Raw genomic sequence first — 941,567 nt, 5'->3', positions numbered from 1 at the left:
ACATCACCCAGAACTCCAAGTCGGGAGACTTAGCGGTTGGGACAAGGAGGAAAGACTGATAAGTGGGGACTGCACCGGATGAGATTTGAAAACCTGAGAGCTTAAAAGTGAAAGACAGGATAATATGCAAACAGAGATTACTACTAAAACATTGTGCATGAGATAAGAAGATTCAACAGCTAACTGCATTGTATGTAACAGAGGTGGGAGGGGGACAGTGAAAAATAGACACTCAGAAAATGAAAGCTGTAGAAAACTAAAATGGAGTGAAGAAATGAGTAGTTACTGTGAAGAAATACTGAGATGGAAGGAATTAATGCAAAATAAAGCCAGTGGGTGGCGAGAACCAAGCACATGTTGTTGTGTTAGTTCCCATCGTAGGCACTAAAACATGTCCTTGGTTCTTGCCACCCACTGGCCTTAATTTACATTAATTCCTTTTGTATCAGCATTTCTTCACAGTAACTACTCCTTTCTTTACTCTCTTTTAGGTTTCTACATCTTTCGTTTTCTGAGTTGTCTATTTTATACTGTCCCCTCCTCCCATCTCTGTTACATCAAATGCACTTAGCTTTACGCTCTTATTAACTCGTGCATTATGTTTTAGTAGTAATATGTCTTCCATATTAACTTGTCTTCCACCTTTAAGCTCTCAGGTTTTCAAATCTCATCTGGTGCAGTCCCCAACAATCAGTCTTTCCTTCTCACCCCATCCGGTAAGTCTCCCCTGAACCGGGGTTCTGGGTGATTTTTCTGAGCTGTACCTCTTTCCCTACACCTCTGTAGTGCTTTGTGTTCACCCCTCCCTTCCCCTTCAACACTTCTGACAGGAGGAGGAATCACTGGCTCTGAAAGCTAGCGAAAGTTAAACCCTTTGTGTGTGATCCTCTGCTTACCACTTGGTGTGTAGATTCTTTATCTATCCAGCTACAAAAAACTATTTAAAAGACCAGAGCTATGTTCTTGGGTTCAATATAAAGTAAAATTTCCACTACAAAAAATCCAGTCCAATTCCTACAGTACAAAGCAATTTTGTAATTTCTGTGGAGCCTCTAGACTTGTATCTACAGAATTTTGGCTACAGTTTACTCTTTAGTGATTGGAGGAATGATAACCAAAAAAAAAAGTACCTTATCTTTTGATTACTTTGAAATGCAATTTGTAGCAGAAACTACTTCTAAAATCTTGATGTCCTCCATTACCAAACATGAATTCTTGCCCAAGTTGGTGATTCCTTGATGCCTCAGAATGTGTCATATCAAACACTGATAAATTTTTCCATATATTTGTTTTCTGACAGTTTTGTTCAGTATTTCCTTCCTAGTTATTCAATCTTCTCAGCTTGTCATCCATGTGTCACTTCTGTGCAAGGTTAACTCCAGATGAAAACTTTAAATTTATATCCTATGTTAACAAGTCTCGGAAATATTTTCTTGCTGTTGTCAGTCTGCATTTTACATCTTCTGCACTTTGGTCATTGTTATTTTTTTACTCACTTTTAGTGTAACATTATTATAAACTAATTTCCCCAGCATCACCTAATTCAATTCAACAATGTTATCTTGGTTTTACTTTTATTTATGATCATCTTTCCAACATACCATCCTTTCCATTCAACTGATCTTCAAAGTTCCTTGCCATCTTCCACAAAATTACAACATAACTAGCAAATAGCAAAGTTAATTCTTCTCCATGGAGTGTAATTACCTATCTACATTCCTTTTTGGTTTCCTACAATGTTTGCTCATCATACAGACTGTGCAGCCCTCTTCTACTTCCTTCTGAACTTAGTTTTTCCTTTCACGCCCTTTGACTCTCATAATAGCAGTCTGCTCTTCATACAAATGGTAGATCAGCTTTCTCTCCCTGTATTTTATCCCTGCTACCTACAGAATTTGAAAGAATGTAAAACAGTCAACATACAATCCTCCTTCAGATCTACAAATTGGCTATAAATGTAGGTTCTCCTTCCTTTAACCCTCTCGCGGGTGCATTTCTTGTAGGGACTAAGCAAAATTATTATTTTCTTGGTTGTCATCATTCGGCCCGAAGACTGGTTTTATGCAGCTCTCCAGACTACAATATCCTGTGCAAGCCTCTTAATATCTGAATAACTACAGCAACCTGGATCTGCTTACTGTATTCATCTATATCTCCCTCTATGATTTATCCCCTCCCCCCACCACTACTTCCCTCCAGTACTAAATTGGTGATCCCTTGATGTCTCAGAATGTGTCCTATTGCAGTGGCGTGGGTTAGAAAGATGTGGCGTATAATGTTTGATCGCTGTCTCTCATTGTACTGTGCACTACAAAAGTTCCACCTCCCTCAGTACGGCGTCTGATCACCAGCCAATTTCTCTGCATACGTAGATACCGTCCAGACGATGTTAAAAGCAGCATTGAAGAAAAACACCATTGATACTTATGTTTGCAAAGTCCGCATAAACTCTGGTAGCAAGCTATCCTGTAATATCGTATAACAAATTTCGGGTGGAGGGTGTTTGCTTCATCTCTTTAGAAAAATGGCAAAATTCTGCAACGAGTTCTTTTATTTCTTAGGTTCAAAATTAAACAGTTGCCATCAGCCCATATTTAATTAATGAATATCATCACTGTCCTCAACTCTCAGTTCATACAACCCAGTGCATATGCAAGGCAGTCAGAAATGTACTCAAGTCCGACCCAAATTATTATGCGATTTACAGTCATCACTCTGCTGCAATATATGAGTGTCACATTAAGTCCTTTTCAGTGGATTTCTAATAAAGAAACTGCTCGCCAAATATTCCATAGATGAATATGAAACATGCCACATGGAATTTTACAAAGACCAAAAGTGCAGACACGTTTATCTAAAAAATCACTTCACCACACTCAAATTTTCAAAATCTGTCCGTTATTCCGGGCACACAATCTGCACGCGAGAAGCCAATTATTTCTTCATTTTACACATAATGAAGACAGAAGCTTTCAACATGACCAGCAAGTCTGATAGCTGACTAGTGACTGCCTTCACTGCCGTTCCTTCCACAGCCTATAACTACTTGCAATGTGTGGGAAATGCTTAATTCTGATTGGTTGTTCAAAATGACCAGCCAATCGAAACAATCCTTAGAGTTATTTTTCGGGCTAAACACTCTTATGCCAATTAACATTTACACATGCATTTACGTCACTTCATCATGCAAATCTTAAAAAAACGTTTAACAAAACAAAACCAAACAAAAAGAAAACTAATCTTGAAATGACTTTAGAAAATCATTAATTTGCAAATGGCTATTCTGGCTGCCTTCTTACAAAAGCAAGTACGCTTGGACATGCGTCATCAGCACAATGGGGAAATTACATTTTTTGTTGAAAGTTGTTTGCTTAACACTTTCCCATGTTACAGTTACGTAATGTTTAACACGAGATAATATTGAATTTTTTCGTATGTCCCACATACGCACTCTCACTCATTTTAATTTACTCACACAACACTACATTAATTAAATACTGATCTTTTCTGAATTTTATATTATGAAAATGAAAAATAGTGAAAGTTTTTAATTATAAAAAATCTAAATAAATTGTTCTGCCATTTAGTGAACTTCAGAAATAATTCCAAATAATACTAAAAGATGAACTGCAAATTTTCTGTAACTCTGAAAGTATGCCTGCTAGAATGCTGAGATTTTTACACAATCTTCTTTTTAATAACGAAGGGCAGTATATTGACTTCTGACTACTTTGAATAATATTTAATATAGTTTATTTAGATTCTTAGGGGCTTGAAAATTCAGTCGCTCCACAAGTGACAAACACACACACACACACACACACACACACACACACACACACACACACACACACACACACACACACACACACACACACCGCTTTCCATGGCTAGGCTAGCGACAGGTGTGAATGAGTCATGCTAAGATACAAGCGGCTGTTTCTGTCACTGCCAATGGCTCCAAAGCTAAGAGCCATATTGCAAAGTAGCTTACTGCAATAAAATGCTATTGCATATTGACTCACGACGTTACACTATCAACTGATTCCTTCTTTCAGCTTCGTCCCCTCAAATCTATTCAGTACCTCCTCATTAGTTACGTAAGCCACCCATCTAATCTTCAGCTTCTTCTGTAGCTCCACATTTTATATGCTTCCATTCTCCTCTTGTCTAAACTCTTTATCATCCAAGTTTCACTTTCTTACATGGGTACACTCCATACAAATACCTCCAGAAAAGACTCCCTAACACTTAAATCTGTCTGGTGTTAATAAATTTCTGTTCTTCAAAAGTGCTTTTCTTGCCATTGCCTGTCTACATTTTACATCCTCTCTACTTCGACCATTTATTTATTTATTTATATGCCCAGTTCCATGGACCAAATTGAGGAGCAAATCTCAAAGGTCATAGAATGACAGTACATGAAATAACAACATAAAAGTAATAACAGATAAAAAATATTTATGAAACTGAAAAGTCATTCTATAAGTTTAAGTAAATGCAATCGACAGTACAATAAGAATCAGCTTAATTTTTCAATGAACTCCTCAACAGAAAAGGAGTGATCCATCCGGAAACTCTTCAGTTTTGATTTGAAAGCATGTGGATTATTGCTAAAATGTTTGAATTCTTGTGGTAGTTTATTGAAAATGGATGCAGCTGTATACTGCACACATTTCTGGACAAGAATTATGGAAGTCCAATCCAAATGCAGGCTGGATTTCTGCCGAGTATTAACTGAGTGAAAGTTGCTTATTCTTGGGAATAAGCCGATACTGTTAACAAGAAATGACCGTAAAGAGTGTATATATAGAGGGAGGCAAATGACAAAATACCCGGACTAGTGAACAGGGTTCAATAAGAGGTTCGTGAACTTACACTACTCATTGCCTGAACCACCTGTTTCTGAGCCAAAAGTATTGTTTTAGAATGGGAAGAGTTCCTCCAAAATATAATACCATGCAACATAAGCGAATGAAAAGAAGCAGAGTAGACTAATTTTCATGTTGAATGATCACTTCCTTCAGGTACCATTTGAATAGTAGAGATGGTATTAGTTGATTTTCTACAAACCATGAACTTGTCATGAACTGCACTGTTTGAAACTGAGCCAATGTTATACACAACATCCTTTATTAAAAAGCTAGTGTCATCAGAGGGCATATCATTTATATAAATAAGGAACAGGAGTGGCCCCAACGCTGATCCCTGGGCACCCCCATTTGACAGTACCCCACTGAGACTCCACATCACAGCCATTCTCAACACTGTGAAAATGACCTTTCGCTGTTTGTTGTTGAAGTAAGAGGTGAACCAACTGAGCTATTCTCCATATTCCGCAATGGTCCAACTTCTGGAACGATATATTGTGATCAACACAATCAAATGCCTTAGTTAAATCAAAAAATATGCATAGCATTCAAAACTGTTTGTTTAACCCATCCAGTACCTCACTGAGAAATTTTCAGTTGTTAAACAACTTTTAAAGCCAAACTGTACATTTGCTAGCAAATTATGTGATATAAAATGACCAATTATCCTTACATGCACAGCCTTTTCAGTGTCTTTAGCAAACACTCACGGCACAGAAATAGGTATAAAATTGTCTACATTATCCCTTTCTCTCTTTTTATAAAGAGGATTTACTATGGAGCACTTTAATCATTCAGGAAACTGATGATTCCTAAAGGCAAAATATGGCTAAGTACAGAGCTAACGTGTGCAGCACAGTACTTTAATATTCTGGTAGGAACTCCATCATATCCATGAGAGTTGATAGTCTTCAGTGATTTAATTACTGACTCAATCTCCCCCTTGTCTGTATCACAGAAGAGTATTTCAGACATCAATCTCAGAAAGGTATTTGCCAAGAAAGTTATGATTCCCTGTAGAATCTAAATTTTTTATTTAATTCACCAGCAATGCTCAGAAAATGAATGTTAAATACTGAACACATCTGATTTATCAGTAACAGGAATATTTTTACTAAGAACTGACCTCAGTCATTTTGCTTCCACAGAGCAAAACTCATCTACTAGTTTTAAGTCATCATTTCTTATCTAATTTCCTCAGCATCACATGATTTAATTTGATTACATTCCATTATCCTTGTTTTGCTTTTGTTGGTGTTCATCTTATATTATCCTCCTTTCAAGACACTCTCCATTCCGTTCAACTGCTCTTCAAAGTTCTTCACTGTCTGACAGAATTACATTGTCATCGGAAAACCTCTAGGTTTATTATTTCTTCTTCTCAAAGTTTAGTTCCTACTCAAAATTTTTCTTTGGCTTCCTTTACTGCTTGTTCTGTGCACACACCGAACAAAATATGGGATAGGCTACAATCTTGTCTCACTCCCTTATCCACCACTGCTTTCATGCCCCTTTACTCCTATAACTGCCCTCTGGTATCTGTACAAGTTGTACATAGCCTTTCACTCCCTATATTTTACCCCTACTACCCTCAAAATTTCAGAGTATTACAGTCGCCATTGTCAAAAGCTTTCTCTAAATGTACAAATACTATAAACGTAGGCCTATATATCCTTAACCCATCATCTAAAATAAGTCGTAGGGTCAGTATTGCCTCACGTTTTTGTACATTTCTCCAGTATCTAAACTGATCTTCCCTGAGGTCAGCTTCTACCAGGTTTTTCATTCTTCTGTAAAGAATTTGTTAGTGTTTCACAATTATGGCTTATTAAACTGGTATTCTGTTAATTTTCACACCTGTCAGCAACTGCTTTCTTTGACATTTGAATTACTACATTCTTGCTGAACTCTGAGGGTATTTCACCTGTCTTTTACATCTTACACACTGGATCGAAGAGTTTTGTCATGGTTGGCTCTCTCAAGGCTATCAGTAGTTCTGATGGAATATTGCATACTCCAGGGTCTTATTTATACTTAAACTTAGGCACTCTGTCAGACTCTTGTCACTGTATCATATCTTGTTTCATCTTCATGCATGTCCACTATAAAGCTCCTCTCCCTTGTATAGACCCTCTATATACTTCTTCAGCCTTAAAGCTTTCCCTTCTTGTCTTAGAACTAGTTTTCTGTCTGTGCTCAAGCTATTCATAGCCATACAGCTGTGTCTGTTTTCCCCCAAAGGACTCTTCAAATTTCCTGTGGGAAGCACAAATTTGTTGGAATGAGATTTTCACTCTGCAGTGGAGTGTGCGCTGATACGAAACTTCCTGGCAGATTAAAACTGTGTGCCGGACCAAGACTCAAACTCGGGACTTTTGCCTTTCGTGGGCAAGTGCTCTACCATCTGAGCTACCCAAGCATGACTCATGCCCCATCCTCACAGCTTTACTTCTGCCAGTACCTCATCTCCTACCTTCCAAACTTTACAGCAGCTCTCCTGCAAACCTTGCAGAACCATCACTCCTGAAAGAAAGGATATTGTGGAGACATGGCTTAGCCACAGCCTCGGGGATGTTTCCAGAATGAGATTTTCACTCTGCAGCAGTGTGTGTGCTGATATGAATCTTCCTGGCAGATTAAAACTGTAAGCTGGAGTGAGACTCACTCGAGACCTGTTTTTTATTACATTCAGCCAAGATATTTCACCCCAGAGATGTCCGGACATCTTCAGGTGGGTCAGTGAAGAGCCCAGGTGCATTCATGTTATTTATGCTGAATCTCGTGCATGCAAAATGTGCTGGCATCTTGGATAATTTCAATTATGAGGTTTGTTAAGAAAATTCCAGAACATCCATGATTTTGTGCCAATGGTGTCTTGGAGCTTTTTTCAGTTTTAAGGCGTCTTTAATGGTTGTGACCAGGGCTAGTGGACAGAAGATAACCTGTTTTTATTTTTCCTAAGCAATCTGATAATTTTAGCATCTGTGACTTATTCAGTGCTGACCTGATGGCCTAATTTGAAATACTCTCCCCTCAATCTACTTCTTATTTAATAACAAATTCTTCGAACAAACAGTAGGCGTCACCATCAGAAGCCCTTTGTCACCTTGGTGGCTAATCCTTTTATTGAGGACTTTGAGGAGAAAGCAGTTTAATCTGCTGTTTTAAAGCCCATTGTTTTCCAGCATTATGTAGATGATACTTTTGCTAGATGGCCTCATGGCAGACAAGTACTGGAGAAATTCCTTTGTCACTTGAACTTATTACATGAGAACATCAAGTTTACAATGGAGACTGAGGAAAATGGGACATTACCGTTTTTATACATACTAGAATGCCATGAGAATGATGGGTCATTGGGACATTCTGTCTACAGAAAATCCACACACATGAATCTAGATCTCTAGGTGTCTAGCTACAATCACCCCGCACAAACTGCCAGTGTTCTAAGTCCCTTAATACATCAGACATACATAATATCAGACGAGGAAAACCTCTACACAGAACTTGAGAGGAGGAGGAGAAGATTTTTAAAGAGAATGATTACAATTCACCCCAAATAAAGGCCGCCACACACAGCTATAACAATAAAATAATAATAATAATAATAATAATAATAATAATAATAATAATAATAATAATAATAATACAACAAATACTGGAACAAAATAATGTGCAATCAGAAGAAGAAGAAAATACAGTAATGGACTCAAACATCCCAGAGCAAACAAACAAAGACCAACACGCATCAATTAAACAATCAGAGGAAAACGAAATCTTAAGACAGCCACCAGAACAAGCACAAATAGAACACGAAGAGACACATGTGTTAGACATAGAAGAGAAATTTCAGCTGACATATATAGAATACAAAGACACAAATACAGACATTAGACCATTCCTGCATAGACCGCCAAATAATCCACAAGTCGAAACAACAATAAAAACTATCAACACAATCATACACAACAAAATAAATGAAAACACAACTATGGAAGAGTTACAACTACTGGTTTACATAGGAGCACTCACTACACTAAATATACACACTAGGCAGAGATCAGAACAAACCAACACACAGAAGAAACCCACAAAACCAGCATGGCAACACAGGCTACAGATCAGAATAGAAAAACTGAGAAAAGACATCGGACAGCTAACACAATTTATAAGAAATGAAATATCAGACAAAAAACGAAAAAGGTTAGGTAAAATCTCACAACAAGAAGCAACAGAGCAATTAGATGAAAAAAAGCAGAAATTGCAAGCATTGGCCAAACGACTTAGAAGATACAAAAAAAGTGAAAATAGAAGGAAACAAAACCAAACATTCAACACAAACCAAAAGAGATTCTACCAAACAATGGATAACACACACATTAAAATAGACAATCCACCAAACATAACAGACATGGAACACTTCTGGAGCAGCTTATGGTCAAACCCGGTACAACATAACAGGCATGCACGGTGGATACAAGCAGAAACAGACACATACAAGATGATACCACAAATGCCTGAAGTGATAATTTTGCAACATGAAGTCACCCGAGCAATTAATTCTACACACAATTGGAAAGCCCCTGGAAATGATAAAATAGCAAATTACTGGCTAAAGAAGTTCACCTCAACACATTCACATCTAACTAAATTATTTAACAGTTACATTGCAGACCCACACACATTCCCTGATACACTTGCACATGGAATAACCTATCTGAAACCTAAAGATCAAGCAGACACAGCAAACCCAGCTAAATATGGCCCCATAACATGCCTACCAACAATATACAAAATATTAACTTCAGTCATCACACAGAAATTAATGACACATACAACACAGAACAAAATTATAAATGAAGAACAAAAAGGCTGCTGCAAAGGAGCACGAGGATGTAAAGAGCAACTGATAATAGATACAGAGGTGACATATCAAGCGAAAACTAAACAAAGGTCCCTACACTACGCATACATTGATTACCAAAAAGCCTTTGATAGTGTACCCCACTCATGGTTACTACAGATATTGGAAATATACAAAGTAGATCCTAAATTGATACAGTTTCTAAACACAGTAATGAAAAACTGGAAAACCACACTTAATATCCAAACAAATTCAGATAACATCACATCACAGCCAATACAGATTAAGCGTGGAATATACCAAGGAGACTCATTAAGTCCTTTCTGGTTCTGTCTTGCTCTGAACCCACTATCCAACATGCTAAATAATACAAATTATGGATACAATATTACTGGAACATACCCACACAAAATCACACATTTGCTATACATGGATGATCTAAAACTACTGGCAGCAACAAATCAACAACTCAACCAATTACTAAAGATAACAGAAGTATTCAGCAATGATATAAATATGGCTTTTGGAACAGACAAATGTAAGAAAAATAGCATAGTCAAGGGCAAACACACTAAACAAGAAGATTACATATTGGATAACCACAGCGACTGCATAGAAGCGATGGAAAAAACAGATGCCTATAATTACCTAGGATACAGACAAAAAATAGGAATAGATAATACAAATATTAAAGAAGAACTAAAAGAAAAATATAGACAAAGACTAACAAAAATACTGAAAACAGAATTGACAGCAAGAAACAAGACAAAAGCTATAAATACTTATGCTATACCAGTATTGACCTACTCATTTGGAGTAGTGAAATGGAGTGACACAGACCTAGAAGCACTCAATACACTTACACGATCACAATGCCACAAATATAGAATACATCACATACATTCAGCAACAGAAAGATTCACATTAAGCAGAAAGGAAGGTGGAAGGGGATTTATAGATATAAAAAACCTACATTATGGACAGGTAGACAATTTAAGAAAATTCTTTCTAGAACGAGCAGAAACTAGCAAAATACACAAAGCAATCACTCATATAAATACATCAGCTACACCATTGCAATTTCATAACCACTTCTACAACCCTTTAGATCACATAATATCAACAGATACAAAGAAAGTAAATTGGAAAAAGAAAACACTACACGGCAAGCACCCGTATCATCTGACACAGCCACACATCGATCAAGACGCATCCAACACATGGCTAAGGAAAGGCAATATATACAGTGAGACGGAAGGATTCATGATCGCAATACAGGATCAAACAATAAACACCAGATATTACAGCAAGCATATTATTAAAGATCCCAACACCACAACAGATAAATGCAGACTTTGCAAACAACAAATAGAAACAGTAGATCACATCACAAGCGGATGTACAATACTAGCAAATACAGAATACCCCAGAAGACATGACAATGTAGCAAAAATAATACATCAACAACTTGCCATAAAACATAAACTAATAAAACAACACGTTCCCACATAAAAGTACACACCACAAAATGTACTGGAGAATGATGAATACAAATTATACTGGAACAGAACGATTATAACAGATAAAACAACACCACATAACAAACCTGACATCATACTCACCAATAAAAAGAAGAAATTAACACAACTAATTGAAATATCCATACCCAACACAACAAATATACAGAAGAAAACAGGGGAAAAAATTGAAAAATACATCCAACTGGTTGAGGAAGTCAAGGACATGTCGCATCAGGATAAAGTTGACATTATACCAATTATACTATCAACTACAGGAGTCATACCTCACAATATCCACCAGTACATCAATGCAATACAGCTACATCCAAACATATATATACAACTACAAAAATCTGTAATTATTGATACATGTTCAATTACCCGAAAGTTCCTAAATGCAATATAACATATACCATACAGTTACAAGGAAGTCACGCTTGATCGAGGTCCGCGTTGCGTTCCATTTTTAACCAGACTTAACAGTCTGAGAAAAAAAAGTAAAGGCAATAATAATAATAATACACTTACACGATCACAATGCCACAAATATAGAATACATCACATACATTCAGCAACAGAAAGATTCACATTAAGCAGAAAGGAAGGAGAAAGGGGATTTATCGACATAAAAAAACCTACATTATGGACAGGTAGAAAATTTCAGAAAATTCTTTATAGAACGAGCAGAAACTAACAAAACACACAAAGCAATCACTCATATAAATACATCGGCTACACCATTGCAATTTCATAACCACTTCTACAACCCTTTAGATCACATAACATCAACAGATATGAAGAAAGTAAATAGGAAAAATAAACACTACATGGCAAGCACCCGTATCATCTAACACAGCCAAACATCGATCAAGACGCATCCAACACATGGCTAAGAAAAGGCAATATATACAGTGAGACGGAAGCATTCATGATTGCAACACAGGATCAAACAATAAACACAGATATTACAGCAAGCATATTATTAAAGATCCCAAAGCCACAACAGATAAAATCAGACTTTGCAAACAACAAATAGAAACAGTAGATCACATTACAAGCGGATGTACAATACTAGCAAATACAGAATACCCCAGAAGACATAACAATGTAGCAAAAATAATACATCAACAACTTGCCATACAACATAAACGGTAAAACACGTTCCCACATACAAGTATGCACCACAAAATGTACTGGAGAATGATGAATACAAATTATACTGGAACAGAACCATTATAACAGATAAAACACCACCACATAACAAACCTGACATCATACTCACCAATAAAAAGAAGAAATTAACACAACTAATCGAAATATCCATACCCAATACAACAAATATACAAAAGAAAACAGGAGAAAAAATTGAAAAATACATCCAACTGGCTGAGGAAGTCAAGGACATGTGGTATCAGGATAAAGTTGACATTATACCAATTATACTATCAACTACAGGAGTCATACCACACAATATCCACCAGGACATAAATGCAATACAGCTACATCCAAACGTATATATACAACTACAGAAATCCGTAATTATTGATACGTGTTCAATAACCCGAAATTTCCTAAATACAATGTAACATATACCGTACAGTTAAAAGGAAGTCACGCTTGATGAAGGTCCGCGTCACTTTCCATTTTTAACCAGACCTAAGGCCTGAGAAAAATAGAAATAATAATAATATTATTATTATTATTATTAAGTGCACTGGGGACACTGATGACTACTATAAATCCACTGTGTTCCTTTCATACACAGGGGAATGTGTCTTCTAAAATAGGCAGATAGCTTAGGAAAAATTAAATCAAGGTTATCTTCCCTCCACCAATGAAGAATTCAACACTGGTTGGATCTGTTAAAGACGACTTAACAACTGAAAAAAAGCATGCATTTACAAAATTCTTTGCCAGTGTGGTGCTATATATGTAGGCCAGATAGCATGAACTGTCCAGGAGCGTTGTACAGAACGTGAAAGATACACCAGTCTTCAGCAACCATCAAAATCAGCAGTAGCAGAACACTGTATTTTCATGGGACACTCAATGGAGTGTAATAGAACAAAAATTTTAGCTCCAGTTCCCAGTTCTGGGATTCAGTAAACAAAGAATTGCTGGAAATACATCTTGCTACAGTAATAATTGTTGTTGTTGTTGTTGTTGTTGTTGTTGTCTTCAGTCCTGAGATTGGTTTGATACAGCTCTCCATGCTACAGTAAAGCTGCATGCCCTTGGGAAAAATTACGGCTGTAATTTCCCCATGCTTTCAGCCGTTCGCAGTACCACAACAGCAAGGCCGTTTTGGTTAGTGTTACAGGACCAGATCAGTCAATCATCCAGACTGTTGCCCCTGCAACTACTGAAAAGGCTGCTGCCCCTCTTCAGGAACCACACATTTGTCTGGCCTCTCAACAGATACCCCTCCATTGTGGTTTCACGTTCATGGGGGGGGGGGGGGGGGGGTCTTGCTAATTATCTTTTAAATAATGACAACAGCTTACAACAGCATAAAAACTGAAATCCTACACGAGGTCTGTTCAAAAAATTCCCGAACTTTTTCCACAAAAAGTTTTTCTATGTTTACCTTTCAGTTATTGTGCATGGATCTCCTCCGAAATACTCTCCTCCACAGTTGATACACTGCTGATAATGCCATTCCCATTTCCAGAAGCAGTATTGGTACGAAGTATGCCAAAGTCGGGCACCTGTTCAAGAAAGGGTCAAGGGGAGACATGTGAAACTATTGTCTTATTTCTATCCTTCAGTCTTGTCAAAGGTGTTATAGAAAATGGCCCCAAACCAGATCGAAAATGTTATTGTGAGAACAATATTATTATAAGTAACCAGTTTGGATTTCAACCAGGAAAACACTCTGGACACAGTGAATAACTTTATTGAAAGAATATGCAAATCATTGGATCAGAGGAGTGAAGTTGTAGGTATCTTCTGTGCTTTCACAAAAGCATTTGATTCTGTGAACCATGACTTGCTTACCTACAAATTAGACAAATATGTGATTAAGGACAATGCTCTAGATTGGCTAACATCATACTTACACCACAGAAAACAAAGGTCCACTGTCACCTCAGATGCAATGAAGTTTTATTCTAAATGGAGTACAGTATCACAACTTGTGCTTAAAGGCTCCATTATGGGGCCCAATCCTGTTCCTGTTCCTGTTCCTGTTCCTATTCTATATAAATGCATTACTCACAAATATAAATTACCCATCAGTTCTGTTTGCAGATGATACTTCTGCTTTAATTGAAGATGACAATGCAGAAAAAATTCCAAGCTCAATCGTAAGCGCACTGAATACCTTTGATAACTGGTTACAGTTAGATGGATTGAAGCTGAACACTGCAAAAACCCATGTGGTACATTTTAAAACCAAACATTCAAAATGCATGGAACTTAAAATACAACATATCAATCAACTTATGAAAGAAGTTGACATGGTCAAATGCCTGGGACTAAATGTGGAAAAGAACTTAAGTTGGAATACACATATTGACTTCCTATCAAATAAACTAATGCAGTGTTGCATTTGTAATGCAAATAATAGCAAATTCCACTGACTTAAGTACATGGAAAAATTACTTGAATTTATCAGATATTGTATAATTTTCTGGAGAAGTTCAAGTAATTTATTTCGAATGCTGAAATGGCAAAAGAAAATAGTCAGATACATATATACTGCACATCAAATTGAGTCTGTGTTTAACAGCTGGAAGTTTCAGTATTGTATATCTGTTAGTTATTGTTTAATGCTGCATTAAGTAGAATGTTGTCGCACAATTTGTAAACTTCAAGATGGCACAGTTAGAGGATCAACGTGTCCACATTAACTTTCGCGTGAAACTCAAGAAATCCTTCAGACACACACCAAATGATGGAAGACCCCTCTCGTAGTGAGTGCTTAAGCCATACTCAGTGTTACAAATGGTTCATAGTGTTTAAAAATGGTCAGACGCATGTTGAAGATGACCCTCACTCAGAATTCTGTTAGACATCTACTGATGACACTTATGTTGGGAACGCCAACGAAATTGTGGGTGCCAATTGAAGACTAACTTTCTGAGAGGTTGCAGAAGAATGTAACATTTCAGTTGGATCATGTCATGAAACCTTGACACAGCATATTGGAGTGCATTGTGTTGCTGTCAAGTTGGTCCCATGGCTCGTGAGCCAAGACAAGAAAGACCTTCATCTAGCAGTCTGTGAAGAGCTTTTGAAGCGTGCGAATGAAAGTGAGAAGCTCCTTAAGAGAATCGTAACCGGTGATAAGATGTGGGTCTACACTTTTGATGTTTAGAACAAAGTTGAATTTTCACAATGGCTCGGGAAAGATTCCAAAGTTGAAAACCCTGTTGAACGAATGAAGATTAGTAATGACAGAAGAGAGAAAAGAAAATTTGCAGACAGTGTTACACACTATCCAGCAAAAGGAATTGTGGAATTTTTTGTGGAATTGTGGTTTATTTGTCTTGTAATGTAAATAATCTAAATCATTTGATTCATGTACAGGAGAGACATCAAAATTGTGGTAAAATACCACCATAAACACAGAACAGCTGATGTTAACAAACAGCATTCTAATAATAATACAGTTTTGTTATATATACATAAAGTAATATCTAACACTTAATTACCCCCCTTGCTCAAATTATCATTTTAACCTCCATGAATTCTTCTATTGAATAGTAGCATTTCTCCCACAGAATCTATTGTAGCCCCGGTTTTTTAAATTTCTAGCTTCATTTTAAATATGTTTCTGCCCATTAATTTGTTACATATTGCCAAACCCATGTACAATGGGGTCCATTCATATAATTTCAACTGGTGTCTGGGTACCACAAAATTATTTTTATTTCTCGTGTTTTACATGTGGTTAAAATGACTCTCCTCAGACAATTTTTGTCTGCTATGTAGGAACATTAGGATTTCATAAATGTATATGGAGGGAACAATTAGGATCTGTAGTTTCTGAAATAATGGGTGTTCTTTTGCTGTTTCAGTATCTGAAATACATTACTTGAACTTCCCCAGAAAATTATCCCATATCTAATGACAGATTCAAAATAACTATGATAAGGAATTTTTTGTGTACTAAAGTCAATGGAAGTTGCTAGTATTTGCATTGCAAATGGAAAACTACTTAGTTGTTTGATAGGAAATCAATATGAGTATTCCACCTTAAGTTATTTTCCACATTTAGTCCCAGGAATTTGACTGTGTCAGCTTCTTTCAGAAGTTGATTGTTTTATGTATTTAAGTTCCACACATTTTGAATGTTTGGTTCTGAAATGTACCGTATGGGTTTTTGCAATATTCAGTTTCAACCCATTTAACTGGAAACAGTTCTCTAAGGTATTCAGTGTGCTTACAATGGAGCTTGGAATTTTTTCTGTATTGTCATCTTCAATTAAATCAGAAGTACCATCTGCACACTGAACTGATGGGGAATTTATATTTATGGGTACATCATTTACATGGGATAGGGATAAGTTTGGCACCAAAATGGAGCCTTGAGGTACACCTTGTGATACTGCACTCCATTTAGAACAATAATTCACTGCATCTGAGATAATAGTTACCCTTTGTTTTCTATTGTGTAAGTATGATATGAGCCAATTTAGAGCACTGTCCTTAATCGCATATTTGTCTAATTTGTACATGAGCAAGTCGTGCTTCACAGAATCAAATGCTTTTGTGAGACCACAGAAGATACCTGCAACTTTACTCCTCTGATCCAATGATTTGCATATATTTTCAATAAAGTTATTCACTGCATCCAGAGTGTTCTTCTGATTGAAATCCAAACTGGTTACTTATAATAATATTGTTTGTAGAATAAAATTTTCGATCTGGTTTGAGGCCATTTTCTGTAATACTTTTGACAGCACTGAAGGATAGAAATAAGGCAATAGTTTCATATGTTTTCCCTCGCCACTATCCTGACAGACGTCTGGCTTTGGCATACTCCTTACCAATGCCGCTTCAGGAAGTGGATATGGCATTGGGAGCAGTGTATCAATTGTGGAGGAGAGAAGTTTGGAGGAGACCATGCACAATAAGTAAAGGGTAAGCATAGAAATACTTCATGGACAAAGTTTGGGAATTTTTTTGAACAGACCTTGTGTAGGATTCCAGTTTTTATCCTGCTGAAAGCCATTGTCATGATTTAAACGATAATCAGCAAGATGTATTTCCACCAATTCTTTGTTTACTGAACCCCAAAACTGGTAGCTGGAGCTAAAATCTTTGTTCTATAGCACACCATTGATTGGAGCCTAAAGTGAAGCCAGTGCCGAGCTCCCACCTATGCTCCAGCATATGCCCTGAACCTGCCCAGGAACACAAGCTGAAAAACCGGGCAGAGGGCATGGGCCCACATCCAGAGGCAGAGCAGGAAATGAAGATGGAGGCATCTTGATGACTGCACAAGGACCCGAGGAGGCATGTGGACAGCTGCAGGGAAGAGGCGGTGTGTCTTCAGATGATGGCAGCTGTCAAAAGGTGATGACTGTGAAAGGCCATTGATTGCCATTGGCTTCTGGACTGGTGCTGAGCAGGTCCTGCGATAGCCGGATGCAGCAATGGCTGCTGCCTCCAGGCAAGCACGGAATCTAAAAGCACAAAACCTGTGCCAGGATCATGCAATTCACATGGACAAGTTTGATTCTGGTGGCGTCTCTGCAGGAGAAATGTAGAATGTCCAAGAAAACATAGAATGGTGCCTTGCTCCCAGCATCTCTGTCCACAATATCTGTGAAAGACCGAATCATTAGTGTGATACTGTGCCTGTCTGGGGAGAGTGGGCACTGCCCTCTGTGGCAGGTGCCACAACTGAAGAAAGGTGCGCTGGTGCTGTCCATGTAACAGCTCTACCAGCAATGGTCCATTGCATGGCTGGGAGCTGTAGGAAGACAAGAATAACAACAGAGCTTGATACCATGTATGGGAGGCACAAAGTTTGTCCATCTGTTGTTTAAATGTTGGTACAAAGCATTCGGCTTTGCCATTGGATTGCTGGTGAAATGGTGCACTTGTGATGTGGTTGATGCCAGTGGAAATGGAGAACTGTTAAAACATATCAGTAACACATCAAAGTCCACTGTCAGTCACAAACATTTCAGGCAATTCCTTGAGGCAAAAGATGGACAACAAGGCCTGGATTGTGGAACAAGCTGTAGGAACTGTGAAGGGAAATTTGCTGAAAGTGTTAATGATAATCCAATGTATACTCCAGCTCCTTGGTGTGAATGACATCCCAGTGACCTTGAAGTAGCAAACGAAGCATATCAGGCTGGAGAGCCTGGGAAACCACAACACGTGACTGGTCACTATTTGAAGCAAAGTGACACCTTGGTGAAAGGCAAGGGTATGCCAGTGGGCAAAATACTTGAGAATCACAGAGCTATGATTCTGTCTGGGTGACCATGGCCACTCATTGTGAATGTAGTGCAACAGAAACCAAGAATCAGGGTACGCTGTTGTGGCCTGGACAATTTTCTGCTGATTAAGTGGAAAGCTACGCAAAGCATCTGTGTCTTGTGCATCAATGTAGCAACAAGAAGACCTGTCAAAAGTTCTTTGTGTTTATTGTTGGCACATGTTATTGACAGGTATTACCGTCTCCTAGACCGCTCCTTATGAATTACATACATGCCAACATCTGCTCTTGGCAAGACAGAGAAGTCGCACATCTCACTCAGCAAAGATAGGCGAGCATAATTACTATCAATATGCACACTTGCACGGGTCAGATATAAACAGACATGCAAAAAATTCATTATCTGTTGGGACAGAGTAGGGTCAAGTGTTTTGGATAACCCTTGGGTGGGGAGCATTTGTATACCCAACAGAAGGATCGTGTTACCATAACTATCACACAGTAGAAGGTAAAACTAAGCATATTATACACTTCCTACAGCTTAGACAAATGGAGCAAGTGGGTTGGCTTTTTTTGCATTAAACATGGTGTGTGAGTTGCCTCAAAGGGTTTATAGAAGCACCATTTAGTTCATGAGCAGTTTCCGAGAAAACCTGAAAAAAGGATTTTTCACCATTTTTTGGCCATCAGCAATGGATATCTAAATAATTAACCAAAGCAAATTACTCAAATTGTAACGGTATATTCTCTAGGCATTTTGAAGTGCTATCTTCCCTTTTCCAAAAATCTTTATCCATTATCAAGAAACACCCTAAAAACATAGGTTTTGGGTACCAAAACTTAGCCACAGGTCCCAAGATAGCTATGGAGAACAAATGACTGTAGTTTCTATGATAGACCTCTAGAATACCCATTAATAATGAAACTTGAAAATTTTCTTGAGCTTTCTGAGATACAGAGCTTTACAGTTACCCTTCTTGTACATGCAAAATCTGGTGTTAGGTGAAAACTTAGTTATAAAGTGATGTAGCATGGAGAAATATGCTGTACAGTGTCTGTCATCATGTTGTAGTACTGATGCACATTCAAAATACTTGTGCACATAAAATCTGGTCTGATACGTAAAATTGGTTATGCATTATTTCAATTTCACACAAGCAAGCCATTGAAATTTTATAGACCCTTAAAGTTCTTTTCATATGAATGACATGTCCTGCTGTAGCAGGAAAAAGAACCAGCAAAAAAATGTTGCTAGGTGCACAAAAAGGCAAACATATCCTTGTTTACAACACTGACTGAAAATTGGGGTTCTAGCTACTTCACTCTAACTTCCTCGGTATCTTTAAAAATTTTCCAAAAAGATTTTGGCACACAAACATACTCAAGCTTGTTTATGCTGAGAGAGGAAGAGAGAGTTGCAGTGGGAAAGAGATGGAAAAGTAACAGATACTGGAAGATTGTTGACAGTGATTGTGGTTTAGAAAGAGCAAATGGAGGCAGTGGTATAGTGAGATAGAGAGAGACACTATGGCTATGGAACATGCTTGACAATGAGGAAACACTGCTAGGAAAAAGAATTAAGGAGACAGTTCCAATTGGAGAGGAATAAAGAGAAGGAGAAACTGGAAGTGGGCAAGAGCCAGTGGTAATGAGAGACAGTCTCTGTGACAATGAGAATGAGGAAGAGAGAGATAGTGACAGTGAGAAGAGATAGCAGCATTGGGCAGGAATAAATGAGATAGTAGCAGCAGGAGAGAGCACAAGAGAGACAGTGACAGTACTAATAGCAGGACAGAACAAAGGAGGCTATGGCTGTGAGATGGAGGACAGTGACACTGACGCAAAGAGATGATGACAATGAGTTGGGCTGCATGAGTGATTGAGTATGAGTATGAGCAGGTGGGAATGGATGGATATGGGTGACTTGCGGTGATGGACTAATTGGTGTGAGTGAGTTATAGTTGGGGGAGCTTGTGGAATGAGAGGTGAGTTGCATGCTGAAAAGAGTACAAATATATTCACAAGCCAAAAATTTTGGGAAAATTTTTGAAGTTGCCAAGAAAGGTAGAATAAAGCAGCTGGTACTCCACTTTGCAGTCACTTTTTTTCCGCCAGTGAGAATCGTGTTTCAGAGCTGACCATCCTGAATTAGGTTTGTCTGAATCACTCTATTTCAATGCTTGGATGATTGCTTTCAAGCAATGAAAAACTGATACAGATCTCTCTTAGATCAAATTCAACATCCTGTCAAGATGTATCAATCATTTTAAGAAGACATTATAATATTTTCAATTGTCAACATTTCACACTATGGGACTGCTTACCCTATTTTATTGGATTTTCAATGTATTCTTGTCATTTTGATTTTTAAGCATATGGAAACTAAATTTAATGCATAAAGCACCATTTGTTTTCTTACTGTTAAGTATTAATTCTGGAATATGCATTACTGTCAAATATTTGGAAAAAATCCACATGGGTCTTTATAAGATTGGCAGAATTTGCTGCCCTATCAAAGCTTGTAGATGGCTAGATGAACAGGCGATACACTGACATAGGCCTCACCTCCAGGCTGGATGGCTGTGAAGTGAGTAGATCCCACCACTGGAACAGGAGTAATATTTTTACGGGACTGGTCTGCTACTGTGAGGTGGCAGTGACATCACATTGCATGCTTTCCTTGTCTGATCAGCTCCCCTGGTGGCCCTGGTTGAGTTGAAAAGTATCTCATTTTTGCTTTTCAGCAGTGGTGGTGGATGTATTATACATTCAGTGTACTGAATTTATATTCTTGTGTCAGACGAACATCTCCTTATTGTACTCTGCATGGTCATGCAGATGTCATTCTGCTGTGTTCTTATGGTAAGCAGCAGTAAGGCATTGTCCTTCAGCCATGTTACATGCAACACCCATGGTTTTTTCTTGTTGGCATTCTGCGTGGCTGCAGCATTCTGACATGTTTTGCTGGCCACTTGTCCTAACAGTAGAAGACTTCAAACATTTACTCTATTATGCAAAGCCTGTTATTCCATGGCATTTCAAATATTTGCTGTTTGTCTTTTTTATTGTTGCAAGAACCAAATTAATGTATTAACATTTCCAGACAAAATGGAAACCCCAGTTAAACAATCACCAACTGCTCATTTTGCTTTGATATATGCAAATCACAAGCCTGACCAATGATATTACTCAGAAAAGCAATGCATACATAGGTAAAATGATTATAATGCAACTATTAAATTGTTCACATTTTATATCTCATCCTTCACCTCTACCATCAGTTTAATAATTTCACTGAATTTTTCCTAACCATGACACTCGGGGAGTGTAATGTCAACATAAAAGCACCATGGGCAGAAAATCTCGCTTAAATATGAAAAAAAAAAAAAAATTAATCTGCTACCAACAATATTAGTAACAAGATGGACTCCTAAACAGCATAAGAATGGCACAATGAGGTGGTGCACACAGGCACAACAAAGAGACTGTTACACATTTAGCTTTCAGCCAAAATCTTCTTCAGAAAAGAAAATACCCACACATTCATAAAAGCTGGCACACCTCTTGCATCTTGAGTGTCATCACTGGCAGCATGGACTGGAATGCAACTGTTTTGTTGAACAAAAGTTACAATTTGGAGTGGTGTAGGGAAGGGGGAGGGACAGCAGGATATTGGGGGGGGGGGGGGGGGGGGGGACAGAAGAGCACTGTCTGGTGGGGCGTGCAGGGATTAGATGCAACTAGTTGCAGCATTGTGATGCAAGAGGTGGGGAGGGACGAGGAAGGGGGAGTGGCAAAGGAGAGGAGCAGAAAAGAAGGAAATATAGGTGGATACATTGGCAGAGAATGGTACGAAATGAAGATGAGAGGATGTGAACAGGGAGTAGGTGATATGACAGAGGGGCGGAAATTGTTGGGTGGAGGGTGTAGGGACAGTAGGTTACCGTAGATTGAGGCCGGGACAATTTTGCAAGTGGAGAATGTGTTGTGAGGATGATTCCCATCTGCACAGTTCAGGAAAGCTGATGGTGGAGAGAATGATCAAGAAGGCCCAGGTTGTGAAGCAGGCACTGAAATAGACGATGTTATGTTCGGCTGCATGTTTTGCCACAGGGTGGTCTACTTTGCTCATTGCCACAGTTTGATGAGGGTCATTCATCCTGGTGGACAGTTGATTTGTATTCATAACTATATAAAAAGCTGTGAAACAACTGCAGCAGACTGCTATATGACATGGCTATTTTCATTCGCGGTCTGGCCTCTGATGTGGTAGGATAAGCTTGTGACAGGGCTGGAATAGGAAGTGCTGGGTGATGTTGCATCTGGGCCTTCCACTGAGATACGATCTTTGCAGCAAAGGGCTTGGATTGGAAGTGGTATAGTGATGGACTAGGATGTTATGAAGTTAGGGGGGAGGGGTGACGGAATGCTACTTTAGGAGGGGTGTGGATCTTGTAGGCTGTCCCTCATTTCAGGACATGATTGTAGATAATAAAAGCCCTGTTGTAGGATGTGGCTGAGTTATTAAAGCCTTTGATGGTACTGTGTGACAAAGACAGTACTCCTTTGTAGCTGCTTCTTGGGGATGTGTGGGAAATGGCATGGAAGATCTGTTTGTGGACTAGGTCTGGGGTATACTGGCTGTCTGTGAAGGCTTTGGTGAGACCTTCAGCGTACTGGGCAAGGGAGTTATAAGTCACTGCAAATGTGCCATCCCCTGCTGGCCAGGCTGCATGGGAGAGATTTTTTTTGTATGGAATGGATGGAAGGTGTTAAAATCTGTTAATCTTTTTCATCCAATTAACAAAAAAGTGCTATGTTACTATACATCAATCACTGCCCTTCATTTTACAGTTTGTAACAAAGCAGGAGGATACCTTCCAGCTGTTGTGTCCCCCCCCCCCCCCCCCCCAAAAAAAAATAATAATAATTTCTTTTTCTTTCAGATTTCATATCATCTTCAACAGTATCATCTACACAACATGTACACAGCACCGAAAAATTTCAAATATTGACTCATGGCTTATTCAGCTTAACTGCATGGTATGTTTCCTTCTTTTGGTTATTTAGAATCCATCAGTTTGCCTAAAAACCATGCTAATTACAAAATATCAGTCATCACAGACTTCGTTATCACTGTTCATATGTAAACATATACCTAATTACTAACTTCCTGATAAAATAGATGAAAAAGATATGTAAAGAAAGGAAATATTCTTACAACCAATGATAAAAAGATGTTAGAAACACCTGCACTCATTTAATTCCAGAACAATTAATATCGGTAGTTAAAACATTATTACTGAAATAGCATCCCATATTTAGGCAAACTAGACAGTGTAATTCAATAGAAATTATTTCTGTATCTAACAATTCACATTCAAATGAATCATCTTCCACTGTTCAGTCAGTTCAAATCCACATCCACCCAACTGGATTTAGGTTTTCCCTGACTTTCCTAAATAGCTCCAGGCATATGCTGGGATGATTCCCTTGAAAGGGCATGCCCAAATTCCTTACCCATCCTTGGAACAGTCCAAGCTTGTGGTCCATCTCTAACAACTTTGGTGTCAATGGGATGTTAAACCTAATCTTCCTTCCTTACACTATTCAGTTACTCAGAAGCACGGATCTTTAATTGGAATTTGTGAAATCTAGTAAACAAAAATAGATAAATTCAGTTTGAATTATTGTAAACTTATAAAAGAAGTTTACCTTAAGCCATTTGAAGTCAGTCTGTAGTGAGTATGAAAGGACATTGTTGCATAAATTTCAAGTCAGAAAATGTACCAGAATTTATCTAGGTTTCACATCCAGGATTTGTTCAGTGATTTATTGACTGTTCAGATATTTAATTGGAAAGTGAATGTGTAATTATTATCATGGGCTGTGTCAAACTTCAACAATAATTATCAATGACTGTGACAATTGGGTCAGACTGTGAACTGTGTTACTTCCAAATGATGATTACTGCTATACCTTGTTCCTGCTTCCTGCTGATTTGACTGTTAGATTCACAAAACAGTGTTATTAAGAGTATAATTCTGTGACTATGTTCTTATATATGTTTACACTTGAACTTTTGTGAACAGTGACATCTGTGTTACGTGCTGTACAAGAACAATACTGTAGGATATCAGTGTAGCATGTGGCTAGCTGTTTACCTGTGCATAAATCAGATAGATGAGATATGAATGGCCATAAACAGTGGTTTATTTAACATCTAAGTGCAAGTAAAGTGTTTGAACTGCAAATATGATGTAGATCACATTATTGGCAATAACCTATTTTCAACCACTAACTTCTCAGCCAGAGTTGAAGAAGATGCAGCTACCAAGGTCATATTTGCACAGGTAATGGTTTGGCTACAAGTTCACATATAAAACTATAACATGTGGCTATGAAATACAATCTCCAATAATTGTTTGATATTTTAAGTATATTTTTAAATTTTCAGTACTGTTCTAGCTGTTGCAAAAGCAAAATGTGATGTTTCTACTGAACATAGCAAAACATGTTTGTGCTCCATACACTTCTCTGGTTAAAACTGACATACCACAGAATAGAACTAGCATTTTTCTTCATGCAATAAACACTAAATATTTTTTCCCTTTAATAAATCAAAGAATTCCCTTAAACACATTGCTTGTCTATCTGCTAGTTAAAATAATGGAATGATTAAAGGTAACAACTTACCATGGAGTTGAGGCAGTGAGTGGTCCATAGGCACATAAATAAGATTCAAAACAAAATTGTTGAGGTTTTTGTCACCACTTGTTGATGTATTGCCTGTTGGCTTCTGTCTCAGGATCTTCGGCCAACATTTGTTAAGAAATTATCCTGACATTTCACCAGCAATGGAGGAAGAACCTATGTCAGTGCCAGCCATTTGTGCTGGCAGAACATCAAGAAAATCCCTAAACAAGCCTTGGCCAAAGATCATATGACTGAAGCAAACAAGCAATATGTCAAGCCTTAAAACATTGCTCTGTGTTTGGATGTTGTCATTACTCAGAGCTAACGTAATAAAAATATACCAAAAATTGTAAATGGTGTCCTGAGGAACAAACTGAGAAAAAACCCTTGTCCCAAAATGTCATCAATTGATGTTAAAGAGTGGTGAGTTAATAATTTTTTTAACATTAACTAAATTTTCAATCTGTGCTTGGCAGAACATATAAATATTAAATACAAAACACTCCCTAATGTTCTGCAAAACTGTATTTATTTCCATCATGAATCGGCTCTCAGATCACCTGAAGATGGCATAATACAATGAACTAGGTTTAACATCCTTAATATACAATACCAGTCAATTATACAACAAATCAATGCAACATATCATAAATCTTTGAAACATTAATTTTATGATAATCCTGCACAGACTTCATTATTTGATGCATCAGTAATAACTATAAATTTCAATAGAATATCTAGTTTGTAGGCAGTTTTCCTTCTCTTCCCATCCAGCAAGTCTCCCTGCAACTTGGGGTTCTGGGTGACTTTTCTGAACTCTACCCCTGTTACTAAACTTCACCTGTCCTTTTCCTTCACCCCTCTTCTTTCCCCTTCAAACCTTATGCCAGAAAGAGGAGGCACTGGCTCCAAAAGCTTGTAAACCAAAAGCTTTATGTGAGTGTGTTCTACTAGCATCGCTTGGTGAGTAGATTTTTTATCTATTCAGTTAGATTATAATTTTTAAAAAAGATCTTTAAAGCTACACTGTTTACAAAGTGTCAAAATTGTTTTCATTTCACTTGAATTGTTTCAAATTTGATCTATACCTTACCGCAGGAAGGCATGTCATTGGCAGAAATGAAATATGTTAATTAATTAAGGAATTAATAAAGCTTTTGTAACACAAATTTAAAATGTAACCAGCTTTTTTGGCCACATTTCATTTACTTAACTTGCTGATTATTCAAGAAATGTTGAGACGTGTAATTCAGCTTTAACATAGTAGCTCCACTTCTGGTTCCAGTTCTATGCATTGACAAGCACTTTGCGAAGTGTTCACCAATAAATAACACAGTCAAAACACAGAAAATATTTTTAAGATGTGTTTATTGCATCACAACATGCATAAAACTGACATATGCTTAGTGCTCACAAAACTGATTCAAGAGTGCACATCACAGCTACAGCCCCTGGTCCTTTTATAACACACAACAAATCCACAATCATTTTATATGTTGTTTAAATTGAACATAACTCATCTTAAAATTGAAATTTACATACTTTCATAAAGCTGATTGTGTGCTTCACAAATCATGACTACATTTTTCATGTAGTTAAACAATGGAAAATCCAGGATGGAATGTAACAATATTACGAACAGGATAGTTGCTGTTCACCATATAGTGGAGATGCAGGGTCACAGATAAGCACAACAAATACTGTCACATAATGGGGTAAGGAAGAGGCTGGGACAGTGCGAGGAAGTGATAGTAGGGTATGGTTGGGGTACAGTACAGTGCTGCTGTGGGAGTGAGCAGGGATGAGGTGGAGAGAGCGTAGGGCAGCTAGGTGCATCGGGAGGTTAGACAGAGGGTGAGGAAGAGGGGGCAGGGGTAGCAGAAAAGGAGAGAAGTAAAAAGACTGGGTGCTTTGGTGGAATAGAGGGCTGTGTAGTGCTGGTATTCTTTCTGAATCATGTCCATAGCCTCGAGACGTTTTGAAATGGCTTGCTGTGTCACTCCCACTAATCGTACCAATTCTTCTTGAGTCTGACGCAAGTATTCACTCAGCAATGTCTCCAGTTCTGCATCTTTGAAAACATTCTCTCTTCCACCACTATGCCAGTCTACGACGTTAAAATTACCATTCTTGAAGCATTGAAACCACTCACGACACGTTCTTTCCCTAATAGCATCCTTATCATATGTACTTCAGAGCATTCAATGAGACTCAGCCACTGTTTTCTTCATATTGAAAAAAACAGTAACACCTCAGAAATGAAGAGAAGTAGGCTCGTCAACTGACAGTTTTAATCAAGAACAACTTTTATGATGCAGACACAAATCGACTAATGTTTGAATGAGGTTATGTTGACCGAGGTCCGAGCTAACTGCCTGACGTCTGCGATCTGTTTCTTTCGACTGCTACTTACTGTTGTTGCCAACTATTGGCAAATGGCGGAAGCAAAGTTGTACACCTTATAATTTAATGAAAATATGTATCTTTCTGCTTGTTTCAGATGTTCTTTGTACTTTGGTAATTATTGTTGCCACAACCATGTTATGGTCATCAATATTGGTTTTGATGTGGACATCCTCAAAGAGATCAGGTCTATTTGTTGCCATATGATGCAATATATTTCCATCATGAGTGGGGTTCCTACCTATCTGGTCTAGGTAGTTTCCAGAGAAGGCATATAGTAAAGTTCCACAGGATGTCTTACCACACCCAACACTAACAAAACTATAATTTTGCGAATTAATTGTTGGATGATTAAGTCTCCACCGATGATTATAGTATGATGGGGGAACTTAACATGCAAGTGAACTGAGGTTTTCTCTAAAGTTTTCAGTTACATCAGGGGATGAGTCTGGTGGGCAATAAAAAATCCAATTACCATTTTAGACGTGTCCCTGACACATAGTCTTGCCCAAACAATTTCTTCAATTTCTGTCTTGACAGATTTGAGTTTCTTGTCTACTGCAACAAATACGCCACCTCCATTTACCATTTCCCAAAAATCACCTTGCTATCAATATCAATTTCAGGTTTCAACCAGATTTCTGCCCCTACTATTACATGTGTGTCACTGGAATGACCCGAAAATGAGGCCAGATAACAGGAATCATTTGTTCCTTCATGCACCACAGTCTGTGTTGCACCCTGTTCTCTCAGTGGTCACTGGAATAGCCTCTTCAACGTGTTGCATGAGGCCCTTAGGTATATGCACTGAGTGCACCTGATGTTCTTTCCTGTCCCTTATCGCTACTTCCCTAAGGGGTACCGTCATTCACTGTGTGTTTGAATGGCCAACAATTACTAGACCCCTCCCCTCCTGACAAAGCACGAAACGAGTTTCCCCAAAACAGGTGAGGTGAATCCCGCTGGCTCAGTTCCATTTTCAGTGAAAGATAGCACCTCAGATTTGTTGGTAAGGAGACTGGTATAACACTATGAGTCCTCTCTGCTCCCCATCCACCCTGTACAGGATGCCTAGATCTACCACTAACACGCCACTTGCAGTCAAGTGAATGAGTAGTGACAGATCCTGTACTTTCTGCAGAGGAGATAGGATCCATAGTAGAGGGTAGTATTTGAGGTACCTCGGGTACATGTATCAAAGGTACATACTCTTGGGAGCTCACCCAACAGACAAATTTGTCAGCAGTTACCAACTCTCTGACAGTAGTCAGGGTAATTTCCAGTTGCTTACAAACGCCAACCAAGTCATCCTGTGTTCCTGAACAGCATTTATTTTATTTATTTATTTAGGTTCAAAATTTATTTTAATAGTGCAATAAACTCATTATATTTGATCTTGCTTTACCAGGAATAGTAATCCTTGCTTCATGTCTGTTGTACTTCACATGGTTTAAGAATTCTGCCACTGAACAGAAGCACTGATCTAATAAGAATGCCCTTAGAGGTTTGTGAAACAGAGAAAATGAAGAAATAACTTTAATTTTATGTGTCAGACTATTGTACATTTGTATTGCACTATTTGTAATGGAAGTTTTAAAGGCTTTTGTCCTTACTGACTGAACATGGAGTTCGTCTTTTTGCCTGGTATTATCTTCACGTACATTAGAGTTTTTATGCATCTCTTTGATATTTTTCCTCACATATTTTCAATTTCTTGAATGAAAAGACAGGAAAGCAAGGCCTACATGCGTCAATCTGTTTTGCATGATTCATTGCTCTTATAACTTTTTTTTTTTTTTTTTTTTGCTCAGGAAAATTACTGAGCTAGCGGCTGTGCTACCCCAAAATATAATTCCATACTGTAGAATACTGTGGAACGGGCCAAAGTATGCAATTCTAACAGTGTGGGAGCTTGCTTTGTGTGCAAGAAAGATTAGGTTGTAGCATAATTGTTTCAGTGTGTATTCATTTGTTATATGTGTCTGCCATTTAAAATAATTTTGAAGCCATATGCCTAAAAATTTTGCTTCCAGTGAGGGTGTAATTTCACTGGTGTTTGTCACCAGTTTATTTCCTCCAAACCAGTCATTTAGCTGGTCTGTAGCTTTATTTATGCTTTACTGCAGCTGTTTTTGTGTTTCCCCTGTAGGAAGGATGCTTGTGTCATCTGCAAACAAAATATTTAGTTGTAGTTCTATGCTTACATCTAGGTCATTTACAAATAGAAAGAAAAGAATAGGCCCGAGAATGAATCGTTGAGGGATTCCAATTTTGATTATTCTTGCATATGAAAAATATGTTCTAACGCTATCATTTAATTCATGTGTTATTACTGCTTTTTGTTTCCGATTTGTCAGGTATGGGGAGAACCATTTTAATGCGGTGCCTCTGATGCCATACTTTTTTAGTTTTTCCAACAGGATTCTGTGGTCCAAAATGTCAAAAGCATTGCTTAGATCTAAGAAAATACCAGCAGCATTTTGTTTATTATCCAGTGCTTCTAGAGCATTTTGTAAGAAATTATATATGGCACTGGTCTTAAGAGTTATTTTTCCAAAAACCATGTTGGGCATCAGCAAGGATCTTGTTCTTATCCACAAACTCCATTAATCTATTGTTCATGATTCTTTCAATGAGCTTGGCAAAAACTGATAATAATGAGACTGGTCTGTAGTTTTCCAAATTTCCTGTCACCTTTTTTATGAACAGGGATCACTTTGGAAATTTTAAGACAGTCAGTTGAGAAAGATGAGTTGATTATCTATGCAAGGGGTGTTGCAATATTTATAATGCTTTCCTTTATGGTGAAGTCTGGAATACTATCAATTCCTGAGGGCACTTTTTTGGAGGTTTTTGCTATGTGAGTGATTTCTTTTGGGGGTGTGTTGTAGAGAGAGGTTGAGTGGAGGCAAGAATTTACTTTATTCTGATGGTGAATTAGGCTATCTTTCTCATAATTAATTATTAGATTAGATAGTCTTCATAATACTGCCTGAAGAGATTTGCAATCTGCTGCAGGTCAGTAATTCTCTTGTTGTCACAGTTCAGTGTGATATTTTCCTTTTTTACTTCCTGCTTTATTACTTTCCAGATTGCTTTGCTTTTATTTTCTGACTCCGATATAAACCTATCATTGGCCATTATTTATGCCTGACAATGACTTTCCTATACATCTGAATATATTTTGTAATTATAACTGTTAAGGAGAGGGATATGTTGTGGTTTTTTCTGTAACTGAGTAATTTTATTTTTGTGTTGCTTGAGACAGACTAACTGCTTATTTGGAAAAACATTATGTAATAACTCCAGCACAGCATGGATATGAGAAAGGGAAATCAACAGAAACAGCAATTGAATCATTAACAGAATCAATCGTACAGGCCTTGGACAACAAGATGGTAGTGTCTGGAGTGGAGTTTTTCTTGATCTATCCAAGGTGTTTGACACAGTTGATCATACAATCCTAGTAAAGAAACTAGAGAATACTGGTATTCGTGGACATGCATCAAACTGAATAACATCATATTTAAGTAACAGGAGGCAATATGTCGCCATCAATAACTTACACAGATCAGAAGCTAGAAGCATTAAGTATGGTGACCTCAAGGATCTGTTCTCTTCAATTTATTTGTGAATAATATACAAACATGTGAAAATGAAATCAAAATACTTTATGCAGATGATATGTCTGTGCTAAATGTTTCCAACGATTTGAGCAAAATACAGTCATATCAGTCAGTAGTACAGCACAATGGCTCTCTGAAAATGAATTAATTACTAATCTGAAGGAAACTATGTACATGGTCTTCAAAAATAAACAAAAAGAAGAACATAAGTATGTTTTCTTAGATTAAAAAGGACTGGAAGAAGTAGCTTCAGTTAAATACTGATAAATACTGTTTCCAGTAAGCTTAGCTCAGTGATATTTATAATGAAACAACTGGCTCAGTATAAGTTACTCACTGAGACTCTTGTGCACTATCGCAGACTTTTTGAACCATACGTGTAATATGGAATCACAGGAATGAAGCGTATATTCACATCAAAGAAGCAAGCCATTCGAATTACATTGAAAAAGAAGCAAAAAGAATTGTGTAAATGTTGTTTCAAAGAACTAGACATTCTAACATTTCCATCATTTTATACATTCAAGACCATTGTGAGTGCATTACGTGATCACACAAAACTGGAGACTAATGAGACTGTTCATACACACAACACAAGGAACAGAAAACAACTGCAGTGCATTCCACACAGGCTTAAGATTTTTGAAAAGGACCCAAATACTCTGGCATCAAGTTAATACAAGCAATGCCAAGGGAATTACAAGGCCTCAAAACTGATAGAATGTTCCCCACAACTCTAAAAAAGTTTCTGATACAAGGAGAGTTTTATAGTGTAGCTGACTACATTAACAAACAGTGATCAAAAGTTCATCCTGTGAGTGATAAATCACACACATCATAAAAAGACCTAGCAACCGAAATCAGTGTTAAAGAAATTAACTACAATTAGGAACCACTGGTGTATAATATAAGCTAATTATATCTCACAGTTTTTTTGTATGCATCATAAGTCATTTTGCACTGTGTAATATTATGAATATACTGCATCATAAGTCATTGCGTACAATGTAATGTATATTTAACGTGTAACCTATTTTATATACTTTTATATTTCATATTATCTAGATTGTAAGCCTAATGACCTGTCCTATGTTACAAGTACATATCTGTACAAAAGGTAATTTACAGGACCAATAAAAATCACAATCACACATAACTTTTATGTCTCTTGTTACCTATGACTTTGCTTTTAGATTTGTGTTCCTTACTACCCGTGTTTTGAGAGGAAATACTGTTTCAAAATAATAGTTGAAGATATCAGAGAACTTGTCAGACATTGGTGTCATGCAACTGAGAAACTTCTTCGCACCTTTCTCTTGATAACAAGTGATTGAATGTTTCTATGCTTCGTGTGTTGAAACTTCTTGCAGTCACAGTCCTTTCATGGTTTTGTCTGGGTAGTAAACAGCCTGAGAGGTTTACCACTTGAACTTCGTGATCACTAAAATTTGTATTTACACATTTTGCTGCATACGGTGTGTTAACAAATATTTGGTCCACAGTAGTGGCAGAAGTTTTTGTAATTCTTCTTGAGGTTGTAATTGTTTGTTTTAAATTGAAAGTATCTGTTTGGTTGAGCAACAGTTCTTTTCTCCTGCTTACTGCAAGAAAGTCAGTGTTGAAATCCCCACACAGTACTATTGATCTCTTGCCTACAGGTATTCTATTTAGTAGTATTTCATGTTTATTGATAAATGCCTCAAAGTTCCCATTTGGAGAGCAATAGATACATACCACAACTGTATTTGCACCACTGATTTCTACATTGGTTGCTTCAAAGACTCTTTCTCTATTGAGGTAGTGAAAACTATCAATAGTTTCGAGTTTTAACCCACTTTTAATTAAAGTAGGAGTAGGGGAGACTGGGGCATTCTGAACCACGGGGCACAATGAATCAGGCAGCATAATTTCAGTACAAGGTGGTAAATTATTTTTTCCTCTGTGCATATGTTGTCAGTACTGCTCTATCGACTGCCATTTGTTTTCTGCAGGATCTAGTTCCCACCATTAGTGCTGTACTGGTGATATATTAGTTTCGCGACAGTGAAGTAATTTTTGGAGACGTAGATAGATTGAATTTTGTTCAATCCTTTGTCACCAAATTTTAGAGAAAGGAGGTCATTGTAACAATAACAATACTATATTTAATGATATAGATCTTCAAATATTAACAATGTTCATACATAACCTCACATGAGCTTTGTTTGAAATATGTACTGTTGGGACACACTGAACCAAGCTCTCCCGGGGCACAATGAACCTTGGTTCGTTGTGCCCCAGGATGGTCCATTGTGCCCCAGGAATATTTTAATTCTCCAATACAAGCACTCTGCACTTTGTTTCCTTAGCAGGGGTAAATTCATATGTGTAGGTATTTAAGGCTTTGAAATTACAGACGTTCAGCAGTCCTGTTTTATATTATCACTTTTGAAGATGGTTCGTTTGTACTGCAGGAAGACAGACAGAGGTAAAACTGACCATGATGTTCTGCAAGAAGTTGTACAGGATGTTCTTAATAAGGGTATGGCAGTTCGCCAAGCAGCTAAATCTCATTCAATACCTTACCCTACTCTTTGACGATATGTTCAAAACATTAAATGTGGTTCCAGTGAAAGATTGACACCAAACTATGAAAATTGGAAGGTATTTTCTGTGGAGCAGGAGAAAGAATAAGTGGAGTCTTTGTTGCATTCTTCTAAGATATGCTTTGGTGTTGACACTAAAACATGCAGGCACTCAGCAAGTGAGCTAGCTGTGAAAAATGGTCTGAAACATCCTGAGAACTGGACGGAGGAAATGGCTGGGAGGAAATGGCTGGTGTAGACTGGTTCTATGGGTTCATGAAATGAAATCTCAGTTTAAGTATCTGAACCCCAGAGGGCTGCAGATTATACAGAGCCACATCCTTTAATCAGTATACTGTTTCGAATTTCTTCAAAAACTTGAAAGACCTTTATGAGATATACCCTACTTTCGCTGATGGTACAAGGGTTTTCAATCTGGATGAAGCAAGTACATCAACTGTACCAGATAGGCTTCCAAAGGTAGTGGCACAAAGGAAAGTAAACAGATTTCTCAAACTACTAGTGGAGAACGTGTGTCTTAGTGACCACCTGTTGCATAATCAGTGCAGGTGGTACTTTTCCCTGCCCCCAGCAATGATATTTCCTCGAGTACATTTTAAACAACATATGATAAGTAATGCACCAAGAGGCACCCTAGGGTTAGCAATAAAGTGTGGCTGGCTGAATAGCGAACTTTTCGTGGATGTCGTGAAACATTTCATCCACAAATTCAGTAGTAGCAAAGACAATCCTGCGCTTCTAATTTTAGACAATCATGAAACAAATCTGTCAATTGAGGTAATAGATGTAGCAAACGCCAATGGGGTGGTTACGCTAACTGTACCCCCACATACCTCAAACAAACTGCAGCCTCTAGATGTAGGAGTGTTCTCTTCATTCAAGGGAATTTATTGCTCAGCATTAAATTCAAAGCTCCTACCCAAAACAGGCACTCCTCTCACTACTTATGATGTAGCTGTATGTGTAAAAATTGCTCATTACAGATCAATGACACCCACTAACATATGTTTGGCTTTCAAGAAATGTGGAATATTTTCATTTGATGAATACATCTTCACTGATGAAGACTTTATGGTCAGTGAAGTAACAGACAGGGTCGTGGAGGCAAACAGATCAACTTCAGATGTTAATTCTCTCCATCATATTAAGGATGCACGATCTGCAGGACAAGCCTCAGTCGATGTCAGCCAGCCACAAGATGAGCAGCAAGAAGGACCATCTGCAGTACTTAACACCCAAACAGCTTTTCCTAATGGAGTTTCTCCTGAAATAATTCGAGGATATCCAAAACCAGAGAACAGAAGGAAGAGCAATAAACGTAAGAGAGGACGAAGTTTAATTGCAACTGATACACCGGACAAAGATTTGTTGCAAGCCACAAAACATCCCAATAAGAAGGTAAACTGGAAGCTTTATGAGCAGGAATCAGATGACGACATTAATGAGGCACATTATGAAGAGAGCGATGCCAATGTGAATGTGTCTGGTGAATCTGAGCACAACTTTGAAGACTTGGACAAATTACCAGAAACAGATGATTTCGTTTTGACCAAATTTGAACTGAAAAACAAAACACCAGTTTACTATGTGGGGAGGATTTTGAAACCGAAGGATGACACAGGAGACTATCAGGTATCATTTTTGAGAAAAAGTGAAAAAATGAGAGTGAAGTTTCCTTTTCCTCAGGTAAAGGATGAAGCTTTTGTTCCAGCTAGCAACATACTTTACATGCTCCCATTACCTGCTACTGATGATGTGACAGAGACAAAAATCATATTTCAAATTTGGAAATTTGGTAATTCCAAAATAAGTTACATGACTGTGTGCCTACAGATTTAATTATATGATTCACACATGGAATATATGTAAACATTATGTTTAATGTGCATTTACACTTACTTTGTGTGCTAAATAGGTTCTTTCAATGAACCTGTTTAAAGTGGTTCATTGTACCCCACATGGGGGGCACAATGAACCATTTACCAAATTTTCTTCAAAGGCGTGCAGCTAAAAAACAATTAATGACAATGCAGTCATATAAGGCCATTTGATATTTGAATGATCAAACTGTAACATCTGTATATCACAACTCTGTAACAAAATTATTGCATGAGTAACACGAAGAAATATTTTTTATGGTGCAATGTGCCCCACTCTCCCCCAGCTAGCACTCAAGCTTATTTCAAGGTGGATATTGAGGAAATTGGGTTTAGGTTCAGTTGAAAATTCAAGATTGAAAAATCAACCTGTTACACAGCTTGTTTCAAGGTGGATATTGAGTTTAGGATGAATTAAAATAATTTTCCCAAGCTTGAAATAAACTGTAATTTCCCTGGAAGGCTGTACAGCAGATGCACGCGCAGCATAGCTTCCATAGACGTCCATGGGAAGCGCCACAGGTGTTTATAAGCCTTGTACTGACTCTGCTAGGTTTATGGCCATTTTACCTTTGTGACGCTCATTAATGATTGTTGACTGTTGTGAAGTTTGTTTTACACTGGAAAATAGTTCGATAAGTGTATGGCATCTCCTGCCTTACTGCTACACTGGGTCTGAAGAGGATATATAGTGTATTACAGGTACATTGGTGCATTTTTCTCTAGTGGTACATTAATATTACAAATGTTAAATACTATTACGTAACGTAAAGAAATATCATATTCTTTTACGTAGAAAAATTGAGCCTGGGTGAAAGTGAAATAGATTACCAGCTAAGAATACATATTACAAGTTGTTCAGCAAAAAGAGGTCATTTTAAACTAGCTCTCTAGTATGTGGCACCAATAAATTAAAGCTTAATGTTATTTTACCTTTTTAAAATCTCACCTTTTTTATATATATCGCCCGTTTACTTGTAAGTACTTGCCTGTGTCACACCATGAATGAATAATCGTGAAGTGTGAAAAGTTTCTTTGCAAATACAAATAGTAATGACATGGTGAACAGGAAAAAGTACATCGAGAACCAGTCACTACATAGGAGTCAGTCTTTTTTATTTACGTAGTTTTGACTGCTCCTTAATTGCAGTAATAAGAAATTTCTTCCCGTTAGTATGACACTCTTGCACAAAGTAAACATACTCAAGAAAGTCAAGCCAAAGAAGTCTTAAAGTTGGGGCAACAGTAAAATCAGAGTTGCAGTCTGTTATTATGCCATCAGTCTTGAGAGGTTTTGTTGAAGCTGTTAATTCTTTCTGTGATGATAGACACAAAATTTCTTGTGACTCATGCTTGGCAAAAGTTAAGCATATTCATAATAAGTGTAACATTACTTTTCATATTTAGGTTGATCAGTTTCAACTTTTTACATTTGTTATGTTTAGGTATGGCTAACATTTTCTTTTACCTGTTACAGGATCATTATACAGGCAGAAGTCAGCGAAATTTGATCCTGCTCTGGTCTGTGTACTGGGGCCGGAGGGGCTTCAGAATAATTTAATTTTAAAATAAAACAAATAAAAAAACACTTTGAAAATAAAAAAATTTTAAACATACATGTCTTGATAATTTTTTTCACACCATTTCCATTCTGATATTTATTTAACCAATTAGGTTCAATAAATTCAGATTAATTATTATATAGCTTAAAACAAGCTGTAAATTCCAGGCTGTATTCCACGTGTGTAGATACAGCTGGAACCAAACTTGATAAGTCAAGCTTGAAATATAGCTTGAACTCTGCCAACTTTGATGTTTGTTTCAAGCTTGAATCCAGCTAACAGGCTTGAATATTCCAGCTTTGATCAAGCTTATGTACTTGAACTTTACATCTGGAAACAAGTTTGAAACCGGCTTACTGTGCTATCTGGGCCCCTACCTCCATTCTTGTATTTTCTTCTGTTTGTTGAGCTAAAAAGTTGCTAATTCCCTAAAAAGAATTATAGTAAATACACAAAAATGAGGTTTCTATTAAGGAACACAAAAATCTGCGCTAAAATTACTAGTTTCCTAAAAAGTTTTGATGTTAATTGTAGGCGTTGGAAGACTCGAAAACAGAGTTAATTTACGATAACCGCAGATAATATATGGCACTACTACTCTTTAAGGGAAAACTAGAATGTAATACTGTTGCAAATTATTAAATCTGAACAAAACGGTTCCATTTAAAACGGTATATTTCTTTAGGATACAGATTTGGCACTTAACTGAAAAAAAAAAAAAAAAACGAACTTCAAGGAGATCCTATATAGGCCTACACAAACATACTTCATGAAAATACCAAGGAATACTACATTGAACATTAAAAACATTTACAACACTTCCTCCAAAAGGACAAATAAAACAGTCATATGAAAACAAAGAGTTACTGTTTGACTTCCTTCACACCAATCTCTGCACGCAGCAAATTAAATCGAACTCGCTCAAGTGGCTTTGGCAGCAGATCAGCTAACTGTTTTTTTCCATCTATATGTTCTACCAAAATTTCACCATTCAGAAATCTTAAACGAACATAGAAGTGTCGGACCTCTATGTGTTTTGACAGATGATGATAGTCAGGGTTTTTTGCCAATTTTAATGCACTGGCATTGTCAATATAAAGTGTTGGAGGTTGTTCCTGCATTTCAACCGAGTCACTTAGTAAACAACGTAACCAAATTAATTCTTTGGCTCCTTCACTTGCTGAAATGATTTCTGTTTCAGTTGTAGATGTAGCCACTACCTTCTGCAACTGACATCTACACGATATTTTCCCCTCCATGGTACTTTGCCACAATACCAGTTGTTGAAAGTCTTGTCTGTTTGTCTCCAGCAAAATCAGCATCACTATAAATTCTCAGATTTTCTTCTCTATCATAGCTAATGCCATAATTTTTAATGTACCTTTCAGATACCAAAATATGTGTTTAACTCGGTTCCAGTCTGAAGCAGTTCGTTTTCCCATAGCTCGAGCAGCTTTATTGACTGCAAAACTTATGTATGGATGAGTTGCTATTGAGAGATACATAAGACATCCAATTGCCTCGCTATAGGGTACGGAGGCCGAAATTGCTTCTGTTTCATTCTGATCATTTTCTTCATATCCAATGGGAGTTGAATTCATTTTAGATTCTGCCATTTGAAATCTTTCCAGTATTTCTTTCGTGTACTCTTCTTGATTTATCATAATTGCTCCATTTTCATTTTGTTTTATTTTCATGCCAAGAAAACTGTCAAGAGTCCCCAATGTCAAATCAAACACTTAGGCCGTCATCAATGTAAATAGCTACATAAAGTCTTTTTTCAATTCATTTGCAATAAAACAAACAAGGACCTGCAGCACTGTTCTGAAAATCTGCTTTCTCCATAACTCCCATAAACCGTTTGTTCCAGCAGCGTGGTGCTTGTTTTTAGTCCATAGAGACTCCATTTCAGGAGACACACTCGATGCGTACTATCTTCAAAGCCTTCTGGTTGTTCCGTGTATACTTCATCTTGAAGTATTCCATTCAAAAATGCCGTCTTCACATCAAATTGTGTCAACACCAGTTTTTTTGAAGTAGCTACCGTTAGCAAAACTCTAATGGTGCCATAACGTGCAACAGGGCTAAATGTATCTTCATAATCTATTCCTGCTTGCTGAATATATCCTTTAGCAACTAATCGGGCTTTGAAGCAAGTATTTCCAGCAGCTGAAACTTTTCGACATAGAACCAAACGATTTTGTAATACTTTGGCATTCATTCATAGGACGTTCAACTAACACCCAAGTATTGTTTCACTTTAGTGATTCTAGTTCTTCATTGATAGCTTGCATCCAGTTTTCTTAATCATTCGACTGTAATACATCAGAAAAACAGTTTGGATCTTTTTGTTCGCCAGCAGTAAGTTTCGAAAACATCAAGAACTCACCACTTTCTATCCAGGCTGGTATTCTTCGTAGTCTTCTGTTCTCCAGTTCATCTACGTTAGAAGATTCTGATGCTTTGGCTTTCAGGAATGCTGCTGATATTTTGTTATTGCCATATGATACCTGACTTCCTCCAGATTAAAGTCCGTTAAAGTTTTCTTCACTTTGACTTCCTCCAGAAGCAGACTGCCGAGGAATGTCTTTAAAACATACATAATATCGAGCACCTCCAAACGACTCTGTACTCATTGGTCCATTGACATCTGCATGAATTAATTCGCCAGTAATTGTGGAGCGGTTTGTTTGTTGTTTGAATGGTATTTTCTGCATGTTTCCTAATGCGCAACCGTCACAAAATTCATCATTACAACCTTCTGCACTGATGTTAAGTTTCTTCAAAATGTTCTTGATGTGTTGCTTATTTTGATGACCGAATCTTTCGTGGTACATCTGCAGTGTTTCAGATGTCGCTATATCTACTTGATCACTGTTTTCTGGTCTGACAACACGCATATTCAACACGTACAGACCATTTTCCACATAGCCTGTCATGACGATGTCGCAGCAGATTTTTTTTTTTTGAATCATAACACTTTTATAATTGAATGTTATACTGCTGTATCCGTTACCCACAGCTGCTCTGGCAGAGAACAAATGAGCGCTTGCATCGGGCACATACAAAACATTTTCCAACCTGGCCCTATACCACTCATTGTTTCGTCTTATTTCGATGTAAACTGTGACTTTACCAAGCGCATGCATGTTAGTACCTTGTCTTCCTAATGAAACCACTTCAGGAACATCAAATTCGCTGTACAAGACGAAGTATTGATTATTCATGGTGATATGCTTCGTAGCACCACTATAACAATACCATTTATTTACGTCAATTTGATTTACAGTAGACGCACCCATGGCACACGAAGTAAACACAGCGTTTTTGCTCACCTTCTCCTCTTGCCATTCGTTATTGCAGTCACGAGGGTTCTGTGAACACTCCGCTGGCCAGTGTCCTAGTTATGATTCTTGAGTTTCTCCCGGCGTATTTGATAATCAAAATATCCACGCGTGTGCTGCCGGTCTATAGTGTCCAACGGGCACTATAGACCGGCAGCACACCCGTGGATATTTTGATTAGTGTTCTAGTTGTTTACATTTGTTACACGTAAATTTTTGTTTTGCTCCCTCTTTTGACATCTTCTTTTTTCGTGAGTTATACGCAACCAATGCAGTTACATCCGTTGTACTTTGTTCACGCAGTTCAATAACACAAAGTTTTTCAACAAGTAAGTTCAAATTCTGGTTTTCAGCCGATATTGTCACACAGATTTTGAAAATTATCATATTCCTTACCCGGCATTGATAAAATCCGACCATTTAATATGCTCTCAGACAACGTATTCTCTTCATGTTTCGTTAATTCATCATTTAAATCTACAAATAACTTTTGTAGCTTAGCAACATGTGAGCTAATATCTTCTGCTTCATCACAGTTGACATGGAATAATGTTTTAATTAACATGTTCAAGCGTTGCGTGCTACTACGTTCAAATTTCGCATGTAGTTTGTCCCATATTTCTTTAGCGTTTCTGCACATCAATATAAGTTCAGCTACTGGTTTGCTTAGCGCACTTGCTATCAAACTCGCCGCTTTCGTGCCATTCTTTTGTCATTCTGCGTACGCTGCCTTCTGTTCACTTGGTTCCTGAGGGAGCACCGCGGGTTCGCGCGTACGGATAATAACGTCTTCCAGTTCACATGAACGGAGTACCATAGAGCTATGCCATTTCCATTTTTCCCAATCTTCAGGCCCTTCGAGTTTATCGATAATCACTTTATAGTCTCCGTTTGTAACCATATTCTTACCGTACAGCTCGATTCAACAACAGATAGCTTCTACCAGCACACACAGAATTGAATCAAACCTGAAGAAAACTGTATTTTGTTCAGTTTCACGTAGCCTGGTCCCATAACCTGTTGCAGATTATTAAGTCTGAACAAAACAGTTTCATTTAAAACGGTATATTTCTTTAGGATACAGATTTGGCACTTAACTGAAAAAAAAAACCGAACTTCAAGGAGATCCTATATACACAAAACATACTTCATGAAATCCCCACATAGTGCTATTGATCTCTTGCCTACAGCTATTCTATTTAGCAACACAATATGTTATGGGGCTAGAAAACCTGCTACAGTGAACTAAATCACAAATGTCGATTTGCTGCAAATTGCTCGTAGAGTATTCAAAAGGACAATGGTAGTTTCCGAAAATTCTCAAAAACGCACGTTTATTTGAGTTGATATACAATGAAATTTAGAACTGTGAATCACAAACGCTGATTTGCTACAAAATAAATTACGTACCTGTAACTTACGGATAATGTTTGTTATATTTAACATACAACTATAAACGATATGTCAAATGAAAGAGCAACTCGAACAGTTTTACCAAGAACCTTATAAATGTTCAATGTGAGCACCATTTATCACACTGCACGCAAGTCTATAGCAGAGTTCTTCCCAAACGTTGATAAGTGTGTCTCCAGTGATTTTCTGAGCCCTACGTGCTCACATTGTGAGTGTTAACGTGTCCACTAAGGTGGAAGGTCGATTCATCACTGAAGACAACATGATCCAGAAAATCTTTGTCGTGAAACAACATTTCGTTTGAGAAGGTGGCACGTAATCCATGGTCTGGCGGCTTTAGAGCCTGTAATAACTGTAAACGGTAAGGACGCGTTCTCTTAAAGCTTTCCAAACAGTCGACACAGGAACTCGTAATTCACGACTAGCATTCCAGACCGACTGATTTCTTTGGGCTACGAGTGAACGACTCTCTCTCTCTCTCTCTCTCTCTCTCTCTCTCTCTCTCTCTCTCACTCGCTCAAGAGTCTCTTCACTAACTCTTGGTCGTCCTGTGCTCTTCCCTTTTCAAAGGCAGCCGGTATCTTCAAATTGATGATACCATATAAAAAATGTTATTATCACTTGAAGGATCACAACCAAACTTCAGCTGGAACGCACGTTGCACAGTAACTACAGATTCGGTCTTTGCAAGCTGCAAAACACAAAACGCTTTCTGTTCACTAGTGGCCATCTTCGCCACTACCGCTGTTGAGCGGATTGGGGCGGAAACATTGCGCGCTGCGAATGCGCACTGGTGCCAAACACTCTTTCATTTGACATATCATTTATAGCAGTAAGTTTAATGTAATAAATATTATGTAGCGTCAAAACCCCGATATTCATTTATATACACCCTGTATAATCTTGTAAACATCCGAAAATTCTAAAAATAATCTACTTAAGTAATTGTATAATTAAATTAGAGAACGACTGCTTTGAACGAGGATAGGCCTACTATTCTCAAACATTTTAAAAGAGCACAATTATGTTTAAGCCTACAATTGACGATAACAGCAAGAGTTCATCGCGGCACTCGCGAATAGTAGAGATTTCACATCTATCACAACTAATGATAGATTAAACAGAAGCGACGCGAACAGTAAGACATGTGAATCTAGAACTATAAATCGACACACGTTGTCTCAAACAAAGGAAAATTCCTAAGTCAGCTGTTACTATGTGTATATAAAGGTGTGTATTGCACAGATTTTTCACTTACAAATTAGCTGATTCTGTGCATATTTCTGCACTGACGCGTCGAAGTAGAACATTGCAGCGTGAATTAATCTCGACTAAAATCGCTAAAATGTGCAGCATCGACAAAGAATATCCTCTGCGTGTTGCAGCTAACAATGACACATTGTTGAGTGCAATTATAATCAGCTAACAATGACACATTGTTGAGTGCAATTATAATCGATGATGTACATGAGATTAACTAAACCACCAATGTATAATTTTAAAAGGTTTTATATTGTAAAGACAACAATATAGCTCATTCGAGGTCTTTCTTACTGGATAGACAACTCAAAACTGTGAAGGCAAACATGATAACATTTTTTTAAAAAATGTTAACATGTAACCACTTTGACTCAGTTTTTCTGTTAATTTCATTCACATAAAAATTTGTCAGTTTTATTTTTAATTTGTGATCTCAAGACATATGGAAAATAAGATGATCAACTGGAAAAACTGTGCTATAGGTCTTTGATACAAAAAAAAGTCCTGCTATTTCACACTACTAACTGTCGGATAGTTCCACGAGTAACAGAATGACACTCAGTAATTGCTTTTTATTTATTTTTTTATTTATTTACTTAGCATCCTTGTATCTCATCATTATAAAAATGATGTAGGATTTGTCATACATTGCCTTACATAGAAAATAGGACATGAAAAGATTTACAATTATATGTCCATAAATAAAGTATTATTACATATACACTACTGGCCATTAAAATTGCTACACCAAGAAGAAATGCAGATGATAAACGGGTATTCATTGGACAAATATATTATACTAGAACTGACATGTAATTACATTTTCACGCAATTTGGGTGAATAGATCCTGAGAAATCAGTATCCAGAAGAACCACCTCTGGCCGTAATAACGACCTTAATAAGCCTGGGCATTGAGGCAAACAGAGCTTGGATGGCGTGTACAGGGACAGCTGCCCAAGGAGCCTCAGCATGATACCACAGTTCATTAAGAGTAGTGACTGGTGTATTGTGATGAGCCAGTTGCTCGGCCACCTTTGAAAAGGCGTTTTCAATTGGTGAGAGATCTGGAGAATGTGCTGCCAGGGCAGCTGTCGAACATTTTCTGTATACAGAAAGGCCCGTACATGACCTGCAACATGCGGTTGTGCATTATCCTGCTGAAATGTAGGGTTTCGCATGGATCGAATAAAGGGTAGAGCCACGGGTCGTAACACATCTGAAACGTAACGTCCACTGTTCAAAGTGCCGTCAATGCGAACAAGAGGTGACCGAGATGTGTAACCAATGGCACCCCATACCATCACGCCAGGTGATACGCCAGTATGGCAGTGATGAATACACGATTCCAATGTGCACTCACCGCGATGTCACCAAACACGGATGCGATCATCATGATGCTGTAAACAGAACCTGGATTCATCAAAAAAAAATGACGTTTTACCATTTGTGCACCCAGGTTTGTCACTGAGTACACCTTCGCAGGCGCTCCTGTGTGTGATGCAGCGTCAAGGGTAATTGCAGCCATGGTCTCCAAGCTGATAGTCCATGCCACTGCAAACGTCATCGAACTGTTTGTGCAGATGGTTGTTGTCTTGCAAATGTCCCCATCTGTTGACTCAGGGATCGAGACGTGGCTGCACGATCCGTTGCAGCCATGCGGATAAGATGCCTGACATCTCCACTGCTAGTGATACGAGGCCATTGGGATCCAGCACAGCATTCCATATTACCTTCCTGAAACCACCGATTCCATATTCTGCTAACAGTCATTGGATCTCGAGAACGCGAGCAGCAATGTCGCAATATGATAAACCGCAATCGCGATAGACTACAATCCGACCTTTATCAAAGTCGGAAACGTGACGGTACGCATTTCTCCTCCTTACACGAGGCATCACAACAACGTTTCACCAGGCAACGCCGGTCAACTGCTGTTTGTGTATGAGAAATTGGTTGGAAACTTTCCTCATGTCAGCACATTGTAGGTGTCACCACCGGTGCCAACCTTGTGTGAATACTCTGATAAGCTAATCATTTGCATATCATAGAGTCTTCTTCCTGTTGGTTAAATTTCGCGTCTGTAGCATGTCATCTTCATGGTGTAGCAATTTTAATGGCCAGTAGTTTAACATGAAACTATATGCGTAACACCATTCATAATATGCTAAATTAGAATAATAGATGAATACAATAAGTTTTCAATGAGCATTTGGGTCATTACAATGAAGGAAATAAGCTACTGTATATTGATTGCTGGTGATTTAAGTATTTCTTGACACTTTAAAAATTCTTTCTAATTAACATCCTTTTAAGTTCTTTTTTGAATATGTGTAATTTTGGTATACTTTTAATTTCCTCTGGTAGTGCACTAAATAAGATTTTTGGCTCATAAAGAACACTTTTTGATACATAGTTTTTGTGTGACTTTCTCTATGAAAGTCGTCTCTCATTTTGTAGTTATGAACTTGACTGTTTAACAATGAATGTTCCTGGTGTGCCTTCATTAAACATATACTTTCATAAATATAGATACATGGTAGGGTCATGATTTGTAGTTCCTTGAAAACTTTTTTACATGATTTGTGTATCATACCTCTGATTATCCTTCTTTCCCTCTTTTGAAGAACAAACGAGTGTTCGGCCAAACTGGTATTCCCCCAAAATATGATACCATATTTAAGTGTGCTATGTATGAGTGCAAAGTATGAACATAACACTGCATCAACACTACAGGATTTTTTTTAGTATTCTAAGAACATAATGATATTGAATTAATTTTTTGTTTAACATGTATGTGTGTTTCTCCCACATTAAATAGTCATCTAGCCATAATCCTAAAAATTTAGTGTGGGGGAGGGTTTGCTCTATCTTACACTGCGCAAGTTTTACAGTAAGGTCAGATTTTACTTTGTTTGTTATATGTATGAAATTCATCCAAACTGTTTTTTGTCATTAACAATTAATTTGTTGTTTGTAAACCACATGTTTGCTTCTTCTGTGGGTACTGTGACTCTCTCCAGTAAGTCAGTTTCATTCATAGCTTTGACAAATAGACTGGTGTTGTTAGCAAACAATACTGCATCTACTATTGATAAATGGATTGGGAAATCCTTTATAAATATTAAGAACAGCAGTGGCCCCAGTACAGAGCCCTGCCACGCCATATCTGATGCTTTGGTATGCCGATAAGTAGACTTTAGCCGCATGCTGTATTTCTAGCTTTTGATACCTATTAGAAAGGCAGGATTTGAACCGATCATGTGCTACTCCACGAACCCTGTAGCAATATAGTTTCCTGAGCAGTAAATTATGGTCAATGACATTGAAAGCCTTAGACATGTCCAAAAACAGGCCACAGTTTAATTCATTTTTGTCTACAGAATTTATGATCAGTTTTAAAAAGTTATAAATTGCTGTGTCAGTTGACCTATTTTTCCTAAAACCATTTTGCCCTTTAAGTAGAATTTGATTTTTGTTAAGAAAATGAGACAGTCTTTCATGCATTACCCTTTAAATTACTTTTGAAAATCCGGATAACAATGATTAAGGCTGGTAATTGATAACATCAGACTGGTCACCCTTCTTGTAAATAAGCTTGACAATTGATTTCTTTAGTTGCACTTTCTTTGCACTTTAAGCATAGAAAAGACCAAGAATCATGATAAAAGACAAAAAAAATTTTAATATTGTATTTTCTACATAAGCAAAGGAACACAGTTTATTTAATTTGATAGTTTAAGATTGATTCATATAATGAGACTTGCGCAAAAATAAACTTTCTGGTAACGGAAGGACATAATTCAGACATGCATATTGTTCTTATTTATAATGCAACACTAATTCAGCTCACCCATTTCCAATAAAAATTCACAAAAATTATATTGTGGAGAGTAATAAATGGGAACCAAAATGGTATAGAAGATAATTGCATTAAACTAATATTTTACTAACAAAATAAAAAAACAATCGCTGGTAACAGACTGACACTTAATAGCGATGGAATGATGCTTTTACTTGCAAATTACTAGTTTTATTCTGCACTGCTGCCCATGTTAAAACACTAAGTTTGAGGAACATTTATGAATAATCTACCAAATAGAAAAATTTGAAATTTTTTCAACATATTGAATGGTTTAGTATTGCAGTTATGATGAAGAGGTATTGAAGTATCTTTTCTAGTTTTCTTTCAAAATTTTTTTAAATTAATGAACCAACATTTTTTTTACAAAAAATTGCTTTATTTAATCAAATTGAAATGAAACTACCAGACATATTGCCTAATGGCTGTTTTACAATGTAACTTTGACCACTAAGAGTGCTGTATAAAAATTCCATCTCCCTAGTTTGAATGGATTTTGAGAAAATGTTTCTTACATTTACAGGAAATGGCCATCAAAGTTTTTCAATACATTCCTGTACTGTGGGATGGATTATCAGCGACTTCTTCTTCATCCTCCAAAAGCTTCCTTCTTGTATTCTTTTCTGGCCTGTTGTTCCATCGTATTTCATATCCCTTTCTCTTCTTCCTGCTCCTCTTATCTCCTCTCTCTGTCAATATTTCTTAGTGCCCAGCTGAAAATCCTAATGCCTTCAATACTTAACACTTCACACTGTTCTGTTGGTTGTAGTTTGCTATTGCATCGTAAATACCAAAGTGCAGTGTTTTTATGGTTACTAACACATTTTTAGGAATCACTGGCCAAATTAAATTGTTAACGCTCTCATTAGGATTCTACATTTTTCTGTGTAGACATTTGTGAAACAAATCATGAACAAGTCATGAATAATTGGTTTTATTGCATTTATCACAGCTGCTGGCAAATCATGCTTGTGATCATAGTCCATTTCGGCATTATATTTGTACCAGGAATCTTTTGGGCACGGGCTGTGTTGAGGGCATTAATTGGAAGAGGTAGTATGAAGGAAGAATGCCCACACTGCTTTTCACATGTCACTAGCACTACTAGTATTTTGCCTTATTGCATACCCATAGTATCTCTGTAGACATTCAATTACCTCATCAGTAAGCCTGCATCTCCCTCCTATTGACCTTCCATCACTGAGCTTACTTGAACCCAAAGTTTGTTTGAGTCTTCAAAGCTGTGCACCCGTTGGCTTTTGTACTTGCTCAATGCATTCCAACTTCTCAACTACAAATTCATTTCCATATGGTTTCAGTTCCACTATAGTATTGAAACCTTTGGAATCACCATCCCCAATGCAGTATTGTACCTAACATTGCATCTGGGAACTGAACATTCAGAAATTTGTTTCACTCCTTCTGCTTCCATCACTCCACTTGATACAATAAAATTTGCCTCAAAGGTACCACTGTGCTCTCATTTTATTATTTTTTGAACCTACAATGTTTTGACAATACTGCAATGTCTACCACTTTTACACTATCCCCACAAGTAGCAGTTACAACCTCAATCAGGGATTTATGACCCCTATTTTGCCAGGAACCATCTAATGTCACTACCAAGTCCCTAGAACCACCCTTCATTTCTATAGATTTCTCCACGGCTTGCTTCATGGTTTTCAAAGCCACATCTTCAACAGAGGATCCTACCAGTTCACAGTAGTACCCAAATTTGCTTGGAGGTGAAGGCAAGTTCATAATACCAGAAAACAGGTTACCAGCAGCAGACTCTTTTCTGATGGATTGAAGACTATACACAAGTCGAACATTCATATCAAATGCTTTAGATCACCCATTTTTACCAAAGAGACTGGCATGTGAATTGTAGAAAGTCACTTCATACTTGCAACAATTACAGATTATCTTCATCTCACAAGCTAAACCAAAGTGCTTTGTTATCTCTCATCCCACTCCAACACTTGAACAAATTTTGCACAGAACACTTTCTTTCAGCAAAGAAGATGACAGTCCAACATCGAGTACTTCATTAATATTTTCACTCTCACCCACATATTCACAAAATCTGTCACTTCCACCAGTCAACTTCTTGCTGGAAGATGTTTCAGGCCTATGACCAGCCATGTGTTGTCTAGCAGAAAAACACATTGTTTCTGTAATTACAGCACCACAACTTGGTATTAGTGTTAATTTTCTTTTCCCTATATTCTTCCTCTTCTTATATACACTATTAATAAATGTGACATCGTAACCAGAAGAACGTTTTACACAAGAAGTATAATATCACTAACAACAGGCACAACACTGAAGTAATTCGAAACAATCAGTAACAAAGAGATGATGTTCAATGCTCTTAGCACTTCATTTGTCACAGAAAACAATGTAACCAACCCTTGAACCCTTGCTGTATGGATAACATAAGGAAATATTCAACCTCAGGATGAGAAAATGCCAAGTGTTTCACCAAGAAGTCACGAGAGGGCGTTAGATGCATTCAACAGCCCTGTCCATTTCCTCTGCAGGTGTGGGAGAAAATAGTAATAGCTCCACTTCTAAGGCAAGTAGAACAATAATTCAAAGTTCATATTAAAGAGGAATGTTCCAATTAATTTTTGATAGCAAAACAAAAATTGTAATTATTTGGATTTGACCACCTCTGGCTTCCCTTAACTCACCTTTCAGCAACTACTCTTCAGACTCACTGAATATACGTAACTTTCTTGGTTTGTAGAACTTCCTCACTTTCCCTCCAATTTTTATTAACAGTATAGCCAACATACAAAATTGCAGTATAGCCAACATAGAAATGTATTTAATCTACATCATCTTAAGAAATGTCAGTCAGATTCTGTTATAAAATTATTGTCATACCAATACTCCATTTATGGCATTCCATTGCCACATGTGTGGCATTCCAGTACCATTACAAAATATTGTTTATAATGAATATTTTTTTCTCTGCTGTGAGACTTTTGTCTGTCTCATAAATCTTTATTTGCATGCCTATTTTCAGGATCCTATAAAATTGCATTGACCCTGAAAAACAAATTTCTGGCTTTTTTCAGTAATGGAATGACAGGAGATAACAATAAAAAATAAAGCAGCCCAGGGACTTTACTAATTAAATAAAATCGAAATGGGCTGGCTTAAGACATGTGAAAAATTTTTCAGCTTTGCTCTGTTAATAAATTGCTTTACAATGCATCATTTAGTACTTTTGAAAACTAATTTCTTAGAGGGTCTAGAAACTGAAATTTTAGACAAAGTATAAAGCCATTTGTTCAGTTCCAGCACTTCTTAACATGAAAATGAAGCTTCAAATAAAAAAAAAAGTGTGTTTTAGCTAACAGAACTGATAATCAGATTTGTAATAAGAATATTATTAATTTTTAAGGTTTGTGTTCGTGTTCTCATGTTCTGGAACAGCCCCATCCAGTCAGGTGATATGCAGGTATACACCTGTTTTATGGAAGACAAATTGAAGATCAGTATTTAAACACAAATTTCACACAGTCACTTAAAAAATTTATGTGACACACGTGTTAAAACTATTATCGCAAGAGGTAAGATGTATATTTGCATTTAGTTATTGAATCACCAGTAGCAGGGTTATATCACAACAGCCTGAGAAGCTGAAAACCAGTTAATGAGCAAATAAATATAATTTTAAAGAACATATGGGAATGTTTTGTAATTAACAAAATTATTATTTTTTTTTTACACACACACACACACACACACACACACACACACACACACACACACACACACACACACTTGGTTATTGAAAGACCTTCACCCTACTTCTGGCATGTTCACACTGCATTGAAGATCCTTTTGTGATGTCTATCGACCAAGTCACATATGACATCTTCGTTTTTCAAGCTCATTGTGAGCACTCTGTGGTCGCGCATGAAACGGTAGACACATGTGTACGGAGAATCGACAACTTGTGTATCTCTGTATATGTGTGCTTCGGACCAATAAAATAGTGCTTATTACATGTGGTATAGTGTACATCATTGGATCCGACAATGCTACCACACTAAACCCATACTGATGATCCCGAACTTATTCATGAGTGCTACAATGAACCTTCGTTCTGTCACAAAGCACACAATGAAGCGCTTGCCGCCCACTACACAGCACACGAGCTAACTAGGTTTTCCAATGGAACACCCCAGCATCATTTTCCAATTATCTACCTCATATTCACAATAGTTCAACACAGTTTCCAAACAAACCAACTAGCTGTACTCAGCAGGACAGTGATTCTACATTCTCACAGCTACATGTGGCGGCATCAAGTACGAAAAATAACTTTTGATTATCGTACATCAATCAGCTGCCATGTGGCAGTGTCCCGTACCAACAGAAAATTTTTTGTAAACAAAACTTTGCATGCAAATGTTTTGTGTCAAATGTGAATTTTCCACATGTTCTGAGTGTTCAACAATGGCCGACACAACATGCTCAAACACCAGTGGTTATGTTTACAAATTTTCCAGGTGCCAGTGTCAGTTTTCCACATGGGTCAGTGGCAGTACAAATTGAGCTGGATGTTCAGGACAGAAAATTTCATGTTCATTCCGGAACTACAAATTTTGCATCAGCCCCCCTACCACACTCCTCCCACACTACCAGCGTCCACTTTACAAGTGTTTCCAATGGCACACACCGTTCCTGCTACGTCTGCCATGTGTGTTCCACAAACAATATGTGATTTAACAATTTTAATGCATCTGTAGCAGACGGATCTGGAAACTGTACTCTGTCATTTTCCACACATCAGTCAACTACGGTCAATTCTTCCACACTGGCCCATTCTACGCCTGTTAGCATTACTCTGTTGAATGCCTGACTCATTGATTTCTCGTCCAAGGTCGAGCCAGCCGCGCCTTCCATGCCACGTGCCACTGACAGTGTCATGAACTAGTACACCACTACTGCACCTGAGCCAGTTATGCTGCAGAGCTACAGGCAGGGAGGGACAGTTTCCAACAAACCTTTATGCCAAGACTTCCCTGTCTGTTGGCCTAAGCTACCGCCCCTTCGCAAGGATCACCCAGGCACATGGTCACATGGTTTGCCTTGGTTGACAACACCCTGCAGCTACACAGTGTCACTGATGATAGCTCTAAATTCCTTTGCTTACTATGTCACCTCCACGATGAACCGGACCTGATCTGCGAGATTGTGGCTATGCCTCCTACTACGGACAAATATGAATTCCCCCCCCCCCCCCCCCCCAATGCAAAATCCTCAAGCGCCTATACTTTGGACCATCTGGTTGCTCAAACTTTCTCTGAAAGCCCAAATTCACCTTCTCCATCTAACTTTGGCCCCACTGGATGCTAAACTGAAGATCGCAGACCAGATTTACAACATCCTGCCATACCCGCATACCCTCTCAAGGGGTTCTCAGGCCTTAGGAGTTGGCACACCTGCACTGCAGTTACAATCTTTCAGGACAGAGTGCGCATGACTCACTCCATGCATGCACACAGACCCGACGCCACTTGGTACTCACTACCGTAACTCCTGTCCTACCAGCTCTACTGCGGCACTGCTATTGGAAGAATCTACAAACACGACCTCCTCCATTGCTGCTTCAGCCTCAGGCAGCTTGACTGACAACACTCCAGGCCATTCTGCTTGGTGTTATTTCCATTCCCGCTTTGGCAATGCAGGTAAGAAATGTCTTTCCCAAAGCATATTCCAAAACTAATACCGCAACCCCACTCAGGCGCTATGGGCCATGTTGCATCATACAGATGTCTTTTATACTTCTTCACCTTTGAGTGTCAACCTTGCCCCCCACTTTGAGGCGCCAATAATTCCTTGAACCAATCTCATGACACAACTAATTTAAACCTTAAGCTTCAGAACATTAACACTCCTTTACAGTGGACTTTCATTATCACTGATGTGGATGAACCCGTGCTCGGGGTAAATTTTCTCTTAGCGCATGCTCTTTCACCTAACCTACAACAATGTACACTAATCTTTAACTCAGTAGACCTTACCACTGGTTCTGATAGTTCTTTCCTCTCATCCGAGAGTGCCACTCTATCGTGCGAGGTAGCTGAAGCCACTGTTGCAGTGCTCTCTCTTAAATCACACAACAACGAGCTTTGGGACAACAACAAAGCCCTTCGCTTATGCATCACCACTGTTCAAGCCAAACTCACAGACACTCGTAAGCAGGTCATCCTGCCATCACACATGGACACACCAACAGCCCCGCACTGTCTCCTCACACCCGTTGCTGACACCGTGTGAGTCCTCTAGTGCCAGACAGAAGCTGTGTTCATGACACCATCAAGTACCCCACTGAGCTCCACGACAAGGACTACCAGTGGATCACCACCATTACTGCTGATCTGCCAGCCTGGGATACACAAGCATGTGCATTACAGGTTAGTCATACTTCATCAGGTGCGGGTCCATCATCCCGGTCGGTGTTTGTGATGAGCAACAGTACTGTCCACAGAATAAATACCACAGAAAGTCCACCAGTGCATACAAAGGCAAGGCATTTAAACCTGAAAAAACTTAAAAATGCCAAAGCAATTATTCAGGAACTTTTAGACAGTAAGACTGTTCATCCTTCTTCTAGTAGTTGGTCGTCATCCATTCATTTGGTGCCTAAGAAAGATGACACTTTCCGCCTATGCGGTCGCTATTGGGCACTTAACACCAGAACAATTTTAGATAATTATCCCATCCCAAATATTCAAGATTTTGCTTCCCAACTGCACAGGGCACAACTTTTCAGTGTATCCTACTGTCACAGGGCATACCACCAACTGCCAATGGCACCCAAGGACATTGAAAAAACTGCCATTATCACCCCATTCAGATTGTTCAAGTATCTGTTTATGCACCATTCGGCCTTAAAAGTGCTGCACAGATGTGGCACTGGTTCATTGACTCATTGGTTGGAAAACTGGACTTTGTGTATGTGTACCTGGACACTTGTTAATTTCTCTTCCTCAGCCAAGGAACATGAACTCCATTTAAATACAGTGTTACAACTACTACAAGCAAACAGTATCACCGTGAAAAATGCTAAGTCACAACTCCACTGCACTAGCATCACTTTTCTGGTTCACATGGTTTCTACCGACGACATCTGCCACTTACCCGAATGGGTCAAGACTGTTAGTACGGTGCCTTTGCCCAAAGTCTTTCAGGCCATCCTCCACTTTCTAGGAACTGTAAATTACTACCACCAACACATTCCCCACGCTGCCAACATATAATCCCCACTGACAGATGCTTTTGCAGGCAACAACACTTTAGGGTCTTGAGTGGTCATGTGGACTCCAGATATGTGACGTGCTTTGATAACCTCAAGTCAGCCTTACAGATGGCCATTACATTTGCTCATCCCATCCCTGATACTCCCATCTCACTTACTACAGACATGAGTGATACAACAGTGGGGGCAGTACTTCAGCAATCATTGGGTTCTGTTGTACAGCTGCTCAGACTTCTGTCAAACTATCTGCTTCCCAGCATAAGTGGACGACCTTCGACCAAGAACTATTTGCTATTCACGCCGCTATCAAATATCTCCAAGACAATATCGAATGTTGCCATCTCATGGTATTACTAACCATAAACCACTCGTATATGCTTTCCACAACCCTAGCAAGGATTCATCCCCGAGATGTTTCTGTCATATGGACCTCATATGCCAGTTTACGAGCGACATACGATACATCAGAGGGGCAGAAAAGGTCATCGCCAATATTTTATCTCATGTGTCGGAATTATCTTCACAACTGTACCTCAGAAAACTCCCTTAATTGCAAACAGATGATACTGAACTCTCTGCATTGTGCTCTGACGCTAAAACAGGATTCAAACTAAAGTTATGGACACTTGTCACCCGTCTGGTGTGACATTTCAACAGGTTGCATACATCTGGTGATTCCTGCACCTCTCTGCCGGGCAATTTTTAATAGTATTCACAACTTTGCACACCCTGGCATATGTATCATTGCCCATCTGGTTTCTGAATGTTTTGTTTGGCCAGGGGATGATAAAACAATGTCACAGTTGCGAACAAGTGTGTGTGGCTTGTCAGCGCGCAAAAGTAGGACATCTTACACCGCTCCCCATGGGTACATTCGATGTGGCAACAAAGATTTCAACATATACACATTGATATTGTCAGGCCCTTACCCCTTCAGGCCCCTTTTGTTACATACTATCTGGCATTGAGGTAATTCCCCTCACTACTATCACAGTCAACCCAGTGGCCCAAGTCCTTTTACTAATGTGGATCTCGCGCTTTGGCTTCCCAGCTTCTATCACCACTGACCAGGGGCACCAATTCGTGTCTGCCCTCTTCTGACAGCTTTGTGAACTGTGCAGGGTGAAACGATTTAGGACAACAGCATTCCATCCTAGAGCAATGGGTTTGTCAAACTCTGGCACCGTAGGCTTAAAGCTTCACTGCTGTGCAACGTAGGTGAATGGGCCATCGCCCTACCACAGGTAATGTTAGGCGTTCTGACCACATACAAAGAGGACCTTGGTACATCTCTGGCAGAAGTACTATATGGAGAACCTCTCACATTCTCAGCGGAGCTCATCGAGCTTTCACTCCCTCCAGATCAAATCTGTGACTAGACATTCATCGGACATGTTAAGGAGCTAATCACTAACATTCATGTGCCCCTCCTCGCCCACACTCTCTCCCTCCCATATTCCTCCATATGGACTTGGCATCATGCACTCACGTCATTGTGTGTGATGACACCATCCAACCTGCATTCAGCCCTCCATACTTGTTCCCACACAGAATCATATTGCTGCGTAACAACACATTCAAAGTGCTCATTAACGGCACACATCAAATGGTATCTGTCTGCCGCCTCAAATGGGCATGGTTTCTGGGAGAACTGCCCAATACCCCACCCAGTCAGTCCTCCCCCCCCCCCCCCCCCCCCTTTCTACACTGGCTTCGCATGAGGCATCTACTGGTGGTCCGTGGGTGAGTGACGACAAGTCCCACACGTGTGACGTTACTTACTCCCAGTATTGTGACAGTGCTACAGGTGCATGTGACATCCCACTACAGAGTGACATGTATGATGACTTCTCCTCCTACAGGCAACCCTCCGCCTCTCCCCTGTTAGGATTTAGTGGCATATCAGGGGGCCAGCCTCAGAACGTGTGATGTTGCCAATGGTGATTCGCATGGAGAGTCTGTCACCCCCTCTACAGAAGTGGTAGTTAATGACAACACTGATTTCATTTGCAGTTCTAATGTGTTTTTTGTTGTGCATCATGATAACGTGTTTGTATTCTACGAACAAGCCAACTTCCCCAATGACAACTTGACTCACATTCACCTTCTCCAGTCTGTTCCCTTGCCTGTTGGTACATACCCATCAACGGTAAAAGTTCTTCGTACCTCAACAGGCATTCACATTCATTACCCTCGCACTTCACAATTCACCGTCGCCTCCTTGGATCCCTCCAATGCTGTATGAGGATTCGCCCGGTTGGGCATGACCATCCATCCCCCTCGCTGGCTCAAAGATGTCATTTACTAATTTACACCGAACATATGACAACTAGGTTATCCAACGGACACTTCAGCATTGTTTTCCAACTATCCACCTCGTGTTCGCAATAGTTTCATGCAGTTTCCAAACATACGGACTACCAGTGCTCTACAGAGGAGTGCCGAATGCTGTGGATGAGCGGTTCTAGGCACTTCAGTCTGGAGCCGCGCTGCTGCTGTGGTTGCAGGTTCGAATCCTGCCTAGGGCATGGATGTGTGTGATGTCCTTAGGTTAGTTAGGTTTAAGTAGTTCTAAGTCTAGGGGACTGATGACCTCAGATGTTAAGTCCCATAGTGTTTAGAGCCATTTCATCAACAAGGCAGTGCTTCTACATTCCCACAGCCACATGTGCTGGCATCAGGTACAAACAAAACTTTTCGTTATCGTACATGAATCAGCAGTCGTGTGGCAGTATTCCATACCAACAGAATGTTTTTTGTGCACAAAAGTTCGCATGCGAACATTTTACATGGAATGTGAACTTTCCACGTGTTCCGAATGCTTGACAATGGCCGAAACAATGTGCTCAAGCCCCAGTGACTATGTTTACAAGTTTCCCAAGTGACATTGTGAACTTTCCATCTGAGTCAGTGGCAGTACAAATTGAGGTGGATGCTCAAGACAGGAAATTTCATGTTTATCCTGGAACTCCGGATTTTGCACCAGCCCCATACCGTCCCTCCCTCCCCCCCCCCCCCCCCCCTCCCCGAACACACACTACCAGCGTCCATTTTACAAGTGTTTCCAATGGCACATTCTGTTCCTGCCATGCCTGCTGCATGTGTTCCACAAATGTTAGGTGATTTTAGCAGGGGAGTGGCCCAGAAACTGTACTCTGTCATTCTATGCACATCAATCGACTACAGTCGACTCTACCACACCGATCCATTCTACACCTGTTGGCGTTACTCCATTGAACACCTAACTCATTGATTTACCGACCACGTTCGAGCCAGCTGTGCCTACCATGCTGCATGCCACTGACAGTGTCGGGAACTGGTACACTGCTACTGCACCCAAACAAATTTAGCTGCAGAGCTATAGACAGGGGTGACAGTTTCCAACAAACAGCTACGCCATCCATTGGCCTAAGCTACCACCCCTTCACAAGGACCACCCATACACATGGTGAGCCTTGGTCAACCACATCCTGCAGCTACACGGTGTTGCTGACGACAACTTGAAGTTCCTTTGCTTACTATGTCACCTACATGATGATACAGACCTGATCTTCGATATTGTGGCTTTGCCTCCCACTATGGACAAATAAGCATTCACCCGACACATCATCCTTGAGTGCCTATTCATATCTACAAAGGAGGCTATCTGTCTCATCATCAGTCATGAGTCAATTGGTTCCAGATCCCCGTTGCCGCTCTGGTGTCATCTCCACGCCATGATTGACAGCATCATATGCCGGATTCTACACTCCGGACTTTATCAAACTTCCTCCAGAAGTTCAAATTCACCTGCTCGATGTAACTTCAGCTCCACTGGACACTAAACTGAAGAATGCAGCCAGGTGTACAACATTCTGCCACCCTCGCATACCCTCCCCCGTTCGGTCCTCACTCCCCTGGGGTTGGCACACCTGCATGCCAGTTGACATTGTATGGTACAGAGTGTGCATGACTCACTCTGCACATGCGCATGGACCCAACACAGCCCGGCAGCTGCCGCCATAACACCTCTCATACCAGAACTACTGCAATACCCCTGTCGGAAGAATCTACAAACACGAATCCCTCCACTGTTGCTTCGGCATCAGCCACCTCGATGGACGATGCTACACACTATTCTGCTTGGTGTTATTTCCATTCCCTATCTGGTGATGCAGCTAAGAAATGTTGTTCCCCATGTGCATTCCCAAACTAATAGCATGACCGAATTCAGGCGCTAATGGGCCACATTGCATCACACAGATGCCTGCCCCTTAATACTTCTTCATCTCATACACCAGGATGCTGGTACGTGAAAGATGCAATCTCTTGTCTTTCCATGCTCTTTCACCTAACCTACAATGAGGTACACTAATCTTAAATTGGTAGACCGTACCATCGGTACTGATATTTCTTCTCTCTCATCCGAGAGTGCCACTCTATTGTGTGAGCTATCTGAAGCTGCTGTTGCAGTGCTCTCTCTTAAATCACACAATGACAAACTACAGGACAGCAACGAGGTCCTCTGCTTATGCATTGCCACCATGCAAGCCAAGCTCACAGACGTTCTTAAGCAGGTCACCCAGCTGTCACACACAGCCACCCCCCATCCCCGCACCACCTTCTCGCACCCGCTGCTGATGCTGCGTGACTTTTCTACTGCCGGACAGAAGCTGTGCCCACGTCACTACCAAGTACCCCACCGAGCTCCACAACATGGACTATCAGCGGATCACTGCCACTGCTGCTGATCCACCGGCCTGGGACATACAAGTATGTGCATTACAGGTTAGTCACACTGCATCGGGTGTGGGTCCATCACCTGTGTCGGTTTTGCGATCAACAACGGTACTGTCCATAGAATACCAAGGATGGTCCACCGGTATGTGCAAAGGCTAGGTGTTTAAACCCGGAAAAACTTAAACACGCTAAAGCTATTATTAAGGAACTTTTAGACAGTAAGACTATTTGCCCTTCTTCTAGTAGTTGGTCATCACCCATTCATTTGGTGCCTAAGAAAGGTGACACTTTCCACCACTGTGGTGACTATCGGGCACTTAACACCAGAACAATTTTAGATAGTTATCCTGTCCCAAATATTCAAGAGTTTGCTTCCCAACTGCACGGGGCACCAATTGTCAGTGTAATCAACTGTCACAAGGCATACCATAAAACTGCCAATGGCACTGAAGGACGTTGAAAAAACTGCCATCATTACTCCATTTGGATTGTTTGAAAATCTTTTTATGCTGTTCAACCTTAAAAATGCTGCATAGATGCGGCAATGGTTCATTGACTCATTGGTTGGTAAACTGGCCTTTGGGTATGTGTACCTGGATGACATGTTAATTTTTTCTTCCTCGCTCAAGGAACACAAACTCCACTCAAATAAAGTGTTACAACTATTATAAGCAAATGGTGTTGCAGTGAAAAATGCTAAGTCACAACTCCGCTGCTCTAGTCTCACATTTCTGGGCCATTTGCTTTCTTCCGATGGCATCCGCCCCCTACCCGAATGGGTTGAGGCCTTTAGTACGGTGCTGTTGCCCAAAGACTTTCAGGGCATCCACATCTTCCTAGGAATGGTACATTACTGCCGCAAACACATTCCCCACACCAGAGACATAGAAGCCCCCCTAACAGATGCTCTCGCAGGAAAAACACTTCAGGGTCTCGGGCTGTCACATGGACTCCAGATATGCGATGTGCATTTGATAATCTCAAATCAGCCCTACAGATGGCTGTTACACCCACCGCAGATGCAAGTGATACAGCAGTGGGGGCAGTACTTCAGCAATCCATGGGCTCTGTTGTACAGCCCCTCAGATTTTTTTCCCACAAACTGTCTGCTTCCCAACGTAAATGGCGACCTTCATCCGGGACCTATTTGCTATTTACACCCCTGTCAAATATTTCCAAGACTATATAGAAGGTCGCCGTCTCATGGTATTTACTGGCCATGAACCATTGGTATACACATTCTGTAACCCAGGCAAGGACTCATCCCCAAGACGTTATCATCATATGGACCTCATATATCAGTTTACATATGACATATGTTACGTTAGAGGAGGAGACAACACTGTCGCTGATTTTTTTATCTCTTTTGTTGGTGTTATCTTCACAACTGGACCTCAGCAAACTCTCTATATTGCAAACAGATGATAGTAAACTCAGCACATTGTGCTCAGATGCTAAAACAGGACTCAAGCTAGCGTTACGGACACTTCCTGGGTTCTCGTCATCCATCTGGTGCGACATTTCAACAGGACGCATATGTCCAGTGATTCCTGCACCTCTCTGCTGGGACATTTTTAATAGTATTCATGACTTGGCACACACTGCCATACGCACCACCACATATCTGGTATCTGAACGTTTCGTTTGGCCTGGGGTGATAAAACAATGTCACAGTTGGGCACAAGTGTGTGTGGCTTGTCACCGCGCAAAAGTAGGACATCTTGCACAGCCCTTCACAGGTATGTTCAATGTGGCAAAATGAAGATTTCAGCACATACACATTGATATCATTGGGCCCTTACCCCCCTTGGCCCCCTTCCATTACATTGACAGGTTTACCCACTGAGTAGCTATCACAGCCGAACAGTGGCCCGAGCCCTTTTATTAATGTGGATCTTGCCCTTTGGCTGCCCAGCTTCTATCACTACTGATCAGGGCTGCCAGTTTGAGTGTGCCCTCTTCCCACAGCTTTGTGAACTGTGCAGGCTGAAACAATTTAAGACATCAGCATACCATCCCCGGAGCAGTGGGCTTGTGGAATGCTGGCACCGAACGCTGAAAGCTTCCCAGATATGCCACAGAGGTGAGTGGGCCAACACCTTAGGCGTTCAGGCCATGTACAAAGAGGACCTTGGCACATCTCTGGCAGAAGTACTATATGGAGAACCACTCACACTACCAGCAGAGCTAGTCAAGTCTTCACTCCCTCCAGATCAAATCTGTGACTTGACATTCGTCAGGCATGTTAAGGAGCTTATCACTAACATTCACATGCCCTCTCCTCGATCACACTTGCTCCCTCCCGTATTCCTGTATATGGACTGGCCGTCGTGCACCCACGTCATGGTGCGTGATAACACCATCCAACCAGCACTCAGCCCCCTACACTCGGTCCCACACAGGAAGTGCTCATTAGTGGCACACGTCAAATGGTATCTGTCTGCTGCCTCAAACCGGTGTGGTCTCTGGAAGAACTGCCCGATACCCCACCCAGTCGGCCCCTACCCCCTGCTACACTGGCCTCGCACAAGGCCTCTACAGACGGTCCATGGGTGAGTGACGACCAGTCCCACATGTGTGATGTTACTTACTCCCAGTCTTGTGACAGTGCTACAGGTGCTTGTGACATCCCCCTACAGAGTGACATGTGTGATGACTCCCCCTTCTACAGGCAGCCCTCCACCTCTCCCCTGTTAGGATTTAGTGACATATCGGGGGCCAGCCTTGGAACGTGTGATGTGCCGACAATGACTCATGTGGAGATTCTGTCAACCACTATACGGAAGTGGTAGTTAATGTCAACACTGATTTCATTTGCAGTTCTAAAGTGTTTTTCATTATGCATCTCAATAACGTGTATGTATTCTATGAATGAGCTAGCTTCTCCAATGACAATTTGACCCACGTTCATCTTCTTCAGTCTGTCCTCTTGTCTGTTGGTACTGACCCATCAACAGTAAAGGTCATTCATTCCGTGACAGGCATTCAGGTTCACTACCCTGGCACCTCACAAACCACCATCCCCTTCCCAGATCCCTCCACTGCTGCAAGAATTCGCCCAGTCGGGCAGGACCATACACCCCCCCCCCCCCCCCCCCCCTCACTGGCTCGAAGATTACATTTACTAATGTAATGTATTGTTTCTATTTAAACACCATCTCCCTCCCCCCTGGGTGCTTCCTTTACACGTATGCCCTCATATTTGTGTTTGTGCTCCACACTCTAGGGGGGGGGGGGGGGGGGGGGGGGCTAATGTGGTGACTATTGAGCAAGTCACGTGTAACATCTTTGTTTGGCAAGCTCTTTGTGAACAGTCTGGGGTTGCGTGTGAAATGATAAACACGTGTACCGAGAATCAAGAATGTGTATATCTGTATATGTCTGCTTCGGACCAATAGTATCATGCTTATTACATGTGTATAGCGTACATCATTGGATCTGGCAATCCTACTATGCTAAACCCATAGATGAGAGGACACAAAACAAAAAACGTCTTATGAACTTATGTCCAGAAATGCATGGTTTCCATGCTAGAAACAATTTATTCAGTCATACATTTTTACAGAGACTGCAGTTTAATACACGCTCTACCATGCAGCAAGAGTTACAGTATATACTGAAAATGATTTCCATGTGCCTCAAGGCAAGTGGGTATGTGCCATAGCATGTTCTGTCTCACATGTTCACATCAGCCAGGCTGCATCTTAACAGTGTCAAAGGCAACATGAATACACTGCTCCAATGTCTCCACCCTGGAATGGGCTTTTGAGATGGCCCCATAACGAGAAATTGCACGGTGAATAAGCAGGCCATGCAACTAGACCCCTCTCATCCAATCCATTGCCCAGGGGAGACATGACTGAGATGTGTCTGGACATAAATGGTGAAGTGGGCTGGAGCACCATCATGAAGCAGCCACATAACCCTTCAAATCATCAATGACACTTCTTCCAGCAGTGGAGGCAAAGTCACCTGCAAGAAACACTGATAGTTCTGACCTGTTAGGTAATGTGGAAGGAAGACTGGTTCCAAAATATGGTCGCCAATTACCCTGGCTCACACATCCCAGCTGCACCAAAGCTGATGATTTGCTGTCACTGTACCATGAGGATTCTGCAAAAGAGATGACTGTTATGAAAGTTGAATGCATAAAGGTGGCGCGATCTGTGAATAGGATGGATGACACAAAGCCCAGAATCATGGTTGCCTGGGGAAGAAACCAGTAACAAACCTGCTCCTTATGTGGAAAGTCTGTCATTAGTAAGCCCTGCACACTCTGTAAGTGATAAGGGTATTACCAATTCTCATGGAGAATGTTCCACATGATCATATTGCAAACCCTGTTCTGGTGGGCCAACTGCCTGGAACTGACATAGTGGTTGCCTTTCACAGCTTAAGCATATTTTCCTTCAAGTCTTGGTGTCCAAGCATTTTGGGTACATTCTTCATTGTTTCATGCTTCCTGAAACACTCGTCTCAGACAAATTATGAAACACTGTTGCAAATGTTGAATGCTGTGGTTATTGTTGGCAGGGATATGTCTCCCGATACAACCTTGCTGCGTGCTGCTGTAAGTAAATGCCATGTCAGCAAGGTCTTGATTTGAATACAGAAGCATTATGTACAACACTGTATCACATCCACTACAAGATGAGTCACCAAGAGAAGTGAATTGAACAGAACATTACCAATTACTATTGCAGGAGAGGGCACTAGGGCATGATGTATGGGGAATAGTACCTCCCTCTAGAAGGAAACTGTGGCTACATGCTACAGCACATATTAGACCACATTCTCTGTAACAAAGTATGGTTGAATAAATGGTCTCTAGCAAGGAAACTATGCATTTCCAGACATAAGTTCATTAGACCTTTTCGGTCCATGTCCTCTCATTGATCAATCCTTAGAATTTGTACAAATTGAAAAAAATCATCCTGTTAACCGTTCTTAGCTTAATTAGTGTGTAAATCATGTTTGCATGTTACACAGCTGAATAAAAGTACTAACTCATAATGATACAAAAAGCTGAAACATGTTTGGGCATTTATAAACAGTTGTTTGCATAATAGGTGGATATGGATGCCTGTGACTGAGAACAGTCATCTGTGAAAATTACTATATGTTCCTTTCTATTGAGAGACACAAGTGTCCTGCATTAAGAATGATGCTGGTCACTTATGGAGATGCAACAACTGTCACTACAGCTATGCAATAATGGAATGATAGCAGCTCATCTTAACTCTTGGAGCTGTTTTGGGAGCAGCGCAAGAAGAGGCAGCAGTTTTACAAGCTGTGGTGTGTACTCTGCTGCATTAATCCTGGGGCCAATTTAAAACACTAGATTACAGACCAGCATTTCAAACCAGCTAACGTGCTGACTGCTGCACACATAGCGACTGAGGTTCACAAACAGGCCATGGCATCAGGCGCAAGGCTGCACTGTGGCCACCAGTGGACACATGGTATCAGACTCTGCTGTGGTTGCTGGCAGCCTAAACACAGTAAACATGTTCAAGGGATTGTAGCTGTAACTGCCCAATGTAGATGTTGGCTTGTGGTGGAGTAATGTTGGACGTGCATGGAAACTGTCAGGATGTGCCGTATTAAAACTTGGCCATGATCTTCAAGGGTTTTATTATTCCCAGCTACAGTGCTGTGTTCCTCTCTGTCTACATCACAGGGTCCCGCAATGCTGAGGACGCCACTTTGCTGTCAGCAAACCAGCTTTGTGCAGAAGGGTTATCTCGGCAAACCGTGCAACATACTTCGGCATTCCGGCCGTGTACAGCCACAGAGTTTTGATGATGTCAGGATGCGCCGGCAGCTGACTCAGCAGCCTTCAACCCCATTGCCTCAGCACTGCTTGCTGGGAGCTGCAGGGTGGCCCACTGCGTGCTTCTTCTCCGTCGTGGTTAAGATTGTGAGTGACACAAGTGTCTGCGATCTGACAGCCAAATCTGTGGCCTTCACCTCGGAATGCCTCCGGTGTTTGTTGAGAGCCAACAAGACTGCCCGTGGTAGCGAGCCATCGACTGGCCTTCTGCTGGCTGGCTATGGACTCCGCGTTGGCCTCATAGGGTTGAACCAGTGATCAGCGACCCGCCGTGAACTGGAAACTGGCACCCCATCTGCTGCTGCGTGTATCTGGTGGTGTATCAAGCCCTGCCATCCAAGAGAGCTGCCACAGTTGAATCCCCTCATTAGAAAACTGGCACCTATTTATATGCAGCTGTGCACCTCTGTTTTGCTAACACACTGCTCTGAGTCATGTACTCTTAACATCTAGGTTGTGCTAGTGGGCCCCTTCTGCCTGTAACTTGCACCATCCAAACTACTGCCTTTACTCTTTGGAGCGGTTCGACAACCCTGTGGCCTCCATTCTACTTCACAACCGCTGGTCAGTGTAACTTACTGACAACAGTCCCACACCTGGCTGTAATTTGTGCAGCCTGAAATATTGCTCTGAGACTAATTTTCCTATCTTAAACGGTGGTGCCACTACATTACTCCCCCCTTCGGAAAGACCCAGTACCCGGGTCGACCTCTAACTACTCTTAAACCTGATTGGGTCGGCATGTACTTTGACATATTTACTACTACTATTAGAAAACTTAGATGTGGTCTAATGCTCATAAAACACATGACATGAGACGAAACATAAACATTCCTTACTGAATTACCACTCCACTTAATGCTCGATCAACCCCTTACCTACCCGTCTTACGCTCTTGATATCCAATCCACTGGGATTCGGACTACCATTGGTTTCCTATTGGAATTCGCTCTCTGCCTGATGAGAATGAAAACAACACACAACAAAGTTAAGGCTGCGATGGCACTTGGCACAGAGGTGCTCAAAACAAGTGTTACCTGTTATTGCCTTTCCCTGTATTGAGCGACATGCTGCACGAGCTGATCAGCTGATACGCACCCCTCTTGCTCTGAAATGAACTGATTTACAGATTTCAACAGACCTGACTCCAGAGTTTGATTTAACAAGGACAGATTCTGTGTTGACAAAACTCTAAAGTTGCTTCTGGCCAGTACAGCTGTGGCTGTGTAACATTCAATTTCATGACTACTGAAACTGATGCCGGCAGATTGATTACAATTCTGCTCCCCTCAAGCTCTATACATTTCACTTCTGCAAATACTCCCTGCTGAAAACAACTTTCTATTACTATAAAATTTTCAGAGGTGGAGAAGATCCAACGCATTCTGACCCGTTGCAAGCTCAATTTTAGCTCCACGATATCCCTTGGACAGTCCATTTCTCACCTCCTGGGTAAACATAACTGCACCGTGGTTGGTGCTTATCACCCTGGCTGGACACACTGTTACCTTACCTCTATGGCAGTTCCGAAATTCCTCCTGTGTCATCTCAGCATACCAGCTGTTAACTGCTGAGATCAGCAATACCTCCTTAGTTTTTACTTCTACCAACTTGCTCAACACTCCCCTTTTCAGTGACCTGAGGACAGGATTCACAATCACCCTTCCTCCCTCTTCAAAAAGACTACTGTCCCCAGCAAGCTCACAATACTCAAAAACACATACAACATATGAAAATACAATGTCTTGTTAATCTACACAAACCCAATGATACATAACAAGAAAACAAAAAATTACTAATACTCTACTACTTTCTGAATTGCAAAGCATATGGTACATCATCCTGTACTCTGTATTCTGGGTTTTCCCTGCACTTAACACCTCTCTCCACACTTTCTTTCTTCCTCTTCCCTTCCTGTGACATGCCTGGAATCACATCTGGACAACCCTTAAATGGCTGAAACTGCCCAATGTGTACTATCATTGTTCTAGTTGGCAGCTGAAGCTTAACATTAACGAGGGGTGTGGTTTCAACTACTTGGTATGTCCCTTGATACCTTGTGATGAACTTCTTTGTTTTTCCCTTTGGCATATGGGGGCTGGATAGCATTACCCATTGCCCTACTCTATATTGTGGTAAACTTCCTTTCTGCTTCACTGTGTCTTCCTGCCTTTCCAAAGCCTTCATATTCGCCTTTTGCACCCATTTTCAAACATCTCAAACTCTCCTTGCGAACTGATGTACAGATTCACCGGTCCTTCCTTTCTGTAGCTTCACTATTCCAAAGCCTTCATATTCACCTTTTGCACCCATTTTCAAACATCTCAAACTCTCCTTGCGAATTGATGTACAGATTCACCGGTCCTTCCTTTCTGTAGCTTCACTAAATGAAACAGTGACGGCATTTTTTTGCCCATACACTACCTCATACTGAGACGAACCAGTACTGGTATGGACTTTTGCATTGTATGCACATACAATGTGCTTAAAATACTCATCCCACTGGTGGTGACGAGAATCTACATAAAAACTCAGCATCTTTCCGATTGTTCTGTGTACCCGTTCTGTCCGTCCATTTACCTGTGGATGCAATGCGCTCATTCTCAACTTCTTTACATTCGACAATTTACACAGTTCCTTCATTAAATCGAACATTAAGTTGGTCCCTTGGTCAGTAATTATTGTCTCCGGTACACCAAACTTCAAAATCCAGTTGTTTATTAACGCCTTGCACAACCATTGCTGCCTGTTGATTTGGCATAACCACCATCTCCACATACCTTGAAAAATGGTCTATTATTGTCAGAATGAATCTGTTCCCTGATGGTGTTAGACTGAAAGGTCCTAAGACATCAATTCCCAACATAGAAAATGGACATGTTGCTTCTGGCAATCATTGTAGCTGTATCCGTTTCTGACTAAATTCTGCTCTCTGTGCACATGATATACAATCTGGACCTACTGATCCACAACTACTTTCCCACCCCTCCACCAATACCTCTCCGCCACTCTCCTATTCATCGTTCTACTTGCACTATGACCAGATAACACATGATCATGTGCTTCTTTTAAAACCTCATATGTCAGCATTGCTGGCACTACTACCCTTGGCCCTCACTTTGTTTCCCTGCATGGTAGACCATCGTACATATTAAATTGTGGCTGTGTCCAATACAATTTACAGTCATTGTCAGCGTCCTGTAATTCTTGCCATACTGCTAGGTCATAACCTATAACTGCTACTTTTGCCACCTTTCTACTCAGTGTATCTGCATTACCGTGCTTCTTACCAGGCTTGTGCACCACCTCGTAGTTGAATTCACTAAGCCTCATAGCCCATCTAGCGAGTCTAGCAGATGGAGCCTTCAACCCAACAACCACTTCAAAGCAGCATGATCTGTCACTACCCGAAATCTTCTCCCATATAAATAACATTTAAAATATGTGCTTCCATAGATTATGTGAAGCATCTTCCTCTCTGTTGTTGAGTAATTTCTCTCTGCTGCATTCAACTTGCTAGATGCATAGGCTACAGGATGTTCTTTCCCATCAGTTTCCTGACCAAGAACACACCCTAATGCTTGATTCAATGCATCACATGCTAGAATAAATTTCTTTTCAAAATCTGGAAACACAAGAACCAGACTTGATATTAACACTTCTTTCAGTTTGTCAAATGCTTTCTGACGCTCTTCTGTCCACTCAAATTTCACACCCTTCCATAACAATCACATCAATGGCTGTGCTAAATCTGCAAAACCATTCACGAACTTTCGATATACATTGCAGATTCTGATGGATGATTCCACTTCTTTAACTGTTTTCGCCTCCCGAAAATCCCTTACAGCCTGTAACAACCTTGGATCTGTTCACACTCCATCCTTACTGATGATATGACCTAAATATTTCACTTCTTCCAATGCAAAATGACACTTCTCCAGACTCAATGTCAAACGAGCTGCTCTTAACCTCATAACAACTTCCCTTAACTGCTGTCTATGCTGCTCCATACTACTTGAAAACACTATAATGTCATCCAAATAGACAAGACACTGCCGTGGTTTCAAACCCCTTAACACACTGTCTAGCAACCTCTGAAACATTGCCAGAGTGTTTTTCAAACTGAATGGCATTCTGATGTACTGGTAATGGCCTCCAGGAGTAGAGAAAGCAGTTTTTGGATGATCCTCTGGAGCCATCTCTATCTGATGATAACCATTTGTTAAATCCATCGTAAAAAAGTACTGGCATTGTCCTCAGTGATCCAAAGTCTCTGATATGTTTGGAATGGGGCATGCATCCTTTACTGTCTTATTATTGAGGTATCTGTAGTCACAACAGAACCTGTATTTCTTAGTTCCATCCATAGAGTTTTTAGGCACAATGACAATGCACACTCCCCAGCAACTATTACTATGCTCTATAACACCGATCTCAAGCTGCTGATCAATGAAATCCTCCACAATTGGCTGCAAATACTTTGGTATTCTGTATGGTTTATGGTAAACAGGTGCTTCATTCCCTGTTGGTATCTGATGTTGAACTAATGGAGTTGCTAGTAATGGCCCTCGTGCAAAGAAACAAATCCTTAAATTCCCACAACAATTCTTCCATATGCTCTTTTTCTCCACCTTTCAAATGCTTAAATTTGTTATGGAATGCAGTCCTATCTGCTGTTTGTGGTTGATTGCTATGTCTACCTCTTGAACACCAGCCTTCATCATGTGGTGCACCTAAATTCGTTACTAAAACTTCTTTTCCCAAATTTGTGTCTAGAGCACTAAAATTATCCATGTCCATGGAAACTACTCATCCACTATTTCCCTCCTGTACATGTACAATACTATGTTTCACAAAACAGCCTAATGGATCCAAAACTTCATTATCCTCCAGTGGTTCAATAACACACACTGTACCCACAGGTAGACTTGACCCTACACTAGAGAGTCCATTTGTCCCATTTTTCCTGGGACTGTCCTGTGTTTTAGCAAAATGTCCCGCTGTCCCGAAAGTTTTTTTTGGGACGCTCAAAAGTCCCATTTTTTTATGATTTCGCTTGGCTAGAGTGTTTTACGCTACTGGTTGTTTGACTTGCTATTAACTGCGCAATTATTTACGCTAGGAAGCATGTGATGACTTTCAGCATACCCCAAACATGTACCAAACTGTCAAAAATCGCAAGTAATTTTAAACACCCTATAGTTTATGAATAACAATGAAGATTCTTCTCTTCTACATCGATCCACTGAATCCGTCCTTTTGGTCCAGAGATACTCTACACCACTGATACTTGCTCTCTGGTTTTCGTCACCACACTGTTAATGTTTTGCACTGTGTAATCACTGTTTCATTATGCCAAAACGAAAGTGTAATTTTAACAGCAATATAAATAGCGAGTTTCCTTTTATCACTGGTAGTGGAGAAACTGTAGAATGTACATTTTGCAGATCAAAATAAGCTATTGGTCATGGCGGAAGGTCTGACATTGTGGATCATATTAAGATGAAGAAACATCACATGAATGATCAAACTAAAAGAGCAAATAAATGCGTGAGTGACTACTATGTAAACTTAAAATCAGTAACAGAAATGGATAGGAAGTTAGCAGCACAAGAAGCTATGTTTGTGTTCCACAGTGCAATGCATAACCATAGCTTTAAGTCAATGGACTGTACTACAGCAGTTGTTAAAAATCTTTTCAATCCTAAATTCACATGTGGACACATGAAATGTAATGCAATCATTTCAAATGTTATTGCACCGTATGCAGCTCAGCAGGTTTTAAATGAACTGAAAAGTGCTTGACTCATTTCTGTAATGATTGATACATCGAATCATCTGGATTTGAACTTGGTTCCTCTCCTTATCAGATATTTTCACCCTGAAAATGGCATCATGGTGAAAGTGCTCAAATTGGTTAATTTAGTTGGAGAAACTTCAGATTTAATACAGAATTGTTTCAGAATTATGTGCTGGAGGTTTTAAAGAAATATGAGCTTGAGGGGAAGGTGATTGCAGTTTCTGCAGACAATACTAACACCAATTTTGGTGGTAAGCAGAGGAAAGGAAAAAAAAACAATTTGTTCTATAAACTGCAACACAACACAGTGAATAATATAGTAGGTGTTGGCTGTCCAGCACATGTGGTGCTCAATTCCTTACAAACTGGCTTAGATTGCCTACCCATCGACTGCCAATTAATAGTAAACAAAATCTACCAGCATTTCCACATATATACAGTAAGGGTTGAATCTCTGAAGTCATTCTGTAAGTTAACTGAAACTGAATACAAAACTGTACTTGGGCACAGCAAGACAAGATGGCTACCTCTACTACCAGCATTGGAAAGAATTGTAAAGATATTTCCTGCTTTGAAATCATATTTCATTTCCCTTGATAAGTGTCCTATTATCCTTAAACAGTTCTTTGATAACCCTGTGTCTATTGATCTTCTTCATTTTTTTGTTAGCCAGCTAAAATCTTTCTCCACAACAATTAAATGTATTGAGAAACAAGAAATCACAATAGTGGAAGTTTATCAAGAAATAAACAAATTATTGGGCAAATCACAATGTAGAAAATCTGAAAGATTTCTCACATCCTTTGTACATGGGACCCTAAGGAAACTGGAAGAAGAGGGTGAAATTACTGTAGAACAATTTCATGTTTATGCTGACATCTTCTGTGACTCTTGCATTGAATATATTAAAGAATGGTGTTTACCATTTCTCACACCTTTTAAAGCATCTGACTGGGTTAATACTGAAAAGGAGCAGCTACAGTGGAAGGGTATTCAGGACTGTTGTGTTTTTGTTAAAAGTATTGTACCAAATTTTCCTATTGATGAAGACAAATGAATTTTCATGTGCACAGAACTTCATAAAAAGTGAAGAGGAGACAAAGAAAGTGTTAGTGCAACGTGGTGTAAAATATTTGCTTATTTCAAAAGTAAAAACATTAACATGAAAAACATGATTCATTTGGTGGAGTTTTGTCTGGCAATTCCTGGGTCAAATGCTGCTGTGGAACGTGTGTTTTCGTTAGTGAACTCTTTGTGGTCAGATGAAAAAAACTGAATGAAAGTTGAAACAGTGAGGTCCTTGCTCATTGTCAAAATACACTTTAATGGTGTATCATGTACTGACTTTAATGATACAATTTCAAACGAAAATGCACTTCTTGATAAAGAATTACGGTGATAGTGTGGCAGAATAATTGTAAAAAGCGATCATCTGAGTGCACGTTGTAGAGGTCAACTTGTATGTGTATTAAATTTAGTCAATACAATATTTATGTCCCATTTTTTCTTCATTGTCCCAGATTTTTCTCTAATTTATTTTAAATGTCCCCTTTTTCAATGAAAATGAAATGGACACCCTACCCTACACTTACCCAAAGCGACTTCCCAGTGCCACTAGACACACACTCATGCAAATTAAGCCTTAATGCTAATGTACGTGGCTCAATTGGTTTGTTCATTACATTGAACACCCCTCGCGACATCTCTGCATTGACAACAGTTTCCCCTAGCTGAAATAACATTCCACCAAATTCCACAGTTCATTGCCAAGGTCAATTTTGGCATGATGTTGATGCAAGAAATCTTTCAGAGTCCATTTACACACTTTCTGTAACATATGCTCCGCTAACCCCCTCAAAAATACATCAAGTCCCCTTTGCTCAGCCTCCTGCAACACAACACCATTTGTTTCATTGCTCTGACCCAACTTGTAAGTGTAATCGTTAATTTCTCTTATCCTGTCCACAAATTTCTCTACCATCTCCCCCTGTCACTTCGTCATTGTACTCAACCTCTCCCTAAAGTACCAAGTGCTATTCTGTTTCTTGTACCTCTGTAGAAGTCCCTCCTTCAACTGCTTAAACTGTCCTGCCTTCCTTAAGGCCTCGGAACACCTTACATATGTCTTCGCTTCACCCGTTAATCTAACCTTGGCTACATGTAACAACTGTTCATCAGACCAACCATTCATCACAGCTGAAGCTTCCAAGTCCTCCACAAATGAATGCACATCCTCAGATGCATTGCCAGAAAACAGAATAATCAAACTAGCGGCAGCTGGATCAATCTCTTGCTGCGGCACCCTAGGCAACAACGACTGATCAGATGCGGTTTCCCGCTCACTCCTAGATGTTAGTTCATTTCTCAACTGCTTATTAGCCGCTGTCTATTGTGCTACCTTTTCCAACAAAATCTGTAGCGCTTCTGGTCCCAACACACCTTGTGTCCCTGACTCTGCCATTGTGTTGCTTTCATTCCCAGTTAGTCCCATTTCAACCTCTAAAATCTGACAGAAACAAAAAATTTAACTACAAAAATAAACTGACTTCCTACAGCTCAGTATCTTATCTTACATTTTAGGATGAGATAAAGAAAACATCATACTCCACCCAATACAAAAGTAATTAAATGCCACAAAAGAAAAAAAAAATCTTACTTCCCCAAACACACTAACACTTACTCTGACAACACAAAGAAAGAAAATGTCTGACACTCAAAAAGAAAAATTGGTCAACACTTACCACATTTTGTGACTGTAATGCAGGAAGTGGGCTCGAACATCTTACTGTACAGACGACAACTGCTATTCTGACACCAAATGTAGCCATCACTGCTAAATGTAGATGTTGGTGTGCACTGGAGGAATGTTGGACATTGATGGAAACTGTCAGGATGCACCATATTAAAACTCAGACTTGATCTTCAAGTGTTTTATTATTTCCAGCTACAGTGCCATGTTCCTCTCTGTCTATGTCACAGAGTCCCATGATGCTGAGGAAGCCACTTTGCTGTCTGCAAAACAGCTTGGTGAGGAAGGGCTACCTCAGTGATCCATGCAATATACTGCGGCATGCTGGCAGTGTACAGCCATGGAGTTTTGACAATGTCAGAATGCACTGGCAGCCAACTCAGCAGCCTTCATCCCCATTGCCTCAGCACCGCTCGCTGGGAGTTGCAGGGTGGCCCGATGTGTGCTTCTTCGCTGTCATGTGACACAAGTGCCTGCAATCTGACAACCAAACCTGTGGCCCTTGCCTCTGCATGCCTCCAGCGTGTGTTGGGACCCAACAAGACTGCCTGCAGTAGCGAGCCATTGAGTGACCCACCGCTGCTGGCTATGGACCCCACGCTGGTCTCAGAGGATCGAACCAGTGATCCGCTGTGGGCGGGAACACTGGTGCCCCATCTGCTACTGTGTGTAGCCAGTGGTGTGACATGTCCCGCCATCCAAGAGAACTGCCACACTTGAATCCCCCTCATTAGAAAACCGGCACATATTTATATGTGGCTGAGCACCTCTGTTTTGCTAACGTGCTATTCTAGTCACATACTCACAACACCTAGGTTGCACCAGTGGGCCGCTTATGCCACATCTTGCACCATGCAAACTGCTGCGTTTACTCTTTTCAGTGGTTTGACAGCCCCGTGGCCTCCATTCTACTTCACAACTGCTGGTCAGTGTAACTTAATGTCAACAGGCCCACACCTGCCTGTACTTGTGTGCTCAGAAATGTTGCACCAAAACTAACTTTCCTACCTTAAACGGTGGAGCCGCTACAGGATGCTGAAAGTCTGGTACCTTCAACCAAGTTACCTCCATTGCTTTGGAGACTGGGTAAACCAACTGAGGCAATCCAAGAAGTTCAAAAGTAGTCTGACAATACAGAGTGTAAAGTATGAGCTAAGTCTAGGAAGTAAAGATTTAAGAAGACAGAGAATATTTTATTTCTGGGAAGTATTGATGTAGAGGGAATGTTCAGACTAGTACAGAACTCATTGGAAAGTAATTACCAGGCAACTAGTATTTTTAAACCAAGTGTGGAACTCTGTGATATCACCTGTGATTTAGGCTTTTTGGAGAAGGATTTTTGAGAAGATGTTTATGTTATAACAGTAGGAGAAGTAAGCAACAGTTTGGAACATGACAGTAAATATGGAATTGAGGGTGAATTGACCCACATTGCTGAGAATGCTCCTCACACTAGTCTGAAGATTGTGTCACTCTTTGAGAGGAATGATAAACCCCTGATTGAGTATTCTGTGGACTCGGTAAATGAAGTTGCTCAATGGAGAGGGGCATTCACATGTGGGTGTGATTGTTGAATTGGCCTCTTCCCACCCCCATCTCCCCATCCACCTCTCCTCCCCCTCCGCTCCGCTCCCCTCCCCTCCCCCACTTCCCACCACCACTATCACCTAACTGTGTTATCTCCATCACAGCTTAATTGTTACAAATGCTTCTGACAAGAGGCCACTTACATGGTTAATTGTGAGAGGCATCAGACAGTTGAAAGCAGATGTCATCCTATTCTAGCAATTTCAAGTGCATTTCCTAGGCCTTTTCTTAAAGAAGAACAGAGCTGCTAAATAAATATATTTACATTTCACACACACTTACTAAGGAAACAGAATGCTTAAGCTTGGACAAAACCATTGATACTGAAGTAGATACACTTAGAGGCTTCCATCAACACTTAGAAGTTTCATTAATAAAAAGAATGAACATCTCGTATGAACAAAGGAAAAGACAAGAATGGATCAAATTTCAACATAATTGGTGTGAATATTGGATAATCAATGGTAATTATTGAAATGGAAAAGATTCATATTGATGGATACGAGCTAATATCATACTATTGTAGAAGCAATAAAGAAAAGGTAGAAAGAGAAAAAAAAGAGGGTGTCAAGGATGGAAACTAGCCATGTGCTTGCTATTGTGGGACACTTAACTGATATGCAAGCTAGGGGGCAGAATTACAACACCATGCAAATCACACCAAATGGGTTTACACTGAATTTGCACAAGGTGTGTAATACTGTAACACGATCTTATATTGGTCCTGATATGAATCCTACATGGGGTGTCTAGCCCCTTCATATAATTTATTCATTAATTAACTGATCAGAGTTCCCAGGCAGTTGGCCTGCTAAAGCCTAAACGTTCCCACTAGTCTTCTGTGTGAAATAGACAGAATTACAATATGGATGCATCCTACTCCCAATCATGTACATGCCAGTGAGTGTGACTGTTTAACAGCTAAATGCCATTCTAAAAATTTACAATTAAATTTATTTTCTTTAAATGGAACACAAAATTGATCACAAATTTGCACAAGGAACAATCATATTTATTAATATAAACCAAACATGTAAATAGTCCTCACTTGATAAAGCTGCTGGCAAGAATCTAGTACAAATGAGATGGCACAGAATCTAGTGTGCCTCTCTGCTATGAGAAGGGGGAGCAAAAAGATGAGGTGAAATGTATAATGTTAATAAACAAGTGGGTAACTGGAAGTAGTACCATGATGTCACCTAAGGAGACAAAGTGATTCTACAGACCCCAGCACTGAAAAACCTCAGTTTGAATTCTGGGCAGGTGAAAAATTAACTGGAATCCTACAGGCCAGAGCTTTGTACATTAGCAACAGTACTGTGCAAGGCAGAGTGCTGATGACAGCTGCTACTCATGGTCGGCTTCGCTGGATGGAGATGTGTTCCACCTTGGAGACTGATCAAAGCATTAACACCAAAAAGGATTAAGTGTTTGTCTGGGTGGCCAGACAAGTGAAAACTCTGAATGAAATTACACTGCAGCAACCATGACAAAATATGCAACCACCTCTTCCGCCCTATGCCCAGAGAGTGACTGCTCCACATGTACCGGAATTTGGCCAGTTGTCACCAATAAACAAAGCTTTCACCAATTATGGCCTTACAACAAATTCGTGTAGACTCCCACTACCATACTCCATCAACCTATGTGACGATACCATTCCTTCCCACCTATACCCGACAGTGACTACAAATATGTGATGATGTAATAGTCAAGTAGCCTATCACAGCCTCCACCAGGACTTTGTGTGGGAATCTTTCTGGCAATGGCCGCTAACAGAATCTTGTAATTGGGGTGTGACATGTGGTACCACTCTGTTAGCTATCCTGTGGAGCTTAGCTATCATTTCCCTAAAAAAATTCTAAACAATAGCACAGCCATGGAGCCAAACTGGTGCATTCCTGAGGCTTTTGTGAGAAAACTGCCCCCAGCTGTTGTAAAAATAGTGAGTGTCCATCGCATCAAAAGAGAAAGCTGCCAGCCAGAGGTTGGGACTCTGTTTGCAGTTCCCAGTGACAGGATGTCCCCCCACCTCTTGCTATTGTGAGTAGATGGCCTGCTCAAAGCCTAAAAGTTCCCACTCGTCTTCTATGTGAAATGAACAGAATTACAATATGCGTGCATCCTACTCCCAATCATATATGTGTTGGTACGTAGCACCTGATTACCTACTTTCCATGACAGGTTACTACAGTAGCAAAATGATATGAATTTGTAAGTATGCAATTCTGATTTTAGAAGTGCAAGATGGGATGGTTTGATGGCTCTTAACAATTTTATGAAGGGGCCAGAGGGCCTGCCATGTTGAAGAGTTCAAAGCCCTACAGATTAATGAATGTTGTGCTGAACAGCTCATTAAATATTGTGCCTCAGTCATGGATCAGAAAAAAAACCATACTTGTAATACTAACAGGATATATCGTAAGCTTCATACAGCAGCTAGAAAATGTCTTAGTTAGGTTATGCACATACAACTGGAGAACAGTTGTTTTTTGATTGTCTGTGAGATAGTACTGTCTGAGGGAACCTAGAGTTGTTGATGTCCAGTTCTGGATATTTCCACAGTAAAATCTCTACAAGAGTGGAAGAGTATAGGGCAACAGCTACTGACAATTTGTTTTTTAGACCAATCATTTAGCTATAAAATCAGTAGTCAATAAATAATTTGTCTGAATATAACGGTCAAATGCTAGCAATAAAATAAACTGAACAGTTAGACACAGATCATAGAAGAAAAGTACTGATAACAGAATCGTAAACAATGACTCAAACAGTATTTAGAGAGGAATTCTTAGGAGAAATTCATAAACCAGACAGTGTTGGTGAAAACTTTAACTCTTCCCTTGAACACTTTGAGTCCCCTAAAACAAACAAGGGTAAAACCAACAAAAGCAAGAATAAGGGATGGATAACTTCTGGAATTACAGTACCTTGTGTTAGGAAGAGAGATCTACATAATTCGAAAAACAAGATGCCATTACCATTATTGGGAAGCATTCCACTCTGTTATTAAAGTAGTAAAACTTGTGCACTATGCTCAAAAATTAAAATATGCTATGAACAATAAAAATACTATTTGTAATATTGTTAACATATTGGTTGCCTCAGGCATATTGATGGAGCATTTCACTGCCAGAAAATGAAACTAAGCCCCCAGAAAATAATTTTGGCAGAGTTGGTAACACATACAAATCTTTAGCAATATAAGTCAATACATTTTTCTTAGCAGTGGCAGAAACTGTTGCACTAACCAACAACCAACCAATTAGTGAATACAGATACTTCAGAATTACTCATGCAGACACTACATGTGCCATCAACAGCCATTATTTTCAAAAATACAACTTGTAAGTAGTTACAAAATTCAGCAGGTCACCAAAAATTAGTAATTTTCCTTTGAATGTGTTTATTGCAGAAAATTAAAATATTATTCTCACTTGATAGGATAATCAATCAGTGAGTCAAGAGATAATTCCTGACAGAATATCCAGTAATATCCATAAGAAACGGTGATAATCAAACCACCTCTAACTACAAATGCATATAACTTTTTCCTGTTTTACTCAAAATTTTTGAGAAAGTGGGCAGAAAACTGAATTATTTTACTGAGTAAAATTTGTTAATTGCTTCTTAATTTGATATTAATAAAGAACTCTTCACAGAGAAAGTCTAAAGAGCTCACAAATAGTCTTTGCAGACTTAAACTGGAAAAATTATCCTACTGGTATATTTTGTGAGCTTGTTAAGCTTTAGATGATTTAGATTCCAAAATTCTACTTGACGAACTGAAGTGTTTGGGTATTAATCTTTTAAGGATGAAACTTATCACACGATAGACCAATAAAAGCATGCCATCACTACAAGGCTGGTTATATGATGTGCCAATGGAAGTATGCCCTATATAGGATACACATTATTTCTGTGTAAAGTGGAGCTTGCTTGTGCATAAGATTCTGTGCCACATGAGGCCACATCATACAGCTACAGCAGGTATCAAAGGGTTTATGGAACCCAATATTGTATGGATATAATCTCATCTTCTTAACAGAAAGTGGAGGATCACACTGAGGAATCTGTTACAGGTATGAAATGAACCTTGTAATGGGTTTGTGGTCCCACAAGGATCGTTAAAGGACACACTCTTAATCTTAACCCACATAAATGATCTTCTAAATACTTTTAAAGGCTGTTCCATGCTACAAGACACACATGATTTCCATTTAGTCATTGCTTCATACCCTATGGTTCAGGTGGAGTTACGTAGCCTGGTGGTAAGATATTCAACAAGCTTCCATCTAACACAGAGTGAGAAGTTAGGAAGCCCTGTATATAGAAAAGAAAATTTAAAACCCTCCTCATCAGCCACATTTTTTAAAAATTATCTGATTACCTAAATTAACAATGAAGCAAAAGATAGATTGCTACTTATTGTAAAGAAGGCACATTAAGTTGCAGACAGGTAGAATTAAAAGACACTTACACAAAGCTTTCAGACACACCCTTCATGAGCAAAACAGGAATAGAAAAACACACACGATTCACCACACAAGCAAAACACCTCATCCACGCATTACTGCCAGTTCCTGCCAACTATCACGTGGATTGGCAGCAGCAATCTGGAGGAGATGGGGAAAGGGAAGGGATAGTAGTGTATGTGTGGGGATAGATGAACACTGTGTGGCAGAATGTGTAGGGACTAGAATGCAGCAGGTGCAATGTCAGGAGGTTGGTAGACAGGGAGGTGGGGGGAAAAGGAGTGAAAAAGGAGAGGAGGAGGGAAAGATGAGTGAGTGCTTTGGCTGAGGCCAGCAAACAGTGAGGCTGGTGACAAGAAAGGGGAGAAGATGATAGGAAATAGATGTTGGAAACTGTTTGATGGAAGGTGTAGGGAAAGTATGTTACTGTATGTTGAGGCAGGGATAATTATGGGAGTGAAAAATATGTTAAAAGGCTAACTCCCATCTGCGCTGTTCAGAAAAGCTGGTGGTGGAGGGGAGGATCCAAATGGCTCAGGTAGTGAAGCAGCCATTGAAATCAAGCATGTTATGCTCAGCTGCAACTTGTGTCACAGGGCTGCCTACACTGCTCTTGGCCACAGTTTGGCGGTGATCGTTCAGCATGGTGGACAGCTGGTTGGTAGTCATACCAATATAAAAAGCTGTGAAATGGTTGCAGCAGAGCTTTTAAATGACATGGCTGCTTTCACAGGTTGTCTGGTCCCTGATGGGCAGGATAAACCTGTGACTGGACGAATAGGAAGTGCTGGCTGAGTGGTTTGGGCAGGTCTTGCACCTGGGTCTTCCAGAGGGATATGATCCTTGTGGGAGGGGTTGGGATTGGGAATGGCACTGGGATAGACTACTATGTTTGGGAGATAGAGTGGCTGATGGAACATCACTTTAGGAGCAGTGGGAAGGATCTCAGGTAGGCTGTCCCTCATTTCAGAGCATGATGATAGGTAATCAAAGCCCAGGCAAAGGATGTGGTTCAGTTTTTCCAGTCCAGGGTGTTACTAGGTGATGAAGGAGGCACTCCTTTGTGACTGGTTCTTAGGGCTGGTGAGAGGATTGTGGGTCCCCACTGATGAATCTGCATATTGTTCCCCATGGCATTGCCTTGTTTCACTGAGCTAATGGAACAGTGTAGAGTTCATGTTACTTGCTCTTGGCCATGCTGCAAACAGTTACAGCAGTGCCAGGTCATCATTTTTTAAATCCCATTTTTATTAAACCTATTGGTGTGACTAGGTTTTGCTGGATACACTTTTGTATTGAGTTTTTCCATCTCAGATTTACATTGTTTGATTTTGTCTTGACTTGGGATGAGCCAAGTGCAGCATTTTCCCTCCATCTTGGATGTCACTGAATATACCTGTGAAATTATTACACCATTGTACTACACGTAGCTTAATAGATATAATGTCATAAACATTGAGCCGCATGAAGAAAAGCTTTTGCTTAAAATGGAGCTCAAATTATGCAGACTATATTCATCCAATGTTTCATAATGAGAGCTCATCACATCTTCCAACAGAATTTAAACATGATTTCAAACCTGTTCTAAATTTTCCTCACTTACATTCTTAACATCAGATATTTAACATATTAACTCACTTATAAAATAATCAGATTTTGAAGCTGTTTTATGCATGGGAGTTCAATTCTTTAAAAAATCAGTGGTTTACTGGTAAAAGTACTGATTTGACTGTAAAAGGAGCCATGTTGTGTTATGCAATGACATGGGCAACCACACAGTGTTGTGCCAAAAAGTTTCTGCACAGATATGGAAGAAAAGGAAATTGCCAGGGAAAGGAAAACATTCAAGGAAGATACAGCTCTCTTATATAAGTCAAGATGAATGTTTGGACAAGCTGTCAAATTCTGGGTGAGCCACCTAACAATGTAGCAGTGACAATTATGACTGTTATGTAAATAAAATCACATACACATGTCACACTAAATGATGCCCAGTTGTATAAATGTTCAGAAAAATGCAAGGAGAGGTAGGCTACAATTGGCTCAAGAGGACTCATTACATCAGTAAGTATGTCCATTCATGGGCGTTCACTTTTCTTGTCTAAGCAAATAAAATTAATTCAGTCTTATAAATGTGTTTGATCCATTTACCACTTGACGACAATGGGTGGCCATCAAAATACTTTGTGCTTATCAAGTAAAGCAACTGATGTAAAAATACTCTGTACTCTATAATTTAACTTTAGAGTGTGATGCATCAAAAAAAGTCCACTAAAGTTGGTGAGTAATCCCAAATAATGTTACTTTAAAAACCTAAATTCGTAAAGTAAGTAATACAGGAACAAAAACATTGGCCCACATAATACATAAGGAGCCACTTAACTGTTGTCTTTCTTTTTTAGAGAAGAAATATGTTATTTTGGAAACTCATTTCATGACACACACAACCGAAAACTTTGATACTGTCAAGATGAATGTTTGGATAAGCTATTCAATTCTGGGTGAGCCACCTAACAATGTAGCAGTGACAATTAAGGGGGCCAAGCAGTTGGTGTCATTCTGGCAAGGCAGAGGGTGCACTGCTGTAGCAGATTGGGAAACCCTATTAATATTTGGAGTGCATGAGCCAAAAGCCAGTTGGGAGGGGGAGCACATGACCCTGGCACAGGTACATTCTCTCAGGTACACAAAGTATAGTGGCTATGAGTATCACAAACATGAGCAACAAATGTTAAAATATTCTGGTGATGCATGGTCATTCTTGAAATAAAATACCAAAACAGACTAAGGAACTTATGATTATGCTCATGGGAAAGGTGCAGATCTACTGCAAATGCAGGAAGGTATTGAAAGAACAATTACTTAGGCCTGCAGAGTATCCTCCCAGTCCAAGAATAATTACTCTGTGAGGAAGAATGAATGCTGGTTGAGCAATCAGTAATATCTGATCTTATTTATATGGCAGATCATTCACTATTATGGCTGACCATTACTCATTTGCTGGCTGATAATTTTGATGGATCCATGAGGATGACTGGCCAGATGACTACTGAAACAACATGTTCCATTACTACATAAAAATATTGACTGTCATTCATGGAATACACTGCAGGAACTTTACAGCACTGTTGATATCCAAGTCATTGCTGAAATAATGAAGAGACAAGCAAAGGGAAGGTACTGCATCTCTGAAGACCACAGACACCTAAGAGAAGAAAGAAGCTGTCAAAGGAGAATTCAGTTTAATAAATGGAATGTTGTATAAAATGAATTATGGTGTAATGGGGTGGGAACCATTGCTCATCATCCCAGCTCATTTACAGCCAGTCATACTGAAGTATTTTTATGACTGATATCAAATCATCTGGGATTTGCAAAGACCTTCAATAGTCTCAGAAGACAGTAGCATGTGGTTCGATTCCTGGTGGGGTCAGGGATTTTCTCTGCCTCGTGATGACTAGGTGTTGTGTGCCGTCCTTAGGTTAGTTAGGTTTAAGTAGTTCTAAGTTCTAGGGGACTGATGACCATAGATGTTAAGTCCCATAGTGCTCAGAGCCATTTGAACCAGTAGCATGTGGGACAGACCTCTACTGACATATCAAACATTAAGTAAGCAACTGGAAAGAATGCCAGTAATTGAAGCTTGTGCCCAGTTATCCACAGGACATCTGGTACCAATTTCTCCTACAGTTGCTGAATTTCACTGGATTGGAGTTGTTCTCTTTTGAAGTTTTCTCAAGTTAAGAAATATAAATAAAAAGGCAATAATGTACATTCACTACCTCACCCACTCTACTGTCACCAAGGCTGTGTCAACTGCTGAACATATGGCAACTGGCAGTTTTTTGTAGTAGATTTAAATCTGAAGTATGAACCTCAACATGTAATGATCTCTGATCATGGGGAAATATTTGAGGCAATGCTGCTACCAGAGGTATGCTCTTGATGTATTCATACATACATGTTGAACAGACGGACTGGTATACACTACTATATACCACAAAATTTGCTTACAGCACAGTGAAGTGTGGATACTTTGTTTCTGTTTGATCCTGATGAAGCCCAGGATGATTAAATCAAACAGCCCAACACCAGAAACATGAACCCTGGATATCCAGAATAAGGACTGTAAACATTATAGCACTAAACACTAATATTTAATCTACAACTCATGCGACCTAGTATGGACGTTTACAACTTTACAAGACATTGGTCTATCAGGAAAGCTCAAATGGCATGAGTTGCAAAGATGCCATTGATATCGAGCATCTTCTGCTTGGGGGCATGCCCTACCACTAGGTTATCAACTGGCTCCTGCCCACAGTTCTGAGGTGCCATCATTTTTATAGATGGTTGTTCAGCTTATTACCTACATAAAAGACTGAGAAAAAGTTGAAAAATAGTCTATATGTGACATGACTGCTTTCATGGGTGATCTTGCCTCTAATGGGTTAAAATTACTGAAGGAACTAGGATAGGAGTACTGGATGAGTTCATAGAATAGGTTTTTCACAGGACCGTGTGACAAGGGGTTGAAGGCTCGGACAGCATAAGGATGGCTCAAGATATTTTGTAGATTGCATGAGTGGCAGAATACTACTTGGAAGATTTTCATCATTTTGAAAGGTATCCAGAGTGCTCGCAGAGTACTTGGAACATGTATTACAACATGTAAAACAGATTAAGCTGAATCTGATTTGTCTGCTGCCATCAAGTAAAAATAGCAATTGTGAAAACTCACAAAGGGCCTGTGTATAAACATCAATTATTGCTGAAAGCTGTAAAAAAAATAGTGGTACGCAAATTTGCAATGTTAGTGTAAATCTGCAGAAAGGATGCTGTAAACAGAAAAATATACATGTCTGCTTGAAATGCATATCATACACACTTTGGTGAACCCTTAAGAAGCACAGCCTCAAGTGAGCACAACTAGCATTAACACAAAATGAAAAACTGTCTTTGAAACTGAAATTGATTGGAATAGCAAAAGGCTGTAACAATATTAATGCTATTCTTCACAAAATATGGGTGAGCAGAAGATCTTTTCCCTGTTTTTGTTGTTGTTATTATGGTCTTTAGTCCAAAAACTGGTTTGTTGCGTCTTTCCATGGTAGTATATCATGTGCATACTCTTCATCTCTGGATGACTACTTCAGCATACAAACATCTGAATATGCTTGTTGTAGTAAAGCTCTGTTCTCACTCTACAATTTTGATCCTCCATATTTCCTTCCATTTTCAAACTGACTATTCCTTGATGTCTCAGAATGCCTCCTATCAATTAATCTCTTTGTAGAGACTTGTTCAGACATTTTATCCTAGCAAATGTACAGTGGCACATAAATGTTCCATGCAGTGGCAGTTTTAAGCTGTATTGTTATAGTTGCTCATTGTTTTACATTTCTTTTAGTTATTCCATGTTTTACATTGTGCATGCATTCATGTTTGTACAACTGTAAGCTGTTATCGAGTACATGTGGGAATAAATACCTTGTTTTCTCTGTTACTGACACCTTCTTTTAGTCAAGTTGTGCCATAGATTTTTTTATCCTCCAATTTGATTTAGCACTTCCTCATTATTCATTCAGTCAAGCCATCTAATTTTCAATTTTCTTCTGAAGCACAACATTTCAAAAGGTTCTGTTCTCTTCTTACTTGAACTGCTTGTAGTCCACATTTCCCTTCTGTGCAAGCCTACATTCCAAATAGTAGCTCCAGAAAAAGAGTTCCTAGCACTTAACTTTATACTTGATGTTAACAAATTCCTCTTTTTCAGAAACACTTTTCTTGCTATTACCCATCTGCATTTTATATCCACTCCAATTCAACTATCATCAGTTATTTTGCTGCCTAAATAGCAAAACTTGTCTCCTCCCTGATCTAATTCTTCAGCGATCCTGATTTAATTTAACTCATTCCATTGCCTTGTTTTAAATTTGTTGATGTTATCTTATACCCCTTCTTCAACACAGTACCGATTCCATTCAACTGTCCTTCCAAGTCTTTTGCAGTCTCTGATAGACTTGCAATATCAACAACAAACCACAAAGTTTTTATTTCTTCTACCTGAGCCTTAATTCCCTTTCCATATTTGTCTATGGCTTCCTTTACTGCTTGTTTAATGTAGAAATTGCAGTACATCTAAGATATGTACAACACTGTCTCCCTCACTCTCAACTATGCTTTCCTTTCATGTTCTTTAACTCTTATACCTGTAGTATTGTTTCAGTACAAGTTCAGAACAAGCTTTCACACTCTGTATTCTGCCTTAAAAATTTCAAACAGTGTGTATTCCTGTCAACATTGTCAAAAGCTTTGTACAAATCTACAGATGCTATAAATGTAGGTTTGCCTTTCCTTAACCTACCTTCCACGATGATTCCTAGGGTCAATACTGCCTTGCATGTTTCTCTATAACCCAAACTGTTCTTCCCCAAGGCTGGCTGATGCCAGCTTTTTCATTCTTCTGTAAAAAATCGTTCCTACTATTTTGCAACCATGACTTATTACATTAGTAGTTTGGTAATATTCATACCTGTCAGTGCCTGGTTTCTTTGGAATTAGAATTACTACATTCTTCTTGAAGTATGAGGATTTTCCTTCGTCTCATATATTTTGTACACCAGGTGCAATAGTTTTGTCTCCCATGGGTATCAGCAGTTCTGAGGGAATGTTGTCTATTCTAATGGACTGTTTCAATTTAAATCATTCCAATCTATGTTGAATTCTTATAGCAGCATTGCATCTCCCAGCCCATCGTCATTCACTTCCTCTAATACTATCATCAAGATTGTTTATCCTATATAGAGCCTCTATATAATCCTCCCATCTTTCAGTCTTCCCCTCTTTGTTCAGTATGGGGTTGTCACCCAAGCTCTTAATATTCATGCAGGTGAATCTGTTTTTTCTTGAAAGGTCTCACCAATTTTCATATATACTGCATCTATTTTTCCAGTAACCATGCATGCTTCTACAGTTGTGCATTTCTCGTCCAGCCATTCCTATTTTTCCAGATTGGACTTCCTGTCCACCTTATTTAGATGTCAGTATTTCATTTTACCTGCATTTTTTTTTATATTGTCTACTTTTCCCAGATTCAGTATCTCATGAATTATATAAGGATTTCTAATAAGCATTGTCTTTTTGCCCATTTTATCCTCTGCTGCCTTCAGTACATCATCTTTCAAAATTACTGATTACTCTTTTGTTGTGCTCTTTACCACTGTTTCAATCAATTGCTGACCAGTGTTCCCTTTGAAACTCTGAACCACCTCCAGTTCTTTCAATTTATCTAGATACCGTATCCTTAAATTCCTATCTTTCTTCAATTTCTTCAGTTTTTATCAGCAGTTCATAACCCATAAATTATGGTCAAAGTCCACATCTGCCCCTGGACATGTTTTGCAGTTTCCAGTCTGGTTTAAAAATCTGTCTTACCATTATGGAATGTAACAATACCAGAGAAGGAAAGTTGCTACTCACCCTATAGCGGAGACGCTGAGTCGTGATAGGCACAATAAAAAGATTCACACAATTAAAGCTTTCAGCCATTTAGGCCTTTGTCAGCAGTAGACACACACACACACACACACACAAACACACACACACACACACACACACACACACACAAATGCAAACTTGCACACACATCTGCACTCTCAGAGAGCTGAGACCACACAGTGAACAGCAACACCAGTGCATGAGGGGAGTGGCGACTGGGTGGGGGTAAGGAGGAGGCTGGGGCAGGGAGGGGGAGGGATAGTATGGTGGGAGTGGTAGACAGTCAAGCGTTGCAGTTTAGTCGGATGGCAGGAGAGAAGGTGCAGAGGGGGAGGGGGTAAGTACTGGAAAGGAGAGAAATAAAAGAAATTAAAAGACTGGGTGTGTTGGCTGTGTAGTGCTGGAATGAGAACAGGGAGGGGGCTGGATGAGTGAGGACAGTGACTAACTTCATTAGTCCTACTGCTGAATTCCAGTCTTCCAACACAATTAAATTTTTGTTTCCCTTAACTATCTGAATAAATTCTTTTGTGTCATAATACATTCTTTCAGTCTTTTCTTTGTCTGCATATCTAGTTGGCATATACAGTGAGGTGACAAAAAGTCATGGGATACTTCTTAAAATCGTGTCAGACCTCCTTTTTCCTGGTGTAGTGCAGCAACTTGATATGGCATAGGCTCAACAAGTTGTTGGAAGTTCCCTGCAGAAATACTCAGCCATGGTGCCTCTATAGCCATCCATAATCATGAAAATGTTGCTGGTGCAGGATCTTATACATGAAATGACCTCTTGATTATGTCCCATAAATGTTCAATGGAATTCATGTTGGGCAATCTGTGTGGCTAAATCATTTGCTCCAATTGTCCAGAATGTTCTTCAAACCATTTGCAAACAATTGTGACTTGGTGGCGTAGTGCACTGTTATCCATAATAATTCCATCATTGTCTGGGAACATGAAATCAATATGTTGTGTCGGCAGATTAGCCAACACAACGTACACTAATTGAGAGAGGAGGCCGAAATGCACGCGTCAACTCCCGCAGGCTGGCGTTAGGTCTGAAACAGGATACGTAATGAATGCTATAAAGAAAAGTACATAGCTGCTGGAATACTTAACTTTAATCCATCATTTGTATACAGCGTTCTTGATGATACAAGTGAGACTCTCTCTAGAAATGGTTAATGGCGCCTTGCTAGGTCGTAGCCATGGACTTAGCTGAAGGCTATTCTAACTATCTCTCGGCAAATGAGAGAAAGGCTTCGTCAGTGTAGTCGCTAGCAAAGTCATCCGTACAACTGGGGCGAGTGCTAGTAAGTCTCTTAAGACCTGCCGTGTGGTGGCACTCGGTCTGCGATCATTGAGAGTGGCGACACGCGGGTCCGACATGTACTAATGGACCGCGGCCGATTTAAAGCTACCACCTAGCAAGTGTGGTGTCTGGCGGTGACACCACACAATAAATGGCTGCAAATGATCTATAAGCAGCTGAACATAACCATTTCTAGTCAATGATCAGTTCAGTTGGACCAGACGACCCAGTCCATTCCATGAAAATACAGACCACACCATTATGGAGCCACCACCAGCTGCACAGGGCCTTGTTGACAATGGGGATCCATGGCTTTGTGGAGTCTGTGCCACACTCAAACCCTACTATCAACTCTTAGCAACTGAAATTGGGACTCATCTGACCAGGCCATATTTTTTCAGTAATCTAGGCTCCAACCAATATGGTCACAAGCCCAGGAGAGGTGCTGCAGGCCAGGCAATGTTGAATTCTTAGCGCAGGCACTTGTGTTGGTCATCTGCTGCTGTACCCTATTAATGCCAAATTTCATCACACTGTGCTAACAGATATGTTCGGCATACATCCCATTCTGATTTCTGTGATTATTTCATGCAGTGTTGCTTGTGTGTTAGCACTGACAACTGTATGCAAACGCCACTGCTCTGTCATTAACTGAAGGCCGCTGGCCACTGCATTGTCCTGGTAAGATAGAATGCCTGAAATTTGGTATCCTTGGCACTTGCTTGACACCGTGGGTCTCGGAATATTGATTTCCCTAACAGGTTCCAAAATGCAAAATCCCATGCTGAAACTACCATTTTGTGTTCAAAGGCTGCTAATTCCCTTTGTTTGGCCATGACCCCATCAGAAACCTTTTCACATGACTCACCTGAGTGCAAATGACAGCTTTGCAAGTGCACTGCTCTTTTATATCTTATGTGTGCAATACTATAGCCATCTATATATGTGCATATTGCTATCCCATGACTTTTGCCGCCTCAGTGTAAACCTCCACCACTGTGGTGAGTGTTCATTTCACCTCTATACTGGCTACAATAATGCATTGTGTGTGCTGTTCATAGTAACTTACTTGCATTCCTAGTTTCTTATTAATTGCTAGCCCTACTCCCGCATTCCCCCTATGTGATTTTGTCTTTCTGATATGTTCAGAAATATTGTTCTTCTGCACTTCACTATACTAATTCTCACTATATCTGATTTTCAGTTTTCTTTTTAAATTCTTTAGCCAATCTATGCACATAAGATCCTTGGAACATCAGTTTTCTTTCTCTTGATGACATCATACTTCTGAGCAGTCCCCACACAGAGATCAGATTGGGGGGTTACTTTACCTTCAGAATATTTTATCCACAAGACTGCTGTCATCTAATCCCTGTTTCTGACAAACAGATGAAGGTAAAGGTCAGAAATGCTACACGCAGAAGGAGCCATCTTCTGTAAGTCACTACCTCAGGGGACAAACGCTGGTGCTATCAAATCGATTTGAAGTAAGTCAGGCACTGAACACAGTTGTAAGGTTCAGAAATCTGCATCGTCTTTTCATGGACATCTATGGACATGACAGATCAATTTGTAGATACATTGTGTTTGATCTGTAAGGCCACCCACAAAGATTTCAAACATTTTTTAAAAAAATTGTCAAATACACAGTATATTGTTACCAGTGCAGTTTAATTTGAAGATCAATAAATGTATTTTGTTTGTTATTTCTTTACATCACTATTCATTTATCATTTTATTCATGTCTTGTTATTTTAAGACAGATTTCAGTCCTCTGTTTTCACTATATTCCTTGAAGTACATTTTTGTTCGGCTTAGGGCAAGTGAATTTAAAATGCTGCAGGTGTAAGAAGAAATTTGGATTTCATCTGTAGTGTCTACTTTACACTCTCCATCTAACTTCTGTATCAATGAAGGTTCCTGTATACACTTGTCACCAATTAGCTCATGGGCACTTACCCTGTAATGCATAGAATCCTATTTTCACTCTCATGATGCCAGTGACACGCTTGGACCCCATACGACATCGAAACCAGTAGGAAGCCATCCTGATCCATGACACACTCAACTGACCCTCCACAACCCGCAGATAGTGGTTGGAGCTGGATCCAAAGCAGGTACATTTTGTACAGTGGTATCCTGGATCTTCTCAATGGGGATTGAGATCATAGGACTTGCAAGGGCATGGAGCCATCTTCATGTTCATGAGAGTTCCTAAAACTGTTTCATCACAGTTCAGGAGCAATGGGGTGATGGATTGTCTCCCTACAGGTAAGACTCAACAAATTGTGGTAGACAAATGTGTAGATCAAATATCTTACCTTTTACTATGACAGTGCCACAAGGTTTGGTCATAGGGGGTTTTTCTTTTCCTTACAGAAGTGAGTGATATACCCAATTCTTTGTCTTACGAGTCAGTAATACATTAAACTCTAACTAATCTGGCCCTCAGTAATTCAGCCTCTTGGTAATTTGACCCACATCCAAAATTGCATGTAACAAGGACAACAGTGTTGTTAGTGAATTACAATGTTAAACTATGGCACATGTATTTGAAATTGTGGCATTTTTTACAGTTCAGTACAATGCCTTCTAAAAGGAAACATTATGCTAGACTTCAAGGAGAAACTTGAAATTTTAGATAAGTTTAACTGAGACTCTTTGCAGATAGCCACTGCTGTTGAGTTCAATGTTAGATGAGCAATTATTTATCATATAAAAAGAAAGATTATGTTACTCGATCGTATGCAACCCAAATGGATAATCATTTAGAAAAACTTAAGGTTATGGGAAAGAGTGAGAATGAAAAACAGAATGTAGCTGTTTGCAGATAGTTTGCACAACAATTGAGTAAAGGAATTCCAGTCAGTTGCCTGATAATAATGGAAAAATCAGCTGCATTTAACAAACAACTTGATGGTAGTAACTTGTTTCAGCAAGTGAGAATTGGCTATCAAAGTGGAAAAAAAGCATGACATTCAGCTAACAAAAAGAATGCAGATGAGTTTTTAAGCAAGGTACAGAAGATAACAGAGAGAGATGATTTAAATGCTGATGCCTTGTACAATGCTTATGAAACTGAACTAGTTTACAAAATGCTACCTTCAAAAACATTAGCTGCCAAGAATGAAAAGAAAACTCATAGGTACAAGCAACAGAAACAGCATGTAACATTAATGGCATGTCTTCACACAAATGGGAATCAAACTACTACTCATAGTAATTGGGAAATCCCAACATCCATGTTGTTTTCAACACAGTGACATAGTGGTTCCACGAAACATTTGTACCAGTAGTGAGAAAAAAGTTGAAAAGAAAGCTTCCCCTAAAAGCTATTCTTATAACTGACAATGCTCCCAGTGATTATCTGATGTGACTAAGCTCCAATGGTATACAGCCACTCTTTCTTCCATTCAGTGTGACAGCCTAATTCAGCTCACGGAATTCAGGAATCAATTAAACATCATAATCGACATACACTTCATGTCTCCTTATTGAATGAGTGTGAAATGACTTTACTGAGGTTTTGTGGAAGGTGTGGAAAATAATCAACTAACATGATGATGTTTTCCAAACATCGGAAGCATGGGATAAAATCAAGAGCACTACCATAATGAAAGCTGGAGAAAAGGGTGGCCATACATTGATGCAGAGTTTGATCTAGTACTTAGTGACAGTGATGAGCCAGTTAAGTCACAGTCATCAACTGCTGATACTTTGTACACTAACATGCGCCACAAGCTTCCAGGAGGAGTTGAAATTGATGATGATGATGATGATGATATTGCTAAGTAGTTGAATGAGGAAAATTGTGAGAAAATCAAACTTTAACAAATGAAGAAATAACTGAAAGTGAGCAGGAAAGTACTGATGGAAGTAACAAAGAAGAGGACATAGGAGGATAGAGCATGAAGATCTGTCACACTGCTGGTGCTGAAGCTTCAAATATCTTCCTATACTACATTACAGAACAACCAGATACATACTGTAATGATGTAATGCTTGTGAAATGGGAGTGTGATACAGTGTACCACCATTGCATTTCATCACTGCAACAGTTAAAAATTCAGGACATGTTTCACAGTGGGTGATACTACTGTATAATTATTTACACCCTCAAGGACAAAGTTTTCTTTAAAAATACATGTATCTTTGGATTTTAATAAACTATACCCCTTATATTTTTAAAATAAATCTTGGACACTCTCAATAATCCTGCACTTCTGCTAATCCAGCATCTACGTGTGCAATGAATTGCCAGATTAGCGAGAGTCTAATGTATATGCTAATGACACAACTCTTCTAATGATCTATCCTAATATAGATTGTGATGAAGCAAATGGGGATATTTTTTCTTGCTCTCTTGTTTTGCCATCTGCCTACTAAAATTCATTTTGTTCTTAACTAATTTCCATTAACATACATGAGTATGATCTGCATTTTTGTAAGAGGGAAAGGTTGGCCCTCAATTTTAAAGAATATGACACCAGATCTAATTTTGTGCTTAGTTTTATGTATATAATTGCTTTTCTGATTTATTTTGACCATTATTAGTTCATATCTTTCATTATAGGGCGCAGTCAGTAATTGTTTTGTAACTAAATTCTACTGTTGACATATAAACAAATATAAATTCTGTAATGATTATAAATGTTTGGAAGACTAAATACTAGTAATCTTAAAGTATTTATTTGGCTCTGTTTGAAAACATGTTAGCAAAGCCAGCCCTAATTAACTCCAAAGTAATTAACAGTTTTGTCCAAAGTATTGTTTGCATACTTACATTTGTTAATTCCCTGATTTAAACAAATAATTCGGCCTAACTCTTGCAGTAGAAGAAACTGTTAAAAAGATGCAATTTTTCAATGTATTCAGTTAACTTAATAAATTAAGTGTTACTTGTAATTTCTGTAAATTTAACTTCAAACAATGTGTAGTTTCAGTACCTATTGTTGAGAGGATATATAAGGGCCCAGTTTTTGGTCACGAGACAGTCAGTCCACGGCTGAGTTTCAAACGAGGAACCTGTGTTAGTTAGAACAACGACAATGCAGCAACTTAATAGTGAAATAAGTGTTACACCAATAGGCCATGTGTTAAAGCAATAACATTGTCTGTTCCATATGTACCTGATTATTCTGAAAGATCTGTGAATTATGTGGTTATGTTTTTAGTGCTCGTAGATGTTCAGCAGTAAACTATTGTAGCACTATGTGGACGTTCGCCTGCAAACTAGAAATGAAAGTTGAACAATAGTGAATTGGCCATATATAACTCTGTATTTTGGGGTGTTGTGAAAAGTGAAAGTAAAAGACTGAAACGTAACCGTGCATCTGTCGACTACATCATTTATCGTAGTCAGTGTCCAAATTACAAACCCCATTTTCAGCCAGTGTAGCAACATAGTACGTTGACACTGAGGACAACAAACGAAGAAATAAAAGTAGGCAGAACTGCTAAAAGATGAAGTGAAGAGGAAAATAATGACAACAGTTGTTATGTCTACACAGTGGTTACAACAAAATGGATTAATACTGAACAATAAAAAACTGAAACAATATACTACTATCTCCACAAAATGAGTGCAAAAAATGAATGTGAATCTGACAGATTACCAGGAATTCATTTGGGTTCACAACTGTAATAACTGTGTAATAAAATATAGCATGTATTACACAAATTAAAACCTTGTGTCTGTAAGGAACAGCTTCAGTCTTCATACTACACTTTGTTCCACTCTCACTCAACTTATGGAAATATCCTATGGGGCAACTCTTCAGGTGTGAGAACAGTGCAAAAAAACTGGTAGTGGGAACTATTATGAGTATTCCAAACTGAGAATCATGCCAGCCACATTTCAAAGAACTAAAAATATTAACTGTACCTTCTCTCTACATTAAAGCATCCCTCTTCTCAAGAAATAAACAGCCAGAGACTTAAACTTACAGAAGTTTTATCCACAATTATGGAACAAGGGGAAGAAATAATATAGACCGAGAATATATTATATTAAATAAATCCCAAAATAGTTTCAGATGTACTGCCAAAAAGCTGTATAATAAATTACCCCTGTCACTGAGAGACCTATCATACAATTCCCTTGAGCGATATCCAGCAGAAGCATTTTCTGCAGGCAGCACTGACAGTTGACCGAATGTTTAGTGATACGGCACACTGCAGTCAGACATTGACATTAGAATGCACTGGGGCCCATGATTGGCAGCCTGTCAAGGCTTCTGGTATCTCCATACACAGCCACATTATGTTCAAAACATACTAATTAACAGCTGTGCTTATGAAATAAATGAGTTCTATGATAGTGTGGGATTCTAAATCACACATTTAATTTTTAATCTAAAACGTAAATGTAATGTTTAATCTTTAATGTAAAATTTCGTTAGTATACACCTATCAAAATCCATATCATGTACACAATCAGTGGTTGATGAATAAACATGAATATTTTTTTTAATGCATCCATACCCTGGAATTAAGTGAACTAACCTGAACAATGACTCACCAGTCCATGTGCAATATATTCATACTTTGCTTATTTAATGGAAGCATTTCTGTGTGACATGTTATGAAGCATGCAGACGTACATGTATGGGCAAAGGCCTCAGAGTCATGGTGAGAACATCGTTCTGGATGGTAGGGTTGCTCTCATAAGTTTATTGTCCAGTATTGAACCAGTGAATGGTTTCCTGTGCTGTCTATTTAACAACTATTAGAGTTTATGATATGATAATCAATAATGGTCCCTACAATCAACATGTCATTGCCTATGGCAGCTGAATCTGATGGTGATGGTTTCCCCCAAATTGGGGCACTCAGAAAAGCCCTTGACTTGGTAAGTGCAATATGTGCTGAACATGTAAGAAAGAAGTTTATCTGGTGAAAAACAATAACAAAAATGTAGTGGGAAAAATATTATTATTGTTAAATGTTAATCAAACTCTATGTTGCAACTAGCAATCCGGAAATTTATGATCAAAACATCACTGAAATAATTATTTTACTTTTCAGTGGAGTAATATATTTTAAGTAAGTTTGTTGTAGAGGCATAAAACATTAGCCTCGTTTAAATTTTTTATATTTGGCATGAAAACTGGTTTTAATGTCTGTTCCTGGAGACTAGGATGGGATACAAGACAAGGTGGCCTATTTAAAGGATTCATACATTTTTTCCACCATCCTCCCTACTGCAAGTCCAGTCAAAGAAGCCTTTCTGCAGTTTCTCTAATTTTTTATATTTGAGTCTGATAGATCTAATATGAGTATTTGTTCATCAAGGTATGATCAAACTGCATATGGATTACTCTTCTGTAAAAATTTTAAAATTGCCTTTAAAGAAGAACAACATTGAGTAAACAATTTTTTCCTTGTGCAGAAAGATGAGTAATTGTAAAAATGTGAATGAAAACACTGACACTTGGGCAGTTTTACTCAATTTCATAGTTAATGTGACTAACAATTTTCAATGCCCTCTACCCATCATTATATGCAAATCTGAATGGATGGTCCAGTTCACAAGTCTAACAGTATCAGTTCAAACAGGACAATCATTGTCATAATTGCCATCTTCAGTCTGAAGACTGGTTTGGTGCATCTCCTCTAACTAGTCTGTCCACAGTGACATTCAGAATAACTTTTTGGATACATGGATGTTTTCATAAAGAACATAAGTTGCCTGTTACTTCGAAAAGTATACATAAAAAAAAAAATGGCATTATGTGGGCTGAGACTACTGATAAATACATTTCTGTTACTTTACCATATTTATCATTCACTGTCCTCTTCCATGTAATCAGTTTATAACTCAGTCTTGTTTGAAATTAGAAGTTAGTTCTTTAACTACAATAGTAACACTTTTACATTTTCAAGACACTGCGTGCTATTTTTATACACACAGTCAAAAATAGCTTTTATGTTGAGGGATATTATATCTACTTTTGAAATATTAGGCTTATAGATTAAAACTGATGAAACTGGAAAGAGGTGGGAATTTAAGGAGATGGGGCCTGGATAAACTGAAGGAACCAGAGGTTGTAAAGAGTTTCAGGGAGAGCATAAGGGAACAATTGTCACGAATGGGGGAAAGGAACACAGTAGAAGAGAATGGGTAGCTCTGAGGGATGAAGTAGTGAAGGCAGCAGAGGATCAGGTAGGTAAGGTCTACACAAGGGCAATGTACTTGAGGACAATATTATGGAAATATAAGTGGATGTAGATGAAGATGAAATGGGAGATACAATACTGTGTGAAGAGTTTCACAGAGCACTGAAAGATCTGAGTTGAAACAAGGCCCCGGGAGTGGACAACATTCCATTAGAATTACTAACAGCCTTGGGAGAGCAAGTCCTGACAAAACTCTACCATCTGGTGAGCAAGATGTATGAGACAGCCGAAATACCCTCGGACTTCAAGAAGAATATAATAATTCCAATCCCAAAGAAAGCAGGTGTTGACAGATGTGAAAATTACCGAACTAACAGTTTAATAAGTGACAGCTGCAAAATACTAATGCAAATTCTTTACAGTTAAATGGAAAAACTGGTAGAAGCAGACCTTGGGGAAGATCAGTTTGGATTCCATAGAAATATTGGAACACGTGAGGCAATACTGACCTTACACCTTATCTTAGAAGAAAGATTAAGGAAAGGCAAACCTATATTTCTAGTGTTTGTAGACTTGGAGAAAGCTTTTGACAATGTTGACAGGAATACTCTCTTTCAAATTCTAAAGGTGGCAGGGGTAAAATACATGGAGTGAAAGGCTATTTACAATTTGTACAGAAACCAGATGGCAGTTATGAGAGTTGAGAGGCATGAAAGGGAAGCAGTGGTTGGGAAGGGAGTGAGACAGGGTTGTAGCCTCTCCCCAGTTATTCAATTTGTATATTGAGCAAGCAGTAAAGTAAACAAAACAAAAATTCGGAGTAGGTATTAAAATCCATCAAGAAGAAATAAAAACTTTGAGGTTCGCCGAAGACATTGTAATTCTGTGAGAGACAGCAAAGGACTTGGAAGAGCAGCTGAATGGAATGGACAGTGTCTTGAAAGAAGGATATAAGATGAACAGCAACAAAAGCAAAACGAGGATAATGGAATGTAGTCGAGTTAAGTCGGGTGATGCTGAGGGAATTAGATTAGGAAATGAGACACTTAAAGTAGTAAAGGAGTTTTGCTATTTGGGGAGAAAAATAACTGATGATGGTCGAAGTAGAGAGGATTTAAAATGTAGACTGGCAATGCCAAGGAAAGCGTTTCTGAAGAAGAGAAATTTGCTAACATTGAGTACAGATTTAAATGTCAGGAAGTCGTTTCTGAAAGTATTTGTATGGAGTATAGCCATGTATGGAAGTGAAACATGTACGATAAATAGTTTGGGCAAGAAGAGAATAGAAGCTTTCAAAATATGGTGCTACAGAAGAATGCTGAAGATTAGATGGGTAGATCAGATAACTAATGAGGAGGTGTTGAATAGAATTGGGGAGAAGAGGAGTTTGTGGCACAGCTTGACAAGAAGAAGGGACCAGTTGGTAGGACATGTTCTGAGGCATCAGTGGACCACAAATTTAGCATTGGAGGGCAGTGCAGAGGGTAAAAATCGTAGAGGGAGACCAAGAGATGAATACACTAAGCAGATTCAGAAGGATGTAGGTTGCAGTAAGTACTGGGAGATGGCAAAGCTTGCAGAGGATAGAGTAGCATGGAGAGCTGCATCGAACCAGTCTCAGGACTGAAGACAACGACAACAACAACAACAACAACAACAACAACAACAGGCTTATATGTTTGATGATAATGCCTGAAAATTTTACCTGAGGTAAAAATGTTAAATTATTTCCATAAGCTGACTGCAAAACATGTACCTCATTTTCTTTCTTATATTATTCAACTCATTTATACAGCTCGCGTAACACACTGCTTAAGACAGAGCTTTAATGGACCAAAAAAATTCTATTTATATTTCTGTTGCTTCTCGTTTTCTTAGTACTTCTACTTTCTCTATCCACATTTTATTTCTTCTTAGCTCCGATACCTCTTCACAACTTTCATTCTACTCTAACTCCTCCTATTTCATTTAATGTTCTTTAATTTCTGTTCAGTATTATATAATTTCATTTTTGTTTTCAGTAATAATTTTTAGATTTTTTCCCTGCACAGTGACATGATGCCATTCTTCAACCATACAGAGCTTTGTGTACATCAAGAGTAATCTAGCATTTACCTTTAACCCTTCTATGTGTGTATCAAGCACAGTATATGTGTGAATGTCAGAGATCTCCTGCAAAAACCCTGGATCAATTTCACCCAAACTTGACACAGTTAACAGACTTGACACAGTTAACAGCAGGCCTCACAGCATTGGGGGTATATAACCACCTAGCAACAACAGAAATGGAGATATGGACAACATCATGGGTTTTTTTCCTCCAGCTCCTGATGTATAGACTGCCCTGCATGACAGGCATGCTGTTTTGGGAGTAGTATAAGCCTGTCTTATCAACTTGCTTTGCATGGCAGCCTAGGTGTCAGGGGCAAGATATGGTTTTCCAGACCCCGACATGTAAGCTGTCCTGCATGACAGGTGTGTTGAATGAAGAGATAGGCGGCAGGAGGGAATGGATAGAGAGAAGGAAAAAGGAGGGTAGGGACAGGGACAGGGACAGGGACAGAGACAGAGACACGGGGAGGAGGAGGAGGAGGAGGAGGAGGTGGACAGAGGAAGAGGTGGAAACAGAGAGGGAGCAGGTGGTGTGGGAATATTGTGTCAACTCCATGTGGGGGTGAAGCCATTTTGGAAAGACTCATTACCAATAAAAGAATCTGTTAAGCTCTGTGTTGTGATTTACATTTTTCCAATGACATTTCTGTAATATCTTACCTTCAAAGAGAAGCAGCATTTTATCTAAATGGTGATATTGCAGGTTTAAAAAATGTCTCCATGAAGTAATAATATTATCTTGGATTAACAGATTCTGTGATAGTAACATGCATTCTTGCCATCATTCTGTAGTGTTTCCATTATTCTATACTACCAAATATGTACCCATGTTATGTAGGTGTACAGTTTTATAATATTACTTCTTGCAGGTAGAATTCATTTTCAAAAACTCTGTTTTCCCATCTATCTGTTGATAGGACTGATGGTCTACAGTACCATTTGGTGTATGTGGGAACTGTTTCTTCAAAACTGTAATGGAAGAATGGGGAATGAAAAACAGAAAGAGAGTAATTAGTGGAGGAATTTTTAGACAAGGGATGGTAAAGGATCAGGATATAGAATGAAGGTAAGAGTGAGCAGAATAGGACAGAAAATGGTTAGGTTAGAGGAAGAATGGACAGAGGCCTATAAAGACAAACTCTTAAGACAGGTGAATTGTGGGTGGTTGGATGAGGTAAAGTGAAGAATGGACAGAAAGGGCGGTGTTGAGAAGAGCATTTAGGTTAACCTCTGCTGCTCCTTGTGATGACAGGGGAATGGTTTCAGTGTTCAACTGAAGAGAGATGAGTGTGATACTAAAGAGACATCAGTGATAGATAAATGAGAGGGAAATGCAGTTAAGAAGGTGAGAATTATTAGTGGCTGATGGCACTAGAATGGATGAAGTTTAGAAGTGTTGCGGTACAGATCCTGTGTTTCTGTATCTGTGTGTCCATTGTTAGTGATTTCTAAATTTATGACAAGCTTTTCAAAGTACATGAGAATTAGTCTGCTTCTATCTACTTTAAATACATGAAGACAAACAATACTTCAAGATGTTTCACTCAAATACTTTGATTTATTCTTTGTACTCCATAACAACATTTCAATTTTTCACCACCGCTATACTCTCCAGGTATGCAAATGTGTATTTCTCAGAAGTCTAAATCTAGAGGCTTCACAAAATATCCACCAGTAGTGCTTTTGGTGATTAAATGTGACACAAACTGCATAAAACAATTTGTTTCACACACGTTCCATGTCTGTAGAATGCTGTGTCAAAAAAGTAATTAAGGCGATCATGTGTAAACCAACTCACAATTGCCAGAGGAAAAATAAAATGCAACCCTTTCATTCTGACATACAGTTATAATTTGGGGTTAATAGTAATTGTTTCACTGGAGGGGAAAATGAGAAATGCTTTCAGAGTAATGGAAGCTGGCTATTGATTGCTCGATATAACCGATGATTACATGATATTTCCACATTGTTTATTAATGTACATAATTTACAAACAATTGTATGTAAAAATAATTTGTGATATGTTTAGGAAGTTTCGTAAACCTGTGCTGAAAATATATTAAATTTACATATAAATACTTTTATATATTAATTTACATATGTACATTTTTATGTTTTAAAATTATTACAATAACACATTTATATTAAGTAAAATAGTTTCATCTCATTTATGAACACACTGAGGAATAAGTATAGAATTCTTTGAGAAATAATGATAATTTACCCTGTGGGTTTAACATGTAACAACATCTCATTAATATAAAAAAATTACAAAAACAACTTACTATACAAGATAAAGTACATCATTTTTATATTACACAGAGTATTTACTTAGTCTCACATGTAATACTGTTCATTTTATTGTTCAAGAATTACCACAAACCTTAAATAGAGTAATACACATTAAGTATTTCTGAAATTACATCTTTGGCATAGGGTGATCTTACAACTGTTGTCATAGCACAATTTACAACTAAAAGATGTAAAATATTTCCGATGGGTAAAAGTTAACTTGAAAAGAAAATCACAGTTACAGTTTCACGATTGGTCATCAGTTGTCTGTGGACAAGCTTTCTCATCTGAAAGATCACCACAAGTGTCTTCTCCATCACAGACCTCCTCCCTCATAATGCATCGTCCATTACTGAAAATGAAAATTAAAATAAACAAATAAATAAAATGAAGCTGTGGTTAGAGAGTAGCACCCTTTATTAATTTTTATTGCAACAGCATATGCTTGTACTTACTTGCATTCCCACTCATGGCTCTTGCATTCCCCTCCACAACCAAATGGCTCATCTGATTTGTCAGAACAGTCTGCATAACCATCACAGAATTGTGACCGGGGAATGCACTGACCGTCAGTGCATGTAAACTGCTGGGGACTCGGGCATGCTATGAGAAGACAAAGTACCTGCTTCAATATAATTGATTGATGTTTCATTTAGTGAATGCTTTCTGGTTAGCTGTACAATGTCTCAATGATTTCAGATGGATGTTAGTAGTCATCTTACACAAGCCCTCTCAGGCAAGGATACAATGGTGATCATTCTCAGGTGTAATTGTGAGATGGTACTCCACATATATATGTACAATTGTTTCTACATCATCAAACAATTTTGGTATCTTTATTCCAATTTTTTTCCTAGAGTTTTTACAGTTCTTTTTCTTTCTTCATATAAGGTTCTTGTATGAGTTACTTTTTATTTTTCTATATTTTCATTTACATTAAATATCTTTAATTCCTGGTTAAGGTTTCATTTCTTATTACATTTCTAAAGGTATATTTCACCACTCTTCTCAGGAAATTTTTAATGGATCTCTTCTTTTTCTTTAGAACCCAATCCTCACAACCAAACTATGGCATATGCACTGCAATCACTTTATAAATATATTTTTTTTTGCAAGTGAAGCCGTTTTAACAAGAACTTCTAAGTGTGACAGATTAACATTTCTATGATGAGTAATGAAAGAAACAAGAATCTAATATAAATCAGAGGAAATTGTATGTAGTAAGCAACATAGAAATTGTTATATAACATTAAGAATATTACAAAGAAAGCGATCTACTTTAGAAACATGTTTAAAATGAATAGCTAGATGAATAAAATAAGTACTTGGCTATTACTGAGAAACATAATTAACATCCATCTACACAAGAGACGTCAAGATACACCTATGAAGGATATTTACAAAGTCTGAAGTAATAAAAAGCAACCATTTTATGGGAGAAGAGTACATTAAACTTGGAAGGTTTTGAAGCCAGAGAAATCAATGAGTCTGGAAGAAAGTGTATGGAAGGTTTAAAGCTCACAATATGACAGCAAAAAACAGAGAAAAAAACAAAGGAAGAGGAGTCTAAGCTTAAAAAAATGTAATTAATAATAATATCTATGGTATTCCACAACAAATCAAGTATATTGGAAAATAATTACTGTCATTAGTGTTTAAAATATACACAAATACACCCCCAGTTAGAAGAGTTCTTGATATTTTCACTACAGACATACACTCAAGACATATGATGGAAATTATTCAGTGATGTTTGTTACTCTTTCATTAATTCAATCAAATGTTATATCATTCCTTATGTCTGCAGTTGCCATATTAGAGGTTTATAAAGTATACATGAATAAAAAGAAGAAATCTTTTTACTTGAAGCAGTGTGAAAGAAAAAGTACATACAATTATCAGATAAAGGCTGTTCTTAAAAGGTCATCATATCTTAAGTGCTCTGTACATAGACATGCCTAATGGAGAAGTTGAAAAAGTTACTTAGCTATTTACCATTTCTTTTTCCATTTATGGTGTGCACCATCAATGATGATGACAGTTCCAGTTTCTTATAAATGTGTTACAAATTCATAATTGGTCTTTCACTAGATGTTTCAAGAAATATCAAAAAATAATGAAAACTGACACTGTAACAGCCTCCACTGTGTGTATTATTCAACTGAGTGATTGTTAAATGGATTTTGCCAATAGTAGTATTACTATAGAGCTGTAAGATAATACTTTTATATGTGCCACGGTACCAGGCCACCAGCCTGCTACACTTAAAATATTCCACCATGGCATCTGCACAAGCTGGCCACCAGAGGCTACCTGTGGTGGGCCACATGATTTGATGCACCCACCATACCATCTACCAGAGCCCTCCTCTCTTTATAAATGCAGTGTTGCAGGCAATTGCTCTCATATTGTGTTCACACTTATCATTAGCAACTGCTTGTATTGGTAACCGGATTGTTTCTATGTTTATGTTCTCAACTGTTTTTCGCTTGTATATGGAAGAAGAATAAACTTTAGTTCATTCTGGCTGTGCTGTTGTTTGTGTCATTGGCAATGAGACTGTTGTTCACTTTCATGTACTCAGTCTACTTGGTTATTCCTTCAGTTCTTCTGTCTACTGAGACAGTGCTCCAATCTCTCCTCAAGAAGCAACAGGCTTTTATGGTTGCTATTACAAACTTGTCAGCCACATTGACTATCTAGGCCTCCACATCACTGGGGTATCCACTGCCCTCTACCACTTATGATGCAGCCAAAGACTGGGAAGCTTACAAGAAGCACCTACAGCACAACTCTGTTGTTTTTGGTGTCACTGACTCGAAAGTGCATAAGGCTGTGTTCCTTTCTTAGGTTTTACTTAGGATTTACCAATTGTTGTGCCAGTTAGCCCCACTCCAGGAACCTTTGTCACTTTCATTGGACAAAATGTGTAAGTGGTCAAATTATCACCGTAAATGCATGCTTGTCATTGCAGCATGTATAGAGTTCTATGATTGCCTTAAACAGACCCACAAGTCCTATTGGGTTTTGGCAGTTTAATTCCACAGACTCAGTCACAAATGTCAGTTTGTTACTGATGCTCATCATGATTCCCGTGCAATTTTTGTGTTCTGTGTCATCATCATTCAGTTGGTTCCCAACAAGCTGGTGTGTCAATGCCCACTTCAGTGTGAGAATCCATCTTTTGCTGAAGTGTTAAATACTGCTCAGTATTTCCAGATATCACATGCAGCTGGTAATCACCTTGAGGCTTGGTATTAAACTCCTGTGATGGTTCCCGTTCCTGGTCATCACTCGTCAGTCAGTTTGTGGAAGAGAATATGGTAGCTGTACAAATGTGGCCTCTGCACCACACTGGACACTGATCTGCCAAACAACCACAACAAATACAGCAACAGCAGTTCACATCTTGCCCATACCATTTCACGCAGTATGACAGGGCTGCTTACCCTATGCACTGGGCGAGTTGCATTGACTGTGGGAATAAAGGACAGCCATCTCCTGCGGACATGGACACAGATTTTAACTGTATGTCTCCAGTGTTTATAAATCAAATATTTTATCAAAGTGTGACTGATGTAAAAATTGCTCAGACTGCAAGTGTATATGGATGCAGCTGTGACTTTACTGGATTCAATAACTTAAATGAATTTGGGATCTCCAGCATTGTCTACAGTTACTCGACCTTTGGCAAGTTACAATTAGCAGCATTTTCCAATTTAGGGTAATTTAAAGCTCCCACTACATATAAATCAGTAGTTCATTTCTTGACTTTTGGTAGTGGATGATGCTAGCATCTCAAATTTGATCTGGATGCTTTCAGTGCTTCTGGTTTCTGCATTTCACGTATGATGCACCTCGTTTCCAACCACGTCCCTTACCAGCAGTTAGATTCCTTGTGTTCCGAGTTCTCGTCTCTTTTTCTTGGGTGGGCTAGGTTGTGTCACTAATTTTGCAGCCCACATTACCCCGAAATGTAAGGTGCAGCTGCACTTTTTCCAGGTGCACCCTGTTCCATTGGCTTTGATGATCAAGTGAAATCAAAATTGGACACACTGACATCATGGGGCATACAGCCTGTTACATTGGGTGAGTGGTCTATGCTCCTCATGATTGTTAAAAACTTTAATGGTCAGTTTCACCTCTGTGGCAATGTTAAAATTTCAGTCAATGCTCAATCTATCATTGACACCTATCCTTTGCTCCGTCTGGATGAGTTATTGGCTAAATTCAGCAGAGGTCAATTTTTTCTCCAAACCTGATCTATCTGATGCCTATTTACAGGTTCCATCTGATGAGGGTTCTAAATGGCTCCACATGATTAACATGCTCTTCAGGTTGTGCCAATATTAGAACTCCTACTCAGTATGGGTAGCACACCAGTGACTTTTCAATGTTTTTTGGAAGACAGGTGAAGTGTGTGACATTGGATGACATTGTCATGATGGGTGCATCCACAGATGAGCACTAACATAACTTCTGCACCTTGTTCACACACAATCATATGTACAGCAGGGTTGAAGTGCAACTTGACCAAGTCACACTTTTTCAGCCATCCATTGTGTATTTGGGGTTTGAGATTTCTCAGAATGGTGTTAAACCATTATGTCTTCACGTTGCCACAGTCGCAGCTCTGCCTCACCCTGCAAATGTCAAAGAACTCCAAGCATAAATCTATTATGATTACAAATTTATTCCAGGTGAAGTTATGTTGTTCCATCCCCTCCACAAATTGCTCCGCAACAATAATCCTTTTCAGCAGACACTTGGCTGCATCTGCATCCACACTTTTGAAATCTAAAATCCTTTATGCTCCTCATTTGGCTAGTAACCATCTTAGCCAATGCCTGCTTTTGGCTACTGATACCTCTCAGTATGAACTCATGGCCATTCACACACATCAATGTGAGGATGGTTCTACATGTTCAATGGCTTATATGACAAAGACATTCAACTCTGCTCAGCAGTGCTAAAGCCAAGTTGGAAAGAAAATGCTTGCTATTATCTACACCTTCAGAAAGTTTCATGTACAGGTCTAATTTCCACTTCATTATTGACCACAAGTCGTTAGTTTTATTGTTTATTCCTTCTGCTTTGTTGCCCAACAAGGCAGCACATCACCTCCAGTGCTGAGCCTCATTTCTGTCTCACTACAACTGTTAAATACATTTTTGACCTACCACACATCATGCCAATACTCATGCACTGTCCTGGAATCCATTGGGGATTGGATCTTACTTTTGATCAGGATGAACTACTTCATTTTCACTCAGATGTTGAGGTGCAACCTACTGTGGAAGAGTTTCCTTTTATGGGCTCCAATATTGCAGCTGCTATCGCTGCCTAACTGCCTTTGTGACAAGTTGTTCACCCCATTCAGTGTGGTTGGTCAGACAGGTCTCCTGGAAGGGCTTCTGATCCTTTGTGTACCTATTTTGCAGCAGCACCTTTTGGTATTTGACAATGGTGTTCTTTTAGCTACGGATGGGCTGTTGCCTAGGATTGTGATACCAGCCACTCTATGGTGGACTGGGCTTAGCTTTTACATTAGGGACATTGAGGGGTCTCATGTACCCATTTATTGGCCCATCAACATGTGTTTTGGCCCAGCATCAGCGATGACATTGTATATCTTGTGGTGGTCTGCTCTTAGTGTGTTACCCAACAGGCAGTGCCATGGGAGACACACTGTATAACCTGCACTGCTTCATCTATGGGAATGCATCCAAGCTGATTTCCTAGGCCCCCTCCTACATTCTTACAGTTTGTTGGTTGTCAGTGCTTTCTCTATATTTCTATACATCATCTGTTCTCTTTCAGCATCAGTTGCAACTATGATTCAGGAACTTTACAACATTTTTCCTTCTGATGGCTAATGGTCCATAGTTTATGTCTCAGGTCTTCCATGATTTCTGTGTCATCGAAAGATTAGTTATGTGACTGCTCCCTCTTTTCACCCCCAGTCTAATGGTCTTATCCACACATTCAAGGTTCAAGTGAAGCAGTATGTCACCAACACATCTATAGATGACACCTTGACACATTTCTTTAGGTCCTACAGTTTATAGCAGTGGGGCCTCCGAGTCCAACCCAGATCCTCTATGTTCGGCAGCCATGCACCCTCCAGCCACTCCACCAACACTCATTGCAGTTCACTCCTGGTTCCACAGTCTTGGCTCATGGGTTTAGCTACCAACCAAAGTGGATTCCAGCTATGATCCACAGCTGCTGAGGCTGCCACCACTGTATGGTGCATACTAGTGATGGGCTGATAGCATGCCACCACAGCCAGATGGGTCCCAATGCCTCAGTGAGGGCCATGGGACCACTGCAGCCTCCTCAGCACCTGTCCTGGCCTTGCGTGATGTCCCTTCTCCAGAGGTGAATTTGCCCTCATTGTGGATGTTGATGCCTCCTGCCTGCCTTATGGAATCCAGCCCACCCAGGAGCTGCTGCCTGGCCTTCCAGTGATACTTTGCTGCCACCGGCAATTCTTCCACTGGTCATGCCAATGCCTTTAGATCCTTCAACACTGGTGTCCCCTGTGCCCTCACCTGAGTGGCTGGCACCTTCACCATCAGTGCGGTCCCATTCTGTTGAGGGAGATGGCATCAACAGACACACACACACACACACACACACACACACACACACACACACACACACACACACACACACAATTGTTGGAAGAAGAATAAACTTCGTTCATTGTCACCATGCTGGTATTTGTGTCTTACAGTATGATACAGGTACACAAATGCAGTCTGACAAATTCCAAAAGAAATATATCATATGGTGTAGGATCTGATAAATATGGAGGCTAGCCAAGAGGGTTACAGCCATGCCCATAGTGTGTTTCATCATTTACTAAGACTTAACATGTTTCACAAGCCTTCAGGCATTTCAGTGAAAATGGGAATCTAACTCTGTACAATTTTAGAAAAAAGTCATTTCTGTTACTCATTTCTCATATGAAGGAGTTGATTATACATCAATGTGCTCTGCATTTCTTCACTGCATGTTGGGGTTCATGTATGTCTTTTATCATAGAAGTGGTTAATCAGTTCCTCAGGTAGGAATACTGCAGTCACCTAGCCACCTGTAGCCTTACTGGGAAATACTGATCTTATATAAAGCAGCCTTCCATTATTTCAGTATATTCACATTTTTCCAGTGCCCAATACTGCTGATGATTATATCTGTAAGAACTTTAACATACAAGAACCAGCACAACATTTTCCTTGCTGCTAGTTTTGGCATGCCTTTTTTTATGATTCACTCTAAGTGTATCTAGTGCAAAACTTTCTTGTATATTTTCTCTGCAGTCATCAAAATGCTCAAGATTTTTGCCTTACACAAAGATCCTAATTTTGAAATCTTTTAAAACCATCAATTTATATTCCTAAATGGCAGATATTACTGAACTGCACATAAATCTTTTGGATCTGCTTTGACATTATACTTGTTAAGTATACTATTAGTAGCCCATCATAAACTGATAAAGTTAATGTTGCTGATTGTGTATGCTATCATTTAAGGTAAACAAGAGTCTTATTAAGTCCATTCATGACAGTTCTCTTGTGGTTGGTCCACATTTATCTCTCAGTTGCTTATGGCGAATGCATTGTGGGTAAAATGTAATTAGTATTTATGTTGTTACAGTTTGTAATAGATGTTGTTTTGTAAGACTATCAGTGTGAATGCTAAACATTAAACCACATACTTTTTAACTGGATGCACTCAAACAATATGAAGTAACAGAGGAGATGAACTTTTTTAATTAGGCATTTCATTTTTGTTATTTTATTGCCAACTCTATTGCGGCTAGGAAAAGGTAGCTAAGAATTTTATATTAATGATTTTGAGGTTATTTTTGATGTAATTAAATAAACGCAGTTTCCGTTTTGCCATATGAGATGCACACAGGCGTAATGAAAAAAACCAGTAATACAATAATGGAATACTTGAGGATTAACAGGTCAACAATATTAGAAAAATTATGCATTTTGCTAAGTATATTTTTCTCAGTAACATGTTAAAAGTGTTATTTGTTGAGGACAGGAGGCAAAGGAATTAATTACTTTATATATGAAGTGTTTTTCTTGTAAATGCTACTGAAGAGTAGTTGGGATAATGCATCAGATACTTCCTTAAAAATATATCTTTAACCTGGAAAATTATCAAAAGTCAATGTTACCAATAACATTTTTTGGAAGATGACAAACCATATAGTTTCATCTAATCATACTGATGTGCCATTAAATCTGAATAAAACTGAATCAACCTAAACTTGTGTTGTAAATTTTATGCAGAGATAGTTAAGGTCGAAAGAACTGGCATATTTTACACCACAGGGTACTAATTTACATCATTGTACAGTTATATGCGACTGATTAACATTTGAATGCATGTTATTTATGTTGCTGTATATCTTGTCGATGCCATACTAGAAAGTGAGAATGGTTTTTCTGTATTAGGCTACATCAGAGAAATATATCAGCTCTGATTCTCATTAATAAGGAAAAGAAAGCTATGTTGTGGAAAGTGGAAAACATTTTTTATGCACTCCTGTCAGTCAAGTTCATTATTTGCAGTTACTACTCAACTTAAAAAAAAAAAATCACTTCTATATTTTTGGCTACACTTCACAGTCAAAGAGAGGGCAGAGTATTATAAAAAGTATAATTTGACATAGTGGGAACAGAATTCAGGTTTTATTCATATACTGGTTTGAAATTTACAAAACAGTCAACGGAATACTGAAGAAACATTAAGCATTAGTATTAAGAACCATACATTGTAATGAGGGTAAAAGTAAATTTCACAGCTGAATGCAATTCAATTGAAAAAGGAGTATCAAATATGACAAACAGGTGTATATATAGTCATTCCATTGAGGCATGACAAAATGACCCTCAAAAGATATGAATTTTTTCTGTACGACAATCACAATAATTAGAACATAAACCGACTGAAATGAGGTTAGCTGTGGAATAATTTACTGGTCTTAGAATTATGACATGGAGAATAGAGAACAGGTGCAATAACTAATTTGTATGATAAAAATTGAGGTTAATGTGCAAATGTTTTCCAGGAAACAGACAACATAATGTGTTTCAGTTTTAGCTTTACAGTTTCAGGAAAAAATGACTAGAGAAACAAATGTGGCTTGCAGCCTACAAATTACACGTTATTATACTAACTAATGCAGTTAAAAAATTGACAACAAAGGCAAATATTATGGAACTAATATTTAAGTTGAGGATAAAAATTCTAATAATGACTCACAGGAATAAATTAGTTAGTGCTCTGTATCTTCTAAGTGCTTCATTATATTTAACTTTTCTACCATGAATTTATTTTTTTCTACACATGGATATGACAGGAATATGACATCAGGGCTCATTTACTATGATTACTGAATTGTTTTATTTAGTCTTCTGATACAATGAGATATGAACATTAACACTAGTATAAATACAAAATTGGTTATGCGATGAAGGAACTCTTACAATCTAAATATGATATGCTACATTAGAAGTCTATTTTACTGTGATTACAGACACACATGATGACATTCATCATAAAGAGAGATTCAACTACCTCTAGGCAATCTTTAAAATTAAAACTGTCGTCTTAAATATGTGGATCACTACACAGTTTTTCTAGAAGTAGAACGTCAGGTTACAAAGTCTGTATGCCTATATTTATGATACTGTTCACTCTATTACAGGGATATCTGAGGTAACTGTTTTACCTATTGTGCAATTGAGCTCATCAGAGCCATCCCAGCAGTCTATTACACCATCACACTTCTTCCTTGTTGGAAGGCAGGATGTACTATTCCCACAATGAAAGTTTGACTCTAGATTGCATTCTGAAAGAAGAAAACAATCATTACTCTTTGCTCACTTTTGTCACAGTAAAAGAGAAGCACATTTCACTAATTTCAATATTTTTATGGAGTACATTATACGATTTTTATCGGTGAGTGTTTATATTTTATTACCTGTGTTATTAACAAGTGCAAACCTAATCAAAACAAACATTTCTCAATTTTATGATGCTGCAAATTTGACACACGATCTGCTGAATGTTTAGTGTCTTATTTAATGCTATCCACAATTTACAGTTATGAACATGACTATACAGGTATTTTGGACCAAAGGGGTCATATTTTGTACTTCCTATGTATTAATACTCTACGGTGTGATGGTGACATAATACGCATTCTTGTCTGTGGGTCCACTTCTTGTTTAATTTGCTTCTTACACCATTTTTCCCAATCTTGAGCATTATATTTTATCTGTCTGTGTAAGATCTTATGGGCCCAAACTGCTGAGGTTATCGGTCCCTAATCTTAAACACTACTTAATCTAACTTAAACTAACTTACACTAAGGACAACACACACTCATGCTCGAGGGAGGACTAGAACCTCTGATGGAGGGAACCACATGGACCATGACAAGACGCCTCAGAATGTGCAGCTACCCTGCACACCTCTTTAGCATTATAAAATCATAGAAAATTGCCTCCTTATAAGTTATGACTTTCCACAGTCATTTGCACCTTGCAGTAAATGATTTTCTTTTTGTAAAGTCCAGTCTTCAACAATGAACAATTTTTTGACTGAAGACTTTTCTCTCCAGTGTCTCTGAACATTTCTACTACTTCATCTAACTCAGACATAAGAGAAATAATGTAAGAAGCAAATTACATTTGATGGTGTGCACACAAGAAAGCATCAATATTGTAAGTGAAGGAGTTGCTTTTCTGATCTTTATTTTTTTACATGTGTAAACATGTAATTTTGGAGTGCTGCAATCATGTCCAGTCTGGACGACAGAGGGTATATTCTGAGAAAAATAAAAAAACATTGCAAATTGCACATGGAATTCATACTGCATTATGAAAGCTATTCATCAAGATGACAACATCAAGTTTCATCTTTGACAGCATATCAATTTATAGCATTTTTCATTTGCTACTAGAAGTCATTATTTACTCCTTAAATACTTTTCTGTAACAAATACTCATCATCTCTGTGTTACAGAGAAAAGTGTCTATCTGAACTGATACAGTATATAATATGTGTAACTGATTATGACTAACTCAGATTCTCTCAGAGCAACTGGTGAAGTTAATAGTTAAATGTCTCCCTCCCCTCCATGAAAACCATTTTGGAGAGTCACATCACTGGACTTAAATTTAGTGAATTGTTGTCATATCTTTCATACATCCTCAGTAATAACAACAACTTCCTGTCAGATTAAAACTGTGTGCTAGACTGGGACTTGAATCTGGAATGTAGGAGATGAGGTAATTGTGGAAGTAAAGCTGTGAGACTCTGTGAGTGATGCTTAGATAGCTCAGTCAGTAGATCATTTCTCCATGAAAGGCTATGGTTCCAGGTTGAAGTCCTGATTCAGCAAACAGCTTTAATCTGCCAACGAGTTTCATCAACATCATTAATAACAAGCTCTTGCATTGCCACTTGAGTGGCAGTGTATTGGAATGTGGGGTCTCAGTAATACTCTCCATAATTCACAGTGCAACCCTCATTGTGTCTCACATTGCAGATGCGGATTAAATGAGAATTTTAATTTTTGTTTTAGCACCACAATTCTGACAGAAAATCTGAAGGAGGCCTTGAAACAATGTCCTCTGACATTCTGTAGAAGAAATGCAGTGGATATATTCTTGATGCCTTCTCAGGTAATACAGATTTTAAAAATCTATGTATATATTTGACGTGTGAATCTCCTTTTATGTAAGCTGACTGTATGAGTCACAGATAAATAAATACGTAATAAAGAGGTCACTTATATTGACATACTTCTCAGGATAGTCATGGGAAGTTGGAATAAAGACTTAAGTGAGATATTATCTTCAACTACATGAAGAATGAAGTATTAAATAAAAATCAATTTCATTATTGACAAAAATCACCAGGAAAATATCTTTATAAATGTAACCATTTATTTAGTTAGTATGTAGGAAGTTTGGCCTTTAAGTAAATTTTAGTGAACAGAAGTTTGAGCACTCCTCTGTTGTTTTAGCTAAACACTTGTCTGTAACTTGGTGCACGGGCACACTTTAATGATCAGACTATCATAACAACTTTTGAAATTCCACACATTTTAATATTACTCCAAACACTGGGAATTGAAATAAGAAGGAACAGAGAATGGATGAATGAACTCATACAGAGCAGCAGAAGTACATTATGGGCAATGCAGAAATAGAAGAGAGCAACATTAGAGGAAAGAAATGGAAAGTATATTAGCAAACCAGTATTTCATATGTTCTTATTTGATATACATTTATCACCTGCAAGGGGGTACCCGATTTTCTAATTTTTTTTGCTTTTGTCAATTCCATGTTAAGCATTTATTTGCTGTCTCCTAGAATTTTATTTTCAGTAAAAGTGAGCAAGTAAATGAACTGCACATTTGAATCCTTCAGGCACACACACCAGATCTTATAAGAAGCACATTATCAACTCTGGTGAAAAGAGCAATATGCAAAAGACAGAATAAGAAAGGAAACATGTTTGCATGTTTTAAGCTGAGACCATTTTAGGATAGGAAATGACTGCTTCCAGTTGTTGCCTGACAACTTTGTTGAAGCAATTTCTGAAATATTATCTTCTGAAATGCACACACATTTGGGATATACACTGTATCTGAAAGATACAGAATGCATGACATAATCAGGATATGAAGACAGCAAACTGTTCTAGATGTCTCCACTTATTAACTTATTATAGTTACAAAATTCATCTTAAGTTATTTCCAAATTATTTAATTGGAATTAACTCTTACAAACATTTCCCTGTCTATCAAATTAAAGCACCACTTTAATAGTCACTGTTTCAAAGGCAATGATATAAATTATTGTGGAAAAGATGCTATGAAACATTTATTTCATGACGTAAGTGCAGATGTCATATTAAGCCACAGAGATATGACTCCTTTGTTTCTAGATAATACCAAATATATGTATATGAAGATGGTATCTGTTATTTCGGACATGTCAGAAAGAACAAATACCATCGGTAACCATGCAGCTCATTAGAAATGAAATTACAATGAAATGAATACACCCAGCTGCATACAGTCATTGATATAAGTCAACAGGGACAGTTGAAAATGTGTGCCCTGACCAGGACTCGAACCCAGGAACTCCTGCTTACATGGCAGACACTCTAACCATCTGAGCCACAGAGGACACACAGCATAGAGCGACTGCAGGGACTTATCTCTGGCATGCCTCCCATGAGACCCACATTCCCAACTTATTGTCCCACACTATATTCATAGTCCCCCTGCCCATTATACTCATTACTCGCAGCTTTTTTGCCGATTCCCATAAGAGTTCGGGCACTGTTTGTGCATCTACACAGAAGAAGATTGTCAAATGGCCGGTGAGCCATATATATATAAGAGGGAAACATTCCGCATGGGAAAAATATACCTAAAAACAAAGATGCTGTAACTAACCAAATGAAAGTATTGGTATGTTGATAGAGACAATAAACACATAAACACACACACAAATTTCAAGCTTTTGCAATCCAAGGTTTCCTGATGAAGCAACCTTGGGTTGTGAAAGCTTGAAATTTGTGTGTGTGTTTGTGTGTTTATTGTCTCTATCAATGTACCAACGCTTTCGTTTGGGAAGTTACAGCACCTATGTTGAGAGAGAGAGAGAGAGAGAGAGAGAGAGAGAGAGAGAGAGAGAGAGAGAGAGAGAGAGAAATTGGTCATAATCTATTTTTCATACCTTTAAGTGATAAGGGTGGTCCACCCCAAAAATTTTTTTCTTACATTTTGGAGAGAACTTTTTTTTTAATTTTTTTATGATGTGGCATTAAAAAACACACACAACCCTAAAGTTTCACCCTTCTACCACCCACCCCTATTTTTAATAGAGATTTTAGTAATTTAATAATTTTATTTTCAGCCCTGTTCGATAACTGATCAATTATCACTTGGCCAGTTATCCCCGCCAAGTGTCTATCGGTGATATTCTTTCACTATTCGATAGATAGGTAATTGAAGAAAATGTACCAAAAGCAACGACTCGAATATCCCTCTTTGAATCGACGTAACTGTACTGAGAAGTTTAACTAGGTAGCATGCGTCATTTGCCAAACCGACATTTAGGCCTAGTGCAGAAGCAACAATTTTCATCATATTGAAATATATCGTACAATAAATTTCTTTTAGTGCAACGAAGAAGTTCCTGTGCTATTCTTTGTTGCTCTAAAAGAATTTAATCGTATAATATTTTATGTACGGTAAAAAAATCGATGCATAAGTGCTTGGCCTCATTCATAACGCTGGCAAACACGTTTTGACATGAAATTGCTGCTATGTTTGTATGCTCATGGACGAGTGTGTATCAGCCGCAATTGTTAAATCCGCACGATCTATCATAGAAATGCTAGAACTAATAGTGGCCAATACTGCCGGACTTCCCCCTAAGTCTTTTCTCACTCCATACACAGTTTTCGGCCATTATTATTGTTTGTGTCATGAGCTACCACCAACGATGGCTATTGTGTTACATGTATACATTGTGTTACACACATACATTATTCTTATAGACTAGAGAATTTATATGGCAAAACAATGTTTGCCATGTCAGTTGTAACATATAAAGATTTTTCAGAGGTGGAACGAAGTTCGTCGAGCATAGCTAGTCTATATATATAAAAGGCTCACCGGCCTTTTGACCACCTTCTCCTGTGTGGATGCACAAACAGTGCCTGAACTCTTACAGGAATCAGCAAAAAAGCTGGAAGTAATGAGTATAATGGGCAGGGGCACTATGAATATAGTGCAGGACAATAAGTTGGGAATGTGGGTCTCATGGGAGGCGTGCCAGAGATAAGTCCCTGCAGTTGCACTATCCTCTGTGTCCTTGGTGGCTCAGATGGATAGAGCATCTGCCATGTAAGCAGGAGATCCTGCATACGAGTCCTGTCAGGGCACACATTTTCAACTGTCCCCATTGACTTATATTAATGCCTGTATGCAGCTACGAGTATTCATTTCATTGTAATTGCACATATATGTTTAAAACAGGTATATTTTCGGAAAAGATCTTGTGTATCTTAATCAAAATAAAACATTGAGAATAATGTAACAGCATGGTAAACAAATTCCACAATAATTTGTGTCAGCTAACTAACAACTATGTCCCAGTCACAGTGATATTTATTAGATTCCAAAAGTTACAAAATTTTAATAGATCAATTTAACTGCAGTACAGTACTCAATAAAAATGATCAATAAAAGGCATAATAAATGAGAAAATACTCACCACAATCATATTCATCTGTGTGATCATAACAATTCATATGACCATCACATCTCTTCACTTCAGGAATACACAGTTGATTTGCACATTGCCATTCACTGGGCAAGCAGAAAGAATCATCAATGCACCTAGAAACAAGGTTTGTGTATAAGACACGTAATCTTACAAGTTTGTAGGAGAATTTTGGACCTAGGAAACCATCCATTTATGCTGTCATTTAAAGTGTTACTGGCACATATGTAATTTTTCTATCTTCGAGAGTAATACATACTAAAGAAGATCAAGCTTCAAAATTTATTTTTATATTTACTTTAGTCCTATGATACATAAATTTTAAAATAATTAAGACAGAAAGTATAATTATCCTTCCAAACAAAGTGCAAGGTGAGTTATCAAGCAATTTCTCCCTCTTGAGCTTCCAAAATTTCTTGCTCACTCAAGAGACATTATGTACTTGTAGCATAATTACAGCAAACTGCTAAGGAGTACATATGAGCAAACCAAGTTGACACTCAATCCCATGGCTGATGGGAGGAACTATAAATGGGAAACGCCTTTATGGTGACTGCCACCAATCATCGCACCGAGTGTCAACTTAGTTTGCGAGTATAGTACATGGACGAAATTATGTCAATGCAATCATTCTGGTTCCAACATTTGGTACAGCAACTGTTATGTTCACTAATGTTTCTTTCAAAATAATTCTAGAAACTGATAGCAGAAAGCAGCACTAGTCAATGGATGGGTAGCAAAACATCTGTACATTATTCTCATATACAAGTCCAGTTTTTGAGTGATAGATGGCTCACATGTTGAGTAAATTGTACCCAACCAACACTTGAATGCAATCTTTTTAATATAAAGTTGCAGCCCGAGCTACGATTGGGTTTGGTCTACAAAGTGTTAAAGCTTGGTTACATGGAATGTTGGCATCTTACTGGCTGCCTGAGTCTATGGAGACAATTGCCCAAAACAGGGAGTGGCATAAAGAGCTTGCTGTCATGTACCCTCACCACCACCACCACCACCACCACCACCACCAATATTCTCAAATTAAGATAGAGACATTATGTGTGGGAGTTGCTTATATTAAATGTATTATTCCTGTGATTTTTATTCATTTTTCACAAATTTTAGGCAGTTATGAATGCTATATTTCATAAAACGATAAATATATTTGATGTAAAAATGAAAAATTCAACCAAGCAAACTAAAAAAATTACAAGGTGTTCTCCCTAAACCCAATGACATTCTCCATTGCCTTCCTAACCTATGCAACATCATCACATTCTCAGCCAATTAGTCCTTCCCAGGGGTCCCTACCACTGAAATTGTTCCCACTATAAAATCTGCTCCAGGCACTCATCTATTACCTCACTTTCAGCTTATTATGAAGCATTGTAGAGGTTAAAATCTTTCAACCAGTGACAAACTTATATGCCTACCTCAGGGGTACATACAGTGTTCACATGGTTCATGTTTCATGTAAGTACTGTATTGCATAAGTGACAACCTTTTCTTGCTGATGATTTAATTGTCGTAAATTTGTCTGGTTGACATGAATTGAATGTTCACTTATCACATAATCTTTTTGCATGCATCTTGCATCTTCCCTTGGAGATGTTTAGTTGCCAGTCTCAATGATTGGCCAATCAAAACATCCATCTGTCACATGTGTAAGAGCATTAAAAAAGAAGAGAGATGGAGGCATAATTACAGAAACTAGTACCTGTATGTTAGAAGTATTGACCCCAGTTTGTGAGACACTTGTCCCACTGTGACACAAGATGGTGAATGGCTGTTTCATAAAATTCTCGGGCCTGCGATGTTAACCAGTTCCACACATATAACTGGACGTCATCATCCGAGGTGAATTGTTTGCCCTCAGAGCCTTTTTAAGGGGACCAAAATGGCATAATCACAGGAAGAGAAGTCTGGACTGTATGGAAGGAGGCTGAGAACCTCCCATTTGAATTTCTGCAGGAGTGCCACAACTGTGTTAACCATATGAGGCTTTGCATTGTTGTGGAGCAGCATGGCCCCACTGGCGAGATTGCCTGGTCATTTTGATTTGACCACTTGGTGAAGGGTGGTCAAGGTTTGCGAGTAATGCTGGGCATTCACTGCTGTCCCATGATGCCGGAAGTGAGTCAGAAGGGGGGGGGCCATCTTGGCCAAAGAAGTATGTGAGCATAACCTTTCCTGCACTCTTGTGGATGGCCTTGGCATATTTTGGTGGTGGTGACCCTGGATGCTTCCACTGGAGACTTTGTTGTTTTTATTTCGATTCAAAGTGATGACACCATGACTCATCTCCAACCACCTCTCCTACCAGGAACGCATTCCCTTCCTGAGCATAATGCTGCAGATGGACAAGACAATGGGCCATTCAACTTGCTTCCTAGTGTGGTTGAAGACTGTTGGGCACCCACTGGGCACACACTTGGTGCATGTGCAGTCGTTCGTTCATGATAGTGTGAACACTTCCAATGCTCAATCCCACCATGATGGGTATAGCTTTCACTGTCACTCAGCGGTCCTGCATAATGAGTGCATCCACCAGCTGGATGATGTCATCAATAATACAGTGTGGTGCTCCAGACCGTGTGTCATCAGCTAACAATACCCGTCCCTCCCTGAAGCACTTGCGCCATGCCTTGACCCTTGCAAGGGACAAGCGGTGTTCGCCGTAGACTTGTGACATTTGTCGATGAGTGTTCTTTCCTCCTGCTCCTCCGTCTGTCAGAAAATTAATAACACCTCTTTGCTCTTGCTTTGATGCCTCCATGTCACTGTTTCCAATGTGACTGGCAGCATTGAACGATTGATGCATGGTGCTGCTAGCTCTGTATAGTCACGTGACGTGCACGCGTGCCCTCTAGCAATGGACTGCAAACTTCCACACTCTGGTAGGAACCACACCTCATTACACATGCCACACTATTACACTCCTGTCACTGGTTTGCGCATTCCAGATGCCAGCTCATTTCTTTTCGAATGCCCTTTATCGAACACATGTTAAATTAATGGTGCACATTCACAAGTTTGCAGTAGGGCAGTCGAGTTCAATTTGACTTTGAAAGTACCGGTATGAGTGGCAACTAAATTTTTAAGCTGACATTAGGAACTGGTAGGTTTGTAAGATGAACCACATGGAATTTCATTACACTTAATACAGTGGGTGGTGCAGCAATCTGATGACATGCCGTTGTTGCAAATAGACCACAGAACCTTGGAGCATATGTTTCTATGTTGCTTATGGGTTCTAGTTTGATGTAAGAAGCAGGTACCTGAAGGCATCGATGTCCAACTTGTAGCACACCTCTGTGCCCAGCTGACAGAGCCCACCACAACCAGTTGGGTCCGAGGGATCACTGGGTGTTCTGCATAGGGGCAGCGTCTCCGTGCCTAGGGCGACGCACACCTCTCCTGGCCGACACTCATCACAATGGCGAGCATCATTCCCAGCTGACAGGTCTGTGACAAAAGTACACTAAATTAACATCAGTGTAGAGCACGTTTGAAAAAATTCTAGTTTATGACCCATCTAGTCATCAACATTTCAAAAAATCTGTACAGATAAGTCACCAACAACAACCCAATAAATGACACAGTGGGTAAAGACAAATATTAAAAGCTTTTTTCTGTAATGTTTATGACTGTTCATTGCATGGCACATATCTAACAGGTAGACCAATTCTGCCCATACCCAATCTAGTGACAGCAAGAACATTTGTTGTGATGGGGTGTTGCAAGGCTTCAAGGTTCTGGAGTAAAGGTGGACATTAAAGCTGTCTTCGAGTGTAATCCTGCAAGAAAAATTGCACAGTGTCAGTTCTGGTGTCCATAGTAGCCACAAGAGTGGTCACAACATGGCCTATCCAGTGACATGATGACATTTCATTCATGTAATCTCTTACACAATTGTGGAAGAGTCCAATCTGGTTGGAAGATGAAATCCTCATCTATCAGTTTCAAGTTTGGGCATTACTCACAATGGCAGCATGTCAAGGTAGGTGACACGATTACTGATATTTCTTTCAATGAAGAAGAAGGGTCCATAGACTGTCTTGTTGGACGTGACACAGAACATTGCAATACTGGATGTGTGGGACAGTTGCATATGTATACTGTCCCCCACATACATGTCATGTTGACTTTACCTGAAAGATGAGGTTGTTTGTCATCACTGAAGATTAATTTGCTTGAAAGGTCGTTTTTCATACCAATGCAGAACTGCAGAAGGGTCAATTTGTCATCATGACTTATGGCTTGCAGGAGCTGCAATTTGTACAACTTCACTCTTAATCACTTATAACTGACTTTCTTCACACTTGGCTGAGGGATGTTCCGTTCTCAATAGGTAGACTCTGTGGAGATTTGCAATACCATATCCATCACACGATCTACTGTCTGTCTGACATGCCTGGATGGTCTAAGCATTTTGCATCACACAAAAAACCTCCCTCCCTGAATTTATTTTACCACATCACTATGCAGTTGTACATTGTACATTGATTATGTCTTGTGAAACCTGACATGGAAAGCTCTTTGCACACTCTCTACTGAGAGGCAATTGGCAAATTCTAGCACATGAACATTCACAACATTCCTGGAACTTGCTTTAAATGTTCAGCAACATAACATTTGGACTTCATAGAGCAAAATCATATGAGTAGCCCAGATGCAAAAACCACTAATGGCATAATAAGGAAAACTGAGATAATCAAGAAAAAGTGATCCCATCCAAACTATTAAAGGTAAAGACATCATTTCATTTCTAAAAATAAGCAGAAAATAATTAATTACACAAAATTAATGATTGAAATCTGTAGGTATGTTTTATGTGAAGTGAAATATTGACTTAGCAGTTTTTGCAACCAATTTGCAGTTAGTGGTTTTGCAAACATATCAATCCAATTACAAAACAATCATTCGGTTGCAAAATTTGCTATTTGGTGATATATTAAAAAAGACAGAAAGGTGAAATTTAATTATTGTGAGTATAAACAGAATACATTTTATTTCAAAGAGAAGTCTGAAAATTCTACAAAATTGGCATATAAAAATATGAAGGAGACATCATTTTACCAGGTATAACTGACTTACTTAATGTAAAAAAGGGAACAGACATGAATGCTCAACATCAGGTTTTTTTTTAAAAAAATACACCATCACATTTTTGACATCACAAGATATTGTAGAAAATAAAGTAAGCTGCAAATTGCATCTTAGTAAAACACCAACAAAATTTTAGAAAGTAATAACATTGGCCAAAATTTGCAACTTAGTTAACACAGCAACAAAACACTCTAGACCATGAAATCATTTGAAAACTGCTTTTAAATGAAATTGACCCCAACACTGCCCATCAACTTGAAATCGCTTCTGCCATCTTTAGATGTTGGCAATGGCAGGAGCGACTTTGGTAGTGTCTTCCTGCTCACCTAACACCTCAGTGTAGAATCTGAGTTTGTCGTTGGCCGCCAAACCTTCACCAGAGTGGAGTTCCAAAATCTTTTTGACAACTGCGAGTTTGGCTTCTGGAAGTTTTACACGATCTGTGACTGGTGTTGGGCCATTTCCTTTGCTGAAAATTTCTCCTCTCTCCAGGATGCTCTTCCTGTTTCCAGCTTCAAAATTGTAGAAGGGGTCTCCACAAACTAGACAAATCATTTTGTTGTTGATTTTTGTGTACATCAGTTTTTTGGCTTTTTGAATCTGGAAATGCCACTCACCAGTAACTTTCACTAATCCTTCCATGTATGTCATAACAATTAGTGTCAACACAGTATTCATAGCATAACATTGCTTTAACAATACTTCTCATGTTATTACCTTTCTGTTTTCCACTGATCAAGACACCTCTTCCTTTTCTGTAAGGGACCTCCACTCTTGATCTCATTCTGGTCATTTGCAAGTACAGCAATGGATTCGACTTCTTGCAGTATTCATCCAGTTTCAATTACTCCCATTTCATTTGCCATCATCTGCATTTAAACCATCCACAAAATCACTCGTTTTCTTCAAAACACTCATGCAGATACCTCGACAAACATCCTATTCACCAGCTGAACTGTGCTTACCAGCACATATTTCGACAATGCATTGGCATTGAGGGCTTCATAGTTGCGTACGCATTCATTCACTGCAGTGGCAGCCAAACTAAATCTGGACAAGAAGAATATCCCTTTGAATTTTAACAAACTGAAAGGTGGCTTTGAATGTCTAGATTGGTAGGTTTGATATCCTTGCAGCTGGACATAGCACGGAGCCCGCCACGTCTATTGAACTTTGCGGGTTTTGTAGATGTTTGACATTAAGTGAGCTGTGCGCCCAAAGACAATGCAGTCTGTGGCTTTTGCAACCAAACACAATTTTCTACAGCCAATTTCAATGGTTTACAGTACATTTTGCACCATTAAATCTATTCCATCACGTCGGCACTGAAAGAATCTATGTAGTATTGTGTTCAACTCAAAGTCGACAAAAATTCCTTTAGTGGCTTGTGCATCTCGGCTACTCACATAGTATTGTGTGACTATAATATCAATAGATCACAGTTTGAATGGGTCAATTTATACAAATACCTAGGTGTAACAATTTGTAGGGATACGAAATGGAATGACCACATCGACTCAGTTGTAGGTAAATCAAGTGGCAGACTTCAGTTTATTGCTAGAATACAAAGGAGACTGCATACAAAACCCTGTGTGATCCATCCTAGAATATTGCTCAATGTGTGGCACCTATACCAAATACAACTGACAAGTGATACTGAATGGATGAAGGGAAGGGCAGGGCAGGGCAGCACAAATGGGCACAGGTTTATTGACCCACTGAAGAGTGTCTTAAAGATTCTGAAAGAACAGAACTGGCAGACACCTGAAGATAGACACAAACTATGCCATGAAAGCCTAACTTAAAAGTGGTGAATCTGGGAGTATGTATCAGTCCCTATGCATGGCTGCCACAGGTATCGTGAAGACAACATTAGACTAATTACAGCACACACAGAAGCATTTTAAGAAATATTCTTCCAGCAATCCCTATGTAAATGGAATGGGACCATGCCCTAATAACTGGTACAATGGGGTGTACCCTCTGCCATTCAATCCACAGTCATTTGCAGAACATATATATAGAAATAGATACAAAATGCTGTCTATGTCTGATTCACCATAATTTTCAAAGAGAGAGAGGGGCTGGCCAGTACTTACCTCAGCTCAGTACAGCCGATAGATACACAAAACAGAACAGAAAATTTACATATCCTAGCTTTCGGAACTTTGTTCCTTCGTCAGGGAGGAGAGAGGGGAAAAAAGGGGAAGAAGGGAAAGTGGATTCAGTCAGTCATAACCCAGGTTATGAAGCAACAGTGGAAAGGTAAACAGGGAGGGTAGCAAAGATGGAGGCATGGGTGTCAGAGGGAAGCCAAAGATATTCTACTGTAAGTACTGTGCCAGCCTCAAACCAAAGAGGATGCATACAGAAGTAAAGAGGTCTATAGTATAAAGATAAACACAACTATGTAGGATGAAAAGATGCATGAATGGCTAAAGAGAAAAGTAAAAGAGGAGAAGACTGAACAGTAAATAGGAGTGAGGTTGGTTAACGTAGGTTCAGTCCAGGGGGATGACGGGATGAAAGGATGTGTTGGAGTGCAAGTTCCCATCTCCACAGTTCTGAGGGACTGGTGTTGGATGGGAGAAGCCAAATGGCACGTACTGTGTAGTAGGTTCCTAGGTCCCTAGAATTATGCTGGAGGGCACGCTCCACTACTGGGTATTGGACATCTCATAGGCGGACAGTTCGTCTGTGCCCATTCATGTGCTCAGCTAGTTTAGTTGTCGTTATACCTGGTACAGCCTTTTACATTGGTATGACGACAACTAAACTGGCTACCCTGCATTTCATATTTACTTAGTTCCTAATTGACTTACATGGCTGTATTCCTGGATTTCCCAATACATTACTGGAGTTCGTTCTTTCATTGATCAAATCATTTTTAGTGAGCTTTAAAGGCATATCACCCTTCATCTATACTTCAGCATCCCACTTAAACTTCACTCCTAAACTTCAGTCTACTCCTCTTCGTAGTATTTATCTGCTCCTGGATAAATCCAAAACTTTGTTTCAGAATTTTAAAGTGACCAAGAATTAACACAGTAGCATCTACTGTTATCTCCAGGCCTTTCCCAAGTATACCACATCACTACATCCTCTTGTGCTTTTTGAACAGCGTTTTTGTTATTACCATCCTAAGCTTATTGCAGGTCTCTATTAATCATCTTCCTCTCTCATTCCTACCAGCATGCTCATATTCTCCCATAAGCATGTCTTCCATTCTTTCTCTTACTACAACATTCAAGTCCTCCATGATTATTAGATCATCATACCCTTTACATACTGAGTCAGCTGTTCAATATCCTCATGTTCTCTCTCTCTCCATCTCCTATTTGTGACAGAGGCATGTATATCTGAACTGCTGTTGTTGGCATTAGTCTGCCATCAATTCTGATGGGAATAACCCTGTCACTGAACTGCTCGCAGCAACCCACTGTCTAGAGAATGAGATTTTCACTCTGCAGCGGAATGTGTGCTGATATGAAACTTCCTGGCAGATTAAAACTGTGTGCTGGACTGAGACTCTAACTCGGGACCTTTGCCTTCGCGGGCACCCCATACCATCACACCATGTGATACGCCAGTATGGGGATGACGAATACACGCTTCCAATGTGCATTCACTGCGATGTCGTCAAACACGGATGTGACCATCATGATGCTGTAAACAGAATCTGGATTCATCCAAAAAAATGACGTTTTGCCATTCATGCACCCAGGTTCGCTGTTGAGTACACCATCGCAGGCACTCCTGTCTGTGATGCAGCATCAAGGGCAACCGCAGCCATGGTCTCCGAGCTGATAGTCCATGATGCTGCAAACGTCATTGAACTGTTCGTAGAGAGAGTTGTTGTCTTGCAAACGTCCCCATCTGTTGACTCAGGGATCGAGACGTGGCTGCACGATCCATTACAGCCATGCGGATAAGATGCCTGTCATCTCGACTGCTAGTGATACGAGGCTGTTGGGATTCAGTTCCGTATTACCCTCCTGAACCCACCGATTCCATATTCTGCTAACAGTCACTGGATCTCGATCAACATGAGCAGCAATGTCACGATACGATAAACCGCAATTGCGATCGGCTACAATCCGACCTTTATCAAAGTCGGAAACGTGACGGTACGCATTTCTCCTCCTCACACGAGGCATCACAACGACGTTTCACCACGTGTATGAGAAATCGGTTGGAAACTTTCCTCATGTCAGCACGTTGTAGGTGTCGCCACCGGCGTCAAGCTTGTGTGGATGCACCGAAAAGCTAATCATTTGCATATCACAGCATCTTCTTCCTGTCATCTTCGTGGTGTAACAATTTTAATGGCTAGTAGTGTATACTCTACAAGCCATATTATGGAGTATGATGGACGATTCTTTGAGTACCACTGTCACATTCCCCGTTTCCTATTCCAGTCACGAATGGTTTGCTAGAAGCGCGACTGTGTGAGCAAAAATATCTATAATTTTACCTTCGAAGTCTTTTTGCCAGATATACGTATGTGAATCAATATAGCGTTTTTTTTCCAAAGTTTAAAGCTAGTCGACTTGCGCTGAACTTTTGAATAACTTTGACAAAAGTTGATGTTGTTGTGGTCTTCAGTCCTGAGACTGGTTTGATGCAGCTCTCCATGCTACTCTATCCTGTGCAAGCTTCTTCATCTCCCAGTACCTACTGCAACCTACATCCTTCTGAATCTGCTTAGTGTATTCGCCTCTTGGTCTCCCTCTACGATTTTTACCCTCCACACTGCCCTCCAGTACTAAACTGGTGATCCCTTGATGCCTCAGAACATGTCCTACCAACAGATCCCTTCTTCTAGTCAAGTTGTGCCACAAACTCCTTTTCTCCCAAATTCTATTGAATACCTCCTCATTAGTTATGTGATCTACCCATCTAATCTTCAGCATTCTTCTGTAGCACCACATTTCGAAAGCTTCTATTCTCTTCTTGTCCAAACTAGTTATAGTCCATGTTTCACTTCCATACATGGCTACGCTCCATACAAATACTTTCAGAAACGACTTCCTGACACTTAAATCTATACTCGATGTTAACAAATTTCTCTTCTTCGGAAACACTTTCCTTGCCACTGCCAGTCTACAGTTTATATCCTCTCTACTTCGACCGTCATCAGTTGTTTTGCTCCCCAAATAACAAAACTCCTTTACTAGTTTAAGTGTCTCATTTCCTAATCTAATTCCCTCAGCATCACCCGACTTAATTCGACTACATTCCATTATCCTCGTTTTGCTTTTGTTGATGTTCATCTTATACCCTCCTTTCAAGACACTGTCCATTCCGTGCAACTGCTCTTTCAGGTCCTTTGCTGTCTCTGACAAAATTACAATGTCATCGGCGAACCTCAAAGTTTTTATTTCTTCTCCATGGATTTTAATACCTACTCCGAACTTTGTTTTGTTTCCTTTACTGCTTGCTCAATATACAGATTGAATAAAATCGGGGAGAGGCTACAGCCTTATCTCACTCCCTTCTCAACCACTGCTTCTCTTTCATGTCCCCCGACTCTTATAACTGCCATCTGGTTTCTGTACAAATTGTAAATAGCCTTTCGTTCCCTGTATTTTACCCCTGCCACCTTCAGAATTTTAAAGAGAGTATTCCAGTCAACATTGTCAAAAGGTTTCTCTAAGTCTACAGATGCTAGAAACGTAGGTTAGCCTTTCCTTAATCTTTCTTCTAAGGTAAGTCGTAAGGTCAGTATTGCCTCACGTGTTCCAACATTTCTACGGAATCCAAACTGATCTTCCCCGAGGTCGGCTTCTACCAGTTTTTCCATTCGTCTGTAGAGAATTCGCATTAGTATTTTGCATCCGTGACTTATTAAACTGATAGTTCGGTAATTATCACATCTGTCAATACCTGCTTTCTTTGGGATTGGGATTATTATATTCTTCTTGAAGTCTGATCGAATTTCGCCTGTCTTATCATGACAGAAGTATCATTTGCTATTTTCTCAGATTTTTTTGTCTTAGCCCGGCTCCACAACAGTGCCCTTATCAAACGTGGGGGCTCACCCATGACGACGACCTCGTCGGGCGGCGGGGCCGGCTCCTCGAAGACGCTGGCGGCCATGACGGCGCGCCCCTCGGGCCCCGCCCCCGCGCCCGGGCAGTCTCGCGCCTCCAGGTCTCCGCCGCCGCCGGCCAGCAGGCAGGGCTCGATGTCCTCCAGAGGCGCGCCCGCCGCCGACAGGCACAGCCGGCTGCGGCTCTGCGAGCGCGACGGCGCGCTGGCGGGCGGGCACTCGCTCCACTCCGACCACGCCGACCACTGCGGCTGCGGCGCCGGCGGCCGCTGCGCCTCCCCGTCCGTCGTCGTCTCCGGGGAGTCCTCCGACTCGCTCTCCGCTGCGAACACGAGCACACGTGGCGTCATTCTCGACCCCAGACACACATTTAGTATGTACAGTCTCCTAGGAGGAGGATTTAACGTTCAGGGCAAGAAATAAAAATTTTGACGATGACGTTCTGTCGTAGTGACAGTCGTCTTCGGTTCATTGGTAGTATTTTGCGAAGATGTGGTTCATCTGTAAAGGAGACCGCTTATAAAACACTAATACGACCTATTCTTGAGTACTGCTCGAACGTTTGGGGTCCCTATATCAGGTCGGATTGCGGGAGGACATAGAAGCAATTCTGAGACGGGCTGCTAGGTAGGTTTGATCATCACGCGAGTGTTACGGAAATGCTTCAGGAACTCGGGTGGGAGTCTCTAGAGGAAAGGAGGCATTCTTTTCGTGAATCGCTACTGAGAAAATTTGGAGAACCAGCATTTGAAGCTGACTGCAGTACAATTTTACTACCGCCAACTTACATTTCGCGGAAAGACCACAAAGGTAAGAGATTAAGGCTCGTACAGAGGCACATAGGGAGTCATTTTTCCCTCGTTCTGTTTCGGAGTGGATCAGGGAGAGAAGATGCTAGTTGTGGTACGAGGTACCCTCCGCCATGCACAGTATGGTGGTTTGCGGAGTATGTATGTACATGTAGATGTAGAGTGGATAGTATTATTCCTTAAGAGTCAAGTTTGCCAATATCGCTAGTAATTCTTTTTATTACTGTTGCCGGGTTCGGCAGATTCACACTGTTATCATCGGATTTTGTAACATTATTAGATGTACATGCTTTTTACAGCACTGAAAGTCTCATCGTGATGTTGCGTCAGTTTGTAACAAAAAGTGGCAGGGAAGACCAGCATGTCACGAATAAAATATTACACAATTACAGCAAGTCATGTTTTAAATTGTATTTTATTTGTGACACGCTGGTCTTCCCTGTCACTTTTCATTACAGTTTGACGCCCATCATTATGTGACTTTCAGTTCTGTAAAAAGCATGTACATCTAATAACGTTACAAAATCCGATGGTGACAGCGTAGATTTCTAGAAACCGATAGTAGTAATAAAAAGAATTAGTAGTGATCTTGGTAAACATGAGCCTTCAAGAATAATATCACCTCCAGATCGCCCCCAACGATTGAAGCGATGTCACACATGTATTGGATGGATAGTGTATTGGAAAGAGGTTGTAATATGAACATCAACAGAAGTAGAACTAGGATAGTGTAATGTAGTCCAGTTACGAGTAAATCAAGTGATGCTGATGGAATCAGATTAGGAAATGGGAGAAAGTGTAGAAGAGTTTCGCTATCTGAGCATCAAAATAACTGATCGCCGAGCTAGAGAGGATATAAAATGCTGACTGGCAATAGCGAGAAAGGCCTCTTTGAAAAAGAGGAATTTGTTAACATCTAACATCAATTAAAGTGTCGGGGATTTTTCATTTATTTATTTATTTATTTATTTATTTATTTATTTAAGTTATTTGTCTGGAGTTTAATCTTGTAGCGAAGGGAAAAGTGGGCGATAGGCAGCTTAGGCAAGAAGAGAAGAGACTAGAAAATTTTGTAATGTGGCACTGCACAGGAATGCTGAAAATTAGATGGACAGGTTGAGTAATTAAAGAGGACGTATTCATCCGAATTTGGAAAAAAGGAATTCAGGGCACAATTTGTCTGTATGAAGAGGTCGGTTGTTAGTGTACATCCTGGGGGCGTGAATGAATCACGAATTTTGTGCTAAAGGGAAATTTAGATGGTAAAAACTGTAGAGGGAGACCAATGGAGGTATACAGTAAACAGGTTCAAATTGATGTAGCTTGCAACAGTTTATCGGAGATGCTGAGGCTTGCCCAAGATATACTAGCGTGGAGGGCTGCCCCAAACCTATCTTCTGACTGCAAACGAAGAGAACAGCAACAACAGTACCTTTGTTTCAAACGGTGGCACGTTTTCTTCAAGGGGAAAATTTTTGTGATATCTACTCCACAAACATAGAATTTTAGAGCTATTTTAGAACTGGAAGTCAATAACACAGCATTTAAGGCTTATTATTTAATTCTACAAAATTCTGGGTGTTGTGTGCTGTCCTTAGGTTAGTTAGGTTTAAGTAGTTCTAAGTTCTAGGGGACTTATGACCACAGCAGTTGAGTCCCATAGTGCTCAGAGCCATTTGAACCATTTTGAATTCAGCATGAGAGCACTTACCGATTCTCAACTGACCTTACTCATCATTCAGATATTTTCGAAACTCTTTCTTGCTCACACCCCTACCAAATTATTAAAGGGAAATAATTTATCGCTCACTAAAGATTCATGCGGTTTTGGTTTGACTTTTTCGTTAGTCTTTAGGTGAATGTTCGCTGCTCGTGGTCTCGCGTTCGATTCCCTGCGGGTTCAGGGATTTTCACCTGTCCCGAGATGACTGGATGGGTGTTGTGTCGTCTTCATCATCATTTATCCCCTTTACGGTCGGAGGAAGGCAACAGCAAACCACTTCCATTAGGACCTTGCCTAGTACGGCGGTGCGGGTCTCCCGCGTCGTTACCCTACGTTCTGTCAAGAAGCATGGGACTTCATTTCCATTTGGGATTTGCATCTTCAACCGTACGGTTTTCACATGGTCACTGCGAGGTTAGAGGATGTGAGTAGGGGATTATTTGACTGTTTTTCCAGTGCTGAGAACCTAAAGGTATGCGCGACTCGTACCGATCAGCTGCCGTGCTATAAATTTTGACACTGGAGTTACACGGATTCGTAAATGCGCATTGCAGAGACGGTTAGCCTCAAATGCGGCACTTATTTCTAGCAAGGAACATTAAATAAATTAAGGCTCTTCTAATACGACGCAGTGAGTGGAAGAAAACAAATATGAAATGTCATTTGCACACGTAGTAAAACCAACAACGTTTGACCACACAACTGTTTGGTCGCCGCATGTGGCAGCAGTATGTGAAACAGGCAACAATCGACACGCAGTGTTATACCTTTAACATTGTCGGTACTTGCCCATGGCCTGCTTATCGCGCCTTTACTGCAGCTGGCCTATGGGGGGCTCATACGATTCTAATTTATGTAGCTCACCAATAAATAACAAGACCGATTTGTTTAGTTTGTTTTGAGGCGCAAAAGCAATTAGGATCATACGCGCCGATGTCAGAACCGTAGAACACGAAGGCAAAAAGAAAGGAGTTAAAAACGACTACACCTTAAGCCCAATCGATGGAAGTAAAGACAGCTAAAAACAGGGACTTTGAGAAAGGTCCTTAAAATACGTAACAGAGAAACGGACGTCCTAAAGTAAAGACTGAATGTGCTTCGCCACAACGCTACGACGGATAAAAAGTAAAACGCGGTCGACAGCCTGCGAGTCGTTCGCTGAAAGGGCCAATAACTCAGACGCCAAACGAGAACGTAAGTGGTTAAAAAGGGCATTCCGTCAAGAAATGGCGAAGCGTCAGAGGTTGAGAGTAACGAGCACAAAATGATGGGAGGAGCACAACTTAACCAAAGGTGATGGCTAAAAAGGAAGTGCCCAATCCGAAACCTAGCCAAAACGATTTCCTCACAGCGAGAGGACCGAGAAGACGTCGTCCAAGCCGCTGGGAGAGGCTTAATCCCACGGAGCTTGTGCCTGTGAAGGGAGGACAAGTGATGACGCCAAAGCGACACCACCTCATGACAGACAGCAACACAGAGAACATCAGAGGGAATGTAAGAATTAGCGAGCGAGGGACGAGGAACGCAGCCTTAGCAGCAGCGTCAGACCGACGTGACCAGGAACCCATATAAACATCACAGTGGCTCCATCAAGAGTGAGCAAGGGACAGCTTTCCTACACCCGTTGCACCAAGGAACGGACGGTGTGCAGCACACAGAGGCTCTGAAAGGCATTGACAGGGTCAAAGCAGATGACACAATTGAAAAGCCTGTGTCGCCGGATGTACGAGGTGCATTCAAGTTCTAAGGCCTCCGATTTTTTTCTAATTAACTACTCACCCGAAATCGATGAAACTGGCGTTACTTCTCGACGTAATCGTCCTGCAGACGTACACATTTTTCACAACGCTGACGCCATGATTCCATGGCAGCGGCGAAGGCTTCTTTAGGAGTCTGTTTTGACTACTGGAAAATCGCTCAGGCAATAGCAGCACGGCTGGTGAATGTGCGGCCACGGAGAGTGTCTTTCATTGTTGGAAAAAGCCAAAAGTCACTAGGAGCCAGGTCAGGTGAGGTGAGTAGGGAGCATGAGGAATCACTTCAAAGTTGTTATCACGAAGAAACTGTTGCGTAACGTTAGCTCGATGTGCGGGTGCGTTGTCTTGGTGAAACAGCACACGCACAGCCCTTCCCGGACGTTTTTGTTGCAGTGCAGGAAGGAATTTGTTCTTCAAAACATTTTCGTAGAATGCACCTGTTACCGTAGTGCCCTTTGGAACGCAATGGGTAAGGATTACGCCCTCGCTGTCCCAGAACATGGACACCATTTTTTCAGCACTGGCGGTTACCCGAAGTTTTTTTGGTGGGGGTGAATCTGTGTGCTTCCATTGAGCTGACTGGCGCTTTGTTTCTGGATTGAAAAATGGCATCCACGTCTCATCCATTGTCACAACCGACGAAAAGAAAGTCCCATTCATTCATGCTGTCGTTGCGCTTCAACATTGCTTGGCAACATGCCACACGGGCAGCCATGTGGTCGTCCGTCAGCATTCGTGGCACCCACCTGGATGACACTTTTCGCATCTTCAGGTCGTCATGCAGGATTGTGTGCACAGAACCGACAGAATGCCAACTCTGGAGGCGATCTGTTCAACAGTCATTCGGCGATCCCCCAAAACAATTCTCTCCACTTTCTCGATCATGTCATCAGACCGGCTTGTGCGAGCCCGAGGTTGTTTCGGTTTGTTGTCACACGATGTTCTGCCTTCATTAAACTGTCGCACCCACGAACGCACTTTCGACACAGCCATAACTCCATCACCACATGTCTCCAACTGTCGATGAATTTCAATTGGTTTCACACCACGCAAATTCAGAAAACGAATGATTGCACGCTGTTCAAGTAAGGAAAACGTCGCCATTTTAAGTATTTAAAACTTCTCATTCTCGCCGCTGGCGTTAAAATTCCATCTGCCGTACGGTGCTGCCATCTCTGGGATGTATTGACAATGAACGCGGCCTCATTTTAAAACAATGCGCATGTTTCTATCTCTTTCCAGTCCGGAGAAAAAAATCGGAGGCCTTAGAACTTGAATGCACCTCGTACTGCATGGCCTGATACAGGGCGAAGAGCTCTGTTGTAAATACTGAGCAGTATTCCGGAAGCCGATAGCGAAAATCGTCGGTGCCAATGACGTAAGCACACTTGACATCACGGTCAGTCAGAGTTATCAGTGTACACAAAGGTACTATCACGAAGTTCCGTGCGAAGGTTGTGAAACTCACGGTGATGGAGCGAGGTTAGGAAGAGAATGAAGGTGAAGATGAACATGGGCCGCCGCACGAAGCCAAGGCGATGAGAGATTCATACCCATAGGGAAAGTGGAGGGTAGCGTGAAGTTAAGCTGCCGGAGCGAGAGCCGAAAGCGAGCTCCAGGAGGTGACAGAGAAGATGGACGCGCCCCATACTGACGATCAAAGGAATTATCGAAGAAGGGGGGTATAGGATGTGTGGCCAGGCATGCGTACACGCTGAGGAGAACATCACGTTGGCAGGACAGCGGTAGTTGGGTAGCTTCTGCTTATAGACTCTCAACCGGGCTAGTGTAAAAGGCGCCAGTGGCCAAACGGATGCTACGATAGTGGATAGTATTGAGATGAATAAGAGGCACGGACGTGCAAATGCATAAACGAAACACCCATAGCCTAGTTTTGAACGGACAGCGGACCAGTACAAACGAAGGAGGATGGTTCGATTAAGTTCTCAGAAACACCACTGAGAACATGTAGGACACTGAGGGGGCGGCAAGGTAAGACACGTGGGAGGTCCAAGAAAGTTTCCTATCGAGGATGAGCCCCTGGAATTTCGTAGTTTCAACAGGCACAAGATTTGAAGACAGTCGAAGGAACCAATTGCGCCGCCAGAAATTCATAAAAACGGTTTAGTCAGTGGAGAAACGAAAGCCATTGTCTATGCTCCATAAGTAAAGACGATCGAGACATTGCTGAAGATGCCGCCCAAGGCGACAAGCGCCGAGCGGTTCTAGGCGCTTCAGTCTGGAACCGCGCGACTGCTACGGTCGCATGTTCGAATCCTGCCTCGAGCATGGATGTGTGTGATGTCCTTAGGTTGGTTAGGTTTAAGTAGTTCTGAGTTCTATGGGACTGATGACCTCAGATGTTAAGTCCAATAGTGTTCAGAGCCATTTGAACCAAGGAGACAAATCTGTGGAGAACTGAATAGATCGCAAAATCGTCAACGAAAAGGGTGCCGGAGATGCTCGGCGGGAGACAGGCCGTAACAGGGTGAACGGCGATAGCACAGAGGACGAAACCCTGAGGCACACCGTTTTCCTGGATAAAGGTGTCCAGAACCCACACGTACCTTGAAAACTCGGTCTTTTAAAAATTCTTGAAATAAACGAGGCATGCGGCAACGGAAGCCCCTTGTCGAAAGAGTATGCAGGAGACCAGTCCTCCAGAGGTATTGTAGCCTTTCGTGTGGGACCACCACTGGTGTTTTGGAAGTCATAACCACCTCTTATTCGCAGTGACACAACAGGTTTTGTGGGGGATAGCTTCCATGAACAACCGTATATCTCCGAATCCAAGACGAAATTTTTGTCCAAAATTTCGTGCCCGGAAGTAAGGGTTCGTCTTGCATTCGCGGCATGTGATATGTTTCTTTTCTTTACCGAATACAACACTGAGCTGCAATTAAGCTGTCTGTGACTCTACTTTCTGTGAGGCCTATTGTTTTATTCTCGGACGTACGCAAGCGCTTTGAGCAAAGTTGAGCGAAAGCAGAAGTGTTTGTTGCGGCACGTTTATCAATTGTTACTTGGAGATCCCACTTCTAAACTGCTTAGTGAAGTATGTAATACATCGCATCGTAGAACAACGTGGTTCAGCACCATCGAATTTTTCCAACAGGACGTAGTATTACTAAGACGCAAATTTCAAACTCTTGGTTGTTCGACATGCAGAAGCTTCAAACAATTGAGCGCTTTCGTAGAATATGGAGATACAGAAACCAGTGTTCGGAGGGGATGAAAGGACAAAGGACGTCCGAAAAAAATGTGAAATAGTACAGGAAAGCTTTCAGTGGTCCAGAGAGTGGGCTTTCGAAAATAGTAAAATGGACTTAGTGGCATTAGCGCGCGAGAAACGTAACGATAGGAAAACAATGTCCAACTTAAAGCCAGCTCTGGATGGTGTATCAAGATGATGCAGCGCAATGAACTTGTGCTGCGACGTTGAACATAGCTTGCTCAGCGTCCTTCAAGCATCGAGTGCGCAGAAGTTGGTCGAGTATCGGCGACATGTTATAAGACTGAGAAAGAAATATGCTTGCATCTTATGGCAGTTCCGAAACTCTGACGAGACTCCTTTTTACTTCGACGTGCCATCCAGTACAACAGTTCCAGAGAAAGGCGCCAAAAGTATATTGGTTCGCACTGCGGTCAGTGAGAAGTCGGGTGTGTCGATTGCCGATGGAACAACGGTGCGACTCTACGTCATCCTCAATCGTAGAACCTCGGCAAAGGAAGAGCCGCAGCCTGATGTTACATTTCGTTGCAACGGAAAAGGATGGAGGACGAATGAGTTGGTTATAGATTGTCTCCGTACAGTCTCGAGCAGATGCTCTTCCAAAGAGTCGTGGGGTGTTGAAAGGGAGAAATCCTGAAATGAAACACAGAACTTGTCTAATATTAGATCCAATAAGCCATTTAGACAACTGAAGCAGCTACACAACAATCGGTTACTTCAACGTGGTCAAGCCCCGACCCCTACTGGGAAGTTCATGAAGTCTTCAGTATCTCTAATTGCAGAATGGATCCAGACTGCTTGCACATGCATATCCAGTCCATCTGTATTGTGAACGGCTTTAAGACGTGCTGTGTAACAAATGCATTAGATGGGAGTGAGTACGATCTCCTATAGGAAGAAATGCAATCTGTATCTGGCGAAGCGAGGTCTTTAACTGATTTTATTTTCTGTATTCTCTCACTTCTATTGTCCCCCTTCAGTTAGCTGTAATAAGGTAATCAGTTTTAAGTTTTCGAAATACACCTGGTATTTGTATACACGTTTATATCTTGTTGAACAGGAGGGAGGAGGAGGGGGGGGGAGAACGTCGTGGATTCAGACATGTGTGGTAATCCTTCTAAGCTCTCCGATATGAGGAAACACTGTTCATCTCAAATTTTACACTTTTTTAGGAAATCCTTTACAAGCAATTAATATACTTCAATCGAAACAAGAGGTCAAAACTCCTCGGTTTTGATAACTAAGACGGAGTTTTAATTATGGTGCTATTACTTAATTAAAAAATCGATGAAGATACATCGACAACTTTTATAATATTTTGCTTAGGCAAAATCTAATTTCAGTTTCGTAATCCTTCGACCACACAAAGGCAACACTTCTCTTATCTTCCAATAAACTTTGGGAAAATTGGTTTCAGAAGACTGCAACACATTTTGTCGCTGCGAGCTAGTGGAGTGAGAGGTGCCATTGAATTCTGATCTACGGTTAGCATATAAATCGCAAACATAAGTTTGCCGCCTAGGAACAGGTTTGTTTGTTTATGACACATCTCACCCCCTGGCGAGCCAATACAGTATCAACACCTGCTTAATAGCGTGTTGGTCCACACTTTAAACGCAATACAGCACCGCTTCTTCGTGGTAAGGATGTAACAAGTCTTTGTATGATTCCGGAGGTATGTGACACCAGATGCCTACGCACAGATCACACAGTTCCCGACGCCACAGACCGATAGTTCTTAGGCCATGAGCTCGCGCCCTATGACGTTCCACATGCATTCTTCAGGTTCCGATGATGGGAATTTGGTAGCAAGGACTTCGCTATAACGCTTATCAAACTTCTGTAGCACGGAGCATCTGTTGGAAGATGCCATCGCCGTCAAGGAAGACATCATGCATGAAGTGATGTAGGCGGCCCGCAGCATTGGTCACGTAGTCCTCGGCTGTCATATTGCCTTCGTAATGGACTACAGGCTGTATGGAATCCCAGGCAAATGTCCCCATACCATTCTACTGCCTTCACCGGCGAACGTCCTTGGCGTGGAACATACACTCCTGGAAATTGAAATAAGAACACCGTGAATTCATTGTCCCAGGAAGGGGAAACTTTATTGACACATTCCTGGGGTCAGATACATCACATGATCACACTGACAGAACCACAGGCACATAGACACAGGCAACAGAGCATGCACAATGTCGGCACTAGTACAGTGTATATCCACCTTTCGCAGCAATGCAGGCTGCTATTCTCCCATGGAGACGATCGTAGAGATGCTGGATGTAGTCCTGTGGAACGGCTTGCCATGCCATTTCCACCTGGCGCCTCAGTTGGACCAGCGTTCGTGCTGGACGTGCAGACCGCGTGAGACGACGCTTCATCCAGTCCCAAACATGCTCAATGGGGGACAGATCCGGAGATCTTGCTGGCCAGGGTAGTTGACTTACACCTTCTAGAGCACGTTGGGTGGCACGGGATACATGCGGACGTGCATTGTCCTGTTGGAACAGCAAGTTCCCTTGCCGGTCTAGGAATGGTAGAACGATGGGTTCGATGATGGTTTGGATGTACCGTGCACTATTCAGTGTCCCCTCGACGATCACCAGTGGTGTACGGCCAGTGTAGGAGATCACTCCCCACACCATGATGCCGGGTGTTGGCCCTGTGTGCCTCGGTCGTATGCAGTCCTGATTGTGGCGCTCACCTGCACGGCGCCAAACACGCATACGACCATCATTGGCACCAAGGCAGAAGCGACTCTCATCGCTGAAGACGACACGTCTCCATTCGTCCCTCCATTCACGCCTGTCGCGACACCACTGGAGGCGGGCTGCACGATGTTGGGGCGTGAGCGGAAGACGGCCTAACGGTGTGCGGGACCGTAGCCCAGCTTCATGGAGACGGTTGCGAATGGTCCTCGCCGATACCCCAGGAGCAACAGTTTCCCTAATTTGCTGGGAAGTGGCGGTGCGGTCCCCTACGGCACTGCGTAGGATCCTACGGTCTTGGCGTGCATCCGTGCGTCGCTGCGGTCCGGTCGCAGGTCGACGGGCACGTGCACCTTTCGCCGACCACTGGCGACAACATCGATGTACTGTGGAGACCTCACGCCCCACGTGTTGAGCAATTCGGCGGTACGTCCACCCGGCCTCCCGCATGCCCACTATACGCCCTCGCTCAAAGTCCGTCAACTGCATATACGGTTCACGTCCACGCTGTCGCGGCATGCTACCAGTGTTAAAGACGGCGATGGAGCTCCGTATGCCACGGAAAACTGGCTGACACTGACGGCGGCGGTGCACAAATGCTGCGCAGCTAGCGCCATTCGACGGCCAACACCGCGGTTCCTGGTGTGTCCGCTGTGCCGTGCGTGTGATCATTGCTTGTGCAGCCCTCTCTCAGTGTCCGGAGCAAGTATGGTGGGTCTGACACACCGGTGTCAATGTGTTCTTTTTTCCATTTCCAGGAGTGTATTTTGAGCAGCCGTTAGTCCTGGATGATGGCGTAACCGAACACCATCATCGACATGGGGTAGCAAGAAACGTGATTCGTCCAATCAGGTAACTTATTTCCATTGGCCTACGGTCCAGTCTCGATAATCCCGTGCCCTCTGTGATAACTGACGATGTCTTTGCACCAACACGGTAGCACGTACGGATCGTCTGCTGTGCAGCCGCGTGTTTAACAATGTGCGCTGATTGCACCAGCATTCTGTTCTGTCGTCACGTCTGCCACAGATGGCCACCTATGCTGCTTTACTGAACGCTTCTTCCTCTTCTTCTGCTGCTGCTGCATCTTTCCTGAAGTACAGAAGCCTTGGAAAGTACTTGTGGCTATGTTTACCACCTTCTTTATTCTGTTTATTGTGCGACTGGAACAACTATCAGTTCCTGCAACCTCTCGTTTGCCTCTCCCAATATAAAATTAAAGGTTGGAGGGTTGGTACTTTAATAGTGGCTACAAAGCATGCACCTCTGGCTTCACCACCACAGCTGAAATGAACGTCGTTCATAATGAGGCAAGTGTGATTATGTGAAAATACGAGGGTTGGAACTTTAATAGTGGCAACTATTTATTTACAGCTCGTACAAAATAGATACGTGTTTCAAAGTTTTACTGACCTTCAAAGTAGTCACCAGATTGTGTATAACCCGTTGCCAGCGATGTGGAAGTCGTAGGATACTCTTAGTAGTGTCAGTTGTGTTCACAGTTCGAGCGTCGTGGTCTGTTGCCCGACGAATTTGTAGCAGTTGTGAAGCGAATGCCGTGAAGTGTTTCCTTCAGTTTAAAAAATGGTTCAAATAGCTTAGACCATTATGGGACTCAACATCTGAGGTCATCGGTACCCTAGAACTTAGAACTACTTAAACCTAACCAACCTAAGGACATTACACACATCCACGACCGAGGCAGCATTCGAACGTGCGACCGTGGCGGTCGCGCGGTTCCTGACTGAAGCGCCTAGAACCGCTCGGCCACATCGGCCGACCCTTCAGTTCAGAAATCTGAGTTGAACTTACGAGGGCTTAAGTCAGGGGAGTGCGGTGGGTGGTATAGCACTTAGCAGCCCTATCAGTCAAACGTATCAGTGCAAGCTGTTACTGATTTGGTTGACTGATCGGGCTGCAGAGTGCTATACCACCTACTGCACTCCCCTGACTTAAGCCCTCGTCAGTTCAACTCTAAACTAAAGGGAACACTTCACGGCATTCGCTTCAGAACTGCTACAAATTCGTCGGGCAGTAGACCGCTCGAACTGTTAACACAACTTGAGTTTGCTACGACTTCCACATCGCTAGCAACGTGTTATACACAATGCTGGTGACTACTTTGAAGGTCAGTAGAACTTTGTAACGCGTATCTCTTTTGTACGAGCTGTAAATAAATAGTTGCCACTATTAAAGTTCCAACCCTCGTATTTTCACATAATCACACTTGCCTCATTATGAACGACGTTCATTTCAGCTGTGGTGGTGAAGCCAGAGGTGCATGCTTTGTAGCAAAGAGAGAGAAAGAACTCAACCGGACAGCTCGAAGTGCGCAGTTTGGCATGTAACAGTCAAGAGGACGCGGCCACCCCTTCGGAACAATGGCATAGATTCACCCAGCGCACACAACGAATATGAGCTTCTGTGAAGGTGGCACGTGTTTCTGTGCGAGTTGTACACAGGCTTCTCAGAGTTCCCTAATGTAGCGTGGACGAATACGCATGTATTTCCACCCCATTCTCTTGCCCAACTGTGCGATGCCTGTGATCGCACTTTTCGCGTTACCCAACGCACTGTTGGAGATGTTCTTTACTTGTCCGGCCAGTATTATTGTCTGGTCTCATAGCTTGCCTGAACTACGATGGGCACATAGCCGATTCTGTCTGCAAAATTTGGCAGTATCACTCGACCAACTGTGACGATATCCGGAATTTGCCTGGGTCCAGTTTGCTATACGACTTCCTACATTTCTATCGTAGTTCTTCAGTCAGCTACTCGGTAGCTGTGAAACATGAGACCGACCATTTAAGGTAAACACGAAGAAACTGCTGTCTGTAAACTGAGGAGCGAGCAGCGCTTTTGGTGGGGGAAGTGGCATTTCCCGGAAGAACGCTGCCACCGGACTACAGGGGCACCCAAAATCTGTTGCCCATTACCTGTGTAGCGGTGCAGATCGGCGTGCAGTGATATACGTCGTTTCTGTTCGTGGGATTTTAGTTGCCAGTGTCAGTTAACTTTGTATACTTAATGATATACTTCGATATCCGGAAGTGATGGATAATCGTCTAGCATTGTAAGAAAATGTGCAGAATACGAAGAAGATATTTGCGGAGTAACAAGCGTTCGATCGTCTCTAATGTTAGTACAGCGTATGTTAAAGAGGCGACGCAAAAAGAACTGTTGGCTAATATTACTACTCCCAACCAAACAGCTGTAATTTAGGCAAACGTCAGCCTCGCCCAATAGGACGCATAAAGAAGAAACGCGGAAATAAGCCGCATGGTTTACTGGAATCGCCACGAAGGAAATTAATAATTTTGTGAGGAAACCCATCCTTATAGACAGTTTCAAAATCACGTAAAACCTTTGATGCTGACGGAACACTAAATCTCTGTCTCGGTCATTATCCACCCGATTCTAAGACATACTGCTTATGTGCACAATAGCTATCGTAAACACATACCCCGATTCTGGACTTCCAAGCAGAAAGCTTGACATACGAGGTGCGCTTACATATTAACTTTTATATTTTGGTAAGAACTTTATTTGTTGGTCTTCAGCAATGTTATACTCTTCAAAATATTCCACATTACATACTACACACTTATGCCAGTGCTTTTTCCAATTCCCGAAACACTTTAGGAACTGTTTCTTCGGGATAGTTTATAGGTCTTCTAACTGCATATTTTTAATCTCATCCACACTTGTTAAAACTGCTGCCCTTTAAGACCCAGTTTGAAATGTTTATACCACTTGTATGCCCTTGGTTTACTCATAACAAGTTCAACAAAAACATTATTCAATATTTCTAAAAATTTCATATATTTTATTCCATTCTTACAACAAAATTTGATACAGATTATCTGATCTATTTTTATACAAAACAAATAATCGTTGATGCTACCAAAACACATGTAATCTTTGTGACAACTGACAACAGAGTAAATAGCCAATATGCATAACATTGTACACATACTTTAGAGACATGTTCACGAAGACAGTGACAAAAAAGTATTGCAAATCGGACTAAAACATAAAATTATAAATTTCTGCTTACTTTTTTAACACTCTTCATGTTGCAAGAATTGTTAAGTTTCAACACAGTCCTTCAATGAAAACTTCTACCTTTCAGTAGAAACACAAAGTAAGAACAAGCCATAAATTCTACAGATTTATTGAATTATGTGCGGTTCGTTTTACGAATAGCAGTGGAGGAACATATACCATATTCACATGAACAGGCATTCGGTTCTATGTTTGTAGTAGAATCCTGACGTCAGTTCCTATGTTAATATTATTTACTCTATTGTTGTATTTCGAAAGAAGCTATCGTCTTTTGTATTCCTTATGGCCTTAATGCATTTGTCTGAAAATAAACGCAGCCGAGACGTATCTGTGTACGGCGTCGCCACAGATTTAAATCGCGCGCCGCGGCAGGGCCGGTACTACGTTGTGAAACAGCTTGTAGAAGCGCCTTGTGACGTAGCTGGGTTGGCAGAGTGGGGACTCGCTCGCTCGCTCTTCAGTTTACAGACAGACTATATGGCGCTGGAGCTCCACATTGTTCTTCATTAGATGAATCGTATTTTTGAAGTATGCTACCTAAGGAAATTGCCCGCTCTTTTCTACAAATTTAGCAGTTTAATCTAGTCTTACTGGTGGGGTTGTGACTAGCCGATTTACTAAGTAAGTTTGGAGATACACAAGTAAGTAACTATGTAATCACTGGAAGAAAAAGGAACGTTATTATTCTGTAGTATTGCTGATTGGTGCATAATCAGTAATAGACGTCAAGGCCTTCTGCTTCTGCTGTCGTCCTCAAGTTTTCGGTTGTGGCAGGAAGAGTAAAGCAATTGGGAAAGTTGTGAATATAACTGAAAAGGAGGTGATCAATGAAGGTATGTAACACCTCGTTCCGTTCACTGTACAGTTTCTCATGCAGTATCGTGAGCAAATATTAGTCTGTCAGTAGCAATGTCAGGTAAGAGGAACACAGCCAGAGAGATCAATGTAAATAACGACACGTTCGTGACGCTGAATACTAAGTATCGTCGCCGACGGAAATGGCAGCTAGCGAGGCCTGGCGCCGGCGACTCAATTAACAGTGCGTTATTCGCGGCTGGCTGACAGCGGCGGTCCCTGCACAGTCGAAAGTTTGATCGATAGCGACTGGCGCGGTGTATTGTTACCGCGGCTGGCGCCGTGCTGGTCCGTATTTACGGCCGTCCCGCTACCAAATGAATTCTAACACGCGCCGTTGCCGCTGCCACAGCACCACGTGGCCTCACCGGCCTTGTCTGCTGGTTAGAGGCGACAGCGGCTGCATTGATACTGGATGAGTAGGCTCTAGGGGGCTGGACGTTCTTAAAGGTCACTTTAGCACACCGCAACGTATTTATTGACACACACTTAGGTGGCAAATGTCATGGGATAGACAGATGTAACGTATTGCGAATACATAGAAAGAAGGATCCTTTATAGTATGATTATATGATAGCGGAACAAACACTGATAGCAGTTACTTCTGTAAAATATCTGGAAGTATGCGTGCGGAACGATGTGAAGTGGAATGATCATATAAAATTAATTGTTGGTAAGGCGGGTGCCAGGTTGAGATTCATTGGGAGAGTCCTTAGAAAATGTAGTCCATCAACAAAGGAGGTGGCTTACAAAACACTCGTTCGGCCAATGCTTGAGTATTGCTCATCTGTGTGGGATCCGTACCAGGTCGGGTTGACAGAGGAGATAGAGAAGATCCAAAGAAGAGTGGCGCGTTTCGTCACAGGGTTATATGGTAAGCGTGATAGCGTTACGGAGATGTTTAGCGAACTCAAGTGGCAGATTCTGCAAGAGGGGCGCTCTGCATCGCGGTGTAGCTTGCTGTCCAGGTTTAGAGAGAGTGCGTTTCTGGATGAGGTATCGAATATATTGCTTCCCCCTACTTATACCTCCCGAGGAGATCACGAATGTAAAATTAGAGATATTCGAGCGCGCGCGGAGGTTTTCCGGCAGTCGTTCTTCCCGCGAACCATACGCGACTGGAACCGGAATGGGAGGTAATGACAGTGGCACGTAAAGTGCCCCCCGCCACACACCGTTGGGTGGCTTGCGGAGTATAAATGTAGATGTAGATACGCACTTACACTTGAACGCGGAATGGTAGTTTCAGCTAGACGCTTGGGTCATTCCAGTTCGGAAATCGTTAGGTATTCAATAGCCGGCGTTGTGGTCGAGCGGTTCTAGGCGCTTCAGTCTGAAACCGCGCGAACGCCACGGTCGCAGGTTCGAATCCTGCCTCGGGCAAGGATGTGTGTTACGTCCTTAGGTTAGTTAGGTTTAAGTAGTTCTAAGTTCTAGGGGACTGATGACCTCAGATGGTAAGTCCCATAGTGCTCAGAGCCATTTGAACCATTTGGAATTCAATATTCAGATACACAGCGTCAAGAGCGTGCAAGAATTACCTCTCACCACGGACAATGCAGTGGCCGAGATCAGCGCCGTTGCGTGGAGTTGTCAGTGATAACAGACAATCTACATTGCGTGAAATAACCGCACAAAACAATGCTGGGGCGTATGAAGAACATAACCGTTAGGGCAGTGCGGCTAATGGGCTATGGCAGCAAACGACCGATGCCTTTGCTAGCAGGAAATTGCTTGCAGCACCTCTCCTGGGGTCGTGACCTTATAGGATGGACTCTACATAGCTGTAAAACCGTGGGCTGGTCAGATGTGTCCAGATATTAGTTGCTAAGAGCTGATAATAGGGTTAGAGTATTGCGCAGACCCCACGCAGCCATGGATCCAATGTGTCAACAAGGCACTCTGCAAGCTGGTGTGAGGTGTGTTTCACATAGAAGCGACTGGCCCAACTGAACCGATCCTCGACTGGAGTAGACCATTTGCAGCCGTTCACGGACCTCATGATCCCAAATAACGCTACAGTATTTATGGATGACTATGCGCCATACCACCGGGCCGCAATTGTTTGCGATTTGTTTGAAGAACAGTCTCGACAGTTCGAGCGAACGATTTGGCCACCCAGATCGGCCGATATGAATCCTATCGAACATTTATGGGACAGTTCCGCAATTACGGAAGACTGTATAGGAAGCATGGCTCAGTATCTCTGCAGGAGTCGTCAAACGATTTATTGAGTCCACGTCACATACCGTTTCTGCACCACGACGGGCAAAAGGTGGCCTAACACAATATTAATAGGTGTCCCATGATTTGTCACTCAGACTACATATATATACCAAGATGGTATCTGTTATTTCGGACATGTCCGAAAGAACAGATACCATCTTGGTATATATATGTAGTCTGAGTGACAAATCATGGGCCACCTATTAATATTGTGTTAGGCCACCTTTTGCCCGTCGTGGTGCAGAAACGGTATGGTATCTGTTCTTTCGGACATGTCCGAAAGAACAGATACCATCGGTGACCATGCAGCTCGTTAGAATGAAATTACAATGAAATGAGCACCCTTAGCTGCTTACAGGCGTTGACACACACTTACGGGAATCGGCAACGCGCCGCGAGTAATCAGTATAATGGACGGGGGCACTACGAATGTAGTGCGGGACAATACGTTGAGAATGTGAGTTTCGCGGGAGACGTGCCCTGCAGTCGCGCTATCCTCTGTGTCCTCGGTGGCTCAGATGGATAGAGCGTCTGCCATGTAAGCAGGAGATCCCGGGTTCCAGTCCTGGTCGGGGCACATATTTTCATCTGTCCCCGTTGACGTATGTCAACGCCTGTAAGCAGCTAAGGGTGTTCATTTCATTGTAATGCCATGGACTAAGTTGCCTGGCAAGAAGGAAGAACCCAGAACGTGTTCTCCATAGAATACAACTGCCATGCTTACCCCAGGTCACTTCAGCATTTATCACGTATTAGAGTGGCGGGAAGCAACCGAATTTATCTGATTTACCTTTCACAACAACTGCCTAACTCCAGCAACAGATAAAAGAACTTTGGGAAACTTTATCGCAGACTGTCATCCGTCCGACCGTGATCGTCTGCATACCAGAATAAGAGGGCAAGATCATTTTTCGGCCTAGCGCAGGTGACTTTTATATCAGTGAAATTTGTAATATGTTGGTACATTTTGCGCAAAAAATAAATCAGGTGTCGACTTCACTGGCGAAACAGTTTTGTTTCATCAGCTTTTTCGAACAGTCTTGTTCTGCGTCTTTCGTTCAAACGAATAAATTGAAATTCCGTTCAGTTACGAAATTCGCTGTTTTTAGCGATTTATCGCCAATGGAAATTCGTCCAAATCTTGTGAATGTATGTAAGAAGTTTGCGCCCTTAAACAACAACAGTTAAATTATTTAATTCAGACATTCTGTACTTTGCTTTAATATTATCAACATAAAGGACGTCCCAAAAATGCAAACACATTAAAAGATGTAGTATTGAAGGATCGGTGTTTAAAGCAGCATAAAACAGCTAATGCCATAGGCATATATGATGAAAGAATATATTCTAATTTTGTGACAAAACTTTGTGCGTAACGGTGATTAATTTCGACCAAAAGAAAACGTGAAAACGAATATTTAGACTGATTTAAGACGACTCCAATTTCTCTAGTGTAGCTGTTTGTTACTGCTTGTGGGATATGCGTGTGTCCCACCAGTGGTGGCTCGTGTAAAATTATAACAATGTGCTACAATGTATTTATCTATAGCCTTTTGACTTACAAGGGTAGTAATTATAACTACATTGAATATATTAATATTAAATATATAAACTGAGCTGTTTAAATATATTTACATATGTAGTTAATAGGTTAACATTGTGAGGAATAAAATAAAACTAAAGACAAAAAATGTTCGCATCAACAGGAACTGCCGTTCTGTGCATTTGACGTCTCAGCTATAGCGCCACTACGACAGTAGTTCCTGAAAAACCCCTCTTACTATACACTTGTTCAATACGTTACATGCAATTTCTAAGAAGAATAATGATCTGGTGCTGTAAGCAACGTAACTCTCGTACTTAAGGTTCCTGTAAGTGTTTTTAGGATCTCTACTCGTAGTGCCGGAAGGGATGACGTACATCAGAGCATGCGCAGTAGAAAACAGGCAGCGTGGCAGACCGCCATTTCAGCACTCGGCACTGGTTTCTAGTTATCGCAGAGAGAGTGCTACAAAACGTATTTCTGTCCGTTTTGTTTGCACACCAGCATGCATTCGAAGAGAAATGGCGTAATTTTAGTGCGCTTTCCGGGTCTCATTCGAAGCGACATGGCATAATTTTAGCTCGCTATTTACAGTGTACTGTGTACATTAGCACATGATAATAAGACGCCACTTTAGTAAACGTTGGTCAAGTTGAGGATAATTTCTAAAGGAAAACCAGATAGGATAACTTGAACCGCACGAAGAGGGCTCATGCAGCAAAAACGATCTACTTGGGAAGAGCTGGATAATGTCTACATCTACATCCATACTCCGCAAGCCACCTGACGGTGTGTGGCGGAGGGTACTTTGAGTACCTCTATCGGTTCTTCCTTCCGTTCCAGTCTCTTATTGTTAGTGGAAAGAAATATTGTCGGTATGCCTCTGTGTGGGCTCTAATCTCTCTGATTTTATCCTCATGGTCTCTCCGCGAGATATACGTAGGAGGGAGCAACACACAGCTTGACTGGTCGGTGAAGGTATGTTCGCGAAACTTAACAAAAGCCCGTACCGAGCTTCTGAGCGTCTCTCCTGCAAAGTTTTCCACTGGAGTTTATCATCTCCGTAACGCTTTCGCTTACTAAACGCTTACTAAATGATCCTGTAACGAAGCGTGCTGCTCTCCGTTGGATCTTCTCTATCTCTTCTATCAACCCTATCTGTTACGGATCCCACACTGGTGAGCAATATTCAAGCAGTGGGCGAACAAGTGTACTGTAACCTACTTCCTTTGTTTTCGGATTGCATTTCCTTAAGATTCTTCCAATGAATCTCAGTCTGGCATCTGCTTTACCGACGATGAACTTTATATGGTCATTCCGTTTGAAATCACTCCTAATGCCTACTCCCAGATAATTTATGGAATTAACGGCTATATTGTAGCTAAATAATAAGGGATCTTTCTTTCTATGTATTCGCAGCACATTACACTTGTCTACATTGAGATTCAATTGCCATTCCCTGCACCATGCGTCAATTCGTTGCACATCCTCCTGCATTTCAGTACAATTTTCCATTGTTACAACCTCTCGATATACCACGGCATCATCCGCAAAAAGCCTCAGTGAACTTCCGATGTTATCCACAAGGTCATTTATGTATATTGTGAATAGCAACGGTCGTACGACACTCCCCTGCGGTACACCTGAAATCACTCTTACTTCGGAAGACTTCTCTCCATGAGAATGACATGCTGCGTTCTGTTATCTAGGAGCTCTTCAAACCAATCACACAATTGGTCTTATAGTCCATATGCTCTTACTTTGTTCATTAAAAGACTGTGAGGGAACTGTCTCGAACGCCTTGCGGAAGTCAAGAAACACGGCATCTACCTGGGAACCCGTGTCTATGGCCCTCTGAGTCTCGTGGACGAATAGCGCGAGCTGGGTTTCACACGATCGTCTTTTTCGAAACCCATGCTGATTCCTACAGAGCAGATTTCTAGTCTCCAGAAAAGTCATTATACTCGAACATAATACGTCTTCCAAAATTCTACAACTGATCGACGTTAGAGATATAGGTCTATAGTTCTGCACATCTGTTCGACGTCCCTTCTTAAAAACGGGGATGGCCTGTGCCCTTTTCCAATCCTTTGGAACGCTACGCTCTTCTAGAGACCTACGGTACACCGCTACAAGAAAGGGGGAGGGGGGGGGGCGGCAAGTTCCTTCGCGTACTCTGTGTAAAATCGAACTTGTATCCCATCTGGTCCAGCGGCCTTTCCTCTTTTGAGCGATTTTAATTGTTTCTCTATCCTTCTGTCAAGCAGTTTTGTGTAGCGACCGACAGTGTGTGTCATGTTACACCAGAAGCAACTTTTATGAAGTAGAATTTTAATTTATAAACCACTTTTCATCTGAAACAATCGATATGGAATAGATCGATTGCTGGCAATAAATATCCGATTTACGAAAACAGCTACGACTTCAGTAGAATTACGTCACAAGATGTAAAAGAAGAAACGTAATTTCAATACTGTGTCGTCACGCCTACGAAGTGCGAGGGCTGTGTCGCAGGCGAGGCGCTGGGAAGTGGGCGGGCCCGGCTTTGCGCCTCCGGCAGCAACGAGGCTGGCCAGCGCGGCGATCGCGGCCTCAGCCCGTCACCTGCCACGGCGCCGATCAGAGGGCGGGTTTCCTCTCGTAGGGCGAGGAGCGGCGCCCCCCGTCCACGGCGACCAAACTCAATATCGGCGCCCCATCTCGGCGCTGGGCGCGTGGCCTTTGTCTCCCGGCATCGTCGCACGCACAGCGCAACGTGGTTACCCCACGGCTATCCCCCGTAGGACCCACTCGCAATATTCCCACACCGGCGGCCGTCGCTCCGCTCACGGGAAATGGATATAGCACAATTCACGTCTTCGACAAATTTATTAGTTTTTCGTGCGGATCAAGAAGTGAATACTCCAGCGATGCCTCTGCACTTTTATTGGAGGCAGGCGATGGTAAAAATTTGCTTATTACATTGGACGTAAGATGGGTTAGATTTTTTGTGGAAGGAGACCAGACAGCGAGGTCATCGGTCTCATCGGATTAAGGAAGGACGGGGAAGAAAGTCGGCAGCGCCCTTTCAAAGGAACTATCCCGGCACTTGCCTGGAGCGATTTAGGGAAATCACGGAAAACCTAAATCAGGATGGCCGGACGTGGGATTGAACCGTCGTCCTCCCGAATGCGAGTCCAGTGTCTAACCATTGCGCCATCTCGCTCGGTGGACGTAAGATGACCAACGCTGTTAAATCCGGTATTTCTTCTCACACTTTACAGCCAATGGATAAACTGCGTGGTTTTGAAAAATATCAGGCCACAGGTTAGTTTGGAGAAGCTTTTTTATCGTCGAAACAAGAGTTTCTGTCTTGCAGTGAACAGTCATTCCTGGTTTCCGATGGTGGTGATGCTATGCTAGCCCTATATTGTGTAGCATTTCCGTATTCTTATTTACGTTTAAAAAACTCCAAGCGGCCTACATGACGCTGAGGCAAGTGACATAATACGAGACATGGAGCCAAAAATGTCGAGAAATACCCCAAAAGAGGATGAGAAATGTTGTGACGTCACCAGTCAGGTACGTCGTCGCACGCGCAGCGATTGGGCTTTTCGTCCTATCGCCGGAAAGGGGCAGTGCTACACATCGCTCCGGTCGGCTACTCTGTTTCCCAACACCATTTGCAAAATTATTTCCCTCGCTGTAACCAAGCAAAGCTGTCCTAATTTTGCGTTTCTTCGTTTCGTCCATTCTGTTTTTGTTCACAGACTTTATTACTAAGGAACGAATATTTCAGTTACAGCTCCGAATCTTGTGCTTATGTACTTGTGACGCAATACGGTATCTTTAGGTTGTACTGTGCTTTGACATTAAGTGACGGAAACCGCGAGATCTATTAATAAAATAACAAATCCTGTCACAGCGTAAACACAACTGTGTAACGCAACGCAAAAAAATGCTGCCTGCCAGACGCAAGACTAACCCTGAGCCCCAGTCGCTGAAGTCGCTCACGTATTCCCAGTCCCTCACCGCCGTGAATGCTTGACTTGCGTTGGGATGATCGGATGCGACAAACCTTTAGTCTTTCTCGATGCTTGTGCGGCGAAGCACGTCATCTGGTAACGTCACATATTCAACATTTGTCATCCACTTTTGGGGTACGTATTTTCTGACATTTGTGGCCCCATGTGTCTCAAATTACTTGTCTCAGCGTCATTTGTGTCGCTTCGGTTTTTTTAAACATTATTAAGGATCAACCTGTATAAGAGAATAATTAGCCGTACGGAAACTACGAGAAGTCGGGAGAATCTGCAGCGATGAAGACAGCGGCACACGGTATCAAAGCAACAGTAGCTCGAGACGCGACTGCTTTTATTATGTGCTGCAGCTTCCAGTCCACTGGGAGAAGTTCTTCATTGTATGATTTCAGTTTTGTCGTGGAACTAATTCGTGTCAAATGAATGGAGACATTTCTTGTTATAGCTTGACAACGTTGTCAGGAACCCTGAAGTACAGAATTGTGTCTTTGTTGATTCAGACGTCGTTATCCACATTACAGGTTATCACATCCTGCAAATGCAAAGCACGCTAATCGCAAGCAACACATCTTAAAACGGGCCAGGAGCACGCTTATACTCTAAGTTAAAAGAGCCGTACAGATAACCAAGGAGAACAAGAAGTTCGGGAACAATCCCATAAGTCAATATTTCACAGGAATTAACCGTCACAAATCCAGGTACTCACTGTGGAGTTGGGTGCAGCAGTAGATAACTTTGACCCGACAGCGAGGGTGAAGACTATCAGGGAATCAGGATGCATTAGCTGTATCACTGACCCATCCAGTAAAACGGATGGTTTGAACTTCACTATAAACTCACGGGCGACGTTGAACAGGTGCAGTTAATGGAACCCCGCCTAGAGTGCAGTGTAAGTGGGACGATGAGGAACCTAACAGACTAGCGCTGCCTCCAAAATGCACTAATGATCTAGTTGGACAAAGTGTCAGTACAGAAATACAGGATGTTCCTTCCTAATTATTTTTAAACGCTATAATTTAACAATGCGTTTGGAGATGCGTCTTTGCTTTTGTTTTGCCTCCTCCCTCCTCCCCTTCCCCCCTCTAGTTACCGTTGGTTCTTCCCTTAATGCGTCGTCTACACAGCTTAGGGCGAAGTTACTTTGTGTGCACCCTTGCTCTCTCGCACTATTAAAAATCCACAGAAGCTGTCATGTGTATCGTGGGTAAGTAAGATTTATTCAGTGTTTGGTATTACATGCAAATAGTGGTACAGTCCTAATAGACGGGAACTACATAGAGGTATGAAAGAATTTCCACAAACAATACAGACATAAAATAAGTTATACGTCAACGTTAAGATGTTCAGTCGATTCTAACGCCGATGTAAGTACCCGAAGGAAGTCTATCCAGTTCCCCTAACAACAGCGCAAGAGGCTTCCGCTGCGAAGATGCTGGTGGGGACTGTCTCGGTGCGCCGCAGTCATAGCCGAAGGTGAAATTTTTCCCCATCCATCTACGCACGTATGTCCAGCATGCAACCACTTTAGTGTTCTCCATTTTTCCCGGTTTAATTCATTTCCTGGAAAGTAGAGGTTGTATCTCTGGGACAATGGTTGGTTGGTTGGTTGGTTGGTTGCTTGCTTTGATTCCAGTCAGGCGCCCATTGCTAACTTGACTTGTAACCGCCGTTTTGAGTTGTTCAGCCATACGTAGCGACTGTTTGGAGGATTTCAGGAGTGTGCTGTTTATTTGTGTGAGATCTTCATGTATTGAGAGGCCTGGATTTTCAACAATTTTTCTAAATTTCCATTACACTAGCCTCCACGTAGTACACCCTGAGCAACGTGGAAGTTCATATCCCGGGAAAACAGTCTAAAACTGTAGGTACTAAATTATCGAAAAAAATTGGCTCTGAGCACTATGGGACTTAACACCTATGGTCATCAGTCCCCTAGAACTTAGAACTACTTAAACCTAACTAACCTAAGGACAGCACACAACACCCAGTCATCACGAGGCAGAGAAAATCCCTGACCCCGCCGGGAATCGAACCCGGGAACCCGGCCGTGGGAAGCGAGAACGCTACCGCACGACCACGAGCTGCAGACACTAAATTATCCTTAGGACCTTCTGACAAGTAACACATGCTATCTAAGTAAGAGAGACGCGCTGCCAAACTGAAGATTTGACTCTAGCCGCACGGTTTCTCTGGAAATCTCAGTCAACGGTTAGTCAGTCACAAAATTTTAATCTTCTAGTACACTACGAAGAACACTCCACTGTGTACTGAAACATTCATTCTGGTCTCGCGAGACCGTTCTTTTTTGTGATGGGCGTTTTACGCCGATTTCGTTCACCAGCCGTTCTATCTGATGGGTCAACCGTTCATGCATTACGATTCTTTTTAGTTTGAGCGTCCAGCAGTTAACAAGCCTTCTCAACTCTACCACCTTTCCTTTACGGGTTCCCCCAACATCCACATTTCAGTTACATAAAGAGATGTGATCCAGACGCTGAACTACGAAACCCATTCTCAGTATTTTGTTGCTGCTTCAAATTCTTTCGATCGAAAAACTTTCACCACTGTTCGTCTTACATTTCCTGTAGGATGTTCTGTAACCAATGCTTCTTGTAGAACAATCCTTGACCTTATTCTCCTTTCCGCCCTACCATCTTGTCAGTAGATAATTCAGTCCTCTTTGTTAGAATATCCAATCCTCTTTTATACATTTATTTTTAATTATTAATAATGCGTTAAGTACAATGCGCAGTTTGTGCATGTCTAACAACGCTCTGAACATAAATCACTCACACACGCATTTACAGGAATCATCAGTGAGTAGTACAATTGAAATTTCCTCCATTTGTAAGGGAAAAAGAGAGACAAAATGTAATCACAAACGGCGGAACTTTTGGAGACCAACGAAAGCGCTGATTTTATCTTAGGCAACTGGGCTTCATTACAGTTTGGAGATACAGAAGACGTTACTATGGCGAAGTGCTCCTTTTCAATTCGATATTTTATCTTTCATTATGATTCGCCGAAGCTAAAGCGCCGGAGTACGTAAATTCCAACAGCTGTGCGGAAGCCGGTGGTTTACGTCTGCCCTGCTTGTGACGAGGTAGGATTATAACGCCGCTGCGGACTGGCGTTAGCTTCACAGTGAATTATTCTTTAGGTGCGTTTATCACTCGAAGCCGCATAATCCCTTGCATCTGTCCACATTTGTTACCAGTCGCCGCATTTAATCCCAGTAGCCTAGCGTCTGTCTCCCTGATCCCTACCTTCCTTAAGCCGTGAGACCATACGATCCTCTACCGCTGCTGCTCTATGCTGCTCCTAAGCTATAACAGGTCTGCGTCCGTATTTTTCTACAGACGGACATACTGTCCTGCAAGGAGTGCGTTATCTTGCTAGAGCAACTATCAGTTTCTGTGAGTACGCGTCAGAAAGTCAGTTGACTCAATCCACACCAGCAGAAAATAAAAACATATGTGGAGAGAACTCAGTCGGCTGAGCCATACTTCATCCATTGCTCTACACCAATCTGAATATTACGCATAAATAATCGGCTGTAGTTATTTCTTTGACAAAACCACACGTTTCCACTCCTAAACCGCTCAGTGAGCAAGATATTTGGCGAGTGCAGTCGAAGCGCTGTCTTCTTTGCTTTTACGTTCTCATGTCACGGAAACGAGCCGTAACTACTGTGGATACAGTACTACTTAGAAAACAACATTAAGTGCCTGGTGAGACGTACCCGTACTTCCCATAAAGCTGCTGCTTCATACGGATGTTATGATGTACCACTATGAAAAGGGAGTGGTTGACCCGAATGAAGTATACAATGCCAACAAAAGAATTTGAGGGCTGTTAAGTATCGCTGCGCGATACTTCAACAAATATCTGTAAGTCATATTTGCACTACCATTAAGTTGGGTTTCACGACTGGACGAAATATACGAACATGAAAAGCATGAAGCATTTCTAAATAATTTTCAGTGGACCAACCCTGAAACTTAAGTGAAAGTTATCGTTATTGGCCATAAGTAAAAAGAGGAACACAGTTGGTGGGGAACCTTATAAAAATAACTCCAGTTTCAAACATTGCCAAGTTAATCACTCAGTCCATCTTTCAGACAGATATGGCATACCCGAGCTGCTTATTCAGCAATGATAACTCTAAGACAGTGCTACATAAATGGGAATCGCCAGCGTTTGGCTACGAAGTTCCCAAGAAGATACGTTCATCACTGTCACCTTGTAGTGGCATACAATAAATTTATACTGCTGGTTGTAGAAACAGTTTTCATGAAATAATACCCTGTTTAACAGGTGTATCATGTGTACAAATAGTGCCAAACTAGTCAATAAAATCACAAACAGCAATAAACCAGCTGACAACGGAAAGTTGCTGGTTCGTCTGACAAAGTTGGCCTCCAGAGAGTATTCTGTTAAATTACAGCAAGTGCAACCCACTGTGAATAAAGACAGCGATGGAGTATCAGAGCAGATCAGTCGAATAGCACTGCAGCATAGTAAGGCTTGATTCATTAAATGTTTAGCCAACAGAATATCCATAATTTGATACTCTGCTCTAAATGATCGTAAGGACATGTATGAATCTGCAACTTCAACAAAAGGTTAAATTCGTGATGTAGCCACATTTTGCGAAAAGGATACGAGAGTTATGAATGTTATGAACTGCACGGCCGGTAATTTTTGTTAGAAATATTATAAAAGTGGCGTAACATGTGGAGTATAGTTCTGTGCAACTTACTGAATGATCGCAATGGTCAACAACAGATGAAAACGTTAGTCCTGCAACTTAAATTCTCTGCAGATTATCAATTACTATCTGCAATACCCAGCGTTGTCCAGGATGCTGAATATATAGTACACTAAGTGATTGGTCCCTTGCCTTCTTGATACTCATGGCGAATGCAAGCCAATGTCAAACTGCAGCCATTGTAAGTCAAAGAGCATATTTGAATCCCTGACTCACAACGCAATGCGACGAATGATTGTCTTCAGCTGTATGAAAAAATGACTAGTTGCGCCATCCGTTGTTACGTTTTGCGATAAGTATACTTTTGAGTTTTTTGAGATTTCGTCTTCTATTGTTTCACTCAGTGGTCACTGCTCCAGATAGGGCTGTGTTTGAGCACTGCTAACTGTTTGGACAGTTTACACAGTTCGGGAAATCTGGAGTTCTGTTTTATCTTTTAATCGGCCTGGAACCTAGTGACTTTTGTTAGAAATATATTCACAACCTGCCTTAGCATATGTAGGGCACTGTGGATTTTAACTGCAAACTACTACTGTGATATTAGTAATATTACACCTCTCATAGTAACAGGAATACAATGCGATTTTCTCTAGTTCCAATGTCAAATACATTCAGTTCACACTGTCTTTGCCACCTTGCATTATGACTCTGGTAGGAAATGCGGACAACAGTCAACACTGTGCAGAAGGGCTGTGGCAGCGACTACCAGGGACTGCGGGGGGGGGGGGACAGTTGTTGGTTCGGCGGGGGGGGGGCAGTTGTTGGGTCGGCAGGGGGGGGCAGTTGTTGGGTCGGCAGGGGGGGCAGTTGTTGGGTCGGCAGGGGGGGGCAGTTGTTGGGTCGGCAGGGGGGGCAGTTGTTGGGTCGGCAGGGGGGGCAGTTGTTGGGTCGGCAGGGGGGGGCAGTTGTTGGGTCGGCAGGGGGGGCAGTTGTTGGGTCGGCAGGGGGGGGCAGTTGTTGGGTCGGCAGGGGGGGGCAGTTGTTGGGTCGGCAGGGGGGGGGCAGTTGTTGGGTCGGCAGGGGGGGGCAGTTGTTGGGTCGGCAGGGGGGGGCAGTTGTTGGGTCGGCAGGGGGGGGCAGTTGTTGGGTCGGCAGGGGGGGCAGTTGTTGGGTCGGCAGGGGGGGCAGTTGTTGGGTCGGCAGGGGGGGCAGTTGTTGGGTCGGCAGGGGGGGCAGTTGTTGGGTCGGCAGGGGGGGGCAGTTGTTGGGTCGGCAGGGGGGGCAGTTGTTGGGTCGGCAGGGGGGGGCAGTTGTTGGGTCGGCAGGGGGGGGGCAGTTGTTGGGTCGGCAGGGGGGGCAGTTGTTGGGTCGGCAGGGGGGGAGTTGTTGGGTCGGCAGGGGGGGAGTTGTTGGGTCGGCAGGGGGGGGAGTTGTTGGGTCGGCAGGGGGGGGAGTTGTTGGGTCGGCAGGGGGGGGAGTTGTTGGGTCGGCAGGGGGGGGGAGTTGTTGGGTCGGCAGGGGGGGGAGTTGTTGGGTCGGCAGGGGGGGAGTCGTTGCGTCGGCAGGGGGGGTAGTTGTTGGGTCGGCAGGGGGTGGAGGCAGGAAGGAAAGGAGGGTGGGGGAGATTGGGTGCAGAAGACGATTGTGTATAGGGGACAGGGAAAGGATATGATTGCCGGCAGGGCCAGAGATCAATTATATACCAGTTGTCAATAGGATTATATTGCAGGAGGACTGATAGAGAGTACACTGACCTTGGAAGCCGATGGACTGGACGTCGATGGCGAAGTCCCCGAGCCACATACGCCCTCGGCGGTGCCTGAGCCCGCGCAGGAACTCTACGCCGGCCAGCCCGGGCTCGGGCTCCGGTGAGAGCAGCAGCAGGCGGCAGCGCACGCGCACGCCCGACGGCCGCGCCGCCTCCAGCGCCGGCACCGCAGAGCCGTTGTACCGCCCAGACAGCCCGCTGCGCCCGAACAGCTCGTCCAGCTGGACACATACACAAGCACGTCACACCCTCATTACATCGCCATTGCGCCATGGCCGTGTACAAGAACACACAGCTATCACCAGGCGTGTACCGTTCTGTTGTCACTGGTCGAATGTGACCATTCTCATGTTTTCCAGTGGGCGAATATAATAGATCTAAGTAAATTAATTTTACATGGTAAGAGCGGTGGTGGTGGTGGTGGTGGTGGTGGTGGTGGTGGTTGTTGTTTTTGTTGTTGTTGTACTTATTTTCAGCTCCTCAACTTCTGTTTTGATGTGGCATGCCGCTAGTTTCTTTCCTGTGCAACCTCAGCTTACACTTGCACCCAGCGTCATCAATTTTATATTTCATATATTCCAGTCTGCCTTTCCCTGTAGATTTTACCCTCTTCAGTTCCCTCTAATACCACAGAATTTCTGCCGCAACATCTTGACACGCGTTGTATCATCCTGTCTCTTCTTTTTAATGTTTTCCATGCATTCCTCTTCTTGCTCATTCTTTCTGGAACATCCTCATTCCTTATCTTAATAGTTCACCTAATTTCAAACATGCTTCTATAGCACCGCATCTGAAACGCTGCGGTTATCTACTTTTCTGGTTTCCCTGTGATTCACGTGCATACAATGCTGTGTTCCAAATGAACATTTACAAAAATATCTTCCTCAAATTAATTCCTAGGTATGACACTAGCAGACTTTTAGGTCCAGGAATCGCTGATCGCATTTCTGCTGTTGCCCGTCGCTACCTCAGCACTAATATCACGGAACTGCTAGCATTCCAGAGGAAATATTCGTTGCAGCATACTAGTGCACGACCGGTTTTCACCTTCGAATTGTCCATTTACGCAGTAAGAAGATGCGTGATTAGTAGTTAACGAACATTGTGTTGGGAGCAGAGCTAAAATTTGTGAATAAATAAAGTTGTTTTTACAACAGACTTCATGGCTTTTTTCTATCTGATGGAAGACTGTGGTAAATTATTAATGGAAACGGCAGGTAATCAGCTAGTAAAAAACATGTTTAAAGTAACATTATTTCCTTTTGTTCACCATTTTCCAAACATGTTTGGCTGCTACTACACCTTCTCAGTGGATCTGTCGCATCATTGAAAAGCGAACATTGTAGCAGCACGTGTTCCGTTTGAAGGGATAGTTTAATAACGTAAAACAATCACGAACAGCAACAAAACTGCTGACGTAACATTAAATTGTACCATGACGCGTAACAAAGAAGGCAGGAATCTAATCTAGAAACCAAATGTGTTGCTGAATGAAATAAAGATCCATTGTGGATCTAATGCCACGGAAACTTGTGTGGTAAATAGCTAACGAGAATAAACTATTTTGTTCTAGGTAGAATCCTCAACTGTATCTATTGCTTTATCAGTCTAGTACGAAAATAATGGTACTTTTCAGGAAAAGGTCGAATCATCAGCATTGCAGTAAACTTCGCTTGATAAAATACTGAGAATACATTACAGCGCAATGCATCGGAAGCATTGTGAGGTGACACTGAGTCACTCGCGTAGTCATGTATCACTGTCTGAAATTGCGTACTGCTTGTTCATTTCTGTTAGTATGAAATAAGAAGTAAACACAGCCACTGGTACTTACGTAACAAAGTCATTATTTGCTTTTTGTCGCTTCTCCGTCACAAGGTGTATTTTTAAACGGAAGTGTCACAATCTGTGCTAATAACAAAGTCATGTGAAATCTGCCTGCAATTGCACCATTTTTGCGATCCTGAGCGGAAACAAATTGTCAGGTACCGATAAAAACAATATCGAATACACAGAACATCGGTGAGCGACAAACTCATGGATAACACAATCCGAATGAGTAGAAGCCCGTTCACTACCGTGTTCCTTTATGGTGCGACGGGCAGATGAGCGTTGGCGGCCTGTTCTCGAGAAGTGATGGCAGGATTAGGGCGATAAGGGGCCATTAATTCGAGAAGGGGCTGAAAACAGACGCGGCCCGGAAGACGAGGGCAATTAGTATGAAGACGGCAGCTCTGGGGGAAGGAGCAAGCGAAGAAGACGCATCAACAGACGATATCGCAGCCGCAGAGAGGGAGGGGAGCAGAAAATGTACGTGGGGGAGGAACGAGGCGGGCATCAAACAAAGTACACAAAAGACGACGCCATGGCGCGCTTCGCAGTTTTAATTAAATTATTATTAAAATCTGATATGGCGCTGCGACGAGTGCGCGCGGCAGCTCAAAGCGGCAAACATCCAAGGGAAATCGATGCCTCTTTGACGCCCACTGACAGTCGCCTCACAGCGAAGCCCGTCAAAATCACGGCGGCCAAAGGCTACGGCAAAAACAGCGGCTGCGCAGCGTCTCCTAAGCTGTGTGACGTCTGCTGCTGAAGCCAAACCTCCATCCCCACTAACAGAAAGGTAAACGAGATTCCATTTGTAGACTCTCGGGGAGAGCCGGAATTTCGTCGAAGTTAAGATGAATGTAGAATAGTGGGCACCACAGGACGCTGTATCGAGTAAGGAAGCAGACTTTCGCCAGATCCTGCGACACATTAAACTTTTATTGAACTGTCACTCTGGACGACTGCTCTGATCACTTAGTCTTTGTCTTATTTTCACACTGGGATGTTAAACAGGTCACAGAGATTGACTAACTTCTTAATTTTTACTGTTATATCCAAGAGATTATTAGTTTCTTGACATGCTCTAGAGACGTACTGCAAATCGGTAAGCCTTTTTAAAGTTCTATTTTTGTGAAGGTCCACACCGCCAACGAGTTTTGAGGACGAAAACGTGGTCCCGGTAGGACGTATAATTGTTTTGTTACATATGTTATTGGCCAATTTCGACCTGGCAGCTTAAGATAAGTCCTTTAAAGTGACCGAAGGCCGAAATTGGCCAGTCGCGTAGAGTATAAAAAATATAATACAATCTACCTGGACTGTGTTTTCTTTCTCAAGAATGCAGTACGTCTCCCAGGAGGATTCCCAACTTCCCTCCTCCTCCTCCTCCTCCTTCTTGTTCTTGTTCTTCGCAGAAAGAAAGCTTCTAGTTTAGCCTCCTGCAGACGACAAGGTAATCTGATACGGAGAACTAATTCTGGTGGAATAGGATGAGCGAGGAAGCCGGCTGCGGCTGCTCTATCCGACGCATTCACCTCAAGTCACTTAGCGAAGAAACACCAAACCCAAGGCAGGGTGGCGAGGCTGGGGTTCCAGTCCCGCTACTCTGCCTTAACCACTACGTCATCCCTTTCGGTGATATTTGGATAAAGTCCGAACATTAACAGTTAATTGGCTCATTTTTTAACTGGACATGGCCCTTATCCCACGCACTTGCATTGAATGTCGCATTCAGAAAGAAGTCGTTGCACATGTGGGGGAATTGGTTCCGCAGAACACTTCCTTTTCAAATGCGTTAGATACACGCATTTACGTGATAACACAGAACACAAAACGGAAGCAAACACTACACGATGCACTGAGGAATCAAGGTACATAGAGTTGAACGCGATCGTCAACAAATTCTCAAAAGCAGAACGTGACATATACAATATAGAAGGCACAGAACACAAAGACAGGCCGACAGAGATAGCTCAAGTAGCTCCAGTACTGCCGCTGAAACGAGTGACAGTGACAACAGTCACAACACACACAAAAAAATACATAACATAAAACATCTAGAACAGCCACAACTAGCCACGTGAACATTAATCAAAGATTGAAATTTGTGTCTTATTATGGATGAATCTAACTAAAAGTAATTAGAACAGTCCGTGGATAGATGATGTTCTAAAATCCGCGTCAAACCTGCACCCCACATTGTTAAGTAGTTACATAAATCAACACGTCACTGTAAATGCAATAAAATGAATAACACAAATTTAATACAAGACAAGCAAGCAAACTCACAATACACAAAAGAACACATCATACGTATTCCGCAATTATACAAATCAATAGGTACACTACTCAAAGAAATCTAGTTTTATTCTACAAAAATGTTTTTACATGATTAATAACAGATTAGTCGTGGCTTGTTATTCGTCCTACAGCTATGCAGGAACAGTATATAACTTAGATTACTTTGAGACGGGACACTGGTCGAAAGCCACGCAGAATTTGTTTACTAACTATCATTGTTGTTGTTGTAGTAGTAGTAGTAGTAGTAGTAGTAGTAGTAATGTAACCTAACAAACAAACTCACACAGCACTTCAAAATGACTGAGCACTATGGGACTTAACATCTGTGGTCATCAGTCCCCTAGAACTTAGAACTACTTAAACCTAACTAACCTAAGGACATCACACACATCCATGCCCGAGGCAGGATTCGAACCTGCGACCGTAGCGGTCACGCGGTTCCAGACTGAAGCGCCTAGAACCGCACGGCCACACCGGCCGGCCACACGGCACTCTAACACCCAACACCGACATAGATCAGATCCGCGTGGACTGAAAAAATCTAATTTTTTCGAAGAGATGTTTATGTGGATAATGCTAAAAAGGATAGCACCACATGTGGACGCTGGACTTTTAAGTTCAATACCAGAGCGTGGAATGTCAGATCCCTTAATCGGGCAGGTAGGTTAGAAAATTTAAAAAGGGAAATGGATAAGTTGAAGTTAGATATAGTGGGAATTAGTGAAGTTCGGTGGCAGGAGGAACAAGACTTCTGGTCACGTGCCTACAGGGTTATAAACACAAAATCAAATAGGGGTAATGCAGGAGTAGGTTTAATAATGAACAGGAAAAGAGGAATGCAGATAAGCTACTACAAACAGCATAGTGAACGCATTATTGTGGCCAAGATATATACGAAGCCCACGCCTACCACAGTAGTACAAGTTTATATGCAAACTAGCTCTGCAGATGACGAAGAAATTGAAGAAATGTATGATGAAATAAAAGAAATTATTCAGATAGTGAAGGGAGACGAAAATTTAATAGTCATGGGTGACTGGAATTCGTCAGTAGGAAAAGGGAGAGAAGGAAACGTAGTAGGTGAATATGGATTGGGGGTAAGAAACGAAAGAGGAAGCCGCCTGGTAGAATTTTGCGCAGAGCAAAACTTAATCATAGCTAACACTTGGTTCAAGAATCATAAAAGAAGACTGTATACATGGAAGAAGCCTGGAGATAGTGACAGGTTTCGGATAGATATTATACGAGTATAATGGTATGACAGAGATTTAGGAAATAGGTTTTAAATTGTAAGACATTTCCAGGGGCAGATGTGGACTCTGACCACAATCTGTTGGTTATGAACTGTAGATTAAAAATGAAGAAACTGCAAAAAGGTGGGAATTTAAGGAGATGGGACCTGGATAAACTGAAAGAACCATAGGTCGTAGAGAGTTTCAGGGAGAGCATAAGGGAACAATTGACTAGAATGGTGGAAAGAAATACAGTAGAAGAAGAATGGGTAGCTTTGAGGGATGAAGTAGTGAAGGCAGCAGAGGATCAAGTAGGAAAAAAGACGAGGGCTAGTAGAAATCCTTGGGTAACAGAAGAAATATTGAATTTAATTGATGAAAGGAGAAAATATAAAAATGCAGTAAACGAAGCAGGCAAAAAGGAATACAGACGTCTCAAAAATGAGATCGACAGGAAGTGCAAATTGGCTAAGCAGGGATGGCTAGAGGACAAATGTAAGGATGTAGAGGCTTATCTCACTAGGGGTAAGATAGAGACTGCCTACAGGAAAATTAAAGAGACCTTCGGAGAAAGGAGAACCACTTGCAGGAATATCAAGAGCTTTGATGGAAACCCAGTTCCAAGCAAAGAAGGGAAAGCAGAAAGGTGGAAGGAGTATATAGAGGGACTATACAAGGGCGATGTTCTTGAGGACAATATTATGGAAATGGAAGAGGATGCAGATGAAGATGAAATGGGAGATATGATACTGCGTGAAGAGTTCGACAGAGCACTGAGAGACCTGAGTCGTAACAAAGCCCCGGGAGTAGACAATATTCCATTGGAACTACTGAAAGCCTTGGGAGAGCCAGTCCTGACAAAACTCTACCATCTGGTGAGCAAGATGTATGAGACAGGCGAAATACCCTCAGACTTCAAGAAGAATATAATAATTCCAATTCCAAAGAAAGCAGGTGTTGACAGATGTGAAAATTACCGAACTATCAGTTTAATAAGTCACGGGTGCAAAATACTAACGCGAATTCTTTACAGACGAATGGAAAAACTGATAGAAGCCGACCTGGGGGAAGATCAGTTTAGATTCCGTAGAAATGTTGGAACACGTGAGGCAATACTGACCCTACGACTTATCTTAGAAGCTAGATTAAGGAAAGGCAAACTTACGTTTCTAGCATTTGTAGACTTAGAGAAAGCTTTTGACAATGTTGACTGGAATACTCTCTTTCAAATTCTGAAGGTAGCAGGGGTAAAATACAGGGAGCGAAAAGCTATTTACAATTTGTACAGAAACCAGATGGCAGTTATAGGAGTCGAGGGACACCAAACGGAAGCAGTGGTTGGGAAGGGAGTAATACATGGTTTTAGCCTCTCCCCGATGTTATTCAATCTATATATTGAGCAAGCAGTGAAGGAAACAAAAGAAAAATTCGGAGTAGGTATTAAATTCCATGGAGAAGAAATAAAAACTTTGAGGTTCGCCGATGACATTGTAATTTTGTCAGAGACAGCAAAGGACCTGGAAGAGCAGTTGCACGGAATGGACAGTGTCTTGAAAGGAGGATATAAGTTCGTGGCACAACTTGACTAGAAGAAGGGATCGGTTGGTAGGACATGTTCTGAGGCATCAAGGGATCACCAGTTTAGTACTGGAGGGCAGTGTGGAGGGTAAAAATCGCAGAGGGAGACCATGAGGCGAATACACTAAGCAGATTTAGAAGGATGTAGGTTGCAGTAGGTACTGGGAGATGAAGAAGCTTGCACAGGCTAGAGTAGCATGGAGAGCTGCATCAAACCAGTCTCAGGACTGAAGACCACAACAACAACAACCACCAAGCCCCCTTCCCCAGGTGGGTCCTGTTTGGCCGCACTTGCTAATTAAGTAGCCATAGTTCACGTTTCCTCATGTACGGCAGGCACGTCTGAAATACATGAATGCCACACTAAGTCGTTGCCTACACGTCGGTGGTTACGCATTCGCATTGGAGTCACGATGCGTTGCACAAACGCTGTAGCAACGCCCTAAACGGAAACTTTTCGATCGCCTCTTACATATACAGGGTGATTATATTTGAAGTTGAACTTTCAAACCGCTGTGGAGGTAACACCACTGGTCAGAATGACGTCAAATTGCAACGGAATATTATCGGAGACGGGGGAAAACATATGGCAGAAGAAAAATAAGTAGTTACAAAAAGTAGCAATAGATGGCGCTGTAAGCATTATAATTTAATAGTGGTCGACGACAAATGACGAACGATTGATACAACACGCCTAAGGTGTGCGTTTGACGTTAAACAAACTGTACTACTCACTGTGCATGGGTGTACAGGTGTGGTAGTTACGTAAGCCCATCCACCACGGCAAGGTCATATCTCATCGGATGTGCAACATCGGTTTTTATTTGTTCTGAGGCCAAAAACCGCATAAAAACATCAATCAAAATCAGATCGGATTATTAATTTCCGTGTGACTAGCGCAAAACATATTCAATATGCTGTCCACCGTTTTCTGCAACAAGTTGAAATCGAGAAACAGCATGTTCCACAACTGATCGAAGTGTTTCCGGGGTCACGTTCAGAATGTGTTGCGCAATGCGTGCCTCCAATGCAGCTAAGTTTGCAATCGGAACACTGAACACTACATCTTTCACATAGCTCCACAGCCAGAACTCACATGGGTTAACATCAGGTGATCGGGACGGTCAGGTTGTAGGAAAATGGCGGCTGATAATTCTAGCATTTCTGAAATGTGCGGAGGTGCGCCATCTTGTATAAAAATGATCCCATCGACACATCCACGCTGTTGGAGAGCTGGAATGACGTGGTTCCGCAAAAGACACACTTAGCCATTACCACTGACAGTACAGGTAACAGGAAGCACCTGTCTCTTCGAAAAAATATGGCCCTATGATAAATGACGACGTAAACCCGCCCCACACAGTGACTTTTCAGGATAAAGTGCTACTGGTTGATTTGTGTGTGGATTTTCCGTTGCCCATATTCGACAATTCTGTGTATTGACATATCCTGTCAGATGAAAGTGGATTTCGTCTGTCCACAAAAATCTTCCGTGGCCAATCATTGTCCACTTCTATGCAAGCAAGAAATTCTAAAGCCTTGCTGGCAGGTCAACAGGACGCAACTCGTGCACCTGGGTAATTGTGAATGGATAGCAAAAAAGAGTGTGTGTGTTTCGTAGGATTTTTCGCACCGTGCCCACGGGCATGTTCAATGTCCGGGCAAGTCTCCGTGCACTACACGTTTGCACACCACCACTCGTCGTCTCCTGCATTACTGTGGCCACTGCTTCCACTGACGTCGAATCAGTTCGTTTCCTCCCTCTACCAAGTTGAATACCAAAATAGCCCGTGTTTTCGAATTTCCGAATCATTTTCTCCAGACCCACGGCAGTCATCGGACCAACGTCTTTTTTCAAACCCTTCAGTGTCCGGAACTTTAGCAGAGCGGCGTGTGCGCAGTCATCATTCTTGTAACACAGCTTTACAAGCAGAGCGTTATCCTGCATTGAGACAGACGGTCACGGTGAACGTCGCAGACGCGAAGAGGAAAAGCCGTGTACCCGGCGTGTTTATAACAACTTCAATGGTCGTGCGCACGAAAGGCGTTTTCCTTTATGTATTCTGACACATAGAGCGCCATCTATTGATCAATTTTCACACTATTTTTTTTCTTCTGCCATACGTTTTCCTCCTCCTCCGATAATATTTCGTTGCAATTTGACGTCATTCTGATAAGTGGTGTTATTTCTACAGCGTTTTGAAAGTTTAATGATAATCAACCTGTGTAGTATATATATATATATATATATATATATATATATATATATATATATATACTGACATGCTGAGAACTGCAGGTCTAACTGATACGGAAACTTAAATTCAAGGGGGGGAGAGTATTTAATTAACAACTTTAGATATGCGAATGACAGCGAGCACTGAAGGAGATATTAAAAGCAGGCTGGAAAAAGACACGAAAAGGAAGTCAAAACTGACCAATGGCGAAATTTGAAGAAAACGAAATTGCTGACAGCAGGAACGAATACAAATCCAATGATATACGGAAATATCACGGAGGAATGGGATAAGTATATGTTTGTAGGATCTACGATGGCAAAAAGCAGCTCCTGCACTAAGAAAATAAGAGAAAGGATACAGCTTGGTCGCGATCGGGGAAGCGAGGCGTTTGCCGCGGGAAGTGGAGAGCTGGGGCCAGTGGTACTCGGGCCGCGACGTCTTTCTCTCTACGTGCCGTGAGGGTCACGTGACTCGAATTTGTGGCGAGACATACTGACTCTGAGCATTGGGAAGTTTGTGTGCATACAACGACTTTCTAGGGTCTTTTCTTAGTGCAAAGCTTACTCAAGTCTCGCTGAACTGATTAATTCGCCGTGTGGTACTCTACTTGCGCACCGCAGTTGATTCGTTGCCGCCGAATTAAGGCCCCTTGTTGCTTTTTCGTCTAGTGTGTCTTCTTGTCTTAAAGTTTAGATCGAAGTTTTGCATATGGGCGTGGTTGTTTAAGCTGCGTGGAAGTGTCACTGCCCCGCCTCTCTCGTTCCCGGTAAGTTCGTACATCACAGAGGAGCCAAGTTGGACTGCACATTTCTGGACGTTTAGTTTTCGTAGTCGATGCTCAGCAGTACTTGTGGGATTATTTTTCTATTCTACCATCTTATTTTGTGACACCCACCGTGCGTGCATACTACAACACGTTTACACAGCTCAGCCAGCTCGTTGAGCGGCGTAACTGTGGCAGTGGTTTATTTAATGTGGTATTTCCCCCTCCCATTCTTTTAACGTCAGGGTTTTGTGGAGTAGTGTATATACGGTCTGTAGTTGAAAAGATAACATTTGACATTAGAGGTTTCCAGTGTTATGACCTACTCTATAATGAGTTATCATTTGACAGAAAGTCCTGTTTCATTTTTTAACTGTTGCTGGTCTCCAAACTATTGTTACCTTTTTGATTTAACTGTTCATGATTTTTTTTACCTGGTATTTAATGTATTAGTTACTGATAGAAATTGTTTGTCGAAGTATGCATAGTGTTTGTTTTTAAATGGTAATAAAATGTGTCAAATGGTGAACGAAGTGCACTTAAAACACTGCCCCAGCCCTTTCATGTGTTTGATTTTGGTTAAGCTGCAATCTGAATAGTTTTCAGAAAAGTTTCTCTCACTATTGGCCAAAGTAAAAAATGGCTGAATCTGTGATCTTCCCCATAATTTTGTTGGGTTGTGGACGATGAAAAATTTAAATCACAAGAAAATTGATTCTTCTAAAGTTAATTTTAATAACCAACAGCCTCAGTTTCACCGTTTACCTAGAATTTATCTAGGTTTCAGCCGGGATAACCCAACCTTCTTCCGAATAAAAGTAACTACCGTTTGTCCATAGTGGATATCAGAAGCTAAAACTACAAATCCATAAATTATCGCCAGACTGTAAAAACTTATCAAACTGCCTCCGCCCCATTTCGCGACCGCGATGCGGCAGCCACGATTGCTGTACTGTAACTGAATGTTGGGTCATCCCGACTGAAACCTAGGTAAATTCTAGGTAAGCGGTGCAACTGAGGCTGTTGGTTATTAAAATTAAAATTAATATTTATAGAGTTGCTGACAGGGCCGCGAAATGTTGAAAATATTTAAATTCTTCTTAAGTCTTGGGTTGGAGGAGGATATAACTCTGAAAAAAATAAACAAATAAAACCAAAAATATCTTTGGAAGTCAAAATACTCCATCTGAAATTAAGGTACTTTCGAGTATATCATGACAGCAGAAGACCCATTATAAAAAGGTGTAATGCTCGGGAGAACTAAAGGTGACACACATTGAGCGAAATGAAGGAGAAGGTGGTAAGACGGGGTATCAAAGAAAGGCCAGAATGACCCTGGAAGATCTGATGACCAAAACAATGTCCAGGAGTGCATGGAAGGACACCGCACATCGTGTCGAGAGGAGTCGGAGACGACGCGCTGGAAAAACATCTACACGGTGCTCCTGCTGGCGTGTGGACCGCCCAGTCACTCACCTGGCGACAGATCTGCATGGAGAGCTGCGAGAAGTCGTCCGAGCCCGGGTCGGCCAGCTCCGGTACGAACTCCTCGTTGGTGATCCTGAACTCGCCCGCCACCACGCTCACGCCCTCACCTGCAAACACAGGACGCACCACGTAACACCTGGCACCACTACATACGTATAAAACTGCTCTAGCGTGAAAAAGAGCTGTTGCGAACAAGAAAAACATCATCCAGGTGAAATAATTCTTTGTGCTTCCAAGCCTTATTATTACTCTGCGCAACACAAATGATCACCCTTTCGAAATCTCGTTGTTGTTTCTCGTTGCGACGTTGAAGCTTGAAATTGAGCTCAAAGGTGCCTACATCCTTCCTCTGTAATGGCGTAATAGCGTTGCGCCTTGTGACGTCATCCTAGGGTTCGGCGACGCTCCCCACAGCAACGTATCGGCCAGAGCTCATAAGTTCACGTGAGCTGTGCGGTGGGTTACTGATGTCACATTGGCACCAAATTTCATCGCAATTCTGCCCAACGCAACTGAGGACGTGTCACACGATGAGAAAGTCGTCGCTCCTCCACTTACCCACATTTCACCCCTTCTTTTCACGCCTCTCCGATGGAGGTTAGAACTGCGACGCCCTCGCGTTTTTCTTATGGGTGGCCGAGGGAAACGTTTTGAGACACACCGATTCAACGCATGTGCCAATGGCGCACCCCACTCTGACCACGCCACAGGAGCGCGCGAAACAGGGGGGATGAGAAAGTCTAAGCACCTTTTGTTGCTTCGGATCGTTCAACCATCCGAAAGGTGTCATCAGCGTAAAAAATTGTCAAGAACGTCGTCGTGTTGCTTATCGCACTGCGGTCTGCCGTTTTAGACAGCGAAACGAATGGATATTAACTCCTTAAGGTAAAGGGGGTGGTTTCCTTGAAGCCATTTACACCACACCAGAGAGACCGTGTCTGCTCTGGGTGGCGGTGTGTCTCAAAATGTTTTCCTCGCCCACCCATAAGAAATCCACGTGATTTCAACAATGGCAATCACGGTTCTGACCTAAATCACAGAGGCGTCAAAAGAAGGAGGGAAATGTAAATCATCGAGTAGAACAGAAGTGATACTTGGCGCTCCGCAAGGTAGTGTCATAGGCCCTCTGCTGTTCCTGATTTATATAAATGATCTAGGTGATAATCTGAGCAGCCCTCTTAGATATTTTGCAGATGACGCTGTAATTTACCGTCTAGTAAAATCATCAGACGATCAATTCCAATTACAAAATGACCTAGGGAGAATTTCTGTATGGTGCGAAAAGTGACTATTAGCACTAAACAAAGAAAAGTGCGAGGTCATCCACATGGGTACTAAAAGAAATCCGATAAATTTTGGGTATACGATAAATCGCACCAATCTAAGGGCTGCCAATTCGACTAAATACCTAGAAATTACAATTACGAGCAACTTAAACTGGAAAGACCACATAGGTAATATCGTGGGGAAGGCGAAACAAAGACTGCGCTTTGTTGGCAGAACACTTAGAAGCTGCGACAAATCCACTGAAGAGACAGCCTACATTACACTTGTCCGTCGTCTGCTGGAATATTGCTGCGCCGTATGGGATCCTTACCAGGTAGGATTGACGGAGGACATCGAAAAAGTGCAAAGAAGGACAGCTCGTTGCGTGTTATCGCGCTATAGGGGTGAGAGTGTCACTGAGATGATACGCGGGTTGGGGTGGCATTCACTGAAACAAAGGCGGTTTTCTTTGCGGCGAGATCTGTTAACGAAATTTCGATCACCAACTTTCTCTTCCGAATGCGTAAATATTTTGTTAACACCCACCTACATAGGGAGAAATGATCATAATAATAAAATAAGAGAAATCACAGCTCGAACGGAAATATTTAGGTGCTCCTTTTTCCCACGCGCCATTCGAGAGTGGAATGGTAGAGAAGTCGTATGAAAATGGTTCGATGAACCCTCTGCCAGGCACTTTAGTGTGAATTGTAGAGTAACCATGTAGATGTAGGCAAGAGAGAGTGCGACACGTCCGCGGTGGCACTTGGCAGAACTGTGGTGAAATTTGGTGTCAATGTGGCATCATTAACCCACCTTACACCTCACATGAACTACTGAGCTCTGGCTTTCTTTCCCATGTGTTGACACTTTGCTGTTTTGAAGCGTCCTCTAGCCCCAGGGTGACGTCACAGGGAATCACGCTGTTGCACAAGTACACTGCAGGCGCCTTTCAGCCAAATTTCAAACTTTTATGCAGCAATGGGAAACAATTACGAGGTTTCGAAAAAGTGATCCTCTAATTGTGCTGCACAGTGTAGTTGCAAACACAAGAAAGCTCAGAAAAGGAAAATGAAGAGTCTGACATACATGCAATGAAAAATTTATCGTTCAGTTTTAGTATAGTTAGTGCATACACCACATTTTAGTGACTAGGGCAGCACACACGCATTCAAGTCTGAGACTGTTCCAGAAGAAAGTAGTCATTTATTTTAAATCTGTGTTCCCTACATACCGGATTATTATAAATAATCTTAGGTGTTATGAATGCTGCAGTGCGGGCTGAATATCGCAGAACGCTGAACATCGTAGGTGTCTTCATTAACCAGTGGGCTCACGGAGTATGCTGAAAAAACATTAATTGTTCTGCTTTCCGCCACCAGGTGAAAATATGGCACTAAATGCAGCCAGAACGTAGTGTGTGCGGACGATAAGGCGATGAACGATCAAACACATGATACCGGTGTTTCTGGCATGTTTATTAGGATGTGGTCACAAGTTACAGCGTGTTATCTATTGTTTCTCGACTCAGTAACATTCTGTATCCGTAACACGGCATGGCGACAGTTGCTCTCAGTATGTTCGGTGTTATTAGAGCGATATGTCGTCGTATGCTTTCCTTCAAAGGAAGAGTTCGAGTACACTCCTGATAGAAGCTTGGAAGGTAGGAGACGAGGTTCTGGCGGAATTGAAGCCGTGAAGACGGGTCGTGAGTCGTGCGTGAGTAGCTCAGATGGAAGAGCACTTGCTGGCAGAAGGCAAAGGTCCCGAGTTCGAGTCTCGGTCCGGCACACTATTTTAATCTTCCAGGAAGTTTCATCCCTGAGAGAGACCATTATTGACAAATCACCACGAACATAAGTCACATGGATTTAGGTCGGAGGATCTGGAAGGCCATACATTTTGAAATTGTGTGGAGATGATGCGGTCGTTATCACAGGTTTCTCGAAGCAAGTGTTCATCTGGCAAGCGACATGTCGTGTCGCTCCATATATTTGCGTTGTAGAAAAGCTGCAATCACGTGTTATACAAAGATGTCCTTATAAACATGCAGATATCAGTGTACACCTAATAGGCCCGCAAAATGCTATCTCTTCGACATCATCCTGAAGAAAAACGGACCGAGAATGAAGGAGCTTGTGAAACCGCACTACACAGGCACATATGCTCAGTGCAAAGAATGTTCCTGCACAGCATGTTGCGGAATAGAACACCATATTGCGTCAGTTCAGTGCATTCACGGAACCGTGCAGAGTAAAATTCGCCCCATTCGCCATAAAAATATATACTGACCACATGTCACCTATTTACAGGCGCACCATAAATCGAAGGGCAAAGTCACAGCGTTTGTAGCCTATGTTGGGGCTTCATTTTGTCTGGATACAAGAGTAAAACGGCCACAAACTTTTGAATAGGTAACCAGGGGAGAAACAGTTTTCCTAACACAGCTCGAGCACTGGCCGCAGAATTTATGGCAAATGCTGTACTATCGGCTATAGCTGCAACAACTTCGCTAACGACTGCCATTGGCATGGGCTGCCTTCTCCTTCCTGCTGCACACTAATTCGCCTCTTTCTTCAATTTCTTGATCATGTTCTTTTGCCCATTTATAGACATGGTGCTTCTATGCCGCTGTTTCTATCTGCGATATTCCCACAATGCAGCTCTGCTACTGCTGCCGTTCTGACACAACAATTTTACCAGTATTGCACGATTTTTATTCTCAATAGCCATCGCGTTTCGCATGTAAAACTTCAACATTATTAACCCATTAAGCCAACCGTCAACTCACAAAAGAAACCAACACGCGTCACCAGGCGACAAACATGTGAGTAAGATAAAAAGGAATTACAAACATTGACTGCGAGTGGGCACTTATTGAAATCAATGGAGATAACTAAACTTTGTGCTGGAGCGGGATTCGAAGCTAGGTCTCCTGATTACTAAGCAGATGCTCTGACCACTAATTTTTCCCTCTCTCTTCCATTTTGTTCGTTATACTTGGTCATAGCGGACGTCACATGACATCCGTTGAAGTTCGTTGTTGATTCCTTCACTCAGTTTTCTTTTTAATTATTACGGAGACCAGCCCGTTCTCTGACCGAACACGCTGAGCTACCGTGCCGGCGAAACGACTAAACCATTCGGACACAGTGGTCATTAGCCGGGCGGAGTGGCCGAGCGGTTCTAGGCGCTACAGTCTGGAGCCGCGTGACCGCTACGGTCGCAGGTTCGAATCCTGCCTCGGGCGTTGATGTGTGTGATGTCCTTAGGTTAGTTAGGTTTAAGTAGTTCTAAGTTCTAGGGGACTGATGAACACAGCAGTTAAGCCCCCTAGTGCTCAGAGCCATTTGAACCACAGTGTTCAATGCAACTTCACGAACTACCCCAGCACGCCTCCCGCCAGACCCGAATTCTCAACTTATCCACATACTACTACTGTCATGCCCCTTGCCCACTATCCTCATTACTCGCGGCGTTTCGCCGATTTCCGTAAGAGTATTCAATCATACTTTTTTACAGAGACTGTGGTCTAATACGCGCTGTACTATGCAGCCACAGTTACCGCTCCTGCACCAGTGATTGGTAATGTTCTGTCCGATTCACCTTGTAGTTGATGCGATACAGCGTTGTACACAATGCTTCCGTATTCGAATCTATAGCTTGCTGACATGACGTTTACTTACAGAAAGGCAAATGGCTACAGGCAGCATGCAGCAAGGTTGTAGCAGGAGACATATCCCTGCCAACAACCACAGCATTCAATGTTTGCAATAGTGTTTCACCGTTTGAGACAGGGTCGTTTCAGGAAGCAGGCAATCATGAAGGACGAAACCGAAATGTTCGAACACCAGCCTTGGAGGGAAATGTGATTAACGCAATGGAAGGAGATTGCCGTGTCAGTACCAGGCAGCTGGTCCGCCAGTATAGGGTAAGCAGACAATAGTGTGTAACATTCTCCGTAACAATTATTACTATCCTTATCACTTACAACATGTGCAGGGCTTACTAGGACGGACTTTCCACATCGGTAACAGTTTCGTCTGTGGTTTCTTCATCAGGCAACCACGATTGCGGGATCTGTCTCATTCATCCTATTCACAGATGAGGCCACCTTTACGCGGAGTGGTATCTTCAGCTTTCCTAACAGTCATCTGTGGGATAGTACGCAGAACCTCCACGGTGTGTTGACAGCGAATCATCAGCATCGGTGCAGCCGGAATGTGTGGTCCGGGATAATTGGCGACCGCATTTTGGGACCAGTCTTTCTTCCACGTTGCCTAACAGGCCGGAACTATCGTCGTTTCTTGTGAGTGACTTTGCCTCCCTTGCTGCAAGTAGTGCGACTGATGACTCGAAGGGTTATGTGGCTGTTACATGATGGTGCTCCAGCCCACTTCGCCGTCAACGTCCTGGCGCATCTCGATCAGGCCTTCCTCGTCGATGGATCGTACTAGGGGTCCAGTTGCATGGCCTCTTCGTTCACCAGATCTCAACCCACGCGATTTCTGGTTATGGGGCCATCTCAAAAAAATCGTGTATGCAGAGCCAATTCTAGATGCGGAGACAATGTAGCAGCGCATTCATGCTGCTTTTAATACTGTTCGGGTGCAGCCTGGCCGATGTAAATGCGCGAGACAGAACATGCTACAGCGCGTACACGCGTGCGTTGAGGCACATGGAAGCCATTTTCAGCACTTACTGTAACTGTGGCTGCGTGGTACAGCGCGTATCAGACCGCAGTCTCTGTAACAACGTATGACTGAATTAATGGCCTCTAGTGTGGAAACCATGCATTTCCGGATATAAATTCATTAGACCATGCATTTCTGGACATAAGTTCATTAGACCTTTTTTGTTCCGTATCCTCTGTTCTTTCTGACATGAAACTGCAAATTAAAGCCACTGTGGTACGTTGGTGAACTGATCAGTGCATCTGCCTAGTGAGCAGGTGACCTGGGTTGTAATCATAACCTTGGTGCACGTTTTCATTCGTCGCTTCAGTCTGCAGGTATACATCAAGATGCAAACAGTCCCAAGGGCACGCTACCGCTACCTCCTGACAACGCTATGAGAGGCTGTCAAGAACAAGTGGCATAGGAAGCTTTCCACGGGGGGTGTTTTCGCTGAGTCTACGGAGAACGCAGTCATACGCGCTACTTTTCTTGTCTATCAAATTTTGTTTAATCGTTCACCCCCTACCACGCTGTGTATTCGCCTGACACGGCATTCGCTTACTACCACCACCACCACCACCACCACCACCACCACCACCACCACCACCACACCACCACCATCCTCAGATGAAGACATCGTTGCGTGACAGGCATTTCAAAATGTGTCCGAGTCTTCACGATGGCATGCTTGAATAAAATCTTTACGATTTAGAAGCCGTCTCAGATCGAATGAAACACTCGAGCTTTCGATAGCTTCCTGTGCTGTTGTCATCACCAGTAAAAAGCACTGACTGCTGGGCTGGCGCTGTGTCCCGGTCACGGGGCCGCGATGAGCGGCGTCTGGAACCTTCCAGAAGTGACGTATGCGCGAAAGGGGTTGGGCAGTTCCAAGCAGCTTCGGTCCGGTGAGGGACGGGGGCCCACGAGAAATACAAACCTGCGACGTCGCAATAGTCAGCTTCTCCGCAACGTTTTGCGAACGCTCAGCTCTATACAGGCCCCATGAGAAATCAGTATGCAATTGAAAAGATACCTACTAAAGGTCTCAACTTTGTCGTGTTCTATCGAGAGCTTGCATAGGTTTATACGTGCAGTCAAGAATTATTAAACTCTTCTCTCTTCCCGGCGGAGGGACCAGTGACATCAGAAAGTGCTAGAAGCCGGCGCACGTTTGAAACTGCCGCTACCACCTCTATACAACCGTCAAGCATCCGTCTTTGCTTTCTCTAGATTTTATTCCAAGTCACGCGGCTTGTAAACACGGGAGATTTTAATCAGACATTTCCGGAATGACAACGAGGTGATTTTCGAGATGGAACGTTTCCTGAACCGTCAAAATCCAAACTTCTACAACCTAAGTCTCCGCAAGTGATCCGTCGTAGTGAGAAATGTGTCGCTCTGAAGGATGACTATGGACTTAAGAACACCATCGATATTCAAGGTCGCAACTCTATTTGTTTTTTGTTGACATTTTTGACAGCTGCTAGTAGAGTACTGCGTTTTCGTCGGACTGTGTGCCCATCGTCGGGAACAGAGCACCTACCCCTTTTATTGAACAACAGTGAGCCGTTCGGAGCCCGTCCCAAGTGGTACGGACGGCAGGTAGAGCCGCCCGCACCTGCCTCCATACTGCACGCACCCACGCTCTCACTGGCTGCCGGCTGCGGGCAGCCAAGCGGGACGCCACGCACCCCGCATCCGGTGCACCTCCCACGCCACCCCACAGCTACAGCTGCGCCCTAACCGCTCCCGTTCTGCCACCCTAGTCTGCAGTTCGACAGCTCATTACTGTTGCTCACTTTCATTATTGTCTATCCTCAAGGATAAATTTTGTTCGATAATGTGACGTCACGAAAATACGAAAGTGAAGTCAAAGAATTCTTTAGGTCAGAAACATAATCTGTTTTTCGATGGTGTGTACTCTACACTCTACAGCTACATCCATACTCTGCAAAACACTATGAAGTGCATGGCGGAGAGTATTTCTGTACCAGTTGCTAAGCCGTCATCACACAGGACGTGTTTCTCATCGCATAGCAAGCAAGGCGTGGTGTCAGTCGTGGTGGTTGCATGCTCTGAAACGACCTGCTGTATCTCACGGAAAGTGCACCTCACCTTAATTTCCGGCCTCAGCGCTCTCTAGCGGCAGTTCTTGGTTGCATCTGGTGCGTAGATCACATAGCTTCTTCACGAAAATCGACGCATGTAAAATAGTTAATTCTGTTAGCGATTGTCGAAGAAGAGCATAATTGAAGTATAGTGTCTAATATGTGCATGCATAATATCCTTATCCTCTGTTCCGGCGTAAAGTCAAGCGCCGGCACCCAGGTCAGGAACGTTAGAGCAGTCGGGCTAGTGAAGAAGACGTCAGCTAATAGTACGCTGACCGACCCCTCTCTAGGACGACAACGAGACAGCTGCGGTGTAGGCGGAGAGAACTGGCCGCAGCCCACTTGGAGACTAAGACGTTCTACGATCTCTACAGCAGCGACTTAGGAACTGTATTGTTTCATTGTTCCACTTGTATTAGGAGTTGGGTATACTGAAGAGATTTTCTTATTTTGTCTGTCGTCCATCGCTTGAGATGCACCATTGTAAATTCTCAAAGTTAAGTATTGTCATTTACCTTACTGTAATAAAAATTTATTAATACCATTTGCTTGAATTGCTGCCTAGCGATCCGACAAGTAGGTTTCCTAGGCACCCCATATTTGACGAGTAGGCAGGACACAACATGGATGAAGTATTGACTACCATTACTCCGAAATAACGTACTTCACCTGTTTCATGACCGGGATTCGCCTTGTAATTTCATTTGAATGAAAGTGGAGGTTTTTTTTTAAGCTCCTCTTCACCACTATAAAAAGTATTTACCTGCTAGGTACAAACAAGACACAGTCCATAAAAGCAAATATATATATGAGTGCTGGAATTTAAATAGTGGCAACTATTTATTCACAACCGATACAAAAGAGTTACTGTTTGCACCTGTTACTGTCCTTCAAAGCAGTCACCAGCGTTGTGTAGAACTCGTTGCCACCGATGTGGAATCCGTAGTATACCGTTAGCAGAGCCTCCTCTGTTGATGGCGCGAATGGAGCGGTCTAAGGTTATGGTGATTCTCGTGTACGACTTTGATGGTGTTGTCCTAACGCATTACGTTCCTCCAAGGCAGACCGTCAATGCACAGTATTACTGTTCGTTTTTGGAGCATCACCTGCGACCACCTTTGCGAAAGAAGCGGCGACACTTTCTGAGCACCCCACCCACTATTTTGCACGACAATGAGCGGGCGCATACAGCGCAAGCTGTGGCTGCTCTGTTTGGTCGATGGGACTGGGAAGTGCTGTACCATCCACCATATTCCCCGGACTTAAGTCCTTGTGACTTTGATTTGATTCCGAAGATGAAGTAACCACTTCGTGGCATTCTCTTCAGAACTGTTCCAGAGATTCGACAGGCACTAGACCGCACCATTGGCGCCATCAACAGAACTGACCCTGCTAACGGTATACTACGCTTTCCACGCCGCTGCCAAAGGGTTCTACACAACGCTGGTGACTACTTTGAAGGACAGTAACACGTGCAACCATGTAATTATCTTGTATCGGTTGTGAATAAATAGTTGCCACTGTTTAAGTTCCAACCCTCATATATATTTGTTGCACAAAGTTTCATAACAGCAAAAACTTCTGGTGTTTAGCTTGTGTTTACTTTCTGTTACAGACCGGTAAGATGAAGATTTCTGGTCAGTGCGTAAACATTCCTGTCGTCGGTCTATGCAACAAGAATTGCAGCACAATAATAACGACTTCGACCGTTGCATGTAATGCTTCTATTAAATTGTTAAGAATGACCCAGAATCTTTCAAAGAACAAAGGGTGAAAATAATATTTCGAAGCAGCTGCGCGCGTACCTGTTACATCTTATCTTTGAAATTCACCACGCTTTCAAAAAACATTACGGCTTCGACATACCTGCAGTGCCTGAGATATGATACACAATGTGGTTCAAATGGCTCTGAGCACTATGGGACTTAACTTCTGAGGTCATCAGTCCCCTAGAACTTAGAACTACTTAAACCTAACTAACCTAAGAACACATCCATGCCCGAGGCAGGAGTCGAACCTGCGACCGTAGCGATCGCGCGGTTCCAAATTGTAGCGCCTAGAACCGCTCGGCCACCAAGACCGGCCTACACAATGTGCAACGGTTCTATCTACAAATGTCATTATTTGGTATTTAACTATGGCAAAGGTACCTAAAACGATACAATTTTGATAGCTCATAATTGTGCAATAGCCTTGAAACGGTATACTTGTATACTTTTGGAGACCCATGTTATAACACTAAAAGCGTCAAATACAGCTAGCCTGTAACTACCGATATGTAGCTTCCTGAATTTTATTATAGCAAATCGTATCTAAACGAATCGTTTTAGAGTAATACTTATATGCTGATGCTTTCAAACAGCTTGGGGTTTAACTCCCTAAGGTACTGCGTTCCTAAGCGCCGCATCTCATTGGTAACGTTCCTCTCCACGAAGCAAAAATCTGAAATGCCATATTTTTCATTTCCCGCTTCGCCATGTAGTGGAACGTGGAATTCCACGTTGGGACACCTCTATATCGTCGTCCAAGTACGTTTCCACGTCCCGTGAAAGGGGTGCCTTAGGATTTCCTCCCGTTCTATTCACATACAGAGCATGGAAAGAATAATTGTTTAATTCTCTCTTTGCCAGCTGTAATTAATCCTGTCCCCACGATACCTACGGGAACGATACACAGGAGGTGGTTGTATATTCCTAGTTTCATCATTTGGAGCCAGTTCTTAAAACTCTGAAAGTAGGCTTTCTCGGGATAGTTTGCATCTGTCTTTCCCACGGGTCAAACAAACCATTTGTGCTGCCCTTCTCTGTATACGTTGAATATCCCCGTTACCCCTATCTGGTACAGTCCTATGAACTTCAGCAATATTCTAGGACTGGTGGCACGAGTTATTTGTAAAGTCTCTTCTGTAAACCGGAAGCATTTCTCTGGTATTCTACCAAAGAACGGACGTCTTCCACCTGCTTTTCATACGATTGAGCCTATGTGATCATTCCATTTCATATCCCTACAGAGTGCTGAACTAAGGAATTTGTAGGAGCTGACCGACTCCAGTTGTGACTCTTAGATACTACGGCTTTTTGTTTTGCGAAGTGCATAACTTTTCATGTCTGAACATTTAAAGCAAGTTACCTATCTCTGAACCATTCTGAAATCTCATCAAGATCCGCTGAATATTTCTGCACTTTTTTCAGATAGCAATTCATTATACAAAACTGTATCGTCTGCAATATGTCATTAAGGTCGTTAATAAACAACATGAACAGCAATGTCTAAACCACTTTGAAATCTCATCAAGATCCGACTGGATATTTCTGCACTTTTTTCAGACAGCAGTTCCTTACACGGAACACTATCATTTGCAGTGTGTCTGTAAAGTCGTTAATAAACAACATGAACAGCAAGGGTCCCAACGTACTTCCCTGGGGCACACAAAGTTACTTCTACACCTGACTGACTCTCCATCCAATACAACTTTTTGAGTCTTCCCTATCAAGAAATCGTCAGTCCAGTGATAGATTTCGCTTGATAATCCATAAGATCGTACTTTCTATAATAAGCGTGCATGTGGCACCGAGTCAAACGCTTTTCAGAAATCGAGAAACACTATTTCACTTGACTCCGTCGATCCATGGCTTAGGGGATGTCACATGAGAAAAGGGCGAGTTCAGTTTCACATGATCGATGTTTTTGGAATCCCAGCTCCTTGGCAACCTTCAGGTATTGCACTGAGAGTACTTAAAAAAAAGCATCTACATTTGACACTTCAGCATCTTCCTCTGCTCCATCTGTGAATGGAATGGGTGGAAACAATACGAGGGGTATTGAAAGCTTTAATTATAGCCTCGAAAAAATAAAGCCACGTAATCTTTCAATGTTACCAGATATACATCTGCGGACCTGGTACATGTTGATAACCAGGTGTCAAAATACTGTAGCACGCCGCTAGATGAACTTAAAGAAAAGCCTTTGCAATGCTGTTCTAATTTAACGCGAATACCAAGTGGACGGAAGTGTGAATGGGAATATCGACTGAGGATGGAGGCGTGCTAGAGTAGTCCGTGCAGTTGTGGAAGTCCTTTGTCCCAGGATGGCACAGTGGATAGCGCATCTGCCTAATGGGCAGAAGACCCAGGTTCAAATCCTGGCCTTGGGTCGGCCGCTGTGGCCGAGCGGTTCTAGGCGCTTCAGTCCGGAACCACGCTGGTGCTACTGTCACAGGTGCGAATCCTGCCTCAGGCATGGATATGTGTGATGTCCTTAGGTTAGTTAGGTTTTGCGGATGGTGCTGTAGTACATCGCGAGGTTGTTACAATGGAAAGTTGTGCTGAAATGCAGGAGAATCTGCAACGAATTGACGCATGGTGCAGGGAGTGGCAATTGAATCTCAGTGTACACAAGTGTAATGTGCTGCGAATACATAGAAAGAACGATCCTTTATCATTTAACTACAATATAGCAGGTCAGCAACTGGAAGCAATTAATTCCATAAATTATCTGGGAGTAGGCATTAGGCGTGATTTAAAATGGAATGATCATATAAAGCTGATCGTCGGTAAAGCAGATGCCAGACAGATTCATTGGAAGATTCCTAAGGAAATGCAATCCGAAAACAAAGGAAGTGGGTTACAGTACACTTGTTGGCCCACTGCTTGAATATTGCTCACCAGTGTGGGATCCGTACCAGATAGAGTTGATAGAAGAAATAGAAAAGATCCAACGGAGAGCAGGAGAGACACTCAGTAGCTCGGTACGGGCTTTTGTTGAAGTTTCGAGAACATACCTTCACCGAGGAGTCAAGCAGTATATTGCTCCTTCCTACGTATATCTCGTGAAGAGACCATGAGGATAAAATCAGAGAGATTAGAGCCCACACAGAGGCATACCGACAATCTTTCTTTCCACGAACAATACGAGACTGGAATAGAAGGGAGAAACGATAGAGGTACTCAAATTACCCTCCGCCACACTCCGTCAGGTGGCTTGGGGAGTATGGATGTAGGTGTAGTTCTAAGTGTAGGGGACTGATGACTTCAGATAAGTCCCACGGTCCCTAGAGCCATTTTGAACCCGGCCTTGTTAAACATTTTCAGTCTTCACTTCAGTCTGCATATCTACATCATACAACTAAACCTTTAGGTGTGTGGAACCATACAGCTTTATTTGCACTAACATAAAATCGCACAGCCCACTCGTAAAGTGTATAGAACTCCGTGCAGTGATTCGGTATCAGCAGCAGTGGAAAAGCTGAGCCAGGCCAATACAGATGACTTATTTAGCCTTCTGGATTCGCTTTACACAGCTCCAACATTTCCGCTTCTTACGCAAGCTAATCACTGCACGATACTCCATTTCATCAGTGGGCTGGGCGATTTTCTAATAGTTCATCTAGCGGATGGTGCTACGGTACTTTGGCACGCGGTTATCAGCATGTAACACGAAACTTCCTAGCAGATTAAAACTGTGTGCCGGAGCGAGACTCGAACTCGGGAAGTAAAGCTGTGACGACGGGGCGTGAGTCGTGCTTGGGTAGCTCAGTTGGTAGAGCACTTGCCCGCGAAAGGCAAAGGTCCCGAGTTCGAGTCTCGGTCCGGCACACAGTTTTAATCTGCCAGGAAGTTTCATATCAGCTCACACTCCGCTGCAGAGTGAAAATCTCATTCTGGAAACATGTAACACAACTGAAAACATGTACCTGCAATCAAATAGACTCATTAATTAACTCAATTTCTTTATTTTTCATATATGAAAATTAAAACCAGTCCTCGTATGTTGTAGAATATAAAGCACCCTCTGCCACACAGTTCACAATGTTTCGCAGAATATACATATAGATGGAATGACGAGTAGGTTCTGAGCGTTTTATTATGCGCTTGATGGACCGTCCATCAGTTTTTGACTCACTTCTGTAGATACCCCTGCTCTGGAAACACACTGTGTGTGTGTGTGTGAGAGAGAGAGAGAGAGAGAGAGAGAGAGAGAGAGAGCGAGAGCGGAAGCGAGAATCCGTGTAAGCACACGCTGACTCGCGCTGTCGATAACTGCCCATCACAATTTGCGCCGGCTTGCTCCCCAAGGCACGGCAGGCGGCGTTATTTTCTCTGATGGACCATTCGTCATCATCATTTCCAATCTGGAAGTCAGTCCGCCGCCCCAGCTCTTGACATGCGACCCTCCCTCCCTCCCTCTCTTCCCCTCCCGTCCGTCCAGAGATGGCACGAGGGAAATGAAAGAAGGCGCGAGGGGCGCTTCAGAATAGGCTGACAAAAATGTCAATGTTCTCTCTGGGCGCTGATGCGGCAACAAAAACCTGCCCCAGCCATCGGGAGCAGCAGCAGGAGGTGACACATCGCTCTCGCATCGCATACAAGAGTGCTTCTGTCTGTCACACTCGCGCATAACATAACACCGGCGCGACAGACTGCCACCGCACTCCAGATACTGGCTCTTATTCTGTCAGTAGCAAAAGGGGCTGGTTGCACAGATTACATTTCATAGCAACCTGTATTATTGACATACCATTATCACATTACGTATGTGATGCTACAGACACTAGCTGTGGAGAGCTATTACCTTCACATCAGAATTAGGTTAATCAGCGATTGACAAGCGTCTGAGTGTAACAACGATAACCCTATAGGAATTTATTTTTACTATAATTTGATTCCTAATTTTGTGCGTGCTTCAAGGGCGGACGAAAGATACCAAACAGACAATGTTGCAGTGGTATATAGGTACTATCCATAATTTTTGCTGATCGTAATTGCAATTAATTAGAAGTTATTTTTCCCCTGGATTCTCTAGTGCTAAGTTTGAAAGATATTTCTTGCTTGAATACACTAAAGAGGCCAGACAGGCGGTTTTGGCCGTTAAGAAAAGTCAGTGTCTGACATCCTAACGAAACTGTGCAGCCCGCCCAAAACATTGTAAATGAACACAGGTAGGTTTGCTGTAGAAAATAGAGCCCTCTGCGAAGTCGATTTTCTTCGAAGCTAAATATTTAAACTAAGCCCCCAGCACGAGATTCGCCTCATTAGGACCCGAGCTCTGCTGACGTCAAGACGCGTTTTCGGTCAGTCTCCAGATAACAAGGCCTATACAGACCCTGGATGAATGCTACACGTACTAAAAAGTCGATGAAAAAACGGTTAATCGGTGAAACGGTCAACAACCTTGTTACTTGCTAGTTATGACAATCGGATTATCCGGAAATATGATGGCAATTCGTAATTACAATTGCATCCGGACCACAGACGTCTCCATGCTGCCGCTAAGATAATCTGCTACGTCCTACTGCTGTGTGCTATTATTCCAAAATACACTGAGCTGCGAAAAGTCGTGGGATACCTCCCAACACCTTTTTCCAGGAGTAGTGTAGCAAACTCGATGTGGTACTGACTCAACACATCGTTGGAAGCCCTCAACAGAAATAATGAGCCACGCTTCCTCTGCAGCCGTCCATAGTTGCGAAAGTGTTGCCGGTGCAGTATCTTGTGCACGAACTTACCTCTCGAGTACGTCAGGCGATCTGGGCGACCAAATCATTCGCTCAAATTCTCCAGAATTTTATTCAAAATAATCACGAACAATTGTGGCCCGGTGAGTTGGCGCATTGTCATCCACAACAGTTCCACTATTTTTCTGGGGACATGGAAGTCCATGAATGGCTGCATTTTGGTCTCCAAGCAGCCGAAAACAATCATTTACAGTCAATGATCGGTTCAGTTGGACCAGAGGACCCAGTCCGTTCCATGCAAACGCAGGCCACTTCATTATGTAGCCACCACCAGCTTACACATTGCCCTGTTGACAATTTGAGTCTATGCTTTCATGGGATCTGCACCACTCTCTAACCCTACCATCAGCTCTTACGAACCGAAACCGGGACTGATCTGACCAGCCCACCGGTTGTCCAGTCGTCTAGAGTCGGAGTGGTATGGTCACGAGCCCAGGGAGGCGCTGCAGGCGACGTTGTGCTGTTAGCAAAGGCAGTCGCGTCGGGCGTGTCCTGCCATAGACCATTAACGCCCAATTTCGCTGCACTGCTCTAACGGGGTATGTTCGTCGTATGTCCCACACCGGTTTCTGCGATTATTTCACTGCTTGTCTGTTAGGACTGACAATTCTACGGAAACGACGCTGCTCTCGGTCGTTGAGTGAAGGCCATCGGACACTGCGATGTCCGTGGTGAGAGGTAATGCTTGAAATTAAGTGTTCTCGACGCACTCTTGACGCTTTGGATTTCGGAATATTGAAGTCCCTAACAATTTTTGAAATGGAATGCCCCTGTGTCTAGCTCCAACTGCCATTCCGCGTTCTAAGTCTTAATTCTCGTCGTGCTACCATTATCATGTCAGAAACCTTTTCACAGGATTCACCTGATTACAAATGACAGTTCCGCTAATGAACTGCCCCTCTTTACCACGTGTACGCAATACTACCGCCATATCTATACGTGCATATCGCTATCCCATGACTTTCGTCGTCTCAGTGTGTTAAAACGTATTTTCTTATTTTCTTGTTCTTAAAATCATACACATCCGCGCAAAGTTAAAAGTGTGGTGATGGCAAGTTATATCTGAGAGGGGGAGGGGAGGGCGGGGGTGACGGAGAAGACAGTAAATTAACTGTGTGCCCTCCTCCCACCCAAAGAACCGATCCCTGGATCCGCGCTCCCTCGGAACCGCCATTTGTTCCATCGATCAGTACTTTACTGTGCGCCGGGTCATACTGAACATTTTTGCTACATCGAGGAGGATAACAAGAACTGAGAAAATACTCGTGGCTGCTGCCAGGAATGATAAACTTTCAGTAAGATGCGGTTCGAGAGACTAATTACGCGACTTACTGCTCCGCAGATTTAATTGGAAACGTTTCTTGGAGGATCCTGATTTATTCTCTGCACTGCTACATTATTAAAACCAGTCTAAATGAGGAAAGACAGCCTTGCTTTGATGCGCTAGGCTGGCTTAAACTTCTCATTACTTCTAAGTCTGTAGCCCTGTAGCAGTGCAACTGCGTTCAGCAAGTTGCCCAAACACGAACACTGGACTGGAAAATACAAACCGTTCTACCTCTACACCTGCGCTCCATAAGCCACCTTACGATACGCCTGGTGGAGGGTACTTCGCGTACCATCGTCACTTCCCCTTTTCCTGCTCCAGTCGCGAACGGTTCGCGTGAAGAGCGATTGCAGGTAGACCTTCACGTAAATTCGAATTACGTTCATGGCGAGATACACGTAAGAGGAAGCAATATATCAGTTTACTCTTCTAGGAACGTAAGCTCTCAAAACTTCTACAGTAAATTACATCGTGTCGTAAAACACCTCTCTTTGCAGCTTCTGCCACAGGAACTGGCCGAGCATCACCGTAAGACTTTCGCCCTTACTGAATGAGCCTGTAAAACACGCTGCTCTTTTTTGCTTGTTCTCTGTTTTTCTTTATCAGTCCAGTCTGGTACGGATATAACGAGGGTTTTGTAAGCTACCTCCTTTGTGACAACATTTCTTGACAATTCTTCCGATAAATCTCAGTCTGGCCTTTGCCTCATCTGCGATTAATGTGGTCGTCCCATTCAAAATCCGTCCACACTTGATATTTCTACATATTTTATACAATTAACTGCACCATACGCGAAAAGTCTTATATAATCTCCGGCGTTATCCACTATGTCATTTATAAACATTGTGAAAAGCTATGGTCCCGTAACACTTCTTTGGGGTACGCCAAAAGTTACTTTTACTTATGGAGGTTTCTATACTTTTAGAGTGGTGTGTTCTGTTTGCTAGAAACTCTTCAGTCCAATCATACAACTGATCCCATATCCCGCGCGCTCTCATCTTGTTCGTTAGACAGCAGCGTTGAACTATATCGAACGCCTTACGGAAATCAAGGAACACGCCATCGACCTAGGCACCAGTGTGTATTGCTTTAGGGATTTCGTGAACGAAAAGAGCGAGCTATTCCCTTCATACAGAGCCACCAGCTGGCTCCAGCTTCCACCGATAATTTTCCGAAAGACAAAACTGGAATAAAGTTCCAAGTCAGTTGGTCAAATGAGACAAAAACCATCATATTTTCAGTTTCGGCAGAAACTAATAAGACTTTTCCCGGTCAATCAGACCGGTCGAACTTCGCCTCGATCGCCGAACACCCTGTGCCTAACGAACACGTGGACGCTCACTAAAGCAGGACACTCGGCTAGATAATTGGAAAATGACTGATAAGATTTCACTGGCACTTGCGAACCGACTGCGTAACACGAAATACACTTTAAAACATCCTCTCCAACCCAGAGGGCTCTCGAGACGTCTCAGACACCCAGAAAGACTGCTACTAGGCTACTCGACTGTGGAAACTCCCAGCAGCTTCCTAAAATTTGTTTTAACATTCAGCCCATTCAACCAGTCAGCCTCACGAAGACAACTCAAGCATTTTCATCGGCCAATTCCTGCTCCCGCTAGCAGCACTGTTCAGCATAGATCTACTTCCTGCAGGCACTATCCGAAAGTATATTTGGAATAGTATATTTCCAACAGCTGCTGGAAAAACATCTACGGTAATAGAAAGAATAGCAGGCTCCGGCCATAATTCGTTAGGAGGATTACGGAAAGCCTGAACCATAATTTCCATGGCAAAACAAAGTTCCTGTTTAGCGGGCAGTAGAAACTGGCTCTGGTGCGGCCACGAAAGGTAAGTTGCAATATCTGATTGTAAAAGCTCTTCTGATGTATACTGTGCCGTCTAATTCTGTGAATATGTGAGCATAGCGGTATTAGTAACCTCACAGTAATATCTTTAACTCCTAGCAGACAGCATCGCAGACACTCTGGATATCTCAAAGATATTAGCTGCGAACGTAAATGTTTCCATCGGAAATCTGAGCATTTTTTATCCATGCGGCAAGTATCGTGGCTTCCCCGCTAAGTTTAAAAAGAGAATATTTTCTTAATGACAAATTTAACATTTAAAACCATTCGTAAAATCTGCGAAAGTCGTAAAAACTATTAATTTCGAGGGTTATACCTTTTGTATTCGCACTGTGGCGCAAACAGCGCAGGTTACGAGGGCCCAGACACATCTTACTTGGCATCTTCCCCGAGGACAGTGCTGGCGTATACCCTTCAATATTGGAATTAAGTAAAGTATGTTCTTTAACAGTGATTTTCATTGTCCAGCTAGGTGCATATGCTTTGAAAACTTATGATCTGACGCAAAACTGACACTGTGAACGTAGTGGCCGAGCGGTTCTAGGCGCATCAGTCCGGAACCGCGCGACTGCTACTGTCGCAGGTTCGAATACTGCCTCGGGCATGGATGTGTGTGATGTCTTTAGGTTAGTTAGGTTTAAGTAGTTCTAAGTTCTGGGGGACTGATGACCTCAGATGTTAAGTCTCATAGTGCCAGAGCCATTTGAACCATAGCACGGCGAAGAGGCAAAGAACTGAATGTTAAATCATCCCACAGATACCCAAACAAATCGTAAAGTTTTACGTGAATATTTCGTAGCCAACACCTTTGGGTAGCTTTATATACTGGACATGAAAAATCTAAACCCAAAAATTTGCAGCGTTCCTTGCCTGCATAATTATTATGGATCCTAGATCACACAGATGGCCCATTATTTAGACAGCACCGAATTTTCCAACATAGAATTTACCTCATTTTTCGTAAACAATGTTGGACACCCACGCAATACTTGATAATATTAACATCCTTGTCAGTTGCTAGTGGCATATCTTCTTTTGTAAAGTAGTTCCCATTGTTGAACAATTCTTCTTCTTCTTCTTCTTCTTCTTCTTCTTCTTCAATTGGGTGATCTGGGGGTTCTGGATGAGAGCATAGACTGTTTTATCATTCTGATGGTATTTGCCGTCGGTCTAAAAAATATTGCAATTAGATATCCCAATGCAAATTAGGTTTGTGATTTCCATATTTCGAAAATAAGTTGCTGGCTCGGCGGCATCTCCGTTTCCAGACCGATTACGCAAGTTACTAGGTACTGAGTGGACAAATACGGGTAATGTAGGCACTCTAGAATGTTTGTGCAGCAAGACTGGAATTCACGAGTTTATTTTGCATCGTCGGAGAATTTCCATAGAACAGCACCGATGTGTTTTTGCATGGCTGAGCGGACAGAGGCTCCGGTCGGTTCCCGTAATCGGGCTGAGAAAGCTACCAGCTGCGAACACAACCTGACCACCGCCCACGCGCGATGTGGCCGCTATCGAACGCCTTCTTAGAATTGCAGGTAAGGAGCCAGTTCTGCTAACGGCCATTCTTGTCTACCAGAGGAAAGCGCACAACTGAAGGAATCTGGAAACTGATCCGTTTTTCTGTCAGATTTCACATTTTCACTACCTCATGTTGCGTGCCTCGACTGGGCCTTTCGCTGGAATGTGCGAAAACAACTATTTTTCCTTAATTTTAATGCACGGAAATAAAGTCAAACATCACACACTGTACACATTCGCACGTACACCTGGAACAGGTAAATCTCTTCGACGTCCATTCTTCGTGTGTTACGAAATTAACAGACGGTAAAACTAGAGAAATGCGAAGCGTTACTGATAGATTTTCTTCTGCCATACATTTGCTCAGAGTGTTGTATCAGATGTATTATGGCGTTGTTTTCTATCATACCACTGAACTTGTAACTAGGTACCAAACAGTTTGGGCTAATTATCTTGCTTACTGTATTAAAATTCCAATGACTTTGTCGTATGTTTCCACTGAACACATCCATAAAAGTGTGTAAAACATTGTTCAATTATCTTGCTTAATGCAGTTTTTTATTCTTATTTTGTTTCAGTGAGTACAGCTCTATAATTATTTGGATTTAAGGAAACTGGAAGAATATGTTTCACCAAATTGACAAACTTTGTCTAAACGTTTTTTCTGATTATAGATAAACAATATCGATTAAACTGGGAAAATTTGTAACAAGGTAATAAATGTGCGCAAAGAAACGTCATTTTGCGACACATGAAAATTTGTGCCGAACCTGGACTCGAACCGGATTTCCCGCTGATCGCCAGAGGTCGCCTTAACCACTTGGGGTACGCGACATGCCTCGAGGACCGTTCCAAGCATTCACATGTCACGTATTCACAACCCTTATGCTCGTAAAATTCGTGATGCCCGCACATTTTAGCCTATCGTAGGGTGGATACATCATTGACTGTTACGATGCTGTGTTGCTACAGTGAGTGTATCTTGACAATGTAATGTCCATCAGACATGATGTGTCTGAAGGTCATTGCAGTGTAAAGATACAGACACTGTATAAACACTGGCGTTGTAAGCATCAGTGACGTAAACACTAGGTAAAGTTATCTTTGTGACAGAGGAATTTAACTGTACTGTCTTAGACTTCATGTTGCAACGTTGTCCTGAGTTGGGGAGTAACTTTGTGACGATTTATATTCCATATTACGAATACGTCACTGCACACAAAAAATTGTATTCCTATCAAAACTAAATGATAAATGTTATAGAATACTACAACGTTGTAGAACAAAAGCAAACTGGTGCTTCTCATTTATTATAATGTTGTTCTACCAAGAACCGACGGAAGATTCTGTTAATATGTTATAGAATTCCATACGTTTGTAAATTAACTGTTTCAGTACATATTGAGAAGTACTGAAAGTGTCCAGAAGTTGTCCAGTTTCACTCTGACATGTTTTGTACTTCACACTGCAAGTGGTCATATTATATGCGTGTTCTCAGTGATCGTGTTAGTTGTTAGAAGTGGCTCCATATGTGATGCACTCGTGGATTGATCTGCATGTTATATCTCTTGCAACATGGTACATACAGGTTATCTGATGTTTCCTGACAATGACTAGATGGTCGATATTGGGAAATAGCAAATAAGTTTGAAAACTGTACAGCCCATAACTGGCAACGATTTCATTTGAAAAATGTCTGAAAGGGATTAGGTGCGTATACTGTATACAGGTATGTTCCTCTGCAGCCGAGACCGGTAGCGCACACTAGTTACACTGGCGCTGGACTCTGAGGTAGACGGTTCGAACCCTATTGGTGGGAAAAATCTCTATTGTGTGGCAGTAAGAGGGACGCAGGTTGGGCGTATGGTTCGTCCAGACTTCGTGCGAATAACTAGGTTAAATTTCAAACTATTTTTCAGCATATCATAGAGCGAGGGTACGTTACAGTATTGATGGTGATCCATCCGTCCCTCACACACACACACACACACACACACACACACACACACACAAAATATATATATATAACGCTTCGTAACAGGTCGTAGAAAGAAAAGGGAAAATCTACATTAAAACCTCCATCAGGGTAGCAATGTGGGATTTTAACATCTGCCTCAAACGCCCATTTCCCGTGCTTAAGAGTGGCTTAACCTCAGGCTTAACTCCATTCAGGTACTGACTAATTTTCCATCGTATCTCCATGGCGACAGAGATTTGAGGAAACAATATAGTAGCTTTCCTGTTCCATTCTGCAAAATAAACAAACCTGCCTCCTGGCCTTCGAGCCACGACACCACGGAGTCCTTTAATTCCTCTATCGTACTAGCAAAAGCAAATAATTTAAATACGTACTGGAAAGGTATGAAACGAAGCAGATACAAGAAAAAGCTGAATTACCAGGAAAGCTGAAAAAAGGTACTAAATCCTATATTCGTCAAATACACTTGTCATCAAACGTACAAATGTGACAGTAAGAGAAGCCCCTACCAAAGTAAGTAGGGTGTGTCTGGGGGCTTGCATGCACGCTGCAACTGAACAGTTTCGTCACAGGGATAAACAGCGTTTGGTAACATCTATAGCAAAATGATGGCAATGCAGATTATCATAGATTTACAATTAATTATTGTGTTTAAAGAAACCTTGAAAATACATAGCTGTGGTAGGAAGATTAGTGCGTGCAAATGATTATTTAGTGTCGGTCCCGGTAGCTTAGTGGTCAGCGCGACGGATTGTCGTACCAACGGGACCGGGTTCGATTCCCGGCTGGGTCGGAGATTTTCTCTGCTCAGGGGCTAGGTGTTGTGTTTTGTCCTAATCATCATCATCATCATCATCATCATCATCATCATCATCATCATCATCTCCTCCTCATCCCCATCGACACTCAAGTCGCCGAAGTGGCGCAACTGGAAAGACTTGCACCAGGCGAACGGTCTACCCGACGGGAGACGCTCGTCACACACCACCACCACCACCACCACCACCACCACCACCACCACCACCACCACCCTCCTCCTCCTCCTCCTCCTCCTCCTTCAGTGTTCATTGTACAGACCTGTCTCTCACTCTGGTCTAGTCCTGAATCCAGTTAACGATAACTAATTTCACTCGCAGGATGTTCAGTTGGACTCTTCCTGGCGGCGACTCTGGACGAGTCTTGATCTCTTGAGGTACTGTTGATAATGTACTAACTAATTGGCGACTGCAGACGTGTCTCCACTTACATCTGCGTTTGGCGGATGGGTGTCCACTTCGTAGCTGGTTGAGTAACGTGTAACAGATGCATAAAGTACCCATTGCACCCACTGTTGGAGACTATCCTTAATTCAGTTGCACCTGAGAATTAGCAGCTTGGTGCTGTTCTATGTATGACTCGTTCCTTATCTTCTGGAAGACACAGCACTGAACTTTTCTGTAGGACCAGGTTTCCTGCAGTCGCTTGGTAACTGATAAGGTTCCCGTCTTAATTCTTCCTTACGGTAACTGTAAGGTGAAACCGGTTGGAGAGCATGACGTTTCAGTTAAAAATAATTTTTCAGAACTTCTGTTAACAAGGTCGTGTTCACTAAGTGACAAGGTTTATACACTATGCAACTTTCGAGGCTTGTATCATTTTTCAGCGCAAGCTGTCGGGTGAACTTTTGTCGCTTTGTCTGTGGTGGCCAGCCTCTTCTGCGCTTGGGGGCCACGGTTTCTACTTCGTATTGTTCATTACTTCTACGCTGTGACCAAAAGAACTGTCTTGTTGTCTGCAGCTGTGAGAGGCACAAAACATATCTTCCTTCGAGTCAACAACCGACACACTCAGTAAGGACGTATCTAACAGTTAGGCTTGTTCAGCACACAGGCAGAGGCATGTCGGCCTCGTGAACTAAAACCACACGTGAACGTGAGTACTGGAATGAGGTGGTTTCTGGTGCACTTTCGATATCAAATTGCTATCAAATTGATTAATTGCCCCTCCCCATAATGTTATCATGGGTTTCCCCAGCTGGCATTGATATCAAATTGATTAATTAAATAAATTGATCATGAGAATCCCTTTGTATTGCAAGTATTTTTTTTCTCATGCAGTCGGATTACAGTCGCCAGGTAACCATTGAAGACACTTCCCGTTGACATCTTTGGAGGCTTCCGACCGGCTAGGTAGTCATATCCCCCGATACCAAAATGGTTGGTAATTGCGTTTTGTTTCTCGGTTGCCTTGTCATGCTGTTGGAAGTAAGGCACTTAGAATTCTTGTATACTGCTCCTGAACTAATCCTGTTGAGAACTGTCTATGGGGAGCAGTAGAATGTTTCACTCTCTTCTCCACCCCCACAATATCTCCGCCTCCATCCCCGCCCTCACTATCGGGTCGCGTGTGAATAGTTACCACCGCCGTCACCGGGTCGCAAAACTCCACTCGTGCGTGACGGCTGTACCGCTCCCAGCCGACAACAGACACTTAATAATTACAGACTCGCAAAGTTATCCTATCCTCCTCAAGAGGACTGTGTGCTTAAATGTCGCCGGTGCAAATACCATGATGTTGAACAATAAGCTTCCCCTCATCCCTTCTGCCAAATTAAACTTTCCGAGATGTGTTTTCGAAATATCCCAGAAAGGCTAACCAAGTGAGCAATAGCAAAATACCTGTCTACCGACCGCCAAATCCCAAAAGTGTACGGGGCTGCAGACCCAGGTTTTCCTAACAATATAGCCCTATAGAAGCATTCCTATTGACTCCTTCCATATTAGTCTGAGGATGCTATGAGAACTCAAATGGGAATCGCTGGAGAAAATGCGATGTTCTTTACAAGGAACGCTATTGAGAACCGACATTTGAAGCTGACTACAGAAGGATTCTACTATAGTCAACATACATCTCGCATGCGAACCACAAAGATAAGATCAGATAAATTAGCGCTCGTACAGAGACGTATAGACGGTCTTCTTCTGCCTCGCTCTATTTCCGAGTGGAATTGGAATTGAAATGACTAGTAGTGGCACATGATACCCTACGCCATGCACCGTACGATGGCTTGCAAGAGATGCATATACGAGGGCTGTTCAGAAAGTAAGCTCCGATTGATCGCGAAATGGAAACGACTATGATAATCCGATAAAGCTTTGCACAGATGTGTTGGGCAGTGTCTCTAGTCTGACCCTAGATAGCATCACGTCACTCCTCTCATTTCTGAGCTCACAGTGATCGCGTAAAGTTGTCTAGAGAATAGTTTCTCCCGCCAAGTACGAGGACCTGGTGAGAAATTTGGCCTGAAGCTATACAGCCAACATTACATAACTGTCGTGCAGTTTCTTCTACAAGGCAATATTCTCAGCCGCATTCTGAAGGGGCAATGAAGATGCTCCTGCATCGTTTTCAATTGGAAATGTTTGACTGCCCACAATACAGCCCGTAATTGACTCCCCCTGCGTTTCATTTCTGCTCACATGAACCGCTGGCTATGAATACAACATTTTGGCACAGAAAACGAGCTGTAGGCCAGCGTAGAGAATTGGCGGAAAGCACTGGCGGCTGTCTTTTATGATGAGGGTATTGGAAAGTTGGTACAACGCTACGACAAATGTCTTAGTCAGAACGGCAACTACGTAGCGAAGTAGCTGGATGGTGTAGCTAACTGTTAAAAATAAAACATTTCTAATTTTCACTGTGGTTCCCATTTCGCGATCAATCGGAGCTTAATTTCTGAACAGCCCTCGTAGATGTAGATGTAAATTTAGTCTACCTATTAAAATGTCACTCCATCCATTTATAGGCACACAAAACCCACGGGAGAATGTTGTCTCTTATTTATAGAGAAAACAAAGAAAGAACTTCTGCTGCTGATTGTCTCTCTGTAGAAACCTTCGTATTAGTCTCTAATTCTCTCATTGCTGTCACTTCGTCAGACGTGTGTGAGAGGTTGTAATATGTTTGCCCACAATACTTAGAAGAAACGGCAGACATCTCACCTCTAACTCTCCTTTCGTCAAAGTATCGTTTACCTGCCGTATTCTCACGAATCCTCCAGTCTTCGTTATATAACATTTGAATCCACTTGATTTAGACGAGTTAGTAGCAGACGCCCACTAATTATCTTTAAACCAATCACGTTCCGACAGGACTGTTCCATTACTTAGAAGGCCATCTAGTCCTCCATCTGTCACTGACTGGGTAGGGAGCTATCAAACTAGAAAAATAGCACACTGACCTACAGAAAGGAATTCGCAGCCATGCAGAGTATACATGGGCTGCATAAAGAAATTCAGAAGCATAACACTTACAATTCATTGATATCGAATGATTGTCTATAATATCCCATGGAGTAAAACTACGAACCATAAAAACTTCACTAATGGCACCTGGTACAGACTCATTAAGATTTTAACTCTCCTCTCTCTCCTGGTATATCGAGAACAAATACCGTCTGTGTGTTGACATCGATCAAATGTGGTGATGCCATTAAATATACCGTACTGTACTTGTATTAGTCCACAGGAGTCAATCAGTCCCAAGTAGAGGCTTCTAGTGTTGTTGTTTCATAAGCAGTTTGATACATTGTTTTTTGCTGTAAGACATCAAAGAACTTTATGACTAGCGCTACGTACACAGCCATACATATTGTCTTTCTACCATAACTTTGAGACCTGTGTCAGGTGCTAGAGCCGACATTAACACGTTTTGCTCCATTGGCTCTCACAGTAAGCTGGGAATCGCATGGTCTAAATTTTGCTGCTCCCACACCACACAAGATGGTTGAAATAAAAGACAGAGGTGGTGTATCTTATTGACAAAAATGTGGAAGATATCGTAACATATGGAAACTGGAAGAGAGTGCGGCACTGCGGAGCGTTTCCAAACAGCTGTCCAAGGGTGACGATCTCTATATTTAATCTACGACAGTGACGTCGTAGCAGATGTCTCGGCGTACCATTTTCGAAGACATCAAGGTATATGATCGCTATTTCGGTCTCGTAGGTGGTAGTCATCCTGACCTCCAAATCTTTGGACACTGCGTCTTTCCTTTTTATGACTTACAGTGCATAACCATATATCGAACGAGGGGGTATTCAGAAGGACTTAAATACACAGACCACGGATAGTATGCGCCATCCGTTCTCCATCTCACCGCTGAAGGAATGGAATGATTTTCAAACACCCAGGCGAGCATGTAAGTATCCTTATCCCTCCAAATTTTTTGTCATATTTTCATCACTTTTACATATTCTCCATCAGTTTCGCAATGTTACCAGGGCTTATGTTAATTTCAACACATTTTATCCTATTACTCGACGTCCAAACCACCAATCTTAACGAGTTGTTATGTCAACAAAACGTCTCATTGCGTCGATCTCGTGATGCTATCAGCCAACAACAGTGCAGCATGGTACTCAATTTCTGTATAATCGCCAAACCACCCCCTCCATTACTTTGCGGGGGTCATATACATGTGTACATATCATGAACCCTGTTACACTGCCTACATCACATGAGATAAATACTGTTTCTTAGTGCAGGAAATAGCCATCAGCAGAGAGGATATGCAGAAGCTACGTTCTTTAGTTGAAACACTGTATAAATTTGGCAATATTTTATTATGGTTTGCCATCTCTCACTATGTGGATGGGAGTCACAAAGTATTCTCTCATTCGTAGGATAAAATAGGAAACAAAGATCTCTCTGCATTGTCTTTGAGTAAACCCTGCCTGCTACACTGACACCGATCTAATTTGCAACTGACGAGAAGTAGTAGGTTAGTATAACCAATACATTCCGTGTCTCTTGAAGGAAAAGAGGCAGCTGAGCCCGTAACTGCTGTTCAGTGAAGATTGTTCCACGCCAGTGTTACTCATCGCTCCCATCCAAGTGCACAAGATCTCTCCAGGTGTATAGGTGTATAGTAGATTTTAGAATGTTGCGGTGTTATAACAGACTGTTAAGAAGAAAACTGTGGTTTATACATAATGGAGATCCAGACGGAGGTTTGAAACATTTCACGTAAATCAACTGTGCTATCAATACTGGAGTATTGTTTTAATGTCTAGGGTCAGTAACAACACACACACACACACACACACACACACACACACACACACACACACACACACACACACACCTAAGGCTGCAAGGTTCTGCACTTAAACATGCTGAAAAGTTGAAGTCACATGGTTTCTGAAACATTAGTTGTGCAGAATGCAATGCTCTTAACACTCTAATGCAGGATGTATATGTCCAACATCTGACATACATCCACACTGCAAATTTTATGTCATGCTCACTACGATGACAAATTTTAAGATGGTTTCCCAGAGGGGTGGTGGGGGAAGGGGACACGTGCCGGCTGGGGAAAACCCATGAGGTCGTAAGAGGGAGGAGGGAATTAATTAATTAATTAGACATCAATCTGATATCAAAAGTGCACCAGAAATCCTCTTATTCCACCGCTAACATGGTTAAATCCAACAAGGGCCGAATAAGGGACAGAAACGAAAGACGCGCTTTGCAATTCACGGTGGGCTGGTGGTTCACAGGAGACAGTATTTTCAATAGGCAGCTCTTGAATTTACTTCCACAGCATAACTACACACCGGTGTATTTGATAGCAAATAGTACTACATCCCATCTACTTCAGTTTGCGATTGATCTGATATTCAATAAATACCCAACTCGCTTAACATTTACTTTTCGTGTCTTTGTAACTGGTCTTTCAGACAGTCAATCCACTGGCGTCCGAAAAGGGAGAATGGGAAGTTTTATGACCTCTGAGTCTCCAGTACTCAATAAGCTTCAGACCTCAAAAACAGATCTCCTGCGAACTGCTCAGAAAGGCAGTGGCCAAGTTCTACCCATTGCAACACACAAAGCGGATAATCCGTATGTTCCTCAGAGGTTTCACATCGTATCTAGATTCCAACTGAAGTGAAGGAGGACGACGTTTTCTGTATCAAGACGCTGTTTTCAGGAGGAGCCGCTGAAGTTTTGATTGTATCTCAACGGTTGTCGCTATTTTATATACATTAAAAAGTTACCTCACGACTATCTCATTATATCTCAATTGTCGCAATACTGCTCTGTAGTAAGTAAGGATGCCTATGATTCTTCACATTCTGATTTTTCTTTGATGAGGAAATCTGCATGTAATATTATGGGTGCGTTTCAATACGAGAGCTATTTGGAAAGTAAGGTCGGATCACACCTTCCAGTACTTCTTTACATAGTCGCCGCTCCAACTGAAACATTTGTCGTAGCGGTGTACCAACTTTCCAATACCATATCTGTCCCGATCTGCAGCTTGTAGTCTGTGCCAAAATCTTGTGTTCGTAGCCAGCGCTTCATGTCAGCAGAGATGAAAATCAGAGGGAGCCAAGTCCGGTCGATACGGTGGGTGACCAAACTCTTCCCGTCGGAAACGCTGCAGGAGCGTCCTCATTTCCTCTACTGTGTGCGGCTGAGAATTGTCATGCATTTCTTTCTTCATGACAGATACGTTGTGTGGACTGTATGAAAGAAGGCGAAATCTCTCACAGGCACTCGTACTTGGCAAGAGGCATAATTTTCTAACAGGGTAAAATCCTCGTCGCGCTCCCTCAGATTTAGTGGTAAGAGGGTGCAGTCGACAGCCGGTCAAAATCTGAACACAGATCAAGTATGAAAACAGGAAGGTGGTGTTCTGAACTGTGAAAAAAAAAACAAAAAAACAGCGAACAGTCCAAGGACAGGAAGTGCAATATAGACGAGCCTGAGGGAGCAATGGCGTCGTGGTTAAGCGGTTACGGTGTTGGACTGCCAAGTGGGCATGTTCAATTCTCCCTCGCACCAAGAACTTTTTTTTTTGTTTTTTTTTTTTCGCTGTTCGATGTATTCAGATTTGTGTCTGTGTCGTGGTGTAACGCCCATTTGCAACATCGAAGTGTAAGAAAGGTGCCTATAACGACAATTGATTCTGCATAACTACTCTATTAGCAGCCGAAAGGATGTGGCTTTCGAATGTGAACCGCAGACATTTGACGACAAGGCGACAATTCAACCGAATCTTCCACCGGAAAACACGTCTGGTGTGTCATACACGACATTAGTGACAATATGTGTGTCACATGATAGGAATCTCTTTTCGACGCATCTAATGTGGACGCCTGGTGAGTGAGTGAGATACGCCTTCTTGCCCGATTTAAGTCTTCGTATGAATGTGAATGAGAACACTCGGAAGGAAAAGGTGAAAACATAATAGTTTGCCACATACGCTGCAACAAATGAACGCAACAGTTTCACAATCACACCGTTTCTCTGTGCTCTGTCAAAACATGTGTTTTAAAACATTCTTTAAGCTGCGTTCCGTTTTGGAAGTTTTGACTCTTGAATTCCCCTCTTGTAATTTAGTTCACACAAGTCTGTTGTTTTCAGTTCTGTGAGACATCTATACGGTATCTCGCCTGCTCTTACTATTCATCACGTTTACTTGCTACGATAACGTATTCTATCCACATGACTCATTCTATAACCAATCTTTACGACAACTGGCAAGACTACATGCAGAGAACAAACATTTCAATGACCGAACAGATAGTTCATAATGTTGTGAGAAAAATTTAAATAAATATGAAAGGTACGAACACGGCTCTTCCGCTTTACAGTCCAGCTACGTGACCGCTTAACCAAGACGCCAGGGCTGTTCGTCTGCGCTCAATATTGTACTTGTTAAACTTGGACCGCTCACTTTTTTTTTCTTTTTTCCCACTGTTCAGTGCACCTTTTTTCATGTTTGATTTATGTTCAGTTTTAGACGGGCTATCCATTGGACTATCTTACCATTAAATCTGAGGGGAGTGCGATGGGGAGTTTCCCTTGTAAACCTCTTTACCTGCTCTGTGCACTCTCAGAATGAAACGAGACATGACCCGGTCAAAGACCGTATTACGAGGGTAGTCCCAAAAGTAAGGTCTCCTATTTCTTTTATTTTTGTAATATAAGTACAGAACTCTGTCTGTGTGGCAGTTGGTCACACTGTTATGAAGAGTGCTTCACGCGCTGTGTGCAAAAATGCGCACGCGGCGCTGAGGCGCTCAATCTTGGCTTGGCAGCCGTTGAGAATGGAGCTCCCATTGGATGTTACCGCCAAGTGCGCACTGCGCGCAGTTATTCTGTTTTTGTACGCAAAGGGCACTGCGCCGGTTGAAATCAATCGCCAATTGACGGAAGTGTATGGTGAATCGTGCATGGATGTCAAAAATGTTCGTAAGTGGTGTAGAGAGTTTGCAGCTGCTCGGACCGAAATTCACGACGAACAAAGGAGCGGGAGACGTCCAATTTCTGAGGAGACAAAAAAAATGGCTCTGAGCACTATGGGACTTAACTGCTGACGTCATCAGTCCCCTAGAACGCAGAACTACTTAAACCTAACCAACGTAAGGACATCACACACATCCATGCCCGGGGCAGGATTCGAACCTGCGACCGTAGCGGTCGCGCGCTTCCAGACTGTAGAGCCTAGAACCGCTCGGCCACTCCGGCCGGCCTCTGAGGAGGCAGTGTTGAAGGTTGAGCCACTGGGACCACAATTAACGCTGACGGGTACTGTGAGACTGAAACAACTCGTACGGGCAATTCACAACCGGAGAAGAGGGATATTGAGCAAGGGCATACACATTCTCCATGACAACGCTCGTCCACACATCGCTCGGCACACCGTTGCTCTCCTGCAACAGTTTCAGTGAAACATAATCACCCACCTACCCTATAGTACTGACTTGTCGCCCAGTGACTATCACCTGTTCCCTAGGTTAAAAGAACATTTGGCCGAAAAGCGATTCAGCTCCGACGACGAGGTGAAAGAAGAGGTTCATAAGTTTCTGAACAGCATGGCGGCGAGCTGGTATGACATGGGCATACAAAAACTGCCACAGCATCTACAAAAATGCATGGACAAAAACGGTGATTATGTCGAAAAATAGCTAAATTTTCAAGCCGTAAACTGATGTAAACCACTGTAGAAATAAACAGGTCTACGTACTTATAAAAAGTAGGAGACCTTACTTTTGGGATTTCCCTCGTGCAGACACTGGCCAACACATCTATCCAAAACTTCATCGGATTGTCACTGTAGTTTCCATTTCGCGATCGATCAGACCTTAGTTTCCGAATAGCCCTCGTTATGTTAAGAAATTAAATACTGCATAATGTTAACTTTTACGAATGGATCAGTATTCAGTAGGAACATAAATCTGAATTTAATTGGTTCCTTTTTCTTTGTTGTTTGACCTTGCGTCTCTGCACTTGGCGAGACTGACGTGTTGTAACGTCATAGCCTTGCATAGTGTTGCAGATCCCTGTCATTTATATTAGCTAATAAGTACATCTAGCTTTCGTTGCAGCGTACGCATAATATTAGTAAACCTCCCTGTTATTCGCGTATTACCGCCTCTTGAAAATTTATAGCGTAGACGTAGTATGCAGGATCTACTCAGGACTCATCTGCCTGGGAGAGACTAAATTACTTCTCTGCTGGAGGTAATAAAATCACGCGCTGAAAAGGTCTTTTCTCTTTGAAGAGCCGGCACGGTCACAAGGAGGGTGCGCCACCAACGCAGAGGGGCGGCCGGGCCGTATGGAGGCGGTATCCGTTAATTTTACGGACGGGGTAACACGCCGCGAGGGGGCGGCCCACCCTCCCGTGTGACGCATTGGCGGATGTCCTCTGGAGGGGCTGTTTATCGTTACCACACGTCGCCTTCCTGTAGCGCTGAGGAAAACTGGCGCTTTTTTTTCACTCCTGAATTATACCTCTCAAATGTCATTAATCGGCAGACAAGCTGTGCAGGAAAGTCCTGAAGCTCGTCACGGTGACTTACATAGATTGATTGACTCATCCATCGTGTTTTGTAGAGCCCTCAAGAAGGAGAACTTTCGGAACAAGTGAAAATACACATTAACCTAAGACGAAGACGTCAAAGTAATTTAATCTGCATACTATATAAACAGTAAACTATCTTATACGATAAATGCGATTCTCATTTATGCCTTCTAAATATATTGCATTAAATTAGTAAGAAAATGGCTACTTTGGAAGTAGCTGCTGCCTCCTTAGTCTTACTATATAGCTGCTGTTACTACTATAATTTTTACTTCATACCAATGGAATTTTTCGAAGCAAATGATTTTGACATCTATAAATATTGAGTCCTTTTTATAGTACACTGGCGAGCCGGACAATTCTTCACAATTGCTGAACATGTATTTGAATTGGATATACGTTCTAATCTCCTCACTCTCTTTCTGTCTAAGGAACTGAAGTTGTTTAAAATAAATATCTAAACTGATTTGGGTCATCAGTCTATGGTGTAAGAGAGAGATTTCCCATAGTTTTACTCTGCAAACGGGTACGATTACATAGTTCGCCATAAATACTGTACAGCTTTCCAGTTTTCTGTTGCAACCGACTCTTAGGAAGGAAACAGAACAGCACATTATTGTGTATACAATTGTTATTTAAAATTATATTTAACGGGAAAGAATATGTACGGTAGAAGCTTTTTCTCTTATGGTTAAAACGCCCTTGCTATCTTAGTTAAAGAATGCTGAAGATTAGATGGGTAGATCACATAACTAAAGAGGAGGTATTGAATAGAATTAGGGAGAAGAGAAATTTGTGGCACACCTTGACTAGAAGAAGGCAACGCTTGGTAGGACATGGTCTGAGGTATCAAGGGATCACCAATTTAATATTGGGTGGCAGCGTGGAGTGTAAAAATCATAGAGGGAGACCAAGAGATGAACACACTAAGCAGATTCAGAAGAATTTAGGTTGCAATAGGTACTGGGAAATGAAGCTTGAAGCTTGCACAGGATAGAGTAGCATGGAGAGCTGCACCAAATCTGTCTCTGGACTGAGGACCACAACATCGTAGTTAACAGTGACAGAGAAAGAAAACGAAAACCCATATCTTCGCAGCACAACATGGCATATTCTTTCTCGCAGTCGGTTTTAGCACAAAACGTGTACATTAATGTACAAAAGAATTGTCACACATGCATTCACACCACGGTACGGGACTACAAGTCCCACCACCACACCTGCACCTGCCCATGTTAGGCAATAAATTCTGCCTGACTTATGTAGTACTATCACCGTAAGAGGATGGTACGGGACTACAAGTCCCACCGCCACACCTCCAAAGTGAATTGCAGTGACAAAGTCACTGCACAGAGGATATTTACTGGCCCACCAACACAGTTAGACCGCAACAGACCGGTGATGCTGTATTGTAACCTATCACCTCGGACTACAAGTCCATATAATAAAAAAAAAAAAAATGTCACACATGGTTACAGCAAGCGCTTTGGCAAGTATTCAATCCCTTAGTCTGTAGGTACTTAGATAATTTGTCGAATTAGTGAAATAAGACGCATTTTGTGTGACTACGACAAGGTGTTTAAGGACTACACGAAAATTATATTTCTGTCTTACGTTGCGACTGGAATATATTGCAAGTGAAACTAGTTTTTTATTATCGGTAACAGAAAACATAGAGGAGTGAATGTGTTAGAGAGTGAGTGCAAGGATTCAAATATTATTAAAAAGGCTTCTGTAAGCAGTAAAGTTACCTGCTTCATGCAATATTCTTACTACTACATTCTGCTGTACAAACTTCATGTACGGCGGCAGAAGATACCTCCGTTTGACAATAGGGAGGGTAGTACGCGAAATAAGCGAACACAATTGCCTTTAGGTTGACACCATGAGAAGGGCTTCAAAGGGATGACACGCTGAACTGAGCTTGATCAGTTATTCCAAAGGATGGCTCGAGTTTATTCATGAGTTGGCTCCAATCTAACCTTGTATTCAGCCGAAACCCAAGTAATTATACAGAATTTACTTCATTCACTGTATGACCATTAATGTCTACTTCTGGTGCTAAAAGGTTATTATTGCTTATTTTAAATTACATAATATAAATTTTTGTGAGATTATGAATTCAACTGTTGGATGGAACCGGTTGTAGGCCTGTCCAGCTGCCATTTGAGCTGTGTCTGCTTGGGCTGAGTTTGACAGACTACTGTCTCGGCGGTATGACACAGTCTATAGCATTACACTCTCAACATATCATAAAAAATGTATTTCAGAACGATTATGTTCCCGCCAACTCTGCACCCGTCGCTAGACCAGTTTCACAGATGACTTTGAACAGCATTTGCGGATTGTGTGTATCCGGTAAATCTCCAGCAAGAGACATTAACACGTTGTCGCCCTTCACGTATCTTCAACTCCATGTGCTACAGTATGCAAGTTGCGGTGAGAAACTTTTAAAAGACCTCTGTATTACCAGATGACGAACTGTACTGAAACTTACGGATTAACACAATTCACTATCATTCGACGTAAATGTAGAAACATGTATTATGAAAGCAGGCATCATGGATTAGACCTAATTTTGACTAGCACAAAATAAGTCTAAACGTGCTTTCAATTTTTATCATTTTGCCTTTAGTTTTGGAATTTTTAAACCATTATTAAGTGGACAAAGTCCGAACGGCTAAAACTACGAACTCTTCCTACTTGCAGACTGCCGAGCAGGGGCACAAAAAATTTGATTTTCAGTATTTTTGTATAATTATTGACCGAATTCCAAAAAAAATTAAAATTTTCTCATTATTACTCATTAGTTACGCATAATCTTATGTTAAAAGTTTAACATTATGTCAAATATTAAAGTTCCAAACTGTACTTATCTTCAAGCTGCGTACCTCAAGGCGGGCAAATTACCCAGACTATGTATATTTACGCATTATTTGAGAACGAAAATACTTAGCGATTACCAACAACCTTTAAAAATAACTTCCAAATTTTTATCAACTTTTTCTCTCTTACTGTGTTACAAAACGACGAAAAGAAAACCGTTTATCGTTTAAATGTTCATTTCAAGTTGTTTTATACGTGGGTTAGTCGTTACTACTAACTGCTTACTGACTTTATTTTATCCAGTTACTAATTAAAAATGATTATAGCTACTGCGTTGAAAAAAGGATAGCCATTTTAGAAATACAAGCGCATTTTTGATTTTAAATGCCTATGTCACTTTAACCAGTATAAATCTGAATGATGTATGTTTTATCAGTAACTAGATTTAACTAATGACGAACGTGGATATTCTCCGAAAGTATTTGTAGTATTTTTTCTAACAGACGTATAAATTTTAAGCACTAAATTTGCCGTCAGTGCCGATTACGTTATACAACGATAAGTTTCTTGAAGCGACGCTTATTTATCAAGATAGTTTCCAGTCAGGTCAGTGAATTTGGTTGTGAGATGTTTTCACTGCCCTACAAAAAGATTAGTTTACAGTTATGCGTAGAACACCACTTACAAAGGATGTTAAAATTAAACGAAAATGTCCTCTCGACGTCATTTCTGGAGTTTAGAAAAATGTTTTCGCGTTCGGTCCCATGTTTAGAAGAGTGTGAGTGGGCAACTGTTTTGAAACCCTTTAGGCATAGTTTTCCGTCACCAAGGTCGGTGTGTGAGCAGATATATTCACCAGATGCAAGAGCGCGTTTTCCTTCGCGAATCCTGTATTTTAGCTTTTATTTTCTCTCTTCCTCCACAATGACACGAGAACGCTGGATGTTTACATTTTTTCCGAAAGCGATACCTAAATGTCCTTCAAGTGTTTCTGGTTTGAAGTCAAGAAACGTCACACCAACGATGCACTCAAATTCCTCATCTAACGATTTCCATTTTTATCTCACGAACTCCGTTATATTAAACGCTAAATAGCTCCAAACTGTCACGAATCTCAGTGCGATGGTCGCCTATCAATAGATCTTGAATCTTATCTATAACATGTTCATGTTCAGGAAAACATCTGTGTCTAGTCTTGTCGAACGACAATGCTCAGATTCATTTATCCGGCAATAAACGACCTATGAATCTGGTGCAGTTCCCAAGAACTTCCATCAACTCAGTCGTTATCTAGGCTGCAGTTTATTTTAAATAAAAATAATATTTCACATATAAATCGCGTCAGGATTGTATTCGTCTTCCATTTGTATTGAGTATCTGACACTTTTCACTTAAGGCAAGTACCAAATATTTGTGCGTTGTATGTATTTGAAAATTTAAATTAGAGCCTAAGACTAATGATGAGTAGCACTATTTTGTTGACATTTAGCAGACTAATACTCCACCGTCATACAATCGCACGTGGTATAATTTTAGAAGTAACACACACACACACACACACACACACACACACACACACACACACACACACAGAGAGAGAGAGAGAGAGAGAGAGAGAGAGAGAGAGAGAGAGAGAGAGAGAGAAGTTTATTGTAGCTACAATCTAAGAAAGAATGATCTGCAACAACGTTAGCTCTTAGAAGTTTAGTGCAGCGAGTACGCTCGAATTCAACCAAATCAGAGGTTAAGTTGTAATTTCTTTGCAACCTTCACGTGTACTTTCCCGTGTACTGGATGTATTTAGTTAGACCACTGCAGTGCAGTACACTATACAATGCAATACTACACTACAGTACACGTGAATTAAATTTCTAATGCTGTTATCTTACTGTGTAACGCTTCCAGTAACTTGTCGCAAAATATAAAACCGTTGTGACGCCAAAAAGACAGCTTCCCACTGTCTGTGCTTTCGGATAATCTCATTGTAATTACAATCTATTAATAAAAACGTTTTAACAGATGTACATATAGTTAAGTACTGCGCTCGCTGAAATTCTGGTGATTCGATGGCAAGTATAAATGAGACATTTGTCCTCTGTACAACTTCAGGCGAAAACCAGATTTATTTCTACAACATCACAGTCGATACCTTCCTCTTGTTCTCTCTTCTTCTCTAAAGATCTGTTGCCGAAGACCTTTGGTGACTGGATATAATACCTCAAAAAACCAATATTGGCGAATTGTTGGACATTAAATTGGGTGAGGATGCTATACAGTCATTATATTTGGACGTTTCAAAATCCATGTTTATTACTCAGTTCGTCACTGTCCGTTTTAACTTTGATTTGACCATGTAATACCCTTAGCGTGAAGTTATTTATGAAATCCGAATGTCTAACAGGGAACAGAATTTTCCACACACGCAAGCTTCCAGAATACGGGGAAAATATTACGGAGTATAGCCAAATGTTTATGAATAACACAACCAATTGAGATTATCGTAATATTTACCTCTGCCACACACGCTTTTTCTGCGCTTCTATTGCGAAAGAGTCCTCGAAACGTAAATAAGGACAACGCGTCCATTAGGTTCAGGGAATTATCGACCGGTATTAATACCGATACGGGGGAGCGCGCACGGGGCAAATCCGCTTTGCGAAATACATCAAAGCCACGGCAACTAATACGGGGCGGCCCTCCCCAATTTACAGCCGATTAATTCTGTCGCGCATTAATGAGCAATGCGGCTGGTTGCGCCGTTGTTTGGAATGGCTGTAGCGCGTTCACACGGCCGCGCGGTTATTCGTTGGGCGGGAACAGCAATTACACTGCCGTCATCTGGGCTCTTACAGTAATGCATGTAGTCTGCGGTCTCCACTATTAAGTCCGTGATTTGTGTCCCACTCTCTGAAGAGAGAGCACATGCCTGTCTCGGCTATTTGCAGTGCCTGTCAGCAGCTGCATCTGACGTCAATGACGTCTGTACTTCGCATCTTGTGTTTGCTGCGTCTTCACTCCACACGTGGATCCAGCTTACGATTCTGGGAGGAGGCTACCGTTTGTTATTGTCTCTTCCCTCTAGGTAATCCTGTTATTACTTAAATAACCGGGTTTCGGTTATACATTTTTTCCACAGCAGTGCAATATGGCTACCAAAACCGCTCAAAATAGTCGGTTTCCTAAATAACCAATTTTCGGTTTTTATCCCTGTTATTTCCTGTAATAAACGTAGAAATTTAACAAAGGTTGAAAACTTTAAATGCGAACATTTTTGGTTAAGCTTTACCTTGACTGTTATTGACATTAAATGAAACAAGTTTACTATTGCCAGTCACTGTTTTTTTCTTTTATCTCCACGACACGTTTCAAAGATTTAAACCTCCACCTTCAAGTGGATTTACATTTGTTAGTAAGACATGTGTGTGTGCTGTATTACGATCTTTTGAAGGACGTTGTGGCACTGCCTGGTTGGAGAAACAAAACACTGAACAGTGCCACAAGTTCCTCCAAAAAATCGTAATACAACACACAGACACATGTCATACTAAAAAATGTAAATCCATGGAAGTTTAAAGCTTTGAAACGCGTCGTGGAGATAAACAGAGACTGGTAACGGTAAACTTGTTGTTTCATTTAAAGACTAAAAAATTGACCCAGTTTCAAGATACATTGAATCAAAATATTAAATAAGTAAATAAAACATGACTTTTCGCTGTTTTTCTCGAAAAGTTAAAGTACGTAGTTGAATGCTACAAAAAAAGTCATCACTATTGTCCTATTCACTATAATTTTTTTGAAACACTGCTTAAAAATCATGTTGTTATCGACTATGATACCACTATTTGCGCATTACGACAAGAGTTTTTCGATATAATTTGCCCGTTTTCGAGGACTAAAAGCAGGTAAAGGCATATTATGTAGACACAGGCAACAGATTCTTTCTGTTAAAATATAAATGAATTAAGTTTTTAATTTCTTACTGCTACCATAATTTCCTCCCTCTTATTACTTCATAGAAATGGCAGTCAAATCATTAATCTTTTAAAGCAGATGAAGCATTGTACATCATTTACATAAAAATATTTCCAGACTAGGGTTGGTGCCATTCTACAATACAACATGGACATTTTAATGTCAGTATGCCACTGTGAGAGGAATAGCGAGGGAGACGAAGGACACGCTATCACGAGACCTTTCAAACCCTAAACTACATTAACTGCTTAAAAACTGAATTCATGACCTCAAAATGTTTTCTGTGATTAATATGCCCTAAATGTTCGTTTTTTCTTACGATTAGTGCCAGTTCTTGTTCTTCCATCGTGGAATAAACCTTATAGTCTATGAAGACTTCAGTTCTGCATACGGCGTTCTGCTGAAATGTCTCCTCTTCCTCCACCTCTCTTAAGCCCGTCTTTCAAATGAACTTCCTCTGGACTTCCTCCGTGTGGTTCCTCCATTACATTACGTAATCTAAGATACTTACTTCTAAACTCATAATGTTCAGCTGTTGCTGTGTGTCCACATTTATCGTTCACTCTGTATTTAGGAAATCTTTCGTGATTTTTTTTTAATATAATTTATGAAGCCTATCTTTTGCGTCTCCCTTCTCTTCTGTTACCCATTGCTCATTATCTTATAGACAGGTTGTTAATTTTTTTTTCATTAGTATATGAATGGAAAAACTGGTAGAAACCGACCTCGGGGAAGATCAGTTTGGATTCCGTAGAAATGTTGGAACACGTGGGGCAATACTGACCCTACGACTTATCTTAGAAGAAAGATTAAGGAAAGGCAAACCTACGTTTCTAGCATTTGTGGACTTAGAGAAGGCTTTTGACAATGCTGACTGGAATTCTGAAGGTGGCTGGGGTAAAATACAGGGAGCGAAAGGCTATTTACAATTTCTACAGAAACCAGATGGCAGATGGCAGTTATAAGAGTCGAGGGGCGTGAAAGGAAAGCAGTGGTTGGGGAGGGAGTGAGACAGGGTTGTAACCTATCCTCGATGTTATTCAATCTGTATATTAAGCAAGCAGTAAAGGAAACGAAAGAAAAATTCGGACTAGGTATTAAAATCCATGGAGAAGAGAAAAAACTTTGAGGTTCGCCGATGACATTGTAATTCTGTCAGAGATAGCAAAGGACCTGGAATAGCAGCTGAACGGAATGGACAGTGTCTTGAAAGGAGGATATAAGATGAACATCAACAAAAGCAAAACGAGGATAATGGAATGTAGTCGAATTAAATCGGGCGATGCTGGGGGTATCAGATTAGGAAATGAGACGCTTAAAGTAGTAAATGAATTTTGCTATTTGGGGAGCAAAATAACTGATGATGGTCGAAGTAGAGAGGATATAAAATGTTGACTGGCAGTGGCACGGAAAGCGTTTCTGAAGAAGAGAAACTTGTTAACATCGAGTATGTATTTAAGTGTCAGGAAGTCGTTTATGCACTTCGTATAGTGTGTGGCCATGTATGGAAGTGAAACGTGGACGATAAATGGTGCTACAGAAGAATGCTGAAGATTAGATGGGTAGATCACATAACTAAAGAGGAGGTATTGAACGGAATTAGGGAGAAGAGAAATTTGTGGCACACCTTGACTAGAATAAGGGATCTGTTGGTAGGACATGTTCTGAGGCATCAAGGGATCACCAATTTAGAATTGGAGGGCAGCGTGGAGGGTAAAAACCGTAGAGGGAGACCAAGAGATGAATACACTAAGCAGATTCAGAAGGATTTAGGTTGCGGTAGGTACTTGGAGATGAAGAAGCTTGCACAGGGTAGAGTAGCATGGAGAGTTGCATCGAACTAGTCTCTGGACTGAAGACAACAACAACAACAGTATGCGTTTTCTAATTCTTCTGTAGGGTGTTCTCTTGCAGGTTCTTCATTCTTTTTTGCATAGAGGTGTTTAGAGATTATATGTTTGAACAAATGAAAGTACTTCGTAAGTTTCTTGTTATACAACTGCGTCTTGATTCGATAAGATCTGCATTAATGCGATTGGACATTAAAATTTTCCTTTTAGTCTTTCATTCTCTGTTAGCACTCCCAGCACACAAAAATAAACGTGTGATAATCTACATCTTTTCCGCATCCAGATATTTGGTTTCACTGTCAACCAACCATAACTCATCCCTTTCTATGCTTGCCTCTAAATGTTCGTGGTTGAAAAAACATTGAAAATAAGCTGCCTAAGTGAGGTTTGTAAGGTCGGAATTTCGTTTGTATTTCATTAGGAGATGTCGCGACTGTTGAGCACTTTAATGTAGAACTATAGATTTGTTTCAACAGTGAGTGCTTGAGCAAGGCGCTGAGGTGAACAAATCGAAAGATGAAAAATGGTTTCTGGAATGAGTGTGTCGCCCTACAGCTAAGCTTGCGCTTTTGTGGAACTTGCTGACAGATTGAAACCATATGCTAGTCCGGCGCTTTAGAATGGAGACATTCATTCGGCTTTGATGGATGCACAATGTTAGTCAGTTTCTAATAAACTTCATGAAAAGGTACAATCCGCAGCCTAATGAAAGCTTCATTCCAGTTATAATCCAGAGGCTTTTGCAAACCAAAGTATGAACGACATACTTCATTTCTAGCAAGGTACGCAAGAGATATTCTGTAGAGTTTGGAAACCAGAAGAAAGACTGGAGGGATCGAAGTTGTGAAGGTGGGCTGCGAGTCTCAGCAGGGTAGCTCAGTTGGCGAGACTATTGCCGCCAAAGGCGCCAAGTTCTAGCCCGGCACACAGTTTTAATCATTCAGGAATTTTGAAAATTGTTTACTTGTAATTAAGCAATAGCAAGCGCAAAAGCAGAATCAGTGGTCCCATAGTATCTGCAGAGAACACTGGAGCTTACGAGCACATATTTTAGTGCAAACAAATTTATCGTTTTTCGGTTGTTCCTCTTCTTTACTGATAATGATTTCACCAAGGGTACCATTCGGTAGGTATAAACGATTTACTGAAATTTTACAACAAGTAAGGTTTCTGCTCACTGCTTCCCTATAAGAAACAGCCTGTGAAATAAGGACTAACAGTGCAGCAGCCTACGGACAAAACACATGTTGAAGCGGAAGCTGCTACCAAACCACGAAATTCGGGGTACAAAATGTTTCGATGGTAATATGGAAATGTCATTAGGAAACCGGTTATTTCCACATTATGTTGTGAATCAGTTTCAAGCCACATGTCTTTGAGACTATCACTGGCGGCGGATAAAGCTCTCGCTTTGAGGATGAGGCCTTAGGCCGGAGTGTGAGGGCCTGGAAAACTTGGCAGCTGCTAACGTTCAGCAGAACGTTATGTCAACAGCAACTCTGCGCAGCTGTCATAACATGAAATGTAATGGTCTGTAACACTTACCGGTGTCGAAAACTCGCTCTGGCCCCATTGATGTATGGCTCGCGGGTGCTGAAACAGAAGGAGAATTCGAATCAGTCAGTCAGTCGCAACCCACTCAGCTAGACAGCAAACAACAAAAGGTGCGGAGTCATTAGTGCTACGTCTTACGTGTGCTTACGCTGCTGCTTTATTAGATACGTGTCACGGGGCTCAGAGCCAGCGAGGCAGTTTGTAATAACGTTCAGTCAGAAGTGTCACGCTTGAAAGCGGTGTGATGAAATGTAATAAACAGTAACTTCTTGTTGACAGTACTGAACATTCACTCCAGACACTTCTATAGTAATTATGGTCTTTCTGATTGGTATATCGTAAATTAAGGCGTCTTGGTTAAAGAAGCACGAAATTAACAAAGTACCCAGCGTTGCACGGACATGTAAATATTTATTCTAATCTTATATTAGCCACTTACTTCTCTCTCTCTCTCTCTCTCTCTCTCTCTCTCTCTCTCTCTCTCTCTCTCTCTCTCTCTCTCTCTGTGTGTGTGTGTGTGTGTGTGTGTGTGTGTGTGTGTGTGTGTGTGTGTTCCCCTCTCACCTCACTTTATCACTCCTACCGTAATAGGCAGTTGCTGGTTCTTACCCCGAAAGTATTTCTTTCCAGGTAGTAAGTAGTATGTGTACGGAGCTTCGCTGAAGTAGATCCAAGTATTTAGGAGGGACTTTTTACCCGTGTCTCTGCCCGCGAACGCACATGCACATACGTTGATGAGCCAAAACATTATGACCACCTGCTTAATAGCTTGTTTGTGCGTCTTCGGAACGAAATATATCACTGATTCCGCGTATTACGGATCCGACAGTTTGTTGATAGGTTTGTGGATTTATGTGACATTATTAGATGTCTACGCACAGGTCATGTAATTCGTGCAAATAACGGGCCGCTGATTTGCGTCATCAGTGATGACGCCCGATAACGACCCAGATGGGTCTCATAGGATTTATATTAGGCAAATTTGGTCGCCGAGACACCCACGTGAGTTCACTATAATGCTCCTCAAACCACTGTATCCGAGACACGGACAGTTATACTGCTGAAAGATGACATCGCCGTGGGGGCAAATGTCAAAGATGAAGGGATGCACGTGGTTCGCAGCTGTCGGCGTGTCTTCGATTACTGCCCACTGCAATCTTAATTTACGATGTCGTTGGGTCAACATGTGAACAAGTAGGGGTGGTCTGCTGCGGAGATCCATGTTCAACGATGTACAAAAAACGGTGTGCTCTGAAACACTTGTGCGTGCACCAGCATTGTGCTCTTCCGGCAGAGATGCCACAGATCGCCAGCTATTCTACTTTACAAAGCAGACGAGTCTTCGAACTCCATGTTTCGTGAACTGTCGTGGACGTCCAACCATTAAGCGCCTAATGGTAGTTTCACTGTCCTATCTCTTTACATAGGTGCTCACTACAGTAGCACGTGAACATTCGAACAGCTTCGCCGTTCTCGAGATAGTCGTGCGGAGGTTCTGTGTAATAATAATCTGCCCTTTTTATCTCAATGGATTTCCCATTTGCAGACCACATCTTCGCTATGGTGATCCCTCTGTCCAACCTTGCTCTGAGTCGTCATTCCTCCTCATAATAAATCTACTTCCCCCGTAGTTCCAAATGTGCGTCCACGCATTACAGAGCAGACTCAACGAACCCCACCTGCTGCACACCGCAGCTATTCACTACTGACTGTCAAAGATTCTACGACTCCACAGTGCAGCCATCGCAAACAGAGATACTGTTGCCTAACAACTGTTTCTCTGACCACACCTCTTCAAATATATCATTTCCCTTAACAAATATTAACACATACAATAACATAATCAAAAAATAACCATATTAAACCTCAACAGCCGTATTTCTGTCTTCTTGAGAGCTAGTCACATTGGGCTGTTGAGATTATGCATGGCGTAGAGTATGACCCTCCTGAACCCTCCGATTATATATTCGCATGACATTCGCACCAGGTGCCCCCCGGAAGCGAGCAGCAATACTGCTGAGCGACAATACCGCAGTCCCACTAACCCACGACAGTGCCAATCGAATTCCTACACGTGCTCGTAGACAGTTCTTCCCTTTGCACAAAGCATAACACGGTCTTGCGAAAGACAGTCAGCTTTCAAACGCGGTTTTTGAATGAGAAATCAGCTGTGTAATTTCTTCGTTAATGTGTGGGTCGGTGTTGTTAGGGACTGTTTAAATGGGCCGTATCTGGTACCTAGGCCATTAAATGGCAGGCACTATTACGATTTTCTGGCCAGAGCATTGCCAGAACTTCTGGAAGACGTCCCACTCCCTGCAAGACAACGCATGTGGTTCCAACACGACGGGGCGCCGGCACATTTCAGTCGTCGTGTGCGTCGATTCCTGGACCGACGGTTCCCAGAAACGTGGATTGGCAGAGGTGGTCCTGTACCATGGCCTGCTCGACCCCCAGATATGTGAACTCTGGACTTTTTTGTTGGTTTAATTAATTTGTCGCCAGAGAAATCATCCTCTGCCGGTTTAAATACTCCTCATAGGAAAAAATAACATTAGGGAAAAATATTTGTTTTGATGTCCCCTACAACCTCCCAGAGTTTATCGGTTTAAATACCCTGTACAGTGTTGTGTGGTAACGTTACAAGCTTTATGTACCAGTTACGCGTCAAGTAGTGTGAACGTGATGTAGAGGGCTGGTGTGGGAGGTACCGCTGGCTGGTGGTAAGACGCTGCCCGGCGGAGGAGGCGTCAGCCCTGGGCAGCGGCGCGACGTGAGCGCAGATAAGGCGTCGGCAGATAAGCAGGCCCGCCTCTCGGCAGGTGCCCGCCGCAGCCTTGACCCCGCCCCGCCGAGCAGCCGCAGCCCGCCCCACTCGCCGGACCACAGCCACCTCCTCACCTCATCACTCGTCCTCTGCACTCGGGGCTCGGCTGGGGAAACCCTATGTCGACGGGAGGTTTTAGTTACTCGCAGCGCGCATGTCCATATCCATACTGACAAATTATAAAACCGTCGTGACTGTAAACTCGCTAATCTCCAAAACTACCTACTAGATAGATTGTTATTGGGGGGGGGGGGGGGGTTCATTGGTAACTTCAGCGAAACTAGGGGCACGGTATAGTTTACATATCACAAACCAGATTAGAAAGAAAAAAAGTAGTAGTAGTAGTAGAAGTAGTAGTAGTTGTCTTCAATCCTGAGACTGGTTTGATGCAGCTCTCCATGCTACTCTACCCTGTGCAAGGTTCTTCATCTCCCAGTACTTACTGCAACTCACATCCTTCTGAATTTGCTTGGTGTATTCATCTCTTGGTCTCCCTCCACGATTATTACCCTCCACGCTGCCCTCCAATGCTAAATTTGCGATCCCTTGATGCCTCAAAACATGTCCTACCAACCGGTCCCTTCTTCTTGTCAAGTTGTGCCACGAACTCCTCTTCTCCCCAACTCTATTCACTACCTCCTCATTAGTTATATGATTTACCCATCTATTCATCGGTTATGTTTCACTTCCATACATGGCTACACTCCATACAAATACTTTCAGAAACGACTTCCTGACAAATCTATACTCATTGTTAACAAATTTCTATTCTTCAGAAACGCTTTCCTTGCCATTGCCAGTCTACATTTTATATCCTCTCTACTTCGACCATCATCAGTTATTTTACTCCCAAATAGCAAAACTCCTTTACTACTTTAAGTGTGTCATTTCCTAATCTAATTCGCGCAGCGTCACCCGACTTAATTCGACTGTTCATCTTATATCCTCCCTTCAAGACACTATCAATTCTGCTCTTCCGAGTCCTTTGCTGTCTCTAACAGAATTACAATGTCATCGGGGAACCTCAAAGTTTTTATTTCTTCTCCATGGATTTTAATACCTACTCCGAATTTTTCTTTGTTTCCTTTACTGCTTGCTCAATATACAGATTGAATAACATCGGGGAGAGGCTACAACCCTGTCTCACTCCCTTCGCAACCACTGCTTCCCTTTCGTGTCCCTCGACTCTTATAACTGCCATCTGGTTTCTGTACAAATTGTAAATAGCCTTTCGCTCCCTGTATTTTACCCCTGCCACCTTCAGAATTTGAAAGACAGTATTCCAGTCAACATTGTCAAAACTTTAAGTATACAAATGCTAGAAACGTAGGTCTGCCTTTCCTTAATCTGTTTTCTAAGATAAGTCGTAAGGTCAGTATTGCCTCACGTGTTCCAACATTTCTGCGGAATCCAAACTGATCTTCCTCGAGGTCGGACTCTACCAGTTTCTCCATTCGTCTGTAAAGAATTCGCGTTACTATTTTGCACCCGTGACTTATTAAACTGATAGTTCGGTAATTTTCACATGTCAACACCTGCTTTCTTTGGGATTGGAATTATTATATTCTTCTTGAAGTCTGAGGGTATTTCGCCTGTCTCATGCATCTTGCTCACCATATGCTAGAGTTTTGTCATGACTGGCTTTCCCAAGGCCGTCAGTAGTTAGGTATTCAAACATATTATAAAAATGTATTTATGATTCACATCTTCCGTGAACTTGGTATACGTACCACTTACTGTCTGGAAAGAATCGTTGTGCATGTAAGAACCAACTACTTACCAAAGGGATGGGGGCGGGGATGAAAAAGAAGTGTACCCAACGACGCGCGCATACCCAGACTTTATTCATCTAGTATTTGAGGAGACCACTTAGTGACTTGCAAAAGACTTTAAACTTTAAGTCAAACCTTTATGAACTTTTTCTTGTTAACGACCTCCACAAAATGATGAAAAAAGTTTATCGCTTAATACACTACAATCAGCTTAACAACTCATACATCCAAGTTGCCGACAAGAATAATATACAGAAGAACATAAAAGAAAATTGAGGATCTGTTAGACTGACGATCAGTTTCGCTTTAGGGAAAATAAGGCACCAGAGATGCAGTTCTGACGTTGCGGTTGATAACGGAAGCAAGACTAACGAAAGATCGAGACACTTTCATGTGATTTGTTTAGCTGCAAAAAGCGTTTGACAATGTGAAATGGTAAAAGATGTTGGAAATTCTGAGGAAAATAAGGATAAACTAATGGGAGAGAGAGGTAATATGAAACATGTAGATGAGCCAAGAGAGAATAATAAGAGCGGAAGAGCAACACCGGAGTGTTCGGATTAAAAACGATATAGAACAGGATGCAATGTTTCGCCACTACTGTTCAATCTGTACATCGAAGAAGCTACGAAGGAAATAAAAGAAAGGTTCCAAGAGTGGTACTAAAATTCAAGGTCAAAGAGTATTGAAGATAAGATTCGCTGATCACATTGCTATCCTCCGCCAAAGTGATGATTAATTACAGGATCTGTTGAATAGCATGAACAGTCTAATGTGTACAGAATATGGATTGAGAGTAAATCGAAGAGAGACGAAAGTAATAAGGAGTTGCGCACAAATGAGGAGTCGCGCACAAATGAGAACAGCAAAAACTTAGCATCAGTATTGCTGGTCAAGAAGTAGATGAAGATAAGGAGGTAAAGTAGCCAATGACGGGCAGATGACATGAAATGGCAGAAAGGGCATTCCTGGCCAAGAGAAGTTTACTAGTTTCAAACGTAGGCCTTAATTCGAGGAAGAAATTTGTGAGATTGTACTGTTGGACCACAGCATTGTGTGGTAGTGGCATATGGACTGTGCGAAAACTGGAAAAGAAGAGAATCGAAGCATCTGAGACGTGCTGTTACACACGAATTTTGAAAATTATGTAGGCTGATAAGACAAGGAAAGAAGACGTTGCGCTTAGAATCGAAAAGGAAAGGAATATACGGAAAACACTGACAAGGTGATGGAGGATCAGGATAATGGGACAACTGTTAAGACATCACGGTGTAACTTCCACGGTACTGGAGGGAAGTGTGGATGCAAGAACTGTAGAGGCCGATAGCCTAGAATACATCCTCCAAATAACTGAGGACTTGAGTTGCAAGTGCTACTCTGAGATGAAGAGGTTGGCACAGGAGAGGAATTCGTGGCGGGCCGCATCAAACCAGTCAGAAGACTGATGACTAAAAATGGGGGTGAGGGGACAGCGAAAATAAGATTAATCACAGCGCGCACACAGAGGTGCTTAAACAATACTCCGCCTGCGCGGCATACACATCGCCATGCGCGTCTCTGCGATCGACGCTGTCTAGATGTAAGTGTACACATGGAGGGGCACGACTGATAATGCTGGTAACGTATCCGCCATCAAACGGACGACCGCGGTTCCCAGGGAACGACTGCGGACGCGCACAAAGGGACAGTCATGCCGAGCGAGCCTGCTGGAACAGGGAGGGCTGCCGGTATCTCGATAGCAGGGCGCCTGCGCCCTCATCAGCGCGCTTCGGGCCCGGGGCGCTTCCCGCCCGAGGTGCCGTGAATGGGCCGCGGCGCGCAGCCCACTGTCCCGGGCGCGCCTCGCCTTTCAGACGCGGCAGTCGATGGCCGCGCCGTAGCGCCTGAACAAACACTCAGCTCTGCCACGCACGAGGGCCCTCTGCCCACGCCACGCCAGGCAGCTGCTGCCGCCCTCCTGAATTGCTGCCTGTGTTTCCTACAGAAAGAGAGTCGCCAGCGGCAGAGTGCAACTGCTATGGGACCAATGGAAAATAACAGATTTTTCCTCAGCTTCGCTTCCCCTTCCCCCTCCTCCAACCATAAATTTTCTTTCTACTTTTCTTTCTCTTTTGGCATCGGTTATGAAATCTGACAACGGCCGGGTGAGCGGTATGCTGATCACAAGCCCTCCGTAACCCCATCTGGTGAAGCGTAAGGGCTAATGATGACACGGCGGCCGGTCGGCGCCGTTGGAGCTTCAAGACCTTTTCGGACGGTGTTCGTTTGTTCCTTTCTCTTTACCCAAGAGTTTCACGAGAACATCTGTAACAGTGTGCTTACCGGCATACAGTCGAGTTGTTGATTCCATGTTTTGCACGATACTCCGCCGACTAACAGAGGTGTGTTCCTCACGTGCTGCGAGCCATACTCGGTAGCTGGGTTCCAACCAGACTGTGAAGTACTGTTGGTGACTCGTCGCTATTTATAGCCGAGTTCGGCTGCCGGCGATCTGTAAGACCCTTGGTACACATTCATTTCTCCTGTGTTTTTCAGAGCCGGAACTTAATTAGGATGCCCCAGACAACTACATCGAGAAAACACGAGACGTTACGTCATCTTTCTTCCAACGATTCTCATTTAAATTCCCCGAGCAGTCCTGTTACACTTTGATAAGGGCTATACCGACATGTTCCAACTCCAGAGGAGAGTCTCTGAATTTCTTTCGATGTCCAACAGTCGTGTCTACTTTATGACTCGAAATGCCGATGCAATATTCTAGAACTAATCGTCCTAGCGTCTTGTATGCACTTTTCTTTAACTGAGGGGTAACATCCTCATTTCAGGGTAAGTGATCCAAAGCTGGCAATATGTAAGAACAACAACCGATCATGTAGCTACCTATTTGATTCATTCAATGACCGGTTTCAATCATAATGATGATCTTCAGATTTATCTCAAAAGAATGTGCATATTTACGAATAATGGTATTAGTAAACGTAATTAATTGGAGAATTCGGGCGTCTATGGAAGGCACTGCGATATTGGTTCTGGGTAAGATACACATCTGCAGAACTAAACTGCATTTGCCCAACAATTGAACGAACACAAGCATATTGTATGCAACATGGATTACAACATTCAAGCCGTAACACTGCGCCCAAGGACCACCTGTTGAACTTTTTGGAAGAAAAAGATATCTACGCTAACAAGAAACACCAGCCCATAAAACTTCTGAAAGACCAAAACGAATTTACATCGAAAACCTACTTTTCATTGCGTGCCAGGCTGTTGTTGCCCTTGCACGTCGTGATGTTGAGACCCCTTTGTGCCCAGCCCCTGCGCTGCCCATGTTCTCCTGACTCTGTTTTAGCGACCCCGTTGTGCCTGTGGCTTTCTTCGTGTTTTGAGACCTTGCTTTCAATTAACTTTATTGTATACTGAATTTGGTTGAAGTTTCTCATATTGATAAAATGCAAGGAGCGATCTATATTTAACTTGAAAAAAACATTTTTTAGCCGAAATCGCATTAATTAATATGTATTACTGACTACCAGTTTCGGCAACTGAAACTGTCATTTTCTAATGCCCAAAAATTTTTGGTTATAAAGCGTGTTGCATTTTAAGTTTTTTTTATAAGTACTATCTCACGTTTATCTGCATTTAAAAAGAGTTAGCTTTCATTTCACTAATCAGAAATTTTCTTCCATTGTGAATGACAGACACACAATGGAACAACTTGCAACCAAAATTATTTGAAGATAAGAAGATGGCAGTTTCAACTGTCGAAACCTGTAGTCAGTAATAACAATTAATGTCATCTTGGCTATGAAAGGTTATTTCATGTACTGATGACACAGACACTAATTTGGGAGTTCGAATTTATAATTTAGGTAACATTTTGTTGTGGATCCTTGTTGAAGCTGTAATTGTCTTTTAAGTACAATTAACTTATCCTATTATCTTTCATGCAGAATGTTAAAGATCATATTCCCGGATGTTACACGCCACACCTAGCGGGCAAGCCCCCTCAGCTTTTTGCACTGCAACTGTAAACACAGTGTGCTAATGGCGGCCCTATATTAAGGGACAGGGAGTTCACCATAGCTGCATCTTCTTTTTTATACCTAATGGCAATGCCATTCATGGCTATATAAATCATTTGCCTTTTTTGGTTGCTACGAGCACACAAGTGTGTGTGTGTGTGTGTGTGTGTGTGTGTGTGTGTGTGTGTGTGTGTTTTCTCTCCTCCCGATGTGAATCACGGTAGCAGACGATACCTTATCATAATGATATTATTCATAAACATGCGCTTTACTCTTTAGATCATTCTTTAGATGGTCATTAAGCCTCAAACCTGCCACTGAATAAAACGAATACAGTAGTTCCGGTTAAATATTGTTGCGGGTTTTACATATTTTCTGCAGACATGAATCACACTTTTCCGGAACCCTTCCAGAAAATCAAAGCCCCCCCTCCCCCTCCTTAATAATGACTTTAGGTGATCGCCCCACGTTGTATCAATTCCAGTATTAACCTTATTTTGCTTACAGAATGTGACGTGCTCAAAACGTTCGCCTCCAATCTGGTTTCAGATACTACACTGAGGTGACAAAAGTCATGGGATAACTCCTGCTATCGTGTCGGACCACCTTTCGCCCGACGTAGTGCAGCAGCATGACCTGGCATGGACTCAACCAGTCGTCAGAAGCGCCCTGCAGAAATACTGAGCCATGCTGCCTCAACAGCCGTCCATAACTGCGAAAGTGTTGCCGTTGCAGTATCTTGTGAACGAACTGACCTCTCGACTATGTGCCGTAAATCTTCGATGGGATTCGTGTCGGGCGATCTAGGTGGCCAGATTTCCGTTCGTTTTGTTCAGAATGATCTTCAAACTAACTGCGAACAACTGAAGCCCGGTGATAGGGCGCACTGTCAGCCGTAAAAATTCTATCGTTGTGGGAACAGCAGGCCCATGGATGGCTGCAAATGGCAACAAAGTAGCCGAAAATAAACATTTCCAGTCAATGATCGGTTTAGTTGGACCAGAGGAGGCAGTCGATTCCATGTAAACACAACCACTAGCTTACACAGTGCCTTGTTCACAACCTACAGGGTGTTTCAAAAATGACCGGTATATTTGAAACGGCAATAAAAACTAAACGAGCAGCGATAGAATTACACCGTTTTTTGCAATATGCTTGGGATAACAGTACATTTTCAGGCGGACAAACTTTCGAAATTACAGTAGTTACAATTTTCAACAACAGATGGCGCTGCAAGTGATGTGAAAGATATAGAAGGCAACGCAGTCTGTGGGTGCGCCATTCTGTACGTCGTCTTTCTGCTGTAAGCGTGTGCTGTTCACAACGTGCAAGTGTGCTGTAGACAACATGGTTTATTCCTTAGAACAGAGGATTTTTCTGGTGTTGGAATTCCACCGCCTAGAACACAGTGTTGTTGCAACAAGACGAAGTTTTCAACGGAGGTTTAATGTAACCAAAGGACCGAAAAGCGATACAATAAAGGATCTGTTTGAAAAATTTCAACGGACTGGGAACGTGACGGATGAACGTGCTGGAAAGGTAGGGCGACCGCGTACGGCAACCACAGAGGGCAACGCGCAGCTAGTGCAGCAGGTGATCCAACAGTGGCCTCGGGTTTCCGTTCGCCGTGTTGCAGCTGCGGTCCAAATGACGCCAACGTCCACGTATCGTCTCATGCGCCAGAGTTTACATCTCTATCCATACAAAATTCAAACGCGGCAACCCCTCAGCGCCGCTACCATTGCTGCACGAGAGACATTCGCTAACGATATAGTGCACAGGATTGATGACGGCGATATGCATGTGGGCAGCATTTGGTTTACTGACGAAGCTTATTTTTACCTGGACGGCTTCGTGAATAAACAGAACTGGCGCATATTGGGAACCGAAAAGCCCCATGTTGCAGTCCCATCGTCCCTGCATCCTCAAAAAGTATTGGTCTGGGCCGCCATTTCTTCCAAAGGAATCATTGGCCCATTTTTCAGATCCGAAACGATTACTGCATCACGCTATCTGGACATTCTTCGTGAATTTGTGGCGGTACAAACTGCCTTAGACGACACTGCGAACACCTCGTGGTTTATGCAAGATGCTGCCCGGCCACATCGCACGGCCGACGTCTTTAATTTCCTGAATGAATATTTCGATGATCGTGTGATTGCTTTGGGCTATCCGAAACATACAGGAGGCGGCGTGGATTGGCCTCTCTATTCGCCAGACATGAACCCCTGTGACTTCTTTCTGTGGGGCCACTTGAAAGACCAGGTGTACCGCCAGAATCCAGAAACAATTGAACAGCTGAAGAAGTACATCTCATCTGCATGTGAAGCCATTCCGCCAGACATGTTGTCAAAGGTTTCGGGTAATTTCATCCAGAGACTACGCCATATTATTGCTACGCATGGTGGATATGTGGAAACTATCGCACTATAGAGTTTCCCAGACCGCAGCGCCATCTGTTGTTGAAAATTGTAACTACTGTAATTTCGAAAGTTTGTCTGCCTGAAAATGTACTGTTGTCCCAAGCATATTGCAACAAACGGTGTATTTCTATCGCTGCTCGTTTAGTTTTTATTGCCGTTTCAAATATACCGGTCATTTTTGAAACACCCTGTAGGTCCGTGGCTTCGTGGGGTCTGTGCCACACTCTAACACTACCATCTCTTCTGACTAACTGAAATCGAGACTCATCCGACTAGGCCAATGTTTCCCAGTCGTCTGAGGTAGAACGGATACGGTCGCGAGCCCAGAAGAGACACTGCAGGCGATTTCTTGCTGTTAGCAAAGGCACTCGCGTCGGTCAACTGCTGCCATTGCTCATTAACGCTAAATTTCACCGCACTTTCCTAACGGATACGTTCATAGTACATTGACTTCATGCAGTGTTGTTTGTCTGTTAGCGTAGGCAACTCTACGCATATGCCGCTTCTCTCGGTCGTTAAGTGAAGGCCGTCGGCAAATGTGTTGTCTGTGGTGAGAGAGAATGCCTGAAATTTGGTATTCTCGGCACACTTTTAACACTGTGGGTCTTGGAATATTGAAGTCCCTAAAGGTACCCCAAATGGAATGTCTCCTGTGTCTAGCTCCAACTACTATTCCGTGTTCAAGGTCTTAACTCCCGTCGTTCGCCCATAACCACGTCGGTAGCGTTTTCACACTATTCACGTACGTATAAATGACAGCTCCGCCAGGGCATTGTCCTTTTTTACGTCGTGTACGCGATACTACCAACTGTGTATGTGCATATCGCTATACCATGACTTGCCACCTAAGTGGGACGTTTTTCTTACTTTTCGTTATAGGTTTTACCTTACGTTTATCTGTATTTAAAGAGAGGCACTACTCGTCATACCAAGTAGAAATTTTGTCCAATCTTTGTGAATCTTATTACGATCGTTTAAATCGATGCTACTTTGCAGTTGATAACGCCATACTCAGTGAATAATCTTACAGTGTTGCTAACCCCATATGATAAATGGTGTATGTATATTGAGGAAATGAAACCCATCGATTCCTGGACGGGGAGATGCGCCGGTCCCGGATCGAACACGCTCGGCGAATTAACGACGTAAGCCGGTGTGCCGGCCAGTCAGGCTGTGGTTTTTAGGCGGTTTCCTACATACCAAGAGGTGAATACTGAGCTGCTGCCTGAGGCTCGCCACAATTACACGACTCGCAAAAATTTGGAAAGTGTTCGCTCTTTTTCTCATGAATAACACTACACGTAGGCTGTTGGGGTACACGAATTCTGCACTCAGGTGGTAACGAGTTGCGACAAGGTGGTTATCCCTCCACCCTTTAAATGAACCGTGCCAAGTGTGTTCCTAACTACGCACAAAATGGTTCAAATGGCTCTGAGCACTATGGGACTCAACTGCTGTGGTCATAATTCCCCTAGAACTTAGAATTACTTAAACCTAACTAACCTAAGGACATCACACACATCCATGCCCGAGGCAGGATTCGAACCTGCGACCGTAGCGGTCGTGCGGTTCCAGACTGTAGCGCCTTTCACCGCTCGACCACTCCGGCCGGCAACTACGCCCAACTACGCCGATGCGGAATGAAAGCACAAGAAGAAGAAGGTATAACATTGTCAAATACTCCTCGAGTGAAGGTACTCCGTATGATTCTCCCTTCGTTAACAGTCGATGGTCTGGCAGAATGTAGATATCGAACGCCTCGTGGAAATCGAAGACGACGAAATCTCTCCATGTTGAACATACTATGTCTCACGGGACTACACTTAGCAAAAAGTACATCGAGTGCTGCCGGCCTCATTTGCCTGAAATATTTATCAGAGTCCAGTCACTACACTTTTCTACCCAAAACGTGTGCTCGGTAGCAGACGGCCATAACCGCGGCAGGGTGACTGAAGAATCAGAGATTTTCGCAGCCATACAAGTCTTATCTCACACGCGATGAGGCACCAAGAGAGTAAGACAGATACCAACTTCCAACATATTCTTCTTTCTCTCTGTATAGAGCGTATCGATTGCCAGCTTTCGTTTAGGACCATCATTCCACCCCCCACCCCGCCTCTTTTCAGGAAAAATATACAACGGACACTTCCACGTAACGCAGGGTTGTAACTAAGATTTAATTAATGGTGGCGTACAATCTCCATGGAGTGCACTCTTCTGAAGGTGTTGGTCACATAGGAAAGACTGTAGAGTGTGGAAGCAGTTGATTAGCTAGACGTACTCAATCTAGGTCCTAAAGCGAGCGCATGTGAGTCAATCGGAAAAACGGTATCTGTTGTAGCGAAGTATGCAACTTTGAGCCCCCGCACTGCACAATCATTTTAACTCTGCAATAACTAGGATACCATTATCCTGACGTGATACAAAGCGAGAGTGGGGCAAATTCTTGAGGTCCTCAGCGAAACAAGTCCTCGCTATTTTGAAAACAGACGGCCACGGGCAGCGTTGTGACTTCAGCAGATGTGTTTCCGCTTTCTCTGTATGCAATATGAATCTTCGATTGGGTTCTTTTTGAAACACGAATCATTTCTGCTGCCTCGGTTACGGCAGTAGCTACTAATGAGCACCAACAATTTGTCCACGTTTGAATTCTCTCAGCTCTAACATAAAGTACTCTCAGCTACATAGAACCACGACAAACTTGCATCGTGTTCAGGCCACTGCACAGGTGGCGTTCGTGGTCGACAGCGCAGCCCGCAGGCTTCGCTGACTTCTGCATTTACGAGGGGCCTTCAATAAGTAATGCAACACATTTTTTGTCTCGGCCAATTCCGGTTGAAAGAATGCGGAATTTACTGTGGGACATTGTAGAATATTCCCGCTTCAGCCCCTTTAGTTTTATGAAGTTGTGATATGTGGCGGTGCTATCGTAGCCTTCGAAGTAGCGTCTGTAACGGAGGTGCATTCCGACCAGAGAAATGCCAGTGAATTCCTTTTAGCTGTAAACCAGAGCATTATAGGTATTCATAGGCGCTTGCAAAGTGTCAACGGAGACTTGGCACAGAACAAAACCACGATGAGTCGTTGGGCGAGGCGTCTGTCATCATCGCAACAAGGTCGCACAAACATGTCGGATCTTCCGCGTGCCGACCGGCCGCACACAGCTGTGATCCCCACAATGTCGGAACGTGCGGACACACTCATTCAGGGTGATCGACGGATAGCAAACACAACTCGCTGCGCAATTGTGTGTGTGTGTGTGTGTGTGTGTGTGTGTGTGTGTGTGTGTGTGTGTTGGTAGTGCTGCCACACTCGTCCACCAGTTCGGATACTCAAAGGTGTGTGTCCCCTGGATTCCTCCCCAAACAGAAGAAGATTTCCATCTGTTTGAACTACTGAAAGATGTACTATGCGGATAGCATACGTCGATGATGGGGAGGTTTTTGATGCAGCAAGGCATGAGTCCGACGTCGACCAGTAGAGCGGTGCCGCGTTGGCCTACAGGCCCTTCCATTTAGATTGCGTAAGGTCGTCACACTGAACGGAGATTATGTTGAAAAATAGGGTTTTGAGGCCAAAAGAAGTGGAAATAATATGGTATATTGGAATCCTGAAAACCAATGTGTTGTCTTACTTATTGAACGCCCGTCGTACGTCCAAGCAAGAATTTCTAGCTGTGTTTGCGTATTTTTGTCCAATCCCTGTAGTTTACGGCTTACGTAAAGCTTTATCATCACATTTAAATGTTGGATAGTTTTCTTAATAAAAAATATTGTTGTGGTCTTTAGTCCAGAGACTGGTTTGATGCAGCTCTCCATCCTATTCTATCCTGTGAAAGCTGCTTCATCTTCGAGTAACTACTGCAACTTACATGCTTCTGAATCTGTTCAGTGTATTCATCTCTTGGTCTCCCTCTACGATTTTTAGCCTCCACGCTTCCCTCCATCACTAAATTGGTGATACCTTGAAGCCTCAGAACACGTCCTACCAACCGATCCCTTCTTCTAATAAAGTTGTCCCACAAATTTCTCTTCTCCCCAATTCTATTCACTATCTCCTCAATGGGTATCTGATCTACCCATCTAATCATCAGCATTCTTCTGTAGCACCACATTTCGAAAGCTTCTATTCTCTTCTTGTCGAAACTATTTATCGTCCATGTTTTACTTCCATACATGGCTACACTCCATACAAATACTTTCAGAAACGACTTCCTGATATTTAAATCTATACTCTATGTCAATAAATTTCTCTTCTTCAGAAACACTTTCCTTGCCATAACCAGTCTACATTTTTATCCTCTCTACTTCGACCGTCATCAATGATTTTGCTCCCCAAATAGCGGAACTCACCTACTACTTTAAGTGTCATTTCCTAATCTAATTCCCTTACCATCACCCGATTTAATTAGACTACATTCCATTATCCTCTTTTTGCTTTTGTTAATGTTCATCTTACATCCGCCTTTCAAGACACTGTCCATTCCGCTCAACTGTTCTTCCAAGTCCTTTGCTGTCTGACAGAATTACAATGTCATCAGCAAACCTCAAAGTTTTTATCTCTTCTCCGTGGATTTTAATTCCTACTCCAAATTTTTCTTTTGTTTCCTTTACTGCTTGCCCAATAAACATATTGAATAACATCGGGATAGGCTACAACCCTGTCTCACTCCCTTCCCAACCACTGCTTCCCTTTCATGTCGCTCGATTCTTAGAACTGCTATCTGGTTCTTGTACAAATTGTAAATAGCCTTTCGCTCCCTGTATTTGACCCCTGCCACCTTCAGAATTTAAAAAATATTGGTAATCGGTGAAGACTGTTGGTATTCTAAGAACATGGCTGGCAGTCTAAGTACAAATATTCACTAAATTGAGATGGGAGAGCGTACTCTTGGAGGTTCTTACTGTTACACACACGTACGTGTACGTGTCCCATAGCGTGTCGAAGTCATCGGACCGAGGCGAGATGTGAACGCAGCGCTTGGCTGCTCCTTCTCTACGGTCTCGTCGCATTCCTGTAGCAGCACCGATTTTCGCACGACTGGCCGCTGCCTCTGCCCGCCTCCCGCGCCAGCGGCGGTCGCGATTTAATAAAGGAGCGGAGTCGGGTGCCAGACACAGGAAGGCGGTCGACGGCGCGCCGGAGCTCGTTTCACGGCACGCCGGTTTCGCCCGTTAAAGGAGCCACCGGTCTCCAGCGACCGCCTCGCCAGTTCGCTTTAAGGACGTCGCGGTTGTAATCCTGCCGGCTGCGGAACAGCCGCCCCTGTATTTTCCGCTACGATGGGCGAAGGTGTCGACAGTAGGTGTTAATCACTGCTGACTTTTATCTCCCGCGATACGATACGGCGAAGTATTATGTGGAACTATTGCACGGCAATTCCTGCGCCTGCTGTTAGACAACTTAGCACTACGGTAGAGTTACGCGGGCAGCATAACTCAAAGGCACAACCTCGTGCTGTCAGTACGAGAGTTCCGTAATTCTAACCAATATTTTCCACTAATCTGCCAATGGCTGCGAGGTGCTGAACAGTGCAGCTGCCTTATCTTTGTTTCGAATTCTACAGGCAAAACTTCGGAGGTTGTTCGGGATATGTTCTGAGAATTTTTTGTGGAAGGGACTCCTGGTCTTCTGTGGCTCGTTACTGAGTAATAACGTAATTAAGATTTATTCTCTTTGTTGCGCCAATTACCTTCTCTTCTATGAAAAATCCTTCACAACAGTAGAAAGTCTATAATATGGGATGTTCAAACCGGGCAACACAAAATACAGTGCAGTGCAACTGTCCTCAAACAGATGCGATAGTACTCGTCATTGGCGCCGCTGCAGGAACAGCCCAGCGTAGCTTTATTGTGTTCACTTCGACTGCATTCAGAGATCCCATAGAAGACATGCATTTCGACCGCCTCTTCATCAGTAAATCTATCCAATACTGCTGTGTTTTACTTAACGTACACTACTGGAAAACTAACTCGAAAGAGAACCGACAACACAGAATGGAAGCTTGAGGGAAAGGACTAAGTTGATATTAATCTTGGCAAGAGCGAGTACCGTGGATCAATAGGTAAGAAACAGGACGTACCTCAATATTCGCACTCTTGTGCAGGTATTATCACTGTAACACAGATGCAAATATAAACAGGGATAAGAAATCAAACGGAAAGTAATTACTCAGCAACGAGGCAGTGGGGTCAACGGCGCCCTTATAGAAAATCACTTACGAAATATCCCTGAACAACCTAAAAAAAAGAAAAAAGTGTCGGCATAGTTCGAGTTCATCCTGTATACGAAGATTATCTGATGAAAAGAATCCGGACTCGTGTTAGTGGAAAATTAATGAGGAACTCATCCACCCTTCACCTTTACGTCGGCTTCGCCACTGCTGGGGGCACTCAGTGAGGTGTCTGAAGGTCTGGAGGAATGGCAGTCCATTCTTGAACGCCCGAAACCAGGGAAGGTAGTGATGTTGGAAGCTGCACTTTGCAGCGAAGTCTATGTTCTAACCCATTCGAAAGGTGTTCCATATGACTTACTTCGAGACTCTGGTAAGGCCAGTCCACAAATCATTGCCTCACAGATGCTGCTTTATAACAGGGTGCATTGTACAGTGATGATGCAAACCTCGTCCCCGAAATATTCCTCTACAGTAGGCAGTGCTGTAGAGCGTGTTCACATCCTTCCGTATTCAGCATTTTCTTAAGGGACATAAGGAGGTCACGTTAGCCACGAAACATACCAACATACCAACTTACCGTAATACCACCACCTACGTACTTCACTGTTGGCACTGAACATGATGGCTGGCAACGTTCTACAGCCATTCGCCAAACCCAAGCCCTCGCCCTTGAAGATTAAAAGATTTTCGAGCGCAGTTAAGCATAAGGGGCATTCAAATGAAACCCAGTCACTAGTGTAAAGTAACGGTAACGATTTTACTAATTCAAAAATGTAGTTATACACAGTATACATACTCAAAAACATACGCCAAAACTGTTGGCACATTTATCCCAATGGTACACTAGCCGGTCGATTCCATTCTTGAAGAAGCTAGTAGGCTGCTGTCGGATGGATCCAGGCCTGGATCCAGCCACACGCTTCGCTTCGTCGTCCGTCGCGAATCGATGTCCCGCGAATAGCTTGTTTTAGAGGTACAAACACATGAAAGTCACACGGTGAAAGGTCGGGACTGTACGGTAGATGTTCCAGCGTTCCCACCGAAGCTGCTGCAATGTCGTCTTCACCGTATTGACCATATGCGGGCGGGCATTGTCATGCACGAGAATAACGCCATTGGATAACATGCCTCGGCAATTCGACTCGATGGCTCGTCTAAGGATATGTATAGTGGCTTGACAACGCTGGCTGTTGACGGTGGTTCCCCGTTCCACGAACTCGACAGGCAGTGAGCCCTTGTGGTCAAAAAAGGACATCTTGACCTTACCTTTGATTTCTTTGGAGGTGTTGAAGTCGCATTTTTCAATTTCTTGCTCTGACGCTTGCCTTCCGGTTCAAAATAGTGACACCATGTTTCGTCACTTGAGACAATACACGACAAAAAGCCATATTCCTCTTCATGATAACGTTGCAGATGACTCAAAGACAGCGCCATTCGAGTATTGCACTGTTCGGCGATCAATTGGTGGGGAACCCACTGCGCACAGATTTTGCGAAAGTTCAAGTGTGGTGCCCGCGCTAATACCCAGTAACTGACGGATCTCGTACACGGTGATTCTGCGGTTGTCCAAGCTTTCATTTCCGCAACTATTTCTGGTGTTTCCAGAATGAGATTTTCACTTTGCAGCGGAAGTTTTATTTCTGGTGTGATGACACGATGAGCCTGTCCAGGAGGAACATCGACTTCCATTGACTCGCGCCCCTCAAAGAATCGTTTGCGCCGTTCCACAACACTTCAACGACTCAGACTGTACTCACCGAAAACAGCCTTCATCCGTCGATACATTTCGCGGCGTCCAACTCCCTCCGCCGCCAAAAATCGAATCACTCCTCGTTGTTCCTGCTAACTCGCCTACATGTTCGTCAGTGGTCGATAACTTGTGTGAGCACTTTATTTTCGGCGTGAAACCACAGTGGCGCTATGCAACATCAAGCGGTGCGCACGCATCAGTCTCTCTACCAATAGATGGCGCCACCATACCCGCAGTTACGTGGTGCCACCTCACGTGTAAGGCAAAGTAGACGCACTGACCAAGTTTTATTCGAATGAACCTCATACGAGGGGTGTTCAAAATGAAATGTACGAAACATCATTGTGGGTATAGTTGAGGTCTTTATCAAAGGTAATCGCCAGAGGCCAGAGGACAATTGTCCCACTGTTTCACGAGCCGAGGGATTCCCTGTTCCCAGGATTCCTGTGCCTGTGACAGGAACCAGTCCTCCACTGTGTCCTTCAGTTCGTCGTCCGAGCTGAAGAGCTTCCATTTGGGTTATTTCTTTAGCGGACGAAAGACATGGGCAACATGTCCGGACTGGAAGAATGGTGCTGAAGCTGGTTTCTCCTGAACTTTGCCATTACATTGTGTGTGACATTGAAGACGCTAGGACGCGTGTGAGTGGCCCAGGCCGTTCGCTCTTGATGGACTTGCTTACGCTACGGACTGTCTCACAGCGCACGTCACTGTTTTTTCTGTGCTCGAGGAATTCGGTGAGTATTAGACCTCTGACACGGAAAAGGATCGTGAGCATCACATGCCTGCTGAGGGCACAGCTCAATTTTTTAGGGGAGGGTAACGACGCTACATTCGCCCCCCTAGATATCTCACTACATTTTCCAAAAGTGCCATCTGCGACTTCCAACCGTTCTGGTTGTTACGGCGTTTAGTACCTTTTCATTTGCGCACACCTTACGCAAAACAACTTTGGCTTACTCATGCATTCGCCAGTAGATCGCTGCATAGCGTAATAGGATTGCAATTCCGAAGTTGTGGTTTCGAATCTCGGTAGTTGCAAATTTTACTCCATTTAAATTCTGTATTTATTAACAAATAAAAATGTAATTCAACAATACTCAATTTTAACAAAAGTAACATCTTTTCATTCTAACTGCTACTCGCAAGTATTCACAATAAATTTACCACAAAAACGCGAAATTTCAAAAATAAAATACTGTTTTATTTCTAGACATTTAACTGTACTACTGTTGTATTAGCGTTTTTATGTTACAGAATGCATGTTCAATGTTAGTATGAAAATTAAGATTCTTCATAATTTTTAGTGTTCCCGTTTATCAAGAAATATGGAATACGATTAAGCGTGGAAAACTCACATTCCAACCAGCAATTTCGTGGTTACAAATCTATTACGCTAAGACTCAGCTACCGATGACTACGCTGATATGCTAGAGCGGGGTTGGAAATCTTGTAATCTACAAAGGAGTATTATTTCTATTTCTTCTTCTTCTTCTTCTTCTTCTTCTTCTTCTTCTTCTTCTTCAAGGACTGCGTCGTACCGCGTTAGGAAACTGATGGCCCGGAACTGGACTTCATATCCTATTAATTATGAGGAAAATCGAAATGGTTCAAGTGCATAATATCTCCCTGTTAGTGTAACCCTGAGAATTTTCTGAGACTTAGAGCCCTTGGATGAACATCAACAGCTGTCCGGTCCAGTCCCTTACAAAGAAAGACAGTTTAATTACACAAGAAACATGTTTCTAATTGCAGATCCAGACTCCGTGTGTTATCACGATTTCAACGATAGTAATCGTGAACCTATTGTTTAATTAGTTAAAAAATCGATAATATTAACTGACCCATTTAGTCACTAATATCGTTTTCCCCAGCCAACGGAAACTACCCATGGGCTGCCTAAGTAGAGTACCATCGAATTGTGGGGTTGGATCGCTTTTTGACGTTCAGCTGTCAACTGGATAATTACAAAATCGCAAGATGGCGATAACCAGTCAAGTTCGGGGCTGCAGGCACGCCGTTGGGTACGGACTCCTCCTGCGCCCGTTCATATGACGCCACAGCAGGGTAGAACGCCAGGAAGTCGAGCCGCGCCGCCGGCCGGAACCAGCAGGAATCGCCTTCACTGCCGTCCCCAAGAAAGTTGGCTGTAAGAAGCTTTCTCACTGTGCTGGGGCCGAGCTTACGAAATCTCGGAGAGACGCTCTGCGACCGTATTCGGTTGCATACTTTAGAAGGTATCACTTCGTTACTGGTATCAGTAGAGGAGTCGCCATCATTTTATTGTCATGAGCCGACTTTCATAGCCTGGAAATCGGCCCTGTGTGGAGTCAGGCAGTTTAATTAGGATGCTTCGTGAGAGAACGCCCTTGGCATTTCGGTCGTTTTCGTGACTATTTTAGCGCCCAGTACTTCTCTCACTTAGACTGTATGTTCTGCACAGATTTTTGTTCTTTTACTTTAAAGGAATTTTTATGTTGCTCACAAATTGGAACACCTTGCAAACTCTTCACACTAAGGCCATAGAAGCACTGTATTTACCTAATGTACTTCAAAAAGCGATTCTGGTAGAGTCCAAGAAATGTTGTCAATCCTGCCTTTTGCATTATTGTAGTGATATTTTCATGGAAACTTTCTTCTCTCCTTAGGGAGCTGAATTTCCAAAAACAGATACACTTTTTTTATTTCTAACGGAGAAGTGTAATACAATTTTTCATAGATGTAGCTTTAATAATAGTTTTGTAGTTATTTTTAATGAATTATTTGAAAAAGAACTTTCAACCATTGTTTCACGACCACAGCAGTAAAATTTCCGAAAAATATTGACGCACGTATTTATTTCTGATCGAGAAATTAAATTCCAATTTTGATAGGTCTAGCTTCAAAATTGCCTTAATAACGACATATTTTCAAAAATCTTTCGTCCCCTACGTCACCACCTTGAGGGTGGAATTAAAAAAAAATCCCTCTTGAACAGTGCCTAAAGTGTTAGACCCTCGTCAAATTTCAAATTTCTACCTGTAGCAGTTTAGGCTGGGCGACGGCGAGTCAAGTCAGTCAGGACATTGTCTTCACGTAAGTATTACACCACTTCCACTGCGATCAGTGGATACCAGAATTTCATCAATGCCATATTACTCTAGCACTGATCTATTGGCGAATCGTTAATAGACAGATTTTTTTGTACTTATCTGCGCTTGGAAATAATCTAATATCCAAGGCCAATGGTTTGGATTTGACGAATGCCTAGATGTTTGGTTTGTGGGGCACTGAACTTGGCCGTCATCAGCGCCCGTACAAAGTCCCAACTTTTACACATTCCAACTTTTACACATTCCAACTTTTACACATTCCAACTTTTACACATTCCAACTTTTACACATTCCAACTTTTACACATTCCAACTTTTACACAGTCCAACTTTTACACAGTCCAACTTTTACACAGTCCAACTTTTACACAGTCCAACTTTTACACAGTCCAACTTTTACACAGTCCAACTTTTACACAGTCCAACTTTTACACAGTCCAACTTTTACACAGTCCAACTTTTACACAGTCCAACTTTTACACAGTCCAACTTTTACACAGTCCAACTTTTACACAGTCCAACTTTTACACAGTCCAATCTAGCCACTGTTAAGAACGATGATGATGAAATGATGAGGATAATGCAAACATCCAATCCCCAGATAGAGAAAAATCCCCAACGCATCTGGGAATCGAACCTGAGACCCTGTGATCAAGAGGCAGCAACGATAGCCACTAGACCACAATCTGCATACTTGACGAACGCCTGGAGCACATTACGTTCCATCGTGTGTAATGCGGAAGTGAAGTTCGGAAGTTGGTTGGTTTTGGGGGTTTGATGGGGGCTAAACATCGAGGTCATCAGTCCCCTGTTCCAAACAGACATGCTTATAAAAGGCCTATACAGTAAAAGCGTAACCTCTGCACCCAGAAGGAGGGACACCAAGGAGTACAGAGCTAAAATGAACACCGCAATAACACAAAATAGAGGACACTTAAAAGGAGCAGAGCAAATAGTTGACTAGAGTAAAACAGACTACAGTGGTTGATGGATCAGGTAAAAGGTCAACCACTCAAACACAAACTAAGAACCTCCAGCTGGAAAGCGTTGATAGAGGTACCAACACAACTTGTTACCATAAAAGATACTAATTTGGTATCCAAGTCACAATTAAAAGTCGCTGGAGTGGGTGTAGCCTGAGAAATCATGCGTGAGCCCCCACACTAGAGTGAGTGATAAAACCCAGCTGCACGGATAAAACGTAAAACTGAGTCAGCTATAGAGGCCTCGTCACCTAGAATTGAAGAAAGTGCAGCTGGTAAATTAAAGGACTGCCGCAAGGGGTCTAAAAGGGGGCAGTTCATCAGAAGATGGACCACTGTCAGCCCTGCATCACAGCGACACTTCGGCGGGATCTCACGGCGAAGGAGATAGCTGTAGGTCAACCGCGTATGTCCAATGCGGAGCGTATTTGGCGTGTTGAAGACATACCATTAAGGGCTCCAGACATTTTTTTCATTTTTAGACAATAATATACTTTGATTTATTTACAGTTGCTGTCTGTTACTGGTCTGCAGTTTTCCCCCTGACTCCCTCCACCAAGTCTCCATGGTCAGCGGACAAAGACTGACAGGTGAGAAATCTTTAGCTACTAATAACAAAACAATGATAGTAGATTCTCGTCAATACATTCAGTGTACAGCATCTACGATACGGCAAATATGACACCTAAGTCGCTTATCCATAACCTTCAGAATCGCGTCCAGTGGGACCCGTAACGGGTGTTGTCGTGCGATTCTGAACTTGCCCTTCTCAGAGCAAATTCACAGCCACGAATGCCCCTGCACAACGGAGCCCCCAGGTTAAGCCGGCGCGTCACGTTTATTTAGATTTGTAGAGCATAAACGTCCGCCACTCGGGCAGGCGCGCTGGTTCCCGAGATTACGCGTCGCAGAGCTGCCTGCCTCGGTGTCGGAGGCTGCGCGCCCCGGGCTGAATAATTCAGGCGCCCCCGGCACGCCAGCCTATCTGCTGCGCCTCGCACGTCAGCCGGCCGCGGCAAGCAGCCGCGCACGCCACTCCCGCGGTTACTCTTCAGACCAGAGTCTCGGACGTACCAGACTGCTCCAGAGAGGCAGTCCATTACACTACGGCAACCTGTCACGTGTGCGACTCCACTCTTAACTCCTTCACAGTTCCCGCTCTCTTCAAAACGTAGAATTTTTACAAAGGCTCATTTTCCTTATACTGTTAAGAGAAACACGTAAGTGAAAACGAATTGTCATTCATTTTATTCTGTGATTGAAATGTTTGATACTAGTTTGTTTCTATTAATGTAACGCGTATATTCCACTATTTTCTTTTTAATAAATGTTGGATATAACATGATATGCCACCGTACACAGGGTGAGTCAAAAAAGAAAACCTATTTATGTTGTTTATTACAGACGAACTACGAAATTATACAAATTCACTGCGCATGTTACAGGATACAAGAAGGTTCAAAGTTTTATGTTCGCTCAGATACTATACCACATACTCAACATGAGCACCATGCTTTGCTCGAGAAACAACGAAACGATAGTCGTCTAATACGACACGCGCGAATCAACAGGTCCACGTTTATTGAACGACGGCTTGAACAATTCGATTTCTCAGGTTTTGAGAATTAGCTACTAGAAATGGGCGAAGGACTGTCGTATATACCGCCCGCATAAAAATATCTGCAGGTCTGATGTCAGAAGTAATGAATAGGATATTGTTGTCCACATGTTACAATCCAAAGATTTGGCATCGAGTTATTAAGATAACGCCGCACATCAAGGTGAAAGTGAGATGGGGCGCCGTAAAGCTTTTAGTAATCTTGCTTTCTTTCACGTTGCTCAGTCTATGGACTGAGCAACAAAGAGGATAACAACATATAACTGCTTCCTATCAGGTACTTTGGATGCCTGCATTGACATATACGAAGCACTTAAGGATTTTTGTAAAGTGCGTGTAAGGAAGATAGTGTCAATAAAATATATTTAATGATAAGTGAAAAATACATACGGTAGCCTACTTGATAAAATCTGCAACTTAGTTTCATACAGGACGATAGCGTGAAGTCGGGTGAACCTTTTTTATCATCTCTAACGTCTCGCCCATGAAATTACGAATACCATGGACCGAACAACGAGAAAGATCAAGTCTTTCGTCTGTTTTTTATTTTAATCATCATAACAGGCATGTACTGGAAACGAGCGCATTCCAGTCCAGGAGGAGATTTTATTATCAAACATAGGCCTTAGTTTGACGAATAAATTTCTGAGAATGTATTTTTGGAGCACAACATTGTATGCTAGTCAAACATGGACTTTGAGAGTATCGGAAACAGAACAAATTCGAAGACTTTGAGGCGTGGTGCTACAGAAGAATGTTGAAAAATAGGTGAACTGGTATGATAAGCAACGAGGAGGTTCACCGGAGAATCGGTGAGGAAAGGAATACATTGAAAACACGGACGAGAAGAACGTCCAGGATGACAGGACGTCTGTTAAGACATCAGCGAATATCCTCTACAGTACTAGAGGGACTACGGAAAAGTGGACTACATCCAGCAAATATCTGAGGACGTAGGTTGCAGGTGCTAAAGTGCTACTCTGAGATGAAAAGGTTGGCACAGGAGAGGAATTCGTGACGGGCCGCATCAACACGGCCAGAACACAGGTAACTTAAAAACGGCGTAACTGCAGTTGTTTGCTTTCAAAGAAATTTATTTTTCCTTTTTTTTATTGTAGAGGGAATTACAACGTTTGTGCTTATTTATTCCGTCCCACCCGATGCAAACAATGAATTTACCTTTTTCTCACATCCCCCGTAGGTACTGAGGGATTAGAAAATTTTCGATCAATAATATTTCTTTTCCTTTGGCAGCTGTGCTGTGGATTTGTAAGGTCCAAGAAGCACCTATAATATCTCAACAGCAAGAAGATAAAGAAGAAGAAGAAGAAGAAGAAGACTAAAGATTTCTGTACTGCTAGTGCCAAAGCCGAGAGGATGCGAACCTCCTTCGATGGTTCGCTGAAAAGCGAAAAACCACCGAAACACGTGCAAAGAACGGTGATTGGGAACCACGAACGAACGAATACCTTTTGCGAACGCGGGCCTAGCGTTTACAGCGCACAGAAGTCTACTATGGGATTTTTTATTACGGAGATTTGAGTTTAAGCTTTAATCGCAAGAAAACTATGTCTATAGCAAAATGAGGTATACCAATATTATGTTGTTTTACTTTGCATTAGGCTATATGAAACAGTTTGGTTTTAAAACTTCAATATATTTGTCTTATTTTAAATGGTAGTAAGGACTCTCCGGCGTTCGGCGTCTTCGCTACGAACTGCTCACTTCAAAACCATGTAACTTTAAATATATTTGTCATATGTTAATGAAATTTTAATAGGTTATAGGCACATATACTGATAGTGAACATCTCAGGTTACAGAGTTTTTTCAGTCATCCAGAAAGAAGTTCTTTTGATTTTGGTAAAGTAACTTTTTCTCAGTGCAGGACAAACACACTGTATAAATCGTCGGTTTATTTTTAAGGTCTCTCTCTTCTAGTTGAAAGAAGCCACAACCACTGTGACTGTACTGTGTGGTGTGGATTTTACATGGAGTGAGTGATACTGAACACTTCTGTGCGCGCTAGACCTCGCGACTAACAGATTGCAAGGCTGTGAAAATGAATGCGTCCTTGCTTGAACCCCTTGGCTGTTGCAAAACCGTTTGTCTGCAAATGGCAACGTAGCAGCTTATACCGCCCCTGCACCCACTGCTATTTCCACGGTACATCGCACACAGAACCAGTCTTAAACATAACTCTTCCTAAACTCCGTATCACATTGTACGGTCACAGTGGTTGTAGCTTCATACAACTACAAAAAAGACACCTTCAAACCAAGAGTGATATTTGATGACTGGTTCTGTACGTTCTTAAATATCCTGGGCTGAGAAAAAGTTACTTTATAAAAATCGTAAGAACTTTTTGTGAGTGGCCGAAAAATTCTGTAACCTGAGATTCCCACAGCCTACCTATGTGCCTATAACCTATTATAATTTCATTAACATCTGAGAATCGCACTCAAGAACCAAACACTGTTAGACCTGCCTAATATCGTGTAGGGCCCCTGCGAGCATGCATAAGTGCCGCAACACGACGTGGCATGATCTCGACTAATGTCTGAAGTAATGATCGAGGGTACTAACACCATGAATCCTGCAGAGCTGTGCATAAATCCGTAAGAGTAAAAGGGGGTGGATATCGCTTCTGAACAGCACGTTACGAGGCATCCCAGATATGCTCAATAATGTTCATGTCTGGGGAGTCTGGTGGCCAGCAGAAGTGTTGAACTCAGAAGTGTGTTCCTGGAGCCACTCTGTAGCAATTCCGGACGTGTTGGGTGTCGCATTGTCCTGCTGGAATTGCCTAAGTCCGTCGGAATCCACAATTGACATGATTGGGTGCAGGTAATCAGACACGATGCTTCCGTACGTGTCGCCTGACAGAGTCGTATGTAGACATATCTGGGGTCCCACATCACTCCAATTGGGCACGCTCTAGATCATTACAGAGCTTCCACCAGCTTGAACAGTCATTTACTGACATGCAGGGTCCATGGATTCTTAAGGTTATATCCATACCCTTACACGTCCATCCACTCGATGCAATTTGAAACGAGGCTCGTTCGACCAGGCAACATGTTTCCATTTATCAACCGTCCATTGTTGGTTGACGGGCCCAGGCGATGGGTAAAGCCTTGTATCGTGCAGTTATCAACGGTACACGAGTGAGTCCTCGGCTCCGAAAGCTCATATCGAGTATGTTTCGTTGTTAGATGGCCCAGCATTGAAATCTGCAGGAATTTGCAGAGGGGTTGCACTTCTATCACGCTGAACGATTTTTTTCAGTTGTCGTTGGTCCCGTTCTTGCAGGATCTTTTTCTAGCTGCATCGAATTTGGAGATTTGATGTTTTACCGAATTTCTGATATTCACGGTACACTCGTGAAATGGTCGTACGGGAAAAATCTGCAGTTCATCGCTACCTCGGAGATGATGTGTCCCATCGCTCGTGCGCCGATTATAACAGAACGTTCGAGCTCAATCTTGATAATTTGCCATTATAGCAGCAGTTAACCGACCTAACAACTGCGCCAGACACTTGTCTCAAATGTGGGTTGGCGACCGCGGCGCCGTATTCTGCTTGTTTACATATCTCTGTATTTGAATACGCATGCATATATCAGTTTCTTTGGCGCTTCAGTGTACATTTCAAGCTGTATAGTTTTGAAGTGAGCAGTTCGGAGTGAAGACTCCGAAAAGCGGACAATCCTTACTACTGTCTAAAACAAAAAGTATGTTCTATTTTAAAACCAATTTGCTCAATATAGCTTACCCCAGAATAAAACGAGAAAAATATTGCTGTAGCTCGCTTTGCGATGGACCTATAGCTTCGAATGTACGAGGGTGAGTCAAATGAAAACCTTAAATTTGTAACAACAAATCGAAATTTCTCGCCGTTATCCTGTAAGTTGGTAAGCGTGACACAAACAGCGTGCAGAATGGCCTGTAGGTGGCAGCAAGTGCAGATGCACACGTATCGTAGTATCAATATAAAGATGGCCACCCCACTTGCGACTTGCACCAGGGAAGAACAGCGTTCTGTTATTCGGTTTTTGCGTAGTGAAGGTGTGAAACCTAATGAAATTCATCGACGAATGAAGGTTCAGTACGGTGATGCATGTTTGTCACAGCAGCAAGTCTACGAATGGAGTAGGAAGTTCGAAAATGTTGTGACTTCAGTGGAAGATGCTCCTCGTCCAGGTCAGGCATAACGAATTGTGACTCCACAAAACATCGCAGCAGTTGAAGCCATAGCGAAAGAAAATCGCCGAGTAACACTGAATGGCATTGCAGCATGTTTACAGATTAGTCATGGGTCAGCACACCACATTGTGCATGATGTGTTCCAGTTTCACAAAGTGTCTGCAAGATGGGTGCCACGGCAGCTGACTCCTGAAATGAGAGAACGACGTGTTGATGCTCGTGAAGAACTTCTTCGGCGCTTTGAACGAGAAGGTGATGGCTTCCTTGCAATAATCGTTACTGGGGACGAAACCTGGGTTCAATCCCACCAACCGGAAACGAAGAGAACGAGCAAGGAATGGCGCCATTCCTCGTCACCAAAACCAAAGAAGTTTCGAACAGAACCATCAGCAGGGAAGGTTATGCTGACTCTCTTTTGGGACGAAAAAGGCGTCATTTTGGAGCATTACATGCCTAGAGGGACCACTGTCACCCGTGTATCATACACAGATCTCCTAAAAAATCATCTGCGGCCTGCAATCAAATCAAAGTGACGTGGATTGCTGTCGGCAGGTGTCCAGTTGCAACAATCACAGACCTGCATTTTGAGTGTGTTCCTCATCCACCATACTCACCAGACTTTGCCCCTAGTGATTTCCATATGTGTGGACCACTCAAAGACGCAGTGGGAGGAAAGAAGTTCCGTTCTGGTGAAGAAGTACGCCACGCGGTGCATGAGTGGTTGCGCAGACTACCAAAAGAATTTTTTTCTAAAGGAATTTATGCACTTTGTAAGCGCTGGAGGATTTGCATTGAGGGTGGGGGAGATTATGTTGAAAAGTGATACAGCTTTGTACCACTTCTGCACAATAAATAATATTTTTTTTAAAAATTAAGGTTTTCATTTGACTCACCCTCGTAATTACAGCTTCAACCAAAGTTTCCATAATAAAAAATTCGATAATAGTTCGCTGTTGCACGTTTGATAGTGGTAGCTTCAGTGTATATGGGCTTAACATCGTTATAGGTGGAAGTCAAGAGCAGGCAGCAGGCCGATGTGTACGTGAGGCGCCACAGGGCCCCGGCTGGACCCAGGGCGCGTTCCCCAGCGCCTGCTGGCCGCGTAGCCGCCTACCTGCGGCGCTGGCAGGCCCCTCAGTAAATCACCGTTGGCGGAAATTGCTAACTGCAGGCCGGGCCGGGCCAAGCCGACGACTCGCCGCCTCTACCTGCCAGCCGCAGACGTCTGCTCCAGGCCGCGCCGCCTCCACTTCCCTAGCAACGCCGCTCCCCACAAATTAGGCAAAACTCTGCCGCAACTAGTGGCAAGAAGCGTGAAGCTACTGACTGACAACAAAGATGAATACGGCGTTACCGCGATAATGCAGCGCAGAGTTACGGCATGCAAAACCAGCGGCGCTGCAGACTGCCTCCGTCAGCCAACTTGCAGGAAGCGCCAAGTTGCATAGATGTTAATTCCTACAATAAAGCTAAAACTGCTACCGGCCGCTGTTAGAAACGCTATTTATTAGGAATAAATAACACGGCTACCGGTTTAGAAACGATAGATGTGAGACGGCTACCAAGTTTAAAATATTTGTAGCTTACGGGGTAAATGCGGTGTTGCATTGTAGCCAAAGTTCCTTTGTCGCGGTGGTGCCCTACAGCAAATGACAATGTAAGATAGACAATCACATTACTGCAGTTCGACATAAAAATGAATTAAAATAACGCAAAAAGCTTTCTACGATAAAAGCTGATTTCCGCTCTTGCTGCCGTCGTCCTCTGCAAGGTTCCTCGCATTCTGTGCACAGTTCAATACACTGTTGCTTTTAAGAGGAAGCTGAAGCAATTTCTTCCGTCACTCTCGTAATGTTTCCCCAAACATTGCCGTATATAGCCAGTTTTCTTTCTGTCAAACAGCAAAGAAAATGTTACCATTTACGCTTCTTGTTCTTTTCATTGCTCAGGTAGTCACGTAACTGTTTTTACCAGATTAATTGTTTTTTATCACGTTCAACTTTTTACCCTTCTACATCCCTCTCATATGTCCACTGCTGTTAGCCCTCATACTTTGAAACTACCTTCCTTTAACTAGTATATATTATTCTACTCATGAAAGAACCTAAATTGCATATTTCTGTTCGTTTTATGCACTACTGTAATTGATTTTTATTACTTTTCATGCACTCGCTACGTTTTTTTGTCTCCAAAGCCCACAATGGCCCTCCGTGAGTAGCTGCACTTTAATTGTAACTACCCGGGTACAAAATATTGTAACGTTGTTGCTTTAATTTGTGGTGTAAGCGGTGCTGATAGTCAAGACCATAAAAGTGGGTTAAAACCTGTGAGCTGTCTGGGGAAGTTAACCATGCATTACTGAGCAACTGTTTCACCAGGTATCCAGTCTAGCTTACCAAATTCCCAACCAGACTAACATTAATTATAATCTTTTAATAGTCATACGACAACCGGTGATATGTATATAAAAAAGAGAATTTAAATAAAAAGAAATAAATCAGTTTATATTTGGAAATTTATTTTAACATTGATCATTGAAATTTCAGCATATGAAACTCGATTCATAACTAAGCTGGCGTCTTATTTAGGATTGTGAAAATGTGAGATTGTAATCTTACGGAACACATCAAATATGGAGCCAAGATTGGGAGACTGCATACAGCACTGCATTCATAAAATAACACACGAAGAACGTTGAGACACATGCAAGAGGAAATTAACCACAACCAACCGATTCAATTTTCACCCAAAGAAGTTACGTTCGTAGCACAATCCTGTCCGTCATGTAATTACCACACACTAGTATACTAAATTCATACTATTAACCTGATGGGTAGCACGTGGTACTGGTCTCACAAAAGTACACCCCACGTGGGTTGAACATAAAGAAAAGTTGCTATATTGAAAAATATTGTCAAGACGAGACGTTATAATCTCACGCACATTCGCATTGAAGATTGATGATGCTAGTTAGAGTTACTGATCAACACGTGGTTCCACTTTACTCACGAAGTAGTGACAAAGCAACTACCGGAATATATTCTGAACTGTACACTCGAATCACACTGCGTTGCAATTTAAGATAACATTAGATATTTTAGAGCTAAACCTGAAATAAAGGCGATTAAATTTTCAGTTAGGCTGAACTTAAGAAATCCATTGTCCTACGGACTTAGCAGACACGCGCTTAGCCGGAGATCTTACCACTTCAGACGGTCGGAAGTGACCAGAGAGGCAGCTTCCTATACCAACATGACAAGGGACGGACAGGACCATACTAAGAATAGAAACCTCTCTGCTTTTAGAAAGCGTAGCTACCTGTTCCGACGTTGGTCCTACTGTTCTCTAGCAGACAGGCTGTCTGCTACCCTCAAGCATGCAACTAGAAATACATTTGCTCATTCATTCTTTCACACTGAAGGGAAGGGGGATGACAGTATCTTATCATATACAGTATATAAAAGAAAGCGGATGTAGGTTCCGTATGAGACTGTGAGACATGAATTACATATAAAGTGTGTTTTAAAGTGTAGTATTGTGACAGATCGTTCTTGCTTATGTGTAAAAGTAACAGGTTTCACTGCTCAGTCTCCTCCCAGATAGTCAGAAACGCCACAGTAAATTTAGAAGAGGAATTTATGCCGTAAATGACAACAGATTTAAGAAATTAACATGAAAGGAATCCAACAGAATCCTTTCACTATGAAGCGACTGCAATGTCAGTGAATCCCATCTGGAGTCATTTCGCTAACAAATACACTGAAGAGTCAAAGAAACTGTTATACCTGCCTAATATAGTGTAGGGCCCCTGCGAGCACGCACAAATGCCACAACACGACGTGGCATGCACTCGACTAATGTCTGAAGCAGTGCTGAAGGGAACTGACACCATGAATCCTGCAGGACTGTCCATAAATCCGTAAGAGTAAATGGGAGTGGATATCTCTTCTGAACAGCACGTTACAAGGCATCCCAGATATGCTCAGTAATGTTCATGTCTGTGGAGTCTGGTGGCGAGCGGAAGTTTTTAAACTGAGAACTGTGTTCCTGAAGCCACTCTGTAGGAATTCTGGCCGTGTTGGGTGCCGCATTGTCCTGCTGGAATGGCCAAAGTCCGTCGGAATGCACAATTGACATGATTGGATGCAGGTAATCAGACACGATGCTTCCGTACGTGTCACCTGTCAGAGTAGTATCGAGACGTACTTACCAGGGGTCCCATATCACTCCAACTACACATGCTCCACATCACTACAGAGCCTCCACCGGCTTGAAAAGTCCGCTGCTGACATGCAGGGTCCATGGATTCTTAAGTTTGTCTCCATACGATGGGGTACATCATCTCCGAGGTAGCTATCAAGTATGCTAATGAGTTGGTGTGGAACTGAAAATATTAGTTCCAGTTTTGGGCACCAGGTGCAATTTGGCGCTGTACACTGACGGTATGACATTCCACGCTGCCACTTAACAATCCATAACGTGAGTCATGGCTATCGAGAGGAGCAACCGTGCGCTGTTAGTGAAAGAGTTTTGTGTTAACAGCAGCAATTGCAGTGCTGCACCGAGAGACTGTCGTCGGCTGAAAGGACTGATGAGACGCTCAGTGTCATTAAATGATTTAAAGCAGGCGATAATGAAACTCGTAAACACGAGTGAGCGTGGTGTGACACCTGGACTAGGAAGACATATATCCCGGTAGAAGTTACTGACCTTTGGCTGTTGCTGTAACTGACCAAGCAGCACATGCCGCGCGTAGTGCTGGTGCAGCATCACGATAATTATCAACAGTGCGGAAAGCTTTGCGGTATACTTTACACTGGAGCCCGTACGAGGTCCAGACGTTACAGCAACTGAAACCGCATTACCGCAGCAACGTTCTGAATTTGCTCTTCGGTTTATGGCACGGACCGACGTTGGTGACATACTAAGGCAATATTCTATGGAGCAGCGAGGCAACTTTACAGTACAGGGTACACGGAATACATAGAAGTTTCGAATTTGGGGTACTGTTAAACTGCGTCTTGTGCACGGAGAGCCTTAGTGCTCGCCATATGCGACTCTGTGCTGTGGATTCACGAACATCTTTACTCTCGGTCTATTCTTTGAAGAGAATACACCCAGAGGGCCTAACGAGTGTACCGTGAAGTCTACAGTTATGAGAGCTCCTTGTACAACATTTGATTCCTGCTTTACCAGAGCGCAACTGTGGGGAACGCACTCTTTTTATGCAAAATGGCGCGAGACCTCAGGTCGCTCGGCCGCTTAAAGCAGCCTTCCTCGAATGTTTTATCTTCAGAGGTTTTCCAGATGCATAGCCTTCGAGGTCATCTGATCTGAACCCATGTCACTTTTTGCTCTGTTGTAATCTAAAAGAAGGCGTTTACCCGAGGCGCGTACAGTAACAACCTAATCTGAAAGCCAGTATATAGGACCACGTTGCTCAGATTTCGCCGGAACTGCTGTGAGGAACTGTTGATCACGTCGTTTTAAGGATGCAGCGATTTGTCGACGTCTCCAGTTCTCATACTGAACAAACTCTGTGAGCGGTGGTTAATAATAAAACCGATATATGCCTTTATCACTTGTCTGACCATTTCCCCCAATGTCCCGTTCCTAATCCACTGCATATGGAAACATTTTTTATACTTCTTCCTTGCATTGACAGCCCAGATTTGCACCTGGTGGCCAAAATCTAAACTAATTATTTTTCCAGTGTAAATAGATTCCTCAGTAACGCACTAGAATATCCACCAAGTTTTCTGCCATATTATAATTACACGCAACACTTGATCCATGTGAGTAGCTGCAATTTAATTATAATTACCCGGTTTTTACTTTTTGTGGAGTACACAACCTTACGTTTTCGAACATTTGAAACAAAAGTGCCAATCTTTACACCACTTCGAGATTTATCAAAATCGGAGAATATTTATGGAATTTTTTTTCAGGCAGTAGTTCATTATATATTATTGCTTCATCTGTAAAAATTCTGAGGTTTATACCGACGTTGTGTCGGGTCATCAACGTGGGTAGAGCTCCGAGACACTTCCCTGAGGCACGTCTGGAATTGCGTCAGCAGACGGGAGCAGCTGCTCTGTGGTCCTAATCTTGATAGAGCCCGGCCGAATTGCGGGCTGTCCACAAAGGTATTGTGCTGGCGAAGTGGGAAACGAGAGCTGCGGATGCGGGTAGGGGGAGATGCGCCTCGCTGCAGCTGAGCCCTACGAGAGTCCAGTCCAACGGTTTCCTAACTTTTCCTGTGATGGAACACTTTGTTCATCTTGAAGATCAATACAATTCTAAAAACTTGTTTTACTCAGTGATTATTTCAATTTTAAATATTAGCTAACAACACAAACTACAATAAAATCAAAATGTTGGAATCATCGAAGTGTACAAAAGGTGGGAAAAACGCCATGTCATTAACAGTTTTTCATTGAGCACTTTTTCACCTTCCGCAAAACCACCACAGTCTGGGAAACGCTGGTCTAGCCGCAGCGGCGCTGCGCACCTCCAGTGGTGACACTCGAGCTCATTTTTATTATACAATGCGACGCAGCTCGCCAGTACTGACAATGGAAGTCTCACGTTAGAGTGTTTCTTCAATAATCCACAAAAATGTTCTTATGACTTTTCTAAAGTAACTTTTTCACTGCACAGGATAAACACACTGTCGAATACTATATCCATGAATGCGATATCCACATTCGTATTGTTTGTACTGAATTTTAACATAGTTTATACAGAAGGGGGCGAATGTAGCGCAGTAAATTACAGCAGCAACAACAATGAGACAACATTTGTAATTCTCTAGGTTTCCTAAGGACCCAAATACGTATGAAACATCTCATTACAGGATTGTTTAGTGGCGATTCTCTTACAACCTACAGCCATTTGTTGTTGTTGTTGTGGTGGTCTTCAGTCCTGAGACTGGTTTTATGCAGCTCTCCATGCTACTCTATCCTGTGCAAGCTTCTTCATCTGCCAGTACCTACTGCAGCCTACATCCTTCTACATCTACAGCCATTTAGTGAAGTTAAATGTTACATTGAGAGGAGCATAAGATGGTTAGTAAATAGAAGACCTTTCGGAGAACACTAACGTTTGTTCACTGCACTTTGATCCAAACGTGTTTACGAAATCCAGCGTAACTGTCGCCGAGGAATGAGCTACCATGCGGCCTTGACAATAAAACGCGAAGAATTATAAAAACCAAACAAACTGAAGAAACCTATTCCACAACTGTTACTACGAGGGTGAGACAATAAATGAGTCGCAAACGCCAGAATACCGCGTATCTGTTTAAATATCGCCCCTATACGTATCAATAAGGTGGCAGCACGTGTAATGTGCAAGGCAGCCTGAAACTTCCCCTTTGAATGTAAAGAAAGACTATGCTGGTAAACTGCGTTATTTGATACAGAAACAGTTGAGTAAAACTGAACGTACTCAGTTTTCTCTTTACTTATTTTGATCATTTCTAAACTGACACACAATATTTTAGCGCAACGCAATCTCACTTTTAGTAATCCCTACAAAAGAATAGCCCTAACAATAACCTATACCCTTCATGAATCACTTACCTCACAAAAATCTTCGTTACTCGAACTATTGCAATACAGTGAGTGCCAATACTGCTAGCTAAATAAAAGATTCTAACTACTCAAGGCAGTAAATACAGATAGGCATATAGTTAGCAAATGAAAGACTTTGATACAGAACAAATAATGTCTTTACCTTAATAGTGTTCAAAAGTCATAATATATAGCCCATATAAATTCTTGGTGTCTATTTTGACAAATTTCCTTTTTCTGACTGACACACGTCCAGAACGTCCGCTCATATTAACATCTCAGAACTCTGGCATCTCTCTCCTCTCATCTACCACTGCTGACGGCTCACCTCCAACTGCCCAACGCTACGCGCTGTTCACATCCAACTGCCCAACACTACACTAGCGAATAATCCAACAATGAGTCCAACCAGCCATAGATTGCACACAGCGCAGTCAGCGATTTTCATACAGAATGCTACATGGCGTTACCAACATAAAAACCTGAACAGCCTACTTACAAGCCGATAACCCAGTATTCCGCTGCCAATGCTTAAAGTTCTGAAGTCAGACCAAGGTGGCATGTGTGCTGATTTTTTTGAGAGACATTGAAATGTCCGCCGAGGACTTTCATGGCCAAATTCTTCTCGTATAGTGTCAAATTTATTTCATGGAAATCTGTGTACAATTGGATACAGAAGTCAGCAAAGTACAAAATGAGTCACAAACAACGAGCGTCCTAGGCATCCTGGGTGCCCGATGATGGCGCGTTGTTTCTGCTCTAAGGGGGTATTTCGCTACCCCAGAGCACATCAGTCGTTTGGATAACAGCAACTACAGGAACCAAATGAACTTGTTACACGCCATTGCACGAATTCTATGCTGCAGTTTTTTTTAACGCCTTGTCGAACGACGAGATAAGTGTTTACAGGGGAAGTATGCTGAAAACGCTGATGTGTCTACCCCAGTTTCCGACTTATTTATTGAATCACCGTCAGACATCAGAGTCATTAACGTCGGACCCACAAACATCAGTATCTTGAACACTGACGTCTCCTGAACATGAAGTAGTTAAATCGAACTGTGTGTTGGAAATCAGACTCCATTCAAAATCACTGACAGACAGCCACAGAAATATCAGAAAAATCAAGTCAAGAAAAGACAAGCATACTAAAGAAAAAAGTTGCATATAGGTTCTTAAGAAAAAAGACGATTTACGTTTATTGTTAAGCCGAATCATTGTGACACTGAAGAAAAAAAAGATGACAAGAAAACAGACGACATTCGAAATTATTTCATCTTTAATACGCTGTCGGTTACGGCATTTCATTTGATTTTTGACTGTTTACAATTACTTTACAATCGTTGATGCTTTTTGATGCTTTACTAACGCTTCAGACTGAATAATAGCTATACCTACTGCATACTCCGCAAGCCACTTACCGGTGTGTGGCGAAGGGTACTTCTGGTACCACTAACAAAAACGGTTTAAACGGCTCTGAACACAATGGGACTTAACATCTGAGGTCATGAGACCCCTAGAACTTGGAACTACTTAAACCTAACTAACCTAAGGACATTACACACATCCATGCCCGAGGCAGGATTTGAACGTGCGACCGTAGGGTCACGCGGTTGCAGACTGAAGCACCTAGAACCTGAGGCGTAGTGCCGTATAACGATCCTGCCTTGTGGGAGATGTATCAGAGCTGGATAGTGACAGGTGGTGACGCGAGACTGGACGCACACGTAGTTTATGTATCAGCCGATAGAGGACAATATTGGATAGGGGGACTGTGATTTTAGTTTCGATTGTGCCCACTAGAGTGCACTAAAGTGATAGAATGTTTTTCATAAACTGTTCTAGTATTTTCATTAAGTGTTATGTCTTTTTGTACATGTAAAATGTCATAAATGTGTTTTAGCAGTATGAGTGATGCGTGAGTGTGGTTTAAGGTTAATATGAAGATAACTGTATAACGAGTTATGTAGTGGGATTTAGTGTGGGAACATTTCGAAGAAGTATGGATATGGACAAAGGGGATTTTTGTAGAATAGATTTGTAAAGTAAGTTTATGGTAAACGAAAAGTTAATTCAGTTATAAATAACAATAGTAAATAACTTCATGCATAAGCAAAACTTCAGCATATTAGATAATTACGTCGGCAAAAAGTGCAGTCGTTAGGTTTACTATTTTGCGATTGCTTATTGATGAAAAGCGCGGATTGACGCGGGAGAATGTTGTTTTGCTATTGGCATTTGAATAAACTGACAAATGGTAAAGCAATATTCTTCGCGCGCCATTTCTCTGCTGGTAGAGAAGACTTACGGTATTCTAGAGAAGAGTCGGAGCCTAACCATGAAGCAGTTCGGACGTATGTAGTAGTAGTAGTAGTAGTAGTAGTAGTAGTAGTAGTTCCGATGGAAACGATAAGTTGCCCGACCTAGCAGTGTTTCATACATCAAAAGTGTGGTAAAGTGATGGAATACTTATTCCGATGGGCGAGTAAAATTTCGGAATTTTTAAGTGAATTTTGTGACAAGAAAAGACAAATTCCACGTGACGTATTGAGCAGGTCGAGGGCTGAAAACTGTGACTGCATTTGGTACCGACAGACTTATTATTCGGCGAGCATTCTCAATTAAAAACAATCAGTATTTTTGTAGTTATTACGTTTTCGGGAAATGCAACACCATAAACTTTGCTAACGTGAGTGAAAGGGATTGTGAGTGACTGTGTTAAGACTAGTACGGGCTTGGCAGTGATACTTGTTCACCTAAGTTTCAGAATATATTAATTGAGGACGAAATTTCCAACCTTTCATTTCGTGTGAAAACTTTCTCCCGAAACGTAGATTATTGACTTCAATTGCAGCCTGGTTCACGTCGAAGAACAGCAGGTTTCGCTCGGCTTTCCTAGTGATGATCTGCTGAGAATGTTCACAGGTAGGTGCAGGTTCGTCGTAAAGGGACGGAAAGAACCGCGCCGCCGCAAACCGCTCGGTCATAGCGGCCGGCGTGCCACCAACAAAATCCGCCCTTCCTTGTTCCACTCGCGAGTGGTAAGAATGTCGATAAGCTTCTGTATTACTTCTGATTTCTCGATAAAATATCTAATTCGTGAATTATGTAAAAAGAAGAATAAAAGCAAATATTCTTACGGCGCTTATGACGGTCGGCTTTTTCGCCGCATGGGGCGCTAGTGTCACAGAGCAGCAATTTTCACTGCAGTGGGTTACCATTGTGTGTGACAGTGGTAGCGGCGAGAAGCTCCGTGGTCACATGGCGGGAGGGGTCGCGGGTGGTGGGGAGAGGAAGAGGAGAAAGGAGGGGAACAGGTTGCGGCGTTTCCGGCCGGAACAGCGGCGGGCCAGGAAGCGTGGCTGGGGTGACGCGGCTGCAGGCACCGCCAGCGCCCGCCTAGGCTCTTCGCTGGCGCGCCAATCCTTTGTGTGTCCGCGTTTTTACGCACACCGTCTGCGTAACGAGGTCACCGCAGCCGCAACACCGCCGCCACTACGGCTATTAGACGGCGCTTACGTAACACTACCACAATCATCCACTATGAGCAAATGGTTGCGGGGTTCACCACACACCATTAAGCACGAAACCAGAATCGATACCTTTCGTTTTTAATTTTCCACGAGTCGAACAAGCACAGATCACACCCATCTGTAAAACTGATTACACGAGTGTCGAAAACCAGTGAAAACTTTTTGTTATGGAAGACGAAGGTTGCTCTCTTAGCACTTTCCCACTCAAATAGTGGTCTATTATTATTTGAAATAGATTTCGGATCATCTACGTCTTCATCTTCAATCACTTTAGCGGTGCCATAATGGACGGAGGAAGGAGGACATCAAAAGCAGACTAGTACTGGCATAAAGGGCATTCGTGGTCACTAGAAGTCTACTAGTATCAAACATAGGCCTTAATTTGAGGAAGAAATTTCTGAGAATGTTTGTTTGGAGCACAGCATTGCATGGTGGTGAAACATGGACAGTGGGAAAACCGGAATAGAAGAGGATCCAAGCATTTTTGAGATGGTGCTAGAGATGAATGTTGAAAATTAGGTGGACTGATAAGGTAAGGATTCTGGTCGTATGTGAAATATGTTAGCGGCAAGAAACAATGCCTTCTCTGCGCGATAGCAATGGAGATACTATCGAAGACAGTGCTGCCAAAGCAGAGATACTAAACACAGCCTTCCGAAATGCCTCCACAAAAGAAGACGAAGTAAATATTCCAGAATTCGAATCGAGAACAGCTGCCAACATGAGTAACGTAGAAGTAAATAACCTCGGAGTAGTGAAGCAACTTAAATCACTCAATAAAAGCAAGTCTTCTGGTCCAGACTGTATACCTATTAGCTTCCTTTCGGAGTATGCTGATGCATTAGCTCCATACTTAACAATCATATACAACCGTTCCCTCGACGAAAGATCTGTACCCAAAGACTGGAAAGTTGCACTGATCACACCAATATTCAAGAAACGTAGTAGGAGTAAGCCACTAAATTACAGGCCCATATCGTTAACGTCGATATGCAGCAGGATTCTGGAGCACATTCTGTGTTCGAACATTATGAATTACCTCGAAGAGGACGGTCTATTGATACACAGTCAACATGGGTTGACAAAACAGCATTCTTGTGAAACACAACTAGCTCTTTCTTCCCGTGAAGTGTTGAGTGCTATTGACGAGGGATTTCAGATCTATTCCGTATTTCTGGATTTCCGGAAGGCTTTTGACACTGTACCACACAAGCAGCTCGTAGTGAAATTGCGCGCTTATTGAATATCGTCTCAGTTATGTGACTGTATTTGCGATTTCCTGTCAGAGAGGTCACAGTTCGTAGTAATTGGAAGAAAGTCATCGAGTGAAACAGAAGTGATTTCTGGCGCTCCCAAGGTAGTGTTGTAGTCCCTTTGCTGTTCCTTATATATATATATATATATATATATATATATATATATATATATATATATATATATATATATATATATATATGAACGATTTGGGAGACAATCTGAGCAGCCGTCTTCGGTTGTTTGCAGATGATACTGTCGTTTATCGACTAATAAAGTCATCAGAAGATCAAAAACTGCAAAACGATTTAGAAAATATATCTGAATGGTGCGAAAAACGGCAGTTGAATCTAACTAACGGAAAGTGTGAGGTCATCCACATGAGTTCTAAAAGGAACTTAAACTTCGGTTACACGATAAATCAGTCTAATCTAAAAGCCATAAATTCAACTAAATACCTAGGTATTACAGTTACGAACAACTTATATTGTAAGGAACACACAGCAAATGTTGGGGGAACGCTAACCAAAGACTGCGCTTTACTGGCAGGACACTTAGAAAATGTAACAGATCTACTATGGAGACTGCCTACACTACGCTTGTACGTCCTCTCTTAGAATACTGCTACGCGGTGTGGGATTCTTACCAGATAGGACTGACGGAGTACATCGAAAAAGTTCAAAGAAAGGCAGCACGTTTTGTATTATCGCTAAATATGGGAGAGTGTGTCACAAAAATGATACAGGATTTGGGCTGGACATCATTAAAAAAAAGGCGTTTTTCATTGCGACGGAATCTTCTCACGAAATTCGTATCACCAACTTTCTCCTCCTAATGGGAAAATATTTTGTTGAGACCGACCTACATAGGGAGAAACGATCACCACTATAAAATAAGTGAACTCAGAGCTCGTACGGAGAGATATAGGTGTTCATTCTTTCCGCGCGGTATACGAGACTGGAATAATAGAGAATTGTGAATGTGGTTCTATGAACCCTCTGTCAGGCACTTAAATGTGATTTTGAGGGTACCCACGTAGATGTCGAGGTAAGGAATGAGGAGGTTCTGTGCAGAACCGGAGATGAAAGGAATATGTGGAAAACACTGGCATGGAGAAAGGACAGGATGATAGAACATCAGGGAATGACTTACTTGGTACTAGAGTGAGCTGTAAAGGGTAAAAGCTATAGAGGAAGACACAGATTGGAATACACCCAGCAAATAATTGAGGACGTTGGTTGCAAGTGCTGATGTTAGATGAAGAGGTTAGCACAGGAGAGGAATTCGTGAGGGGCCGCATCAGACAAGTCAGAAGACTGATGGCTCAAAAGAAAAAACTGATGTCATATGCCACCGCAAGTGTATGTTATTAAAGTACCCTATCATCCTCTAGTGTGGTAACTATAAGACTGTCAAGTTCACCTCTACTACTTAATACGGACAAGTTGTGCTTAACGTTGTTACCAAAAATCTCAAATGCTTCGACGATTTAGCTCAAATTTTTGTTCGGTACATTAAAGAACATTCTGAAGGGCACGGGTTATAAATTGTTTAAAAAACGCACAGGTTTTCTATTCCCATCGATTTAGAGATAGAAAATGGCATATGCCTACTGTTCCCTGCTGTTAAAATGTGCGGTTTTGTTTCATTTCTTAGTCAGTTTTAAATACGATGGTAGAACATTTAAATAATTATACAATTGTTTCTCCCATATATACAGGGCTATTACAAATGATTGAAGCGATTTCATAAATTCACTGTAGCTCCATTCATTGACATACGGTCACAACACACTACAGATACGTAGAAAAACTCATAAAGGTTTGTTCGGCTAAAGCCGCACTTCAGGTTTCTGCCGCCAGAGCGCTCGAGAGCGCAGTGAGACAAAATGGCGACAGGAGCCGAGAAAGTGTATGTCGTGCTTGAAATGCACTCACATCAGTCAGTCATAACAGTGCAACGACACTTCAGGACGAAGTTCAACAAAGATCCACCAACTGCTAACTCCATTCGGCGATGGCATGCGCAGTTTAAAGCTTCTGGATGCCTCTGTAAGGGGAAATCAACGGGTCGGTCTGCAGTAAGGCCGGTATTACACTATCAAATTTCTTTGTCAAAGATTTGATCAAAGATGTGATCCAATATTCCGTCCAATATATTGGACAAAGATCTTTGACGTAGCGCTAGAAGGGGTATTACACTGTCATCAAAGTTTTCGTCAAAGTTCAAGATGGCTGACAACAACTTGTTATTAACCGCAGCAGTTGTACGTACCCCAGTTGCGTTGTGTGCACATGCGGAAAAGAAGTGGGGGAAAAATGGAACCATACATACGAGGTTGACAGTCTTAAAGTCCTGGGATTACAACTTGATAATAAATTCAGTTGGGAGGAGCACACCACAGAACTGCAGAAACGCCTTAACAAATCTGTATTTGCAATTCGAGTGTTAGCAGACATAGGCAACATAAAAATGAAAAAGCTTGCATACTTTCATTCCATAATGTCATATGGGATAATAATAAATCTTGAAGTCAAACAAAAGTTTTCAAGGTCCAAACGCGTGTAATACGTATTATTTGTGGAGTAAATTCACGGACCTCCTGCAGAAACCTCTTCAAAGAACTGGACACTTCAGATTCTTGTATTGGTACTGGGGGAAAATAAGAAAGAAAATGAAACTGTTGGCGGGCCAGAAGTAGTGAGACTGTCGTTTGGACGTACGAGATTTGCAGGTTAGCTTTTTTTGTTTTGTATTTCATGCCTGGATACTTCCGTAGAGATTTTGTTGCATGTGGATCATTATATGTAATGATTATTACAATACATGCAACGATATGTTTGTACAGTTATCTAGGCATGAGAAACAAACAAAAAAAAACTATAACTCTCGTAGGCCCAAATGACAGAGTCTCACTATACTTCCGGCTCGCAGGTTAACTACTGCCTCTCAGTATATTTACTTCTTAATAAAATTTGTCGTAATTAATATATCTCTTTTCTAACAAACAACTCAGTTCATACATACAATACCAGGAACAAAAATGATCTGCACAAGGACTTAAAAACACTTACTTTAGTTCAAAAGGGGGTCCACTAATCAGGAACACTCATCTTCAATAATTTGCCAAGAAACATAAAAATTTTAGTTAGAAATAAAGATCAGTTTAAAAGGAGCCTGAAAGACTTACTACTGGCCAACTCCTTCTACTCCATTGGTGAAATTTTTAATAGAAACAAATGATGTATTGTATTTATTCATACTATTAGTATTTTTATTTCAGCTTAAAAAAAATCGGCATGTTCCACATCCACGAGGATCTCCTCAGCACGGGTCTATGGAACGAAAAACTAATCTAATCTGGGTGAAGCCGTGGGTTTTACGACGACATGATAAAAGCATTCAACAAAACTTGTTACGTGAGCTTACAGTGGAAGACGTCAAGTCGTACATCAATTACTTAAGAATGGATGAGCATACATTTCTGTATGTGCTCAATGAAGTGTATCCTCATATCACAAAGCACAATTTTCACTTAAGAACTGCTACATCTTCAGAAGACAGGCTCACTATAACACTCCGATTCCTTGCTACAGGAGAGGGTTATGTTATGTTATGTTAGGTTAGGTTAGGTCTCCAATTTTCGTAATCTATTTTTGTATTCAGGGTGCCTCACGTTGTAAAGCACCTCATAAGCTTCAGACATCTCTATTAATTCTGTAGTTGTCGGCACACACCAATTGTATTTACCGGCAATGGTTATAAAAATACTACAGACGACAGAACGCTGCAGCTCCGCGTGGTAACATATCGCATTGCAGTGAACAGAAGACAAGCGATTTCTTTGATCAAATATACGGCCTCGGCCTAGATTTGATCAAATATTGGACGACATTTGTCAAAGATCCCTATTACACTATCAAATATCTTTGACAAAGATCTTGGACAAAGATATTGGACAAAGAAATTTGATAGTGTAATACCGGCCTAAGCGAAGAAACGGTTGAACGCGTGCGGGCAAGTTTCACGCGTAGCCCGCGGAAGTCGACGAATAAAGCAAGCAGGGAGCTAAACTTACTACAGCCGACGGTTTGGAAAATCTTACGGAAAAGGCTAAAGCAGAAGCCTTACCTTCCTGGCAGATTAAAACTGTGTGCCCGACCGAGACTCGAACTCGGGACCTTTGCCTTTCGCGGGCAAGTGCTCTACCAACTGAGCTACCGAAGCACGACTCACGCCCGGTACTCACAGCTTTACTTCTGCCAGTACCTCGTCTCCTACCTTCCAAACTTTACAGAAGCTCTCCTGCGAACCTTGCAGAACTAGCACTCCTGAAAGAAAGGATATTGCGGAGACATGGCTTAGCCACAGCCTGGGGGATGTTTCCAGAATGAGATTTTCACTCTGCAGCGGAGTGTGCGCTGATATGAAACTTCCTGGCAGATTAAAACTGTGTGCCCGACCGAGACTCGAACTCGGGACCTTTGCCTTTCGCGGGCAAGTGCTCTACCAACTGAGCTACCGGGCACTTGCCCGCGAAAGGCAAAGGTCCCGAGTTCGAGTCTCGGTCGGGCACACAGTTTTAATCTGCCAGGAAGTTTCATATCAGCGCACACTCCGCTGCAGAGTGAAAATCTCATTCTGGAAACATCCCCCAGGCTGTGGCTAAGCCATGTCTCCGCAATATCCTTTCTTTCAGGAGTGCTAGTTCTGCAAGGTTCGCAGGAGAGCTTCTGTAAAGTTTGGAAGGTAGGAGACGAGGTACTGGCAGAAGTAAAGCTGTGAGTACCGGGCGTGAGTCGTGCTTCGGTAGCTCAGTTGGTAGAGCACTTGCCCGCGAAAGGCAAAGGTCCCGAGTTCGAGTCTCGGTCGGGCACACAGTTTTAATCTGCCAGGAAGTTTCATATCAGCGCACACTCCGCTGCAGAGTGAAAATCTCATTCCAGAAGCCTTACCGTTTACAACAGCTACAAGCCCTGACACCCGATGACAAAGCCAAACGCTTTGAATTTTCGGCGCGGTTGCAACAGCTCATGGAAGAGGATGCGTTCAGTGCGAAACTTAATTTCAGTGATGAAGCAACATTTTTTCTTAATGGTGAAGTGAACAGACACAATGTGCGAATCTGGGAGGTAGAGAATCCTCACGCATTTGTGCAACAAATTCGCAATTCACCAAAAGTTAACGTGTTTTGTGCAATCTCACGGTTTAAAGTTTACGGCCCCTTTTTCTTCTGCGAAAAAAACGTTACAGGACTCGTGTATCTGGGCATGCTGGAAAATTGGCTCATGCCACAACTGGAGACCGACAGCGCCGACTTCATCTTTCAACAGGATTGTGCTCCACCGCACTTCCATCATGATGTTCGGCATTTCTTAAACAGGAGATTGGAAAACCGATTAATCGGTCGTGGTGGAGATCATGATCAGCAATTCATGTCATGGCCTCCACGCTCTCCCGATTTAACCCCTGCCCGCATCTCGTGGTCGTGCGGTAGCGTTCTCGCTTCCCACGCCCGGGTTCCCGGGTTCGATTCCCGGCGGGGTCAGGGATTTTCTCTGCCTCGTGATGGCTGGGTGTTGTGTGCTGTCCTTAGGTTAGTTAGGTTTAAGTAGTTCTAAGTTCTAGGGGACTGATGACCATAGATGTTAAGTCCCATAGTGCTCAGAGCCAGCCATTTAACCCCATGCGATTTCTTTCTGTGGGGTTATGTGAAAGATTCAGTGTTTAAACCTCCTCTACGAAGAAATGTGCCAGAACTGCGAGCTCGCATCAACGATGCTTTCGAACTCATTGATGGGGACATGCTGCGCCGAGTGTGGGAGGATTATCGGCTTGATGTCTGCCGAATCACTAAAGGGGCACATATCGAACATTTGTGAACGCCTAAAAAAACTTTTTGAGTTTTTGTATGTGTGTGCAAAGCATTGTGAAAATATCTCAAATAATATAGTTATTGTAGAGCTGTGAAATCGCTTCAATCATTTGTAATAACCCTGTATATATTTTTAAACAAAAATTGTACTCACAGCAGTGTTCTGTTTCGGTTTATTCCTAGCAGTCGGTTTTCACAGGAAACAGGAAAGTTTATCAGGATATGATTAGAAGATCATTTAATTTGCAATAACAATAAGAAAGTCCTAAGATATGACAGAGGGGGGAGAAGGAGATGGACAAAGGGGAGGGGGAGGGGGAGGGAGAGGGAGAATCGACAGAAAAAGGGAGGGGGGGAGTGAGAAATAGACTAGAGCATATAGCCGGTTGCAGAAGCACTGCCAACTTCGCTTATCTAAAATACGATCCGTGAATGAAGCCCAGCCGTATGAAGGAGTGATCGGAAAGGCAGCCGCTCAAGTCGCTTTGCCATGCGAATGCACTGCTCTTGCAGACGGCGTCCTATCTTTGGCAGGAACATACCAGTCTGCAGTACTGCACCAGCGTCTATCGAAAGTTAAATTTAGGTTCAAATAGTTCAAATGGCTCTGAGCACTATGCGACTTAACTTCTGAGGTCATCAGCCGCCTAGAACTTAGAACTACTTAAACCTAACTAACCTAAGGACATCACACAGATCCATGCCCGAGGCAGGATTCGTGCCTGCGAGCGTAGCAGTTGCGCGGTTCCGGACTGCAGCGCCTAGAACCGTTCGGCCACCTAGGCCGGCACCGATTACCGTCCCATTCGAAAAATTCCTTTGTGATGAGTCTTTTTTTTTGTCTGAGTATTCGCAAATGCGGAAAATGAGGGCTGTCCACGGAGTCTGTATAGAAATAGTAATAGCATGTTATACACGTGAATTAGAAAAAGTGAGGCGACATTAAAATAATAAATGAAATTTGCTAGAAGACTCAGGAATTAAATTATGAAACAGTGCCAATTCCAACACTCTTCTATTTGCAGACGATTTAGAGAGGGAGAAACCACGCGAACTGTACAAAAAAGGGGTTGCGAGGCGGAGGGCAGTTGTAACTGCCAACTCCCGAGAGAGGTGCGTGACACACGCACGGTGCGTGTTACGTCACGCCCTGCTGCCCTTGTTCCGCGTTCGCAATCTGTGCATTCGGCTCGCTTGCGTGCGGCCGCAGGTTAAACGAACCAACATCGGCCGAGAGCTGTCTTCGCTGACTAACGTACAGATTTCACACCTGTGCACCGATGACTTGTCGCCTCCTATCTTTGACGAAGTCTGGCGTCTGAACGATCCGCAGAACACGAATGGAAGATGACATTAAAAGGGGAGAAGACTGACGACAAAGGGGAAAACCAGTCGGTAGTGTGTTTGGCCATATTGGCTGAACATGAGCGCTACATCAGTGTCGAAGCGATAGCCCGGTTATTGATTAATTATGCTACTAATCTCACATACATGACAAATGGAAAAAATTTAGCATCCAACACCAATAACACGCTCAATCATAAACATTTTAGTGAAAATGTAGATGACGTTTTATCAAGAATAAATCCGCTTGTGATGCACGTGTCTGAAAATAATTCCCTCCATTTTTTGTACATTGTGAATTGTTTTTCCTTCTTAGTTCAAAGGGATGCTTCAGTCTGTCTTTTGCTGTTTAAACAAAAATCCATTAATCATCGTCTTCTGACAGATCGCATGTTATGATGTACCTTTCTTCTTCAGGCGAGGTGGGTTAGTGGTTAGAAGTCGTATTCGGAAGAAATGAGATTTTAGCTTGCTTCTGACCACTCTGATCAGGTTTTCTACGAATGCCGTTTCCCTCAATTGGCCTTGGCCTACTCGTCACGTCTTCGAGCATTGTCTTCAATTTCGTGTTTCCGAAAACGTTTCTCAGCTGTAGACACAGTCATATAAAGTTTTTCAGTGCATTTAATAATCTGCAATTTAGTTTGGTAATTACTGCAGTCATTTAGTCCGCTTCTTATCTGGGTGGTAACGTGCTCGCCTCCCACGCAAGCGGGCCCGGGTTCGATTCCCGGCCGGGTTGGAGATTTCCTTCGCTCGGGGACTGGGTGTTGCGTTGTCCTCACCATCATTTCATCCTCATCACCGGCGGTCAAGTCGCCCAATGTGGCGTAGACTGAAATAAGACTTCCATTTGGCCGCTGAACTTCCCTCGATAGAGGGCCTCCCGACCAACGATGCTATACGCTCATTTCAATTTGAAATCATTTAAAGAGCCTCTTCGCTGCAACTAATACGGTCGTCACTACTGGGCGACACACGTATGTAGATGACGCCTGTGCCGCAGTGTTACGGGAAACGCATCGCGAAGAAATTACTTTAGCCTTGTAAAAAACGAACAACAGATTTTTGTAGTTCGATAATGGCAATTTTTATCTACAGTTTAGTACGATCAAAAACGTCCGAGTGTTGTATGGTGAGACAGACGGTCAAACACATCGTGCAGGAATGCCCACTAAGGGCATACGAGGGTGACCCACAAGATTTCCTAATGGCGACCCAAGAGGCAATCGACTATTTACTATCTAAGCTGGACGTCTGCTTGTGACTGGTCTTCTGTGAGTGTAACTTTACAATTGGCGGTGTCCTTATATACAAACTGTTATTTATTGCTCTGTTTATACATATGTGATTTTTTTTTAAATCGTGTTGTTTCTGTAATTTTTACTGTGATGTTATGAGCCATACGCTAAATAAATGTATGGTAGATACTGCTCGCTACAGAAAGAGTGGGCGAATTACAACGTCTGGAGATACAATTCCAACAGAGATTCTAATTAATCGTAGTCAAAAGAAAAAGTGTCTCCAATATTTACAGATCATGGCGCTAACGAAAAATGGGAATAGGGAAGAGTGAGGATAAGGATAAAGGTAACGGCGATCTATTTCAAGCATCGGAAGTTTACAAGTGAAAGTCCCCAGAAATGAAATGTTCTATCGAGGCTGCGAAAATTGCCGAGTGTACGAAATACTTTAAAAAGGTGTTACATCATTAATTAGAATAATTATATTATTGGACTTGGCCTCCTCCTCTTACAATGAAAAAGAGAGAACAAGAACTTTATCGTGAATTACGCAGAATTCTCTGGAGATCAAAAGAAAGCCTGAATTAGTGCGTCAGCTATTGAGTTACAACTATCGGTTTCTGTCTGTCGTAATGTCAGCCTGGAGAGGCTGCACCACGGAACAGTGGCTTCACTAACGAAATTTGTTAGTACTGCAAAACAGCAAATTCGAAATTTAACGTCCTATACTTTTTACGTTTTATATTCCTACTGTAGTGAAATACTTTCTGAGAGCAGTATAATTAGGGATGAACTTGCGTTTCGAAGGATAATGGAAGATGCCTGTTAACGTCTCTTCCATGTTTGCGTGTTTCATGTGTATAACAAGTTATGCGGGGTTTAACGACACGACAAATATATGCCAAAAGTCACGGAAAATCTACGTTTAAACAGTTTATCAAGAGAAACTTGGAACTATAAAACTGATCAGGTGTGGACACACCTTTCCAAATCAGCGAAGCAGGTGTGCTTTCGGCAGTTTTTATTTGTTGGCTGTCCGGCATTAGCGGGCTGCAGTCGAAGCAGCGAACGCTTCCCACACATCTGTTCCGATGAAGCTATTCAGACTCCCCCCGTGCCGTTGTCCTTTAATATAGTAACGGGCGATATTTATCGCGGGCCCGGAGTTTCTTTATGGCCATATTTCACGGACGTTTAAGCGGAATAATGTGAGCGCGCGCGATAGCAGAGAAACCCCCAGCCCCCACTCCCTGTTTACATGACGTAACCACAACAAACTGGCAGTCGCCACGGGCATTTACTGCGTTGTCGAGGAGTGTTATTCTAAGTGATTGGCGGATTTTACTGCAGTGCCTCCGTACAGGTGACGCGATTACGCAATAGTGACTTCGTTAACGAAAGTTGTTAGTACTGTAAGAGAGCAAACTTCACGCTGGACGTCCCTATCGAATACGATATTTCACACACAATATCAATGCTATAGCAGCAAGCAAAACCCGTGAACTACTCTGTCGTAAAATGAAGCGCAGATTAAATGTATTGACTCAGTGCTGACATTATTTCTTTTCCACGTCGTGCGCTGCTTAGAAGGAATTCACAGGGAAATTGTACAAAATACAAACGAAAGTTTGACAACACGTTATGGACTTTAAGAAGTAAGCGACGGGTCCTGAGAGACTCCAAATGAAGTCTAGACTGGATTAGATTCAGTTTTCGTTCCATAAACCCAAAAAAATGAGATGATTTTCGTGGGTGCGGAACATGTCAGAAAGTATAACATAAAAATACAAAACATTTGAATATAACACTTACTACCCTGATCATTTGTCAGGAGATTGTCGAAATGGGTGAACAGAATGGGGTAAACTCGAACAGCTAATATTTACAGAATAAACACGCTGTTAGAATGAAACATTGTTATGCACTATTAATAACTTTATCATACACAAAACACATAATCTTGACGGTTGTTACAAAGTACTGTCAAAACTGAAATCTAACAGATATTTTTACTTAATCTGGCTTAACAGTCTCTCTTAAGATATTCATCTATGAAGTAGAAGGAGTTGCCTATAAAAAAGTCTTTCGGACTCTGTTTAAACAGTGCTTTATCTGAAACCAAATTTTTAATGTTTGCCGGCAGTTTATTGAAAATGTGTGTTCCTGAATATGGGACCCCTTTTTGGCCCAAGGTAAGTGATTTTAGGTCTTCCTGTAGATTGTTGTTATTCCTAGTATTGATACCGAGTGTTGAGCTATTGGTTGGAAATAAAGATGTATTACTTGCAAAAAATTTCATTATAGAATGAATATGCTGAGAAGCAGTGGTTAGAATACAAAGTTCCTTGAACAGGTTTCTACATGATGTTCTTAAATTTATACCACAAATAATTCTTATCACACGCTTTTGCACCCTAAAAATTTTTGCTCGGTTTGATGAGTTGCTCCAGGATATGATCCCATATGACATAACAGAATGGAAGTAAGCAAAGTATGCAAGTTTTTTTTTATATTTATATCTCCTACATCTGCCATCATTCTCACTGCAAATACAGACTTTTTTAGGCGCTTAAGCAATTCTGTGGTATGCCCTTCCCAACTGAATTCATTAACGAGTTGTTCAAATGGCTCTGAGCACTATGGGACTTAACTTCTGAGTACATCAGTCCCCTAGAACTTAGAACTATTTAAACCTAACTAACTTAAGGACATCACACACATCCATGCCCGAGGCAAGATTCGAACCTGCGACCGCAGCGGTCGTACTTCGAGTTGTAATCCCAGAAATTTTACACTGTAAACCTCTTCGATCCACATGTCTTCATATGTAATACACATGCTGGAAGGAAATGTCTTACAGGTTCTGAACTGCATGTAGTGGATCTTCTCAAAGTTTAATGACAGTGAATTAGTTTTAAGCCACTTATTCATGTCAGTGAAAATTTGATTAGGAGCCATTTCTAAATCTGTACTTGCCTTGCTACTTATTGCAATGTTTGTATTATACGCAAACAAAACAAACTTAGCATCTGGTAATGTAACAGATCAAAGGCTATTAATGTACACAAGAAAAAGCAATGGACCCAAGATGGAACCTTATGGAACATCACATATGGTTAATTCCCAGTCAGATTAAGACAGACTACTTACTGGACAGGTGTTTCGCAACGACACCCTTTGTTTCCTATTAGATAAGACTCAGACCATTTCGCAGCATTGCCGGTATCGGTCGTAATCTGCAGTCTGCATCTTTATCTTTGCAAGTGAACCCCGCAATTTGTGTGGTGGACTGTGTGTAGGTTTACTTTTTATCGTCGCTACACTTTAATTCGGCTTCAGAAAGGCGAGAATAAACAAAAAAATGGAGAAGGTCAATGGAAGTGCAAGAAGCGGGATTCGAGGACAAGTCTAGCTAAAATTGAGGAAGACTTACAGTGCGTAATAATTGACGAAAAATCGAGTAGAACGGAAATGGTAACTGGCGTTCCTCTAGGAAATGTTGTAGGCCCTCTGCTGCTACTAGTTTATATAAACAATTTGGGAGACCAGCTGAGCATCCCTTTTAGATCCTTTGCGGATGATGTCATATATCATCTCGCAAAATCATCGAATGATAAAACCAACTGCAAAATGATTTTGACAAGATATTTGTGTGGTGTGAAAAGTGACAATTGACTCTCAATAATGAGAAGCATGAGATCGCCCACATGATTACTAAAAGGAATCCGCTAAATTTCGGTTACACAATAAATCATACAGATCGAAATGTCGTGAATTCAACGAAATACATAGAAATTACAATTACGAATAACTTACATTTGAACGACCATACAGGTAATGTTGTGATAAAAAGACTGCGATGTATCGGCAGAACAGTTGGAAAATGGAACACTACGCTTTTCCGTCCTCTTCAGGAGCACTCTGCGTGGTGTGGGATCCTCAACAGATAGTATTGACGGAATACAACTATAAAGTTCAAAGAAAAGCAACTTGTCTTGTATCATCGCGAAATAGGGGAGAAAGTCGCGGATATTATACGCACATTATTATTAATAATACAAAAGAAGTTTCTCGTTGTGGCAGGATCTTTTCATGAAATTTCAATCACAAACTTTCTTTTGCGAATATGAAAACATTTTTTTGGTGCCCATCTATATAGGGAAATGCTCACTGTAATAAAATAAGAGTAATCAGAGCTCTCACAGAAAAATTTTAATGTTCGTTTCTTCCCGCGCGCTGTTCAATAGTGGAATGGTAGAGAAGTAAGTTGAAGGTGGTCCGATGAACTCTCTGCCAGGCACTTATTTGTCATTTGGAGAGTCAGCCTCTAGATGTAGGTTGTAGACGATTCGTTCAAATGATAGGGAAGTAACTTAATACAGATGCTAAGGGTAAGCAAAAATACTCTTAAATGGAGAGGAATAGCAACAAACAGAAATGGAAAAAATGAGAATACATAGAATAATGACAAAGTACCAGAAGAGGGGGGAAAATGGAGCAAGCAAGAGGGTTACAGTCATAGTAACTGATTGGACTGAAATGAACTGAGAAGGGCGTCAAGGTGTAAGGGAAAGAGGAAATATATGCTTGTCAGCTAACAAACCGACTTTGGATGACAGAAGAATAGAGTGGAGGCTCACCAGCACTGAATAAATGACGTAGGTCTAGTGCAGATTTCAGAGGACTAGGGGGGCAGGAGAGATGAGATGAAAATGTCATTGGTTTCCTCTTTCCAGTATTTTGTCATCAGTTTCTAACTGATTCGATGTTGCCTGCCATGAATTCTCTCCTGTGGCAGCCTCTTCATCTCAAAGTACCACTCAGTTATTTGTTAGATATATTGCAGTCTGTTTTCCACTCTAGTTTTTACCATTTACAGCTCGTTCAGGTACCATGGAAGTTATTCCCTGATGTCTTAACACATGTCCTGCCATCCTGCCCTTCCTATTATCGGCATTTTCAGAGTGTTCGTGTCTTCGCCGATTCTGCCGAGAAGCTCCTCATTCCTTATCGATCCACCTAATTTTCAACTTCCTTCAATAGTACCATGTCTGTAGCACTTTGCATCTACACAAGCCAAAAGAAATATCAGCAGTAATAAAAATATACAAATGTACTGAATGCAAGAAATTTAACTTAATCACAGCAAATAATAATAATAATAATAATAATAATAATAATAATAATAATAATAATGGATGATGATTACGATTGATGGAAGCGGTACAACTGTGGTGAGGTATAATCGAGATGTAACAGGAATTGGTGTGAACATCTGTTTGTTGATGCATTCATGGGAGTATCGTGGTAGTTATGTTATTTGAAGGACTGATATGACTTCACTACGATACGTGGGTGTATATGCCACCAAATAGCTGTTCATTTTATCACAGTTCCTTATCATATCCCGCCAGCAATGTACCACAGTGATCTATCTTCATTAAAGCTTGTGTTCCTTTCCGAGGAAACCAGGTATAGTTTCCCCTATAGGAGTGATTCGCGGAAGGGGAATGAATGACAAGACTCGAACGCAGTACTGACCGACTTCCAGCCATTTCGTTCACGCCGCTGCTCTCCGCCTACGGCTTTCATACGGTGTTCAAAAGGCTTGGAGTATGAGCCTCGACTTCACGAAAAAGCTCCGGAAGCTCAACTTACTAATACAGCATGAGTGTTGTGTTAGTATGTGCGAAGGATTAGCAAAATCCGTGTAGGTTCCCTTCTTAACGTCTTCAACTTGTGTACCCTGTCCTCGGCTTATTGCGGTATGTTGATAATTTGTACTTTTGGGCCGTGTAACTACAACTGGAACAAGATATGGAAATAATCAGAACAAACAACCGTGACAAACGCCTTATTCAAATGCAAGGAGACTTCCACACCCAGAAAGCCACTGCTGCAAACAATCAAATGATAAATGAGCATTACACATCAGTACAGACTCCCTGCTGCACTTAATAAAAGAAATGATAACCACATTAGAACAAATACATACATACCTCTATCCCTCCCTCCCCTTCTCTCTCTCTCACACACACACACACACACACACACACACACACACACACACACACACCACAGACGCCCCAAAAATTACACCCGAAAGTTGGCAATATATTCGATCTTTGGCAATAACATCAGATAGTCGGCAACGCAAACCAAAACATAGTGGAACAACAGCGATAAAAATGGAACACAAACGTAACATGTAGATCATCATCCACGGAATCTGTAAGTAGAATTTAAAATGTTACTGCCCCATAAAGAGTCAACCTCCAGAACTGTTTAAAACCTATATGTATATAGTAAAGCAAATAGTAAAAATATTTGCTTGTTCTAGGTCACTGGAGATGCTCTGAAAAAGGAATAAACGCGAAACATGTATGGCACGCAATTTTATTTCATTCCGTTGTAGTCACACGGTTCAAACGTAAAATTATCAGCATACCGTAATCCCGTTTAAGTTCCCTACCACTGCATGGCTCCCCTTATCAAAACTGTGGGAAGACAGAGAAAATGTTGTGAAAGAGGAACAGATGTTCCAGCCTAAAAATCGTGTGTTAAGAAGAAGAAGAAGAAGAAGAAGAACAACAACAACAACAGCCGCGCGGTTAGAGGCGCCATGTCATAGATGGCGCGGCCCCTTCCGCCGGAGGTTCGAGTTTTCCTTCGGACGTGTGTGTGTGTGTGTGTGTGTGTGTGTGTGTGTGTGTGTGTGTGTGTAGTTAGAATAACTTAGTCTAAGTAGAGTGTAAGTCTAGGGACCGATGACTTCAGCAGTTTGATCCCTTAGGAATTCACTCACATTTGAACAGTTTTGAAGAACAAGTACAACAACAGGAGGAGAAGGAGATTTTTAAGAAAATTGAAAGAAGGCTAGGAAAGTGTTGCAGGTCGGAATACCTGATAAGACATGTGCTAAGCCATCCAGCAGTGCTTGAAGTAGCACTGGACAGAAGATTAAGAGTGTTCCAAATTAAGTGACAGGCAGTGATTGGAAAATGTTTGTTTACTGATGTCGCCAAGTGTAGGACGCAAGCTTAGGTGAGGGCAGTGACGTGGAGGCTGCCGCCAGAGGAGAGGAGAGGAGGGACTCCTGGCTGCAAAAAGAACCACGTGCCGGCAGACGTGGACAGCCGTGACACATCAGAACGATTCCGAGCGCAGCGGGGAACGCACCTCAGTCAGGTCGTCTCAGGTAGGCTGGGCTGGGCCGCGCCTCCTCTGGAGTGGGTGGCGGGTCGCGTGGGCGGCGGGAGCGCGCGGCTCCCCGCGGGGCCGGCCAGCGCCAGCTGCGCTCGTAAAGCAGCCGCGGGCCGCACAAAAAAGCCCCGCGGCTAACTGGAACGCCAACAGAGGGCCAGGGGTGGGGGTGGGGGGCGCGACTGTTTCCCCGCGCGAGCGCGCTGCCTATTCTTCTTGCTTAGTTTTATAGCTCCGTGCCGGCCTTGGCTTCCTAAACAATGCGCCTCACACCTCCCCGTTCCTAGCCTGCGCCGCCGCGCTTCCATTTATCCTGGGAGGACCATCAAGAACCCCCGCAGCCATCCTCTGCCGGCGTAATAATTTCCGTCCAGTGACGCGGAGTGCTACCACAACTATTACCCGTACAGTCCGTGACCGGATCATCCTGCAAGGGCCCAGGCAGCACGGTGGACAGAGGTGCAGCGGGCGGCTGCGTGGCGCTGCGACGCATCGGAAACAAGAGTTGGCAGTTATTACTGCGTTCTGCAATCATCATCGTATTACCACAATCACAGCATCACGACAGAATCGTTTCACCACAATCGCAGCACCAGTCACACCATCATTTCCCACCATTACAGCATTGTCACTGCACCCTATCACCGTAACACCACCGCATGTTCACAATATCACCATCTTCCTCCTCCTCCTCGCCTTAATCCCATTGTCCCTGTGGGGTCAGCATTTATATGTATTGGTTTCAGCAGTGTTAGTGGGAATTTGGTGGATGCATTCCCTTCCTGATGCCAATCACAGAATCCAAATGTACACTACTGGCCATTACAATTGCTACACCACGAAGTTGACGTGCTACACACGAGAAATTTAACAGACAGGAAGAAGATGCTGTGAGATGCAAATGATTAGCTTTTCAGAGCAGTCACACAAAGTTGGCGCCGGTGGCGACACCAATGTGCTGACATGAGGAACGTTTCCAACTGATTTCCCATACACAAACAGCAATTGACCGGCGTTGTCTGGTCAAACGTTGTTGTGATGCGTCGTGTAAGGAGGAGAAATACCTACCATCACGTTTCCGACTTTGATAAAGGTCGGATTGTAGTCTATTGCGATTGCGGTTTATCGTATCGCGACATTGCTGCTCGCGTTGGTCGAGATCCAGTGACTGTTAGCAGAATATGGAATCGGTGGGTTCAGGAGGGTAATACGGAACGCCGTGCTGGATCCCAACGGCCTCGTATCACTAGTAGTCGATATGACAGGCATCTTATTCGCATGGCTGTAACGGATCGTGCAGCCACGTCTCGATCCCTGAGTCAACAGATGGGGACGTTGAAAGGTGGCTACACTGAGCCACAGCGCCAGAGATTGCGCCAAAGAGTATTATTCACCCGCCTCCACTGGCAGTTCTTGTCGTGAAGTCGTAGTGGAGAGTTCTTGTAGAGAAGCGGTGGTAGAGAGTGCTTGTGGAGATGTTGCAGTAGCGTGTCGTTGTTGAGAAGTTCCCATGGAAAGTGTTTGTTCAGAAGTTGTCATATTGTTTTGATGGGCTAGACACCACATGTTGTTGGATTAGGGATGCTGTAATGTGCTTTTCGTCAATATATATGAAGGTAAAAATATTCCCTTTTTTATTATTTCAATGTCTTAAACAATAATGCCTCTTGGTCACAGGTTCAGTCAACAAAGCATCTGGCTCGCGTTCTTGTATTAGACTGTATTTCTGGTTTCTATGTGCAATTATAGTATTTCAGTTTTTTTTCAATTACTTCAGTATAAATGGTGTTTAAAATATCTGGTCTTATTGAGGAAGAACCGTGCCAGATGTGTACGTTGAATCACACTTCCACACACAGAACAGCTACACCTGTGTTTTGTTGTTTCGTAGCTTTTATAGTTGCTGGGGACTTAATTAATTAATTGTTGCGTACTACTACTAGTCAGGGCCAACCGGTTACGAGGCTGCGTAATCGGACAGACAGTACAATTATTTGCCTTTTTAAAATTTAAGTAAGCCCCCATGCAACGTTTGCAAGACGACAACCATCTGCACGAACAGTTCGACGACGTTTGCAGCAGCATGGACTATCAGCTCTGAGACCATGGCTGCGGTTACCCTTGACGCTGCATCACAGACGGGAGCGCCTGCGATGGTGTACTCAACGACGAACCTGGGAGAACAAATGGCAAAACGTCATTTTTTCGGATGAATCCAGGTTCTGTTTACAGCATCATGATGGTCGCTTCCGTGTTTGGCGACATCGTGGTGAACGCACATTGGAAGCGTGTATTCGTCATCGCCATACTGGCGTATCACCCGGCGTGATGGTATGGGGTGCCACTGGTTACACGTCTCGGTCACTTCTTGTTCGCATTGACGGCGCTCTGAACAGTGGACGTTACATTTCAGACGTGTTACGACCCATGGCTCTACCCTTCATTCGATCCCTGCGAACCCCTACATTTCAGCAGGATAATGCACGACCGCATGTTGCAGGTCCTGTACGGGCCTTTCTGGATACAGAAAATGTTCGACTGCTGCCCTGGCCAGCACATTCTCCAGATCTCTCACCAACTGAAAACGTCTGGTCAATGGTGGCCGAGCGACTGGCTCGTCAGAATACGCCAGTCACTACTCTTGATGAACTGTGGTATCGTGTTGAAGCTGCATGGACTGCTGTACCTGTACACGTCATCCAAGCTCTATTTGACTCAATGCCCAGGCGTATCAAGACCGTTATTACGGCCAGAGATGGGTGTTCTGGGTACTGATTTCTCAGTATCTATGCACCCAAATTGCGTGAAAATGTAATCACATGTCAGTTCTAGTATAACATATTTATTTGACCAATGAATACCCGTTTATGATCTGCATTTCTTCTTGGTGTAGCAATTTTAATGGCCAGTAGTGTATGTCACCACTGTACCATCACATCATCACCATTACATCACCATCATCCAGCTTACATCTGGGTCCTGTGAAAAAAATAAAATAAAAAAAATTTAAAAAATTGAAAAACCAGCACCGCCATCATCTTTTATCTTCCCAATTTTTTTCCTCGTACACCAAATTTCATTCCTTTCCCTTCACACTTTTCTGTACTCCTTTCGGCCATCTATCCATCCGCGATTTCATCCCGGTCTCTCTCCTTGAAACCTTATGTCGCAGCGGTGTACAGCCTCTATTGGAACGTCTCCTTATATCTTTAGGAAGTGTCTATACCAATCCACCCCTTATCGGTCTATTATTCTTTATGGAGGCCCCTCTTCTTGTAGGTCTCTGAAACTTCGTTTCTTTACGTGTCTAGTAGAGCCACTCCAGATTTAGTCTCCAAGAGTTTCATGTCAGTGGCCTATAATCCGCTTTTACTTGTGTTCTTTGTTATCTACATTCTTGTAGCACGTTAAAATGGGTACATAGTAGGTCTTCCACACTACTCTTCAGAACTTTTGTTTCGCTTCATGGTTCCTTTAGGACACAGCGACAATACCCTTGATTTGCCTTTCGGCTCTCTCCCATCGCCCACCATTCACCAGTACATTCATATTACATACGTCGACTTTTGCATTTGATCACTCTTTAGTGTTATATTCAGGATCCACTCATACACCAACTTAATTACTCTGTGGAAAAAGAAAAAACAATGTCACTCTTCATATGTGCCAGAAGCTCAAGTTTAACGGAAACATTGATCGTTAGTTACCTTAGGGCTAACGAACAACAATTTGAACCTATCTCCTTCTCAACCAGAAATATTTATCCGATGGTGTTGAGGTAATTTGCCCCATCATTCAACATCAAGGTGGTTTCAGCTGCGTAGCTGCCTAACTTTGGAAAATATGAAAGAACACTGTGGCTGTGATTCACCACAGAATGGAAGCTTACAACTCACGAATAAAATGTCTAGATGCAGGATAAACTCACACTGGTTTTACTGGTTTGAAACAGACATGCGATAACGTTCTCCTCGGAGTTGTAAAATGGTTCAAATGGCTCTGAGCACTATGGGACTTAACAGCTGTGGTCATCAGTTCCCTAGAACTTAGAACTACTTAAACCTAACTAACCTAAGGACATCACACACATCCATGCCCGAGGCAGGATTCGAACCTGCGACCGTAGCAGTCGCACGGTTCCGGACTGCGCGCCTAGAACCGCGAGACCACCGCGGCCGGCCTCGGAGTTATAGAATGGATCAATCGACAGTTTGAAGTTGATTTTCATGTTTGTGAAGCCGTGTTTTAATAGAAGTAATGCACGCTTCTGCATTGGGGTGCAGAATCTACGTACAGTGAGAGATGGTCAGTAGCTGAGAACTCCGCTTTCGTGGAATCGACGGGGCAACGTATTTGGGAGGAGGGTCTGAGTTGCGTGCTGAGCGTACGCTGATACAGAAACACGTGTGTTTGCACGTGCGCACGGTACAGCACGGCCATTGAACCTGTCGCCGCCAGCGCCACCTGACTTCGCGGTTTTCCCGGAGCACTGGCGCCCCACCGGCGTTGCGTGCCGGCCGCACGCTAAGACACTACCAGGCGCCAGCGAACCCCTGTGTGCTCACCGCTCACGTTTACTGTACTCAGACAGCACTGATTGTACTTCACTGTTATCGCCACAGTGTTATCAATCTCCGAGGGGACAGAAACAATTGACTGTCGTAGCTGCTACAGTCGTAAGGAATCGTACAGTGTGCACTTTTGGAGATGTAAGTTCAGATGCATTCTAGCCTATCCCTATTAATCCCCACGTACTGTATGTGAAGCAGTCTTAAGCTCTGTTGAGTGTAAAGCGAGTTGTTTGGGAACTTACAATCTGCTGCGAAAGTGATGATTTCTGAAGTTATTTAAGTGTATGCAACCCACATTCTCGACTGTATCTCAGCATTGCAATATATTCGAGTGTGTAAGATCCTCATAACGTTACATGGCACGTAAGATATAGACATGTAAGATAAGCGAAGATGTTTACCGATTTGACTCTTGAGTATCTGCCACAGACAACGAAAAGTCTTAACTCGCGGACGCTCGAAGACGATAATTGTCTCATGACTATATTCTGCAAAAAAAGTATCAGTTTTCGGATAGGAAACTGGGAATAATAAACAATTCGCTTCATACCCGTCCGCAGAGCTCGTTAAGAGCGCTGAACAGATGCATTAGTCTCCATAGGAGTGGCAGAAGACTATCAGTGACATGCCAAGGAAAGCTTCTGCTTCTTAACAGTTAACTTTACCCCGCTGCATCAACCTGTTTTTTTTTCCCCTTCGCAAACCACTTGCATCCGTAAGCGATTTAAATAATGAGGCTGACCATCAATGGAGTCATTCAGTTACTAGGCACTGATGCGACTTTTATAGACGCTAGTTCTGCATATGACACACTGAAACACAAAAGGCTTATCCAAGAGCTATACGAAATAAGAGATTCAGGTTGACAAACGTAATGAGAGGCATATTTCAGAGCAGAAGATTAATTGTAATACTACTTGGTAAGAAGAGCCGCTGGAGAAACCAGAAGAAACGAATATATCAAGGCAGTGTGTTATTCCCGATTTTCTGTTACACCTATACGAATGATCAGCCAGGTCTTCCAACGCAAGGTCGGTCATCTGAGCGGACGACAGTTGTGACGTCCCAAGAAAGGACCTTTGAGGAAGCAGACGGCAAAATAAACAACGGATTTAAAAGGTTGGGAGGGTATTATGATCTGAAGCCTAATCCAGAAGAGACTCGCGCATTAATTTTTCACTTAAGAAACTGAGGCTTACGGCAGACTTAATATTAAGTGGAAATAATTGAAAATTCGGTACTGTGATACTGCAGAGTATCTGGGAATCTCTCTAGGTCGAACATGGATTTGGAAACAAAAATCTCCAGCAAAAACATGTTCAGAAAGCTGACAAGTTCTGTGTGAGAAGAAAATGCCCCGGTTCTCAGGTCAGCTGCGCTGGGATGAGGAGAGGGTGGGGCAACAGTTTGAACATCAAACGTTCTCTGCAGGCATCAGGACGTGGCCTTAAACGAATCATTTTGCTTAGTTACGGGATGTTTCAGACCATTCCCAGTGCCAAAGATCTACCCCTTGACCGGCATTGCATCCCCATCCTTAAGATGATGAGTGGCGGGAGAAATAGAACGGAAGAAGCAGATTTAAAAGCCGAAACACTTTACGTAGGGTTATTAAGTTGCAACACGTTGCCGTAAGTCCAGAAATGTTTTATTCCACGGGATGTTACAATTAGATGTCAAACCAGATGTTTGACTATTTTCCTCTGACAAGTAAGTGCTCCTAAGCAGGAAGGTTTGCTCCAGAGGAAGACATTACCTGCTTTTACCACCTACCCTACACCGAAAACCGTACCTAGATTAGCTGTAATCTCAAGGTGCAGAAGAAATTCGGTCATATGAAGGCACGAGTACTTTATGTACAGCTGCGGAGTATTTCGGACGCCTAACGCCTACTACTATGCTAATACGTGGACGAATCTTGTACTCAGACGTTCTGGATGTCAATGCAAAGGCCATAAAAGTTGTGGAATTCTCTAGAGGAAAAGTGTGATGTCCCTCTCATGGAAACGGCAATGCAAAAGAAGTAGGTTACTAGCGTAAATACTGCTAGCGTGGAGACGAGTACTGCTCATGGCGACAGAAGAAATGCTCCCCCTCCGCGTGTCCAGTGTTACCACACCCCAGTCACTTGTAATCTCGTATGTTGCGTTCAGACAGGAAAATGTTAATGACGACACAGCACAGAGGCGGCCTTGGACGGCGGAGTTAACAATGCATTGTCCGGACAATGAATCGGACGCCGGCTCTGACCGCCGCACACACACACACACACACACACACACACAAACACACACACACACACACACACACACAAACCACCGCTCGGCGAGACCGCCGACGCCCGACGCAGCTTGTACGAGGAGGACAATGGGCAGGATTTCGTAAAGCGAGCCTGCTAATGCACTAACAGGTTTTTTTTCTACGCTAGGAAGTTACCTTCACGACCGAGGTGCACTTTGAGAATGTGTTAGCTCTGACTTTCTGCGCTTTTATCGGGCCAAGTCTGTTTCCGTTTACTAAATGACAATTGCGTTGATTTTGGACTACGCCGAAGTAATTTCTCCACATTCAGCAGTAATATACAATCGCTCGCCCGATCAAGGATACGTACCCAAAGGTTGGAAAGTTGCACAGGTGTCACAAATACTCAACAAAGGAAATAAAAGCAATCCATTAACTTATAGACTAGTATCACTGACAATTTGCAGTTCGATTTTGGAACTTATACTGTGTTCGAACACTACGATTCACCTCGAAGAAAACGATCCATCGACACAAAGTCAGTACGGATTAAGAAAACATCGTTCTTGTGCAACAACTATCTTTTTAATCACACGAAATAATGAGTGCTCTCGACAGGTGATCTCAAACTGATTCTTGAATTCCAGAAGGTTTTTACAGCGTCCCTTATAAACAGCTTCTAATCAAGTTGCTTGTAATTCACTTGGGCGACTGGATTTGTAATTTCCTATTAGAAAAATTACATTTCGTAGTAATTGACGTTCACTCATCAAGTAAACAGAAACAAAATCCGACGTTCCCCAAGAAAGTGTTGTATGCCCTGTGCTACTCATATATATAATTTAGGAGAAAATCTGAGCTGCCCTCTTAGATTGTCTACAGATGACGTCGTTTGCATTCTAGTGAAGCCATCGGGGAATCAAAACCAGTAGCAAAATGATTTGACAAGGTATCCCTATGGTATGAAAAGTGTCAATTGATTCTAAACAATAGCAAGTAAGGATCCCACACTAGTACAAAAAACTTCGTTAAATTTCAATTATACGATAAATAACACAAATTTCAAAGTCGTGGATTCAAGTAAATGCTTAGGGTTTACAATTACGAACTTAAATTCGAACCACCACATAGGAAATAATTTGAGAAAGGCGAAATAAAGTTCGCTTTATTGAAAGAACGCTAAGGTCAACAAATCATCTAGAGCTCGCATGCAGTACGCTTATTGGCTGCACAATGTGGGGCCCTTACCAGATAGGATTGACAGAGGACATTGAAAAAGTTCAAAGTAGGCGGTATGATATGCGAGCTGGTGTGGTAATCATTAAAACAAGGATGTTTTTCGTTGCGATGAGATCTTTTCACAAAATTTGAATCGCTACGAGTAACTTTCTCTTCTGAGGGCGAAAATATTTTGTTGACTCCCGTCTACATACAGAGGAATGACCATCGTAATAACTGAATTCACGGGGCGCATGGAATTTTTTTTTTCGCTTACTTTTAGAGAGTGGAACGCTAGAGATATAGTATGGACGTGATTCTATGACCCTTCACCAGGTACGGGAGTGTGAATTGCAGAGTAGTCATGTAGATGTAGACTGTTCATTTCCTGCGTACAGAGTTCCACAGCATCTTGGTGAATGCTCGTGTAGCTGTTACTTATGGTCTACCTAACGCGGCCACTCTGCTCTGCACGTCTACGTAATGTGTGATATCGACGGCATCTTCGCAGATTGCGCACCGCCATCCGCCGCCAGGTTGGGCTACGGACGTCAGAAGAGGACGCTGTGTTCGTATCGGCGCACTGCCTCCACTTGTGATTGGTCTGAGCACCTTTTTCAAGCCGCCGCACTCAGACTGTGCTCAGATTATCTTCAGATTATCCCCAGACTACTCTCAGAACACATCGAGCGTGCGGACGACAATGCAACGAGATCTTACGCATGTAGCACGACGTTAGTGCAACTTCGCGAACCTTTGCGAAACGCTGTTGCTTCGCCGACTATTGATAACCAGTATCCGTGGAACACTGAGACTACAGGATACAAAGTTGTGCGTGCTTTATACTGAATCTATTGAAAATAAATTCATTTATATTTAAATAATTTTATACTGTTTGATGTGTGTTAGAGTGCTCATCCACCTCACTACACCGACGGACAAAAAACAACCTCACGACGCTCGTGCGGAGGTGCAATGCTCATGCGGGAGTTCACTTTTTGCATTTGTGTTGGTACACCGTTGCCATCTCTACCAACTAGTACTTGTACGTGCAGAAGCACTTCACAGGGAGCAGCGTACTCGGCAGCAGGCACACCCAGTGCCCTAACCGATGTAAACAACAGTTGAAGGTCGGCAGTGACCTGCGCGTCAGTTACCTGATAATGTTCCTGACGCAGACCTTGGCGTAACTGTTGATGCAATGCAGATTGCATTTTACGGGGCGATGTAGCTTCACGTCTAAATATTTCGGCTGTGAGCAGTGCTGCAGTCGTTCGCCTCGCCACTTCACACCGTGTTATCTAGTGTTGTAGTCCAAAGAGTAGACCTAAGTCTCCCCCAGCACTGGAACAGTTTGCTGAAGGACTTTATAGTTCATGACAACACTGGAGGACAGGCTTACGCCCAAGGCACACGTATCACAAACGTGAAAGTTTCAAACCGTGAGTGTGGTAAGACGTGCCCTGACTGACTCCTATACCCCTGTATAACAATCCACATTTACGAAAAGTGATGAAAAGGACTTTAAAATTACGCGCATGTTAAATGAATACTAGATTCACTGTGCTTCTAGTTCAAAGGAAACTACCCTTATGTTGCTTAATTGGCACTCGCACCGCAGTTCCACTCTCACGAATTTCCCAGCTCCTTTTGAGTTACCCACAATTCCGCGACAGTCGCCGTAATGTATTCAATATTCTTTCTTCAAAGGGGAAGTTAGTCTATAATTACGAGGTTGATTTGAAGACTTCTGGAACGGAATAGAAAAAAAGTACTTACACTGAAACTTTATTGTTTAATGTAGTCTCCTTGTAAATTAATGCACTTGGTCCAACGATGTTCCATCGCCTTGATCCCATCGCGAAAATGAGTTTCCTCCAGGCCTGCAAAATAATTGTCAACTCAGGGCATCAGTTCTTCGTTTGAAGTGAATCTTCGTTCACCAAGAAAAGTTGTCAGTTTTGGGAAGACTTTGAAGTGTGACGGAGCCATATCAGGCGAATAAGAAGGGTGCGGCAACAATTCATACCTTAGTTAGTGTAATTTTGCCACAGCGACGGCACATAGTTTTGATCCAGCGTCAAAGGTCGCGGCACCCATCTTGCAGATAATTTTTTTCCATTTCTAATTCTTCAGTTAAAATGTGATATGCCCTTTCAGATGACGTCTGGCAAGCGTGAGCAATTTCACGCACTTTCAATCGGCGATCCTCCATGACCATTTTGTGCACTTTTGCAATGATTTCAGGAGTAATGACATCTTGGCCGACCACTGCGCTAATCATCATCCAAGCTCTCGCGACCAAATTTAAATTGAGCAGTCCACTTGGCAACAGTCGAATATAAAGGAGCAGAGTCCCCCAGTGTATTCTGGAATTTGGCATGAATGCCCTTTGCTTTCGTACTTTTCTTTAGCAAGTACTTAATCACTGCTCGAATATCGATTTTTCCCATCTTCGCAAATCACTATGCGGGAACAACAACTGAGCCACGAAACTGTCACAGCTCTCTTCCAAGAGCACTGACGGGGCATGTGTTTACAGACAAGTCCAAAGAGTATCAGGTGAACAACTCGTTGCGCTAGCCCTGACCTCTCGTGGTGATTCCGAGAAATTTTCAAACCACCCTCGTATTACTCTTCATTACCCGGTTGCGCAGGTCTCGACCTGACGCGAGCGGTTGCTATCTACTGACTCTAAATGTACCCCTCATCACGACTTCCTAAGTCACAACTCGTTCACTTCGAAGCGCGATCGCGCACACGCTACCTGGTATGCTGGCTTGCTCATATCAGACTGACAAGATCCCCTTGTCAAACTCGGCAGGGGCCAAGACCACAACTATCTTGCACGAAGGGGGATTCCTGTCCCATCTATGGTGCTCCGGCCTGACAGGGATAAATAAAGTTAGATTCGATAAGTTACGTACAGGATCGGTATCGGTACAACCTTCGATGATGATGATGATGATGATTGGTTTGTGGGGCGCTCAACTGCGCAATTATCCGCGCCAGATAAAATTCCCAACATATGCTCAGTCCAATCCCGCCACTTTCATGAATGATGATGAAGACAACACAAACGCCCAGTCATCTCGAGGCAGTTGAAAATCCGTGCACCCGCCGGGAATCGAACCCGGGACCCCGCGCTGGGGAAGCGAGAACGCGACCGCGAGGCCACAAGCTGCGGACTACAGCCTTCGACTTGCCGGGATTGAGCATCAGGTGTTCAGTGACCGTGTGTAGGCGGAACAATATTGACGAACGAAGAGAGGGTAACATGTAGTATGGAGATGGTGAAGCAGCGACACTGATGAACATTTCTGGTGACGTAAGGCTGGCTGCTGCAGCTTACGAAGCGCGATGTTACATCAGCGCTGGCGGCAGCGGGAGTCGCTGCGGTGTACGGTACTGCACGGCGCGGTGTGGCGTGGTGTGAGGTGTAACGGAAGCAGCGGCTGCCGGCGGCTCCACCAGCCGTGACGCCACGTGGGATCCGGTGGCAGCCGCCTCACACACGGCCTCGCCACTCTGTGCTCGTCGCCCTGGTGCAATGCCGTTCCCGTTTCTGCATTACTTTTCTACACTGTTTCAGGGGGAATACTAATCATTTTAGAAAGCGATTGTATGGACGACGTCGTCAAACAAGGTATGCTCCTTTTTTTAATGGATGCGGAGGTACACTTGTTTAACTGCACGCATACTGTTCCGGAGATAATGCCTCAGTGTCTAATCTCGGGATAAAACTACGATATCTCAAACTTTCTTACTGTAATAACTGTTAAAAATGCCGTTCTTGTTTAAAACGCCGACAGTGCGTCTGGAATGGCTTTATAGTTGAAAACGCTCCTCCTACTCGGGAAGAATACTGTGGACCGTTTCGCGATGATGCAGGCTGGCTGAATCAAGCGTGTTATGTTTTCTATAAATGTTATTACTAAATGTCTGTGCGGAAAGGGGAAATGTCTTCGGCATCCCCACCGAAGTTTGAAGCATGACTAGCAGAACACTATGGATGCACATTTACGTAACATTTCACAGTAATAGGCACACACTCAGAACCCAAATCACAATCTGCTTCATAGTGTGTTGGCCCACCTCTGGAACGCAACAAGGCAAGGATTCCGCCTGCCACGGAGTCTACAAATCCTTGGTAGGTTTTCGGAGGTATGTGGCAGCAGAAATCTAACACTGGTCATCCACAGCCCGCAAATTACAGGCTGGAGGTTTGCGGGCGCGGGTCTGTCACCCGACAGATGTGCCCCATAGGGTTCGGGTCAGACGTATCTGGTGAACAAGACGTAAACTTGAGTTTAGTATCACGATCATCAAAGCACTGCAGCACTATTCGGGTCTTGTCCTGCTGGAAAATGGCATCCCCGTTGCAGGAGACGTCAAGCATGGTGGTCCACTATAATCGTCATGGTGTCTTCGATTACTGTAACAGGTTCCCGTGCACGCCCAGGTCAATGACACTCTCAGAAACCGCCCCCCGTCTCCCCTTCCCATCCCCTTCAGCCTCGTCCATCCATGGAGCGGTTCGAGTTTCGAGCCGCCATTCGTCTCGATGACAGAGTACGCGGCCACGATCATCGACCTGGTATGAGAAGAATCGTAATTCATCAGACAAAGTGACATGTTTCGTTTGATCTACTGTCCAATTTCGATAATCTTGTGCCCACAGCAATCCTAGTTAACGATGTCGTAAACACGTGAAAGCGTAGGGTCGCTTGCTCCTTTGTCTGACGTACAACAATGTGAGCTGAAAGGTGTACTGCCAAACACTTTTACCATCACCAGGACTGTACTACGCCGCCAGATCTGCCATCGATGGCTGCCTATCCTCGAGTGGACAAGCCTATGATCTCAGAGTCCTGTGATAAGGCGTTGACGTCCAACAACTTGTCACCTATTCGTCGTTTCACCATGCTTCAACCACTTTCCATAGATGCCCACGACAGTAGCAGCCGAACAGCCGAAAAACTTTGCATATATATGGCGGCAGTATCGAGTAAACAGGGAATAAAAGCGCAGTGCGTTGGCAGGGCTGTTATTCATACTCAGATGATTCATTTGAAAAAGGTTTCCGACGTGATTATGGCCGCACGACGTGAATTAACAGACTGTGAATGGTAGTTGGAGCTAGACGCATGGGACAGTCAATTTCGGAGATCATATAGGAATTCAAGAGATCCACAGTCTCAAGAGTGTGCAGAGAACATCAGATTTCAGGAATTACCTCTCACTATGGACAACGCAGTGACCAATGACCTTCATTCAACGACCGAGAGCAGCGGCAGTTTGGTAGAGTTGTTAATGCTAAGACAAGCAACACTGCGTGAAACAGCCGCAGAAATCAGTGTGCGACGTACCACGAACGAATCTATTAGGACAGTGAGGCGAAATTTGGCGTTATTGGGCTATGGCGGTAGATGACCGACTCAAGTGCCTTTGCTAACACTACGACATCGCCTGCGTACCTCGTGGTATCGTTACCATATCGGTTGGAACCTTCACGACTGGAGAACTGTGGCCGATTTCAGTTGGCAAGAGGGTTCGAGTGTGGTCCCAAGAAGCCGTGGGCCCAAGTTGTCAACTAGGCACTGTGCAAGGTGGTGTTGGCTGAGTAATGGTGTGAGCTGTGTTTACGTGGAATGGTCTGAGTCCTGTGGTCCTGCTGTACCGCTTATTGACTGGAAATGGTTATGTTCGGCTACTTAGAGATCGTTCGAAGCTGTTCATGGACTTTATGTTCGTATGGATGTCAATGCGCAACGTCCCTGGGCAACAACTGTTCGCAACAGATATGGAGAACATTCTGGACAGTCCGAGCAATAGGTTTGGTCACCAGATTGCCCGACATGAATCGCATCGAACATTTATGGGACTTAATCGAGAGGTTAAGTTTGCTCACAAAACCTTTCACCGGCAACATTTTCCCAACTGGCAGCTGGGCTTAACATTTTTGCAGGGCTTCCAGCGACTTATTGGTTGCATCCCACGTAGAGTTGCTGCATTGTGACGGGCAAAAGGAGGTCATGTATACATTCCTTACCGCGAGGCGTTCCCACTGGTGGAATTCAACTTGCGGTGGGCAGTGGTCAATGTTTTGGCTCAGTTTACTGCTTCGCTTTCTGGTCCTGACGAACCATTCAGCGTACTAACTACCGTGTCCTCTGTCATACGGCGTTATTTGGATACGATATGGAAGGGCTTGTGGTCAGCACACAGCACTGCCGGTAGCTGTCAACTTGCGAGACCTCGGAGCCGCTATTTCTCACTCAAGTAGCTCTTCAATTGGCATCGCAATGAACATCGTTGCAGTTCTCCCACCAAGTAAATGTCCGGGGCAGTACCGGAAACTAAACGAGGTCCTCTACGTGGCACTCAGACGCATCCGACCGCATTAAGGATGTGAATGCGTGCATATTTTATTACCATACGCTTCCTTCAGTTTTCTGTAACATGAAAGTACTGCCACCACTGTCAGAGATACTACAAGCGACAACGGTCTGTTTCTTACTGACTCCTCCTATTTTGATAAACAGAATCTGCTGCTATCTCTATCCTCATCCCCCCATACCCACCGTTCAGTACACACAGTTACACGACCCGAATATCGGGATGATCACCACGTGACACATGATACCGCGTCAAAGGGACTGGGTATTTTTTCTGGAGCTACGACATCAAACTTATCTTTTGCATTCCGGAGGACGAGAATAAATAAAAGACTTAGGCGACAACGCCTGTTGCCCAGTTGGATCGCAATAAACTAGACAGTGAGCATTATATCAAAAGAAACCACAGCTGTGGTTTGGGCAGCTTGTAATATTTCATCTGCGTCCACGTTCCAGATGCGAGCGCGGCGGCTGGCCAGGCATCCAGTAAGGCACCGCGCGGCGCTGTCCCCGTCGGAGAACAAGTCAAAATAAAAGCAGCGGCGGCCCGGCCGGCGCCGCTCGGTGTCAAATCGCGTCCGGGTGAGGAATGGCTTCCGAGAAGAGATGGCCAGCAGGGGCGGGCAGCGCCGCGGCCGCGGCCGTGCGTGCGCACGCGCACCGCGCGCTATTTGTAGCGGCCGCGCCAGATCCCATCTCCGGCGCGTCGCTCCGATTGGCGATTGATCCCGCGCCGCTCGGCCGTGATTTATGACGGGGAGGCGGCGAGACACACGCTGCGGTGTCGTGTCGCGCCAGCCGGCCTAAATGACGGGGAACGCGCGCATCGGAGGAGAGTCGCAGCAACCCACGTCCTTCCCGATGACAAGCTGCGGCGCTGGACATGGCCGATAGCGCACCAGATAACAATTGTATCGGCGTACACAGCGTCAGCCGGAGGCATCGAAGATCACTTTGCCAAGAGATCATTCGTGCATTCGAGCTTAATCACGAATCAAATTTTCTCGCCTGTTACAGCTGCATCATTACGTTAGACCATCACACTTTTTTCCATTAAGGATTATGCTGATATTGTAACATATCATTTCCCTGGCACGTCTGTGGGGCTGCGTCCTTTGCTGTTGCCTATGTAGTAGGGCAGAGCCTGTTTCCGAGAGGAAGGAGGCTTTGTGCAACATGCAGTTCATTCTGGAATCTTTCTGAATGGGCTGCAACCAGTGCCTATTATGCTGACGTACAGGCGAATGACTTTTCCCTTTATGGTATGTGTTTCCAACTCTTGCTGGAAATATACTATGAGAAGCCCGGGCAGGAACAGCTTTTTGTAGAAAAGTGCTATTAGCAGAGGCATGAAATGGTCTACGCAAATAATGAAGAAAGACGAACACCATGTAGCTCTCTTTTTGTACAGCAATGAAAAAACGCAACGACAAAAAGTGATGTAGAATAATAAAATTTCGGGTACACATTAGTTTAGGTTACATATTTAAGTGATTAACATTGTAATACCAGACGTCACATGTTTAAGCGATTAACATGGCAAGACCACAGGTTAACGTAAGCACGAGAAAGTCACAGCAAATGTGAAATGCTGGTACCTTAATAACCATTGTAACCCCAGAAAGCTGAAAGCAAGAATGCAAACCTGCGTGCATTTTATTGTACATGTTTCGGATGTCTGTTTGCGGGCTGGATTTCCGTGCCTGTTGCACTTGGTCGGTCAACACAGGGACGGTGAATACTGTTTGTGGATGACTCCGGAGTTGTCGTCCGATGATGTGTCATATGTGCTCGATTGGAGACAGCAGGCAAAGGCAACATGTCGACACTCTGTAGAGCATCTTTGGTTACAACAGAGGTATGCGGACGAGCTTTATCCAGTTGGACACCACCCCTTTGATTTCTGTTTGTGAATGGCAGCACAATAGGTAGAATCACAACACTGAGGTACAGATTTGTAGTCAGGGCGTGTGGAATAACATCAAGAGTGCTCTTACTGTCGTATGAAATCTCACCCCATACCATGACACCACCGGCCGCTGAGGCCGAGCGGTTGTAGGCGCTTCAGTCTGGAACCACGCGACCGCCACCGTCACAGGTTCGAATGTTACCTCGTGCGTGGATGTGTGTGATGTCCTTAGGTTAGTTAGGTTTAAACAGTTCTAAGTTCTAGGGAACTGATTACCTCAGATGTTAAGTCCCATAGTGCTTAGAGCCGACTGAACCATTTTGAGCCATGACTCTAGGTGTAGGTTCAGTGTGTGTAGCATGCAGACGGGTTAGCTGGAAGCCCTCAGTTGGCCCGTACCTGACCAACACACGACCATCACTGGCACCGAGACAGAAGCAGCTTTCATCAGAAACCGCAGTACGCCTCCACCCTCGCCTTCAAAGAGCTCTCGGTTGACACCACTGAAGTCGCAAAACGGTGGCGGTTTGGGGACAGTGGAATGCACGCTACAGGGTTTCTGGTTCGGAGCTGTCCTTGAAGTAACCGATATGTAACACCTCGTTGTATCACTGCGGTACCAATTGCTGCTACAGAAGCTGTTACGATGCGCCACAGCCATACGCTGAACGCGATGGTTTTCCCCCTCTTTCACAAGTATACATTCTCATGCCCATCGCTGCCAGCAGTCATGCACAGCGGATACATACCTGTCAAGTACCGGGTGATCAAAAAGTCAGTATAAATTTGAAAACTGAATAAATCACGGAATAATGTAGATAGAGAGGTAAAAATTGACACACATGCTTGGCATGACATGGGGTTTTATTAGAACTAAAAAAATACAAACGTTCAAAAAATGTCCGCCAGATGGCGCTTCATCTGATCGGAATAGTAATAATTAGCGTAAGAAAGTAAGACAAAGCAAAGATGATGTTCTTTACAGGAAATACTCAATATGTCCATCATTCGTCAACAATAGCTGTAGTCGAGGAATAATTTTGTGAACAGCAGTGTAAAGCATGTCCGGAGTTATGGTGAGGCATTGGCGTCGGATGTTGTCTTTCAGTATCCCTACAGATGTCGGTCGATGACTATACACTTGCGACTTCAGGTAACCCCAAAGCCAGTAATCGCACGGACTGAGGTCTGGAGACCTGGGAGGACAAGCATGACGAAAGTGGCGGCTGAGCACACTATCATCACCAAACGACACGCGCAAGAGATCTTTCACGCGTCTAGCAGTATGGGGTGGAGGGCCATCTTGCATAAACATCGTACGTTCCAGCAGGTGTTTATCAGCCAGGCTGGGGATGATGCGATTCTGTAACATTGGTTGGTTTGGGGAAGGAGACCAGACAGCGGGGTCATCGGTCTCATCGGATTAGGGAAGGATGGGGAAGGAAGTCGGCCGTGCCCTTTCAGAGGAACCATCCCGGCATTTGCCTGGAGTGATTTAGGGAAATCACGGAAAACCTAAATCAGGATGGCCGGACGCGGGGCGATTCTGTAACATATCGGCGTACCTCTCACCCGTCAAGGTAGTTTTGCTGTCCAGCGCCATCTGTCGGACATTTTGTGAACTTTTTTTTGCTCTAATAAAACCCCATGACATTCCGAGCATGTGTGTCAATTTTTACCTCACTATCTACACCATTTCGTGGTCATCAAGTTTTCAAATTTATACTGACTTTTTGATCACCCTGTATTTCTGCAATATAGCAGAAGGAACATCTAGCTTAACTTCGAATTTCGTGGAGCTCTTTGGAGGTCGCAAAGTCGAAGGCAGGCAGCCATCGCAGAGTGTAGGAGGCAAGTCGTGTCATCTAACGGCCGGAGGTGGCTTTTTGAAGTAAGTTTCTCAAGTGGGGAGCGAGTGATCCTTCCTGAAGTGGTCAATGAGGGTGTCGAATTCTCATTAACAATTTCACAGTTATCTAGGGAGAGATGCAGTTTAGTCACAAACTCGTCTAAGCAGGCGCACGATAATAACATTGCTATCAGTTTCTCGTTGTCTCATTATTACCTGTTGCGGGCGTCAAAGTAGTGTTGTAAGTACTAGGTCACGAATTTAGGGGACTGCGATATGAAAATGTAGACAGTGTGATATGTGGAAATTTCAGTCGGTCTGGCGATCGTGCACAGATATCGGAAGTCGTTAAGGTGACGGCTCGCGATAAGCGGGAAATCCGGGTTCGAATCACGGTCTGGCATAGATTTGTCATATGTCATTATTGGGTATTAGACGTACACTTAATACTGCCGGTGTCAAGGAATTCACTGTCCGAAACAAAGTACACTACTGACCATTAAAATTGCTACACCATGAAGATGACGTGCTACAGACGCGAAATTTAACCGACAGGAAGAAGACGCTGTGATATGCAAATGATTAGCTTTTCAAAGCATTCACAACGTGCTGACATGAGGAAAGGCTCCAACCGATTTCTCATACACAAACAGCAGTTGACCAGGGTTGCCTGGTGAAAAGTTGTTGTGATGCCTCGTGTAAGGAGGAGAAATGCGTACCATCACGTTACCGACTTTGATAAAGGTCGGATTGTAGCCTCTCGCGATTGCGGCTTATCGTATCGCGACTGCTGCTCGCGTTGGTAGAGATCCAATGACTGCTAGCAGAATATGGAATCAGTGGGTTCAGGAGGGTAACACAGAACGCCGTGCTGGATCCCAACGGCCTCGTATCACTAGCAGTCGAGATGACAGGCATCTTATCCGCATGGCTATAACGGATCGTGCAGCCACGTCTCGATCCCTGAGTCAACAGACGCGGACGTTTGCAAGACGACAACCATCTATACGAACAGTTCGACGACGTTTGCAGCGGCATGGACTATCAGCTCGGAGACTATGGCTGCGGTTACCCTTGACGCTGCATCACAGACAGCAGCGCCTGCGATGGTGTAGTCAACGACGAACCTGGGTGCACGAATGAAAAATGTCATTTCTTCGGATGAATCCAGGTTTTGTTTACAACATCATGATGGTTGCATCCGTGTTTGGCGGCATCGCGGTGAACGCACATTGGAAGCGTGTATTCGTCATCGCCATACTGGCGTATCACCCGGCGTGATGGTATGAGGTGCCATTGGTTACATGTCTCGGTCACCTCTTGTTCGCATTGACGGCACGTCGAACAGTGGATGTTACATTTCAGATGTGACTCTGCCCTTCATTCGATCCCTGCGAAACCCTACATTTCAGCAGGATAATGCACGACCGCATGTTGCAGGTCATTTACGGGCCTTTCTGGATACAGTAAATGTTCAACTGCTGCCCTGGCCAGCACATTCTCCAGATCTCTCACCAATTGAAAACGTCTGGTCAATGGAGGCCGAGCAACTGGCTCGTCAGAATACGCCAGTCACTACTCTTGATGAACTGTGGTATCGTGTTGAAGCTGCATGGGTAGACGCCGTCCAAGCTGTGTTTGACTCAATGCCCAGGCATATCAAGGCCGTTATTACGGCCAGATGTGGTTTGTTCCGGGTACTCATTTCTCAGGATCTATGCACCCAAATTGCGTGACAGTGTAATCACATGTTAGTTCTAGTATAATATATTTGTCCAATGAATACCCGTTTATCATCTGCATTTCTTCTTAGTGTAGCAATTTTAATGGCCAGTAGTGTATGTTAATGTTGACCAAGCACTTCCGACTCCACGTTCGCTGCGGTACTGGAGGACCCGTAGCACAGCTTCCAGTACACGCAACTCTGCAGCAGAATTGGCCGGACTGTAACATAGGAGTGAGAAGTGTCCTTGCTACCCACTTGTGTACATGTAGAGCCAGGCGCCGGCCACGACGAGCGAGGCGAGCGCGGCGGCGATGAGGACGGCGGCCCCGAGCAGCGCGTTCCGCCAGCCGGCGGCGTGCGGCGCCTGCTGGTTGTGGCGGTGGTGGTGGAACGGGTTGCCGGCGCCGGCGGCGAACGACAGCTTCCAGGCGGCGCCCAGCGGCCCGCGCCGCTTGCTGAGGCGCGCCTCGGACAGGGGATCCCCCGCGCCGCGCCCGGACCGCCGCAGGTTGCGCCGGTTGTCCATCGACGGCCGCGGCGACGGCTGCGACATCTGCAACGCGCGAGCACGCCACCGCTCAGCCCCACAGCCGTTCACACGAGATTCGGCAACGTCTAGTGGCTAAGAGGGACGTCGTCAGCATCTTTCTCAGACAAGGGAAGTGACTCAACACGGCCAACTGATTCGGCTAATGCTTGGCAGAACGCTTGTGTACCACCTAAAATGTAGGACCAAAATACAGGGTGACTATTGTTGAACTATACGAAATAAAATCGTCTTAACTTCTGGAGGGTTTGCGTCAGGACGTTCAAACTGCACAGTTGGCCGCGAGGTATGATGGGAATAAGTATGCTCTGTATGATTTCGTTAAGCGACGAGCCCGCTTTCATTTGGATGGATTCGCGAACAAGCAAAATTGACGCATTTGGGGGACTGAGAATCCACATTTCGCGATCGATAAGTCTCTTCGCCCTCAACCGGGGGCTGTGTGGTGTGCAGTGTCCACTCACGGAATAATCGGTACGATATTCCTTGATGGAACAGTGACTACCGAGCGGTACGTGACCCTGGTTTCGACAAGATGTGGTTCATGCAAGACGGAACCCAAATCCATCGAAGCAGGAGAGTGATGTCCTGGAGGAGCACTTTGGGGATCGCATTCTGACTCTGTGGTACCCAGAGACCACTGGCATGGGCCTCGATGGTCCGCCATATTCTCAGGATGTGAAACACATGGGACTCCTTTTCGTCGGGGTATATTAAAGACAAGGTATTCCGCAATAACCCCAAAACTATTGCGGAGCTGAAAACCGGCATTTGGGAGGTCATCGACTGCATCGATATTCCGACGCTACAGCGGGTCACGCACAATTTCTCTATTCCTCTGTACCACATCATCGTCAATGATGGCAGGCATATGGAACATATCGTAACCTAAATCCGAATATCTGTAGTAACTGAAGTTGAACTAAATAAGCCCTCGGTCGCAATTTTTAGTCTTTTTGACCAGGTTTCAACAATTCTATGAGTGCCTTCGTCAGAAATTAAATATTTAAAGTGGCCAATAATATAAGTGCAAACTTACGGGAAAAAGAATTTTTACATAAGAGTAAGTACTGACTAACAGTACAAGAAAGAGACACTACTTACATGTCACACATAAATGTCAAGTCGTAAAGGCTTTAATCACTTTTTTTTTTAAAGAATACATGAAAGGCGAGCCACCGTGGGTTTCTCATACCTATAAAGCCACAGGTAGCAACAGACTGACGTGCCCGCGTTAGCAAGTGTGGGCAGATGAACATTACAACGAGAGTGCCATCTAGTAGCCGTAGGTATCAGTAGGCTACTTAACATTTAAAACAGACGGATGAATGTTAAAACAGACGGCTGAATGTTAAAACAGACGGCTGAATGTTAAAACAGACGGCTGAATGTTAAAACAGACGGCTGAATGTTAAAACAGACGGCTGAATGTTAAAACAGACGGCTGAATGTTAAAACAGACGGCTGAATGTTAAAACAGACGGCTGAATGTTAAAACAGACGGCTGAATGTTAAAACAGACGGCTGAATGTTAAAACAGACGGCTGAATGTTAAAACAGACGGCTGAATGTTAAAACAGACGGCTGAATGTTAAAACAGACGGCTGAATGTTAAAACAGACGGCTGAATGTTAAAACAGACGGCTGAATGTTAAAACAGACGGCTGAATGTTAAAACAGACGGCTGAATGTTAAAACAGACGGCTGAATGTTAAAACAGACGGCTGAATGTTAAAACAGACGGCTGAATGTTAAAATGAACAGTATTTAGTACATGAATTCGCAGGCAAAGTTTTATTTGACAACAGCAGACATGTTAACTTGCTGCTTATGTAAAAGCATAGAAATACAGTTTGAAGACTGAAAACTGATTAACAGTACAAAAACAAGCAGTACTTACACGTCACGTATAATATTTATTTTATACGTGATGTGTAAGTACTGCTTGTTGGATTTGGGTTTTTGAGGTATTTGACGGGGGGTCGAGCTTCTAGGAAGGTAGCTTGATGGTCTGAGTTTAGATGGGTTAGAGGCAGAAGTTTCATTGGAGTATCATACGTGGAAATTTCAATGTTGGGTTGGGAGAGATCGTACCTACGGATTTAATTAGGTCATGGGGGTAAGCTTTCTGCTGAGGCATGTGTGGGATTTTCGGGATGTTGTGTACTGTGTATGTTACCGTGATGGGTTGGAAGCAGGGCGCGTCTACTGCTATTCTAAAATATCTGTTCTGCAGAGTCTGAACTTTGTTATGAGCATCGGCTGCGGTGGCCCAAATTTTTGAAGCGTAGCTAATGAATGGGAGTATGAATGTCTTGAAGCGTGGAATTTTCATCTTACGTGTAAACATGCGAGAACGTACAGACTGCTCGAGGAGAGAGAGGTGGGGTGGACCAAGCCCCGCCTCTCGCTTGCAGTGTTGCCAGTTTACGTTTGGGTTTTGTGCTGCTGCGACAGCAGAACTGACACACAGTCAAAGGGATCGCCCATCCTCCTGGTGTTGTGGGAGTCTTACTCGAACCTCATGATGGATTAGGATTGTCTCTTCACTCATTTCAAAACAAGCAAGCAACGAGCAATGCACAACCCAGAGCAAAGCGGAGTACACAAAGCATTCGGTAACGCCTAAAGAGCAATTGGCAGCTGAGGTCGGCAGTGTCGTAAACAAGCTGTACAGGGCGTAACAGAATGATGTTTTAAGAATTTGCGAGGCTGTAGATGACGGAAGTTTGAACGTTTTGATGGAAGGAACCTACAGCCCCAAATCTGAAGAAGTTTCTACAGCACTATGATCTATCAACGCATTAGATAGTGTAATCTCCCCACAAAAATGAAAGAAAGTAATTAAATATAAATGGAACCAAGTGTAATTTCCCAGCAAAAAATAAAAACAAAAATCTATGATAATGAAAACGTGCCAAAAGTTATTTCCCCACAAGATTACTGAATAATAATGACCCAAATGTTGTTGAGCTCCCACAAAACATCGTTAAATTGAAATAAAAGCGACTGTACCTTCGCTACAAAAATGTTGAAAAATAATGACCCAATGTAAACTCGACACAAAAATTGAGAAATGAACATTCAATTGTAATGATTTTTTCTTTTTAATAACGATTGCTTTGAAAACAGAATTATTATTGGGGCATTTCTTGAACAAATTAATTACAATTACAATACATTATTAGCTGAGCGCAATGCTGCTTCATTACCTTATTTAACAATATACCTCGTCCTGAATCGTGACCAGAGACCCATGTCGACCCCGCCGACTCCTCACACACTACTGTACAGACTCACTACTGCTCTCGAACTCGCTACGTGTAACTGCGTCCAACTCGGAACTGCACACTCGCGCGGTTAAGCGCAGACTAGCAACGATAAATAACTCTCTGGTCAGAGATTCTGTCATGCCTCGCCATCGCTGTACTGAATACACTGAACATATACGTGTTTCAATAGGCTAAATGAAACGCCAGAATAGTGTGATTTGGAAAATGTTTATTAACGGAGTACAATCAAATACTGTGAACCGAATCTGTGGCTTCACTATGTAAGTCAACGTTCAGCTTCGTTACATAATGTGCAATGACGAATCATGTTCTCCCTGTTGACTGTATGATGCCGCGCTCTCGTCTGATGGAATCACACGCTGTAAAGACGCGCTCAGTAAACTCGGGTAGTGTTCCTACTGGTGTTCAGTACACAAGTTACTCCACATATCCGAGAGGAAAAAGTCAAGACTGCTGAGGTCAGCGGAGCCCACAGACCAGACGGCTGGTAATCCGCTTTCGATTACTCTCTGCCCGAAGTCGTCCGAGGTATGATGTGGCCCCAAGGTAAAGGTTCATGGAGCAACATCTTTCTGGAACCACAAACTAGTGCGCAGTTCTACGTGAACGGCTTCCGTAAGTTCAGGCGAGGTATTGTCCAGAACGTTCAAATACCATGCACCACTCAAACGATTTGATAAGCTGATGGTCCAGGAAGGTGATCTCCGTCAACTGCAGCGCAGATATTGACTGGCAATCTCACATGGTAACTTCGCCTAAGGATAGTACTTCGGTTTTTTAATTACGTCATGGTGGCCGTATGTTTCTGAAATGACCACGTTAAACTGTCCTCATGATACATAGAAGAGACAAAATTTCAGTGTGTAGTCCACCAAACAGATTTTTTTGACCTGTTTAGAACAGATCTACAGAAGGACGAAAACGTACAGAGGGAATCAAATAAGTAAAGTAATTGATAAAATCTTTACAGAAAGCGTTTATCATGTACTATCCAGGAATACCAAGTATTCGATGGTTAATAAAACAGGTTATTTAGCCTAGCCAAGTGGTGGTGATAACTGAAATACGGCTAGAAAAATGAATGAAAAACTTTTGTGTGTGTGCAATACCTGGCGGCCAGACGGAGCCCGCAATTGGAGCTCCCGGAAGAACTGACACGACAAAGACTGTGGTGATATTTTTGCCCTAAACACAATCAAGTGGTAATTTACACACGTCCCTTTTGATGTTTAATTTCCAGTTATAAAATAACGTAACGTGCAATGCCGAATTTTAAAACTTAAACCATTTTCAACATTTATGGCACGTTAACATTAGTGAAACACGTAGCAACTCATAACTTTGAGTAGGTCAGTGAGGCATGAACGGGTAGTGAACTGGCAGTGCACTGCTCACTAAACGGGAATCTGAGTTGAAGTCTCGGTCCGATGTTCACAGCATCATACTCTCACCTACACAATACAAACATTTCATCTGTAAATCTGCTTTGGTAGTGAAGCTTTAGGTCATTATTACTGAGAAAATCAGACAGCTGGACAGTACAAATAAAATAGAATCTTCACTGTTCAATATGAACTAGAATAAAATAAACATTAGAAAAATAGAAGAAAATGTAAGCAAGTGCGGAGTGCAATCTTTGCTGACGTGAGTAAACGCGGCAGAAACTCATGTGGGAAGAAAGGTAATCTTATCTAATAACCAGTTCGGTCTTGATACAGAGGCTTGCAAACAGCTTTTACTACGAAAATGTGTTAAGATTCCAATCATATCGCATATTTGGCAATAACAGTACGTACGTAAGTGAAAACAAATCAGGAAATGAGCTCAGTTGTGAAAAAATGGTTGGCTTCTGCTTATTGTAGGTTTATTGGCAAACTGTAGTTTGTCTGCGAAAGATGTTGCTTATAAAGTACATGTACTAAGAATACTGAAGTGTACGAAATCCGTATTATTTCTAAGAGACCCAGTATGAAGGAGGGCGACGAGCATGGTCCCTACAAAAATATTGAAAAATTTGACCTTTGAGTCAATGTAAGACAGACTGAGTTTAACAAAAAATTGTAAAACATCCATGACTCTTAGTTCAAGACGGGAAACACTAATTCTTCATCCCTTACGTATCTAATAGGAAGATAACGTGAAGATATAAATGACTAATAATAATCGGTCAAACGATATTGAAATAATAGTTCCTACAACTTTCCAAGCGCGAGCGGAACGGTAAGAAACCTTAGTACTAGGTGCAATAAATTATGTACCTTGTTAGTTATTCACAATGTACACAAGTGGGTTTTTTAAATGCACGGAACCTAAAACAGTGACTTACGAGTTTTGTTGCTGATACTGAATGCTCACACTGCAACAAACATGTTTTCAGTAACTTATGTTGCAGAGACGACTAAATGGAAAGAAGTGTGTAACGAAGAAGGTAGGGCTACAAAGAAACCTAACGTCCTAAAGTAATGCAGCAGCAGCTTACTCGTTTACCTACAGAGGAAAATAAGCAGCCAGTATCAACAATAAGAAACGTTACGTAAGTGCGTGTAATAACTGCGTTTATGTATAACTTTGTTTGCCAAGGATTTCCTTCGTGTATTCGTCGCTCGATGTAGTATTATTAAGAAAAAATGTAGGTTCGTTGTCAAGTCGACAGCGAGGAAATTAAAAACGGGCCAGAAACTCGAGGATAATGAATATGTTCTGTTGCACAGTACAGAGAGACAGCACAGTAAACAAGCGTCAGCAGTGCCGTTACAAACATTCGGCGAAACACTGATGGCCACACACCGGCTCAAGAGAAGGCACCAAACAGATTCCAACCTCAAAGACTAATACTAGTTAATATACTGAACCTATCGACACCATTCGTTTGCTGCAACACGAGACATTAAAATGCCGAACATAAGCCACTAATCAAAATCAATATGAGTAGAACACGCTCCACAACATTAAGTAGATTTTTGTCATGGATCACATTCGTTGGTTTTCTACATGATACGTACCTTGCACTACAATAAGATCAGCCTGCCACAAGACCTACACTGCAAAAGTAGTATAGAAGCCAAATAAATGTTGCCGGTATTCCGCTCCATCTTTCTTTGTCCACGCACGACGCTACACAGCAAACTATAATTATGTTGCGTCCGGTATCAGCAGGTTCAACAGACCCGTTCATCGAAAGCATAGCGATATTTACAGCGCTGTGGGTACACATCACATACGCAGGTAACATGAAACGCCTAAATTTGTATGTTTGAGAGCTGGTCGTCGCACGCGCGCGGCTACACACGTACACGTACACACACAATCGGTAAACTGAACACAAGGAATCAGCTAATGGGACACCAATGAAGTGCAAAGCTGGTTTGGTATACTAAACAGAATCTGCAAATGCGTAAGAGGACGACTCAGAAAAATCGGACACACGCGGCTGCACGATTAATTGCGGAACAGTTGAATCGCAATTTTGGATGTGTAGTGAGGAGCAGTGTTATACGCACCTCGGTGGGGACGGCATGGTAGGAGAGGCCGACCACGCCCCCCTGCGGCTGCTTGCTCTGCATGGGCGCCCTGCCTGCTACTGCCGTGGCCGCTGGTGTTATCTTACGTCTGCTGCGCCGCCGCAGATGCGCGCTCGCTGTTAGCATGGGCCCGACAATCGACGCTCTAAACTGCCTGCCGTCAACGTCACTCGCGGCCGCAATGCCTGTCCTGCCGTCTCGTGTTGTGACGCGCCGTCACAGCTGCTGCGTGACACGTGACACGTCTGACGGCCGCGCCAAAATCGAATATAATTGCAAATGCGTCACGGCGTGCATGTTTGGGGAGACCGAACGGCGCTTTAAACACAAAAACATGCCGACGTGTATAGCGGCAACGTTGGACGCCAAAACGGATGGAAACATTGATCTCGAGAACTGGTATTCAGCTGATCATCTTAAACGTTTTCTGGGCGTAATGTGAACTGATACAGAATTTAGGCTATTGCACTGTGGATTTTTTCCGCAGTGCGACGCATGGTAAAGTATGCTGTAGAAGATGTCCCAGGAGGAACGGTCAATATTCAGGAATATGACAGCAACGATCATTCGAAGCAAAAAGTTCTAGTAAACATGGGCCCTAAAATGCGTATCTCAAGAGGTAAGAACACTTCTTCTGTAGAACAGACGTGTTCATAGCAACGAAGATGGGAAATCGCTCATAGATGTTAAGATTTGCACTTTATGGTCCATGTTTACTGGGCATATTATTCTTGTTTTGGTGCAAACTACCACCTTTCAAAATATGGAAACCGAAGAACCTTCAGCAGAAGCTGTTCTCGTACCGCTCTTGATTTTGCACAACTGGGGAAGTAAATACATCAGTAGTTTTCCTGGATTTCCTGCTTTGAAGCTGACGAAAAGCTATATTATCAGTATTCAGCTGTTTTGTTTCAACATTGCGTTGTTTGACCTGTGAAGGGGACACAGTTATATTATTGAGAAGCGATTATTGGCTTGTGTGAGTACACGAATATCAAAGACAAGGCAAACAATGACTGAGATAATGGGTGCGTTTAGTGTTCGTATAGATAGGTTCCCACCTCAGGAAGCAACAATACTCGACTGAAAAAAAAAAAAAGTGGTTTTGCTTCCGGCAATGACGAAGACAGGCCGTGTGGACATAAGAAAACGCTAGTGCAAACGGGTGCCGCTGCCGTTCAATCAACTAAGCACCCTCCAACGAAAGCCATTCGCAAAAGAGCAGCTGATCTTTACGTGCTACAGTACTACAGTCAACGACGAGTGAACACATTAAAGAGATTTGGAAACGAAAGAATTTGGACGGATATTTGTAAACACATTGTCTGGCGACATGGAACAGCCAGTTTTAGCTTGCCGTGCTCTGTTGACACAATTTCCAATCGCCATGTCTCTCACAAGATCGTTATTTTCTGAAGAATGTGCGATATATCGTTGTTCCGAAGGAGGAATGTGGTTTTCTGTCTAAGGAACATCCCCACTATCTGCAACATTTGTAAAGGAACACGCCTCATGTTGTGGACACGTATGTCACCACGATACCTTTTTAGATTTCTTCGTATTCTTATTACGGCATCTTGCAAACATGGTTAATACCTCAGATTGAAGAAAATGGAATTATGGTTCATGTGCGGTTTCAGCAGGTCACAGCTCTACTACACTTTGCTACTTAGATGCGTAAGTTCCATCACGAGCTTTTTCGAGGCCACTGGATTACGTGCGGTTCAGCAATACCTCCAGCACCAAAAACCGTCACCAAGAAATCTGCACCTTACAACGCCAGAGAACTCATTGAGAAGAACAGTGAAGTCCTAATTGGCTCGAAGTTGTTACAAGACTGATGAAGAGTCGTGCGAAAATATTCAGGAAGCTATATGCCGTGTATACGGTCATACGCCGCTATCCATAGTTCGCCGGTAGCGGGCTTTTGTTTCATATGCACACGCTTAAGAGAGGGTTGCCGCCCGAAATCAGTCGGGGAAGTCTCAGCGAAGTCGTTCTTCGAGGCGTGGAGCAGAGCTTTGTGATAAATGTTGTTCTATGTTTGCAGTAAGTAATTAATTATCACTGCGTGTAAGAGTACGCCACATGACGGTACATGCGACGCGCTACCGCGTATTTCTTTTTTTTTAACAATTTGAGTGGACGAGATTTCCATTCGAGAATATCTGCCTCGGTGTGTTGACTACAGTCATGTGCGTCGAACTGTGAACTGAACCACAAATGGAAAACGTGAAAGTTCTGTGTTGTCCGAGGTATGCCTGTCGCGAACTTACACAGAGGTATCTCACGAACTGAGTGGTTATCGCGACAGATAAGATATCGTCAAGCTCACGAGAAATGAGGCGCTAGACTTGTGATCTGGCTGTGACACAGGTTATGGGTAAATTCGTATGCCATGACTGGAGCGCTCTTAACTTACCCTGTAATCCTACCGGGAAAAGGGGATCTACACTTTAACATGGAATCTATCGTTGAGAAGTGGAGGTTAGCTTAAAGGCAGACTGAGAAATTTCGGTATCTGACCGAGATTCGATTCCACGACCTTAAGTTGTCCTTCTCTAAGCTCGTACCACCAACTAGAGAGGTTGTAATGTGCATATAATATTAGCAAGTCAGGAGTGTAGCCAAGTGAAGTAATATTTCGGAATAGAAATCAAGTTCTACCAGAGCAGTCTAACGTTGAAGAGTAGAGTAGGAGTAGGACCACTTCCCTCCGTGTTGAAGTGCTGCTTGAACATTATAGGGTTTGTAGCACTGGTGATGCCACAGAGGGAGAAGAAATACGCCAGGAAACTACAAGAAAGGCTTAGGCCACGGTCGTTAAGCGTTCCTGTCACCTACTTACATTATTAATCTTGTACTTACAGGGCGTAAATTTTAAGTTGACAAACTAGAATAACTCGAAAAATAAGCTTCACACGAAAAAATTTTTAGAATCCGAAGTCGATTATTTTCGAGGGGGACATCTGCTGGTGCTAAATCCCTTGGGAGTGAGGCGGGAGGCAACTTAAAAATTTCAAATGGGAACCCCCATTTTTTATTGCAGAATCAGATTGTACATAAAAAACTACGTACATTTTGTCTTAAACATTTGTTTTGATTCTTGGTAGTTGTCACTGTAATTCAAGAAAATCCATGTTCTCATTTTTGCGTGGAAAATGGTTACGGATAATCAATCGATAAAGTGAAGAGGCCAAGAATGCGTATATGGGTACGGGAGCTGGAGGAGTGGAGAGGTGGTGAGTGAAGTCTGTCGGTCTTGGCCTTCAAAGGGACGGTTGGAGAGTGCGCAGAGCAACGTCGGATGTTACGGCACTCAGCAAAAAGGAAAAGATTGGGAATTCTGTGTGGAGTAACGAAAGCGGAGACAGCAGTGGAACTCTGTGTGCAGTGCTGAAGGCAGCTACTAGTTAATTTACACTTGGGACAAAGAACTCTGATCGGCAAAGGCCTGAAGTGTATGTCTTTTCTTGTTATTGTGACTAGTCTCCAGGAGAACCTATGAGTTACCAAGGGTTTTACTAACATTTAAAGTTTTGACAACTACTTAAGATACGAAGCCAAGAATTGCTGGGCATTACTCTAAACAGAATGATGAATGCTCCTTTCGTAGCACTAAAAAAAGTGAGTATATCATGGCCAGAGTTAGCGACGTAAAAGAAGGGAACTAGTTTTTCGAGTGATCTGGCAGCTTCAAAGACATTTATATCAAAACATTTTGACATATTCGCGCTTTTTTACTTGTCAGTATTATTCCCATCTCATGTAGTATAATGCATCGTGTCAAGTAAAGCAACGTGATATATGTCATGTCGTACAACATGACACGTGCCATCATATCATCCAACATGGCATCTGTCATGTGGAATAAGACGACGTGCCATTGAAGTTTAGGATGCATGCACCGGCATTCTGGGATAATTCCTATTGTAAATGTATCCCACACTCTAGAAGCACATAAATTTGCGTCTGTTTGTTTTTACACCTCTCGTCATACATGTAACACCGGGTGAGTTTTAGGAATCTACTGCGCTGGTGGATTTAACGTTAATTTGCAAAAAGAAGCACGAATACGTCAGAATGTTTCTATTTAAATATGTTAGAAACTGCCAGCTAGTTTCCTCCCTTTACCTTCCTAACTCTGTCCAGGACATATTCCCTTTTCTCATGCTACGATAGGAGCATTTTTCATACTGGTTCCCAACATTTACTCTATCGTAATTTTTACATTAGACCGCCATAGCTTGGCAACCGATGCAGATTTTTGTTGACTCGGGTGACGGCTGATCCGGTATAGGTTTTCTTAAAGTGCATCGAACTATGCTGCCTATATAGTGGCAACGAATGAAGCTTTCACAAAATAAAAGGATAACAACTAGTTACATGTATGTGTGTACTTTCTTACAAGATCTGAACCGATTCGCGTAAGTTTGAAAGGTAGTAGTGGCGAGCGTGAAAAACTCACAAAACCGAATGAAGCTAGATTTTTGAAAACGTTTTCAATTTTATTATAAGAATGCATTACTTATTTATTTCATTCACTTTAAACCGTATGTGCGCATTCAGTTCACGTAAGGATGAATTTTTCGTACTACATTTAGTTCGACTTTGAACCATCGTATCTCGACAATGGAAAAAGGTTATTGGATAAAAATCTCGTTTTAATTTTATCCATTTAGCTACCTACATGGGAAGTTTGAACCGATTCATACAAGTTTAAAGAACGGAAGCGGAGCGCTTCAAAAACCTTCCACAAAAACATGTTTTCTGCACGTAAAATCCAAACGAAGCAAGATATTTTTCAAAGGATTAAAACTTATCTTAAGCTTAGGTGCGATACATCGGTGGACCAAATTTGAACCATCAGTCTCGCTTCAGTCCGGAGTTATTTAAGGCTGACTCTTTTTGCACGTAAAATCCGAACCATGCCATTAGCTGAGCCCAATTAAAATCTATCGCAACATGAATTAATCGATTAGCACAATTTGCCTTCTCGCCAGCTTCAGTCCTTCGCTCAAACGTTGCTTAATGTACTTTAATATGCTCGAATGGCTATACAAATGGCCGCCAGTCCAGTGTGTACCAAAAACCTTTTACTCCGTGTTCCTAGCTCAGATAGGAACCGAGCCCCAAAAGACACCACCAAACGGCGATTGCGCACGCTACTTTTTTAATAAGTATTTGTTTCAGCGCTTCAGCGTTGTAACGCTAGTGCAAGTTAGAAATTAAATTTAATAACAAAGCCTACTGTTAATTTATATTGACGTGTCCTTGTTAGTAGTTAGTATCAACTTTCCTTAAAATGTTCTAGGTGATTTGTGTTATCACTGCGTTCCAGTACGTACTGTAATATTTGTGTGTGGCAGATGTAAGTAATCAGAAAATTTGTTCATTTAATTTCATTTATTGTTGAGTACTTCCCGCACTCGACAGCCCAAAATTCGCGGAAAATGAGCAGTCAGAAAAGCCTAATGAGCCACAGCTAATTACTCTTTCTCACGGGGTCAACATATTAGAGAGATATGTATGTGGGGTGTGCATTTTCGGGTATGTCCGAAAGAACAGACATGTTTTATTCTGCGGCCATGTATGATTATTGTCCAAAGGAAATGAAGACATTAACTGCTATTAGGCATTGAAATACTTTCTACGAGGTGTTTCAGAAAGAAGACCACAACTTTGAAAATTCGTATTTAATCAAAGAAACATTATGGAACCTTGGGTAATTAATCATCTGAAGGGTACTTAACAAAGTTTTTTCTGTGGAAAACAAATTCATAAAGGTTCAATATGACCGAGACACGCGAGCGACGTCAACCCGATAGTCGAACTCATTCCACACCCTCCGTAGCACCTCCTGTGCACAGTTTGGATAGCTGCAGCTATTCCTTCTTTTAGTTCCTTAATGTAAGCTGGTACAGGTGGTGGAAACCCAGTATCTTTAACATACACCCACAGAAAAAAAATCACAGCAGGTGAGTTTAGGGCTTTTTGGTTGCCAATGACGAAATCCTCTGTCACTAACTGCCTGGCGGCCGATCCGTTGATGTGGGTACCCTTTCGTTCAAATAGGCACTGACAGGTAAGTGCCAATGGGGTGGTTCCCCATCCTGCTGGAGTATGAATTGACGTGCTTCTTCTTCGAGTTGAGGGAACAACCAATTCTCCAACATTTCCAGATAGGTTTTCCCAGTTACAGTTGCACTTTCTTAGAAGAAAGGACCAAAAACTTTATTAGCTGAAATGGCACAGAAAACATTCAGCTTAGGTGAATAACGTTCATGCGCAATTGTTTCCGGCGGATTCTCAGTGCCCCACATACGGACATTGTGCCGATTGAATTTCCCTGTTGTGTGAAGTGTTGCCTCATCGCTAAACACTAGCTTCGAAATGAACCAGTCATCTGTTTCCATTTGCTCAAGGACAAACTCTCACAACTAGATTCTTTTCACATTATCAGGTTCGGAAAGGTCTTTAACCAATTGCAGACGATAAGGTTTCATTACTAATCTTTTCGTTAGGGCTTTCCAAATGGTCGGTTGCGGAGTTTTCCGCGCTCTGCTAGCTCTGGGCTGCGAGCAAATGCTTCCTGAATACGACCAACATTTTCATCACTCGTGCACGGTCGTCCGGAACTTTTCCCTTTGCACAAACACCCGTTCTCTGTGAATTGTTTATGCCAACGTGCGATACATCCCCCATCAGAAAGTTGAACACCATACTTGGTTTGAAATGTAGGCTGAACAACTGTCGTCGATTCACTTCTGCCGTACTCGATAACAGAAAAAGCTTTTTGTTGAGCAGTCGCCATCTTCGCACCGACAACGGAAATGGAGGTTACGTGATCAACAGCGCTCCTAGCGATCAAATGAGCAACCAAATGAAACTTCAGAGCTTTCTTCAATCGACGACAGAACGAGCGTAGCTCTCCTTTTCTTCTTTGCAGAGTTCTCGACTTTGGGAGTTGTGGTATTCTTTTTGAGGCAGCCTGTATATCAATGCGGAAAGCAGTGTGTGCCGGAGCGAGACTCTTACCTTGATTTTTCCGTTTCTCGCGAACGGTCACTTTGACAGTCTCGGCCATTCGGATATGTTCTCAGATCGTGTCAAATTTCCAACTAACCTACACACAACCGATGTAATGCCCCTGCCCATTATCCTCACTACTCTCAACTATTCGCTGATTCCCGTAAGAGTTTGAGCGCGTTTGTGCATCTGCACTGAAGCAATCATGTCCGAAAGGACAGACAGATCCTGTACACAACTAGGACGGGACGGCCCAGTAATCATTTCTATGCAGATGCGCGACACGCTCTCACTCCTATGGGAATCAGCGCACCGCCGAGAGTAGTCAGGGTAGTGGGCAGGGGCATCACGTCAGTCGTGGGTGGGTAATTTGGAAATTTGAATCGGTCTGGGAACATGTCCTGATGTCCGAGACGGTCAAGATGACCGTTCACGAGAACCGGAGAATTCCGGGCTCGAGTCCCAGTTCGACACAAACTTTCAACTTCTCGAATTGACGTACACATACATCAAAAAAAGTTTTGCATCACCCCGGTTCCCAGAACTCCTGAATATAGTGACTGTGGATATCGTATCACAGACACAATCCCTTCGACTGTTCAGAGATGTCACTAAACCCGCCCAAAGATGTAAACAACCATGCATGAGCAGAGCCTATTAGACAGAGGAGGTCAGAAAGCCGATCAGTTCTACTCATCCCACCAGGAAGGAGGTACACGACTCGGGTTGTCTGTAGTCCAATGCCTAGACGGTCAATACTGCGGTTAGATTGCGTCCGCATTGTTACTTTGTGCCAGGAAGGGCTCTCAACAAGGGAAGTATCAAAGCGTCTCGGAGGAACTAAAGCGATGCTGTTCGGACATGGAGGAGATGCAGAGAGACAGGAACTGTCGATGACATGCCTCGCTCAGACCATGCAAGGGCTACTACTGCAGTGGATGACCGCTACCTATGGATTATGGCTCGAAGGAACCCTGAGAGCAATGCCACAATGTTGAATAATGCTTTTCGTGCAGCCACAGGATGCGCAATAGGCTGCATGATGCGCAACTTCACTCCCGACGTAAATGGCGAGGTCCATCTTTGCAACTACGACACCATGCAGCGCGGTACAGATGGGCCCAACAACATGCCGAAAGGATCGCTCAGGATTGGCATCACGTTCTCTTCACCGATGAGTGTCGCATATACCTCCAACCAGACAATCGACGGAGACGTGTTTGAAGGCAACCCGTCAGGCTGAACGCCTTAGACACATACTGTCCAGCGAGTGCAGCAAGGTCTAAGTTCTTTGCTGTTTTGGGGTGGCATTATGTGGGGCTGACAAACGCCGCTGGTGGTCATCGAAAGCGAATTAACGGCTGTACGATACTTTAATGCCATCCTCCAACTGATAGTGCAACCACATCGGCAGCGTACTGGCGAAGCATTCGTCTTCATGGACGACAATTCGCGCCCCCATCGTGCACATCTTGTGAATGGGTTCCTTCAGAAGAACGACATAGCTCTACTAGAGTGGCCAGCATGTTCTCCAGACGTGAACCCTATCGAACATGCCTGGGATAGACTGAAAACGGCTATTTATGGACGACGTGACCCACCAACTATTCTGAGGGATCTATGCCGAATCGCCGTTGAGGGGTGGGATAACCTGGACCAACAGTGCCTTGACGAACTTGTGGATAGTATGCCACGACGAATACAGGTATGCATCAGTGCAAGAGGACGTGCTACTGGGTATTAGAGGTACCGGTGTGTACAGTAGTGTGGTCCGACACTTCTGAAGGTCTCGCTGTACGGTGGTCCAACATGCAATACATGGTTTTCATGAGCAATGGAAAGGGTGGAAATGATGTTTATGTTGATCTCTGTTTCAACTTTATGTACAGGTACTGGAAGTCTCGTAACCGAGGTGGTGCAAAACTTTTTTTGATGTGTGTGTTTCAATGCCCAATAGCAGCTAATGTCTTTACTTCCTTTGGAACATATTATAGTGAGGCTGGGGACTCAATTATTTAAAGTTATAGGTGCTGGAAGGGTTAGTATTAAGGGCAACCAAAAGAGATTAATTTTATGTATTTAGGTAGCTACGTTTAGGGTAGTACACGTCAGAATGATTCCTTAACCGGTCTCACATCAGAATTCCCGCAGTGGATGCAGACGAAATGAAGTAGTGAGGTGTGTGCACTCACCAGCGCGGCGGCCTTGTGCAGCGGCGACGGCGGGAAGGTCTTGGCGACGATGGCGCTGACGGTGGAGAGCGGCGACGCGTCGGCCGCCTTCTTGGGGTCCGGCGAGGCGGCGGCGGGCAGCTGGAGGCGGCCCAGCAGCTCGCGCAGGCCGTGCCCCTGGGGGCTGGGGGTGGGGGCGGGCACCGGCGCGGGGGCGGAGGCTGGGCTGCTCGGCGCCTGGGGCTGCGCTCCGCCACCGCCGCCGAATCGCAGGTAGCCGGGGCCAGCGCGCGCGGGGGCGGCCGGCGGCGCCGACGCCGGTACAGTGGCTGGGGCGGCGGGGGCGGGCGCGTGCACCCGGCACTCGCTTGGCGACAGGCTGGGAGAGCGCGCCAGCCGCGGCATCGCGCCGCACTCGTCGTTCTGGAACCCCGGGTTATCCATCTGTAAGCAGAGGCGCGCCCACGTCAAGCACACGGCACAGCGCCAGTACTCAGCAGCAGTCCGCAGCTAACTGTGTTAAGAAACGGCTAACCTAGTTCATTCCAATTGAAGACTGCCTTTCTAACTCCTTCCAGGGCCAACGAAAATTTTATTTACAAAAAATGTTGTCGTAATCTGCTCGTTAACAGTTACACTCCCATGGCAACCAACACAATAACACAACTAGCTCTTTGTTCTCACAAAGGAATGGTCACTATCGACAGGAGATGTAAAATTGATTCCATATTTTTACTTTTCCTGAAAGTGTCGACACCATTCCTCACCAGCGATTTCTGATCATATTGTGTGTCTTGTGCAACTGGATTCGTGATTTCCTGTCAGAAAGCTTCGTAGTAACTGACGGAAAGTCATTGAGTAAAACAGAAGTAATACCTGATTTTCCCAAGGGAGTGTTACATGTCCTCAGCTGTTCCTGATCTGCATTAAATACATAGGACACAATGCGAGCAACCCTCTTAGATTGCTTGCAGACGGAGGAGGAGGAGGAGGAGGAGGAGGAGGAGGAGGAGGAGGAGGAGGCGGAGGCGGAGGAGGAGGCGGAGGCGAAGGAGGAATAAGAGATAAGAGTTTAACGTCCCGTCGACAACGAAATCATTAGAGATGAGCTCGGATTAGGGAACAATGGGAAGGAAATCGGGCGTGCCCTGTCAAAGGAACCATTCAGGCATTTGCCTGAAGCGATTTAGGAAAAGCGCGCCAAATCTGAATCAGTGTGGCCGGACGCGGATTTGAACCGTCGTCCTCCCGAAAGCGAGTCTAATGTGCTAAGTTTGCAGACGGTACTGTAATTTACTGTCCAGAAAATTCATCAGGAGACCAAAAACAATTGCAAAATGCTTTAGACACGAGGTCTGTACTTTTTATTGGCAGAATGCTTAGAAAATGTAACCGGTCTACTGAACAGAATGCATACACTACACTTTTTCGTCCTCTACTAGATAGGGCAGATAGAGGATTCCGAAGAAAGACAGCTCGTTTTGCATCATCGCTAAATAGGGGGGACAGTGACACGGGTATGATAAGCAATTTGGGACTGAAATCATTGGAACAGGATCTTAAAGAAAATGCTATCACCAACTTTCTCCTCAACTTGTCAAAATATTTTGCTGTCGCGAACCTACGTAAGGAGAAATGATATCACAAGAAAATAAGAGAAATCAGAGCTCACACGTGAAATTAAAGTGCTTGTTTTCCCCTGCACCGTTCGAGAGAGGAACGATAGGTAAATAGCTTGATGGTGGTGCGATGAACCCTCTGCCAGGTACTTAACTGTGAATTTCACAGTAATCATGTAGATGCAGATACTACAGTCAAAAACTGTCTCCATGTCTTGAGGCAGCGTAACTCACTCACCACGTGCAAATTACTTTCTCTATATTCGTCCAATATTTGAGAATTGAGAGGACTTGCTGGCTTACAGAAAAGTTTTACAGATATTTTCAAACATTTTCCAAACATTTGTTGCTGACACCTACCACAAAAGAATGAAAGGAAGAAAATTTAGCGCTTACTACAATTTCGCTGTTCGTACACGAAAATTTCCTCGCCAGACATGAAATTTTCATTTATTGCTACTTTACTACTAACTCCGTTTGCAACACTTCTGCAGACAGTATCCACATATACCACTGTACATCCTTACAAAATTATATTATACGACACATATGAAAATAGTTTTCGGTGAAAACCGATCACAAATTATCCAGACTATACTCAGCCAGTGTCCCCTGTGAGAGCATTTAGCAACCTCAAGGAACTTTAAACATAAATTCATACCTTTTCTACAATTTTTCTCATTTACATGCTTAACGTCAAATATTGAACAAACCAATTCATCTGTAAATTAAAAAAAAAATAGGAGCTCTTTTATACGTGGGAGTTGTCAAAACATTTTCAGTGATCGCGGTAGGGGGTTACTTGTTACATCATGATCCTCTGCATCAATGAGACGAGGTCGTAGCCCATCTCAACATATCGTTTTTAAAGAAAACTAATCAAAATATTAATAGAAAACAGAAGAAAATTATAAACGTATACAAAAAAGAGAAAGAAAAACAAACATTCATGATGCCTGCGAGAGTCAGTCACCTGAAGTTTCTGAAAATTACTTTTCCTTCTGTCTACGTCTGCAAAGGAAAGAGAGGAAAGTGTATGCCGTAAGCAAAATATACATCACACAACAAGCAAGGAAAGGAGATGAGATCACAAGAGGAATTGAAATTGTTAGAGGGCATAGACAAGATTTGTCTTTCATTTCTTGCGTTTATATCCGTTTAGATGATATAGTTGAAAACTGCTTCCAGCACACAGGTGGTATGACATCTGGAGCAAGGAAAATTTAATGTGCAAAATTTGCTGATGACACGATACACTACTGGCCATTAAAATTGCTACACCACGAAGATGAGGTGCTACAGACGCGAAATTTAACCGGCAGGAAGAAGATGCTGTGATATGCAAATGATTAGCTTTTCAGAGCATTCACACAAGGTTGGCGCCGGTGGCGACACCTACAACGTGCTGACAGAAGGAAAGTTTCCAACCGATTTCTCATATACAAACAGCAGTTGACCGGCGTTGCCGGGTGAAACGTTGTTGTGATGCCTCGTGTAAGGAGGAGAAATGCGTACCATCACGTTTCCGACTTTGATAAAGGTCGGATTGTAGCCTATTGCGATTGCGGTTTATCGTATCGCGACATTGCTGCTCGCGTTGATCGAGATCCAATGACTGTTAGCAGAAAATGGAATCGGTGGGTTCAGGAGGGTAATACGGAACGCCGTGCTGGATCCCAACGGCCTCGTATCACTAGCGTCGAGATGACAGGCCTCTTATCCGCATGGCTATAACGGATCGTGCAGCCACGTCTCTATCCCTGATTCAACAGATGGGGACGTTGGCAAGACAACAACCATCTGCACGTACAGTTCGACCACGTTTGCAGCAGCATGGACTATCAGCTCGGAGACCATGGCTGCGGTTACCCTTTACGCTGCATCACAGACAGGAGCGCCTGCGATGGTGGACTCAACGACGAAACTGGGTGCACGAATGGCAAAACGTCATTTTTCGGATGAATCCATTTTCTGTTTACAGCATCATGATGGTCACATCCGTGTTTGGCGACATCGCGGTGAACGCACATTGGAACCGTGTATTTGTCATCGCCATACTGGCGTATCACCCGGCGTGATGTCATTGGGTGCCACTGGTTACACGTCTCGGTCACCTCTTGTTCGCATTGACGGCACGTGACAGTGGACGTTACGTTTCAGATGCGTTACGACCCGTGGCTCTACCCTTCATTCGATCCCTGTGAAACCGTACATTTTAGCAGGATAATGCACGACCGCATGTTGCAGGTAATGTACGGGCCTTTCTGGATACAGAAAATGTTCGACTGCTGCCCTGGCCAGCACATTCTCCAGATCTCTCACCAACTGAAAACATCTGGTCAATGGTGGCCGAGCAATTGGCTCGCCACAATACGCCAGTCACTACTGTTGATGAACTGTGGTATCGTGTTGAAGCTGCATGGGCAGCTGTACCTGTACACGCCAGCCAAGCTCTGTTTGACTCAATGCCCAGGAGTGTCAAGGCTGTTATTACGGCCAGAGGTGGTTGTTCTGGATACTGATTTCTCAGGATCTATGCACCCAAATTTCGTGAAAATGTAATCACATGTTAGTTCTAGTATAATATATATGTCCAATGAATACCCGTTTATCATCTGCGTTTCTTCTTGGTGTAGCAATGTTAATGGCCAGTAGTGTATCACTAACTGAAAATAAAAGAGAAACTATATGTTAAAACCGAACGCCTAAATGGAATGAATATGAACTTGAGATTGATAACTTCAGATACCTACGACGGAATAAAAGAAAGGATAGTTATTGCAAAAAAAAAAAACAAAAAAAATGGGTCTTAAGGAAGGAGTATTTTCTGTGACCATTAAAAGGCCATTCAAGAAAGCATGTTAACTGAGTTTTCCGTCGGTTATTGATAGCATAGCTTTGTAATTATAATTGAAAAACGTTAAATTTATATGTTCTATTGTACTGATTAATTTCTCCCCCAACTTTCGTCTCGCCTTCACGCGTGCATTTTTTTCTGACATACCTTCAGAGATAAAATTGGCAGCTGCATCGGAACCTCGAGAGACCCCTAATTTATAGAGACACTATGAACTGTGTAGAGCGCAGCAACTAAATCGGTATGGTGGAGTCTATGTGAAGGAGATACCACCTTGCGAGACAAAATGGCAGGTACCACACAATATTGCTAACGCTATTTCAAGAAAGGCTTAGCAATCAACGCCCGTCCGCTGCACTACGGGTGCTTGCGACGGAAGACACAGGAGCAACGCTCCGAAGAAAGCTGAAGACAACGGTTGCAGCACATGAACAGTCAACAGCGTATCCACGGCGATAGTTACACCAGAGTGAAAATGCAGCAGCTGGCCGTACGTCGCCACCCAAAGAAACAGAACCGGAATATGTAGATAGGCAGGCAGCTGTGGTTATAACCGGCAACAGCTACGCACATCAGAACATGGGAATCCTTCATTCTAACCAGGGAACCGGCAGACAACGGAAGAGGCAGGTTCCATCGTAACGCTCTCCGAAGCGCCCAAGAAAACGGCAGGGTGTGCCTACCTTGTGGAATGTGGCAGACAAAAAGCTGGAGTCATAGTCAACAACGTGGGACTGTGGGTCCGCCTTGATGCAGAACACTATTGTTATTTCCAAGCTAGTTTCAGCGACAGATACCGCCATCCTCAATCCTCGTGCAGAAACAGCAAACTTATAAAACACTGAAAAACATTATTACTTGTGTATTGTTTTGATTCAAGCATTGTTTCTTGTGAACGATTTTATAAAACGCAGGAAATATACCGGAATCATCGGCAACAGTGAAAATATCATGCTGGGACGTATAGTAAACAAAGTATTATAAAATTATTCACAGGAAACAGTATTCGAAACAAAAAAACATGATAATGTTTTACCATTTTTTATAAGTATGCTATTTTTGCGTATTTTAGAATCCAAGAATCAACGGATGGCGCTATTTGTCCATGAAACCAGTTTTGGAATAAACAAATAAAGTGTTTTGCATCACAAACAATCCCATGTTGCTTTTTTTGTATGCGAACACAGGCAAATGGAAGAGTTTCAAGATAAAATTATTGTTCTTGGTGTCATAATTTATTAGCATTTGTTATAATATAGACCAATGACAGACAGGAGAGAGAGAGACAAGGCATAGATACTAATAGTGATAGGTGTAGGTATTTATAGTCGGCGTAGTCTTCATTAAGAGCAGAATATTTATCGTGATGGGAAGCAGTGTTGTGTTAGCTTCGGTAGGGGATTTTATCTTATTACACACTGATGTGTAGGAAAAAACTGATTGTTACAATTAATAATTTGAATATGGATGAATATATCCTCTGTCTGAATTATAGGTAACAGTCTACAACGTAATAAATAAATAAATTTATTGAGGGCACCACCATTTGTCACGTGATGCCTAATGCATGATTATTTCCTATCGGAGACGCAGTTTCTTGATTAAAATTAATCAATCGTTACTTCCATGTTGCAAAGTCAGCATCCAAGTTTTATTTTATCTCTCCTTTTTTGTTGAAATTATAGCGGTTTTTGTAAATCTCTATTGCCCTTCTGTAACAGAGCGCGTGACAACGTCTCCACACTGTCAGACATGTTGCGCTACGACCGAATTCTCAAATTTGTCGAAGACTATAGTTTCAGTTTTACGCGTGAACAAGCGTTAATACTTCTTTCTGTGGTTTCAATAAATACTTGGCCACAACTGCACGGGACATTATACGCACCGTCTGTCGCTATTGGATAACGTACATCCTCTGTATATATAAGGCATTTCCCTTCATTTTAAAATTATGCGTGCTCATATAGAAAGGCAATAGAATAATTACCGCGATAACTTTAACAGAGAGGAAGAGGAAGCTACGTTAAAGTATGGGTGGCGACTTTACACCAACAGAGTAACGGTTACTTTTAATTGATAATGATGTGGCCGTTGACAGACAATGTTTCACTCAGTATCACGTGACGACCGATGTTGCCCTCTACACAGCTTAACAATTCGAAGCCCCTTTAGTTTTAGAAGCAGTTGCTAGTTTATCTGTGAAGATGTCTCCCACAGATGCGGGCGAAGCGTTAGTAAATAGTTTTGTACGTCGTCCACGGCGTCACAGCCCGGAAGTTTTGCTGAAGCAAAAGCTGGCCGTGAAGACCTTCGTAGTGTTATGAGATGCATTATTAGATAGCTTTCATATCATCACGTAACGATGGTCACTGGTGCAGTTGTGAGCGTAAGGAAAGCAGAGCGGAACACGTATGCTAACGATAAGCAGTTTGTTAACTGGACGCGGTGTGACAGGCTTTGCAAATCATTGCAGCCTTGGCAGCGCAGGGAGACCCTGACCTGGCTACCGCCGGGCGCGTCTTCTGCCGTTACGCTTCATCAGCGGAACGGGATCTGGGCTACGCCTGCATACTAATGCCAAGGACCCCAGCGGCAGCGGCCAGGAAAATCGAGGCCGCATCAAGTCGAGAGACCTCAGCTTCGCTTGTGATCTCCTTTATTTGTTTCCGGCCACACATAAGCCAATTCCACACCTACACTTCACAAGTCACCTTAAGGTGTGTGGCAGTGGTACCACTATCAGCACATTATAGGTAACGTGAAGCAGAAACAAATGAGTTATTGGTTGCTCCTAACGTCTGCTTCGGAGCAGAAGAACGCTGTAACCAACCAATTAATTAATTATGTAAATTAATTAAATATAGTCCACTTCACTTCATAATATTGGATCCTTTCAAATGAAATTACACTCCTGTAAATGGAAAAAAGAACACATTGACACCGGTGTGTCAGACCCACCATACTTGCTCCGGACACTGCGAGAGGGCTGTACAAGCAATGATCACACGCACGGCACAGCGGACACACCAGGAACCGCGGTGTTGGCCGTCGAATGGCGCTAGCTGTGCAGCATTTGTGCACCGCCGCCGTCAGTGTCAGCCAGTTTGCCGTGGCATACGGAGCTCCATCGCAGTTTTTAACACTGGTAGCATGCCGCGACAGCGTGGACGTGAACCGTATGTGCAGTTGACGGACTTTGAGCGAGGGCGTATAGTGGGCATGCGGGAGGCCGGGTGGACGTACCGCCGAATTGCTCAACACGTGGGGCGTGAGGTCTCCACAGTACATCGATGTTGTCGCCAGTGGTCGGCGGAAGGTGCACGTGCCCGTCGACCTGGGACCGGACCGCAGCGACGCACGGATGCACGCCAAGACCGTAGGATCCTACGCAGTGCCGTAGGGGACCGCACCGCCACTTCCCAGCAAATTAGGGACACTGTTGCTCCTGGGGTATCGGCGAGGACCATTCGCAACCGTCTCCATGAAGCTGGGCTACGGTCCCGCACACCGTTAGGCCGTCTTCCGCTCACGCCCCGACATCGTGCAGCCCGCCTCCAGTGGTGTCGCGACAGGCGTGAATGGAGGGACGAATGGAGACGTGTCGTCTTCAGCGATGAGAGTCGCTTCTGCCTTGGTGCCAATGATGGTCGTATGTGTGTTTGGCGCCGTGCAGGTGAGCGCCACAATCAGGACTGCATACGACCGAGGTACACAGGGCCAACACCCGGCATCATGGTGTGGGGAGCGATCTCCTACACTGGCCGTACACCACTGGTGATCGTCGAGGGGACACTGAATAGTGCACGGTACATCCAAACCGTCATCGAACCCATCGTTCTACCATTCCCAGAACGGCAAGGGAACCTGCTGTTCCAACAGGACAATGCACGTCCGCATGTATCCCGTGCCACCCAACGTGCTCTAGAAGGTGTAAGTCAACTACCCTGGCCAACAAGATCTCCGGATCTGTCCCCCATTGAGCATGTTTGGGACTGGATGAAGCGTCGTCTCACGCGGTCTGCACGTCCAGCACGAACGCTGGTCCAACTGAGGCGCCAGGTGGAAATGGCATGGCAAGCCGTTCCACAGGACTACATCCAGCATCTCTACGATCGTCTCCATGGGAGAATAGCAGCCTGCATTGCTGCGAAAGGTGGATATACACTGTACTAGTGCCGACATTGTGCATGCTCTGTTGCCTGTGTCTATGTGCCTGTGGTTCTGTCAGTGTGATCATGTGATGTATCTGACCCCAGGAATGTGTCAATAAAGTTTCCCCTTCCTGGGACAATGAATTCACGGTGTTCTTATTTCAATTTCCAGGAGTGTATATTTGTGGATCATCCAAAAAATTTATTTTTTTGTTCTGAATATTGAACTATGTTTACAACATATATCGTACTATTTTTACTTGTCTCTGCTACTATCGCTTGAACATTTAAAAGCGTACCTATACTGTACATGTGGGTGTTCTCCTATAGCACCTTTCCCAGTTCTCAATCGGGTGTTCCCTTACTGTGACAGAAAGAGATCCATGGACTTCCCATAGTTCTGCCTGTTTTTACGATTTTTTAAAATTTGTCTTAATGATCTTCGTAATAGTCCAAGTGCGACAACCGCCCTCCGCTCTCCCCCCCTCCCCCTCAAAATCCCTCTCTGTCGTGATTATCCACGAAACGCTCTTATGCATCTTGACGAAATGAACAAATTGCACCAAAAATGGCAAAACTTTCAAAACATCGGTGGAAGAAAACACGGAATGTGCCCTTTTCTATACACAGACACTGATTTGCAAGATATTTCAGTAGCCGTAAGAAATTTCTATTGTTTTAGTCACATATGGAAAATTTCAGGTCTGTTGGGTTCGAATTTTAACGGTGTCGTTGTTAGTATTAGCCCTAAGAAGTGCATTTATAAAGTTATCTTAGCTTAGCTGTTGTTTAGCCATACATAATGTATAATATGAGAAGTCGGACAATAGAATCGCTCTGGATTTTCATTACTTATAATGATAAATCAATCTATTAGCTACAGAAGTCATAAAAACAATATCCATATTCTACGTTATCCATCAACTGTACACACTAATTTGTTCACTCGTAAGGCCTCTCAAAGGCGGCGAGAGAACAGGAACATATGCAAGTATTAACTCTACATTCAGCCCGTTATCACACCGTGACCTCGTTTTTTCCACCTTCGTCAACTCAAATTGATCTCAGCAAGTATTTGCCTAACTAATGAGGAGGTATTGAATAAAATTGGGGAGAAGAGGAGTTTGTGGCACAACTTGACAAGAAGAAGGGATCTGTTGGTAGGACATGTTCTGAGGCATCAGGGGATCACAAATTTAGCATTGGAGGGCAGTATGGAGGGCAAAAATCGTAGAGGGAGACCAAGAGATGAATACACTAAGCAGATTCAGAAGGATGTAGGCTGCAATAAGTACTGGGAGATGAAGAAGCTTGCACAGGATAGAGTAGCATGGAGAGCTGCATCAAACCAGTCTCAGGACTGAAGACCACAACAACAACAACAAGTATTTGCCGCGTGAGGTGTAGTTATAAAAGTTTCCCCAGCACTCAAATCGATAGAACGAAGTTTTGTGGCTGTAACAGCTTTAACACAAGGCGGCATCAGTGTTCCATTCGCACATGATGCGTGGGACGAACAGGTGTCGCTAAGCCTCCGTATGAGGTCTAATTTTTCCGGTTCTCTCATGGTGGTTATTTAACGAGACGTATGAAGGAAGAAGTAACGTATGAGGGCTATTCGTAAAGTAAGTTTCGATCGATCGCAAAATCGTAGTGAAAATCCTATGAAGCTTTGCACAGTTGTGTTGGGCGGTGTCTCTAGTATGCCCGTCGATCGCGTCACGTTGCTCTTTCAGGTCTGAGTGCACAGTGAGCAGGTGAAGATGCCTAGAAAATAGTGTCTTCCGTCAAGTACGAGGGTGTCGTCAGAAATTTCGCCTGAAACTATGCAGCCTACATAACGTAACTGTCATGCATTTCCTTCTTGAAGGCAATTCTGAGCCGCACTCTTCAGGGGCAAAGAAAATTATCCCGGAGCGCTTTCGATGGGAAATGTTTGATCATGCAGAATACAGCCGTAATTGGCTCCCTCTTGAGTTTCATCCCTGTTACATGAACCGCTGGCTATGAAGATAACAATTTGGCATAGACAACGAGCTGTAGACCAGTGTAGAGAATCGGCGGAAAGCGTATATGGCTGACTTCTATGGCAAAGGTATTGGAAATTTTGCACAACGCTACTACAAGTGTCCATGTCGGAGCGACGACTATGTAGATAAGTGGATGGAAGTTGTAGCTAACTGTTGCAAATAAAACATTTCTTATTTTTGCTGTAGTTTCCATTTCGCGGCCGATCGGAACTTAATTTCCAAATACCCTTTGTATTTCACGAACTTTCTTGAATAGTGTGCTCTCAGAGCTACAACAGCAAACTTCTGCATAGGTTGCTGAACATCTCCGTAATACACTCGCATCGACTGTATTTTACGGTGCTTACCGTTTACAGTGATTTATGGCCAGTAGTGTAATCGACCAGTTAATGGACACCTTCGTCTGTTTCAGGTAATTAATGTCAGCGTCAAATGACTGTCCCAGCACCAACCATCGATCACCGCAAATCTCTGTTCGATTCGCTTTAGTCTTCTGGCTCTGAAACCTCCCTTTAGCTAACAGCGTCGCCTGCAAACGTCAGCACGGAGTTTCTGATGTTATCCGCACACTCACGGCATGCTCCCAAAATTAATCTTCACGGAGTGCTGCACTGAGGAGAGGTATCGATGTCGGTCGGTGAGGCCCGGCACCAAGTCTGCGTTCCAAAACATCCCAGTCGTGTTCTATAGGATTCAGGTCAGAACCCTGTGCAGGCCAGTCCTCTACAGGGATGTTATTGTCGCACAACCACTCCGCAACATGCCGTGCATTATGAACAGGTGCTCGATCGTGTTGAAAGGTGCAATCGCCATCCCTGAATTGCTCTTCAAGAGCGGGGAGCAAGAAGGTGCTTAAAAAATCAATGCAGGCCTGTGCTGTGATAGTGCCACGCAAAACAAGGGGTCCTAGCCCCATCCATGAAAAACACGACCACACTGTAACACCACCGCCTCCGAATTTTACTGTTGGCACTACACACACTGGCAGATGACGTTAACCGGGCATTCGCCATACCCATACCCTGCCATCGGATCGCCGCATCGTGTACCGTGATTCGTCACTCCACACAGAGTCTATCCACTGTTCAATTGTTCAATGTTTACGCTCGTTACACCAAACAAGGCATCGTTTGGCACTTACCGGCTTGATGTGTGGCTTATGAGCAGCCCCTCGACCATGAAATCCAAGTTTTCGCACCTCCCGCCTAATTGTCATAGTACTTGCAGTGCATCCTGATGCAGTTTGGGTTCCCTTGTAATGGTCTGGACAGATGCCTGCCTATTACACATTACGACCCTCTTCGGCGGTCTCTATCAGTCAACAGACGAGGTCGGTCTGCACGCTTTTGTGCTGTACGTGTCCCTTCATGTTTCCTCTTCACTATCACATCGGAAACAGTGGACATAGCGATGTTTAGGGGTGTGGAAATCTTGCACATAGATGTATGACACAAGTGACACCCTATCGCCTGACCACGTTCGAAGTCCGTGAGTTCCGCGGACAGCCCCATTCTGCTCTCTCACAATGTCTAATGACTACTGATATGGAGTACCTGGCAGAAGAGGGCAGCAAAATACACCTAATATGAAAAACGTATGTTTTTGAGGGTGTTGGGATACTTTTGATCACACTGTGTACCTCAATGTAAGAAACACTTTGTTATTTTCAGTATTGCTCAAAGGGAACGAGATGAGAGAAGTGGTGGGAAAACACTAAACTCTGGCGAAGAAGCTGTCGAAATATCGGCAGTGTGATCCTTTCCTATTTTGTGTAAGCGAACATGGCGAGGTCCGTGTCGCCTTCTGTTACACTGGTGTACTCTCAACACAGAGTTGTATCGATTTCACTGCGGTGAAGGTGTGCTAGGAAACTTTTACAGCTAAACCTCGTGCGGGAAATGCTTGCTATCATCAGTTTGGATTGACTAAGGTCGAGATTGTCCTGTGGTAACAAGCTGACTGTAGACGTAAGATCTAAGAAATAAAACTAAGGGAGCGTGGTTCGCCGAGGTAGAAAACCACCTAAAGAAAATGTGAATAACGCAGGAGGATGTCTATAAACCCAGTCCACTCAAGAAAAATTAAAATGTCATCTTCGTTTCAGAGAAAGGTAAACCAAAAACTAGCAAAACCTGAACTGTAGCGAGGAGGGAACAGCACGGGAAACTACTGCGGGAATACTGGGCTAAAGTTAAAGACCAGGTGCGAGCAGAAGCACAGTTGAAATAGTGCGATAGATAGATGGTGAGCTTGTTTAGGGCAGGAGACCAAACAGCGAGGTCATCGGTCTCATCGGATTAGGGAAGGACGGGGAAGGAAGTCACCCGTGCCCTTTCAGAGGAACCATCCCGGCATTTGTCTGGAGCGATTTAGGGAAATCACGGAAAATCTGAATCAGGATGGCCGGACCCGGGATTGAACCGTCGTCCTCCCGAATGATGGATAGATGATCGACACGAGAAGGAGGAGGAGGTTAAGAAGTCTGATCTGTATTCTTAGGATAATTCCATCTTACTCTTGTAATGCAATCCGTTGTGCCAAGAGACTACGCTATATATTCTCAAAAACCAACAAAGTAGTGATCTTAAAAAAAGTAAGATCTTTTCAAACAAATGTATAGCATCAGACCAACTTCTCAGTAAGCAGACTTATTTCTTTCGTACAGAAAACTTCGAAGTTCGACACAGCTAATAAGCCGCCTCCCTCCCCCCCCCCCCCCCCCACACACACACCCTCTTCCTTCCCTTACTTCTGAAGTGTATTCACATCTGTCTGTATTACCAGCTAGTAATCTAACGGAAGATAATTCTTGTGCTATGTAGCTAAATATTTTTTTACTTTTATTAAAAATGCGTGTAATACTACTGCACATATTATCTTCCTAGCTGCAATAAACCGCATCTGTGTTAACTATAAGCCAATAATTACAATCCACGTTAATATAAAAACAGAAATCAAGTAGTTCAAATAAAGTAGTTGAGTCTGAAATTTTGTTTACTAAATTAATGTTCATGTGGAAATATTTACCCATACATTCACTGTATTATATCGCCAAAAAGTCAAACAACTGTCTCTGAGCAAAGTATGTTATACCTTCGTAACATACACCAGCTGTGGAGCTCAAGTTGGATGTTGGCAGTTTTACAGTGACAGCGGTAGAGGTATATGTTCATCCTCTTGGTGAACAGGGAGAAAATGGAAGTGTCAGGTACAAAACCCCCGTACTGTCGCAGTAACAGAATTTGTTTTTCGATACAAGTCGCCGTATAACCATTACTCATGGCGATGTATTTTCTTGCCACAGAACCAGTACCCAGCACCAAGCTACGGAAATGAACACGTAACTTTTCTGTGGCCCCCATCTGAATATAAACCTCGAAAGGCTCGAAAGAAAGTTTCTGGGAATAAACTGATATTTTTAAAAAAAGTGATACGTTGCAGTTTTCTGTTTATATATTCAATACACAATCACAGACTCTAGAAGATCTGTATTGGATAAGCTTAATGTTAATGCCAAGGGCATTTCGTGATATTCAAGGGGAAGTGACCCTGAAGTCGTTTTCATGTGGTTTACAAATTTTCTTCGAATTACAAGAACAGAAACGGGTACCGCACCCACTGCAGAATACCTGAAAGCTTTGCCAATTATTTTAATAAGCAGTTCACTGACATTCATCAGTTCAGTTGAATTCCGGAGAGGTCTGGTAGCAGTGACAGAGAATCTACAGGGTGTTTCAAAAATGACCGGTATATTTGAAACGGCAATACAAATTAAACGAGCAGCGATATAAATACACCGTTTGTTGCAATATGCTTGGGACAACAGTACATTTTCAGGCAGACAAACTTTCGAAATTACAGTAGTTACAATTGTCAACAACAGATGGCGCTGCGGTCTGGGAAACACTATAGTACGATATTTTCCACATATCCACCATGCGTAGCAATAATATGGCGTAGTCTCTGAATGAAATTACCCGAAACCTTTGACAACGTGTCTGGCGGAATGGCTTCACATGCAGATGAGATGTACTGCTTCAGCTGTTCAGTTGTTTCTGTATTCTGGCGGTACACCTGGTCTTTCAAGTGTCCCCACAGAAAGAAGTCACAGGGGTTCATGTCTGGCGAATAGGGAGGCCAATCCACGCCGCCTCCTGTATGTTTCGGATAGCCCAAAGCAATCACACGATCATCGAAATATTCATTCAGGAAATTAAAGACGTCAGCCGTGCGATGTGGCCGGGCACAATCTTGCATAAACCACGAGGTGTTCGCAGTGTCGTCTAAGGCAGTTTGTACCACCACAAATTCACGAAGAATGTCCAGATAGCGTGATGCAGTAATCGTTTCGGATCTGAAAAATGGGCCAATGATTCCTTTGGATGAAATGGCGGCCCAGACCAGTACTTTTTGAGGATGCAGGGACGATGGGACTGCAACATGGGGCTTTTCGGTTCCCCATATGCGCCAGTTCTGTTTATTGACGAAGCCGTCCAGGTAAAAATAAGCTTCGTCAGTAAACCAAATGCTGCCCACATGCATATCGCCGTCATCAATCCTGTGCACTATATCGTTAGCGAATGTCTCTCGTGCAGCAATGGTAGCGGCGCTGAGGGGTTGCCGCGTTTGAATTTTGTATGGATAGAGGTGTAAATTCTGGCGCATGAGACGATACGTGGACGTTGGCGTCATTTGGACCGCAGCTGCAAAACGGCGAACGGAAACCCGAGGCAGCTGTTGGATCACCTTCTGCACTAGCTGCGCGTTGCCCTCTGTGGTTGCCGTACGCAGCCGCCCTACCTTTCCAGCACGTTCATCCGTCACGTTCCCAGTCCGTTGAAATTTTTCAAACAGATCCTTTATTGTATCGCTTTTCGGTCCTTTGGTTACATTAAACCTCCGTTGAAAACTTCGTCTTGTTGCAACAACACTGTGTTCTAGGCGGTGGAATTCCAACACCAGAAAAAACCTCTGTTCTAAGGAATAAACCATGTTGTCCACAGCACACTTGCACGTTGTGAACAGCACACGCTTACAGCAGAAAGACGACGTACAGAATGGCTCACCCACAGACTGCGTTGTCTTCTATATCTTTCACATCACTTGCAGCGCCATCTGTTGTTGAAAATTGTAACTACTGTAATTTCGAAAGTTTGTCCGCCTGAAAATGTACTGTTGTCCCAAGCATATTGCAACAAACGGTGTATTTCTATCGCTGCTCGTTTAGTTTTTATTGCAGTTCCAAATATACCGGTCATTTTTGAAACACCCTGTAGATGACGCCATAATGTCACAGGGAGCCGCCTACTGGCACACTGCTGCGATGTCACTGCGGCGGCTGTTGTGCCGTTCGTAACGCAGCGCAGGTGTGCTGTGTGAAGAGCGAGACGAAGCAGCTGAGTGCAGTGTACGAGTATCGACCGCTCGGCGGACGGAAAGCGCTCAAAAATAGCGCGAGGCCGAGCAATGAAGGCGGGACAGCGGCGTGCCGTGCTCTAGTGTAGTGTAGCGTAGCGTAGCTTGCCGTGGCCCGGTCGGGTCAGGTCGGGTCGCCTCGTCACCGGCAGCCACTGACCATGTTCTAGCTGTCCGTTCACCGGAGCGTCACCTCACTCGTCAACACGAATGCTGCCACATTCGCTCCGCTCCAGTGGCACAATTCAGGTTATTCTGCAGTGACACGTACCGCATAGCTGAGAATACGGCTTCAACCAGGCCATTAAGTACTTAAACTGAAGGTGTAATGGGAAGGGGGGGGGGGGAGGAAAGGAACTATTGATGTTAGTTGCATCGGGATGTTATACGCAGTCAGCGGCGACAAGTGAAAGTGTGTGCCAGAGCGCCGCCCGCTGTGGCCGAGCGGTTCTAGGCGCTCCAGTCTGCAACCGCGCGACCGCTACGGTCGCAGGTTCGAATCCTGCCTCGGGCATGGATGTGTGTGATGTCTTTAGGTTAGTTAGGTTTAAGTAGTTCTAAGTTCCAGGGGACTGATGAGCTCAGATATTAAGTCCCATAGTGCTCAGAGCCCTTTGAACCATTTGAAATCGTGGCGTCTGTTCTTTAGGACATGTGGGAAATATTTTTCATAGTCTTCAATTATGCCATGTAGTTTTGAATTCAGAGAGCAATATTACATACACTAAGTGTGGCGCATGCGCCCGATCGCAGTATGAGTATAATTCAATTTCCTCTTTCGCAAACGATGTTTTTCGAAAAATTACAGCTATTTCAAGAATAATTTAGATAATAAAATAACGCATCAGTTACATTTTTCATGTAGGTTATACCACGACGTGTTTCAGAGATTTATTCCCATTTTTAGGTGCTTTGGTAGTTTACTTTAGTATTGCACTTGATTCAGAAAGATGTATATTTGAGCGCCATTCACTAAGTTTCATTTCATCTACTAAGCGTTTTGATGGTTAACCATCATTGTGAGGTGGATTGCGTCTTTTACATGGTGGTTGCTATTGGTAAGCATTTGAGAACACTTGCATCAGCATCTGAGGAGGCCGAGAGTTTAGTTTGCGACTTGCATTGTTAATAATAAAGAACTTACAAATGTGACGCAGCGAATGGTTTCGAGATGTTGAAGGTACTTATAGTGCAAGAAGAGCAGTACGTGGTCTGCATTCTGCCACCCAAATTCTGATATGCGTAATGGAAGATGTAAAACTTAGTGACTGACGTAGAAATATCGATCTCTCTAATTTTGATTACCGGTCGCAGTCCTTACAATATAGCCTATAATGGATGGACTTTATATTTGTATGCAGTGTCTGCACTGTGTTGTTCTGTTTCTCTTATTTAAGGATACTATAGAAGCATCTAAAGGATCTAAAGGAATTCACTAAGACACTTTCCATTTTTTCATTCAAGATTTTGTTTCACAAGGAAATACATTACTTATACGTAGATATGAACACTTTTGTGAATAATATATAAGTAAACAATGACTCAAATTACATAAGAAAATTTCCTTTGCACTAACGAATGATCTGTTCAAAAAGTTTCGAGACTGGGTTAATAAAAAAAAAACAGAAAGCGTAACATGAGGGTTTCAGTGCTTCATGTATTCTACCGTCTGCCCCACTGGAGTGCAACGCGCAGAACTTTCATACAACCAAGTCAAACTGTCAGAAAAGTCCTCTTTTGGGATGTTTAACTCTCGCCTCACGTTGTCTCGTCAACGAGCTGAACTACCATAATTGATAACACGAAGTCTCTTCACCAGTACGACTTTTTGCAGACGGGAACTGTGCATCATTTGCATTTCGATCAAGTCGTGGCGGACGCCCACTCATAGTTGTTTTCTTTCGGGAGTCAAGACGCTCGGCATAAACTCTGCACACACTTTTCTGTTTCTCAAAATACTACGGAGAATGTTTCGAAAACTTGATTTAGGGACACAGTGTTGCTGCACGCCCACCGGCTAAAAGCTACTTGCTCATAATCGAGTGGTCGAATGCACACTTGTGGTTTACATTTGATAGTTCAAGCGGCCAACGTAATTACCGCATTGACGTCGCTTATACGTAAGGAATAAAATCATTTCCGGAACTTTTTGGACAGACAAGGTATATAAACGGTGGATGATGAATGGAGTTACCTCTGTTGTTCACATGAAAAATTTTTGAGGCCTTGTAATTGTACGTTTGGTATTTGCAACGTGTACTGTGCACTGTAAATTGTGTGAGGGATATTAAGTGTTTAGTGCGTAAGTGGACTACAAGGAAACCGTAAGTAAAATTTTCTTCCAAATTCGTCGTTATTTATACTGAAAGATCCATCATTAATTTAAAAATTGTGCATGTTTATATTAGACTGGCGTATATATTCGTAGAGTTATTGAAACTTCCTGGCAGATTAAAACTGTGTGCCCGACCGAGACTCGAACTCGGGACCTTTGCCTTTCGCGGGCAAGTGCTCTACCATCTGAGCTACCGAAGCACGACTCACGCCCGGTCTCACAGCTTTACTTCTGCCAGTATCTCGTCTCCTAGAGTTATTGTTTTGCATGTTGATTTTTCGGTTGCTGTGGGTTTATTTATCGATTTACTGTCTTTTCTATTTGCAATTCACTGTTGCTATTTGTCTTTTCATATTGTCATTTGGAGATAGATAGTGGAGTTGGGGACGCTAGAAAATGGTGGCGGAAAAATCGGAATATTTCAGGCACTCTTCTGTTTGAATTCAACAGAGCAGTGCGAGTTGCGGCGGCAGCCAGAAACATTTCCGCCGTATGTGGGAATAATGTCATTGGACAAAACACAGTCAGAAAATGTTTTTCTCGTTTAAGACGATCGCTTTGATATTAGTGACTCTCCACTTTCAGAATGACCTTCGGAGTTTGATGAAGATAGATTAAACGCATTAATCCACCATGATCGACGTCAGCGCACTCGACATCTGACAAATGAGGTGGACAGTATCATTCCACCATCATGCGACATCTGTGGCGCAATGGGGAAGGTTAAAAAAAAAATCAGCTGGATGGGTATCGCACGCTGTAAGCCACACAAATCAGCAGGTGGCCATTTGTTCATCTGTGCTTACTCGTCATCAATTGGCTCGTGAATAACCTCGACCGTTCCTATCCTGCATTGTTCCCGGTGACGGGCAGTGGTGTCTTTATGCCAACGCAAACAAGGCAGCAACTTCCCATCCAAGATGCTACTGCAGGCGGGTGTAAAATGAATGTGCACAACGGAAAATAATGAACGCGAAAATGAAGATTTTACCCGGTCTGACTACCCCCTGAAGCAGATCATAGGCTCTCTTAATGGTGATACTATCTTCTCCTTTTGCTCTTCAACATATAAATTACAACATAAACATAAATGAATGATTAAGGGAACTAGTAACTACAAAATGATAAATGCTGTTTCTCCTTTTACATTTTTTGTAGATTAAAACCCCTTTATATATTACAAATGTTTATATATCAATGACCAATGGGCATAAAGAGATACAAATGAATTTCCTAACTAATATGATTGATCAATTGCCCAAAGATGCCCCTTTTTATGGCTATGCAATCTAATATAAAAAACGCGAGATAACTGACATCTACGTACCAAACACTACAAGACACTGCTTTCAAAGATGATCTACAGTGGCGTGCAACCTGAGTGGAAATAAAATTTACGTGATCACAGCTGTTTAACATTATAGCCCTAATAAGCTGAAGCAATTAGGAATATCACCGTATGTACTGCGTCCGGTGCGTCGGAGTGATGGTTCTCGTACACGTCTGCTACGATGAGAGACCTCCAGCCACAAAATAAAAACTCTTTCAAACACTAGGGTGGCAGAAGGCGGTCCTCTGATTAGTATAATCTAATAGTCTCTTCCTCTCTGTGTTCTACAGACAAGAAACGCGAACTCCCAGCCACAAGGACAGAATTTAGATAACGTCTCTACATGAGTATAGGCAGAAGAAGTGCTTTCTATCACTGAACGCTGCATACTCAACGACGACTTCCTACCTGGAGGCGAAGTCCAGAATTGTGTAAGTTCGCAGCAGTACAGTACCTAACCGTTTTAACTATAAAATCCCCTGAGAGCAAAGACAGCAAGTCCGTCTGTACCAACAAAAGCTGATACTGAGTGACTGTCAAACACGGGCGCTCAAAATGGAATACCTCTGTCTCTCCACTTCTGGCTTCCCAGCAAAGTTCGGCTCCCCTTCCTCGTAACTGCAGAAGGCGAATCATATTCTCGAAACCACGGAATGTTCTCCCTCTCTACAGATTCTTACGAACGGCGACCAACTATATTTTAGTCTTTTGTCGTCCAGCGCAGGTTCAGAGGAAAAACCTATACTCATACAACAGTACGCTTCTCAGAGCAAGAAACCTCAGAAATAACACAGCCCGCGTGATTTCCGAGGTAACGCTTCCTCGTTCCTCTCTGTGGCGTCCAAGATTTCCAGAGTCTACGGAGTATTATACGGTTATACTTCCAGCCTCACTATAACACCGGTCAGCCGCCACTCTATTGTGCTTCAGCGCTCAGGTGCCCAGACCGTCCGACTAGGGCTACCTCCTGTGTTAAGCAGGACCAACACCGCCTGAGTTACGCTGCCGTTTCATTTCCACTGGCGTTCCAACCTCTACTAGTATAGGCAATCAATCATTACGCCGTACGCCGGCCTCGGTGGCCGAGCGGTTCTAGGCGCTTCAGTCTGGAATCGCGCGACGGCTACGGTCGCAGGTTCGAAACCTGCTTCGGGCATGGATGTGAGTGATGTCCTTAGGTTAGTGAGGTTTAAGTAGTTCTAAGTTCTAGGGGACTGATGACCTCAGATGTTAAGTCCCATAGTATTCCGAGCCATTTTTGATAATAAAGAGACTGCATCACCTTTCATGCAATAAGCGTTAACAACTATTTACAAGAGGTGCGTGACAATGTTAGTCTTCTTTAAATATTCATATATGCGCTGTACAACCTATCAAATGATAGGTAATTCCGGTTGTAAATCAGGACAAAGTATGTATATGAGTGCTTGTAAGGTGCGAATGAACACGTTACACCCATACAAAGACCTGCACCCATCCACAAGGAATGATGATATGCGTCTAGTGGAGCGTGTGGTGTGCAATGAATTGCTTCCTCGACGTGTAATCATCTCTGCTGACATTTCTTGTCAGCAACTGTCTTGCACATGCAGTCCAAGAAGAACGACCAGAAAGACTGCGTGAAGTGGTGCTACTCCACGGTAGCGCACTCCCGCACTGGGGCTAGACCGACGAATACTATACAGGAGTTGGACTGGGAAGTCATTCGGCACCCACCTTATTCACCTGATCTTCAGTCCTAAGGTTTTCACCTTCTTCGCTATCTATCGAGCAGCCTTCCAGGAACTTCTTTTCTGCATGAAAATGCGCTGCGGACACGGCTCGACGAGTTCTTCGCCTAGAAACTGTGCGATTTCTGCAGTCGTTAAAACTAAAAACTACCTCAACATCGTTAGACTATTGTAAACATTAAACGATAATATATTATTGATGACTAAAGTATCTGTTATGTGTATCTGCTCCGTTTATTAAGCGAATGGTAAATACTATGAACTTATGCACCAATCGAATATATTACGCTAAAGGCAATAGAATAATGCAGCACCCCAGACATCGAAAACATCGAGCGTGAATACCGTAATACGAGGTGCATTCAAGTTCTAAGGCCTCCGATTTTTTTTTCTAATTAACTACTCACCCGAAATCAATGAAACTGGCGTTACTTCTCGACGTAATCGCCCTGCAGACGTACACATTTTTCACAACTCTGACGCCATGATTTCATGGCAGCGGCGAAGGTTTCTTTAGGAGTCTGTTTCGACCACTGGAAAATCGCAGAGGCAATAGCAGCACGGCTGGTGAATGTGTGGCCACGGAAAGTGTCTTTCATTGTTGGAAAAAGCCAAATGTCACTACGAGCCAGGCCAGGTGAGTAGGGAGCATGAGGAATCACTTCAAAGTTGTTATCACGAAGAAACCGTTGCATAACGTTAGCTCGATGTGCGGGTGCGTTGTCTTGATGAAACAGCACACGCGCAGCCCTTCCCGGACATTTTTGTTGCAGTGCAGGAAGGAATTTGCTCTTCAAAACATTTTCGTAGGATGCACCTGTTACCGTAGTGCCCTTTGGAACGCAATGAGTAAGGATTATGCCCTCGCTGTCCCAGAACATGGACACCATTTTTTCAGTACTGGCGGTTACCCGAAATTTTTTTGGTGGCGGTGAATCTGTGTGCTTCCATTGAGCTGACTGGCGCTTTGTTTCTGGATTGAAAAATGGCATCCACGTATCATCCATTGTCACAACCGACGAAAAGAAAGTCCCATTCATGCTGTCGTTGCGCGTCAACATTGCTTGGCAACATGCCACACGGGCAGCCATGTGGTCGTCTGTCAGCATTCGTGGCACCCACCTGGATGACACTTTTCACATTTTCAAGTCGTCATGCAGGATTGTGTGCACAGAATCCACAGAAATGCCAACTCTGGAGGCGATCTGTTCAACAGTCATTCGGCGATCCCCCAAAACAATTCTCTCCACTTTCTCGATCATGTCGTCAGACCGGCTTGTGCGAGCCCGAGGTTGTTTCGGTTTGTTGTCACACGATGTTCTGCCTTCATTAAACTGTCGCACCGACGAACGCACTTTCGACACATCCATAACTCCATCACCACATGTCTCCTTCAACTGTCGATGAATTTCAATTGGTTTCACACCACGCAAATTCAGAAAACGAATGGTTGCACGCTGTTCAAGTAAGGAAAACGTCGCTATTTTAAGTATTTAAAACAGTTCTCATTCTCGCCGCTGGCGGTAAAATTCCATCTGCCGTACGGTGCTGCTATCTCTGGGACGTATTGACAATGAATGCGGCCTCATTTTAAAACAATGCGTATGTTTCTATCTCTTTCCAGTCCGGAGGAAAAAAATCGGAGGCCTTAGAACTTGAATGCACCTCGTACACGAAAGACACCTAAAAATGGAAATCATTTCCCGAAACGCGTCGGGCATGTAATAAATAAAAGATAATTATAACTTGTAGTAACACAGGTTCAAATGGCTCTGAGAACTATGGGACTTAACATCTGAGGTCATAAATCCCCTAGAGCTTAGAACTAATTAAACCTAACTAACCTAAGGACATCACACACATCCATGCCCGAGGCAGGATTCGAACCTGTGACCGTAGCGGTCGCGCGGTACCAGACTGAAGCGCCTAGAACCGCTCGGGCACTCCGGCCGGCAGTAGGACAGCTATTTAATAAACAAACCCGTCGTTTTCACAGCCGCAGGCTTCCAAAAACTGTTTCCAAAGGATAAAATTGAAATGTATTTTAAATCTCGTAAGTTTTGCATGCTTTCCTCATAGAGCTGCTTGAATATGCGCTTAGTGAGTGAGGAAGAAATCCACCATACTGGCCACGTCTCCGTCCTTCTCCTCTTCCTCCTTCCCCCTTCTTCTTCTCGACCCCCTCTCCTCCCTCATCTCTTCCCCGAAGTCTCCGTTTCCCGCCCCACTCATCCTGCTTCCTCTCCCGCAGCAATAAACCTTTGAACAGACCTCACTATATTCAAATAAAAACCTAACGGACGACCGCAATAAGAGGAGTTGCGTGAGCAAGCATCCCGGAGCGCGCAGTACAGGGAAGGCAGCCCTCGTAGCCAGACGGAGAAACGCGCCTTTATGCCGGGTCGCTACCTGCTAGCTGCAGCCAGGATGGCGGCGTCCCTTGTCTTAGGGCCGGGCCCGCCTTTCTAATGCAAACAGCGGCTGCTATCTGCGATCTGGTCTGATTGACCATTGTGGGCCCGTCCGTCAGGCGCGGGGGGCGGCGCTGGCCCACCATCTGCAGAGGGGGCCTCGTTTCGTCACGGCGCGGCGCGCAGCTGCGACCGACGCTGCGCGCTATTTCGGTGTCACGAACCCAAACGTGCGCGCACATCTTTTCAGCGTAATAGCTCTTCGGCCTTTATCTGCCTCCAACGGTTTTTGCATCCGTCGAAGGCAACTTCTTAAGATCCTCTCGACAGGAAATCACAGTGTCCACAGCCCAGCCTTGCATGCTTTCTCCTACACATAGTGTTCCATTTTATATATGAACAGTTGTTCGTCTTTTTTTAAATGCCAGTATACACGAGATGTAAAAGGTTTAAGTGCAGCTATTTTTGTGTGTGATACCTTAATATATGCACACACCAGTGTGCTGGTTGTTTCTTCCCTGTATCGAACACTCTTTCCACAAACTTGTCACAAGCTTTACGACCTGATGTTTTCTGCATGGTGTAACATTATGTGATTGCATCATTTTAAATCATTCACTAATCGAGCAGTCGCTCGGCAACAGCTACAGTTAGCAAATAATGTTGCGAGAATGTAAAAGGTGAACGTCCTGTGACGTAACGTGTTTGTTGTCGAAGCGCCGTCAGAGATGCAGTGAGTTTCTGACTTTGAAAACCGCGGCGCGAAAAACGGACAGAAGAAGAACACTTCTACACATTCTTTTAATGTGTGAGATATTCTCGATGAACAGTTACTCAGTTGCACATTTTCTCTTGTCTCTTGTAACTTGTGTCGGAGGCGCATGTCTTGCCGCCGTATTATTATTGTTAAAAATAATATTATTTTAGTGTAAAGTAAAAGTGCAATACTAAAGGTGCAATACTGCATAGCAGTAGCTTTATTGTGCGACGTGTATGTGAAAACGTCAAAGGAATTATTTTCATTACGAGAAGAGAACTGCCAGTCAAAACGGCATCCATGTTAAATCCTTCATTGCAGTGTAGGTTCATCTATTAATTGCCATAAATTCAGAGTTAAATGGAACTGGTGTATGGACTATTCATTTAGTATAGAATCTATGTCTCACTCCTTCTTTATGTTTCTGCCAAATAGAGAGTTCACAGCAATTCTTTCGTCGAAATCGGACGGAAGTTGCATGCGGCGAAATATTTTCCCCGCGCCATATTCTACTGGTAAATGCATGATAAACTACGGTCCCTAAGGAAATTAATGTTGAGCTATCCAAAAATAATTATATTTTGAATAGGTATTTACACTCCTCTGCAATGCAACTTCCGACTGATCACACGATCCAACAAGAAACAGCCGCACACGGTCGGCGTTCGCAAATATATTTCCACCGCTGAATATAGCTATATGTTACAGCACAGAAGTAAACACATTGTTATAATTAGTGACTACGAACGGGGAAATTTATAATTGTATGTTTATGTATACACATTACGTGAAAATATCGTTATAATGGTCGTAAATGCACAACAACGTGAACAACGGCTGTCAGTGGAGAATAACCATTTTGCATCCACACTTCAACACCTGACCTGCTACGCAGGGGAAAGTAAACATTACTGGCTTGATTCTGCCACGTGTACTTGGAGGTACTACCAACTTAAAAACATATTAATTGTAATACCTGTAATAATTAATCTGCATGTGACGTAAATACTGATCTAATGGTGAAACTTCCTGAGATTAAAACTGTGTGCCGGACTGAGACTCGAGCTCGGGACCATTGCCTTTCGCGGGCAAGTGCTCTACCAACTGAGCTACCCAAGCGCGACTCACGACCCGTCCTCACAGCTTCAATTCTGCCAGTACCTCGTCTCCTACCTTCCAAACTTCACAGAAGCTCTTCTGCGAACCTTGCAGAACTAGCACTCCTGGAAGAAAGGATATTGCGGAGACATGGCTTAGCCACAGCCTAGGGGATCTCAGTGCACACTCCGCTGCAGAGTGAAAATCTCGTTCTGGAAACATCCCCTAGGCTGTGGTTAAGCCATGTCTCCGCAATGTCCTTTCTTCCAGGAGTGCTAGTTCTGCTAGGTTCACAGAGGAGCTTCTGTGAAGTTTGGAAGGTAGGAGACGAGGTACTGGCAGAATTGAAGCTGTGAGGACGGGTCGTGAGTCGCGCTTGGGTAGCTCAGTTGGTAGAGCACTTGCCCGCGAAAGGCAATGGTCCAGAGTTCGAGTCTCGGTCTGGCACACAGTTTTAAAGCGTCAGGAAGTTTTATATCAGCGCACACTCCGCTGCAGAGTGAAAATCTCATTCTGGTGTAATGTTTTATATACCGTCCTTAGCCACCAATAGAAATAGCTGTACTTAATCCCGTTACACCCTGTATATTGTTTACTCGGTAGTCACTTTCCTCTCGTCAATACCCGTGCAAAAACATGTCACAGTGTGCCATTCACGTAGAAATGACGTTCTTAAAAAGGTGACATATAACTGACATGCACTCTCCTGTACCCAGGATAACGTATGGGATCCCCTTGCTGTAGTTGACAATAAACCAGATGCAAACACTAGGAAAATGGACAGGGGCCACCCAGTCAACAGTATTCAGCTGAAGGTTTGTGCGATCTGTACACATGCGACTCGTCTACGGAGAATGTATGTCTACCGAATGTAGGTAAAGAAAACAGTGCTGCAGTTCTGCTACCTTACATGTTCCATAGATGAGTAGCTTTTCTCCTCTCTCTTCACTCGCGTGCATTGCATTCATAAAGATCTTCAACTGTCGACGGTTTGCTGACTGCCCAGCGTACATTTTTTTCCTTGTGTTTCCAGTGTCTGCTGTGAACTCCAGCAAGTGTACGAGATACTTTACCTCGGGTACCACCACTGTCCTTTACTACAGAAGTCAAAGTCATTGTGTGTTACGTTTTTAATAACGTGCTGTCTACGTGACAGGTGCACTGTGATACACTGTTGACTAGGTCTCAACGAGAGGAGGTGGTTAACCGAAAACCAAAGGTACAGTTGCTGTTTAAAAAGGACTTATTGTTGTTCACATCTGCGTGACGAACACCGTTACATGAAAGGTAATCAAACTGGTTAAACCCTTGATTACCAGAGGTTCCTGTCTGAAACCACCAATTTGATCTTTTTTTTTTTTTTTTTTTAAGTACCAGTACCTTTCGCACGAAGCCGCCGATACTATTGCAAGGCAGAGACATATAGTGGTACACTGAGATACTTCTACGAATGTAGGGCATTGTAGGGGTCACTTATAGCTTTGAAACTAACAGTCGGTGTTGTTACTTGCGGCTTTTTATAGTGATCGTATTGAAGTGATCATTGACAGTGAAAGTAGGTATATCTGAAGTTAGCGTATCGCAAATTTTATTCTGTACTACTGCTGTTATCAGTGGTTTCTAAATGAAACCACTGGGGCAGTATGTAATTTTGACATAGATTTATTAAATTTAGGCCCTTTTTCTTTTACTTATGACTACATTTGTTTTATGCGCTACGAGATCATGGAAGTTTTGACATGTGGGAGTGAGTCTAGAAAAATGCGAAATTACTTTCAAATATAACTCATGAATCAAGGGGCGGTTAAAAACTTCTTCCCAGTGGTTCCAAAGTGAAACCACAGCTTTAAGACACCTGACTGTTTTACTTTTTGTCAATTTCTTCCCGCATTCCTTGAGTACTTTGACAATAAGGATTAATTTTATGAAAAATTTTAAATTTTTTATGGTGTTGGGACGCAAAGAATTAATGTCCCCTTGGTAGCTAAATAATATTTGGTCGATACATTTTACATTTTGGTTATTCGCGATGGTGAAAATTTATTGGACACTACAGTATGTAGTCTTGTTCAATTAACTGTGCTACCAGTCACATGGACATTGCTGTTCACTTAAATTGCAATTCCAAGGAGAATAGCAGGTAAAGATCTTTACTTATTTTGTGTAAATAGTACAACAGTAGGATTACGTCTTAAATTTGTAGGTGCTTTGGTGGTATACGAGCACACGGTGTGAAATTTAGTGCGCAGAGATGCCACCTCTGGCATATACGTCGATCCAAGCCGCTTCATCTTTATACTGGGGCTATCATCAAGCGTAATGGCTGGTGAGTAGTGGCGTGCTTGTCTCTAGGCAACTCGTGACCAGTCCGCCTCGGTAGTTGCGTGCTCAGCACGGCGGATTGTTAACCGAATGGACCCGGTTTCGATTCCCGGTCGTGTGTGAGATTTTCTCCACTCGGGGACTGGATGTTGTGTTGTCCTTCGCTCGTATCGTCATAACTGACATTTCACTATTGCAAGGGCTGTGTGTGGCCTCCCGAAAGTCAGTAAACTCACAAAAGGTAAAGAACCGCGACCAGGTGTTTCCAATGGGTGAGACGTCTGGGAAACATGCTGACCTCAGCAACAGTCGAAATACCTCTGCCTACAGGCAGGTCCGGACAGCAGGGACAACTTGCACTCTTGCGTTAATTTGTTGGAGAGTAAAGTCGGGGAGACCTCCAACACAGAGCACAGAGACAGCCTTAACAGACCATAAAAGTAACGGCTTCTGATGACATTATCGGCTATGCGAACTAGGGTTGAGTATGCTGTGTGCCCGGTAGCACACCATAACATTCCTCCACGCGCTGCGTCTGTATGAAGATGAAGCATGCCATCCGCCAGTGATCGTTCTCCTCGGAGACTCCATACAAGGATATGTGTATTGTGATACTACAGACAGAATCTTTTATTATTAGGCTTGTAATGTAATAAAGCAGGTAGCAACACGAAATATCGACCTAAATTAAAGTATTTTATCCTGAGCAGTTTCACACGCAACAAGGGCCAACACAGGCGTCTCCTCCTTAAATTTAAGTCATTGTGCTACATAGTAATCTGTAAATGGCTGACTTATAACCATATAAACACGAGAATCATATTTATCTTACCTGTACACTGACTCGTTCTGCAGAAATTCATAAAAAAATTGTGCTGATTATCCACGGAATGTGAAATTCGCTATCTAGTTAACTGGTTGTACTAAGAATGGTTGCAGTTTTGTCTATTACATTGAACGGTACATAAACATTAAGCGTAATATCTGAGCAAATGTGACGAAAAGAGTCATTTCCATGCTGGGGTCTATGATTTAATAAAATCAGTAAAATAATGAAAAGTATGTTTTAGGCATTATTCAGTGCATCATTTCTTACCTAAACACCAGTGCTTATAAATTGTATTTGCTGTATAACTTTACAGTGCCTGGTTTAGAAGCTGAGTAGTTACCGAATGTGGTTGAAATGAATGTCTGACGCAGCAAGAATTTAAGCAAGCAAGTCCTACATTCTTTTCCAGCACTACACATGAAGCAGCTCTATTTATTTTGAACCCCTTCACTCAAAAAAGAAACTTCCTGATTGTAATGGAGTTTTAACTATTATTCATTGGCTCCTAACGTTAAGTTATACAGTAAACCTCTCGGCATTACAGCACCTCTTAGTATAATAATCACTACCGCAGAAGTCTTTCTCAGGTCGTGGATTATTTTGCCTTGAGGGGGAATAATCCCTGCAACAGCAGTTCAAAGGCCGGTAATAATAGACTTATGTCCGAGTACTTGTCCAATTTTTGTGTCGTCCTAACATTGATATTTCTTTGACGATGTGCTAACCAAATATGTCCGACGTTTCTGAATATCTGTGACTGGATAGCTCAATGGTTAAGAGCCCCCGCTGCAAAATTTAAGGTTTCCAGTTCGAGTCCCAGTCCACCACACAGTCTTGATGTGCCAGGAAGTCTCAAACTGAATGTTTTAACTAGAGTACAATATAGCCAAAACCGTATCGATAGAGTTGCAATTACTCGCGTTACTAGACGAGTATATTACAGCAGAAAGGGCAATGTATTGGGTCACCTAAAGTACAAAAGCGGGCTTAACTTGTCTTAATTCCTTTGGCCACTATTGTGGTATAGGGCATCCAGGAGAACTTGTCATCCACCTCTGTCTTTGACCATTTGCCTCAGTTCCGCCTAAGTTTTGCCAACTCTCCTTGCTTCCCCTTCCACCGTCCACTTGCATGTACCTCTAGGCCTGCCTCTCTTCCTTGTTACTTGGGGATTCCATTCCAACTTCTTTTCGATTGCTTCATCTGGCTTTCTTAATGTGTGCTTCAGCCATCTACGAGGCGTGTTTTTTTACGTAAGTACCGTTTTGAAATTAAAAAAGACGGCTTAAGATATCTCAATAATTTTATTTTTACATGAAAGCTTGTACCTTAATCTACTTTTCTACATAATTTCCGTCAATATTGAGGCACTTGTCATAACGTTGTACCTATGAATACCCTCCTCATAGAAGTCTGCCGCCTGACTTGTTAGCCACTGCATCACCACTGTTTTGACTTCCACATCGTCTTGAAGACGCTGACCGCCCAGGTGTTTCTTCAAGATTAAACATGGGTGGCCTACGTCACACCAGAATCAAAGCAACAGTCCATGGAATGGCGGCATTCAGACTCACCCAGAAAAAGTGAAGTTTAAGGAAACAATTTCTGCCCGGAAAATCATGTGCACAGTTTTTACGACAGAAAAGGAGTATTGCTTGTGGAATTTCTGCCTCGTAATGAGACAATCAATACAGCAGCTTACTGTAAGACATTGCACAATCTGCACCGTTCAATTCAGAACAAAAGACGTGGAAAGTTGAGCAAGGGCATCGTTTTGCTGCAAGACAATGCCCGTCCGCATGTGGCCAATCAGACCAGAGATTTCATCATATCTTCTCGATGGGAAACTCTAGATCATCCACCGTACAGCCCCTATCTTGCGCCCAGTGACTACAATTTGTTCCTGCACTTGAAGAAACACCTGGGCGGTCAGCGTCTTCAAGACGATGACGAAGTCAAAACAGTGGTGTACAAGTCAGGCGGCAGACTTCTATGAGGAGGGTATTAAAAAACTGGTACAACGTTATGACAAGTGCCTCAATATTGACGGAAATTATGTGGAAAAGTAAATTAAGGTACAGGCTTTCATATAAAAATAAAATTGAGATATCTTAGCACGTCTTTTTTAATTTCAAAACGGTAATTACTTAAAACACGCCTTGTAGACTTTCTCTCACATATCTGTTTTTCTATAGTTTATTTTTCTCCAGAGATCCTCATTACTTATTTTTTCTGGCCATCACCGGAGACACCTATACATGAAGCACTTTAACTGTGTGATATCATCTACTTTCCAACTTTCGCTGGCGTATAGGACAGACTTCCCTCATTTGTATTGAAAATACGAATTTTAGTATAAACAAGACCGTACTCAGTTAATTGGAAAGTGTCTGTAGATTTTAGAAATACTACTGAAATATTAGTAACTTCCGCTGTACGGGCTACTTAAAAGATGTGTGTGGGAACTAAACTGTACTGCTCTCACGAGAGTGACACGTGAACTCGTTCTGAAACGGCTGCAGAGGTAACAGTTCTGAAACGGCTGCAGAGGTAACAGTGCTTTCATCTAGTCGAATTCCGCGCTTTGTTTTCGTTGTTGCGAACGTGGCTGAGTGAGGAAAGCGTGACACAGTTTCAAAAATGGCACTGGGAGATCGAGCGTTCTCTTTGACAAACAGAGAGCGCGTAGCAATTAACAAAACAAACACGACAGCAATAGCAATTACCAGCGCGCACAGAAAGTTGCTGAACAAAAACACTGAGTGTCTGCCTGACGCTGTTGGAAGAGAAACACTCCAGCTGGACGAAAATATGCCTCCAGTCGCTGCGGTAAATGGGCTTGCGAGCGTTAAATGACTACCTGGTATCTCTCAGCTGGCCAGAGCATCGCATTAGAGGCGAAAGCCACTGGGCACGGAGCTCATGTTACGTATGTTTACAGCACAGTCTACGCAGACAGTCTCAGCATAGCGTCACGAGTGCTAATTGGCGTGGGCAGTGGAGGCCTGCGTGTCGAAAAAAAGTGGGCGGAAGCAGAAACAGCGGCAGCCTCTAGTGGGGAGATGTGTCAATTAGGCCCCAGAGCGCAGCTGGCAGTGAGCGCACCTTGAGGAACGTGGGACTCCGTGAGGGAGAGGGTGTTTTGCGTAACAGCTTCGCAGATAAGCTGAAGAAACTACTGTGCCGCTGTTCAGTGTATTAAGGAAATGCGAAGTTGTCGGAGGAATGCGAGTCGCCTTATACCACTGGCAATTTACAGGGTGTTTATAATTAAACTTTCTATACTTAAGAGAACCTCTATGAGAAAACGGTTAATAGTAGGACAGTGAAACTTTGTGGAAACATTTGTAAGAACATGCGGAAAAGAAATAACAAATAACCCATTGAAAGAAACACATTTTAATTTCCACCTGAGAGGGTAACATTTGTTAATTGCGTACCATGTTTACGTTCTAACAAGAAGTTACAAACGTTGCTCAGTGTGACGACCATCTGAATCCATGACAGCCTGGGACCGCAGTAGGGATTGCTCTACTGCCATCCGAAACATTTCACGTGGGATGTCGGCTACCTCCATCGCTATGCTCGTCTTCAACCTCCAATGTGTGTTATTGCCCCAGGGCCTGAAATTAAAAAAGTAGAAAATTGGTGATCTTGATGGCCGCGCAGACTGCAACGGTCAGCCAATAATTCGGTTTCCTCCAAATGCGTTAAGGAGTAACCGAGTGACCTCACGAGGAACGTCAGATGGCGCTCCTTCGTGCATCGAAACAGTTGAGTCCAAAGCCCCGTAAAGTATGGATCACATGTTGGTGAAGCAGATCACAGTAATGGGTGCCGATCACGCTGCATATCCTTGGGATTCCGAGTTCCTCAAAGAAAAATTGAGCGATAATGAACTGTGCTGTCAAACTACACGACACAGTGACACGTTTGCTATGCAGAGGAACTTCAACATTCGTCGGCGGTCACGATCCTCATATGGGACAATTGAGTGTGTTCACTGCCCCAGTGAGCGTAAAATGTGCATCACCCCACAAAAAAAACGTTCCAAGGCCACCCACATGTCGTCAGCTTCAACCCTTTGAAGAAATGTAGGAGTAAAATCTACTCGAATGTCTGCGTCACGTGGGAAAAAACTGGTGAGTAATAAGAAAATTGCACATATACCAGTTCACAACTGTTCGCAGTATTTATGTAAGGGTGGGCCATGGTATTCTCAGCTATTGCGACATCTTGTGCACTGCTTGAAAATCACACATGGCGTTCAGCGTTCTCAGCCATGGCAACAGTAACTTGTTCAACATTTTGTGGTGCAATTGGGCGTCGGCCACTCCCAAGGCAGTTCCCAAATAGCCAATTAATTCCAGGCTTCCGCAACATGGTCTTCAACCCCGGTGATAAAAAGAGGATCTCTCCGTGTCCCGTGATACTGTAAGAGCAGCAGCACTACTGCTGTTTTATAAAAGAGCTTTACGAGTAATGCCCTACTCACCCTGTACAGACGCATGTTGATTGTCTGCAACTATAATGCACTCTGATGCTTGCGTTTGAACCCTACGCCGCAGTATCAGTACCGGTCTAAAGGCAAATCATGACACTAACAGTATTAACAGCGCAAATCTTGCAGCGCATAGTCTGAACACCATTCCTATAAAGATGGGCATCCATACGGGAAATAGTTTTCCTGTCAACACTGGCTCAAGTAGCGAAATGTTGACTACAAACACCCTATATAGTAGTTATTATTATATGAAACATCATCGTATTACTAACTGGGCAGATGCCAGGACGAACGCGTTACAGAATTGTTGGTACACGCTAATAGGCGCTCTAACAGTACAAAATTGTGTGTAATAAAATTTCGTGCATTGGGTATTTCCACTACAAAATGGGCATCTAAGAAAGGCAATTTGGCAACACTATAAATGCAAGTCAGTCAAATATTTTCGCCAGCTATGTAGCTGTGTTGCCAGCTAGTGCACTGCGTAGCGTTTTTCGTCAGAATGTGAGCAGCTCGTTCTCTAGTGGTTAACGTTGCTGTCTCAGACACTGTATCTCCTCGGGGATTGGGTGCTGTGTTGTGCTTATTGTTTCATCATCACTACTAACACGCAAGTCGCCGAGGTGGCATCAAATACAAGGGGCGTTCAATAAGTAATGCAATACATTTCTTTTCTGAAAACAGGTTGGTTTTATTCAAGATTCCAATACCCCATATTATTCCCCGCTCTTCTGGCTACAAATACTGCTTTTCAGCTTCATCTCTGTTCAAAGCGACGGCCTTACGCTACGTGTATGCCCGCATGGTATCACTCTACTGGTCGACGTCAGAGACAACGAGCGTGTCAGAACTTCCAGCAGACTCGCCCAGTTGTGCATCGAAGTGTTTATGATCCGTCGATCACCTCGAATGAGAGTGTCTGCACGTTCCAACACTCCAGGAGTCACAGCTGTGTGCGGTCGGCCGGCTCGCGGGAGATCGGACAGGTTTGCGCGAACTTGTTGCTATGACGACGGATACCTTGCTCAACGACTCGCTGTGCTTTTTTTTCACTACCAGCTCTCCATAGACATTCTGCAAGCACCTATGAATATCTGCGATGCTCTGGTTTTCCGTCAAAACAAACTCAAAGACAGCTCTCTGCTAACAAGGGAACCTCTCCATCGCACCCCCCTCAGATTTAGTTATAAGTTGGCAGAGTGGATAGGCCTTGAAAAACTGAACATAGATCAATCGACAAAACAGGAAGAAGTTGTGTGTAACTATGAAAAATATAAGCAAAATATACAATCTCAGAAGTCCATGTGATCTTCAAGAGCAATCTGTCCGAAGGAGGGTCGTGGTCTTGTGGTTAGCGTGAGCGGCTGTGGTACGAGAGATCCTAGGTTCATGTCTTCCCTCGAGTGAAAATTTTAATTTTTTGTTTTCAGACAGTTATTATCTGTCCGTCCGATGCGATCACTTTTTTGGGAGTGATAATCACATCCACAAGAAAACCTAAATCGGGCAAGGTAGAAGAATCTTTTTACCCATTCGCCAAGTGTACAAGTTACGTGGGTCGACAACATATTACTGTCATGTGACGCACATGCCGTCACCAGTATCGTATAGAATATATCAGACGTGTTTTCCTGTGGAGGAATCGGTTGACCTATGACCTTGCGATCAAATGTTTTCGGTTCCCATTGGAGAGGCACGTCCTTTCGTCTACTAATCGCACGATTTTGCGGTGCGGTCGCAAAACACAGACACTAAACTTATTACAGTGAACAGAGACGTCAATGAACGAACGGAGAGATCATAACTTTGCGAAAATAAAGAAAGTCAATTCCTCACTCGAGGGAGGACTTGAACCAAGGACCTCTCGTTCCGCAGCTGCTCACACTAACCACGGGATCACGGCGCTCCTGAACTCCCATTCTCCTTGTTGTTGCTTATGTTGCCAAGGACTACTCAGTTGGTATATTTTGCTTATTTTTTTCGCAGTTCAACACAACTTCTTCCTGTTTTCTCGATTGATCTGTGTTCAGTTTTTCAAGGCCTATCCACTGTTCCAACTTATAAATAAATCCGAGGGTGGCGCGATGGGGAGGTTCCCTTGTTAGAACCTACCTTCGTTACAGATGCCATTTTGAAGACTGGGTACAGCGCTGCAACCTATCGGAACTCCATGAAACTATAAGGCCTGAAGCGGGAATATTCCACGATGTCGCACAAAGAAGTCAGCACTGTTTGAATCTAAACTGGACGAGAAAAAAATACGTTGCATTACTTACTGAACGACCCTCATAAAAGGACTTGCACTAGGCAGCCAAACAGACCCAGATGGGTCTCCCTAAGAACATTTCATTCTTTTTTTGTGTTAGAACTCCTGAGTTCGACAGTCCTCTTTTTGTTTTTGGGGCGCAAAAACAGCTAAGGTCATAAACGCCCATCTCATACTCTTAGGTCATTAAGAATTAAAGAACTTAAAAGCGACTATATGTCGAGGCCTATCGACGGAAGAAAGCGATCTAAGTACGAGGACTTCCTTACGTAGAAAGGTCCACAAAATACGCTGTAGAGACAGCGGACGTCCAGAACCAAAAATTAAATGTCTTTCACCATATTGGTACGACGGATAAAAAGTAAAACGCGGACGACTGCTGAAACAGCTGGTAACTCAGACGGCAAACACATGTGAGAACGCAAGTGGTTAAAAAAAGGCATTCGGGCGCGAAATGGCGAAGCGTCAAACGTTGACATTGAGGGGGCAATCACCACTTAACAAATGTCTATGGCTAAAACGTCAATGTCCAATACACAACCTAGCTAAAATGATCTCGGCCAAGCCGCTGGGAGACGCTTAATTCCCCGGAGCTTGTTCCCGTGAAGAGAAGACCATTGATGACGCCAAAGTAAGCTGACAGACGGCAACATGGAGATCCTCCGAAGGGATGGAAGAAGAGCTAGCAGACCGAAGTAGTAGACCTGCAGCCTGGTCCGCAGCGTCAGCAGCTCATTTCACGTCAGTCCGATGTGACCAGGAACCCATATGAACATCACAGTGGCTCCCTCAACAGCGAGCGACTGGAAGCTTTGTTGGACCCGCCACACTGAGGGATGGCCTGTACAGCACACAGAGGCTCCGAAAGGCACTGAGATAAGCGAAGCACAGTTCGATTTCGCATTTAGGTGCATTTATTTCTAATTTTAAACTGCGTGATGTGGTATTTGGCTTCTTAGTCCTTATATAATAATTATACCAAGTCTTATGCAAAACATGTGCAGTTATTTAAAGGAAATGAAGTTGCTAAGTATGGTAGGTTGGTTTGGGGGAGGGGACAAACAGCGAGGCCATCGGCCCCATCGGATTAGGGAAGGATGGGGAAGGAAGTCGGCCGTGTCATTTCAAAGGAAGCATCCCGGTATTTGCCTGAAGCGATTTAGGGAAATAACAGAAAATCTAAATCAGGACTGCTAAGTATGATAGACAGCACTAATCAATAGAACGGATGGTGGATGAGTAGAGGAAACTAGTTTCGAATGTAGTTTACGATGTAGTGCGAAACAATACGCTTACGTGATGTGACTGCATGGTTGCAGGGTAACTACGTAGAATAAAATAAGCGGAGATGGAGTATGACGGAAAGACGTGGGGTCAGTTTACTTTCCGAGAAGCGATGAGAGAAGGGAAGCATAGTTGACAGCGAACCGGGAAACATGGACGAGAGCAGTGCGTGGAAGATAACGGTAAACTCTCAAAGGCAAAATACGTCTTTAAAAGTTAAGTGTTAAAAACGATTGTCCTCTCATCTGTGTGCTGGTATTAACTGCAGATATTTTGTGTAGGACCTGCTATAATTCTATGTGACGATTAAGAAGCCAGATACCGCTTCACACGGTTCAAAATTAGAAAAAAAGAAAATTGGACTTTGAGGCAGAATCGAACTAGAGTATTCTGACGCATATTGATTTTTCACCGTACTATATAATGATCATTTAACATCTGTTTTATAACTATCTGTTTGTGTCGATTATTACAGACCATCAATACCGCCGATTTACCGACATCGCAACCCATTGTCTGTGTATGTGACAAAAGTCTAATTTCACCGTGGCTTGAAACCCACATTACACTATGCATCGTCCTATGCCTGGTTCACAAAAGGGGGGGGGGGGGGTCTGACGTTTGGGTTCCCGATTTTGATTAAGTGCTGCAAGATCGTTGTATATTAAAAATAAAGAGACATGTTTCGGCTTTTTTTCAGACACACCCTAGTTTTTGAAAAAAAATGTCGAAGTTGACGACGAAATATACAGTTTTTAATGCTATATATCGAAACATCATCTAAAACATTTTTATCAGTATAATATGGGGCTCAAAGTTAGTAATGTTCGAGTTATTAAGATTTTGTGTTTTCACGCAGTAGGTACCCGTCATTCTACGTACCTAGCAGAGCAAGGCCGGCGGTCGATTCTTGTTTGTTGCATTTTTTCATTTGATATTTATTTCGATGTATTTCGTAGTATTCTTATAATCGGAACACTTTCCTTTGACTTTTTTTGTAGTGCAATATCGGGAGCTGTAATTAATATTACAAATAACTGACAGGTATTTTCATTGTGATAAATGACGCGCTAGATAGGACTTTCGTACATGATATTGGTCTACCGAACTGCATCGTGAAAGTAATACCATCGAAATGTACCCTTCTTTGACAAACGTGTGGTTGGTTCAAATGGCTCTGAGCACTATGGGATTTAACTGCTGAGATCATCAGTCGCCTAGAACTTAGAACTACTTAAACCTAACTAACCTAAGGACATCACTCACATCCATGCCCGAAGCAGGTTTCGAACCTGCGACCGTAGCGGTCGCTCGGCTCCAGACTGTAGCGCCTAGAACCGCAAGGCCACTTCGGCCGCATAAAAATGCAAAGAAAAGTATTACGATTATCAGAATATTATCAGATACAACGAAAAAATATCGAATGAATAAATGGCACTACCCAGAATCGAACACGGACCAGCGGTCTGGTAGTCTAATGCCTTAACCACGCGGCCGTCGTCCTCGCAGTGCTACACACCAAGAATGATGGGTACCGAAGACACAGGAAGCAAACACAAAACCGTTACTAACACGGACATTATTGACTTTGGACCACATATTAATAAAAATGTTTATTTTAGACGATCTTTCCATGGGTAGCATTGAGAATACGATTTCTCGTTATCAAGTTTGACCCCAATTCTTTCAAAAACTATGCAGTCCCTCGCGAAAAGCCGAAACACGTGTCTCCTGATTTTCGATATAGAACCTCCATGTAAAATTTGATCAAAAGCGGTGACCCCCTTGCAGGCTCTCCTCTTGTCAGTAAGCCAGGTGAAAGGTCGCAGGAAGGCAAGGGCACAACACCGCCAATGTGCGACGCCTAGTAAAGCAGCAGTGTGTTGAAACCGACTTGTAGGCTGAGAGGACAGCTTTGCTTTAGGTACGGATACCGTGCGGAGAGACGGGCGGACGGCAGTGCACGACATTCGTGGACTGCGAAAGCTGGCGGGGCGCGGAGGCTCCCTGGGGACTGTCGCCGCCAGCTGCAGCTGCAGGCGCGCAGGTGGCGCACGAAACCCGAGAGGCGCGCCCGCGCCCGCCCCCGCGGCTGGAAGCCCGTGACCCTGCCTCGCCGGGATCAAATGATTGCCGGCCGACCCCTCTTTGTCCCCTGGCAGCCGACCTAACCGGGATCCGCCCTGGAGTCGTCCACACTGCTAGCTCGAGGCTGCAGTCTGGAATAACCGTCGCAAGGCACGGTCTGACCATTACATGGTTCAAAACAACGGTACATCGCGATCTGTTCTATTACAGAGCGGCCGTAGAGGCTCGGTTATGAGGGTGGATCCGTATCACGTGAGCTATGCTTGTACGCGGGGCGTTCAATAGGTACTGCACCACTTTTTCTATGACTGTGTTGGTTTTTTTTCAGGATTCCAATACACCGTATTATTCTCCACTATTTTGTCTACGAAACCCTATTTTTCAACACATTCTCCGTTCAGTGTCACCTTACTGGGAGCCCATGTACGCCCGCATGGTACCACGCTACTTGTCGACGTCGGAGCCAATGTCTTGCTGCATCAATGACCTCATCGTCATCCACATACTGCTTCCCGCAGAGTGCATCCTTCATTGGGCCAAGCAGATGGAAGTCTGAAGGTGCGAAATCCGGTGGGTAAGGAAGAATAGTCAAATAAAGTTTTGCAAGCTTCTCCCGGGTGCGCAAACTTTTGTCAATGCCTTGCGTTGTCATGGAGGAGGTGAACATCGTTTACATTTTTTGTGTCGACGTACACGATGAAGTTGGTTATTGAGTTTCCTGGAGGTAGCACAATGTGCTTCCGAGTTGACTGTGGCATCATCAAGAGGGAGGGCATCAAACTGAATGACTCGTGAAGAGTACCAGTAGACCGTCGCCATGACTACCAGCTTTGAAATTTTTCTTCAGAAGAGAGGCGGCGTGGCGCCACTCCACTGATTTCCGTTTGGTTTCCGGCTCGAAGTGATGAACCCGTGTTTCATCGCCTAAGACAATGTTCGAAGAAAAAAAAATTGTGGCAATCAAACTTGTAACCCACAAGTAATTCCACTGAGATGGTTCTTCGTTATACGGAAAGCAACGCACCGCGCGCACACCTTTGAGTAGCCCATCTAGTGGATGTGTGTGTCAGCACTACCTACAGAGACGTCCCGCTGTGCAGCGAGGTGTTTGTGATCCCTCAAATGCCTCGAATGAGGGTGTACGCACGTTCCAACATTGCAAGAGTGACAGCTGTGTGTCGCCGGCTGCGAGAGGGCGGACAGATTTGAGAGACCTTGTTGCGATGAGACAGGCGCCTCGCCAGCCCACTCATCGTGCTTTTGTTTACTGTCAGGGCTCCATAGACATTCTGCTAGCGCGTATGAATATCTGCGATGCTTTTGTCTTCTGTCAAAAATAGCTCAGTGACAACTCTCATCTTGGAACGCACCTCCGTCATATGCGCTATTTTGAACGGTGCGTATGGCGCCACCACCTACCAGAACTTCGTGGAACTGTACTGGCTGAAGAGGTAATATTCCAACTTGTCCCATTACAAATATCGCAGTTTTTTCAGCCGGAATTTGCTAAGAAAAGAATGTGTTGCTTTACTTATCGAACGCCTCTCGCATTTCACAGATGGTTCGTCATAATGCCTAGCTATGCGCTTCTCCTCATCTTAACATTTCCATTTAACTTACAGAGAAACCTACCGTCTAGTAGCTATGGTGGGTTGTACTGCTACTACAATATGTAGCGTTAGTGGCGCTCATGGTCTCTTAGCCGGTGGGAGAACTTGATAGATGTTCATGGAAGTTCGCACACCGTTGCCCGTCCCTAGCCACGTGGAGGCGGACCAGATTTCTTGCACGGTGTGCCACTAACCTTCCTCTGTTTATTAACCCTTTATATATATTGTGGTGTCACCGCCAGACACCACACTTGCTAGGTGGTAGCCTTTAAATCGGCCGCGGTCCGTTAGTATACGTCGGACCCGCGTGTCGCCACTGTCAGTGATTGCAGACCGAGCGCCGCCAAACGGCAGGTCTAGAGAGACTTCCTAGCACTCGGCCCAGTTGTAAAGCCGACGTTAATAGCAATGGTTCACTGACAAATTACGCTCTCATTACGCTCATATATATATATATATATATATATATATATATATATATATATATAATACAAAGAAACTCTAAAAAGAATTAAAATGTTTTGAAAATTTAAGAAATATATAAAATCAAAGAAGAACAAAGTTACATAAAGATAATTTTGTATAATTAAGGATCTACTTTCTTAGCAGCTAGGGCAAAACAAGAATGACTAAAAACTGAAAGCTCTCATTCCACAGTGAACCACACCCACATGAGTTCTCGACAAATCTTCGAGCCTGTCACAGCGGACGTGGCTTTTGTACATAGAACCTCTATATATAATCGTTACACTACTGCAAACAAGAAGTACAATAAGCATTAGTAATCTTAACTGTGGGGGGTCGCAAAAGCACCTCCGTACCTACGCACGCGCGCTCTCCATTTACGTCGTACATACACTGAAGAGTCAAAACATTACGGACACCGTCCAACGTGAAGATGAATGCCGCTTACAAAGAGAGCACATGGTAATATGATTTTTGAATTTTTGTTTGTTTGTGGTACTCTGAAGTTCAGAACTGGAATATCAACCTCCCAAAGCAGCTCTCAAAAATTTGCGAGAAAATCGAGCTTCTTTAAATCCCTAAATAAAGATCAACTATGTAGAAGAGCTTGCGGCTCTCTGGCAGAACGTTTGCTTGCCACGTAGGTAGCCGAGGTTTCCCCTGGCTGACGCGAATTTTTAAACAAAGGTGGATGTTCTCCGAGGATTTATGTATAGTGTAAAATACATAAAGATGAAGAAAGGGAAACATTGGTACTGCTCCAGACTGGTAATTGCTGGATCGATGGCTCTCAGTCTCGTTTCGGTCATTATTCTTTCAGGTGTACGTTTTTTATGTTCAGTACGAAGTATAAAAATCAAATACACTGAAGGAAACAAACAGACGGGACGCACCGCGAAGGAACTCTCCGAAAGGGACGGAAATCTGCAAATGTGATGCGTATGTACGGACCAACAAATTCAGAAAAAATGGATGATTTATTCAGGAGAAAGAGCTTCACAAATTGAGCAAGTCAATAACACGTTGGTCCACCTCTGTCCCTTCTGCAATCTGCTTGGCATTGACTGATAGTTTTTGGACATCCTCCTGAGGGATATCGACGAATTTCTTCCGAAATGGTGCGTTCGGTCGCTAAAATCCCAAGTTGATTCGAGGGCCCTGCCCATAATGCTCCAAACGTTCTCAATTGGGGAGAGATCGGGCGACTTTGCTGGCCAAGGGAGGATCTGGCAAGTACGAAGACAAACAGCAGAAACTGTTGCCATGTCCGGGCGGATATTATCTTGCTGAAATATGCGCCCAAGATGGCTTACCGTGAAGCGCAGCAAAACGGGACATGGAATATCGTCGCCGTACCACTGTGCTGTAGCGGGTGCTGCGGATGACAACCGAAGGGGTCCTGCTGTGAAAAGAAACGGCACCCCAGACCGTCGTCACTGCTGGCTCTCGAGCCGCATGGCGGGCGCCTGCCAGGTTAGTCTCCCTCTGCTGTCCGCCGCGTCTCCAGACACGTCTTCGTTGGTCATCGAGGCTCATTTCCAAGTGGGACTCATCACTCAAGATAATTCTACTCTGGTCAATGAGATCTCAAGCCGACGTGGTGCGTCTTTTTTTTGTCTTGCAAGGAGACGGCACGACCGTGGTGTCGGGGATTTGTCCGCAATTTTGTGTGGTGAAAGAGGACCCCTAACACCTCACGTGGTTAAAATATTAGGACGCACTACTAGGAAAATCCCGAGAAAAATCGATCCAAAGTTTCCTAGGTGCCGTATGAGTATAAAATGTTAGTCCATTGCCGAGCCGACGTTTGGCCTACGTGGTTAGCGTCCGGACCTTTATGCCAGAGGTCTCGGGTTCGATTCCTCCCACAGCACTTTTTTTTCGGTTGCTTGCAAAATTGCAGCGCATTGTTACAGGAGAATCGTGAAATTAATTCCAGGGAAGGTTGTATAAAAATTCATTCTATAATTCACCATCAATTATCGTCACCAATATTCCGAGACATGATTCAATATCCCTGTTTTGCCTCAAAATTATCAGAAACTCTAAACATTTTCGTAAATGTTAATGGGGCATGTTTTTGTACAGATTTATTGCAAACGCCCTGTGATTGTAAAAAACCCGCTTACATATGTTGCGCAAGATGTCGCAAAAAGTATTGCTTTGTTTGTTTTTACGATAATTACCACTGCAGTTCTTGTTTATAATTATTATATGCATAAAAATTGAGTGTTTCCCAATCGACTTTGCTATTCTGATTAAAAACCCAATCTTTATCCTCATATACTTTACAATGAAAAATGGTTCAAATGGCTCTAAGCACTATGGGACTTAACATCTGAGATCATCAGTCCCCTAGACTTAGAACTACTTAAACCTAACTAACCTAATGACATCACACACATCCATGCCCGCGGCAGGATTCGAACCTGCGACCGTAGCAGCAGCGCGGTTCCGGACTGAAGTGCCTAGAACCGCTCGGCCACAGCGGCCGGCTGAAAAATGGTGGAATAACAAAAGAAAATGAAACAGAAGGAAAAAAAGTGCCGGAGGAGGAATCGAACCCAAGACCTCTGGCGTAAGAGTCCGAGCCCTAAACATCTGTCCAGACGGTGCCTCGGCAATGCACTAACATTTTATACTCATACGGCAACTAAGAAGCTTTGGATCGATTTTTCCCGGGATTTTCCGGGTAGTGCGTCCTAACATTTTAACCACGTGAGGTGTTAGGGGGTCCTCCTTCACCACACAAAATTTCGGACAAATCCCTGACCCCACCGTCGTGCCGTCTCCTTGTTAGAGTCTGTTTATGCTAATCAACACATATCTAATTTCATTATTTTATGAAAAATGCATGTCGTCTTAATTACATATCGCACACAAAACTCCAGTTTCCTTTGCAAATATAAATTCTTTGTTGCCAATATTTTATGTTGTTAATTAAGCGTGTTTAAATCAAAGAACGTTAGCAATTAAAGTTTTAGTATTTATAAATTTTACGCTTCACAGAAATGCTACCGGAACATGCACCTTTGTTTAAAAATGTACAACGTGCCAGATTCGAATCCAGGCCACCTACGTGACAGGCAAGCACTCTATTACGGTGACACGCGGCCAGTCGAAAAATCGGGCTTAATTTAAGGAACTAAAAATGCTGGCCACACTTCTAACACAATATAATCGAAAGTTTTTGAGTCTTGTATCGAACTGCCGTGGGTGACATATTCCAATTCTGAACTACTTGTACCATAAATATAAAGAACTGTGAAAATCCCAGTGCCGCGTCGTCTCCTTGTTAGTGGCGTTGTGGGCACGTGAGGACGGATGGAAACTACACTCATGCTCATAAATTAAGGATAATGCTGATATATGGCCTAACAACGCTGTGGTGGACGGTTTGCGGGTTTAAATCACCTCGGGGTACCACGGTGGCGCTGGCAGCAAACCACATACGCAAAGGGGTGTTGGTGCATGTCAGAGTACGGCGCAGCGAGTAAGTGTGCAGACATTTTCAGACGTGATAATGGTGACTGTGTGTTGAAAATGGTGCAAAGAACACATATTGATGACGTTATGAGGGGTAGAATGCTAGGGTGACTGGAGGCTGGTCAGACACAGCAGGTCGTAGCACGGGCCCTCTACGTCCCACAAAATGTTCTCAAGATTATGGAAACGATTCAAGCACATGGGGAACGCGTCCAGGCGCTACAGTACGGGACGCCTACAGTGTACAACACCACAAGAAGACCGATATCTCACCATCAGTGCCCGCAGACGGCCACGGAGTACTACAGGTAGCCTTGCTCGGGACCTTACTGCAGCCACTGGAACAATCTACAGACGACTGAACAGACATGGTTTATTCGCCCGGAAACCTACAAGGTGCATTCCACTGAACCCTGGTCACAGGAGAGCCCGTAAAGCCTGGTGTCAAGAACTCAGTACATGGTAATTGGAACAGTGGTCCCAGGTTATGTTCACGGACGAGTGCAGGTATAGTCTGAACAGTGATTCTTGCCGGGTTTTCATCTGGCGTGAACCAGGAGCCAGATACCAACCCCTTAATGTCCTTGAAAGGAACTTGTATGGAGGTCGTGGTTTGATGGTGTGGGGTGGGATTATGATTAGTGCACGTACACCCTTGAATGTCTCTGACAGAGGAACTGTAACAGGTCAGGTGTATCGGGACGTTATTTTGCACCAGTATGTCCGCGTTTTCAGGGATGCAGTGGGTCCCACCTTCCTACTGATGGATGATAACGTACGGCCCCACCGAGCTGCCATCGTGGAGGAGTACCTTGAAACAGAAGGTATCAGGCGAATGGAGTAGCCTGCCTGTTCTCCAGACCTAAACCCCATCGAGCCCGTCTGGAATGTTCTCGGTCGACGTATCGCTGCACGTCTTCAAACCCCTAGGACACTTCAGAAGCTCCGACAGGCACTGGTGCAAGAATGGCAGGCTATACCCCAGCAGTTGCTCGACCACCTGATCCAGAGTATGCCAACCCGTTGTGCGGCCTGTGTACGTGTGCATGGTGATCATATTCCATATAGATGTCGGGGTACATGCGCAGGAAACAGGGGCGTTTTGTGGCACATGTCGGTTGGTCGGTTGGTTTGAGGAAGGAGACCAGACAGCGTGGTCATCGGTCTCATCGGATTGGGAAGGAAGTCGGCCGTGCCCTTTCAGAGGAACCATCCCGGCATTTGCCTGGAGTGATTTAGGGAAATCACGGAAAACCTAAATCAGGATGGCCGGACGCGGGATTGAACCGTCGTCCTCCCGAATGCGAGTCCAGTGTCTAACCACTGCGTGTGGCACATGTGTTTCGAGACGGTTTTCTCAACTTATCACTAATACCGTGGACTTATAGATCTGTGTCGTGTGTGTTCCCTATGTGTCTATGCTATTAGCGCCAATTTTGTGTAGTGCCACGTTGTATGGCACCACATGCTGCAGTTATCCTTAATTTATGAGCATCAGTTTTGATTTGCCAGGAAGTTTTACATAAGAGGAATTATTCTGGAGACCATACGGGACGTGAATGGCTAAATCCGCTGACATAAGTGTCTATGACAAAGGACAGATATTTATGGCACGACGCCTGTGAGTGATGAAGCTAGTCTGCTGTTCGGGTGCTATTTTCGTGAGCATCTAAGAAAAGCGGTTGAAAGACAGTGTAGCCAGGAGTAGGCGATGATGTCTTGGACGTTATCACAGAACACTCGCCAATCTGCAAAACAGGAAGGGAGGCGGGTGGCAGATCTGACGACAGAGAACAAACCTGTTGCAGGGACAAGTGTTTCGGAACACGCTGTTCAGCACACGTTGCCGAAAATGGGACTAAGAAGCGGACGAATCCTTCCTATTCCCATGTTGACCCAATGAAATCTTCAACTGTAACTGCGGTGGGCACGAAGTTGGACCGCAGATCATTGCAAAAGTGCCAGCTGGTCGGACGGTTCTTTTTCTTTCTTTCTTTCTTTTTTTCCTTTGACACACAATGTCGATGGTTGAGACCAGGTATGCCTTCATCCAGGCGAACAAACCCTGGGGGTCTGTATTATGAAGTCCTTCCAGTTTCTGTCGCGAATGGTTGAGGGGAAAACGATAGTTGGTAAAGTTCTCAGTGGGCTTGATTTACTCTAATTTTACTGACTGTGACGCATGAATGTTCGTCGTTTGGAAGTTTGGGTCTGGCCGTGAGTTTTGCACGGATGGCCAAAGCGGTTTAGGCGACCATTCGTGTAAAGCGGGAAATCTGCATCCCAGTCCCAGACCAGGGCTACTTTTCAACTTTCGTCATTGCAATACCGCAGCGCCCTGTGCGTCTGGGAGTCATGATTTCCCACGTACCCATTCCCCTGCCTTCCCCCTTCCTTTTTTTTTCAGAAAACAATGGGATTGCCGAAATTCGTAGAAGTGTGTGAAGGGCAACGACAACGTGATGATACGATGATACGCGTAGAATAAGGCGACAGCGTCGTTAGCGCAAGGAACTGGGGCCACGCTTTGCAGCTATCAGCCGCCCACAAGCTACGCTACACGTTCCTCAGATAACAGCACATGCTGGCCGGTGTACCACGTGCCCCTGCGTTACGAGATAACGCTGCCGTTACTGGGTGGCGGAGTGCGGGTGGATGACAGCGAAGAAAGCAGTACCTGCAGTAGGCGGTAAATCCCCCCAAACATCCAAATGTCATACACTCGGACCGGTACCAAACGTTGTAGGTCTATAGAGTTTGAACCGAAACACGGATTTAGTTCGTGTTGTGTGCTGTCGTCCAGTAGAACGGGCGTAAACGTTAATTTAACTACGGAGGACAGCATAACTGTAACAACTAATATGTATAACTTCCATGGGGAAGTTGGCAGAGCGTTAGATCATTATACAAAGAGTCCTGGGTTCATATCCAAATGACTTTTTTTTTTTTTACTATATTATGCGTGAAAGTGTCATATGGGACTGTTAATACTCTAGCACGTGTGATTTTTTATTTTGGAAGGAGACCAGACAGCGAGGTCATCGGTCTCATCGGATTAGGGAAGGATGTAGAAGGAAGTCGGCCGTGCCCTTTCAAAGGAACCATCCCGGCATTTACCTGGAGCGATTTAGGTAAATCACGGAAAACCTAAATCAGGATGGTCGGCCACACGTGTGTTGCAATTGTTTATTTATTCTACTGTTCCATTTGTTTATGTTTACTACAAATGCAGAAGCTGCTTCATCACGCGTGATGTCTGTTCTGTCGCACATATCTGTCAGAACACCACACACCAAATATACAAATGTACTCTATCGGTTTGCTACTTCCAACTAACGAAGCGAAAACAGACAGCCAATGAAGATTGCTACAAAACTCCAAAAAGTCTTTTTACATGTAGGGAAAACGTTCTCCTATGTAACAGTTTCGCGTGTAAACAGTTGAAACAAGTCGTCTTCATGGGTGTTTGAATGTGGGACCTTTCGTACGACGACCTCGCGCTCTACCAACTCACGCCCGCGTGATCTACGAATCTATTACTCACAAATACGCGTTTCTTGAGGTCCTAGTTTTAGTGTTACTTTTACTTACCGTTTACGCATGTTCTACTGAACGACAGCACACAGTACGAACTAAATCAGTGTTTTGGTTGATACTCTATCGACATACAACGTTTGGTACTGATCTGAGTGACTGACATTTGAGGGTTTGGGTGTCAGTCGTAGCCTGCACAGTAACACACAACATTGTAGCAAGGGAACCAGTTCAAACAATTTCGTAAGAAGACACTGAAGCGCAAAGGAGTTACGGACTGTGTCAGTACGGTTCTCATAGGATGTAAGAATCGCTGCAAACATCTCTTTTCAAAGGCGTGTTATATTTATATAGTCCCCAGTGTTCTGACTGGCTTTACTGCTACTCACCACGATCGTGTGCCAATCGGTTCAGCTCAGGGAAGCACCTACACCCAAAGCAACCAATTGTTTGTGGTAGTTATTTCAGTTTTTGCCTTCACCGATCTCCGTCACCACAACCAGTTTTCATTTCAAAATCCATCTCCTGATGGTTATTACATGATTTGTTGTTCTTGTTTTGGCCACTTAGCTGACAAGAAGGTATTAGTTTTGAAGTGAAAAAGGGTAAATGCATTTTAAGTGAAGGAACGATGTTGGAAATGTCTTGTATATGGTTACTGTGTAGTTTGGTGCGTACGTTACGTAGCTTATGCTCCTGAGCGACATTATAGTCCTATATTTCAACGGAAGTACGAGAGGCATTCATTAAGTAAGCCAACACATATATTTTCTCTGTCACTTTCAGTTGAAAAAACTGCTAATTTGTTGCGGGACATCGTGGAAGATTCCCTGCTCCAGCCCCTGTAGTTCGATGAAGCTCCGACAGGTGACGTCGCCATACACAAACTTCAAATGGTGTCTGTAATGGAGTTGAGTTCTAAAAAGAGAGCTGTCACTGAGTTTATTGTGGTGGAAAGCCAGAGCATCGCAAATGTTCATAGGTGTTTGCAGAATGTCTACGGAGGCCCGACAGATTGAACAAAAGCTCTGCGAACCGTTGGGCGAGGCGCCTGTCAACACAGCAAAAAAGTCTGTATCTACATCTACATGGATACTCTGCAAATCACATTTAAATGCCTGGCAGAGGGTTCATCGAACCACATTCACAATTCTCTATTATTCCAATCTCCTATAGCGTGCGGAAAGAACGAACGCCTTTCTCTTCCTGTGCGAGCTCTAATTTCACTTATTTGATCATGGTGATCGTTTGAAGGTCGGCGTCAACAAAATATTTTCACATTCGGAGAAGAAATTTGGTGATTGGAATTTCGCGAAAAGATTCCTCAGCCACGAAAAGCGGCTTTGTTTTAATGATGTCCTTCCCAAATCCTGTATCATTTCTGTGACTCTCTCTCCCATATTTCGAGATAATACAAAACGTGCTGCCTTTTTTGAATTCGATGTACTCTGTCAATCCCATCTCGTAAGGATCCCACAGCGTGCAGCAGTATTCCAAAAATTTTTCAAATGTGTGTGAATCCCTAAGGAACCAAACTGCTAAGGTCATGGGTACCTAGACTTACACACTACTTAAACTAACTTATACTAAGAACAACACACACACCCATGTCCGAGGGAGGACTCTAACCTCTGGTAGGAGGGAATATTTTAAAAGCGGACGGACATGCGTAGTGCAGGGAGTTTCTTTAGCAGAGCTCTTACCTTTTCTAAGTGACCTGTCAATAAAACGTAGTCTCTTGTTAGCCTTCCCCACAACATTTTTAGTGTGTTCCTTCTAATTATAGTTGTTCCTAATAGTAATCCGTAGATATTTAGTTGAATTTACGGCCTTCAGATTTGACAGATTTATCGTGTAACTGAAGTTTAACGGATACCTTGCATCAGTCATATGAATGAACTCACAATTTTCGTTATTTAGGGTCAGTTGCCAATTTTCGCACCATACAGATGTCTTGACTAAGTCGTTTTGCAATTTGTTTTGGTCTTCTGATGACTTTACTAGTCGATAAACGACAGCGTGATCTGCAAACAACCTAAGACGGCTGCTCAGATTGTTTCCCAAATCGTTTATATAGACAAGTAACAGCAAAGGTCCTATGACTACGTTGGGGAACGCCAGAAATCGCTTCTGTTTTACTCGATGACTTCCCGTAAATTACTACGAACTGTGACCTCTCTGAAAGGAAATCACGAATACAGGCACATAATTGAGACGATATTCTATAAGCACGCAATTTCACTACAAGCCGCTTTTGTGGTACAGTGTCAAAAGCCTTCTGGAAATCCAGAAATACGGAATCCGTTTGAAATCACTTGTCAATAGTACTCAACAGCCGGCCGCGGTGGCCGAGCGGTTCCAGGCGCTCAGTCCGGAACCGCGCGACTGCTACGGTCGCAGGTTCGAATCCTGCCTCGGGCATGGATGTGTGTGATCTCCTTAGGTTAGTTAGGTTTAAGTAGTTCTAAGTTCTAGGGGACTGATGACCACAGATGTTAAGTCCCATAGTGCTCAGAGCCATTTGAACCTTTTTTTTAGTACTTAATGTGGTGTGACCGCCAGACACCACACTTGCTAGGTGGTAGCTTTAAATCGGCCGCGGTCCATTAGTACATGTCGGACCCGTGTGTCGCCACTGTCAGTAATTGCAGACCGAGCGCCACCACACGGCAGGTCTAGAGAGACGTACTAGCACTCGCCCCAGTTGTACGACGACTTTGCTAGCGACTACACTGACGAAGCCTTTCTCTCAATTGCCGAGAGACAGTTAGACTAGCCTTCAGCTAAGTCCATGGCTACGACCTAGCAAGGCGCCATTAACCATTTCTGGAGAGAGTCTCACTTGTATTATCAAGAGCGATGTACCACAATGATGGATTAAAGTTAAGTAGTACCGCAGCTACGTACTTTTCTTTATAGCATTCATTAAGTATCCTGTTTCAGACCTCACGCCAGCCGGCGTGTGTAACGCGTGCATTTCGGCTACTTCCGAGTGGCGTGGCTGTCTTGCAACGCCACAACACTTAACACTTCTTGCGGGTAAAGAGCTAGTTGTGTTTCACAAGAATGATGTTTTCTAAATCCGTGTTGACTGTGTGTCAATAGACCGTTTTCTTCGAGATAATTAACAATGTTCGAACACAATATATGTTCCAAGTCGCGCAAACATGTCTGATCTCTCGCGTGCCGGGCGGCTGCACATGACTGGAATGTTGGATCTCGCGCCTTCCGACTTCCATCCATTTTTCCTAATGAAAGATGCATTCCGAGGAAAGCAGTACGTGGATACGGGGAGGGGGGGGCAGCTATTGACGCAGCAAGACGTAAGACGTTAACTCCTACGTCGACTTGTGGAGTGGTCCATGCGGGGACACAGGCCGTCACAGTAACGTAGCGCAATGACACTACAGGCAAAACCGACAAGACGGCGGGGCAAGATGAAAGGACATATGTTAAAACATCGGGGAAGAATTTTCACGAAAAAAGAAAACCTGCTGTAGGCCATAAATTCTCACCGGAAAGCGTTAGTATTCCTTGAAAGCGCACGAGATTACCGTATTATATCGTTTCACTGCTTTAATGAAGCAGTGGCAGAGCGATAATTCGCTACAAACTACATCCGCTCAAGAGTCACGGAACAACTTGTAGGGTGGAGCATCGTGAGTTTCTCATTACTTCAGAACTGATAATTCTGTCAGGAAAATTGCTCGGCTATGTTGGGCAGCACCAGTCAACGCTCGTCACGAGACACTTTGATGTCACCCGAAAAATCAATTTTCTGTAAACGATCTCCACGAAGCGGCCGTAAAAGACGTCTGGCATCACACTCGATCCTACCCGCATTCCTCGGACTATAAACACCAGGCCTCCTCTTTTTTGTTCGTGGGAGGTAACCGGAGAATTTCGTAATGTGACAGAGTAGCCGGGCTATCAAATACTGTAGGCGGGGAGAACTGGAGAAGACGATGAAGAACGAAAAGAAAAAGACTCAGCGTCGGTCCTCCGGTTTTTAGCGTCGTTCCGGCGAAATTAAACAGTAAATTTCGGCTCAAGTTTATTAGTTTCCAGGGGCGGCGGGGAGGGTCGTTTCTTGCAGTGCGAGGCACCTCTCGCGGCAGGAGGCTCGCAGTATATTCCCGCATTCTAATGAACCAATAAACCGCCAGGCAGCACCGGCCGGCATCCGTATTTACATTCGTTCAATTAGCGGCGCAGCCGCCGCCACCGCCTCCATAACGGCGCCTGTTCGCCGCGCGGCCTATTCACGGTCCCGGCCGGCCGTGACTGTGTAATTAACGGCTCGGCGGTAGGAGGCAGCAGCGGCGCAGCGCGGGCCAGTCGGCCCACCGCCCGACTCATTACCGGAGGCGCGAAGCAGGCCGCGGCGAGAGCTAGCGCACGGGGGGTTCCCCGCGGAGGCGCGTGGCTCTCAATTAAGATAGTGGCCGATAGTGGCGCCGCGAGTAAATTTTAATAACGAGCAGCACGCGGGAGGGGGGGAGAGGAGGGGGGGGGGGCGGGAGCGGGGGAAGGCGCGGGACCGGCTCGAAGAATCTCGCGGCCAGCTCCTGTTAGCGCTGAGCGCGAACGTCACAAAACACCTGCCTCATAGCGAACAGTGAGCAAGTTCGGCAGCTACACGCGTTACACCTCGATTCAAATGGTTTAGTGGTAGACACAGCGAGTCGAGCGGTAGGAGGCAGGCAACAGCCAACAGCAGCTCTTTCCTCGGTTCCACATGCTTGCTGTGTTGCCTGTTGTGTGTGCACGAAGTAGATGGGCCCGTACCTGCACAGAAGGTGAGGCAGGGGAAGAGACAGCGGTCCAGATGGGGGCTTCGTTGTGAGCGACCACTGCGCTGTGTAAGTAGGCTGTTTAGGTTTTTATATTGGTAACGCCACGTAGCGCTCTGTATGAAAATCACTGGCTGTGCTGTGCGCCGTCTGTGGCTGGTTTGCATTGTTGTTTGCTATTATAGTGTTGGGCAGCTGGATGTGAACAGCGCGTAGCGTTGCGCTGTTGGAGGTGAACCGCCAGCAGTGGTGGATCTGGGGAGAGAGATGGCAGAGTTTTGAGAGCGGATGATCTGGACGTGTGTCCATAAGAGACAGTAAATTTGTAATACTGTATATCATGAACTGATATATATATTATGACTTTTGAACACTAATAAGGTAAATACACTCCTGAAAATGGAAAAAAGAACACATTGACACCGGTGTGTCAGACCCACCATACTTGCTCCGGACACTGCGAGAGGGCTGTACAAGCAATGATCACACGCACGGCACAGCGGACACACCAGGAACCGCGGTGTTGGCCGTCGAATGGCGCTAGCTGCGCAGCATTTGTGCACCGCCGCCGTCAGTGTCAGCCAGTTTGCCGTGGCATACGGAGCTCCATCGCAGTCTTTAACACTGGTAGCATGCCGCGACAGCGTGGACGTGAACCGTATGTGCCGTTGACGGACTTTGAGCGAGGGCGTATAGTGGGCATGCGGGAGGCCGGGTGGACGTACCGCCGAATTGCTCAACACGTGGGGCGTGAGGTCTCCACAGTACATCGATGTTGTCGCCAGTGGTCGGCGGAAGGTGCACGTGCCCGTCGACCTGGGACCGGACCGCAGCGACGCACGGATGCACGCCAAGACCGTAGGATCCTACGCAGTGCCGTAGGGGACCGCACCGCCACTTCCCAGCAAATTAGGGACACTGTTGCTCCTGGGGTATCGGCGAGGACCATTCGCAACCGTCTCCATGAAGCTGGGCAACGGTCCCGCACACCGTTAGGCCGTCTTCCGCTCACGCCCCAACATCGTGCAGCCCGCCTGCAGTGGTGTCGCGACAGGCGTGAATGGAGGGACGAATGGAGACGTGTCGTCTTCAGCGATGAGAGTCGCTTCTGCCTTGGTGCCAATGATGATCGTATGCGTGTTTGGCGCCGTGCAGGTGAGCGCCACAATCAGGACTGCATACGACCGAGGCACACAGGGCCAACACCCGGCATCATGGTGTGGGGAGCGATCTCCTACACTGGCCGTACACCACTGGTGATCGTCGAGGGGACACTGAATAGTGCACGGTACATCCAAACCGTCATCGAACCCATCGTTCTACCATTCCTAGACCGGCAAGGGAACTTGCTGTTCCATCAGGACAATGCACGTCCGCATGTATCCCGTGCCACCCAACGTGCTCTAGAAGGTGTAAGTCAACTACCCTGGCCAGCAAGATCTCCGGATCTGTCCCCCATTGAGCATGTTTGGGACTGGATGAAGCGTCCTCTCACGCGGTCTGCACGTCCAGCACGAACGCTGGTCCAACTGAGGCGCCAGGTGGAAATGGCATGGCAAGCCGTTCCACAGGACTACATCCAGCATCTCTACGATCGTCTCCATGGGAGAATAGCAGCCTGCATTGCTGCGAAAGGTGGATATACACTGTACTAGTGCCGACATTGTGCATGCTCTGTTGCCTGTGTCTATGTGCCTGTGGTTCTGTCAGTGTGATCATGTGATGTATGTGACCCCAGGAATGTGTCAATAAAGTTTCCCCTTCCTGGGACAATGAATTCACGGTGTTCTTATTTCAATTTCAAGGAGTGTACATTGTTTGTTCTCTATCAAAATTTTTCATTTGCTAAGTGTGCCTTCAGTAGTTATTTAGCTGGCAGTATTGGCGCTCGCTGTATTGCAGTAGTTCGAGTAACGAAGATTTAAGCGAGGTAAGTGATTCATGAAAGGTATAGGTTATTGTTAGTCAGGGCCATTCTTTTTTCGGGATTATTGAAAGTCAGATTGCGTTGCGCTAAAAATATTGTGTGTCATTTTATTGATGATCAGAATAGTAAAGAGAGAAATGTCTGAGCACGTTCAGTTTTGCTCAGCTGTTTGAAAATCAAATAATGTAAGAGGTTTATCAGCACAGTAATTCATAAATTTTTCTAAGGGGACGTTTCAGCTGTAGCAGATGTGCATTTCGACAGCTGAAGCCTACCCACGAAAGTCTATCTTGCATAACTCGTGAGCTGCAGTTAACAATCGTGTTACCCGCTTGTATGACATATCACCAATAATCAACATACACACGTATTCAAAGTCCATAGTTTCACACCAGCATACAGAAAAAGGAACAGTGGCAAAAACAATGGATCATTCTAAAGAGCACAAGTCCGACGTTCCACTACGAGATGGAAATCTCGTGAAACAAGAATGGGATACAAAAAGGTAAGCATAGTAGGAAACAATCACTCACTAGAAAGCCACAATGCCAAATTAAGAACAAGAGCCAGACTAATATTGTCAATCCCCTGACAGACTGGTACTTTTACCTAGAAATAAAGTTTACTTTCCTTTTTCCACATATTCATGAAATAGTGAAGCCTTGGGAAGTACTGGTAGCTATGTTTTCCGCTGCCTTTATTCTCTTTACTGTGCGCCGAATAGTTAGCTGTTCCTGAAAACCTCTCAAACACAGTTTTTAAAGAGATCTTTCATTCTTTGTTTGCACCTTCTCGTAAGATGATATATGGCACTGCTTATAATCAAATGTACCTGATTATGAAGAATATTTCGTGCAGATGTGGTGCACAGGGAACGCTCCGCCATGCTGCATAGTAAACAGATAGCAACGAGATCATTCAGAGTGCATAGATAGGGATGCGACAATCAACTGAGGAGGCGCCGCTATGGATAAGCTGAATGGAATTTGCTCACGACGAGAACGCTTTTCTGCGCTGGTGCCACTTCATCTTGCGCGAGGTCTATGTCCAGAGTCTTATCAGGCCGGAAGTTTCTACTGAGGGGAGGGGGACAGCTAAGCACATAATGATTTATATTGATTGGATCAGCATACTAGCGAGCATCACTTTTTTTTGTGTCATCAGTTTTGTTTGATGCGACCCGCCACGAATTCCTCTCCTGTGCCAACCTTTTCATGTCAGAGTAGCACTTGCAACCTAGGTTCTCAATTATTTGCTGGATGTTTTGCAGTCTCTGTCTTCCACTACAGCTACCTCTAGTACCATGGAAGTCATTGCGTGATGTCTTAACAGATGTCCTATCATCCTGTCCCTCCTCCTTGTGTTTTCCACATATTCCTTTTCCTCTCCGATTCTGCGCAGAACCTCCTCATTCCCTACCTTTTCAGTACATCTAATGCTCAACATTCGTCTGCAGCACCCCATCTCAAATGTTTCACTACCATACAATGCTGTACTCCAATTGTATATTCTCAGGAATTTCGTCCTCAAATTAAGGCCTATGTCTAATACTAGTAGACTTCTTTCGGCCAGGAATACCCTTTTGCCAGTGCTAGACTGCTTTTGATGTCCTCCTTGCTCCGTCCGTCATTGGTTATTTTACTGCCTAGGTAGCTGAATTCCTTAACTTCATCTATTTCGTGGCCATCAATGCTGATGTTTTCCAGCGGTTCTCATTTCTGCTACTGCTAATTACTTTCGTCATTTCTGCTACTGCTAATTACTTTTCTTCGATATCCTCTCAGTCCATATTCGGTACTCATTAGACTGCTCATTTCATGCAGCAGATCATGTAATTCTTAACTTTCACTCAGGGTGGCAATGTCATCAGGAAATCATATCATTAATCCCACTCTTGAACGCTTCTTTTATTTCCGTCACTGCTTCTTTGATGTAGCGATTGAAAAGTAGGAGCGAAAGACTACGTCACTGTCTTACACACTTTTTAGTCCGAGGACTTCGTTCTTGGTCGTCCACTCTTATTTTCTCTTGGTTCTTGTACATATTGCGTATTGCTCAGCTCTCCCTATAACTAACCCTATTTTTCTCATGATTTCGAACGTCTTCCACCATTTTACAGTGTCAAACACTTTTTCCAGGTTGACAGATCGTAGTCAGCAACTTGGAAGCATGAGCTGTTAAGCTGATTGCGCGATAATTCTCGCACTTGTCAGCTCTCGCAGCCTTCGAAATTCCGTGAATGATGTTTTTCCGGAAGTCAGATGGTATGTCGCTAGGCTCATACATTCTACACACCAACGTGAATAGTAGTTTTGTTGCCACTTTCCCCAATGATTTTAGAAATTCTGGTGGAATGTTATCTATGTCTCCTGCCTCATTTGATCTTAAGTCCTCCAAAACTCTTAAATTCTGATTCTAATATTGGATTCCTTACTCTTCTAAATCGACGCCTGTTTCTTCTGTTATCACGTCACACAAATCTTTCCCCACATAGAGGCCTTCAATGTACTCTTTCCTGCAATCCGCTCTCTCCTCTGATTTTAAAACAGTGGAATTACCGTTGCACTCTTGATGTTACCACCCTTGCTTTTAATTTCACCGAGGGTGGTTTTGATTTTCCTATATTCTGAGTTAGTCCTCCCGACAATCATTTCTTTTTCGATTTCATCACATTTTTCACTCAGGCATTTCGTCTTAGCTTCCCTGCACTTCCTATTTATTTCATACCTCACTGTCTTATGTTTCTCTATTTATGAATTTTCCTGAACATTTTTGTACTTCCTTCTTTCATCGATCAACTGAAGTATTACCCATGGTCTCTTCGCAATTACCTTCTTTGTACCTATGTTTTTCTTTCCAACTTCTCTGACTGCCCTTTTTAGAAATGTTCATTTCTCTTCAACTGCACTGCCTACCTAGATATTTTTATTGCTGTAACTATTGCCTTAGAAAACTTCAAGTATGTCTCGTCATCCCTTAGTAATTCTGTCTCCCACTTCTTTGCGTATTGATTCTTCCTGACTCGTATCTTGAACTTCAGTCTACTGTTCATCATCAGTACTACATTGTGGTCTGAGTCTTTATCGGCTCCTGGGCACGCCTTGCAATCCAGTATCTTGATTTCGGACTCTCTGTCTGACCATGATGTTATCTGACATCTTCCCGTATCACCCGGATTCCTTGTCCCAAGCCCACATTTCCCTGTGACTTTCCGCTCCTTCCCTACGACTGCATTGCAGTCCCACATGACTATTAGATTTTGATCTCCTTTTACGTACAGTTTTACTCTTTCAGCATCCTCATACACTTTATCTCATCTTCAGTTTGTGACGTCGGCGTGTATACCTGAACTATCGTTGTCGGAGTTGGTTTGCTGTCGATTCTGATAAGAACAATGCTACCACTAAACTGTTCACAGTAACACTCTCTCTTCCCTAACTTCCTATTCGTAACGAATCCTACACCCGTTGTACCATTTTATGTTGCTGTTGATGTCACCTATACTCATCTGACCAGAAATCCTTGTCTTCTTTCCATTTCACTTCACTTCACTGGTCCTTGCTATGTCTAGGTTGAGCCTTTGCATTTCCCTTTTCAGATTTTCTTGCTACCCTACCACGTTCAAGCTTCCGACATTCCACACCCCGACTCTTAGAACGTATCCTTTCGTTGATTATTCAGTCTTTATCTCATGGTCACGTCCCCTTTGGCAGTCCCCTCCCGAAGATCCGAATGAGGGCCTATTCTGTGCCAATGGAGAGACCATCATGACACTTTTTCAATTACAGTCCACATGTCCTGCGGTTACACGTTGTGTGACTTTAATGCAGTGGTTTCCATTGCCTTACGCACCCTCATGACGTTGATCATTACCGATTCTTCCGCCTTCAATGGCAGTTTCCTACCGCAAGGGCAGAGATTGCCCTGAACTTCCATTCATTCCACCGCCCTCTTTGACGAAGTCGTTGGAAGAATGAGGGTAACTAAAGAGACCTTTCAGTCATGAAGTTTCTCATTCACGCTATAACTGTTGAAGAAATTAAAACTTCGAGGTTTACCGATGACAGAGTTAGCAAAGAACTTCGAAGAGCAGTTTAACAGAATGGATAGCTCTTGAAACGAGGTTGTAAGATGAATATTAAAAGTAAAACAACAGTGATGGAGCTAAACCGCCGGCAGCTGTGGCCGAGTGGTTCTAGGCACTTCAGTCTGGAACCGCACTGCTGCTACGGTCGCAGGTTCGAATCCTACCTCGGGCATGGATGTGTGTGATGTCCTTAGGTTAATTAGGTTTAAGTAGTTCTAAGTCTAGGGGACTGATGACCTCAGATGTTAAGTCCCATAGCGCTTAGAGCCATTTGAACAATTTGGAACAAAACCAGATAATGGTGACAGAATTAGATTGGGGGCGTGAGGCACTAAAAGGTAGGCCACGCTTTTGATATAGAACACGAAGTGATAAATACAAGCAAAAAGATAGACATGGAAAGAGACTGACAAGTTAAAACAAATTTATATTTTTACCGAAAGTGTCCTTTATGTCACAGCAGCACCAAGTTGTAATACGTACAATTTAAGATTATTGTTTATAAAGCAGTTTTCGTGTGGAGCAATCAATCTGGAAAATACCGAGTGGTCGCAGTCGGTCTCGGACTTCTAAACTGGGCAGTGGGTTCAATAGAATACCATAACTCCACACGGCGAACGAAGGAGAAAAGCGATATTCTAATCCACATTCGGACAGCGTATCTGGGTCGGAAACTAGTGAATAGGCGCACAGACTTTTAGATTAGTCTGCACACACGCAGCTTATTTTGACATTTTTTGACAAAATTTAACAGTCGGTAGTGGATGCTGATGGGAGTATAACGACGCCAAGAAACAATGATCGGAAACGAGTATTTCGCGCTATACAAAGTCCTGAACAAACACAGGGAGTGAGGCTTTATTTTGTCAACTGTTCATGTTTCATAAAAAACTGGGTGCCGCATGGAAGTGATTGTTACTATCTTGCAAATACACTCCTGGAAATGGAAAAAAGAACACATTGACACCGGTGTGTCAGACCCACCATACTTGCTCCGGACACTGCGAGAGGGCTGTACAAGCAATGATCACACGCACGGCACAGCGAACACACCAGGAACCGCGGTGTTGGCCGTCGAATGGCGCTAGCTGCGCAGCATTTGTGCACCGCCGCCGTCAGTGTCAGCCAGTTTGCCGTGGCATACGGAGCTCCATCGCAGTCTTTAACACTGGTAGCATGCCGCGACAGCGTGGACGTGAACCGTATGTGCAGTTGACGGACTTTGAGCGAGGGCGTATAGTGGGCATGCGGGAGGCCGGGTGGACGTACCGCCGAATTGCTCAACACGTGGGGCGTGAGGTCTCCACAGTACATCGATGTTGTCGCCAGTGGTCGGCGGAAGGTGCACGTGCCCGTCGACCTGGGACCGGACCGCAGCGACGCACGGATGCACGCCAAGACCGTAGGATCCTACGCAGTGCCGTAGGGGACCACACCGCCACTTCCCAGCAAATTAGGGACACTGTTGCTCCTGGGGTATCGGCGAAGACCATTCGCAACCGTCTTCATGAAGCTGGGCTACGGTCCCGCACACCGTTAGGCCGTCTTCCGCTCACGCCCCAACATCGTGCAGCCCGCCTCCAGTGGTGTCGCGACAGGCGTGAATGGAGGGACGAATGGAGACGTGTCGTCTTCAGCGATGAGAGTCGCTTCTGCCTTGGTGCCAATGATGGTCGTATGCGTGTTTGGCGTCGTGCAGGTGAGCGCCACAATCAGGACTGCATACGACCGAGGCACACAGGGCCAACACCCGGCATCATGGTGTGGGGAGCGATCTCCTACACTGGCCGTACACCACTGGTGATCGTCGAGGGGACACTGAATAGTGCACGGTACATCCAAACCGTCATCGAACCCATCGTTTTACCATTCCTAGACCGGCAAGGGAACTTGCTGTTCCAACAGGACAATGCACGTCCGCATGTATCCCGTGCCACCCAACGTGCTCCAGAAGATGTAAGTCAACTACCCTGGCCAGCAAGATCTCCGGATCTGTCCCCCATTGAGCAAGTTTGGGACTGGATGAAGCGTCGTCTCACGCGGTCTGCACGTCCAGCACGAACGCTGGTCCAACTGAGGCGCCAGGTGGAAATGGCATGGCAAGCCGTTCCACAGGACTACATCCAGCATCTCTACCATCGTCTCCATGGGAGAGTAGCAGCCTGCATTGCTGCGAAAGGTGGATATACACTGTACTAGTGCCGACATTGTGCATGCTCTGTTGCCTGTGTCTATGTGCCTGTGGTTCTGTCAGTGTGATCATGTGATGTATCTGACCCCAGGAATGTGTCAATAAAGTTTCCCCTTCCTGGGACAATGAATTCACGGTGTTCTTATTTCAATTTCCAGGAGTGTAGATACATGATCTTCTGCAGTGTGTCTACAGTGTGTTTACAGTTCATCAGTGGTTATGGGTGGTGAAGCATTTCTCATTACAGGAACTTGGCAGACATGCTTCTAATGCATGGCACAGCGGAATTCAGAGCTCGGAAAGCATGACGATATACCCCGAAAAGGGACGCAAGAGGAGTCACCGTAAGTAGAAGAAATTTATCATTGCGGGCAGACTTTTTCGAGAAACCGGTTCGTTCAAGACGAGATAGCTGATGGAAGTCATACAAGAAGAATTATTTCGGCAGTATGATTATAGGAGATTACCTGGATCGTTCGAGGCAAGACTCAGAAATAAGGATTCGACAATTTTTCCGTGAAATCTACACTTCCAAGAATATCGCATGGAGAATACTAGTAGATCAGCAATTACAACCCTCTAATAAACGATATTCAGAGGCGGTAGGGCTATAAGATTTCAAACCTAGAGTTCAGTTACGTTACCGAGCTTTGTAGCTGAGTAATAAGATCAAGACTTTGAACTCAGAGTTCAGGTATGTCACCGAGCTAACTAGCGCAGAGTTAAGACTGAACTCTGAGTATGGCAGTTCAAATCCAGATGTAGGTAATTTTCCTACATAGCTTAAGGCGAATGCCGTCATGGGTCCCTTGAAACGGCGTGGCTGATGTTCATCCCTATTCATCACTTTCCAATACTCTCTTCATAGAAGACAGCCGTCTGAGCTTTCCGCCAACTCCGTATGCTGGTCAGCAGGTCGTTGTCTGAGTCAAAATGTTGTCTCCATAGCCAGCCATTCATGCGAGCAGAGATGAAAATAAGAGAGAGCTACGTCCGGGCTATGTGGTGGGAGATCAGACACTTCCCATCGGAAACGCTGCACAAGCGTCTTTGTTACCCCTGCAGTGTGCGGCCGAGAATTGTCTCGAGGAAGGAAATGCACGAGTTACGTTATGTGGGGATGCACGAAATCAGACGAAATTCCTCGGCAGGCAGACAGTATTTTCCATGCACCTTTACGTGTCCACTGTGCGATCAGAACCGCGAAGTGCAAAGTGACGCGATCGGAAGGGATACCACAGACACTGCCGAACACATCTGTGCAAGGCTTCATCGGATTTTCACTGTAGTTTCCATTTCGCGACCCGTCGGAACTTACTTTCTGGACGTACCTCGTACCAGTTCTTCCATTTTGGCTGTTTAGCGTGCACTTTCAACAACCAGATACTTCTTTACTTCTCGCGGATTGCGTCTGCAGGAGAGCATCATGTATCGTGCTTCTAAAGCATGTGCATCATATCTGTATCAGTAGTTAAGTCCTTCTTTTGCAAGTTTCCATTTTGAAGACCCTTCTCTCACAATCTGTTTTACAGTGTGAATATTCTGAATTAAATTACTAAAGTTACTAACCTTATACTACTACGTGGTAATTAAAGCCTCCAGTTTCAACAATCAGGCTGCAGATGTGTGAGCATTATGAGCGCCTCTCCTGCTGCCTACATCTAGGAAATTACTAAATAACTTATTCAGGAACATCTGGTGTATAGACGTTTATACGATTTGTCATACAGGTCCGCAGTTCGTGCTCGTGCGGTAGCGTTCTCGCTTGCCACGCCCGGGTTCCCGGGTTCGATTCCCGGCGTGGTCAGGGATTTTCTCTGCCTCGTGATGACTGGGTGTTGTGTGATGTCCTTAGGTTAGTTAGGTTTAAGTAGTTCTGAGTTCTAGGGGACTGATGACCACAGATGTTAAGTCCCATAGCGCTCGGAGCCATTTATTCGTCATACAGTTGCCTATACTTCCTACCATCCTTTTCATTTTAAAAAGAAATTGGTTTCCTGATGATGGTAAGAACTCTAGAGCGCCAGTGAGACCACTTGGGTGACCTGAGGGTGAAATAAATAATTGAAGAAAAAAATACTGCGTTTCTGTAAAGTAGTGCGCGTACTCTGTGTCTATTCCTCCTCCTCCTTGCAAATACGAGTCAATTTCAGGATGATCTGCCATACACGGTGCGCACACGGGCTACCTCTTAACTGTCCGAAGCCAGATTGCGAGACAGACAAAAGCAGCGCTTGTGCGATGATTACGTCTCATTTAGATTAAATGATAGAATCACGGACGCGCAACATTGCGAGCGACGATCACGTACTGTTCGTATCTGAAACTGTATTAGCGAACAGCCCTCTTACACAGTGGATATTATTCTATGCTGCCCTCCAGGTTCATGTACGCACGGTAAAGCAGAAGCAGTATTGAGAGGTCTTTTTTTCAGTAACAAAAGGGTTGAGCGCCCGCTTTATAAGGACAAGCAATCAGGAAAGAGTGTTGCTGTGCTGTGCTGCAGTGTGATGTGTGTGGTGTGTGTGCAGGCGCCGCGGCTGGCCGTAATGGCGCTGGCACGCAGCGGCTGCAGCGGAGTGGAGTGCAGTGCAGTCGCGGCCGGCCTGCGGCTTACTGCCGGGAGACGCCATACGCCACGGCCTCGTCAAGACCCGCCGCTCCGTGTGCTGATGCTGGCGCCGGGCCGTCTTTACGACGTCATCACGAAATTAATTACGGAACACCCGGAATACTGTCCAGTGTGTGGATTTAGTTCAAGTGCTTCAGTATGCATAGCCTCAGGAAATTCAGTGCATCAGGCAACCAGCAAGTACAAGCGAGCGCAACACATCCACAGTACAAAAAACTTCCTGAAGCTTAAGGAGGTGAAACAGGTAAGTATCAGGGCCAGGACCTTTGATCTTTTTAAAAGGATCGGGAATCCGACATGTCGCTATTTAGATAATATCATTATTGGCCCTCGATATTTCGAAAACGTAAATCATTATATCAACGGAAAAAATATTCAAATAAGGGCCTAAAAGATATCGGCTGCACATTGTAATATGCTTCAGATTTTAGAGCTGTATATTTAAGTACTGATTTAGTAACAGATATTCTGTACATCAACAAGCAGGCTGTCTGCTTATTCCCCTTTGAGCAAGAATTGAAAGGAAAAGATGCACGTTCACGCTTGGCAATAACCGGTTTGCTAACAATGGTAACAACATGTGACACAATAAAAGTGTCCGATGGGTCCGTCGTTCGTTTTCGTCACCTATCGGATTTCTCCCGAACACTTCAGTGTGACTCTTTTTTTTTTTCCCTTTTCTGCAAACGCCAGTGAACTAGCTGTTGCAGCGACAAAACTAAGTGGTGAAGTTAGATGTTGCAGTTTCTGTTGGAAGCGCAGAGCATTTCGCCTTTCACGTTTCCGGCACCGCAAAAACAAACTTGTCGTTTACATTTTTGTTCATTTTCAGCAACTATTTTTGAAAAATTCCGATTGAAGAAACAAAACAGTAGATGCATTAAAAACTGTTTTTAACGCAACTATCTGTTATTTCTTCACATCGGAAATCTTTCGATTCCATTCACTCTGACCCTCCCTCTTCCCCCCCCCCCCCCCCTCTCAGCGCAATCGGACTTCTTTGTACCACCTACACTTGCTTCACACAGTCAAAGGGAAAGACGGGACGTGATGCTCAAAAAGTAGTAAGACTCCTTCACACAATGACAGTAAAATTATGTTCTACTATAATTTCAAATATTTACCGAAAATTGCCAAAATGTGTAACATAAAATAAAAATATCGGCACTCGATATGACCATTTCCATTTCTGTATATCGGTGAAAAAATATTGCCGATAGATATCGATATTTTCTGGAGAGAAAAATCGATACAATATTTTGTCAACAGTCCTAATCAGGACCCAGCGCTCTACTTTGTACTAGATGTATGCAGTTCACGGCAATTAAACGGGAAACGCTGTAGCTAAGGAGACAAGTAGTTTGACAAGTCTGGTTGGGGAAAAAAAAAGTTTGTTTCATAAACAACTCACCCTACTTCTCAGCATAGTCTCCTTTGACAGACACAGTGTTCTTCAGCGATCCTCCAGCCGTTTCGTCCCACCGGAAAAAATAAGTTCTGTCAAACTTTTGTAAAATACTCGTTGACTGCAACTATTACTTCCTCATTTCAAGAAAATTTCTTCCCTTAGAGAACAGAAAGAAGACGTTTGGGCTAAGTTTGGTGAATATGGTATATGAGGTACCAATTCAAACACTTTCGCCATTATTATCGCTCATGTGTGAGATGATACAGTATCCTGGTGAAGGAGCATTTTTTCCTTTTTTTTTTTGCATGCCAGCCTTGGTCGTTTTTCGGCCAACACAAGTTTCAAACGATGCAGCCGTGGAGCATAATGCAACCTAAATATCTTCAACATTTCGTGGCCCTGTCAGCAACTGTATAAATATTGATTTTAATTATGAACAGCTTCAGTTGTACCGTTTACCTAGAATTTACCTAGGTTTCAGTCGGGATAACCCAACCTTCTTCAGAATAACAGTATCTATCGTTTGTCCATAGTGAACATCGTCAAGCTAAAACTACACTATCGTCAGACTGTAAAACTTATCTGGCACTGCCTCGGCCCCACTTCGCGACTGTTATTCTGAAGAAGGTTGGGTTATCCCGACTGAAACCTAGGTAAATTCTAGGTAAACGGTGCAACTGAGGCTGATCATTATTAAAATTAACATAATGCAACCCATTTATGGTTCTGCCTTTTCCGAAGTAATCTGTGGGGACTATTCCCTGGGAATGCCTGCCCTCTTACTTGACTGTTAGCGAGTCTGAGAGCCATGTAACAGGCCCGGGAACGATTCCCGGCCGGGTCGGAGATTTTTCCACTCGGGGAGTGGGTACTGTGTTTGCCTCATCATCATTTCGTCATCATCACCTTGCAAGTCGGTGACTCAGTGTGGTACCAACTGAAATGACTAGCAATTCGGCGGCCGAACGTCCCGAACTGGGAACTTCTGGCCATCAATGTCATACGATCATTTTATTCCTTGGGAATCCCAAAAAACAGTGGCCGTCATCTTACCAGCTGACAAAATGGTCTTTGTCATCTTCGGTGTACCTTCACCAGCCTTTGTCCATTGTTTTGACTGCCGTCTTGACTCTGGTGTGTAGTTATGGATCCAGGTTTTATCAACATACACAAATTAGCGCAAGTAGTCTTCTAGACTGCGATTAAACATCGCCAGAGGCTGTGTTAAAATGTTGTGCTGGATGCGCTTTTAGTCTACTATGAGTAATAGCCACCCACTTCGCACACATCATCTTCATAGCCAATTCTCCGTGCAGGGTATTACGCACTCGTTCAGTTGAGATGCCTACAGTCCCAGCGACCGCACGATTTTTTATTCGGCGAACTTTGATTACCTTATCATGGTTTTTGTCAATTGTTTTCTTTGTGGTGGTCTCAATTGGACGACCGGAGCATGCTTCGTATTTGGTGCTTGCCCGACTACCTTTAAATTCCTTAATCCAAAAATAAATGGTATTCAATGATGGCGCAGTGTCTACGTGAACTTCATCCATGTCTGCTTTGATTTGTTCGGCAGGTCCAACCCTTTAAATGAAACTCCATTTTGTACATTTTCAGTCGCAGCCGACACGCTGACCAATTCAGATGGGTGTCAGCAATGAACTGTATGCTTTAAATTGTTGAAATTTTTTATACGATCTTTGAAATAATGAAGTTTACCAGTCACGAATGTACAACAAAAAGATTTAATTGTTTCACTGGAAATTTACCAAACATATCAAACCAGCCTCCTAGTAGCACGCATGAACAGGACGTAGACTGACGAGGAGTGAAGGACAACAAGCTGTGATCGGACAAATACAACACGTATCAATGACTTCCTCCCAGTCAGTCTACTTCGATTACGATTCTGTATCACAATATGAACATTCCTGGATTCTCCGGTAAGTGTTTACCAGACTTACCTTTTGCAAACGATAGTCTTCCATTGGTGAAATGTACTGGCGCCATCGTGTCTACAGTCATCAGTTTGCGTTACTTGTAGCTTTGAAATGTTAGCACACAGCATTTTATTGTTTGCTTTGGGATCGTGGCAGCTGAAGACCTACTCTCTATCTTAGTTAGCCGTGAAAATAATATGGTTCACGCTGTGAAGCTTTGTGTATGTCTAGTGTTGTATGTCTAGTGTCTGACATTAATTGTTAAAAATTAATTGTAGCAAGCCAACTTGGTGATCTTCCCAAGTGAATCAGTACATTGGTGCGCGTGGATGGATAACAAATGCGAAACACTTCACAGAAAGGGTTTCTAATTACACATATTTTAGTTCCCCTGCAGTGGTGACGCATTTTGTATCTCATGTCACGTGGTTAGCCTCAGACAACTCGAATGGTAGAGTTAATAGCGACTTTTTGTTCACTTTCGGTTGTCTTCGACGCTTCGACAGTGTCGCCGTTTCCCCCGCACACGATCCCTCACTCTCCAACATTCTCTCTTGCGCAGTCATCCTTCGTCACTTGCTCTCACCATTGCTCTCACCCTCCTTCCCTCCCTCTTAGAGTACACTGTACTCATCCACCCACCACCACGGTCGTCTATGTTGCACAAGTAGTCCACTCTGAAGAACTAATACCGAGTCACAGTTTGATACACACTCTCTCCTTCTCCAGTGTACAAATTCTCCGATCATCCTCACTCTTCCACACTCACACTGAAACACGTCGAGCTGTAGCCAGCTTCGTGCTTCATTCCGTTTTCATACAACAAATTAGATGCACGATATGACCGGACAATTTCTTGCATGATAGCAAAAATATGTACAAGAGAGCGTTATTATTCGTCCCAGTGTGTGATGACTGCTAAGTTTATTCTTTTTTCTTTTTAGTTCTAATATCCATGGCTAGTTCAGTTGTTCAATAGTTTTCTGGGAGTGCTGCGTTGTGACCCAGGGGTTCTTGTTAATCACAGCATCGGGCAACGCGACGTCGCGGGAGGGGCGGCACTGTGGCGAACACAGATCCATCCTAGGCCTCTATACAGTGAGCAAAAGAGTCCCTCAGCCCATTCACTGCGGCCGAGGGCGGCACAGACTTTGACAGATTAGCAACGCTGATGGTGGACGGCTTCTGAGAGTTCACCGAGCGCCCTTAGATCTATGAATATGAATACTAGTTTCTTCTGAAGGCCCTACGCCAACTACACAGTCCTTAGCCAACTAGAACAGGTAACATTTCACCTAGCGTGGGAGATGCAGAACTCCTTCGCAGGCAAAGCTTTGTGTCATGATGCTGCGCCACTGTCAGGACGATCGTAGACATTATTTACGGAAAATTTACAGGAAAATTTACTTTTGGCGATGGATTATTTGTGATACGGTCGCGCTCGCAATTTACAAAACGTTGCACCAAACGTTCTACAGCATTGGCGTCGGAACACTGTTACCCGATTTCAGACTGGGAGAATTAGAAACGAAAACACCGATTGGCTTAAAATACGGTTGTGGCCGGCTCATGTCACGGAAGATAGGACAGGACAAGTTTCTGCGATATTCGGACAGAGGTCTATGAAGCAGCAGTTTCTCGCTTTCGGACTGAATCCTGTGTGCTGATATCTTTTATATTCCGGGTAGAAACGCCTCGTGAGCTGATCACGCCAGAGTCCAACACTATTTGCAACCTCGGCTCACCTCATCTTACACCTTCTGTGTAAGTGTGAGCGTGAGCGATGTGGCGAGTACAAACCTTGTAAATGAAGACAAGCGCGTTTTCACATTTTAGTTAATCGTTCTTTTGCCCATAACTTCAAATTCCCTAACGTACCAATGCAATCATCCATTGACTTGATTCCGTGTTCAAATTCATCTAGAACAGACATGTACATTTTATACCATTTCAGTTAATTCCGGTTTTGCCCTATTTGAAAACTTCCATTCATTCTTTTCCCAGTGGTACCCTATTATTAAATTTGAGCCTCATTTTCCAGCAACAGTCCTCATTCTTCCAGACCCACTAAACTGCACTATTCCACACACCCTAAGGAGCACTCTCCTGCACTTCACTTCATAACCAGAAATCTTGTAGACCTCCTAACCTTAATTCTCCCACATTCCCTAAAGCCCCCCATTCACAGGCTGACGAGTTAGACAACACACTGCCCCCACTGTGCAAGTTGCCGACCTGTCTCAGCTGTAAGTCTGCGCAATGAGACTGTGTGGCGACACCTACCTGCGCCAAGTCATGTGGCAGCTTTCTTTCCGCCAAAACAGAAGAGAAAAGGACAGAGTGTGCGGCGGCAGATAGAGGTCTGAGCTATCATGTAGTGGTGCGCCAGTGGAGCCGACACACGTAGACTCTACACCTGACAGTTATAAAATCGTCCACACGATGGGGAATACGTCGGATGATGATGATGTTTGGTTTGTGGGGCGCTCAACTGCGTGGTTATCAGCGCCCGTACAATTATCCAATCTTTGCTCAGTCCAATTTCGCCACTTTCCTGGATGATGATGGAATGATGAGGACAACACAAACACCCAGTCATCTCGAGGCAGGTGAAAATCCCTGACCCCGCCGGGAATCGAACCCGGGACCCCGTGCTCGGGAAGCGAGAACGCTACCGCGAGACCACGAGCGGCGGACAAGGAATACGTCGGAGCAGACCCACTTGGAAGGGGGATTGGCCAAGTGGTCGGCCTGTCAATGTGCGGCTTAACACTTACCCTCTGACACAACCCAGCTCTCACTCACCCACGTAATTTCTCAGTCTGTTACACACCAAACCACCCATTCCTGTACAATTTTCGCTCTCCTGTAATTCTTAACCTCACTCTCCTACATACCTTAACCCTCATTTTCCCATTCACCCTGAATCTCACTCTCCTTCTCAACCTGAGCTTCACTCTCAACTTCACTCTTACTCTCCACACACCCCTCACCCTCCCACATATCAACTCTTCACTCTACTACCCAACTCTCCCACACACCCTTTTTTTTCCTACTTCCCCATTCCCCTGCTCAGTCCTATTTCTTTCTGTGACACTACCTTTCTCTTTGTGTTTCAGTATGTGTGTGTGAGTTGTGAGAGGGACGAGGGAGGTGCTGCTTTACTTAAGTGTACGTCTGTATGCTGCGCTCCGGCAGTGTCCCGGACGCTCAGTGGCTGCGCTGGACGGTCACAGAGTCCACGGCTACAGCCACAGCCGCAGACTGCAATTACGGGTGCGCCGGCTTGTGGCGGCCGCTCGCCGCTTACGGGACCGGCGCTACGTGAGCGCGCACATAAAAGGCGAAGCCCCAGCCCAGTAACGAGCCTGCCTGCTGTCTGCTGGCGGTGCCGCCTTACAAATCCCCGCGGTGCGGCGGCTGGTAGCGCGCCAATTACTCCACACGCAGCCTCAGTCCCGACCACTGTCGCAGCTCTGAAATGTGGACAGGCCGCTCCGGTGCGGCAACCTGATGCCCGATATCTCAGCCGCCCCTGACAACTCGACGCGGGGGCTACTTTGTTCTCCCACACTTAATAGAGGAAAACTTTGTATCCACTGCGACGGCAGAGCACTGGTTGACAGCTGCCGAGGAATAGACGTACTTTACGTCGCAGTTCATGTTAGCTCTTCTACTGGGACAGGAAATGGCCGTATTAACAACTACTGGATACGCCAGATTTGTTTACGAGTTATGGCAGGAAGCATGAAGACAAAAAATGGACACAGGATTGTCCGATGACAACAGCTGCCCACTGCGTGCCAACAGTTCGATGAATACTGTGCTCTTCGCTGACGGCTGTATGCCCCTTGAACGATTCTTTGAGACTGTTCCTCAACGTAATTTAGAGGTCCTGGCGATATGATTACGATGATTATTTTGGTTTGTGGGGCACTCAATGGCTTGGTTATCAGCGTCCGTACGAAGTCTCAATTTCACACTTTCCAGTCTCTCCAATTTCTGAAAGACGATGAAGCTATGAAGACAACACGAACATCCAGTCTATGGGCGGAGAAAATCCCCGATCGTCCCCTACGCTCTGTTACTGAATATGGGACTTAATCATCATCATCATCGATCACTTGTGTTAGCGGTCACCAAAACTAAAAAGAAAACCAAAATACGCTTTATCAAGAAGTCATAAATAACTGTTTATACGACAATTTGTTGTCATTTAACATGAGTGCACTAGCGCAAGAATTTTTTTATTAACAATCCTTTATTTGTAATTATTGTGAATGATTTGACAGTGACCGAATGTTTATAACATTTCTTTATTTGAACATTGTTGTAATATATTAGTTTAGTGCGGAACGTGGTCAAAATGAGTCAAATCAGGTCCGTAGCACGTAAGAATGATGTATTGTTGTTGGGGATGGCCTTCAGCCGATGGAAACGCACACAGTAGAGGAACACTATGGGAGTCAAGTGGAGACTGCGACTTTTCCAGTGAAGAGTTCAAGGAAGTGATCCTGGACACTTTTATGTTTGTGCTGGAAGGAATCAGACCTGCCTGTGGCAACCAGTGGTATTCGATTGTGGAGGTGGTTGATTCGGGACGGTGAACGGCCGCTTCCATACTCGTAACTTCTGAAGGGACTTTATACGAGTACTTCGTGAGGTCTGAACGTGCTGCACAGTAGGACTAAGTTTTTTTGCTTGTAACACGGAACTGATCATAGAGTACGAGTTACCATTCTTTGTATCGTGTGTGCGTTAATTAGTGAATCATCATGTTGAACTCTGAACTGTTTTGAGCTGTTGAATATTTCGTGTACTATGATCACCAAATGGATTTAGTTTTCACGTATCTTTAGTTTAGTTTGAAGATTTTGCTACAATTCTCGTAACGTTCTTAACGTAACATCACTCCATCTTATACGGGTATTTTCTGTATGATTTTAATTGAATATCGCAGGAGCACTTTCCGTTTATTTGAGATGTCTTTTCTTGAATAAACATTATCCAACATGATTGTCTGACATCTACTCGTACATCAATTAAAGACGTTAGAGTAGAAACATTTTTATTAATTTATTCATTTATCTTCTTTTATACATTTTTGTGTATATTGTTAACTCACAATTTTAGCCAAAGCATAGACAGGCTGACCGCAGCATCACAGCTACAGCTTATTATTTGTAACGAATTAGCTGCATGGCATCAAAGCAGACTTGTTCAAATGGTTCAAATGGCTCTGAGCACTATGGGACTTAACATCTGAGCTCATCAGTCCCCTAGAACGTAGAACTGTTTAAACGTAACTAACCTAAGGGCATCACACACATCCATGCCCAAGGCAGGATTCGAACCGTAGCGGTCGCGCCATTCCAGACTGAAGCGCCTAGAACCGCTCGGCCACACCGGCCGGCAAGCGGACGTATGCAGCTCGACCCTATGACTACAGCTAGCTATTCTTGTTGAACAGTGCCGTGCATAGCCCAAGTACCCACAGGTAAAGAAGCAACTGGTCTGATCATATGGGATGATGTTTAGAAGAGCAATTTACTAGTATTAATCGTTAGGTAACAGCAATCATCAGCACAATGAGAGCGTGACACAAGACTGTGTCGTTTTACTCCTGGGTCGCCTGCAAACCGTCCAGCTCAAGGATTGATGCTCCATGTGTGCACCTGACATGCTTGCCTCTTTGGTACTTGCGTACTTCAATCTTCTCAATCTCGGCATTTCATGAAAAGATGTGCGCCGGCCCGGTAGCCGAGCAGTTCTAGGCGCTACAGTCTGGAACCGCGCGACTGCTACGGTCGGAGGTTCGAATCCTGCCTACGGCATGGATGTCTATGATGTCCTTAGGTTAGTTAGGTTTAAGTAGTTCTAAGTTCTAGGGGACTGATGACCTCAGATGCTAAGTCCCATAGTGGTCAGAGTCATTTTGAAAAGATGTGCCCTTACGAGATCGGAAAAATAATGGCTGAAGTTAGTGAAAAGTATGCTGCTAATATTGTTGTCTCAGAACAAAAAAGTTGATTATCGTGTCTCGCATTGTCACTAGATGGAACGTGAAGCTTTGTTAACACTAGACAGCAAGTTTCACAGAAGATGGCTGTACTCCTGTACTTACCATTGTTATTACACATTGCTGAAACGTAAATTAAATTGTCCACAGCCATCGAAGTTAACGACCGCGCTGCAGTGTAGTCAAGATAACTTTCGAAACGAGTCTTTTTCTCCGTCAACTGGTCGGTCGAGGTTGCAGAACTCGCCTGTTATTGCGGAGCTACATTCTACACAGGGCACGTTTGAGTATCGCAAATCTCAAGACGAAAGTTTTAACGGAGTGCTGAGATTAGATCATCAATTTAAACTTCGGCTATAAAGGAACTGGCGGCATTGTATGATAGCATGGTTGCTGAATAAACATAGACGTCGTACTAAAGCAGCTGACGTAATTTCTGCCCGTAATTCAAACACAGCTGGATGAGGCGCAGATTGTTAGCTGTTTTAAGGTGTTGCATAGAAGCAAAACGAAATAAAATATTCATGCAGTGTACTGTATGTTTCTCACGTAGATTACTTCCCCCTGTAACGTTAGTCACTTGTGCTACATTTCATTCACTTCTCCCACAAAACTATTCTCTCCCTACGTTTAACCATTCTACGTCTTTTGCTGAATCCAGTAACCCGAAATTTTGTGAACCAATTTTCAGTGAAATAAGATCGTTTATCGTTAAACCAGTTATTACTCTGGCGCAACTTTCCCCATCCCCGCCACCAACAATATATTCGAACGTTCTTTGCAGTTTTATGTTTTATTTATAATGTAGGAGGCAGAATATCTGTAAGTGGACAAAGTACCATTTCTAATATTAGCATTTAAAAATTCTCATATCCATTTTGTCCCGTTTTCCGATTGCATTTTAACTCAAAAAGACACAAGAGAGGCAGAGGAGCACACATGCAAACATCACCAAAAATATTCAAATTAAGCTATGGGGCTTTAATAAGGCTATTGAGCCGAGAGAGGTTTGATCTTGTCTTGGCGGTGAAGAAAGGCTGTCCGTCCTATTTTAGACATCTGATAGTATTTTATTGCAGAGAATCAATCCGAGGTCCACCAGAAAACGTCTTCGAGTAAATTTTTTGAGCAAGATGTGTGTAATTTCTCTTGCGCGCAGCACGTCATTGACAGTGTGTCGTTCCGGCCTCAACTGCCAGTGTGGCTCTGTGGGACACCACGGAAGCTCCTAGGGCGGATGAAAGGTAGGTTTCACTCGACTTCAAGCCAACGACAAGAACGAAAAAGGAAGGAAGATTGGAGTTTAACGACCCCGACAGCATAGTCATTGGAAACGAAACACAAGCTCGTATTTCGGAAGGATGAAGGAGGAAATCGGTCTTGCCGCTTTCAAAGGAACCATCGCAACATTTGCCTGGAGCAATTTAGCGAAATCACTGGAAACCTAAACCTAGATAGCCGGACTGGGAATTGGACCGCGGTCGTTCCGAAAGCGTGTTCAGTGTTCTGGCTAACTCGGTCACGTGAACGAGAGAGATGACAGACTGACAACATGACCATAATCTGGTGACACATGGCCCATAGTCTCTTGCTGGAGGAATTTTGCGCAATGGCGTCTTCTTGCGACAGGTAGTGAGAGCGAAAGCTTTACGTTTGGACTGGATGAAACAGACATATATTTTAAAGGGCGATCAAAAAGTCTCCGTACAGTCCAGAATCGCTTTATCTACCAGACAAAAGCACCAGGAGCATTCAGACGATCTCACTGACGACCCTATTGGAAAAACACCGTGTCCTGCTGCCTGGAGAAGTTCGTAACTGCCTGCTGCGCATCCTCCTCCGACAGGAATCGTCGACCCTTCAAGTCCTTTGTAAGAGACCGAAGGGGTGATAATCGTACGGGGAGAGATCAGAATTACAGGGCGGGTGCTCGAGTGTGTCTCAGTTGAGTTGGCGTAACTTCTTCGTTGCGTCTACATCTACATTTATACTCCGCAAGCCACCCAACGGTGTGTGGCGGAGGGCACTTTACGTGCCACTGTCATTACCTCCCTTTCCTGTTCCAGTCGCGTATGGTTCGCGGGAAGAACGACTGTCTGAAAGCCTCCGTGCGCGCTCTAATCTCTCTAATTTTACATTCGTGATCTCCTCGGGAGGTATAAGTAAGGGGAAGCAATATATTCGATACCTCATCCAGAAACGCACCCTCTCGAAACCTGGCGAGCAAGCTACACCGCGATGCAGAGCGCCTCTCTTGCAGAGTCTGCCACTTGAGTTTGTTAAACATCTCCGTAACGCTATCACGGTTACCAAATAACCCTGTGACGAAACGCGCCGCTCTTCTTTGGATCTTTTCTATCTCCTCCGTCAACCCGATCTGGTACGGATCCCACACTGATGAGCAATACTCAAGTATAGGTCGAACGAGTGTTTTGTAAGCCACCTCCTTTGTTGATGGACTACATTTTCTAAGGACTCTCCGAATGAATCTCAACCTGGCACCCGCCTTACCAACAATTAATTTTATATGATCATTCCACTTCAAATCGTTCCGCACGCATACTCCCAGATATTTTACAGAAGTAACTGCTACCAGTGTTTGTTCCGCTATCATATAATCATACAATAAAGGATCCTTCTTTCTATGTATTCGCAATACACTACATTTGTCTATGTTAAGGGTCAGTTGCCACTCCCTGCACCAAGTGCCTATCCGCTGCAGATCTTCCTGCATTTCGCTACAATTTTCTAATGCTGCAACTTCTCTGTATACTACAGCATCATCCGCGAAAAGCTGCATGGAACTTCCGACACTATCTACTAGGTCATTTATATATATTGTGAAAAGCAATGGTCCCATAACACTCACCTGTGGCACGCCAGAGGTTACTTTAACGTCTGTAGACGTCTCTCCATTGATAACAACATGCTGTGTTCTGTTTGCGTCATTTGCTATATGGGGACGTGCGTTATTATGAAGCCGGAGCGCCCCATATTGCGCACCATTCCACAACGTTGCTTTTCGACGGACATGCTGCCCCATCCTCATTCTTCATTCTCCGATGGATATCTACCAGTGTCTGCCCGTCCTGTTTGGACGCATTTGGCAATAACGTCGCCACAGTCCACGTTTCCACACGTACCGCACGCACTTCGAAAAGCACTAATGCTACACTAATCCCTTTCGTACATGCCAGTGCTTTTATACCTTCATCGGAGTCACGAAACGTTTTATATACGCTACAGTAGCGCCCTCAAACGGAACTTTTTGATCCCACCTTGTATGTAAATCTGCAGGTTTTGTGCCTGTTGTCACTGAAAGTAGAAGCTTGTAGGGTGTTACGCAGCGTCGTATTTCTTCTAAGCGATCGGCATTTCGATCCCTGTGCTGAGCAACTGCTCAGCTAACCGTGAACACGGCAACAATCTGAAGAATATCCTAGCAGCGGGGCGGAACGTCGAGCACGGAGGAAACATATGACGAAGCGCAGCACCCTAGATGATTCTACTTTCAAGACATATTTTCGATTTCAGATTCCGAGCTATCTTCCCGGAAAGCTTAACGCACACAAATTCTCCTGTTGTGCCGTTGCGAGCAGCATGCCTACGCAGTTCGGTGGGCAACAAGACAAGAGCCTGCGTAGGAGGCTGAAGTCAGCTTCCGAAGACAGGCCAACGGCTTCCGTGGTGGAACAAGAGCCCACTCGCAGACCGTGTTGGAGAGGAGGCGTCTCTGCGAACAATGAGCCTCTGCTCGCGGCGAGACGCCTTGTGCGTGCGGCGCTGAGGTCATTGTCGTTGCAGCAACCCACACTGCAACACGAAGATAAACTCTTCTGGCGCAGCAAAACTCTGCCACAATTGTTCTTCTGTTTCCTCCCACGCTCACTGGATTTCTGTGCATTTCTACCAGTGTAACTTGTGCACTCGAATAGATTCAGTGTATGTGGAGCTTTCACCAGGATTCCTGTATTCCTAAATTCTTTTGCATACCAAGGCAAAATAATTGTTAGTGTACTGTCACACCCACTCACTTTTCATCTCTGGAATCGATCCATGGTCACAATATTGCTATCGAACCCTCCAAGTACGGTCCAGCAGATGCATTTTGATCCAGAGGATTTCATAAACGAGGCGTGCTACTAACTGCTTAACCACCGATTACAGTTACAGATAAGACGCATCTTTTATATTTAAACATTCTTGATACACTTTTTTGTGCAATTTCGGTTGCGGGAAGAGTTCATACTTGTAAAATGCACTGTTAACCCGGGGGCACTTCAGTCATTAACGACCGTCAGAGAGGAGGTGCCAGTTTGGAAGGTCACAGGAGCTGGTCAGCTACATGCTTCAGTCCTGTAACTTCTCAGCAACAGCGATAAACGGTGGGCCCGCATCGCACGCGAGGCCCATCAGTTATCTCCCTTCCGCTAGTGAAAGTGGAGGGCCGTGCTGCTGTTAAGGGCAGTTGGTGACCGTGCAGCGCCTACGATTCTCTGGCTCTTCTAAAGACAGAGGTGTTATTCTTTCGCGTGCTACTTTGCAAAAGTGGACTGGTATATCTTTTTTTATTATTTTAAATTAATTTCTGCGTTAATGTGAAGCTAGGTTGCTGAAGCAATATGGACAAAGTACGGGGGTCCTCAAAAATACAAACATATCGGATTGTAAATGTGTCCTTGAAAGTCTCAAAACAACTCCATTTGGAGGACGTAGTTCTGAGGCGAAAAGTGACGTGGTCAAACAGGGACGGCCTACACCGAATCTTCCGCATTTGAATACAGTAACAAAAAATTACGTCAGACATTTTCAATAATCTTGGTACCCTCTTGTTACAAATGAATAAGTGGATGTCAAGAGAGATAAAAATTGTACTGTTATTTTCTTCCGATGAATTGTGGATAAGAAATTGCTTAACACTTTCAATTATAACAACTTAAGGACCATATCACATCTGTATGGAGACATTACTTTTGGCAGTACAAGGATATATTATTGTTTGAACTATGCCTTAATATTCAATGTTCAGAAGCATAAGGAATAAATGAAGAAAAACACACACTGTGTGAGCTGTTTAACGGATGTCATATGTTACCTAGCTGCACAAGAATCTCCTTTCAGAGGACACGATGATACTAAGGACAGCGATAATCGGCGTAATTATATTGAAATGTTACACTTAATGTCGCAAAAACATGAACTTTCGTCAAATCACTTACAGAACTCAGACATGCAGAATAATCTCATAGATTCCGTTGCTGAAGTCATTCGTACAGAAATTTCGAAAGAACTGAAAGAAACGCCATTCGTTGCGATTATAATGGATAAAACAGTAGGTGCTTTAAGCGAGTCCCAACGTTCAACTGTTCTGCTGTGTGTATTATCCACTGGTCAGAGAGTTTTAGGATTTGTTGATCTCAGTGATAACTGAAGTGCTGCGGAGCATCTATTTCGCTACTAAAGTGAAATTAATTGTGATAGAAAACTTGTAGCTCCGACATACGACGGCTGTGCCTTTATGGCTGGGCAAAATAATAGGATATAAAAACTTTTGAGAGGCAAATACCCTCAGCTAAAATACGACCAACCCATAACAACATTGCCTCCGAATTTTACAGTTGGCACTACACACGCTGGCAGATGGCGTTCATCGGGCTTTCGCCATACCCACCACATGCCATCGGATCGCCGCATTGTGTACTGTGATTCGTCACCCCTCAAAAATGGCTCAAATGGCTCTGAGCACTATGGGACTTAACTTCTGAGGTCATCAGTCCCCTAGAACTTAGAACTACTTAAACCTAACTAACCTAAGGACATCACACACACCCATGCCCGAGGCAGGATTCGAACCTGCGACCGTAGCGGTCGCGTGGTTCCAGACTGTAGCGCCTAAAACTGCTCGGCCACTACGCCCGGCGCATTTCGTCACCCCACACAACGTTTCTCTACTGTTCAGTCGTCCAATGTTTACGCTCCTTATACCAAGCGAGGCTTCGTTTGGCATTTACCGGCATAATGTGTGGCTTATGAACAGCCGCTCGACCATGAAATAGAAGTTTTCTCACCTCCCGCCTAACTGTCTAGTACTTGAAGTGGATCGTAGTGCAGTTTGGAATTCCTGTGTAATAGTCTGCATAGATGTCTGCCTATTACACATTACGACCCTCTTCAACTGTCGGCGGTCTGTGTCAGTCAGCAGACGAGGTCGGCCTGTACGCTCTTGTGCTGTGCGTGTCCCTTCACCTTCCCACTTCACTATCACATCGGAAACTGTGGATCTAGGGATGTTTAGGAGTGTGGAAATCTCGCGTGCCGACGTATGACACAGGTGACACCCAACCACCTGACCACGTTCGAAGTCCGTGAATTTCGCGGAGCGCACCATTCTGCTCTCTCACGATGTCTAATGACTACTGAGGTCGCGGATGTACAGTACTGGCAGTACGTAGCAGCACGGTGCACCTAAAACGAAAAACATGCTTTTTGATGTGTCCGGATACTTTTGATCACAGTGTATCAAAAGATTTATCGAGTTACTGGCGATGTATAAGACAGAACTCTAAGAGCTTATCAAATATATGAAAGACGATGGTAATGCGTAGGACGGCGAAACTTCATCGTGTGCAAAAGCTTTTACCTAACATTTAAGCAGTTTAGTTTCAACTTATTGCTTAATGGTTTTTCGTGTATAATTCACAAGTCAGCAGCTCTTTTCAAAATACTGCAAACTAAACTATTGGGGGCACTTTAAACTGAGTTACAGGAAAATCGCGGTTAATATGGAGATGCGTGGTCTAAAACCGAGTCAGAAGATAGCGATAGTGAGCCTCCAAGAAGGAAGGAATGGGATGGCGTGATTGACAGAAAAACGTCGTCTTACTGTGCTTTGTTCTGTGAAATCGTTGATACTGTCTCGCGTCAGTTAAGTGACAGGTATGCTAACTTTGATAATTTGGAGTTTCTTTCATTTATGAATAATGAAAAGTATAAGCAATATGCAGATAGCTACCCTGATGCCGCATTTAATATCTTGAAGGTGTTCTAAGGGGGGCATTCTGATGTCCTTCGACTAAGGAGGGAAATATCTGTGATACAAATGAATTCCACAACCAGCCAGTATCTAGACAAAGTCAATATCTCACTTCTTGTCCTGTCAATGAAGCAGCGCATGAAGCATCGAAACTAGCGAAATTAACTTTATCAATCCCTGCAACCAGTGCTTCGGCAGAAAGCTCATTTTCGGCGTTGAAAATAATAAATTATCTTCGAAATACACAGTTGTAAAGCAGACTTTCTCACATTGCTTTGTTGTCCTTTGAAGAACGACTACTCAAGTCTGTGAAACAGGGAGTGTCATTCTACGACTCGGTGACTGAAGTTTTTGACAAGAAGCATCGCAAAATTGACCTCAAATTTATATATAAAACTGTGAGTACCAGAACTTTTAATATAATCGTGATTCATTTACGCACAATAAGAGAGATTTTCCTAGTATTCGGTATCGCTCAGTAGACCTAATCTTTACGAGGTTGGGCCTTGTACTTTAATAGACAGCATACGACACTATTCAGTATAATACCAGGGCGAAATGCGATGCAATAACGAATAATCTTAAAGAATAACATAATAATAATAATAATTATCACACCAACACTGTTACTTGAATAATCGTAAATAATAGCCTAATAAGAACAATGATATTATTAATAATGATTGGAACAACAATCTGTTAGCCGCGCGGGATTAGCCGAGCGGACTGAGGCGCTGCAGTCATGGACTGTGCGGCTGGTCCCGGCGGAGGTTCGAGTCCTCCCTCGGGCATGGGTGTGTGTGTGTGTGTGTGTGTGTGTGTGTGTGTGCGTGTGTGTGTGTGTGTGTGTGTGCGTGTGTTTTTGTCCTTAGGATAATTTAGGTTAAGTAGTGTGTAGGCTTAGGGACAGATGACATTAGCAGTTAAGTCCCATACGATTTCACACACCTCTGAACATTTTTTTTAATAACAACCTGTTACTTTTTACATTTTTTCAAAGCGCTTACAGTTACCAACATTTCACGCCTCACCACTGGCATTTCTATTCCGATTAATGTCTACAGTTACTCTTTCAGAGGAATCGTAGAATTACATCAATATGTCGATCGTATTTTGTACAGTTATTCCAGGTAGCTGTAAGGCACAGTCGGCACCACGAGTAATTAATTGGTCTCAGGTGGAGACCGACACTGTACCACACTCTGCGAGCGACTGGAAACGGTGAGAACAGAAGCGAAAGCGTAATAAATAAAAGCAGCAACATTTGCCCCTGGTTAGACTTTCGCACTGAAACTGCTTCACCTGGACTAGCATCGGAAAATTCGCCGTGTTTGTATTGATGGTTGTTTTCTAAGCGTGAAACATGGCAAAGTAACAATTCCAGTGCTTAGTTGCCCACGGAAAGGCCAAATGTGCCGACCGACGCGTGAAACGACGCACCGATACGACCAAACATACTGGCCAAGAGTAACTGAATACCGTACAGGCTAGCAGAAGGGTGGGGAGGGACAGGCAGGATTTATGATGCAGCCAGCGTGGACAAAGAGGGGCGCACTCTGCCGCGTGGAGGCTTCGCGAGGACCGTGGCATGCCGTCGAAATGAGTTACGGCGCCGGCTGGAAGTGACGCCGTGCCGAAGGTACAGCGACACCGTACCACACTAGGCGCCCAGCCAAGTTACTGACGATAGTACCATCTTATAGGGTATGCGACTGCATCGAGGATTTCTTGTTAAGGAAAGCTCACCATTTTATCTTGGACGAAGAGTCATCGACTCAAGTAGTTGTACGGGGGGCATTCAGTAAGTAACGCAACACTTTTTTTCTTTGGCCAATTTCGGTTCAAAAACTGCTGAATTTGTTGTGGGACATGGTGAAATATTCCCGCTTCAGCCCCTATAGTTTCAAAAAGTTCCGATAGGTGGCGGCGCTATCGTAACCAAAATGGTGTCTAAGGAAGGTGGTTCCAAGCAGAAACCGTTACTGAGTTTCTAATGACGGAAAACCAAATCACAGGCGCTTGCAGAGTGTCTACAGGAACCTGGCGGTGAATAAAAGCGCGGTGAGTCGTTGGGCGAGACTATCATCATAGCAAACAAGGTGGCACAAAAGTGTTCGATTTTCCGCGTACTGGCCGGCCGCACACGGCTGTGACTCCTGCAGTGTTGGAACGTGCGGACACTCTCATTCGAGGTGATCTACAGGTCACAATCAAACACCTCGCTGCACTGTTGGTCGTGTCGGTTGGTAATGCTGAACACTCGTCAACAAGTTGGGGTATTCAAAGGTGTATACCCGCGTCAACAAGTTGGGGTATTCAAAGGTGTACGCCCGCTGGGTTCCTCGCCGCTTACCAGAAGACCATAAAGAGAAACGAGTTTGGCCAAACGAAGGATGCACTCCGTGGGAAGCAGTATATGGATGATAGGCAGGAACCGAACCTGCGACCGTAGCAGTCGCGCGGTTCCGGACTGAGCGCCTAGAACCGCTCGGCCACCCCGGCAGGCCTTAATACATTAACTGCACTTTCTTTAATGAGGAATGGTTTACGTCTGTTTGATACATTGGTTCATTTTCTTAAGACTTGGGGTATAACATTGTTTGTAGGAACCAGTCCCAATTCGGCGATATCTATATCGGACGGTATTGTGGAGAACAGGGTTACTGAGAAAAATAAGTTTCTCGTGCTTTAACATAACACTTCTGCGTAATACTAATATTGTCTTTGTTGGAGTAAGTGTTAAGAACCTATACGTAGTTTTCAGGTAGATAATTAAAACTGTATGCAGACAGAGCATAACTTGTAAGCTTTTCTCGACCTTGACAGTCTGGCAGGCCTACTTGCACACCAATCAATTTTCGGGTGTTCTTAGTGCCCCCGTAGACAAATTGCAGAACGTTGTTAAACACTAGACAACAACTGCTGTGTAAATTAGTAGTTAGCTGACACCACATGGACGCAGTTGGCACGGAGTAAAGTGGAGCACATTGTAAATACTGCTTGTTGTTGTTGTGGTCTTCAGTCCTGAGACTGGTTTGATGCAGCTCTCCATGCTACTCTATCCTGTGCAAGCTTCTTCATCTCCCAGTATCTACTGCAACCTACATCCTTCTGAATCTGCTTAGTGTATTCATCTCTTGGTCTCCCTCTACGATTTTTACCCTCCACACTGCCCTCCAATGCTAAATTTGTGATCCCTTGATGCCTCAAAACATGTCCTACCAACCGATCCCTTCTTCTGGTCAAGTTGTGCCACAAACTTCTCTTCTCCCCAATCCTATTCAATACCTCCTCATTAGTTACGTGATCTACCCACCTTATCTTCAGCATTCTTCTGTAGCACCACATTTCGAAAGCTTCTAATCTCTTCTTGTCCAAACTAGTTATCGTCCATGTTTCACTTCCATACATGGCTACACTCCATACAAATACTTTCAGAAACGACTTCCTGACACTTAAATCTATACTCGATGTTAACAAATTCCTCTTCTTGAGAAACGCTTTCCTTGCCATTGCCAGTCTACATTTTATATCCTCTCTACTTCGACCATCATCGGTTATTTTACTCCCTAAATAGCAAAACTCCTTTACTACTTTAAGTGTCTCATTTCCTAAACTAATTCCCTCAGCATCACCCGACTTAATTTGACTACATTCCATTATCCTCGTTTTGCTTTTGTTGATGTTCATCTTATATCCTCCTTTCAAGACACTGTCCATTCCGTTCAACTGCTCTTCCAAGTCCTTTGCTGTCTCTGACAAAATTACAATGTCATCGGCGAACCTCAAAGTTTTTACTTCTTCTCCATGAATTTTAATACCTACTCCGAATTTTTCTTTTGTTTCCTTTACTGCTTGCTCAATATACAGATTGAATAACATCGGGGAGAGGCTACAACCCTGTCTTACTCCTTTCCCAACCACTGCTTCCCTTTCATGCCCCTCGACTCTTATAACTGCCATCTGGTTTCTGTACAAACTGTAAATAGCCTTTCGCTCCCTGTATTTTACCCCTGCCACCTTCAGAATTTGAAAGAGAGTATTCCAGTCAACATTGTCAAAAGCTTTCTCTAAGTCTACAAATGCTAGAAACGTAGGTTTGCCTTTCCTTAATCTTTCCTCTAAGATAAGTCGTAAGGTCAGTATTGCCTCACGTGTTCCAGTATTTCTACGGAATCCAAACTGATTTTCCCTGAGGTCGGCTTCTACTAGTTTTTCCATTCGTCTGTAAAGAATACGTGTTAGTATTTTGCAGCTGTGACTTATTAAACTGATAGTTCGGTAATTTTCACATCAGTCAACACCTGCTTTCTTTGGGATTGGAATTATTATATTCTTCTTGAAGTCTGAGGGTATTTCGCCTGTCTCATACATCGTGCTCACCAGATGGTAGAGTTTTGTCATGACTGGCTCTCCCGATGTCATCAGTAGTTCAAATGGAATGTTGTCTACTCCCGGGGCCTTGTTTCGACTCAGGTCTTTCAGTGCTCTGTCAAACTCTTCACGCAGTATCTTATCTCCCATTTCGTCTTCATCTACATCCTCTTCCATTTCCATAATATTGTCCTCAAGTACATCGCCCTTGTATAAACCCTCTATATACTCCTTCCACCTTTCTGCCTTCCCTTCTTTGCTTAGAACTGGGTTGCCATCTGAGCTCTTGATATTCATACAAGTGGTTCTCTTCTCTCCAAAGGTCTCTTTAATTTTCCTGTAGGCAGTATCTATCTTACCCCTAGTGAGACAAGCCTCTACATCCTTACATTTGTCCTCTAGCCATCCCTGCTTAGCCATTTTGCACTTCCTGTCGATCTCATTTTTGAGACGTTTGTATTCCTTTTTGCCTGCTTCATTTACTGCATTTTTATATTTTCTCCTTTCATCAATTAAATTCAATATTTCTTCTGTTACCCAAGGATTTCTATTAGCCCTCGTCTTTTTACCTACTTGATCCTCTGCTGCCTTCACTACTTCATCCCTCAGAGCTACCCATTCTTCTTCTACTGTATTTCTTTCCCCCATTCCTGTCAATTGTTCCCTTATGCTCTCTCTGAAACTCTCTACAACCTCTGGTTCTTTCAGTTTATCCAGGTCCCATCTCCTTAAATTCCCACCTTTTTGCAGTTTCTTCAGTTTCAATCTGCAGTTCATAACCAATAAATTGTGGTCAGAATCCACATCTGCCCCAGGAAATGTCTTACAATTTAAAACCTGGTTCCTAAATCTCTGTCTTACCATTATATAATCTATCTGATACCTACTAGTATCTCCAGGATTCTTCCAGGTATACAACCTTCTTTTATGATTCTTGAACCAAGTGTTGGCTATGATTAAGTTATGCTCTGTGCAAAATTCTACAAGGCGGCTTCCTCTTTCATTCCTTCCCCCCAATCCATATTCACCTACTATGTTTCCTTCTCTCCCTTTTCCTACTGACGAATTCCAGTCTCCCATGACTATTAAATTTTCGTCTCCTTTCACTACCTGAATAATTTCTTTTATCTCGTCATACATTTCATCTATTTATACTGCTTGTTGGTGTCTAACACACAAACAGATTTGCACTGGTCGAACACACGGTCCGTTTTATAGTTGTATACAGTAGCCTCCAACCTGGTAGTGCCATGCCCTTTAGCCAAAGAAGTCGTAAAAGTTTCCCGTAGTCGCGTGTCTGGACACTTTATAAAGTCTGTAAGATGGTTACCGATAACTTTATTTACTTCTGGACTTGTGATCTTCCATATAAATTTGTTATATACCTTTACTCTTGCTACAGAAGAATGCTGAAGATTAGGTGGGTAGATCATATAACTAATGAGGAGGTATTGAATAGAATTGGGGAGAAGAGGAGTTTGTGGCACAGCTTGACAAGAAGGAACCGGTTGGTAGGACATCTTCTGAGGCATCAAGGGATCACAAATTTAGCGCTGGAGGGCAGTGCGGAGGGTAAAAATCGTAGAGGGAGACAAAGAGATGAATACACTAAGCAGATTCAGAAGGATGTAGGTTGCAGTAAGTACCGGGAGATGATGAAGCTTGCACAGGATGGAGTAGCATGGAGAGCTGCATCAAACCAGTCACAGGACTGAAGACCACAACAACAACAACCTTTACTCTACAACTGGAGCTCATCCACGTTAAACAGTCTATGCAGCTATCTCATCGTTGTCCACAATCACATTACTGCTTCCCTGATGGTCTCCTTCCATGCAGAAGTCGTGGGCTGATATTAGGTAGTCGCACATCTCAATTTTATTAAAAATTTCGGCAAAGTCTTGCGTTATGTCTAAATCCGAAAGGTAATAATCGTCTACAAGTAGCTGCTGCAATATTCCAGGCAACTCTTCAATCAAAACCTCCAATTTAACGTCGGCTAAATCCACTTTATATGGTATAGGCACAGGATTTTTATATTTCTTTGAAATGGTTTCCAGTTCTTCCTTGCCGGTTTTATCCATTATTCCTCTTGCTGTCACACAGTCGCTTCCATGTAGGAGAAACGGTAGCTTCGCCTTGACACCAGTCTTGCAGTGACGAACTTGGAGAATTTACTAAGTACATAATAGTGAAATGAGCCACACATCTTCTTCTTTAACATTATACATCGTCCCTTCTCTAACTGCTCCTGACAGTCTCCTTGATCACAGATTTTAACTACCATAACGTTATCGTAAAATGGTTCTTTAATAGGAGTAAGCACATTTAAATTATTCTTGCTAACAAGGGAACCTCCCCATCGCGCCCCCCTCAGATTTAGTTATAAGTTGGTGCAGTGGATAGGCCTTGAAAAACTGAACACAGATCAATCGAGAGAACAGGAAGAAGTTGTGTGGAACTATGAAGAAAAATAAGCAAAATATACAAACTGAGTAGTCCATGCGCAAGATAGGCAACATCAAGGATAACGTGAGCTCAGCAGCGCCGTGGTCCCGTGGTTAGTGTGAGTAGGTGCCCAACGAGAGGTCCTTGGTTCAAGTCTCTCCTCGAGTGAAAAGTTTACTTTATTTATTTTCGCAGAGTTATGATCTGTCCGTTCGTTCATTGACGTCTCTGTTCACTGTAATAAGTTTAGTGCCTGTGTTTTGCGACCGCACCGCAAAACCGTGCGCTTAGTAGACGAAAGGACGTGCCTCTCCAATGGGAACCGAAAACATTTGATCGCAAGGTCATAGGTCAACCGATTCCTCCACAGGAAAACACGTCTGATATATTCTATACGACACTGGTGACGGCATGTGCGTCACATGACAGGAATATGTTGTCGACCCACCTAACTTGTACACTTGGCGAAAGGGTAAAAAGATTCTTCTACCTTGCCAGATTTAGGTTTTCTTGTGGATGTGATAATCACTCCCAAAAAAGTGATTAAAACATAAGAGTTTATCACATTAACTGCAACAAATGAATGCAACAGTTTCACAGTCGCACAGTTTTCCCTGTGCTCTGACAAAACATATGTTTTTAACGTTTTCAAATTTTCCATGTGTAGATCGTCAAATACTGCATATGTCCAAGCAAATCTGAACATGTCCTGGAATTTTGGAGAGCGAAGTTGATTTTGTGTAAGTGCCTGAACTTTGATAATTGTCTGAGAATAAAAACCTAAACTTTTCACTCGAGGGAAGACTTGAACCAAGGATCTCTCGTTCCGCAGCTGCTCACGCTAACCACGGGATCACGGCGTTCCTGACCTTTCACTATCCCTGATGTTGCTTATCTTACGCATAGATATTTCAGTTTGTATATTTTGCTTATTTTTTTCATAGTTCCACACAACTTCTTCCTGTTTTCTCGATTGATCTGTGTTCAGTTTTTCAAGGCCTATCCACTGTGCCAACTTATAGCTAAATCTGAGAGGGGTCCGACGGGGAGGTTCCCTTGTAAGAAACATACTATTTTCGGTGTAATTTGTGTCGCCAATGTCAGAAACAATATTGTCTAGGTTGTCCAGTGGTAACCATAAACCAAAGCGTTCGTCGGCTGGCCTTGTCCTACTCCGTAATAGCTGAGGTATGTTAAGCACTTTGGAGGAATCCATGTTGACACTTTCAATTAGCACAGAAGACTGATCCGTTGCGGCTATCATGCATCTTTTTATACTATAAATATCCAATTTGGCGGCACTTCCGGTTACGTGATCTTCCGGTCGTACGCTCCTTCTAGCTGAATTGCGCTTTTTTGCGTGCAAGGTGTCCGTGGGAGGGAAGGTGATATATGCATTAATGGACATACATGTATTAAATGGACCATGGATACCTGCACCTTGGCGACAGAATATCTGAATACTCCTTAACAGCGTTAAGGGAAATCCTGGCAGCTGGGAACACGTTGGACAGCTTTAAACTGCGAAGCGCTGTCGTCTACAAAATCAAAAAGATATCGGTCAGCGTAGCACTAGCAACACTGAGGCGTTGCCACAGAAACGTCAACAAAGTACCAGCAACAGTGAGGCGTTTCCGTAGAGACGTTCACACATTACCCTCGTGCTGATATCTTGAGGCATGCGTGCGAGGCAGTGGAGCCCTGCACGCTGTATCTGTCCGAAACGTACTCACCTTACACCGCCACGACGATACGATTACAAATGACGAACAGGTAAATTTTGCTTATTTATTTCAACATAGTATTCCTGATCCAATACCAATATCGTTCATTCCTCACAGCTTTGAACGTTGGGCACATCACTGTGCTGCCAAGCAAAGGCGGCTACATACACAAAGCATTGGCCATCGACATAGCTCCAGGACACTCTTGTGTTGCCGCTGAGAAGTGTACAAATTCGTGTCACTTAACTGGAGGAGATAGGTTTGCACACCCACTGCAACACTCTGGCTTCATGTCACGCTACCGCGACTACAGCAGTACATACAAGGTAACAACATACGCTGCCTTCCATTTATTTCTGCGTCAAACCATTTCTTGCATCATTACACTGTCTGCTCCTGTCACAATACCTATGAGGAAACGCACGGCAATCGGAGAAGTGTTCTGCGGACCAAGAAAGGTAAACAGAACCACAGACAGGAAAGTACACAGTAAGTCAACTCAACACCTGGCAACGCTGCGTTCTGCAGCTTCTTTCGACTGATCAGCCTGAGTCCTTTATCCTGCCAGTCGAATTATCTGTTTGCAACTTTCCTTGCACCTGATAACGTCCTTTTTTCCACTTTAAACAATGACACACGTGCCAAAATATGTTTCCTCCAAAGGCGTACCAGAGTAGTGTTAGGTTTGACAATGTCTGTCTCAAAACCCGCACGCTCTGTGTCGCGTCGGGCCGTAAATTCATCTGGCCCGTGGACTGACACCTCCATTGTCCACTGCCACTGGTCTGCAGGCCGAACAACAAGCGGAGGCCACATCTGCAGGTACAATGGCGCTCAGGAGGAGGCTGGTTGTCATTGTCCGGTGTGGTGCTTTCTTTCCTGTGACTTTGGGCTCCCTTTATTCAATCACGAAACAAGGTCTATGCCTTGGTGCCCGATTTTTTTGTAGGTCTGGTAATACTCTGTATTTATATATCAAAAGGGTGCAGCTGTACAGATTGCAAAAAATCAAATGGTTCTGAGCACATCTGAGGTCATCAGTCCCATAGAACTTAGAACTACTTAAACCTAACTAACCTAAGGACATCACTCACATCCATGCCCGAGGCAGGATCCGAACCTGCGACCGTAGCGGTCGCGTGGTTCCAGACTGAAGCGCCTAGAACCGCTCGGCCATAGCGGCCGGCGTACAGATTGCAGCTCCCACAAGCCGTAGGCCATGGAGTCAAATTGTCCAACCTGCAGTTCTGCTTGATCTGCAGAACCAACATGAAAACGTTAACTTCGCAAGGAAATTAATCTTCGGTGACGTGGCCATTTTTCATTTTTCGGGAAATGTCACCCGACACAATACTCAAATATGCGTGACATAGAATCGACATGCAGCTGCTGAACACGTCCGAAATTTCGAGAAGGTTAATGTGTTCTGTGTCGACAGACAAGACAGTCTCTATGGATTCCAGTCCTTCGCCGAGAGACCTGTCAATGCTCTCACCTATCTCGACGTGCTGCAATTGTGGCTCATGCCAAAACTTGAATCTGATAATAGGGAATTCATCCGTCAGCAAGATGGCGCCTCTCTACAGTTTCGCAGCTGTGTACGGGATAACCTGACTGGGACTTGGCCACGTCGCCGCACGGGCCGTGTTACGGCCGCTGACCTGGTGATACTCAAGTGTCCAACACTGTCGCCATCCCAGAAACCATGCAATTTTTCCTTGTGGAGTCACATCAAGGCTAGCGTTTATGTTTTACCTCTACCAAAGAAACTCGAAGACTTGCGACACCACATCGCAGTCTGTCTTTCCCACAATGTTGGGTGGGGTATGGGCAGAAATGGACTAGCAATTAGATGTGTATTGTATGGTGTGGGATGGACAAACAGATCATTTGTAAATACTGTAAAAAAATCTGCGAATTTGTTTTTGGCATACTGCATCATTTATTACTCTTGGACATTTATATGTATCCATTTTTTGCAATGTTCTATGGACTTCATAATTACCCTGAACTTCTCTGATCATGATAGTTCCTGTAGCTACAACGTCGCTTTTATTTGAACCAACATCCACGACGCCCTTGTGTAAATAGCGCGTGCATCATCTCCCTTGTAGCGTCACCGATTCGCAACGAATGCCCTCTCATCGCACGGCAGTCTGAACAGCCATACGAGCGCCGTAAAAGAGGCCGCCTGTGGCTGCAGTTACACTTACTGCGACTGGCAGAACAGGCTGTCATTAGCCAGCGAGCCAGAAGGCAGCTCGTTACGGTTACAGCGACTGCAGACAGGAGGGGGGTTGCCGCCGCCGCCAGACCACACGCACGGTAACGATACGAGATTCAGCACGCTGTCCAAGTCACTAACACAAGACTCTGCGACGAACACCGCGCCACTTTCCGTATGACTGTTGTCATTAGTGCTGCTCTCACTAGAAGCTACGACTGGCTCTACTGCTGTTTTTGCCACCATCGCCGCTGCTCTTACTGAAGTTTCCGCCACTGTCTTAGCGATGAAACACGACGAAGCTCTTAAGCGAACATACTAAGTTCGTCGCGTCGCGTATCGACCGTGAATCTTCTCTTGCACCATTGTTCCAACTACTACATATGCATTATGCAGCTCATCGTATGGTGTATGACGGAGCGCATATATAGGGTGAGTCGCGTAGACATAAGGCGATACTTCGAAGGTAGGTTACACATTATTATGGCAGGCCAACAGACTTTTACTGACTGCAAAGTGACGCAGATACGCAACAATATTTTGTAAAATAGCCATCAAGTCTCTTTAAACAACATTCGGACTGTTCTGTTAATCGTTCAGTTTGTAAGTAGGCTGTTTAGGTTTTTATGTTGGTAACGCCACGTAGCGCTCTGTATGAAAATCACTGACTGTGCTGTGTGAAGTCGGTGACTGGTTTGCATTATTTGAATATTTGCTATTATAGTGTTGGGCAGTTGAATGTGAACAGCGCGTAGCGTTGCGCAGTTGGAGGTGAGCCGCCAGCAGTGGTGGATGTGGGGGAAGAGATGGCAGAATTTTGAGAGCGGACGATCTGGACGTGTGTCCATCAGAAAGAGTAAATTTGTAATACTGTATATCATGAACTGATATACATATGATGAATTTTGAATATTATTAAGGTAAATACATTGTTTGTCCTCTATAAAAATCTCTCATTTGCTAACTATGCCTATCAGTATTTAGTGCCTTCAGTAGTTAGAATCTTTTATTTAGATGGCAGTATTGGCGCTCGCTGTATTGCAGTAGTTCGAGTAACGAAGATTTTTGTGAGATGATTCATGAAAGGTATAGGTTATTGTTAGTCAGGGCCATTCTTTTGTAGGGATTATTGAAACTCAGATTGCGTTGCGCTAAAAATACTGTGTGTCAGTTTAGTGTTGATCAGAATAAGTAAAGAGAGAAATGCCTGAGTACGTTCAGTTTTTCTCAGCTGTTTGAAAATCAAATAACGTAAGGGGTTTACCAGCATAGTCATTCAATAATTTTTCTAAGGGGACGTTTGAAGTTCCTCGACGATAGAAATCCGCTCCGTGGTCACGGAGCCATTCGACAAACGCTGTGTGAACGACGTCGTCAGAAAATTTGCGATTGTTGCGTATGAGTTCCTCGATTACCCAGACATTCTCGTCTGTGGTCGGTGTCAACGGCTTTCCTTTCAGGTCAGCTTCACCCACGTCTGTGCGGCCTCACTCAAATTGCTGGTGCCATTTCTCTACGGTTGGGCAGTGCATTGCATTTGGTCCATATACCGCCAGAATTTCATGGTGAATGACTGTGCATTTTACATATTTTATCCTCAGGAATCGTTCCGTCCGACGTACTTTTAACTTTGGAGTAAGTTTACAGTTGCTCTGCCATTTCGTTTCGACGTTGTGGTGGAGCTGTTATCCACACTGCAGCAGAACCCTGTCTGGAGGAAACCCAGAACGTGTACTCCGTCTGACAATGCGATGTTCAGATGTGTGTGAAATCTTATGGGACTTAACTGCTAAGGTCATTAATCCCTAAGCTTTTACACTACTTAACATAAATTATCCTAAGGACAGACACACACACCCATGCCCGAGGGAGGACTCGAACCTCCGCCGGGATCAGCCACGACTGCAGCGCCTGAGACCGCTCGGCTAATCCTGCGCGGCTATGACAATGCGCCACTCTTGTTGAACAGTATTCTTAGTTTGGAACGGAACGTGTAACTCACATTTTTTTGAAGTCTCCTCGTGACACTCCTTTTATTTCATGAACTTCTCTAGATATTTAAACGAAGTTTTCGGCAAACGATAGAACGAAAGAGGACAGTAATTCTGTTCATTTTTAACAGAGACATTGAAATAAATATATGTTTACATATATTTAATGGAACGATATAACTAAACAGTGTGTGTACCCGCGCTCGCTCGCCTTTTTTTTGTTTTGTTTTTGTTTTTGTGACGTGACAGGAACTAAAACGCGAGGTTATCAGAGACCTGTCATGTGTTACATGAAACGAATATGGATAAAATCGCTAAAATTGTTCCACACCTTGCTGAAACATAAAAAACGGCTTTCATACACTCACTCCTACCTCAATTGCATTGACTCGCACAATCACTGTATCTAACACGCCTTAACACGGTGGATAAAGGGTGAAAGGCATCAGTCCATGGATACAGACACGCGTAAAACGGAATAACAGGTGAAACAACAGCACAGGCAAATGTGAACGGCAGACCACTTGCATAAAACATGGATGAACCAGTAACCCTATTAACACACTAAGACCAACTCCCTAAAATCTTGGGAAAAATGTTTGACAATTTACAGAACTTTAAAACTATAACCACATTCGTTGTAAGGTCATTTAAAATAGAGAGCAGGCCTGTCGGCAGGTCTACCGCTACCAGATGACCTGAAAATAAAGCGCAGTCTACTAAAACGGGTGCACAGTGATCTGCGCGCCACAGGCACCACACATTGGAGGGTCCTCTCGCCGGAGCAGGAAGCAATGTGTCGTAGGGCTGCGGCCTACGCGAAGACAGGTAAGCAGGGCCTCGTCCCGTCGACGTGTCTGGAAAGGGGTATGCCACGGCCGCGTTGTGGGCTTTACTAAGTGAAGCTTGTTGTACATCACGTCCTGCCACTCATCTTCCCACGGAAGCAAAACTGTATTATCTCAACAGCGAGTTGATAGTACGCAGGGAGATGGCAAATTGCACTAACTGAAGATCGCGACACGCCTCCTTGCCTGCAGTACATGCCCTCTTGTTCCCTGCAATACCCATCTGCCAGCCGTTGATGGAGGAGAGCGTCCTGGATAGAGGGCACTCAGAGAATGTGAGGAGACAAGGAATTTAGTACTCGAATCACGTCTCACCTGCTGCAGTACCCTCAACATCACATATAATTCCGCGTCGAAGACGGTAAAGCCTTGAGGCAGTCGGACCTAGAGGACACGTTCAGGGAAAACAACAGAGAAAACAAAGGAGTCCTCCCCCCTCCTGTTTCGAGCAATCCGTAACGACAGTTGTAGAGTTGTGGTGCTCACTTAAAATGTCTTTAAATAAAGTATTAAAAACATGTACAGAACATGTAAACGGCTTTCGACGCGAAGGGTATTGAAACCTTCCGCAAGAGTATCAGAAAAATTCTAAAATTGTAAGACAGGGAGACGGGAATAGACTGTTGCGGTGTAAACGCCGTCAAGTGGCCTTTCGTGCAAGTCTCTGTCGTTATTTCAGGCCAAGAAAACTGTTTACCTAATCCGCTATGAGTACATACACAATTTGAAATAGTTTTCTATGCCCATTTGATATATTAGGAGTTAACACGTAGCTCCATTTACAACAATGGTAGTTTGATTCTGTACCCATGCCGCATGAAATAGAAAATACCTTAGTATCAGGCCTGTAGCTTTTCTGCATGGCATGAAATTCTCAGTTTCCTAAGTTTACGCCACAGTACTCAAATACAAGTTTCATTTCCATTCAACGTGAGTTTATTTCATGTAGTCGAGACGGCATAAGTATATCCCTGACAGCTCCCAGCGCTGTTGCCAGCTTTAAACTGTGAAGCGCAAACGGCTGCAGGCGAAAACTATAGCCGTCTATAGAGTTGCGACAACACTCAGGCGTTGCCATAGATACATGTGCAAAAACGCGTTCCTCTATTGGTAAGGTACCACGGTGCAGCCCGCTGTAACTGCGAGGGATCAACTATGGATGCATTTGCACCAGTGACTCTGTGGGGTGTGGAACCCGTAGCGTCTAGACACGGGTCTCTGACGTTTTGTGACGTCTATCTACTATGTTGCTATAACTTGGACCCACTCAGTGAGGTTTTCCTGAATATGAACCAGAATTTTTATCTGAACATTCACGGTGGCCAAGTGCTGTCATTTGTACTACATTTCCATGATGAAACGTTGTGGGCTCACCCGTCTTATACCATGACACAGGCAGTCTCTGTGGCACCTTGACTGCTGGCTAAATCACCCAAAAATTTCTGGAAGTATTTGGAAAACAGGTGAAACACCCCAGAAATTTGATAGCTGTACATCGTCTCTTGTATCTGAGTGCCTTCAGCTGGATACAGCACACCTGAAGAAACTTACGGACGCTCTGGCTCACCAAATTGAAAACATCATGAAGGACAGAACTGCGCTACTCGGTGTTAGCATGTCTCTTGGGAGCTATTACTTTTTTCGTCTGGTGAGCTAACGAGCGCTGCCATTCTTACCAGCAGTGGAAAACGGCATTCTTGCGTCCTGAATTCTACGAGATTTCCCACTGATTGCGCCAACGTTAATCGTGACGCCATACACACGGCCCCGCCACTTGCCGCCTGCGCAGGACGGCTATTGCAGGCGTGCATCGCTATCTCATTGTTAGCCCATCATAAATGGAACACCTGCATAGCTCTCCCAGCGCTCATGTCTAACGCCAGGTAAGGCGTGAAACGCCCCGCCGCGAACAAAACATGGGAATGGTCCGTGTGGTGAGGTGGATGAGAGGTAGCGGGGGGGGGGGGGGGGGGGGCGCACATATACCGGTTATGCGGGCACCACGTGACTCCGCACGCGGTGGTCTCCGCGCCGAGCGGAACCTGTTTGCATAGCGGCGGCCGGCGTCGTAAATACTGGGTTGTACGAGTGCGGCGTGCATTGGCCGCAACACGCCCGGCCGACTCTAACAAATGTGGCGGAACCGGGCGAAGGAGGACGCGGCGCCGCGCCGGCGAGTTTTGCCTATTAAAATGCGACGTCCTTTCAGCAGCGCCGCTTGTTTTACAGCGGCAGCTGCCAAACACGACGTCGTCGTTTTGTTTACGAACCCTCAAGAGCGGATTCTTCGGCGCCATATACGTAATTGTTATTGTGGAAGGGGGGGGGGGGGGGTGTTCAGTAAAGCCGTCGGCACACGGACAGTGCTGTCGAACGTCAACGTTGAGCGTGCTGAGTTCAACGTACACCTGAACGCTCAGAAACGATGCAACTTGTGCACACGGTACGTCGACCGCAACGTGTTATACGCGATCTCAACGCACTCCAGAGGCAGTTGCAGGATTTTTCTAGTTCGTAAATCACACTGTTTGTTCAACGGGCACGCGTAAAATTCCCACGTTAGCTCTGTTAAAACGCACATTTCCTCCATCGTCTACGAAAAGGAAAGTATCATGTCCAATCAATATGGACGCAGGCTTACAAAAGTTCCATTACAAACAGTGCGATACCAACTTGCAATACTCCTCCACATAACATAAACATTATTTTATCTTTCCCACATTTTAGTAAAATCCTAAGGTCATTCTTACTTGATCACTGTTCCTACCCAGTAGCAGACACTTTACCACATGTAAATTACGAACTCAAAAGAAAAAGGAACAAAATATCTTTATACAAGTAGCGCAAGCTGTCCTGTACATTAACCAATCGAAGAGACTCACCCCTCGAAAGGAGGTGAACTTATATTTACATAACATCAAATATTGTACTATATACTTGTAGTAAACTAATAATAAAGTATCAACCTAATAAAAACGCAAATGTTATGAAAAAAAATTTTATTGCTCCGAGACGTGAACCACCGCCCTAGCTCCCAGTCATACAGATCAGTGACGCTACTCATCACGCAACACCGGCGAAGTAACAATACTGCCTACGATAAACCAGTAAGATATGGCTAACAACCAATCAGAACATATTACCACTTACTAAAACGTTAATCGTAGATATGTTACTGATTGAAATTTAATTATAAAAGCTTGTACCAAGAGCAATCGGTTTTGGGTGGATCTTTAAGTGTGTCGCTGCCTTCAAATAGCATACTCTCATAACATGAAAGTTACAATAATTCTTTTGCCACGAACATGATTTTTTTCATTATTTTATTGGGACAAATCACACAGGTTTTTCAGTGAGTCTCAATTTGCTGGTGCTCAGAAACGGCATATATACGTATGAAATGAATACCAATATGGCGCCTCACAACTCTGTGCTGAAGGGAGATGGCGTGCAAGTGACGTAGGTAGCGTTGTGCCATCTCATTGGTAAACGCTCGGACGCATGCTCACAATACTGACGTGCTAGATATTGCTCTGCACTTTCGGAAAGACTCCCAAACGTTCTATTCCACGCTCTGACGTCAGAAACTCGGCACGCTCAACGTTCTGATGCACGGTCAATGTGCCGTCGGCGTAAGTAATGCGACACTTTTTTTTCTGGGCCAATTGCGCTCGATAAAATGCGGAATTCATTGCAGGTCATCGTGGAGTACTTTAGTCGGCATAGTTTCATGAAGTTACGACAGGTGGCGGCGCTATACGCAGCCTTCAAAATAGCATCTATAACGGAGGTGCGTTCAAAGCAGAGAGCTGCCAATTAGTTCGTTTGGCGAAAAACCAGAGCATCGAAGACATCCATAGGCGCTTGCAGAATCTGTACGGAGACCTGGCAGTGAACAAAAGCACGTAGAGTCGCTGGTCGAGGCGTCTGTCATCATCGCAACAAGGTTGCGCAAACCTGTCCGCTCTCCCACGTACCTGCCGACCGCATACAGTTGCGACTCCTGCAATGTTGGAACGTGCGAACTCACTCATACGAGGCGATCGACAGGTCACAATCAAACACCTCCGCTGTGCAGCTCGATGTCTCAGTTGGTAATGCTGACACAATCGTCCACCACCCACTGTATTCAAAGGTGAGTACGTGCTTGGTTTTTCGCCGCCTGACTGAAGACCATAAAGACCAATTACGATCTGAAACTTCCTGGCAGATTAAAACTGTGTGCCGGACCGAGACTCGAACTCGGGACCTTTGCCTTTCGCGGGCAAGTGCTCTACCACCTGAGCTACCCAAGCACGACTCACGCCCCGTCCTGACAGCTTTACTTCTGCCAGTACTTCGTCTCCTACCTTCCAAACCGTCGTGCTTGGGTAGCTCAGGTGGTAGAGCACTTGCCCGCGAAAGGCAAAGGTCCTGAGTTCGAGTCTCGGACCGGCACATAGTTTTAATCTGCGAGGAAGTTTCATATCAGCGTATACTCCGCTGCAGAGTGAAAATATCATTCTGGAAACATCCCCCTGGCTGTGGCTACGACGTCTCCGCAATATCCTTTCTTTCAGGGGTGCTAGTTCTGTAAGGTTCACAGGAGAGCTTCTGTAAAGTTTGGAAGGTAGGAGACGAAGTACTGGCAGAAGTAAAGCTGTGAGGACAGGGCGTGAGTCGTGCTTGGGTAGCTCACGTGGTAGAGCACTTGCCCGCAGAAGGCAAAGGTCCCGAGTTCGAGTCTCGGTCCGGCACACAGTTTCAACCTGTCAGGAAGTTACATATCAGTGCACACTCCGCTGCAGAGTGAAAATCTCATTCTAGAACCAATTACGATTGACCCAATGAAGCAGTACTTGGGCGACGAGGAAGTTACTGATGCAGCAAGACGTTGGCTCCGACGTCGACCAATAGAGTAATACTATGCGGGCATACACACTCTCCCCGTAAGTGGCGCAAGAGCGTTGCATTTAACGGAGATTATATTCAAAGATAGGGTTTTGTAGCCAAAAAAAATGGGGAATGAAACTGTGTATTGGAATCCTGAATGAAGCTAACCTGCGCTGAGAAAAAAAGTATTGCATTACTTAGTGATCGCCCCCAATACGTTCCCGTACAAGTAAAAAACGCAAATGAAAATGAAAGCAACATTCAGCGTCGCTCACAATGTAATTTCATCCAGAAGTTTCTTGTAGTGGCCACGCCAGCTGTGTAGTTTGTATCAACTGAAACACATTTGCATGTAGCGAACTGAATGCATTCAGCCACTCAGACTGGTACACAAGGCATCATTAGTAGGTGTTTCGGAAATTAATACAATTTTTTTTTAAACCCGTATTGACTGTTGTCGATCGTGACTTTCAAAATATGAGAAGGTTTAAGGTTTTCCAGAGACTGCTGCCATTCACAATATTTGTTGACTACTTTTTATTTCAGACAAAATATCCAGGTTCCACATATTTATTTTTGCCACCATTTTGTGGTTAATTTTATTTAGAACGTACTGGCCACATTTACAAGGAGGAAAGCTTCCGGTTTTTCTCACTGGCAAGGCGCTCTCCCAGTCTGGTCTCTGGACACTCTTCGCCGGCTGGCGGTGATCAGCGAATCTCATTTTGAAGGACAAGGTCTCTTGATAGCTGTGCAGTTTTCGCGGAACTAAGACTGCGGCCTGCTTCGTACTCTCGTGGGCAGAGCCGGTGCCTCTCCTAGCTCTGAGGCGGTGTCATGCCACCACTGGCCCAGAGAATAAGTGAGCGCGTAGTTTTTGCCCATTCTGCTCGGACACCAAAGGACGAGACACGGAGCTGCCGCCCGAACAGCGTGGGGAGGTCCGCTGCTTTGGCCCCAAAATTTGGTGTGCCCTATCGAACTGAGCCGTCGTGCCAAGACGCTGAGCAGTCGAAGCGACACTGATTCATCTCAGTACCACCCTCTTATTAGTTAAGATGTATTTTGCACACCAAGAGTAGGAACTTTCTGCAGCGTTTCCTCCATTTTTTCCCCACGGAATAAGCGTTATTCTCATCCATCACTTTTCAATCGTCCCCTCTATACAGAGTCCTTTTTTTTTGTTTTTTTTTGAAAGTTAAGAATTATGGAGGGAAATTTATGTTTTGTGGTCATTCACCTTAAGGGTCACTGCTCTCTCGGCCGCCTTTTGGTACTGTAGGGCACATGGTTTGCTGATTTCGGGGAAATGTTAGTGTCACACTTGCGGTAGCACGAGGCATATTTTGAGCAGCTCGTTACGTGCTTATTTTGCCATGGAACTTGGTTGCTCCATTTCGTTATAATTTATAGCATCTTGTTGTACCGTTAACTTCTCGGGCTGCCCTAATGTGCTCTTGTTCCGCTTTCTCCACACAGTTGTCCATAATTTTTGCTACCTCCCCATAGCTTTTGTGCCGCGCGTTCTGAGTCGCCTTGTCACGGTCCGCGCTGCTCACCCCGCCGGAAGTTAGAGTCCTCCCTCGGGCATGGGTGTGTGTGTTGTCCTTAGCCTAAGTTAGATTAAGTAGAGCGTAAGCTTAGGGACCGATGACCTCAGCAGTTTGTTCCCATAAAACCTTACCACAAATTTCCTTTATTGTCGTTTTGTAACATGATTTGAGTTTAAAAGAACTTTATTGTTTGTTAATTTGTACCGTGATTTTTGTCAGTCATTTGAGCAAATACATATTATTTATTTCAGTCTTAGATTTCGAGATCCTTTACTTTGTCCCACAATTTTTTCAAGGCTGGGTGACCCACTAATAATAAATATAACTTGATGCACCCCTAAGCTACTGTTTCTCACTGTGATGGCGTTATTATTAGGCACAATGGCCAAACTCAACGATCAGTTGTGTTAAGAATAAAAGAATGAGCGTGCACTCTCTCATCTTATACGATGAAAGATTTGCTTTATAACGAGCATTGCAGTTAACTCTCCTCCACTCCGATCCAGAACTGGGACGCAACTTTCTCTGTTTAAGAACACGTATAAGATTCACTTTTGCCGCCACCTACAGCTTAAGGAAGAAACTGGTGCACGACTTCTCGTAAGCAGCAAAGGAACTGTGCAACAGAGTAATTTGTAAAGTAACATGCAGCTACTGCGGCAAATACCACTTTGGCCATACGTGCAAAAATTTAAAACCCTGTTTTAAGGAACAAATTGACTGTTACAGACATGTTAACATGTGAGGTATAGCGAAACACGTAGACGATAGAGGATACAGTGTTGCAATATATAACGGTCCTAAAGTACTGCATACTTTGAAGAAGAGCTCGAAAAATTCACATTTTGGAGAAAATGGAAACAATCTGGAAGTGGAAGAACGAGCTCCTGTATGAAATTACTCAATTCAGAAGCTCATATTTCAACAACAACCTCAAATCAATACTGTTAAAATAGAAAATGCGTAAAAAATTAACATGTATGAATGTGTTCCAGCAGTATTTTTATAAACCTTACAGTGGTTTTGGTACTACCGTTTTTAGCAGCAATGTGCCAGTCTCCCTATTGTAATACATTTCATCGAATAACATCAGAGATACGACAGCAAAACGTGCAGAAAATATTGCAAGTGACTGACACCATCTGGATTTACGTATCGATAGTTTCACTTGTTTGTACCACACAGGAGAGTTGACTGATGTGTGTTAAGAATCCCCTACAAGCTTATGGTGCTTAAACAAGATCCAAGGAACCATAGCAACGGAGATAACTGAACACACCACAAGATGACAGCCTTTTCATATGAACAAAGTGACCGGTTATCTAAAAATTTTAACTGAACAGCTGACCAACTTACGAACTGCATATTCTCTCATATTAGGCTAAACATCCTTTTCTCCTCGGGATGACCACAGCACATAAAAAGACTGTACAGAACTATTTTGAAATGTATATGTCCTTTTGTTAAACGTTTTTATGCGGCCATTGTAGCCTGAAGGCGTAGTTTAAACCTCGAAACATGTTGCTTCATTGAATAATTTAAGTAGTCAACAAATGTTGTGCTAAGTACTGACCTCCGAAAGACATTTTCATATTACGTTGTGTTGCTTTACGTACAGTCAGGAAGGCGACGACGGTCTTAACTCTTAACTCACGAGGTGTGGTCTCTCAGACCGCGCGAAAATTTTCAATCACTCTCTCCAAGGCCAGTTGTAGAATGCTTCTATACTCCCCCTACCCTCCTTAAATTGCCAAGCCTACGAGGTTTCGTTGTCGGTTGCGTTATCGCCTTCTGTGTGTATTGTTGACACGTGTCATTGACAGGTGTTGGAGTCTCCTAGACCGTGCCTCGTGAACTACGTACATGTCTTCTCCAGTACGGTACCGCTGCGTTGGCACCAATGTATCATTTTTAACTTTCTCGAGTTTGATGAAATTGTTAGTCGGTCTACGGGGCAAGGTGTCAGTGAAATATACCAAGAAATATACGAAAAAGACGAGGATTTTACATTTGCCAGTAATCACAGTTCTGCTATCGAACACAAGTATCATTCAGAGGAAGAACTTCAGGTAAGTTGTGATGGGGCTCTGTCTGTTTCTTCACTGAATTACGTGTCTGTTAAAATCGAATGTGTTCTGAGTGGTGATAAGAAAAGTGTAGTTCCCAGCAATGAATGTCAATTTGAAAGACTTTCTTTTTGTAAGTATCGGGTGGAATTTTTATGTGCAAATTTATACCTTGGAATTTATTTTTATTTGGAAATTCATTTGCTACAGAGATTGTATGATTTTTCAGAAAGTAAAATTCAGTTCTCTAACAGTCTGTTCATGTGTACTATTTAAAAGAACCACGCAAAATTGGGTGTTTTTGTTATAAATAGTAAAAGGATGCAAGTTTTGTTTAGTGCAATAAAATGAACTATAAGCATTTAAACAAAACTTCAATGATTGTAAAAATAAATTGTATATAGCATAAATTAAAAATTTCAAATGATTTTTGCCTTACATCTCGGTTTAAACATAGGTGTCCCAGGGCCTCACTTCGTGATATGTTACAGAAAACTGACCTCTCGAGTTAAGGGTTAACGACGCTTTTTGACGTATTTTTACTAATGCAGCTGGCTATTAGCCTTCCTTTGATTGTGGTTTACACCATGGCTAACTCATCCTGGCTTATTCACGAAGCAGTTTGTAACTACATAATGTTTCACTCCTACTGGCCCACAATACGAATGCATGTAATTGCCTGATTAAAGTTATGATGGCTAAGATGATAGTTTTTGTATATATTAATCGCTTTTTTACGGTTTGGATGCTCTGGTGATGGCTGTAGAAAGCAACAGAAACTAATTATCGTGCTTTAATTGTTTAAAGAAAAAATATTTGCTGTCTGCGGATTACAAAACTTTTAAATTAAACTTTGTTTCACGCATGTTTTAAATTACGTTTAAAACAGTGTACATGTAAATTTCAACATAAAATGGAATGATACCTGTCTTACAGTTAATGAATACTACCTGCGTGCGTCACTGCCCACTGTTTGCGCGAGATTAACAAAGCGCAGGCCACACGCTGCAGTCCATATTGGGTGATACACTATTTAAAATCGATACAATTGTTTAATTACTCCTTTGTAATACGTACAAAAGAAGTCTGTAGGCCCCTCCGTTTTAACTTCACGGTTGAAATACAGATTTCGGTATCACCACCAACATTAAAATCACTATTTATGGCTTGGAGTAAATGTCAAATTATTCACGGATAATATTCAGAGCCTACTGTGCTTTCTATACGTTGGGAAGAAAGATTGCTGTACATTATTCAGTGCAGACACACGGTTGAGAACTGTAACGAAATAGTTTGGCTCTTTTTAGAGCAGAGTCGATAGAGGGAGGGAGGGACCGACGCGGGAAGAACTTGCTTATTGTAGTACAGCCTTGTGGTAAACGTGGAAAGTAGGAGAAAAGAATCTTTGCCGTTCCAAATCTCATGAAGTATTTAGTTACGGATTGGAGTCTGCGGTATGGCGTTTATAAAAGCGCCGCTCATAAATGTAAGTACTGCGACAAAACAACAATCTTGTCTTACAGACACTGTCCGCAGTAGAAGGATAAAATGAAATGCGTTTGTTTGTCGTCCGAATTTGCCATTTCAGTTCTGTAATCGACATCCTTTTTCGCATAGCAGTAGACTGTGGAATTATTTTATCTTATGTCTCTTAACAGTTTATCTTCTACGCTTTCTAAATGATCTTCCAGCGATTTCGGAAAGGGTATCAGATACACAGATATACGCTGTTCTGTCTGTACTTCATTGCTTGTATGCCTGGTGATCAAAGTCGGTCTTTGGTCATTAACTGAGAAGAACGCTGCACAAAGAAGGGAGGCGAAGTTCAGAAAAGGTCACTGCGGTTTTGTCAGACCTCCGCAAATAAGTCATTCCGGAGAGGTCAGGATGACAGACAGCAGCCTGGGGGGCTATTTCCGAGAGATCACTGGGAACGAGAGCAACCGTCCGGTTACTGCGGTCGGCTGCCATCGATTGCCGATAGGCTGGGAGGGGAACACGCCACGGGCGCCCTGTGGGAGAGACCGCAGGGACGCATATATCTATTCATTACCGTCCGCCTGTAGCCCCCCACCTCCGGAACTCATCAGAGTCCAGTACCAGTAGAGGACTGCGACCTCATGGTGCTCCTGGCGCTACTTCATTTCTGACAAATAAATATATTAGGAAGGCGAAACCTAAGGAATTAACGAAGTCGCTTCTGTTACTGCGGGAAGCAAGTATTTCAGGTCAGCTACGTTCACACCCCTTGCCGCACATTCTCGCACAGACAAAAACAAATACCTGTATTGAACATTACGCCGAATTAAGCATGAGTCCCCTGCTCCTTAGCTGTGTAACCAAGGCCGTATGGAAGGGAAAAAGTATCGATACTTCCTGGCAACGAGTACTTTCGTATGACTACATAATTCTATTTAACTGGATAATTTTCAGTTGATGCTTTTACTCATATCAGTACTTTATAGCACATATTTTACTGAATGATCAGTTACTAGATGATTTTAATTACGTACCATAAATTTTGGCACCAAGACTCAGCTTTAACACCTTCAGTGAGCGAAAATGCTTCCACGAACAGGCCAACAATGGGACGGGTCTTTCTTTTCGTGTATCGTTCTTTATAACGGTTTAAGTCTGAGCTTAATTTATAAAATATTAGGCGCCGGAACGCACCTCTTCAATCGCAAAACAGCCCCCTTCATCCCGCCACAAAAAAATAACAAGTTTCGATTTTTCAAACCTTATGATGGAACTTAACAAGCCAGCCGCTCTGGCCGAGTGGTTCAGTCCGGAACCGCGCTGCTGCTACGGTCGCAAGTTCGAATCCTGCCTCGGGCATGAATGTGTGTGATGTCCTTAGGTTAGTTAGGTTTACTCGTAACTAGTCCTAAGTCTATGGGACCGACCAGCTCAGATGTTAAGTCCCCTAGTGCTTATAGGCATTTGAACCATTTTTGGAACTTAACAATGAGAAATCATTTCCTATAAATTACAGTTCTGAAATTCAGGTTCTTAAAACAAAGTTTCTTTTAAACAAAATAATAAAATCACACGATTTAATACAAACAACAGTTACTACCGTCTGTCGTCATAGCAACGTCACTTTTCTCCCTAGTTTCTTGCTCGATACATAATGGCGCCAGTCGCTAGTCTTTGCTACCATGACGTCATGTTTTCAACTGCTGCCAGCCACAACCTTCAAAAAGCTGCACTGAAGCTGCTCGGTGAACGTGTCAGAGTATTTAGTGATGACTTTAATTGCAAATCTCCGGTGCCGACTTGTTGCAATGAGTTCAACAAAAATTCCATGGGAGGTGCCAGAATGCTGTCAGCAGTCCATCACAGCTGCAATAAGCACTAATTTATGTACAAGAATTACTCCATCAGCAGATAGAATGGTGGCTACCGAAAGTGAAACTTGATGGTATTTTGATTAACTGAATAATATGTTACATCGCCTTCAAATATTTGATCTTCAGGAAATGCTTCAAACATGAAAAGGCGTTTAAGAAACCAACCCACCTAATACCAAGGTAAAATTATTTTTTTAACATGAAAATACGAGAGTGAGAGTGAACAGACCGCTACATACTTGGAACTACTTAAACTTAACCGAAGGGCATCACACACAACCATGCCCGAGGCAGGATTCGAGCCTGCGACCGTAGCAGTTGCGCGGTTCCGGACTGAAGCGCCTGGAACCGCTCGGCCATAGCGGCCGGCTCACAGTGTCATTTCGTTCAACCAGCGTCGTAAAGAAACAACTACTACCGAACAGACATCTATCGCTAATGTTGTTTATCTGATATCAACGTGTGATTCACACATCTGCCACCTACACAACTGCTGATATTCAACAGTCGAGTTACTGCTGCTGCTTCTCTGTGGTATCACGTAAGGGGCGATTAAAAAGTCCCCGTTTGAGGCCACTGCTACCGCCTATATGAAACGTAGTGCAACCTAGACGCGGATATATAAATATCGACGTGTGGGCAAGCGATTGACTTGTACTCGTTTCTTTCCGACGTGCGTGTGGTAAATGCGGAAACGTGAACTATGGAAACGTTGTTACCAAGTTCGTCCAAACAAGACAAACATGCTGTTATTCTCTTCTTGGCTGCCGAACGACAAACACCGGTAGCCATCCATGGGAGAACTTTCAGTTCTGTCAAAAACTGCCGTTGTGTAGTAGTGCTCCAGGTTCTGCTGCTGCTTCATGATAACGCACGACCCCATATTGCAAATGTGGTAATGCCTATGTTATGAAAATCAAGTGGGGGACACTCAAGCACCCGTCCATAGCCCTGATCTCTCCTCAAGCGATTATCATGCCTTTGGTCGCTTAAGAAATGGCCTGAAGGGTCGACGACTCCTGTGGGAAGAGGATGTGCAGCGGACACTGTCTTACCAAACGGCTATCTTCAACCTGATTTGTCTGTGAGATGATTATTGCCTCGACGCTCACGGCGATTCTGCGTGATCGATCCATTCTGGACTGTAAGGCCTTCGAACGGTAACTTTTTGATTGTCCATTATAGCATCTCAAATATCGGTGAGCGGTTGGTGATGCAAATATTTTATTTGACCGATGGTTTCCGATTTTTGCCGATTTCTTCCGATTGAGATCAAGAGCGAGATGTGACGGTCAAGGAAGCAAGCAGTCCATACTCTTGTTGCTCTCAAGTAATAGTTGATACGGCAGACTTCAAGAATACTCCGTGACCGCCTTCCTAGCCAATAGTTAGCGTCACTACCCTCAGTGTAGAGGAACCCGGCTTCGATTCCCGGTACCTCCACGGATTTTTCTGAGGTAGGAAGGTCTGGAACGGAAAAGCCACCCAGCCTCCTGAGGCCAAATGAGGAGCTGCTTGAATCGAGGAGAGGCAGCACCGTCAGCATTCTGTGATATTCCTGGCTGTGGCCGCCAGTATTTTGTCTTGCTAGAAGCTCGCCTTGATCTAGCTTGATGAACGTGAAGCAGCATATGGTACGAAAGTTGAGTGAGACACAAGCAGCAAATGGTACAGTATCTACCATTCCCGTGGGCCTTCCGCCAATTGTACTGAACTTGTTTCTGATTGGTCGTCACATTCGGGTGTTAGGCGCCAAAATCCTAACTCTTCATATTAATTATTTATATACTTTTCATTGTATTTAACCCAGTTTTCAGTACGACAATCTCGCAGTGTTGCCCTACGAGTCTACCGTTTTAGTTTATTAAATTTCACTAGTTTTGAGAAATATAAGAGTAAAGATATTACAACCGAAGCGCTTCGGACACGTTCGGGTCGCTTTGGCGCGCCTGGGAGACGACGTACCTCGGCTTTGCTAGTCACCAGAGATGCGTCGAACTCGTTCATTCCCGTGAACTACTTCATTCATTTCACTCTTTGCCATGAAGCGTTCAAATGAAGTAGTTCATTCATGAAGTACGGAAGCCTGGCGAAGTCGCCCAGTTCGCCGCTCAGCTGCGGCTACGCTCGCTTCGCCTTGCTCGTACAATAAAGCTTCCTAATACTTCATAATATTACCAACAGATGGCCGAACTATGCAGTAACGCGCACGCAACATTTTACGCTCTTACAGCGTCTGAGCTAACTTAAATAGAGTACGGTCGAGGAGGACAAAGGAAAGATTAACAGAGAAGCCTGTCACATATAAAGAAGGTATTACGTTTAATCTTGCTCGACATTTTCTCATGAAGCGCCCAAAAAAGTCTATCTGCCAAGTGAAACCTTATTTGTTGTATTCATGGACTGGAAACTAGGGATACCAACGAAATGCAGTCCAATTTTATGTTCCTTTTAAAATTAAATCTAAAATAGAATGAGTTTGTTTACCACTGTCACAGTCTATCACCTACGTTAAGTAATTACTCAGAAGTCTTCTTGTAGATTTTACTTTTGTTGATAACAATAACCCTCTAAATTCAAAACGTAAACTGTCACCTGTAGTCATTGGTACGATTTCAGGTAAAATCCTTCTTTATTTTATTCGGAAAGCAGTTTTTGTGTCTGTTCACGCTTATACAATGGCTAGCAACTCGCGATCGCGTAATAGTAGTGAAATTTGGGATTTCTTCGCCGATTTAGGTGATGGGAAAGCAAAGTGTATTTCGCCGCGCGATTCGTGGACAGGCAGTAGAGGGAGGATTGAAGTGAAGGGAGAATGAGTGACGTAGCGCCGATGTAGTGGGAGAGGGAGGGGGGGGGGAAGAGAGTGAGTGAACTAGAAAAAAGTGTGGAGTGTGCTACCTGTGAAAAGTTTGAAAGTACCAGTTCATTGAAATTGAGTGGTTAGTTCACACTTCACTGGGCTGAAGCGTTCATTTGAACGACTCATTCACGAGCTGCCCATCGCTACTAGTCACTCACTTTCGGGCCGGACGTGTACCTGTTTCGGACGGACATGTCGTACTCCATATCGGAAGTTGTCAGAAAAGTTACCGTACTATTAAGAAGCTATGTCGAGTGTTGTGGAGGGCAGTGAAAAAGTGATATTTTAAAACATGAACGGATACATTAATGAGAGGTGTCACCTACCATCTTTGTCAGTACTGCAGATCTCGCCCTCTGTAGATAGAGAGACAAACCAGGGTAAGTGGTATCCCACAAAAAAAAAAGCACAAACAGAGGTTCAGATTCGAGATGACCGCATAGCAGCCTCCGCAGAAGAAGACCCATGACCGACGAGCTGTCTTCTGCGATAGGGACACGACTTTAGAAGACAACAGGTTGGTGGAAGGAAATGTTAGGGACTCTTATTCAATCTCTACAGATCTCTCCAGCTCCCAGATCTGACTTCCAACACGACAACGTATAATTTTATATTTCCCGAAGGTTCGAATCCTGCCTCGGGCATGGATGTGTGTGATGTCCTTAGGTTAGTTAGGTTTAAGTAGTTCTACGTTCTAGGGGACTGATGACCTCAGAAGTTAAGTCCCATAGTGCTCAGAGCCATTTGAACCATGTTTTACAATTCACGTAATGGCAATAACTACTTAAGGGATTGGCAATATGCTGGTCACATATGGCAGACACTCAGATCGCTCCTCGTACTGCTTTTCAGGCCGGAGCCGGCCAGTCAGAACAGGCCTAAAGCCTGATTCCTGAGTGGTGTTTACGTTAAAGTAAACATTCTGTGGATCACTAAGTGGCTACTGACAGCTATAGTCTGTTCAGCCAACTTTAATCCTTGTGTAAAAGGGACATTCTCTCAATTCTTAACTGCAGTCCTGTATCTTTTCCTTCTCATAAATTATTTACTAAAATCATAATAATTTGTTGTGTGCAGTATTTTTCATTAATGTATTTAATTTAAGAAACATTTTTCAATAAAGCTTCCGTTTTAGAAGACTTATTTACAACATTATAAAATTTGCCAAATGTGCGTAGAAAAATTAGGAAAGTTGTTTTACGAAAGGGAGGGCGACAGGAGAGGATAGCGCAGCGTTGACATTCTGCCAGGGGAGCTCGATTACAGATGTATGGCTCTGGGTATAGCACCAGCACGTTTGCTCATTATAGCTGCGTTCCGCTGTTGCTCGCGTTAACCAATGTCCTGCATGTAGCAGACGTGATGTGCCAAAGATCGTACTGTACAACCCGTGCATCTCGACAGGGTAGAGCGGTGTCTTGCTTGACACAACCCACAGCAGGTGAATCTTTACGGGTCAGTCCAGTTATATGGGGGTCGTCCCACGCTAAGACTATTGCACAAGAAGTGTGGCGCGTTGGCAGAGTATATGCTATGGGTTTCCTGCAGACACAGTTCTGCTTTTGTGAGGATAACAGTTGCATTACATTTGGGAGTGAAATGGCGTGGCAGCTGGAAATGTACTTCAAACTTTATGCGCGCGTAGCAGTAAGATTCTTATGGCCAAAACGTCTGAACTTTACACAGATTCACCCTGAAATTCCGGTGATACATGGACCAAATGAAACTACCCTCCAGCTGTAATGAAATAGCGCCAACAATTTGGCCAAAACCGCATAGGCGATGGAGATAATGGCCGGGAAGCCCAGATCTTGCGCCATCCGATTTCCATCTTTTATTTAAGCTGAAAGAACATCTGAGGGGAAGAGGCTGTCCAACGACGAGGACATTCACACAGCGGTTCACGAATGACACCGTGACCGAGGAGAGGATTTCTAGCCTAGAGGAACTCAGCTCTTGACAGAACGATCCCACCGTTGCTTACAGAGACTCGGCAACTGCTTTGAAAAATAGTGCCAAGTACCTGCGTCACGTTGAAGTGTAGTGCATTATTCAATAAAAGCTCGTCACCTGCCATTATAATGTGCGATTTACTTTTTGAAGTCGCTTCACCAGATGAGGAAGGAAACTGCCGCTAACAGGGAGGTCTGACAGTGTTACCATCTTAGTTAAAACGAAATCTAGTTGTTCTGCAGCTGGATGTAGCCGTTCTGATCCAAAGTACCTGTAACCACAACCAAACGACCCATTCAAACATCTCCGGCATCTTCACAGAGACTCCTTCAACTAGCACCGTCCCACTCCACGCTGTTCTCTGATAGGAATTCGTTCAGGCCACTATGCCTAAAAATTCTCTCCATGAAACAAGCCTGCAGATCTGGTCTTGAGCACTTTCTCAGCCTTCCATACTCACCCATAGGCAGGCACGGAATCTGGTTCTGCTTACCACCACCCCCTTCCCCATCCTTCGCAAATATCAAATAACTCTCGCGGTCATCCAAACGTTTACTTAACCTCAGGTACCTACGTTTCTAGTATAATAACCGTAAGACATATTAAATATTTTAGTAATGAAATAATTTGTTTACATCAGTACTTAGAGCATCGCCTTCGTACAGCATTCAACAAATTCCAATATTGTTTGAAAAATATTTTTATATAATAATTTACTACGTCCAAGACAGTTTAAAAATTAGTGGCCACGCAGACTGCTTCGTCAAGACATATAACAAATCCAATTTTGTAATATGTGACATGACGTATTCATTGACATATTTTATAATGTTTCATGATGTTCCGAGAGTTTAACTGGAATTATTATATAGGGTAGCCCAATTATATTTTTCAGCGCAATTATCTCTGGAACAAAAACAGATACTGGAAAACAATTTTCACTGATATGAATGTACGGCAGTGCTCATAAAAGTAAATACTATGGCACATTCTAAAACGCAAGCAAATATTAGTTTCAATATATAGTTATCTTTTTCTTAAATGGACACCCCATATTAATTCTTACGCAATCAGTAACATGAAAAATAGCAGAAAATGGCGTTGATTACATTGCCATATCGCTACTGCACATCCCAAGATGCAAGCGTGATACCCTCATATCAGTGTTTGTGGAAGGAAAACCTATTATTATTTTTGGGCCTCGTGAACAGAGAAGCTAAGATTACGTATGTCAATCACATCGCGATTATGAGCAACGTGGGGTTCACGCTTGCATCTCGATAAGTGCAATAGCGACGCGTTTCGGTTATTTCAAGCGTCAACTTCGCTTTGTAATTTCTCGGAATGTAATTGACACACTGCAATGCAACCAAGGCCATTATTTTTGTGATTTTTCATGTTCTTCATCGCATAAGAAACAAAAGGGGTGTAGATTAAAAAACTTAAGTTTGCGTTGAAACTAGTATTTGCTTATGTTTTAGAATGTTTCGTAGAGCTTATTTTCATGAGCCCCTATCTTACACTTATACCAGTGAAAGTCGTTTTTCAATATCTATTTTGGTTCCAGAGATATGTGCATTGAAAGTGGGCCACCCTGTATATCGTGACGAAGGTGTCTACGGCTAATCACGTCTGAAGATGGCGATCAAATGCTGAAACGGGTAATATGAACAGAGTAATTTTTACACGACCTTGATCGACATAAATCAGGTAAATGGTCACATATTTTCGTTTGGCAATAAGTCAGTAAAACAATGACAATTATTTGACTGAAAATTTGAGAAAAATATGCGACACATATTTTAAGAGCTACAGTGATAAAAACTCAACTTTGACAACGTCATAGTTTTCACAATATATTTGCAAAATCAAAGTTTGCGTTCAATATGATCAGTCTTTCACTTAGCACTACAACTGTGGAAACTGGTTGAAGACTGTTAAAACTAGGGTATGTGAGCATGCAGTCGCTTCCACCAGCGTTCGAGAAATCTATCTTTCACTTATTACGAAGAAGAAACTCCGTTGGATAACTCAGGGTAACGGTGCGGATATTTTAATGACATTGAAGGTCAGGAGAAGAATACAGGGTTATTACAAATGATTGAAGCGATTTCACAGCTCTACAATAACTTTATTATTTGAGATATTTTCACAATGCTTTGCACACACATACAAAAACTCAAAAAGTTTTTTTAGGCATTCAGAAATGTTCGATATGTGTCCCTTTAGTGATTCGGCAGACATCAAGCCGATAATCAAGTTCCTCCCACACTCGGCGCAGCATGTCCCCATCAATGAGTTCGAAAGCATCGTTGATGCGAGCTCGCATATCTGGCACGTTTCTTGGTAGAGGAGGTTTAAACACTGAATCTTTCACATAATCCCACAGAAAGAAATCGCATGGCGTTAAGTCGGGAGAGCGTGGAGGCCATGACATGAATTGCTGATCATGATCTTCACCACGACCGATCCATCGGTTTTCCAATCTCCTGTTTAAGAAATGCCGAACATCATGATGGAAGTGCGGTGGAGCACCATCCTGTTGAAAGATGAAGTCGGCGCTGTCGGTCTCCAGTTGTGGCATGAGCCAATTTTCCGCGGGCTACGCGTGAAACTTGCCCGCACGCGTTCAACCGTTTCTTCGCTCACTGCAGGCCGACCCGTTGATTTCCCCTTACAGAGGCATCCAGAAGCTTTAAACTGCGCATACCATCGCCGAATGGAGTTAGCAGTTGGTGGATCTTTGTTGAACTTCGTCCTGAAGTGTCGTTGCACTGTTATGACTGACTGATGTGAGTGCATTTCAAGCACGACATACGCTTTCTCGGCTCCTGTCGCCATTTTATCTCACTGCCCTCTCGAGCGCTCTGACGGCAGAAACCTGAAGTGCGGCTTCAGCCGAACAAACCTTTATGAGTTTTTTTACGTATCTGTAGTGTGTCGTGACCATATGTCAATGAATGGAGCTACAGTGAATTTATGAAATCGCTTCAATCATTTGTAATAGCCCTGTATATGTGAATCTGTAACATCTAGTGCCAATCCCTTATCCTACCACCACTGGGTAGTGAAGGTACACAGCTGAAAATCTAGGACATTGTGCTACGTTCTCGGTTCCAACACCTGCATGTTATAGGAATGACGATGACGTTTATTATTATTATTATTATTATTATTAATGGGACGCCCAAAATTACTGTCATCAGAGCCCTCACTCGGTGTAGCATGGAAATCTCGGGGGAAGGGGTGAAGCACGATGTCGCAGCTCTTACGGTACTCTTATCACAAAATCAATGAATAAAAATGCTGAATGCATGGGTAAGTTACTAACTTTCAATTCATTGATCTCCTCTCCCCAACGCTTTAGGGACGAGGCCTGACATACCACAGAAATTTAAAACGGGTATTACACTACAGTGTACAGTCGTCGGTGAGGATGAGGGAAAGGTCTCGAACCAGAGGATTCCCCTCATGTCGGCGTATAAAAGAAATATAGTTTAAACATGCTTTAACGAAAGTGTTACACTACAAACATCACGTATTGGTGGATCGGGAAAGCAAGTGTGTGTCAATGGACGCTGTTGGCCTGGTGAGCACAGTTTCTATCGGTGTGGTTAGTGTGAGGTCTTCCTTGGCTGGTTGCTCGATCTGATTGACGAAAACTTCTTGTTGGCCACAACCAACCATATGCTTTCCCACTGACGCATGACAACACCTGCACGTGACTGAAGTAACAGTACATATTATTACTTTGCGACAAACGCCGGTTCAATAGCGTAACGCGCAAATGGATGGGGACAGTGCCCTGGAAGTACTCGCTGGATATGGTCCCGTGCAGAGCGAACCTCAGGCAGTCGCCGTCGCGTGAAGGAGCCCTTTATGTGGCCGCGGAGCCCGCAGCCACCCACAGAGGTTTGTTTAAGCGGCGCGCCAGTCTGTCCGCGGTAATGGAACGGCCGCCGTAAAACTGGACTACAAGCGCCGAGCCGCGGGGTACCTTCGTTACACGCACAGCGCTCTTCTATCCTGTGGTGACTGCTGCAGAGACGAGCCGGCTCATCCACAAGCAAGGCACAGAGCTTCTTTCATACCCTCTCACCGTCTGCTTATTTAATGTGTCTATGGTACGACGAAAGTTTGTCGCACCACCTTTTTTTATCGATATGAGCGTCTGTTGTCCTTTTTCACATGTCCCAAAGAACAGACGCCACACGAAATCCGCAGCTGTGATACATATTATACAGGGTGTTACAAAAAGGTACGGCCAAACTTTCAGGAAACATTCCTCACACACAAAGAAAGGAAATATGTTATGTGGACATGTGTCCGGAAACGCTTACTTTCCATGTTAGAGCTCATTTTATTACTTCTCTTCAAATCACATTAATCATGGAATGGAAACACACAGCAACAGAACGTACAAGCGTGACTTCAAACACTTTGTTACAGGAAATGTTCAAAACGTCCTCCGTTAGCGAGGATACATGCCTCCACCCTCCGTCGCATGGAATCCCTGATGCGCTGATGCAGCTCTGGAGAATGGCGTATTGTATCACAGCCGTCCACAATACGAGCACGAAGAGTCTCTACATTTGGTACCGGGGTTACGTAGACAAGAGCCCCCATAAATGAAAGTCAAGAGGGTTGATGTCAGGAGAGCGTGGAGGCCATGGAATTGGTCCGCCTCTACCAATCCGTCGGTCACCGAATCTGTTGTTGAGAAGCGTACGAACACTTCGACTGAAATGTGCAGGAGCTCCATCGTGCATGAACCACATGTTGTGTCGTAAAGGCACATGTTCTAGCAGCACAGGTAGAGTATCTCGTATGAAATCATGATAACGTGCTCCACTGAGCGTAGGTGGAAGAACATGGGGCCCAATCAAGACATCACCAACAATGCCTGCCCAAACGTTCACAGAAAATCTGTGTTGATGACGTGATTGCACAATTGCGTGCGGATTCTCGTCAGCCCACACATGTTGATTGTGAAAATTTACAATTTGATCACGTTGGAATGAAGCCTCATCCGTAAAGAGAACATTTGCACTGAAATGAGGATTGACACATTGTTGGATGAACCATTCGCGGAAGTGTACCCGTGGAGGCCAATCAGCTGCTGATAGTGCCTGCACACGCTGTACATGGTACGGAAACAACTGGTTCTCCCGTAGCACTCTCCATACAGTGACGTGGTCAACATTACCTTGTACAGCAGCAACTTCCCTGACGCTGACATTAGGGTTATCGTCAACTGTACGAAGAATTGCCTCGCCCATTGCAGGTGTCCTCGTCGTTCTAGGTCTTCCCCAGTCGCGAGTCATAGGCTGGAATGTTCCGTGCTCCCTAAGACGCCGATCAATTGCTTCGAACGTCTTCCTGTCGGGACACCTTCGTTCTGGAAATCTGTCTCGATACAAACGTACCGCGCCACGGCTATTGCCCCGTGCTAATCCATACATCAAATGGGCATCTGCCAACTCCGCATTTGTAAACATTGCACTGATTGCAAAACCACGTTCGTGATGAACACTAACCTGTTGACGCTACGTACTGATGTGCTTGATGCTAGTACTGTAGAGCAATGAGTCGCATTCAACACAAGCACCGAAGTCAACATTACCTTCCTTCAATTGGGCCAACTGGCGGTGAATCGAGGAAGTACAGTACATACTGACGAAACTAAAATGAGCTCTAACATGGAAATTAAGAGTTTTCGGACACATGTCCACATAACATCTTTTCTTTGTGTGTGAGGAATGTTTCCTGAAAGTTTGGCCGTACCTTTTTGTAACGCCCTGTATATACTGAAGGTGGAGGGGCGAGAAAGGAAAGGAAGGAAAACGGACTATTGATGTCAGCTGCATCAAGTCTTCATGCGGCATCAGCGGCGACGAGTGAAAATATGTACTAGACTGGCATTCGAACTCAGGATCTTCTGCTTACTAGGCAGCTGCATTAACTATTTCGCCACCCGGACAACACAGTGTTTATTGCAATTACAATTACGTCCGATTTCCTGCGGGAATATCAATGCAGCGGACATGGAGGGTATGGACAGGGACTGAGCACAGATGGCGCTAAATGGGAATGTAGATCGGCTCAGAGGCGCGCTGAGACAGTTCACGTAAATGCGATTAACACTTGTAAGTAGGCTGTTTAGTTTTTAATGTTGGTAACGCCATGCAGTGCTCTGTATGAAAATCACTGACTGTACTGTGTGGAGGCTGTGGTTGGTTTGCATTGCTGGAGTATATGCTATCGTAGTGTTGGGCAGTTGGCTGTTAACAGCGCGTAGCGTTGCGCAGTTGGAGGTGAGCCGCCAGCAGTGGTGGATGTGGGGAGAGAGATGGCAGAGTTTTGAGAGCGGATGATCTGGACGTGTGTCCATCAGAGACAGTAAATTTGTAAGACTGGATGTCATGAACTGATATATATATATATTATGACTTTTGAACACTATTAAGGTAAATACATTGTTTGTTCTCTATCAAAATCTTTCATTTGCTAACTATGCCTATCAGTAGTCAGTGCCTTCAGTAGTTAGAATCTTTTATTTAGCTGGCAGTAGTGACGCTCGCTGTATTGCAGTAGTTCGAGAAACGAAGATTTTTGTGAGATAAGTGATTCATGAAAGGTATAGGTTATTGTTAGTCAGGGCCATTCTTTTGTAAAAAATGGCTCTGAGCACTATGGGACTTAACTTCTTAGGTCATCAGTCCCCTAGAAATTAGAACTACTTAAACCTAACTAACCTAAAGACATCATACACATCCATGCCCGAGGCAGGATTCGAACCTGCGACTGGAGCGGTCGCGCGGTTCCAGAATGTAGCGCCTAGAACCGCTCTGCCACTACGGCCGGCTCCATTCTTTTGTAGGGATTATTTAAAGTCAGATTGCGTTGCGCTAAAAGTATTGTGTTTCAGTTTAGTAATGATCAGTATAAGTAAAGAGAGAAATGTCTGAGTACGTTCAGTTTTGCTCAGCTTTTTGAAAATCAAATAACGTAAGGGGTTTACCAGCATAGTAATTCCCTAATTTTTCTAAGGGGACGTTTCACACTGTGTACGGCTAGTGCAATCTTCCCCGTGGTTGGCTTCTATTAGCTTTCCAATTCTTTTGTAAAGAATTTGTGTCAGTATTTTGCACCCATGACTTATTAAACTGGTAATTCGGTAATATTCACACCTGTCAGCACTTTCTTTCTTTGGAACTGACTGAATCTAACAGCAAAATGTCACTGTGCGCCATATGGTTCAGGAAATGTGACATCTGTGGCTATGGGCAGTGCCCGAGTGAGACTCGAGCCCATCCCGAAAGTGCTAAATCGCTGGTGCTCTAATAATCACTCATGTCTCTTATTTACAGTCAGGATTATTACAATCTACTTCAAGTCTGAGGATGTATCACCTCTCTCTTGCATTTTGCGTACCAGATGGAACAGTACGTTATCCCAGAGATCTCGATAATTCTGTCTTGTACTACAGTTTTATGACTCGCACCTGACCATTTCCGTACCCAGTGTAGGATGTCATTGTATTTGTATTTTATACGAGGGATCCGACTCGTAAATACTGCCCACTACTTTGCGTCCGCGCCGTGTAATCGATATGCAGCGGGTAAGCTGGTGAGGGGCGAAGTACGCACTCTGCGATCTCGCTAGCTGTCTGTCCTGCCGTACTGGGTAAGAGCACGCGGAGGCCGGTCCCAACATGGCGCGCTCACCTACCGCTGCCGCCATCTGCTGGTGGACGCGTTCTCACCAGCAGTTAGTCAGGTCAACGACCACCAGCCCTGCTACTCGCTACTCACTCGCTCCCCAGACCCCTCTGTCACACAGGAACTCCTAAACTTTTACCTTGTCAGTACTCTAACTCCCTAACTTGCCCAATACTGTCCTCAATGCCGATACCAGACCTCGGCATCTAGCAACAGACCTGGAATTACTTCTTGGCCACACGCCCACCCCCTTCCCCTCCACCGTGACACTTCAGCAAGCCATACTGTAGGACTGTAACAATGTTAAGAAAAAGAATACTAATAAATGACTAGCCATGGCCCTTATGCCACCTATCTATACGAAACCAAAAGACTGCGCCTGTGGCAGTGTGGGAACACCAGAACACACATTGTGGGACTGCGTGCGCGATCTTTACATAACATTACATTACATTTGCTGTTTTCCTTGGATCCCTTGGAGAGGAGACTCTGGGATGTGGAAGGAGTCAATTTTTTTTTACTCAGATACATGGCCATTGTACAATTGTAATGCAGACAACAGAGCTATGAAGTATAATCCTTGTGAAGATATTCATCGACGGAGTAGAAGGATTTGGCCAAGAGAAAGTTCTTTAATTCACTCTGAAACCGATCTTTATTACTTACAAGACCTTTGATATGCTCTGATAAGTTACTGAATATATGAGTACCCATGTATTTGACTCCTTTTTGTACCAATGTTAAGCTTTTATAGTCCTTATACAGATTGTTTTTGGTTCTGGTATTACAGTCATGTTTTGCACTATTTTGTGTAAAAGGAGACGTGTTGGAATTGACAAAGGACATCAGTGAGTATATGTACTGAGAAGTAGTAGTTATAATACCAAGTTTCTTAAAGAGGTCTCTGCATGATGATATTGGACTGACACCAGATATAATTCTAATGACTCAGACTCATTTCTGAATTTTGAAAATGTTCTCTTTGTGAGAGTAGTTTTCCCAAAAGATGATTCCATAACTCTGAATGGAAGTAGGCCGAATAACCTAGCTTTCATTTTTAAATCGCTTTTTCTGCGATCATGCGTACTGCAAATGTAGCTGAACTAAGGCTTTTCATTAAGCCTAGAGTGAGAGTTTTCCAATTTAGGTTGTGGTCAATTTGTAGCCCTAAAAATTTGACACTGTGCAGAACTTTAATTTCATTGTTTGAATACATTATACTCATAGGGTCAGGTATTCTTTGCGAGGTACTAAACTGTATGTACTAGGTCTTGTCAAAATTCAGTGACAGTCTACCTGGTGATCAAAAAGTCAGTATAAATTTGAAAACTGAATAAATCACGGAATAATGTAGATAGATATAAACTGACACACATGCTTGGAATGACATGAGGTTTTATTAGAACAAAAAAAAAAAAATACAAAAGTTTAAAAAATGACCGACAGATGGCGCTTCATCTGATCAGAATAGCAATAATTAGCATTAAAAAGTAAGACAAAGCAAAGATGATGCTTTTTACAGGAAATGCTCAGTATGTCCATCATTCCTCAACAGTAGCTGTACTTGAGGAATAATGTTGTGATCAGCACTGTAAACCATGCCCGGAGTTATGGTGAGGCATTGGCGTCGGATATGTCTTTCAGAATCCCTAGAGATGTCGGTTGATCACGATACACTTGCGACTTCAGGTAACCCCAAAGCCAATAATCGCACGGACTGAAGTCTGGGGACCTGGGAGGCCAAGCGTGACGAAAGTGGCGGCTGAGCACACGATCACCACCAAACGACGCGTGCAAGAGATCTTTCACGCGTCTAGCAATATTGGGTGGTTCTAATAAAACCCTATGTCATTCCAAGCATGTGTGTCAATTTTTACCTCTATCTACATTATTCTGTGGTTTATTAAGTTTTCAAATTTATACTGACTTTTTGATCACGCGGTATTTGCTGTGAACCACCCACTGATACATATATTTCATTATCTGATTGCTTAGTGAGATCACGGGTACCGTTTTTATACAAATACTTGTATCATCTGCAAATAAGACAAAATTTGTATTTTGTGACACTGCATATGGAACGTCATTAATATATAATAGGAATAACAAGGGACTATGAAGATGCAGCGGGTAATGGACGTCAGGTATTAAGGATGCTGGATCCCAAAGCAGCACTAAGGAGCTAGTCGATCCGGCAGATGTTGGAGGAGACTGCAGCCGCAGTATCCAGTAACGCCAAGGACGACTTCAGAAGTCATTCAATTATTAGTAGTCATACTCTGCAGATGAAGAGAAGATGACTGAGGTTGGCGACCACCGAGTGAAATACTGTCTCAAGAATCTATATTGCATTGGTGTAAGTGATCATGGAAGTGTGGAGCTTTTTAGATAATCGGCTGTAATTAAGAAGAATAAATAAAAGTCAATAAATAATACATTTTTATTAAAAACGTAGCTGCTAGGGGCCACGCGGTACTGTGGTTCACTCTCGTTCAGTGGAGAAAAAAGAAAAGAGAAAACTCACTTTCTAATATGGGAATTGTACCTTTCATATGCAGTGTCACATCTCATTCTCCCTCCCCCCCTCCGCGGTCTCTACCTCATCCTCCTCCTCCTCCTCCTCCTCCTCCTCCTACGTTTGTCCTCCCCCCGTCTCCATCTCCCCTGCCCGCCCTCTCCTTCCATCTCGTCCTTTCCGCTTTCTACGTTCCATTTCCTCTCCTATTTACCTCCCACTCTGACATTAGCCTTATTTATCGGTATTGCAAGTTCAGATTCAGTACTAGTATTCTAATCATATGCGATGAGCCATAAATACAACTTTCTTGTTTGCTAACAACGTTTCGCTATTAATATATGTTTATATACTATACATTTTTAAAAATATAGGACGCGTAAGCGTTCATACCTTTATCGCAGCAACGTGTAGAAATATGAAGCAAATGGGTCGGGCGCTTTTTGAAATTTTTGGTAACAATATTTCCGCTTTATATATTGCTTATAAATTTATATGTAATATACATTAAAATACATATAGCTTATGTTCGTCTGAATATCTATCAGAGTATTGCGTAAAAATTTGAAGTATATCAGTCAAGAACTTTTCGAGTCTTAGTAATAAAGTTTCCTCTTCAGATATTACATATTTTTTGAGTGTTAAAAATAGGCACATAAAAACACGCAAGTATTGGTTGCAAAGTTCTGTGAAAATTTCGAAGGAATCGGTGAAGAAATTTTAGAGATGTACGATTTTAAACAAATATGAAGTTTTCTCTAACAACATAACCCCTCTTTTACTATACTCGTATTGGTATACCATATGGCGCTCTAGTAGGTACACAACACGCTCGTATTCGAATGCAACATTGTGTCAACATTTCAAACATATTGGTGAAGAACTTTCGGAGATATACATTTTGAACCAACGAATAGTTACATATTTCTATTTGTATACAATTAAAAACAAAAAAAGAAAAATACTCTCTTGAATACCCGCCTCCGTAGAAGAGGTCGCTAACGCACTACTGTGCAATGTTGCTCGTCTCCAAAGTATGCCGCTTCGAATCCTGGTGGAGGAAGAAATTTTCACCGCCAGTACTTGGCCAGCAAGGGGGGGGGGGGGGAGAGGTGGTGGCATGAAGTTCTTGATCAGATTTTGTAGCAGTGTTCCGGATTAAATCCAAAACTCTCCCTCAGAGTCTCATGAAGTGAGGGCATGTAACAATGTTGGTCGTCAACCATGATGATGATCTCGCGTCATCATCACTGTGGTTTCACAATACACGCACCCATTAGTCTCCCACACTAAACAGTACATTTAATCACATAACTCTCACACTTTGCGAAGGTAAGGTGCTATTGTGGTAGAAGGAAAGGAATGCTTTTCCGATTACGTGACAGAACCTACCGCCCGAGATCTCGCAGGCTACAGTATCATCATACGATAATCAATCAATCATCGAAAATTAACCTTTTGACACACACATCCATATCATCTGCTGTCAATTGGAAAACAAAACTTCAGGTTCTTATCAATAAATACATATATGAATTTCGAATGTTCTGTTTCGTTTATTACGCTTCCCTCAAGTATTATTTCTAGTAGAGTGGCCAGGCCTTTGGCAGTAGGGGAATGATAGTATTATATTTTATATGTTATTGACAGTCTGGAGAGAACAAGTTAATAATTTTCATGAAAATTTTATTTACTTTTTAAATATAGATTTATAGGCTTGACTACAATATTTGCATTAGAAAACAGAACAGATCTCGAGAAGAAATTTTGTTAAATACACTACCAGAAGGACGACGAAAAGTGTTTAAAGGAAGTATATATAATAACTTCTATTTTGAAACTAATTCGGGGCTCACGGTAACATTAAAAATTGGTGCGAATTATATTTCAATAACTGCGATCTTTCCATTGTACCATTTTGCTGCAGCGTCGTTTAATGCAGGATTTCTTTTTTTGTCTTACTCTCGTTCCCTATTCAGGTTTCGGCACAGAATCAGAGCTGACACTATTTGACTTGATGTAAGAGCCTGTTAGTAATGTTCTCGAGGTGCTCACAAAAATGTGTTTGGATGAGCCGCTTCAAAGAGCTAAAACGAGAACAAAAACTCTCGCACGCATTTGCCGCTTCCAAAGCGTAGAAGGTATGTCGACCCGTATATATGTATGTATGCGTTGCTATACGTGAAGCGCAAATAGCGGGAATTCGTGTAGAGGGGTTAATTGACTCTTTCTCGACGTTTTCTGAATTGCAAATTTCGTATCCGCCGCTGGCTCATCCCCAGTAGTTGACCGACGGGATTTCTCCCACAGCTTGTACAAAAGAACACAAAAGCATATCGCCAACAATGATGCTGGCGATAATGCCCAGTGTCGACTCCGCAGTACAAAACACACACACACACACACACACACACACACACACACACAGAGAGAGAGAGAGAGAGAGAGAGAGAGCGCACTGTGCGTACGTTTGAGGTACTTATTAGCGCCGAATTTCCTTTCTCGAGATGATGTAGTATGTCATAGGGCGAAAAAGTAAACGACTCATGGGCCCATCTTCCGAGAAGCCATTACTCAAACAGGCTAAGCGTAGGGGCGGGTCTCCCTCGAACCCAAACATCAACCGGTATTTCCGGCTGGCCTCTGTCCTTGCGAAAACATAGCTTGAAAGAGCGGCGAGTAGAAATGAGCCAAGAGGACAATTTTAATGCGATCTTCAGAGGCAGCACTCCATCTTAGTCACTCTGATTCCCATTATACTAAGGCTGCTTATGTGAGTCAGCGCAGAGGGGCCGGATCGAGACGTAAATTAAGATGTACGGGAACTAATGGACAGGATGCTTCATCAGAGGACCGGAACTAACAGTTCGGCGGCCGAGGTAGTTCGGAGAAATGATTACAACTTCTTTACGCGCTGCCTTGGCGATATTTTCTTTTTCTGAGCAGACAAGTCCTCCAATATTGCTGCACCATTATGTCCGACATTTTTTGTCATCTGCTATATCACTTTCTTCTTGTGTGCAGACATATGTTATTTTCTCTCATCTCGGATGGCGAACATTATCTTCATACCCTCGAACTGTATTTAGCATATTTTCTTATTATCTCATTTCCCAACGAAGCAAGCTCCTGTTTAACAGTCCCAAGGTTCCGGACTACAGAAGAAAACGGTTTTCCTTACTTGTTATATCACCTAACTATTTAAATATCGATTTCGCATTATTTACAGAAATGACATAAATTCATAATTTTTTAGTCATTCTGTTTCACTGGATACACGTGTATTATTCAGAACTGCGAAAAGCATTGGAGACCGTCAGATTTTATTTTACGATATCAATATCCGTTGCTATAGCTACTGGTTAAATAAATCTAACACATGAGCACCCTCCCACATTATCATTAGAATGACAATGAATATTAATTGATGAAGGTCACCTGAAGTAGCATAACATTTCACACACGAAGTAAAAGACTGAATACTAGCTTTGTCAGAACTAAAATCGTATTCGTTGGAATTGAATATTTCATGCAAAGCGATCCAGTATGGTCTAATTTTTCTATTCTGTTGTCACTGTCAGCATATACAGACAATGAAATTAGCGGCAGAGGGACAGAGAATGAACTAAAATCGCTCGGCGAGACAAGACGACGGGACCTGATGAATATACATAGATAATGCAAGAGCACTAGTTTTTCTACAACCAGCTGTTTGTCGTAGCTCGCTGGAAGAACGAAACGTCCCAAGTTACTGAAAAAACGCGCAAGTCATTGGCGTTTTCAAGAAAGGACGTTGAACAGGTGCATACAGTTATAGGCGTACATCACCGAAATCAGTTTTTTTCCCTTTTTGAACACGTTTTATTACTGTGTAGTATGAATTTATGAGAACAAAACTCCTCTGTAGTGATCAATATGGAATGCGTAAAGAACGATCTTGTGGGACTCAGCTCATCCACGAGACACAGAATGCAATAGTTGCTGGCACCCAGGCTGATGTCCTGTTCGTTACCTATTTCCGGTAAGCCTTCGGTATAGTTCCAGACTGTTCTACAATTTAAAAAACTAAGAAAGAAAATACAAGCGTACACAATATTTGACCAGCCTTATAATTAATTTGAAGAGCTCCTAGCAAATAGAACACAGCATGTCGTATTTAAGCGGAGAATTATCTTCAGACGTAAAAATAAAAATAAAATAGTGTAAATAGGCAGAAACATCTCGATTTCTGTGCAAAATCACTGGAAGCAATCAAATCGGTTAAATATTCGGGAGTATGGTTTCTGGACTATTTAAAGTGGAACCTACTAATCGTAGATAATGCAGATACCAAACATTGCAAGAATGCTAGAAAGTGCAGTCCACCTACGACTGAGGTAGCTTACGAGACCTTCGTCCGACCCGTACTTTAATACCGCGTGTCAGATTGAGACCCTCACCAGATGGAATTGATACAATAAACAGAGAAGATCGAAAAAGAGAGCAGCGCGTTTGGTCAGGGGTTCTTTTATTAAGCTCAAAAGTGTTGCGGTGTTGCTCATTTAACTCCTTTAGCAGACGCTATAGGTGAGGCATTATTCACCACTGTATGGTTTACTGTCCAAATTTTATGAGCGTACGTTTTTAAACGAGTCAATTAACATATTACTTCCCCCTCCACACCATGGAGGTAAAATTAACTGGTCCCGGCGGAGGTTCGAGTCCTCCCTCGGGCATGGGTGTGAGTGTGAGTGTTTGTCCTTAGGATAATTTAGGTTAAGTAGTGTGTAAGCTTAGGTACTGATGACCTTAGCAGTTAAGCCCCATAAGATTTCACATACATTTGAACATTTTTAAAATTAACTAAATCTGAGCTCAAGCAAAGGTGACACGAACAGGAAAACCTACTGTTCTACACAGATCACAACATAACTAGTTGTAAATGTACAGGATTCTTACTTTTCAGTCGAGAAAACCAGATGTAACATTCCCGTTGCGAAGTCTTTCCTTGAGACAGTCCGCAACTACGTCACTGCCATGATGCCCGGTAACTATAGTAGCTGTTTACTGGTAGAGTTTGCGATTGTGTCAACCTACAGAGGGTGAACAAAAATATAGAATCAAAAACTCAACACATTACCATGCCTAATACGTTGTAGGAAAATGGTTCCCATTCAGAACATCTTCCAGTCGTCTCGGAATGGATAAATACAGGTTCTGTATGGTTCTCAAGGGAATCTCATACCATTCTTCCTGCAAAATAGTGGCAAATTCAGGTAACGGTGATGGAGGTGGATAGCGATGAACCGCTTTTCTCATCAGAGAAGACTACAAAGGCTCAATAGTACTGCGATCTGATGACAGTAGGAGCCAGGGGAGATGCGTCAATTCGTCCTCGGACTCAAAATTACTCCTGGAAGATATGAGCTGTGTGAACAGGAGTCCTGGCGTCTTGGAACACAGCATCACCATTGGGGAACAGACATTCTGCCATGGAGGGGGGGTGGGGGGTCAGTAACGCGACTTTGCAGAGTAATCATGAGGCCCATGGAATACCACGTTACAGCTGCGCAAATCATCACCGAATCCCCGCTATGTTTCAGTCTTGCGGTGTAAACTCGGCCTTAAGCTGGAAACAACGTAAAACAATACTCGTCCGGTCCGACCAAGTGACTCTTCCATTGCTCCAGAGTTCAGATGACTTCTGCACTACGTTCTCCTATTAGGGGCATTTGCGTCGCTGATAAATGCTTCTGGAATTTTAGTTCGCCCGGAAATTCTCTGCTAACGGATATCCATTCTTTTTTTTTTTTTTTTTTTTTTTTTGTCAGTATTCGCGGGTGCGACACTCAGTTTTGTAGTGACTTCTGAAGTTTTTGTCCTCGTATTTTTATTCACAATCCTTATCATTGACCATCCGTCACGAACACTCAACACACACTTTCCGCCACACTGTGACCTGGCGGATGATGTACTTCCGCTTTCCCTGTATGCGGTATAAATCTTCGATAGGATGCCTTTTGAAACACCGAACACTTAGGCTCCCTTTGTTACGGAAGCATCCATCATAAGAGCACAAACAATTTTTCCACGTTAGACTTCACTTAGCCACCACATAATGCACTGAAATACTTCAGAGAACATTATTCTGATCACAACTGGCACTTGCAATGTAGTAACGACATTACACAGGTGCCGTTCGTGGTCAAATACAACAGTGGTACCCGCAGGCTTGACCAGCATCTGCATTTATGTAGAAGCATGCGTTTCTATGTTAATGTCCAACTCCTGTATGTTAAATCTGGGACGAGGAGATTTAAAGAAGGTGACGCAGCAGAGATAAGCACGAATTCATTCGTTGCTGTTACGCTGAAGCAACTTTTGTTGAGTTTGTGCTGAAAAGAGTGTTGTTACTGCTGGGATCGGCTGCCTGGTCGTTTCCATTTGCGATTCGCTCTTAATGAAGCAGGGATCTGCTCGTGCTGCAGACTAAGTCCAACCAAATAGCAACGCTTGAGTATCAGGTCGACGGGGATTTCTCAGACACTGTCCACGCGAGACTGCCACGTCACCTCCACCCACATCTGCACTCCGCAAGTCACAGTACCACCTGTCCTCTACCAGGTCTACCAGAATCATTTCCTCACATTTCTCCTCCACTCGCGGACGGTGCGCAGGAAGCCCGGAATTTCTCTTTATAGACTAGTATTGTCTACATACACTATCTGACCAAAATACTTGGACACCCTTATGTAAAGTGGAGTTAACGACTGGATGTTCGAGTGCACGACCCACCAGTATAAAGGGTGGCGGGCGGTATTGTGTTGGCAGAGGAGAAGCAGTAGTGTCATAATGGGTCGGTCAACAGAGCTCAGTGGCTTAGGACGTGGAGTAGTCATCGAACGTCGCCTTAGTAAAAAAATCTGTGAGCGACATTCCAGTACTTCTGAAGCTACACACGTCGACCATTGCTGAGGCGTTTGTGAAGTCGAAAGGCGAAGATTCAAGATACAGCCACAGCTAAACCTACCAGATAGATTTCATGTACTGACGGACAGAGAGCACCGAGCGTTGTGGAGAGTGGTCGTGAAATCGCATGAAATCGGCGAGATTGAAAGTGCTACTAGATAGTCGGGCTACCACAATGACTGTGCGTACGGAGCGAAGTAGAAGGGACAATATGATCGAGCAGCTCCTGACGAACCACAACATTTTGTTGTCAGTGCTAAGTGACACTTGAGGTGGTGTAAAAAGTGACATCATTAGACAGTGGATGACTGGAAACGAATGATTTGGGGTAATGGATCATGATGTACCCTGTGGCAATTCGATAGAAGGGTTTGGGATTGACAAATGCCTTTGGAACATTACCTACCATCATGTATAAGGCCAACAGTGAAGTGCGGAGCGGGTGATGTGACTATATGGGGGATGTTTTTTGCAGTTAGGGTGTGGTCCTGTTATTGCTCTTACGAATATACTAAATGCGGAGGTTTTCAGAGTACTGTTCACTGCGTGCAGCAGCGGACCAGTTCGGAGACGTTGACTGACTGTATTAGCATAACAATGCACCAAGCCATATAGCAGCATCGATGAGGCAATGGTTTGTGAAACTGGACTGGCTTGCCCGAAGTTCCTACCTGAACACAATGGAACACCTTTTGGATGAGTTATAACGTCGACTTCATTACAGACTCCAGTGCCCAACATCAGTACCACCTCTGGTTTCGGCTCTTGAGGAAGAATGGGCTGTCATTCGTCCATAGACGTTCGGACACATCATTAAAAGTGTCTACAGCACGGTTCTAGCCGTCATAAAGGTGTAGTGTGCACGTACCCCATATTAATGTTCAGTAATAGGTGCCCCGATACTTCTAGCCACACAGTGTGTTTATCGCGACAGGTGCACCATCTTTATCAGTTGCACTTAATAGTTTAACGAGAGAACTAGTTTCACTGAAAGATGATCATCTTCACATCTATGTAGTTGCGTAAGTCACACGTTCGTTCTGTACGGAACTACACATCAGATTACTATATGCAACTACATAGATCTGCCGATGATCAACTTTAATTGAAACTGGTCATATTATAAAAACATTATGTGCAACTGTCATGGCAAGATAAATGATACAGTCTGAGATGTAAGTTATATGAAATCATATATTACATTGGAATAATAAAGTGTTGTACTCGCAGCCGGCCGGTGTGACCGTGCGGTTCTAGGCGCTTCAGTCTGGAACCGCGTGACCGCTACGGTCGCAGGTTCGAATCCTGCCTCGGGCATGAATATGTGTGATGTCTTTAGGTTAGTTAGGTTTAAGCAGTTCTAAGTTCTAGGAGACTGATGACCACAGATGTAAAGTCCCATAGTGCTCAGAGCCATTTTGTTGTACTCGCACATGAGCTCTCTGAATTTCGTGAGCGTGACAACACCGATACAAAGCGCAACTCTTCTTTCCGTTAATCCAACCACCTGGTGACGGTCCCAACAACGGTCAACGAGTTCCATTCTTTGCCTTCCATCCGTACGATAACTGTGTTGGCCCAAATCTCGATACACTTGTTTCTACAGCAGCTCCGGAACATATAAGTAGCGCTGCTTACGAATTTTGAGACATCAGCCCTCCGCCATCACTGTTGCCTTTCGTTTCTTCAGCGCATCTGGATAGTCACTACTTATTTGTAGTGACTGAACCATACTATTCTGCGATGATTGTGCCCGAACTTCACGTGAGTATACGGTCGAGTTTATAGATAAGTGAAATGAAGACAATTCGATGATAATTGAGTGAATAACACGCCGACCGGAACGAGATTTGAAAGCAGGTACTCTCCCAAACGTGTCTCTAGACTTCAGCAAATACTGACTTCAAGAGACAAATGTTGGGCGGTGCTATAGAGGTACGTTGTTTCATTTCGGATCGGAGCTCAGATGGTTGCTTTTGTAGTGACAGAGAGACTAAATCTCAACACGAGGAAGAGTGGTCGTAATCGAAATAATGGGATGAGAGTGAAGCGAAGAAAGGTGATCTGCTAACAGAGGACCCGGTGTGAGGATCTAGGAAGGGTTTATTCACATATTAGAATGGAATACTTACAAATAGGGGGTTCTTCGAAACGACTGACAAGTCTTTGTGATTGTTTATTAGAGGCAACGGAAAGCGTACAACTGTTATAGTTGCAGCGGCGGAGAGATCAAGTGTCAAAGTTTTGGATGATATGAAATTGCCACAGTCGCTGTCTGATGTGAATCGCAGCAGTGCATACAAAATGATGGCCAGAAATAAGGAGGAGGCATTTTGTACTCCGTAAGTTCCACCACCACCAGCCCGTTACGATACTCAGAGGGCGAACCAGTGGGTGCAGCAATGTATCAGAAATAGTAGTGAACTGTATGTGAGAAACGTTATCTCCGCAGAGGCAATGCTTAGGCAGCGGGGAAATAAATGTACCCGAAATCACGTTACGGAGTGTGTTACGCAGGCGCCAAAAGTTAAAATAATATCGATTACAACTGCGTCAAGCTGTAACAGGTAGTAACAAAAAGAATACGTTCGCACTGCGGGAACGTCTGGTGGAAGACGATTTTCGTAACAAGACTAGCTTTTAAGCCACGAAGCAACCTTTCGCGTGAGCGGAAAGACGGATGTCCATGTCGCGTACGTTTGAAGAGTAAAAATCCTGCTCTGTTATGTGAAGCAGTTGCTTGTTTCCCTCAAAGTGAGTATTTTCTGTGCTGTTCTGATATGGATTATCGCGTAGATGTGTGTTGAGTGAAAAAGGACTGACATACGGTGGATTTGTAATGCATGTAACAAACTGTTTTATCAGTTACAACACACAAAATAAGATTGTACATCAGTTGGACTGCGTATTATGAGTTCTTGAAACCTGACAATGATTCAAAATAACCTTGTACTGGCTATGCGCCAGTAGAGATAGCCAACATTCTGTGCGGGGTACAACGGTGTGCGCTGAGCTGCAAGTCCCTTTTCTTTTCTTCGTTGCACGGGACCGGAATGTTACCTAGGGGAAGGATTCAGATCAGTCACACTACGCTCTCCCTCCGGTTCCAACTGGACAGCCAGACGCATCGCGGATTCCCATCAACGCACGCCACGTCTCGCACAAAGGACACGCAGCTTGTACTGCGGGCTATTCAAGAGGCGACCCGGAGATGTATGGGCTCGCTATTCAGCGGGGCCTCCCGCCGGCCATGCTCAAGTGTAGAACCAGATGGGCCTCGCCTCGCCTAGCCTTTAAGAACTCACGGAACACCCAAGTGGGGAACGAGCGCATGCAATACACGACACACAAACGAGAGAGAGAGAGAGAGAGAGAGAGAGAGAGAGAGAGAGAGTGTACTTACAAATTGAATACTATTATTGTCTCTAACGCGAATTCTTTAGAGACGAATGGAAAGACTGGTAGATGCCGACCTCGGATTCCGTACAAATATGGGAACACGTGAGGCAATACTGACCCTACGACTTATTTTAGAAGCTAGATTAAGGAAAGGCAAACCTACGTTTCTAGCATTTGTAGACTCAGAGAAAGCTTTTGACAATGTTGACTGGAATACTCTCTTTCAAATTCTTAAGGCGGCACGGATAAAATACAGGGAGCGAAAGGCTATTTACAATTTGTAGAGAAACCAGATGGCAGTTGTAAGAGTCGAGGGACATGAAAGGGAAGCAGTGGTCGGGAAGGGAGTGAGACAGGGTTGTAGCCTCTCACCGATGTTGTTCAATCTGTATATTGAGCGCCGGCCTGAGTGGCCGTGCGGTTCTAGGCGCTACAGTCTGGAACCGAGCGACCGCTATGGTCGCAGGTTCGAATCCTGCCTCGGGCATGGATGTGTGTGATGTCCTTAGGTTTAATTAGTTCCAAGTTCTAGGCGACTGATGACGTCAGAAGTTAAGTCGCATAGTGCTCAGAGCCATTTGAACCATTTGTATATTGAGCAAGCAGTAAAGGAAACAAAAGAAAAATTCGGAGTAGGTATTAAAATCCATGGAGAAGAAATAAAAACTTTGAGGTTCGCCGATGACATTGTAATTCTGTCAGAGACAGCAAAGGACTTGGAAGAGCAGTTGAACGGAATTGATAGTGTCTTGAAGGGAGGATATAAGATGAACAGTCGAATTAAGTCGGGTGACGCTGCGCGAATTAGATTAGGAAATGACACACTTAAAGTAGTAAAGGAGTTTTCCTATTTGGGGAGCAAAATAACCGATGATGGTCGAAGTAGAGAGGATATAAAATGTATACTGGCAATGGCAAGGAAAGCGTTTCTGAAGAAGAGAAATTTGTTAACATCGAGTATAGATTTAAGTGTCAGGAAGTGTAGCCATGTATGGAAGTGAAACATGGACGATAACTAGTTTGGACAAGAAGAGAATAGAAGCTTTCGAAATGTGGTGCTACAGAAGAATGCTGAAGATTAGATGGGTAGATCACATAACGAATGAGGTAATGAATAGGATTGGGGAGAAGAGAAGTTTGTGGCACAACTTGACTAGAAGAAGGGATCGGTTGGTAGGACATATTCTGAGGCATCAGGGGTCACCAGTTTAGTATTGGAGGGCAACGTGGAGGGTAAAAATCGTAGAGGGAGACCAAGAGATGAATACACTAAGCAGATTCAGAGGGATGTAGGCTGCAGTACGTACTGGGAGATGAAGAAGCTTGCACAGGATAGAGCAGCATGGAGAGCTGCATCAAACCAGTCTCAGGACTGAAGACCACAACAGTAACAACACTATTATTGTCAGACGTTTAATTTACGCTATGTGTATTTTCTTTCGACAATCCCCTCTGTAGCGGTTTTCAATTTTTTTCATCTGTATAATCGTTCATGAGCCAATTAATCTGCGACAGGTTAATAGACCATACGTCTAATGAAATTTTATTTCCGTCATGAACAGGTTCAGTAGAACTTGGGTGGGTTTAAATGCAAGGGAGTGACACAAAGTTTTAGCTATCAACTCGGAAAAAAATGTAGTTACATAATTAAGATTTTGTTTTTTGCAGTTGTGTCTGCAGTCTTGATACGTGTTTAAGCCCATTTGACTCACAAATTCACCCGAGATGTAATCCAGGACAGAAAGGAGGTCGTCTGTCTTTCTGACTGCTTTGCAGATCTAGAGTTCAACTGACAGTGCAGCTCCCATCAATAGGTTATAAGTAGTCATGTAAACCGAATGTACTTATAACGTCACACATTCCAATCTAACTCACGCATGTACAAATTTTATCCCAACTATTAGTTGGACTAACGCTTGTATAGGCCTGAGTTACATTGGAATGTGTGTCGTTATAATTACATTCTCTCTACACGACTACTTACAACGCACTGCTAAGAGCTGAACTGTCAGCTGAGATCTAGGTCTGCACTTCAATCAAAAAGGCAGACCTCGTTACGGCCGATGCTCACCTCCTTTCTGTCCTCCATCCATGTTTAAGGTACGCGACCATTCAGACTTAGCATGCATTAATAATAAATCCTTGGAGACGTCTTCCTCGCAGACACATTTATTTATTGTGACTCTTTCATAGCACGATTTGTTCATGAGACGTGTATAACGTATTTCTAAAAACTGACTTAACACTGTAAAGGTTTTTGTGGTTGTATTTCACAGATTGTAAACTTTGTGTCGATATGTGTTGTTTTCGGTCTTTGAGATCAACGCCATGTGATGCCATCTTGAGTGTACCATATTCACGAGATTGCTACCAACGGCATGCGACGTCTCATGGTTAACAAGTTTTGAAATTGCAAGTTTACATCTCACATGGGATACATCTTTCCTGATCATTCAGTTTCTATGCATTAGATAATGACAGTAGCTATTGCAATATGTCCATGCATTGCATTCTGCATGGATTGCAGTATTGCTTTTTGAAATATTTTAGCATGTTGTTGATCACTTAGTTGCAGCCGCAGTACGCTATTATTATGAAAAGGAAAGTTGCTACTCACCATACGGCGGAGATGCTGAGTTGCAAGTAGGCACAACAAAAAGAATGTCACAATAAAAGCTTTCGGCCAACAATGTGTCTGCGTCTGTCATCTCTCTCTCTCTCTCTCTCTCTCTCTCTCTCTCTCTCTCTCTCTGTGTGTGTGTGTGTGTGTGTGTGTGTGTGTGTGTATTTGTTTCGACAATGGCCTTGTTGGCCGAAAGCTTATATTGTGACAGTTTTGTTGCTGCGTCTATATGCGACTGAGCATCTCCGCTATATGTTGAGTAGCAATTTTCCTTTTCACAATACTGTTACATTCAATCCTGGATTTTCCGTTGTGTCCGAGATGGAACGTCACACACACATATATATCTATATGCTCCTGTATGCAACAGACAACTTACCTCGTCTTGCCGCTGCAACTTCGTGATCAGCAACAGGCCAAAATATTTCAAAACGAAATTCTGCGATCCACGCAGAGTGCAAGGCATAGACTAACTGCAACAATTACTGCCATACTTTAATACATAGAAGTGGAATGATCAGGAGGACTTTGGTCAACTGACCTTAAACGACGTAAAGAAAAATGAAAGAAACCAATAAAAATCTTCTAATTCACTATATTCGGATGATTGATGATGTAAATGTTGACAAACTTTACATAGACTTTTAACAGGCAAATTACCAGAAATCCTCAATTAATACTTAGGACTCCTCTGGCGCTACTAGCACGATCACAGCAGGCTGGGACCTCTCACGTTGCGCGCGGCTTCTCTCCACCATTTTCGACTCCCCTAGACAACTGCTCGTTCGCTACTACTCGGGGTAACAATACCTCAGACTGGAAGAGAATCATGTTCGTTGTACGGCTCTGGCGCGTCGTACTGCATCTGCAGCAGTAATTTGAGCAGCAGTTGGCACTACTGACAACGAACTGTTACAAATCAGTTACTTCAAGGAAACCTCCGAGCGAGACACCCCCTAGCATGTATTCCACTGACCCGAAACCACCGCCATTTCCGACTTAAGTGGTGTCGAGAGACAGCTCATTAAAAGGCAGGGTGGATGTCTTTAGTGTTTTCTGATGAAGGCTGTTTCTGCATCGATGCCAGTGATGGTCGTATACTGGTTACCATGAGGCCAGTCGAGTGCCTGCAAACAGTCTGTGTGCGTGATAGACACACTGCACCTACACCCGGCATTACGTGGGGTGCGATTTAGTATGACAGCAGGAGCGCTCTCGTGATTCCCTCCCTCCCCCCCCTCCCCCCCCGCCCACACTGAGACTTCAAATCTGTACGCCAGTCTGATGATTTAACCTGTTGTGTTGCCGTTCATGAACAGCGTTCCAGGGTAACACTCAACCACATACCGCTGTTATAACCCAACATGGTCTGCAGAGTGTCGACATGTTGCCTTGGGCTGCTCATTCACCAGATCTGTCTCCAATCGAGCACATATGGGACATCAACACCAACTCCAGCGTCGTTCACAAACAGCACTTTCCGTCCCTGTGTTGCCCGACGAGGTGCAACAGGAATGGAACTCCATCCAACGAACTTATGCCCGGCACCTGTACAACACTATAGAGGGTGGTCCATTGATCGTGACCGGGCCAAATATCTCACGAAATACGCGTCAAACGAAAAAACTACAAAGAACGAAACTTGTCTAGCTTGAAGTGGGAAACCAAATGGCGCTATGGTTGGCGAGATAGATGGCGCTGCCATAGGTCAAACGGATATCAACTGCATTTTTTAAAGTAGGAACCCCCATTTTTTATTACATATTCGTGTAGCACGTGGGGAAAGTTGAAGGATATTTGCCATCGCGATCCACCGACAACGCCTAACAACATACGTCAGCGCATTGTCAATGCATGCGCAAACATTACGGAAGGCGAACTACTCGCTGTTGAGAGGAATGTCGTTACACGTATTGCCAAATGCATTGAGGTTGATGGACATCATTTTGGGCATTTATTGCATTAATGTGGTATTTACAGGTAACCACGCTGTAACAGCATGCGCTCTCAGAAATGGTAAGTTCACAAAGGTACATGTATGACATTGGAACAACAGAAATAAAAAGTTCAAACGTACCTACGTTCTGTATTTTAATTTAAAAAACCTACTTGTTACCAACTGTTCGTTTAAAATTGTGAGCCATATGTTTGTGACTATTACAGCGAAAAAAGCGAAAAAAGTGATCCCACCAAACATTGATATTTCTTTACGTACTACAGGAATATGTAGTTAAAAAATGGGGGTTCCTATTTAAAAAAAAACGCAGTTGATATCCGTTTGACCTATGGCAGCTCCATCTAGCGGGCCAACCATAGCGCCATCTGGTTTCCCCCTTCAAGCTAGACAAGTTTCGTTCTTTGTAGTTTTTTCGTTTGATGCTTATTTCGTGAGATATTTGGCCCGGTGACTATCAATGGACCACCCTGTATATGCAAATTCGGATGCTTCCATTGAAAAATCTGGCGATTACACCGGTTATCAATGTACCAACAGCGTTTTCATTAACCTGTGATCTTTTACTGTTACTCAAATATTTTACCTAGATAAGCTTATTCCCAAAATTTCGTTAATATATATATATATATATATATATATATATATATATATATATATATATATATATATATATATTGATGCTCCGATTTTTTGAGTCAGTGTATCTGATTGCTACAAAAGACCTGAATTGAGAGAGAGAGAGAGAGAGAGAGAGAGGGGGGGGGGGGAGGGGGAGGTTTGGAGTAACGTGAATATCTGTTTGACTGGACGGATTCGTTAGTTTCAGAGATTCTTCCACCGTTTACGTTTAACAGTTTGTACAACAGCCTCGAAAGCCGGCGTCGAGTGTTTTCCCAGTAGTAAAGCAAGCACGCAAGTGGGCTACGGCGCGCGCTCTCGAGATAAAAGCCAGCACAGTTCTTTCAACAGCTCGAGCTGCGGTGATCTGGAAGTTCTCAACAAACTGTTGTTTTTTTATCCCTTCCGGCTGCGCTGCGGACGTGGGGCGGGAGACGGCGTTCGGGGCCCTGCCAGCCCTTTCATCCCCGCGGCCGGTAAACAGCGGCCACACACGGCGCGGGCGAACCAAACACTGGGGTAGGCGGGGATAACGAGCCGGGCGCCGCCGCCAGCAGAGAGGCAGCCGAAACAAACCGGGGACCGGTCTCTGGCGAGGCGCCACTCTGCGCAGCGCGCGCCCTGCGGGAGGCCACCCGAGTTTTAATTGCGGCCACCTCGACCAGACAAATGGAAAACGCCGGCCGACGCGCGGTGACGGCGAGACACTGCAATTACCCGGCAGCCGGCGCCGGCGTGTTTTGCGCCGTGTAATTGAACCAAATGGCCGCGCCGCGCTCGTTTTCCAGCTCAATTAGAGCTTCCAATGACACGTTGTCGCCGTTTCTCGTCTGCAAACGAGCTGTTGATGTGCGCTGCACCCGCGCCGGTCCTCTCTTTCACGCGGTGTGTGTGTGTGTGTGTGTGTGTGTGTGTGTGTGTGTGTGTACGACAGAAAATAAGGCTACGTCTAAAATTTCCTTTGTACGATTGCACAACTCTGGAGCAACTTTGGGAATTTCAGCAGGAATGTAGTCTGCGAAGCTGGGGATTGGGGGATTGCCTGGAGTGCGAAAGTAATACGGGGGAGCTATGTTACAGCACGATAATGGAAAATTCTGCATCTAAAACCATGCTCTGTAAACCACTGTGGAGTGAATGGGAGAGGATACGTCCCATTGTACCAGTTACCAGGGCTGGTTCTCGTTTCATTCAGGTTAAGGAAAATGGGATAAAATGATTGCCCAGTACTAGGGATGGGAAAAACCGACCGATTAAAACTGAAACCAGTATTTTATTACTGAATAACCGATGTTTATCGGTGTTTCCTTAATCTCGGTTTTTACTAATAACAGGGTAAACAACCGATACATGTATTACCCATAGCACAGTGCGAAAATGTTTTATTTTTAAACAAAAACTAAAAAAAAACGGGTAACTTGTGTTGTAAGTTTCGATTGTTTTGAAATATTGCGTTATTACAGAATACCGGAACAGCGTTGAGTACTGTATTAATAACAACGCCGACAGAAACGATCAACATATACACGGCATAAGAACTGGGATATAGCAATGGTGAGAGAATAACGTACCTGTTAGCACGTGGCGTGGACAATTGGATGTTACGAGTATACATGCAGTGTGCGAGACTTGCCCCATCACATCTACATGGTACTTTCTCGCTGGTGTCGTCGGACATTAGTTGTACAGGGTGTCCGAAAAGACTTTACCTGATTACATAAATTGATAACTCAGTCTAGATGTAAGATACAAATATGAAACTTGTGTCGAATTGTTTACAACTATCAAAGTTTTTTTCTGTTTTAGGTTCGCAGTACGTAAGTAGTGGATTAGGTACAGTACCCAAGAAGCCATGTTAACCAATCAGGAGAAGGCACAGCGTGTCCTGTGGTACCATGAGACACGATCACCAACCACAGTGCAGACAACCTTCCAGACAACATTTGGAAGGAATCCACCTGATGTCAAGAGCATTAAAGCCTGGTATGAGAAGTTCAAGAACACAGGATCGGTTGCTGACCTTCCGAGGTCTGGGCGACCAAGAACCTCAGCAGACAGGGTGGAAGCTGTAAAGCAGTCTTTGCTGTCCGAAGAAATCGGTGGGCAAGGCCTCACGTGAATTACAGATGCCAAAAAGCTCTCTCTATGACATTTTACACAAGTGTTTATTGTTTCGTGTATACAAAGTGCAAATCGTTCAGGCCTTGTTCCCCAATGACAGTACACGTCGATATTACTTTGCGGTCGAAATGCTATCACGTATTGCGGACGATGATGGTTATCTCAGGCGAATTGCCTTTTCCGACGAAGCGACCTTTTTTGTCAGTGGAGTAGTGAATCGCCATAATGTCAGCATTTGGGGTTCACAACAACCCTGGCAAGGTCATGGAGTGCACCAGAGGCAGTCCATAGGTGAATGTTTGGTGCGCGCTATTGCACGATCGAATTATCGGGCCATTCTTCGCTGAGGCTACCAGCACATCTGCAGTGTATCTGGATATGTTGCAACTGTATGCTGTTCCTCAACTGCTTCAGTATCACCACGATGTCTTGTTTCAGTAAGACGGTGGACCTCCTCATTGGGGTTTGGACGTCTGTGCCTCTCTCGATATGACCTTTCCTGGGCAATGGATTGGTCGTGATGGGTCAACGGTTTCGCCTCCACGCTCTCCTGACATAACCCCATTAGACTTCTTTTTATGGGGTTATGTCAAGGACGAGGTCTACCGAACACGTGTACCAGATCTTGAAACCCTGCAGCAACGGATAACCACAGTCGTTGAATCGATCCCTCCAGTGATGTTGGCTAATGTGTGGACGGGAACTGAATATCGCCTAGATGTGCTACGTGCTACCAACGGTACGCATGTGGAAGGTTACTGATGTGTGAAAAAACTTTGATAGTTTGTAAACAATTAGACACCAGTTTCATATTTGTAACTTACTTCTAGCCTGAGTTATCAAATTATGTAATCAGGGAAAGATTTTTCTGACACCCTGTGTTACTGTGCGGCAGCATCCCTAATATCTAAGTACTTTACAAAGCGGTATCAATAAACTGCAATGACCAATTGCTAAGAAATTAAGAAATGGAGGAGTCACAACAACCTCGCGACATGATATAAGGACAAAAGTTAAAACTTAACAGTTCATTCATAATTTACAACAAAAATACAAAGTACCGCACTGTTGTGTGTGTCTGCATAATCTGTCTTTATCCGCTTGCGGCTTTCCAAAAGGGACAAATTAACGTGAAAAACATAGTTTTTCTATGTCAGTTTTCACCCTTTAGCATTGACTATTCGTAATGCCCAAATAGTGGTATGATCCAGGGTTACAACATGATTTCTGAGTAGGCTTTAAAAAAATAGAATCAGTAAGAGAATACTGATGATTTTTTTGTGGTATTCAACCATGTATCACTTTTAGAGAAAAGTAGCGAACGATGGACTAAGTTTAGCAATATTGTTAAAGTGGCGTTGAAAAAAAAAACCGACAATCGCCATCCTTACTTAAAACCTCTGTGCGCGCTATATTTAGTCTAATGTTTTCCTCAAGGTTCATGCATGAGCGATACGTAGGATGTAGTAGTATAGTTCATCACTGTTACTATGACTATACTTAAATTCACCACTTAAAGATGTTTTTGGAAAGTTGACACGTAGCCTTTCACGAGATAGAACAAACAAAGTCTTAGTTGCAGGGATGAGTTTATTATTTATTTAAAAATGAGCGTTTCGCCTGGTTCAGACATCTTATGATTGGCTGAATATCTGATGTTATCATATAAAATGTCGGAGGTGTCCTGTGCTATGTGCATAGGCCTGACTGTTTTGCATTCATGGAACTACGTCGCATGCCTCCACAAAGACACTGCGAAATTTTTCCAGGTAGTTGACGAGGGCAGTTATTTACTGGGACGTTCTGTATGATCGATATCGCATGTACCTAACACCATCTAATATTCAGCCAGTCTGAAGATACCTGAATCAGGCTAAACGAGTCATCAGTAAATTAATAAATACTTAACCTGCAACCAAGACTGAATGACTGTTTCTTCATCGTATATTACTATTTGCTGTGCCATTTCTGTCACGTGTTGGGAAACGTCTCACGTGGTAGCTCGTCTATATCTTCAAGCGTTTACCAGTTCAATTTCTTCAGCATCTGTGACCGGGTGCAACACAGTTGAACAATATTCTACGAACAGTTGCATAAATGGTTCGTTCGCAGTCCGATTTTTAGACTGTTTGCGTTTCACGATATCCTACGAATGAACAGCGTTCTGCCAGCTGATTTACATATGACTGAGCCTATATGATCGTTCGATTTCATGTCACTACAAACTGTTGCACCCAGTTATTCGTATGTGTTGATCGATTCCAGCAGTTGCTCTCCGATACTGTACTCATAGGACATACGAATTTTAGTTGTGAGGTGCACTGTTTTATGTTTCTGAACATTTAAAGCTAGTTGTGAATCTTTGGACCACTTTGAAATGTTCTCAAGGTCTGATTCAATGTTTATGCAGATTTTTTTCAGAGAGCACTTCATTATAGGCGTATTTGGATATTGCCATGACCACACGGTAAATGAAGTTACCAAATTTATTGGTTTATCACAGTAAAAACTGTTCGATGTGCGTTTAAGAAAAGGTGTGTGGCTCGTAGCCATGCAACACGGCATAAGAGCACCGTCACGGACAGGAGACGGATGCCATACCTTGTCATCGATAATCGGTTTTAAACCTAACTGGCAGTGTACTGTCGGTGAGCACATTTCCGTCTCAACCAGTTTCTGAGCGAACATTGTGAAGGCAACTGCATGCAGTACACATTTGGAGCTGGGTTCCCCGCAAAAGGTCATTGTTCACAGTGGCAACCTCTTCAATGAGACAAACCACACAAACCGGACATCAGCTGACTGGAGTCATGCAATACTGTCACAGTCGAAATTTTGCCTAAATGATGCAAGGCGTCGAGCGCATCGACAGCCCAATGAAGAAGTTTGTGGAGATGACTTAGTTCACGCCACCGATGATTTTGTGATTTAGTGTTTTTCGTGCCACGACTTGGGTCCAAACTTCTACGTCACCGAGGAGATGCATGAGGATGTTTATTTCAACCTCCTCGGCGACCAGGTATTGCCTTTTCTTTTACATCCTCATGATGAAATGCTTTGGACACAGCTGACAGGATGGGAACAGTCTTTAGAATTATATTAATACCTTGAGCTGCTGACGGACATTGATTCATATCAACGGGGACAGGTGGAAATGTATGCCCCGACCGGGACTCTAACCCGGGATCTCCTGCTTACATGGCAGACGCTCTAACCATCTGAGCCACCTAGGGCGCAGAGGATAGTACGACTGCAGGGACTATCTCGCGCACGGCACCCGCGAGACCCACATTCTCACCTTATATGTCCACACACTACATTCATAGTGCCCCACCCCAACACACTCATTACTCGTGGAAAACATTCTTACCAAGTCCCATAAGAGTTCGGGGAATGTGTGTGTATCCGCACCGAAGAAGGTGGTCATTGCCGGTATTGTCAGAACTATATACTTATATTGATATGGTGTCTGTTCTTTCGGACATGAGACAAAGGACACCATATCCATATAACTATATAGGGAACAGTCATGGTCACAGCCCTACGCGCATACGTTCCTACTTTGACGAACACTCAAGACTGCCTATAGCACCACGGGTGGCCGGCTCCATATTCTGATCTTAATCCCATAGATGCCTGGAGCTATTTGGAACAGCAGACGAAACGTGTCAATCAACATCCCCGCATTCTGGTATAATTCGACTGAAGTTACTATGTGACTGGCGTTTCAGCGAGTCGAGTGGTAGGAGCCAACCGCTATCCAGTCTTAGTTCTTCCTCGAGCACCACCCGCTTGGTGTGTTGCCTGGTTTGCAGTTACTAGCAGCCCCTTGTAAAGCGTGGCTGGCTGACTGCCACTGCAGTGTGTCAGTCACAACGTGGGGTCTAGTCATCGAATGGTGGCTTCGGCTGGATGTGGCATACCTGACGAAAGCTCTTCCCCTAACTGAAGTCTGTATGAAAGACGAAGGCGGCGTTACACGATATTAGCGTGATGTCCTCTGGGTGTGACCAAGTTTTTGTCCATTGTGCTTACGAATAATTGGAAAAATCAATCGAGATGGAATTCTTCCCAAAAAAACCAAATTAATCCAGTGGTAATTTAATGACCCTTATCATCGAAAGAAAACCTAGAGTAAAAATTTTTGTCACCAGATACCAGAGAACCTCAAGTCACCACGATTCAAATTTTCTTAACAAAATCTGCTCATTCCTTTTATTACACTTCCGCCGTTTCTAATCATAATGGTTGTTTATCGTTAATCAGAACGAAAATTCAGTTTCCTAACAGTAAGTTTTTAGGTTAGTTCTTTAGAACACATTGTCAAAATTTTGTGACCGGTTTCATTCTACATGGTCGTCAAATGTCTTACTTCCTGAGACGTGTGCGGCCCCGCCCCCTTTTCTGAAAATCGATTACTCACATATGTATTCGACATTTCCGGCAAGATTATATTTATAACGCTTTCGTGAGCACCTATAAGGTTATGATATGAAGACTAGACGTGTTTGTGATGTTTCCTAATGGAGCTGCTGATACACCAGAATGAGAGCTGCTAATTATATGGAAATACGCTTGGTTGTGACTGCTAATGATGATTGTCTTGTCTTTAGTGATGGAAAAATTGGAGAAATAACGCCTCGCAAAAGGCTTGGTCGTCATTCTGGTGCATAGATCTGTCCCCGCCTGAAGACGAGAGATGATCACTGCATCGCTCATTCCTGTAATCGCGGAATCCAGGGGAAGCAGCAGGAAGAGAAAAGATGTGTGACAAGCTAAACAGAAAGGACAATATAAATACAAGCGAATCCCGGTGTTAAACCTACATAAAAACATGTTTGAGATCTGCTGTACGTATCCTGTAAATCAAAATGTTGAGATCCAGTGTAGAGAAAAAAATCTGTCTCACAAGACGATTTATTTCAAAAACGCAGGACGACTGCACCAAGCACTCATTAGGAAAGTGTCTGATCTGGTGGTCCAGCGATAAAGTGCGTGCCTGAAAACCGAGAGATCGCGGGATCGAATTCTGGTCGGACCACGGATTTTTCAGTCTGCGTTTTAACCTTGCATTCACTTCTCCGTGGTGTGGAGATTCGTCGGCAACGACACGTGGTTCGCACCCCACGGTGAGCCGCAGACCCCCTTTCCGCTGTTGGCTAACTGGGGTGGGTAAAGGACCCACAAGCCGCCGAAGTAGCGCCCAGTTAAAAGATTTGTACATAAATACATAAGTACGCACAAATTGTCGAAAGAAAATTAGTATTGTTTCTTATTACTAACATAAATGATGTTTTTATACACAACTGCTGAGAGTGAGTAAGTTATCTAGGAAAGAAATGGTGTCGTGGCCAAATTACTTTGAGTGTGCATTACCACACGACAGTGAGAGACAGAGTAATGCTAATGATAAATTTGAAGACCTTTTGGTGTTAGATACAATTTCTTCTTTAAGAAAGTTATTGAAATGTTCCACTTGCCACCTAGAGAAAGGTATGTTGTTGTTGTTCTAATCTTCTATCAGAAGACATTTTTCATGCAGCTTTCCTCGATAGTCTATCTTGTGTAAGCCTCTTCATCTCTGCGTAACTACTGCAGCCTACATCCGTCTGAAAATGATTAGTGTAGCCAAGTCTTGGTCTTCGCCAAAAAAATTAACCTCCCCAATAAACCCTAAAACAAAACAAAAAATTGCTTCATGCCTCTGGATGACCTTTTAGTCAAGTTATCAGTATTTTAAACCACTGAAATTGTTTTGGGGAACTGGTAGTCCCGTTGTACGACATGTATTGTGAAGCCATTATTTTTACTCGTGTGGATGTTCTGATGATTTGCTTTCTTTGTTAATAATCGTTTTCTAATTGCGATTTTTCTCTAACTGTGGAAGGGTGGCGTCTCATTAACGAATAGCTACAGCTGCGGCACTGTTACGTACTATAATAAGGTATCAGAATGATAGTACAGACTGTGAACTAAAACGTTACCGACGTAGGGCCTACGTTCGTCAGTAATCGACGTATGACAGACAAATTACGCCTACATTACGAGGTACACTGTACTTTATTCATCCCAAGTTTAAACCTATCGTAGACAAAATACCTACTCAGCAAGCTTAGCGATTGGTTGTTATGCGCAGTGCACCTACATCACATGCTCGAAGGACACTGGAACGGGCCTTACTCGTGTACCAGTTATTTCAATGTTATTCTAGCGAGAATGACGCAGTGAGGCACTCCAAACCCTTGAAAGTTCTCTGTTTTTGCCAGTCGGGGTGTTAAATGTTTTAATCGTGTAGTTCTTGTTTCAATTTTCACTGGACAGTGATTTTCTCTGTTCCGCCAGCCGTGCTCATGTCGTTTTATGCGCTGTGAAAATGTGTGAACTTGCTGCAGTGAATGATAGGCGCCTAAACAGTTAAAAAGAGCGAGACACGGTTGTGATTAATGACTGAGACATTCCTGAAAAAAAAAAAAAAAAAAAGAATTCGTCGCTACAGGCAGGGTTGATTTCAGAAATAACATCCGAGTTTGCAGGAGTTTCTGCCGAGCCTATTACGTGCGTAGAAAGAAAACTAGAATCTCGACAATAAGCTTTTATATTACACATGCCTCACGCGCTTCGGTAAAGCGATGTGTGAGTCGCGAGACGGCAGCACAAACGTACCGCAGTAATTGCGTATGTCTGTATTCGACACGCCGTCTTTTGCGTTCCACAGGATAGATAGCAATAATCACGGAGGAATACATAGCGCGCTATTTAACTTCGTGTTAAACATACGATTAAGACGGTGCAATAGGTGAAGACCAGAATGTAGGACGGCAGTGAAGAAGCGAAGGGTAAATAATAAAATGTAAACTATGGATGGAAAGAAAGGCAGCAAAGAAAACTATAATAAATGATGCACGATGATATCACAGACGCGGAGGAGGGGAAGCTCTAATAGGTGTCGCACTGTTCAAATGGATAAGAGACGGGCGTCAGCTAATCAGAGCGGTGCGCCTTTTTGTCAACAGGGGTTCCATGTGATATTTGCTCTGGGTAGACGGAGGCAGCGCTGTCATCAAAGGGCGTTATTACACAACTAACAGAGGCTTTCGCTCGCTGAAATCGAGCTTATCGGCAATCCGCGTTGATTACCCAGCCTAATTGGAGGTGGAAGTGACGCTGCCTGTCACTGCGCCCGTCCACAAACCAGCCAGCTCTTGGGTAATGAGACGCTGAATAAGTCATGGTGCCACAAATTACTTTTAGCTCTGTGATTAGCGGTTACAAAGCCGCATTACCGCTATCCGTGACCGCTACTGTCTGCTACTGCCTGAACTAACGCCGAAAACAATAGCAATGCTGGTAGCCGATCGTATACAAACAGAGCGGACAAACGAGAGTTCGTAACACGAAGCTCGTAGAAAAATGGAAGTTAGAAAATGTTTATGTACACTCCTACAGACTACCAAAAGAGAGGAAAGAAATAATTAAGTGCTATGTTTCTTAATTATATTGTTCAAGGTATCTGCGTAAATATTGACAGGAATCAGAGGACAGTTGTCACATTGCCACAGTCTGGCGGCGGTTTCCCAATGTGTGACAGTCAGGTCCCAATGTGTGACAGTCAGGTTAGAGGAGTCAGAAACAGAAATTGAGAGAGAGAGAGAGAGAGAGAGAGAGAGAGAGAGAGAGAGAGAGAGAGAGAGAAAGAGAGAAAGAGACCGAGAGAGAGAGAAAGAGACCGAGAGAGAGAGAAAGAGACCGAGAGAGAGAGAAAGAGACCGAGAGAGAGAGAGAAAGAGACCGAGAGAGAGAGAAAGAGACCGAGAGAGAGAAAGAGACCGAGAGAGAGAGAAAGAGACCGAGAGAGAGAAAGAGACCGAGAGAGAGAAAGAGAGAGAGAGACCGAGAGAAGGAGGAGTTAGGAAGGGGGAAGGCAGCACAAGGCAGAAAACGCCATCACATGGGGAGCCACAAGTAAACGTATGTCTTATTGCTTAAATAATTTTAATGGTGGATTTCAAGTAGAAATGCGTTATCGTATGCGCCTGTGTCACCGCTTTTGTTAGTGTTACTGACGAAGAGTGTCAGGAAAAAAATAGAAAAGTAAAGCAAATACATGCGAATCAGTTTACAATAGAATACGAAGAAGGCTGTTTAACATTCTTTAGGAACAATTACATGCCATTCGAAATGTGCAGAGGATCACTATCATCGTCTTCCAAGGATCAGGTGCTGTCGTCACGTGTTCCGGTCTCTTATCATCCGTCCAACTATTCATTAGCTTTCTCTTCAGTCACCCGGTAGTTCATTATTTCTTTGGGTTATCTATTTCGTATCATAATAACAACATGATCCTTCCATTTCATTTTATTCTCTTCTATCTCGTCATTAAGTGAAAAAAAATTAAAATCTGGTCTTACTGTTTCATTCCTTATTTTTATTCATTTTATTACAGCCCTTCACGTACCTCATGAGCTTCATCTCTGCTGCTTGTACACGTCGGTTTTTCTTTCTTTTTGTTTTTGACCGTGATTCGGAACCACATACAAGAGTAGCTACAGCTATAACATTACTTAATTTTAATTGTGTTTTGTTTCTCTTTCTCCTTTACAAAATTCTTCGAGATATTCCGCTGATAGATTGAAGTTTACTCAATGTCTTTATAATAGTTAAAACTAATATCATATCCTAGGTAAGTGAAGTGGAATACTTGTTCTAAAATTCTCTCATTTATTATCATTTTCCATCTGACTAGATTCTTCCCTTTTGAAAGCCATTAATATCACTACTCACGCGACGACGAGAGAGAAAGCCTCTTTTTTTTATTTTTTATATTTTACTTTTAGGTGCTTGCTGACTGTTTCATGCTAAAATTATTCAGTTTATTTTGTATACGTTGTCGTTGTAGTTATTGTAAGACAAGCCACACTCAAGGTTATTAAAATGGTTAAGCTGCCTCATATTCTATGTTATAAGACTAATTTTACTTTATATAAAACCACTGATAAAAAAGCAATTGATCTTATTATTACATTCAACACGTATTATGTTTAGCTCCTGAATTGCTGCTAATTTCTTTTCTAAATATCAGAATGAGGTGAATATCGTAAAACAGCAGTGATAAGAAATTAATTTGGGTCAAAATGTGAATTATAGAAGTCTCATCTACTTTTACCACTATTAATATAAATCATGAATACTTTATGAGGCAGACCGCATCTTAGCCTCACTCCTTGGCATTTGATTAGTTGATTTTGTTAAGTCTTTGTTATATTTTCTTTCTTTCTTGACAAAAGACAGTTACTTATTAAACCATATGCAGATGAGGGGGAGTTTTCTAAGTGGAAAAATGGAGGTGTAGCATGAACTGTCTCCATACATAAGACGTTATACCTTCGATGAGTAAAGAAGAAAATAAAGTTTACTGCAACGTTTACGAGGATACACTTCTTGCAGAGGACGAGCTCGGGTAAACACGGTTAATCGACCATGGCGGATCTATCGTTGTACGATCCTAAACGTTTTTATAATGTAACTATGTGTTAGATGATTTTTCGCTCCCCATTTATTTGTTGCGAATGGGTGCCGATCATTCATCAAGCAAAAAAAGAGAAGTGACACAAATAGTCTTTGTAATCACAAAAAAAATAGATGCTCATTGAAATAGTTACGGTTCATTACCTTGAGGAAAAAAAAGAAACTTCTGTGTAGATATCTTTCTATGTATACAACACAAATGGCGATGACTTGTTAGCTTCATTGGCTACATATAAGGAAAATCCGAAAGTTTGAGATTCTGTATTATCTACAGACCCTTGGAATTTTTGAGGCACTTCAACTGATTTACCGCTGTGCAACAATTAGGATCGACTTCAAACATAAAGGTCACACTTCTAGCTATAGTCCCTGTTATGTCGTCATGTATGATTGGGCTCTAAGATCGCAAGAGACGGAGAGCGAACGATATCCAGGTCGATCTAGTTATGGAACCAACCGTTACAATGATAACTGCTTTAATTTGGTTATGTTGTATGGATTACAATATTTGTCGGCAAACAACTGCCGAGAATCATACAACAACAAAAAGAGGACCCGACAGTAATATTTCGTGATATTCTCTGACGACGCTTATCCGAACTTACTTTCTGGGTCGTCCTACTGTAATAGGAAACGAATTACAGATAATTCCTTTGTTACGTCGTGAGCAGCCTCTTGCTTTCGTTCTTGCTGCCTCTGTTGATTATTACGCGGATCAATTCAAAGCAGTAGTACAGAAAAGCGGTTCAGCCTCGATACACACTATCATAGTGGAGCCTTGTTTGTTAACTAGTTTCAGCAGACCTCTGCAAAAGTAATGTCGGTCACGCTGACCTGTGGCAAACAGCTCTTCTGAATACCAGATCAAACGGCTAAGCGATTCGGGTAGTACTGTTTCACGTCGTAGTACTTTTCGCTACGATCTGAAGAGAAGGCGTTATCTTCTGAGAGTCATTGTGATACAGAAAAGCGATTGAACACATCATTAAAAGAAGTAACCTAAAGTTTGAAGAAGTAAAAAAAGGAACGCTGCACAGAAGTTGCAAGAAGCTAATGACATTCCGCGCATGACGTACACTGTTACAAAGAAACGATTAGATGTATCCGGCAACAAAACAATGGCTCACACCAGCATCAGTGCCTGATGCCGCTTTCACTGGCTACCGTGAGAGCATCTGCAGATACAGAAGATAATCTGACCCGTCTCCGAGGAATGGTGTTCCACACACATCCTTTCAGATTTCAAAAGTTCAGGTGCACTGAGATGAATGCTATGTTGGAAATCTTGCGCAGGGTGTTTCAAAGATAGTTTTGCAAGGTATGGGGACTGGTTTCTTACACAAAAACAAGGAAAAAATCTAGTAAACAAAGGCTCTAAAACGCACACCGTAGGAGCTATGAGCGCTTGTTCAATGGGAGAGATTGTTTCATAGTAGCGAAGATGAACATGTACTCATAGCTCTTAATGTGCTTTGGAGCCCAATTTTAATATACGTTTTGTCTTCATTTGGTGTAAGGAACCCGTCCCCAAAGTTTGTAAAACTGTTTTTGAAACACCCTGTATACCGTGCGTCTCCAACAGCTTCGCAGGTAACTTTCCCCTAGTGTTTCAGATATTTTCCAATGTCCTATGATGTGTCTGTGCCAACAGCTCAAACAGAGAACGCTGATGTGGTATTAGGCGAAACACCCACTGTCAACTTGAAAAGGTCTTTTGATTCTCTTAACTAACAAAATCTTGTGCGTTCACTGCGTGGTACTCATATGCCGTACATTCCGTTTGTTACGGTCGACACAGGTCATCTACAGATATAAATGTCACTGTGCCTAGAAATGAGACTTCATACAGTACTTCATACAACAGCACCAGTGGGGTACACGTTTGATGATACGGCACAAAAATACCAAGAACATGTCTATAATCATGGAAGATAAGGATAGTATTTATAAATCTGAAATGCTGACTGTTCTGAAAAACGTTACACCAAAATCGGGAAGCGAACTAGAACCTGAGCTCACAAATTCGAAATGTGATGCCTTAAACACTCTCTCTGTGGACCAGCTGCTCAACTAATTGTAGTCACTGGACACACAAAACCTCTCTGTTGATTAACCATAAACGACGAAATGTTGTGGTAAAAAGATCTGAAATATCTGTCGATTTGTTTTCAAACACGAACACGTGAACGAAGTATCATCGAGGCGCGTGACCTACAGTCGACGGCCTCAACTTGTAAGTTACATTTCGTTCGAATAACAGCAACTGTCTATATGGAATTCTCGAGAGGCTATTACCTATGGTGCATGTGTGAGTTTTGTGAAATCAAAGATTTTAAACTAGGTGCATCCAAAGAGTCTCCCAACTAACTGCCAAAGATTACTATTATTTACGTTAAAACAATGGGAATTGTAGATTGGAATATCGGCAACATTTGAAAAGGATAGATTACTACTCACAGTAAAGATAACATTTTAAGTTGCAGACTGTGACAACTGAATGTGTCATCTTTGTGGAGAATAGCAATTAGTTAATTCGATGTATGTCTAAAGTGAGTACAATTTTTTCGGTAAAAATGTGAAGTAAATCTATTCAGCTTAGATAACGTATGACACACAGATTTAATGAATTACACGACGAATTAGAAAAAGTCCTAGGAGAAGAACAGTAAATTTTAGTGGCATGTTTCATCGGCATAACTGAACAATATGGTCTGATGCTTGTCGCTTCAAATGCTATGCTTATTCTTATCAGTATTTCGTCTCTGAACAGCCGAAACCTGTTAGCTGAACAATTAATGTTATGGAATATTCTAAGTCGTGTGTTTTTCCATCCATAATATATGGTCTCCATAAACCAACGAAACAGTCAATTAGGGCTAAATTATTTGTTCTTGCTCCTGTTAACCGCCACTGTCTATCTGTGTACTAATGCAAAGGAGAAACATCGTTAAAATTCCGAATCAGTTACTGAATGGTAACGCGTGTGTGTGTGTGTGTGTGTGTGTGTGTGTGTGTGTGTGTGAGAGAGAGAGAGAGAGAGAGAGAGAGAGAGAGAGGGGGGGGAGAGAGGGGGGGAGAGAGAGAGGGGGGAGAGAGAGGGGGGGAGAGAGAGGGGGGAGAGAGAGGGGGGGAGAGAGAGGGGGGGAGAGAGGGGGGGAGGATAGCATGATTGGCCAGAGGAAGTTAAATTTAAAACAGCTTACAGTATATTCGCAGGCGACAGGGACGACTGCACTCATTTCTCTGCCATCGGAGCTCACGAATACTCATCCTCAAGGAAAGATTAGTTGAAACGATACAGCTAACGTGGCGTCATCATCGAGACTGGATTACAAACTCTGTGTAGGGAAGAATAAGGCAGGAAATCGCTATTGATCTTAATAAATCATCCTACTATTTGTACAAATGCATGATTTCACGACGGTGGATACTGATTAAATACCCACGAGCTTTCACACCCGAGTGCTCCTATGGCACCACTTGACAAGGCCAGGGGAGCACTCGATCGAACACACTTGTGTATTTAACCTCTTGAAACGTTAGAAAGGTCGAGAAAATTTTATCGTCCTATTTGCCTATGGTTTTGTAGGGAAAACAAGGAAACCTACACTAAGGCTGGTCATTCATTTTGTGCTAACTTACGTATTCCGAGACGAGTTCAAAATGGTTCAAATGACTGAGCACTATGGGACTCAACTGCTGTGGTCATAAGTCCCCTAGAACTTAGAACTACTTAAACCTAACTAACCTAAGGACAGCACACAACACCCAGCCATCACGAGGCAGAGAAAATCCCTGACCCCGCCTCCGAGACGAGTGACATTTCTATCTTCTCTTCGTTCGTGTACGTTGTACTCACACAAACATACAGCCGAAGATAGCTGACCTATAGACCAGTGTGCATTTCGCTGTGTTTCCATTTCTTTGTTGTCAGCTCCAGCAAGTGGAAGAATTACGTTACCGTGGATAATTTGCACTGCGTGCTAATACAGTAGAGTCAATTTTGTTACATTTTTAATAACGCCGTCTTTACGTGTATGGTAGACTGTGACACGTTTTTGGACAGATATTGGGGAGAGGATTACCGAATAAAAAAATATGTAGTGTTGTTTGCTTCCGGGAAAAAATGTTATTGTGTGGAAAGGGCAGCGTCGGTAAACAATATTACTGGGATTAATCGGCAACTTGCAGCAAATCTAGGACAAATTACAACCGTCTAACTCCGTCTCCTCCTCGAAGATGATGTATCCGCTGTACACGCTAAGGACAGAGCTGACACACAGTTCACGTCTGCCGTATTCTTGTATGTGGAGTACCAACAGGTATAGAAACTGCGCGTGTAATGAAGGACTACGTCTTATTAATTAAATATTGTCCTCTACTCCATCCTCTCTGTCCTATTGTACATTCAGATGAAGAATGACTGTTGGGCACTGTACCAGAATCATACAGTTTAGTTATAACATGAGTAAACATTCTTCAGTCTTGTACTCTGCGACTAGGAAATCGTCGACTGTATTCTCTGCAAGCCTCAGCAGCAGAATCCATTACAAATAACACACACACAGATACAGTATCAGCGTACTCAGCATTTGTAAATAGAAAGGGATACTCAAACGCCACTTGAGAATTGTCAGCAAATCAGAATTGTAGTTGAAAAACTTCAGCACAGCTTGATCACTTGAATTTCAAAACAAAAATGACAGTCGATGGAGTACAAACACGCAGAAGAAAAACTATCTCGCTCAGCAGCTGTGTAAACAATACAGACTGAACACGTATTACAAGGACCGTATTATTCTGATTAGTCTATTCTGTCACCTCCTAAAATGTTACTCTTTCTGGAACATAATGTATGGAGAATAAAATAATTTTCGGTATTAGGCTGCGGCAACATCAAAGCAAAGCAACTGAACAGCTGACGTTTAGACCGACTTTGTAGCAGTCCTCTTCAGAAAGCCTAACTGATACACAAAATTATTTTATTCGGAATGACACTGTCCTTGGAAACCTACGAACTTACATCGTGTATAGTAACCTGATTATTACAGAACTTACGTGGGTAACACCGACCTTCATTTCGCTGTATCCTGTTCTCAACTCGGTGATATGGCGGTGGAACACCGTTCACCTACAAAAGCAGAGTTCAAAAACGTGCTGCAGTTCATTGTATCTGTGGAGCTCGTAGGACGTTATTCAAGTATCGTTAAGATCTGCCTAAACATCCAGCGCACTTCTTCTCGCGGCTGTGACTTTAAATGCTCAAGAAGCAGCCCTGACCTTCGCGTTTAACGACAAGCACCGCCAAAGTAGGAGCTGATACATCAAATAGTTCGAAAATGACTGTTTGTTCTCGATTTGTCAATCCGTGAATTCTGCATCTCCAAAGTTCCAAAGATTCCAGAAAACAATGAGAAAGATGAGCACAAGAACAATGGTTTCGCAATTAGCAAGTTTTGTACAACAGTCATGCCTAAATTGGAAAGAAATTTCGCCTTGAGAGGGATCTTTCAATGCCGGCGGGCAGGCAGTAATTGATGTCTGGTATTGAACAGCATGGTGCAAGAAGTGGTACCGAGAGGAACCTGTTGCACAGCGGTGCCTGCTCAACATCAAAGCTGCGCGGATTCGGCACACGCCATCCGAAAGAGCGCAAGAATCTTAGTTCGCAGTAGCGATTTCGCTCTAATCACGACCAGTAAGCCGGTAATTTTTTACTTCCAGCAGTTGCTTCACTGCTTACCGTGTAAGTTTTCCGGTGTACTGACTTTCCCATCGCGTGTGATTGTCTACGTGTTTTAACTTTATGTTCATAGATGGTTGTGTGCGTCCGCTACAGTCCTATTAAAATTACTTGACAGTTGACATTTGTCACTTGCCGCTACAGTGTTGCCTCATCGACTGCCGGTTACCGCACGGTTATGTGACACACAAACACTGCGCGTCACTTGACAAATGCTGTTAATTATCCCCAATTGGGGGGTAATTACCCCTGAGGAGTGAAATGAAATTTTCTGAGGGGTAAAAACTAAGCAATTAGATTTTTTTTCTGTCAGCTATTTTCAAAAGATCGTTATTAGTACCACAGTTTTATAAGACTGTATTATCGATTATATAGATTATCAGTAATCAATTCATCTCAATTACTAGCATTAATGCAGTGCAGGTTACAGGTTTCTCACACTGACCACCCACTACATACATGTATTGTGCTTTGTCCCATACTTTGCTGATGATAAAAGTGACATATACAGGGTGAAGCGAAATTCACGCACTCGGGCTCGCAGCGCGACTCCTCAAATGCCAGCGATAAAGAAATGTCTCACTCCAAATTTCGTCTGGCGAGTAAATCCGGCAGAAAAAGTACGTTAAAGAGTGGCAATCTGGCAACACTGTAACCATATGTATGGTTACTACCTCTGTCATCACAAATCAAGTGTGCTGAGCGGTTGGTGCAGTGGGTAGAGTTCTGGGTTAACATGCAGGAGGTCCATGGTTCGATCCTGTATTAAGGCATATGTTTTTTATTTGGTAAATGTAGTCCAGGTGGTACGGTATCTGGCATCTTAAGAGCGATTGCTGCGGGTCTCTAGAAAACATTTTCACTTACAAACTACAATCGTACAAATGAAAGATTACTCACCTATGAAAGAAGCCCTTTCTAAGTCGTGGGCGTGAATTTATTCACACCACTTTATCTACTAGATGCGAAACCTGTTTTCTTTGTACCCTCCTCGAATGGTCCCATATATCAGCACCAACTATTATTCTTGCCTCGTTCAGGTCCATTACATTTCATTAGGGCCTTAATTTACCAATAGGACAAACAACGTGCTTTGCGAATTATGTCCAAAACTCTGTTACTATTTGTATGTGTTATCACCATGGTCCCACTAATTATGCCTTTCAGCATTGAGTCTGGTAACCGCATGATGTACGTCAATGCATCATATTATCATCACCACCACCACCACCACCACCACCACCACCACCACCACCACCATACTGTTAGTGTGGACGCAGCTTTACTCCGAAGGGTCCAGAGCTGTATGATGCGGCGGATTGCGCAATGTAGAGCATCTGTTGTTCTGAGGACAACGTAGTCTGTTGTGAAGGTCATGCAGTCATTAATGTGGACATTACTAATTTCACTGGTTGCTAATGTGCGACATCTGAGCGCTAATATTACTTGTAATATAAATGAAAAGTAGATGTGTTGTTGAACTGTGCTATTATTTTTAGCATCTCGAAACTGATATTGTTTTTGTAGTTATTCTGTCCTGTGAGAAGTCATTTGTTTAAACTGCATTTCTTCTTTGTCTAACCACGTATTTTTTATGTTCAGCGTTACAAAATGTTGTAAATTTACGGTACATGCGACCTAAGAAATTGGCGTATATTACAGTATGAAATGTCAGAATGAAATTAGCAAATAAAAAAAGAGTGCCCCAACCTAGGAACGAACCTCGACCTCCTGCATTCTAACCCAAAACTCTACAGATTGCACAAACTGTATCACACAAGCGGCATGTGCTGTCAGAGGTAGCTACCCTACATGTGGTTACATTGTTGCCAAATTGCCACTCTTTAACGTCCTTTTCCTGCTGGATGTTCTCGGCGGAAGAAATTTTGTGACACATTTATTTATCGCTGGCATGTGAGGAGTCGCGCTGCGAAGCCCGAGTGGGCGAATTTCTCTTCACCCTGTATACGTAACAAATGCCAAATATCTCAGGACAACGTCATCTCTTTGTTGTAGACACTACCTGCAGTAGCCTAGAAATTGCTTCATTACTCGCTTCGAAACAGATAAACGAATTAATTGACAGCACGACACAGCAGTAACAACATAAGGGCTACTATAGAATTGGACACAATTTTATTATTATTATTATTATTATTATTATTATTATTATTATTATTACAGTGGTTAGACACAAAGCATTAACAGCCTGAAGTCGTCCAATTTCTGCCGGTTCAGAAGTAAGAAGCACAGCAATCAAGTGATTTACAGTCAGTCAGTATAGTGCACACATCTGAACTTTGACTATTAGTGGGGTTGCAATGTGCAAGCAAGCAAGTGTCGCAATGGAGACGAGTAATATAGGATAAATGTGTTTTGTAACAAGTGTCTACGCTCTCTGTGGACAGTTACCTTTCTTATCTGAGAAGGGTTTATCGATAGCACTTGCGATGCACCATGAATTCTTCCATAATTCATTTTGACCGGTGCGCGCGCGCGCGCGCACACACACACACGCACACACACACACACACTTATTCATTATTTTAAAAATAAAGGCGTTGTAATAAGTCTTTCATTCTGCAGTTTAGTTAAGGTTAGTGATAATGTAGGGGAGGGGGAGCAAGTTGAAATTTATATACCATACCGAGATATCTAATCCTTTGATAGTGTAAAAATGTTAACTTCCAAGTCAGTGCAATCAAATCACAGGCCATTATGTCACATGTTTTCATACTCGCAAACTCACTCAATAAAACCTATAGAGTACTTTCTCTTGACGTAGAATCATCAAATTTGGCAAGAAGAAAGGTTTCACAGTACAAGATTTTTCTTTTGTCGTTTGTTGTACGGTTTCGAAATTCATATTAGAACATTATCGACAGTCTTGGAATCCCTGGAACCGATATCTTGTCAGTATCAAAGTCGATAAGAGGCAAACATCGTCGAGTTCCTCGATCCCCGGAATTGATGAACTGTCTATACATATAATTACATTTTTACGGAACCCTCAGTCCTAGGCGCACCTGGGCAGTTTTTTCTTCCTTGCGATAGACACTATAATCTGACCCCCTCGCGCTAGCAGCCCTCTTTGCGTAACTTTCGTCTACATGGTTACTCTGCAATTCACACTTAAGTGCCTGGCAGAGGGTTCATCGACCCATTTTCATACTACTTCTCTACCATTCCACTCTCAAATGGCGTGGGAAAAAATTAACAACTAAGTCTTTCCGTTCGAGCTCTGATTTATTTTATTACGATGATTATTTCTCCCTACGTAGGCGGCTATCAACAAAATATTTTCGCATTCAGAAGAGAAAGTTGGTGATTGAAATTTCGTAAATAGATCTCGCCGCAAAGAAAACCACCTTTCTTTCAATGACTGCCACCCCAACTCGCGTATGATATCAGTGACAATCTCACACCTATTGCGCGATAACATGAACCGAGCTGCCCTTCTTTGCTCTTTTTCGATGTCCTCCGTCAATCCTACCTGGTAAGGATCCCACACCGCGCAGCAATATTCCAGCAGAGGACGGACAAGTGTAATGTGGGCTGTCTCTTTAGTGGGTTTGTCGCATCTTCTAAGTGTTCTGCCAACAAAGCGCAGTCTTTGTTTCGCCTTCCCCACAATATTATCCATGTGGTCTTTCAAATTTAAGTTGCTCGTAATTGTAATTCCTAGGTATTTATTCGAATTGACAGCCCTTAGATTTGTACAATTTATCGTATACTCAAAATTTATCGGATTTCTTTTAGTATCCATGTGGATGACCTCGCACTTTTCTTTGTTTAGTGCCAGCTGCCACTTTTCGAAGCATACAGAAATTCTCTCTAGATCATTTTGTAATTGGAATTCATCGCCTGATGATTTTACTAGACGGTAAATTACGGCGTCATCTGCAAACAATCTAAGGGGGCCTGCTCAGATTATCACCTAGATCATTTATGTAAATCAGGAACAGCAGAGGGCCTATGACACTACCTTCCGGAACGTCAGATATCACTTCTGTTCTACTCGATGATTTACCGTCTATCACTACGAACTGTGGCCTCTCTGATAGGAAATCACGAATCCAGTCACACAACTGAGACGAAACTCCATATGCATGCAATTTGATTAATAGTCGCTTATGAGGAACGGTATCAAAAGCCTTCTGGAAATCTAGGAATACGGAATCGATCTGAGATTCCTTGTCGACAGCACTAATTACTTCATGGGAATAAAGAGCTAGCTGCCTTCTGACCGAACATCGATTTTATGCGTACGAATGTCGTCACGTTTCCATAATTCTCGTCGTAATCTATTTTAATGAACGTTTCAGCAAGAAATCGCGAAAATACTATAAGCTATTTCTTCTCACTCTTGCATTATGAGGTAAACAGCTTGAAGAACTTTCAGCTGGAACTTGGCTGTACCTCGTCACGTAAGCAAGTTTACTCCCGCTACGCCGGGGCCTACATTTAGCTTTGTCCAGTAATGCTAATACTCCACTCCGCTGAGCCGCTTATACATTTTCAAAGGACCGTCGTAAAACTCACCGGCTCATCCTCTTTCGACCTTGAATCGCCTCTTGTGCGTTTGGGCTCTGGTTTGTCGATGGAAAGGAATTTATTTAAATACGTTTCAAATGAGCTTTACAGGGAAGTAAGGTCAGCAGCTCGCGGCTCCTGGGCGCCTCGCCTCTTACAGAAGGGTTTACGACCTATTGTCGCGTCTCTGCTCTTGAGGGTTTAACGTCCTCGTCGTTTAAACACAACACACTGGATGGGCTGGGCCGGAGTTCTCGCCTTTCATCTCACTGTGGCAGTGCTGAATTTCCCATTCATACATTATAGGTGAATTTCAATGCATTTATTTATACATTTTAGTGACAAAGATCTTGGGATACGTGCTAATATTGCGATAGTCTTCCTTTTGCTCGGCTTAGTCCAGAAACTTAAGGTGGCATGGGCTCACCAAGTCGTTGGAAGTCCCCTCCAGAAACAGTGAGCCATTCTTCCTCTATAACCGCCCACAATTGCGAAAGTGTTGCCGCTGCAGGGTTTTTGTGGACGAACTGAATTCTCAGTTATGTCCCTCAAATAATCGATGAGATTCACGTCGGGCGATTTGGAGGGCCAAATCATTCTCTCGAACTGTCCAGAATGTTCGTCAAACCAGCTGTGAACAACTATGGCTAGGTGACATGGTGCATTGGCATCCATAAAAGTTCCATCATCGTTTGGGAATATGAAGTCCATGAATGGCTGCAGATCGTCTCCTTGAGGTTCCGTTGGACCAGAGCACCCAGTCTGTTCTATGTAAACGCAGCACACACCATTACGGAGCCCCACCAACTTGCCAAGTGCCTTGTTGACAACTTGGCTGCACGGCTTCTACAAATCTGCTCCACGCTCTTACCAACTGAAATCGGGACTCATCTGATCAAGCCACGGTTTTCCAGTCGTTTAGGGTCCAACCGATATCGTCACGAGCCCTAGAAAGGCGCTGCAGGCTATGTACTGCTTTTAGCAAAGGAACTCGAGTCCGTCGTCTGCTGTCATTGTCCATTAATGCGACATTTCGTCGCACTGTCCAAACGGATACGTTCGTCGTACGTCCTATGTTGATTTCTGCGGTTATTGCACGCAGTATTGTTTGTCTGTCAGCACTGATATCTCTACGTAAACGCTTCTGCTCTCGGTCATTAACTGACTAGCCGGCGGCACTACGTTGTCTGTGGCGAGAGTGTTGTTGTTGTCTTCAGTCCTGAGACTGGTTTGATGCAGCTCTCCATGCTACTCTATCCTGTGCAAGCTGCTTCATCTCCCAGTACTTACTGCAACCTACATCCTTCTGAATCTGCTTAGTGTATTCATCTCTTGGTCTCCCTCTACGATTTTTACCCTCCACGCTACCCTCCAATGCTAAATTTGTGATCCCTTGATGCGTCAGAACATGTACTACCAACCGGTCCCTTCTTCTTGTCGAGTTCTGCCACAAATTCCTCTTTTCCCCAATTCTATTCAACACCTCCTCATTAGTTATGTGATCTACCCATCTAATCTTCAGCATTCTTCTGTAGTACCACATTTCGAAAGCTTCTATTCTCTTCTTGTCCAAACTATTTATTGTCCATGTTTCACTTCCATACCCACTCCGAATTTTTCTTTTCTTTCCTTTGCTGCTTGCTCAATATACAGATTGAATAACATTGGGGAGAGGCTACAACCCTGTCTCACTCTCTTCCCAACCACTGCTTCCCTTTCGTCCCCCTTGACTCTTGTGACTGCCATCTGGTTTCTGTACAAATTGGAAATAGCCTTTCGCTCCACGTATTTTACCCCTGCCACCTTTAGAATTTGAAACAAAGTATTCCAGTCAACATTGTCAAAAGCTTTCTCTAAGTCTACAAATGCTAGAAACGTAGGTTTGCCATTCCTTAATCTTTCTTCTACAATAAGTCGCAAGGTCAGTACCTAAAATTTGGTATTCTCGACACTGTAGATCCCGGCACTGATGAGCCAAAAGTAACTACCTCAGTATCAGTTCGTTGGTCCTCTTTTAGACAGCAGTGCGAAAGCGATCCTGCGTGGTACGGATTCGAAAAGTCGTTGGTACATAATCGGAGGTATGTTCAACTAACACACGTCACGAAATTCTCTTACTTTATAGGCCTGTGATTCGTGGAGCAGGCGTCCAGTAGCGTCCCAGATGAGTTCCATCGGGTTCAGGTTAAGCGGATTGGGCGGCCAAAACAGCGTTAGTGCACTACGATATTCGTCAGACCGCTGTATCACGATACTGGCCTTTTGATACGCCTGCTGGATGATGCCAAAAACATTGGTGAAGACTTCAAACGTGGAGGGAAGCAGGTGGTCTGCAATAATGTTCACGTAGTTCGCAACTTTTAGGCTCCACTTGAGAAATAATACAATCAAGATGCAGTCACTAGTACATAATTAATTCTCTTTGACACGGCTTACAAATGTAGTGAAGTATGCCTAATATATATCAGGATATTCAGAGCATCACCAGTGAAAATTTGGAATCTTGCTGAATTTTGTTTTACATTCTGTTCTCCTTCGAGCATATTACATGAAGAAATTTCGTCCATTTTATATGCATGGTGTAAAAAACATCTACATCGATACTCTGCAAATCTCATTTAAGTGCCTGGCAGAGGGTTCATCGAACCACCTTCACAATTCTCTATTATTCCAATCTCGTATTGCGCGCGGAAAGAACGAACATCTATATCTTTCCGCACGAGCTCTGATTTTCCTTATTTTATCGTGATGATCGTTTCTCCCCATGTAAGGCGGTGTCAACAAAATATTTTCGTATTCAGAGGAGAAAGTTGGTGATTGGAATTTCGTGAGAAGACTCCGTAGCAACGAAATACACCTTTCTTTTAATGATGTCCATTCCGAATCCTGTATCATTTCAGTAACTCTCTCTCCCATGTTTCGCGATAATACAAAACGTGTTGCCTTTCTTTGAACTTTTTCGATGTGCTCCGTCAGTCCTATCTGGTAAGGATGCCACACCGCGCAGCAGTATTCTAAAAGAGGACGGACAAGCGTAGTGTAGGCGGTTTCCTTAGTAGGTCTGTTACATTTTCTAAGTGTCCTGGCAATAAAACGCAGTCTTTGGTTAGCCTTCCCCACAACATTTTCTGTGTGTTCCTTCCAATTTAAGTTGTTCGTAATTGAAATACCCAGATACTTAGTTGAATTTACGGCTTTTAGATTAGACTGAGTTATCGTGTAACCAAAGTTTGAGTTCCTTTTAGCACTCATGTGGATGACCTGACACTTTTCGTTATTTAAGGTCAACTGCCACTTTTCGCACTTTCCGATATTTCTTCTAAATCGTTTTGCAGTTTGTTTTGATCTTCTGATGACTTTATTAGTCTATAAACGAGAGCGTCATTTACAAACAACCGAAGACGGTTGCTCAGATTGTCTCCCAAATCATTTATATAGATAAGGAACAGCAAAGGGTCTATACACTACGTTGGGGAACGCCAGAAATAACTTCTGTTTTACTCGATGACTTTCCGTCAATTACTACGAACTGCCAGGAAGTCACAAATCCAGTCACATACCTGAGACGATATTCCATAAGCAAACAATTTCACTGCAAGCTGCTTGTGTGGTACAGTGCCAAAAGCCTTCCGAAAATCCAGAAATACGGAATCAATCTGTCAGTAGCATTGAACACTTCATGTGAATAAAGAGCTAGTTGTGTTTCACAAGAACTATGTTTTCTAAACCCATGTTGACCATGTGTCAATAGACGGTTCTCTTCGAGGTTATTAATAATGTTCGAGGTTATTAATAATGTTCGAACACAGAATGTGTTCTAGAATCCTGCTGCATATCGACGTTACTGATATGGACATGTAATTAAGTGGATTATTCCTATTACATTTCTTGAATATTGGTGTGATCTGTGCAACTTCCCAGTCTTTGGGTGCGGATCTTTCGTCGAGCGAACGGTTGTATGTGATTGTTAAGTATGGAGCTAATGCATCAGCATCCTCTGAAAGCAACCTAATTGGTATACAGTCTGGACCAGAAGACTTGCTTTTATTGTTTTAAGTTGCTTCACTACCCCGAAGATATTTACTTCTACGTTACTAATGTTGGCAGCTGTTCTTGATTCGAATTCTGGAATATTTACTTCGTCTTCTTTTAAGTACAAAAACAATATGACGAGAAGGCAGAGGAATTACAAAGGAGGCGGCTTGCGGTCATTGGGGAGAGGAGCTAAGCGCGTAAGGCCCTTCTTCCAGCTGGTGCTGGCAGAACCGCAAGACGCAGTCCGGTGGCCGCCAAAACAACACGTGCTTGGCAGGCTTCGGCAGTCACACGCAGCACACTCACTACAGGGCTTCCATCGCAGGGGGACAACTCCGGCGCGGGGGTCGCGCAGATAACCTCTACAGCGCAGTTACGAGCCGCTGCCAACGGGGGATACCTCGTATCTAGCTTACACACAACTGAAGTACATAAGCACATTTAGTTCTCAGAAACCAAATTACCAGCAACTGGCCCATTATCAGTGCTAACACTGCCCGCAACTGACGGCACTTGTACTCAAAATGCACATTCCATAAAATTTAAACAGTATCATTGCAAAAAATTCTATTAAAAATAAAGCTGAGTCGTTGTCTACACAATACACAAATGCAGTTCTTAATTTCTAAAAAATTAGGTGCCCAAACGCACCTTCTAGCGATGTGGCGCAGTGGTTAGCACACTAGATTCGCATTCGGGAGGACCACGACAGTTTAAACCCGCGTCCAGCCCTCCTGATTTAGATTTTCCGTGATTTCCCTAAATCGCTCCAGGCATATGCTGGTATGGTTCGTTTGACAGGGCACGGCCGATGTCCTTTCCCATCCTTGAATGAATCACAGCTTCTGCTTCGTCTCTAACGACCTCGACGAAAACGTGGCGCTAAACTCAGATCTTGCTTCGTTCCTAAACGCACCTCTTGAACCATACAACACACTGCCCCCTCCCACCCCGAAAAAGAAAAAAAAAACCAACAGTTTCGATTTCAGCCGGCCGTGGTGGCCGAGCGGTTCTAGGCGTTTCAGTCGAACCGCGCGACCGCTACGGTCGCAGGTTCGAATCCTGCCTCGGGCATGGATGTGTGTATTGTCCTTAGGTTAGTTAGGTTTAAGTAGTTCTGAGTTATAGGGGACTGGTGTCCTCAGGTGTTAAGTCCCATAGCGCTCAGAGCCATTTGAACCATTTTGAAGTTTTGATTTCTGAAAACCTGTGATAAATTTTTAGTGGTAAACCATTTTTTTTTACGAAACACTGTTTCAAAATAAAGGATTTTTAAATAATTTCTTATAATCTAAACCATAAAACCACAAGATTTAGTACATTGAACAGGTGCTACAGTATGTCCCAGCAACAGTGTCACTTTGCTCCCTAGTTCTGTTCGTTACATATCGGCCTAACTCTGTAGTCTTTCTGACCATGTCGTCACGTTTTCGACTTATCTCAGGCGCAACGTTTAAAAAAGCATTGCAGCTGCTCAATGAACGTTATTTATTTATCACTGAAACACACAACACGAGATGTTGCCATGCTATTGCTGAGATGGTTGGCAGAATGCGATATGTACCGATCATTACACACAGTACCTGGCCCCTACCCATCGCATCACGTTGGCCATCCATTGCAGCGTTCACTGGTGCCGGTCTACGGCGCGTTAAATTGTAATTACGGGCGATTTAATACTCGTGTACAGTGATAAATCTCCGGTGCCGTCTTGTACCAGTGAGCTAAAAAAGAATTCCCTGGAAGGTGCCGGAACGCCTTTCCTGCCGAAATTAAGCTCTGCAAAGACTTGACATACACAGATAAAAACAAATTCTGTCCGAAGGCCCAACGGTACCGACTGACCGCCGTGTCAGCCTCGGCAGACAGGCGTCACAAGCTTCTAGCATGGAGAGGCATGTGGCATGTGGTCATCACACCGCTCTCCCAATCATTGTCAGCTTTCGCGGTCAGAGCCGCCACTTCTCACTAAACTAGCTCCTCAATGGCTGAGAGCACCCAGCGTTCGGCAGATCCTGATCGTCACCCAACCAACTGCTAGCCAGACCCGACAGCGCTTAACTTGGGTGATATACCGGGAACCGGTGCTACCAGTGCGGCAAGGCTGTTGGCTAAGAAATACAGGGTGTCCCTTTTCTGAGTTATTGGGCACTTTTTTTCTGGTCTTAGGCAATAATATGCACTTTCGTTTTTGCTATGTATATATTAACAAACAGTGATTCCATTGTTGCCCTTGAGGTTCCAGTGTAAGTACAAAACGTCTGTTTGTTTCTCGAGACAAACAAACTGTATTAGAAAACGAAATGTTATACATCCGATCTGCAGAGTGGTCAAAAACTAGTCGTGCGCGATATTCGCTTTCATGATGAACACTAACTGATCAAAAATATCCGGACACCTATAACAGACTTTAATATGGGATGTGTCCAAAAAAATGGCTCTGAGCACTATGGGAGTTAACTTCTGGTATCATCAGTCCCCTAGAACTTAGAACTACTTAAACCTAACTAACCTAAGGACACCACACACATCCATGCCCGAGACAGGATTCGAACCTGCGACCGTAGCGGTCGCGCGGTTCCAGACTGTAGCGCCTAGAACCGCTCGGCCACTACGGCCGGCCGGACGTGTCCACCCTTCGCCTTTTGACTGCTGAAACTCTGCTGGTGACCCTTACAATGAGGAATGGCAGCCCATTGGTCCTCAAGAGTCGAAACCAGCTAAGGTGTTGGACGTTGGGATCCACAGCGGAGTCGATGGTCTAACTCAGCCTGAAGGTGCTCCATTGGGCTTAGGTCGGTGCTCTGGGCTGGCCAGTCTATTCCAGAAATGTTATTATACACCAGGTGCTGTTCAATGACAGGGAGCATTGTGATTCCTTCCGCTGACTTCATGGGATTTTTTACCACATTTGAAATTACGAATTGTTTGTATACTCAAAATTTTTATTATTAATTACGCAATCCTGCAATGGTTACTATGATTATTCCTGGATTCACTTACGAAATAATAATCGAAGTTAATAATATAACGAAAACTAGTAGGAATTCATTTGGCAAGAAAAATTGGAATATTGTTATTTCCGGAGAGTGTGAGAATCGTGAGCTTACCTCTGATGTGATCGGACGTATTTTTTTATAATAAGTGCGAAAAATGTAACTTCGGCTTTGTTAATGCGAAAAATCAAAATGCTGTAAGACATACCAAAATGTGAGGAAATCAGTGGAAAATATATTCTGCAACTACAATCTTCTAATCTATTTAGTTCAAACCAACCGTGAGGGCCTGATGTTAGATTTTCAACTTCAAGAAACAGATCCCTGGACAAAAAGAACTGGAGCCATCTCAACATGACAAGCTAAGTAAACTTCAAAGTCTATTGTAATCTTTGCTCCTCTCAAACCTTCACAAAAGACTTTGCTTATTAATTACTTGGAATGACCATTGTTTAATGTGGACAGCAGATGGAAGAAGGAAGGAGGGAGGAGATTATAGCCTTTAGATTGCGTTAGTAACAACATTGCGCTTTACGGCACCACATGTCGACTGTCATTCAGGTGTACGGTCAGTGCAGTATGTTCGAACGTTAATGGCATTAGGATACTTTTAACGTACGTGATTCACTGATCAACCACTACAATATTGACTAAGAATCTGCGTCTATTGTAACGATCAATGGAGAGGAATTTGTTTGTATAGCTACGATTGTTCAGCTGAAACCAATACATTCAACAGATAATATTAGTACCTGACCTCTCCGACGTAACGAACGTCATCCGTGGCAATTTACTTTAATTGCATTTCTGCGTGCTAATTGCTGATTGGCTGTCGTTTAATTGTGGTTGCTCCAAAGTGCTGCATTTTTCGCGCTATGGTTATCTGGAAAATGTTGCTCGATTAGACGTCCGCTGCCTCTATTATCAGGTTTTTTTCCCCACCCTACAAACGGCGAGGCAGCGAAGCCAAGCCATCTAAAATATATGGAGGAGCGGTTTACGTTAAATTGTTCCGGACAGTGTGCTGAATTTTCTGATATACGCAATTAACGTGACACTAATATATTTTTTTTTTTAAATGTACCTATATACGTTCTTCTATGGCGTTGGAAAGAGCTTTCGATGAGAATGTCATAGACTTAACATATGTGGAACGTTATCAAACAGCAAAGAGATAGCAAAGCCGTCAGTAGGATAGGAGAGCTAGCAAATTTGCTCATAAACCGGACAGAAGATCGCACAAAATTAAAAAAAAAAAGTTGTGATACGTAGGCAAACGAGTGTCTTGAAGTGTTGTGTCGTGTAAATAATAATTTTAATTTGTGGTACATACGGTGAGCGAAGCAATCCTGTGTATTGAGAGTAATGTGTCTTGCATTTCTGCTAATGTGCTACAGATTTTGACCATAATATGGAATCACATCTTATGATAATATTTGGCTATTATCCATTGTGAACGATAGAGGTTCTCCTGAAAGACAGTCGAGAACGTCAAAAACAGACTTGACAATCACAGTAATCAGCCTTAACTGGCCGTCCAAAATGCTCACAGTATAAAACATTCACTGTGAATATAAGGCAAGGACCGATCCTATCTTACTGAGGTGATCGTAGCATTCGAATCGATCATCACTGTAGTTAAATTAAATTTCTGCTATGACTTGAGCGATTGGTTTATAAAATAGGCCTGAATTTCTAGAAGCGCTATTCGAATCGAAAATGATGGAAGGAACACAGCATGCACGATGGCTCAGTAAATAATACTACCACACTGGGCAGCGCTACGTTTGTTCTACTTTGTGTCACAGAACGTCTACAAAGTGAAATGAATCTTGGATGGGATGATTAATTGCATTGGCGGTTGAACTATTCACTTTATTTTTAATCATCCTGTAGCTGATGCTATGGCTTCCCGGTAACCAGTATTGCTTTTTGTCCCTGGATGTTTAATTTGCTTGACGAATTTTTGTATCCAATTAGACTGCTCACAATCTTGAGCGAAAAAAAAATCATTGCTTAAAGATGAGCTTCTGACGTGTGAGTTTACAGGCAATGACCCCAACTCGGAGCAGAGCAAACTGGACTTACGAGGAAAGGAGCCGCGGTGTAATAAATCCGACCTCGCGTTACAATGCATTCACGTACAGTGAACAGAGCCTGGGAAACTTCCACTAACCCTATATATCGGGATTACAGACCAAAGGTAAGATTATGTGCCTAAATCACGTTATAATGGTCATAAATTTTACTCCAGAATATTAGAAATAACTGATTTAGAACTTTTCATCACGACTAAAAAAGCGTTTATGGCAGAAAATTTGTCCAGAAAATGCCATAATGATTCGTGATGAGTAGCCGTTCGCGCGGCAGACAGGGGAGCCACTGTAAATTCTTTTCCAGCACTTCGGTGAGAAGGCGCCTACGACGTTCGGATATTCACATCGAAATCTCTCCATCTGTACGCCAGCTAGAAGTATACATCATCTTATGGTAAAATAGTCTGATAAAAATGTATGCGATGATGAGTGTTAAAAAACGAAACTCGATATTTCACGTGCCGTGCGTCTCCAGTTAGAGAGCTTCCGTATTATATGTTGCCGTCCGAGGGGCCTTGTCGATATTCCTTATTTACGGCTCTACGGCAGCCCATTCCTCTCTCTCTCTCTCTCTCTCTCTCTCTCTCTCTCTACGCTCCCTTATCTAACGAAAAAACAAGATACACAAACCATTTATTTGAGAGAAACAAGAGAGTTGAGATTTCTGTCAGGTAACGTCAACATTCATTGTTACGCAGCGAATAGAATACCGAAGTACTGCTGCTATCTCGCTTGATTCGTCTTCAGACTAACTCTTATTAGTTTCAGGATCTGCTTGTGTAACTGACAACACAAAGGACAGTAATACCAGAAACCTCTCACTGTTATTTTACACTCCTACAGAGCATTTACTAGAGTTTATAGCTCCATCATGTGGTTGAATTACGTATAGTAAGTTACAAAGTTTTGCTGAGTGTTTGTCACATTGTATGTAGGTGAAATGATAAAAATTCGACAGTTCGTCGGCAACAGTCCGTGCTGTCTATATCAAGTGGCGTTGCGTACGGACAAGGCAGACGCACAAGGGCCACAAATCAGACGAATAATCGCATTGCGTTTCCTTTTTTGCCTAGCTGGACACCCGGGTCGCTCATATATGTATATCACGCTGTGAAAGTCTTAGTTCATATCATAAATTTTGTCTTTGTGAGTCACGGTTGGTCGATCTACGGTACTCATGGAACCGAAAAGTAAGATCAAACATAACGTGAATTTACTCTGTGTGAGTAAAACACACACTCTCTCTCTCTCTCTCTCTCTCTCTCTGTCTGTCTGTCTGTATGTATGTATGTCTCATTCACTCAGTCTCCAATACACACACTTATTATCTGTCAGTGATAGTGATATTTGTAGAGCGTATGGCAACGTTAGCACAGTAACATCGAGGAAAGATTATGAAGAAAACCATTGTGTTAGTCAAGGCCAGCGCAATAGCTTTTTAATGCAATGTTACTTACCTTCGCAATGGTATCTTGTTGCTGTCTTACGCATTGTCCGTAAGTGTGTACTTGTATGCCTGGTCTACCAAATTCGGCATCTGCTCCCATAATGAATATAAGCTGTGTACTGAAATGTCAATCAAGATTTGCTTATCACACGATAACTAAATATTTTAGGACTGTGGCTGTGATACTAGCGATACACGAGCGACTACACGAATGTGTGTAATTTTCGCGTTTGTCTCTGTGTAAAATGTTTGATTTGTGGGGCGTTGAACTGCGCGTTAATCAGCGCCCGTACAAAGTCCCAAGTTTTGAACAATCCAATTTTTACACAGTCCAATCTAGCCACTGTCACGAATGATGATGATGATGATGAAATAATGAGGACAACACGAACACCCAGTCCCCTCGGGGTAACATGAAAAGCAGTCTGAAACAACGCAAGAGAGGATGGATGGTTACGATGACTTTCACGGCTTTGGTCTCAAATGTTCGTGCCTATTTGTGAACGTTGAACTGCCTCTCAGTCACACCTAAAAGAACTGTTAACGCAAAAATAGAGACTGCTTTACAACTCTGTGCGAGAACTTTATAGTACGAGTTACTGTTGTCTACTTTACGTCCCTTCCACTAATGCGTGTGAAAAATACCAGCGTGCTATGTACCCGAGATCTGCCGAGATACGTGAAGTCAGGATAATCCCTGCCTAGCGCGAGACTAATGAATGAGAGACGGCAGTAAATAGTCCCTCGGTTCACTCATTGAGACGAAAGGGAACGCGCCTCGCATCCTGTTTGTAAACAGACCCCGTCACTGGCTGGCTTAAGGTTCACCTCGCGCGCTATCACTTTCTTGCGCGGCCGCAACACAGACTGCGACCTGTAGCTTACTGGCGCCAGTGAGGAGCCGATGGACAGACTGGTCGCCACGCCGAGATGCTGACGCCATAGCCGACACCGGTGCACCCGGACCCCTGCGTCCAGGCGGACGAAAAATAGAGCGAGACCCTTCGGGGATCGTCGAGGCCAGCGAGGACAGGGTGGGGGCAGGGGGGCTATCCTGAGCCCAAGTGGCCGTCGCCCAACAGGACTTGCGTCACCTCCACTCACTGCCCGCTCACACACACACACACACACACACACAGGACTGCGCCCAGAATAGCGCGCCCCTGAGCGGCGCACCGGGACATTACGAGCGGCCGCTGACAGCGCACAGCCGTTTCGCAGACGGCGTTGGCTGCTGGTGGCTGAGACAGCTGGTCGCTCGGCGCTACGTAACACCGGTGCCGGGAGGGGCGCGCACTGCCAAACCGGAACCACGCCGCCGGCTATTTGTGGCGCAGCTGGCGCGGCGCTGCGCTGGGCGGCGTCTGGTTTCACCCGCGGAAATGTCGCAAGTAATTACCGGCTATCAGATTAGCGACCGCGCCCCCTCTGGCAGCAAGCGTCACTCGGCAACACCAGACTCTCCCAAAGTGAGTCAGCCAGTGTAACAATAAAGAAAGAGTTTATTCTTCAGTCCCCACTGATTCAACTCGTGTTTGGAAACCGACTCTCTATACGATACCGCTCTTAAGCAATTTATGAAAGGCAAACCTACGTTTCTAGCATTTGTAGACTTGGGGAAAGCTTTTGACAATGGTGACTGGAATACTCTCTTTCAAATTCTGAAGGTGGCAGGGGTCAAATACAGGGAGTGAAAAGCTATTTACAATTTGTACAGAAATCAGATGGCAGCTGTAAGAGTCGATGGACATGAAAGGGAAGCAATGGTTGGGAAGGGAGTGAGACAGGGTTGTAGTCTCTCCCCGACGCTATTCAACCTGTATATTGAGCAAGCAGTAAAGGAAACAAAAGAAAAGTTCAGAGCAGGTATTAAAATCCATGGAGAAGAAATAAAACCTCTGAGGTTCGCTGATGACATTGTAATTCTGTCAGAGACAGCAAAGGACTTTGAAGAGCAGTTGAACGGAATGGACAGTGTCTTGAAAGGAGGGTGTAAGATTAACATCAACAAAAGCAAAACGAGGATAATGGATGTTAGGTGATGCTGAGGGAATTAGATTAGGAAATGAGACACTTAAAGTAGTAAAGGAGTTTTGCTATTTGGGAAGCAAAATAACTGATGATGGTCGAAGGAGAGAGGATATAAAATGTAGACTGGCAATGGCAAGGAAAACGTTTCTGAAGAAGAGAAATTTGTTAATATCGAGTATTGATTTAAGTGTCAAGAAGTCGTTTCTGAAAGTATTTGTATGGAGTGTAGCCATGTATGGAAGTGAAACGTGGACGATAAATAGTTTAGACAAGAAGAGAATAGAAGCTTTCGAAATGTGGTGCTACAGAAGAATGCTGAAGATTAGATGGGTAGATCACATAACTAATGAGGAGGTATTGAATAGAATTGGGGAGGAGTTTGTGGCACAACTTGGCTAGAAGAAGGGATCGGTTTGTAGGACATGTTCTGAGGCGTCAACGGATCACTAATTTAGTACTGGAGGGCAGCGTGGAGGGTAAAAATCGTAGAGAGAGACCAAGAGATGAATACACTAAGCAGATTCAGAAGGATGTAGGCTGCAGTAGGTACTGGGAGATGAAGCTTGCACAGGATAGAGTAGCATGGAGAGCTGCATCAAACCAGTCTCAGGACTGAAGACCACAACAACAACCACAACAACATGTTTGATAGGCAAAGGCGTCAACATTAAGAGCGCAAGAGAAATTACACTGATAAACTCAGATGAGGGAGCTGATATATGAAAATAGTTCACCTAAGGCATATTCGAGGGGAGGAACTGTCTGATGACGACTTAGAAGAAAAAATGAGACTCGGTATACACACTGAGGTGACAAAAGTCAAGCGATAGAAATATGCACATCCGCAATTGGCAGTAGTATCGCGTACATAAGGTACTGTATGAAAGAGCAGCGAACTGGCGGAGCTGTTGTTTGTACTCACTATCATATATAACCGTTCGCTCGACGAAAGATCCGTACCCAAAGACTGGGAAGTTGCACAGGTAGCACCAATATTCAAAAAAGGTAGTAGGAGTAATCCACTAAATTACATGCCCATATCGTTAACGTCGATATGCAGCAGGATTTTAGAACATACACTCCTGGAAATGGAAAAAAGAACACATTGACACCGGTGTGTCAGACCCACCATACTTGCTCCGGACACTGCGAGAGGGCTGTACAAGCAATGATCACACGCACGGCACAGCGGACACACCAGGAACCGCGGTGTTGGCCGTCGAATGGCGCTAGCTGCGCAGCATTTGTGCACCGCCGCCGTCAGTGTCAGCCAGTTTGCCGTGGCATACGGAGCTCCATCGCAGTCTTTAACACTGGTAGCATGCCGCGACAGCGTGGACGTGAACCGTATGTGCAGTTGACGGACTTTGAGCGTGGGCGTATAGTGGGCATGCGGGAGGCCGGGTGGACGTACCGCCGAATTGCTCAACACGTGGGGCGTGAGGTCTCCACAGTACATCGATGTTGTCGTCAGTGGTCGGCGGAAGGTGCACGTGCCCGTCGACCTGGGTCCGGACCGCAGCGACGCACGGATGCACGCCAAGACCGTAGGATCCCACGCAGTACCGTAGGGGACCGCACCGCCACTTCCCAGCAAATTAGGGACACTGTTGCTCCTGGGGTATCGGCGAGGACCATTCGCAACCGTCTCCATGAAGCTGGGCTACGGTCCCGCACACCGTTAGGCCGTCTTCCGCTCACGCCCCAACATCGTGCAGCCCGCCTCCAGTGGTGTCGCGACAGGCGTGAATGGAGGGACGAATGGAGACGTGTCGTCTTCAGCGATGAGAGTCGCTTCTGCCTTGGTGCCAATGATGGTCGTATGCGTGTTTGGCGCCGTGCAGGTGAGCGCCACAATCAGGACTGCATACGACCGAGGCACACAGGGCCAACACCCGGCATCATGGTGTGGGGAGCGATCTCCTACACTGGCCGTACACCACTGGTGATCGTCGAGGGGACACTGAATAGTGCACGGTACATCCAAACCGTCATCGAACCCATCGTTCTACCATTCCTAGACCGGCAAGGGAACTTGCTGTTCCAACAGGACAATGCACGTCCGCATGTATCCCGTGCCACCCAACGTGCTCTAGAAGGTGTAAGTCAACTACCCTGGCCAGCAAGATCTCCGGATCTGTCCCCCATTGAGCATGTTTGGGACTGGATGAAGCGTCGTCTCACGCGGTCTGCACGTCCAGCACGAACGCTGGTCCAACTGAGGCGCCAGGTGGAAATGGCATGGCAAGCCGTTCCACAGGACTACATCCAGCATCTCTACGATCGTCTCCATGGGAGAATAGCAGCCTGGATTGCTGCGAAAGGTGGATATCCACTGTACTAGTGCCGACATAGTGCATGCTCTGTTGCCTGTGTCTATGTGCCTGTGGTTCTATCAGTGTGATCATGTGATGTATCTGACCCCAGGAATGTGTCAATAAAGTTTCCCCTTCCTGGGACAACGAATTCACTGTGTTCTTATTTCAATTTCCAGGAGTGTATATTGTGTTCGAACACAATGAATTACCTGGAAGAAAACGGTCTATTGGCACACAGTCAACATGGGTTTAGAAAACATCGTTCTTGTGAAACACAACTAGCTCTTTATTCACATGAAGTGTTCAATGCTACTGACAGATTGATTCCGTATTTCTGGATTTTCGGAAGGCTTTTGGCACTGTACCACACAAGCGGCTTGCAGTGAAATTGTTTGCTTATCGAATATCGTCTCAGGTATGTGACTGGATTTGTGACTTCCTGGCAGTTCGTAGTAATTGACGGAAAGTCATCGAGTAAAACAGAAGTTATTTCTGGCGTTCCCCAACGTAGTGTATAGACCCTTTGCTGTTCCTTATCTATATAAATGATTTGGGAGACAATCTGAGTAACCGTCTTCGTTTGTTTGTAAATGACGCTCTCGTTTATAGACTAATAGAGTCATCAGAAGATCAAATCAAACTGCAAAACTATTTAGAAGAAATATCGGAATGGTGCGAAAAGTGGCAGTTGACCTTAAATAACGAAAAGTGTCAGGTCATCCACACGAGTGCTAAAAGGAACTCAAACTTTGGTTACACGATAAATCAGTCTAATCTAAAAGCCGTAAATTCAACTAAGTATCTAGGTATTTCAATTACGAACAACTTAAATTGGAAGGAACACACAGAAAATGTTGTGGGGAAGGCTAACCAAAGAGTGCGTTTTATTGCCAGGACACTTAGAAAATGTAACAGACCTGCACTACGCTTGTCAGTGCTCTTTCAGAATACTGCTGCTCGGTGTGGGATCCTTACCAGATAGGACTGACGGAGTACATCGAAAAAGTTCAAAGAAAGGCAGCACGTTTTCTATCATCGCAAAATATGGGAGAGAGAGAGAGTCACTTAAATGATACAGGATTTGGGATGGACATAATTAAAAGAAAGGCGTTTTACATTGCGACGGAATTTCCTCACGAATTCCAATCGCCAACTTTCTGCTCCGAATGCGAAAATATTTTGTTGACACCGACTTACATAGGGAGGAACGATCACCAAGATAAAATAAGGGAAATCAGAGCTCGTACGGAAAGATACAGGTGCTCATTCTTTCCGCGCGCTATACGAGATTGGAATAATAGAAAATTGTGAAGGTGGTTCGATGAACCCTCTGCCAGGCACTTAAATGTGATTTGCAGAGTATCCATGTAGATGTAGATTCATGTGAACAAGTTTCCGGCGTGATTGTGGCCGCAAGACGGAATTTAACAGACTTCGAACGCGCAGTAGTAGTTCTAGCTACGTGCATCGGACATTCCATTTTGGAAATCGTTAGGAAGTTCAATATTCCGAGATCCAGAATCCAGATTTCAGGTATTACCTCTCACCATGAACAACGAAGTGGCTGATGGCCTTCATTTAACGACCGTTTGCATAGAGTTGTCATTGCTAACAGACAAGCAAGCCTGGGTGAAATAATCGCAGACATCAATGAGGGACGTGACGACCGATGAGAGTGCCTTTGGTAACAGTACGACATCGCCTGCAGCTCTCTCCTGGGCTCTTGGCCATATCGATTGGACCCTAGACCTCGTGGCCTCGTCGGATGACTCCCGATTTTTGTTGGTAGGAGCTGATGGTAGGGTTCATGTTTGGCACAAACTCCATTAAGCCATGGACCAACAAGGCATTGTGCAAGCTGGTAGTGGCTCCATAGTAGTGTGGACTGTGTTTATGTGGGTTTATGTGGGATGGACTGGGGTCTCTGGTTCAACTGAACTAATCACTGACCATTTACAGCCATTCATGTATTTCAAGTATAAAAAACTATGAAACTTTTATGCATGGCAACGCACCATGTCACTGCGCCGTAATTGTTCGCGGTTGGTTTGAAGAACATTTTGAACAGTTCAAGCCAATGATTTGGCCACCCAGATCGCCCGACATGAATCCCATCGAACATTTATGGGACATAATCGAAAGGGCAGTTGGTACGCACGCACATGCACACCTCCAACTCGCAGTTTATGACTTTGGATGCTGGTTCTACTCTGAAATGAATGGGTTAGCAACGGAGAGGAATTAGCAGTGGGCAGCATCGAACTAATCAGAGGCGTGATGATCGACGAAACGGAAAAAAACCACTGCTTATGACTGAAAATCTAACACTGTGACGACGGCATCTAACAAGCGTCAAACGAAGATGAAGTTTACTACATATTTTGATATGGAAATCATCTGCATGTCCGAAGGAGCACTGCATCGTAATTCGGAATAACATAGGCTCTGCAATAGCATAAATATCCTATACATTCGTATTAATCGAATATGACGTAGCTTCCACTTCCACCACCACTACCAGGTTTGGAGAAAGGAGTGGTCATTGAATTCCTTGTAGCCGAGTGTCATTGAGGACTCGAAGGGTGGGGGGAGGGTGGGTGGGGGGGGGGGGGGAGCTGCACTCATATGATGCCATATGAACGCTCCAGAAGTTGCGCTTGTTTTCTGTACTCAACATATGCAGATACCTCACAATAGATTGCTACCATTTTCCTCTTTTCTGTTCCGATCGCTTGGGAAACAATGTACAAAAAATATCGTCTCTTTATAGAATACTGCTGCTTTATCTTAATGTGTATTTATGATCCGACACTATCACAAAATAGTCACAAATTATGAACGTTTTTAGTTGCCATTTACGTATTTCTAGTTTTCACCGACACAATGTGTACTGGGGATATTTACTGGGTCATAAACGAAGTTTATCACAAATTAGTGTTAAATATTTACCGTGGTAATCTGTAGTCTTTCTGAGGACAGTACGCCATTGAAATTGACAGTATGATACTAAAACCAGATGTATTGATGCCCACAGACAAAATTGTTACTACGGTAAGATATGTCTAGGATTTTAATACTGTTGGTTATGTCCGATGTTGTCGGCCAGGGCTATCTAGCAAGCAAAAATAATGCCCAACACAAGCAATGGCCTCTGTCGGAAACAAAGGTTGACTGGGAGGCGATTTTCCCAGCGCTATCCCATTTTAATGGCCGCGGATGAGTCCCCGTTGTCAGTAAACGAACTTTCCCTACTCAAACAGTGTAGTAAAAGTTTTCTCTCGACGTCCGATAGCTATCTGTTCTCAGGGGAATAGTGAGAGAGGAGCGGCAGGAAGAGACGAGCTAGAAAGTCGCTCACGGAATTCTCAGGCGTACCTTCCCAGGTCCATCCGGCCACGAACTTCGTCACGCTCATGTTGCCCATTCACATCTTGATACTACAGCAGCTCCACAGGCAAACTGAGGCGAGGTCAAGAGTTGTCCCTGGCGGCGGGTAAGGCGGCAGGGTGGTGTAAGTAGGCTGTTTATGTTTTCTTTATGTAAGTTTGCTGTTTATGTTTTCTTATTGGCAACGTTACGTAGCGCTCTCTGTATGAAAATCACTGGCTGTGCTGTGTGCAGTATGTGGCTAGTTTGAATTGTTGTCTGCCATTGTTGTCATGAACTGCTATAGCTGGATGCGAACAGCGCGTAGCGCTGGGCAGTTGGAGGTGAGCCGCCAGCAGTGGTGGACGTGGGGAGAGAGATGGCGGAGTTTTGATAATCTGTAAGACTGAATGTCAATTATGAATATTAAGGTAAATACATTGTTTGTTCTCTATTAATATCTTTCATTTGCTAACTATCCCTATCAGTAGTTAGTACCTTCAGTGGTTTGAATCTTTTATTTAGCTGGCAATAGTGGCGCTCGCTGTTTTGCAGTGGCTTGAGTAGCGAAGATTTTTGTGAGGTAAGTGATTTGTAAAAGGTATAGGTTAAAGTTAGTCAGGGCCATTGTTTTGTAGGGGTTATTGAAAGTCAGATTGCGTTGCGCTAAATAATATTGTGTGTCAGGTTAAGCACAGGCTTGTATAATTGTTCTAAGTGGACGTTTCACATGTAAAATTGTTCAAAGGGGACGTTTCAGTGGATCCCAGGACGCCTACGAGCACAAACCAGGCTACACGTCTGCTGCTACGGCTGTCGTATTCCTGCCCGGCAAATACCACTTCACAGAGGCACGGCACTGTGATTAGTTCACGAGATTTTTCTTCACGTACTTACACAATGAAGCAGGTACCGTTTCTGCTAGCTGTTTGCCCACGGATGATTTGCTTTTACATGTGCTGAATGCCATAAATTTAATATGATCTTTCCCATTATTTTTACAAGTAGATAGCTGATACAACATTTTGTTTGGAATCAGAAGTCCCATATCTATATTTTATTTGATTTATCTTCTGTTTTGTCGTGACTAGTTTCAAATTCGTAGCACCATTCTCAGGTGGTTATTCCTATTTATAGATAAGCTGTCGAGCTGGAATCTCACGTAATTAGTCGCAGTTGTACTCAAACTGTCGCTAAGGGGGTTTTCTCGTCCAGAGGTCCGATCTTTACCTCATTTTCAACTTTTTTTTTTAGGAGAAATCACAAGATAAGTCAAACAGTGCTTGTATCCTATTATTCATCATATTTTACCTGCATTAAAAATTTCTTTTGTCCAAAAATATTAAGGAGTTATTAAACAAAATGGCGCCGAAGATCTTAATGCACGCCGTGCACCGGTAGGCGGGCAGACCTGGTTCAGGTAACTGGGTGGTCTGATACAAACCAGGCTAAACAATTATTACAATACAATAACAAACCCCGTTTAGTGACTCTGCCAGATTCCAGCTCGGTAGTTTATCTGGACGCAGAAATGCGAGCTTGATAATGAAGGCTGCGAACTCTAAAATAATCGTAAAGAATTGGAGTATAAATAAAAATTTCTGTTTTTAAAACATATTCTGTAAATATATCAAAGATTCTTAGATTAGGACCGTCTATATGCAAATGAATAAAGGCAATATTTGTTTCTCCGTAAACGTTTATCTTCAGTTTTGTGAAGCACCATCAGTCGCTTGAAATGCATATACTTTTTCTTTTGTATGCAGTCCTGTGAACTTATAATTTGCTGTCTCCTATTGTATATCTAACTTACAAACACTTCTTACCTAGGTACGTTTTGCTCAATAAAATAAATAAATGTCGTGTGACTAGGGCCTCCCGTCGGGTAGACCGTTCGCCGGGTGCAAGTCTTTTGATTTGACGCCACTTCAGCGACTTGCGCGTCGATGTGGATGAAATGATGGTGATTAGAGCAACACAACACCCAGTCCCTGAGCGGAGAAAATCTCCGACCCAGCCGGGAATCGAACTCGGGCCCTTAGGATTGATATTCTGTCGCGCTGACCACTTTTTTTTTAAATCTCATTTTGTTCGTCTTCGTTCTTTGTATCTGCTCGGGGCGGACGTCGCACGACAACCGTTTCAGTTCGTTGTTCATCCACTAACTCAGTTTTTTTATTACAGAGGGCAGCTAAGCCTCTGACCGAACACGCTGAGTTACAGTGCCGGCTACCACTCAGCTACCGGAGGCGGGCGTTTTCCTCAGTACTTTATTTACTATTTACTGCGTGTGTTGATGTTGTGTACTGTTGGTGTAGCCGTTGTTCCGCCTGTAGCACTGAACACAGTTTGTAGCTGAGGACACGAACTACACTCAAAGTTTTCTACGATGCTACCACGATTAATGCTATGTAATGTTGCCAACTGCGTCCCCCCCCCCCCCCCCCGGCACACGCACACACACACACACACACACACACACACACACACACACCGGGTTGTTGTCCTGCCTTTGGGCCTGGTTGTTGTCCTGCCTTTGGGCCTGCGTCCAGTGTCGACGGAAAGCGTCGGTTTGTTTCCCCATTACAAGCAAAATGATATTTAAACTGTAATTTTACGTGCCCATTTCATAGAGCGGTCCCAAATCAGTGTAGCGCGTTACTCGTTTTATCGGCTTGTATGAACAGCATCAGTAAAACATGAAGAATAACCAGTACGTCAGCAGCGACTGAGTAGCGCTTTTGCACGGCGGTAGCAGACGGTGTTGGCCAGGACGATATTTTATTGGTTACCCCTCGTGTTTTAGCGTTCCTGTTAACACACATCCATAAAATGAATATCGCAATAGATTAATTTGGGACCGCTCTGACGAATGGGCAACTAAAATTCCACTTTAAAAATGATTTTGTTTGCAATGAGAAACAAACCAACGTTTTCCATCCGCGCTGGGCGTCGCATGAAACACGTGATGGGGAGTATTTGTTCGGGTTGACTCCAGCTACACTTTGCAAAAACGAAATTGCAAATATCTGCTGAAACAGCAGGCATAACGCGTCTGACGTCTCTTGGGAGAGTATGCAGGTTTAGCAAATAGTTCTTAGCGCTTTAGTGCTACAGACAGAACAACAGCTTCATTAGTAGCACAGTGAGAGCACTTGAAGAGTAACATTATTATACGCACGCAGTAAGTAATAAATCCCTACACTGAGCAAGAAGTTCGTAAGTTATAACTATTTGTAGCTTACATGCATAACAGGAGAATCAGCTGAAAGGGCTGCATACAAATGAAATTGTGCATGTATATTAGATCACATCTCAAGATCTGTTCTTCAAATAAGGAACAGGGGACAGATCGTAACAAACTAACATTTCCTCATAATTAATTATCGACAAACAATGTCTATATGACTTCGAATGACTATCTTTTCCTCTTCTACCAGATAACCCCTTTAAGATGAATTCTGTAACGATCTCTCTTCTTGCTTTCTACTTCGCTTTTATAGTTCAGGAATTGAACACTGTCCTTAGGGATCATAGTCAGCTGACAATGATTTGTGGAATGATCTTTTTCTTCTACTGGAGTACGTGGTCTAGTTTCGGAAATGAAAAGCAGCAGAAGCTGTATCAACTATAAGAAATGATACACATTATGTACAGAACAAATGACGCAGAAGGTATGAATCCAGTAGAACTGCGCTCAGCAACCGAGCAAACATGCATTCGCCGGGCCCCATGCTGCTCCTGCGCTCCTACACAACTGTATTGATACACGAAATCTTCTCGGATACCCTGAAGATGCACAGCGCCAGCAATCTGGACTTATATTTGATTCGTATTCCTGATGAGATCGTTGGCTAACTGGGCTTCGGAAGATCGTATATCAATATTTTGCTGTTTATCGACATTTGCAAGTGTGTTAAATTTCTTCTCCATGAATGAAAAATAAAGATCATAACCTGGAATACGATTGTTAAAGCACTGTTAGCGAGCCGTTACGTTCCCAAAGACTGTGCCAGCACACTAGCTTACGTTTAACACTCATTTAGTTAGCGTGACTGGAAGTAATTTGAGGCCCCGGGAGTTAACAATAATTAACACAGCCATCATTGTAATTGTACGTTTCTCATTCAGACTGCTCTGGGAGCCCAAAAGAATTCGCCAACAACTTCTACGCGAAGAAAAGTGTATTAAGAAATTTGCGAAAAAAAAAGAGATGGATTTATGATGAAAAAATAATGAAATTAGTTTGAAAGACTATATTTCATAGTAATTTCAAAAGTAAAGGTAAAGGAAGACAACACTGGTTGTTTCGTTGCTAGAAGATGAAGTCATAATGGAAAAAGAATGTTCGTAATGTGTTAGCAAAACATAACAATGAATAGTGTCATGATCGACAGACCATTATATACTTAAAGGGATAAAGAGAATGTACGGAAGAACAGGAAGAAAAATTAAAGAAAAATTGACCTGTCATGATGTTATATTCAGTAAATATAGGTGATTCAAATAAGCAAATCTGACATACCACTGACAACCTTGAACCTGTTTAGGTATAAGTTAAAAAGAACCTTGACATGTTTTGTCATAATTTGTTACCAAAACACTTTTCTGTAAGTTAAATGAATAAATCAATTTGAGTGTACAAATTTGTAAAGTCCGTTTTCATACACCTATTATATATTGTAAACAATAATGGCCTTATAACGCTGCTTTGGGATACTCCACAAATTATTTTTACATCCGTCTATTTGAACCTGTTAACAGTATCGTATTGAGTTCTGTCGTCGAGTCACAAACCTGGTCTGATGTTCGGTAAGCTAATATTTTTTTCACTAAACAACAGTCCAGAACTCTATCGAATGCCTTCCGAAAGTCAAGGAACATGGTATCATCCTAAAGCGCCTTTGTCTACGGTAATCCAGATTCCGTGAACGAACAGAGCGAACTTCGTTTCGCAAGATCTCTCTCCGGAATACATATTGGTTTTTATATAGATTTTCGTTCTCTAGAAACATCATAATGTGTGAGCGCTTTACATGTTCCTTAATTCTGCAACAGAGTGACGTGAGGCTAGAGGCCAATAATTATGTACACCAGCTCGACGACGCCTTCTTGAAAGAAGTGACTGACCTGCGCTTTTTTCCAGGCGCTTGTGGTACCCTTCGTTGTTCCAGCGACCTACAGCACACCAACGCTGGACGGGGAGCAACTTCTTTCGATGGTAAAAATTATTCAAAATGTACGCTTACATCTTTGGATTTGCTAAGAAAGGATTACGGTCTTGGTATGTTTTTCTATTTTTTCCATTTGTGCTCGGCAAATTTCGTTCTCACAACAGAAAAACAACTGTGGAGACAGTGCGTGATGTTCCCATCGGAGTATACAGAGAATGATGTTACTTCAGAACCAGCTGGAATCCCCAGGGACTCCCATCTGAATAATGGCCGCGGTGCATTACAAGAGAATGACGGTGTGTGTGATTGCGGGATTCGGGTAATATTCCCGCGCAGGTCCCGGCTGCGCCTTGGCCAGACTACCGGCACACAACGGCCGTATCCACGGGCCGGGGCTTTCATCGAGATGTCTGCCCGCTCAAGAAAATTACGGGCTGCCAGGTAGGTTCCGGTAACCACAGCCTGTCGAACGGCTGCCAATTCGGCGTGATTTACACACTCTTGTTTGTCTGTGCGTACGTGCTGCGCGCGGCCCGCCACGGCTCGCAGCTATCCGCGCGATCCGGCGTCCGGGCGATTGCTCTTAATGACTATCATATTACCTCGGCCCGACGGCCAGCGGGCTCGGACAACAATCGCGATGAATTGCGGGTAAACTTTACGCTGATTGAACTCCACAAAACAAGTGCCAATTATTCGGCTTCTATTTTTGTAGCCCGATTTTCTAATGGTTGGTCACAGAATTGATTCTAAAGCAGAAATTATTGCACCGGGCGCAATTCCTCATAGGTAGTTTTTTTTTATTGAAAAGAGCTTGGCGTGGTATCGACAGTGGGACGATTACAGCCAGAACGTTTCGAACGCTTGTTTATACTTCCCAGGTAAATGTTAGCCGCCGTTTTCAATCTGACGTACTTGATACTTAAACACGGCGTCTAAATCATGTTTAATAGATTTATTACTCTGTAATTACTGCAGACAGTTTAGCTTTTTTAAGCACATCGACGCGACTGTTTTCCACTGCTCTCAGCCGTACGTAATCTGTACTTAGTTCAACACTACAAAATGGAACGGTAGTTACCCATTGTTTAATCTGAGGAGTTTGAGATGAATGTACCGTTGCTGCTACTCTTGCTTTTTACTTTTTATCTGTACTCAGTGTCCCGTCATACAATCCATGACAACAAAAAGGCAGGTTTCTTCTCACGTGCGACTACTCTCACAACCACTCTCACTCTCACATGTTTCGTCCTTTTTCGCTGGGACATTCATTATTTTGATATTAAGATCGTAGCAATAACTCGCATTACTCGAAAAATACTAAAGCTGTTGACAAATCATTGTTCCATATATTACGAGACGCATTTAGTAACATAAGTCGTGTTCAGCACTATGGCTAGCCATCTACGAATAGGATTAGAGTACTGTGACCGAACTGGTCCTCATTGCGGCTTTTAAAACGAAGGCAGAAGATATGCATGTTTACTTTTCGTGCTCATTTTTTGACTTTTCTCTTTCTGTCCCTGACGGTAAAGTGTTCTGTTCAAGTTGTGACCCACTGCAGATTGAGTGTCTTTTCGGACATATAAAGGGTGACCAACGGGGATCGGACGTTTTCACATTGCCTAATACGTCGTTGTTAGTGGTGGGAAGGAGGGGCCGTACGCGACATGTACTTCGAGAATGCTTGCCACTGCAGTAAAGGACATAAAAAAGCCTGAAAAACCAGCATGCATCTATTCATTTGAAAACCTTCCGTTTCCCCGCCACTGCAGTAAAGGACATAAAAAAGCCTGAAAAACCGGCATACATCTATTCATTTGAAAACCTTCCGTTTCCCCGCTGGTCACCCTATGCCAGGTGAGTTGGGAATGTGTGAAACGGAGACCTACTTGGGAATAGTTAAGAGACAAGTTCCAACACCAGATGTTTGCCTTACAACATAGGGGAACATTCCAATACCCTTGGCCAAAATCGGGGATGAGAACTATTTGGAATTACTTCTATTCCACGTGTAAGACTATCTGTTTACTTGTATAATGAGTAGAATCGATGACTTCCTCGAAACATGCAGTGCGCCTACGTGGCTATCGCTGGAGTTGCGACTAACTCCCTTCAGTGGTCATTGAAACACAAAACATAACGGCAATATTGCCGAAAATCTGATTGTGAGCATGAGAATTACTGTATCTGTGAAACACCATTGAAAGCCTTTTGGTTGGTATGAAACTCAAGTGAATTATACACTACTGGCCATTAAAATTTCTACACCAAGAAGAAATGCAGATGATGAACGGGTATTATTTGGACAAATATATTATACTAGAACTGACATGTGATTACATTTTCACGCAATTTGGGTGCATAGATCCTAAGAAATCAGGACCGAGAACCTCTGGCCGTAATAACGGCCTAGATACGCCCGGGCATTGAGTCAAACAAGCTTGGATGGCGTGTACAGGTACATCTGCCCATGCAGTTTCAACACGATACCACAGTTCATCAAGAGTAGTGACTGGCGTATTGTGACGAGCCAGTTGCTCGGCCTCCATTGACCAAATGTTTTCAGTTGATGAGAGATCTGGAGAATGTGCTGGCCAGGCCAACAGTCGAACATTTTCTGTGTCCAGGAAGGCCCGTACAGGACCTGCAACATGCGGTCGTGCATACTCCTGCTGAAATGCAGAGTTTCGCAGGGATCGAATCAAGGGTAGAGCCACGGGTTGTAACACATCGGAAATGTAGCGTCCACTGTTCAAAGTTCCGTCAGTGGGAACAAGAGGTGACCGAAACGTGTAACCAATGGCACCCCATACCATCACGTCGGGTGATACGCCAGTATGGCGATGACGAATACACGCTTCGAATGTGCCTTCACCGCGATGTCGCGAAACACGGATGCGACCATCATGATGCTGTAAACAGAACCTGGATTCATATGAAAAAATGACGTTTTACCATTAGTGCACCCAGGTTCGTCGTTGAGTATACCATCGCAAGCGCTCCTGTCTGTGATGCAGCGTCAAGGGTAACCGCAGCCATGATCTCCGAGCTGACAGTCCATGCTGCTGCAAACGACGAAGTGTTCGTGCAGATGGTTGTTGTCTTGCAAACGTCCCCATCTGTTGACTCAGGGATCGAGACGTGGCTGCACGATCCGTTACAGCCATGCGGATAAGATGCCTGTTATCTCGACCGCTAGTAATACGGGGCCATTGGGATCCAGCACGGCGTTCCGCATTACCCTCCTGAACCCACCTATTCCTTATTCTGCTGACAGTCATTGGATCTCGACCAAGGCGAGCAGCAATGTCGCGATACGATAAACCGCAATCGCGATAGGCTACAATCCGACCTTAATCAAAGTCTGAAACGTGATGGTACGCATTTCTCCTCCTTACACGAGGCATCACAGCAACGTTACACCAGGCAACGCCGGTCAACTGCTGTTTGTGTACGAGAAATCGGTTGGAAACTTCCCTCATGTCAGCACGTTGTCGGTGTCGCCACCGGCGCCAACCTTGTGTTAATGCTTTGCTAATCATTTGCATATCACAGCATCTTCTTCCTATCGGTTAAATTTCGCGTGTGTAGCACGTCATCTTCGTGGTGTAGCAATTTTAATGGCCGTGTGTGTGTGTGTGTGTGTGTGTGTGTGTGTGTGTGTGTGTGTGTGTGTGTGTGTTGTACTGATAATTAACTGGAATGCCACCACAGTAAAAAAGTGCGTATTATGATGCAACTGGAATGTAAAATAAAACTGAGGACATGTTAGGTGACGGTGAGTTTGGCTTTAGGAAAGATGAGGCACCAGAGCAGCAGTTCTGGCGACGTTCCGCTTGAAGCAAGTGTTGATAGAAGTCTAGGCACCTTCGAAGGATTTGTCGCCCTAGAAAAAGTGTTCGATAACGCAAAAAGGGTCAAGGTGTTCGAGATTCTAAGAATAATAATTGTAAGTTATAGGGAAAACGGATAATATACAATATGCATAGGAACAAAGGATGTACAATAAGAACCGAAGACTAACAAAGAATGCTCGAATTAAAGGCATGTAAGACAGGAATCCAGTTTGGTTCCCACTGTTCAGTGTGTGCATCGAAGAAGCAACGAGGAAAATAAAAGAAAGGTTCAAGAGTGGGATTGAAATTCAGGGTGAAATGATATCAGTGATAATATTCGGTGAAGACATTGCTATCCTCAGTGAAAACGAGGAGCAATTATCGGACATAATGTGTCTGGCTGTAGTATAGATACTGGACGGGCTCGGTGTCATGCGATAACGTTCTACTCGAGCTGAGGGGTCACGTATATGTTTCCAGAGTTGAGGGATAGTACCTTTTCGTAAAACTCGCTCTAGGATTGCATATCGTACCGCTGCGGATGTAACGGTACAATGCACCGCCACAGAGTGCTACTGAGAAACACGGAGAGAATGCATAACAATAACATCAACATTCAATAACCATTCAAAGTCAAGAATGATTCAAAAATTGGCCTAGCTGTATGAAGGTGCTTTATTCGCCACTACCGGTTTCTCGTCAGTATAGACGCAACTTCAGGTTTATTTGCCAAGAATGCAAATTGTCATGTGAAATTTCTGAAATGGTAGAAATACAGAACCATAGTGTTGGCATTCAACTAAAAGCTATGACGAGTACTCACACTGGCGGTATTTCCACAATGCAGATGGACAATTACGGAGTCCCAGTTTTCGGGAAGCTACCCATGTTAAGAGTCAACCACAATGGAGAGTTTTCATAATAAAAGTTATGCTTGTTAAGATATGAGAAGCTTGACTGCTAAATGAGCCAGGCCTAGAAAAAGGCGGGGGATAAAACTAATACTTAATGGGACCTTAGTGTGAAAGAGGATAAAATGCTTAAAATTTAACTGTTGTCTAGGGAAATTACTGCAAGTGTAAGTTCTCGGGAAGTATCACCCAAAAAATAATACTGTAGTATGGACCATAACGTCACAACTGGAAGAAATCTGGAAAATAGCTTACCGGATAAACCTAGTTTTATTGTGAGAACGCCCATTATGGTTTGATTCCTAACGTGGATAACTTCCCGAAAGTTCGAACACCGTAATTGTCCGTCCATAGTATGGCAATTAACCATTCTGAGCACTCTTCATTTCTTTTGTTGAATGAGAACACTATGGATCTGTATTTACACCATTTCAAAAAATTCACACAGTGATTCGTACTCTTGACAAATAAACCTGATGATGTGTCTATACTGACGTGAAACAGGTAGTTCCGAATAAAGCACCTTCATACTGCCATGCGGCTTTTGGGACACATCATTCTTGACTTTTTGATTATTATAATTTTTATGATAAATTGAATTGTTATTGAGTGCCGTTACTATTACTTGTAATGTCTCTGAGCTGTGGTTGAACTTCCCAGAAAGTTGTTTGTACTGATAATGTGTCTTAAAAGGCACACTAAAAAAATGAAACAGCGATTTATGACAATTTCGAGCAAAAAAGTCATGTAAGACGTTTAATGAATCACGAATCCAGCTGTAGACTGAATACTCTTATTTACGACTCAGATGCTGAAACAAACTTTATACAAATATCTCTAAAATTTATAGAAAATTATCAGTGTAACAACTATTACAAGGATATTTCGGAACATGTGGATGTTTTACTGAGGCATCCACTGATAGCTGAATGGCATCGGACAACTTAAGTTCCTGTAGCTACTTCTCGCATTTACGCTATCTTTGTTGCAGTGCTCTTGGCGATCTTAAAAGAGGCGGGGGGGGGGGGGGGGGGAGAAAATACTTACAATATGAAGGACTAGTTCTTTTCTACCAGAAATGCTGTCCTTTCTATTCGTCCAAGACACTAAAATGTAGACAGGCCTTGTTGCTGAATAAACGCGACTGAGATCGTTGATCCAGCAGTTGGTGTGCTTGATGAGTCATTTGGGTGCAATGCCGTGGATCTATGTCAGGCATGGGCAACCTTCGGCGACCGTCGGGCCTGATTTGCGGGCCGCATCGTCACGACACGATGGCAGCGCTCCTGGCTCATGAAGTCTAAACTACAGCGTCCGTGACTTTAATGGTTACGGGGTAACGCACCGATATGAATGGCACCCCATTCCCGACACGCATCCAAATAATTATGCCTCGAAATTCGCGTTTTTCAGAAAACATTCATTTTAGGCTCACCCGGAATTTCTTCCACAGGTCGGACTGAAACCCGTCGCGGGCCGCCGGTTGCCGGTTGCCCGCATGCGGTGCTGTATCATGAAGGAAAATAGCTAGACCATTAGACAAAGAAACAGCAGATTATGAAGGAGGCCTGCCTGCATTATAGCTGCAGTATGTATCACATTTATGAACAGTTAAAATGAAGTCGACCGCATCACAAAATACATTTAGAGAGCAGGGAGATGTCGCAGGTTCGAATCCTGCCTCGGGCATGGATGCGTGTGCTGTCCTTAGGTTAGTTAGGTTTAATTAGTTCTAAGTTCTAGGGGATTGATGACCCTAGAAGTTAAGTCCCATAGTGCTCAGAGCCATTTGAACCATTTGAGCAGGGAGACTGGAAATGTGTTTCAGCCTTAGTTTATCAAACATTTGTAACAGTGCGTACTTAGCAAAGAGTGAAAAAATTGCATTACCATTGGTAAATGGGGCGTCATTTGTAAACATATATCGATTGTGAACGCTTTTTAATCTCTTAAGAATAAAATATGTGGTATTATATACGTAGTATTAACGCGTTAAAAGGAAAGAGAAAAAAATACAGCTGTGTTCTTGTTGGTTTTCGTGAAAGTGATGTGCGTGAGCTTTGCAAGAAGAACGAACGCATCAAACCATAAGGTGTATTATCGCTCCTTGGAATCTAAATCTTCGTTAAGTATATAAATTTCCTTTACGCAGAAAGATGATATTCCGATTGATGAATGCCTCTTCCTCTTCAAGTTGCTCATTCGCTTGCGTGTAATTATATACTGAAGAGCCAAAGAAACTGGTACGCCTGCCTGATGTCGTGTGGGACCCTCGCGAGCACTCAGAGGTGCCGCAACACGACGTGGCGTGGACTCTACTAAGGCCTGAAGCAGTGCTGGAGGGAACTGACACCATGAATCCTGCAGGGGGTGGACATCTTTTCCGAACCGCACGTTGCGAGGCATCCCAGATATGCTCAATAATTTTCATGAGGAGTTTTGTAGCCAGCGGAAATGTTTAATCTCGAAAGAGTGTTCCCGAGCCACTCTGTACCAATTCTGGACGTCTGGGGTGTCGCATTGTCCCACTTGAATTGTCCAAGTTCGTCGGAAAGCACATCAGACAGGATGCTTACATGTCACCTGTCAGAGTCGTATTTAGGCGTATGAGAGGTCCCATGTCACTCCCACTGCACACGCCCCACACCGTTAGAGAGCCTCCACCAGATTGAACGGTCCCCTGCTGACATGCAGGGTCCGTGGATTCACGATGTCTCCATACCTGTACACGCCCATCCGCTCGATTCAATTTGAAACGAGGCTTGTCCGACCAGGCGACATGTTTCCAGTCGGCAACACTCCAATGTCGGTGTTGACAGGCCCAGGCGAGGCGTAAAGTTTTGTGTCGTGCAGTCATCAAGGGTACACGAGTGGGCCCTGGCTCCGAAAGCCCATAACGATGTTTCGTTGAATGGTTCTCGCGCTGACACTTTTTGTTGGTCCAGCATTGAAATTTGGGGAAGGGTTGCACTTCTGTCACGTTGAACGATTCTCTTCAGTCGTCGTTGGTCCCGTTCTTGCAGGATCTTTTTCCGCCCGCAGGGATGTTGGAGATTGGTTGTTTCACCGGATTCCTGATGTTCACGCTACACTCGTGAAATGGTCGTACGGTAAAATTCCCACTTCATCGTGGCCTCGGAGATGATGTGTTCCATCACCCGTGCGCCGACTATAACACCACGTTCAAACTCACTTAAATCCTGATAACCTGCCATTGCAGCAGCAGTGAACGGATATAACAACTGCGCCAGGCACTTTTTGTCTTACATATACGTTGCCGACCGAAGCGCCGCATTCTGAGTGTTTAGGTCTCTCTGTGTTTGAATACCCATGCCTATACTAGTTTCTTTGGTGCTTCAGTGTATATATAAAACAGAAATTTAGAATACGCTACATGATGAGAAAAAAAATATTCTGCACATGCAGACTGATAATACGAAGACGATGCTACATACCATTACAATGGGAATATCCGGGTAGTCGATAGTTGAAAGCATTCTTCGTACGAACGCTTTAAAAATGACGAACGCTGAGCAGCGCGAGGGAACTTTGTAATACTCGTTGTTCCAGCGGCTCACCTCAGAGTGCTAACACAGGTGAAACATCGCGTTGGAAACTTTTCCAGGCGTTCCTTATCTCGCTTAGGAAATCTAGTCTGATGGAAAGCGCAGGAAAAAGCAGCGTGTGATCTGAGACAGTCCCTCCCATTCCCCCATCAACATTACCTCCACCTTTTCTCTCTCATACATTTCCCTCAAACTTTGCACGAAGTCAGCTATACTAAGTAAGTCGTTAGTGGCAAACCAAGAAGATATACTGACAGCACTTACTCAAAGACTGATGTGTGTATATGTTTTTGGGGAATAGAATCGACTGGTCTGAAAATTAATATACAGTTCAATCCTATAGCGTAATCTCTCGTATTTTTCTGATACAAAAAGCAGGAAATACGAAACAGACAGAGACCTTTCTTTTATTTTATACTTTGTGGTATTTCACGCTGATTTTATCGGTTCTTGATTTCTTAGAAGGGGGGGGGGGGCATTTTATGTCATCTACATTACCAGTACAGTAGTTGTAAAACAATTAAACGCACAATCCTGGATTGAAGTCTAATCTGCATAAAGACCGACAGCAAATCGCCTTACGCCACAGTGGCCAAAACTGAAATCGTATACAGATACGTGAATTCTGGAACATTTGTGTGATTTTCTTGAGACAATCAATCGTCATTATATTTTAGTGGTCTACCAGGTTGACACCTACGCACCCAGTCATCGGAAGAAGGGAAGGGGCAATCTTTCTCTCTTCGCTTGAAGTTCTCAGCCGGTAAATTGGGCAGAGTCTTCCTTATAGAAATATCGGATGGCGTACGTACGTATCAACTAGGGACAATATAACTATTAGTAATAACTCTTAGATCAAGTTACGAGAACTTACAGAACCTTTACGAGCAAATTCATTGTAATTGAGCAAAATATTTAATATTTTGTCCTAGAATATTCAGAGAGTGTTCATCCATCTTTTTTAGTGGGAAAGTGATTGAATGGAGGCACTATGGATACTACGGTCAAAGCTATGCGATCCGAAATCAAAATGTGCTCATTGTGGCCTTCTACATCTATACGACTATTCTGTAGTTCACAGTTAAGTTTCTGGCAGAGGGTTCATCGAACCACCTTCAAATTCTTTATCTACCTTTCCACTCTCGAACAGCAAGCGGGAAAAACGAAGCTCCGATTTATTTTATTATGATGATCATTTCTCCCTATGTAGATGGACGCCAAAAGAATATTTTCGGTTTCAGAGATTAGTGATTGAAATTTCATGTGGAGTTCCTACCGTAATAAAACTCGCCTTTGTTTTAATGATTGGCAACCCAATTTATACCAGTGATACTCTACCCACTTCGCTACACTACAGAGCAATATGCCCTTCTTTCAGTCTCTATCCAATTTCGCGATAATACAGAACGATATGCCCTACTTTGAATTTCTATCTAGTCCGTCAGTCCTATCTGATACAGACTCGCCATCGCGCAGCAATACTCCAGAACACGACAGGCAAGCGTAGTGAAGATAATCTGTTTAGTAGAGCTGTGGTATGTTTGACCAGTAAGTTTATGGGCTCACTTTCCCTGCAACATTACCTATGTGATCGTTCCTATTGTAAGTTATTCTTGACAGTAACCCTTAAGTATTTAGTTGAGTTCACTGTCTTTGGACTTATGTGATTTGTCAAGTAACCGAAATTTAGTGGACTCCTTTCAGTACTCTTGTAGATGACTTCACACTTTTCATTGCTTAGAATCATTATAAGACAAGAGGAAGAACCACAGAGCTACCTCGAACATGTGTATTTTGCACCTATTGTCAGCAACGGTTAACGTTTTTCTATACGATTCTTCTTCTCGAAGAGCGCCGAACATTTTGGTAGCTATCGACCACAAATGTATCTTAACTTTGTGGTGAAAAATGTTTAATGGACCGGCCGGCCGGAGTGGCCTTGCGGTTCTAGGCGCTACAGTCTGGAACCGAACGACCGCTACGGTCGCAGGTTCGAATCCTGCCTCGGGCATGGATGTGTGTGATGTCGTTAGGTTAGTTAGGTTTAATTAGTTCTAAGTTCTAGGCGACTGATGACCTCAGAAGTTCAGTCGCATAGCGCTCAGAGCCATTTGAACAATTTTTTGTTTAATGGACCAGTTCATATTATCTGGACTGTTTCAATTACGTACACACTGAGTAACTGCAGGCAACATGTGACTCGCGTAGGCTGTAGCTAGAAGTACCGAATTGTCGTCTTATGTCATGTGGCCGCTTGCCATCAGCGAGAGATGGCCGGATGGCCCCTCCTGCATTACGAGTGGGACTCCTGCCAAGATACACCTGTCTGACCGCCGGAGTGGAACGTGTTGCCAAATAAACAAGACCAGAGATGTACGACGACTGTGACAAGTGGGCGGGTTGGGGTGGATACGGCGACGTGACGGCGCCTGACGTACAACACACGAGCCCCGCGAATAACAACAGCCTGGGATTGCTTTTATACGCTGCAGTTGTCTGCGTTAGCTGATCCATGCCAAGGGCAGCGGAACAGTAATGTCGAGAGACGCTATCCGCCTCTCTCACTTTGTTGGGCTAAGCGTAATATACGAATTTTAATCTTCCATTCCCTCATTTTTTTGCCATTAAATTTGGAGTGTATTGCACTCATTTCGTTCTAGAACGTTACCTTATCCAATACTACTACTACTACTACTACTACTACTACTACTACTACTACTACTATAATAATAATACACTACTGGCCATTAAAATTGCTACACCACGAAGATGACGTGCTAAAGACGCGAAATTTTACCGACAGGAAGAACATGGTGTGACATACAAATGATTCGCTTTTCAGAGCATTCACACAAGGTTGGTGCCGGTGGCGACACCTACAACGTGCTGACAGGAGGAAAGTTTCCAACCCATTTCTCACACACAAACAGCAGTTGACCGGCGTTGCCTGGTGAAACGTTGTTGTGATGCCTCGTGTAAGGAGAAATGCGTATCATCACGTTTCCGACTTTGATTAAGGTCGGATTGTAGCCTATCACGATTGCGGTTTTTCGTATCGCGACATTGCTGCTCGCGTTGGTCGAGATCCAATGACTGTTAGCAGAATATGGAATCGGTGGGTTCAGGAGGGTAATACGGAACGCCGTGGTGGATCCCAAAGGCCTCGTATCACTGGCAGTCGAGATGACAGGCATCTTATCCGCATGGCTGTAACTGATCGTGCAGCCACGTCTCGATCCCCGAGTCAACAGATGGGGACGTTTACAAGACAACAACCATCTGCACGAACAGTTCAACGACGTTTGCAGCAACAGGGACCGTGGCTGCGGTTACCCTTGACGCTGCATCACAGACAGGAGCGCCTGCGATTGTGTACTCTATGACAGACCTGGGTGCACGAATGGCAAAACGCTATTTTTTCATATGAATCCAGATTATGTTTACAGCATCATCATGGTCGCATCCGTGTTTCGCGACATCGTGGTGAACGCACCCTGGAAGCGTGTGTTCGTCATCGCCATACTGGCGTATCACCCGACGTCATGGTATGGGGTGCCATTGGTTACACGTTTCGGTCTCCTCTTGTTCGCATTAACGGCACTTGGAACAGGGACGTTACATTTCAGATGTGTTACGTCCCGTGGCTCTACCCTTCATTCGATCCCTGCAAGATCCTACATTTCAGCAGGATTATGCACGACCGCATGTTGCAGGTCCTGTACGGGCCTTCCTGGATACAGAAAATGTTCGACTGCTGCTCTGGCCAGCACACTCTCCATATCTATCACTAATTGAAAACGTCTGATCAATGGCGGCCGAGCAACTGGCTCGACACAGTATGCCAATCACTACTATTCATGAACTGTGGTATCGTGTTGAAGCTGCATGGGCAGCTGTACAGGTACACGCCATCAATGTCCAGGCGTATCAAGGCCGTTATTAGGGCCAGAGGTGGTTGTTCTGGGTACTGATTTCTCAGGATCTATGCACCCAAATTGCGTGAAAATGTAATCACATGTCAGTTCTAGTATAATAAATTTGTCCAATGAATACCTGTTCATCACTGCATTTCTTCTTGGTGTAGCAATTTTAATGGGCAGTAGTGTAATAATAATAACAATAATAATAATAATAATAATAATTTAATGGAAATCATTATATGATGTATTGTACTCGTGTTCGTTTTTATTTGTAATCCTGATTCGACGACGTAGGACCGTGACCCTTTGGCAATGAAGCTGTGATACTGTAGGCAGCTGACGCCACTATACATAATTTATATCCTTAGCACACTGTAACAGGCGTATAATTATTTCTTCAACAAAAAGTTCAAAAAAATGGTTCAAATGGCTCTGAGCACTATGGGGCTTAACAAAAAGTGTTCTCGTATCAGACTCTGATGTACAATTGAGAAAAACGTATCTGAAACTGTTAAGGAGGAAAATTGTGGGTGACGGCGAGAACACAAGGAGGTTGTCAATGACATACACTCCTGGAAATGGAAAAAAGAACACATTGACACCGGTGTGTCAGACCCACCATACTTGCTCCGGACACTGCGAGAGGGCTGTACAAGCAATGATCACACGCACGGCACAGCGGACACACCAGGAACCGCGGTGTTGGCCGTCGAATGGCGCTAGCTGCGCAGCATTTGTGCACCGCCGCCGTCAGTGTCAGCCGGTTTGCCGTGGCATACGGAGCTCCATCGCAGTCTTTAACACTGGTAGCATGCCGCGACAGCGTGGACGTGAACCGTATGTGCAGTTGACGGACTTTGAGCGAGGGCGTATAGTGGGCATGCGGGAGGCCGGGTGGACGTACCGCCGAATTGCTCAACACGTGGGGCGTGAGGTCTCCACAGTACATCGATGTTGTCGCCAGTGGTCGGCGGAAGGTGCACGTGCCCGTCGACCTGGGACCGGACCGCAGCGACGCACGGATGCACGCCAAGACCGTAGGATCCTACGCAGTGCCGTAGGGGACCGCACCGCCACTTCCCAGCAAATTAGGGACACTGTTGCTCCTGGGGTATCAGCGAGGACCATTCGCAACCGTCTCCATGAAGCTGGGCTACGGTCCCGCACACCGTTAGGCCGTCTTCCGCTCACGCCCCAACATCGTGCAGCCCGCCTCCAGTGGTGTCGCGACAGGCGTGAATGGAGGGACGAATGGAGACGTGTCGTCTTCAGCGATGAGAGTCGCTTCTGCCTTGGTGCCAATGATGGTCGTATGCGTGTTTGGCGCCGTGCAGGTGAGCGCCACAATCAGGACTGCATACGACCGAGGCACACAGGGCCAACACCCGGCATCATGGTGTGGGGAGCGATCTCCTACACTGGCCGTACACCACTGGTGATCGTCGAGGGGACACTGAATAGTGCACGGTACATCCAAACCGTCATCGAACCCATCGTTCTACCATTCCTAGACCGGCAAGGGAACTTGCTGTTCCAACAGTACAATGCACGTCCGCATGTATCCCGTGCCACCCAACGTGCTCTAGAAGGTGTAAGTCAACTACCCTGGCCAGCAAGATCTCCGGATCTGTCCCCCATTGAGCATGTTTGGGACTGGATGAAGCGTCGTCTCACGCGGTCTGCACGTCCAGCACGAACGCTGGTCCAACTGAGGCGCCAGGTGGAAATGGCATGGCAAGCCGTTCCACAGGACTACATCCAGCATCTCTACGATCATCTTCATGGGAGAATAGCAGCCTGCATTGCTGCGAAAGGTGGATATACACTGTACTAGTGCCGACATTGTGCATGCTCTGTTGCCTGTGTCTACGTGCCTGTGATTCTGTCAGTGTGATCATGTGATGTATCTGACCCCAGGAATGTGACAAAGTTTCCCCTTCCTGGGACAATGAATTCACGGTGTTCTTATTTCAATTTACAGGAGTGTAGTTGAGCTAGCATGTAAGAAAAGAACAGCTGATTAGACCAAGTTACGAAGGCAACACTAAACCAACCGAAAGGCACATAAAAAATTAATGAAGACAGTAATGTTATCACATCATAATAATTAGCTATCTTTTTCACTACAAATTATCGTGAAACGAATCTCTATAATGGGCTGTATAAGAGTGAAAGCGTATCACGTTTGCCTACCATTAAGGGTGTTCTTAACCAATAAGCTATCCTGAAACGAATGAAGAACCACTTTACGATTTTTGCCTGTCGGCATGTCTCTCTAGCCTTACCAAGTTCTCTTGCAAACAGCAGCGTATAATAAGAGTGATACATGATTTCTAGAGAGAATGCCATTTTGCAGACACTTTGACACCGATATATTTATGCTTGCTGCTATTTACTTATAACTTGCCATTTAGCTGCCAAAACTCCACTGCAGAGTGAAAATCTCATTCTGGAAACATCCCCCAGGCTGTGGCTAAGCCATTTCTCCGCAATATCCTTTCTTTCAGGAGTGTTAGTTCAGCAAGGTTCGCAGGAGTACTTCTGTAAAGTCTGGAAGGTAGGAGACGAGGTGCTGGCAGAAGTGAAGCTGTGAAGAAGGGGCGTGGGTCGTGCTTGGGTAACTCAGATGGTAGAGCACTTGTCCGCGAAAGGCAAATGTCCCCAGTTCGAGTCTCGATCTGGCACACAGTTTTAATCTGCCAGGAAGTTTCATTTAAATCTTGATAACCTGCCATTGTAGCAGCAGTAACTGATCTACCAACTGCGCCAGACACTTGTTGTCTTATATATGCGTTTTCGACCGCAGTGCCGTATTCTGCCTGTTTACATATGTCTGGATTTGAATATGCATGCCTATACCAGTGTCTTTGGCATTTCAGTGTAAATCTCTGGAATTCGGTGGCCGGGGGGTGTAGTGTAAACTAACCCTGGTGCTCTTCGAACCACGCACGTACCCTGCGAGCTGTATGACAGGTTGCATTGTCCTGCTGGTAGATGCCAAGGAAAAACAAATTTCATGTAAGGGTGGACATGGTCCCCAAGAATAGATGCATACTTGTGTTGATCTACTGTACCTTCCAGAATGACGAGATGACCCAGTGAATACCACAAAAACATTCCCCAGAACATAAGGCTCCCTCCTCCAACCTTGACCCCTCCGACAATTGTTGGAGAGTGTTTGCTTTCAGTCCCATGGAGCATATAACGTGATTTATTTGCAGAGGCCACATGTTGTCACTCAGTGAACGTCTAGATGCGGTTGGGCGTTCGAATTACAGCCTTGTCGCCGATGAATGGCAGTCGGCGTGGGTGCATGAACCTGGCGCCTGCTGCGGAAGCCCCTGTCGTACCCGAAGAAACTATTCGTGTATTGTCCGCTGACGTGAGGTGGTGATTAGTTGCTCTCTTAGTTTCTTCTTTGGTTCTGTTTGATTTCTCACAGAAAGTGTCTTGTGTTCTAGTTCCCTCACATTCACTGAAGAGTGTACCTGTTTTTATTCTTTGGGAACAAAATACGAAGATACAAATTCCATTGTATCACGTCCCTTATTGGGTACCTGTTTTGCAAGATTTTTCTGTCTTGTGAGTCGAGCATTAACCAAAACGCTTTCATTCCCTAGTTCACAGAGTTCCACGTACGTCGCCATCCTCACTTTCTGCTTTAGTTACTGCAAACTAGTTTCGTTTCGGTTCACTTTATCAGCAAGCTTTCGCCTTCTTAAGCATATCTGAACCTGAGGGGCAGATGGCTCGTACTGGTTGTGCTTCCTCTGCAATGTCTTGAATGCCACTGTCAACTGCAGCAACTCTAGTCTTGGGAGCATTCGTGTAGTCGTTACCGGTTTTGTTGATTTCAGCCTGCGCAGCCACATACCGGTTCCAGAGCTGGTAACAGCACTCGTGAACAGCGCTCAGATGCAGTATTTTTGATTTTGAAAGAGCTTATGATTCAGGAGCACAAATACGCTTATTATCGTAAGTGATATCAAACGAAAATTGTGACTGGATTGACGATTTATTCGTAGGAAGGATGCGTCCAGTTACCTTGGATGGAGAGTCACCGACTGATGTAGTAGGAACTTCAGGCATATGCCACGGAATCGTATTCGGACGCTTGCCGTTTGTAGTAGCTATTAATGACCTTGCAGACAATACTTTTATTAATACACTCCTGGAAATGGAAAAAAGAACACATTGACACCGGTGTGTCAGACCCACCATACTTGCTCCGGACACTGCGAGAGGGCTGTACAAGCAATGATCACACGCACGGCACAGCGGACACACCAGGAACCGCGGTGTTGGCCGTCGAATGGCGCTAGCTGCGCAGCATTTGTGCACCGCCGCCGTCAGTGTCAGCCGGTTTGCCGTGGCATACGGAGCTCCATCGCAGTCTTTAACACTGGTAGCATGCCGCGACAGCGTGGACGTGAACCGTATGTGCAGTTGACGGACTTTGAGCGAGGGCGTATAGTGGGCATGCGGGAGGCCGGGTGGACGTACCGCCGAATTGCTCAACACGTGGGGCGTGAGGTCTCCACAGTACATCGATGTTGTCGCCAGTGGTCGGCGGAAGGTGCATGTGCCCGTCGACCTGGGACCGGACCGCAGCGACGCACGGATGCACGCCAAGACCGTAGGATCCTACGCAGTGCCGTAGGGGACCGCACCGCCACTTCCCAGCAAATTAGGGACACTGTTGCTCCTGGGGTATCGGCGAGGACCATTCGCAACCGTCTCCATGAAGCTGGGCTACGGTCCCGCACACCGTTAGGCCGTCTTCCGCTCACGCCCCAACATCGTGCAGCCCGCCTCCAGTGGTGTCGCGACAGGCGTGAATGGAGGGACGAATGGAGACGTGTCGTCTTCAGCGATGAGAGTCGCTTCTGCCTTGGTGCCAATGATGGTCGTATGCGTGTTTGGCGCCGTGCAGGTGAGCGCCACAATCAGGACTGCATACGACCGAGGCACACAGGGCCAACACCCGGCATCATGGTGTGGGGAGCGATCTCCTACACTGGCCGTACACCACTGGTGATCGTCGAGGGGACACTGAATAGTGCACGGTACATCCAAACCGTCATCGAAGCCATCGTTCTACCATTCCTAGACCGGCAAGGGAACTTGCTGTTCCAACAGGACAATGCACGTCCGCATATATCCCGTGCCGCCCAACGTGCTCTAGAAGGTGTAAGTCAACTACCCTGGCCAGCAAGATCTCCGGATCTGTCCCCCATTGAGCATGTTTGGGACCGGATGAAGCGTCGTCTCAGGCGGTCTGCACGTCCAGCACGAACGCTGGTCCAACTGAGGCGCCAGGTGGAAATGGCATGGCAAGCCGTTCCACAGGACTACATCCAGCATCTCTACGATCGTCTCCATGGGAGAATAGCAGCCTGCATTGCTGCGAAAGGTGGATATACACTGTACTAGTGCCGACATTGTGCATGCTCTGTTGCCTGTGTCTATGTGCCTGTGGTTCTGTCAGTGTGATCATGTGATGTATCTGACCCCAGGAATGTGTCAATAAAGTTTCCCCTTCCTGGGACAATGAATTCACGGTGTTCTTATTTCAATTTCCAGAAGTGTAGTATGTTTTAACGGTGCAATTATTGATTCATTGAATTTTGGACATGCAGGCCGCGTTAATTTCTTGCCGGGCATAGTATTTTGGCCTTGTACCTTTCAGTTATTTTCAGAGCGTGCCGAAAACCTAACGCTAAATTACTCGCTTCATTCTTTTGAATCCGCCGACCGCGCTACTGAGCATGTTGCCACAGGTGCACAACCGCCAGATACGCTGACTGATGGCAAAGAAGTTCGGTTAAATTGAATCATGGTTACGTGATCGATCTGTACTGGGATTCCGATTAACAATTATGAGCTGTACTGTAGCGACGTCTTTGCAAGTTTATTAAAGAAAGCGTCGGATTCCGTGAATTCCCCAGGCTTAAACCACCGCCACCCCTACTAATTAATTCTTCGCGAAACGAATTTCAGCTGCTTCTCTCGCCACTGAAACACAAAAAGATGAAGTCGATGCTAGGCTTTCGACATTGCAATACCTCAAAAATGAACGACGTCAACACAATGCTCCGTCACAGCCAAATTACTGGGCTTAAAGAGCCGTGTGTACTCCCGCTGTTTCGTGCATCTTTCATAGGCTGTACGAAAGGCCATACTCGTTCGGGCGCTTGCGAATTCCAGTCTTACCTAACGTTAAGTAATCTTTGACGAAACATGAAAGTGGTGCCGTCATCGGTGGAGAGCAAAAAATAACTTTCACTTTGTGCTTGGCGAGGATCCGTGATATTTTTGATGACAGGCTTCCCACATATGGCAGCAAGGCCGTGGATTTAAATTTTTTTCTATGTCTTCTTCTTTGTTCCTTATACTCAACTAACTTTGGTTTTATTCGTGCTGTCTTACGTATCTGTTATGAATAATAAAGTTACTGCAAAAACTTCTTTTAAGTGTAGCAGCTCATTATGGAGACAACTGTCGTCGGTAGTGACACGTGCTTCGTGAAGTGAAGTTGTGAGGACACTCATCGGCTGGGTAGGATCGTACATTTGTTACTGGCAAATTGTGAAAGTCAGAATTTTATGGAACGCTTCGGGAATATATAGAGTACCGCAAGTCGTTAGCCAGGGTATGAAATGTATCTTACTCAATACTTTGCCTAGGTATTTAATAGAATACCGGCTATGTTTAATGCAAAGTTAAAACGAAAGAATTCAAATACATTTTCAGTTACAAGATCCACAATCATCACTGCTGGAAATGTCACTTCGATTCTGCTTGCTGCAATAAATAAAGCATAAAAGAAGTACAGCTTCAACGTGTCTGAAAATTGATTGTTTAAATTCCGTTATCGTTTATTATAAATTTCTAATAATTGTTAAAAAATTTCTTTTTCAGTTTTGTATTACATATTAGCACTTATTAAAAAAAACTATTAAAACATCTGATTCAGGTTATGTCAATTTTCAGACACGCACAACTGTGATAAATTTGTGAGTTAATTCAACCTTCTGTAAATATTTAAAATTTCTAGTTTAAACATGTTATTTCATTGTGATATTATACTTCGCCTGTGTCCATTTCGTATTTTATAAAATACCCAGCCATTTTATACAGTCCCTAGAAAAAGTATTAATTATAATTAAACACCTTGACGAACAGTTCAAGGCATTCTAGACGTTGCCTTGATCTGACATTTTGCTGGTGATATATTACTAGTAAACTCACACTCTTCGCAGATGATGTAGCTACCTATAGTGTACTGTCTGAAAATCACTGCACAAATATTCAGTGAGATCTTTAGAAGATTTCAGAAGCGAAAAGATCAGCAACTTGGTTTAAATGTTCAGAAATGTAAAAACTGGGCACTTCAAAATACGAAAAAATGTACTATTCTATTAGTGCAATACCGGATCATAATTGGATTCAGTCAACTCATACGAATACGCAGGTGTATCACTTTCTAAGGATATGGAATGGAACTATTACAGTGGCTCAATAGCAGGTAATCAGTTGGTAGACTTCGGTTCATTGATGAAATCCTGGGAAAATGTAATTAATATACAAGGCACACTGCTCACAAAGCACTGATGCAATTGATCGCAAAATGTTGCTTATGTTCTGAAGAAAGTCAGTTGGAAGACGCTTGATGATAGTCACAAACTATTCCGAGAAAGCCTATTTAGTTTCAACAACCAGCAGTAAATGATAATCTGGAGGTACATTACAACCCCCTAGGTATGATGCACGCAGGGGTCGCGAGGACAAAACCGAATTACAGCGGGCACAGACGGGCTCAAACATTCTTTCCGCACTCCATATCTCAGTGGGATGTTAAGTGTTCTCCATCGACTACACAATGGTCTACCACAAGGCTATGTATTAGGTTCTCTCTGATATATCAACATCATCTCGAAAACTCATGTATGCGGATGATATTTCCATAGTATCCAAAGTTCGAGCTTTGCGCAAAGTAAGGTTGTTCAGACAGAAGACATTGGCATTATCAGTGAATATAGTGAATATTTGAGAAAATGGGGGCTCCAGCCGAATCAGAACAGAACTGAAGTCACATCGTTTCATGTTAATAACAGAGAAACTCAAAGAACTCTCACCGTTCACTATTATGGGATCACAATGAAACATAATCCACACCCTACGTACCTCGGTACAACTTTAGACAGAACATGTACCTTGAGACAACGCCTGAAAAAATTATCAGGAAAACGCAAAACTAGAACTAACCCGATTCAGCAACTGACGGATACCCCGTGGGGTGCTACCAAGGAAATTTTAAGAATTAGCACAGTATCCCTCATTCACTCATGATACGATACTGTGCTTGTGTCTGGATCAATAACTTCTATACCAACCTTTTCGACAGCCAGCTAAACCAGGCAATGTGAACCATGAGTGGAACTATTAGAACAACTCTACTCCAGTGGCTGCCATTACTGGGTAATGTCGCACCTCCCCTAACAAGACGACTGGCAGCCCTCAAATCACAGATGGAAAAATATAATGCCAACCCATCCTTTCCCATTCATACCGATACAGATTTCCTTAAACGGCGGCAACTGAGACTAAGTCAGGATATCCACCTGTAGCAGTTGCCAACCGACTCAGTAACTTCAACATCAATAATAACTGAACATCAATCTGGCAACATCAGACTGTCATGAATTCCCAACTCTTATCAGGTCCAACTTTTTCAGAATGGTGCAACATCACCAGGATTCGCACAAACGGTTGGTATCTGATGATGATGATTGGTTTGTGGGGGCGCTCAACTACGTGGTCATCGGCACCCATACAAAATCCCAATTTTTAAAGAGTCCAATTTTTTACACAATCCTATCGAACCACTGTCACGAATGATGATGATGATGATGATGATGATCAGGAGGGGGGAGGAGGAGGAGGAGGAGGAGGAGGAGGAGGAGGAGGAGGAGGAGGAGGGGGGGGAAGAGGAGGAGGAGGGGGGAAGAGGAGGAGGAGGGGGGAAGAGGAGGAGGAGGAGGAGGAGGAGGAGGGGGAGGAGGAGGAGGAGGGGGAGGAGGAGGAGGAGGAGGGGGAGGAGGAGGAGGAGGGGGGAGGAGGAGGGGAGAGGAGGAGGGGGGAGGAGGAGGGGGGAGGAGGAGGGGGGAGGAGGAGGGGGGAGGAGGAGGGGGAGGGGGAGGAGGAGGAGGGGGAGGAGGAGGGGGGAGGAGGAGGGGGGAGGAGGAGGGGGGAGGAGGAGGGGGGCAACTCAAGCACCCAGCCCCCGGGCAGTAAAAAAAAAAAACAAAACGGTTGAAGCTTCCTGGCAGATTAAAACTGTGTGCCGGACCGAGACCCTCCTAGCAGGAGAGCTTCTGTGAAGTTTGGAAAGTAGGAGACGAGGTACTGGCAGAAGTAAAGCTGAAAGGACGGGGCATGAGTCGTGCTTGGGTAGCTCACACACACACACACACACACACACACACACACACACACACACACACACACACGCCCGAAGGAGGACTCGAACCTCCGCCGGGACCAGCCGCACAGTCCATGACTGCAGCGCCCTTAGACCGCTCGGCTATTCCCGCGGGGCTAGTTCAGATTGTAGAGCACTTGCCCGTGAAGGCAAAGGTCCCGAGTTCGAGTATCGGTCCGGCACACAGTTTTAATCTGCCAGGAAGTTTCACATCACCGCACACTCCACTGTAGAGTGAGAATCTCATTCCTGAAACAAACGGTTGTTATCTGTTACAACAGCGAGACATAATGGGGAGCTCCAGAACGCCTTCTATGAAACCGATGTGGAGTTGAAGAAAAAGCAGTCACCCTCCTGGCACTGCTTTGCCTCGATAAATCCCTCATGGATGCCTTATAAGACAACTACGACTCACTACCAAATAACTGGAATGGCTGGTCACAGTGACCTGCATTTGCATTAAAAAAAGAACATTGGGCAAAATAGACATATGTTACTTTAGCTTAAGTTTTCAATTGTTATTGTAAGTTTTAATTTGTGGCAGTATGTGAGAGACTTCGTACAACTATCTATACACCAGAATGGAAAGGGAACTGCTACAATGGGACGTACCCGCCGTCATGCACTTCAAATTGGTTTACATAGTATGGATGTAGGTACGTAGAAATACAAAACGACGGTTTATAAGCACGTGGAAGAGCTAGAAGTTGGTGGCGAATAAACGCAGATGTGGCAGTGCGCAGGGCGTGGGGCGTTCCAACACGTGCGGCGCAGCCACGCGGAAGGCCTGGGACACGTGCTCTGGGAGTGGCAGCGCGCCTGCTACGGTCAGCCGCCGCACCATCTCCAGGCCGCAGCTCTGTGGTCGCGAGACCCCACTAGTGTCCCGGTGCGCCGTTATGCTTTAATAACGCTACGCCGCGCCACGTTCAGGACAGCCAGCGCTTTGCTCCCTCCCTGACAGCCGATCGCACTTCCTCACGGCTCTGGGATGAAATCAAATGAAACCCGACGAAAAACTGTGACAAAATATTCCTGACATGTTCCATATACGCTCATGGAAAAAAACTAGCAACAGCAAGAAGGAGCTGTGCGATATAGACGTCTGTACGTATGTTTCTACATCTTAACGATGATGTCTATTCGAATATTGCACCAGTCGCTTAAGAATGGCGCTAGTAGCGCGTCTGTAAGGATGCAAATCACGTTCGGTTTAAATACGCGCTGTAATGGTCGTGAGCGTTAGTTACCTTTGAGATTCAACGTGGTGAGTTTTGATGTTAATCAAGAATGCTTTTAAGGTGATAAATACGCCATTACAACACCTTTCTAAATTTGAACGAGATCGTGTAATACGGCTATGAGAAGCTGGATGTTCCTCCTGCGGTACAGCAAAAAGACTTGGCAAGAATGTAACCGTTGTATGTAATTGGAGGCACCAGTGGTCTGGTCTAAATGGTTCAAATGGCTCTGAGCACTATGGGACTTAACATCTGAGGTCATCAGTCCCCTAGAACTTAGAACTACTCAAACCTAACTAACCTAAGGACATCACACACATCCATGCCCGAGGCAGGATTCGAACCTGCGACCGTACTGGTCTCGCGGTTCCGGACTGAAGCGCCTAGAACCGCTCGGCCACCGCGGCCGGCGGTCTGGTCTCAACAAGACCGGGTTCCGGGCACTACCGAGAGAGAAGACCGTCCTGTTCGGCGTATGGCTCTGGCGCATCTGTGGCAGCAGTTTCAGCAGCAGTTATTGACACCACGAACTGTTACAAATCGGTATCTTCAAGGACAGCTCCGAGCCAGATGCTGTGTAGCGCGCCTTCGACTGACTCCAAGCCACAACCATTTGTGACTTCAATGGTTTCAAGCGAAAACTCACTGGATTGCAGGGTGGAGATCTGTTGTGTTTTCTGATGAAACCTGGTTCTGCATCGTTGCTAGTGACGGCCGTGTGTTGGTTACAAGTATGGCAGTTAAGGACCTGCAACCAAACTTTCTGCGTGCTAGACACACTCGACCCACACCTGGAGTTTTGGTCTGCAGAGTGATTTCGTATGATAGCAGGAACGCTCTCGTGGTTATCCCACGCACCATGTCCGCGAAGCTTTACGTTAGTCTGGTGATTTGACCTGTTGTGCTGCTATTGTTCAAATGTGTGTGAAATCTTATGGGACTTAACTGCTAAGGTCATCAGTCCCTAAGCTTACACACTACTTACCTTAAATGATCCTAAGGACGAACACATACATCCATGCCCGAGGGAGGACTCCAACCTCCGCCGGGACCAGCCGTGTGCTGCTATTATGATCAGCATTCTATGGGGTGTTTTCCAACAGGATAACGCTCGCCCACATACCGCTGCTGTAATCCAGCATGCTCTAAAGTGTGTCGACACTTTGCCTTTACCTGCTCGAACACAGGGGGCTGCCTGCAATCGAACACCTATGGAACATCAACGGACGACAGTTCCAGCGTCATCCATAACCAGCATTAACGGTCCCTGTTTTAACCGACCAAGAGCAATAGGCACATAAGTCCATACCACATACTAACTTTTGGCACCTGTACAACACAATGCATGCATGCATTCAACATTCTGGCGGTTACACCGGTTTTCACATTTGCAGCGACTTACCTTGCGCTTACATCAAAATGCAAGACGACAGGTTATCACTTAAATACGTCACCTAGACAAATATGTTCCTGAAATTTCATTATTCTACATTAATTATTTTTTGGTGTTGCGTCTTTCTTCCGTCAGAGTTCATACCGTTTATCCCTTCTAAAAGCAGTCAGGTGCTTTTCCTATGGCCTTTCGGCAGATATTGCTCGTCAGTGTGTGATCCGCAGCGGATAGAATTGATAGAAGAAATAGAGAAGATCAGAAACAGCAACGCGTTTCGTTACTGGTTCATTTAGTAAGCACGATAGCGTCACCGAAATCCTCAGGCAACTCCACTGGCAGACACAGCAAGGGAGGCGTTCTGTACCACACTGTGGTGTTCTGTTAAAATTCCGCGAGCGTACGTTCCTAGAAAAGTCAACGAAGATACAGTATTGCTTCATCCTACGTATATTTCACAAAAAACCGTAGATAAAATTAGAAAGATTCGAGGCCACACTGAAGCTTACCAACAATTTCTTTCCGCGAACCGTACGCGACTGGAAAAGGGGGAGTGACAGTGGTACACGTAATACCCTTGGCAACACACTGAATTGTGGCTTTCGGTCTATAGATGTAAATTTAGATATTTGCAGTTCTGTTTTTGAGACATTTACCTGGAGTTACACCAAAGAAATACTGCTCGCTACGTCTTTCATACAACGCCCAGCGCCGACAGAAAGCGTCGGTTTGTTTCCCTTTACGAACAAAATTATTTTTAAAGCGAAATTTTACGTATCCATTCAACAGAACGGTCCAAAATTAGAACAGTGCGGTATTTGTTTCATCGGCAGCAGTCAGCGCGAGCTTATCCGGTGCTGTCTCTGTCGTAGAACTTGTACGTACTGACAAAATAAACAGAACACTATAAAAAAATTTGGGATCGCGTATCGAACGGGTATGGAAATTCCTCTTTAAAAATAATTTTGTTCGTAACGGGAAACAAGCTGACGCGTACCGTCGACATCGAGCATCACATGAAAGACGTGATGAGCAATATTTTTTGTGTGTGTCGACGCCACCTACACATCGTAATGAGAAAATTTCAGATACCTGCCGAAATAGCAGAGAAATTGCCTGACAACTCTTAGGCGAGAAAATCTGATATTTATCTCTAAGGGCACTTCTGCATTTTTTGTTGTGTGAGTGGTATGTCCTGTGCAAAATCAGAGCAACGAAAAGTTGGAGAGGGAGGGAGGGTGAAAGGTATCTTTACAATTTATCTAAATATGGGGGTTAAAGTGTGGCCTCAACGCAACTGTCGCGTAAACGGAATGCACTAGTATATGCCGTACACCAGAGCTGGATGAAGCATGGAATGGAATTTTAGCAGTGAGAGCGTAAACAAACATTCTGACAAAAGAACATTTATCAGATCGGCAAATTTAATAGCACACATGAACTTTGTGTAGTGAGTAATATGGTGGTTGCTGTTGCCTGCAGTCTATTACGTCGCATATCAATTAACCCTAGAATTTTCCTTCGGCGTCCCCTGCAAGGTCTATGATATATGGAAGAGGAATGATCAAAGGATGGTTTAATCACAAACACTTACATTCACACGCACTTTACACACTAACAGGATGGAAAATAAATAAAAACCTTCAGCACAGCACACGTAAGTGGCAAGACGGGCTGTTCCCTTGATTTTAGCATGCGGGATAAATGAATGGCCGGCCGGTGTGGCCGAGCGTTTCTAGGCACTACAGTCTGGAACCGAGCGACCGCTACGGTCGCAGGTTCGAATCCTGCCTCGGGCATGGATGTGTGTGATGTCCTTAGGTTAGTTAGGTTTAAGTAGTTCTAAGTTCTAGGGGACAGATGGCCTTAGAAGTTAAGTCCCATAGTGCTCAGAGCCATTTGAACCATTTGACAAATGAATAAAATTTCTATTAACGTGAAATGCTATAAAAATGAAGCATAATTAAGATTCACAATTAATGCAGATACTCTACAGCGGAAGATCACTGTGACCTTGGCACAGAGAACTCTCTCATTACATCACGATCACGTGGTCCTCACAAAGTATGGACGAAGAAAGTTATCAAATGAGACGAAATGCACAAAATTCAGTCATAAAATCACGGAAATCATACCCAATGTACATGCTCTCACGAAAGGGATACTGAACAAAATGAACTGAATCACAATAAACTCAACACGGCTCCATGTGCTTGATTAACAGTTCAACTGGACTATAGCCTACACCGTCCCTGCATTTTAACGCATTTAACTCTCGCAAATTAGCAAGTAAAATTCGTCGCACACGATAATAAACTATGAAAGATGAAAGGGATCATTTACTTTGACTAGCTTTGAAAAACTTACATAAAACTCAACATTAACTTCTCATTGAAATGGCATACTTACCGCCAGTAGGTCTCACCCGACTCGCGTCCCACGGAACACTCCACGAGCATTCGCTCTCCAAACAAAACCGCTCCCCGTACCTACGGAAGTGGCCAGAGAAACCCCTATTGTGGTGCCAACCTATACGAAAGGTTCGTCCAAGGCAAACAGAAACCTCTTTGCTACCTGGTACGTGTTTCCTACATTTGGCTGTTCTAACACAGTGGCAGACTACCATACTCCCACGGATCTACACAGTGAAATCCTTGCACACACTCATTCATACATTCAACTCATCGGACAATACGAGGAAAGAAAAGATACATTGAAATATTGTACTTAAATTATCAAACATGCATGTAGGGCTCGGGCAAGTACCAATTACCTCATGAAATGTTAAACCGAAATATGGATAGTATACTGTGGCCGCCACAAACACTCAGCTGCTCAGTCTTTTCCCTTTCCTTCTTTATATCTAGGATAATAGACCATTTGCACCAACAATTCAGGTGCCACTGGCAGACAAATGAGGCTGTGTGGCATGGCAAAATCATAGAGAGGATCATGCAGAGACCCTTCAGGGGGGGAGGGAGGGAGGGATGAATGATAAGAGTTTTTCTGCACATCGAATGCATGAAAATGAGGATTTTAAAAACTCAAGGACCAACACTGAGTCAAACATCTCTATAAAGGTGGAGTAAAGAGAGTCTAATTGCAAGTGGTTAGAGTTGTCGAGTTCTGCCAGCGATTAATGAGCATAAAAGCAAGCTACCGCCCAGTATCCTTGGTGTACATTTAGTGTAGAAACTTAGAACAAAATCTGGGCTCAAATGTAATGACCTTTTTCGAGCAGAATGCCTCCATGCCAATCAGCATGGATTCTGAAAATATCGATCAGGTGGCTTCCAACTTGCGCATTTCTCAAATGGCATCCTGAAAGGCACTGATCAAGGCAGCCAGACAGACGCAACATTTGATGATTAATATTGAAACAGTATTACAGACACGCATACTCTCGAAAGTGCGACCGTATGGGGGCATCGAGAGAGACTTATGTCTAGATTGGGGATTTCCTGGCTAGGAGGGAGGATGTAGCAAGTCGTCTCGCATGGAGAGTCATCGAAAGATGTAAAAGCAACTTCAAGTGTGGCGTAGTGAAGTCAGTTGGGGCTTTCAGGAGCACGGTGGTCCAAATCCCCGCACGAAATCCTCATTTAGATTTTGCTTGATTTTCTTAAAAGGATGAAGGCAAATACCTTCACGATTTTCTCGGAAAGGGCTCGGTTGATTTTCGTCCCCAGACCCAGCTTGTCCATCGTCTCTAATAAGATCGCTGTTGACGCGCGTTAAACCCTGATCGTCTTTCTCTCATTACAATGGGGAAGGGACACAGAGATAATCATCGTCATTATCATCATCATCGTCTGCTTTCGACAAATTCGAAGCACGAACTGTTGCTTTTAAATCTTGCCCCTATCTTCTATCCCTTATTTTCTATCAAAGAACGATGTGGATGACGTATGCTACTTAGTAATCACTAATCAGATTACATGGATCATTCTGAAGCTTTTTCTGAGAGATGTTTAGGATGTCAGGCGCGTTCTAGGCACAAACTAATGATCGATTCACTACAGCGTTTGCCGAGATTTAAATGATAAAACTGCGACTTCTATGGAATGATAAAACGAGAGAAGAAGATTGTATGTCAACTTTCAGTCTAAGCAGGTGCATCACTCGCTTCTGCTGTTATTTCCAATCAGAATATGGCATTCATCGTTCCGCTGTGAAATGGAGGATACGAAAGTAATAACACCAGTGCAGTAAGTGCGTAAGACGATGTGGAACGATCCAGATTGACTCTAAACTACGGTACAGATACGCAGAGGTAAACAAAATTTCTGTAGTATTCAATAGGAATCAAAAATGAATGGTGCAGATTATATTTTCGTTGTTATTTCGAACCTCACATGTATAAGAGTTCGGTGATCTACGGCCTTCGGTTAAAGGCACAAAACAATTCCCTGGTTCGGCAGAAGTGTTGTACATTCATAACTTTATGCTACATAATGAGAACAATAAAGCTGCTCCCATAGTCCCAATAGTCAATGTCTGTGGACAGTGTCATCAAAATGTTCTGTGATCTCAGGCCTTCAATTAGCCCTGTGAGAAGATGAGTGTATGATCGTCTCGATGTACAAGATACACTACAAGGTTTATTGGTTGGTCACGGGGATATACTGCGTCATAAAGTCTATACAAAGGAGAAGCTTAAATCGGAAGAATAGGCACATTACGTCCTTTACAGACAATGAAAACAATAGCGAGCCAAGGCGGATGTATAGGAACGTGACGTATCTGCAGCGTTAAATCTTTTCTTCCCGAATAGTCCCGAGTTGCGGATGCCAGAGGTGAAGGAGAGACCGTTCGCTTAAAAGTATGAGAAACAAATTCACAAGCAATTGATAAATTCTGAAAATAGGAGACCCTACAGGAACAAGTGGTGGGAATAGGTATCAATTCTGTGTCACTTCCGGCTATAGTTTTACATTTATACAACTGTAAATGTGTGTAACATTTGGAGGAAACTACACAATAGGCACAGTGGCTCGGTTTCATTGTCCTCTAACATTGTTCTTGAAGTTCATGAGGCACTGCTACTACAGAACTTACGTACAAATTGGAAATGGCATCGCTGGCGCAGTTACAAAAGCAAGTGCATGTGTGATACAACGATAAAATGCAAAACCCGTGGTCTTCAATAGCTTCTTGGTATAGCAAACTAACCTGAAGTATGAACATAAACAAAATACATACCAGGTGAATCGTCTAATACTTAACATACCTTTTACTTCGTGAATGCTTCATGATATTGAAACGAGATGTTCAGTGAGTAACAGTACATAGCTTACCGTCCCGAGATTTTGCAGGAAGTACTTTTTTTGTGTTACGATATATATTTTTAAAGACGTTGCTTTTGACAACGTGTATACAGTGATACAAAGCTTATTAAAGTTGACTTTGAACCTTTTTAGCAAAAATGTCCTAGAAATGTTGTAAAATTAAAAGAGGCTAGAATCAGTTGGTGCGGTGTGAACAGGATGAAGTGGGTCTTTCATGCCAGAACCAGTCACTGGTAACAAGAAGACCATCATACCTGTTAATCACAAATTTTGACGAGTTTTAAGTTGTGAGGAATGTGTCAGAACTCTCCATTACACTGAAAACAACAGAGAGACCTTAACGCTATTCTTTGCATTGTGTAAGCACTCGGATATTGACAGTAACAATCTGAGGGCGAAACATGGGAGCGCGATTCTCAGCATTGTTGTAAGACGAGGTTTTCATTAGGGTTAGTTGTGAGCTCGGAGACAGAAGACGTGTCATCCTGCCCTCACGTCGGTGATGGCAGATCTAACCACACTCAAGGCGTGATTTCATTTATATGGCCAGGAGAGATTTAGATGGCTTAACTGCGCTTGAAGATGATTGTTAGTCCGATGATGATGGTTTGGTTTGTGGGGGCTCCCAACTGTGCAATAATCCCATTTGTTGCTTGTCAGTTAAAGAAGCCTCCTTATTCTGCAGAAAAATATGTTGTGGTTATTAAATGTTAATGTAACTTTGAAATTGAAATAATTTGTTAATCTGGCACGCAGCCACTACTTATAATTACAAAGTCATTGTCAGGCATTTCGCCATTAGTCTTTTAATACTTGTCAAACTATTATTGGTCATGATGATTTCTGAAGTTTTTAAACAGACATAATTTATGAAATCCTTTCTCACAAGTTATTTAGTAGTTAACATGATCCAAATAAACTCCTTTTTGTTAAAGTCTTTCTTAGTAACAATAAGCCTTAGCCGCTCCTGCTGCATGCTGCTGCGAATTGCTGTACACCACATGGAAAAAGCCTGAATCTAAAGAGGTGAGTGCAAAACTTAGGGCCACTGACACACCACAACACGTCATGTACTCTAATCCAGTAAATTCCGTTGCACAAGTCAGGTTCTGTATCACTTGTAAATTCTTATTCAAAAACGCAGTCAGGCAGCTTAGGTATTCATTGTTTTAGATTCATTTGTTCCTGTAGTTTTTCATATTTAAATACGCCGTCAGATAACTTATCCAAATATTAGTTTTAAGTTTTTCCCGTAACAATGTGTTGAGGGGTTAAATGACAGTGAAAATGACACTCATACAACACGCAGACAGTGTTAGATTCCGATTACTGATAGCTCATGTTGCTTATCGTGTGCATTTTCACAGACGAACATAGGTTATATTTGTTGTAGGTACGTTACATGTGAGTTGTGGGTAAGTTACAAAGTGTGTTGATGAAGGCCCTGTCCTGGGTACCTGGTTAGTGGCTTTCCATGCGACGGACCCTAGTTTCCGAGGAAATAGATATTGAAGTTTTATGCGTACCTCTTAATACCTACAGCGTTAGTCATATTTACCATCAAGTACAAGTAGTGCAGCGGCTGGGGTCCACGACATCACGCTGACAGTGTTAAATGCGCAAACGACGTTGACACTCGGCTCGCTGGCTTATGAGAGCGGCTGTACATGGGAAATGTCTTTGCAGTCGCTCCCATCAGGCACCGCGCCGAGTGTCAACTTGGTTTGCGCGTACAATACAGGTTCAAATCTAGCCCGTGTACTTATTTATAAATTCCATTGTGCAGCGTGTCATTACATAATATCCCTATGTCAAGAAAAATTAATGAAAAACAGTCTTTTTCGTCGTAGAAATGTCATTAATAAATCAATCATTACAGTAATTTTTTTCAAGTGTTTATTTCGTTTGTTACAGAAAAGATTACAGAATAGCCTTACTCGCTTAGCTTACGTCGCTTGCTGTTCTAAATAGAAATCCGGGCGGTGTTTGTCGCAGAAGTAACCGAAAGTCAAATTCGTAGGCACCACGCATATTTAATGAAAGTTACTGCCTTGCTGGCACACGGATTTTCCAGAATCGATACCGGAAAACACAGTTCGTAAACTTAGATTAAAAATGATTCCTCTTTTTCGGTCAACTTCGATACGAAAGCCGGGACGCTAAACTAATGGAGAATTAAAGAATGTATTTTATGGAATCTTCCATAGCAGCGATTTCTCTATTAGTTTTTAGCAGGTTAGGAGCATTTTGAATTTTTTCGTGAAAGTTTTAAGCTGCCTGCAAAAATGAACATCACAGGAGTGGCGAAGGGGAGTATATTTGGGTGAGAGAAATTTTGCTGTGCTGGTGTTCTCTTTCCTTTTATCTACAAAGATTTGATGGTATAGTGCCTGATCAGTCTGCCCTCCGCACCAATCAAGCGAACGTTATCCAAATATTTTGCGTGCTAACTACGGACCACAAATCTGAAGAAAGTGTGCTCTATTACAGCGAAAATGAGTATTTTTGAACGATTTTTCATAACAGTATTTAATGATATTCTTTTCGATGAAACTGGAAAAAAGTATGCGAATAACATTTGAATTAGTGTCTTCTGCATGATAGCCAGTACGCTATTTTCGCTTAGTCGTAACCATGGCTGACGTTTTACGTACAACACGTACACTCAAAATTTCAACATCTATTTTCTCGGAAACTAGGGGCCGTCGTACGAAAACCGCTAGACAGATACTCAGCACAGGTCCCTCTACAGCATAACTGAGACTCACCAAAATCTATGATCAACAGAGCTGATGGTCCCCTTGTAAGGTAAAACGTATTTCCTATTGGCCCTACTTCATAGGCAGAACGTCAATTACGATTTGCGTAAGGTAAAGAAAGGTTTTAGGAAAGCTATTTCAAATGTGTCTACGTATAAGTCTTCAAGTGAACAGCTTTTGTGGAAACCAACAAAGAGTCGAAAGATTTGATGAGACGACAGAGGCCTACTTGGTGGTGGTTACAGTGATATTCGATTCTAGCGGCACTGCATTTCATTTTCAGAACACTTTGAGGATGAAAGTAAAGTCTGTGGCGCAAGCACACGACGGTGTTGTCTTTCTTTGTCGCGACACTACAAAGGGGGGAGCGGTCCATCAGCCCAGCCGCCTTTCACACAATGAAAACAATCTGCGGTACAAATTTAATAGCAGGCCGTCCATGGGGGCGACCGAAAGAAGGGAAAATTGCAGTGCCTATCCGACACCTCCAGGGCCAGAGTGTAGCGCTCCACCCGCTAGACCACCGCGGTTGCTACTGCGGAAAGTCTCAAAGCCAACATTAACAAGATTTATGTCACTGGACTCATCTTTTCAAGAGCCTTCGTCCTCCGTTAAAAAATTATTTAGTTAAAAAAATACATACTTCAGTATCTCGATTGATACAACAGTTGAGAAGGTTAAACAAAACGTGTGTGTCCTCTGCATTGTGTCATTTGCCGAAAACCTCGTTGCGATTTCTTGAACCGTTCACGAAATGAAACAGGTTTACATTGACACATCCTGAATGTAAGGATATAATTTAATGACGAAAGTCAAGCTATTCGGAAAGAAAAATGTCTTCGATGCAATTGCGACTATAATTATATCAGAGCATAGCGCATACTGCACGTTAGACATTGCTTTAAGAGAAAGTTGTGCACACAACAGGAGCGTCCAGCACAGCTTGATTGTCAACCGTATATATAATATGCAATTTAGTGAAAATACACTGGCAAGAGTGAAGAAGTTATATAAAATTCCCAAATTTGTGTTTCCCTTTCATTTTCTGTCACTTCGCTGAATGCACTAAGGAAAATAAATGTTTTTAAGTCGAGTCTTAAATACTCAAAGAGACTGTTTTCAGTATGTGCTGTACCAAGAGCATGAAGGTCTCACCAGAACTTACGAAAGCAATGTTCCGTTTCTCAGTTTTTCGCGACTGCAACCTTCAATAAAAAATTCTACACACCTAAGTCCCATCACATTTACATCAACAATCAGGTAACTCCATCAGAGCTATATCTATGATGATCGAAAGTTTGAAAGTTTGTGGTTTTACGTATAAGGTAAGAAGAACATCTTTGTTACACGTTACAGCTCTATTACCCGTTACTTTGACAGTAAATACCTATCTGATGGCGTAAACACTGCAAAATTAATCGCAAATTGTGTTGTATTACTGTAGGCTGCCATGTAAAATTGAGCGGGCGATGAAGACAAAACCAACGATTCCTGAGATAGAGGTAGGAACGGAGAAATAAAGCCTTAAACTGGCCCACTCTTCGGAGAGATCAGTAGCCTGCTACGGTACTACTGCATCTGATGTATTTCACTGCAGTGACAACAGATGGAAAGTCTTCTTTGCAATGTTAAAAAGGATCGAGATTTCCGGAAGCCTGATGTGTACTGCCTTCCACGCGTTATTCATGGCACGTCTTCCGCGGAGTAGATTGTTAGATCAATCGAGGAGATGTGCAAGAAGTATCACGGACACACGTAGCTGAAACAACCAAGCAAATCAGGTGTCGGCGAACGCTGCCTCCAGCAAAATCAGGAAATAAAATAGACGAGAGCAGTATCGCAGTGTTAACAACCATGTGGGACAGTATAATTAATGAGTTTATACAAATGAAGATGTCGGAAAATCTAATTAACTGCAACAAAGGTTTTAACTGGAGCTAGGCGTAGGATCCGACACTATTTATTGACAACTCGCCTGCTGCGTCATCCATCAGGGCTGGAAAATGGCGAAAAAAATAAAGAGAAATGAGCATCAAAGGGCATACAGGGCGCCGGGAGTAGAACTCTGCTGTAATAGAAGCGCAGCACCAGCAGTACTTCACAGTGCAATATGGTGATAGCGGAATAGCTCACAGTCTTTGACGGTGACTGGGAAGTCGTGTAGGGGAGTGGAAACAGCTGTGATGATGGCCCGAAAGCACTCTATTATTTATGTAAAATTTCTTTTCGGGATTCACAATTACTGATGTGATACCCATTTTCAAAACATGACAGACTGCCGACGTAATACGCACATAACTGCTAACACTTAAACACAGCTACATCCTCCACCTGAAGGTCGATGTTTACCTGCTGTGGAAAATAAAAAAAAAAAAATCCACCATGTCGATTGCCGTCTATGTGGCGGTCGGATGCTATCTCTATCTGTGTAGTCTCCGGTTCCACGGTAAACCTCTATAGCTTATTGAATGCTACTTAATCAGCCAGAAGATGGTTAACTGAGATCGCAGACCGTGATTGTACTGGTCACGTTATTCTACACTCTAAGTGTAACCACAGATACATGTACGTAACAGTCTATTGTTGGCGAACTGCATGCAGTAAACTATTTTTGTATGACAGCTATTCTCATTGTCTTCTAACCGGTATCTTGGAAATTAACATCGATCAATCTTTTTGTAACCTTACATGATTTACACGTGAGATAAGGATTACTGTACTTACGTTCGCCGACAGTGTAGAGCTGGTCAGTGACTCCTTACTGATGTAAAGCCATCGTATATCGGTTGAACGTCGAAAACGGGTCCTGTTAACAAAACGAAACAAATATGTTCAACGATGAGCGTTATTGCACGTTTGGGATATTTCAAGTACATCAATTAATACCAGAGGCTCTGAATAGCGCGGACCGGCTCCACGCAACAACAGCCCTTTTGTTGTATGCTGTAGAGAGGCGAAAAATTGTTTTCCTTCGAAGCTCGAGACAATTTCACGCGAAGTTTGGCACGCTGTTGCTGTAATCGAGTTTGCCACCCAAGCATGAAATTATTAATGTTCATCGACCTGGTCCAGGACCCACGCGCCAGTGGGGAACTAATTACGTGCCAAAATCTGATCGCAGCGCTAGAACTAACTTCGCCCTCAACCTAAGACCGTCCGCAAGTGTTGTCGCACATGCGGGGTTCTTGAGAGCAGAGGTTAGAGAGAAGTTGGCGATTCGCCACGTAATTAAAATTAGATGCTGTATGCCCAAAATAAAATTCCGGATGTAGAGGTATAACAAGAACGGGTGAGGTATGAAGTCTTTCATAGTTAACAGAATATGGGATTAGATAACCTGAAGTGATAATATATACTGCGGTGGGCAATTGCGGTGGAAGTGTGTTGATGTAAGGCACAGCAGCCTTCCAGGTATGAGGAAGTGGTAGATTATTGGCTAAAACAAAAGAAGTGACTTAAGCATAAAACCGCGAGAGAAAAAATCACGATAACTTAAATCATATCAATAGAATTTCCTCAATTCTACAATTGAAACCAAATAGAAGAAGCACCTTCATCACCACTAACACACATGCTGTTTCCTTTGCTGTTTTAGACATTTGATCTCATTAACACGGCAGAAAATGGTAGGGAAGAAATTCATTGGAAAAACGGGGAACTTTCAGGAAGTGTGATACCTGTAACACTAAATAGCTGTTGAAAATTTAACTATTCCAGGTGGGAAAAGGGGAGCAGGGGACTGAAAGTTACTGAGCAGCTGCACAGATGTGTTTCAACAACAGCAATAGTAACTTCACAAAGCAATCTAAACTGCAAACATTAATTACAAACCACTCAATCTGGCAAAAATTTCCAGAACACGATGTCTAAACCAATAGCAATAGACCGAAGAATTAGATTAGATTTTTAAAAAATATGCGTAGGAAACATGCGATGACATTAGTCGGATCGTTTCGATGTGCAGGCATGGGCCGGCCGGTGTGGCCGTGCGGTTCTGGGCGCTTCAGTCTGAAACCTCGTGACCACTACGGTCGCAGGTTCGAATCCTGCCTCGGGCATTGATGTGTGTGATGTCCTTAGGTTAGTTAGGTTTAAGTAGTTCTAAGTTCTAGGGGACTAATGACCACAGATGTTAAGTCCCATAGTACTCACAGCCATTTGAACCATTTTTTTGCAGGCATGGGATAACTGGTTGATGGACGCAGAAACTGAGGAATTTGTCACAGCGATACAATATCTGGTAACTGAATACAGGAGCTACCTCAAGTATATCCTGAATGAGCAAGAGATGTATGAGAGCTGTAGAAAATATGGAGATCAAAAGGAGACGATATCACATATTACATCTGCTGTCTTCACTCTCTTGGCGACTGCAAAATACAGTTCTGTTGAACGGCTGTAGACTAGTTTGTTGGAGAATAGATTTAATATATTGATAACTCATTGTTTAAACCATTATCGTTATATCAGTAACATTTAAAGGTAAACCAATACGGAACAATAATAATAATAATAATAACGGTGAAGAAAAATATTCTATAAATTAGATAAGGTACTTAATTCGTATCATACATTCATAGCGACGAGGATCTCGTGAATGCGGAATATGTCATACAAACGAAATGCAGGTTAGACCTAACATATCTTAAACTGATAAACTGAAATGCAATGTTGATTCTACAGGTCACAATTGAAGGGTTTCTCAGCGATGTCGAACAAGTCAAAAAGTAGAATTACAGTTATATTTTGTAATTAATACAGCTGTGGAAAACATCTCAATACATACCTATGAAAGAGAATAAGGTAATTGCCATGCCACTACAGCAAAGCTTCATAAAAAAAATTTACAATATGAAAGTCGCCTAGGTGAGGTGTGCGTTTCCTCCGCTTGTCGTTTCTTCCTGGAGTGCTAGTCTCTTAAGGTCTGCAGGAGAACTCAGTGAAGTTTGGACGGTAGGAGAAGTGACAGCGGCGGAAGTAACTCTGTGGATGCGGGTCTTGAGCGATGCTTGGTAGGTCAGTCGGTATTGAACTGGCTCGCGACAGGCGTAGGTGCCACGTTCGAACCTCGGTGCAACACAGTTTTAATCTGCGACTAAATTTTACACTTGTGCTGTTCTGAACATACGCCGACGTCGAGTGTTATATAGACTTACCTCCTGTACTATAACATCGGTACAGTGCGGCGCGGAAGGGGCAGAATAGTGATCGTCATCATGATAGTAACTAAAAGGAAAGTTACTTTCTTGAAGAATAGAAAAAAAGATTCTAACAATGTTAGAAGTTTATTGCTGCTATACAGCGACTAAATTTTCACGGCCTCAGAATAATAAATAGGAATAAAATTTATGCTAAAACTTTCGCTAAATCAACAGAATGCGCCTACTAGCAGGTACTGTCCTAGCATGATACGCAGGGAAACCTGCAGCAATTCAAGAAGTGTTTTAGATTCAATTAAAACCAGCCGCTTCTTGTGAGGAAGCATTTTCCGATCCATTTGCGGTCACGATTTTGCGAAGATCGACCTTTTTCTCATCAGCTACCTCAAATAAAAATCTTACATGAGCTTTGTTGGTGTCGTGAGCTACTTATGCCGGAGTTAGAATCCCAGAGTCCACTAAGCCCTTGATGCGCATCAATTTTTATGTCATGCGCCGGCCGTTTTTGGCAGTGAGAAAAACATCAAAGTGAGTGATAGATCCAAAGTATTGTTAAACAGTGACGCGACACCAATATGTCTGAAAGGCATGTCTCAATTCAAGCCGAGTCCACAGATACGGCCATCGCTCGGGGCATGCCTAGCTGACGAAGAAACTAACGCCAGTGTCCGCCGCTTAGCTGAGGCCAGCACGGTAGCTCAGCGTGTTCGGTCAGAGGGTTAACTACCCTCTGTAATAATAAAAAAAAAAAAAAAAAACTGAGTGAATGGATCAGCAAAGAACTTCAACGGCTGTCACGAGACGTCCGACCCGAACAAATACAATGAACAAAATGAGATTATTTTAAAAAAGAAAAAATGGTAACGTGCTTGCCTCCCATGCATCGGGCCCGGGTTGGAGATTTTCTCCGCTCGTGGACTGGGTGTTGTGTTGTACTCACCATCATTTCATCCTCATCACCGGCACGCGAGTCGCCCAGTGTGGCGTCGACTGTAGTAAGACTCGCACCCGCCCGCCGAACTTCCCCGGATGGGGCCTTCCGGCCAGCATTGCCATGCGATCATTTCATTTCATTATGTATAAAGTCATAGACGCCAACCTGGCTGTGTGTGTATGGCAACATACCGCCCGCGAATCTCGTCAGTAAAACCTCAGAAATTTTAGCATTCAGAAGCTAAGGATAAAGGTACGTATTTTCTAGCGAATCAGGTGTTAGCGCGATAAAATTGAAGCGGCCCGCCGGAGACGGTATCGCCAACCGTGTTCCGTTTGGTTTCTTAAAACCGAACATGAGAGCGATACAAAAACTGGTCGTGGGACGGTAGTAGGGATCGAACCCGAGCCAAAGGCTGAGCAGCCTCGCGCGCTATCATCTACGATATGAGTACAACTGACAGTAATAGTATCTGGTGGGCTGCTTGAATTTACGCGCGCAAAGGCCTGATTGGTTAATTTCAATGCTCATTAACTCTGAAACGGGACAACATAGAATTTTTCTCCAGCAATTATCTGTCAGCACAAGTTTTCCGAACTGTTTCTGGGCACCCTGTATTGTTTACGTCTGTATCAAATGACGTGTATCGAACTTTTGTATTTCTTTTTGAGTCATCGGTCTTCTGGCTGGTTTGATGCAGCTTGTCATGAGTCCCTCTCCTACGCCAACCTTTTCCTCTCTCAGTAGCAATTACACAACCTACGTCCTCAAATACCTGCTGAACGTATTCCAGTCTATGTTCCTCTACCGTTTTTACCCACTAGAGCTCCCTCTAGTACGATGGAAGTTATTCCCTGATCTCTCATCACATGTCCTGTCATCTTGTCCCTTCTTCTGCTCAGAGTTTTCCATATACTCATCCTCTCGACGATCCTGTGGAGAAACTCCTCATTCTTTACCTTATCGGTCCACCTAATTTTCAACATTCCTCTGCAGCACCACATCTTTACTCCCTTCTCTGCCGGCCGGAGTGGCCGAGTGGTTCTCTGGAACCGTTCGACTGCTATGGTCGCAGGTTCGAATCCTGCCTCGGGCATGGCTGTGTGTGATGTCCTTAGGTTAGTTAGGTTTCAGTAGTCGTAAGTTTTAGGCGACTGATGACCTCAGAAGTTAGGTCCCATAGTGCTCAGAGCCATTTGAGCCACTTTTTTACTCCCTTCTGTTCAAATGGCTCTGAGCACTATGGGATTTAACTTCTAAGGTCATCAGTCCCCTAGAACTTAGAACTACCTAAACCTAACTAACCTAAGGACATCACACACATCCATGCCCGAGGCAGGATTCGAACCTGCGACCGGGCGGCCGCGCGGTTGCACTCCCTTCTGTTCCGGTTTTCCCCGCAGTCCATGTTTCTCTACCAGATAATGCTGTGCTCCAGACGTACATTCTCAGAAATTACTTCTTCGAATTAAGGCCCATGTTTGACGCTAATGTATTTCTGTTGGCCATCTTTACCATATTAAATTGATGGGGATCTCTGTGGTATACAGCTTCACGTGCTGCAGCTAAACGAAAACCTTACGTTATATTAGACGCTATCAGAGTACATCTGGACCATCATGAAGTGATTTAAGTAAAGCAAGGGAAAGGTACTGATATCTGGGTGTCGCTTTTGACGAATACGCTTGCAATGACTAACCACATCACTAAGCAATCTGGTTCAGTGAGAGATGCACTGCTCTACCGTAGACAGCACAGAACAAAGTGGGGTAGGCGGGTTAAACTATGCACAAACTCTGAATAAATGATTATCAGAAAATGGCAATGAGCTCCAGCAGGGTTCAACAGGCAGAAGAATACAGTAGGAAAATGGAATAAAGAGCAGACGGGTTTTTAAAACTCTTGTTCACAAGACAGCGAAGAACGGAAAAAATTCCTCATATCTCCGATTCGCTTGAAGCCAGCTACATAAATATTAACAATCACTCGGTTTATGCATGGAAAATCTATTTCTTGGATTACTTCGCCAGCTGCCACTTTTCAGTAACATTGAGCAGAAACAGTTCATTGTTCATCGTCGTGTGGTATCGCAAAGAAGTCACCACTCGACGAGAAACCGGAAAATCTAATAGTTTTTTTTCCAGAGCGTGCGCCAACTGCTGTGGCTCCAGCACGTCTTCTAGTTAGCGCATGGAAGAGACGCTGAAATCTGACTGTCAGCGGTTTTGCCCCGATTTATTTGCAAATGGGATCTCCGACTCTAATCTGCTGTGCAGTCACCAATCTATCAAAACGTGGATGCAAATGTAATCAGGAACAGCCGAAGCGTGCACTGAGATGAACAAGTCACAAATATTGCGTCATTTATTCGAGTGCAGTTACGAAGCACCTTGATGAGTTTCGTAACTCCGTGCTGTCACATTTTTATATAATTTGAACTTGAGATAAAAGAAATCACAAAGATGCTGATTTACTCGTAACGTCTGTTATTTATTCTGTCATAGAAGAGTATAATTACAGTTTTCATAAGATTATTTTGTCTAAAATGTCCCAACATTAGAGAGATTAAAGGGATGCCCTTACAGAATATTGGCATACACATCGGCGGTTTTGGCACTTTACGACTACAGCAACAGTTTCATCATTTTTTTCACTACCTTGAAGTTCATGAAATGGGAAAAATGTTTTCCCAGCATCACACAGTTGAATGTGCTTTGGACTCACATTTAAATGAGTATCGCATTTGGAATGATCTCGTGTCTAGTACCCCAGCTACACGGAAGGGGCGAAAAAGTGTTCCTTCACGAATTGATATACTGTTAACGCAGTTTTTTCTCTCTCCAGTAATTAACGGCACGCGATATAATTGAAACACACACAAACAAGAGAAACTATGGAAAACATTAATTCGGATGACCTGGTCCCTATAAAGAACCAAAAGTGTTAAGAACTGTCCCACGTTTCTCGGCACCCCTGAATGTTGAAGTAGTTAAGGATGCAGTAGGTATATGCGTCGGCTTTGCCACAGGAATATTCCACTGCTCACTGGGAAATGCTTGAAAGTAAATGATCGGATACAGTTGCTAACTGCTCCTTTCGGCCAGACTCAAAGTGACGACTGGTACAACACTAAAATTAAGCCTTGCGTCAGATGTACGTGGCAATTAGCGAGTAGTCAAACGGTTAAACGAGCAATAAATTGCTGGAGAGAGAACACGTGCAAGCAGAGGCCAGCATTCTCGGAATCATGTACAGCAGCGGAAACGTCTGAAACGGAGCGACACAGCTTCAGTCTCTGGATCTCTCATGCTAACCTCGGGTCGCAGTGGCAATTCATCACCATCAGTAACAGCGCCAACACAATCACAGTGGACGTAACACGTAGCATCTAGGGTACTATCACATTATTTAATTCAGGGGTTATATAGACTAATGGTGACACGTACACACTTGCTACTGCGTGCGACGGCGACTAACATTAGGACGCACACTCGCCAGTGTACAGATACGGTAACGTAACTATCTGTAGCATCCTGTGAAATGTAATAAAAACCGATGATTTCAACGAGGCCGGTGGTTTGAAGGTGTCGAAAAACAGTCGATTTTATCCTTAGGAAGACAAATGCTGGAAGTCATAATCATTGGTGTGAACCCTTTTAACACGTCTATACCCTCCAAATTACCGTCAAGTGTGTGGTAGGGGATACCTTTTATTGAACCATACAGGAAGATCTTTTCCGGAACCATTGATGGCTGGAGAGTGCCCAGAATGACTGCAGAAATCTATTGTTAAATTAATTTCTGCTTCGCTGGCTCTATTAGAGGATGGGTAGGGGCGGAGATGGAGGAAATTTGTAGATGCTGTCCGAAAGAGCAATTTTTTGAATCCTCTGATCATGTTTCTCACGGGATATTTGCTGCATTTATGTAAGACTCTTAAGTTCAAATTTTACAGCATTTCTGTTACACACCTCAAAAAGACAAAAAATTTTCACTAGTCACTCAGCACGTCTTCAGTGTTGTATCTGGAATATTCAGTGTTTTTGTTGTTCGAATCATATACTCGAAACGATCGCTCGTGGAAACACCTGATCGACCTAGACTAGTCTTCATTTAAGCGTTTTTTACTATTAACAGAGTATTGAGAAGAAATCGCTGCAAAATTGCTTGCCTCGAACAGAGAAGTTACCGCACAGAAATGCAATATTTATGTTATTGACGGTCGTGCAGTACTCAGTAATTTATATACTGCTCAGCACATAAACACAGAACTGATCATGACAATAGCAGAAAGTTGTAACAGCATTAGCAATATTTGTAGTTTATAACCGCAGCGAAACCATAACATTTATGCTGAAGAATAGACTTGGATCTGAAAGGCAAATTTAAACATAACAAACGTAATCCACGAGGATTTCGCACAAGTATGCGAATGACTCATACTGAATCAAAATCTATTTCGTACTTAAGGTCTCTGAACACGAAGCCCAAATCAGTGTTGGCTCGAGCAGCTTTTCTAATGTCCACTGCCTCTCGAACATAAATGTCTTCGTTTTATTGAGGAAGGCAGAATTCGGGATACAATCCAATATAGTTTCGTGTTCAGTCTCGCAGTAAAATAGATGTAATCACGGAGAAACAATGTCACGGAGGTCTTAACTTATAACTAACAAATTGATGGTATAAACAATAATTGTCGACGAACTTGAATTTCCACAGCGGAACGAACACTTACATTCACATTAGCTATTGTAGATAAACAGCGAATTGTCGCTTGTTTACAAACAGTGGTATGATGAAAAAGAACGGGAGTATTAACCCTTACCGTTGTTTTATGCGCTCACTGAATGCAGGAAAAAGAAACAGTTAGGTGGAGCTGGGCACGAGCCGTGCAGGTGATGCTGGTGGGCGCCTTCAGCAGCCAGACAGCATTTCACTCTCGGAGAAGACGCGGCGTCGCGGAGGCGCTGGGACTGGGCCGAGTAAACACAACACAGCAACCACGCCTGCGGAGGCCGAGACGCGACTGAACTCGGATCGCGCGCCAGCTGGTGACCCCTAGCGGAGTCGCGTGACGTCACGGGTGGTGGGGGAGCCTTGCACCCTGGAGGGGGCAGCGTGTCAGGCCGGAGGCCCGGCGCTTCCGACGGGCCCAGCTCAGCCGTGCGAGCCGGCGCGGGCCGGACGCGGTTTGCGTCCTCACGTGCCCCTCCCGCCTGCGGCTCAGTCGCGCTTCGCCTGTTCTCAAAGCGGAGTGGATACAGTCGCACTCGCAGAGGGACAACCACTCAGTGACTCACCGATTTTGCCCGTATTTCGCATGATTGTCCCACACATACTTAGATGTAGAATCGCTAAGCTGGTTGAAGCGTTGTACCCAGTCACTCATTGGACAGTCTGGTGTGGCAATGGAAGACTGCAAAAGCAAAGCCAAAGTTTTAAATTTCACATTTACGAAATCATTGAGAGGGGCAGGGTCGTGCAAACATACCGTCGTTTGACATTCGCACAGACTCCCGTACGAGGCATCCTTGGCGTAGAGTACCAATGGAAGGAGTTGTAAACAAATGAGTCGCCAGGTGTGGATGGAATCTCAAGTCAGTTTCACAGGGAGTATTCTACGACACTGGCCCTTTACTTAGATTGCATTTATCGTTAATCTCTCCCACAGCACGAAGTCCCGAACTACTGGAGAAAAAAGTAGGTGATTCCCGTATATAACAAAGATAAATGAATGGACCCGTAAAACTACAAATACTCTTAACACAGTTTGCTGCAGAATTCTAGGACATATTCTCAGTTTGAATATAGCAAATATCCGTGAGACGGGAAAGCTTTTGTTCACGAACCAGTACTGAGTATGGAAGCATCGCTCGCGCAAGGAAGCATCGCTCGCGCAAGGAAGCATCGCTCGCGCAAGGAAGCATCGCTCGCGCAAGGAAGCATCGCTCGCGCAAGGAAGCATCGCTCGCGCAAGGAAGCATCGCTCGCGCAAGGAAGCATCGCTCGCGCAAGAAAGCATCACTCGCGCAAGAAAGCATCGCTCACGCAAGAAAGCATCGCTCGTGCGAAACTCAGCTTGCTCTTTTCTCACACAATAACTTGTCAACCATGGGTGGAGTGCATCAGGCAGATTCCGTACACCTATATTTCCGGAAAGCATTGGCTTGGTGTCCCACTGCAAACTTAACAAATGTAGGAGCATATGGAATTGGTTCCCAGATATGTCAGCGGATCGAAGACTTCTTAAGTAGGTCTGAAAGAACCCAGTAGTTTTATTCAAAGGCGAATGTTCATCAGAGACATGGGTATTGTCATGACTGCACCAGGGCAGTGTTATAGATCTGCATTTATTCCCTGTATACGTAAATGATCTAGAGGACAGGTTGAGCACCAACCTGCAACTATTTGCTGATAACGCTGTAGTGTACGGGAAGGTGTCGTCGTCGAGTGAGTTTAGGAGGATGTAGGATCATTTGGGCAGAATTTCTAGTTGGAGTGATGAATCACAGCTTGCTATGAATCTAAAAAAACTTAGTCTAAGCTAATGCAGAGGAGTAGGAAAAAGGAAGTTCGAATGCAGGACTGCTAGTGTGCTGCTTGATACAATCGCGCCTATTAGATACCTAGTCATAGCGAAGGAGCACTTAATGACGGTAGGAGGGAAGGCGAATGGTCGACTTCGGTTTATGGGGAGAATTTTAGGAAAGTGTGATTCACCTGTAAAGGAGACCGCATATAGAAAACTAGTGTGATTCTCTCTTGACTGTCGCTCGAGTGTTTATGATATCTACAAGTCGGATTAAAGAAAGACATTGAAGCAATACAGAGGGGGCGGGGGGGGGGGGGGCGGCTCCTAGATGTGTTACCGGTACGTTCGATCAACACGCGAATATTATGGAGATGCTGCGTGAACTCAAATCAGAATCTCTGGAGGGCAAAATGACGTTCTTTTCGAGAAACGTTACTCAGAAAATTTAGACAAGCGCGTTATGATGTTCTCTACACGACAATTCTACTGCAGTTCTTAGACCAGTAACATCATCACCTGCAGAACAATACAGCTGCGAAATTCATCTTGTGAATTTCCCCTTTTTCTATGAAGACGAAGGAAATAATGTTTGACGTATTTCACATCTTATATGTATAAAGTTTAATCTAGACTAATATACAGATTAGTCAGAAACAGTGTGGAAAGCTTGTAAGGGTGCTGCAGGGAAGCCTGTGCTGCGAAATATTTGTTAAGAAAAAAAATACGATACGTTGCGCCGTTTCCTAGTTGCGTAGCATTGAAGTTAGCCAATGAGGTACTTGGGGGCGCAAATTCAAGCGGCCTGCCAGATACAATTATCGTCAGTTGTTCTCACAGCGTACTGATAGAGCACGAGATTGCTCCGCCTTTGGTTCGGGTTCGATGCTTACTATCGTCACACGTCCAATTTTTGTGTCGCTCTCTTGTTCGGTATTAGGAAACCAAACAAAGAACTAAACTCACAAACGGCGCTACACATCGAATTCTTTTCTTAACAATTATTTTTCAGCACAAACTACCCTGCAACACATTTACAAGCTTATCAAACTGTTTCTGACCATTCTGGATAAAGGAGAAATGTTGTAAGCAAAAATCTTGGAAAGTTCTTAACCGATTTACTTCAAAATTTTTACACGATACTCTACAAAATTCACATGGACAATTTTAAACAAAAATCGTATGCACAGCAATGTACTTTTTGTTTTTTCTTCGCAGTCCGTTTTAACAATAAACCTGTATATCAGGAAAGCTGTTTTTGTGGCTTATCGGTTTATACACTCCTGGAAATTGAAATAAGAACACCGTGAATTCATTGTCCCAGGAAGGGGAAACTTTATTGACACATTCCTGGGGTCAGATACATCACATGATCACACTGACAGAACCACAGGCACATAGACACAGGCAACAGAGCATGCACAATGTCGGCACTAGTACAGTGTATATCCACCTTTCGCAGCAATGCAGGCTGCTATTCTCCCATGGAGACGATCGTAGAGATGCTGGATGTAGTCCTGTGGAACGGCTTGCCATGCTATTTCCACCTGGCGCCTCAGTTGGACCAGCGTTCGTGCTGGACGTGCAGACCGCGTGAGACGACGCTTCATCCAGTCCCAAACATGCTCAATGGGGGACAGATCCGGAGATCTTGCTGGCCAGGGTAGTTGACTTACACCTTCTAGAGCACGTTGGGTGGCACGGGATACATGCGGAAGTGCATTGTCCTGTTGGAACAGCAAGTTCCCTTGCCGGTCTAGGAATGGTAGAACGGTGGGTTCGATGACGGTTTGGATGTACCGTGCACTATTCAGTGTCCCCTCGACGATCACCAGTGGTGTACGGCCAGTGTAGGAGATCGCTCCCCACACCATGATGCCGGGTGTTGGCCCTGTGTGCCTCGGTCGTATGCAGTCCTGATAGTGGCGCTCACCTGCACGGCGCCAAACACGCATACGACCATCATTGGCACCAAGGCAGAAGCGACTCTCATCGCTGAAGACGACACGTCTCCATTCGTCCCTCCATTCACGCCTGTCGCGACACCACTGGAGGCGGGCTGCACGATGTTGGGGCGTGAGCGGAAGACGGCCTAACGGTGTGCGGGACCGTAGCCCAGCTTCATGGAGACGGTTGCGAATGGTCCTCGCCGATACCCCAGGAGCAACAGTGTCCCTAATTTGCTGGGAAGTGGCGGTACGGTCCCCTACGGCACTGCGTAGGATCCTACGGTCTTGGCGTGCATCCGTGCGTCGCTGCGGTCCGGTCCCAGGTCGACGGGCACGTGCACCTTCCGCCGACCACTGGCGACAACATCGATGTACTGTGGAGACCTCACGCCCCACGTGTTGAGCAATTCGGCGGTACGTCCACCCGGCCTCCCGCATGCCCACTATACGCCCTCGCTCAAAGTCCGTCAACTGCACATACGGTTCACGTCCACGCTGTCGCGGCATGCTACCAGTGTTAAAGACTGCGATGGAGCTCCGTATGCCACGGCAAACTGGCTGACACTGACGGCGGCGGTGCACAAATGCTGCGCAGCTAGCGCCATTCGACGGCCAACACCGCGGTTCCTGGTGTGTCCGCTGTGCCGTGCGTGTGATCATTGCTTGTACAGCCCTCTCGCAGTGTCCGGAGCAAGTATGGTGGGTCTGACACACCGGTGTCAATGTGTTCTTTTTTCCATTTCCAGGAGTGTATTTACAGTTCAACGTAATCTGAGTCGTACGAACTTTTGTAAACCTACTCGTAGGCAGACAAACTGTGCGAAGAAATGTCATTGCGACCGCTACCCTTACAGATCCAGCAGATTTCATACCTTGTGCATCAATGATCCCAACTGTGTTACACATTCTGTTTAAGAGAATCAAAATTTCGTTTGCAATAACAATAAACGAGGCTCAAGATCGTACAGTCAAACTGGAACTGATTTACTCTCAGAGTGTTTTCCGCAATGCCAGTTGTATTTTGCTGTTTCATGTACAAGTAGAGCAGAAAACCATTTCCTAGTCATAGGACATAGTATCCAAAAACCATTAATTTTGTGTAATCCGTAGTTTTGTAACTGTACTGTATACGAAGAAATTAAAAACAATAAAAACATCAAACGAAAACAACACAAAGGAAATCTCTCTCTCTCTTCTCTCTCTCTCGCTCTCTCTCTCTCTCTCTCACACACACACACACACACACACACACACACACACACACACACACACACACATACTCTCTCCCTTGTATAGACTGGTTCAAGAGAAAGGTTCATGTATATCGTCTACAACGAGGTGACAGAAGTCGTGAGGTACCTCGTAATATCGCGTCGCAGCTCCTTTCCTCTTTCGCCCGGCGCAGTGCAACAACTCGACGTGGCATGGACGCAACAAGCCGTTAGAAGTCCCCTACAGAAATCGAGCCATGCTGCCTCTATAGCCGTGCATAATTGCGAAAGTGTCGCAGGTGCAGAATTATGTGCACGAACTGACCTTTCGATTATGTCCCAGCAATGTTCGATCCAGTCCATTTCATGTAAACGCAGCCCACACCATTGTGGAGCCACCACCAGCTTGCACAGTGCCTTGTTGACAATTTGGATCCATGGCTTCGTGGAGTATGCGCCACACTCAAACGCTACCATCAGCTCTTACCAACTGCAATTGGGACTCAACCCACCAGGCCACAGTTTTCAATTGTCTAGGGTGCAATCGATAGAGTCACGACGCCAGGAGAGGCGCTGCAGTCGAGATCGTACTGTTAGCAAAGCCACTCGCGTCGTTCGTCTGCTACCTTAGCCCGTCAACGTCAAATTACGCCGCACTGTTTTAACGGATACGTTCGTCTTACGTCCCATGCTGTTTTCCACGGTTATTTCATGCAGTGTTGCATATCTGTTAGCACTGACAACTTTACGGAAACGCCGTTGCTCTCGCTGGTCAAGTGAAGGCCGTCGGTCACTGCGTGTCCGTGGTGGGAGGTAATGCCCGAAATTTGGTATTCTCGGTACACTCTTGACTCTTTGGATCCCCGGAATACTGAATTCCATAAGGATTTCCGAAATGGAGTGTCTCATGCGTCTAGCTCCAACTATCAATCCGCGTTCAAAGTCTTAATTCCCGTCGTGCGGCCTTAATCGTTTCGGAAACCGATACGAATCTCCTGAGTACAAATGACAGCTCCGTCAACGCACTGCTCTTTTATACCTTGTGTACGCGATACTGTCACCATCTGTATATGTGCATACCGCTATTCCACGACTCTTGTCACCGGAGTTTATTCATATTTCGTGGAAACTGGATGAGCTGTCATGTGCTGAAGTTGGCTGTCGCTCTATAAACGGTGGCGCTGCCATCTAGCGTTAGATTACCGCAACACCAGGCAACAGCGAAGCTTGAGCAGAATCCTAGTCGGGCAAGTTGGTGTTGTCCGTGCTTGAAACCGAGACTGAATCACCGTCGTACCACGGATATATTATCTCTGATTTTTAAACCTAGCAGTCACCCCTCAGTGATACGGATATTCGCCAGAAACTACATGTGTTTCTAATACCACGTTAAACATTAGTTCGTTTCCCGGTTAGATAACTGGGTAGAGAGACGCAAGTCGCCGTAAGTGGAGTTCAGTTGAATGACTTGCTCCGGAAGACTGAGCCACACCATATTACACTCTCCATTCACATTAACGTGACGACACACAGAAAGCCTGAATAACCACCTTTTGGAAGACGGACCGCAGCGAGACGTGGAGGTAGAGAGCTAGTATGGTTCTGGAAGGTACAAACTGGGATGTGGAGCCACGTCGCCGCTGGAAGTGACCAGTTGCGCTATGTTTCTCGGTTGAGGAACCGTGGCTCGAACAACCCAAGCGATTCCGACAGATTGTCGAGTGGGTTTAAATACGGGGAGTTTGGTGACCAGGGGTGTACGGTAAACGCATCCTGCTGCTCTTCGAACCACGCACGTATAGTTAGCTTTAAAAATGGAAAGATGAAACAAATATAATTAAAAGATGAAAGTGTACACATGTTTTTACAATCTATAAAATGATGAATTTTGTTAGCGTTTATAAAAAGCGCCAACAGCCTTGCCGCAGTGGTAACACCGGTTCCTGTCAGATCACCAAGATGCCGTTATTCCGAGGAAAAAACAAACTGCATAGAGGGGCACAGGTGGTTCCCGAGGATAGAAGGATACTTGTGTTGATCCGTTGTACTTTTCAGAAAGACGATATGACCCAGGGAATGTCATCTGAGAAGGCCACCTGTCGCCACGCCGTGGACCTTCAGCTGTTGTAATGGCGTGCGAATTTTTTTTTTTTTTTCACTTGCCGCCCTGATTTTACGACCCACCACCTAAGTGCTTAAGGTGGGTCTATTTTGACCACTTGGCCGTTACGACCGGTGTGCGGACACTGATGTAGTTGATGAAACTCACACCAGTTCCCGCATCCGGTCGCACCGTTGCCCGTGTCCCGCCACGTGGAGGCGGGTCTGTGCTTTTTTTTTTTTTTTTTTTTTTTCTTATTTCTTTCTTTACTTTGGCAGCTTTCCCAAAACCGATTTAACAAAATTTTTACAAAAATAAATTTTGAATTAGAAGAAGGAAATACAAGGAATAGTTTAGACTGAAGAGGAGAAAAGACGATAGGAAAGGAAGAGATGATAGTCCCACCACCGAATTCCACCCATCGTCCGCATTGAACAGCAGTCGGCATGGGTGCATGAAGCAGGCGCCTGCTGCTGACGCCCAACGGCAGCAGTGTTCGCCGAGCGGTCGTTGAGGAGGCACTGTTGGTAGCCCCATGGTTCATGTGGGCGATCAGTTGCTCAACAGTTGCGCCTTTACGCATCTCTTCAGCCATCGTTCTCCTCTGTCATATACGGACAATGATACAACATAGTTACCCGGCGGCGGTTTTGGATAGCGCCATTTTGCCATGCACGGTATATTTTAACCACAGCGTCACGCAAACCGTTGCGTTAACGCCGCTGTTCGACGGCTGGCACTGTCCTATGGTATTCAACAGGTTAGGGAAAACTTTGAACCTTTATTTCTGCAATACGCTTCAGAATCGCAGCGTTCGTGACCAGTATTTTTTACGTCTAAATATGTACCAGAGTAATGCGAAAGATAAGCAAAATCGGTGGCTTGTTGAACGTACAACGATGTTACAGAATGTGACTACGTGCACCAAAGAATTTACTCAAAACTTCTTCCTGGATCGCCGATCCTGAGTGAAAAATTTTTCAAATTGCTAATGCTACCATCCTCTTGTTCACAAACCAGCAATTAACAACGCTCTGTTACTAGACTTGTAGAGAAGACAGACTGCAACGGCGTCAATAGGTGATCATGAATAAGAGGCCATACTTGAAAAGAAACGACACAGGCTGTAGCCTGATATATATAAAGATATAGTAGTATGCAGTCAGTACACAGAACAAGCATAAAGGAAACCGAGGAGAAATTTGAAAAAGGATTTAAAAATAAGGAATACGCAAGAAGGACTTCTAGGTTTACCGCTGAAATTTTAATTCTGGCAGAAATTGTAATTCTGACAAAGCGTCAAAACTCGAGAGTTGCGTTGTATGCTACTGTCTTGAAAAGAGATTATACAATGACCATCCCAAAGGTAAAAGACGGGTAATGACGTTTAGCCGAAATAAGTCGGCGACGCTGCGGGAAGCAGATCATGATTCTAGGAGCCAAGAGTAGTATACAAACTTTGAGCAATGCGCACGCCCTCCCGCCCCCGCCCCCCCCCCTATAAAGAATAATATTTGTTATCATCTGTAGTTTCAAACCTACTGCTGGATAAATGACTCAGTACAATTCGGTCTTTGAGATACGCATCTCTATTATTCCTGGATATTTTCTACTTTCTTCCCCCCACATCATGTTTCGTCGTACATCGTCATTTCGGTCTTCCCTCATCTCTTGCAATCTGGATTACAGCTTCCTTGGTCCATCTTCCGTTTATTCCTCTGTACACGTGCCCTGCTCACCAACATTTCATTTTAATTACAATTATAATTACGCCAGTGACATCAGTCTGTCGTGTGATTCATCTGATTGGTTTCTTTTGTAATTCTTAACGCACATTACTCCAATACTCATTGATTTTTTTCTTTATTGTTATTTCATCGTCCTCAGCCGACATGGACGGAGTGGAATGGGGGTTGGACTGTCAGTGATGCAAAAGGCCGCTTTTCAGCGAAAAGCATTAAAAACGCAAAGGTGAAAGAAATATAATTAAAACATGAAAGTGTACACATGTTTTTACAATCTATAAAATGATGAATTTTGTTAGCGTTTACAAAAAGCGCCAAAGGCCTTGCCGCAGGGGTAACACCGGTTCCCGTCAGATCACCGATGTTAAGCGCTGTCGGGCTGGGCTAGTACTTGGATGGGTGACCATCCGGTCTGCCGCGCGCTGTTGGCAAGCGGGGTGTACTCAGCTCTTGTGAGGCAAACTAAGGAGCTACTTGACTGAGAGGTAGGGGCTCTGGTCTCTTGAACTGACATACGGCTGGGGGAGAGGTGTCCTGACCACATGCCCACGCATACCCGCATCCAGTGACGCCTGTGGGCTGAGGATGAGACGGCGGCCGGTCGGTAGAGTTGGGCCTTCCGAGGCCCGGTCGTATAGAGTGTAAAGAGCAGTAATACTGTTAATTTTCTTTGTTGTTGAAATTAAAATTGAGGGACTAAAATATAAAAACAAAATATACATTAAAATACATTCAGAAATGGCGACACTGTAACAGCAAAAGTAGTACTCCACCTCCGCTAACAACCTGAAGAACCTCAACAAAGACAAAATGATTTGTAGCGTTGAAATGTGTCTGTGAAACATAAAGGGGTGCTTTCGAAGAGGAGGAGATTAGTGTTTAACGTCCCTTCGACTGCGAGGTCATTAGGGACGGAGCACACACTCTGATTACGATAGTATGGGGAAGGACATCAACGTTATCCTTTTCAAGGAAATCATCAAGAAAATTGCCTAGAGTGGTTTAGGGAAATACGGGAGACCTAAATCTGGATGACCGGACGGGAATTTGAACCGTTGTGCTCCCTAATGCGTGTCCAGTGTGCCGACCACTGAGCCACTACGTTCGGTCGACCGCTGATAAATTTCCCAATGTTGAATGCATCACTATTTACCCGACTGTTACGAAAAAGATCAAACATAGCTAAGCATGTGTAAGGTTGGTGCCGAAGATGGTTACCAACGATCACAAGGCGATGCCTGTATCAAGAATAAGAATTAGAATTACCGTTGGGAACTTTCCGGCCACACAACCGGCGTTTCCGGCAGTGCAGCCAGCGATTATTATGTCTTATTGTACTTGAAAGAATGGTTTAATAGACAACTGATACGGTGACCTGTCTGCCAAACTTCCTGTTTCACTTAATCCAGTTGATAAACTGTGTGTAAAGTAACATGTAGGCCTATGTGAAGTAACGTGTTAATGAACCCTGAACTCAAAGTCCAGAGCATATAGCAGCTTCATTAGAAGAAAACATCAATCAGAAAACGAAACTATTGGCATTCATAGTTAAATCATGTTAAGTCATATGTTATAATAAATGAAAATCATCACAAATGACGTAGGCACGCTATCCAGCGGAGAAGATATATCCCTAGAGTTACGCCAAGGTGGAGGCAGTTGCTGAGGCAAAGTCGGGACTGGACGCGAGAGTCAACATTGGCGAGTGAGGCCGAATTATGTGAAGGAATAGAGATATAATTAACAAGTTCGAAACAGAATATTGTGAGTGGAAGATTGTGCTGAATATCGAATACAAAAAAGTACTGGAAGAAATTAATTTCTGACGAAGTGCAACATAGTGAAAATATGTGGTGCAAGAGATAACAAGAGAGCATGGTAACAGTTGGTGTCTTAATATGATAGAAGAAATGAAAATGGTTCAAATGGCTCTGAGCACTATGGGACTCAACTGCTGTGGTCATAAGTCCCCTAGAACTTAGAACTACTTAAACCTAACTAACCTAAGGACAGCACACAACACCCAGCCATCACGAGGCAGAGAAAATCGCTGACCCCGCCGGGAATCGAACCCGGGAACCCGGGCGTGGGAAGCGAGAACGCTACCGCACGACCACGAGATGCGGGCTAGAAGAAATAGTAAGTCATAAGTTAAAGGAAAGAGTGTAGGTCTCTCTTATTTCAGTGCATTATTTTCCTACAAATTTACTTGAATCAAGTATGGACTCCCTTCCCTGCAGCTCTACTTGTCTCTAAGGTAACAAAGAATTGGTCTGTGTTGCAGAAGTGCAGCGGAGTTCTGAGAATGCTACTGTTATTTGCATGTCGCAGACTCGCTAAATAGCTTTCATTGCTGTCAGATTCCATTCGTAAACGCATTGAGATTCAATGATATGGACCGACGCATAAATTCCGTTGAGCATAAATATCAACAGTGAACCGGTAGATAGCACTACGTATACAATATTTGTATTACCAGAAGAAACAGATAACGAAAGGGCATGTTACACTTGGCTTAGCGTGCCAGTGTAAGATACAGCACCCACGTTATAAACAGTTTAAAAGGTGAACATAAACTCAAGACGGCCATTATCAAAACCAGTTCACATGCGGAGAACTTCTGTTGAGAGGTGTTAACATTAGTTATGTCGTCAGTAAAGTAGTTTTGTAGCCAGTGAGTTTTTTTTCCCCTTCTCAGATGGCAATTACTTAGCTATTAGGCCTCAAATAAATCGCTACAATTTTCAACAGTCTTGAAATACAAAATTTTCACACATGGTAAAGGTAAAGCCGTCATCAACCTTAAGACTGGTTTCAACTCCGTAGTGCTTTACAGAACATGGTCCTGTTATAGGTGGTAGCCCCTTGCCTCCTTCTTACCTTTTAACTGACACCAAGCCAGCTGCATCCTATAATCTATCATCTACTCTGAACCACAGTGCAATTCAGCATTTTTCACATTAACAAATATTCAAATAGTGCTCCTTACGAGGCAGCCACAACTGTGTAAGTCCATTTTGTAAAATGAAGAAATTATGCAACAGTTGCTGAATCAACAATGAATCAACAATCTTTTACTGTATACACGATCACTTTCGGAACACTTGAAGGTCCTTTATCTGGTATAAACTCTAATAAGGAAAATAATGTTTTATAAGATAAGGGGGACGGCATTGTCAAGTTTGAAATGTCAAATGCGTTTTACGTGTTTAAGGATTCTGGTAATTTTTTATGTCTGTTCGTGATGTCTATTTTTTCGGATTTTTCTAGGTCCCCTTTTTATTCTTTTGTCGCCACTGGGGTGAGTATGAATTCGGATGGTTCAGTGATTTTATCTGTAAGTAAAATCCTGTTTTCTCTTCTAATTCATTTTACAAATTTTGCCGCATACTTCCTTATCTGACGTTTAGAACTTGCGATCCCTTCCCATTCTCTTCTAACACAGTATTTTCGTTGTTACAGTTTACACCAGATGAAGGAACATTAAGAGTTCCGAAACTGGTCGTGTATACAACAAAATATCATAGATTCAGCAGCTGTTGAGCGGTTTCTTCGCTTTCCAAATCAACAAATATTGCCAGAGGCAAAATACTTGTTGGGTGAAAGATAATAATGCTAGGAGTGACTACGGATTCATAGTGTGGCATAATACCCCTAAGACGCCGAGTCACAATTTATCTACATTTTCAACTGCATCTATGTCCCTCCCTCCCCCCCCCCCCCCAAGTTCTCTTGCGCTATGTGAAAGAGGGTACGTCGTGTAATACTGTCAGTTTCGTCAATCATGTTCCAGTCGCGAATGGTTCACAGAAAGAACAGTTGTCGGAAAGCCTCCGAGTGCGCCCGAATCTCTCTAATTTTATCTTCACGGTCCTTTCGCGAGATATACATAGGAGGACACAACATACTTCCTGGCTCTTCTAGGAATGTAAGCTCTTGCAATTTTAAAAGTAAATCACACCATGGTGCAGAACGCCTCTCTCTCAGCCTCGGCCACTGGCATTAGCTTATCATCTCCGTGACGCTCTCGCGCTTTCTAAATGGACCTACATCTACACTCCTGGAAATGGAAAAAAGAACACATTGACACCGGTGTGTCAGACCCACCATACTTGCTCCGGACACTGCGAGAGGGCTGTACAAGCAATGATCACACGCACGGCACAGCGGACACGCCAGGAACCGCGGTGTTGGCCGTCGAATGGCGCTAGCTGCGCAGCATTTGTTCACCGCCGCCGTCAGTGTCAGCCAGTTTGCCGTGGCATACGGAGCTCCATCGCAGTCTTTAACACTGGTAGCATGCCGCGACAGCGTGGACGTGAACCGTATGTGCAGTTGACGGACTTTGAGCGAGGGCGTATAGTGGGCATGCGGGAGGCCGGGTGGACGTACCGCCGAATTGCTCAACACGTGGGGCGTGAGGTCTCCACAGTACATCAATGTTGTCGCCAGTGGTCGGCGGAAGGTGCACGTGCCCGTCGACCTGGGACCGGACCGCAGCGACGCACGGATGCACGCCAAGACCGTAGGATCCTACGCAGTGCCGTAGGGGACCGCACCGCCACTTCCCAGCAAATTAGGGACACTGTTGCTCCTGGGGTATCGGCGAGGACCATTCGCAACCGTCTCCATGAAGCTGGGCTACGGTCCCGCACACCGTTAGGCCGTCTTCCGCTCACGCCCCAACATCGTGCAGCCCGCCTCCAGTGGTGTCGCGACAGGCGTGAATGGAGGGACGAATGGAGACGTGTCGTCTTCAGCGATGAGAGTCGCTTCTGCCTTGGTGCCAATGATGGTCGTATGCGTGTTTGGCGCCGTGCAGGTGAGCGCCACAATCAGGACTGCATACGACCGAGGCACACAGGGCCAACACCCGGCATCATGGTGTGGGGAGCGATCTCCTACACTGGCCGTACACCACTGGTGATCGTCGAGGGGACACTGAATAGTGCACGGTACATCCAAACCGTCATCGAACCCATCGTTCTACCATTCCTAGACCGGCAAGGGAACTTGCTGTTCCAACAGGACAATGCACGTCCGCATGTATCCCGTGCCACCCAACGTGCTCTAGAAGGTGTAAGTCAACTACCCTGGCCAGCAAGATCTCCGGATCTGTCCCCCATTGAGCATGTTTGGGACTGGATGAAGCGTCGTCTCACGCGGTCTGCACGTCCAGCACGAACGCTGGTCCAACTGAGGCGCCAGGTGGAAATGGCATGGCAAGCCGTTCCACAGGACTACATCCAGCATCTCTACGATCGTCTCCATGGGAGAATAGCAGCCTTCATTGCTGCGAAAGGTGGATATACACTGTACTAGTGCCGACATTGTGCATGCTCTGTTGCCTGTGTCTATGCGCCTGTGGTTATGTCAGTGTGATCATGTGATGTATCTGACCACAGGAATGTGTCAATAAAGTTTCCCCTTCCTGGGACAATGAATTCACGGTGTTCTTATTTCAATTTCCAGGAGTGTACATCGATATTCCGCAAGCCACCGTGCGGTGTGTGGCGGAGGGCACCTCGTACCACTACATGTCATTTCCTTTCCCGTTCCACTCGCAAATAGAGCGAGGGAAAGACGACTGTCTGTATGCCACCGTATGAGCCCTAGTTTCTCTTATCTTATATCCGTAGTCCTTACGCGCAATGTGTATGGGCGGCAGTAGAATCGTTCGGCAGTCAGCTTCAAATGCCGGTCCTCTAAATTTTCTCAATAGTGTTTCTCGAAGCGAACGTCGCCTTTCCTCCAGGAATTCCCATTTGGGTTCCCGAAGCATCTCCGTAACTCCGTTTTTCGAACCTACCGGTAACAAATCTAGCAGCCCGCCTCTGAATTGTTTCGATGTCCTCTTTCAATCCTAACTTATATGGATTCCAAACACTCGAGCAGTACTCAATAATAAGTCGCACTAGCGTCCTACATGCGGCCTCCTTTACAAGAGCGCCACTGTTTCCTTAAATCCTCCCAATAAACTGAAGTCGACCAAACGCCGTCCCTACCAGAGTTCTCAGACGCTCGTTCCACCTCATATCGCTTTGCAACATTACGCCCAGGTATTTAAATGACTTGAAAGTGTCAATCAGCGCATTAGTACCAAATATTACATGTTTGATCTTCCTACCCATTAAATTACATTTTTCCACATTCAGGGCGAGTCACTCAAGTTCGACACCTTACCGTACACCACGGCATCATCTGCACAAAACCGCAGATTGTTGCCCACCCTGTCCTTCAAATAACTTGTATGTATAGAGAACAACAGCGGTCCTAAAACACTTCCCTGAGGTACTCCTGACGACACCCTAGTCAATCTGTAGTGAAACGCGCTGCTATTATTTGGATCATCTCTGTTTTCTGTATCAATCCTATCTACATCTACATCTACATCTACATCCATACTCCGCAAGCCACCTGACGGTGTGTGGCGGAGGGTACCTTGAGTACCTCTATCGGTTCTCCCTTCCATTCCAGCCTCGTATTGTTCGTGGAAAGAAGGATTGTCGGTATGCCTCTGTGTGGGCTCTAATTTCTCTGATTTTATCCTCATGGTCTCTTCGCGAGATATACGTAGGAGGGAACAATATACTGCTTGACTCTTCGGTGAAGGTATGTTCTCGAAACTTTGACAAAAGCCCGTACCGAGCTACTGAGCGTCTCTCCTGCAGAGTCTTCCACTGGAGTTTATCTATCATCTCCGTAACGCTTTCGCGATTACTAAATGATTCTGTAACGAAGCGCGCTGCTCTCCGTTGGATCTTCTCTATATCTTCTATCAATCCTATCTCGTACGGATCCCACACTGCTGAGCAGTATTAAAGCAGTGGGCGAACAAGCGTACTGTAACCTACTTCCTTTGTTTTCGGATTGCATTTCCTTAGGATTCTTCCAATGAATCTCAGTCTGGCATCTGCTTTACCGACGATCAACATTATATGATCATTCCATTTTAAATCACTCCTAATGCGTACTCCCAGATAATTTATGGTATTCACTGCTTCCAGGTGCTGACCTGCTATTTTGAAGCTAAATGATAAAGGATCTATCTTTCTGTGTATTCGCAGCACATTACACTTGTCTATATTGAGATTCAATTGCCATTCCCTGCACCATGCGTCAATTCGCTGCAGATCCTCCTGCATTTCAGTACAATTTTCCATTGTTACAACCTCTCGATACACCACAGCATCATCTGCAAAAAGCCTCAGTGAACTTCCGATGTCATCTGCTACGAATACGATAAGGACAAGCAACATTCAAGCATGGGTTGAAGGAGGGTCCTGTAAGTTACCTCCTTTGTTAACGGACTACAATTCCTGATGATTCCTCCAATGTATCTGTCTGGCATTTGCCTTTCCAGTAGTTAATTTCATGTGGTCGTTCCACTTTAAATCGCTCCGTACACACACCGGTAGATATTTTATGGAAGTAACAGCTATTAGTGATTTTACTGCAACCGTATAATTACACAGTAATGGATGTCTCTGTCTATGTATACGGAATACTCTTCATTTGTTTATGTTGAGGGTCAATTGCCCCTCCCTGCACCAAGTGCTGATTCTCTTCTAGCACATCATCTCCACATAGAGCATCAGTTTATGGTAAGTTAAGCTATAATATGGGCACGGTTGGAGAAAGCAACCTATGATAAATGAAAGTGTTCGGATTCACACACTAAACACAGGATATCCCGGCATATGCTAACTGCGGCTACAGGAGCATAAAAATCAAAGTGTTTGTTTTATTAATTTTTTAATAAAATGATGAAGGTGTAATTTGCCGAAACTCGTAGTGAAAATGTCTAGTTACCTCCATTTGTGCATTTCAATCGGCATCCGTAGAATAAAAATCCTAAATGGCTCTATAATTCGCCATAATAACGATAAAAGTTGGTATTTTTCTCACTAAGAGTTAATAAAATGGTGTTATAAAAATTAATGATCACTGTTGGTAACCTCTAGAAGTCGTAGTTTATGCTGTTAGAGAATCCCACATAATGCTGAGTAGCGATAAACAAAACGAGAGGCAGGGGGATAGCTTTGCACCTCGATAATGACAGTGAGATATGCCGCCGAACGGCCCTCCAGTGTACACAGCTCCACTCCCAGAGGCAGCGGCGCCGTAAAACACGCGGGAGGGCGGAGGGGTGAGTGGCCGAGGGTGTTGTGCCGGCCTAACGACCCAAGTCGGCAGCGCGAGATAAGGCGACGCGCCCTTTGAGCCGCATCTCCGATCCCATCTGCTGTCTTCCACAATTTGTCTTCCTTATCTCATCTGCCCGGCCGCAGCGACGAGCGCAGCCCGACTGGGAGATGAGTAATGCCAATGTCTCTCACGGAATCTGACGTGTCCCGAGATACCGGCTGATACAGGGAACCGAGAACACAACCTGCCCGTGTGTGTGTGTGTGTGTACAGGAGACAGGAGGCACATGGATTGCGAGCCTGTGTTTAAGTGGCACTGACTGGTTGATACTAGCAACGGTATAGAAACAGTAGACCGTAAGGAGCCATAATTTAGTTTAACGCTCTAAATGTTAGCAGGCTTCATACCGCACCTAGGATTCTAGGCTCGGGTGATGCCATGAGTACTGACAGGCGTGCTAAATTTCGTTATTTTAGTACCTCCGACCTCATCGTTGTAATAGCATCTCGCAGACGATCATCAGACCAAATGTTACAGTCAAACATTCCTGAACAGGACACGTTGTACAACATTAAACCTGAGTGTGACAAACGGATTGTCGTTCAAAGACCGCTTTAATTTTTTTAAATATGAGTTTCGGTTCACATGAACTATTCTCAGATACGGAGATAGAAGTAAAATAACTAAGACTGTATACTCTACCATACACATCAAATATTCCAGATCGTACCTAATTCTATAGGTTACAAGTACGTTACCCCTATTAACCCCTGTAAAACAAGTTTTTACGAGAACAGTGTTCACAACAAACAAAAAATTGTTGTTAATTCAATTTTGAAACATATTTTTCATTCATACACAACAAAGGCACCAGACGGCACCTGTTGGCAGTTGCTTTGCGGACTACATGCGCAACGTGTGTTCTTCTAGACCACTATCTTATGCTGAGACGCAGCATGCAGCTTTTTCTGGTAAATAGGTCGCGTTCGTCTTGTAACCGATACAGTCAGGTACCTTCTGGTATACTTGATGACCGATAATATGCTATAATAGCAACATTCTGTATCATTGAATTTACAGGGCGATTCAGCTGCGCCTACAGCGGTCATTTTATGCAACCTGCAATGTTACAGCTGGCCTATGTAAACCAAGCGCAATGTTTCCATATTCTCTCGCTCGCTAAGCGCAAACTATTACTCCTACAGAAAAATATAAACAGGATTTTTTTAGCAAACTCAACGTAGTTAAATTTTGTACTGCGTTACGTTTTCGCTAGAGGCCATAGTTTTCGAGCTGTTCAAGAAAAGCGGACAAAAGTGCTGACCAGATTCCACCTCCCCCCCCCCCCCCCCTCCCACAATCAGGCCCCAACACTCAGGATTTCTAGTGTGTTGTTCACGGTACTCCCTCCTACGATTGTACAATTTTTCCCGACTGCACGGATTGTTTCCTATCTTTGACGTTTTTTGGTCTTCATTGACTGGCCTTATGACGCCATTGGCCTAGTCGAGCACTTACATATCGTAAAATTGACGTTTCTGTAAATTTTACATAATAATTTTGCGAATTTTAGGGGTATAAAATAAACTATTACACCCATGTATTCTTCAGGCCTTTTGACTAGGAAAACAATGTAATTGTAAAGCGTAATTTTGGATCGATTGTCAACGTAATTAGTTTTAGCGTCTTAACGTTTATAAAAGTCATATTTCGTTCATTACCCTCACTGGCACTAGCCCATCTGATACTGTTTGCTGGTGATACAAGCTTCATTATTAATGCAGTAAAAGAGACTCCAACAGAAAATGATACAAATAATGTCTTTGGAAAAGTTATTAATTGGTTTTCTGCGAATGGCCTTGGTCTGAACTATGAAAAAACACAGTACATTCAATAATTTTTTCATAATGTGGGGCCACAGTAATTATATATTTCTTTACAGTCAGTACCGCCATTAGACTGTTTTCTATTTGCAGTGTTACATTTACACGATCATGATTTCGGCTTCAAAGTGCCATTATCAAGTGTTTTAATGTTATACAGTGCCTAAGATGGCATACTGTCGTATTTAAAATACACTATTAGAAACATTGTCTAAGGGTCAATATTTCTGGTAAAAGCCTACTGCTTTATTTTATCACTGAGTATACCATCTTGACTCTGAGACAACGTAATTGGATCGTTACCTATATTTTAGCCACTGATTCAGACCACTCTTAAACCATTGTCACAATAATTACAACCATTCACATATTTATACATACATAATTACAATACATTACGCTTTATAATAAAACCGAAGCAGTGCAACATCAGGGCTAACCAAAAACCAACATCTGACACTCTCGACGGATATTTTTTTTTTACTTTATATTACATTCGATTAGCACAATTTTTCATCGTTGAACCATTTCGTGTGCTATGGGTAGCTCACATCGCATATTTTAAACTCTCATAACATTCAATCTGCCCTTGTCAAAGACGCTTATGTCAGAGGATTTCCCCATTTGCGCAAATACCCTAGCTAGAGTGATACCCCATTCGTCTTTGGTCTGCCTATACGCTTTTCTTATCTTGTCGCGTGTCTACAGTCACCCGGAGGAAATCAGTTTCGCGTCGGTCAGTGGTCAAAATGTTGTGTCTCATCAGTGTACAGTATTGGAAAAAATTATGGCACCTGGAAAGACGACATAGATTTTGATCCGATGACGGATTATGCCACTTTGAGGATAGTAAATGCAGTGATATTGGTTCCAGCCTCGTTCGTCAATAGATAGCGTAATGGGATATCTACCAAAGCGGCGTTTGTGTCCACCCTTTAATAGGGAATGCTCACAGCAGAAAGCTCAGTGTGATGTTAATGTTTGGAGCAAGCAGGCAACCGTGCCACAGAGACGCTCTCGTGTTTCCTACAGCCCAGTGAGCCAATTTGAAAGGGGTCAAATTGTGGCCTTCCGAGCGGCGGGATGGTGCTTTCGGAGGATTGCCACAGAAGTTGGACATGCTGCGTCAGTTGTGCAGCGATGCTGGTGTCAGTGGTTACGTGAACATTCTCACACCCGCAAAGAGCTTCTGGACGTCCACGCAGCACAGACGCCCGCCATGATCGTCTTAATGCGTGGGCAGCAGTGGCAGATCGTACATGTGGCACAGCACAGGTGAGACGGTTTATGTTCTGAGCCCAGACGTATCAACTCTAACTGTTGCGAACTAGTTAGTAGCACAGGGACTACAAACGCACACACTCCTAGCCCGTCTTCCACTCACACCACGGCATCGACGTACACGGCGAGACTAGCGCCCTCAGAGGATCACTTGGAAAACGGAATGGCGATCCATCGTCTTCAGCGATGAAAGCAGATTACGCCTGTAGGCAAGTGACGGTCGTTTCCGCGTACGATGAAGACCTGGTGAGCGCTGTCTCGTAGAGTGCATTCGCCTAAGACACACTGCTCCTACGAGGTGCATTCAAGTTCTAAGGCCTCCGATTTTTTTTCTAATTAACTTATCACCCGAAATCGATGAAACTGGCGTTACTTCTCGACGTAATCGCCCTGCAGACGTACACATTTTTCACAACGCTGACATCATGATTCCATGGCAGCGGCGAAGGCTTCTTTAAGAGTCTGTTTTGACCACTGGAAAATCGCTGAGGCAATAGCAGCACGGCTGGTGAATGTGCGGCCACGGAGAGTGTCTTTCATTGTTGGAAAAAGCCAAAAGTCACTAGGAGCCAGGTCAGGTGAGTAGGGAGCATGAGGAATCACTTCAAAGTTGTTATCACGAAGAAACTGTTGTGTAACGTTTGCTCGATGTGCGGGTGCGTTGTCTTGGTGAAACAGCACACGCGCAGCCCTTCCCGGACGTTTTTGTTGCAGTGCAGGAAGGAATTTGTTCTTCAAAACATTTCCGTAGGATGCACCTGTTACCGCAGTGCCCTTTGGAACGCAATGGGTAAGGATTACGCCCTCGCTGTCCCAGAACATGGACACCATCATTTTTTCAGCACTGGCGGTTACCCGAAATTTTTTTGGTGGCGGTGAATCTGTGTGCTTCCATTGAGCTGTCTGGCGCTTTGTTTCTGGATTGAAAAATGGCATCCACGTCTCATCCATTGTCACAACCGACGGAAAGAAAGTCCCATTCATGCTGCCGTTGCGCGTCAACATTGCTTGGCAACATGCCACACGGGCAGCCATGTGGTCGTCCGTCAGCATTCGTGGCACCCACCTGGATGACACTTTTCGCATTTTCAGGTCGTCATGCAGGATTGTGTGCACAGAATCCACAGAAATGCCAACTCTGGAGGCGATCTGTTCAACAGTCATTCGGCGATCCCCCGAAACAATTCTCTCCACTTTCTCGATCATGTCGTCAGACCGGCTTGTGCGAGCCCGAGGTTGTTTCGGTTTGTTGTCACACGATGTTCTGCCTTCATTAAACTGTCGCACCCACGAACGCACTTTCGACACATCCATAACTCCATCACCACATGTCTCCTTCAACTGTCGATGAATTTCAATTGGTTTCACACCACGCAACTTCAGAAAACGAATGATTGCACGCTGTTCAAGTATGGAAAACGTCGCCATTTTAAGTATTTAAAACAGTTCTCATTCTCGCCGCTGGCGGTAAAATTCCATATGCCGTACGGTGCTGCCATCTCTGGGACATATTGACAATGAACGCGGCCTCATTTTAAAACAATGCGCATGTTTCTATCTCTTTCCAGTCCGGAGAAAAAAAAAATCGGAGGTCTTAGAACTTGAATGCACCTCGTACAGCAGGCCTTATGGTCCGGGATGCGATAACTTACAACTCTTGTTCACTTTTGGTTTTTCTGGGGGGGACGCTAACCAGCGATCGGTAGCAACAGAATGTTGGTCTTTTGCTGTTGTTGCTGATATGTTGTTCCAACAGGAGCTCGCTCGCACACTGCTCATTAAACTGAACGTGCTCTGCAAGACGTGCAGCATCTTCCCTGGTCAGCAGGGACCTCTCTCAGCTGAGCACGTGTGGCATGTGATGGGATGAGAAGTGTCTCGTGCGATTCGTCGACCACCAGCCCACACAGAACTACACAAACAAATCGAGCAGGCGTGGCATAATGTATCCCAGGACAAAGGCTACACGACGAACTAATGTGGGTGTTTCAGCATGGGTCAATACCTCGTACCTCAGAGCCGCTTATGCTGTTGATCTGTAAATGCATTCATTTCATGTATTCCATATTCACTGTTGCGACAATAAACCTTGAGTGATTTGGCAACCTCAAAAACAGCACACTCTTATTTCCGACAGTATGTAAACAAGGAGACAATCAAACAGCCCTTTACTGCAAACAAATTTGTCTCCTGATGTTCGTTTTGCAATTTCTGAGGAAGTTTTTTTACAGGTTTCTACAGCAAAAAACGAAAAGTGATGCTACGGAGTGAGATGGAGCAATTGTTAGCACACTGGACTTGTATTCTGGAGGACGATGGTTTCAACACGTGTAGGGCCATCCAGATTTAGATTTTCCAAGATATCCCTAAATCGCTCCTGCAAATGCTGGGATTGTTCCTTTGAAAGGACACGCTTCCCCGTCCCTGATAACAGTCCGAGTTTGTGCTCCGTCTCTAATGACATCGATGTCGACGGGGCGTTAAACACTGATCATCTTCCTTTTTCCTTCCAACGTGATACCCTGGTTGAGCTGCAAAAGACTAGTTCCTGTGATTATGCTAACCTTTTTATGGCATTAAGCCTCGAATGTAACTTCGAAACTTAAAATTTTATGGCATTTATTATACGAGTATTTATCTGGATGGAAATATACTTCCACAAAAGAAATAATAACAGATGATCGCATTTCCAGAATGCACCATACGAGTACAACGTAACTTAAAATGGAGAGCTGTAAGTTATCTCGGTACTTGAGCAAACTAAAGGAGTAGGACACTGAAGCTTCTGAATTTAGTGACACAGCAGATTATTTAAAACTGAGTGGATACAACAATAGTGCGAAGTGTGATACGTTAAACAGAATTGTCGAGGGAACGAGGCTGAGGAGTACCTTTACCAAAAGTAGGGGCAGGTGCGTGAAAATGTACTGCGGTATGGATGGAAAGTTAATACGGCACCTGGAAGAACAGCAAGGGAAAAAGTCGTAGGGACACAGAAACTGTAAACAAATTTTAGAGACTGTTCGCTTTTAGAAGAGATAGAAATCAAACTTGTCGCAGAAATCAAAATTTAAAGTAATAATGTTTACAATCATGTTGTTGTGTTTGTCACGTATCAGAACTGGATCCATTCCTGACTTTGGTGACCAACCAAACTGACTAGATAACTGCTCGAAACATGAACATGTGCGAGTATCTGTGAGCGCCTTAAATAACAATTACTCAAGTTATGTTTCCTGGTGTTGTTGCGGTCTACAGTCCTGAGACTGCTTTGATGCAGCTCTCCATGCTACTCTGTCCTGTGCAAACTACTTCATCTCCCAGTACCTGTTTCCTGGTGAAGTAATCATATCAATCAAGAGGTCAAACTCACTCGTAGTACAAACAGTTCAGATGATAGCGGAACCAGAATGACTCTCGTTCACAGGTGCCAGCTAAACTTGACTATGCTGTTCCTACTTCATAGAAAACAGTTTTAGCTTGAATCTTACACAAAAGCAATTACATGCAATTTACAAAGAATAAAATTAATCGGTAGATCATAGAAATTTATATAAGTCGTCATACAATAAATTAAACGTTGTGTGTGTGATTTTTATGCAGATAGATAAGAAGCTAGTTTGGGAGCTACATTTAACCTGCTTCTATCGTCGCATTAATCTGCTTCGGAGCACAAGCTAAGCGGAGAAGATAGGATGAAGAAGTACGTCGCGACCTTATTGCAGGAGCTGTTGCCGACATTGGGAAAATAGTAGCTAATGCGTTCGTCTCCTTCCGAATGCGAAGGTGTGTGACCTCTGCTCTGCTCTGCTCTGCTCTGCTCGATGGAGTCGCATATACTGCAATATATTCAAAATGACACTCGCCAGATCTGCAAGATTGCATTAGCAATGCAAATCAAACCAGCTGTAATTAACGTTATGCAGGTATTAGGTTCTTGTTCCTGTTTTGCATGTCATATAAAATTACGCATCTCACTCAAAGTAGCACACACTGGTGTTCTGACGAATAAGTTACACACGATGAAAGACTCCAAGAAGTGGTCAGTTGTCAATGAAGTCGTCAGGAAGAGCACGGCTGCAGTGATCAGTGTCAGCACAATACAAAAAAGTCTTGTATGAAAGCCTTGTAGTTCCATAAAATGCAGCATACTGCATCAACGAAATTAAAAACTCTTGTGTATGTATGTCAGTCATATCGACGAAAAGGAAATGTATCAACAGGCAACAATGAGTAGCTATTGACGAGGAATAGCAAGTATTTCAAAGTACAGTAAGTAGTCAAGAATACACGTAATGCGATTTTGATATTCTCTCTATCACATATTATTTTTTTAGGGAACACTAATCACCTGAACTGTAAAGGCAAATTATTGGGGCAACTCAAGAAAAGGGTGGTATTATTTAATTCTATTCAAAATCTTTCATTTTCTAACTACGCCTATCAGTAGTTAGTGACTTCAGTAGTTAGAATCTTTTATTTATCTGGCGGTATTGGCGCTCGCTGTACTGCAGTAGTTTGAGTAACGAAGATTTTTGTGAGGTGATTCATGAAAGGTATAGGTTATTGTTAGTCAGGGCCATTCTTTTGTAGGGATTATTGAAAGTCAGATTGCGTTGCGCTAAAAATATTGTGTGTCAGTTTAGTGTTGATCAGAATAAGTAAAGAGAGAAATGTCTGAGTACGTTCAGTTCTGCTCAGCTGTTTGAAAATCAAATAATGTAAGAGGTTTATCAGCACAGAAATTCACTAATTTTTCTAAGGGGATGTTTCACTATACGTGACGAGTCTTGCGAATCGCAGTACTTTCGTAAGAGGTAATAGTGGAGACAGCAAGTAGGCTGGGAATGAAGGACGCATGTTGCGCTAACTGAACAGCACGCAGGCCAGGGCGGCGGCCGCGCGGAAACACGGGTTGCCTAGCAACCAGCAGCTACACACGCGCCTCACCTGGCAACCGGGTCAGCCGACAGCCACGGGAAGATGGCTCGTTACCAAAACCCTTCATCGTTGCCTGCTGTAAATATGCTGAGTATAATACCAGTATAACCTTTGTCTGATACACTGGCTCTCCTCCCATCTTGAATATCTAGCCGTCCGAAACACAGCAGTATAGGTGAAATAGTATTTTATAGGAGAGAATTTTAAAATTTGTTAATAGATTTATTAGTTTAGCGAGTGACTGATCATATAAGATTTACTTTGAAGACTCGGTATTCCTGAAGAAGCACGACTAGTACTGTTTTCCCATATTGTGAGCCACAGAAATTATTATAGCCACAGAAAATATATTTTTAGAACAGGAGAATCAAGTTAACAAAAATAGTATGTTTATAAAATCAGGCACCATATGAGAGACAATTCTGCAATCTGCAAAAGCTTCTTCGACAGGATAATTATTCTATTCGCACAGTGCCCTTCGCTTCCGGAGTATGGATGTAGAAAAAGCTTTCATATGTGGGGAAAATAAGTTGCAAGACATACTGAAGCTCACCTTCTTCACTTTTGAAATTGACAGCATTCCCCACTAGCCGTCTACAGGATCTAGTCGATAACTAGCCTTTCGTCAACGGGTGAAGCTTACTTGTGTGTTCTCATTTCTGTTACTGAAAAAAAAAAAAAAAACAAAAAGCACTAGGTCACATACTGTAATGACTCGTAACTATTTGACACTCGTCATCTGCGAAAGGCTACTGAAACAATTTTTTCTTTACCACTCTCCTGTCTTATTGACAGTTTTGATTCTCTGTCAAAATGTTCTTTTGTTTTATGCCGTGTATTTATGCTCTCAGACGTATTTCTTAAGATAGCGTTTCATCTAAATATATGATAAAGATATGTAATTTCGCTCTTTTGGGTGTCAGTCATGAATTAACTGTTCTCATTCATTTCTTCGTGTGCTCAGTCTTCGACGTTCGTCCTATCAAAATGATACCTGTTTTCTTCAATGTAGTTTTTCCTTGATCATATTGAGTTTTTCGTGCGTACCTGTAAGCATAATCCTACTTTATAAAATTTTCAATGGCTGCTGACGATGTCCAGTGCCGGTAGACAGTGTTGTAGGTTCACGAATAATAAGTAAAATATGGAGTTTCAGTCTTCGATCGCTATTCTTTATTTTCAATTACCGGTTTCGGGCTAGCTGCCCATCTTCAGATCATATGTTGTAGTTACAGAGTAACTTGTCCGTACAGAACACACTGTTCACTGTCATAAGTCAAAAGTGTGTTCTGTACGGACAAGTTACTCTGTAACTACAACATATGATCTGAAGATGGGCAGCTAGCCCGAAACCGGTAATTGAAAATAAAGAATAGCGATCGAAGACTGAAACTCCATATTTTACTTATTGAACGATCGCGGAATTCCCAGTGAGACAACTATGTCTAGTTTTGATTCACGAATAATATTTTGGATTTTTGCAACTCACAAGACAGATGTTAACTGCATCTGCGAGATAACCATTTTATTACTGATTTCTTCTATTTGCTCTGCCAGTCTCCATCACCTGGATCGTCCAGCGAGATTTCCGAATTTGAATCATATAAAGCATGCCCGAAAAGCATTGTGCGGACGAATTTGTGTTCGTAAGGCAGCAACAAAAACGCTCGCACACATTTTCCTTATAAATGAGAATGGCTGCGAATAGAGCTCCAGAACAATCTGACAAAGAGCTTATGGAGAGAGGATCATATTTCTTAATCAGTGATTTTAGTTGTGGAAGAGGTGTTTCCCGTATAGGCAAACTGGTAAGATTGTATATTGAGTCGAAGAATTTTTCGAGTTGTTTGTTTTGGATACATGTGTATGCTAAATATCTTTTGACTAAGTTTTACCGTGCTCTGTCATGCTTCCAACATCCTTTTGAGGAAATACGCTCTCATTTCTCGATTGTGGAGGGGGAGGACGAGGAGGTATTGGAGTTGCCGCCCCATCAACGATGAGGTCATTAGAGATAGAGCTGAAACTCGGACTGGAGAATAAAACCAGCCGTGTCCTCCCAGAAGAACCATGCGGCATTCGTCTTAAGCAATTTAGGGAAACCACGGAAAATCTAATTGTGGATGACCGACGAGGTTTGAACCACCTCCCACTCGGAAGCTAGTTGAATGTCGTGCCACTGTAAAATTCGCTTGGTTTTCTTGTTTCTGCTTGACTTAGGTCAGCATCTTGGCAAGACATGAAGTGGAGTGATACGAGGATCGTGTGAGGGTGTTCTGGAATTTCAATCAGGACCGTCCTGACGTTGTGTGTTGTACAGAATGAATTTAATTTTTGCGGACAATAATACTGCCACAGCCGACGGCTTTGCTGCAGTGGTAAAACCGGTTCCCGTCATATCACCAACGTTAAGCGCTGTCAGGCATGGCTAGCAACTTGAATGGGTGATCTACAGAGCCCTGTTGGCAAGCGGGGTGCTCTCAGTTCTTGTGAGGTAAACTGAGGAGCTGCGTGATCGAGAAATAGCGGCTCCGGTCACGAAAACTGACAGCGGCTGGGAGAGCGGTGTGCTGACCACATGCCCCTCCATATCCGCATCCAGTGACTCATATAAGCAGATAATGACACGGCGATCGGTTGGTACCGTTGGCCCTCTCGTGGCTACCGCCGTAGTAACACTTGTGTGGAAGGTGTCACCAACAAAGAAGAGACCAACGAATTGCAAACACTGCAGTGGGCAGCATAATGGAACATCAGAATGAAATTGTGCGAATAATCTCCGTGTCATCTCATTCTCTGCACCAAAGTGTGTTGTTGGAGTTGGTTGCTGTGAGGGGCCCTACGCCAGCGGCGGAGAGGAGAGTTCATTTCAAAACCTATAGGTAAAAGCAGTTGTGGTGCAGGATAAATAATGTGATACGATAGGGTGTAACTTTAAATAGACTCCTGTACTCAATGCTTAAGCTATTTTACATGTCCTCCGTAGGCTGTCAGTTTTTTTCATAAAGATGAAATTTATTGCATTTTGCAATACACTGTCGGACAGTTTCGACAGGTGGACATTTTCAGATGCAGTTGCGTCGGTGAAATATTTGTCGTATTTAAAAGCTATTTTAGAGTGGGATTGTACACGTCTTTGGCTCTTTGTCGGTGTTCTTCATATGTCTGTTTCCTCACCAATTCTGTGGAGACATCTTCAGTTCTTATGAGTCCAACTAATTTCCTACAGCCTACTGCAGGACGAGATCTCAAACGCTTGGATTCCCTTCCTCCGTGATTCACTTCCATACGAAGCTGTGCTCCAAAGACATACGGAAATTTCGTCTTCAAATGAAGACCGAGATTTTTAAAGGGGTCAAAAAGACCCCGTGGCATTAACGTGTAATGTGTATTGCCTATCATCCAGTCACTGTTGTGCGTGAAAGGCGGTAGAGTGAGCAAAATTTAAGTTCCTGATTCACTTCTAAAATAACTTTCTCCTCCTAGAGACACGGTTTCCATGTTGAAAATCAGTATCATTTTGCTAGGATACGTAGTATGCTGCTCACTTGCGCGGTAGACCGTGCTAAGTTCGGTGACATGTCATTGTCGCAGGACCGGCGAATACTAAAGGACTCCCGGCGTCTCTGGGAACTATTTCTTCTCTGTTTTACACGGCGTGATCCATCGCCGCTAGACGTTTGTCTCGAAGACCATCTACACCAGGGCCGGCCAAACGCTGCACAGTGTGCTGACGTGCGGAAGTGCTGCACATGTGCGCACGTGTGCGACAGCGAGCGACAGCGATATCTGTTATTAGACATGTGTCCTAAATGAACGGCGTCGGCTCCTCTTCCCTGTTTATGTGTTACAAGCAAGAGCGCAACATTCCCAGTCTCGTTTACCCCTGGTGACCGTAACTTTAACAGAGAAGTTCTGAGAAATGGCAGGTACTGTGAAAAAGCAAAGGACGGCAGATCTATGCTCTCGGTCGTTTCAATCAAGCATCAGTGATGAAAATCTCCCGCAATTACTTGCGCTTGTCAATGAGCCGTGCTTTTGTGCCCGATGTTAACTATATCATTTCGCATGACCAGTGATAAATGTGTTTGGATTTATTCCTTTCATAATTAAAAATTAGTGTTTACTAACTGTGCATTATTGCCTCATTCTGCTCCATGTTACATTATCAGGAAAATTGGTCATTAAACCTATTGTTGTATACATCCATTTAGGGTTTTTTTTAATGTATGAAGGCCTACGCTCAGTTGAAGTCGATATAAAACGTAACATTCATCTAATTGTCGGTTATTACGCAGATTTCAGACGAAACTGATGAAAGATGTAGCAATAATGGTACAGATGATCATCGACAGGTCTGCGGTTGTCATTCTGTTCAGAGGTCAGCGAGACAGAAATTATGTGGGTGTAATTGCATTGGTTTAATGTTATTTGAAATCATGACTAAGGTTCGTTGGAAGTCGCTAAGTGCTCTCTTTCTTAAATACTAGATCAAAAACACTACGCGTATTTACGTGCCGTCAGTCAAGCTGCCTTAATAAAAACCCACGGTTGTTAACTGTATTACTTGTCTTACTGGGTTAAACTGTTAACATAAAAGTAGACGCCTCAAGGAGTAGACTGTGACAGTATTTTAAATGTTTAACATGCAAAATACCTTCCCATGGTTGGCTAGCAAGCTGTGGAAAGAGCACTAGAGTGCGCAGGTACAGAGTATCTCAGCAAGTGGATAAAGCGACATCTGTGCGTAGAAACATGCACTACATGAACACTGGCGGCTGCGGCGTGCACGCTGTGACCCGGAAGTTGCACATGTGCAGGAGCACCGCACGCGTGCAGAATTTCTGGCCGGCCCTGATCTACACATTGTGAACGTGCATTTCAGTTGCCTAACTCCATGAAGGCAGCGGGCTAATACCATCCATTATTCCTATTCCTCGCTTTCGTGCAATCAGTACTAAGTGATGACTTATCCTCATGTATATCTACGGAGTAAACCACGGCATCTCTCTTGTGGTATGACTTCACCATTTTACTGCACTTTATTTTTCGAGTATGAAAGGCAGTCAAATGAAAGAACACAGGGCACAACGAGATCACGCAATGGTTCCGTTCAAAAGCAATCACCAAACGCTTTAAGATATTTATACCACTGGGACCTGAGACGATCAGTTCCCGTTTCGTAGACCGAAGAGGGCTACCGACGGGATCCGGAACTCCAGACAGTCTTGCACTTTCACGTCCGACTGAAACCGACGTCCTCGCATGTTTTTCTCCAGATCGCCAAAGATGTGGCAATCACACGATGAAACATCTGGGCTGTACGAAGGACGCTGCAGTGTTTCCCAACGAAATCGTTGAAGCGCAGCCTCCGTCCGATTGGCAGTGTGGGAGTGGACATTATCGTACAACAAGACGATCCCGTCCGACGATCTGACTTTATTACATGTCGCAGTTTCTGCGGAGTGTCTTCATGGCGCTACGTATTGATGGTGTTCCACACTCGAGGAATTCGATGAGCAGAGGGCCCCTGCAGTCGAAGGAGGACATCATGATGACATTACCGGAACTTATGTGAACAGTTTTGGATTTCTTTGGCGGAGGAAGTGTGGGATGTTTCCACTGTTGACTTCGCCGTTTGCCCACAGGATTTCGGAATGCTGTCGGACCGAATCATCACAATGCACGATAACGCCAGCCCCCACACTGCCCTCGGACGAAGGCTACGCTTCAGCGATTTCGTTGGGAAGCACTGCAACTTCCTCCGTGCTGCCCGGATCTTTCACTGTGTGATTTTCAAGTCTCTTCGCGACTTGAAGGAAGACATCCATGGACGTCAGTTTCAGTCGGACAAGGAAGTGCTATGGTAGGTGCCGTTGTGGGTCCTTCAGCGACTGACCGCGTTTTATGAAACAGAAATTGATCGTCTCGTCTCCCAGTGGGACAGAAAGGTGTGGCGATTACCCGTCGTGGCGGGTGTTCCGTTTTCATATGACTGCCGCTTATACACTGAGGCGGCAAAAGTCAAGAGATAGCATATGCACATATAAAGGTGGCCGTAATATCGCGTACACTAGATATAAAAAGGCAGAGCACTGGTTTCCGATATTGCTATGGCCGCACGACGGGAATTAACAGACTTTGAACGCGGAATCTTAGTTGGAGCTAGACGCGTGGGAGATTCCATTTCGGAAATCGTTGTGGAAGTCAATATTCCGGGATCCACAGTGTCTAGAGTGTGCCGAGAATGCCAAATTTCAGGCATTAACTCTCACCACGGACAACGCATTGGCCTTCACTTAAAGGAGCCGTGGCATAGAGTTTGTAAGTGGGCACCTTTTGTGTTGGCAGCGCTATGTAGCGCTTTGTATTTGATCTTTGACTGCGCTTTCTTTGTAACAGACTATGTGGCTGGTTGGACTCGTTGTTGGAAGTTAATCCCTTAAGCACCTTGTAGCTTGGGTTGGGTTGTTTGGGGAAGGAGACCAGACAGCGAGGTCATCGGTCTCATCGGGTTAGGGAAGGATGGCGAAGGAAGTCGGCCGTGCCCTTTCAAAGGAACCATCCCCACATTTGCCTGGAGCGATTTCGGGAAATCACGGAAAACCTAAATCAGGATGGCCGGACGCGGGATTGAACCGTCGTCCTCCCGAATGCGAGTCCAGTGTCTAACCACTGCGCCACCTCGCTCGGTGGAAGTTAATCGCCAGTAGTTATGGGCAATTGGAAGTTAGTCGCCAGCAGTGATGGAGGTACTGTTGAGCAGTTGGGGGTTAACAGCCAGCAGTGTTGGATGTTAAATGTGAGAAGTTAGCGTTGATGGCGGGTAGAGGTCTGAAGTGTTAGCGTAGCCTAACGACCTGGAAGCATACGACTTGGAGATTGAAAATTATTCACGATTATAAATGTTTGTACTGGATGTCAATGACGATTTAGATTCGAGTCTGAACTGGATGTCACATTATTAAGGTAAAAAATTCTTATTTGTTTTGCAACAAAATCTTTCCTTTGCTAACCACATGTCTATTAGTAGTTAGTGGCTTTAGTAGTTAGAATCTTTTATTTAGCTGGCTGTATTGACGCTTGCTGTATTGCAGTAGTTCGCGTAATGAACATTTTTGTGAGGTAAGTGCTTAATGTAATGTATAGGTTATTGTTAAGATTTCTTTTTAGTCAGGGACATTATTTTGAATTAATTATTTGAAGTCAGGTTATCCTTTTTTTGAGCAGTCAGTTTGCTTTGCGCTAGAATATAGTGGGTCAGTGTTGACATGATAAGTTAAGAGAAAATAGGTTCACTTGCATTCAATTTCACTCAGCAGTTTAAGTAAAATATTTAATAAAGCAGTTTCATGTCGTCAGTGCTAACAGACAAGCAACAGTGAGTGAAATAACCACAGAAAACAATGTGGGACGTACGACAAACGTATCTGTTAGGACCGAACGGCGAAATTTGGTGGTAATGGGCTATGGGAGCAGACAGCCGACGCGAGTGCCTATGCTAACAGCACAACATCACCCAGTGCCTCTCCTTGACTCGTAACTATGTTGGTTGGACCCTAGACGGTTGGAAAACCGTTTCCTGGTTAAATGAGTCCCCATTTTAATTGGTAACAAAAAATGGTTCAAATGGCTCTGAGCACTATTGGACTCAACTGCTGTGGTCATCAGTCCCCTAGAACTTAGAACTAATTAAACCTAACTAACCTAAGGACATCACACACATCCATGCCCGAGGCAGGATTCGAACCTGCGACCGTAGCAGCAGCGCAGCTCCGGACTGGAGCGTCTAGAACCGCACGACCACCGCGGCCAGCAGTTGGTAACAGCTGATGGCAGTGTGGTGTGGTGTGACGTCACTAAGGTATAGACTCAGGTTATCAACAAGGCACTGTGCAAGCTGGTAGTTGGTCCTTAACAGTGTGGGCTGTGTTTACATGAAATGGACTGGTCCAGGTGACTGGAAATGGTTGTGTTCAATAACTTGGAGACCCTTTGTAGCCATTCATGGACTTCATGTTCCCAAACAATGATGGAATGTTTATGGATGACAATGCGCAATATGAGCAGGCCAGAATTGTTCGCCATTGGTTTGAAGAGCATTCTGGACAATTAGAATCATTTTGTCCGAGGTGAATTCCACAGAACACCTATGGCACGTAATCGAGATGTCTCTCAGTGCACACAATTCTTCATCGGCAACACTTTCACAAGTATGGACGGCTGACTTCAGCATGGCTCAATGTTTCTGCAGGGAACTCACAACTTGTTGAATCCATGTCACGTCGAGTTTCTGCACTAGGTCGGGCAAAAGGAGGTTCGACACGATACTAGGAGATGTCCAATGACTTATCACCTCAGTGTACACCTGAGAATGGCTAGTGTAGCTAGAATTTGTCGCAACTGTGCCGGACAGCAAATTATTTTCATAACAAAGCAATTACTATGCGTCTGCAGTCCGACTGAAACGTCGTTCCTACCAAAGGGACAACTGTTAGGTCTGAAGTGTGCGACCAAGTCTAGAATTTTGGTTCGCAAAGGAAAAAGCGGTTGCGTGGCGCTGTTAATTAGATGCGACGAGCTGCTGGTAAACATAATGGCGGCATTCCGTACGCCGGGCATGTAGTACAGACAGGCAGATAGCCGTCAGAACGTCACGCTCTGCTACGGGAGTGTCTCGGGCCGCTGCAGCCGGAGCTGGCGCCGCCCACGTAACGAGCGACGCCGGGCGCAGCCGCCCCGCCGTAACAGGCCGTAATTCCCGGCGCAGCCCCCTTTAATTCGTGTCATCCCGCGCGGCCCGGTCCGACGACCCGGCGCTCTGGCGCACCGTGTCATTATTGGGGCCTCGCCTCGTTGTCGGCGACTGTTCGCGGCCAATCAGCGGCACCGGACCTCCTCCCTTAACGAGACCAGGTGTTGAAAAGCGATACGGCTGTTATGCGGCCATATGGCGGATGCCGTCGCAAGCGCGCTCCAGGGAAACCCCATCTTCCGGCCAGCTGCGCGCCACACGAGTCTACACGCCAACTCCCAGCTCCATTTCGGTGAATAGCAGGTGGCATGCCGTAGCGTCAGTGCGGCGCCAGTCGGGCGTGCTGGTTAGGCGGTAAAAGCGAATGCCTGGGAACCGAGAGGTAGTGGGATCGAATCCCGGTTGCGCCACGGAAATTTTAAGTCTTCTTTCACTATGTGAGGAGTCGTCAGGTACTCAACTGTGGATTCCTTTCCCCCGTTGCTTAACCGGTGTTTATCAGTGACACAGAAGTCGCCAAAGCGGCGCGCTATTGGTATATGTGCACTCGGGTCAAAAGAAATTAATTTTCTGCGTCCGAGGTATGCGAGACAAACGCCGTTTACTCACAACAGAGTGGAAATGACATAATTCTTTCCTTTGGCGTTTCCTTTCAACCTTGTTGTATAGACCCCTCCACCACCAAGAATAAGTTACACTGACGTGAATGTCCGCAGCTCGTGGTCGTGCGGTAGCGTTCTCGCTTCCCACGCCCCGGTTCCCGGATTCGATTCCCGGCGGTGTCAGGAATTTTCTCTGCCTCGTGATGACTGGGTGTTGTGTGGTGTCCTTAGGTTAGTTAGGTTTAAGTAGTTCTAAGTTCTAGGGGACTGATGACCATAGATGTTAAGTCCCATAGTGCTCAGAGCCATTTGAACCATTTGAACTGATGTGAATGGAGCAGCTGAATGTACCAGTGTGGCCAGAACAAATCTTTATTGAACATAATGAGACTTACACACACACGAAATGGTGTTTTGTCTACACACCCTATTTTTCGACGTAATTTCCTTCCTATTCTGCGGCCTTCCACCAGCGGGAAAAAAGGGCATGATGATGATGATGATGATGATGATGGATTTGTGGGGCGCTCAACTGCACGGTCATCAGCGCCCGTACAAAGTTCCAATTTTTACACAAGCCAAGTTTTTCACAATTCAAACTAGCCACTGTCTCGGATGATGATGATGAAATGATGAGGACAACACAACCACACAGTCTTTTTTTATCCCCGGATAGAGAAAATCCCAAACCCTGCCGGGAATCGAACCCGGGACCCCGTGATCCAGAGGCAGCAACGCAAGCCACTTTTTTCCCGGTATTGCTCGTTGCGTTTTGTCTGGGCGGACGTCATAAGACATCCGTTCTACTTGATCGTTGATTCCTTTACTCAGTTATTATTATTATTATTATTATTATTATTATTATTTACAGAGGGCGAGCAGCCGTCTGACCGAACACGCTGAGCTACCGTGCCGGCATCACTAGACCACGAGCGAGCTGCAGACGAAACAAGGGCGTGTATGCCCTGTCGGTACCAATCCTTGTCCTGGTGACGAAGCCAGTGCTTCACTGTGTGAACTCCTTTTGCTGACTAATAGATGCAGCGCTACCTGCTGAGCCGTAATGCGTCTGTCCTCGCGAGAGGCAACATCAGCTCGCTGCAACATGTCAGGTGTGACAGCCGTGCATGGTCTCCCCGACTGCTGTAAATCGTGGAGCTCCGCCGAACCATCTTCTGATCGCCTCACCCTCTGTGTCCAGCTACTAACTGTGCTACTGTGGAAGCAGATGCTCCATAGACTTTGTACAAGCGTTTGGAAATAGTCCCCGCAGTTTCTTTCTCTGCAGTGAGAAATTCAATGACGGCACTTGGCTTGTAACGTACGTCACCTACATACGCCATTTTGAAACTGTCCTGCAGTTGCGCTATCTCTCGGAAATGACGGAAACTTGGAACGCTGATTTAGGATGCTTCAAAAAAGACATACGTAACGTTTCCCATTCGTGCATTGTTTTTGACTGAGTGACTGAGAAAAAAATGCGATGCGTTACTTTGTGGGCAACCTCGTATACAACTTTGCCAGAAACAGCCTGAATTGCTTGTGTGTTGCAGGGTAGGTTGTGTTAAGAAATAAATTATAAGTAAATAAATGGATACGCTGTGGAGCTTCCGAGTTGATCTACATTGAAGTTAGCCAGTCAGGCCGTTGCGCTTTCAGATTCAAGTATCCTGCCAGTTGTTCTCAGTTGTTCTCATAGCGTAGACGATAGCGCCCGAGACTGCTCAGCCTTTGGCTCGGGTTCGATCCTTCTATCGTCGCCTGTCCAATTATTGTATCGCTCTCCTGTTCGGTTTTAGGAAACCAGACGAAGAACACGTTCGGAGACACAGGGCCTGGCGAATCACTTGAATTTACACGCACGACGGCCTCGCTGGCTAACTTCAGTGGGAAGCAGCTCGGTAAGGGCGCATCGTATCGAATTTTTTTGTTATAAATTATTTCTCAGCACGACCGACGCTGTAGCACTGTTACAAGCGCTTCAGGCTATTTCTAACCACCCTGTAGAGAAACGCTTTTTTTAAAATTTATGCTTTATTCATATTCTTCCGCTAGTGGTAGTGATGACCTACGGCTTTCATTTATAAAATTATAATATACAGGGTGTTACAAAAAGGTACGGCCAAACTTTCAGGAAACATTCCTCACACACAAATAAAGAAAAGATGTTATGTGGACATGTGTCCCGAAACGCTTAATTTCCATGTTAGAGCTCATTTTAGTTTCGTCAGTATGTACTGTACTTCCTCGATTCACCGCCAGTTGGCCCAATTGAAGGAAGGTAATGTTGACTTCGGTGCTTGTGTTGACATGCGACTCATTGCTCTACAGTACTAGCATCAAGCACATCAGTACGTAGCATCAACAGGTTAGTGTTGATCACGAACGTGGTTTTGCAGTCAGTGCAATGTTTACAAATGCGGAGTTGGCATATGCCCATTTGATGTATGGCTTAGCACGGGGCAATAGCCGTGGCGCGGTACGTTTGTATCGAGACAAATTTCCAGAACGAAGGTGTCCCGACAGGAAGACGTTCGAAGCAATTGATCGGCGTCTTAGGGAGCACAGAACATTCCAGCCTATGACTCGCGACTGGAGAAGACCTAGAACGACGAGGACACCTGCAACGGACGAGGCAATTCTTCGTGCAGTTGACGATAACCCTAATGTCAGCGTCAGAGAAGTTTCTGCTGTACAAGGTAACGTTGACCACGTCAACGGGAGAACCAGTTGTTTCCGTACCATGTACAGCGTGTGCAGGCACTATCAGCAGCTGATTGGCCTCCACGGGTACACACACTTCTGCGAATGGTTCATCCAACAATGTGTCAATCCTCATTTCAGTGCAAATGTTCTCTTTACGGATGAGGCTTCATTCCAACGTGATCAAATTGTAAATTTTCACAATCAACATGTGTGGGCTGACGAGAATCCGCACGCAATTGTGCAATCACGTGATCAACACAGATTTTCTGTGAGCGTTTGGGCAGGCATTGTTGGTGATGTCTCGATTGGGCCCCATGTTCTTCCACCTACGCTCAATGGAGCACGTTATCATGATTTCATACGGGATACTCTGCCTGTGCTGCTAGAACATGTGCCTTTGCAAGTACGACACAACATGTGGTTCATGCACGATGGAGCTCCTGCACATTTCAGTCGAAGTGTTCGTACGCTTCCCAACAACAGATTCGGTGACCGATGGATTGGTAGAGGCGGACCATTTCCATGGCCTCCACGCTCTCCTGACCTCAACCCTCTTGACTTTCATTTATGGAGGCATTTGAAAGCTCTTGTCTACGCAACCCAGGTACCAAATGTAGAAACTCTTCGTGCTCGTATTGTGGACGGCTGTGATACAATACGCCATTCTCCAGGGCTGCATCAGCGCATCAGGGATTCCATGCGACGGAGGGTGGATGCATGTATCCTCGCTAACGGAGGACATTTTGAACATTTTCTGTAACAAAGTGTTTGAAATCGTGCTGGTACGTTCTGTTGCTGTGTGCTTCCATTCCACGATTAATGTGATTTGAAGAAAAGTAATAAAATGAGCTCTAACATGGAAAGTAAGCGTTTCCGGACACATGTCCACATAACACATTTTCTTTCTTTGTGTTTGAGGAATGTTTCCTGAAAATTTGGCCGTACCTTTTTGTAACACCCTGTATAAAGATATCAGCTGATCCAGTAAAAATGATATAAGACAGGTTCAAAAATGGCTCTGAGCACTATAGGACTTTACTGCTGAGGTCATCAGTTCCCTAGAACATAGAACTACTTAAACCTAACTAATCTAAGGACATCACATACATCCATGCCCGAGGTAGGATTCGAACCTGCGACCGTAGCGGTCACGTGGTTCCAGGCTGTAGCGCCTAGAACCGCTCGGGCATTCAGGCTTCTCAAGGTAATTTGTCGAAAAGGGCACGGCGAAATAAAAGTATATTTCGAACTGACAATTGAATTTTGTTCTGAAATATATACTACAGTTGCTGGAAATTACAGCTGTGACTGAAATAATAAATCGGATATCCTGTAAAGTGACTCTTTCCACGTCATTTCGATAAAATAAAGTCGTTAAAATGATCTATGATACGTTTAACGCTCATAAACTATCCTTGCTCTACAGGCATATATCAACAAAATTATAACAGCGTTCATAAGCACTTCTATCAATAAAATATGTAAAACCGCAATTATAAATTGCGCTGTTAGTGTATTTTCTGACACAGATGTGATGTGTTTGTAACAAGCAGATACATTACGTAACGTGATAAGATAGTGTACCAGTAAGTTTACATCATTTACGTTTCTAGAACAGGGCCTTCCAAATCAATATTTATTGACAGTGTGGCTTCCACGGTGGTGGGAGTGAACGACAATATGCTTTTTATGGTACGGCATCACTTTATTTCACTGTATTTTAATTTTGACGTGATCTACGTAACTTCTACTTTACCCTTTAAACTGATTTGTCCTGTAAGGTGAGAACAACCAGCGACGGCCAAATAGGCAATTTAGTTTTGAAATTAGTGTGACTGAGAAGGACAATAAATTACTTTTTGGCAGTTCTAACAAAGCGAGGGCGGTATTTTTGAAGTCCGGTACTGTGAGATTGTTGGAGTCTGTAGTTACATATTCGCTATCCTTGAGAGATCTGGTCTAAAGTACAGAAAATGTTCAAATGTGTGTGAATTCTCAAGGGACCAAACTGCTGGGGTCACCGGTCCCTAGACTTACACATTACTTAAACTAACTTATACTAAGAACAACACAGACCCATGCCCGAGGGAGGACTCTTAACGTCCGGCGAAAGGGACCGCGCATTCCGTGACATGACGCCTCAAACCATGCTGCCACTCCGCGCGGCTTGAGTACACAGACAGAGAAATAGTCCACAACAGCTTCAACAAAACACAAGAGGGAATAATAAAAGTAGAAAGTCATGTAAGTGCATGGCTTCAGCTTATCACCACTGTCGTTCAACTTTTACGTCGAAAATGTAGTAAAGAAGTGAATGGAAGTTTCGAAAGAATGACAGTGCATCAGCAACAGATTTCAACGACATTGCTTGCAGACGATAAAGTCTTTCTGGCCGGATGTAGAGAAGGACTGTAAGACTATTGAATGTGATGGACAGCCTGCTCAGCGCAGGATATGGCAGAAAGATAAACGGAGCAAAAAAGAAGGTGACGATGAGTTGCAGAAATGAGAATAAATACTTTAAACAACATGCTAGTGGAAGAAGTGAGACTGTTTATATCTTGGCTGGCTGGCTCTTGCAGGGAAGAGGTCAGACGTGGTTTGGAGCAGGTGAAAAAAGCTTTCTTCAATAAGAGAGACCTATTTGTAACAAAAAAATGGTTCAAATGGCTCTGAGCACTATGGGACTTAACTACTGAGGTCATCAGTCCCCTAGAACTTAGAACACTTAAACCTAACTAACGTAAGGGCATCACACACATCTATGCCCCAGGCAGGATTCGAACCTGCGACTGCAGCGGTCTCGCGGTTCCAGACTGTAGCGCCTAGAACCGCACGGCCACTCCGGCCGGCTATTTGTAACAGGTATCGATGTGGAACTAAGAAGTAAGTTTTTCAAGGTGTACATTTGGAGCACAGAACTGTATGAAAGTGAAATGTAGACCATCGAAAATCTGGAGAAGAAGAAACTGAACGCATTTGAAATGTGGTGCTACTGAAGAATATTAGACATTGAGACAGAGGGCATGGACAAAAGTACGGAAAAACCACAAACGCAACACATTACCATGCCTAATACGGTCTAGGCAAATGGTTGCCATTCAAAACAGTTGCCAGTAGTCTCGGAATGGAAGAAAATATAGGTCCTGTATGGTTTTTCAGAGACTCTTATACCATTCTTCCTACAAAACAGTGGCAAGTTCACTTAACGAGCCGACAGCGGTTACGCACCCTGCTTAGGAAAGTAGATCACAGAGTCTCAATAACATTGAGACCTTGCAACTGCGGTTTCCAGAGGAGACGTGACGATTCATGCTCGTCCTAACAAAACGAACGCTTTCTGGACGATGCGAGCAGTGTGAACAGGAGTTCTTTTGTCTTGAAACACAGCATCACCGTTCGGGAAGTTTGTACCATAGGACGGACCTGATCAGTCAGTCAAAATGGTCACATAATCCTTGGCAGGAAAGCGACGTTGCACCGCAGCGTACTCATTGGGCCCATGAAATAAGACGATATGTCTTCATCACCGAACCACCGCCATCCTTCACTCTTGAGATGTAGACTCGGCCAGGAGCTGGAAACAATATGGAACAAGATTCATGCGGCCAAATGACGTTCTTCCTTTGCTAGACAGTCCAGATTTAATGGCTTCACCACCTGATTTTCCTGTTACGGGCACGCTCATCAGTGACGCGTGGTTTTGGAATTCAAGCTCGCCCTATAATTCCCTGCTTCTGGAGCTCCCTTCGTGTCATTTTGATACCGACAGGTTTCGCGAGTGCGACATTTGCAGCTGTCGTCCTCTTATTTCTTGTGACAATACTCTTCAATGATAGTCCATCATGATCACTGAACACTCATTTTCGTCAGTGTTGTCACTTAGCGGATGATGTGTTTCCGCCTTCATTGTATGCTGTATGTATCTTCGATAGACGCCTCTTGAAACACAAAGCATTTCGGCCACCTTTCTTACGGAGGACCCACAATATGAGCACTAACAATGTGCCCACGCTCGCATTCATTTAGCTCGGCAATGCACTCACAACTACACAGAACGCTGTTCTCATCATAACGCACACATGCAACGTATTGAGGACATTAAACAGGTGCCTTCAGATGTCAAACAAACACCGCGAAACCAAGAGAATCGGCTTGCATCTGCATTTGTGTTCAAATATACGTATCCAGCCGTGTTCCTATGTTTATTTCCAACACCTTTAGTTTGAAGTGAGATACCAAAAGGAACATTTGTATTTTATTTATTTATATAACCTCATCAGATTGGGTCTCTAGGCCCTCTCTTACATCAGGCTTGGGATTTGCACGAATTTTTTCACTTATGAAATGAAATATACTTTAATGTGATAAGTAGCAACAAAATAGTATTAATAGAACTGAAAATGTTTTGCATGTATCTAATGACAATTCGAGTAACAGTACTAACTAAGAAGGAATAACTACTACTACTACTACTACTACTACTAGTACTAATAATAATAATAATAATAATAATAATAATAATAATACAAAACTTAGGAGAACGTACGGTAAAACCTGCAGCATCTACAAGAAAAATGTACGTCAATGCGCACGAAAATCAGGTACTGTAACACATTTACCAAGTCTGAAGCCTTGTACGCTAGCGAAGCATTTATACTCCACAGAGAAGGTGATGTGAAAGATATCCTGAAAGAAGTACACAAAATTCTAAGAAACATACTCAGCCCCAAAACAACACTAGGTGGGTGCAGACTACAGTCCTGAAAGACAACCAAAAAAGTATAAAATCTCGCGGAATGAACCAGCAAAAGAAGATTGAGATATTATTGGCATTTCCACAGGCTCCAACAACAAGACTTACTCCCACAAGTGCGACGTACAAACAACAACTCAAAACCGTATCTTGCATCGAGGAGGTCGAAGAAGTTTTAAAAGAGACTCGTGTATGTTGTGACATTGCAGTCACTTGTCTCTATGCGATGTTTATCTTTTTTATTTGATTATTTTTGATTATGTTTGAAGAAAGCACAAGGCTGGGTAGCTGTGGAGGAAGGTTTCAGTTTGCCTTGGTGGAAAGCGAGCTGGCAGAGTGACAGCGTAGCGGTTCCAGTGTGACCACAGGAGATCTGTCCTAAAGAGTCTGGGGGAAGGAGGCCGGACTGATAAGTGCTGTTTTCACAGAATCGTGTGTAATAAGCCCCAGGCTGCCTGTTTCGTTGCGAATACGGTTATCTCCTATGAAGGGAGTTGCCGACTACCCCCAGAGAATTTCCATGTGTGACGAATTCATCTTCTCGTACACAGAACTCAGAAGAGAACCGTATGGCTCTGCTAGCTTACCGTGAGAAAACTCGTTGCCGTCCCTCCAAAATCATGTTATCCAATCATGTGAACATTGTCCGTCAACTCTCTCTGGCTCGAAGGATTCGACCAATGAGTGGTACCAGACTAGAAGTCAGTACCAACCTTCCGCATACTAAAACGCATTCAGTGAGTCAAGTATGGAACCTCTGCATGGTTCCCCTGCATTCTGGAAAAGAAAACGAAATTCTCGCTTGTCACTTGGCAATGCCTGGAGATCTTCCTCTCCAGATCGAATTTTTCGAGAGGCAGAGAGATAGGATGCGACGACGATTCTATTTCGGGACCTATCATGACGGTAGCGGCAGCTGCTCTCAACCGTCATCTCAAGCCATTTTGCATTCGGTGCTGACTTGTGCGTTTGGGCACATGTTCGCTTAGTTCCAAATACCTTGTATCAAAATTAAAGCGGCAAACGGAAGGCTGCGTTTATTTTGCCACAAAACAGTACAAACAGGTAATAGCAAGGTAGAAATAACGTAAATAATACAGAACATAAACAACAGCAACATACATAACAGTAGACGTAAATGTTCTTCGTTTTTTCCAGCTTAACAGATTTGTACACACATTGCGACAATTGGTTAATGTGCTTACTATGGGGTTTTCAAAAATGGTTCAAATGGCTCTGAGCACTATGGGACTCAACTGCTGTGGTCATAAGTCCCCTAGAACTTAGAACTACTTAAACTTAACTAACTTAAGGACATCACACACATCCATGCCCGAGGCAGGATTCGAACCTGCGACCGTAGCGGTCGTGCGGTTCCAGACTGTAGCGCCTTTAACCGCTCGGCCACTCCGGCCGGCACTATGGGGTGTGACCATCTCTGGCAGCAATACAGGCCTGACAACGACAGAGCGTGATGTGAAAAATGTCATCAATGCATGTTGAGGAAGTAACGCCCATTCTTATTGCAGAGCTACTCACTAGTCTTTGAGAGTGATTGGTGGATGTTGACGTGATGCAATCCGTCTCTCTAGTGTATCCTAGAGATGCTCTATGGGACAAAAATCGTGAGAGCGAGCAGGTTACGCCATCGTTTCCAAGAAAACATCAACGACACGTTCTCTATGAGGTCGAGAACTATCGTCCGTCAGTACGAGATCCTGGCGCACAGCACCTCGCTGCAAACGTACATGAGGTCCAAAGACCTCGTCACGATACGTGACAGCAGTTAAAGCTTTCCGATTCACCTGTACAATTTCATGAACAGGTGTTCGAGTGGTGAATATAATCTCTTCCCACGCCGTAAGTGATCCTCCTCGATATCGGTTTCTTTCCACAACGCTAGGGTCTCGAAATCGTGTTCCGCATTCCCTTCAGATGCGAATTCGTCGAGAAGTCGAGAATCACCCTCCTGATCAAATCGGGACTCATCTATGAAAAGAACATATACAGCAGGTAATAATCTGGCCGCTCTGTCGTAGCCTTCTCTACACCGTTTGCCTCGATACAACACGTCCAGTGGATGCTGCGAGCTCCGTTGCCTGTTGCTGCGCAGCACTAAGGCGCTGCCGTCGCGCCCTTACAGCCAAATAACTGTCCTCTTTCTCTGATGTCACACGTGATCGACCCTGTCTTGTCTTGAGGATACATTTTCGGTCTCTTTAAACCGTCGCCACATTCGAGAAACAACAAAACGATTCATGTTAAGCCATCGGGCCGCATGAGTTTGCGACCGTCCTGCTTCTGTTCTTTCTATGGCCCTCCGACTCACTGAGTCTGGTAGGCATCTTCTGTGTGCCATACTGCACCGTTTCTGGCTCTGTAAAGAGCAATTGTGGATGAGGGACTACCCGACCAACACTACTCCGTTTGATAGGTGCCCTGACGACATCGTTGGCGTAGTTTCCCGTTGACCGAAATGCCATCTTCCGTTGACAATCTGTATGATTATATCATGAATTAGATACAGGACGGGGAAATAGCGGTTTGTCGCCTTAATTTTGGACACCAGTGTATGTCTCGCATTTCGAAAATAGCTCTGTCCATTATCTCAGCAGCTCACAATTTGCTCGATTTGCAGCGCAACTTAGGTTAATTGATTACTTTCCGTATTTCGCGAGCCGTGCACTCTATTACTTTGCATTTGCGAGCTTTACAGATTGCGAAAGTCTGCTGCGCTTCCCAAACTGACTTCCACTTAGGCGTACATTAAGATACAAATACGCTTCTAGTGAGCCATTATTTGCCGTTAGTATTCAGAGAACTGATTATACTCATGACAGTAATTGGTTAGGAATCATTTCTTTTTGTTCATGTAGAAATTTGTTCGCAATAAGCTGTTATTGTCCAGTGCGTTCTCGTTTTGCATAAGAGAATGAAGTCACCAGCAGAGCAGGGACAAAGAGGACTGAAGAAAACAATCCAGGGGAAAAAAAAGGAAAGCTGGTTGGAAACTCTGAAGACTGAAACATAAAAGCTTTGCATGATTGGATAGGATCCAATCACACCCAATAATAATAATATTTTGCTGAAACAATTCATGAAAATTGAATAGAAACAAAAGCAAACGACATTAGAAATCGAAAGATGGAAACTGCATACCGACTTACCCCAAATTTCTTCAACAAGAAATGTATATCCAAGCACACTTAGAAAAATTAATGCAAAATCGTAGGAAATTTCTAGGTCCAAAACTTGTAGAGCAACAATACTGACTCAGAGGCAACCAGAAAATCAAACAATGCACAAATAACCACAGTGACATTAGCAAACGCAGGTTAACGTTCGTGGGCATATTAAAAGAATGAACGAAGACAGACCTACGAAACAAAAAGTCGCATTCTTTGCCAACAGGAGTAAAGCCAAAACGGACGCGATGAAATGTACTGCAGAGATCTGATCTGAAACTAGCAGGGATTACACTAGAAGATGTCGAACACTGTGAAATCTGCAGGTCTGAAATCACAAATGGCCAGTTGACCGACAGGAAAAACCAAAGAAGAAGTTGGAGGTGCTATCTATTATATGAGGATAGAAAAAGACAAGTCTGAGAAGGCAAAGGAAGAGAGTGAAGGTAATACGGGCGCAAAGGAAGGAAACGCTCAGCTCTAAGCTCTTTGGTTAGTCCTACTGGGTTCATTCGCAAATAATAATAATTATAGTAATAACAATGCATGCAAAAATTAGGCACTACATCACTGTCATTAAACCCGAGATGCTATACGCAGCAGAAACCTTGACACTCCGTAACAAAATGCTACTACAAAATCTACAAGCCGCGAGGGATTAGCCGGGCGGTCTAAGGCGCTGCAATCATGGACTGTGCGGCTGGTTCCGGCGGAGGTTCGAGTCCTCCCTCGGGCATGGGTGTGTTTGTCCTTAGGATAATTTAGGTTAAGTAGTGTGTAAGCTTAGGGACTGATGACCTTAGCAGTTAAATCCCGTAAGATTTCACACACATTATTAAAAAAATACAAAAACAAGAATGAAAGGTCATTAGGAAAATCCTTGGACCACGAAAAACTGAAGCTGGATATAGACTACAAACCAACAAAACTACAGAGGAAATTTCAAATATTGTTCCTGACATTAGAAAAAGACGCCTTAAATTATATGGACACAAACACAGACTCCCTGAGTATAGACTCACACGCCATATACTCACAGCCATTGAAAACCTTAAATGTATGACGTGGGCCGAACAAGTACGAAGAGACCTTACTGATGCTCAACACACCATTCGGGACGCTGCAGACCGTAACAGCTACAGAAGAAAAATAAACAAGTGGGAAGTCCATCCAGAAACAAGAGCCAAAAAGACCGGTACAAAGTGGACGTATGAAAGAAAGAAAGAAAGAAAGAAAGCCATGAGCGAGAAAATGAAGGTCTCATGGAAAAACTACAGGAAGAACTGTAGAAGCTTCACGTGATCCACAAAGGGTCTACTGAGTGTATAATAATAATAACAACAACAATAATAATAATAATAATAACATTAATAGTGGCAGATATGGAAAGTGTTTATAGGTGTGCAAAAGTAAATTTTCTGAGAAAGCTAATGCTGTGAGGGAGAAATGTGGATATACCGCGCCATGTACGGAAAATCAGGAAGCTATGACTGGACAGAAGAATAGTGTTCGTTGTTCCGGGTTACGGTCGTGCAATATGAAGCTTTTTCGTTCCTAGCGTTTCATCCAGAGTTGCACTGGATATTCTCAGAGCTGCTTCTGGTATCGTTGACTCCTGCCGGCTCGCGTTTCATGGTCCGCGGCAGTACTACGTTGAAGATTCAGCAACTAAGGCATATGGTCGCCGTAACGTTCTCTGTATGATCTGAAGAATACTTAGTTGTAATGGGGTGCTGAGAGCGTATAGCAAAAAAAGCCGGGTTATTGTTAGTTTGGTACATATCCATTAACTTTTGAATCTGGAGCTGTTATCAGTAGTAGAGAAAAATGCAAGTCTGTCGAGGACAGTTATCAGAAGAAGGGGCAGGTTTATGGGACGTTTGTTATAGCATCCTGGAGTACCTGGAACTGGAAAGAGCAGTAGGGAGGAAAAGTAGTAGGAGTAGACAAAAAGTAGTACACGCGAATAACAGATTACTGGGGAAGTTGAGTACAGGAGATATGCAGCGATTAAAAGATGGCCAGTATGAAACCTGCCGAAAAGTGATGACTTAAAATTTAACCGCTGTGGTTGGTCGCTCTGTCAAAACGATGTCGGAGCTTCGAACAGTATTCTACCGAGTATCAGCGAGGCTGGCGATCCTACAGAATTAGTAGACGTGATGGAGGAAAGACGTGAATACGGGTTTGCCGCTAATTCGTTCCTCGGACTGGTTTCACGACGTCGAGAAGACTGGTAAGTATGCGGAAGCAACTGGCGCCCGGGTCGCCGTGGTTCGCACAGCATTCGCTGCCAGGGAGGGGAAGAAAGATCGTAAACTGCGCCACGCGCCTGTTATAGGCCAAGCCGGCTGGCCACAAATCTGTCAGCGCATCTTTGAATTCTTCCTTTCATATCCGTCATCTCGACTGCGCAAGGACTCCAGCGGTTCGGGCGGTATTCAAACCGGTCGTTCGAGAAGCCTCCAACAGTTCTTTTCAAATACGTTTGGAGCCCCAAAATACTTCTTACAAATGGAAGTGTACACAATAGAACTCTCACAACTAAATTCACTCGTTTGTTCCATTTCATTTAGCTCCTCTTCCGTACTCTAAAATATTTGACTGATGTGGCTGGATACAGACTTGCATAAACAACGAGACTCAGGATGTTTTAACACAGCCCCATCAAACTATGACGAACGAAAGGTTACACAAAAGGCCATTTGTCAGTCAGAGAATATTACCCATTTTAACTTGTCGTTTTGTGTTGAACACGTGAATGAGGCGCATTGGTTGTGGTGCATGACGCACCGTAACCAGCTCACAGTTACTTCCCGTTCTGCTTCTAAACCTCGAGCGTACCTTAACAACTGTGTTTTACCTGTGATATTCTGAACCCTTCAAGGGCTACGAACTGTTTAAGGTCATTTAAGTCAGCATGTGTTATGATAAAGCGAAGAGGAAAGTAAGTGACTGTAAGCCCTCATCCCGTAATTTTAAAGATCTGACCGTGATTCTAATGGTTGGCAAGGGTGAGGGAATAACTTCAACCGCGATTGCACTGAAAAATTAAATTGCAGTCTAACTGTACCTGCCGTAACTGTAATTATTTACTACCAAATTAACTGCAAGAGGTGGTCAGGTTCCTCTGGAATGAAAGATGACGTCCTTTAACTTTATTTAAACTTCTAACAATGAAAGCATGCCTAACTGTATCACACTAATTACTCTGATGTCACTGACAAAATTTAAACTTCAGCAACTTCAAAAAAAGCCACTTATGATTCTACATTCCTATTCGAACGACTAATTTCCATCAATGCGCTGCTAAACGCTTCACAAGCCAACTCAGAGTATTTCTGCCTCACAACTCTTTCCATATACACACAACGAAAAAAAGACTCATCACGAAGGAATTACCTGACCGGAATCGCGAAATCGGAAGATGTGACTTACATTTAAACACCAACTTAATGTTTACTGTTTCAGAAAAATGGAATTATTTATTCAAGAGAAAGAGAGTCGCAATTTGAGCAAGTCAGTAACGTGTTGGTCCACGTCTGGCTCTTATGCAAGCAGTTATTCGGATTGGTACTGAACGAGATAGTTGTTGGATGGATGAGTTCCTGAGAGAGATCGTGCTGACTTCTGTCGAACTGGCGCATTAGAACTCAAAATCCCGAGCTCGTTGGAGGGTGCTGCAAATAACATTCCAAACGTTCTCAACTGGGAAGAGATTCGGCGACCTTCCAAGGCAGGGTCTGGCAAACACGAAGACAAGCAGTAAAAATCCTTTCCGTATGACAGCGGGAATTACCTTGCTGAAACGTAAGCCTAGGAAGGCTTGCCATGAAGGGCAATGAAACGGGGTGTAGAATATCGTAGACGTACTGTACTGCTGTACCGTAAGGTTGCCGTGGATGACAAAGGGTTCCTGCTGTCAAATGAAATGGCACCTCGAACCATCACTCCTGGTTGTTGGGCCATATGGTGGGTGAACACCACTGCCCGTGGTATCTACAGACAGTCCCTGCCCTGTAATCCAAACCTCGACCAAACCTCGACCAAACCTCGACCAAACCTCGACCAAACCTCGACCAAACCTCGACAAAACCTCGACCAAACCTCGACCAAACCTCGATCAAACCTCGACCAAACCTCGACCAAACCTCGACCAAACCTCGACCAAACCTCGACCAAACCTCGACCAAACCTCGACCAAACCTCGACCAAACCTCGACCAAACCTCGACCAAACCTCGACCAAACCCTGTTCAATGAGGACTCTCGCTTCGAGTTGAACCCCTATGACCAGCGTAGATGCGTCTGGAGATGCCCTGGACCTCAGTGGGATAGCAACCTGCCACCAGCCATATGGCCTGACAAACAGGAGTTGCGTGCTATTTCTTTTCATGGTTCTTTGGTTGTCATCTGCGGCACCCTTACAGTATCAGTGGTACGCCGACAATATCCTGCGCCGCGTTTTGTTGCCCTCCTTGGCAAGCTATCCTGGGCTTTCATGTCGACAAGCTGAGGCCTGTCCACACACGGCAAGAGTTTTTACTGCTTTTCGTCTTGCTTGCCAAACCCCACCTTGGCCAGCAAGATCACCGGATCTCTTCCCAGTCGATAACGTTTGGAGCATTATGGCCAGGTCCTTCCAACGATGTCGGGATTTTCATGATGTTTGTCTACGAAGATATACAAGTGTGTGGGATTCACTCCAAATAGGACTGGCAGAGGATACGGGACATATAAAAGGACAAAACGAATGTTCGCAGGTTTGTTTCACTCATGGTAGGCCGTCGTGGAAATTCTGTTACTGAACTGTCAGACGCTTGAAGATGGCACCAACTATCTCAGGAAATCCTACTTACAAAGTGTGAAGTACAAGTATTGAGTGAAGAATCTAGGAGTTTACTGCAACTCCCTGCGTTTCACTCTCTTAGTGAACGCAGACACAAGCGCAGAGGAATTACAACGCGAGCAGAGGCACTTAGTCAATCATTATTACCACGCTCATTACATGAATGAGGGAGTATCCTCCAGCATGCACTTCGCTGTGGTTTGTAGACGTATATGTTGACGTAGCTGCACAGTGGATCGTCAAGTCGCGCACATAAAAGTAAATGCGCCTGTAAATAGGAGTTCCAATGGACTAATTTTTCGCGGACATATCCAGATGCCACAGTGCTGAACAATTTGAGAGATTAATTGGCCGTTTCAACGAACAGGGATCAGTTGCAGATAAAAAGAGAACTTGATTGACCGGCCATTTTGTGGAACGCTACACTGGATGAGGTGAGGTGAGGAACGCGAAATTTAAGGTGACTATTTGTCCAGTCTCAAATTTCGTTTGGTAGTGCACAGAAAGAGATGCAGAAGTTAAAATTCCATTATAATCGTTTTTGTAGAGTCTAGGAATAGAAGTAACTGGACAAGGAAAAGCGAACAGCGTACTCTGCAGTTTCGGTCATTTGTTGACATGCACGCAATCGCAGAAATTGGAAGTCCTTAAATCCAATTTTTTAAGTTCAGGTGTCATTGTTTGTTGTTGAGATGCGAATTTCTAAGCGTCAGTATTTAGGAATTTTGGTGAGAGCGTTGCTTGCTAGCTTTGCAGTGGTATCATTCCATATTACACGATTTTTCTTTTTTGTGGATATATTTTCATTTTGAGCAAATGTCATGCCTTTGTCCGGTCTGTGTCTCTGTTTAACGTAGTGAGAATCAGTATCTTCCTTTGTTTTGGGTCATCTGCGGATATTTGTAATTTACTATTTTACTTTTTCACTGGGTAAATAATATTACTAGAACTTTTACATCGTACTTCTATATACATTCTCCGCAAACGATCGTACGGTGCATGGCGGAGTGTACCCTGTACCATTAATAGGCGTTTTCTGTTCCATTCGCAAATATAGCGAGGGGAAAACGGCTGTCCGTATGCCTCCCTAATTTCTCTTATCTTCTTGGTCTTTAGGTGAAGTGTATGTAGGCGGCAGTTGAACTGTTGTGCAATCAGCTTAACATGCTAGAATGAGATTTTCACTCTGCAGCGGAGTGTGCGCTGATATGAAACTTCCTGGCAGATTAAAACTGTGTGCCCGACCGAAACTCGAACTCGGGACCTTTGCATTTCGCGGGCAAGTGCTCTACCATCTGAGCTACCGAAGCACGACTCACGCCCGGTCCTCACTGCTTTACTTCTGCCAGTATCTCGTCTCCTACCTTCCAAACTTTACAGAAGCTCTCCTGCGCAGGAGAGCTTCTGTAAAGTTTGGAAGGTAGGAGACGAGATACTGGCAGAAGTAAAGCAGTGAGGACCGGGCGTGAGTCGTGCTTCGGTAGCTCAGATGGTAGAGCACTTGCCCGCGAAATGCAAAGGTCCCGAGTTCGAGTCTCGGTCGGGCACACAGTTTTAATCTGCCAGGAAGTTTCAGCTTAAAATGCTGATTCTCTAAATTTTCTCCGTAATGTTCTTCGAAAGAACGTTGCCTTCCGTCCAACCATTCCAATATGAGTTCCTTCTCAATCTCCGTCTCCATAATACCTGCATGTTGTTCGAACCTACCTACCGGTAACAAATCTAGCAGCTAGCCTCTGAACTGCTTCGATGTGTCTCTTTACTCCGAGATGGTACGGATCTCAGACACTCGAGCAATACCCAAGAAGAGTTCGTACTAGCGTCCTATATGCGATCGTCTTTACAGATGAACTCCACTTTCCTAAAACTTGAGGGCGTATTGTATTGTAGGGTGTACATAAAGTCCGGGAACACTTTCAATTATTTATTTCACAAGAACCAAACATTGTTCTTATATAAAACTTATGTCATTTTGAAGCGAAACCCTGAAAGTTGTAATTTGCCGATAGTCAGCACTAGTCGCAAACATGGCGAGTTCAGGTGCGGAGCGAGCTTTCTGTGTGTTGGAGGTCGACAGAAACAAGTGTGCTACAGCTGTTCAACGGATGTTTAGAACCAAGTACGGTAAGAAGCCACCAACTAGGAAGTGCATTTACCACTGGCACAACAAATTCGTTACGACGGGTTGCTTGTGCCTGGCAAAGAGAAGAGGACGTCCGAGTGTGAGTGAAGTGAATGTGGAGCGCGTACGAGAGACATTCATGAGTCCAAAGAAATCGGTGCGTCGTGCATACTGTGAACTCGAAATGGCTCCAATGACTGTGTAGAAAGTCCTGCGACAGAAGCTGTCTATGAAACCATCCGAATTGGAGCTAGTGCAGAAGCTCAATGATGACGACAAAGACAAGCGTTTTGAGTTTTGTTCGCAGTTGCTCCAATTGAATGTGGATGGGTATGGCATTTTTGATCGTTTAATTTTTAGCTACGAAGCCACTTTTCACACTAATGGGAAAGTGAAAAAGCATAATTGTCGAATCTGTGGTACAAAGTATCCACACGAATGCAATGAATTTGAGCGTGATTCACCAAAGGTAAATGTTTATTGTGCCTTGTCACGTCGAAAACTGTACCGGCCATTCTTCTTCTCCGAGAGCACTGCCACTAGATACTCCTACTTGCACATGTTGCAGCAATGGCTGATGGCTCAAATGCAATCGGACTCTCCTTTCATCTTTCAGAAGGATGGGGCTCCACCCCACTTTCATCGTGAAGTTCTTGGGTACCTGAACACGGAGCTGCCGCATCGATGGATCGGCCGTGCTACAGAAGAGGACAGCTGTTTCATGAAATGGACTCCCCAATCACCAGATCTCATTCGTTGTGACTTTTTTCTGTGGGGACACATTTAAGATCTGGTGTATGTACCGCCTGTACCACGTGAGGTAGCAGAGCTCCGTGAGAGAATAAAGGAAGCCACTGCCACAATCGACGATGTCACGCAGGGACGGGTACGGCAAGAATTCGATTACCGCATTGACGTCTTCCGGGTCACTCATGGTTTGCATATCGAATGTTTGTAAAAAAACTTTCAGAGTTTCTCTTCAAAATTCAATGTGTATGGCATCTGTACAATGTTTAGTTCTTGTGCAATACATAACTGAGAGTGTTCTCGGACTTCATGTACACCCTGTATTTCCACGTGGTCTCTTGAAGGTGAGATGTATCTACTGCTCGTGAATCTTCATGCTTATTCGTCGAATAATAATTACTCTTTTTCTGGAATCTTACCTCATCTTACGACTTTTCTGTTCAATTTATACCTGCTCGTTCATCCTTTATTCACGTCAGTGGCCTACACGAGCACCGCTTATTGGAAACAAGCTGCCTTCGGCGGAATTGATGAGACTATAAACAGCATTCAGTAGACAGAATTTTCTTTCTTTTTCACTAAAATTTCAGATAAATTAAGGTAGATTTGACTTGCAGAGAACTTCGAGACAAGAGTTGCAGTCCCGAATATATCGAGAGTTGGGTCTTTTGTGATTCGTTCTTCTTTCAGCTAGCGGTTAGTCAATACAAAGTGAATTTTACGCCTGTATTGCATGTGCTTTCTCTACAAGAGAAGACGCAAACACAGTTAAAACTTGTATTAGAATGGTTGAACGTCTTTGTTACATTTTACGTCAAAATACACTCCTGGAAATTGAAATAAGAACACCGTGAATTCATTGTCCCAGGAAGGGGAAACTTTATTGACACATTCCTGGGGTCAGATACATCACATGATCACACTGACAGAACCACAGGCACATAGACACAGGCAACAGAGCATGCACAATGTCGGCACTAGTACAGTGTATATCCACCTTTCGCAGCAATGCAGGCTGCTATTCTCCCATGGAGACGATCGTAGAGATGCTGGATGTAGTCCTGTGGAACGGCTTGCCATGGCATTTCCAACTGGCGCCTCAGTTGGACCAGCGTTCGTGCTGGACGTGCAGACCGCGTGAGACGACGCTTCATCCAGTCCCAAACATGCTCAATGGGGGACAGATCCGGAGATCTTGCTGGCCAGGGTAGTTGACTTACACCTTCTAGAGCACGTTGGGTGGCACGGGATACACGCGGACGTGCATTGTCCTGTTGGAACAGCAAGTTCCCTTGTCGGTCTAGGAATGGTAGAACGATGGGTTCGATGACGGTTTGGATGTACCGTGCACTATTCAGTGTCCCCTCGACGATCACCAGTGGTGTACGGCCAGTGTAGGAGATCGCTCCCCACACCATGATGCCGGGTGTTGGCCCTGTGTGCCTCGGTCGTATGCAGTCCTGATTGTGGCGCTCACCTGCACGGCGCCAAACACGCATATGACCATCATTGGCACCAAGGCAGAAGCGACTCTCATCGCTGAAGACGACACGTCTCCATTCGTCCCTCCATTCACGCCTGTCGCGACACCACTGGAGGCGGGCTGCACGATGTTGGGGCGTGAGCGGAAGACGGCCTAACGGTGTGCGGGACCGTAGCCCAGCTTCATGGAGACGGTTGCGAATGGTCCTCGCCGATACCCCAGGAGCAACAGTGTCCCTAATTTGCTGGGAAGTGGCGGTGCGGTCCCCTACGGCACTGCGTAGGATCCTACGGTCTTGGCGTGCATCCGTGCGTCGCTGCGGTCCGGTCCCAGGTCGACGGGCACGTGCACCTTCCGCCGACCACTGGCGACAACATCGATGTACTGCGGAGACCTCACGCCCCACGTGTTGAGCAATTCGGCTGTACGTCCACCCGGCCTCCCGCATGCCCACTATACGCCCTCGCTCAAAGTCCGTCAACTGCACATACGGTTCACGTCCACGCTGTCGCGGCATGCTACCAGTGTTAAAGACTGCGATGGAGCTCCGTATGCCACGGCAAACTGGCTGACACTGACGGCGGCGGTGCACAAATGCTGCGCAGCTAGCGCCATTCGACGGCCAACACCGCGGTTCCTGGTGTGTCCGCTGTGCCGTGCGTGTGATCATTGCTTGTACAGCCCTCTCGCAGTGTCCGGAGCAAGTATGGTGGGTCTGACACACCGGTGTCAATGTGTTCTTTTTTCCATTTCCAGGAGTGTATGTTAGAAACCTCCTTCACGTGTCCCGTTGCGGTGTGGTGTGTTTTTTACCTATTGTTTCATTAACCGTAGTAATATCGTGTTGTTCACGCATGGGTCAAAATTTTGTACAGGAATGGGAATATTACCAGGACGTTAGTAACGGTATCATAACTGCTAAGCACTCGGGTTGATGTCTAACTAGGTTCCAAACTCGGCCGCGTTTTCTTCACTTATGAGGCGTAGTTTCATCTCAGTTGACGTTTGATCTGTCAGTATACAAGAATGTGGGCAACCGAAAGTCATGGAAACACTGTGCGCGGTCACAAAATTGAAATGTAGTGTGTTTTATCACGTCGTCGAATATTGGGGCGCTATTTTCTTTAGAAGCGCAATGAATAGCGTTGTGTACCAAGACATAATTACACAGTTTACTTCTTTTCTTGAGGTAGATGAACGTTTTGTTGTTTGCAACAGGACGGTGCCACTTGTCACACATCTAGCGAAATAATTCATTTCTTAAGCGATCACTCTAAAGAAAAAATGTCAGCATCTTCGAAGCAACAGGTTAAGCCTAAGGACACCCATTTTACGGGTGGCGGTATTGACTCTGGGGGCTGCCCACCAGCTGCTGTATTCAAAGACGCGACGCGAAGGGCGAGCCGGAGACCTGCGCTTAGGACTCGACTGGCATTTGTCTGCAGCAGGCGAGGTTCGGTCGATGGAAGAGCAACAGGTGCGTCGATAGGGTGGCGAGCGTTGGTTGTTCTCGCCCAGGCGCGGTTGTAGGCCGCCGCTTCGCTCCTGCTAAGTCTTCGCAAAGTGGAACATTTTCCCAGAATGGTTGCAGCAGTATAACTGCGTTTCAATTACCTGTATCGTAGAGTGCGCTTTTCATAGTTTAAAGGTCAAAGGCGAAACATACCTACGGGTTAGCTGGCAAATGAAATGCCTGTCACGCCTCAGATGGTCAGTTCCATCTTGCACCAATAACTTACCGCTGGGTCGTTATAGCTCGTATTGTAGAAATCAAAAATGGTTCAAACGGATCTGAGCACTATGGGACTTAAGTGCTGAGGTCATCAGTCCCCTAGAACTTAGAACTACTTCAACGTAACTAACCTAAGGACATCACAAACATCTATGCCCGAGGCAGGATTCGAACCTACGACCGTAGCGGTAGTGCGGTTCCAGACTGAAGCGCCTAGAACCTTTGTAGGAATCGTGCTGTGCTGCGATAGAGAGTGTTGAAACACTTTAGGATAGCAGAAAACCATAGAACCATTGCGGTGAAGACTGAAGTACTGCATGAAATATATACTGTCAGAAAGAAATTACTACATTTTTCAGAGGTTTCCAATTCACTCAATATTTGTTGTTGCAACAGCGCATATGGAATACATGAAATGATTACATTTACAGATGAGCAGAACAAGAGGCTCTGAGGTATCAGTTACCGACCCGTGCCGAAACACCCATACTAGTTCGTGGTGCAGTCTCCACGGGCGCCTCTAAGGGCGCTGGCTCTGGCATACTTTCGATCGTACAGATGGCGAATACTGCCCTGGGATAGATCATGCCACAACTGCTCGACATGGTCACGTGGTTCTGCAAGATTTGTTAGCTGACGAGTCGTACGAGTCACAGCTCTTCCCATCGTCTGCCACACATGATGGGCTGGAGCCAAGTCCAGAGATCGTGTTGGCCACCAAAGTTGCTGCACGTCTTGCAGAGCATGTTGAGTTTCACCGGCAGTATGTGGGCGAGCATTATTCTGTTATGACAACACATCAAAAATCCTGTTGCAAGAATGGCAGAAGAACGGGTCTAACAACATTCTGCACGTATCGAGCGTTCGTCATCGTCTCCTCCACATACGCCAGAGATGAGAGAGTTGTAGCGTATCGCACCCCAGATCATAACTACTGGGATGAGGCCAGTGTGTCTGGACAAATGCATTCTACCAGACAGCACTCACCAGTTCTACGTCGAGCGCACGAACGACCACACTTCCGTGCAGCAGAATCTACTTTCATCGCTGAAGACCATTCCACTTTCAAAGTTATGGTCAGACGGCACCGGTCGAGCTGTGTACGTCGATGCTGTGGCGTGAGTGGAAGATGGGCTAGAGGCGTGTGTGCCCATAGTTCCAGTATATTAACCAGTTCGCAACAGTTTGAGTTGACACGTCTGGGCTCACTACCCCTCTCATCTGTGCTGATCTGCCACTGCTACCCTTACATTACGACGACCCTGGCGGGTGTCTGCGCTGCCCGGACATCCAGAAACTCTTCCACGGGTGTGACAGTGTGCACGTTATCACTGATACCAGCTTCGTTGCACTACTGACGCAGGACGTCCAACTGTGGTGGCAATCCACCCCGCCGCTCGGGAGGCCACAATCTGACCCCTTTCAAACTCGCTCAGTTGACTGTAGGAAGCACGAGAGCGTCTCTGTGGCTTGGCTACTTGCTTGCTTCACACATTTGGACCACAATGAGCCCTCTGGCTGTGAGCATTCCCAGTTAAAGGATAAACACAGATGGCACTGTGGTAAGTATGCCACTACGCTATCTGTTGACGGACAACGTTGAAACCATCATCAGCACATCTACTATCCCTCAGGTGGTATATGCCGTCATCAGATCCAAATCGACGTCGTCTTTCCGGGTGCACTAATTTCTTTTCTTTTTCCGGCAGTTTACTTTAGACTCGAATCATCTTTCTAACAATTTTTCTTTCTTTTTGCGAATCATTCTCGAAATCACCACAAAGAGCAACTTCTAGTGGATGTAGTTTCAGTAGTTGTGCAGAGATGAAGCGGACTGCACGGGACAGTCTAGCGTGAAGAGAGACATCAAACCAGCATGGTACTTAACAACAACAACAACAACAACAACAAGAACTGGACATTCTGCTGCAGGGTAAATGAAGTAGCCTGGCATCACGGCGTTCTTAACGGTAAGGCTATCGGAAGTCAGTACTGCGATAAGGAATCCAGTAGAGTTTGAGGAGGTAGCAGAGACAGTGACCTCTGCCATGATGACCTCATATCATGATAATTGCTTAGTCACCAAGAAGTGCATGAATAGGGATGTATCTTGATGGAACAACAACTTGAAATTACAGAGGAAATAGGTAAGAAGACCGTTTAACCTTGCTAGAAGGAAAGGACAATGAGAAGAATATCGGGAGGCTCTTGTCAAATACAGTCTTGCAATTAATCAAGCAAAGCAGGCGTCCTGGAATGTATCCTGTGAGCAGGTAGAGGGTACGGTTGTTCAGGCCACACTTCACAAAATCCTGACTAGGATACCAACTAATCCAGGAGGAACTTCAAGAAAAAAGGATGGGGAGTATACAAGGACAGCACATGAAATGCTGGAACTACTCCTCAAGATTCATTTTCCTCAATGTACTCTGACAGACAACATAGACCAGGACGATATCCCTGTGAGATATCGGGTTTCAGGTATTCAATGGGAGAACTGGGAAGATGCCAGAGAATGTGTTGACAATAGCAAAATACAATAGGTGGTGGGAACATTCCAATCGTTCAAGCCATCTGGCCCAGATGGAATTTTTCCAGTGCTCCTGCAACAAGCAGGAGTGAACTTAATAAGATTCCTATGCAGGTTATGTAGGGTTAGCGTAGCAGCAGGAATCATTCCTAACGTCTGGAGGGCAGTGAAGATTGTCTTCATTCCAAAGCCAAGGAGAACTGATCATACCAAGGCCAAGAATATGAGACCTATCAGTCTGTCCTCCTTTCTTCTTAAAACATCAGAAAAACTGGTAGACGTGCATGTTAGGGAGAGGAGGTTAACTTGGGTCCTTCTACACACAAACTAACATGCACACCAAGCACGAAAATTGTGTGAAACTGCACTCCACCAGCTTGTTGGGAAGGTGGAGAAAGCACAACACTTTGTGGAAATAGCCCTCTGCATCTTCTTGTACACCGAAGCGGCTTTTAACAACACGACCATCGAATCCATGGTTAAGGCAGCAGAGGTGCATGGCTTGGTGACCACCATTTGCAGGTGGATTAGAGCCACACTTAGTGATAGAAAGGTAGAAGCCACCATGATGTAAGAAAAAATGGTAATCAACACCACCAGAAGCTGTCCACAAAGAGGGGTCCTGTCCCCTCTACTGTGGGACCTTGTGGTGAATGAGCTCATTCTAGAATTAAACTCTAGACAGTACTTATGCCAGGGATACACAGACGATCTTGTCACAGTAATGCTAGGCAAATTTTCAAGTAGAGTCAGAGCTATGGCACAAGGAGCATTGAACATTGTGCAAAATTGGTTCAGGAAACAGGATCTAAGGGACAGTACTACGAAGACTGTTGTAGTACCACTTAAGAGGAAGCAGATCCAACACACATATATCTCAAGCTTCTCGATGAAACTCTGCCGGTGAGGAGGATAGTGAAATATCTAGGAGTAACCCTGGATGGGAAACTATCGTGGACCCATCACACAAGGAGCACCTGTTCCAAGGCGAAACGTACTCTAATGAGTACCAGGAGAGCTTGTGGTAGAGACCCGGGCTTAAGCCCCAAGACTATGTGCTGGATATACCCCACAGTTTGAGACCTAAGATCACTTATAGGACTATAGTGTGATGGAAAAAGGAGAACAGCAGGTAGCTGCTATGGAGCTTGCTAAGGTGCAGAGATTGGCCTGCTTAGCCGTTACTGGTGGAATTAGCAGCACAGCCACTTCTGGGATGGGAACAATGCTGGAAATGCCCCCATTACACCTGTGGATAAAGGTTGAAACTGGCAAAAATTGGAACTCAATGGGGTATCCAGGAACTCACACTAAAATAATGAGTGAGGTAGACATAGGTACGGTTGGGGACATGCCGACCGACTTGTAACAACTCCCAGCTGCTTCAACAAGTCTTTCAGTGTAGTAATTGAAAGTAGAGAGCTCCGGGAGAAAAAAAAAAAAAAAAAAAAAAAAAAAAAAAAAAAAATGGCTCTGAGCACTATGGGACTTAACATATGTGATCATCAGTCCCCTAGAACTTAGAACTACTTAAACCTAACTAACCTAAGGACATCACACACATCCATGCCCGAGGCAGGATTCTAACCTGCGACCGTAGTAGTCGCGCGGTTCCGGACTGAGCGCCTGAACCGCTAGACCACCGCGGCCGGCCCGGGAGAACAAATTTCGACACCATACTGGGGATATAATCTGATTCATTGACGGTTCTAAAACAGATCAAGCTGTAGGGGTGTACGGAGTGCAGCCAAGGCTGGATAGTTCAGTCTCTCGAGGGAAGACGGCCGCTGTGTTTCAAGCAGAAATATCTGCTCTCAGAGTGTGCGTGGAGGAAAATTTGCGGAGGTGCTACAGAGGTCGAGGCATTTTCATTTATTCAGACAGCCAAGCAGCCCTGCAAGCACTGGCATCCTTTGCAACAAGATCAAAACATTCGTGGCGGAATACCACGAAGTGCTTGTGCAACTAGGGGAAAGCAATATGGTAAACCTATAGTGGGTCCCTGGCCACTCAGGGATTTGTGGTAATAAGCAAGCCGATAGGTTGGGCAGGATAGGGGCGATAATTTATTGGACCAGAACCTGTCCTGACAATGACCTAGGCGATGATCAAAAAACTACAAGAGTGGATAAGGAGATAGCATGTAGAATAGTGGGCTAAGGTCAAAAAGCAAAAACATGACAAGGTATTGAAGCCGAAGTCATGTTCTAAGACAAGTCTCTCAATCCTAGGCTTGAACAGGAGAGTAATGAAATTAATGGCTGGACTGTTGACAGGCCATGAGAATTTCAAAAAACACCTACATATAATGGAGATAATAGAAGAAGACCCCAAATGTAGGATGTGCGGTGTGGGGGAGGAAACCGCATCACATTTGATCTTCGATTGCGAGGCACTGGAGATTAAAAGACACAGAATATTCGGATCAACCAGACCTGAAGAAATTGTGTCTAGCAAAGTACTGGTAAAAGATCTCCTTGCACTGTTCAAGGGCATTGGTTGGCTTTACTAGAGACGCAGGGAACTATACCGCGCAATGAACTCTGTTTCGGCGCGGGCAGCAGCGGGCTTGACCAATGTCGTTTTTGCTTCCCTGTAAAATCACATCCAATCAACGGTTATCTGCTTGGGAGCGGTGGCGGCCGGTTGAGCATAGTGGATGCTTGAGACGAGCAGGCGGTCGCAGCGAGCCAAGCCGGCCCTGACGCAACCGCCGCTGCTTGACCCTGGGTCAACTGGGCGAGCGGCGCCCGGGTCGCATGGCGGCGACGCGGCTCGTGGTGCCCGGTCCTGGTCTCGCATGGTCTGCTGGCGCGCCAGTGTATATCAACAGCTACTTCCTGGCCTGCAAACACCTGGCCAGCAGAAGGGAAACCGCCGCTACCGTGACACGTGCTTGCATTTCGCTTCACATTATTCGGGTGACAGCAGACAGTCCTAAAATATCCACATTTTCGTTGAGAGTAACATCGCGAGCTTTGCTGCACATAAGACTTGAAATACTAAGTATTCAATGAATCGATGCAGGTTTTGCATGAAGTACACAAAGGTAAAGTACTCGATGTGGTGCAGCAGACAGAAAGGCATACCCATCCAAAGGACCAGCCTGATAGAGTTCTGAATGAAAAATGTCTTTCAAGTTGGAAAATTTCTAACCAATTTTGTGCCTCTTCTATGACGAGGTGTTTAAAGACCACAGCACGTACAGTTGACGCTATGGCAACGGACACGCACAACTGAAATATGGGGGCTACTACATCACTATCCGATGAAAATTATGCGCACACGCTTCTGAAATGAGGAGTTGATCACTAGACTTCAGGAGACAAGGACTCGCCAGTATAAAACAAGGCGGTGGGGAAGCAATGACAGTGGAATGGGTCTGTCAGAAGAGTTCATTGACTTCGAATGTGGATCATTAAAAGTGACTGGAGTAAGAAGTCAGTCAGCGACATTTCAATCCTTCTAAAGCTGCCCAAGTCAACTGTTGGCGATGAGACTGTAAAGTGGAAACGCGAGGAACAGCCACAGCTGATCCAAGACGAGGTTGGCGTCATGTACCAGTGGACAGGGGCCGTCGAGCATTGCGTGGGGTGGCTAAAAAACAGCAGCGGAGTGAGTCTCAATGTGCTACCAGCAGGCCAGCTGATACAATGACTGTACATAGAGAGTTAAAAAGAATGGGGTCCAATTGTTGAGCAGTTCCTCATAACCCCTGCATTTCTGTCGTCAACGAACGCGACGCTTGGAAAGCAATGAAGAGCGACCCTACTGGGCAGAGGAAGACTGGAAACGATTGACTTGGGGTGATGAATCACATTACACCCAACGGCAATCTGATGGAGGGTTTTGGGTTTGGCAAATATCAGGAGAACGTTACGTGCCTTGATGTGTAGTGCCGACAGTGAAGTACGGAGATGATGGTGTTACGGTTTGGGGGTGTTTCTTGTGGGTAGTGTGTAGATCCCTTATTGAGCTTAAGGAAACGTTAAATGGGGAATGATATGAATACATTTTGCAGCATTATGTACTGTACACAGTAGAGGGACAATTCGGTGACTAAGTCTGTACCAGTACGACAATGTATCTTATAAAGTAGCATTCGTGAGGCAATGGTTTGTGGTTAGTAACATTCCTGCAGCAAAATCGACTGGTCAGTGCCCTGGCCCTAACACCGTGGAAACGCTTTGAGATCAGTTACAACTATCACTTCGCTAGAGACAGCAGCGTCCAACTTCACTACCTTTCTGGTTTCGGCTCTTGAGGGAGAATGGGCTGCCATTCCTCCACAGATATTCAGACACTTCAGTGAAAGTGTTCCCAGCAGAACTTCATTCGTAGTAAGGGCGAAGGGCGGACACAACCCATATTAATGTCCACTAATAGGTCTTCGGACACTGTCGATCAGACAATGTATCCACATAATCAAAAGTTGTGAGGGTTTAATTATATAGGTGCAAGAGTAACTATTTTTTGTGTTTTATTTTACTGGACTGGTAAATTATACACCATGTCCATTGTATTTAAGCTATCGCATCACTACTAACGTAACATGAAGGCAGTTCAGAGCACACTATTCATGAAATCTCTGTGCATCATTTCTGTAAGCCCGGTACATCATTTATGTATGTCTATTGTGTAATTTACCACAAGCTCTTTGTAACAGAATTTTCCCTAGTACCATGCCCCCATTAACCATTGTACAGTCATAATTTGTAAGTCGAGTGCGATGGCACGTGGCTACACAAGTAAATTTTGAAAATTGTGACGTAACCTCTTTTTGGAGTTGCTAGTGAGACTGGTTTATTGAAGGTGCACAGTGTCAGGGGACATCATTCAAAAATAACATGCGCAGAAACCCAAACAAGTATAACATAATGTGCCACCGTTGAATTTTTTGTACAGCATATTTCATGGTGTGATTTGTTACTGTTATTTCTGACAGAATTACTGCGTCATCCGCAAACCTAATTATTTCTAAGGGGTATTTCCTCTCCCTTTCCGAATCTATCTTTGTTTCCTACACAGCTTACTGTACAGACCGACAACATTTGGGATAGGCTACAACCATGTCTCACCTCCTTATCAGTCACTGTTTCCCTTCCATGTCCTTCTGTTCTTATAACTGTAGTCTGCTTTTTGTAAAAATTATAGATAACGTTCCGCTCCCTGTTATTTATTTATCCCAGCTACCTCCAAAGTTTCGAAGAGTGTATTCCGGTGAACATTGTTGAAAGCTTCCTCTAAATCCAGCGCTATCAATGAATTTCGCACATATAGCAACGTACCTGCTACAAGAGAGGAGTGACATGATAAAAAAAAACAGATATTCGGGCAAAACGGTTGGAGAAGAAATAATAAAGGTGTGACATACACCGTAAAGGCTCGTAGGAGTCTAGCGACCATTTTAGTAAATATGCGTGGGTCTGTAATTAAGCTGAGTAGGTCACATAAGAAATCATACAGCGCGCGACGAATGACCTTATTGGCCACTAAGTATGCATGACGCCTTTAGGAATGATTTCCATCTTCAGAAATTCAAGTGCAAAGGTAGCACAAGGACATGAGCGTTACCAGTTGTGTACGTAACATGAGTTGGCAGACTACTCAATTGGACAAAACTGTCGAGAAACAAAAGATAAAGCGCTTTCTTTATGTTCAACGAATAGTGAAAGATCGCCTGCCTAGCTTAATGAAGGAGGTAAGCTCGACGCAGTAAGAGATGGATGTGCTTCGTATCACCGACACATGAGGTCGATGGGTCCGTATTAAAGTAAGAAAGCTAATTTTCTAGACAGGTTAATATATGATTTTGTTAAAGTCTTCATAAGAAGGCTGACGAGAAAGAAATAATTATTGACCAATCTTTTTGCAAAATATTCCAAAATGTTTTATACTTCAGAGTTTTCTCTCATACAATTACGAACAAACAGTGAACCAAGCATATCACGGTATGGATTCCAGCAGAGTTCCTAGACTGAGAAAGATATTTATAAATTTGCTCCCGGGTATTATAAGCGATAATTAATAAAATATCGCTGGATGGTGGTTTTTGTGATCTGTTCAAAGTATTTGATCATGCACGTCATATTAATCTCTTAGAAATTCTTAGGTTTCATAGATTTATGCCTTTACAGACAACTGCTTTCCGTCACACTTAAAAAATAGAATGCAATATATTGTGTTGCGTATTTCAAACAATCGTGTAAATCCCATTACAGAGAAAAGAACTAAAGAAATTGTTAATGATTTTTTTTACAGAATTTTTATGTGGTTTTCTGAAAATGACCTCTCCCTTAATCTGGATAACACACACTAAATGCAGTTTGGTCCAACAAATAGTGTCATACTAACAACTGATATGGCACATGAATTGGAGTCAGCAAACACGATAGAATGCTCCAAATTATTGAATCTACATGTCGATAAAAATGTGAACTGAAAGAAACATATCACTCAGTTGCTCAAACAATTAAATTCAGCTACTTTTGCCATTCGTATAATTGCTGGCCTTGGAAACAACGAACCAGCCTCATAATATATTTAACGGTTTCCCCAAAATTATGTCTTATGACGCAGGAAATTATTTTATCGCTAAAAAAGAAAGTGTAGAGCGCACAAAACCTAGCAATTAGTATAATAGGTGCTCACCAGCAGTCTCTTCAAGAAGTTAGGGATTTTAACTACACATTCACAATATGTATATTCACAGATTAAATTCGTGATAAATAACGCATCACAAATGAAGGAGAATAGTGATGTCGACACCTACATTACTAGAAGAAAAAAATGACCTTTATTATTTATTATTTAAGCTGTAAGTTTCTAGAAAGAGTTCAGCATGGACCAACAAATATTTTTGACCATTTGACCAATAACATAAATTGTCTGACAGGTAATACCAAGTTTTAAATGTAACCTACAATCATTCAGGTCAGTGTGTTATTTAGGTACTTTATCCAGCAAGCAGCCATCTACTGAAACTACACTCCTGGAAATTGAAATAAGAACACCGTGAATTCATTGTCCCAGGAAGGGGAAACTTTATTGACACATTCCTGGGGTCAGATACATCACATGATCACACTGACAGAACCACAGGCACATAGACACAGGCAACAGAGCATGCACAATGTCGGCACTAGTACAGTGTATATACACCTTTCGCAGCAATGCAGGCTGCTATTCTCCCATGGAGACGATCGTAGAGATGCTGGATGTAGTCGTGTGGAACGGCTTGCCATGCCATTTCCACCTGGCGCCTCAGTTGGACCAGCGTTCGTGCTGGACGTGCAGACCGCGTGAGACGACGCTTCATCCAGTCCCAAACATGCTCAATGGGGGACAGATCCGGAGATCTTGCTGGCCAGGGTAGTTGACTTACACCTTCTAGAGCACGTTGGGTGGCACGGGATACATGCGGACGTGCATTGTCCTGTTGGAACAGCAAGTTCCCTTGCCGGTCTAGGAATGGTAGAACGATGGGTTCGATGACGGTTTGGATGTACCGTGCACTATTCAGTGTCCCCTCGACGATCACCAGTGGTGTACGGCCAGTGTAGGAGATCGCTCCCCACACCATGATGCCGGGTGTTGGCCCTGTGTGCCTCGGTCGTATGCAGTCCTGATTGTGGCGCTCACCTGCACGGCGCCAAACACGCATACGACCATCATTGGCACCAAGGCAGAAGCGACTCTCATCGCTGAAGACGACACGTCTCCATTCGTCCCTCCATTCACGCCTGTCGCGACACCACTGGAGGCGGGCTGCACGATGTTGGGGCGTGAGCGGAAGACGGCCTAACGGTGTGCGGGACCGTAGCCCAGCTTCATGGAGACGGTTGCGAATGGTCCTCGCCGATACCCCAGGAGCAACAGTGTCTCTAATTTGCTGGGAAGTGGCGGTGCGGTCCCCTACGGCACTGCGTAGGATCCTACGGTCTTGGCGTGCATCCGTGCGTCGCTGCGGTCCGGTCCCAGGTCGACGGGCACGTGCACCTTCCGCCGACCACTGGCGACAACATCGATGTACTGTGGAGACCTCACGCCCCACGTGTTGAGCAATTCGGCGGTACGTCCACCCGGCCTCCCGCATGCCCACTATACGCCCTCGCTCAAAGTCCGTCAACTGCACATACGGTTCACGTCCACGCTGTCGCGGCATGCTACCAGTGTTAAAGACTGCGATGGAGCTCCGTATGCCACGGCAAACTGGCTGACACTGACGGCGGCGGTGCACAAATGCTGCGCAGCTAGCGCCATTCGACGGCCAACACCGCGGTTCCTGGTGTGTCCGCTGTGCCGTGCGTGTGATCATTGCTTGTACAGCCCTCTCGCAGTGTCCGGAGCAAGTATGGTGGGTCTGACACACCGGTGTCAATGTGTTCTTTTTTCTATTTCCAGGAGTGTAATCACTTACAAGTACCCTGCAGACTGACTCGTTCCACATCATGTCGATAGAAAAAATCGTTCAGATCATCTATGGAACACATAACCAACTAAATTATTAACTAACAAGGGATGTACATACCCAACGGGCCACCGTGCGATGATATCACACACTTCGATGTCACAAATGCTCCTTTAATACGAAGCGCTTCTCCAGAGTTTCCGAGACATCGAGAAAGAATGTTTCATGAGTCTGTTGATTACCGTACGTGAGTATTTATGGGCTGTTGACAAATCACTTGTGATATCGAAATGAAACGATCTGCAACAAAGCTGGTAGGAGAGGAGACAACCTCAGCTCGTCCCCGAATGAGGGAACGCGGCTGCTTTCTACAGATGCTCCAAACGAAGTACAGATACGTTGTACATTATTCGAAGTAGGTGTAGGCCGTGTGATTTCATTGCGACGCGCTCATGAATGTATGCATAAATATATTTTCATTTCATCACGATTCCTCGATAATACATTGCAATGATAATTCCACAATGATTATCGTTGTTACTGTCATCATAATTGTTCCTTTAATAAGAGACACTATCCATTTTAGCGATGCAAGTGAATAGTAGGAGATTAGGAAAAAACTGAGGAGACTCGAGCGCAGCTCGGGCAGACTGGTAGCCTGCTGCCTCAGTTGGTTGCGCTAACTCTGTTGTTCGGCGGCTGGCGCTCTCGTATGGCGTTCAACAGACTCCTAAAACTTTAAATCTAGAGTTCTCGAAAGCATCTGAGAATCGCATCGTAAGAAAGCAGCATCTCTCTCTTCCAAGTGTATACCACAATCGAGCTCAAGAACAGCAAAATCAACGACCCGTGTGCTATATGCTTTCCTTGTAAGAAATAGACTTGGACAATACTTCGGGTCTTCTAGGTACGTCCATACGATCAGTGGCCTTATTCGTGTTGCTCTAGGAACTGACATCAAGGCTAGCGTTTACAGTGCAAAAGAAATGCCGTTATTTTTTCTCTTTTTCGAATAGGAGTTGTGGCTTTAGCTTAATGAGTATGGTGGTACTTAGGATTAACAATCTGCAGAGTGATGGATAGATCCAAAAGATTCATAGCTAGTTGTTCCCAGCAACAGCGCACATCACTTGGCATGCGACGGCTACGTCTCGAACTTTCTTTTTGATGCGGTGTTCGCGTGTCTCCACTCAATGAACTTTTTTGTGGATTCCGACTGCAGCTCTAGATATCTGCTTTCCTCAATTCAGGGCATTTCTGTGCAACATTTGATATTTATTTATGCGTGGTAGCTTTACACCAAAAGTTTTTTCTTACAGAATCAACGATAAATTCTATCGGCAGACTGGATTTTTGTTTGGTCTGTTTACTTCTTATTACAAAGATATGTAGTATACGTATATGGTATCGATGAAGACTGATATGCAGAAGAAACTGTTTTTACAAAACACAATATCTCAAAGAAACACTGGTGCCAATACGATGGTAATTATTGCAATAATTCGATAAGCATGCACCGCTACATTATAGCGAAGTCTTCTATCGAATATCGTGGAGTGAAGTTCTACTATAACGTCGACCTGAGCTACGGCGAGAAAAACCATGGTTACTAACTGAAATTTATGCAAAGTGCGTGTACAGACAAACAAATGATCGGTTTCAGAGAAATTGGATGATATAGTTAAGAGAAACGTTTTCACAAATTCATCAAGTCAGCCGCGCGGGATTAGCCAAGCGGTCTAGGGCGCTGCAGTCATGGAATGTGCGGCTAGTCCCTGCGCAGGTTCGAGTCCTCCCTCGGGCATCGGTGTGTGTGTGTGTGTGTGTGTGTGTGTGTGTGTGTGTGTGTGTGTGTGTGTGTGTGTCCTTAGGATAATTTACGTTGAGTAGTGTGTAAGCTTAGGGACTGATGACCTTAGCAGTTAAGTTCCGTAAGATTTCACACACATTTGAACATCTTTTACATCAAGTCAATAACGTGTTGGTCCACCTCTTGCCCTTATGTAAGCAGTTATTCAGCTTGGCATTGTTTGACAGAGTTGTTGGATGTCGTCCTGAGGGATTTCGTGACAAATTCTGTCCAAGCGGCGCTTTAGATCGTCAACATCCAGAGGTAGTTGAAGGGCCCTGCCCATAATGCTCCGAACGTTTCCAGTTGGACAGGGATCCGGCGACCTCGCTGGTCCAGGTAGGGTATGGCACGTACGAAGACAAGCAGTAGACTCGCCCTGTGGAGCGGGCATTACCTTGCTGAAATCTAAGTCCAGGATGGCTTACCATGAAGGGCAAGAAGACAGGACGTAGACTATCGTCTACGTGCTGTCTGGGAGCCACGGACGACAGCCAAAGTGGTCCTGCTATGAAATAAAATGTGGACCCCAGATCATCACTCCTGGTTGTCGGGCTGTAAGGCTGGTGACAGTGGGGTTAGTATTCTACCAATGTCCGGGGCGCCTCCAGAAACGTTTCCGATGGCCGTCGGGCCTCAGTTGGAAGCGGAGCTCGTCACTGAAGAGAACTGTACTCCAGTAAATGAGATTCCAGGCCGAATGTGCCCAACGCCAATGCAAACGTAATTTGTTGTGTACGTAGGTCAATGCTAGTAGCCGCAAGTGGCACCGTGAGCTCAGCCTCTTTTCTGTAGGCCGCCTATTAATGCTCCTTCTGGTCACTGAAGCACCCGTTGCACGTCAGATCGGTGATAATCATGAATCCGGGGCTCTGAGTGCATCTCCACCAAGGCTCGGTCCTCGCATTGTGCCGTCTTTCTAGGCTGACGGCTTCGTTCCTGACACAGCGTGCGGCCATAGTTTACACATTCCTGGCAACATCGTCAATTAGTGGCATCTCTTCTGTTCGAATGTCGAACGATTTGCCGATTACTCCAACTGGCTTCTTTGAGCCCAATTACACGTCCTCTCTCAAATCTTGACATCTACGTATATTGTTCACGCGCCTGTCTGCGAGGCATAGTTACTACCCCACTGAGTGCACGGAATGAAATTCCCGAGGGCTTTATGGCCTGGTATCGACAGCTGCTTAGTGAAATTGCGCTCCAGTGTCACACATTCATCCATAGGCTGGATTTTACATTTACCGTCGATACCTTTACGAATATCAATTTGTGATCCATTTTGATAACTTTTTTGTGGTGTCACCTCTTATCCTACAGTCTGTGTTACATAAGTTTCAGTGATTTCTTTGCAGAATGCTCCGAATCCTCTGGGCAGAGAACCTATAGTAACACAGCGGACAGGCGCAGACATTGTTAAAAGTGATTTATTATTTGTGGTTGCCAATCAATGTAAGACAGATATGGGATCATAGTCATATTTGTTTTCAGAAGTCTCGCAATTGCAGCACATCCCAAATGTACTCAATCACTGTCACGTTCGACATACAGTAGTCCATGTGATCGTGTCCGCACTTCGGAGGGCATGTTGGACGTGACGAGTTGGAGAAACTCGTGCTACTAAGTGCTTATGGGCACGCTACGCAGATGTCCCTATAAGGCGGCTTCAAACTGTGGTCGCAATTTACGCATCAGCAAGAAACACGAATGGTGAAAGTTCGAACTCTTAAGTGATGGTTTCCCCTCGCTCGCAAACTGTAATGTATTACACAAGATAGCCGGCCGCTGTGTCCGAGCGGTTCTAGGCGCTTCAGTCCGGAACCACGCTGCTGCTACGGTCGCAGGTTCGAATCCTGCCTCGGGCATGGATGTGTGTGATGTCCTTAGGTTAGTTAGGTTTTAGTAGTTCTAAGTTCTAGGGGACTGATGACCTCAGATGTTAGGTTCCATAGTGCTTAGAGCCATTTGAATCATATTGCACAAGATAAACATCGTCTTGCCGTATCAGCGATCAGTTGTCACGTTGGGCACAGTGGCGCTAACCTTCCCAGCGACTTTACGTCGAACGAAGAATGAGGTAAGGTTTCTGAGCATAAAACGCCATAATCACTGCCCTCACTTCCGATGTTGCTTTCACGAAGAATGCCAAGTTACAGTTTAATGTCTCCAGAACACAGAGGTCAGTAGAAATTGAGCAAGAACTTTCAAATAAGTAAGGAGAAAAGAAGTGTGACTTGACTTTTGACTTCACTTTAATTATCGCGATATCTCTGCTGAGGGACCACGAGTGAACAGCACAAAGGAAACCATGGTTAATGATACTGGCGCGCGCTCGCACACTGTGTGTGTGTGTGTGTGTGTGTGTGATTTGAGATCTTGCTACTGAAGTTGAATGTTCAAAATTAAGTGAATGATTAAAGCAGTAAATTGAGAAGTTGTACAACCCATTGGTGTTCTCTCACCAATGGGTTGTACAACTTCTCGTTTATGGAAAGCCCGTACCCAAAAAATCATATACGCTGATGAGCCAAAACTTTATGAGCACTTGCCTAGTAGCGTGTTCGGTCCTCCTGTGGAACACAATACAGCAGCGGTTCTGCGTGGCTTTTCTCCGGAATCATGTGACACCAGGTGTCCATACACAGGTCAACTATGTCCGTAAATGAAGAGCCCATGGTTTGCGGCCGTGGAGCTGGCTTCCGATAATGTTCTAGATGCTTTACATCAGATTCGGTCAGGCGGATTATGTGTTCAAGGAACCAACGTGAGTTCACTGTCATCGCCTCAAACCACTATAGCACGATTAATGTCTTGTGACAGACAGTTTTCCTACTGGAAGACGCCGTCGCTTTTGGGGGATCACATCATGCGAAAAAGGATCCAGATAGTCCGTAATAATGTTCACATAGTCCACAGCTGTCACGGTGCGTTTGATTGCTACAACAAGTCCCATAGAAACCCATATGAATGCCCCCAGAGCAGAATAGTACCCCCAGTGACCTGCGTCTCCGACCTGGTGCATGGTCTGAGCAGACGTTTACTTGCATAACGGAATATCAGGAGACGAACATCGACATAATTTAACAAGGAAGTGGTTAATTCGAAAGGGCGACTCGTTTTCATTGATCTGTGAGCCAATCAATCACAATGATACCGTTGTGCCGTGATTATCGCGGGAGTGTTGAGGTCCCCCTCTGGAGGGAGCAAGGATCATCAAAGCGCCACCGATGTACTCGAACTAGCGACCGCAAAGAGTGTGTGGAGTGTAACTGGAAGTAGCGGAGCAAATGGGACACCTGGCGGCGGGCAGTTAACATTAGGACAACCCGGAGATAGCGGCCCCGTCTGATCGCAGGGACGGACCAGCTGGTATTGTCATCTCACCTGCGAAGTGCGCGATGGAACTGCAGTGGCAGTAACTGTGCCCTGTGCTGTGTGACGACTGCCTTACACTATGGACTCTCCAAGAGAGTCCTCTGCTTTGTTTTGAGATTGAACTGCTTGAATGTGCCATCAGAAGTGGCACATGAAATGTGATGTACCTTAATTCAAGTGTTGCAATGCATTTGTCGTATAGTCTTGGTTTCCTGTTGAAGTTACTGAACACATTGCTTCCTTTTCTTTGTATTTTTCCTGGATTGAAATTTAGCCTGTCTGCATGCCTTATTCTTATTTTGTATTGTTTACTTGCAGCATTTCTCAAGTATAAAGAATTTCGAGTTAGACCACAGTTGTGTTTAATAATAAAGTTGTGTTGACTATTAAAATACACTGAAGCGCCAAAGAAACTGGTACTGACATGTGTATTCACGTACAGAGATATGTAAAGAGGTAGAGTATGGTGCTGCGATCGGCAATGCCTATAACAGACAAGTGTCTGGAACAGTTGCTACAATGGCAGGTTATTAAGATTTAAGCCAGTTTGAACATGGTACTATAGTCGGCGCACGAGCGATGGGACACAGCATCTCCGAGGTAGCGATGAAGGGAGGATTTTCCCATACGACCATTTCACGGGTGTTCCATGAGTATCAGGAATCCAGTAAAACATCAGAACTCCGACATCGCTGCGGCCGGAAAAAGATCCTGCAAAAACGGTACCAACGACGACTGAAGAGAATCGTTCAACGTGACAGAAGTCGAGCCCTTCCGCAAATTATTGCAGATTTCAATACTGGGCCATCAACAAGTGTTAGCGTGTTAACCATTCAACGAAACATCATCGATATGGGCTTTCGGAGCCGAAGGCCCACTCGTGTACTCTTGATGACTGCACGACACAAAGATTTACGCCTCGCCTGGGACCGTCAACACCTACAATGGACTGTTGATGACTGGAAACATGTTGCGTGGTCGGACGAGTCTCCTTTCAAATTTCATCGAGGGTATGGACTTGTACGGGTATGAAGACAACCTCATGAAACTATTGAACCTGCGTGTCAGTAGGGGACTGTTCAAGATGGTGGAGGCTCTGTAATGGTGTGGGACGGGTGCAATTGGACTGATATTAGAGTCCTCATACGCCTAGATACGACTCTGACGGGTGCCACGTGCATAAGCATCCTGTTTGATCACCTGCCTTCATTCATGTCCATAGTGCATTCCGACGGACTTGAGTAATTCCAGAAGGACAATGCGACACCCAAGACGTCCAGAAATGCTACAGAGTGGCTCCAGGAACACTCTCCTCAGTTTAAACCCTTCCGCTGGCCACCAGGCTCCCCAGATATGAACATTATTGAGCACAGCTGGGTTGCCTTGCAATGTGCTGTTCAGAAGAGGTCTCCATACCCTCGTACTCTCTCGGATTTGTGTACAGCCCTGCAGGATTCATGGTGTGAATTGCCTCCAGCACTACTTCAGACATTAGTCGAGTCCATGCCACGTCGTGTTGCGGTACTTATGCGTCCTCGCAGGGGCCCCACACGATATTAGGCAGGTGTACCAGTTTCTCTGGCTCTTCATTGTATATTAGCAACCTCATGTGCCACAGTCACTTCCACTTTTCATCCTCCTGCTTCCGTAAAATATAGCATGTCACCACGCCCAACGCAATGGTAAGTTAAGATGATGTTGGGTCTACGTGACAACATGTAAGAGTCATCTGCATCGGAGCGCTCGTTTAACAATGTGCGCGGAACGTATGGTCTGTAGTGTGTCGTCGGGACTGCCAGAGGTCGGTGTCTATCCTGCTTCACATAGCGGGCAAGCCTCCGGACTTGGACGTTCAGCGATGAAGCGTAGATGTCCAACACGTTGTCGTCTAATAGTGGTTTCTCGTCCTTCAATCACTATCCTCAGGGGGCACCGCGTGTCCGTGTCCGTGCGGGCGAGGCGGTTTGCGTGCTCTGGATCCGGAGGGCTATGCCGGCAGTAGCTTAGCTACCAGAAGGGTCACCCGAGCCGGACAGGCCGAAGGAGAGGAGCCAGACAAAGTGTGTTCACAAGGTCCTATCTATCCCCATTTTCCTATCCTCATCCTGTCCTAGCCTTGTCCTTTCTCCTACCATCCCTTGTCGTAAGTCATCAGTGTACCATTACACAAGCCGCTGGGAGGAGCTTAATAACCCGGAGCGTGTTCCCACGAAGGGAGGACCAAGGCGTTGACAAAGTGACACCACCTGCTGACAGAAGGCAACACAGAGGTCATCCGAGGGAACGGAAGAACTGGCAGGCGGAGGTACGAGGACTGCAGCCTTGGCAGCAGCGTCAGCGGCGTCATTTCCTTTCAGCCCGTCGTGACCAGGAACCCACAGAAACATCACAGTGGCTCCGTCGAGAGTGATTAAGTGACATATCTCCTAGACACGTTGCTCCAGAGGACGGACGGTGTACAGCACAGAGTAGGGACAGATGGCAATTGAGAAGCCTATGTCGCCGGATGTACTGCGTGTCGTGATACAGGACGAAGAGTTCTGCTGTAAATACTGAGCAGTGTTCTGGAAGCCGAAACCGAGAAACGTCGGTAGCAACGACTAAGGCACGCGCGATAACACGGTCAGTTCGAGGGCCATTAGTGTATACAAAGGTAATATCGCGAAGTTCCGTGTGAAGATCGTGAAACTCGAGGCGATAGAGCGAGACAGGAGTAGTGTCCTTAGGAAACGAATGAAGGCCAAGATGAACACGGGCCGGCAAACGAAGCCAAGGTGGTGAAGGGTCCATACCCATCGGGAAAGTAGCAGGTAGCGTGAAGTTAAGCTGCCGGAGCAATAGCCGAAAGCAAACTCCAGAAGGTGACAGAAGAGGGACGTGCGCCATACTGGCGATCAAAGGAGCCATCGAAGAAGAAGAAGGTATAGCATGAGTGGCCACGCATGGCAGATAAGTGGCATGCATGTATGTGCTATGACATTGCAGTCACATATCGCTATGCGATGTTTATATTTTGACTTGCTCATTTCTGATTATGACTGAGGAAAGCACAATGCTGGCTAGCTATGGAGGAAGCTTTCAGTTTATCTTGGTGGAAAGTGACCAGGCCGAGCGCCGAATCCGTTTCGGGATCCGCCGTGGGGATGAGGTCTGGACTGTTCTGACGTCCGTGGTAGCTCTTCTCTGGCGCTGTCTCACCCTTTTTGCATTCGGTACTGACTTGTGCGTTGTGGCTCACGTACGTTGAGTTCTAATTAAGTTTCACATTTCGCAGTTAGCGCTGTCCGTTATCTGAGAAATTCACCATTTGCAGCATTTGCAGAGCAACTACAGTTGCTTGATGAATTGTCTGATTTCGCGAGTCATGCTCTCGATTAATTTTCATTTGCTAGCTGTGCAGATTAAGAAAGCTTGCTGCGTTTCCCAGGCCGTTTTCCAATTAGATTTGAGGTATTCCCGGATTTGTTACCTAATATGAACGTATCGCAGAATGAATTCACGTGAAGGGTCAATGCTTTAACGACATAACCGACATTCAAGACAATATGACCAATGTCCCAAAGAAAGAAGGACGTTTCTGGGAGTTCACATGGTGGTATGAACATTCTGTGCCTTGTACTCAAGTGGGGATGGGGGACGGGAAAGCATGAAGACCACCACCTTCACTTTTCTCTATTCTTTTTTTAATCCAGTCTCGAACCTTTTTGGGCTATAGGGTATGTCAGTGGACATCCCAACCTGCACCCACTGTCGTTGCTAGCATGATCCCCCATTCGCCTCCGATCAGCTCAAATACTTTCGTTATCCCGATATATGCTGGTAGCTCGACCAGGCGGCATTCAGGATCGCGTTGTGCCGCGGTCATGTCGTTATTGATCTCCAGTGTATGTTGTACATACTCAACAGTGCCGAAAAGCTGTTCACTTGGTTCCAAAAGGAAATGTAAGTATAAAAATAAACTGAAAATTTAAAAGAGATTATTGATGATTTTGATCAGTAGAATGAATGACCAGTGACTGGAAACAGTTTTATATAATCTACATAGACAACGATTAAACAGCATTTGAAAGTCAATACATTTGATCTATCATCTCCTATTTTGATGAAGCATTTTATTGTGGTGTTCCGTTCACCGCAAGTAAAAAAAAATCATGAAATGCAGTTTTACTACTTAATTCCTTGTCAGACATTTCTAGGTAGCTAACAAGATTAAGAAAGCACGCTGATCAATGTTTTTTTCTGAGATAGGCTGTCAAAATGAAAGTTCGTTATCAATATTTTGAAGTGTCAAAAAATATTTCAGGCCACAAAGTTCTATGTCATACACTGTGAATATATGCCTATCAGAGGCAGAGACCCTAAAAAGCTTCACAACGGTTATAAATAAGGTTTGTATGAACGGTTTGCGACTGATTACTTGACAGAGAGGTATTTCACACCTCCAATTCCAACATTACAGAGAGGTTACAATGAACGAGTGTCTAAGTCAGGCCTGCATGGTTTAACTGGTATGAATGAACGGGAACAATGTCTACGTTAGATGCAGCGATTGTTTTGGCACTTTTCTAATAGTCCCCACACGTGTACACCGTAGGAATCCACACGTCGGCACCAGTGGAATCACCGAGATATTTGGTCGCCAACTACCGGTATTTATTTTATACACTAAACTTGTCTTAGAAATATTATCGCCCAGTAATAAATTTGTCGGGGAGAAGCAGAAGAAATGCACTCGTTGTCGTAATGCGGAAACGAGGTGATTTATCTGACGTCTAAAAGGCATAATCATGGGATTTCCGGCCAACGGTGGAAGTAGTTCCGAAACAGCTAAATTTGTAAACAGTTCGCACGCCGCCATGTCAAAAATGCATGGAAAAATGCATGGAAAAATGGGGCTATCCAAACCCGTCGTCGAGGCGGCTGCGGCGCATCACGGGCCACAGGTGACAGGGGTAAACAACGGCTGAGTAGAATTGTGCGGGAGCATAGAAGTGCAGCTGCTGAGCAAGTGTCCGCGCTGATGAAGCAAGCGGCTACCAGCACTGTCTCCTCAACTACCATCCAGCGAAATTCGGTGCGTGTGGGCCTCCGCAGTAGGCTCCTGGTTCATGCACGCATGCTGACTGCTGTTCATAGCCGACGAAGGCTGGAGTTTGAACGCCAGGGCTGCAATTCAAAAAATGGCTCTGAGCACTATTTGACTTAACTACTGAGGTCATCAGTCCCCTAGAACTTAGAACTACTTAAACCTAACTAACCTAAGGACATCACACACATCCATGCCCGAGGCAGGATTCGAACCTGCGACCGTAGCGGTCACGCGGTTCCAAACTGAAGCGCTTAGAACCGCACGGCCACACCGGCCGGCTGGGGCTGCAATTGGACGTCCACTAAGTCACTAAGTGGCGACCGGTGGCCTTCTCAGATGAATCTCGTTTATATGTTCCATCGGACAGATGGCGGTTGGCACGTACGTCCCTGCAAGAGTCCGCAACCTGTGGTTCTGTGGCTAGCGTTGCTGCCTCTGTATCACTGGGTCCCGGGTTCGATTCCCACTCAAAATGGTTCAAATGGCTCTGAGCACTATGGGACTCAACATCTTAGGTCATAAGTCCCCTAGAACTTAGAACTACTTAAACCTAACTAACCTAAGGACATCACACACACCCATGCCCGAGGCAGGATTCGAACTTGCGACCGTAGCAGTCCCGCGGTTCCGGACTGCAGCGCCAGAACCGCTAGACCACCGCGGCCGGCGATTCCCACTCAGGGCGGGGATTTTCTCCCCCCCGGGAACTGGGTGTTTGTGTGGTCCTAATCATCTCATCATCATTCGGGAAGGGCCGAGACTGGAAGTGGAAAGATTTGGAGCTCGTATGGGCGCTGACGACCACGAAGTTGAGCGGCCCACAAATCAGCACCACCATCACCACCAGCAACACCACCACCACCACCACCACCACCACCACCACCACCACCACCATAATCCCTGCAAAAATCTTCAGACGGGTTCAGCCTAGAGGAGGGAGCGTTGTCTGGGGAATGTTTCCGTGGCATTCCCTGTGATCTCGTGATTCTGGAAGAGACAATGGATCAATACAGCTATGCATCTATCCTTGTGGACTATGTGCATCCCTTTATGCAGTTTGTTTTGCCCTCGGCAAAATGGCGTCTACCAGTGGAGCAACACAATGTGTCACGCACCTAGCAGTGTACGTGCGTCGCTGAGTTTACCGTACTCCCATGGACACGAACCATCCCAGATCTAAAAGCAACTGAGAACCTGTCGGGCGACCTCGATCTAGTTCTTCGCGCCATGGATCCTCATTCGAGAAACCTAACACAGCTGGCCATGGCGTGGCTCCATATCCATGTCGGTACCTTCCAGACCCTTCACTGACTCTCTTCCTACACTTCTCGCAGCGGTCCGCACTCCAAAAGGATGTTATTCAGGCGTTAGACAGGTGGTGACAATGTGACTGGCCAGTGTGTATGCTGTTACGAAAGTTGATTCGCCGTCCTAGCTTAGACATGAGGCGTAGCAGAACTAACTTCTTCCTTTTCTAGTGGTGACCCTGTTATAAAATATTTAATTTATTTTTTTTTCATATCACAGAGTTAGCAGTCAACTTGCTATGGGGTCACAGTTAAGTTGCAAAATGCAAAATGACAACCTGTGTGCCAGTGTGGGAAGGAAATGGAACATACTAAGGTAATGAAGGAGCTGGTACTGGGAAAGACGTTACGTAATTTGAGAGGTGGCATGAGCCCCCTCTCATATTTCTATCTTACGATTCTCCTCTCTAATTGCATGCGGTGGAAAGTTGCTATTCCTTCACACGTGGACTTCCCATGCAGCGTCTCTCGTCACCCGGGTGGTCCAGTGACAGGCGGGCTCTGTTGACTTTGAAAGGGTAAGCCGACAGGTGTGAGGGAGTCGAGTGAATGCTTTCCAGACGCCGACATTGTCAAGAGGCCCGCCCGCAGGGCCTGAAGTAGCGGCTGGGCTAGAGGTTCCGTTACACAGGCAGCTGTGGCGGGAAAATTCCCGCGCTTTCTGCAAAATGTAACTGTGATTGGCTTGCTCAGGGCATAGCTCCGTGACGTACCAAGATCGGCGCAGAAATTGGCGCCAAGAATCTCCATTGGTGGAATGGTAGTGTTCCGGCAATGGAGTGGAATTTTCCGCCGGTTTTCGAGTTGCTGATTGGAACGTTTAACCACGGCCACTGTCATGGGGGCGGGAATGTTCTGTGTTCGGTTTTGTACGGGTGCTCTTGTGGGTAGTCGGCTCTCGCCTTTCGGTCGAGGACATTGAAGCAACCAGCCATCGGCTCCGGTACGCCAGATCGTGTTCTGGCAGTTAAGAAGACAGTTTGGTAAGGTATGTCCGCAGCACCGGCAGACAGGGATTTTCCTAGGTGATAATCAGAGCTCAGCAGAGCGCGCCTGTTCGTCTTTTTCTAACTTTGTTCTGTCTTGGGTAGCAGGAATTAATGTTGGGTTGGCTATGTGTTTTCTCTAAGATTTGAGTTGCAAGGAATTGGCTGCACATACCACTTCGTCATAATCCTCACAATCTAGTTTAGGGACAACTTCACATTCACAGCGTTTGTTTGAGTCTCCAATTTGAGCCAATTTGATGTATTGTAAATGTTTCATGTGTTTTTGTTTATTATTTTGTGTTTAGTCTTAATAAATCATATTGTTATTTTGGACAGAACTTTCATTCTGTTAATCGGTAGAGCAACCCTATCATTCCTCACTATGTTAATGAAACCTTCGTTTATTTAACTTATTTATCAAATTAAATTATTGCAGGTGCCAAACTCTCTTCTACTCCACTGGCAGGGTTGATTAGAGTCAGTTCGCGTATTTTTTTTAATCCTTGTGCAACAGCAAAAGTCGGAGTTAGAATAGGGGGGGCTTAGCGCATCATGTATGTACATATGTAGATTCTAGAAGAATTTAGTGTTAAATACACTGCTTGCCCCGGCACCTCGCAAAGTGACCCCCATAAAATTCACGTAACACCACAGCACTCAACGCACACTCGGCTGCAGAATGAAATGTTCATTCTGGAATGAATCTTCTGTTTGTCGCGATGTTTCCTGCATTCGGTCCTATTGACGCTACCGTTTTCCCGGCAAGGGCACGTGGGACCAGCTACGGGCGGGCTCATTAGCACGTCTTTGCACGGCGCCCAGCACCCATTAAGAGTTCGAGGGGCCGCGCGCCTTGCCGCGGGCCCAGCTGCAGCGGAACTATCTGCCCCGCACATCAGGCGCCGGACGGCCTTTAGAACCGCCAAACGGCTTTTAAGCACTCGGACGAGCAACGATATTGGAAACGTTAACCCCGCGGCGGCGATCGCCAATAAATTTCTCACAAACCTCCGCGCCAGACACTGAAGAATGGAAAGAGAGAGAGAGAGAGAGAGAGAGAGAGAGAGAGAGAGAGAGAGAGTCGGTTGAAGCAGCGAGAGGGCAGATCGAGTTACGGAAATCACTTCCGCCGCGGCCGCGGACGCCTCACGATCCGTTCATTAAAAATAGTTACCGCGGGGAACACGTCCGGCGGGGCGCTGTGCGAGTGTTCCGCGATTCCGCAGATATCGATTGGCGGGGTTGCGCTCGTGACCGGCCGCGGTTTATCTGGCGCGCGCAGCGTTCCTGGAGGCTAATGTACCGGAAGGCCGGCCGGCCGGAGACGCGACGCGCTCCAGCGGGCAGGCGGGCTGCCCGGCCGGCCAGTGCAGCGCCGCAGATTTAATAAGGCGGGCGGCGCGCCGGCCCCTGGCGCTCCGCCGCCCTTATTGAAAGCGATCTGCCGAGATCGCAGTCACGCTAGCAGGCCCGCCGGTGCCACGTTTCCCCCGTTTCGCGCGGCTGGAGCGCGCTCGGCGCGATGACGGACGCAGATAAATGCGTTTACGTTACGGTTATTGCACCTAAGAGGACACGCATTAACTGTGCGATACTGGCGCCGGGACGGACGCAGAGGTCGTAGAGTAATGGCTACGCCGCAGTGCAGGAGGGGGCGAATAGACTTCACACTACTCTTTCAGGCGTGACGTCACTCGTGAGCTTACGACTGCATTGGCTCCTTACTTAGCTTGCATTTATCGCGAATCTCTTGCCCAACGTAAAGTCCCGAGGACTGGAAAAAAAGCACAGGTGACGCGTGTATATAAGAAGGGTAGAAGGGCGGATCCCCAAAATTACAGACCAAACATCGGTTTGTTGCAGGATTCTCGAACATATTCTCAGTTCGAATGTAATGAATTTCCTTGAGACAGAGAAGTTGAGGGACCGATGACCGTAGTAGTCCGGTCCCTTTAATCCCACAAACCAACCAACCAGTGAAGTTGCTGTCCATGCATCAGCACGGCTTTAGAGAGCATCGCTCCTGCGAAACGCAACTCGTCCTTTTTTCACATGATATCTTGCGAACCATGGATGAACGGTAACAGACGGATGCCATATTCCTTGACTTCCGGAAAGCGTTTGACTCGGTACCCCACTGCAGACTCCTAACTAAGGTACGAGTATATGGGATTGGTTCCCAAATATGCGAGTGGCTCGAAGACTTCTTAAGTAATAGAACCCAGTACGTTGTCCTCGATGGTGAGTGTTCATCGGAGGTGAGGGTATCATCTGGAGTGCCCCAGGGAAGTGTGGTAGGTCCGCTGTTGTTTTCTATCTACATAAATGATCTTTTGGACAGGGTGGATAGCAATGTGCGGCTGTTTGTTGATGATGCTGTGCTGTACAGGAAGGTGGTGTCGTTGAGTGACTGTCGGAGGATACAAGATGATTTGGACAGGATTTGTGATTGGTGTAAAGAATGGCAGCTAACTCCAACTGTGACTCAATAGTTTCAAATTCGCGTCGAAGGTGCCTAGGGCATTCCTGTGTAATGGTACAAAAGCATGCCAATGACACCAAATTTCAGCACAATTATGCCTCATACCTTCGTGGACATGTCACACGACGGAAAGGTCGTCACACCCTTTCTTACTCAGATTTCACCTCTCCTTTTCAAGCCTCTGCGATGAAATAAAGCGGTTTTCTGATGGATGGTTGAAACAAATATTTCAGACACTCCACTTTGCCGAATCGACACGAAAAAGCCTCAAGGAGTGGCATAAAGGACGTCAAAGAAACCACTCCCTCACTTGAGGCATTGATTTCCATACACTTGGTGATCAAAAACGATAGTTGACAATGTCGGTTAGACTGTCAGAGTGCACTGCTAGTTCCTGTTGCTGATATGGTGAGTACACCATTCGTTTATTACATATTTTTACGAGCTTCAAACAGGAGCGACTTCAGTAATGGATAGGGACTGTGATTGCTGTGTACAGATGCAAGCTGAGTTGTTGACCCTTCGCTCACAGCTCCAGCCTGCATGGGTTTCCGTCACACAGCTTGACGCCGCTGCCGAGGGGCATCACTGCGGAGGGGGTCGAACGCGGGTTTCCGAGGGACATCCCACATGTTCCCCGATCGGTCCACTGCTGTGGCCGTCCTGGGTACTGCCTGCACTGAGGTTGATCCCTGTGACGTGTGTCACTTTGGATCGGAGGAGATTCTCTCTGGTATTAGGCGGTTAGCGGAAATGGTAAGACTACCAGTCTTGCTCGCGAGATTAAGACGGAGCTCACCATCAGCAGCATCGCAGGTGCATCACTGTGGTCCTTTGGTGCAGAGCTGAGCGGAGGGTCTGAATCAGAGGCCCATGTGGTTCTGTGACTGTGTAGGCTGCAGATTCCTTGACTTGCGTCATCGAGTGGTGGGTTTCTGGGTTCCGTTAAATAGGTCAGGAGTCTACAACACACTGGAAGCTGCTTCACGGGTAGCGGGGGCTGTGTGGAAGGGACTTTTTTTTTTGGGTCAGAGGGTCTCAGGAAACCACAGACAGGGCGTCCGTCTAAAAGGAGACAGGCAAAACACAGTAACGTAGTTGTAGAAACGATCGGTATTGTAGTTGTAAATAATTGTTGTAGCTGTGTTGGGAAAGGACCAGAGCTCCAAGCCCTAATAGAAAGCACTGAAGCTCAAATAGTTATAGGTACGGAAAGCTGGCTAAAGCCGGAAGTAAGTTCAGCCAAACTTTTTTCAAACGACCTAACAATGTTCAGAAAATAGATTCCAGTTGGTGGAGTATTTATTGCTGTCAGAAGTAGTTTAACTTGAAATGAAATTGAAGTAGATAGTTCCTGCGAAATAGTATGGGTAGATGTTATACTTGACAATCGGACTAAACTATTAATTGGATCGTTTTACCGACCCCCGAATCGGAAGATATAGCTGCTGAACAGTTCAAAGAAAACTTGAGTCTCATTTCAAATAGCTACCCCACTCACTCATACAGTTACAGCCTGTGGCGACTGCAATCTATTATCGGTATGCTGGAAAAATTGTACGTTTAGGCATAAAATGTCATCCGAAATTGTGCTGGATGCTTTTTCAGAAAATTATTTTCAACAATTAGTTCATGAGTCCACTCGAAGCGTAAATGGTTGCAAAAGCGTACTTGACCTCTTAGCAACAAATAATCCTGGACAAATAGGGAGTGTCATGACAAATACAGGGATTAGCAACCACAAGGCAGCTGCTAGGCCGGATGCCGTAACATCTACAACCATCAAAAAGAAACGCAAAGTACATCTATTCAAAAAAGAAAAAAAAGCTGACAAAAATTCTCTAAACGCCTTTTTAAGAGACAGTCTCCACTCCTTCCGATCTCATCACGTAAGCGTAGAAAAGATGTGGAATGATTTCAGAGAGACAGTATCGACGGCAATTGAGAGACATATACCACACAAATTAATAAATGATTGTACTGATCCCCCATGGTACACAAAACTGGTCAGATCTCTGTTGCAGAAGTAACGAAAAAAGCATGCAAAATTTAAAAGAGTGCAAAATCCCCAAGATTGGCAAAGTTTTGCAGAAGTTCAAAATATAGCGCGTACTTCAATGCGAGATGCTTTTAACAATTTCCACAACGGAACTCTGTCTTGGAATCTGGCAGAAAACCCAAAAAGATTCTGCTCGTACATCAAGCACACCAGTGGCAAGACGCAATCAATACCTTAACTGAGCGGTAACAACGGTGGTCACTGATGACAGTGCCACTAAAGCAGAGTTATTAAACACGGTTTTTTGAAACTTCTTCACCAAAGAAGACGAAGTAAATATTCCCGAATTCCAATCAAGAACAGCTGCCAAGGTGAGAAACATAGAAGTAGATATTCTCGGCGTAAAAGAGCAGCTTAAATCACTTAATAAAGGCAAAGCCACAGGTCCAGATTGTATACCAGTCAGATTCCTTTTCAGGGTATGCTGGTACAATAGCTCTATATTTAGCAATTATATATAACCACTCCCTTCCACAAAGTTCCGTACCAAAAGACTGGAAAATTACCCAAGTCACACAAATACCCAAAAATGGAAATAGGAGTAATCCGCTGAATTACAGGTCCATATCACTAACATCGATTTGCAGTAGGGTTTTGGAACACACATTGTGTTCGAAAATTATGAATTACCTCGAAGAAAACGATTTATTGACACAGTTAGCGCGGATTCAGAAAACATCGTTCTTGTGGAACACAGCAAGCTCATTATATTCATGAAGTAACAAGTGCTATCGACAGGGGATGTCAAATTGATTCCGTATTTTTAGATTTCGAGAAGGATTTCGACACCGTTCCTCACAAGCATCTTCTAACCAAACTGCGTGCCTATGGAGTACAGCCTCAGTTGTGCGAGTGGATTCGTGGTTTCCTGCTAGGAAGGTCACAGTTCATAGTAATAGACGGGAAGTCATCGAATAAAATAGAAGTAATAACCGGCGTTCCCCAAGAAAGTGTTACAGGCCCTCTATTGTTCCTGATCTACACTACTGGCCATTAAAATTACTACACCAAGAAGAAATGCAGATGAGAAACGGGTATTCATTGGACAAATATATTATACTATAACTGACATGTGATCACATTTTCACGCAATTTGGGTGCATAGATCCTGAGAAATCAGTACCCAGAACAACCACCTCTGGCCGTAATAACGGACTTGATACGCATGGGCATTGAGTCAAACAGAGCTGGGATGGAGTGTATAGGTACAGCTGCCCATTCAGCTTCAACACGATACCACAGTTCATTAAGAATAGTGACTGGCGTATTGTGACGAGCCAGTTGCTCCGCCACCATTGACCAGTCGTTCTCAATCGGTGAGAGATCTGGAGAATGTGCTGTCCAGGGCAGCAGTTGAACATCATCTGTATCCGGAAATGCCCGTACAGGACCTGCAACATGCGGTCGTGCATTATCTTGCTGAAATGTAGGGTTTCGCAGGGATCGAATGAAGGATAGAGCCACGGGTCGTAACACATCTGAAGTGTAACGTCCACTGTTCAAATTTTCGTCAATGCGAACAAGAGGTGACCGAGACGTGTAACCAATGGCACCCCATACCATCACGCCGGGTGATTCGCCAGTATGGCGATGACGAATACACGCTTCCAATGTGTGTTCACCGCGATGTCGCCAAACACGGATGTGACCATGATGATGCTGTAAACAGAACCTGGATTCATCCGAAAAAATGACGTTTTGCCATTCGTGCACCCAGGTTCGTCGTTGAGTACTCCATCGCAGGCGCTCCTGCCTGTGATGCAGCGTCAAGGGTAACCGCAGCCATGGTCTCCGAGCTGATAGTCCATGCTGCTGCAAATGTCGTCGAACTGTTCGTGCAGATGGTTGTTGTCTTGCAAACGTTCCCATCTGTTGACTCAGGGATCGATACGTGGGTGCACGATCCGTTACAGCCATGCGGATAAGATGCCTGTCATCTAGACTGCTAGTGATACGAGGCCGTTGGGATCCAGCACGGCGTTCCGTATTACCCTCCTGAACCCACCGATTCCATATTCTGCTAGCAGTCATTGGATCTTGACCAACTCGAGCAGCAATGTCGCGATACGATAAACCGCAATCGCCATAGGCTGCAATCCGACCTTTATCAAAGTCGGAAACGTGATGGTACGCATTTCTCCTCCTTACACGAGGCATCACAAAAACGTTTGACCAGGCAACGCCAGTTAACTGCTGTTTGTGAATGAGAAATCGGTTGGAAACTTTCCTCATGTTATCACGTTTTAGGTGTCGCCACCGGCGCCAACCTTGTGTGAATGCTCTGAAAAGCTAATCATTTGCGTATCACAGCATCTTCTTCCTGTCGGTTATATTTCGCGTCTTTAGCACGCCATCTTCGTGGTGTAGCAATTTTAATGGCCAGTAGTGTATACCGAGAACTATGGATCAAGGTCAACAGGCAGATTCCACATTTATGACTTTCCGAGAAACATTTGACACGGTGCCCCATTGCAGGCTGTTAACGAAGGTAGGTGCATATGGAATAAGTTAACAGATATGTGAGTGGCCCGAAGTCTTTTCGAACAACAGAACCCAGTATGTTGCCTTCCACAACGAGTGTATCAGAGACAAGAGTATCGTCAGAAATGCCTCAGGGAAGTGTGACAGGACCGCTGGTGTTCTCGACGTACATAAATGATTTGGCTGACAGAGTGGGCAGCAATCTGCGGTTGTTTACTGACGATGCCGTGGTGTACGGTAAGGTGTCGAGTTGAGTGACTGTATGAAGATACAAGTTAATGCGGATGAGTAGGAAGATCAAACCTGTAATATTCGGATACAGTGTTAGTAGTGTCCTGCTGGACATAGTTAAGTCGTCTACATACCTGGGCAAGATGTTGAAAAAGCGATATGAGGTGGAACGAGGTTGTGAGAACTGTGATAGGGAGGGCGAATGGCCAGCTTCGGTTTATTGGGAGAATTTTTGGAAAAAGTGGTCCACCTGTAAAGGAGAACGCATTCAGGACGCTGGTGACACTTATTCTTGAGTACTGCTCGAGTGGGTTTGGAATCCGTACCAGGTCGGATTGAAGGAATACATCGAAGCAATTCGGTGACAGGCTGCTAGATTTGTTACCGGTAGGTTAGAACAACACAATTGTCGAGAGATGCTTCGGGAACTCAAAAGGGAATCTCTGGAGAGAAGGCGGCACTCTTTTCGAGAAACACTATTGAGAAAATTAAGAGAGCCAGCATTTGAAGTTGACTTCCTAACGATTCTACTGCCGACGACATACATTGTGAAACGTCCCCTTAGAACAACTTGACATATGAAATGTCCACTTAGAACAATTATACAAGCCTGTGCTTAACCTGACACACAATAATTTTAGCGCAACGCAATCTGACTATCAAAAAATCCCTGCAAAAGAATGGCCCTGACAAACATTAAACTATACCTTTTACAAATCACTTACCTCACAAAAATCTTCGCTACTCAAGCTACTGCAAAACAGCGAGCGCCACTACTGCCAGCTAAATAAAAGATTCAAACCACTGAAGGTACTAACTACTGATAGGGATAGTTAGCAAATGAAAGATATTAATAGAGAACAAACAATGTATTTACCTTAATATTCATAATTGACATTCAGTCTTACAGATTACCAAAACTCCGCCATCTCTCTCTCTCCCCACGTCCACCACTGCTGGCGGCTCACCTCCAACTGCCCAGCGCTACGCGCTGTTCGCATCCAGCTATAGCAGTTCATGACAACAATGGCAGACAACAATTCAAACTTTTCATATAGAGAGTGCTACGTAACGTTGCCAATAAAAAAACATAAACAGCAAACTTACATAAAGAAAACATAAACAGCCTACTTACATAAAAACATAAACAGCAAACTTACATAGCCCCCATGCTCCCCACAAAAAATTTTTACAAATGGTGTTGGGCACTGGCCAATACAGATTTGAAAAAATTTTTCATAATTACAATAACAAAGATATCAAATGCACACACTTATTTATACAATGTTGGTCAAAAGCTAAAATTTTCTCACAGTCCATAAAGACAGTCCAGATTGTTCATCATAATAGTAATTACAGTTTCTCATTAGTAAAAGAAATTGCACACAGAAGTAGTGGATTTCCATGTAGTATTGAAGAAGTAGTGTTGTCCTTCCAACGGAAAGACAGTGCTGACTCTTGAAATGCTGACAGGTAATGGGCCACAATGGAGCAAACCCACAGCAGAGTCATTCGAAGTTCTGACGAATATTGGTAGATAGGTGAAACGTCCCCTTAGAACAATTATACAAGCCTGTGCTTAACCTGACACACAATAATTTTAGCGCAACGCAATCTGACTATCAAAAAATCCCTGCAAAAGAATGGCCCTGACAAACATTAAACTATACCTTTTACAAATCACTTACCTCACAAAAATCTTCGCTACTCAAGCTACTGCAAAACAGCGAGCGCCACTACTGCCAGCTAAATAAAAGATTCAAACCACTGAAGGTACTAACTACTGATAGGGATAGTTAGCAAATGAAAGATATTAATAGAGAACAAACAATGTATTTACCTTAATATTCATAATTGACATTCAGTCTTACAGATTACCAAAACTCCGCCATCTCTCTCTCTCCCCACGTCCACCACTGCTGGCGGCTCACCTCCAACTGCCCAGCGCTACGCGCTGTTCGCATCCAGCTATGGCAGTTCATGACAACAATGGCAGACAACAATTCAAACTTTTCATATAGAGAGTGCTACGTAACATTGCCAATAAAAAAACATAAACAGCAAACTTACATAAAGAAAACATAAACAGCCTACTTACATAAAAACATAAACAGCAAACTTACAATTGTACGTAACGACCACGAAGATAAGATATAAGAAATTAGGTCTTTTTGCGGATTCATACGAACAGTCATTATTCTTTCGCTCTATTTGCGAGTGGAACAGGAAAGGAAATGTGAAGTAGTGGTACAAAGTACCCTTGGCCACTCACCGTAGATGTACATTACCAAAGGAACTATTCTCTTTCACGATGGTACTCGATCTCACGTAGGAAATGGAAGAAAAAATCTAGACCTTTGACTGGGAGGTATTTCAGTATCCACCACACTGCCCATGCTGAGCACCAAGTGACTGATCTCTTCCCCAAGATGAAGGGCCGGCCAGCTACTCAGCACTTCACTTCATGGAAGACGATGAGCTAAAGGCAGTTTCAAGCAAGTGTCTGAAACTCCAAGTGTCACCATTCGTGGTGAAAGGATAAAAAACCTGGTGTTGTGAGTTAACGAGCATTGCGCTCTCATTTAAATATATATGACCGAAAGAGTCAGCCTACAGGAATTGTGAAGCAAACCCTGTCGTCCAGCACTGCGTGCCACAAAGGGCGCAGATTCACCACGAGACGGGGAAACTCACAGGCATCTATTGTTTATTGAGGCCTAAGCACTGAAGTGTGCGAGTGAGACAAACGAGAACCCACGTCATAGGGAAACACAGTAGAAGCCGTTTGTGGCCAAGGAGACGCAGCAGTGTTAAATATGGCGGACCTAAGATCGGATATAAAGGGAAACATTTAGGAAACTATTTAATTCTGTAGCAATTCAGGAAATGAAGACACAGTAATTTTAATCTAGAATCCTTCATAAATTTTCATGTTAATCCCAATAAAACTTCAATATTGTCCATGTCTATAATAGTTTAGGACTTACTGTTAATGTGAAATTAACAAAATTTTATAACAAAGATCTGAATGCTAAAATGTGAACGCTTTGGTCGATTTCAACGACTATATTTCATATCGAAGAGCGTAATTAAAATGAAAAATGTTGTAAATACCAACTCAGTAACTTTATTTGTTTAAAAGATATGGTAAATTTAAATTAGTAGTATTTTCAGTTAAGCACCAGATCATCATTTCCTCCACACAAAACACACTGAACGATGACAGCTAGACACCTTATTGAATCATTAGGTAATAGAATATCTGTTGTAAAGTTTAGTGCATAATACTTACTTTTGTTCTTTATTTATTTATCAGAAATCACACTGGTGTAAGGCTACTGGCCGTGGCATTCAAAGTTAAGAAGGAAATTGTATTCGTTTTATGTAAGGGAATGTAACGTTTATTATGCAATGGATATTATTGTTACTTTATTTAGAACGTTAATGTGGCCAAGCTTTGATTGTTTGGATACGTTAGAAAGTAAAACAATGTAGTATAAGCTGTAACCAATCAGATGGACGGCCTCAGGAAAGAGAACTGCCCTAGTCAGTTGAGCGAAGATGTTCGGCGTGCGGGAAAACGCGGCCGGGGATGGGCAGAGAGTGCTGGTGCAGACGCGAAAGCGGACAGTACAGTTCTGGTCTAGACACCAAAGGGTACAGTTCGGATTGAGACGCGAAAGCGGACAGTTGGTCTTTAGGTAGCTAGGAAGTGAAACGACTTGGAAAATTTCGCGTTATGTGCTATCGCGTGACTTAGTCTCTGAGCGGTGAGCAGCCGCGTGCCTGGTGTGAACTAACTTTTTGTCTAAATGACGAGGTGGAATATCGGACTTGTGTTTCGTGATGAGACTGTGAATGATCGAACTGTGGCACATGGATATGCACTCGAATGTAACAGTAACTCTAAGTACGACCCCTTTCGCTGTTAGTTTGCTTTCTGAATAAACTTTATTCCAAACCAAATCGTAACTGTGTGGTCTACATCATTTATGGGTCGTTAATTTAGTTCCCGATATATGTTATATTAACTTCATACAATTTCGCGAACTTGCCATCAACCAGCCAATTTAACCAAAGGTTCACAAGTGTCTAATTTAGGACGTGTAATGCGACATGTGCGGTTCAACCCCTAGACAAGTTTGAGCCAAGACATTTCGATGAAGGGGAACCGCACATGAGCCCGAACATCTTTGGGATGTTGGCTCGCGGTGTTACGGTATAACAGAATATGTGGAGAAGTAATGTCAACTTGTGAATACAGACTTTATGAAAAGATTTTATTATATTTTAAATCGGCAACAATAGGTTAATTTATAAATAGCCAAAATATGGAAAATGGAGTAACAGTTCATAAAAGACGGTGAATTGGAGAAATGTGAGGCTTACGTAAAGGTTAGGGTAAGGGATGTAGTAGTCAGAGTTTGAAGCTTCATTAATATTAAATGAGGACTATCTGCTTGGTGTAAAATGATAGTAGATTCCTTTTTTGCCTTTTCTTTGCCCAGTGCAGAACATGGGACTGTGGTCGGTAGTTGTCCATGTCTTCCTTTAAACATCACCTCACTAAACCTTAACACTCGCTTAGAAAACCATAAAATGACTAATTGGTGTCCCATGACCGCAACTGAGAACGCACTTAGAATTACTGTTCATTTTCAGTACTGGAGAAATAACGTTTTTGATCACAACAGATCACTAACCACCGACTTCAGAAATGTTATACACTTCTAAAACACCACTCTGCACTCCAGAGGGCCTCAACACACATCCTACAGCTGGGGGCTGCCGGCTAAGTTCTCGATCTGCTTACTACTACTAAAATTTTAACAGTACAGATTATCTGTCAGTCAGTCTCAGGAGAAAAATGAAGGTATTCGGATGGTCATTTTCTTCCCCCATAAATAACAATGCTCAGGAAAGCGCAGTTCCCTGTAAGGACTTTTAAGTCTCCTAACTTTTTTAAAATTTGAGTACACAACTGATTTGACAGCAATGTTAATGCTCTGAAAATATTGCCCATCGTATACAAACTTTTGATCTACGAATGAATATTAATCAGATATGAAATACTTTTTATGAGATACTAACCAGCTGAGTACCTGGCGCTGGGCAAGAATGCATTTATTCCAGTCTTCTATTAGTTGATCTCCTCCTGCCCCACCTCTCTGTTCATCTTCACCACACCCTCTCTCTGCCTACCTTCTTCCCCTCCACGCTCCATCCATCTGCTCCTCCCCCTCTGCCAATCCGATCCTCAACCTCTCTCTGGTCACCTCCTCCCCTTTCCTTTCTGTGTACATCTCCTCTTCCCCCATTTCTCAGCCTCACTCTTTCAGATCTGTCTGTCTGTCTGTCTGTCTGTCTCCTCCTTTCCCCTCCCTTTGTCCATTTCCCCCTCCCCTATCTCTGTCCAGCTGCTATCTGTGTCTATTTCTTCCTTCCCCCTTGGTGTCTATCCATCTGCTCTCTTCCCATTTTATCATGCTCACCCCAATAGGAGGCTGGTGATTCTTAGCCCTACAATACTTCCATCCAGAATGCAACTAACATAAGTAACAAGTTTGACTGAAATCGTTGCAGGAGTTTAGAATGAGATTTTTACCCAGGACTTCGCCCAAAACACACGTATGTCAAATATGTTTCACACATAATAAGATTTTCACTCTGCAGCGGAGTGTGCGCTGATATGAAACTTCCTGGCAGATTAAAACAGTGTGCCGGACCGAGACTCGAACTCGCGACCTTTGCCTTTCGCGGGCAAGTGCTCTACCTAGCACTTGCCGGCGAAAGGCAAAGGTCCCGAGTTCGAGTCTCGGTCCGGCACACTGTTTTAATCTGCCAGGAAGTTTCACGTTTACACATATTTAACGAATTTCAAGGGTATTGATACATATGTTTCACCTGTATGTCTAGAGAGTTTTTCCCATCAGTTTCATTTTCACACATCTCATTGTTTATGGCTCAATTAGCTCTGAGCACTATGGGACTTGAAATCTGAGGTTATCAGTCTCCTAGAACTTAGAACTACTTAAACCTAACCAACCTAAGAACATCACAAACATCAACGCCTGAGACAGGATTCGAGCCTGCGACCGTGGCGGTAGCGCAGTTCCAGACTGAAGCGCCTAGAACCGCTCGGCCACAGCGGCCGGCTCATTGTTTATGACGTAGTTCCTAAACTACTACAATGAAATAACATTGTTTTAATATTTTCAACATTTCGCGGCCTGTCAGTAATTGAGGCTGTTGGCAATTTAAAATTAACATGACTTTGTAAGTACATCCAGTTTTGTGAGTTTTGTGTGTGTGTCTATTGCCTGCGAAATGTGTTATGAACAGAGTCGGTGCTCAAGAAATAATAAATTAAAACCTGATGCATGATGCGGCATTTTCTCACGCGTCTCATTAATTACGTCGGCATATCTCCGGAACTATGAGTGGTACAGTGATATATTTTTGTGTGTACATTCAGCGGCTGATGTGGATACTGTATCCAAAATGTGTCACGAATACAGTTCCTAGTAAAGAAGTAATAAATTGGAAAAGTCATACTTCTTGCAGTAGTTTTACAGCAAGAACACGGAAAATTCAGTAAGCGATGATTTTTTTTCCTTTCATCACATTGTGGGAGTCGTCTACGAAGAAAACTTTCGTCAAGGTTCAAATTTACGTGCAATGTTTGTTTCAGCTCTAAGTGCTCTCACTCTCAAGTACTAGATGACTAAAGAACACTGCTTTTTCACCCCCTACGCTGCTCGTTTGTTAGGTGGGTGGTTCTTACCCTCACAGTGGTTCCTTCCAGATACGTGTACCAAGTTTCGCTGGAATCAGTCCAGTGATCTAAGAGGAGATGTTGAACATACATACATACGTAAGTACATGCATTTTTATACTTTGTATGGATTCTGAACTAGGGAGGACTTTAAAAGCACAACGATAAACATAGGGGATCTGGAACAAGTGTTTAAGTAAAGCATGATTACAACCAATACGCTCGAAACTTAACACAACGTGTAAGCATACTGCATTCTTTTTCATAGGCCGAGTGCGTGCAATGGAGATGTGGGCGCCACGTTACATATCCTAACACCGACGTTAATTGCAATAGCCATCCACAACAAATTCAGGATCAGCACGTGTTTAGAAGTTTTTGGCGGCTCAGACACGTGCTGTAATATGCATTCAAAGTAATAATGATATAATCTGACGAAGGTGGCTGTTCTAATAGCGATTCCACTGATGGCAGAACGTGATCAGTAAGTCTATTCACATCAATCACGACTTGAGATAACGTATGTGAGCACACGGGATCTGACCAACGAAACGTGCTGTGTATTATGTCTTCAGGATGGAAAATAACTGAAGAGCGTTCGAAATCACTTTTTGTTGCTGTCCAAGAAACAAATACGAAAATTTATGCAGTGAAATTACGTGTGTCCTCCCCGTGACCATGTGAAGTACAAAGCCACTGATCATCAAAAACAGAACCATAATATCCTATCCTCAAAAACGGAACAAGATGAACTCCATATAATTTCCAATTCCAATAGTAATATTGAGTAAGTCGAATAGTAACGCGATTTATGATCTGTATCTATAGATGAATTAATCGAAAATCGTTATTAATCCTTGAACGTGGAATAAAGACTCTCGCTCGGAACAACAGAGTTAACTTGTGGTGCAAGAAAAGCACACCTATAAAAATACAAATCATTTACAATGAAATATTATGCCAATGCGCACTAGCAACCAACGCTCTCACCCTAAATTCTTGTATGTTTCAGCGTAGAAATGGCCGTCGAAGTAAAAAGTTAGAAGAAGTCGTCGAATTTGAGCCAGCAGAACCATGAAAATTGCAGGCACTGTCCACATTATGTGACTACCCCAGCGGTCGGCTGAAACACAGTTGTGCTTTGTATCTGCGACAGCAAGGCATGCTAAACTCTGTCAACTGCCCTGGTACCTCCAAAGTACCGCATACAGATATGCTTCCGCTACGCAGCCAAAGATTTTGACGCCTCTAGCAAACGAAAACAGTGCTTAGAAAGTCTGTGCCAACGAGTTTAAAATTCATAGAGTGGCTATACGTCCGCCATGTGTGAAGCAAATTGAATTCCCGTCCACCATTTTATTACGGGTCAAGGGCGTCGTCTGAGCCTTTGACTAAAATCAAATAGTTCATGCTAACTTTACTTTTTTTTTTTCAAAAAACAGTAAACAGCAGTGATTTCTGTGTACACCGGTACTAACAAGGAAAGTTCTGGTCGAAATGTAGATAAACGTTGCAAGACGACTCGAAACTAAAAAAGTTTCGAGTCGTCATGCAACGTTTATCTACATTTCGACCAGAACTTTCCTTGTTAGTACCGGTGTCCAGTTACGATGACTACTTGTTTCTTGCAATCTGAATGTAAATAAATGTAATTTGAGTGGGTACAACTTAAGATTACAGAGTAAACTCGAAAAACGTTGTAGCTAGGTAACAGAAACTGTGACTGCTGCAGCAGTTCTTTAAGCATACAATCACGGCCTCGAAAACAGTCGACTATGGAGACGAATATTTAAAAAAATGTGTGCTACTTAAACACACATAATTCAATAATGATAATGACTTATAAGACACTAAAGTAATGTATTTACATTTCATTTTACAGTATTTTAATTACCTTTCCATTTTTGCTACGTTTTTGCTGATCTCTAAGTAAAACAAGCTTGGTATATAGTTGTCTTAGAAATTTACCTCCCTACTCAAAAGATTTAGATCTCCGTAAATGATTTATTCTGCAAATAAAATAACGCCTGAGGAATACTTTTGTAAGTTTCAAATACATCTACATGAGTACTCTGCAATTCACAATTAAGTGTCTGACAGAGGCTTCACCGAACCACCATCAAGCTACTTCTGTAGTGTCCCACTTTCGAAAACCACGCGGGAAAAACGAACACTTAAATCTTTCCGTGTGAGCTCTGATTTCTCTTATTTTATTAAAATGATTATTTCTCCCTATGTAGGGAGAAAATATTTTCGCACTCTGAGGAGAAAATCGGTGACGGATTTCATGAGAAGGTCCTATCGCAACGAGAAACGCTTTTGTTTTAATGACTGCCATCCCATTCGTATATCATATCCGCGGCCGCTCCAGTCGCAGGTTCGAATCCTGCCTCGGGCATGGATGTGTGTGGTGTCCTTAGGTTAGTTAGGTTTAATTAGTTCTAAGTTCTAGGCGACTGATGACCTCAGAAGTTTAGTCGCGTAGTGCTCAGAGCCATTTGAGCCATCATATCCACGGCATTTTCTCTCTTATTTCGTGATGATACAAAACAAGCTGCCTTTATTTGAAATTTTTCGGTGTTCACCGTTAATATGCGGATCTCACTTCGCACAGCAATACTCCAGAAGAGAGCGGACAAGCTTGATGTAAACAGTCTCTTTAGTAGAACTGTTACATTTTCTGAGTTTTCTGCCAATTTGCCTTGCCTTGATTTGCTTTCCCCACAATATTATCTATGTGATCGTTCCAGTTTAAGTGATTTGTAATTGTAAGCCGTAAGCGTCTAGTAGGGTTTACAGCCTTTAGATTTGTGTAATCTATCGTGTAACTGAAATGGCTTTCTTCCCCAAATTCGGTTGCTGTAAAAAGATGTTCACTGTTTAGAAATAAAGAAACTTGTCAACAATTGCAGTCAAATGTTCTTGGGTTCTTAATTTGGCAAACTTTCATAAACAGCTACCTGCCTTAGCAGAATAAAAGTGTAGGGTGAGAGCAAATATCCTACTTGACAATAACGTGATATTTTTCCACTAGCTTGAGGTTTCAAAAGCTCATTCAAGAGACCCGATAAATTTTTACTATTTAACATACAAGAAACTGAATTACATTCTGTTTTTCAAAACAGTAACTGAAATTTCTAACAGCAATTTCTTTATTTTGTATCGCGCACTAAATTGCTTTATACACATGAAATGTATTCGCATATGTGAATAAGGTCAACAATCAGCTGTATAATGAAATGACGACACGAAAATTTATGCCGGACCGGGACTCGAACCCGAATTTCCCGTTTATCGCGAGCGATCGCCTTACCATTTGGCTATCCGAGCACGAATCACGGCCAGGCCCAAACTTCCATGTATCGTCAACCACGTCTCTACAACCTGCAGTCGCACATCCATTATGTATATTCCGGTACAGGGGAGACATTTTACTTGAAAGTCACTTGCCCAGTGTCGGCTGATAAGTACGATACTGCAGTGCTGTGTTATTTCGAATTAGGATGGAGTGGTCCTTCGGACATGCATGCACCGGGCAAGAAACTTTCAAGTAAAATGTCTCCCCTGTACAGGAACATACATAATGGATGTACGACTACAGGTTGTAGACACGTGGTTGACGATACATGGCAGTTTGGGCCTGGCCGTGAATCGTGCTCGGATACGCCAACAGTAAGGCGATCGCTCGCGATAAACTAGATATCTGGTCCGCCGAAAATTTCCACTGTCGTCATTCCATCATACAGCTGATGGTTGACCATATTCGCAAATGCGAATGCATTTAATGTATTTCGTGTCGGCTCTAGTCGCCGCAGCGACTGCATAGTAATTCGTAATAACACAGGCACAGCAACATCGTATTACTTTATGTAGTACATTCTCTGCTTGTACTTAGTCATATTGTGCTATCAGCTTTTTTGGACATTGATGTTCATAAACCAATGTAATAGGCAGAAAAAGAACGACACTCCACCATAGATTTAAAATAATTTTACTGTACGAAAATACAAATCATCGATATCAGTATGATAAAAACATGGAGTAAAATTAATTTATAAACTTCCTATGAGGTACTGAGGGTTGATTAATAGAAATGTCTTGCAACCTCTCGAAAGCTCACTTTGTGCTAGTGACGCAAGATTTTACCCTTTACTTGTAAATATGTATGAAAAGTAAAGATAATTGATATTGCCTAGGGCAAAAGGCGCCTCTGGTCATTTGTTTGATACAGAGGTAACTTGCTGTAGTCTGAGACCAGTTGCCTCGTTTCATATTTAGAATCCATTTCTTTGTTAGCTTCTTGTCTTTCAAAGGAAAGCAGTAACTATTGAAAACCAAATTAGTTTTCTTCATTTATATTAAGCGTACTTACAATTCCAATACACTCACTGACACACTAATAAATGTTAAAAATTGTGTTTCGGCTTTTAGTGATAGTTACTTTAATATGAAATACTTGTTGCTTTATCGTTTCGATTTGTACAGCTGCAGACTTGTTTAATTTATATTTTGTTACACAAATCTTCCAGAAAAATTAAATATTTCACTAATAACAGAACAGCTGACACTTCAAACACAAACAGCAGACCGGCTTCTCGTAATATTTTGATTACGCAAAACATGGCGTCCGGGTTAGCGTTGGTTGACGCTTAGAGCGTTGTGACTAGTGTCTTAGCCAGTCTATGAAATTTTAACTTGTTCATCCGTGCATATCGACAGCGGATTTTTGAGTCACCATACTTCTGACTGGTTTGATGCGGCCGCCACGAATTCCTCTCCTGCAGCCAACCTCTTAATCTCAGAGGAGCACTTGCAACCTACGTCCTCAATTATTTGCTGGATGTATTCCAATTTTCGTCTTCCTCTACAGTCTTTATCCTCTACAACTCCCTCTAGTACCATGGAAGCCATTGGAAGTCATTCCCTGTTGTCTTAACAGATGTCTTATCATCCAGTTCTCTCTTCTGGTACGTGATTTCCACATATTCCTTTCCTCTCCGATTTTGCGAAGAATCTCCTCATTCCTTACCTTATCAGTCCATGTAATTTTCAACATTCGTCTTTAGCAGCACATCTCAAATGCTTCAATTCTCTTCTGTTCCGGTTTTCCCATTCTCCATGTTTCACTACCATATAATGCTGTGCTCCAAACTTACTTTCTCAGAAATTTTTTCCTCAAATTAAGGTTCAAATGGTTCAAATGGCTCTGAGCACTATGGGACTTAACTTCTGAGGTCATCAGTCCCCTAGAACTTAGAACTACTTAAACCTAACTAACCTAAGGACATCACACACATCCATGCCTGAGGCAGGATTCGAACCTGCGACCGTAACGGTCGCGCGGTTCGAGACTTTAGCGCCTAGAACCGCTCGGCCACTCCGGCCGGCTCAAATTAAGGCCTATGTTTGATACTAAACTACTGTTAGCCAGGCTTCCAAATCAGTTAAAGACAAATATTATAAAACAGGGTGTATACGGGGACAAGGAAAAAAAATTCCCGGATTTCTCCCGGATATCCCGTTTAAAAAATATGCTTTTTCCCGGGTGGAAAATACACTTTTTCTGTGCTAAGTGACAGTAGATCTTCCGTAGATTTTCTCTCGGAACTGTAAAACTTAAAAGGAGAGAAGTTTTGGAAAGACCTTTGATTTGCAGCAACATATACGCTGCATATTTTTGTATTACGGAAGTATAAATTCTAATTGCACCAAACACAGCGCGTTAGTTTCCGGAGCATTGAAACCGAGGTTGCGATGTCCTTTTGTAAGCGAGTCATATCTCAAGCCACGAGATCTCGCCAGCCGATGACAGCAGCTATTCAGAGCATAGGACACGTGTTATAGTCAGCCAATAGCAAAATCACTGGTTACAAAGCGCGAACACGCAAGAGGAAAAGTTAACGGTTTACATTAATGTACACAGTACCGTATATCTACAAGAAAAGCTAAGCTTTCACATATGATATTGGTCTCTAACACTCTACAACAGAAGTTAAGCTTTCACATCTAATATTGATCTTTTTTGTGTGTGTTATACTATAAGGTACATCACACAAATGTGCTAGTAAATTTAAAATTATGACATAAATGTCTCGGCTCGAAATTCTTGTAAGTGGCTGGTCCTCAAAAAGTTCAGTTTCGAACGCTCTGTGATTTAGAAATCCATCCCACTTTCTCACACGTAACATAATTCAACTTGAGTAAAGAGAAATTTACTTTGAAAGTAACGCTTTTCTAACTACCGTTCGCAATACTATCCGGAGACTGTTAGAAATGGGTTCGATTTACCAGTTGCCAGGAAACAGGCACTATTGTGCGTCTGTAACTACAGTGGTGTAGGAGGCCCGCATGTTCGTGTGTATAAAGCACTAAGAGAGCTTACATTACACAATAAAAGAAACAGGGCATCACAGGATACTCCAAAGAGCATCGGAATTTCGTAAACCATACTAAAATACATAATTCGGCTTGAAGCGCAAATTGGCTATTTCCAGATTCACAATGAAGTAGGTCCCATCTGATATTAAGCTTTTCAGTGCTGTTTTTGGGATGTAAATTTTCTTGGAGTACCAGTTCTCTACGATCTCATTTTTGGTTCTTTATTATGGCATAATGCCATACATGGCAGACGATGATAACGTGCACTTGAAATTCAGCGAACAGTTCGAACTAGCCAATACTGTAGAATGAAACTCTTAGTTTCAAATAAAATGGTTGCCTCAGCGGAAAGATTAATAAAGCCAAATTTCTTTAGCAAACTTGCAAAAATAACTTCATTGTTCTGCAAGGCGATTAATGCTTGACTGCTACTAACTTGGAAACAAAATAAAATAGCAAAACTGAAATTAATAATATTTTTTGTCCTCCGTAATTATATGAATGTATTTTAGTTCACTTGATAGCTCCTGGCCACAGAAATCCGTTTTGTTTTCATTTGACGTGGGAGCTGTACACGAAGAGAAGCAGCGAAATCACTTAACGTAAAAACGGGTCACGTGGAGACTAGCCCCCTCCCCACTACATCTCAGACAACACTGTGCAAGCGCGAATCTGGCAGCTAGGGTGCGCGAGAAAAATTTTTCTCGTTTGCATCTGGCTGCTTGCTGCTACTACCGATACAGGTAACAGCCAAACTTCAAGCAGCGGGAAGCTCTCGCTCTCGCTCTAAAACGCTGGTTACATATGCCAGGTGTGGGGGCAGTTTAAGCAGCGGAGCTGCTATTCCTGCGGTGACCTCTTTGGGGTGCAGTGGGACCTAACGGGTTGAGCTGTCCTCACTGGACGTCGTTCATTGTGACGCCCTTCGTTTCGACATCGGGCTGCAAGAGAAGATTACTCTCGCAGTAGGTCGGGCCAACGAGTCTTTGGCCTGTGGTGGACCTGGCGGCCCAGACCACGAATCAGGCGGCTGCCAGAGTGTTCTGCATTGCTGTAGAACACTCTGGCTATTTGCCGGAAGCGATCCCGCAGGCAGGGGATGCCAGCTTCCTCATGGAGCAGCCTCGTCGGGTAGCGAGGCGGCTTGTGGAGCGCAAGTCGCAGCGCCCGATTTTGCACGCGTTGGAGCGTCGCAATGTGCGTCGCTGCCGCGTTACCCCACACCACGGCCGCGTATTCCAGTACCGGCCGGACAAGGGACAGATACATGGTGAGGTCGTGGCGTGGAGGAAGTGTCGATGAAGGGTTGAGCAGTGGGTAAAGCGCACGAAGGCGACCCACGGCCCGCCCTCTGACGCCTCGGACGTGTGGCAGCCACGTCAGGTGCCTGTCCAACGTCACCCCGAGGTATTTGCCGGTCCTCAACCATGGGATGGGGCCCCCCATGATCGTGACCGGCGGTAGGTCCGGTGGCAGCCTCTTTCTGCTGAAGATGACAGCCTGACTCTTCGCAGCGTTGAACTTTAAGCGCCATTTCGTGGACCAGGCGCGCGAGAAGGTATTGCTTATAAGCGAGTCAAATGCGCATGCGCAACAGACCGCTCGCAACTGGTCAAACGAACCTTAATGTGAACAGTTGTGACGTCATGCTCATCGCAAGCAGTTTATTGTTACGAAGAATTACAGTCTGCGCCCTACGGCCTTTGACATATTCTTGCTATTTGCAGACGCTTGTGCGTGCACGGTGTTTTGTTGTTGTAAACTGCACATTTCCTTTGCCACTAAAATTTTATTTTTTTCCCTCTCGTTTATATTTTATTGCTGCGTTATCATTCTCCAGTAGCAGGATACAATAACATTCTTTGCTAGAGAATCAATTCTGCAATCAAAACTACAAAAATTTAACTGAAAGCTAAAACAATGAAAAATTCCCGGAATTCCGATAAATTCCCGGGTTTTTCCCGGTTTTCTCCCGGATGAAAAAATTCCCGGGTTTTTCCCGGATTTCCCGGTTGTCCCGGGTCGTATACACCCTGTAAAAGACGACATCATAAGACAGATTTCAGAATTTTCGCATGTTTATTTCCAACAGGTGCTGGAAAATCACTTGCCGTCGTCGGAGCTCACTACTCCGGACCATAACGCACTTTAATCGGCTTAGGGAAAGATCAACCGATCATATCCGTCCTGGACAGAGACCACGTTCATTGGACGCCAGCTCTTGGTTTCCAGTAGTAACAGCCATAGGACAATGCCGCCGATGAAATGAGGCCCGTAGTAGCCGCTAGTAGAATACTTTGCAGCGTCCAATTTTCTCTCAGGTGCTGGCCGCACGTGCGAGAGTGAAACTGAGTCATAAATAATTAATAACTACCGGTGGGAGCGGCGAGGCCCCTGGAACCGCAGCCAGAGGGGAGGGCAGTGGGCAGGCCGGCTAGGCCGCTGCGCTGTGCTGTTCCCACGGGACGCCGTGCCTCGCGTGCTGTGACCGCAGCACGGCCGGCCAGGCCAGGCCGGGTCCCGGCATCGCGCCCTGCGGCACACCGCAGCCGCTGCGGTCCGCGCGCGCCGCGCCGCCACCTGCTGTGCTCTGCTCTCCTCTGCTGAACGACAAAGTCAGCGTGTTCCGGTTTACAGGAATCGTAAGCTGTGACCACGCGCTGGTTGAAACTCACGAAAGACCGAATTAGTGACGTCATGGAGTAACGCCACATCTCCACCTGACACCGATATGAGTTCGCGAAGACAAACATACTGCATCTACATATATACACTCTAAAACAAAAAACGACGCACCACGAAGAAATTATACGAATCGGACGAAAAACGGTAGATGTGATGTCCATATACAGGGTGGTCCATCTGAAGTTTCGGATGAGATTATCTCGAAAACTATTCATGGGGTAAAAGTAATGGGTAAGACAAGTTCGTAAGCTCAAAGGAGGACATCAAATGACACTACACGTGATCTCCAGCCCCCGTCCCCTTGGGTGGGGCGGGGGGCAACTTTTAAATCTTAAATGGAAACCCCCATTTTTATTGCAGATTCGGATTCTCCATAAAAAAGTAATCAAGTTCTGTCTGAAACATTCTTTTAAACCATTGACAGATGGCGCAGAAATAGAGAAACATTAAAATTGGAGACGGATTCCGATTTATTTAGAATGATCCGAGAAGTACGCATTAAATCGCTACAAAATGTGCACCAATTCTTTCATAACGCCAAATTAAGCTATTTTTTTTTACAATATGTATCTTACTCGCCACAATTTTTGATGGAGGGTATTGAAATCTCGTTAGGAAACTCTTCACAATTGCATTACTCACCCGACTGTGACGCTACCGTGGCCAAACTGCGAAATATGGTTCAGTATAAAGGTCGGTGCAATTTGATCAGACAGCCTCCCAAGTCCCTCCCTATCTTGCCCTCTTAGGCGCGCCCCCGCCCATCTCCACCCCTCTCTTCCCCTCCCACCCTTCTTCCGTACTCCCTCACCTCCTTGCGCCTGGCAGATCTTCCGTTTTGATCATCTTCAGTGTACCACGTCAGTGTTGTGTTTAGTGCTGTTTCTCCTGTGCGTCGAGAGGTGTGATTGTAATTTTGTGCCGGCCTTGTTCTTACTGTTACTGTCAGTGTTTGTTATGTGCTACGCCATCCGTCGACACTTTTATGCTCCGGTCATACTGTGCCTTGTGTTCTATTAATTGTCCCAGTGTGTGATTTTTTTTGTGCGCTACTTTTTTACGGTTTTTATCTCCATGTTACAGTCGCCCCTTTTTTTGTCTATTGTCTTCCATGATGTTCCCCTTTTTTATATCCATGTTCACCATGTTTTCTCCTTTGTTCTTTTTAAATGTCTTCTATTGTTTGTCCTATGTCTTTCGGATGAAGAGCAGTGCATATGATGCTGCCAGCCCGCCCCGATGGGGAATTGAAATACAATAAAGGAAAAAAAGGCTATCAGCCGTCACTTCACTTTCAGATTGTGAACCGTAAACATCAACTGACGAAAGTAAATTCTTCTTTAGCGAAACACGGCTCGCTATCCTCCTACAGAGATTGTTGATATGATTTTAATTTTAGTTGAGTGCCATAACAATTACGCTGCAGCTGCGCAATTGTATGCGAATCGTTTCATAAACATACGACATCCAAGTGAAAACATTATTCGAAATTGCTCTCAAGGAGCTCGACATGGATACATGTAACGTCCACCTCGTCATCGCGAATACAATGAAAATGACGCTCGTACCCTTACTGTTCTCGCCTGTGTTCAACTGGATACCGAAATTAGTAGTCGTGCGATTCAAACTGGAATACCGAAATCAATTGTTTTGAGGAATTTCAGGTACATAAATATCATGCCTATCATATCACACTGACACAGGCATTAACGCCGGAAGATATGCAAATGCCGACCAGTGTGGCCGTGCGGTTCTGGGCGCTTCAGTCTGGAACCGCATGACCGCTGCGGTCGCAGGTTCGAATCCTGCCTCGGGCATGGATGTGTGTGATGTCCTTAAGTTAGTTAGCTTTAAGTAGTTCTAAGTTCTAGGGGACTGAAGACCACAGATGTTAAGTCCCATAATGCTCAGAGCCATATGCAAATACTCTTGCACTTCTGCCAATGGGCCTTGGAAATTATAAGAGGTGACAATGAGTTTTTTAGATACGTTATGCTCACCGATGAAGCTACATTCATAAACAATGGTGAATTAAATCGTCATGATTGTCATTATTGGTCCCCTGTCAATCCACACTGGCACGGACCAATTGACAATCAACACAAATGGTCGTTAATGGTCTGGTGTGGAAATTTAAACGGTTACTTGATAGGACCGTTGTTTTTTGACCAAAATGTTACTGGGGAGTCGTATTTACAACTTCTCCGTGATGATTTGTTGGAGCTGATGGAAGATGTTGATTTAGAAACTAGGCAACGAACGTGGTTCCAACAGGACGCAGCAGCTCCCCATTATGCTAAAAATGTGAGGAACGTTTTAAATTTACGGTACCCTGGGCGGTGGATAGGACGCGGGGGACCAATTGAGTGACCTCCACGTTCACCACACCTAACATCTCCTGATTTTTTTCTTGTGGGGTTATTTAAAAAATGTTGGTTATGAAAGACAGCCCGCAACATGGAACGATATGGAGCAACGCATTCGAAGAGCGTGTGCTGCCATACCCGGGGCGTGCTGCTCAAAACCGTGGACAACTTTCGCAGACGATTGACTTTATGCATTGAAGCAAATGGGGACGATTTTGAACAATTTCTTCGTGGCTAATTTCATTAATTAAGCAACCCAAATTATGAGAGGCAAGGGGACTCACATTAATGAAGCATCCCAACATGTGAGAGACAAGGGGACTCACACTGATGAAGCACCGCATGGGAACATCATTCTACTACGTACATGTCGTTGTTCCTGGATAACGCTAGAAGTAGGATACAGTACATTTTGTACAAAAGTAGCTTAATTTGGCGTAAAGAAAGAATTGGTGCACATTTTTTATCGATTTGATGCGACTTTCCGGGATAATTCTACATAAATCAGAGTTCTTCCCCAATTTTACTTTTTTTTCTCGATTTCAGCGCCATCTGTCAATGGTTTGAAATGTTTCAGACAAAACTTAATTACTTTTTTTATGGAGAATCCGAATCTGCAATAAAAGATGGATGTTTCCATTTAAGATTTAAAAGTTGTCCCCCCGCTCTACACAAGGGGGAAGGAGCTGGAGGTCACGTGTAGTGTCATTTGATGTCCCTCTTTGAGCTTACGAACTTGTCTTACCCACTATTTTTACGCGATGTATAGATTTCTAGATAACCTGATTAGAAACTTAAGATGGACAACCCTGTACATGCACATGTACAGCGAATAAATGATTACAGTTTCAGTAAAATTGGATGATTTATTCAAGATGCAAGATGAAGCAAGTCAATAAGGTGTTGGTTGACCTCTTCCCTTATGCAAGCAGTTATTCGGCTTGAAACTGATCGGCAGAGCTGTTGGATGTCCTCCTGAGGGATCTTCTTCTTCTTATGGTCTTCAGTCCTGAGACTGGTTTGATGCAGCTCTCCATGCTACTCTATCCTGTGCAAGCTTCTTCATCTCCCAGTACCTACTGCAGCCTACATCCTTCTGAATCTGCTTAGTGTATTCATCTCTTGGTCTCCCTCTACGATTTTTACCCTCCACGCTGCCCTCCAATACTAAATTGGTGATCCCTTGATGCCTCAGAACATGTCCTACCAACCGATCCCTTCTTCTGGTCAAGTTGTGCCACAAACTTCTCTTCTCCCCAATCCTATTCAATACTTCCTCATTAGTTATGTGATCTACCCATCTAATCTTCAGCATTCTTCTGTAGCACCACATTTCGAAAGCTTCTATTCTCTTCTTGTCCAAACTATTTACCGTCCATGTTTCACTTCCATACATGGCTACACTCCATACAAATACTTTCAGAAATGACTTCCTGACACTTAAATCTATACTCGATGTTAACAAATTTCTCTTCTTCAGAAACGCTTTCCTTGCCATTGCCAGTCTACATTTTATATCCTCTCTACTTCGACCATCATCAGTTATTTTGCTCCCCAAATAGCAAAACTCCTTTACTACTTTAAGTGTCTCATTTCCTAATCTAATACCCTCAACATCACCCGACTTAATTCGACTACATTCCATTATCCTCGTTTTGCTTTTGTTGATGTTCATCTTATATCCTCCCTTCAAGACACCATCCATTCCATTCAACTGCTCTTCCAAGTCCTTTGCTGTCTCTGACAGAATTACAATGTCATCGGCGAACCTCAACGTTTTTATTTCTTCTCCATGGATTTTAATACCTACTCTGAATTTTTCTTTTGTTTCCTTTACTGCTTGCTCAATATACAGATTGAATAATATCGGGGAGAGGCTACAACCCTGTCTTACTCCCTTCTTAACCACTGCTTCCCTTTCATGTCCCTCGACTCTTATAAATGCCATCTGGTTTCTGTACAAATTGTAAATAGCCTTTCGCTCCCTGTATTTTACCCCTGCCACCTTTAGAATTCGAAACAGAGTATATCTTGCCACATTCTGCCCAAGTGGTGCGTTAGATCGTCTTGGGCCTGGAATCTCGTTCACTGGAATAGCATTGTCTTCCCGCTTCGAACCGAGCAACGATGATCAGCGAAGACGTGTGTGGAGACGGCCAAGACAACAGTTGGATACTAATCTTACTGTCGCCCGCCAGAAGTGATGTTCTGAGGTGCTCCTTCTTTTCATAGCGCGACCCTTTTGGTTGTCATTCGCAGCACCCTTACAGCACAGCGTTACTTCTACTATATTCTACGCCCTGTTTTGTTGCCCTACACGGAAAGCCATGTCGGGCTTACATTACAGCATGCTGATTCCAGTCCTCACAGGGCGAGAGTTTATGCAGCTTGTGGTGGTGGAAAGTTCCTATGAGACCAAACTGCTGAGGTCAGCGGTCCCTAGGCTTACACACTACTTAATGTAACTTAAACTAACTTACGCTAAGGACAACACACACATCCATGCCCGAGGGATGACTCGAACCTCCGACGAGTGGAGCCACCCGAACCGTGGCAAGGCGCCCAAGCTTGTCTTTGTGCTTGCCAAACCGTACCGCGGCAGCAAGGTCGCCGGGTCTCTCCCCAACTGAGCACTTTTGGAGCATTACGAGCAGGTCGCTCCAACAATCTCGGGATTTTGACGATCTAGCGCGCCAATGAGATTTGGCAGCAGTGCCGAGCCGAATAACTGCTTGCAGAAGGGTCAGAGTTGGAACAGCGTGCGCAGTTGGTGAAGCTCTTTTTCTTGAATAAATCATACAATTTTTCTGGAATTGTAATCATTTTCTTGTCTGTACACGTATATCAAATCTAGTGATATCCTCCTCATTCGGATGATTCCCTCCTGGTTAGCCTTTTTGGTCTTAGAGAGTGCCTCACAAGCCACTGTAAGGTGTGAGGCGGAGGTTACATCGTACCACTATTATCGAATCTCTGTACTACTCCAGTCTGTTTCCGCGAAGGAAGAATGACTGACTTACAACATGACCTTTCGTTATAAACTGTTTATACTGTGTCTTTCTGTCGAAATGTCCCTTCTACTAGATTTTCAATGTCTTTGAACTTTTGTGTGTCAATTTTAAACGTTTATTTGCGCAGTGGATTTTTGTTTCTGTTCATAAAATGTTATTTGACTGCTCTGCAGCGTTCGGGAAATAATCTGCTGCACGAAAACATTAATCTTGATTACTCAACTTCCTGAGTGTCTTCATCTTGAAACAGTTCTGTCACACATGTGTGAAATCTGCTCTGTGTCGCCGGCCGGGGTGGCCGAGCGGTTCTAGGCGCTACAGTCTGGAGCCGCGCGACCGCTACGGTCGCAGATTCGAATCCTGCCTCGGGCATGGATGTGTGTGATGTCCTTAGGTTAGTTAGGTTTAAATAGTTCTAAGTTTTGGGGACTGATGACCTCAGAAGTTAAGTCCCATACTGCTCAGAGCCATTTTTTTGCTCTGTGTCACCTTTAAGATGATGGTGAGATTAGCTTGAGGGTGCCGATGTTTTCTCGGTGCCGATGTATGAGGAAGTGATGAAATGTGATAGCAAACATGGAGTTATTCATTTTGAATTATTATTTTGCTGCATGTTATGAGGAGGACTCGTATCCAATTGCCGCTCAGGCCAAGGATTTTTCCTTCGTGGAGGATTGTTATGGCGTGCACTGAGCTTCGCGATGCAACTGAGGAGGTAATTGACTGACAAGGGGTGGAGAGCAACGTGGTGACCCCAAGCCCTCCATGCCACATCCAAATGTCGCCACTGGCGGAAGATGACACGGCGCTCGGTCGGTACCGATGGGCCTGCCAGTGCCTATAGACGTGGCCTAACCCTCTCTTTTAACTCAGTTTTCACGTTATTTACGGTTTTTTCAGCATCAGCTGTCATCTGCAGTCATGGACTGTGCAGCTGGTCCCGGCGGATGTTCGAGTCCTCCCTTGGGCATGGGTGTGTGTGTGTGTTTGTCCTTAGGATAATTTAGGTTAAGTAGCGTGTAAGCTTAGGGACTGATGACCTTAGGAGTTAAGTACCATAAGATTTCACACACATTTCAATATCAGCTGTCATCATACAACCTTATAACTGATTGCATCACAGTATTTTACTCTATAGACTACTCAACTTCGGAAAAAATTTTATAGTTTTCTTATCCAAGAGTGACATCTGTCTTGTGCCGCCAGTGTTCTGTCTAAAATAGTTATCTCAATATTTTTTTACAGCACTTCCATATAATTCGCTGTAGTCACTCTCACATCCACCACTGTCTCCTCTCTGTTCTCTTCTGACGCTACTCGTGCTGCTCTGGCAATCTCTTCTAGCGGCTTAGCGTCCTGACATCACATTCCAGGGTTTTCAGTGACTTTCATCACATGGATTCATTTGACTGCCGATTACCACAGTGTTCTTCAAAACAGTTTCAGAATCGAGTTCATGGTGGATTTACCTACACATACGACAGTTTCAGTTACCTGTCAATTATTTAAAATATGAGATGGCATCGACGATTTCCGAAGCTTCGGTCAACTTACAGACCATATGTTCCTGTAGGCACCACTACATCTCATTCTTCTGTCATAGATCCTATTCAAGAGATGCGACGATGTCAGAAAAACGTTCGTACTGTCTTCCTGGAATACAAAATGAAGGAGTAGTAAAGCTCAAACATGTCCCGCCAGCGACGACGGCATTACAGCTGGAGCAAAAGATCGGCTTGGGAAAAGAATGAGCATCAAACCCATTTTGTCCTTTTCTGAGGAATCATCCCGAGTTTGCCTTAAACGGTTTACGAAAGCCACGGGAAACTAAAATATGGAAGGGGTGGTAGGGGGTGGGGGGTGGGGGAGTGGTCCAGCTACTTCCTTCGCACTGCACCAGCGCGCTCAGTCCTTCGATAAAGGAAAGCGATATAGCCCCAATTTCAAGAAAAGTGTAGTAACTGCTGTTCCAAAGAAGGCAGGGATGACGCGTGTGAATATTGGTGATCATATCAGTTTAAGAAGCCAAATAATGACACGAATTATTTACAAGTAAATGGAAAAAAGTAGCAGAAGCTGACCTTGGGGGGGGGGGGAGGGGGGGGGAGGAGGAGGTATCAGTTTGGGTTCTGGAGAAACGAAGAAACATCGGAGATCATAATGACCCTACAACTTATCTTTGAAGATAGACTGAATAAATGCAAACCTGCGTTTATACCATTTTTAGATCTGGAAAAAACCTTTGACAATGTCATCTGGTAATTCTCATTCACTGTTCCGTCTCATCTGCACATTTTTGATTAGATTACATAATTCAATCACTCTGGATAATCTTCAAATCTAAGTAGTAGCGTCAGCAACCGTCTTATTTATTCAGAACCACATACCAGAGTACCCTGATGTGTCGTTCTGCGCAGACAAGACGGGTTGCGGGCGCAACTGCTTAGATCTGAAGACAATCAAGAGTGATCGAAACATGCACTATAATTAAAAAGTGCATCTGAGATGGAACAATAAATGAGAATTATTTTCATTAATAATACAGTTACTGAATCTCTAAAGACGATTGTGTTGGCTACAGTGAATGTTGAGTGGAATACACATTTTTTAATTATGAAGGCAGCATGGGCAAAATACAGGAAGCGAAAGGTTATTTATAACTTATTCAGAAACCGGACTCAGGTTAGAAGAGTACAACGTAATTAAAGTTTAGGTAAACGAAATGCGTTTTGTGGAAAAATTGTATTACTTAAAACGATTGCCACTTCCACTCTTCATATGTGGAGGTCAGTCACAGAAGCGGCACAATTAACACACTTACCGATTTTTATAAAGTTCGTTACGTCATAGGCTTCCAAAGGGTACTTTTCTGCGCGGAGCAACGTAAAACTGTAAGACAAAAAACTGCGCAGACTGCTTTTAGCTTGAGCCTTTGAGGGCCGATAATAGCGTGAAGAGTGATAAAGGGAAAGGCGGCTGACCTGGTTGCTCAGCCGGCTGGCGGCATCCCGTGCCGCGCGGTTGCCTGGCAACGGCCCTTTCCGCACCGTCGCAGAGCCGCGGGTCTATACGGGGACCATAATGCTCAAGCCGTCTCAGAAAAGGTACGTCCTACGCACAACGAGCTTCTTCCGTACTTGAAAGCGAACAGTGAGCGTTTGTCACTCATTAGCCTTTTAAAATTCTCACCTGTTGATACAGTAGATCCCAATGAATACATGCGCTAGGCAAGAATGTTAAATTTGAGTGATCAATTGTAAAAATATTTGAGAAAAATGTGCTGCAGTCTCGGTCTGTTGGAAAAATTGTACAGCTGTCATAATGGTCGATACCTACAGCTGAGTAAATATAGTAAATTGTGGTTATGAAAACTTTTGGACAAATGCAATTCCAATTTACACCGAAAAGACTGGTTTAACGTTATGTAAGTCGTGTCTTCACAATAAGAATCTCTCTCTCTCTCTCTCTCTCTCTCTCTCTCTCTCTCTCTCTCTCCTGTGAGGTTCCTACAGAGGTCGCCTGTCGCCGTATCTCACGTATCTGTCGCCATTCGTTTATATCTATCGGTTTATATCTCCCCATCCTTCCACGTTTTCTTTCTTCCCGTTTTCTCATGTCTTCCTTTATCCCATTTAACCAGTCAATCTTCGGTCTTCCTCTTCTCCTTCTTTCCTGAGGGTGGTACATCAAGATCTCTGTCCTCCATCTGTCCTCTATCATTCGCATTATATGTCCTTACCAGGCGAGATGCCTTTCTTCCATTCTATCTTTGATGCTTTCTTGAGTATGGGTCATTCCCCTAATCAGTGCATTTCTTACATGGTTTCGTCAAGCTATTCTACATGATCTACTGAGGTAGTTCACTTACACAACTTTGATTTTTTTTTTATTTAGAGTATGCTTCCAGCGCTCACATTCATGGGTTGTTACAGGCTCTATCATACTTTTATGGAGAATCTTCTTTACTTTCCCACTTACTTTAGAATACCGTAACAAAGGGTTTAGCTTTTAGATCGGTGTCTTCCCAATCTAAAATCTAAAGTCAGCTGAAGCAGGAACTGAGTCTGCATGCCAAAAGATTCGAGAACAGAATATACGGAGTTGGATCGTTCCGTCGATGGTTAAGCACTTGAGAGAAAACGTCATTCGCTAGTATGTATGTTCCCAAGCCATGGCATTAAAACTGAAAGAGACGTAATTATATTGGGAAACTGCAGATTCATAATTGACGGACGAGACAAACATACTGCGAAAACATTGTAAAATCCATCTCACAAAGTTACCTAATAGAAATAATTAGCAATAAGCAGACGCAACGCCGCTGGAGATGTTTAGTTAGGCTTTATTTACTGCAGAGCGTCGATGAATGTTGCGCGGATAATAAATGTAAGGCTTTGCGCACAAATAGGCGGAGAAATCCGCTACTACATTGACGGAAAAAAATCGCAACCCCAAGAAGGAGATGTGCGACATAAACAAGTTAGCAGGCGTGCTTCTACAAGTGAAAGACGGCATCGACTCAGATTTCGCGCCAGTCGCATTAGAGTGGCGCTTAAAGCGCCACAGTGAGGATGCAAATCAGGATTGCTTTAAGCACACGCTATACTGGTCGTGTGTGTTAGTTACCTTCGAGGTTGGGCGTGGTGAGCTCATGTTAGTCAAAAATGCCTTTAAGGCGACAAAGGCGACATTATCAGCATCTCAATTTGAGCGAGGTCGTGTAGTCGGGCTACGAGAAGTTGCACGTTACTTTTGCGATACTACAGGAACGTAGCCACTCACACGATTGCTGTCAGCGGTGGTCGCGAGAATATACGATAGCGAGAAGACCGGGCTCCGAACGGCCACGTGGAACTACGGAGAGGGAAGACCATCGTGTTCGGCATATGGCTCTGGCGCATCGTACTCCATTTGCAACGCAACTTAAGTAGCAATTGGCACCACAGTGACACGAAGAACTGTTACAAATCGGTTACTTTGAGGATTACTTTAAGGACAGCTCCGAGCCAGACGCCCAATAGCGTTCATTCCACTGACCCCAGACCACCGCCACTTTCGACTTCCGTGGTGTCGAGCGAGAACTCATTGGAGGGCAGTTTGGAGGTCTGTTGTGTCTTCTCATGAAAGCTGTTTCTGCCTCGGTGCCAGTGACGGCCGTGTGTTGGTTAGGAGAACGCCATTGAGGACGCCATTGATCAGTTCGCGTGCTATATACACTGGGCTTACACCTGGCGTTATTGTCTGAAGTGTGATTCCGTATGACAAGAAGAGCACTCTCGTTGCTACCCCACACGCCATGACTGCAAAGTTGTACTTCGACACGGTGATTCGACTTGTCTTGTTGCCATTCATGAACAGCCTTCCAGGGGATGTTTTCCAATAGGATAACGCTGCCGACATACCGCTGTTGTAACCCAACATGCTCTACAGATCTGTCTCCAGTCGAGCAGGACATCATCGGACGACAAACGCATAACCTCTTTAAACCACACCTGTATGATAGACAAAGTGCAACACACATGGAACTGACATCCAGCGCCTGTACAACACAATGCAAGCACGTTTGCATGCTTATACGCAACAGTATGGCGGTTACACCGGTTATTAACATACCCATATTTCTCAAGTATCTCGCTCAGACATTGACATGTGACCTTGCTATGTTAGTCACTCAATATGGGACCTAGCCAAATGTATTCCCGAAAATTCATTACTTCCATTAATTATCATTTGGTATTGCAATTTTTCTTCCATCAGTGCATATTATTACACTGCTAGCGATAAATTACAGAAAACAGTAACTATCGTAAAATAACTAGGAGTAACAATCCCGGAGAGCGTAAAGTGGAATGACCACACAAAACGCAATGTAGGAAAAGCAGATGCAAGGCTGAGGTTCATTGGAAGAATCTTATGGAAATATAATTCATCCATGAAAGTAGTCGCTTACAAACACATGTTCGATCTCTTCTTTAGTACTGATCAATGATCTGGGACATTTACAAGATTGGTTTGGTAGAACGGATATAGACGTTCGATCAAAGAGCTGCAAGTTCCGTGACGAGATTGTTTATTCGACGCGAGAACGTTATATAGATGCTCAACAGTCTCCGGTGGCAGACGCTAGAAGAGAGGTGTTGTGCATCACGGAGAGGTTTACAATTGAAATTCCGGTAGAGCACGCCCTGGGAAGAGTAGGCCACTGTATTCTTTTCTCACACATATGTATTGCGAAATGCAAACAAAAAAATCTGAGAAATTAGAGCTAATACGGATGTTTACTGACAACCATTCTCCCCACGCATCATTCGCGAGTGGAACAACGAATGTGGGACTAGATAGTGGAATCAGAAGCAACCTCTTCCACACACCACGAGGAGCTTAAGGAGTATAGATGTGGCTGTAGAAGCAGAAACTGTGATCATTATATGCTGAGGAGACAAAAGTCATAGGACACCTTGTAATATCGTGTTGCACGTCTTTTTTCCTGGCATAGTGCAGCAAATCGATGTAGCATGGACTCAGAAAGTCGTTGGAAGTTCCCTGCATAAATATTGCACCATGTTGCCTCTATAGCCGTCCATAATTTCGAAGGTGTTACTGGTGCAGGAATTTGTGCACGAAATTATTTCCCGATTATGTCTCTGACACTTCCCTCCTTTTCTCTTTCGTCAGAGTTCAGCATAAATACTCTTTGAGTGCTTTAGCGTCTATAGAATAAATGACTGGGGTAAGAAGTGGACCTTATTCTATGACTGAGCACAATGGTGTTTTAGCTGTACACAAATTGGTTTTTAACGCAAAAATTTTTTCAAAGAAATACACGAATTTACACCGTTTGCAACATGACAACATTAGGACAGTGTTCAAGATAACGCATCTCATCCTGAATAAGTGAAATCACTCTAAACACAACAATATCAAACTCGAGTTTACAGTGGTCGCAAACTGATGAACCAACAAGTCACACCTCCGCTCGCGGTATTTACCTCAGATGCGATGAGCTGTCGTCTGCAAGGCTGATCTTGTCCTCTGAAATTCCTGCAAAAGCTAATCAAAACCTTTGCTGATTTTATCAGCAGAAACTCACCTACGTTTCTCGCGAGGCGAGAAAACATGAACTCATCCCTAGTCTTTGAATATGGCGATATGCACGCGCATGGCTGCATCTTACAATGCCCTCTCAGTTCTCGCAAGAACAATTAACTAAGTGGCTGTTTCGTTTCTCCGCAGTTGGAGCTCAAAGACGCTACAACTAATATCTAGCTGAATGTCAGCCGCAGTGAACGCAGTGTTCAAACAGATTTCTCCTCTGCATTGTACAGAGAGTTATGCGCCCCGTTCTGCACTTGACGCCAATTAAGAGGAGAGCGTCCTAGAAAATTTCGGTCTTGTCTTTCCCATAGCAAAACTGTCCCACACCTGGCTCCTTTCGTGCTCCATGTCACGGCTTTTTCCAACCAATAGAAGCGTTCCTCTTATTTTGTGGAAATTCTCTCTGCCAGTCGCAAAGGCCCTACCATTAAACTCCATCGAAATTTCAGCACTTTACTCCGTCCTAGTTCGTTTCCACCAATCGGGTATTTTGTGCCTACACCAGACGCCTAAAAGTTACATGCATACAGCATGAGCATACCACGCACTGTTCACGTGATCAACTGCATCACTAGTTTGTTCGTATCCATTTGGAAATTCCGAAACACAATTTTCTAAAGCTTCTTTCTATCCCACTCTGGTGGCCCTAAACTTGCTCTCCTGCGTGAGTCACCTGGCGCATGTTCGTTGACTCTCGCCGCGGGACGCACCCTATGAGCTTTCCGTTGTACTGCCCGTGGTGCGCCCTTCGCGCCTGCTTCCAAAAAAAAAGTTTCCTCTAGCTGCTTGTTTCACCTCTTGCTCATTGACACATAGTATATAGGATTGGTGTGTTAGTACCATCAATTGAGTGTCATCCCATTGCATTACATGCTTGTAGGCAAATCTGCTCATTTTCGCCGAAGTAAGTTAGGTTGTAAGTACGCTGTTTATATTTTCTTATTGGTAACGTTACGTAGCGCTCTGTATGAAAATCACTGGCTGTGCTATGTGCAGTCTGTGGCTAGTTTGCATTGTTGTCTGCCATTGTAGTGTTGGGCAGCGGCAGCTGGATGTGAACAGCGCGTAGCATTGCGCAGTTGGAGGTGAGCCGCCAGCAGTGGTGGATGTGGGGAGAGAGATGGCGGAGTTTTGAAATTTGTAATACTGGATATTATGAATTGCTATGTATATTATGATTTTTCAACACTATTAAGGTAAATACATTGTTTGTTCTCTATCAAAATCTTTCATTTTGCTAACTATGCCTATCAGTAGTTAGTGTCTTCTGTAGTTTGGATCTTTTATTTAGTTGGCAGTAGTGGCGCTCGCTGTATTGCAGTAGTTCGAGTAACGGAGCTTTTGCGGTGTATCTGTTTTATATCTGCACAGTTTTTCTGAATTCTTCTGTAAAGTAAAACATGTTTTAGTAGTAACTTTTGTGCTATAGCTACAAGGAGACAGCCTCTTTCGTAGCACAACAATACGTTACAGCACAGTACTTTCTTCATCATAACAATAAGCGTAATAACTAAGATATCTATACGCAAAGCATTTCACTTTTGTTTATCATGAGGTAAGTACATTGACTTCTGCAGAAATTAGCTTTCGGAGGACAATAACTACGACACTTCCACAGAGATTATCTTACAGCAAGACGCACATTTAGCGCTACAGGACACGTATTTGAGTGATTAATTTTGTACTTAAAACATTTATTTTTAAAGATTTTTGAATTACAAAGAAAGTTTTCCGTGATACATTTCATTCCATTGCTGTAATCTGTAACACCTGAGGGTATAATTACATTAATCCTCAGAGGGGTCCACGCTTACTTTGTGTACCATGTGTTTGGCAAGCACAAGGAGCCCTAGCTAATATGGTATTTGCTTATACAACTTTACACATCGGTACCATATTTCTCTAACACATAAATTACACAGCTATCTGATCATTTAACTGAGAGATAAACATTTTTTTTTACTACATTAGTGACACAAGTTTACGTCATTACACAGTTGGGTAACTTCACACTTATGAAATTGTATTTTGTCTGTACTTTGTGAACTGTTCATATTTTTTCGGAACCATTGTGATACTATGAGAGCTTTGAATGATGTATTTGGGATGGGATCATGATTTTTAAAGTACGTTTGAGGTAGATGACACTATTGAAATGAGCAGAGAATTTTTTTTAGGTTTTGACATTAATGCAGAAAGCTACGACGTTTTTGAGATTTGACTGAGGTGTTATGATGTTATTTTTACGACGATGATGTGTATTATGCTGTTGAGGTATGTTTATGATCAATAAGCTGATGTTATATGAGGAATCTGATTATGCTATGTAGTTATTATGATGAAATATTGAAGACGTGTTGATGAATATGAATATGTATATGTGTAATAAGGTAAGGAATAATGAGTAGTGGTTAGGGACTCTGGTTTGTGAATAAGGTTGTTGGAAACCAAGAATCGTACTTTAAGAGTTATGAAATGTATGTAAATGTGTGAATGTATCACAATGCCGACGAAAATTTTTTGGACACTGTTATATCAATAGGATTTTGTTTCTACAGATTTGTAACGCAAATTCTTGACCTGTGAAATATTTTTATATGAGACTGTCACTGTAGCGGAAACTGCTGTCGTAAATATTTCCGTAAGAAAGTTAAGTGACCACCTGCACGTAATGCGTCGTGGGCACCCAGCTGTGCGACAGACGCCCGGAAAAAAAAAGCCTTTCAGAGGCACAGGTAGAGAAAAAAAAGGGGGGGCCATTATCCTCGCTATTGCCATTCCTTTGTAGAAAGCATCGCAAATACGACACGCTCATTACTTGGAAACATAATGTATCGTACTTTGTGCTACTTACTGAAATGCTTATGAATTGATGGGAAATATTCTTACATCTGCAAACCTGATTATGACACATGTCTTTCTACGAGAGTTGAGAGCTACTGACTTACGAAATGCCACATAGCTATTGAATGATGTTTTTATGCTTTGGCTTGCGTAATTGCTTATTTCATTTGATACCTGTTTTCCAGCTGTGTTGCAGCATAAGTTTTATAAAATAAACTTAGATGCATTTGCTAACGTGAACACTTTCTGTCAACAGATCTATTAAATAATTATTTTATGATCCATGTTCTTCGAAAAAGGAGCTCTTGGAAGGGAAAGAACAATAAGAAGGGACTGATAACAATAACTGCATACAGAATTTTCTTTTCAAGTACTTGGTAATTCTTTTGTAGAATAATTTGTGGAGCACCACTTTAATTACATAGACATTAAGATGTGAATATACATTTCCCTTGTCTGCATTGGTGTCTTTAGTGTACTATTTTTCTGCTTGAGCTTTGTCATGTTTAGGTATAAGTTACTGCTGTTTGCCAGGCATAGTGTTACTGAATTTGACTTTGTGTTACTCTGCTAAGCCTGTTTTACTACTAATTTATTTTTCTTGTTTGCTGCTCATTGCCTTATATTAGTTGTAATATTGCTGCTTGCTTTGCCAATTTGAATTTTTTGTCATTGCTGTTTGTATTAATTGTTTTATGCTGCTGCATTGCCTCGTCCCTTGGTATATATATCTGAGCTCAGTAGATTTAAGTTAGCTTAAGAGGGGGTAGACTATATAAGAAACTAACTATGATGAATTGGAAGAAATGCATTAAGAAGCTATAAGAAAATAGTTTGGCCAAAAAAGTAGTGGACAGTGGAGAAAAACTATTTTTGAAAGAGAATGTGAACAGAATACAGAAATCATGCTTGGATAGGATGTTTTTTTGGCTGGAGCAAATGTTGAAATAAGAGGGACGATATATGGAATGAAGTTTTGGGTTGGACTGCAGTACCAAATGTTACACTGAAAACAAACCCTGTCCTTTCCTTTTGTGTTATCCCACTATGTGTTTGTGTACCCTTGTGTATTTGTTTTCTTCCTGTCTCTGTGTAGTTTCATAGAATTTTTTCTTCTTCTAATACTCAGCTACATGAACTATGATGAGGAATACTGTTATCTTCAAATATACTTTGCATTAATAATATGTTATTTACTTTGTAAAGATGTTTAGACATTATTTATTCTGTTCTGTTTTAATGCTCATGTGTAAAGTTGATGTTTCAAAAGTTATTCTGATCTTTTATGTATTTACTTTATCATAATTCCTGTAACACTGATGTATATGTTTATTTCTATTCTGTTGTAAAGCCTGTACTACGAATGTTATCTGTATTGTTATGTTCTTTAATAATGTATTTTGTACCTTTGTCATTGTATTCTTATGTTATAAAATTGTAATTGACACCAGTTCACCATATTATTAACTTGTAAGTTCCATTTCACTGCACACATTTCTGTTGGTCATAGTAATGCACAATATGTGAGAAGTTGGGACTGTTAGTGTTTGCACGTGTGTTAATATTTCAGCAAGGGACTGGATAACAGCATTGCTGGTTCTAAGGACAATTCAAAAAAGTTTGTGAGTGCACAAGTGGTGCTTATGAACTTGCTATATTATCCGCAAGACTCTTCAATGGTGATTGTGCACCTGCACAGTCACAACAGATGGCTGCTGGCCATCTCTACAAGGACTACAGTGGGTCTGAATCTTTGATGACCCAACAATACCATTATTTCTACAAGGACTACAGTGGGTCTACATCTTTGCTGACTCACCAGTACCATTATTTCTACAAGGACTGCAGTGGGTCTGCACCTCTGGTGACCCACCAATACCGTAATCTCTACCAGACTACAGTGGGTCTACTCTGTGATGACCTACCTAACAATATTCTTCAAAACTTCGACTGACTCTGCCGTGGGTTTGCTCTGTTGTGGCCCATTACCTGTCTGCATGTCAAGAGTCAGCACTGTCTTTCCGTTGGAAGGACAACACTACTTCTTCAAGACTGCATGGAAATCCACTACCTCTGTGTGCAATTTCTTTTACTAATGAGACTTTGTGAAAAAAAACTGTAATTACTATTATGATGAATGATCAGGACTGTCTTTATGGACTGTGAGAAAATTTTAGCTTTTGACCGACATTGTATCAATAAGTGTGTGCATTTGATTTCTTTGTTATTGTAATTACGATTATGAAAAATTTTAACAAATATGTATTGCCCAGTGCCCAAAACAATTTGTAAAATTTTTTGTGTGGCTAGTTTGCTTTGTTGTCTGCCATTGTAGTGTTGGGCAGCGGCAGCTGGATGTGAACAGCGCGTAGCGTTGCGCAGTTGGAGGTGAGCCGCCAGCAGTGGTGGATGTGGGGAGAGAGATGGCGGAGTTTTGAAATTTGTAATACTGGATATTATGAATTGCTATGTATATTATGATTTTTCAATACTATTAAGGTAAATACATTGTTTGTTCTCTATCAAAATCTTTCATTTTGCTAACTATGCCTATCAGTAGTTAGTGTCTTATGTAGTTTGAATCTTTTATTTAGCTGGCAGTAGTGGCGCTCGCTGTATTGCAGTAGCTTGAGTAACGAAGATTTTTGTGAGGTAAGTGATTTGTGAAAGGTACAGGTTAATGTTAGTCAGGGCCATTCCTTTGAAGGGATATCTGAAAGTCAGATTGCGTTGCGCTAAAAAAATATTGTCAGTTTAAGCACAGTCATGTATAATTGTTCAAAGGGGACGTTTCAAGGTGTCATATTCACCTTCCCACCAAGACGTACAAAAACTTTCATGTAAGGTGCAAAATTGACCTTCATTTAACCAGCCACTTTACATGCCTCATAAATATTAGATGGGATTCATGCCAGGCGATCTGGGTGGCCAAACAATTCGCTCGAATTCTCCACAATGTTCCTCAAGCCAATCGCAACCAACTGTGGCCCAGTAACATAACATCGTTGTTTTGGAACATGAAATCTACGAATGGCTGGAAATAGATTTCCAGTCAATGATTAGTTCACCTGGACGAGAGCACCCAGTCCACTGCATGTAAACACAGCCCACACCATTGGGGTTCCACCACCAGCTTCCACAGTGCCTTGTTCCTAACTTGGGTCCATGGCTTCGTGGGGTCTGCGCCACATTCGTACCCTTCCATCAGCTGGTACCAATGGAAATCGGGACTCATCTGACCAGGTCACGGTTTTCCAGTATTCTAGGGTTCATCTGATACGGTCACGAACCCAGGGGAGGCGCTGCAGGCGATATAGTGCTGTTAATAAAGGCACTCACCTCGGTCGTCTGCTCCCATAGCCTATTAATACCAGATTTCGCTGCACTGTTCTAACGTAAACATTCGTCGTACGTCTTGCAATGATTTATGCAGTTATTTCACGCAGTGTTGCTTGTCTGTTAGCAATGAGAACTCGACTCAAAATCTGCTGCTCTCTATTGTTAAGAGAAGGGCGTTGGCCACAGCGTTGCCCGTCGTGAAAAATAATGCTTGAAATTTGTTATTCTCGACACGCTGTTGACACTGTGGTTCTCTAAATACTGAATTCCATATCGATTTCCGAAATGGAATGTCCCATGGATCTAGTTCCAACTACGATTTTGCGTTTTGAGTCTGTTAATTCCCGTCGTGCGGCCATAATAACGTCGGAAACCTTTTCACATGAATCGCCTGGGTATAAATGACAGCTCCACCAATGCACTGAGCTTTGATACCTTGTGATGTGCATATCGCTGTCCATGACTTTTGTCACCTCAGTGTACAGTTTGTAGCGAAACCCTCAGCGTGGTACAATGAGTTGCAAAAACAAAGAGAAAAGTCTGTATGTTCACTAAGACTAATAAGGTTACCTAATTTCTCAGGCAGAAGATGAAATCAAGTGACTTTAAATCGTCGTTGCTTCTTTCTGTGTGGGAGGGATAGAAGGGAGAGAACAAAAAAATGGTTCAAATGGCTCTGAGCACTATGGGACTTAACATCTGTGGTCAGCAGTCCCCTAGAACTTAGAACTACTTAAACCTAACTAACCTAAGGACATCACACACATCCATGGGCGAGGCAGGATTCGAACGTGCGACCGTAGCAGTCGCGCTCTCGTGGGATATTCGTTACTCATCGGCAGTGTTGAAAACGTACGCTATGCATCGTCCTATTGCGGAATCCAAATCCAGTGCTAGTGCCAGTTGGCTCCGTTACCAATTCGAAGAGCGAGGAGACGAGCCGGCGAAGAACGGCCGTAAAGAGCTGCCGGACTGAGAGCGGGCAGCGCAAACGGCTCATTTCACGGCGTTCCGCAAAGAAGTCTGGTGCGTGAGTAATGGCGAGCGGTGCTGGGTCTGAGGAGAGCGGCGGCCGTCCCCCGCGCCGGACAAAGGCGCCGCTAATCGCAGAACCAGTCCGGCAGGGGAGCGGCCGTGTGACAAACACGCAGGGCGCGCGCGCGCGCGCTAGGCCGGTACCCGTGTCGGAGCGGCGTCCACCGCCGCCTCTTCTTATGGGAGCGGCGACACAGACGGCGGTTCGTCGCGGCCTTTTGCGGCGGGCCGCCTCAGTGACGGCGAAGCAACAGCCGCGGGTACCTGACCGCCGAGCGCTCTGTCAAAGGATGCGTCGTGCGGTCGCTCTGACAGCGCTTCTCAGGCCTCGTTCCGCGCACATGCGTTCCATTATCCGATCAGATGCGATTTCTGGTATCGACGTCAGCATCTAAAATGATATTGATACACTGACCGTAAGGATTCCAGTACTATCGTTTTGGTTGTAGAGCAGTATTCATTGCTTTTTCAAAATGCGATTGAAACCTGGTAATCAAGGAAGGCAAGATTCGGTTACGATTGTGGACGGGGCCGTAATCAGTTACGGTTGGTTCGCTTTTGCAATTACACACATTTATTTTAAAAACCGGTAATTCCAGACTCATCTTCATCTACATCTACATGACTACTCTGCAATTGACATTTAAGTGCTTGGCAGAGGGTTCATCGAACCACAATCATACTATACTATCTCTCTACCATTCCACTCCCGAACAGCGCGCGGGAAAAGCGAACACCTAAACCTTTCTGTTCGAGCTCTGATTTATCTTATTTTATTTTGATGATCATTCCTACATATGTAGGATGGGCTCAACAAAATATTTTCGCATTCGGAAGAGAAAGTTGGTGACTGAAATTTCGTAAATAGGTCTCGCCGCGACGAAAAACGTCTTTGCTTTAATGACTTCCATCCCAACTCGCGTATCATATCTGCCACACTCTCTCCCCTATTACGTGATAATACAAAACGAGCTGCCCTTTTTTGCACCCTTTCGATGTCCTCCGTCAATCCCACCTGGTAAGGATCCCACACCGCGCACCAATATTCTAACAGAGGACGAACGAGTGTAGTGTAAGCTGTCTCTTTAGTGGACTTGTTGCATCTTCTAAGTGTCCTGCCAATGAAGCGCAACCTTTGGCTCGCCTTTCCCACAATATTGTCTATGTGGTCTTTCCAACTGAAGTTGTTCGTAATTTTAACACCCAGGTACTTAGTTGAATTGACAGCCTTGAGAATTGTACTATTTATCGAGTAATCGAATTCCAACGGATTTCTTTTGGAACTCATGTGGACCACCTCACACTTTTCGTTATTTAGCGTCAACTGCCACCTGCCACACCATACACCATCTTTTCTAAATCGCTTTGCAACTGATACTGCTCTTCGGATGACCTTACTAGACGATAAATTACAGCATCATCTGCGAACAACCTAAGAGAACTGCTCAGATTGTCACCCAGGTCTTTTATATATATCAGGAACAGCAGAGGTCCCAGGACGCTTCCCTGGGGAACACCTGATATCACTTCAGTTTTACTCGATGATTTGCCGTCTATTACTACGAACTGCGACCTTCCTGACAGGAAATCACGAATCCAGTCGCACAACTGAGACGATACCCCATAGGCCCGCAGCTTGATTAGAAGTCGCTTTCCGGAAATCTAGAAATACGGAATCAACTTAAGATCCCCTGTCGATAGCGGCCATTACTTCGTGCGGATAAAGAGCTAGCCGCGTTGCACAAGAACGATGTTTTCTGAAACCATGCCGATTACGTATCAATAGATCGTTCCCTTCTAGGTGATTCATTTTGTTTGAATACAGTATATGCTCCGAAACCCTAAAGCAAACCGACGTCAATGATATATTTCAAAATGTGATTGAAACCTGGTAATCAAGGAAGGCACGATTCGGTTACGATTGTGGACGGAGCCGTAATCAGTTACTGTTCGTTCCCTTTTGCAATTACATGCATTTATTTTAAAACGGTAATTCCAGACTCAGTGCCGGCCGTTGAAGCCGAGCGATTCTAGGCGCTTCAGTCTGGAACTGCGCGGCCGCTACGGTCGAATCCTGCCTCGGACATTGATGTGCGTGATGATGTCCTTAGGTTAGTTAGGTTTAAGTAGTTCTAAGTTCTAGGGGACTGAAGACCTCAGAAATTAAGTCCCACAGTGCTCAGAGCCATTTGAACCATTTTTGAACCAGACTCAGCAATAAATAAAGATATCAAACTTATTAATGAAGGAATAAACAACTGTGCAATTAATAGTGCTTTCAGCGGGTTACTATTTACCAAATCAGCATAAAATACAGACACAGCAAATAATGTTTTAAAAACAAGCCAATGTGATCCCAATTAGAATTTTAAGGGAAGTAACCACAGTCACGGCTGAAGGCCTTTAACGTCAAGAACAGCAATTATAAAAAAAATGTAACAAACCTACTGTAAAACAGCATGCTTTAAAAAGACAGGCAACTGATCACCAAACGGGTGAGACAAAATGATGGTAAACTTGGTAGCACAACCATTTAAACCTGCTGTAACGCCAAGAATGGCAATTATATAAAAAATTTAAAAAACGTGCACTAAAACAGCAAATACAACAGCAAGGCTAATTTTAAAGGACAAGCAACTGATCACCAAACAGGTGAGACAAAATGATGGTAAACGTGGTAGCACAATCATTTAAGCCTGCTGTAACGCCAAGAATGCCAATTATATAAAAAATTTAGAACATGCAATAAAACTGCAAATACAATAATAGAACACAAGGGCCAGTCACAGACGGAGCACCAAGAATCGACCTCTGAGTAGGTCTGGTAAGAAAAAAAAAGAAAACATTTTCGCGAGCGATAAGATAGGCAGCCAATAGTTGCATTCACTTCACAAGATGGTAACTCAGACTAGTGGCAGTCTAACGAATGACTAATAATAATCTTGCTGAGGCTACCTGACGTCCAATAAACCAAATGCAAAGATGTAAAAATACGCCAAAGCCGGAACCGGCAATCTGGACTCTGCCCGCAAAATACTGTGCGCAGAACGAAAAAGGAATCACTACCATCATAGTAGAAGGATCGCCAACCAACCTACAATCAAGAAAGCTGTCCAAACTACACGCCTCACCAGACAGCAGCGGTAAGGCGAGGAAACGTACACTACCGTTACATACACTAATCCCCCAGGGCAGGTAACTGGGGCGTTAGCGGCCACGAGGCAGGAAAAATACCGCTGGTTGAACTTAAGAAGTAGTAACAAACTGAACGCAACAATTAGTAATTAGAAGTCCAGGAAAGCTAATCAGATCCGCCTTCTCCAAGCACTCCACTCGCTGCTCTTCGCCTCAGCAACACTACGAGCAGCAACACGAACTCAAGTCACTGGAAAATCGCAAGATCTCACAATGGTGGAGGTTTCTCTACTTGAATCCAAATGCACTGAACTTTATAACTTGCAGGATCCGGTTTACAACGAGGTCGTGCCCCCTGGTGACCACAAGCCTTTGATCCGGCAGTCCATGCGCGCTGCCAGCGGTCCCGTCGTGTTCTCGCACTGCGCGGACCTGGCTCCACCTGAGACTCCAACCTAACTGCATTCTAACACGACCCGGAAGCACCACGACGTTGTCCCAAAGGTAAGGCCACAATTACCACATATCGGTAACCGCCGCTGCTGCCACTAGTGGACAGGCAACGATTGCGATACCAAGTGGCGCCAGTCAACACAAGAAGAAGACAAACAACCGCAACCATGTCAACTAAACGATACGGTCTCGCTTCCAGCAGAGGACAGAAACCTACAAACAGCACCAAAGCGAGCACGGCTCAGTGATATACACTGAAGAGCCAAAGAAACTAGTACATCGTGTAGAACCCCTGTGAGTACACAGAAGTGGCGACGGGGCATGGATTCGACTAAGGTCAGAAGTAGTGCTAGAGGGAATTGGCACCATGAATCCTGCAGCGCTCTCCATAAATCCGTAGGAGTACGAAGGGGCGGAGATCTCTTCTGAACACCACGTTGCAAAGCATCCCAAATATACTAAATAATCTCCATGTCTGGGGAGTTTGGTGGCCAGCGGGAGATTTAAACTCAGGAGAGTGTTCCTGGAGCCACTCTTTAGCAATGCTGGGTGTGTGGGGTGTCGTATTGTCCTGCTGGAATAGCCAAAGTCCGTCGGAATCCACAATGGACATGAATGGATTCAGGTGATCAGACAGGATGCTTACGTACGTGTCACTTGTCAGAATCGTGTCTAGACGTATCAGGGGTCTCACATCACTCCAACTTCACACGCCCCACACCATTACAGAGCCTCCACCAGCTTTAACGGTCCCCTGCTGACATACAGGCTCCATGAATTCGTGAGGTTTTCTCCATACACTTGCACCTCCATCCGCTCGATACAACGAGACTGGTCCGACCAGGCAACACGTTTCCAGGCATTAACAGTCCAATGTCGGTGTTGACGGGCCAAGGTGAGAGACAATTCTTTGTGTCGTGCAGTCATGAAGGGCAGACGAGTGGGCCTTCGGCTTCGAAATCCCATATCGATGGCATTTCGTTGAATGGTTCGCACGCTTACACTTTTTGATGGCATTGAAATCTGCAGCAATCTGCGAAGTGATTGCACTTCTGTCGCGTTCAGTGATTCTCTTGTCATCGTTGGTCCCGTTCTTGCAGCGATGTTGGAGATTTGATGTTTTACCGGATTCCTGATATTCACGGTACACTCGTGAAATGGTCGAACTTCAAATCCCCACTTTATCGCTACCTCGGAAATGCATTGTCCCATCGTTCGTGCGCCGACTGTAACACCACGTTCAAACTACTCACACCTTGACAACCTGCCATTCTAGCAACTGCACCTGACACTTGTTGTCTGTTATAGGCATTGCCGATCGCAGCGCCGTATTGTGGCTGTTTACATTTCTCTGTATTTGAATACGCATGCCTATACCAGTTTCTTTGGCGCTTCATTGTAAAATGTAATGTATTTGGTTTAGCAGGTGTTACAGCTATCTGTAAGTTGTATTCACTTCCTCGTATTATTGCTTTATCATGTTTGAAGACTAATGCAATTACAGCCAAACCTCACACACTCAGACAGTACCAAACCCTTGTATGAACTAGACATCGATTTAGTTCGTGCTGTGTACTGTTGTCCAGTAGAACTCGCGTAAACCGTAATTAAAGGTATCACCAGAGGTACGGAGCACAGGAAAAGCGTATCTGCGAGCGACTGAATCGCAGATCTCGCGTCGGTGAGGAGGTAGAGCGTTCGGTCGTTGTACTTTAGATCTTACGTTCAAACCACACTGACAAGAATTTTTTTTTAACTATTAACGCTTGAAACACTTATAAGCGAAAACATTTTCCTGACATTTAAAAGGACTTTTCGGAGTTTGTAGCAATGTTGTTTTGGCAGTCTGCTTTCGCTTCGTTAGTTGAACGTTTTGTACTTATTATTGATCTTATCATTTTGTTTATTATTAATTATTATTTTTACTATTACTTGCGCATGGCCGGTCTTAGTGGCCATGCGGTTCTAGGCGCTACAGTCTGGAACCGCGCGACCGCTACGGTCGCAGGTTCGAATCCTGCCTCGGGCATGGATGTGTGTGATGTCCTTAGGTTAGTTAGGTTTAATTAGTTTTAAGTTCTAGGCAACTGATGACCTCAGAAGTTAAGTCGCATAGTGCTCAGAGCCATTTGAACCAACTGAACCACTTCCGCATGTGTCATGCAATTCTTTCTATATTTTTCTGTTCTGCCGAGAGAATATTGCTGTAAACTCCAAACAGCCCTTTTACGTGCCATAACCACGTTGTCCCTTATAACACTTTCGTACATAATAAAGTAAAAAAAGTTGTCTTCATTGATGTTTGAGCTCGACGTTCTTTGTAGGACTATCTTATGCACTGCCAGCTTCCCCACAGAAGGAAAGTAAGTGAATGATTCACAGTTATTTTTTTGATGTGCTCCGTAGTTCTGGTGTTACATTAATTAACGTTTACGCTCTTTTACAAAATCGGAGTTCTGGTTGATACCGTATCTACATACAACGTTTGGTTCCGATCCGGGTGACTGGCATCTGGAGGTTTGAGTCTTAGATTAGTGTATGTAGGCCATTTAAATCCTAGATGACTGACTGGTTTTGAATATCTAACAACATTTCCAATACAAACGCGAAAAAAAGAGTGAGTAAAAGGAAACGTCACTGCCGTGCTTCCTGATTTATTTTTCTCTCATTTGTCGTTTTCTCTCCTGTATTTATTGCTATTTTTGTTTCACGACGTTAGCTTTCGATTTCACTTATGAAGTGTGATGGATAGCCACAGTTAATAATTGTTACCCATTATTTATTTCAATCAAGTCCATCGAAAGCCTACTCAAAATTTAGAAAATCGATGTCGACTTCAAGATTAAATTCTCTTAGATTTTCTGTGAGTAGTTTCATTGTAAAAACATTGTCATTACACGAACGCCTTTGATCTAGTTTGAGAAAATTCATAGCTACAACTATTATTCTATTGGTCCAGAGTTATGAGTAGATTTTCTACGCTGTGTTCAACATACCGATTCCACATTTGTTTATATTGTTCTTTCTGAACAGAGATCATTAAACGTGTGAGTAAAACGATCCAATTTTTTTGAAAAATCTGTTTTTGAAAAATCGTTATTTGTACAATATCTGTAGGTCAGATTATTATAGACAACCAGTTTAGGTCAGACAACACACCATCCTCAGCTATCTATATACAATGAGACAGACTATAATTAGGCGCAGTGTCCAACAAACAAAAACAATTACCATATTTCTATAACACATTCTTCAAAACGACATAAATTACAGTACATGTGTCGTATCCTAGAACTGATATCTGTATGAATGCTAAAGACCAAGTGCATCAAACTCACAGCTAGCAGGAAAGCAACCAATGCTTTAATGGGACTAATCATAATTTTTCAAAAATATTCGGAATCTATAAATCACCGCTTCGTTAAAATAATGTAAAAAACATGCAAATAAATCAAGACTATAAAAATTCCAAGGCTACAGGTAACTGCTGTCGTGTACTTGTCTGCTCTCCAGAAGATTTCATGTAATCGCTTTGGCGTGGGACACACGAGAGCTCTTGTGACATCCATGAAAATGATAGTTCTCCGTAGGAGGAGTACTTCCTCAGTCCCGCGGTGGTAGTTTCGTTGGGCTTCTGCTGATGCCATCTCTATACCGTCTGAGCAAGTGGGTTCACCTCAGGAACGCAACCATTCCAGTGAACCTGACTGCAAATTCTCAAAATGGGTGAAATAACTTTCGGCGGCATGCTTCGTTAAAATTATTAGCTGTTAAGACACTTTATACCATCAAAAGAGTCACCCAAATTATCAGAGAAGTACGATGTTCGCGTCTCTGACAGATCTCTAATCTGAACACTATGCCATTTGCGTATTGAGGCCATTTCTAAGGTTTACGGTGGCCGAAAACCACCGCTTCTGCCCATTCACGTTTATCATCCCTCCGAGACATAACAAGTCAGGCGGGAAGATGCTGGCGCAGTTGCTGTACCTGGAGACACCTGGCCAGGGAGCGGCGGATCCCAAATTAAACCTGCTGGAACGGCCTCCGACGCGGCTGCAGTCGTAAAACCCCGCGAAAACGACTCGCGCACAGCGCAGCGTCGCTGAACGATACCATAAAGCAGGCCGTTTCCCCGCCGGCGCGCAGCGATGAAAAACCGGAAGCTGAGATCACGCCGGCGTCGAGTTATGCACAAGGACCAAATGTGTTATGCCGCCCTTCGTTGTTCCTCTGTTTCATCTGCTTCCATCGAGACTCCATACGAAGAACGCCCGAAGTGAGGTGGGGGTCTGGTTCACAATTTTTACAGCGTAATCAGTGGAAGAGCATTTCGAGAAAGGCGTGTGAAATGTACTTTGCTAGTGCACACTTCTTCTCTGTGACGATGACAACTTAAAGCTTCCTGCTACGAGAATTATGGCAGCAACAGCAGCCGTATTTGATTAGGTTCCACGTCTCTGATAGTTTGCTGAGAGATAAAAAGGAGTGCATGAGGTGACAACAGTCGTGGGATAGCGATACGCAGATACAGGCTGAACATGTGTGGTCGAGCGGTTCTAGGCGATTCAGTCTGGAACCACGAGACCGCTACGGTCGCAGGTTCGAATCCTGCCTCGGGCATGGATGTGTGTGATGTCCTTAGAGTAGTTAGGTTTAAGTAGTTCAACGTTCTAGGGGACTGATGATCTCAGCTGTTAAGTCCCATAGTACTCAGAGCCATTTGAACCAATACCTGTCTGGAAGTGGTGTGCGTGCAACGACAACAAATTGTTCCAGGACACAATACAGAGCTGCATCGCGTCCATGTCACAACAGATGTTCAGTGTCGTCTCCATGGGATTGCAGGTGGCAGGGAGAGAAGTGGTTGTCATGCGGGATACACATAATCGTACTTTGACTTACACCATACATCTACATCTACATCTATACTCCGCGAGCCACCTTACGGTGTGTGGCGGAGGGTACTTATTGTACCACTATCTGATCCCCCCTTCCCTGTTCCATTCACGAATTGTGCGTGGGAAGAACGACTGCTTGTAAGTCTCCGTATTTGCTCTAATTTCTCGGATCTTTTCGTTGTGATCATTACGCGAGATATATGTGGGCGGTAGTAATATGTTGCCCATCTCTTCCCGGAATGTGCTCTCTCGTAATTTCGATAATAAACCTCTCCGTATTGCGTAACGCCTTTCTTGAAGTGTCCGCCACTGGAGCTTGTTCAGCATCTCCGTAACGCTCTCGCGCTGACTAAATGTCCCCATGACGAATCGCGCTGCTTTTCGCTGGATCATGTCTATCTCTTCTATTAATCCAACCTGGTAAGGGTCCCATACTGATGAGCAATACTCAAGAATCGGACGAACAAGCGTTTTGTAAGCTACTTCTTTCGTCGATGAGTCACATTTTCTTAGAATTCTTCCTATGAATCTCAACCTGGCGCCTGCTTTTCCCACTATTTGTTTTATGTGATCATTCCACTTCAGATCGCTCCGGATAGTAACTCCTAAGTATTTTACGGTCGTTACCGCTTCCAATGATTTACCACCTATGGCATAATCGTACTGGAATGGATTTCTGCCCCTATGTATGCGCATTATATTACATTTATCTACGTTTAGGGAAAGCTGCCAGCTGTCGCACCATGCATTAATCCTCTGCAGGTCTTCCATATTGACGCGCCACTTGCCTGGAGCTTGTAGTAAGGTTCGTCTCAAAATCCTGTAGTACCCAGTCCTTCAAATCTGGTGTACGCACAATCCTCCGCTTACCTGCTCGTTCGTCTGTCTGAAAAGACACACAAACGCCCAAAAAGGGGTTGAAAGGTAAAAATGTGTGACTAGGGCCTCCCGTCGGGTAGACCGTTCTCCTCGTGCAAGTCTTTTTAATTTGACGCCACTTCGGCGACTTGCGCGTCGATGGTGATGAAATGACGATGATTAGGGCAACACAACACCCAGTCCCTGAATGGAGAAAACCTCCGACCCAGCCTGGAATCTAACTCGGGCCCTTAAGATTGACATTCTGTCGCGCTGACCACTTTTTTTTTTTTTTTTTTTTTTTTTTTTTTTTTTTTTTAACGTTGTGATTGGTCGTTGCGGACGTCACATGACATCCGTTCAAGTTCGCTGACGATCCTTTCACTCAGTTTTTTTTATTACAGAGGTCAACCAGCTCTCTGACCGAACACGCTGAGCTATCGTCTACCCGGGACGGACGCTTCAAACGTTATGTGATATGGCTGGTGTCCGTCAGGGTACTTGTTTTGCCACAGGCGTGCTGTCTCTCAACTCTTTCCATCTGCTTGACCGTACACAAACACCATCTTGGCTTGTTCCCGACATGAATACCGGAGCATTCCTCTGCTCACACGACGCTGCGTCAGTCACACATCCTGCCCCACGCAAGGAACGCACGACACAAGCTCAGAGGAACTGTCACTCGTCAGCGGCATCTACTGTGGCAACAATGCATTTCCGGACACATGTTCATAGGATATTTTTTCCTCTATTTCCAGTCAGGAATCCGTCATTGTGTTTCGTCAGTTTTATTAATGTCCAGCCTGTATACGGATGGCGGTGGTATCTCCTACACAACGTACAAAATGGCAGAGCATTGGAGGAGCTATTATTTGTATCTAGGTGCTTCATGTGAAAAGGCTTCCGACGTGATTATATGGCAACACTACGGCAATTAACAGACTCTGAACGCGGTATAGTAGCTGGATCTAGACGCATGGGACATTCCATTTCTGAAATCATTAGAGAATTAAATATTCCGAGATCCACAGTGCCAAGAGTTTGTCGAGAATACCAAATGTCAGGCATTATCTCTCATCACGGACAACGCAGTGACCGACGGCCATCTCTTGACGACAGAGAGCAGCGGCGTTTGCGTCGTGTTGCCAGTGCTAACAGACAAGCAACACTGCGTGAAATAACCGCAGAAATCAGTGCCGGACGTACGAGAAATGTATCCTTTAGGATAGAGCGGCGTCAATGGGCTACTGCGGCAGACGAACGACGCGAGTACCTTTGCTAACAGCACGCCATTGCCTGCTGGGCCTCTCTTGGGCTCATGACCATATCGGATGAACCCTAGACGACTGGAAAACAGTGGCGTGGTCAGATGAGTCCCGATTTTAGTTGATAAGAGCTGATGGTAAGGTTCGAGTGTGACTCAGACCCCACGAAGCCATGGACCCAAGTTGTGAACAAGGTATTTTGCAGGCTGGTGGTGGCTCCAAAATGGTGTGGGCTGTGTTTACACTGAATGACATGGATCCTCTGGTCTCCTCTGGTCCAGCTACACCGATCGTTGACTTCGAGAGCGTCTGCAGCCATCCATGTACTTTATGTTCCCAAACAACGATGTCATGTCACCGGGCCGCAGTTATTCGCGATTGGCTTGATGAACATTCTGGACAATTTGAGGGAAAGATTTAGCCACCCAGATCGCGCGACGTGAATCCCATGGAATATTTAGGACACATAATCGAGAAGTTAGTTTGTGCATAAATTCCTGCACCGGCAACACTTTCGCACCATGGCTCAAAATTTCTGCAGAGGAGTTCCAACGACAAATTGAGTCCATGCCAATTCGAGCTGCTGCATTATGCCGGGAAAAGGAGGTCCAATGCGATACCAGGAGGCCTCCCATGTATATATTGTGACGAAAGGACATCGTTGACTCGCGTCTGATCCTTGAAACATCTTGTGATTTCTCTACAGCAGTTCAGCGAATACTGGTACCATTTCTTTAAAATTCTATGGTCAGTTTTCCCCTTCCCTTTTCCTACCCACAGCAAAAAAAAGTTCTCAAATTGGAGCAGTCCTTCTTTCTTAAAGATCTCAAAATCTACGGGAAGCCTGACGCTAACCTATATTCGTTCCTAGTAAATTCCGAGAAAATATTCCTAGATGAGTATGAAATGTGTAAGACGACAAAGATGTTAACAGCAAGTCCCTCTTATTTCATAAACGCTATTCAGACGAAAAATGAGGTCCCGGGTTCGATTCCCGGCGGGGTCAGGGATTTTCACCTGCCTCGAGATGACTGGGTGTTTGTGTTGTCCTCATCATTTCATCATCATCCAGGAAAGTGGCGAAATTGGACTGAGCAAAGATTGGGTAATTGTACGGGCGCTGATAACCACGCAGTTGAGCGCCCCACAAACCAAACATCATCATCATCATCACGAAAAATGAACCTAAGACAACAGCTTTGACATGTGTTAACTCTTCACTGACCGACCGAAAGGTATAACTTATCCATTGAAAAATTCCTCACTGATGGCATGATCAAAAATCAAAATTCAGCGCAGATACCTTGAATAACCGCACATGAGTAGATCGGATGGCATGTCAGGATACGAAGAGACAGATCAAGAGGAGCACAATCGTTCATGAAACAACATGGGTGGTCCGTACCTGTGATTCACATTTAAGTTGCTTACATTAAATACGCCACTTTTCGGAGGATACGTGTATCTTCAGAGAGTACGTCGGAAATAGTTATCACTACGTCTTGCCATAGCAAAGAAGCCATTCAACAGAAAGAGGAGACTCTTATGTGGCAAATTAGATAAAGGACTAAGGAAAAGGCTTGGCAAATGTTTTGTCTGGAGTGTGGCACTATATGGGGCAGAAACATGGACGCTGAGACGAGAGGATGAAAAAAGGTTAGAAGCATTTGAGATGCTGATGTGGAGGAGAATGGGGAGAATAAGCTGGATGGAAGGAGTGAGTAATGAAAGAGTGTTGGAAAGGGTTGGTGAGAAAAGATGTCTGCTGAAGGTTGTAAGAGAAAGGAAAAAGAATTGGTTGGGACATTCATTAAGAAGGGAGTGCTTGCTAGTAGATGCTTTGGAAGGATTGGTTTGTGGGAGAAGACTGAGAGGAAGAAGGAGATACAAGATGATAGACGACATAAAGGGAAGAGGAAATTATGCAGATCTGAAGAGGATGGCAGAAGACCGGACAGCCTGGAGAACTACCATGTGAAGACCTGATGATGATGATGACGTCTTTGTTCATGTATAACGCTTATTAATAAGAAGTGAAAAGGGATATACATGCGTCTGTCGTTGATCACAGCGTATCAGAAAAAGCTTACTGGCAGTTATTACGGAATCCGTGAATTAGAGAGGTAACATGAGAATTTTGTTCTTGTTCCTCCGGTTCTCAAATCAGTGAGCTACATTATGAGAAGTCTTCATTTCTATAATGCAAGTAAAGGTCGCAAATGATATCGGTTAATCAAAAGAATTAGTAGTCAATTGTGTTGGTATAAGCCAAAGTGCAGACCATTTGAGTCTTCATAAATGGATTATGAAGACTCAGTTCCAGCCAAAGAACTTTGTTCGAACTTACAGCGTTTTATGAAATGTGAAGAATAGATGTCAATTTCGTGCAGAGGGAACGACGTTAGCACGTTAGGCGAGCAACAGAGCAACAATACAGCGGATTCAGTGATGTTTAATTTTCTTGTTTCTATATTAATGATGTTCATTGGAAACGATTGTCAGTCATCTTAACAACACTACTGTCAACGTACCAGCGACGAGGAGGGCTGGCAACAGAAACAGGACTCCTAGTTGATTGGTTGATTTGGGGGAGGGGACCAAACAGCGAGGTCATCGGTCCCATTGGGTTAGGGAAGGATGGGGAAGACATTCGGCCGTGAACTTTCAAAGGAATCATCCCGGTATTTGCCTGAAGCAATTTAAGGAAATCACTTAAAATCTAAATCAGGAAGGCTGGACGCGTGTCAGGTCTCCTGAAAACATTTCACGTGGCCTGCAAAACAATTATTCGATCCGTTCTTGAATAGTGCTGATCAATGTGGGATCCTTGCCAGATTGAATTAATAGAACAGATAAAGGACAACTCACGAAGAGCGCCGCTTTTCGTCAGGGGATCGCTGAACGGCACAAGAGCGTTACGGAAATGCTCAACAAACCTCAGTGGCAGACATTAGAAGATGGACGTTGTGTGTCAAGTAAAGGTTCGTTGTTGAAATTCCAAGAGCCAGCCATCATATTTATTCGCCTCACATATATCACGACGAGAAAAATCAGAGAAATTCTAGCTTATTCGGAAATTTATTGATAGCCTTTCGACTCAGCCGCGATCCGCGATTGGAACAGGCAAGGGAGGAAATAATAATGGTACGAGAAGCACCCTAAACCATACACAGTGAGGTGACGTGCCGAGTGTAGTTGATTGGCAAAGGCAGTATGTTTTCTTTTCTCTCCTCCTCTCTTTTGATCATAGACGTTGCTATCGACGAGCAATTGGACGTCCTTGATCTGGATAAATTTATGATAGCCAGTAAGTCTTTTGTTGGAAGTATCTTTCTGTTGGTTGGCTTAGCTTACGTAAACGATAGTAAACACTGATCGGAAAATTAATCAGCCATATTTAGCGATGCTGTAAGTACAGAACTGTAGCTTTTTAGTCGAGGTTTTCAATATGGAAACGTTAAACGAGCTTCGACAATAAAAAAAAAATGAGAAAGGCTGACGATGGAGTGTAAACACAGCACAGTTCACAAATAAATGTAATAAATTCCAGTTGTCGACGTGGCAGTTATTCCTCGACACGCGTCACTGAACGCATAAAATGCTAATGTGGCTGGTCGTAATGTTTTATTTAAGCAGCTAACTAAACACATAACGCCGTGGGATGCCATCAAGAACAGCCCCGCTATGGTTGACAAAATTAATTTATAGCGGTTTATCGGGAGTTGCCCGACGCATTTTCGTTTTGTTTCTCTTCTCGCCGAGTCCTATTTGTAATGCACGCACCGCATATTTTTATATATTCATGGCATCGATAATGGGTTTGAGCTGCTGCGCCTCCATGATACACAGCATGGTATCGGCAATGAGTTTTAATTGCTCCTCCTTTATCGTGTAAGTTCTATATCTGCAAAGTAACTGTCTCGTTTTTCGTAGTTCTGAAACATATTTAAATCGTTCACACAATTTCGAGAAAGAACTGTCAGGCTGTAAATAACATTGATATCTGGATCTCTGGAGACAGCGTAGGCCTAAAATCTAGGTTGAAGAACTACACGGAGTGGAAATCATTTATGGCGTGTCAGAAGAACATTACCAGCATTCACTTGAAGTAATTAACCCTACCAATATCAACGTATTTTCCGTAACGCGGGTTGTCAAGGGAAAGGGGTGAGTATATTTTATGACCATCCTAAGAATGTTAAAAGAAACAACAAAATTTGTTAATTGTTGTTGACTTATATTAACAACATACTTTTTAAAGGGATGTTATGAGTAAGTGAGTCCAGAACATGAAAGTATCTTTTAGCACACTCTAAACAGTATTAGTTCACTTTCAATAAAGTGTGCTACCAACGGGGTACTATATGACCACCCAAAAAAAGTTAAAAATACGATTTCGTTAATTGTTGTTGGATTTTACTCAGAACATGTTAATCAAAGAGATAATGCTGTATAAGTAAGGTTCTAAACCTGAACATATTGAATCTACATCTACATCTATACTCCGCGAGCCACCTTACGGTGTGTGGCGGAGGGTACTTATTGTACCACTATCTGATCCCCCCTTCCCTGTTCCATTCACGAATTGTGCGTGGGAAGAACGACTGCTTGTAAGTCTCCGTATTTGCTCTAATTTCTCGGATCTTTTCGTTGTGATCATTACGCGAGATATATGTGGGCGGTAGTAATATGTTGCCCATCTCTTCCCGGAATGTGCTCTCTCGTAATTTCGATAATAAACCTCTCCGTATTGCGTAACGCCTTTCTTGAAGTGTCCGCCACTGGAGCTTGTTCAGCATCTCCGTAACGCTCTCGCGCTGACTAAATGTCCCCATGACGAATCGCGCTGCTTTTCGCTGGATCATGTCTATCTCTTCTATTAATCCAACCTGGTAAGGGTCCCATACTGATGAGCAATACTCAAGAATCGGACGAACAAGCGTTTTGTAAGCTACTTCTTTCGTCGATGAGTCACATTTTCTTAGAATTCTTCCTATGAATCTCAACCTGGCGCCTGCTTTTCCCACTATTTGTTTTATGTGATCATTCCACTTCAGATCGCTCCGGATAGTAACTCCTAAGTATTTTACGGTCGTTACCGCTTCCAATGATTTACCACCTATGGCATAATCGTACTGGAATGGATTTCTGCCCCTATGTATGCGCATTATATTACATTTATCTACGTTTAGGGAAAGCTGCCAGCTGTCGCACCATGCATTAATCCTCTGCAGGTCTTCCTGGAGTACGTACGAGTCTTCTGATGTTGCTACTTTCTTGTAGACAACCGTGTCATCTGCAAATAGCCTCACGGACCTACCGATGTTGTCAACTAAGTCATTTATGTATATTGTAAACAATAAAGGTCCTATCACGCTTCCTTGCGGTACTCCCGAAATTACCTCTACATCTGCAGATTTTGAACCGTTAAGAATGACATGTTGCGTTCTTTCTTCTAGGAAATCCTGAATCCAATCACAAACCTGGTCCGATATTCCGTAAGCTCGTATTTTTTTCATTAAACGTAAGTGCGGAACCGTATCAAATGCCTTCCTGAAGTCCAGGAATACGGCACTGTGAATTTCTTGGGCAAATAGGGCGAGCTGAGTTTCACATGATCTCTGTTTGCGGAATCCATGTTGGTTATGATGAAGGAGATTTGTATTATCTAAGAACGTCATAATACGAGAACACAAAACATGTTCCATTATTCTACAACAGATTGACGTAAGCGAAATAGGCCTATAATTATTCGCATCTGATTTATGACCCTTCTTGAAAATGGGAACGACCTGCGCTTTCTTCCAGTCGCTAGGTACTTTACGTTCTTCCAGCGATCTACGATAAATTGCTGATAGAAAGGGGGCAAGTTCTTTAGCATAATCACTGTAGAATCTTAAGGGTATCTCGTCTGGTCCGGATGCTTTTCCGCTGCTAAGTGATAGCAGTTGTTTTTCAATTCCGATATCGTTTATTTCAATATTTTCCATTTTGGCGTCCGTGCGACGGCTGAAGTCAGGGACTGTGTTACGATTTTCCGCAGTGAAACAGTTTCGGAACACTGAATTCAGTATTTCTGCCTTTCTTCGGTCGTCCTCTGTTTCGGTGCCATCGTGGTCAACGAGTGACTGAATAGGGGATTTAGATCCGCTTACCGATTTTACATATGACCAAAACTTTTTAGGGTTCTTGTTTAGATTGTTTGCCAATGTTTTATGTTCGAATTCGTTGAATGCTTCTCTCATTGCTCTCTTTACGCTCTTTTTCGCTTCGTTCAGCTTTTCCTTATCAGCTATGATTCGACTACTCTTAAACCTATGATGAAGCTTTCTTTGTTTCCGTAGTACCTTTCGTACATGATTGTTATACCACGGTGGATCTTTCCCCTCGCTTTGGACCTTAGTCGGTACGAACTTATCTAAGGCGTACTGGACGATGTTTCTGAATTTTTTCCATTTTTGTTTCACATCCTCTTCCTCAGAAATGAACGTTTTGTGGTGGTCACTCAGATATTCTGCGATTTGTGCCCTATCACTCTTGTTAAGCAAATATATTTTCCTTCCTTTCTTGGCATTTCTTATTACACTTGTAGTCATTGATGCAACCACTGACTTATGATCACTGATACCCTCTTCTACATTCACGGAGTCGAAAAGTTCCGGTCTATTTGTTGCTATGAGGTCTAAAACGTTAGCTTCACGAGTTGGTTCTCTAACTATCTGCTCGAAGTAATTCTCGGACAAGGCAGTCAGGATAATGTCACAAGAGTCTCTGTCCCTGGCTCCAGTTCTGATTGTGTGACTATCCCATTCTATATTCATTGGGGGAAAATGATATCTACTACTCAGACATAAATTTTTGGATTAAGTTTGAAAAATTTAAAATTTATGGAATCTGATAGAAGAATCAGTTCTAAGCAAGAAATATCATTTCGAAATTTTAAAATATAAAGGAACTGACTAGGTTACAATGTTTTAAACGGGCATCTGATCTTTGTTCAGTTTTGTGTACAGTTGCTCACGTTTCCCTATAGTCACAACAGGTAACTATCACTCAGAGAAATCAAATGTCATTAAATTAGCTGGAGTACAGAACATATTAATCGGCGTAAGGACGATATGACGAGTGAATTCCAGGCAAAGATTGTTTCCAAGAATGTAAAAAATAAGCCGGCCGCTATAGTCGAGCGGTTGTAGGCGCTTCAGTCCGGAACCGCGCAGCTGTTACGGTCGCAGGTTCGAATCCTACCTCGGGCGTGGATGTGTGTGATGTCCTTAGGTTAGTTAGGTTTAAGTAGTTCTAAGTTCTAGGGAACTGATGACGTCAGATGTTAAGTCCCATAGTGCTTAGAGGCATTTGAACCATTTTTTGTAAAAAATAAATGGCTTTTTTCTGCGGCGGAAGTTACATTAACATTCGATGTAATTACCGTACGTAACAATAAAGCGACGTTTATTGCTCTTTTTTTTGCTGAAATCAGCGAGCTTGGTAAGAAACATCTTACAGTGTTACTCTTCGCGCAGCAACGATCTGACGAGAACTAAAACAGTCCACCGAAAACATATCCGTGTTATCTGTTGGGTCCAGGCCATGGGTGGAGTTGGCTAATCCGTATGCTGAATAGTTTTCTGTAGGAGATGTTTGTCTACGAAACTAACCTTGAAATGTCAAACGTTCTCTGTTTGCAGTACGCAGTGTCCAGTCAATGCACGCGTATAGAGATATAACGATCCATGGAAGCATCAAACACGTCATCCTTGTAGACATAGGCCTCACTAGTTCTACGAATGTCACTGTCTTGCCGGCCGGAGTGGCCGAGCGGTTCTAGGCGCGACAGTCTGTCACCGCGCGACTGCTACGGTCGCAGGTTCGAATCCAGCCTCGGGTATGGATGTGTGTGATGTCCTTAAGTTAGTTAGGTTTACGTAGTTCTAAGTTCTAGGGGACTGATGACCTCAGCAGTTGAGTCCCATAGTGCTCAGAGCCATTTGAACCACTTTGACACTGTCTCGTGCAAAGGTATGGTTGCAGGTTTCCAGTTCTTCAGAAATCAAATTATTTCAGCTGTCAATTTGAAAAAGCCGCCGAAACTCCGCTGTTAGAACGGTTCTTTATTAATCGGCAGGCCGGTGAATTTTATGGCTTGCCCACAACAAATGCTCGAGACTAGAAGTGTGAGCGTGGATTTTTGCCTCGTACACGTGGTTGGTCGGGGATGTGGTAGTGCGCGCGCAAGGCAGCAGTCTTAAGCGCCCGCGTACATGCTTATGCTTACAGAAAACGAGCAGCAACGGCGGAGTGTGTTTGGGACGTGCTATGGCCAGAAGAAACTACACTCATGCTCATAAAGTAAGGATAATACTGATACATGGTGAAACAACGCTCTGGTGGGCGGTTTGCGGGCTTAAATCACCTCCGGGTATGACCATGCGGTGCATTTGACCTGTGGTCGTCACACGGTGGCGCTGGCAGCAGTCCACATACGCAAAAGTGTGTTGGTGCATGTCAGAGTACGGTGCAGCGAATAAGTGTGTAGATGTTTTCAGACGTGCTAAAGGTGACAGTGTTTTGAAAATGGCTCAATGATCACATATTGATGACGCTATGAGGAGTAGAATACTAGGACTGGAGGCTGGTCAAACACAGCAGGTCGTAGCACGGGCCCTATGTGTGCCACAAAGTGTGATCTCAAGATTATGGCACCGATTCCAGCAGACAGGGAACGTGTCCAGGCGCTACAGTACGGGACGTCCACAGCGTATAACACCACAAGAAGACCGATATCTCACCGTCAGTGCCCGCAGACGGCCACGAAGTACTGCAAGTAGCCTTGCTCGGGACTTTACTGCAGCCACTGGAAAAGTTGTCTCCAGACACACGGTCTACAGACGACTGAACAGACATGGTTTATTCGCCCGGAGACCTGCAAGGTGCATTCCACTGACCCCTGGTCACAGGAGAGCCCGTAAAGGCTGGTGTCAAGAACACAGTACATGGTCATTGGAACAGTGGTCCCAGGTTATGTTCACGGACGAGACCAGGTATAGTCTGAACAGTGATTGTCGCAGGGTTTTCATCTGGCGTGAACCAGAAACCAGATAACAAACCCTTAAAGTCCTTGAAAGAGACCTGTGTGGAGGTCGTGGTTTTGTAAGTAGGCTGTTTATGTTTTCTTATTGGCAACGTTACGTAGCGCTCTGTATGAAAATCACTGGCTGTGCTGTGTGCAATCTGTGGCTAGTTAGCATTGTTGTCTGCCATTGTAGTGTTGGGCAGCTGGATGTTAACAGCGCGTAGCGTTGCGCAGTTGGAAGTGAGCCGCCAGCAGTGGTGGATGTGGGGAGAGAGATGGCGGAGTTTTGTAATTTGTCATGAACTGCTATATATATTATGACTATTAAGGTAAATACATTGTTTGTTCTCTATTAATATCTTTCATTTGCTAACTATCCCTATCAGTAGTTAGTGCCTTCTGTAGTTTGAAACTTTTATTTAGCTGGCAATAGTGGCGCTCGCTGTATTGCAGTAGTTCGAGTAATGAAGATTTTTGTGAGGTAAGTTATTTGTGAAAGGTATAGTTTAATGTTAGTCAGGGCCATTCTTTTGTAGGGATTTTTGAAAGTCAGATTGCGTTGCGCTAAAAATATTGTGTGTCAGTTTAAGCACAGTCGTGTATAATTGTTGAAAGGGGACGTTTCAGTTTGATGGTGTGGGGTGAGATTATGATTGGTGCACATACACCCCTGCATGTCTTTGACAGAGGAACTGTAACAGGTCAGGTGTATCGGGACGTCATTTTGCACCAGTATGTCCGCCTTTTCAGGGGTGCAGTGGGTCCCACCTTCCTCCTGATGGATGATAAAGCACGGTCCCACCGAGCTGCCATCGTGGAGGAGTACCTTGAAACAGAAGACATCAGGCGAATGGAGTGGCCTGTCTGTTCTCCGGACCTAAACCCCATCGAGCACGTCTGGGAAGCTCTCGGTAGACGTATCGCTTCACGTCTTTAAACCCCTACCACACTTCAGGAGCTCCGGCAGGCACTGCTGCAAGAATGGGAGGCTATACCCCAGCAGCTGCTCGACCACCTGATCCAGAGTATGCCAAACCGTTATGCGGCCTGTGTACGTGTGCATGGTGATCATATCCCATATTGATGTTGGGGTACATGCGCAGGAAACAGTGGCGTTTTGTAAGACATGTGTTTCGGGCCGGTTTTCTCAACTTATCACCAATACCGTGGACTTATTGATCTGTGTCGCGTCTGTTCCCTATGTGCCTATGCTATTAGCGCCAGTTTTCTGTAGTGCCACGTTGTGTGCCACCACATTCTGCAGTTATCCTTAATTTATGAGCATGGGTGTACAATCGTCCGGCTACAACTGTTGGTCCTTCCAGTACTCAGGGAGATGGTTCATTTTAAACTACAACAGATGAAACGTTAGTTCATTTTATTATGTGAGTGAATAAATAATTTTCTTAACTTTGACACACTTCTTTGCAACAGGAGTACCGGATAATTTACAACTGTCATTGACTAGCGAAGCATCACTTGATGTACTTGTTACCAAATTGTTCTCCTGCAGTCAATCAAAACAGCACAAGTTCATCTGAAATTGAAATTGTCACTTTCCTACGCGATAATGTTGCCTGCTGTAGCTGAGGGCTCAAAGTGGAGCAGAGCTCTAGTATAGTTGACACCATATTGGCTCAGCACTGGGCGCTGCTGTATTAAAAGGGGAGAGGGCTTGTATTCTGGACTGTGCCTCACTGGTTGTTGCGGATTGCAGAGAGCCCTCCCTGATGTCTGTGGTATCGATTCGCGTTGCGGACTTCAGTGTGACACCGCAGTCTCTGGACATTACTACAGGATGGCTGGCTGGCTTCCCTATTTCTCCGAGGGAATAGCAGCAGATGTTAACGTCTGTAGTATGTAGTACTTCTTCTGTATTCAAAATTTTAGCTAAACCTGTCGTCACAGTCTATGGACTTTGAAACATAGCGTCAAATCTGTGGTATACGTTTGTCTTCTTACAACCTGCAAATTCTCCTGCAGCAGAGATCAGTCGTGAAGGATACCCTAATGGTTGATGTCTTTCCTTCCAGCTCCCTTCTCTCACTCTTTCAGTATGAAATGCTGCGCTACTGGGTGAGTACGTGTGCACTATGTATGAATGGCATTAGCAGATTTGCGTAAGATAGGTCTGTCCATCACCAATGGGGTAGTAACGTACTTAATTCAGTGTGGCTGTTTTTTGCGATCTTTCCTAGTTTGTGAAACCCACAATATTACAATATTCCGTATCATGTGCTGTACCCAGAGGATCCTGCAATCAAGAGACAGCTCTTCCAACAGTGTATGCAGCTGGTCGGCTCAGGAGAGCAGCTCCACAGGTCGTGCCCGCTGCCGGTAACAAATCAGCCGCGTGTAAACACTTCCACCTGTGATCATCATTGGGTCGGATTACCATAATTCAAGTACGTCTTGTAAGCCGACTGTAGGAACAGCCTACTGCCACATAATGGACTTCATTTTCGCTATTCATATATTGGACACAAGCCATCATCTTACCCATGAATGTCGAGTCAAGGCCATCGCCTTGTGGAATCCTGCCAGCCTCTGACGACATCTGAACAGCAATATCTGTTTACCGGCAATAATGCGAGTATGGTACTTTGTATCTCACAATGAGACCATGCGGCAACTGGATTTTTGTATTTCTTCTTGTTTATGGCATGTGAAGTTCAGAACTCTAACGTAAATCAATCAAAGCAGTTCGCTGCAACTCTCAATAATTCTCGAGAAAGTCGATGAGGTGGTGCAGTGGTTAGCCAATTGGACTCGCATTCGGGAGGACGACGGTTCAAACGCGCGTCCAGCCATCCAGATTTAGATTTTCCGTGATTTCTCTAAATCGCTCCCGGAAAATGCCGGGATGGTTTCTTTGACGGGACACGGCCGATTTCCTTCCCCATCTTTGACACGATCCGAGCTTGTGTTCTGTCTTTGAACCTCCATGTCGACGGGACGTTAAACCCAGTCTTCCTTTTTCTAAGGCTAAAAAAAGCTGTTTCTGCATCGGTAATCTTGGTTTTCTGATGGAGCGTTCGCATACTACGTGGGCTGTCCCGGTTCGATTCCAAATTGTGGTAAATTTTTGAACAAAGGTGCTCAGTCTATAAGCATGAAAATTCAGCTGTATTGTTTTCTTAAATTTAAATGATCGTTATTAACAATCTTTTATCAAAGATGGTAATTAAGAAATTGTATTTGCAATGAAAACTGGACTTCTGTGTGTGATACGTAATTAGAAATAATGAGTCGCGCCTTCTTCATGAAAATGGCTATTAGAAGTTTGTTGATTAGCGTATACAAAACAAAGTTTATACTTACATGACATAGGTATTCGACGAGAAAAATTGGAAAAAATAATAACCGAAACGAGACTCGAACCAGTGATCCTACGATTACTAGCCTCGAGCTCTAAAAAATTTTTCCCCTCTTTATGCATTTTACGCTTCACGGAAATGGTTGTAGAACATGCAGCATTGTTTAAAAATGTGAATCGTCCGGAAATGGAACCCTAGCCGCCCACATTGCTGAACTCTACCAGAGAGCCACACTGCCTGTCGAAAAATCTACCTTACTTTAGAGTAATTAAGTCACTCGGGAAAATTCATAGTCAATTTTCTCGAGAATTATTTTAGAGTTGCATTGAACTGGTTTGGTGGATCGATATTTGAGTCGAACTCCATGTACCATAAATATATTAAAAAAAAAACGCAAAAGTCCGATTGCCGTGTGGTCTCTTTGTCGGTACGAGCAAGCCAGTGACGTTTAGCCAGTGAACAACACGTAGTATCTTGTTGTTTGTGAAATTGGCAGTAGTAAAATGAGATGTATTTTATGTAACAGCGGTTGTTCGCCTCTCTGTGAGTTGAGGTGGCCGGATTTCATCAGGAGCAACATTTAGCCCCTGGGGAGGATCATGTTGTTCGTGAAAGCGCCTACACTGTAGCTGAAGGCAGAGCAGCGGAGAGGGCTTGGCGGATGGGATATGGCGTGGTGGGTGTCGCTGTTTTAAGAACCGCCGCGGGCAGGGCATGGCGGCAGGCAGGGAGCGGCCGAGACGTCGCTCATTAGGAAGGAGCTGCACGCAGGGCCCGCCCATCACATCGCAGCGCTGCCTGGCTGGACCGGCCGGATGTTTGCTCTGAGCAGCGCCAGCTACTGCGCCGGGGGCTCCAGGCGACGACCTACCGCTCCAACTCCGTAATGTTTCTGTTTCTAGGCAGCAGAAACAGGGCCATCTTTACAGTGTATTATCACACCAGAATTTTCATTCAACAAATTACTTCCTGTACCCATTTGGACATTAAAATTGGAGCACCGTCAATGAGGCCTGCAACAAAGTTAGTTTAGGAACAGCTATACTACATGATTGTATAAGGTTGCCCAAAGAAAAAGGAGACTACAGTTATGGGGAAAGACGTTTTGATAACAATAGCACAATAGCAGCTCTCGTGGAGCAGTACAACTATACGTGACTGTCATTGACTTTGATTCATCGATCCCAGTGTGCGGAAAGGGAGTGGATGGCTTCAGTGTGGAAACTTCTGCGTTACTGACGATGCAGTTTTCCATGCTGTTGATAGAATGGAAACTTCCACGGTCGGACGACACTGCTGCTGGTGAACCTTTCGCGGTATAAGGTCGTGCTCCACGAAACTCTTCTGTTCTTAACGTTTCGTCCACAACTGCGTTGTACATCTTCAGAGTTGTTGCTCTACGAAACTTAGCGACATATGGCCAGCAGCTCTGCAGAATCGCTAAACAGTTTTTTGTCTTTGACAAGACGACAATCTAGTTAAGTTTTATCTTTAACAAGGACCACCTCTGCTTATCACGTGTAACGCCGGCCATGCCCCCTTTTTGTAAATATATATGTCGCTTTGAGACGACCGACCTGTCAGTCGGCAAAACTCCGAGGAAGAGAAACGCCTCTGAAGATGTCCAGCGCAATTCTGGACGAAACGTTGGGAACAGAAGAGTTTCCTGGACCACGACTCTTATACACCGAAAGGATTACCAGCAGCAGTTTCCATGCTGTCCTGCACATCCGTGCCACAGGTGAAACTCTTGACTTTGTTTTAAGGGCCGGCCGGAGTGGCCGAGCGGTTCTAGGCGCTACAGTCTGGAACCGCGCAACCGCTACGGTCGCAGGTTCGAATCCTGCTTCGGGCATGGATGTGTGTGATGTCCTTAGGTTAGTTAGGTTCAAGTAGTTCTAAGTTCTAGGGGACTTATGACCTCAGCAGTTCAGTCCCATAGTGCTCAGAGCCATTTGAACCATTTTTTTGTTTTAAGGGGCCAAAGACATTGGGAGATATCGGGGCTGTAAAGAGGGTGTTCCACGAACTCTTATCGAAATATTTCAAGGAGCTCGAAGGGAGGGTCTTCTTGGTCACATGTTGATCTGGAGAAGCAGTAGCCCGTTCGGTAGCTTGCCCCTGCACTTGTTCTTAATGACGTGTTTGAACTTGAGCAACATGATGCAATACTGCTCAGCGTTAACCGTTGCACCCCGCGGTAGCCATTCGATGAGTAGAGGTACTTATTCGTCGAAAAGAAAAAAAGAAAAGCAACTGAGCATCACTTTGTAAGTAGGCTGTTTAGGTTTTTATGTTGGTAACGTCACGTAGCTCTCTGTATGAAAATCACTGACTGTGCTGTGTGCAGTCTGTGGCTGGTTTGCATTGTTGGAATATTTGCTATTGTGGTGTAGGGCAGTTGGATGTGAACAGCGCGTAGCATTACGCGGTTGGAGGTGAGCCGCCAGCAGTGGTGGATGTGAGGGGAGAGATGGCAGAATTTTGAGAGCGGACGATCTGGACGTGTGTCCGTCAGAAAAAGGAAATTTGTAAGACTGGATGTCATGAAATGATATATATATTACGATTTTTGAACACTGTTAAGGTAAATACATTGTTTGTTCTCTACCAAAATCTTTCATTTGCTAACTATGCCTATCAGTAGTTAGTGCCTTCAGTAGTTAGAATCTTTTATATACCTGGCAATGTTGGCGTTCGCTGTATTGCAAAGTTCGAGTAATGAAGAGTTTTGTGAGGTAAGTGATTCATGAGAGGTATAGGTTACTGTTAGTCAGGACCATTCTTTTGTAGGGCTTATTGAAAGCCAGATTGCGTTGCGCTAAAAATATTGTGTGTCAGTTTATTGATGATCAGAATAAGTAAAGAGAGAAATGTCTGAGCACGTTCACTTCTGCTCAGCTGTTTGAAAATCAAATAAGGTAAGAGGTTTACCAGCACAGCAATTCAAATAAATTTTTCTAAGGGGATGTTTGAACTTTTCCCACCTTCGGGGAAGAATGGGCTTTTTTGGGCGAGGGTGTCTGGGATGCCGTCACTCCACGCTCATCCGTTTGGAGACAAGGTCGAAGTTGTGAGACCGTGTTTCATCACGTGCCACAATATGAGCAACGAAATTAGTCCCCTGCTATGCGTATCTTAACAGAAGGGTCAGGCAAACATCCATTCTCTCAGTCTTCTGATTCCTCCGAAAAATGCTCATCCAACAACTGTGCACAAACTTTGCCATACCGAAGCTTCTCGTGGTTTATGGGATTCGCGGGTCCTTTGCTTATTAACAGTTTAGCAGCAATGTCACCTGTGATGAACCAACGAATCGTCCGTATGTGCTTCCTCACAGTCGCATCGTGGCGCTGGTGGTGACAACGTGCGCCTGCTCAGGGCGTGGCGTGTCCTTTATGTTCACTGTCGCACCGCATAATGCTGACACTACCAGAACATTGTACATTGTGCGAGACACTGATCTCTGTACACTTCCTTCATCCCGCGACACATTTGTGAAGCAGGCTCCACTTCTGCTCGAAGAAACTGAATTACCGCTCTCTGTACTGATCTAGAGCAATCAATCATGCATAAACCGCGAGAACTCTCCAGAAATGAGGAAACTGCTGCGAAGACGTTACCTCCGCTTGCGCATCTGGGAATTTCACTGCGCAATCTCTCAACAAACACATTCACCCACTGGGACTCCATACACCACCACTAAATCGAAGGGTTTTTTCAATTGAGCGCACTTTATATGCAAATGATTAGCATTTCACCGCGACCGTGCAAGGTAGGTGGGAGTAACGTTTCCTACGTTCTGTGTGTAAGGAATGATTACACAGCAGATTTCTCGCTCAGAAATGATATCTGGACGTTGAGTGTTCGGGAGAACATCATATTACAACTCGTGTAATACAAAGAAACGACTACCATCATCTGCCTGAATTTGACAGCGGCAGGGTCGTGGCGTATCGAGAAAGAGATTACCTTTCCACGACACTGTCGATCGAGATTCCATGACTGTGACGCGAATATGGAATCGATGGTTTCAGGAACGCTACACTTAACGCCTTGCAGCATTACAGCGGCCGCGCGCGGCTTCTGAATGACTGGTGTCAAGCCATACAGACACATGACGCAGAGTGTTGGCGATTGTGTAATCACTGCAGAATCTGTCGGCCACACAACCACCAAAAGTGTCTTCTCGAGCACGGTTCACATCGGTGATGCTTACAAGGGATGCCGCGACGTTGGGATCACAGATTTACTTCAGACTTTGTACATCTTTAGTAGTCCACTGAGACAGTGTAATATGCAAGTAGTAAGGTGCAGTAGCCCGACTGGTTGGCCGTGCGGTCTAACACACGGCTTTCCGGGCGGGAAGGAGCGCCTGGTCCCCGGCACGAATCCGCCCGGCGGATTTGTTTTGAGGTCCGGTGAACCGGCCAGTCTGTGGATGGTGTTTAGGCGGTTTTCCATCTGCCTCGGCGAATGTGGGCTAGTTTCCCTTATTCCACCTCAGTTACACTATGTCGGCGATTGCTGCGCAAGCAAGTTCTCCACGTACGCTTACACCACCATTACTCTACCACGCAAACATAGGGGTTACACTCGTCTGGTGTGAGACGTTCCCCGGGGGGTCCACCGGGGGACGAACCGCACAATAACCCTAGGTTCGTTGTGGGGCGGCGGAGGGGTGAAGTGGACTGCGGTAGTCGTCGTGGGGTTGTGGACCACTGCGGCTGCGGCGGGGACGGAGCCTCTCCGTCGTTTCTACGTTGCCCGATTAACATACAATACAATACAAGGTGCAATACTCTGCCATTTCAGAAAAAATTGCAAGAGAAGTTTCACGTGTCTTATGTAATGGATGTAACTGCACTTGGGAACAGGAAGTTAGACTTCATGGTGATCGAGTGGTTAGCGTTCGAGCTTCGTAAGATGAACATGTATGAAGCGACGGCTCGACACTCACGCTCAGACTTAAGTTTTAACCTATATTTTTTTCACCAGTGGTCATACTATTTAATTTATGACATTTGAGAGGTAATATAATTAAAAAACACGTGATTTGCATAAAGTAGTTAATTTTATGTTACTTGACTACTTACTATTTTTAATTAATGTAATTATTAGAACAAACATATTTTTAACCATCGACAAGGAAAGGAAGAAACTAATAAAGTTTTCCTAAAAATGTATGCCTATCGTGATTTGCGAAATATCTTATACATGCAATCTGGTTGGGTCCTCGGAACTACTTCGTACCTCCACACGTGCAAACATGGAGGAAGGCCCCTATTTCGCAGTTAACCTGCGTAGCGGTAAGACGTTGCTAAAGTAGCAATAACGAATAGTGTAGGTGCAAATTTTCTGAATATCAGAGCTGACACTTATTCTACGAAAATGAAGGTTTGCTGTGCAAATTTTCTGAGCGTGAAGAGTTTAAACATGTACTACAAAAATGAACGTTGAGCGGGAATCGAACTGTTGCCTCATACACGTTCGTCTTACGAAGATCGAAAGCTAACCACTTCTTTTTTTTTTAATTTGTTCGGTATTGTTCGTTTCATTTGGTCTGGTCTGGGCGGACGACGCACGACATCCATTGAAGTTGACCCTGTGTGGCTGGTCCCGGCGGAGGTTCGAGTCCTCCCTCGGGTATGGCTTTGTGTTTGTCATTAGGATAATTTAGGTTAAGTAGTGTGTAAGCTTGGGGACTGATGACCTTAGCAGTTAAGTCCCATAAGATTTCACACACATTTGAACATTTTTTAAAGTTGATCGCCGATTCCTTTGCTCAGTTTTTTTTTTTTTTTTTTTTATTACAGAGGGCAAGCGGCCCTCTGGTCGAACTCGCTGAGCTGCCTTGCCGGCACCACTTGACCACCAAGAACTCTAACATCTGGTCGCTACGCGCAGATGCAGCAGTCACGTAACAGACACGTAAAAGTTCTCTTGCGATTTTCTCAGAATTGTCAGAGTAGTGCACCTTACTGCTTGCACATTATATTGTTTTAATGACCTACTGAAGGAGTACAAAGTTTGAAGTACGTAACCCTAGCGTCGTGGCATCCCCTTGTTAGTAAGACATAATGACACCCCTGTCATCTGTGTAAGGCTGGGGCACTCGTGTTCACCACCCACCTATACCGATTTCTGGACACAGTGATCAGGATACAGCGGTGGTGGCGGATTTGGATCAGCACGTCATATTGTCATGTACTCGTACCAAGCACTCGGGCGCACAGGTGGCCTTGTACAAGAAATTGGTTGCGGGGAGCTATCCCCTCGCTACAAGTGTCAACGCTTCACTTCGAAGGTTCGATGTATACAGAGTGATTCTTACTAACGTTTAAAAAACTCCCCAAGCGAATTAGATGAAGCTGAGACAAGTAATTTAATATGAGGCACATCGGGCCGCAAATGTCGGGAAATACCACAAAAATGGGTGAAAAATGTTGAACAAGTGACGTCAACAGGCACCTCGCCACACATGCAGGGACTGGATTTGTCGATCCTAGCCGGCCGGTGTGGCCGTGCGGTTAATGGCGCTTCAGTCTGGAACCGCGTGACCGCTACGGTCGCAGGTTCGAATCCTGCCTCGGGCATGGATGTGTGTGATGTCCTTAGGTTAGTTAGGTTTAATTAGTTCTAAGTTCTAGGCGACTGATGACCTCAGAAGTTAAGTCGCATAGTGCTCAAAGCCATTTGAACCATTTTTTTTGTCGATCCTAGCCTTCACTGGTAGGGGGCAGCGCTACACATCGCCCCGCTAGGCTACTCTGTTTTCGAATAAATTTTGTAAATGTGATCTGTTCTAAACGAAGAATTGTTGTTTTCGTCGGAAAAAAGCAAAAGCTATTTTAATTTCTTGCTTCTTTCCTTTTGTCGAGCTTCTTTTTTATTTACAGAACTGATTTGTTAAAGAACACATAGGTCATTTAGTGCTAGCGACGCAATTCGGAAGCTTACACACTTACTTGTGACGCAATACGTTAAGTTTTCTTCGTACTGTACTTCGCAGTTAACCAGCGGAGACCACAAGGCCGGTTAATAAAGCGACAAATCTTATCTTAATGTAAACACATTATAGTCTGACAGAATGAAAAGGAATGATACCTGCCACACGCAAGAATCGGACCTTGAGCCCCACGCACTAAAGTCACGCACGTTGACCCAGACACACACCGACGTGAATAATTGACTTGGGTTGGGATCATCAGATGCTACGGGCCGATGGGCCCCTGCTACATGTGCGGCGAGGTACATCGTCTGGTGAAGTCACATGTTCAGCATTTGTCACCCACTTGGGGTATTTCCCGACATTTGCGACCCCATGTGTCATGTATTCTGGGATGGTAACCATCCGGTCTGCCTAGCGCTGTTGGCAAGCGGGGTGCACTCAGACCTTGTGAGGCAAACTTTGGAGCTATGTGATTAAGAAGTAGCGGCTCCGGTCTCTTAAACTGACATAAGACCGGGACAGCGATGTGCTAACCACATGCCCCTCCATACCTGCATCCAGTGAAGCCTGTGTGCTGACGCTGACACAGCGGCCTGTCGGTACCGTTGGGCCTTCATGGCCTGTTCGAGCTGAGTTTATTTTTTTGTGTGTCTTATTTTACATTACTTTGCTCCTTGTAAGACGTATGCTTTGCCGGCGATGGGCGAGGCATGACAGAATCTCTGACCAGAGAGTAGTTTATCGTTAGTTGTTGCTTGTCGCTAGTCTGCGCGAGTCGACAGTAGTCTGGTGTAGTCTGCGTGAGTCGGAGGGAGTCAGCATGCGTCGGCTGTGTGCTCTGCTCGCGACTCTGGTCAGGACTCTGGAGGATGAGTATTGTTGTAGAAGGTAAAGAAGCAGCCTTGCGCATATTTAATAATGTATGTTAATTGTAATTTAATTTGTTCCAAAAAAATGCCCCAATAATAATTTTTATAATATAAAGTAACTCTTTTAAGGAAAAGCATTCATTTCAATTTAAAGAATATTTCCAATGCATGATCATTCCTTCCAAGAATTATATATACATATATATATATATATATATATATATATATATATATATATATATATATATATATATACGCCAGCAGTGCACGAAGCTGCGTCGAAAAATATCTAATTAAGAGCAGATATATTTGCAGTTTTTATTGAGGTAAGAATTTTTGCTTTTTTTTATTCAGAATACAGGGCCGAAGGGCAGCGCTGCTGCCCTCATAAAATTTATCACGTTACTAAACTTTTTTATTATTTTGGTGTTTAGGAATTTTTCTGTTTCGAACTTGACATTAAATGAGAAAAGAATTTTGTGGGAACATTAAATGTGAATGCATTTCTGCACACAGATTATAAATAGGAGCCAATTTTGTTCAGAGGTTACAATATTTAAAATTCATTTAATTATTATTTTGTGGGGAGTTTACGCATGGTTCATTTTCAATTATAAATTATATTTTTTGTAGTAAGGTTACACCTGGGTCATTTTCATTTTCAATAATATTTTTTGTGAGGAACTTACATCCTATATAGGTATTATTTGCTCACAAACTATTTAAAAGACGGCGGTATCTAGCTTTGACCTAGAAGAGCGTGAATCTGGTCCTTTCATGGAATCAGCCCGATTCGAAAACTGGGACGTCTGTGTGAATATTACTTTGCATTCAGAACTTGTCTTTGTAAACTACGGTGTTGCCCAGCTTAGAATTATAATTTGCTGTGTTGTCTTTCTCCTATGGAAGCGACCTGGTTCGAAATCTGGGGGCCGGCCGCTGTGACCGAGAGGTTGTAGGCGCTTCAGTCCGGAACCGCATTGCTGCTACGGTCGCAGATTCGAATCCTGCCTCGGGCATGGTTGTGTGTGTTGTCCTTAGGTTAGTTGGGTTTAAGTAGTTCTAAGTCTAAGGGACTGATGACCTCAGATGTTAAGTCCCGTAGTGCTTAGAGCCATCTGAACCATTTTGAAACCTAGGGCTTAATTTTGTGTTCCAAATTTATTTTTTTACTTCACACACTGATCATCGTTCCGTTTTGGGAAATTGCACTGATGTGAACTTCGCACTGTCTTAACTACTGCTGGCTGTATGGTCTTGGTATTTTATTGTTTTTATTTTACCTTTAGATCTTACCTTTGTATGTCGCCTTCTTTTTATTTGTTCTCTTGTGGCAATGGCAACTATGTTAACGTGACACATGATGATTGTTGGTTGTTTTTGGGGAAGGAGACCAGACAGCGAGGTCATCGGTCTCATCGGATTAGGGAAGGACGGGGAAGGAAGTCGGCTGTGCCCTTTGAAAGGAACCATCCCGGCATTTGCCTGGAGCGATTTAGGGAAATCGCGGAAAACCTAAATCAGGATGGCCGGACGCGGGACTGAACCGTCATCCTCCCGAATGGACACATGATGAAAGGTCTCTGTTGGATTCCTTTCATGTTAATTTCTTAAATCTGTTGTCATTTACGGCATAAATTCCTCTTCTAAATTTACTGTGGTGTTTCTGACTATCTGGGAGGAGACTGAGCAGTGGAACGTGTTACTTTTACACATAAACAAGAACGGTCTGTCACACTACTACGCTTTAAAACACAGTTCATATGTAATTCATGTGACACAGTCTCATACGGAACCTACGTCCGCTTTCTTTTGTATACTGTATATGATAAGATACTGTTATCCCCCTTCCCTTCTGTGTGAAAGGATGAATGAGCAAATGTATTTCTAGGTGCATGCTTGATGGTAGCAGACAAGCCTGTCTGCTAGAGAACAGTAGGACCAACGCCGGAACAGGTAGCTACGCTTTCTAAAAGCAAAGAGGTTTCTATCCTTAGTATGGTCCTGTCCGTCCCTTGTCATGTTGGTATAGGAAGCTGCCTCTCTGGTCACTTCCGTTTGTGTCCGTGAAGCACCATCGGTAGGGGCCCACGCCAGTCTGTCCGCGGTGAGCATCTGAAGTGGTAAGATCTCTGGCTAAGCGCGTCTCTGCTAAGTCCGTAGGACAATGGATTTCTAAAGTTCAGCCTAACTGAAAATTTAATCACCTTTATTTCAGGCATAGATCTAAAATATCTAATGTTATCTTAAATTGCAACGCAGTGTAATTCGAGTGTGAAGTTCAGAATGTCTTCCGGTAGTTGCTTTGTCACTACTTTGTGAGTAAAGTGGAACCATGTGTTGATCAGTAACTCTAACTAGCATCATCAATCTTAAATGCGAATGTGGATGAGATTATAACATCTCGTCTTGACAATATGTTTCAATATACCAACTTTTCTTCATGTTCAACCCACGTGGGGTGTACATTGTGAGACCAGTACCACGTGCTTATACAATTGTTTGACCCATCAGGTTAATAATAAGACGATAGTAACCAGTTCGAGGTTTTTCTTTTGTAAATTGCGTTTCGATGTAATTTATTTTAATTATCAAAATTATTGTGGAGTTACACTCTTTGTGTAAACCAAGTTGACCACGTGAAGCATGTGGTGTAATTATCAAAGTAGCCCTCAGCTATTCTTTTCGGGAAGATTTCACAGAGAGTTAGTATGAATTTAGTGTACCAGTGTGTGGTAATTTCATGACAGACAGGATTGCGCTACGACCGTAACTTCTTTGGGTGAAAATTGAATCGGTTGGTTGTGGTTAATTTCCTCTTGCATATGTTTCAACGTTCTTCGTGTTTTATTTTATGAATGCAGTGTTGTATGCAGTCTCCCAATCTTGGCTCCATATTTGATGTGTTCCGTAAGATTACAAACTCACATTTTCACAATCCTAAATAAGGCACCAGTTTAGTTACGAAACAATTTTAGTATGCTGAAATTTCAGTGATCAATGTTAAAATAAATGTCCAAATATAAACTGAGCTATTTCTTTTTATTTAAATTTGTCGTAAGATGACTATTAAACGATTATAATTAATGTTAGTCTGGTTGGGAATTAGGTAAGCTAGACTGGATACCTGGTGAAACAGCTGCTCAGTAATGCAAGGTTAACTTCCCCAGATAGCTCACAGCTTTTAACCCGCTTTTATTGTCTTGAATATCAGCACCGCTTTCAGAGCCCCTTAATGCATCAACATTACAATGATCTTTATTGTCCGAAGCTAAAAGCAAATAAATAAATAAATAAAATACCGCAGGACGAGTGCTCACAAGATGGACTCGTTACGTTAATACGGCAAGAAGTGTAGGGACGAATCTTTCGAGAAAGACTGCACCACGAGAATATCGTTGGATTGAAACTTTCTGGCAGATTAAAAGTGTGTGCCGCACCGTTCATTCGGGTTTGTTTCCCGACCAGTCACATGCTTTTCATCTGCTAGGAGCTACGCATACTTTGCTGCAGAGTATTCACTCTGTTAGACATGCTCTCACGAATAGAAGAAAGATAACATCTGAAATCCTGTCAGAGGTTACAGATAGAGAGCCACTACTGAGAATAGATTACTAGAAGTAATTTGCATGCTGTAGAGCCAGTGTCAAATGGTACACTGAGAGACATCCTGTAGTGTTCAACAATAAATCTCGCTTCTGTTTGTGATGGTCAGATCGACGCCAACGTGTATGTAAATGTCAGAGGAAGCAGCGATTCTCGACATTCAGACATGGAATCATAGTGTCGGAAGGTAATGGATATGAAAAGGGGATCGATTTGGTAATTATTGAAGGGAGGCTAAATGCTTGCCGATATGTATAAGAGCAGTTAACCTTGTTGTAATGTGCATCATAACCCAAGTTACCAATTGGCATATTCTAGCAGGTCACTGTAAGACCTCACGCTGCAATTTACACCAGTATGGTTTGAGGTCTGCCCATTCCTTTGGCTTGTGACCCACTGTGCATGTCTGGCGTGCGTTGCGAAGACGTATACTTTGAAACTAGCCTCCAGCTAGCAATGTTCACGAATTAACGAAGCACGTGTTATGGACGTGGTCAAAAATACCCTAGAAGACATTTTCAGGGTCTTTGCTTCCATGCACAACGTACGGAAGAATATATTGGTGCCCTTGGTATCAAACCTCATACTGTTTTTAATGATAGACAATAGTTTCTAATGGAATGAAAGTGTAATCATTTAATGCCCGTTATACGAGTATAATGAACATCTCCATGAAGCTCGATGAATACTGGTGCCTCATGGTGTAACACTTTTCATTCACAACAGTGTATTTTAATGATGTACTCTTTTATTGTGCATTTTTGTGTGTTTACTAGACAGCATTCTTTAAATTATCAAATCGTCCATGATTATTGAATTTTCGTACTGTTTTGTACATTTTCTTAATTCTATTCACACGTATATTTTTTTTTGTCTTTCATGTTCTTCTTGTTATGAAGTGGATAAGTGAACCTATACTGTGACTGCAAATCGCTCGCGGTTTACTTCTAATTGTGCACAGAGTAACTATGTAGCGCCGCGCGGTCTCGGGCATCATGTTACGGTTCGCGCGGCTCCCCCCGTCGGAGGTTCGAGTCCTCCATCGGGCGTGTGTGTGTGTGTGTGTGTGTGTGTGTGTGTGTGTGTGTGTGTGTGTGTGTGTGTGTGTTCCTTAGCGTAAGTTAGTTTGAGTTAGATGTTAGATTATGTGTAAGATTAGGGTCCCATAAAATCTTACCAAAAATTTCAAAAAAATAACTATGTAGCACACGAAAATCTCTCACACTATTGTCGATGACAATCGTATTAAACCACAGCTATCTAAAAGCGATCGCTTTCTACACTTTCTTCTTTATACAGGTCTCTCACCCAAGAGAGCTTTTTCTTGGTCTTTCAGCAGATATCTTCAATTTTTGTCTTACTATGTGTAACTCGAATAAGTCCAAGCAGATACTGCTCATCACGTCTCCACCTGACGCCAAGCGTCGATTAAAAGCGTCCATCTGTTTCCCATTACAAACAAAATGATTTTTAAAGTGGAGCCGGCCGCTGTGGCCGTGCGATTCTAGGCGCTTCAGTCTGGAACCGCGTGACCGCTACGGTCGCAGGTTCGAATCCTGCCTCGGGCATGGTTGTGTGTGATGTCCTTAGGTTAGTTAGGTTTAAGTAGTTCTAAGTTCAAGGGGACTGATGACCACATATGTTAAGTCCCATAATGCTCAGAGCCATTTGAATTTTAAAGTGGAGTCTTACCTGTCCATTCGACACAGCGAGCCCAAAGTAGACTGCCGCATTTTCCTTTTATCGGTGTGTATTAACAAGAACTGTAAAACAGAAAGAATGGCCACTAGTGTAGCAGCGGGCCGCGCTGGATTAGCCGATCGGTGTGAGGCACTGCAGTCATGGGCTGTGCGGCTGGTCCCGGCGGAATTTCGAGTCTTCCCTCGGGCATTGGTGTGTGTGTTTGTCCTTAGGGTAGTTTAGGTTAAGTGGTGTGTAAGCTTAGGGACTGATGACCTTAGCAGTCAAGTCCCATAAGATTTCACACACATTTGATTTTTGAGTGTAGCAGCGACGGCTCCGCCCTGGTCCGCGCTGACTGTTACCGTCATGCGGAAGCGCTGCTCAGTTGATGCTGGAGTACTGGTTATTCTTCGTATTATACTGTTGCTCTTAATACACATCGATCCAAGGAAAACGCTCTAGTCTAATTTGGAGTCGTTCTATCAAAATAATAAGTAAAATTGGTTCAAATGGCTCTGAGCACTACGGGACTTAACTTCTGAGGTCCTCAGTCCCCTAGAACTCAGAACTACTTAAACCTAACTACTCTAAGGACATCACACATATCCATGCCCGAGGCAGGATTCGAACCTGCGACCGTAGCGGTCGCGCGGTTCCAGACTGTAGCGCCTAGAACCGCTCGGCCACTCCGGCCGGCAATACGTAAAATTCCACTTTAAGAATCATTTTGTTTGTAATACGAAATAAACGGACGCTTTTTGTCAACGCTGGGCGTCGTACGAAAGACGCGATGGGCAGGAATTGTTTGGGCTTATTCCAGTTACACGTAGAAAGAAAGAACTCTGTCGAAACACCAGCGGAAGTACGCCTGACGCTCCACAGGAGAGACACCCAGTGTAAGATTAATGTGATGTTAATAATAGAGTACTGACAGCTCACTGATAGGCAATGCTCATTCCGTCATTTTAAAGGAGTAATGTGAAGCCATCTTCATCCCTAAGGTTGGTTTGAACACGCTGGTGCTTTACTGGCGCTTTCTTCTTGGATATGGTACGTGGTTGTCTTCCTATCTATGAACTGGGGTAGCCAGCCATTTTTAGCGAGACCTACAGCTTAGCGTCGACTCCGGACCGCTCTGTTACTTGGAATTTTTACACTGACTAATCGTTATCAGAAGTGAAAGAAGCGCTAAATGGTAGAAAAATCCTTAAGTTGGATGGGCGATTAGGACTTAACTCTCTATAAAGGAAGTGGTTATTAAAGACGGATTGCAAGCTCTGATTGGGGAAGCATACTTTCAAAGGAGCCGTTTCGGAATTTGCCATCAGCGATTTAGGGAAACTACAGAAAACTTAAAATTTGTATTGCCGGACGGATAGTTGATTCATCTTCCTCCCGAATGTGAGTCCAATGTCTTGCCGCTCTATCAGATCACCTGGTACAAAAATCCTAACAATGAATGTGGATCGAATGCCGGACGTACCGAAATATCGTCTGGCATTTACCCATTAGCCAAAGAGCCATACGTCCGTACTTTTCCCAGGAGAAAAGTACGAACCAGGTACGCCAGCGGAAAACAGCAACAAAAGGACAACCTGGGCGGCAATCACTCGGCCTTTGCCAGTCTACGTACACGATCAAAGTGGCGCCCATGTAGCCCAGCTCAGCCAGTATAGAGCGCCATGAAGGGCCGGTTATACAGCCACTTGCATCAGTCAAATCAAATGAACATTGCATTCAACCTTCGCAGAAACGTAAGAGAACGACCAATTATTGTCCATTTGCGTCGTCGTTATTGTTGTTGTTTTGCACCCGTGGTGCCAGCCTCCAGTGCGGCCCGGCGGGTAGCCCTGCCGCTGCGCTCTGATTGCGACCAACACGTCCGCGCCGAGACTGAGAGGCCCGCTCCAAAACAACAAACGGCCTGCCTGCTCATATTTCTAATTTTACGATCTTTTTTCCTGTCCTGCCGAGACGTCTTTTTTTGCAGCTACGTAGTAGTTTCTCGCCCTGCTGCTGACATAAATTACGGCGCGGTCGTCCGAGGAAATTAGTGATGAGGATGGCTGTAAATCGTGGGCTTAATTAGGAACGAAACAAAACCGACTCTTTACTCTGCAGATGGAAAATAATACAGAAGCTAAAATAAAAAAGGACTTTTGGCGCTGTTGAAAGCAACCTTCTTCAGCTTTTCCCCACCGTTGCAAATTCGGAGGCTTTAGACATCCAAGCTATTTTTTCTCTTAACTGATAATTCTTTCTCCTTACTCTAGAGCTTGTGACAGGTGGCAACAAGTTTCCTTTTCTACGTTACTGCTTATAAACAGAACGTTATCTTTTATTTTCTGTCGCGGCATCTACGTTCACACAAAGACTCAACAGTGCAGTCCATGTCCGAAAGATAGTCCTTTTCTTATTTGTCCACAAGTTTCCGTTTCATTGCCTAAGAAGTTAAAATGACTGCCAGTATGTGTTTAACGAGCAAATGTCGTGTGACTAGGCCCTCCCGTCGGGTAGACCGTTCGCTGTGTGCAAGTCTTTCGATTTGTCGCCACTTCGGCGACTTGCGCGTCGATGGGATGAGACTACGATGATTAGGACAACATAACACCCAGTCCCTGAGCGGAGAAAACCTCCGACCCAGCCGGAAATCGAACCCGAGCCCTTAGGATTGACATTCTGTCGCGCTGATCACTCAGCTGCCGGGGGCGGACGTTTAATGGGTGAATCCCACCTCCACCGATAAGACTTTGTAGCTTACCCAAGGATATTTTCTTAGTATTTACGTTGATCTCCAGTCGATCATTATTCGTTACGAAGCAGATGGAATTACAGATCCGATGTAATTATATTTTCGTTGTGACACATGAGTGTCAAATTTATCAACGACAATGACAGAAGCTGAAGCAATGAATTAAAATTTCATGCCACAGCTGGGATGTCAACCTGGGTCTCCTTGATTTTTCTTTCTTTTTAATCTCATTTTGTTCTGTATTGTTCGTTGAATTTGTATAGCGCGGACGTCCGATGACACCCGTTCAGGTGTGCTAGCCATTACACTACCGTAGCGATAACGTGATACAGTTACACGGAGTATCTAAGTCCAACGTCCTCCCTAACACAAATTTCAGTTATGGTCTTCAGCTTATTTTCCCCTTTTTTCATGTGTATCAAGAAAAATTTAATTATATCAGATCTCTGGATCACCTACGACTGAGGTACAAGCGGGACTTCCCTATTATGCCCAAAGCTGGGATGCTATTCCAATACCGGAGAGCCTCAGCAATAGCGACGATTTAAAAAGGGGTTCAAATGGCTCTGAGCACCATGGGACTTAACATCTGAGGTCATCAGTCCCCTAGAACTTAGAACTACTTGAACCTAACTAACCTAAGGACATCACACACATCCAAGCCCGAGGCAGGATTCGAACCTGCGGCCGCAGCGGTCGCGCGGTTCCAGAATGAAGCGCCTAGAATCGCTCGGCCACACCGGCCGGCATTAAAAAGGGGGAAAGTAAGTGGAAGACACGAATTGAAGTCTGTGTTAGGGATGACTTTGGACTTAAGTAGACCATGCAGATGTGTTAACTACACAGCTACGGTGATGTAATGGCTAGCACACATGTCAAGTAAGCAAGGAGACCTGGGTGCACGTCCTGGTAGTGACAAAAATTTTAATCCATTTCTTCAGCTTCCATCATTATCGTAGATACAGTTGGAATTTGTTTGATTTCTACCCCAATTTATATTTGCATCTGTATTGTGCTGGAAAGAAATGCCGACGGTGAGCGTTGTGTGTCTTGTTTGGAAACAACCCTGTTCCATTCACGTAAAGTACATCTTGCTGGAACACTAATGCCCACTTTACTCTCTCCCTCTAGGTTGTACTCAGTACTGTTCGGTTCTGTTTGGGGAAGTTTTAGTTGTACGTCAAAAGCAATACACACCAGTGCGTGCAGGTGTATTCATGAATCGTTGCCAAAGTAGCAGAAGCAAAAGTACTGTCATGTGGCTGCCGTCACTAGGGTAACAATTCAGCACAGAGTCGTTGTACCGCTCCCCCATTGCTTTTACTGACCTCACACACTAGGAGTGGATCGCCCAGCTCTGCATCATAAATCTGCCCACACTAGTGTGTATCAGCGTTAACGTACGAGTAACTCTGCGGTAAAACAAACTCAGAGTCAGAACCAAACAGTACTTCAAGCATAGACGAGGAGAGAAGCAAGTCAACAGCGCGTACCGCGAGTGATTCCAGATGAGAAACACAACTAACTTAAAAGTTTTCCACGTATTCTACCGCATCAGATTGTAAGTAACTATCAGCCTTGAAACGAGTTTTAGCCATGGCCACAGTGGTCTTCTTCAGTAGTGATACTTGTTTACAATATGGCGTGGTACCATTGCTACAAAACTTTTATGTGAACTGACTCTGGCCGCGGAATCAAAAGCGCTTATGAGATACACTCATGCCGTCAACATACTTGTGTTATGTTGTGCGCTGTTGCCTAGACATTTTCAGAGGAACGCAGATGAATGGGAGCAAGAAATCAAACGAACTGCTGTTACTGTGCAACAAGCCCGTGCAGAATGCGGGTCCTTACACCAAAATGCTCAGAAAATTCTGTCTGAGGCTCACCCTGTATATTTTCTCTTACCATATTCCCATACGGTATCCAACGGATGTAGTGCAATTTCTTTATATACACTCCAACAACGATTGTGTAAATAGCTTCAAGCGAAAATTATTTCATCGTCCTTCCGACGATTCCCTAGTAAGTGCTCCCAAGACCGCCTGGTTAGCCGTGTGCTCTAACGCACTGCTTCCCGGGCGGGAAGGCGTGGCCGATATGCCGGCCAGTCTGTGGTTGATTCTTAAGGCGGTTTTCCATCTGCCTCGGCGAATGCGTGCTGGTTCCCCTTATTCCGCCTCAGTTACACTATGTCGAAGATTGCTACGCAAACACTTTCTCCACGTGCGCGTACACCATAATTACTCTACCACGCAAACATAAGGGTTACACTCGTCTGGCGTGAGACGTTCCCGGGTGGAGGGGGCGGAGGGGGGGGGGGGTCCACTGAGGTCCGAACCGCACAGTAACCCTGGGTTCGGTGTGGGGCGGCGGTGGAGTGAGTGGACTGCTGTAGCCTGTAGTGGGGTGGTGTACCACTGAGGGCTACGGCGGGGACGAAGCCTTTGCCGTTTCTATGTCTCCGGTTCCATAAAATACAATACAGTTCAAAGTGTTCCCAACAAATGTGTGACCGAACACAAGTACGAAAATAGTTTCACGTGAAACTGCACTAGTATTATCTTGCGAACAGACAAGAGAAATGAGTTTGAAGTAGTTTTTTTTTATTTGTTTGTTTACAATCTGCGTTTTCGACGCTTTTTAGGTACAGCGGAAAAGCATTCAAAGTCAATAGATTAGGACTGTGGTACACGAGATCGGCGCGAAACAAAGCTGTTGCAGAAAATGGCAAGGGAAAATGAAATAATAAGATTTTGGTGTATATGTTCTAATTTTCTCGTGGATGGAGCGGTAAAGGGATGTTGAGGATGGTTACTATGACAAGTGAGTGCGAACTGCGGATTTTATCCAGTGCACAAATAAATTGAGGACCATATGAAACTAGTGAAACGACTGTTGTCAAACATGGAAGGGCAAGGAAAAATGTACAAAGAAAGTAAGAAAATAAGGTCTGTGCACTGAAGAAGCATAATGTTATTTCAAATAAATGAAAAGCACCAGTTTGTTTTTGTTCCAGAGTATTACTTTTATTGCGTTAACCGGTTTTCTATTTCTCCTTTGATTGATCATATCCTCCTTCCAACGTTGGCGTTTGGTGGGATGACAACTTTACTGCAACATTTGCTCTTTACTTAAGTGAACTGACACATCTAGAATCAAATTTACATTTGAAAATAATTGTTAGGGTTAAATTCTTACAAGAAATGGAAGAAGCATATTTGTGATTTATATGTTAAAAGAGACGATTCACAAGTCTCATAATATCACAATAATGATTTGTACATGTTAGGGATTAAAGAGCGATTTTGCAAAGCAAATAAAGAATATGATAGCCAATAGATGGTTAAATGAAATTAAATGATCGTATGGCATTTATTGGCCGCGATATCCCCTTCGGTGTTCGGCCGCCATATTGCAAATCTTAAAAGTTGACGCCACTTCGGCGACTTGCGTGTCAATGATGATGGACACACACCCACTCCCCTGCCGGGAATCGAACCCGGGTCCACCACGTGATAGGCGGTAACGCTACCGCTGCGCTACGGAGGTGGACAAAAAGTGGGTGGATCAGTACGGAGCAATTGTGAAACAAAAAATGGGTGGATAAGCATGGAGCAACTGAGAAGCGAAACTTCGACAGGAATGTACGGCCGTTATGAAGCTTATGTAAGGATAGAGTTGGACAGTTTTGGTACGAACCGCAAGCTGAAGTTCAGCAGTGAAAAACAGGGGAATCCTGAGCTGAAGACAGAAAAGACGGATCTTTTGAATGTGAACAACGCTGCAACAATCCAGATTGAGTTTTGTGGAAGCGTACGACGACAACACATTATCAGGTGACGCAATAGTCAGGCGACGCAGACGCTTCCGCTGTGGTCAGAGAAGTCTGAATATCGATGAGGCGGAAAAGGAATGCAGCGTGCTTCTATGTTGAAAATGACACGCTATGTTCTGTTTGCAAGAAACTCTTCGGTCCAGTTATACAGTTGGTCTGATATTCCGGAACGCTCGAATTTTGTTCATTAGGTGGCAGTGCAGAACTGTTTCGAACGCCTTCCGGAAATCAAGGAACACGGCGTCTACCTGGATGCCGGTATCCACTGCTTTCTGTGCCTCGTGGACGAGCAGAGAGAGATTTGTCTCATACGATAGTTGTTTTCGGAACTCTTGTTGATTCCTAGACAGGAGATTGATTTTTGGCCACCAGAAATGTCATAAAGTGCAAGCATGAATCATTTTGCAAAATTGTGCAACAGAACGGCGTAAATGCTTTTTCCCAATCGTTAGGAACGGTTCGCTACTCTAGAGACCAGCGGTGCAAGAGGGGCAAGTTCTTTCGCTTATTCTGTGTAGAGTCGTACTGATTTCCCATCGGATCTAGTGGCCTTGTTGAGCAAATTCAGTTGCCTTCCTATCCCTTGGTCATTTCTTTCGACATCTGTCATTTTGTCGTACCTACGACGATTTAAAGAGGAACTACAATGCGATCTATATCTGTGAAACATTTTTAGGGAAAGTTTAGTATTTTAGCCTTTTCTGTGTCATCCTCTGTTTCATTGTCACCATGGTCAGAGAGTGTCTGGTCATATAGCTTTGATCACTTTACTGTTTTAACATAAGACTGAAAATTCTTAGGATTTTCAGTCAAGACGGTAGGTAGAATTTTAAGGAAAGAAGGAAGATTGGATTTTACGTCCCGTCGACATCGAGGTCATTAGAGACGGAACACAAGCTTGGATTATGTGAAGGGTGGGGAAGGAAATCGACGGTGCTCTTTCAAAGGAACCGTCCCGTAATTTACGTGAAGAGATTTGGAGAAATAACGGAAAACCTAAATCTGGATGGTCGGACGCGGGTTTGAACCATCTTCCTGCCCAAAGCGAGTCCGACGTGCTAACCACTGAGAGACAGAATTTTACTTTCTAGGCCGTTGAACGCTTCACGTGTGGATCCCCATACGCCAATTTAGGCGTTTGGACTCTATTTGTCTTTGAGGCTTTGGGTACATCTAAATTTTCAGTGATGTTCTCCTTGCTTTCGTAGGAGCTTTCTAACATGGTCGTGGAACCACGGCGGGTCTTTTCCATCCCTCACTACTTTGCTCGACACATCCTGCCTAAAGTGTATTGCACGATGCTGCTGAAGTGTGTTCACTGATGCTCAACATTGTCAGTGTTTCAGATGAAATTTTCGTGTTGACCTGTCAGGTAATCTGAAATCTGTTTCTTGTCACTCTAGATAAACAGAAAGATCTGTCTACCTTTCTTTATATTCGTATTTAGAACTATATTCATTGATGCTGCAAGGGCCTTATGATCACTGCTCTGAGTCGAAAAGTACGGGCCGGTTTGGCACCAGCACGTCTCAGACATTGTTAAACTGAAGTCCCCACCACATTTCACTGTCTACATACTGTAGTGGCAACTTCTGACACCGAATGTAGCAGCACCACCAAATGTAGTGGAAAGAGGTAGAAGGCACAGTATTAAGACTCATCCGAGCTTTACAAGTGATTTATTGAAACTTCCTGGCAGATTAAAACTGTGTGCCCCACCGAGACTCGAACTCGGGACCTCTACCTTTCGCGGGCAAGTGCTCTACCATCTGAGCTACCGAAGCACGACTCACGGCCGGTACTCACAGCTTTACTTCTGCCAGTATCTCTTCTCCTACCTTCCAAACTTTACAGAAGCTCTCCTGCGAACCTTGCAGAACTAGCACTCCTGAAAGAAAGGATATTGCGGAGACATGGCTTAGTCACAGCCTAGGGGATGTTTCCAGAATGAGATTTTCACTCTGCAGCGGAGTGTGCGCTGATATGAAACTTCCTGGCAGATTAAAACAGTTTTAAGGTTCGCAGGAGAGCTTCTGTAAAGTTTGGAAGGTAGGAGACGAGATACTGGCAGAAGTAAAGCTGTGAGTATCGGCCGTGAGTCGTGCTTCGGTAGCTCAGATGGTAGAGCACTTGCCTGCGAAAGGCAGAGGTCCCGAGTTCGAGTTTCGGTGGGGCACACAGTTTTAATCTGCCAGGAAGTTTCATATCAGCGCACACTCCGCTGCAGAGTGAAAATCTCATTCTGGAAGTGATTTATTGTTTCCAACTACAGTGCTGCGTTCCCCTTGGTCTGCTTCACCAGGTCCTGCAATGCTGAGGACGCCACTTCGCTGACTGTGAAATGGCTTGGAGCGGAATGGCTGCCTCAGCAACCCGTGCATGCACTGTGGTGTGCAGCCTCGTACAGCCGCAGAGTTGCATCGTCATCAGGATGCGCCAGTAGCTGACTCGATGGTCTTTGCCTCTGCTGCCTCTGGGTCCCCGCTGCAAGGGGACCCATGGCGCACCTCTTTGCTGTCTTGGTTCAGATCACAGGTGACTACAAGCGCCCATAATCTGGCGTCCGAATCTATGGCCCTCGCCCTGGATGTCTCCGGTGCGTGTTGGGAGCCAAGATGACTGTCCACAATTGCGAGCCGTGGAGAGGCCCGTCGCTGGCGAGCTACGGAGCCCTTGCCGGCCTCAGAGGGTCAACCAGCAACCCGCCGGGGACTGGAATGTTGGCGCCCCATCTGCTGCTGTGTGTAGCCGGTGGTGTGACACGCCCTGCCATCCAGGAGAGCTGCCAGACTTGAATGCCTTGTTAGAAAACCAGCACCTACTTATATGTGGTTGTGTACCTCTGTCTTGCTAACACACCGCTCCGAGTCACATACTTATAACACCTAGGTAGGCCAGTGGGCCCCTTTTGCCTGTAACTTGTGCCATGTAAACTGCTGCATTTAGTCATTTCAGCGGGTCTACGACCCTGTGGCCTCCATTGTACTTCGCAACCGCTGGTAGCGTATCTTACTGTCAACAGACCCGTGCCTGGCTGTAACTTGTGCACTCCGAAATATTGCACCAAAAATGACTTTTCCTATCCTAAACGGTGTTGCCACTACAATACAAAGGCTAATCTCAGGAAATGCTTTAAGGATTCTGATACAGTTTTGACCTATATAAGAACTGAGTCACAAGAAAGGTTGTGTGCATCCTTTAATACCGCTACTCCAGATAAGTCATATGACTGCAGATATTTAGTGCCCCACAAGAAACCCGGTCAGGTTGGTAGTACAATGGGCGTTCAGTAAGTAATGTAACACTTTTTGTGGCAGGAGGTTGATTTTATTCAGGATTCCAGAGTAACATACTATTCGCCACCCTTTTGGCTAAATGGTGCAAATGGCTCTAAGCACTATGGGACTTAACATCTGAGGTCATCAGTTCCCTAGACTTAGAACTACTTAAACCTAACTAACCTAAGCACATCACACACATCCATGCCCGAGGCAGGATTTTAACCTGCGATCATAGGAGCCACGTGGTTCTAGAGGCCAGCTTTTGACTAAAAAATCCTATTTTTCAACATAATCTCCGTGCAGTGCGTTGGCCTTACGCCACCTTACTAGGAGGGTTTGTATGCTCGCATGGTACCACTCTAATAGTCGATGTCGGAGCCAACGTCTTGCTGCATCAATAACCCCAACAACACCCATGTACTGCTTCCTGCGGAGTGTGCGTCCTTCATTGGGCCAAACAGATGGAAGTCGGAAGGCGTGACATCCAGGCTGTAGAGTGGATAAGGGAGAACAGTCCAATGAAGTTTTGTGAGCTCCTTTCAGGAGTGTAGACTTGTGTGAGGCCTTGAGTTGTCATGCAAGGAGAAGAAGTTACATAGCATTTTCGTGGCGAAAGTCATGAGAGTGTCTGTACGTTCCAACATTACGCTGTGTGCAGTCGGCCAGCAAGTGGAAGATCGGATGCGTTTACACGACTTCGTTGCGATGATGACAGACGCCTCACCCAACGACTCACCAGGCTTTTGTTCACTGCCAGATCTTCCTGGTTTTCCGCTGAAAGGAACTCGGTGACAGCTCTCTGCTTGAAATGCACATCCATTATGTACACCATTCTGAAGGCTATGTACAGCGCCGCCACTTACTGGAACGTCATGAAACTACAGGAGCTGAAGCGGGAACATTGCACGATGTCCCACATTTTTTTCAACGGAAGTCGGCTGATGGAAATAAATGTTGAAATGTCTCGGTTGGATTCCTTTCATGTTAATTTCTTAAAACTTTTGTCATTTACGGCATACATTCCACTTCTAAATTTACTGTGGTGTTTCTGACTAGCTGGGAGGAAACTGAGCAGTGGAACGTGTTACTTTTACACATAAACAAGAACGATCTGTCACACTATTACACTTTAAAACACAGTTTATACGTAATTCATGTCACACAGTCTCATATGGAACCTACATCCGCTTTCCTTTATGTAGTTTATATGATAAGATACTGTCATCCCCCTTCCCTTATGTGTGAAGGGATGAACAAGCAAATGTATTTCTAGTTGCATGCTTGATGGTAGCAGACAAGCCTGTCTGCTAGAAAACAGTAGGACCAACATCGGAACAGGTAAGTACGCTTTCTAAAAACAAAGAAGTTTTTATTTTTGGTATGGTCCTGTCTGTCCCTTGTCATGTTGGTATAGGAAGCTGCCTCTCTGGTGGCTTCTGATTGTATCTGTGAGGTACCGTCGGTAGGGGCCCATGCCAGTCTGTCCACGGTGAGCGTCTGAACTGGTAAGATCTCCGGCTAAGCACGTCTCTTGTCCATTGGACAATAGATTTCTTAAGTTGAGCCTAACTGAAAATTTAATCACGTTTGTTTCAGGTTTAGATCTAAAATATCTTATGTTATCTTAAATTGCATCGCTGTGTAATCCGAATGTGAAGTTCAGAATATCTTCCAGTAGTTGTTTTGTCACTACTTTGTGAGCAAAGTGGAACCACGTGTTGATGATCCGTAACTCTAACTAAGATCATCAATCGTCAATGCTAATGTGCGTGAGATTATAACGTCTCATCTTGACAATATTTTTCAATATAGCAACTTTCTTTATGCTCAACCCAGGTGGGGTGTACTTTGTAAGACCAGTACCACGTGCTTATATAATTGTTAGACCCATCAGGTTAATAGTATGACGATAGAAACCAGTTTGACGTTTTTCTTTTGTAAATTGCGTTTCGATGTAATTTATTTTAAATATCAAAATTATTGTGGAGTTACACTCTTTGTGTAAACCAAGTTGACCACGTGAAGCATGTAGTGTAATCATCAAAGTAGCCCTCAGCTATTCTTTTCGAGAAGATTTCACAGACAATTAGTATGAATTTAGTATACCAGTGTGTGGTAATTTCATGACAGAGAGGTTTGCGCTACGACCGTAACTTTTTTGGGTCAAAATTTAATCGGTTGGTTGTGGTTAATTTCCTCTTGCATTATGTTTCAACGTTCTTCGTGTGTTATTTTATGAATGCAGTGCTGTTTGCAGTCTCCCAATCTTGGCTCCATATTTGATGTGTTCCGAAAGATTACAAACTCACATTTTCACAATCCTAAATAAGGCACCAGTTTAGTTATGAATCAAGTTTGATATGCTGAAATTTTAACGGAACAATGATCAATGTTAAAGTAAATGTCCAAATATAAACTGATTTATTTCTTTTTATTTAAATTCTCCTTTTATATATATATCACCGGTTGTCGTAAGATTACTATTAAAAGATTATAATTAATGTTAGTCTGGTTGGCAATTTGGTAAACTAGACTGGATACCTGGTGAAACAGTTGCTCAGTAATGCAAGGATAACTTCCCTAGATTGGTCACAGCTTTTAACCCGCTTTTATTATCTTTAACATCAGCACCGCTTTCAGAACAACTTTATGCAACAACATTACAATGTGCTCCATTATTTATTGAACGCCTCTCGTCGTATCTAATAAGAGCTATTCTGAACAGGGATAACACTGGTGTAGACGGCTAAATAAAATTCTTCTCAAGAAACAAAAATCCCTGTTATTTTTTCGTGTTGTTGTCGTGGTCTTCAGTCCTGAGACTGGTTTGACGCAGCTCTCCATGCTACTCTATCCTTTGCAAGCTGCTTCATCTCCCAGTACCTACTGCAACCTACATCCTTCTGAATCTGCTTATGGTGATCCCTTGATGCCTCAGAACATGTCCTACCAACCGATCCCTTCTTCTGGTCAAGTTGTGCCACAAACTTCTCTTCTCCCCAATCCTATTCAATACTTCCTCATTAGTTATGTGGTCTACCCATCTAATCTTCAGCATTCTTCTGTAGCACCACATTTCGAAAGCTTCTATTCTCTTCTTGTCCAAACTAGTTATCGTCCATGTTTCACTTCCATACATGGCTACGCTCCATACAAATACTTTCAGAAACGACTTCCTGACATTTAAATCTATACTCGATGTTAAATTTTTCTTCTTCAGAAACGCTTTCCTTGCCATTGCCAGTCTATATTTTATACCCTCTCTATTTCGACCATCATCAGTTATTTTGCTCCCCAAATAGCAAAACTCGTTTACCACTTTAAGTGTCTCATTTCCTAATCTAATTCCCTCAGCATCACCCGACTTAATTCGACTACATTCCATTATCCTCGTTTTGCTTTTGTTGATGTTCATCTTATATTCTCCTTTCAAGACACTGTCCATTCTATTCAACTGCTCTTCCAAGTCCTTTGCTGTCTCTGACAGAATTACAATGTCATCGGCGAATCTCAAAGTTTTTATTTCTTTTCCATGGATTTTAATACCTACACTTTTGTGTGCTTATGAGCGAGATTCCAGTAAGCTTGTGCAGTGCTTGGCCGGGTATTCAGAGGAATTATCCTCGTTTGGGGGTCGGTACTTTGTAAGCGCCGCCCGCCGAGCGTTGTGATGTTCCGGCGAGCAGGTAGGCGCCCCCTCCCTCCGCAGCGCGGCCCGCCCCCGTGCACAGAGGCAGCCGCTAACGAGCCGGCTGGCCTAATGGCGGGTGACGCCTGCCCGCCTCGGTCCGGTGCGCGGCGAGCGCCCAGCACAGTCCCTTGTCGGCACCCAGTCGGGCCGCCGCGCCCTCGCCTTTGATTTACAACGTCCTCACAGCCGCCGGCATCGTGGGCTGCGGATGCGACGTACTGGACCAACACAAACGAACTAAATCCTCATTACCTCCTTACGGAAACGGTCCTTCGGAAACCTGTATTCTGTGAATTAATTATTACAACACGAGCCGTACCGGAAACGTCTGCGGGGTGATTAACTGCGCGTGTTGTAATACTAGAAAGAGAATGATGAATGCTTGTTTATAAACCCCTTTTCTACCTGAAGTGTTTTCTTTCTGCTTTAGGAAACTCTAGTCACCTCATTAGTTTGCTTTCTATGTTGTTATATTTATCATGCGTTTGTGCCGTCTCCAGACCGTCTGTATATGAACCGTCATTTGCCAGAGCGATGCACATTTGATTAACATTTATTTACAATTTGGTTCGAATCAGTTTATATCTCTCAATTTTACTTTCAATGCGAACATTTTAGTTCAATATTTTCAGTGACTGATTATCAATTGAGACTACAAGTTACTGTAACCAGTCACAATTTATTTTTATTTCCATTACGTATTTTGAAGGGATAAACTTCTACCATCAGGTGCATTTATGTCATTTACTAAGACATGTGTGTATTAGATATGTGTGTGGCTCTGTCTTTCGATGGTCACAGTCTATTTTTACACCACGTAAACTTCGTATATGTGATGTAAACACTACAGAAAAATGTTCCTATGACCACAGGAGACAGCGCCATAGGTTACCCAAAAATCGTACTTCTAATACGCACATGCATTTTTAACGTTATGTCAATAAACCTACGAGGAGGAGGAGCAGGAGGAAATTACTGCTTCAACGTCCGTCGACAACGAAGTCAGTAGGAACGGATTGGATTGGATTGTTTGAGGGCAGAGACCGAAAAGCGAGGTCATCGGTCTCATCAGATTAGGGAAGGATGGGGAAGTCGGCTGTGCCCTTTCAAAAGAATCGTCCCGGCATTTGCCTGGAGCGATTTAGGGAAATCACGGAAAACCTAAATCAGTTTGAACCTTCGTCGTTCCGAATGCGAATACAGTGTGCTATCCACTGCGCCACCTCGCTCGGTAATAACACTTCGAAACGCATTGTGGAATTAAGAAATAAATTGTGACTAGTTACAGTATCTTGTTTATTGTTTATCACTTTTGTTTGCGTAATGCTCTGTCACTTTTTTTTTGGTAAAGTACATTACGTAGCCCTCTTTCGTCATCAACCATATTTAACTTACAGTACTTTTGGTTTTATATTTTCCGAATTTTTTTGCCACTGTGGAATAATTCTAGTAGCCAATCAGACACTAACTAGTTTCGAATTAAGCAACCACTTACCTCCTATACTTCTCGACGGTATGGAAATATCGTATATCAACACAGCGAAGGACTGAGCTGTAACTTTGGTCCAACACCTCAACTGGGCACAAAATACTGTCGCCACACGATGGCAGACTTCCGCTTGTCTCTAGACCATCCATATGCTTCGTAACATCTTTCCATGGGATGTGAAACGTAAACTTGTGACTCACTCGTTTTGCCTGACCCCTATTATTTCGATGTAACCGGCATGGTACAATGAAAACTCCACATTGCTACAACTAACCATGAGTGCTTGTGGATGTCACATCAGCTACACCCATGTATTTGACTGTGTCAGTGTTTTATATCTCCAGTCACAATTAATTATTGCCGCCAGACAGATCACGTGGCTGCCATATGTATGTATGTATTAAACCTGGGACGTAGAAACGATGGAGAGGCTTCGTTCCGCCGTAGCCCTCAGTGGTTCACAACACCACAACAGGTCATAGCAGTCCACCCACACCACCGCTGCCCCACACCGAACCCATGTTATTGAGAGGTTCGGCCCCCAGTGGACCCCTCCCCCTCCCACCAACCCCCTTGCAACGTCTCATACCAGACGAGTATAGCCCCAAATGTTTGCGTGGTAGAGTAATTACGCTGTATGCGTACGTGGAAACGCAGCAATTGCCGACACAGTGTAACCTCAGGGATAGAACAGGTACTTTATTTCAGTTTTTACAGTAATGTGTCACATCACCAACAACTTTAATCTTGGCACAATTCAGTGCACCTTTAACCCATACGGACACAGTGGATCTCTGTACTTCTCAGTACATCTCAGAGGGGGTAACCATGGCAATGGGGAGAGCTGTGCTCCCATCTTTGATATATATATATATATATATATATATATATATATATATATATATATATATTGTAAGGTTGTAACTTTATTTTTGGTATACTGAAATCGGTGCTAATTGACAATGAAAGTGGGTTAAAAGCCGTGATCTGTCTGGGGACGTTAACCGTGGATTACTGGGCAACTGTTTCATCAGATATTTAGTCTAGGTTTACCAAGCAGACTAACATTAATGATAATCTTTTAATAGTCATACAAAACCGGTAATATATATATATAAAAAGGAGAATTTAAATAAAAGGAAAGAAATCAGTTTATATTTGGAAATTTATTTTAAGATTGTTCATTGAAAATTCAGCATATTATACGTGAGTTATAACTGAGCTGGTGCCTTATTTACGATTGAAAAAAGTGAGATTGTAATCTTACGGAACACATAAAATATGGAGCCAAGATTGGGAGACTGGATGCAACACTGCATTCATAAAATAACACACGAAGAACATTGAAACATAAGCAAGAAGAAATTAACCACAACCAACTGATTCAGTTTTTTACCCAAAGAAATTACGTTCATACCACAATCCTGTCCGTCATGTAATTACTACACACTGGTATACTAAATTCATATTAACTCTTTGTGAAATCTTCGCAAAAAGAATAGCTGAGGGCTACTTTCATGATTACACCACATGTTTCACGTGGTCAACTTGGTTTACACAAAGCGTACAACTCCACAATAATTTTGATAATTAAAATAAATTAGATCGAAAAGCAATTGACAAAAGAAAAACCTTGAACTGGTTACTAACGTCTTACTATTAACCTGATGGGTCAAACAGTTATATAAGCACGTGGTAGTGGTCTCGCAAAATACACCCCACGTGGGCTGAACATAAAGAAAAGTTGCTATATTGAAAATATAGTCAAGACGAGACGTTATAATCACACAAGCATTCGCATTTAAGATTGATCTTAGTTAGAGTTACTGATCAACACGTAGTTCCACTTTACTCACAAAGTAGTAACAAAGCAACTACCGGAAACTAATCTGAAATTCACACGAGAATTATACTGCGCTGCAATTTAAGATAACATCGGATATTTTAGACCTAAACCCGAAATAAAGGTGAATAAATTTTCAGTTAGACTGAACTTAAGAAATCCATTGTCCTACGGACTTAACAGACACGCGCTTAGCCGGAGATCTTACCACTTCAGACGCTCGCCACGGCCACACAGCAACTGCCCTACTGCCGAGCGTGCTTCCTGAGGGTGGCTCACAAAGACCAACGGAAGTGGCCAGAGGGGCAGCTTCCTATACCAACATGACAACGGACGGACAGGACCATACTAAGGATAGAAACCTCTTTGCTTTTAGGAAGCGTAGCTACCTGTTCCGACGTTGGTCCTATTGTTCTCTAGCAGACAGCCTTGTCTGCTACCCTCAAGCATGCAACTAGAAATACATATGCTCATTCATCCTCTCACACAAAAGGGAAGGGGGATGACAGTATCTTATCATATACAGTATATAAAAGAAAGCGGATGTAGGTTCCGTATGAGACTGTGTGACATGAATTACATATAAGAATTACATATAAACTGTGCTTTAAAGTGTAGTAGTGTGACAGATCGTTCTTGTTTATGTGTAAAAGTAACACGTTCCACTGCTCAGTCTCCTCCCAGATAGTCGGAAACGCCACAGTACATTTAGAAGAGGAATTTATTCCATAAATGGCAACAGATTTAAGAAATTAAACATGAAAGGAATCCAACAGAGACCTTTCAATATATATATATATATATATATATATATATATATAAGCACGGCGTTGCAGTCTGATAATTGGCAGCTATACAAGTGACGTTTCTGGTAAGAGGGCGTCAGTCGTCGAGCAGCAGCGCGTGCAGCAGCGTCGACACAGACTAGTTATGCTGCGTTATTTTAGGAGGAGAAGGCGTTCGCGCGTTGCAGTGTATAATGCTATTGATAATATATCGATTACTACGAAGAGCGGAGTTGGTGCGCAAGTCATTCTTCATGGTCCTTCAGTGTTTTGTGGATGCCTACTGAATTTTACACTTACTAATACTGACGCTAGTGCACATGGTGATGGTTGGGTTACTGTGGCTCTAGTTCGTGGTGGTAAAGTGGAGACTGCATCAGGACTGGAGACTTAACAGCCGAGAAGTTATTGCTTATCGTACATTTCAGATATGTGAAGTGTATAACAGAGATCGTGGTTCATCTTACTACATGTCTACAATGCCGTTGGTTCTTAGGGCAAGGAATCGTCGTAAAGTAAATGAATCAGAGTCTGTGTCCGTTTGGGTTAGAAGTGCACTGAATTGTGCCAAGATTAAAGTTGTTGGCGATGTGACACACTACTATAGAAACTGAAATAAAGTAGTACCGCTCGAGAAGCAGCGCGTCAGACCGCGCGGCTAGCCGGACGGGCTTTGGCTGCCATATGCTGTGGGTTCTTGATTGGCGCCTCAGTGCGTATGCACTCCGATATCTTGCACGAGTGATTAAGTCGTCAAAGAGTTTCGTAGAAGTAAACATGAACTTCTCGTATCATGAAGACGTAAATGATAGAAACAAGAGGTCCCTATAGGAGAGAGCGGTAAGTGAAGGTCAGCTTTAACAGCACGGAGTACGCGTACTGCATCAGCGCTGCTCTCCTCAGAATCGGCAATTGCCGCTCTCGGGAGCGCTGAGTGGTGTTAGGTGTCGTGTGTTGTGGATGCCACGACTATTCTCAGACACGTGTCCTGCAAAAACGCCAACGATTGAGTTGACAAAAACGGTTAAAACCGTAGATGTTGTCTTTTATATATATGGATTCATTAGCAAAAGTAATTGTAAGCCGGCCGCGGTGGTCTAGCGGTTCTAGGCGCTCAGTCCGGAACCGCGCGACTGTTACGGTCGCAGGTTCGAATCCTGCCTCGGGCATGGATGTGTGTGATGTCCTTAGGTTAGTTAGGTTGAAGTAGTTCTAAGTTCTAGGGGACTGATGACCACAGATGTTAAGTCCCATAGTGCTCAGAGCCCTTTGCACCAGTAATTGTAAATTGTTATGAAAAGCGTACGAGGGGCAGTAAAATGAAAACGGAACACATGAGGAAGAAAGTAAACTGTTTATTATTTCAAAAGCATTCATAATATTGCAGTGCCTTTGTTGTTAAGAAGATCGATACAATGTTCCTTCAGATATGCATGCATCGTATTTATCCCCGATACCAAGCAGCAACTTTCAGTTAACATGTCCTCCCCTAAAGCGGAATTGCGTAATGGTATACGAGTACAGGTTACGGTGCAGGAACGATGGTATATGGATATTTGGGTCTGGCTGTGAGTCGTGCACGGATAGCAAAGCGGTTAAGGTGGCCGCTCGCGTAAAGAGAGATATCCGGGATCGTGTCCCGGTCCGAGACAAATTTTCATTGTCGTCATTCCCTTGTACAGTTGTATATGGAAATAATCGCTATAACTGTTAATACATTTATCTCACTGTGGGACAGGACGGTAAGTGCCTTCATGGAAACACGTTTTCTGTTGCCTACGGGCTCATGATTTGCTTCGTACGATGCAAATTGACGGTTACTCATGTTTTTCTTCTGCACTCCAAAAATATGGAAACCGTATGGGGAGAGATCGGTACTATAGGGAGGATGTGTAAGGGGTTCCTAGCAAACTTTTGCAGCGTAGTCGAAAACGGCTTGTCAACGTGTGGTTCCCTAGGCGTCACAATTAACGTGCAACGGCAGATGTACACTTCGCAAATACTGAACCGCGCATTCAAGTCCATATGTCCAAAAATGTTGGCATCGTTCTCTTGTGGGATAATGCCCGCCCACATATTGCCTAGGTTGTTTCGACTACGCTGCAGAAGTTTCCCAAATGTAATAACAGATATGGTGTTTACTTTTGGAATAATAAATAGTTTACTCACTTTTTCCGTCTCTGTAGTTTCCATTTGACCATCACATACATCTTACGTATTCGGGTGTCGTTTCGTCAAGGTAACAATCAGTCACGCCACTGCGCTTACAGAATCAAGAAAAGCGGACTTGATTTTAGCTCAGTGAACATTGTAATAGGGAGAGACTTTTAAACAGTCTGCAGTTAAAATTCACAAGCACAGATACATTCCCTTGTATATCGTGTCTTGAGAACAGCAGTCAGCTTCGTTGCGAAACGGTTGCGTGTACGTTCGTATAAGCAATGGGTAACTTCGTTAGGATCAATTAATGTTAATTACAAGTAACTGTGCTGACTGCGCAAAACTGAACTAATAATCTGGACAGTGAGTTTCAAGTGACTGTTGTGCTAGTAAGCGGATAGTGCGACTGAAAAGCACGACAATAGGTTTCACTGTACTGTGGCTGAAGTGCTAATTACAACTTACCTTACCAAAACAGTATATGAACAGCGCAGCCTGCATTGACGTATTTTATTGGTGGACTACGGGAGGATGTTTGCCAGATAATTGTGGTCCTCATTACGTGCATACTCCCCCAACCTGCAGCTAATTAAATACAGTAATTGCAGGACTCGACTGCGGTTGACGATTGCACCAAAGAGAAGACAACCGCGGAGGGTAAAGGGGTGTGTGCGAAGTAGGCACACGGTCGTTAAATATTCCGATCCACGTGGCTGAGTGAGTGTGCCACTTACAGGGAGGCAGAGTCAACTAAAATGTTTGATTCTTAGACAAAAGATTATCTCTCTATAAACAAAGTGTAGATTGGCTGAAACGTCAAACGTTGAATAATCTTCAGGGATAGCTTTGAACCCCAGAATTCAAGCTGCATAATTGGATGTTTGCGGTGAACTGTGGGACTTTAAGCTGTGGCAATTTCTGCTTTCTCGTGAAGCTAGAGTTGTCATCCAAGCAAACAACCGATCTTGTAGAGGGACTGGGAAATCATGGATACGATTTTTTTCTCCGGGGGTCTGATGTGGAAGGGACCGTCTGAATGTGTTTTGGCCGGGTCCAGTGTTTTCTGGGGATTCTCCAAAGTTAAGTCGCAGATCTGTTAGCGAGGGAAGGCCCTAGTTAGTGGAACGTGTTTAAAAACTCTCCTTCCAAACAGGCCTTGGAAGGCCCATCGGTACCGACAGGCGTCACTGGATGTGGATGTGGAGGGGCATGTCGTCAGCACACCGCCCTCCCGGCCTTATGTCAGTTTACGAGATCGGAGCCGCTACTTCTCAGTCAAGTAGCACCTCAGTTTGCCTCACCAGGGCTGAGTGCACCCCGCTTGCGAACAGCGCTTGGCAGACCAGATAGTCACCCATCCAAGTGCTATCCCAGCCCGACAGCGCTCAACTTCGGTGATCTGACGGGAGCCAGTGTTACCACTGCGGCAAGGCCGTTGGCAGTGGAACGTGTTTGCATCTTATTAATTATGGCGTCTAATCGTTTCACCTATCGTCTTGCGACTTTCCTCTAGGATTTGAAATCATTATGTGATTACGCGGAAATTGTAAATACTGGATAACCTCAGCTCAAATGCTTGGTTCTATGATTTTCTGAATGGAGTGGAATGAGACTATTTCAGCCGACCTTTTATATTGTTTTCAGTCTCATACGTCGTTACATATTTTTTAATGTCCCGGAAATGATGTTTTTGCTGCGTAGTCGAGCATTTAATCTGTACTTGCGAAAAGAATACGACGGAGCAATCTCACTTCATTTCTTTTCATATCAGCAACCTCTTCCTTTCGCCTCTCATTCCTTGAATAATTCCTGCGATACGTTGATGCGTGAGAGAGTTATGAGAGAAGTTTCATTTCCTCAGAGTAAAGTAGTACCAACCCGACTGGGTCCCTTTCATATATATCCAGTAACACAGTACGCTGTAGACTCAGAGCTTTCCCTTTTTCTTGGTTCGTTTAAATTGGCTAGGTCCACGAAACGGTGTCCTCCTCCATTATGCAAAAGAAACGAGGCCCCGACTCCAACTGCCGTCCGTTGGCTGGTTTTTTGAGACACCCTTGTACCAGCTACCGACTCGAGAGTATCTCAGTTCTTCAGAACATGGTCCATTGTAAGTTCAGATTCCTTTGTTCAGTTTTAAATGTGGGTTGCGAACCAACCCATTTATTACGGTTTAGCAACCAACAGTTGTTCGAGTGAAGATCGTGTTTTATTCTAATAAAATTTGCGTATAATGCGTGACCTTGTGATTGTGCGTTGCCCGTAGTCATAAACAGACCAAACGCTCTCAGCCTGTCCGTTTTAGCTAAGTTCAAAGTTTTCTCCTGCGTGTGATAATTAATACGGGCTATTTTACGGAGTGCAGCTTTCGTTGGAATGTGTAATATCAATGACGTTTGAGAGGTGCCAGAGGATTCGTTTATCATGAGTGATGGGTCCCCTGTACTGGTGTCCAGTAGTGTGAAGTTCCATAATCATGGTGATAAGTAACTGCCTTCAGCGATTTACCCGCAACGTCCGCACGCAATTCCAAATGGTTTATCGTAGTTTCACTATTATGCGTCCTCTACGTTTAACTGATGGTTTGCGTGGACCCAACTACCACGTGTAACCGAATCCATGGTAACTATGAGGAAACATTCTGTAGGCGGAATTCCTCTCTAATGAGGAAAGGAGCGTCTCAGGAGAACCAGTGGTAAAACGAATGGTTGCGTTTAAGATGAAGTTCGATACATATTGGCCAAAAATAAAGGGGAATAATAGGAAGACAAGCCAAAAAACGAGGCGCTCCGATTAGACAGGGTGTGAGACAGTTCTGTAGTCTTTCACTCCTACTGTTCAGTCTGCACATAGAAGAAGCAATGACGAAATGAAAGAAAATCTCAGGAGTTGGATTTAAATTCAGTGTGAAAAAATATCAGTGATACGATACACTGCAGATACTGTTGAATGGAATAAACGGCCTAATGAACACACGCCGTAGATTGATAGTAAACTGAAGAAAACTGCAAAGTAATGAGAAGTAATCGAATTGAGATTAGCGATAAACTTAACATCAAAATTTATGACCATGAAGAAGACGAAGTTCAGGAACTCTGCTGCCTCGGAAGCAAAATAATCCAGGACATCCGAAACAAGGACATAAGGAGAGTAGCACAGGCAAAGAGAGCGTTCATGACAAAAAAATAAAAAAAAATTACTAGTATCAAACAAAGGTCTCAGTTTCAGGAAGAGACTTTTGACAACTTACACTACTGGCAATTAAAATTGCTACACCACGAAGATGACGTGCTACAGAAGAGAGATTTAACCGACGGGAAGAAGATGCTGTGATATGCAAATGATTAGCTTTTCACAGCATTCACATAAGGTTGGCGCCGGTGACGAAACCTACAACGTCCTGACATGAGGAAAGTTTCCAACCGACTTCTCATACACAAACAGCAGTTGACCGGCGTTGCCTGGTGAAACGTTGTTGTGATGCCTCGTGTAACGAGGAGAAATGCGTACCATCACGTTTCCGACTTTTATAAAGGTCTGATTGTAGCCTATCGCGATTGCGGTTTATCGTATCGCGACATTGCTGCTCGCGTTGGTCGAGATCCAATGACTGTTAGCAGAATATGGAAGCGGTAGGTTCAGGAGGGTAATACGGAACGCCGTGCTGGATCACAACGGCCTCGTATCACTAGCAGTCGAGATGACAGGCATCTTATCCGCATGGCTGTAACGGATCGTGCAGCCACGTCTCGATCCCTGAGTCAACAGATGGGGACGTTTGCAAGACAACAACCATCTGCACGAACAGTTCGACGATGTTTGCAGCAGTATGGACTATCAGCTCTGAGACCATGGCTGCGGTTACCCTTGACGCTGCATCACAGACAGGAGCGCCTGTGATGGTGCACTCAACGACGAACCTGGGTGCACGAATGGCAAAACGTCATTTTTTCGGATGAATCCAGGTTCAGTTTACAGCATCATGATGATCGCATCCGTGTTTGGCGACATCGCGGAGAACGCTCACTGGAAGCGTGTATTCGTCATCGCCATACTGGCGTATCACCCTGCGTGATGCTATGGGGTGCCATTGGTTACACGTCTCGGTCACCTCTTGTTCGCATTGACGGCACTTTGAACAGTGGACGTTACACTTCAGATGTGATACGACCCGTGGCTCTTCCCTTCATTCGATCCCTGCGAAACCCTACATTTTAGCAGGATAATGAACGACCGTATGTTGCAGGTCCTGTACGGGCCTTTCTGGACACAGAAAATTTTCGACTGCTGCCCTGGCTAGCACATTCTCCAGATATCTCACCTATTGAAAACGTCTCGTCAATGGTGGCCGAGCAACTGGCTCGTCACAATACGTCAGTCACTACTCTTGATTAACTGTGGTATCGTGTTGAAGCTGCATGGGCAGCTGTACTTGTACACGCCATCCAAGCTCCGTTTGACTCAATGCCCAGGCGTATCAAGGCCGTTATTACGCCCAGAGGTGGTTGTTCTGGGTACTGATTTCTCAGGATCTATGCACCCAAATTGCGTGAAAATGTAATCACATGTCAGTTCTAGTATAATATGTTTGTCCAATGACTACCCGTTTATTATCTGCATTTCTTCTGGCGTAGCAATTTTAATGGCCAGTAGCGTATGTATGGAGCACAGCATTGTATGGCAATGAATCACAAATTATGGGGAAACAGGTAAAAACGAGAATCGAAGCGTTTCAGATGTTGTGCTGTATAAGGAGTTTGAAGATTAGGTGGATTGATAAGATAATGAATGTGGTAGTTCTCTGCAGTATCGGCGAAGAAAGGAACGTATGGAGGACACTGACAAGATGGTCTAACAGGGTGATAGGACTTGCGTTAAGAGATCAAGGATAAACTTCCATGATACTAGAGGAAGCTGTCGAGTGTTTACTCTCCACAGTTCCTCCTAGTACCAAGGAAGCTATTCTCTGTAGTGAAAGACAGAGGCTGCGACATACAAATAAATGATTGAGGAGATTGGTTGCAAGTGCTACTAAAGATGAAAAAAAAAATTGCATGCATTTGATCTCCGTTGTTGCAAGCGGAAAATACGTTTATTTGCTTTATCCCTTGTAATTGCCGAGCATTCTTACTCTGAAACTCTGAGAATTGTGCATAATGTGTGCAGTCGAACTGTGTGCCCTTTCGTATGTCCCAGAATACAAAGGCGGCGTGTCGCACTGTCGAGGTCGTTACGAGAGAGGCAGTGAAAGGTTAGTGGTGCGACATTTGCTTAGCTGCAGCACGGCGGCAGTTCATTGTGTTTCGACAATCGGAGGTGCCGTCGGTGGCGTTACGGCAGAGTGGGGGCGGCCTAGCGCGGCGCGCGCACGTCAGCAGCATAGCTGTTGCGACATGGGAGTGCGACCAGCTGGCGGCTGGCTACCGGCCCCGCACCGGCGTGTAACGAGCGTCCAAGGCGGACTGGTAGCCGGCGCAGCTGGTGTTACCCAGCGAGAGCTGTGCACGGCAGCCACGTGTCTGCTGCAGGGTGTCTAGAACTAGTCGCAGAGAGAGAAAAGTGAGAAATAAAGAAACAAACAGCATGCGGATGCAGGTAGCCAGTAACTGCTGAAGAAGACAAGGCCGTACGACTTAAGCGAAAAGAAAAGCGCCGCCGTCTGAAAATATACTCCGTCTGATCAAAAGTAATCGCAGACCGATATGTAATACAGAATTGACCACTAGATGTCACGGCAGGCGGACCCGCCGTTATTAAACGTGAGGAGTGTTGTGTTGCCAGTACACAAGCAGTAACGGCAGAATGGGTCGATCAGGACAGCCCAGTGACTTTCGAAAGTGGACTAGTCATTGGATGTCATCTGAGTAACGAATCTACCAGGGTCATTTCAATCCTCCTAAGGCAGCCCAAGTCGGATGTTGGCGATGTGATCCTGAAGTGGAAACGCGAAGGAACAACTAAGCTAAGCCAAGACCAGGCAGAGCTCATGAACGGACGGACAGGGTCCGTCGGGTATTACAGAGGGTGGGTGCCAAAAATCACATGATATCTGCAGAGGGAATCACTCGTGAGATTCAAACTGCTAGCAGCAGAGCAGCTAGCGCAATGTAGTGTGTGCGGAACTAAGAAAGGATGGGGTACATGGTCGAGCAGCTCCTCGTAAGCTACACATTTCTGTGGTCAGTGTTAAGCGACGTTTAAGACGGTGAATAGAACGAAACCACTGTACAGTGGGCGACTGGAAACGAGTGATTTGGTGTGATGAATCACGCTATATACTCCGTGACAATCCGATGGAAGGGTTTGAGTTTTGCGAATGCCGGGAGAATCTTACCTGACATCATGTGTAGTGCCGACAGTGAAGCCTGGAGGTGATGGTGTTGCGATGTAAATGTGCTTATCGAGGTTGGGAGAGGGCCTCTTATTGCTCTTACAAAACGCTAAATGCGGAAGGATATGAACACCATGTACAACACTGTGTACTACGTTCGTAGAAGGAAAGTTCGGAGACGATGACTATTTGTATCAGGACGACAAAGCAGCCTTTCGCAAAGCAGCATCTATCAAGTAACGACAGGTCTGCCCAAAGTACCGACATCAACCCAGTGGGACACCTTCGGGATGAACTTATCGATAACACTGCTCCAGACGCCAGTGTCCAATATAATTATGGCTTCAGTTCACGAGGTATGTAAGTAGGCTGTTTAGGTTTTTATGTTGGTAACGCCACGTAGCGTTCTATATGAAAATCACTGACTCTGCTGTGCGCAGTCTGTGGCTGGTTTGCATTGTTGGAATTTTTGCTATTGTAGTGTTGGGCAGCTGGATGTGAACAGCGCGTAGCGTTGGGCAGTTGCAGGAGAGCCGCCAGCAGTGGTGGATGTGGGAAGAGAAATGGCAGAATTTTGAGAGCGGACGATCTGGACGTGTCTCCATCAGAAAGAGTAAATTTGTAATACTGGATATCATGTACTGAGATTATATATATATATATAATGACTTTTGAACATTATTAAGGTAAATACATTGTTTGTTCTCTATCAAAATCTTTCATTTGCTAACTATACCTATCAGTAGTTAGTGCCTTCAGTAGTTAGAATCTTTTATTTAGCTGGCAGTAGTGGCGCTTGCTGTATTGCAGTAGTTCGAGGAACGAAGATTTTTGTGAGGTAAGTGATTCATGAAAGGTATAGGTTATTGTTAGTCAGGGCCATTCTTTTGCAGAGATTTTTTTAAGTCAGATTGCGTTGCACTAAAAATATTGTGTCAGTTTCGTGTTGATCAGAATAAGTAAATAGAGAAATGTCTGAGTACGTTCAGTTCTGCTCAGCTGTTTGAAAATCAAATAACGTAAGAGGTTTATCAGCACAGTAATTAACAAATTTTTCTAAGGGGACGTTTCAACCTTCGGGATGAGCTTATCGATAAAACTACTCCAGACCCTAGTTTCCAATATGATTATGGCTTCAGTTCACACACATTCAGACACCTTACTGTATCTAGCATAGTTGAAGCTGTCATGAAAGCGAAGAGTGGACACACTTCATATTAAGGGGAGTAGGACGTCAAACGGGCCGACTTGGAGCAGGAGAAGCACCACAGGACATTTTAATTTCCACTATCTATACTTTTACAAATAAATTCACAAAGCTTTGTCAGCATGACCAGAAGGATTCAGGATTCAATCTCATAGCAGTGAAAGTTCAAAAACATAACAAAATAATTTCATTTTGCATGTGAAATTTCACCATTTTTTCACTTACTATTGGCTGTATTTGTTCCTATAGGTACACTTTTCTTCATAAGTAAGAGAGATTCTTCGATGAATTTTGCGCAGCATACAAATCATATATACAGGTGTATGAAACTCTAGATTTTTCCGAATCTATTAAAAACTGTGGAAGAATTGAGATAATTAACTATAAAATTTGAGTTTTTTTTTTAAACATGAAGTTTAAAATGTAACAGCTCATTCATTTTTTCATAAATTAAATAAGTTATAGAGCTTCATACACCTTGAAGTATCGTTTGTATGCTGTGCAAAATTCATCGACGAAACTCTCTTACTTATCAAGGAAAGTGTACCTTTAGTAACAAATGCAGCCAATAGTAAGTGAAAAAATGATGAAATTTCACATGCAAAAAAATTATTTTGTTATGTTTTTGAACTTGCACTGCTATGGGAGTGAATTCTGAATCCTTCCTGGTCATGCTGACAAATTTTTATGAATTTTTTGTAGAAGTATAGACAGTGGGAATTAAAACGTCCTGTGGTGCCTCTTCTGCTCCAAGTCGGTCCGTTTCACGTCCTATCCCCGTTTATGTCCACTACTAAGTGTCTGGATACTTTTGATACTATAGTGTAAGTACCGAATTAGTAAAGCAGTGTCACCAGCGTGTTAGGTTGGTTTAAATAAAATATACAATAAGTGTTTTAGGCCAAATTTGCCGCCCCATGAATGAAAGAAACCCGCTGTTACTTGCACCTACACGGTGTATCTAAACTCCACCGACAAGATTTTGGAGATTGTTCAGAATTACTTTCTGCGCAATTTGGTGTCTGGGACCCGTGGGCTCCGGTCCACGCTACAGAGTAACTGCGTTCCTTTCGGTTTCTTATCCACATTTATCTTCGCATCTGCACTGCACTTAAAAAATCTACACAACAGTCGCAATAACGACAGTGTACGCTGTGTGTCTTGTACGGAAACAAGGTTGTTCCTTTCACTCACGGTATTTGCGGTGGATAACGGTAATGTCCATTTCAGTTATCGCCCGTATGCATTCAGTATTGCCCCGTTCTGTCTTTTTTTTTTCCTCGGCAGTGTTACATGTACGTTAATACTCACTGTACAGTCTGTCGTGATGATGAGTGTCACAATTCTGAACAATACCTGTAAGCGCACATTTCTGCATTTATTACTGTATTGTACACCGATACAACAGACTGAACACACGCTGATAAAAGTGTACGTGGGTCGCCTGTAGCTTCCTGAATTACTCTGTGTTTTGTGTTGTACGTTTGGTGTTGCGTGCTACCGACTTTTTCATTGTTGTGACGGTATTTCGGCCGAAACAAAGGTAATTATGTGAACAAACCTAGTAAGTTATAACTTCTTTTACAGACGATCATGTGATTCTAGTTGGTCGGTATACGATAACATCATCTGCAAACAATCCAAGAGGGTCGTTCAGATTGCCTCCCAAATCGTTTGTACAGATTAAGGGCAGCAGGGGGCCTATAACACTTCCTTGGAGAACCGCAGATATCAATTCCATTTTGACTAGATAAATTCCCGTCAGTTATTATGAACTGTGATTTTTCTGAACGAGACGATAATCTATGGGCACGCAACATGGTCAGAACGCGTTTGTGAGGAACAGCATCAAAAGCCATCTGGCAATACAGAAACGCGGAATCAACTTGACATCCCAGGTCAATAACGAAAGAAGTTACCTTCCATCAACGGAAGATATACGTTGGTCTCAAGTACTGACATGAATTTGAGGAAGAAGCCCCTGAAGCCGCAAGAATGGAGCACAATAGTGTATGAGAGTGAAGTATATGCCAAGGAGAGGAAGAAGAAGAAGAAGAAGAAGAAGAAGAAGAAGAAGAAGAAGAAGAAGAGCAGGAGGAGGAATAAGAAGAAGGAGAAGAAGAAAAGGAGGAAACTGGTAGCTTTTCATATCTGTGGATACTGAACAGTGTTAAAAGTGAAAAGGGTAAACGGAAAAAAGGGCCCGGTAAAGAAAACCTTCTTATTAAAATTTCTTACTAGAAGAGAAATGAGTCAGAGGGTCATTTGATGAGCCACTCGAGAGTAGTTAATTTGGCTCTAGACTGAGCAACGGGGTCTACAGACGGTAGGGCAGACAAACACAAACATGCAAAGTAGATCGTAAATGTGGAGGTGTAGTACAGATACGAAGGTGATAAATTGGAAGCACAGAAGTATGGCATTGTTCTTGCTATCTTCTCATTTTGAGGGCAAAGATTCCTAGCAAATTAATTAGACCAGAAAAACTAACATTATAATTAACATCAGTAAAAAATTAAAGCACTGAATAATTTTTCGAAATTGATCGGCATCGGGTAAACGATACTGAAAAGGTGCAAAAAAAAAACTAGTTTCGGATCTGAAGGTTACAATAACAATAAGCTCAAATAAAAAAAAAATTAAGAAATAAAACTACGAAAAGAGGAGCAGCAGTTCAAGAAACCACTGGAGTTACAAATTCACGCCCACCTAAATAGCGGTGGTCATTAGCAAGTGTTGTCGGTAATCAAAGTGTGATAGAGACTCACGTATATGTTGATAAATTTCTACATTATACCTCTCGCTATGTAAGACTTTCATGCTCTTGTAAAGCCCTAAAATCTTCTAGTTTGGGCTGATAACTCGTTATTCATAATTTAATTACGTACTGCAAGATATAGTATTGCTCAGCATTTATTATTCCACCTGCTTTTAGCAACAAAAAACGAATAATACGAGCAGAGCAGCACCTGACAGTCGCAATGTTCTCCTTGCGTGAGAACTCCGTTCTAGTCTGTACTTTGCAGTGTTTCCAGCAAGAGGTCTCTGCACAGATTAGTGGAAACTGATATGTCATTTCAGACGCATGTTAAATCGTTGTGCATCCGCTCCACGAGCTCACAAAAGGACATGTTTCCGGTGAAGGCCTCAAGCGTGCTGGGCGAGCTTATGGGAAAGCGCTGCTCAGATCCACGACATCATAAAATCTTCTTTAGGTCGTGCTCTAGCAGCTCTCATGAAGTGCATTTCTATGTGTGCCACTCAAAAGACGCAAAAATTTTTATTACTCATTGACATGTCGTTGTGGTCTTCAGTCCAAAGACTTATTTAATGCAGCTCTCCTCGCTATTTTATCCTGTTCAAGTCTCTTCATCTCCGAGTAACTAGTGCAGCCCACATCCTTCTGAATCTGCTTACTGTATTCATAACTTGGCCTCCCTCTGCTGTTTTTACCTCCCCCTCCCCCCACGCTTCCATCCAGTGCTAAATTGGTGATCCCTTGAAGCCTTAGAACATGTCCTACCAACATTCCTTCTTCTACTCAGGTTGTGCCATAAATTTCTCTTTCCCCCAATTCTATTCACTAACTGTCATTAGTTACGTTGCGAGGTGCCGGGGCTAGCAGTGTATTTAACACTAAATTCTTCTAGAATCTTCATATGGAAATGATGCTCTAAGCCCCCCTCCCCCCTTTTCTAACTCCGACTTTTGCTGTTGCACATGGATTAAGAAGAAACGCGAAATGACTATAATCGACACTGTAAGTGGAGTAGAAAAGAGTTTGGCACCTGCAATAATTTAGCTTGATAGAAATTAATTTGATAAATAAGTTTCATTAACGTGGTGAGAAATGAAAGGGTTGCTCTACCGATCTACAGAATGAAAGTTCTGTCCAAAATAACAATCTGATTTATTATGACTAAATTCAAAATAATAAACACAACACATGAAACATTTACAATATGTCAAATCGGATACTCAAATAAATGCTGTGAAGGTGAAGTTGTCCGTAAACTAGCTTGTGACGTTTATGACCAAGTGGTATGTGGAGCCAATTCCTTGCAACTCAAATCTTAAGAGAAACACCCAGCCAACCCAACATTAATTGCTGTTACCATAGTGAGAACTCAGACAATGAACACCCAAGACAGAACCACGGAAGAAAAGACGGGAACAGACGCGCTCTGTTGAGCTCTGATTATCACAGAGCAAAATTTCCTAATCTGCCAGTGCTGCGGACATACATTACCAAGCTGTCTCCGTAACTGCACGGACACGATCTGGCGTACTGGAAGCAATAGCTGGTTGCTTCGACGTCCAGTCGTGGTGATGACAATGTCGCGAATATAGCCCGAAACAAATTCTCCTGGTCTGGTTGTTCCAGACCAAAGACTTCCTATCAATACAAATGCGCCTCTGAGGGAGATGAAGAAGACCCACCACACAATCACTGACGGTACAGCTGTTGATTTTAGCAAGCGAAGTCACACAGTAACTCCGATACAGTCAACTTTAGCCAAAACTGCTCAAGATGGACAACATAGGACGCTTGTATGCAGAACGCTCAATTGCCAACTGGACTCGGAAAGTTACGTTGAAGTCGAAACTTCAGCAACTTCGTCAAACAGTTAGAAGTAAATGAAAGTATATTAGACAGCCAACGGAAGGAAGACTGTCCAGAGCAGCGAGAGCTCAGTCTTGTAACCTACTCCGACCGAAAGGCGAGAGCCGACCCTCTCAAGAGCACCCGTACAAGCCGAACACAGAACATTTCCGCCCCCACGGCAGTGGTCGTGGTTAAACGTTGCAATCAGAAACTCGAAAACCGGCGGAAAATTCCACTCTATTGCTGACGCACTACTATTCCACCAATGGAGATACTTGCCGCCAATTTCTGCGCCGATTTGGCAACGTCACGGAGCTATCCCCTGAGCAAGTCAATCACAGTTATGATTTTGCAGAAAACGCGTGCGTTTGTCCACCAAGACTGCCTGCAATACAAGTCATTCTCACGCCTTGCTGGTAGCCCGCCAGAAATTGTTTTCACTAAGTTTCAGCTAAGTAATGGAATCTCTAGCCCAGCCGCTCCGTCAGGCCCCTGTGGGCGTGTCGACCCCGCTCTTATAACAATGTCGGCGTCTGGAAAGCATCCACTCGACTCACTCACACCCGTCGGCTTAACTCTTTCAAGATCAGCAGAACCCGCCTGTCACCGGACCACCCGGGTGACGAGAGACGCTACGTGGGAAGTCCGAAGGAATAGCGACTTTTCACCGCATGCAATTAGAGAGGAAAATCGAATTACTCAGAGTAAGATAGAAATACGAGAGGGGGCTCATGCCACCTTTCAACATGATCTACCCATCCAATCTTGAGCATTCTTCTGCAGCACCATATTTCAAAGGCTTCTATTCTCTTCTTGTCTGAACTGTTTGTTGTCCATGTTTTACTTCCATACATGGCTAAATTCCACAGCTATACTTTCAGAAAGGGCTTCCTGACACATCTATACTCTATATTAATAAATTTCTCTTCTTCAGAAACACTTTTTTTGTCATTGCCAGTCTACATTTTATATCCTTCCTACTTCCAGCATCAACAGTTATTTTGCTTCCCAGATAGCAAAACTCATCTACTACTTTAAGTGTCTCGTTTACTAATCTAATTGCCTCAGCATCACCTGATTCAATTCTACTGCATTCCATTATCTTAGTTTTGTTTTTGTTGTTGCTCATCTTATATCCTCTTTTCAAGACACTGTCCATTCTGTCCAGCTGCTCTTCCAAGTCCTTAGCTGTCTCTGACAGAATTACAATGTCAACGGCAAAGCTTAAAGTTTTTATTTCTTCTCCCTGGACTTTAATTTCTAAACCCAATTTCTCTTTTGTTTTCTTTACTGCTTGCTCAATATACGGACTGAATAAGATCGGGGATAGGCTACAACCCTGTCTCACTCTCTACTCAACCATTGCTTCCTTTTCGTGCCCCTCAACTGTTATGACTGTCATCTGGCTTTTGTACAAATTGCAATGCCGTATACACCATTTTAATTCTGAAGTATGTCAGATGATGACATAAATTGTAGAGACCAGATGAAGCATAATAAAGGATCTCAGCAGCTTTGTGGTGGGACGCATGAAAATGTCCAGTGCATCAGATGTGTAACGCACGCCAAAATTTCCACGTATGTTTACAGCGAATGTTGTACTCTAGTACTGACCGCAGTTCAATACCGACGCGAATTACCATGGACGCAATAATAGAGTCGAAACGCAACTTTTTGAATCAGTGCCGTATAGTTCAGTCACATACTACGTTAGGCACATTTGTTTTGTTCCTGGCTGCATTCCATTCCCTCTGGCCAAGTCAAAAAGTAAGTGGTTCTGTCGTAACAACAGACTGAAAAACAAAATGAACAATTCGACATAAATACCTGATCAGTGAGATTCAGTTTCTGCCTTATCTGTAACGCACTGACGTTGTTTCTCATTGTCATACTTTCTTACAACATCTACCACAGACGGCCATCACCAAGATGTGCCTGTGCGCTGCCGTGTGGAACCTTAGAGACTTCTAAAGAGAGCAAGTGTTCTGTGTCCGTACAGCTGGTGCATTCGTAGTTGCACCTGAAGCTCTACCACGCTTATGTAGGGTCACTGCGAGTGCTGCTAAGCCAGAATAATGAGTGTATGGAAAAAATCGGCTAGTAACAGATAGTTAGGAAACGAAAGTCACTGAAGGACAAAGGATAACGTTAAGATAATTGGACGAGACCCACGATCCTGGTTACTGAGCTTATGTGTGTCTACACGAAACAGTGTCAGCGGAAACAGGGCAATGTGAAGTGAATAAAGATGCATTCACTCTACAGTTGCTACTTGTGGAAGAGAAACGAACCTGACGTTAGAAGTCTATTTTTACATTGTTCCCTTTAGCAGAAACTGTGTGCGTGTGTAGATAACCGAAGGCAGTATCAGTCCATATTGACTTCTCAAAACCGTGCACCTTACAATTCCTTAAACAAAGTCGCTTGGAATATAACGATTTTCAATAGACCCTATCGTGTCACCGGAAGAAAAAGAAACTAGTAAAATCAATCAAAACAATTTGAATTCAATGATACAGCCACTGTTCTGCAAAGAGCTCCGCATCATTCTAAACATTAAAACTATCATTCGCATGAAAATCTCTCTTCTCCAACATTTCCGAAGGAAATGGAACGATTTCTTGAGAGAAGTGATACGGTATACGGTTGATTAAAACTCAGAACTTATCTGCGTCGATCCAAGTGAACATTCACAGTGTTCTTGATAATAAATATTTATTAACTGCTAAAACAGTATTTTACGAGGTGGTTGTTTAGTATCACTCTTGTCTGCCCCGATAGCTGAGTGGTCAGCGCGACGGACTGTCGTGGAAAGAGACCCGGGTTCGATTCCCGGCTGGGTCGGAGATTTTCTCCGCTCAGAGACTGGGTGTTGTGTTGTTATCATCATCATCTCATCCATTGGGGTGGCAACAGGAAGGGCATCCAGCCGCCTCTTAATTTTGCCAAATCCGATGATAACAATGGCGACCTTCGAAAACTACGGGACAAAGGCATAAGCAAAAGAAGACCAAGATTGTTTAGTATCACTCTTGCTCATCCTTATCGCGTCTGTGTGATCTAAAGACACCTTCACACCTCCGCTGATTTCCTGTGTACTTCCAATTTTGTATTCCCTCGGCTTTCTGATGTAGTGGCACCATCTGGCGATGTTATGGAAATCCGACGCACATCGGCATTTAATGCGTGTGATTTGGTCGCTTAGGAGAATAATCCTGCACGGCATTTCTATTCACAATACTTAATGTACGGTTTAAGTTATTTTATTTTATTCCATAGTTCATATAATCAGTTTGAATATTCATGTTTGACCTAAAAGAATGAATCATAGGCCACTGTTCCTCTAGTAGCGAGGTAATTTGATCTCATTTGCTGACTCACAATATAAGACACAGGAATGTCCTGCTACCGTCCCGTTGAAGAGCCATCTGACGAAGCACATACCACAAGAACACCCGAGTCGATTGTCGACCTCCTTCAATGTCTTCCTGAAGACGGGAACGTTTCAGACATACAGGAAGTTGTCTGAGCTCTCCACTTCACCCAACACCATCCGTGTTATCCAATAACGAGCTATTTGTCACAGTGATTAAGATACTGAACTCGCTTCCGGGAGGAGCAGTATTCAAATCCACGTTCTACAATAATGACTTACGTTTGTCCCAATTTTCTTGAACTGCATAAGGCAACCGACGAGATAGTTCCTTTGAATACCATACGACAGCTTCTGCTTTGACTCTAATGATCTACATATCTACGTGGTACGTTCCACATCTCCTGCTTAAGCACTGGATCGATTTCAACCAAACTTAATATACGTATATACCACTAACAATATGAAAAGAAGCGCTGTGTGCATAACAACCACCCATCTCCCAAACAGGTAGCCACCAAAAAAGGATGACATCGAGGGTTAACTCAAGAACAATCGGAACAATTTCAAACAAATTTTGTAGCGAAGAGTGTTTTGCCTTGAGGATGCTGTACCTAGGGACACATGATATTTTCTAGTCAATGTTTCAATTTAATGCCCCGTTTAACATAACATGAATGAATGCCCGAAATCGCCATAAGCAGTTCATGGTATTTTGCACTGTTTTTGATGTTGTGATACATGATATTGCTTTTTGTACAGCATCTGTAAGTGTTATATTTTCGTTGAGCACAATTGACTGTTGTGTAACGTATTACAGCTCTTTGGTAGATACTGTTAATTCCTCAGTTAGGAAATTTTATGGTGAGTAAAATTCTATATATTTTTAAAACTAGTTGTATAAAGTGTAGACGGTGAAGCCATGCTTCGTCGGTTATGCACTATCTTGTACCTTGAAACAGAAAATAGGTCCAGTTTTGACATTAAGTAACTATTGAAACACAGCTGTCTAGCACGCCTTTTATGTTATTGCATCCGTCACCAAACGCGAGTCACTTGATCATCAGAGAATATCGATCGCTGGCGAAGTCGTCTGCTAGTGAGGCGTGTCTTCGCAAAGCACCGCCTAGTTTTCTTTAGTCGCTCGCGAAACTTCGACCAGTGACGGCCAATCAGGACGCGGGCATCTAAAAATTGTCTTACAGAATGTCGTCTGGTAGAAAAAAGCTTTGTTCTTGACCGTGCCTCTTCCTCGGTTCGTCGGATGCACATAAAATAGACGACTGTCTTGTGTGTTTCGGGATGGGCGTATTCAGCCTGTTGTATCACAGGATATGGTGAGGACGGAGCTTCATTCATGCATTCATGTTTCATTTACGTTGTTCGATTTTATAAGGGGCAGACAAATAAAAAAGAGACAAAAGGAAAAAGTAAGTATACTGTTTATTAGTTCGCAAGTTCAAAATGGTTCAAATGGCTCTGAGCACTATGGGACTTAACTTCTGAGGTCATCAGTCCCCAGAACTTATAACTACTTAAACCTAACTAATCTAAGGACATCACACACATCCATGCCCGAGGCAGGATTCGAACCTGCGACCGTAGCGGTCGCGCGGTTCCAAACTGTAACGCTTGGAACCGCCGGCCGGCAGTTCGGAAGTAATCACCAGTAACTGTTAATATATCTATTCCACTGAGACGTTGGCCCATCCACATGTTACAATGATTGTTTCGACTAAACTGCAGGAGTTTCGCTGGGAAGATCTTACACATTCTCATGCATTCCGACCTCTCCCCATGCGATTTCCTAATTTTTGTAGCCCTGAAGACAGACATCCGCGGGCGTCTATTTGCATCGGACGAACTGGTGCACGAATTGGCAAACTTAGGGTTCCGTAGCCAACTGCCAACATTTTTTCATGAGGGCAATGGACGCCTTGTCTCACAATGGGATGTAAGTTGTAACGTCCCCTTAGAAAAAACTTTATAAATGACAGTGCTGGAAAACCTCTACGTTATTTAAATTTCAAACAGCTGAGCAAAACTGAATGTACTCAGACATTTCTCTCTTTACTTATTCTGATAAACATTAAACTGACACACTATATTTTTAGCGCAACGCAATCTTTCAATAATCCCTACAAAAGAATGGCCCTGACTAACAACAACCTATATCAATCATGAATCACTTACCTCACAAAAATCTTCGTTACTCGAACTAATGCAATACAGCGAGCGCCAATACCGTCAGCTAAATAAAAGATTCTAACTACTGAAGGCACTAACTACTGATAGGCATAGTTAGCAAATGAAAGATTTTGAAAGAGAACAAACAATGTATTTACCTTAATAATGTTCAAAAGTCATCATATATATACAGGGTGTTACAAATACGTACGGCCAAACTTTCAGGAAACATTCCTCACACACAAATAAAGAAAAGATGTTATGTGGAAATGTGTCCGGAAACCCTTAATTTCCATGTAAGAGCTCATTTTAGTTTCGTCAGTATGTACTGTACTTCCTCGATTCACCGCCAGTTGGCCCAATTGAAGGAAGGTAATGTTGACTTCGGTGCTTGTCTTGACATGCGACTCATTGCTCTACAGTACTAGCATCAAGCACATCAGTACGTAGCATCAACAGGTTAGTGTTCATCACAAACGTGGTTTTGCAGTCAGTGCAATGTTTACAAATGCGGAGTTGGCAGATGCCCATTTGATGAATTGATTAGCACGGGGCAATAGCCGTGGCGCGGTACGTTTGTATCGAGACAGATTTCCAGAACGAAGGTGTCCCGACAGGAAGACGTTCGAAGCAATTGATCGACGTCTTAGGGAGCACGGAACATTCCAGTCTATGACTCGCGACTGGGGAAGATTTAGAACGACGAGGACACCTGCAATGGACGAGGTAGTTCTTCGTGCAGTTGACGATAACCCTAATGTCAGCGTCAGAGAAGTTGCTGCTGTACAAGGTAACGTTGACCGCATCACTGTATGGAGAGTGCTACAGGAGAACCAGTTGTTTCCGTACCATGTACAGCGTGTGCAGGCACTATCAGCAGCGGATTAGCCTCCACGGGTACACTTCTGCGAATGGTTCATCCAACAATGTGTCAATCCTCATTTCAGTGCAAATGTTCTCTTTACGGATGAGGCTTCATTCCAACGTGATCAAATTGTAAAGTTTCACAATCAACGTGTGTGAGCTGACGAGAATCCGCACGCAATTGTGCAATCACGTCATTAACACAGATTTTCTGTGAACGTTTGGGCAGGCATTGTTGGTGATGTCTTGACTGAGCCCCATGTTCTTCCACCTACGCTCAATGGACCACGTTATCATGTTTTCATACGGGATACTCTATCTGTGCTGCTAGAACATGTGCCTTTACAAGTACGACACAACATGTGGTTCATGTACGATGGAGCTCCTGCACATTTCAGTCGAAGTGTTCGTACGCTTCTCAACAACAGATTCGGTGACCGATGGATTGGTAGAGGCGGACCAATTCCATGGCCTCCACGCTCTCCAGACCTCAACCCTCTTGACTTTCATTTATGGGCGCCTTTGAAAGCTCTTGTCTACGCAACCCCGGTACCAAATGTAGAGACTCTTCGTGCTCGTATTGTAGACGGCTGTGATACAAAATACGCCATTCTCCAGGGCTGTATCAGCGCATCAGGGATTCCATGCGACGGAGGGTGGATGCATGTATCCTCGCTAACGGAGGACATTTTGAACATTTTCTGTAACAAAGTGTTTGAAGTCGTGCTGCTACGTTCTGTTGCTGTGTGTTTCCATTCCATGATTAATGTGATTTGAAGAGAAGTAATAAAATGAGCTCTAACATGGAAAGTAAGCGTTTCCGGGCACATGTCCACATAACATATTTTCTTTCTTTGTGTGTGAGGAATGTTTCCTGAAACTTTGGCCGTACCTTTTTGTAACACCCTGTATATCAGTTCATGATACCCACTATTACAAATTTATTCTTTCTGATGGACACACGTCCAGATCGACCGCTCTCAAAATTCTGCCATCTCTCTCCCCACATCCACCACTGAGGACGGCTCACCCACAACTGCACAACGCGACGCGCTGTTCGCATCCAACTGCCCAACACTACAATAGCGAATATTCCAACAATGCCAACCAGCCACAGATTGCACACAGCACAGTCAGTGATTTTCATACAGAGCGCTACGTGGCGTTACCAACATGAAAACCTCAACAGCCTACTTACAGAGTATTAATATTTATGGGATTAACAATTACGGGGATTACTTTTGAAACAGTAAACAGTTTACTTACTTTTTCCCATGTGCCTCTTTTTCATTTGTCTGCCCCTTAAATACATAGTTCAAAGCTGTGTAAAAGCGGACTAACTTCTCTTGTTACGTTTTCATTCATGTTACTAAGAGAATAAATTTCCTTTAATTCACGTCTATGGTTTTGAACAGTAGTGCTGCTGTCACGATGACTCTTGTATATACTATTATATATATATATATATATATATATATATATATATATATATATATATATATACACACACATATATTTGAGAAAGCTGGCGCTGATTTTGTGTTTAGCGTTTGACGATGTCACTATGGCTCCAGTATATTAGAACATGTTTTTATAAAACAGATCTGAAGATGGTCATTACACACGGAATTCGGTAATCTGATGGCAAAAAATTTGTGACCATAGACGTGAAGTAAAGGAAATTTATTCTATTTTAGGGTTACTGTTCAATTCGCGAACATGTCGCAACTTGTGTTACTGAGGGAAATTGGATGTCTTTTGCGGCCCATTCGATTTCACTAGAGCACGTTGAAGCCAGTATCCGGGTTTAGTTCATGCATCGATAGAGACAAGTGACTTGTAACATCTGTCACTCACTCATAAAATTACGGTACTGAGCTTTGTAATGTTATTTTCAAATTCTCTCTTTCATCGATATAAAGTTGTGGTGTTGATGTGATGTATTGTAGTCGCCTGTGAGGGGTAATTCATTCAATAGAATCACTTTGTCCATTAGAGTGCTTTTTCAGCGTTTTTGGGGTTTGTAAATTCGCTGGTTTACCTACTAACCGTTGTTTACGATTCCGACTATGTGTCCGTCACCTGCTCATATGCATCTTCATAATTCTAGCACGTAAACGTATCCCATTCACTTAAATTATGTTATTTTTGTGGCCCTCTGATCTCAACTCCGCAACGCTTTTGCTGTTGTCTTTTATAGACACACAGAGATAAGGCCACGTGTTGCAGTTTCTCTGAGACATGCAGTTGCAGGAGCTGCCTTGTAGGCATTCACTTTATCCACCACAGAAGCACGTAGATTAGTAGGTTCTTTCATGCAATATGGTTTACAAACAGCAAGGGCCGCGCAGAGTTGCCCCGTGGTTTGAGGCGCCATGTCACGGATTGCGCGGCCCCTCCCGCCGGAGGTTCGAGTCCTCCCTCGGGCATGGGTGTGTGTATTGCTCTTAGCATAAGGTAGTTTAAGTTAGTTTAAGTAGTGTGTAAGTCTAGCGACTGATGACCTCAGCAGTTTAGTCCCTTAGGAATTCACACACAGTTGAAATAGCAAGGAAATTCATGCAGCACAAGGCTTAATTCACGACAACAGCTTGCTGTGGTTATCTTTCGAATAGAGCCTCTTTATCGGGTTTACGAGAGTTCTGTACCCGCAGGAACATTATTGTTTGTGTCAGATTGCGATTCCCAGGTCTAAATTAAATAACTTTGAGGTAAATTTCAGGGTGAACCGTGTGCAGGAGGTTCATGAACATCCAAACTGAACGTCTTCAACTTTTATAGCCCTATATTTCTCAGCTGCGTTTAATTTTACGGTATATTAATAATTAATTATTTGCTTTTGCACCTCTAAATAAAATTGAACGAAACAAAATTTTCGTGGCATAGGCGTTTCGCCTTTATTCTCTGCAATGCATCTTCAGTGGCCTGGAATATGTATATATTTTTACTATTTAGTTTAAATTTTGGGCAATGTTCCTACAGGTTATAAACAGTTCTGGTGTTTTTTTTCTATGACGTAGCAATATTTAATATTCTACTTAATTAAATAAAAAGTAAAAACATGTACGTATTCCAGGACACTGAAGATACCTTGCAGTGGATAAAGGCGAAACGCGTATGGCACGAATATTGTGTTTCATTCAGTTGTAGTCAGGCGGTCCGAAAGCAAATAGTTATCAATATTCCGTAAAAATCCAAGCTGAAATTTTCAATATTTTAGAAAACTGTTGGCTTGGGATCTGCAATATTTTTACGCAGGAAAGGGGAAAATGATAAATTTCCCCGACATTTCGTAAAAACCGCCGATTTTGCGTTATCTCGTTAGAAATCGCCAGTTTGACGTTATGTGTCGCGGGATCGTTTACGCGAAATTTTCAGGCCTCTACCTGTCGCTCCCGTAAGTTGTCGGCGAGATCCTGACAGCGTGTGTGCTGCGCGTTCAGTGAGAGCACGTGGCTGCGCACAGTAAGAGGCTGCCTGCCGGCCCGGCGTGCGCCCGACTGCTCCAGTTTCGGCGGCAGCTGCTGACCGGGGCTGCGTTGCGTAACGCCGGTGGGTGCGCATTCCAGGCGGCCTGGGGCAGCGCAGCTACCTTGCACAGCGGACCGCGACACGCGCTGCCTCCGGCGGAGGCGGGACCTGGCCCCCGCCGCCGAGGCACGCTTCCGCCTGCTGGCGTGGCGCCGCTGCCCCTGTATGCAGATCCGTCACTCACTCGACCAGTTTCTACGGCTAACGGGCTTCAGCGCTGTCTGCTCGTGGGATCGTCCCAGTGGGGACACAGGCTCTGCTTGGCGACTAAAGTAATAACCCGCTGACAGTCAAGATTCCCCTGCCAGTCGGCAGTCAAGCTACATCTACATCACATCTACATTTATACTCCGCAAGCCACCCAACGGTGTGTGGCGGAGGCTACTTTACGTGCCACTGTGCCACTGTCATTACCTCCCTTTCCTGTTCCAGTCGCGTATGGTTCGCGGGAAGGACGACTGTCCGAAAGCCTCCGTGCGCACTCGAATCTCTCTAATTTTACATTCGTGATCTCCTTGGGAGGTATAAGTAGGGGGAAGCAGTATATTCGATACCTCATCCAGAAACACACCCTCTCGAAACCTAGCGAGCAAGCTACACCGCGATGCAGAGCAACTCTCTTGCAGAGTCTGCCACATGAGTTTGCTAAACATCTCCGTAACGCTATCACGGATACCAAATAACCCTGTGACGAAACGCGCCGCTCTTCTTTGGATCTTCTCTATCTCCTCCGTTATCCCGATCTGGTACGGATCCCACACTGCTGAGCAATACTCGAGTGTAGGTGGAACGAGTGCTTTGTAAGCCACCTCCTTTGTTGATGGACTACATTTTCTAAGGACTCTCCCAATGAATCTCAACCTGGTACCTGCCTTACCAGCAATTAATTTTATATGATCATTCCACTTCAAATCGTTCCGTACGCATACTCCCCTATATTTTACAGAAGTAACTGCTACCAGTGTTTGTTCCGCTATCGTATAATGATACAATGAAGAGTCCTTCTTTCTATGTATTCGCAATACATTACATTTGTCTATGTTAAGGGTCAGTAGTCAGTCTGGTCGGTAGTTAGTCTGGCGATGTATAAATACACTACTGGACATTAAAATTGCTACACCACGATGATAACGTGCTACAGACGCGAAATTTAACCGACAGGAAGAAGATGCTGTGATATGCAAATGATTAGCTTTTCACAGCGTTCACATAAGGTTGGCGCAGGTGGCGACACCTACAACGTGCTGACATGAGGAAAGTTTCCAACCGATTTCTCGTACACAAACAGCAGTTGACCGGCGTTGCCTGGTGAAACGTTGTTGTGATGCCTCGTGAAAGTAGGAGAAATGGGTACCATCACATTTCCGACTTTGATAAAGTTCTGATTGTAGCCTATCGCGATTGCGGTTTATCGTATCGCGACATTGCTGCTCGTGTTGGTAGAGATCCAATGACTGTTAGCAGAATATGGAATCGGTGGATTCAGGAGGGTAATACGGAACGCCGTGCTGGATCGCAACGGCCTCGTATCACTAGCAGTCGAGATGACAGGCATCTTATCCACATGGCTGTAACGGATCGTGCAGCCACGTCTCGGTCCCTGAGTCAACAGATGGGGACGTTTGCAAGACAACAACCATCTGCACGAACAGTTCGAGGACGTTTGCAGCAGTATGGACTATCAGCTCGGAGACCATGGCTGCGGTTACCCTTGACGCTGCATCACAGACAGGAGCGCCTGTGATGGTGCACTCAATGACGAATCTGGTTGCACAAATGGCAAAATGTCATTTTTTCGGGTGAATGATGAGCAGGACTTATCGTCACGGGTTTGTGTAGTGAAAGTAAAGGCGTTACGGAGATGATCAACGAAGTCTAGTGGCAGATGCTATATCAAAGGGGTTATGAATCACGGAGAGGATTACTGTTGAAACTATGAGAGCGTACGTTCCAAGAAGAGGCAGAAAGCATAACAACTCTTCCCACACACATTTCTCTAAGTACCCTGCACAGGAGAGCCAGAGGTATTGGCAGTTCGTACTGAGGTTTATCGGTGGCCGCTCGTCGCACTCATCAGTTCGCGAATTCAAGTGAGAAGGCAGGAATTTACAGCAGTACCATAAGTAACCTGCACCGCACACCGTACAGTGTTTGCCTAGTTCCAGTGTAGATGTCTCCCAATATTATATGACTCTGCAACCTTGACGTTGTGGTGACTCATAGCGTTCATGCCTGGAGACGCTCCAGAGGTATGTTTCACGCAATGTTTACTCAAAAATCATGAAAATGCTTGATTGTAAGATCAACAATGCCCTCAAGCTACTTTTCTATCTGTCGTCATATACGAAACATGGATCATATTAATTCAATGAAGTGATTTAACTTTTCCATTTGATCTGTATGCGCACTAAAAAACTGTCCCTGATAGAACAGTAATGATACACTCGAATCTTTTAACTCATGCACCACATAGTTCTACAGCGCGCTACCCCTGTGGTGCCTAATGGCGTCTAGATTAGCATACGTAACTCTTTTTCGGGAGAAGAAAATTTCAAATCCCTTCCCAGCCGTACAAATTTAGATTTCCCATTATTTGTCTAAAATGACTGCAGTGGGAGGCGGAATGGTTCCTTTGAGAATGACAAGGGAGAGGTCCCTCCTGATACTTGTTGCTCCAGAGTGTATACTCTCGTCTTTAACGTTTGGACATTAAGAGGTAAAATTTAAATAACCACCCAGTATTATAGTAAAGGTTTTACATGCTATTCCTCCAACCAATTCAGGTGAATCGCGGGCTGGTTACACTGACAGAAAAAAAATCTCAACACCAAAAAGTAATTGACGTAAACTAATAAAATTTCGTGATGCAGTGATTTACCAACAGCCGTATGTATGGTGGCCAGTTCATAAAATAAATTTCTACAATACATACGGCTGTTGGTAAATTATTGCATCAAGAAATACATGCCAGCCGTTGTCCCACGGTCCATAATGGATCAACGAAGAAGAATAAAATTTTGGTAACACATTTGCCTAGGTAACATAATTAAGCGATTAACAATACAAGATCGCAGGTTAGTGCAAGCGCGAGAAAAGCCATTTCAAATGTGAAATGCTGGTACATAAATAACCGGTGTAGCTACCAGACTGTTGCGTGAAAGCATGGAAACGTGCATGCATTGGTTTTTACAGGTGTCGGATGTGAGTTTGTGGGATGGAGTTCGATGCTTGTCCACTTGGTCGGTCAATTTGTGGATGACGCTGGAGCTGTCGTCCGATGATGTATCGCACGCGTTCGATTGGAGACTGGTCAGGTGATCGAGGAGGCCAAGGCAACATATCGATATCGATACTCTACAGACCATGTTGGGTCATGACAGCGGTGTGTGGGTGAGCGTTATCCTGTTGGAAAATATCCCCTGGAATGATAATTCTTGAATGGCAGCACAACAGGTCGAATCACTAGACTGACGTATAGACTTGAAGTCACTGTGTCTGGGATTACCATGAATGTGTTTCTGGCGTCATACGAATTTGCACCCCAAAACATAACTCCAGGTATAGACCAGTATATCCAGCACGCAGACAGATTGGTTACACACCCTCAGGCGGCCTCCTTCTAACCAACAAAACACACGGCAATCACTGGCACCGAGGCAGAATCAGGTTTCATCAGAAAACACAACAGGCCGCCACCCTGCCGTGCAATGAGCTCTCGCTTGTAACCACTGAAGTCGCAAATGGCGGTGGTTTGGGGTCAGTGGAATGCATGGTACAGGCCGTCTGGCTCGAAGCTGTACTTGAAGTAACCGATTTGTAACAGTTCGTTGTGTCACTGTAGTGCCAGCTGCTGCTCAAATTGCTGCTGCAGAAGCAGTACGATGCGCCAGGGTCACAAACTGAACACGACGTTCTTCCCTCTCGATAGTACCAAGTGGTCATCCGGAGACCAGTCTTCTTGCGACTGTAGACTCTCATTATCACCGCCGCCAGCAACAGTGTACAGTCACTACCTTCCCTCCAAGTCTTCATGGAATATCTCGGAAGGAACATCCAGTTTCTCGTGGTCCTATTACACAATCTCGTTCAAACTCAGTGAGGTCTTGAAAATGGCGTCTTTGTCGTCTTGAAGGCATTTTTGACTAACGTCAACTCACCACGTCCAGTCTCAAAGGTAAGAAACGCTCACAACCGTTACAGCGCGTATTTAACCCAACCTCATTCCCATCCTCATAGTTCCACTCTTATGAGGCTGATGGGACATTGAAATACGCATCATCTCCGAGACGGAGGAACACGTCTTCCAACTTTCGTTTATGTTGCACAACTCTTTCCTGGTGTTGGATTTTCTCTGTCAGTTTATTAAGAAACTCCAAATATTACCATTTAAAGTTGCTGGAAGTGTTTAAACAGTGGTCTGGATACAAGCAATTGGATAATTTTAGCTACTGGGAAGTATAGACTCAGCGTCGAAAAAAAATCTGAGCTGCCCTGCTCAAGAGTGAAGCGCTCTTCACGGAAGGTCAGTGGCTGGAGCGCTGGTTAACACACGTTACGTCACCGGACACAAAGAAGAACAAGAAATAACCGTGAGGGCGCGTGATGTCAACGACCTAGATGGGTCAATTGGCGTTTATCTGGCAGTGGCTGTTTAATCAAATCACTTCTCCGCCCTGCGGCACGGGCTGTGCCGTGATGGCACCGCCAACTAAAGCCATCCGCCAACTATACTGCTGCGTAAATATGGTTTCTGCCATATTAGCGATATGCTTCCCATCGACGACATCCAAAGTATAACGGAAGCATTGAAATTTGTTATGAGGAATATTTGCACATTGTGTTAGTTTTATTTCCTCGGTTTCATTATTATCATCGAATAACGTATAAGTTTAATCATTTTCGCACTAGCTTAAAAGGACCCACTTTACTTTTATCCCGATTTGGAAAAAGAGCAATTAAACATATCATTTGGTTAGCCTCTAAGTTATTCAAAGATTAGATTAGATTTACATTCATTCCAATTGATTCGTAGTGAGGAGGTCCTCCAGGATGTAGACCATGTCAGGAAAACAATATACATGACAAATATTTACAACTAAAACAAACAAGCTAATGCACCTTCCACAGGTTCCAAGTGGAATGATCGTCACTTTTTTTTAATGAACACCATATGAAAGGATTATTTTACAACAATAATTTACTAAGATCGCATTAATGCATTGAATTTGAAATTAATTTTTTTAATTTGTAAGTTAATAAACATATAATAGAACTACTAAAATACATAATTACAATGAACACGTTACTACACTGAAATAGTGCAGAAGTTATATGTATATATATCCAATACCAGTTGGTTCTATTGAGAAATTCATCAATGGAGTGCAATCCTTTAGGCTTCAATTAAACTGAATTTCATTGGTTGTTAAGCCTTTTAAGGCTGCTGGCATGTTATTGGAAATGTGTGTTCCTGAATAATGCACACATTTTTATACAAGAGTAAGTGACATTAAATCCTTGTGAAGTTTGTTCTTATTTCTAGTTTTGATTCCATAAACTGAGCTGTTGGTTTGAAAAAGTGATATATTTTTAATGACAAATTTCATTAAGGAATAAATATATTGGGAAGCAGTAGTTAGTATCCCTAGTTCCCTAAACAGGCCTCTGCAGGATGTTCTTGAGTTCACATCACATACAACTCTTATTGCACGTTTTTGTGCCCGGAAAACTTTAGCTTGGCTTGATGGATTACCCCAAGAAATAATCCCATATGACATTATGGAGTGACAGTAAGCATAGTATGCCAGCTTTCTCATTTTTATATCGCCTATGTCTGACAGAATTCACATTGCAAAGAGAGATTTGTTTAGACGCTTGAGCAATTCTGTGGTGTGCTCCTCCCAGTTGGATTTATTATCAAGCTGTAATCCCAAGAATTCAACAATATCCACTTCTTCTATCTGCTTGTCATCGTATGTTAGGCATATACACGTGGGACACCCCTTACAAGTTCTGAACTGCATGTAGTATGTTTTTTCAAAGTTTAGTGGCAGAGAATTGGCTAGGAACCAGTGATTAATGTCCACAAATATTTTATTGGCCGATCTTTCTAAGACTACACTTGATTTGCTATTTATTGCAATGTTTGTATCATCGTCAAACAAAACAAACTTGGCATCTGGTAATGTTACTGATGGAAGGTCATTGATATACACAAGAAAAAGTAAGGGCTGTAAGATGGAACCTTATGGGGCCCCACATGTAAATAGTTCCGAGCTGGATGATGCGTGATAGCTTAATACATGTTTCTTTCCTAATAACAGCCTTAGTTTCCTGCCAGAGATAAAAGATTTGAACCATTTTGCAGCATATCCTATTACATCATAATATTCTAATTTACTTAAAAGGACATTCTGATTTATACAGTCACAGATCACAAAATATACAAGGTGCCTGCATTTTTTTGTCTAATGAATTACGTACATTTTCACTGTAAGTATATATTGTCTTCTAAATATCAGAACCCTTTAGAAATCCGAACTGCGACTTTGACGGTATGTTATTTGTGATAAGATGGTTATAAAGCCGATTGTACGTTACCTTTTCTAAAATTTTTGAGAATGCTGGCAAAAGTGAAATTGGACAGAAAGTATGTTGTCATAATCTACATTTGATGTTTAGATTTAGGGTACAAAACCGAGTAAGATTTGTAGCGGCCCGGCACGCGAACATGCTACATACAGTTGTCCGTGCGCCCGCAGCTCGTGGTCGTGCGGTAGCGTTCTCGCTTCCCACGCCCGTGTTCCCGGGTTCGATTCCCGGCGGAGTCAGGGATTTTCTCTGCCTCGTGATGGCTGGGTGTTGTGTGATGTCCTTAGGTTAGTTAGGTTTAAGTAGTTCTAAGTTCTAGGGGACTGATGACCATGGATGTTAAGTCCCATAGTGCTCAGAGCCATTTAGTTGTCCGTGCGAGAAACACCAATCTTTCAAATTAATTACTTGACATTGGAATGTTTTCTCTTGTGGTTTATTGATAGTCATATTGTACGCTAATCTTAATGTACATTGGAGCCTTTTAAAGCTTTATGGCAAATTAGTTGAAATGAGGAGAAATCGTAGTGACTTGCTTTTCTCTTTTCCGATTAATATTCACGCTTCCGTGAGGTCGTTCGGAAGCATTTTTTTTGCGAGAGTATACTCGAGCGATTAAGAAATTCTTTTGGAACGTTCATGCTTTCGTCTTGGACAATGATGGATTTCAGTGTAATTTCTTCCTGATTCGTTTATTGAACTACGACATTTTCTTTGCTAAAATTGTTCGCCCACGAAACCATTTTCTGTTTACCTGGTTTGTCTCTATAGGTGGATACACTTTTCGGTACTACTGTGCACGGCTCACCGGCGGAGAAGATTTTGCCGGAGTGTGAATCAATGCGATATGTTTCGTTTCCAGTTTGTATTCTCGAATATTCCAGAGTATTCTAGCACATTATATAACATTCGAAATCATTCGTTAACTTTCCAGAGTATTCGCAAAAGCTCGAGAATATTGTAGAAAAATCTCTAATGTTTTTCGTTGTTACCAGGTCGATGTGAAAGAGATAGAAGCTGTCCTGGTGGCCACCATGATGTGATGTCAACCACTTACGCACAGATATCCCCATAATCATAATACTGCACAACCACTATCTTGAAGAACGGGAGAACCGGATGTACCATCAGACATCAAAACCACTGATAACAGGTGGTTGGTTTTCCAAGTATCGTCAACTTCAACCACAATTTCTATTTATAAATTACTGACCATACGGTGCTATACGTACCGAAATGGCCTGAGGGTTCCGAGATAGAGATGTTCGGCGGTCCCTTTAGAGCGAAGAGTTTCTCCACAGCAACCTAGAAAAAAACAAACAAACAAAAGATAACGTTATACGTTTGCACAGTCTTCATCATAAGAACACGTTCGTAAATAAAGGAACAGAAAATTGCTTTTGCTGTTTCCTTCAGTCTGAAGACTGGTTTGAGACAGCACTCTACACTTGTCTGTCCTGGGCAAGTGTCTCACATCTCGACACAAGTACTATAACATACTGAAGAAAATTGGGGAGAGGAGGAATTTGTGGCACAACTTGACTAGAAGAAGAGATCGGTAGGTAGGACACGTTCTGAGGCAATAAGAATCACCAAAGTATTGGAGGGTAGCGTGGAGGGAAAAAAACGTAGAGGGAGGCCAAGAGATGAATACAGTAAGCAGATGCAGAAGGATTTAGGTTGCAGCAGTTATTCGGAGAAGAAGAGACTTGCGCAGGATAGAGTACCATGGAGAGCTGCATCAAACCGGTCTTTGGACTGCAGACCACCACAACAACACAACCCACAGCAACAGGAACACCAACATACAAGACAAAAACGCTACGAACTTTTGCACCATCCTAACATATTTACAAATGTTGGACGATAACTATGCCTTATGGTATTCATGGACGGGGTGGGGGGGGTGGGGGGAACTGGTCCTCGTCGCTTATCCGCCGGGTAGATTTGATCCGGGGCCCGCATGCCTCCCCAAATCTCGGACGGGGCGTTAGCGCGGCTGTCAGGGAAGATCACAGTGACCCTCCCTGCGGTAGGTATTCCATCAGATCCTCTCTCCATTGACAGTTCTAACGCACGAGCTGTAATCTAGTTTGGGACAGAGAATACTGTATTACAAGTTCCAGTTGTTCCTTCCCAACAGCACAGTAACAATGGTCCGCGGGCGGCTGTTTGCGACAACATTGAGATGTTGTCAGGAAACGCGATTTGCGGGCCGGCTTAGGCTTCAGCTGTCAGGCTGTCACTGCGCGTCCAGCCAGTGAACGGTAGCCGTGGCGTCGGAGCCCCTCACAATGAGAACGGGAGGGCAGGTCTCCAGAGCCTGAGAAGCGCGCCGGAGTCGCCCCGTCAGCCTCTCATAATCCCGCGTCCCGCGCAGAGGCAGCGGCAGCGGCCCACACACGAAGAGCCCCAGAGAGCACAGGCCGCCGGATTAAAACCCCCACAAACAGGCTGCCGGCCACGTCAAGAGGCCGCCCCTGCACTGCGAGCATTACACCGGACCCTCCCACCCTCCCTGTCTCTCTCTCTCTCTCTCTCTCTCTCTCTCTCTCTCTCTCTTTCTCCGCTCCCCGTCAGCCTCCCGCTTCGGGGGACCCGTCTGCAGCTGTTAGCAGAGACGCTAGCCGCTTCCGGGTTTAGTGTCACGTCTGAGTCGCGCCGGTTGTCAGCCTACATCCTGACAAGCATTTCAGGCGGACTTTTTCCTGCTCGGGCGTCAGTTCAGATAGTGCTAGCAGAGTCTCTGGTTGTGCGCAGTCCTTCGGTATTAATAAATCCTGAACAAAGTCACCCTATCCGTGCGGCAAGAAATACGAGAGTGCAGTGCAGTGCTAAAGCTGTGACCACTCTTATGAGGGGACTACCAGAATATTAGGAAAACAGTTAAATACAACTGAATATTTTGCTATCATAACACCAACGGGATATCGAAAGGTGATCAAAGTTCATGGAGAAGAAATAAAGGCTTTGAAATTTGGTACTGACTCTGTAATTCTGTCAGTGACGGCAAAGCACTCGTAGGAGCGACTGAAAGGAATGTATACTGTAATACAACGGTAATAGAGGTTAATCGAATTCGAATCGCAGGCTATGCCGAGGGAATTATTTTAGGAAATGAGACACTGAAGGAAATAGATGTGTTTTGATATTTGTGTAGCAAAAGAACTGACGATGGCCGAAGTAGAAAAAAATGTTCAAATGTGTGTGAAATCTTATGGGACTTAACTGCTAAGGTCATCAGTCCCTAAGATTACACACTACATAACCTAAATTATCCTAAGGACGAACACACACACACCCATGCCCGAGGGAGGACTCGAACCTCCGCCGGGACCAGCCGCACAGTCCATGACTGCAGCGCCCTAGACCGCTCGGCGCCGAAGTAGAGAGGATACGAAATGGGTAACTGTAATTGCAAACATTGTTTTTCTAATAAAAAAACTTAAGTGTGAAGAAGTTCTCTCTGGTGGTGTGTGTCTGGAGTGTAGCCTTGTATCCAGGTGAAATGCTGACGATAAATAGTTAAGAAGAAAACAGAAGAGTGGTTAGATCTCGTAGGTAATGAAAAAGGACTGGATCCAACTGGGTAGAGAAGTAATTTACACTACAAATTGACATAGAGAAGGTGTAGGTTGATAAGAAACATCCTAAGGCGACAAATGTCCATCCGAACAGGCCTCGGGTCAGGAGAACAGTGTGTCGACGATATGCCCCCCATACCCGCATCCAGTGCCGCATATGAGCATAGAATGACATGGCGATCGGTCAGTACCCCCTTACACTTCCCTTCCGTAGTGATGTCATGTTTACGGATATGTTATTATTGCTTCAGTGATGTTGATACTACATTGAGGTAGTCTACGCCGGAATATTTCTTATTCAAACGCTCTTCATGGGTGACCGAGCGAGGTGGCGCAGTGGTTAGCACACTGGACTCTCATTCGGGAGGACGACGGTTCAATCCCGTCTCCGGCCATCCTAATTTAGGTTTTCCATGATTTCCCTAAATCGATTCAGGCAAATGCCGGGATGGTTCCTTTAAAAGGGCACGGCCGATTTCCTTCCTCATCCTTCCCTTAATCGAGCTTGCGCTCCGTCTATAATGACCTCGTTGTCGACGGGACGTTAAACACTAATCTCCACCTCCTCTTCATGGGTGAAGATGAGTTTTACATCTCTAACAACTTGTCAGATCATTTATCTGTTCCGCTAATATCTTCACCACAGAGAAAGAGCATTTCAGGATCAGCCTCTCCATCCTTCTCAGAATGCAACAGCCAGTTATAATACTGATGTCAAACAACACTATGTTAATTGTTCAGTCGATGGATTATTTGTTGTTGTCTATACATAGTCCGTTAATACATCATATCTTTGAGTTTGTGGTTGGCAGTTTAGTATCAGTATTTAATAGGCAGCATACAAACACGTTCCTCCTTGCTGTCGTGAGTGAAATCAACGGTTTATCCGAGCAGTGGAAAATAAGTGTATTCACCTTTCGAGTCGACGATGGTAGTATTTCAGAAACAATGTACTAAAACAGACGTCTGCTAGTGAGTGGAAGAATGTAGTCACTGCCAATCTTAATGTTACTTCTAGAGTATACAGAACAGCTGCCTCGATGTGAGCGGTGTACCTAAGTGTGAAGCTGGCCGCTGTGGTAGAGCGGTTCTAGGCGCTTCAGTCCGGAACCACACGGCTGCTACTATCGCAGGTTCTAATCCTGCCTTGGGCATGGATGTGTGTGATGTCCTTACGTTAGTTAGGTTTAAGTAGTTCTAAGTCTAGGCGACTGATGACCTCAGACGTTAAGTCCCATAGTGCTTAGAGCCATTTGAACCTAAGTGTCAAGATGCTTGAAAGCTGAACACAACTCGATAGTTGTGCAGTTGTTGTCAGAATCAACCTGGGACTTAGGAAACCTTTGTATCAATAATCAAACTCTTAAGTGAACAACGATGAGTAAGCGACTCTGAAACAGACTGGAGGCTACTGTACTGGTCTGGATAAAGCTACACCATCGGCTAAGGTATCACTGTTGAGCCTTTCCTTGTTGGCCGATGGTCGCCTACTCTGGTCAGTCGATATTTTATGTCAACGTAATACCAATCATACTTTCGGTCTGTTGTTTCAGATATTAATATCGCTGCGTATGTTGACGATTACAAGAAGGCACTTAGTAATTTTAGACGACAAATTTCGCTCACTGCATTTTGATGTTCAATTATTAACATGTATGCTATTTATAAATACTTGTAACTGAGTAGAACTTGCCCCTCTCATATTTTAGGTGTAAATGCCAAATAAATTTCTTCTAGTTTTCCGGGATATTTTAGTCATTGGTGTCATCTTTGCTGTTGGTTAGCTGCGATATATGAATAGATGCATAGGGGTGAACCCCTGAGACTTCAACAAGCATTGCTCCACTGTGTACGGTCTCTATCTGGAAATCAGCAATTCAGATGTGCTGCTGTGAGTGAACATGTTCGAAAGCTACATTACACGAGCTATTACTGGGAGAACAAGCTGTTTAACACTAGTACATGGCATTCATCAGTAAACGCCTTCTGTCGGTACGCAGCCGGTGGCGGAAGCACATGGTACAGCATAAACATCGTAATACGGTGTGGATATAGTCATTCTAAGCATATACGGATTAAAAAACACCAAATTCGTCGCAACGCCACCTTTGACCCAAAAATTGCCTCAGTACCAATTTCTGCTGGCTGTTTATCGTTTCAGATACGTTTTCTGTGTACGGACTAATTTAGGATACTTTTCTAATGAGGTCTCTGCGTCTTACATTGCGTTATTACGAACTGCTGAATACATTTTTCGGCACACTTTTATCTGGTCATACTATATTTTATTAAGAATACTAACATCCTTATTAGGTGCCTTTTTAGTAAACCACTGTGTCCTGTATGTGACACTGTTTCGTTTATGCCAGCACAAACGACTGAGATATTCCGGCGTAGAATACCTCAATGTAGTATCAAAATCACTGAAGGAATAATAACATATCCGTAAACATGACATCACTACGGAAGGGAAGTGTAAGGGGCTTAAAAATAATCACAATTTCTTATTTTCTGAGTTCTCATTTGCTCTGTTATACCAGCAGAAACCCAGAAAGTAACCAGTCACTGAAATTTACATGTATTAATCACGACACGTTTGGGAGCATTTCGGAGGCTTGCGAATAATGTGGCGATCGCGCACGTTTGAAAAAAAACTACCCTTCAGATCAAATAAGTTAAGGTTAAACTACGTTCATCAACTAGAGATTAATCAACCCGACAAACCTTAGAGGACAGACGGACTAGTTCACGCTGTAATTACGGTATACCGGGTGTTTGTTTTAACTAGAGTCAATTATATATGTCAAAAATGACGCATCATACCGAAAAAAAAATGTTCTTGGTCAAATGTTGAATAATCGTAAATGGGAAATATGTCTGTGCTGCAACTGGCCGCCTCTGAACTATCCCTCCTGTGTGGCGGTGTCAGCTTTGTATTTTCAAATGGGAGCAGCCCTCCTCCTATTTTTACTGCGTATTCGGATTCTACGCCAAAAAATACGTTCAGTTTATTCGAACGGTTGTTTTCAGTGCATGGTAGGTGGCACTGTAGTAGACAAATACTAAGTGTGCTTGTTTTTCCAATTAAGAACCGACGCTTAGGACCCTCTTCATTTAGGATGTAAATGTAAACCTTTACGTCCTAACGGCTGATATTGGTCTTTAAACGTCACTTGATGTACTAAATGTCATTGTATAGTACAGGTAATACGGTAGACGTTGAGATTTCTGGCAAATAAGCTACCTGTGTGGTAACGTAGTTTTCTGGTACCTACGGGGTTGATTGTGGTGGGTCCCTGAACCACCGGAATGATTGAGTTCGGTGGCCGCCCTCCAATGCCGCCGTGAGGATGTCTGATCCCGGCATGTGTTTTCATCCAACCGCTGTAACTCTCGCACTGGCCGCTGTGCGGCTGCCGGCGGAATACAAACCATAAGGTACAATGCCCACGAAGTAGTAGTAAAAGGCGCACCGGTCATGGAAACTCGGTAAATCAAAGATTCCAATGGTGAGAGGCAAGGGGCTGACATATCAAGCAACCCGATGGAACAAAAAACTTATTACAGCCCCGTTGTTGTTCCTGGATCACGCTAAACGTAGTTTCTAACCAGACACCGAAACGGCTAACCACATCGTAATGTGCAATGAAATGTTTAACATTAAAGTTTGAACATAAGAGAATTTGAAACATAATGAAATTGACAATCAAATACGTCGCTTATTAACTGAAAAAACAGGAACACTTGATATTTGTCGATTGCAGCTCCATCTACCACTAATGAAAAACAATGGTTTGAGTAAACCGTACGTATTTTTCAGCGTAGAATACGAACATGCAATAAAAATGGGGGTTCCCATTTGAAAATACAAAGCTGACCCTGCCAACGCAGACGGATGAGTCTCTTTTATGTTGTGTAAATGTTCCGTGGAATTCACGTCGGGCGATATCGGTGGCCGAATCATGCGCTCGAATTGTTCAGCATGTTCTTCCAACCAATCGTGAACAACTGTGGCCTGGTAACATGTTGCATTGTCATCCATAAGAATTCCATCGTTGTCTGGAAACATGAAGTCCTTTAATAACTGCAGATGGTCTCCAAGTAGCCGAACATAACCATTTTCAGTCAACAATCGATTCTGTTGGACCAGACGACCTTGTCCACTACAAGTAAACACAGCCTACACCGTTACGGAGCCATCACAAGCTTGCACAGCGCCTTGTTAATGACTTGGGTCCAAGACTTTGTAGGGTCTGCACAGAGGACATGGCTCCTTCACTTTTTACTATTTCGTTTGATTCAATTCCCGTCCTTACTTCCAGCATCTTACTGAATTCAGTACGGCATGTGCACATGCAGTTGTGTGCAAAGGAGCGCTCCATTTTCCAAGCATTAATTTGTTAGCCTCTGTTCCTATTTTTTTTTCTTGCTCCACTACATGAGAGAAAAATATTATGCTACCGCTTATTTCTCTCCTCTTCAATCCAGAAAATTTCCCCTCTATTCATTGAGTTTATCAGTCCCACCTCATACCCTGGTGAAGCCCTACGTGACTTTCCTTTACACGAATAAACCCCTCGCTGTGAACGGGAGACGTGTTTCCATTGCGCAAGTTTTTTGAATGAAAAACTAGTCTCGAGTAGGGCATGATCTCAGTGGTCCATTGCACGTGCGAGAGTGTGAATAAAATTTACCTTTTCTTCCCCACATGCGGAGTGCGGGCTTCTCATACCATACGTCCCGCCCACCGAATTCCGTTTAATGCGGCGTCTGTTACAGGCACTCCGACAGGATTCTGCTGTAGATTCGTTCCGGATCAATTAGGCATAGGGTAGCGGCTACGAAAGATGTTCGTTCATGTAACCCCAATTAATTTTCAGGGACACGTGCTTATGCTCAATAAATTTTTCGTTCTATTCAGTATTCCTGTACTTCTTCCTCGCTTTAATGTGGATAGAAATGTTATCAGCAAATATTATCTTTGATAATCTTGTAGTCTGAATTTTAATTCCATTCCGCAAACTATATTATTTATTCCTGCCGTTCCAACAACGATGTACAGGTTGAACAGCTGGGAGAAAGATTGCAACCTTGTTTAACAATGTTTTGTTCGCGAGCTTCGCGCTTCGTCTTGCATTCTGATTTTTCCACCTCGGTTCTTCAACATATTACAAAATACCCATCTTTCCCTAAAACTTGTATCTGTTTTCCTGATAATTTCGAACATCTTGTACCATTTTACACTTTCGATCGGTTTTTTTCGTGTCCACAGATCCAATGAACTTGTGTTGATCTCTCGTAGGTCTTGCTTCCATTGTCAGTTGCAACGTCAGAACTGCCTCTCCAGTTGCTTTTCCTTTCCAAACTGATTGTCATCTAACAGATTTTTTGATTACTTTTCCACTGTTATATGTATGATATTATTATCAGCAACTTGGATACATGGGCTATTAAGCTGATTGTGCAATAGTTCTCGCACTCATCTGCACTTAGCCGGCCGAAGTGGCCGAGCGGTTCTAGGCGCTTCAGTCTGGAACCGCGCGACAGCTACGGTCGCAGGTTCGAATCCTGCCTCGCGCATAGATGTGTGTGATGTCCTTAGGTTTGTTAGGTTTAAGTAGTTCTAAAGTCTAGGGGACTGATGACCTCAGATGTTAGGTACCGTAGTGCTCAGGGCCATTTGAACCATTTCATCTGCACTTATAATTTTCAGAAGGTATTTTTCCTAAATTTCTGTTGGTATTTCTCCAGATTAGCCACTTGATTGAGAAGTAGCTGCACGGATCACGACAACTGACCACGGCCGGGAGAGCGGCTGCTGACCACATGCCCCTCCGTATCCGCAACCGGTGACGCCTAACGGCTGCGGATGACACGGCGGCCGGTCGGCGCCGTTGGACCTTCAAAACCTGTAGGGACGGTGTTTGTCTGTTTTGTTTTTCTTTCTCCAGATTTTAGAAGAAACTTGAACAGTCGTTTGGTTGCCACTTTCCCCGATTATTTAATAATTTCCGATGCAATGTCATTTATCCCTTCTGCCTTATTTAATCTCAAGTCTTCAAAGGAACTTTTAAATTGTATTACTGGCTCCCCTACAAAGTCCATATCGAATGCTACATCGACTTCGTCATTAGACAGTTATTCAGAAATGGGAAAGCAGTTGGAAGAGCAGTGGAACCCAATGGACTGTGTCTTGAAAGAGCGATATAAGATAAACATCAATGAAGTTAAAACGAGGGTAATGGAATGTAGTCGAATTAAATCAGGCGATGCTCAGGGAATCAGATTAGGAAATGAGAAACTAGAAGCAGTAGATGAGTTTCGCTATTTGGCCAGCAAAATAACTGTCGAAGGCCGAAGCAGAGAGGATACAGAATGTGGACTGACAAAAATCAAGAAAAGCGTTTATAAAAAAGAGAAATTTATTAACATTGAAATTATTTTAAAAGTTAGGAAGTCTTCTCTGAAAGTATTTATCTGGAGTGTACGGAAGTGAAACGTGAACGATAAGCTGTTCTGACAAGAAGAGATCAGAAGCTTCTGAAGTGTGGTGTTACAGAAGAATGCTGAAGTTTAAATGGGTAGATCGGATAACTGACGAGGAGGTACTGAATCGAGGAGATGGGGAGAGGGGGGGGGGGGAGAGGGATTAGTATTTAAGGTCCTGTCGATACAATGAGATCATTAGAGACAGAGCAATGCCTCGGATTATGGAAGGATGGGGAAGAAAAACGGCCCTGCCCTTTTTCAAAGGAACCACCCCAGCATATCCCTGGAGCGATTTAGGAGAATAACTGAAAATTTAATCTGGGTGGCCAGACGGGGGTTTGAACCGTGGTCCACTAGAACGTGAGTCCAGTGTGCTAACCACTGCGCCACCTCGCTCGGTGTACTGAATCTAAATGAGGAGAAAAGAAATTTTTGGCACGACCTGACTGAAAGAAAGAAAGAATCGGTTGATGAGACACATCCTGATGCATCAAGGAATCGTTGATTTGGTTCAAATGGCTCTGAGCACTTTGGGACTTAACTTCTGAGGTCATCAGTCCCCCAGAACTTAGAACTACTTAAACCTAACTAGCCTAAGGACATCACACACATCCATGCCAGAGGCAGGATTCGAAGCTGCGAACGTAGCGGTCGCGCGTTTCCAGACTGAAGCGCCTAGAACCGTTCGGCCGTTGATTTGGTCGTGTGTGTGTGGAGGGGGGGGGGGGAAGGATAAAAACTGGTGAGAGGGAGAGCATCAAAGCAGTCTATATAGTGAAGACCACTACAATAACTTTTTAATGCTGCAAGTAATACATTTATTTCGGAATTAGATACTTAATGTCCTAACACTAATGTATCTCATGAACTACTAATGAAGAGCCCACGGGATGAAAGGGTGTAACTTTCACAGAGTTGAGCGCACAACGTTGAATAGATCGCGCCTTCGACAGCTATACGCGAAAGCCGAACTGCGGAATAATGTAGCAGCAGAGGCGGAGAAAAAGCCAGGGACAGTGAAGGATCGCGGCTAGATGGGAGCGGCGATACGCCGCCACCAAGATTAACGAGCAGCGCTTTATGTCGCCTCCAGGACACCCGCCCTCAGACTCGGGCCTGCAGGGAGGCTGGAGCGGAAGCGAGGCCGCCCTACTAAAACTCGCCTTCCTCTCCATCCATCTTGCAGCGGTCCCCTGATCGATCAGTATTAATTGCCGCCGGCAGTAATGCAGTGCCCAGATTTAATCGTCTTCTAACGAACTTCCCGCTACCGGCCGATTCTAAGGTTCGCGAGAACTTCTGGCGCTTCGGAAGATGTAAGATGACGCTGCACCAATATATCGACGAGGAACAGTGTTTGTGAAGGCTGCTCTCAGCTTGATAGAACGAGATAATGTTATTAATGATGATGTTGAACTTTGTCAAGGCCACAATACAAGAATTTGGAAAGTCATTTTAGCTCTGCTCTCTAAGTTGTAATTGGATGACAATAGATTGAAAAAAAAAAAAGATTGGGGATTGGTGAAATGACTGAAATTGCCAGGTTCGCAGAATATATTGTTATACTGATGAAAAAACTAGTAACGAAAAGTGAAATATTTAACACTCTATGTAGTAATTCTGTGAGGGATAGCAAACAAATTGCAAGAGCAGTTGAACGTAATGGATGGTGTGTTGAAACGAGGATACAGAATGAAAAAGCAAAACAAAGATAGTGGGATGTTGTCGAAAGAAATCAGGCGCTGTTGAGGAGTAAGATTAATGAATGAGACATTAAAAGCAGTACACGAGAATTACTTTTTTGGCAGCGAAAAAACTGATGATAGGTAAGGAATATAAAAATGCCGAGTGGCAATAACAAGGAAAGACTTTCTGAAAAAGAGGAATTTGTTAACATCTGATATATATTTAAGTGTTGTAAAGGCTTTTCCGAAGACATTTGCATGGACTGCAAGAAGTGAAACGTGGACGATAAAGAGTTCAGGCAAGAAGAGAATATCTTTGGAAATGCGCTGCTACAAAAGAATGCTGAAGATTGGATGGGAAGACAGAGTAGTTCATTTGGAGCTACTGAATCGAATTTGAGGAAAAAAATATTCGTGACAAAATTTGACGAAAAGAAGGAATCGATTGATGTGACACATCCTAGTGCATCAAAAAATTGCCAGTTATGTAATACACAGAAGAGGGTGTGTGTGAGTGTGAGTGTGTGTGTGTGTGTGTGTGTGTGTGTCAGAGAGAAAGGGGGGGGGGGAGTGTAATAATTATAGAGCTAGACAAACCAAACCGTACAATAAGGAGGTTTAAACGGGTATAGGTTGCAGCAGTTACGACAAGATGAAGATGCATGCACAGGATTGATTAGCATGGAGAGCTGCATCAAAAGCTTTTGTCACCTTCCTTTCACAAATACGAGCCCATTGCCTTAACTCTTCTGCTGTTGTCCTTGTGTAAGAACTGGAAGAAATATTTAAGTTACATTGCACTTAATTCTATTTAACGAACCAACAAGAGAAGAATGAGCATGAGGAAATAGCAACAGACTACATACAAGTAGTGGGGAAGATGTGAGAACATTAAGTGACGGGATAAAACACGAGATCAGTTGGTCTAGGAAACTACAGAAACTTAGAAAGCTTTCTTCAGGTTATGTAACCTTCTACGATGTATTGTCGTTGTGAGATAACTGATGAAGAGTCGATAACTAAGCTGTCTGAACGAAGGATTAACTAGAAGAGGCCAAGGAAAAATAACAAAAAATGACAACAAAATATTTGCTGAAGTATTCACTATTGTATATGTAGGGTAGTTAATTAAAAGCGTGCGTTTATCAGATGTACATATACAGGTTGACAATTATTGAATTATATGAAATAAAATCGTCATAAGTTCTGAACGGTTTGCGTTACGACTTAAAACTGCACGTACGCAGTTAGATTTTGTAGTGTGAATATCTTTAGTAAGAGCAACTTCGTTAAAACTACCAAACACCTTACAATTTGGAGATAATTTCGCGGCAAAACCACGAACACCGAAGCATTTGCTCTAAAGCTGGAGCTTTCGCATTGTTACGGATTGATTCTTTCCGGAAAACTGTGACGAATAGTTTTTTTTTGTCTCCAAGAAGTCAGGGCATGTTTGGTGCTAGAGTACAACAAGACGGAAACCAATTAATGGAACGGCATTAGAATGTGTACACAACAGCCAAAAAATGTGGATAATTGATAAAATAAACCTGTCATCAGTTTTTGGACAAAATTTTGCTACATTATGTGAAAATGAAACCGTTCTGTATATTATTGAATCGTGGGGTCTGCAAAACGATCCGTCGTTCGATGAAATCGAAATATTTGACGTGTTCGTTAAAAAGTAGTTCCGCCAAAGTGTCTATCGACGTGTCAACCCTGTGACGTATAATTTTATTTTATCGATGGGTGAAGTATTACATTTCGAGGCTTACAGAAGTGCCATCGCACAGCAAAGAGAAATCGCAAATAGAAGCGCTGCAGTTAAAACACAGGCCTTAATCCTTAATCAACTCTTGCAGTCTGATATCTTTACTCGATAAACAACTGAATTTCTTTTCGTAATCCATCGTGCTTACTGCGCTGCATCAAATTAACTGTAACATTGCACGAAATTTTAGAGAGTTCGCAGAAGTAAAAATGCACTGCGCAAACTTTGCGTATAGTTGACTTTCGCTAACACATTGCAGGAACTGAAATGTAGATAATATATCGAAATTTTATTTAAAATTGCGAGGAGAACGATGTCTCATTTCGTTCCGGAGTAATTGGGTTTTATATTCGGCGGACGGTAGCGCGCGACGCTTTCATGCACGTCATTGCGCATTGCGAATCATGTGGCCGTAACAGGCTTTATATCTCATAAAGATTCAATATATCCAAACGAGTTTTTTTTTTTTTTTTTTTTTTTTTTTTGCAAATGATAATACGCAATGAGACGTATGTTGTATGATAGACGCTGGAAACTTTGTTATTCACAAAGATATTGAAGTAACTCGTCCACAGCAGGGAGAGGTCGGCAGCTCAGGACACACACAAGCGTCCATAGCTCTGTAAGAAATACCAAGCGGTGCGTGTATACACGTCGATAGCTTCTGGATGACGGCGTAGCATGACCTGTATACAAGTATACAGCACCAAAAGGGTCACAACATTGGCGAGGCTGCTTTTTCTAACGATGTTCACTCCCGAAATCTCACTGTAGCATAGGTTCCTTCGTAAATTTATCGTGCTGCTCTGAATATTTATGCTTTGAATATTTTTATGCGTGGTACGATCCTAGGTAATGCAATGGTCCTCTTTTAAGTATAAAAGCAAAAATCAAGCCAAAATTGAATACTAGAATTTTAAAGTTTTTTCATTTTTAGTTACTGTTAATTACGTGAGATTATAAAATTTATGATGTAAAATATATTTGTAATAAGATTTGAAATGCTTATTGCCTTTGTCCATATTTCCGTTGTATTTCACTATATTACAACAAATATTGAAATCACATATTCCCACAACAACAACAGAAAAAAAACATACGGATGGATTTGTAAGCGGGTTGCAGCACTAGAAACTGTGCTCTTAGCCGCTGCGGTACCGACTTAAGCCGCGAGAGTGTACTGATGAAGTCGCGTCGAAACTTCAATCGTAATTTTATCGGGAACTAATGAGTGTTGACACCTTAGCGAAAATAAGCGACCTTTTATTTTTACCCCCCTTTCAGCCTGCGAAGTTCGGCTGTGTGTGAAAGCGACCTGTCGTGTTGTGCACGCGGTTCTAGCTCGGTGCGCTGCCCACACATTGCCGCGAGTCGGCAGAGCGAAACACGTGCTTTGGCGATTTGCATTTTTGCCGCGAACCGCCTCCGCTGCCAGAGCCTTCATTCAGGCAGGGCGGCACGGCTGGATTTGCCCACAGAGGCGGCCGGCCGGCTGCGTCGTAACAGCCAGCAGGCGAGGCGCGCACAGTAGCCGCGGCTGCGTGGGGGAACAGGCCGGCGCCCTGCAGCAGGCGACGCTCGGGGTCTGCCGGCTCGCGTTGTTAGGGCAGGCAGAGGCAGATGGCAGGCCCGTGCTGCCGCTGTAAGGGCAGCCAGAGGCACAGTGTCACCTGTGTGCAGCGGTAGGGAGCCCTGCACTGTATCCAAAGTCAGAGCAGTCGCCAACTTCGCTGTACAAATTTTAGGTTCTGAAAATTACGTCAAAGGTCAATTTTCATTTCATAGTAAAATACACCACTGGCCATTAAAATTGCTACACCAACAAGATGACGTGCTACAGACGCTAAATTTAATCGACAGGAAGAAGATGCTGTGATACGCAAATGATTGGCTTTTCAGAGCATTCAAACATGGTTGGTGCCGGTGGCGACACCTACAACGTGCTGACATGAGGAAAGTTTCCAAACGATTTCTCATAAACAAACAGCAGTTGACCGGCGTTGCATGGTGAAACGTTGTTGTGATGTCTCGTGTAAGGAGGAGAAATGCCTACCGTCACGTTTCCGACTTTGATAAAGGTCGGATTGTAGCCTATCGCGATTGCGGTTTATCGTATCGCGACATTGCTGCTCGCGTTGGTCGAGATCCAATGACTGTTAGCAGAATATGGAATCGGTGGGTTCAGGAAGGTAATACGGAACGCCGTGTTGGATCCCAACGGCTTCGTATCACTTGCAGTCGAGAAGACAGGCATCTTATCCGCATGACTGTAACGGATCGTGCAGCCACGTCTCGATCCCTGAGTCAATAGATGGGGAGGTTTGCAAGACAACAACCATCTGCACGAACAGTTCGACGACGTCTGCAGTAGCATGGACTATCAGCTCGGACACCATGGCTGCGATGACCCTTGAAGTTGCATCACAGACAGGAGCGCCTGCGATGGTGTACTCAACGACAAACGTGGGTGCACGAATGGCAAAACGTCATTTTTTCGGATGAATCCAGGTTCTGTTTACAGCATCATCATGGTCGCTTCCGTATTTAGCGACATCGCGGTGAACGCACATTGGAAGCGTGTATTCGTCGTTATCACCCGGCTTGATGATATGCGATGCCATTGGTTACACGTCTCGGTCACCTCTTGTTCGCATTGACGGCACTTTGAACAGAGGACGTTACATTTAAGATGTGTTACGACCCGCGGCTCTACCCTTCATTCGATCCCTGCAAAACCCTACATTTCAGCAGGATAATGCACGACGGCATGTTGCAGGTCCTGTACGCGCCTTCCAGGATACAGAAAATGTTCGACTGCTGCCCTGGCCAGCACATTCTGCAGATCTCTCACCAACTGAAAACGTCTGGTCAATGGTGGCCGAGCATGTGGCTCTTCACAATACGCCAGTCACTACTCTTGATGAACTGTGGTATCGTGTTGAAGCTGCATGGGCAGCTGTACCTGTACACGCCATCCAAGCTGTGTTTGACTCAATGTCCAAGCGTATCAAGGCCGTTATTACGGCCATAGGTGGTTGTTCTGGGTACTGATTTCTCAGGATCTATGCACCCAAATTGCGTGAAAATGTAATCACATGTCAGTTCTAATATAATATATTTGTCCAATGAGTACCCGTTTATCATCTGCATTTCTTCTTGGTGTAGCAAATTTAATGGCCAGTAGTGTACTTTGAGACCGCCGTCCAGAGAGAAACGCTTCTTCTACTGTTTCCCTTCACTTGCACATTTCTGGAGGTTTTTTACTGTCACCACTGGGTGCTTTTATGTCTAAATGTGAGATTTGCTGCAACAAATGCAGGGGCGTCACACTTATCCTTGTAACCACAAATATATGAGAGGGACTCAGAAGAAACACGCTTCCCTTTCCTGTGGCTGAAGCGCCAGTAGTGAGATGATTCCCCACCAACTCCCACAAATTGTTACTTCCGGCTATTTGTATGAGTTGACTGGTTCCAACTGTAATTCACTGATACTGTAGTGATAGGACATTGCGTTTTTGGCCTTGTGAAATGCAGTATTGTGCATTTTTTGAATATTTAAAGCTAGTTGCCCATATTTATATTAATATGAAATCATACCAAGATCTGACTGGATATTTGTGTATCTTTCTTCAGCCGCGCGGTCTATGGCGTCTTGTCACAGTCCGCGCGGCTTCCCCCGTCGGAGATTGGAGTCCTCCCTCGGGCATGGGTGTGTGTGTTGTCCATAGCGTAAGTTAGTTTAGGTACATTAAGTAGTGTGTAAACTTAGGGACTGATGACCTAAGCAGTTTGGTCCCATCAGATCTTACCATAAATTTACAAATCTTTCTTCAGATGGAACTTCATTACGTATTAAGTGAAGAAAATCGCAAAACCAAAAAATAATGTATAGTTGTGAAATTTTGGGAATACATTTGTCTAGGTAACATATTTTAGTGATTATCGTTGTAAGATCACACGTTAATCTATGCGTAAGATAAGCCATTGCAAATGTAAAATGCTGATATATTAATAACCGGTTTAAAGATTGAATGCAAGCATGTACCTTGCATGCACTGTGTCGTACAGGTGCTGGATGACAGTTTTTGTTTTGGAGTTCCGTGCCCGTTGCCCTTGGTGTGTCAATATAGGGACGATTAACGCTATTTATGGATGACGCTGGAGTTGTCGTCCGATGATGCCCAATATATGCTCGATTGGAGACAGGTCTGGTGATCGAGGAGGTCAAGTTAACGTGTCGACACACTGTAGAGCACGTTGGGTTAGTACAACAGTACGCGGGCGGCGTTATCCTGTTGGAAAACACCCCAATGAATGCTGTTCATGAATGGCAGCACAATAGGTAGATTCACCAGACTGATGTACAGTTGTGCAGTCAAGGTGCGTGGGACGGTTACGAGAGTGTTCCTCCTGTCAAACGAAATCGCACCCCAGACCATAATTTGATGTGTAGGTCCAGTGTGTCTAGTACGGGGACAGGTTGGTTGCAGGCCTTTTATTGACTTCCTCTTAGCCAACACAGGCCATCACTAGCACCGAAGCAGGACCAGCTTTCCTCCACCATGACCTCCAATAAGTTCTAGCTTGACACCACTAAAGCCGCATATGGGGGTCTGTGGAATGTACTCTACAGGGCGTCTGACTCGGAGCTGTCCGTGAAGGAACTGGTTTGTAACAGTTCGTTGTGTCACTGTGGAGCCAACTGCTGCTCAGATTGATGCTGCAGAAGCAGTACAATGCGCCAGAGCCGTACACCGAACATGATGGTCTTCCCTCTCGGTTGTGCCACGTGGCTGTCGTTCTTCTTGCGACCGTACATCCCCGTAATCACGCACATTGGGTACATTCCTATGATGTCTCCCTGCAATATCGCAGGAGGAACATCCAGATTACCGTAGCCCTATTACCGACCTCGTTCAAATTCAGTGAGGTGTTAAGATTGACGTGTTTGTTGGCAAGAGGGGACACTTGCTTCCTCCTGCAGTCTGGACACAGGTTTCTTTTTTTATTCATTACAGAGCAATCACAAATTTATAAAAATAATTGTCTGTGACCCTACTAAACTGGAGATTTTACATTGCGAACCATTGCAGAACCGCGCCAAAATAGTATCTTCAATCTGTCACTGCCCTCTTACACCCGTTACTGAGCTGCGGATAGGCACCGGTCCAACACCCTGAGGGAAATATACCTAGCGAAACATGCTCATGGGATAATTATCAATCTTTTGAAACGCAATAAGTTTTATCTACTTCTTCTCAAATTTAGTTTCCGAGCGACGACACGTTTCCAAACCAACCGAATCAGTTATATCAGAAGGGTCAGTTACATAAACATCCCTCCTTTTGCGTAAAATTATTTTGGACACCCATGAGCGAAGCCTTGTATGGAAATGAAATGTGGACGGTACATCTACACTTATACTCTGCAAGCCACCCATTGGTGTGTGGCGGAGGACACTTTACGTGCCACTGCATTACCTCCCTTTCCTGTTCCAGTCGCGTATGGTTCGCCGGAAGAACGACTGCCGGAAAGCCTCCGTGCGCGCTCGAATCTCTCTAATTTTACGTTCGTGATCTCCTCGGGAGGTATAAGTAGGGGGAAACAATATATTCGATACCACACCCAGAAACGCACCCTCTCGAAACCTGGACAGCAAGCTACACCGCGATGCAGAGCGCCCTCTTGCAGAGTCTGCCACTTGAGTTTGCTAAACATCTCCGTAACGCTATCACGCTTACCAAATAACCCTGTGACGAAACGCGCCGCTCTTCTTTGGATATTCTCTATCTCCTCTGTCAACCCAACCTGGTACGGATCCCACATTGATGAACAATACTCAAGTATAGGTCGAACGAGTGTTTTGTAAGCCACCTCCTTTGTTGATGGACTACATTTTCTAAGGACTCACCCAATGAATCTCAACCTGGCACCTGCCTTAACAACAAGTAATTTTATGTGATCATTCCACTACAAATCGTTCCGTACGCATACTCCCAGATATTTTACAGAAGTAACTGCTACCAGTGTTTGTTCCGCTATCATATAATCATACAATAAATGATTCTTCTTTCTATGTATTCGCAATACATTACATTTGTCTAGCCCGCATCTCGTGGTCGTGCGGTAGCGTTCTCGCTTCCCACGCCCGGGTTCCCGGGTTCGATTCCCGGCGGGGTCAGGGATTTTCTCTGCCTCGTGATGGCTGGGTGTTGTGTGCTGTCCTTAGGTTAGTTAGGTTTAAGTAGTTCTAAGTTCTAGGGGACTGATGACCATAGCTGTTGAGTCCCATAGTTCTCAGAGCCATTTGAACCATTTTACATTTGTCTATGTTAAGGATCAGTTGCCACTTTCTGCACCAAGTGCCTATCCGCTGCAGATCTTCCTGCATTTCGCTGCAATTTTCTAATGCTGCAACAAGTTGCAGCATGCGAAAAGCCGCATGGAACTTCCGACACTATCTACCAGGTCATATATATATATATATATATATATATATATATATATATATATATATATATATATTGTGAAAATTGTCATGTGAGACAATAAGTAAGTACAAGATTGCCCGCCCGGTTAGCCGTGCGGTCTAACGCACTGCTTTCCGGGCGGGAAGGCGTGCCGGTCCCCGGCACGAATCCGCCCGGCGGATTAGTGTCGACGTCCTGTGTGCCGGCCAGTCTGTGGATGGATTTAAGGCGGTTTTCCATCAGCCTCGGCGAATGCTAGCTGGTTCTCCTCATTCCGCCTCAGTTACACTATGTCGGCGATTGCTGCGCAAACACTTTCTCCATGTACTCGTACACCATAATGACTCCACCACGCAAACATTGGGGTTACAGTCGTCTGGCGTGAGACGTTCCCGTTGGGGGGGGGGGGGGGGGGGGGATGTCCACTGGGGGTCGAACCGCACAATAAGCCTGGGTTCGGTGTGGGGCGGCGGTAGGGTGAGTGGACTGCTGTAGACTGTTGTGGGGTTGTGTACCACTGCGAGCTACGGCGGGGACGAAGCCTGTCCATCGTTTCTAGGTCCCCAGTTCCATAGAATACAATACAAGTTCAAGATTTGAAATGTGGTGTTACATAAGACTGCTTAAGAATTGATAGAGAGATTGGATAACTGATGAGATAGTGAATCGAACTGGGGACAATTTTTGACACAACTCGAGTAAAAGATAGGTGATTGTGAAATACCTGAACTGGCAGGTGCTTAAGAATAGGCATCAGCAGTTCTGTGAACACCTACTTGAAAGGTTTCAAGAACCAGCACTGAGTGAGGAGTTTGTCAATGGACTGCAGTCGCCTGTTTTTCGTTACTGCAACGACCTTGAAGGCGAGATCGGACTGATCGCAGCTCACCAGAGGAATTTGGGCGACCATTCCTGTCGCTTGGAATGGGGAGAGAGGCCCTGCTGCAGGGCGCAGTCAAGGGTATCTTCTACCATGCACTTCACGGTGGTGTGCAGGGTATACGCCTACATTTAGAGCTTAATTTATGACGAAATAAAAGGAAGACAATAAATGGGAACAACTGTCAAAAGCTTATCGTTGTCCCTAAGGCTGTTTTGCTGGAGCGATTTTATGCTCAACATTAACTATCTGTACTTATTGTGGGTGCGTGTAAAACAGCAGCCACCTATATTGCGGGTGAGTCAGTGACGTCATGATCAACTGACTGTGCTGAGTGTGGAATTAGAAATCGTGTGTATGCTGTGAAAAGCGCGTGCTGAGAAACAGGGCACTGTCGTCATCTACTAACAACTGAAGTCATTATTCTCGCCCGATTCTCTGCTATTACTGCAGTGGATTTGATGCTTAACAACTGGTGTAATGGGAAGTACCCTCTGCCATGCAATTCACAGAGGTTTGTAGAGCCTGGATGCAGAAGCAGGTATCCCTAATACACAATATTGGAGTGAAGTAGCTGACCAATCATCATCCAAGGGGAAGGGTCAGCTAAGTCGGAGCAATTGATTCCATAAAAGCTGTTTCACACACTCAGCGATTTACCACTCGCCAACATGATGGAACAATGTGCTAGCACAAGTTCTGGTTTCATTTGAAAAACAACAACGACAACCGCCTGTGACTGACCTAGATGTCAAGCTACAGTCGAGACTGTGGGACACAGCCTCATTACCACGAACAAAGAAAGCAAAACCGGTGAGAACCTAGATGTAAACAATGTTAGTTTGTTTCTCTGCGTGTCGCTAAATACGCACTACTATCTTTAAACATTAAACAGATTATATGAGACGCCATAAAAAAAGACATCTTTCGTTGTGATGATCGAAGGACTGGCTCTACCGTATACTCACGTAGAATTCGAGCGAAATTGAAATCACCAACCTATCCGTCGAATCTAGTCCCTGCGATTTCTTCCTTCTCTGTAAAATAATGTAGCTAAAAGTAAAGCGTTTCCTAGGCAGAGAAGTGCTGAAATAAAACTCGCTGGATTATGTGCAGTAATATTGATGATTTTCAAAACTGTTTCCCTCGGGGACTAAAAAAATGCATTACACCACCACTCTGAAGCACTGTAACTAAATACATACATAAATTAAATGCAAAAGATCTAACTAAGTAATACTGATTTTACTCGACGAAGGGGCATAAAGAGCATCCATTGTTATCGCACTCAGTGGTAGCTAACGTCTCGTGTCTTACAAAGGATACTGATACCACACTCATTATACACTTTAGAGTAAATGAGAAGTGAAGGAAAGTCCTTAAATCCACTCCCCTTCGAAGAAACTATTAAATGATTCTCGCTGAAGATTCATATATATATATATATATATATATATATATATATATATATTTATTTATTTATTTATTTATTTATATTTATGGGTGGGAGGGGGCGGCCGAAAATAAAATTAGTCGACGAATTTCGCCTCGGGAAGACTAACAACACTTACCTTTATCTTTAGACGTAACAAAAGTGGCTTCGAGAAATTCAGACTTAACTGTGGCGAAGCTGCTGCTGGGGGTCTGAACAGTGCGCGTGGTACTTAGCTACTGTTACAGCTCTTTTAGGTTGGATGTTTTGGCGAATCCATAATTCAGTCCACTTCTCACACAAACTGGCTTGCTTCTTTTCAGAGCTGGGTAAACAGGTTTTTGGAGTTATCGGTGAGAGGAGAAAGAGAGCGTGACGAGGTGGATGTGAGAGTACATGGAACACCTGTGCAAAGCTGGGGCAATACGTGTGGGTCACCAGAGTACAAAACATATAGACGTAGTTGATGATCGACAGAAAGTACAGGTGCATTTTTTTCGAGCTTCACGTCTTTGGTGCCAAGATAACCTCTGTAACAGTGAGAAATTCGGTGCAATGAAAGAAGAAAGGTAAAGGTATAACATCCCGTCAACGATGTCGTCATTAGAGATGGATCACAAATTCTGGCTAGAGAAGGATGAGGCAGGAAGGCCACATTTGACTATTCAAAGGCGCCACACCTTCGTGTGAAAATGATGTGTGCGACAAGCCACGCCCCATTCGACATTTATCAGCTACCAACTCTCATGATGAACGGCATCTTGATCAACTCATCCATGAGAGCAATTGTGTGCACAGCTGAATGTTGGCTGTAATGTATTACACAAGAGATTATGCAACTATGGTTATGCCGATCTGTGTACGGTACAGGATCCGCAGATCATTACAAGAGGCAAAAATAAATAAACAAATGGAAATTTGTTGAGACCTGCTGGACTACACTGAAGGTAATAATTTTGTGAATGCCATCATCATCGGAAATGAGATGTGGTATCACCATTTCGAACCGGAATCCGACAGAGTGGCGACATGCAAATTCTTCAACAAAGAAGAAATTGAAGACACTGCCATCTGGAGGCAAAGTGATGTGCGTAAACCTCTGAGATATGCACGATGTGGTCGCTCGGTATGTCTTAGAGCATAATGCAACTGTCAGTTGAGAACGCTACAAGATGCTGGCTGTGCTGAAAGCGCAGATTACTACAGTAACGCCAGATTCTACAACAGTTTTAAACCATGGATCTCTGTGTCAAATTTTGCTGGACTGTCCTATCACACCCACCGTACAGTGCTGGTCTCTAACTCTTTGAGGCTATGAAAGATAACTATGTGGTAAATACATTCTAAGACAAAAAATGACATACTGCGAAGGAATTGTTCGAATGGGAAGGGAATTGTGGATCTGATGTACACGTAGAAACAAACAAATAATTACAATTTCAGAAAAATTGGGCGATTTATTCAAGGAAACGGGCTTCCCAAACTGAACAAGTCAATAATGCGTTGGTCCACCTCTGGTTCTTAGGCAATCATTTATTCTGCTTGTCATTGATTGGCAGAGTTATCGGTAGAACTTTTGCATGTGCTCCTGAGGGACGTGATGCCAAATTATGTGGAACTGACGCATTAGATCGTCAAAATTACTAGCTGGTTGCAGGGCTATGTCCATAATGATCCAAACGTAATTCAACTGGGGAGACATCCGGCAAGTTTGCTGGTCAAGGTAGGGTCTGTCAAGCACATAGACAAGCAGTAAAAAATCTCGTCTTATGTGGGCAGGCATTATCTTGCTCAGGAGAACGTCCAACACTTCTAACAATCAATACCAAGCCCAATAAACGCTTGCGTAAGAAGCATAGGCGGACCAACGCGTTATTGGCATGCCCAATTCGTGAAGCTCTTTCTTTTGAATAAACTGTACTGTTTTTCTTAAACTGTAATAATGTATTTGTTTGTACATGTACATTACACCAAGCGATTTCCGTCCGATTTGGATAATTTCTTCGTGGGCCCTCGCTTTTTTCTTTCTTTCTTGGAGTGTATTTTCCAGACTCAGATGCCATTGCCAGCGCTAATGGCTAGCAGGAGCTCGTTCGAACTACTGACGAGCGCAGCATGAAGCTCTCGTTTATGTTCAAAGTTCAAATGTGTGTGAAATCTTATGCTACTTAACTGCTAAGGTCATCATTCCCTAAGCTTACTCACTATTTAACCTAAATTATCGTAAGGACAAACACACACGCCTATGCCCGAGGGAGGACTCGAACCTCCGCCGGATCCAGCTGCACAGTCCATGACTGCAGCGCCTCAGACCGATCGGCTAATCCCGCACGGCGCTCTCGTTTATCATTGTCATTGTCAAAAGTGTATAGCGAATGATAGTGCCGTGTGGATAGTATGTAGCTTAAACCTTGCCCTATTTAACTGTTTCTGTGCACCCAGTGTTAGTTGTAGTTTCCGTGAAAATTAACGACACTAGTTTTGGATAGACCCCCAGTATTACTAAGATGGAAAGACGGATGCTGCTGCTCGAGCTTTTGCTTCCTTTTCGGAGAATAAAAGAGTGCGTGTGAAGCTGTAGAAGCGGTCTGTGTAGCAACCGGATTGTGCAAGGGTCGGCGGCGGGCGCGGAGAGGAGTGGAGAAGAGCGGAAGTGCATTGTTGTCCGCCACAATGAACGCGCCTCGCAGGGAAGCGACGTGGAGCGCCGCCCCACACCTGACAATTACCTGCCTCCAGCTCCAGCACCTGCGCCGACAGAGGGAGAGGCCCACAGGCACCGTCGCTGCAGAATCCCTTTTTATTCCTTCTCTCTCCCGGCATTTATCAGAGCCAACCTGTCTGTAATACAATGTTACCTGTCAGTCCACTGTCAGATGCTACTATGCACTCCGAAACCGTTATGTTATCGTCAGCTTACGAGTCGCTTGTTTACCAACTTACCTACCATATTTCAGTTCGTTCTGTGAACCTAGTGCCGACTAAAGTCGCAATTACGCGATAGTATACGACCTTTCTTTCGCTCTTTATCGTGGCTGCGTGGATTTGTGCCAAACTACAAATCAAAAAAGCTCAACTGTCAATAGCTTTTTATTTTCATTTAGTCCGCAGCTCGTGGTCTAGTGGCTGGATCACGGGGTCCCGGGATCGATTCCCGGCCGGGTTGGGGATTTCCTCTGCCTCGTGATGGCTGGGTGTTGTGTGCTGTCCTTAAGTTAGTTAGGTTTAAGTAGTTCTAAGTTCTAGGGGACTGATGACCATAGATGTTAAGTCCCATAGTGCTCAGAGCCATTTGAAGAAATCACAGGGACTAGATTCGACGGATAGGTTGGTGATTTCAATTTCGCTCGAATTCTACGTGAGTATACGGTAGAACCAGTCCTTCGATCATCAAAACGAAAGATGTCCTCATCATTCCATCATCATTCGTGTAAGTGGCTGTGTGCAGATTAGGTATTTGTGCGGGCGCTGATGACCGCGCAGTTGAGTGCTCCACAAACCAAAAATCATCATCATCATCATCTTTTTCATTTAATGAACTGTCTGGCAAAGTTCATAAAAGGCGCATACGCTGATCAGCCAGAACATTATGGCCACCGATTTGCTATCAGTATAAACCCGTCCAGACGATAGCAGAGTCACCTGGTGAGGAGTCACTGCTGAAGCCATTGCAGCGCGTCCTGCGTTTCGTCTCCTGACTTGACCAAAAGAACGACGTCGTCGGCGTATACGCGGCATTGGAAAGATGTGGTCCGTAATTGGACGCCTTCAAGACGTCGTCGGAGGCCGTGTAGTGCTAGGTCAAGAGCGACTGCAAATAAGATGGCCGAAAGGTGGCAACCTTGCCACACTGTGCGCTGGTTCGTGAAGGATTCTGAACTAACACCGTTCACCAAGACTCTGAAGTTCACCAAGACTCTCGAGTTCGCGCCGTTAGTCAACCTCATGATCGTGTCCACAAACATGAGGGGGATTTCTATCCGTTCCATGACCCCCCGTAGGAACACGTGCTCCACGCGGTCGAAAGTGTTATCGAAGTCCACTGCCAGGAGGGCTCCTCGTAATCGGCATGCCGACATTTCGACCACATCGTGTGAACGTTCTGCGTAAAGCCGGGCTTGACGCAGCAGAGCCACTATTTATGTTTTCAAGCGTACGAACGTTGACGCCGTTGACATTGTCGCCATGTGACTTCAACCTCCCGTGAGCAATTCTCATCCCGCAGGTGGGTAACGTTGAGTTTCCAAGGGCCCTACTGCGCCATGTGTCCTGTCGCGGCAGAGCGAGGGTGCAGATGTAAGCCCAGTGGTCTGTAAAGGCCGTAGGCCACACCTCGGCGTCAATCGTCGCCTTGCGTAGCCCACGTGACACATATACCCTGTGAAGTCGACTAGCTGAGCGGCTTGTAAAGTAAGTACGACCACGGCTGTCGCCGTGCGTCATTTCCCAAGTGTCATACAGTGCAAGATCCCGGACCATCGTCTGTAACGCCGGGCAAAGAACGAAGTGTGGTCGTTTCTTTCTCGTAACAGTATGGCTGTGTCACCGCTACCGTCTTTACCTGTTAAACGATAGACGTCATAACCATAAAACTCAACTGGGGCATCGTTTCGTACCTCCTGCAGAAAAACCATGTCGACGTCTTCTGCCCGCAGCATATCTCGCAGCATTTGTATCTTTACTGAGGTGAGAATACCACTGATGTTAACTGTACCAATACGGTAGCCGTGTGACATCTTATTGGTGTGCACTGCTGGGAAGTCACGCATCTAATGATCGGCCGTCTGCGGAGTATTCTTCCTGGACCGGGACCACACGAGACGGCCTCATTGGCCGCCATGGACGAGGTTCCCTCCCACTCGTAGTCGGTGGGAGCCAAGGATTGAACGTCGACGTCCTTCATCTCATCAGTTTGTTCCATTTCTTGTGCCCGATATCCTAATGAACTGGTGAGGACTCTCGCTGTTGACGGTCGTTCATCTGCAGGTGGGACGTCATCCTGTTGCATATCTATATCCATCGTGTCTCTCTGAGGTGGCGGCTTCCCCACGATTTTTAACACCGACACTGTGGGTGTGACGTCGTCCTGGCCTGGCATCGGAAACGAATCATGATCGTTCCCACACTCTTGTTCGTCTCCTCGATTGTGGTGTTCGTCTTGTGTGGACAGTCGCCTCTCCTTTCGGTTCTTCGACCGCTGTTTCCGTGGTGAAGCTTCTACGTCTACTGAGGATGCTGCTCAATGCGACCCTCTTGCGGATCCGCTTCCATATCTGAAGATGGGTTCGGCTGGAGCGTGCGTGGTAGGACAGTGACTCTGCATCCGTTGTGGGGCGTCTGGTTGGTGGTGTGACAAGGTCATTGGCGCCGTCAGTGACGTGGGATCTGGGGTGATATTCGCAGACTCTACGGGCAACGGCCTGTCATGCGCATCGCCCACGTCGCTCCGTAGCGCTTCCACGTACCCTGCGGCGGGGGCTGGGTGTCCCGAGGTAGCTGTACTAGACGTCGCTGAAGACAGTCAGTTCGGACACGGCATTCCTGCCCCCAGCCAGAGCAGGTTACCGGTTGACCATCGTGTATAATGATGGCTCGACAGCCACCTATTGTCACAGAAGATGGTACGTGCTTCTGGTGTTCAGTTCTTATTTTGCGCACTCCGTTCAATACGGGATACGTCTCGAAGCTGGTCCATTTCTCCGCAGCATGATTAAGGACCGTGCCGTAGGGGCGAAGTGCTACGATAACCATGTCCGCAGGAACTTCGAACGGAAGTTCGAATACGCATACCGTTCTCACTCCGAAACTGGCATGATCAACAGAAACCACACCCACGTTCCCGTCGGCGTGGCAAAAGCGGTAACCGGTGATGGATCGACGAATGAGTCTGTCGCACGCTGCCTCGTTTATGAGTTTTACGTATACGACGCTGGCTACTATTGACAGGTGAATTCCTGTCAGCTCCCGCGGCTGTAGTTTCACAACTTCGCGCGTGAAACGTTCGATTTTGTGTGCTTTTGGTCTTGTGTATTGTGCGTCGAACGTGAACTTGATGGTCGCCTTCCTGTAAGAAAGAGCCATCGTGATCTTTAGTAAGCAATGCACCGCTATACGAAGCCTAATGGAAGTAAACAAAGATCGCGCTAAACGGGGCGCGGCCGGTGCACTAGGCACGTCCGAGCGGCTACAACGCCGAAGGGGGATTGTCCGTTAGACCGCGCGGGCTAGTGTGGGATGATACACGTTGCTCTGTGCATACCTATGTGCTGCACGATGTGTGTTGACAGCTACGCGTTTTCATACCTGTGCTTTTAAAATGCATTCGATTTGATTGTTCTATATAAACTTTTGTCTTGAATCTAGATGACGAATCGCACGCCGACTTCCAGCGGCGCCATTTGTTGTTCATCCTGTGTATTACATGTCAAAGAAGGCTAAAGCGAAAGTCTGAGAGGTATTCAAAGATACAACACTCTCCTTACTACACTGGGATATCGGCGTATACAAGTAGGTTCCCTGATAAACCTATGAGCACTTTCTCTTTCCATTCCGTGGAAAATAAAAATGACGGAAAGTATAGGGAAGGGTTTGCTCATTGGCTCCAAGCGTTATTATTGGTAAGTTACTGGAGAACGAAAATCTCCTCTATAAAGACAAACATGGATTCCGTGAACAAAGATCTTGCGAAACACAGCTCGCTCTGTTCGCTTCGGAAGCCATTCGACACAGCTCTGCACTATTGTTTCGTGAACCAAATACGAATTACCGTGCAACAGAGCATAATGGTGGATTTAAGACTGTATAAGACGTAGAACACAATACATTATTATTAACAGGTGTAATACGTCATCTTACAGATGTAACGGTAATTTCTAGCGTCCCGCAAGAGAATGTTACAGGGCTGTTACAGTTTAGCGTGTGTATAAATTATCTAGTGCATACAGCTGGAAGCCACACCCATGAACCATGGACCTTGCTGTTGGTGGGGAGGTTTGCGTGCCTCAGCGATACAGATAGCCGTACCGTTGGTGCAACCACAGCGGAGGAGTATCTGTTGAGAGGCCAAACAAACGTGTGGTTCTTGAAAAGGGGCAGCAGCCTTTTAATAGTTGCAGGGGCAACAGTCTGGAATATAGACTGATCTGGCCTTGTAACATTAAACAAAACGGCCTTACTGTGCTCGTACTGCGAACGGCTGAAAGCAAGGGGAAACTACAGCCGTAATTTTTCCCGATGGTATGCAGCTTTACTGTATGGTTAAATGATGATTGCATCTCTTGGGCAAAATTTTCCGGAGGTAAAATAGTCCCCCATTCGGATCTCCGGGCTGGGACTACTCAGGAGGACGTCGTTATCAGGAGAAAGAAAACTGGCGTTCTACGTATCGGAGCGTAAAATGTCTTAATCAGGCAGGTAGGTTAGAAAATTTGAAGAGGGAAATGGATAAGTTAAAGTTAGATATGGTGGGAATTAGTGAAGTTCGGTGGCAGGAGGAACAAGACTTCAGATCAGGTGAATACACGGTTATAAATACAAAATCAAGTAGGGGTAACGCAGGAGTAGGTTTAATAATGAATTCGGAAGGACGACGGTTCAATTCCGCGTCCGGCCATCCTGATTAAGGTTTTCCGTGATTTCCCTAAATCGCTCCAGGCAAATGCCGGGATGGTTCCTTTGAAAGGGCACGGCCGACTTCCTTCCCCATCCTTTCCTAATTCTATGAGACCGATAACCTCGCTGTTTGGTCTCTTCCCCCAACCAGCCAACCAACCAACCAACCAATAAAAAAATAGGAGCGCGGTTTAGCTACTACGAACAGCATAGTGAACGCATTATTGTAGCCAAGACAGACACGAAGCCAATGCCTACCACACTTGTACAAGTTTATATGCCAGCTAGCTCCTTAGACAACGAAGAGATTGAAGAAATGTATGATGAGATAAAAGAAATTATTCGGATAGTGAAAGGAGACGAAAATTTAATAGTCGTGGGGAACTGGAATTCGATGGCAGGAAAAGTAGTAGATGAATATGGAATGGGGGTAAGGAATGAAAGAAGAAGCCGCCCGGTAGAATTTTGCACAGAGCATAAATCATAGCTAACACTTGGTTCAAGAATCACGAAGAAAGGGTGTATACATGTAAGCGACCTGGAGATATTGGAAGGTTTCAGATAGATTATATAACGGTAAGACAGATATTCAGGAATCAGGTTTTAAATTTTAAGACATTTCCAGGGGCAGATGTGGACTCTGACCACAATCTATTGGTTATGAACTGTAGATTAAAACTGAGGAAACTGCAAAAAGGTGGTAATTTAAGGAGATGGGACCTAGATAAACTGAAAGAATCAGAGGTTGTACAGAGTTTCAGGAAGAGCATTAGGGAACGATTGACAAGAACGGGAGAAGGAAATACAGTAGAGGGATGAAATAGGGAAGGCAACAGAGGATCAAGTAGGTAAAAAGAGGAGGGCTACTAGAAATCCTTGGGTAACAGAAGAAATATTGAATTTAAGTGATGAAAGTAGAAAATATAAAAATGCAGTAAATGAAGCAGGCAAAAAGGAATACAAACGTCTCAGAAATGAGAACGACAAGAAGCGCAAAATGGCTAAGCAGGTATGGCTAGAGGACAAGTGTAAGGATGTAGAGGCATATATCACTAGGGGTAAGATAGATACTCACTACAGGAAAATTAAAGGGACCTTTGGAGAAAAGAGAACCACTTGTATGAATATCAAGATGGTTCAAATGGCTCCGAGCACTATGGGACTTGACTTCTAAGGTCATCAGTCCCCTAGAACTACTTAAATCTAACTAACCTAACGACATCACACACGTCCATGCTCGAGGAAGGATTCGAACCTGCGACCGTAGTGGTCGCGCGGTACCTGACTGTAGCGCCTAGAACCGCTCGTCCACCGCGGCCGGCGAATATCAAGAGCTCAGATGGAAAACCAGTTCTAAGCAAAGAAAGGAAAGCAGAAATGTGGAAGGAATATATACAGGGTCTACACAAGAGTGATATACCTGAGGACAATATTATGGAAATGGAAGAGGACGTAGATTAAGATGAAATGGGAGATATGATACTGCGTGAAGAGTTCGACAGAGCACTGAAAGATCTAAGTCGAAACCAGGCCCCGGAGCAAACAACATTCCATTAGAACTACTGATAGCCTTGGTAGAGACAGCCATGACAAAACTCTTCCATCTGCCGAGTAAGACAGGCAAAATACCCTTAGACTTCCAGAAGAATGTAATAATAGCAATCCCAAAGGAGGCATGTGTTGACAGATGTGAAAATTACCGAACTATCAGTTCAATAAGTCACGGCTGCAAAATACTAACACGAATTCTTTACAGACGAATGGAAAAACTGGTAGAAGCCCACCTCGGGAAAGATCGGTTTGGATTCCGTAGAAATGTTGGAACACCTGAGGCAATACTGACCCTACGACTTATCTTAGAAGATAGATTAAGGAAAGGCAAACATAAGTTTCTAGGATTTGTAGACTTAGAGAAAGCCTTTCACAATGTTGACTGGAATACTCTCTTTCAAATTCTGAATGTGGCAGGGTTCAAATACAGGGAGCGAAAGGCTATTTACAATTTGTACAGAAACCAGGTGGCAGTTATAAGAGTCGAGGGACATGAAAGGGAAGCAGTGGTTGGGAAGGGAGTGAGACGGGGTTGTAGCCTCTCCCCGATGTTATTCGATCTGTATATTGAGCAAGCAGTAAAGGCAACAAAAGAAAAGTTTGGAGTAGGAATTAAAATCCATGGAGAAGAAATAAAAACTTTGAGGTTTGCCGTTGACGTTATAATTCTGGCACAGACAGCAAAGGACCTGGAAGAGCAATTTTACGGAATGGACAGTGTTTTGAACAAAAGTAAAACGAGGATAATGGATTATAGTCGAATTAAATCGGGTGATGCTGAGGGAATTGGATTAGGAAATGAGACACTTTAAGTAGTAAATGAGTTTGGTCGAAGTTGGTTGGTTGGTTGGTTGGTTTGGGGAAGGAGACCAGACAGCGAGGTCATCGGTCTCATCGGATTAGGGAAGGACGGGGAAGGAAGTCGGCCGTGCCCTTTGAAAGGAACCATCCCGGCATTTGCCTGGAGCGATTTAGGGAAATCACGGAAAACCTAAATCAGGATGGCCGGACGCGGGATTGAACCGTCGTCCTCCCGAATGCGAGTCCAGTGTCTAACCACTGCGCCACCTCGCTCGGTTTTGGTCGAAGTAGTGAGGATATAAAATGTCCACTGGCAATGGCAAGGATAGCGTTTCTGAAGAAGAGAAATTTGTTAACATCGAGTGTAGGTTGAAGTGTGAGGAAGTCTTTTTTAAAGTGTTTGTATGGAGTGTAGCCATGTATGTAAGTGAAACATGGACGATAAATAGTTTAGACAAGAAGAGAACAGAAGCTTTCGAAATGTGGTGCTACAGAATAACTGAAGATTAGATGGGTAGATCACATAACTAATGAGGAGGTACTGAATAGAATTGGAGAGAATATAAATTTTTGGCACAACTTGACTAGAAGAAGGAATCGGTTGGTAGGACATGTTCTGAGGCATCAAGGGGGTCACCATTTTAATATTGGAGGTTAGCGTGGAGGAAAAAAATCGTAGAGGAAGATCAAGAGATGAATACACTAATCAGATTCATAAGGATGTAGGTTGCAGTAGGTACTGGGAGATGATGAAGCTTGCGCAGGATAGAGTAGCGAGAAGAGCTGCATCAAACCTGTCTTTGTCTGAAGACCACAACAACAACAACAACATCAACAACAACAACGGCAACAGCAACAACAGCTGGAAGCAAATTAGCTTTTATGCAGACGTTGGTGTGGCCTACAGGACCATAGTAATTCCAGAACACTGGAGGGAAATGCAGGAAGACCTGAAAGCAAGCAAATTTAAATTAACGAGTGGTTTACGTGGCCATCCTCCGCAGCAAGCATGTAAATATTTGTTTTGTAAATAAAACACACAGTGAATTCACAATATTTCCGTCTCTAAAAACACGGTTTTAGAACAAATATCTATAGCTACTGACTGAAGAATAATAGTGCACCGCAAAAATAAAGATAATTATGGTGAACAGTGTGAAAAAAAGTTCGCAATATAAAAACGTGTTTATGTTTCGGAAATGAAGTGGTAATGCGACCTCCAGACCAGACGAGACGAAACGAAACGCAGATGCCGAGAAACTATATATTTATAAAATGGTTCAAATGGCTCTAAGCAATATGGGACTAAACATCTGAGGTCATCAGTCCCCTAGTCTTCGAACTACTTAAACTTAGGACATCACAAACATATCCATGCCCGAGGCAGGATTCGAACCTGCGACCGTAGCAACCGCGTGGTTCCGAACTGAGGCGCCTAGAACCGCTCGGCCACCGCGGCCGGCTATATTTAGAATCAGTTAACTATGACTTGAAATCAAAACTCCTTGCAGACATGTTATCTAACGTTAGATCATCGCTCATTCTTAGCTGCTGACATTAACTTTATCCGCAGCAGTGATCATTTGTTTGTTTGTTGATAATAATTAAACTTTCCTACTACGGAGTTTCTGAATTCCAACAGATCTAAACTGCTAACATTAAAGTCAATACACATCAAATAAACTAGCTTGGTGAATGGACTTTTCCGTATAACAAACTTGCACTGCCCATCAACATTTCCATAGTTATTTGTTGCTACAGTAGCTCCTGATAAATAGTATTTAATCTGTTTGTGTGCCTCACTTACTCTTACTTAATTTGTATGTGACTGAAGTGCGCTTGTGTTAAATGCATGTGATCTCAATCAATCATTTTTAAAGACAGATATTATTTAACAGATGGTTAGATATATTAGTTTAGGGTAGAAGCGGTCTACTCAGTAGTCGGATTAAATGGACAGATTGTGACGTTTTAATCACAACAGCGCGCGAGGTATTTTGCTGAATGTCTTGCTACAGAACCTTTACGTGTTACTTGCAGTAAGACACTTTCAAATTTTACAAGCTAATTGACAAGGGGAAGAATGTATCAGCTGTGTATTTCCTTGTAAGACACTGTGCATATACTGATAACACGTAGCCGAGAAACAGTGTCTGCAACTTTTCATACTCTTATCTTAATCGAATAGCAATACTAACAAGAAGTTAAGACCGTTTTAGGAAGACACTGACAATTAGCTCCGATAGACAATTGACTAAAACACAAGAGCCTATACTGGTCTATACGCGTGGTCACGGCAGCTGATCGCCACATCTAGGCGGTACAATTCCGCCTATGCCTAGGTCAGTGGCTTCTTATCGTATCGACCTTCACCGCAGCGCCGAGTCGATACGCGGTTTTACCCTGTCGGATGCCACCTGCTGGGTCGTTCACCTGTCGCGGTATCGCCGGGCTCGCAGCTATTATGGAGGGCCTCCTTTCCTGTCCGTGAGGAGGCGTGTGCTATGTGGCTCTTCCTTCCTCGGCGCCCGTTGTCCAGGGACATGGCAGGCGCGGTAAATTACTAGCTGCCAACCAGTTTGTACCTCATCTGTCGCAATATTTCTTGTCCGCTTATTGTTGTGCAAACCGCCACTGAATTATCTTTGCTGTCTGGCAAGTTGGACGATAGTCTATTGCGAAAGCCACTGTGATTAAAGCTTACACATATGGCGCGCAATAAAAACGATCGATATCGTACCTTTATAATGTCGTATTACCTCTGACCTTGACAAGTTGACCTCAGCACACGTATGAAAGGAAGCGGGTAAAGGTAAGGGTGCTGTGAACTACGTTCGTCGATTCCTCTCTAAGTGTAACTGCTAGTAATATTGTGAATTGTGTTACACGTGACGCAATACATTATTCTGGCAACATGGCAGAAGCTCAACTTTTATCTTACCATAAACATACACGTGATTGGAATCGAGCATTTACGCAATTGTATGAAGGCAAGAAACGACGTCCTCTGTGATCTGGTAAAATTAATCCACTCAGCATTTACCTGAAATAACTGGATGGATTGCACGGAAACTTATACACTTATGTCAGTCGTAACGTTTTCGCTTTAAAGGGAAAAGAAAAATTATTATCATATTCCATTCGGAATTATATCGTGATGACGTCGTCATCTTGCCATAATATTTCTGTCAACAACAATTTAGCCATCTTCAAATGAGCAACCTTTGGATGACTGCTCTCCGTTGACATTATTGCCTTCTGTAGAATATTGCTCCATCTGAGGCGCGCAGGCACACGCGTAACAATAATATTGCATGTGCACCTTCTCTCGAATTGCAGGCCCGCAGAGTTAAAATTTGGCTGTCAAAATATTGGCTGTCTTCTGACTGGTTCTATGCAGCCCGTTACGAATTCCTCTCTAGAGCTAGTCTCTTCATCTTAGGGTAGCACTTGCATCCCATATCCTCAGTTAGTTGTTGGTAGTATTCCAAATTCTGTATTGCCCTGTCTTTCACCCTCTACAGCTCCCTTTTGTTTTGCATATGTTCCTTTAGTTGTCGATTCTGGAGACAATCACTTCATTTTTTAACGCATCAGTCCCTCTAATTTTTTACATACTTGTATAGTATTGCAGCTCAAACGCTTCGATTCTCTTCTTTTCCGCTATTTCTGCACTTCATTATCCACTACCATACAACACTGTGCTCCAAACGTACAGTCTAAGAATTTTCTTCCTCAGATTAAGACCAATGTTTGATACCAACAAACTTCTCTCAGCCTGGAACGTCCTCTTTACCTGTGCTAATCCAGTTTTTGCGTGTTCGCTGCTTTGCTCGTCATGTGTCATTTTGATTCCAAGGTAGAACAAACATTATAAGTAAGTGTAAAAAAATTGTCACTTGACGTGTCAAATTCTGTCTTTCTGAAGACATAAAGGAAACCATCAAGTCGCAGGACATATCAAGTTTGAAAGCCACCTTCACGATTAATAAGATCTGCAGAACGTACTTTCAAAGATTCCTTAGTACTTGAATCCCAGAAGGATCTCTCCGTGACCAAGATTTCCATAGCAGAATAATCCATTGAATGTCTTGTGGATATACAATGCTGAAGAATAATCCGTAGAATGTCCCGTGGATGTACAATGTACTGCTAGGCTTCCTAGACTAATGCCATCCTGATCGTATTATAATGGTTCACATGCAAATTACAGGGCGTGGAGCTTAAATCTGTACAAATTTCAATTTGAATTTACCGCCATATCGCAGTTCCGCCGGAGGTCGCGATTGGCTTTCTTGAAAGCCGTAGGTATATAGTAAACAGTCAGAACCTCAAAATGGCCGAGATGTCACCGACAAGAGCGGAGTACAACCGAAGAGCAGCGATTATAGAAAGTCTTCGCGCTGGGCATTCGCCCATTGAAATAGTTCGACTGTTTTGATACCCGAGACCAACTGTTTATGATATAGTGGCCATATATAACGCTTCGGAGAAGTCTGGGGAAGGTTCCACTAACACGGTGAGAAAGCCTCATTCGAGGAAACGTGTATCACGAACAGCGACAGTCATTGAAAAGTCTCAGCAGCTGGTTTCGAAGGACCCGGGGCAATCGGTGAGGAAATTGCGGTCAGTATTGAATGTCAGCGAGCGAAAAATCTGTCGGATGGCATAGGAGGACCTAATACGAGCCATTTAGTCCAAAACTAGCTCTCCGATAAAGTTTGACATGTCCTGGTCAAAATGTCACCTCTCTATGCACCGCTATCGAAGCTGCATTCGCGAATATGGACAGCGCTGTTTTAAAGAGTGCGTGCGATCGCTTCAGGACAAGATTGGAGGAGCTCATTGCTGTAGAATGGGGTTATATCGAGTAATGTTACTCCTAATAGATACCACTACTTATATGTATAAAAATTTTCGTTTTAATTTGTATTTTGTTTTAATAGGTTTGCTTTAAAGAAAGTTTCATCTGCCCCGATTTAAGCGCCGCACCCTGTATATTATAATTTGTAATACATGACTAATGTGAATATTTGAAATGTCCTACTAGACGTACGAGGCTGTCCACGATACGAATAGCCAAGGCGGGCGATCGGGAACGAGAAACTGTGGAGCAGCACAACGAGGCAGAAAACAACCCACAAGCCTGACTAGTACGCCGTGACGAAGGCCACGCATGGACAGCTGAGTTTAATTTTAGTATCAGAGTGGATGGTAATAGTTATGTCGATTATGTTGTAAAGATATGAAAATGTCTCGAAGCGCTCAACATCAAAAGATTGCCTCCGGTCTTGCTGATGATCTTGTTCGTGGTTGATGTCATCTATTAATCATATTTTGTACGTGGTTACGGTTGTACATGTCGTTATGAGATGACCAATTTCATTCTATAACGAATAGAAAGTGGCCGTTACAGGCGGAGCTTGATAAAATGTTATCATTGTCGTTCTGTGATGGATAACTCTGTGATGTTTAAAATTCTTAAGATGGTCGTTATACACTGAAACTGGTTATCCTGTAAATAGCATACGATCCCCTATGCAAATAAAATACTGATGAATAGACCAAAGGTGTCAAAGAAGTTACCTGCACTGAAAGTTAATAAACTTCGATACCATATCCGTGGAACTGAGATGTCCTTCATTTATGCGACAAAGTAATGTAGCATCTGTAACATAAAATGACAGAGTCTTGGAACAGCATAGACTTGAGTATTTTCTTCAAAATTCAGACGAAAATGTTCACTTTTTCCGAGTCGGGTGAGCGAGACAGTCAGATGGGGTTTTGATATTACACTCCTGGAAATGGAAAAGAACACATTGACACCGGTGTGTCAGACCCACCATACTTGCTCCGGACACTGCGAGAGGGCTGTACAAGCAATGATCACACGCACGGCACAGCGGACACACCAGGAACCGCGGTGTTGGCCGTCGAATGGCGCTAGCTGCGCAGCATTTGTGCACCGCCGCCGTCAGTGTCAGCCAGTTTGCCGTGGCATACGGAGCTCCATCGCAGTCTTTAACACTGGTAGCATGCCGCGACAGCGTGGACGTGAACCGTATGTGCAGTTGACGGACTTTGAGCGAGGGCGTATAGTGGGCATGCGGGAGGCCGGGTGGACGTACCGCCGAATTGCTCAACACGTGGGGCGTGAGGTCTCCACAGTACATCGATGTTGTCGCCAGTGGTCGGTGGAAGGTGCACGTGCCCGTCGACCTGGGACCGGACCGCAGCGACGCACGGATGCACGCCAAGACCGTAGGATCCTACGCAGTGCCGTAGGGGACCGCACCGCCACTTCCCAGCAAATTAGGGACACTGTTGCTCCTGGGGTATCGGCGAGGACCATTCGCAACCGTCTCCATGAAGCTGGGCTACGGTCCCGCACACCGTTAGGCCGTCTTCCGCTCACGCCCCAACATCGTGCAGCCCGCCTCCAGTGGTGTCGCGACAGGCGTGAATGGAGGGACGAATGGAGACGTGTCGTCTTTAGCGATGAGAGTCGCTTCTGCCTTGGTGCCAATGATGGTCGTATGCGTGTTTGGCGCCGTGCAGGTGAGCGCCACAATCAGGACTGCATACGACCGAGGCACACAGGGCCAACACCCGGCATCATGGTGTGGGGAGCGATCTAGTACACTGGCCGTACACCACTGGTGATCGTCGAGGGGACACTGAATAGTGCACGGTACATCCAAACCGTCATCGAACCCATCGTTCTACCATTCCTAGACCGGCAAGGGAACTTGCTGTTCCAACAGGACAATGCACGTCCGCATGTATCCCGTGCCACCAAACGTGCTCTAGAAGGTGTAAGTCAACTACCCTGGCCAGCTAGATCTCCGGATCTGTCCCCCATTGAGCATGTTTGGGATTGGATGAAGCGTCGTCTCACGCGGTCTGCACGTCCAGCACGAACGCTGGTCCAACTGAGGCGCCAGGTGGAAATGGCATGGCAAGCCGTTCCACAGGACTACATCCAGCATCTCTACGAGCGTCTCCATGGGAGAATAGCAGCCTGCATTGCTGCGAAAGGTGGATATACACTGTACTAGTGCCGACATTGTGCATGCTCTGTTGCCTGTGTCTATGTGCCTGTGGTTCTGTCAGTGTGATCATGTGATGTATCTGACCCCAGGAATGTGTCAATAAAGTTTCCCCTTCCTGGGACAATGAATTCACGGTGTTCTTATTTCAATTTCCAGGAGTGTAGTTACGCATAAATTCAGGGATGAAAAACGTAACATAAACTGACACCAGAAAATAAGCCAAAAATGAATCGCAGCCCTGAATATGTGAAATAATAGATTATACCATGTTCTTATTAATATGATTTCACAGTTCGTGTGACTCATTTCTGTTGTTTGAATAAAACAATCATGAGCTTTATGTTTCTCGTTATGGCTTAGCTCATATTATCAGTGAGTCACTGGAAATGAATCACCAGCTCATATAAGAGTTGTGGGGTAATGAACCATCCAATGCTTAACTGAAGACATCAATGACATGAACTGACAAAATGAAAGTATGCGAAGTGTACAGGTATCTTATCGTTTATCGAAGAACGTCATTGTTGCACATATCGCTGATTTAGTGACATAGGTGCAGTTCGAGCATAATGACAATTATTTTCTTAACATAAGAAAATGATTTAAGTAACTTTACAATTCATCTCCTGCAACACCTGAAGTACTATAAATGTCAAGTCATTTTGGGACCTGTAATTGGCAGTTCCTAGTCTATATCGTCAGCAGAAAGTGAGAAAACAATTAGGATCGTTTAAAGAAACTCGGTTGTGTAGCATCCTAACTAAACCTTTACATTCGGTCACACAACTGTGCAGCGTACTGTCTAAGTTGTTAGGCTTTGCGTGATGGCCACCCCTTGAAATGTGAACAAGGGGAAAGTAGGCTAAAAAGACAGAAAACAACAAGTCATAAAAGTTTTTATTAATAAATACACTACTCGGAAACGCCGAATTTATTTCAGTGGCGGAGTATAGGCTGTGTTGGTTACGTGTGTCCCAATTAAGATCCGGGTTGGGACGAAACCTACCATTAGCAGATAGTGCTCTACGAACTGATCCATCCAAACATGAGTCACGGGCAAACTCAAAACACCATGTTGTCGCCGACAACGGGAGAAATGTTATGACGACATTTAGGCGTGACAGTTTGTAACGTCTAGTAGAAAAAAAAATATATTATGTAGTAACGAGAAAATTATATGTATCATATTGTGTTATTGTATAAAATTATGTATTTTTTTTATTATTTATTTTAGAGAATATCTGCGTCGGCGAGTAATGAAACCGCCACAGACGATAAATATCAAACAAAGATTAGAATAGGTAACTAGTATATAATACTTGATGAACATTAATTTCTCTGTCTTCTTCTTCTTGGAGTTAAGCGAGTAGGATATCCTGTGACGTTGTATTGGACGCTAGCGTAGCATTCTTTTGTCAAGACTGAAAGATGTACGCCATTGCGTGCGCATTTTAAAGGTGTGTATTTAAATGTTTGAATAGAGTTATTTAAATGAAAACTTGCATTATTAATTGTTATAGCTTGCTTGCATATTATCCCATCCCGTTGAGACATTTTTCAGTTATTTAAAATATTATCTGTGGTTCCGAGCTGCGCGGCGAACGAAAGAGCCGCCGCCGCGGCGTATTCAAACTACCTCAAATAGAATCTATCATACCGCAAGGAAGCGGGAAGGTAACAGTGAAATAATATTATTTCTTTTAGCTTCCGGACTTGCAGTGCAGAGCAGCAGATTTTATGATGTGTTGCAGGTTGACGCGGGCTGCCGATAATATATAGCTAACAGTCCAAAAAAATATATAATGTACCTTCAAAATCTAATAGGAATCTTGCTGTGCTCGGTTCTGATCTGGCAAACTTTATAGTGAAAACGGATTTTTTCAATAAGAGTCTCATGTTCTTGTGCTAGTCGTGGTATTGAATGGTGTTTTACCGAGAAACAAAATCCACTGCAAAATCTTGTTGTTGAACAATCATACGAACTGTAACATCAGTATTCATAACAAAGTAATTGTCATTTTCAACAACTATAAGGTAGGAAAGATATGTTGATTTTTAGAATGAGTTACAGTCACGAAAAATGTTCCTTTAATAGAAGGCCAGATACAGAACAATAAGAACTCAATATATTCTGTTTTGTTAAAAAGTAATGATGATAAAGAAATTCATAGCACAGCATTACTAAAAGATATTTCGCGGCTCTTTTCATATATGTGTTGTTACGCAAGCAATAGTAATAATAATAAAAGAAAAGAGTGAACGAACAACGACGCGAAACTGGCGCCCAAAAACGTGGGGCACGAATTTGCAGTGGCCACAAAAACAAAATTTTTATGTATTTTCCTTTCAGTGTCTATTGTTATACATGTATATATGTATGTATTTAGTGATAAATGTATGTATGTGTATCATGATTAATGCAATGTATTAATGAATGTACAAACACTCTTTCATGAAAAAACGCACTACTGCAAGCGAGTCAGAGGAGACGATCCTGATAGTACTGAGAAACTGTAACGACTACGTAATCCGGGGGCAGCCGAACCCCGAGATCAGATAAACTAAAGGTAAGACTACAGTGTAGTTGTCCTGTTCGTAGAAGCTGAACTCCAGTGAAGTGATCTCAAATCGCTAGTGGTATGCGTAGTTTGATGTTAGTGTTTATGACAGGACAAAGTTGATGGTAGATAGTAATTTTTAGTGTGCAGTGTAGTGTAGATAAATTAACGTATTTTGTGTGCAAGTGGCAAAACTGTTAGATCTTGTGTTAGAGTAGGCAATTTAGGAATATGGTTAAATTGCGTAGTCAACGTCCGAGCAATATGGATACTGAGGAACAGCAATTAGTTAGTGCAGGAAATCTAGAAACGGGTACCTCAAGCAGTACAAGTACTCTCTTTGAGGATATACCATGCGAAAATGTGGGGGCAGGGGCACAGGAAGTGGTGCCACCGCCCACCAGTGCTCAAGGACATGTAGATAAAGAAATTGCACCACCCCCAGAAAAGCAGGAACCAGAGAGTGGTAATCTGCCTGGTGGGTATTCACTTCAGGCGATATTAGAGCGCGTGCTGGATTACCAGGCAAAATTTGCGCAACAGCAAGCCGAGCGAGATCGCCAGCAAGCTGAGCGAGATCGCAAGTTATCAGAAAATTTACTTGCCCAACAAGCTGAGCGAGATCGCCAGCAAGCTGAGCGAGACCAGCAACTTGTGCAATCGTTAGAAAATATGAAAAAAGAGATTGCCTGTATGAAACAGAATTATGAGTCGATACCTAAGGCCGTGCAGGAGTTGACGGTACAGGTCAACAACCTGCAAGTAGCAAACACTAACAGAGTAGACGAGATAGGTGTCTTAGCTAACCGAGTAGAAAAGCTAGAAATAGATTCCACACAGCTTGTAAAGCAGAAGTGGAACGAACAAGCGACTAAAATTGAAACCGAATTCAACTCATGGCTAGAAGCGAAGGAGAGTGAGATCGACAAAAATATTAATTCTAACGTACAAGCAGCCATGGTAGATAGAGATGCTGAATCGTTCAGTACCGCAGTAAATAGTCAGGTACAGAATGATGTGCAAACCATCAAACAAATACTCAGTGAGGATATTCCGCAGTGGCAAGTGAATATTAGTAAACGGATATCCGACTTGGAAAAGGGTTTAGCACAAAGCAGAAAACATCTAGAATATGAAACTATGTCGCCAACAGCCAATGTTTTTGGCAACGCACAAACTTATACGCGACACAACAATGGTGAAGCTGTAGGCGATAATGCGAAGAGCTGTAGCTTCAGTTCGGAGCACACAGCATATGTCCCAGGAGCAAATCCATATAGTCCAAAAATATTAGTTGAAGAAAGTTTAATCAAAAATAGGCAGTTTCAAACGTTTACTACTGAACGGAAGTCAGTACACCCAGTAGTATTCATAAAAAGCTTTAAAAATATCTTGCCTAGTGTGTGGAACGAAGCGCAGAAAATTCAATACGTAATGTCATACATTCAGGGTGATGCAGCGTTGTGGGCTACGGAAGTAGCAGACAGCTGCATGACGTATGAACAGTTCGAAAGGGCGTTTTTGTCGAAATATTGGTCGCCTTGTATACAAGAGCGGCTAAGAAAAGAAGTATACAATCCCGAACCGTACTCACCCCGTCTTGGGAATTTGAGACGGTATTTTGAAAAGTATATAAACAAAACGCGCTACTGGGACGAGCCGATATCACCGAGAGACATAATAAGACTCCTAAAATCACATTTACCCATTCATATCAAAGAGAAATTAATACACGTACCAGAGAGCGACATGGAACACTTCCTGTCTGTTCTAGATTCAATAGACTTAATCCAGGAGGATGCAAAAGCAGCGTGTGATCACTCGCGGAATAATGGATTAGGATGTAAACATGACAGAAATAATAGTGCACAAAACCACAACCATGGAAATGGTGGGGGTGGTAACAAGCGGCAAGAGCATTCGCAAAATGGTAATAATGGGAGAAGTCAGAACGGGTATGGGCAACCAACCTATAACAAAAGGCGTCGATTTGACGACCGGTACGACTCCGGAATGTCAGGGACCAACCGCTGGAAAAATGCGCGAGGTCAGTGGCATAGCAATTATAGTGACAGTAATCGCAACTGGAATCAGAATCAGCGAACAAGCCCAGAGCGACAGTGTAATGACCGGTACGACAACAACAGACCGCCACCGCAAAACGCGCCTATTGCGCAGTCGTGGCGGCCTACAAATCAAAGTGTACACATAGTAGAGGTTGCGGACAATAGCCGTCCGAGTACCTCACAAGCAAGCAATCCAACAAACTAGAATCGGCCTCGATATGCTCTCCATCGCTGGCCGAGGGGTGGAGTGAGAGCAACACAAATGACAATAATATACCTGGAATATGTATGCTGCGATACAACGACGGTATCAGTATGGATAAAGATCTTCTGACCGAACCGCATGAATGTAGGAAAGATAACAACGAAAATGTGCAAGCCATAATAGAAGCGAAAATCAATGATGTAGCAGTGAATATAATCATCGACACAGGTGCCTCAGTAAGTGTAATGAGTATAGAGTTGTTTAAAGCGCTGGGTAAGGGACGTAGCATACCGACTTTCCCGGTTAATAATTGCAAGGTGTCTGGAGCCATAAGTGCACAGAGCCAATTAGTTAAGTACCAGGTGCAGGTGGAGATTTGTAAGGAGGGCGAAGCCATAGTGAGCTCGTTCCTCATTGTTAAAGGGTTAAAGGTGGCCTGCATTCTGGGAGTAGATTTTCTCCGTGAGAGGGACGCATTGATCGACCTCTCCTTGGGGAAATTAAGCATAGTTAATAGGGGTAGGAGGATTGAGTTATCTATGATGAAATCGAAGGAGGTACTTGTGCCATGTTGTAATCGAATGAATATCAAATGTAGGAACCCCTGGGTACTACACCTTGATGATTTTTCACATGTAGCAGACCTCTATTACCCGAATTTAGAGGATCGAAATTTTGAAACAAATGTTGAGGCATTTCAAACCAAAGTACAGGAATCTGAAGGTTTAAGCAATATACAAAAGCAACAGTTGACGCAGCTGCTATCGGAATATACCATGGTATTTACCGACCGACCAGGAATAGTCAAAGGGTACCACTATCACATAGAGGTGATGCCCCACAAAACATACTGTCGCGCAACTTACTCCATCCCTTGGTCGAGGAGGGAAGTAGTGGCTAAAGAGATTCGGAAGATGTTAGAGTGGGATATCATTGAGCCCTCTTTCTCCCCATACAGTAGTCCTCTTGTAGCAGTGGCGAAAGCCAACGGAAAAATCAGGCTAGTAATAAACGTGCCACACGAATGTAGCTAGTTGTTAGCACATCCCCATACGGGGAAGATAAAAGGATTGTATCCACGTAAAGATGTAAAGTTATTTATTCAGTGACATGTCACATATAAGTAGTAATAGTTGTAAGAAGATTTCAATTGTGTTTTAGAGTATAAGTATGTTAGTTTTAAGAAAAAATTTGTATGTAATTAGACTTGGAGGAAGTGGAATCAGTAAAGTGAGCAATAGCATACAAAGGGAAGACTTTGTTTACAGACAATTAGAGTCATTAAAATACTATATGCTCATCAAGCAACGAACAATCTTCTTGTTGATAAAATAGTTAATTTCTTGAGTCATTTTCCATGTGTAGTATGTAAGTACAATTAATGATGCAATCTCATATAGTAAAGTAATAGATGTAATGGTATTAGAATTAAGAAACCCTGAGAGAGAGAGAGTCTCTATTAGCCAAAAATTGACTTTGTAATATGAAACAATTATGTGATGTAACGTTTGTTGCCAGTAGTGATCTGAGAACGGCACTGGAGCAGGAGCTAACCAAAAACAAGCCCGTTCCGTGTAAACTCCGCTTTGTATGTATCGATGCTTCAATTGAAGCCTGTTACTTGGTACACACCCTTGAATATTAATTCGCGATACGCGAATCAAGTTAATCAATGCGGCACCTACACTGTAGTCATGTAGGAAAGATCATTAAAAATAATGCTAGTACTAAATGAAGTATTTATTGAGCAATATGCCCAAGTCAAGCTGTCATGCACATGGTAAAATCTGTTTGCTAGATGGGTGATAACCAGGCAAGCTACACTAAAAAGGGAAAGGAAAGCTATGTACCAAAAATCACACACCTTTAAAAAATTATAAAAAGGCCATATACGCGTAGTAATAGCATTAAGAGTGTGTAGTGACAAAGTAAAAACAATGGACGCAACGTAGATGAGAGTGATTATGTTAAGAACAGTTAAGATGCATTAAAAAGAAACTGTGTGCATAAACAATTGAGGGAAGGACGGAATATTGTGTGTAGTAGGGACAGAAAATGACTGTTGTATCTGCACCAATATATACGTCGATATAAGTCAAGTGTTGAGTGACAGACTGTCATAGTGCAGTGCTCAACGAACAAGAGACAGTGTATAAAAACAATAGTTATTGATCCGTTCGGAGTCGATTCAAACAAACATCGCTCGACGGAGACATTTAGTATGTGTGAACCGAAACATTCTCGCGTGTTGAGAGACGCTCTGGCAGTGTATCAACCGTGAGAGCAGATGAAAGTGTGTAGTACAATGTGCGTGTGACGAGCCCTGAATACCAGTGTCACAATGCCACAAGAAACCTGTTATCACGCCAAAACATCCTGTGCATACCAGTGAAGCGACGGCTTACTGAACAATAAACGCTTTTAAACAAATTGCATTTTCTTCCACAGCTAGTAATCTGTGTCATTAAAGACAGTACACCGTTGTGGAATATTTGTTTCATGCGCTACGACGGGGAGCCATGCGGAGAAGCAGAGACGAGTGCCGTGCCGCCAGCCAGCCGGTCGCGGTAAACCACTGCAACACGCCGACATTGGTGAATGGATCGGCGCGGTTCGCGACTGCTTGGGCGCCACGTCAGCACGACGTCGCTGTTACTGAGAGCCGGTCGCCGACCCCAGCGGTCGTCGGCACGCTGCGTTTCAGACAACGCTACTCAACAATTGCTTCGCGCAGCACGCTCCGTATATTATTGTCATTCAAATGAACTATCAACTATGTGGTTAATGTACTAATATGAAAATGGTTTATTGGACACGAAATGACGTGACAAACATTTTTTGCTTTAGTTACTGGGTGCAGACTCAAAATATTCATTGGTTCAGTGATATATAGATATAATATGTTTTCGTAATGTGAATGAAGTAAACTCGCACGAATGCCAGAACATTATAGAACAAGTGTCGTGAGTAAGTGCAGAGACAATCAATTACATTTCTGTAAAACTGTTTAATGATTGACTTTCATTGCAACACAGAACACATTGGTAAAAGGTACATTTGTAACAAAGAGACTAAAAGTTTAACATTTTGTCATAAATAGCCTTTGTTAGCTGTGAACATTGGATAAAGTCTGAACCTTTTTGTGATGAACAATCAAACTGTGTGTAAGACAAACCAGGCGAGATGACCATGGCTCCGGCGCAGTTTTCCCAGGTTTTCTGACCGCACGTAGCCCAAATGGGGGAGCCAGATAACTGTAATGACCCTGGGACTAGGTTTACGGTCACCTCGCTAAGTGTAAGAACACTATAAAGAGTGTAATTAAAACTATAGTGCAAAAGAACTAAGAAGTGAAAAGTGGATGTTCCAATCAAGGTGACAGACAATAACCAAACAGACGTTAGTGGCAGCATATTGCCGAACATTCTTAACGTTAGTCAATTGCTGCCAGGGGGCATTGTAACGTCTAGTAGAAAAAAAAATATATTATGCAGTAACGAGAAAATTATATGTATCATATTGTGTTATTGTATAAAATTATGTATTTTTTTTATTATTTATTTTAGAGAATATCTGCGTCGGCGAGTAATGAAACCGCCACAGACGATAAATATCAAACAAAGATTAGAATAGGTAACTAGTATATAATACTTGATGAACATTAATTTCTCTGTCTTCTTCTTCTTGGAGTTAAGCGAGTAGGATATCCTGTGACGTTGTATTGGACGCTAGCGTAGCATTCTTTTGTCAAGACTGAAAGATGTACGCCATTGCGTGCGCATTTTAAAGGTGTGTATTTAAATGTTTGAATAGAGTTATTTAAATGAAAACTTGCATTATTAATTGTTATAGCTTGCTTGCATATTATCCCATCCCGTTGAGACATTTTTCAGTTATTTAAAATATTATCTGTGGTTCCGAGCTGCGCGGCGAACGAAAGAGCCGCCGCCGCGGCGTATTCAAACTACCTCAAATAGAATCTATCATACCGCAAGGAAGCGGGAAGGTAACAGTGAAATAATATTATTTCTTTTAGCTTCCGGACTTGCAGTGCAGAGCAGCAGATTTTATGATGTGTTGCAGGTTGACGCGGGCTGCCGATAATATATAGCTAACAGTCCAAAAAAATATATAATGTACCTTCAAAATCTAATAGGAATCTTGCTGTGCTCGGTTCTGATCTGGCAAACTTTATAGTGAAAACGGATTTTTTCAATAAGAGTCTCATGTTCTTGTGCTAGTCGTGGTATTGAATGGTGTTTTACCGAGAAACAAAATCCACTGCAAAATCTTGTTGTTGAACAATCATACGAACTGTAACATCAGTATTCATAACAAAGTAATTGTCATTTTCAACAACTATAAGGTAGGAAAGATATGTTGATTTTTAGAATGAGTTACAGTCACGAAAAATGTTCCTTTAATAGAAGGCCAGATACAGAACAATAAGAACTCAATATATTCTGTTTTGTTAAAAAGTAATGATGATAAAGAAATTCATAGCACAGCATTACTAAAAGATATTTCGCGGCTCTTTTCATATATGTGTTGTTACGCAAGCAATAGTAATAATAATAAAAGAAAAGAGTGAACGAACAACGACGCGAAAAGTTTTAGATTGGGAGAGGATGGGTATTTTGAGCTACGATTACGTAAGATACGGGCCTGAACTACCATGCTTACGGCACTGCCAACCTAGCCAAACAACTGCTTTGTAGGCTTTACCGAGGATTTGTGTCCTGCGCTCTGTTTTGTTGTGCGTAGCTTGTTGATTTCTTCTCTTATTTTGAAATGAATGAAGAACTCAGTTCTGGTCCATGACGGTGTTGGGCTACGACCGTCACAACACCTGAAAAAACCAGCCACCCCTATGACTATTATGTCAGTCCTGCTGTCGCAGGTGAACAAACCACGAGCGTAGACTGCCAGCACTGTGATAAGCTGCTCCACTCCTTTCTCCTCTGGCGTATCCGTTTGTTTATGCTCGCCTCCGGCTGCTATATTATTAGTCGACCACAATATTATTGCACGTGGGAGTGATGTCGCTTCGGTCGGCCTATCATGACGTTTTATCGTGATGTTTCATGAGGATACGCTGAAATACTCGGAAGTACAGTCTGTGATCAAAAGTATCTGGACACCTTGCTGAAAATGACTTACAAGTTCTTGGCGCCCTCCATCGGTAATACTGGAATTCAGTATGATATTGACCCACCCTTATCCTTGATGACAGCTTCCACTCTCACAGCAATACGTTCAGTCGGGTGCCGGTAGGTTTCCTGGGGAATGGCAGCCGATTCTTCATGGAGTGTAGCACTGAGGAGAGGTATCGATGTCGGTCGGGGAGGCCTGACAGCAAGTTGGAGTTCCAAAACATCCCAAAGGTCTTCTATAGGATTCAGGTCAGGACTCTGTGCAGGCCAGTCCATTACAGGGATGTTACTGTCGTGGAACCACTCCGCCCTAGGCCGTGCGTTACGAACAGGTGTTCGATCGTGTTGAAAGATGCAGTCACCATCCCTGGATTGCTCTTCAACAGTGGGAAGCAAGAAGTTGCTCAAAACATCAGTGTAGACCTGTGCTGTGATAGTGCCACGCAAAACAACAAGGGGTGCAAGCCCCCTCCGTGAAAAGCACGACCACACCATAACACCACCGCCTCCGAATTATACTGTTGGCACTGCACACGCTGGCAGATGACGTTCACCGTGCATTCGCAATACCCACACCCTGCCATCGGATCGCCACATTGTGTACCGCGATTCGTCACTCCACACAACATTTTTCCATTGTTCAATCGTCGAATGTTTACGCTCATTACACCAAGCGAGGCGTCGTTTGGCATTTACCGGCGTGATGTGTGGCTTATGAGCAGCCTCTCGACCATGAAATTCAAGTTTTTTCACCTCCAGACTAACTGTCATAGTACTTCCAGTGGATCCTGATGCACGGTTGGAATTCCTGTGTGATGGTCTGGATAGATGTCTGCCTTTTACACATTATGACCCTCTTCAACCGTCGGAAGTCCCTGTCAGTCAACAGACGAGGTCGGACTGTACGCTTTTGTGCTGAACGTGTCCCTTTGCGTTTCCACTTCACTATCACTTTGGAAACAGTGGCCCTAGGGATGTTTAGGAGTGTGGAAATCTCGCGTACAGACGTATGACACATCTGACACCCAATCACCTGCCCACGTTCGAATTCCGTGAGTTCCGCGGAGCGCCCCATTCTGCTCTGTCACCATGTCTAATGACTACTGAGGTCGCTGATATGGAGTATCTGGCAGTAGGTGGCAACAAAATGCACCTAATGTGACAAACGTATGTTTTTGGGGGTGTCCTGATACTTTTGATCATATAGTGTATATGGAGAACTGTCTTGAAATTATCCACAATCCAATTCTTTTTCCTTTGCGTTGTACTTAGTTACCACCGTACCTGTGTCTGCAAACGCCACCGCGTGTTTCCGATAACGTCCACGGCAGGACAAGTGCAATAATATCGAGGTCGGGTAGTACAGTGTCTGCATTATACGTATATGTAACTCAATGTTTGTAAACTTGCCGGCGCTATCAATGAAAGCTAAACTTTCCCAAACGTAATTGCGACCAGGTGACCTGGCGCAGTGATAACTATTTGACAAAATGTGACTCGTGTTCAAGAGGACAGCAGTACGATACACAGGTGTAGGTTTTCTGTGATTTCCCTAAACCACAGAGATGGTGTCTTTGAAAAGGACCGGCCGATTTCTTTCCCCGGTTCGAACATGTTCTCCATCTCTAATAATCTCGTTTTAATCCAAACTTTCATTCCTTCTCCTTCCGACGTAACGACTTGACCCAGTGGTCGAGGCGCTAGCTCGCCTGCAGAAGGTACATCATTCAAATTTTCGCCAGGCCACGGAGATTCAGATTTTCCGTGGTTACCCGATATCGAATAAGGAGAGTATCGGAATGTTCCATTTGAACAGGACACGGCCCATTTCCTTGCCTGTCCTTGTCCTAACCAAACTTGAGTCTTCTCCCTAATGACGGGGTCGGAACACTTGTGCCGAGTGACTCTTCTGCGGAGAGACACTTACAGCATATAGGCACATTAAGAATTGCTATGCTTTCTAGCAGTGTGGCACAGCGTGCTGTACTCTACGACGTGAGTTACTAGAGATTATTTAGACAAAAATACGTAAACGACGAGAGAAACGCATGTTTGACCATAAAAAGCAGATGCTAGCCAGACCTGCAGGTTTCACTGTCGTAGTGGGCGACGAGCGGCACCGTGGCAGCGTCCTCAATACGTTGGTCTTGGTCAGAACGGTGTTCTGTGTAGCTGTCAGTGCATTATGTTGGACCTGAGGGAATTCGAACGTGAGCGAGGTAATTGTGTTGGTACGGCGGATGCTTGCGTAATCAAGGAAGGCGATGTATTTGATATTTCAAGGGCACCGTATCGAAAACTTACACTGCATAAGGGCAACAGGAAAAACACCATCAACACAGCCAAAACGTGGACGAAAATATATACTGTGTGATCGTGACGGATTGCCGTTGAAGAAAACGACAGTTGCAAAAGTCAGCGCAGAACTGAACGTCGCACTCAAGAACCCCGTCAGCACCAAAATAACTCGAAGGGAGCTATACAAGGTGGTCAGAAACAATGTGAAAAGCTTGTAACAGTATTACAGGAAAGATTGCACTGAGAAATAACTGTTAAGAAAAAGAATTCAATATGTTGCGCCTCTTTCGAGTTAATTGGCACTTAGTTTAGCCAATTAGGCTGTTGCGCACCAAAATTTAAGCGATCTGCCAGAGACGGTGTCAACGAACGTGTTCTTCGTTTGGTTTCCTTACATTTAACAAGAGAGCGACACAAACATTGGACGTAGGATATTAGTAACGATCGAACCCGCTATCGTCTACGGTATAAGCACAACTGACACTTATTGTATCTGGCTGGCCGCTTGAATTTGCGCGCGTAACGGGCTGATTGACTAACTTCAGTGTTAATTAACTCAGAAACAGTGCATCGTTTCCAAATTTTTCTTAATGTTTATTTCTCAGCACACCCTACCCTGCAACAACCTTACAAGATTTTCAGACTATTTCTGACCATCCTGTGCAAGCACAGAACTGCATGGGGACCTTAAATTCCAAAACCACTCATCAAGTTTGCAAAAAGTGACAGGAAAACTTGGACTACGAAGCGATGGAAGAAAGTCACTTGCTCGAACGAGTCTCTTTTCACACTGTTTCCAACTTCTGGCAGAATTACATCCCAAGAGTGAAACATGGCGGGGTTGCTATGAATATCTGGAAAGCCACATCGTGGTGTGCCATTGGCCCCATGCTTGTTCTGGAAGTTCGCATTACTGCCAAGGCTTATGTGACAATTTTGACTGGTGAGGTCCATCCCACAGTACAATATTCGTTCCCCATTTGTGGTGATGTCTTCCAAGATCACAGGGCTCCTGTTCACACAGCTCGCATCGCCCAAGACTGATTTTGTGAACACGGGGATAAATTATCGCATCTACCCTGGGCAGCAGAGTCACCAGATCTCAGTGTTATCGATCCTTTGTGGTCTGTCCATCTCCATCGTTACTGCTTGAGCTCAACACTATTTTGCACGAAGAATGGTGTAAGATTTCCTCGAAAACAATACAGGAACCTCATTTATCAGAACCTGTTTTCAAGGCCAACTACTGTCCTACACCGTATTAGGCAGAGCAACATGTTGTATTTTTGGTGTTTCCGCAGTTTTGCCTACTCCCTATATGCTAAAAGGCTGAAAAAAAAAACTGCGAACAGTCACTTTTTTATGATAGTTTATTTTGCCTTTGTCAGTTTCAGGTTGGATAGTCCATAATCAGTTGAAGTCTCGGTGAGATTGCAATGTTAGATGTGAGATGGCGGATCAACAGAATCTGAAAGCAAAAAACTACCTGAAGTGTCTTGGACTCTGCAGAAATGTCAACTCATTCCATAATTGCACAAGTGCCACTCCGTAAAACTGTCACAGACTCCCGAATGACATCCCTGTCTACGAGTAGTCCCAATTATTAGGGGGAGGAGGGGGCAGGGGTGGCATTCGGGGTGGGAAGGAACTCGTGGAGTCATGATCCAACTGAAAAAAATAGCAATAAAATCATCATCGATAAAGCGTAAAGTTCCAAATTTCTCGGCCAATTTTCAGAGATTAAAGGAGTATCACAACTAGGAATCCCGAAAATTGCAAGGAATTGTACGAGGGAAATTAAAAAAAGTAACAGCAAACTATTATTGAAAATGACCAAAAATTTTAAAAAAATTTCTTGGTCTATAGAAAAGAGCATTTCAAGCTGATATAAAAAATGTATAGCTTATGGGCATTAACATTTTCCGTTCGTTCTAATATTGAGGTTGAACGTAATGTTGCACAGGGCCACGCCTATCTGTCAGCTTGAAGTGCGTCAAAATACGTGTTCTTCCGTTTTTTCCGTCGTTAATTACGGTCAGTTAATATAGGTGTATTCTAGAAGGCACTGACTCCCGGAACCAAAGTACAGGCATGCCTAGAAGTCTATGGTTCGAATGTAAACAAAGATATGAGAATATATGATTTCGGAATTTCATACCCGTGTGGTTTTGTAGTTATTGCGTGTTGTTTTTGTTTCTGTGAGTGTGTTTCCCGTGCTACAAATTCCGAGAGTAAAGCAATTTAGCCCCAAACGAAAGTTTCGCGGCAACCAGTTCCAAACACAACCTAATAATACACATCGGTTGCTTCAAAAGTCGCCTTCGGAAACTGTGTCTACACGCAGTGCTTCTAGACGTAAACTTTCGCTTTCTGGATGCAATAAGAACAAGCCTAATAGTATTGTGAGCAGCAATAATGACGGAAATGTTATTGTGAACCTAAATAAGCTGTCAAGACTTTTGAAGAGTGCTGTGAAATGTAAGTGCTGCAATAGTGAAGATAGTATTGACGTTTCTGAGGACATTTCAGCAAGGAAGGGTCTTTCGAGTCGGTGAGTAATTGCCCGTAACTCGTGTAAGATGCACAGTGATATGACATTTACAGTGTAAATATTCAGGTTGCTTATGCAATGCGAAGTACTGGAAGGGGAAGGAGAGCTGCCCAGACTTTTTGTGCAGCGATGGGTTTGCCTCCACCTTCACTGAGGTTTGACAGATACAATAAATTAATACATGATGCTTTATGTGGTGTAAGTGAACATTTAATGAAAAGAGCAGCAGAAGAAGCAGTAGGCTTGTCTGAGAATACAGACATTGTAGCAGCATTTGATGGATCTTGGCAGAAGAGAGGTCGTACTTCCCTGAATGGGGTTGTAACTGCCACATTTATTGAAACTGGTAAAAAAAATGGCTCTGAGCACTATGGGACATAACTGCTGTGGTCATAAGTCCCCTAGAACTTAGAACTACTTAAACCTAACTAACCTAAGGACATCACACACATCCATGCCCGAGGCAGGATTCGAACCTGCGACCGTAGCGGTCGTGCGGTTCCAGACTGTAGCGCCTTTAACCGCTCGGCCACTCCGGCCGGCGTGAAACTGGTAAGATACTAGATTATGCATATCTAACAAAGCACTGCCAGGGCTGTTCAAGTAAAAGTATTGCCACCCACATATGTGTAAAGAACTTTGATGGCCCAAGTGGAAACACAGAAACGAAAGGAGTTCTAAACATTTCTAGAAGATCAGAGGTCAGTCGTGGTGTGGGGTATGTAGGCTACTTTGTGGATGGAGACTGTAAAGAACGCACTACAGTGGTCGTCCGCCCCTGGTAGCTGAGTTACCACTCAGCTACCAGGGGCGAACAACAACAGTAGTGCGACGGAATGTCATGCCTAACGGCCCGGGTTCGATTCCCGGCTGGGTCGGAGATTTTCTCCGCTCAGGGACTGGGTCTTATGTTGTCCTAATCACCATCATTTCATCCCCATCGACACGCAAGTCGTCGAAGTGGCGTTAACTCGAAAGACTTGCACCAGGCGAACGGTCTACCCCTAGCCACACGGCATTTCCATTTGCTACTGTTGTTAATGATAGACTATATGGGGTCATTCTGATAGAAAAGCTTGAATGTGTTGGGCATGTAAAAGAAAGAATGGGAGCTAGGCTGAGAAAATTACGTAAAGACTTCAGTGGAAAAAAAGTATCAGATGGAAAACACATAGGTGGTCCAGGTCGTCCTACAAAAAGTGAAATTGATTCTTTGACTCAACATTATGGATTAGCAATAAGGAGAAATGTAGGAGATTTGGTGAACATGGGACGAGCTGTCTGCGCAACATGGTTTCACAGAGTGTCAACAGATGAAACCCCACAGCATGGTTTGTTTCCTAAAGGGGAAGATTGATGGTGGAAGTACTGGTTAAGCAATGCTACAGGCATACAATATACCCACAAGCATTCCTTACCACTTGCTGCAATGGAGGCAATTAGGATTATATATAGGGATCTGGCAAATAAAAATCTACTTAGGAAATGTATGCATAGTCTCTCTCAGAATGAAAATGAAAGCTTCAACAGCTGTGTATGGGAGAGAATACCCAAAACTGTATTTGTTGGGCTGACAGTGCTGAAGACTGGTGTAATGGATATAATAATAACATCCAATGATGGTGCAATTACAAGGATCAATGTTATGAAGAAATTGAACATCCAGACAGGAAGGAATAAGGCATCAGCTCTAACTGCTATTGATAAGCGGCGGGTAACCGAAGAAAAGACAGCTGCAGAAGCTGCTACCAAGGAGTCAAGCATAAAGAAAAGAACGAGGAGAAAGATTATGGGGGTAAGGAAACAGGAGGACAACTGGAGAATGCAGCTGGAATGTTCTAAACGAGCATAGTGGTATTACGGTATACTGATAATTTTTACTTATGGAACGTCTGACAGCAACTGGATAAAACACAATTTTAGTGTAATACGCGTTTCGCCTCTATTTTCTGCAAGGCATCATCAGTGGCAGGTTACGTGGACAATTTCTTACATATTACGCTCCTGTTGCATTTTTGGTGTTGTTCTTCTTCTTATGAATGCCAATTGCTGTTTTTTCCCACATTACACAGCACTATGAAGTTTCATATCAGCGCACACTCCGCTGCAGAGTGAAAATCTCATTCTGGGGACATCCCCTACACTGTGGCTAAGCCATGTCTCCGCAATATCCTTTCTTCCAGGAGTGCTAGTTCTGCAAGGTTCGCAGAAGAGCTTCTGTGAAGTTTGGAAGATAGGGGTCGAGGTACTGGCAGAATTGGAGCTGTGGGGACTGGTCGTGAGGCGTGCTTGGGTAGCTCATGTGGTAGAGCACTTGCCCGCGAAAGGCAAAGGTCCCGAGCTCGAGTCTCGGTCCGGCACACAGATTTAATCTGCCAGTAAGTTTCACGTAGTTGAGGTGTTGGCGAACTGTAATGCAGAAGTGGGTTGGTGCTCCGTCACACACAAACCAAATAACCTGTCGTATTGCCAAAGGCCCATCTTCAAGGCAGAGTATTTCGCAGGAATTCCAGGTACGTTCCTTTGTCGAGGCGTTGTGAAGCAATAACTGGTTCAAGTATATGGCCACCAAGAATCCCTGCTCAACCATTTCCCGAGGATTGTCTGTATCCCACAGATAACAATTATGAAGATTGATGGTGCCAGTTCTGATAAAGGTTGCTCCGTCGTTAAAGGGGGCTGATGTCAGAAATCCCATAATTATGATGGTCTGGTGCGAAAACAGTCAACAAAATCCTTCCCGTAGAGGGATATCCGCTGATGATAATCCTTACACTCCTTCCAGGTGATACGTATAGTAAGATTGTCACGCAGGACACACAAAATCGTACATTGGCTTACACCATGTTAGCTGGCCATTTGCCTGGAGTTTGTACTAGGGTTAGTTTTAATATCCTGTAGCACCCGGTGCTCCAAATCTGGTGTACGAGCAGTCCGCCGCCTCCCTGCACTTTCATCTGTCTGCAAGGCCCATGCCCCAAAAGGGCTTTAAATGTTGTGTGACGCGGTTGGTGTCTGTGAGGGCACTTGTTTTGGTACAGCAGTGCTGGCTCTCGACCGTTTCTACCTGAGTGGTCGTACACAAACACCATTTCGGTTTGTTCCCGACATGAATATCAGATACGAGGGTGAGTCAAATGAAAACCTTAAATTTGTAATAACAAATCATAATTTCGCGCCGTTATCCTGTAAGTTGGTAAGCGTGCTACAAACAGCGCGCAGAATGGCCTGTAGGTGGCAGCATAGTGCAGATGCACACATACCGTCGCAATATAAGTATAAAGATGGCCGCCCCACTTGCGAGTTGCACTGGTGAAGAACTGCGTTCTGTTATTCGATTTTTGCGTAGTGAAGGTGTGAAACCTATTGAAATTCATCGACGAATGAAGGTTCAGTACGGCGGTGCATGTTTGTCACAGCAGCAAGTCTACGAATGGAGTGGGAAGTTCGCAAATTGTGTGACTTCAGTGGAAGATGCTCCTCGTCCAGGTCAGGCACAACGAGTTGTGACTCCACAGAACATTGCAGCAGTTGAAGCCATAATAAAGGAATACCGCCGAGTGACACTGAATGACAATGCAGCATGTTTACAGATTAGTCATGGGTCACTTCCACCAACCGGAAACGAAGAGAGCGAACAAGGAATGGCGCCATTCATCAGCAAAACCAAAGAAGTTTCGAACAGAACCATCAGCAGGGAAGGTTATGCTGACACTCTCTTGGGACGAAAAAGGCGTCATTTTGGAGCATTACATGCCTAGAGGGACCACTGTCACCAGTGCAACATACACAGATATTCTAAAAAATCATCTGCGGCCTGCAATAAAATCAAAGTGACGTGGATCGCTGTCGGCAGCCTTCAACACACAACGAACACACGGCACGGAATCAGAGGAACTTTCATTCGTTAGCGCCATCTACCATGGCAACGACGCATTTCCGGACACTTGTTCAAAGGACCTTCCTTCCTCCATTGCCACCATTGCCAGTCGCAACCGTCTCTGCAGTTTGTCGGCTTTATTGACGTTCACTCTGTATATAAAGGGTGAGTCGTGTAAGAAGTAACACCCCCTTTATTCCGGGGGGCGATTGCACGTATCGGCATGTGGTTTTCGGCGAATCATAGCGGACTATGGGGCACATACGTTGGTACATGCACAATAATCACAACGTTTATATTGAGCGAGATAATGAGGCACGTACATGTTTTTTAAATGGGACGCTGTACTTTTTTTACCATCATTCGAACGCTCTGGAAAAGAAGCGTATAGTGATGTAACGCATGTTGCTATTGTGATTCAAACTTTGCTTAAAAGAGGGCGGATGAGGATTTACCTTCGTAGCGTAGGCAGTGCATGCTGCATAGAGCACGGCAACTCGGCCTGCGGGTCGCGCGAGGCGTGTTTACAGTCTACGGCTGCTTCCGACCGCCTCGACCTTCAATCGTACAATATTTCCCAGCGTCTTTTAAGCGAAGTTTGAATCACAATAGCAACATGCTTTACATCACTATACGCGTCTTTTCCAGAGCGTTCGAATGATGGTAAAACAAGTATAGCGTCCCATTTAAAAAACATGTACAGGGCTATTACAAATGATTGAAGCGATTTCATAAATTCACTGTAGCTCCATTCATTGACATATGGTCACGACACACTACAGATACGTAGAAAAACTCAAAGTTTTGTTCGGCTGAAGCCGCACTTCAGGTTTCTGCCGCCAGAGCACTCGAGAGCGCAGTGAGACAAAATGGCGACAGGAGCCGAGAAAGCGTATGTCGTACTTGAAATGCACTCACATCAGTCAGTCATAACAGTGCAACGACACTTCAGAACGAAGTTCAACAAAGATCCACCAACTGCTAACTCCATTCGGCGATGGTACGCGCAGTTTAAAGCTTCTGGATGCCTCTGTAAGGGGAAATCAACGGGTCGGCCTGCAGTGAGCGAAGAAACGGTTGAACGCGTGCGGGCAAGTTTCACGCGTAGCCCGCGGAAGTCGACGAATAAAGCAAGCAGGGAGCTAAACGTACCACAGCCGACGGTTTGGAAAATCTTATGGAAAAGGCTAAAGCAGAAGCCTTACCGTTTACAATTGCTACAAGCCCTGACACCCGATGACAAAGTCAAACGCTTTGAATTTTCGGCGCGGTTGCAACAGCTCATGGAAGAGGATGCGTTCAGTGCGAAACTTGTTTTCAGTGATGAAGCAACATTTTTTCTTAATGGTGAAGTGAACAGACACAATGTGCGAATCTGGGCGGTAGAGAATCCTCACGCATTCATGCAGCAAATTCGCAATTCACCAAAAGTTAACGTGTTTTGTGCAATCTCACGGTTTAAAGTTTACGGCCCCTTTTTCTTCTGCGAAAAACAGGACACGTGTATCTGGACATGCTGGAAAATTGGCTCATGCCACAACTGGAGACCGACAGCGCCGACTTCATCTTTCAACAGGACAGTGCTCCACCGCACTTCCATCATGATGTTCGGCATTTCTTAAACAGGAGATTGGAAAACCGATGGATCGGTCGTGGTGGAGATCATGATCAGCAATTCATGTCATGGCCTCCACGCTCTCCCGACTTAACCCCATGCGATTTCTTTCTGTGGGGTTATGTGAAAGATTCAGTGTTTAAACCTCCTCTACCAAGAAACGTGCCAGAACTGCGAGCTCGCATCAACGATATTTTCGAACTCATTGATGGGGACATGCTGCGCCGAGTGTGGGAGGAACTTGATTATCGGCTTGATGTCTGCCGAATCACTAAAGGGGCACATATCGAACATTTGTGAATGCCTAAAAAAACTTTTTGAGTTTTTGTATGTGTCTGCAAAGCATTGTGAAAATATCTCAAATAATAAAGTTATTGTAGAGCTGTGAAATCGCTTCAATCATTTGTAATAACCCTGTACTTGCCTCATTATCTCGGTCAATATAAACGTTGTGATTATTGTGCATGTACCAAAGTATGTGCCCCATAGTTGGCTATTATTCGCCGAGCACCGCTTATCGATACATGCAATCGCCCCCGGAATAATGGGGGTATTACGTCTTACGCGACTCACCCTGTATATTATATTTTGTAACTGCGTACACTGTTATTAAAATTGTATTCTTCTCTGGCACTTTAAAAGGTTGTGTGTTCGGGAGGAGTGGGATCAGGGCAGAGGTAACAAGAAACTATGATTCTCCTCTCATTTTTCCTCTCTCCGTTCCCCTCCCCGACCCCCCCCCCCCCTCCCTCCCCTTACACAGAACCTAATACCGGATCGTGTGACGTTGCTGTCGCGATGTTAGACCATACTCCTCTTATTCCTCCTTTCTTTGTTCGGACTTTGTGTGTGCCTCAGCAGGGCTGTGGAGTCCCGGACGTCGGCTCGACACCCTATAGTTGTCGTGGCCAGCCATGTCGGCCGCCTGCTGGTAACTTCGAAGAATCGACCAGCAGCGAGACACTCCGCTGAGCGCCAACGCCTTGCAGGCGGCTCGACTCCTGGGCCTGCCACGAGCCCGTGAATGACTCACGTGGAAATGGCCATTGGTCACGCGAGCGGCGTGAACCGAGTAGCGACCTACTCACCCAAAGGCAAATCTCTGCGCTCCAGCGATTTCGTGACTGTTCCCATTCACGCCTCTTCCGTCGAGCTTGTATTCGTGATACAACCAGACAGCCGTAAAGAAAAAAGACTTCTTGTGTGGGCGTTAAATTGCTTGGGAAAAGCACCTGGTGTCTCACGATTGTGAAGATTTTACTGTCAATCAGCTGCCGTTCTTCTGGTGTGCCATTATATCAGCACTTCTGCATCAGTATTTTCCACTTTATTTAGGAAAATAAATAGGCTACAGTGGCGCTGTTGTAAAAATTTAATCGAGTTTGAGAACAGACAGATTACTGAAAGCAGAAAACCATTCTATAGAGGGTGATCCCGTGATGTTGCAGAGGTACTACTATGGACCAAAACCAGAAAAAAGTCCAATAACCATGGGCCCTAAGATGCATACCTTACGAGCTATTATCACATGTTCGTCTTCAATATTGTGAAGCACATCTCTTCTATAGAACAAGTGGCCGATAGCTCTTAAGGTATGCACTTTAGAGCCCATGTTTACTAGATTTTTTTTGTTTTGGTCCATACTATTGTATTGTATGTTAACCGGGGCCTAGAAACGACGGAGAGGCTCCGTTCCCGCCGCAGCCGCAGTGGTCCACAACCCCACGACGCCTACCGCAGTCCACTTCAGCCCTCCGCCGCCCCACACCGAACCCAGGATTATTGTGCGGTTCGGCCTCAGTGGACCCCCCTCCCCCTCCCACTCCCCCCAGGGAACGTCTCACACCAGGCGAGTGTAACCCCTATGTTTGCGTGGTAGAGTAATGGTGGTGTACGCGTACGTGGAGAAGTTGTTTGCGCAGCAATCGCCGACATAGTGTAGCTGAGGCGGAATAAGGGGGACCAGCCCGCGTTCGCCGTGGCAGATGGAAAACCGCCTAAAAACCATTCACAGACTGGCCGACTCACCGGACCTCGACACAAGTCCGCCTGGCGGATTCGTGCCGGGGACCAGACGCTCCTTCCCACCCGGAAAGCTGTGCGTTAGACCGCACGGCCAATCGGGCTGGCTGGTCCATACTATTAGTCGACCACACCATTATTTCTCCTGGGAGTGAGGGCGTTTCGGCCGGCTTATCGAAAATTTTTATCATGACATTTCAGTAAGACACGCTGAACCACTTGATAGTACAGTGTGCAGCAAGTCAAAGTGTCCCGGACGAGTGGATACAATTGGACGTGAATGTGTGGCAGCATTAACGGAGGAGGAAAAGACCTACAGTTACTTCCAACAGGACGGAGCAAGACGTTTAACTTTCCGTCGATGACTAAGTCCTTAGAATTTAAGGCTTAACACCTCATCTTAAGACAACATTGCTCAAACGGGACCCAGTATCGATGTTGTATACATGTTCGTGAAGGCAGAGTATTAGACCTCGAAATGCGACGTGCAGTATCGATAAACTAAATTATAACTGTGTCGAAAGGGAAGGAATAAAGATTCGCGTTTGTAATCCCATCGACGAAGAGGTCATTAGAGATGGAGCACAATCTCTGATTGTTAAATGGATGGGGAGGGATACCGACCGTGTCTTTTTTTCAAAGTTAGCATTGCACCTTCCTCTCTGGTCAATTTACAGAAACCAAAGAAACTGTAAAATTTAGATGGACCGACTGACCTTTGTAACCGCGACGCTCTCGAATGAGACTAAACTACCAGCCCATGTGTTACTTAGCTTGGTTTTAAAAAATGTGTGGTACCCGCAAGGTATTCGGTCTGCAGTGCTTTAATTTCAGTGAAGTAATTAATTTGCGAGGAGAACAGGACCAAAGAAAGAAAGATTGTGCTGTTGCGCTGTCGTTAATTAGATAACTTTATAATGTCTAAGTCTCTTTGCAGTAAAGTAGGAAGCGTAGAAGAAATAAAAACGTAAGTAAACGAACAAAAGGAAGGTGCTATAAGAGGTGATCCAGAAATCCAGTGACAAAGTTTAGAAAATCCTTTAGAGATCTTTTCTAGATATTTTGGCGTTAAGGACCAATAATTTCCTGATTCTCGTTACAGAATAATAATGTAATTATGTTTCTTACGTGAACTACCTCTCTTTCGGCGAAAGCATCTTCACAACAGCGAAAACCTCTGTAGTACGCAATCATTAAATGTGTAACACAAAGCCGGCCGGAGTGGCCGAGCGGTTCTAGGCTCTTCAGTCTGGAACCGCGCGACCGCTACGGTCGCAGGTTCGAATCCTGCCTCGGGCATTGGTGTGTGTGATGTCCTTAGGTTAGTTAGGCTTAAGTAGTTCTAAGTTCTAGGGGACTGATGACCTCAGATGTTGAGTCCCATAGTGCTCAGAGCCATTTGATCCATTTTTTTTGTAACACAAAACACAAATAACCCTTTAACCGGTGTGCTTGTAGCACATAGATTACAGAGCGCCTCATTTTACTGGACCGCTTTTTATTTTAGGACCAAATTGTGGCAGCTCATTCGCCGACAGATTTACCGTGCATTTTAATTGACAATCAATTGTGAATTGTCCGACTTGTTCCCTGAAATTCTACAGTGCCGTTTTTAATGTGTTGTTAAGGTGACTGACTCATTCATGTCTTTGGTAAGTTATCAGCCAGACACATATTGCTGTGAATCTCTTAGTTTTAATTGACAATTTTCGCAAGTCTCTCAATTTGTAGCGTTGTTTCCGTGTCGTGAGCTAATGCGATGGGCGGATGATAATGAGTGATACTGGGAGAAAGAGAGTGCGATATTACCTCAGTTAGCCTTCTAGTTCTTTTATCGGATTTTCGACGTTTTAACCACATTCGTTTCAGATGATGTTGTTATGGGCGCTGATAACGTCGATGTTGTGCGCCTCTAAGCCGCAAACCGCAACTCAAAACACAGAGGAATGCAAGTACACTCAGACAAAACACGCATGGTTTTGTCACGTTCTGTCCAATCTGTTGTCAGTCACCCCGTTTATATAGGGCTCCCAAAACCGGGTTTCGTAAGCCGATTTCCCAATACCACTTCTGGGTGGTCATGTAAACACTTCAAAGTCGATTTTGAAATCCGCTTCTAGTGGCTGGGTTTCCAATTCTGCAATCGATTTTCGCTCCCGTGTAAACGCGTAATAGAGTTTGAAACGTGCCTGGTTTGTCACGTTACGTCTTGTTCTCAAATTATTCGGCTACTATAGACGGAGGGGCTTATAGTGCAGTGAAAAAGAAGCATAAATATTAGACTGAGCATGAAGCTGTCTACCTCTAATAATTATGTGAAGAGAAACAGCGATTGTGCTGACTAAAACGGAAACCGGAAGAGCTGTTTCCCAGACTTATTTAACTGACTTACCAAATCCGATTCACAGCTTAAAATGTAAACACGACAGCGAAAAACGGTTTTCGAAATTCGGTTTTCATCTTTCGGGAGATGTGTCATATGTAAACGTAGTGTGTGTGTGTGTGTGTGTGTGTGTGTGTGTGTGTGTGTGTGTGTGTATGTAATACAGTACGTAATGCAGAACTGTTCCCGTACAGGTATTGCTGTCGACCGCCATGATTGTTACAGGGTGTACAGGGATAAATCATGGACTGCATTACGTGCTGAAGTACTGTGATGTGGTGCCGTCGCTGCGGCAAGACTTAGGTATAGCGTCGCCGTGCCACTCGTCCACAGCATTCAGCAAACCTATACAAGAGATGCCTGTTCGCCAACTCTTCATCAGCAAGCTTTCCATATTGTTGTATATTATTGTGAACGTACAACTAAAACCACTGGAAAAACAAAACTGAGCGGCGCTGAATGAAAGCTTGAGGGTGAACAGAAAAGTGGAAATTACTGTTGTCAACAGCTAATACTGTGGATGACTGGAGCACGATTGTTTCGAAACAAGACACAGGGCGCATACGGTCTACATTTGCTCTCTTGTGCGAGTGTCTGTAGGGCAATACAGATGCAAAGACAATGGTACGAAAGTAAAAGAAATGCACTTACTCTGAAATGCACTACCGGAGACCAAGGCCCCTTCATACCACATACTCAGAAAATTTCAATGAATAATCTCCGAAATTTTGTCGATGGATTCCGAGTTCACCCTCTAGAGATCGAACTTTGCCGAATTGTGAATGTAATAATGAACTGCAATTTTTTTGTTATAATTTATTTTGGCTTTTGGTTTCACGATCATACAACCGACCATAGTTTAAATACATCAGTAACAACTGTCAATTTTGATTATTATCCATGAACAAATTTCAATGCAAGAGAAGTATAATTTTTATGATATTGGTAGCAATGTATACACAACGCTTATCGACGTGCAAAATTAAATTTAAAGTCAGCTGCAACGAAAGGTGTGTTATTTTAACTAAATAATTGTGTACAATACACTTCAATTTGTGTCCGATTTGTCTTTCGATTTACTGGGCAACTGGGGTCCGTCCTTCAGGCAACGGAATTCTTCGTTTTGCTCCACCCCTTCGGAGTGGTCGTCCCGCCTGTGGCCTCGTGTTGCTGCTCTCCTCCACCCTGCCGTACTCGTAGGAAACAGTTTTTGAAGCGGCTGTTTATATGGACACTTCTAATTCTTTAAGAACTGCGTATACGAGTTTATACACTATAACGTCTGTTGCTGCCAAGAGTGGCAATGCAGTGGTGACCTTTGTACCCAATCTGTATTGTATTGTATGTTAACCGGGGACCTAGAAACGACGGAGAGGCTCCGTCCCCGCCGCAGCCGCAGTGGTCCACAACCCCACGATGGCTACCGTAGTCCACTTCACCCCTCCGCCGCCCCACACCGAACCCAGGGTTACTGTGCTGTTCGGCCCCCGGTGGACCCCCCCAGGTAACGTCTCACACCAGACGAGTGTAACCCCTATGTTTGCGTGGTACAGTAATGGTGGTGTACGCGTACGTGGAGAACTTGTTTGCGCAGCAATCGCCGACATAGTGTAGCTGAGGCGGAATAAGGGGAACCAACCCGCATTCGCCGTGGCAGATGGAAAACCGCCTAAAAACCATCCACAGACTGGCCGGCTCACCGGACCTCGACACAAGTCCGCCGGGCGGATTCGTGGCGGGGACCAGGCGCTCCTTCCCACTCCGGAATTTGTACCCCACAGTACTCAGATGATATGTGTCCCATCTTCCCTGTTCGTCTTTTCGGGATATCCTAATTTTATATGGTTCATGTCTCCTTTTCCTCCACAGAGTACAAAAAGGGTTGTCGATGTCTATGTTTCTTAGAACGACCTTGACCGAGTTTCATTCGTGTAATGGTTGCATACAACCTTCTTGACAACGGCTGCTTCATATACCAATGCGTTGAGGCATGACAGAGTGTATAGCTCTGTAATGTTTTGCTTTATCATTAGTCCGGCTGCTCCATTCCTCATCCCACCTCATTTGCATCGTTCTTTTAAGCCGTTATATGACGTCAGTGTGCAATACCTTTAGACACTTGGCGTCTCGAAGCTGCGCCGTTTTCAGCCAGTTGTCGACCTATTCGTTGCCGCGAATGCCACTATAATCTTTGATTCAGTTTTGGTGGTTTTGCAGCCTACTGACTCGCTTAGTAATTTCATAAACGACTTGGTTGTTGTATAACTGTGTGGAATGGTTTTCGATGACTGCTGCTTGAGAGTCACTTAAGATAATAGTTTTCCCCTTACTGCAATTTGTACGTAAGTTCTTCTAAAATAGCTACTAGGTCTAACGACGTAACAGTTGTGCAGAAACACAAAGCATTACTGCGAGATCCTCCCAAGGTGGGTCATAATACTGAAGAGTAACGTTGGCGCGCAGATTGAGCACGAGGTCAGTGATGCTGCGGTATTACAGGCTGGAGCTGGTCGCTCGCGGTAGACTTCAGGCCGACCGGGTGAGCCCACCCACTGCCACTCCACAGCACAGCACAGCACAGCAGAGAGCGCCGTGCGTCAGAGCCGGCACGTGCTCAGTCGCTGTGAAGCGAGCACCCCTCGGCCTCTGCCGTCGGCAGCCACCGTGAATCTGATGTGTGAGCTGGCACCCTGCGCTCCAGCAGGAAAGTATCGCACTTGGACTACCGTAAGGAATTTGCAGAAAATCGTGGACAAAATTTCCACCTCAGAATGTTCAATTCAAATACCTTTCAGCCGTTTAAATTTCCAAATCGTTATTTTATTCAGCAATCAGTTTCGGGGATGTACTACGCCATCTTCACCGCCCTCTGACCGACCTGCAGGAAGATTCCCACTTGTGATCCAGTCAGAACGGCGACCAGTATCCAAAGACTGGTGTCTGTAAATTTTTGAGACAGCGCTCACTTCAATCATCGCCTGCCGACCAGATGCTCCCGCAACCATCTGTACAAACATGGACATACACAGAAATATCCACTTCGTGTAATGAATCGCAGCTTTCCTTAAATGTTGTGAAATGTACCGCAGTACCTACAACAAAGATAAGCCGGCCGAAGTGGCCGAGCGGTTCTAGGCGCTGCAGTCTGGAACCGCGCGACCGCTACGGTTGCAGGTTCGAATCCTGCCTCGGACATGGATGTGTGTGGTGTCCTTAGGTTAGTTAGATTTAAGTAGTTCTAAGTTACAGAGGACTGATGACCTCAGATGTTTAGCCCCATAGCGCTAAGAGCCATTTGAACCATTTTGAACAGAAATAAATAACAGCGTAGTGCGTCATTAAGAGATTAGTGCTGAACATCTTGACCGTCTGGCCCGCCCAGACACACGACCTGAAGGTAGTGGGATATCTTTGGGATGACTCAGGAAGTCCACTTGGCTCCAGGTCCCAATGTCCAACGTCTTGCCTCCTCTGGTTTCAGGTCTTCAGAAATAACGGATTTCCGTTCCTCCACAGGTATTGAGACACCTCGTTCAAAGGCGAAGGGTGGACATCCAACATATTAATGTCCAATAATATGAGGTTCATTCAAATGAAACCTGGTCAGTGCGTCTACCTTTGCCTTACACGTAAGGTGGCACCACGTAACTGCGGATATGGTAGTGACATCTATTGGTAGAGAGACTGACGCGTGCGCACCGTTTGATGTTGCATAGCGCCAGTGTGGTTTCACGCCGAAGAAAAGGTGGTCACACAAGTTATCGTCCACCACCGAACATGCAGACGAGAAAGCAGGAACAACGAGGATTGATTCGATTTTTCGATTGTTGGCGGCGGAGGTAGTTGCAGGCCGTGAAGTGTATCGTCGGATGAGAGATGAGATCCTTAGGCGAGCCATCAAGTCGAAACGCCGAGGCATGTTGTCCAGTGGCGTTATCCTCCTGCACGATAATGCCCACCCACACACGGCCAATGCGGTGAAGACGACACTGCAGCAGTTTCGGTGGGTAGCGCTGGAACATTCATCGTACAGCCCCGACTTTTCACAGTGTGGCTTTCATGTGTTTGGACCGCTAACACAAGATATTCGCGAACATCGATTCGCAACGGACGACAAAGTGTGTTCCTGGGTCCAGGCCTGGATCCGACTGCAGCCTACTCGCTTCTTCAAGGATAGAATCGACCGGCTAGAGTCGCAATGGGATAAATGTGCTAACAAAATGGTTCAAATGGCTCTGAGCACTATGGGACTTAACATCTGTGGTCATCAGTTCCCTAGAACTTAGAACTACTTAAACCTAACTAACCTAAGGACATCACACACATCCATGCCCGAGGCAGGATTCGAACCTGCGACCGTAGCAGTCGCGCGGTTCCGGACTGAGCGCCTAGAACCGCGAGACCACCGCGGCCGGCAAAATGTGCTAACAGTTTTGGCGACTATTTTTGAGTATGTGTACTGTATATAACTACATTTTTGAGTTAATAAAATACTTACTTTACACTAGTGACCGGGTTTCATTTGAATGGCCGTTATATGTGATCTGATACTGTTGATCAGGTAGAGCATGCATAATGCATTGGTTGTCTTCTGGTGTAACTTTGTGTCTGCAGGGCCGCAAGATAAATTGACGGTAATGCGAGAATTGCAAGGGCTCGTTGTTTTGAATGTCGAAGTCCTGAGAACTCTAGATTCCTCAGGTGGTGTGAAAAAGAAATTAGCGTCATGCTTAAAATATGACTGTCACAGTACAGCTAGGCCGCGCGGGATTAGCCGAGCGGTCTCAGTCGCTGCAGTCATGGACTGTGCGGCTGGTCCCGGCGGAGGTTCGAGTCCTCCCTCAGGCATGGGTGTGTGTGTTTGTCCTTAGGATAATTTAGGTTAAGTAGTGTGTAAGCTTAGGGACTGATGACCTTAGCAGTTAAGTCCCATAAGATTTAAAAAAAATAAAAATAAAAAAATAAAAAAAGTACAACTAAGAAATCTAAATGCAGTGTATCATAAAATGAGTTAGTTGCATCAAAACCGAACTCTAGTCCTATAAATCCTGTATGAAATTTTTATTTAGCATTGCGATAGGCTGTTTACTGACTGTGTTTTGGATGCAACCCTACTAGATAGCCGCCTCACCGTATCAGTTGCCGTCAGAATCACAAAACTGGGCTCTGTACCACTTACAACACGTCACAGCTACAAATTCAACACTGGTCGGTGGTTAACGAGGTACTTGTTAGATATTTCTCTCTTTCCTGTGTCGAGCATGACACGAACGTACACTGCAGCGGTTCCTGTCACGCAATGTGCTCGTCTCACGAAGTACGCTTCCGTCTGGTGCAATTAGGAAATCCAGCGCATTGAATCGCCAACAGCAAACAAACGCTGTTGTGCACGAAACTACACGTAGAATCACTGTAAGTGTACCATGGACAATTTAGTGGTTATGCCAATTTGCGAAACAGATGAGATGCAAAGTATTTTCTTTTGTATCTGGCCACGTCGCCATACATTTCATCATGGATTGTTAGTCACAGCTAATCTCGAACGTATTCATGACAGTTGAAAACGAGAGCGCACGTGTGTACACGCACGCACACACACACACACACACACACACACACACACACAGTTCTGGGAATGCCTGCAATGCAGTGATTTCTTCGTCTGAGAAAACAGGAAGAAGTCTCTGTATGCCTATCACTATCATTCACTTTCTATATACGACTTCCTTATTGTTTCTTCGCAAAGCCACTGCCTTTTCATTTTCATGTTCTCTGTTTTGCTTTTTGTTTGTCCCTTGTTTCATTTCTTTCCATGCAAATCACCAGCTCCACATACAGGTGACGAAACCAATGCACTGACGAGAAGTCGTAAAGAAATGTCATTATTTATTTTTGTTCGTACGTCGTTACTCGGCCCCTATGCGCGCCACTCTGTTTAACATTCATGAGGACACTGCTTCACTGCGCACCTGGGGCTACTCCTCCATTCCTCCCTTTGTGTGCCCTTACTAAACAAACATAGAAATCACGCGGAGAGAAGATTGCCCTAAGTAAAGAACGCACGAGAAAATGCATAATCTGACAGACGTACCGTGTTTGTGGGATGTACGCTGAACCACACGCAACAGTGAGATGCGTCAAGTATTGTGTATATCCGACTGCATCTTTAACTATAGTCCAAATGTTTGCATTACGTACACACCTTACGTCTTTCCCAAAATGGTACCAGGAGGCGGCCATAATATTTTCATGAAAACCTTCCAGTTCATTTAACAGTAGTCCATAAGATATCATCATTGGAGTTTTTTTTAAAGATTTTAGACAGTAGTGTACACAAAAAGAAAATAGGCATTTTAAAAATAATAGTTCAGTAACACAAACTTCAAGTGAAAAATCCTGCAAGGCATATTTGACACTGCTGTGTATCTTGCATTTCAGAGAAAGGATATATTCTACAACAGGAATAAAACGTTGAGGTTCAAATTTATTGTAAGGAAGGAAGGTTTATGAAATTTTTGAATGGATTGGATAAATAGCATAAAAATGGGATGGTAGAAAACTGACATTGATCGAAATTATAAGAAAGTAGAAGCGAGATACGTAATGATCTAGCAAGTAAGATAATATATAGAACGACGATGTAAGGGAATAGACTTGGATGCACGTCGAAAGTTTTCATCAGCTAATGAGGCAAAAGAATGTGTAATATTACTGTCTAATTCAGGAAGAAGCTTCTGAACCTGTATGCCCCAATGCAGCAAGTGAAATAAAATCCACGAGAAAATCTTGGATTGAGAAACTTTAAACATTGATAACAACAACTAGAGTCTCTGCCTGTTTTTGGTAGAATGAGAAAACAAGAACAGAAACGAAACACTTTCTCGACATTCCACAACATGACATTACCGACGGAAGGACAGGAAATTTCAATTACCCATTAGAGATCAGATTAGGGTTTACTTCCATAGACCTAAAAAATAGATGATTCTCGTGGATGTGGAATATGTCAGAAAGTATAACATAAAAACATAAAACATTTGAATATAATACTTACTACCCTGATCATTTGTCAGATTGTCAAAATAGGTGAATAGAGTGTGGTAAACTGGAACAGCTAATATTTACAGAATTAACACGCTGTCGGAATGAAACATTGTTATGCACTATTAATAAATTTATCATACACAAAATACCTAATCTTGACTGTTGTGGCTAAGTGCTGTCAAAACTCAACTCTAACAGACATTTTTACTTAAGCTGGCTTAACAGTTTCTGTTAAGATATTCATCTCTAGAGTAGAAGGAGTTGCCTATCAAAACATCTTTCAAACCCTGTTTAAACTGTGCTTTATCTGAAACCAAGTTTTTAATGGTTGCTGGAAATTTATTGAAAATGTGTGTTCCTGAATATTGAACCCCTATTTGGATCAAGGTAAGTGATTTCAGTTCTTTATGTAGATTGTATTTATTCCTAGTATTGATACTATGTATTGTGCTATTGGTTGGAAATAGAGATATATTACTTGCAACAAATTTCATTAAGAAATAAATATACTGAGAAGCAGTGGTTAGATACAAAGTTCCTTGAACAGGTTTCCACATGTTTTCTTGAATTTGCACCACAAATGATTCTTATCACACGCTTTTGCACCCTAAAGACTTTTGCTCGGTTTGATGAGTTACCCCCCGAATGTAATCCCGTATGACATAATAGAATGAAAGTAAGCATATATATTATATTTTTATATTTATATCTCCTACATCCGAGATAATTCTCATTGCAAATACAGACTTGTTTGGGTGCTGAAGCAATTCAGTGGTATCTCTTACAGGTTCCGAACTGCATATAGCAGGTCGTCCCAAAGTTTCATGATGGTGAATTATCTTTAAACAATTTATTAACATCCGTGAAAATTTTGTTAGCAACTATTTCTAAATCTGTACTTGACTTGCTACTTAGTGCAATGTCTGTACCATCTGCAAACAAAATAGTCATAGCATCTGGGAATGTAAGAGACGAGAAGTCAATGTACACAAGAAAAAGCAATTGACCTAAGATGGAACCTTGAGGAACACCACATGTAATTAATTCCCCATCAGATGAAGACAGACTACTTACTGCACCGGTAATTTCGCAGTATAGCCGGTGACACCATAATACTCTGATTTACTTAAGAGAATGCTGTGTGGTTCACACAGTTTTGACAGGTCACAGAAAATGCCAGTAGCCTATAATTTATTATCTAATGAATTAAATACGTTCTTACTGTAAGTGTAAATACCGGTCTCTACAGGGTGTTACAAAAAGGTACGGCCAAACTTTCAGTAAACATCACTCACAAATAAAGAAAAGATGTTCTGTGGACATGTGTCCGGAAACGCTTAATTTCCATGTTAGAGCGCCGGCCGCGGTGGTCTAGCGGTTCTAGGCGCTCAGTCCTGAACCGCGCGATCGCTACGGTCGCAGGTTCGAATCCTGCCTCGGGCATGGATGTGTGTGATGTCCTTAGGTTAGTTAGGTTTAAGTAGTTCTAAGTTCTAGGGCACTGATGACCACAGATGTTAAGTTCCATAGTGCTCAGAGCCATTTGAACCATTTGAGTCATGTTAGAGCTCAGTTTAGTTTCGTGAGTATGTACTGTACTTCCTCGATTCACCGCCAGTTGGCCCAGTTGAAGGAAGGTAATGTTGACTTCGGTGCTTGATCAAAATGGTTCAAATGGCTCTGAGCACTATGCGACTTAACTTCTGAGGTCATCAGTCGCCTAGAACTTAGAACTAATTAAACCTAACTAACCTAAGGACATCACACACATCCATGCCCGAGGCAGGATTCGAACCTGCGACCGTAGTCGGTGCTTGTGTTGACATGCGACTCATTGCTCTACAGTACTAGCATCAACAGGTTATTGTTCATCACGAACGTGGTTTTGCAGTCAGTGCAATGTTTACAAATGCGGAGTTGGTAGATGCCCCTTTGATGTATGGATTAGCCGTGGCGCGGTACGTTTGTATCGAGACAGATTTCCAGAACGAAGGTGTCCCGACAGGAAGACGTTCGAAGCAATTGATCGGCGTCTTAGGGAGCACGGAACATTCCAGCCTATGACTCGTGACTGGGGAAGACCTAGAACGACGACACCTGCAATGGACGAGGCAATTCTTCGTGTAGTTGACGATAACCCTAATGTCAGCGTCAGAGAAGTTGCTGCTGTACAAGGTAACGTTGACCACGTCACTGTATGGAGAGTGCTACGGGAGAACCAGTTGTTTCCGTCCCATGTACAGCGTGTGCAGGCACTATCAGCAGCTGATTGGCCTCCACGGTTACACTTCTGCGAATGGTTCATCCAACAATGTGTCAATCCTCATTTCAGTGCAAATGTTCCCTTTACGGATGAGGCTTCATTCCAACGTGATCAAATTGTAAATTTTCACTATCAACATGTGTGGGCTGACGAGAATCCGCACGCAATTGTGCCATCACGTCATCAACACAGATTTTCTGTGAACGTTTGGGCAGGCATTGTTGGTGATGTCTTGCCTGGGCCCTATGTTCTTCCACCTACGCTCAATGGAGCACGTTATCATGATTTCATATGGGATACTCTACCTGTGCTGCTAGAATATGTGTCTTTACAAGTACGACACAACATGTGGTTCAAGCACGATGGAGCTCCTGCACATTTCAGTCGAAGTGTTCGTACGCTTCTCAACAACAGATTCGGTGACCGATGGATTGGTAGAGGCGGACCAAGATTTTGATCTTCCCATGCTTTCCCTGAATCACTTAAGGAAAATACAGGGTTTCTTCCTTGGGGTAAGGAGAATGAGGTTGGCGGTGAAAAGGCAGTGTAGCCCACGAAGCGAGATTGGTCATGGCCGGCCGGTGTGGCCGAGAGGTTCTAGGCGCTTCAGTCTGGAGCCGCGTGACCACTACGGTCGCAGGTTCGAATACTGCCTCGGGCATGGATGTGTGTGATGTCCTTAGGTTAGTTAGGTTTAAGTTCTGGGGAACTGATGACCTCAGATGTCAAGTCCCATAGTGCTCAGAGACATTTGAACCATTTGAGATTGGCCATAATTCATTCATCCAGTATTTGGGAATGAGAGAACTTAGTGAGTGAGAACAAACTTTACACATAATTTCAAAGCTTCACGAAACATTTTCTCGCTGATAACTCCCACAAAATGTTGAAATTTTATCGCTTACTACATTTTCGATGTTCATGCAGTAAAACTGTCATAGGAAGCATAACGATTTAATCGATTCCTTCTTTACTACTAACTGTATTCGTAACACATTTAGGACCGTTTTGCCGTATAACACTGAATGTACCAGCAAAATAATATAATTGTACGACACACAGTTCAGGAAGTACGACTTGATAAACACGGAAATGCGTAAAAAATTGCCGCATCTTGCGTGACGTTTTAATTTATTGCATCGTTACTACCAACTCCATTCTCAACACGCTTCGCAGTAATATCCACATATGCCATTGAACGTGCTACAAAATATGTCATTGTATGACACACAGCTCAGGAGATATGACATGATTAACACTGAGATATGTGAAAAACTGCCGCATTATACATGACGTTTTAATCTATTAATTATTTACTACTAACACTATTCACAACAAATTTTGCGGACGGTGGCTACGTATATAACTGGATGTACCTGAAAACTATATGATAGCACAGAACATAATTCAGGGGTTACGACGTCATGAACGTTGAGCTGCATGAAAATGAAACTGCAGGGCGAAATTCGCTAGAGATACAGGTGAACTGTGTGTGTGTGCAGATACGTATGATATATATTACATGTACGTAAAATATATTTAAAATGTACGTGCGTGGCCAAAGGTACACGTAAAAATCTCATTCTAAGCCCATGGAACGATTTCAATCAATTTTGGTAACCATACTAATTACAATTCGGAAAGAAATGCTGTGGCGGTAAGAACCAACAGCGTCCTACTGCGGTGAGCGTGATAACTTGGATAGAAAGGGGGGAGGAGGTGGTGGACAGACAGCGAGGGGGAAGGAGGAGATGGAGACAGGTAGGAAGAGAGAAGATGGATAGAGAGAGGGGGAGGGGGGAAATGAAGAGAGAAAGGAAAGACAAAGAGACGGACAGAGACAGGGGGAGTTAGAAATATGCAGAATGTGGGTGGGAGAAGAGATGAACAGAGAAAAGGAAGAGGAGAGGACGCACAGGGAGAGGGGAGAGGAGGAGATGAGGAGATGGACAGAGGGAGGGTGAAGGATGAGGTAGACAGAAAGGGGGTAAATGATGAGACGGACACAGAGACAGGGAGGATAAGACAGACTGATAGAAGATTGGAATAAGCACTTATCCGGACAACGCTAGGTACTCAAATAGTAAAATCAAAGGAGACGTACAAATTAAGCGACTAACTTCATTATTTCTTACGGTATTTGAGTTCTTTCCGCTAGTGAAATGTAATTTCTGGATAGCATCTACACCTCGAAAAATTCTGATAGGCTGTTCAAATTGCACCTGTCGTGTAGTGTATGTCTTAAGTATTTAGTTATTTTGTGTCAATATCTGTCCATAGAGAGATTAAATTAACAATTAGAGAATCTAGTATTTACAAAAAAAAAGTTACCTTTTACGAATACAGACAGATGTCTGTAATCGTGATACACATTAAAATTCCCGCGCCACCGTGCCGTAGCAAACCTCTAGAGCTATCAAAATAAATGGCGCAGGCCATTGATAAATGGAGTATCGTGCGATAATTCGTTTTCTGCATTTGAAGCGGAACTACGCTGCAAGCACCCACGCTGAGTTGCTGGAATTGTACTGTATCAATACATCATCATAAGACACAGTGGTTCGGTGGCCGAGGTTCGTACATTGTGGCCGAGTAAGTCTGAATGACGCACAATGAAATGGCGGAACATCTTTTTATGAAGAATCGGGAACCACAAGAAAAATCGAGCACCTGATGCTCAAACACTGGCGTATCACAATCGAGAGGACGGCGTAAAAAGGGAAAATCACTCATGGATAAGTTTCCAACGTGCTGCACGGCTTTTTGAACATGACAAAAAATGTCACTCGCTGGGTTTCACGAGTACTCACACCTATTCAAGAAGCCCGCCGAACCAAGATAGCAGCGGAAATGTTGCAGCTGTATTAGGCCACTCCAGACGACTTCTTCAGCCCCGTAATTACTACGGACAAGTACTGGTTACAGGCGGCCACGTCACATTAACGCGACCACCGCTTGTGTGAGACGTCAACGTGCAATAACCACAGACAGACGGTAGGTGGCAGTACTAGCAGCAGAGGGTATATAAAACGTGTCAGTGAGACGCGGAAAAAAGGGCAGTCGTTGTCATAACGCGGAAGCGGATCGATTTATTTGACGCCCAAAACGGTACGATCATTAGCTTTCCGGCCAACGGTGAAAGCATTTCCGAAATGGCTCAGCTTGAAAACGGTTTCCATGCGCCGCGTGGTAAAGTGTCGCTATCGACAATCGGCGCCGTGATGCACCACGGGCCATACATGACAGCGGCAAACGACGGCTGCGACGATGTGTGTGGATGAATGGACGTGCAACTGTTGAGCAACTGACCGCACAGATGAAACAAGGGACTGCCACAGCGTCTCCTCAAAGACTGTTCAGTAAACGTATGGCCCACCGCAGCTGACGCTTGGTTCATGCAGCCCTGCTGACTGCTGTACATCGGCGACGAGTGCTGGAATTCGCACGTTAGTACAGCAACTGGATTGAGTGGTGACAGATAGCCTTTTCAGAACATGTTTTATGCTCCATTGGGGAGATGGCCGTTAGCGTGTATGGCGTGAAACGTCTGAAAGCACACGCCCTGTAACAATCATCAGACGGATCCAGGTCGGCTGGCATTCCCTGAGTGATCTTGTCATTCTGGCACAACGGTTCAACTGAAGTATGCCTGTATCCCACCATTCACAAGCAGTTTGACTTTCCTCGGCATAATGACATCTACCAGCAGGACAATGCTACGTGTCACATAGGTCGCAGTGTACGTGCGTGGTTCGAAGAGCACCGGGATGGGTTTATCGTATTTCCGTGGTCACCAAACACCACGGATTTGAGCCCAACCGAGAATATGCGGGCTGTTCGCACCATGGGTCGTTAACTGAGAAACATTACGCAAGGTAGGTACAGCACTGAGTCGGCATGGCTCCACATCCCTGTCGCTACCTTCCAGAACATCACCTGCGAAAGTTGGTTACTGAGGCTTTCGGCGGATGGTCACATTAATGTGACTGGACCGTGGATTACTATGGCCCCAATACGAAGCAGCAAAGGAAGCAGTGGGAACACGGGCGTTCACCTTCGCTGAAAAAATCGAAACCCGGACATCATCGTATAAGGCGTTGCTAAGTGTTTTATTGGGACTGCCATGGTATTACTGTAACAGACTGTGCCAGTGAGGGGAAAACCGGTACAGGATATACTACCTTATTCCCTGTCGCGGTTATGAAAGGCTCTCAAGGCGATGCGTTGCAGGCGGCCGTAGGAGAGGGTGTTCTCGCTGCACAACGCCCCAGCTGATTCTGTACATGGCGCAGTCTCACAGGCTGCTTCTTTGCGCTAAGAAATTTTGGCTCTTTCCCAACAGCCCTCCCCATTTACAATGAAATTTACTGTCAAACTGAAACTGGATGCCCGTGGGGGACTCAAACACGGAACCACAACTTCGAGTTCTGATTCGGGGCAAGGTCTTAATATGTCAGGAAGTTTAAAACTCAGTGAGCACCCCACTGTAGAGTGAAAGTTTCACTAGAATTCTTACAGTGTCTTATGTTTAGTATATACCCATCGAATCCGCCTAGCATCGAGTGAAACTTATTCATTGCACATAGTTTTAAATACTGTGAACTTTATTAAGTCAATCTTAGTCATAAGCAGTAGCAATCGATGTCTTGATAAATTATTTATTCATTGCCATTGCTAGTTTCGAGACATTTATGGATTATCTTCAGACGTAGCCTATAGAAAGTTTATAAGATGAGCCAGAAATGGGTCGAAAGTGGTACTGAGAAACATTGCTTGCAGTTATTTGTAGCTACAGTAGAAACCTCTTCATTGGCTTAGTTGTGTGTGTATAAGTATTTAAGGCCAAAGTCTCCTCGTCCTACAAAATATTACGACCAACTGCTTAACGGCGTTTTGATGAACTTCTGGTCAAGCAATAAATACAGCAGCGATTCTGCACATCATCTGCACTTTGATAGAATGATATTTCCACTCTGCAGCATAGTGTGCGCTGATATAAAACTTCCTGGCAGATTAATACTGTGTGCCGGACCGAGACTCGAACTCGGGACCTTTGCCTTTCGCCGGCAACTGCGCTACCAACTGAGCTACCCAAGCGCGACTCACGCCCCGTCCTCACAGCTTTATTTTTGCCAGTATCTCGTCTCCTACCTTCCAAACTTTACAGAAGCTCTCCTGCGAACCTTGCAGAACTAGCACTCCTGAAAGAAAAGATATTGTGGCGACATGGCTTAGCCGCAGCTTGGGGGATGTTTCAAGAATGAGGTTTTCACTCTGCAGCGGAGTGTGCGCTGATATGAAACTTCCTGGAAGATTAAAACTGTGTGCCGGACCGAGACTCGAACTCGGGACCTTTGCCTTTCGCGGGCAAGTGCTCTACCAACTGAGTTACCCAAGCACGACTCACGCCCCGTCCTCACAGCTTTACTTCTACCAGTACCTCGTCTCCTACCTTCCAAACTTTACAGGAGCTCTCCGCTGCAGAGTGAAAATCTCAGTCTGGAAACATCCCCCAGGCTGTGGCTAAGCCATGTCTCCGCAATATCCTTTCTTTCAGGAGTGCTAGTTCTACAAGGTTCGCAGGAGAGCTTCTGTAAAGTTTGGAAGGTAGGAGACGAGATACTGGGAGAAGTAAAGCTGTGAGTATGGGGCGTGAGTCGTGATTGCGTAACCCAGTTGGTAGAGCACTTGCCCGCGAAAGGCAAAGGTCCCGAGTTCGAGTCTCGGTCCGGCACACAGTTTTAATCTGCCAGGAAGTTTCAAGACCTTGATAGGTTTATAGCAGTGTGAGGCAACAGGTGTCTATGCAATTCCGGTAAATTACTAACCGGTGGCTTGTGGGCATCAGCTTGGCCCCCTAAAGCCTCCCAGGTGGTTCCCTACATCGCCATCAGAAGGTTTGGCAGAGTATGCTTGCAGATTACACCGGAGGCATGCGCATGAGCACCACCACTGAGCTCTCTTTCCCCATCGTAATTTCTACCTTGAAACAATCCTCACTACGTTTTAATTAAGGATGCAGAAATCTGGGTACAATATTGTACATAAAGGTCGCGACTTCTCTGGAAAAACCATAAAATTGACAATCGGGAAACTGAATTTACTTCAAAAGTCACGGAAGCCCGCAAATAATTTTGAAAGTGTCAGGAAATTGCTGCACAATAAGGGGTAGTTCAACTGTTTTCTGAATAATTTTGTTGCAAATAACTCTGAGACTGTGCTTCGGAAACTGTCGGTTGTGGAATCGCGTAAGAGGCGCTCGTCGACATCGGAATCTTCATTTTTGTTCGTAGTTTCTCGGGGTCCAGGACCGTTACTCATAGCATGTTTGCGAGTTCACTGGAATGTAACGTTCACATGAGCATTTGTTACGTAGCTGTGAACTCGTCAGCCAAACGAAAGCAGATATGTGGTTTATAATTTTATAATAAAAATCGGTATGGATCCTTATTTGTAGGGGGATTCTTTGTAGGTGCTATGAAAATTTAAATTTCGATACCTCTTTCACTAATTTCAATTCAAACTGGAATTTCGCCAATTTTTTCACACCACCATGCTTAAAGACAAAAATGACCAACAGTGTGAAAAGCGTTCGGTTTGAAACATGATGGGTCGTTGCTGTCTTTTGATATTATTTTCTAGTGACAACTGTTAGAGGCTTTCCTGCTAGAATTTCTGATATACTTGACATTATGACACAACGACGTCGAATGCCTCTGCATGATGAACGACGGTGACGAAAGAATTTCCAGAGACGGCAAGAACTGCTACAAGTTACATAATAGTAGGTAAAAAAGTAAATTGTAGCTTAACTTGGAATAAGTGATGCGGCAGTTAAAAAAATTAATTTACGGCCGTGAAAACTATAAAGTAAAATTTGTCTTAACATAAAAAAACAACAGGTATAGGAAAATTTTAAATTTCAGCCTGGAAAAACCTGGAAACGCCAAGGAAATCGTATGATGAAAGAAATATCGTGACTCTGTAAACGTTCCACAAGTTTATAAAATTATGTATTAAACGTTGTTCTTTTTCAGTTTTAATCCATTGAAATGTGTACTGCCGTCAAGACAATCGTCGCAAAGCCCCATGTAAGGATGCCATGACGTTACACGTGAATCATTACAGCCGAAACTACTGAGTCGAATGCTATCCACTGAACATTACTTTCAGAAGCTGCATTCTATCGGCACCTTCTGGTCACATTGTCTTCTTTTACGTCATATTCATTCTTTGCCAGTTGTGTTTCTCTGGAAAATACGTGACGGTCTTGTCAAAGCATGGCTCACGACTTCCTTCTTTTGTTCTTTCTAGTACAGGAGTCATGCAGATTAGAAGATCCAAGCACCTTTACTGTGAGGAGGAGAATGACACGCGCTTTTGATTGGAAGAATCATTCGTGTTTCCTGCAGCCGTCATGAACATCTCAGGCTGTCGCCAAGTGTCCACAAGTTGTCAGCTTCCTCGAAACGGATTCAAGGGATTGAGAACAGACGAACAAAGTCGGCACGATTGTACATTAACAACCCGTCGTTAGGTTGTTCAACACGCAATTGTACGACAGCCTAATATTGTTCACTCTGGAATTGTGTAACCGTGCGGTGGTCTAGCGGTTCTAGGCGCTCAGTCCGGAACCGCGGGACTGCTACGGTCGCAGGTTCGAATCCTGCCTCGGGCATGGATGTGTGTGATGTCCTTAGGTTAGTTAGGTTTAAGTAGTTCTAAGTACTAGGGGACTGATGACCACCGATGTTAAGTCCCATAGTGCTCAGAGCCATTTGAACCATTTCTTTTTTGTGTAACCGTGTCGCTGGCGTAGAATCAACAGTGACGCTTTTGCAGAAGGACTAATTGTCGAGAACCAGCCCCTCTCTTGCATTTCACAAGTTCATTATTATCTGCGGTATTTTCTAGAAAGTATAAACCAGTGACTACTCCTTGTTCGATAATTCACAGTGTTCAAAGGTATCTGATGTAGCCTATTTAGAAGTCACTCCTAGCAACTTAATTTTCATATGCAGCACATTCATGTCCAAATTACTCGGCCTCACTCCTAGTACACGGTTATGTAACTGATGACACCATAGATCATAAACTCCTTCCTCACCCTCCGACGTTACGTCGCCCGCAGTTTACTAAAAGTGAGATAGTCCGTATTAGCAACCTTTATCGGAATTGAAGTATCGCGTGCTACAAAGATCTAGAGCATCACGTTCGCCACACCATCTTGTCACACACAAGCGCAGTGAAGAGGGTCCAACTCTACGAGGTGCAATCTGCAAGCATCAACATTTGGCCACCGTTACTCCTGTATACAGGGCGAGTCAGCTGCCCCTACCGATTGTAAGTAGTCTGTTTACGTTTTTATATTGGTAACGCCACGTAGCGCTCTGTATGAAAATCACTGGCTGTGCTGTGTGCAGTCTGTGGCTGGGTGGCATTGTTGTAATACTTGCTATTGTAGTGTTGGGCAGTTGGCTGTTAACAGCGCGTAGCGCTGCGCATTTGGAGGTGAGCCGCCAGCAGTGGTTGATGTGGGGAGAGAGATGGCGGAGTTTTGAGAGTGGATGATCTGGACGTTTGTCCATCAGAGACAGTAAATTTTTAAGACTGGATGTCATGAACTGAGATATATATATATATATATATATATATATATAATGACTTTTGAACACTATTAAGGTAAATACATTGTTTGTTCTTTATCAAAATCTTTCATTTGCTAACGACGCCTTTCAGCAGTTAGTGACTTCAGTAGTTAGAATCTTTTATTTAGCTGGCAGTATTTGGCGCTCGCTGTATTGCAGTAGTTTGAGAACGAAGATTTTTGTGAGGAAGTGATTCATGAAAGGTATAGGTTATTGTTAGTCAGGGCCATTCTTTTGTAGGGATTATTAAAAGTCAGATTGCGTTGCGCTAAAAATATTGTGTGTCAGTTTAGTGTTGATCAGAATAAGTAAAGAGAGTAATGTCTGAGTATGTTCAGTTTTGCTCAGCTGTTTGAAAAGCAAATAATGTGAGAGGTTTATCAGCACAGACATTCATAAATTTTTCTAAGGGAAAGTTTCACGATGTCGTTTTATACATCCCGCAGTGTTATAGCGGGCTTTTAAAAAGATTTTTCATATTCTCTCGTTCGCTAGGCGCAAACTACAGAAAAAAATGAGCAGTACCTTTTTGTAGGAAATTTGATGCAGTTAAATTTTATACGGGGACACGTTTTTGTTGAAGGCTAAAATTTCCTAGTTGTTTAAGAAAAACGTAGAGAAGTGACGTCTAAACGCACCTCTATCCGTACAATCACCCTTCATCATTCAGGATATCTAGAATTTCGTTCGTGGCATTTCCTCCTACCGTCGTTCAAAATTGCCGGCTACACGAACTATTCCCGATATTTGACCATTCTTTGGTCTCTATTTATTGGGCTATTACGCAACCAGCATAGTGTCCGTGAGGGTAATGAAATAAAAACGCCTTTGTGAACGTTACGCTAAAACTAACTGTGCTGACACTTCGATCAGGATTTAACCCTCCCGTAGTTTCGTAGTCAGAAGGCCTGACGAATACAACGGTGTAATTATTTTATGCTGTTAAAATTCATAAAACTGTTAAGTAAAATTTACACCAAAGTAAGTGTCAATTTGTTTAAGTGCTCAGCTATAATACGGCCTGTCAGTGAAGATCAGGAAGGATCAAGCCCGCATCTCGTGGTCGTGCGGTAGCGTTCTCGCTTCCCACGCCCGGGTTCCCGGGTTCGATTCCCGGCGGGGTCAGGGATTTTCTCTGCCTCGTGATGGCTGGGTGTTGTGTGCTGTCCTTAGGTTAGTTAGGTTTAAGTAGTTCTAAGTTCTAGGGGACTGATGACCATAGATGTTAAGTCCCATAGTGCTCAGAGCCAGAAAGGATCGAATGTAGTTAATAATTCTTGCAGTCACAAATTTTTGTAAGTGGCAGAAGGGAGTGGCATGAACAACATACTAGAAATCTTTACCGGTAGGCTCAATGGGGAATGGTGGTGCGTTTGAGGGTCACTTTGTAATTAGCGGCCGGCCGGATTGGCCGTGCGGTTCTAGGCGCTAAAGTCAGGTTCGAATCCTGCCTCGGGCATGGATGTTGGTGTTGTCCTTAGGTTCGTTAGGTTTAAGTAGTTCTAATTTCTAGGGGACTGATGACCTTTAGCCTGTTTGTGTGTCTGTATGTTGGCAGCGTGATAGACTGCATTAGTAACTCTGACAGCACTGTGCGCCTCTTTAAGAGACTCTGTGTGGCTGGTCTGACTCGCAGTTGAACAGCCAGCAGTGATAGAGGTTGGAAGTTTATACTTAGCAGAGATGGAGGTTAGAGGTCTGAAGTGTTAGCGAGAGTGGACAGTCCGGACGTGTTTGTCATAGAGATTTAAAATTGTTGATTATGTATTTTTTTTTTTTTTTTGGAACTGGATGTCACGGACGATTATATAATTTTTTGAACTGGATGTCACATTATTAAGGTAAAATTTGCTAAATACATTGTTCGCTCTGCAACAAAATCTTTCCTTTGCTAACCACACGCCTATTAGTAGTTAGAGCCTACAGTAGGTGGAATCTTTTATTTAGCTGACTGTATTGGTGCTTGCTGTATCGCTGTAGTTCGTGTAATGAAGATTTTTTGTGAGGTAAGTGTCTTATGAAATGTATAGGTTATTGTTAGGATTTCTTCTAATTCTGGGCCATTCTTTTATGTTAATTATTTAAGCAGTCAGAGTGCGTTAACGTTATATATTGTGGGTAATAAATGAATAAGTTTGAGTTGTATTTGTCAGGAATAATTCTGTAGGTCAGAAATGAAATGATAAAGACAAGCAAAGAGACGATACGTTAAATTTCACTCTGCAATCCAAGTAAAAAAGTTTTTATTTAGAAATTTCAACTTTCGTGAGTTTTTCTTGAATGACTAAAAAACTACCGCCGCTGTCGTAACCGCATTCCAGTACAAAATTTAACTACTGTACATAAGCCGGCCGTGGTGGCCATGCGGTTCTAGGCGCTTCAGTCTGGAACCGCGCGACTGCTACGGTTGCAGGTTCGAATCCTGCCTCGGGCATGGATGTGTGTGATGTCCTTAGGTTAGTTAGCTTTAAGTAGTTCTAAGGTCTAGGGGACTGATGACCTCAGATGTTAAGTCCCACAGTGCTCAGAGCCATTTGAATCATTTTTACTGTACATTAAATTTCCTACAAATAGGTCCCGTTCATTTTTTCCATAGAAAGAATAGCTTGTGTGTAGAGAGCGAGAAAATAGGAAAATGTCGTGCGTGGTTTATAAAGACTAGATGTAACATTGGTGGCATAAAACGATATCGGCAGAGGCAACTGAATCACTGTGTACTATCTACTAACGTCGAAGCCAACTCACTCATTTTGGTAGTTGTTACTCGCGTCATTGTTTCCTCTTTAAGTCTTTTTTTTGTCTGATTATCGTTCTTTAACTTTCCACCGACACGCTTTCTATATTTATCTAGATGTTTCTATTGGAACGGGTTCGCCGGCGCCAACAACGATAGATTAGTAATAATTCAGGTCAACGTGATGTGCAATCCTCCGAGGGACCATGCAGCATTCGGAAGCCCTAAGCACGGCCTTGCTAAAATTCAGTTAATTATTCGAAAACTGTTGATCATCTTGGCATGTATGCAACGTTTTATGAACTTCACGTGCTAAGTATCATGACCAGTCATGAAGAAAAGCCAAATGAACTTGTTATTTTCTCAACTCACGCATGCCCTGTTTTTGGTTGCTACTACTCCGAACACAGTGCATACTGGCCTCTACAAGTACATAACGAGGAAACTGTTACTGCATTGTTTCTCAAATGGTTCAAATGGCTCTAAGCACTAAGGGGCTTGACATCTGAGGACCTCAGTCCCCTAGACTTAGAACTAATTACACCTAACAGACATCCATGCCCGAGGCAGGATTCGAACCTGCGACCGTAGCAGCAGCACGGTTCCGGACTGAAGCGTCTAGACCCGCTCGGACACAGCGGCCGGCCATTGTTTCTGCGTCAAAGCTTTAGAAGTACCTATATTCCCTTTCTCACTTATCTTCTGTGATTAATTTTACACTTACAGAAACAGTCACAGTAACATTAGACGTAGGTGAATGCACTATGATACAGAAAATGCGAAGTGGCTTTCATTGGATGGGCAGCAGCCGTGTTGTTTGGGCTGTCAACACTGGATGGAACGGGTCGCCCCGAGTACCACGAGCGAGAGGACGGCACAGCGATCTGGCGGCCCGAATGTTTCATGATACGGCCATTTGTGCGTGAGTGACACCTTGTTTCCCTGTCCATTACCTATGCGTGCCATTATCTGTCGGAAAGGATGCGTGAGTGCAAAACATACTCTCTTTACTAAGAAATACGACGTGTAAACAAGGGAAGCTGAGAGAAGCTATACTTTTTTTTTATCATTCGGTCAAAACTGTAACTAGTTTATAAAAGACGTTATCGTCTCCTGTTGCTGTAAGAAGTATTTATTCATAAAAACAAGCATTACACTTCGGCCGTTTAGCCATTTTCTAGTGGAATACAGTGCAAATGTTGTGCTTCGTATCATCATCACATCAATAAGCTGAGTGTTACCATAGCTGTCGTCTATGAATGCGCGTAACTTTAACAATATTTATACAACAGATGACAACAATGGTAACATTAAATTATGAGCTTATAGATGAAATGACTACGTATACGTCTGAAATTTTTAATATTTTACTTATGCAGCAGCACGAAATTTCTTCTGTATTCCATTTGAAAGTGGCTTAACGACCGAGATTGCAATCACTGATTTTGTAAATATATAATTTAACTATAAAAAGCTACGACAACATATTTCATAGTTTAATGAGTCTGAAGTTCAGTCAACGAAAATTAAAGTAGTCTATAACTAGTTGATATGATACTAGGTGTGTTATGTTCCTTTTTTTCTTTATGTCTTCTTTTTCTTATTTTGGTCAATACCGTGTTCTGAATCATCTCGCTACCGAAGTGATCCTGCAGTTATTTGTAAACTCTTTCAGCGGTAGTAATTTGTTACAGGCATCGCTGTCAAAAGTCTATGCTGGAAACTTCAGACCTCAGCCTCCTCACGTTCCAGATCGTTCTGCAGATGTCAGGCAACTAAAATTGATGTGAGACTGTGTATCCCGAGGATGCACATAGCTTATTGAGACCGGGAGTTTCCACTGCGTTCTGAATTTATAGTTCATTATTTTCACAGATCGTTGCTGAATCTTCTGCCTGCTCACGAAGGTAAGATGAGCTCATCTTGGCAGTAAAAAACTGCTTTTCGGTCAGAAATATACTTCTTTTGGCTTAGTAGATAGTGTCGGAAGTTCCATGCGGCTTTTCGCGGATGGATACTGTAGTATACAGAGAAGTTGCAGCATTAGAAAATTGCTGCGAAATGCAGGAAGATCTGCAGCGGATAGGCACTTGGTGCAGGGAGTGGCAACTGACCCTTAACATAGACAAATGTAATGTATTGCGAATACATAGAAAGAAGGAACCTTTATTGTACGATTATATGATAGCGGAACAAACACTGGTAGCAGTTACTTCTGTAAAATATCTGGGAGTATGCGTACGGAACGATTTGAAGTGGAATGATCATATAAAATTAATTGTTGGTAAGGCGGGTGCCAGGTTGAGATTCATTGGGAGAGTCCTTAGAAAATGTAGTCTATCAGCAAAGGAGGTGGCCTACAAAACACTCGTTCGACCTATACTTGAGTATTGCTCATCAGTGTGGGATCCGTACCAGATCGGGTTGACGGAGGAGATAGAGAAGATCCAAAGAAGAGCGGCACGTTTCGTCACAGGGTTATTTGGTAACCGTGATAGCGTTATGGAGATGTTTAGCAAACTCATGTGGCAGACTCTGCAAGAGAGGCGCTCTGCATCGCGGTGTAGCTTGCTGTCCAGGTTTCGAGAGGGTGTGTTTGTGGATGAGGTACCGAATATATTGCTTCCCCCTACTTATACCTCCCGAGGAGATCACGAATGTAAAATTAGAGAGATTCGAGCGCGCACGGAGGCTTTCCGGCAGTCGTTCATCCCGCGAACCATGCGCGACTGGTACAGGAAAGGGAGGTAATGACAGTGGCACGTAAAGTGCCCTCCACCACACACCGTTGGTTGGCTTGCGGAGTATAAATGTAGATGTAGTTGTAGTTCTCTCCCCCTCCTCTTTTGCCACTTTCTCGTCCTCGCCCCTCCCTCCCACCCCACCCCGTCTGATCAGTACCATCGTCCCAAGATTTTACGGGGAATAGATTCGGTCCCAGGGTTGTGGTACATCTACATTTACTCTCCGGTTGCAAATGCCTTCCTAACTTGTCTCTAACTTGAGCAGTGGTTAAGACCCATTCATGAAGGAAACGTTCTAGCAATTCGGTCGACTATTTTACAACAGTGGACTTATAATATATTCGGAATTCCTTCGGCTCTTCTGTGTTTACGCTCTATTATGTTTGGCACATGTGTTTGCATAATTAAAAAAAGCCAAACAGAGAGAAAGAAAGTTCGCCTGAAAGGATCGCGTTTTTGCAGCTGAAAAGTGTCTTCATATAGCGGACGGTAACTATATACTACTGCTACGTCACATGCGGGTCAAAATGAAAACATTTAGCGAGTTTCGAGGACACAATTTTCGATGAGTAAAATTAGAGGGTATTTGCTCAAAAACAGTCATCGTACCTAGCCTAAGTAACCTATACTGAGTGCGAATGTAAAACAGGAAGACGTCACCACAGCAAAAACTGATGAACGTTACTTAATTTAAATACCTGTCCTACAGAAAAAGGAAAGAGAAGGGTTTCAAATCAATTAACCTATCTCGATTCAGAGTACACTATCTGATCAAAATTATCCGGCAACCCCATAAGTAAAGCGGAATTGACCATTAGATATCACGAGCCATGAAAACGGAGGCAGGGTGTAATTTGGTAGTTTGTGGTAAGGCCTTACGGGACCAAACTGCTGAGGTCATCGGTCCCTGAGCCTACACACTACTTAATCTAACTTAAACTTACTTACGCGAAGGACAACATACACACCCATGCCCGAAGGAGGACTCGAACCTCCGACGGGGGGAGCAGCACAGACCGTGACAAGGCGCCTCAGACCACCCGGCTTCCCAGCGCGGCTAGTAAGGATGTATAGTGGTGTCAGAGGAGATTCAGTAATAGCAAAACGGATCGATCAGGGGAGGTTTGTGACTTCGAACGTAGACTAGTCACTCGATGTAATCTGAGTAACAAATCCATCAGCGACATTTCAACCCTTCTAAGCCTGCCCAGGTCGACTGTTGATGTGTTGAGAAGTACACCTGTGAAGGAGCAGTCGCTGCTAAATCAAGATCAAGCAAGCCTTAGTCGAGCATTGCGGAGGGTGGTTGAAAGAAGACGCATTAAATCAGAGGAATGAGTCACTCGTGAGTTTCAAGGAGCTACCAGCAGTCCATCTAGCACGACGACTGTGTGAAGGGACTCCAGAAGAATGCTCTACAGTGATCGAGCAGCTCTTCATAGGCCACACATTTCTGTGGTGAATGCTAATTAATTGTGGAGGTAGTGTGATGAGACACAGGGCAGTAAACGATTGTAAACCAGTGATTTGGAGTGACGAATCACGCTCTATCCGGTGACACTCCGAAGAAAGGGTTTGGGTTTGACGGATGCCTGGAGGACGTTACCTGCAATCATGTGTGGTGCCGAGAGAGAAGTCTGGAGGAGGTGGCGTTACGATATGGGGGCATCTTTCGTGGTTAGGATGCGGTGGCCTTATTGTTCTTTAGAGAACGTTAAGCGCGGTAGGATATGAACAGAATTTACAGCATTGCGCACTGCGTACAGTAGCGGAACAGTTCGGAGACGATGACTGTATCAGCATGGTAATGCACCTTGTCATACTGCAGCATCTGTGAGACAATGGTTTAGAGATAATAACGGCCCGACCAGCCCTCGATGGAACACCGTTTAAATGAGCTACAACGTCGATTTCGCTCCCCATACCTGTTCCGGCCTAACGATAAGCGCCGGCACGAAGATGAGGAACGCAAGAGCAGAGAGGGCTGTGAGACGACGTCAGCCAATAGCACGCTCACTAGGACGTCACCATGACAGGAGCGGCCTGTAGAAGACTACAAGGTGCATTCTAGTTCTAAGGCCTCCGATTTTTTTTCTCCGAACTGGAAAGAGATAGAAACATGCGCATTGTTTTAAAATGAGGCCGCGCTCATTGTCAATACGTCCCAGAGATGGCAGCACCGTACGGCAGATGGAATTTTACCGCCAGCGGCGAGAATGAGAACTGTTTTAAATACTTAAAATGGCGACGTTTTCCTTACTTGAACAGCGTGCAATCATTCGTTTTCTGAATTTGCGTGGTGTGAAACCAATTGAAATTCATCGACAGTTGAAGGAGACATGTGATGATGGAGTTATGGATGTGTCGAAAGTGCTTTCGTGGGTGCGACAGTTTAATGAAGGCAGAACATCGTGTGACAACAAACCGAAACAACCTCGGGCTCGCACGAGCCGGTCTGATGACATGATCGAGAAAGTGGAGAGAATTGTTTTGGGGGATCGCCGAATGACTGTTGAACAGATCGCCTCCAGAGTTGGCATTTCTGTGGGTTCTGTGCACACAATCCTGCATGACGACCTGAAAATGCGAAAAGTGTCATCCAGGTGGGCGCCACGAATGCTGACGGACGACCACATGGCTGCCGGTGTGGCATGTTGCCAAGCAATGTTGACGCGCAACGACAGCATGAATGGGACTTTCTTTTCGTCGGTTGTGACAATGGATGAGACGTGGATGCCATTTTTCAATCCAGAAACAAAGCGCCAGTCAGCTCAATGGAAGCACACAGATTCACCACCACCAACAAAAGTTCGGGTAACCGCCAGTGCTGAAAAAATGATGGTGTCCATGTTCTGGGACAGCGAGGGTGTAATCCTTACCCATTGCATACCAAAGGGCACTACGGTAACAGGTGCATCCTACGAAAATGTTTTGAAGAACAAATTCCTTCCTGCACTGCAACAAAAACGTCCGGGAAAGGCTGCGTGTGTGCTGTTTCACCAAGACAACGCATCCGCACATCGAGCTAACGTTACGCAACAGTTTCTTCGTGATAACAACTTTGAAGTGATTCCTCATGCTCCCTACTCACCTGACCTGGCTCCTAATGACTTTTGGCTTTTTCCAACAATGAAAGACACTCTTCGTGGCCGCACATTCACCAGCCGTGCTGCTATTGCCTCAGCGATTTTCCAGTGGTCAAAACAGACTCCTAAAGAAGCCTTCGCCACTGCCATGGAATCATGGCGTCAGCGTTGTGAAAAATGTGTACGTCTGCAGGGCGATTACGTCGAGAAGTAACGCCAGTTTCATCGATTTCGGGTGAGTAGTTAATTAGAAAAACAATCGGAGGCCTTAGAACTTGAATGCACCTCGTACAATATAAGCGCCACTCCTGCCAACCTCGGCCGGACAGTAGAAGACGGACACTAGTAGAGCCGAATTTAGAAGAGAGGCGCAAGAGCAGCCGTCATTAGTGATCCATATCCATTACTTGCATGGACATTGTATATAACGAAGGACATTGATTGTTTGCATGTCGCCCATCGCTTGCGACAACTCGTAAATACCAAGTTAGGTGTTGTCAGTCTACTTTATTGTAATAAAAATCATTATTGTGATTTGCTTGAACTGTTGTATAGCAATCCGAGAAAGCAGGATCCTTTAGGCACCCTATAAGAGACGAGTGGGCAGGACACCTCAATACCAGAGTCCAGAATCGTTACTCCCTCTGTTTTCGGCTCTTGAGGAAAACCTGGCGGCAATTTCTCCACGAACATATTCAGACTCTGCAGTGAAAGTGTCCCCAACGGAGTTCAAGCCGTCATACGGCGAAGAGGTGGAGATACCTCATATTAACGCCCACTAAACTCTTCATTTGTGTGGCCATGATGTCCGTAGTTCTTTAGGGTGTTTTTGTTCTGTAGTTGCAACTACAAAATACCGGTTTTTTTCCTTCTTCTTCCACCAGACGCCTTTCGCTTTATTGAGGTAAAGCACAATCGGGGGTCTGTAATTAATTAATTTATTTACAATCTGATTTGCTTTTACATCGAAAATCAGTTCATCAAGAATATGTTGGTTTGTACTTCCGGTGATTTTCGGTTGATTTCTCGCCTACATCGGGAAATGCCCTCTGCTAGTGCATCTTTGACGTTTTCCTACTTTAGACACTGGTAGTTGTGGTCTAATTTTTAGTTGTTCTGCAGCACTAGCATTTCTTATGTTTTTCACACCACACTTTTTCGCACATCACTGTTTACTGTTTGTTGTTATACTTCTAAGTATGTAATGTGATGTGCCCACAACACGTACTCAGAAGTATAATAACAAAAGTAGCCGGCCGCTGTGGCCGAGCGGTTCTAGGCGCTTCACCCCGGAACCGCGCTGCTGCTACGGTCGCAGGTCCTAATCCTGCCTCGGGCATGGATGTGTGTGATGTCCTTAGGTTGGTTATGTTTACGTAGTTCTAAGTTTAGGGGACTGATAACCCCAGATGTTAAGTCCCATAGTGATTAGAGCCATTTTTTTGAATAAACAGTAAACAGTGGTGTGCGAAAAAAGTGTGGACTGAAAAACATACGAAATGCATACTGTTGCAGAAAAACTAAAAATTAGACCACAACTACCAGTGCCTCAAGAAGAAAAACGTAAACGATGTGGTAACAGACGGCATTTCCCGATGCAGGCGATAAATCTAGCGGGAATCACCGTAAGTACAAACCAACATATTGATAACGACCAGTTTTTCGATCTTAAAGCAAATCTCAATGTAAATAACTTAATTATAGACCACTGTTGGTGCGTTACCTCAATAAAGCGAAACGCGTCTGGTGAAAGAATAATCCATGCATTTTTGTAGTTGCAACGACAGAACAAAAACACCTTCAGGTAACACTGGCCTGGTGTCCGGATACTTTTGATCAGACAGTATTTGTGGTAGCCGGAAAAATGTTACTATAGCCTTTATTCTCCGCTTTTCGAGAGCTCGGGGTGAGACCTTGTAGCACTATATGCGAAACATTCTAGAAGTTTCATTGCAAGTCCTAAAGGGGCGCTTTTAGTGTGCTCAGATTTGTGGGAAAGAATGAAACCGTTCGTGGCGCCTGCAAGGTGACCTACGGCAAGATTAGAGTTAACCGTCACTGCGTTCCTAATAACAGTAAACCGAATTTATGCTTATTAAAAAGGTAAGCACCTTAAAACTACATTGGCCACGACGTTATAAAACCTGGGAACGGACCACTACTTCAGTCAGGTTATACATATTCATGGCAGGCCGAGGCGCGGCTGTGGTCAGTAACGCTCCACTTTTCACCCATCTCGTCTTCCGGAGCGTCATAATTAGGGGCAGTCTGCCGTAATAGGAGCGGAGCGCGGCGTCCCGTTACGACGACGCTGGCCGGCCGGCCGCTGGCCTGATGTATTCCGCTACGAAGGAGCAACGCACCGAGACGGGGGCGCCAGGAAGTGTCGTCGGCAGCACTGAACCGCCACACACAAGCTACAGTCCGATTAAAATTACTTGACAGTTGACACTTCACGCAATGGAGCTGATTTACTCCAATGAGCGTGCTCAACGTCACGCCAGAGATGTTTGTAGTTGCCGAAGTGTCTCAACAATTGGTCAGTTCACTTTCAACTTCTCTGGAATTCTTTCTTGATCAGTTCATACATGACACTAATCAAACATTATTGGACTCTTCTGCAAAAAAAGCGACTCAGTCACATACACTACTGGCCATTAAAACTGCTACACCAAGAACAAACGCAGATGATAAACGGGTATTCATTGTACAAATATATTATACTAGAACTGACATATGATTACATTTTCACCCAATTTCGGTTCATAGACCCTGAGAAATTAGTACCCAGAACAACCACCTCTGGCCGTAATAATAGCCTTGATACGCCGGGGCATTGAGTCAAACAAAGCTTCGATGGCGTGTACAGGTACAGCTACCCAAGCAGCTTCAACACGATACCATAGTTCATCACGAGTAGTGACTGGCGTATTGTGACGAGCCAGTTGCTCAGCCACCATTGACCAGACGTTTTCAATTGGTGAGAGATCTGGAGAATGTGCTGGCCAGGGCAGCAGTCGAACATTTTCTGTATCCAGGAAGGCCCGTACAGGATCTGCAACGTGCGGTCGTGCATTATCCTGCTGAAATGTAGGGTTTCACAGGGATCGAATGAAGGGTAGAGCTACAGGCCGTAACACATCAGCAGTGTAACGTCCACTGTTTAAAGTGCCGTCAATGGGAACAAGAGGTGACCGAGACGTGTAACCAATGGCACCCCATACCTTCACACCGGGTGATACGCCAGTATGGCGATGACGAATACACGCTTCCAATATGCGTTCACCGCGATGTCCCCAAAAAGGGATGCGACCATCATGATGCTGTAAAAAGAACCTGTATTTATCAGAAAAAATGACGTGCCATTCGTGCACCCAGGTTCGTCGTCGAGTACGTCATCGCAGGCGTTCCTGTCTGTGATGCAGCGTCAAGGATAACCGCAGCTATGGCCTCCGAGCTGATAGTCCATGCTGCTGCAAACGTCGTCGAACTGTTCGTGCAGATGGTTGTTGTCTTGCAAACGTCCCCATCTGGTGACTCAGGGATCGAGACGGAGGCCGTTGGGATCCAGCACGGCGTTCCGTATTACCCTCCTGAACCCACCGATTCCGTATTCTGCTAACAGTCATTGGATCTCGACCAACGCGAGCAGTAATGTCGCTATACGATAAACCGCAATCGCGGTAAGCTCCAATCCGACCTTTATCAAAGTCGGAAACGTGAAGGTACGCATTTCTCCTCCTTACACGAGGCATCACAACAACGTTTCACTAGGCAACGGCGGTCAACTGCTGTTTGTGTATTAGAAATCGGTTGGAAACTTTGCTCATGTCAGCACGTTGTAGGTGTCGCCACCGGCGCCAACCTTGTGTGAATGCTCTGAGAAGCTAATCATATGCATATCACTGCATCTTCTTGCTGTCGGTTAAATTTCGCGTCTGTAGCACGTCATCTTCGTGGTGTAGCAATTTTAATGGCCAGTAGTGTATACAGTTACCACAGAGGGTGAGAATTATTGAATTATATGAAATAGAAGCATAGCAACTTCTGAACGGTTTGCGTTAAAACATTCAAACTGCACGCTTGGCTGCGGGACATGATGCGAATTAGTATGTGCATGCGCATTTGGTTTAGAGAGGAGCCCACTTTCATTTGGTTGGGTTCGTCAATAAGGAAAATTGGCGCATTTGGGAGACTTAGAATCCGTATTTCGCGATCGAGAAGTCTCTTCACCCTCGACGGATGGCTGTATGGTATCACGGAATAATCGGTGGGACATTCCTTAAAGGCACGGTGACTATCGAATGGTACGTGAACGTTTTGGAAGATGATTTCATCCCCATTATCCTAAGTTACCCTGATTTCGAGAAGATGTGATTCATGCAAGACGGAGCTCGACCTCATCGAAACAGGAGAGTATTTGATGTCGTGGAGGAGCACTTTGGGTACCGCAGAATGCAGTCCTCAGAGGCCAGTGGTACGGTCCTCGACTGGCCGCCATATTCTCCCGTTCTGAAAACATGTGATTCCTTTATGTGGGGCTATATTGAAGACAAGTTATACAGTAATACAAAATTGTTAAGGCTTTCGTGGCCACTTGTTGACAAACTGCCTATTGGCTTCTGTCTCGGGTTCTTCGGCCGACGTTCATCTAATGATTTTTCTGACGTTTCGCCAGCACGAGTGGCTGGCATGGTCAAAGCTTCACCCTCCATTGCCGGTGGTGAACTGGAGGCGAGCTTTTTTTTTATTTTTTTTTATTTTATTTTTTTTTTATTTTTTTTTTTAAATATTCATTTCCGCTCCTTAAGGGAGACGGATGGGCCGCTGGAGAGCTTGTTGCTCTATTGGGGCCAGAGATGAGGTATTACATTTTTCTGTTCTTTATTTATTTGGTACTTATTGCTAGCTTACATACTAAATACAGTTTTCCTATAATAGTGTTTGGCAATATACAATTGTTTTGTTATCTTAAAGACTAATTACAAATTTTTATAATTTTTCAAGCAGTGGAAGTGGATATAGATTTAGAAATGGTGCTAAAACTAGAATTGAGATTAAAAACAAAAATACAAAAGTACAAAAGTAAGGGCGACAGTGGAGGCGGGTTTATGTGCCGTTTTGTTGCTTTCGATTAGGTAGGGTTTATGGTGGCGGGCGGTCGGGGTTCAATGCTTTGAGGTGGGGGGGGGGGGGGGTAGGAGTGTCATTGTTCTGTATGTGTAATTGTCTTGCGTGTTCGTGTTGGTGTATAGTGTCAGGGAAAGTATGGAGGGTGTTGTTTATGATAGTTCTTGGTGGGTAGGTGTATTTGTGTTTGGGTTTGTTTCTGTGTCTGGGTCTGTGTGTGTATATTGAGTGTAGGTCAGGTCGGGAGGTGAGGGTGGTTTTCCCATAGCGGGCTCTCAGGATGGCTAATCTTGTTTGAACGGGGATGACTTTTGCTTCCTCAAAGACCTCTTGTCTGGGGGTGGAGGGAGGGAGTCGTAGGATGCTGCGAAGTATTCGTCTTTCGGTGCGGAAGATTCTTTCTGCTTGGGTCTTGGAGATGCAGGCGAGAGGCGCTGCCGCGTATTCAAATAGTGGGCGGACGAAGGTTTTGTAAGTGTTCACAGCTGTCTTGTCATTGCAGCCTGTAAATTTGCCTTGTACCCGTCGTATGAGGTGTTGTCGTTGGCGGACTTTATTCAGGGTTTCTTTGATGTGGTTGTTCAGGTTGAGGTACTTGTCGAGGTGGACGCCTAGGTATTTTGCGTTGGAAGAGGGGAGGAGCTGGGTGCCCCACAGCGTGAGGGAGATGTGGTCGGGATTTTGGTTTGTCTTTTTGTGGATGTTGCGATGTTTGAATAGGATGAGTTGGGTTTTGGTGGGGTTGGGTTTGATGCGCCATTGTCGCATCCAGTCTTCGAGTTTTGTCAGGTAGGTCGCTGTCTGGTTGTTGATGGTGTTTATCGAGCGTCCTGAGTTCCAGTATGCCGTGTCGTCTGCGTATAATTGGAGTTGTTCAGTGGTTCTTGTCGGGGTGGGGATGTCAATGGTGTACAGGGAGTAGAGCAGCGGGGAGATAATCCCACCCTGCGCTACTCCTGCTTCGGGGCGGAAAGGGGATGAGGTGGTTTGGTTGATATGGATTTGGCAGCGTCTATCGTTTAATAGAGTTTTGATTAGTCGTACTGTCTGCGGTGGGAAGCCTGTCTTAAGCAGCTTGTATAGAAGTCCGTCATGCCAGATTTTGTCGAACGCCCGCTCGATGTCCAGAAATACAGCGAGCGTGCACTGTCCAAGGTTCTGGTGTCTTGTAATGTCTGAAGTGAGTCGGAGAAGGGGATCATTGGTGGAGTGGAGTTTTCGGAAGCCGGACTGGAGGTGAGGGATGAGTTGGAGTTTGTCAGTAAAGTGTATGAGTCTGTCTGTAATTATTCTTTCGAAGGTCTTGCGGAGGACGTCGAGGAGGGATATGGGGCGATAGGATTTGGGGTCTGATTTGGGTTTGCCTGGTTTGGGGATCATGACGACTTTGGCGGAATTCCACGCTGTGGGGATGGTGTTGTGGGAGAGGCAGAAGTTGAAAAGGAGGGAAAGGAGGGGAATGATGGTGTTGAGGGGGCAGTTGCGGAGGTGTAGACGCTGTATCCCGTTCTCGCCAGGGGCTGAGTTTCTGCCTGAGAAGATGGCCTTTTTAATTTCTCTCTCGGTAATTACAGTCTGCAGTTTAATTTCTTCTTCTGAGGGGGCGGTGGGGGAGACGAGTAGCAGGGGGAGTTCTGTGGTGACTGTATGGTGGAATGGTTCGATAAATAGGGGGTCCTGTGGGAATTTGTGGATGTCTTCTAGCATGGTTTTGAAGGCTTCTGCTATTTGGGTGGGGTCGGTGGTGGGGGAGTCGTCTACGTTTAGTTTGTATGTCCTGTCAGTGTTTTGTCCCGTGAGTGTCTTGAATTTGTTCCAAAATTTGCGTCCTTGTCTGTAGTCAAGTTTGGAGCAGGTTTCGTCCCATTGTTTTTGTCGGTGTTCAGAGGTGAGTCGCTTAATTTCGTTGTTTAGCCTGTTCCAGATTGTTTTAAGGTCGGGGTTTCTGTCTTTGTTGATTTCGCGGTAGAGTTTTCTTTTTTCTCGGATCAGTCTGAGTATTTCGGGGGGAAGGTGCGGTTTGAAGGAGGCGATGGTTTTGGTGGGGATGGCTGTCTTGATGGTGTCTATTATTCTGTCGTTGACGTGGTTAAGGTCATCGGTGTCGGTAATGGTTAGTGGGGCTAGTAGGTTGTTGTTAATGGTCTCTTTGTATTTTGCCCAGTCAGCTTTGCTATAGAGTTTTATCGTTCGGGAAGTGGGAGCTGGGGGAGGGGGATTGATGGCAGTGGTGTTGAAGAGGATGGGTAGGTGGGGGCTGGTAAGGGTGTCACCTACCGAATACTGGGTGATGGTATCAGAGAGGGAGGGGCTGTATAGGATGTGATCGGGGAGGGAGCAGCCGTTGTGTCCTATGAAGGTGAAGGTATTGATGGGAAGTCTTGTTGCGTTCTCGGTGGTGAGGAAGTCAAGTAGGTCGGTTCCATTTTGATTGTGTTTGGTGTCTCCTAGTAGTTCATGTCTTGCGTTCAGGTCAGTAAGGAGGAAGTATTCTTTGAAGGTAGTTAGGTAGCGGAGGAAGGATCTAGGAAGTGGAGTGTTTGGTGGGTTGTATAGGCAGGCTATGATGAGGCTTCTGCGTCTGGGGCGGGGTATGGCTATCATAACTGCCTCTAGATGTTGATATTGAGGTGGGAGTGGGACCTCTTGGGTGGCCAGGGTTGTCTTGGTGTATATAGCAACGCCGCCTCTGCCGTCAGGTCGGTGTTTGGCGTAGTGGTCGTAGTTGCGGTTGAGTCTCATATTGTCAGTAGGTTTGGTCCAGGTCTCTGCTAGTCCGAGGATGTCTATGTCGTTTCTGCAGAGGCAGTCGTTGAGAAGGGCTTTGCGGCTGTGGATGCCTTCTATGTTGACAAACATGAGATTGGTGGGTTTTCTGTTGGGGTGTACTGCCATGAATGGGCTAAGGGGGGGGGGGATGAGGGTGTAGGCATGTGTGCTTAACTTCTCAGTGCTTGCGAGTATGGTACTTTGACTATTGTAGTTGTGACGTTATTGCCTGCTTGATTGTATTTCAGGTATTTGAGGAAGAATTTTTGGGCCACCTGTCGGAGAGTAGAAATTATCTCTTGTCGCCGGTCTTGGAAGAGGGAAGCAAGTGTGAAAGTGACGGATTTAAGGAAATCCTCGATGAGAAGGTGAGGACCTTGGGTAGCGGGGGTGTCAACGAGGTGGAGGGGGGCTTGGAGGTGGTCGTTTACTGCTTGTTGGGGGCGGTTTTTGCATCGGAAGGAGCGGGAGGAGTGTGGGCCACCGCAGTTGGCGCAGGTGGGGGTGACGGAAGGGTCTAGTTCACAGGATGAGAGGGGGTGATCCCTGCCACAGCGGCTACATTTGTGTGGTGAGGTGCATTGTTCTGGTTTGACAGTCTGTGTAGGTATCGGTCCGTGTGTGTCGGTTTTTGATACGCGCTGTGTCCCAGGTTTTCGCCGTCCCTTGTGACCAGCACATCTAGAAATGGCAGTTTCTTGTCCTTTTCTACTTCCATGGTAAATGTTATGTTGGCATGGAGACTGTTCAAGTGTCTCAGGAATTCACCGAGCTGTTCTTCACCATGGCTCCACACCACGAAAGTATCATCGACGTACCTGTACCACACCTTAGGTTTGCAAGTCGCCGAGTCCAGTGCCTGTGCTTCGAATTGTTCGAAGAAGTTGGCCACCACTGGACTGAGAGGACTACCCATGGCGACGCCTTGCAGCTGTTCGTAGAAATCGCCGTTCCACGTGGAATAGCTCGTGGTGAGGCATGCATGGAAGAGCTTTTTGATGTCTTGCGGGAACATGGAACCGATGTGCTCCAGAGCGTCGCTGAGTGGCACTTTCGTAAATAACGAAACAACATCAAAACTGACCAGGATGTCGTTTGGCGCAAGTTTCAGTTTCTTCAGCTTCTCAATGAAATGTCCTGAGTCCTTAATGTATGTGTCGGTCTTTCCCACGTGTGGCTGGAGCAGAGAGGCATGCCTCACCACGAGCTATTTCACGTGGAATGGCGATTTCTACGAACAGCTGGAAGGCGTCGCCATGGGTAGCCCTCTCAGTCCAGTGGTGGCCAACTTCTTCATGGAACAATTCGAAGCACAGGCACTGGACTCGGTGACTTGCAAACCTAAGGTGTGGTACAGGTACGTCGATGATACTTTCGTGGTGTGGATGGTTCAAATGGCTCTGAGCACTATGGGACTTATCAGCTGTGGTCATCAGTCCCCTAGAACTTAGAACTACTTAAACCTAACTAACCTAAGGACATCACACACATCCATGCCCGAGGCAGGATTCGAACCTGCGACCGTAGCAGTCCCGCGGTTCCGGACTGCGCGCCTAGAACCGCGAGACCACCGCGGCCGGCCGTGGTGTGGAGCCATGGTGAAGAACAGCTCGGTGAATTCCTGAGACTCTTGAACAGTCTCCATGCCAACATAACATTTACCATGGAAGTAGAAAAGGACAAGAAACTGCAATTTCTAGATGTGCTGGTCACAAGGGACGGCGAAAACCTGGGACACAGCGCGTATCAAAAACCGACACACACGGACCGATACCTACACAGACTGTCAAACCACCACCCGAGCCAGAAAAGAGGCATGATTAGTACGCTCGTAACGAGAGCAGGACGAATATGTGAGCCTCAACACCTCAAACGAGAAATGCAACACCTGGAAACTGTTCTGAGGAGCAATGGGTACTCCACAAATTACATTAGAAGTGTAACAGAGCCAAACACTCGGCGAAGTAAGGAACCAGAAACAGAAATGTCGGGTACGGCCTTTCTGCCATACATTCCCAGAGTGACGGACAGAATCGGCCGTATATTGCGCAAACACGGCGTAAAGACGATTTTCAAACCGACAAGGAAGATCAAAGAGTGTCTTAGATCGGCGAAGGAGAAAAGAGACCCACTTGCAATGTCGGGAATATACCGTATACCTTGCACATGCGGAAAAGTTTATGTCGGAATGACTGGACGATCCATTAAAACCAGGATCAAAGAGCATAAGCGACATTGCAGGTTGCGGCAGGTGGAGAAATCGGCCGTGGCAGAGCACGCACTGAATGAGACCGACCACGTAATAAAATTCGCCGACACGGAAGTTCTGGCTGTAGAGAACCACTATCACACGCGCATGTTTAGAGAAGCTGTAGAAATCCAAAAACACGCGAACAGTTTCAACAAGAAAGAGGAAAGCCTTAAGGTAAACGGATCATGGCTTCCCGTACTGCAGCGAACGACCGTCGCAGGTATCAAGAGGAGAACCGCACCGGAAATGACCGCGGAGAAGCCCTCGGACGTTGGCGCGCCAGGTACATATAGTCTGCGGCCGCGAGCTCGCCTCCACTTCACCACCGGCAATGGAGGGTGAATCTTTGACCATGCCAGCCACTCGTGCTGGCGAAACGTCAGAAAAATCATTAGATGAACGTCGGCCGAAGAACCCGAGACAGAAGCCAATAGGCAGTTTGTATACAGTAATAACCCAAAAACCAATGCTGAGTTGAAACCTGCCACTTAGGAGGTCGTCGACAGCATCGATGTTCCGACACTACGGTAGGTCATGCATCATTTTGCTATTCGACTTCGCCACATCATAGTCAATGATGCAGGCTTATCGAACTATCGTAACCTAAATCCGAATACCTGTAGTGATGTTTACATGTTGAATCGAAATGTGTGCACTCCGTAGTTTATAGTTAATTTACGTTTTCTTTCATATTTGTCACCGTGTAATAACAGAAATCGGCTTACATTTAGGCAAACTTCTCACGACAATGCGTGAAGCCCAATTTTCTGAGGCTGCAACTCATCGTGGCAACTGGTTCATGACTCACTAATATAACTACTTCCCACAGTCCTGGTGTACCGCAGTGGTTAGTGCACTAAGATGACATGTAGAAGTGGGAAGGCATGTGCCCGAATTTCCAGCACTTAAAGCACTACATAGGGATAGGGACGTATGGTTTAACGTCACAGCCGTAAACCATCACCTTGACCTTGTCAGGCAATGAATCACCCTCAAAGGCCAAGATGAAGGCACCAGTAGCATCCCCGTTGTCTCTGGGTCTCCTGTAAACGTGCTGGATAAAATAAACACCCCGACGTTCTAAATTAGCGCGGAGCTCGTCGTCAGACTGACGGAAACAGGAATATCATCCAGCTTGTCACAGGCGAGTAACACTTGGTACTGGGCTGGGGATGCTATCTGAATCAAGATTGCGTCTTTGCGCATCTTGGACAGCGGTGTCACTTCTCCAAACTTATCCTCAAGGTATTCATGAGAAACTGAGGCTTCGTAGGTAGAATGGAGTCCCCATCAGTTCTGCTACAGACTGAAAACCGAGGCGAATATGGCTCTCTTCGTTCTGTAGTCCTACGTTCCTCCCATGGTGTAGCGAGAGAAGGAAACGATTTTGGGTCATACCTGTCGACATTGTACTCGATCTTGCCCTTCTTAGAGACTGCTGGCGCCGTACGGTCACCAGCAAGGGATTACTTAATCCGCATCATTGCGGGTCATCCGCCCTGATGCCACCCACTCCGATCAGGTGCTCTCCCCACAGGCGCCACCCAGCCACAGCAAAGGCCACCTGGCATGATAGCTGTTGCTGGGAATCCTGGTGCCCCAGGAAGACAGGCATCTACTCTTTGGCATACGCGGGGAGTTCACAGCTCAGGCATCATGAGTGCGATCCCTGTGTTGTCAGGGGGCTACCACCAAATGGGTACATGACGGCTGCTCCACAACGGACTGGCTACCGTGTTGGATATTTGGGGCAGAGAAATCCAATATTATCGTGGGGGCGAAAGAGGACAGGAGACAACGGAAGAAGATGACATACCCTGGAAAGAATCCTCGCCCAAATAGTTAAATTGCAGGTGGAGAGGCAAAGCCATGACAAAAAGAGATCTAATCTAAGGGCTCTATGGATAGCTCGTGCACCACGTAAGGCGTCCTTCCCCATACGGCCCGCACTTCTGTAGAATTTGGAAAGTGTCAGATCAAACCATAAAATGGGACCTGAACATACAGGACCGAAAAGTGTGAGACTTCTTTTAGTCGCCTCTTACTACAGGCAGGAACACCTCGGGCCTATTCTAGCCCCCAGACGTTGAATGTAAGGTCGCGAACGTTCCATTGGAGGAGGGTCATGACGTGGAAATGGGAGGAGGGAAAAATGGATGAGCGTCATCTCGGCGGCTGCCGACTGCCAGCCTTCGAAGTCTCACGGTTTATTTTTATTTAGCGTGTGGCATCTACAGAATAAAATTGCACACATACTATTAATTAATATAATAAACGAATTACAAATATATTATTAAATGATTGATTGCAAACAACAATATGCGACAGATTAGGGAGACAGCCACTGCAGCTATTACAAGTCCACATCTAAGCAGGTCACCCACTGAACAGCACGTGGAGTAGCATTCATGATATCCCTCCATTCTCCTTCAAAGCTCCTCTCAGGACATTCGAAGATCAGGTGAGGGACTGTTTGTTCTTCTGCACCACAGTCGCATCGTGGGTCATCAGTGAGTTTCCATTTGTGGAGAATGGCCTTACACCTGCCGTGGTCAGTCCTCACACGATTAAGTCTGTACCAAGTTCTTCTGGGCGTTTGCATTCCTTCCAGCAGTATCGAAGGATCAGGATCAGTGATGAGAGCATGGTGATTATTCAGCGACCAGTATTGCCTCCATTCCCTTGCTATGTCGTACCTTTCTGGGAATTTGAGGACCTTCGTCTTCCCATATAGGTTTCCTGGATTTTAGGGGAAGTCTCACTGTTACAGGGAACACATGCTGGAGGATCCTGCTCCATGAGTTCTATAGACCATTCTCCCTTGGTCGATCTGCAGAGTCCAGGGCAGAAAAGTGGTTAGCGGTGCACACGAAGGACACGGAGGTCAGCTGAGTGAGTGTATCACGAGGTGACACCGTTGAAGAGGATCTCTGAGTCAGCGAAGGAGAAGACCGTTCTTTGTTTTTATTTCTTGGGTCCTTGGGGTTGACAGATGACGATTCAGATGTATGTTGACTGGAAGGAAGTACAAAGTGTTCGTGGGAATATACCTTCTGTTCTTTCTGGCCTGCTGGTTGTGTAGTAGGTGATTTCGCCATGTGAGGCGAAAATTTGATGGCTTTTTGCACAGCTGGAGGAGGAGGAGAAGGAGACGGGTACGCTACCCTAACGCTGGACGATTTTACAACTGCAGAGCCGGAGCGTGATGTAGCAAGAACGGTACTTTGTATGCCGGATGGTAAAACTCGGAGTTCCCTACTAACCAACAACTTGTGAAAGACAGGCTAAGGCACTTTTTCTTCACCCGGATCTCATCGAGATACATCGGAAAATCTCAGGAGAAGGCTGCAAAGTTGCCATTGCAGTTGATACAGTGGGGAGAAGGAAGCAGATAGTCGCCCTCGTAAGCGTCTCTGGCACAGGTGACACATCTGTCCGGGTGTCGGCAGGACATTCGAATGTGGTTGTAACGATGACACTGGTAGCAGCGCATCGGGCTCGGAATGTATGGTCCGACTATGATAACTTCATAGACTGTTTTGATATTTGATGGAAGCATTACTCTATCAAACGCGAGATAAATAATATGCGTGGGCACTAAGGATGCATCTATCTTATTCATCACCTTATGGACTACAATGACGTCCTAATCAGAGAGTTTAGATTTTGATTTCTGCCTCGGTCATACCATAGAGCAGCCTAGTGTAAATAACACCACGCGAAGAACTCAGTGTTACATGAGCTTCGACACGAACAGGATAGCTGTGAAGGAGCGACGCTGCAAGCAGTTGTTGTGATTGAGTATCACAATTAGTTTCCAAAAGCGAATTGCCATTGCGTAAATGAGAGCAGGATTTCCCAGGACCAGCAACTGCATCAACACGTTTCTGAATAATAAACGGATTAATCGTAGCAAAGGACTGCCTGTCTTCAGCACAGGAAACCGTGAGGAACCGAGGTGCATCCGGGAGGGTCTTTGAATCGTTAACCTCATTCCGTTTATGTTTAGTAGACGTAGACTGAGAAGAAGATGTTTGGCTCATTGCGAGAGAATCCTCCATGATTGCCAGTGTCTCTGACGGTGCGCTCCTTCCAATTGGGAGTCCCCCTCAGAGGCAGGCTCACCCGCCTTAGGTGCTTGTTAACACCTCAGGTTACATCTGACAGACGGACCAATTGGCAATTTGGGAAGGTAACAACTCAGGCAGTCACCCCTCCCTGGGCCAGGGGATACACGCGAGCCCTACCTGTCGACCCAGCTGGGAATTGGGCGTTACCCAGTACCCGTTACGCGTCAGACGCGTCGGCTAGCTTTCAGGAGCGAACAGGGAGGAAGAAGAGGAACCTCAAACCCCGATGCGGAGAAAGGAGAGGAGAAGGGGAACGAAGAAACACACACAAAAAACGAAAAAACAGTGGAGGGACTGTTCTGATGTCAGGCTAGAAAATGCACAACACATTCCCAAAAATATGCCATACATGTTTCCCAAGGCAGGGGAGCAGGAGAACAGACATGGAGAACGTAAGGCAAAAGATGCTACAAAGGCTGGGGCCCCGTGGGAGCCAAGCACAAACTCGCCAAAAAGTGGTGAGCCCCCTTGAGGTTTGGTAGATGATGAATGCAATGTATGTTCAAAAATCAAAAGATATTTTTATGAGATATAATTACAGTTTAACAAGTTCCAAATTTTTTACTTTAGTTTCGTTGTGAAACCTTACTTATTGAGGAAATTCAAGATTCTAGCTTAACGGGAAGTACTGTACTGGTTTTGATGAGTGAGTTTACGAGTATCAAGATATGTAACATAAACGACAGAACCTTCTGATCGAACTGACTTAAGGGCTTAAATATTTCACACCGCCAAGGGACCATAGCCTTTAGTAACATAAATTTGAATCTGATACGCCAATCTGTTCCAGAGAAAAAAGGGTCTTAAAAGACGGACACACAAATAAAATGACAAAAATATTTTTTCGTATGATCTAATTACAAATTGTTTGTACTGTTCCCGGGTCTCCATCCGGGTGCAGTCGTTTTCAAACCACGATATTTCGACAGCGTTCCTTGCCGACATCTTCAGGCGATACCTGCAGACTGAGCGTCTCCGCTGAATCTCCTCCCCTTTATACTCTGATCGCTCCCCAAAACCTTCCCCCGCGTCATGCCGCACGTGGCACTGCGTGGAGTGGTGGTGGGGAGGGGCGGACTGCTGGCTGCTGGATGTAAACTGTGGACCATCAGATGTCCTGTGGCCTTCGTCGGGCGCGGAGTCGCTTTGGGTCGGCGCTGTGCTTTTAGTTGGCTGAGTGCTTGGTCCCAGGCTTTGCTGAGGTTGAACCCTGCGTCTCAGCCCATCAGCTACACGTATTTCAATCGTCTCCTTCAGAACACAGTCCCAAAACGACGAGGCCTGCCGTAAAACTTCCGTTTCCGCGTACTCCATAGTATCTCCAGTATCCATGTAATGTTCCGCAACCGCAAATTTTGTAGGCTGCTTCAGTTCAGTGTGCCTTCTATGTTCCTGGCATCTTTCTTCGATTATCCGTACAGTTTGCCCGACGTGTGCCTTACCGCATTTACACGGAATACGGTAAACACCCGGTTTGCGGAGCCCCAGGTCATCTTTTACTGTACCTACCGGGGCACGTGTTTTCGGAGATGGGCGGAAGACACATTTGATGTTAAACCGAGCCAGAATTCTGCCGATTTAGTTGGATACTTTGCCGGCGTAAGGCAGGTACGCCATTGTGTTCTCGTCCTCTTCGTTCTCTCTCTGCTGGGCTTGTGCATTCTGCCTGGAAGCACGTCGAATTTACTCTCCTTATATCCGTTCTTCTTGAAAACATCCTTAAGGTGGTCAAGTTCTCCTTGTAGGCTTTCCTCATCCGATAATGCGCGGGCCCTGTGTACCAGTGTTCGCAGTACACCCTCGCGCTGTGAAGGATGATGGCAGCTGGTAGCGTGGAGATACAGATCAGTGTGGGTTTCTTTCCTGTACACACTGTGTCACAAGGTGCTATCGGATTTGCGCTTGATTAGGACGTCCAGAAACGGGAGTTCACCATTCTCTTCCACCTCCATGGGGAATCTGATGTTAGGATGCAGAGAATTCAGATGTTGGAGAAACTCTTGAAACTTTTTTTTTTCTCTTCCATGTGGCCATATCTAATTAACAATTTTCGGATTTTTCCTGTATTTGTACAGTGAAACCTTCCTTCTTGCCAAATTTCATGATTCTAGATCAACGGGAAGCAGCCTATAAGTTTCGACGAGTGAGTTTTGTAGTATCAGAAAGCGCCTGGTAGCACTGCAGTTGCTGCAGACTGGTGCGGCTGCCGCGGACGGTCGCTCCAGCGAGCTGCAGTGTGCAGAGGCCGGTCGCCGCCCTCCGGCTGGTCGCGCCAGGGGAGAGGCCCACGCGGAGCCAGAGAAGCCGCCGGCGGGCCGCTGAATGGAATGGAGCGCTGGAGCCGCGCCAGGGCGACGCACGCACCTGGCTGCTGGCCGGCGTCTGCAGCGCGGCGCGGCGCAGCGCAGCGTGGCCTCGCGCTCTGCTCAGGAATGCGCGCCAAAGCGGCGGCCAAACCGCGCTTGGCACCCTCTCCGGCAGTACGTCACCGCGCAGCCGTTCCCACGGGGCTATCGCCACCGCATGTTATTCCGCACTGCGTGCCTGCTGGCTACGCGCGCGCAATCACTTACGACTTAATCGTCATGAGGTAGGATTTACAACGGTGCGAATGGCTACGCTGTTTATTGTCTCTGACAGGCACGGAGCCACATACCAGCACACGAAAGGCAATCATCGCAAACTGTCCCTTCCCTCTGCCGAAGAAGAATGTAGTAAGTCACTGCCCACGTAATCCAGACGAAGTAGAACGCAAGCGGCACCGCTTCTACATGTAATTACACAGTTGGTTGGTTGGTTGGTTTTGGCGTTTGATGGGGGCTAAACATCGACGTCATCAGTCCCCTGTTCAAAAACAGACATACTTGTAAATGGCCTATACAGTAAAAGCGTAACCTCTGCACCCGGAGGGAGGAAACACCAAGGGGTACAGAGCTAAAATGAACACCACAATAACACAAAACAGAGGACACTTAAGAGGAGCAGAGGAAATAGTTGACTAGAGTAAAATAGACTACAGTGGTTGATGGATTAGGGAAAAGGTTAACCGCCGGCCGGAGTGGCCGTGCTGTTCTAGGCGCTACAGTCTGGAACCAAGCGACCGCTACGGTCGCAGGGTCGAATCCTGCCTCGGGCATGGATGTGTGTGATGTCCTTAGGTTACTTAGGTTTAATTAGTTCTAAGTTCTAGGCGACTGATGACCTCGGAAGTTAAGTCGCATAGTGCTCAGAACCATTTGAACCATTTTTGAAAAGGTTAACCACTGTAAGTAGGCTGTTTAGGTTTTTATGTTGATAACACCACGTAGCGCTCTGTATGAAAATCACTGACTGTGCTGTATGCAGTCTGTGGCTGGTTGGCATTGTTGAAATATTTGCTATTGTAGTGTTGGGCACTTGGATGTGAACAGCGCGTAGCGTTGCGCAGTTGGAGGTGAGACGCCAGCAGTGATGGATGTGGGGAGAGAGATGCCAGAATTTTGAGAGCGGACGATCTGGACGTGTGTCCATCAGAAAGAGTAAATTTGTAATACTGGATATCATGAACTGATATATACATATGATGAATTTTGAATATTATTAAGGTAAATACATTGTTTGTTCTCTATCAAAATCTTTCATTTTCTAAGTATGCCTATCAGTAGTTAGTGCATTCAGTAGTCAGAATCTTTTATTTAGCTGGCAGTAGTGGCGCTCGCTGTATTACAGTAGTTCGAGTAACGAAGATTTTTGTGAGGTAAGTGATTCATGAAAGTTATAGGTTATTGTTTGTCAGGGCCATTCCTTTGTAGGGATTTTTGAAAGTCAGATTGTGTTGCGCTAAAAATATTGTGTGTCAGTTTAGTGTTGATCAGGATAAGAAAAGAGAATAATGTCTGAGTACGTTCAGTTTTGCACAGCTGTTTGAAAATCAAATAACGTAGAGGTTTATCAGCACAGTAATTCAATAATTTTTCTAAGGGGACGTTTCAACACTCAACTACAAACGAAGAACCTCTAACTGGAAAGCGTTGATAGAGGTACCAACACAACTTGTTACCACAAAAGACACTATTTTGGTATCCACGTCACAATTAAAAGTCGCTGGAGTGGGTGTAGCCTGAGAAATCATGCGAGAGCGCCCACACTAGAGTGAGTGATAAAACCCAGCTGCACGGATAAAACGTAAAACTGAGTCAGCTATAGAGGCATCGTCACCTAGAATTTAAGAAAGTGCAGCTGGTAAATTAATGGACTGCCGCAAGGGGGCTAAAAGGGGGCAGTCCATCAGAAGATGGGCCACTGTCAGCCCTGCATGACAGCAACACTAGGGCGGGTGCTGACGGCGAAGGAGATAGCTGTGGGTCAACCGCGTATGTCCAATTCGGAGACGGCAGAGAACAACTGAGTCCCTACCGGTGCTCCTCAAGGATAAGTTCCATACAATTACACAGTTGACTATGAGAATACACTCTAAGAGAAAAAAAAATTAAAAAAAACGACTCAACAATAAGGAATAATCCGAACAGGACGGATATCGGTAGATGTGATGTGCATGTGTAGACAAACAATATGTGCATGTATAGACAAACAACAGAAAAACTGAATGCCTCATTAGAGAGGAAGAACTTCACAAACTTAAAAAGTCAGTTACGTATTGGTCCCCTCTGGCCCTTATGGAAGTAGTTATTCGACCTGGCATTGATTGTTAGAGTTGTTGGATGTGCTTCTGAGGGATATCGTGCCAGATCCTGTCCCGACTGGACCGTTAGATCGTCAGAACCAGAGCTGGATTGCGGGCCTTGCCCATAACGCCTCGAATGTTCTCAGTTGAGAAGAGATCCGGCGACCTCCCTGGCCAAGGTAGGGTTCGGCAGGTACGAAGGCAACAGTAGAAACTCTCGCCGTGTGCATTCTGGCATTATTTTTATGAACTCGAATGGTTCAAATCTCTCTGAGCACTATGGGACTTAACATCTGAGGTCATCAGTCCGTTAGACGTAGAAATACTTAACCCTAACTAACTTATGGACATCACACACATCCATGCCCGAAGTAGCATTCGAGCCTGCGTCCGTAGCAGCAGCGCGGTTCCGGATTAAGCGCCTAGAACCGCTCGCCCACAACGGCCGGCTTTTCTGAACTGTAGGCCCTGGTTGGCATGCCATGATGAAACAAAATGTGATGTAGAATATCGTCGAAGCACCGCTGTGCTTCGGGTGCCGCTCATGAGAACCAAAGGGGTTGGTTGGTTGTTTTTGGGGAAGGAGACCAGACAGCGAGGTCATCAATCTCATCGGATTAGGGAAGGACGCGGAAGGAAGTCGGCCGTGCCCTTTGAAAGCAACCATCCCGGTATTTGCCTGGAGCGATTTAGGGAAATCACGGAAAACCTAAATCAGGATGGCCGGACGCGGGATTGAACCGTCGTCCTCCCGAATGCGAGTCCAGTGAGAACCAAAGGGGTTCTGATATGAGTGTCAGTTAGCGCATCGCTAGTTCCTGCTACTAATAAGGCGAGTACACCGTTCGCTTGTTACATATTTTTGCGAGCTTTAAACAGGAGCTACTTATTTTCAGTTAACTGGGTAGTTACTAGTTTATCTTTGTAATTTCTTGCGTGTTTGTGTGCTTACTAGTCACAACCTTTTGTTTGAATAACAGTGTACTGTACAGTATCGCTGTTGCTATTGACCCTCGTATCGTACAGGCTTTTGTTTGTTTGGTTAGAACAGCTCATTGTCGGTTAGACTGCCAGTGAGAGGGCACTTCGATTTCCCACTGCTAATAAGGCGAGTACATCGTTCCTTTGTTGCATGTTTTTATGAGCTTCAAACAGCAGCGACTGCAGTAATGGATACGAACTGTAATTGTTGTGTACAGATGCGAGGTGAGCAGGCGACCCTTCGCTCACTGCTCCAGTGTGCTTTGGCTTCCGTCACACAGCTTGAGGCTGCTGCAAAGGGGCATCACTGTGGGGGCTCAAACGCGGGGACGCGAGGGACGTCGAGCACGTCCCACGTGTCCTCCGATCGGTCCAGTGCTGTGACAGCCCCGGGTACTGCCTGCACTGAGGTTGACCCCTCACCCTTGGTCGAGTGGGAGATCATTCCAAAGTCTGGCAGGCAGTGAAAAACTTTCCGAAGGGCCGATCGTAGGGCCTCCCCCGTTCGTTTGACAAACAGGTTTCGCGCGTTATTTGTAGCTGACAATGTCCCTGAGCCGGATGCAGCCATCCTGTTCCAGAGGAAGCTTCTCGGCCCGCAATGTCTGGGGATTCACAGAAGGTGGGTTTTCTGGTAGTTTGGAGCTCCAACGGTAGCCGCGTAATGGGGCCCCTTAGGAACATGGCTGCCAAGGAGGGGAAGAAAGCCAGTGTGCACTCCGTGTGCATTCCGGGGGGAGTCATTCCGGATGTGGAAAGGGTGCTACCGGATGCTATGAAGAGTACAGAGTGCAGCCAACTGTAGGTGGTGGCTCATGTCGGTACCACTGACGTGTGTCGCTTTGGATCGAAGCAGATCCTGTCTGGTTTCGGGCGGCTAGCGGAAATGGTAAAGAATGCCAGTCTTGCTTCCGAGATTAAGGTGGAGCTCATTGTCTGCAACATCGTCGATAGAACCGACTGTGGTTCTTTGGTGCAGAGCCAACTGGAGGGTCTGAATCAGAGGCTCAGGCGGTTCAGTGACCGTGTAGGCTGCAGCTGCCTTGAGTTGCGCCATCTGGTGGCGGGTCTCCGCGTTCCGCTTGATAGGTCAGAAGTCCACTACACACAGGAGGCGGCTACACGGGTAGCGGGGGCTGTGTGGAAGGTTCAAATGGCTCTGAGCACTATGGGACTTAACATGTGGTCATCAGTCCCCTAGAACTTAGAACTACTTAAACCTAACTAACCTAAGGACATCACACACATCCATGCCCGAGGCAGGATTCGAACCTGCGACCGTAGCAGTCCCGCGGTTCCGGACTGAGCGCCTAGAACCGCTAGACCACCGAGGCCGGCTGTGTGGAAGGGACTGGGAGGTTTTTTAGGTTAGAGTGTCTCAGGGAACCACAGAAGGGGCGTGCGTCAGAAAGTGGGTAGGTAAAACACAGTAAGGTAGTTGTAGAAACGATTGGTATTGTAGTTGTAAATTGTCGTAGCTGTGTTGGGAAAGAACCAGAGCTCCTAGCTCTAATACAAAGGACTGAAGCTCAAATAGTTGTAGGTACAGAGAGCTGACTAAAGCCGGAAATAAGTTCAGCCGAAATTTTTTCAAACGATCTGACAGTGTTCAGAAAGGATAGATTAAATACAGTTGGTGGTGGAGTATTTATTGCTGTCAGAGACAGTTTGCCTTGTAGCGATATTGAAGTAGATAGTTTGTGTGAAATAGTGTGGGTAGAGGTTATACCTGACATTCGGAATAGTCGGTGGTGACTTGAATCTACCCTCGATATGCTGGGAAAATTGTACGTTTAAAGCCGGCGGTAGGCATAAAACGTCATCCGAAACTGTACTGAATGCTTTCTCAGAAAATTATTTTGGGCAATTGGCTCATGAGCCCACTCGAAGCGTAAATGTTTGCGAAAGCATATTTGACCTTTTAGCAACAAATAATCCTGGACAAATAGTGAGTATTGTGACGAATACAGGGATTAGCGACCACAAGGCAATTGCTGCTAGGCTGAATACCGTAACATATACAACCATAAAAAAGAAACGCAAGTATATAAATTTAAAAAAAACTGATAAAATGCTCTTAACGCCTTTTTAAGAGATTGTCTTCACTCCTTCCGATCTGATCATCTAAGTGTAGAAAAGTTGTGGAATGTTTTCAGAGAGATAGTATCGACAGTACTTGAGATATATATATACCACATAAGTTAATAAGTGATGGTACTGATCCCCATGGTACACAAAACAGGTCAGATCGTTGTTGCAGAAGCAATGAAAAAAAGCATGCCAAATTTAAAAGAACGCAAAATCCCCAAGATTGATAAAATTTTACAGAAGTTCGAAATATGTCGCGTACTTTAATGCGAGATGCTTTTAAAAATTTCCACAACGAAATTCTGCATCGACATCTGGCAGAAAACCCAAAGAGATTCTGGTCATACATAAAGCACACCAGTGGCAAGACGCAATCAATACCTTCACTGCGCTGTAACAACGGTGAAGTCACTGTTGACAGTGCCACCAAAGCAGAGTTATTAAACACGGTTTTCCGAACCTCCTTAACCAAAGAAGACGAACTAAATATTCCTGAGTTCCAATAAAGAACAACTGCCATGAAGAGAAACATAGAAGTAGATACACTCGGTATAGCAAAGCAGCTTACATCATTTAATAAAGGCAAGGCCTCCAGTCCAGACTGGATACCAGTCAGGTTCCTTTCAGATAAGCTGATACAATAACTCCATATTTAGCATTTACGTACAACCGCTTGCTCATCGAAAGATCCGTATCTAAAGACTCAAAAATTGCTCAAGTCACACCAACACCCAAAAAGGGAAATAGGAGTAATCCGCTGAATTACAGGCCCATATCACTAACGTCGATTTACAGTAGGGTTTTGGAACATATACGGTGTTAGAACATTATGAATTACCACACAAAAAAACGATTTATTGATTCATAGTCACCACAAAGTTAAGAAAATATCATTCTTGTGAAACACAACTAGCTCTTTATACTCATGAAGTAATAAGTGCTATCGATAGGGGATGTCAAGTTGATTCCATATTTTCAGATCACTTTCGACACCGTTCCTCACAAGCATCTTCCAACCAAACTGCGTGCCTATGGAATATCGCCTCAGTTGTGCGACAGGATTTGTGATTTCCTGTCAGAAAAGTCACAGTTCGTAGTAATACACGGAAAGTCATCGAGTAAAACAGAAGAAATATCAAGCGTTCCTCAAGGAAGTGCTACAGGCCCTCTATTGTTCCTGATCTACATCAACGACATAGGACACAAGCTGTGTGGACCTCTTAGATTGTTTGCAGATGATGCTGTCATTTACCGTCTTGTAAAGTCACCAGATGACCAAACTGAATTGCAAAATGATTTAGATAAGATATCTGTATGTTGCGAAAAGTGGCAATAGACCCTGAATAAAGAAAAGTGTAAAGTTATTCACATGAGTACTAAAAGGAATCCACTAAATTTCGATTACACGATAAGTCACACAAATCTGAAAGCTATAAATTCAACTAAATACTTAGGGATTACAATTACAAATAACCTAAATTGGAACGATCACATAGGTAATATTGTGGGTAGAGCAAACCAAAGACTGCGAAACATTGGCAGAACACCTAGAAGGTGCAACTAAAGAGACTGCTCACACCACGCTTGTCCGCCCTATTCTGGAGTATTGCCGTGCGGTGTGGGATCCGCATCAGGTGGGACTGACGAATGAGATCGAAAAAGTTCAAAGAAGGGCAGCTCGTTTTGTATTATCGCGAAATAGGGGAGATAGTACAGACATGATACGGGGATTGGAGTGGCAATCATTAAAACAAAGGCATTTTTCGTTGTGACGGAATCTTCTCATGAAATTACAATCACTAGTTTTCTCCTCGAATTGCGAAAACATTCTTTTGGCACACACCTACATAGGGAGAAATGACCATCACGATAAAATAAGAGAAATCAGAGCTCGCACAGAAAAATTTAAGTGCTTGTTTTTCCCGCGTGCCGTTCGAAACTGGAACAGAGGAGAAACAGCTTGAGGGTGGTTCATTGAACCCTCTGCCAGGCACTTTATTGTGAATAGCAGAGCAATGAGGTAGATGTATGAAAAGAAATGGCGTCCCAGACCATCACTCCTGCTTGTCAGGCCGTATAGTGGGTGATGAACAGATTGGTATCCCATCGCTGTCCGAGGCGTCTCCAGACACGTCCTCGGCCTGGAATCTCATAGACTGGAGTAGAATTATTTTCATTTGGGACTACCGCTTCAAGTTTTGCCCCGATGACCATTGAAGACGTGTCTGGGGCTGGGATATCAATCCGAATGTCAGAAGGCATGCAGTCTGACAACCAGGGGTGATGGTCTGTGGTGCCACTTCTTTTCATACGCGGCACACTTAAAGTACCGCAATATGTCCAAAATATTGTACACCCAGTTTTGTTCCCTTCATGGCAAGTCATCGAATGTGTCTCCGCAGCAGAAGGTGTCTCGATGTTGATCTAGCAACGTGTTCGGTAACGATTGCAGTCATCATCCAAATTCGGCCCTAGTTCAGTACAAATGTGTCGCCTGGTCAGATGAATTTTAGTCACTAAAATTCTTTTGGGTATGTGACACACTGAGGAAGATCATTTACAACGTAGGCCGAGACGTCTGAGAATCATTTTACTGATTGTGCGAACGGCCGCGAAAGCCTACGCTTACGATTAAGTTTCTTGTCATACCAATTCGATGGATTTGTCCAGATACAGCGCCATCCACACAAACGGCTGGTCTAAGGATGTGCCACGCCACAGATGCTGGTCTTGGATCGGTCTTATGCTATGCGGGACGTTCACCTTGGCTTCTATAGGATCTGCGATGGTAAGCGGAGACTTTATGTCAGCTGTGGACGATATGAATATTTTTGCAGGCCGTCTTTATTCTTGATGTATTTCCCGATGACGATACAAGCTTCCGTAAGAACAATTGTCCGCTTCACCAAGCCAGAATCGTGCTACAGTGGTTTCGAGTAGCATGACAGTCAGCACACATTGATGTCTTAGTTTTGAGTAGGCACGAAATTCGCATGATCTGAACCCGATGTAACACATGTAGAAAGCTACAGTGCGCTAGCCCCACGTCCACAAACCAGCGGCCAGTAATTTACGGAAACTGGGTGACCTGTGCGTAGACATCGGGCGCAACAAACCTGCTGAAACCTATGAAGGACTTGTCGAATCCAAGTAACGCAGAATCTCTGCCCTAAGGCTTTCCAATTGCGGACAAATTCGACGTTAAGCAGATGGTCATAATGTTTTGGTTGATTAGTGCTAGATCCCAGTTGTAGAAGATAATTATTTTTCTTGTCGTTCAGTCAGATGTCCAAATGATGAAAGATGCCTACGGATATTCCCATTACTTAAATTCTAGTCACAAGTTACTCAAATTTATGCAGACAGCACGGTAATTCAGTCTCCCGAACACAAGACGAATACTATCAGAGCAACATTTAGGTTTTCTGTTAACTTAGTATAGAAGGACATTGAAATGAATGACGGCATGTCGATTAATATTTAACTACAGCAACCGAGGGTTTAAATCGGTTTGGTGTATACTCGAGCTACTCAAGCTGCCGGATAATGGCAGGTCTAAACACTCATCGGGGATGTTACATAGCGGTCTATCAGTATCGCTTCGACTTACAAATTTGACTGGATCATTCATTTTAACAAATGCTACTTCAAATACACGAATGGACGGATACCTCTGAAAGAAGCAAGGGATCAAACAACACGCACGATAACATATCGCCATTTTGAAGCACAAGGGGCGTTCAATAAGTAATGCAGCACTTTTTTTCTGAAAGCAGGTTGGTTTACTTCAGGCTTCTCATACACCATATTGTTCAAAAAAATGGTTCAAATGGCTCTGAGAACTATGGGACTTAACATCTATGGTCATCAGTCCCCTAGAACTTAGAACTACTTAAACCTAACTAACCTAAGGACAGCACACAACACCCAGTCATCACGAGGCAGAGAAAATCCCTGACCCCGCCGGGAATCGAACCAGGGAACTAGGGCGTGGGAAGCGAGAAAGGTACCGTACGACCACGAGCTGCGGACACCATATTGTTCCCCACTCTTCTGGCTACAGAACCCTTTTTTTTCAATATTATCTCCGTTCATTGCCACGGCCTTACGCCACCTTACTGGGACGGCCTGTACGCCCGCATGGTACCACTCTACTGGTCGACTTTGGAGCGTCTGTGCGGCTGGTCCCGGCGGGGGTTCGAGTCCTCTCTCGGGCATGGGTGTGTGTGTTTGTCCTTAATTTAGGTTAAGTAGTGTGTAAGCTTAGGGACCGATGACATTAGCAGTTAAGTCCCACAATATTTCACACACATTTGAACATTTTAGACTTTGGAGCCAACGTCTTGATTCATCAATGAGCTTCTTATCATCAAAGAACTGCTTCCCACGGATTGCATCCTTCATTGGGCCAAACGGATGGAAGTCTGAAGGTGCGAATTCCGGGCTGTTGGTCGTATGGGTAAGGACAAAATTAAAATGGCTGTAAGCAGTATGGGACTTAACATCTGAGGTCATCAGTCCCCTAGAACTTAGAACGACTTAAACCTAACTAACCTAAGGACATCACACACATCCATGCCCGAGGCCGTATTCGAACCTGCAGCCGGCCGCGGTGGTCTAGTGGTTCTAGGCGCGCAGTCCGGAACCGCGGGGCTGCTACGGTCGCAGGTTCGAATCCTGCCTCGGGCATGGATGTGTGTGATGTCCTTAGGTTAGTTAGGTTTAAGTAGTTCTAAGTTCTAGGGGACTGATGACCACAGCAGTTAAGTCCCGTAGTGCTCCGAGTCGAACCTGCGACCGTAGCAGCAGCGCGGTTCCGGACTGAAGCGCCTAGAACCGCTCGGTCGCACCGGCCGGCTGAGTAAGGACAGTTCAATGAGATTTAGTGAGCTCCTCTCGAGCGCCCACTCTTGTCAGACGTTCAGTTGAGCAGCGAGGTATTTGACTGTCATCTGTTGATCACCTTAAATGAGAATGCGCGCACTTTCCATCACTGCAGGTCTCTCAGCTGTGTGCGGCCGGCTGGCGAGCGGGAGATCGGACGGGTTTGCGCAACCTTGCTGCGATGATAACAGACGCCTTGCTCAAAGACTCACCGTGCTTTTGATGACTTCCAAGCCTCCGTAGACATTCTTCGAAAACATATGAATATTTGCGATTCTCTGATTTTCCGGCAAAGGAAACTCAGTAACGGCTTTCTGCCTGGAACACACCTCCGTTACAGACGCAATTTCGAAGCCACCACCTATCCGATCTTCATGAAACTATAGGGGCTTAAGTATTAATATTTCACGATGACCCACAAAAAACTTGATTTTTTTCCAACTGAAACTGACCGAGAAAGAAAACATGACTTGCATTACTTATTGAACGCCCCTCCTGCCTCTGTAGAAACAGCCGGTATTAAATACCTCATCGTAGGGAGGAAACGCCGTTTTATGCGGTGTCTTTCTGCCTCGTCGAAATGAAACTCCCGGCATTTAAGAAACAGTTAAAATCCATCCACGCTTCGACTCCTTCCTGCAAATGCCAAGGTCGCTGGTACTTACAGACAGCTGGCCGCTATTCAGCCTTGACTCGGAAACTGCAAACTTGAACTTTGATTGAAATGTTTCCAGGTTAAATCTAATAAGCGGTTTTCAAGTCTCCTGTGGATAACCGCTGCAGTGAGCACTGTGGTTTCGTACACTTACATAGAAAAAAGAGAACGAAAAATTTATGTAATGCTGCTAATTTTAAATTATTGATAACATTTTAACACTATATGGCCAGATGAAACCCTTGCCCATAACCCAGATATATCCGTTTGACGGGTTATGCCGTAAACCTGCAAATGCTTACACAAACGATACTACGCAGTAGTGAAACAGACAAAAATAAAACGATATCCTGATTCAAGCAACAGCAACCAGTGTGGTGGATTGCTGTCATTCACAAGAAATTGTATGACGTTGTAACGCTTATCTTCTTTCTTTCTCTTTGTGATAAAACTATGGAGAAGGTAAATGTCCCACAATCGCCTCTGACAAGCGGATGCTCGGATCTTTTAAAGTTCCTATATTCGTCCTCCTAAAACTCAAACGTGAGTAAAATTTGTATTTGATATCTAAGTTAGTAAGAGTGCGCTTGCCAAAATCCGCAAGCAGTCACTACCTGCAATTACTCTTCTGCCACTTGTTAATCATACTGTCTACTTTCATGGTCAGACACTAAAGACAGTGATACGATGGTGACTAAGGCAGCAATCAGCACGAGAAGACAGAATGATCTCGGGAGTTCAACAAAGCTGAAAAATCCATTTTAAACAAAATATTTTTTGCGACTGACATAATAGTCTACCTCAGCGAACTACGGATGGTCCACAGTACGTTTGGTGGTTGGACTCCACACACTGAAGCAACTACAAGACGCTTATTGAGAGTTAATGAGTTGCCCAGAAGGCAACAGCCTCCAAACGACTTTATATGGACAACAAATTGCTGCATCTCCTGGAACTATACATATCCAAAAAAGTTTTGCATCACCTCGGTTCCGAGAGTTCCGGAACCTGTACAAAAACTGGAATAGAGATCAACATAAACATCATTTCCGTCCTTTTTATTGCTCATGAAAACTACACATTGCATGTTGTACCACTATACAGGGGGACCTTCAGAGGTGGTGGTCCAGACTGCTGTACACACCGGTACCTCTAATACCCAGTAGTACGTCCTCTTGCACTGATGCATGCCTGTATTCGTCGTGGCTATACTATCCACAAGTTCATCAAGGCACTGTTCGTCCACATTTTCCCACTCTTCAACGGAGATTCCTCGTAGTGAATGGTGGGTGACGTCGTCCATAAACAGCCCTTTTCAATCTATCCCAGGCATTTTAGATAGTGTTCATGTCTGCCACTCGAGCTGGCCACTCGAGTCGAGCGATGTCGTTATCCTGAAGGAAATCATTAACAAAATGTGCACGATGGGGGCGCGAATTGTCGTCCTTGAAGACGAATGCCTCGCCAATTTGCTGCCGATATGGTTGGACTGTCGGTCGGAGGATGGAATTCACTTATCTTACAGCCGTTAAGGCACCTTCCATGACCGCCAGCGACGTACATCGGCCCCACATATGCCACCCAAAACAGCAGACCACCTCCACCTTGCTGCACTCGCTGAACAGTGCGTCTAAGGCGTTCAGCCTGCCCAGGTTGTCTCCAAACACGTCTCCGACGATTGTCTGGTTATAGGCATAGGCGACACTCATCGGGGAAGAGAACATGGTACCAATCCTGAGCGGTCCATTCATCATGTTAGGCCCATGTGTACCGCGCTGCATGGTGTCGTGGTTGCGAAGATGGACCTCTCCATGGACGTCTGGAGTGAATTGCACTTCATGCAGCTTATTGAGCACAGTGAGTCGTAACACGACGTCCTGTGGCTGTACGAAAAGCATTACTCCACATGGTGGCGATACTGTTAGGATTCCTCCGAGCCATAATCCGTCGGTAGTGGTCATCTGCTACAGTAATAGCCCTTGGGCGGCCCAAGTGCGGCATGTCATCGACAGTTCCTGTCTCTATGTATCCCCTCCATGTCCGAAGAACATCGCTTTGTTTCACGCCGAGACGCCTGGACACTTCCCTTTGAGTCGTGCGTAGCTCATGTTAGTGCCATCTATTATTTAACATCTTGTTTTTACCGTACGGCAGCCTCATCACTTTAATTTCAATTACTGGTGTCACTGAATTGCTGTCTTGCCTGCCCATGAGTGGCAGCAGCAGCGTGTATCGATATTAGCCCTGCCGTGTTATCTTTGCTGGATGGCTATTACTTTCCAGTCGTCGTGTGTCGTGAAGTGAGATCGCACCTGGCAGTCGTTGAGTTGGAGAAGGACCAGCAGGCAGTCAGGACGCAGCACCAGTGCAGTCGGGCACAGCCAGTACCAGTGGGGACGACCGTTACTTGATCGTTCGGCCGGTCGTCTCATCGACGACGTATATTTGGGTCTGTTCCTTCACGTGTAGAGATGTCGGTTGTGCTCCCTCTGCATTGTTGGGCCTGAGCCAGTGTCTCTGGGACGTCGTCTGTCCGAAGGAAGTCAGTGAGTGGGAGACGCACCAGCAATGCAGTCGCGACGGAGCAGCTGTCGCGGACGGACCAACAGTCCAGTCGGTCGGTTGGCGTGGAGCAGCAAGCAAGCCTCCGTCGCGCGGAGTCGGGCTGGAGCCGCTGGCGGCGTACACGCGCGTTTGGAGTGTGAGGTGCTGCTTGTGAGTGCTATGAAGTTCGTCGCTCACCAATCTTGGACATAAAAGTTTAGTCCTTACTATCGAACCTCAACTGTTTACATTTCTTCGTTTGATCCTCGTTGTCGTTTTTGGGATATTCCCATGAGCAACAACGTGTTGGCTAAGATTCCAGCCATCTTCCTGTCGAATTGAACATAATTTATTCCCTGTTATTGAAGTTCACCAGCGGTATCTTCTGTCCTGTAGCCCTTGACGTTCCGGTTCCCTGCCCTGATCGTTGACGTAATTTTAGGCAGTGTATTTTCCTCGTCGTGTTGTTGCTGTTCAGCGTGGCGTGTAGTTCGACAGCTGAGGTGTTGTTGGTCGTTGTGGGCGCCAATATTCTCCGTGTCGTTGTATTGAAATCTTGTGGTCGTTTAGCTGGTTACGTGGAGAGGAAGTGAATTGGGTGATTGCTCGGTCGGCTGTCTGTCGGTCGGTTGGGTTGCCTCAAGATTAAGAAGTTGTTGGACAGGCTGCCTGTCTCACCTAAATGGGCGTTAGTATCACAATCCCAGGCCGACCCTTGGAAACTTCTGAGCGCTGTTCCGTGTCTGTTACATAGTAACTTCCCTGTAGTTTTAGTTATTTGGTTGATGTGTGGCATTCAGCTGAGTTTTTATGTATCCTGAATTAATGTTCCTCTCTTGCCTTTTAGGCATAAGATTGTTATTCCTTATGTGGGGCTCTTAGCCGAATTTTACATAAAATCTTTTAAGGCATTAAGCCGATAAATTATTGTGTTGATGTGTGGCCTTCAGCCGAGTATTAGTATCTCTCAAATTAATGTTCTTGTCTTGCCCTTAAGGCATAAGATTGTGATGCTTTTGTATGGTCTTCTGCCGAATTTTGCATTCAATGTTTTAAGATAAGGCCTTCTGCCTTTTGATTGAAACTCTTCTCATTGCTTAATATGCGACCTCCATCCAAGTTCCGCTAAAATTAAATTGCTAAGGCCTTCAGCCGATTAGACTGAAGATTTAGAAAATATTCTTGGGTGAAATCTCTAGAAGAACCTTGTATTTCAACTTTTGCTTAGGCCTTGTTTCTTTCATTTTAAGTGTGGCTTTCAGCGGATATAAAGTTAATCAAGGAGGTCGATTAAAGTTCTGAGTGTTTTGCGTTCTTGTTGTAATACTGAGTGTGAATAAATAAATTTGTATGTTGAATGCAACTGACATCAACCTATTTTGACCCCTTTCCACAACCTAACCCGCTCTGGCCTGCTAGCCCAGGCATTTCACCCTTGTTGAGCGCCCTTCCTGGCACAAAGTAACAATGCGGACGCGATCGATCCGCGGTATGAACCGTCTAGTCATGGTTGAACTACAGACAACACGAGCCGTGTACCTCCTTCCTGATGGAATGACTGGAACTGATCGGCTGTCGGACACTCTCCGTCTAGTAGGCGCTGCTCATGCATGGTTGTTTACGTCTTTGGGCGGGTTTAGAGCCTGTAATACAATATCGACAGTCAACATCTGTCTTCAGGAGTTCTAGAAACTGGGATGATGCAAAACTTTTTTATGTGTGTATTATCCTTTGGGAAGCAATGTACTTGTTGACGGAAAACTATCATTCAGAATTGATTTGTTTATTCTTACATTACAATTGTTCAAATTGTTCTGAGCACTATGGGACTTAACATCTATGGTCATCAGTCCCCTAGAACTTAGAACTACTTAAACCTAACTAACCTAAGGACATCACACAACACCCAGTCATCACGAGGCAGAGAAAACACATTACAATGCCTGACCAAAATATGAAGCACACAGAAGATATGGTCGGACGTCAGGTAACTTCGTACGCGTACACATTATCAGCGGGTATGTGAAAAAAATGGTTAAAATGCTCTAAGCAGTATGGGACTTAACATCTGAGGTCATAAGTCCCCTAGACTTAGAACTACTTAAACCTAACTAACCTGGGGACATCACACCCATCCATGCCCGAGGCAGGATTCGAACCTGCGACCGTAGCAGCAGCGCGGTTCCAAACTGAGGCGCCTAAAACAGCTCGGCCACTGCGGCCGGAGGGTACGTGAAAGATTAGTGTTCCAGTTACCTGTGACATGTAGAACGGTCGCAGACTGCTTTGGCGCATTTCGTGTTTAGTATTGTTACCGGGTCTGCTATAGTGTATAATGGACGTGAATAGCGTCGCTTGTTGAGTGATCACTGTGAAGGACATGGAGACGCCACGTATTCGAGTGAGACAGCATTATCAGCGCCTGATAGTATGAAAGGGGCATCATGGTGAGATTCATTTGTCTGGCTGGATGAATCGTGCTGTATCCAGATTTTGGAAGCATTCGAATGTGACAGTGGCCGAATGTGTGACTGCATGGAAACGTGTGGGGAGGCGTACTCGTTGTGAAGTGGTCGGTTGACCACGCCGACCACCACAAGAGAAGATCGCCGTATCTACATCTACATCTACACATACACTCCGCAAGCACTCGTATGATACGTGCTAGTCACTTCCTTTCCTGCACCAGTCTTATACAGAGCGAAGAAAATGCGACTGCTTATACTCCTCCGTTCGAGCCCTGATCTCTCTTTTTTGCTCGCGGGATCTTGCGCGAAATGTACGTTGGTGGCAGTAGAATCATTTTCAGTCATCTTCTAATGCCGGATCTCTATTTTTTCTCGATAGTGTTCCGTGAAAGAAAAGGAAGTAGTCTTCCCTACATGAATTCCCATTTGAGATGCCCCGCGGTGTAGCAGCGAGGTTATGGCGCCTTGACACGGTTCGCGTGGCTCCCCCCGTCGCAGGTTCGAATCCTCCCTTGGGCATGGATGTGTGTGTTGCTCCTAGAGTAAGTAAGTTTAAGTTAGATTACGTAGTGTGTAGGGACCGATGATTTCAGCAGTTTGGTCCCATAGGAACTTACCACAAAAATTTCTAAATTTCCCCATTTGAGCTTACGAAGCATCTCCTTAATACTCGCGTACTGAACAAACGCACTGGTAACAAATTTAGTAGCCTGTCTCTGAATTGCTTCGGTGTCTTCCTTTAATTGGACCTGGAGTGATTTTCTAACATGCGAGTAGTACGCAAGAATTGGTCGCATATTGTACTACACGCCGTTTCCTTTATGGATCAACCACAATTCCCTGAAATTCTCCCAGTAAACCAAAGTCTACCATTCGGCTTCCCTACTACAGTCTTTACATCCACGTTCCCTGCCATATCACTTTGCAACGCTACGCCAGAAATTTAATCGCTCTGACTGTGTCAAAAAGCAACTTTCTAATGATGTACTCGAATATAACTAGACTGTTTTTCAATCTTATTCACATTGACTTACTTTTTTTTTTTTTTGCACTTATAGCAAGCTGTCATTCATCACAAAAGACTTGAATTAACGAAGAATTAAACTTTTAAGCTTTGTCACATGGAAACAACTCCGAGTAAGAGTGCTACGAATTACTCTCGAGGGACCGCAGATAGCCAACCGCGCGACGCTTGTTTATAGCGAAGCACGGGACAGAATGCTCGCGGGCAGGCTTATGTTGTCCCGTTTGCCTGTTCGTTATATCATAGTTGTAAACCTCGAAGAGTGAGGGTGTCCAGAACTAACCTTATAGAAGTCAATCGGAAACAGTTGTTTTTCGCCATTAGGCTGCCGCGAAGCTCGAGGATACATGTAATGATTTTTCATCGTTAATCGCCCGAATAAAATATGTTTTGTGAAAGAATACAGTGATCTTCCGAAAGTAACATATGACTTGTACTGTATGTAGTCTGTAGTACTTGGCTTTTCTGTTTATGCCGTAGTACCTAGTTATTGTTTGTTGTGTCATATCTTTCAGTTGCATAATCTGAATAATGGGGTGTGTACACCCTTCGGCCAGCGCTGAAATATATAGGTGAGAGCCTGTCACAGCCGACGGCAATCGGGAAGCTCCCGACGCTGCGTTTTGGTTTGTAAAAGTGTTGCAAGACAGATGTATTATCAATGCACAACCGGAAGCAGGCAGTTCTCTTTCTTGGCGTTCCAGATTGACAGGAGCGGCTAACGTCGAGCGATTTTTGGAGCTGACGAACGAAATGACTTTTGTTGATACTGAAGAACTATACCATGAAGGCGAAGCAGAAGGTGATTCAGTAGAAGATATCACGACTAGTGAATTTCAAACTGCTCATAACACTTTGGAAATGTCTATATCGCAGGCAATCTGTGCTTCATCTGTTCCCGATGAATAGTACGAACCGGTTACTAAACGACTGAACTACGGCGCTATATCCCTCGAAGTAAAAGTAAAGGAGTTAGCGCTAGCCGGGAATCGTCCAAACCGGAACATACAAACCCTGCAAAAGAATGGAGCAACAACAGCCCTGAAAAGAAAGAAGGACCTAAAACTGTGGGAAAATGATATCGTTAAAGGAGGGACAAGATACGACAAATACCAGGCTATAAATAAGTGGACATACGACCGATTTGTCGAATCTCGTCGTCCTAACGAGACTGTAACAACGAGAATACTCCAGGAGGGGGCTGCAGGCGCAGCACTTCAATATACGACCAACAAGGATTACACGTTTGCTACATCATTATCTTGGGCAAGGAATTTAAATCGGAATATAAAATTCGTCAACCGCACGTCACATAATACGTCTCCCACAATGAGGTAGAAAATATAGGAGATATACAGAAAGTGGCGGCTCTTTTCAGCACGCAAACGCCGTCACTTATGACCGATTTTAATCGTGATTACGTGAACAACACCGATCAAACAGGATGCGAGTATCGGGTGAACATTCGCTGCACGTTATCGCATAATGGAGAATAACGAACCCTTACTGCAGTTGGTAGTAAAAAAAAAAAACTTACACATTCGTTCAAGGCGCACTATGCCATCACAGACTCTAGAACAGTGTTACCTTAGGTTTTCCTATGTTTACAAGAAACGTATGTTACATTTGATCCTCGGGTTATTGAGAGGTCAATTGCTTAACAGAATCGTTGAAAAATGTTTACATCACTTACTTCAAATCCGGGAAATTTACAAATGCGATTTACGAAACATTTCTTGATAATGTTTTAAAACCATACGCTGCTCATAACAAGTTTTTTCTACTATTGGATTCCTGAGGTGGAAAAACTAATACTCTAACGTATGACACTACGTCTATAGATGACGAGGGTCAACCGACTTGCACGGTAAAAGTAATACCGCCAAACTGGATACCTGTGTGGCAGTCGTACGATGTTTATTTCTATCACCAGGTTAAAAACTTTGTTTCGAAGCTTCAGAATTGCAGTGTGCTTCTGGAAACCCAGCGGGAATTGCACAACAGCACGGATGCAATAACTACTCACGACATCGTTCATGACCAGCTTTCACCACCAATTTTTCAGGCAATGATATCGTATGCGTTTTACACATCAAAATTAATTCCCAAGAAACACGTATTTTTAAATGTAATCCAAGTTTGTTTCACGCCGACTCTTCGGAAGGAACAGTGTAGCTGTCGAAAGATTGCATTCTTTAGATGCTCTTGGTGCCGCGAGCGTTTATGTGACAAGTGCCGTCCATCTAGTTGTTCGAAGAAAAGTGAGGACACGTAACAGTGTGCCTGGAAGAGCCATTGTAAAGTGACCAGGAGTAACATTTTAGTTGTTTACTATCCCATGAGGTTTGATAAATTTACTTGCCTATCTTTTTATCTTTCCTTATTGATTCACTTACCTTATTAACCCTCCTATTCCTATCAGTTGAGACATGGAAAAAATACAAACGAGAAACATAACATCCGCTGGGTTACCTCTAGATTCGAACCCGGGTTCTCTGCTTCCCCGCCAGTTCTCTTAGCCGTTGCGATACCGGCGCTGTCGGCCGAAGGCGTTTACCATGTGGGCACATCAGCGGCAATTTTAAAAGTTTCTTTCTTTGATTTCTGGGGAAGTATGCATTTGTGGACCCCATATCTGATGATGGAAAGTGCTCTGTTTACAATTATCTATCGATCCTGCCAATTTTGAGTCCATTGCTCGTCATAACATTTAGGGGTGTTGAGCCTAAATATCTTAAGAGTCCTTCATTTTAGGTTGTACACAAGCGACCTGCCAAATCTGAGCCGAACCGGTTGGTCGTGTCTGAGGCCTTCCCCTTGTAAGCCATTTTGCATCCTCCTGCAGTCACTCAATGCTGAAACCTGCCCGTCCGCCAAAACATCATCAGCAAACAGCGGCAGATTGCTGATCACCATGTCCGTCAGATTGCTTATGAGTACAAGGGCGGTCCTATCACATTGCCCTGGGGCACGCCGGCCGGGGTGGCCGAGCGGTTCTAGGCGCTAGTCTGGAACCGCGCGACCGCTACGGTCGCAGGTTCGAATCCTGCCTCCGGCATGGATGTGTGTGATGTCCTTAGGTTAGTTAGGTTTAAGTAGTTCTAAGTTCTAGGGGACTGATGACCTTAGAAGTTAAGTCCCATAGTGCTCAGAGCCATTTGAACCAACCCTGGGGCACTCCTTATAACAATATTTGTTTATTGGTCATTTAAATTTTTCATAATTTTTTTGCTTTAAAATTTGGTACCATTCTTTCTGTATATGTAAAGTAAAGTGTACTATACTGGAGGTTGAAGTTCTTTGTGTTGTATGTGAATAACGTAAGTAAAATACTATGTAAGTTGTTTATTACGTTAAATAACTTTCTGATGACAAAGAACATGATAAATACGTAACTATTGCTCTGCTGATTCGTAGCGACAGCTGCGCCGAGCACATCGTAACCCCTTCACATCTCTGCCTGTCATTCGAGTACAAGTAATGGACTCTGTGCAACATTCAGTATCCTCATGCACAACTAGTCGGACACTAGCAGCAGCCAGACTAAGGAAATACTGTCCCGTGCGTAGACTGCTGTTAACATCACAACGCAATCGGTTGCCTTTGGAGATGGACATTGGCCACGAAGCTTCCATTGCTGATGAATGGCACTGCTTTGTGTCCAGCGACGTACCACTGTTCTGCACTACCCTGGAGGTCGATCATCAGCGAGTATGCCGGCGACCTGGGGAGAGGCTCATTCTTCCCATGTTTTGGGGGAGACGCAGTTTTGTTACTCACGGCCTGGCTGGGTGGGAAGCCGCTAGGTATGACTTCACGGTCACGGGTGTTAGTGACTCTCCGCGACAAAATGTGTTGGTGCAGCTCGGACATCAACTCCGACCAGTTCCAGTATCTTCGGTGTCGAGACCAGTTACAACAGCTGTGGCCCAGCTTGCCTCAGGAGACACCGTTGCCATCGAAATCAGTGCATGCATGCAGATCAGATGGGTGCGACGACATACTGATAAATATCGAGATCGGTGGCAGGTGGATACCTCTACCCAAGATAGCTAAATTTCATACCCAGCAACATATGTAAGATACACCAAACGCAAAATCATAGTGACGCCTATTTTTTATTGCTAAATTTTTCGAATTTCTAGCTCTGCCTTACTTCCAAATAAATATTACAGTAACTATGACCATTAACAAAATGATGGGTACACCATCATGAACCTGACATATACCGCTACAAGTAAGCAAAAATGATTCCTTTACCGAATAGTTTCTGTAAAATCGTTTGAGAAAGACTGCAGAGCGTGCGCCTTTATTCTGCCATCGCCGATCTGACGAAAGGTGCCAAACACTTGTCGGCCTCCCCTTCTGAACAAACGGATGAACTTTCCAAGCACTTTGGACAACAACTGATCATTGCACATCGGCCACGATATCCTGCATGGGCTCTAGCACGGGCCGTCGTCTATTATCACGTATTGCAACAACAGATACAAGAGGCACCTTGTATTCGTTTCATTTTCCAGTTCACTGGTGGACATCAAAAACCAGTGAGCAGCCGTATCAACCAGAACCACCTCCTCGTTATGCACTACACCTTCCGCTCCAAATTCGAGGACTTTTTCTCACTATCAAAAGGAAGAGAGATGGTTAGTGTCGTAGGAACACCGCCATAGCACTCTGAAACATGGAAGGGCGTTACACGCGTGAACGATAATTTCTCAGGCAGATGAGTAACAGTGCACGTTGATACATATCGATGAAAGATTAGGCATAAGTGGAAAACTAATATGAGACCACGCCTGTTTCTACCAACAGGTCTCCGTTCAGGCAAATGGTGGGGGTATTCTCATGTGGGGGTACCTGCACGGAATTGTGTTCCTGAGTCACCTCTGCTTTTCTGTGCACTGTTCACGTACCTACTGTCGACAAGAGCATCTGTTCTTTCGCCTACGGCACGAAGAGGATGACTTACGGCGCCTACGAAACAACAAAGCACCCCAAACGCTCCTGAATGCTGTCAGAAAGTGTTGGCAACGCTCCACGGACGCAAGGGAGCTACTGTGCTCTCTCGCCGCCTTGCAGGTCAGTTGCCATCAATCAAGCAGACGACATCTGGGACACTATCGAGTACGATGTGAGTTGTCCTCAGTGGCTGAGCGCTAATCCATCAGGAAGGTTCCTCTGCTCATTCGTCGTCTCGTGGAGGCCATACCGGGACATAGTGCTGTTGTAAACAGTTTGTAGGTGTACGCTGCACGGTAATGCGACGACGGAAAGGGAAAGTGTTACATCATGAAGCACCAGCTTGACATGTCTCAAAATTTGCGGAGATGTACATTACATCACCAGCATCAGTATGAGGTGTGACCCCCGTGCATTCGTTGTGGTATGGCAGCAAACATTCTCCAGATGCTAAGCTGACGAATTTCTTGCCATGCCTGAAACATGTGCTGTGTCAGTTCATGAGATTTACCGGCTGAAGGCTGGTATGAATGTATACATCTTCCATCTCATTCCAGATATACTTTTTGAGTAACACACCAGAGGGCAGGACGGTCTTGTCAAGGATACGGACATTCCTTAAGATGTTTGTGATGTCGATTGCAGTGTGGGGTTTTGCATTATCCTATTGAAATATAGCAGTTCGTATCCTGGTCATGAAAGGTATAACAACAGGGATAATCATCCTTGACACATACTTTCGATAATTCAATCTCTCTTCAGCAATTACCGACTCAGTTCCGTCATTGTATCCATTGACTCCCCACATCATGATTCCAGGTTGGTTGGTTGTTTCGGGGAAGGAGACCAGACAGCGAGGTCATCGGTCTCATCGGATTAGGGAAGGACGGGGAAGGAAGGCGGCCGTGCCCTTTGAAAGGAACCATCCCGGCATTTGCCTGGAGCGATTTTAGGGAAATCACGGAAAACCTAAATCAGGATGGCCGGACGCGGGATTGAACCGTCGTCCTCCCGAATGCGAGTCCAGTGTCTAACCACTGCGCCACCTCGCTCGGTCATGATTCCAGGTATTTGAACGGTATAGGAGGCAAAAATTGCTGCCTCCTGTGGAATTTTACCAGGTCGTCTAGTAAATACCGTCTATTTCTCTGTATTTAATGTTCTATATTTAATGTAAAATACATGTCCAGTTTATACAACCGTAATGTACGCCACCTTTTCCCGGAACGCCATATCTTTGTAATACATCACTGTACTGCAGCATCTTTGACAGTCCTCTGTATTGTAACCATACTGTACCATATTTGTATTCGAATGTTATAAATAAGTCAAAACACTTGGTGCGCGTTGGTGCGTATCTGCGAAAACACGAACAACAATGTAAATATGATTCGCCAGAAAGAATCTGTAAAAACATTATATGCGAACATTTCACGTAAATTCTGTTTTGACACGTGTGTGTTGCGTAACCATCATTATAACACTTTCGTAACTGTGAATTATTGTTTATCCTAAGACAACTCAACTGTCAACCAACGCAACACATGTTTAGATGAAAACTTGGAAGCCTTATGAGGATGCTTTTTTTTTTTTTTTTGTAGTTTCAAATTGGTAACGGTACTTTTCCAGTAAATTACGCCAAAACTAATTTGTGCCTAGTTGCTGGTGCACACCATCAAAAATCTGCATCAGATAACAGCCACGGTCTACAATCAAGCTTTTATTTGACAAAATTGCATTAAGTCTACGGACAGTTCACTGAGTGTCCCAGTGGAATCTGGTTCCACACCATGGGAGTGTCTGTTGTCTTTAGTACGAGGATCCTATGTCTCATTGTCAAAGATTTGACAATTCCTGAAGTCTGGAAGATGGCAATAAGCTAGACGTGTAAGTCCTTCGAGGATGCTATGTGGGGATCTCCGCCTGAAAATTTCCAGTAACATTAGCCACAGCAATCATGGTGTACTCATACCATTCTTCACATGTGGAATAGGCCTTTTCCTATACTGAAAGCAACTTTGCATAGGGAAGATGTTTTAATCACGTTTGGAGATACCACAGTATCAATTTGGCAGCCTTTCAGTCAACGTATTCATGAGGCAGCGCTTCCCGTCAGTGTACACTATCGGATAAAATGCATCCAGACACCTATTAGTGGAAATAAATATGGGATGTGTCCACCCTCCTCCTTTATGAGCTGTGCTGGACCCAATTTCAATTAGATGTCTATAATGGAATGGCAGTCCAGTCTTCTTCAAGAGTCAAAATCAGAGAAAGTTATGATTTTCGACTATAGGGTCTAGAGTGAAGACGACGTTCTAACTCATCGCAAAGATTTTCCGTTGGATTCAGATCGGGAGTGTGGGCACACGAGTCCCTTTTGAGACTGTGACTGTCCAGAAACCATTGCTTAACATTGTCCATTGTCACGATGATACAATCAACGTCTCCGAACTCTTTCTATACAGTACGCAATAAACAATGATTTAAAATGTCTTCATATCATTCCGCATTTATTTTTTCTTAAGGGGCTCCGGAACGCCCTATACTTGCAATGTTAAAATAACGCTTATAAATTACATCTTTCCTCACAAAGTATTTGAGGTAGGAAGTTGAACTTTTTACACATTATTTATTGGAATATGGGCTACAACTTAACACAGGGATTTTACAAAATTTTAGTTCAGTTATTAAAGATGATTTTTTTTCAATTGTAATGAAAATTCACAACATTTTTTTGCAATTTTTTATTTATATATTCAAAAATATACAGTTTTTTTTGGAAAAAGGCTGTGTTAAATTATGCAGAAGGTACTGTGTAATATTTACTGAAAGTTTGAAACAAATATGTTTGGAAGATCCTTAGAAAACATGTAATTAGTATGAGAAAATAAAAGTTTTGGGAATCGAGTGACAAAGATTGGATTAACTTTTTAGTGCATTCCAGGTCCATAGGATGGATTATCTTCATCCTCTGCAAACTCCTCCTCCAGCTTCCTCTTGTTCCTCCTCCTGTTTACTCTTGCTTGTATTTCTAGACTCTTTACAGCCCTGTCTGCAGCCCTAAGGCGTTCCTTGTCTAAAGCAAGCATCGCTCGTACCATGTTAGAACCTATCTTCATTCCCATATTTCTAAATACCTTGCACCTTACAATGTTGCCATCATTCAAAGTCGCAACAGCAACTTTACTTTTACTCATTATTATACTTCAACAAAACAGAGACTCAAGAAACAGAATTAATTACGAATATTTTCGAGATAACGACAGAGTAAATAGACATGAAACAATCGACAATCACACCAGCGATATATATTGAACCATCACAGGTTAGCCACAACACATACTTTATCTCACATCACTAAAATGTACCTGATGGACACGGACGTTAATAATAACACCATTTGACAGCAGTTTAACAGCGCCACAGTGGGTCACGCCCATGTAGAACACATTTCAAAAAAAATTTAAAGATAGTTGTAGTCTTCGGAATTGAATAAATTATATATCTATTAAAAGGTAATAGTCTGCAGATTCAGAAAACGCAAAAAAGTAAAAATAGAACTTTTCATGATTTTGAACCTTTCCGGAGCCCCTTAAGCACAACAAGAGGACCATACACTAAGCACGAACAGCACCTCAGTACCGTAGCACCATCTCCTCGGTACTTCACTGTGGGCACTACATAGGATGGTAGGTAAGGTGAAATTGGTGGTAAGGTCTTATGTGACCAAACTTCTGAGGTCATCTGTCCCTAATTTTACGCACTACTTAATCTAACTTAAACTAACTTAGGCTAAGGACAACACACACACACACACACACACACACACACACACACACACACACACACACACACACACATGCCCGAGGGAGGGCTCGAACCTCCGACGGGGGGAGCCGCATGGACCATGACAAGGCAGGTAAGGTTTTTCAGCCATTCAGCAAACACACAGCCTTCCATCGCACTGCCACAAGGTATATAGTGATTCATCAAACCACTCGCTTCCAGTCGCCATTGTCCAGCTGCGTTGCTCTTTACGCCACCTAAAGCATCGCTTAACACTAACAACAGAGATTTGTGGCTTATCAGGAGCTGCTCGATCACGGTTCCCCATTCTGTTTTGCTCCCTACGCACAGTCATTACGGTAGCTGGACTGCTGGTAGCAGAGTGAAACTCTGTGATTCCCTTCAGCTGATTTCGCGCCGTTTTCTACAGCCACCTCTCGTAATGCTCAACGGTTCCTGTCCGTCATTAAATGAGATCTTGCTGGTCTCGGTTTGGCTGTGGTTGTTCCTTCGTGTCTCCAGTTCGCAGTCACGTCAAAAGTAGACCTGGCCAACTTTAGAAAGAATGATATGTCCCTGATTGATTTGTTGGGTGAATCCAATGGCTGGTCACGTCTGAAGTCACCGAGCTCTGCAGACCGACCCATTCTACTGTTGATGCCGCTATACTAACAAAACAATACTCCAGTCCTCTTGTTAGACTGGCGGGTCGTTTTACGTGACTTCTAGTGCTGAACTGCGCTTTACCTGTGGTTTTCCAGATGCTTTTGATCATACAGTGCAAGTTGGTGCCTCTAATCCAGTTGACGATTAATGTACACACCGAACGAAGAGGATCTACCCGAACCGGACATTTGAATTCCGTCAGTAGAACAAGGTTGTGTATTGCAGCTCTGCTCGGATGTGAAGGACAAGGCCGAGGCAGACGCGTCTCGCCGCGGCAAATCAAGGCGCGCAGCTGCGCTGTGTAGCCAGGCATAGGGCGGCAGATGGAGGAGATGAGATGAGAGAGGAGAGGAGAGGGGAAAGGCAGCTTGCACGTGGCGGACGGCGGAGCTGCAGCTTCTTGTCGAGTGAGCGGCCCGCTATGTTACACTGACACACATCCGGCAGGCGTTTTAAACAGCGAAGCCCACAAGCGAGGCACGCCTTCTCGCTACACGATGAGCACAGCGCGCTTTGTGAGCAGAGCGCCGCGGCGCAGGGAACGCCTGCCTTTGTGGCGCTCTCTCTCTCTCTCTCTCTCTCTCTCTCTCTCTCTCTGTGTATTCCGCAATCCCGGAACTCTGCGGGTCGCTGCCCTGCAGTCGCTAACTCTTCCAGCTCGCTTTTGAGCGGCTAGTTCGTTTGTCGCGTTCTAAGCCGGCGCCAATTCACGCACGAGTTGTTTCGTGCGCGATTATCGCGATCTAAAAACTGTTGTTACTTCTATCATTAATTCGAAGGGTGGCTGTCCTGTTGTTTGCCTGTTACTCTTTTCCTTGCTTCATTGCTGCTGTAGCCCATATCATCGACGATTTTCAGGTACACATATGTCGAAATATATACAGGATGAGTCACCTAACGTTACCGCTGGATATATTTCGTAAACCACATCAAATACTGACGAACCGATTCCACAGACCGAACGTGAGGAAAGAGGCTAGTGTAATTGTTTAATACAAACCATACAAAAATGCACGGAAGTATGTTTTTAACACAAACCTATGTTTTTTTAAATGGAACCACGTTAATTTTGTTAGCACATCTGAACATATAAACAAATACGTAATCAGTGCCGTTTGTTGCATTGTAAAATGTTAATAACATCCGGAGATATTGTAACCTAAAGTTGACGCTTGAAACCTCCGACGTTCAGTTGCGTGTTGTAACAAACAACTGCAACATACATCGCGTTTCTACAGAATGATCTGCCAACGTTGCTCGGAAATGCCCCACTGGAAACGCGTCGACGTATGTGGTATCAGCATAATGGTGCACCTGCACATTCCGCAATTAACACTAGGCTGACCCTTGACAGGATGCTAGACGGGCGTTTCATAGGACGTGGAGGACGCATAAATTGGCCAGCGCGTTCTCCTGATCTTACACCTCTGGACTTCTTTCTGTGGGGTACGTTAAAGGAGAATGTGTACCGTAATGTGCCTACAACCCCAGAGGATATGAAACAACGTATGGTGGCAGCCTGCTGCGACATTACACCAGATGTACTGCGGCGTGTACGACATTCATTACGCCAGAGATTGCAATTGTGTGCAGCAAATGATGGCCAACACATTGAACATCTATTGGCCTGACATGTCGGGACACACTCTATTCCACTCCGTAATTGAAAACGGAAACCACGTGTGTACGATGTACATGTGCGTCAGTGAAAAAGACCAATAAAAAGGTGTTGGCATGTGGACCTAATGTGCTGTTCCAGTCTCTTCTGTACCTAAGGTCCAACACCGTTCCCTTTGGATCCCTACGTAATTCGGTGCTCTCCGGTACACACGATCGAACAGCGGAGGAGTGGTACTCAAGCGTCAACTTTAGGTTACAATATCTCCGGATGTAATTAACATTTTACAATGCAACAAACGGCACTGATTACGTATTTGTTTATATGTTCAGATGTGCTAACAAAACCCTGTATAATAACTCCACCGTCAGTGGAAGAGAACTTTAACACCCAACAAATGAATGCCGGTACTGATTCGCTTGACCAAATCACCTTTTGAGGAAAACTTCTGTCGAAACGTTTTCGGCAGATTTAACCGATTAAATATCACGAATCCAACAGTCAACAGTGTTCATTTCTCTACAGCAATCCTCTCCAGGCAAATGCCGGGATCTGAAAGGGCACGGCCGACTTTCTTCCCCGTCCTTCCCTAATCCGATGTGACCGATGACCTCGCTGTCTGCTCTCCTCCCCCAAACAACCCAACCCAACCCAACCCTCTACAGAAATCACACTTACTTCTTGACGCGTCATTATCTCAGAGCATCCGAGAACAAGTGCAAGTATTCAAAACTTCCATAAAGTTAAAGTTCTTTCAGGAGGCCTTCGGACTAGATATTCAGCTTTCATGAGACTTATGAGCCACAATAAATTGTAACTGCCTGTGACTGGATAACGTAAGTTCCGCATCCGGGCTCTAGACCAGTGGTAGTCCATCTTTTTTACCTACCGTCCATTTTCGTACCTCTGTTAGTAGTAAAATTTTCTAACACCCACCAGTTCCACAGTGATGGTGGTTTATAAAGCAGGGAAGTAGGTTCGCTTTATAAAATTCGCAAAACGAGTTATATCCTGTTAAATACGATAATAATTACTTACCAAATGCTTTATGCCAAAATTTTATGAAAACCTAATTAAAATGTTTTTGTAGTCCCTACAGCCTGCCTCCCACCTTGAAAGCTGAAACGCCCATTAGTGGGAGGTGGATACCAGGTTGTCTACCACTGCCCTAAACGGACAAATCATGTCCACCCGACCGCCGTGTCATCCTCTGGTAATGGCGTTACCGGATGCGGTACGGAAGGTATATGTGGTCGCCACACCGCTCTCCCGGCCGTTGCTGATTTTCTTGACCTTGGAACCGCTACTAATCGGTCGAGTAGTTCCTCAGTTGGCCTCAAGAGGCTGAGTACATGCCGTACCAGTCCTCTCACCAAGCAAAAGCCCCTGCCAGTACCAGAACCCGAACCCAGGACCCCACATGGCAGACAGCCCCACTGATCACTCAGCTACGGAGGCAGACATAATAGCCTGTGCTAGTGTTTTTAAAACTGAACAGTTAAGGGGTATAAGCCCCTTCTTCCTTCATGACATATTTTGAATGAAGCAGATTAAGGGAAAAAGAACGTCTAAAAACTAAGAAGAAACGCATCGAGTGCGAGGCCGAAAAAGGCCACTGACGTTTACGGCATTAGAACAAAACTGGGTGCTAATGGCAATATGGCTGCAGGTATCCAATGGTAAGCACAGCGCTAGGCTACGGAGAGTAATTGAACTTTTGTCGACGAGTAAATCACAATAGTGTTGCAGTGCTACTGGTGTTGATACAAAGCAGAGCAGTGGCAAGGATAAAAAAAGACAACATTGCATTGTATCTACAACAACAGTCGCCGAAGTTGACGTTTTCAGAAAGGAGCCCAAGGAAGTTTGCAGAGTGAAAAGTAGCAGATGAAATATTTACGTTTCTGCAAGGTGAGTCGCCGGCCGGGGTGGCCGAGCGCTTGTAGGCGCTACAGTCTGGAACCGCGCGACCGCTACGGTCGCAGGTTCGAATCCTGCCTCGGGCATGGATGTGTGTGATATCCTTAGGTTAGTTAGATTTAAGTAGTTCTAAGTTCTAGGGGACTGATGACCTTAGAAGTTAAGTCCCATAGTGCTCAGAGCCATTTGAATTTTTTTGCAAGGTGAGTCAGTGGAAAAGGTGGTATCGTATACGCTCGACTGTGCGTACAATGTTCATGGAAATGGTTTGTTGGATGATCAGAGGGACTAAATTTCTTGGTTGATCTTTTTCCTCAAACAAACAGGTCTACATGGCTGTACATCAGAGATGACCTACCGCTCAGAACCCAGGGGAAGAAAACCCCAAATTCTACCAAAGGTCAACAAAGGTTAGATAAGGGACAATAAAGAACTGGAAGATATAGGAAGGAAGGCAGGCGACGTGCCCCATTTAGGAAGCAGCGGGAATCCCCTTGCTAGATGCACTTCACTCGGAAATTGCCCAGGAAAGGCTATCAACATGGACAGGGCAAGAGAAGCAGAGATATGCATACGATGAACAAGTTGAACAGACGATGAGAGAGGTTTGGGGGAAAAGTGCTGGCGCTGGGAGGGTTGGTGTGAACCGCGAGCAGTTTAATTCCGGCTTTTTCATATCCCGTTCTTGGTCAGTTTTTGTAATCTGTATTGGTAGTGGTGATGCATTCATCATTGCTGCGTTGCATAGGTTCTGTTCAGTTCTAAATGTTACTATAGTGACTGTAGTGGGAAAAATATTGTAGGAGAATATTTGGTGATCTTCTTCTCATAAAAACAGCTAAACAAAGATTGGATCTGAAGATCTCTTAAGGAATCTAAACTGATGAACAATTACCCATGTTTAAATGATAAAATACAATCCGTCTTTTGGATAGAAAAAGAGAAATAATTCATCTGGAAGGTTTATAATCCATTGCCTAGATTGGTGGAAGCTGTATGCTATCTACAGAGGAACTAAGTTCGATGTTTTTGTATTAGTGCTTTGAAGCCTAGAAATAAAACTTGCAATATAGTGGCTGCAGAGTGAACAGTTTAGGTATGAACGATCGCCAGTTTACTCGCATTCATTAATATTCGAACCACTTAACGTTTACAGTCACAGGACACGGTAAAAGATGTAATGGTAGTTTATGTCGGTTACGTTAGCTTTGGTGACCTTGGCAAAACACAAAGAAAACATTGGCACTAGTTCAGGTTCTTTTTTCACTACACAGCGAAGGACCAAAGCAGAAACCAATCAGATACGAGGGCTTTCAGTAAGTAATGCAACACATTTTTTTCCTCAGCCAGTTTAGGTTTAAAAACGTGTAATTTGTTGTACGACATCGTGAAATATTCTCACTCCACGCTCCATAGTTTCATGAAGTTCCGATAGGTGGCAGCACTATCCGTAGCCTCCGAAAATGGCGTCAGTAACGGAGATGCGTTCCAAGCAGACAGCTGTCACTGAGTTTCTTTTGGCGGAAAATCAGAGCATCTTAGAGATTCGTGGGCGCTTGAATAATGTCTACGGGAAGCTGACAGTGAACAGAAGACGGGTGAGACGTCTGTCATCTTCCCAACAATGTCGCGCAAGCCTGTCCGATCTCCTGCGCGCCGGCAGTGTCGGGACGTCCCGACACACTCATTCGAGGTAATCGACAGAGCACTGTCAGACACCTCGCTGCGTAACTGGAATGTCTCTGCAGGTAGTGCTGACACACTCGTCCACCAGTTGGGATACTGTAAAGAGAAACGGAATTGCTTGCGCTATGTGAAGCTGATGATGAAAAATTTTTGTCGAACATAGTGACAGGTGATAAATACGAGTTTACTACTTTGGACTGTAAACAAAGCGGCAGTCCATGGAGTGTCGCCGTAGCACCTCTCCTTCAAAGGAAAAGTTCAAAGCGGAACCCTCGGCCGGTAAAGTCATGCCGACGGTCTTCTGGGACTCTGAAGGTGTTATTCTGTTAGATGTCCTTCCTTATAGTGCAACGATTGAAAGGTCTCTGTTGGATTCCTTTCATGTTAATTTCTTAAATCTGTTGTCATTTACGGCATAAATTCCTCTTCTAAATTTACTGTCGTGTTTCTCACTATCTGGGAGGAGACTGAGCAGTGAAACATTTTACTTTTACACATAAACAAGAACGATCTGTCACACTACTACACTTTAGAACACACTTTATATGTAATTCATGTCACACAGTCTCATACGGAACGCTTTCTTTTATATACTGTATATGATAAGATACTGTCATCCCCCTTCCCATCTGTGTGAGAGGATGAATGAGCAAATGTATTTCTAGTTCCATGCTTGATGGTAGCAGACAAGCCTGTCTCCTAGAGACAGGTAGCTACGCTTTCTAAAAGCAGAGAGATTTCTATTCTTAGTATGGCCCTGTCCGCCCCTTGTCATGTTGGTATAGGAACCTGCCTCTCTGGTCACTTCCATTTGTATCTGTTAAGTACGCTTGGTAGGGGCCCAGGCAGTCTGTCCGCGGCGAGCGTCTGAAGTGGTAAGATCTCCGGCTAAGTGCGTCTCTGCTAAGTCCGTAGGACAATGGATTTCTTAAGTTCAGCCTAACTGAAAATTTAATCACCTTTATTTCAGGTTTGGATCTGAAATATCTAATGTTATCTTAAATTGCAACGCAGTGTATTTCGAGTGTGAAGTTCAGAATATCTTCCAGTAGTTGCTTCGTCACTACTTGGTGAGGAAAGGGGAACCACGTGTTGATCAGTAACTCTAACTAGCATCATAAATCTTAAATGCGAATGTGCGTGAGATTATAACGTCTCGTCTTGACAATATTTTTCAATATAGCAACTTTTCTTTATGTTCAACTCACGTGAGGTGTACTTTGTGAGACCAGTACCACGTGCTTATACAATTGTTTGACCCATCAGGTTAATAGTAAGACGATAGTAACCAGTTCGACGTTTTTCTTTTGTAAATTGCTTTTCGATCTAATTTATTTTAATTATCAAAATTATTGTGCAGTTACACTCTCTGTGTAAACCAAGTTGACCACGTGAAGCATGTGGTGTATTCTTTTCGGGAAGATTTCACAGAGAGTTAGTATGAATTTTGTATACCAGTGGGTGGTAATTTCATGACGGACAGGATTGCGCTACGAACGTAACTTCTTTGGGTGAAAATTGAATCGGTTGGTTGTGGTTAATTTCCTCTTGCATATGTTTCAACGTTCTTCGTGAGCTGTTTTATGAATGCAGTGTTGTATGTAGTCTCCCAATCTTGGCTCCCTATTTGATGTGTTCCGTAAGATTACAAACTCACGTTTACACAACCCTAGATAAGGCACCAGTTTAGTTATGAATCAAGTTTGATACGCTGAAATTTTAACGGAACAATGATCAATGTTAAAATAAATGTCCAAATATAAACTGATTTATTTCTTTTTATTTAAATCGTCTTTCATATATATACACTCCTGGAAATGGAAAAAAGAACACATTGACACCGGTGTGTCAGACCCACCATACTTGCTCCGGACACTGCGAGAGGGCTGTACAAGCAATGATCACACGCACGGCACAGCGGACACACCAGGAACCGCGGTGTTGGCCGTCGAATGGCGCTAGCTGCGCAGCATTTGTGCACCGCCGCCGTCAGTGTCAGCCAGTTTGCCGTGGCATACGGAGCTCCATCGCAGTCTTTAACACTGGTAGCATGCCGCGACAGCGTGGACGTGAACCGTATGTGCAGTTGACGGACTTTGAGCGAGGGCGTATAGTGGGCATGCGGGAGGCCGGGTGGACGTACCGCAGAATTGCTCAACACGTGGGGCGTGAGGTCTCCACAGTACATCGATGTTGTCGCCAGTGGTCGGCGGAAGGTGCACGTGCCCGTCGACCTGGGACCGGACCGCAGCGACGCACGGATGCACGCCAAGACCGTAGGATCCTACGCAGTGCCGTAGGGGACCGCACCGCCACTTCCCAGCAAATTAGGGACACTGTTGCTCCTGGGGTATCGGCGAGGACCATTCGCAACCGTCTCCATGAAGCTGGGCTACGGTCCCGCACACCGTTAGGCCGTCTTCCGCTCACGCCCCAACATCGTGCAGCCCGCCTCCAGTGGTGTCGCGACAGGCGTGAATGGAGGGACGAATGGAGACGTGTCGTCTTCAGCGATGAGAGTCGCTTCTGCCTTGGTGCCAATGATGGTCGTATGCGTGTTTGGCGCCGTGCAGGTGAGCGCCACAATCAGGACTGCATGCGACCGAGGCACACAGGGCCAACACCCGGCATCATGGTGTGGGGAGCGATCTCCTACACTGGCCGTACACCACTGGTGATCGTCGAGGGGACACTGAATAGTGCACGGTACATCCAAACCGTCATCGAACCCATCGTTCTACCATTCCTAGACCGACAAGGGAACTTGCTGTTCCAACAGGACAATGCACGTCCGCATGTATCCCGTGCCACCCAACGTGCTCTAGAAGGTGTAAGTCAACTACCCTGGCCAGCAAGATCTCCGGATCTGTCCCCCATTGAGCATGTTTGGGACTGGATGAAGCGTCGTCTCACGCGGTCTGCCCGTCCAGCACGAACGCTGGTCCAACCGAGGCGCCAGGTGGAAATGGCATGGCAAGCCGTTCCACAGGACTACATCCAGCATCTCTACGATCGTCTCCATGGGAGAACAGCAGCCTGCATTGCTGCGAAAGGTGGATATACACTGTACTAGTGCCGACATTGTGCATGCTCTGTTGCCTGTGTCTATGTGCCTGTGGTTCTGTCAGTGTGATCATGTGATGTATCTGACCCCAGGAATGTGTCAATAAAGTTTCCCCTTCCTGGGACAATGAATTCACGGTGTTCTTATTTCAATTTCCAGGAATGTATATATATCACCGGTTATCATAAGATGAGTACTAAAAGATTGTAATTAATGTTAGTCTGGTCGGGAATTTGGTAAGCTAGACTGGATACCTGGTGAAACAGTTGCGCAGTAATGCAAGGTTAACTTCCTCAGATAGCTCATAGCTTTTAACCCACTTTTATGGTCTTGAATATCAGCACCGCTTTCAGAACAAATTAATGTAACATCATTACACGATCAACTATCAAGTGTATTGTAATGCTCTCAGGAAACTGAAGAAACGACGTTGACACAAAAGTACCATGACAAACATAGGAGCTCTCACAAATCTGTGCACCCAAGACGAGCTCACAAAACTTCATTGGACCGCTCTTCCTCATCCACCCTACAGCCCGTATTTCCTTCCAATTTCCATCTGTTTGGTCCATTGTAGGATGGGCTCTACCGGAAGCAGTACGTGGATGATGATGACGCAGCAAGTTTTGTATACCGCCTGGAAGGTGCGCGTGGGTCTGCTCCTTTGTTCTGCAAAATAGGCCTAATGAAGGAAGAGAGTAGAAGCAGGAGAGGTAAAGCATTTCGGTACTGCATGTACAGTAAAATCACATTTAATAGAGAATGTTAGTCAATGACATATACGTAACTATTGGTAAAGATGAGCACGTAGATGTGAAGCCGTTGTCCATATATCGAAGCTAGCAGTTACTGGTAGTTGGACAAACTATCATTGAAGTAACAAAGGCAAAGTCTATGAAGTAGAAGCTAAGTTGCTAGGTCGTCTGCTCTTGATCAACTGGGGAGAAAGCAGAGCGGCGCTCGTTGAGCTCCACAGGCCGACCAGTGTGTCCGAGAGGTTCTAGGCGCTACAGTCTGGAACCGCGCGACCACTACGTTCGCAGGTTTGAATCCTGTCTCGGGCATGGATGTGTGTGATGTCCTTAGGTTAGTTAGGTTTAAGTAGTTTTAAGTTCTAGGGGACTGATGACCTCAGATGTCAAGTCCCATAGTGCTCAGAGCCACTTGAACCATTTTTTTGAGCTCCACAGCGTCGGCTAGAGAGTTCTGTGGTCGGCGTCGTTCGTCGGCTCTCGTAGTGCCAACCTACGAGCGTGCACCTACGCTGTGGCATCGGAACTATCGACACCACAACAAGGCTTTGGCTCCGACGTCGGTCAGTAAAGTGGTACCTCCCCGTGATTACAGCGAAGAATTGGGTTCTGCAGCCAAAAGAGTGGGGAATAATGTGGTTATTGGAATCGTGAACAAAACAAACCTACTTTTACAAAAAAATTGTGTAGCAGTACATACTGAACGCCCGTCGTATGCTAATTTGGTGACTGAACTGACCAATCCATGTGCTGAATTATTCGCTGTTGTTGACAGTCAGTCATGAGATCACACCATTTTAGTCAGATGTTGTTGTTGTTGTTGATGATGATGATGATTGAATTGTGGGGCGCTCAACTGCGCGGTTATCAGCGCCCATACAAATTCCCAACCTTGTCTCTGTCCAATCTTGCCACTTGCATGAATGATGATGAAATGATGAGGACAATACAAACATCCGGTCATCTCGAGGTAGGTGAAAATCCCTGACCCCTTCCGAAATCGGACACGGGACCCCGTGCTCGGGAAGCGAAAATGCGACCGCGAGACCACGAGCTGCGGACTTCAGATGTTGAAAGAAACCATTACCTAATGCTCATATTGAAAGATATTCATAAACATTCAGATGTGATCTCTGTAGATATACGTAGTGGCACTTACATGTGCTGCCATATAAAGATACACTATTCCACGTTCATGTAGCGCCAGTATTTAAAGCGTTCCTTTCAGAGATTTTGATGGAATGTAGCGGCCTCTGCCTTCATGCGAAATAAAAAAAATCTACAATTATTTTAAAAGCAAAATGCCGACTATTCTTAAAGAGGACCTGCAGTCCAGCGCACATATTGTCATGACATTTGCAAGTGATATTGGAGTAGTACGCAACATGGCCGTAAAACCATCTGCGCACAGTATGGAATAATATCCATCCAGTGGCTGGAGCCTCGACGAGAGGTCACGGCTTAACAGGTGCCGTAGATTTTGACTGTCGTTTGTTGAAAGTTTTGCCTGCCGAATCTGTGATTCGAAATTGTTGTCCCTGACGGACATCTATCCGTCTAGCTACTGCTGCCTTCAGTTTACCAGTGGTCTCCCGTTGCAGTTCTTCAGTTACGATTCCTCGTTGCCATTCTACCAATTTGATTATTTCTACTTTCTCTCTACCTCACTACGCGAACTGCTGTCTTAGCTAAGATGATGTCCGTAATGCGCTTGTGACGCAAGAGTACTGTAATTCTGCTGATTTGCATGCGATTGTTTTCTGCAGCTCTACTGTGGCATGCACGTAAGCATTTTCATGTCATTTTCTGTAGATTTGCTCAGGCTACCGATATTTTTGTGATGTTCAAATGGTTCAAATGGCTCTGAGCACTATGGGACTTAACATCTGAGGTCATCTGTCCCCTGGAACTTAGAACTACTTAAACCTAACTAACCTAAGGACATCACACACATCCATGCCCGAGGCAGGATTCGAACCTGCGACCGTAGCGGTCGCGCGGTTCCAGACTGAAGCGCCTTTAACCGCGTGGCCACACTGGCCGGCTTTTGTGATGTTATGTCAATTTATAGCAACGAGGGTACTGCAAAGATGTAGCAGACACCACACAGCTTGATTTGTGTTGCAGATTCTTCAGTATACGACACCATAGGAAGAGTAGAATTAGAAAAGTTTCTAAGTGTGAAATAGCACATCTGTCAGGAGACTCAGAAAACAACTTCTCTCTTTGTAAAAAACGTATTTGCATCCAAAAAACTGAAAAGGTATAGTCATCGTGTTGCCCAACCCATCACTGCAAAGAAGGATGCGACAAATGAGAAAAATAATTTATTAAGAACAAATGAGAAAACAATTTATTTAGAACTTTCCAAGTACTGAAAGAGGAAACCGACTGATTCTAATATGGGGACGGTACAAATTTCCCCTCACCGATTTGGTTCATGTTGACAGGGTTTGTAGAACATGGCTAGGACTTTAACATGTGTGAATAGGAAGACGCAACTTTCAACCATTTCCAAGGAGATCGAGTTTAAAAATCACAGGCGTGCTTATGCCGTAAGCTTTGTAGGCGTACTGCTGTCCACGGAACCCGAAGATGAGCGAGTACGCGGTTAGTTTCATATACGCGAGGCCTCTGGATCGAATCTCGCTGCCGGGAGCTGATTTTTCATTTGCACTTAATTATAACAACAGATTTATTACGATGGTGAAAGTACCAATATCCAATCATTCATTTACTATTTTCCTAATCCTGAACATGAGAAAAGCAGAAAAAGTTTTTTCCTAAGGAGGTTGAAAATGAAAGAAAAAAAAGGATACACGAGAACTTTCATTAAAATCAATGTAGTCATTTTATTTATATTACTGTGTCAACATTTGTGAGAAGTATAATGCGTAACATATGCAGCACTGCACGAATCAAAATGACAGAAATTGCAGAAACATGGAAAACAGTAATCATCCCGATATATAGCAGATGTAAGGAACGACGAATTTTTGCGTTCAATTTTTTTTTTTCATCCCAATGGGTCTGCTGCAAAGCAATCGTCGTTTACATTCATAAACGGTTCTCGGTCGTACCCAATTTTTGGCCGTACCACGCAAATCTAAGAACAGCACAGACTACTGGTGCAGTTAACTCACAAAAGAAGGCAGTACCAGCTGTGAGATACGATCAAGCAACCTCGCGCTTGTGAAACTAAGGGCTTACTCGGTCGGCTGAGGACATCTTACCTATTAGCGATCATACAAATTATACAAACACGCCTGAAATTTTCAGACTCGATTACCTTGAAAACGGTTGAGAGTTGCGTCTTCCTATTCACACAAGTTGACGACCTCGTAGTGCCCTACGCATCCTGTTAATACGAATCAGATCAGCCGGGGGAAGTTCGTACGAAAATTTTTGTTTCAGGAACTATTAACAGAGGAATTACGTTTTATTTATGATAATACAAGTACAGAAGTTCATATGTAATATTTTAACTAGACAACTGTGGCCAACTATTCCATTTTACATTTGGTTAAAATCTTTTACGGAAAATATGACTATTCAATTCGAGAAAAATTTGCCGGTATTGACTTCTGTTTCTCCCAGAACTCCATTTTGAGGTCATATGTTGCAAAATTTACCGCGAAGCTCCCTGTACTATTGAGGAAGAAATGGCAATATCGTCAACAGGTCTTTCTCATTTGCAACTTACGCTATGCGATCAAAAGTATCCGGACACCCACAAAACATACATTTTTCATATTAGGTGCATTATGCTGCCACCTACCGTCAGGTATTCCATATCAGCAACCTCAGAAGTCATTAGACACCGTGAGAGAGCAGAATGGGGCGCTCCGCGCAACTCAGGGACTTAAAACGTGTTCAAGTGATTGGGTGTCACATGTGTCATACATCTGTACGCGCGATTTCCACATTTCTAAACATCCGTAGGTCCACTGTTCCCGATGTGACAGTGAAATGCAATCGTGAAGGGGCATGTACAGCACAAAAGCGTAGAGGTCGACCTCGTCTGTTGACTGACAGTGACCGCCGACTGTTGAAGACGGTCGTAATGCGTAATAAGCAGTATCTATCCAGACTATGACACAGGAATTTCAAACTGCGTCGGGATCCACTGTAAGTACTATGACAGTTAAGTGGGAGGTGAGAAAACTTGGATTTCATAGTCAAGCGGCTGCTCATAAGCCACACATCACGCCAGTAAATGCCAAACGACGCCTCGCTTGGTGTAAGGAGCGTAACCATTGGACGATTGGACAGTGGAAAAGCGTTGTGTGGAGTGAGGAATCACGGTACACAATGTGGCGATCCGATGGCAGGGCGTGGGTATGGCCAATGCCCCGTGAACGTCATCTGCAAGCGTGTGTAGTGCCAACAGTAAAATTCGGAGGCGGTGGTGTTGTGGTGTCGTCGTGTTTTTCATGGAGGGGGCTTGCACCCCTTGTTGCTTTGCGTGGCACTATCTCAGCACAAGCCTACAGTGATGTTTTACGCACCTTTTTGCTTCCCACTGTTCAAGAGCAATCCGGGGATGGCGATTGCATCTTTCAACACGATCAAGCACCTGTTCATAATGCACGGCCTGTTGCGGGGTGGTTACACGACAATAACATCCCTGTAATGGTCTGACCTGCACAGGGTCCAGACTTGAATCCTACAGAACACCTTTGGGAAGTTTTGGAGCGCCGACTTCTTGCCTCACCGACCGATATCGATACCTCTCCTCAGTGCAGCAATCAGTGAAGAATGGGCTGTCATTACCCAAGAAACCTTCCAGCACCTGATTGAACGTATGCCTGCGAGAGTGGAAGCTGTCATCAAAGGTAACGCTGGACCAACACCATATCGAATTCCAGCGTTAGTGATGGAGGGTGCCATGAACTTGTAAGTCATTTTCAGCCAGGTGTCCGGGTACTTTTGTTCACATAGTGTATAAACGCGGCTGGCTTTCCAGATGACTTACGGCAGGGCCGGCCACAGAGTGCCTAACATAGCGCGTGCAGTGTCTGCGGCCCGCGGGACAGCTAAAGCCTGGCCTGTCACTCGGCTCTGCTCGATCCTTCTCGGAAGTAATCGGAACAATCCGACATTTCAGTTAGCACTGCGGTGCGGCAATTTGCTGTCTGCACAACTCTCTGAGTTCGGCAGAGTCGTTGTGTCAGCTTGCTTATACGGTATAGGTAGTATAGTCGGTAGGATTTAAAGAGTCGACAGCCGAGCGAGTAAGGGCTTAGATTCATAAGCGAGAGGTCTGTGCCTCGAATCTCGTCCGGTACTGCTTTTGTTTATCATTCCTACTTAAACTTTTCAGAAAGATGTACTGGCAAATGCAGTGTTAAAAGTAGTTCCTCCAGAATGTCTCCGCTGTGCAGCCCCGCGACGTTTATTTTTACAGGCATGTCGAATACCTTACAAAACGACGACAAAAATACGTGTACGTCAGCGGAAAGAAGAGAGAGATAGCTTCTAGAGAATACTGCATACAAATTCAGTGAATCCTTCACCGTCAGTTGTCTGTACCAGAGCTTCCATCCGCCTGGTATGCCGCGATATGAGATGATGACCAACAACCAGTTACTAATATAAACCAGGTTTGTTGCAATAGAAAAAAAAAATCATGCACATGTAAAAATTCGGAGTTCATTACATGTACTGTATGTCGCAATAATTAATATTTTCCATTTTGTGCTATTAGTATCATGCTGACTCGTACAGTGCTTCGTAGGTTACAGGTTATACTTGTCGTGAATGGAGGTATAGTAACATAAATAAAATGAATGTACTGATTTGATCGGAAGTTCTCGTGTATCCTTTTTTATTTCGAATCTCCTTAAGAAGAAATTGTTTTTCTCCTTTTTAAGGATACAGATTATAAACAATTTTTTAAAATTAAATGTTTATACTTACAAAGTCAAAATAAATCTGTTGTTGGAATTATGTGGTAATGAAAAAAGTTACCAGCAGCGAGATTCGATCCAGAGACCTCGCGCTAACGCAGCTAAGTGCTTACTCGCTCGGCTGCAGACTTATAAGTAAGAATAGAAGCTTATAAGTAAGAATATGTTCAAATTCTATTTTCTCGAAAACGGTTGAAAGTTGCGTCTTCTCGGTTACATGTGTTGAAACCCTAGTTGTACCCTACACATACTGTCAACATGAATCAATTCGGTACGGGAAGTCCGTACAGTACCCTTGTTAGAATGTCATGAAGCACATTACCTAAAACACAATAGCACTAAAAATGCGTTTTGTGAAAAAATTTCACTTAGAACGTTTTCCACATCCTGTCTTCGTGTGATGAATAGGCTGATACTGCGGTGACTTACACATACTGTCAACATGAATCAATTCGGTAGGGGAAGTCCGTATAGTACCCTTGTTAGAATGTCATGAAACACATTACCTAAAACACAATAGCACTAAAAATGAGTTTTGTGAAAGAATTTCACTTAGAACGTTTTCCACATCCTGTCTTCGTGTGATGAATAGGCTGATACTGCGGTGAAGAGGTGGAGCCGTACAGCGTAATTAGACTGCGAATGCATCGGCAGCTAATCCGAGACATTCGTTAAAAACCGAGGATCAAGGGGTGACGCGAAGAAGGCGGAATGCGCAGCTGCAGTCGACGAATTGCATCACATTGCGGAGAGAGAGAAAAAGAAGACGCCATCCCACTACGGAGCAGAGAAGTGAGTCACGTCCCAAGGCCGCGTGCCGTAGCCGTGGTACAATACGCTCGCCGCCTGGGTTAGCGTACGGGAAGCTGCGACGGCAGCAGGAATGCTCAAGGACCCTAGCTTCCAGCTCCAGTAGCTGCGGCGCTGGAAGGCCACGCGGACGCTGGAGACGCCGGAAACGCTGCCGTCGTCACACGAGCGCGTCCGCTGGACCGCCTCTGACGTAGCAGTGGGCGTACGTCTCCGTATGGGTAGGCCCCAAGGCCGCCGCGGTGGGAGTGGGACCGCAACGCGAGTAACGTCGCTTAGCAGGAAATACGCTAGCTCGTGACAGGGAGGTGAAGAACCCGACTCTGATCTAACTGGCGCCTGCGCAGGGGACGAAGTTCTGCCGATTCCTTCATTTATCTTACTAAGACTGTCAGTCGAAGAACGTGAAAGGGAAGTCACAGTTGAGGGGGGAGTAAGACAGGATCATTGCCTATCCCCAATGCTATTCAATCCGTGCATTGGAAAAGCAATGAAGAAAACCAAGGACAGATCTGGAAAGGGAATTAAAGTTCATGGAGAAGAATTAAGAACTTAAAGGCTCGCCGATGATACCGTAATTCTGTCAGAGTCAGCAAAGGACTTGGATGAGCAGTTGAACGGAAGCGACAGCATCTTGAAAGGAGGATGTAAGATGAAAATTAGCAAAAGAAAAATAAGGATAATGGAATGTTGTCGAATTAAATCAGGCGATACTGTGGAAATTAGTTTAGGAAACGATACACCATAAGTAGTAGATGGGTTCTGCTATTTGGACAGCAAAATAACTGATTGTAGCCGAAGTAGAGAGGATACGAAATGCACACTGGCAATAGCAAGTAAAGCATTTCTAAAGAACAGGAATTTGTTAACATCTGATATCAGTTTAGGTGCTAGAATTTTTTTTCTGAAGATATTTGTTTCGAATGTAGCCTTGTATGGGTGTTCAACATAGATGGCAAGCAGTTCATATAAGAAGAGAATAGAAGATTTTGATATGTGGCTCTACAGAAGACTGCTGAAGATCAGATGGGTGGATCGCGTATTTATTGCAGATGTACTGAATCGAAGCTGCAAAAAAAGCAGACTAAAAGACGGGATCGATTGATACGACGCGTGTTGGGACATCAATGAATTGTCAGTAGGGAGGAAACGTGGCGGTTAGATATATTGTAGAAGGAGACAAATGCTTCAATACGGTAAGCTGGTTGCAAAAGTTTTTCGGAGATGAAGGGCTTGTAGAGGATAGATTAGCTGGAGAGCTGCGTCACACCAGTCTCCAGATTGAAGACCCCATAACGACAATAACAGCGTGAGTTAAGCGTTTACGGTGAGACGGTATGTTTTGTTTTGAACGTATAAAGAGAGACTGTACACATCTCTTCATGGAAAGGGGTATTCCTTACTACCAGGCTGGATTGGACCAGAGGTTTTCGAGTAACGAGACATTATAAGTGAGTCTGTTATGTTTATATTAGCGAAGTTTTGCGTTGTTTCTAAGCTAATAAGCAGACATGCTATTCGGTGACTCAGACGGAAGGTGAGAAGAGTGCTAAAGGGATGCCCTTTTGCAGCTTCTCTTCATGCTAGCGCTGTCTGATTAAAAAATAAAACTAGCGATGGCAATGACTATAAGAAAAAAACCATCTCAGTGGGAGGAACGTACATAGGAGGAACGTTCACAGTAGATTCGAATAGGTGACTTCTGTCACCAGAAGAGAAACAAGAACAAATCTCGTGCATGACTGATGTATACAAGTACTTCAGGTGTGGTTTTGTGTGATCTAGACTTCGCGCACGTACTTACAATGAATATGAACGGGCTGTGTTTGTGTATGGTTTTGATACCATGTTAGTGGTCACTTTATACATGCGTAGTATTGTGAAATTATTTCGTTCTCTGATAATTAGCGAGCCTTAAGCTTTTTACCTAACGTGTAGGACTTTCACATTGTGTACAAATAACATATCCGCAGTGTATATAAACAGTAGACAAGAGAGAAAAAAGCTAATAGCAACAACCAGCATATCATTACCTGACACGAATGTCAGTAGCCATGACATCAAAATGAAGTTCCTTCAGTAGTAAGCACAAGCACTAGCAAAGACGTTGTGCTTCGAAATGTATGTGACGATCTATGGAAACGCTGTCTTCAAACGTAAACCAACGGAATACATCATTTAGTATTTAATAAAATCTTCTATCATGAATACAGTAGTAATTTTACTAACCGTTAACAGGTTAATATTCATCACGTTAGATGTTGCTCTCAGCGACTGTTATACTGACTTGTAAATTATAGACTGCAGCGATCAGTCGTCCTTTTTAAATTTTATTGTGCAGATCTATATTTTCGCTAGAAGCTAGCCATTCTCAATGCACTATTAAATACTCAATGAACTGTGGATTAATGCCTACCAACAGGGAATTACATGCATTGAGCGAAAATAATAGTGCATTGAGAATGCCTAGCTTCTAGCCGAAATCTAGATTTGCACATTAAAATTTAAGAAGGACAACTGATCGCTGCAAACTTTAATTTACAAGGTTAATATTCCACACCGTTCACAGGGACACAAAGGATTTTTGTTCTGAAACTGCGAGAATCAGTGTTAGCTGCGAACATAGGATCAGTGTTTCAGAGACATTTGATGCAATGGCTGTTATAGATACGTAGAAAATAACCACTTAGATTTCTATCCAACGCTTGTCAAACGATGTTTACGTTTTGGCTGTGACGACGGCGCTGTCATCAAGGACATACTTTTGTTTGTTTTGATGATGCCACAGAATTACAAGCATGAAACAAATGTGGAATTAGTCTCCAAACGCAGATGAATATAACAGAAGAACCATCATACTCTGTACTTTGGATCACTCTATTATTTCCCTGTGATTAGGGAAATAAATACTTTAAAAAAGCCACTGTCATCGTATTGTCAGATCTGGACGTAGAGGAGGCATAAAGGGAACACATACATACATACATACACACCCACACACACACACACACACACACACACAAACATAAACACAAACAAACACACACACACTCCCGTGTTAGTCAATGTGCAGCGTGCGTATTTGTAGTTCCTCGGATAGAAATCATAAGCACTTCATTGTGTTACTCACCGGCAGCAGCTGTTCTTGTCAGTGTCGGTGCTAGGACAGCGCGCGCGGAGCAGCAGTAGAGGGCAAGGCGTGAGTACGTGTAGGCGTGCCTGGGCGTCACAGACGGCGGCGCTGCTCTGCTCAGCACACAACCTCACGGCACAAACGTAGCCAGCACACTGACGCGTCAAACTGTCTCCATTCAGAAGGCGCGGGCCCCCGCTGCTACTGCGCATCTCGACTGCGCAGGCTCGCAGGCCGGGCTGCTTCGCAGATACTGACTGGTCAGCTGGCTGTCAAAACCGGCCTTCAATTTCGACGAGCAGATAGTAGATGCTGAACTGTCCTTGGCTACAGGAGCAGAACTCTGATTAGCTGCTCTTACTGTCCACGCAGCCAACATTTTTCTCACTCATCCTCGAGGTTTAAGTACTTCAGAGTAGAGCGCGCCCGGCTAGCCGCGCGGTCTAACGCGCTGCCTCCCTAGCGGGGAGGCGTGCCGGTCCCCGGCAGATTAGTGTCGACGTCCGGTGTGTCGGCCAGTCTGTGGATTCTTTTTAAGGCGGTTTTCCATCTGCCTTGGCGAATGTGGGCTGGTTCCCCTTATTCCGCCTCAGTTACACTATGTCGGCGATTGCTGCACAAACACTTGTCTCCACGTACGCGTACGCCATAATTACTCAATCACGCAAACATTCGGGGTACACTCGACTGGTATGAGACGTTCCTGGTGTGGGGGGGGGGGGGGGGGGGGAGGGGGGTTTCAACTGGGATTCGAACTGCACAATAACCCTCGGTTCGGTGTGGGTCGGCGGTGGGGTGGGTGGACTGCTGTGGGATTGTGAACCACTGAGGGCTACGGCGGGACGATGCCTCTCCGTCGTTTCTAGGTCCCTAGTACAAAACACAATTCACACTTTAGCTTAACAATGCAATTGAAGAGTTGGAGCGAGTGTCCAGTTTCAATTAGCAGTGGAATCGCAAGCAATTGTTTTCACACAAACTGAATATGTAGCCTGACGAGTATGATAGTCAACTACACTACAAAAAAGAAAATAAGCTTTTTACAAGTGAAGAATCAACCGCTGAAGTACTAGATAAGGGTTCAAAGGGAATTTTCACACTACAGCGAAGTGTGCGCTGATCTGAAACTTCTTGGCAGATTAGAACTGTGTTCTGGACTGGCAGTCGTTCCCAGAACCTTTGCCTCTTGTGGGTAAATGTTGTATCGACCGAGCTATATCTCTATTTCTCTCTCTCCTTTTTCTCTGGAAACCACTTACTGTGCTTACCTAGAATGAACTACAGTTTTGTGCAAATATTTATGTATTGCTTAGATATTACATGCATATCCCGAAAATGATTCACGCTAAGCAAACAGTTAATTATATAAAACATGATCAAATCGGTACATACTATAAAAATGTATTATGTATGTATATACTGTATTATTGGTATGTTGACATCTTCACTTCGCCGATTTCAACCAAACTTGTTCCAGGTCCCTTACTGTCAGGCAAAAATCGCTGTGGGAGTATGAACCACCTACCTATCATACTTCATGATATATGACGTCATAAACATCATGCATGACGTTCTAACTCCGCAGCGTCTACAGTGCGTGTCACGGTCCTCAATCACGATTCGCGCCAGCCAGTGACGCTGATAGCGTCGCGTGGACGTGGTGTCAAGTGATCGCACATGTTTGCTATGTGAATTTTATATGTTTCGTATGTTCCATGTTTTTAGTTTTAGTTCTGTAGTTCTGTAGTTCTGTAGGGCCTGTAACTCTGGGCTACAGCGGAAACTAGTTTTGTCGTTTCAATCATCACTACACTCAGGAACGTTTTTGCTACTGGCTCAATGTTCCTGATAATCTGCGTCCGCCTGTAAGGATCTGTTTAATCAGCTAGTGAGCAACCAGTTATTTATCAACGAACATTTGTCAACCCAGCTCAATTTGCCTCAGACTGAACATATATTCAAAGGTAAGTGAGTCTAAATTTCGCTGTATCCGACAAGTGATGACTTCAGCGTCACCTTAGTCGAAGATTCGGATCTACGGAAAACTAGAACCTTTGCTGAAATAGTTTCTTGGCGACATTTCGAGGAAATAGTGATTCCAGGCAAGCGGACCGTTTATCTCCCTTCTGTTGCGGTTTGTGAAGATGGAATCAAGCTTGTGCTACATGGGAATCGCAGTTTATTGGACGAAATTCTATACCGTCGTCAGCTAGTTTGACCACCATTTCTCAGCAGAGATTCAAGATGTCATTACCGCGCCACTGGAGGAAAACTCGTACGAGAATTAATTCGGAGAGCTCACAAGAGGATCGTATACGACAGATACCGAATCAGGAAGACAAAGACGATCGCAAGCCGTCACAGTATTGGCATCATTTACGGAGCAAGGTGGGTACAGTAGTAGTAAGATAAGGGTGGCTTGGGTGCAGTTTTGATATCAAATTGATATGCAAATTAATTAATTTGACCACTCAATTACCTCCTCTCCCCCTCCCATCCCTGCTCCTCCCCCACCTACTCCATTGGCGAGAATTTCGAATTTTGGCAGGAATTTCGATTTTTGGAGGCAATTTCTTTGATCCAGGACTGTGCCGACGTCCCATCCCCACCGCCTCCCACAGAAATTGGTGGGAATTCTTTCTTTATTTCTCCGCTCATGTGACTAGAATTGGTGACGGAGGTTGAGACTATGCTGAGCTGTCGTTGTGGAAGCGTACCGATGTGTTCAGTCAAAATGGTTCAGATGGCTCTGAGCACTATGGGACATCTGAGGTCATCAGTCCCCCTAGACTAAGAACTACTTAAACCTAACTAATCTAAGGACAACACACACATCCATGCGCGAGGCAGGATTCGAAACTGCGACCGTAGCAGTAGCGCGGTTCCGGACTGCAGCGCCTAGAACCGCTCGGTCACAACGGCCGGCGATGTGTTCAATCAATGAGATGAATGTACAGGATAAAGCAGCTTTCAATTGCTGCATTACATGTACGCATTCGAATGAGGACTGTAGCGACAGTTCACTACACGGGGAATGGGAGACTATGGTACTGGAAGAGTGTAGGAAAAAGAAACAGAAGAAACCAGTTCAACAGAATGCAGTAAAGCAGATGGATGGAGCCAAGATGCACGTCGCAACCAATACATGCTCATACATATGCGCAAACTGCCGAGATATTCCACATGAAGCATTCAATCTTCCAAAATGGAAGAGGCAGGCTGTTGATACTAATTCGCTGCAGTGGAAGCATATACATATTCGACATATATACCGTTGAAGAGCTTCAACTGCTCATCCCCATCCAGTTTCCCCTCCACCAACCCACCCTGGCTGCTGTGCGGCATGTGTTCTGTCGAAGAGCTGTTGGTGTGTGACCGGGAGTAGTTTAACACCCATGTTGCCGGTAAGCATACAGACGAGGACTGCGTCCACAGCCTCCTTTATGCAGAATGGAAAGGCTCTTATAGCTGCCTACCATTTTTGAAATTCACAGTCAGTTTTCCACCTCACAAGAGTTCTTTGCCAGCGATCCGGAGGATTAAGCAACTGGTTTAATTCACAATAGGCCACAAGAGGCATCTGAAATTATCAGTAGCTAATAGGAACCCAGCATCCGATCACATCGGGTATATAAGGTGGGGCCAGCAGCCTGCAGCCTCAATAGCAGCCAGCATGAGATTGTCCAGCGCTACCCAGTCGCAGTAGCAGCAGCAGAACAGGAAGAAGCCGCGGGAGAGTAAGTGCCCGTTGCTTAGTGTTTGTGTTTATTGTCGTGTGAGAAAGATGAAGTCTTTGTGCTGCTATTATCGTTAGTAACAGCTTTTCTTCTTTGCTCATCAGTGGATGCGACGTCCTCAAGCCTGCGGGGGTCTGCAACAGCGATGTGTCCCAGCCCGTGGGGACCCGCAGTAGCGGCATCACCCTGGGGATCCTGTTGCGCACCTGGTCAGCTTGAAGGAGCAGGACAATGAGCTGTTGTTGTCGGCTGAAGACACCGAGCCAGACCCTGAGTCGCTGAAGTGCACCGGGGGTATGACGCAGGTCGGTATTGGACCCCATCATACGCGCCATTGCAGAGTATTCTAGTGATATTGCATGTACAAAGTGAGGATGTAGTGGATGAGAAGATACCAGTTCAGTCCTATGCACCACTACTGTTCACTTCAATGTACAGTTTAACCGCTAGTGGTTCGAAGCGTTTACAAATTGGTATAGAAACAACCACAGACAGAGAGTGGAGTGTTTTGATAGAGATCGAAAATGCAGCTAAAAGTGGTAAAGTGCAGATTACGGAGGTGGAATGGGATGAAATCTGTCGTGCAAAAGCCTACATCAAGCAGCAGTTGACCGGCGAGTATCATCCGAGCCGTCCACATCCAGACATTTACTGTGCTGCTCTATCTCTATTCATTACAACAGTGTACAATGACTCTACATTCCGTGTGGAATCAGGCGACACATCCATTTATCTATAGCACTCCACTGTTACAAACTTGTTCGGTCCACAGATGCTGCTATCCATTGTACTGGAAAGACTTAACAGATGATTCTTTTGTGTTAAAGCAGTGTATAGAGACATTGCAGGGTATCTAAGTATGAGCAGTATTCATTTAGAAGACTTTGATTATCGGTCAGTAAGTTTGAGAGAAATACATGCTGATTTCTGTGCTTACAAGAAGGCTTTGTTTTCTATATTCTGTACTGGTTTTAAGACAAAGAAAGAACCAGTTGACGTAGTGTATGCTTACGGAATAAAAATGGGTATAACTGTGTATGTGGTTTTTATTTCTTACCTCTCACATTGCAAGTACTAAAGCTAATGGCACCAGTATTTTCACGGCAAACATGCAACAGCAGAAAAGTATGTCATTTAACTAAATTCTCCGTAAAAGCCCATTGCACGCCAATACCAAACATAGCTGGTATCATGGAAGGACATAGTGTTCTCTATTTTTTATAAAAACCCATTGCTCAGCAGTACCTGACGTAGTAGGTATCATGGCAGGGTGGGTGAAGCATCAAGACATTGTTGTAAGTGACCGGAGCTGTGACAGTGTACAAGAAGACCGGAAGAAGAATGGCTTCCTCCTTCTGACAACATACACTATGTGATCAAAAGTAACCAGAGACTCCCAAAACCATACATTTTTCATATTAGGTGCATTGTGCTGCCACCTACTGCCAGGTACTCCATATCAGCGACCTCAGTAGTCGTTAGACATCGTAGGAAAGCAGAATGCGGCACTCTGAGGAACTCACGAACTTCGAACGTAGTCAGGTGATTGGGTGTCACTTATGCGAGATTTCCACACTCCTAGACATAGCTAGGTCCACTGCTTCCGATGTGATAGTAAAGTAGAAACGTGAAGGGGCACGTACAGAACAAAAGCATACAGGCCGACCTCGTCTGTTGACTGACAGTGGCTGCCGACAGTTGAAGAGGGTCGTAATGTGTAATAGGCAGACATCTATCCAGACCATCACACAGGATTTACAAACTGCATCAGGATCCACTGCAAGTACTATGAAAGTTAGGCAGGAGGTGAGAAAACTTGGATTTCATGGTCGAGCGGCTGCTCATAAGCCACACATCACGCCGGTAAATGCCAAACGACGCTTTGCTTGGTGTAAGGAGCGTAAACATTGGACGATTGAACAATGGAACAGCGTTGTGTGGAGTGACGAATCACGGTACACGATGTGGCAATCTGATGGCAGGTTGTGGGTACGGAGGATGCCCGGTTAACGTCATCTGCCAGCGTGTGTAGTGCCAATAGTACATTTCGGCGGCGGTGGTGTGCTATGGTGGTTTTCATGGAGGGGGCTTGTACCCCTTGTTGTTTTGCCTGGCACTATCACAGCATAGGCCTACATTGATGTTTTTAAGCACCTTCTTGCTTCCCATTGTTGAAGAGCAATTCGGGGATGGCGTCTGGATCTTTCAACACGATCGAGCACCTGTTCATAATCCACGACAATAACATCCCCGTAATGGACTGGCCTGTACAGAGTCCTGACCTGAATTCTGTAGAACACCTTTGGGATGTTTTGGAACGCCGACTTCGTGCCGGGCCTCACCGAACGACATCGATATCTCTCCTCAGTCCAGCACTCCGTGAAGAATGGGCTGGCTTTCCTCAAGAAACCTGACTGAACGTATACTGCGTGAGTGGAAGCTGTCATCAAGGCTAAGCGTGGGCCAACACCATACTGAATTCCGGCATTACCGATGGAGGGCGCCACGAACTTGTAAGTCATTTCAGCCATGTGTCCGGATATTTTTGATCACGTAGAGCAAGTGCGATAATTGTAGGTCCATCCAGCTGCAGCAAGACTTAATGTTCTCATGTCGCTGCTAACACATTCGTGTAGAGTCCACTTTGAGAATGTATGTGTATTTTCAAAATTACTGTTTCAGCAAAAATATCAACTATTACAGGAGATATTGCTGGGTGTAGGTGGTCTGACATACCTCACATACAGTGAGAACAGTGATCTACGTCCACCGGAAAAAGTAAAGCCAAACACAATGTTAATATCTGACGATGTTGCCGTGAAAAAAAGATCAAATTCGAAAATATTTCTGTTTTGGTCGCCATATAGGTATTGATGTTGTTTATCTAAGTCAGGCATATTCCAGGATTCCAAAATAGCTGGTGAGGGAAAAAGCAAATCTAATCATAGCTTTCAAACAGGACATTCTGAATTTAAAACACGTTTACCAGGCTCATGTAGGAACCAATGTGTCGTTCAATGATTCTGTACAGATATGCGCAGACTGCTGGAATCACTGACAGGACGGGATTCTCGTTATTGATAAAACAATACAATTGAATGACAGCAAGTACTGACGGAACTTTCAGGAGTTCCTACATACAAACAGCCAGGCAAAGACGTGAGAGCATCACAATACACATCTTTTCAGTCTTTCCAACACAAATTCGCACTCATGCTGGGAGCTCAGTTTGATAGGATGGGTATCTCTTGTTCATGGACGCGAAAATTCAACTCTCAAGCGTGAAGTTGGAGGTGTACGCAAGGAGCTAGAGACGTATTGTCATGCCCTTCTGAGACTAAACAATATGAATGATCGGATTAATGCAATCAAGAAGAAAGTAAAAAACTTAACTGGAATGGAAATAGATGTTGTTGAGAAGGGTACATTATATGAACGGGTTGACACAATTGGAAAGAAATTAGGCCCTTAACTAAAGGGAAAATAGCTGTTACAGAGAAGGGGAAGCAGCATAAGAAGAAGAAGAACAGATAGATAAAACCTCATGCTGCACAGAAGTCCGATTAGTATACAAAGAGTTGGCTACCAAGCATAAAGTGATCGAGACTCGGAAGGCCATTTGCAAGAAGTTACAGTTGCTAAGGTTAGGGTATTTTAAGCGGGAGCAGACAATGTGAGAACCCTTTAAACCAGTTTCTAAATCTCTCGATGAGCTCTCAGCGAAATTCCACAACGATGATGACGACGCTATTGCCGATTTCATTAACCATCACAGTGACGCTAGGATAGACAAAACATTCTGAGTCAGTGGTGAAAAACCATTCATGATGAGCACGCAGCCTGTAACCTTAAATGAAAAAACAATACAGATCAGCGATAAACAACCTATCTACTGAACCTTATTTTCCTAAGACCCACAAAAACTGTAAATTATTCGCCTACATATCTGGATATGTATCGTGAATATTGCTTTTGACTGATCTGCATGGGAATGCAAATGCCGAAGAAATGTGAAACACAAATCCTTTATAAAACCTATATTGGATGGTGAAAAAAGTAACAGTGGTAATGGTATTGAGACTTAGCATAAAAGAGTGAGAAATCAAGTCCCACAGTATATTTATGGCGACTACTCGAATGAGCTGATAAGCCGACTACGACTGCTCATGGGATCAGCTGCCGCTGGCAATACAGTTCATTCGAATGAAGTTGTTTCAGTGATTTCTGAGTTTAGAGAGAGAGATATCATCGAATAAATATGGAGACTGTAGTTCAAAAACTGCACGAACTAGCGCACAAAACATACCTTCGAAGATATGTTATGATTAAAAGTTTGGAAACTCTTTGGCAGGCGGATCTTGTGAACACGAGCGAATATTCACGTGTGAGTGACGGATTCAAATACATTTTAATGGTCATTGATACTTATTCTAAATATGCCTGGGTATTACCCGTGGAAGCAAAAACAGGGAAGGATGTCGCACGTGTGTTTGAGGGATTGATGCGGACTGGGACGAATCGAAGCCCAGACAACTTTCAGACAGATACGGCGGCGAGTTTTACAATAAATATTTCAAGACTGTGATGGGGCAGTATGGAATGCACCACTAATCGACGTTCTCCCACGTGAAGGCAAGTATTATCGAACGGCTCATAAGAACAGTGAAAACACGAAAGTGGATGCAGTTCAATCTTCGTGGCTCTCAGAAATGGACCGATATCCTCCCGCGAATAATTGCGCAGTATAATCGAATCAAACAGCGTACAATAAAAATGAGACCAATCAATGTTCGTGATAATAGACTTCTAGATACAGTATACAATCGTATTAAAATGCTAGATCGGCGCAAACAGCAATTTAATGTAGGTGATTTAGTACATATTTCAAAACAAAAGATAGCATTTGAGACGTCTTATATGCTAAACTGGTCAACCGAGACATTCACAGTTCCAGAAGTGGAGAGAACGAATCCTAGAACCTAGTGGTACTGAAATTACAGGATGCTTTTACACAGAAGAGTTACAGACGAGCCTGGAACAAGATGTGTATCCCGTAGAGACAGTCATACGGCGTCGATGGGACAGAGCGTTAGTCGAATGGCTTGGTTTTCCTGCATCATAAAAAAGCTGGATCGACGCTGACGATTTGCTGTATAACATGGTGAGCGGGCCACAAACACCTTGGTACACTACTGGCCATAAATTTTGCTACACCAAGAAGAAATGCAGATGGTAAACGGGTATTCATTGGACAAATATATTATACTAGGACTGACATGTGATAACTTTTTCACGCAATTTGGGTGCATAGATCCTGAGAAATCGGTACCCAGAACAAACACCTCTGGCCGCAATAACGGCCTTGATACGCCTGGGCATTGAGTCAAACAGAGCTTTGATGGCGTGTACAGGTACAGCTGCCCAAGCAGCTTCAACATGATACCACAGTTCATCAAGAGTAGTGACTGGCGTATTGTGACGAGCCAGTTGCTCGGACACCATTGACCAGAAGTTTTAAGTTGGTGATAAATCTGGAGAATGCGCTGGCCAGGGCAGCAGTCGAACATTTTCTGTATCCAGAAAGGCCCGTACAGGACCTGCAACATGCGGTCGTGCATTATCCTGCTGAAATGTAGTGTTTCGCAGGTATCGAACGAATGGTAGATCCACGGGTCGTAACACATCTGAAATGTAACGTTCACTGTTCAAAGTGCCGTCAATACGAACAAGAGGTGACCGAGACGTGTAACCAATAGCACCCCATACCATCACGCCGGGTGATACGCCAGTATGGCGATGACGAATACACGCTTCCAATGTGCGTTCACCGCGATGTCGCCAAACACGGAAGCGACCATGATGATGCTGTAAACAGAACCTGGATTAATCCGAAAAAATGACGTTTTGCCATTCGTGCACCCACGTTTGTCGTTGAGTACACCATCGCAGGCGCTCCTGTCTGTGATGCAACTTCAAGGGTCATCGCAGCCATGGTCTCCGAGCTGATAGTCCATGCTGCTGCAAACGTCGTCGAACTGTTCGTGCAGATGGTTGTTGTCTTGCAAACGTCCCCATCTGTTGACTCGGGGATCGATCCGTTACAGCCATGCGGATAAGATGCCCCTCATCTCGACTGCTAGTGATACGAGGCCGTTGGGATCCAGCATGGCGTTCCGTATTACCCTCTTGAACCCACCGGTTCCATATTCTGCTAACAGTCATTGGATCCCGACCAACACGAGCAGCAATGTCGTGATATGATAACCGCAATCGCGATAGGCTCCAATCCAACCTTTATCAAAGTTGGAAACGTGATGGTACGCATTTCTCCTCCTTACACGAGGAATCACAACAACGTTTCACCAGGCAACGCCGGTCAACTGCTGTTTGTGTATGAGAAATCGGTTGGAAACTTTCCTCATGTCAGCACGTTATAGGTGTCGCCACCGGCGCCAACCTTGTGTGAATGCTGTGAAAAGCTAATCATTTGCATATCACAGCATCTTCTTCCTGTCGGTCAAATTTCGCGTGTGTAGCACGTCGTCTTCGTGGTGTAGCAATTTTAATGGCCATTAGTGTAGAATAACTTGCGTGATAGGGGACGCTTTAGGTAAAGAGGCGGTATTGTCGACAAATTCGAATTACACATTCCTGGATATAACCAATATGGACCGGGAACAAAACTTCAAAAATGATTGGCAAGCGCTAATAAGCGGATAAACCTGCTCGACGAATCGTGTTTGGAACACGACATCGCATACGCGGCAAATAATGAGCGTCACACCGCTGATCGAATTTTAGCTGATAAAGCTAAGGCAATACATGACAGAAGGGATATTGGTCTAGGAGCATTTACATCTGAAACAACAATGCGTGGCAAACTTAAATCGGGCTTGGGTATGAACAAGTTCACCCAAGTTATGAACACTGCACATAGGGCGCTAACGAAGAAGATGACTACCAAAGGTTGCATGAAAAACTGTATCCTGACACACTGTATGCAGCTAAAAGCATAGTGAAGCAGAAAGGAGCGAGAAATTGAAGATCGATTAAACCACCCGGAGTTCTAACAACATCCAAGACGTCGGGTGGAAGTATTCCCTTCCTCATTCCTGCCCTAGCCGGTCTTTCAGCGGTGGGTTCACTGGCTAGACGAACTGCGGTTGTTGTCAGGATAGTCAAGATCGCACAAAATACTCAGAAGCAACTACAGGAGGAACGAAGACAAGCGCATGATGGAGGCAGCAGCCATCGGAAAAGGGCTGTACTCGAAACCATACAAGAAAGGACTATGTCTCTTCATAAAAAAAAGCCCCTAGCAATCCTATCAGACAGGACGCTTAAAAATACAGATTTGCGTAAGTTTGTTAAGAAGAAATTCGACATTCCCAGATTCCGAGCTGTGTTTATACGGAATACATTACCGAAGACTATTTAGAAATCAATACAATGCGGAATTGTGACTCTGCATGCAGCAGGAGGGCCTGGAACTCACTGGACAGCGCCTATTAAGAAAAAGAAATGCAAATACCGTCTACTATTTCGACTCGTTCGGCAACCTGTAACTCCCATAACAATTAAAACTATACTTTACAGGTAGAAGACATGTGTTCCAGAACTTTCTATGCTACTAAAACTATAATACACACATGAAATAAAGTTTTGCAGCACATCAGTACCGCGAGTTCCGGAACCTGTACAGAAAATAGGAATTGAGATCAACATAGAGAATATTTCCGCCCCTTTTATTGCTTATGAAAAGCACACATTGCATGTTGTACCACCATACAGCGATGCTTTCAGAGGTGGTGGTCCAGATTGCTGTACACACCGGTACCTCTAATGCCCAGTAGCCACGTTCTCTTGCATTGATACATGCCTGTATTCGTCGTGGCATACTATCCCAAGTCCATCAGCGCACTGTTGGTCCAGATTGTCCCACATATCAACGGAGATTCGGCGTAGATCCCTCAGAGTGGTTAATGGGTCACGTCGTCCATTAACAGTCCTCTTCAATCTATCCAAGGCATACAAAATTGTTAAGGCTTTCGTGGCCACTTGTCGACAAACTGCCTATTGGCTTCTGTCTCGGTTTCTTCGGCCGACGTTCATCGAATGATTTTTCTGACGTTTCGCCAGCACGAGTGGCTGGCATTGTCAAAGCTTCACCCTCCGGCAATGGAGGGTGAAGCTTTGACAATGCCAGCCACTCGTGCTGGCGAAACGTCAGAAAAATCATTCGATGAACGTCGGCCGAAGAACCCGAGACAGAAGCCAATAGGCAGTTTGTATCCAAGGCATGTTCGATAGTGTCCACGTCTGGAGAACATGCTGGCCACTCTAGTCGATCGATATCGTTATCCTGAAGGAAGTCATTCTCAAGATGTGCACGATGTGGGCGCGAATTGTCGTCCTTGAAGACGAATGCCTCGTCAATATGCTGCCGATATGGTTGGACTATCGGTCAGAGGATGGTATTCACGTATCGTATAGCAGTTACGGCGCGTTCCATTACCACCAGCGGCGTACGTCGGCCTCGCATAAGGCCACCCCAAAACAGCAGGGAACATCCAGCCGGCCGACGTGGCCGTGCGGCTCTAGGCTCTGCAGTCTGGAACCGCGAGACCGCTACGGTCGCAGGTTCGAATCCTGCCTCGGGCATGGATGTGTGTGATGTCCTTAGGTTAGTTAGGTTTAACTAGTTCTAAGTTCTAGGGAACTAATGACCTCACAAGTTGAGTCCCATAGTGCTCAGAGCCATTTGAACCATTTGGAGCATCCACCTTGTTGCATTCGCTGGACAGTGTGTCCATTCTGCAAGTTGCTGGGCCCATGTGTACCGCGCTGCATAGTGTCGTGGTTGCAAAGATAGATCTCGCCATGGTCTTCTGGAGTGAAGTTGCGCATCTTGCAGGCTATTGCGCACAATTTGAGTCGTAATACAACGTCCTGTGGCTGTACGAAAAGCATTATTCAACATGGTGGCGTTGCTGTCAGGGTACCTCCGAGCCATAATCCGTCGGTAGCGGCCATTCACTGCAGTAGTAGCCCTTGGGCGGCCTGAGCGAGGGATGTCATCTACAGTCCTGTCTCTTTGTATCTCCTCCATGTCCGAACAACATCGCTTTGGTTCACTCCAAGACGCCTGGACACTTCTCTTGTTGAGAGCCCTACTTGGCACGCGGTATTAACCGTCTAGACATGGTTGAACCACAGACAACACGACCCGTGTACCTCCTTCCTGGTGGAATGACTGGAACTGATCGGCTGTCGGACCCCCTCCTTCTAATAGGTGCTGCTCACGCACGGTTGTTACACCTTTGGGCGGGCTTAGTGACATCTCTGAACAGTCAACGGGACTGTGTCTGTGATACAATATCCAGAATCAACGTCTATCTTCAGGAGTTCTGGGAACCGGGGTGCTGCAAAAGTTTTTTGATGTGTGTACATTAGCTGCTGGCATCTACGCATCATCATATTCCTCCTGACGTTTAGAATGATATATAAGGACGGGTATTAAGCATTCATTCCCCAGTTGATGTTCAGACGCAATGTCGTAAACTATGACTTAAAAAATCGATCGTCTGTATTACGTGCGAATTATATCCCACCAATTGATTTCAGCATTGGAGATTGGAGTATCACGCTGATTGGACTGTAGACTATAATACCATCCCAAATATCACAAAGGGTAACAATAAACTGCAGTGGGAAATTAAAAGTAAAAACGAAACTGTGGAGATTGAACCGGGTGCATACGATATTGACGATTTAAAGGAAGTTTTAAAACAGTGCGAAAAAGGGATCGAGCTCCGTGCAAACATCAGTACATTAGAGAAATTAAACAGCAGATTGCAACAAAACTTAAGTTTTTTCTTGCAATAATAATTTCAAGTGTATAATGAGAAAGTGATACTTATATTAATAAAATGAACGATTTGTTTAAATGTGTTGCATTGGATCGATGGATAAGTTCGTGGATTTTTTACAGTGCCGTGATTTTATTCATATAAAAGCACTACATTACATTACAATAAAATACTCAATAATAAGACTACTCGTTGACGTAATCACCATCTTTATCAATGACCTCCTGCCAGCACTGAGGCAGGAGTTCGATGCCTCACCTGTGTAGAACTGTGCTGCTTTCGAGCTGAATAATTCTATTGGCCACTTGGGAAAGTAAGCTTCATCACGAAACGCTTCTCCCTGTATGTTGTCAGAAAGAGCCCGAAAAAGATTGTAACCAGAAGGGACTAAATCTGGTGAATACAGAGGGTGAGGAAATGGTTCTTAACGAAGTTCGTCAATCTGGTCTTTGGGGATTCTGGCCATTTGCAGCCGTACATTCTCGTGGAATAAGAACGCAAATTTACCAGGTGTTTTGTTTTCAGTAGCAACAGCGAGTCGTCTTAGCTGTTTAGCACACACAGTAGCTTTAATCGTTTCGTTTGTTGGTAGCAGTTCACGATGAGGAATGCCAATTTTGTTCCATTAGACGCATAACATGATTTTATGAAGGTTCACAGTATCCTACGCATGATGCGTTACTTCTTTCGATGGGATGAGTCATTCTTTCCGCTTTTTTATACACGTCCCATTTATCGTCACGCGTAACAATATCCCCAAGGAATGGCTAGCGCCTACGGCTAGTGAAACGTTAAGGGGCCAGTAAAGATAAATATATGGTTCTTTTCTGATTTTTGTTGGTGTCGTAGTAGCATAGATAAGCAGATTTCAGCCGAAATTACATTGTTGCCAGAGTCCGGACGATGTCATCATATGTGGTTGGCAGGTTTTCCCCTGCCCTCCACCTTCCCCCCACTCCTGACCCCACGTCTACGATGTCACAGTGCACAATGGCCAAGTGCCGTTTGTATAATATGGCAGGAAATTCAAAATAACCCGACTGTTCTGTTGGACGGTTTTCCGCCACTCTCTGACCTCACTATGGAAGTAGGCCACTTGTTAGAAGTATAAAATGCCGTCCACGACACCAGCAAGCAACTTCCCCAGACTTCCCCCTCCTTTTCCTTCCCACCCCACTGACATAGGCGAACTCCGCTCTGTATGATTTTGTGGGAAATTCAAAATCGGCAGGAAATTCATAACAGCTGGGTTTTTCCTCCACTCCTTTGACGCCACAGCTGAGAGCCTGGTGTAAATTGTTGGGAAAGTCAAAACGAGCAGAGGTCCCAACTATAAAACCCAAGATGCGGATCTTTGGATAGCCTCTATGACATCAGAACCCAATATAGCGATCTAAGATGTCAGACCTATCCCACATCTAAAATGTGAGATGGCAGACCATAGAACAATCAGCATTATTGTCAATTTTCATGGATTTTTCCCAGCCCTGTGACATCAGAATCCAAGATGGTAGACATGCTACATGCTGGGAGAGACTGTATGGTTGTCAGATTTCATGTGTCCTAAATGTAGAATCTAGTCTGAAGAATAAAATGGTGGCACATTCAATGTAAGTTAAAAAAACTCATACTGTTTGTATTTTTAAATAATTTCGCCGACTGTTGTGTGATGTCTTTAGGTTAGTTCGGTTTAAGTAGTTCTAAGTTCTAGGGGACTGATGACCATAGATGTTAAGTCCCATAGTTCTCAGAGCCATTTGAACCAATTTCGCCCACCATATGTACCCCAAGTTTAAAACTCAGTACTATTTACACATTTACGGTGGAATAAGATGTGACTAAATGCGCTTTTATTTAACGTCTTGTAAGTAGGCTGTTTATGTTTTCTTATTGGCAACGTTACGTAGCGCTCTACATGAAAATCACTGGCTGTGCTGTGTGCAGTCTGTGGCTAGTTTGCATTGTGTCTAACTATTGAAGATTTTATTCCATTGTGTCTAACTTTTGAAGATTTTGTCCCATTTGTTTCTGATTTTGTTCAAGCGTTGTGTCTAACTTTTGTAGCCTTTGTCCCATTTGTTGCATTAACTGTAATAACAGTGCACTGGTGTCTGAAACATGTTCCTCAGTGCTTTTCGGCAGTGAATTTGCACCGGCAACATTCACATTTTGACAAGCGGAAAATGTGTCTTGACTCATTTGAGAAAACGGTGAGAACCCAAAACCTGAGTCTACAGTATTTGCAATATTGTGTCCTGTCATTTCGGATTCCTGAGGCAAGCTGTTGCCGACCGATCGATCGATAATGCATCCCTGTTCACTAATTGTTTCACTGTCTACACCATTATTTGCCGCCCGCTCCATTTCCCTATGCACAATTACCAAATTACTACTTTGAACATTAGTTAATTCATTACTCGGTGGCGCTAACACACTGCTTTCGTCTTCACTGTCATTTCTCAGTTTACTTTGGAGTCTAGTATTACGTTTTTCACACGCCATTATTGTCACAATATTTCACACGATAACACAGAAAAACACAATTTGAAGAGCAACAATAAGAGAACACATTAACATAGCACTGAAAATAATATCTCGTTAATTGCAAGCGCAGCTGCGAAATACTTGGTGCAAATCTACATGCATGCCACAACTGTTTTACTGTACAACAATGAAAGGTTGCAACTACAAAGGAGATTCTCTCTACAATTACGCGCTAGCAATAAACAAAATCTACACTAATTACACAAACTACAAGAAAAAAAATCAGAAGATTCCAGTGAGGTATCCTCGGCTAAGGGTCGACATATGAAACGTCCCCTTAGAACAATTGTACACGACTGTGCTTAAACTGACACAATATTTTTAGCGCAACGCAATCTGACTTTCAAAAATCCCTGCAGAAGAATGGCCCTGACTAACATTAATCTATACCTCTCACAAATCACTTACCTCACCAAAAATCTCCGTTTCTCGAACTACTGCAATACAGCGAGCGCCACTACTGCCAGCTAAATAAAAGATTCAAACTACGGAAGGCTCTAACTACTGATAGGCATAGTTAGCAAATGAAAGATTTTAATAGAGAACAAACAATGTATTTACCTTAATAGTGTTGAAAAAGCATATTATACATAGCAGTTCATAATATCCATTCTGTACTCAAAAATCCGCCATCTCATTTCCCACATCCACCACTGCTGGCGGCTCACCTCCAACTGCGCAACGCTACGCGCTGTTAACATCCAGCTGCCGCTGCCCAACACTACAATGGCAGACAACAATGGAAACTAGCCACAGCCAGTGATTTTCATATAGAGCGCTACGTAACGTTGCCAATAAGTAAACATAAACAGCCTACTTACAGTCTTAACACAATTTTCTCCCGCCCCCCCCCCTCTGATTTCACAATTTAACTATTTCCCCCACCCAGTTGCAAGCCCAGTTGTGCTGCTTAAACAATTGCCACCTAAGTCCGCAGCTGACTTATCCTAAGTTAAAGTCCACTTGTGTCAGGCTCGTATTTAATGTTTAAACATTTACAGTAGGATATGAGCAATTAAATATTCATTTAAGCAAGAATGCGTGAGTGTATCTTCAGCTCACATCGCAAAGTTTGTGGGCGTGAACACAGCCTGCCGTCTCTGTGGCACCTCATCGTCCCCGCTTGAGGGGCCGGCTGCAAGCACCACTCGCTGCTGCTGCTTCCAGGCAAGGCTGCTTCCCTTGAGCTACATTGCGGAGCTAGTGCTTATTCCACTCATCTGTTTGACGTTAAGTGTGAGTGATCATATTTTAGTACCATCAACGCACCTCTTCTTATAGAAAGATACATGTGATGCAATGTATCTGCCTACTGTGAAATTGAAAACTTATAATGGAATGTAAATGTGTCTCTTCTTACAGAAAACGATGTATGCAACGCAGACGTAACAGCACGTAGTAAACAATTATATACTGAGGCGACAAAAGTCATGGGACACCGCCTAACACCGTATCGGGCCCCGTTTTGCCGGGCGTAGTCCAGTAGTCGATGAGGCATGGACTCAAAAAGTCACTGGAAGCCCCTGCAGGAATATTGAGCCATGTTGTCTCTACAGCCATCCATAATTGCGAAAGCGTTGCCGGTGCAGGGATCTGTGCACGAACTGATCTCTCGATTATGTCCCATAAATGTTCGATGGGATTCATGTCGATCGATCTGGGTAGCCAAATCATACGCTCGAGCTGTCCAGAACGTGTTTCAAACCAATCGCCTACGATTGTGGCCCGGCGATATGGCGCATTGTCGTCCTTAAAAATTCCGTCGTTGTTTGAATGCAAATGGTCTTAAAGTAGCCGAATGTAACCATTTCCAGGCATTGATCGGTTCATTTGGACCAGAGCACCTAGTTCCTTCCGTGTAAACAGAGTTCACACGATTATGGAGCAACCACCAACTTGCACAGTGCCTTATTGAAAAATTGGGTCCATGGGTATACGAGGTCTACGCCACTCCCGAATCAGCTCTTACCATCTGAAATCGGCACTGATCTGTTCAGGTCACGATTTTCCAGTCGTCTAGGCTCCAACCGATAAAGCCACGAGTCAGGAGAGGTGCTGCAGGCGATGTCGTGTTGATACCAAAGGCACTCGCGTCGATTGTCTGCTGCCATAGGCCATTAACGGCACATATCGTAACGGATATGTTTGTCGTACGTCCCGTCCGGCCCCGGTAGCTGACTGGTCAGCGTGACAGAATGTCAATCCTAAGGTCCCGGGTTCGCTTCCCGGCTGGGTCGGAGATTTTCTCCGCTCAGGGACTGGGTGTTGTGTTGTCCTAATCATCATCATTTCATCCCCATCGACGCGCAGGTCGCCGAAGTGGCGTAAACTCGAAAGACCTGCACTAGGCGAACGGTCTACCCGACGGGAGGCCCTAGCCACACGACATTTCATTTTTTTTTTCGTACGTCCCACATTGTTTTTTGCGGTTATTTAACGCAGTGTTGCTTGTCGGTTAGCGCTGACAACTCTACGCAGACGCTGCTGCCCTGGGTCCTTAAGTGAAGGCCGTCGGCCACTGCGTTGTCCATAGCGAGAGGCTTTGTATTTTTGGCGCATTTTAGATCTTAGAGTATTGATTTCCCTAACGATTCCCAAAATGGAATGTCCCATGTGCCTAGCTCCAAGCACGATTCCGGGTTCAAAATCGGTTAATTCCCGTCTTGCGGTAATAATGACGCCGGAAACCTTTTCGCATGAATCACCTGTCTACAAATGACAGCTCCGCTAATGCACTGTCCTTTTATACCTTGTACACGCGATTCTACCGCCATATGTGTGTGTGCATACCGCTATCCCATGAATTTTGTCACCTGAATGTATATGGCAGGGCTGAGATAGAGAGAAAGGAAACGAGTGACTAGAGTTTACCGGGACAGTTACGTGTTTATTTAACCGCTAAGCAGTTTCCTCTCATCCCTCTGCTGTCGCAACTCGCATGATTGACATCCTAAGTTTGGAAACTAAGAGCTCACTTCTCCTAAGTTTAAGATGATGCAATACAAAAATTCTCATGTCCTAAGTTTAAAACGCGAAAACATTTTTTCTATGTTTAACATGACATGAAATTAAAAAATCCGCCTACCCTACGTTTAAAATAGCGCGATGCCCACTGCGTGTCCGAAATACAGCGCTTGTCCTAAGTTTAACACTGTACAGGTCAATGGTGCAACCTAGTCGGTGTCAGTACTTTTACTGTCATGTACATGTGTAGTAGGATAGTTATGGGGACGGTATACACTTGTGTTCTATTTGTTTAAGCACTTGCCAATCATGCTGCCCACTCACAGAACTCACAAGTACTCCTAGTGCTGGACTGCTGCTGTCGCACTGTGCCAGTGGGGCCTTTACAGTCAGTACTGACGTGCAAGTCAAGCACGACCCTGGCCAAGCTATCAAAAGAGCACCACGGAGCACGTACCAACGCCGACCGGCTGCAGCCCACTCAGCGCTAATATTGCTCAGGGCCTCTGCCACGCACCACATCTGCGGTTGTTTCCCCTGCACAATGCGAGTGTGCTCGGCTAGCGCCGCATCATACAGCTGGAATCCGTGCAGATAACTGTCATCTCATGCTTGCTAATTACAGCTTCAGAGCTTTCACGAACCAACAAGCGTATCTAACTAACTACGAAGAGTATAGCTACAGGGTGTTTCAAAAATGACCGGTATATTTGAAACGGCAATAAAAACTAAACGAGCAGCGATAGAAATACACCGTTTGTTGCAATATGCTTGGGACAACAGTACATTTTCAGGCGGACGAACTTTCGAAATTACAGTAGTTACAATTTTCAACAACAGATGGCGCTGCAAGTGATGTGAAAGATATAGAAGACAACGCAGTCTGTGGGTGCGCCATTCTGTACGTCGTCTTTCTGCTGTAAGCGTGTGCTGTTCACAACGTGCAAGTGTGCTGTAGACAACATGGTTTATTCCTTAGAACAGAGGATTTTTCTGGTGTTGGAATTCCGCCACCTAGAACACAGTGTTGTTGCAACAAGACGAAGTTTTCAACGGAGGTTTAATGTAACCAAAGGACCGAAAAGCGATACAATAAAGGATCTGTTTGAAAAAATTTCAACGGACTGGGAACGTGACGGATGAACGTGCTGGAAAGGTAGGGCGACCGCGTACGGCAACCACAGAGGGCAACGCGCAGTTAGTGCAGCAGGTGATCCAACAGCGGCCTCGGGTTTCTGTTCGCCGTGTTGCAGCTGCGGTCCAAATGACGCCAACGTCCACGTATCGTCTCATGCGCCAGAGTTTACACCTCTATCCATACAAAATTCAAACGCGGCAACCCCTCAGCGCCGCTACCATTGCTGCACGAGAGACATTCGCTAACGATATAGTGCACAGGATTGATGACGGCGATATGCATGTGGGCAGCATTTGGTTTACTGACGAAGCTTATTTTTACCTGGACGGCTTCGTCAATAAACAGAACTGGCGCATATGGGGAACCGAAAAGCCCCATGTTGCAGTCCCATCGTCCCTGCATCCTCAAAAAGTACTGGTCTGGGCTGCCATTTCTTCCAAAGGAATCATTGGCCCATTTTTCAGATCCGAAACGATTACTGCATCACGCTATCTGGACATTCTTCGTGAATTTGTGGCGGTACAAACTGCCTTAGACGACACTGCGAACACCTCGTGGTTTATGCAAGATGATGCCCGGCCACATCGCACGGCCGACGTCTTTAATTTCCTGAATGAATATTTCGATAATCGTGTGATTGCTTTGGGCTATCCGAAACATACAGGAGGCGGCGTGGATTGGCCTCCCTATTCGCCAGACATGAACCCCTGTGACTTCTTTCTGTGGGGACACTTGAAAGACTAGGTGTACCGCCAGAATCCAGAAACAATTGAACAGCTGAAGCAGTACATCTCATCTGCATGTGAAGCCATTCCGCCAGACACGTTGTCAAAGGTTTCGGGTAATTTCATTCAGAGACTACGCCATATTATTGCTATGCATGGTGGATATGTGGAAAATATCGTACTATAGAGTTTCCCAGACCGCAGCGCCATCTGTTGTTGAAAATTGTAACTACTGTAATTTCGAAAGTTTGTCTGCCTGAAAATGTACTGTTATCCAAAGCATATTGCAAGAAACGGTGTATTTCTATCGCTGCTCGTTTAGTTTTTATTGCCGTTTCAAATATATAGGTCATTTTTGAAACACCCTGTAGCTACGACCCTGCTGAGCACTGCTACCACAACACAGTATGCAGCAACGCAGTGGCATTTATAACACGAAAATGCACTCTATTTTCAAAATAACACGCCAATGTGAGGAAACACGTATGATATTTCTAAGTAACGCTCTTTCTGGCTTAAGTTCTACCGCTGGAAGGCACAAGACATTCATACGAGAAGTATTTCACGTAGTTAGTAACTTTCATGCGATACATTCCAAGCTGACACCGAGACGATCAACCTATCTTTCCAAATAAATTAATCTGATAAGACAACTCAACCCCAATATTCTAGCGGAATTTCGCCATTTTTACCAGAGTCTGATAAATAATTTTTTACAAGTAAGCCACAACCAGAGTCGAATGCGCTGAAAAAATATATTGCACACGACATATGGTAGTTTTATTGTGTAATTAACACAGGTTTTTGTTGTACCTACGTTTTACAACCAATGAATCGCTGAGTCTGTGTGATACAAACCCTTCATAGGTTTCTTAGGGTATGTGACATCAACATTTTTCCAAAAAAAGGGACGTAAAAGTAATGTCCAAGACATCAGTTTCTACAAAAGGAAGACGTCGAAGCAATTCAGAGGCATGCAGACGTTCTTCTTGAGAAAATTTATTGAGAAAGTTTGGAAAGCTTAGATTTGCCACAGACTGCACAACGACTTGCACCCATGAACACACATCTCATTTGCGGACTTTGAAGACAAGATAAATGAGGACTTATATAGAACCACACATTCGTTTACGCTCGCTAAAGTATCATCACTGATGGATTGGTATTTTTATCGCGAAGTCTAACGACAAAACTGCTTCAGACTAGCACTGTGCTAGGAGGGACGAAGCCTAAGACGTCCAGTCAGAGGACTTTATGGCTTGTACTGAAACCTAAAAACGTATGAGATTCATTGCCACTAATGTACACCTCGAGTAAGGACCGCAAAGACAGCAGAACACAAATGTAAAACTTCCAGGACTGTTTGACGAGCATACAAGAGCCAAATTTCATCTCTCTGTTCGGTCATGGCAATGCAAGAATGCTGCATTTCGGCCAACAGCCTTCACTTCTATTCTTGTTAAGTCATGTCTGGAATTTGACACAAAACATAGAGTCCATCCTATAATGCGTACTATTTTCCAACAGTTTCTTTAGTTTGTGAAATCAAAGATCGATTCCTTGTTGCATACAATGAGGACTTGGCGGTGAATATTTCGAATCTCTGAAAGCCTCGAGAATGTTACTGTCTTCTGACATCGAAAATCAGGAGGACCGTAAGGAAGATAAACGTAAGTACAATACGAATAGGCCTCACGAGTGTTGCTTTGTAGTATTCTCTTGCTTAGGACAATGGAAGCATTGAGATGTAGTTGTGCTGTTCATGATTTTGGTCACTCACCCGCAGGAAAATCCTTCTATCAGTTTGCAGTGCATTGTATCCGACCTAAAGCAGTCGCTCAATCACTCCACATAATCACATGTCTAAGATTTCAGTCTGCAGCCTGACGCAAATAGCGTGAAAGCCTTGCACCGACAAACGCTGCAAATACCTGTAGACATGGCAGAACAGTCTTGCTACATAACAGACGAACGTTGACTATTGAACAGAAATAACAGTGCTGTACACTCATCCGGAAGTGTCGCAGAAGACATGCAATGAGTTACTTGTCAAATGCAGACATCAAACTTTCCCATGCGATTTAAATATCACTTAGGATGAAAACAGGTTTTAACAGCATTAATCTGCTGGGTACACACCTAGAAGCATGATACAGACATTAAATCTTCCCGCATCATACCTAAATCGTTTCTGATGAGTGGAGCTGAGGTTGCTTCAGCAAAGGTGTTTGTGCAGGACCTTGCTTTCTGCATGGTGAGCTAGGAATATTGACAGATCCAGCATGCAGGCGAAGCAAGCTTCCAGTTTTAGAGGAATCTGGCACCATATGTTTACACATGTCTATTTTATGTTATTAGAAGCCAAGATCGTTGTCTCAATCTACCTGAGTTGTTGTTCATGGATCATCTTTACTGATGCACCTGTTTTTGCTCTTGAACGCCTTATTGCTGGATATTCTGTTTTGCAAGTTTTATATATTTGACAAACCAGTGCGGAGCTCTATTATTACAAATGGAGCATTTTCTCAGTATGTTGACGAGAGTAGTGAGTAACTGTATTTCTGGGAGATGTGAGAATCTGAAGATGACAGCTAGCTACACTCGAAACTGGTGATGAAATAAATCAAGCGATCTTGGTTCTTAGTATTATAAATTACAACATGAGCAAATTATATTTACACACTTCATGTAAAATAATGGTGCAGCCCTGATGTCCAGCAGGATCCCAAATATGTTCAGACCAAACGAATTTGATGAGCAAGACATCAACGTGACTGCTCCACAAACAACTGTGACGCAATTTGAGCCTTATAACACAGACAGTTATAGGGACACTTGTCCCTTTCTAGGCTGTGAAGGCTGGGGGACAGTAGGTGAAACGGCTGTGTGTGCAGACTTGGGACGATTCTACAAGCCTGCTAGTTTGTAGGACATGAAATATGTTCGACTGTTGTTAAACTTTGAAATACTTGCGACAGTCCATGAACGTGGAGTTATTCAAGGTTGCGGGGACTTTTATTTTAGTGTGTCTGCTCTGAAATAGTTTCGAATCTGGATTCATGTTTTGATCAGTGGCTATTTAAACTTCATGGTACTAGCTTTGGGTGATTGTGCTGTGCTGAGGAACTAACAACTGCTATAGAGCAATAATGCTAACTTATGCTATTGCACCATGGATACTACAAGGTACTTCATTCCATATATCTACATGTTACAACATAATCATAACAAATTGACCACATGCTTTAGTGAAATTGTAACAAAATGTTCTATATTGCAGCAAAACTGTCTCGTGTTACCTAAGAAAACTGCAAAAAAAATCTTCTGGTACAGCAAAGTTGTGACAAAATTCTCCATGTTATGGCAAAATCTGTAACAAAATGCCGATGTTGCAGAAAAATTGTAACAAGTTGCTTCCGAGTTTCAGAAAAAAATTATAACAAGTCGCCTCTCAGTACACATAAATGTTGTATAGCTTTATGTAGAGAACGCTCAAAACTTACTATTATCAATATGTACAACTGCAATGTTCAGCTTTCAAATGCTGACAGTTTCACTGGATTCCCGTACAAAATATGCTGAGGACCACCCAAACAATGAAAGTATACAGCAATGAGAAGTCACATAGTGCACTCGCTTTCAGGAATACACATTCAGAAAACTGATGTATGCTAGCAAGACCATCCAGAGTGTGGTGGCCGAGCATATTGAGTGGTGTCTTTATATACACAGATCTTAGAGAATCATTTGCTGAAGACTTATAGAGTTCACCCATTAGAATATTTCAGAAGAAATTCGCTAGGATTGTAACATTCGAACACAAACATGTTTTTTTTCGGCTGATCTCCCCTATAATCTTGCCCAATGGGTAGTAACCTGCATGCACCTGACAGCTGTTTGTAGCTAACCTACTTTGCACAATACTGTTTCAAGTCTGCGGACACTTTATTCATGTAATGTGGTACACAGGGTAGTCCAATACATGCATATCTGAAAGAACAGACTGCTGAAGATTTACAACCGTATTAACTACATGAAACACATGCATATCTGAAGCACATTTGCATTCAATTAGACAGACACCGTAGAATACATATCAGACACTGCAATAATTATATTTCACAACAAAGCAAACACAAAAAGACAAGCAAAACATTGTCTCGTTCTCTGTGCAGGAATCACAAAATGTGTGAGCCAGTATGGCACAAGACGTTAAGACATATGGTAGTTTGGATTAGCTCCGGAGGTATACCCGAATAGCCGAAGTGATCAAGGTGACCGCTTGTGATCAACAGGAAATCCGGGAGCGAGATGCAGACCGGCACACATTTTCATGTGTTTCTAGTAAATCGTACAGCTGATGTATAATCGTATTCTCAAATTATGAATACATTTTATGCACAAAATAAAAGTACTAGATGGATTTGGAGAGGTAACAGGTACTTGAGAATCACAGACTTGCCCATTGATTCTCATATGCATCAGTTAGAAATAGCAGTGCAGAAGCTAACGACGAATCTATGTAGTAAGCTCGATGAGATCCGTGGAGTAGACAGATGGAACACAGAGACACAAAGAATCCACGTTCCTGGCAGCGATTCAGACTTCTTAAGACGCTAGCCCGCATGGTGTAAAAAATTACACTACTGGCCATTAAAATTACTACACAACGAAGATGACATGCTACATACGCGAAATTTAACCGACAGGAAGACGATGCTGTGATATGCAAATGATTAGCTTTTCAGAGCATTCACACAAGGTTGGCGCCGGTGGCGACACCTACAACGTGCTGACATGAGGAAAGTTTCCAACCGATTTCTCATACACAAACAGCAGTTGACCGGCGTTGCCTGGTGAAACGTTGTTGTGATGCCTCGTGTAAGGAGGAGAAACGCATACCATCACATTTCCAACTTTGATAAAGGTCAGATTGTAGCCTATCGCGATTGCGGTATCGTATCGCGACGTTACTGCTCGCGTTGGTCGAGATCCAATGACTGTTAGCAGAATATGGAATCGATGGGTTCAGGAGGGTAATATGGAATGCCGTGCTGGATCCCAACGGCCTCGTATCACTAGCAGTCGAGATGACAGGCATCTTATCCGCATGGCTGTAACGGATCGTGCAGCCACGTCTCGATCCCTGAGTCAACAGATGGGGACGTTTGCAAGACAACAACCATCTGCACGAACAGTTCGACGACGTTTGCAGCAGCACGGACTATCAGCTCGGAGACCATGGCTGCGGTTACCCTTGACGCTGCATCACAGACAGGAGCGCCTGCAATGGTGTACTCAACGACGAACCTGGGTGCACGAATGGCAAAACGTCATTTTTTCGGATGAATCCAGGTTCCGTTAACAACATCCCCATGGTCGCATCCGTGTTTGGTGACATCGCGATGAACGCACATTGGAAGCGTGTATTCGTCATCGCCATACTGGCGTATCACCCGCGTGATGGTATGGGGTGCCATTGGTTACACGTCCCGGTCACCTCTTGTTCGCATTGACGGCTCTTTGAACAGTGGACGTTACATCTCAGATGTGTTAGAACCGTGGCTCTACCCTTCATTCCATCCCTGCGAAACTCTACATTTCAGCAGGATAATGCAACACCACATGTTGCAGGTCCTATACGGGTCTTTCTGGATACAGAAAATGTTCGACTCCTGCTCTGGCCAGCACATTGTCCAGTTCTCTCACCAATTGAAAACGTCTGGTCAATGGTGGTCGAGCAGCTGGCTCGTCACAATACGCCAGTCACTACTCTTGATGAACTGTGGTATCGTGTTGAAGTTGCATGGGCTGCTGTACCTCTACACGCCATCCAAGCTCTGTTTGACTCAATACCCAGGCGTATCAAGGCCGTTATTACGGCCAGGGGTGGTTGTTCTGGGTACTGATTTCTCAGGATCTATGCAGCCAAATTGCGTGAAAATGTAATCACATGTCAGTTCTAGTACAATATATTTGTCCTATGAATACCCATTTATCATCCGCATTTCTTCTTGGTGTAGCAATTTTAATGGCCAGTAGCGTAAAAAAGTGTAAGAACATTGTCTCAGAGGCAGGCTGCGTCTCAAAAGCTCCTCTAAAGTGAAATAAAGTGAACCCACAGCTCTTACACAGAGTGATAAAGTAAAGGTCGCCTGGAGGTGATGGGGTTAAGACGCACTTGATAATAAAAGAAGACGAGGAAACAGTCTAACGACAGTATGGGCTGAAAATGGGGGAATCCACTGACGTAAGCGACTTTGACAAACGGCAGATTGCTATAAGCTGCTGCCTGGGAACGGCAAAGCTGGTCACCCTGTTCACATGTTACTTTCGCGAGCACCTGTGAAAAGTTGTTGAAAGTGAATCGAACTACAAGCAAGTGACAAGATGTTGGACGTCCACACCTCTTTGCAGAACGTGGAAGTCAAAGTAAAATAACATAAACATCGACTTGTGGCAGATACGATGACAGTTCAGTATTGGTGCATGCACAACTGTTTTGCAGCATATCGTTCATGTACATTATTGAGCATAGTTCCCCGCAGCAGACAAGCTCTTCGTGTTTCCATACTGGCCCAACGACATCGTCAATTAGGATTAGAGTGGGCACATGATCATCGAGATTGAACAGTGGATCAATGAAAAGTGTGTCGTTTGCCTGAATGAATCACGTTTCTTGTTACACCAGGTCGGTGGTCATGTCCGGTTACATCGTTCTCTAGGTGAACGCTTCTTCGAAACATGCACTGGGCCACGCACACATATCGATGGGGGCAGTTTTATGCTACGGGGTGTTTCCCTTGGGCTTCCAAGGCACCTATGCACCATGGTAGCACAGGCTTTGTGAGCATTATTGCGGACCTCCTCTATCCTTTCATACTTGATGTCTTCTCCGTCGGCGATATCTTCCATCTCGGTAATTATCCGTGTCATAACGGCAGAACCCCGCTAGCTTCGTCTGAGTGATAGTGAACTGCTGTTTGAATCTTGTCCAAAAAATTCGTCTGATCTGAAACCGATGTAACGCATCTAGGACGCTATCGGGCCTCAGCTCGATGCCTACAAACCACCGGTCAGTAATTTACTTGAATTGTGTGACCTGGCGCAACATATCTCCAGAAATGCACCAACGACTTGTCGGTTACATGCCACGTAGAATCGGTGCTGTACTGCATTCCGAAGATGGACCGACAAGCTATTGAGCGGGCCCTCATAATGTTTCGTCTCAGCAGTGTATTCCAAACTTGGACAGATTTTCATATGGTGCCGTGTTTTTATGATTTATTAGTAGTTCTTGATCTTCTCTATGGTTTTACTGTTTCGTTAGACTCTACACGTAATCTTTTGACCTGTTTTTGTTAACTGATCAATGTAAGATTCTTTACAGAAGTACGGCATCATGTCGGTGTTTTCGGAAAACTTAGCACCCATTTAGAGCGGAACACAATTCATGTTTTTTTTTTTTAGATTGCTTACAAACTAAAACTGAATACTTGGCAACCGAATGACTCCAGATGTGTCCCGAAACCTACAGTCAGTGTTCGCAGCATCATCCTTGTCTTCTTACGGGCAGGAGCAATCCCCGCGCAACACGTTCTGACCAGCTTTTGATGTAGCGTTTCATACTTATAATTCTATGCAAGTGTCTATGGATTATCGTAGATCCACAATCTCATCGGGTCCTTCGTTAGTAATCAAATTTTTCTCTTTACTCTCTCAGTTTTGGTTTTAATACATCAAATTTATCCAAGCCCCCCCCCCCTCCCCCCCCCAAAAAAATAGGTACTACAACGGAATGATACTACTCAAAGAAGGAGGACAGAAACTGCAAGCTATAGAGCAATTCGTTTCATTTCATCTAATAGATACCTATTTCATAAAAGTCACGTTAGTTAAATTCGCAAATATGTAACCGTAAGCGAAACTACACAGGCTCCATTACAAATGATCTCCCTTTTGAGATTGAGTGATGGAACTGTGAACTGGATCTACAAACTAAAAGTTGAAACTGTGAAAATATTTCTAACAACAATTGTAGTCTACTTGAATGTCATAAGATGATTGATCAGAAGGGAAATACAAACAAATAAAGTAAAAAGGATACAGAATTTCCAGTTTTTGACATGATAAATAAGATGCACAGAATAAGGAAGTACGAATCTCCGAAGAAATAGACCTCGCTGGTTGACCGCGTCTGGTACTCTTCAAGCGAAATAATAACATCTAGCAGCTAGAACCAAACAGATGACATCCTAAATCATAGCAGATACTAAAGAGTTAAGTGAGCGATTGTTTGAGAAGTAGCCTACGATTCTGGCCTTGATATATGAGTGTGGAAGCTGAGAAGCCCATCTATTGTATGTTTTGATAACCGTAAATCTCAGCTGCACAGCACGTGATGAACAAACAATAGAGCAGACAGCCTATATCAGCTCCTGTCACTGATTCATCTACAGCGGATTTAGAAATTCCCCTAAAAGCTCTTACGATATGTGGGACGCGCTAGGTGGATAACGTATTGAACAAGAACACAGGTCTGGAAACGCAGCGTTTTCGTGCTAAGGAATTAAACTCGTAAAACCCTGTGTTCCATATTCGCCCCTGTGTTGACTGAAAGAGTGATAGTTGTGTAGTCATAAAGTCTTAACTATTAATCAGAACAAAATAAAGTGACGGAAGTAATGTTTTGTTTGTTTTCAGGTACATGTACTCAGTCCGGGTAGAAACTGAAATCACCGCCCCCCAACATAGGCCAACGTATAAACATGGAGGACCCTGGGAAAGTACATTAAATGCAGCCTCCATTACCTCTTATGCATTACCTCTCTCCATTTCCATCTCCTTCGTCTCTAATGATCTAGTTGTCGACGTGATGTTAAACACTTATCTACACTTATCTTCCTTTTTCCTAACTCCTTTCCTCAGTTCTCAACTCCCTCCCCCCCCCCCCCCCTGCCTCCCCCTTCCCAACAGCATACGTACACACACTAAACATCACCCTGAACGCTCTCCTTCGCCTTCAATGAAACAGTGAAACAAGTAACGAAGAGTTAAAAACGCTCATTTTATCAGAACAATTTCTTTCTTGTTTATCATTATATGAAACATCCATTCGCCACTACGTCATTGCACATTACAAATACTGCGCACTGTCAAAGATACATTTGAATTAAATTTAAAACCATACTTTTTCTTACGATAATCTGTTTCAACTAGTTAGATACCATCTTACATTAAGAACAAAAATATTACAAATAAATCAATTACAGTACATAATAATCTCATAAAATGTCAAATAATGTCTACTGCAGCACTGTAAGACAAAACAGGAGTAAAAAGATAATTTCAAAGAAGCACCTAAATATCAACTTTGTAGCGTTACTCTTGGGGGACGAAAAGAAAAAGAATTGTTATTTTTATATTTTTTGAAAAACGTCGAAAAAGTAAATATTTTGGTGTGCCACTTGGCATCAGAATCAGGGATTGATTACACTATTATAATAACATACGTTGAGCATTGAGTACCTGAATAAGAGCAGCAGATTGATTTATTTGACATCGTTCGGAAGAAACATTATCATTTCTGTGCATTTTTATAGTCGCGATGTAATCATACGCGGAACAACACTAAGGGACCAGAAGATTTAGTGACTTTAAAAGAAATGCAACACTACACAATTAAAAACGGAGTTGATTCAGAAATAATAGGAAAACGATAATGTTCCTTCTGCCTCATGCTGCATTCGGTCCATCAGCGTGATCCTAATTTCTGGTGATGAACTAACACAAAATAATTATCATTCAAGTAAATGAGGAGATGGAAATCATCAAGGTTAATTTACTAAAATAAGCACACTTATCTGTAACACACGTTTTTTAATGCTACGTGCCTTTTCATATTAAATTACAATAGATGACCATTGTGGTTAAATACTTTGTACATAACAGTCATCAAAATGTCCTCTTGATGCTGTCTGCTCGTAATCAATTACAAGAAACTACATGTTTTCTGATTGTAAAAATAACAATAAGCATATTTACTGAATATTTTTACATAAAATATAAAATACCGACGCGGAACACAGCGAGTCCGCGTCCGCCTTTCATTGAATACAAATAGTAAAAGGTGAGGCGCCCAATGCCCCATTTGTCTTGAAACAACCGAGTTCTTTTTTATATCATTAATCGATACATGTACATAGAGATTTACAGGCACCGCGAAAGAACGGCAAAGATAAAGAATAATAGACTCAGTCGCTGCTATGCGATGGTTCATTTCTTTTACTTTACAATTGTTCGATAACTTTAGACCATTAGGCGTTTACTGTAGAGCGCATATTAATGTTTGTGAGGCGAAATTTACTAGTATTACAACTACCACGAAAAAATGTAAACCACTAATGAAAGGTATGTGCAAAGTAACTTGAATTCGTTTCCCAAATGTTTTATATATTTCTAATTTTATTTTAGTATGTTAGGTTTGTTTATTGATATAAACTATTATGTACCCAAGCTTTTCCAGTTTGGTGTTAAAGTATTTCCTGTTTACTCCATTTACATTTGTTTACTGTTCAATTTTTTTAGTTTTTACATTGCATTACCACCACACCGACAAAGATGTCATTTACAGTGCATTTGTGCTGCAATCTAGATGTGTGACTTCTTTTCCAATGTCGTTTACACACTTTGTAACTTGTTTGGTGACAATAGTAAGCCGAAAACCGGTTAACACAATAAATTAATACTGTAGAAAAAAAGCAAGCTAGCTCTTTTAACTTATTATGACGTTGTGCTGCCAAGATCCGACGGAAGATACAGTTAACATGAGAACATGAGAAAATGTGCCTCCAATGCAGAATTATTCGTCTTTTACATTAGGCTTCTGAGACAAAAAGCAAGGTGAGCACAACACACTTGGTTCAACAAACAGTGTTTGCAGAGTACGTCACCATAAAGGCAGGAGGAACGTCTGCCGCTGCAAATAAAGCCGTTGAGGTCACAAGATACACGTGGATAAAGGAGGAAATGAAGAAATGATATCGTTGTCGTGTCAATGTGTGTACTCGTTTGAGAGTGGTACAAGTGGCTATCGCATCGAAGTTACACCCATGTTAGTTTAATGTTTTGATCGTGAAGGTCGTCAGAGTGTGAGATATATCTTTGTGACCCCTAACCCCAAACTGGAAAAAAAAATATTCCAACAAATCTATCGACTTTGGTTCGGTCATCAAATGAAGAAAAAGTGCTTGAGAACGGTTTTAAATGTGCTTCTTCCCATCCTCCATCTGAAAAGCAACTGGATATTATGAAAGTAGAGACTGAATATACTGTAACGAAAGAAGCCTCTGCAAAATATCTGGTTGCTAATGCACTAAAGAAAGGAACCAGACTTGAGCGTAACATCCTACAGGCTATTGATTTTCAAACCCTCAAGACCTTAAAACAGAAATTACATCAGCAAGAGATCATTGCCAAGAAATCTGATAAAGGCAGCAGGATTGTACTTTTGAAGAAACGTGATTATGTGAATAAAGTTAATGATTTCCTCAGTCCCACATGAGTCAAAGTACTTCCTAAAGACCTTACTAAATTATTCAAAGATAATGGTACATGTACAATGAATCCATGCAAAAGCATATTTTCTGATTTTGAAGCAAAGAAGTTAACTAATGTGAACCCAGTTCCTCCTAAAATGTATGGTCTTTTTAGACTGCATAAACAAGGTGTTCCTATTCCTCCAGTTGTATCATCATTCACCGCTCCATGTTACAAACTAGCTAGTAAACTGGACACCTTAATTAAGACCAAGACCACATTCAAAACAAAACAATGGTATTTCAAACTCTGTGGACCTTGTAAATAACATAAAAGGTATAGCTGTCTCAACAGTGATAAATTAGTATCCTTTGATGTCTGCAGTTTGTTTTCCAATATACCAGCGGTGGAATGCATTAATATGCTGAAAGTTGATGTACAGGTCTAATGTTAATCCTGTGGAATTAAATGACTTGAGACTGGTTATTCAGACATGCTTAGCACAAAACTATTTCCAGTTCCAAGGGACTCTGTATAATCAATTAGATTGCTTAGGTATGGATTCCCCTCTTAGTCCGCTTTTGGCTGAAATATTCATGGGCCATTCTGAACAACATTTTCTGAAAAGAGAACCTCTGAGTGCAAATATTAAATATTAATTTAGATATGTGGGTAATGTGCTGGATGTGTGTACTGGCACTACAAGATAGCTCAATATATTTTTGCGAAACCTAAACAGTCAAAATAAAAATCCATAAAAGTCCTAAATCTCACCATTGATATCAGTACACAGACACATTGTTTCAAAATTTATAGAAAAATTGCAACTACAGACACAGTAATAACTTCTTTCTCGCAACACCCCATAGCTCACAAACATGCTGCTTTCCACTCAATGCTACACCGTCTCACATCTCACGCAAAAAAGCACCATTTGTAAATTAGTCAGTTGTACGAGGTGCATTCAAGTTCTAAAGCCCCCGATCTTTTTTTCTCCGGACTGGAAAGAGATAGAAACATGCGCATTGTTTTAAAATGAGGCCACGTTCATTGTCAATACGTCCCAGAGATGGCAGCACCGTACGGCAGATGGAATTTTACCGCCAGCGGCGAGAATGAGAACTGTTTTAAATACTTAAAATGGCGACCTTTTCCTTACTTGAACAGCGTGCAATCATTCGTTTTCTGAATTTGCGTGGTGTGAAACCAATTGAAATTCATCGACAGTTGAAGGAGAAATGTGGTGATGGAGTTATGGATGTGTCGAAAGTGCGTTGGTGGGTGCAACAGTTTAATGAAGGCAGAACATCGTGTGACAACAAACCGAAACAACCTCGGGTTCGCACAAGCTGGTCTGACGACATGATCGAGAAAGTGGAGAGAATTGTTTTGGGGGATCGCCGAATGACTGTTGAAAAGATCGCCTCCAGAGTTGGCATTTCTGTGGGTTCTGTGCACACAGTCCTGCATGACGACCTGAAAATGCGGAAAGTGTCATCCAGGTGGGTGCCACGAATGCTGATGGACAACCACATGGCTGCCCGTGTGGCATGTTGCCAAGCAATGTTGACGCGCAACGACAGCATGAATGAGACTTTCTTTTCGTCGGTTGTGACAATGGGTGAGACGTGGATGCCATTTTTCAATCCAGAAACAAAGCGCCAGTCTGCTCAATGGAAGCACACAGATTCACCGCCACCAAAAAAATTTCGGGTAACCGCCAGTGCTGAAAAAATGATGGTGTCCATGTTCTGGGACAGCGAGGGCGTAATCCTTACCCATTGCGTTCCAAAGGGCGCTACGGTAACAGTTGCATCCTACGAAAATGTTTTGAAGAACAAATTCCTTCCTGCACTGCAACAGAAACGTCCAGGAAGGGCTACGCGTGTGCTGTTTCACCAAGACAACGCACCGGCACATCGAGCTAACGTTACGCAACAGTTTCTTCGTGATAACAACTTTGAAGTGATTCCTCATGCTCACTACTCACCTGACCTGGCTCCTAATGACTTTTGGCTTTTTCCAACAATGAAAGACGTGGCCGCACATTCACCAGCCGTGCTGCTATTGCCTCAGTGATTTTCCAGTGGTCAAAACAGACTCCTAAAGAAGCCTTCGCCACTGCCATGGAATCATGGCGTCAGCGTTGTGAAAAATGTGTACGTCTGGAGGGCGGTTACGTCGAGAAGTAACTCCAGTTTCATCTATTTCGGGTGAGTAGTTAATTAGAAAAAAAAATCGGAGGCCTTAGAACGTATCATGGAGACGGAGCTGTAGCGACCGCTCTATAGAAATGGGAAGGCATTTTCTGAGGCGATTGGCGTTGTAATAAATGAAAACCGCTAGTTTGCTTTAGTTCTACAGTATTAATTTATTGTGTTAACCGGTTTTCGGCTTACAAGACCATAGTTAGACATTTACTGAGTATTGTCGTCAAACAAGTTTCAATGTTACTAACGGCACTGGAAAAAAAGTTACACATCTAGATTAAAGCACAAATATTTGACAGTGTAGTGGTAATGAAACATAAAAAGTAGAAAGTTGAATAATAAATAAAGGGGAAAACTTAAACACCAAACTGTAAAATCATGCCTACAACAGTTTATATTAATAAACAGAATCAGTATAACGAAATAAAATTAGTACTCGACAAGGCTGCTTCAAGAAGTATAAAACATGGAGAGTGATGCACAAACCACTTACAAGAAAGTTATCAATTGTAACTACAGAATATATGAATAACTTAAGGAGTATCAGAAAGATAACGCGTTCGACCATCCTGATTTAGGTTTTCCGTGATTTCCGTAAATCGCTCCAGGCAAATGCCGGGATGGTTCCTTTCAAAGGGCATGGCCGACTTCCTTCCCCGTCCTTCCCTAATCCGATGAGACCGATGACCTCGCTGTCTGGACTCCTTCCCCAAAACAACCAACCAACCAGAAAGATAAACAGAAATGAATAAATGAAGGAAAATGGATGACTGTTAGGGAAGATATAGTAAATGCCATATTTGAAAGTGTGGTGGTACTGCATTTTAAAAAGTAAAAAGTTCAACAATATACAAATATAAACGGAGCAGATAGGAAAAACATTAATACTATACTCAAAAACTGTGCTTATACAACAGAAAGAAATGAACCAAGTAAAATAAAAACAGTACTCGGCGAGACAATTTCAAAAGGTATTAAACATGGAAAGTAATACAAGTACCAATCAAAAGAAAGATTTAACAATTGTAACTACAGACTATGTGGATTATATAGGCAATTTCTATCAAAAGAAGAACTCAATGAATACAGGAAAATGGGAAAATATTGAGGAACAGACAGTGTCGGAAGTAATGAAAAACTGAAAAGATTATGTGAAGTTCAGAAGAGGATAAGTATTAAGCTGTGTGCTGTAATTTCATATTAGATCTGAACTGTGAGCTAGATGTTGGCTAGTTTCCAAGACTTCCAGAAGATTGAGTTTTGGCCTTTGTTTGCTAAGTGAAGGACGTGGGACTTTGGCTGTTAGTTGTGACCCTCACTCAGTACATGCTCAGCAAATGTGGACTCAAAATCCTGCAACCTACAGCTGAGTTCGTGTTCAGCCAGGCTTGTTGCTATGTCTCTGTCTGACTGATCAACGTAAAACTTGACACAGTCAGAACAGGTAATGTGGTACACTCGACTGTTGGGATCTTATCTTTGCTATTTAAAATAGTCCGGGCTGTGGTGTTGTTAACACAGTAGGAAATCCTATGCTTGTAGGATTTTTGCTGCAATCTGTGATACCTCTCCTATATATGTTAATGTACACTACTTCTTGCATACAGTGGAAGGGCAGCAGGAGGGGTATAGAGGACGGGTATAATTTTCAGTTTTTGTTTCCTATGTGAGATGAGGTCTATCAGGACTGGAATGTAGCCACGGGTTGAGGGAATATATTTTATTCCATCTAACTCCAGTTTAAAATCATCTGTGGACAGATATTCGTAACATACCCCTGTCTATGAAAATATTGCACAGTAGTTGAAACTCTTAACTTAGATGAAGAGGCAGCTACAAGCTAAATTTTTCTAGCCACTAACTATCTGAAATTGCATAAATATCTGTTTAGCCCAAATGACAAGCCATGCTATTGAACATAATTGTCATACCAAGCAACTCTGTTAATCACCATGAGTAAATGACAATTAAATGACACTTGTATACAGTCTCACACATCAATCTAACAATACTTTATTGCTCCATGTTGAAGGCAGCTCCTGAGGAATTGCGGAATATACAACAGTAAATAAGGACTAGAGTACCTGCTGAACAGTATGAAGTACAAACTTTTCTCTGTGGTCAAAGGCAACATTATGTTGCATACTTTGAATCTATTACTCAGCCTGACTTTTAATATGGCGCCTCTTCCACTCATGTTATTACATGAGCAGTATATCCCCGAACTTTAAAATGTTTATAGGATTTTAAAGTGTTTTCAGACTGTCAGCTACAACATGAGAATATTGATTATGTGTTGTAAATATCGTCGCTATTAGGTGTTATCGATGTAAAATCAGTTGACACAATGAAAAACATGAAATATTAAAACATCAAAACTGAATTTACATATAGCCATTTTTTCAAACTACTTACACAGATAATTCAATGTTGAATGAAACGCTAAATATAAAGTGATCAGGTACTTGGACTTACTAAATTACTGTGCCTGTGAAAGTGTGGTGTGAATTTTAGATTAGTACGAAAATGACAGATACAGAAATAAACCTTCCGTGTAACTGTGGAATTATTAATTGAAAGCATATGTAAGTTGTCAAATTTATAAAGCACAGACATTATGAGATAAATCAAAGAGTCGAACAAACCAAAAATATATGACACTAAGCACTCAACAAGAAATTGATAAAAATGTAAAGATTTACACAATGCACAAAACTGAAGTGGGCCTGATCTTTGAGCTTTATTTTCTTTCGGGACATCACAGGGGCAATGGGTTTCAATTCTGTCACATGAATATGGAATAAAATAGCTGAAGTCAATTAAATGCGACCCTATTAGAACACGAGAAATCTGGTTCAGTCCCTACTAGGAGGAGGGGTTTTTATCGCTTGAATTTAAGCAAAGTGGTGGCATAACACGTAGAAGTCATTCCATATAGATCGCTAACTCTGTTTTAGGTGGCTGGGTGGAGGAATCGGACTCTACTTTACGGTAGAAAACCTCACAGTATCGTCTGAAGCAATTCTGATGAGTCACTGAATGCATAAACCAAAATGGGGGAATGAGAGTTTGAATCGCGCTCCAATCTAATGCCATCTCACTTAGAATATCTAATGAATAGTGGTGTAAGACTCTGTTGACGGTGGCCCGCCCGTCGGTGCTTTACGAGAGGTTGCCCTGAAGTGGCAGAGTCGGGTTTCACCCTCTCTGTTCTTCTCATTTCATTCTCATCCACGAAAACAAAAGACTGCAGTAAATTTGAGGAAGACTCATCGTAGTTATCCACGCACTGAAATTACATATTTGACACATCATCCCCAGATGACAAGAAGCGAATGGTAAATCACCTCCTCTAAGGCAGTGACGAGAAAGAAACCCGGAATCCTTTCGTTGCTCCTAAAACCCATTAACAGATACGAGGCTGTCAACTTTTTCAGTGCATTTACAGCGGACCAAGAGAATCACTCTTATTTCCAGGAAGCTTACACGCAGTACATGAAAGAAAAAATATAAACAGACAGGAGATGAATTATGTGTGCCGAAGCTGTTAGCCATTCTGAGGAGTGCACTAAGGTCCACTACTCGTATAGTGGTCAGCAGGCTGAACGTACCAGGCGCTCTCAGAGGCCTGGAAGAGGTCCTTGGATGATCTCATTAAGGAGAAGGCGCACAGCGCCAAGGTTAGATGACAAAAACATAGTCGGCAGTTGTGCCGCACTTCTACACAGCAGTCGTTCTTATTACAAGGCTCATAAAAATATTCGTGTTTTACATTAACGCTACATTAGACACAGTGTCAGGAGGAATCCTTAGCGGAGCTTCATAACAGGCTCTTGTGGAAACACCTGCCCTCTCAACTGAGGAACCACAATCGCTCTGTATGTCATTACGCAGACGTAATCAGGTGTATACCTTTTTTATTCTCGCATCATACATTCAAACATTGCTCAGTCTGATATACCCTATGTGATCAAAAGTATAGGGACACCCCTGTGCTATGCGGAACTGGCCACTATATGCCACGAGAGGACGTGTAAAAGGAAGCGGGGAGAATTATGTCCTCTGTAGAGAAACAGTAACAGCAGATTAGGACGATCACCAGGGCTCACTGACTTCAGACATGGACTACTCTTTGGATGTCAACTGAGTAGCAGATCCAGAAGGGATATTTAAACCCTTCTGAAACTGCCTATGCCGCCTGTTGGTGATGTGACTGTAAGATGAAGACGAGAAGAAATAATCACGGCTAGACCCAGACCACACGGACCTCATGCTCTGATGAAGAACACCGTCGAACTGATGGGGTGGTAAAAAATCGCATGAAATCAGCGGAAGGAATCACTTGTGTGTTCCAAAGTGCTGCTATTACGTACGAGATTAAAAAGCATGGTGTACAATGGTGGAGCAGCTCCCCATAAGCCATACGTTTCTGTAGTAAAGTCAAAGCGACACATGATGTGCAAAGAGTGACACCCCTAGACAGCGGATGACTGGAAACGAGTAATTTGATTAATCATGCTGCACTACATGGCAATCTGATGAAATGTTTTGGGTTTGGTGAATGCCTGGAAAATGTTACCTGTTATCAAATGTGGTCAAACAGTGAAGTACATGGGGACGTGGTTTTACTTTTTGCGTTTAGGGTGTAATGCCGTTATTGTGCTTAAGAAAACGTTCAAATGTGTGTGAAATCTTATGGGACTTAACTGCCAAGGTCATCAGTCCCTAAGCTTACACACTATTTAACCGAAATTATCCTAAGGACAAACACACACACTCATGCCCGAGGGAGGACTCGAACCTCCGCCGGGACCAGCCGCACAGTCGAAAACGTTCAATGCAGAATGATAGGAATACATTTTGCAGCATTGTGAACTGTGTATAGTAAAGGAACAAGTCGCTTAATATGATTGTATCAGCATGATGATGCACCCTGTCGTACAGCTGTATCTTTGGGGTAAAGGTTTCTGTACAAAGGACGTTCAAAAAGTTTTGCAAAGCCGTCTCTAATTTTTTTTTATTGTTTGGAGCAAGAGAATGAAATATTTTGTGAACATACTTGGAACATTTAGCTATAAGCTGGTATATAAAAGTACATTCTTTTATTTACGGGTGACCCATAATGGACCGTGAAGTAGCTGTCAGGTTGCGACAACGGTCGGTGATGGAGTTCCTCTTCAAAAGCGGCGATGACTCCGCCACATCCATTCACAGGAAGTTGCTCCCTGTTTATGGGGAGGACACAGTGGATCGCAGAAGTATCCAGCGGTGGTTGCAGAGGTTTAAAGAAGGTGATTACTCTCTACTGGACAATTCACGTGAGTGATGTGAATAAGGAGACCATTGATCAAATCATCCAAAATGACAGATGTGTGACGACACGATAGCTTGCTGAAATGACTCGTTTGTCACTGGGTAGTGTAGTATCAGTGGTACAGTCACTAGGGTACAGGAAAAATCTGTGGACGTTGGGTGCCTAGATTATTGACAAGAGAAACGAAAACGATGTGGCAGAATGTGTGCGAGGGTCTCTTGAAGATCTTTACTGAAGAGTGGAAATAGTCTTTCAACGGCGTCATTACCCAGGTCGAAACATGGTTGCTTTTGTCCGTACCTGAGAGTAAAACACAATCCATGGAGTTGCGTCATCCGTGTTCCCTTCGGAAGAAGAAATCAAGACTTTCACGAACATCAGGCCGAAAGGTGATGGCCTCCTTCTTCTGGGATCAGTTTGCTGTCATTTTCATTGACTTTTTGGAACCGGGCCCCACAATTAACCGGGACTGTTACTGTTTTTCATTGGATAAGTTGCGACGTGCCATCAAGACCAACAGACAACATCTTCAGGATCAGCTCATCAGACTACACCATGACAATACCAAACACCATACAGCCCATATGACGCAGGAGAAAATCAAGAAAAAGAGTTGGAAAATTGTTCCTCATCCTCCCTACAGTTCGGACTTGGCTCCGTCTGATTTTTACCTCTTTGATCGTCTAAAGGCCCACCTGGGCAGTAAAACACTTAATAGTGAGAAAGACCTTACTTCCTGTGTCAAGTGATGGTGTAAAAGTCAATCCCCGGAATTTTACCAAAGTGCATTTACATCATGGAAAGAACGTTGGACCAGATGCGTCACAGCTGATGGAGGCTACATGTTCCAAGTATGTTCACAAAAAATTTCATTCTTCTTCTGCAAAAAAATAAAAAAATTACAGACGAATTGTGCAAAACATTTTGAACGCCCTTTGTACAATAACATTCCTGAAATGGAATAGCCTGTCCAGACTCTTGATGTGAACTTAATAGGACAGATTTGGGATGAGTTACAACGTTGACGTAGTTGCAAGTCTCAGCGTACATCATCAATAAATCGTGTGAGTTTTGCTCTTGAGGAAGAATGGACTACCATTCCTCCATAGACATTAGACACCTGTTTGAAAGTGTCCCCAGTAGTGATCTAATTGCCCTGAAGAAGAAAGGTGGACATGCCCCATATTAATGTGCACTACTAGGTGTCTTGATACATTTAATCACACGGTGCTGTTTGTCCTTGGTTTGTGAAAAAAAAAACTGTGAAGATACAGTGTTACAAAGTTCTGTGCAGGAAAGTGGCTCACACACGATAGTTTTGCTTCCTAGTTATACCATTTCGGCATCTGCCAACTCTTTACCTCGGAGAAGAGGGGGCACATGGAAAAGGTGTGGCCATTGACAGTGGCTGAAAAATCAGTGTACATTTTTGCTGTATGCAAAACTGAGTTACAAACAAAAATGTATCTCTCGTACACATTTGTGGTGTGTACAAAGTATAAACACCAGTGGTTCCGGTCTCGTTAGTAAACCGAAAGGGGGGTGCTTGTAATTTTTCAGTGGTGCTTATTTATCTTTGCACGGTCGTCTATGATCGTCTGTGACCACATTTACGTTCGTCTACGTCATATTCATAGCCCTGTACTATCTAACTTCATAGTACTGAACTGGCCCAGTGAGTAAAGTGACTGTTACTATTTTATACGTAACGGATCATGACTTATTTATCCTTTGAGAGAACGGATCATGACTTATTTATCCTTTGAGAGAAAGAAATTTATGTCACGGACGATACTTTGTTGCAGTTTCAAGTCCATTAAACTGCTTCCTAATCTTTATTCCTTCTCTGATACTGAGGCACCACGCATATCAACATTTTGGGGCGTCATATGCGACGGATTGGGAAATGAGATCGTGCAGAAGGGGGTGAGTTAAAGTATAATCAGGTTCACTAATTCGGCCGGTGTGGCCGAGCGGTTCTAAGCACTTCAGTCTGGAACCGCGCGACCGCTACGGTCGCAGGTTCGAATCCTGACTCGGGCATGGATGTGTGTAATGGCCTTAGGTTAGTTAGGTTTAAGTAGTTCTAGGTTCTAGCAGACTGATGACCTCAGATGTTAAGTCCCATAGTGCTCAGAGCCATTTGAACCATTTTTGCCAAGATTCACTAATAACAATGAGAATTTATCAAGCAAGACTAAGGAGTCGCATCAATATATCGTCAAAGGACACCTTTCTACACATCATTATACACTTACAAGAACAATGACGGTACACAGCCCAACAACATATTAATTCATGACAAATTACTCTGTACGCAGTCCTTAATACAAACCTAGGGAAGGAAAATCAGCAAAGATACTAGTAAATATGATAAAACATAGCCGAGTTTCAGGAAGTGAAACGCAATATGGCAAGGCTTGCGGAGGACACTTACTTCACATGCATGCAGATGCGTATAAGAACCCAAAAAATGCACATCTACAGTTTACTATCTTTCAGGTGATCAGAGAGCAACTGGAAGTGTCAGAGGATGCCTAAGGCCTGGCGGTATGTATCCATGACCATCACGTGAAAGGGAAAGACAATACAGAAATTCCCACACAAGTAGTATCCATTATACTCAGCATTACGAGTCCTGTAGAGTGATTTGGAACATGCACCTGTAGTGACCAGATTCAAGATACAGTGGGCTCAACACCAGGAATTACGTTATCAGCAAAGAAGTTATAAAATTCGAAATCAGAAATCATGCACACATATTTGTTGCCTTAAGATATGTAAAATAAACAACAGTAAACCGCAGCAGCAAAGTACGGGACACCTGGCAGGCTGAAAGCTGGAATTTATACTATCTTCAAGAAGTTCAAAAATCGGGAAAAACGAACAGAAATCCCACATACATAGATATAGGTAGTCGTTGAATTCGATACTTTGTGATCTACAATTTGAGCGACAGTAGCAGCGTAGTATGGGACACATGGTGTGCTGAAGGCCAGAATTTACACTAGTTTCAAAAAATTCAAAAATCAGAAAGCGTATAGAAATTCTTCAATATATGCCTTACAATTGGGTTCATTACTTTGTGAACAACACCAACTCTGAGGCACGTGGGATGTTACCGGCCAAAAGTTACCCCACCAGACACAAAGGTAATGCAATCAAGACACTAGAAAATCACGATTCGCAGCTCAGCATGCAGACTATCAAATAAGAGAAGCATAGGAAATTACGCAAAATTGAGAATCAAACGGAATTGGGAAACATTTGTCTATCCACTGCTGCTGAAATAAATGAACTTAATCATAGTTTCAAGTTAAACAAAACAAAAATTTCATTAGTGGTTTACCAAGAGTTTTGTACCTGCATATTTCATCGCTCTTTGTACAAAAGTTAGCTTCTTTAAAAAAAAGAATGCAGATAATTTTTTTCCTTTAAGTATTGTACTTATGAATACATGTGTTACTCGTAACCTCAGATGTATTGGAAATTTGTGGTAAAGTATTATGAGACCACACTGCTGAGGTCATCGGTCCTTAAGCCTACACACTACTTACTCTAACTTATACTAACTTACAAAACACACACTCCTGCCTGAGAGAAGACTCAAACCTCCGACGGGGGAGCCGCACTGACTGTGACAAGGCGACCTAGACCGCGCGGCTACCCCGTGCGGCTCAGATGGGTTGCTGCTGGAAAATATCATAAGTGAGTAATTGCCCTGTGAGGCTGTAGTCAATGTTCGCAGATCCTTAATGAGATGCCTACAAGATGCACAAGTGTAAACGCCACCATAAATCAAATTACTTTTTTGTGCCTTCTTATCTAAGTGAGGAGCTGCACCAGAATATTATTCTCCTATTAGACATTAGTGGGCGAAAATATGCAGAATATATTATCTTACTGAGTTCTGATCCCATAACTTGGCAATTGATCTTATGCCAAAAGTAGCCAAAACCTAAACGTTTCAGCAAGCCTACTATATGGTTTTTCCTGTTTAAGTTTTCATCAATACAAACACACCTAAGAACTTAGCACTGTCTACCCTGTTTGTTGTCTAATGTCGATAGGGTAGGTTAATATCACGTGGGATATTTTTTTCAGTTGAAAACTGGATAAGCTCTGCTTTTTTTATGTTTAGAGCTGGCCCATTTATTCAGAATCAATGACTTATTTTCACAAAAACATGAGACGTAATTAATTTCACAGTTACATCATAGTTCTGTAGTCAGCTTGAGTCTCTTTGAGAAGTTCAAATGGTTCAAATGGCTCTGAGCACTAGGGGACTTAACATCTGAGGTCCTCAGTCCCCTAGAACTTAGAACTACTTAAAGTTAACTAACTTGAGGACATCACACACACCCATGCCCGAGGAAGGATTCGAACCTGCGACCGTAGTGGTCGCGTGGTTCCAGACTGAAGCGCCTAGAACCGCTCGGCCACCCCCACCGGCTCCTTTGAGAAGCATTCAAGATGTTACGGTCTTCTTTAAATAAGGGAGTCATGAATCATGCCGATTGCTATTTGCGCCATTGCAACTCAGCCACATTCAGGGCTGTGTGCGATCTCCCATTTACAGGGGATGCTTCCCATGTTGCGTTCTTACACCTTACGCGGTTGAGACGCTTCCAGATTTTTCTTGACAGCTGGGTGCCCATAGACGGCGCGGTCACAATACTGATAAGACTGCTAGATCAGAAATGCTGAACTGATGTGCGGTTCGTCGCTTATAAAAGATTTTAATGGTACTGCCTGTGGCGAGGGAACACTAACTGTTCCGTAGTATTGCTTTTACCAGTATCTGTGATGCAGCTGTGGAAATGATATAGTCGATCAACTTTTTGGTCAGTTTGTTTACATCCTTGGTAAACACATACTCCATAAAATATTACGCTTTTAAGTCAGTAGCAGAATGTATAGCTCACCAATAGTTCTTCAGAGTGAACGACATACATAACCATAATTTCATTCTTTTACTCCAAAGTTCCTATACTTATACCATTTTCAAATCACCCTGCAGTTCCCAACGTTTCCTGGTTCATCGGATGTGTTATATGAGACTGTGAAGAGATCTTGTGTAATCTTGTGTTTTTGGCAATGGTCAGAGAGAAATAAGCAGTTGAAAACCATTGAGCTTGCATTAAAACCGAAGATGTTCCCAGTCAGACGTTCGGGTCACTGCTAACGGTGTCACACAGCCTTTGTCCTGAAGAAACTACAGATATGTTTAAAACTAAGGAGAGTTATGTGAATTTACGATTAAACTAATACAATGAAATGAATACCCTTAGCTGCATACAGGCGTTGATATATGTCAACGAGGACATTTGAAAATATGTTGCCCGACCGGGACTAAAACGAGGGATATCTTGTTTACATGGCAGAGACTCTATCCATCTGAGCCATCGAGGACACAGAGGATAGTCCGACTGCACGTCTCTGGCACGCCTCCCATGAGACCCACATTCCCAACTTATTGTCCCGCACTATATTTGCAGTGCCCCTGCTCATTACACTCATTATGAGCCGTTGTGGCTCGTGTTCGTGCCATCTCTCTCTTTTACTTTTTGTTTTCTGTACTGCCACATCGTTTTGTTAATTCATTACTGGTGTTACTGAGTTGCTGCCTTGCCTGCCCGTGAGCGGCAGCAGCAGCGCTTATCGATATATGCCCCACTGTATTATCTTTGCTGGACTGCTAGGACTTCCCGGTTGATGTGTCGTAAGTGAGTTCGTATCTGGCAGTGAGTTGCAAAGCGCCAGGAGTGGAGTTCAGACCTGGCAGTCGGGCAGTTGGGATGCGCCAGGAGTCGATCGGGTTGGAGCGGCAGTGAGGTTCGGATAGCCATGAGTCTCCCGACCGTTGCCGGCACACGTGGTTTGAACAGGGACGGTCTTGGTTGATCGTCGGTTGGTCGTCTTACCGGACGACGTGATTGCTCGCCGATCGTTTATGGGTTGGCGATGTGTGTGTCTCAACTCGTGGTTCGTCCTCGTCACTGCATAGTCACTGCTTTTACCACTGGTCGAGTTCTTCGTCCAAGTGTTTGTGATACTGTGTATAGCTTGTGATGTCGACTGCCCAGTTATTTTAGTGCTGTTTCGGTGCTGATGTGTAGCAGTTGGTCGGTTGGCGCAGTTGCGACGTAGCACCAGTGGGGGATGCAGCGTCAGGAAGGTGCAGATAGCCATCACTTGCCCGACGATTGCCGACACACATGTTTGAGTGGGGACGACTTTGGTTGATCGTCGGTCGGTCGTCTTGTTAGACGACGTGTATTTGGCTGGCTATTTCTTATGGGTTGGCTGTGTGTACCGACTCGTGCTTCGTCCTCATTATTGCACAGTCACTGCAGATGTTCGTGGGGCTGTGTGTAGTTTATGTGATTTTCACTGACAAGTTTATTTAAGAGTTGTCGGCGTACTGCCTCTGAGTTAGTCGGTAGTTTGATTAAACGGCGTGGGTTTTCGGGTTCTCCACCTCTTATGGGTCGTCTGGGATCCGTTCTTTTGGGTCCTACAGTCTCTGCTGTCAGCATCGTTGGAAGTTTGGTGCGAGTGCGAAGCGGAAACTTGGTGCAAGTGTGGAGCGGAAACCATCTTGAACACTGGTCTGTTGGCAGTCTGTCGGTTGGGTTGCCGTCGATTTGAGGATGGTTTGGCCGACTGTCTGTCTCACCCAAGTGAACGTTAGTGTTCGAATTACAGGCCGACATTCGAACATCTGGGCGCCCTTGTGTGTACCGAATTTTCTTTAAATTTGTTCTTGTTGTTGGTACTTGTATGGCTTCTAGCCAGTTTTGTGTTTTAAATTAGAGCTGTTTTACTCTTAAGACCTTCAGCCTAGTTTACTGTTTCACGTAAGACCTTTGAAATTTTAAAAAGTTTTTTAATTTTTAAGTCTTCGGCTTTCAGCTGCTTTGAATTTTAGTTGTTTGTTCTTAAGGCCTTCTCTAAGTTGAAGAGGTGTTTCATGTAAGTACTTTCGTATTACAAAATAGTTGAGGCTTTCGTAGCCACTTGTTGACAAACTGCCTATTGGCTTCTGTCTCGGGTTCTTCGGCCAACGTTCATCTAATGATTTTTCTGACGTTTCGCCAGCACGAGTGGCTGGCATTGTCAAAGCTTCACCCTCCATTGCCGGTGGTGAACTGGAGCCGAGCTCGCGGGCGCAGACTATATGTACCTGGCGCGCCAACGTCCGAGGGCTTCTCCGCGGTCATTTGCGGCGCGGTTCATCTCTTGCTACCTGCGACGGTCATTCGCTGCAGTACGGGAAGCTAGGATCCGTTTACCTTAAGGCTTTCCTCTTTCTTGTTGAAACTGTTCGCGTGTTTTTGTATTTCTACAGTTTCTCTGAACAAGCGCGTGTGATAGTGGTTCTCTACAGCCAGAACTTCCGTGTCGGCGAATTTTATTACGTGGTCGGTCTCATTCAGTGCGTGCTCTGCCACGGCCGATTTATCCACCTGCCCCAACCTGCAATGTCGCTTATGCTATTTGATCCTGGTGTTAATGGATCGTCCAGTCATTCCGACATAAACTTTTCCGCATGTGCATAGTATGCGGTATATTCCCGACATTGCAAGTGGGTCTCTTTTCTCCTTCGCCGATCTAAGACACTCTTTGATCTTCCTTGTCGGTTTGAAAATCGTCTTTACGCCATGTTTGCCGGCCGGAGTGGCCGTGCGGTTCTGGGCGCTACAGTCTGGAGCCGAGCGACCGCTACGGTCGCAGGTTCGAATCCTGCCTCGGGCATGGATGTGTGTGATGTCCTTAGGTTAGTTAGGTTTAATTAGTTCTAAGTTCTAGGCGACTGATGACCTCAGAAGTTAAGTCGCATAGTGCTCAGGGCCATTTGAACCATTTTTTACGCCATGTTTGCGCAATATACGGCCGATTCTGTCCGTCACTCTGGGAATGTGTGGCAGAAAGGCCGTACCCGACATTTCTTTTTCTGGTTCCTTACTTCGCCGAGTGTTTGGCTCTGTTACACTTCTAATATAATTTGTGGAGTACCCATTGCTCCTCAGGACAGTTTCCAGGTGTTGAATTTCTCGTTTGAGGTGTTGCGGCTCACATATTCATCGTGCTCTCGTTACGAGCGTACTAATCATGCCTCTTTTCTGGCTCGGGTGGTGGTTTGACAGTTTGTGCAGGTATCGGTCCGTGTGAGTCGGTTTTCGATACACGCTGTGTCCCAGGTTTTCGCCGTCCCTTGTGACCAGCACATCTAGAAATGGCAGTTTCTTGTTCTTTTCTACTTCCATGGTAAATGTTATGTTGGCATGGAGGCTGTTCAAGTGTCTTAGGAAGTCACCGAGCTGTTCTTCACCATGGCTCCACACCACGAAAGTATCATCGACGTACCTGTACCACACCTTAGGTTTGCAAGTCGCCGAGTCCAGTGCCCTGTGCTTCGAATTGTTCCATGAAGAAGTTGGCCACTACTGGACTGAGTGGACTACCCATGGCGACGCCTTCCAGCTGTTCGTAGAAATCGCCATTCCACGTGAAATAGCTCGTGGTGAGACATGCATGGAAGAGCTTTCTGATGTCTAGCGGGAAAGTGGAACCGATGTGCTCCAGAGCGTATAAAAAAAAATGTTCTAGAGTTTTAAGTGTTTGGCATTCAGCCATTTTAATTCAACTTGTTTACTTCAGTCTAACTAAAGAACAGTTTTAATATAAGGCTTGCATTTAAATTTCTGTATATGCTTGCGATTTAAGTTATTGGACTTCAGCCGCTTTTAAATTAATGTGGCTTTCAGCCGGTAATTGTCTCAAAGATTAAAGCTGTGTCTTTAAAATTTTTTGTGCTTTTGTAATGTTTGATCAAATAATAAAGTTGTATGTTCGAGTGTAATGGACAGCCCCTTATTTTGGCCCCTCCACAATTTATTCTATTTGTCCTATCCTGCGGGTTAAGCAGAGCGTTTCACATTACTCTCGGCTTTACCGATTCCCTAAGAGTTTGGGCAATGTGTGTGCATCCGCATAGAAGATGGTCAAATGGCCGGTGAGCCTTAACTATATTTGTATGAAGATGGTGTCCGTTCTTTCGGACATGTCCGACAGAACAGACACCATCGATGACCGTGCAGCTCGGCTCACCGGCAATTTGGCTATCTTCTGTGCGGATGCACACACATTGCCCGAACACTTACGGGAATCGGTAAAGCCGCGAGTAATGAGTGTACTACGAATATAGTGCGGGACAATAAGCTGGGAATGTGGGTCTCACGGGAGACATGCCAGAGATAAGAACCTGCAGTCACACTATCCTCTGTGTCGTCGGTGGCTCAGATGGATAGAGCGTCTGCCATGTAACCGGGAGATCCCTGGTTCGAGTCCCGGGCGCAGCGCAGTGCAGAACTGTCAATTTCAAATCTGTCCAATGAGTAATCCTGGTAACAGAAAATTATGTTCACAAATGAGAAATATAATAACTTTATGACAACGCCCATCCAGCGTTGGCCACACTTTTACACAATCGTAAATTCAGTTGAAAAGTGACAGTTACTGTTCAGTCTCCACACAGTTAAGTAAACTAACACCGCAGAAATCACTGAAGGTTAATACACGTACCGTATTCCACTGCTTTCTTCTCCAATATCATGACATCCTTATTGTGGGCGAACATGCTACAGCACAGTGTGTTCAGGTTGGGCCCATGCTGTCTTGTTTATCTGCCTTTAGCGGAATACCCACAAACGACATCGGCCACAGCTCGTCGTAAATTGTGTCCATATTTCGGAGCCCACAACTTGTCGTTCCACAGCAGCGTTGAATTCCCAAGCGTCTCGGTTTCACCATCAGTTCATTACCATAGAGTGCCATAATTATTAATGCACAATTCGGACCATCTGTCCCCAACACTCTGCAATTCGGTCCTCGCTCGGTACTCTCAAACCCTCCTCTCCTCGTCGCCAGAGTGCCACTCGCCGCCAACTCGGCGCCCCAGTTTCTCTGGCGGGGCCACTAACGACCTTAACACTCGCGGCCTGGACACAATCGTGCCGAAAAACGGCACAATGTGCATCATCAGTTGTTGATATTACTCTGTTGTACAGATATGAATATTGTGTATTTTCTCAAAATTAATGGAGAATCCATTTTCAGAGAGCCTCTCTGTTCGTTGGGAAACATGATTAACCTTTTCTTCTGTTTCTTTCTCTCTAATGGGATTGAATGTAACGCTAGTATATTCTACAAAAGTACTAACTCTGCTTGATAAATGTTAAGTGGAAGGTAATTCGCACATACTATATATCGATATAAGAAATAGGAGTTCACCCTGAACTGAATACTCTGGGACTTCTGGCTGTACGTCGCCGCTTCTCCTCGTCTTTACAGCCAAATACTGGGATGTATGTTTCTTTCCCTACCTCTATTCGAACCAACTACCTCACAGTTGAGCACAACTGTGCGCTAACGACCTCCACTACAGAGGTGAGTACGTCAAGTCGAATTGAGTTACGATAGCCTGAAGTCTAAGGCTGACCCAAAATTTAATATGTGAAAAATCCTGTTAAAGACAGGACATAAATACGAACCTTATCTAGAGAGATTTGGTGGTAAGAATTCAGCTACTTCATTTACTTTTCACTTGCTGGGTAACTGTTCGGGTGCAGTGAAACTATATTAAAAATGGGAACTATGAATTGAGCCTGCATACCCTCTATGCAGACAGGATGCATTAAACCGTTTCATAATTGAGATCATTCAGCCATTTTGTTCACTAGGGGGAAGTCGTTGTATTCTTCTGCAAATAAGCTGAGTTTATTTATTTTTTATGACATCAGTATTGAGCTAAGTGCAAGAAAATGTATCCTACAGGAAATGTCCATCACACCTCTATACAACTCTCTTAAGTTGCCGGCCCTACAGTATAACATGCAATGCAAATTGTAATTTTTCACAAATACGAAATGAGCCGTGCGCGGCTCGCCGTCATGCCGTTTATTGCTCGTCGTCCTGTTTTTATGGGTCTGTCGCCTCGTTTTCTTTTAATTCAATTTACTGGCGTCACTAGGTTGCTGGTTTGCACGCCCGTGAGTGGCAGCAACAGAGCTTATCGATAAGTGCACTGTCGTACTCTCTCTGGAGCGACTGCTAGTACTTCCGGGTGTCGTGTGTCTGGAGTTCAGTCGGGACGCAGCCCCAGTAAGGTGCGGACAGCCAGCATTCTGCGACCGCTGGCGACACACGTGTAGTATCCGACGGAAGGAGATTGGAGCGGGAACGACCGTTGGTTGGTCGTTCGGTTGGTCGTCTCATCGGGCGACGTGTATTTGGTCTTTTGACTGTTTCTGGGCCTCGTCAGTTGGTCATCTTGCCGGACGTAGCTCGGTTCCATTCTTGTGCAGAGATGTCGTGGCCAATTGGCAAGACTTACCTCTGCATGGTTGGGTCCGAACCAGTGTGCCCGGATCGCCGTGTCTCCGAGTTCCGAACGGACATCGAGTTGAGTCGGGTTGGAGCTGCAGTCAGCTTCGGACAGCTAAGACTCGCCTGACCGTTGCCGACACACGTAACTGGAGTGGAAACGACCTTGGTTGGTCGCTCGGTTGGTCATCTCATCGGACGAAGTGTGTTTGGTCGCCGACCGCTTGTGGAAACTCTCTATGTGTCGAACTGATTCGTCCTTAACGAGTGTGCGATGATATGAAACTTCCTGGCAGATTAAAACTGTGTGCCGGACCGAGACTCTATCTCGGGACCTTTGTCTTTCGCGGGCAAGTGCTCTACCGACTCAGCTACCCAAGCACGACTCACGACCCGTCCTCACAGCTTCAGTTCTGCCAGTACCCCGTCTCCTACCTTCCAGACTTCACAGAAGCTCTTCTGCGAACCAGGTTATTCTGTATCAGTGAAGAACTGAACACACCTTATGGAATCCACGGTGTAACCAGGAGAATGGTTAACGTTTTTATTTCCGCACCAGTTACTGCACCTCTAATGTTCTTTACGTTTGTTTCCTGAATAATCTAAAGGAAACAGTCTATTGCCAGTTACCATGGTATCTTAGTGCCTGATCTATTATCGGTTGCTACGTGGTTTATGTCTTTCCACAGAGTTTTTAGTTATTAGATTTACCATCTATGTAATAAGGTGTTTGCCGGCCGCTGTGGCCGAGCGGTTCCAGGCGCTTCACTCCGGAACCGCGCAGCTGCTACGGT

The 941,567-nt window shown here is 43.7% G+C and overlaps 1 protein-coding gene, 1 long non-coding RNA gene and 5 other non-coding genes across 8 annotated transcripts; 2 read left to right on the top strand and 5 right to left on the bottom strand.

Moving 5' to 3' along the window:
- Nucleotides 1-100,770: 100,770 nt before the first annotated feature.
- Nucleotides 100,771-305,298, bottom strand: LOC126179991 (low-density lipoprotein receptor-related protein 8-like). Its single transcript, XM_049924657.1, has 11 exons — nt 305,119-305,298; nt 288,792-289,089; nt 211,721-211,768; nt 168,398-168,516; nt 156,967-157,201; nt 127,554-127,886; nt 119,682-119,868; nt 116,395-116,519; nt 110,820-110,939; nt 101,518-101,665; nt 100,771-101,414 (listed from the first exon to the last, which is right to left on the bottom strand). The coding sequence occupies exons 2-11, from the start codon at nt 289,087-289,089 to the stop codon at nt 101,309-101,311; spliced, it is 1,719 nt and encodes a 572-aa protein (XP_049780614.1). The 5' UTR covers nt 305,119-305,298; the 3' UTR covers nt 100,771-101,308.
- On the top strand, nt 180,544-180,615 carry Trnai-aau (transfer RNA isoleucine (anticodon AAU)). The gene has a single exon. It is a non-coding gene; the product is annotated as a tRNA-Ile (tRNA).
- Nucleotides 257,413-257,486, bottom strand: Trnas-cga (transfer RNA serine (anticodon CGA)). Its single transcript has one exon. It is a non-coding gene; the product is annotated as a tRNA-Ser (tRNA).
- Nucleotides 305,299-305,424: 126 nt separating the features above from the next.
- Nucleotides 305,425-889,493, bottom strand: LOC126179974 (uncharacterized). 2 transcript variants are annotated; one of them, XR_007536685.1, is made up of 4 exons: nt 889,344-889,493; nt 738,105-738,177; nt 521,806-521,887; nt 305,425-305,541 (listed from the first exon to the last, which is right to left on the bottom strand). It is a non-coding gene; the product is annotated as an uncharacterized LOC126179974 (long non-coding RNA). The 2 variants fall into 2 exon arrangements; XR_007536684.1 differs by lacking the exons at nt 738,105-738,177; nt 889,344-889,493 and adding an exon at nt 530,000-530,186.
- Trnat-ugu (transfer RNA threonine (anticodon UGU)) lies at nt 446,579-446,653 on the bottom strand. The gene has a single exon. It is a non-coding gene; the product is annotated as a tRNA-Thr (tRNA).
- Trnad-auc (transfer RNA aspartic acid (anticodon AUC)) lies at nt 694,577-694,647 on the bottom strand. The gene has a single exon. It is a non-coding gene; the product is annotated as a tRNA-Asp (tRNA).
- Trnas-gga (transfer RNA serine (anticodon GGA)) lies at nt 864,014-864,095 on the top strand. The gene is given in 2 exon segments: nt 864,014-864,051; nt 864,061-864,095. It is a non-coding gene; the product is annotated as a tRNA-Ser (tRNA).
- Nucleotides 889,494-941,567: the final 52,074 nt, after the last annotated feature.

This window comes from Schistocerca cancellata, chromosome 1 (assembly GCF_023864275.1).
Source record: "Schistocerca cancellata isolate TAMUIC-IGC-003103 chromosome 1, iqSchCanc2.1, whole genome shotgun sequence".
Classification (NCBI taxonomy): domain Eukaryota; kingdom Metazoa; phylum Arthropoda; class Insecta; order Orthoptera; family Acrididae; genus Schistocerca; species Schistocerca cancellata.
Note: the sequence above shows the minus strand (reverse complement) of the source record. Positions and strands in the feature narration are given on the sequence as shown.

Excerpts from the sequence above, each read along its gene's own strand:
- LOC126179991 (XM_049924657.1), bottom strand. The coding sequence starts at position 289,089 with ATGTCGCAGCCGTCGCCGCGGCCGTCGATGGACAACCGGCGCAACCTG. Across the intron at positions 211,769-288,791 it reads CTGGCTCTACATGTACACAA|CACCCGCGAGCCATACATCA; the intron begins GTGGGTAGCAAG and ends CTTCTGTTTCAG. Across the intron at positions 101,666-110,819 it reads TGAGCTCAATTGCACAATAG|CATGCCCGAGTCCCCAGCAG; the intron begins GTAAAACAGTTA and ends GTCTTCTCATAG.